This window comes from Phocoena phocoena, chromosome 10, assembly GCF_963924675.1.
Source record: "Phocoena phocoena chromosome 10, mPhoPho1.1, whole genome shotgun sequence".
NCBI classification, from domain to species: Eukaryota; Metazoa; Chordata; class Mammalia; order Artiodactyla; family Phocoenidae; genus Phocoena; species Phocoena phocoena.
The window spans coordinates 23,904,214-25,057,646 of record NC_089228.1 but is presented as its reverse complement, the minus strand read 5'-3'; the positions used below and the strand labels follow the sequence as shown (position 1 = coordinate 25,057,646).

At 41.2% G+C, this 1,153,433-nt stretch overlaps 1 protein-coding gene across 3 annotated transcripts; it reads right to left on the bottom strand.

Annotated features, from left to right (window-relative positions):
- Window positions 1–445,147: 445,147 nt before the first annotated feature.
- MAGI1 (membrane associated guanylate kinase, WW and PDZ domain containing 1) lies at window positions 445,148–1,062,743 on the bottom strand. 3 transcript variants are annotated; one of them, XM_065886131.1, is made up of 25 exons: window positions 1,062,431–1,062,743; window positions 695,259–695,375; window positions 584,971–585,090; window positions 567,664–567,870; window positions 559,850–560,051; window positions 550,978–551,060; window positions 546,795–546,830; window positions 541,207–541,264; window positions 538,112–538,213; window positions 530,967–531,103; window positions 525,303–525,485; window positions 524,165–524,785; window positions 489,671–489,702; window positions 478,663–478,879; window positions 474,706–474,789; window positions 471,779–471,870; window positions 469,669–469,861; window positions 466,287–466,595; window positions 462,740–462,943; window positions 453,754–453,847; window positions 453,560–453,620; window positions 452,446–452,589; window positions 449,992–450,130; window positions 447,832–447,920; window positions 445,843–445,899 (listed from the first exon to the last, which is right to left on the bottom strand). In XM_065886131.1, exons 1-25 carry the CDS (start codon window positions 1,062,741–1,062,743, stop codon window positions 445,843–445,845), a joined length of 3,894 nt encoding a protein of 1,297 aa, XP_065742203.1. The 3 variants fall into 3 exon arrangements, with proteins under 3 accessions (XP_065742202.1, XP_065742203.1, XP_065742204.1); XM_065886132.1 differs by having other exon boundaries at window positions 462,740–462,940; XM_065886130.1 differs by lacking the exons at window positions 447,832–447,920; window positions 474,706–474,789 and having other exon boundaries at window positions 445,148–445,899; window positions 462,740–462,940.
- Window positions 1,062,744–1,153,433: the final 90,690 nt, after the last annotated feature.

Genomic DNA, 1,153,433 nt, shown 5'->3' with positions numbered 1-1,153,433 from the left:
ACCATCGACTATCCTGCCGAAGCAAATAAACTAATAACAGAAACAAAGAAACAATCCCTCTCGGTATTCCTTCTCAAGGTCTTTCTCCCAGGACAACTTTCTATTCTCCAGAAGTGAAGTCTAAGGCTGAAGATAGGATGCTGTTTGTACACACCCTGGTTCCTTGGCAGTATGTATTTTCCATCTGCCAAAAATGTGGAAAGGAAGCATGCTGAATTTAGATTCCCCAAAACTGAATTCAACTGGATGTTGAATTTCTAGTAGGGCTGGTCAAAGTTTCACTTTTGTTGGCACCTGCAGCTAGAGCAAAGAGACGGCTGTAAAAGACATCTTCTCGCCAAAACGTGATTTGGGAAAGGTCATTTTATTACATGATTTATTTATATTGTTTCACCATGGTACAAAGCGTTCTGAAGTGGACTCAGAGCCCCTTAACCTCCCTCCACTCACCAGCGTCGCAAGGGCCAAGGAGATGTTTGGGGTCAATTTTTTAGCTAAAACAGCCTTCAAGGCAACGCAGCTTTTCCGTATCACTCAAATTGAAAATAAAGTTCTATCATGATAAGATCAATCTTCTCCCCTATCCTTTGAGGAGGCATCGGTAAGAAACAGGATTAGAAGTAGATCATGCTTTTACAGTCACCAAGAACAATTAAGATATTCTTTCTCTTTCAGAAAAATCAGTTTAATCCACTTTCCAATGGTTTATCTTCTTTATACACTGTGTTGTCATTAAAGGACTTAAATGTTCTCTCCTGGATTTCTTTTCCAGAAGAGGCATGTGTTAGTTACATTCTAAACAAACCTACAGTATTTAATATGGAAAGTTGAATATCTTTTTAAAAGAAAGCAGATGGGCAGTTTTGTTTGTCTTCCCTTGACTCTGTCATTGTGTCCTAAACAGGTGGGTGGGATTTTTAATACTACGTTTATAATGGTGACAAGTAGGATTTACTGGATACATACTTCTGATGTGGAATCCAAGCTAAATGCTTCTGAGTTTTGGGGGTTTTGTTGTTGTTGTTGTTTGTTTAGACATCGTTCCTCTTTGTTTACTGCCAGTAGGTCTCAGACATTGGGGTCAGGTGTTTGAAAATGAGAATCAAATAGAGTTTTTACTCTTGCCCTCAGAGCGCAGCTAGGGTTGTGACTTGGTTAAGCTTCTTGCTTCACTGGCTGAAAAGTACTTTAAAGAAAAGAAGCAATGGGCTTCCCTGGTGGCGCAGTGGTTGAGAGTCCGCCTGCTGATGCAGGGGACACGGATTCGTGCCCCGGTCCCGGAAGATCCGACGTGCCGCGGAGCGGCTGGGCCCATGAGCCATGGCCGCTGAGCCTGCGCGTCCGGAGCCTGTTGCTCCGCAACGGGAGAGGCCACAACAGTGAGAGGCCCGCGTACCGCAGGAAAAAAAAAAAAAAGAGCCGAATAGATTGAGAGAGTGAAGAATCTGGTTTAGCTTGCAGTGGTTCCCCAGCACCCAACCAGTCCCAGGCATCTCCTTTTCATCTTTGTACAAATGTTTATATAGGTAGCAACTTTCAGTATCCTCTAGCCAATGGTAAGTTATTTGATAGTGCAGACTTTATCATCTTATCTTCAAAAGTGGCTCACGGGGGAAGGCATGAGGTAAGGGTGGTATTCTCTGATAATGTCTGTGGATATGTTTGAACGATTTGCCTCTTAGATGATGAAGTCTGATGGCTCTGTCGAATTCCATTTCAGAGAGATTTAAAAACTACACATCATGAATATTCAGCAAAGCTGCCTGGAAGTTCAGCTCCAAGTGACTTAATCATTTTCTCTTCATTTCTCCTTAAACAAGCCATTGTTGAAACTAGGAAAGGATTTTTTTTTTAATAGAAGAAGAAAATGTAAAGTTAAATACCAATACTGTGTGGAACAATTCCTTGAAATTTTGAATGCCTCTCAAAAAAACACGTCACCCTAGTGAGGCCACTTTTAGAAGGCAAGGTTGTTTCTTTAACGGCGCCTCTCTGCTTGGTGGCACATTTCATTAGAGTTTCCAAAGAACACAAGACCAATATAGAATTGATCTTTATTTAGTCTATTTTGCTCTTTTTTGGCTCTGTGTCAGAATAGAGACCCCCAAATCATAAAAAGTCCCTTTCAAATGTAGAAAGACTATCCCAATAGTTGGGATAAAAATTAAAAATGTAGGAGAGGAAAAAGTATCTGGAAAAATTACCCAAACTTGATAGAAGGCAAAAAGATTACCGTGAGCCCCTTCAAAGTCATACTAATTTTGCTCCATAGCCCACCTAAACAGATAAAAACCAAACAATATAACAGACAGTCTCAAAGACTAAAGAGAGAATTATTTAGATTACCAAATGTTTGCACACTTTATGAAACAAGCAAGAAACTTGAAACTGGGACCAGTACTAGGTGCAGAGGTTGGCCATTTCATTAACCAAACCACCTTTAATTGAACTCTTTGTGGTAATTCAATCACTAGGCCACATTGGATCAAGTCCAAAGCCAGGAGGTCTTAAACCAATTTCTTCCCTATGGTGGACAGTGAGATTCCCCACCTATGATCTAAGCATGACATATCCATTAATTGGAATCCAACTCACTAGAGAAGTTACTAATGAACATATTAAAATAATAACACATTACATGTACTTAGCACTTCTTACAAGTCTCAGTACCCCAACCTTGGAAGATATTATTATCCTCATTTTTCCAATAAGAACACAAGTGCCTGGAAAGGTCAAACAACTATTTAGTCGGTAACACTCAGAGCTGGGAATAGACATGGAGACTTTGTGAGCTGTGAGCAAGTTTGTACAGATAAACACGCCTAGGTTTGAGTCATGGTTTCGATACTTACTAGTTGAGTAACCCTGAATAAGTCAGTGACTTGCTGAACTTTAGTTTCTTCCTCTTTATTAAGGAGAAAAACTAACAGTAACTCAATATTGAGAGCATTAAAAGAGACCCTTCACTTAAAGCACTTAGCACAATGCCTGGCTCATAGTAAACACTCAATAAACCTTAGCTGGACTGAAAAACAAAACAAGATGATAATGCAAATTGATTTCAAAAGATTCACCCAATGTATTCAAGGCAATAGCTTCAAAGTATAGGAACATTCAACTCAGTGTCCGATACCCAAAAAGGTAAATGATGGTGAGAACTCAAGTGGAAAATGATGAGTTACAGGCATAGTATAGGGTATGATATTAAAAGAAATACACGATTCATCACGTTTGCTGTAACAAATAAGGCAGGAAGGTGAGCATACACTTCAGAAAGCTTTTGAACACAGCAGTGAGACAATAAACCCATTTCTAGCTACCTTTCAGTTAGTTTAAGAAATCAATGGATATTCTGGTTTACGTAAGTTATATATGTTTCTATAAGCCTTTTTAAGTACAAGGGGCTTAAAAAATTAAAAGGGTAAATTTCAAGACTATTTGAGAGCAGTCAGGATTCCCTTTTTACCTTTCCTTTTCTGGATCCTCTAGTGATTTACAGCAAAGCTTACTTGACCTTCCAATAAAGTCTTCAGTTATCTGGGGAAATAAAAAAGATGGGAAGATTAAAGAAATCAGAGTGATAGAGGTTGCCAGGGCTGGCAAAATGATTCCAATCTCTGAATCCCTGTGCCTTGAATCCCCTAAGAGAGATTACGGGCAAATCCAGGGCAGCACACCAAGGCAAGCTACAGTACAGAGCAACCCAGACATTACTGCTTATTAGATCCTGATGCTGAGGAGGCACCAAAAGGGGAACAATGAAGAAGTCATTAATTCCATCTATGGATTGTTAACGTCTTTAGGAGTTACCAGTGAGGGGCTGTTAACTTAAGTGAGGTGAAAATGCTTTGAGACAACCAGAAACACATAGCAGTTAACTTTTTCTAACATAGAATCAACTTCACTCTCCCCTGCTAAGTAAGGTATACCAGGGACCAACAGAGGCTTCTCTCTCTCTCTTTTTAAAATATCTATCATTTTATAAATAGCTCTTCCAAAATAAATCAACAAAAACCACTCTTGCATCACCTTATCATAAAGATAATATTCTTCCTTTTTTTTAAGGTTACATGAGCCCATTTCCTTTATGAAAGATGGGTCTGGGGATTTCATTGATCATCAATTAAATACCAGCAACCTATTTACCTTGAAATCCCCTTACCAGAAGCTTTTCTCAACCATGAAGAACATTAAAATTCAACACTTAAGAACAGTTCATTCTGGACTGTCTGTGATGGAGAAAGGGGATGAGAACCATTTTCAAGGGCTTTTCTCGTGACATTTACTCCTCAGCTTGGCGGGAGAACACGTCAGCTCTCTTAGACCGCAGCTGCGTGCACGTCCCTCCTGACTGCCGTGCCAGGGGACTGCGTCTTCAGTCCTCAGAGGGGCCATCAGTCTCATCTGAGAACTGGACGGGGGCCATCAGCAGGCACCAAACAGAGCGGTCCCTTCCAGCTCCTCACAGCAAAGAAAGAAAAATAAAGGTTGATGGAGGGAAGTGTAGGAGGGACAAAGGCATTGAGAAAAATGCCCCCACACTTAGAAATAAGGCAAAAAATTACCGTGAGCCCTTTCAAAGTCATACTAACTGTTCTAATGAGCCCACCTAAGGGTCATTGGAAGCTCCAGGGCTGCACTGTTCGATATGGTAGCGACTAGCCACATATGACTATTTCAAGTCAAATTTGAATTAAAATTATATTCAGAAGTCAGTTCTTTGGTCACTCTAACCACATTTCATATGTTCAATGGCAACATGAGGCTAGTGGGTACTGTATTAGCCCAGATAAAGAACACTTCCATCATGGCATAAAGTTCTATTGGACAGCTGTTCTAAGGGAAAGTAACATTGCCTTAAAATTTACTGTTAATTAGAGATCAGACTCTGTAAAATTAGATGTCAGGTGACAGAAGACTGATAAATTTCCAATAGTTTTTGCTTCCTAGAGATGCAAATAATTTTCATCCAGAATAACAGATAACTCTACAAGTTATGATTTTATTGCTCTGAAGGAAATTAATCAGCTTTATTTCTAAATTTTCAATCTTGTTCCAGCATTTTTTTAATTGACTAAATATATATCGGTTTTTATATCCTCCCTTGGATCACCTTTGCCATCCTGCTGTGTCCCTTGTTACTGAGTTAGAGAAATCCTTGACATTTACCCACTCTACATTTGAAAGTATTATATTTCTAACTTTTAAGGAATTGTACTCTGACAAAGGGACTGAACAGATGCACTCAGTAAGAATTTGATTTAAATACGGTCTAAGTTAAATACTGGGCAGATTGTTCTCTTGGCAAAATTTATGTAAATGTGTCACAGCTTTTCCAACGATGCAGCATGACAGCATAGAGATTAAGAGTATAGGCCGAGAAGATCTTGGTCAAGGTCTGCAGAAGCTGCCGCCAGGATAATATACAAGAAGGAAGTAGAAACAAAATAGAAAAGAAAAAAAGTTGAGGAAGATGGAAACTTTTCCCTTTTTACTTTGTCTAATACTGTATGGTTTGATTCTTTTTGGGGGGGGGGGGTTAATGAGCACATAGAACTACATAATTTAAAATAAAACAGAAGTTGCATATACAGGGAGGCAAGTTAGCATTTAGTATTAAGTCAGCATTCTGTCACGTACTAGCTGTGTGACCTCAGGCAAATTATTCAATTTCCCTGAGCCTCAGTTTCCTCATCTGTAAAATGAAACTCATAACAAGTAGATCATAGGGCTGGCATAATGATTAAATTAGATAATGTCCTTACATAGTAAGGACTTGATAAATGTTAGCTGTTACTGTTATCATGCCTGGGATACCTAGGAGCATTTCATACAGTTACTAGTAGAAAATGCAACATTAATGCCTCCCAAGTGATTTTGAAAATTCATGTGAATTCTACCCTCTTATCTGTGATTTATTTCATTTTAATTTGAACATAATTTCCTCTCACATTCTTCCAGTCGAAATGTTTCACCTGTATCTTGACTTTTCCTTCTTGGTAAGCTCAGTGTACGATCAGGATCTCAAAGGAGGAAAGTCTGGCATCTGTGACAGATACCAGGCTATGGGGTTCAATTTTCCTAAACACTACTAGGAAAAGCTGTTAAACCTAATTTTAGTTGACTTTGAGAAATCAAGAGTGTCAGACAAAATACACACACGCTCGCACAAACATACAAATACCACTAACACCAACACCAACACCACCCAAACAGTGTCCGAACGTGACCCAACAACTTACCAGAACTTTCAGTTTGGACAATTATTTTTGGTAAAAGAAAAGAGAAAAGAACAAAAACTCCATGCATGACAGAGTCACACCAAGCCTCTCCATCTCCTGCCCCATCCTAACTTCTTTCACTTCCTCTTTCTTCTATCAGAATACATACATTTGAAGCAATTTACCCATTAGAAGAGAGGGGACCCCAGAGAGGGGAAACTCATGAGCAAACTCAGCCACAAAGAGCCAATCTTAAGAGGGTCAAAACCCAAAGTAGCCCAGAGTCTCCCTGGGAGTATGGAAATCTCTCACCCCCATCCCTGGGGAAGCGTATAACCGAGGTTCTACTGCCCTGCCCATGGCAGACGGTGGTGTGGGACGTCATCATGTGCGCCTGTGGATTCCTCAGAGCAAAGAATAGACAGATATTAAGTCTTTTGATCCCATGACAGTTAATGGAAACATATTTGCAGTAGGTATTAAGCAAAGAGGAGTTTTTGTGAAAATAGTCTCCTTACCTACGTTTATCCAGTGCCCTTAAAGGATCATTTGATATTATTTTTATTAATATGCAGTATTAATAAAATTAATATTTAATATTATTACTTCAAGGGTCACTTTCCTTAGACTTAAGTAGGCTTTGGCCATAAGTTCCCTATAAATGGTTTCTGCCCCCTATGGCCTATTGCATCGAGAAACCTGTCCAGTCTCTACTTCCTGGAATTCTTCATGTATGGTGCTTAGCATAGTACATGGGAACATGGAAAGCATTTAATAAGTGTTGGATCTCATTGTTATTATGCCTGATCCAACTCTGAGTGATTATAAGGAGGTTAATTCCTAGTATTTCTTAGGCTTATTGAGTAAAAGACAGTTGTGTTACTTATCAGGATCCTGGCAATAAATAGGATGCACCATTACTCCCAAAGTTCGCCATAATGATAAGGTATTAAAGGAGGAAGGTGTGGGTTTGATGAAACAAGAAGTGGTAAAGCACCCAGAGACTAGCAAACCTAAGCATTCATGACCATTCCTATGGACCGAATGTTGTACCCCTCCAAATTCCTATGCTGAAATCCTAACCCCCAGTGGTACTGGGTCATGTGGGTGGAACACTCATGAATGAGATTAGTGCCTTTCTAAGAACAGAAGGGGTTCCTTAAAAAACTAAAAATAGAGCTACCATATGACCCAGCAACCCCAGTCCTGGGCATATATCTGAAGAAAACCATACTTCAAAAAGATACATGCACCCCAATGTTCATTGCAGCACTATTTACAATAGCCAAGACATGGAAGCAATCTAAATGTTCATCAACAGATGAATGGATAAAGAAGACGGGGTACATACATACAATGGAATACGACTCAGCCATAAAAAAGAATGAAATACAGCTATTTGCAGCAACATGGATGGACCTAGAGACTGTCATGCTGAGTGAAGTAAGTCGAAAGACAAATATCACATGATATCGCTTATATGTGGACTCTAAAAAAAACGGTACAAATGAACCTATTTAAAAAACAGAAATAGAATCACAGATTTAGAAAACAAACATGGTTACCAAGGCGGAAAGGGGAGGGGGATAAACTGGGAGATTGGGATTGACATATACACACTATTATATATAAAATAGATAACGGACCTACTGTATAGCACAGGGAACTCTACCCAATACTCTGTAATGACCTATATGGGAAGAGAATCTAAAAAAGAGTGGATATATGTATATGTATAACTGATTTACTGTGCTGTACAGCATAAACTAACACAACATTATAAATCAACTATACTCCAATAAAAATTAATTTTAAAAAAAAGAAGAGAAAGGGGAGCTTGCTTCTCTCTCTGCTCTTGGCCATGTGAAGATACAATGAGAAGATAGTCGTCTGCAAACGAGGAAGTGCTCCCTCACCAGACACCAGTGTTGCCAGTGCCTTGATCTTGAACTTCCCAGCCTCCAGAAAAGAAATGTCTATTGTTTAGGCCACCCAGTCTGTGGTAATGTGTTATGATAGCCCAAGCTGACTTAGACAACCATCCCATGGGCTAAGGAACTAAGGTTTAGGCTCCTCCAGAGCGGAGTTGACAAAACAATAAGGGAAGAGGGTAGAGATACCCTCCCTGATTTCTCTCTCCTGCCTCTGATTTTCTTGTCAGTGTCATTCTATAGCTGAACCCAACTTGAAACTAGCTAACCAAGGAGCCCCAGATGCAGCCTAAAAGGCTGTGCTGCAGAGATGGGCAAACAAGAACTCTGAGGGAATAGAGAGAGAATAACTATGTTTTAAGAACCTGGTTCTTAAAACAGATTAATTTGCCTATTTACTCCTGATGCTTAGAATTCACTCTGTATGAGACCCATCCTGGCCTTCTGTCCCTCCTTCTGGCAATGTCCTTCCCTTCATTAGTACACACTGCCATTGAAACAACAACCTAAGCAAGTCAGAGGATATACAAAGACAACTTGTGCTACTTAATTTCAAAGCTCCAGCTCTTTGAACCTGTTTCTCACTGAAGGCAGATTAGTTAATTTCAAATGTGCTCTGTGAATATCAACAGACCACCCAAATGTTTACTTGTTTTAAGCCATCCTCCTAGTAGGTGAAAAGAATCCATTTGCTTTGAGAGAAAGAAGGGGTGGGCATTCATGCATATAAGTTATCTAAATGAAGGGCCAGTTCCATATTAAAACATTATTCATTTAGCAAAGGAGAAAAATTTACCTAACATGGAAAACCCCTAGGGTGACATTCTTTTCTACAAACTTGCTTCTAAGCCAAATAACATCCCAAATACCCCTCTTATTCAACCTCTCTTTCTGGAAATGAGAAAAAGGCTGTGGAAAGAAAAACAACTCAATGCTTTACAGTCACACCATGTCTTCACGGTTGGGATACGCAAGTTCTCTTGCACCAGAAGGTCAGATCCAGAATTCCGGAGCTGAAGAACTGTGCATGGAAAAATCCCTGGCCTCTGCCTCTCTAATAAAGATCAAACTTTGGAAAAAGTCAGTGGGGTCTGTTCCAGGCCTGGGATTTCATGGCCTGGCAGAAGAGGACCCCCTGAGGAGATGGCTAACACCTGGCTCAGTTTCCAAGGCCCCTTCCTCTCTCTCTGCTCCCCAGGGACTTTCTGGAAGCAGAACAATCATGGTCCAGATTCTACTCAGAGTCATCCAACAAGAGAAAAGTCTACTGTTCTTCCAACTGGAATGCTTTAGATTTTCAACAGCAGACTGAAGGCATATCCCTGGGACTGGAGGAAGAAGAATATCCAAAGAACACATTTTTATTTGCTAGAAAACAAGCACTCCGTTCACTTAATCATAACAAAGTCAGGGATCTGGATCTTTCCTACTCTATTGTTCTGAAAAAATTGGGCTTGTCTTCCCCTTCAAAATATTATGGGATCATAGCAATGGCCTTAAAGAATGTTTGCTGTTGTTCTGGTTTTAATAAAATGAAAAGTTCGATAGGTAGCCTATCTTGGGAAGTCTTGCATATGTACTTGATATTGCTGAGGGTACAGGGCTGTTAAAGTTTTCAGAGTAGCAGCTAACTATCTGGAGTCACCAAAGGAGCCTTGGGGAGGCCCAGCGACCTACAGACATCTCCCCCATTACTTGCTTGAATGGTCTGAAATTCAGCCTTCAGAGGTTTATTTCGTTGGATGTTTCAACTGTCTTGCTTTCTACGAGACCCATATTCAAACAAACGGTACAAGAAAGGATGCTTTTGGAACTGTTGGGATCCCTGACAGTTTTGGGAAAGGTGGTACAGAGGAGTAGGGTATTCTGATGGTTTGAAAGGAGGGAGTTGAAAAGACGCTAAACATACTTGCACCAGCTTCATAACTTTTCTGAAGGTTTATCGGCACTTTACACATTTCTTTCGAAAGAGAAAGGCTTAAGGTTCAGAACATCCCACTCAACAGTTATGTGGCCTTTGGCGAATCTCTTAAACTTTCTAAGCCTCAGTTTCACCATCAGTAAAATAGGACAGTAAAACTTACACTTTATCAAAGCTTTGTGAGGTGGACATGAGATAATTTATATAAAGTTACTGCCATGGTGCTTAGAATAGAGTAGGTGTTCAGTGTGTGGAATATCGATGATGATGATGATGATAATTCCATCTGCTCTCTACAAACACATAAATAAGGAAGGACATTGAAATGTGTACAGAGTAAAAAAAAACAAGGAAGGAGCAGATGGTTGGAACATTTCAATGGCAGCTGGCTCGCTGTTTCACTCTTGCACTACTCGTGTCCCTTGCTGGGAAAAGGGAGGCTTTATAAAGAAACTGCCGTTGCTTTCTGTAGAGCTGCTTGACTCGGAGGAGAGAGGGAAACACAGGGGAAACCACAAATAGATGCAGCTGTCTGATGCCTCAGGTCCGTCCCTGGGAGAATATTTATTTAGCTCCAAGGAAACAGTTTTATTTGGCAGATTATGGTTTTACAATTTCTTGCATCTGAATGTTAACATTTCCTCTCTCCAACTAACTCCTTTATAACTTGAATAATGTGGCCTTTAACATTTTCTGTGGCTACTAGCCTGCCTGAAATTTAACTAGCCTGATGTAAGCCCAATCTCACATTGCATCGCCTCACATAGGGATAATAGTCCAGGAAGGTACTGGGAAACAACAAAACAAAAAGTAGTGGATAAGAGGTCAAATTGAGGCATGCAGGATTTGATGATAATCCTAATTTGCCCAGCAACAGGGTTTGCAATGAAAGGAAAATGGTGTAGGTAAGGGTTTAGTCCTCATGAAAAGGGCTCGAAAGCCATTCCCCTATTTTTATGTGATAAAAATCATTTCAAGGGCATATCTTCTTTGTATATTGACCTGATGGCTTGATGTTTCTGGAAGCCTGTCTAGCACCTTAAAAAAGAAAAGGAGAGCAAGGAGAGAGGAGCAGCGCGGATAGACTTGAGCTCTGTTCACCCAGCTGTCAACTCTGCACTTACCCATGGGGCAGTGCAGCTCCTTGAATTTCCTGCCATTTTCACTTAGTCAAGTTCCAGTTATAGGAACAATGCCCTTCTTTTAAACTCAAACAGCACTTTGTCAAATGGGCCCTAATACAACACTCTGGAGCTGCCGTGTCTCAAAGACTGTCTGAAAAGGGCTCTAGAGTTTCCAGATCCAGTATGTGAGACTGGACCAGGGGCAGCCTCATGTCCCTCTCCTCATATCCATCCACCTGTGAATTTTCAGGCCCGCCTTACAGGCTCCTCCCCACTCAAATCCAAATGAAGATACTCCTGGTTCCTTATATTCATGAAACAGAAATGTTGGCGATCCCCCTAGGCTCACCTAAGAGTCCAACATACATGGATCTCCAGGGCTGCTAAGCGCCAGCCACATCCATATTCCCCTGGGAATGGAGATTCCATACATACTCTATATACAAAGATCAGAACTTTCCAGATAACCACCATCACTTGGCCAGATACTATTAATGTTAATGCCACTCTCCATCCTTCATCCTGATCCTAGGAATAAAGGTACAAAACTTTACATAGTTTATATATATACTTGATAAACTATATACCAACTATCTTCTTAGAAGAGGTCTGATGTTGCTTACAGATAGGGAGACTACTTTACTCCTGTCATCCCAAATCATTATTAATAGCCCCTCCTTTACCCTTAAAAGTGTCACAATTTCAGTGATAATACGTGTGCTCACCATGTTTTCGGAAGAGTCACCGTCACGGAGAGTACTTGAGAAACCACATTATTCCCCCATATTCATTTAGGCAAAGGTTATGTTGCTGTAACAAAGGGGACCCCCCCTCACCCCGCCAAATACTGTGGTTTAAAGAATACACAGCTTATTTTCTTTCTCACCTAACAGTTCTGACATGATCTGTCCAGGTTGGCAGGATCTTTTCTCCACAGGGTCGTCCAGGAACCAAAAAGTTCCTTCCATATGGTTGTGCCACCATCTCACGGGCGGTCAAATTTGTCTACATATTTGAATCAAGATCGTAGTCGGGTTCCAACTCACAGGAAGCAGAAGAGGGAGAATGAAGGAGAGCATGCCCAAAGGCTGAGAGCCCAGAACCAAAGGCAGCGCATACCACTTCTGCTCCCATTTCTCTTGGCAAGCACCTAGTTACATGCCATGCCTCGTGTTTTATCCTTAGTTCCTTTGAAAGCAAAGCCTGGAGCAAAAGCTGTTGTCTTATTTTATCAGGGAGTGCAATGTGGAGAAGCAGAAGTGAGGAAGACTGGAATGCTGTAAGGAAGGAGTGAAAGCAAATGGGAGGGGGCATTACTGAGTTGGCTAACACATGGTATCAAGTTCTTGTGGGATTATGTTTTGGGAGGCCATGCACAGTGGTGGAGAAGAATTTATTCACTGGTTTCTATTTTCTATTGGAAAGGTTCAGAGGCATTAAATCCCCTGAAGTTTTAAGTTAAGCATCTTTTCTTCCTCCCTTTTTTCCTTCCATCCATCCATCCATTTAACACAGTTCTATGATGTACCATTCTATGAATTCGGACCAACGAACACAGTTGTGTAACCACCAGTATAAAGATAATAGTACATTATTTCAAAAAGTACCTTTTCATCCATTTGTAGCCAACCCCTCCCCTCACTTCAGCCCCTATCAACCACTGCTCTTTGTTCTGTCACTGTGTTTTGCCTTTTGCAGGATGTCATATAAATGTAATTACACTGTATGTAGCCTTTTGATTCTGGCTTCTTTCACTTAACATAACGTGTTCGGTCTGTTTTCATTTTCACAGTATCGTTTGCATTGCTGCCGGTGTTTTGGTGTTATATCTTTTTTTTTAATTGAAGTATAGTTGATTTACAATGTTGTGTTAGTTTCAGGTGTACAGTTAAGTGATTCAGATATATATAGAGATATATGTATATACATATATATTCTTTTTTAAATTAATTTTTATTTATTTTTGGCTGCATTGGGTCTTCGTTGCTGTGCGTGGACTTTCTCTAGTTGTGGCGAGTGGGGGCTACTCTTCGTTGCGGTGCACGGGCTTCCTGCTGTGGTGGCTTGTCTTTGCTGCGGAGCATGGGCTCTAGGCATGCGGGCTTCAGTAGTTGTGGCACACAGGCTCAGTAGTTGTGGCTCATGGGCTCTAGAGCGCAGGCTCAGTAGTTGTGGCGCACGGGCTTAGCTGCTCCGCGGCAAGTGGGATCTTCCCAGACCAGGGCTCGAACCCGTGTCCCCTGAACTGGCAGGCGGATTCTTAACCACTGTGCTACCAGGGAAGTCCTACATATATATATTCTAAAAACTAAAAACAAGAAACTTGTATATAAACGTGTACTAGTTATAACAGACAAAAAAACCAATCTAAATGTCTATCAACAGATGAATGGATAAGTGTTGTATATCAATACAGTGGACTATTATTCAGGAATAAAAGGGAAAGAGTACTGATACATGCAACAATGTGAGTGAAGCTTGAAAATATGCTAACCTAAAGATGCCAATAACAAAAAGCCATACACTGTTTGACTCCATTTATGTGAAATGTCCAGAATACAGGAATCTATAGAAACACAAAGTTCATTCCCTAAGAATGGGGGAATGGAGATTTGGTGGGGGATGACAGCTAAAGGGTGCCAGTTTTTTGTGGGGGAGCATTCTGAAATGTTCTAAAAGTGATAGTAGTGATGGATACACAACTCCGTGAATATAATAAAAATGTTAAATTGTGTACTTAAAAAAAACATTAAAAAAACCATAATATGTTGGATGTTCACCTATGTTGTTTCCTGTATCAACTTTTTTATTGTTGAGTAGTATTCCATAGTCCAAATGTAGCACAGCTTGATGATCCATTCATCAGTCAAAAGGCATACGGCTTGGGAGTTTCCCTGGTGGCGCAGTGGTTGAGAATCTGCCTGCTAATTCAGGGGACACGGGTTTGAGCCCTGGTCTGGGAGGATCCCACATGCCGCGAAGCAACTAGGCCCGTGAGCCACAATTACTGAGCCTGCGCGTCTGGAGCCTGTGCTCCACAACAAGAGAGGCTGCGATAGTGAGAGGCCCGCATACCGCAACGAAGAGTGGCCCCCGCTTGCCACAACTAGACAAAGTCCTCGCACAGAAACGAAGACCCAACACAGCAAAAATAAATAAATTAATTAATAAACTCCTACCCCCAACATCTTTAAAAAAAAAAAAAGGCATACGGCTTGCCTCCAGTTTTGGATCCTTATGAATAAAGATGCTATAAATATTCACATACATGTTTTTGTATGAACAGGTCTTCACTTCTCTCGTAAACGCCACAACAATCTTTTGAGTTAGACATTAATGTCCCTATGATACAGGTGAAAAAACTGGGTTAAGTAAAAACTAAATTTAAGTAACTGACCCAGTGTCATGCAGCTATTTGAGTGGTGAAAAAATGGATTTGAACCCAGGTGTCTCAAGCTCATGGTCTTTGAGAAAAAGACACATAAACAAACAATTACATTACATATAAGCAAACACATGTACAGTAAGTTATATAATAGAAAAATAAGTGCCAATAAAATATAATGGAACCTGAGAGAAGTGTGCGTAACCCTTTACCCTAGATGATCATACAGCTCTCCGGTTGAGCCTAAAATTCTGGTCTGAAAGCATGAGCTGGTGTTCTCTAAGCAGGCAGATGGTGGAAGGGTTAGAATGTTAAGTGTTACAGGGACAAGGACCTTGGTCAGTTTTGTTATCTGCTGCCTCCCAAGAATCTGGAACTGTATCTTGCATATAGAAGGCACTCAATAAGTAGTTCTTGAATGAATGAATGAATGAATTTCAGGCAAAGGCTCATAGCATGTAAGGGCAGGGCACCTGCTTTACACTGAGTCCCCTTGTCTAGTACATGGTCTCCCCTTCAGGTGTGAGAGACATTTTCCAGCTGCTTCTCATGGAGGCCTTTGCAGAAATCTTGACATGGTTTTTAAACTTCCAACTGTCCAGTGGCCACACCCTGTCCCCTGAGCCCTGGGAGTCAAGAGTCTTTATCTCTGACAAGCCCCTTTCCACAAGCCAGATTTTGACCTCTGTGAGCTGCCCCAGGGTGCAAACAAAACAGAGATGGGAAACTCAGGAGGCAGGTTATCTGCCAGTTTCTGTTTCTTGTCTCTAAGGCACCAGCTCAGGTTTTAGCCAAAGAAGGCTAAAAGCCCATGGAGTGGCAGGTCCCAGGGGAGAGAGAAGGGAAAGACGCACTATTATTCCAGAAGTTGGCAAAAGACATGGGGCAGGGAGGTGGTCAGGCGGCTGCACTGGGTGTCAGAAAGGCAGGTGGAGAGGCTGCTGTCCTTCTTTCCTTACTACAAAAGTGTTACCTGCTATTATAGAAAAATTTTAAACCACTAAAAATCAAAAGAGTCTAAAATGATCCCCATCCCAACACTGAAAGTCGCAGTTAACATATCAGCAAAGATATTTGTTTCCTAGGGGCGTACGTGGGCACGCAAGTGCACGCAATGGAATGATACCTGTAAACTGCATTCTCACATAATGGAATATCAGGAACATTTTGTACCATCATCAACTGTCAACCAATTGATTTTAAATAGCTGCATTTTCTTCAGCAATTGATTTAACCAATTATCAGGATACAGTTTCATGATTGTTTTCAGAAAAAGAATGTCATGTGGTGCTTAAGAGAACGGGCGTTAGTGTGGATTACGGATTTCAGTCCCATTTTTTGGCACTTCCTGACTTGCGTAACCTTGGGCATGGGACTTAATTACGTTACGTCATCAATAAAATGAGGATGCTAATAGTACCTGCTTCACAGGTCTCTCGCACAGAGCCCATGAGATGATTCACATGAAATACTTGGCACTGTACCCACCACGTAGGAAACCCTCCATATATTCAATGCACAGCTATAATTATGAGTATAAAAAATAAACAATACAGAAAAATATAAAAATTTAAAAATCACCTGCAAGCCTACCACCTAGAGATAATTGATATTATCTGTGTCTTATTACACTTGAGCTCCTGTAAACAATACCTGGCAGGCATCTGTCCCTGACAAGTACTATTGTCCTGTAGCCTGTATCACCTTTTTTTAATGACAGCAGCACATTTCACTGATATGAATATGCCAGGATATATTCTTTTTTGTTTTTTTAAAGATTTTTAAAATAAATTTACTTATTTATTTTTGGCTGCGTTGGGTCTTCATTGTTGCACGCGGGCTTTCTCTAGTTGCGGTGAGCGGGGGCTACTCTTCATTTCAGTATGCAGGCTTCTCACTTCAGTGGCTTCTCTTATTGCGGAGCACAGGCTCTAGGCGCGCGGGCTTTAGTAGTTGTGGCACGTGGGCTCAGCAGCTGTGGCTCATGGGCTCTAGAGCGCAGGCTCAGTAGTTGTGGCGCACGGGCTTAGTTGCTCCGCCGCATGTGGGATCTTCCTGGACCAGGGCTCGAACCCATCTGCCCTGCAATGGCAGGCGGATTCTTAACCACTGCACCACCAGGGAAGCCCCCAGGATACATTCTTGACACAGAAGAAAATAAAGCCCAGAAGAACAGAAGCCCTGGGTTATGAGCCTGGCCAGATCTTCATGGTGCACATTTCCTAAGGCAGGCTAAGAATAATCTCACCACAAGCTCAACTCTGCAGAGTCAGGAAGCATCTGAGAACTGTGTCCCCATTTCCTAATCGGAGCTGTCCTTGATTGTTCCAGGACAACACCCTTCACCTGCATAGTCTATTTGGCACTCAGACGAGTAAAAATGGGAAACAAAGTCTCCTGGTCGCTCCTGCTGACTCAGCAAGCAGGGGCCCCCGGGGGGTTCTGGGGCAGTTTGGCCAAGCAGGCTCTCAGGCTCCGCTGAGATTCACAGCCTCCTGGGGGCCAGATGGGGGGATGGCTTGTTTACACTGCACCCAGACCAAACAGGGGGGTTAACTGTAACCCCTTTCGTTTTCCCCTGATGCCGTAAAAAGAAATCTGATTTTATCACACAAAGAGTTTCTTTTTCTCATTCTTTATTTCTCTCCTTTCCTTTTTCCCTACTACTTTTTTCTTCGCCTCCTGCCCCTCTTCTTTCTTTCTTCCCTGCTCCCCCCTCTTCCCTCTTTCTCTTTCTTGCTTTTTCCTTCTAAGTTCCATAACGAAGTACTTTTGGGGGAAAGTTTAAAAAGAAATAAATCTTTTATTTTCAGAGCCAGAGGAATTTTTTTCTTTTTTTGGCCAGAGATTTATTTGCAGCTGAAAGAACTGAGGAAATATATAGGCCAAAAGCCTCTTTCTTATTCAGGCCAAATGTCCATGGAAAGTATTAAGGACTGAACTTCATGGTGACCTTAGCAAATACGTTTTTGGAAAAAGCGGATTGGAGTATGGTTTCTACCCATGCCCATGCCTCTATGGTCCTCTTTCCCAGCTCCACCCACTGAAGAGTCCATCCCTGCAATCAAAGGATAGGAAGCGGCACTGAAGACAGGGGTGGCTAACGCCAGCTATATGTCATCTGGAATCTGACAACTGTCAGTTCTTCAGTCTCTTAGGAGTCGTTGATCAATATACTGCATGAGCTAAAGACCCATAGCCTGCAACTGCAGCCCTCATATTTCCATCCCTGTTTATTTACTAAGAAAGCAATATGGAGCGGTAGTTAAAAGCACCAATCCCAACTCTGCTATTTACATACTACGTATCTTCAAGAAAAGGACAGCTTCTCCAAGATTCCATTTCCCCATCTCTGAGAAGAGGAATAACCATGGCATACATCCGACGAGCTTGTGTGTTCAAGGGCTTAGCCCAGCACCTTACTCAAGTAATCTACAGCCACTGGTAGTTAGTATGGATAATTCAGCTAGCTGGGAACTCAACTCATCAAATTATCATCTAGCCCATGCTTTCCACGACGAAAAACACGTCTGTTTATCAAATGCTCTTGTCGGAATCGAAGTGCGTGATACCCGGAGTACTCTACTGATCGATCAAAAACAAACAACTGAAAGAGGAAATAAAGTTAGGCCAGTGTGACCTGAGCTTCTGCAGGCTCTCAGCCATTGCTGGCTGCGCTGTCTTTCCTGGATGTTCATCCTGGGTGTGTTTAATGATCGGGTTCCAGTGCTACATCCACTGCCTTCTAGTTTTTTGAATCCACATTTTTCTCATTTTTGAAAACTGCAATAACATATTCCTGTCTCCAGTTCCCTGGCCTGGCTCCCGGTTTCTGATTTCTCTAAGATTGCTGACAGTGGTTTGGTAATCACATCTGCAAGTCCTTTCTATACTCTAGAATTTAATCCAGCTTGAACTCACTAGTGTCTGGTTCCCCTTTTATTACCTCTTGTGCTATCTTGGTCTTCACTTTGTTCCTTAAAATCATGTTTTATATATATATTGTGTTTTATATATATTATATATTTATATATATTATATATATTTTAATATATATAATGAAATACATATGAAATAATATAAATATATATATGTAATACATGTTTATGGCTGAAAGTTTTTATTTAATTTTTTAAAACATCTTTATTGGAGTATAATTGCTTTGCGATGGTGTGTTAGTTTCTGCTGTAAAACAAGGTGAATCAGCCATATGTGTACATATATCCCCATATCTCCTCCCTCTTGCATCTCCCTCCCACCCTCCCTATCCCACCCCTCTAGGTGGACACAAATCTTGGAGCTGATCTCCCTGTGCTATGCGGCTGCTTCCCACAAGCTATCTATATTACATTTGGTAAGTCCATATCTGTCCATACCACTCTCTCACTTCATGCCAGCTTACCCTTCCCCCTCCCCATGTCCTCAAGTCCATCCTCTACGTCTGCGTCTTTATTCCTGTCCTGCCCCTAGGTTTTTCAGAACCACTTTTGTCCTTCTTTCTCTAATTGCTTTAGGTGTAAGGTTAGGTTTATTTGAGATGTTTCTTGTTTCTTAAGGTAGGACTGTACTGCTATAAACTTCCCTCTTAGAACTGCTTTTGCTGCATCCCATAGGTTTTGGGTCATCATATTTTCATTGTCATTTGTTTCTAGGTATTTTTTGATTTCTTCAGTGATCTCTTGGTTATTTAGTAGCATATTGTTTAGCCTCCATGTATTTGTATTTTTTACAGATTTTTTCCTGTAATTGATATCTAGTCTCATAGCATTGTGGTCGGAAAAGATACTTGATACAATTTCAATCTTCTTAAATGTACCAAGGCTTGATTTGTGACCCAGGATATGATCTATCCTGGAGAACATTCCATGAGAACTTGTGAAGAAAGTATATTCTGTTGTTTTTGGATGGAATGCCCAATAAATATCAATTAAGTCCATCTTGTTTAATGTATCATTTAAAGCTTGTGTTTCCTTATATATTTTCGTTTTGGATGATCTGTCCATTGGTGAAAGTGGGGTGTTAAAGTCCCCTACTATGACTGCGTCCCTGTCGATTTCCCCTTTTATGGCTGTTAGCATTTGCCTTATGTATTGAGGTGCTCCTATGTTGGGCGCATAAATATTTACAATTGTTATATCTTTTTCTTGGATGGATCCCTTGATCATTATGTAGTGCCCTTCTTTGTCTCCTGTAATAGTCTTCATTTCAAACTCTGTTTTATCTGATATGAGAACTGCTACTCCAGCTTTCTTTTGATTTCCATTTGCATGGAATATCTTTTTCCATCCACTCACTTTCAGTCTGTATGTGTCTCTAGGTCTAAAGTGGGTCTCTTGTAGACAGCATATATACGGGTCTTGTTTTTGTATCCATTCAGCCAGTCTATGTCTTTTGGTTGGAGCATTTAATCCATTTACATTTAAGGTAGTTATCAATATGTATGTTGCTATTACCATTTTCTTAATTGTTTTGGATTTGTTATTGTAGGTCTTTTCCTTCTCTTGTGCTTCCTGCCTAGAGAAGTTCCTTTAACATTTGTTGTAAAGCTGGTTTGGTAGTGCTGAATTCTCTGAGCTTTTGCTTGTCTGTAAAGGTTTTAATTTCTTTGTCAAATCTGAATGAGATCCTTGCTGGGTAGACTATTCTTGTTTGTAGGTTTTTCCCTTTCATCACTTTAAATGTGGCCTGCCACTCCCCTCTGGCTTGCAGAGTTCCTGCTGAAAGATCAGCTGTTAACCTTATGGGGATTCCCTTGTATGTTATTTGTTGTTTTTCCCTTGCTGACTTTAATATTTTTTCTTTGTATTTAATTTTTGATAGTTTGATTAATATGTGTCTTGGCGTGTTTCTCCTTGGATTTATCCTGTATGGGACTCTCTGCCCTTCCTGGGCTTGACTGACTATTTCCTTTCCCATATTAGGGAAGTTTTCAACTATAATCTCTTCAAATATTTTCTCAGTCCCTTTCTTTTTCTCTTCTTCTTCTGGGACCCCTATAATTCGAATGTTGGTGCATTTAATATTGTCCCAGAGGTCTCTGAGACTGTCCTCAATTCTTTTCATTCTTTTTTCTTTATTCCTCTCTGCGGTAGTCATTTCCACTATTTTATCTTCCAGGTCATTTATCCATTCTTCTGCCTCAGTTATTCTGCTACTGATTCCTTCTAGAGAATTTTTAATTTCATTTATTGTGTTGTTCATCATTGCTTGTTTGCTCTTTAGTTCTTCTAGGTCCTTGTTAAACATTTCTTGTATTTTCTCCATTCTATTTCCAAGATTTTGGATCATCTTTACTATCATTACTCTGAATTCTTTTTCAGGTAGACTGCCTGTTTCCTCTTCCTTTGTTTGGTCTGGTGGGTTTTTACCTTGTTCCTTCATCTGCTGTGTGTTTCTCTGTCTTCTCACTTTGCTTAACTTACTGTGTTTGGGGTCTCGTTTTTGCAGGCTGCAGGTTCGTAGTTCCCGTTGTTTTCGGTGTCTGCCCCCAGTGGCTAAGGTTGGTTCAGTGGGTTGTGTAGGCTTCCTGGTGGAGGGGACCAGTGCCTGTGTTCTGGAGGATGAGGCTGGATCTTGTCTTTCTGGTGGGCAGGGCCACGTCCAGTGGTGTGTTTTGGGGTGTCTGTGACCTTATTATGATTTTAGGCAGCCTCTCTGCTAATGGGTGTTTTTTCTTCCTGTCTTACTAGTTGTTTGGCATAGGGTGTACAGCACTGTAGCTTGCTGCTCATTGAGTGGAGCTGGGTCTTAGCGTTGAGATGGAGGTCTCTGGGAGAGCTTTTGCCGTTTGATATTACCTGGACCCGTTTGATATTATTGGACCCTGGTGGACCAATATCCTGAACTTGGCTCTCCCACCTCAGAGGCACAGGCCTGACACCTGGCCGGAGCACCAAGACCCTGTCTGCCACATGGCTACGATGAAAAGAGAGAAAATAAATAAATAAATAAAATAAAGTAAAATAAAGTTATTAAAGTAAAAAATGAAAAAACTATTATTAAAAATAAAAATGTAATACAAAATTGAAAAAAAGAAAGAAAGAAAAAAGAGAGCAACCAAAGCAATAAACAAATCCACCAATGATAACAAGCGCTAAAGACTATGCTAAAAAAAAAAAAAAAAGGACAGACAGAACCCTAGGACAAATGGTAAAAGCAAAGAAGGCACAGCATGGCGGTAAAGGTTATCCCTTAGCGGCTGCTGGTACTCATGATCAGGCGACCCTTTCTGGAACTGCTGATTGAGAAAATGTAGCAGGTCCTGTTCAGGTTTCCTCCTGATGAATGATAGTCAAAGAAGATAGGCTTTGAACCCAAAAAGTAAGTGAACGCTTTTAAAATATGGTTAAGCAAAATGATGAGGCCAGAAATCTTTGGGAATCCTAGCAAAAAGAGATAATAATGGCACTTTCTGATTTGGTGTAACACCTTTCCAGTATTTTGCTGTGTGGAAACAGATACACAATCTGTTGGATAAACAAAGCATGAAGATGCCTCCATATAATTCTTTTTCTACATCTTTATATCTAATGTTAGCATAGGCTCCAGTGTAGGAATGTGAGATCATTTTTACTGAGTTCAGCCCCTTTGTTTGAGCACTTTGGCTTTTCAGCTATTTGCTGCGCTATCAAGGTTACAGTCATGACACTGGTAAACGGAGCACGTGCTCAGTAAACAGCCTCTGATATCCTTAAGCAAGGAGGCTCCAGAGGCACGAGAACACAGACTTCAGAGTTAGAGGTGCCGTGTATTGATGTTTCTCATCCTTCTCCTATATGGCTGACCTCAGGCAAATCACCCCATTCCTCAGGGACTCAGACTCCATTCTGAGAACTCTCTCCTGCTAAAGGGCATGACAGACAGTGGCTCCCAGAATGGCTTCTTGTGAAGGTTAAATGGGACCCTGAATATAACGCTTACAGTACACAGCACAGTGCCTGGTTATTAAGGAATATCTGAAAAATGGTAGCTGTGCTGTTACTATTATTTATGTCGTAAGATCCTGTATGGTTCAAGTTCTATGTACTTTCAAAGTAAAGACACTGTTAGAAGTCAATGACTCCCTTCATTCTGGAATTTACATTTTGAACTCAATGCAGTGAATGGAATCCAATAGCCTACCATAAATAGCACCAGCATGAGGACTCACATGGAGACACTCATTGCAGATGTATAACAGTTCTGCTGTGACAGGACATACATGATCCTAAAAATTATCATGCAATGCAAAGTAGCGCAAGGAATACCACAGGGCTCATGGGAAATGGGGCTACAGCAGGGGCTCTCAGTTACTCATAAAATCTCGAAATCTCATGTAATTTTGCCCCTCTCCCCAGGGAACACTTGGCAATGTCTACAAACATTTTTGTCACAACGGGGAGGGGGTGGGCAGGAGAGGAGGTGGTGCTACTGGAGTCTAGTAGGTGGAGGGCAGGGTTGTTGCTAAATCCCCTCCCCTGCACAGTCCCCAGGGCACAAAATGATCCAGCCCCAAATGCCAAGAGTAACAAGGTTGAGAAACCCTGGGTTAGAGGTACAACACTCAAAACCTTGTCAGCAATACATTAAAAAAAAAAAGAATAGGAATCTAATAAAAACAGAAACACTGTTTTACCTATGTTAATTGGTGAAAAATGCATAAATAACTGCAATAAATATACACTTTGCCTTGAAAAAGACCTGTCATTGCCTGTGGAAATGGGTGTTGGAAGGGTCTCAGCTTGTGAGCAATTATGAAGTGGTGGAAGCAGGGTTATCTAAAACTGGATGGAAAGCTCTAGATGTGGATGGTGTGGCTCATAACATGTGGAGTGAACCAAGGTAGCTGGTGGATGCCTGAGGGTGTGTGTGTGTGTGTGTGTGTGTGTGTGTGTGTGTGTGTGTATTTTGTGTATTCCCACACAGCCCAGTTCAGCTCGGGACAGTTTTCTAATGCTCGTCAAGTGCTTTTTGGGGGATGAAATCTTGCATAAGCTAACATGAAATTTGACTATATCCAAATTATTCCCTAATATGTCAATGGCACTGGAACAAATCCATGTGTTCAAAACATGTCTTAGAGCAGAACTGTCCATATTTATTGAATTGACTAAAACTATACTTCACAGCAACGATTCTCGAAAGTGCGATAGACCACATTATCAAAGAGACCTTCAACCAACAGAAATTATCAGACAAAAATGTTCCAGAGAAGCCCTGTTTAAATAAAACCCTTTCACACGCCATTGTATATAGCACAAGACTTTTCCATGACCTGGCAAGTGGCCTATACTATTTATAACAGTCTATTTAAAATTCTGTATAGTGCTGAAATATTTAAGGATGAAATTATATGATATGTGGAATTTGCTTCAAAATAATCCCAGATGGGGACAGTGGGTATTGGAGCTAAGAGGAAACAGGAATGGTCATGTGTTCACAAATGAAATTAGAAGATCGGAACATGGGGCTTGGTTATAATCTCGCTACTTTTGTGTGATAAAAAGAAAAAGAAGAGTTAATTATGTCTAAGCAGTGCATTTGCAAGCAGGTTCATATAAATACTGATTTTAAATGGTGATTTTTAAATGGCTGTTTTTGAACATAGGGTTCCTGTGTAGCTATTGAAGTGAAATATCACGTTAAAAAGACAGGCTGTATGTACTGAAGGTATTTAAAGCATGTTTTCTTTCTGCAGTTTCCAAAGGACTGGGTCTTATAAGTAGAGTATGATGATTAGTAAAATCAGGTGTCAAAAGGAGAAAATTAACACTCAAGCCAAGGTCAGTGACCAGGGCCTGTCACTCGGAGGGGTGGTTTCACAAGCTGAGAATATTATAAGCCCTCACAGTAGAGGTGAGACTGCCAGCCAGGCCCTGGGCAGATCTGCTCCATGGGAAAGGTGACTGAGAAGCATATTGTGGTGGTTAAGTGCATGGGTGGGCCTTAGAGTCTGATCTCACTGGGGAGGCTTGATTCCACCAAGTGACCTTGGGCAAGTTAACCTAATCACTCTGAAAATTTTTGTTTCCCTTCAAGTTTGTGAAAACTGGATTCTCTATGTAAAGAAAAAAAAAAGAGTAAGATTTAAAGAAACAACATAATAAAGGCACATCAATAGATTTGCCAAAGCCCCTGAGCAACTCTGTGTTACTCTTTGGAGCATCGGATGAAAACTAGAAATGCTCTCCCCTGAAAAACACACACATGAATTCACAAAAACATTTGCATCAACGTCTGGAGAGTCACAGACCTCTTAACATCCATCCAAGGTAGTGGGTTAAGAATCTGGATTACAGCTGTACCCACCTTCAGTCTAGAAGCTGAGGGGTGGAGACAGGTTAAATATGTCCCTGGCACCGCAGCTGCCCCTCCTGATCTATTTCTCCTATCTGAACTGTTTCCTCCAGTCTCCAAATTCTACCCCATTCTTCCCAGTCCATCAATTTCAGGAAGCCATTCTCATCCAGTGCTATCTGCAGAAATTTCTCCTCTGACCTCACAGTTAACTTATCAGTGCTGCTATTTCGGTCCTTAATTGTACACTCTAAGGATGCTTGCCTGAGGATACCTGCATCTGCGTATGTGCCTGTTGCCTGTATAACTAGATTGTGAGCAACACCATTTATCGCACTTCCTGGTGGATCTTCGCAGAACAAACCACGTGGAAAACTAACAAACAGATATGTGGTTTGAAATGAAATATTTGTCGAATGAATGCCTCAATCAATCTTTTATCTTTCCTTACTCCTTTCCCTAATACTTTAAGTTTAGTACTCTCTGCTCCTTCTGTCTGGAGCCCCTTTTCCGCAGGACTCCCTAGCCCACTCCCATTTATGTTTTGAATCTCAGCCCAGAACCTGCAGAGAACTCCTCTGTCTCCCACTTTCTACCTCTCTTGCCGCCCTCCTCCTCCCCAGCTTCATGGGATAGCCTCTGCAAAGACCGCTGCCGTGTATCTACATACAGCGCACCATATGGCAGTGATTCCCCATGGGTGGTCTACCCACTGCAGAGGATATGTGAGGCGCACTGGGTATGTGGTACATGGAGGAACAGGTTCACTTGTTTATGCATTTATTTTAATGTGCATTTGTAACAATGTAATTAATAAATCAGACCCATGATTTCACAATGTATTGATTAGGATGAGGCTAAGCGAAAAAGAGAGACAGAAAGTCAGTTGAAAGAAAAATAGTGAGTGAGATAAGAATAGTGAATCCCCCTTGCTATGGTTTTAGAGCAAAATCTGTGAAGGTGGGGTGCGTTCATTCAGTCAGTATTTTTGAGCACAAGACTGACATTTGGAAGTCAGGTGTTTTGTAACATAGGCATCTCCCTTCCTAGGAGGCAGGGGCAGGACCTAACTCAGCTCCACAACCCCGAGACTTGAGGCTCACGCATGGTTTGCTGAATCAAATCATGCAGAACTGCATTAAAAAATTCTGTCCCAGAATCAGCTTTGCCTCCTTAAAACACTATCTTTTCTGCTGCCTGGAACAGAGGGAAAGCAGGAAGACGGGAAGGAAGATCACAACCCCTCTTCTCCCACCACATCCCCAAGCGGTACAAATATACCGTCACAGGAGCCTATCCCAATCTAAGCCCACCGGATGCCTTTTTTTGTTGCTCTGTCATCTTCCCGGCTTAGTAAGCATAAAAGCTTACTTAGGCATGTGCAAAGAGCGGTCATTACCTTTAGCGCAATTAACCAAGGACTCTCAGAGCCTCCTTTACCGTGAGGAGTGGTTTTACCCACCCAGGCATTTGCTAACTCCAAGGAACAAGGAGCTAGCTACGGGGGGTGGGGGGCGGCAGCGGCGGCGTGGGGGGGGCGGTGGTGGTGGTGGTGGTGGTGGTGGTGGTGGCGGATTTACTGCAAGTGGAAAAGCAAAACTCGAAAATTGCCCAGAGGGAAAACTGAGTCAACCAGCACCTACCGGAAGAGACTGGAGGGTGGGGATGGAGGGGGAAGTTGCAGAGGGCTCTCCCCCAGGAGGCAGCTGAAACCCCCCAGTTCTGAAGGTCTTTGTGTAAGAGGTGAGGGGCTGTGGTGGGCCCAGGGGGGTGTGGCTGGCTAGAGAACAAAGAAAGGAAAAGGGAAAGTCAAAGGTGCTTCCACTTTTCAAGGTGACTTAGTTGAATGAATCCAAGATTGAACTGGCTCTAATCACTAGTGATTCATTTTGAGAAAATCACAAAGGGGCTCTTTCCCCTCCTCCGCCCCCCCCAGTTTCCGCTTTAGGGATTTCCCAGGCTAAGAGGGCAGCCCAGCTTGAGTCACTGGGTTTAAGAAACCAAGAAATGATAACATGAAACAGATCGACTACCCTTCTAAGGACTGTTAACCCTGTGTTTACAAGAATTATTTTAACGATAAGATAATTTATCTACAATCCAATTTGGATTCTTGTAAATCTGTTTACTATAAGGCTCCTGATTTCTTTCTTTTTTCTTTTGCACTGTATCTTCCAACTTGGAATGATGAGAGGTCTACCTAGAAAAAAACGACAAGTTGAAATTCTCATCATTTATGTCTGCTGCTCATTACCAGGTACAGGGAGCAGCTCTCCTTCTTCAAGGGGAGCGGTTAGGTACCTTTAATAGAGCGATTTCACCGGAGCATCAATATAATTTCATTTCTATTTGACTGAGAATAACTGTTAGCATTTTTGAGTGCCTGGTGTATTCTAGGCACTTAACATACATCATTTTCTTTATTTCACAAAAGAATCCAATGAGATAAGTAATATTTCCTTATTGAACTGTTAAGAAAACTAAGACCCAGGAAAGCTAAGTGATCAGTCCACAACCACCCAGCTAATTAGAGGCAGAGCCAAGATATGATCGTCAGGTTTTATCTGTTTATAGGTCTTTGCACTCCCCTTATTGCTGTTCAAGAAACTCTATAGAGAAAGGACTTACAGAAAGAAAAGAGGAATGAGATTTAGTAGAGGAGTCAAGTAAAACATGACTTATCACAGATATCCATAACGTATGACATATCCCTTGCTATGAAATAACTGAACAACCTCACTTCTTTTTTCCTAGGCACTGGTCAGCCTCCATGAGTCTCCCTGGGCATGTGCCTTAATGTCCCCTGTTCATCCCCCAGTCAGATAACCTCAAACCACACTGACATCACGATATTTATTTTGTTAACAGTTGGGAAGATGGGGAATGGCCAGTTATGGGACATGCATTTCTTATTAGACTATTTAATTCCTAGTATTTGTGAGTACCAAGAGCCCAGTGTGCAACAATCACTCATTTCCATGAGGAACTGAGATTCTGAGAAGAAAGTTTCATTACAATTGTGGAGTCTCTGTCATTTCCAATTAGAGGAGTATCTTCTCTTACTGTGAAATAACTGAATAGCCAGAGTCAGTAGAGATGGAGAGAGAACAAAGGGCTGACATCTCTAAAAGAAGCAGAAGATGAGAGAGACTAAAGGGAAAGCCAGTCTTCCAGGACCACAGCTTGTGGCTCTGCTATATTCACACCTCATCACTATGATGTGCCATCTTGAATATTCATGCCAATGCACTGTTTTTATTTTCTGAGTATTGGTTTCAATGCTTAATGATAATCCATGGGGTATCGTCTTCCCAGAAACAACCTCCTTATTCATGGACTGTCTGAATTGACTGCTCGATTTAGCAGTGATAAAAATAAAGTACAAGGGCTTCATGTTTCTTAATTACCTGAAAGGAGGATAACTCGTAGTGCCGGGCCCTAAGGAGGTCTCCTCGCAAGTCCCGGTCATGTTCACCCCAATCGCCCTCTTGGAGAGAGCTCTGTCTAGGAACTTTTAACCTTCAATGTTGTAATGTACTACCGTGCATGCACTTCTAGCCCTTCTTATCCCCGGGCCAAATACTGGGGTAACAAGTGCCCTTTCATGATACTGTCCAGACCCTCTGAAGCCCTCACACTCTGCAGCATTCCTGTAGGCTGCTAGAAAAACTGCAGCTGGGCAGGCTCATAAAACACAAGAAATGTGCCTCCTTCTTAAAGATCCCAGCCGCTCAGCATACTCTCGCTGGGGGGTTGTGCATTCTCTGGATCCCTCAATGTTCCAAGCAGAATCCTGGGCCAACAGCTTAGGTTTCAGTCGAAATGAATCAAGGGAGGAAGGGCACATGTTGTTATCATTTCCCTTTACAGATGGTGAAACCAAAACCAATAGGTCCAAATCATTTGCGTGGTGTCACAAACCTAACTGACCATAAATGGTCAGGCTGGCCATTCAACGCTTAAATAAGGGGTGTCTCGGTGGTTGTCGGAGATATATTTTTAGAGGATGGATAGAGTTGGATGTTACCTAAGTAAGGTATCAAGAGCAGAAAATGAAAGGGAATGGGGGAGCAAAAGGGGACCGTGCTGTGAAGGATCTGTGGGAAGACCTCTTGGAGTCATGGGCTATGTGGCTAAGGAAGTGAAAGCTGTCTTTGCCACAGGCGGTTGAATGTAAGCTTTTAAGAGTGTGGGCTCACAACGTCACTAACTACGGAAAGTCAGAATGAAAGATACATTTGTCTTTGCCTCATTTTCCTCATTTCTTAAATGTACAAATAATACCACTACCTCACAAGGTTGTTATATGGAAGACATTAGATCATCTAGATCAGAGTTTCTCAACAGACGCATTATGGCAATTTGGGGCTGTGTAATTCCTTGCTGGGTGTGGGGGTGAGGTTATCTTGTGCATTGTGGGATGTTTAGCAGTATCCCTGGCCTCCAGTAGATGCCAGCACAATATCCCCTACCCTCAGTCCTGACAATCAGAAATGTCTCCAGACATTGCCAAAGGTCACTTGGGAGGCAAAACTGCTCCCAGTTGAGAACCACAGATCTAAAGGCCTTGGTATAGTGGTAGGCATACAGCAAGTATTTAAGAATTCATGCTATGATTGTTTACACCCCTATCTGCTCCTTCTTCCTTTCCAAGATGTCTTTTCTTTGATCCCTTCCAAATAAGGCCATGTCTCCTGCCCCATCACTTGCATTCAAAACCACCTTCCTGAGGAAGGAAACTGACAAGCCCATTTACATTGGGAGTGTTTTCATTTTAATCAGGGTACAGCACCCCTAAGCCAAGCTTAAACAGGTTAAGTTTAGGCAACAGTGATCTGGGTGAAGCAAGTATTTTAGGGAAAATTTCTTCCTAAACTCTCAGAGGACAATCTATTCAAATTGTAATGTACGTTGCCCACTTGTGAGATGTGAATCAGCGCTTCTCAAAATGTGTTCTCTGGAACACCAGTTCTAAGGGTATGGGAGTGTTACATAGTAAGAAGGTCCTTTGGTGAAAAGAATTTGAGAAATTCTGGGTCAGTCAAAACTAAACAAATCTCTTTACTTCTCAGGCCTGCTCAGAGCTTTTAAGATGCTACTATGCACTACGATTATTCATGAAGAGATATGGTCTGTAGCTTTTCACAAGCTCATTTTTACATAGCACTAATTTTTGTAGGCCAGGGGTCAGCAAAATACAGCCTGTAGGCCAAATCTGGTCTACTGCCTATTTCTGTAAATAAAATTTTATGGTAACACAGCCACACGCATTTATTTATATATTATCTATGGCTGCTTTCAGACTACACAGTAATTTGAGTAGTGACAGACACCCTAAGGCCTACAAAACCGAAATCCTTCACTATCTGTTGTTTGAAGGAAAACGTTTATCAACTCCCATTACAGACTGAATGGTCTGTGAGATACACACTAGGAAACACTGTTTAGAGAACCTCAGTACTGCAGGATTTTTAAAGGTCACTTAGTGCATTTGTGGCAGTGTGACTTCACCACGACCAGATCCTTCAGCATCAGCTGGGGAGCCTGTTAAAAATGCAAATGCCTGGGACCCTATCCTAACCCGCTGAATCAGAACGTGTAGAGGAAAGGCCCAAGAACTGGTGTTTAAACACATCACCTGCCAATTCTTATGCACAACTAAATTGGGTACCCTTGACCTCATCTGGCTGTCAATCTAGTACCTGAATATCCCCCTCGTGGATCGTTGGCCTCCTTTAAACCTCCGCGGTAGGGAACTCACTGCTTCCCAACAGTCCCTTCTACTCCTAGTCTGGAAAAATTATCAGAAAGTTCTCTATGTGGAACACGAATGTGTCTTCTAGGAACGTCTGCCCGTTGGCTTTCACTTCCTTCCAATCTCACTTGTTGCCAGATGTGGAATATATTTAAGCAGGAAGGCAGAAGACACAGTTACTCAACGAAAACCTACATTTTCTTCTTCTCTAGATCTAATATTCCTCAGGAAGCCTTCTCTGGCTTCTCTAGACAGAATTAAGTACATCCTGCCCTGAACTCTCAAAGTGCCCTGCAGGCTCCCCAGTGCGTGCATTCTCCATATTTCTGCAATTCAGGGTTGTAGTGAAAGGCACAGACATCTGACAAAGTCAACTAAACTTGAAGCCCTATCCCAGCCAGTGGATTCCTGGTGGGGGGCCCTTGGGCAATGTACTTTCTCTTGGGCTTTTGTTGTCTTATCTGTAAAAAGGGTATGATAATAGCACCCACCTGGGGAGAGTTCTGAGACTATCACAGGTGCAGGGCTTAGCTCAGAGCTGGTTTCCAGTAAGTGTTCAATCAATGTCAGCAAGGAGGGGATAAGGTTGATATGGCCCCCACTGGGTGCTGAACTTCTCCAGGGAAGGGACCATCTATAACTTATCTTGCTTTGGACCCCCAGTGCCCATCACACAATAAATGCCTAAAAAGAAAAGATTTACTAAAGGAATGATTAAGTTCTAAAAAAGGGCAGATAAAACAGTGGTCAAGAGCAATGGGACTGGAAGATCATCCACCCAGTTTCAAATCCCTTCACCACCTGTTTCTTCATGTGTGGTCCTAAGGAAAGAGCTTGATTTCTCTAAGGTTTAGTTTACTCCAGGGTAAAATAGAGTCCTTCCTTGGGTGGTTGGGAATATTAAGTAAGATAATGCAGGCAAAGCATTTAGCACATAACAAAAGGTCAAGAAGTGCTAAAATAATAATAATAACTGTTACCCTTATTACTACTATTACCATTATTGTTAATAATATCCCCTCAACATACCCCAGTGGTTGCTGGGATAAGAGGCTTGCCTGGAAAAGATACCTTTGCTGATGGAGAAGTCTTATCTGTTTTTTTTCTTTTTAAATACTGTCTACCCTAGATCCCTTGGGAAATAGATAGCCAGGGAGACAGCTTGAAGTTGGGACTAGGCTAATGGAGGCCTATGCAAATCCATCCAAGAATTATACACATAGTAAATCCTGGGGCTACAAAGCTCTGCACAGTTAACATTTCCCTCCAAGCCATAAACCAGACACCGCTCTTCCCCCCAACTGTTTGTAGCATGTTAGGTGCAGATTTAATTAAACTCCTAAACAAGGAAACGATGGTACCCAACAGAGATGGAGGAATGTCTTGTGTCCAGACCAAATAAAGGAGAAACCATAAATACCAGGGCTCTGAGACATCAACATTTATACTCAGAAAGCTCTTCTTACTGCTAAACCTGACTCTTTAATCCCTCAGAGCTCTGCCTTGATCACCTCCCTCTGAGTTGAGACTTTTGGCCAAATATGAACACCTGCTTCTAAAGAGGTCAAGTAAGCTGGATGCTTAATGTCCTACTCTATGAGCTGGACACTGGTCAAGGCCCTGGGGGCAAAAGATAGACACACAGTTCTTTCCCTTATGGAGCTAATGGTCCAGTGGGGGACAAAAACATCAGCCAGAGAATCACATTAATAAATGTAAAATTACAAGGAAGATGTTACGAAGTAAAGACTCAGGGTGCTTTGAGATCATATAATGGTTAATTGTCTGCAAGGGGGACAGGGAAATTTTCCATTGGGAGCTAACAAAATCAGTGGGGATCTGATGGATGGACAGGAGTTCTTCAGATAACAGGAACAGGGGATTAGTTTGGAGAGTGATGCTGGCAGAGGAATAGTATGTGCAAAGGCCCCGTGAAAGGAGGGAAGAACATACCTCAGAGGAACTGAAAGGAGGCCTGCATGGTGATAAGAGCAAAGAGCATGGAACAAAATGAAGCTGGAGAGGAGAGGGAGGTCAGAACTATGGCAACACATAGTCGGCCTAACAAATATGGTGTTTATTGTAAGAGCAAAGAGAAGCCATTGAAATATTATGAGCAGTGGATTGATGGAATGTGCATTTCAAAAAAAAATCAGAAGAGACCAAATTGAAGAGACCAGCTGGGAAGCTATTACAGGTTGTCTGGCAAGAGACGATGGTGGCATGGACTGTGTGATGACAGTGAAGCTGAAGAGAGAGAGATGACAGACTCAAGAGATGGAACTGAGATGAGAAAACAACACTTTAGATTTGAAACTAGGAAATGCATAGCTCTGTTCTTCTAAAATATAACATGGGAATTTCAAAGCCTCCAAAGATAGAAAACAGAAAGTTATTCAGTCTTACTAGGCAATGCTAATGACATTACAAATCCATACTGCTGCATTACAAACTTAGCTTAAAAACTATTTGCATGGGGCTTCCCTGGTGGCCCAGTGGTTGAGAGTCCGCCTGCCAAGGCAGAGGACACGGGTTCATGCCCCGGTCCGGGAAGATCCCACATGCCGCGGAGCGGCTGGGACCGTGAGCCACGGCCGCTGAGCCTGTGCATCCGGAACCTGTGCTCCGCAACGTCAACACTGAGAGGCCCGCGTACCGCAAAAACAAACAAACAAACAAAAAAAAACCCCAAAAAACTATTTGCATGATTTTCAGTAAGGGTGCCAAGACCATTCAATGGGGAAAGGACAGTCTTCTCAACAAATGGTGCTGGCAAAACTGGATGTCCATAGCCAAGAGAATAAAATTGGACTCTTAATACCACATACAAAAATTAACTCAGAAATGGATCAAAGACCTAAGACTATAAAACTCTTAGAAGAAAACATGGGACAAAAGCATCATGGTATTGGATTTGGCAATGATTTCTTGGATATGACACTAAAAGCAAAGGTAGCAACTGAAAAAATAAACTGGAATTCATGAAAATTAGAAAATTTAGTGCATCAAAAGACAATGTCAATAGAATAAAAAAGCAACCCACAGAATGGGAGAAAATATTAGCAAATCATATATTTGATTAGGGATTAATATGCAGGATCTATATACAACTCCTAAAACTGAACTGCAAAAGGCAAACAAAGAAACAAAAACCTGATTCAAAATAGAGCAAGGATCTGAATAGACACTTCTCCACAGAAGATATACAAACGACCAACATGCCCATGAAAAGATGTTCAGCATCACTAACCATTAGGGAAAGGCAAACCGAAACTACAATATACCACCTCAAACCCATAAGGAGGGCTACTATCAAAAAATTTAAAAAGCAATGTGTTGGGGCTTCCCTGGTGGCGCAGTGGTTGAGAGTCCGCCTGCCGATGCAGGGGACACGGGTTCGTGCCCCGGTCCGGGAAGATCCCACATGCCGCGGAGCGGCTGGGCCCGTGAGCCATGGCCGCTGAGCCTGCGCGTCCAAAGCCTATGCTCCGCAACGGGAGAGGCCACAACAGTGAGAGGCCCGCGTACCGCAAAAAAAAAAAAAAAAAAAAAATAAGCAATGTGTTGGTGAAGAAATGGAGAAAATGGAACCCTTGTGCACTGTTGGTGGAAATGTAAAATGGTAGAGTTACTGTGGTAGAGTAACTGTGCAATCCCACTTGTGGTTATATTCCCAAAAGAACCGAAAGCAGGGTCTCAAAGAGATGGGTACTCCCATGTTCATGGCAGCATTATTCACAATAGTTGAAACATGGAAACAACCCAAGAGGTCACTGACAGATGAGTGGATAAACAAAATGTGGTATATTCATACGATTGAGTAGTATTCAGCCTTAAGAAGGAAGGAAATTCTGACACACTCTACAACATGGATGAAACGTGAGGACGTTATGTTAAGTGAAATAAGCTAGTCACAAAAAGTCAAATACAGTATGATGCTACTTATAAGAGAAACTTAGCGTAGCCAAATTCATAGAAACAACATGGGGTGTGTTTTTCAATTGGTCGATGAAAAGAGTTCTGGAGATGGATGGTGGTGATGGTAGAACAACATTACGAATATGTTTAATACCGCTGACCTTTCCACTTAAAATGATTAAAATGGCAAATTTTATGTTATATATATTTTACCACAATAAAAATTTGGGGAAATAATCTAGCACAAACTTAAGGATTCACTGTGAAGGGCACAAAACGGAGACCGACTGCCTATGCTCTGGTTAAGTGGAATATATAATTCCATGACAAAAATTCCAAGTTAAAAGCAAGGACTATCTGCAGTAGCACAGAGGGTTTCAGACTAGCATCAGAGGCAGAAAAGAGTGAGCTCAAATCCAGCTCAGCCACTTCCTGGCAAGTGACTAGTAATACGTTCATCTTGACCCTCAGTTTTCTCATCAGTACAAAGGAAATGATGAACCTGGCCTTGTTGGGTTATGATAAGGTCAGAAGGAGATTAGGTGAGAATTAAATGTTGACCATGTGTTTCAGCTGCCTGGTAGCACTGAGCCTGGACTACATATATGTTAGTTTGTGTCTCCATATAAAACACTGCCCCATAGAAACAGACATAACAGAAAGATGAAGGGCGATTTCTTCAAGGATGGGAAAGTTGTACCATGTTCTCCATCCCTGGCAGAATAGAAGACCATCTTCAACAGTGGCTGATGGACTCGAATCACAGGCGTAGAGCAACCTCTCACAAGCCTAAGGATAGGGCAATGTGTTTCAAACTTTTCTGGATCACAATTCTCAGAAAGAAATACATTATATGCTGTGAGCCAGTAATACACTCTGCTATTGTCCATTTGGTTTCATTCTATTTCATTAAAATAAAATCTGGCCATGACTCACCAAAGTGATTTCCTGACCCTCAGGTCACAACCCACAGTTTGAAAAACACCCAATTAGGAAATTCACATTCAAGCCCTTTCAGGAAGACTTCCGGAAACACCCTCACCCTATGGAGGTCGTTCCCACACTTGAATTTCCTTGGCTTATATGAGTCCAGGCTGTGCCACACCAGGAATTCATAACTCTTCTCTTGCCTCCCTAGAAACATTCACTGTTGGTATGTCCTTCCTACCCTCCCCTCCTAGTCTCCTTTGTTACTTTACATCCAGGAGACCTGACTTAAGGCTGGGACAGTTTAATATATATATTTATGATGGTGGAGGTAGGGGCAGATAACCAGAGAAACTAGCATCTGTTCCAGTTACCTGTGTTGGCCAAGCACTGGCTCTGTGCCTTGCACTGTGCAAAGCTTACTAGGAAGAGGTGGCACATGCTTAGTCCATCTTAACCAAAACCAGAATCCTCAAGAAACATTTTTTTCATGTTACATTGCATTCAACCACTATGACACTTGATCATCCACAAAGGATACCTATAGATACCACAAAGGGTACCTATAGAAACTTTACACTGGATTAATTAGGATACCATATTCCCAGACCATGCCAAGTATCGAAGATAACCACATACTTAGAATGAAACACAACTGCTTTTTGACACAGAGAAAAGACACAAAGGGATTTCAACACTTATCCTTGAGTCGGAAATGAACTAAGAATCACGGTTGACTTTTTTCTTTGTGAAAAGTTGAAACATCTATTACCCCACGTTACTGACTCTGTCACATTTGTGTTTAATTAGGTAATGTATATTGCCTCCATGTTTTCAGACCACATATTTTTGTAAACATATGGCTTGATAAGGCTGCTGTGGATTTTATTTATTTGGAATCTCTGATCTCCACTCATGGTACCCTGAAATTTCCTTTTATGGTAGACAATAGATTTTGAAATTAAGTAATTAAGGCTGTACTGCTGAGAAGTAATACATCCATTTATACAGGTCAACTAATTTTCAAAAGTATTATTCACCTAACCAAAAAGGAAGTGATGCACACCTCTAAAAATCAGAGGGCCAGTCATCACTTTGGACACATTATGTGCTCAAATACTCACACAGAGCTGATAATGTACTGATAATAATGAGCTAAGTTCCAGAAAACGTTGTGAAATAATGGGGTGGTTAAGAACATTAGAAAACAGCAGAGTTATTGGAAATGATAATGTGGATATTTGCAGAGTAGTATGTACTATACACAATGTTTTCATTCAATTGATTATTCATATTTATAGTCATCATTTATGAAGTGTCTGTGAGGTATAATCAGTTTGCTAGATACCTCATATTCATACTTTGTGAGTAACCCCAGGTATGCTCTGCTTGAACGAAACCTTATACATAAGAGTCTGAATTGAATACACACCTCACAGATATAGTGAGATCCATATGAAGAAAACTGTTGAGTTTTTAAAACCACATACATACTTTAAAATGTTTCCTTTACAAACACTGAAACTACAGACATTTGGGAAGATTGCAGACCCCAAGGATAAGGGGGAAAAGGCTTAGGCTTTGGAGTCAGAAATTCCTAGCCTCAAATCCTTGAAATTAATTTAAACCTCAACTTTGTCATCTATAATTTCTGGAAGATAGCAGTATGTATGTCAAAGGATTGTGGACAAGCACACATGATGTAATGCAGCTCAAGTTCACAGCACAATCAAGCACAGGGTAAGCTCCCAATGTCAATATATTAGAACTACTCTGTAATATAAGGTTTATTTGCATGGTACATAAAATGAAATATTTCTTAGTGGTTGAAATACACATATTTTTCAAATATATGGGTTTGTTCTATTACCTGTGATGCTGAAGAAGAATGATTACATGAGGAATAGGCTTGGTAGGGAATATGCCAGCATCAAATATTTGAATTTTCATCGTTTCACAACTCTTATCCCCTAAATGAAATCCTTTTGACACTCATCTTATTTTCTTGGGCTTTTTTATCTTGTTCACTTACTAAGCACCCACAGTGTGTACTCGAGGATCTACAGAACTCACGTGAGACATAATCCCTGCTCTCACAGAGTCTACCTGCTAAAAGGACAAGATGTACTTGAAAAGGTAATCTTTGGGAGTGAGGACTGTGTCACTAAACTTTGTGAAAGAAAGCAAGTTATTCACTCCTTTCCTCATGTCTTGCTCACTGGGTGGCTGTTTTAATGAGATAAAAATACTTAACCATCTTCTTGCACTTTCAAGTTTGATGAGTCTTTCACCTGAGTGAAAAGAAAGCAAAGCTGAGATGTCATCATACTAAGGTACTTTAGGAAGTCCATAATCATTATAACAGTAATATCATTCGTTAAGTCCCTGATGAGCACTGGCCTCTTTGCTAGGTGTTTTCACATTTAATCTGCACAATAAGGATGTATTATTACCTCCATTTCACCTCTGTGGTCCATGAGGCTTAAAAATGCTTAGTAACTCACGCAAGGCACAGGGAGCAAAGCCTAGGTTTAAACCCAGGAGTGTCTGCTTTTTTGATATTACTCCTTAGCTCAACTCAGGAATATGTAATGCTGTAGAATGCAAATGTCTACTCCTCTTGAGTATCTTCCCTGTTATCCTTTCTTTAGCAGGTAAAGTTCTAATGATCGAAGTGTGGCACGTGAACCACGACCCTCTCACTTCCACCTCTGGCAGACATTGCTAACTGACAACAGGGCTCTTTTCCAAAGAAACTGGATTTAGCCTCAAAATACTTCTCAACACAGCATTTCAAAGCAGTCACTCTCCAGTAACTGACCATAACTAACACTAAAAAATCTTTAACATCTCTCCCACAGCACCTTGTTAATGACTCTACCAATAGCGCATATGATACCACGTTTCAATTATTTGCTTCCCTTTTGGTTTTACAGCAACAGGACCATTCATCTTCCTAAATCCAGTCTCCTGTGCACAGCCAACCACAGAACACAATAGGCACGCAGGGAAAGTTTTGTTGGGTCGAATATAAGTAAATACTTTTAGATTAAACCTATTTAACTACCAAATGCTAAACATATATTACTGGTTAATAATTAGAATGGCTAACCTTTTTTAAGCACTTACTAGTTGCCGTGTACCTAGTTATGCAGTTCACATACATTAATTTTTTTTTTTGGCTGCATTGGGTTTTTGTTGCAGTGCGCGGGCTTCTCATTGCAGTGGCTTCTCTTGCTGCGGAGCACAGGCTTTGGCGTGCGGGCTTCAGTAATTGTGGCTCAGGGGCTCAGTAGTTGTGGCTTGCGGACTCTAGAGCGCAGGCTCAGTAGTTGTGACGCACGGGCTTAGCTGCTCCGCGGCATGTGGGATCTTCCCGGACCGGGGCTCAAACCCGCGTCCCCTGCGTTGGCAGGCGGATTCTTAACCACTGCGCCACCAGGGAAGTCCCACACACGTTAATTTGTTTAGCTAAAACAATGATCCCATGAGATGAATATATCATCCCTATTTTATAAAGAATGATACTAAAAGTTCAGAGAGCTTAAATGATTTGTATAAGGTCACAGGACCCAAGCCAGGTATTCTGACCTCCACCCAAACCCACACTCTTAACCACTACATTGTTTATAGCAGGAAGCCCACATAAAATGTACTTTTTCCTCTCACAGCACATTATATAAATGTATTGCTGTACTACTGCCCCTTACTGGCTTTCAAAAACTTTACCAGGTGATCCCTGAACTTTATTTCAAAATGTTACCAGAAAATCAAATATCTCTCATTGTTCTTCAGGTCGACACACATTAAAAGAAAGACTTGTGAATTAACAGATAAGAAATGGATTAAGATCCTGGAGAAGTCTCTCTCCTTTTCCAATTCCTCACCACCAGATCCATTTCAGGGTCTACTCTGTGCTGGCTACAGAGACAGGTACTATGGTACAAAGATGAATAAGACTTCTTCCCTGACATCAAAGTACTCACAGTCTAGTGGGGAGGCAGCCGCATAATGACGATGGGGCTGTCATCGAGAGAGGCAGGGGATGCCAAGGGTAAATGAGGATGCTACACTCAGCTTTGCCTTGGAGAATCCTAAACGGTAGAAGAGAGTCATCCAGGAGGGAAAGAAAGGAAGGGTACATCACGGAAAGAATATAGGCAACATGGTGCTTTAGAGTCTAAATCCGGGCACTCCCGGGACGTGACTACGGATATCAGTCCTCACTAAGTACTTCCTATCTCTCTCAAAATATCTGGGACCTTCAAAATAGAACTCCAGTAGGTGTGTCCTGGAGCTCTAGAGTCCCAGGCATTGAGGCTACCATTGTGCAGATGCTTCCTACACTATTTATTTATTATTATTTTTTTTTTTTTGCGGTACGCGGGCCTCTCACTGTCGCGGCCTCTCCCATTGCGGAGCACAGGCTCCAGACGCGCAGGCTCAGCGGCCATGGCTCACGGGCCCAGCCGCTCCGCGGCATGTGGGATCCTCCCGGACTGGGGCACGAACCCGTGTCCCCTGCATCGGCAGGCGGACTCTCAACCACTGCGCCACCAGGGAAGCCCTATTTATTATTTTAATGCAGTGATTGATCATGGTTGCTGATGGAGATTATGAGTTTTTGAGGATTTGAGCACACCTTTTCCATCTCCTGAGGGTCCACCTTCTGAAATCAATGAATGCCTCGCGAGCTTGTTCTTTCAGAACCGAGACCTTCAAAAAGAGGCCCGTAACTTCCCCAGTTTCCTATGAAAGACATTATTCAAATGCCCTCAAGTGACAGATGGTGTAATAATCTGCCAAAGCGTGCGCCTTACACTCTATATGAGGTCAGCTCTGTTTTACTTAAGAGTTTTCACTCATACCAGTACCATCTGGCATCCACATCCTCTATCTTAAGCTTCAAGTAAATCCTGATTTACCTCAGAAATGTTTGCCAAGAGTCTGCTTGCTAGAAAAATGAGCAGCTTCTCCCCTTTGAGGCACGCCTTTGCAATATATGACACCTAAGAGCACGTAATAAATGCCTGTCCATCGGAATACACCTTCAGATGCTCCAGAAGGTACTGCTTGGGAACAAAGGTGGGGCAACTCCAGCTAAATATTTTTCGTGTGTGTGTCGGGGGGGGTGTGGAAATCTGGCAAGATTACACAATTTTCTTTTCAGCTGGAGTATCCTAATCCGAATTAAAGCTACATGTGCTACATCAACATTCTGACTCAATACCGCTGACGTTCCTTTGCCAATGATCTTTTCAGCTCACAGAATGTGTAAGTCTGGGGCACATTTCGATGTGCTGATGTATGTGCATAGAGGAAGAATGGATGGAGGCTTGAAGATGGACTTCAAATCCTGGAGGGATCATGTGCTCTTGTGTTCCTGGCAAATCCTGAGGAATGCTTTTGTTGAGTCTGGTGTCAGGTTTGTGGCTAACACCTTTCTAAAGGGAAACATAGGACCTTGGTGCTCATACCTTCTCTCTGGGACAACATAGGATTTTCATTTTCAGAACAGGTACATATAGGATTTCATTAATAATCCAAGGTGTTATCTAAGCCTAGTTCCGTGTCCAATGCACTGTGGAAAACGCCTCAAGCGTTTGAGCTAAGCCACTAAGAAAGGCAAGGAAGCTAACCCAGTTACTCTTTTTTGTGCCAGCCATTTGACCCACTGATGTTCTGAGCGCTGCTGTGACCGCCAAGACTGCAAGTGGACCACTCCTCTACTTTTGCATTGACTTCTCCCTGAGAGCAGCAAAGCAGCCCTTTCCTTTTTCAAGTGGACCTGGATGCAGAGTCAACCAGTTTTAACTCCTTTTCGAGCTTGATTAATAGTCTTTTGAGTCAATTCCTGGTAGGATGTGCATCCTACACATATAACTTTTTTCAGAAATAGGGAAATGAGTAGTTCCTAAGATTGGAGCCAGGAAGAAAACTTAGAACTTCAGCAGGTTTTTTTACTTTTCGGGGGGACACTTATAAAAGCTGTTAAGGTAAATTTCCTTAGAACATCACTCACACTTCCATCATCTAACAATTCTTTACCATTTTTATTTTTATTTATTTATTTAATTTTATTTAGTTATTTTTGGCTGTGTTGGGTCTTTGTTGCTATGCGCGGGCTTTCTCTAGTTGCGGTGAGCGGGGGCTACTGTTTGTTTTGGTGCGCAGGCTTCTCATTGCGGTGGCTTTTCTTGTTGCGGAGCACGGGCTCTAGGCGTGTGGGCTTCAGTAGTTGGGGATCACGGGCTCAGTAGCTGTGGTGCACGGGTCTAGTTGCTCTGCAGCATGTGGGATCCTCCCAGACCAGGGCTCAAACCCATGTCCCCTGCATTGGCTGGCAGATTCCCAACCACTACGCCAACAGGGAAGCCCCACCATTTTTATTTTTAAAAACCTAGTTTTCTTGTTTTAAATATTAGGTGGGATAATGGTGTACAAAATTTTGCAGAATGCACCTTCTTACTAAAAATCTTGTGACTATTGTCCTATATCCTTATTTCCTAAATATTTTCAAAAACCTGATCTTCGAATGTCACCTAGTAACCCATAGAATCCTCTCTGAGGAGCACTGTGTAAAATCGAACCAGGAAATATATCACTGCAGTTCATAGGGAAGACTCCAGCAAAAAAGACCTGAGCTTGAATCCTGGTTCTCTCGCTAACCAACTGACTTAGCATCAACAATACATAAATAGGGTTTCCTGGTGGCGCAGTGGTTGAGAGTCCGCCTGCCGATGCAGGGGACATGGATTCGTGCCCCGGTCCGGGAAGATCCCACATGCCGTGGAGCGGCTGGCCCGTGAGCCATGGCCGCTGAGCCTGCGCGTCGAAGCCTACGCTTCCAGAGCTTGTGCTCCGCAACGGGAGAGGCCACAACAGTGAGAGGCCCGCGTAACGGAAAAAAAAAAAAAAAAAAAAAAACGTAAATAGTATGATAACATTTATTACACATGTGCTGTGTAGCAAGAACTTTACTAGGGCTTTACATGTATTAATTTCACTTAATTCTAGAACCCCATTTGGCAATTACTATTATTGTTCCTACTTTGCTGATGAGAATACAGAGGCTAAGGAATGTTTACTATTTAATCTCACAAAGCAAATACGTGAGCTTGATCTGGCCTGTGTCCATTTCACCAGATTGAGTTCCCACCCTTCTCCGCTTGCTGTCCGAGGTCTGATCCCCCTAGGCAGTTCCCTTAATGCCTGGCTCTTTCTCACTCCCAGCCTTAGCACCACTGCCAACTCTCGCCCCTACTCTTCACTCTTTAATGTCTCCCCCTAAATGCCACTTATTCCAGGAAGCCTTCCTGGCACTACATTATACACTCTCTTGGGAACCTACATTTTCCTTTAGAGCACTTAGGAGGATTCATTCTTTCTGTAACTGTGGGTTCAATATCCATCTCACCTGCTACACTGAGGCGCCAGGATACCCTCACATCTGTATCCCACCCCACAGTGTGAATAATGGACTCATTAATGACACATCATTTTCAATTCTTTCACCATCAGTATACTCAGTTCCCTTCAGCTCATTTCTAATTCTGTGGCTTTCTGCATGACAAAGAGGAGGGACAAGAGATGACTGAAACTGCCCAGATAAATTGTAGAACTTCGGGTGAGTAACCCTGGGAAGGAAGCATTTGGAAAGCCTTGTCTGTTTTATGTTCCTTTTAGAACAGATGCTTGAATCTGTGCACATTATTTTTGCCAAGAGAGTGTGCAGATGGCTGAGGAGGGAGTGCTGCTACATTCATACCACTTTTTTGACAACATGAAGCTTTAAACCCACAGCCACCAAGCCAAAATGTGAACATGCCAGGTCTCAGCCGTTGAGCTTCTCCTGCCATGGGGGGGTCAGGATGGAGGAAGGGGATAAATGATCCTAGAGTGTGTTGTTCTAAGGCTCACTGATTCCACACACTTCCTGGTATAAAGGGGCACCATTGCCTTAGTCTCTGTGGCCAAATAAATAAAGGAAATGCTGCAGCAACCCTTGTCTTGAAATTCACAAGGCACATTAGCACATTAGAGAAGCCAAGAGGTCCTGCAGGGGGAAAAAACATTCTATTTAACTTTCTTCAGTTCCTAAGTTTATTTGACCATGTTTAGCCATAGAATGCTGTCTTGGATTAGATTGCAGATCTAAACAGATCCTGAGATAAGAATTTAAGTGCAAGCAGTTTTATTTGGGAGCTGAATTTAAAGAAAGCATCAGGAGAGGAGATGGCAAGCAAGATGGAAAGGGAAGGAGGCCCATCCAGGGTGCATTCATGGGCAGATGTACCCCTGTGGGCAGCTGGGGACTGATGGGAAGATGCCTCAGAGGTGACCCATCTCAGGAGTGAGGGAGCTGGATATTTATCCACCAACACTCATCCATCATAAATGAGGGCTGCTCCCAGGGTCACTAACTCCCTGGCACTTTCAGCCTGCCCTGCATGACATCCAGAGACTGAGGCCAGGCAGAGAGTAGCAGGTGCATGCAGTAGAGCACTCAGACTGTTGTGCATGGAAACTGTGAGTGCCAGGGGGAGATGAACGGGACATTACAATGTCTGCTGCCCAGATGCCCCCTCTACCTTCTTATTTTTCATACAGGACACCCATTAATGCCTGGTGGAAGCGGCTCTTAAGGAACAAAATTAGGAGAACAGAATTCCAAAATTGGGATTTCAAGCAGTTCAACGAATTCCAAGAGCTATCATTAGCTCAACACACCGAGCCAATGCTATGCTATAGCTGGTAAAACTCCAAAGGGAATTCCTGTAAATGCCACCAAGTGCCAAACATATAAATCTCAAGGTTCAGCAAAAATAGCCTTGGAAACTCGTAACTACTGAGATGCTACATCAAAGAGCTTTCTAAGGAGCCAAACTTAGAATCAGGTTCTAACTTGGTCTGTCTGTGAAAGAGAAAAGTCATCTTTCCCACAGCCAAGAGCACAGGGCAGGGCAAACTGTGTCCTGTGGGTGGTGATGATAGTCTACTTCCAGAACCTGCTAGAGTTTGTCATATAGAGATATAGACACAAAGACAGAGAGCTCCCAGGACCCCACTTTTGTGGAACTCTGGTACATTCTAGCAAAGTCAGACAATGCAATGTCAGTAAACCAATAGAGGAAATAAGTGTACATGGTAGAGAGGGTTATGAAAACATTAAAGTGGATAATGGGAGAAAGGGCAGCCAGAGGAGGATTGCCTTAGGTTGAGCGATCCAAAATGGTGTCTCTGAGGAGGTGAAATACGAGCTGACGCCTCCTTGGTTCAATGTAATACAAGGAAGGGCATTTCAGGAGGAGGAAACAGCAAGTACAAAGGTCCTGAGACGGGCATAAGACTGGGCTATTCGAGGACCTGGAAGAGGGGCCTGGAGTATCACGAGTGAGGGTAAAGCGTGACTAGGGAAGGCTGATGAAGAAGGCCCCAGCTGGAGCTTGTTGAGTGGACATTTGGTATATTTCCCCATCCATTTCCTTGTTCTTAAGGAAATAGCCTCCAAAAGCATCAGAGAATGATGCTCCCATGTTCCTTGATTTCGGAGATACCTAAAGAAACTCATCGAGTTCTGTCTCCAGGCAGCCATCCTAATGGTTGCATCCCATTCTCCAGCATCTCCCACCAAGATCTCACGAGGCCTCACAAATTAAAACCGGTCCCTAAAAGCTGAATGAACGTCCACCTGTTCTTCAAAAGCCTTGTGTCCTAGTCTCCAAAAGCAATACTATAAAGAAACAGTACAGTGACCCTAGGACCCACTTCTTGTTGGAAGTCAGCTGAGTCTACACCATCCCATCTCACCTGTGCCCTCAAGCCAGCCCCTCCAGGCATCTCCCAGGGTGGTCCCCTTCTGGAATGCCATTTAGAGCCACAGGCTTGCCCAGGCCTGGCCCTTGAGGATGATATCGGAGGGTCTGTCGCAGGAGTGCACGTAGCCTTGAATGATAAGAGAAGGCTGGTTCTCCACTCTCTGGCACAGTGAGGGCCAGGATTAAGTAAGGGAAGAAGGGGCCAGCTCTTGACCTCTGGGGACAGGGCCGTCATAAGAGAGGGCTCTGTCATACCGAGGAGCATCCTTCCGGAGCCAGGACAAACCTCAATTCTATTTCACAAGCGGTTACTGAGCACTGAAAGGGAAAGAAACACTGACCACTCCTGGTAATAATAGGCAGAATGAAATCAGTGTCAAAAGAGACATCCAAACAGAAAACTTCAGGAGAGCGAGGGTAAGAGAAATTAATGAGCTCACTGGCTTTCTCTGGCTTGGTGGTGGTTAATTGGGCCAGCCAGCTGCAGGCAGGACCATATGCCTCCCCTGACACACCTGTGAGTCAGGCATTTTGATACTGAGGAAGAGGTGACCCTATGTCAAGCGACGGAGCATTTATCATCAAGAGACATGGGATGGGGAAGTGAGGACAGGAAGAGCCGGACAGGAAAACAACTCACGAAGAGCTGGACCAAGAGCCACTCATCTCTCAGGATAACAGCAGCTCTGAGTGCTGGGTGTTTGCATGCGCTCTCAGAAGTTTCCCTCTCCCATCCTCGCTACCTTCGCCTTTTGCCTCTGCTGTTCCCTCTACATCTGGGTCCTTCTCTCAGGATCTTGTTTTTAACCTGTCCCTAGGCAGATGCTCTGTTTGGGTGTGAAGAGCAACTCTTGCACTTACCTTGGGCACGTTGCTTCACCTCTGTGTGCCTCAGTTTCCCCATCTGTGACAGGTAGATATTAACGGTATGGATTTTGTGAAAACTCAATGACTTAATATACATAGACAGAACGGTGCTATTTTTATTTTTAGGCTAGGGTGATCCTCTCTGGTCCCACTTACTCTGGGTGGCAGCCTCTCGTGGACAAACCGGCAATTTGCTAGCATCCATTTCCTTGGGAGGGCGCTAGGGATATTAAAAGTGTAAAGTCTCCTGGGTGCTTAGAATCTCTCAGATTCCTTTCCTTTTCATCACAGTATGCTTCAAAATAAATGTTAAAGCTTTTAAATCTTATCCTAAAGTAATATAGGTTCATTAAAAATTATTTAGAAAAAGTAGTCTAACAAAAAGCAGATGAACATCACAGAGTAAGGGACATATGATTTTTATCTCCCTACACCCCTCCCTTTGGGGGACCAACTCTCCCAACTGCACAGTAATTCTGCTCCATCCATGTGGTTTGCACAGAGCTGACCCTGCCACAGGCATGGGCCAGTGGACCAGGCAGATGGTCCCCTGGGACTTCAGTTGAAGCTACTGAAAGATGCTCTTTTCTTCTGGGACCCGTGAGATTTATGATTAATATGTTTGAAGATTCCTATGGTGAAGAACAGAGAAGAAAGCAGATTCTAGGTTTCTGGATAGGGAGAAAAAAGGGTGGGAAATAAGATATCCGCAACGACAGTTAGAAGACCTGGATCCAGTGACACCCGAAACTATGACCTCTGTATATGGGCCAAAAAGTCATACAAGCCGATATGCTTCTTGTTGCGTATTTTTTCACTTAAACTAGTTTCAGGTGAGATTCTCTTACTTATAAGTGAAATAATTTTGACCAACCACCAGCAATAACCACATTTCTATTCATGTGTATATCCTTCCAACTTTTTTTTCTTCCTCTCAGTCTCTCTGCATACCCTTAAAAAACTGAAAATGTGACTTAATCTACAAATTCTAATACTTTTTCCCTTCCTGATCCTGTTGCAAAAGGTAGTGCCTGTGACTAGCATCTAAGTCTTTCTGAGAAAGAAGAGAGGAACTTCTGCGGTCCCCACCCACACCCTGTCACCCTTCTGCCCCCCCCCGGGGAAGGTATTTCAGAGGGCAGGGGGCTATCCCGTGACATCCACAGATTGGCAGTTCCTTCCAAGCTCAGTTCTATACCGCTGGGCTGGAGACCATCAGCTTTGATTGAGACTTTGGCCTTAGGTCAGCTTGGACTCCTGCCTGGTCTTTCAAAGCACTTTCCTTTTAAAATCCCCAAACCCAGCATTTTCCATAAACATCTTACTTTTTTTTTTTAAGTGGAAAGAAATTCAAGGATGAGCATATTGTATATTAACGATGGTCTGGAGACGTGCCGCATGGGCAGTAGTTTCAGGAATCCAAAAGGAGATGCACAGAATACGTCTGACTGCCAAATAAGCATTTGGAGTGTAATTGAAAACTGAAAACGCTGTAATAACATGGTGGGAATTATACCTGTGATTCCTAAAGAAAATGTGGGGTGCCGTGGCCTTAGCTGTCTAATTAGCTGATGAGATAATATAGGCTGCAGAACATTTGCTAGCAATTATGGTGCTTGCTTGCTCTGCTTATAGCTCAAAAATAACAGCAAAGTTTGTTTTGCTAATCTCTCCCCTGGATTTGTGAATTATTTGTTTTTATTATCTTAGAGATAAACGGGAAAGAAACATCCAATGCAGGGGGAATTTTTATAAGACAGAACACTCGAGTTGTCTTTGGATGTGGACGCAACACTTAATTTAATAAAAACCAAAGCAGACCATGTTGGAAGCTCTAACGGAGGAATGTGTTTATAATGAGGGAAGTGCCACGGGTCAGAAAACAAACATGGGTTTTGAAAACTGAGGATGATGGTCGTACCCGCTACGTCTTATTCTGCTGGGTGAGTCTGAGCAAGTCACCCGGCTTTCCTGGATTCTAACTTCCCTCCTCTGCCTAGTGGTGGCAATCAAACCTGCTCTGCCCACCTCACAGGCTGTGAGGAAGAACAAAACAGATAATATACTTTAGACTATGTAGATTTTTAACTAAATATAAATAATAAAATATAACATTATTATAATTCAGATAATGTTCTCTAAAATTTATAGAGTCTTCATACATCTAACAGATGGTGTTACTGTTATAATTCATAGCCATCTTCTCCACTCTATAGATCACAGATCTCAGTTGCTCAAGGAGTGGAAAGTTATTCAGCCATAAGGTCAGAGAGTCAGGGGTTTGAACCACAGTTCTGGCTGTGTGACCTTAGGGAAATTAGCAACTTCTCTGATCTTAGATATATCTCTGTGCAAGGGGGATGAGGCAACACTTGCCTAGCTGCCTGAAACCTTTTTGGTGGATAGCAGATACACATACCTTTATTACAATAAGCATTAATACTCAAATGTTAGAGTCCAATAGCAATGACCATAATATCCTCATAGCTGACATTTTTGACCACTTTCTCTGTTTTGGATGCCATTCCAAAACCTTCACGTGTATTAACTCAGTGACACAACAGCCCTATGAGAAAGAGGCTGTCATTCTCACTTTACAGACGAGGCGACCGAGTCATGCAGGGACAGAGTACCTTATCCAAGGTCACCCAGCTAACAAGCAGCCCAGCTGGGATTCGGTGCAGGAAATCTGGCTCCAGAGCATGCCCTCCATACCTTTATATTGCATTGTCTCTCTAACTGCTAACATTTATTGAGCACTTAGGTGTAAGCATAGCTCTTCTAAGTACAGCTGGACCTTGAACAACAGGGGTTCGAACTATGCAGGTTCACTTATGTGCCGATTCTTCTTTTTTTTTTTTTTGTGAGATTATTTCCTTTTATTAATTGTGCATTTTATTTTATTTGTTATTTATAAGTTTATTTATTTATTTTTGGCTGCGTTGGGTCTTCATTGCGGTGCATGGGCTTCCTTTAGGTGTGGCGCATGGGCTTCTCATGGCGGTGGCTTCTCTTGTTGCAGAGCACGGGCTCTAGGCATGTGGGCTTCAGTAGTTGTGGCATGTGTGGCATGTGGGCTCAGTAACTGTGGCACATGGGCTTAGCTGCTCTGTGGCATGTGGGATCTTCCTGGACCAGGGCTCGAACCCCTGTCCCCCGCATTGGCAAGTGGACTCTTTTTTTTTTTTTATCCATTTTATTCATATAGATGCCGATTCTTTTCAATAAATACACACTACACTACTACGTGTTTCAAGGTTGGCTGAATCCACAGATACGGAACTTTCGATACAGAGGGCCGACTACAAATTTATACGTCATTTTCCACTGTGTGGGTGGTTGGTGGCCCTAAACCCACTGCCCCCACTGGGTTGTTCAAGGGTCACCTGTAGTTTATATTTATTAACACTTAATACTCTCAGCAACTCTAATCTAATTAGTTAAAAAAAGGTGCCGTTAAGTTTGATTTTAAATAAACAACAAATAATTTTTAATTATAAGTATGTCCCATGCAATATTTGGGATGTACCAATATTTTAAACTATTCATTCTTTTTCTGAAATAAGATGAGGTAGAAACGAATCTAGTTTCTGGTACCAAGTAGACCTCAGAAAGTAGTAAATCCTATCATTATTGTTTTTTTCAGGTCATTTTGACATTTGTTTTTGAGTGCCTCGAGCCCACCTAAATTCAGAAGCTAAGTGCATGAACAGAACAATAATTTTGATATGTTAATAAAACCTTAAAATAACAGTGACTCTGTAACTCACAAAGGTTATCTAAATGGAACCTCATGAAAATCCTGTAGAGTATATATTACGCCCATTTATTAATGAGGAAACTGAGTCTCGGCACCATTAAATAATTTGCCCAAGGGCCCACAAATAAAAAAGAAAAAAAACAAGGTGGAGCATCACATTCTGGTCACTAGGGTATGAGAGTCTTCTTACTGCATATCAGGTTGTATAATGAAGAAAATAGGTGGGAGTTTGGAGTCTGACCCCAATTTATATCAATGGCAGGACACACCTGAAAACTCAAGGCCCTGTCACCTAGCACAATAAAACCAGTCAGCAGCAAAAGAAAAGACAGAAGGAGAAAGCATCTTCAAAATCACCATTACATTTAGCAATAGTATCATCACACATACTTGCTTTTTCCCTTGGCCCCAGTAATACTTCTGTGGTACCACAACGCTCAGTAATAAGTCTGGATAATTTCCATTTATTGAGAAGTTTTAATGTTCCAGATACCTAGATAAGAATTTTGCCATTCCAAAAAATGTCCAAGAGGTAAAAGTCCCATTGTATATATGGGAACACTGAGGCTCTGAGAATTAAGTCAACTGCACCAGGATTAACTTCAGTTAGAAAGTGGCAGAACTGAGCCTGCACTGCAGTCTTAAATTATTCTACCATTTATTCTCAGGACAAATACATGATGCTTATGCTACCATGCTCTTTCCCTTGCCCACTGCAGACATTACTAGTTGATCACGGAGCTCTTTCCCTTTAGAGCCTAGAAATGACCACAGAATCCTTCTCCACACACATTACTCTGGGCAGCCACTACTGGTCAATAGCTGTTGGCGTTCAATGTCCTGCTTATTGGCTACTCCTACATCACCTCTTCCTGCTGTTCAGCCTTTATCTTAATGGCTACAGTGAAAAAAGAGTCAACTCTGCATGTTGTGTGGTCAATGTTACTTTCCAAAGACTGTTTGGTAACTCCTAGAAATGAAGTTCATCTGAGATGTGACGGTTCAGAGGCTGCAGCGCAACTGCCACTGATAAAGAGAGGATGCCATGTTAAGAGCCTGGGGCCCTCTGCCACCAAGCCAGTTGCAACGTCACCACTTCCAAAGTCTTGATGCTGCCGTGGTGGTCTGCTGCTTACCACAGGAGGAAAATGGCACTCTGCTCTGTGCCAACAGGGAGGCCTGGAAGCCTGCCTTCTCTCCAAGGGGCTAGGTTTCATTCTCAGACAGCAAGCTCTCACAGGCATAATGATTGGTTGGAGGCTGGGAGTGCCCTCGGATCATGACATGGTACAGATTTACAAGAGCAACTGGTCATTAGCCTGGCTTCCCGGTCCTCAAACCAAGCCCAGATGGTTCACCTCTCTGTGCCCCAGCTCCCCTACCAACCCCCTCTAGCCCACATATAAAGATGCTTTTTTTCTTTCTCTTTCTTGGGAGAAGAATTTCAGAGCTGCCTGGACACACCCAAAGCATTGTTAGTGAAAGTTCAGGAAGAGACCGTGAACCCAGTTAGGAATGAGCAGAATCAAAATTAGAGTAGGAGAGGGAAAGAAAAGGGAATGTTATTCTTTAAGCGTGCCAATTTCTAAGATAACAGAACTCGTAGACCTCACAAACAGAAACCCCAAATGCATTAAGCCCCCAAACTCCATCCATCCTTGCCCAAATCAGCATAGAACCAATTTATCAGGGTCAAAACACACCTGGAGAGAAGGGAAGTGTTATTCAGAGCCCACAAATAAAGCAGGGATGTAACAAGCTTGGGAAGGTGGTCAAGGGTGATGGTCACTGGAGGGGGGAACACAGGAGAAGAAGGGGAAATAAGACAAGTTCTAGAGCAGATGGACAGGGTAGCAGGGTAGCAAGGTAGCAAGGTTGAAGGGAATGAGTACCATGCACACGATAAAGAATGAGAGAGTTGGATTTGAAGACACGGAGCGGGGTAGCAGCTAAGAGCTAAGACGTTAAAGTCTGACTGTGGAGACTGAATCTGAGCTCATCTCCTATCAGCTGTGCGGCCTCAGGCCAGTCACGTACATCCACTAAGTCACAGTTTCCCTATCTATAAAATGGGCACATCAATAGTACTTGTTTCACAGTGTTGTTCTGGGAATTCTGTGAGATAATTCGTGTAAAGTGCTTAGCACAGAGTCTGGTTCCGAAATAACTCCATACATAAGAGTCACAGCTATCGCCTACATATGTCCACAATATGTTCCTCAGATTTTTTTAGGTTACATGATACTGTTTATTAAATAATCCCATTTATATAAAACATTTCCTTTATACATATATACTTACTCAAAAAAAGGAAAAAAATAAACGCTATAAAAGATGTGGACCATAAACTCTTAACCATAAAAAACAGAATGATTTTTTTTCTGCTTTATGTATTTCTGTATCATTTGGTATTTATCTTTCCCATGAGCATGCACTGCTTTTATGAGAAAATAAAGATAAAACTATTTTAAAAATCAAATGACTTCTGGCCCTAAAGCTTAGAGTATAATGTGGGTCTAAAACGGACCAGGGTGGCCACGACATCCTTGACAAAGAAGCAGATGTCCCCTGCCAAGGCAAGCCTCAATGGCAAGAATGAAAGACCACTTGGTAAAAAGAATGAAAATGAAAAAGAGGATAGAAGTGCTCAGTGATACAAAATGGGATAAAATGTGCAGGGTGTAAGGCAGCGACATGACACCTAGTACTCATCATGCCAAGAGTAGATGTGACCCACTGTCCACCATTTCTGGTGGAGTAAGGTGCCCTGTGTTGTCTTCCGTGAAGGTAAAGTTTATTCCTCTGTCCATGTCTGTGTGTGGACTACACATGAGGTGGCTGAAGTCTGCTAAAATAGAAATGTATCTTGAAGGAAAATTTTAGAGCCAACACACCAAATGAAGGATTTATATGGCCACCTTTAGCGGAAGTATTCCGAGCATTGGAAAACAATTGTGAAAAATATAAAGATGGGCCTTGTTAATTGGACTGAGGCTTTTGAACCTGTCAATTAATCCAAGAAGCTGATTTTAACTGAATATAGAGAGAATAAGGGATTTATTGCCTTACTCCACTTGCAATGAGTATTCATAGAATGAATTTTTCTACCAACACCTGAGGAGTAAAAATAACTTTTTGTTTTTCTATGTTTTGAACAGGTTGACAAGGCAGGAAACATTTGAATGCACCTGTATTGTATTTCAGTTTCTGCTTGTGTCAATGAAGCCCTGAGTTTAGTGTTCTTCAGTAACTCTGGGGATGGGGGATCCGTTTCCCAGGTGGCTTATCCCAGTGGCTACAAAGGACGCTCGCAGAGGCCTCCATCCCTTTCCACAGTCCCTCCCACCATGGACCTTTCCAAAGGGCTGCTTGTGCAGCCTCTACCATAATGGCTGGATTTGGCCAAAGCAAGTTGTTCGAAGACTAAGGCAGGAGCTATAATGCCTTTTATAACCTAGCCTCAGACTCACACACTAGCCAAGAAGTGAGCGTAGGCAAGCCTTGATTCAATGTGGGGGGCAAATACACAAAGGAGAGAAGGAGAGGAGCTGAGGATTGTCGGGGGCCATCTTCAACGCCAGCTACCATTGGCACCAATATATACGGAGAGTGTTTAGAACCCACTGGAAGCAATGGACCAGAGATGAGACTCTTAGCAGAACTTATCAAAGCCTGGGTTATACGTTGGAAGTTTTATAATCACAAGACCAGCTACAGCCCTGTCTGATGCAGGGATAGACAGTTGGACCTCTAACACGTGTGGCTCTATTTTCGACCTAATTCTCAATTATTTCTAAGCTTGGCACCCTCTGCCCCAGATTTAAATGGAGTATCAGTGAATGGATTGATTCCTTCAATAAAATACTTACAGGGTGGCTGCTATGTGTCAGACACAGTGCTAGGCCCTGTAGCTCCCCTTATCTAACACTGCCTGTCCCATTGAAGATTTACCTGATTAAGGAATTATAATCTTTTCACAAGAAAAATCACAGGGACTAAAATTAACCAGGAAGTATCAGAGAAGTTATATTAAACTGGGAAATGATGAGCAGGAGAGGTCCAGAGAGAGAAGAATGAGCAGGAGGGAGCTGGAAGTAGAGGGACAGCATGTGCAAAGGCCGTGAGGTAGGCACATGACGGGGTCCTCCGAATCGTGAACTGCCTGGTGGATACTTGGGAAGTTACTGAGAACTCTGATTCATTTGACTCAGGGCTTGATTATTAGGAGAAAAGCCTTCATCACTTAATACCAAATTATTTCTTCTTTCAGTTCTGGTTAAAGACACTCAAGTTGTTTTCCAGACACCCAAGGCATCAAGGCAAAGTTTTGGAGCACATCTTAGGAGAAGAAAACATCTCTATATGTCATAGCGTAGGAAAAACATCAGAATTAGGACAGAAAATATAACTGGGAATTTTACTGCCAAAAGCTCTGGTTCCTTTCAATGCCTAAAATTAAACTGAGCAGTTCAAGAAATATTGTGACGTGGGGATTGAAATCTCACGACCAGTGACATCAAAGCCATCATCTTACACAGGCAAATCATTACAAAGGGAAACTCTATTTGTATGGATGATCAACTTCATTCCCTTTCTATGCTCTGAAATAACCTCAGATATAAACATCAGAAATAAGCAAAAGCAAAACCATGTAACGGTTCCTTTAAGATAAAACTGGCAGTGTTTAACTAGAAATTACTAACTGTTCCAGAAATGGCATTCTGTGTTCTGCAGTAAGGAGGAGAGCTTTTTTGTGTCTGTTTTCTTCCCTCCCATTGGGTTACAACAGTGAGTCACCATTACCTGCAAAGCTAGACATGTAGATTCGTCTCTTGTGCCAGAAAGCCAAGATACCAGTTGGCTGGGATTTAAAATGAGAAGGGGAGAAATATTTAATTTACAGATTTAATTAAACATGAAAGCTTCCAGGGAGGAAAACGTGTCCCCCAACCCCCAGTCTCCACTTTTAAAAAATGTCTCCATTGATCTTCATTCCAAAGAGGCTACATACATTAGATAACTAATTTTTAATTATTTGTATAAAGCATCCATTTGCTTCAAATCAGAAAAACTGTGTAATGAGGACTGCTCCAGACAAAACTCTCCGGGTTTTGTCTAACCAAACCAGACCTCTAAAGGGAACTTATTTAAATTTTTACATAAGGGTTGTCTCTTGGGCCCACCTATCTTTGGCCTCCGTGGCACACTGTAGGTGAGCTAGTGGAAACACAGCTCAGAGATTTCCTAAGAATACGATGATGACAAAGACTGTACACCAGGCCTGAGCTACCCCCTGAGACAACCCCTCTCCCCAGTCTTTTTCCCCCAAACATGGTCTTGCTAGCCAAGAAACCTGACTCTTATTTGCATAATGCTTCAGGCATGCATAGCAAACAGCAGCTCTCTCTGCCCCTATAGTTTGGACAAGACCCTTCCATCCAGCTGAAAAGTTAGAATTTCACCTCTTTGTCTTTGTGAAACTAAGCGGTCAGAAAGAGAGCAAGAGGGGAAACTCCTACTACATCTTTCCAAAAATATAGGAAAGAGTGAAAAATGAATGGGAGCACATACTTTTAAAAATCTCTTTCTATGAAGTTAGTAGAGATGTTGATATGTATGTATTTCAAGCCATCCACAGGGTTCTCTGGGCATGGATGGATTGCCTTATAACTTACTCCAAGGTCTCTTTAGTGTCTGCATATTCAACTCTAATTATGCTTCCAGTCCTGAAGCCCAATTTTCTCAATTTTAATGAAATGTGTCCAAACGTGACTTCCATGACGAAGTGACAAAGGAAGTCTCTGCTATCGGACGTTGGAGGTGGTGGTATAAGATGACAATAAGCTGACAGCTTTATAGCATAAAGCTGAAAGGGGGGAGGGGCTGAACCCCTAATGAAGAGGAGGCACACTGTGTGTGTGTGTGTGTGTGTGTGTGTGTGTTTGTGTAGGGACCAAGCCTCTTCTCTAAGAAAAAGGAAGACGTTTTGAGCACAAGTGGATTTTTCAGGGGTATGTTGTTCAACAGAAAATATTTCCTGAATGAGACTGCTTGTCTAGTAGACCAGAACTGTTTTTAATTCTGTGTTCTGCACTGTGAGTACTCAACAAATGAGCAGCAATATTCCAACAGTGATGAGAGGGGGAGTCCATTTATTAGTCCAGCTTCACTGCATTCAGGGCTATGTCTGGAACATAGATGGTCACAAGAGACAATGGCAGGCACTTTTAAAGCGATATTTATGTTTGAGCCGGCTTATATACTCCCCTTATACCACCCACAAAAGACTTCTATTCCCATTTTAATTTTCTGTAAAATTTCTCTAATATCTCGGACCTTTAGTACCAGTTTTTTCACCTTCATTTTTACAGAGATTTTTATCATTTCTCAAATTCATTTCCACAGAGAAGACAGTGACACCCAGAAAGGCACTATGCGTTTGTCTAGCTGCTCAGCATACCTCCCTTCATCACAAAAGAATCGCCCTTTAATTTCAGAAATATTCCTTTTCCAGCTTTTGGTTGGAATGGGGATTGCCCATCAGTTTATATGGATGAGCATGTGACCCAGCTGGGCCAATCATCATGTGCCACCTGTGATTGGCCTGAGAGAGCCACACGTGATGAATTTAAGCCAATGAGAGTCCTTTTTGGAGTTGATACAGAGGCAGCCCTTTGACTGGTGATGAAGCGGGGAAGAAGTGAGCTTGGAAGCTGCCATGAAATCTGCCTCTAGCCATGGAAGGAAGCTGATTGAGGAAAAGCAGCCAACACTCAGAAAGAGGTAGAACTGAGAGAGGGAAAGAGTAGATTTGGAGTCCCATTCCTGACACTGTTCATTCAGCTCTTTCTTCAGATCTGTGAGATACCCAGGATTCTTTGAGCTAATCACCCTCTCTTATTCCTTTGGTAGTTCAGGCAGGGTTTCTGTCACTTCCTGATTCATACAGGCTCTGACTGCATTAAGAAGCACCTTGCACAGTGGTCTGCATAGAGTAGGCACCTAATATATGTAGGTAAATAAAAGGGCAACTGTTTTTTTGACAAACGAACTTTATTGTTTTTTAAATCTTATTTATTTATTTATTTAATACAGCAGGTTCTTATTAGTTATGTTTTATACATATTAGGGTATATATATCAATCCCAATCTCCCAATTCATCCCATCACAAACGAACTTTAGAAAACAGAAGAGGGAATTCTAAATTGGATGACTGAATTGTAGTGTTATTATTAGCACTGATAGTGACAATATATCATGTCTACTAATATTTCAGTTCTTCTATGTGACGTGATTAAAAGTACTGACCTAAACTAACACAATTTTGTAAATCAACTATACTCCAATAAAAAAGAGTATAGCCTAAGGCAGTCCAATGGAAATACAACTTGAGCCTCATATATAATTTAAAACTTCTAGTAGCCGCATTTTAGGAAATAAAAAGGAACAGGTGCTGGAGAGGGCATGGAGAAAAGGGAACCCTCTTACACTGTTGGTGGGAATGTGAATTGATACAGCCACTATGGAGAACAGTATGAAGGGTCCTTAAAAAACTAAAAATAGAACTACCATACGACCCAGCAAACCCACTACTGGGCATATACCCTGAGAAATCCATAATTCCAAAAGTTACATGCACCCCAAAGTTCATTGCAGCACTATTTACAACAGCCAGGACATGGAAGCAACCTAAATGTCCATCAACAGAGGAATGGATAAAGAAGATGTGGTACCTATATACAACAGCATATTATTCAGCCATAAAAAGGACCGAAATTGTGCCATTTGTGGAGATGTGGATGGATCTAGAGACTGTCATACGGAGTGAAGTAAGTCAGAAAGAGAAAAGTATCGTATAATATCGCTTATATGTAGAATCTAGAAAAATGGTACAGATGAACCTATTTGCAAAGCAGAATAGACATACAGATGTAGAGAACAAATATATGAACACCAAGGGGGGAAGCGGGGGGTGGGATGAACTGGGAGATTGGGATTGACATATATACACTACTATGTATAAAACAGGTAACTAATGAGAACTTACTGTATAGCACAGGGAACTCTACTCAATGCTCTGTGGTGACCTAAATGGGAAGGAAATCCAAAAAGGAGGGGATGTACGTATACATATAGCTGATGCACTTTGCTGTACAGCAGAAAGTAACACAACGTTGTAAAGCAACTATAGGCCAATAAAAATTTTAAAAAAGGAAACAGGTGAAATTAATCTTAATATTCGATTTTATTTAACCCAATATATCAAAGACTATCATTTCATCATATAATCAACATAAAAAAATTATTAACGATATTTTAATATTCTTTTACTTTTTGTACTCAGTCTTCAAAATCCAATATGCATTTTGCACTTAGAGCACATGACAGTTTGGACAAGCCACAATTCAAGGGCTCAATAGCCACATGTGGCCTGTGGCTACTATACTGACAAGCACACTCATATTCCCTGATTTTAATTCTCGTTCCACCACTAACTAGTTCTATGACCTAGGGAAACCCTTCTGATTTATTTGAACCTCAGTTTCTTCATCTGTAAGATGGAGATGATAATAATCATCCCTTCAACATAGGGTGGATAAAGATATGGAGATGAAGGGGTTGGATGAAGTTCCTGCCCACACTGAACTGGACTCTAGTGGGGAGCATGGACAACTTACTGGTGTAAATATACGCAAAGGGAACAATGTCAGATAGGGCTAGCAAGCAATTTAACAGGTTATTGAGTTAGCAAGTAACTCTGCAGGGGATGGAGACAAAGGGGCTGCTTAGAGCGGGTTACCAGGGTGGGCCTCTCCGAGAAGGTGACCTGGGACCTGAACAGTGAAATGAAGCCAGGCACATCAACTTCCAAAGTAGGAGGCCAGGATCTGTGTGCCAAAAACCCAGAAACTGTCTTCCAGAAAGAAAACACAGTAATAAATATCATGGTGAAGACTCCTGTATTGTAACCCGCATGCTAGCAGCCGGCACGGCATTGTTTTCTAAGTTTCATAGTGACTACATGCTGGCAACAGCTGGCTAGTGTCCTGCATACTTTTCTCAGGCAGCCCCGGCATCTGTTCCACCCCCCTCGAAAGAGAATGAAAGAGAGAAAACCAACTCTCCTGCCAGGAGGAGGGGCGGGCCTCCGTGGCATGAAAAAATCAGAGCAAGGTAATTTCAGGCAACTCTGGGTTTCGAATAGGCAGGTACAGGCGCCAAGCAGCAGCCCCGCCAGATCTTCCCAATCAACGTGGGGTTTCAGGACGGTCCTGAGCTTGTGAGCTCCTGCAGAGACTCACTCTCCGGACGGTGCACCTCTAGCCATCGAAGCCGAAGCCGAAGCCGCCAAGTGCCAAATTATCCTGGCTCAGGGCTGGGCCCGCTGCTGGCTGTCTTGTTTTTATTCCCTTCTGCCTATTTCTCTTTGAAAGCAAATTGCCTCCCCAGGCTGTTTCTGACACATCTCAGGCAGCTGGCCTGGTAGCCTCTAGAGTGGTTTTGGGTTTGCCAGGCAGGTGAGAAAGCTTGAGAAGGTTAGCTGCTCCTCACATCAGCAAGGCTTCACGCTGAGATCTCGCTCAGTGCCCTATTTACATCAACTCCTTTCACCCTCCTCCAAACAACCCCAAGAGGGAGGTACTACTGCTCCCATTTTGCAGTACAGGAAACTGAGGCTCAGAAAGGTTAAGTCACTTCCTCAAAGCCACACAGCAATAAAATGGGGACTCCAAACTCTTTGATTATTTCTCCTGTTGTGCACTGAAGGAGAACAGTTTAAGCTGGAGAGAAGGCAAGTACATGGAGTGTCATGTGGCAGTCTGAGTCTTTTATAGGTAAGGAACTCCAGCAAGGAAAGAACTTGAACTTGACTTTACTGAGACTCTGACTTCACACACCCAGGTCATGTGTATACAGTTTTTCATTTTGTTCCCAAGTCTGCTCCAAAGACAACAGGTAGTGTGTAGAAAAGATGCACTTTAAGGACATAGGGAGTGCATCAGTGGGAGCAGAATCCAGAGAAAGGGAAGGAGGAATCTGGGTCAGCACTGCAAAGCCAGATGCTGTATTCATTAATAGATGTCTTTAGGAGAGTTTTTAGAAGCACAGGATTATAGGATTGGGGCCCAAATTCATATGAGAAACAGAAAGCAAAAACAGATTGCATTATTCATCCTCAAAAGGTCATACTTCCCGCCTGCAGCAGTAACTGAGTTCAAATTTGGTCGCATCATATAGGATCTATATGGACGTCATAGAAGTCTTGAAGCTACCCTTTCTTCCCCACCCCACCCCAGCTTCCCTCGCATTGCTTCCTTGTCAGATTCAGTGTTTTCTTTTTCCTTATCACTCTTGGTTATCTTTGATCTCCCTGCCACATTTGACGATGCTTGTCACTCCCCCTTCTCAATACCCTGTCCTCACTTGCCTTCTGTGACATCACGTAAGAGTGTCTCAGCTCTCTGTTGCTGTGCAACAAATTAGCCCCCAAATGAGTGGCTTAAACCACACACATTTCTCATTCTCATGGTTTCTAAGGGTCAGGGAACCAGACATAGCTTCACAGGGTCCTCTGTTTAAGATTCTCTCACAGGCTACAGTCAAGCTGCTGGTGGGAGCCACAGTGCTCTCAGCTGGGGATGGATCTGCTTCCAAGCTCACTCACTGGTTGTTGCCAGGCTAAAGGTCCTGCGGGTTGTGGAAGAGAGGCTTCCGGGCATCACTGGCTGAGCACTACAGACAGCCCTCAGTTCCTCTGCTATAGACAGACTCATATAGGAAGGTACCTCAGAGCAAGCAAGGGGGAGAGCCACAGCAAGACAGTCTTCTGTCACCCAGTCATGGCAGCGACATCCCACTAGTTCTCCTTCATTCTATTTGTTTGAAGGAAGTCACCAGGTCCAGTCCACACTCCAGGGGAGGGAACTGCACAAGGGTGTGAAAACCAGGAAGTGGGGACCGTTTGCGGCCATCTCAGAACACTGCCAACCACAGAAATCACGTGCGCCATCTCTTTAGCATCACACCTGATACATCGAGATGCCCAGTGAAGGATGGCCATGTTTGACATCACATGCCCCTGCTCTCCTCCCTCTCCCACTGTCCTTGGGTCCACCCCAAGAAGATGGCGCAGTTACTGTGGCATTAGGCATAAAAAAATTAAGCATTCCTCCAACACCCTACTCCACACACACACTTTTTTCACCCAGGGGAAGCCAGAGTAATCCTTCTAAAACCCAAACCTGATCACGTCACCTCCTGCTCAAAACCTTTCAGTGGGTTCCCAATGTTCCTTTTTCTGGGGCTACGCTGGGTCTCAGTTGCGGCACACGGGCTTCTCTCTAGTTGTGGCACCAGAGAGGGATCGAACCCATGTCACCTGCATTGGAAGGTGGATTCTTAACCACTGGACCAACAGGGAAGTCGCCCCAGTGTTCTTACCATGTCCTTATCATGGCTTTGGAGGCCCTGCACGGCAGATCCAGATTTACCCCTCTAAACTCATGTTTCTCCATGTCTCCCCTCTCTCCTTTTATGTTTCAGCCATACTTCCTTTATTTTAGTTCTTTAAACATGCCATCTTCTCTCTCCCCGCTGCGGGCCTTTGCTGAATATACTCCCTCACTCCAAGTCTTTGTACCCCAGGAAAACGGGAGTCCTTTCTCTTATCCATTACCTCCGTGAGGGCAGAGATCATGCCTATGAGTTTATAGGCATGCTCGAGTCTGTTATATAAAGTGGCATAGTACGGCGAATACACAGTCGGCTCTCCATGTCCCCTGATGTGAAACCTGCAGATATGGAGTGCCGACTATATATTCCTTGCAGCTAGAAAACAAGGCACATAGTGGGGCTCAATAAATACTTGTGGACTGAACTAAGGAATCATTAGTTAGCACTGCCTCCAGTGCTGGTCTTGCCTTGTACTGGTGTTTGTGACCTTTAGCAAATTACTCTCAGCCTCGGTTTTCACCTGTGTAAGATGATGACACTGATGACTGAAACCCCTCAGGATCAAAAGAATTAAATGAAAGTATGTTTATAAAGCATTTGGCATAGTATCTGGTTCACAGTAACTTTTAAGTTAATGAAATCTACTAGAATGAAAATTTGAAAAGTTCTTGCTTTCCATGCTGGTGTAGAAGACAAGGGATCATTCAGAGTCATTCCCCCAAACACTCTCCCCTAGTCTTACTCTGAAACTCCCCTCCCCAGTGGTGCTTAAGCCGCCAATAATGTGAATTGCACCTCCTCTCTAGTTCCACCCTAGGTGCCAACTGCCCCGACATCCCAGACAGTATGATGGCCAGCGGGGAAATTTGGAAATCATCACAGGTATTTGGCCTCACCATGCATATGATTTGACTGGGGCTGAGATCAAAACAGTGTCGCCACCACAAACCTGTCATTAGCAAACAGTAGAGTTCCTATGGGTCCATCGTGTCGGGGGAGCCAAAACCATGGTTACTGCCCTCAAGGAGCTTATGATCCAAAACTTTCTCAAGAGAGGACCAAGGAGCTTCGTGCCAATAGTCATTATCATCGGCAAATGTGTGTGCGTGCGTGTGCATGGACTGCATCAGTGGAGGCTAGGAATGTGCAAGAAGCTCTGGGTTTCCAGCTCATTCTAGTGGGCAAAGCCAGCCTGCCATTAGTTCCTAGATGCCCTCCCCTCCATGTGAAAAGGAAGGCAGATTGACATAATGGATGAAAAATGAGGCTGGCAGTCCAAAGGACTGAGTTCAGGTCTCAGCTCTGCTGTGTGTCTTTGGGCAAGACACTGGACCTCTCTGATGATAATTATTAGAACAGCTGATGGTTGTTGCACGTTCACTGTGAGCCAGCAGCTCCATATATATCAGTCACTTGTCCACTCATGTATTCAGCCCTTTGTGTGTTTACTCAAAGTGTATTAAGTGCTAGCCTCACACCAGGCACTGTGGATGCAGCCGTAGACAAGACAGTTTGACTTCTTATTTCACTGAACTTAAATACTGGTGGTGGAGACTGAGAGTGGATAATCCATTACACGAGTATTTAATCACTATTAATGATTTATTCACCCATTCAAAAACCACATGTTCAGTCTCACACTGCTGAATCAGTGAATTGTGGTCAGTGGTACAAAGGACAAGTTTCTGGTGCTCTTTGTGAGGACATATCCTGGGAGGGTGAGTGACTGGACTGGTCGGAAAGCTCAGCCCTGACCTCCAAGGAGAAATGGCTTTTGCACCACAAAACTGAAGAATGAGTGAGAGTTAGCTGTATAGTCCCATTTTGCAGATGAAGAAACTGAGGATCAGAGAGGTCACATAACTTGTCCACACAACACGTTTGATGTGTTTGATGGACCCTGGATCTAAGCACTACTTTTTCTAACTCTAAAATGAGTGGTCTATAAGACTAGCATTTTTTTTTACACTGGGATATATATCGAAATTGCCACCGAGGTGCTGGGGTTCCACCAAGAGATTCTGATTCAGCTGGTCCAAGCAGAGCAATGGCGGGTGGGTGTGAGGAGTAAGTTTCAAAGAGCTCCCCAAGTGATTTGGATGCACAACTCGAATCATACCACTGTCTAGTATCTCTGCTGCTGTTCGCAGAACTCAGTGACAGCGTGACATCATGGTACAAAACGCGGCTGGGCGTCAGGGCTCGGCCGTATCACTAAGTCCCTGCATGATGGGTGATGACATCAGTACTCCATTCCTCAACGCGCATGAGAGTCACCTGGAAAGCTTTCAAAATCTCTCTTATGCTCCACCTCCAAACAACAGCACCAGAAACTCTGGGGGAAGGACCCAAGCAGAGGTATTTATTAGACGGTTCATTGTGATTTAGTACTAGATGATCTCAAAGGTCCCTTCTGACTTGGAAATCCTCTGCATCTGTGAAATCTTCACCCACCGCCCCTTCCTGAGGGTTGAGGGGGACATTACGGAGGGTGCACATAACCGGAGGGAGGCATGGATGATGCCTCGCCAAGACCTGCTGCTCCACTCTGGCAGTGTCTTTGTGAAAATAGTAACTTTTTTTTTTTCGGACTGATTTATGTGACAGTTGGAAAGCAGCCCCCAGAACAGGCTGTTCCTCCCCTCGGTACTATTAACATAAATATGTGCGCAGGGCCTTCGGCTCCTGCTTCTCTCTGTGTAAACGGGGCTTAAAGGGGCCGTGGAAGCCTGAAGAGAAACCAGAGGAGAGGAAATGTCATTAGAGGCACAAGAATGAAAAGGGGAAAAGGACAGGACGTTGCTAAGAGACAATGTCAAGCTGGGCCATGGGATTAACAGCCGGTATCAAAGCAAGTCCTTCTTAATGGTATGTTTCTCCAGTAGGACCTTTTCCCGACGCTGACGGAGGGTGAGATTATCAAAGCAATTCCATTCCAAATCAGGCGTAAAAGGCCCCTTTCTTTCTTGGGAGGACTAAAATGTTAGGTGAATTAACGGATTTAAATAGCTATATCTTCTAGTTTGGGGAAGAGTGTAACTGGGTTCTTTACTGTGGAACTTCTCAGACTCTTTAACCTGCGAAGAAGTGCTGAAAGCCACTGAGAGGTAGATGTCACTTGCAGCCTACGCAGAAATTATTTGCCACTTTTTATTTAGAGGGGATGAGTACTTCTAAGACATGTTTGAGAAGCCCTGGTATAAAAAACAACTATGTCATAGCTAATAGTACTGCGCTAAGCATGTTACGTGAATTATTTCTGCTAATCTAAAGCAACAACACTTTGGGTTAGGTACTTTTCTAGCCTTCTTTGCACAGGGGGAAAAGTTAAGGCATTGAGAGTTTAAGTACTTGCCCAAGATGACCCAGCTCCTGGGGAATGGAAGGAATCTGGGCTCTGGAGTTCAGACAATCTGGATTCAAATCCTGGTTCTGCCATCTGCTGGATGGGCATCTTCGGACAAGTTAACTAACCTCTCTGAGCCTCGGCTTCCTTACGTACAAATTGGGGAAAATAAAATGCACCTTGTAGAGTTACTGAGATTGGAGATAACATATATAAAACACAGAGGAAGTGTCCCATAAACGGCTATAGATATCATCAGCATCAACTTCATTATCTTGTATTTAATGTTCAAAAAGGGAGTTTATGTACAATGAGGTATCACCTCACACCGGTCAGAATGGCCATAACCAAAAAGTCTACAAATAACAAACGCTAGAGAAGGTGTGGAGAAAAGGGAACTCTCATACACTGCTTGTGGGAATGTAAATTGGTGCAGCCATTATGGAAAACAGTATGGAGGTCCCTTAAAAAACTAAAAATAGAACTACCATATGACCCAGCGATCCTACTCCTTGGCATATATCTGGACAAAACTCTAATTCAAAAAGATACATGCACCCCGTGCTCATAGGGCTTGGCTTGGCTATTCACAATAGCCAGGACATGAAAACAACCTAAATGTCCATCAACAGATGAATGGATAAAGAAGATGTGGTATTTACACAATAGAATATTACTCAGCCAGAAAAAAGAATGAAATCATGCCATTTGCAGCAACATGGTTGGACCTAGAGAGTATCATATTAAGTAAAGTAAGTCAGAAAGAGAAAGACACATACCATATGATATCACCTATATGTGGAACCTAATATATGACACAAATGAACTTATCCACGAAATAGAAACAGACTCACAGACACAGAGAACAGACTTGTGGTTGCCTAAGGGGAGGGAGAGTGGGGGAGGGAAGGATAGGGAGTTTGGGATTAGCAGATGCAAACTATTACATACAGGATGGATAAACAATAAGGTCCTACTGTAAACAGAGGGAACTATATTCAATATCCTGGGATAAACCATAATGGAAAAGAATATGAAAAAGAATAGATAGGATAACTGAATCACTTTGCTGTACAGCAGAAACTAACACAACACTGTAAGTCAAATATACTTTAATAAAATTTTTAAAAAAGAAAAAAAGAAAGTGATAGTGCTCTAGAAACTAGGGTAGTGGGACTTCCCTGGTGGTCCAGGAGTTGAGGCTCCACGCTCCCAGTGTGGGGGGCCCGGGTTCCATCCCTGGTTGGGGAACTAGATCCCACATGCTGCAACTAAGGATCCCGCATACTGCGACTAAAAATGAAAAAGATCCCACGTGCCGCAACAAAAAAAGATCCCACGTGCCGCAACGAGGATCCCACATGCCACAACTAAGACCCGGCACAGACAAATAAAATAAATACTAAAAAAACCCCCAAAAAACTATGATATGCAGAAAGGATGGGGAAGGGGCTGGAGGTGTGTGGGGAGGGGAGTCCGTGATACAGGTTTGCAATTTGTAATAGGGTGATGAGGACAGGCCTCGGTGATAAAGTTACCTATTAGGAAAGAAGGAAAAGGGTCTAAATTATACCATGTTCATTCTGCCTCCCTAAAATGAATGGATGGACGAAACAGTGAATGCAACCACTACCGATGAAGCACCTGCCGTGTGTCAGCGGCTGTGCTAAGCATTTATCCACAATGTCTCACTGAATCCTCACACTGACCCTATAAGAAGATCAGCTCCATTTTTCAGATGAGGAAACTGAGACTCAGAGAAGGTAAAAACTATTGTCCAAAATGATTCAGTTAATAAGTGATGAGGCTGGCATTTCAACTCGGGTCCTCCAGCTCCGAAGGCCCCTGCCCTTTTGACAACCAGGATGCTGAAGAGTGTGGGGAGGCTGGGGGCTGTGGCAGGAGAGGAGTAGCACTGAGCCCAGCCCCCGACTTGAGAAAGTCACCCTGCAGCGCTGCCCTCAGGGGCAGGGCTGCTCTGAAGCTGGGTGCTCTCCTGGCGATGCTGGGTGTCACAACTGCAGGTGGGGTGGCTGACCTGCCCCATATGTCACGGTTTTTTCCCACATGGTTTTGAAATCCGTTTCTTTGTAGTTGGAGCAGACAGATGTAGAGAAACAGTTCCCGAAGAGCCTTTTGCAAATGTCAGGAAATGCATGGTTTCTGGAAGCTCCCCAGGAGGGCTGCTCTTTCTTGGAGGAAGAGTGGCACCCTGGGCACTAGAGGCCAGAGGTGAAGCATCTTTTTAGGGTGTGTTAGAGGGAATCATTTATAAACTTAACAGAGTCTTGTTCTGGACTTGGCAAGCGTGGCTGTCGTCAGTGATGTCCCCCTCACGTCTGATGGCATGCCCTCACTCTGCACTTTCTCTTTCCCATCGAGATGAGAAGCTCGGAGGTTTAAGAGGACGTGGCTTGTGGAACGAAGGTCTCCCAGCCTACAATGTATTTCATCCCCCTCCAGCCTCATGAGGATAGCAATGCAGTCATGTCAAGTTACATCCATTTCAAAATCTGTGACCGAAAGAGGTGGGTCACTTGAGCACCTTTGGTCACTCAGTAACAAACCTACTGAGACAGTGAAATGCTGATGTGTGAGTGCTCTGAAAAGTTAGGGGCGTCACGGAAATACACTTGGGAGATAATGAGGAAGCAGAGAAGAATGCTAGAATCCATTCTTTCGGGGAGACCCAGGTTTCCTGCCTCGGTCCACCCTTTGACCCCAAGCCAACTCAAAAGTATAGATTCTGTCATTTACATCCACTGTACATACACGTAGTGAATGCGTATATATAACAATGACAACTAGTATTTCTTAACATATTTTTTATTTGAAAGCACTGTTGATGGGTATTGACTTGTTTGTCACTTGTCAAGTGACAAAACCACCCAGGGAATGGGATACAGGGATTTAAATCCCTTTTTGTAAATGAGGAAACTGAAGCAACCAAAGTTCAATGACTTGACAAGGTCAGAGCTGGCGAATGATGCAAAGTGTAGCTCAAGCCCAACTGCCCTGAGTCAAACTTTCCTCCTGGACAGGGGAAGGGTGTTTGGTACTAGCTGCGTTGGGAATAAGAACAGTAGGATCACACTCTACCTGTCTCTCTCTTCTTCCTGTGTCTCTGTTTCCTCAGGGTCACTGTTGTCTCTTCTCTTCCCCTTCCTCCCCCTCCTCCCTCCCCTTCCCCTTCTCCTCTTTCCTCTCTCTTTCTGTCTCAACTTGGATTTCAGTTTACTCCAGGGTGAAATGCACAGAAAAGCACCATTACAAGGTGGTCTCGCCTGCATTGTGAACCTGTGGCAGAGACCCCAAGAGGGACACTGTAATGAGACTTTCGTAAACTACCCCGGAGTCCTGAGCTGGCTGCGTGCTCCGGTGCCTTACGAGAGGTAAAAGTGTCATTGGGAGCAGCATCAAGGGTGGCACCCCATGACCATGCAGGCTCACGAAGAGGGAGCAATGATCCAGGTCACACAGAGTCAAGGCCAAACACTGAACCCCGAGTTCCTCAGGGCCCTTCCTGGTGACTCCTTTACATTCATCACACTTTGAGGTACTTGCCTGTCCAGTGTCTGTCTCCCCATTTGACTGGGTGATGCAGGGCATAAGGACTGTGTCTGCCCTGTGAGGCATTGTCCCTTTCGTCCATAGTCAGGCACTGGGTAAGTCCTCATAGATATGCGGGGAGTAAGTAAATGAAGGAATAAATGAGGGACTGATGCAACAATAATAGCTTAATATTCTCCCCAGCTACACTTGCATTTTGAAAGAAGATTCTAACGAAGGATGCACCTTAATCTCAGAATTCTCACATAGGAGTTCCATACGGAAGGCCCATTCTGGAATGAGTGTGGTGAGGAGGGCATCGTTCCAGCGTTTCTCAAATGGTACCCAGCAGATGCCTTGGCATTAAATCAGCCTCATCCCCAAGACCAAGAGTGGCTGGACCTCAAAGAGCCGTTGAGGAAGCTGAGAACAAAGGCAGCTGGAGTTTGACTTTATCCCACCCAGATGACCCCTCTGTGAGCCTCTGGTTATTCTATCCTGAACGCGAGGCGAACGTGTAGAAGTCTGGGGTCATGGCCTAGGAAGCCAAGTTCTTGTGGGACAATAAAATTCCGAACCAACGGCTGGCCCTGCTGGGTCCATCTGTTATTGGAATTAAGTTCCCCATTTCATTTCATTCAAACTGAAGAAACTTTCCTGCACGGTGTCAGGTTTCAAACAGAAATGTCAGCCAAAGGCTCATGAGGCCAAGGTCTGATCAGAGCAGACTTGAATCAATTTACGCATTAGGTAAAAATTCATAGGCAAGTTAGCGGTCTGGCGAGCCTTTCTGTTAAAAATATTCCTCATTTGCATGTTCTGGACTAAAAACCTGCAAGAAGCTGTGTATAAAATCAACATCAGAGGCCAACATGACTTCTACCCAACGTGAGCGTACATCTGTAGATGAATGTGAAGGGCCCACTAGAGTGATTTTCTTCCCCAGTATAAGAGCAGAAAAGAACTTGAACATATTCTCAACTCCAATTTAAACGTTGGTCTCTGACCCAATCAAAGCTAACCCTATCAATAATAATAGTAACCTTTATTGAATATTTAGTATATGCCAGGCTCTATGTTATGTACCTTACATTTACTGATAAATTAATTCTGTTGATGATTCTACAAAGTAAGTTTTATTATTTGCTCTATTTGATAGAAAATGAAACAGAGAAACAGAGGTTCAGAAACATGCTCTAGCTTACAAACCAGCAGAGACTAGGATTAAAACCTGCACAGTTCACCCCTAGAATCTCTGCCCTTAATGCTGGTCAGGAACTGATTGGGTAATGAACCCAACATGCAGGAATATAAACTGGATGCTCGTTGCACGTTTAGTTGTAATCTCATACCCCATACAGCATTTTTCAGAACTCAGACCCCATTTTGGTGGCAAAGATAGGTAAGCCACATAGTAGAACTTGTTTTTCTCCTTGCAGTTGCTGGTATAAAGAGAAAGCACTAGGATAATTAACTGGAAAATCCAGTCTCCATATGCTTTTGTTTTGTATCAATACGCTAGACAGGTCAAGATTCTACTTATCCCCTAGGATGTTGAAGAAATGGTTAAATCACTTCTTTACACTCTTAGCATTTGGGCAGAGATATAACCAGGGATTGTCTAGGATTCCTACAGTCTGAAGACCAGGATAAGGAATAACATGGCCAAAGAAGGTGCCCTGCTGGGGGGTTGGCAGGTCTCATCCACCCACTAAATTATTTCCAACTATACACTTGCTCTTTGCAGCAGGCTTCGATCAAACCATAACCTAATCAACAAATATACGGAAAGATGCCCGACTCCAGTAATAGGGATGGGAACACAAATTAAATGACATTTTTCACATATCATTTTGGGAAAAACGTCAAAGTGTGATAATATCAATCATGGCAATGTTGAGGGGAAGCAGGTAAGCATCTGCTGGGAAAGTGTAAACTGATGAAAGATTGCTGATGACAGTGTGAACTGGACGGGCCATTTTGGAAGTATTCAAAATGTACACAACCTGTGAGCCAGTAAGCCCCTTTTACATATCTGCCACCAAGAAACATTTTTACATATTCATAAGAATGCTCATTGCACCATCATTCATGGTCTCAAAAAATTAGCAATAGATGAAATGTAACAATCCATACCATGGAATGCTATACAGCTCATAAAAAGGTAGATCTTCTCTATATACTGCCAATAAAAAATGCTTAAGACATACTCTTAATTTTAAAAATCCACAAAGCATGGTATCATCCAATGATATTATCTCACACACACACACACACACACACACACACACACACACACACACAACCAATATATAAAAAAAACACAAAGGAAGGGAAAAACACACATCAAACTCAAAGACTAGATTACCTCTGGGGAAGCTCCAGGGTTCGAGAGCAGTGGTCATGGGTACCATCCATCATTCATTCATTCAACAGGCAATGTCAGGCACCTTCCATGCCAGGCACTGATGCTGCCTTGTGATCAAAAAACAGACAAAAATCCTTGCAACCATGATATCTTCCTCTTAGCATTATTGTTTTGTGAGGTATGTTTATAGAACAAGAATGTATTTATATATTACTTCTGGAAATAAAAATAAGTAAAAACAAAAGCAAATTAAAGAACAGATTTTTATATTAACAAAAATATCATGACTATTTATTTTGGCTTTTGAGAGTCCTTGCAAACAGTCCCAAACATAAATGTTGTATTGGTGACTGCCATGTGGCTACTGTAATTCCTCAAGTGGTCCCCTTTTGATAGCTGGCACAGACAGGGGTGCGGTGACAATGTCTCATAGCACAAAGACTTGTACAAAGTTGGTTCATTCCCCCTCTTATCATTTTTTGAGAGTATCATTAGGCACAAAGTATGAGTCAACCCCAATTTGACGATATATATATTCACCAAAAGACATGTAGAGAAATGGTCTCAGCAGCACTAGTCATTAACAACCCCAAAATGGAAACTACCTAAATGTTTATCCACAGTTGAAAAGATAAATAATGTACTATACTCACAGAAAAGAATGCTATATAGAAATTAAAAGCAATGCATTAAAACTATACACAATTTGGAAGTTTTAGCCACAGCAATCAGAGAAGAAAAAGAAATAAAAGGAATCCACATCAGGAAAGAAAAAGTAAAGCTGTCACTGTTTGCAGATGACATGATACTATACATAGAGAATCCTAAAGATGCTACCAGAAAACTACTAGAGCTAATCAATGAATTTGGTAAAGTAGCAGGATACAAAATTAATGCACAGAAATCTCTGGCATTCCTATACACTAATGATGAAAAATCTGAAAGTGAAATCAAGAAAACACTCCCATTTACCACTGCAACAAAAAGAATAAAATATCTAGGAATAAACCTACCTAAGGAGACTAAAGACCTGTATGCAGAAAATTATAAGACACTGATGAAAGAAATTAAAGATGATACAAATAGATGGAGAGATGTACCATGTTCTTGGATTGGAAGAATCAACATTGTGAAAATAACTCTACTACCCAAAGTAATCTACAGATTCAGATGCAATCCCTATCAAACTACCACCAGCATTTTTCACAGAACTAGAACAAAAAATTTCACAATTTGTATGGAAACACAAAAGACCCCGAACAGCCAAAGCAGTCTTGAGAAAGAAAAACGGAGCTGGAGGAATCAGGCTCCCTGACTTCAGACTATACTACAAAGCTACAGTAATCAAGACATTATGGTACTGGCACAAAAACAGAAAGATAGATCAATGGAACAGGATAGAAAGCCCAGAGATAAACCCACGCACATATGGTCACCTTATCTTTGATAAAGGAGGCAGGAATGTACAGTGGAGAAAGGAGAGCCTCTTCAATAAGTGGTGCTGGGAAAACTGGACAGGTACATGTAAAAGTATGAGATTACATCACTCCCTAAAACCATACACAAAAATAAGTTCAAAATGGATTAAAGACCTAAATGTAAGGCCAGACACTATCAAACTCTTAGAGGAAAACATAGGCAGGGAACTCTATGACATAAATCACAGCAAGATCCTTTTTGACCCACATCCTAGAGAAATGGCAATAAAAACAAAAAGAAACAAATGGGACCTAATGAAACTTCAAAGCCTTTGCATAGCAAAGGAAACCGTAAACAAGACCAAAAGACAACCCTCAGAATGGGAGAAAATATTTGCAAATGAAGCAGCTGACAAAGGATTAATCTCCAAAATTTATAAGCAGCTCAATAACAAAAAAACAAACAACCCAATCCAAAAATGGGCAGAAGACCTAAATAGACATTTCTCCAAAGAAGATATACAGACTGCCAACAAACACATGAAAGAATGCTCAACATCATTAATCATTAGAGAAATGCAAATCAAAAGTACAATGAGATATCATCTCACACCAGTCAGAATGGCCATCATGAAAAAATCTAGAAACAATAAATTCTGGAGAGGGTGTGGAGAAAAGGGAACCCTCTTGCACTGTTGGTGGGAATGTAAATTGATACAGCCACTGTGGAGAACAGTATGGAGTTCCCTTAAAAAACTAAAAATAGGACTACCATATGACCAGCAATCCCACTACTGGGCATATACCCTGAGAAAACCATAATTCAAAAAGAGCCATGTACCAAAATGTTCACTGTAGCCCTATTTACAATAGCTCGGAGATGGAAACAACCTAAGTGTCCATCATCGGATGAATGGATAAAGAAGATGTGGCACATATATACAATGGAATATTACTCAGCCATAAAAAGAAACGAAATTGAGCTATTTGTAATGAGGTGGATAGACCTAGAGTCTGTCATACAGAGTGAAGTAAGTCAGAAAGAGAAAAACAAATACCATATGCTAACACATATATATGGAATTTAAGAAAAAAAAATGTCATGAAGAACCCAGAGGTAAGACAGGAATAAAGACACAGACCTACTAGAGAATGGACTTGAGGATATGGGGTGGGGGGAGGGTAAGCTGTGACAAAGCGAGAGAGAGGCATGGACATATATACACTACCAAACGTAAGGTAGATAGCTAGTGGGAAGCAGCCGCATAGCACAGGGAGATCAGCTCGGTGCTTTGTGACTGCCTGGAGGGGTGGGATAGGGAGGGTGGGAGGGAGGGAGACGCAAGAGGGAAGAGATATGGGAACATATGTATATGTATAACTGATTCACTTTGTTATAAAGCAGAAACTAACACATCATTGTAAAGCAGTTATACTCCAATAAAGATGTAAAAAGAAAAAAAAGAAATCTCTTGCATTTGTATACACTAATGATGAAAAATCTGAAAGAGAAATTAAGGAAACACTCCCAATTACCACTGCAACAAAAAGAATAAAATACCTAGGAATAAACCTACCTAAGGAGACAAAAGACCTGCATGCAGAAAACTATAAGACACTGATGAAAGAAATTAAAGATGATACAGATGGAGGGATATACCATGTTCCTGGATTTGAAGAATCAACATTGTGAAAATGACTCTACTACCCAAAGCAATCTACAGATTCAATGTAATTCCTATCAAACTACCAATGGCATTTTTCACAGAACTAGAACAAAACATTTCACAATCTGTATGGAAACACGAAAGACCCCGAATAGCCAAAGCAATCTTGAGAAAGAAAAACGGAGCTGGAGGAATCAGGCTCCCTGACTTCAGACTATACTACAAAGCTACAGTAATCAAGACAGTATGGTACTGGCACAAAAACAGAAAGATAGATCAATGGAACAGGATAGAAAGCCCACAGATAAACCCACGTACATATGGTCACCTTATTTTTGATAAAGGAGGCAAGAATATGCAATGGAGAAAAGACAGCCTCTTCATTAAGTGGTGCTGGGAAAACTGGACAGCTACATGTAAAAGAATGAAATTAGAACACTCCCTAACACCATACACAAAAATAAACTCAAAATGGATTGAAGACTTAAATGTAAGGCCAGACACTATAAAACTCTTAGAGGAAAACATAGGCAGAACACTCTATGACATAAATCACAGCAAGATCCTTTTTGACCCACATCCTAGAGAAATGGAAATAAATACAAAAATAAACAAATGGGACCTAATGAAACTTAAAAGCTTCTGCACAGCAAAGGAAACCATAAACAAAATGAAAAGACAACCCTCAGAATGGGGGAAAACATTTACAAATGAAGCAACTAAGAAAGGATTAATCTCCAAAATTTACAGGCAGCTCATGCAGCTCAATATCAAAAAAAACAAACAACCCAATCCAAAAATGGGCAGAAGACCTAAAAAGACATTTCTCCAAAGAAGATATACAGAATGCCAACAAACACATGAAAGGACACTCAACATCACTAACCATTAGAGAAAAGCAAATCAAAACTACCATGAGGTATCACCTCACACCAGTCAGAATGGCCATCATCAAAAACATCTACAAAAAAATCTACAAACAACAAATGCTGGAGAGGGTGTGGAAAAAGGGGAACCCTTTTGCACTGTTGGTGGGAATGTAAATTGATACAGCCACTATGGAGAACAGTATGGAGGTTCCTTAAAAAACTAAAAATAGAACTACCATATGACCCAGCAGTCCCACTACTGGGCATATACCCTGTGAAAACCATAATTCAAAAAGAGTCATGTACCACAGTGTTCACTGCAGCTCTATTTACAACAGCCAGGACATGGAAACAACCTAAGTATCCATCGACAGATGAATGGATAAACAAGATGTGGCACATATATACAATGGAATATTACTCAGCCATAAAAAGAAACGAAATTGAGTTATTTGTAGTGAGGTGGATGGACCTAGAGTCTGTCATACAGAGTGAAGTAAGTCAGAAAGAGAAAAACAAATACCATAGGCTAACACATATATATGGAATCTAAAAAAAATCCCCAAAAAATGGTTCTGAAGAACCTAGGGGCAGGACGGGAATAAAGACGCAGATGTAGGTAATGGACTTGAGGACACGGGGAGGGGGAAGGGTAAGCTGGGACGAAGTGAGAGAGTGGCATGGACAAATATACACTACCAAATGTAAAATAGATAGCTAGTGGGAAGCAGCCGCATAGCACAGGGAGATGAGCTCAGTGCTTTGTGACCACCTAGAGGGGTGAGATAGGGAGGGAGGGAGGGAGACTCAAAAGGGAGGAGATATGGTGATATATGTATATGTATAGCTGATTTACTTTGTTATATAGCAGAAACTAGCACACCATTGTAAAGCAACTATACTCCACTAAAGATGTTTAAGAAAAAAACAAAAAGAAACTATACACAAAAAAGTGGACAAATCTCACCAGAACAGTGTTGAATGAAGGAAGCCTAGTACAAGAATAGCACACTACATAATTCGATTTATATGACCTTCAATAACAGGCAAAACCAAGACATTATACTAGAAGGCAGGACAGTGGTTACCCTTGGGAGGCAGCAGTGGCTATGTTATATTATGGAGACTTTGGGGAGTACTAGAAATGCTTAAGCTTCTTGCTCTGGGTGCTGGTTATATGGGTATCTTAGCTTAAGAAAATCTGTTGAGCTTTACAGTTATGATTTGTGACTTTTTTGTAAGTATACTGTATTTCCATCAACAGTTTACTGAAACAAAAGCAAAATTAAAACATAAAACCCTAAAATCCAATCTGTGTTGTTTGAATCTCATCTTTGGCAATTCACATGCCTTCTCTGGGCTTCCGTTTCAGCATCTATAAAGTGGGATTTGCCAGCTGATCTGTAAGGGCCCTTCCAGCTGTATTGCCCGTGTATTACCTCTTCCATTCCAACAATCAACTTCTGGAACAAGGGGGAAAAAGTAGAAAATGAGCTTTGGGTCATTTGCTCTTCGAATGTGTAGAAGGCTTATAATATCACATGTGTCCCATTTCCAAGGCATGTGTTGTAAACTGAAGACACCATCAATGAGCAAGGGAAATCCTGCCTTCCGGGGAAATGCACGGAGCTGATTCTTTGCCAAAGTGCTCGCAGGGTAAGTGAGCATATGTGCAATGCTGCCTGTGCCAAATCTCTTCGTGGGATGCCAGTTCACAGACCCTGAGACTGGAGAGTCGGCAGCTGCAGAGGTGGGGCCATTCCCGGTAGGAAGGAGGCAGCCACCATGCTTGCCGCCGGCTGACCGCTCTTTCAATAGGCACTTCCTCTCTGAGGGCAGTTGGTTCGTAATTTTCCTCTTACCGCTACTGGAAGTCCTGGGGTGGCCACATCACAGCCTGTACCCATTCACAACAGGAAAGTTTGACATCCGCAGACAAATGCACGAGGGGAGGAAAAGTCCAGTCCTGTGTGTCAGCTTCTATATTAGAACCAGAACAATCATTTCTATAGTGTAGAACATGCTGTCATCTTCAAAGGAGAGGTTGGGCTCCAAGAAGGGAAACTTACCCTAGTGAAATTCAAGCCCGATGTCTGCAAGGCAGGGGCCCCAGAGAAAGCAACACTTTGAGGACCCTGAACAGACACACTGTGTTAACTCTAAATCCAAGGAAAGGTGCTTTGATAATAGAAGACAGGTTCTGGTGAGTGAGCTCCTTGTAGGGTGTTATCCTAACTGTCTAGGACAGCGGGGCCTCATGTGAAGCGGGGGTTCTCACAGGTACGCTGAAGTTAGCAGCTGAAAATAACCACGTACAAAATCTGATAGGACTCTTACGTCCTCTAGATTGGTTTTTCTCAAATAATCAGAGGTACAGGACCCGTTTTGTTGTTTGATTTCATTTTGTTTGGCTATTTATTTCTAATCATTCACTGGTCGATACATTTAAAAAAAAACAATAAAAAGGAAGGATTAAAAATGGAATAAAGAGACAGGCAAAATACAGGTCCCAATATTTGCTTATTAGTTTCAATAGACATTATTCTGTCAAGTGGCTAGCAAAGTTCCTAAATGCTTCTTCTTGAGCTGGGCGCTGGTCAAATAGATGTCTTTAGTTTAGGAAAATGTGTTGAGTTGTATACAATGTCTGTATAACATTGTGAACCGCTGGCAGTCTGTGGATTTTAGCATCGCTGCTCCCTGGAGGCTTTCTCACTCTCCCAAGAGCACACTTCTTTGGGAATAAATAGAGTTAACACAATGACCCAAAATAGAGGATAGAAGCAGGGAACAGGATATTGTGATAAGGATGGAGACTAAAGAGAATGAAAGAACAGGTAGGAAAGTAGATTTGTCTTAAAAATCAAGATTTTAGTGATGAAGCAATTTTTGGTGATGATGAGAGGAACCTGCTGTTTTCAGAGTAGGACCAAGGGACATCAGTAACTAACCAGAGTAATTATGGAAAAGGAGACACAGAGATCCCTGCTCATTGTGTTCAGCCAATCCAGATGCTAATCAAGAAATATGCACCACATCAGATATTAAAGTTCTCATTCAGGTCAACCTGGGGACACAGGTCAGGTAAAGGGTCACTTCTCTCCACTCATTTCCCACTCACACATGGCAGATGGAAAAACCGATGTTCACAAAAACAATTTTCCTGTTTCACCAAATACCAACTATAAGAGCTCATGTCAGTATCATCGCCGTTAATGATTCTTGAAAGCAAATTTAGAGTTAGGGACAATTACCATGAAAGACGAAGAGAATAAGATGTAAAACAATTTATATAAAGTCACAGAAATAATGTTTCACTGAATCCAGACAACCATTCTTGTATGGTTTTGGTATCTTGGAAAAGAGAGAGAGGTAAGTAGGTAAGACAAAAGACCAAAATTCTACAAGCATTTTCATTTCCAATCCAAGACAGCTGTTGGGTGATATCACCCATTGTGTGAACAGCCATGCGTGGAGGGAATTAGCAGATGAAAAGGCAGCAAACTCAATATGGGGTATGTAAACGTGCTTTCTCAGTCTCTTTCAATTCTCCTTATAGATCGACACACCTATAAGTTAAGTTACATATGTGGATGTTTATATGAAACATAAAGGACACAAGAAAGGGTCTGAGACATGAAAAATGGTGGAGGAAGATAAACATTTCAAGATTCAGATCACGTTGCTGCTGCCCCAATTCAGAGTCTCTAAGGAAATAGCGAGAAGGGCTGCTCAGTGCTCAGCTTCCTCCCAAGGAATAAAGAGGCTGCTTCAAGCAATGGAAGTGCCAAGAAAATGCCAATTTGTGTCACACTAACATCTTTCTTAAGGGGGAACGTAGACTTCAGAAATGTAAACTTTTAGTGCCAGTGAGCACAGCCAGCCTTGAGGGATCGATATTAGGTTTTTCTGAAGGACTGAGGGAAATTTGAGAGGAGATCAAATTAGACACCAGTCATTAGAAAATGTACTGACACCAGAGCTTTAGTTGCAAGAGTAGTGGGGTCAACTTTCCCATGGCACCTGGGGTGAACTCAGAAAAATGGAAGCCCGAAAACTGCGTTTGGAAATGATTTCACTGGAGACAGACAAAGACAGCAACAGCTGGAAGACGAGGGAACAAGGGACAAACTAAAGTGAGATTCTGTAATCGAGAAGACCTGCGGGAACCAGCGGAAAAACTTTCCTGCCTCAGACAAAACAACCTTCAAAGACTACCTTCCTTCTCGTTAGTGGGGTAAAGTTGCCTGAAAAAACCACCGATGTGTTATACGTATTTAAAACTCTCCTTTCTGGGTTTATAATTTCCACACAGGCAGCTTCCTGCAAACGTAAGTCATGAATGTAAGATGATGCTCCTTTGTGGGGTTGTAAAGACAATCTAAGAACAAGCGATTTCAGAGTCACAAACCACAGCCGGAAAGCGTTTCCATTGCCTAACGCACTTACCCTTGGAGCTTTCATTGTTTCACTCTTACCCAGTTGTGTCATTATTTGACTTACCTCACTGGGGAAATCATTGTTTAAAAACCAAATATAAACGGTGAAATAGTTTTCTACTTATCTTTTCCAGGATAATAGCTTCCCTCCCCCACTTCCCGCCACAGGAGGGTTAGGCCGCCCTGGGTGATGAATTGTTCCAAAGAGTTTGACAGTCCCAGAGAGAGAAATGAGAGTAAAAATAACTAGCTGATTACCAATAGGGAGTAAATTGGCCACTTGAGAATTCAGTGGCTAGAAAGACGACCAGAGAGAAAACGAAAATCCTCATCAAGAGACCAGGCTTTCTGATTAGGCCATGGGCTGAAGACTGCTTTCCATGCCTCTCCCTCCCTGCTGTGTGATGATGTACAACTGACTGGACATCGTTTTGTATTTGGGGTAGTCATTTCCAAAAGGGTGTTTGGGAGACTTTGAAGTCCTTAATTATAACCAGGAGGCATTTGGGGGCTGAGCAACTAAAATGGAAGATGCTCTGTCTTGGGCTGTGGAATGTACATTTATAGAAGGAGCCCATGTCTGGTTGGTTTGGTCTGGTTTTTCATTCCATCACCCCATAAGGCAGCCTTCCAAGGTTTTCTGGACTCTGGAAGAAAATAAAAGTGAGAGTATTCTTGGCCAAGGGAATCCATACTCAAGGCAGATTCAAGGATTTCAATATGTGGATGGACTGGGCTTTCTGTTAATAGTCAACTACTAAAAATAGAAATACTTTGGGGATCTTTTGAAGGGAGGCCATTTTTACTAGTTCTCATTTGAACAGATCCATCAAGTGAGGGAGGGTATATAATGAACCACAGACATGCTAGCCGTCCTCAATAAGCTTAAATTTATCACTGGTGCTAAGTCATATATGCATGAAGAGATAAAACAGGACCATCAATCATTAGCCCCCAGCTGGGCATAGCCACATGAGCTGTAGGAATTAAGAAGAGAAAGGGGGGGATTTTAAGTTAGGTAATCAGAATAGGGTTCAGGGAGGAAGGGTGATATTATGCAGGCCTTGAAGGATGAATAGAACTACAGTAAATTTCTGGGTGAGAATTGCTTGAATGAATAACAGTATGGGTTTTTTTTTTTGTTTTCTTTTCTGTTTGTGTTTTTGTTTTTTTAATGATTTGGTACAAAGTGAGTAGAATGGTTTGTCTTGAGGGGTCTGGAAATAGGTTTCCCATGTATGCATGGACCTTCCACACTAGGCACTGAATGGGTTTGGTTTTAGGAGCACTGGAGAAACATTAGTGGTTCTGGGTAGAGTTATAACATTTTTAGAGGTCTGTTACCTTCATTGATTAAAAGAAAAGGCAAAAGAATGTCCTCTGGAGCTTTACCAACTGGTCAGGTCAAAAGATAAGACCACCGTTTTGATTCTTCTTCAGTTTTGACACCTGTGATATGGAAGAGACGAATGCCAGTGCCTGACACATAGAATGGCTCAACCAGTACCGCTGAATGGATGAACTGGGCTGAAGAATCAGAACACTATCATTTCCAAGAAAAGCTGAGGAAGACCTGAGGTTACCTCAGCCCTCTCAAGAGGCAGCGATGAATGATCTGAAGAGGACCAGGTTAGGAGTTAGTTGAACTTGAGTATTTAACTTGACTTTCTTGGGTCTCTATTTTCTCACTTAAAAAGACAAAGGTGGGACTTCCCTAGTGGTCCAGTGGTAAAGAATCCGCCTTACAATGCAGGGGACGCGGGTTCCATCCCTGGTCAGGGAACTAAGATCCCACATGCCTTGGGGCAAATAAGCCCTCGCGCCACAACTACAGAGCCCACACGCCCTGGAGCCTGCGTGCTACCACTAGAGAAGAGAAAACCCGCACACCACAACTAAAGAGAAGTCCATGCACTGCAACGAACAGATCCCGCATGCCTCAACGAAGATCCCGCATGCCACAACTAAGACGCGACGCAGCCAAAAATGATAAGATATAAAAATAAATAAATAATAAATCTTTAAAAAAAAAAAAGACAAAGGTAAGTTTTGTGAATGGGCTCTAACAGCAGAAAGCTTTTTAAAAATATTTTTGGAGAGAGAGATGCCACGTGTATCTTGACTCGAATGCTTGGAGGAATCCATGATCGAACTCAAGGTTAAGAACCCAGGGATTATGTTCCCTTTAAAGTAGAAGGGACTGTGATTCTTAGAGTCCAAGGATGATTTTCCTCTCTGGAAGGACAATCTGGACATCTGACACCACAGCTCTGCCAATTCTGTCACCTTGGAGGCCTGTGGCTGATTGGTTTGACTGAAATGAAGAAGAAAAGATTTTGTTTCTAACCTTCAACCCAGCCTCAGATTCCTTTAAGGAGTATTATTGATCTGATCAGTCATGCTGGGGTGTAACTGACCATCAAAAAGAGATAAATCATTGCAAGGCACTTGCTCCCATCAGAATGTGACATTGGCAATGTGTACCCTCTGACACAGCCCTTTTTTGTAGAATTTTTTCCACTTCTACTTCCTTTCTTTATAATGGCCTCTGTCATAAGGTTATTGGTAAGAATAACTAGTTAATGATGGGGGGTAAGATGATGTACTTTTGCTCTTAAGGCCACTGTTCAAAACCAATATGTAATAATATCTTTGTTGAATGGGCATGTTCAGTAGGTGCTCTGATTTGGGCACTTGTCAATAATGATACGGTGCTGACTGCCTGAAATATGAGCTGTTAAAGAAAATGTTATCTTTCCCCAGAAGCTATTTGCAGTGTAAAACTCCAGGATAGAAAGCTATTTCTTGCAATTTATAATGAGGCAGGACTCTTAATAATGATTTTTGGCTTAATGTATTAATGAATAGAGATCTGAGGGATAAAGGACTTACAATGTAATAAGGAAACTCAAGAAAGATTAGGCTCTAATCCAAATAAATTGTTTCTAAATTGATTATAATAAATTCAACTGTTTCCTTCTATTTATACCAAAAAGAAATGCACTGTGGTAAGCTGATTCATATCATTGAAAAAAAGAGTGGATAATTTATTTAAATATAATATTAATAAACTGCAAATGCTAACTTACAAGAAGGAAACATACACAGGTAAGGATAGATATTCTTGGTGAGAAAAAATGTTACCTATAAATGTCAGTACATCTACTTTCACTTTTTGAGTAGTAGCTGTCAGATTTAATTGAAGAGCTGAGTAGCTCCATAGAAAAACACCTAAAATTGCAACGTTACGAATGATGGCAATAAAATTTGAGTACCTTTTCTTTCTATTGCTTCACCCTCTCAATTTCTTCTACTTCTCTAAGTAGTGACAATGTTGCTTACTCTTCATTAGGCAACCTAAACTGAGAGGAGGCAATTTCCTCCAAGAAATTTCATTAAGAGCTCCACTTTACTTCACTCATAGTGTTCTATGAAGAATACCGTCAAATGCGTCAAGATCACTCTGTGCAGTACCTAACTATTCTAGACTTGTCCATATCTGTAAAGGGAACCCTCCTGCACTGTTGGTGGCAATATAAGTTGGTGTAGCCACTATGGAAAACAGTATGGAGGTTCCTCAGAAAACTAAAAACAGAATTAACATATGATCCTGCAATCCCACTCCTGGGCATATATCCAGACAAAACTATAATTCAAAAAGATACATGCACCCCTAAGTTCACAGCAGCACTATTCACAATAGCCAAGACATGGAAATAACCTAAATGTCCATCAACAGATGAGTGGATAAAGAAGATGTGGTACGTATATACAATGGAATACTACTCAGCCATAAAAAAAGAATGAAATCATGGCATTTGCAGCAACATGGATGCAACTAGAGATTATCATATTAAGTGAAGTAAGTCAGAAAGAGAAAGACAAATACCATAAGATATCGCTTACATGTGGAATCTAAAATATGCCACAAATGAAAGTATGATACAGAAACAGACAAAGACACAGAGAACACACTTGTGGTTGCCAAGGGGGAGGGAGGGTGGGGGAGGGAGGAACTGGGAATTTGGGATTAGTAGATGCAAACTATTACATATGAAATGGATAAACAACAAGGTCCTACTGGATAGCACAGGGAACTATATTCAATATCCTGGGATAAACCATAATGGAAAAGAGTATTAAAAAGAATGTATATATGTGTATAGCTGAGTCACTTTGCTGTACAGCAAAAATTAACACAACATTGCAAATCAACTATACTTCAATTAAATAAATAGACTTTTCCACATCTTAAAATCTCTTCAACATGAAAGTGGAAACTTCTACTCCATCTGTAATTTTCTTTCTTCCACTGACAACAACTAAAAAAAAAGTATCCAGTACCATCCAAATCTCTGTCTTCCACTGACTGAGCATGGCAACTTCTTTCCAGTTGCCTGAAAATGGAACCTATGGGTTAACTCTAACTCTGGAGTCCAGCGCAATGCTATAACATACTGTGGGTTCTAAGTACCATAATGCTTAGCTTAATCTCCCATAGTATCAGCAATAGGAAGTACCCAATAAAAACTTCTTAAGTAAAACTGAAAAATGGCTCTAATTGGTCACTCTGCATTTGCAAGTTGCGTGGGACTCTATGGTATAACCCCAGTGGGGGTTCCGTGGTCTCCCAAACTACCTAATATTCTCCCATATCATTGCTCATATTCTGAGAAGAGTTGGCTCAATGTGTCTTTACTGTGATATTGATCTGTTAATCCAAAAGTGATACTATATGTAACGGATTTTTTAAACATACTGGCCAGATTCTACTGGGGTAACATTGGGGTCAGATTCTCATCGTAGTGAACACCAAGGGGGACAATGTGGAGACAGTTATAAAGGATATAAATTAAGTTTATTCATGTTGAACTCTCGCTGACTTCCTGAGGATGAAAGGATCTGAACTATAGATGGTTTACCCAAGTAAAAAGCATATAAGGGTATTTATTAAATGCCTTTAGCCATTTTAGGTTATGGCATGTTTAAATGCCAACAAGCACTTTAATTTTCTGGGTAGTAGAGGATCACTGGTGTTTTCATGTCAAGACTGTAGTTTTATGTTAGTTCCATGGTAGATGTTAATTAATCCTGTATTATAGTTATAATTGTTACTGGAAACTGGTAATTTTGTGGTGGCTCTTCTTTGGCATCTGAAACACAGCATGGTGTTTTCACTGGACTCTCCAAAATTGCTGCTTTCTACCTGTGGAGGTAAGTTCTCACTGCAGAAGTATTACATCTTGAATGTTTTATGATGCCCTCAGAAGGTTGGAGACAGACCAGGGATTCCAAACCAATCTGATGGGCTCCTGAAATATAAGCTAAGCTCTAAGGGATTCTGTGTTCCTCATTCATTCCTAATAATTATACCCCTCCTTGGAGTATGACTCCCTCCATTTCACAGATGAGGAAACCAAGATTGTGGGAAGTTAACCAGTCACATACAAAGATACAGCTAATATCAAGTCAACCCAATTTCACTTCGTTGGTTTTAAATCTTGAGAACTTTCTATCAGGGTCCAAAGTAGGCTGCAACCCTGCTGTACAAGTCCACCTTATCTTTAACCACAAGATAAAGACTTAGGGAGTATGAGAGAAGAAGGAAAATTAAGACAATGTCTCTTAATGCTGTAATGTAATGTAATGTTGCTGAATCGGTGAGTGTACAAACACACACACTACACACACACACACACACACGTGAACTTTTAAGTTTTGGCTCTGTTACTATGTTTCTCTGACTTTGGGGAAGTCACTGTTCAGTCTTTCATTTCCTGATGTGTCAAATTGGGGCAGGTAAAAGAGTGAGAGGATCCGTTCAACTGCATGCATTCTTAGGGCTGATGCGGAAGGATTCTAGTATGTGTGCTTATACCATAGCATGATCTGTAAGAGCCTGGAAAAATATTGTAGCTTGGGTGTCTCCTTTTCATGATCCTTCCCCTCCTGTCTGCTTCTAAATTCGAGAATTCCCAAAGCTCCACCCCAAACCCTCTGTTCTTTCCTTTTGGATAGTCTCCCCCATTTCCAGCTCCTGTTTTAAAGTCCATTTTGTCCGCTATTAGTATAGCCACTTCGCATTGCTTATGGCTGCTATTTCCATGGTGTATCTTTTACCATCCTTTTGCTTTCAAGCTATTCGTATCTTTGAATCTAAAGTGCCTCCTGTACACAGCATATAGTTAGATGATATTACTTTTTTAATCTAATCTGATAATCTGCCTTTCAATTGGACTGTGTGATCATCCATAACCAATATTACTAATATGGTTGGATTTACATCTGCCACTTTGCTCTTGGTTTTCTCTGTCTCAAATCTCTTTGTTCTTCTGTTCCTCTTCTACTACCTTCATTTGTATTTAATGGATATTTCCCAGGTGGAGGAATAGAGGCCCAGTTCTCTCCGAATGAAGCTCCTGCAACATGGGACTTCTGGAGAAAGATGAAAAATGCTGGCAGCCTGCCCCTTCCGTGGTGATTCCAAAGATGTAGCTGGGAGGGAGGTGTCACGGCTCAAACGTCAAAGACTCTCTCTCACTGTTCTTACCGAGATTTACTAAATTTACTTGAATGAATATTGCTCTAATTGCTGTATGCCCTTAGACAATTTTCAGAGAATATATATACTCTTCTTCAGTTAAATGGTTGTTTCACTGGGGAGAACGTTTGCTGTGTTTCCCACTCCATCATTCCAGAAGTTAGTCTCTTATCTAACCTCTTAAATATCATCTACAAGCTAATGATGCCCATGTGCCTATTTTCAGACCAGCCTTTCATCTGGAAACCAGACTTCCATCTCTAACACACTGCTTGTCATCAAGCAGATTTGGTTAGTCTTCCTCAAAAACGTTCTTTATAGGTCTACTTTATTTCGGTAAATAAAACTACCACTGACTTAGTCAAGTAAAAACTTGAATATCGGCCTGATGCCTCCTTCTTATCAACCACCTGTAATCCATCGGCAAGTCTCATTGGTTCTTTCTGTCAACTATAACTAGAAACTGCCCATCCCACTCTACTTCCATGCCTACTGCCGGAATCTAAATCACTCCCTCCGGTCCTGGTCTATTAAAATAGCCTTCCGATGGACTCCGCTTTCCCTTCTGCTACCCCTCCAATATGTGCCTCCCACAACTCAGAGTGATCAGTTTATACATAATGTTAATACATTTCCCCTAGCACATACTCTTTACCACTGGCTTCAGCTCTGTGTGAGTTGGCTGCATTTTACTGCTTCTTCCAACCTCAGCTAGAGCCCCTCCATTGCCTGGTCTGTTATAGTCACATTGTCCTCTTTCATAGCGTACTCTCCTCTGCCTAGCATTCTCTCTCCTTCTCCCTTTGCATGGCTGCCATTTCTCCTCTTTTTCTAGCTTAAATGAGAAGCTTCCTATGTAGCTTTTCCATTACTCTCCTCTGTTGCTTCATCTCATTCATTCTTTTGCAATCCTTGACATAGTTTGTAATTGTTAACTTGTGTAGTGATTTACTATCTGCTTCTCCCACTTGATGGTGAATTCCAGGACAACAGGAACCATAGTTGTTTTGTTCATCACTCTGTAATAAATACCTGCTACTACTACTAAGAGCTCCCTCCTACCAAGCACTGGATACGTGCCAGAAAGTGATTTAAGATACATACAAAAATAAATGTGTATGTGTATCTACACATATATACATATATATGCATACACGTCTATATACTCATATAGATACACACATGTACATAAATTTATCTATATAGACACACATATACATACATACCCATTTAATCCTCATAACAAAACTATGAGATGATTTTATTATGTTCATTTTACAGCTGGTTAAACTAAAGCACAGGGAGGTTAACTGACTTGTCCAAGGTCCCACAGTAAGTGAGTAGTTGAACCCATTGCTCCAGGGTCTAGGCTCTTAGCTGTTTCAGGCTTTTCAGAGTACTGCCAGGAAATGTAGGTGTTCAGTTAATATTGTAGGATGAATGAACAAGTAGTGAAAAAAAAAATGAAGATGTTACCATCTCCTAGAGCAGGGCTGTCCAACAGAGCTTTCTGAGATGATGGAAATTTCTACATCTCTGCTCTCCTATACAGCAGTCATGAGTCTCACGTGGCTGCTGAGCATGTGAAATATAGCTAGTGTGACGCAGGAACTGAATTTTAATTTTTGTTTAATTTCAGGTAATTTAAATTTACATAGCCACATGCAGCTGACTACCACACTGGATAGTTTAGTCCAAGACTTTTATGAGGTGGTATCATTTTTGATGCCTTGAGGTTTCTACAGTCTTGATGAATTTAACTCCAAAGACAGAACACAAAATTCCCTTCTGCATTTCTTTTCTCCCTAGTGCCTTCCACCCCCAGCTTTGCAAACATCCTTCATCCTCCCACTGTACTTCATTCCAGCCTGTAGAACGAAGCCTCCACCCTCATGTGTGGCTCCAGCAAAGCCATTTTTCCACCCCCTCAACAGAACCCTAAACAGTCCTCCAGAAGTATTTAAGTAGTCAACAAACATTCAGAGCCTACTTGGATAGAACACTGGCCCAGGCACTGAAGAGAGGTGGCGGGAGATTGAGACACGAAAATTAAACAAGGTCCCTGCCTAACAGCGAAGAAGGGAGGATAGACTGATAAACTCACACATCCTAAGGATCTGGTCGGAGGGGTGGAGTCGAGGGGGGAAGGCTGAGTACCCATCTAGGCTTGTCGCTCCAGGAGCTTGCACTTCACAGAAATTGCTCTAAAATGGCACTGATTCCACTCACACCTGCACCACACGAGTAAACGGATGGAGACAGGTTTGGTTTCAAAACCAAGCTCATGGTGGATATAAAGAAAGTCTTACTGATGTCTAAAAAGAGACGACCGGCCCAGATAAAGAGACCTGTTGTTATATTTCACCCTGATGGCCTGGGCTTGATGGGGGTTGGATTCAGTTCTTGGAACACCAACCCAGCTTTTACAGAAAGAGAAATAATCATAGAAAGAGTAGATGAAGATTAGACTGAGACCAAATATTAAAGAAGAAGAACAAAAGTGGTGCACATTGATCATCCAGCTTGTGGGCAATTACTACTCATATTCTACACAATAGCCAATAACTGGGGTAGTGAACATGCATTTCTTTCCTCCCACCATTTGCATACTTGGAATCTCACTTACATTGTATGTAGGTTAGGGCAAAAAGATGTTGCTTTGTTTGGAGTTTGCTTCTTTTGTGGAATCCATTATAAAGCAATGTGCTTTTGTGTGTCAAAGAGCAGAAAGGCTCCACTTCCTCTTTTCAAAAGGATTTGGGTAGAAGTCAACTACTGTATTTATTCCATGCGGCTCTCCTTTTGATAACTAGATGTGTGCTGGTTATAGATGCCACAGAAAAGCAGTGAATTCTCTCTCCACAGAGGGCTTTCTATCTTAGGATGTGTCTCACAGAATCATGCTTCTGAAAGTACAATTTTTAGTCAGTCCTCTAAAAGTCACTCCATCGAGAGAAAGCACTTAAACACACAGAAACACCCTGATGATGCCAAAGTGCTTCATTTCTCATCCACGGATCCGTTATGAGTGCACAGGTGAAATGATCGTGTCTTTTGTTTTCCCCAGCCTTCCTCTATTTCACTCTTCTCAAAAAAAGTAGATTGTTAAATGCAAAATCAAACGAGATTTCATTGGGATGTCTCCCCAACACTTTTCTTATACGTGACATCCCAGATCGGAAAATCAAAATACAAACAGAAAAGCACTAGATCAACTGTCCCCATCTATTCTAGATTGATGGAAATATCACCTAAGAAATTAACCCTCTGCTTCTAAGTTGATTCTACACTTTCTCAAAGTGTGTTCCTGAGAACACAAATTCCATGAACTGCACCACAAAGAAAGTATTTCATGGCGAACTGCCCTAAGCCCATTTGGCCACAAAAAATGGTTGGATTGTTTCCACCTCACATCCCTGCTGCCAAATAAGAAGTCCTAACGCAAGCAAGCCTAGGCCCAAACTCTGCCAAACACACATATGTGTAATAACAAACAAGCACACAAGATGAAAATGCACATTTTTCTTATAAGCTCTGGGAAGTCTCAGTCTGCCCTGAGGTTCTTGCATAAGCTCCTTACATAAAATGTTCACTCTGCCTACGACAGGCTGAGACCGCTGTCCTCTGGTGGCTGGACCATCCACTAAAGGACTGTGTCCAGTGCCAGAGCCCTCCATGAAATGGGGGTGTAGGACCTTGAGGACCAAAAAGATTAGGTGATTGGCTCCCCTAGTCCCTATACTTCATTCATGGAAGGGTGGTAGGGCCATGCCATCATTCTGGCCGGTAACATAGCTGAACACCACTAACTTTAGCAATCAAAAAAGCATTTCTCTTTTGCAAATTAACAAATCCTATGGTGTAGATTACAAGAGGCGCATTCAAAAGCTCTAAGTAACTACCACTGAGGTTAGATTCTTGCTGAGGGTGCTTCAAATGTTAATTTTTCCTACTGGGTAGGCTGACGGTAGTTTACGCATGCCTGTGTTCACATACAAAACATGACCCTGTTTATGTTAAATGCTTACCAAAGTGAATCCCCACATTGATCCAATCATGCATGCTTGGCTGAGTTTGGAAATCCCCTTGGGAATTCACAGAACTCCTAAATCTCCTAAACAGGTTCTCCCGAGTCCTACAAAAAGGAAACCTTGGCTACATTTAAAAGATTTCCACGTATTTGGCCTCGGAAATGTCAGGAGAATGTCCGAAGAAAATACTGATTTTGTGTACTAATCTGAGCATCGTTTCCAGACTGGATTCTGAAAAAAGAGCAGATGTTAGATGTCATTCCAAGTCCAGCCAATTCTTCACATGTGAAGAAATGGACATTCTGACTCACAAATCATTCTCCTGTGAGTCTAATGTGCAAGGATCTGCCTCCTAGAGTCTAATATCCTCTGTCTGACATGGTAAAACTGAGTTTGGGGATCAGCAAAATTCACAGGTCATGGCAACCTTTCACTGAGGTCAGAGTATAAGCATATAGCAGGGATGTGCTATGATAAAAGACAACATCATTTAATTTACTCCTTTCAATAATATACGAAAGAGATATTATCATCTTCCTTTTACAGAAGAGGACACTGAATCTTTGAAAGGCTAAAGAAGTTTCTAAAATCACTGAGCAATTAAGTGGCAGCATTAGGATTAGAATACAGAGCAGGCCTATTCAAAAGTGTGGATTCAACCACCATGCTGCCCTTATGAGGAGCAGATCCCACACCTGTAGCCAACCTCTTGAGCTCAGCCTCCCCCAAGTTTAGGCTTCAGCAGCAAACCAGTTGCGCTCAGCCAGGGCCAGTTTTGTAGATGTGTAATCTGTGCAATTGCACAGGGCCCCATGCTTGGCTTAGTGTTTTGCTCTGCCATCTTGAAATTCTTAATAATTTTTGAACAAGGAGCCCTACGTTGTTTGTTTGTTTTTTTCCACTGAGCTTCACAAATTACATGGCCGCTGCTGTCCATAGCACATAAGCTATAACTGACACAAGCTTTAAAAAGTTCAGTTAATTTTAGAAGGTAATTTTGGGATATACTGTCCAGTCTTAGGTTATGAAAAAAATATTTTGCCTTATTTGAACTCTAGTGGAAACAGATAAGCCAATTATTAGTCAGTTAATTTCCCTGGGAAGAGTTTTCAAAACTCATGAGCAACAGGGCAGGAATTTCCCATCCTCTAACATGTGACCCAGTTCTATATGATTAACTCCAACAGACTGACCAATTAAATGATCGTAAGGTCACAAATCATTGGTCACAGTACTTGTATGGTTAGGAATGCTCCAAATGTGTCACACTCACACTTTGGCCGAAACTATTGGTTACATAACACAGAGCCATTTCTATCTCCTTTGTTAACCTTGCTCTAAAGAGGCTGGAGAAAACCTGGAGACTTGCTTCTTTCCCATCCTCCTCTGCAGTTAAGTGTCATCATGTGACTCAATTCTGGCTAAGAGATGGAAAGGGAATTTTTCTGGCAGGCTCCTGGAGAAAGTTTTTCCTTTTGTTAGCAGAAGGAGAGTTCCATTCCAGGAAAAGGGCTTTTTCACTACCACGCCTTTATCCACTTCCTACCTTGGTTTTGTATGGTGCTACAGCAGCCAACTTGTGACAATGAGGTAAAATCATGAATATGAAATACCAAAAACTAAGATGGTAGAGTAGACAGAGGGGACCCTGGCGATATCATGGGACAAGTGAACCAATGCTGCTGGACTCTTAATTAACTCACTATTTGTTTAAATTTCTGTTATCTCTTTTTTCTCCCCAACCAAAAATTCTTAACTAAGCACACAGTTCTTCAAATCTGACCCCTTTAACTAAAGGACAAGACTTCCATTACCTTCTGGGGAACACCCAGTTCACTGGCTGTCATGGTAGCTCAGACCAAGTCCCCAAAGCACCTTGGCCTTCCCTCTAGTTCTTCAAAACTCAACACATTTCCCTGTACTTATCTGTATACCTATCACCAAACTATGCACATTCTTGTGGCACTGCCTGCATCTTACCACACATTCCAATGTCTACCACAGAGCCTGGCCCTTGCAACCCACCTTGGGAAATTTATTGAACTGATAATGAGCATCCTGTCACTTTATTCAGTGACAAAATCTCCTTCTTCAAAAATTTTGTTCTTTTGCAACTGAATTTAAAAGTGAAATACCTACTACTTTATGTTTTGATAGGTGATGGCCTTAAAAAATTTAAAAAGGAAAAGACTATTGAATAATAACTGAGGAATACTAAGTATAAAATTGACTGGGTTCTAGCAGGGCACCGTGGTCTTGGCAGTGACTGACAGAATCTGCTGTGGCGTGGCGTGGCATGGCATGGTGTGGCGTGGTGTGGAGAGGCACAGAGGTCAAAGGCAAAGGCCGTGGAGACAAACTACCTGGACTCAACTTCAACTCTGTCACTTACTTACTAGAAGTCCTTAAGCAAATGTCTTCCCTCTAACTCTCGGTTTCCTTATTCTAAACTGAAGTGGTATCTAACTCAGGAAGGTTACATGAGAATTAAGTGAATAAGAGAATGAAAACATGAAGCCCTTAACATGAGGCATGGCTCTTAGTAAGTACGCAATAGCTTTTAGCTACTGTTTTTCATCTCAGGTGCTATCTGGGAGTCACTTCTCAAAAATCTTCCGAGCATTGCACTCATCTAGCAGCTAGCACTTAAAAGTCATAAAATACATATTTAAAGAAAAAATGTTAAATGGCAAGTAGCACACCTATTAGAATGGCCGAAATCTGGAACACTAAAAACACCAAATGCTGGCGAGCATGTGGAACAACAGGAACTCGCATGCACTGCTGGGAACGAAGAGAGGTGAAGCCACTTTGGAAGGCAGTTTGGCGTTTTCTTACAAAACTAAACCTACCCTTACCACCAGGCAAACCAGCAATCATGTTCCTTGGGATTTACCCAGAGGAGTTGAAAACTTATGGCCACAGAAAATCCTACACATGGATGTTTACAGCAGTTTTATGCATAATTGCCAAAACTTGGAAGCAACCAAGATATCCTTTAGTAGGTGAACAGGCATAAATAAACTGTGCTATAACAAGACAATGGAAATGATTTAGTGCTAAAAGGAAATGAGCTATCAAGCCATGAAGAGACATGGAGGAGCCTTAAAGGCATATCACTAAGTGAAAGAAGCCAACCTGAGAAGGCTACATACTGTGTGGTCCCTACTCTATGACATTCTAGAAAAGGCAAAGCAAACAAAAATTTTAATGGTTGCTGGGGTAGTAAGGAGCAGGAGAGGGATGAGTAGGCGGAGGATTTCTAGGGCAATGAAAATACTCTGGACAACACCATAATGATGGACACTTGTCATTATATATTTGTCCAAACCCATGGAACGCATAACACCAAGACTGAGCCCTAAGGTAAACTATGGACTCTGGGTGATTGTGATGTGTCAATGCAGGTTCATCAGTTACAACAAATGTAACCTCTGGCTGGGGATATTGACAATGGGTTGGGGGGTGGAGCTTGTGCGTGTATGGGGCAAGGAGCATATAGGAAATTTCTGTACTTTACTCTTAATTTTGGGATTAACCCAAAACTGTTCTAAAGATAAAGTCTTAGGGCTTCCCTGGTGGCGCAGTGGTTGAGAGTCCGCCTGCCGATGCAGGGGACACGGGTTCGTGCCCTAGTCCGGGAAGATCCCACATGCCGCGGAGCGGCTGGGCCCGTGAGCCATGGCCGCTGAGCCTGCGCATCCAGAGCCTGTGCTCCGCAACGGGACAGGCCACAACAGTGAGAGGCCCGCGTACAGCAAAAACAAAAGAAAAATAAAATAAAATAAAAATAAAGTCTTAGAAACAAACAAACAAGAAACCCAGTCATGGATAATTTCTGAGTAGCCAAACTGATCATCACATAGACCTATATAGGATGTCAGAGAGCTTGGGGCCCAGGGTCCAATGGCCTGAAGTTCCCTCACTGTCCAGCTATGTTACCAAGGGCAAGTCAGTTAACCTCGAGTTCCTCAGTTTCGTTTTGCATAAAATGGGAATAATAAACACCCTGTTGGGTATTTGGGGGAGTGAATGGGTTCTGCCCAGTGTCTGACACTTAGCAGTCAATAAATGCTAATTCTTTGCAATAAACCTTATAGGAGGCTCTGATGCGTTGTACTGAATGAAAACATACATTTGATGTTAATGTCCCTTTTTGCTGTCTGAGGTTCTCTCTAAACCTCGTGACATGTCAATCTTAGAGCTCTTCCACTGTGTACGGAACTGTGAACCTTACCGTGCTAAGTACACAACTCACAACATTGTCACCTCTTGTTTAATTAAGCAAACTGCTCCCTGCAAGGGCAGCAGTCTTCAAGTGCAAATTCCTATCTGTTCAGCTCTCTAAAAGCAAACTGCAAATCAGAGCCAAGCAAATCACTCCTGGAGTCCTTGCTTTGGTGAACTAAGATGGACCAGGGCCCATTCTACAGTTTACCAGAGACGCTGCATATGGTGGCAAAATTGCGTCTACATGTTTCCCAGGAAATTTCAGAAGAAGTTCTTCCTGGCCGCCTGCAGCTAAAGGCACTATCCTTCTTCCTGAAGGCAGAAAAGTAAAGGGGCGGGGAGGCAAATGAACAGAATACATGAGCGAGAGACAGATCTCTTGTGGGTAGATGACGAGGGTGGGCATAAGAATTTTATTCTAGGAAAACTGGGCAGAAAGAAGTGACAGCAAACACATTCCTGACACACAAGCAAAGGATGTAAGGCATTTATTGCATTTCTCTGTCCAGAATCCATGCCTTCCTTTTTTGACAGCTATACCTCAGTTTCCTTTGAAGAGTCTTGTAGTCCTTACAGTTTAAGGGACTGGTAGGTTTTGGGAGGGGAAAATGACTCAGGTCCAGCCAAAGAGAATTTTCAGAGCTTTTGCTGAAACCCCTGGCAGGATCCAAGCCCAGGGATGCTGAGGTCACCCAAAGGGGCAGCCTGCTTGAGAATAAAAGCCACACAGAGGAGCCAGAATGAGGAGGTAAGAGATGTGGGCTTGCTGGGTCACTGGTCGAGAATCTGTATCTAGCCAGCCATGAATCCCCTGGACTTTTCAGTTACAAGAGCCAGGGAACTCCCTTTTTGCCTATGCAAGTTTCAGTTAGTTTCTGTCACTTGCAACTGAAAGAAGTCTGACTCATTACTGAGGTAAAAGGTGAAGTCACACCTGCTTACAATATGTCGTACTTCTTCCTCTACCACCAAGTATCTTTGACGTGATCTCTATATCGCTCTGTGGTGGCCATATTTTCCCAACCACTTCCTCACAAATCAGCATATCTGCTCAGACAAGTAGAATTATACTCATGGAACAACAGAGCAGAATGTTTGAAAATCAGAGTTACTCTGAAAACCAGGGACACGCGGAGAAAACACACCTCCTGATAGTAAGAATCACACAGTCTCGTTCCCCTGGTGAACTTTGGAGGCTTGCATTTCAAACTCACATTCCATCATTTAGTAATCAGGCTAAAAATATGTTTCCTACGCTCCCTGGGTGAAGACTGAAACACACTGCTGAAAGCCATTGCACCACAGATCTGCAGCAAACTCTGAGCTGGTTAGTCCATATGTGGATCCTGTGGAGAGAATCCCAGTGGGGATTTCAGCCTACACACCCCTCCTGCCATCGCATTCGTTAGGAGTGACCCAGCTCAGTAACCTGTCTCCTCAGTATCTCAGTAACCACTTTGCTATGCAAGGGTAACACACCGTATGCTGCAGAAAGTTTCTTCTTAGAATCTGTGCAAACTCAAATTTGTTCACTCCAGACCTATGGTTCATGCATTACATGTGACCCATTTCTAACTGCTACAGATTGGCAGCTGGCAAGGGGTTCCTAACGCTGTGACTTCCAGTGTGACTGATGAAGCATTATTTTGCTTCTGAAATCCAGAGCGTTATGGCTGGATTTAGCCCTTACTATGGACCAGGCACCATAGTAAACATTTTATATACATTGACCAATTAGGGTCCAGTGATATCTCCGATCTACAGATGAGGAAACTGAGGGTCAGAAAAGTTGAGCAAAATTCCCAAGATCACATAGTTAATAAATTATGGAACTGGGGCCATCCCCTCTCCTCCCCATAATCCATGTTCTTGAATGCCTTCTACATTTAGACTCTTATTGAGAACTTCGGTATTTTATCTGGGAACATCCAGTGTTCATTTTTATAACTTGAAAATATTTAATAAGAGAATGTGAAGATAATTGATTAGGTACAAGTGCAGCAGGTATATACAACAGTAAGAGTAACTTATTATAGCATCTTCCCTAGGCCAGACACTAGGCTTGGGGAATATAGCAGAGGATGAGAGAGAGACAGCCGCATGAAGCAGCACAGAAAAGCAATGACCAAGAAAGGTCCATGGTTTTCTAGGAAAAGTGAGGGTTGGAATCAGATACTTCTGTTCTGGTGTCCGCACTGCTCTGCTACCCACTGGCTATAGGCACCTGGCAGGACTGTTTGCCCTTTGGGAGCTCGGTTTCCTAATCAATAACAGAGTAAGGCTGGGCTAGATGATCTGCAAAGCCTCTTCCAGCCCTGGCATTATGTGGAGCCTCGGGCTCTTCTTCTGGGTCCCTGAAGAGAAAGATAAGTAGATAGATACATGCTAAAGCACAGTTCTCAAATTTAGCGAACATCAGAAAAACCTGGGGAACCCTTTAAAACAAGACTCCCAGACCCACAACCAGAGGGTTCTTTCCAGAGGCCCTAGGATGGGGCCCCAAGATCTGCATTTTTAATAAGTCTCCCAGGGGATTTTGATATATGAATTGTGATTTGGAACTCTGGTACTCAAAGCATTGGCACTGCTTGGGAGCTTATCCCAAGTGGATCTTGGATCCTACCCAGGATGTACTAAGTCAGAACCTGCATTTTTACCAAGGTCTCTGTGTCATGCTCCTGTAAAGGACCAACCTGGTTAATCTTGACACTGTGCTCAATCTCGATACCAAAGAAACCCCAGCAGTCCCTTACCTATTTGTTATAAATTTCCCTTGGGGTGGATGTTTTTAACAGGACAGATCTATAATTACTCCTCCTAAAAGCATCATCTGGAAGAGTGTTTTTCAAGGTAAGTTTGGCAGAGCCCTAGGCTTCAGTCCTCCAGGGCCACCTCGGGGTAGGGACTGTGTGAGGCAACCTGGACTGAGCTGGCCTCCAGGCTACAAACCTTACTTCAAACAGAGCTGCCCCACTTCGACCAGCTTTACAAACTGGGATTATAGTTTGCTTTTCTTTGAAAAGAGGGATTCACTGCTTCAGGATTTTTAACTCACACTCTACAGTGCCCCTCAATACCATCAGTACCTTCCCCATGTTCTCCAAGAGATGGGCTTAGGGAATGAACCTGGTTCTATTCTCCTATATGCTTCCCTTGGGGGCTGAGACGTGACCTTCAAAATGTCAAAAATAGCGCTCCTATTCCCAGGAGGACTGTTAAGTTACTTTCTTATCCTACTTTAATATACAATGACCATGAAAGACACTAATGTGGAAAATTCTGAATTTGGCTCACATGCCAGCCCTAGTTCGTCTTCTAACAAAAGCTCCGTGTATCTTTTCTTATAATCCAAAACGTTCCCACCAGTCAATGGGAATTTGATCTTTAAGGTAAACATGAGCAGTCTAGATCCTTCTTTAAACCAAGTATTTTGGGGACATCTTTAGAGATTAGCATTGCTTGATGTCTCTAGAGTTAGAGTCTCAGAACTCACTTAATAAAAAAGTCACAAGAGGCCCAGGAAAAGATAACTTCAGTTTTATTAACACCTAATAAGTGGTTCTCAGTCGGGATGCACATAATAACCACCTGGGGAGCTCTGAAAACTCTTGATGCCTAGGTCACATACCAATAAATCAGAATTTCTGGGATTGGGTCTCAGCCGTTAGTGGGACCCCAGATGACTCTAACATGCAGCTGAATGTGAGATCCAGCGAGCAGTGCACTAGATATGGGAGCCCTGGAGACGCACTCCTATAAGACATATGCCCACTTGCCCTCGTCCTCCCTCTCTTGGTCCCTCTCTCCTGCCTCTAGAAGATCATGCATTCACTTAGCAGTTTTTTATTGGAAATCCACTATGTACTCATTTGGAACTGGGAATTAGAAGTTCAAACATCCTATCCTTGTGGAGCCAATAGTTCTACAAACAAAATTAAGTTTTTCAAAAATTTCAGGTATGACTAGGTGCTACAAAGAAGATAAAATAGGCTGTTAGCATAGCGTGTAGACCTAGCCTCTCTGAGGTGACATTTGGGTTCTGGGTTGACATCTGAATTTGGATGGGGACAGAACTACAGGACAACTATAGGATAGGGACAGAACTATAGGACGATATAAGAAGACAATATAAGAGACAATCTGTCCTCTTAAATACGAGGAACAATCAGTGTAAACCCCCCCATAGGAGGGAATGAGCTTGGTAAATGGAAAGGACAGATAAAAAAAAAGTCAGGGAGGCTGGAGCAAAGTGAATGAATGAAATTGAAAGGAAATGAGATCAGCGTGGGCCAACAATGAGATGTTGTTGGTCTTTATAGGCCATAAAAAAAGAAAGAGTGGAAGACAGTTTGATACATAACTTTAGCAGTGGGAAAATATCTATACAAAAGACTATACCAAACACATGAATAATGGTCTGTATGCTAACATAAGGCTTTTGCATTTTAGTTTAGTTTAGTTTATGGCAAGTGGGCGGGAGCAGAATTGATACCTTTCCTTGGAGACAGATACTAGAATTGCCTGGGAGAAGGGTTCCCTCAAGCGGATGACACACTTTGTCCCTCTTCACCGTAAGTGCAACTCTCTTTCACTCCCCCAGGGGTGTGGCCCCTACCCTTAGCAAGCGACTACTACAAGCAAGAGCAGGCTGGATCCCGTGGTTCAGAGACCAGCAACACGCACTCTGAGCATTTTCAGGGCTATACCTTTAGTCTAGTTCATTCACCCTGAACTTCAGACACCTGTACTCTCTCAATAGCTCTATCAGGATGTCCCACAGCACCTCAAACACACCATGACCAACCCTGAACTCGTCTTTATTCATAAACACACTGGTATCTCCTCCTATAATCTCTCTGTGGGTTGATATCAACAGATGGTCATTGAGGCTGGATCATCTAATGGTTTCTTCACTCACAGGTCTGCTGTCTGGGCTGGAATGGTCAGAAAAGCTGGGTGGGAGCTAAGTTAGTTCTGCCTATTCTCTTGTGGCTAACTTGGGCTTCCTCACGGTATGGTGGTCTTTGCGTTGTTGGACTTATATGGCCATTGGCTTCTCCCTGAATGAGCATTCCGAGAGGCAGGAAGGAGAAGCTGCCAGTCTATTAAGGCCTGGGCCTGAAAACAGTCACAGCATCACTTCTTCCATATCCGCCTGCTCGAAGCGGTTTCTGAGCTCACGCAGATTCAAGGGCAGGAGTCACAGACTCACCTCTCAATGGGAAGAATGTTGATAAATTTGTGCCCGTGTTTTATCCACCACAAAATACAAAGCATATATATATGCACACATGCACACACACATAGCATATACAGTGTCTGGTATATGTTAAGTTATAATCTTTCAAATAGAATCTACTGTAATAGTAACTAAATGCTATCCTTGTTACCTTATAGTGATGTCCTCCAATCTTTTCATAAACTTACTGGACCAGCAAATGTTGGGAGCAAACAGGGAAAAGTGACCAATATAAGCACTGAAAAGACCCACTAACTTCCCTGTCAGAGGCATGAGTCACCCTCCATCTGTTGGGCACTGTAGGATTGCAGGAAGTTGCTGTCATAATCCTTCCAATGCAGGCAAGCGCTGTGAGGTTCCGCAGAAGAGGGGGACTGCAAATGCAATCTCATTGCAAATGCAGGGGGTTCTGTGTGCTTTTGTGTAAAAGGTGGCACCATCAACAAGGAACAGGATATGCCAGTGTGACAGTGAGTCACTAAGTGAAACCATGGCTGCTCAGGTTGCGATGCCTGCCAAAGCTGTGAGCAGTAAAACTGTCCCAGTGTCCCATTCCCTCCAAGGAAGGATCAAAGAAGTTTCATCTCAGGACATACACGAGGAGAGGAAAGAACATGGTGCCTCAACTTTTCATATAAGGGTGTTATTGGATTCTTTTTAAGGGCAAGCATAGACCCACAATTTTTCTTGAAATATATTATGAGGAAAAAGTGAAAATGAGCCAACATAAGAAAGTAATATATTAGATTTGAAGATAATTCATTATGACCAAGTTGGGTTTATCCCAAGTATGTAAAGCTACAGACATTAGAAAATCTAACTGATGTAATTCACCCATGAATATATTGTGGTAGGTGGTCTCTAAAGATGGCCTCTTGGCATCAGGCCCTTGTGTAGTCCCTATGGTACTGAATTTGGGCTGGCCTGTGACTTACTTTAAACAACTGAACATGGCAGAAGTGATGCTGTGCAAACTTCAGGAATATGCCTTAAGAAGGCCTGGCAGCTCCTGCTTTACACTTTGGGCCACCATGTAATACGTAAGCCACCCAGCTGGAGACACTTTGTAAAGGTCGCATGTAGAGGCCACAGAGAGAGAAAGAGGCCCTGAGACTATGTGGGGGAAGACAGGACCAGCCTTCCCAGCATCCCAGCTGCACTGGGACTTTTAGCCACCTCCAAGGAAGTGCCAGACATGTAATGAGCCACCTGGGAGACTTCAACGTCCAAGCTGAGCTTCCAGATGAATCCAGAACCAGATACCATCTCACTGCAACCACATGAGACTACCCAGACAAGAACAGCAGAAGAACCACCTTGCTGAACCCTCTCAACCCACAGATTGTAAGGGATAATAAATGGTAGTCTTTTAATCCACTCAATACTGGTATAGTTTGTTATAAAACAATAGATAAAAGAGAAAATTCACAAGATCATCTCAAAGAATGCAGAAATGCAGAAAAAGCGTTTGGAAACAATTCTATATTTATTCATAATAAAAAAAAGAAAGCCTTATAGCCTTAGAGCAAACCAGCAATAGAAGGGCCCCAACTTCCTTAATCTGATAATGGAAATTAAAAAAAAACAGAAACAAAAAAACTGGCAGTCATCATACTTGAAGGTGTATTCTCACTGTGAGATAAAAAAAAAAAACAAACAAAAAAAAGACAAACTTGCCCACTGTTACCACTTCTAATCAGAATTACACTGAAGGTTTCAGTCAGTGCAGTGAGGCAAGGAAAATAAAAAGCGTAAGAATTAGAAAGGAAGCAACAAATGTGTCACTCAAAGATGATATGACTTTATACACATAAAACCCCAAAGAAACCACAGATGTATTATTTACAGACTTATAATGAGAGAATTAAACATGTTTTCTAGATATAATATCAATATGAAAAAATCAATTGTACTACTATATGTATTAGCAAACACAAAATTTTTTTAAATAGCATTCATAATAGCATCAACAATATGTAAGAATAAATCTAACAAATGTGTTAAGACTTCCACTGAATAAATTATAAAATGTTATTAACGGGCATTTAAAAAGACCTAAATAAACGGTCATAGATCGAAAGCCTCAATATTGTAAAAATATAAATTCTCCTCCACTATAATCCCAACTAAATGCCCAAATTTTTTAACAATATGACAAACGGAGTGTCAAATGTGTATGGAACAGAAAAGGATGAATAAGGTGAATAAGAACCAAGGAGAACAACAATGTGGGAGGTGTGCCCCACCAAGGATCAAGAATTACTATGATGTAAGAATTAACTGTGGATCAGTGGTAGGCAAACAGACCAGTGGGATGGAATAGTGAGCCCAGAAACAGACCCAGGCATGTAATATGGGCAATTGTTGTATGACCGAGGTATCATGGTGGTTTGGCAGGGAAAGGATAGATTTCAATAAATACTGCTAGGACAATTGGGTATCCATATGGTTTTTTTGTTTGTTTGTTTTGTTTTGGTTTTGCAGTACGCGGGCCTCTCACTGTTGTGGCCTCTCCCGCTGCGGAGCACGGGCTCCAGACGCGCAGGCCCAGCGGCCATGGCTCACGGGCCCAGCCGCTCCGCGGCATGTGGGATCTTCCCGGACCGGGGCACGAACCCATGTCCCCTGCATCGGCAGGCAGACTCTCAACCACTGCGCCACCAGGGAAGCCCTAGTTTCAGTTTTGAGCAATGAAGATGGATTACTTTTTAGGGAAATAAAAAGGAGACTATATTCTATTGGAAAATAACACAACAACAACAATGATGACAACAAAAGACTAGAGCTCTCAGAAAGGGAATAAGAAACCTGGTATTAGGTGAGAGGTGTATTTAGAAAATACCTGGTATCCTACCAGCCCCTAGTCATCCATTTGAATATAACTTTTCTCTGCCAGTTACCTTTTTCCTACCTGGTTACTGTTTTTCCCAGAGCCTCAGCTCTGATAGCAAAATCAGCATCTAGCTGTATGCTTTGGAAGCAAGTAGGCCATGGGGGGAGGGGTGGGGGAGGTGATCCTCTAGAACAGTCTGCTCCTAATTGAAAGGAAGTCAAAACCTCCAAATGTCTCAGGGAGGGTTGATAGATCGTCCTTCAGCTCTTGTCCACCTGGCCTGCTGCCTCGTACGGAAACCAAGAGAGGAAGAATGAAGTCTATCTAACACAGGAAATGAGGGGAGTCATTCGGATAATATAGCACCAGGTCCACATAAAATGTGTGAGGTGGGCTGGGCAGTGAAACAAAGGGCACCAGTTACAGGGTTCACATCTGACTTCACGCTGGGTAAGTAGCTACCTGAAGACACCAAACAGTGGGTGAGTATAGAGGACTCCACATTCAACACACAAATATTCCCGGTAGCCAGGGTGGGTTCATCCAGTGCATCCCTGTCAGCTCATCACAATGAAATGTCCCAAGTGCTATAGCTTCCCCATGAGACTGATCCCCTCAGCCCTTGGGCTATGACCTCCCATCTGGGCCAGTGCTTCATAAATTTACAGAAGGAGTCACAGAGTATTTTATGGCAGGTAAAGATAGTCAAAAACCATGAAGTGGACAAAGGATGACCATGATCCATTATGGATATGTGGGGCATGCAACTACTATAATTTTTATTATACATGTCTATGGGTGTCGTGACATATAAAAGATGGCAAAGTACTGGAGTTACTACAGGTCATCCTTGCATTAAATAAAATCTGAGAAAAAGAAGAGCTTCCAGGGTTCGGGGAGGGGAGTGCAGATGGGCTTACGGGTTGTGGTACTATTTTTCAATGGAATTGAGTCACTGTTAACAGGTGTGCTGTAAAATAGGGGTGAAATGAATTTGGGGAAACAAATTTAGGAAGAATATACATGGTTTCAGGAATTCCTAGGGTCTTTAATCGATGAAAATGCATTGTGACTCTGCTATGCATTTCTCTCTAGTACGCAAGTAGAAATAAGACGGCATTACTGTGCAAAACCTTTGTGACCACAGAATAGCATGTAAGGAATACACTTTGGAAATTTCTTTAGTAAAGGAACCCTTCTCTTGCTGTTTTATCCACTCAGGAGGGACAGTAATGCTCTACTTTTGCACAGACTTCACCCAGTGTGTGGTAGAGAAGGGACCTGTCTCTACACAATGTTTCAATACTTTCCTATCTGACGATATGGCTGTCCCCACACTGGCTTTTCCTTGTACTGATGGCTAGTGATAAACCTAATAAAGCTCAAACTACACTACTAACAAGTGTCAGAGGTCTTCATCAACCAGACTAAGTCCAGAGCCTTTGCAAAATGACCTCCCGGAACTCAGAGGTAATCCATTGCTGGAACTGTTAATACTTCGCCAGAGTGTATACTTGGTCTTTGCTTTCAGTGTATTTTCTTTCCAGAAGAGAAAACAAATGGGCTCAAAAGAAATAAACAGAGGAGTGTGTAGAAATACCTTCAAAATGGCAGCTTTGTGACTTTGCCAAAAAAAGGGAAGAATGAAGGCATAATTTATCTATGTACACTGACATGCTTGCCACACACAACTGTCACTGTTTATGGCACTCTTGATTTTCTTTGAAAACCACAGAATATAAATATTCAGTCAGAAGGACTGTCCTATAAATGGAGTCAAGTTGTAATAAGGGCTAAATTAAGAACATGGCTAAGAATTATATACCCTTCTTACTTCACTTTTTCTAAGCTTCCGGGTACACCCCTGCGCTTTTCTTTTTCTTTTTTTTTTTTTGGTAGTAACAGAAACTCTAGCCATAGGAGCAAAATTCAAATGAAGTCGGCAAGCCAAAAGAAACAGAACTTAGCATTTATTCTTTGTTTCTGCTTCCACTTGGAAGGTGTCTTTTCCCCCTAAGAAACACATTTAAAAGGATATAAAAGTGGCTTTCTATTTTTGACCAGAAGTAGAAAATGAAAGACATTAGAGAAAAAAATATTAGCTTTTCCAGACTTGAAATAATGTGCGCTTTTCCCCAGTTTTCCAACTTTTGAAACCAAGTCTGGTAAAATGCTTAATTCATTCCGCTGGTGAATCACCTTTCCTTTGTGGGAATATTAATGCCAAGCTAAAATGTCTCCATATGAGGAAGGAAAAAAATTTAAATGTGGCAAAGCTGGGAGTAGATTGGAAAATAAAAACATTCTGCCTCTACTTCATTAATTCTCCCGTCATCGTTTGGAGGTCCTGTGGGCTGTAGCAGTGCATCATTGAAGTGGTACCTTCAGGTGCTTCACTGAGACATAATTAAAATCGATGCTGTCATCTTGTGTCTCCTTGTGCAATTTGTCTAACTCCTTGAAAACGGCAAAACAGAGCTCTTCGTTATGATTTTGTTCAAAAAACTGTCCAAGATTTCCTTGAGGTGCTCTGGAAAACTGTTCGGCCAACTGGAAGAGAACTAAAGGGTCACCAAGTTCCCTAAAGGGGTTTCCTTAGCAATATATCCATGTGGTCCATTTGAATGGACCTGCTATTACAGGCAAGACTGTATCCAAGATATTCCATTTCAGAGTTGAACAGCACTAATGAACTTTTAAAATCTCCCATATATTTATTTATTCCCTCAGAAGGTCTGTTATCAGACTCATACTATGAACTTCCCATTGGAAAGAAGGCTATGATAGGCAACAAGATCCCATCCCATAGTGGAGCTCACAGTCTAGCAGGAAGGCAAACATCTAGCTAGTAATTAACAATACCACGTGAATACCACATTGAGAGGAAGTCACCAATGCTGTGGGTTTAACCTAGGGGTCCGGAAGGCCACCCTCCCTGAGGAAGCAAATTCAAGAAACCTCCTAAAGGATGCTGAGTGAAGATGGGACTGAGGAGGGTGCCAAGCTGAGGGAGAAACATGAGCTGTAGATCTTCAGAAATGAGAAAGCTATGCACTTGTTTCCTTTCTTTCCTGTTTCGGTGCAAGACGCACTTTTTAGTTTTACATAGGCTAAGTAAGCCCACTTGTTCCTCATAGAAGACTAGTAATAAAATTCTGTTTTCTACTATTTTCTTTTCTTCTGTGCTTCTTTAAAATAGGATGATTTAAAAATAAGCGCTACTATTTGCCGAACTTCACTTCATGCCAAGCCCACTGACTTCCCACAAAACCTTTTATTTTATCCAGTTATTTTGAGGGCGACTGCGGTCCACAAGGTTACCCAGCCAGGCTATGGCTGAGCTGGATTCAAAACCAGATCCGAGACTTTCAAGTTCAAGATTTTCACCACTTTACTGAGGTTTCTTCACATTCAGGTCTACAAAAAACTTCATCGAAACGCTGTGGGTGGTGTGGAGGGTGCATATTTGTTAAAAAGACAGATTCCCAGGGCTCGACCAGCTGTTTTGAGTCTGAATCTCCAAGGATGTGGTCTGGGAATTTGTATTTTGACAAATTCCCCAGGTGCTTGCCTTGCCTTTGAGAAGCACTGAACTTCATCCCAGTTCCATGAGCTTGTCAGAGAGAAGGGGGTGTTGGGGAGAGAGAAGGGAGAGGGAGGAAAAAATGGGGAGAGAGCGGGAAAGGGAAAGAAAGGAGATAGGCAGACAGCCACTGACGTAGTTTACTGTACTCTTCTTGCCCAGTTCTTGGAATGCTCTTCTGGTTATCTGATGAAACACTGCAAGGCAGAATGGTCATGATTTTCAAACGGCAACAAATTTAGCCTCGTGTACTGGCAAGATGTCTAAGCAGGGCTCAGGGAGCTGCTGATTCAGGCTTCAGCCAAGCTGTGAAAAGTGAGGCTTTTTCAGAGGAAGTGAGATAAGACAAAAACTTACAAAAACAAACATCCTGAGGTCCGTGTTCAAAAGGCCACTGGCAAAACCTATAGTCTAATGCGCGAAGTGAGCTAAACAAACACATTACTGGTCCATCCAGGAAACGTGAAGCAGATGCCTGGAAGCGGGATTGTGTTTTCAACCTGGGTAGAAATATCCTGGGGAGTGATGATACGGAATCAGACACAAAGTTCCGATAAAAACAACAAGGTGGGGTGGGGTGGGGATTCTCAACAAGCAGTGTATCCAGGATGGACTAGAGGGTCTCCAGAGCAAGTTCAGGGTAGGAGGGAGACCGGTGCTCCAGTCTTTTTTTTTTTTTTTTTAGTTAGTTAGTTAGTTTTGGCTGTGTTGGGTCTTCGTTGTGGTGTGCGGGCTTCTCACTGTGGTGGCTACTCTTGTTGTGGAGCATGGGCTCTAGACAGGTGGGCTTCAGTAGCTGTGGTGCACAGGCTCAGTAGTTGTGGCGCACAGGCTTAGTTGCTCCGTGGCACGTGGGATCTTCCCAGACCAGGGCTCAAACCCGTGTCCCCTGCATTGGCAGGTGTATTCTTAACCACTGCACCACCAGGGAGGCCCTCCAGTCTTAGTTAAAGATGTATGTCCTACTTTCCTCCTCATCATGGGATGACCTCAGGGCTACTAGTCAACGAAGGAGTGTTGATGAAGGCCCAGAGGCGAGGGACAAAACTTTAGAGGTTTTGATACTGAAAAGATTATGGTGCCCCCTCCCACCTCCTATTACGTACTTTACAATAAAAACAATACCAATTCAAAATATGAACAAAGGTAGTTCACCAGCATTTCCAGTTTTCCTCTGAGACCAATTGAACGCTTTTTTGAAAATGCAAAATATCACTGTCCAGCTTAAAAAAAAATAAGGTTCTGTGTACTTCGCTGGTGCACTGTACAGGAGTTTAGTCTGATGAGAGGGAGTCCACGAAATGCTTATCAAACTCTGCGACATAGATGAAATACTGACTCAATGTTAGTTATTATTATTTACAATAATAGCAACCTACGTTCCCGATTACACTTACTGCAGCTTCCTTCCCTTTAAAGGAATGCTAGGGCTCTCCTTTCTGTGGACTCACTTTTACTAGTATTTTACTATGGGGCATTGTTGGAACTTGGCTCTGCAGATATGAGGAAGTTGACCCTTGCTTCCCTCTCCTCAGACTCAGTTCAAATCTCTGACCTGGTTTCCCACTGAGCCCTTTCTTTCCTACACTTTCCCTGTCCCATTATGACATTTAATTAGTTATCATTTTTTGCTTGCGTTTAATTAAAGAAACACTATTTGCACTAATCTTGGAATCATTCACTGAATGCCATCTAACTCTTGACATTTATTTAGGAAACATCATTTTGCAGAGTTTTTACAGCATGAATATTTGATGACCAGAGTAATTCCGGACCCTCTCCAATCACAGGCTTATTCCTCTTCTTCTATATGATAATACCAGTCAGGTAAACCTAAAAATTCATTATGACTCTATCACACTGAAATTTCAACTGCATTTTGCATTTACGTAATCAGTAATAACTGGGAAAATTATAGGACATTTTAAGGTAACCACACTTTTTTTTGTTATACCTTGAAAAATTGCATGTATTTGCTCAACAGAAAATTTTCCTTGGGAAGTGATTTATTTTACTACCGGCAATTTAAAATATTGCATTTGTCATGGTAATGTCTAATTATTATTATAAGTAACTTCTTCCAGATATAGATCTGGCTATGGGCAAGATATACTCTATGGAAAGGGGAAAAAAGCAATAACAAAAACTCTTAGCCACTATTTCCTTTGTTAAAAAGTTGCATTCAGGTCATTTAGTTCTGCTCATGACATCAAGGATGCCTATTTTTATGAAAAGCTGGTTTTAGAGAAGGAAAATTGGCCTTTCCTTATGATGCCTAATGATTCATGGTTGTTAGAGAACTCTTTCATAGAACAAAGCAGGTTGGATTTGTTGGGGGAATTTGCATTCCACAGCATCTCTAAGGATCTCTATAGGGGTCAGGGATTTAAGTCCTGGAAATTGTGTTTGGGCTCCAAGTTTTAGGTTCCATTTATTGCAGTCTCTGAGGGCAATTGTACAAACTGGTAAGAGGCAACACTGTGAACTGATGCAAGACACCACTGCCAGCAAAAAGACCCAGGGGTCACCAAGGGTCTCAGCTCTCAGGAATAAGGCAGAGATGCTCACTAAGAATAGAAAAAAACACGGGCAACAGAGAAAGGGAGCCATAATGCGGGACCAAAATGGGTGCAGAATGGTTTAGCTTTTAAAAATTACATTTGGAATTAATAGATACACATTACTATATATAAAACAGATAATCAACAAGGAACTACTGTTGACTGATTCCTATGGTACAGGAAACTATATAACCTACAATAGAAAAGAATCTGAAAAAATACTATATATATATATATGTGTATACATATATACTATATATACATAAAGTCTCCTACATACGAACCTTCAAGTTGCGAACTTTCAAGGATGCGAATGTGTTTGCATGTACAATCCCGTAAGTTAGTTCAAGTGTCTGGTGTACATTATCACGTGTGTGCATCCTCTACAAATAGTTGTGCTTTTGTGTACTTTACTGTACAGTACTGTATAGAGTACAGTATCTTTATTTCAAGCCCAGGATGTCTGGAAGCAAACATAAAAGCAGTGGTGATGTATCTGGTACTACTGTACTTTTCCAGGTACTGTACTGTAAGATTAAAAATGTTTTCTGTATTTTTTGCTTGTTTTTTATGTATTATTTGTGTGAACAGTATTATAAACCTATTACAGTACAGTACTATATAGCTGATTGTGTCAGTTGGGTACCTAGGCTAACTTTGTTGGACTTATGAACAAATTGGACTTAATGCACTCTCGGAATGGAACTCGTTCATATGTAGGGGACTTACTTGTGTATATAGAACTGAATCACTTTGCTGTACACCTGAAACTAATACAACATTGTAAATCAACTACATTTCAATAAAAAGTTATTTGCTTTGAGAAAATTACATATTCTCTAAGTCCGCCTGGGGATAGCCAAGGTTTTCTAGCCTCAGAAGCATCTCATTGAGCTGTGAGAGGATTTTTTCCTATACGCACTTGCTCATCTCACCCAAGTTCCTGATTCTTTCATTTATCTCTACCTAAGTGTTAGTTATTGGTAATCCTGGGGCAGATAGTGTTTTATCAAATTTATTCTGAGCACTTACTATATCAAGAGTGATAAATACTCTATTTTCTGAGTTCTACAAAGTCCATCCATCAAGTTAATATTGGGGTATAGGGAGAATACTGTACTGATACCATAAGGTATATCCCCAGTTCATAAACTTTATGAAAGAGAGTTTATCTTAGAAGAGAGTTTATCTTAGAAGGGGGTGCTTCTGGAACATTTAAGAACACAGTTATAATAAGAATATGGCTTTAAATTAGACTGACTTAGGTTTGAATCCTGGCTCTGCCATTGCTGAGTGAACTTGAACAAGTTATTTAAACTCCCTATGTTTCAGATTCTCATCTTTAAATCGTGACGATGGGCATTATTTCACAATTTTTTTGAGAGGCTGAACATAATGTTAGCAAAGCATCAATACAATTGCCATCATTATCATTCTTCTAAGGTTTGAGCTAGAGATTCAAAATGTGATGGTTGTCAACATATAGGGACTAGGTGAGGGAGTAAGCATAATGATTAAGAATTTGGAACTTGATATGTGAGTTTCAATCTCAGCTTTGCCACTTCCTAGTTGTGTGACCTTGGTCTTACTCACCCTCTCTCAGGGCCTCAATTTTTCTCATTAGTAAATAGGGATAACAATAGCACTGATCTCCAAGAGTTAATGGAAGGATTAAATTAACGACTATACATAAAATGACCAGCCCAGTGCTTGGTACACTGTAAATATTCAATAAATATTAGCAATTCTTCTTGTTATTATTATACTATGCTTATTTTAAAATTTTTTTCTACTGCAGTAAAATATACATAACATAAAATTTACCATTTTTAAGTGTACAGTTCAGTGGCATTAAGTGCATTTATATTGTTGTGTAACCATCACCACCATCCATCTCCAGAACCTTTTCATTTATCCCAAACTGAAACTCTGTACCTACTAAGCAATCACTCCCCATTCTCCCTTTTTCCAGCCCCTGGAAACCACTCTCCTACTACCTGTCTCTATGAATATGACGACTCTAGGTATCTCACGTAAGTGGAATCATATAGTATTTGTCCTTTTGGGTTCGGCTTATTTCACTTAGGGTAATGTGTTCAAGGTTCATCCATGTTGTAGCATGTGTCAGAATTTCTTTCCTTTTTAGGGCTGAATAATATTCCATTGTATGTATATGCATTGCTTAATGTTCCATTATATGTATATGCATTGGTCATTCGTTCATGTGTTGATGGATATTTGGGTTGCTTCCTTTTGGCTATTGCGAATAATGGGAACATTGGTGTATACAATACTTAACAAAACACAACCTCAGGGAACATGAGAGAGAAAACCCTAGGGAGCCCCAACATTTAAAGGGCAGGCAAAGGAAGACTTACTCCCTTAAGAAAGTTAGAGTCTTTGAATGATTTTAAGTAGAGGCAGGGTGTGGTCTCATTCGTGGTGTGTTGGCAAAATATGTCAGGAGTCTGACTTTGGACAGTGGCACTGAACACAGTATTTCAATAGTGAACATGAATGCACACCAGAGAAGTCTCACCAACAGGGATCGTACAAGCAAGAACAGCCTAATCAAAACTTCACAGCACCTTCGAGAAGGATCTGCTATCCTGGGGTACTTGGAATGTGCTTGGCACTGTGCTAAGTGCACTACATCGCATTTTTAATCCTCTATGCTGCCCCCAAAGAGTACCATCTCCATCCAGCAGATGAGGAAACCAAGCATCATTGTGTAATGGCTTGTCATTTCAGAGACCTAGCTAGCGGTCAAGCCAGCATTTCACTTTGGGCCTGCCACCTGCTAACACCTGGATTCAAAAGCAATGTGCTCTGTGTCAGTCCCGAATGAGGCAAGAACTCCTCCCACATTCAGCGAAGAATCCTCTGAATCCTTGCTCTGGCTTGATTATCTCTTGGAACTCTGTGTCTTTAAGACATTTCCAGAATCAAAGAGGGTCCTCTGAATGTCTAATGGACTTGAAACATTCATACTCATATATTTTTAGCTTGCCAAGGACACCCAAACAGCAGCTCAGCCTCTGATTTCTCCAATATCTTCTTCACTAAACGTTCAAGTGATGCTCTATGGATCACAGCACAGTAAAGCCATACAAAGATCAGATCACAGGCCAGGAAATTTCCCTCATCATAACTCCCTTCTATTTCAGGTTCTATAAAAAAAAAGGCAACTCAAGTAAGAAAATCACTTCTAATATCTTTTGCTGCCTTCCGTAATATGGTTTTTATTAATTAGATGTGTGGTGAAATTGTAGCATACCCTACAATTGAACTCTTCCAAGGCAGTCCCCGAAGCTCTATATTCCTTTGCGGTGAGTTCACTCATGCCCAGTAAGAGAGACATGAGTAGCCCATACCCTGAGTATTTCTTTCTAGAAATACTTGAAATGATTTGTTGGTGACTCCTCAATAATTAAGGTGTTATCACAAGTTGAAAAGCCATTTCAAGAGATTCAGGAGGCAAAAACAATCCCCTTTCTATAAAATGGTTAGATACCAGGTACAATTCTTTAACAGGGTTGAAGCGATGATCAAATATGGTGCTGTATATAAATCTATTTTCCACACTATAATATGCCTTACATATGTAAGGGATTGCTATTATTTTTATTACAAATGGACCTGTTTTACATTTGATGTTACCAACTTGAAAGCACTTTGCATCAGAAAGCTATTGATGTAGCTTGATGTATCGATACCATGTTGAAATCTAAATTAAATGTTTAGCTTCATCTTTCAGTAGGCTTACAAACCTAGGAAATTGGCATATGTGATTAGAGGGTTGAAGGAATGATCTAGATCTGGGTTTCTCCAATTGACCACTATTGATACTGTGGTCCAGATAATTCTCTATTGTGAAGGCTGCCCTGTGCGTCATTGGGTGTTTAGAAGCATCCCTGACCTCTGCCTACCTTCATCTCTGAGTCATGATAATCAAGAAGTATCTAGACACTGCAAAGTCCCCTGGGAGGCAAAACTGCCTGAGCCTGAGAACCAGTGCTCTAGACAATGGAGCTGGAAAGGCTGGCATATCAGCATGGATGCTCAGTTCCATATTATTTAAAAATTTTCAGTGCTGTTTCTGCTTTGTGGGACAAATTCATTTTTATCCTTCTCCTTGACAAATGTGAGAGATTGAATTGAAGGTTCTGTATAGTGCCACTGAATTCATGTAGCTGATGGCTAAGGCTTCTAGAGGAGTAGCCATACTTGGCTAAATGAGCATTTGGGATTATGTCAGCATGGAGACCCAGGAATGAGCAAAAGTAAAAGCAAGTGAGGTGGGGCTTTGTTTCCTCTGTTGCAAATGTTTTATATTTTCAGTGTAATAAAAGACAAATTGCTAGCATTGTCCACACACAATTCAACACGTAACTCTCTCTCTCTCTATCAAGCCCCCAAGATTCTGCGCTCTTCTCTTGTAGGCAAAACAGCAAAAAAAAAAAAAAAAAAAATCAAGACAAATCAGCCTGCTAAGCAGTAATTCTTTTTTCTTTTTCTTTTGTGAACAGAAAACTTCACCAAGTTCTCAACCTCTGAGGAGAACTTTATCAAAATTACTTGCTATTGCTACCTATTAAATAAGATACCAAAATCCTTGGAGCTTATCAATTTCAAAGAAATCTGAAATATAAAATATGTGTCATACTTGGCACTTGAGTTACACCTTGCTCTGAAAGCCCACCAAAGACTCTATTGTTTAATTAAGGCTTCAAATTTAGAGAGGGCAACAAAGACGTAGATTAAGTTATCAGCCCGAGGTCCTGTGGATGGAAAATGACAGATGAGAATGTGAACACCAGAGGAATTTTGAAGTCCATTTCCTAAGTTATTTTCTCTCTCTCTCCCCTACTTTCTATCTTTTGCCCCCTCACTCTGCTTCCCTTCGCTTATTACTGAGGATTCTGTCAACACAGTGCTCAGCTCCTCATAGATGCTCGAGAAATATCTATCACTCAATGAAAGAAGACTCAAACCACAGATACCAAGGGAAATAAATTAAAGCAACTTGCCGCGGAAAATATTATTCGCCTTAGAAGACTATGGTATCATGACTGTTTCAAAGTGAAAGTGCTGGTTAACATCACTCTGAATTCATGGCCACAGATCCCAGAAGGATGTTCACCAATGCCTGGCAATCCAACTGTACTGGACATTCGGTACCCTACTTTCTCCAAAACCATAAATCAAGAGCCTTAGAAACCCACAGACATCTTTGGTGGACAATCAAATACTGAAATAAAAACAATTTTACAGGTAGAAGTGGGTCTAGCACAGCTTAAAAAAAATAAGTCTGCTTTTGATAAAGGCTATCCACAATGAGGGGAACATCTCAAGGCCAGTCAAAAATCTCCACTGGAGTTTGAAAATTCACAGCTCTTGAGCCTCGATGCACAGTCATTTGAAACCAGATGTCATGCCCTCCTTTCTTTTCAGATAATCCGTGAGCATAAGCACAGAAAAATCAGAAACTCATTACCCTGGCTATTCTCTGCCTTTTCCGTTCAACTCCATGTCAAGGAAACAGAAAAGAGACCAGGGGCTAGTGCATCCCCTCCTAACCTTGCCAGAGAAGCTCACTACCATGGCAACCACACGCACATGCAGACATCTGCAGAACCCCAGAAGTTCAAGTGTTTTGCACATGACTATAATCACAGATATAGGCGCTTTGTATACTCACAATCTCTGGCAAATGACAAAGTTTAAAGCAGGAGCCACGGCCTTCCGGCTTCCCTAACTGTTATTTCCCCTGAGAATGCTTAATGGAATTCATGCAATGTAATCAGACTTATACAAACATTTCACATTCATGTCAGCTTTGACCCGGGTCCAAAGGAGTACAGCCAATGACAAGGGAACAGATAAATAAATACACCTCACTTGTGCTGCACTATTACTATTGTAATCGCCTGCTATCTCAACCCCCTGCTTCCACTCTACTCCTTTTTCAACCCATGTCCTCCGCCAAACTGAGTGTGAACGCTGCAGCTGGAGTGACAGTTCTAAAATGGAAATCAGACCACGTCACCTCCCCGTTTAAAACTCTCCAGTGCCATTTCATCGTCTGGGACTATCTGGCCTCTGCTTGAGTCACCTTCCCTCTGTCCCACTTTGCTCCCGCCATAGCCTCCAGTCAGCCCAAGCTCTTCCTAGGAGTAGACCTCAGTCCAAGAAACTTCACCCCAGTCTCACTGTGCACATGCCCCTATTCAGGCGGAGGGTCTTCAGACACCTCTCCCCCGAGGACTTTATCTACAAAGATCTCCCCCTCCATTCTGCATCAGAGGACTCTGATCGCTTTCTTCATAGCAACTGTCTCAGTTGCTTGTTTATAAATAGTCATGTTCACTTATTTCCTAATCTCTTCCTTCAAAGACTGTAAGATGTAAGAGATTGTGTCTATCCGACTCTCTGCTGTAGAGCAAGTTTCTAACTGTGCCGGACATGGAGTTAGCACAACAGATGTTGCTTAAATGAACAAATATCTACCATTATACAAAGAAGATGACAGCTGTGAAGGGACACATTTGCCCCCGAGACCAAATTTAAGCCTTCTGCCCAATGATTACATATACCCATCTAGCCCTCTTTGTCTTTTCCGTTCTGTTCTCTTGCCCTTTGACCAAGTTTGGGATTTACAGGAACTCACTGTTTCCCAATGCGGTAAAGGCCGAGGAAGCCCCGAATCAGTCTATTGCTTACTTTTCATCCCAAGATTTTTGACCCCTGTATACTTTGAGACATCTAACCTTGATTCATTTATACTTGATGAAAACATTTTATCTAATTGTCCTCATTTTTTTTTAAATCAAAACCTTCTTTCACTGATCCAGGAAGTCATATTTCGTCAAGACTAGATGAACTTGAACCCAGAGAGTCTTGAATTCTACTGCAACCTCAAAAACCGCAAAAATGGAAGAAATTCAGAAAGTCAGATAGGTCCTTGTGCCCCGTCGATAGGGCCTAATCTTGGGAAGATTTGTGTGTTACCAGTTTCACCCCCACTGAGCTTTCTTGGTACAGACATGTGATGCAATGCGGGGACTCCAATGTGAGAAGGCAGTTTTCACAGCAACCCCTTTTAGCCTCTTGAGTTTCTAATGTAACCTCTGAAAACAGCTGGACCAAATTCCATCTTGCCCCAGACCCACACAGCCCTCCTCTGCATTGTGTTCAGTTTGAGGACAAAGGAAGTTCAGGAAGGAGCACGGAGCAAGATGTGATTTGGCCAAGCGATTACAGCTGCTTTGCAAGCAGCTACCCAGAATGTAGATTTTATTGCTTTTTTTTTAAAAACCTTTAAATGACTTATTGATCTGTACACTTTGATACTTTTTTTCCCCAAAGCTGAGATAGAAGGCTTAACCCTAATGGGTGTTGTTCTACCATTAAAACGAACCCTGGATATTCACGAAGAAAACTTCCTCGTGACCTGGTTAATTCCCAGATATACAAAAACCACCACAGCCCTTAATTTCCCTCAGTGAGGTCCAGCAAAATTTAATTCAATGACGGATGTGACATTTTCCAACTATGAATAAGAGTTGTTTATGCAGGCAACAGACTGTAAGAGAAAAGAGATCCAACCTTAAGCTTGGAGTCTGATAATCTTGGGCTTATGTCTTCGCTCTTTCACCTGTAAATGACATCACCTTGACCTCAGATTTCTCATCTGAAAAGCAGAGCTAAGTAATAGAAACTTATACATCAGAGGATTACTTTAAGATTCAAATAAGTTAATGCAGGTAACATGCTTAGCAAAGGGCCTGGCATATGTTATATACTCAATATGTAAAAGCCAGTATCATTACTGTTTTTCTTTCTTCTTTCAGAATGAGAAATAGGTAATAGCAAATCTGTCTGAGGTGGAATCTGGGCATTTGATTGGGATCCTTCAGTAGTGAAACACATGGGTTATGAGTGAGCCATGGCACGTACAATTCAAATTTCTGCTACAGCAAAATGGTGATTCATGGCATGACTCTCAGGGACTGCTTTCACAGAGATAAACTCCAAGTATCAAGTGTCTAATATTTTTTATATTTACTGGAATTTGAGATACAAAGCGAGTTAAAATTCAACTACATATGAAAATATTTTTCATCCAAAAATGAAGTTTACCTTAAAATCCCACATTGAAAAGATATGTGAAGGAGATATTCCCATGTACTACTAGTGGAAACAGAACTTGGTATAACCATTTCGGAAAAGGGTACAAGAATATTTACTGAATTTTTTGAAAGCTTATGCATCTTGAGACCTAGCAATTTCACTTCCCTGCATTTAACATTAGAGAAACACCTACCTAAAGAGATATGTACAAAATATTCAGAATAGTGAGAAATTGGAAACTACCAAAAGGTTTTTCACTTTTAAGTAAGAGATGCTAATTCTATAAGAAATAACTCTAAATATCTCAAGAGATTAACAATTTGATGCAGGGTTCACAGGCAGCTCAGGTGGTGATTTCAGGACCCAGCCTTATTTCATCTGTGGCTCTGCCATCCTCTAGGACCTTGGCATCTTCTGCTAAATCCTTTGCATCTAGCATATCTCTATCACATGAGATATGATAAAAGGCATGGAAGACTTCATACCATTTTAACAGATTGGGACTGTAAGTATCATACATCACGTAGTTTCCACAATCCAGTGGACAGGACTCGGTAACCTACCTATTCCTAATCACTATGTGGTCTAGGTACAGGCTCAGGAAGAAAGGGAACCAGGGCTTTGATGAACAACTACTCAGTTTCTGTCACAAATACTACAAGAATACTGAAAGAAGAGGGCAGATCTATGTTAATTGGTAAATGAGCCTTCCAAGACATACTATTGAGTGAAAAAGTAAGCAAGAGGCATGTCATAGGATGGGTTCCCTGAGAAGCAGACTATGAGTTTACTGTTTACTGTTCAGGATATTTCTTAAGGAATATTCTTGCTTATCAACATCTGAGGAAGCAGGACTGGGCAGAGGGAGAGCTATAACACAGACCCAACAGCAGCCTCAGTCACCCCATGCAGAGCTGTCAACCTTGAAAAGTCATTCTGAGTTGCTCCAAGTTGGGCCAACGTAGCAGGACATTTATAGCCTTGCAGTGAACTTGCATAAAAACTTGTACATTGGAACTAGATCAGCTATTGGATGTTGGCTGACTCTGGAGGGGGTGAGGCTGAGATGCCTCTGTGCCATTGAGGCAATCGTGAAGGGCCTGACAGCTAAAACTGTCTGCTGAGAGCATTCCTTACTGAGGCAATGAGTCCTTCATTAAAGAGGGAGTTGGGCAATGCATCACAGTGTCTACCACATAGCTAAACAATATAGTCTATTATTACTGTAAAACAAAACAAAGCCATGCTATGTTCTTTGGCTAAATTTCTATGTTAAATACAAAGAAAAAAACTGAGTAGATAAAAAACTGGACACTTTATATAATAATAAATAGATGTCAAGATTGTAGTGTTCCTTTTCAGAAAAGGAGGCAGGTCTGAGATGGAGGTTAAAGGTCAAAAAAAAAGGAAATTCAATCATATCGTTATAATGTTTAATATTTTAAAACAAAGAAAATGAATTGATTTTTAATCATGTAATAGAAATTGAATAAAATTGTACTTAAGATGTGCTTGTACAAGTGTATCTGATAAGGAAATCAATCAAAACAATAGTCTACAAAGAGCAGGACCTTCCTTTTCAAAAGCATCACATTAAAATAGCTCTATTTTTACTCAAGGGCTGATCAGCTTTCCTTCTCTCTTCTTCCTCCCACAGCTCTTTGGCCATTTCATTGCTTACTAATATCTCCATTGAAGGGTGACTGGGACTAGGGGCCCTGGGTGTGGGGAGGAGAGGAAGGAAACTAGAAGCAGCAGTTTCCATTCCTTGCTAGCAATGCTGGTAAAGAAATTTAGTGGGGGAAAGGCTGAAAATCAGGTATTTGGATTATCTGAGCCTGTCGACCATCCGTATTACACAGACTCATGAGACTTGGTCATAATTGCATTTGCAGTGATGGTGACTGAAACAAGATTGTTTTCAATGATTATGTGGTTCTGATTAAACTTTTTTTTTTTTGTCTTTCAAATGGCACATCCTAACAAGGCATTCTGAGGAATGAGACATTTCCTATGGTATTCAGTACCATATGAATGTAACACATCTACACATCTTACAGGATGAGTAACTATCTAGATAGACCAGAACATGTTCCTTGAATTTGAAAGGGCATTTTATCTTTTGTTTTGGCCTGGTAATAGAATTGTTTATGTGGGAGGTCCAGTAGTTAAAAAAAAAAAAAAAAAAAAAGCATAATGTCATCAATAAAAAGACACAATAAATATCTGAATAAATATTTGTTAGATTTAACAGAATTAAATATTATCTATAATGCCAATGTTATAACTCTGTCTTTAAAATCTCTGTCATAACTGTTCATACACTGGGTTTTGCCAGTGTTACAACACTGCCTTTAAACTTTCTGTTGTGACTGTTCAACACTGGGTTTTAACCAAACAACTCAGGCCAATGCAAAAGCAGACAGTTTTCTCTTGGAATTACACAATGAATGCTGTGTTGGAAAAACCTAGTAATAAAATTCAAAAAACTACGATTCTGATTTAGACCACCATTCATTTAACGCAGTGATTTTGAGGCAAATTCAACAAACCCTGCCTCAATTTGTTCAATGACAAAATGAATATATATGAACAAATCCTATGTTTAATGTTTTATACATATGTTGGTATCATGATTTCTACCCTGGCACTGATATTAATGAACCATAGAAGGGTTTCATTGGTACTGAATCTCGAGTTAACCATATATTGGCTGTTTGATATTAGGGAAGCTAAGTGGCCTCTCCAAGATCCTATGTCTTCATTTGTAAAATGAGGCTACATATAACTCATTTATCACTGGACTGTTGGGAAGGTCAAAAAGGCAAAAGCATGAAAAGCGCATAGCACAATGCCTGGGACATAGCAGTCCATAATAAAAAGGAGTTATCCTCAAGTCTCAGTTATCCCTCAAACAAGACCCACTCTGTTTTTCTCCTTTTCTAAGAAAAAGCACACGTTGTAAAATAAGCATTCTTCAAAGACAACTTGAAGACATCTGGGAATTCCAAAGGCTGAAAATTCCAGGAGTTCACAGAAGCTTTCACTAATTCCACTGATCTAAAGACAAAAAGGAGAGATGCAACTGTGTGCCCAAACTCATTTCTGATGATTTCTTCCATCCTACCCTTGCTGCCTCTGGGGGTGGTTGTGCCTGTGAAAACGATTGACATTGTCAGGAACAGAGTCAGCTTTCAAGATTGGAATGTCAGAGTAGAGTCTTCTTTTCCTCAGACCAGAAGAGGCTTGGTTGGGTAAGAATTTCCAGGTCTGAAAGGAGACAGAGCTGGAATATAGGAATTGATACAGATAAACAGCACAAACACCTTGGGAGGGTGATATGTCAAGAGAGACTAAAACAGGGCAGAAACAAGATCATGAAGCAAGATGAGATAAGAAACCAAAAGACCCTGTCTACAAGCTCTAATGTATGTTGCAACCAAAGGCTGACTACATCCACAAAGTCCCACATTACGTAATTGTAATGGGCACTTTCTCATAAAAAGCAGAGATTTGTTTTTCCTTTTATGGCTAAAGAGAAAAGCATGAGAAGTAACCCCACTAGGAGTACAGAGTGCCATCATGTGAGCTGGTATATTTCAGGTGAGTTAGACTGAAAGGATTATGCAGTTGGGTTGATTTTACACAGAGAAAAATCTTATTCCTAAAGGTTTTGAGACACAAACTGGGGACAGGTATTAAAATGTTCAGGTGCCCTCTTTTGTTGTGAATAGACCATTAAATAACACACAGTTAGACAAAGAGCCAAAGAAAGGGGTTCTATTCCTAACTAGAATGTAAGCTCCAAGAGAGATTGCTTTGTTCACTGCTGTATTCCCAGCTCCTAGAACATGCCCAGCCCTTGATAAGGATCTGTTGAATTAACTAACCAGCTGTGAGGCCTTGGGAAGGAATTAGTCCACCTGTGTAATGAGAAGATTGGATTAGATCATTCTAGTTTTAAACTTTTATGGTTCTATCAGAAACTACAAGTGAAAAACTGTCATCACATTTTTTATCTCCATCACCTACATCACTTCTTCATTCAATGCCTATGTGATCTACTCCCATATGCCTAGGTGTAGAAAAGTGCCCGGTGGGATACAGATGCTTTCAGTAGTCCAAAGATACATTTTGTTTATTTTTAAAGAGTTTTGCTTATTTTAATATATATTGGAAAAATACAAATAGTTTTTCAACTCCATTTATGATAACGTTTTAGAGCTTACTTTTCAAATAAATTTAAGTTATAAGCAAGTTAACTGAAAGAAAATATTTTAAGTAAATTATAATGCAAGGTCTCCACAGAAAAAAATCACAAAGTTGAGAGAAAAAGCAAGTGCAGTTTGGGAAATAGTGATCTCCATCACTACTAATGGCATGTACCCAAAAACCTAATTTTGACTAGTGCTCTCAAAGGGAATGAATCACATCTAAAGTAACCATAATATTTAGCTGGGTCCCCTTTAGCACTATATCCCTGTTTGTGGTAAAGTAACTGCCTTAATTGTACTGTTATAAAATATATCTGTTCTTCTTCTGGCCATGATGGACTAATTGCTACTGAAAGGACCACTCACCATAAACTATTAGCAAACAAGAAAAAATATATGAACTCACTGTTTTCAGACAGTGGTCAACAGGCAGCACAAGACTATGATCCCTGAGTGAAAGGAAACAAATGGGATGAGGACATAATATCCAAGAGACACTTTTCAGATTGCCACTTGGGGAAGGGAAACTCAGGTAGAACATGGGGACTCACCAAGTAGAGGAGACAGAAATCAAAGATTGAGGAAGTTGAGGGGCTTCCCTGGTGGCACAGTGGTTGAGAGTCCGCCTGCCGATGCAGGGGACACAGGTTCGTGCCCGGGTCCGGGAAGATCCCACATGCCGCGGAGCGGCTGGGCCTGTGAGCCATGGCCACTGAGCCTGCGCGTCCGGAGCCTGTGCCCCGCAATGGGAGAGGCCACAACAGTGAGAGGCCCGCGTACCGGAAAAAAAAAAAAAAAAAAAAGATTGAGGAAGTTGAAGTGACCGGAATTTGTAGGAAAGAGAACCAAAAGAGAAGATATATGGAAAAAAAAGAGTTCCAAAAATACACACAAGGGTGACTTTGAGTTTTTGGCTCATTTTTAAGCTGTATAGGGCAAGACTCCACAAGACAAAGAACTACTAGGGAAAGAACAATAACTGAAGAACTATAAACTGAATGATTACCATATCTCCCACTGGGCTGAGATATACTTAAGTTGCAGTCAGCCAGACTGGAGACACACCACTGAATCCATTCAGAATTCAGGAGAGATCCTAGAATGTCCACGCCTCAGATGGTGAACATTACCTCTAGAATAACGACTAATTTACACCTTCTTTAACAAATCTTAAAAAGGTTAAACTAATTCACACAAAATTTAAATGCCTGCCACATAAAAGAGCAACACTCTTTAAAGGAACATAATAAAATACAGACATTCAACAATGAAACATCAACAGTGCCCAGCATCCAATGAAAAATTACTTGACATGCAAATGACTAGGAAAAATTCTTTTCTCCATACCAGAAGAAAAATTAGTCAACTGAAATAGACCTAGAAGTGACACTGATGATGGAATTAGCAGACAAAAACTTTAAAGTAGCTATTATAAATAGATTTAGAATTTATTTTAAAAAACATGAATGCAATAAGAGAAATGAAAACTGTTTTTAAAAAAAGAACAAATGAAACTCCTAAAACAGGAAAATATAGTATCTGAAGTAAAAAAGAAAAATCACTAAATGGTTATAATAGTAGTTTTATGCTGTAGAAGACAAGGTCAGTGAACTTGAACAGAACAGAGCAGGGATAGGATAGCATTTTCAAAAGCTGGTGCTGTAACAATCAGATGTCTGTATTGAAAAATATCAATATTGAACCCTACTTCTTCCTACACACAAAGGTAAACTAGAAACATCACAGAACTAAATGTAAAATCTAAAACTATAAAACTTTATGACTTTGTGCAGGCAAAGAGTTCTTAAGACACAAAAAATGCTAACCATTAAAGAAGCAAATTGATAAACTGGACTTTAGCAAAAGTAAAACCTTTTGCTACTGACAAGACACCATAAAAAATAAAAAAGATGACAAGTAAAAGATTGAAAGAAAATACTCACAGTACACATCTTTAACATAAAATGCTACTCAGAATATTAAAAGAACTCTTATAACTCAATGATAAAAACACAACCCAATTTTTAAAATGAGCAAAATATCTGAACATATATTTCACAAAAGTGAAAAATATGAGTGGTTAATAAACACTAAAAAGATTTTTCATGTCAGGGTCACCACAGAAATGCAATTTTAAACCACAATAAGATACCACTCTATACCTACTAAAATGATTAAAATGAAAAAGACTGATATTACCAAATTTGGCAAGGATGTAGATCTGACAACAAAATATGATGAAGAAATGAAACAAAGAAACATAAACTGGGATGGGAACCTGGTATCAACAGCTAATTTGTATTCTTGGTATTGCAATCCATATTTTCCACTGTTTTAAATAAATAATTCAACTTCCACATGGAAAAACGAAAATAAAAACAAATCAGAACAAAAGGGATACAGACCTTGAAATGGCATTGGCATTGGCAGTGGGCATGAAAAATGATACAAATATCTCAGAACACAGTTTGGTAAGTTTCTTATAAAGTTGAAAACAAACTTATCAGATAACCCATCAATTCATCTCCTAGGTAAGAACCTAAGAAAAATAAAAACCTATGTCTACATAGACTGTATATTTGTATATGAATGTCTGTTGATACATACAATGTGAATGATTCTCAAAAACTTGAAAGCAGCCAAACACAATAGAGTACATATCACATTACTCCATTTATATGAAGATCTAAAACAGGTATATTTAGTCTATATTGATAAATATGTAATGGCATCTGGGAGTGGATTGGGAGGTTGTCTGGGCTGTGGCTGAAGAGACTGTTTTAGGATGTTGGAAATTTTCTGTTTCTTGGATGATGGTTGCATGTGTTTATGCATACATCAAAATTCATTGAACTGTACATTTTAAATGAGTACATTCACTTTGTTGTATGTAAATTATACTTCAATAAATTTGTTAATATACCTATATGTATACACATACACATCAAAGTTATTGCAGGTTTCTGCCTATACATCTTTTGTACCATGTATCTTCTGGATACTTTTTTCTGTCAGATTTATGCTAGTCTGTCTCTCCTTTCCTACTCTTGGTAGGTTTTAGCCCTTCCCCCAATACATTGCATGACCAACATAATAAGTGACAGCTGTTGTCATATCTACAAATACTTTCAGTTGTACAAAAAGAAAACCTCACAGGCGGTCCCCAGTTAGGTGGCATACCCATGAAAGGTTTGTAGTATACCAATTGAGACCCCCAAACCTACAATCTTCTGGCTCATATTAAAGCCATAATACTTGAGCTAATTGTTCCTTATGCAGATCCTAAACAACTCTGCTTTGTTTCCCTTCTTCTAAACACAAACTAAGGATGTTATCCCAAGTCTATGCTCCTGAACACCATGCGCTGGTGAAGGAAGGCAGAAAGAAGCTTGGAGTAAGACTCAACATGCCTTTTCATGATCTGAAAGCCTGTCTGGACCAAAGTTAATACAGACTGTGGGTCTGGCTGCCAAAAACATCAGATTTTTGGTTTCAGCCCATGATTCAAAGGCTGAAAGTATGTCGACTGGGTAATGGTATCTAGGAATAATTCAGTCCAATTGTCTTTGTAGAATGAGGAACAAAATGAATGTCAACAACATTAAATAGCCAGAAAACAAAAGTACAGTCTCAGCTAGCAACAATAAGAGAATCTTAAGACATGTAACTTACAGCATTACTGTTGATGAAGTTAGTAACCTTTAACAAGGAGAATTAGAATCAACAGCTGCCTGAGAGTTTGCAGCTGTAAATGGAAATTGACCAGGAATTCAGTTGTAAGAGGTACTACCAGAATATTTAAACCAGATTTTTTAAAGTTAGGTTAATTATAAACAAGTGACCCAAAATGTGGCATTAGAATGAAAATTACTTCCATTTCCTAGGAAAACTGGACCAATCTGTATTCAAAATATAGCAGAGTTAGAGAACTGTGCATTGATGGATGCATGGAAAGGACTTTTGGGTATTTAAACTGTGGCTTTGAAAGTGCAGAATAGGAAAATATATTTTTAAAATTCAATGCATGCACTTTTATCAGTGTACCATGTATTTCTCTGCTTAGATTTTATGGTGTTATTGGTGAGATGCTTATCATACAGCCTACTCAACTGGACCATGCTATGCCTATGTACAGAGTTAATCAACAGACTAGGTAAGTGATGAGGCCTCAGGGAAGAAGCACATTAAAGCTCAGCTCCAACACAATGAGTCATCAACCCCTTTGGGAAAGCAGAGCTGTTAAACGGAACCAGGAGGCCATATTGCTCAGTGAATTCAGTGGGATCGAGTGGGAAGTTCAGAGTAAATTTATTTTTAAGATGTGTAGAAAGCTTAATAATTCAAAGTACTTTTCTATTCCAAAGCAAGTCACCCAATGAATCTTTGCATTTAACACTAATCAGTTTGCTTAATGGATTAGGAAGGGAAAAGATGCACTCCGAGTGATCCTTCTTTAAATCTTGCATTAAAAACTCCGTTCACAGCCTCCGACAAATCTCTATTATCGCTGCAGTCACAATTTAAGTATATCTTTTGGTTTCAGGAAATTTGGGGGTGTTTAGGATGCTTGTCTTGTTCGGTGGTAAAATACCTCTTCAAACAAGCCACGGGCTCACCAAAAATAGAAGATGCCATCCAACTAACAAAATGATCAGGTAATTTGGGGAAACTTCAATGCTTAGGGCAGCAGAATGAGACATGTTTATATCCTCCAACATTCCATAATCCTGTTTTAAAATACTTCAAAAGGAATAGTAAATAAACCTTGACTTTTGACAACTCTTTGTTGTTTATTCCCTTACTTACCCTTACAAGTAGATCAGCTTGATGTCATAGAGTAAATAGTATCCTGGGGATTTAAAAAACTAGTGATTATTTCATATTAGACTCAAGGACCAAAGAAGTTGGACCTGCCTCTATGAATAACTGAGTAACATTCCACTGAAGGGTTTCTTACTTTTCACTGTCTTATTCAGAAACTACCAATAAAACATTACATTCAAACTAAATACAATCAAAAATGACTTTTATGGGCTTCCCTGGTGGTGCAGTGGTTGAGAGTCCACCTGCCGATGCAGGGGACGCGGGTTTGTGCCCCGGTCTGGGAAGATTCCACATGCCGTGGAGCGGCTGGGCCCGTGAGCCATGGCCGCTGGGCCTGTGCGTCCGGAGCCTGTGCTCCGCAATGGGAGAGGCCACAACAGTGAGAAGCCCGTGCACTGCAAAAAAAGACTTTTATGAAAGAAGAAAAAAATTAACACTGAACATTTTGACTTGGGAAAATTTGATTGATCTGTTATGTACACTAGCTCCTTCTGTAAGACCAACTCTATTGTTGGCTGCCTACTTTTATCCCAGTAATAATATCAATCACAACTACAACTTTTCTCTCTGTTCGAGTCACTGTTCTAAGTCCTTTACATGTAACTCACTGAATTCTCTGAAAAATGTGAAGCATTAGTTATCATGGTCTCCATTTTGCAATTGAAAAAACACAACGAATAATTAACTTGCTCAGCATGACAGAGCTTAGGAAGAGATGAAACAGGGGCTTGAGCTCTGCACAAAATGACATCCTTAAATACACAAGGAACACAACAGGAGTGGGTCCATGAAGCTCCACCTATGGATGTCCTTCAACTAAAAACACCAGGCCTACATATCTGGAGAAAACTGTAATTCAAAAAGATACATGGAAGATACATGGCGGAGGATTAAGACATGGAGATCACCTTCCTCCCCACAAATACATCAAAAATACAACTACATGTGGAACAACTCCTACCGAACACCTACTGAACACTAACACAAAACCTCAGACCCCCACAGGGCAAGAAACTCCCCACGTACCTGGGTAGGGCAAAAGAAAAAAGAAAAAACAGAGACGAAAGAATAGGGATCGGACCTGCACCAGTGGGAGGGAGCTGTGAAGGAGGAAAGGTTTCCACACACTAGAAGCCCCTTTGCAGGCAGAGACGGGGGTGGCAGAGGGGGAAGCTTCGGATCCGTGGAGGAGAGCGCAGCAACAGGGGTGCGGAGGGCAAACAGGACAGATTCCCGCACAGAGGATTGGTGCCGCCTAGCACTCACCAGCCCGAGAGGCTTGTCTGCTCACCAGCTGGGGTGGGCGGGGCTGAGAGTTGAGGCTTGGGCTTAGGTCGGAGCGCCAGGAGACGACTAGGGTTGGTGGTGTGCACACAGCCTGAAGGGGTTAGTGTGCCACAGCTAGCCGGGAGGGAGTCTGGGAAAAAGTCTGGACCTGCCCAAGAGGCAAGAGACCATTGTTTCGGAGTGCAAGAGGAGAGATTGAGAGCACTGCCTAAACGAGCTCCAGAGACGGGCGCGAGCCACGGCTATCAGCACGGACCCCACAGACGGGCATGAGACGCTAAAGCTGCTGCTGCCACCACCAAGAAGCCTGTGTGCAAGCACAGGTCACTATCCACACCCAACCCCCTCCCGGGTGCCTGTGCAGCCCGCCACCACCAGGGTCCCGTGACCCAGGGACAACTTCCCCGGGAGAACGCACGGCGCGCCTCAGGCTGGTGCAACGTCACCGCAGCCTCTGCCGCCGCAGGCCCGCCCTGCACTCCGCGCCCTTCCCTCCCCCTGGCCTGAGTGAGCCAGAGTCCCTGAATCAGTGGCTCCTTTAACCCTGTCCTGTCTGAGCGAAGAACAGATGCCGTCCTGTGACCTACATGCAGAGGCAGGGCCAAATCCAAAGCTAACCCCCAGAAGCTGTGCGAACAAAGAAGAAAAAGGAAAATCTCTCCCAGCAGCCTCAGAAGCAGTGGATTAAAGCTCCACAATCAACTTGATGTACCCTGCGTCTGTGGAATACATGAATAGACAACGAATCATCCTAAAATTGAGGCAGTGAACTTTGGAAGCAACTGCAGACTTAGGGTTTCCGTTCTGCATCTAATCTGGTAGTGGCCTTATGTTTATCTTAGCTTAGTATTTAGAGTTTAGCATCACTGGTAGATTTATTTATTGATTTGGTTGCCCTATTCCTTTATATATATATATATATATTTTTTCCTTTTTCTCTTTTTATGAGTGTGTAAGTGTATGCTTCTTTGCGTGATTTTGTCTGTATACCATTGCTTTTACCATTTGTCCAAGGGTTCTGTTGGTCTGCTTTTTCTTTTTTTTAGTGTAGTTTTTAGCACCTGTTATCACTGGTGGATTTCTTTCTTGGTTTGGTTACTCTCTTCTTTCTTTCTTTTTTTATTACTTTTTAATTTTTTTATTTTAAATTTTCCTTTCATTTTTTACTTTAGTAGCTTTATTTTCGTTCCTACCTTCCTCCCTCCCTCTCTCCCTTCCTTCCTTTCTACTTTTCTTCAGAGCCATGTGGCTAACAGGGTCTTCATGCTCCAGCAAGGTGTCAGGCCTGTGCCTCTGAGGTGGGAGAGCCAAGTTCAGGACATAGGTCCTCCAGAGACCTCACGACTCCACATAATATCAGACAGCAAAAGCTCTCCCAGAGATCTCCATCTCAACGCTAAAACCCAGGTCCACTCAACAACCAGGAAGCTACAGTGCTGGACACCCTATGCCAAACAACTAGCAAGACAGGAACACAACCCCACCCATTAGAAGAGAGGCTGCCTAAAATCATAATAAGCTCACAGACACCCCACAACACACCACTGGACGTGGTCCTGCCCACTAGAAAGACAAGACCCAGCCTCATCCTCCAGAACACAGGCACTGGTCCCCTCCCCCAGGAAGCCTACACAACCCACTGAACCAACTTTAGCCACTGGCGGCAGACACCAAAAACAACGGGAACTACGAACCTGCAGCCTGCAAAAAGGAGAACCCAAACACAGTAAGAAGCAAAATGAGAAGACAGAGAAACAGACAGCAGATGAAGGAACAAGGTAAAAACCCACCAGACCAAACAAATGAAGAGGAAATAGGCAGTCTACCTGAAAAAGAATTCAGAGTAATAAAAGTAAAGATGATCCAAGATCTTGGAAATAGAATGGAGAAAATACAAGAAACGTTTAACATGGACCTAGAAGAACTAAAGAGCAAAGAAACAATGATGAACGACACAATAAATGAAATTAAAAATTCTCTAGAAGGAATCAATAGCAAAATAACTGAGGTAGAAGAAGGGATAAGTGACCTGGAAGATAAAATGGTGGAAATAACTACTGCAGGGAGGAATAAAGAAAAAAGAATGAAAAGAATTGCGGACAGTCTGAGAGACCTCTGGGACAACATTAAATGCACCAACATTCGAATTATAGGGGTCCCAGAAGAAGAAGAGAAAAAGAAAGGGACTGAGAAAATATTTGAAGAGATTATAGTTGAAAACTTCCCTAATATGGGAAAGGCAATAGTCAGGTCCAGGAAGCACAGAGAGTCCCATACAGGATAAATCCAAGGAGAAACACACCAAGACACATATTAATCAAACTATCAAAAATTAAATACAAAGAAAAAATATTAAAAGCAGCTAGGGAAAAACAACAAATAACATACAAGGGAATCCCCATAAGGTTAACAGCTGATCTTTCAGCAGAAACTCTGCAAGCCAGAAGGGAGTGGCAGGCCATATTTAAAGTGATGAAAGGGAAAAACCTACAACCAAGAATACTCTACCCAGCAAGGATCTCATTCAGATTAGAAGGAGAAATTAATACCTTTACAGACAAGCAAAACCTAAGAGAATTCAGCACCACCAAACCAGCTTTACAAGAAATGCTAAAGGAACTTCTCTAGGCAGGAAACACAAGAGAAGAAAAAGACCTACAATAACAAACCCAAAACAATTAAGAAAATGGTAATAGGAACATAAAAATCGATAATTACCTTAAATGTAAGGGCATTAAATGCTCCAACCAAAAGATATAGACTGGCTGAATGGATACAAAATGAGACCCATATATATGCTGTCTACAAGAGACCCACTTCAGACCTAGGGACACATACAGACAAAGAGAGGGGATGGAAAAAGATATTCCATGCAAATGGAAACCAAAAGAAAGCTGGAGTAGCAATCCCCATATCAGACAAAATAGACTTTAAAATAAAGGCTATTATAAGAGACAAAGAAGGACCCTACATAATGAATGATCAAGGGATCAATCCAAGAAGAAGATATAACAATTGTAAATATTTATGCCCCCAACATAGGAGCACCTCAATACATAAGGCAAATGCTAACAGCCATAAAAGGGGAAACCAACAATAACACAATAATAGTAGGGGAGTTTAACACCCCACTTTCACCAATGGACAGATCATACAAAATGAGAATAAATAAGGAAACAGAAGCTTTAAATGATACATTAAACAAGATGGACTTAATTGATATTTATAGGACATTCCATCCCAAAACAACAGAATACACTTTCTTCTCAAGAGCTCATGGAACATACTCTGGGACAGATCATATCTTGGGTCACAAATCAAGCCTTGGTATATTTAAGAAAACTGAAATCGTATCAAGCATCTTTTCTGACCACAATGCCATGAGACTAGATATCAATTACAAGAAAAAACCTGTAAAAAATACAAATAATTGGAGGATAAACAATACACTACTAAATAACCAAGAGATCACTGAGAAATTCAAAAAATGCCCAGAATCAAATGACAATGAAAACACGATGACCCAAAACCAATGGGATGCAGCAAAAGCAGTTCTAAGAGGGAAGTTTATAGCAATATAATCCTACCTTAAGAAACAAGAAACACCTCAAATAAACAACCTAAACTTACACCTAAAGCCATGAGAGAAAGAAGAACAAAAAAACTCCAAAGTTAGCAGAAGGAAAAAAATCATGAAGATCAGATCAGAAATAAATGAAGGAAACAATAGCAAGGATCAATAAAACTAAAAGCTGGTTCTTTGTGAAGATAAACAAAATCGATAAATCATTAGCCAGACTCATTAAGAAAAAAAGGGAGAAGACGCAAATCAATAGAATTAAAATGAAAAAGGCAAGGTAACAGCTGACACTGCAGAAATACAAAGGGTCATGAGAGATTACTATAAGCAACTATATGCAGTAAAATGGACAACCTGGAAGAAATGGACAAATTCTTAGAAAAGCACAACCTTCTGAGACTGAACCAGGAAGAAACAGAAAATAGAAACAGACCAATCACAAGCACTGAAATTGAGACTGTGATTAACAATCTTCCAACAAACAAAAGCCCAGGACCAGATGGCTTCACAGGCGAATTCTATCAAACGTTTAGAAGAAGAGCTAACACCTATCCTTCTTAAACTCTTCCAAAATATAGCAGAGGGAGGAACACTCCCAAACTCATTCTATGAAGCCACCATCACCCTGATACCAAAATCAGACAAAGATGTCACAAAGAAAGAAAACTACAGGCCAATGTCACTGATGAACATAGATCCAAAAATCCTCAAAAAAAAAAAAAAAACTAGCTAACAGAATCCAACAGCACATTAAAAGGATCATACACCATGATCAAGTGGGGTTTGTCACAGGAATGCAAGGATTCTTCAATATATGCAAATCAATCGATGTGATACACCGTATTAACAAACTGAAGGATAAAAACTACATGATCATCTCAGTAGATGCAGAAAAAGCGTTCAATAAAATTCTACACCCATTTATGGTAAAAACCCTCCTGAAATTAGGCATAGAGGGAACTTACCTCAACATAATAAAGGCCATATATGACAAACCCACAGCCAACATCGTTCTCAATGATGAAAAACTGAAACCATTTCCTGTACAATCAGGAACAAGACAAGGTTGTCCACTCTCACCACTATTATTCAATACAGTTTTGGAATTTTTAGCCACAGCAATCAGAGAAGAAAAAGAAATAAAAGAAATCAAAATTGGAAAAGAAGAAGTAGAGCTGTCACTGTATGCAGATGACATGATACTATACACAGAGAATCCTAAAGATACTACCAGAAAACTACTAGAGTTAATCAATGAATCTGGTAAAGTAGCAGGATACATAATTAATGCACAGAAATCTCTTGCATTCATATAAACTAATGATGAAAAATCTGAAAGAGAAATTAAGGAAACACTCCCATTTACCATTGCAACAAAAAGAAAAAAATACCTAGGAATAAACCTACCTAAGGAGACAAAAAGACCCTGTATGCAGAAAACTATAAGACACTGATGAAAGAAATTAAAGATGATACAAACACATGGAGAGATATACCATGTTCTTGGACGGGAATAATCAACATTGCGAAAATGACTATACTACCCAAAGCAATCTACAGATGCAATGCAATCCCTATCAAACTACCAACGGCACTTTTCACAGAACTAGAACAAAAAATTTCACAATTTGTATGGAAACCGAAAAGACCCCGAATAGCCAAAGCAATCTTGAGAAAGAAAAACAGAGCTGGAGGAATCAGACTCCTGGACTTCAGACAATACTACAAAGCTACAGTAATCAAGACAGTATGGTACTGGCACAAAAACAGACATACAGATCAATGGAACAAGATAGAAAGCCCAGAGAAAAACCAACGCACCTATGGTCACCTTATTTTTGATAAAGGAGGCAAGAATATACAATGGAGAAAAGACAGCCTCTTCAATAAATGGTGCTAGAAAATGTGGACAGCTACTTGTAAAAGAATGAAATTAGAACACTCCCTAACACCATACACAAAAATAAACTCAAAATGGATTAAAGACCTAAATGTAAGGCCAGACACTATCAAAGTCTTAGAGGAAAACATAGGCAGAACACTCTAAGACATACATCACAGCAAGATCTTTTTGACCCACCTCCTAGAGAAATGGAAATGAAAACAATAATAAACAAATGGGACCTAAGGAAACTTAAAAGCTCTTGCACAGCAAAGGAAACCGTAAGACAAAAAGACAACCCTCAGAATGGGAGAAAATATTGGCAAATGAAGCAACTGACAAAGCATTAATCTCCAAAATTTATAAGCAGCTCATGCAGCTCAATATCAAAAAAACAAACAACCCAGTCCAAAAATGGGCAGAAGACCTAAATAGACATTTCTCCAAAGAAGGTATACAGATTGCCAACTAATACATGAAAGGATGCTCAACATCACTAATCATTAGAGAACTGCAAATCAAAACTACAATGAACTATCACCTCACACCAGTCAGAATGGCCATCCTCAAAAAATCTACAAACAATAAATGCTGGAGAGGGTGTGGAGGAAAGGGAACCGTCTTGCACTCTTGGTGGGAATGTGAATTGATACAGCCACTATGGAGAACAGTATGGAGGTCCCTTAAAAAACTAATAGAACTACCATACGACCCAGCAATCCCACTACTGGGCATATACCCTGAGAAAACCATAATTCAAAGAGAGTCATGTACCACAATGTTCATTGCAGCTCTATTGACAATAGCCAGGACATGGAATCAACCTAAGTGTCCATCGACAGATGAATGGATAAAGAAGATGTGGTACACATACACAATGAAATATTACTCAGCCATAAAAAGAAATGAAATTGAGTTATTTGTAGTGAGGTGGATGGACCTAGAGTCTGTCATACAGAGTGAAGTAAGTCAGAAGGAGAAAAACAAATACCGTATGCTAACACATACCGTATGCTAACACACATGGATTCTCAAAAAAAAAAAAAAAACGGTCATGAAAAACCTAGGGGCAGGACAGGAATAAAGATGCTGATGTACTGGAGAATGGACTTGAGGACACGGGGAGAGGGAAAGGTAAGCTGGGACAAAGTGAGAGAGTGGCATGTACATATATACACTACCAAATATAAAATAGATAGCTAGTGGGAAGCAGCCACATAGCACAGGGAGATCAACTCGGTGCTTTGTGACCACCTAGAGGGGTGGGATAGGGAGGGTGGGAGGGAGACGCAAGAGGGTGGAGATATGGTGACATATGTATATGTATAGCTGATTCACTTTGTTATAAAGCAAAAACTAACAAACCATTGTAAGTCAATTATACTCCAATAAAGATGTTAAAAAAAATCACCAGTAGTTTAACTGTGGCTTATTGAATGGCAACCCGGTCCAAGATGATGTATTTTTCTGGTCTATTATTATGCAGTGGGGCAGAGTGAATGTTTGCTAAGCAGGCACTGAGATTGGCACTTTACATGTGGCATGGCACGTAAGGTCAGGAATTATGTCCTTTTTACAAATTTGGAACCTAAGGTTCAAAACACGTTCAAGGTCACACAGCTACTAGGTGGTGATGTTGGGATTCATCTCCTGGTCTATCTGATTACAAAAGCTCTTGCTCTTTCCACCATCCTAAGCTTTAACTCCCATCACGGAAGCCCTAAATACAAAGAACAGATAGCATTGTCCATGATGAGCTTCAATTGTCAGCTTATCTATTCAGATAGACATTTTGGCTTGGGAAAAGAAAATTACTGGTTAGTCCTTCACCCTATTTCAACTTTTTGTCTTTCAGTGTACATATGAGAGGATTAGCTTACAATTTTAATGTTTGCAAACAAATCACATCCGGTGATATCAGATTAGCTATGTCTTCCAAAAAAAACCCACAAAGTATGGGAAGGGTGGGAAAGTAACCTGACCTTGTTCTTGAGAATGGAGATGCTTAAAGGCATGTGTGAAAACCCCCAGGGGAAAATATTCACTATTTTTCACCAGTTCTGCTCAGTTTCTCTTGCCTCATCATTTTCTTATCGCCAAATATTGCATATTTACACAGGTGCTTCTCTGATTTAATTGTTTGGAAGCAGTCACTGGAAGCAAAGCTATGTGACTCAGCTTTGGTGATGCAGTCCAGCTGGGGTCTGACAGGTAAGTAATTACCACTAATCAAAGCCTAAATGAATTCAGGTTCTTCAAAGTCAGACAGGGGGAGGGGCAGGGGTTATAAATGAACTGTGAGAAATATCAGGAGAAGTAAGAGCTGGGCAGTCTAGTCTTGGACGAAAACAACAAAGAGAAGAGTGAATAGTAAAGGCTCGGCTGCCACATGTTTTGTAGCCGAAAGACCTCTGGTTGGGGCTCTTCTCTTATCCCCCCTTCAGCCATCATTAGCTTGGGATCTTAGGAGCCTCCCCGTAAAACTGAGTCCAGTGATGAGGTAGGTCCTTTTCAGGCTTTATGGAGTATAATCTCATGATTTCATTATGCAGAATTCAGGTTTCTTGACATAAAGAAAAAATTTTCTTTCTCTGGGCTCTGTATCAGTAAATATCGCTTAAGATAAAAATCAAGAATGAACACATATTTATTCCTTAAGAGCAAACTATCATTTCTAGGTGTTTACTAACTGAACAGATTTAGGTGGGAGGCTATCCAACATCTAGGGGCCATTGACTTCAGCAGAGATGTCCACGGAGTTTTCACGACAGATACCTTCCCCAAGGCCTCTGCCCCTACATGATGTATTCACGAGCTTTGAGGACATTTGTTTAAAAGTCAGCCTGTACTGGCTGTAGAGAGCCTTTCAGCCTTCTTTGCTGCTTCCTGGTAATGAACAAAACAGGGCTGATCTTTGTCAGTAATACACTCAGGAAATGTGTGGTGCAGGACTGCAGCTTCCAAGCAGTCGTCACAGAAATCTAATTCCTTCAGTGTTGAGCACCATGCCCGAAGATGCCATCAGTATTTTGGGACCAGCCAGGATAGCTGTATCAGCCACAACAAGGTCATATTTTGATTGGTTTTCATCAATTTGACTTCGGTGTTTTTTTTTTCTTTTTCTGCCTCTTATAAAAGCATTTGGCTTCAAAGCAGAAAAAAATAATTTTTCAGTGGTAACTCAAAGTACTTTCTTATGGTCACTGGTAAAATGTGGGCTGGAGGATTTACCTTATGGTTTGGCTCCTGGCTAGAAGTAAGCAAGAGTCTAACATCAGGGGAAGACATTAATTGGCCACTTGAGTTTCTCCTCTTAATTCTCCCCTCTAGTCTGAAATGGTGATACATACCCCTAAGCCCTGAGCAGAATTCCCACCACAACCTTGAATGTGGGGGTCTGGGAGAAACACACGCCTTCTTGTATCAGAATGAGCGCCTCAAAAATCCCAAGCCCGAAGAAAAATACCACCATCTTAAAGGAATGGTTCTGACGAACTAAGGTCTTCCGAGATGCAGGGCTATGTGCTGACTCAGGGAAACTTAGGGCCACATGCTGAAAACATTTGCAGGCCTGGAAAATAACTGGTTTAATAATTCAAGATGCTTTTAAGTTACAAAGAAAAGAACTACATAAAAACAAATAAACCTCCCTTTCCACAAGTAATGGTGTAGGATAAACTACTCCCGAAATGAAAAAAACAGAGCGTGCCATCAGATGCGTATTCAGCTTTACGCAACTCCTGAACAATCGACAAAAAGTCCTCACCACCCCACAACCCAAGTGGACACACGGAAATATCCAGTTCATGACTTCAAAATTTTTAGATGAAAAGGAAAATATTTAGTCAACACCCCAGATGTATTTTCATCCGTATGTCATAATCTCAGTGCTTCCAAAGGGATTTTCCAAGTGTTCCATATTCCTGGATGATTTTGGGTTGTTTTTTTTTTTTTTTTAATGGCAACACAACAGATATTACGATATACACCGTTTCTTAACCTCGGCACTATTAACACTTTGGCTAGATAATTCTCTGCTGAGGAAACAGTCTCTGCACTGTAGGATGTTTCAAATCATCCTGAGTCACTACTCCCTAGGTGCCAGTAGCACTCCCCCAGTTCTGACAACCAAAATGTCACTAGACATTGCTAAATATCTCCTGGGGGAGCAAAACTGCCACCAGTTAAGAACGCACTTCACTTACTTTTATTAATTCAGTCCCAGATACATCCTATTCGATAGGTGCTATTACTACCCTCCTATTTCTTCACCATTTATAAATAATAAGAATACAGCTGAGAGTGCTTTAAGAGATCTGTTCAATGTCATAGTCCAGTAAGTGGCAAAGGAAAGACTTCAACCAAATCTGCAAAGCTTAGACTCTTCATCCTAACACTGTGAACACCCAGAATCTGAGTTGAACAACATTGTAGGTGCTTTCTCTATAGTCCAAGATTTCTAAAAATACAGAAATAAATAAATGAACATTCTTTTTTTTTTTTTTTTTTAAGTTACAAGATGACTGTATTGAAATTTCCTCCTAATGCAAAGATGCTCATTGGAAGGCGGGGAAGGACCATACAGTTGGCCATACTTGGAGGTGGGTAACTGAGTCACAAGTAGAATATACTCCTTAACACTTACTAGGTATTTCAGTTACTTGAACGAATAGACAGGTCTGAAGAGCCTGCCAGATTCACTATAAAGCAGACTGTTGTAACACTGGTTGGCAATAGATCCATTGTGACAATGGAAAGAGAATGGAATTTGGGAGTTGGGCACCCCTAGGGTTTTCAGCTCACTAAGCTCTGGGAATTTAAAGAAATTGATTAACTCTCTTTAGCTTCCGATTCCTTATCAGAAAAAAAGAAGACAATCATAACTATCTTGCAAGGTGGTTATAAGGAGAAGTTAATACATGCAAAGCCCACAAACATAGAGCTTGCTATGGAATAGGGACTTGATGTATGGCAGCCATTGTCATTATTCATTTAATAGTTTTGAGTGACACAGAGAGAGAGAACAGACCTATGGTTGCCAAGGTGGAGAGGGTGTGAGGGAGGGATCAATTGGGAGTTTGGGGTTAGCAGATGCAAACTATTATACATAGAATAGATAAACAACAAGGTCCCACTGTTAAGCACAGGATTCTATATTCAATATCCTATGATAAACTATAATGGAAAAGAATATGAAAAAAAATGTATATAACCGAATCACACATCTATATATAACTGAATCACTTTGCTGTACAGCAGAGATTAATACAAGATTGTAAATCAACTATACTTCAATAAAGTAAATTTTCAAAAATAGTTGTGAGTGAGACATAAAAGGAAATTTTAAAACTTTTATTAGAGAATGGTGGGGTAGACAGACTTCATAATACTTATTGGGTTTTTACTATATACTAAGCACTGTGCCAAGTGCCTTACAGGAATTATTTAATTTGACTCATGAAGTTCATTGCCTACTAAATGTTTATATTAGGCAGCTCTTTGGTTTGTTTACTTACCTGTTATCTGTCTCATTCACTTACAGGAGAGCAAGGAGCATGTCTACTTTACTCACTGGTATAGTCCCAGGGCCTCATACCTCAATCAGTATTAGTTGAATTAGTAAAGTAACAAATCAGTGAAAGAAGAAAGGTCCCCCTGGGAAGGATCTTTGACTCTTCTACCAAGTACTCTTGATTCTTTGACGGCAGCGTTTCTGGGATTCACTCATTTTTCATCATCCCCACAGGCACTAGGCTGCTCCTGACTCTCATTTCCTTGAGCCTGGACTACTGTAGCCACAACATAATTCTCACGTGGTTTCTAGCCTCTTCTCACTCCCACCCATGCTCCTTGCTGCTGCCATGGAATCTTCCTCACAAACCTCCCATCAGTCAATCATTACCAGTGACCAGGTCCTGGCTGAGCTGACATCTTCAACTCAAACCAAAGCCTTTCAGGATCGAGCTCAGCTTGCCCTCACTCGTCTCACCTACTACCAATGACTAATGTCATCCTCTATTCCAGGCAGACATGATCTGCTTGAGCACTCTGGTATGTGAACCTCAAGATCATCCCGCCATTTATGTCGTGTATAGTTTACTGAGTGCCTCCTTCGATCAGGCACTACCTACTATGTGTGCTACAACACCAAACATGACTCCTGTCCTTTAGAGCTTAAAATATAGTTAAGGAGAAAAGCACCATAACAACTGCAATACAATATCAATTAATTTGAAAAGGGTTGTATAGGTTACCAGGTAGTGTCTGTTACCCATACTTCGGAGGTTCCCGGGGCAGGGGAAATATAAACTGACATCTGACAATTGAAAGATGAAGACAGCTTTTCTAGGAAAAGTAGTGTAGAGAGAATAGTAGCATGCGCTAACCCTCCAGAAAGAGGAATATGGCTCATTTGGTGAACTGAAAATAGTTGAGAATATCTGGAGAGTAGAATGCCAAAGAGGTAGAGGAGAGTGGACGGGTGGAAGATGTTTGGAGATGTGAGTGGTAATCACAGGTACGGGCTTATCCAGCATTTGAAACCCACTCTCAAGACAATGGGGAATCATAAAGGAATTTTAAGTAAGTTAATTGAAATGTTACTATTTGAGACTCTAAAAGAGGATGGCACTGCCGGGGCAAATAAGTTACCATTCTTTCCTTATAAAATACAGCCTTATATAGCAATTCCAGTTCCCGGCAGAAAAAGGGAATGTCACCTTTAGTGTAGTGAAATGATGTTTGCCCTCAGAGTCTGGAAGAGCTCTGAAAAGCCTACATTCAGGTCTTCCCTGAGCTCCATCACCAACTTTGGTGCGTCTCTGTGCCTCAGTTTCCTCCTCTGTGAAATGATACGAATTAACTGACTGTATGATCTCCCAGGGCTCTCTCAGCTCCTGCCTCCTTTGAATCCTGGCCTCTTGCAGATGGTCATTTTAAAGCTAAAAATTTTCTGAGAAAACCATCTGAGGAGCTTGTTAAAATCATAGAAACTTATGCAAAAAAAAAAAAAAAAGAAAAAGAAAAAAAGAAACTAATGCCTCAGCCTCTGAAATGTAGGTATATAGGTGTGAGGTGGGAACATTTTAAAAAAAAGTGCCCCAAGTGAATCTCATGCACTGGTCCTTAGACCAAACTTTTGAAAAACCCTGTGATGGAAGAATGAGTCCCTTCATTTATAGGGAAGAGCCCTGGGGATGCCCACTCTCTCAGGAATTGGCCCCTGGAAATCCAGTTAATCAAAAGGAGTCCCAAGTATCCAATTATACTTTTAGAATGTAGAAGTCAGTCTAGAATAGATCACCTCATGGAACTGAAATAGAATAAATATCCCCTCTTCTTATTTCGCACTGTGTGCCCTGGTGCCAGATACTTGACACACTTCAGCTCCCCCACTGGTCACAACCAGACAGCCAGCGTTGCCAGATTCCAACATCACGGGGCTTAAGTTTGGAAAAGGATGCCTGTGGCATTTGTGGGTGAAGAGGAAGCATCACAAATGCTGACAGCTCTGGTTATCTTTTCTCATTTCCCATGATCCTGGCGCTGATGTTTCAACCACGTATTCAACACTAAAGCCCTTTGCTTTAGTGTTGCTTCCCCGACATTTTTTTCCTTTTAACCAAAACAACTATCTCATCAATATATTACCATAATATGTGATTGAAAACATGCCACTCTCGGAGGCTGTGCTCAAGGGAATCAATTTCCCATCTTCTCCTTTCCTGCCAGATATGCCATGAAACAGGTAAGATCAGAATAAAATGCATCAATGCATTCATCTGTGGAGATCTTTGCAGGAAATAATCCATAAACCTTTGAGACAGTCAATCTGGCTCTTAAAATCAGGGCAACTCCCTGCATACAAAAAAAGAAGCTAATGTCGAACTTGAGCAAGCCTGACACCAGGTATTTTCAAACAAGGAGAGACATGGACCATAAGGAGGATTTGATCTCAAAGGCGAAGCATGGATGCAGAGGAACACCAAGGAAACAGGTGTTCTGATATTGAGAACTATTCCTTTTTTATCACCATCAAAATGTTCATGAAATTGAGGAAGGTGACATAGTAGCCAGAATAGGCTGGATGTACAAAGCTTTAAAGCAACACTTGCTTTGATTTTTGCTTTAAGGTCACTAGGCATCTTTCTGCTGCAAAGTTCCAGGGGGACCTTGCTCATTAATGTCCAATACTGATCACATTGCCAGTGGAGCTCCCATAGCTCCCGTCTCAGATGTCAAGGTGTCCTAAGGGGGCAAAATGTATTTCGGACACAGACAGACCTGGATTTATATCCTTGCCCCGCCGCTTTCTAGCTGGCTGTCTCTGGCAAGTTGCAAAGCTTCTCAGAGGCTGTGCTTCCTCATTTGTAATGGGAATAATAGCCAGTACTTTGGAGTCATGCCATAAAAATGAGAGGTGATGGGTAATATGCCTAGGACACAGTTTGGTAAAAGAAGGCATTTCACAGACAGTAACCGTGATAATTGAGTGGCATTCGAGTGAATTGGTTTCCTTGAGCTGAATCATAAACACCACCCTTCCCTCAACACAGGGGTCTGTTAAAAAGCGTTTCTGAAACTGCTGAACTGGACAGCGTTCTATAGCCACCCTCAGTACTCAGCAAAAAGAGGCTGCCGCTTTCAACAATCTCCAAGGTGGTAAAAAACCTTCCTTAGAGTTTAGTAGCAGGCCTTGTTCTGCACAGGAATTTTCAACAATTTTACTGCCCAAATCTCCATGAAACAGTGTTTTGAGACTCTTATATATCAAACAAATGGTACTTACTAAATGATAAACTTATTTTCCCACTCTTTATTACTCTAAGGCATAAATCATTTCCTTATATAGGTTTTGAATTGACAGCATTCATTCATCAATACGTAACTATAGAATACAGTGTGTTACATGCTGGGGATACAACACTGACCAGGACTTGGTCCCTGCTCACAGTTTGATGGGGAGATAGGCAAGTAAAAGGACTGCAGGGTGGGTGACTGAGAGATAACCAAGGAAGGAGACACAGGAAGAATGCTTTGGGCCAAGGGAACAACCACTGCAAGGCCAACCACTCACTGCAGGTGAGAGAACAAGGTGGATTCCATAAAGGAAAGATCCTTGGTAGGGCAGGAGGGTGACCTCCCAACATACTGTCCTCCAGTGCCTCATGGTGGCCAAGTGTCTGGTTTCTATTAGACTTACTGCAAATTTCTTTCACATCACCGGTGCTTTCACAGACCCCTGTAGATCTACAGAATGCCAACAGAGAATAATAAAGGGCTTTGGGCCAAACAAATCCAAGCTAAATTCCCAATTCCACAGCAGAGTCTCTACGTAACCTTGGGCTGGACACACGCCATCTTCAAGCCTCAGTGTTGACATTTACAAATGAAAGCATAAAACCTACCTTGCTGAATAGTTATGACCATCAAATATAGCAACGATTTGGTTAAAGTACCTAAAATGCACCCTGAAACGTGGTAGGCACTAAATAAACACAACCATTAGCCATCACTGACAGCTGAAATCTGTAAATTTCCAACTGGTAAACACTAATAAAGGGCTTGTGATTAAAAACCAGATATAGCCAATTTAGAGTTTTATGTTTTGGGGACCAAAACCCCTCATTAATAATAATCATACAATACTCGCTACTATTGAGTACTTACTCTGGGCCAGGCACCATGGGAAGCACTTTTCATAAGTTCTTATTTAACTCTTACAACGATCCTGTGAGGTCATTTGTATTTCATGAAACACTGCTCCCATTTTCTACAAAAGAAAAGAAAAAGAGCTCATGGACTCAAATATATTTTGACATTTTGGATTAAACAAAGTTAAACAGGTTTTTTTTCCTTCAGAACTTCTCAGGAACTTTAATCTGACAATAGGCATTATCACATCCAAAACAGAGGAAAAGAGTCTAAAGGGTTTTTCAAATGTACTTGACCATTAAATCTCTTTTTAGTTGGATGAATATTAAAACATCTTTTAAACATATTTTGTAAAAGGCTAAAATAAAAATTATCAGCTCCATTATACACCTGAGACATCTGGGCTCAGAGAAGTGAAGTAACGTGCCCGATGTCACACAGTAGCAAGTAGGATGGGCCGTGATTTGAAACCACATCTTTCTAACTCCAAAAACCTCACTCTCGGCCACAGGACAATGCTTTTCAACCTTGCCCCAATTCTTAGAAACTGTTTAGGCCGCAAAAGCATAGCATAGGCTGTTAGGCTAAGCTCTTCTAAAGCTCTGAGGTTTCTGGGTAGGCTGGCCTCTTGAACAAGACCAAAGAAAGCCTGAGCGTATCAAGTCAGGAGTCAGAGTCTGAGAGGATGGTCATCACCCCCCATGCTAGGAAAAGGCTGTTTCCCTCAAGCCTCAGAGCTCAGGCCCCACCTATGTGGCCCAATTATTCTCCATCCCTCTGTACTGTTCTAGCAGTACTTGGTGACAACTCACACCTGGCTGTTCTCTCAGCAAAGGAAGCCCACCGCCAAGCATATTGCTCAAGTAAATAACTCACTGAGCCCAAACCTAATAACCCCTTCACAAAACTCAGAGACTACAAAAAAGAATTACCCCATCCAGTTCCCTCGGCATGATGGGAACAGGCGAGACTTTCATTTATTCCAGCAGTCCATATGTTTGAAGGTCAAACAACACCTGGGTATTTCTTTGAAATGAACTAATTGAGCCTGGATGATTTAGAACCAGTCTTGCTGACAGGCCCACTGGATCACCAATCGTAAAGCAAGACCTGCTTTGGAAAACGCTGGATCCTCCAACCCCAGCATTGTCAAATGGCAATGAATAGTTGATGCTGTTCAAAGATTCAGACCTGGACCAAACTGAGTAAAGAGAACAAGAAAGGATGGCTTTCAAACTGCTCCAAAAAGGAGTCTTGGCCCCAGGCGTTGAGGAGGTAAAGAAATCAGAGCCGGCCAAAGGAAAATCAGGCAGAGAGCCTAAAAAGGAATAGTTCCTAACCACTAAGTCTGCATATAAAGCACCTGGGAAACACGTTAACAATGCAGGCTTCCCAGCTGGCCTTTGCCTTTTGTTCCCCTTTCAGCTGGTTTTCATGGAAACCTTGTTTGTAAGAACAACACAGAATTAACACATACAGAGACCAGTGTGATTCAGAACAGGAGAGAAACATCCACTTCACCTGCTTGGTTTGCATCACAGGCCACCACCTACACCAAATGGTTGGCCTGGTTTGTGCACAGGCCGCTTCTACCTGAGGATCAAAGGTGGGCCTAGGAATGAAAACTCCCCTCCCCATTATGGCTTAGCCTCCTGAGTTCACACAGAAGTGGGACCTTGTGCTTCTCCATAGTATTTATGGCCACTGTGGTGAAATATTTCCTTGCTGGGCTGTTAATACCTTTTTTCCCCATTAGACTATCAACTCTATAAGGAACACACCCCTCTTGGTCGCTACCACATCTCTAGAACCCAGCTCGGTACATTTAGGCACTCCTTAATTATTTGCCAAGGAAATAAATGAATGACATTAGAAACTAATAAGAAGGCTAATCAGAATTTCCTGGAGTAAATATTCTGGGAGATGAATAGCTGTTGGGGTAAAAAACCCTGAGACATTGCACAGGCATTGGTTTTCATCTTATAATTCAAAAATGTATATTCTTGTCAAGAACTATACTGTTTAGTTTTAGCTACACTCCACCATTATGACTGAGGGAGATTTTGGAAACTGGAAATGATAATAATAACAGTGGAGTCGTAATAATAATGATGGTCAGAGCTCACATTTATCAAGGACTTGTGTGCCTAGCCTGGTGCTAGGTTTTGTCCATGAATTACCTCATTTAACTGTCTCAAAAAACCCATGAGGTAGGCATCCCCATTGTAGAAAATGAGAGGAATGGGAGCTGACCATGAGAATTCCAGGCTGTCTGTGCTCTCAAACAGTACCCAGATACTGAAAGGAAATATTCATTCATTTGTGTATTCATTCATTCAACAAACATCTGAGCACAGGCTCTATTCTAGTACCAGACACTGCAGACAATAGCAAGCAAAAACAGATCTTGTCCCAATTCTTTTGGAGTTTACAGTCTAGTAGAGAGGCAGATGTTAACCAGTAACAATACAAATATGAAAAAAAAAATACAACTGTTTTAAGCACTACGCAGGAGTAGTATACGGTATTAGGAGGAATTAGTCGTTGTCAGCTTTCTTGAGCTAAGACCTGAAGGAAGAGTAGATAGAAACCAGGGAAGGAGGAGAGAGAAAGGCTTTCAAGAAAAAGCTGTTCAAAGGCCCTGTGGTAGAAAGAAACATAGTGCAAAAGTGGGGCATGAAAGAAAGCTGTAGAGGCTAGAATGGTGAGAGCACGAAGTCAAACAGAGCCAGAACGGTAGTTAGGCTCCAGAGCAGTGGTTTTCAAACCTGAGTATACACATCAGAATCATCCGGAGTACTTGTTAAAACACCATCTGCTGGATTCCATCCCCAGAGTTTCCAATTCATGAGATTTGGGGTGGGGCCCAAAACTTTGCATTTCAAAACACACACTTGTGTGATGCTGATGCATGCTGAGACTACAATTTGAGAACGACTGCCCTAGACTATACAGCACCTGGTGGGCCAGGAGATGAATTTTTTGGGTTCTATCCTAAGGAGAATGAAAAATTATTGAAGGATTTTTACATGAAGGTGATATGACCCAATTCATCTTTTGAAAAATAAAAAGTCAACTAGAGTTGCAGGGTGCACTAGTCACAGGGTGGAGAAAAGACTACATAGGGAGACCAGTATGGATGCAAATAGACCAGTCAGAAGGTATGTTGCAGTCATCCAGGAAAGAGATCATCGTGGCTTGGACTAGGTTGACAGCAGTGGAGATGGAGAGAAGTAGATAGATTTGAGAGCATGAAATCTATAGGACGTGGTGGTGGATAGGAGGGTTATGGGAGAGAATTGTTCCCTGGCTTCTGCTTGAGTAACTAGACAGACACTGGTGCTATTCACTGAGGGACCTTGGACGGAGGACCATGCCTGGAGGAAAAGATGATGAGCTCAGTCTTGGGCTTGCTGACTGTGAGGTACCTTTGAGGCATTCAAAAGATGGCAAGTAGACAGCTAATTTAAGAGTCTGGAGTTAAGTCGCAAGATCAAGACTGGAGATAAAAATTGGGAGTTATCTGAGTGTACGTGAGATATGAAACCCTGGGAGTAGATGAAATCACCAGGGAGAGAAATTAGGATAAGAGGAGCAGAGGACCTAGGACCTCCAACATTTAGTGGCTAGTAGAAGGTGAGCCAAAAAAGGAGAGAGACAAGAAGTGATAGGACCCAAATCAAAGAGAATTGTGCCCTGAAGCCAAGGGAAGGGAGGCAACAGTAGGCAATAATGCAGGTGCTCCTCAGAGGTCAACTAAGATGAGGAATGTCTATTGGCTTAAGAAGGCAGACCTCACTATGATGACAGCTAATGTGGCGAAGGGAGAGAGGAGAGATGAGGGCCAGGCTATAGCAGAAATTGGAAGGACAGAGTGTTTCATCCCCAACCTTCATTTGGTATTATTTTCAATCTCTTCCCGCCCCAGTGATGGTCCAAACCCATTACCTCCCCTCCCCATTTACTGCCAAATGAATCAAGAGTTCACTCTTTCCTTTTTTACCTCCCATTTACCCTTCCTACCACTCCAATGTGCCTTCTAGTCTCATTACATTTTTATTAAGTACCATATTCATTGTTTATTTGTTGTACCAACCCACCCAATAGTTGCAAAACTTTACCTACTCTTTAACAAGAAAGATCCCATCTTTTATTTTTCATTACAGGTGATCTCAAGAATGCTAGGCCCTAGGTTTTGCTTTCCTTTCTTTCATTGGCCAATTACCTTTGGAGAATGGACAATCATGGGAAGATCTGCTGACTCAGCAGCAGAAGGTAAAAGCAATGGAAAGTTAAAGATCACGGAAGTCCTTTACTTATATGAGAGTCTATCTGAATGTCTACGGCGGAAATTTTTTTCTTTCCTCTGGCCCAAATTACTCCCTGTTCAACAGCAAACTTCAAGTTTGGGACTCAGAGCCAGCTAGATTAGGACACAAACCTTAGCTCTACAAATTCTCAGCTGTGTAATCTTGGACAAGATGCTCAGTCTCTCTGAGACTCATTTTTTATTCATGGATAAAATAAGTATAAGGATACATACCCTAAAATGTGGTTGTAAAGGACTGACCGTCGGTCACAGTGCCTAACTCATGCTAAGCACTTCTCACAGTGTAATCGTGAGTGCAGTGGGCTGAGCAAACGCCAAGAAGAAGGATGAAAAGCAGCCCTACAAAATGGAATTGTTTTCCAAAACGTATTTATTTATTTGGGTTTTTCTACACTAGTCCCTTTAAAGAACTTTAAAATCCATTACACTTTTAAATTCATTCACTTTGGATTGTGCCTTTTTCAATCAAAATTGAAGTTGCTGAAGTTGCTTTTTAAAATAAAATACTCCCAGAGGGGGAGGTGAGGTGGGGGGGATAGATTGGGAGTTTGGGGTTAGGAGATGTAAACTATTATATTTAGAATGGATAAACAACAAGGTCCTACTGTATAGCACAGGCAACAATATTCAATATCCTGTGATAAAACATAATGGAAAAGAATATGAAAAAGAATGTATATATAGATAGATAGATACGAATACGTGTGTATAAATATATATATATACCTGAATCACTTTGCTGTACAGCAGAAATTAATACAACATTGTAAATTAACTCTACTTCAATAAAATAAATTTTTAAAAAATAAAATAAAATACTCCCAAGTTTTTACTGTTTAGCTTCTGCTTAAATAAAAACAAGTAAAGAGGTGGGTTATAAAACAAGGGGAAAATACATTAATTGAACAGGTTGGTTTTGTTTAGATATGCAGATAAATCAAACATAAGGAAAAAACAAAGCATGGCCTAACACTTTTCCCGAAGGAAAAAAAAACCCAGAATAGACAATATAAATGTATATCATTCATTCGTTCATTCATTTGTTCATTCATTCAACATATCAGCTTTGAATGCTTGCTTAGTAAAAGGTCCTGGGCTAGGATCAAAACCAAAAGAATCAGACTTTGTTGTTGTTTGTAAACTCCCACCCTGCCAGGTACAGCCTTGACTCATTGTTTAAAGTAAAAGTAGAATGAAAAGGTCAGATGCCAAAGAGAAGAGAAGAGGTGTGATATATGCATGGATTGTCTGCAATTTGGTACAAAGAAGCCATGAAAATATTGCATCAAGATTTCTACATCGGGCTTCCCTGGTGGCGCAGTGGTTGAGAGTCCGCCTGCTGATGCAGGGGACACGGGTTCGTGCCCCGGTCCGGGAAGATCCCACATGCCGCAGAGCGGCTGGGCCCGTGAGCCATGGCCGCTGAGCCTGTGCGTCCGGAGCCTGTGCTCTGCAACAGTGAGAGGCCTGCGGACCGCAAAAAAAAAAAAAAAAAAAAAAAAGTTTCTCATTCTAACCTGAGTGCAACAACTATTTTTGGTACCAAAATAATGCTTTCACTGACTACCATGAAGACTTTTGAGACCAGCCAAAAGGAAATGGCAGGACTGTTCTTAGTCCTAGTGCTGGTGGCCTGAAACCTAAGGAAAAGCATATTCTTTCCTCGGGGTAAGATCTTCTAGCCATAAACTTCTTGTTTTATTGTACCCATTGTTTTATCAAGGACAATGTCATCTCCCTAAGGAACTGTTTTTGTCTTTCATGAGTCATTTAGAATGTTCACTGAGACTTAAACCTAGTTAGCTAAGCATCAGATTCCTGCACTACCTGGGGGTTTACTTTTTAAATATAGCACTTCGTGCTAAGGGCCTGTATGTTTTGTGAAGTTCCTGAAGGCCAGTAAAAGCACAAAGATCCTACTTTCCATTCAGCATAGGTGGCTGTATATTTAAACCAAGGATATTCTTGGTTTACATTTGAATAAACTTCTGGAGCATTTATTACATGCCAGCCTCTGTGCTAAAAGGTCATATATACTATTGCTTTTATAATCCTTACAAGAACTCTTGGGCATGGGAATTATTATTATTATTTTTAACATCTTCATCGGAGTATAATTGCTTTACAATGGTGTATTAGTTTCTGCTTTATAACAAAGTGAATCAGTTATACATATACATATGTCCCCATGTCTCTTCCCTCTTGCGTCTTCCTCCCTCCCACCCTCCCTATCCCACCCCTCTAGGTGGTCACAAACCATGGAGCTGATCTCCCTGTGCTATGCAGCTGCTTCCCACTAGCTATCGGGCATGGGAATTATTATTCTCATTTTACTGCTGAGAACATGGTTAAAAAACTTGCTCAAAGTGTTGACAATCTGGCAAGTGGGGTGATGGGTACATGAGAGTTTACTGGACATTTTCTTTAATTTTATTTATGCTTATCATTTCTTTATAATACAATGTCACTGCTGTTGCTTTTACATATAACATCCCAAAGGCACCCAGTTCATGAGTAAAGCCTGTGGTTTCAAATTCAAGTTTATTTGCTTGCGAAGCCCAAGCTCTTAAACGTGACCATACTGTTGACTATCGTCTACTTGAAAATGTTGGTCAATGTCTACGTGGTGCCAAAACGGCCTCCTAGAAAACCAAAACCCAAACCCCAACGAGTCAGCCCATTTGAGATACTCAGCGGTAGGCAGCCACCCTAAAATGATTCTTGGATTGAAATTCCTGAATGGATCACATTACAAAAAACATTTCCTACTTGAAAAGCATTTCCTAGACGAGTGTTTTTTCAGCCCAGTCAATGCCGTAGTTTTACCATGAGTACGCTGAATTTATTTATTTATTTATTTAGCATACCATTTGTGGTATAAACAGCCCCTTCTTACGGGGTCCTACAGACCCAAGAACAGCAAACATGACATCTAGCTGCAATCCCAGCATAAAATGAGCACCACATTTGCTGTTTCTTGGTTATTTATCCCTCAAGATAGATAGCCCTCATCTCAAATAATGACCAGGGTATCTTTGAGATGGGGTCTAGATGATCTTTTTACTAACACCTAACAGCAATACATAGCTCATGTGTCTATAACCAATCACTATTGATTTTATGGTTTCATTCTTTTGTTTCTTAAGAGGACATATATTTCCTAAGTGACAGTAGTAAGTTTATTTTCTCCTGGCAGAATCTTACAAGCCCCTGTGATACATGCTGCCATCCTCAAACACGGGGAAACGAGGCCTAGGATTTACCCTGACACCAATTTCCTAACAACATTTATGAACAATTTCTAGCCCCAGCTGCTAGAGACCTATCCCCGTGCTTTGTCACTGCATTATGTCCTGAAGGAAACGTGTGATTTCTCCCTCTTGCCAGAGTTCGGTTTAAGTGGACCTCAGACTTGCCTATGGAATAGTTTCTGGAGAAGCAAGGAGTTCTGGGAAGCATCAAGCATATGTCAGGGGGTGGGGGAAGCATGACTTAGTTTGTAAAAAGAAGAAAAAGAAGCTCTCTGGAGCTTAAGAACATAAACCCAAAGGGGGGTGTGGGCAGCTGTGGGGTTGCGTTCTTCCCTTATCACTAAAATGGCTTATTCAGATAAATCTTCTCAGTGGAAACCTCTCTGATGTTGTGGTTTCTGAACATGAGGAAAACATTTTGAGCCACTGAAAATGCTGATAAGGCAGTAATACAACAGCCGTTTTCTTGGCCAAACCTATTATTCCATAAAGATGCGTATCAGATATATGCTATTTAAATACTGCAAAAAATATTAAAAGGCCTATCTACCTCTTGTTAAAATAGGTGACTAAAAGTTGATATATCTGGGCAAACATTACTGTGGCACTAGGGAAGTAAGATCAAAAGTTGAACAAAGGTTCACTTCTTCTCCAAACCCATCCCAACCCCCGACCCCATCCCCACCACTGAATTTAAGTAAACATGTCTTTGTAATTCTCAGGCTTGATGTCTTAATCCAGGAGTTTTTAGGCTTATCAAACCCCATATCTCCTTTATATTACAAATAGTTGATAACATAACCAACCTACACACATAATAATAATAATTTGAAAAAATATTAATATAATGACCTCACTACATTATAGAGGAGAAAGAAAATTAATGTATAATAACACATTATAAAATAAAAGGGCTCAGGCCTGATCACACTACTGATACTGACACTTCATCCCCTTATATCAAAGAATTGTGGATTTAAGAAAAGTTAAGAGTACTCACAAGATGTAGCCATTCTTTCCCTTTCCATTTGACATTTTGAAATAAGTAAATAAGTAAATTCATACATACATGCATAGAATTACCACGAGTGTGACAGCTACAAACTCATACTGATACTCAAACCCAGATTTTCCTAAGTTGTACTGTCATCAGTGATATGATTTCCTGAAATGGTGAACAATGCTTAGTAAATCTCTGAAGGTAATCAACTATAACCTACCTTCTATAGCTGCATTCCTGGAAAAAATAATATTAAACCATTATCTATCTCTCTATATATCATCTATCTATCATCTTTTTTCTTACTCTAGGTTTTAAATAAGATAATCATATGCAGGTTTTTCAACCAAATGAAATGTCCAGCAGAATATGTTAAAGTCATAGAGGCCTCAGAAAATTTCCTATTTTGTGTGTCCATCTTACACATTATAGGATGCCTACCACCCTCAGACCCGACCCACTTAAATGCCAGTAGAATCCCCTCAATTGTGACAATGTCAATAGTCCCCACAAATTCCTAAAAAGCCCCCTAGTGGCTGTGCTCCCTTTGAGAACCAATGCTTTCCTCCACAATTTGTACTGTGGTTCCTACAAGGAATGCCCTGTTCTCACCTTCTTCCAAGATATATACACCATCCCTTTTTATAGTTCAATAAACTCATTCACTCACCTTTAACCTGGATTGCCACTAACCCTTCTAGCTGCACCAGACCTCTCCTACTTCTGAATCCCCATCACGTGGTTATTTCTGGGGTTCACATCAACAAGTAATTATCTGCTAGCCCATGCTGATATTTGAAAGCTTCACACGAACACGTCTTGTCCCTCCAAATCAACTGTAAACTTCTCAAAAGCAGTCTTTTCAGCATCTCTATTAACAAAGTTCTGTAGAGGCACTATGGATTGAGGTTGAGTTAATAAAGCTAAAAGTCTAGGCGAGTGGATTTAATACTTTTTGGACTTGTGAAAATGCAAATTTAGAGCAGTCCAGATTATACCTCAAACTTCCAAGTCATTATGTCACCTGAATATTATTCCCACAGTACAAATTCACTCTGATCCCAATTCACAGTCCCTGGCACTTACTCATATCCATTTTGAACTTATAACTTAAGACTCAGAAACCAATCCACCTACTTTCTCTAAACCAGTACATCTCAAACTGTGGACTGTGTATACTACCTATGTCAAAACCAACTGGAGATACTCGTTAAAAATAAAACAAAACAAAAAACCAATACTGGGTACTGTCCCCTGGAATGTGCACTTTGAGAAACACTGTTCTATATAATACACCTCTATTCAGTTAAGCTGATCCCTTCATTACGAAACCATTCATCCATGTTTCTTGAATGTGAAGAGGACCTTTACATTAAATAGGGAATCCAGTCAAAATGGTACGGCAGCCTCTAAATCCAACCTTAAAATCCTCCAGACTATAAATCTCATGAAAGCCAAGGTCAAGAAGTAGAATTATTTTGACAGTTGACTTTTAGTGACACTGTCTAATTTATTACAAGGAATGGCTCATCATGTGGTGTTTGCATGTTATTTCACCAATATTTTGCCTATGTGATGCATCATTTTGCTAGTCAAAATCTATATTTTATTCCCAGATAAACTCAAATATATTTATTAAAAAGTTAATTCACGCCAAAAATCCGCAGCAGACAATTGCCTAGGGGGAAAAATCAAGAATGGGTAGTTCTCTGTAACTCTTCTCTTCTGCTACATTTGAGACTGCAGGAGGGCAATGACCTTCTATTCTGTTTATTCCTATCCCCCATTCCTTGCCTGGTACATATGGAACAATTTATAAGAATGAATGAATGAAACATGCACCTAAAAATATATGAACTGGAACACTCAACATTAATAACAAGTGATAATTTTATTCATTTGATAAATATTTGTACATTTCCTACTGCATGGATTTAGCTCTGTGAAGCCAGTGCCATTGCTTGGAAGAAGTTAAACCTCCTGATAATCACAACAGCTACATTTATGGAGTATTTAATCTGTGTTGAATGTTTCAGAGATACTATCTTGTTTAATCCCGACAGCAACTCTAAGGAGACAAGTATTACTCCTCACGTTTTGCAGATAAGAGAACTAAAACGTAGAAAAATGAAGTATCTTTCCACTTCTACGCAGAAGCAGCAGAATTCCAGCCCAGATCTGCCTGCGTCTAAAGTCTGTTGCTCTTAATCACATCACCCTTCTGTTCTGAGTTGGGGGGATAGGAGATGTGGGTACAATAAAACACAACGACCAGAGAGTTGGAGGCCACAGAGACGAACAAGATGAAGTGTCAAGGAGCTAATAATAACTGTATGAGCGAAGCATTCAGAGCCGGAAGTGATGAGAGAAGGTGGCAATGCAGGTATGGGGGCTGAGGTCACTCTAGGAAGGAGAGCAGATGTGTCAAATAAGAGACGGCATTCTGGGGATGGAGGCCAAAGAGGCGGCAGCTCTGCGGCCCCTAAACACACAGCTGGGGGTGGAAACGTTCAGCATACATGACTCAGGAGCTTGTAGCAGATGCCTCTGGATACAAACTACAGGAGACAAGCGCACACAGCAGCCTGCACCCATGCCTCGTGAGTTTTCTGCACACAACTTGCGTGCATCTCACGCAAGCCTGTGGCCTTTATTTTCCAGCTCAGCCCACCACACCCTGTGAGTCACGGCCCCTCGTATCTGTTCCTAGCCAGCTGTCTGCAACCACCCAAAAGGAGGACAGATGAAAGATGAAATTACCTATCTGGGCTTCACGGCAGGCTGAGCCAACTGTACTCATTGATAGGGAAACCTCTGGAATTCAGGCTCAGTTTGGAGAGTCACCAAGAAGCGGATTACAGCTACAGAGAGCTTAGGTGACTCACCCCAGCACTACAGGCGAGAACAGCTGGAGCTGAGGCCATGGCTAACAGAGGACTCCCCTTGAGGTGGGCCGTGGAACACTCGCCTGCTGGTCCTTGGCCCTTCCCTGAATCTATGTAACTGCCATTTCTTCTCCCTCCCACCTCCCCACGAAAACATGGCTTTGCTAGGCCTGTTTCTTTGAAGAGCAAGAGGAGAAGACTCAACGCATGTATCATGAGGGTGTAGGAGCGTGCGCTTCTGTCAGGCCCAGGCATCTAGGGCAACCCTCACTCACCAGAAGTGACGCCTGGCCTCTCGTCAAAATCTCCAAATCAAATTTAACGCACCATGAAATGTCAAATGCTCAGGGAAAAGGCACCACGCCTATATGTCAGGCCCAGTACTAGGCATTTTATATGGCACCAAATGGTATAGTCAGGATCACAACACCCCTCGGAGGCCGGCACTAGGATCATCCCCATTTACAGATGGGAGAACTGAGGCAGAGCAAGGATACACACATTCAGTTCTGCTACAACGCACGTGTGTTCCAACCTAACTGATACATTAGGGGACAGGTTGAGCCTAATGGGAATTTATGATGTTTGTGTTTGCTGACATTCAGTTCTCACTGCAAGACACACTGGGTGAATGCAGAACCTACACTTGGCTGAACTGAGTTGCATGGAAGTATACAAAATGCACACCTGCACATCCCTCAAGTGTCCACCATCTGTCTCAGTTCACCACAGGTGTTATGCGTCACACCATCTACATCTGGTGCTACAACTTTCCATCCCATTTCCGATAACCCTGCTTCCACCACTTCACAAGTGCTCAAAAACTGCAACCCATTCGATGCCCATGTCTACAAGCAAACTCCCGATCTTTTTCAAGGCAAGGTGCAGTATTTATTGGGTTTTTGTATTTCCCACCTATTTAACACATGTAAACTATCTACTGTTTATTAGACTCCTATCTTTTTTCCTTAATATATCACTGACAAGTTTTTGCCATGTGGCCCTAGCCTCAATTTTCCCCATGAGCTCTGTGATTTTCTTTCGCCCAATTTTGCAAAGTGCAGTGATTTTTAGAAACACATATGTTGTGTTATAGCATAACTCTATGAAATTTGCCCAAGGTCACATGGCTAAGTAGTGGCCCAGCAGAAATTCAAACACAATCTGCTCAGGGACACAGCCTAGCTTCTTAACTCCTATATTTTTCTACTTTGACATTCATGATCTCTTCTTATCTTCACAGCAGCCTTAAGAGGATCTCATATGTAATTCCCATTTTACAATGGAAGAAATTGAGATTCATAAAGTAATTCACCCAAGGAAACCTTGGACCAAGTTAACTGTAAGGTGTAACTCTAAAATTTTCACTTGGGTCTGTTTTTCTTTAAGTACTTACCCAGGTCAGGATTCCAGCAGTCTGTATAATTGGTAAGAGTTAGTGCTGAAGGGGTAATGCCACAGGCCTTCACTGACAGTTTACTACTTCAATTTTCCTTGAGCAGGTTAAGAGTAGGTCCTCAAGATTTAGAGCCATTATCTAAACTATTTATTTATTAGTTCGCTTTTTGGTTATTGTTCATTCATTCCTTCACCTAGTATTTATTGTACAGTATGATGTTCCCTTTGTCTGGAATGCTCTAATTGCAATACCTAACCTTTAGGTCTTACCCCAAACACCACTCCCAGGGCCGCCTTCCATAATCTATGCCCCACCAGACCAGTCAAGAGGTTCCTTTATCAATAGCATCCTTCGCTGATCCTTCCCAGTTCTTACTACTAGCAAAGACGGCATGATTATTTGTCAAGAGTTCTTTTTTCATCTTTCCCCATATGGTGCTAAGCTCAATGACCAGAGATCATGTCCACCCTTCTTTTTATACGTATCCCCAGCATCCAGGGTCATACTTGAAACACAGTAGGTGCTCAATAAATACTTGATGGTACTAATGAACTTGGACCTGGCACTGATATAAAAAGAAGCCCAGAGTACAGAGAACATCTTCAACCTAGACAGGCACGTCTTGCACAAATAAAGTTTTAAAGGTTATTGAAATTCTTGGGCTGAAAGGATATATTCCTGCAGTGTGTGCACAGAAGAGCTGTAAAGAAAAAGTAGCTGACAGACAGAAAACTGATCCACAACAGCATCTATAAACGGACCATGAAATCATCAGGTTCCTTGGTCTTTTATTTGTTTCTGGATGGAATCCCAGGCAGGGAAGATAACCTTCACCTCAGAACAATGTGGCACATCATATGTAAATGTAATGAGATAATGAATTATTCCAGTGTCATTATGTCCATGATTTATGGGGAGACATTATCTGCTAAAAGCCCAGGCTGAAAGAATATTGATTTCACTTTTACCAAGACAGCCATTTAAAACTTTTTAAAGACAGCAAATGATTGTTTAAAAGACCAACTTCAAAAAGGTCAGTTTCAAATCATTTGGTGGGGAGGAGTGGGAGGAAGCAGAAACGGTGAAGCAGCTACCTTAAGAGCCAGTTGGACCAAGCGAGGTGCTCTTGTTCTGTATTCTCCTGGAATACCTTTTTCCTCTCCTTTATAGGACTTGGCTGCACTCACAGGATTTTATACCAAATTCTGCTTTGGGACCACTTCTAGGTTTGAAGCTGAATTTTACTTTTTCTGGGCAAATAGTTTTCTTTATCCTTCCCACTCAACTTATTCTGATATCCAGAAGCCAGGAGTTGATGCTATTTGGTAGCGGTAGTTGTGGTGGTAGGGAGTTTTCCTTTCTCCTTTAAATAAAATAACACTATTTTCTCAAATACCATCATGTTGATAGTAAATTATGCTTCCCCCAGAATATAGGGAGAGCATACTGATGAATTTTTTTAAAGGAGGGAATGCCAATATGGAACAGGATGATAGATTTGGGTCTATGCTAGTGAATTTGGAGAAATATTTTCTTGTGTTCTGTATTATCTTATACTCTGGCTGGGTTTCCTGCCACACAAAAGGAAGAAAATTAATTTGTTGAGTACCGTCAATATGCCAGGCACTTTATAACCGTATTTCATTTTAACACTTCCCCCCAATTTTTCAGGATAGCTGTGTTGTCTTCCTTTATAGATAAGGCAACTGAGGCCTGGGAATGGTTAAGTCTAAGGTTACAGCAACAGTTGACAGAGCCTGAATTTCTACCCAGGACTATTTGATCCCTAACCTCTTGCTCTTCCCAGAACCTTCTTTGCATCTCAGATCATAAGATTAGGTGTCCTTGCTAAGGAGGCAGTTTTAGCCTTCAAGCTGTTATTTTAAGTTTGGAATTAGCACCCAACTCTTTCTTCTTGTCTACCTAGTCAGTTAGGCATAACGTTTGTTCCTCATAACATTGGTCAGCTTAGATAGAGAGATAGACAGATGGATATCTAATCAATTCCAGTCACCTGTTGCTCCTATATACTGAACATCAATTCCTTTTTTTCTGGGTCAGACTTCTCTGCCATAAAATGAAAATCCCGAAGTAGAAGACGATCTTGAAGAGAATCTATTCTAGGCACCACAAATTGGTGATGTGTGTGCTAAATATAACCCCAGACATGCTTTGTTATTATTTTAGTTGTTCATCAGTCATCCTCTTAGAGCTAGCATGTTCTCTTATGTAGATATAATTCACATATAATATTGGGTTGGCCGAAAAGTTCATTTGGGTTTTTCCCTAACATCTTACGGAAAAACCCAAATGAACTTTTCGGCCAGCCCAATAAAATTCACCCATTTAAAATGTACAATTCAATGGTTTTCAGTATATTCAAAATTGTGTAACCATCACCACAGTCAATCTTAGAACACATTCATCACTCCCAAAAGAAATCCATACCAATGAAGAATCATTCCGCACCCACCATAACCAAATCTTCCACCTCTCGGCAATGACTCATCTAATTTCTGTCTCTATGTATTTGCCTATTCTGAGTATTTCATATCAATGGAATCATACAATGCTCGGTCATTTGTGACTGGCTTCTTTCACTTGGCACAATGTTTTCAAGGTTTATCCATGCTGTAGCAGATTACCATTTATTTTTATGACTCAAGAATATTCCAGATTATGGATGAATATCCCACATTTTACATATGCATTCACCAGCTGATGGACATTTGGGTTGTTTCCATTTTTTGGCCATTATGAACAAGCTGCTGTGAACATTGACGTACAAATTTTTGTGTAGACATATGTTTTCATTTCTCTTGCGTATGTATCTAGGAGTGGAATTATAAGATCGCATAGCACAGTAACTCTGTTCAGCCTTTTGAGGAACTACCAGACCATTTTTTAAAGTCTCTTCAAAATTTTAATTTCTTACCAGTAGTGTGTAAGGACTCTCCCTTCTCCATATCCTCGCCAACACTTGTTATTGTCTGGACTTTTTATTATAGCCATCTTAATGGGTGTTAAATGATATCTCCTTAGAGTTTACATTTGCATTTACCTAATGGCTAAAGATCTTTGCATGTGCTCATTGGCTATTTGTATATTTTCTTTAGAGAAATGTCTATTCAGATCCTGTATCCATTAATTAATTGGGTTATTTGTCATTTTATTTTTGAATTGTAAGAATTCTTGTATCTATAAATTCAGATGCAAGTCCCTTATCGGATATATGATTTTCTCCCACTTGGTGGGTTATTATCTTTTCTCTTTCTTGATTGTATTCTTTGAGTACAAAAGTTTTAATTATGATAAAGTCCAAGTTATCTGTTTTTCCATGGTTGCTTGTACTTTTGGACTCACATCTAAGAATCTATTACTTAACAAAGTCACAAAGATTTACTCCTATGTATTCTTCTAATAGTTTTAGCTCTTACATTTAAGTCTGTGATCCATTTTGAGTTAATTTTGGTGTAAGGTGTGAAGAAGGGGTCCAACTTCACTTTATCACACGTGGATACCAAGTTGTTTTAGCACCATTTGTTGAAAAGACTCATTTTACCTCCTGGAATTCTCCTTGTCCCATTGTAGAAAATCAATTAACTGTAAATGGGAGGGTTTATTTCCAGATTCTCAATTCTCTCCATTGATCTATACATTTATCCTTATGCCAGGAACACACTGTCTTGATTACAAGCTTTGTAGTAAACTTTTTAATTGGTGTGAGTCCTTCAACTTTGTTCCCCCTTTTCAAGATTGTTTTGCCTATTTTAAATCCCTTAAATTTGTATGTAAATATTAGTTCATCTTATCAATTTCTGCAGAAAAAAAATGGCTTCAATTTTGAATAGGATTGCACTGAGTCTGTGGATCAATTTGGGGAGTACTGTCAATCTTAATAATATTAGGTCTTCCAGCCCATGAATATGGAATGACTTTTCATTTATTTAGGTCTTCTTTAATATCTTTCAGCAATGCTTTGTAGTTTTCAGGGTGTAACTTCTGTACTACTCGATAAATTTATTCCTAAGGGTTTTATTCTTTTTGATGCTAATGTAAATGGAATTAATTTCTTATGTCATTTTCACTTTGTCCCTTGCTACTGCATAAAAATACAAATGATTTTTGTATATTGATCTGTGTCCTTTAAACTTGAACTCATTTATTAGTTTTAATATGTTTTTTAGTTCTTTAGAATTTTCTACATACAAGATCATGTCATCTACAAATAGAGGTAGTTTTACTATTTCCCTTTCAATTTGAATGATTTTTATTTTTCTTGCCTAATTTCCTAACTCCTCAAGTATATTTTTTAATTAAAGTGGAATAAATGCATATTCTTGTCTTATTCCTGATTTTAGGTGGAAAGTGTTGTTTTTCTCCTTTAAGAATAATGTTAGCTACGGCCTTAATCAGGTTGAAGAAATTCCCTTCTACTCCTAGTTTATTGAAAGTTTTTGTCATAAAGGGGTTTTGAATTTTGTCAAATGCTTTTTCTGCACCTATTAAGATGATCACATGTTTTATGTCCTTGGTTCTACTGATATAGTACATACATCAATTAATTGTTGGATATTAAACCAAACTTGCATTCCTGGCATAAATCCCACTTTTATCATAATGTATACTCCTATTTTTGTATTGCTGGATTAAATTTACTAGTATTTTGCTGAGAATTTTGTGTCTTACTCATAGGAGATATTGGCTGTAGCTTTCTTTTCTTGTGATGTTTTTGTCAAGTTTTGTTATCAGGGTAATCCTGGACTCAGACTGAGATGGGAAATGTCCTCTTTTCTCCTATTTTTGGGGGACAGTTGTGAAGAATTGGTATTAACTCTTTGAATTTATGCTACAACTTATCAATGAAGCCATCTGGTCATGGGCTTTTGTGTTTTTACTTACTAATTCAACCTCTTATTATAGGTCTAAACAGATTTCCTACTTCTTGACTCAGTTTTGGTAGTTTGTATCTTTCTATGGATTTGTCCATTTCATTGGGTTATCTAATTTTTTTGCCATCCAGTTGTTCACAATATTCTTTTGTAATAATTTTTATTTCTATAAAGTTACTAGTAATACCCCCTCTTTCATTCTTTATTTAGTAGTTTGTGTTCTCTCTCTCTCTCTCTTTTTTTTTCTTGGTCAGACTTGCCAAAGGCTTATCAATTGTGTTTTATTTTCTAATAAACCTGGGCATGTGGATGGTCACCCTGGGATGACAAGTGTTTTTAGCAGTGAGATGATAGTACTTTTAGCGGGGTTCTTCGACTGTCTCTTTCCCTGGTCTTTCTGTTAAACTGTCTTTTGGTATCACACCCAGCTGTTTGACTCCACTAACTGCTGACTAAATTGCTCTATTTTTTGTTTGTCCTAGAGCATAAATTGCTGCACAGTCTGACAGAAATAAATTCAGGCCCCTTGCACATTCCTTTGGAGGAATGTGGGTCCCTAATGAGTTTTCAGAACCAGCACAGTAGCTTTGGGCTGCAACAAAACCTAATCCTAACTAATATACCATACTAGATTCTTGATTTAGTGACTCATGGTCATCCAGCCCCACTCTTTGTAGGTGAGGAAATTGAGAGACAGAGAATGAAAATAACTTGTCCAAGGTCACTTCTACTATAAAGAATGGATCCAGAAGCCAGGTTTCCTAACTCCATGTCATCTTTTCTCCACCACCTCATGTGAATTCAAGAAAGGCTCACTCATTTTAATATTTTCCTAAGCTAAACCTGAACAAAAGTTAAAACTACTATAAAATGGCTACAGGTCTACACTCCTCCCTGACTCAGTGCCCTCCAGCGTGACTTTACACCCCCTCTTATGAAAAGGCAGAGCCCATTTTCTTATTGCTTGAATGTGGGCAGGCATTTCAATTTTTTTGGTCAATAAAATGTGGTGGAGGGGAAGTAGTTCCAGATCTCAGCTAGGTCCCAACAGGCTTCATGGCTTCTGCTTTCTTTTGGAATCTTGAAACTTAGGAGTAAGTCTAGCATAGTCTTTTGGAAGATAAAAGACATGTGATCCAGTCAATGCATTACCCCAAGGGAAAACTCAGACAACCACCAGAGATGTGAGTGAGGCCATCCTAGCCCAGCCAGACCCAGCCAACCGGCCAAGAACACATAAGCAAGCCAGCCAAGATCAGCCAAATCTGACCAAGATCATCAGAACTGCCCAGCTGACCCACAGACCCTTAAGTAATAATAAATGTTTATTTTTCTAAGCTTCTGAACTTTCAGGAGTTTACTACATTGCAGTAGCTTGTTGACAAAGCTGCTCAAAAGAACAGTATCAAAATGTGTTATACATATAAAATATAAGCAATTTATAGATTATATGCATTTTTGAATTATGTTTACTTTTGACCTCATCTAAATGTGATATGCATAAGCTACTGGTATGCAAGATAATTTAAAAATAAAATGAATAAACATTTAAAACTTTAATAGATATATGTAGATTAATGTATATTACAAAACTCTGGTTTTCTATAAACAAAAATCATAGAAAGTGTTTGCTTTAAATAAACTTTTAAAACAAAAAACTATCTCAGTTTAAAGATATTAAGTAAACGATGATACAGTTTGGTAAGCAGAAATAGTAAAATTTGTGAATCTGGGAAATGAATGTCTGAAGTTTGGGAAATATTGTAGGAAGGCAGGTGACCTGAAGTTGGCTATGGCATTTAATTCTTCACCAAGGTGCTTTACCTAAGCGTTTGGCAATCCTTGGAGAACACTGGCCTGAAGGAATTTATCTTCTAAGTGTGGGACAACAAAGCTGGCGTAAGGCATGTTGATGTCATGAAGAAAACAACTTTGCCGGATAATTCAGTTTTGTAGACCCAGGCCTATATCTGTTTGAGGTGAGTATGTGCGGACATGCATTTTTTGTGTTAACACAGGGTCTTATCTGAGGATCTCATTACCCTTCAAGGGCTTCAATTAAACCCCACAATACCCTTGATGAAACAGCTATTATTTTAGATGGGTATATTGAGGTACTCAAGTCTCCCCAAACTGATAAGGCAATTTGCCTAAGGACAAGCAGGAAATGATTATCTAGGCTGCAAACAGAAGCTGCTAGCCTTTCTCTTAGGTTCCAACTTGAACCACTTTACCACAGAGCCTGAGGGAGGAGAAAGTTACTTCTTTTTAACGACTTCTTAGAGTAGTATGAGACCGTCTCTCAGCCTGGGCCTTACTCATATTAACATAGGGAAGAACAGTTTGCTTGTCATTTTTGTTTTTGTCACAGGTAAATAAGTTCCCTATCCCTTCCTATGGAGAGTGTCTCAAATACTTTACAGAAGTATTCTGAAATGATCTACCTGTTGCATGAAGGCAGACATCAAGGCTCTGCTTTTAGGGAGGATTTTAATCCCTTATCTTAACAGTTTTGTCAGGGTAAACAAGCTCCAAGCTCTGCCTGTTCTCCAACAGGGGTAATGATCCATGGCCAAGCATTATCTTTGGCTCATTTAGACTTCCTGGAATCATGAGTTCAAATCCCGCCAGGTCAGCGTGGGCCTTCATCCTCCCAAATTAGATAAATAGAGAAGACAGTTTACCACAGTGGATTTCTTGGCTAAGACTTTGGAAACCAAGGGTCTAACTCAAAGGTCTTGGGAGGTTGGTCTTTTAAGAAAACTTGTTGACATTACCTTGGATCACAAGATCAAAGCTAAATGCTGCTAGGTAAGCACCTCTTTAAAAGGACTAATAGTATTTTCTTTTGGAAATGTTTGTCAAAAAATTTTTTAATAGAAGCTATTCACTAAACACACACACACACACACACACACACACACACACACACACTTGAATTGTTCTTCATACATATTATTAACCTAGTTATATCTTTTGTTAGATGCTCCTACTGGCCTGGAACTAGTGACTCACAGAGGCTCATAGGAGCCAGTGGGAGTGTTAGGAGGAAGATGGTTCTGGTTATGACACTTTATCTCACTTCTGTTGATTCTGGAAAAGTCTCTGAAGTAATCTGTATCTTAGTTACCTCACATAAACTGAGGATGATAATCACTGCCTGTCTCATACAGCAACTGTGAACAGAATGCATGAGAAAACATTTTACAAGCCATGAAGTACAAAGCTATAAAGGGTTAGTTATTCACATGATGATTCTTATGTAGTACATTCATTACTTATATTTTAATGTACACTACCAACGTCCATCTGAAAAAAAAAATCGTATGCTACTCCTCAATAATTCAAACTGTTCTTCTGGTGTTGTATTCAGCATACTACTTTGGTTGCAAGTAACAGAAACTTCAACTTAAAGTTGAAGTCCTTCTATAAATAGAGTAGTCTTAAATAGAAAGGGAAGTTGATTGGCTTGTGGAAGGGCCAGATTCAGTGGTCTACCAGATATAACTGAGGTACAGAATTATTCATAATTTTTCTATGTGTGTTAATAGCATTGTAGTTATGTTTTTGAAGATTCCTTATCTACTGGAGATAAAACTTAGAATACTTGTGGAAAAATGGTGTCTGCAACACACGGATGGGGTCTTAGGCCTGGTCAGAAAGGTAAGTGGCACCTCCTACCCTGAGCCATAACCATGCAGTGGCCTGTGACTGACCTGGTAAAATAAAACTCTGTTTAGAGGAAGCTCATAAAATAGTTTTGGCCAGGAGGATGAGCTAACATCTTAATAAGTACATGCAGAGAGAAACCACTCCCCAAATGCATGTGTACCATGACCAGGATTGACTTTACTAGGGTGAAGACACATTTTCTGTGTCTACAGATAGGTAAGTAAGCCAAACGTGTGTTTCTTTCCTTGGTATCAAAAGATAATTCTAGAATAAAATTCATTGTCACAATCGTTTTAAAGTACATCCACACTGTCAAAAATCTAAATAAATACGTTTCGCTCTCCTCTAAAACTGGAAGCCACAAAATTACAGAACACTATGTTTTAACTTGAAGATTTTCACACTCAATTGTAATTCAAAAATATATCGGCTGACATCGTGCTTTATAAAATAATTCCTGTGTGATAATTATGCATCTTGAGCTGAACTGCCAGTGCATTTGTCTTGAATGCTTAATATATTCTATGTACACCTTTTCAGTAACAATCTATTTGTGCCTTGAGAATTTACATTTCTGTCGCTGCCAAGAGAAAGAGGTATTCAGAATGAGATGCTCAGATTAGATTTTGTGCATAAAATCATAAGTAAGGCTTTAAGACTTAAATAGAATTTTCTCCAGCGCCTACAATAGTAACGACGATTGAAAAAATGTAGATTCCTTGAGGATAGGGGCTGTGTGTCCTCCCAGCACCTCTAATAGTGTCTTCCACATATTAGGCACTCAATAAATTGCTGGTTCGTGAATAAATAACTCACGCTTAAGAGGCTATACACTTTGTATCTAATGGCCTAAGTCTATTTTTACGTCTCATTGCTCCATCCATTGATTATGTGTTAAGTGACCTTACTAATTCCCTTCTTCTTCTGAATTTTGATTTCCTAACTGATAAATTGAGACTAATAATGCCATATTAGTTTGAGATCTAAATGAGAAAATCTACACAGGGCTTTTAGCACACTGCCTGGCACATAAAAAGTGCTTTGTAAATATTATTTTTTTTTTTTTTTTGCAGTACTTGGGCCTCTCACTGCTGTGGCCTCTCCCGTTGCAGAGCACAGGCTCCGGATGCGCAGGTTCAGTGGCCATGGCTCACGGGCCCAGCCGCTCTGCGGCATGTGGGATCTTCCCGGACTGGGGCACGAACCCATGTCCCCTGTATCGGCAGGCGGACTCTGAACCATTGTGCCACCAGGGAAGCCCTGTAATGATTTTTAGAACTTATTTATCCTAGAGATCCAAAAGGATTTTTCATTTTTTTAAAGAAAATGATGGTTGCATTTCTAAAAATGATTACTTTTTATCTTTTATAAGTCAAACTTCTCAAAACTTAGCTTGAGAATTACTAAGCATTTGAGGATCTGAGGAACAATCCTTTCCAGATACATATTATTTAGAAACAATTACAGTGGCTACAAGAGTACACCTTTTTAGTAACAATCTATTTGTACCCTTATAAAAAGACAACAAAAAAGCAACCCATAACAAGTGTATACTTCATGTTAAGACGACGTGGGATATAAGTGATACATTTTTATTAAATACAGGAATTTATTAATCCCTTTTATGTCTTTCTTGAATTTATGCACATTGAATTTATTGACCAATTTGAGGAGGATTCATACAGGGATGAGACTGAATCACCATCTAAGAATGTGATTTCTCATTTACTTAGAATTTTCTTTTATCTTTCAATAATTTTTGAATTATTTTCTCCTTAAAGGTCTTGCATATTTTTGCTAGCTGTGCTTTGAAGGACTATGTAGTTTTTATAGATCTGTGGTGGATTATTATTATTACTATTTTCTAACTGATTAAAGCAGGAACAGTATATATATGCTTTTATATATTAATCTTGTATCTTGCAAACTCGCTGACCTGTCTGTTGTTGAATAGGTTGCAGATTCTCCTGTATTTGCAATGTTGACAATCATATGCAAATAATCAGTAATTTCATGTCTTCCATTTTAACTTTTATACATTTTCTTTTTCTTATTTATTCGGCAAGAATGTCTACTTCGAGATGGCGAAAGAGTAAGACGCGGAGATCACCTTCCTCCCCACAAATACACCAGAAATACATCTACACGTGGAACACCTCCGACAGAACACCTACTGAATGCTGGCAGAAGACCTCAGACCTCCCAAAAGGCAAGAAAGTCCTCACATACCTGGGTAGGGCAAAAGAAAAAAGAATAAAAAGAGACAAAAGGATAGGGAAGGGACCTGCACCAGTGGGAGGGAGCTGTGAAGGAGGAAAGTTTCCCCACACTAGGAAGCCCCTACGAAAGCGGAGACTGCGGGTGGCGGAGGGGGAAAGCTTCGGAGCTGCAGAAAAGAGCACAGCAACAGGGGTGCGGAGAGCAAAGCGGATAGATTCCCGCACAGAGGATCGGGGCCGACCGGCACTCACCAGCCTGAGAGGCTTGTCTGCTCACCCGCTAGGGCGGGCGGGGCTGGGAGTTGAGGCTCCGGCTTAGGTCGGAGAGCAGGGAGAGGACTGCGGTTGGCAGCATGCACACAGCCTGAAGGGGTTAGTGCGCCACAGCTAGCCGGGAGGGAGTCCGGGGAAAAGTCTGGACCTGCCGAAGAGGCAAGAGACCTTTTCTTCCCTCTTTGTTTCCTGGTGCGCAAGGAGAGGGGATTAAGAGAGCTGCTTAAAGGAGCTCCAGAGACGGGCGCGAGCCGCGGCTAAAAGCGTGGACCCCAGAGACGGGAATGAGACGTTAAGGCTGCTGCTGCCTCCACCAAGCAGCCTGTGTGCGAGCACAGGTCACTATTCACACCCCTCTTCCGGGGAGCCTGTGCAGCCCGCCACCGCCAGGGTCCCGGGATCCAGGGACAACTTCCCCTGGAGAACGCACAGCACGCCTCAGGCTGATGCAACGTCACACTGGCCTCTGCCGCCGCAGGCCCGCCCCGCACTCTGTGCCCCGCCCCCGGCCTGAGTGAGCCAGAGTTCCCGAAGCAGCGGCTCCTTTAGCCCCGTCCTGTCTGAGCAAAGAACAGACGCCGTCCTGTGACCTACACGCAGAGGCGGGGCCAAATCCAAAGCTGAGACATGGGAGCTATGAGAACAAAGAAGAGAAAGGGAAATCTCTCCCGGATTAAAGCTCCACAATCAACTTGATGTACCCAGCATCTGTGGAATACATGAAGAGACAACGAATCATCCCAAATTGAGGAGGTGGACTTTGAGAGCAAGATTTATTATTTTTTCCCCTTTTCCTCTTTTTGTCAGTGTGTATATGTATGCTTCTGTGTGAGATTTTGTCTGTATATCTTTGTTTCCACCATTTGTCCTAGGGCTCTACCCATCTGTTTTTTTTGTTTTGTTGTTTTTCTTTAAAAAAATTTTTTTTTCTTAATAATTATTTTTTATTTTAATAACTTTATTTTATTTTATCTTACTTTATTTTATTTTATCTTCTTTCTTTCCTTCCTTCCCTCCTCTCTCCCTCCCTCCCTCCCTCCCTCCCTCCTTTCTTTCCTTCCTTCCTTCCTTTCTTTCTTTCTCTTTTATTTCTTCTTTTTCTCCCTTTTATTCTGAGCCATGTGGATGAAAGGCTCTTGGTGCTACAGCCAGGAGTCAGTGCTGTGCCTCTGAGGTGGGAGACCCAACTTCAGGACAGTGGTCCCAAGAGACCTCCCAGCTCCACATAAGATCAAACGGCAAAAATCTCCCAGAGATCTCCATCTCAACACCAGCACCCAGCTTCACTCAACAACCAGCAAGCTACAGTGCTGGACACCCTATGCCAAACAACTAGCAAGACAGGAACACAACCCCACCCATTAGCAGAGAGGCTTCCTAAAATCATAATAAGGTCACAGACACCCCACAACACACCGCCAGATGTGGACCTGCCCACCAGAAACACAAGATCCAGCCTCATCCACCAGAACACAGGCACTAGTCCCCTCCACCAGGAAGCCTACACAACCCACTGAACCAACTTTAGCCACTGGGGACAGACACCAAAAACAACAAGAACTACGAACCTGCAGCCTGCAAAAAGGAGACCCCAAACACAATAAGATAAGCAAAATGAGAAGACAGAAAAACACTCAGCAGATGAAGGAGCAAGATAAAAACCCACCAGACCTAACAAACGAAGTGGAAATAGGCAGTCTACCTGAAAAAGAATTCAGAATAATGATACTAAAAATGATCCAAAATCTTGGAAATAGAATAGACAAATTGCAAGAAACATTTAACAAGGACCTAGAAGAACTAAAGATGAAACAAGCAACGATGAACAACACAATAAATGAAATTAAAAATTCTCTAGAAGGGATCAATAGCAGAATAACTGAGCCAGAAGAACGGATAAGTGACCTGGAAGATAAAATAGTGGAAATAACGACTGCAGAGCAGAATAAAGAAAAAAGAATGGAAAGAACTGAGGACAGTCTCAGAGACCCCTGGGACAACACTGAATGCACCAACATTCAAATTATAGGGGTTCCAGAAGAAGAGGAGAAAAAGAAAGGGACTGAGAAAATATTTGAAGAGATTATAGTTGAAAACTTCCCTAATACGGGAAAGGAAATAGTTAATCAAGTCCAAAAAGCACAGAGAGTCTCATACAGGATAAATCCAAGGAGAAATACGCCAAGACACATATTAATCAAACTGTCAAAAATTAAATACAAAGAAAACATATTAAAAGCAGCAAGGGAAAAACAACAAATAACACACAAGGGAATCCCCATAAGGTTAACAGCTGATCTTTCAGCAGAAACTCTGCAAGCCAGAAGGGACTGGCAGGACATATTTAAAGTGATGAAGGAGAAAAACCTGCAACCAAGATTACTCTACCCAGCAAGGATCTCATTCAGATTCAAAGGAGAAATTAAAACCTTTACAGACAAGCAAAAGCTGAGAGAGTTCAGCACCACCAAACCAGCTTTACAACAAATGCTAAAGGAACTTCTCAAGGCAAGAAACACAAGAGAAGGAAAAGACCTACAATAATGAACCCAAAACAATTAAGAAAATGGGAATAGGAACATACATATCAATAATTACCTTAAATGTATATGGACTAAATGCTCCAACTAAAAGACAAAGATTGGCTGAATGGATACAAAAACAAGACCTGTATATATGCTATCTACAAGAGACCCACTTCAGACCTAGGGACACATACAGACTGAAAGTAAGGGGATGGAAAAAGATATTTCATGCAAATGGAAACCAAAAGAAAGCTGGAGCAGCAATTCTCATATCAGACAAAATAGATTTTAAAGTAAAGACTATTAGAAGAGACAAAGAAGGACACTACATAATGATCAAGTGCTAGATCCAAGAAGAAGACATAACAATTGTAAATATTTATGCACCCAACATAGGAGCACCTCATTACATAAGGCAAATACTAACAGCCATAAAAGGGGAAAGCGACAGTAACACATTCCTAGTAGGGGACTTTAACACCCCACTTTCACCAATGGACAGATCATCCAAAACGAAAATAAATAAGGAAACACAAGCTTTAAATGATACATTAAACAAGATGGATTAATTGATATTTATAGGACAGTCCATCCACAAACAACAGAATACACATTTATCTCAAGTGCTCATGGAACATTCTCCAGGATAGATCATATCTTGGGTCACAAATCAAGCCTTGGTAAATTTAAGAAAACTGAAATTGTATCAAGTATCTTTTCCAACCACAACACTTTGAGACTAGATATCAATTACAGGAAAAGATCTGTAAAACATACAAACACATGGAGGCTAAACAATACACTACTTAATAACAAAGTCACCACTAAAGAAATCAAAGAGGAAATAAAAAAATACCTAGAAACAAATGACAATGGAGACACGACAACCCAAAACCTATGGGATGCAGCAAAAGCAGTTCTAAGAGGGAAGTTTATAGCAATATAATCCTACCTTAAGAAACAGGAAACATCTTGAATAAACAACCTAACCTTGCACCTAAAGCAATTAGAGAAAGAAGAACAAAAAACCCCAACGTTAGCAGAAGGAAGGAAATCATAAAGATCAGATCAGAAATAAATGAAAAAGAAATGAAGGAAATGATAGCAAAGATCAATAAAACTAAAAGCTGGTTCTTTAAGAAGATAAACAAAATTGATAAACCATTAGCCAGACTCATCAAGAAAAAAAGGGAGAAGACTCAAATCAATACAATTAGAAATGAAAAAGGAGAAGTAACAACTGACACTGCAGAAATAAAAAAAATCATGAGAGATTACTACAAGCAACTCTATGCCAATAAAATGGACAATCTGGAAGAAATGGACAAATTCTTAGAAATGCACAACCTGCCAAGACTGAATCAGGAAGAAATAGAAAATATGAACAGACCAATCACAAGCACTGAAATTGAAACTGTGATTAAAAATCTTCCAACAAACAAAAGCCCAGGACCAGATGGCTTCACAGGTGAATTCTATCAAACGTTTAGAGAAGAGCTAACACCTATCCTTCTCGAACTCTTCCAAAATATAGCAGAGGGAGGAACACTCCCAAATTCCTTCTACGAGGTCACCATCACCTTGACACCAAAACCAGACAAGGATGTCACAAAGAAAGAAAACTACAGGCCAATATCACTGATGAACATAGATGCAAAAATCCTCAACAAAATACTAGCAAACAGAATCCAACAGTACATTAAAAGAATCATACACCATGATCCAGTGGGGTTTATTCCAGTAATGCAAGGATTCCTCAATATACGCAAATCTATCAATGTGATACACCATATTAACAAATTGAAGGAGAAAAACCATATGATCATCTCAATAGATGCAGAGAAAGCTTTTGACAAAATTCAACACCCATTTATGATAAAAACCCTGCAGAAAGTAGGCATAGAGGGAACTTTCCTCAACATAATAAAGGCCATATATGACAAGCCCACAGCAAACATCATCCTCAATGGTGAAAAACTGAAAGCATTTCCACTAAGATCAGGAACAAGACAAGGTTGCCCACTCTCACCACTCTTATCCAACATAGTTTTGGAAGTTTTAGCCACAGCAATCAGAGAAGAAAAGGAAATAAAAGGAATCCAAATCGGAAAAGGAGAAGTAAAGCTGTCACTGTTTGCAGATGACATGATACTATACATAGAGAATCCTAAAGATGCTACCAGAAAACTACTAGAGCTAATCAATGAATTTGGTCAAGTAGCAGGATAAAACATTAATGCACAGAAATCTCTGGCATTCCTATATACTAATGATGTAAAATCTGAAAGTGATATCAAGAAAACACTCCCATTTACCATTGCAACAAAAAGAATAAAATATCTAGGAATAAACCTACCTAAGGAGACAAAAGACCTGTATGCAGAAAATTATAAGACAATGATGAAAGAAATTAAAGATGATACAAATAGATGGAGAGATATACCATGTTCTTGGATGGGAAGAATCAACATTGTGAAAATGACTCTACTACCCAAAGCAATCTACAGATTCAATGCAATCCCTATCAAAATACCACTGGCATTTTTCACAGAACTAGAACAAAAAATTTCGCAATTTGTATGGAAACACAAAAGACCCTGAATAGCCAAAGCAATCTTGAGAACAAAAAAAGGAGCTGGAGGAATCAGGCTCCCTGACTTCAGACTATACTACAAAGCTACAGTAATCAAGACAGTATGGTACTGGCACAAAAACAGAAAGATAGATCAATGGAACAGGATAGAAAGCCCAGAGATAAACCCACACACATATGGACACCTTATCTTTGATAAAGGTGGCAAGAATGTACAGTGGAGAAAGGACAGCCTCTTCAATAAATGGTGCTGGGAAAACTGGACAGGTACATATAAAAGTATGAGATTAGATCACTCCCTAACACCATACACAAAAATAAGCTCAAAATGGATTAAAGACCTAAATGTAAGGCCAGAAACTATCAAACTCTTAGAGAAAAACATAGGCAGAACACTCTATGACATAAATCACAGCAAGATCTTTTCTGACCCACCTCCTAGAGTAATGGAAATAAAAACAAAAATAAACAAATGGGACCTAATGAAACTTCAAAGCTTTTGCACAGCAAAGGAAACCATAATCAAGACCAAAAGACAACCCTCAGAATGGGAGAAAATATTTGCAGATGAAGCAACTGACAAAGGATTAATCTCCAAAATTTACAAGCAGCTCATGCAGCTCAATAACAAAAAAACAAACAACCCAATCCAAAAATGGGCAGAAGATCTAAATGGACATTTCTCCAAAGAAGATATACAGAATGCCAACAAACACATGAAAGAATGCTCAACATCATTAATCATTAGAGAAATGCAAATCAAAACTACAATGAGATATCATCCCACACCAGTAAGAATGGCCATCATCAAAAAATCTAGAAACAATAAATGCTGGAGAGGGTGTGGAGAAAAGGGAACACTCTTGCACTGCTGGTGGGAATGTGAATTGGTTCAGCCACTATGGAGAACAGTATGGAGGTTCCTTAAAAAACTACAAATAGAATTACCATATGACCCAGCAATCCCACTACTGGGCATATACCCTGAGAAAACCAAAATTCAAAAAGAGTCATGTACCAAAATGTTCATTGCAGCTCTATTTACAATAGCCCGGAGATGGAAACAACCTAAGCGCCCATCATGGGACGAATGGATAAAGAAGATGTGGCACATATATACAATGGAATATTACTCAGCCTTAAAAAGAAATGAAATTGAGCTATTTGTAATGAGATGGATAGACCTAGAGTCTGTCATTCAGAGTGAAGTAAGTCAGAAAGAAAAAGACAAATACCGTATGCTAACACATATATATGGAATTTAAGAAAAAAAAAATGTCATGAAGAACGTAGGGGTAAGACAGGAATAAAGACGCAGACCTACTGGAGAACGGACTTGAGGATATGGGGAGGGGGAAGGGTGAGCTTTGACAGGGTGAGAGAGAGTCATGGACATATACACACTAACAAACGTAGTAAGGTAGATAGCTAGGGGGAAGCAGCCACAAGGCACAGGATATTAGCTCGGTGCTTTGTGACCGCCTGGAGGGGTGGGAAAGGGAGAGTGGGAGGGAGGGAGACGCAAGAGGGAAGACATATAGGAACATATGTATATGTATAACTGATTCACTTTGTTATAAAGCAGAAACTAACACACCATTGTAAAGCAATTATACCCCAATAAAGATGTTTAAAAAAAAAAAAAAGAAATACAAAAGATCATGAGAGATTACTACAAGCAACTCTATGTCAATAAAATGGACAACCTGGAAGAAATGGACAAATTCTTAGAAATGCCCAACCTGCCAAGACTGAATCAGGAAGAAATAGAAAATATGAACAGACCAATCACAAGCACTGAAACTGAAACTGTGATTAAAAGTCTTCCAACAAACAAAAACCCAGGACCAGATGGCTTCACAGGTGAATTCTATCAAACATTTAGAGAAGAGCTAACACCTATCCTTCTCAAACTCCTCCAAAATATAGCAGAGGGAGGAACACTCCCAAACTCATTCTTCAAGGCCACCATCACCCTGATACCAAAACCAGACAAGGATCACACAAAGAAAGAAAACTACAGACCAATATCACTGATGAACGTAGATGCAAAAATCCTTAACAAAGTACTAGCAAATAGAATCCAACAGCACATTAAAAGGATCATACACCATGATCAAGTGGGGTTTATCCCAGGAATGCAAGGATTCCTCAATATACACAAATCAATCAACGTGATACACCATATTAACAAATTGAAGGAGAAAAACCATATGATCATCTCAATAGATGCAGAGAAAGGTTTGGACTCAACACCCATTTATGATAAAAACCCTGCAGAAAGTAGGCATAGAGGGAACTTTCCTCAACATAATAAAGGCCATATATGACAAATCCACAGCCAACATCGTCCTCAATGGTGAAAAACTGAAAGCATTTCCACTAAGATCAGGAACAAGACAAGGTTGCCCACTCTCACCACTCTTATCCAACATAGTTTTGGAAGTTTTAGCCACAGCAGTCAGAGAAGAAAAGGAAATAAAAGGAATCCAAATCGGAAAAGAAAAAGTAAAGCTGTCACTGTTTGCAGATGACATGATACTATACATAGGGAATCCTAAAGATGCCACCAGAAAACTACTAGAGCTAATCAATGAATTTGGTAAAGTAGCAGGATACAAAATTAGTGTACAGAAATCTCTGGCATTCCTATACACTAATGATGAAAACTCTGAAAGTGAAATCAAGAAAACACTCCCATATACCACTGCAACAAAAAGAATAAAATATCTAGGAATAAACCTACCTAAGGAGACAAAAGACCTGTATGCAGAAAATCATAAGACACTGATGAAAGAAATTAAAGATGATACAATTAGATGGAGAGATATACCATGTTCTTGGATTGGAAGAATCAACATTGTGAAATTACTACCGAAAGCAATCTACAGATTCAATGCAATCCCTATCAAACTACCACTTGCATTTTTCACAGAACTAGAACCAAAATTTCGCAATTTGTATGGAAACACAAAAGACCCTGAATAGTCAAAGCAATCTTGAGGACGAAAAATGGAGCTGGAGGAATCAGGCTCCCTGACTTCAGACTATACTACAAAGCTACAGTAATCAAGACAGTATGGTACTGGCACAAAAACAGAAAGATAGATCAATGGAACAGGATAGAAAGCCCACAGATAAACCCACACACATTGGTCACCTTATCTTTGATAAAGGAGGCAGGAATGTACAGTGGAGAAAGGACAGCCTCTTCAATAAGTGGTGCTGGGAGAACTGGACAGGTACATGTAAAAGTATGAGATTAGATCACTCCCTAACACCATACACAAAAACAAGCTCAAAATGGATTAAAAACCTAAATGTAAGGCCAGAAACTATCAAACTCTTAGAGGAAAACATAGGCAGAACACTCTATGACATAAATCACAACAAGATCCTTTTTGACCCACCTCCTAGAGAAATAGAAATAAAAACAAAAATAAACAAATGGGACCTAATGAAACTTCAAAGCTTTTGCATAGCAAAGGCAACCATAAACAAGATCAAAGGACAACCCTCAGAATGGGAGAAAATATTTGCAAATGAAGCAGCTGACAAAGGATTAATCTCCAAAATTTATAAGCAGCTCATGCAGCTCAATAACAAAAAAACAAACCCCAAAAAAAAAAAAAAAACAAACCCAATCCAAAAATGGGCAGAAGATCTAAATAGACATTTCTCCAAAGAAGATATACAGACTGCCAACAAACACATGAAAGAATGCTCAACATCATTAATCGTTAGAGAAATGCAAATCAAAACTACAATGAGATATCATCTCACACCAGTCAGAATGGCCATCATCAAAAAATCTAGAAACAATAAATTCTGGAGAGGGTGTGGAGAAAAGAAATACTCTTGCACTGCTGGTGGGAATGTGAATTGGTACAACCACTATGGAGAACAGTATGGAGGTTCCTTAAAAAACTACAAACAGAACTACCATATGACCCAGCAATCCCACTACTGGGCATATACCCTGAGAAAACCATAATTCAAAAAGAGTCATGTGCCAAAATGTTCACTGCAGCTCTATTTACAATAGCCCGGAGATGGAAACAACCTAAGTGTCCATCATCAGATGAATGGATAAAGAAGATGTGGCATACGTATACAATGGAATATTACTCAGCCATAAAAAGAAATGAAATCGAGCTATTTGTAATGAGGTGGATGGACCTAGAGTCTGTCATGCAGAGTGAAGTAAGTCAGAAAGAGAAAGACAAATACCATATGCTAACACATATATATGGAATTTAAGGAAAAAAATGTCATGAAGAACGTAGGGGTAAGACAGGAATAAAGACACAGACCTACTAGAGAATGGAATTGAGGATATGGGGAGGGGGAAGGGTAAGCTGTGACAAAGCGAGAGAGCGGCGTGGACATATATACACTACCAAACGTAAGGTAGATAGCTAGTGGGAAGCGGCGGCATAGCACAGGGAGATCAGCTCGTTGGTTTGTGACCACCTAGAGGGGTGGGATAGGGAGGGTGGGAGGGAGGGAGACGCAAGAGGGAAGAGATATGGGAACATATGTATATGTATAACTGATTCACTTTGTTATAAAGCAGAAACTAACACACCATTGTAAAGCAATTATACTCCAATAAAGATGTAAAAAAAAAAAAAAAGAATGTCTACTTCATATTAAATACAAATAACGTTCAAGGGCAATACTTATTGATACTTTCCCCCAATTTTAAACGGAATGCTTCTAGTGTTTAACTATTTACTATAAGGTTTGCTATAGGTTTTTCATTTGCTAGGAATTCTTTTGACTAGTACAAGTGGGCTTCATCACACCCTTGGATGCCTCCTTTAGTAAATAAATAAATGTGTAGATTTCTGAGGACTTACACAAAGAACTTTCAGAGTTCATTTAATAGAATTCATTTAATAGTAGAAACAAAGAGAAAGAAACAGATGAAAGAAGAATAAGTACAAGAGACAGAAATGGCTGGTCATCGTGGAATCCCAGCAGAAAGGAAAGGAAGGAATAATGCTAGTGGTGGTACGCAAAGCAAACTCTATCCTTACCTGCAATGTTTGATTTTACTTTTTACAGAAGAGTTAGTTATATAGAGACTGCAAAATAACCATTGTTTTTTAAAACGTAAAAGAAACCAAAAAAGAAAGACTTGAAAAAAAGAAGATATTCCAAAGTCAGCCTAACAGACTTTGGTTACTTGAGAGATAAATGTAGCATCCTGGAGTGTGGCATGGTGCACGGCGCATGTTACAGGATGAGGTTTGAGGGCACCCACGTGTAGCTCTGCTACACCTGAATAGGTTCTGCCGAACCTCTTTCCAGTTGTGAAACCCTAGGGAAGTCTCTGTTTTCCCTAACTCACAGGGTTATTCTGAGATTTTAAGGACATTGTAACTATAAAGTGCTTTATGGTGTCTGGCACGTAGTGATTACTCAGTGACAGCCATTCATGTTTCTAGAACTTTATAGCACTTGCCCAGCTCTGGAATCTTCTTGTTACCATTGTCCAAAGCCCATTGGCTTCCTTTCTCTTTTTTCCCCTCCCATCATAGAAAGACTTGACTCAATCCTGCCACCAAATTCTAACACTGTTATAAGGTCTAAGGATTTAGCTTCTGAAAAAATAAATCAGTATATACAGTAGTCCCCCTCTATCCACAGCTTTGCTTTACATAGTTTCAGTTACCCATGGTTAACTGCAGTCCAAAAATGTTAAGTGGAAAATTCCAGAAGCAAACAACTCATAGATTTTAAACTGCGTGACATGATGAAATCTCAACCATCCCACTTTGCACCATCAGGCACCAAATCATCCCTTCGTCTAGCACATCTGCCCAGTAGTTACTTAGGAGCCTCTGGGTTAACAGATCAACTGTCCTGGTATCAAAGAGCTTGCATTCAAGTAACCCTTATTTTACTTAATAATAGCCCAGAAGCGTAACAGTAGTGATGTTCACAGTTCAGATGTGCCAAAGAGAAGCCTTAAAATGTTTCCTTTAAGTGAAAAGGTGAAAAAAAAGTGAAAAGTTCTCAACTTAATAAGGAAAGGGAAAAAATCGTATGCTGAGGTTGCTAAGATCTACGGTAAGAACGAATCTCCTGTCCATGAAATTGAGAAGAAGAATGAAGAAATTTGTGCTAGTTTTACTGTTGCACCTTAAACTAAAAGTACGGCCATCTTGCATGATAAGTGCTTAGTAAACATGAAAAAGGCATTAAATATATACAGCAAGATATTTTGAGAGAGACCACATTCACATGACTTTTATTACAGTATATTGCTATAATGGTTCTATTTTATTACTAGTTATTGTTGTTAATCTCTTACTGTGCCTAATTTATAAATTAAACTTTATCACAGATATGAATCTAGGGAAGAAAGTATAGTATATATAGGGTTTGGTACTATCTGTGGTTCCGGGCATCCCCCTCAGATAAGGGGGGACTACTGTACCCTGTTTTATGGAAGCTTAAGGATCAAATTTCTATAAAACAGGCTTACATTTAATGAGAAGTACCTGTGCCATGAATATGTCTTTGTTAATATTTGTTTCTATGGTGAACTGCACTGAACAATAAGTTATTCAGACAAATAACCTGTATCGTGGGGGGAAAAGCTCTCTTTACTTCTTATTAATTCTTGACTCCAAGTGCCCTTTGCACTGCTTGGCTCACCATTAGATCAGAGCAGTTATTATTATTACTGAAACATAAGGTTAACATTTCCATCATCACCGGGGTTAAAATTTGCATACTTCTGCATAATTCCTGTGCACAGCTGCTTATAAGTTTCGTCTTTCATCTTGTTTTGCACAATTCATCTGGAATTTCTTAAAACTGGACTATTCATAATAACAGTCCTTCAGAGGAATGATGAGTTCAATGTTTTAGCAGCATCCTTCACTTAAATAAAAAGCTTCAGAGCCTCTTGAAGACATGAACAGTTTTGACTGAAATGTCTAATGTCAACCACATGGGCTAAAGGATTGCAGGACAAATTTTTTATTGCAATATAAATCTGCTGGAAACAACAACAAAAAAGGTCATCAATCTCTCCCTTACTTTTTGTTGCCATTTTGAAATTACCCTCTTTTCCTTCCTCTCTGCTACTTCCCAAACAAAACCAGGGTATTCAATGTTGTCACAAATTCTATTTGTCAGTGATGTTCCTTTGATAAGCTGTTGAAACTTGTAGGCCAGATGAGAAGAAATCACATAAAAAATCAAGCCATTTGTAAAACTCAAGAGTGACTCAAAGGACCAAATGACTTCCATTTTATAGTGGACTCAAAAGAAATTGGTCAGTAGCTATTATGTGAAATGAAGGAAAGGCAGCACAATAGAAAAGCTTAGAAGGAAGGGCATCTCAAGTTTAGCTTTGACTTTCACTCGATGCATCTCCTTTAGCACAATCACTCAACGTTGCAATAGCCAGGCCTCCTGGTTTCAAGCCACAGAACCCAATGCAATTGGCAAAACAACAGGTAAAAGCAGGGGTAGAGCAAAGCCGCTCACTAGCTCATATAAAAAGTCCAGTCCATTTGTTTCAGGTATGGCTGGATCCAGGTGCTTAAAAGATGTCATCAAGAACATATTTCTCCCTAGCCCCCAGCTCCCTTTTCCTATGGGTTGGCTTTACTCTTAGATGGGCTTTTCACATACTGTGAAAAGATGGTTATCAGCAGTTTTAGCTTATGTCTATCAATTCAGCAATCCCAGTGGAAAGAGACCATTACTTTCTCTGTTGTTTCCATAAAAGTCCCACGGTCTGTGGAGAGACCCTTTGGATCTCAGGCCCAACCCTGAACCAATGAAACATGTAAATTAGCCAGGTCTAGACTATATGCACCACATACCTCCTGGACTGAAATTTAAGAGGGGGTATTTGCTCAAAGGTGAATCAGGACACTGTTCCCAGAAAAAGTGAGGAATGCATGATAAACAGTGGGCAGGCAAAAAAACAATACACTTCCACTCCATCCTCTCTTGGATTTCAAAGTACTCAATAAAATACAGAATTTTGAGCTGATGATGTAAAGCTTTTTACTCTAAGATTCAAACTACAGTATTTTAAAAAATCTTCTGAGGAAGAGATGGCTGAAACCTAATCTCCATTCTCCTCCTCTACTTTTAGTAATTATTTCCCACACTTCCCTGTAGTTAAATGTGGTCATATGACTGGTGAGGTAGTTGCAATTATGGCCTCCAAAGATATTCAGAGCCTAATCCCTGGAACGTGTGAATGTTCCCTTATGTGGTAACAGACTCTTTGCTGATGTGACTGAGTTAAGGGTCTTGAGATGGTGATATCGTCCTGGATTATCCAGGTGGTTCCCAAAGGCAATCACAAGTGTCCTTATAAAACAGAGCCAGAAGGAGACTACATACGGAAGAGGAGAAGGCAATATGACCACGCAGGCAGAGATGTGAGCGATGCAGTCACAGTCAAGGAACACCACCATCACCAGAAGCTGGAAGACGCAAGGAAACTCTCCCCTAGAGCTTCCAGAAGGAGAATGGCCATGTGGGAATCTCGATTGCAGCTCAGTGAAACCGAGAAAGAACTGTGAGAGCATACACTTCTCTTGTTTTAAGCCACTACATTTGCGGTAATGGGTTACAGCAGCTATAGGTAACCAATTTAAGTTCTGGCAAATAAAATATGAGCAGAAAAGGAGGTGTCCAGCTTCCAGCTTGTGCTCTTCAAGGGAAAGGTGCTTTTTTCCTTTTTCTCTCTCTTCTATCCAGTTGGCTGGAATGCAGAAGTGCTGGTGAGCCATCTTGCGCTACCGCTAGTGTGAATATGAGCAACATGCTAGGACTGTAGAGCAACAAGACAGAAGGGGCCTGGGTCACCAATATTTAGCATGCAATCCCAGTTTGAGAGATAAATAAAATTCTGTCTTGTTTAAGCCACTATGCTGGCATATTATGGCTAATCCATATCCTAACAAAACTACCATTTTCGCCTGCCATGAGACTGTACTTCAAAGACTCCCAACTACAGGGAATGTAATTAACCGAGACCCAGAGGCTGCAATCTGAAATCCACCCCCACGCCTGCACCCAGCCCTCACTTCCCACAAGCTCCTCCCACAGTGTAGGTGTGGTAGGGAGGCACTCTCATTTCTGGGAGACTTGAGACTCCTCTAACAGCCAACTGTGACTCAAGGACTCCTCGATGGCTTTGCCAAAACTTCTTAGACAGCACAGACATCTAAAATACTTCCACCCAATCTTCCTCCCCTCTCCCTTCACTTGGGGCAGGTGGTTTCATGATCTGATGGTGCTCCCAACCCTACCAGGTCCTTCCTCCATTTTCTCTCTGAGGTGATTCCCCTAATTAAGCCCCTGCTCATTTAATCCCATCTTGGCATCCGCTTCTCAGACTAACACACCATGTTTTCTCCGAAGTTCAAGAACAATGAGAACCTCTGGCAAAGTAAGAACAAATAGGAAGTAGTAAAAGTATCTTGTCACAAGCATATTTACCCAAGGTAACTCTCCGGGAAAAGAAGCAGACTTGGCTATCTTGCAGTTTACTTTCCTCAAAGAACCTCAAGAACCTCTTGCTAACTTCCAAATTCTCTCCTGCTACTTAGAAATAAATTATGAGGGTAATAGACTTTCCTCTCAAGATTTGGCAAACAGCATATTATTGACTGCAAATAACTGAATGAGAAGTAAAATTTTATCAATTATCTGATTGCCCTGTTTGAATAGCAAACATCAGGATGATTGATGGTAAGCAGATAAAGGATTCAGGATAACTAAATATTTCATCCATCTTTGGCCTGATTGAACCTAGTGTAGGTACAGCCTGTTAGCTCTGAGTTTCTGCATGTTTACATGTTTTTGTCTTGGTGGATTCTAATCACTTGGCCCGGATGTACAAATGTCCATAAAACGTGGAGTCTTGCCTAACTCCCCAGTTACTGTCACTGTTCTATCCCACTTCAGTCTACTGTTTGCACCTTATTAGTTATAACTTACTTCTTTCTGTCTCTGAGATTGTCATACTTATTATTCATTTTAGTAATCCCCTCACTCTTCCTCACGCTTTCCTTGTCTGTCTTCATCACACATTTGCTGAACCGAATTAAATGTGAAAGAGTTGGGAAATAAGGTGCATTAATATTGCTGGAGACTGACATTTCTCCAATAGATTGAGGACGTTCCCCCCAGGGAGTCGGGAACGTCCCTCTAGGAGTGGTTATTGGAATGAGAAAATATGCCATTGAGGGAATCTCAGGGATGGAAATGTCTACTCCTAACAAAGGCTTTGAACACAAAACAGAGCAGAGAAAACTGAAAATGGTGAGTTCTAATACTTCCACATGTGGTATATTTACAACCGTGCCCACTGTGGGAAGACTCTCCAAAGCATGCCTTTTCATTGTTGGGTCTACAGGGCGTGGGCGTGTGTGTGTGCACGCGCACCTGTGCTCTAGGGGAGAGAGTTGTGAAACTCCACTTCTGAAAACTGTTAGATTTCTCCTTTTAAATGATGACAGTGGAGAACTGTTACTGACATAGCTCAGAAGTGAACATTTGTTTAGGGCTCAAAGGTTTTTTTTTTTTTTTAATATTAAAGGAAAATACAATATCTGATCATGGTAATAAGAAAATACTATTAGAAAATTAGTGAATTCTTAGCGTACTGGTATATCAGTTATATTAAACTGGGGGGTAGAAAGCACAGATTCCAATTTCCAGATCTGTGTCTGACATAAACTAACAGTGCAACCTAGGATTAGCCACCTAAACATTCTGTGACCTGGCAACCTTATCCATCCAAATGAAAGAGCTGAACTGTTTCAGAGGTTGAAAACTGGTGGTTTATGAGCCAAGTGCAGCCTAAAGATGTGGGTTGTTTTTGGCTAGTTGAATTAGTTGCGTAACTTTAACTCAAGACATTTTGCCAGAAAAATAATACAATTTCTGGCTTCTTTTGAAAAATCAGAAGATTAACCAACCTCACCCTGTAGTCCCGTATGGCAACCATTGGTTAAAGTCCATATTTTTCAGGTATACCTGACCCACTTCATTCATGTATGCCTGACTACACTTAACAGCTATTTGACTGTGTGACTCCTACACTCCATGACCTCAAAGGGCCTGTCTAGTTCTAAAGGTCTATGAGCCTAGAATATAACTGCAAGTCTAGAAGAAAACAGATATATTCATTGTCAATTGATTTTCAGTAACAGTGTCAAGAAAATTCAAAGGGAAAATAATAGTGCTTTCAACAAATGATGCTGAGACAACTTGATATTCCCATGCAACTAAATGAAGTTAGACCACTTCCTCAATTCACATATAAAAATTAACTCAGAATGGATCACAGACCTAGATATAAGAGATCAAACTATAAAACCATTAGAAAAAAATGTAAGAGAAAATCTTCATGATCTTCGATTAGGCAAAGTTGTCCAAAATAGGACACCAAAAGGTCAAGCGACAAAAGAAAAAAAGATAAGTTGGATTTCATTAAAATTTTTTTAAAAGTTTGTGCTTCAAAGGATACCTAACAAAATAAAAAGACACCCCACAGAACGAGAGAAAATATTTGCAAATCATGTATCTGATAAGGGACCTGTAGATGGAGTACATAAAGGACTGTTACAATGTAATAATAAAATGATGAATAACCCTCTTAGAAAATGAGTACGGGATCTAAATAGGCACATCTCTAAAGATACACAAATCGCCAACGAGCACATGAAAAGATGCTCAATGTTATCAGCCATCAGGGTAATGCAAATAAAATTCACAATGAAATATGACTTCACATCCACTAAAATGACTATAACCAAAATAGTTATTAACGAGGGCTGACAAAGATATGGAGAAATTGGAATCCTCATTCCTGTTGGTAGGAATCTATAATTTTGCACCCACTTTTGAAAACAGTCTCACAGTTCATTGAAAGATTAAATGTAGCACTACCATACACCCAGCAATTCCACTACTAGAAACATACCCAAGAGAACTGACAATATATGTCCACACGAAAACTTGCACATGAATGTTTATAGCAGCATTACTCACTATAGCCAAAAAGTAGAAACAACCAAATGTCCATCCAATGATTGATGGATAAACAAAATGTGGTATGCGGCATGCCATGGAATCTTACTTGGCAATAAAAAGGAATGAAATACAGAAATATGCTACAGCATGGATGGACCATTAGAACAATATGTTGAGTGAAAAAAGCCAGACACAGAAGGCCATATGATAGGGTTCCATTTATATGAAATGTCCAGAATAGATAAATACATAGAACATAAAGTAGATCGATGGTTGACAGGGGTTGGGAGAAGGAGGAATAGAGAGTGACTTTTAATGAATATGGGGTTTCTTTTGGGGGTGATGAAAACGTTGTGAAATTAGATTGTGGTGTTGGTTGTATAACTTTGTGAATATGCTAAAAAACAAAAAACCCCACTAAATTGTATACTTTAGGAGGGTGGATTTTATGGTAAGTGAATTATATCTCAGTTTTTAAAGTAAGTGAGCTTCCAGTAAGATCTAAATCTTTACCTTTATTACCCCTATTAACATTGTCAATACCATGATATTACTTTCCCCAGTCATAGGGTAACCGGTATGAGCTGTCCACCTTAGCCTAAAACACACCAAATTATGGCTAATGGTGAAATAATCTTTCCTTATGAAAGAATAAGACTTGAGTTTCTTCTTTCATAAAAAGGAAACTTTGGGGAAATTTTTTTTAAGGATGTATGTGTTACTTTCTTTTGAAGTTTAAAATTTTTTGTATTTTTCTCCTCAAATAAACATCTTCAGTCTATAGGACCATACGATTTATCTCTCTCCTGTTTGCAGGCTGCTTCTGGGCAGGGAAGATAAATTCCAATCAATGATAAATTGATTCACTTCAGTTTTAACATCCTTTTGTATAATTACCCTGAAACCTATGAGCTCATGGTCTCTTCTGAATTTAAGATCAAGCTGAGGCATCTGGAAAATCGGCAGAACCTACTACAGAGGCTCATTTCAAGACAGTCCCCACATTTCCGCTCTACTACTTAACCATTAGAGGAAAATGGTCAGTTGTCTTGTAATAGGCCTATGAAAGAAATTAATCTCCTACTCAAAGGGGAGGTGTGTAGGCAAGTGAATTATACCATCTCCTCAGTATTCCTCTTCTTGACCAAGCATAAAAGGTAGTAAATTATTTAAAACAGTATCCAACCAATTTGGGAAAAATTCAGGCATTAAAGATGAAAACATGTTTGCCCTTAGAAAGAGGTCTCATATGGAAGGGACAGTGAATAAAGACAGTGTGCACACTTAATGAGAAGTGGCAAAAAATATCTTATTTTCTAACGTGGCTCTTGTTTGAATCAGTTGGACTAAAATAAGTACAGATTCTCTTCCTTGACAGAAAGTTTTCCTCTGTTTAGAAAAACACCTTTATGAGTCTCCTTAACTCCCCTGGCCTAGATAACCACCATCTGGTAAGAGAAGAATAAAGATGATTTACGTAATAAAGTAAAAACAATTCCTTAAAAAAGTAATTTCCCCAATGGCAAGAGATGTCTTGCGATCTAACCCTCCCTCCTATTCTACTCTGCTGTGTTAATTAACCTGTCCTCTAAGGAAGGCATTAAACAGACTCCCTAACCCACTGGCTTCCAACTACATTGTGCCAAGAGGTAACTGCCAACGACTGGAGAGTGAAGGAGAGTGAGCGCAGGGTGTTTATGCCTCAGGCTCTCTCTGTGCTGGGCCTCTGGCCCGCAGAAACTAGGCAACTCTTTCCCACAGAGGGCCTCCTGCCTCAACGCTGCAAAGACTGCTTCTCTGCCCTTGGCCTTCAGGCCTAAGAGTTAGGAACAGCTCCCCACTGTTGACAGCCACAGAATGCTTCAACACACAGTCAGCTCTGCTGTAAGCAACATATGTGTTCTTGGAAATCATCCTGCAATACAAAATTGTACAACGAAAAACATGGCGCTTATGGGAAAACGGGGTTAGAGGCGCACACACCAACAACTAGTATCTATGACATTTCAAAAAGAGAGGAACCTAATAAAAACAGTTGCCGGTGTTACACTTGTCACATGATTAAGAGATATATAAATACAATAAATATTGCATTTTACCTTGAACAAGACCCTGAAGTTTGCTGGTAGAAGTAAGCTTCACAAGAGTTGCAGCTTGTGAGCTACTGGGAAGCGGCATCAGGAGGCTTATCTGAAAGGGGAACAGAAAATTGTCGCACCAGGTAAGGATGGTGTGGTACATAACAACGTGGTCAGCTGAGGTGGGCAGAGGGTGTTTGGGGGAGGGATGTGCATTTAGTAGGTTCCTACACTGCTTGGTTCAACTGGATGCAGATTTCTGTGTTCACCTAACCTTTCTCATGGATGAAATCACACAAAAGCAAGTGCTAAAACTAGGCTCAAATTGTTCCCAAATATGTCAATGGCATTGCACAAAACTGAATATTCAGAACAACTGCCATAACAGAACTGACGGTGCATAGTTTATTTTCCTATACCTGGCCTATGACCTTATAAATAATAGTCCCTTTACTACATTCTTCTCAATGACCTCATCTAATTATGAATTATGTCCTCTCCTGTTGTAACACCTAGAGAGAGTTGTGAGAGGCAGTCTGGGGACAAGCGTTCTGGAAATACAGTAGGAGTTCAGAAACAATAAGAAATTGCTATTGGAAGTAGTTGCCAAGGAACTTTGAAAGATAGTGATGTGTCTTAATGGAATTCCGGTTGCATCATGTTCTTTAGGATCTTATAGTCCCCACCACAGCCTGCACTGCCTCAGCCTCAGTTATATGCAACAGTTCTGTATTAGTGGGGTTTTGGGGAAAGAAAGGAGAAAGTGATGTATGGGGCATGAAGATGGTCAGGAAGCACAGGGGTCACAATTGCCAAGAAAAAAACAGGAAAGGCACAAAGCCCTTTCCCCAGAATCAACTTTTGAAAGGCACCATCCACCATCAGTTAGGGTTAGGGAGTCCCTGTCCTGCTGCTATGCATGTACCTCTGCTGGGGCTATGTGGCTGGCAGAGAACTGGACTCTACATACAAGAAAAGTGAATATGGTTTTTACTTCTACATTTCCCCCCCGCCAAAAGCTTCTCAATATTTTCCATTTCAAAGACACTTGTTCTGCAAGTAACAAAAATACAGAAATAAAAATCCTCAATAATTCTTCCCTCAACACATCCTTTTATTTTTTTACCTGAGTAAATATAACATAAATATAACCTAGTCTTTGCCCAACAGTATTACATTAGCCATAGAAGCACACCCCTACGAAGGGATTATTAATCCTCAAAAAAAACCTTGGCAGAATTTGATGAAAGCTGAAATGTATTTTCACAGATGGCTGTGCTACATTGTATTTGATTTGAAAAATATTCAACCAAGCAATACCCCATTTTCTGTTTCATTCCCTGAAAGCAATTATTACATGAAAAGGTAGACAGGCAGGACACAGTTAACAAACAAAGACTAAAGAGTTGTCATCAGCTTAGAAATGTTCTGGAAAATAAATGAGGGCCACTTGCCAATAATGTGACTATGAAATACAGAAATGAAAAATCTATATTGCAAACGTACACACATACTTCTACCCCACATCACAGTTTGATGAAGCAAGAGATAAACGGCCCAACACTGATTGTTTTTACAGGAATATGAGAACCCTCCAAAGAAGAGAAACAGAATGTCTCTCCATTCACATAAAAAGCAAATTACAGATGGAGCGGGGGGGGGGGGGGGGGAATTCACTACTCTCAGAGCAAGATTCAATTAAAAAAATGTGTCTGGCTTCGACAGGGCAAATTCCAGGCATAGGGTATTTTCATAGAAGTTGGTTTTAAAGGACAGATTTGAGTGCTACAAAAGCCTATGGAACTTTTCACGGCTTGTCATAATTTCTCTGTAATACTAAACAAGGATTTCCGGCTCCTTAGCTCATATTTTTTCCCCTAACTGATCCTACAAGGCGGCGTTATGCTTTTGACAGTGTATTTCCTCTCTGAAAATCACACTGAATAATAGCTGCATGGTAAATATTACATAAGTCATACTGCCTTACCGTGTTGCAAACCCTAACATATAGTGCTTTACCAAGGATTGCGTGTGTCTATGCGTGTATGAATATACTTGGTTAAACAGCAGATGAAACTACGGAAGGAAGACCAGAGGCAGCTCATCCTGTCCCGTGCAGAGCTCCAAGGACGGCACAAATGGCATTATTGAAACAGAAGGCAATTCTAACCCTGGGACATCCATTTCCATCTTCAGAAGCCTGAGGCAAGAGCCGTTGTCTTTGTGTTGTTCAAAGGCTGAAGCCAACACAAAGAACCTCTGAAAGTCACAGGATTTTTGAGCCAAATTTCTATACACGTTCCCTCCGCCTTGTCACCCTTCATCCACTTTGTACAGAGTATCATTAAGGGTTTCTAGACATCAAGTTCTGGATCTTGTTATAATGCTCAGAATTGCTGTCAGCGGACAGGAAAAGAGCTCCAATCATCCAACTGTGAATAAATACACCCATTTGAGTGTTATCAAGCTTTCCATTTGTCTTATCATTTCATTCTTCAATTGACATTTTGACCCTTGGAAAACCAAAGGAGGCGTTTCTTCAGTGCTTTACCCTCGACCTCAGAGCCGCATGGCCTTTATTCTCTGTCCCCTTTCGCCCTTTGGAGATAATTGCCTACATTCGGGTGCCTATATTACATATGTTTCAACCTGTTCTCCAAACATTAACTGTTTGGGATTAAAATAGTTTCTAAGAAGCATTTTCAGCCTCTCCTTGAACTCCTGCCAGTCTATGGCTCTGCACAGAAAGGAAAATGCCGAGCATTAACAACAAAACGGGGATTAGTCAGAAGGAGATAATAAATAGCACATTACTGCATGTGGCAGAACGGAAAAAAAAAACAACTTTTTTGTATTTTAGTGGTTTAACCATGATGACCATTTGAGGTCTTAGTAAAGGTAATAGGAACACAGTCCTGTGTCAGGAAGTAAGAAAAGATTGGAGAGAAGCTTTACCACGGAAATCATATTAGGTCATTGACATTGTTTACACAACCAGATTAAGAGTCCATTCCAGTATTCTCGAAAGGCATTATTTGCAGTGCAAATATTAATCGAAGTAATAAATGATGTACTAAATCATAATAAGGAAGATGACAAAGCTAAGAGTTGGACTGAGGTCTGCAGGATCCAGTTCTCTTAATATTATGCTAATAAAGGGGTGGGGCAAACACGAACCAGACCTTTGTCAGAGTCTCTGCAGGTTGGGGTAGAGAGTGGCCTGGCTGCCACATGGGAATGGAGAAACAGAATGGTAAAATAAGAAAAAATACCATCACCACAACTAATCATTAAGAAAAAACCCACCCTATGAGGGTGATGTACTATTTTCATACCTACATTACAGATGAGAAAATCAAGGTACAAACAGAGAGGTGAAGCAATTTGCCAAAGGTTACGCGGCTGACAGATGGTGAAGCAAAGATTTAAATCAGAACAGTACTTCTCATAAGAATCCCTACTCAATCTTCCACTGCCATGCCGGCATGAATGGGCTGGGGAAGTTGCAGGCTTTACACCATGTACCACTACAAAAGTAAGTCAACCACTTGGTCAACCACTCACGCATTTGCTCATATGTTCAACAAATACATATGAAGCACCTACTATGTGCCAGGTGTTCCTGCAGGAGAATGGGGACTCAATGACAAACAAGCAGGCAAGCTTCTTGTTCTTTTGGAATTTATAATATGGTTGGGGAGATTGGTGGGAAAATCCAGGCTGCCTACAAAGCTTTGGAGGGAAGCATCCTAAAGTGGGTCTAGAAGTTTAACATGCCTCAGAATTGCCAAGAGGGCTTATTCAAACACGCATTGCTGGACCTCATCCCCACAGTTTCTGATTCAGTGGATCTGTGGTTCGGTCCAAGAATTTGCATTCCTAACAAGGCTGGTAACGGCTGGGGTAGGAGGCATGCTTTGAGATCACTGCTGTAAGGGTTATTTGGTCGGGGGAGAAATATTTCTTTATGTTGTCCTGTGCATCTGTTGAGGGTAATTCTGTACTTAGGAGAAAGAGTTATTGAGCTATATAGATCTAACGTGTGGCCTACTAGGAATATCTTTCACCCTGACATAAAAGGTCAACATGTTCCCTAGCATGGATAACACATCCAGCCACCAATAGCCATTCGACATGGGATCTGACAGAGTAAGACATAAATTAGGTAAGTTTGGATACCACAGAGTCAAAACAAAAAGTAAAACATCAGGCCAGAGTGTGATGTCTTGAGTGAATTATTGAGGAATGGGAAAGTAACATTTAAGATATTGATGGGGTGCTAATGGGAAAAAGAGAACCACTGGAGGGGAATATTTTTACCCATCAATCCAAGAAACGTATTTCATTCTTACAGATAATGATACACTATCATTTAATTGACGTGATGATTAAAATTGCCTCCAATCTCCTGGATCTGGTTTCAATATACGTTTTAAAAAAAAAAAGCCCGAGTACTCCTTGTCTATAAAAGGGAAATTTTCCAGATTCATGGCCTTACTGTCTACTGGAAAGATCCATGGCAAGAGAAAAAGAAATATTGGGAAAAGGCCAACTTCTTTGAAAACCATATGTGGATATAAAAAGCTGCATAATCTGTGAGCCAATTTTATATATATATATATTTATATATAAATATAATATATACAAAATATTTTTTTTCAAAACAGAGTGGATAGTTTAATGCTACAGGACAGGAGGGCTTCCAATGCAGAAAGGAGCAACACAAGTGTCTGCATTTGGCTGACCTTCCTTTCAGATCAAGAGAATGAACTCCTCACATCAAGGATGCCATTTTGTTGTGCTCTGCAAATAGCCTTCTGCTAAAGCCACAAAGGAAACTAACTAGTTGGGTAAATAAATATCCAACCTTACCGACAAACACAAGTGATCTGGAAAGTCATTTAAAAGTTGGTTATGTATGACATCAGCTATCTGGTTACCCATTCTTGGTCTTGGCCCAGGTAATTAAAAGCTAGCTAGTTTTGTCAATAACCAGGTGTTTAAGATGACAGCCTCCAGGCCAAATCTGACCAATAGATAAAATTTATTAACCTGCATATTTTGCTCCTGTTGCTGTGCCTTTAAATGTCTAACTTGAATGGTTGAAATGAGCACTTGCTCTTCTCTGTATGACCTTGCCCTGCCACTCTCCAGTATCTTTTGCCTAGACTGGATGACACCTTTAAGGTACCAGCCAATTCCCTGGAGAGACTTGAGGTTTTGACCCCTGCTATATAATTTACAAAATCACCCTTCATTCCAGCATTCCTCTCTTGATGAATTCTACCTCCCTCATATTTTTTCTTCATTTCACGATTGAAAGGATAGGATAAGTTTTTCCATAAGAATTTTAATTATTCCTGGGTGAGTGATACAATACTATATGAAACTTTGCGAGGAAATAAGTTTCTCAGTAGAAGTACAGAATTACCTCGTTGTATGATTCATGGACAGCCCAGATTGTTGAACTGTTTTGCACTGGCTTGGAAATTTTGGGCTGATTAAATGAAATGTCAAGACTGAGAAATGACTTGATTTTAGCAAAATGGGCATATCATCACCAGACAGGAATTAGCCCAGAGAATACACTAAGTTTTAGGAGGTCTGGAATGGGCTTTTAAAAAATAGAGCACATTGAGGAAGCTGAGAGAATGTGAAATACCCCAAAGCAAGTTCATTTTTATTCTGTAATGCATAGGAAACACAGTGCAATAAAAGCAGAACTAATGATTCAAAAAACAGCTAGAGATACTGAAACAGAATTAATCCTACTTACCTAGCTTGTGAAAACTGGCAAAAGGGCAAGGTGGGGTTGGAAGCCAGCACCTGAAAGGCAATGGAAGAGTGATGTTAAGAATCCGTGACCATTCACATATGACCACAGGAAAGCGCCTAAGTGGCAAATCCCACTAATTAGGAGTAACTGGGGTGATGGCCACTTTGAATCACTATGAAATCTGAAGTATGGATACTTTTTAAGGAGATGTAGCAGTATTGCTTTCAAGGGCAAAGACCAACAGCAAATGACTTTCCCAGGTCGGCAAAGTCCCACTGGAGCTGCTAAGGGGTAAAATCATTTCTGGTTAGTACACTCATTATAGGGCAGGGGCTTCTGCTCAAGGTGTACGAATCACTGCAAAACAGTTTGATGTTAAAAAGCTAAACCATCTCCTGCTATCTTATCTTTGCTGTTTATGTGACCATTTTCTTCAAAGATGGTAGAAAAGTTTATTTGATCCCAAGCTCTTTCCTGAGGAACACATTTCACAATATTGGTGTTCAATGTATTGAAGTTGTCCCAATGATCTCAGAAGTTCTTAGTGAGGAAAGGCTGAATACTGAAATATACATATGTATATATGTGTGTGTGTGTGCACGTACCTGCACACACATGTGTAAAACTTACTCTCGCCATCTACTATATTGCTATAATATATTTGATTGAATAGAATGGATTCTAGGAGGCACATCTGACCTACAAATGTTTGTTTTGTGGTTTTTCTCCTTGGGTGTGTTGGGAAGCTCTGGACACCATGACCAGGGCCTTCCCTCACTAATGCATTTGCTGATGACTTTTGAACTAGTCAAGAACTCACCTGGAAGCTCTGTTTTATCATCATACAGTCCCTAAACCTAGGGTGAATAGGAGAACTGTATTCATTTCCAAACCTATTCCAACAGCAGCTCTTAACCAAAAGGAATCTTAATAGAATTTCCAAGTCCAAAGCGCTTGTTTAATCCCATGCCCAGTGACTTTCAAGAGTGAGGTGCCTATGAAAGGACACACCAACTCAGAATGGCTGCAAATGTCTCTGTGTGTTTGGCTGGGGTCAATGTACAGATGGCTTGCTCAGAGATCCTGGAGGAAAAGACTGCCTGGGACTCTAAGGAAGAAAGACAAGAAATGACCTCAAGCACATTCTCTGTACCAGGCCCTGAATGATATAAGCTTGATGTTTGTGACATGTGAAAGGTCACCTTTTCAGTGAGATTTTGCTGACCACCCTATTTAAAATTACACCTCCCCTCTCCTTAATTTCTCTGCTTGGCATTTATCACTTTGCACTATAAAATTTATGTGTTTTGTCTATTTTCTGTGTTCTTCCACTAGAATGTAAGTTTCACGAGAGTAGGAGTTGTGCCTGTTTCTCATTCCTCTATCTCTGGTGCCTAGAATCCCGTCTGATAGGCAGCAGATACTCAACCAATCAATGTCAAATGAGTAAATGAATGAGTGAATATAAATATGTATGGATACAATCTCATATTTTGGGTGACAATGAACTCAGCTAGGCTGGAACCCTAGCTCTGCTGTTTATGGGCTGAGTAGCCTTAGACAAGACACAATCTCTTTGAGTCTCAGCTTCTTCATCCCTCAAAGGCAGGCAATGGTAGTTCCTTCCCCATAATGTTCTTGTAATGACAAAAACGGTACATGCCAGGACACCCTTTGGTATGCTCTCTGGCACACTGTAGGTGCTTCAAAACTGTTGGCTGTGACTATTGCTATTGTATTTATTCCCAAACCATAAACTAGTACAGAATAATAGGCCAGTAAATATACAGATTTCCACACCTATATATTTCCCCCCGTCTTTCTAAGAACACTGACATAGGACCAGAAAGAAATTGATTGGTGAAGAGGCTGCCTTATTCTTGCTTGTGTTTTGTAAAGCCCTATCTTGGGGTTGGGGAACGGGGAGGGCCTCCTAGACGTGACCCCATGAAGGGCACTGTGTAGCAGCTGGCCTGTCTGCCTCCAAGTTGTATGCTTTGTAAATCAAAGGGTATTTGGGTCTCAGGCTGTCCAGTGTGTTACCTTCCTGAAATCTTGAATACGCTTTAAAAGCAATTATTTTGCTTCTAGCTTTGGGAAGGAGGACGTGAGGAGAGGCCTGGCTCAGGTAAAGCTCATATTTCAAGTCATGTCAGGGACAGAGATCGATGACGTGCAGGTAACAGTAGAAATGGATGTAAAACACAACCTCAGGTAGACTCATGACCAGGCCCACCCAGAGCCCTCCCCCTGCCTCAGAATCGAGAGGAAATGGAGCCACAACATTCCAAACAGGGACACAGTTTCAGAATGAAGGCAGTCTCAATAACACCTAATATCCAGGGTTCCTGGAAAAAATGGTCATGTCTTGACATTGTACTGCACTGGGGTTTTGTGAGCATAAATGTTTCCAAATAATGTTTATTTTCCTACTTCCTGCTTTCTGTATTTAATGACTTGGTTAGAATTAACAGTAAAGGCCACTTTTTAAAAGCTTGTTGCTTTTAAGTGCTTGTTGCAACAAACCCCTGAAACAGAAAGTATTTGTGCATGTGCCCATTTCACAGATGTGGGCTTAAAGAGGTTAACTCACTTTTTTTGTGGTCATAAAGCTAGTAAGTAGCACAGTCAGAATGGGCAGCTAGGTCTGTCTGATTCCAGCTCCTCCACAACTAAACACTCTGCTCTGTATCATGACACCACAAACTAAATTTGGTTCCCAATTATATTGTCACAGCTCCTTGTACTTTTTCTTCATAGCACTGAACTTAATTTGTAAATAAATATGTAAATATGTGATTACTTGTCTAATACCTGCCTCAGTACTAGTCAACATCTGTTGAATATGTAAATAAATATAAAGTGGATATAAACTGAGATTTCAGGTTGAAATCAAAATTCATTAAGTTTTTAAAAATAAATTAAAAGCACCCAAACTCTTTTATTTAGTGATTTTCTCCTCCTCAAAATAAAATCAGTATGTAACAGTTTCTAATAATTCTTTGCATAGTTATTCCACAATAATGTGGGAAATTCAAACAACCGTGCAATTTATACATCATTATTATTTATTGTTTGGCTCTGCCACTAAACGTCTGCCAGTATGTATCTATCATGTACCCTCTTATCTCTTTTTACTTCTAGTTCTTAGTAGGCACTCAAGTAATATTTGTGGAACAAACCAAACAAAAATACTGCTGATGGACTTAATCCCTATCAAAATGCCCATGACATTTTTCACAGAACTAGAACAAATAATCCTAAACTTTACATGGAACCACAAAAGACCCCAAATAGCAAAAGCAATCTTGAGAAAAAAAGAACAAAGCTGGAGGTATCATGCTCCCTGACTTCAGACTATACTACAAAGCTACAGTAATCAAAATAGCATGGTACTGGCATAAAAACAGACCTACAGATCAATGAAACAGAATAGAAAGTCCAGAAATAAACCCAAGCACTTACATTCAATTAATCTATGACAAAGGAGTCAAGAATATACAATGAAAAAAAAGACAGTCTCTTCAATAAGTGGTGCTGGGAAAACTGGACAGCTACATGTAAAAGAATAAAGTTAGAACATTTCCTCACACCATATACAAAAAAAACCTCAAAATGGATTAAAAACTGAAAAGTAAACCTGAAACCATAAAATTCCCAGAAGAGAACATAGGCAGAACACTCTGTGACATAAATGGTAGCAATATTTCTGGGGTTCTTTCTCCTAATGCAAAAGAAACAAAAGTAAAAATAAACAAATGGGACCTAACTAAACTTAAAAGATTTGGCACAGCAATGGAAACCATTGACAAAATGAAAAGACAACCTATGGAATGGGAGAAAATGTTTGCAAATGATATGACTAATAACAGGTTAATATTAAAAAATATAAATAATTCATACAACTCATTATCAAAAAAAACAAACAATCTAATTTAAAAATGAGCAGATGACCTGAATAGACATTTTTCCAAAGAAAACATACAGACAGCTAATGGGCACATGAAAATATGTTCAACATTGCTAATCATCTGAGAAATTCAAATCAAAATCACAATGAGGTAATACCTCACACGTGTCATGGCTATCATCAAAAAGTCTACAAATAACTAACAAATGTCAGCAAGAATGTGGAGAAAAGGGAAGCCTAATATGCTGTTGGTGGGAATGTAAATTGGTGCAGCCACTATGGAAAGCAGTATGGAGTTTCCTCAAAAAACTAAAAACAGAACTACCATATGATCCAGCAGTTCTACTGCTGGGCACATACTTGAAGAAAATAAAAACACTAATTTGAAAAGATACATGCACCCCAGTGTTCATAGATGCAGTATTTACAATAGCCAAGATATGGAAGCAACCTAAGTGCCCATCAACAGATGAATGGATAAAGAAGATGTGGTAGAGATATAAAATGAAATATTACTTAGCTATAAAAAAAAATGAAATACTGCCATTTGCAGCAATGTGGACAGACCTAGAGGATATTATGCTTAGTGAAATAAGTCAGACAGAGAAAGACAAATACTGCTATCACATGTGGAATAAAAAATTAAAACAAATGAATGTATATGACAAAACAGAAACAGACTCAGATACAGAAAACAAGCTAATGGTTACCAGTGGAAAGAAAGAAGAGGGGAGGAGCAAGATAGGGGATTAATAGGTACAAACTATTATGTGTAAAATAAATAAGCAACAAGGATATATGGTATAGCACAGAGCATATAGCCATTATTTTCTAATAACTTTAAATGGAGTGTACTCTATAAAAATATTTAATCATCTTGTACATCTGAAACTAATATAGTAAGTCAACTATATTTCAATTTTTAAAAAAAAGAGAAAGAAATACTACTGATGAGCTGTTGCTATTTTAATGAAAGTAAAACTGCTGGTACTTTTATAACATATATATCTTTTCTGATTGATATGAATTTAGAGATTTTCAGAACAAGTTACTTTGTGACTTTTTAACATTCAAGACACAACAGAATAATGTCAAAGGATTCAAGGAAGAAACTCTGTGGTTATGAACCCAGGCTAAAGAGAAAAAGCCTAGCTGTTTTAGTTTGGTTTTCCCAAACAAAGTCGGGAGGTAAACCACAGCTTCTGACCAAGTATTTAAACATTTGGAAAACTGGCTGAAACTGCTTACATGTAAACAGCAGGAGATTAATACTATGCTTTTGAAACTGATTCTAATGAGTTCTGTGAGATTTTACCACATGAAAAGCGAAAATGATTGATTCCAGAAATAAATAAAAGGAAAGTAATATAAGAATTTATCATATCCTTCATCTATCCTTTTAGGAAAAAGAAAAAACAAAACAAAACAGACAAAACAAACAAGAAGCGAAAGAACAAAAGAATCTTGAAGAAAGGAATGGTGCTGAAGTATAGGGATGGAGAAATGTGTTATGAAGCAGGGAGAAAAGCATTCCAGTGAAATGAAAGGGAAATACTTAATGAAAGATGGGAATGCAGGGTGAGCATGAAGGAATGGTAAGACACTGGATACCGAGGTAGAGGAATCAAGCTCCCGGCTGGTGAGTCAAATGCTGCAATAATCCAATTTTAATTATATGTGAGTCTCATCTTTGTTATTTGTTTAATTTTCTTCTCCTCTGCAAATACAGAGACAGCTGTTTCCCTTTTGACACAATTATCTTTGTCTAGAAGCTTTCGAAACATCCCTTTGAAAGGTCCTCAGAACTTACAAGAAGCCTGAACATATTAAGTGACAGATCTTCTAGATTTTAGACAAGGAAAGCATTTCACTCAAGTCCTTGAATCTAAAGCCAGAGGGTCAGGGATGACGGAACAAAACACTTTGAGATTCAAAGTAGGATGAAAAGCAGCACTTATTTGATGCTAGAAGTCAACAACCTGACCATGAGCTTAATTATACTATGAGGGAAAAATGGACCCAACGTGTCCACCCAGCAACCAATCAGATTGTCATTATGGAGAGTTTGAACTAAGTTATTTAGAATCTATAGTCAACTACTGATGAACATTGAATCAGAAAGTCAAATAGATTTAGGACTAATGGTCACATAAGCCATGACAGACAAGAAACAGAAAGAGAAAACTGGGGACCTCGGTCAAGAAAGAGAAAAAATTAAAAGACACAAAAGCAGGAAACACTAGAAAGGAGATAAAAAGACTGAATATATGGCCTCCATTCTTACCAACCTTCCACCTCCGGCCTCATGAAGACTCAGTATCCAAATTCATGACAAAGAAATAATGACCAATTTTATTAAGCACACAGCCAAGGCATCATACATACAATGCTTCATTTCATTCTCAAACAACCCTAGGAAGTAAGAACTATTATTATTCCCATTTTATTTATTTATTTATTTATTTATTTATTTATTTGCGGTACACGGGCCTTTCACTGCTGCGGCCTCTCCCGTTGCAGAGCACAGGCTCCGGACGCGCAGGCTCAGTGACCATGGCTCACGGGCCCAGCCGCTCCACGGCATGTGGGATCTTCCTGGAGCGGGGCACGAACCCGTGTCCCCTGCATCGGCAGGCGGACTCTCAACCACTGCGCCACCAGGGAAGCCCTATTATTCCCATTTTACAGAGGATAAACTGAAGCTGAGAGATAAAGTGATTTGCCCATACAATCCTCATGATGAGTGAATGGTAGCAAAGCTCAGTTCTGATTCCAAAGCTCACACTCTTAAACCCAACTATACATTGCTTGTTGTAGCCTTAAATTACCTTCCTCTTTATTTGAACGAGCTTGAGAGTTCCTTTTTTTTAGAAACCAGCCATCCCTACTTAAGACAGAAATGAAAAAGTTCAAGACGCGGGGTGAGGAGGAAGCCCTGACTGGATACTGAGGGTGTGACCTGGAGGCAATTCTGTGGCTTAAAAGCCCATGACCAAGTACGGAGACAGTAAAAGGACCAGTGGTGACCATGGGCTGGGGATGGAAAGATGAATAGATGGCACACAGAGGATTTTTAAGTCAGTGAAACTATTCTGTACAATACGACAATGGTGGATATGTGTCATTTTACATTCGTCATTATACATCTGTCCAAACCCATAAAGAGTACACCACCAAAGGTTCATTTTGCCATGAACTCAAAACTGCTCTAAAAAACAAAGCTGACTAATTTAAAAAATCCTTTTGGGTATAAAGATTCAGCTTGTAATATTTTTTTTCTATGTCATTTTCCTCCTTTCTAGATTTTTACATACAGCAAGTTGATTAGTATAAAACACACTTCTTGCTAAAATTGGTGTTCCGCTGTTCTCTCCAATGTTCTGATCCATGAAAGAAAATATGAATTTAACTTTATAAACTGAGTAGGAGAAAGACAGGGAGAGAGTATACTTTCAGTAATAAAGCAGACGACGCTGAGGAAGTCGGACACATATGTTTACTACCAAGTACATGTCAGAGGACATTTACATTTGCCAAATTATTTGCATGTGTATGTTTCAAGCTGTCCAGATGCATTAGATGGACATGACATGACGATGGTCAAGCTCTCTGCTCCATCTCTCACTTCTGCACGTGGCATCACCTGAATATAAATGAAGGCCAGGACGTTCATTTAAATGCAGTACTGGATGTGCTTTCTGAACAAGCTGTCTGAAGAAATATTCCTTTCCACACACTGGATTTTCCACCTCTTTTCTCTGGCTATGTAGGATTACTTTTGTAGAGGCGGGAAGAGAAATGTGAAGGAAGCTCAGTAGAGGGGAAAGAATATCTGATTTGGGCCTGGAGTGGCCATTGGCTAGTGATGTGACCTTGAGCCAGACATTTGCCTGATGAAATTGAAAATCATATTATTTACCTCACAGGGTAAGGTAATAATGAGACGGTCACTGGGATAGAGATACCACGGATTGCCATTAGCGTCTTGAAATGTTTGTGGGACGTATTGGATGATTGTTAAGAACAGTTTTAAGGAAGAGCCTTAAACTCCACCTTAATTAGAGGGACAACTGTAGGGATTTCCTGTGAGTGCAGCATTTGCTTTCTCATATAATGATCATGATCTCACAGTCACTCTTGGGTCTTTGGAGTCACAGAATAACAGAAGGTGCAGGACAAGATCGAAGGTGACTGCAGTGCAAAGTGTTACCCACTGTCTCCCTGCCTCAGTATCTTCAGCCCCAGTCCCCTGGTGGATGTGGAACAGGTTCACCCAGCAAAGGGAAGGACGATGGGCTGCGGGTACATCACAGGGATCCCAGCGGACACAAGACGGTGCTGATTGGGACCATTTCTACTTCCGTTAACTGGGTCAAAACCATGGGTTCCTTGCTCTTGTCATACATTCTTTTGTTTGTAACGTCACAGGCCAGTTTTTCATAACCTATTTAGGGATGCATACATATTTATATGAAAAACATGTTTTGTAAGAGAATAACTTTTCAACAAATGAGCCCTTCGACAGAGAATACATAGGTATTCAATCTCTTTCTTCCCCCTAGCAGGTGAACTGCCTCTTTCTAAGGAAGGACACCCGGCTTGAGAACACTGGCTGTAATTTGCGGTCAAAGAAAACACAGTCACAGGGCCAAGCTATGGTGCCTCAAAACCGAAGTAGAGAATTTTCTGGAATCAGGGGGCTATGGGTGCATGCAGCTGAGGAGCAAATGTCAGAAGTCACATCCAAAGGGGTGACTGAGATCACCCGCAAGCTAGGACCATGAGGCGGGCATCGAGGCACAGGGACAGAACGGGCACAGAAACCCAAAGATGAATGAAGCGCATCAAGGTGAAGAGGGATGTCCGCAGCATCTGCAAGAGCCTATGCAGTGCGGCTGACACTTGTAGCAACTTGGCATTAAAAGCAGCCAACGCAGAGAAGTGGAGAAAGCCCAGGGCAACACATGGCACTCGGTGCCTGGGAGAGTGGTTATAAATGGAAATATGAGTTCTAATGAGAGATGTGGATAAAAACTGACAAAACACTAGGGAGACCATAGAATTTATCATCCAAACAAGGCCAGGACAGTTTGGGGAGTAAACGTGAGCACGGTTAATGACTGTACTACATGGAAACCGACTGCCTTGGGCAACTCGGGACATACGGGTTCTCTAGCAAAAGCCGACAGTGCTTCCGCTTAATGTGGGCCCTGATCCAGCCATGGAGGCCAAGAGTTGGGGCTCTGGGATGAACTGCCCTGCTCTGAATAACAACACCGCTGCTTACTGACTGTGGCCGTGCTGGGGGCTGTTCAGCCTCTGCTGAGCTTTCCCACTTGGAATGGTATTACCTGCCTCATAGTGTGGCTGAGGTGATTAAAGGAGTTCGTTTTAGAAGCACAGTGCCTGGTGCCTAGTAGTCAAGCAAGAACAGCAACATTATTATTATTAATTACCATCAGTTTAGTAGATGTTTTCATGCATGTAAACATATTGTGCCTAGAACCCTAACTGAGAAGTTTTTAATTCACATGGATCCAGGGGGGCTCAGTGAAGGAGGCAGGGAAAAGAAAGGAATTGATTGTCCCAGGAAAAAAGTGATGTAACACTTCATGGAATATGACAGGCAAAACTCTCAACTCCAATCTCGCTATTCAAAAAAAAAAAAAAAAATGGTGTGGCTACCCAAAGAAATGGGAAGTAAAGTTACCGATGCAAAAGTTACGATTATCATGTTTGTAAGAATCCAGATTAGAGTTGGGAAAATTAAACTCTAGGAAAAAGAAAGTTCTTTGCCTTGTAAAATCAGCATTTCAACTTAAGCGTTCTACCATTTTATTTAATCAGGAAACCTTAAATGATGCGGCAATCCTTTAACTGGTTACCCGTGAAATACATAAAATCTCCAGGTTTCATTTAAAAACTCAGTGGTCTCTCCCACCATCTGGATTCTTTAGCTTCTTCAGTTTATGAGCATTTACTCTGATAACACTAGTTAAAATTCAGCCCTCATGAAGGGTAGCATTTATCAAGCAATTCTTGTGTGCCAAATGGAATGTTAAATGCTTTATGTAAATTCTTTCAATTAATCTTTGAATGAATCTATACTGTTGGGACCACGTGCCCCCAATTTACTGGTCGAGCACTGAGGCCCAAGCAAGGCTAAGTCACCCTAAGTCACTGAGCTAGGAATCAAATATAATTCAGTCTTAAGGCAAACTCAGGCTCCCAAGCCCTCCCATAGTAACTCAACTAGATACAATTACCTGATAGAACAACACCAGATAGACCTACCCAACTTTTAGCTATTTTTCTCCTTGAGCAATATTTCTCGAATCACAAATATTTATCTCTCCCCAACTTTGTAACGCCCTCAAGCGATACCCTGCTCCCACCAAATCTAACTGTGGAAGGTTTTACTTAAAATCTGGTGTTCCCTCTACCAATAATTCCCCTGCTTTACAGAATGTTCTCTCCCTAGCTACAGAAAGAAGGTATCCGTTTGATTTTAATCACTCTCCTCACAATCCCAGCTTAAGGGGATACAGGTAAAAACAAGAAAAGGAGTCAGCTGAAAAGAAAAGTTCTTGGCTCCAAATTAAAAACGATTCTGGATGCTCCATATCCGAAAAACATGCAAATGACTCCTGGGAGGGACTTGGAAAAGAGCTTGCTTCTTACAGTAATATATCAACTGTCAGCCTCTTAACATCGGAGGTTTAAAGATACACGCTGTTCTTGTTAAGGAAGGCATGTTCTTGGGGGTACATCCGCAGCAATTTATGACTACTTCAAAAATCCATTACAAATTTCATCTACGTTTGAAATCCGGCATTCACGTGCATTTTAGGAGGCATATAAAAAGATCTCAAATGAGATAATATGTGTAAAAGCTAGTGAAAAGTTAAAAGCTGCTTATAAATGCAAGGATTGTTATTACTGGAAGAACATTTGTTATGTAATGCATGTCAATCTCTTATCCAGCATTCTCCTGGAGGAATGGGTTATGCCTTTAAAACTCTTCCAGTAAATCTGACTTTAAATGAAACACAGACAGGCATGATTTTCGTATCTCTTGTTTCTATTCTGAGTGTTGACATACTTCAAATCAGTGAGTGAATCCATAAGGCGCTCAAATGAAATAGTGTGGTCTTCTCAGTCCAGAACACCGTTCCCAGTTTCATGTGATACAGCTGACTAGGACAAGACATGCAGAAAAGTGCTCTTTATTATTATCTGCACGACCTTTTCAGTCAGCTCCCACTAATCCAACCGTTTCGATTATTCAACTGAATCTGTGAAGTTCTGCTCTCAGCTCTCTGATGAAACTAGTCATTAGGTAAATGAAAGTATCAATAAAGTAAGAGTTCAGAGGAGAAAGTTAAAACATATTTTTAAGTTTTGAAAACATCCCCATGCAAAAGAACAAGAGAAATAATGATTACATAGAGGCAATCACATATTGCCTATACTTTCATACCCCTTGAAAACAATGTTGAGTGGTTGCCCACAGGTTTGCAATATACATGTTTAATTCATCAGCCTGCCTTCAAATATTATAATACTGCATCACATGGCAGGCAAAATGACATTTAAATTGCTGTCCTTATATAACAGACAGAAATGAAAATGCAATTTGAGCTGTAATGCTCTACATTTCAGTCTATTCTCATTCATGACGAGTGCCCACTCACTTTTCCTCCCTTTACTCTTAGAATCTGAGTTCTCTATCTTCACTTGGGTGACAGTTCCATGGGTGAATATACATGCAAAAATTCATTGTGTACTTTATCATATGTATGTCGTATCTCGATGTTTAAAATGTGATGCACACTCTAAGTCTTCATCATTGTTCTTCCAGAAGGCAGTACCACATTAAATAAAATGTGGATGGAGCACATTTTGAGGGCTGTCTGGGCTTCTTGTGTCAACACTCAGAGCTCAAAGGGCTGGAGTCTTTGTTTAGCAGTTATCATCGTTCTGCTCTAAACCTAAAAGGCTTTTCCATCCCACCCAGCCAGCTTTCAGATGCTGTCTGTTGCTCAAAAACACCACAGTCACATAAAGAAAAAGGTATCTTAACCAATGAAACAATATCTTACAATTGACACTGCAGCTGGGAGATGGTGGTGAATATTTAGTATTTCAGGCAGGTATGAAGAATGCCACCTTAATAATGATGGGAAATCCCAGCAAAATGAGAATCGTTCACGTTCACTCATTCGTCGAGCACTTACTGCATGCTCATTATCTATCAGACTGTGCAGGAGAGCAGTCGTAGTGCCTAGGAGCTCACTGTATTTGGGGATATACAAGCAATCACAATCTAGCAACATAGTGTATGATAAAGAGAATTGCAGACTGCTATTGCAGGGTAGAATTGGAGCTCTCCTCCAGTTGGAGAATAACAAAGGGCAATGATATGGACGTCTTTTGGAGGATATAAAACATGATCACTGAAAATAGTCTATCAATCTAGTGCCAGAATTCTTAACTCCCACCTCTCCCCCTTTTAAATATATTCCTCCCTTATTGGACTTAGTTACACCATTGTTCCTTTAGTTGCTAAAGTAAAAAGATCTAGAAGTCCTGGGAAGGGGCACAAGGAATTCTTTCGTGTTGGTAGAAATACTCGATATTTCAGTACCGTGGTTATTTCACAGGTGTATACATCTGTCTACACTCATCCAGTTGAACACTTTGAAAGGGTAAAGTGTAATCAATAAAGCTGATTAACAATCTAGGAGTTATCCTTGATTAATCCAAGCTCTCTCAACCCACACTTATCTTATAAGCACACCTTATAAGATCAGCCCAATCCATCCACACCCCACCATCGCCACCACTTTTGGTCAAGCCATCACCCCACGTGGCCTGGATGACTCCTGACTGGTCTTTTGCCTCTATTCTTGCTCCCTACAGTCTACTCTCCACATCTGTTTATAATGTAAATCGGGTCATCTTACCCCTTTACTTAAAACTTTCAAAGGTCTTCAAATCACACTTAGAATTAAACCCAACATCAACTGTAAAACTTTTTGGTCTCAGGACTCTTTTACACTCCTAAAAATTAACGAAAAATGCAAAAAGCTGGGTTATACCTAGCGATACTTACTGTATTAGAAATTAAAGCTGAAATACTGTTATGTCTCTTTTATTTTTTGTAATTACAATGTATTTATCTGTTTGTTTATTTATATTGAGGAGTTACGCCTCTTTTAGTATAACTTTTAGTGGTTACTCTAGAGTTTACAACATGTATCTTTAATCAATCTGCTTTCAAATAATATTATACTGCGTCACATGGTATACAAGAGACTTAAAACAGTAGTCTTCTACTTCCTCTGTCCTCTCCTTTTGCAATTATTTTATAAATTTTACTTATATATATATGCTATAAATACACAATATATTACCACTTGCTTTAGACAAATACTTAGAAAAGTTATCTTGTAGTGCAATTTAAAGTGAAAAAATGAAAAATATGAATTTTATATCTTCCTTCATTAATGCCATTTCCAGTGCTCTTTACTTCTTCATATAGATCCAGGTTTTTACTGTATTATATTATTCTGCATGAAGAAGTTCCTTTAACATTTTTAGTAGAACAGATTTGATGGTAATGAATTTCTCAGTTTTTATTGGTCTGAAAAAGTCTCTACTTCTCTCTCATTTTGAAAGATATTTTTGCTGGGTGTAAAATTCTGGGTTGACTTTTTTTTTGCAGTGCTTTAAAAATGTCAGTCTATTGTCTTCTTGTTTGCAGAATTCTGAAAAAGAGTCTCTTCTAATTTTCATCTTTGTCCTTATTTATGTAATGTACCTTTTTTCTTGTACTGCCCTCAAGGTTTTATCTTTATCTTTGGTTTTCAGAACTTTGAGTATGGGCTGTCTAGGTTGTTGGATTTTGTTCTGTTTTTCTTTTTGAATCCTTAGTAGTCTTTAAGCTTCTCAGATCTGTGGTTTGGTATCTTTCACTAATTTTAGAAAATCCTCAGCCATGTTTTCCAAACATTGCTTCTGTCCTATTCTTTATCTCTCCTTTTTCTAGGATTCCAATCATATGTATGTTAAATCACTTGATATTGTTCCCCAACTCTTGAATGCTCAGTTCTTATTTTTTCAATTCTTTTTTCCATTGTATTTCAGACTGGGTAATTTCTATTGGCCTACTTTCAATTTCACAAATTCTTTTCCTCAGCTAGTTTAAATCTACTTATTAGCTTGTTGATGATATTTTTTAACTCTGTTTTTCATTTAGAGCATTTCCATGTGATTGTTTCCTATAATTTCCACCTCTCCGCTGAAGCTCATTATCTGATATTCTGTGTTGTCCTATGTTTTACTAGAACCCTTAACACATTCATCCAACTTATTTTAAATCTCTTGTCCCACAGTTCCAACTGAAGAAGTTGGTTAGGGCTTCATGCCTTTCCCACACAGGTTGTTGTTCCCTCTTCCAGGCCTGCACAACCAGTGAGGTTTACTCTGGACTCTTACTCTGACTCCAGTCTTTCTCAAAAGTACCCAACAAAGACCATGAAAAAGACCCTGTGAGTGAGTGTCAAGCCCCCTCTAAGGCTTCTAAGGGTTCTACACTCTCATATTAACCATGCTCAGCCTTTAGCTCAGGCATTAAAATTTTTAGCTGAAATTTTTCTTATCGGCTCGTATGACTCATGTACCTTCTCTCTTTGGAGGCACCTGTCTTACCTTAAATTTTGGTTGCCCTGAGACTTCAGAAGTTTGACTGTTGCAAGAAAAGTTGTGTGTAGCCTTTGGAAAACTCATATGCACATGAGAAAATGAAGGTGAAAAAGGCAACTAACATTCAGTATTATTATCAAAGTCATTTTAATGTTGCAGATTCTCTGAAAGATTTTGGAGACTTCCAGTTGAGTCTTTGAGGCCTGTTGTCCTGCATGATCTAATCTCCACCCACCTTTCTCACATCATCACCAAACACTATCCCACTCTCCTCACTGCATTCAGCCAAGCTGGTCTTTTATTTCTACCTGCAAACCAAGCTCTCTGATGACACAGATTTTGGCCCTATTTCCCTGACACAGAATACTTTTTTTCTGGGTCTTTAAATGACTGACTACTTGTTATTCTCCACATTTCAGCTTGAAAGTACCTCCTCAAAGAGGTCCTCCATGATCACCTTGATCTAAAGAACCCAAACACATATACCTACTCTAAGACATTTGAAAATAACATCACACCATTTGTTTTCTTTTATCAGGAAGTATTTGGATTTTCAATATATATGTTTATTTTCTATCTTTCTCCAATTTTTAGACTTGTTTGCCACAAAGTCTAGAGTACCTAAGACAGCGTCTGCTGGATAGCAGCTCTTCAAAATTTATGTGAATAAAATGTCTTAGACTATTTTAATGACTGAATTGTATCCATCATTAACAAGCTAATTGTACCTTTTAAAATCATTTTTTTTTTTTTTTTTGTGGTACATGGGCCTCTCACTGTTGTGGCCTCTCCCGTTACGGAGCAGAGACTCCGGATGCACAGGCTCATGCCTGCATGGCCCAGCCGCTCTGCGGCATGTGGGATCTTCCCAGACCGGGGCACGAACCCGTGTCCCCTGCATCGGCAGGCGGAGTCTCAACCACTGCGCCACCAGGGAAGCCCTAAAATCATTTTTTAAAAAAGACTCTCAAAGGGTTGTTTCACAGGTCATGTATACTTACTCTACAGTGCAAATGCTCTTTGAACTAAATTGGATTTTAATCTAGGCCCAGCTGAACTCACTTCAGAGACGGGCTCAGCCACCAGAGACACGGAAGCATAGCTGAGAATCTAAAATGTGATTTCAACACATGATAAAGCAAGCCTCTTGCAACAGCATGGGAGGTGCAATTTCCTGAACAGCCAACACTGACTTTCCATATCACATTACCTGGTAAATCACTGTTTTCAATAATCTTTGGCTTGCCATCCTTAGGCAACATGAAGAATTAAAGGGGAAACTTCTAGCCAGGAGGCTGGTGGAAATCCCCTTGTTTTCAATTCTACTCTTCTTGGATCCCCAAAATGATATTTCAACAAATAAAGATGTCAGGAGGTAAAACAGACTCCAGAACTAGGTAAAAGCCCATGATTAGGTGCCTGATTAATCTCAAAGTACTTTTTTCCCTTATGGAAGACTATGGAAAATTGAGGGGGGAAAAAACCCATGGTTCTTTTTTGAGTTTTGATTTTGGCAAGAACTTAAATGCTGCTGATTTGGGGGTTATTTCTCACAAATTAAATAGGTATTTTAGAAAGAAACTCTTGCTCAACTCTCCTCATATAATTCGTCACCTTCTCCTAAAGTGTCTGATTTTAAATGTATGTTACCAACTGATTGAATCTTTTCTCCAAGGCTTTGATAAGGGCACACAGAGGAAAAAGAAAAAAAACAGGGGCAGTGATCCATGCCAGTTTTCAATGGTCTGAAAAGTTCCTACCTCAGTCCTAGACAAAGAGTATAATATATTGGAGAATGGAAAATATGAGGCCAAAATCTAAGTCATATTCATATATATATTTATGCATGTATATTAATTAATTCAACATGCATTATTGAGCCCCTACCATGTGACAGGTGCTATACTAGGTAAATAGTAAGCAGAGAAATACAGTTTCTTCTTTAATAGGCTTCAGAGTCTAGGAAGAAAATGACGATATAATTAAATATATAAATTACTACATAATGAAAAATGGAATATGCTATAAGGAAAATGAATAATTGGATATATAAGACTGAAAACTCAGCAAAGAAATTAATAATGGAGATGAAATTTGGGTTGCAATAAATATACAGGTGTTTTCTTGATGCTACGATGAACATATCACTAACCTAGCGTGAGAGAATAAATACAAGATACAAGGAACCAAAGAAAACTATGATTTAGAATGTGGCTCCGAGGTGGAGAAGCCAGAAAATAAAGCTAATTAAAAGGCACAGGAGAAAAATCAGGAAAGAGCCATACCACAGAAGGCAAGTCAGTGGTTCCAAGGAATGGATATTACTGTCAAGTGATGTGGAGAGGTCCAATGAAATGAGTACCCAAAACGGATATTGAATTAGATAGCATGGAAGTCACTAGTGACCTAAATGCAATCACTTTTATTGGTGCCACAGAAGCAGAAACCAGATCAAACCAAGCTGAAGAATAACGGGGGCTGTCTGGGCCAAGCTGATGGACTGAATACACATCTAATTCACCTCCTTCCAAAGTTCAGTAAGATCATCAAAAAGAGAAGAAAAAAAAAAAGACAAAAGACTACAAGGATGAGGAGAACAGGAGAAAAGACAAAAGCAACAAAATTTTGGAAGCTTGAAAGCAGATGGAGGAGTGGCAAATGGCTTAGCAGACTCAGGAAAGCTGAATTCCAAGCTAGTCATGAAGAAATCTGAGCACAAACCAATTTATACCACAAAGTCCTCAACTGACTTGGGAATTCGCAGCTGGTAACTAGAACTAAGGGGCTGGGGAGTTTACCAAAATGAAAAAGACTTGGTTAAAACTGTTTGAAAAACAAGATTCCTCGATTCCCTCCCCCATTTCACCTTGTTGGGGACCTGTCCCTCTTCTACCCCAGAGAAGTCCAGAAGATTTTTTCTCTACCGAAAATAAAACAGAGGGTCTCTGGATTTGTTGTGGAAGTGAATGCCATACTGAGAACAAGGCAGGTTAAATGACCATATGCATATCAAATGCTGAATACAGAGACCCTCTATCTCTCTTTGGCTACTTGGCTCCAAGATCACATGGATTCAGAACCTACTCCTTGAGGCAGGAGATGGGGAAACACTTCCCTGGGGAACCTGATCAAATCAATGGAGAAGGATCTAAAGATACTAACCTTGAGGGTTCATCTAAAAGTCGGTAGAGCTCAAGGTTGATAAGCCCCACTCAGGTCATCCCATCAGTTCAGTGCCCCCCACTCTTAATCATGAGCATACAGCATACACTCAAGCATCACCAGACATATAGAGGAAAGTCTCTAACATGGAAGACAGAGACCATTACAAAATGAGAGAGGAAAAAAAAAAACTTGGAGGAAACAGATACTACACAGACATAAACTTCAAAAAATTACCATTTTGAATACCTTCCAAATGGTAAAAGAAAGATATTGCTGGGCTTCCCTGGTGGCGCAGTGGTTGAGAGTCCGCCTGCCGATGCAGGGGACACAGGTTCGTGCCCCAGTCCGGGAAGATCCCACATGCCGCAGAGCGGCTGGGCCCGTGAGCCATGGTTCCTGAGCCTGCACGTCCGGAGCCTGTGCTCCACAGCGGGAGAGGCCACCAAAAAAAAAAAAAAAAAAGAAAGAAAGATATTGCTTACAAAGCAAAACAAGATGCTCTTGAAAATGCAATACATGATAACAAAATTGAAAAGTTATATAGAGCAAGAATTGGAAGATAAAATTAAGGAAATCACTCAAAAAGGAAAGAAAAATAAATAAACAGAGGGAAAACAGAAAAGGAAAAAATAAGGAGACTAGCAAAAAAGTAAAGAAAGTCCAACTTCCAAGAAATAAACAAAGGAAAGAGAGGAGTAGGGATCATCAACAAAATAACTCAGCATTTCCTGAAGGACATTAGTCAACTGATTGAAAAGGCCCACTGAGTGCCCAAAATAAAAGGTAAAAAATAAACACGTCAGTGAGGATAAAGATAAGAGTCCTTAATTTTTCAGAAAGCAAAGAAAAAAAAATAATAGGTGAGAAACAAAGGATCAGAAATGAGAATGGCTTTGAACTTCTCAACATAGCACTGGAAGCAAGGAAAATGATTTTCAACCTAAAATTCTGCACTCAGCTAAGCTGTGAGTCAAGTATGAGGGTAGGAGGATCCCATTTAAATATGCATATCCTCAAAAACAGTACTGCCTCTGTTATCTTTCTTCAAAAGTTATCAAAGAATGAATTCCATCAAAAATGACAAATTAAACTAAGAAAGAAGAAGAAATGAATACAGGAGACCCAATCACAGCAGAGAGACTGTCCCAGAGTGAGAGCCATGCACCAGACATAGAAGGCTATGAGTCCAGATTGGATCAACGTGACTACAGAAACAGGAATCCTGAGGCCGCCACTACCATGATACCTGCTACTGGTTATCCTGACCCAAGGATAGAATGCCCAGATTCTGAACTGTACAAGTGCTGATGACTTCTTGCTCTTCCTTCTGCCTGTGCTTTCTGTATCATCTGAGGACGCCTTGCCATCCAGAACAATTCTGCTTTGACATACTCCTCAAAGGGAGGTCATGGTTCACTTAAAATCATAATCTTTTGACTGTATTTCTGTTGATATCAGAACCTGTTCCAAGTGCCCCAACTGTGGGGAACCCTATTTTTTTCTGGTCATCTCCCATCCTTGCTCATTTACTTCTCCAGAGAAGACTGCCAAATTTTTAAGAAAGGTGGAGCTAAAGTCTGACTCAGAAATGCTGTTAAGCTTCTCTTCTCCTGAGTCCTTCTTCTAATGATGAAAATACTGTCTTTTCCTCGCATAGCCAAGCTTGTGTTTGCTTCGTAGTTTTTTGAAACAAAAAAACAAGTTAATACTTATAAAAATGGGTTGGGGATGATTAACACAAAAGACACAATACGCTTACTTTGGGAATAGGGGAGAGAGAGGGGTGGGGACTTGACTGGGGAAAGACATGGAGGAAGATTCTAAGATACAGATAGTATTCTATTAAGTTGGAAATGGGTTTATGGAGGTGCATGTTATTTTTAGTCTAAACTGTAAGTACATTTTAAACACTCTTCTTACATGCAAGCTACATCAAAAATATTTTTTATCATAAAAAAAGTTAAAAAGTGGAATTGAGAACTGGAATTATTATGGTTTGCTTATGAAGGAAAGCAAAGAAATGAGGTAGTAGCCATAGGACAGCTGGACTCAAGGGAAGATTTTATTATGATGGGAGATTTGAGAGTATGTTTTTATGCTGAAGGTTATATGCAACAGAGAATTTGGAAATGTCAGGAAGAGCATGAGAACCAAAGAGCCAAAACCCATCTGTAATCTTATTGCTTCTAGCTCCATAACACAAACCCTCAACTACAGCCATTTGTATGTAACTGAAAATAGTTTTAACAGGTCATGCAATATATAGGTGAGCATGTGTATAAATCAAATCTAACCTAGAATCTGCAGTCAGGTGATTAAGCCTGAATAATCCTAATCAGGTTAGTTAGCATTTAAAAGACTCTAAACAGGAATCCATAATCCAGCAGTTCTATAGCAAGCATTTCAAATATCTCTATCTAAAGGTACAACAGAGGATCTATGAATCAGCAAAACATGTTGGAAGTAATTTTTCCTTTGGTGAAATAAATGGTACTCAAGATAGGTAGTTGATTTTAAGTACTATCCAGGAGTTTTTAGCCTTACAAAGATGGGGCCTAAGAATCTGGTGAGCCCAGTAGCCTAGCAACTCTACTACAAAGGTACCATTCAGCCATATGCAGACCTACATCACGGCTGTTTCTGCTGCCTGATACAACTACATTAGTTAGTCCCACCATCAGAGCATGGCCCCATCTGTCTTGGAGTGACCCTTTGCCTCAAGGTAGTGTTTAAAGAACTTAAAACAACAGAGAACAGAGTTAGCTACAGGTTTACAGAAGAGAGCTGTTAGTAAATGTTCATACTTGGGGCAGAAATTGTTTTGAGCCTTGCTCTCATTCATGACAAACCACTCGATAGAAAAACTTATATGTAGGGAAAGAGGACATCCACTTCCCAGCCAGCTTTTATTGTCAGAGGCTACCAATATTTACTGAATGATCCTGACAAACGTAAACCAATAAACTAAGTCCATTTTCAACACCTGTCCAGCTTACACGCTAGATAAACAATGCTCAGATTCAACACTTTGGATTCGAGCCTTTCTTTTACTGGCCCCCTGCTCAAAACTGTCCTGTCTTCTCTTGTACACCAAGCACACTCATCTCATTACATTATCAGAACCATTCAAAAAATTGAATAATTCATAGTATTCTGTTGCCCGATTTTTTAATTAGTAATGATAATTATAATAAGAAGCATCACTCTTTCTCCCTCTCCTGTGCTTACAGTGTGCCAGACACTGCTCTATGTGTTTAATGTGAATTAACTCCTATAATCTTCCCAGTATCTCTAAGTGGCAGGTACCAACAATATTCACATTTTACAGAAAGGGAAACTGAGTCAGAGAACAGTTAAGTAAGATGTCCAAAGTCACATAGCTGTCATTCAAACCAAGCCAGTTGGGGCCTAGAACCCAAATTCTTTTTTTTTTTTTTTTTTTTTTTTTTTTTTGCGTTACGCGGGCCTCCCACTGCTGCGGCCTCTCCCGTTGCGGAGCACAGGCTCCGGACGCGCAGGCCCAGCGGCCACGGCCCACAGTCCCAGCCGCCCCGCGGCATGTGGGATCCCCCCGGACCGGGGCACGAACCCGCGCCCCCTGCATCGGCAGGCGGACTCCCAACCACTGCGCCACCAGGGAAGCCCCTAGAACCCAAATTCTTAACCACTATTGTGAGACTTCTAACTTGCAGAACTGTAAGGTCATACATTTGTGCTGCTTTAAGCCATTAAGGTTGTCATTGTTATATCAGCAACAAAAAACAAATACAATGATACTACCCCCATATACATTCAAACCACTAGCGCAATTCTTTGCATATAATAAACGTTAAAAAGTAAAGATGTGGGCTTCCCTGGTGGCGCAGTGGTTGAGAGTCCGCCTGCCAATGCAGGGGACGCGGGTTCATGCCCCGTTCCAGGAAGATCCCACGTGCCTTGGAGTGGCTGGGCCCGTGAGCCACATCCGCTGAGCCTGCGTGTCCGGAGCCTGTGCTCCACAATGGGAGAGGCCACAAGAGTGAGAGGCCCGCGTACCGCAAAAAAAAAAAAAAAAAGTAAAGATGTGAAGGAATATATATTTGTTGAACTTGCTACAACTACCAAAAAGGACTTAAGTATGCAGAAAACACAAAAATACTGTTGTCGTTAGGAAAAATTACATAAATGTAAATTTCAAAGAGGCAAGGGCACCAATCGCACAGCCCAGAGACCTTGATTCTGGACCTGATTTTGTCCAGAAATGCCTGCGTGACTTGAGCACGTTTCTAATTTCTCTGGACCTCAGCTTCTATGTTGAAGAATAAGGGAGTTGGACCAAGTCATCTTGGACTTCTCTCTAGTATTAGAATGTCTTTCTAAATATATGTTTTCTTTCCATTTATTTGGATCAAATAATAATGCACCTCAATATTTCCTCTGAGATAGCCAAAACATATATTATGAGCAGGACTAATAATCAGATTCATGATGAAAAGCACAAGGAAATACCCACATCTGACCTTAATGACCACTGTCTAATATAAACCTGAGGTTTCCTCCTTCAACTTTAACTGATCCTGCTTAGTGGCTTGCCATTCATTACAGAAACAGATCACACAAACCACAAGAGCATTGATCACATTTCTTGAGTCTATGCATTTGTATAACCTCATTGTTTCTATAAAGTGCACAGATTCAGACTTTCTGACACCATCCCTTTCTCTGCTGAAAAATAATACATGTTTGTATAATACCAATGATACTGGTCTTCTGATGGCCAGCTTGGTGGTTTACAGTTTCCAATAGAATATGCTTTTATGTATTGTTTTTCTAACAGTACTGTTACTGTAAAATACAATGGGGGAGTGTGCTGGGGAGAAGGGAGGGGATAGAAAAGGGATGAGAGAGAGGAAGTACAGGCTACAGTTCAGGAGGCTGGAAGATGCTTGAAGCTATTTGGCCTGCTGTCCACAATTGACAATGACATTTAAATTTTTGTGGGTTGGGCAGCTCCAGCTAGAATACAGTTGAAATAATGAAAAAAAGTATATGAGAATTAGATGCAGAGGACTGAGCAAAACCATCATGTGCAGAAGACTGGAGGCCTCAGGACCAACCTCTGTTGCAAATGTTTGGGCAGACAGCATAGTTTGGGCCCTGTATATCCCTCACAGCCAGAGTAGCCAATGATGAGTGGGACATCCAGACAAAGGAAACTGTTGCAAGTCACATGAAATTCTTTCCTCAGCAAATGATGGGATTACATCCAATTTTGAGTTGTGGAAAACACAGTCAAGACAATTTTTCTTTCTCTGAGTATTCTGATATAATGAAAGGATAAGGATATGGGAGGGGATAAAGAGAAGGAGAAAACTTTATTAGAGACACAAACACTGTTGGATGACTAGACAGAAAAGAAACAGAGGGTAACAGATTTCCGGAGACGAGTGCCTTGGGTACCAAAGGAAGAAAAAGCATAGCCTAGGAAGGAAAAGGAAATAAGAGGACAAGGAAGTTGGAGAAAATAACAAGTGATAAAGAAGTTTGTGGAGAAAAAAAAAAAGAATAGAAAAAAAAAACAAAAAGAGAAGGAAGGAAGTAGAAGAAGAGAAAGTAGAGGTTGGCTAATGTGTACCCCTATCCTTCCAGGGGTATATATTAGCACATTAAGAACCTGTCTTTTAATGTCTGATCTATCATTGCCTTCACTTTGTCTTCTTTCCTACTTTTTCCCACACCACAATAGAAAAAAAAAAGGGCGGGGGGAGCTGACAGAAGATACTTCCAGGTTCCCCCTCATTTCCATGATAAGAAGGATGTACAACTTGATTTTCTTTCCCACCAAGATGGGAAAAAATGGGATTGCACAAAAGGTACTGTTATAAGAGAGCGTACAATGGGGTCAGCCTAAAGGAAATCAGGTTGCTGATAAGCAGAGACACCAAAAAAAAACAAAAAAACAGAAACAAAATCAAAGGTCTGTAAATGATGATTTAAAAAATTTCCCTGACCTAGCCTCATATATCAAGACTGTAAATAAAAGCTCAACACAGCTTTCCTAAGATGTGAGTCTGTTTCTACAATAAAATCCCTAGATTAATTGAACTCTGACTTCTCAAAATTTCCATTAAAAATGTGAAATCATCCCTTGAAAATTAAAATTAGCTATACCTTCAGTCATTTTTCGTTGTTTTTATATTTATGTTTTCCTGTGTTTTATAACCCCCTCTCTTTTTTCAGTAATTAGGTATTTTAAAGTTTATCATGTAGAAATAAACAAATGCTTTTCTATATCATTTCTTAAAAGACAAGGAGGTTTGTTTGTTGTTTGATTGTTTTTGCTTTTGGCTCATTATTCACTGCATTCTTAAATTTTTTATCTTAAAAACACTGCTTTCAGGGCTTCACTGGTGGCGCAGTGGTTGAGAGTCTGCCTGCCGATGCAGGGGACACAGGTTCGTCCCCCGGTCCGGGAGGATCCCACATGCCACAGAGCGGCTGGGCCCGTGAGCCATGGCCGCTGGGCCTGTGCATCCGGAACCTGTGCTCTGCAACGGGAGAGGCCACAGCAGTGAGAGGCCCCGCAAAAAAAAAAAACCTGCTTTCAATATTTTTGCTTCATGAGAATGCTTTTTAGGTCTACCAGATTTTTTTTACATATAAGATTATATACATAATTACTGTAAAACACATTTACAAATGACTAAATGGCAAGGCAAATATTTACATATACACTTGCAGACAGGTATATGTTCAATATTTACCTTAAACATAAATTTTGTCAGACTTTATGTTGAGGATGGTTATTAAATGTCAAAATCTGGTTCTATGGTTTTATAGTCTTAGAATATAACTGACAAGGATTGCTGTCTAGAAGTGATAAGTGAACAAAATAAGCTGCAGATCAATAGCCATAGTTTGATCTCAGTGAATTAAAAAAAAAATAAATGTAGATGTATGTATTAGATGATGATTTTTTTCATTTTTAAAATAAAAAGCAAGTTTTACATTTGCTATTAAATAATAAAAGTATTATTTTATTTTAAATTAAAAACTTAATTATGAGTTATTCTGCCAAAATAAAACTGGTAAATAAGTGGTTAAAAAAAGCAATATACAAGTAGTTTTCATCAATGGCTCAGCATCAAGAATGGATATAGTTTCCAGGGATCAGCCAGGGCTCTCTCTGATTTAGAGGCTGTTGTTTGATCAATGGCTGATATGATAAAGTGGAGAGCTTGTTGATTAAGCTTACGGATAAAGCTGTATTAACTAAAACTTTGGGAGCCATGACTAACATCCAAACCAGACTGTCAGAAGTGAGCAATGGCCAAGGGTGGGATGTGAGTGTACTTGGGAGTGAAGAATGAATCTCTGAAGACTGCAAGGGTCAGACAAAAGTACTTCAGTGCCTCCGGCTTCAGTGTGAATCAGACACCAGAAGAATGTCTGGAATAAATGGGGTTGCTTCAAGAAATGTGGGAACTGCTCAGGCGTTTTAAGTGTTAAGAGAAGACAAGATTGAAAAAACAGGAACATTCGGGGCTTGCTTTTTTGAACATCATCAGGGAGAATATATGTATTTACTGAATATGATGGACAGTGTCAGGCCATGCGCTACAGCGGCAAGTAAAGCAGACATCATTAGTGTCTTCACTGGGTGTAGAGTCAGGCTAGTTTATATTCTAGCTACTTTCTTTACATCCAGGCCTCCTCTCTCTTGGTATGTAGTCTGACTGTTCTTAAAGGCCTTGCTATTCAGAGTGTGGTCCAGAGAGCAGCAGCAACAGACTATCATGGAGCTGACTAGAAGTGCAGAATCTGAGGCCCCATCCCAGACCCACTGAATTAGAACCTGCTTTTGGAACAGGGTTCCCCAGGTGGTTCATGTGGACATTTAAATATGAGAAGCACAGGTCTAGGTTCTATCTGCCTCCCCCACCCCAACCCTATTAAGGAGAAAAGGCTCCCTACTTATTTTGCAGTCTCCTCACCTTTGGTTTTGCCTAAAATGGATAGCCAGGAGAATTGAAAGAGATAGGAGAAGCTAAGCATTCATAATGAAGAGACAGATAAGCAGAGCTGGGAAAGGCAAAGAGAAAGATTCAGGCAGGGTGAGTTTGTGGGTGAAGTTTAGGGAAATGTAGAGACAGGAAAGAGAAATGGAGGGCAGTTGCAAATACAGAGAGAGTTGGGAAAAGTCTTGCTGTGCAAAGTTAAATGGGTCTCCAATAGCCATTTCTTAAGCGACCCCATAAAAGATTTAAACTTCTTCACTATCTTTAGGTGTCATTACTGGTGATTCTTTTACACAAAACTGGATGAGAGGGGGCCACTAGGGACCCTGACTTTAGATGAGTTACATATGTGTGGGCTTTTCTTATCTTTTTTAGGCAACATTACTAGCGAAGGCAAGAAGAATTCAAGACAACTCCTACAATCTACGAAAATGCAGTGACCATTCTATGCCATTTCCAAAAAGGATTTTTTTCATTATTTCACAATGTTTTTCTTGACTTTCATTCATCTTTGCACTGAATTATTTAATAATGCTAAATTAGAGCTACATCCCCAAGTGGCTGTAATTTAGCAGTTTATAAGAGAGGAAAAAACAAGACAGATCCTGTAATCTAGGTTTAGCTCTGTATTCCTGACTAGCATGAATGAGAATAAATTAAAATAACCTCCAACTTGTGGGACTAAATTATCAATAAGAATATTTCAGCCTTGGTTTTTAGTTAAGTGAACTGCTTGAACATCAGCAGCCATTATTCTTTCTATGCACATAACAGAGTATTTATTTTGGAGCCTAAATGAGTAAAGGTGATAGTGGAAAAGGGAATTTATAAACCACTTGGTAGAGCACAATAACTCCAACCCTTGTGACTGCTGTGTAAAACCTGTGCACATCAAAAAAATATATACAACCAAAAAATACGTCATGAAAAGTCTTTGAAGGTTATTGGAGACGAAGTGATAGCTCTCCTTGGAAAACAACTCTTGTAACATTTATTTTTATTTATTTATTTTTGCGGTACGCGGGCCTCTCACTGTTGTGGCCTCTCCCGTTGTGGAGCACTGGCTCCGGACGGGCAGGCCCAGCGGCCATGGCTCACGGGCCCAGCCGCTCCACGGCACGTGGGATCTTCCCGGACTGGGACACAAACCCGTGTCCCCTGCATCGGCAGGCGGACTCTCAACCACTGCGCCACCAGGGAAGCCCAACATTTATTTTTGAAGTAATTTTCAGATCAGGAAAAAAAAAAAAAAAATCAGAGAGAAACCCTTCCTGGCTCTTTTGCTCTTTTTGGTGCTTGTCTGATTTGAACTCAAGATTGGGGATTCTTATAACAAAAATAAAGGATTTTGCTTTAATTTAAGCATAGCCTTCGATGTTGTATTACCTACATGTAGTGACACACGTTCTTGCTTGACTTAGATATGTTACCATATATATTACTTCAGAACAATTTCAAAGATGCTCACAAGACACTTTCCAAGGTGGTACTTAATTAGCCCATGGGGAAAGGTCTATAAAACACATACACACGAATACTGGATGGTGAAAAAAGTGCTAAACTTCATGAAAATATGGTATGAGTACTCAATTTTTATGAGTTATTATCAGTAATTGCTGGTGTGGCTATCGCCGAAGTTCTCCAGATTTAAAAAGAGAGTGAGAAAAAGGGAGGTTACTGATCCAAATATGCTTTCCAAAGACCTTATCAAGGCTATAATATTTCAAGGGTTTCGCAGGCTTCAACACAAACATGGCGAAAGCAAAAAATTGTGTTGGGTTGATTGCTGCTCTCAAGGCTCACCGTTTAAACCTAGGTGACATGGGCAGTGTGTCTCTCAGTAGACTTTTACATCCTCAGGCCATGCTGTCAGTGTGTTTTCTGGCTTGGGGTGTCAGAATACGAACTCTAGTTACAGTTAATACGCTAATCCTGGGTACTGATGTCCAATCCTTCAGCTACCAAATGCATTGTAGAAATTGGCCAAAAAGTCAAGGCTGGGGAGGCAAGGGAAAGTAAAACGTTGAGAAATACAAGATCCTGTCCCTCTTTTGCTTAAATGTTTTCTATGGCTCTTGGGATCAAGGTCAAAGTCTTTAGGATGACCTGGCAGCTCCCTAGTTCTCACTGCACCACCCTTCCCTTGGCTTACTGGTCTTCAGCTGTACTGGCTTTCTTCTACCACAGGGTCTCTGCCCAGATCACTGCAACTTGCCCCTGACTCTCTAACTCTTTCTTTCCATCCTTCAATCATAGTGTGAATGTCCATTCCTCAGGAGAAGTCCACCTTCCATATTCAAACTAGTAGTCTGTTTCCTCTGTTATGTGACCCAATGGGACCCTAAACGTTTCCACGATAACGTATACCACAATTGCAGTTATACTGCTATATGCTCATTTTTTTTTAACTGCCTATTCTCCTCGGTTTTAAGCTCTGTCTAGCTCAATAAATATTTGTTAACTGAATGAATGAATAAAATGGAGAAGATATATGAGTCAGATAATCCCACTAGCCACCTTAATACTTTACCCATACTTTCTCTAAGAGCCCCTTTTACCAATATTGCAATTTCTTGTTTCTAAATCTGTCTCACCCATTTAATCATGTGACCTTCAGGCAAAGGGTCTTTGTCTACCTCCATGCATAGCTCAAGGCCTGACACATGTAAAGTAGCTTAAAGATAAACTGCTTGCAGAAGAAAGGGAGGGAGACGTGGAGACAGAAGACAAATGTCAAGAAGGAAGGAGAAAAGGTAGGGATGTGAGAGATAAACAATAATGGGTAGATCTCCTAAGGACTCAAAAGATGGTCATAATCTACGTAATTTTTAGTTAAGTCCTTAAAATAAGTTAGATGAAATACAAACAGAGAAAATTCATGATTAAAACCTTCCTTTGGAAGAAGAAAAGGCTTATGCAACCCCTTTGGAGTACACGCCAAACAAATGTGGCATGCTGACAACGTATTATAAATAATACGGATGAAAAAATTGCTTTTATAAAGGCAAACAGAAGGCTAAAATTCCTGCTGATCATACTCAAACTATTAATAATTTTGATTTCAGGTTAAAATTTTCTGCAGGGAAGAACAGAGGACTTCCGAGGGCATTTTAAATCATTAGAAACCAATGTATTACCGCTCTTATTAATGATTCTTGGGAAATTTTATGATGTCACTTGCTTTGAACAATATGAGGACCAGCTGTAAGTGGTACAGAAGGAAGACCAACCACTAATCGCTCACATGCAAAGCTCAGACTTGTTGAAGAGGACTTCTTAGGCAGCATCAGGTTGTTAGGCTAAATTATTGGCTGATTTTAATTGCAAGTGTGAAAAGACAGTGCAATTTGCAAGACGGTATAAAGTCAGCCATCTAATTCTTAGCTGAAAGAACCTCATCTCAAGAGTTGTTATGATGCCACAACTTTCGACTGTATGTTGCAGATATTTCACTGTTAATATTCTGTATTTTTATGTGTTCAAAATGCATTTGGCTTTACCCAATAGATGGTCCCATCAGAAAGCCTTCAATTATCTAATATTTTATGCTTTTTATTTACACTAATTCATCCAAGACAATATATTTGTTCACTATCACCGTCTCATAAGAGATGTATATTATTAACATGTCTTAAATTCTTGTTTTTTTTTAATCCTAAGACACATACTTTTTATTTTTTTTTTTTGCAGTACGCGGGCCTCTCACTGCTGTGGCCTCTCCCACGGCGGAGCACACAGGCTCCAGATGCACAGGCCCAGCAGCCATGGCTCATGGGCCTAGCCACTCCGCGGCGTGTGGGATCCTCCCGGACTGGGGCACGAACCCGTGTCCCCTGCATTGGCAGGCGGACCCTCAACCACTGCGCCACCAGGGAAGCCCCCAAGACACATACTTTTGTTGACGATCATACACTTTGTGGAGGAAAAAAAGGAAAGCATGAAATCTCTTAGTAAGTGCTTCATTCACGTTCAAGAAAAGATGTTGGAGTATCTTGGTTTGACAGTCTCTTAGGTCAAGCCCAGTGAGTTTCTGATATAATTAGTCACATTTTTGCAAAAGCAAGCAAAAAGCCAACTAAACTCTGCATATAGCAGTGGATGATACCAGTGATGCTACCAATCATTGTGAAAGTGGTGACATTTGAGTCCTGGGTCATAGGAATGATACCTCACAGAGAAGCTGGTAACCATCAATCAAGCAAGATCCTCCCTTGCCCTCACACCAGTCTATGTCCAATCTAACTCTAATGCCATGAATTTAATTTCCAAAATACATTTTGTATCCACCCATTTCCCATTCCCTAAGCTACTACAATGGTATGCTAACTCAGCTTCCCCTTATATTCTTGATCTCTTCAATGCATCCTCCACATGGCAGCCCAAGCGGTCTTTTAAAAACACAAATCTGATCACATGACTTTTCAGTGATTTTCCCTGCACTTAGGATAAAGTATTGATAAAACTCCTTACCCTTACCCTAAAATGTCTTGCCATTCTCTGCAAACTCACCTTGTATTACTCTCCATCAATCTTCCTTATATTTATTTTCGTATTAAAATGTAAGGTTTATTAACAACCATGCACACGCTTACACTGGTGTCCTCACCCATCCTGGGTCATTCGTCCACAGTAGATGTGGCACTTGTGTGAGGTCCACCTCCTGTTGGCTTTAAAGGTCAACAGAAGTAGTTCGGATGCTATTTTAAATGGGAGAAAGGGAGCCATTTGGAGGGTCTTGATTAAGGTATGACCTCATCTGATTCACATTTTTGAAGAGTTTACCCTTGCTCTGTGTGGAGAATGGAATGTCAGGGGGCCAAAATGGCAGCAGGCAAGAACCACTCAGATAGACAGTGAGGTCTTTCAAACCCAATGCCAAGCTCAGAACTAAAGGGAGAGTAATAGTTCGTTGCTGAATGAACAAATAAACAACAAAGAATTAAAAGAGCAGAACCAAAAAACAAGTCAAAACCAGGGGTGACTTATAGCCCATAGAAACTCACCCCGGGTCCATTTGTGACCCTTCCCATCAGAAACCAGGACCACTGACCACTCGTACTCTGGATGTTAGCCAGCCCTGTGCTCTCATTTCAGACAGAGTGTGTTTTATGATTTACCTTCATCCTCCTACCTTCTGCAGAACTAAATCACCGAAACATTTTACTCGGGGGAGGACAGATGGTAAATGATCTCTCCAAACATCCCCTTTAAACTTCTTTTGATGAAAGCAAATTTCCAAAATCACGCGTTTGACTGGGAACTAATGGTGGTAAACAAATACCCTGCTTCTGCCTGTGAGACCTCAGAGGTGACCCCTGTATCTGTCATCACTGAACAAAGGTTGTAATACACAGACAAGATCTCTATCCTCATTCTCACCTCCATTTCCAACTAACTTTAACCCATAAGACAGAAGTTGCTCAAGTTAAAATATGAGATTGCTGTGGTCTTTTAACTCGAGTCTTCACGCACCTTTTTCTTTTCTGAGGCTTACTTTTTCACTTGTGACATGCATGCCTCTCCCTGATTTGCAAATCTCCTTCCAGGGGCTGTCTAAATGGCAAGCTTCTTTGATCTACAGCCCAGTCAAAGGTAGAATCTGTATTTCCAACATCCAGCACGGGCTGCCTCCCTGTTGACATTAATCTTCTGCCTTTGCCAGGTCTAGACAATAGGGGTTGGAGAGTGTTAATCTAAAGATTCACCAGACACCAAGCCATAAATCTGCCCGAGGGTAGGTAGACTTGTGGCATTTTCTATTTGCTCCCCTAAGAAGACTCTAGACTCTGTTTGATCCGCCATTGCCTTTGCCGTGAAATATTGAATTACACACAATGTCAAAACTCACTTCCTTCAGAGCATCTCACATGCAGCAAAGCTGAGAAGGAGAACAAAAGCACTTCAGGAAATGAGCCACAAAACCCAAGGGGAGACACTGAGAGATATGATATTTAGATGTTTTTGAGATGTTTTGTTTTCCACTAGAATAAAGCCTGCGGGGTATTTCTTATCTTATAGTTACATCTCTAATGAGCCAGGTTGAGATTTTTCTAGGTGCAGTATCCTTAGGTACTTCTTTAACAAAATCTATGTTAGGGTGAAAGTTCTCAATTAGAATCCAAATTAAAAGGTGTTTACAAGAGAATGCTACCAATAAGATGGATATCTTCAGTACATTTTCACAAAATCCAATTGTTAAACAGCAAACCTGAAACATTCCCTGTATCCGTAATGATAGATTAGGCAATTGTGCCTGCAAAACCGAAGGCATCATTATATATTGTCTGCAAGCACAACTGACAAATGATTTCATTTGCAAAGTGATTCCATATTTTTGTTTTGACGTTGGTTTCCCCCAAGATTAACTGCACTGTCAACGTGTGTGGCTGAAGACCTGAAGATCCTTTTTCCTCTTTTTTTTTTTCCATCAAAGAAATCTTGGACATACTAAATAAGTTACATCTCTTAACTGTATTTGTTTTGGCTTAAGAAAATCTCTGTCTTAGGATGCTGGTCCTAGCAACCAGCTAACAACTCGAGATAACTTCCAGTGCTAGCTTTGAGTGGGCAATGCTCTGCATCATTTAAAGGAATTCCTTCTTGCACCTCTCCAGGTAAAGTTTGAGTTCTTTTATACTTTGGGGTTCTTCTACATGTTGCCCACACTTAAAAGACATACCCCAGGGGCTTCCCTGGTGGCGCAGTGGTTGAGAGTCCGCCTGCCGATGCAGGGGACGCGGGTTCATGCCCCGGTCCGGGAAGATCCCACATGCCGCGGAGCGGCTGTGCTCCGCGGCAGGAGAGGCCGCAGCAGTGAGAGGCCTGCGTACCGCAAAAAAAAAAAAAAAAAAAAAGACATACCCCAGCATGTACAAAAAGAAATGACTCATTTCATGTGCCAAGGATGAGTTGGTAGTGTCTTCTGTCTTTAGGATTCTGGGGCTATATCCTTCCTTAACAGGAAAGAGTGCCAAGATCATCAAGGGCTTATGTAAAGTTTCATAGCGACACAAGTTACCTTTTCACAACCTGTCCCCTAGTGTGTTTCTAATGATAGACTTCATTTTGAACTGTCCACTTAGCCCCATCACTTCTAGAGTCTCTCCTTCTTCTTTGCTCAGAAAAACAGTGCTCAAGAGAGCCTCGTACTCAGCCATAAAAAGGAATGAAACTGGGTCATTTGTAGAGACATGGATGGACCTAGAGACTGTTATACTGAGTGAAATAAGTCAGAAAGAGAAAAACAAATATCGTATGTTAACGTATATATGTGGAATCTAGAAAAATGGTACAGATGAGCTGGTTTGCAAGGCAGAAATCGAGAAATAGAACAAACGTATGGACACCAAGGGGAGAAAGCGGGGGGTGGAGGTGGTGGGATGAATTGGGAGATCGGGATTGACATATATATACTAGTACGTATAAAATAGATAACTAATAAGAACGCGCTGAATAAAAAAATAGAATTAAATTTAAAAAAAAAAAAGAGAGAGCCTCGTAACCTCAGGATTCAAGTCCTATAAGAAGTGAGTTATAAATCCATGCACAGAACAGGACAGTATTTTGTAACCATACAAAAAAGACTTGGGTTGCAATTTTTACAACAGTGCACTTTGCTGATTAAAACTAGCTCAACATTCCACATTAAATACTCATGCAGATTTCAGCTCTTTTAAGAATTGGTAACCAAGAAACACAACTTAAGAAATAAACCTCGTATACAAAAATAATAATAAGGAAGGAAAAACAGTCACATGTGGTAAATACACATTTGTAGTCAGTACTGTAAATCATGAAACAGATTAATCACCCAGAAACATACAAAACTGTCCTCTAAATTATTCTTCTAACATCCTGGCTCTCCATTGACTCATTACTAAATTATTTGCCACTGAATGAATTTTCTTGTCTTCAGACACTTTTCAAGCAGGAAGGAGTTGGCACTGATGAAATGCTTTCTGCAAGGAGAGAGGTTATGTCCACACAACCCTGAATCAACTGGCTATAAAGGTGAAAAATTTTGTTGAACCACAGGGAAGTTTCCTCCTTTTGTAAGCCAGTGGTTAGCAGCCATTTATTTTGCAACCCCCTTTTTCTTCAGGAATAAAATTCACAGATAACACACCAACATGTTATTTAAATAAATAAATATGCCCCACCTGTAACATAAAGGGGAAAAAGCCACTTATTTTAATATGTTATGCATTTCAGTATTTGCATGTTTGGGCACTAAAAGTCATAAATAAAAGAGTCAGAAAATTTCATCTGTGCAGAGGAGCACAAAAGCTACAAATATTCCCAACCCTTGGAACAACCAGAACTGTACCCGTAGTTCCCACACAACCCCTAGAAGGAAGTGCTCTTATTGAAACCCACCTGTTTCTACAACACTACATGATTGGTTTGATCACCTCTTTTTGATATTATCGGGGTTTTTTTCTAGTGAGATTTATTCTCATTCAACCATGCAACACATGACACAGGTACATTTCTGGTGCTGGGAATGTAACAGTGACCAAAGCAGACAGGTCTGATCTCATGGAGCTGACATTCTAGTGGAAGAGACAAACAATAGACGAAATAGATGTTATCGTTTTCTTAAGCTAGTAGTGTCATAGCCATTGAACAGAACTTAGAACCACAATCCTTAAGTTTTTTTCATCTCTGTCTCTAAGTGCAAATCTCTAAAAGCACAATGCCAATGAACAAAGCTTAGAAACTTGTCCCATTCCATGGCCTGTCACATGATGGTACCAACAGAGTACAACAGCACAAACCAAGGGAAAACAGAAAAATAGCCCAGCCCAAAGACATTCTGAGGTGTGTCTTTTAGGCAAGAGCTATAAGATTTTCTCTATTTCCCTTGAGCTGGGTCTCTGAAACTCCAAAAGACATCTCTCTGGTTATATCTGAGTCTGGAAAGCAGCTTGTTAGTGTCTAAAAATGGACAGTATCATCCTTAGGTTTCTGCATGAAACACTATTTTCCGCTAGGGGGTGATGTATTTGAACTTCTCTGCATCTCACTGTGAAGTGGGGGCTGGAGGTGGTAGACACGCTCTCATCTATTCTGAATATGGATGAGGAAGTTCTCTCTATTACATTTCACCAGGCTTAATACTCCCAAGAAAAATAAGGATAAATTATTCCCTCTGGGTTGTTCTTCAGTTACCTTTGAATAAAAATCAGTTTGAATTTCTCTTATAAATCAGAGGGATAAAACAAACAAAAGACAAAGCACTCTAATATGTCAATAGCATGTTTCCTGCTAGCTGTAGACCTGTGATGAGATCTCATACTTGCTAAAGGTATCAATGATGTATATATATCATATATATATTCTGTATCACATTATTCTATACACATGGTTTAGGTATTCAGGGTACAAATATTTTATTCTTTCTATTCCACCACTAATTTACAAAAAAAAAAAAAAATGCCCTTCTGTGCCTTGATAAACTGAAGAGAATAGATAATTTCCATGATTGCCGGGCAATAGTTAAGATTAGTAACATAACTCAAGTTCTATATGTACAACGTGGGAAGAGCATAACAGGGGCACATCAGGACACAGGACACAACTTTTAGACGGAGCAGACTTCAGGAAAATCACTCACTGTGTACATTAGAAAAATCTTTTTCTTTAGTTTTTAGACTCTACTATCCTCAACACAGGAGCTTTACTTTGGGTTAACTCTCCTCGTGGTCATAAAATGGCTGCCACACAGTTCGAGGCTTCATATGTGGACAAAACTAGATATAGCAGAAAAGAGACTGCCTCTTCCTGAACTTGAGGGAAACAACTTTCTTCTGGAGAAGTTCTTCCTGAAAACTCCCCCAGCCAACCTCTCATTTTTTTATTGGCCAGAACTAGGTTTCATGCTCACACCTAAGATAATTGATTGGGAAGGGAAATTCTTGATTGATTCAGGATTCACCTTTTGGCTAGACAGAGGGATCTGTTTCTTGCAAGAATATCTGGAGGTGTGTGGGCGAGGGGAGGTTCTACTGAAAAGGAATAAGAGGTATTTTGCTGGTTTTTTTGGTGAGGGTGGGAGGAAAGGCAAACAATACTGTCTGTTACATAAGGCTTCTAGAAGCGATCAAGAAATTTCCACCATTTAAGTTTTCTTGCTTTAAGGATTTCCCAAGCACTTCCACACTCCGTACCTTCCCAAGAGTGCCATTTATGCTTCTTGTCTCCACTGCATTCTACCACAGCTTTGTTGCTGGCACAGAACGTTCTCTTTAGTCTCCTCTCACTGGGACTTCCAAGCCAGGTCATTCAGGATGTTTAAAGTGCTAATTATTATTATTTATTAATTATTGTTACTTACTAATAATTTAAATAAACTTGAAAGCCATCTTTTACTCAGTATTTACAAAGTGTCAGGCATGGTGCTAAATGCTCCCTAGGCATGGACTTATTTAAACATCATTGTATTTTGGAGGAACGTACTGTTTTATCATTCTTCTGTGATAAAGAAACTGAGCCTCAGAGAGGCTAAGGAACTTGCTCAGTCTCACAGGTAAAAGTGGCAGAGTTGGTCCTTCATCCTGGACTTATGTGACTCCACAGTCCATGGCTAACCGCTTACCCATTGTTTGATATCTTCTTTCAGATTAGAAGCCATACTGAATGAGTTGATATAATCATTGATCAACTTCCATATTTGTAACTACTCACAGTTCCGGCCTTCCTAATAGCTCAGTGACTGTAAACATTATGATACCTCATCCTCAGAGTTCCTGAGAACTGGGCGTGGGCTGGGTCATTACCAGCATGGCTAAAGGTCACCAAATGAGTCAATCAGGGGAAGAGCTTGAAACTAAAATCAGAGCCTTCTGACTCCTAGGCCATTGCCCTTCTCACGGATCAAGATTTTCCTTACCCAGGACACAAACCATTCTCCATGGAGCTCAGGAGTCCTTAGCGCCATCACCCAAGTAACCTCCTTATGGCTCCCTAGTAAATGTCAGCAAATGATGTTAACCTTGATAGAAAGAGGCAAACCCAACAAGGAAGAAGTGGTGTAGTTTTGGCAACGAAACAAGTCAGAGGATGTGGACAGGAACCACAGTCACAACAGGTATCTAAATGCCCCTTCCAAACTCTGGTTACAGAAGTCCTTCTTACACTTCCTGCTGCCTCAGTGAAGATAGTAGTAAAGTATTTGGTTTCACTTTGTCCACAGGACAAGATTGCTTCTGCCACATCGCTTCCCCAACCACTTGAAAGAGCAGCCTAGTCTGTCAGCCCCAGAGAATGAGACAAAGGGATGCTGTGGTGCTGGGGAAATGAGAAAACCAAGCCAGCAGAGGGGAAGTGTACATGCCAACTGCTCTAAACATGGCCTCTAGACCAAGAACAAAAGTCTTAATTTCAGAGTGCTGAGGAAAGAGTATCCTCGCTGGTAGGTGAAATGCAACTTCTCTGTGGAAAACAGGAACTCACAAATCATTGCTTTCTCTTCTCAAGCATCTATTAGACCCTTTCCAAAGGTTCCTCAGCTTCAATGGGATAATGCCACCACGTTCATCTAAAATCTAGGATCTGCAAATGGAGACTGGCAGGGGGGACCACAAGGTCTGTCATTCAGCATAACACAAATGCACTCATCTTCCATCACTGGTTCAGACTCCAGGCAGCTTGCCCCTACGGCTGGGAAGTTAGAACAACGCTTTGTCAACTGGAGTACAGGGGTACAGACCTAATGAGCTGATGTTTCTTTGGACTTCTGTTTGAGGTATCCACATTGTTAGAGGATGGTACTTGTATGCCAGAGGATATTGGGTGCAGTTAAATCCAAGTATATAGGGATTGATTTTAGAAAACTCCCATAAATCATATGCTTTTGCCCTGTTCAAAGAGGGAGAGAATGTCTCCTCTTAAAACCGATTCTCCACACTTCTGCCAGCAATCGTTCATAAAATCCATCATTGCCACAGCTTAACTCACACTTCTTCAAAGAGATCTTGAGCCATTAATCTCAAGCAGCCTTCCAACATTTGTCTTTTCAGTGCCTCTCTCCAAATGACTTTCCCTTCCATTTGTTTCTGACCTATTTCCCTACAACAGAGTGTAAACTCCGTGAGAACTGGAACCTTATCTATTGTTCCAATTAAGATGAGTCTGCTCTGCTGTTCACGGAAAATCCAAACGAAAAGTTGCTTAAACTAGATAAGAACTCATTTTTCTTCCACGTAGAAGTTGTCCAGAAGTAAGCTGTCCAGGGCTGATAAGGTGGCTCCAAGACCCTCAAGGGGCTCAAGCTATTTCAAACTTTTAAATGTGTTGCCTTCAATAGATTTTCACCTCAAGGTTCAGTCATGGCTTCTGTTTTCCAGCCAGCAGGAAGGAAGACTAGGTGAAAAGAAGCAAGGCCCTCCTTCCTTTAAATATACTTCTGCTTACATCTCATTGGCCTACACCAAGTCACATGGTCATATCTCCTGCAAGGGAGGCTGGGAAATGTAGTCTTTACTTCTGAACAGGCCCAGCCGAAAAAACAGGGATTTTATTACTAAAGAAGACGGGGGGGGGGGGCCTTCCCTGGTGGCGCAGTGGTTGAGAGTCCGCCTGCCGATGCAGGGGACACAGGTTCATGCCCCAGCCCAGGAAGATCCCACATGCCACGGAGCGGCTGGGCCCGTGAGCCATGGCCGCTGAGCCTGCAGGTCCGGAGCCTGTGCTCCGTAATGGGAGAGGCCGCAACAGTGAGAGGCCCGCATACGGCAAAAAAAGAAAAAAAAAAAGACGACGACAGGGAAAACTAATACCAGAGTGCAATTAGCAGTCTCAGACACATCTGTATTATTTTCTGCTCTATACCTAGGACCTGGCCGATGCTACTGTAAAAAAGGCTCAAAAGCCATCTGTTGAATGAAAATGAGTGAATGAATTGCATTCCTTGGCTTATGCACTCAAAGACTTTCCACTGCTTGTGGAATGAAGACCCAAAACCTCAACAGGGCCTCCAAAGACCGGTATGATCTGCACCCAATACACCCCTCCAACCTTCCATTCTTCCACTGTTCCCTCTCTCTTTCGGCTCCAGCTGTGTTGACTTTCCTCAGTTCCTGGAATATTCCAGGCTCTCTCCAGGTCACTACACATGCCATTTCCTTTGCCTGAGATGCTGATCCCCAATCTATTCATCTAGGTATGCCCTACTCTTATCTTGTTCCTTTTCCAGTCCCAATTCCTAGAAAAGTATCCAGGATGCAGGAGATACTCAATAACTATCCCTTGACTGACTGAACTTAAGCGTGCATTTCCTTCAGGGAGAGCTCTCTTACTCTCCAGATCAAGTTGGGGTCCCTAATACGCATTCCATAGTATTCTGAACTTTTCCTTTGTGATACTATGTACTCTTAAAATTATTTACTTAATTATTTAGAAGTATTTATTAAATATCTAACATCCATCTTGGATAAACATACTGGAGATCAAGGATTATGTCACTCTCATTCTCTGCTATATTGCCAGTGCCTAAAAGTATGTGGTACATAGCATGCTTCATAAACACTTGCTGACTACGGATGAATACCTAATTTTTGTAAGCTACTATATGTATGTATGCTATATTTACATATAAGCTTTTGCTGAATCAATTAAAACAACTATTCCTCATTCTCATGGAACTAATGTTCTAAAAAAGACACGAGCATAAATGTACATTCAGGAAAAGACTATACAATAATACTTGATTCATACCCAGACTAAATTCATCCACTGCCTGTTGATGAGTGAAGCAACAGGGGCCTCACCTATTGTGTGTGCTTGAACTCATGTAAGTCACGTGGGCATATCACGGTCCTCCAAGGAGCCTTGAGAACTTAGTGCTTTAGCTCGGTGTCTATGAAAGGGGCATGGGAGGCTTCAGAGAAGAGCATCTCAGGATTCCACATGAAAGGGAAAAAAATGAATCTCTTCATACCGATAATAAGACATGAGATTCAAGATGTTTGGCTTACTGGATTTGCTAAGGCTCCTGTCTGATCCCACCCTGGATGACTATGTATATCCCATCACTCACCAACTCCTCTTCAGAAGCTGTGATACATCTCAGCAACCATACTCACGGGTGTACCTTCACTGACTGGGTCCACATATTTATGACAAATGTAACATGCTATGACACAGGCATTGTCAAAAGCAGTGGAGGGAAAATATTTCACCGTGTCTTCAATTAGCTACTTTCAAGAAGAACCTGTAAATTCCTGATTTATTAGGCAAGTCGACCTTACTTCACTGCCATTCCTGTAACAATAATTCTTTAAAACCCTCATGAAATTTAAATTATAATTTAGATGACTATTAGATGACTGTTTAGAGGACTATAATTAATGAGCTATTTGGAAAAGCTTGGCATGACCCTGCCTTTGAAGGAAACAAAATGTCACCTGAATGGTAGATGCTTTAATTTTTTACATGAGCACATCCATTTGGCTTCTACTGAGGATTTAGTGCCAGTGAATTCATGCCCTGCTCCAAATTTGCACAGGTGTGCATTTCATCTTAAAACAGAATCCCAGAGTCTGTACTTCATGATACTTTTCTCCTGGTCACTCATGAAGTTGTGGTCAGGATAATAGGAGCCACCTACCTCAAGAGCCCACTCACCTCTGCAAGGTAGATGATCTGCAAAAATGGCCTCCTACAATTATACCCATGCCCTTCCTCCCACCAAGAGGTGGAGCACATTTCCCCTTTTCTTGAAGCTGGGGTGACCTCATGACTCCTTTTGGCCATAAAATGCAGCCAAATTGATGTTGTATGACTTCTGAATGAGGCCATCATGGCTCTTCCAGCTCCAGGCAAATCCCCGCCCCTGGTCCCCCCACCGCCAGCACCACGCGGAGCAGAGATGAGCCATCCATGTGGAGTCCGGGCCAACTTGTGAGCAACTAGTGGTTACGATTATCTTAAGCCACAAAGTTGTGGGGTGGGTTGTTACATAGCCATAAATAACCAAAACCAACGAGGAAACTGAAGCACAAAGGGCCACCTTAGCTAGTCAAGTAGCAAAGCTTAGATTTGAACCCAGGCTACCCAACATCAGAAGCCACACCTTTAACCACTACTCTATGCTGACTGCTTAGATATAAACAAAAGCAAAGCAGAATGAGGTGGCAGATCAAAGCCACAGTCTAAGAGGTACAAATAGAGTAAGGGAAAAAGGAAATGAACAAAACCAAAAAACTCAGGCCAGGGATCTGAGGTAATGGAGTCAAAAGTATAGAGGAAACAGCATGGTTTTCAACACATATTTTTGCCCTTTAACCCCTGCCTGAGGCAGGACACATTTGATTTATGCACATAGTCTACCCCTTAGGAGTCCCATAGGAAAGGCAGCAGTTAAGAGCTTCAACTTTGAGTTAACTCTCAACCCCCTACCTTTGTGCTCTGATCGCATCACTTAACAGCTCTGAGCCCTAGTCTATCCATCTGTAAAATGAACACAACAATTTGGTCTAATTCATAATTTGTTGTAAAGATTAATTCAAACAATATACTCATAGTTAAATCTCAATAAATGACAGTTATTATTTTGATGGAAATCTACTCTAAAAGGTGCCCCAGAGATCTTCCTCCTCACATTTTTGGCCCTATAGTTTGTTTGCTTTGGTTTCAAATCTGCTACATTCTATCTCCAAGTCCATGTGTAATGTCAGCCACCAGATGTAGGACCCCCCAACACCGCTGTAGGCAAATCCCTCCTTATTCACACACTGCTAAACTGCCATACCTGTTTGGCCTATAGGTCCGGGAAGCTCTATTTTAAGGCCCCAATTGATGGCCAAATCTGAAATCCCCCTCTGCAACCCAGGATCTCATTTTGCATCTCTTGTCATTTTAAACAGTAAATAAATTATCACCTGATCAAGAGAAAAGCTCTTTCAAAAGCTCCTTCTTCTTTCTTTTCTTCTCTTGTCATCAATCGTTGTGGGAAGTCTTTTTTTTTTTTTTCTTTTTATGACATCTAAGCACTCTGCTCTCATGCGCTTCTGATACAGTTTGCTCTCTCTTTGCTTATAATGCCCCGGTCCTCCCCCACTTTTCCCATTATCTCAAATTCCCCGACACTACAGTGATACCAACAAGCCGACAACCCACTTGGCTGCCAGACCTCTTCCAAGCACTGATTAATTCGCCTGGTCCAAGAGCAACATGCCTTACCACCAGATGAAATTCCTTTCCCTCCCTTTTCATCTTCCAGGCAAGGTGCCTGCACCTTGGAGTGGTCGGGATGGATTGGTTTTCAGTTTAATGTATTCCAGCATGCATAAAGAAAGCATGAGGAGTCCAATTCCCTTGATGAATATACCAATCCACGCCCCAAGAGCCTTCATTTGTGCTCCTAATCACGCTTAGAAAGATTCACCCATGATATGCGATGTTGGCTGCCACCGCGTTCCACCTGGGGCACTGTTCCCTCCCTGAGCTTCCTCAGACTCAACATGGACCTTCACCCTCTGGCTAGGGTGTCTTGGAAACCATACCTCACCTTAAGGTCCACCATGGGTTTTGCATCTTTGCCTTCTTCTTGTGACACCGTAAGAAACTTGACTTTTAGAAGAAACACAGAACACACTCTTAGAAAACTGGGCCCAATCAAATGATAAGGCCTCAGATTTCCATCAGGAAGCAACAATGCAAATGCATAAAGCAACAGTGGCTTCTACCAAAAATACTAGTAGCACTTCCAGAGGGTTTCCATAGAGACAAAAAGGACATTTCACTTGTGAAAGGAAAGGGAAACGAAGTCCAATGATGTTTGCTCACTTTCTGAAAACTTGAAAAACAACAGATGAAAAGACAAATCCAAAGACTCCTCACAAACGTATCTTCCTTAAACAGATGAGAGAAATAGAGGCCCAGATAGGACTGACCCAACCCTGCCACCTATTAGAGAGTTAACAGGGAGATCTGATGAAAGGGTCAAAAAAAAAAAAAAAAAAAAAAAGATATTTTTGTTTCAAAGCCTTTTTTCCATATTTTCATTACAAAAATTACAGAGTAATTCTGGAGGAGTGGCTTTCTTTGTTCTCTGCTTATCAGATAAACAGATCAAAAACTGTGACTGTCTTTCTTTCTTTGGGATCTGATGCGTTGGAAATGGGAGGAGCAATAAGGGAGAGCCAGGGAGAAACTAGGAATTGAGCGATGGAAAAGCCATAACATCTGTCTAGTTCAAGACGACTGTATAACCAGCCACTTAATACTTGAGACACTCCCCTTGAGAGTATCCTCATGTCCACCTCATCTCTTTCTACTGGCCTCGCCACATAAAATTTCCCCTCCATCACAGGTAACATTTTAATGCCTTGGGGACATTGCTTATATTTTTGGAATTCCCCACGTCCTCCATTCTGACTACTTTCTCTACCACTCAAATCCTATTTGTCCTACGTAGCCAGTTCAAGTGCCTTCAGCAAATCCCTGAAGACTTCGGTCCATTCAGCTGCCATTTCTTCCTCCATCTTAGGAACCCCAGCCTCATCATCACAGCCGTCACTCAATGAACGCTGGCCTCTGCTTTGCCCTTTGTGTTCTGTTATTCGGCAACCATATCATGCAGCGTATTTATGGTGTTAATTACTACCTATTTGTAGGTGGGGAGGTGGGTGTGAGGGATAACAAGAAATCAAACTTGTGCTCTTAATGAAATGTCTATTGGGATGTCACCATCATCACCATCATAAATTATTTAACCGCTACTGTTACCCCATGGCTAATACATTTATTGCCCACTGAAATCCATGTGCTCGCCCACACTTCCCTGTCCTCTGGCTTTAGAGGAAGTGATGGGACTAGTTCCGACAAACGGGCTGTGAACAGAGGTGGCATGTGTCCGCTCCAACCTGAAGCATTTAAAAGCTGTGGAATGATGATCCCCTTTCCTCCAGCTCTTTCTCCTGGAAGCTGTGCGTTGAAGGGACAATGTCACAAGATTGAGGTCACCTAGATCACACTGAGCCAGTGAATGAACAGTAGTTGCTCTGAGGAGCCACCTGACTCATCACAAATTTTGTGTAAATAAGAAATAAACCTTTGTCAGATTGAGCACCTGAGTTTTGGGGGGATTTGTTGGTGCAGCATGGCCCATCCAAACCAGTGCATTGCTTAAGAGGGAGATGCTCTTATCAACCCCATTTTTCAATGAGAATCTGATGTACAGAGAGTGAAGTCACTCGCACATGGTGGGAACAGAACCATAATCCCTCACTTCCACGATCAGATCAAAATAAGAACATAATACCGAATAGGAACATTGTAAAGCTGACTACTGAGAGAAAACAACCATTTTTACTAATATGGAGACTAGATTTACTCTTAAGCAAAGTCTAAATGACAACCAAAAAACTCATGGTAGGACAGAAAATGGCATCTTTCATAGCTGGATACTTTGATTCATTAGGTTGCTCTTTCCCAATTTCTTCTGTAATTATTTAGCCATTTGCATGTATTTCACGCACATACTAAGTAAACTCTTTGTATTGTATTACCCTAGTAAAACTACTAATTTTTTTATCAGAGCATTTATTCATACATTAACTTGGTTCAACATATATTTATTAATTGTCCATTATACGCTGAGCATCCTGATGACCAGGTGGGTTTGGCAGTGAAGAACACAGGCATGATCTCTACCTTCAAGGAGCACTTATAGTCTAAGTGAGAAGAGAGAAGGCATCAGATAAAGACATGAATGGGTGTACACCTGAAAACAGTGATCAACGCTCTAAAGGAACATGGTTTGATGGAACTATGTGACTACAGAACCTTACATGCATGGAACCAGCAAGGTGTTCTTGAGAATATGGAATCTGAGCTAAAGATCTAGAAAAAAAGTCAGAATTTAATATGGAGGGTGGGAAAAGAGGAGAACATTCTAGACCAAAGAAACAGCACAGATGAAGGCTCAATGCTAAGAAAGAACAGTGGGATGAATTGAGAGACAGTCAATGTATAGGTGATGAGAATATTTATGAAAAGATGATTGAAAGATAAGAATCAAAAGGTAAGCAAAGACCAAGGACTGGAAGGAATTTTAGGCTGGGCTGGGTCATTCCTCTACTTAGCAAGCACCCTACTTGGCTTGGGGCATAGCGCTTGAGGAGAGGCCACTAACTATTCTCTTAAAATCCTTTCTACCTTCTATCAATATAAGAACACTTGTTTTTTAGCTGTGCACAAAACAACCTGGAATAAAATCTACCGTATCCTAGACCCGTTTATAACTAGTTATAACTGTGGCACTAACAGCCTTATGGGATATAGGCAAAAATGGTGTGCGTGCAACCTTTTGGAAGTTTCCTAAAGGGAAGGGGGAGAGCCATTTGCGACTCCTTTCTGTTTACAGTTGGTTAGAACGTTGATGCAATGGCTGGAAGTGAGCAGCCATCTTCAACCATGAGATGTACATGGGGAAAAAAGTACACATGACAGAAAAAAAGGATGGAAGAAATCTTGTTCTCTGATGCCATATACCATCATGCTGTCCCTGGGTGGACTCTACTTTCTTAAGTATGAAAAAGAAATTCACTTCAACCTTTTTTAAGCCATGGCTATTTGGGGATTTTTTTCTGTTGTTCCCACTGAAATGTAATCCAGGGCTGAATAGTAAACACACACTTATTAAATTCCTTTAAAATGTTATTGCACAATTTACAAAATTGGCATAATCATAATTTGAAGATAAATGTTCCCTCAAGAAATCTAAGCAAGGAGCAAGGTAAATATACATTTGGAACAAAATCCTTGAAAGTAAAAACCATATTTTAAGAAGAAATGTTGCATGACAAGTTAAGAGACATCCATTTAAAAGAGAATCACGGGCTTCCCTGGTGGCGCAGTGGTTGAGAGTCCGCCTGCCGATGCAGGGGACACGGGTTCATGCCCCGGTCTAGGAAGATCCCACATGCCGCAGAGCAGATGGGCCCGTGAGCCATGGCCACTGGGCCTGCGCATCCAGAGCCTATGCTCCGCAACGGGAGAGGCCGCAACAGTGAGAGGCCCGCGTACCGCAAAAAAAAAAAAAAAAGAGAGAGAGAATCACTTTTAAAAAGACACTCTTCAGGTTTTTTTTTCTTCACTTTGAGGGAGCACACAGCCTGGAAGCTGCTGCTCAGAGACTTCTGCCTGGCTGGCACCTTCGTACCATTAGAGTCTAAAATACAAGTCTTTCCTGATCTCACAATTTAAAATAACTTCCTTGGAAGACCTTCAATATGGCGGAGGAGTAAGACATGGAGATCACCTTCCTCCCCACAAATACATCAAAAATACAACTACAGGTGGAACAACTCTAACAGAACACCTACTGAACACTGGCAGAAGACCTCAGACTTCCCAAAAGGCAAGAAACTCCCCACGTACCTAGGTAGGGCAAAAGGAAAAAGAAAAAACAGAGACAAAAGGATAGGGACGGGACCTGCACCTCTGGGAGGGAGCTGTGAAGGAGGAAAAGTTTCCGCACACTAGGAAGCCCCTTCAGTTGTGGACACGGGGTGGTAGGGGGGAAGCTTCAGAGCCACGGAGGAGAGCACAGGAACAGGGGTGCAGAGGGCAAAGTGGAGAGATTCCCGCACAGAGGATCAGTGCTGACCAACACTCACCAGCCCGAGAAGCTTGTCTGCTCACCCGCCCGGGCAGGTGGGGGCTGGGAGATAAGGCTCGGGCTTCAGAGGTCAGATCCCAGGGACAGGACTGGGGTTGGCTGCGAGAACACAGCCTGAAGGAGGCTAGTGCACCACAGATAGCTGGGAGGAAGTCTGGGAGAAGATCTGGACCTACCTAAGAGGCAAGAGACCATTGTTTCAGGGTGTGGGAGGAGAGGGGATTCAGAGCACCACCTAAACGAGCTCCAGAGACGGGTGTGATCCACAGCTATCAATGCAGACCCCAGAGACGAGCATGAGATGCTAAGGCTGCTGCTGCAGCCACCACGAAGCCTGTGTGCTTCTTGCGTGTGCTATCCATACCTCCCCTCCCGGGAGCCTGTGCAGCCTGCCACTGCCAGGGTCCCATGATCCAGGGACAACTTCCCCGGGAGAACACAGGGCGCACCTCAGGCTGGTGCAATGTCACGCCAGCCTCTGCTGCTGCAGGCTTGCCCCGCATTCTGCACCCCTCCCTCCCTCCAGCCTGAGTGAGCCAGAGTCCCCTAATGAGCTGCTCCTTTAATCCCATCCTGTCTGGGCGGGAACAGATGTACTCAGGCGACCTACATGCAAAGGCAGGTCCAAATCCAAAGCTGAACCCCAGGAGCTGTGCGAACAAAGAAGAGAAGGGAAATTTCTCCCAGCAGCCTCAGAAGCAGTGGATTAAATCTCCACAATCAACTTGATGTACCCTGCATCTCGTGAAAACCTGAATAGACAACGAATCATCCCAAAATTGAGACAGCGGATTTTAGGAGCAACTGTAGACTTGGGGTTTGCTTTCGGCATCTAATTTGTCTCTGGTTTTATGTTTATCTTAGTTTAGTATTTATAGTTTATTTCATTGGTAGATTTATTTATTGATTTGGTTGCTATCTTAACTTTTTTTTATATATAGATTTTTTTTTCCTTTTTTTCATTTTGTGAGTGTGTATGTGTATGCTTCTTTATGTGATTTTCTCTGTACAGCTATGCTTTTACCATTTACCCTAGGGTTCTGTCTGTCTGTTTTTTTGTTGTTGTTGTACAGTTTTTAGCGCTATTACCATTGGTGGTTTTGTTTTTTGGTTTGACTTCTCTCTTCTTTCATTCTTTTTTCTTTTATTACTTTTAAATTTTTCTTATTTTTAATGACTTTTTAAATTTTTTATTTTAATAACTTTATTTTATCTTATTTATTTTTCTTTCCTTCTTTCTTTTTTTTCTCCCTTTTATTCGAGCCATGTGGCTGACAGGGTCTTGGTGCTCCAGCCAGGTGTCAGGGCTGTGCCTCTGAGGTGGGAGAGCCAAGTTCAGCACACTGGTCCACCAGAGACCTCCCGGCTCCACATAATAGCAAATGGTGAAAGCTCTCCCAGAGATCTCCATCTCAACACTAAGACCCAGCTCCACTCAATGACGAGCAAGCTACAGTGCTGGACACCCTATGCCAAACAACTAGTAAGACAGGAACACAACCCCACCCATTAGAAGAGAGGCTGCCTAAAATAATAATAAAGTCAAAGACACCCCAAAACACACCAGCGGACACAGTCCTGCCCACCAGAAAAACAAGATCCAGCCTCATGCTCCACAACACAGGCACCAGTCCCCTCCCCCAGGAAGCCTACACAACCCACTGAACCAACCTTAGCCACTGGGGGCAGACAACAAAAACAACGGGAACTACGAACCTGCAGCCTGCAAAAAGGAGACCCCAAACACAGTAAGTTAAGGAAAATGAGAAGACAGAGACACACACAACAGATGAAGGAGCAAGATAAAAACCCACCAGACCAAACAAAGGAAGAGGAAACAGGCAGTCTACCTGAAAAAGACTTCAGAGTAATGATAGTAATGACCCCAAATTTTGGAAATAGAATGGAGAAAACACAAGAAACGATTAACAAGGACCTAGAAGAACTAAAGAGAAAACAAATAGTGACGAACAACACAATAAATGAAATTCAAAATTCTCTAGAAGGAATCAATAGCAGAATAACTGAGGTAGAAGAATGGATAAGTGACCTGGAAGATAAAATAGTGGAAATAACTACTGCAGAGCAGAATAAAGTAAAAGGAATGAAAAGATTGAGGACAGTCTCAGAGACCTCTGGGACAACATTAAACGGACCAACATTTGAATTACAGAGGTCTCAGAAGAAGAAGAGAAAAAGAAAGGGACTGAGAAAATATTTGAAGAGATTATAGTTGAAAACTTCCCTAATATGGGAAAGGAAATAGTCAGTCAAGTCCAGGAAGCGCAGAGAGTCCCATACAGGATAAATCCAAGGAGAAACACGCTAAGACACATATTAATCAAATTACCAAAAATTAAACACAAAGAAAAAATATTAAAGTCAGCAAGGGAAAAACAACAAATAACATACAAGGGAATCCCCATAAGGTTAACAGCTGGTGTTTCAGGAGAAATTCTGCAAGCCAGAAGGGAGTGGCAGGACATATTTAAAGTGATGAAAGGGAAAGACCTACAACCAAGACTACTCTACCCAGCAAGGATCCCATTCAGATGGGAACAGAGAAATTAAAACCTTTACAGACAAGCAAAAGCTAAGAGAATTCAGCACCACCAAACCAGCTTTACAACAAATGCTAAAGGAGCTTCTCTAGGCAGGAAACACAAGAAAAAGTAATGACCTAGAAACAAACAATTAACAAACAATTATCAAAATAATAATAGGAACACATATATCAATAACTACTGTAAATGTAAATGGATTAAATGCTCCAACCAAAAGGCACAGACTGGCTGAATGGATACAAAAACAAGACCCGTATATATGCTGTCTACAAGAGACCCACTTCAGACCTAAGGACACACAGAGACAGAAATTGAGGGGATGGAAAAAGATATTCCATGCAAATGGAAATCAAAAGGAAGCTGGAGCAGCAATTCTCATATCAGACAAATAGACTTTAAAATAATGACTATTACAATAGACAAAGAAAGACACTACATAATGATCAAGGGATCAATCCAAGAAGAAGATATAACAATTATAAATATCTATGCACCCAACATAGGAGCACCTCAATACATAAGGCAAATGCTAACAGCCATTAAAGGGGAAATTGACAGTATCAAATAGTAGGGGATTTCAACACCTCACCTTCACAAATGGACAGATCATCCAAAATGAAAATAAGGAAACGCAAGCTTTAAATGACACGTTAAACAAGATGGACTTAATTGATATCTAAAGGACATACCATCCAAAAACAACAGAATGCACTTTCTTCTCAAGTGCTCATGAAAGTTCTCCAGGATAGATCATATACAGGGTCACAAATCAAGCTTTGGTAAATTTAAGAAAATTGAAATCATATCAAGTATCTTTTCCAACCATGATGCTATGACACTAGATATCAATTAGAGGAAAAAACCTGTAAAAATATAAACACATGGAGGCTACACAATACACTACTATATAATCAAGAGATCACTGAAGAAATCAAAGAGGAAATCATAAAACATCTAGAAACAAATAACAATGAAAACAAGACAACCCAAAGCCTATGGGATGCAGCAAAAGCAGTTCCAAGAGGGAAGTTTATAGCAATACAATCCTACCTTAAGAAACAAGAAACATCTCAAATAAACAACCTAAACTTACACTTAAAGCAATTAGACAAAGAAGAACAAAACAACCCCAAAGTTAGCAGAAGGAAAAAAATCATAAAGATCAGATCAGAAATAAATGAAGAAAACAATAGCAAAGATCAATAAAACTAAAAGCTGGTCCTTTGAGAAGATAAACAAAATGAATAAACCCTTAGACAGACTCATCAAGAAAAAAAGAGAGAATACTCGAATTAATAGAATTTGAAATGAAAACAGAGAAGTAACAACTGACACTGCAGAAATACAAAGGATCATGAGAGATTACTACAAGCAACTATATGCCAATAAAATGGACAACGTGGAAGAAATGGACAAATTCTTAGAAAAGTACAAACTTCTGAGACTGAACCAGGAAGAAACAGAAAATAGAAACAGACCAATCACAAGCACTGAAATTGAAACTGTGATTAAAAATCTTCCAACAAACAAAAGCCCAGGACCAGATGGCTTCACAGGCGAATTCTATCAAACATTCAGAGAAGAGCTAACACCTATCCTTCTCAAACTCTTCCAAAATATAGCAGAGGAAGGAACACTCCTAAACTCCTTCTACGAGGCCAGCATCACCTTGATACAAAATCAGACAAAGATGACACAAAGAAAGAAAACTACAGGCCAATATCACTGAGGAACACAGATGCAAAAATCCTCAACAAAATATTAGCAAACATGGACTTCCCTGGTGGCACAGTGGCTGGGAGTCTGCCTGCTGATGTGGGGGACATGGGTTTGTGCCCCGGTCTGGGAGGATCCCACATGCCGCAGAGTGGCTGGGCCCGTGGGCCATGGCCGCTGGGCCTGCGCGTCCAGAGCCTGTGCTCCGCAGTGGGAGAGGCCGCAGCAGTGAGAGGCCCATGTACCACACACACACAAAAAAATATATATATAAGCAAACAGAATCCAACAGCACATTAAAAGAATCATACACCATGATCAAGTGGGGTTTATCCTATTAAGGCAAGGAGTCTTCAATATATGCAAATCAATCAATGTGATACACTATATTAACAAATTGAAGGAGGAAAAATCATATGATCATCTCAATAGATGCACAGAAAGTTTCTGACAAAATTCAATACCCATTTATGGTAAAAAGCCTCCAGAAAGTAGGCATAGAGGCAACTTACCTCAACATCATAAAGGCCATATATGACAAACCCACAGCCAACATCATTCTCAATGGTGGAAAACTGAAACCATTTCCACAAAGATCAGGAACAAGACAAGGCTGCCCACTCTCACCACTATTATTCAACATAGTTTTCGAAGTTTTAGCCACAGAAATCAGAGAAAAAGAAATAAAAGGAATCCCAATCAGAAAAGAAGTAAAGCCGTCACTGTTTGCAGATGACGTGATACTATACATAGGGAATCCTAAAGATGCTACCAGAAAACTACTAGAGCTAATCATTGAATTTGGTAAAGTAGCAGGATACAAAATTAATGCACAGAAATCTACTGGATTCCTATACACTAATGATGAAAAATCTGAAAGAGATATTAAGGAAACACTCCCATTTACCATTGCAACAAGAAGAATAAAATACCTAGGAATAAACCTACCTAAGGAGACAAAAGACCTGTGTGCAGAAAAGTACAAGACACTGATGAAAATTAAGGATGATACAGACACATGGAGAGATATACCATGTTCTTGGATTGGAAGAATCAACACTGTGAAAATGACTATACTATCCAAAGCAACCTACAGATTCTATGCATATCTCTATCAAACTACCAATGGCACTTTCGCAGAACTAGAACAAAAAATTTCACACTTTGTATGGAAACACAAAAGACCCCGAATAGCCAAAGAAATCTTGAGAAAGAAAAACGGAGCTGGAGGAATCAGGCTCCCTGACTTCAGACTATACTACAAAGCTACAGTCATCAAGACAGTATGGTACTGGCAGAAAAACAGAAATATAGATCAATGGAACAGTATAGAAAGCCCAGAGCTAAACCCATGCACCTATGGTTACCTTAATTTTGATAAAGGAGGCAAGAATATACAATGGAGAAAAGACAGCCTCTTCAATAAGTGGTGCTGGGAAAACTGCACAGCTACATGTAAAGTATGAAATTAGAACACTCCCTAACACCATACACAAAAATAAACTCAAAATGGATTGAAGACCTAAATGTAAGGCCAGACATTATAAAACTCTTAGAGGAAAACATAGGCAGAATACTTCATGACATAAATCACAGCAAGATCCTTTTTGACCCACCTCCTAGAGAAATGGAAATAAAAACAAAAATAAACAAATGGGACCTAATGAAACTTAAAAGCTTTTGCACAGCAAAGAAACCTTGAACAAGAAGAAAAGACAACCCTCAGAATGGGAGAAAATATTTGCAAATGAAGCAACTGACAAAGGATTAATCTCCAAAATTTATAAGGAGCTCATGCAGCTCAATAACAAAAAAACAAACAACCCAATCGAAAAATGGGCAGAAGACCTAAATAGACATTTCTCCAAAGGTATACATATAGCCAACAAACACATGAAAGAATGCTCAACATCACTAATCATTAGAGAAACGCAAATCAAAAGTACCATGAGTTATCACCTCACATCTGTCAGAATGGCCATCACCAAAAAATCTACAAACAATAAATGCTAGAGAGGGTGTGGAGAAAAGGGAACCCTCTTGTACTGTTGGTGGGAATGTAAATTGATACAGCCACTATGGAGAACAGTATGGAGGTTCCTTAGAAAACTAAAAATAGAACTGCCATACGACACAGCAATCCCAGTACTGGGCATAGACCCTGAGAAAACCATAATTCAAAAAGAGTCATGTACTACAATGTTCACTGCAGCTCTATTTACAATAGCCAGGACATGGAATCAACCTAAGCATCCACTAACAGATGAATGGATAAAGAAGATGTGGCACATATACATAATGGAATATTACTCAGCCATAAAAGGAAATGAAATTGAGTTATTTGTAGTGAGGTGGATGGACTTAGAGTCTCTCAAAGAGAGTGAAGTAAGTCAGAAAAAGAAAAACAAATACCGTATGCTAATACATATATATGGAATCTAAAACAATAAAAAAATTGGTTCTGACGAACCTAGGGAAAGGAAAGGAATAAAGACACAGACGTAGAGAATGGACTTGAGGACACGGGGAGGGGGAAGGGTAAGCTGGGACGAAGTGAGAGAGTGGCATGGACTTATATACACTACCAAATGTAAAATAGATAGCTAGTGGGAAGCAGCCGCATAGCACAGGGAGATGAGCTCAGTGCTTTGTGACCACCTAGAGGGGTGGGATAGGGAGGGAGGGAGAAGGCTCAAGTGGGAGGGGATATGGAGATATATGTATACATGTAGCTGATTCACTTTTTTATACAGCAGCAACTAACACACCACTGTAAAGCAATTATACTCCAATAAAGATGTTAAAAAAAATTACCACTAGATTTTTCAGGCATGAACAGCACAGAGAATTTAAGGATTCAGCCTCTAAACATGCAGAGGGTGAGCAGCACGCACACTACACACTTGCCTTACCTTCAGAGGAGGTACCCACGTTAAGTTGCTGAATGCAGCATGAGCAAAGGTCAAACTTTTCTTCCATGCTTCCAAAGAAATATCCAAGGCTGTGAAAGTCGGAAATGATTGCGGGCTAAACAAACAAACTTTATTTAAAGACCTCACTGGTCTTTGGCTTAACACTGCATCAATCAGTAAACCTAGCAGAAGAGGGAGGCTCAGTGAACATGGAATGGAACTCTGCAATCACAGAGGGGAAACAATTGGGATACAGAGAGGAAGCCTGTCCCCAGTGGTCACACAGCTGGAGACCACAGAGCTAGATCCCCGAGCAGGCATCCTGCTGCTCGGCCTTCTCTCCACAGCATCACGGCACATGGTGGCGCCCCCACCCCCATTGCTTCCTTCTTTTCCACCGGGACCACCAGGACCACCCACTGTACAATACCAAGTTGTCCTCAGGAGTCCTGAAAACCAATGTGAGTGCAATGTCATGCCATCTTCTGCCACCACTCTCCCCTGCCTTCATCTGAACCTGTGAGAAAGGCTATATCCTGACATCTGCATGGGGATGAGAGGCATGGGACCAAGAACCATCACCATTAACTGGCAGGCTCTGTCGAGGAATGGAATGGCTTTCAGCTTTCCATGGCCTCCGTGCTTCCTTCGCTTAGCAAGCTCTGCCAGAGTAAGAGCAGAGAAATGGAACGCCAGACCACTGTTCGTGCTATGCCCATTTTACAGATCGAAAGCCAAGGAACCGAGGGACTGAAGCATTCCCAGGATTCAAACCCAGCTCTCCTGATTCCCAGTGTAGTGCTCTTCCCATTATGATACTCTGCTTCCAGAAAAATCTCAGTCTAAAATTATCTAGGAATACAGAAAAGTCCTCATGCTAACAGAATAAAACAGCTTCTTGTTATGGGTTGAATTGTGTCCACCCAAAATAGATATGTTGAGGTCCTAACCCCTAGGACCTCAGAAAGTGATCTTCTTTGGAAATAGTGTCATTGCAGACATAATTAGTTAAGGTGAGGTCGCACTGGGGTAGGGTGGGCCCCTAATCCAGTATGACTGTTGTCCTCCTAAGAAGAAAGCCGTGTGAACGGAGACACAAAGGGAGCCCGCCATGTGATGAGGAGGGTTACAGTCACTTATCTACAAGACAAGGATGCCAAAGATCACAAGCAAACCACTAGATGCCAGGAAGAGACAGGGAGGGATTCTCCCCTGCAGGTTTCCGAAGGAGCATGGCACTGTGGGCACTGGCCTCTAGAACTGTGAGAAAATAAATATCTGTCATTCTAAACCACCCAGTTTGTGGTGTGTTTTTATGACAGCCCTAGGAAATTAATACCACGCTCATTTAGACAATCCATAAACAAGGGAAAAGCATAAACAGTTTAGTGTCTGGAAGAAAGAAAGAAAAGCACCCTCCTGGGATCACGTGACCTCAGGCTACAACCCCAGTTTCCTGTGTGACCGTGGGCAAGTTACTTCTCTTCTCTTGGTCTCTCTTTAAGCAACAATAGAGATAATAGTAAGAGCGCCTTTGTAGTTTGAGGTAAAGATTAAATGAGGAAATGCATGTGAAAACACAAAGTACAGACAACACATAGCACAGAATAAGAACTCAAAAATATTATCACCACCAATATTATTAATTTTTCAAGGCAGATTTAAACACAAAGAAGGAAAAATCAGGAGAATAATTCACGAATTTATAAGTCTCAGTGATCAACCTTCAGTTCACATATGTTACCACTTGCCCAATAAGGAAGCTATTAGACACATGTGACTATTCAAATTTAAATTGATAAAATGGCACGCTAGCCACATTTCCAATGCTCAACGGCCACATGTGGCTTGTGGCTACCATATTGGATAGTAAAGAGTAGAACATTTCTATTATTGCAGAAAGACCTGTTGGATATTCCCTCTTTTTTATTTTTTCCCTTTTGGCTGCACCACACAGCATGCAGGATCTTAGTTCCCCGACCAGGGATCGAACCCGCACCCCCTGCAGTGGAAGCATGGAGTCTTAACCACTGGACCGCCAGGGAAGTCCTTATCTGTTGGACATCGAAGTCACCACCCTCTAAGGCATAAGGTACAGACTTTGCAGAGACAGAGGCCAGTATGTCAAGGGTGTGATATTTTCCTTTCAACTTATAAAGGATTTCCAATGCTGCAACAGTAAATGGACGTTTAAAAAAATCCTTTTATCATCAGTAAACATGAAAGTCAGTTCTTATCACAACTTGAAATAGAATGCACTGCTACCGAGGATTTTTCATCTACAGTTGGAGAAGCTAGAAGTCATGAAATGGGGTGTGTATTAATCACATAAATACCAGGATATGAATAGCTTCCTCAGCAGCAACCATAGAAATGAAAAGGGCTTTGAATTTTAGAAACAAGAACTGGTACAAACACATGTAAACCGAACCCCAAACTCACTCCAGATTAAGAGAGGCTATTCTGGTGTAACATGCTGACCACACAAATACATTTTTAAAGTTCAGCACCTGGGATGGATTAAAAGCCACATGGGGGATTGTAGCCAAAGCAAAGAAAACACAATACTAACTGACAGAACAGAAATCAAACTGACAATATAGTTTACAAGCCTCCGGTTAGATGTCACCTAAAATGCTTTGTTCACTGTAATTGGCCTATCAAGAAGACATTATGCAACGAACAGTTCAAGAGACAGCCCATGATGTCTCCAATCCTGATACAATTTCTAGACAGGGCAAGAGTATAATAAGCAAATCATTCCTGTTTCAATCAAGGAGAAATCACAGTTCAAGAAAAAGCAAATCAAAGTAGAGAAATAAAGTTCAGTTTCCTACTAATCAGAGATGACACTGAAAAGGACAATTGAACTCTTGGATGAAAGCCTAAAACTCTAAAGAAATCACTTAATTCCAAGCATAAATGGGCAATAGGGTCTTGGTGCTGTTGAGAAGAGGTGTGGATAAAACAGAGACTAGGTCCCACTGAGCCCTTTTCATCCAGGGAAAGGCCTGACCAAGAGGTGTAAGAAGGTATAGACATTCACTGGAAGTAACCCCAGTGGGGTATTCAGGCAAGCCTAGTGGCCTCTTATTATCTGGCCATGCCTCATCCCACCACCATCCAATGAGTTCCTAGGACAGACAGAGGGGACCAGCCACAGGTACCTGCCACAGTCAACCTGTCGAGACTTGCCTTGACTCAGGAAATGATCACATCCCTTCAGGCATCCCATCAACTTTTGTGGACCCTGGGTTATCTTCATTCTATCTCATAAATGTCAGTGTGCGAGGTGGGAGGGTGTGCAGAGCAGGCCCATGAAATATCTTCCTGACACCACTGTCCTATAGTCCTCTCCCTGAAAAGGAAAAAAAAGATTAATGAAAGAGATGATGATCCACACAAAGGAAGAGGTCAGCGAAAGAACACCTAAAGAAAGAGCCTTTCTTAAGGAGGAAGAGTCCTCTCCATACGGATTCACCATGGACCCCTGACAGCTCGAAGAGGAACTGCAGTGATCTCCACCTCATGGCAACAACCCACTGGAGTCTCCACATTCCTTTCCTATGACACCTGTCTGCCACCTGGAGAGATGCACTCATCTCCTTTCCTGGGAGGGTTTCTGCACATGGCAAGGTGGCCTCAAGTGAAAGGCAGGCTATTGGTCGAGAGACACGGAGTGCAGCTCTAGGATGTTTATGAGGTCAGATTGTAAACTGGTCCTATCACACTCCTGCTGTTTGCACTGTTAAGAAACACAAGCAATCTGTCACATGATTTCTTTCTGGACACCCCCTCTCTACATAAAATGAGCTTATTCCTCTACCTGAGCAAGAGATTCTAGCTTGTTCAACCAGTTAGAAAACATATGCTTTAAGGTGGTCAAAAAGTACAGTCTTCAAGTTATAAGATAAATACATACCAGGGATGCCAAGTACAACGTGATAACAACAGCTAACACTGCTGTATGGTATACACAAACGTTGTTAAGAGAGTAGATCCTAAGAAATCTCATCACAAAGAGAGATTTTTCTTTCCTATTTTTCTTCTCCTTTTTTTTTTTTTTTTTTGCGGTACGCGGGCCTCTAACTGTTGTGGCCTCTCCCATTGTGGAGCACAGGCTCCGGACGCGCAGGCTCAGTGGCCATGGCTCACGGGCCCAGCTGCTGTGCGGCATGTGGGACCTTCCCGGACCGGAGCACGAACCCGTGTCCCCTGCATCGGCAGGCGGACTCTCAACCACTGCGCCACCAGGGAAGCCCTCTTCTCCTTTTTTTTTTTTTTTTTAACTATATCTCTATAAGAAGATGGATGTTAGCTAAACCGTACATCCATCCATGTTGTGGTCATCATTTCAAAATATATGTAAAATCAAACCATCATGCTATATGCCTTAAACTTATACAAGTGATGTACATCAATTCTTTCTCAATAAAAGTAAAAAAATAATAATAAATATTTGAGGGCTTCCCTGGTGGCACAGTGGTTAGGAGTCCACCTGCCGATGCAGGGGACATGGGTTCGTGCCCCGGTCTGGGAGGATCCCACATGCCGCGGAGCGGCTGGGCTCGTGAGCCATGGCCGCTGAGCCTGCGCATCCGGAGCCTGTGCTCCGCAACAGGAGAAGCCACAACAGTGGCCCGCGTACCACAAAAAATAAATATTTGATTAATTCTTTTTCTTTTTTTAAATTTTTGAGTATAGTTGCTTTACAATGTTGCATTAGTTTCTGCTGTACAGCAAAGTGAATCATTTATACGTATACATATATCCCTTCTTGTTTAGATTTCCTGATTAATTTTTTAAAAGATGGTACATGCACATTGCAAGATAATAACCAAGAGAATAAATAAATTCTATTATGGAGGTTAAGGTTAATAAAAGACAATGGTATCAGAAAGTGAATGCAAATTTATTAAAACGCCTTTGTAGAAATTCTGAGAACACTAAGTAGCCCAATAACCCATCAGAGCAACAGAAGTTGTTATTTTTAATGATGCACTGGTGATAAAATAAAAAATAGGTAACAGACTAGCTTAAAAGAGGTCTCCATTCTAAATCAGCCTGGGCCCCTTTCTCAGAACCTCAGAAGCCACTTCTGGAGGGTCTTGAACCCCAGGTGTATTCCTTCTCTTTTGCCAATGTCTACACAGCCCAATGACTTCCTGATCTCCCTGAAAGGATAGCCAAATGAGAAGACCTGGAGATTATGTTTTGCTACTCTTAACCCTAATCTGCCTACATGTTGTAAAGGACAGTGCATACACCCACCCTTTGTTCAGCTGTGATCCACATGAAGGACAAAATTAGTGGGCAGTAAATCCAAGGATAAGCACAACTCACCAGCAATACTAACAAGATAATCCTAAAAATAGCTAAAATTACTGTGTGCTTACTAGGTGCCTTGGCACTGTTCTAAGTGATTTACATATAACTCAGTTAATACTTGCAACAACCCTACGAAGTAGGTACTATTATCATCTCCATTTGACACATAAAGAAGCCAAGGCATGAGAAGATTAAGTAACTTGCCCACGGTCACATATCCAAGCAGAAAGCTTCGAAAGACTCTGCTCTTGACTACTAACTCTACTACTTCTTGAGAGACAGAAATGTAACTGCATCCTTTTATCTCCCTCTTCATAAAACACAACCAAAGGCAAAGAAAGTGAGAGTTAGCATTAGAGAACTTTAAATTCACAGGAAAATACTTTTAAACAGGAAGTTGTCTTCAGATATTGGTACAGAGAAGCATAGATCAGTATCAAATGACCTGAGACAACACTTATAACTCTCTATCGTAGCTCTGTGGTCAAGTTCACTGGAAGGTACAGAGCAGAAGTCACCAGTGAGAACCTGTGGGCAAGTCTTGAATACGTGTTCTGCTCAGCCCATATATTTTTAAGTTTTTAAAAAATGTTCTGTCAAAATGTAATGGTTGAAAATTTTTACATAAACACTCAGGTTTTAGATTTTTCTACGAGAAGCGGGTTTCTCAATGCTCCCTCATGCAATACTGGCAAGAGCTAAAATGTAGGCTTGTCCTTTAAATGAAGCATATGATCTAGGTTGCCATACCCCTCACCACTCCCTATTGTCTTATACATCACAACTTCTCTCCTTTACATTTCCTATTAGGACCTCATAAAGCATTTGAGCATGTGGGCCCTGAATTAGAGGAAAGAAGTTATACAGGAAAGAATTCTGAACCAAGAGGTGAAATTAAAGGATGTGAGTTCTAACTGTGGAACTAGTAATACTATATTATTACCCATATACTCATTTTTAAAATGTGAGGCCAGGCTAGATACTAAGATTGCATAGGTTTTAGACAGAGGAGTGAAGGAGTTTGTTTTTGCTTTGTTTTGTTTTATCACGGTAGTGAGAAATGAGCTTGTCACTGTTTCAAAGGCTGCCTAGGAAAGCTCCTTCTGTACATGGCATAGCAAAGAAAAGAACTGGCCTGGGCCAGTTAGATGAGATATTTGCCACCTTCAGGGCATAAGAGGCAGTTCCTAACATTACTTCTCACTGGTGTATTTAGTGTACTCTTCAGATAAGAGACAATAACTCACATTTTATAATGTTGTAAGCTTCTCAATTTCACTTTGGCATTCATAGGAGAATGGCTTTTTAATGTTTATTTACTCAAGCATATATGTACAAATTCATTAATTCATTCAATAAATGTGGATGAAGCTCCGGGCACTGTTCCAGACACTATGATATAAAACTCCAAGGTAAAACAGTGGGTAAATGGGGAACTAAAGCTTACTTTCCCAGATGGCTGCCATTGTGGGGAGGGTCATGTGTAGTACCTGAAGGTAACAGGTAGTCAGCCTTGGATGCCTGGTGTAACCATGCCCTGGGCTACAACCCAACTTCTCAGGGAAATTACCAATGCTTCACAAAATACTGGGAGTGACCAACTTTTTATGGAAAAGGAGAGTCAGAACTTCCTGTTAAGATCAAACATAAGGCAAAATCTGGAAGGTGGAATGAATTCAGGAAGCAGACAGAAAAGCAGAAGCATTAACACTACAAAATCACGGGGAAGCCTTAGAGCTTCCTTAAGCTGTCGAAGATTCAGCTTAAACATGAACTCAGCAGAACACACAGCAGGAGCTCTCTAATGGTTTAGTGATGATGCCATTTGCTACACAGGATGAAAGGATGTCTGGAGTGTGCGGCTTATATTCTGATTCCAATCTCACAATCCCAAACTGCCCAAGGCAAGGTCTTTCATCCAACTGGGCATAAGAGAGACATCTGCTTCATGCTCAGTCTCATTCCACACCCAGGAGGGCGTTTGCTTCCATCCCACTTCAAGGGGTCCCTTTGAATCTACAGTAGCTCTGGGAGAACTATGAGAAGGTATGCACATGGGACCTGAGATGGAAGCCTTGTCACTTGTCCAAGTGTTGCTCCTGCTGGGTAGTCACTGCTAAGAGTACCTTTGTGCCAAGACTGGCCCGTTAATCAGCCAGAGCTCTTGCCAGAGGCCATGTGAAGTTACTGATTTTGTGGGAGTGAGCAGTGTGTTAATATACGTTGTTACCCAGTGCTTCTTCTCCAGGGCCCTTTCACCAAGCACTTCCTAAACAGATCCGAGATGCCACCAAATCCCTTCCTCCCAGAGTCACAGGCTTTAGGCTCCTTTCTCTGTGCTTTTCATCCCATAGATTATCACTTAACGTCACACCACCCCCCAAATTCTATTTTCTTTGTTTGGCCCACCTGGAAACCTTCACTGCCCCAGTTAAAGCAGAATCTAAATTCAGCAAGGAAAAATTTGGTTGCCATTCCCTTGAGGACAAGAAGGGTTTGGTCTTTAAAAGAGAATTCTTTAATTTCAGTTCATAGAAATGAGAAGAAATACTTACTTGTCATCCTTCAGGAAGACACCTCATTCTCAGATGGGCTAAGTCACCTCTTCCAAAGTAGCACCAACAACAATAGATTTTCCATATTAAAACAGGTTGGACTTTTTATCTATGATTACATTTGTACTGTGTATGTAACCTCACCCTCTAGGTAAGCTAATTAATAGAAAATTTTTACCTTTTTCCAAATCCTTTATTTTGTTAGAGCCAACAAAACCTTTTTTTACAGACTAACCTGAGTTCCCAGGCCAGGGAGCAATCACAGGAGTAAAGCAATACCTTGAATTCAGATACACCTGAATCCCAGTTCAGACCTCACCTTAGACACTTAAGATTTTAGTGTCCTTGGGCAAGTTACTTAACTTCTATAAGCCTCCAATTTCTAATCTAGAGAATGAGAGTAATAAAGCCTCCCTACTCTGCATGGCTCTAGAATACTTCAGAGCTAATATATGGACAAGCAATGAGCACAGTACCTGGCACAGAGCAGGGGCAGGGCGCATAAATAAAAGTAACTTCTCAGCACAGAAGAGACAGCAATTAAAACAAGGAAAGATGGCTCTCACTTAGTGTATCAATGTTTAAGAGAACACCCAGAGAAAGACGGAAGCTTCAACTGTTGGCATAAATTATATTTAAAAGATAATTTTGAGGTGGAGGGGTTAAGACCAAAGAAATATATCAAAAAATTCACAAAGAACTACATAAACAAAGAGATATTCCATGTTCATGGATAGGAAGACTCAGTACTGTCAAGATGTCAGTTCTTCCCACTGATCTGTAGATTCAATGCAACCCCCGTTAAAATCCCAGCAAGTTATTTTATGGATATCAACAGATGAATTCTAAAGTTTATACGGAGAGGCAAAAGACACAGACTAGCTAACGCCATATTGAAGGAGAAGAACAAAGTTGGAGAACTAACACCACCTGATTTCAAGGCTTACTATAAAACTACTGTAATCAAAAACAGTTTGGTACTGTCAAAGAAGAAATAAACAGATCAATGGAACAGAATAGAGAGCCCAGAAATAGACTTCCTTAAATATAGTCAAGTGATTTTTAACAAAGGAGAACAGAAAATACAATGGGGCAAAGACAGTCTTTTCAACAAATGGTGCTGGAACAACTGGACAGCCACATGCAAAGCAATAAATCTAGACACTGATCTTATACCCTTTACAAATATTACCTCAAAATAGGTCACAAACCTAAATGTAAAATGCAAAACTATAAAACTCCTTGAAGACAACATAAAGGAAAACGCAGATGACCTTGGGTAAGGTGATGAACTTAGATATGACTTCTTAGATACACCATCAATGGCATAATGCATAAAAGAAATACCTGATAAGCTGGACTTCACAAAAATTAAAAACTATTGCTCTGCAAAAGACAATGCCAAGAGAATAAGAAAACAAGCCACAGAAAGGGAGAAAATATTTCTAAGACACATTTGATAAAGTAGTACTACCCAAAATATACAAAGAACTCCAAAAACTCAACAACAGGAAAACAAACAACCCAATTAAAAAATGGCTGAAGACCCTATTGAACACCTCACCAAAGAAGATATGGAGATGGCAAGATGGCAAATGAGCATATGAAAGGATGCTCCACATCGTACGTCATCAGGGAAATGCAAATTAAAATAACAACTACACATTGATTAAAATGGCCAAAATCCAAAACACCAATATCACTAAGTGCTGGTGAGGATGTGAAGCAACAAGAACTCTCAGTTGTTGCTGATGAAAAAGAAAAATAGTACAGCCACTTAGGAAGACACTGTGGTGGTTTCTCACAAAACTAAACACACCCTTAGCATACAATCTATCAATTGTGCTCCTTGGTATTTATTCAAAGGAGTTGAAAACTTACGTTCTCATGAAAACCTGCAAACAAATCTTCTATTTGTTCATAAATGTCAAAACTTGGAAGCAACCAATGTGGCCTTTGATACCTAATAGGATAAAGTGTGACATATCCAGACAATGGCATATCACTCAGTGCTATAAAGAAATGAGATATGAAGAGACATGGAGAAGACTTAAAACGCGTAGTACTAACAGAAAGACTACAATCTGGAAAGCTATGTCGTGTATGATTCTAACTGTATCGCATCCAGGAAAAGGCAAAACTATGGGGACAGAAAAAAGATGAGTGGTTGTTGGGACGTGTAGGGCTGGGGGATGAAGAGACAGAGCACAGAAGTTTCTAGGGCAGTGAAAATTCTCTCCATGACACCATAATGATGGCTCCATGCCATTATACATTTCCCCAACACCAAAAGTAAACTGTAATGTAAACTATGGGCTCGGTGATTACAGTGTGTCAGTGTAGGCCCATCAGTTGCGACAAATGTACACTCTGGTGGGGATTGGTTAATAGGGGAGGCTAAGCCTGTGGCTAAGTGTGTAAACTGGCTATCTCTGTACCTTCCTCTCAATTTGACTGTGAAACTAAGCTATTAGAAAAAAAATTGTCTTAATAAAAATTCAGTTACTGAATAGCATTGATTCATTCTACCAAGCTATATTGAGTCACAACTTTCAGACGAGGGCTAAGAATGGCGGGGGGTGGGGGAGGTATGTCTAATGGTGAAAAAAGATTTAATTAGTGTCTGTTGTCACAGAGCAACCAGGAGATAAACAAGTGACAGTATTATTTATTTATTTATTTACTTTTTGCGGTACGCGGGCCTCTCACTGCTGTGGCTTCTTCCGTTGCGGAGCACAGGCTCCAGACGCGCAGGCTCAGTGGCCATGGCTCACGGGCCCAGCCGCTCCGCGGCATGTGGGATCTTCCCGGACCGGGGCACGAACCCGTGTCCCCTGCGTCGGCAGGCGGACTCTCAACCACTGCGCCACCATGGAAGCCCTACAAGTGACAGTATTAACTTGTGGCTGTGCTCAGGAAAGTAGAGGATGTTCCAGAAGTGTATGCCTAGCAAAGCCCCCTTGGGGGAAAGCAGCTTTCCCAAGGATAGGGCCATCTCAGCGGAGATCCACAATGCAAGGAGAAGCCAGCAGGTGAAGAAGCTGGGTAACAGCAGGTACAGATATTTGGAGATGAAAGCAAATGAGCCCTTTCAAAGAACAGAAGGAAGTCGGGAAAGTCATACAATGCTAGGAGCCACCAGGTGTAGTGGGGGACTCAGCTCAGTCTAGGCCTGGGTGACACAGTAGGGAAGGGGGCGGTCTTGGAAGAGGGGATTTGATCCCAACTACACTGGAAAGCTATCAGGGAGACTTTCAGACCCAAAAGACTTTCTCTTTGGGTAGTGGGACTATGGAAGATATTTTCCCCCTGAACTTTTAGATTTTTAAAAATCTCTAAAATGAGCAAGTACTAGTTATGCAATTTTAACAAGAGTTTTTAAACAACTCATTTTAAAAAGAAACAAATACACTAAACCCTTCATCAAGGAGCCCTTTTTGGAGAGGAGGTCAGTGATCTATACATTGTTAACATCACCAAGAAAGCAAACTCACAAATTAGAAACAGGAAAGAGGTAAACACAGTATCTCTGGCTCAGCACATCAGTCAAGAGATAGTGCTCAGATAGAGAGGCAGACCAAGCTCTAGGCCCTTCAACGTGAAGTCCTCAGAGATTACTATCTTGAAGATGTCAGAGAAACAAGCTGGAAGGAAACTTAGAGACACGCTAAGTGGTTTTCAAACATTTTTAAGAGAAAAAGGCTTTTTATTTTTTCTTCTTCAAATGAAATTTTCAACTTAAAATAAGTAAAAGATCACTTGCAGGTTGAACAGGATAGGAAATGTGGTAAGGAAACCCAAACCGTGATGGCTTGATCTCCTTTATTTCCTAAGTTTAGTTCTTCCCCCAGGGGCTCCACAGAACAGTTTGAAATTTACTGACCTAGGGCTTCCCTGGTGGCGCAGTGGTTGAGAGGCCGCCTGCCAATGCAGGGGACAAGGGTTCATGCCCCGGTCCGGGAAGATCCCACATGCCATGGAGCGGCTGGGCCCGTGAGCCATGGCCGCTGAGCCTGCGCGTCTGGAGCCTGTGCTCCGCAACGGGAGAGGCCACAACAGTGAAACGCCCGCGTACCAAAAAAAAAAAAAAAAAACTTACTGACCTAGGTTTACTATGGAAGAAACTGCAATCCCCAGAGGGGAAGTCAAAGCTTTTAGCACAGGAAAGTATTGGTACAAGGTTATGGGTTAGTGCAGAGCAGGGGCAAGAACCCAGGCTCATGTTCTGCATTCACTCTGGCTTTCTTCACCCCAAAAATGGATTTAAAAAATAACTGCCAGGGCTTCCCTGGTGGCGCAGTGGTTGAGGGTCCGCCTGCCGATGCAGGGGACACGGGTTCGTGCCCCGGTCCGGGAGGGTCCCGCGTGCCGCGGAGCGGCTGGGCCCGTGAGCCATGGCCGCTGGGCCTGCGCGTCCGGAGCCTGTGCTCTGCGGCGGGGGAGGCCACGGCGGTGAGAGGCCCGCGTACCGCAAAAAAAAAAAAAAAAAAAAAAAAAAAAAAAAAAATAACTGCCAGAAATTACGGTGTTCATATGGAAGAAGAGGAGTGCAGCCAGAGCAGAGCCTCTCCTTATGACCTCCCTGCCGCCGCCTCAGCTCCCAGGACCGCACCCAGTCTGCAGAAGCCCCACTGCACCCTGCAAAGGAGATCCCGGGGAGTGCTGTATATTAGATTGCATTCCAACTCGTAGAAAAACAACAACAACAAAAGGGCATCTTACTGGCTCACTTAAAAGGGAAGGCTAAGGTCAGCTGTTGCTGGCATGGCTGGATCTCAAAAGGATTCTTTCTCAACATCTCCTGGCTCAGCTTACCTCTGAATTGCTTCCTGTTGAAGGCAGATTCTCTTCACCAACATGGCCACAGACAACTCTGAGTTTAAATTTCTTGACATCTTAGACCCTGAAGACAAGGGCAACTCTTGCACTACAGTTCCAGCAAAAGTCTTCAGAAAGGCTTTGATCTGCCTGAACCAATCACTGCGATCAGGGCAAGTGTGATCTTTTGATTGGTCCAGACTGAGTCTTGAGCCATCAAAGTAGAATCATCCCCATCTGGGGGTTAGTGGGCGGGGGAGGACTGGGAATTTGAGATCAGTGGTTCCTCAATGGAAACTTGGCCTGCTGTTCTCTAGAAAAGGGGCAGGAGTGCTTGGCCAACAAATACAAGACATAACCTTGACATTGCATGTCCATATCAGGTCATTTCTTTTTTTTTTTCATTTTTCTAATAGCTTTATTAGAAAAAAAAAAGCATTAAAATCCAGTTTAATGAAGAGAAGACTAGGAAGGCAACAGGCAGCCCACTCTCATCTCTTGCTTCCTCTGGCCTCTTGGGAGTCCACCAGAAAATGCTTCCATCTTCAAGACTGGGGTGATTAACCTATACCAGGTCATTTCTGACTTGCTGCAAGTGGGACTATTTATGTGAAAGGGCACCTTAGAGACATACTTGATGCTACTTCTCTATTCACTCATGTAAACAGTCAAACACTGTTTACAATCCTAACTGAATCAGGCCTCTACTAGAACTGAAGTGAAATCAGCTGAATTAAAAGATTTCTACGTTTTACTTGCTGTCAGAAGGGTCCCAAACTACTTCTGAAAATGCAAACCCTGAGCCTAATACTGGCATTCATTCCTTGTCTCTACTACAGGTACCTATAGAAAAAAAATATATCTGAATGCAGATTTATTATATTCACCTTTAGGATAAATAAAAGCATTTAAAAGTTCTAAACATATGAACTTTTTAGCACAAAATTTAAAGGATTTTTACAAAGACCACAGTGGAAAAAGTTGAGTGTGTATATATATAATTATAATAGAATTAATGTATATATAGTATATAATATATATTATACACATAATTAGAATTAATGGTTAATTTTTTAAAGGCATATTATCTTTTCAGAGCACAGAAAAATACTTAGCATCTGCCTTTGCCTTCCCTGGACTACAGGCATTGAGAATACGGCCAAATGCATATTTCAGAGCTTAGACATTTCAGCTTTTCTACTCCTTGGGTTTCCAAAATAGCTCTCAAATTTCTTCAAAGGTTTATTCACAAAACACAGCTAAAATGTAATGAGAAAAGGCTGAAAGAAAAGCTCTAACCCAGAGACATCAGGTGGTTTTTGAGAAGCACTTGAATGACAAAGCTGAAATCAACATCTGTTAGCACCTTTCATCAAGCCCCCTGGAAAATGCACTGAATACATTTAACTCTTTGCATCCAACAAGGGGATTCTCCAGGTCCAGCAAGTATTAGAGGCTCTAAACAAAGCCATGGAGTGGCTCTGATGGGACGAAAGCAAAACAAAATGAGCCAAAATGAAACACTTGTCTTCTCTTTGCTTGTCCTGCCCTGAAGGGAAAGATGACAAAATGCACATGGGCTAAATCTCCGCACAAGTGAACCATGGGTAAGAGCCTCAGGTCAATCCAGGACAGGAGAATGACATCTGTTAGTGTTTGGGGATGGTAACATTCCCCAGGGACCTTTAGAAACAATGCCAGCTTTGAAAGAGTGCTGGTCACTTTCCCCTTCCCCCCACCTATAAATAGTATCCTTCAAACTCTGATAATAAGAACCAAACCTCATGCCACATGTCACATGGCGACATAGCCATTCCATGACTTTGCTATGGAGAGTCCATTTTTTTGACTAAAAAAGTTTCTCTACCAAGTCAGTAGAAGACAACAGTTTGAAAAATACATGTGGTATGTAAATTCAGGTATTGGAGGGCCTGAGGCTTTAAAATTACATTTTTCCATACCCAGTTTGGCAGAATCTTTATTCTTACTTGGATTACTTCTTCTATAAAGAGCAATCTAAGTAATCCAAAAAGCACGTCAATATGTTTCTTTTATCCATAGTAAAACACACGTCTGTGAGTACCTCCGTAGGGAGAATACAGTCTGGGAGAACACTGTAGAACACTTAGGAGATCTGTACCTTGACCTCAAATCCTCTAAGTCTTGTTCATTTAGCTTGCATTTTTTGAGGGTCTAATATATGTCAGACGCTGGAAGTATAAAGATGAGCCAAAGTTCACCGGCAGGTAAGTCAGGGAGATAAACACATAAAGAAATGATTACAATCCATGTGCCTATAGAAAGCAAGGAACCAACAAAGAAAGGGAGGTTTAACTTAGCCAGGCAAAGGGGGTATTAGGGAAGGGTCACTGGGTAGGTAACCTTTGACCCTTGAGAGTTAAGTAAGAACTTACCAGGTGGAAAGAAGTGTTGAGTGGAGGAGACAGAACAAAGAGTAAGGGGTATATTCCAGACTAGAGAAAACAAGTGACTTCACCTCAAATCCCAACAGTAATTGACTGGGAGTGGCCGGCCGATCCAACTGTGGCAATGGAAAAGACGATGAAGCCCCATGGTCGATATTACTGAAGTCCCATTCTATTTCCTCATCCATTCCACCCACCCCTGAGTTCACCTGTGGCCTCAGTGGACAGCTCTTTTACATGCTGACAGCATCCCATTTCAACCACCTGCAGCATTCTGCTTCTCTGAGGATTTTTCTGACTCTTTGGGAGCCCAAAAGCAAGGCAGCCTGAAAGTACTGAAGATTTCATGCCCCCAGAGACAACCTTTATCCAATGAGAAATGGAAGTCAGTGGAAAAATGCACAAGTTCCCTATCCCTTGGTAACACAATTCTGAGGTATGTGGTAAATCATCCTCAGTGATATGCCAATGGGACTGAGCCCAATTGTCCACATTAAGGGACCCTTTATTCTCTCTCCCCTGACTCATTTTCCTCACTCCCTCATTTCAGCTTCCTAGGATCACCATTCAAACATTATGCATTAGTTATCTATTGCTGCATAACAAATTGTCCCCAAATTCAGCAGCTTGAGACAATAAACACCTATTACCTCTTGTAGTTTCCACAGATCGGGAAATTAGGGAAAGCTCAGCTCTGTGGTTCTGGCGCAGGGCCTCTCATGAGGTTGCAGTCAAGTGAAGGCATGACTGGAGCTGGAGGGTCCACTTCCAAGGTGGTTCACTCAGATCACTAGCAAGTTGCTACTGCCTATTAGCAGGAGGCCTCACCACATGGACTTCGCCACAGTGTTGCTTGAGGGTCCTCACAACATGGCAGATGGCTGCCCTCCCAGGAAATGATCCAAAAGAGAGCAAGGGAGTAGTCACAACATCTTTTATGACTTAGCCTCAGAAGTCCCACACTGTCACTTCCGCTCTATTCTATGGTTCAACTAGATCAGCCGTATGCAATATGGGATGGAATGACACAAGGGCATGGATACACAAGGGAGGCTAGGATCATTGGGAGACATTTTGGAGACTGGCTATCATACTTAAGAGTTTAACAGCCAAGTCTCTCCTGTTCCATTGGTGATGTCTGCCTTGAATGGGAGATCGGAGGGCTGTCATGCATTCATGCATGCATGCTGGGACCCTAAAATACCTGGATTTAATCTCCAAAACTTTCAGAGATTCAGTAGATTCTGACCAAGGTCTGAAAACACCCTCCCATTTTGGATGTAATCGTTCCAAAATTAAGCCAACCTTTAATTTTCCTACTAATGTATTCTTCCTTTTGGGATTCACGTCGCTGAGCAGATCTGAGACAATAGCTTTCCACCTCATCTAGAAACATTTTCAGATCTTTCTGTTGTTTATGACAATGTTAGACTATTTCAGTCACCAGTACAAGTTCAGAATTCTAGAGACATTGTTCCTTCTAATTTGTAATTTATATGCATTCCTTAGCAAAAACCAGTCACTAGGAAAAAGCAACAGAAAATATAAATTATCCTTCAAGATTACCATATTCATATCCACATGGGAATTACATAGCATAAATCAGATCTAAACAAACAAGTTCTGCCCCCAGATTCCTTAAAATGTATAAATGATATCGGATAATTCAGCTTGCAGATGACAGTTCAAAGCCTCCCTCTTTGTCCTCTTGTGACAAACCTAAGATAAATATGTCCAAACTAGAATAACTGTCAAATGGCTGAAGAGGTTCACTAAGGGGAATAGGTATGCTTGATGGATGTTTCAACTTCTCCCTTAAAAACTTATCAATCCAGGGCTTCCCTGGGGGCGCAGTGGTTGAGAGTCCACCTGCCGATGCAGGGGACATGGGTTCGTGCCCCAGTCTGGGAAGATCCCACATGCCGCAGAGCGGCTGGGCCCGTGAGCCATGGCCACTGAGCCTGCGAGTCCAGAGCCTGTGCTCCGCAACGGGAGAGACCACAACAGTGAGAAGCCCGCATACCGCAAAAAAAAAAAAAAAATTTATCAATCCATAAAATGAACAATATTGTTAGATTGTTCCCATGGAATATTTAAATTGCAATCCAATTTCATAATTTCATTTTCTCAGGGGTACGGCCTTGGTTATACCCAAGATCATATGAGCATGTAAGACTTACCTTAGCAAACACAGAGAAAAATATAAATATTTATGTATATGAACACCTAAAAACTAAAATCTCAAAACTCAAACTGTTTAAATTTCTTATGTGCCCCTTCTTCTTAAGGATGCACTTGGTTATTTCTCATGGCAAATAAAAGTATCCCAGCAGGATATTATCTACTTGTAATATATTCTTGCGCATCCAAGGGGCTAGGACTGAAATATTAGCATTAGAATGTTAGAATAAAATCTGAGCATTAAATAAACAAAGATATTGACCTGGAAAGGAATGGACCAGACCAAGAAGAAATACAAAGGAACAGTTCAGGTTTAAAGCCATCTTCATTGCCACAAGGCTCAACTCTTAGTTGATTATCATCTTTTCTTATGACACTAGGTAGAAGAGTCTGAGTTTTTTCTTTTTCAAGGAAACACCAATCTCTTTTTAACCGTTCTCCAACTTAAAAAAAAAACAACAACTTAAACTCTGAGAGGTATAGGCTTTATTTAGGATGCCGAGGAGACAGATTTTAATTTAATCACAGTGAAATCGCACCACCTAAAATAATTACCAGTACCTAGCCAACAAACTATTATCTGTTGAAAGTAATCAGTACAGAGAGCCAGAGTGGACAGGGAAGGATGTAACGAAAGCCTTTGTGCTGTTTTAGATCAAGAGCAGGATCATCAGGCCGAGGTTATTCGGCCTTAATTTCCCTTTCTCTCTTTCTCTGCCAACTCAAACTCAAGGTAAAACGACCAAAACAACTTGGATGTATCGATGGATGAATTCCATCTCCATATACTGTCTGTGAAGAAATCTGTTTTGTTTATCTAGTTTCTAACAGTGAGATGTGATGATTACGCTTTAATATACGTTTGCTATGTTGCAACATAGTTTGGCTCTCTTAAAAATATAAGTTAAAAACTACCGACTCTGCTCAGTCACTCATCCTGAGAGCATTAATTGAGAACAGCTGGGGTATGCCTTTATCTTTTTCTTTTAATAACAGCTTTATTGAGATATAATTCACATCTCATAAAATTGATCCTTTCAAAACATACAACTCAGTGTTTTTAGTATATTCACAAAGTTGTGCAATCATCACCACTGTCTAATTCCAGAACATTTTCATCACCTCCAGAAGAATCCCCACACCCATTAAAAAGTCACTCCTCACCATCTCCTGCCTGCCTGCACTAATCTACTTTATGTCTCCATAAATTTGACTACAGCCAATTCATATAAACGGAGTACGACAATATGTGGGCTTCTGTGATGGACTTCTTCCATTTAGCATAATGTTTCAAGGTTCATCCACGTTGTAGCATATAGTGGTATTCACTTTTTTATGGCTGAATAATATTCCATTGTATACATATATCAGATTCTGTTCATCCATTCATTAACTGACAGACATTTGGCTTGTTTCAACTTTTGGCTATTATGAATGATGTCGTTATGAACATTCGTATAAACATTTTTGTGTGGACATGTTTTCAGTTCTCTAGAGTATATATTCATTACCTAAGGTTGGAATTTCTGGACCATGATAACCCTATGTTGAATTTTTGAGGCTCTGCCAAACTTTCTTCAAAGTGGCTACACCATTTGCCATACTTACCAGCAAGAAATTTCCAGTTTCTTGGAAACATTTGTTATTGTTTGTTTGATTATAGACATTCTAGTGGATTTGAAATGATATCTCATTGTGGTTTTGATTTGCACTTTTCCCTATTGACTAATAATATTGAGCATGTTTTCATGGGCTTATTGACTATTTGTATATTCTTATGAGAAAGCTCTATTCAAATCCTTTATTCATTTTTAAAATTAGGTTTTATTGTTGAGCTGTAAGAATTCTTCATATATTCTGGATACTAGATTCTTATTAGATACATAAGAAATATATATTCTATTATCTGAATTGTATTTTTACTTGACTGATGGTGTCTTCTGAAGCACAAACGTTTTAAATTCTGATGTCAGACTTATCTATACTTTCTATTTTTGCTTTTGTTGTCATTTCCAAGAAACCATGCCTAATCAAAAGTCACGAAGATTTAGTTTAAGTTCTTACATTTAGGGATATGATGCATTCTGACTTACTTTTTTGTATATGATGGTGAGGGTGGGGATACAGTTCATTCTATTGCATGTGGACATCCCGTTGTCCCAGCAGCAGTTGTTGAAAAGTCTGTGCTTTCCCTGTTGAATTGTCTTAGCACTCTTGCCCAAAATCATTTAAATCAATTAAAATAAATTTCAGGGTTTATTTCTGGACTTTTAGTTTTATCCCATTGATCTGTATGTCTATCCTTATACCAGTACCACCTTGTCTCGATTACTATAGATTTTTAAGTAAGATTTGAAATCAGGAAGTGTGAATTCTCCAGCTTTGCTCTGCTTTTGCAAGCTTGCTTCTTCTATTCTGGTCCCTTGCTTTTCCACATGAATTCCAAGAACAGCTTGTCCATTTTTGCAAAGAAAGGCAGCTTGGATTTTGAAAGAGATAGTGTTAAATCTATAGATTAACTGAGGAAGTTCTGTCATCTTAACAGTATTAATTTTCCAGTCCATGGACATGGGGTATTCTTTCCTCTTTTTTAGGTATTATTTAGCTTCAATCAATGACATTTTTTAGTTTTCAGTGTACAAGTCTCACACTCATTTTGTTAAATTTATTCCTAAGTATTTTACTCTTTTTGATGCTATTGTAAATGGAATTGCTTTCATAATCTCATTTTCAATTTAGTCATTGCTAAAATAGGGAAATGCAATTGATTTTATATGCTGATCTTGTGTCCTGCAACTTGCTAAACTTATTTATTAAATCTAATCAATTTTTTGTGTGGATTCCTAAGGATTTTCTACAGAGAATTTCTGTGGTCTTCTAGATTCCCAGGAATATAGCAGAGACTTTCAAAACACCCTATGGGTCTCCCATTCCTCAATGTTTCCTTTCAAGTTTGTTGGTCAACCTCTTGTTAGCGCTGAGTGGTAATGGTACCTCAGGTCATTGTAAACAATCACCACTGATTATTTCCAACAAATACCCTGGGGAAAATGCTGTTTGTACAGAATAAGTTTTGAATCAAGTTACATAATAACAAGCTCTGAGAATGGAGTTTTTCGGAAAGCTTCCAGACCAGCTAAATACTGGAAATTCTCTGGGGATTGGGCTTTAGGGGTGCTCCAAACCCATTTTTCCCCCTCTGGTGGCTGGTAGGCTGTGGTGTCTATAGCTATCACTGCGCAAGGGTGCTGCTTGTCAAGCCTACCAGAGCTGAAGGGTGGAATTACAGCAAATTTAAAATGCCGTAAATCTTGCTGTTCTTACCAAGAGTCAGCCATCTTTCTTGAATAAACCCTCCCCAAGTTGTTGCAAGCCTTTAGTTAATTTCGAGAGTTCCAAAGTTGATTTTGACAGTTTTTGCCAGTGTTCTCATTTCTTTCATCGAGGAGTGAATTTTTGGAGGTCTTTATTCCACAATTCCAGAAGGTGGCCCAATGCCTTTTTTTCTGAAATTCCTACTCTAGAATTCTGAAAACAGTGATCAAGGATAAGATTTGAGCCAGTTTCCTTGGCAAATGTATCTAGTAGGAAGTGAGCATGTGGAGTAGTTCTCAATTCCAAAAAATAACAAAGAAAAATGTATGCGCCAGTTAACCAAAAGTTTTAGAAATCTTTTTTCAGTGACATAGCACACTCTTTGTACATATAAGCTTCATTTCCCTTTGCTAGCTATTAACTCAGAACCAAGCAGAGTTGGCAATCATATCTTCACTATACCAAACATTCATGTCCATACTATATATCCTCATGGTACTTGCTAGGGAGAATGAGGAGGGGAGATTCTCTATTTTTGTTACTTTTGCCCAAAGGATGTCTCAACTATTATGCTACCAAAATGAGGCATGTTGTGGCAGATACTAGAGATGAGGCAAAGTGCTGAGAAAATTAAATTCTTTCAGACTCTTGCCCTATAAAACTTAACCCTTTAGTGTGACAGCAGCATCTCAGCGACTTTCCCCAAATTCACTGGAAGGGAAACAAAAAAAATCCCACTGGTGATAACAATACATACATTGTTGCAGTCTAGAATTATATAGGGGTAACTCTTTTCAAAATATTTTTTTAGAACAGCACTTGATATCCAACTTTGGAGGTTATGTAGAATTTAAACATCTGTGGAAAGTGCTGTAAGAAATAGCAACATTTCAATACAATTATTTTATCTCATAACATGTTACGTAGCCACTGATGACCTCAGGGAATCCACCCTTATCACTTCCAAAATTAGTTAGTGATATTAGCAGAGAGAGGGTAGCAGAAAGCGTTCCCCTTCAGATAACTCCAAAGAGTGGCACTTGCTTCTTCTATTATTTATAGCCCAGGCACCCAACCCAACAGCTGCTTCAGTGCAATGGGAGTAAAGTAAGATTCTCAGCTTAGATATGGACAAGTTTGAGACAGAATATAGAAGTACTATGTTCCTTTTTTGATTCAGCTAACTGCTGAATGATGTTTTAAAAAGCACCTGAGATGGGACAAACCTGCTATTTATATTAAAATCAGTCCCAAGCTGCAGACAAGAATTTTGACTATAGAATCCAGTAGGAATGCCCAGATACCAAAGTTGGGCAAAATGAAAACACCCTAATTGCTGCATGTCTATTAAGTCCCAATACCAAAGGATAGGAAAACCTTCTCCCCTTCCTATAAGAAGAATCAAATTCAAAGACCAGAGCAAGGATAATTTTCCTACATGCTGTTAAAATCCAAACTAGAAATTTCAATTTGAAGAGTCTGAAAGTTCCTTGCTCTCCTTTTTTCTGAACCAACATTTTAGATGGTTGGTTTGTGATCTTGCAGAAAACCTTGCTTCAAGATAAGCACTTTCATCTTTCAAATGGCTTTGGGGCATCTCTCTCAGTGCCAGAAACACAGTCATCTATTGCACAAATGAGGCTAAATGATGCCATTACTTGGCCTTCCTTTTACAAACATCCTTCCTATCCACGACCAAGCAGTGAATGTTTCAATGGCATCTGAGATCTACAGATTGTCTCTGTAAATCTCCCCACACGAGGAGATCAATAGATGTTTTCAGAAAGTCAAAGAGTTCCCCTAGGGCTTCCCTGGTGGCACAGTGGTTGAGAGTCCACTTGCCGATGCAGGGGACACGGGTACGTGTCCCGGTCTGGGAAGATCCCACATGCCGCGGAGCGGCTAGGCCCGTGAGCCATGGCCGCTGAGCCTGCGCTTCCGGAGCCTATGCTCCGCAACGGGAGAGGCCACAACAGTGAGAGACCCGCATACCGCAAAAAAAAAAAAAAAGAGTTCCCCTATATAAGTAATAAGCTGAACACACGGGGGGGGATGGGGGGGCGCAGGGGGGAAGTGTTGGAGGATTCCACTTCTGTGATGAGTGTCTTATTATGTTCCCTTTGCCTGTTTTCCTACCCTAAATCCTGAGAGAAGACAATCTTTATCCAAAACAGGCAAGGCAGTCCTTAGCCAATGTGACCCTGAACAAATCATGTAAGCCTTACTGGCTTCAATCTCCTTATATACAAATGGGAATAATAACAGTACCTACCCCCATGAGTTATACTGAAGCAAAAGACTATACAAAATGACTATCCCAGTGCCTGGCTCTCAGTCACTGTTTAACAGATGGTAGCTCTGATGATGACAAGGATTAGATTGATGATGGTGGTGATTAATGACTGGTAAGGAAGACAACAGTGATGATTAGGTGACAGCAAAATTTAGCTTAGAAACTCCTTATTCTTTTGATCACCTCCCTTCTCTCTCCTTCACAATGTTCTTTCCTCAACACTCAAAGAGTCTATATCCCCCAGACAGAAAGAGAATATGAACAGGTTGATAAATTCAAATATCTGCAATTGAAAGAGGACTGCAAAAAAATAATGAATAAAGTACTCAACAAGGTAAATTCAGGTACTGGAGCATCTATCCAGAGCAATTTTTGTGGGCAGCCAGGAAGGAAGGAAGGAAGGAATGAAACCAAGGGAAAAGCAGAAGCAGCAGAGTTCAATTGAGAACCCACCTGGAGAGATGGTCTGTGAAGCAGACTCACAGATATCACCAACAACAAGCATCTCTGTTGGAAGAGCTGAGACCTTGGAAGCATCCCCTACTGTCGGAAGATTTGACTACTACACAAAGCAGCCCAAATGCAGTCTTCCCTTCCTGCCCCTGCCCTCATCCTCTTAATTTCACAGATGGAACTGATGACTCAATTTAACTTTTCAGTTCATTAAGATATTTCTCCCCTACACTAGGGTTATCCTTTCTGCTGGACGATAATAAAGCTCACTTGAAAAACTGAAGAGAAGCACTTAATTCTAATTCATACAGGAAAGTACATTTATAGATGAAAAAGAGTAATATCTGAACTTTTAAAATTTAAATTCCAAGGTTTTTGAGGTGGGGTGGTGGGCTTTGTTTCTGTTTGATTTTAAAGATATGGGTAGTGATGATTCGAACATTTTTTAAATTAGTTCCCACGAAGAGGGCCGATCTGATACAGCAGTAATCATACACAAGTTGAAGTCCAAAGACCTGGATGCACATTCCATCTGTCTCTAATGAGCTGTGCTACTGTGAAAAAGTCATTTAATTTCTCCATCCTCAGTTCTTTCAGTTGTAGGATTAGAGTCCATGATAAGGTATTTTCTTTTGTCCAGGTGCATTTTAAAATTTTCGTATGTTCTTATAAAAAAAAATCACAGGGGTATGTCAAGGTAACAGCAACACCCCCCAAATTCATTACTCACAATTCTCACTGCTCAGGGGTAATAACAGTTAACAGTTTGTATGCATTCATATATACAAACTTCATATCACATATGAGATGAAGACATTTATTTTAAAAATGAGTCTAGGGGAGCTTCAAGATGGCAGAAGAATAAGACGTGGAGATCACCTTCCTCCCCACAAATACATCAGAAATACATCTACACATGGAACACCTCCGACAGAACACCTACTGAACGCTGGTAGAAGACCTCAGACCTCCCAAAAGGCAAGAAACTCCCCACATACCTGCGTAGGGCAAAAGAAAAAAGCAAAAACAGAGATGAAAGAATAGGGACAAGACTTGCACCTCTGGGAGGGAGCTGTGAAGGAGGAAAGGTTTCCACACACTAGGAAGCCCCTTCGTGGGCGAAGACTGCAGGTGGCAGAGGGGGTAAGGTTCGGAGCCACGGAGGAGAGCGCACCCACCAGGTTGTGGAGGGAAAAGCGGAGAGATTCCCACACACAGGATCGGTGTCGACCAGCACTCACCAGCCCGAGAGGTTTGTCTGCTCACCCGCCGGGGTGGGCGGGGGCTGGGAGCTGAGGCTCAGGCTTCAGAGGTCGGTTCCCAGGGAGAGGATGGGGGTTGGCAGCGTGAACACAGCCTGAAGGGGGCTAGTGCACCACAGTTGGCCAGGAGGGAGTCTGGGGAAAAGATCTGGAGCTGCCAAAGTGGCAAAAGACTTTTTGCTGCCTCTTTGTTTCCTGGTGCGCGAGGAGAGGGGATTCAGAGCACCACTTAAAAGAGCTCCAGGGACGGGCGCGAGCCGCGGCTATCAGCGCAGACCCCAGAGACGGGCATGAGACGCTAAGGCTGCTGCTGCCGCCACCCAGAAGCCTGTGTGCGAGCACAGGTCACTATCCACATCACCCCTCCCGGGAGCCTGTGCAGCCTGCCACTGCCAGGGTCCCGGGATCCAGGGACAACTTCCCCGGGAGGACGCACGGCGCACCTCAGGCTGCTGCAATGTCACGCTGGGCTCTGCTGCCGCAGGCTCACCCCGCACTCCGTGTCCGTCCCTCCCTCCCCCCCGGCCTGAGTGAGCCGGAGTCCCCGAATCAGCGGCTCCTTTAACCCTGTCCTGTATGGGAAGGAACAGATGCCCTACAGCGACCTACACACAGAGGTGGGGCCAAATCCAAAGCTCAACCCTGGGAGCTGTGCCAACTAAGAAGAGAAAGGGAAATCCCTCCCAGCAGCCTCAGGAGCAGCGGATTAAATCTCCACAATCAACTTGATGTACCCTGCATCTGTGGAATATCTGAATAGACAACGAATCATCCCAAATTGAGGGGGTGGACTTGGGGAGCAACGATATATATCTTTTTTTCCCTTTTTCTCTTTTTCTCAGTGTGTATGCGTATACTTTTGGGTGTGATTCTGTCTGTATAGCTTTGCTTTTACCATTTGTCAAAGGGTTCTGTCTGTCCGTTTTTGTTGTTGTTTTTAGTATAGTTTTAAGCACTTGTTATCACTGGTGGATTTGTTTTTTAGTTTCGTTGTTCTCTTCTTTCTCCTTTCTTTTTTTTAAATTACTTTAAAAAAACTTTTTTTAATAATTACTTTTTCTTTTTTATTTTAATAACTTTAATTTTATTTTATCTTTTTCTTTCTTTCTTTTTTTCTCCCTTTTATTCTGAGCCATGTGGATGACAGGCTCTTGGTGCTCCAGCCAGGCATCAGGGCTGTGCTGCTAAGGTGGGAGAGCCAAGTTCAGAACATTGGTCAACCAAATACCTCCCAGCTCCATGTATTATCAAATGACAAAATTCTCCCAGAGATCTCCATCTCAATGCCAAGACCCAGCTCCACTCAGCGACCAGCAAGTTACAGTGCTGGACACCCTATGCCAAACAACTAGCAAGACAGGAACACAACCCCACCCATTAGAAGAGAGGCTGCCTAAAATCATAATAAGGTCACAGACACCCCAAAACACACCACCAGACATGGATCTGCCCACCAGAAAGACAAGATCCAACCTCATCCACCAGAACACAGGCACTAGTCCCCTCCACCAGGAAGCCTACACAACCCACTGAACCAACTTTAGCCACTGGGGACAGACACCAAAAACAACAAGAATTATGAACCTGCAGCCTGCAAAAAGGAGACCCCAAACAAATTAAGATAAGCAAAATGAGAAGACAGAAAAACACTCAGCAGATGAAGGAGCAAAATAAAAACCCACCAGACCTAACAAACGAAGTGGAAATAGGCAGTCTACCTGAAAAAGAATTCAGAATAATGATAGTAAAAATGATCCAAAATCTTGGAAATAGAATAGACAAATTGCAAGAAACATTTAACAAGGACCTAGAAGAACTAAAGATGAAACAAGCAACGATGAACAACACAATAAATGAAATTAAAAATTCTCTAGAAGGGATCAATAGCAGAATAACTGAGCCAGAAGAACGGATAAGTGACCTGGAAGATAAAATAGTGGAAATAACTACTGCATAGCAGAATAAAGAAAAAAGAATGAAAGAATTGAGGACAGTCTCAGAGAACTCTGGGACATTAAACACACCAACATTCGAATTATACGGGTCCCAGAAGAAGAAGAGAAAAAGGAAGGGACTGAGAAAATATTTGAAAAGATTATAGTTGAAATCTTCCCTAATATGGGAAAGGAAATACTTAATCAAGTCCAGGAAGCACAGAGAGTCCCATACAGGATAAATCCAAGGAGAAACATGCAAAGACACATAATAATCAAACTATCAAAAAGTAAATACAAAAGAAAAATTAAATAAAAAGAAAAATATTAAAAGCAGCAAAGGAGAAACAAGTAACATACAAGGGAATCCCCATAAGGGTAACAGCTGATCTTTCAGCAGAAACTCTGCAAGCCAGAAGGGACTGGCAGGACATATTTAAAGTGATGAAAGGGAAAAACCTACAAACAAGAATACTCTACCCAGCAAGGATCTCATTCAGATTTGAGGAAGAAATTAAAACCTTTACAGACAAGCAAAAGCTAAGAGAATTCAGCACCACCAAACCAGCTTTATAACCAATGCTAAAGGAACTTTTCTAGGCAGGAAACACAAGAGAAGGAAAAGACCTACAATAACAAACACAAAACAATTAAGAAAATGGGAATAGGAACATACATATCGATAATTACCTTAAATGTAAATGGATTAAATGCTCCAACCAAAAGACACAGACTGGCTGAATGGATACAAAAACAAGACCCATATATATGCTGTCTACAAGAGACCCACTTCAGACCTAGGGACACATACAGACTGAAAGTGAGAGGATGGAAAAAGATATTCTACACAAATGGAAATCAAAAGAAAGCTGGAGTAGCAATTCTCATATCAGACAAAGTAGACTTTAAAACAGAGACTATTACAAAAGAAAAAGAAGGACACTACATAATGATCAAGGGATCAATCCAAGAAGAAGATAAAACAATTGTAAATATTTATGCACCCAACACAGGAGCACCTCAATACACAAGGCAAACACTAACAGCCATGAAAGGGGAAATCGACAGTAACACAATCATAGTAGGGGACTTTAACACCCCACTTTCACCAATGGACAGAGCATCCAAAATGAAAATGAATAAGGAAACACAAGCTTTAAAAGATACATTAAACAAGATGGACATAATTGATATTTATAGGACATTCCATCCCCAAACAACAGAATACACTTTCTTCTCAAGTGCCCATGGAACATTCTCTAGGATAGATCATATCTTGGGCCACAAATGAAACCTTGGTTAATTTAAGAAAACTGAAATCATATCAAGTATCTTTTCTGACCACAATGCTGTGAGACTAGATATCAATTAAAGGAAAAAATCTGTTTAAAATACAAACACATGGAGGCTAAACAATACACTACTTAATAACCAAGATACCACTGAAGAAATCAAAGAGGAAATCAAAAAATACCTAGAAACAAATGACAATGAAAACACGACTGCCCTAAACCTGTGGGATGCAGCAAAAGCAGTTCCAAGAGGGAAGTTTATAGCAATACAATCCTACCTTAAGAAACAAGAAACATCTCAAAAAAACAACCTAACCTTACACCTAAAGCAATTAGAGAAAGAAGAACAAAAAAACCCCAAAGTTCACAGAAGAAGGAAACAAATCATAAACATCAGATCAGAAATAAATGAAAAAGAAATGAAGGAAACAATAGCAAAGAAAATAAAACTAAAAGCTGGTTCTTTGAGAAGATAAACAAAATTGATAACCATTAGCCAGATTCATCAAGAAAAAAAGGGAGAAGACGCAAATCAATAGAATTAGAAATGAAAAAAGAGAAGTAACAACTGACACTGCAGAAATACAAAGGATCATGAGAGATTACTACAAGCAACTATACACCAATAAAATGGACAACCTGGAAGAAATGGACAAATTCGTAGAAATGCACAGCCTTCCGAGACTGAACCAGGAAGAAACAGAAAATATGAACAGACCAATCACAAGCACTGAAATTGAAACTGTGATTAAAAATCTTCCAATAGGGCATCCCTTGTGGTGCAGTGGTTGAGAGTCTGCCTGCCAATGAAGGGGTCACGGGTTCGTGCCCCGGTCCAGGAAGTTCCCACATGCCACAGAGCGGCTGCGCCCGTGAGCCATGGCCACTGAGACTGCGCGTCCGGAGTCTGTGCTCCGCAACGGAAGAGGCCACAACAGTTAGAGGCCTGCGTATCGCAAAAAAAAAAAAAAAACCTCCAACAAACAAAAGCCCAGATGGCTTCACAGGAGAATTCTATCAAACATTCAGAGAAGAGCTAACACCTATCCTTCTCAAACTCTTCCAAACTATAGCAGAGGGAGGAACACTCCCAAAATCATTCTACAAGGCCACCATCGCCCTGATACCAAAACCAGAGAAAGATGTCACAAAAAAAGAAAACTACAGGCCAATATCACTGATGAACATAGATGCAAAAATCCTCAACAAAATACTAGCAAACAGAATCCAACAGCACATTAAAAGAATCATACACCATGATCCAGTGGGGTTTATCCCAGGAATGCAAAGATTCTTCAATATATGCAAATCAATCAATGTGATACCATATTAACAAACTGAAGGAATAAATCATATGATCATCTCAATAGCTGCAGAGAAAGCTTCTGACAAAATTCAACATCCATTTATGATAAAAACCTTCCAGAAAGTAGGCATAGACGTAACTTACCTCAACATCATAAAGGCCATATATGACAAACCCACAACCAACATCATCCTCAATGGTCAAAAACTGAAACCATTTCCACAAAGATCAGGAACAAGACAAGGTTGCCCACTCTCACCACTATTATTCAACATAGTTTTGGAAGGTTTAGGCACAGCAATCAGAGAAGAAAAAGAAACAAAAGGAATCCAAATCAGAAAAGAAGAAGTAAAGCTGTCACTGTTTGCAGGTAACATACTATACATAGAGAATCCTAAAGATGCTAGCAGAAAACTACTAGACATAATCAATGAATTTGGTAAAGTAGCAGGATACAAAATTAATGCACAGAAATCTCCTGCATTCCTATACACTAACGATGAAAAATCTGAAAGTGAAATTAAGAAAACACTCCCATTTACCATTGCAACAAAAAGAATAAAATATCTAGGAATAAACCTACCTAAGGAGACAAAAGACCTGTATGCAGAAAACTATAAGACGCTGCTGAAAGAAATTAAAGATGATACAAATAGATGGAGAGATATACCATGTTCTTGGATTGGAAGAATCAACATTGTGAAAATGACTCTACTACCCAAAGCAATCTACAGATTCAATGCAATCCCTATCAAACTACCACTGGCATTTTTCACAGAACTAGAACAAAAAATTTCACAATTTGTATGGAAACACAAAAGACCCTGAATAGTCAAAGCAATCTTGAGAAAGAAAAACAGAGGAATCTGGCTCCTGGACTTCAGACTATACTACAAAGCTACAGTAATCAAGACAGCATGGTACTGGCACAAAAACAGAAATATAGATCAAAGGAACTGGATAGACAGCCCAGAGATTAACCCACACACCTATGGTCACCTTATCTTTGATAAAGGAGGCAAGAATATACAATGGAGAAAAGACAGCCTCTTCAATAAGTGGTGCTGGAAAAACTGCACAGCTACATGTAAAAGAATGAAATTAGAACACTCCCTAACACCATACACAAAAATAAACTCAAAATGGATTGAAGACCTAAATGTAAGGCCAGACACTATAAAACTCTTAGAGGAAAACATAGGCAGAACACTCTATGACATAAATCACAGCAAGATTCCTTTTTGACCCACCTCCTAGCGAAATGGAAATAAAAACAAAAATAAGCAAATGGGACCTAATGAAACTTAAAAGCTTTTGCACAGCAAAGGAAACCATTAACAAGACGAAAAGACAACCCTCAGAATGGGAGAAAATATTTGCAAATGAAGCAGTTGACAAAGGATTAATCTCCAAAATTTACAAGCAGCTCATGCAGCTCAATATCAAAAAAACAAACAACCCAATCCAAAAATGGGTAGAAGACCTAAATAGACATTTCTCCAAAGATATACAGATTGCCAATAGACACATGCAAGAATGCTCAACATCATTAATCATTAGAGAAATGCAAATCAAAACTACAATTCAGTATCATCTCACACCAGTCAGAACGGCCATCATCAAAAAATCTACAAACAGTAAATGCTGGAGAGGGTGTGGAGAAAAGGGAACCCTCTTGCACTGTTGGTGGGAATGTAAATGATACAGCCACTATAGAGAACAGTACGGAGGTTCCTTAAAAAACTAAAAATAGAACTACCATATGACCCAGCAATCCCACTACTGGGCATATACCCTGAGAAAACCATAATTCAAAGAGTCATGTACCCCCATGTTCACTGCAGCTCTATTTACAATAGTCCGGACATGGAAGCAACCTATGTGTCCTTCGACAGATGAATGGATAAAGAAGATGTGGCACATATATATAATGGAATATTACTCAGCCATAAAAAGAAACGAAATTGAGTTATTTGTAGTGAGGTGGATGGACCCAGCGTCTGTCATACAGAGTGAAGTAAGTCAGAAAGAGAAAAACAAATACCGTATGCTAACACATATATATGGAATTAAAAAAAAATGGTCATCAAGTACCTAGGGGCAAGATGGGAAAAAAGACGCACTCCTACTAGAGAATGGACTTGAGGACACGGGGAGGGGGAAGGGTAAGCTGGGACAAGGTGAGAGAGTGGTAGTGTATATGTGGACATATATACACTACCAAATGTAAAATAGCTAGTGGGAAGCAGTCGCATAGCACAGGAAGATCAGCTCGGTGCTTTGTGACCAGCTAGAAGGGTGGGATAGGGAGGGTGGGAGGGAGGCAGACACAAGAGGGAAGAGATATGGGGATATATGTATATGTATAACTGATTCACTTTGTTATAAAGCAGAAACTAACACACCATTGTAAAGCAGTTATACTCCAATAAAGATGTTAAAAAAAAAATGAGACTACAGTAAGTCCCCTACATACGAATGAGTTCCATTCTGAGAGTGCGTTCGTAAGTCCAAATTGTCCTTAAGTCCAACGAAGGTAGCCTAGGTACCCAAGTAACACAATAGGCTCTACAGTACTGTACTGTAATAGCTTTGTAATACTTTTCACACAAATAATACATAAAAAAGCAAACACAAAAAATGAAGAAAACATTTTTAATCTTACAGTACAGAACCTTGAAGAGTACAGTAGTAGTACAACAGCTGGCCTATAGGGGCTGGCATCAAGCAAACAGGCAAGAAGAGTTACTTACTGGAGGTGTGAGAAGAAATGGGGACGGAAGAGCTGAAGTATCGTCAGCAATAGGAGACGGAGGGCAAAAAGCAATTTCACTCATGCCTGACACTGATGGCACAGGTTCTGGTTCCTTGCTCGAACCAGATGCACCTTCGCATCTTTGAAAGTTTGCAGCTTGAAGGTTCGTATGTAGGGGACTTACTGTATATGGACTATTATGCAATTACTTTTTATTTCTAATAATATTCCGTGAACTTCATTTCAAGTGAGTCCAGGTAAATCTACTTCATCCTTTTTCAATATTATTTAACATTATGTTGTGGCATGGTTTATTTAATGTTTCACCTATTCGGAAATCTAGGTTGTTACTATCTTTGTTTTTTAGCTGATACAAATAAGGCAGCAATGAAAATTCTTGGACACGTATATGTGAACACTCAAGCTCATTTGTCTGTTGACAATGGATAGTATAGAATGTGGCTAAGAAATTTATCGTTTTCTTGTTTCCTAAAATATAATTTTATCTAAGAACATATTGCAGAGAGCTTTAGCAAATGGTTCTGAATGACCTCGCACTCTCTCTCTTAAAGAAATAAAGATACAAATATAATGACATTTTACTAAAAATCTGACAGAAAGCCTGAAGAGGGGTTTTCCGAAGGTGTTATTTAATATCATCAATAATGGGATATAGTTCAACCTGTCAAGCCCCTCAGAATTTTAAAGAAATATTTAGAACTTGATAAATGAGAATAATAACAAAGTAATGGCATAGTGGAGGAGGGGGAAGAGATGTTAATTATCTAAAGAAAACTAGGCAGAGCTCAGCTGAGAAGAAAAATCTCCTTTCTGACTGACAGAACTGAGGAAAAATAATAATTCAACTTCAAAGCCAAAACCAAAACAATCACTACTCACCATAATTTAGGAGTAAAGATTGACAGTTTGCTACAAAAGTTAATCTCCTGATTCATGTTTAAGGAGTTGACTCAGTAGAATACCATCCCTTATAGTACTGCCTAAGAACTAATGAAATTTGCTCTTGGAGATTTTACAACTTCCTGTATTTAAGAACAAAGGTCCCTTAAAAAATGAGATGTCATTTTAGTTGTCCATGCCCCCTTTCAACTCAAATGCTGCACATTACATTAAGCCAATGATATATGGTAATTAAAACCAGTGAAATTTACTACAAAGGAAATGAAGAATATGATGGACGGCACAGTCACCTGTTTCTGAAGGTGGACTAGCAAGTCAAAGAAGGGAAAGCCAGGCCAGAATGACATGACCACCATCTTATTTTCTTCCAACATGAATTTATCCAGCAATGCCCCTTTACCTTTCCCATGTTTTATTTATTTATTTTTTTGCGGTACGCGGGCCTCTCACTGTTGTGGCCTCTCCCTATGGCATAGGCTCCGGACACGCAGGCTCAGCGGCCATGGCTCACGGGCCCAGCCGCTCCACGGCATGTGGGATCTTCCCAGACCGGGGCACGAACCCATGTCCCCTGCATCGGCAGGCGGACTCCCAACCACTGCGCCACCAGGGAAGCCTCCCATGTTTTATTTTTATTGTAAGCATCCATCTTCCTCTCAGAATGAGACACATTTCCTAGGTGTGAGGGAAGGTTTTTAAATTAATGAATTATGTATCAAATATTCTGAGAGAAAGGAATAAGAAAAATGCAATGAGAAAAATTACCAAACCCAACTCTTTGAATAGACACAATATATACTTTTTGTTTTATAGGAAACTTCTTGCAAGGGTGCCAAATGATTCCAGGAATCATTCTAGTTGGGCCAACAGTCACCCTAACCAAGGTATTTTTTCTCTACAGCTGCATCAATGAGAAAGTTCTGAATGTGTTATAGTCAAAGAGCCCAAGGCTGATAGTTTCACAAAAATTATAGTTTTTATAGCTCTGAAATTATTTATAGCAATACCACTCTGAAGGAAATCCTGAGTTTATAATAAGGCCCTATAACAAGTAACTGAAACTGATTTCATAATGTTCAGTTCTTACTTTCTCAGTGTTACATTGTAGACCACAAGTATTCTATACCTTTCTAACATTTTCAGTGTTTCAGGACTATTCCTGTAAGTGTGAAAATGCTGACACAGAGAAACAGGTATGTCTGCTACAAATCTCAAAGAAATGCTTATGTTAGGTAATAATGTTTCCCTGAGAAATATGTCATTAAAGGAGTTTGGATTCGACCCAGTGCCCACTTTAGAGACACCTCTAGTATGAATGTTCTATGTTGTTACCTCCCAGACCTCCATTCACTCATCTTTCACATGCTGATTTTTCTTGTGCCACCCTTTCCATCATCTCAGTAGGGTGGTGTCCATCAACTCCATAGCTCCAGGTAGACATCTGAGCCTGACCAATCATAGCATCTCATCCCTGAGACCACCGTGATTAGTTCAAGGTTGAACAAAGGAGCTCAATCCAGGCTGGCTAAGGCCAATGAGTTTCGATGTCAGAACTCTGTTTCGGAAGAAAGACTTTCTGTTTCCATGGGAGTTACTTAATTAATGCATACCTTCCCAAATGAGCGTTTCCTTGTTGTGCTTTTGGCCAACGTCTCAATTTACTAGGAGCATTTGGCAAATGAAATCAACCTCAAACTTGGATATTTCTCTCCTTTTTGTTTGTTTTTCTTTGTTTTGGATCACTTCTACCCCCTTCAGTTTGCTGACTTTTTAAAGAATTTTACTCTGACCAACTCTCTTTGGGTCTTATTCTTTTACAACCACAGTGTCCAGGAACCATCCAGAGAATGGAAAAAAATTTTTTTTTGCTTCAGAAGGATCAGGATCTAGGCACCGTATGGAATTCAGTTGGAGTGTTTCTTACATGTTCTTTACAAAAACAAATAAATGAAAAATAAATAAAACCACAGTTAAAAAAGCAGCCAACCCAGCACTTCTTTTCTTTTTTCTTAAAGCTTGACTGGGCATCCCGCAAAACAAAGCAATTCACTGGCAATGTGAAGTTCATGTGTCAGTTACAGCTCTCTCTTGCATGGAGCTGAAAACTCAACTTGAACTGACTTAAGTTAAAAAAGAGAAGCTATTGGCCTCTTTTTCAGAAGTGTCTAAGGCAGAGGTTGGCTTTGGTTCAACTAGATTCCAGATCCAAATGATATTACCCTGACGCATTTTTATTCCTTGTCTCCACTCTGTCTTCCGTTGTTGTGTTGGTTTTATGGTCAGACTCCTAAAGGTCATAACAAAAAACCACAGTTCAAGTACCCCTTACAGAGAAGATAAAGCATACGCAATCCATTCATTCATTCAGTTATCTGTTTCTCTCCACATAGTTGTTTTCTACTTTCAAACACATATCTGATCATGGCATCCCTTGTGGCTTTAGATCTCAAGTCTATATGACTTTCATCTCTCCAAAGGTAACTAATACAATCACTATGCCCAAGTGCAAAAACCCTGGAGAGGGGCTTCCATAGGGGCCATCTGTGTCTACCCCTTGTCAAAATGGAGAAACCATGAAAGCTCTTCTGGGCTGTAAGGGTCCCTAAAAGAGGTGAAGGGCAAAAAAGGAAAAGATAGATTGTGTTCAAGCAGAACACAGTCTCCCCGACAATATACACACACATTCCAAAGTCACTTAGGCTCTCCTGTGTGGTACAGGATTGGAGATGCAGCTGGAAAACTCCCCCTGCTCAGGCTCGGCAGAATTCCCATTTCCAGACTCTCTATGTGCTCCCAAAGTGCAAAGTTCCTCACACACCACTGAAGTCGAGTCAGACAATCTCTCAAAATACTCTAAACACAGATGAGTCCAGTAAAACCCTTGGCCAACTCCAGCTTAATTTGTAACTAGTACCAGATACGCCAGACACAATGAGTTCAAATCCTGGCTCCATCAGTGATGAGCCCTGCTGCCTTCTCTTTGCTATGTTTTCTTTGTAAAATGTAAACTCCATGATCTCTGTGGTGCCTTCATTCTGTGTGCCACCATTTTCCACAGTGGGCCTGTTTGGTGTTATTCTGTTATACGTACATCCCTAATAATGTTCTAAGTTTTCTACTATCGAGTATCACCCAGAGGATGATATGTCAAAAGAGCCTCGGCGTGGAAATACAAACCTGAGTTCTTGACCCAGCCCCGACCTTAGTCATTTTGTTGCTTTAAGAAGGCACTAAACTTGGGCACCCGAATTGTCACCTATAAAATGAGGGAATTGGAGTAATTGTCTCCATGTTTCCTTCCAGCTTTATTCTAATAATACCCCTTCAGCGTAACAACTATTTTAAGACTGGACTTGAGGTAACTTAAATGTTACCGTCATGGAAAAATTAAGATGCCTTTGTTCAGTAAAGGAAGTACCAACACACTGTCAAATATGGAACTGTCTTGTGTACATGTGGCAGGAGAAAAAAAATTAAGAAAGCAGCCTCTTAGCAAGGCTTCTGAGAGACTCTCTGAGGTAATATCCTGAGAGAATATAGCTCCTCATTAAGATGCCCGGGGCCTAACACAGCAGAAAGAGACAACACGCAGAACACTTTCCCTTGTAATCTGTCGCTGTTCTTTTGTGGGTCTGTGTTTTTCCCCTCTCTTGATTCCATCTATTGGTTAACTACTCATAGTTTCCTTGGCCTGGTAGTAAGCCCCATTTGTGATTTATAAGATGGATTCCAAAGCAATCTTTGTTTTGTTGCAGGCAGAGAAATTGGCTTGTTGGACCTCTAGCCTTTTGGGTTCTGAAGGAGGCTTAACCCAAGCAGAATATTATGTCTGAGAGGCCAAGCAGTCCCTGGGCTGCCACAGTGGTATATCCATAGCATGCCAGGAAATATGCTTTTGTTCAAGAATCATTTTCAAGTCACTGCCCAGGCGTTTCCACAGAAGCAAATGCCATTCTGTCATTACTTTCTCTCTGACCGGAGCACAAATACGTTTCCCCACAGCATCAAACACTCTTCTGTCGAGACTCTGTTCTCAAACCATCCTATCTAAGATATGAAAGGACACCTAGCTTCACAGCAGCACTAATTTGAGTATGTGCCCTGTTTTGAGAACCTAATCACATCTTCCATATTAAAAGCAAAACCACCAATTAGAGAGGTAAAATTCACAGATGGGGATGAATGGGTATGATATCTGACACTCTTAAGAAATAAGAAGGGTAGAAAAATCGTTTTTTGAGCACTTACTACAGGTCAAGCTTTAAATGCATTTGTCAAATTAAATCCAAGTAACAATATGGGTGGGTGGTGCTTTCCTGTTTCCTTTTCACAGTGTTAGGAAGAAACGTGCCCTAGGCTACTTAGCTAGTAAGTAGCTGAGCTAGGACCTGAACCCATGCCTTCTTGACTTCAAAGCCTGTGCTTTTTTTCCTTATCCCCAAAATGCCCAAATTCTGTTTGGTATAGTTGGGAACAGCATGTGCCTCATTTCCTAATTCAGACTCAACACTGATACATATTATATGAAGTTTCCTACATGATGATCAGGGCGTCTTGCTATAATATTTTCATAATGCCCCAGAAAGTACAAGTTTTCTCCAGAAGAAACTCTTAAGAGAGAATTTTACTATCTTGCTTACTTGGAAAGGCAGATTACACTCCGCATTCAAAACAAAATAGCTCCCCCTAGAGCTTTTGCTCCGTCCACGTCCTCAGCTTTGGCAATGGAGGCTGAGAACCCTCAGGTCTGATGCAGGAATGCGGGACTAGGCGTTTGTCCCTTACGCATGGGAATAATTTTTTTTTGGGGGGGGGGAATAATTTTTAATCCAACGGTTTACGATTAGAGGGTGCTACTCAAACAGTGAGACGTCCCTTTAGCATTTTCCTCACTTTCTGTTTAATCAATCTATAACCACAAAGAGTCTTGTTCTGATTTTGACTGGCTCCAGGCTGGAGTGACGGTGTGCTTTGTGTAGGTCCAACTCCCTTCTGACTTGCAGTGCGTAGCTGGTAAAAGCCGGCTCTGTCAGCCTTCTAAATGCGAAGGTTCCTCTGTGACATCACGAGTCCCAGCTTGGCCCGGTGCCCACTACTTCCCCGGAACTGTTTGGAACATCGCGAGGCTGTGCGTCAGCATCACCTTGGGACGTGCCACCAAAGGGCTCTCCCGTGGGTCAGCGAGGAGGGAGGACCGCTAATGATGCAAGGGCTGATGGGAACTTCTCTATAGTGTCATAGGTGCCCAGGGGCGTGGGAACATCCTGATTTTGAAGTGGCCTAATGTCATTTGCTCTCATCATTATCCACCTCTGTCCCATTTGATTCCCTCTCCTAGAGCATTTTCCAGGGAATATGGGGAACGTGGGAATGGGGGGAAGGGGAGACTGTTCATATATCCATGAAAAACCTAGCTAAGTGGATAAATGATGTAAGTTGCTTAATAATCAGGCCTCCCCACCACCACCACCTTATCGATAATGTTAACGATGATTAAATGAGAAAATGGAGCTGCAAAGTGCCCTGTAAAATTGAAAGCACATAGAAATAGTAATAGCTACCACGTAATGAGTTCTTCACATGGACTAACCACTGCGTTAACAACTCTCCATGTAATAATGACCTTACTTCTCCAATCAGGCTTAGGAGGTCAGTTCTACTAATAGACCCATTTTGCGGAGGAGGAAACTGAGATTCAGAGAAGTTAAATAATTTCACCAAGGTTATACAGCGATCAAATTGCAGAGTGTAGACTTGAACCTGTATCCGTCTGACTCCCAAGTCCATGGTCTGAGCACTCTTCAGTACTGCTTCCCCAAAACAAACGCTGGTTGGTAAGTTGCTATTTACAACAGAAAATAAAATCAGATTCTAGGAATGATACTTGGATACACAGATAACTGAAATGTTAAAATATGAGCGTGCTTTCCCCTGAAGTTGTCCTCTGCATCCATAAATTGTCTTTCACCTCAATGACTGGACATAATAGTTCATGGGTATAGAATGATAGGCTTTTTAAGCATTTCCACATATGCCAGCAATCTATGAGCAACAGAGGGCAAGAATCATTATTATTCCCACTTTCTAGACAAAACAACTGAGGCTTAAGGAGAATAAGTGACACAGCAAGGATTCCATAGTTCAGAAAGACTCTCCTAGAATGTATACATATATATATAACTGAATCACTGTGCTATACAGCAGAACTTAACACAACACTGTAAATCAACTAACTGTGATAAAATAAATTTTTTAAAATAAATAAATAAAACAGAGAACAGACTTGTGGTTGCCAAGGGAGAAGGGGAGTAGGGGAGGGATGGATTGGGGATTTGGGATTAGCAGATGGAAACTATTATATATAGAATAGATAAATGACAAGGTCCTACTGTAGAGCAGAGGGAACTATATTCAACATCCTGTGATAAACCATAACGGAAAAGAATATGAAAAAGAATGTATACATATGTATAACTGAATCACTTTGCTGTACAGCAGAACTTAACACAACATTGTAAATCAACTACACTTCTATAAAACAAATTTTTAAAAAATAAATAAATAAAAAGTAAGAGGCTCCTGATTCCCAGTTCACAGCTTTTTCTACTCCCCTGAGTTGCCTGTCTTAGGGACAAATAGTAACTTCAATCCTTTCACCTCCCAGCAATGGCAAGCTCTGTCCTTCAGACCCACTTTCCTCCTTCGCCCAGATACCTCTCTCCAGAAATGGGATTTAGTCACTTATTTGCACTTATTCTCCTTCACTACCCAGATATAATGAGTAGCTTCTTCACAAAATTCCCCAAGTTTCCTTGTCCAGCTGAAAGTGGTGAGCGACGGACAGAATTACAAGGCAGGAGGAATGAATGGGAATGTGAAAGACTAAACATCTGGGGACGATATTGCCTAAGTTGGTGATTTATTTTATTCGAGTAACTTAGTTCAAGCCATGATTAGCTCTCCCATGTCAATGGTATCAATGGAATGACCTCCTAAAAGTCCCTGCTGACCCAGTCTGGCCACTTGGATCCATTTTTCAGTGACCCAGTATAATCTTATAAAAATGCAAGTCCTACCCTGGCTTTAAGCCTCTCTGATGCTTTGTAAGGTTTTAGGATTAAGATACCAAATCCTTATTAATAATGCATGGCCCTGGTTACCTGTCCAAATTCTGAGGTCACTCCCCCACAAGCTGCCTTTCCCCTCTGAGTCTTCATCCTGTCCTCTTTACCCAGTGGATGGAAATTCTCTCTACAACAGCCCTGACCATAACCCTCAACCTAGACTTGGGCATCTATAGGAACAGTCTGACAAGACAGTCACTGCCTTGATAGACACATCAAATTACCATTCACTAGCTGAATTCCAATTAGCTCCTTTATAATTTAGCCTCTGGAATCAGAGATCTGGGTCCAAATCCTATTCCATTACACACTAGCTATGTGAGCTCTGTCTCAGAGCCTCAGTTTCCTTATCTGAGAGATGGACAACCTCATAAAGTCATTGTAACAATTAAATGAAAACATGTATAGAGTGCTTCCAACAGTGCCTTACACATAGTAGGTGTTCAATAAATATTAGTCTCCAGCATTATCATCATCAATTTCCCCACATCTGTTCCATTCACTTGGCTACACACCCCAAGTTTCTTCAAGGAACACACAGTTGTATCAACTGTTTAAAAAATCAGCTAACATTTATTGAGTCGCTATAGGACATAGAGTCCAAGACCTTTTAACCTAGGCAGAAAAGGCCCTGGATTATGGTTAGAGGTTCCCTAGCCCTGCTGCCAAGTTTATGAGGGGTTTACTGCCCACCTGCTTCCACTAAGCCATGCCTACACCTCATGCCCATGCACACAGACCAAAGGGTAAATTAATTTCCCAGTTCAGCTGCCTTTAGAAATGGATTTCTAATTCAACCCTAATAGGTACACAGAGAACAGAAGAGAAAGAAGATGACAAGCTAAGACCAGGGACAGCAGCACAGAACTTTATTTTTAACAGAAGGATAGAGAAATAAAATAAATACCAAGGGAAAAAAAAAACCCTGATGTAGTGTTCCCACTTGTGTTTCAGGTTCACAGTGAAAAATCAATATGGTCTCTGTGTTTTCTTTCAAAAACTCAAATGCTTCCTACTTCAAAGGCATATCATCTGCTTAGTTACTGCCTTTCACAAAGACACAAAGTGAGACATGAATTTATGCAGGAGGAACTGATTTTTTTAAAGAAATACACAGTGAATGGATGTGAGAAGAATCTATGGGTGCCACCCTGCACTGATGATGTCAATAACCCTGCCGAGCCGGATGTGGGCAGATTCTACCACTATTTCATCCTGTCCATATCCACAGCCTGAATACCACACCAGATGCATCTGAAGAAAGCATCAAATTTTCTTTTTACCTACAGCCTCTTCAAACCATAAAGATGTGCAACTGATAAAACAAGCAATTGATAAAAAGTGTGGACCTGTATGATTTTATGACAATATACTACATATTTTTATGGTGATATACCATATATGTATTTTACAGTAATATAACATATTTTTATGGTACTATACCATGACTACAAGTGATAAACAGATCAGAGAAAAGAAAGATCAATCTTTAGAACATAAATTTAGGTAACTCAAAATCAAATCACCAGCCAGGGAACCCAGCTTATTCTGCCTCATCACCTCAGTAGGGCAGCCAACTCAGGGCGAGGAGAAGAAATCAGTTTCTCAGTGCTCACTCACTTCACGATCACCACTCCCTCCTTACCCCACTAGTCTCCCACCAGGTTCTGCTCTAAGCAAACAGACCTCATGAGAAAGTTGACAGCAATGCCTTCTCTCTCCATCTCCAAGGCCTTCCTCCTTTGTCACTTCAGTCTACACCTCTCTGTCCTCAAGGCACTCAGAACATTGCTGGATGATTCCCCAAGACTCCTTTGGTTACAATTGACAGAAACTAAGATCAGTTAAGCTAGACTGGAATGGTTGGTCCAAATAACAGGGGAGTCCAGAGCTGGCCACAGGGAGCCCAGTAACTTAGACAATGTGATTACGTTTTACAATCTCCCTCCACTTCCCAACTCAGATTCTGCTGATGTCCTCCTTTTCTACAGACTGGCTTCTTCCTAGTGGGCAGCTTGAAGGATGGAACGGTAACAGGAATGTGAATGCAGACAACTCCAGGTTTCCATCATCCCTGCTTAATCCCATCACAGCTTCTCTAGTCCACCACCTCTTACATAAAATTGCGAGGAAGGATTCTGATTGGCCTGGATTGGATCACATGCTCATCCCCGCAGCCATGGAAATGGGTAACTGGGATTGGCCAGGCCTCCTCTGTTTGCCCATTCCTGTGGCCACAGGTCTGTATCCTGTCATTGGCAGCTCCTCAGTACCACATGGAGTGAAAGAGGAATAGTTCCTAGAAGAAGGAGAGTGTTTACTGTTCTGAGAACGTGGGTCGGAAAACAAAAATAACAGATATTCACCAAATCATTCCCTTAAGCACTTATTTCCAGGATACTCATACACTCTGACCTTCTTTCACCTTAACCCACAAGCTCTGCTTCCAATTAAATAGTCCCTGTAATAACCCTTACAAATACAAGCCTTTTGGATCCCATCTTAAAGCCTCACTTCTACTCATTTTTATACTGAAAGAAATTCATCCTAGTAACCAGTAAATAAAAAGCAATTTAAATGTTTACTACAGTTTGATAAGGAAAAAAGCCAACTCTTGTAACATCAGGAAAAACAGTCTCTTCCCAAACACTCCCTCTTTCTCAAACTCCAAGACGCATGAAGGCAAACACCAACAACCACTCTTTAAACCTGTCCCACTTTTCATTTCCCCCTTATTATTTCTATTATTTTCCCCCTGCCATTTGCTCTTCGACCTTTTCAGAGTAATGAACTAGTGTCCCCAGACCTCAGCATGTACATTGATGAAGAATAAAGACCAAGAAGCTGGTGATTAAGACAGGAACCTATTTGGTAGAGTAGAAGTGGTGGAGTCAAGCTAGCAGAGTCAGGTTTTTCTTTAGCAGGTGAAGAAGAGAGGGGTCTGTGAATATTCACATGATGATATACTTGCCCTGCTATACTCTATTCATTCAAAGTCCAGCTGACAACAGGCTCTCATTCCACCAACTCACTGATAACCAGGCAGGGCTGTACAAAGCACGCAGACTAGACCATGTTCTCATGAGATGTTACACAACAAAAGAGCTTAGTAATCAAATAATCTGGAAATGTTTTCATATTATATCCCTCCATTTGAGATGTATGATGCATCTTAATGACTCTGACAAGTTGTGCAGTAAACAAATGTGTTTAATTTTTTAACTCACATTTCAAAAACAAATTTGTTGATTAAACTCTTCAAGGTAACACCTATTAACAGTCTTGGAATAGACGTTGAGAATTTTAGCACCATGAGATTTGTGGATAATAACATCATCTCTGGGAGAATTTCTTTTTTTTTGGAAGGTTCACCCAAACAATAAAGCTCTAACGGTGGAGATGTTGAACACGTGGCTGGTCGGTGGGAGGTACCTGGTACCCTCTGATGGCTACTCTTCTACTGCCTGTATTCAGCTTGAATTGCTCTCCATATACCAGTCCTGAGCAATGGGGTACCATGAGTAACAGAAGGGTAATTGTGGTCGCACCGGAGGTCCCCCTCCCATCAAACCAGTTTAGTGCTCTTACAGCCCCTGTTGCATCTTGGGCGTGTTAGCAGATTCCTACAAAAGGGACCAAGTGCTGTTTAGCAGTGTTTCAGGAAACTTCTCCAGGTTCCTCCCATTTTTGGTATTAAATATGCTTCCTCCATCTTACCATTTCTGGCTGAGAACCCACACTAAGGCTTTAGGCTGGGTTTCCATCTCTCTCCCTGGCCCTATTGATTTGATGTTTTATTCCAGAGGTCTAGTTCCAACTCCAAATCTGCTCTCATACTGCAAACGGTAGGTCAGCCTCACCCTATTAAACTCAGATTCCAGAATCCCAGCTCAGGGATGAACTTCTCATCTACCACTGGTCTGCAAAAGGAAAATAAAAGTTCCCCTCCTTTAAGACATTTCATAAATTTTACCTCTTTCTTTCGTCAAATTGAATGCTTCCTACTTGCATTACAGCTATGCATATTGATGACCTAAATCCCTACTCCACCTCCTCTAAGATCTCAAGCTTGTTAAGGACAAAAGTCTGTAACAGTTTTTTGGGTTTTTTTTTTTTCTGTATCTTTTACAATGCCTAGGTAAAGTCCATTGCCTGCAGTAGGCACTCAATGAATGTTTATTGGCTCAATGAATAAAATAATGAATTATCCTATATATAGCATATGGAATTTTGCTTTTGAATACCAAGAGAAAAGACAACATATTCATAAATGCAAGAGGTAAGAGGTAAAAGTAAGATAACAGTACCTCTTGTTAATTTAGAATGTTAATTGCAAAGCTGTGGTAATTCCCATAGTGTGGTGATTTTGCCTCTCTCCCTCCACCTCCAGGTACCTCTCACAATGTCTGGAAAGATATTTCATTGTCACAACTGGGATAGGGGAAGCAAAGCTATTGGCGTCTAGTGGGTAGAAGCCAGGGATGCTGCTCAACATCTTACAATGCACAGGACAGCACCCCGCAACAAAGAATTATGTGACTCAAAATGTCAGTAGTGCCACTACTAAGAAACCCTGCCAGAGAGGTCAAGCAAAAGCCCTCCTTTCCACTGCCCAATAACAAAGGCTTGCTAAAGAAATTAATAGCCTAAAAAGATTGCAAATAGAATTCAAGCTTTTTCAAGGGCTTCAAGTCACCTGACTTGCTCTCATCAAAGAGTAGTCATCGTTATTGTTGTTATTATTCCACTCTGTAATCACCCAGAATGCTTCGCTTATGCTGTGTGTTTGACCAATTGGTGAAATGAGTTGCTTAAATGCTTTCACTTCTTACTGATGCTTTTGTCTATATTACAGGGTAGAAACCAAATTTAATTCCCTAGTCATAGGACAAACATTTACCACAAACAATAGCATTCCAACAGTTTGAATCCCTCACTGCCAGAATGGCTCCCAGAAGAGAAATGGTAAGCACAAATGCTCAGTTAGTATTTAAAGACCCAATTGCTCATAAGCCAATCAGCATAGGCACAAATTACTGCTTTCTTCACTTGACAACTGCTGTTTTTATCTTGACATATCCACTTAAAAATCATTTCTGACAAGAATCCTAACAGCTTTAAATCAGTCTAATTGAAGTAATACATTTTTGCTAGAAAAGTGTTTGAAATTATACAGTATTGCGTAGTTCACTTTTCAAATCAAGTTACTGAGTGCATTAATAAACGCCAGAAACACCTCCACTGACATATGGCCTGCTATCAAAGGAAAACATTTCTAATGTTCTTCTGGAAGTTCCTAACTGCAAAGTTACAGGTGGCCAAAAATGCTTAGAGAGTTTTTCTGTATTGTATCAGCACCATGTCCTCCAATATTACTTTCAACAGATGTGGTTGGCAAATTCTGGCAGGGTTCCCACTGATCCTCACCTCCTGGGACCCACACCTTTCTGTAATCTCCTTTCCACGAGTATGTACAGAACCTAGTGACTCACTTCTAACAAACAGAATATAATACAGGTGATGGATGTCATTTCCATGATGGGGTTACAAAGGAGTCTGACTTCCATCTTGCTAGCCTTCTCTGTCTGTTGCTGGCACTCTCTCTCACCTTCTCGCTCCCTTGTTACCATGTTGCCTGTTGCCCTGTGGAGAGACCAATGTGGCAACCAATCGAGAATGGTCAAGTGCTCATGAGGAACTGAAACTCGGTCCAACAACTCACAAGGAAGTGAATCCTGCCAACAAACACATAAGTGAGCTAAGAAGCAAATCCTTCCCAGTTAAGCCTTGAGATGACTGCAGCCCCATGAGAAACCCAGCTAAGGTGCCCCTGGATTCCTGACCCACAGATCTGTGAAATAAGAAATATACTGTCTTTTTCAGCTGATAAGTCTTGGGGTAACTTGTTACGCAGCGATAACTACATGATGTGACCCCCAGATCTTTATCCCTCTTTTTAAAATCTCTTTGTACGTAAAAGACCCATATCTCCTATTCCTTGAGAGTTTTTCTTTATGGTTCTACCATACCCTTAAACTGAACACTGCATCTCCTGACCCCCACACATGTTGTTTTTCAAAAGCATGCTCCTTTACCCTCTTTTTTCCCCTTCCCCAAAGCCTAAATGAATGGAACAAGAAATGTAATCCCAGCCATTTGGATTCAGAGCATGGGTGTCATCATTAACTTCTCCATTTTCTGCACTGACAAACCTACACACAGCCTTAATGACCTCAAGCTGGGCCTCCAACCTTCACAAAGGTTCTCCCATCCCTCCCTCCCTTCTTATTGTTTCCTTGTGTCACAACTCTTACAATTGTCCAAAACAGGTTTCTTCTCAATTCATTTTGTACATGCAAAGCCAGATGACACCTCCTACAACACTATTCTTCTCATTTTACATGAAGCTTTTGCCTAAAAATCTAGAGAACTCTCATTCGTGTTTTTGGTAAATTACTATTGACCATGACATTCAATCTGACAGTGCACCTGGCTGGCATGCCAGGTTCTATCCCTTTTGTGACCAGGACCTTATGCAAACTTGACTTCTAAGGTTTAGTGTTTCCAACTCTTAGAGCAAAATAAAACAGCACAGCCAATGTGACATATATCCATCCAGGCTGTTGTTGCAGGTAAGGTTTTCAGGAAGTGGACTGTGAGATGGAGATTATCGCCAGGAGAGACGATTATTAAGGAGAACTTCAAAATTGACGGTGGGATAGAGAGGAAAGGAGCAGGACTGGGCAGAGGGAGAAGCTGGGCAACGACGCAATCACTACAAAGGATTCAGTCTCCTTCAAAATAACACCTTTATTCATCAAAGCCTAAAACTAGAAACAACCCAAAATTGTTCATCAACAAAATCAACTGTAGTGTATTCACACAAGGAATACTATGCAGCCATGTTTTTAAAAGAACAAACTACTGTTAATGCAACAACATGGATGACTTTCACAGACATAATATTAATCAAAAGAAATCAGACACTGAAGGGAGATTATTATTATCACTGGGTGATTACATTTATATAAAGTTTAAGAAGTGACAAAACTAATCTACGGTGAAAGAGGTCAGAATAGTCCTCTTAGGGAAAACGGGTTCTTCACTGGGAAGGGCCACGAGGGAATTTTCTGGGGTGCAGGATGCTGAAAACATTGTCTTAATCTTGGGGGTTGTTACATGGTATATACGTATGTAAGACTTAAAACTATACACTGAATATTTGTCCAGTACAATGGATGTATGCTTTTTAAAGGGGAAAAATAAGCATTAGCTTGAACAAAAGAGCAATTATCCCAAACAAATGTGTCCATCTTCCTTGGCTAGTCACCTGAAGTTGCAGTCAATTGTTTTTTTAATTTTTTAACATCTTTATTGGAGTATAATTGCTTTACAATGTTGTGTTAGTTTTTGCTGTATAACAAAGTGAATCAGCTATATGAATACAAATATCCCCATATCCCCTCCCTCTTGCATCTCCCTCCCACCCTCCGTATCCCACCCCTCTAGGTGGTCACAAAACATGGAGCTGATCTCCCTGTGCTATGCAGCTGCTTCCCACTAGCTAGCTATTTTACATTCGGTAGTGTATATATGTCCATGCTACTCTCACACTTCGTCCCAGCTTACCCTTCCCCCTCCCTGTGTCCTCAAGTCCATTCTCTACGTATGCGTCTTTATTCCTGTCCTGCCCCTAGGTTTGTCAGAACCGTTAAATGACGTCAATTTTTAAAATAAATTTTCATGGGAGTTCCCTGGTGGCACAGTGGTTAAGAATCCGCCTGCCAATGCAGGGGACACAGTTTTGAGCCCTGGTCTGGGAAGATCCCACATGCCGTGGAGCAACTAAGCCCATGCACCACAACTACTGAGCCCATGTGCCACAACTACTGAAGCCCATGCACCTAGAGCCCGTGCTCCGCAACAAGAGAAGCCAACGCAATGAGAAGCCCACGCATCGCAACAAAGAGTAGCCCCTGCTCACCACAACCAGAGAAAGCCCGTGCGCAGCACTGAAGACCCAATGCAGCCAAAAATAAATAAATAAATAAATTTATAAAATACATTTTCATTGCCATACAGCTTATATGCATACCTCTACCTGTAAAGTATAGGACACAGGTACCAATACAAAAGGGAAGACACTAGTATAATAGTAATAGTAATCTCTGAGCACCTTAATTGCACGTAATTTTCATTTTCTCTTTTTCACCTCTTTGATATTGTAAAATGAACACTGATTGCTTTTTCTGTTGAGGGGAGGAGTGATTATCCTTTAAAGATGCATTATAATTCATTGAAGAATGGGCTAAAAAGAAAAGGCAATACCGAAAGTGAGGTTATAAACACTGTAACCACTTAGAGTGTGTGCTAAAAAGCAAGGTGAAAGGGAGTATCTTTTTCAGGACAGGAGAGTGGGAGTCAGTACAGAATGCCAATGGGGGAAAGGTGCCATGTTAAACACTGGCTGAAAATGACCCACGCTGAAGTGATGATGCATTCAAATGGGAATGTCCAATTTGAAGGACCAGAGCATAATTGCTGACAACCAGTTAGGGATTTCTGGTAAGCAGCTGGCAGAGACGGAAGGGGTATCCCTGAAACATGGCTCTGATCTTCCAACCAGCAGGTAAATAAAGAAGGTTGTGAATTTGTCAGATTCCAAAGGCTTCTAACCATCCTGAGTCAGCCATCACTTCACAATGATCAGACCACTCCCAAAGCCCCTTATAGTGAAGCACCTCATTCTCTGCCAGCGCAACTCAGGATCACGAGTCCCCAGGGGCAGCTGAAGGAACACAGACACTTCAATGAAGAGTTTTTATAATAGGTTGGAAAAGGTTCTCTCACAAGGAACACTGAAAGCCCACAAAAAGCAAAACTTTCATATCTTTATCTCTTAGTAGAAGTAAAACAATCATGAAAATAATAATTTAAGGATTTCTATTTGAGGAAGGAACAGAGATGCAGGGTGTTGGCTGTCAAAGATGCCATTTGCCTTTGTGGGAGCAAAAATAGCCCTGTAATGAAAAGCACTAGTGCTTACTGCACGGCCTTGGGCAATTTATCTCTCCTGGCATCAGTGGGGAGAATGATGACACACATCTCATAGACTGTTGTGAGGAGTGATGGGAATTACATGTACTATGTGCACTTAGCAAGCACTTATTAATAATATCTGTTATGTGAAATAGACTCACAGACACAGAAAACAAACTTATGGTTACCGAAGGGGAAAGGTGGGGACGGGGAATAAATTAGGAGGTTGGGATTAACAGATACACACTACTAAATATAAAATAGACAAACAACAAGGACTTAGTGTATGACACAGGGAATTACTTTCAATATCCTGTAATAACCTGTAATGGAAAAGAATCTGAAAAAGACTGTGTGTGTGTGTGTGTGTGTGTGTGTGTGTATGTCACTTTGCGGTACACCTGAAACTAATACAACATTGTAAATCAACTCTACTTCAATAAGTAATAATAATATGTGTTACGTGATACATGCTATTGTCGTGGTCATGGTTATGGGGCAGTTCTCACCAGAGCCTCTTTTTTGTTTTTAATTTTTATTATAGTATAGTCGATTTACAATGTTGTGCTAGTTTCAGGTGTACAGCAAAGTGAATCGGACCACAGCCTCTTCTGACATCTTATTCCAGTTTCATTCCTGGGGTAAAGTCTTCTTTTTCATGTCTCTTAGTGCGTGTTCTTCTTGCTAAAATAATCTAAATACCTCATAAAAGGTATACATGACAAGCGCCAGCCCAAGCCATCTGACACAAGGCCACAATAAGAGGAAGTGGGGTAGCACGCTGCAGCCCCAGTGAGACAGAAGCCTACTTAAGACAACTACGCATGATCAGCTTACCTGGCTGTTCCCATCGGAGAGACACCAGAATCTTAACTCATAAAGTCTGGTATGAGCCTCTTGTCTAAGTACGTACATATGGGAATATACAATCACAAAACCTGAGAGGCTCATAGGAAATGATGGAATTCATGTTCTATAAGAAAATCCACATTCTATAAAATTGGTAATCGAAGACATGTAGTCTGGAGCCACTCCTGAGGAACTGGTGATAACCTCTTAACAAAGAAGTTGAGGAAACAGTTCTCATTCTGTGTCTGGTAACGGACAAACTTCTTACTTTCTGTTTAGGTATTTGTTAGAAACACAGTATCCGAATTAAAAGGGTGGACTTCAGCATCAGAATGCCTGAGACTCTAAACCCAGCACCAGTGTTTGCTAGATTTGTGATTTGGGTATATTACTAACATCTCTGTACCTCAATTTTGTCAACAGTAAATGGATTACCTGTCTCGAAAAATGATTGTAAGCATTAAATAAACTTATTTATGATAAGGTAAAGCAGTTAGTGCCTGGCGAACAGCAAGTAAATCTTCAGCTATTTTTATTAATTAATTCTTGATTAATGGACTTTTATTAATTCTTGATTAATGGACATTAATTTTTACTTATATTCACTTTAGAAATTTCAGAAAATAAACTAAAAGGAAGAAAAATAAATTGAAAGGGAGAAAATTTTAAATCTTCTTTTATCCACTCTCTCAGAGATAACCACTGTTAACATTTTGGAAAAGGTTTATTCCTTTTTTTCTTAAATATACAATCTCAGAACTAAGAATAAAGTATACATGGTATTTTGTAACCTGATTTGTTTCCACTTAACCATCAATAATTGGAAAAAAATATCATATTTTTCACTTAACCATACTTCATAGAAAAAAAAACCCTCGTCATTAGGTATTCTCCTACCATATCATTATGCCTAATGAAGAATGGTACATTGCTTAGGAGTATTTATTTAACCATTCCCCTATTACTAAATATTTAGAAGGTTGCCAAATTTTTACTATTTTTAAAAAATCGTTGAACATACTTGCTGGTGATTGTTTGTGCAGATCTCTGATCTTTTCCTTAACATAAATTCCTAGGAGTCAAGTTTTCCAATATCCAAAATGAATAAACATTATTAAAGCATCTGGTGTATTCAGTAGATGTCTATTGGAATGTATCATTCCTTCCAAAATGCTCTTTACAATTCTGGCTGAGAATGTGATACTACAGTTCTTTGTCGCTTTAACCAGTCGAATCTATTTTCAGTTCCATTACAAGATCCATACTCTCTTCTGTGTGACAATGAGAAGGGCTTTTAAAACTCTTTCTGATAGAGGGCTTCCCTGGTGGCGCAGTGGTTGGAAGTCCTCCTGCCGATGCGGGGGACAAGGGTTCGTGCCCCGGTCCAGGAGGATCCCACATGCCACGGAGCGGCTGGGCCTGTGAGCCATGGCCGATGAGCCTGCGCGTCCGGAGCCTGTGCTCCGCAACAGGAGAGGCCATAGCAGTGGGAAGACCGCGTACCGCAAAAAAAAAAAAAAACCTCTATCTGATAGAAAAGAATTCTTTCCTTGGGCTTTTAAGTTAGAACTGGATTATGCAAAATATGAAGCCCACAATACTTACTGTGTAACCTCTGGTAATAGCATCTCTAGATGTCCTTTATCATTTCAAGCTTGGTATTTTGTGAGTTCTTATTTACTCGTTTAACGCTTAGCTAGAGTGAGTTCCAACTCCTCCTGAGTCACTCTCCACTTTCCTTTTTTCACTTTCTGGCCTGGAATGTTAACTTTTCATAAACCAAAACAAGTTTCAAACAGGAAATCCCCAAACTTCAACACATTTATAAACTGGTACACGCGTCAAGTATCCTCTAGTGGCTTCTCCTTGGAATTAGAATAAATCTCAACTCCTTCCACCAACATGCAGAACTACAGAAGATCTAGCCCGTGGCTAGTTCTCCAACTGCACTGCTGCCTCTCTCATTCCTTTGCCCACCAAACTCACTAAACAAAACATTCGTCAGGTCCTTTGACACTCCAAGCACCTTCTGACACTAGAGGCTACGCATGAGCTTTTCCCTCTGCCTGGATGCTTCTTTGCTTTTTTTTGTCATTCAGATCACAGCTCAAGTCACGTTACCTCACAGACATTCCCTGGCCATTCATTCTTAAGATGCCTCACACTCACTCACTCACTCTACTCTTTCTCCCATCACTCAATTTGTCTCTGCAGTACACTTGTTATTTTCTGATCTTGAATAATATCAAAGACCATAACTGTCTTGATCCCTGCTGTATCCCTAAGAACTGGTGCCTGGCACATAGTAGGTGCTTAATCAATATTTATTGGAAAATTTTGCTGAATGGATTATTTTAAAACTTGCTTACTATATATCCTGCTTGAAACTGCCAGCCAAAGCTGAGTTCTGGAAGGAGGGAGATGTTATAATGAGAATAAGGTGAAACTCTGTTCAAGGAACATCTATTATACAGGTCTTAGAAAACCAATTGTAAGCAGTTATACAGATATCAAATAGGAGAAGAGAGATTTGGAGAATTTAAAGAGAAACTTCCTTCTGACTGTCAAAAAGGGATGGAAAGAGAGAGCGTACAGGAGCTGGAGCAGAACAAAGGAAGGAGAGAAGAGGAGAAGCGAGGGAGGGAGGGAGAGAAGAAGTGAATTCAAGATGGGTCTTGAAATGCTACGTGGTTGAGACCTTACAGAGGCACAAGCCACATGTAATGAACCCACAGAAAACAAGAATGATGTATTACTGGGCAACCAAGGAGAGTTTCAAGGAGGAATTTGAACTGACCTTGTAGAATTTGTACATTTTTTTTCCTAATAGAAAGAGAAGGAAAAGAAAAACATAGCAGAGCCTAAACAAAGGTAAGCAGGAACAAAAGTGCAGGGCTGGTTCAGAGAAATGGAGGTCATTTTGTGGGGCTGGTATATGAATACAGAGGGTGATCAGAGGGAATCCTGACAGCTAGTATGTATGTATCTGGCACATTAATTCCCCACGTACGCCAGTTGTGACCTGTAGCAAGAACAAAGGCCACTTATAACCCATGTTCTTACTGGTTTCCTCTCTTTCTTCTTTTTCTCTTTTCCTTGACATCTTTACTGAGATGTAATACACATATTAACCAACTCACCCATGTAAGTGTACAATTCTACAGTTTTTAGTAGACTCACTGAGTTGTGCAACCAACACCACTATCTAACTCCAAAATATTTTCATCACCCTGAAAAGAAACCCCATACCCACTAAGTCAGCCCTCATCCCCACCCTCTATCCCTGGGCAAACACTAATCCACTTTCAGTCTCTATGGATTTGCCAGTTCTAGACATTTCATATAAAAGGAATCCTACAATATCTGGTCTTTTCTGATGGGCTTCTTTTACTTAGCATAAAGTTTTCTAGAGTCATCCTTGTTGGAGCGTGTGTCAGTACTTCACTCCTTTTCGTGGCTGGAAAATACTGCACTGAATGGATACAGCACATTCTATATACAGTGCATTAGTTGATGGACATGTGGATTATTTCCACCTTTTCACTATTATGAATAATGCTGCTCTTAACATTCATATACAAGTATTTCTATGAGCATATATTTTTGTTTGTCCTGGGTATATACCTAGGAGTAGAATCATTGGGTCATATGGTTCACTCTATCTTTAATATTTTGAGAAATGGCCTATTTTCCAAAGCGGCTGTACTATTTTACATTCTTACCGACAATATCTGAGGTGCCAGTTCCTCTCCATTCTTGCCAACACTTATTGCATCTGTCACTTTGATTATCGTCTTCCTAGTGGATGTGAATTGATATCTCATTGTAGTACCTCATTATAGTTTGATCTACCTTTCCCTAATGACTAATTATGTTGAGCATCTTTTATTGTGAGTACTGGCTATTCTATTTCTATTTCTGCTCACTCTACTCTTCACACAGAAGCAAAATTATAGTCTTTAACCTACAACACCAGGTCTCAATACTCCCCTGCCTAAAACTTTACACGGCTACCCCATTACACTTGGACTAAAATTCAAATCCCTCCCACAATATACTAGGCCCTGCATAGTATTACAACTTGAAAGTACTTTACTAATTTGCAATTATTTCACCAATTTTAATTTACTAAAATAATGAATGATTCATTATCATTATTCATTTATTATATATTTACTTATATTATTCATTGTAATATATTCAATATTATTTAATATTTCATTTAAGGTATGTGTCAGTGTTCCCTATTCAGAAGAGCAGAAATAATGTCTGCCCGTCCTCTGTGAATCCCTGTGCCTAAAACAATGGCTAGCATATGGTAAAACACATGCTCACCAAATGCATGAATAATTTAAAAATTAAAAAATAAATGATTCTCTCCAAATATAGCTAGATAATGCACAGTACTATGTGAATGAAAAATTATATAAATGTGTGTCCTTCATTTACTTAGATGGAATAATAATGGTGTATTCCCATAAAACATGTGAATTGGCTGCTCTTCAAGTGGAGAATGTAATGAACATAGACATACTTATTGTAGTTAGTTCAATCACAGTCTCTAAAGACTGTTCTCTGCTATTGTGATATTTTCAACCAAAAGAACTCCTATCCACGTGCTGTACATTTGTCACCCAGTGATGTAAAAGAAAGAAAATAAATGAGTCAGGCAACAGGCTGATTACCATTATGCAGATCTGCAATGCAGGCTTTACTACACAGACTAGCACTAGCGTTGATTCTGATTCTGTGAACAATGACTGTGTCAACAGGCAAATGAAAGTGTCGTCAGCTCTACTGTGAGTATGTGTCTTAACACAACCCACAGATACTGTGACTGTTCCACAAGCCAGCCTTTGTTCAATAAAATATAAAAGTCATTCTGAACCATGCTACAAAGTTTACGTTTCTTTGGGGTTTTGAGGTTGCTATTACCGCACCCTGAGAAATTAAAGTAACTGGAAGTTAATAAAGAAAGAAATCATTCATACCATATGTTACTTAAAATGAAAAGCCATCAATCTGATGGCTTGTGATCTTTTACATGGAAAGCAACTTTCTTCCTTTTCCTTTCTAAATATATGACTTTGAGGATTAAAAACAAAATAAAACAGGAAGCTTAGTTCCCACCTAAGCCTCACTGACCTTTTCCTTCTCAGGGCACACTTTTCTACATATTTGTCCCCAAGAACTCATCTTGTTCTTCAGTTATTTAAACTTCAGTTTTATTTCCTCCAAAAAGATTCTGATCAGTGCACTCTATCGTAACTTGAATCATTCACTTCTTTCCACCTTCTCGGCCACCACTGGGTCTAGGACACTCGCATTTCCTTCCTAGATGACTGCAGCCACCCTACTGTTCCCCCACCTCCACTCACGTTCCCCTCCAGCAAGTCACATCACATCACTCCCCATCATTATTGAATGGATGAACCAATGAATGAATGATTAACCATAGGAGGGGAAGAAGCAATTCTAATAAAAATGTTCTCATATGTAAAAAGCTTTTGTTCATATCCTCAAGCCAGCATTTTGCTGAGGATAGGTGAGAATTATTATTATTTACATTTTCAGATGAAAAAACTGAGGTCAGGGGAGTGGGATGATGTGCCCAGGGTTATACAACTTAGTCCGGGGACAGACAGAACCAAGATTCTGATTTGGAATTCCAAATTCCTTGTCCTGTGTTCTTTCCATGGCACAGCGTTTTCTCTTCCTTCCCCCACCAAAATACACACGCACACTCATATCCATATAGGCACACTCACACCAATTCAAGTGAAATCTAGGGTGTCTAATCTGTTTCAAAACAAATCTAAAAGATATTTATGTTTTGCTGTCTTCAAGCAGAGAGGAGCTATCTGTGATAGCAGAAGTGTACAAGTGGGAGATGATTTTGCTTCCAAGATAGAAGCAATCATGCTGTCCCCAGAACTGCCCAAGAAGAAACTCCCAATCTCACAACATGCACACAGGAACTTCCCTGGCGGCGCAGTGCTCAAGAGTCCGCCTGCCAATGCAGGGGACATGGGTTTGAGCCCTGGTCTGGGAAGATCCCACATGCCGTGGAACAAGTAAGCCCGTGCACCACAACTACTGAGCCTGCACTCTAGAGCCCTCGAGCCACTACTGAAGCCTGCGCGCCTACAGCCCATGCTCCGCAACGAGAAGCCACTGCAATGAGAAGCCCGCGCACTGCAATGAAGAGTAACCCCCGCTAGCCGCAACTAGAGAAAGCCCACGTGCAGCAACAAAGACCCAATGCAGCCTAAATAAATAAATAAAATAAATCTATTTAAAAAAAAAAAGAACATGCACACAACTCAAATTATCAGGAAAGCCACGGAGATAAGAAAGCCATGATTCCCTTTCAAAGGAAGTGTCTCAAATTTATGTTCAGCTGAGTATATCTAGAAACTGGGAAAGATTTAAATGCTCCTTGACACTTTTCTTTCTTTCAAGCAAGTTATTAAATGAGACAGAGCTCCTAGTGAGGCCTTTCTGGTAGCTAACAGAAGGAACTTAAAACATGATGAAAGGCAGGGTAAAGGAAACTAAAACTGAGCAAGGAGACTGGAGAAAATTTCAGAAAAAAATAAGGAGAATCACAGGGTATCTTCATACCAAAATACACATTAGAACAGAAAGCAGGCAGGGGACACTGTGCCACAAGACTACCTCACTGGGCATCTTACTTCTTTATGAACCATCTTAATCTTCTCTCTCATCCAGGACAAAAATGACACCCACATCTTCTGGAGAAGGCTGTTAGGTAAGTACCAAAGAGAAAACACTTCTGTGGGTGACCTGATGAGACTGGTTACCAGATGGTACATTTTCCATAACTCTGGTCAAAACGTGAGCTCAGGAACTAATGGGATCTAAAGGGGAATCAAATAAAATTATCCCAGACCAAGAGGTCAAGTGCCAAAAAAAAAAGAAAAAGGATGAATCCAAGCTTGAGTCTGAAATACACAAAGATTCAAAAATTCTTCCTCTAGACCAGCCTCCTTGCTTCTACCACTATGTACTCCCTCTTTATCCTTCCCTTTACAATTTCTACTTTGTCAGTACCATACTCTTCTCAGTTGAGTCTTTCTTTTTTCTCGAGTTCTCTGAATGGGAAGTTATAAAAAAAACAATTTTCAGATGCCTGGGTCAGTGAAAGCAGTGACACTGATCTGCCAGGAACATGTCTACACCCCATTTCTGTCTACGTCATTATCATACTGTACCCCCCCAATTTCACCAGGCAGAAGGACATCTCTCTCTCAGTTCTTTAAACACTCCATAATTGAGATTCCTTGGGAACTTCAAAGATGTTTATTCCCTCATCTGGAATGATTTCTTTTTCTTTTCATCCTTCCTTGAGAGCCTGCCTTGACCTTGCCCACCCCTCCCCAACCAGACCTGACTAGTTCACTTCGTCTTGCACTCACGGTATTTATCACATAAGCAAAAATAGTTAATGAAGTAATTATATACTATTTGTCTCCCCTGTTAGACTAGACATTCCAAGAGGGCAAAAACATGATTTAACTTTCCTGACTACTAGAATCCCAATGATTAACTCATTGCTTGGCACATAGTAAGTGCTCAGTAAAAAACTGTTCCTTTTGCTACCTGTCACCTTTCAAATTCTCCCCAACTGCCTGATCTCAAGTTGTAGCTCAGTGTAAACTGACTTGGAGATGAAACACAGGTGACCAGAGGGAGGCTGTTAGGCGTCAATGACCAAGATGCAGTAGCGTTGCCCCTCCTCTACAATAACCTGTCTCTCTGACATAAAATGATATATCACCATTCCTCCTGTTGCAGAGCCAGAAATCTAGGGGTCATTCTTGATAACTGTTTCTGCCTCACCCTCACATCTAACCCATCACCTAGGACAGTTGATTTTATCACCTATCTAATGGCTCTGCCAACCACTCTCCAGATACCTTCACCATACTGTCCAAGCCACCATTCTCCTCCAGCAACAGCCTTCTCCTAGTTGGTCTCACTGCTTCACTCCCCCTCTTTCCCCCTCCATCCTCCACTTAGCAGCCAGAAGGTCTCCAGTGAAACACCTGCCATGCTACATCACTGCCTCCAATGACTTCTCATCATTCTCAGGATAAGAAACAAAAGCCTTAACTGGTCTACAAGGCCCTCATAGACAACCACTGTGCCCCTCATTCACCTCAACTGGAGCCATTGTCCCACATGCTCAGCCACTCTGGCCATCTTACTGACCTGTGGCCACACCAAGCCCTTGGTGTCACAGGGCCTTGTGCAAAGGCTCCCTCAGCCTAGAGTGTTCTCTCCTCCATTAACCCTGCTCATTCTTCAGATCCCTGCTCAACTGTCCTGCTGGAGAGAGCCTTTTATGACCATATTTCCTCCCCCAGTCTAGAGCCAGTTCTTTCCCTTTTTACAGGGTTTAGATGTATTTCTAAATGTTTATAATTATGCATTCATTTAGTCAGATTGCTTGAGTAATGCCAGTCTTTTGTACCAGACTAAATTCCTGGAGAGCAGAGACTTGGTATTTTAATGTTCACCATTATATCCTCAACATGTAACACAGTACCTAGCACACAGAGGCACTAAATAAACTATGGATGGATGGATGGGTGGGTGGAGGGGTGGGTGGGTGAATGAATGGATGAATGGATAGTCTGAGGCGCCATTTATCTATCAGCTAAGCCAGGCATTACAAAATCCCCACAGGAGACAAGCACATAGCGTAAGTGTGTGAATTATGCTGGGTATTAGTAAAAAGGAGTAGCGGAGAATGCACTGACATTTAAAATTTTCATGAAACCCTAGGTTGGCCAAACAAAGTGTTTGCCCACTTTTAATTTAGGCCTTGGAGGAGACTGTTCCAAGAAGCTCCCCCTTCAAGTCTCACCTACTTAGCCCTCAGAGAGAAGGAGGGCTTCGGAGGTCACAGGCCACCACCACAGTCCCGAACGCAAGTTCTGTTCACACGGAGCAAAGGACAAATCCAAGCCCCGTGAAGAAGCCTATCCCATAACCTGAAAGCCAGAAACTAGAATACCCACTTATTCTGACTCATTTCATTAAGTTTAAATGACTAAAAGAGGTTAAAAACTTAAATATGTGGTAAAACCCCAGCAATTCACTTGTTTAATTTTTAAAAAAAGGAAAAAAATGTTAAACTTTGTAACAATAGTATGAACACAAAAACATTTCCTGGGAGCACAAGGAGAACTGTGGCTTTGAAATTCTGCCTTTTATCTTCATGGGAAAAGCAAAAGCTTACAAGCTGAAAAGAGCAAGTTTCCTCTGGTAAAAACTCACAGGACCTAGGCTACTGCTTCCCCACAACCTCAAATGCTTTTTACTGATCCATGCCTTGACCGTGTAGAAATGTTCAAATGAAAAATCAAGATCATCTTCACTTACCTTTCTTATGCTTTCCTGTGATGAGAACTCAATGTATTCTAGGTTTACATGTGATTTCGCTAGATTTTTGCCATTACGAATCTGTTTTTCTTTAACTGCAAACCACCTGATTCTGATTTTCCCTTGCCATAAATCTGAATTTTTACTACATTTTATCTGAGATTCACAACAGATGGGCTATGAATCAAGGAAAATAAAATGGGAGGAGAGAAAAGATAAAATTATTGGGCAAAAACTACAGAGAAGATGCAACAGCTCTCAGAAAGGACAGAATAGGGATGGAAGAGGTAGTCCCAACAAAACAAAACCAAAGATCTGACAACTACCTTTAAATGAAGAAAAACATTTTCTTAATAAAACGGTAAAAACAGCTGCATTCACCTTAACTGTTACTGCAACCCAGAAACACAGAAGATACCTTGGCATTATATCAACCATATTTTTATGTCCTTACATCAACGATTTCATTCCATAGCTCTCTGTATACTTACTGGTCATAAAAGAGAGCAACCACGTTCAAGGATGTTAATCCACCAACTCCCATATTCCTGCCTCAACACGGCATTCTCCTTGAAACAAAACTCACCACACATTTTTAACCAGCACTGCAGAAAGACGTTATGGAAACCAATGTCCACTGAAACTGAAATCTAGCCCATCCAAACATTCTAGGACAGGTGAGAGCAGAGTCAGTTGACTGAAGAAGTGCCCGCAATCTTAAAAGTTATGTTAAAATTCATGATTATAGGCAGAAGGGCAATTTATACCATGATACAAAATATTTCAATAGGAAAAGTTCAACTCATCATATATACACTATGTCTACCTGATGCCAAATATTTACTTGAAAGTCATACATTACAACATCTGTCTTCGTATTAGGGACTTGCTATAGAATTTCTATAGGGTCCTTGTCCTGCAAAACATTTCTGATGTATACTTTGTCTTTTTTTTCTTGAATCTCCCAGTAGAAATTCAAGAACTGCCTTCATCTGATAAAAGAACCCCATCTCTCCATGAGAAGAGACGCTGATAAAACTTGACTTTCAATTCAAAACTTCATTGCCAAAAATCTCTAGAATATGGCTTCCAGCAAACTTAGAAGAACATTCAGACCGTTTGTTGTTGCTGTCAATTTTTAGAAGGATTTATCTCTTTCGTGTTAAAAGCTCATTTGGTCACAGGTAACAGAAATTCTTTGAATCTTGCTTTGGGGTAGGAGATGAACAGAATATATTGTGGAACTCAAGGGCAGGAACTAGTTTTTGGATGGAAACAAAGACCTAGACAGCCAGTCTCTGGATCTCGATCTCTCCACATGATATTCTGTCATCTCTGCCTCTCTGTAGGTCGTCTTCACTCTTGTCTCTAAAATAGCTTTCTCTGCCACTGCAGGCATGCATGACAGAAACTGGCCATTCTTACATCTCACAAGATTGCGGATCCCCAATTCAGATGATTCAACAGACTCTCTCTCCTGACCCTGAATTTCCACATGGAATCCAACTGCCAATCAGCTTTCAGCAGAGGAGCAAGTTCTCACAGAAGAGCAATCTTCCAGTAGAAGAACTACTCAGGCAAATAATGTATATGCATTTCCTGTGACCTAAAAGTTCCACTCCGAAGAAAATTTTACACAGGTTCATAAAGGGCCATGAATAGGGATGTTCTCTGAGCACTGTGTTGGCTAGAAGTTGCGTGTCCATTACCGTGAGAGGAAATCAGGTAAAATCCAGTGGATGCACATGGCAGAGTATTATGCAGCAATGAGAAGTAAAGGACTAAACACAGCCAAATGGAGACAGACCAGGAGTCCCAGGGAGAAGGGCTACAGCAGGAAGTTGGACACGCAGTTGCCCTTTATCACAGCATCCCTTGGAGAGAAGTTCTTAGGTGGGAGTGTAGCCAGATGTACTGTGGGTTGTGCATGAGGAGAATAAACCACCCCTTTTCGTGAACTTTCTGAGAGCTGCCTTGCATGCAGCAAAACAGGACCAAACCAGGCTGTGAGTACATGTTGGTTATTCAGGGGAGTTGCAGGCCCATGCTGATAGCATCGGCAGAGACTTTTGAGAAATGCAGGCTGGCTGCAGCCCATCCTCCTGGAGAGAGGGGAGGAGCCCCCAATCCCAGCCAACTCATTTCCAGTTAATGGGAAGAGAATGCTGGATCCTGCAACTGACATCCTATTGGTCACTACAAATCTGAAATGCCCAATGCTTAGTTAAAGAAAAAAGGGAGGAAACTGAAAAATATTTATAAAATAATAAAGAGTACCATTTGCATAAATGGGAGTGCAGAATAGTTTTTCTTTTTTTTAATTATAGTTGATTTATAATATTGTGTTAGCTTCAGGTGTACAACATAGTGATTCAGTACTTCTGCAGATTATATTCCATTATAGGTTACTACAAGCTAATGAGTATAATTCCCTGTGCTGTACAGTAAATCCTTGTTGATTATCTACTTTATGCATAGTAGTTTATATCTGTTAATCCCATACCCCTAATTTGTCCCTCTACCCTTGCCTCTCCCCTTTGGTAACCACAAGTTTGTTTTCTACATCTGTGAGTCTGTTTCTGTTTCGCATATACATTCATTTGTATTATTTTCTAGATTCCACATATTAGTGATATCATATAGTATTTGGCTTTCTTTGTCTGACTTATTACACTAAGCATAATATGCCCTAGGTCCATCCATGTTGCTGCAAATGGTATTATTTCATTCTTTATACTGTTGAGTAGTATTCCATTGTACATCTATACCACATCTTTTTAAGCCAACAGTCTGCTGATGGGTACTTAGGTTGCTTTCCACGTCTTGGCTACTGTAAATAGTGCTGCTATGAAAATTGGGGTGCATGTATCTTTTTGAATTAGTGGTTTTGGTTTTTTGGATATATACCCATGAGTGGAATTGCTGGGTCATATGGTAGTTCTATTTTTAGGTTTTTGAGAAACCTCCATACTGTTTTCCACAGTAGCTGCACCAATTTACATTTCCACAAACAGTGTAGGAGGGTTCCCTTTTCCCCACATGTTCGCCAACATTTGTTATCTGTGTTCTTTTTTTTTTTTTTCTTTGCTGTACGCGGGCCTCTCACTGTTGTGGCCTCCCCCGTTGCAGAACACAGGCTCCAGACGCGCAGGCTCAGCAGCCATGGCTCACGGGCCTAGCCGCTCCGTGGCATGTGGGATCTTCCCGGACCAGGGCACAAACCCGAGTCCCCTGCATTGGCAGGTGGACTCTCAACCACTGCGCCACCAGGGAAGCCCTCTGTGTTCCTTTTGACCATAGCCATTCTGACCAGTGTGAGGTGATACCTCATTGTGGTTCTGATTTGCATTTCTCTAATAATTAGCTTTCTTGAGCATCTTTTCATGTGCCTGTTAGCCACCCGTATGTCTTCTTTGGAAAAATGTCTATTCAAGTCTTCTACCCATTTTTTGATTGGATTGTTTGTTGTTTTGATATTGAGTTGAATGAGCTGTTTGTATATTTTGGATATTAACCCCTTGTCATTCCATCATTTACAAATATTTTCTCCCATTCCGCAGGTTGTCTACAAATTTTAAAAAATAAATAAATAAAACACTTTTATGACTGTAGTTTCAGAATGGCTGGGGGGCGGGGTGGCTCTCAGTCTGAGAAGACAGCCTCTAAGCTGCATATGAAGACCTGTCACTAATCATTTCTACAGCCATTAAATACTGATTCTGAACCAGAAATGAAGGTTGTTATACAACGGAGCTGAAATGACCTTTAAATAACAGCCTATCTTTGCCACTGAGATATTTTTCACTTACCAGGAGATGGTAGGAAATAAGATTAACTCTTCTTTTCTTTGAAGGTGGAAGTGACGGAAAGATCAAATATCCTCTTGACCTCAAAAATCATATAAATAATAGCTCAGCAACGCAATGCTTCAATGACGGCAAGGAAAATCTTGACCATGAGCACTTAAGCATTCGTAGAGAAAGAGGAAAAAGATAGTGTCTGGCAACTGTTTTAATAAATCACCACGGCTTGGAAATGCATCTGAAAGGCACATGGCATAATTGATTTTCAGATTTCTGATCTTAAGGGTTTGAATATGTTTGATACCTGCAAAAACAGATCTACTTCAACGCACATCATTTTTCAAATCAACGTGAATTGAGCCAAAGGTGGACCAAAGTCAAAGAGCATCTCTGACTAATGTGGAACAAGGCACATTCCCCAGGTCAGAGGACGACTACACACTGGATTTTTAACTACGAAATTTCAATTCTACTCCAACTTAAATTTCCAGCTTTTGCCTTGTATCAACAGAACAGGAATGCCACAGGGGAGGTTTCGGGGGAAAAAATGTTGGTGAAAGCCAAGCTGGGGTTGGAGGGGCAGTTGAAACCAGGACTGCTCTTTTCCCTAGAACTTCTTAGACTTGCAAAGAACACAGATGATTGAGTCTGCAAGAGAGAGGCCCTAGGCCACCAAATGGCAAGCAGAGGGTCACTAGTTTAATGATGTACATGATGTCATGGTGACCCCTCGCTGGGGTCTCAGGCTCTACATTTTATAGTTTGGTTGTTATTTGACCTGAGGGAGTTTATTGACAACCATTACTTCTCATTAGAAGACTTTTTGTTTAAGCTCCAAGTTTTTTAGAGTTCATCTCTAGAATTCTTACAAAGGGCACTACATTCATAAAACATCTCAACACCCAAGAACATGGCTGAACCAAGGCAACCCAGAGACGCAGGTAACATCTGTTTCTGTATCTCAAACCTCTCAGCCTTCTGTCCAGTGCCGCTCTATTATTAAGCCCTTCTCTCCCTGACTAGATAGCCAGTCACACACCCTGCATCCTTGGTCCCCCAGTTCTCAACTTCTTCTCCCCTCCCCTGACTTGGATTTTTGCTAGAAGATTGCTGATGATAGGATGAATTCACAATGTGAAAGAGTCACAAAGAGCTGCCAGATTCTCAAAGTTAGGGGCACATCAACGAGCACACCTGGTGTTAAGGAGCGCCTGTGCTCACAGTGCAGGACCTGTGGCACATCGCTAAACACTTAAATATCACCGTGCACATGGAGCCTGTTCACGCTATATATGCCATTCCTTCTCTTCCCTCCAGTTTCTCTGCTCCCTCACTCCAACCCAAGATTCTATCTCATGAATCAATGCCAAAGGGAGTCACTGTGATCAATGAAGGTATGTAGTCACCTGTAGGTGTTCTGAATCAGAAAAAAAAAAAAAAAATCCAAGGACCAGAGCTTAAATTGTTAATGCGATGGGTTTTTAAAACTTTTATTTAATTTAATGAATTAATTTATTTTTGGCTGTGTTGGGTTTTTGTTGCTGCACACAGGCTTTCTCTCCAGTTGTGGCAAGTGGGGCTACTCTTCGTTGCAGTGTGTGGGCTTCTCATTGCGGTGGCTTCTCTTGTTGTGGAGCACGGGTTCTAGGCACGTGGGCTTCAGTATTTGCAGCACGCGGGCCCTAGAGCATGGGGGCTTCAGTGGTTGCAGCACGTGGGCTCAGTAGTTGTGGCGTACGGGCTCTAGGGTGCACGGGCTTCAGTAGTTGTGGCTTGCAGGCTCTAGAGCACAGGATCAGTAGTTGTGGCGCACGGGCTTAGTTGCTCCGTGGCACGTGGGATCTTCCCAGACCAGAGATCAAACCCATGTCCCCTGCATTGGCAGGTGGATTCTCAACCACTGTGCCACCAGGGAAGTCCCTGCAATGGCTTTCAAGACTGGTTGCAGGTTAAAACATTCTGTGAGAGAGTTTTTTAAAAGTACCAATACCCAGTTCTACCCTATGCCAATTAAGTTATCTTTTCTTGTAGATATCGAACAGCATCAATAATTCTTAAAGATTCTCCAACTGATTCTAATATGTGACCAAGCTTGATAACTACTGGGTTGCCATTTCCAGATTGAGTACCCTATCTGTGCTTTAGGGTCTATAAAGCTTTAACTCAAAGGAGGAATTTCAGGCACTGTAGCTGAGTAGAGGAAATATCTTGGATCTGTTTGGATATCACACGATATAATCGGTTTCTTCTTCAATCTCAGCACAGGATGCCAGCATTGTGTCTGAAATTCTCATCTTATTTAACCAGTGGGGAAATCAGACCGGCTGACGACTCTACTGAGAGGGGCTCTAGTACCCGCTGGGGTGTGTCTGATGAAAGCCTTCTCTTGACGGTTATATTCATGCATGGAAAGGCGAACTCCGTGGTCCTGTGCAGTTGAGCACTGGAAAAAAAACAAAAAAAAGCAAAACCTATACCCTTAAGAAACTACTTTTTCATGCTTGATTTACTTAAGTTTAGTCCATGCTGGCATTTCTACATTAAATTGTTTTCCCTGCTGCCTTATATTTTAAAGCCCTTTGAGAAGTCCGACATTAAATTGGCCACACAATAGAAAAACTGGAAGAAGCAGACTCCCTCCCACCCTCTTTTGTTAGCATGATTGTTTTTGATTAAGTCAAGTCCAAAACGAAAACCACAGGGGCCTTCCATCACACACATCCATCGTAAGCCACGTTGGAGGCATTCTCAGAATCCTAGTAGAATCCCGACTCATGTGAACGTAGAGAAACTTGCTTGGAAATTCTGGTTAACTCAGAAACGTTTCTGGGGAGTCAGGGTTAGGGAGGCAGGTGCAGGCAAGAAACATTAAGCTAAATGGCTCAAGATTAGAGAAACGTTCCCTGAAAAGAGCAATTTTTTTCTAAGTAGAGTTTTTCCAGAATGATATCACCACAAAATCCAAGTCATTGTTTAATTTTTTGAGTTTAATGTTTCTCCTCTCCTCAGTTACCTTTGCTTGTAGCTGTGAATATCTTCTATTTTGATTTTGATGCCTCCATACCAAAGATTATACACCATACATAAAGCAGCATTTTTCCAAAAAGGGAATGGTGCTCAGAGAATCTTTGTTTGACATAGAAACTGTCATATAGTTTCCCTACCACAGACAATAAAATCAATTAAAAGCAGCAATCATGCATTCAGCCTAGCACAGATGCTTAGGCAGCGCTGTTACAAGTTCAGCTCATGCAGTCTTGCTCTGTCTTCTACACAGAACTACCACGTACTAAGCCGCGCTATGGGCCAGGCATGGTGCTCTTTGCTTTATATTAATTTTTCCTGTTTAATCCTCACCATGGATATTATTCCCCTCATTTTAAAAATGAAGAAACTGAGTTCCAAGTAGTGAAGCTTACTTGCTTAAGGCCACACAGAAAGCATGTAGCAGACCCAAAGAAGGGAACCCTAGTTTGTCTCACTGCAAAGCCTACTAGCTCTTAATAGCAACTCTCTACTTCCTTGTGGAATATAGACGATTAAATATAATAGAGACTATTAAACAAAACTGTTAAACAAAATCTGAAAGCAAAACAAATGCAGGCCTGGGCTTCCCTGGTGGCGCAGTGGTTGAGAGTCCGCCTGCCGATGCAGGGGACACAGGTTCGTGCCCCGGTCCGGGAAGATCCCCCATGCCGCGGAGCGGCTGGGCCCATGAGCCATGGCCGCTGAGCCTGCGCGTCCGGAGCCTATGTTCCGCAATGGGAGAGGCCACAACAGTGAGAGGCCCGCATACCGCAAAAAAAACAAAAACAAAAACAAATGCAGGCCTGTCTTCCGTCCTGAGTCCTCCTAAGGGCCACACTGAAGGACAGGGGATGGGGGGAGGGGTGAGCAGGGCTTCTCACAGACTCACACAGAGGATAGACTGGTGGTTGCCAATGAGGAGGGGTGGCCTGGGAGTTTGGGGTTAGCAGAGGCAAACTATTATATATAGAATGGATAAACAAGGTCCCACTGTAGAGCACAGGGAACTAGATTCAATATCCTATGATAAACCATAATGGAAAACAATATTAAGAAAAGAATGTGTGTATGTGTATAACTGAGTCACTTTGCTGCATGGCAGAGATTACCAGAACATTGCAAATCAACCATACTTCAATAAAATTTTTAAAAAAGAATGAAAATACCACCACAGGGTTTCTCCACCTCTCACTACAGACATTTTGGGCACGATAATTCCTTGTCCTGTGCGTTGTAGGATGTTCAGGATCCCTGTCCTCTACACGCTAGATGCCAGAAGCACCCCCCTCCCAATAGTGACAACCGAAAATGACTCCAGACATTGGAAAATGTCTTCCAGGGACAAAGGCATCCCCAGCTGAGAACCAGTGACATAGATGAAAATGCAATGGGGAGCCCTTGAATGGCACCAGGGCAGCAGCCTGCTCCATCCATCCATTACTAAAAGCCTCCATATGAAAACTGGTATCCAGACAGAGTGAGTCAAATCAAAGGCGGATGGCTGTCACTAGAGAACAGAGGGGTTTGAGATTCCCCTGAAGCATTTATGCACCCATCACACTCACTGCACTGGAGTCTCCTCCAGGTCCCAAGTCAGTGAATCATTACAGAGAGCCCCTTCTCAGTTTTTTCTAGGAGCTGGCCAGTTGATGCCACCTTGCAGTGTCTGGTTTATATCATACCCTGCCAGATCTACTGTCTGCTCTGTGCAGGGGTCTCCGTTTCCCATCTCTCAAAAGGAGAGCAGGAAACAGAGGCAGTCATAGAGTCGACAAAGGTAAACTCATGAGATCAATGTGTAAAGTCTCATTGTTAGTCTGGTGTCCTTCACAGCATAAAGATTATTCCTGTTCTACAAAATGTCCCTCTATCATACATTCCAAGGACTTTCGACCTAATTTCACAAAAAATCACTGACGACCCCCTCCACCAAGGAAACTAAGCAAAATAAGCCACAAAAGACAGTTCTTCCAACCTTGGGATGTTGAGGCTTACATTAGAATGAAGACCCTGAGAGGCTCCATGTAAGGAATTTTAACCTGAGCATCAGGTCGTGTTAGCAAAACAGAGTGACCGTGACACTGCTTTAATTTATGTGCTGGTCTTGGGGTGCTGATCTTTTTATCTCCCCAAGTGATGGTCCTGGTAGAATTGCGAACTTTCAACTCCAGTTCAAGGTGATACCTAGGATGAATTTGACCCAACTCATCAACAGTTGAAAACAAGTAAAGGGGGAGGGGGAACAGAAATGTTCTAAGATTTACAGGAATGTTCTAAGAGTCCAGAACTACTCTCTCACAAGTTCACCTGCAACTCATTTTCTGTTGCAAACAGGCTCAAGACAGTGGGCTCTGCAGCATTACACACAACACTGAAGAGCTTTATAACTTGGTCTCTTCAGGGTCCTTTTGCCTCCTGCCACCCATGGATGTCATTGTAAGTGTGATACTTTCATTGTCATGGCAGCAGGATGCTACTAGTTTGACTGCCAGCCACTGGGGCCGGGAAATGATATTCACACCACACGGACACTTCTCTCTTGCCACTTTAGGGTCTCAAATTGAACCAATAGCATTGTCTCCTTGCTAGAAATAATTTTAGGGGCTTCCCTCAAGTGAACTGGAGCCTGGACCCAAGCTCGGCCTTGAAAGTTCTTCCTGCCACTGAACTGAACTGACAGAATGAGTTATTTAAGGCAGGAGGGCCTCCTTTGAGCTCAGAACCTCTCTGCCCCTGCCAGATGACTCAAAAAATGAATCTGATTTTTCCTCCTTCTTGCTAATCTTCCTTCTGAAGTTCGGGCCATATGCGTGTCTCACAAACATTTTTACAAGTCGCAGAGCAAGGAAAGAAAAAACAAAGCAGCTCATTCTCCCACCCCGCCCCTTGAAACATTCTTCTGTTAAATAAGCCAAAACAAAAAACAAAAAAAAACCATTGGCTGAAAGAGCCACATCATCTGAAAATTTTTGCCTACTTAGGATCATGCCATCCTTTGGTTTTATCAATTAACTATGGGTTGGCAAGTTTGTACCCTGGTGCTTGGCATTGAGGCTGGTACACTTCATGTACACGTAAACAAGATAAGTCCCATGGGCCAGTACAGCCAGTCTTATGAGAGTCTAGAGAATGGCTGTCAGTGGAACACAGTCCAGAAATCAAAAGGGAATTCAAATACATAGACTCTTTACTCAGTCACCCAAAGAAATGCCAAACCAGGAGCCCCTTAACTGATCTCTCTGCGTCCTCCCTCAACCTACAACAGTCTATTTTCCGTAAAGTAACCGGAATGACCAAATGGAAGTTTGGCTACGTTACCCCTCTGCTTAGAACCATAAAGTACAAAGTTTTATCCTGGCCTCCGTGATCTGCTAGTTCATGGATCTCACCTCCTACCTTTGCCTTTCAGGGACCCCAATCCAGACCTCTGGCTTTCTTTTCTTTGAATGCACAGAGCAAGTTCCTGTCATTACCTGGCTCAAATGTCCACTCATCAGCAAGGCCTTTGCTGACTAAGCAATAAAGCCCCCTTCCTCCTACCCAGATTATTCTCTAGGGCCCTTACCCTTTCTTGGTTTCATGTGATATTAAACATTAGTTGGTTTATCTGTCATCCCTGGAAAGGTCAGCTCTATGAGAGCAGAGACTTTGTCAGTAGGGTGATCAAGAAGACTTCTCTGAGGAGGTGACATATGAGCAGAGACCACAGGCATCCCCAAATGACATGAGGGATCAAGCTGAGGAAGGAGAGCTCCTGTCAGGACACAAATGCAGACTCTGAGACAGGACTGGGCCTGGCCATTCTGAGAAACAAGGGAAAAATTTTTTCAATGATTTTATAATAATTTCTTAATACTGGCATCTTTTCTTTGTGGGAAAAAACCCAAACTTTCTTTCCTATGCCGTTCATTGTATTTGATAGAATTAGATGAAGACTTTGTTTTGTTACAGATGGACGAATTCTCTCCTCTGAGCATGGGTGTTGTCCGTAGTAAAATATGAGGGGCCAATGGGCGTTTCGTGCAAGACGGTGTGTCTGGGGAAAGGAAAGCCTGACTGCTAATCCGTCCCTCTTCTAGCCCCCAGGGAGATTCTTATCTGGACTTTTTAAATGCTTTCTCCCAGTTTAAGTCTATCTCTGACCCTTTTAGAAAATAGGGATTAAGCAAAAGAAGTGCCTTCTTGACCAACACCAAAAAAGACTGGTTTACAGAGCAAACAGGCTAAGGCCTAATTCTCTAGAAGAAAAGACAGCCCAGTGGCCTTTCCTCCCAGAGGCTAAGGGCTAATTCATGGTTACTCCAGGTCTCTGCATTACTAGATGTATTTTCTTTTATTAGGGAGAGAGAGTATTTGAGATGTTGTGAATCCTTAAAATGTACACAAGCTACACATACCAAAGCTTCGTTTATAGCAAGGAATTACCTGCCAGGTAATACCTTTGGGGTAGATGGGAGACTTGAGGCCGGGCATTTGTAATGTCACTGTGCCAAAAGATCTGGGTTGGTCATGTTTTTAAGACACTCTGACCTCTTTATGTGCCTCTGAATGAGGAGCCACCAGGATGCCAGGCCCATCCATGACCCAGCAAACAGGAAAAGCTACAAGAACAAGCTACTTCACCCCAAGGTGATGGCAACTTAATCTACCTCCCCCACAGATGTCTGCATTACAATTTCATTTTGCTGAAAACCTTATTAAGCATCTGCTATGAGCCAGGCTTTCTGTTCCCTGATTAAACTTGTCTTATTTCAGTGGCTCTTAATGGAATGAGGCTATTAGAATTAGGTTAGGGAGAGGGGGAGGGAAGAGCACATAAGTAGTCTGAAAAAAAGTATGTGTAATACCTCTATTATTGTCATGATATAAACTATATTCATTAAAGCTCAACCAAAATCTACTTGGCTAGTGGCCTTAATGCCAGCTGAGTCTAGACCCTGATCTTCAGTAATCCTGCCTCTCCTCTTTGTCCCTCACCCCTTGGGGTGATACAAGTTTCCCACAGTTGCCACCTGGTTGTCAACCCCCACTGGCTACTCAGCCCATCGTCCATGACCCATGTAACCAATTCTCCACATTATATCCCCTCAATTTTAAATACAGAGAGTGTTCTGTTTTTCTGGTTGGATCCTAACTGAAACAGAGACCATACGTAACACGTCCAAGGTCACAGTTAAAAGCAGCTGAGCTGGGGACGAAACTCAAGTCTGTGTGCATCCAACAGCCATAGTTTTTCCACTGCTTCTTGCTGCCTAGATAATTCATTCAATGAGTATTTATTGAGTTCCCACTGTCTGCTAGGCACTGCACTAGGAGGTAGATGAAGATGATTCTGAAAGCAAAGACTTACGGCTAACAAAGACCTCAGATGTGGCCTGAGCTTGGACCCCACGTTTACGGATGAAAGCGTTAAGAGGATTTCCTTCCCAAGAATCAGCCTGGCTCACGATCTTCCCTACACTATGGCCACAAACTCCAAAGGTCAACTCAGGCACTGAGGGGATGCTTCACAGACTGCACTACCCAAGAAATGAATCACAAGAATCTCCTAATTTAAGAAAAGCACAATGTTTATTTACTAGAACTCAGGAAAGGCAACTGTGCTCAGAGGTGGTCAGAGGGGTCTCTGAACTCACAACTCCCAGCACCCCAATTCACCAATACATCCGGCCTGAGCTGACTGGTGTGCTCTCCTTTTTGGCTGAGTCCCCCAAACCAACCCCAGCTCTCCACCTCCCTCTGGAGATACACGGACAGGGAGTCCAGACTGAGCACCACAGTGGTGTTACAAAATTCATATTTCATTGTTTCCTGCTCCCATAGCAAGTAACCCCCAAATGATCTCATGAAATCCTTCTCGTTTTTTTCCTGCTCTTCCTGAATCTTACCAGTAGAGGAACAGGGAAATCATAAAATGCACATTGCATGTCCCATCTCTTCCTGTATCCAATCAGCAAGAGAAGAGTAGAAGCATGCGGCAATGACACAGAGACAGCAGAGAATTACTAAGAGGACAAGCTTGTCCCTTTTAAGGTTTATGGGGTCAAGCACATCTAGAAGGAATTTGCTAAGATATGTATATAGGAGGGCTTTTATCAATGTGTGTGAGGCTGAGAACCTCAGGCTTAAAGGTTTATGGGTTTTAGATGTGAGCTCCTGAATACATTACACTCCATGCCCAAGGTAGCCCAGCACAGAAACTGAGACACAGAAAGATGACACAATTTGCCCAAAGACAAAATCCACGTTTGTGGCAAAGGGAGTTGGTAAGGCCAGCCATCCAAGTTTTTCTCAGACTGAAAAGGATGACTGCTTCACTTTGGTTTTGCTAATAAAACATTTTAAACCATTTATTTACACACACAGAAACACAAACACAACTATAAACTTAGAAATCCTTGGAGAATATACTACAAATAATAGCATGAAAGGAGATTAGCCAACCTCAGAGAGCAAAAAGCAATTCTACCAGTTGGAATATCTTTCCTCAATAAAAAATGATGCTATACACAAGAAAGCAAGCCTCTGAAGATATCCAGGACCCTCTGTATGCTCAGGAAATACAATGGTTTACAACTGAGCAAGTACTCTACCCTCCCTTCACTGGGAGGATTGCTCAAGTCAATAAATAAAAAAGCAAACACATATCGATGTGTGTATAAATTCTCAGTATTACATCACACATTTCTTGGGGATTTCGAGTACTGATTAAGAAAATAAATGTAATATTTTTTCCAGAAATTAAAAACCTCAGTCCTTGGATTCAGTGACGTGATTGCCTTCCTCGGTCTAATACATAGTCTCAGTCAAATCTTGGTCTCACCTGGGAATAATTCACAATTAAGTGCTGGCTCAGAAAGACAAAAAAGAATTTTTTAATCCACCAGTAATGGTTTAAAAATGTATTCTCTGATGCTTTTCTCATCAAGAGTGGACTCCCATTCTACTCTCGCTGAATACGGCTCCCTTCTAAGGAAGAGAAGGTGGCACATTTCTGTGGGACTTCTGAGGCTAGGTCCATAAAGGGCAACTTGCTCTCTCGCCTCTTGGGACATACACCTCTGGAACCTTGAGCCACCCTGTAAGTCTTGCTATCTTATAACCGCCATACTGGCAAGACAACAAAGAGAGAGACAGATGAGCCAGGAATTCCAGCTGTTCGAGTCTTCCTAGCTCAGATGCCAAATATCTGGGTGATGACACCTTTAAGACGACTCCAGGTTTGACACCATCTGTTTTTAGTTTTTTAAGGAACCTCCATACTGTTCTCCATAGTGGCTGTACCAACTTACATTCCCACCAACAGTGCAAGAGGGTTCCCTTTTCTCCACACCCTCTCCAGCATTTACTGTTTGTAGATTTTTTGATGATGGCCATTGTGAATGGTGTGAGGTGATACCTCATTGTAGTTTTGATTTGCATTTCTCTAATGATTCGTGATGTTAAGCATCCTTTCATGTGTTTGTTGGCCATCTGTATATCTTCTTTGGAGAAATGTCAATTTAGGTCTTCTGCCCATTTTTGGATTGGGTTGTTTGTTTTTTTGATATTGAGCTACATAAGCTGATTATGTATTTTGGAGACTTATTCTTTGTCAGTTGCTTCGTTTGCAAATATTTTCTCCCATTCTGAGGATTGTCTTTTCATATTGTTTATGGTTTCCTTTGCTGTGCAAAAGTTTTTAGGTTTCATTAGGTCCCATTTGCTTATTTTTGTTTTTTATTTCCATTTCTCTAGGAGGTGGGTCAAAAAGGATCTTGCTGTGATTTATGTCTTAGAGTGTTCTGCCTATGTTTTTCTCTAAGAGTTTGATAGTGTCTGGCCTTACATTTAGGTCTTTAATATATTTTGAATTCAGTTTTTATGTATGGTGTTAGGGAGTGTTCTGATTTCATTCCTTTACATGTAGCAGTCCAGTTTTCCCAGTGCCATTTATTGAAGAGGCTGTCTTTTCTCCATTGTATATTCTTGCTTCCTTTATCAAAGATAAGGTGACCATAGGTGCATGGGATTGTCTCTGGGATTTCTATCCTGTTCCATTGATCTATATTTGTGTTTTTGTGCCAGTACCATACTGTCTTGATTACTGTAGCTTCGTAGTATAGTCTGAAGTCAGGGACCCTGATTCCTCCAGCTCTGCTTTCTTTCTCAAGATTGCTTTGGCTATTCGGGGTCCTTTGTGTTTCCATACAAAGTATGAAATTTTTTGTTCTAGTTCTGTGAAAAATGCCATTGGTAGTTTGATAGGGATTGCACTGAATCTGTAGATTGCTTTGGGTAGTAGAGTGATTTTCACAATGTTGATTCTTCCAGTCCAAGAACATGGCATATCTCTTCATCTGTTTGTATCATCTTCAATTTCTTTTATCAGCGTCTTATAGTTTTCTGCATACAGGAAACTTTTGCCTCCTTAGGTAGGTTTATTCCTAGGTATTTTATTCTTTTTCTTGCAATGGTAAATGGGAGTATTTCCTTAATTTCTTTCAGATTTTACATTGTTAGTGTATAGGAATGCAAGAGATTTCTGTGCATTAATTTTGTATCCTGCTACTTTACCAAATTTATTGATTAGCTCTAGTAATTTTCTGGTAGCATCTTTAGGATTCTTTATGTATAGTATCATGTCATCTGCAAACAGTGACAGTTTAAGTTCTTTTCTGATTTGGATTCCTTTTATTTCTTTTTCTTCTCTGCTGTGGCTAAAACTTCCAAAAGTATGCTGAATAATAGTGGTGAGAGTGGGCAACCTTGTCTTGTTCCTGATCTTGGTGGAAATGGTTTCAGTTTTTCACCATTGAGAACAATGTTGGCTGTGGGTTTATCATATATGGCCTTTATGATGTTGAGGTAAGATCCCTCTATGCCTACTTTCTGGAGGGTTTTTATCATAAATCAGTGTTGAATTTTGTGAGAACCTTTTTCTGCATCTATTGAGATGATCATATGGTTTTTATCTTTCAATTTGTTAATACGGTGTATCACATTGATTGATTTGCATATACTGAAGAATCCTTGCATTCCTGGGATAAACCCCACTTGATCATGAAGTATGATTCTTTTAATGTGCTGTTGGATTCTGTTTGGTAGTATTTTATTGAGGATTTTTGCATTGGTGATCATCAATGGTATTGGCCTTTCGTTTTCTTCTTTTGTGACATCTTTGTCTGGTTTTGGTATCAGGGTGATGGTGCCCTCGTAGAATGAATTTGGGAGTGTTCCCGCCTCTGCTAAATTTTGGAATAGTTTCAGAAGGATAGGTGTTAGTTCTTCTCTAAATGTTTGATAGAATTTGCCTGTGAAGCCATCTGGTCCTGGGCTTTTGTTTGTTGGAAGATTTTTAATCACAGTTTCAATTTCAGTGCCTGTGACTGGTCTGCTTATATTTTTTCCTTCTTCCTGGTTCAGTCTCAGAAGGTTGTGTTTTTCCAAAAATTTGTCCATTTCTTCCAGCTGTCCATTTTATTGGTATATAGTTGCTTGTAGTAATCTCTCATGACCTTTTGTATTTCTGCAGTGTCAGATGTTACTTCTCCTTTTTCATTTCTAATTCTGTGATTTGAGTCTTCTTCCTTTTTATCTTGATGAGTCTGGCTAATGGTTTATCAATTTTGTTTATCTTCTCAAAGAACCCGCTTTTAGTTTTATTTTCCTTGCTATTGTTTCCTTCACTTATTTTTAAAATTTATTTCTGATCTGATCTTTATGATTTCCTTCCTTCTGCTAACTTTGGGGTTTTTTTTTTTTTTTTTTTTTTTTTTTTTTTTTTGCGGTACGCGGGCCTCTCACTGTTGTGGCCTCTCCCGTTGCGGAGCACAGGCTCCGGACGCACAGGCTCAGCGGCCATGGCTCACGGGCCCAGCCTCTCCGCGGCATGTGGGATCTTCCCGGACCGGGGCACGAACCCGTGTCCCCTGCATCGGCAGGCGGACTCTCAACCACTGCACCACCAGGGAAGCCCACTTTGGGGTTTTTTTGTTCTTCTTTCTCTAATTGCTTTAGGTGTAACATTAGGTTGTTTGAGATTTTTCATGTTTCCTGAGGTAGGATTGTATTGCTATAAACTTCCCTCTTAGAACTGCTTTTGCTGCATCCCACAGGTTTTGGGCAGTCGTGTTTTCATTGTCATTTGTTTCTAGGTATTTTGTGATTTCCTCTTTGATTTCTTCAGTGATCTCTTGGTTATCTGGTAGCATATTGTTTAGCCTCAATGTGTTTGTATTTTTTACAGGTTTTTTTCCTGCAACTGATATCTAGTCACATAGTGCTGTGGTTAGAAAAGATACTTGATACGATTTCAACTTCCTTAAATTTACCAAGGCTTCATTTGTGGCCCAAGATATGATATATCCTGGAGAATGTTCCATGAGCACTTGAGAAGAAAGTGTATTCTGTTGTTTTTGGATGGAATGTCCTATAATTATCAATTAAGTACATCTTGTTTAATGTGTCATTTAAAGTTTGTGTTTCCTTATTCATTTTCATTTTGGATGATCTGTCCATTGGTGAAACTGGGGTGTTAAAGTCCCCCACTATTATTGTGTTACTGTCAATTTCCCTTTTTATGGCTGTTAGTATTTGCCTTATGTATTGAGGTGCTCCTATGTTGGGTGCATAAATATTTACCATTGTTATGTCTTCTTCTTGGATTGATCCCTTGATCATTATGTAGTGTCCTTCTTTGTCTCTTGTTCCAGCCTTTATTTTAAAGTCTACTTTGTCTGACATGAGAATTGCTACTCCAGCTTTCTTTTGATTTCCATTTGCATAGAATATCTTTTTCCATCCCCTCACTTTCAGTCTGTATGTGTCTCTAGGTCTGAAGTGGGTCTCCTGTAGACAGCATATATACGGCTCTTGTTTTAGTATCTATTCAGCCAGTCTATGTCTTTCGGTTGGAGCATTTAATCCATTTACATTTAAGGCAATAATCGATATGTATGTTCCTATTACCATTTTCTTAATTGTTTTGGGTTTGTTATTGTAGGTCTTTTCCTTCTCTTGTGTCTCCTGCCTAGAGAAGTTCCTTTAGCGTTTGTTGTAAAGCTGGTTTGGTGGTGCTGAATTCTCTTAGCTTTTGCTTGTCTGTAAAGGTTTAAATTTCTCTGTAGAATCTGAATGAGATCCTTGCTGGGTAGAGTATTCTTGGTTGCAGGTTTTTCCCTTTCATCACTTTAAATATGTCCTGCCACTCCCTTCTGACTTGCAGAGTTTCTGCTGGAAGATCAGCTGTTAACCTTATAGGGATTCCCTTGTATGTTATTTGTTGCTTTTCCCTTGCTGCTTTTAATTTTTTTTTGTATTTAATTTTTTTTAAATTTATTTTTGGCTGTGTTGGGTCTTCGTTTCTGTGCGAGGGCTTTTCTAGTTGCGGCAAGCGGGGGCCACTCTTCATCGCAATGTGCGGCCCTCTCACTATTGCAGCCTCTCTTGTTGCAGCGCACAGGCTCCAGACGCGCAGGCTCAGTAGTTGTGGCTCACGGGCCTAGTTGCTCCGCGGCACATGGGATTCCCAGACCAGGGCTCGAACCCATGTCCCCTGCATTGGCAGGCAGATTCTCAACCACTGTGCCACCAGGGAAGCCCCTGTATTTAATTTTTGATAGCTTGATTAATATGTGTCTCGGCATGTTTCTCTTTGGGTTTATCCTGTATAGAACTCTCTGCATTTCCTGGATTTGATTAACCTTTTCCTTTCCCATGTCAGGGAAGTTTTTGACTATAATGTCTTCAAATATTTGCTCAGACCCTTTCTTTTTCTCTTCTTCTTCTGGGACCCCTATAATTTGAATGTTGGTGCGTTTAAATGTTGTCCCAGAGGTCTCTGAGACTGTCCTCAATTATTTTCATTCTTTTTTCTTTATTCTCCTCTGCAGTAAGTATTTCCACTATTCTATCTTCCAGGTCACTTATCCGTTCTTCTGCCTCAGTTTTTCTGCTATTGATTCCTTCTAGAGAATTTTTAATTTTATTTATTGTGCTGGTCATCATTGTTTGTTTGCTCTTTAGTTCTTCTGAGTCCTTGTGAAACGTTTCTTGTATTTTCTCCATTCTATTTCCAAGATTTTGGATCATCTTCACTATCAATACTCTGAATTCTTTTTCAGGTAGACTGCCTAGTTCCTCTTCATTTGTTTGGTCTGGTGGGTTTTTACCTTGCTCCTTCATCTGCTGCGTATTTCTCTGTCTTCTCATTTTGTTTATCTTACTGTGTTTTGTGTCTCCTTTTCACAGGCTGCAGGTTCATAGCTCCCATTGTTTTTGGTGTCTGCCCCCAGTGGGTAAGCTTGGTTCAGTGGGTTGTGTAGGCTTCCTGATGGAGGGGACTGGTGCCTGTGTTCTGGTGGGTGGGTCTGGATCTTGTCTTTCTGGGGGGCAGGGCCATGTCTGGTGGTGTGTTTTGGGGTGTCTGTGAACTTAATATGATTTTAGATAAAACCAATAAACAAATCCACCAATGATAACAAGCGTGAAAAACAAAACTAAGATAAACATAAAAATCAGAAACAAATCAGTCGCAGACAGCAAACCCCAAGGCTACAGTTGCTCCTGAAGTCCACTGCCTCAGTTTTGGGAACCTTCATTGTCTAATCAGGTATTTTTCAAATGCAGGGTTTGTCAATTTGATTGTGGGGATTCGTCTGCTGATCCTGAGGCTGCATGGAGAAATTCCCCTTTCTCTTCTTTGTTCACACAGCTCCTGGTGTGCAGCTTTGGTTTTGGCCCCACCTCTGTGTGTAGATTGCCCTCAGGCATCTGTTCCCCCCCAGACAGGAGGGCTTTAAAGCAGCAGCTGATTAGGGGGCTCTTGCTCACTCAGGCCAGGGGGAGGGAGGGGTACGGTAGTCGTAACTGGATGTGGGGCGATCCTGCGGTGGCAGAGGCCGGCATGACGTTGCACCAGCCTGAGGCGCACCGTGTGTTCTCCCGGGGAAGTTGTCTCTGCATCACGGGACCCTGGCAGTGGTGGGCTGCACGGGCTTCCATGGAGTGGGTGTCAATAGTGACCTGTGCTTGCACACCGAATCCTTGGCAGCTGCAGCAGCAGCATTAGCGTCTTATGCCCATCTCTGGGGTCCAAGCTGATAGCCGCGGCTTGCACCTTTCTCTAGAGCTTGCTTAGGCAGTGCTCTGCCTTCTGTGGGCACACGGGGAGGAATCCCCTCTCCTCATGCACCCCGAAACAAAGGTCTCTTGCTGCTCTGGCAGGTCCAGACTTTTTCCCAGACTCCCTCCTGGCTAGCTGTGGTGCACTAGCCCCCTCCAGTCCTCTCCCTGCACTCTGACTTCCGAAGCCCGAGCCTCAGCTCCCAGCCCCCACCTGCCCCGGCAGGTGAGCAGACAAGCCTCTCAGGCTGGTGTGTGCTGGTTGGCACCAATCTCCTGTGCCAGAATCTCTCCTCTTTGCCCTCTGCACCCCTGCTGCTGCGCTCTCCTCCGTGGCTCCGAAGCTTCCCCTGCTGTCCACCCCCCGTCTCCACCAGTGCAGGGGCTTCCTAATGTGTGGAAACTTTTCCTACTTCACAGCTCCCTCCCAGAGGTGCAGGTCCTGTCCCTATTCTTTTGTCTCTGTTTTTTCTGTTCTTTTGCCCTACCCAGATACTTGGGGATTTTCTTCCCTTTTGGGAAGTCTGAGGTCTTCTGTCAGCATTCAGTAGGTGTTCTGCAGGAGTTGTTCCACATGTAGATGCATTTTCGATGTATTTATGGGGAGGAAGGTGATCTCCATGTCTTACTCCTCCGCCATCTTGAAGGTCCCCCCTCTCCTTGGACTTTTCACACACATGCCTTAATAAAGCCTCATTTTTGCTTAAGCTAGTTTGAGTTTGGTTTCTGACACTTACAAAATGAGTTCTGTCTAATTCCATAGCCTTTTAGAAAAAGGGGTCAGGAAAGACCTAAAGAGATAAGCACAAATTTGGCCAGAAACAAACTGCAATGATAATTATTCATACAAACGCTACATACTCCTGATGGAAAACAAAATATATTTATTTTTTAATACACATGACATACTTAATCCAACTGAAAACAAAGGAATTAAGGGGTCTGGATAAAAACTGAAATTTGACTTAATAATTATTTTACTTTAAGATGCAAATATTACTTTACAACCCAAACTAAGTGATTTAAAACATTTAGTATCTCACAGTTTCTATGGGTCAGGTATCCAGGAGAAACTTAGCTGGGTCCTATGTCTTGGGATCTCTCATGGATCCAATCAAAGTATCAGCCAGAGCTAGGATCTCATCTGAAGGATCAACTGGGGGAGAATCCACTTCCAAGCTCATTATGTAATTATTGGCAAGTTTCATATCCCCATGGGCTATAGACTGAGAGTCTCAGTTCCTCACTGTGTGTTGGCAAGAGGAAGCCCTCAGTTCCCAGCAACACAGACTTCTTTGAGGACAGCTCACAACATGGTAGCAGGCTACCATCAGGACAAGCAAATAAGAAAGACTGAGCAAGTTAGAGCAAAACAGAAGTCACAGTCTCTTATAACTCTATCCCAGTAATGACATCCCCCACTTTGCCCTATTCTAAGCAAGTCACAAGGTCCAATCCACTCTTACACAAGGACATGAATACTGCAAGGCCGGGGTCAGTGGGCACCACTGTAGATGCTAAGTATTCCTCCAGGGATATTCTTACTTCACCAAAGGCTTCTTCTACATCCTCTGAAGCCAAACTTAAAACCACAAGTGTCTTATGACAGAGTTCTTGGTACAGAAACTAGCAATGGCAGAAAACTCCTTTTAGGAAATTGAAGGACGGGGTTCCCCAAAACTCAGGCTGCTTCAGAATTATTATTACTGTATACTAGGGGACTATGGTCAACAGTCTTGTGGGAAGGTGAAAACTAGATTTGTCTCATTTCCTTTTAGCTTGTCAGTGAGTGGTTGAGGAGTGAGAGTAATGCATAGAGATTATAGTACTAGACCTTCTCCAAGCCTCAGGTATGCCAGCATCAGAAATTTTTGAATCATAACACAAAAGCCATAATTTTCTTGGTCTAAAGGAAGACTGGCCTTGGATCAAGGCCTTACCATCCAAGCTACTGAGGTCACTCTCACCTGGCACCACTGCTTAGAGACACAGGTGCACCTGGGTCTGTAAGAATGCAGCTAGAGTTCAGAGTAAATGACTTTGGTGGAATAGAAAGAATATCGCAAGCTATCTGCTTATCAGTAGCACTTGGGCCCCCTCCATTTCAAAAAAAAGTTTATTCCTCCTTCTTTCTAACCACTGATTACTCCATAAAATCCTATTTGCATTTGTAAGCATGTTCCTCCAGCAAAATGAATCCGTAAAACCAAACTGACACCATTAAACAGCTCTCTGTTAAGCTTTAAAAAAGAGCTATCATTATTTGGATTTGGCACAAGAAAAAGGATGCAATCATTTGCATAAAAATTACTGAATATAGAATTTTAGAAGAAGTTTTAGACTCCAGGGTGCTTTAGTCTAAAAACAGTTTCACTTCTTTTTAGAGAAGCATCTATAGAAAAAGTTACTTACAGTTTTTACTTTGTTCTCCACATAGAGTAGCACATTCTAGGTTATGCATGTTTGCTACTTATTTTTGAATAAGTGCCTCCATCTTCCCATCTATGTAAAAGGCACTGTTAGATTGCCCCTGGAGAACAGCAGGCACTAGCCAGGAGCCTGAAGATCTCTCTTGTAAGTGTGTTTCCCATGTGAGAATGCCATGGTTGAGGTAGAAAGAAAAGCAGCAACAGAGAATTTGTTCACCTTGAGTCAAGTTGTGCCTGGGTCAAGTTCATTCAAGAAAACAAAAAGTAACCTTCCACCTAGCTTTTAAACCAAGATATGTGATCTACAGAGAAATACTGTACATCAGCAGAGAGCTATGCTACAAAACTGCTTCCCGTCACCAAAATACCATTATAATAATTGATACTTTATAGTTGGCCCTGACCCTCAAAATTGTCATCAACCCTCCTTAACGTTCCTTCCCCAACTAGTTACCAACAGTCAGAGCACAAAGTCTAAGACTCAGAGTTTTCTGTGAGAAGTGGCTTGGATGTTCCCCTCTCTTCCTATGCCCTTCAACCCAAAGATGAGAAACAAAGCTGGCAAGGACAAGTATCTACACTTTGTGGTCTCACTGAGTGTTGTCCATGAAAGGCATCTCATCTGGGTGGGTGAGAATAGCTCTTAGGCTTGTGGCTAGAGGAGGGACACCATAGGTATACACATCCAGGAACCCCAAGGTGGAAATGGTCCCTGAAGCTACTGTGAAGTGGTTTGCTTGCATACGTCATTCCACTGGATGCAAATGTAACAGTGGACATGATAGCCAAAAACTTGGTTTATCGGTCTTCATTCTCAGATCCTCCAACTCGGATGGGAGAGTCCTGTCCTTCCCATCTGTCCATGGGAACACCACATCTGTCTTCTCTGTAATCTTAATCCCCCTCTTTGATAGACAATACTTAGTTATGAACTACTGGTAACTTCCTATGTGGACATAAATGATTTTTAGCAATTTTATCTAAAGCCCCAGATTAGACAGTGTAGTTACATCCAAATATTCATTCTAGTCATACCCCACTGGAAAAAAGACACACAGTTTGGGATGAACCTCACACCCAGGACCCCCACTCCAGATGAGCTGTGTTGAGGTTTCCCAGTCTTTCACTTTTCCTCGTGGCTAAGAGCACAGGTTCAAGTGTTGGAGCGCCTGAGTTCTAATCCTAGTTCTGCTTCTTGCTCTCTCTGGGCTTTACTTTCTTCATCCTATCACATTGGGGATAATAACAGTATCCACTTTACAGGCATGTTGTAAGGGTTAGATGAGATAATCTAAGTAAAGTGTTTGTAACGGTGCCTATAGTGGTGCTCGAAACACGGCAGAACGCTGGAATATAACAGGGCTCAACAGAAGGCAGCAAGTGCCCTCATTATGTTGGTGGTACGAAGGTTATGGGAAGAGTGAGTCCTTGCATTCAGAAACCAAAAAACCTCAGAGAGTAACAAGACACAAGGTTTCAAGTCAGATGGGAAAGAGAGACTTTGGATGGGCCAGGAGCTGGGCAATTGGCTCATGTGTCCTGTGGATAGAGTGATGGTGGGACATGGAAAACACAGCTTGTGGGCTTTTCCGATAATTCCCCCAACCTCTAATGGTCTGATGAGGCCATAACGAAGTCCTAAGCCTAAGATCATAGAAACTTAGAAGTATCAAGTACAACCCTCTAATTCCACAGATGGAAAAATGGAGGACCAGCAAGGCAAAATGACTTGCCCCAAATCATGCAACTTGTCTGTGGTAGAGGTAATGATGCATTAAGATCTCATGACAGCCAGGCCAGTATTTTTTACCCACCAACCAGGAATCTAATTAGCTTTGCTGTTTCTCTTTTGTTGCCTTTCCTTTTTTAAATTAATTTTTATTGTAATTAGCTTTGATTACAATGCTATCATGAATGTGTTCAAGATGTCACGACCTGCCGGTCAACCTTACACACAAACTCGAGTTAAGATTTTACTATTGAGAAGGCCAATATTGCCCCACAGATTCTTTCCCAACAGACGGAATAACAGAAAGCAAATATTATTATGCTAAAATTACCAAACCATTGAATCATCAAACAGAATGTACTTATATTAGGGCATCAATCTATGCATAAAACAGAGCAAATCACTGAACACAAACTGGGTACAGACAGATTGGGTAAGTGGGGGATGATGATAAACAAAAATGGTCCGAGCTAAACCAGAAAAACTAAATGTGCTCTCACCCCTCTGAATTGACCAGTTGACCCTTACAGCTGTCACAAGACCTGGGACACAAAGATGTACATTTCAACTCTCTTCCACTTATGAGCTATGTGACTGGAGCCAGTTACTTAAACTCTCAGGGCTCCAGATTCTGCTTCTATAAACAGGAGATAAAAACATCTGACTCACAGGGTTGTTTTCATGAAGCATTAGAGAGCAATTGTTGACGATGTGCAGGACAGTGCCTGGCCCATGGCATTTGGCACAGTTGTTCCCAATCCAGGTATATCCAAAGATACTTATTTTCTGAAAAAGCAGTAGTTATCTGTTATGCAGCAGGTCTTTCCTAACAGGGCTCTTGTTTTGTTTTGTTTTAATGATTTTCCAAATTAAATAGAGAGCAAGGAGCTGGTTTAGATTAGAGTCACCACAAAATAGCTCTGGCTGTAGATGTGACCTATTTTTAAGCTGCCACGGCATAGTTGGGAATATTTTCTTTGTCTTGGGAATGAGCCAGAGCTGGAAGCTTCCTTTCCTCTGCTTTGTGTGTCAGACCAACCAATGCAGGCTCTTTGACAGTTCTGAGGCTCTGGCCCAAGGCTGGGAGCCTCCTCTGACCTTCCTGGACCCCTCCCCAGAAGGCTTTCTTAGCACACTGGCAGCATCACTGAAATGTCCTCTACTTACAATTAAAGCTCCAATCAAGGTGATCATCAGTGCATTTATAATGCCGTTGCTACGACCTCTAATGCCATCTGTTGGTAGTGGGCAGAGTTGATATGCTCCTGGTCCAGTGCATGGCTTTGTTGAATTCTACAATGTATGGCAGATTATCTCCTAAAATGGTCACTAATCCACCTTACAATAAGTACTAAAGGAATTTCATTAGGCTGAAAAGAAATTATTCCCAGGTGGTAATTCAAATCCACACCAAAAAAATAAAGTACATACCTGTAAAGGTAATTATGTAATTATAAAAGATGGTATGAATTCTTATTTCTTTTACTTTCTTTTCTTAACTAATTTAAAAAGCAACTGTACCAAAAATACATATATAATTGTATTCTTAGGCCTATAACGTATAGAAGTATAAAGGGTTTGAAAGTAAAAGTAAAGAAAATCAGTGAAACCAAAGGCAAGTCACTAGTAAATCCTCCTTCCCTGTACACACATGCCATTCCTCCCATCAGGAGGTGGGGGTCTATTTCTCTTCCCTCTGAATCTGGACTGTCACTGTAACTTGCACTAATCAAATATGGCAGAAATGGCCATTGAAGAGGCCGTCATGCTACATAGGTCCAGACTAGCCTGTTGTGAGACAGACCTCAAGGAAAGGCCCTGGAGGAAGAGAGGACACAAGGTGAAGAACCAGGGCTTCCCAACCATCAGCCACTGAGACATCCGACATGTGAGACAGAAAGCTGGAGGCTTAGAGCCCAGCCCAGCCCCCAGCTGAATGGAACTTCATGAGGTCTCCCAGACAACTCTATGTTGAGGAAAATAACCACCCAGCCCACTGACAGAATTGTAAGAAAGAACACAGGGTTGTGTTAAGCCACTAAATGATATATAACTGAAAACAGTTTTGAGGTTTAAAGCTCTTAAGTTGAGAAACTTCTAGTATAGTAAATGTTGGCTGAAGCTCAATCTCATTCCTCTATAGTGTTGGAAGACAGAAGGCACCTGATCTTCTGGCCCAGAGGTCTTCAACCTCCCAGAGCTGAAACTAGATGAAAGTTGAGTTTCTCTGCTTGAAGTAGAGGTGGTGGTGGGGATACACCCAGAAACCCACCTGTTCAGCCTCTCTAATTACCTCTTAGAGGTTTCTCACTGCCAGACCTTTGAAAAACCAAACGTGATTAACACCATTTGAAGACCCGTGATGTTAAGTCAGTACTGTGATTTTACAGACAACGCACATAAGAAAGGAGGTTACTCAAGCCATATAAAAGTTACTGGCTGACTTGTAATCAGAGTCAGGTCTCCTGAGGCTTACTTAAGTACGTCATCCTCAACACCAGGGTCTTCCTGAAAACTACTTCAGTTCGTGCTCACTTTGGGGACCATTTCTCACTGTGATGAGCCAGACAGAGTTGTATCAGTTACGACACAGACTCAGGAGTCACATTCCATTTCTAGCTGAGTGACCTTGACCTCTCCCAGCAGCAGAGACTAACACTGAGTCCCTGATATGGCACTATTCCCCAGGGTGCATGTTGATTACACTGGACCACGTCCATCATGGAAGGAGCAGCATTTTGTTCTTACTGGAACAAACACTTAATCTGGATATGAATTTGCCTTCCCTAAACTCAAAGCTTCTGCCAAAACTACCATCGGTGGACTTAGAGGATGCCTCATCCACATTCATGCTATTCCACACAGCGTTGCTTCTGACCAAGGAACTCGCTTCACAGCAAATGAAATGTGGCTATGGGCCCAGGCTTGTGGAATTTACTTGTCCTGCCATGTTCCCCACCATCCTGAAGTGGCTGGCTTGATAGACTGGTGGAATGATCTTTTGAACACTCGGTCACAGTGGCAGGGAGGTGGCAATTTCTTGCAGGGCTGGGGCAAGGTTTTCCAAGAGGCTATATACACTTTGATTCAGCATCCCATAGCCAAGATTCCTCCCACAGCCAAGACTGATGGGTCCAGGAATCAAAAGGGGATCCACTGGCAAAAACCCCTAGTGATCAACTAGCAAATTTTGCTTCCTGTTCCTGGAACATTATCTTCTACAGATCTACAGGTCTTAGTTCCAAAGGAATGCTTCTACCAGAAGCCACAACAATGATTCCACTGGACCAAAAGTTAAGACTGTTGCCCAACGGCTCTGGGCTCGCCATGACTCTGAATTAACAGGCAAAGAAGAGAATTACTGTGCTGGCTGGGGTGACTGATCCCGATTACCACGGGGAAACTGGACTGCTACCCCACACCGGAGGTAAGGAAGAGTACATCTACAATACAGGAGAGCCCAGAGGGCATCTCTTATTATGTACTCTTTTGCTTTGTAGTGTAAGTCAACAGAAAACTACAACTCAATTCAGGCAGGACTACTCAGGGCCAAGACTCTTCAGGAATGAAGGTTTGGGTCACCCCACCAGGTAAAGAAACACTACCAGATAAGGTGTTTACTGAGGACAGACAGTGAGCATAAAAACAGGTAGTTACGTAGTTATAAACACCAACGATGGCCATGACTGTCATGAATATTTTCTCATTTTGTTACAAAGGTGTGTTTGTATTAAGCAAATATCTTTTTCTTCCCTCTCTTATTGACTGATCATATAACATAAGATGTATTAACTTTACATAATAGTATTTATGTATTTTTAATTTTACATCATAGTATTTAAGTTACAGGATACTCAGGAGACATCACACAATGACTTTGTATCCTCTTCTGGGGAAATTATTTGTGCATTTTTTGTTGTAAGCAAGAAATTTGCATCAAGGTAGGCAGAAGTATGACCTTTTTATTCCTTTTATTTTGAAATTAAATGTAGTTTAAGGGGACATGTATGGGTGCCAAGTTGAAAAGGGCAGATTATAATAACTAATTTTACGTGTCAACTTGGCCAGGCCATGGACCCAGTTTTTGGTCAAACACCAGCCTAGATGTTGTTGTGAAGTTATTTTTTAGACATCACTAATACCTAAATCAGTAGACTCTGACTAAAGCAGATTACCCTCCATAATGTGGGTGGGTCCCATCCAATGAGTTGAAGGACTTAAGAGAAAAAGATTGAAGTCCTCTGAGGAAGAAGGAATTCTGCCTCCACGCCACCTGCAGACTTGAGCTGCAACATCACCTCTTCCCTGGGTCTCCAGCCTGCCAGCCTGCCCTGCAGAGTTTGGACTTGCCAGCCTCCAAGTTTTCTGAGCCAATTCCTTAAAAGAAATCCCTTTCTCTCCCATTCCTTCTCCCTCTCCCTCTTCCCATTAGGAAAAAATATTTATTGATTTGTTTGTTTGTTTCCTACTGGCTCCATTTCTCAGGAGAACTCTGACTGACAGAAACACTACATAAGCATGTACTATTATATTATTACAATGTACTTCATTATTTTAGATATCTTTGTACACCATCTCAATTTTCCTTTGGACTATGACATCAACTTCTATCCATGGAACACTGCAAATCACGTTATAGGTATCACTCTCCCTTTACTAAAATGTAAGATCTTAAGGACAAAAACTGTTTCTATGCATCTTTATATTCCCATAGCAAATTGCAGATGATCAATAAATATTTTTGAACAAATAAATGAATGGATGGATGAAAAAATTCTGCCCCACAACAGGCAAAAATGTCCACGTGTTCTTAGCTCATGTCACATTAGTCTGATCAATTCTGTCAGTGTAACTGACGGCTAACCTGTGGTTATGCTAAAAGAGAGACTGTAGGCAACTATTTCAGGGATGCGTCACTTATCATAGAATTCATAACGGCCTTGTCATTCTTTAGCTAACATCGACTAGCTCAAATTTCCCCGACGTTCTTTTTTTTTTTTTTTCTCCCCTGAAGTTCTTAATCATAATACAGAAAGAATCTATTCCAGTTCCCAAAGTCAGTTACTATAGTCTCAGCTGTCTTCAGGCTGAAGTTGCTTAAGAGCTAGGAAAGCATGCTTGGAAGAAATGTGAGCAGCTCTCAAGACTTCATGACTTATCAAAACCAAAGAGCCAGAAAGAAGCCAGAGCCCCAAAACCCTCAGTCCATCATCCTTCTTTAACTTGACGGTGTGGAATCTACATGGTGAGCGCTTAACTTACTGCAACTGGGTTACCTATTCTTAGTAGCATGTTCTGTCTTCCAATTTTAGCATATTTGCGAAATCAGTACAAACAAGAAGACAAGCAGTATATCCAGAATAATCAATGTATACTTCCATGGGCTAATGAGAACAGTTGCTGGAATTTCAACAGAAATTGTCCTTTATTTGTCATTATAATTAATAATAATAATGACAAGTAACTTTCTAACCAGCAAGGATGAAATCACTCAACACTGAAATTGACACATCGTCTCAGCCAGAACTACAGGCTCAACTTTTTAGTTGTTTGGGAATCTAACAGTTTTCTTATCACTTTGAGGAAATGAGCTTGAGGATTTGGGAAATCTGGTTCATAATGAGTCACAGAATTCCAGAGTCTCAGAAGGTCAGAGCTAAGACAATCATCTATATTCAATCTCTTCACAAGAGGTTAACATGCATAAGCATGGAAATATGTTCAAAATATACTGTCAAGATGAAAACAATAAATATATATATAATATCGATTTTTATAAACATAACAAACATAAAAACAAGTTAAAAATACATTTGCTGGGAAAAGTGTTCTAAAAAATAAATAGAAGTATTCTGGACAAATCCAGAAGAATATTAAAATATAAACAGTGATTATTTTTGAGGGAATAAAATTCTATAGTGATTACAATAAAAGCCCACATTATTTTCCCTTTCTGTATATATGCTGCTTAAAAATGTGACTTTGCAACTCCTGCCACCAAAATATGGAGTCAAGTTCTCCTCTCCTTGAATCTTGGCTGGCCATGAGACTGCTCTGGTCAATAGAAGCGGGAGGAATAAAGGAGTGCCAGTTACAAACCCAGGCCTCAAAAGGCTTCCACTTGCTCTCTAAGGGCCCTGTCAGCCACCATGAGGCCCTGCCCAAGCCCCAGACCAGCCTGCTCTGTGACAAAACAGACACAGCCCAGACACCTTCACTACCCCATCTGACAGCCAGCTCCACCAGATTTGCAAATGAGGCCACCATAAACCAGTTAGCCCCAGCCAATATACCAGCTGACCACAGACACATGAGCAAGTTCAAGTGTGATCTTCTAAGCTTGGACCAGATCAGCAGAACCACCCAACAAATATTTAGAGTCATGAGCAATAATAAACACTTATTATTTCAAGCCACTGGATTCGGGTTGTGGTTTGTTACGCAGCAATAGTTAACTGATACCACCTAAAAATGGTTATGTGGACACACCTAATAATCCTTTCCTACAGTTATAGTTTTACAATGAGCATATATTGCTTTTCAAAGCAAAATAAAGATTTTTAAACTATCTCACCTTTTAAAAAGAAGAAAACTAAAGCCCTGAAGGGAAACTGCCCAATTGGCGAGAACTCTGGCTGCAAGCGACAAAAATCTGATTCAAAATTTAAGCAAAGCAGCTAACATACTGATTCACAGGACTGTGAGGCCTTGGGTGGACTATTTCCAGTTCAGTAATGGTTGAACTTAGATGATCAAATATATTTGTCCACAATATGTTTTTCTCTTTTTTATAGCTCATTTCTTCTAGTTTGGCTTCATTCTCAGGCAGGTAATTCTAACAGTGAGAAGATGGGAGGTTTAGCAGACTCCCAGGTAAAAGAGAATTCTCCTTTCCTAGAAATTCTGGCAAAGTTTCAGGATACACTTTAATTGGCCCAGTTTGGATCACATGCCCATCGCTTCTGCAGTCACTGCTGTCCTTATCAGCCAGGCCTGTTCACATCCCATCCCTCACTCAGGGTTTTGCGCTGAATGGAGAAAGGGCACTTACTCAAAGGAAAACTGGGGCACTGTGACCCTAAGAAGGGGAAAGTGGGAGTTTGGCGGGGAATCAAAAACAGAGGCTCATATCAACTGAGGACATGTAAGTGAGTGAGTGAGTGACCAAGCTGGGACTAGCTCCCAGGTCTTCTGCGTTCCAGCACAGCACCAGAAAATACCATTCCACATCCTGTCACAATATGGTCTCTGCCTCTCTACCCTTGGACTCTTCCTCTACCTGGTCAGCAGCATAAAAACAAATATGAAATTCTCTGCTGCTGTGAAAACTCATGACAAAGTACTGTTTTCACAAATTAAAGTGAAGTAGCCATCATCCGTTCTGGGGAAGCAACAAAACGTGCATTCCTTCCTTCCATAACTATCTCGTGGTTGCCGACCACTACATGCCTTAATTTGTTCTATGACTCTATCGGTATTTAAATGAAAAGCAATACAGACATCCTAAAAGGGGGGTAAGTTTAATTATCATCGCACAACCCATCAGTTTTGCAAACCCTCCCAAGGAGAGTAGAAAAGATGCCTTATCACAGCAGAAACATAGGGAGGCCATCACTTGATACACGGGATAAACTGGGTCTGTGAAAAGAAAAGCTTGAAAGGGGCTTTTACTATACTTAAGTGCTTCAGGCTTTTCTGTTACAGTTTCAAAATGCTGACATATCATCACATTTGCTGCAACCTCTGATGGCAAAGCCTCCCAACTCACCGTAAAGAAAGAGAAAATTAAGACCCACAGAGAGAAACCAGCATGTTCCTGTTCAATGGTTGACTAGATATGTCTCAGCTCTGTTCACCCAGAAGTGGAAAGGACTCTGACCTGCAAAGTGGGAGGCAGAGACATTTTTCTTCCACACATCTTGACATGGCAAAGACAAGCTGGTACATATTGGAAACTATGTGATATCCTCAGCAGCCCCAAATAAAATGCCCCCTCCTCTGATTCATTGGGTAATTAATCACAGACTGCCTTGTGACACGTCCTTCCCTGGTTATTTTGAACCAGGAATTTAATCTTTATACTTGACTTCTCTTACGTGTGCTTTGTCTCCCAATTAGATAGTGACTTGGGGACAGGGACTCTATGAAAAGCCAGTGAAAACCAGCTCCCTTTGTGCCATTTCCAGTCAACTGCTGGTCACTCGTGGGATGCTGGGAAGTTTGAAGCCAGGGCTCTGTGGCAAAGAAGGCTGAAGTCGTTGGTCATGCCTGACATAGGTCTCATAGGGCGGGGAGTGGGTGACCCCAAATTGGCCAGGCACTTGCCACTCTGTCAACCCTGTTCCCAGCTCCCTTCTCACTTGACACCAACAGCCTCATGCTGTTCATGAAACGCTAATCTGTTTGTCTGTTTTTTAAATTTATTTATTTTTGGCTGTGTTGGGTGTTCGCTGCTGCACATGGGCTCTCTCTAGTTGCGGCGAGCGGGGGCTACTCTTCATTGCAGTGCACGGGCTTCTCGTTGTGGTGGCTTGTCTTGTTGCGGAGCACAGGCTCTAGGCACACGGGCTCCAGTAGTTGCAGCACGCGGCCTCAGTATTTGTGGCTCGCGGGCTCTAGAGCGCAGGCTCAGCAGTTGTGGTGCACGGGCTTCGCTGCTCTGCAGCGTGTGGGATCTTCCCAGACCAGGCCTCGAACCCATGTCCCCTGCCCTGGCAGACGGATTCTTAACCACTGCGCCACCAGGTAAGTCCCTAATCTGTTTTCTTTATTCAGGATTCCAATCTTTGTAGAGGTGTAGATCAATAAAAGCTAGACCAGTACCCAATATATGTGCAGGTAATCTTTAAAAAATCAATTTATTTTGTTTTCTGATCAGAAAGTTATCATGTGCTTTGTGTAGTAAATCTAGAAAATAAAGGGAAATTTACAATAGTTATAATAAGATAAAGAAAAATGACTGGGCTTCCCTGGTGGCGCAGTGGTTGAGAGTCCGCCTGCCGATGCAGGGGACACGGGTTCGTGCCCCGGTCCGGGAAGATCCCACACGCCACAGAGCGGCTGGGCCCGTGAGCCATGGCCGCTGAGCCTGAGCGTCCGGAGCCTGTGCTCCGCAACGGGAGAGGCCACAGCAATGAGAGGCCCGCCTACCGCAAAAAAAAAAGAAAAAAGAAAAATGACTGTAATTATGTGATCCAAAGATAACCACTGATAATATTTTTGGAGTGTTCCTTGCCAGCCAATTTATTTTTCTATTTGGGCTCCCCCCAGATTTGGTTTATGCGGTATATATTTTGTAATTGTTTTTCTCACTTAGCATTGAATCTTAAACATTTTAAAAGTCATCCTTGTTTCCCCAAAATGTGTTTACTCCAAATAATATTCCTTTACATGGATTTCCATGTGTTGATCTTCAATTTAACTGAGGATTTATTTGTATTAAATTATATTGGTTTTCATAATTTAGACAGAATTTTCTTAACAGCAGTGGGGCTTCTTACTGCATCATTACAGTAAGTAAAACATTCTCAGGGGTTCTGCTTCCAAAGTGGACAAATGTTTGGATTCAAACCCAGCCAAGCTAAGAGTATACCTTGTTTATACAGTGTTCAAAACATGAATGATCTTATAAGGAGAGGAGAATCATAGTTATGTGTATCTACTGAAATATAATCTGGAAGCAAATTCTATCTTTTTGTTTCCTTTCTGAATTAAGAATGAACACTAACACCATCTGGTTATCTTCCTCCACCTCTAAACTGTTTCTAGAGTCTTCATATCCTTCAAGCCAGAGGAGAAAGAATCATATTATCAGCAGAGAATCTGATTAATCTCATGGCAAGTAACATCGTCTTCACATTTCATTCAGGGAACATTCTACAGAAGCTGTACTCAGGGATAACATCAGGGAGGAAGAAGAGTCAGCAAGAGCTAGAACATTCTAGCAATCATCCAAGGTAGGTCACTCATCGGCATCCTTATTGTTTCGCTGACTTAAAAAGAAACTTTAAATGTATTAAGTTTTTTAAGTTACTTAATGCTGAACTGCATTAGATGTTCTTAAATTTAAATGTGCATAATAACTGCCCGGAGGCTTGTTAAAAATTCAGATTCCCGGTCTTTAGCCCAAACCTAGTTACTAAATCAGAATCTTGGAATACAGGAAAGAAGGAAACCAGAGATTCTGTAGTGTCGAAAGTTCCCCAGGTGATTCTGATGCAACTTGTGGGAAACCATGGCCTCAAAACAAGCAAGCAGAACTGAAAATCTCAGTCAATAACCTGTTATTTGGTCTGCTTGATTCAGTGTCAAATAAATCGAATAACTTATCTTGATGAAATAAAGGTTCCCCCGCCCAAGTCAACTAATATATATTAAACATTAACATTGTGTTCATATATGTCCTCAGCCAATGGATTGCAATTCTTTCAAACAACCCATAGGACTCTGATAACTAGTTCTCCACACCCATCCCAGTAATTTCTATAACGTCCTCAGCAGCCAACTGGCACACCGCGCAAACAAAAAGTAACTAGGTTTATCGCCCTATCCTCTTTGTCAGCAAAGAGCAAAGACAATCGACGTTTTAGTTGGCCTCAATGGCTTTAGGATGGGAAAATATACCATGTCCGGTTGACACTCTGAAATACTAGGAAAGCCAAGGATTCTCATCCACTACTTCCTACTCATGAATCCCTAGCTGGGCTTCAGTTTGCTAGGAAAGTATAAGGCATCTATTAGGAAATTCTGTGATGAAATGAACAGAATTTATTCCAAATAACAAGGGAAGAATAAAAGACACTGCCTAATCAAGGGCTCGATTGTGAAGAAAAGATCCTGAGTACCAGAGGAATCTGGTGAAGAGAAAAACTATATGAGATTTGGTCTCTATAATTACATTAGCCTTGCAGAGGGCAACTTGCCTGCAATTTAGTTTCTCATGATCTTTATTTTAAACATCTCATTATATTACCATCTCTGGAGTCTGGCTGGGTTAACCATTTTTGTCAGCTGATGTATTTGGGAACTTTTTTGAAAGCCTGATTTTTACCATAAATCAATCAGATAAAACTCTCAACAAAAAATCCATTTAAAGCATCAATTATAATTCACCTGCTCCTTCTGCCCGTACTTAGATCACCCAGCTATCTAATTGTGAATTGCCCAAAAGATGTCACTTTCAGGGATGTCCCTGGTGGTGCAGTGGTTAAGAATCTGCCTGTCACTGCAGGGGACACGGGCTTGAGCCCTGGTCCGGGAAGATCCCACATGTCACGGAGCAACTAAGCCTGTCCTCCACAACTACTGAGTCTGTGCTCTAGAGCCTGCGGGCCACAACTACTGAGCCCACGTGCCACAACTACTGGAGCCCATGCGCCTAGAGCCCATGCTCCACAACAAGAGAGGCCACAGCAATGAGAAGCCCATGCACTGCAATAAAGAGTAGCCCCCACTCGCTGCAACTAGAGAAAGTCTGTGCAGCAACGAAGACCCAACACAGCCAAAAATAAATAAATAAAGTTAAAAAAAAAAAAAAGATGTCAGTTTCAGAAAGTTTGTCACATATAATAAAAAAGGAAACTTTGATCACTTGTACCTAGCTTCATTTTACTATGTTACTGCAGAAGAGAATTTCTGTCTTAATGTAATGGAAACATTAGCATTTAAAAAACAAACCCTACTGAATATAGCTTTGGATAAAAACATTTAAAATTAAATATAACTTCAGAATATCTTTGTTACATAAAAAAAGAATTTTTATGCTTATAATTCCACCAACCAGAGGGAAGCACCGTTAACACCTTGGTATATAACCTCCAAATCTTTTCCTAAGTGTATCTCACACACACACACACACACACACACAGATATTTGTATTACACATATAAGAATTCTAAAGAAATATTATAAAATTACACATAATATATTTTTATAAATAAAATAATATTTTATTATTATAAAATATTAGAGAAGAAGAAGAAGAAGAATATTATTTCTTATCGAAATAATACGGATCTCCTGTCCTAGCCTACATTGTAGTGCTGGACACATCACTGAGCTGAAAAGCCTCTTCCACATCACACGTCTGGTAGGGGAAGATCACTAAGGCGAAGGGGGAGCAGAACCTCCACCAGGCACATTCCACTCACTCATTCCAGAAGCATGTATTAAACACAGACTTCATGCCAGGTACAGTGACTGGTGCTGGCCAATTCAAAGTTTACCAATGAGCATTTTGAACAGAGATAATCACAGATTCATAGATGATCCTGGAAGGATGTGATATGTGCTATGAGGATGCCCTGAAAACACAAAGGACAAGGCAACAGGGTCTACCTGAGAGGTCAGAATCACCGAGAAGGTCAACAATCCGGAGCTTAAAAAAAAAAACCACAAGTTTTTCAGGTAAACAGCAGACAGGAGAAGGACATCATAGTCAGTGGGAACAGATACGCAAAGGCTCAAAGGCCTATGAGAGAACGGCATGTTCTGGGAAAGAAAACTACGGCTACACAGTAACAAAGCACAGACCCCAGCAATACTAGGACATGAGGATGGGAATGTGGCCTGGGTCAGCCCTCAAAGGCCTCTAAATGCCATCTTAAGGATTCAGAAAGATGATATTTAAGAAATCTTCCGAGAAAAAAAATTTTCATCTTTAAAGACACGATCTCATTTGAGCAGACAGTGAGTGGTTAAACCTAAGGTTTTGGACTCACCTGGTGCTGAAGGTACTATCTATCTCACATTTACTAGGTACTAGGTACCACACTTTGACACATTACACCATGTAACAAACCCCCAAATTAAGTACTATTCTACAGACAAACTGAGGATTAGAGAGGTTCAACAATTTGCCCAAAGCTACAAAACAATAAGTGGTACAGTCAAACGTGAGCCACATCATTCGTCATTCCTAAGCCAGTATTTTTATCCTTTGTAAACATTCTGCCCACACAATCCAGACAGCCCATCTCTTCAACAACAGAAAAGAAAATTCTACATCTTGACAGAAGCCATCATCAGCTTTGACACAGGCTTTTTGCAGAGCTGATGCTTCTGTATTAGTCCCAGGGATCGTTGGCTTCTTAGGCCACAGAGTGGCCCTGGCATGTTGCCATTCTGTGTCTTGCAGAAGGACAATCTCCCATTTGAAAGGCTGCATTGGGAAAAGGCTCTTCGCTTCTGTAATGGGCTGATAGGAACATCCACAGCTGAGTATCACCGCCTGGCAGTGTGTCTGAGGCTGGTGATGGATGGAAGGGGAGAGTGACATTTACTAAATCGGGTTGTATCCTCCATGAGGAGGAACGAGGAGCGCCAGTAAGCGGCAGTGATTTACTGAACTTGCTTCCGCAATCTGCAGACTTTACTCCAGGCTCACAGCAGGGGAAAACAGACTTAAATCTTGTCCACAGATCTCTCAGGGAATGAAATCTATCATATCACTGGAGGGGGAGAGAGAGAAATCATCTCTGCAATTGTGGCCTGCGTCCAGCGACTACTCACTGCTGTCAACGTTCAAACTACCCCTGGATGCTTAATGAGATGCAACTAGCATCGTCTGCGCATGTGCAAACTATGGGCCAATGGGGCGGGGAGGCTCCGCCGGGCAAAGAGTCACTTTGATGTAGTAGGAAACAGGCTCAGTGCACAGAGAATGAGAGGTGGGCGTGGTTCAAAGGCTATAAACTGGCAGGAGGAATAACAGCAGGATTCTAAGAGAGAGAACACACTGCACCCGGCTTCCCTCGTGGTCAGCCACTGTCTTCTTAAACTGAGTGTGAGCCTGCTGGGAGTCCCAGCCCCCTGTGCAGCGGATATGGGTCAAATGAATAGAGGTCCCATAGGTAGAGGAAGGCAGGAAAGCTTTAGCAACTAGTTACCATTCCATCTTCCTCTCTACCCTCAGTGCCTGCCTTAAACTATGAGTCCTAATCGTTACTGAGCCTTCACTATGTGTCAGGCACTGTGCCAAGTTCTTTACGTCTATTAATTAATTCATTTTGTAAAACAATCCTCCAAAGTGGGAACTATTATTATCCTCAATATACAGATGAGGCTTTTGGTAACTTCCTTGGGGTCACCCATGTCATAAGTAGCTTTGCCAGGATTTATGTAGCACCTTATACCTTAACCGTCAGGTTCTACCACCTCAACTGTTTACACTTGGTTCTGCTCTCCAAGGTCATGCTAAATTACTATTTCTCCAGAAGGGGTGACACCAAACCATTACTGATTTCCCAATTCACTTCCTTCATAATATTTATCACAATGTGGTCATATTTATTTCCTCTTTGCTTGCTTACTATTATTCCATTCTCCCTGATAGACTATAAGCTCCAAGAGAGCAAGGATCTTATGCGTCATGTCCACCAATGACTCATCATACTAAAACCATGCCCAGCACGTGCAGAGCTCTCACTACATACCAGTATTTGTTGAATGAACAGTTTGCAATTAATACTCTTGGTTTGAGTAGGTATACAGGTCATGAGCTTCATAGACAAGATGAATTAGAGAGCAAGGACCTTCCCAAAATGATTCACCACAAGATCTCCTTAAAGAACAAGATTCAATTTAGCAAAGTGTGTTTACCCACAATCTTTCATCCCACACTTCAGAGAATAAGATACAATTATAAAAACCACTATCCTTGAATCAATCATAGTCCTTTTCTTCACCACATAAAAAGAGCTGCTTATTTATTAGACATTTCCCTTTGTAATCTTGTTTTAAAGTAAATTAATTCATTGAAGTATAACCTACATACAGAAAAGTTTCCTACATACGTAACTGGGTGGCTCAGTGAATTTTTACAAATTGTTCATACCCATGGAATTAAAAAGAAATAGAATGTGATCAGCATTCTAGAAGTCTCTCTCCTGCCTCCCTATCAATCACTACCCCTCCCCCATGAGAGGTAGCCACCATCTTGACCTACATCTTTGATCATTTTGGCCCGTTTTGAATGTTATATAATGGAATCACAAAGTATTTACTCTGTGTTGGCTTGTTTGCCCAACATCTCTGAGATTTATCCATGTTGTTGCATGTACGGTAGTTTGTAGTTTTGCATTTCTGTGTAAACATAACACTATTTATCCATTCTACTGCTGATAAAATTTGGGTTGATTCCAGTTTTGAGGCCATTAAAATAATGCTTCTATGAACATTCTTATATGCGCGTCTCAGTGTACGTATGAACACATTTCCTTCCGGATATTCAACACATTAGTGTTGAATTATGAATGCATTAGATATCCATACATACGATAGGCTTTCTGACATAGTCAATTTTAGCCGCTTTGATGGATTTTAGTGGTATGTCACAGTGGTTTTAATTTGCATTTCTATGGTAACTAACGATATTGGGTGCCTTTCAAATACTAATTGTCCATTCAGTAATCCTCTTTGGCGATGTGCCTGTACACGTCTTCCCATTTAACAACAACGACAAAAAAAGGGTTGCCAACTCTAACACATTTTTAGCTTCAGGTTTTCCATGTAAGCATTTTACAAAGATCATGTGATAAACATTTCAGCTAGCCGAGTAGTATGACAAGAGGCTGAGAAGAACAGGAATTTCTGTCTTGCTATGTGGTTAGATTACCTCCCTTTTTTGTTGGACAGACGACAGCCTTGAAAAAAGACATGGGAGCTGGGACTTGAGGATAGAGGTCCATTTGGGGCCACAAAACTGGAGATATGGCTGCAAACATGCTGTGGAATTCCCCTGGAAGCCAGCTGGAGAATATTTTAAATCCTTATAGTCCATGTCAGCAGCCACATCTCTTTCCCTCTATCTCCTTTCTCATAAGTAATCTGAATGCAGCACAAATGATTCAGGGTCCTTTTTCTCAGCTTGTGGGGAACTCTTCCATCTGTGATCACATAGTCTTGATACATGGAGGTAAGGTTTTTTCAGCATGAATCCCTGCAATGTTCTTCTATGTCCTTTCTTTTCCTAGTGAAAAGAATTGATTTTCTTTCTAATTTTTACTTCGCTTTTAGAGAAAATATTTTGTTCTAATAAACATGATTTGTTGGCTTAGATCTGGTTTCTGTCCATAATGATGCTCTGTGCATCAGTGGAATGACCAATTTGAACTAGTTTGTGTTTGTTGATGGTAAAATGATGCAATTTTCCAGAATTCAGGCTGTGCAAAAAGTACCTAAAATAGTAGTTTGAGCTCTCTTGAAGAGTGAAGAAACTTTTATACTTAATAGAGAGATCACCGCTCCTATCAGCATTTCAGACCTTGGGTTTAAAGGTTAGCTGTGCAGGAAAGCCCTGGGGAAAAGATCTGTAGACTTGAAAATGCAGTCCTCAGGCATTTTTATTAGGTAACTTTCCCAAATATTATTTTGAAATGTTACCTCTGAGACACCCCAGAGCAGGCTCAGTCTCAGGGGAAGCTACATGTAAATCAGGAAGGGCAAATTTTCACCACTGGGTAAGCCTCTGCCCCAAGGACAGACCTAAGTTTCTACCTGGGGCTTATACCCTGAATCTAGGGCCAGAAATCACAACCAAAGCTGGTGACAAATAGCTTTGTTGGTTCTGCTTGCAAAATATATCCTAATTAAATAATAAAGGATATGCATAAAGATTTGCAGACAAGGATGGTCATATAAACATTATTTATAATGGTAAGATATTGCCAATTACCTAAATATTAAACAACAAAAGATCAGAGTTATATGTTTTTCTTGTTTTTGCTTATATGTATTTTCTTTCTGTTTTTCTTCAATTTCTTATTTAAGATTTTTTTTAATTAAGTGATATTAAAAATCAAACTAGGTTACTAAAGAAAAGAATACAGGAGAGAAACTGCCAAGAAGTATTTTGTAATCTTTGAAATAGACCTTTAGGATGGAGCTGTGTGGGGCTGGGATTTCCAGTTTGAAATAACTTCCTTCAGAAAAGGAGGACAATGAAATAATAGATGAGGCAGCTAGTTGCTGCAGAGCCTTTGGTTTGACAGAAAACAGTAACAATAGATTTGTTCTTGGGCCTAGTGATAGTTACCATTTAAGCGCTAACAGATGTCAGGCCATGTGCCAGATATAATCCTTACGTGTATCACCTAATCTGGGCAAAGATGTGATACAGGTACATTTCATGATCAACACCTCCATCTCCCAGCAACTCCATCCTTCCTATCTACACTATGTTGCCGATCCCCGACTCCCAACCCTCTAAGTTAGGGGTTGAGGGCCACCATGCTGCCCTCCTGTTCATCAGAATTATTACCTCATCTCTGATAGTCATCTGGAGTGTTCTGTATCTTCTCCCCCGCCCCACAGTCACCTTATACAGCAAAGTCACTCGTTCATTCATTCTTCCATTCAACAGTGAGTCAAGACCCAGCAGGCCATCTCCAGAATCAAGCACTTCCTCTCTCCGCCCTACTAGCCTTGGCACACACACAAGCCCTGATCTACACAGACATGGCTTCAAATCCCTGTGCTGCCAACTTCTAGCTGGACAGGACCTTGGACAAATCACCAACTACCATAAGCCACATTGCCCTTCTTTGCAAGAATGGGTTTACTAATGGTAACTGTTTTATAGGCTTAATGCGAGGGTTAAATTAAATAAGACACTTCACCAAAAGCTCTTACACAAAACCCGGCATACAATTTAGTTCAATTGGGTATAACTGAACTGAAAGAGTGGCCCATCAAATCAGGTTCCTGAAAGAAAAATTTATTGTGTTAGTTGCAATATTTGGAAAGTGTCTGAAAATGAACCACATAAACGGAGCCTTTTGGTAAGTATACAAATACTGAGTTTCTGTTGAGGTCACTTTGTCCCCAATCATCCCAAATTATCATTTTATAAAGGGCTAATAGAGAGCCTTCTGTTCTGGGAAGTAACCTCCTCTAGCAAACGTTTCTCTGACCTGCCTTTCTCTCTGAGGTATAATCTTCTGGTTTCCTTGTTGGATTCCTCCCAACAAGATTTAAAATGAGATATTATATCATACTCAAAAAATTTGGCAGAGTATTTGAAAAAAGGAAGGACCCTCTGAGATGATCCCTCCTATTGTTCCTCCATCTTTAATATGCACACAAATCACCTGGGGTTCATATTAAATCAAACACAGTTGCTGATTCAGCAGATCTTGGTTTGGGCCTGAGTTGCATTTCTAAGAAACTCCCATGTGATGTGATGCTGCTGGTCTAGGGATCATACCTTGAGGAGCACAGCCTCAGAGCTGTGAACAACCACAAACAACGACGAACGAGACCTCGTTTCCTGAATAAATTCTCCCTCTTTGTCCTCCACTTGCCTCCCTATATCCAGCTCTCCCACTTCCCCCCTTATTTTTTATAAATTTATGTATTTACTTATTTTTGGCTGCTTTGGGTCTTCGTTGCTGCGCACGGTCTTTCTCTAGTTGTGTCGAGCGGGGGATGCTCTTTGTTGCGGAGCACAGGCTCTAGGCACGCGGGCTTCAGTAGTTGTGGCACGCAGGCTCAGTAGTTGTGTCTTGTGGGCTCTAGAGCGCAGACTCGGTACTTGTGGCACATGGGCTACATTGCTCCCCAGCATGTGAGATCTTCCCAGACCAGGGATCAAACCTATGTTCCCTGCACTGGCAGGTGGATTCCTAACCACTGCATCACCAGGGAAGTCCCTCATGTGCTTATTTTAAATGCAAGCTTTTATATTCAACATCTCTGATTCCCAAACAAATACAATCTGATTCTTTTTAAATGAAAAAAATAAAATCATACCAATCCGTAAACTTTACTTAAATAACTTTTATGGTGTATTTTTATTATGATATTAATAAAATGCCAATATAAAATCAGGCATTTTACTTATAAATTTTATGTAACTATAAAAATTAAAAACTAAATCCAAACAAAACTAAAAATTCACACTAATATAAATAATAATCGGAGAGGTACTGCTGTTTGCTGACCCTGAATCACCACTTGCAAATTCACCTGAGTTGTTCACATAGTGCGCCATGCTATTATGTGGCCTTCCCTTGGCAGGAAATCAGAATTTATGTGTAAGGTCTGCCTTTACTCTTTAGCCTGTGACAATCAAAATAGTTCTTCTTGGCTCCAACAGAGTCATAAACACCAATGCAAAGATAGGCCTTGGCATTGCACGGCAATACTTTGTTATAAGGAGAAACAGATGATTCAGAACATGCTTATATTGTTTTTGTTAGATTTTCATTGAAACAAAAAACACAGTACTGAAATACCCTCACAGAAAACAAGTCATTCCCTGCTACTCAGCCATAAAAAAGAATGAGGTAGTACCATTCACAGCAATATGGATGGACCTAGAGATTATCATACTAAGTGAACTAAGTAAGAAAGAGAAAGACAAATACCACATGATATCACATATGCGGAATCTAAAATATGACACAAATGAACCTACCTATGATATAGATACAGAATCATGGACATAGAGAACAGACTTGTGGTTGCTAAGAGGGAAGGGGCTGGGGAGGGATGGAGTGGGAGTTTGGGGTTAGCAGATGTAAGCTATTATATATAGAATGGATAAACAACAAGGTCCTACTGTATAGCATGGGGAACTATAGACAATATCCTATGATAAGCCATAATGGAAAGAATTGAAAGAAAAAAGAATGTATATATTTGAATCACTTTTCTGTACAGCAGTAATTAACACAACATTGTAAATCAACTGTACTTCAATTTTAACATTTTTTTTAATGAATTAAAAAAGAAAACAAGTCATTCCCTAAAGACAGGGCTATGGATTCCAGGCTTTGGCGGACACCACAGGTAGAAAAGCTCCGCTCTGTGACAGGGAATCCTGAGCTGTCTTGACTTGACCAGACACGCCCCTCGAACCCTAGTCCAACACTCCTCGCACTGTCCTGCGGTGCTAATGACTCATAGTTCGCTGTGTTACTTGATTCTCCCCCTCACGACCCTGCAAGGAAGACGGAGCATCACCCTGAACTGCAGTGAGGAAATGGAAGCTGACAACTCTAGGTGAGCCCTGCATATTCCCATAACAGAACCTGACGGTGTCAAGACTGAAACCAGTTCTTCCATGTCCAACTTACATCTTCTTTCCTACATCACAAGACTCCCCTGGCATTATCACTAGAGGAAGCGTTCTGGAGAACATATGAACCTGGGACTTTTTTAATAGCTCTTCTTATGATCAGACAACCAAATGTTTTCCACCCATTTCGCTGCCACTAATCCAAAACAGACTCAGTGCCCTCTCCCGTATAATTCATGTCTATTTTTCCTCTTCTCTTTATCCTCTTCAACAGGAAACACAAAGTCCCAGGCACACAACTGGGTATGACACAATCTAGCTGCTACCCACCACGAGGCTTCTGCCCATCATGTAAAAACAGACATGCCCTTCCTCCTTCATTTCCACAGAACAAGCATTGTGCTCTTATAATCACACCAGCTTTCCATATCCTTAGCACATTCACAAATGTCATTAAGGAGGACACATTTCTTTTCCAGGTGGAACTTTTCAAACAAAGCCCTAAAAACAGTTACAATAAAATGATGACATCTGCCACTCACGGAGCGTTTGTTTCCTGCTAGGCGTTATGCTAAAAACGCGCACGTGTCTCTTCTCAAGGCCACGTCCCTAGGAAGCAGATACTAACTTACTCCCATTTTGGAGACAGTGAAGTGAGTTTAGAGAGTGCCAGTGTTACACAGCTGATAACTAGTGGAGCCAAGAATCAAACTCTAGTCTTTTAAGCACCAGTAACGCATGCATTTCATCATTAAACTAATATTACTTGTGAAAAATTGCCAATTTCCCCTGGCTATAGGGCATAGCTCCTTCCCCTGAAAATGTGCAACCTTCAACTATATCTCTCTCACCCTATTTAGTACTTCTGACCTTGCAGTATCCTGATTTGTGAGTTGTGCTCAACAATCCTTGAGGGTCTCATACAGGGATTAGAGCACTGCTGTACCTATAATATACTTTTAGTAAACGTCTATCCTTCTTTTTTTTTTTTTTGGCTAGCTGGCTGGATGGGTAGGTGGCTGGATGCAGAAGACCCAGTTGCTTTCCTCTGCCCAGCATTCTTATTTCTGGAACTGCATCCACAACGACCACCACCTGTTCTATGAGTGGTCAACCATGGTGTCCATCCCTTCCTTGATCACATGAACAAAAGTATTTCCAAAGTTCCCTGCAATAGCAATTGACCCAGAAAGGGCAGCTGATCCCAAGCAAACTCCTTCCCTGTAGACATTTTGATGATAAAAGGTTGGTAGAAAAAAGAAGGTGTGGAAGTCATTAGTGTTAGTCACCAAGTATTTTTAGCTCTCTGCCTTCAAGACATATGGGGAGTTTATACTTCCCAGCTTCTCTGAACTTAGATGTGGACAAGTAACTTGCTTCGGCCTAGAGGTGTAAGCTAGTGTCCCTACTGGAAGAACCCATGTAGGCCTATTTGTGATTCTCCAAGCTCCCATCCCACTGCTGCAATGATCAAGGAAGCATATGTTAAGATGAAACCTCCCTCAATCTGGGTCTCTGAAAGACTGTATGAGAACAAGCCCCAGACAAAGCACAGTGCACATGCAGCTAAGCATGAAATAAGACTGGGGAGTTGTTTGTTATAGCAGCAACACCTAGCTCATCCTGAGGAACAGAGAATAGATGCTACACAGGAAAAACAATACTTCATCCTCTAAATAATAAGAAGCTTTAACCAAAAAATCTCAACTCCTAGACCCTTCCTAAATAGGAGCTTTCAAGCACACACTCAGAGCAGGCTAAAGATACTGATTTTGTTATTGTTTCAAAGGATCGATTCAATTGTGGCCCAATATCAAACACGATGTGCTCATTCTCTTAAGATACCTCTGTTGTTAAATAATATTGAGGAAATGATTCCAATTGCTGTATTTCCTTCTTTGCTATCTGCCAAGAATATACCCCAGAATGGTGTCGGAGCAGCTGGCAAGAACCTTTGCAAAAAGCTAGAATCTCCACTATTAACTGGTTGCTTGTGACTCAGAGTGGGGGGGATGGGGGGGCGAGCAGCCAGCACAACGGAAGGCAGATCACTGCCCATTAAATCTAACAGTGAGACAAAGAAAAGGGGCAAATGAGGTGGTAACAGGCAACTGGAATTAGACTGAATTCACCAGTAATACCAACCAGAGAAATAAATGGCTTCTCTCCACCACTTAGAGGAAGAAGAGGTAAAGGGTGTGATGGATAGGTCTGTATTAGAAAAAAAAGGATCACAGAGTTTTTGCTTAATGATGGCTCCCTGTCAGGCACAACATGGGAACAGCTCTCACCCACCTTTGAGAGCCCACACCTTGTGTTACCCCTCAGTAATTCCTTCAGCAGCTGTGTCTGAAAGCTTTGTCTTTGTCTAAATTGACTTAGCGGTCATATGATCTCAGGCTGATTACCTAAAATCTCTGCGCCTCAATTTCTCCATCTATAAATCAGGACTAAGACTGTTGTAAAGATTAAATGCAATCAAAATGTTTGATTGAGCTCAGCAAGGCCTGGCACATAGTAAGAGCTCAAGAAATGTTTAGTTAACTATCATTATAGTTTTTATGTCTTCTTTGGAAGGATCTTGTGCATCTACCTGTGTTGGCTAGCCCTTTCCCTTCTAACTTTTCAAGGGCTCAGGCCTTTATTTTCTTTCCCTCTTTTATTCAAGGACACTGCATTATGCGCCAGGCACTGTCCTGTTGACAGTGATGAATGAGACACACTTCCTTGTCCCCAGTAGACAATATATAGAAGGTAATGCAATCAGAATGTAATGCAAAAAAGGGCCATGGCACCGGGGAAGAGGGTCCCAGTGGTCTTACCATGAGTAGGTGATATCTGAACAGCACCCTCTTCCCGGGCTCAGCTCAACCGGAACTGCAAACATCACTCTACAGATATTAGGAAACTAAAACAAAACTCCTCACCCAGCCTTCAGTGCTATGAAAACTGTCCTGAAGGAAAGAGCTCCAGGAGGCATGGGTAAACTCGAAGGCACTGTGATTGATGGCTTGAGATAGGCATGGTTTTCCTGCTTGTGTACTGCAGATATTCATACCAAAATCCATAAAAATAGAGCTTCTGTTCTAATAAAATTGGGAAAATGGTTCCAACTGCTGTATTTCCCTCTTTCTTCAATTTCTGCGATAGTTTCTCACTGCATGCTCGTGTCATAAAGTTTCATTTGACAGTCTCCCTACATTTAGAATTTGTACGTATTGCTCCAGCAAAACTTGTACATTTTATTAGCATGACCATACATGCTGATTTGGCTAGGATAAAGCGGCTTGATTCCTGTTGTCCTAGGGTAATTATTAATAGCATTACCTTTCACTTGCAAAGGTATTCCAGCTTGAATGGTAAATGCAATTATACAGTCAACCTAATTTTAGTAAATCTAACATTTAAAAGAAAAAGTTTAAGGATATTCTGATGCTGAAGATACCTTAAGGGCTTCCCTGGTGGTGCAGTGGTTGAGAATCCTCCTGCCAATGCAGGGGACACAGGTTTGATCGCTGGTCCGGGAAGTTCCCACATGCCACAGAGCAGCTAAGCCCGTGTGCCACAACTATTGAGCCTGCACACCTAGAGCCTGTGCTCCACAACAAGAGAAACCACCGCAATGAGAAGCCCACCGCAACGAGAAGCCCGTGCACCACAACGAAGAGTAGCCCCCGCTCACCGCAACTAGAGAAAGCCTGCACGCAGCAACGAAGAACCACTGAGGCCAAAAATAAATACATTAAAATTTTTGAAAAAAGATACCTTAAAATTATAAGAGAAGTTGGACTCATTTTCAGTATCATTCATATCATAGATTGACATAATCATAGTGATAATAAAATTACTTAACCATTTATTAAAAAGGAAGTATGCTAGTCATTATGGTAAGGACTTCGCTCATTTTATTTCATATATAAGCTTTATGGCTTCATTTTTAACAGGTTTCTACAGATGTGGAAATAAGGTACAAGACAGAGCAATGGCTCATTGAGGAATCATCCAGGGGTAGGTGGAACGATGCTGTGGGAGGAAGACACAATCATGGTACCCAGAAGGGATGGAGAATTTACTAGAAGCAAAAGAGGCCAGCAATTAGGCACAAGACAGAGACAACAAAGTCTGCTTCATTCAAGGCCAAGCATACTCCTTGGCTAGCACCTGGCAGAAGTTGAAACACTAACACTTCTTGGCTTTGGAGCTTGAGTCAAATATTCAGCTGCCCAGATGGTTACTTGAAGCCCTGAAGTCCACTGACCCCAGAGCAATGGGATACAAGCCTTTGCAATAATAAAGTTTCTTCTGATTTCAACTATCCTCCTCCCCTGTCCCCACTCCCAGCTTTTCCTTGGCCATACACCACCTTTTTAGAGCTCTCTAGAGCAATATCAAATTATAAAGAAAAGCATGACATTTAAAAATCCAAGGGTCATTAAAAATGGATTCAAAAGTTATCATGGCCTGCAAAATCCGTGATATGGCTCAGTTGCAGAAGACGAATTCCCCATCTCCACTCAGATTAGTCTACTGGCTAATACCATGAAGTGTGGTCAATGGATCTGAGCAGTGGGAGATGCGTTCCGATCTCTCCTCTTGCATTTTTCACGTTCTCACTGCCACTAGCACCGGATCCTCATCTCCAACATCATGATTCATCTAATCCCTCCAGGTTTCCACAACTAATCACATCTTCATAAAGTTTAATTTAATGTAATTTAACGTAATACTGCCCTCTTGTGCCTCACCACATGAGGGGCTTTTTTGGGCAAAAGATTATCTTTAATTAAAAATAAAATTTATAATTTCAGTACCTTATCGAAAATTATGCTGAAGAGCAGAGGGTATATTTCTTGTTTATCTCCCTTCATCACTTATCCCAGTCTTTTTTTATACTGGTTTCCATCATTGATAACTGCGGACCAAGAAAATCAACTCTAAAGGCAGGATTTAACATAAATCCACATGTGATTATTTTCAAGTAGCATATGGACAGAAATAGCAAACAACGAATCCAGGCTGCCCAGGAATGAGGAGTGCAGGAGAAACTGAGTAAGAAATCAGGAAATGAAAAGAAACTTGTTAAATAGACTCAACCACAGCTGGCTTAGTGATTTCGATATACTTGGTTAATGGGAAAAACAATCAGAGAGAGTCCTTTAATTGCTTTTCTGCTGAGTTCCTTTCCACAACTCCATGTTTGCAGAGATTAATTAGGAGTTCCAATCACAACCTAAAACTAAACTCAATAAGACAGATCAGAGAATGTTTTTTTTTTTTGATGGTGGTGTGCTCTGGAGACTTCGGAGCAGTGTGTCTCTTAAAACTGACGGTCAGTGCTTCCAGTTTGCAAAAGATTATTTGTAAAAACTAAGTAATGTAAGGGCAGAACCTAACATCAAATAACACACAAATTGCCACTTTCTGAGTCATATTCCTGCTCAAAAATTGGGTCTTAGTATTTTTCTCTTGATTAGTCATCACTCAGCACTCTGGGCAAGAAATGATGGGCAAGAAAATGATCCAGGAAACCTTGAACGCTCTATAAATCACAGAAGCAAAAAGGATGTAACCAAGCTGACTTCTAAGATAAGGTGAAACAGAAAGGTACTGCATAAACGCCTCTGGTGGTGAGCTCTTCTCTTCCAGGGATAGAATTTCTGAGAATTGATCTACTATTTCCATTTGATTTTTTAACTTCAGCATCCATCTCTGTGGTTATCTTAGAAGATGGACACTCTGGCTAGGATAAGATGTCTGAGGACTGCATACACAGCAGGGATACCTAAAAAATCCACTCTATGTGCTTCTCTTCCACTCCCTGACTTATCCCCTACCAGGCCATACTTTGCTTTCTGACGAACTCTTTCTACCAAGTCCAGAAGTTTCAGCTTTGCCCAGGGCTCAGTATATTCCCCATGTCTTGAATGACCAAGAAGCCCCCTTTCCCTTTATCTTCTATTTCCACGTTTTTGTTTTTGTCTTAAATATTGTGCCCCCTGCTGGCCTCTTTCACACAGAGCCCCCTCAGTGTGAGACAAGCAAAAGTATTTTGAGAGGTGATAATAGGGTCATCTTACCTGGTTTAGCAGTTGGGGACAGGTTTCCCTGAGAGACTTTCACTCTCCCTGAGAAAGGGCACCTGATAGTGGGTAGGGAAAAGGAGAGGAAGATCATTTCCAAAGAGAGGCACAGCAAAGGTGAACATCATAATAAAAGAAGGAGCTCAATGTGTTGAGAGAATTTAAAAATAGAGTTAAAATCAAATAAGCAGGGAAGGGAAACAATGCCACAAAATGAAACTGGGAAGGTCAATTTTGTGCCATTTTTCAGGGGAGAATAAGAATTCTTAGCATCATTATACTATCAGGCTCCTCTGTCTTGATTCTTAGTACCTCCATTTTCAGGGCACACAGAGTTCTGTACCCAGCAATTCCCTCCACCGATCAAAACTACATCTCAGTCACACAGCTGATAAAACTCAGTCACATGGAGAAGCGACTGCAAAAGTATGGCGAGTCACAGTAGTTTCTCAAGTCTCAGGAAACTGCCGAACCCATGGAATCTGCAGATGGCCTGACTTCAAACCCAGTGCTTCACTCTGGCCTTCAGGTTCCTCACCTGTAAAGTGCAGCTTTCTCACAAGGCTTTCTGGGAGGATTACCAAGATGTTAGAGTAAACTGCCTAGCACAGTGCCTCGAGTGTCAGAGCAAAACAGTCTTAGCCAATATTGCATTTCAATTATGGACAGAGCTTTAGGCAGGAAGAACAAATCCTGGTGGCAATTTAGGTAAGAGTGAACTGGAAAAGGGATATGCCTTTTGTTCACCTTGGAGTCATGTGCAGATCTCCAACTTCGCACATCGGAAGACCAGGTTTACCACCTCATGAAGCAAAGCAAGATACACTTCATAAACCCACAGCAGTCGAGGCTGAGCTTGGAGCCAGCTGGCCTGGCAGCCAAGCCCACCCACCAGTGTTCCTATAGCAATCACGACCAAACCACAATTGAGAGGCAAACACAGGGGATACCCCTGGCGCGCCTGGCTCTGGTGACCCAGGGGTATTGTGCCACTGGGCCACACAGGACACCTTGTATATAAGGCCACTCTTTCGAGACTGGGAGATTGTAGGTAGTATACCTAATACATAAAAACAAACACAGAGAGTTAGGCAAAATGAGGAGACAAAAGAAAGGATAAGACAAAAACCTCCAAAAAAGAACTAAACAAAATGAAGATAGGCAATTTACCAAATAAAGAATGCAAATTAATAGTCACAAAGATGCTCACTGAACTCAGTGAGAACTTCAACAAAGAGATAGAAAATATTTTTTAAAATCTGATCTAAAGAATACAATAAGTGAAACGAAAAATACTTTATAAGGAATCAACAACATATTAGAGGATGCAGAAAAACAGATCAGCAATGTGGAAGACTAGATAGTTAAAATCACCCAATTGGAATAGCAAAAAAGAAAAAACAAAATTTTTAAATGAGGAGAGTTTAAGGGACCTCTGGGATAACATCAACCATACTAACATTCACATTATAGGAGTCCCAGAAGGAAGAGATAGAGAAAGGGGAATAGACCCTATTTGAAGAAATAATAGCTGAAACTTCCCTAACCTGAGGAAGGAAATAGACATCCAAGTCCAGGAAGCACAGAGAGTCTCAAACAAGATGAATCCAAAGAGACTCACGCCAAGACACATTATTATTAAATTGTCAAAATTTAAAGATAAAGAGAATCATAAAAGCAGCAAGAGAAAAACGACTAGTAAGGCACAAGGGAACCTACATAAGACTGTCAGCTGATTATTCAGCAGAAATTTATAGGCCAGAAGAGAATGTCATGATAGATTCAAAATGCTGTAAGAAAAAGACTAACAACCAAGAAAACTCTACCCAGCAAGGTTATCATTCAGAATTGAAAAAGAAATAACATTTCCCAGAGAAGCTAAAGGAGTTCATCATCAGTAAACCAGCCTTGTAAGAAATGCTAAAAGGACTTCTTTAAATGAAAAAGAAATGGGAATAATTAGACACAAGAAAATTATGAAAGATAAAAATCTCACTGATAAAGCAAACATATAGTAAAGGTCATGGGTCAACCACCTTTAAAGCTAGGATGAAGTTTAAAACACAAAAGTAGGAAAATCATCTATATCTCTAATAATTAGTTAAGCCATACACAAAATAAAAAGATGTAAAATATGATGTCACAAACATAAAACTTTGGTGGGGGCAGTAAAAATGCAGTGCTTTTAGAATGAGCTCAAACTTAAGTAACCATCAACTTAAAATAGACTACTATATATATAGATTGTTATATATGAACCTCATGGTAACCACAAACCAAAAACCTGTAAAAGATATATAAAAAATAAAGAGAAAGGGCTACAAACACAAAACTAAAGAAACTCATCAAATCCCAAGGGAAGACAGAAGAACAAGGGAAGAGAACAACTACCAAAAAAAGAAAAAGAACACAATGAACAAAATGGCAATAAGTACATACCTATCAGTGATTACTTTCAATGTAAATGAACTAAATGCTCCAATCAAAAGACACAGGGTGGCTGGATGGATGAAAAAAACAAGACCCATCCATATGCTGCATGTAAGACATTCACTTCAGATCTAAAGACACACACAGACTGAAAGTGAAAGAATGGAAAAAGATATTCCATGCAAATGGAAATAAAAAGGTGATGTAGCAGTACTCACATCACACAAAACAGACTAAAAAAAAAAAAAAGGCACTGCAACAAGAGACAAAGAAGGCATTACATAATGATAAAGGGATCAAACCAACAAGACAATACAACACTCGTAAGTATCTATGGGCCCAACACAGAAGCACTTAAACAAAAGAAGCAAATATCAACAGACATAAAGGGAAAAATGGACAGAAATACAATAAAAGTAGGGGACTTTAACACCCCAGTTACATCAATGTAAAACAGAAAATCAAGTAAACATGGGACTTAAATGACACATTAGATCAGATAAATATATACTGTATCTTACTAGATATATAAAGAACATTCCATCTGAAAGCAGGAAAGTGAAAGTTCATTTAAAGCACACATGGAACATTCTCCAGGAAAGATGACATGTTAGGCCACAAACAAGTCTCAATAAATTTAAAAAGACTGAAATCATATTAAGCATCTTTTCCAACTAAAACAGTATGAAACTAGAAATCAATTACAAGAAGGAAAGTGGAAAAACACATGGAGGCTAAATAACTGCTTCTAAACAACCAATGGGTCAACGAAGAAATCAAAGAATACCTGGAGACGTAAATACAACAATCCAAAATCTATGGGCAGATAATCAACAAGGACCTACTGTATAGTACAGGGAACTCTACTCAATATTCTGTAATAACCTATATGGGAAAAGAATCTGAAAAAGAATGAATGTATGTATATGTATAACTGAATCACATTGCTGTACACCTGAAACTAACACAACATGGTAAGTATACTACAATATAAAATAAAAATTAAATTTAAAAAAATCTATGGGCAGCAAGAAAAGCAGTTCCAAGAGGGAAGTTTATAGTGATATCACAGGAAACAAGAAAAATCTCAAACAATCTAAACTTACACCTAAAGGAACTCAAAAAAGAAGAACAAATAAAGCCCAAGTTAGCAGAGGAAGGAAATATAAAGATCACACCATAAATAAACGAAATAGAGACTAAAAAAACAATAGAAAAGATCAATGAAACTAAGAGCTGATTCTTTAAAAAGATAAACAAAAGAAGTTACAACCAAACATCACAGAAGTACGAAGGATCATAAGGGATTACTACAAAAAATTATATGCCACCAAATTGGGCAACCTATAAGAAATGGATAAATTCTTAGAAACATAAAATCTTCCAAGACTGAATGAGGAAGAAATAGAAACTCTGAACAAATCAATTACTAGTAATGAAACTGAATCAGCAATCAAAAAGCTCCCAACAAACAAAAGTCCAGGACTAGCTGCCTTCACAGGTGAATTCCACCAAACATTTAAAGAAGAGTTAATACCTATCCTTCTCAAAATATTCCCAAAAAATGCATAAAGGAAGACTTCCAAATTCATCCTACATGGCCAGACTTACCCTGATACCAAAACCAGAAAAAGACACTACAAAAAAAAAGAAAATTAGGGCTTCCCTGGTGGCGCAGTAGTTGAGAATCCGCCTGCCAATCCACGAGACACGGGTTCAAGCCCTGGTCTGGGAAGGTCCCACATGCTGCAGAGCAGCTAAGCCCATACGCAACAACTACTGAGCCTGTGCTCTGGAGCCCGTGTGCCGCAGCTACTGAAGCCCATGTGCCTGGAGCCCGTGCTCTGCAACAAGAGAAGCCATCGCAATGAGAAGCCCGTGCACTGCAACGAAGAGTAGCCCCCGCTCACCGCAACTAGAGAAAGCCCGTGCACAGCAACAAAAGACCCAACACAGCCTAAATAAATAAATAAATAATAAAATAAATAAATTTATTAAAAAAAAAGAAAATTACAGGCCAATATCACTAATGAACACAGATGCAAAAATCCTCAACAAAATATTAACCAACCGAATTCAACAGTACATTAAAAGAATCATACACCAGGATCAGTGGGGTTTATTCCAGGGGTTCAAGGATGCTTCAATATGTGCAAATCAATCAATGTGATACACCACATTAACAAACAAAGGATAAAAATCATATAATCTCTCAACAGATAGAGAAAAAGCTTTTGACAAAATTTAACATCCATTTCTGATTAAAAACTCTCAACAACATGGGTACAGAAGGAATATACCTCACCATAATAAAGGCGATATATGACAAACCCACAACTAATATCATACTCAACAATAAAAAGCTAAAAGCTTTTTCTCTAAGGTCAGAAACAAGACAAAGATGTTCATTATCGCCACTCTTATTTAACATAGTATTGGAAGACCTAGCCAAAGCAATCATAAAAAAAAAAGAGATAAAATGCATCCAAACTGGAAAGGAAGAAGTAAAACCATCACTACTTGCAGATGACATACTATATATAGAAAACCCTAAAGACTCCACCAAAAAAAAAAAACACAACCTATTAGAACAAATAAAGGAATTAAGTAAAGTTGCAGGATACAAAATCAATATACAGAAATCTCTTGCATATCTAAACACTAATAAAAAACTATCACAAAGACAAATGAAGAAAACAATTCTAATTACAGTTGCATCATAAAGAATAAAATACCTAGAAATAAATTTAACCAAGGTTAACCAAGAGCTGTACACTGAAAACTGTAAGATGGTGATGAAAGAAATTGAAGGCAACACAAATAAATGGAAAGATATACTATGCTCATGGACTGGAAGAATTAATATTGTTAAAAATGTCCATACTATCCAAAGCTAGCTACAGATTCAAGGCAATCCCTATCAAAACACCAATAGTATCTTTAATAGAACTGGACCAAACAATTCTAAAATCGGTATGGAACCACAAAAGACCCTAAAGAGTCAAAGCAATGAGTATGAAGAACAAAGCTAGAAGTATCATGCTCCGTGATTTCAAACTATACTACAAGGACATAGTAATCAAAACTGTACGGTACTGGCACCAAAACAGACACAGATCATCGGAACAGAATAGAAAACTCAGAAATAAACCCACATTTATATGGTCAATTAATTTTTGACAAAGATGCCAAAAAAATACAGTGGGGAAAAGACAGTTTCTTTAATAAGTGGTGTTGGGAAAACTGGACAGATGCAGAAGACTGAAATTGGACCACTTTCTTGCATCATATACAAAAATAAACTCAAAATGGATTAAAGATGTAAATGTAAGATGAAACTGTAAAACTCCTAGAAGAAAACACAGGCAGCACGCTCTTTGACATAGGTCTTAGCAATATTTTTGAAATGTCTCCTGAGGCAGGGGCAACAAAAGCAAAATTTAACAAATGGGATCAAATCAAACTAAAAAGTTCTGCACAGTGAAAGAAGCCATCAACAAAACAAAAAGGCAACCTACTGAATGGAGGTTATCTGCGAATGATATATTCAATAAGGGGTTAATATCCAAAATATATAAAGAACTCATACAACTCAACATCAAAAAACAAAAATTCTATTAAAAAGGGGGCAGAGGACCTGAACAGACATTTTTCCAAGGAAGACATACAGATGTCCAACAGACACCTGAAAAAGATGGTCAACATCACTAACCATCAGGAAACTGCAATTCAAAACCACAATGAGATACTAATCAATACCTTACATCTATCAGAATGACTATAATCAAAAAGACAACATGTAAGTGTTAGCAAGTATGTGGAGAAAAGGAAACCTTTGTGCACTGTTGGTGGGAATGTAAATATATGCAGAATATAAATATATGCAGCTACTATGGAAAACAGTGGGAAGGTTTCTCAAAAACTTAAAAATAGAACTACTATACTATACAGCAATTCTACTTCTGGGCATTTATCTGAAGAAAAGAAAAACACTTATTTGAAAAGAAAGAGGCACCCCTATGTTCACTGCAACATTATTTACAACTGCCAAGATATGGAAGCAACCTATATGTCCACAGATAAATGAACAGATAAAGAAGACGTGGTATATATGATGGAATATTTTTCAGCCATAAAAAAGAATGAAGTATTGCCATGTGCAACAACATGGATGCATACTATGTTAAGAGAAAGAAGTCAGACAGAGAAAGACTGATACTATATGGTTTCACTTATATGTAGAATCTAAAAAACAAAACCAACCAACAAAACAAAACAGACTCATAGATACAGAGAACACAATGGTGGTCACGAGAGGGAGGGGCATGAGAGGTTGGCGAAATAGGTGAGGGAGATTAAGAGGTACAAACTTCATGTTATAAAATGAATAGGTCACAAGGATGTAATACGCAGCACAGGAAATATAGTCAATAATATTGTAATAACTTTGTATGGTGGCAGATGGTTACTAGGCTCATTGTGGTGATCAATTTGTAACGTATGTAAATGTCGAATCACTATGTTGTACACCTGAAACTAATGTATGTCAGCTATACTTCAATTAAAAAAGAAAAAGAAAAATATTAAATGCTAACATATAAAATAAATAATGATAATAAAACAAAGAACAAATCTGACCATACCAACTCCCTAAACAATAGCTTTTCAGTGGCATGCCATCCCTAGTAGATAAAGGATCTAACCATTACTGACAGACCATTTACAATGTTACCCCTGACCAGTAACTCCATAGAAATCCTTTACAAACTTTAATGGGCATCACATTGCTTGAGGGTCTTGTCAAAATGCAGGTTCTGATTCAGAGGGTCAAGAGTGGGGTCTAAGATTTTGCATGTCTTACAAGCTCCCAGGTGATGCTGAGGCTCCGACTTCAAGGACCACACTTTGAAGAGCAAGGGACTACAGCTGTCTCTTACAAGCACTCCAAGCCTTCTTGGCTGACTGCCAATCTGGAAGGAGTACCCTTCTGTGCTGCTTTCAAGCATCCCATGAATACTTTAATCCTAATGTTCAGTACACTTGCATTTCTCCCTCACAGCTTGTAAGCTACTTTAGTACAGGGAATTCTACGTCATTTATAAACCATGGACATTACCCAGTGCCAGGAATGGATAAATGGACAGATGGATGGACAGACAGATGAACAGAGATAGACAGGTAGGTAGGTAAGTAGGTAGGTAGGTAGGCAGACAGATAGATAATGAACGCATCAGGGGCAGATCAGTCTTTTCATCTACACATGTACAGAAGTTCTACTTGAATGAAATTCTTAGTTGTTTAAAATACATCTAGCTAAATGCGTGGTGACACAATCACCGTGTGCGCTCATTAAAATCTCACCCAAAAATGTCAAGCATCTTTAAAAGCAGAGCTCCTCTTCCCAAGAAGGGCACTATGCCCTCTATTTTGGTTTCCAGCCATGCTAGAGAGGTCACAAGATAGCCTGTTCTTAAAAAGTGGTTTGAGAGAGTCTTCTTTCACAGTGCTGTGTGTGGACTTTTTATTCACCCGTATGTAATCCACAAAGCGCATCTCAATTTCTACCACCACAGCTGCTGTGTTATAAGCTAAATCACAGTAACAAGATCAGCCTTTATTAAGCACTTTTCACCATCCAGGAAACTCTGTCAAGCACTTTTACTTTAACTACCTCCTAGAAACTGCATAATGACCCTGATATATGACACAGTTAAAGAAACTGAGATTAAAGAGGTTAAATTAGCCACGCAAGGTCAAACAGCTGGAAGTAGATTGGAACTTGGAGCCCAGGACTCTCTGACTCAGAAGCCATACTTTTATTCTCTACATCACAGTACCTCCCAAGGAACATGCTTTGGTCACCCATGGGCACATCAAAGCCTTTGGGACATCTGCTTGAATAGAACTTTGGATTTGTTACCACTTCAATGGATGTCCATTGGGCATGTTCATCATTGAAAATTCCTTGACAGAAGAAAATCTTTGCATTTAGTTCCTAGGGGGTAAATCACACTCAACTTAGCCCCAGCTCCCATCCAGATCTCTAGAACCTCACCCTCCTGGATAGCCTTGCATTTCTTTACTTCCATGTCTTATTTTATTAAAGCAGTGAGGGAGCATCAACATATACCTGGTAGTAAGTGGCACATTAAACTACTCAAAGAATTCCACAAATCCTAAGTCTCCCCCAGACTGAAGGTGTTTTTCTTAGTGCTACAGTTTCTGGAATGATGATGCTTTCAGGTAAAAATCCCCAAATCTGCAGGTGTCCTCTTGTTTTCTGTATGGCTACTGCTGAGACCTCTCTTCATCTGACATTTAGACTAACTCAGTTTTAACCCACAATTACATTGCCCTCCCAATGTCTTCTACCACTTCTCCATCTCTCCTATATCCCCAGCTTCTGCGTGTGTTCTGTTTCCTCTGTCAACCCAGATGAGAAATTCGGTCCCTTGCCAGTTTCTGCAAAAGCAATGCTGAGAGCAAGGAAGAATTTATTAGAGGACAGGGGACCAGGAGAACAGTCACAGCAGAGCTCCTGCCATTTCACCAACCTTTCTCCTTACTGCCCTTCTCACTCACCTCCCAGAGAAGCCAACCTAGTCCCTCTGGAGTATGCAGAATACACACACCAGACACTGATGTTTATATAATCAGCAACATTTCCCTCTTCTGCATTCTAATAGAACCCTGAAATTTTTAGGAATCCACGTATACAAGCAACTCTGTGCTTCAGAGGACGTTTCCTCCCTCCCCAGCTCCAACAGCAGGCATGTCAAAGAGGAATCCCATTCCCCTTCCAGGGATATGTGCAGGTAGGGGCAGCAACTGATGGTCAATGAGAAGTGAGGGACGGTTTGCTGCGGGGCTCCTGGAAAAAGTGTCCTCATTCAAAGGAGAAAACCAAAAAAAGAGACAGCTTCTTTCCTTCCCTCAGCCATGGTGATTAGATGTGACACCTGGCAGTGATGGAGCCATCTTGCTACCAGAGGAGAAGGAAGGTGAACTCATGAGATAGAGATAATACAGTAAGCTCACCAAACTCATTTTATTTTCCTCCTGGGCACCCAGCAAACCTCAGTTAATAGCCTCCCCTGAAATCAGGCAGTGCCACAAAATTGAGCCCTCACCAGTGGATTATGGATGGAAATTAAGTTTACAGCTTCCAGGCCTGGACTCTGAAACATCCTGCTTGATCCTCCACACTCTTGCTTTCTCCATCTGCAGGCTGGACTGTGCCTGCAGATGATTCTGCAGCCATGTTCAAGACGGCAGGGCTACAGCATAAAAGAAGGCAAGGTCCTTGGAGGTAGCAGAAGTCTCCATTTCCATAGAATGATTACACAAATGAGCAGTACTGTTGTACTGTGTGAAGCCATTGAGATCTCAGGACTAGTTTGTTGTAGCACATTATAGACTGAATGTTTGTGTCCTCCCCAAATTCATAGGTTGAAATCTAATCTCCAGTGTCATGGTATTCAAGGTAAGACCTTGGCAAGGTAATTAGGTCATGAGGGTGAAGCCCTCATGAACGGTATTAGCGTCCTTATAAGAAGAGGCCAGAGAGCTGTTTCTCTCTTTCAGCCTCGTAAAGGTATACACAAGAAGCTGGCAGTCTGCAACCCAAAAGAGAGCCCTCAAAAGAACCTGGCCATGCTAGCACCCTCATCTTGGACTTCTAAGCACCAGATTTCTGCTGATTTTAAGCCACTCAGTTTATGGTATTTTGTTACGGCAGAGCAAGTAGACTAAGACATAGCACATGACATTTCTTATACTGATTAACACAGCCAAATTCCTTGAGTGCTAAATCAACCAACCCTAAAGTCCTTCTACTGTTAGACTTCCTCTTATGAGCCAAACTTTCTTTAATCTTTAAGCCCATTTGGGGCAAGATCTCATTTTTCCTTTGATGCAAAGCATCTTAACAGAGAAATTCATATCTCTACAGTTCCCACTTTCATACTTGTATAAAGAAACCCATCTAGATGTTCACAGAACCAAGGCCAGGATCCACTGTGTTAAAGAAGGTTATCAGTGTATATAAGAACTTTTTTAACATTCTCCAGGGGTGGTCTGCTTTCTAATTCTCACCATGTGATTTTCTGCCCCCTATTGACAAGATCTATTTCTGTGCTTATTTCTGCTTGACAAGTCCAGTAGATTTTAAGCAGCATCCTCTTCCAGCCAGCCAGGGCACCTATAGCAATGTGGGTTGTAGCAGTAGGCATTCTGGAATATCTCTCTAGATAAATCTATTGATTAGAACTCCTTGAGCAGCTCCCTCAGATCTCACAATAAGTTAGATTTTCTCTTGAGCCTTAACTTCTCAGTTCTTCTTCTCAGAAGGACCTTGAAGTGATGCTACTCTCTTTCCTCTGTGCATACTTTTATCTGCACCTAGTCAAAAGGTGCAAGCTTGGCCTTTCTCCCATTGTAGATGTTCCATCCTTCTCAGCCTGGGGTCTCCACTGTACCACCTGGGACTGATGCATCAGTGGATCCACCCACACTCTACTGGCTACCAGGCTAACTCAACTGGTCTTCCTACAGCTCCTATGGGCTATGCAGACATAGTAGACATAGAGAGGAAATAAAAAATTCCCAACAAACAGCACTATGGATATGTACGGCAAGTATCTACATATCCTCCCTCCTTATGGTATTCTCCCTTATAAAATGAAATAATTTGTCTGAGTCCAAAGTCTTTTCTGAAACTCCTCCTCCTTTCTCCTCACATTAGAGTTCACCACTTCCTCCTTTATGAACCTTATTATGGTACATACAGTCCTTTGGCATATTCATTGATATAGCAGGGTATAGAGGTTAAGAGCTTGGACTCTGGAGCCAGACATCCTTGGCTATATAATCTTGGACAAAGTAACCTCTCTAGGCCTCAGTCTCCTCATCTGTACAATGGGGTAATAATACTAATGATTTCATCAGGTAGTGGTGAACATTAATTGAGGAAATTGACTTAACGTGACTAGAAGAATACCTGGAACAGAGTATGTGCTCAATAAATATGCATGTCACTATGTGTATATCTATCTCAGCTCTTCTTAGATTATAAACTCCTTGAGTTGAAGAACAAAATCTTATCCATCTTTGTATCTCTAGTAGTAGACCCTAAGTAGTGTTCTGTATGTGTTGACTGAAAGAATGAATGAGAAATAAGTAACTGAAAGAATTTCCAGTTGTGTCTATGGCTAACTAGTAATTATTTAGAGACTGTCCCACTGAAAATCATAGCTTTATAGTGAGAGAATTCCAGTCTTTGTTTCATCTGTCATAACCCAAACCAAGCTTGCTTCAGTTTTCTTGGCACCAGTGAGCTTTCCGATGCATTTTCTGCTTCCATCCCCACCCTCAACTCCCATCCCTGCTCTGTCCCCTGGCCTGGGTGAAAACTTCCTGCCTATCCAACCACAAGAGAATGGTTAAGTAGGTTAAATCATACGATCAGGTCATTGAACAGATGGGTTAGATAACTCATCCTTCTATGGAAAGATGTTTGTAATAAACTGTTAAATGATAAAATCAGGTTATAAGACTGTATTATAGAATGCCCATTTTGGTAAAATATACATTTTGTATACTAAATGCCCAGACCTGTGGTTTTCACCTGCACATTAGACCTTAACTAACGACCCCTGCCCAGGCCCACTCTCGATCACTGGCATCAGAATCTCTGGGAGAGAGGTACAGGCATTGGTATTCCTTAAAACCTCCCCAGGTGATTCTAAAGATATAAACTGTTATGTTATCAGAGACTGTCTCTGCCTGGTAGGATTGTTGGTGTTGTTATTTTCTTCTCTTTGCATATTTTTTACCCTCCTATATACATGTATCGCTTTTGTGATAAGAAAAGAAAAATGCATGTGATCAAAGTGGCGGTAAGGACGGTAGAGTGGAGGCAGTTCTTTAACATCAGCTAGTTCCCTACTGGAAGGGGAAGAACTTCCTTTCTAGAAACATTTGCACCCTGCACTGTTCAAATTGAGATTCCACAGGAACTCTGGAGGAGCCAGTGGCACAAACACACCATTGTGTTATACATCAGTACCAACCTGTGAGGAGATAATTAAACAATAAGCTGGGCAACTCTAAAAGACCAGATTCATTTTTGAAGTGTATTAACCTTGTTAGTTAGAGCCTGGCTTTAACTGTCAACTACCATCAGACCTTAACCAAAAGAAGATACTGCACACAGGAGTCCCCTGATAGTATACAAGGTTGTGTGACAATGAAGCAGATGCCAATGGCTACTATAGGGACAAACACATCCAATCCTCTCCAATGCACAGAATTTGAAAATAATCTCTGAGCTGTCTCTAGAGTTCAAGATAATGATAAATTTAGGGAGTCACCCAAGTAGTGGGGTTGATAGGGAGATCTGAGAAAGCCCCACCAGTAACATCTGCAGGGCCGGGGCAAGAGTACAAATGGAGGTCTACATACTATAGGGACCTGTTTTATAAGTCAAGCTAACAAACCTATCCAGTTAAATAAAAGGAGACTAAAGAGACATCACAACCAAATGGAACGTGCGATCCAAGATTAGATCCATTTACTATAAAGGACATTAATGCAACAACCGACAAAACGTGAATGGGGCCTGTGAATTAAGTGACACTCATTTATTAATGTTTCCTGATGTTGGTAGTTGTATTCTAGTTATACAGGAGAATGTCCTCTTTTACGTCAAGTATACTCTACAGGGTTGGGGGATGAATGAGCACTATGTTTGCAACTTACTCTCAAGTGGTTCTAGGGGGGATAAAGTTCTTTGTGTGGTTTCTTCAACTTTTGTTTAAGACTGAAATTTCAACTTTGTTTTTAAATACCCCTCACCCTGAAGTTTCACTATTATTGGCATTACTAGTTGTCTCCAACATAAGGAAGTATTATCTTCTCTTGGCTCCTCTTTTTAAACTACTAATATTCCTGAAGGAGAATAACATTCATTCATTCGTTCATTCATTCAACAAAATTTTACCCATCTATTCAATGATTATTTTTTAGCACTTATTATGTATCAGGGACTCTGTAAGGCAGGAGGGATAAACTGGTAAGCAAAATTAGTCTTGATCCTGGCCCTTTTAGGCTTCTGATCTAGTAAAGAACAAATTAATCCAAAAGTCACACAAACAACTATAAAGTTGCAATTGTGACAAATATTGTAAAGAAATATGTGATGTCACAACAGAATATAAAAGAGAAAATGACCTAGTTTGTTTGGAGCACTGAAGATGAAACGGTAAAAGAGATAAATACTCATAGCATAATAAAGGAAAAACACAAATTAACTTTATTATGATGTGATAAATCTAATAAGAGGAGTGTCAAAAAATACATTCGGAGCTTAAAGGAGGGTTTGATCGTAATTGTGAACATCAGGTCATGGAATAAGTGCTACCTGATCCGTATCTTGAAAAACGAGTAGGCAAAGAAGTGCATCCGTATCCAAGGGATTCGTGTGAGCAAAGGTAACGGTGGTCATAGGGAGTGGGGGGAATGAAGGCTTGCTAAGAGGTCAATATCACAGTATGCCTGCCACACGAACTCTCTGAGAAAGTACAGTGGGAGCTATGGCTTCGAAGGCACGTTAGGATTGGATTGAGAAGGACCAAAAATTTGACTTTTTTTTTTCTAGGCAATGTGGAGCCATTACAGTTTGTAAACAGTGGAGTTATACAGTCACTCCTTTGTTTAAAGTTAACTACACTCATCCCCAGAGCCGAGATTCCAAAATACTGAATGAATAAATGAGTCTTACACCTAAAAAGGTGCTTGTTAAAAAAGACTCCTGAGAAAAGTACAAGATACAATCTAACATTCACTGCTGCTATGGTCACCCCAGTTTTAAGTGACACAACCTCATTCACCCAGTGTCCACTCTACCACAACAAAAGGGCTGAACTGTCCACACTCCCACCCACAAGGAGCTCCAATGTGTGCCTGAAGTGAGGCTCTCAGAATACCTCCCACAACGAAATGTGGATTTCTGTGGCAACCAAGATGCTACAATCTCCATGATCATTTTTACAAAAAGAGATGGTTTCTAGCTATAAATTTAGGAGGGGGAACATCAAATCATGTTAAGTTACATAATTTGAGTCAGAACTCTATATTACAAGTGACAGAAACCCAGTAAAACCAGTATAAGCAAAAGGAAATCTATAGGACCATAAAACTGAGAAATCAAAAAGTTAACAGACTTAAACATAGTTTGACCCAGAGGTCCAAGCAAAGTCAAAGGAATTCCGTGTCTCCCTCCATTTCTTCTATCTTCCTGAATCTATCTGGCTTCACCTTCAGATAGGTCCAGTCTTCATGGTGGCAAACCGTCACGAGTGGCACCCACATTCATACCCTACATGTTTAGGATTCCACGTAGTAAAAACAAGCCTTTTTTCATAGCTTTGGCAGAGGAACCTTCGTGGATGGAGGAGGAAGACTCTTACGGGACTAAAATGGATCAACGGCACACCTCTAAACCCATCACGCTGTCTAGGTGGACAGGCTTGTCTAGTAGGCAAATCTGAGTCAGCCCAACTCAGATTAGAGAGAGACTCAACCAAAAATTAGAAACCTGTAGAGAATGTTCCAACTCTTTTACCCTAAGTGGTAAAAAAAAAAAATCAGCCTGCGTACACTGAAAGGATGAACCAACCATTTTGAGGAAGCTAAGGGCCAAGAACTTTTGTCTCCCCTCCAAAAAATCACACGGTGACTGCAAACTCTTTTGTCAAGGAGCACTCTTTTTGTGCTAAGACAGGCAGGCCTCACACAGGAGGCAGCTGCTAGAATGACTTCATTACCGACAACTGCTCTGCTTTCTCCTCACTGCTAACAAGCTGAGAGGTCCTGGAATAGTTCTCCCATGAAGCTTTCTTTGGTCATATTTCTTTTTTAGTTGGCAGTTCAGAAAAGATACGTGGTGGGTAAAAACCATCTCCTCTCAGTGAGTAAAAATAAAAGCAAGGAGGGGGCTTGACTCAAACATGTTTTACAAAGAATTTAAATTTGAAAGATATGAGACTTTATCATCTTTTGCATGTCTTGCTTTGGCATTTGTAACACACTCTCCTCTAAAGCATATGCCTACTTTAATACCCATCGAAAATCTGAACTGGTCTACGCCTGGATCTCCTAACGGTCACTTGAGAAATGATTTGCATCTGCCATGACGCAGAGGGATAACCACCGCAGAGCTTAAAGCCACTGCAGCAGTGAAAACTCATGAAATAGCATTGAGGGAAGCCCCAGATTTTCTGGTTTTATTTCATGGGCAAAATTTTTCATCCCATTCTACAGGAAATAGCATCCCTCCAGGTTGTTCCTCTGGCAGACAGATTCATTACTGCTGAGAAATCAAAGAGCAGTTCTCACGAAACACGAAGGGCTGCAGTGTTGATTGTATTTATTAAGCAACCGAGGATAAAATATTGGTTGTGATGTTTCAGAAATCACACAAAATGATCCATGGAAGGCAATAAGTTTTAACAGGTGGGGGAGAGGGCTAGAGAGCCTGGTCATCAGAGTTGCCCAGAAAAAAAAGAGAGTTATTATTTGTTTTTAATGAGAGACCTTGTAAATTATTGACTTAGAGGTGATATACAGAGGAATGAGACATCATCGAAGGACTAAGAAATTAAAAGTCATATAAAATGAATGTCAGAAAGCATAAAATCTAGCCCTTTGAAGATTAGTTTTTCCATATGTGCGTTCATAATAGAAAAAAAATTTTCCTATGAAAGTGTAATAAGAGTGAGCTCAATGACCCAGCTTGCTCACTTACTAATTGTATGAGTTTGGGCACATTTCACAGTCTTTCTACACCTCAGTTTGCTCATCTCTAAAGTGGGGTTAATAATGGTTGCCATCCTCACAGCCCAGCTGCATACAAAGAGCTTAGAACAGTCTTCGGTATGCAGTAAGTGATCAATATTGTTAGTACTGATGCTACCACATTATTATTAAGTTAGTTTGCCATGAAATCAAAAGCACAAACGTCAAAATGAAGTGGTCCCCATTTAAACTGATATTAGCCAAGGAGGAAAAGAATACAGTGTTTGAAGGCATTATGATAAAACATCTTTAAATCAAAATCCACTTCTTCAGATCCAGTAGAGTTAAGGAAAATGCCTTACTGGCATTCCCCTTTGAACTGCTGATTTTTAAAAAGTGTTTTTAAAACAAACGAAATAATTATACAGATTGGAAGCAAATTATATGGATTGCATATGACCAACTTCAACAGAAAAAGAAGGCTATGTGCCTGGTCAGTATGCAAAGGTGACCCTGCCCCAAGACTTACTTAAGAGAATAAACCATATTTGCCTTGGCAGACAGAGCTCTTTGTACAAGCACCTGTGTGGGTTCTCCTCCCATTTCTCTGACATTTCCATTTTTACATCCTTCACAAAGTCCTCTATGTCCACTTGCCTCTTAGTTCGTACTGTTCTCAGGAGTCCCAGTGGCTTACTCTACTGAATAAGACGTACCAGTCAGCCCTCTTCACTTACACATGGCAGGACCTCACCTTGACTGAGTTAAACTTTAAGGAGTATTATTGACAACATAACTAAAAAGGTCAGCAGATCTGTGGGCATCAGCAGGGCAGAATCCAGATGCTTGGATGGTATCCATTAGGAATGTGCTTTTTTTCCATAGCTCAACTTTGTTTTCCAAGACGGTGGCTGGCTCTCCTCACAATAGTAAATTGGCCACCAGATGCTGATGTACTTAGAAACACCAGCACAAAGAGAGAAACCTCCTTTCTCTAACATGTCCATCATATATCTTAGGGCTGACATTTACTGCACTGAACCAATCATTGTGCCAAGAGGGAACACACATTTGGCCAGACCCCAATTACATGCCCAATCCGCACTAATGATATTCGAAATAGTTAACAATCTGTAAATTCAGGAACCAACCAGAAAGGATGCTGGCTGCAGGACTGGGGCAGGGCCTGGAGGCACCCTCCAAGGGCCAAGTTTTGTCACTTCACCTGCTGGACCACGGGGAGACCGTGGGTTATACAGTGGCAAGCGGAGCACGTGAAGGCAGCAGCTATTTACCAAGTGCTATGAAAATATGTCTGCATTTCATCAGCTAGTATAATTGTACTGGTGCATACTTGGTGATTACCAGCTGTATATGTGTTTGTGTGTATTTATATGCATAATATACTTTATATACAGGTGTATGTATGAAAAATAAGGTTTCCATCAGTTTGCATTTTACACATTCTCTTTTCCAAAAACTTCCAAAAGTATCCACACAGGTATCCAGATTTCTGAGAAATGTATCTGTGCCCGGAAAGATACAATAACTCTCTTTCCCATTATTCTTTCCATCAAAGAACCATCTGCTTTGACTTCAGCTCTCAAAGAAACAGTCCCTGAAAGATCCCTTGAAAGTGGCTCCAAGGTGATGCTAGTCTCAGGGTCTCGTGGTCCTCTCACAAGCCATCCAGTCATACTCACAGCCCTCCCCTGAACTCTCATTCATTTCCCAAAGGGTTCGAAACTCTCCTTTTAAAAGATGGAACAAACACTATGAATCTTAAGTGATCTAAAGGCAACCAGGGAAGCTAACTTTGTATTCACAAAGGAGGCAGCAATGGTCAGGTCCTGCCAGTGGGTGAATTTACAACATATAATTCTTTCAGAATGAGATATGCAAATTAAATCAATTAAATCCTGGCTACCGCTTGGCCATTCAAATGCACACACTAACTGAATGCCCACATTAACTGAAACATCGCTGAAAGAGTCTTAAATTCAGGGTACTAAGTTGTGTCTGAGATAATCAACAGGTAATGCATTCATATTAGGACTGAGCAGGAAGAGCCGATTCTCAATCACTCAGTGACCCAGCCCTGCTCACAAGAGAGGCGAGTCACGCGGTGCTGATAACCCAAAAGGAGCTCCATTTTTCAATTCTATTGGCAAGAGGCACCACTCGCTCAGGAGAGAAGCTGGGGTTTTTTTAGTCTCTGGACACTGAGCAGGCATAAGAGTGAGGAAGAACGACGACGGAGACCTAGACTTAGCAAGAGTCTAAAGGAATAAAATGTCAGAATAACACTGGGCCAATAGCTAGAAGTCAAGCCAGAAAATGGCTCTACCACATACCATCAGTAGCTCAAGACAGAAAGCTGCGTATTACCCTATCTTCCTCCCATTCTAATGATCCCTCTCCGCCAGCCAATCCATCACTAGATCCTCATTTTTTGCAACCGAATTATACCCTTAATCCTTCAGCCTCTCTCAACCTCTACTGGTACCACCACCCTAGATCAAGCCATCACCGTGTCTCCTCCTGAGTTTTGTAATTGCTTCCATACTGGTTTGCCTGCTTCCACTTGTTTCCCCCCAATCCATTCTCCTTGTAGAAACCATAGTGGCTTTTACAAATAGAAATCTCAGCATGTTACACTTCAAAAACCCCTCAAGAGTTTCCTATTGCACTTTGAGTAAAGTCCAAATTTTTTTATTGAGGTATAGTTGATCTACAATATTAAATAAGTTTTAGGTATACAACATAGTGATTCACAGTTTTAAAGGTTTATTCCATTTTTAGTTACTATAAAATACTGGCTATATTCCTTGTTTTGTACAATATATCCTTACAGCTTATTTATTTTATCCATAGTAGTTTGCACCTCTTAATCCCCTACCCTTATCTTGCCCCTCCCCCTTCCATCTCCCCCACTGGTAACCTCTAGTTTGCTCTCAGTACCTGTGAGTCTTGTTTCTTTTTTGTTATATTCACTAGTTTATTTTTTTAGATGCCACAAAAATCCAAACTTTGTATCATGGTCAGGTTGGCGAATCATAATGCTTCCCTTCCTGCCTCTCTACCCATGTCTGGTGCCCAATCTCCCCCTCCCCCTTCATCGTCCTCCCACACACACTGATTTCAGCCACACTGACCACCTTTCAGTTGCTCAAATATGCCAAGCTCTTTCCTCCCAGCACTGTTCCCTCTGCCTAGAACATTCTTCCCTACCACCCCCAGCCTCATCCCCAACCTCTTTGCATGGCTGCTCCTTCTGACCTTACCAGTCTCACCCTAAATATGACCTCCTGAATGAGCCCTTCTCTAAGCAGCCTACCAAAGAACATTCTCTATTCCCCTAAGCCCAACCCCATGCAACACCATCTCCCCAAAAAGAAGGTTTGACGCCTTCTTCTAGGATTTTCACATCATCTCCTTTCTTTCGCTTATCTCAAGAGACTGAGAAACAGAAACCCCAGCTTTATATCCTGGCTCTTTGAAGCCCATCAACGCTGCTGCAGCAGCAGTAAGAGATTAAACACTTCGAGACCTGCTCTGCTGGGATCCATTTCCTGTATCGGCTGGCACTCTCCAAAAGGGATAGCATTCGGATGGTGGGGGACCCACCTGAGATGATTTGCTTTCAATGCAGTCAACAAGGCGAGGCACTTCAGCCTCCCATTTAGTACCCCTTGCTTTGCTAAGGACATTCTAACAGAGTTTTAACAACCTAACTTGGAAACATTCTATCTACGTATCAGTTGATTGGCTGAGAACTTTGATTTCCCCACCAGAGACCTCACTATTAATCCATGATTTATTAAGCTATTAGTCAAAGATTTCAACACCCCATACATGCTGTCATTAACACTTACGCTACCCAATCTCTCACGTTTCTTTTCCACTTCTTGGAATGACTTCTGGGGGCTGCTGCCTCTGTGTACCTGCCCCAAGAACCAGTGGCATCCCCAGCTTACTTCATGTTCTACGTACACCCTTCAGCCTGCAACTCTGATTTACAGAATTGCCACCAAAGTCTTAACCAACTTCTATGCTTCTTAATCTGACTTCACCTATCTAGGCCCTGTAGAGGGTCTTTACTTTTTATAAATTTATTTATTTATTTTTGGCTGCGTTGGGTCTTTGTTGCTGCATGCGGACTTTCTCTAGTTGCAGCAAGAGGGGGCTACTTTCGTTGCGGTGCGCGGGCTTCTCACTGCGGTGGCTTCTCTTGTTGTGGAGCACGGGCTCTAGGCACGTGGGCTTCAGTAGGTGTGGCACGCGGGCTCAGTAGTTGTGATGCATGGGCTCTAGAGCGCAGACTCAGTAGTTGTGGCACACGGGCTTAGTTGCTCCGCAGCATGTGGGATCTTCCCAGACCAGGGCTCAAACCCGTGTCCCCTGCATTGGTAGGCAGATTCTTAACCACTGAGCCACCAGGGAAGCCCCCTGCAGAGGTTTTTAATATGCCCAGTGGCAGCTTCCTATTTTTCTCAACTGATTAGCCTAACCCACTTAATCAGATCCATCTTCTGAAAACTCACTCATTTTTGCAAATATGCTTGAGAATATGATGCAAAAGGGGCATACAAAATGTATGCCACCTCTGACACAGTCCATCAAATTGCTCGTTTTGTATAGTTGTTTTTAAATACATTTTTAAAAACAGAATCTTATCTCTCTCTTTTTTTTAATCCCTTTTTGGGGTTAAAGAAATGAAGTCTGGCGGAAGGGGTTACTAATAATCAACTTACTATTACCATTGTCATCGCGTGTTAGAAAGATACTTTCTTCCTACTAACACTAGCATAGATAATAAGCATCACTCTAGAATTTAGCTTTCCTTCTTTCCTCTTTCTCTTTTGACATTTATTGCCTTTATCAATTAGAATTCCTAATTCCAAGAAACCAAAATTTACTCTCAATGTCTGGAGATAAAATGGAATTTACTGGCAGGAAATTAGAAACACAATATCAACCAGAGATTCAAGAGTCAGGACTGAGAAAAGTTAAGGAACCATGAGACACTGGAAAGCTGGTATCAGGCATATTTTGGCTAGTTACTGCTCCCACAGACCTCAAAAGACAACCATGCCTATGGCTGCTGCCAACGCCCTGAGTGAATGCGAATGGACCCTTCTTTGTGTTCTTTCCTCAAGATTTAAAGTCCTTGGTGAGAGAATATGATGGGCTGAGCTCACGCATGTGCACATGCCATAGCAGCCAGGCAAGAGGGAGACAGGGAAACTGGCTGCAGCAATGGGTGCTGTGGTACATCACCAGTGCCTCCCTTCAGGGCCCAATCCCTCATCCCCCAGCTGCTGGAGATGTTGCCTGCTGATGCCTCACACATGATTCCCTCCCAAGGAATCATCGTCCACTGGGAGGAAATGCCTCACCCAAGGGTACACCCTCTACTAGAGGCAGCCTGTATCCAATGCCAGTGGATACAAGGACACAAAAGTCTGGCCCCTGTGCCTCCATCTGGGACATCTCTGAAGGACCATCCCAGACTCAGAGCTCCTTGTGGCGTTGGCTGACATGTCTATGCAAACAACAGTTCAACATCATCCTGTTTTCCTCTCTCCCTTACAGGCACTGTTCCTCAGAGTGCACCCCAGTGAACCACACACAGGCAAATAAATGTCTGTCTCAGGATATGTCTTCAATCTATGATGGCCGCCCTCACTTTCCCAGAAAGAACTGCCCATAATAGGAGAGTCTGTGGTAAATATGACAGGCCTTGGATACTGGCTAACCAAAGAAAATGGCATACATCCACTATGTCCCATACTTTTCCATGTTAGACAATGCCATTAGCAAATAGTTCTCAATTTATAGTTCTATTCTTAAAACGCTAGTAAATTCCTATGAAGTCAGGTGAGTTTCCTTACCCCCACTCATCCCCTCCCTCCCTTCCCTGTTCTCCCTCCTATATCTCACTCCTTCCTATACCTGTATCTATCTATGTCTCTATGTACAGCTATCTCTATCTCTAGAAATGATAGCAATGGAGATGGAGAGAGACAGATAGCAATAGAGATAGAGTACAGAGATAAGAGACAGAGAGAGAGGGCTGTCCTCAGGATCTTCTCCCTTCCTGGAATTCCTTCTCCTTTTCTCTCTCTGCCAGTATAAATCCTACCTATTCTTACCTGGAAAACCAATCCCTTAGGGAGTTTGGGATTGACAAGTACACACTGCTATATTTAAAATGGATAAACAACAGGACTTACTATATAGCACAGGGAACTCTGTTCAGTATTACGTAACAACCTAAATGGGAAAAGAATTTGAAAAAGAATAGATACGTATCACCTCACACCAGTCAGAATGGCCATCGTCAAAAAATCTACAAACAATAAATGCTGGAGAGGGTGTGGAGAAAAAAGGGAACCCTCTTGCACTGTTGATGGTAATGTAAATTGATACAGCCACTGTGGAGAACAGTTTGGAGATTCCTTAAAAAACTAAAAATAGAACTGTCATACGACCCAGCAATCCCACTACTGGGCATATACCCTCAGAAAACCATAATTCAAAAAGAGTCATGTACCACAATGTTCACTGCAGCTCTGTTTACAATAGCCAGGACATGGAAGCAACCCAAGTGTCCATCAACAGATGAATGGATAAAGAAGATGTGGCACACATATACAATGGAATATTACTCAGCCATAAAAAGAAAGGAAATTGAGTTATTTGTAGTGAGGTGCATGGACCTAGAGTCTGTCATACAGAGGGAAGTAAGTCAGAAAGAGAAAAACAAATGCCGTATGCTAACTCATATATATGAAATCTAAAAAAAAAAAAAAAAAAGTTTCTGAAGAACCTAGGGGCAGGACAGGAATAAAGACGCACACATAGAGAATGGACTTGAGGACACGGGGAGGGGGAAGGGTAAGCTGGGATGAAGTGAGAGAGTGGCATGGACATATATACACTACCAAATGTAAAACAGAGAGCTGCCTTTCCACCAACCATGCATCTAAAATATGGCAGCCATCTGTACTTGTTATAGACCACCACAGTCCATTAACAATATATTGCATTACACGTATTACCAAAACAAGTATTTTATAAATCAGGAGCAACTCTCATTTTGAAGATGTAGTAACTTCAGCCCAGAGAATAAGTGATTGTCCAAAGTCATGTAGTCAAAAAGTAGCAGGAAGAGGACTAAAATTGAGTCCAGAACCACTATCCCTTCCTCTAGTCCACAAATGAACAGGGTTGTTTCTCATCAGGTTAGCTTACTCTCAAGCCCCATGGTGAAAACTCTGGTTTGTGCATCATAAGAGTTTAATGTTAGTTTCATTTTAAGAAAGGTTCAGAGTTATTTGGTTGCCAGAAATGGAAACCCACCCAGACTGCCTTAACTAAGAGATTTTTTTTTTTTAAGGTTCAGGAGTATCTCTTGGAATTTTAAGGCTGTTAAGAAACTGACACTAGAAAAGCTAGCTCAAACCAAGGAAGGTATTTTTCTCCATTCTTCACTGCAATGTCATCTCCTGGTCTCTCGCTCTTTCTTCTCCCCTACGTGTGCACATTCTTCTCAAGTCCAGCTTTCTCTGTTTCTTCTTAACCGTGAATGAAACACAGCTGCCTGAACGCCTTTACTGCTTCCCAGTTCCAATGCCACCAACTAGCTCCCTATCATCCCTGTGTCCCAATTACAAATTCCCAGGTGAGAATGCCTGATTAGCTGAGCTCAACCAATGAGAAGATTCACTTTACTCAGGTGTCTATCCTCATCCGGGCTGCTGGAGTCATGGAAGAGTATAGTTACATAATGTAATCATGATTGCAGGACATCACTTCTTTGTGTGCTGAGAGGGACAATTTCTCAGAGAAGGAGCTGCCCAAAAGAAACTATTAGAGGGGCTTCCCTGGTGGCTCAGTGGTTGGGAGTCTGCCTGCCGATGCAGGGGACGCGGGTCCGTGCCCCGGTCCGGGAAGATCCCACATGCCGCGGAGCGGCTGGGCCCGTGAGCCATGGCCATGGGCATATGAATATGAATATGCTCCTTGAGGGCTATGGGCATACCTTTATGTATTTCTGTATCCCCAGCACCTGCCAGCACTTGGTAGACAGGACATGCTCAGGAAATGTGTGGGGAAAGAAAGAAGGTCAGGCAGGAGGGAAAGAATGAAGGAAGAAGGGTTAAAGGACAGGAACCGTTTTTTATATATCTCTGCATGTGTCCAAAAATGCTCATCCACAGGCTGCAGTGTATACAGTAGTCTGCCCTTCCTGTCACTCACCTGTTACCAAATATATATTGAGCGCTTACAGTGTACCAGATGGAGAGAGAACATCTCCACCCGACTCGTGCATGTGGTCTCTATCCCGAGCATCACAACACAAGGGCAGTTGATTCTACTGTGGTCACTGTTTCCCAGCATTATTTGGCCAACAAAGTATCCTCTGCGCACTGTGAATTTTGTGAGGAAGAGTGAGGGTCATCGCTTGGGAAAATGGACATTGATGTCACTGACAGTTCCCCCGAGATGGTACAGGGCAACATTCCACTCAATGAGTCACTAGTCATTTTCTGGTACAGCCTGAGCTTTCTCTTCACTAATTACATTGACCTTTCTCAAGGCAAAGATTGACACTGTGAATATATTACCTGTTTCAAAAATCATCTGTTTGTAAATGAAATGGTGGCGTGGTGCCTGCGGAGGTTTGCAGACATGGCCACATGAGTGTGCCTCCCATTTGGAAGATTTTACCACATTTAAGTCATCTGAGGCTTTTAAACCAATTGCCCTGGGACTTCCCTGGTGGCTCAGTGGTTAAGACTCCATGCTCCCAACGCAGGGGGGGCCTGGGTTCAATCCCTGTTCAGGGAACTAATCTCACATGCATGCCGCAACTAAGAGTTCGCATGCCACAACTAAGGAGCCGGCGAGCCGCAACTAAGTAGCCCGTGAGCTGCAACTGAGGCACACACGTGCCACAACTAAGGAGCCAGCGAGCTGCAACTAAGGAGCACACAAGCCACAACTAAGGAGTCGGTGAGCTGCAACTAAGGAGCCTGCCTGCTGCAACCAAGACCCGGCACAACCAAATAAATCAATTAATTATCTAAAATAAAAATAAAACAATTGCCCCAACCATTACCAAATCTTGGGACTTTCTTCAAGAAGAAATACTACTAAATATAGCCAGATTTTAGCTCCATCTTTAAAAATTTGTTTTGCTGACTCATCCTAGCTCTGGGTAGATTTCTGAATTCCGGAGTGGAATGACCAGTAATGATGGAGACTGCTTCAGTTCAGTGTCCCTTAGCAACCATTACTTCACTTTCCTGTTGCCATAACAACTATAGCATGAACATCAAGGTCATCAAGCCCACTGAGCCTCTCTCGGGAAGCTGAATCTTTCACAGTCTCCAGTACTCTCTTCTCTGTTTGCTCTCACAGAAGGTGTTTTCTGGAAAATGACATTTGCTTCTCCCTTCCTCCACTCCATACTACCTTAGAAAGCAATCTATTTAAAAGGAACAAGATAATCCCTAAGAAAGGGGATGCAAAGACCCAACTTCATAGATTGATAAAGCCACCATAACCTGGTATTTAAACTGTGCTATATCTTCAAATGGTTCTGTTTTTCAAAAATGGAGAGACAACATGGCTACGGGAAGGATTTCAAAATTCTCAAAGTCTTCGATTCCGGTATGACATCTGTCACCATCTTAGGACTCACTTAGGTCCTCCAGCTTATAGTTTCTGGGGAAAAAGTGTGTGGGGCAGGGTGGGTGGGCGCTATATGTGATGATCTCCAAGGTCCCTCTCAGTTCCCACATTTTGTGAATCCACATTCCAACAAGTCACCTCTTGCAAAGGCTTGCTTTTAAGTGGTAAACGGAAGCCAGTCCCAGCAGAGGGAGGCTTGTCCACCTCTCATTAAAACAATCAGCCTCGTGGAACAAAGGTAAAAGGCCCCTCGCAAAAAGGCCCCTCGCAACACAAGCTTTTGGGCCCACTCTGGCACTCCAGAAATACTTAATCACTGTGAATAATTAGGCAGCAGCGAAACTTTCCCTTCTTTGTGTTCGCTTAAGAATTATAAATAATCAACATAAACAACGGCTTTTCACCTCAGCTCTCACCCCCGAAATCAGAAGAATGAGCTAGATATTAGTACTTAGAGACAGCATAATTTTGTAGTTCTATTAAGGCCGACAAATAAATCTCCCAGCAAAATTGATTCTATTTTAGGGGAAGAAAGGGTCTACTCAGACCCTTTCTTCCCCTAAAATACAAGAATAAGTGATCCTTAGCCTGTTCCAGATAAACCCCACTTGCCAAACTTTCTAAGTCATCACTGTTAACTGCAACCATCTTCTAAAATTCTGCCCTGCTGATCACACAATGTAGCTTTCAATGTATATCAAATAAATTTCATTTCAAGACTTGTGCATTGCACTCATTTACTGAACTAAAGACCTCACCTTTTTTCTTCACTTTTTGATGATTTTTTGTCAGAAAAAAAATATTTCATTAGTTCAGAACAGTTCTTAGGGCATTGTGCCTTTTTCTGTTTGCCAAAGTGTTTATGATATTGTTATTTATGTTTCCTTTCTTTTTTTTCCCCCAAACAGCAGTGCTAGCTGAGGTTGATGCTCTAAATTACCATCTGCCCCCTTGCTTGTTCTGCCAGTCCTTGCTGACATGAAAGTCTTAATGCTAGCTAATCAAGGTCCTCTCCCCCTGCCAGCATGGACACCTTGAGAAACTGCTGGGGGGCAGGAGGTGGAAATCGGCACCAAGACGTACCTAGCTGAAACGTTTTTCGTTGGGTAAAGCGAAGACACGGCCGGAAAGAAAGGATGCTTCCTGATGGCCCTTGTTTCATCAGTGCTTTCTCAGGAGGAAAAAGGTGACTTGGCAAAGGAGGAAGAACACCTGGAAACTAGTCAATGATTTCATCCTGCAGGCATGGAGATCTGAATAGTGTATTCGCAGAAGTGGAAGATGCCAGCCACGCAGCAAATGATAAATTCCTTATAAAAATGCTCATTAGAAACTGGTGCCTGGCACATAGTGGGCACTTAATAAAAGTCTCTGGAATGAATACATGAATCCCAATGTCAGTAATTAGTACGTGCTGAGGAGAGGTAGAATAAAGGTGCAACTCTGAAGAATTCAATCAAATTCATCCACTCATGGACGATCCACATAATTCTATCTCATATTTATAGTTTATATGGTATTCTTCCTTCTCAGTGCTCTGCAACACACTCTCACTGGCACTCACAACATCCCTATGAGCAGAAAATTTTCATGAAAGCGGGGGTGGTGGTGGTGGTGGAGTGAACTGGGAGATTGAGACTGACATGTATACACTAATATGCATAAAACAGATAACCAGTGAGAACCTGCTGTATAAAAAAATAAAATTTAAAGAAATGATTTCAAAATAAATCCCTTCCAAGCCTCTGTCTACTGAGTCAGATACATCTGCAGGGAGATAATGATGTAACAATTATCTGCTCATTTGTACTATAAGTTGACTATTTAAATAATTACATTAACAGAATTGTGGTCTTCATAGAATCTGGGGGAAAAAAAGAATCAAAAGGTAGGATTGGTAAATATGTTTCTTGGAGTTACCCTGGGTACTCAGAACAGTGTAACAGGTACAGGTGTCACAGTACCTGAATATATTGGCATCAGACTTTATAAATCATCTCTTACGAATTTGGCTAATGTGAGTTAGGTCACCAGAGCAAAGTTAACTTCGAACCCACCATACAGAGAGCCAGAACCTGTATCATGATGAATCTTTGAAGTCATTAAACAATATGAAGCTCTGCCTGAGGTCCCAGCTGGCCTCTTTGACACTGCTCTCTAACTTTGGTAGTAATCCCAATTCTCCAACTGCATTGACTTCTACAGTAAGCATATTGTGTAAGTAATTTGTTTTATAGATCAGTTTCTCTCTTTGAGTAACTATAACATACCTACCATGTATTAGTTATGGCAATGCTAACTACTGTAAGACACAAATCCCCAGATTTTAGTCATGTAATAGGACGAACTAAAAAAAAAAAAAGGAAAGAAAGAAAGAAAATTATCCTACTCCCATTTTATAGGTGAAGAAACTGAGAAGGACCTTAAACGACTCACTGAAATCCTATAGATAAATGGCTAGAGCACTGGGGGTTAAATTTAGTGCTCCTGACTCCCAGCCCAGTGGCTTTACCCTAAGGTCTAATCTTTTCTAGAAAGTGGATGAATTTGGAATTAGAATTCCTTACCTATAAAATACAGTCAAAGCAATTTTTTTAAAAAAACAAAGGCATCAGTTAGGATCCCTGGTTGCAAGGAAAATAAACCAACTGCGATGACCTTTAGCGAGAAGGATTCGTTGGAAGCATGTAAATGGCTCAGCTCCAGGGGGCAGCTGGAAAGTGGGGTTTGGTGATGGCAAGAGCTCCAGGGGCTGATTTGCTAGAAACAGGAAGCACAGCAACTCTCTCTCTTCAGAAATAGTCTAGTCAGAATATTGCAAGTGATAGCACTCTTATCGCTGCCATTGCCAACAGTGGCCATGAAAATTCCTCCAAACACTTTGCTTATGCTAATATCACTACTTCAAGATTTAAGCCCCAGGAGAGAACATCTGATTGGCTGAACTCAAGTCACACAATGAGTTTCTGGCTCTTTCAGAGAACAGGTAGAGGTGGTATCTGCTCTCCTCTCCTCACCCCTTGGTTTCTGCAGCAAGAGAGAGGTACATGGAAGCCCACATCCAATGGAGGAGGGATAATTCTCCAGAAAAAAAGCTGATGGCATTAAGAAGATGAATGATTACTGAGCCAAAAATGAAAGTCAACTGCTTGCCATTCCAGGTTATAGATAAATACATTATTCAAGACAATTTCACTCGGAAGTTAAAGCCTAAATGTAGAAAGCTGGGCCACCTCTCATCACTTGGACCCTTCTTGGGGTCCCTGGAGTGACATAATGAAAACAAGCTAATAGCACACACAGAATCCTAGAAAACCTGGCTGACTTGGTGAGATGTGGGTGGAAGGAGGCATTTCAATGCCCACTTAAGGAAGCACGCGTCTACAAATCCTTGTGTCGGTTAAGCCCTGTTCCATCCTGCACTGTCCTGCATGAACAGTGTACTCCTCCCAGTTCAGTGTACGGCTCTTCCCATAATAAACCACAGCTCACAACCAGAGTGAGGTTCTGATTAGGAAAGAAGTGAAGAGTAAGCTGGTACAGGTAATTTCTTCCTTTACTTTGGATTTTGCCATTGAGGGCCTCACCTGGTGATCTAGTGAGTTCTTTTAGTCAACGAGCTCTTCTTTCTAAGACCTTTTCTACTTCTTAACTTCAGGGACACTCATCAGACTTACAGGTAGGTTGGCACCACAGTGAATAACCGTGAGTTTTGTCTATCCAGCACCCCGTCTTCTTCCTTCCAGAGATAACACCTAGGTCCCAGCAAGGAGGAAAACAACCTCCCAGACTCTCAGAATACACAGTGCTGGTGGGGCTGAGCATACCCTCCCTTGATCCTGGGATGGGCATGACCAAAGCCTGGACAACTCACATGACCCTCCCTGCAGGCAACAGTGACTGGTTCAGGACACGAGCATGTTACCCAAGTTGGGCCAATAACATTCAAGTCTGGGACTTCTGATGGAAGAATCGAGAAGAAGGAGGCTTTTTACATTGAGATGACAAAATTGTGAGGATAGCCTCCTGCAGCTGGTTGCAGTCTATTCACCATAAGATAACGGGCTGTCTAAGCATGAGGATAACAGAGAGAGGCAGAGCTGAGAGATGGAGATTTTGATCCTCATTGTTTGAGCATTTGCCTCCTGCCTCCATTCAGGAATCTACCCCCTGAATTTTCAATTATATGAGCCAATAATTCCCTTTTAGTGATTGAGTCCATTTGAGTTGTATTTCTCTCCACACTTGTTTTTCACAAATATATGAATAATAAATCCATCTATTCACTCAGCAAATATTTTTTGAGTGCCAGGCACTCTGATAGGTACTGGGGATACTATCCTGTGCGAAACAGACACAGGTGCTGCAGTGTGGGGGTAGAGACATGAGTCAAGGCACAGATAAATATGCTTTGAAAAATGGTGAGGAGTGCTAAAAAGGAAAATAGAGCACTACGAGACTATACAGAAGACCCATCTGACTCCTCCCTGACACAAAAGAGATTGTAAAATGCCTACAGGTCAAGAGGATGTTGACATGAGACAGCAATACAGGGTCACCTTCAGGAAAGACCAAGGCAAATGAGAGGCAGACCAAACCAGACAGGTAAGGCAGTTTCACTCCCACTTTATGTGAGTAGCCCTCTTTTTTTTAATTGTGGTAAGAACACTCAATACGAGACCAGCTCTCTTAAATTTTTAACCGTACACCACAGTATTGGTAGCTATAGGCACAATGTTATACAGCAGATCTCCAGAACTTATTCATCTTGTGTAACTGTAATTTTATACCTGTTGAACTATAACTCCCCATTTTGCTTTCGCCCAGCCCCTGGCAACCACTATTCTACTCTCTGCTTCTATGTGTTTGACTAGTTTATACCCCTCATATAAGTAGAATCACACAGTGTTTGCCCTTCTGTGACTGACTTATTGCACTTAGTACGGTGTCTTCCAGGTTCATCCGTCACATATGGCAGGACTGCCTTCTTTTTAAGGCTGAGTCATAGACCATGGTCTGTGGACCACATTTTCATCATCTGTTCATCTGTGATAGGCATTTAGGTTGTGTCTACTTTTGGCCATCGTGCATAATGCTCCCATGAATATGGGAGTACAGATATCTCTTCAAGGTCTTGATTTCAATTCTTTTGGATCTTTTTAAGGCTCCCTAACATAGACCGTGGATACAGAGCTGAGAATAAGAAAACTTAAGTGTTCCAGAGCAGGGAATACAGTCTCAACTTCCAATGGAGACATTTCAGAGAGAAAAATCCTAAATGAACCCAAACTTGCTCAGCTTGTTTTCACTAAAGGACTCTTTGAGCGTCTGCCCATGACATCTTATTTTACCAGCACGGTAAAATAAGATGGACTGGGCCATGAGGGAGGCAAAGGAAGGACCACAAACACCCTCATTGCCCTTAAGGGGCTCACAGTGTTTGTACAGGAGAAACAGTAAGTCAGTTTATCCAAGGGCATGGTTGTGTGAAGCAGATAAACCATGTTCAAGGACAGTGATTCTCAGCAGAGAGGAAGAAGGTGTTTGATATTTGAAAAAGCATTCAATACCCTAAAAACATAAGACTTTATTAAACAAGTGTGTAGCTGGTACAAAACACAGAAGACAGCAAAAAGTATTGAGGGAACATGAAATTTTTACAGTTCTAGAATTTTTTCATCTAAAGGAGAGGTTCATAGCAGGTACAGCAGCAGCAGAAGGTAGCACTTATCAGGTACAAGGGCTTTGGGGTCAGATGGTCCAGGGTTCAAATCCCAGCACTGTCACTCACTAGCTGTAAAGAACGGGACTCTGGGCATAGGATCTCACTTTTCTGCATATCAGATACCTCTTTTAAACAACAGGGATACTAATACTGCCTACTTTAGGGAGTAGAAGTGATAACGAGATGGGATAATTATTGGAAAGAACCTTGTGCTTTCTGGCACACAGTAAATACTCAATAACTCTTAGCTATTATCATGACTATCACTGTTCTGGTCTTTGCCGGTGTGAACAGATTTGGCTCTTAAAGACTAACATTGCCCTAACAGCTAATAATAATAGTTAACTTATATACAGTATGGATTGCATGCCAGACATTATGCCGAGTTCTTCCCACACTAATCCTCACTCATGCTCAGTGGGGAAGTACCATCATTACCCCCGTATAACAGGTGACAGCACTGAAATACAGAGAAGTTACTAGTCTAGGCTCACAGCTGAGAAGCTGCAAGGCAGGGATTAACCCTATACAGTCTGACTCAAAGTCTCCACACTTTACCACGAAGCAACACTGCTCAAGGCAGTTCTTAATTCTGTCCAATCCTCAAAACCTTCTGCAGAGATGTTTTTCAAAGATTTTATCTCAGGCCCACACCAAAGTCTCCCATTCAGTAAGTCAAGGTGGACCTAGGAATCAGTACGCTTAAAGCTCTCCAGGGGATTCTGAAGATCAAAAGAATTTAGAAACTCCAGCTTTAGAGGACCATGACCCTGATGACCCTGACGGGGAGTTAACTGTGGCTGCCCCCCAGCCCCATCACCATGGTCTCTAGAATAGACAGTGCTGCATCTTCCACCAACATTAAAGAATTGTTTTCCTGCAGAGCTTAACTCAGTTGGGACCAAGGATATAACTCAGCAGTCAGGGACTCATTCCAGGTGTCAGTTTTATGCATCGAAGTCAAGAGCTTTCTTTGCCCAGACTTAAGAGCCACTCAAGTATTAATTTCAGTTCCATTATAAATCACAAGTTGTAGCCCATGCCCACAGTCCTTGAACATATTTTGAGCTCTCTAGACTCCTGAAGTCTGTGTTCCACTCCCCCTCAGTTTATCCCACTCCCTCCCAGAATGTTACTCTGTCCATTAATGACCATCCCGGTCCCCCAGATCACAGTCAGGCACCAGCCCCTCAATTGCCGCAAAGAGATATAGAACATTCTCCACCTGATTCCGAGCCAAAAGGTCCCATCACAAGTCTCTGTGCAGGCTCAGAGCAGAGGAGTTAACCACTTAAGTGGTCTTTGTTATATGGTTGGCACTGACTCACCACAACGAGGAAAAGCTCTATCTGATTTTCTGGGAACATTTAGAATGAACATTGCCCTCAGCAGGCCACCTAACCAAGACCAGAAGTTGTTCCCTGAAACCTGCAAAAACCACTGGAGCTGAGGGCTGTATACCTGTGGCTGTCAGCTCAGTCCAAATGAAGCTATCACTTTCACCATATGATCCCAGCAAGTCATTAAAGACGAGTGGCACCCATACTTGTAGATCAATAACCCAGGCAAATACATCCAACAGCAGCCAGAATCAATGGGCACCAAGTCCATGTTTAATCCAGGCCAGGTATTTGCATACGGTGGAACCATACAATTGCTAAACTACTCCCCCCACCCCGCCCCACCTTTTCTAGTATGATATCCCGGCAGTCATTGCTGCTGCCTGCAGCAGCAAAAAACCTTATTTAGACAAGTTTTTGAAGCACATTGTTCACACAACAATGGAAAGAGAGACAGAGCAAAAGCTCCGTGCTGTGACTGATGTGTGATACAGCCTAAGGTGACATATTATAAAAAATTTAGTTGAAACAATGCACATAGCTGGAGCTCTTTTGCAAATGTAAACACAAGTACCTTCACAGCAATTTCCTCATTATCTACTGGTGGTCTTTCTGCACTCTTGCTTTTGCTCCGCCCTCCTTGACAGAGTACTTTGGGGGACTTCTGCGGCTGACTTTCATGTAATACTGATTTTCAGCTCTATTAAAGATAAATCGATTTTTAACTCTATTCAAAAAGTCTAGGGGCAATGTCTTGTGAAATCAAAAAAAAACCTTATTTTTGGCACAGGGGAAATTATAAGGGTAAACAATGATACCTGGTGGCAACTGTCTTCAATCTGTGAAATGGATCTCTTCAGGATATATGCGGACAAGCAGAAAAGTGAACTGCCTTCCAGCTCACCCCACCCCTACCCCCATTCCCTGGAATACACATTGAAAACACATTCTCAGCATGTTGAATACTGAATCCCCATCCATGAATTTCCAGATGAACAAGCAAACCATGAAATTAAATGTAAGCAGGTAAACTTGGGGAATGTCTACTCTAAGATTTTTCTCTCCCTATTTCTGATTCCTCTCCATAAATGTGTTAAATATAACTATGTGCTATTATTCATGTATCCTAAAACTTATTCTTTTGTGCCACTGGGGAAATTTATTCTCCTTTAGTAAGAGTTATTTCCATATTTTTACAATCTATTTCTTACCCCTATTTTTCTTGGTTAATGGCACATTCATGATCCACTTTGGAAAGGCTATTTAATTCTCAGTGCTGCAGTGATTAAACACATTCAAGTGACAAACAAGTATTGAGCATACTCTTCGTGATAAAGACACAGTGTCTACTCACACAAAAAAAACTAAAATCAAAGGAAAGCATCCATCTCAATCTTCCCTCATCCTTCCAAAGGAGCAACATGACCTTCACAATGGTCACCAAACCATCATTTGCGTACCACCATTTTCTAAGATGTAGCAACCTCCTGGTTTTGCTGTTTATTTATCTGTTTGGACCGCTTAAAGCCAACAACAATCCCTGAGTTGCAAGCAAATTAGTCATGAGAGCTACAACCAGAATAAAAAGAGATAGAGAAAGGAGACTAAAGCTTACTGGACAACTGGTGGTAGTTTCCACACTTCCTCCCTCTCCTTTCTGAACAGCCTTCAATTTGCATTTGGAGATCCACATGGTTCCGGGAAGCTGACTCCACCCAAAACTCCAGCAGGGAAGCGTGTGACCTCAACTGAACCAATCGATGCATTCCACCCTTCAGATCGGTGATTGCTTCAGGACTAGGTAGATGTTTTTAAAAGGATGTGACTGTAAATGGGACAGAGACTCAAAATTAACAGTGACTTAAACAAGATCAAGGTTTGTTTCTCTATCAGAACTCAAGCTGGGATGACTGTGCTCTGTGGAGGCAGCAGGGGCCTGAGCTGCTTCTACCTTGTTGCTCTTCTAGTCCTAAAGTCCGGCTCTTATCTGCAGATTTCCAAGATTGCTTACAACTAGAGAGCTCCCATGTTTCCTCTTCTTTACTTTAGGGGAAAAACAAGAAAATCGTACACAGTAACTGTTTTGCTTATATCTCATTGGCTAGAACTCAGTCACATAGTTACACTAGCAGCAAAAGAAGGTGGAAAATATAGGGGTTTTTTTCAGGCATAAATGTGCCCAGATAAAATTACGTTACTAGGAAAAAAGAGGACAATAGATATTAGAGGTCAACCAGTAGCCTCTTCCTGGCATGTGAACTAAACTATTTCAGATCCTCGTGTTGTAACTTGGAACCCAAGAAAACAGGTGAATATTCTTCTTCAGGATGCATGGTTTGCTGATGTGGGAACCTGAGTGACAGTAGCAATTTTTCCAACCATAAGGAAACCAATAATACGATGAAGCTGACACCTGGAAGAGGGCAGAATCAAGGAAATCCCAGATGAAAGTATCTAGATATCTAGTAACATCGTAAAATTCTGAATCAAACCACATCTGAAGCTCTATCTTCAGACTTTTTCACTTACGTCACCCCGTAAACTCTCCATATTTTCTGAAAGCTTGAATTGAGATGTTCTTATTTTCAATCAAAACTTCCTAAGATGGGCTTCCCTGGTGGCGCAGTGGTTGAGAGTCCGCCTGCCGACGTAGGGGACACGGGTTCGTGCCCCGGTCTGGGAGGATCCCACATGTCGCGGAGCGGCTGTGCCCGTGAGCCATGGCCGCTGAGCCTGCGCGTCCGCAGCCTGTTGCTCCGCAACGGGAGAGGCCACAACAGTGAGAGGCCTGCGTACCGCCAAAAAAAAAAAAAAAAACTTCCTAAGATACAGATACAGAATGAGAAAGGGACAGAGAAAGAGATGGGGAGAAAGACCCAGATAAATACTGAAGGATGCGAGATAGCCATTAACACAAAATTTGACCAAAGTTACTTTGAGAAACATGAAGGGTGTAAACTAAAACAGAAGTGCTGAATATTAACAAGAGCAGAGAATGACCCAAATATTATCAAAACTTCTTAGAACAAAGAAGAGATGACAAAGAATAGCTGGTATTGAGCAGCCGAGAAGTATGTTCTGAATAATTCTTTCCCAAACTGCTAGTGGGGATTAAACTCTACTGCCACATCACACTTTACTCCACCGTCTTCCATAGAAAAGACTTTGTTGGGCGAGATAATGCCTTCAACCTAAAAGCCTCATTAAATTAGCAATTATTCCAGATCAAAGCCTTGGGTAGATGCCACTGGCCTTAACTCTTCAACAAATTCCATTGTGATGGTCAGTGTGAGCCCTTGAACACAGCTTTGTAAGTTTCCAAGTATGTCGTCTAGGCTCCTTTAACTCTGGGCCCCATGAGAAGATCAAGCAATTACGACCCTTCTGGCCTTTATTTTCCCCTAAGATCATTATTGGAAGTTATTAGTCAAAACTTACAGTATAAGTGAAGACAAAATAGGCACAATTTTTAGAAACTATGAAAGGAGTATGTTTTTTCTCTAAGATAAAGTTGAATAAGACGTGTTTGAATAAAAAGGAAACTGAAGAGGTGAGAAAAAGTAAGCTGGAAGAAATTCTGTTCTTCACGGTCACAAATAAATGAGACGTGGAGATGGAATTAGAATTGGGATCTACTTGTTCTAGTAGACATCGTACCTAAAATTCCTTCCATTTTATTGATTTCCAGATTGAGAAGCATTTTAGTAGGGATAAGTACTAACAGAAATATGGCTTAAAGTTGGTAGTATCCTACTGCAAAAGGCCATTCAAATTTGTAAACAAAAACAGACATTCCAGTAGGTATTTTTATATATTATTTTGCATATGAGACAGGAAGCAGACAAAAGAAGACTGTTAACAGTAGAGATTGTGGAGCAGGACATTTGTTCATTTCACAAATACTGACTGCCCTTAGTATGGGCCATGAACCACTCTGGGCGCTGAGGACACAGCGTTAAATAAAACAGACAAGAAACTCCTGTCTTCAGAGGCTTTAGGTGGTAAGGGCTAAGAAAAAAGAAGTATAAGGAGGCTGGTGAGTTCTGTGATAGCAGGGGAAGGAGTCAATTTTAAGTAGGAGAGTCAGGGAAACACTCCCTGAGGTGACTGTATTGGTTGTCTATTGCTCCACAGAAAATTAGCCCTTAACTTTGCATCTTAAAACAACAAACATTTATTATCTCATAGTTTCTGTGGGTCAGGAATTTGAGAGCAGCTTAGTTGTGTGGCTCTGACTCAGGGTCTCTCATAAAGCTGCTGTCAGCTGGGGCTGCAGGCAACTGAGGCTGGCCTGGGGCTGAAGAATCTACAGTTTGGCAAGCCTCGGTACCTTTCTACGTGGATGGCTCTATGTGCTTCTGAGGGCCCTCACAACCCAGCCGTTAGCTCGCCCCAGAGCAAGTGATGAGGAAGAGAACCTCATCTCAAAAGTGACAGACCACTCCTTCTGCTGTATGCTCTTGGTCACATAGATATAACCTGGGCCACTGTGGGAGATCACTACAGCATGACTACCAGGGGGCCAGTATCACTGGGGGCCTCCTTGGAGGCTGGCTACATTGATATTGAATAAATAGCTGAAAGAGATGAGTTCAACATCACAAAACTTAAACAACTTAACTTTTATAAATTTTCGTTTTCTCATCAAAACACTAGAAAGTTTTTAACTATCTACACCATCATCGTGTTGAGAAGCCTTAGATAATGTCAAAGATTTCTTTGGCTCAGTGCCTGGCATTTCATAAATGAGCAACACATGTCAGGCTATTATCATTAGTGTGGATGTGGTTGTCATCATCCTCCTCATTTTACAGATGAGAAAACTAAGCCTTCAAGATTTAAATCCTCACTGATGGTCATACCCCTGAAACAGAAGATAATCATATTCAAGCCTTCTGAATCCAATAGCTTCTTTTTTTATTTTACTGTGCGGCCTCATAGATACCATGGGAAGGATGGATAAAAGAGTTGAAGGTTATTCCAAAGCAGGAATAAGAAAATTAAAATTATATGAGGAAAGAAAGGCAAAAAGACTCAAAACCTACTCCACTGGCAATTACCAAACAGGGCTAATCAGGAGTGCTTTTTGGCTTAATGTAATAGAAAACCCAACTCTCCATGGCTTACCCAAGAAGTATGAAAGTCGGTAATTGCTAGCTTTCATTCTCACAGTTACCTTTTGTCCTTTTGTCTTCATGCTTGTTGCTTCATAGTTACAAGATGACTGCTGTAGCTTCTGGCATCACATTGGCAATTCAGGAAGAGAGGAGGGTGGTACGCACAAGTTCTGCTTTCCAAGGTGCCTCAGCTGACTTTCATTTACACCTAATCAGCAAGAATTGTATCAATGACTCCCCTAGTACATGCGTAGGTGGCAAAGGCATGGCTTCAACCAATCACGATTCACCGCTAAGCCTAGTCACGTTACTGCCCAAGTAAAATTTGGATTCTGTTTTTGGAAAAAAGGCAAGTCTTTGTCTACTGTAGGCAATTGATAGGTTCATCCACAGTCAAGTGGATTCCCCAAGAGAAAAGCACCCACCAGCATGGTTGTTTGTTCCCACTTCTCAGGTGAAATCTATGTAAATACTCTCTGTAGCTTTTTTTTTAAATTTATTTATTTATTTATTTTTGGCCGTGTTGGGTCTTCGTTGCTGCCCGTGGTCTTTCTCTAGTTGTGGCGAGCGGAGGCTACTCTTCATTGTGGTGCGCAGAGTCCTCATTGCAGTGGCTTCTCTTGGTGCGGAGCACGGGCTCTAGGCATGCGGGCTTCAGTAGTCGTGGTGCATGGGCTCAGTAGCTCAGCAGCATGTGAGATCTTCCCAGACCAGGGATCAAACCCGTGCCCCCTGCATTGGCAGGTGGATTCTTAACCACTGCGCCACCAGGGAAGTCCAATTCTGTAGCTTCTACGTCAGAGATACAAAAACTGCAGAAGAGCCGCGGGGCAAATGGCTCCTCAGAAGCACCTAACCTTGTTTATAGCATCTCTCAGAGGCAGGTGAAACAAATCTGGCTTCAACTTACTGAAGTCTCTTAAAGGGCACCAACCAATAACACCCCTTGGCAATTCAGCCAGACTACACTGTCACTGCCGAACACACTTCTACCCTTCCTGCCCTCACCACAAGTCTGCACTGCCCAGTGTCTCCTTCCGTGGTAATTCAGGATACTGCTTCTTGCACCTGGTAGGTAGCAACAAATATTCTCACAATTCCAAATCACAGATGTTATGCACATCAACCTTTAGCATAGAACAAATCTCTTTTTTCATTATTTTTCATATTTGATGATTTTATTTAACCATTCTCCATTCATTGTAGGGTCAGAGAGCCCCCAGAGGTATATTCTACAATGGAAAAGTTTCCAAAAGCTCACAGAAGTACAAGACAGACTTGAAAAACAACAAACCTCCTCAGATAATCTAGTGAAAGCACAATGCAGGACTTTTTAATTCAGGGAAGGCAGATGCTTTAAAAAAATTCTCCATACCACTGAAGTCATGAGGTGCTGCAGTATATCAGAAAGAACAGAGAGTATCAGAATTCGTAAGCTCTAAGTCCTGTGTGTCTAGCTAGAAGCCCTGAGGTGTGAAGCAAGTTATCTGTGCTGAGGCTGAGATATTTTCTGCCAACAACACAGGTTGGGGTGGCGGATCTGGGATTGACCCCCAAAAATGGTATTTTGTGTGGAAGTACTTTCTGAATAGCTACATTTTATTATGTGACAAGTTTGTGGCAGACGTTATGCAAACTTTATTCTCATCTCATTTTAGCCCAATCTACAAGGTAGATGCTGTTATTACAACTTTAGAGTTGAGAAAATTTGGGATCAGAAGAGCTAAAGGGACAGTCTTGATGACACAGACAGAAAATCATAGAGCTTGGATTCAAATTTGGATCTATATGACTCTTTCCACCACAGGATTATTACTATTAATTTATTTACTTATTTATTTTTGGCTGAGTTGGGTCTTCGTTGCTGCACACAGGCCTTCTCTAGTTGTGGTGAGCGTGGACTACTCTTCGTTGCAGTGCGTGGGCTTCTCATTGCGGTGGCTTCTCTTATTGCAGAGCACAGGCTCTAGGAGTATGGGCTTCAGTAGTTGTGGCACACAGGCTTCAGCAGTTGTGGCTCGCGGGCTCTAGAGCGCAGGCTCAGTAGTTGTGGCGCACGGGCTCAGCTGCTCCGCGGCATGTGGGATATTCCCAGACCGTGGCTCAAACCCGTGTCCCCTGCATTGGCAGGCGGACTCCCAATCACTGCGCCACCAGAGAAGCCTAGGATTATTTTTATTTAGAGTTTCTCGCACGAGCATGCTCACATGCACACACACACACACACAAATTCACCGCCTATAGTGTGTTCTCTAGCGCTACTTTCCAAAACATCTCACCATCCTTCAGATCTGCCCAAGGTAATATTTTAGAATCTTTGAACAAAACTCAACAACTTACTCTAGTACCGTCTTCCCCCAACATATGTTATTTTTGAAACACACACTCGTGTGCACATACACATATATATAAAACACAAGCCATTTTATTTTGTTTTACAAGTGATTTTTTATTATTCTTTTTATTTATTTATTTATTTATGGCTGCCTTGGGTCTTCGTTGCTGCACGCAGACTTTCTCTAGTTGCAGCAAGCAGGGGCTACTCTTCGTTGAGGTGCGCGAGTTTCTCATTGCAGTGGCTTCTCTTGTTGCAGAGCACGGGCTCTAGGCATGAAGGCTTCAGTAGTTGCAGCACGTGGGCTCACTAGTTGTGGCGTGCAGGCTCTAGGGTACACGGGCTTCAGCAGTTGTGGCGCACAGGCTCAGGAGTTGTAGCTTACAGGCTCTAGAGTGCAGGCTCAGTAGTTGTGGCACATGGGCTTAGTTGCTCGCGGCATGTGGGATCTTCCTGGACCAGGGCTCGAACCCGTGTCTCCCTCATTGGCAGGCGGATTCTTTTTTTTGAAGATGTTGGGGGTAAGAGTTTATTAATTTATTTATTTTTATTTTTGCTGTGTTGGGTCTTCGTTTCTGTGCGAGGGCTTTCTCTAGTTGTGGCAAGCGGGGGCCACTCTTCATCGTGGTGCGCGGGCCTCTCACTATCGCAGCCTCTCTTGTTGCAGAGCACAGGCTCCAGACGCGCAGGCTCAGTAGTTGTGACTCACGGGCCTAGTTGCTCCATGGCATGTGGGATCCTCCCAGACCAGTGCTCGAACCCGTGTCCCCTGCATTAGCAGGCAGATTCTCAACCACTGCACCACCAGGAAAGCCCTGGCAGGTGGATTCATAACCACTGTGCCACCAGGGAAGCCCACACAAGCCATTTTAGATCTTACAGTTTGGGGTGAATTATCAGAAGATGAATAAAATGACTGATACTGATTAAATTGAAAAATATGAAAGGAATAAAATTGCTGAAGCTACAAAACTTTTAAAAGCCAATAATCTTCTAACAGAGAGGCTTATTGACATTTTGGCTAGATATGGAAAATCAAAGAGATTGGAATTATGAAGAGAAAATTATTCTGCCTTTTATAAAGGAGAGGAAGGAGGGGGGAAAAAAAGAGCAGCATAAGCTAGGGAAGTAATTATAGCAGGATACATTTCATTTCAGAAAAAGTTCTTTGATAACCAGAAAACACCACATTTTAAAGTTAAGGATTTAATACTCCTAAGTCCATTACAGATAGACTCTTTACCATGCTGGAAATAACTGAAAAGCAGAGGCATGCAATTGACCACTTTATGGCTTCTTTGATTTCTCCAGGCTGTTTGAAGAGTTGAATTCTGGAAAGGATTTGAAAACTGGGCATACCAACCCTGACCAGCTAATTGCCAATGAAGAAGAATGAATTACTCTGCAATTATATTAAAGGTGAAAGAGGTCCCAAGGAAATATTCTAACAAAAAAATGGACTGACTTGGGATAAAAGCTTGATTGGTAACAGCCATGACTATTAAGATGTTGAGCCTGAGTTCAAAGGAAGGACAAGATCAACTTTATGTCTGACAGTCTTAAGACAAGGTCACCACCTTCTACCAAGTATATGCCAACTTATTCAGATATGTCATTCCATGTCACACATCAGATTTGTTTACCATGACTTGTTCCTGGATTTGCCCTTAAGGTTTTGCATCCAGGTCATTAGTTTGACCATTGTCAAGTTACAGACAAATTTATGACAGAGGAGCACAGATAGACTCATTCTTCTGGACTTACAGGTGGTTAGTCACCTTATGGAACTCATTAATCCCAAAAGCTGATAGAGCTTGAAAATAGAGACAGATTGCAAGCAGGTTTTGATAATTCTTGGATGACAGATCATAATGGGTCCTGAAGAAGAAAAGAGGCCCAACAATTATCTTTTGAGCATCTAATAGGGTTGCCACATAAAATACAGGACACCCAATTACATTTGAGTTTCAGAAAAACAGTGAACAGTATTTTAGTGTAAGTATATCCTATGCAGTATTTGATATATACTTTAAAATGTATGGTTTATCTGAAATTCAAATGTAACTGACCATCCTAGTTTGTTTTGCTTTTTCTTTTGCTTGTTTGCTTGCCTGCTTACTTGCTTGTTTTTGCTAAGTCTGGCAACCTTAGTCTCTATTAGTGTAGGGTCCAATCTTACATAGTAAGTTAAGGAAAAACTGCCTGTCTTAAAAACTATCACAAAAAACCATTTAAATCGGTCAAAGTCTACTCTACTTGATATTCTATCATTGTACTATCTCTCAGTGATTCCAAAACAGACCATTTTCCCTCAATATTGAAAAGTTCTCAGTTGAACACCAAATGAAGTCTGGGTTGTGTTTATGGGCCATGCTGTATAAAAAAATATACTGTCTGACTTTTTAAATTAACGTTTATCAAAACAGTATCAGTGCATGGTTTTAAATGCAAAAGAGTACACTTAATTTAATGACATAATGAAAAATTACATTCCTCTGCCTAACCTCTCTGCATACTTCAGACCAACTCTCCACAGCCAACACTCAACTCTTCTAAATGTTTTCCTTAATATTTACTTCCATATTTATAAATAATAGACCTATACTATTCTTTCTTAACTTACACATTTTAGACATTATCTACACATTTTATGATGCTTCTGAGCCAACCTGTATTTTATGAATATTCCTTCTTTTTTGGACAAGCCTTCATAGTCCTTGGAGTCAATCACTGCCTTGGGTTTGTTTGTTTACCTGTTTTTGCCTGGTTTTCTAAGTGAGCTTTGTTCATATTTTTCAAATGGTTCAACATCTCTGCCACACACCTGTGAATAATATTTTCCATTTACCCAAACACATCAGTTCCATTTTCTTTCTTCCCTAAAGATCTCCCTCCCAGAGCTTTCCACCCACTTTACTCCATTCCGGACCTTCATTTCTCAGCCTGCTATTCAACTGTTATTCTAGGTCTTTTCCTTTGCAAGTCTCCTGTGTTGGAGTGCGCATTCCTGAATTCCATGCTTGGTATTTTTTTGTTGTTTTCTAACCAATTGTTTATAGGAGTACACCCTCCAGAATTTTCCCCGGGAAGGCTATCTGAGAATATTTTGAGTCTTTGCAAGCATGACAGTGTCTTTTCTCCAGAAAATAAATATCCTGTCTCTTGTCAGGGGCACATAGGAAAGGGTAGTCTACTGTCTGGGCAGAGTGGAACAGGGAATCTGGGCTCTAATAGCTCCATATTATTTTCTTTTTTAACCAAACTCTGTTTCTTCAGCCCCATTCATTGCCCTGCTCTTGGTAATAGCTTTTTTGAATACAGAGTAAAAGGAAAAAAAAAAAGATGTTACTAATTTTAGGGCTCAGTGTGTACCAGACCCTTTAGCTAATTTTAAGCAGTTCTAACATTTGTGCCTGTCATCAACCAAATCATGTCCTCAAATATTGTTTTAATGATGATAAGAATGACTCAAAAGGTCCTACCCTATATGATATGAAAAGGGAGAGAGAGCATTTGCTAACAGTCTATCAAAGCTGGATTGAAGAATTCGAGAACAGGTATGAGGTGAGGATACAATAATAAATAGAATTAAGAAACCCCTAAATGACATGGGATGCAATACTAGTTGGTAAATAATATTGGTACTGGACTATAGCTAAGGGCAATAAAGGCTAGTATGTGGGAAGGATGGAGGCTACCACGCTCAGGACTCCAGTGATTAAGAGCAGGGATCCACATTCAAGTCCCAGCTTACATATCTTCTCACAAACTCTGGTTCCAGTTTCTAGCTCATGCTGAATTCTCCACCACTACTCTGAATCTCTCCCTTCTTGTGCTCTTCTAGACAGTATGAGGCCACGTTGAATACCATCCCAGTGCCTTCACTCCACAAAGTACCTCAGACAAAAGATAATATAGTATATGAACTCCTCTATAGATGGTTTAGAAAAGAGTGATGAGGCAAAGGCAGGGAAGGCGGCATTCACAACATTTTTGTAGTGACAGTCACTTAGGATTGGATTTCGGCCATCATTTTTTTAAATCCCTCTGTAACTGCCACTGGCTCTTAGTTTGTCTCTAGCTAATTTGCTAGCTAGCTCTCTTTCCTCCAGAGCCCCTCTGCCTCTTTCCACAGTGGCTCCTCAGAGCTCTCACGTTCTTTTTTTTTTTTTTTTTAAATGAGTGGAATTTAATTCTCTTTGTTTCAATTTTTCTACCTTCAGGACTTGTACAGAGACCACCATTTTGTTGACAAATAGCCTATGAATGTATTTTGCTAAGCAAAAGGTTATCTGATCCAGAAAGAAATGTTGCCACCTCTTAAAGAGATAGACGTGGCTGTGTATTATTAGTAAAGAACAGTTTTGTTTTGCTCACACCTTCTTATAATTATATGATTGCATTTTTATAAATGCATACATGTGTATGCAGTACACATACATACTTCACATACATAAATACATGTGCATATTATACACACAACTTTAGATACGTGTATAGAGAGAGAGAGGAAAAGAGAAATTTGTAATTATATTTACCAAAAACCCTTAATAAAGGGCCAGTGAAATTCTCTCTAGAAAGTGCTGTTAAAGAAGGGCTTTGGGGCTTCCCTGGTGGCGCAGTGGTTGAGAGACCGCCTACCGATGCAGGGGACACGGGTTCGTGCCCCGGTCTAGGAAGATCCCACATGCCGCGGAGCGGCTGGGCCCGTGAGCCATGGCCGCCGAGCCTGCGCATCCGGAGCCTGTGCTCCGCAACGGGAGAGGCCACAGCAGTGAGAGGCCCGTGTACCGCAAAAAAAAAAAGGTCTTTGGACAGTGTGCGCCGAGGTCCCGCGGATCTGTCTTTTGTTTCAACAGCGTTTGGACAGAACAGACCCAGGGACACCCCTTGCTCCTGCCTCCCACCACCCTCCAACCTTTTTTCCAGTCACAGCCTTTGGAATCAGCCACTCCGCTACCCTCGGTCACAGGGACCAGCCAACACCATTTTTTGGAGCTTAACTCCTCATTACCGATCAACCACGAGCTCCCGGATTCCTCAGAATTACTCCACCGAGGTGGAGGCCAACACCTGGCCAACATGCATCTAAGAGCCTCCTACACCTACCTCGCTCTGGGCTTCTATTTCGACGATGTTGCTCTGGAGAGCGTGGGCCACTTTTCCGGGAATTCGCCGAGGAGAAGCACGAGGGCGCCGAGCGTCTTGAAAATGCAAAACCAGTGCGTCGGCCGCCCTCTCTTCCAGGAAGAGCAGAAGCCTCCCCAATATGAGTGGGATAAAACCCAAGACGCTGTCGGAGCCGTCGTGCTAGCGGAGAAGAACCTGAACCCTTGAGGACCTGCCTGCCCTGGGCTGTGCCCCCGCAGACCCCCGCCTCTGTGACTTCCGGGAGAGCCGCTTCCGGGAGAAGCAGGTGAAACTCATCAAGAAGATGGGCGACCACGTGACTAACCTCCGCAGGCCGGCTGGCCCCCAGGCTGGGCTGGGCTGGGCTGGGGGAATATCTCTTTGAGAGGCTCACTCTCCAGAACCACCAGGAGCCTCCAAAGCCCAGCAGGCTTTGAGGAGCCCCGCTCTGCAGCCACTAGGCAGCTTTTTAACCACCCTGGAGCCCTGTCCCAAGATGTGGACCAAATGGAAACAATAAAGCTTTTTGCAGAAAAAAAAAAATAGAGCTTTGGTTTTCTGCATTTTTACAGGGATGTATTACTCAAATAATGAGAAAATGAAAGTGAAATTATCTCCATTTAGAAAAGTAAATTGAGTATGTGTCAGATGAGAAATAAACATGAGAAGTCTAAATAGAACCACAGAGAATGTTTTTAAAAAAGAAAGAAAAAAAGACATAATAGAGAGGGAGGGAAGTCATGATCTGAAAAAAACAGAGGATGACACATCTTACGTCACATTCCCATAATAGCAATACAGAGGTCCTAAGTGTGTTTCATGAAGCATGGAAAAAAAAAAAAAGCTAAAGGTTAATGAAAACCTAAAGTGAAGGAAGTTTGTTGTAAGACCTGCAAAATCCATGCAATCTGGAATTGCATTCATATTAAGTAAGTGGGTGGTTCATACTATCCCCGCCAACCCCCCACCCCCCCCCCCCCCGCAATTTACCTCTTCATGGATAACTCTGGTTTTTCTACCAGATTAATTCAGCTCAGATCACTTTCTTTATGGAAACATACTAAATAAATTAAGGAAATTAGCCAAGTTGGTCGACTTTATAAAGAAATGGTGATTATGTATGCAATCCCACATCTGGTAGAGACATGAGTAAAGGACCAAATTTCATTGCAGTAGTTACCATATGCTCACTCCATTTCCCTTAGCACTCTGAAATTGATGGTACCATTGGAAAAAAAAAAAAGAATCCCAGAGAGTTAGAAATAATCTCAAAATTAAAAAAAAAAAACAACAGAAAAGAACATAAGTCAGACAAAAGGAAAGAAAAATTCCTGAATTTCTTAGGGTTTTTTTCCTGATTATAAAAGGAAAAAAGTTATTAAAGATGTTTAAAGACGATTCTTTAAAAGCCTGATGAGGTGACAATGACAGGCCAGGTTATTTGGACTAGCTCTCCCACTGAAACAGCTAAAACTGCTGAATTAAACATTTGTAACCCTGTAACAGCATCAAAGAGCTGACAAAATAGAAAGGAAATACCAAGTAAGTATTAAAATTAGAAAGGTAAATGGAAAATTTATGGTTTGCTTTACTTCTGAAGGCATTTGCCAATCTGGAAGAAACGGAGCTGTGTTTTTGAAGGCCTTGTGGCACGAGGGAAACAAAAGTTAAAGCATGGGGCCCATTCAGTGTTGTGCGTCTGGTAAACCATCTCGCATTTATGCATTAAGCTGAGATTTTAAAGGGCTACAGCATCACAGAAAGGATCAACCATCAGTATTTCCACCCCATTCCTTCCACCCCAGTAGTTTTTGGGGAGAAGTACCTTGGTGTTAAGCAGAGCAGGAGAAAAGAAAGGAAGGAGAAAACAAAGAGAATCGTCCTTGAGAGGGTGTAAACCATGGATAAGCTCTCTTGAGGGTCTACAGTCCCAATTTTGCAACACCTAAGTGATCAAAAAAATATATGCCATGGTTTTAACTTAAAATAGTTCTCTGGTCATCAGGAAGTCCCCCCCCCCCACACACACACAAATAATTGTTTAAGGGCAGTGAGCCACACAAAGACACCAACTATATAAAGAAATAATATACCATGAATGAGAACCAGCAGAAATAACAGACACCTAAGTACTTCAGATACTGCAATTATCAGACATCGAGTATTAAAAGAAAGCTATGCTCCTTTGTTTAAGGAAATGAGATAAATTTGAAAATGAATGAAGGGTACAGGAAATTCTAAAAAGTGTTACTGCAGATTTGAAAAAGAACCAAATTGAACTTGCATAAATTAAAAATACAATAACTGAAATTTAAAACAATATATAGATTGGGCAGGAGCTCACATATAAAGAGAATAAATAGACTGGAAGACAGAAGGCACTTATCCAGAATGCAGCGCACAGAACACATAACTGGAAAAATAAAAGAGGCTTAGGAGGGACCTGGCTCAGAATAGGTATTCAGCAAACAGTTGCTGAATGCTCTGACTATAATTTTTACTGATGAGATTATTTTCTGGCTTCAGATGTGAGCTGGCGCTTCTAGACTGGGACTTAGAGAAGATCCTGTAAAAGGAGTATCAATTTCAGTGACTGCAACTGAAAAAACTGATATGATCAACAGACATCTACTGAGAGCTTGCTAACTGCAAAACACTGCTAAGCATCAGAGTTAAACACACGTATGTTATTACACATGATTTATATGTTTTCTTATAAGAACAAGAATTTCATAAGGGTTTTATAAAGGCACAATGTTCTCACCAGATTCTTCTACTAGCTTGCTGTGCAATTTTAAACAACTTATGTAAAGTCTCTCTGAGGCCCATTCTCTCTATTTTTAAGATGAGGACAACAGAAACAGAAAAGATAACACAGAAAGCAAAGGCTTTGCTCATGGCATATCATAGCTGCTCAGTAAATATAAGTATATTCCCTCATTAACTAAAAATGTTTTTTGATGCACTGGGCTTGGAGAAACCTATATATGATATTTAATTCAAATGGATTGTGAATCCACATAATCTCCAAAGCCAATGAAGTACTGGAATCTCCTTTTGATTATGTCATAGTTACTTAACAATATGTGGAGAATATTGCTAGTGACCTGTCCAGTATCCATCCCCCACTTCTTCCTAACAGAACCCAAAATCTATTTGTAGCAGTAACATGATGACCTAACGCTTTATCTCCCAGACCCTCGGAAGGCAAGTGTGTCCATGTGACAGCTGTAAGCTAGTAAGTCCGGCAATGAGGTATTTATTAGCCATGCTGCCACATGAGGCTTCCCATGAGCCCCTTTAGCCTTTGTCCCTCCAACGGCCGCCTTGTGAGCATAAGAACAAAGCCACACAGAGCCGCAAAGAAGGAACAGAGAGGGAGCCTGGGTCCTTGATCACTGGGCTGCCATGTTGACCCAATACTGACGGCTTCCAGACACTTCTTCTGTGAGGCATAATGCCTTACTATTTAAGTTTTACAGACTTTTTCATTACAAGCTGTATTAGTCGGACTTCTCCAAAGAAACAGAACCAACAGGATACATATAGATATATAGATACAGATAAAGATACAGATATACATATAAAGAGATTTTTTTAATAAGGAATTGACTCACGTGATTATGGAGGCTGAAAAGTCATAAGATCGGCAGTTAACAAGCTGGAGACTCAGCAGAACCAATGGTAAAAGTCCAGGCCAAATCCAAAGGCCTGAGAAACAGGAGAGCCGAGGGTATAAACTCCAGTCCAAAAGCCAGCAGGCTGGAGACCTAAGAAGAGCCAATGTTTCGATTCAAGTTCAAAGCCAGGAAAAAAGCAAGGTCCCAGCTCAGCAGTCAGGCAGGAGGAGTTTGCCCCTTCATCACGGGAAAGTCAGCTTTTTTGTTCTATTCAATTGATTGGAAGAGGGCCACGCATTAGGTAGTGCAATATATGCTTTTCTCAGTCTCCCAATTCAAATATTAATCTCACCTAAAAACACACAGACACACCCACAAGAATGTTTGACCAAATATCTGAGCCCCCTGTGACCCAGTCTTGTGGATACAGAAATTGAACCATCACTCAAGCAGTCAGCTACAATCCCGATATACCAGTCTGGACCACTTCATGGGCACCTGTAAAAGAAAACCCAAGATTTCATTGAAGAATAAGGTTTTTTGTGAGGTATCCCCACCCCCTACAATTTGACATTTAAAAAACCCACAGGAAGGGTAGTAGAACATGAACACAAATATTAAGGGAGTTAAGAATAGTGAAGAAAATCAGCTATTGTGGCTTAAAATGTTAACTAGCCCCCAAAGAATAGCTATAGTAAAAGTCTTGGGAATAGGCAGAGAAAACATGCTAGCCCCTTCCCCATGGAGTTCTTCACAACTGCTCCCTAAGGAACTTTGAAATCGCCAATGCTCAACCTGGAAAATGAGACACGAGTTGCTGGTCCCGCGAGACAGGAGAAGCATGTACCTCATCGGCATTACAATGTGAATGTAATTTTCCTGATGTGAAATTCAACATCCTTTTTGATCATTTTCCCTGATACTTTGGAATCTGTGTATAATGAGCATGTAAAGCACAAACTTATTTTTATACATTAAAAGTGGTTTCATGGGTCCAAAGGAAAGGTCCTAATTTACATGTGACACCTGCTCACTCATTCATTGACTTGTTGGATAAATTACTGAGTGCACTCTAAGTGTCCAGCTCTGGGGACACAAAGCCAGGTACTTTGTGAAAAGGTTTAGGAGCCAGCTCTGTCCTTTAAGAGTTAATAATCTAATATTAACACTGATAGACAGGCACAGACCTCATAGCACAGAATAAAAGAATTAATCTGGGACATTCTCAGACAGTGAAGTATTTATGTCACAGACAAAAGAGCTTAGCATTGACGTTAACGTTTGCAAATAAGAGTAATTGGACATGTAATGAAGGTGTTTCTGTGTAAACTTCCATTCCCAATCTAGCTGAGCAAACCTGGGCAAATTGCAGAGCCTCTGTGAGCCTCATTCTCCTTGTGAGGAAACAAAGATGATGATATCTAACGTCGCAGATTCTTTGATGTTTAAATAACAGCATATAAAACATATAACACAATGTCCAACACAGAGTAAATGGAAAGTACTTTTAATAGATGCTCCTGAAATATGACAATTGCCTGAACAATAGTAATCTCACTAGAAAAGTAAAGGGTTTACATACTACATGTATGTGTGAATTTCACAGACTTATCTTTTTTCAACCAAAGAGCCAGGGTCCCTGATACACCCCTAATGACTCAGTTCTCATCAAGGCAAACTATTTTATTGAAGCAAAGAGTATGGGGGCTGAAAGTATAGGAAGAAGCCAAATTAAGTGATTGTTTAAATGCTTTTGCCAGTCATAGAATTAGCTATGTCTGTTTTGCATTATCAACCAGTGGTCTTTTGAAATTCCTGTCACTCCATCTTCTCTTTAAAATGAACAATTGTATATTGCTAAAAAAATATTTTCTATGTCCTTCTTTTAAAATATTCATATTTCTGATTAACATAACACTAATTTTATTCATTTGTTCACTTAATTCATTAAAAATATGATTTGAGCACCTACTAAGAGCCAGGCACTGTTCTGAATGTAACATGTTAAAAAATATCATCAAGACAGACACAGTTCCTAATCCCAGCTATTTTAGTCAAGGCTGCTGTTCCAAAATGTCTTCCTTTCACATCACTCACTTTCTTGGCCACTTATTGTAAAATGTCAGCCTTTAAAGATGGTTCATAACATAAGTATCCACTAAATTCCCATCTTTATTTATAGACTACAATTCATCAGGATGATTTAGATTTTCACTTCTATTCTCTCATCCATAGTTTCTCGAGTTAGTGAGTCCCAGGATGGACAGAAGTATTGATGCTTAATTTTGGTGGTTGGAAAAGTGCTCGTGTCAAGGTTGGCTGAACAGTAAGTCATTCCCCTGACACAAATGAGGTCCTAATGCAATGTGATGATGACACATGAAAAGGAATCTTTCTGGTAAATTCTCTAGAGTTTTCATCAACTCAGCAGGTAGGAGAGATTGAATACCTGCTCAAAGCATATGTTTATCAGGGACATATGCACTAAGACATGAGCTATCATTTTTCCAAGCAAGATTTTAAACTCCAAGTGCTTTCATGTTACAAGACATTAAAGGCACTGAAAAGTCACGGCATGAATTGCAGCTGTTTACTGTGTGGGGAACCAGTGGGTAATACTCTGAACATCAAAAGATGTTGCTACCAAATTTTCCATCTCTCTCTGGACGTTAATGCTGACCCTGACTGATGCCCCATGAAAGACTAGTATAATGCCTTTTTAAATAACTTTTTTTGCCTTATGTAACATTCACAGACCAGGTATTCAGAGAAAAAAATTAGCAAATTTCTAGGAAGAGTTGAAAGCATGTTTTGTTTTAGATGTTCATCCTCGCATTCATGGAGAGAAGAGGTGAACACATTTCCAGAAGTTCAGCAAAACTTTTTCAGAAATTCAACAAAAACTCCGGGAAGGCTAAGAGGTATGCATCAATCCCTTCCATCCCAGCAGCACAGTCCCACACAAGGGCTTAACAAATGGCAGCACAAGGTCTGTACTGATGTCCTTCCTCAATTGGCTAATTTATACCTAGGAAGTAACTCACCCAGCAGGGCCTGGCCTCTTTGTTTAATCATCCGCCAGCCCCTTCACAGCCCAGACTTGGTGATAAAGCACAGCACTGCTACCCCGCTGCTGGTAAGCAGATAGGAGCACCCCCGGGTGTTCACAGGCTGGGAAATTCTCTGCCTCTCATTCTGCCCGTGTCATGCTTGTCTGTCGGTCTCCACAGCAATGTGACTGACTGACTCTGTCCCTGGCTCTATCTCTACTTCTAAATCTTCCTCCCTCCCTGACTCCATTTCTGTCTCCATGTGAATCTATCTTTGCCTCTCTCTGCTTGTTCATCTCTCTCTTGATGTTCCTCTCTACATGTCTCTCTCTGTCTGTCTTTCTCTGTCTCTCTTTCTCTCTCCCTCACCTCTCTCTTTCTGGCTCTCTCTGTATCTCCGTGTGTCTTCCTCTGTTTCTCTGTCTCTGTGTCTCTCTGCCTCTGTATGTGTGTGCCTTTTTCCATCTTTCTCTTTCTCTCTCCGTCTCTTTCTCTGTCTATCTCTCTCTCATACCTGTGCACGCAGACACAAACAGCCAATGGCATTATTATTTTATCTTCACTATTAACCCCAGTAAACTATTAATGTCTCCCACACTATCATGATGAAAAACAAAGTTTCCCTGCAGAGAAATGCACACATTATTAGAAAACAAAATTCCAATATAAACACAAGGCAGGGTCTTCATAATCCTCTGCATCCAGGATTTACACAAAGACCAAAACATGTACTGAAGGCTCTTTCTTGTCACTTAGATCAGTAGCCCAAAATATCCCCAGAGCGATTCTCAAATCCATAACTATGTCTATCATTGGGTATAGGCTAAGTTATATATTTTATATTTCGATTTAATATTTTTTCCAAATACATGTAACTCAAGTTTTCCTTTTTTTTTCACCACGCCATGTGGCATGTGGGATCTTAGTTCCCTGACCAGGTATCAAATCCATGCCCCCTGCAGTGGAAGTGCACAGCCTTAAGCACTGGACTGCCAGGGACGTTCCAAGGTTTCTTAATGTAGAATCCATGGCTGTCCACGATAGGGGGTTTCAAGGGGGTCTGTAAACACTCTGAAACAGTATGTCATTTTCTGTCAGCATTTTTCAGGAAAAAAGTCCATAGCTTTCAAAAAGATTCCAAAAGAAAGTCCTTATCAAACAGACAAAAAAAAAAATTAATCACCAATGGGGTTGTCATTTTCAAAAAGTTATAAATTCGTTATAAAATTTTTACTTTTGGTCAATATACATCTTATCAACCAAGGGAAGCTAACAGGTACACGCCCACCGTCATATGGAAGTTCACAAAACATTCTGACAATTAAAGCAGTGCAAATCACTATTTGAGAGGCTTATAAATTCCACCTACTGGGAACTTTTTCATTTGGCACTGCTGGTATTTTTCAATCCTTTTTATAATCCTTGAGAACTATTTATGACATAGTCCAAATGAGCTCCATCTACATAAATTTTTACCTTCCTGAACACTTCCAAAGAATCTTTCCTTTTCTAACAGAGCTCCTTAAACAGACACAGGAGAGGACAGAGACACAAAGCACTGAACAAGCAGCACATTCTATTCTCTACAATTAGTTCCACAGAGGAGTCAGGGTACAGAAAAGGTTACCTATTGTCTTCCTTCTCAATAGAGGATGAGTTTGTGTATTTGACTTCAACAACTGCCCAAATAATGAAACCACAGAAAATGGTCAAGGTTAATTCAATGTAGAGACTTCACTTTAAATGCAATTGTCATTTCATTTCTAAAACACTTCTAAAAAGAAATGATTGATTGGGAAATTAGTATCTAAGCAGAGAACTGAAATAAAAAATGGGTTGTTGAGCAAGGATGCTAGCTTCAGGAAGCACCATGAGGCCAAGGATGGAAAGGTCCTTTAAGAACTCCACATGACAAAAGGGCAAATCTCTCAAACTGGCCTTCAAGCTCCTTAAAATGTAGTGTGGGGCTTCTCCGGTGGCGCAGCGGTTGAGAGTCCGCCTGCCGATGCAGGGGACGTGGGTTCGTGCCCCGGTCCAGGAAGATCCTACATGCCGCGGAGTGGCTGGGCCCGTGAGCCATGGCCGCTAAGCCTGCGCGTCCGGAGCCTGTGCTCCGCAACTGCAGAGGCTGCAACAGTGAGAGGCCCGAGTACCGCAAAAAAAAAAAAAATGTGTGGGAAACTTCAGATCCATCCTTATCTCCAATAGCCGTCAACAGCCATTTTACCTCCTCCCTTCTTTCTTGAAGCCAATATTCTAATAACTTTCCACGTCTTCGCTAGTGCGGCAGACAGACAAGTGGGCCACCATTGTCCCCAGTGTTCCTGGCGTGTTCACATCTTTGTATCATCTGATCCCCTTAAGTGTGTGCTTCCAACCAACAGAATAAGGCAAAGGGGATGGGATGTTACCCCCACGATTATGTTATATAAGATTCTTTATTGCTAGCAGATTCATTCTGGAATCTCTCTCTCTCTCTCCATTGCTCACTTTAGTTTTTGTTTGTTTTTTGGTTTTTTGGTTTTTTTTGCAGTACACAGGCCTCTCACTGTTGGGGCCTCTCCCGTTGCGGAGCACAGGCTCCGGACGCGCAGGCTCAGCGGCCATGGCGCACGGGCCCAGCTGCTCCGCGGCATGTGGGATCTTCCCGGACCGGGGCACGAACCTGTGTCCCCCGCATCGGCAGGCAGACTCTCAACCACTGCGCCACCAGGGAAGCCCCGTTGCTCACTTTAAAGAAGCAATCTGCCCTGAAGTCTACTGCGTCAAGGAAATCAATTCTGTCACCAATTTAATGAAACTTTGAAATGGACCCTACCCAAGTTGAGCCTCTGATGAGAACGAGCCCTCGTTAACAACTTGATTACAGCCTCTTGAGATTCTGTGCAGAGAACTCAGCCAAGCTTTGCCCAAATGCCTGACCCACAGAAACTGTGAGGTAATAAACGTGTTATTTTAAGATGCTAAGTTACCCAGCAGAAAAAACTAATACAGTAAGTACTGTGCTGTCTTTCTAGAATGCTCTTCATCTTCTTTGAAATCCTGTCCCTTTGTAAAGTATCAGATCCAAAATTTCTCCTACCTTTTTCTCACGTAAAAGCTAACAATTTGTCCCAGGGCATCCCTGGCAGTTTGATATTCAGCCTCTTCCCAATAGCCCTTTCCCACAAGGGTGAATCTGGGCCTATTTTCTTACAGGGATTTCTCTACCTGTGCCCACACAGATCACCATGATTTCAAATACATCTACACAATCTGCTCCCTCTGCCTGGTAAGATCTTCGTAGTTTTGTGGTCCTGCTTCCCTGGACCCATCACTCCTCCTTTTCTTACCACTCAACTCTCTTCCTCTCTCCACAACAAAGGGGACCCTTAACATCTTCCTGAACTTTAGTGAGACACTCACCTTTAGACTTATGGCCTGGTTTCTTCTTGGCTCTGAGCCCAGTCTGATTTTGCCAGCCAATCAAACTCTTTCACAAGCTTGAGAAGGGCTTGGTTATGAATCATCCCATCAGCGGACACAGCTCCCTAATCAACTCAATGAGGCCCTCACCACTGGTACACAAGCAAAGAGCTGTGGGACCAGCTTCTCATCAGTCACCTGGCCAGCTTTTTAAATGCTTAGCACTGAGATTCAGGAAAAGATGCGCCCGTGTTTGAGCCCACATACAGGTCACAATAGATCTACCTCACTTTACTTCACCTGCATCTACTAAACATCAGGTGAGTGTAGACTTAGCCTTCAGTGCCCATACAATATTATCCAGTGCATATTAGGATGGGTAGGAGTGTCAACTGGGAAAGCCCTTTTTGCAGAACAATTTGGAATATCTATCAAAATATAAGAGTTTATTCCCTTTTATACATGGTAAATTATAATGCTGTACATCTGAAACTTACATAATAACAACCAAAAAAGGGTTTATAACCTTTGATCAAGCAATTCAACTGTGGTTAATATCATAGAAAAGCATCTTCATGGGAGCACAAAAAGACGAGTACCGGGCCATTCTATGGACCATGGCTTTTTGAGTAAAAATATGGGAAAATGTTGAAGATGGATGACATACGCTATGATATATCCATACATTCATACTATAGGGTGATACTCACCAGTTAAAAAGAATGCTGGGACTTCTGCTTCCAGGAAAAGGGAATAGACATAGTTTTCCCTAGTCTTCCTGCTAAGTATAAATAAAAACCCCGCACATTATATATAAAACAGACATAAGGAAACTCTAAAAGGAATGAAGAAGGCAGTTCAGCTAGGGATCAGAGATCAAAGAAATGACACAGTGGTAAATGCCCTGGCTTTTCTTTTTGCCTTATATATCCCCCAATTTGAGCTGAAGAAGCCAAAGTCCAACCTGTATACAAATGTTTATAACATTCCTAATGGCCCAAGACTGGAAGGGAGCAAGATGACCTTTAATGGGTGCAAAAAATTAAAGTGTGGTACATCCATACTACGGAACATGACTCAGCAAAAAAAGGAACTGCGAATACATGTGATAACCCGAACAAACCTCCAGAGAATTATACTGAGTGAAAAGAGTAGATCCCAAAAGGTTACACTCTACAGTATGCCGTTTACATAACATTCCTGAAATCATAAAATAATAGAAACAGAGGAGATTAGCAGTTGCAGGTTTAAGGAGAGGGTGGGGCAGGAGAGATGTAGATGGAGCAACATGAGGGGTCTTTGTGAGGGAAATGTTCTGTATCTTGATGTATCAATGTCAACATTTTGGTTGTGATATTTTACTGTAGTTCTGCGAGATATTACCACTGGGCGACACTTGTGAAAGGGTACCCAGGATCTCTATATTTTTTCTTCATGTGAATCTACAATTATCTCAAAATAAAAAGTTTAATTAAAAAAAAAAGAAAATACTGTCTCTAAGCTCTCCGAGATGTATTGTTTTCAAAAAAGTAAGTTGTACAACATTACCTAAGGTATGACCCCATTTGTGCTAAAAATAAAAACTAAATTTTATAATGACTTAGTGAGTGGCAGGCACTGATTCAAGCCCTTTGTAAATATTCACGCATTCAAGCCTCACTATAAGTCTATGAGGTAAGCACTATTTTTTTTTTATAAGTTTTATGGAGCAACTAAGCCCGTGAGCCACAACTACTGAGCCTGCACTCGAGAGCCCGTGAGCCACAACTACTGAAGTGCCTAGAGCCTGTGCTCTGCAACAAGAGAAGCCACCACAATGAGAAGCCTGAGCACTGCAACGAAGAGTAGCCCCCGCTCACCGCAACTAGAGAAAGCCCACATGCAGCAACGAAGACCCAACGCAGCCAAAAATAAATAAATAAATAAAAATTTAAAAGAACTCATTAAAAATGTATTAGTTATCTATTGCTGCATAACAAATTACCTCAAAGGTTAGCAACTTAAAACAATAATATTTATCTTTCATGGTTTCTATAGGTCAGAAGTCTGGTTACTAATGAATCTCTGGCCCACATGTTCTCACAGGCTCTAATAAGGGGTTGCTGGGGCAGCAGTCTTATCTCAAAGCTTGACTGGCGAAGGGTCTGCTTCCAAGCCACTCATGGCTGTTGGCAGGACTAGGTTCCTTGCGGGCTGTTGGACTGAGGGCCTCAGTTGTTCCCTGACTGTTGGTTGGCAGTTGTGCTTCTCTCCTTGCCACATGGGCTTCTATATTGGGCAGCTCACAGCATGGCAGCTTGCTTCATCGGGAGAGAAAGCAAGAGGAGTCGGAGAAAGAACGTGCAAGCAAGGAGGAAGCCACAGTCTTTTAAAACCTAATCTCGGAATGCTATCCCATCACTTTTGCCAAATTTGATTTGTTAATGTGAGTCACTAGGGCCCAGCCTCACTCAAGGAGAGGGGATCAATTACACAAAGGGATGAACACCAGGGGACAGGGATCACGTGAGCCATTTTTGAAGCTACCTATACAAAGAGTTACACAGTGGCTGAGGGGCAGAACACAAGATATGCAGGACACTTTCAGTATCTCCATACTGATACAGCATCTTTTCTCTGTCTGTGTTCATGGCTAGTGTTCTCTATCTTGCCATATGCATCCTTTTAACAAATATGTACTGGATACCTATGACATGCCAGGCACTGTCCTGGGTGCTGAGGGACGGCAGGGAACAAACAAACAAACTGAAAAATTATACCAGATGATACATTGTATCGGATGATAAACGCAGGAGAGGAGAAAAAAGAACCCTCCGCCACTGTTGGTGAAAATGTAAATTGGTGCAGCCACTATGGAGAACAGTATCAAGGTTCCTTAAAAAACTAAAAATAGAGTTACCATATGATCCAGCAATCCCTCTCCTGGGCATATATCCAGACAAAACTCTAATGCAAAGAGATATATGCACCCCAATGTTTATAGCAGCACTATTTACAATAGCCAAGACATGTAAACAACCTAAATGTCCATCAACAGATGAATGGATAAAGAAGGTGTGGTACATATATACTAGGGAATATTACTCAGCCATAAAAAGAGTGAAATAATGCCATTTGTGGCAACACACATGGACCTACAGATTATCATACTAAGTGAAGTAAGCCAGACTGAGAAAGACAAATATCATATGATATTGCTTATATGTGGACTCTAAAAAAAATGATACAAATGAAATTATTTACAAAACAGAAATAGACCCACAGACATGGAAAACAAATTTATGATTACCAAAGGGGAAAGGGAGGGAGGGATAAATTAAGAGTTCAGGATTAACAGATACACACCACTCTATATAAAATAGATAAACAACAAGAAACTTCTATATAGCACAGGGAACTCCACTCAGTATTTTGTAATAATCTGTGTGTGTGTGTGTGTGTGTGTATGTGTGTGTGTGTGTGTATAACTGAATCACTTTGTTGTATACCTGAAACTAACACAACATTGTAAATACTTCGATTTAAAAAAATTACATAGACAATAAACAAGGTAAGATAATAAAAAGAGATGTCAAGGGAGGTAAAGGTCGAACACATCCACTCTGCGGAGAGACGTGAAGGAAGTTGGGGAGATGCAGGGGAAGAGTTCCAAGTAAAGGGAACAGCAAATGCAAAGGCCCTGAGGTAGGACCATGGCTGGTGTACTTAAGGCACAGAAAGGAAGCCAGGGACGTACCAGAGAAGTCAACAAGAAAGAAAGAAGGTCAGAGAGGTTGGCAAGGCCTTGCAGACCATGGTAAAAACTTTGGTGCTTTACTTGAAAGGTGCCAGGAAGCCAGTGGAGGGTTAAAATTTTCCTTTCAAGACCAGGTCATGGAGTAAGAGAACAAAGTATTTTGGGGGCCACTTTCTGACCCTTACCATTGTCCTGACTTTGACAGTTTTTCTTTCACCTGTTTTAAAGGACAGTTCTGTATCCAGCACAAGGTAGGTACTTAATAAATGCTTAATAGTGTTACATAATGTGGTGAGGTCACTTTAAAATCAGACCCCGTACTAATTCAAAAATGTTCAAGGTAACCAACTTTATTAATCATTTGTAATGATCCAAGTTCTAGACACATGGAAATGAATGGAACATGGCTCCTGCCCTTCAAAGAATCATCCTGTAGTGTCCACTCTACAATGAAAGATGTTACCGTCCGGATGGCAGAGGATTCCAAGGATAATTTTGCATACTTTGGCCAAACTCTTCCTTGCACGGATTCCCAGGGTAAGGAATTGCAGAGAACTGAAGCATATTAATGAACTATATTTTATAGAAATTAAGTCATTTCTTGGCTAGCACTCTTCATGAAGTGGGTAACATATTTTCCCACCTTTCTACCTGAGTCATAGACAAATGAATCCAGTGATGGTTTCATCTTGAGTGCCAACTTTGACACATATTGGCTTCCAGGAAAACTATGTTAAGAATGATTCTGAGGCCACATTCAAGCCCATGCTCAATGTCTACCATGGATCCAGCACGAGGAAATGGTGGCTGACCATCTCATCAAGATTACATTGTAAATATGGTCCACCAAGTCAGTAAATGGCAACTCCATCATTTGATTTGCTTGGGCCAACATCCTTGGAATCATCCTGGACTCCCCCTTCACTCTTACAGGCCACATCCAAATTGTCAGTAAATGCTAATGGCTCTACCAGCAATGTATATCACCTCCAGGGCTTCCATCCTGTTTCCATCTCCTACTAGTCTCCTATGCACCATACTCATCCCACTGTTGTTCCTTGAACCTACCAGGAACCCTCCCAACTCCGGACTTTTGAGTTTCTAGTTCTCTCTAGCTGGCGGGCTCTGTCACCAGGTAACCACAGCTTGACCCTCCTCCTTCACCTTGTCAGTGAGATCCTCTCCACCTTCCTATTTACAATTGCAGCTCCCACATCCCCTCCTCCCAACACTCTTCCCTCACTTGTACATATCCCTCATCATCAATTTACATCTTATATGTTTTTGTTACTTATTTATTTAGTGGATACATCCCTCCACTAAAATATACGCTGCACGAGGACAAAGATTTCTCTCCTGTCTGTTCACTGTTTTATCCCCAGCACCGAGAACCGTGCAAGCACGGTAGCTGCTTAATAAGTGTTTATCAAGTAAAGAGTAGATAAACAAATGGATGACCAGGGCTATAATTCAATGAGGTTCAGCAATTGTTGGTATTTTAGGAGCCTCTTTGTCTCTACACTAAATGGCCTTATCCTGTAATGCTCTGGTTACTTCATTATAGCCAATGAGTCTGTTTAGAGCTGCACTGTCTAATATAGTAGCTACCAGCCACAGGTGGCTTTTTAGATTTAAATTTATACTAATTAAAATTAAGGAAAAGGGAAACTTCAGCTGTTCAGTCACATTAGCCATATTTCAAGTACTCCACCGCCACATGGGGCTGGCAGCTACCATACTGGACAGCACAGGTACAAAACATTTCCATCAGTGCAGAAAGTTCTGTTGGCCAGCACTGGTCTGGAATATCCACTCTGACTACCCCAGAGTAATTACTATAATTAATCTTCTGATTTGAGAGCGCAACTAAATCAACTTGTTAAAATTACATCCAATAAGCACAAACTGAATATTGATCCAGGCCTGAAGAATTCTCCTACGGGATTGTGTGCCTGCGCTTTCTGACTCCATTCCACAGGGTCTCTATGGGATTGTGTGCCTGGGCTTTCTGACTCCACTCCACAGGGTCTCTATGGGATTGTGTGCCTGCGCTTTCTGACTCCATTCCACGGGGTCTCTTCTTCCTTCATCTTGGCTTTTCTCTGCTTTTCCAAAGTGATGAGTTTTCGGGGTAGAGGGCTTATAGATAGGTGAGTTGATACAGTAGCACCTCTACTGCATGAAAATTGACTCCTTAACTCAGATTGTATTTTGCCAATCTTCGAAGATAGAGGACACATGGCAATTGTCAGAAATAAAGATAGGAATGGGATAAGATTCTCTTTGTGGCTTGGGATCAGAATAGGAGTAAGTGGGTAACCAAACAGGAAGTGGACCAATTATGAAGGTAAGTGGACAGAACATTATAAGGTCAACAGTAGTTGACATTCATAGTCTGAGATAAACACACACTATGTGTTTTCAGTAGAGGAGCATGGTTTACATTGTTATTTACAGCCTGGGGATTTTGGTAACCCAGGCAGAAGTGCCCATCACCAGTTTTTGTTTCAGTAGGTCACAGGACCCACATACTGCTTCATCACTGATACCTCCCATAGGCATTACCCCCAGTGCTCTTTTAAATAATCCAGCAAACCACCCACAGAGGTTGGGATGGGCAAACAACCTTCAGAATGAAGTATTTTCCACTGCCTGCTTTCAGTTCTCTCCTCTCTGGAGGACAAAGGGAAGTCCACACTTCAGCACTTTTAACTGTCACCTTCAGGAACAACCGCAGTCTCTCTCCCTCTTCCTGCTTAATTACAAACTGCTTTCACATCCATCTAAGGAAACGTACCTATCCATAGTAGACAACAAGCCTTGAGAGCCCTCCAGGCTAAGATCAGAGGTTAAGTTCAAATGAGATACCAGCACAATCTGACCTAATTTTAACCCTGCTAAAAAATTTAAAGAAAAAAAATTAAGCAAGTTTCTAAAAAAACTCTCTCCATCTTTTAATTTGCAACTAAAATTAATTTATTTTGAAAACATGCCGTGTTTTATCCCCTTCTTTTTTTCTAGTCTGAGGAATGCTTCTGTTATTTCACAGCCAAAATGTTCCTTTCATTTTCTGAAGGCCAAATATTTAATGTGGCCTTTACTTTTCACTGTTTAATGTTTGTTTCATGATAGTATCCTAATTTCATTCCATGATTAATTGGTTCTTCCCTTATTTATGCCTCAGTTCCGTATTTTAGAAAGCTGCCCAATGGATCTTTGGGGATTCTGAATGTCTTGTTCATCTGTTGTGTTCCCCATCGTGCCTCAAAGAGAATCTGACCATGAATTGGTGTGGAATTCTTGAATGAATGTACAAATGAATGAATGAACGAATGAGTGGATACAGAGTCACTAGGCAAAGAAGTCATCACATGCTCAACATTGCTAACATTAGGGAAATATAAATCAAAACCACAATGAGATATCAACTCACACCTGTCAGAATGGCTATCATCAAACAGACCACAAGTAGCAAACACTGGTGATGATGTGGGGAAAAGGGAACCCTCATACACTGTTGGTGGGAATGTAAACTGGTGCAGCCATTGTGGAAAATAGTATGGAAAAACTAAAAACTAAAAATAAAATGACCATATAACCCAGCAATTCCACTCCTGGGTATATATCCCAAAAAAGCAAAAACACTAATTCAAAAAGATAAAAGATACATGCACCCCAATGTTCATAACAGCATTATTTACAATTGCCAAAATATGGAAGCAACCTAAGTGTCCATCAACAGATGAATGGATAAAGAAAATGTGGTATACACACACACACACACACACACACACACACACACACACACACACACACAAAAGAATACTACTCAGTCATAAAAAAGAAAGAAATTTTGCAATTTGCAGCAACATGGATGGACTTGGAGAGCATTATGCTAAGTGAAATAAGTCAGACAGAGAAAGACAAATACTGTATGATATCACTTATATTTGGAATCTAAAAAATACAACAAACTAGTAAATAAAATGAAAATGAAGCAGACTCACAGGTACAGAGAACCAATTGGTGGTTACCAGTGGGGAGAGGGAAGGAGGGAGGGGAAATATAGCAGTTGGGAAGGGAAAGGTTATTATGGGATTATATGAAATCATGTTTAGATTTAAAGAATCTTTCATTCAATAAATAAATTTTAAAAAAGCCATGCAAGACTGCATGGCCAGTCTTGGCCTGTCTCTCTCCACTTAGAGAATGTTCTCAGATCCTATAACCAGAAGCACTTTTACCAATGGGACTTGGTTGTGCAAAATAATCCTGCTTACCCCAGCTCGAGAGTAACTAACTGCGTGAAGGAGAGATACTGTGAGAACACTGGGATACAACACAACTTTCAAACAATAACAAGGACCCAGACAGATGCCACGTACCTGAATGGGTTTAAAGAGAAAAAGTCTCGGGACTTCCCTGGTGGCACAGTGGTTAAGAATACGCCTGCCAATGCAGGGGACACGGGTTCGATCCCTGGTCCGGGAAGATCCCACATGCCGCAGAGCAACAAAGCCCGTGTGCCACAACTACTGAGCCTGCGCTCTAAAGCCTGCGAGCCACAACTACTGAGCCCATGCACCACAACTACTGAGCCCATGTGCCACAACTACTGAAGCCCACGTTCCTAGAGCCCGTGCTCCGCAACAAGAGAAGCCACTGCAATAAGAAGCCCACACACCGCAACGAAGAGTAGCTCCCGCTACCAGCAACTAGAGAAAGCCCACACGCAGCAATGAAGACCCAATGCGGCCAAAAATAAAATAAATAAATTCATTCAAAAAAAAAAAGGCTCTTTAGACTTTACCCATTTCTTTTAGGCAAAAAGCATTTGCAATAAGTAGAATGTACCAGGGAACAAAGACAACACAGAAGTGTTCGCTTTCCAGCCACATACTGGCACCTGAATCATCTTGGCTGAAATGGCTCTCAGTCGCTCCTCTGTTGGTTTCTAGGTGGCACAGGGAAATGCAGACTGAGCTCTAACTTAGCAGGACACCGTGAAAATGCAAATGCCAAAGCGGTAAGTACCAGAGACTGGAAAGGCAAACTGGTGGTAAAGGAATGAGTATGGGCTCTAAGTCAAACTCCTTGCTCTGCCCATTACTCAGTTGTATGCAGCTGTGAGACCCAGCCAAGTTACTCAACATCTCTGGGCTTCAGTTTTCCTATATCTAAAAGAGGAATAATAACAGTACCTACTTCACTGGGTTGTTGCACCGAGTTAGCAAGTTGACATATGTAAAGCACAGAGAGTACCAGAAAAGTAGTCACTCATCAAAAAATGATTGATCCTACGATGACAATGACAATGACAATGATGTTGGGAAAACTGTACTTTAGTTAGACATTCCCATCCTAGGACACAGCTTATATTATGGACAGATCCAGGCTGCATCCATAATCCATAGGTCCTATGATACTACAGAAGAAGTGGTTCCACCGTATTTCCACATATACACCCACATGTGAGAGGATTCTATAGCACAGATGTTCTGGGCCATCACCACAAAAGTGGACGGTAGCAGAATATAGCATTTATTAGACTGGCACAAGCTCAAACCTCAGCTCTTTCCCTTATTATCTATGCAGCATGGACAAATTAGACAATTTTGCTCTGTTTCCTCTTCTACAAACTAGAGATAAAAGCAGTACCTGTTTCCTTGTACTGCCACAAAGATGAAATAAAATATTGCATGTAAATTTCTAGTCCATCTCTGCAGAGGAAGTGTTCACTAGAAAGTAGCTCTCATGATTTACCTCTGGTTAAGGTGCTGGTGGGGCACATCAACCTGTTCCTTTGAGCCCATCATGGGACTTTGATCCAATGAACCATTGACTCTCCAGGTTGCAAGGGGCCTCCAGGATCATTTACCCCATGCTCCTTTCTTCACAGATGAGAAATTCTGAGGCTCAGAGAGGGGAAGTCACTCGCCCAAGCTTACCCATCTGCGTAGAGGCAGAGGATTCGAAACTGGTTCTCCTATTTCCTGTTCTGGGGCTCTTTTAGCAACAACTGAATTGATCCCCTCTGATTCTCAGATGCTATTTTCTTCACCTTATCCCACTGTCTCAGATGCTATTAATGCCCTAGCCATCATCTCTCAGCATCTGTTGCTCAGTTTATGTCCTGGCTTTTGGTAGAACATCTCTGAGGATGCTACACACTGTCTCCCAGGGATTCGCCCCTGGGACTAAGCCCCAGCTGCCCCCAGAGGCGGCCTGCTCACTAATCTACCTTGTGTGGGCTTCTTTCTTTTCCACGTCTCACTTCCCCATCACTTTCCCAGCGCTTCCCAGAATCACCTTCCAAATCAACTATTTGCATTCGGTGGTTTACCTTGTGGTCAGCTTCTGGGAAGTGCAACCTAAGACACATACGGGATAATTGTTTGAAAAGGGAAAAAAAGAGGAATAACACAACAGGAAAAACATCAGTACAAAACAGAACACATTGCTTGCCGAGTGCACAGATACAATCTGGGCATCACAAAGAGTTGAATCGGAAAGTACAAACTGGTAATTGGGAGTCACGCAGGCTAGAGAACCTCAAGGGCCCTGGCATGTCTCTGGGTCAGACCGTCAGCCAACGGTAAAGTCACCGGACTCCTTCTATGGACAGTCCCACAGCACAACACAGCATCTCATACCCATAACTCTGCCAACACATAAAATACCGTTTTCTTTCTCCCCTAAAAACCTCCCTCTCTCTACATGTTCTTCAAATGTAAATTCCCAGCCTCAGAAACCTCAGTCCTTCATTTGCCTTCCGCAACACATCAGTGGTGAGGGTCATCATTCAGACTGTCTCTAGATGGAAACAAATACACTGGGCATTTCGCAGAAAACGAATCTTCCATAGTTAAGGTTTTCAGTAAAAATACAAATGCCAGTCACTTTATTAGGCACTATACATAATCTATTCTTATTCTTGCCCCAAATTGTAAAATGGTGGGTATAGGAAATCCCATTCTGTGGGGCAGTTAAAGCCCAGAGAGGTTCGGTGATTGAGCCTGGGTCACACAGCTCGTACACAATGGAATAAAATGTGAACCAGTGCTTTCCCCCAAAGCTTGAGTTCTTTCCACCCTGTGACATCCAGCCTCATGTTCAAGATATACTACCTCCTTGAAACATGAACTGCCTTAGTCACTTTCTCCTGAGCTTGGCTAATTTAAATTTTGCAGCTAACACAACAGCTGCTCGAATGTGATTCAGAGAGCTTCAGGGCCCCTCTCAAGTTGAAGACCTCAGAGGGATTACGGAAGGGGAAACAAATGCAGCTTGTCTCCCAAAAAAGAGGTAATTCAGACTAAGTGATGCTGGAATCAGGCTAGTCTGCAGGCTACTTTCCCAGCCAGAGCCAGGGGAGGTCAAGGTCAACAAGAAATCCCAAATGAGAAAATGAAGTGCTCAGCTGTATACCAGGAGGGTTGCCAAGAAATTCATTCATTAAAGAACAGGCTTCAGTGCCATGAAAAGCACACAGCTTTTGAGAAGGCAGAAAGGCAAGCCCACAGCCAAACGTCTGGGAGCATCCTTGCAAGGAGGAAGCGGCTTCTTCCATTTTGCAGCCCTGGTGGTGTCCAGTTGGGGGCTCCCTTTGACAACTGGCTCTCTCGGTCAAGATTATTTCCATGGTTACAATGGCTATTTATTCATCATTAGAAATGACGCGTTGCGGGGTAGGGGAGGCTGGGGGAGCAGAAGTGGGATTGAAGAAAATCTAGAAAAATGGGCCAAGCCCAAAGTGAAAATGTCCAACGTTAAAATATAGAAATGCCAACTCTTTGAGAAATAAAATGTGAAGCCATTTTAAGGTACAGAAAAGTCAAGAAGGGACAATAAATGACTTTTTTTAAGCTCCTCACTTTTGCAAGAACAAAGGACACTCACTATTTTATGTTCATGAAAAAAGGATCCAGGAATTCCTGCTGTCTTTAAAGGAGGATAATCATTTCAAATCTCCCTCTGTGAGTGCCAAGCTGGTGCTGAAGGAGACTGGTAATTTTTGTCTGGGAGTGAAAAGCTACAGAGAACTCAAGGTTAAGCAAGCAGTTAATGCAATATTGACAGTGGGGTTTGCTGACAGACTGACGTGGCTCCCGGCAGCCTGGCATTTCCACCTCACTTGCATTAGCCATTTTGGGATTAGGAAGAGAAGGTACGAGAAGTAACCATTTGCCAAGGGGTCAGAGGATCTGAGTTTTAATGGATCAAGAATTTCTACATAGGAGGGATTTGCAATAGGGCAATGGATAGAGTGTGGAAAACTGGAAGGGGAAAGTTGCGAAAACTGTCTCGAAGCTCAATTTGCATGACCAGCATAAAGCTATCCCTTGGATTGTCTGTCTGTGCAGGGCCTTAAAGGGGCTGATAGACGCATGGGTGGCTTTGTTTCTTACTAGCCATGTGTGATCTTAGGAAAGTTACTAACCTCTCCAAACCTCAGAGGTCTATCAACATGTACTGAAGGCTTACTGTGTGCCAGGCATTGCCTCGGACACTGAAGGACCAGTGGTAAAGCAGACAAAAATCCTGCCCTCAGGGAGCTGACATTTAACGGATGAGAGACACAAAACCTAAATGGGTACTGATTCCAGGTGGTGTTAAAACTGAATAAGAGAATAAGAAGTGAGCGGGGTCAGAAAAGGGGAAAAGCTGTTTCGGAAAGAAGGCATCAAAGAAGTTCTTTTTCTGAGGAGAAAACACCTGGGCAGAGAACTGAGCAGGGCAGTGTTCCACATCCTTTGCGGCACTACTGACATTTGGGGCCAGGTAACTGCTGGTCATGGGGACCGACCTGTGTATGTAGGAAGTTTAGCAGCTCCCCTGGCTTCTACCCAGTAGACGCCAATAGCACCCTCCACAGTGTGACAATCAAATATGTCTCCAGACAGCTGCCAGATGTCCTCTGTGGGGCAGAACTGCCCCAGTTGAGAACCACTGGTGAAGAGTAAGGGAGAGAGTGATGTGGTTATCCAAGGGCAGAGCATTCCAGGCAGAAGGAAGGGCAGGTGCAAAGGCACTGACAGGGTTGGAATAAGCAGGTGGTTTGGAGAAGAGAAAGGAGTCTAGGTGGTTAGATGCTGACGTCAGGGAAGAAGAAAGAGGTTGACGGTGAAATCAGAGCAGCAGTGAGGGGTGACATCACGCAGGGCATTAGAGATGGTGGTAAGAAGTTTGGAATGTGAGTGGCAAGAGAAACTACTGGAAGGTTTGGAAACGGAAAGGCTCTGACTTCGTTTTCATCTCACCGGCTGCTGAGGGGAGAACTGACCCTCGAGGGTAGAACAGAAGCAATGGGACCGCTTACGGAGGCTCGCTCCAGCATCTAAGGAGAGATGCTGGTGCAGAGACTGTGATGATGGCAATGGGCATATGGAGAAGTTGTCAGAAAAAGATTATATTTTGATGGAAGAACTGCCAGAACTGGGTGATGTACTGGATGGGAGAAATGAAGGGAACAGAAGCCAAAGAAGTGCTTAGTTTGGGGTACGAACATCTGGGTGGGACCGCTGTCATTACACTGAGCTGGGCAAGATAGGGCAGGAACAAGTTTGGGTGGAGGAACTGATAGTGCCAGCTTGGATGTGCTGCTTTTGACATGCTTCTCCAGCATTCCAGGGGGCATCTGAACACAGCAACAGTTCAATTAATGGGACAAGAAAAAGAGGGGGGAAACACACAAGGCTGAATAATCACAGCATAGGGTTCTTTACTTTACGAAGGTTTATGAACCACTATCTAAATTATGCGTTTCCCGCAGACATTTCAGTTAAGACAAATTTGGGAAGAAAATTTTATCCATGTCACTTACCCACACCTTTCACTCGCAATATTTTCTTGCTAAAATAGGATAGTTGATAGGAGGAATTATTTGAGTATCTAGGATCCATCATCCATGAGAAGCTGGGTTAATCTTCACGACTCTCCCTCCATTTATTTATTAGACAGTCAATCAGTGGCAGAGTTCTTTGGAACCAATCTCTTTACAATATTTTTCTCTATGGCTTCTTACATTAAAAAAAAAAAAAAGTTGCACTCCAGAGAAAAGGATTATAGACTCAGATGTTGACTACTGAAAAAAGTGATTTTCAAGGAGTTTAAGGGTGACTTTTATATTTAGAACAAGCTGGGCTTTCTGTCGTTGAGTAGAAACTGCTACTCGTCATTAATTAAACGAACCCCTGCTGTTTCTCTCCATGCAGCATGCTGCATGCACGTTTTCCTGTGAAAAACACCAGTGGGTGGTTGCCATTTGGAGCATCAAACTCTGCGACTTCAGGTTTTTGCTTCTCATTTGTCGTTGTTGTTTCTCTGCCCTTGTAGTCTTAACCCATACGGCACATCTCTTCCAATTACTGGGACACGGAACCTCAGTTTTAGATTCTCTGAAGGATCGGCAAATTTTTCCTATAGAAGCAAGAAAATGTGTATTTTAGACTTTGCAGGCCATATAGTGTCTTTCAAAATTATACAACTCTATCATTGTGGCCCCAAAGCAAACATAGGTAACATGTAAACAAGTGAGTATGACTGTCTCCCAATAAAACTGGACAGAAACTGGCCACGGGTGGGATTTGGTCCATGGGCTGCAGTTTGTCCAGCTCTGCTCTGTAGGATGAATCTCTTTCAGATGACATGTGAGTTATCTGTAGAGCGACTCTGATGTATACAATACAGCCCCTATAATCATTTAGAATATAGCCTCCCAATCTGTTGAAACGTTATAATAACACGTGTGAACAGAATTATAATATCTTTTTCTTTCAGGTTTCATGAGAGAGACTTAAGCATTTGTAATTCCAATGGAAGAAAGTTTTGGTAGCATATCAGCTAGATCTATCCATTATTACCATAAGGCTATAAAACAAATCATCCGAAAACTCAGTAACTTAAAACAATACCCATCTATCATTTCTCCAACGTCTAGTGATCCCCTGGATGGTTCTGCTCATCTGGACCTAGTTTGCTGATCTTGGCTGGACTTGCTTATGTATTTGCATTCAGCTGGTGTGTTGGCTGGGGCTGGTTGGTTTTGCTTGGTCTTGACTAGGAGGACTTGGTTCTCCTCCATGGGGCCTTCATTCTCCAGAACACTAGCCAGGGCTGGTTCTCATGGCATGGCTGGAGTCCAAGTGGAAGCAAGAGAATAAGTCAAATACGTAAGCCCCCTTGAGACCTACGTTCCAAATTGTTGCACCATCATTTCCACGATATTCTTTGGTCTAAAGCAAGTCACAAAGCTGGCCCAGAATCATACTGAAATGGAACTATAAAGTTTCTGGGCGAAAGGAATAAATCCAGAGAGACCATGAATTGGGGTCATCAATGCAGCTGGTCCACCCCTCTGGCCACTCAAATACCAGCTCCTTACAGGCATGTGCTCTCTGGATGGAACACCTCATGCTATCACTTAAGCAGGGGAAAGGTGGGAGAAATCAACTGATTCTGATTCTTTGAAAATCAACCTTCCAAATAAATCAAATTTGCCTTTCTTTCTCTTTCTCTCATCTCTGCCCACTTTATTTTCCTCTCTGCGGACGAGCTTCTTCTGTTGCTTAGCCTACGTGGTAGAAAATGCGGAGCGGAAAATGGCTGTCCCACTGTTCCTATGGTGTATTTTTCTCAGCTCAGACTGAACCAGAAAGTCTAAGTCCTAACTTCATATTCCTGAGTAGGTGGGTTTTATTGGTCCAGCTTGGATCAAAGGGCCACGCTTGTCCAGTCATGTATGACCAGGGTTAGAGACTATAAACGTGGTTCCCAGCATCCCTTGTTTTGTGTGTGAAGGAGGCACTTAAGAGGCTGTTGAGAATTGCACAGGCATACCCCCAAAGTGCTTATGATAACAATTCTCCCCATCTTTAGGAATGAGTTTCAGTAAGAAGGAGGAAAAGAAGTCAATCTTGTGATATCATAAAAAGGCATTCATTTGTCTGATTCTTTGAAAATCTTCGTTCCAACATATCACATTTTTAGAATAGCTGAAAAGATGGCATTGCTTATTTTCCTCTATTTAACTAACCATGCTTAAGAGAAGTCTCTAAGTCTTAGTTTGGGGGTCCCCAGCAGCAGACCCTGAGTCAAGGATTCAAGGGCAACTAGTGTACTTGGGAGGTCATCCCAGGAAAAGCCAAAACAGGAGTGAGAAAACCAGACAGAGACCAGAAGGAACAAATGAATGGTGAATTAACAAGCAAACTACCACTGTGGGCAACTGACCCTTAATTCTGCTGGGGAACTCTAAGAAACAGTGTCAGTCATACACGTAAGGCTTGTCCAGCATTGGTTGAGGGAATGCTAGGATTGGATTGTTTAATCCCTGGCCCTGCCAGCCTGCTGCTTACATGGTAAGAATGGTTCCCCTGACCAGAGATCGCCCATGGGCTTCAAAATTCAGGTTCCAGCCATTGAAGTCCAGCTGGTGTACACTGACCATGACCAGCCAGGGGAGAGGGTATGATGAAGCAGGGAGGGGCCACCCAGATAGATACAGACAAGATCTGACCTACTTCTAAAAAGGCCCACACTAGAAGGGGGCAAGTGAGACCTTTTAACTTATTAGTCCAGGCTCAAGATGTTAGTATCTTGAAAGAGCATGAATGGTGAGGCTGGGAAGAAGTGGTTGACAGCTGCTAAGAGCTAGAAGGAAGAGTCTACAGGAATTAATAATGGGTTAGAAAGTGACACAGGTGACTTCAAGGTGAGTTTTTTGTTTGTCTGTCTTTGTTAGGAAGGGGATGGCACTCGAGGCCAAGCAGCAACCAAAGTGTAGGCAAGTGCCAGGCTATGATGTTTCCTAAGACTGGATGCCTGGGGGGCTCGAAGAGGGGTGCGGGGGTAGTTTCCTAACTGCTGGAATGTTAGGTCGGGATCTGATTCTGTGGGGCACACACTGCCTTGTCTTCAGCAGTGAGTGACCCCGGGAAGCTTTTACAGCGAACAGTGACATGATCAGATCTGCGCTTCATAAAGTTATTTTGGCAAATCAGGGAAATCACATCATCTGAGGAAAGAGTAAATGTGCAAAGGGGTCCAGCTACAAAACTGACATAATCCTGAAAGAACAAGGGGAAGAGGGCAGGCTTGAGGTAGAAGCACCGGCAAAGAAGTGAGAAGGAGAGATGTGGGAAGCATTTCGGGACTGCAGAGGAAGAGTCAAAAGAGCTGGAGATTGGATGTGGGTTGGAGGAACTGGGTCAAAGAAGGCTCTGAGGTTTTTTCCTCGTTGATAGGAAGGATGGGGAAGCTCTTCCCCAAGCTAAGGGGATTCAAAGAGAGAGATCATTTTCTCTTAGGTGGGTTGCCAGATAAAATGCAGGAGGCCTAGTCACATGTGAATTTCAGATAAACAACAAATAATTTTTTAAGGATAAGTAGGTCCCATGCAATACTTGGAACATGTTTATACTAAAAACTTATTCATTGTTTATCTGAAATACACATGTAATGAAGCCTTCCATATTTTTGTGCTAAAGTTAGCAACTCTACTCTTTGGATGAGCTGAGTTTGAGGGGGGCTGTGGGACACAGGGCGCAGGTGGAGACATATATCTCATATTGACGGGACAGGTCGTGGCTAGAAGGGCATACCTGAGAGTCACTTACGGAGGATGATTTCACGCTTCTGCTTCTCACACTTGGCTGCACTTGGGAATCACCTAGAGAGATTTTTAAAAAACACTGATGATCAGAGATTCTGTTTTAATTGTCTACGGTGCAATCTGGGCACTGCAATTTTTTTTAACATTTTATTGGAATATAATTGCTTTACAATGGTGTGTTAGTTTCTGCTGTATAACAAAGTGAATCAGCTATATGTACACATATATCCCCATATCCCCTCCCTCTTGCGTCTCCCTCCCACCCTCCCTATCCCACCCCTCTAGGTGGCACAAAGCACTGAGCTGATCTCCCTGTGCTATGTGACTGCTTCCCACTAGCTATCTATTTTACATTTGGTAGTGTATATATGTCCATGCCACTCTCTCACTTCGTCCCAGCTTACACTTCGTCCTCCCCGTGTCCTCAAGTCCATTCTCTACGTCTGCGTCTTTATTCCTGTCCTGCCCCTAGGTTCTTCAGAATCTTTTTTTTTTTAGATTCCACATATATGCGTTAGCATATGGTATTTGTTCTTCTCTGACTTAACTTCACTCTGTATGACAGACTCTAGGTCCATCCACCTCACTACAAATAACTCAATTTCCTTTCTTTTTATGGCTGAGTAATATTCTATTATATATATGTGCCACATCTTCTTTATCCATTCATCTGTCGATGGACACCTAGGTTGCTTCCATGTCCTGGCTATTGTAAATAGAGCTGCAGTGAGCATTGTGGTACATGACTCTTTTTTTTTTTTTCATGACTCTTTTTGAATTATGGTTTTCTCAGGGTATATGCCCAGTAGTGGGATTGCTAGGTCACTGGGATGTTTAAAAGCATCCTCAGGTGATTCTAAAATGTAGCAAAATTTAGGAAGCACTGATTATGGACATAGGTGGAATTACCAAATTAGAAAAGAATGCCCAAGATGGTCCCCTGGGGAGCCATCTGCATCTAAAATGTACATAGGAGTAAGGAGATAACAAAGAGGAGTGGACAGTACAGGTCAGAGGGGAGGAAGGAAACAGCAAAGTGGAGAATCAAGGAGGGAGTGGTCAGCTGTGTTCAGTGCTGCAGAAAGTGAAGAGAGGCTACGTAGGAAAGCGGCATTGAACTTGTCTCCTCGGACTTGAGTATTGGACTTGTCTATTAGCCTTAAAGGGCTCTGGGTCATAAGGGGTCAATGTGGAATGCCAAATTGCAGGGGCTGAGGAATATGTGAGGTGAGCAGATAAACTCACCAATACTTGGTGACATTTGTAGGCAAACTTTTATCTCCTGTCTCTTTACCTGGAGAACAGAGAAAATACCACCTTTCCTGCTAGACTCTCAGGGGGGACAAAAGCCAGACTGGAAAAGAAAAAGCGCAATGAAAATTCTTTTGCATGAAGTTCTGGAAAGAACACTGACTTTGAAACAGTCTCAGCATCACTGCTTCCCAGCTGTGACCATGGTCATGAGAGCAGCCTCTGTGAGCCTCAGTTATGGCATCTGTAAATTGGGGACAATGGTACTCATCTTAATAGGTGTTGTGAGGATTAGGTGAGGCATGCAGCCCCCAGGACAGGGCCTGGCACATTCTGAATTCAACTTTTTTCCAAACTGCAAAAGATTATTCAAACATAAGGTGATGATGACAATGACAATGGTGATGGTTATAAGGGAAGAAAGAAGCAAATGCCAAACAGGTAAAAAAAAAAAGGAGTCTGCACAGAATATAAAGATTCCCTAATATAGGTTGTGGTTTACTTGAGAGATTTTTAGCAGATTCTCATAATCATACTTTCCTCTTTATGGGGGGTAGGGAGGAGGGGACACAGAGTGAATGGATAAATATGAACGAGAGAGCACACACGATTTCTCTAATTTACGAATTGGTGTTTAAGAAGCACTACCTTGAAGTCTCCCATCACTACTAAGGGATTTTAATTTCCCTTGGGGATGCTTTTTCTCCTCATCTCACGACTAAAAGAGAATCTGAAAATAGCCATCACAAACAAGGTTTGCATTTTTCCACTACAGGTCACTACTGCTTCTTCCCATATACTTCCCCACAGCAAACTAACTGCTCAGGCAAGGAAGAAGGCAGACAGGATCAAAGCTACTTGTAATGGCTAAAAAGTGCCTGATTTGCCTAATTATAAAAGTTAGAACTCAAAGTCGGTTTTTTTTCCTTATCTTTAAAGCACCTTACAAAAGTTAACTAATTAATCCCCATAACACCTTCTGATGTGTGCCTTATCATTTAACTCAAGGTGAAGCTTCAGCTGGTGGCTGAAATTTAAATAAAGGCCACTTGATAGTGAGAAATAAGCCAACTGAATATGTAATCAAACTTAGGAGAGCTGTAGATGCCACAAACTGTCCTCCAAGAAACCTGTGTGTTACAACTAAAAAATTTAACAGACTGCCTCAGTAGCTATCTGAATAAAAATAAAATAAAACGAAATTGCTCACTGAGATGTCTACCATTTCAAAGAAACATACAAATCAGCAATTTTGGAGGCTTGTCTAAAAATTACATCTTCTGCAAAATGAAGATGTCAATATTCTTTAAAATTATTTCCCCAAATTCTATCAAACGTACAAAGAAGAACGTACACCTATCCTTCTTGAACTCTTCCAAAATATCAAAGACGAGGGAATACACTCACAGACGTTCTATGAAACCACCATCACCTTGCCCTGATACCAAAACTAGACAAAGACAACACCAAAAAAGAAAATTATAGGCCAATGTCTCTATGAATATAGATGCAAAAATCCTCAACAAAATATTTGCAAACTGAATCCAACAACACATAAAAAGGATCATACACCATGATCAAGTTGGGTTCATTCCAGCATCACAAAGATGGTTCAACATATGCAAATCAATCAGTGCAATACAACACATCAAGAAAAGATAAAAACCACCTGAATATCTCAATAGGAACAGTAAAAGCATTGGATAAGATTCAAAATCCATAAAAACTCTCACCAAAGTGGGTACAGAGGGAACATATCTCAACATAAAGGCCAGCTATGACAAACCCACAGCGAACATAATCCTAAATGGTGAAAAGCTGAAAGTCTTCCCACTTAATTCTGGAACAAGACAAGCATGCCCACTCTGACCATTTCTATTCAACGTAGTATTGGTAGTCCAATCAGAAAGGAAAAAGAAATAAAAGGTGTCAAAATTGGGAGGGAAGAGGTTAAATTGTCACTATATGCAGATGACATGATACTCTATAGAAAACCCTAAAGACTCCACACAAAAGCTATTAGAACTGATAAATGAATTCAGCATGATAGCAGGATACAAGATTAATATGCAGAAATCCGTTGTGTTTCTTTACACTAACAAGGAAATATCAGAAAGAGAAAGTTTTTAAAAATCCCATTTAAAATTGCACCCAGGGACTTCCCTGGTGACACAATGGTTAAGAATCCGCCTGGCAATGCAGGGGACATGGGTTCGAGCCCTGGTCTGGGAAGATCCCACATGCCATGGAGCAACTAAGCCTGTGTGCCACAACTACTGAGCTCACGTGCCACAACCACTGAAGCCCGCAGGCCTATAGCCTATGCTCCGCAACAAGAGAAGCCACCGCAATGAGAAACCTGCACACCGCAGCAAAGAGTAGCCCCTGCCTGCTGCAACTAGAGAAAGCCCACACGCAGCAACAAAGACCAACACAGCCATAAACAAATAATAAAAATTGCATCCAAAAAACAAACAAACAAAAACCAAAAGAAACCAAACACCTAGGAATAAACCTGACCAAGCAGTTGAAAGACTTATATGCAAAGAATTATAAAACATTGATAAAGGAAATTGAAGATGATTCAAGGAAATGGAAAGATATCCCATGCTCTTGGATTGGAAGAATTAATATAGTTAAAATGGCCATACGACCCAAAGCAATCTACAGGTTTAATGAAGTCTCTATCAAATTACCCATGGCATTTTTCACAGAACTAAAACAAATAATCCTAAAATTTATATTGAACCACAAAAGACCCAGAATTGCCAAAGCAATCCTGAGGAAAAAGAACAAAGCTGGAGGCATAACCCTTCCTGATTTCAGACAATACTACAAAGCTACAGTAACCAAAACAGTGTGGTATTGGCACAAAAACAGACATATAGATCAATGGAACAGAACAGAAAGCCCAGAAATAAACCCACACACCTATGGTCAATTAATCTTCGACAAAGGAGGCAACAATACACAATGGAGGAAAGAGAGCCTCTTCAGCAAGTGGTTTTGGGAAAGTTGAACAGCCATATATAAATTAATGAAGTTAAAGCACTCCTTCACACAATACACAAAAATAAACTCGAAATGGCTTAAAGACTTAATTATAAGATGTGACACTATAAAACTCCTAGAAGAGAACATAAGCAAAACATCCTGTAACATAAATCGTAGTAGTATTCTCTTAGGTCCATCTCCCAAAGCAATAGAAATAAAAACAAAAATAAACAAATGGGGCCTAATCAAACTTATAAGCTTTTGCACAGCAAAGAAAATCATAAACAAGACGAAAAGACAACCTACGGACGGGGAGAAAATCTTAGCAAACAATGAAACCGACAAAGGTTTAATCTCCAAAATACACAAACAGCACACACAGCTCAATATCAAAAAAACAAACAACCCAATCAAAAAATGGGCAAAAGACCTAAATAGACATTTCTCCAAAGAAGACATACAGATGGCCAACAGGCACATGAAAAGATGTTTGACATTGCTAATTACTGCAGAAATGCAACTCAAAACCACAATGAGGTATCACCTCACACTGGGTCAGATTGGCCACCATCAAAAATTCTACAAATAATAATCTGGAGATGGTGTGGAGAAAAGGGAACCCTCCTGCACTGTTGGTGGGAATGTAAATTGTTGCAGCCACTATGGAAAACAGTATGGTGGTTCCTTAAAAACTAAAAATAGAATTACAATATGATCCTATAATCCCACTCTTGGTCATATATCCAGAAAAGATGAAACTCTAATTCGAAAAGATACATGTACCCCAATGTTCATAGCAGCACTATTCACAATAGCCAAGACATGGAAGCAACCTAAGTGTCCATCAATAGATGAACAGATAAAGAAGATATGGTGTATATATATATACAATGGAATATTATTCAGCCATAAAAAAGAATGAAATAATGCCATTCGCAGCAACATGGATGGACCTAGAGATTATTGTACTAAGTGAAGTTAGAGAAAGACAAATATTATATGATATCATATGTGGAATTTAAAAGTTAGTACAAATTATTTACAAAACTGTAACAAACTCACAGACATAGAAAACAAACTTACAGTTACCAAGGGGGAAGAGGGGAGGGATATATTAGGAGTATGGAATTAACAGATATACACTTCTATGCATAAAATAGATAAACAACAAGGACCTACCATATAGCACAGGGAACTATATTCAATATCTTGTAATAACCTATAATGTAACATAATCGAAAAAAGGAACATATATATATATATATATATATGAGATATATATATATATGATATATATATATATATCAGAATCACTTTGCCGTACACCTGAAACTAACACAACATTGTAAATCAACTATACGTCAATAAAAAATAAAGAAAAAATAAATAATTTCCCCAGCTGCAAGTCCCCAGCAAATTTCTATCATTTGGCTTAGAGCAGTTTTTCTCAACCTTGGCACTGTTGACATTTTGGGCTAGATAATTCGTTGTTGCTGTAAGGCGCATTGGAGAATGTTAGGCAGTATCCCTGGTCTCTACCCACTAAATGCAGTAGCACGGCGCCCCTCCCCCTCCCCTATATATGACAATGAAAGTGTATCCAGATGTCATTAACTGTGCCCTGGGGGTTAAAATTGAGAACCGCTGGCTTAGTCAAAAGGTCAAGGTATTTCCCTCCAGTAGCACTCACCTCCAGAGGACCCTGGTAGATTAACCACAGAAAAGAATGTTTCTTTATCTTCCCTGGGTAATTACTCTTTGGTCTAAATGAACAAAGAATGCCAGATTTTCCCTTGGCATCAAGGGACTTGGGTGTGCAAGCACACAGAGGGTTCCTAAAAGATGCACAGAATAGTGAACACGGCATTTTGTAACTGGATGCACATCTCTCTGGACAACTGTGTCTGGATAGTGGCTAGAAACTGAGTTGGGGGTGTCTGCCTATGGCCTGGAGCTTTTTTGGTCCTCCTAGGTTTCCCACTGGCAATGCTAACTTTTTAAGGAAGGCTTGCAGCCCATACAGGACATTTCTGGCCTTGCCTACCTCCTCCAACTGTGCATCCTGAAATGCCAGATTCGCCCACTTTCTTAGCAGGGAGAGAAGAAGCTGAAAACTCTGTGGGCTAATGAGAATGAGTAACTGGGTATCAGCATTTTACAAAGCAATCTCTTGCTTCCCTATCCCTCCACATCTCTTCCCTCTCCCTTGACTTCCCACCATCCCAGGGGTGAAGGAAATCTTGGTACCTTTTAGACCAAGGGGACAAAATTATGCTGGAGTTAAACTTAAAAAAAAAAAAAAAGTTAAGGAATTTCTCCCATGGCAGATAAAGAGATGAAAGAAAGTGTAGCACATCCATACTAAATGCTGTGGGCTGAATTGTGTCACCCCAAAATTCTTATGTTGAAGCCCTAATCCCCAGTGTGACTGCATTTGGAGATAAGGTCTTTAAGGATGTAATTAAGCTTAAATGAGGTCATAAGGGTGAACCCTAATCAGAAAAGATTAGTGTCCTTACAAGAGGAGGAAGAGATAGCAGAGAAAAGGCCATGTGAAGACACAGTGAGAAGACAGCTGCCCGCAAGCCAGGAAGAGTCCTTACTAGGAACCAACCCTGGGACCTTAATCTTGGACTTCTAGCCTCCAAAAAGAGGAGAAAAAAACCTGCTGTTGTTTAAGTTACTGAGTCTACGGTGTTCTGCTCCGGCAGCATGAACAGGCTAATACACTACAGAATACTATTCAGCAGTTTAAAGCACAAGAACACTCACTGAACTCGTTAAGATCTACAAGATACACTCAGTGAGAAAAAACAACACTGACAAGCAGTATGTACATGACCGTGCACTTGTCATTTTAGAATCCCACAGATAAAAACTAGCTACATATATGTATTTTTATGCCTTTGCACATGTACAGTGATGTGTCTGAATGGAGAGAGCTGATGTGACAACAGTGGCTAGCTCTGAGGTAAGACTGAAATTTGTGGGGAGGGCATCATCAAGAGGGTCTTTTATACTATTTGGATTTTTTTAAAACAAAGCTAATGTAGTACCTATTACTTGTGTCATAAAACAAAAAGTTAAGGTTTTTGTCTCACTTGTCCTTCCCGTATTTTCAAAGTCTGGGTCATGTTCTAAGTGATGCCCACATCTGGCTTCTTCTAAAAGTATCATGAAATAGTAGAAAATAGGGAATCCTTTTTGGTCTAAATTCTATGAATGGAGCAGACCACTTCCCAATCTTTGAACATCACTGTCCATGACATCCTGGGGGAGGGGCACAAAGGAACAAACCCTTCCTCAAAATCCAAATTAAAGTTCATTAACAGGGAGGACAATTAAGACATTTTTATTCTCTAGACATGCACGTTTGGGATTTCTCATTCAATTCATTTCAGTGGAAGTCAGGAAGAGAGAGAAACAAATTTTTAATAAGAATAAAGACTGAAACAAAAGCCGTCCAAACAGAATACACCCAAGTGATAAAAATAACCCCTCCACGAAATAGATTTCTAAAATAAAACTGAACCATGCTGAGAGGAAAAGACATCATAAACCAGACTGGGTGATTTCATGGAGTTTGTAATCTTGCTCAAAAATTTTGCCCATCTATCTGCAGGAAATGTTTCCCTGTGTTAAAAGTTTCCAGTAAGACCTGCCTGGTAAAAAAAAAAAAAAAAAAAAAAAAAGTGACTGACAGCAAAGCTACTCCCAGCCCAAGTGCACTTTCTATAACCCAAAGTCTGGCTCTTGTAGGAAGAATAAATAAAAGATTTGCTTCTTTGTAAAAAGGAGACTAACACATGACTTTTCTTTCAAATATCTGTGGTTATTCTAGTAGGTTTCAGGATTATAGAGATGTCAAATGTGGTCCATTCTCACTGCTTTGTGGGAGATATTTTAGTGATGAGGGGATCACTTGGTCCTCTGTCAACTGCTCCTCTGGGCTGTCTTTTCTTACCCAGTGGGAATAAGCAGTGGGTCTCTCTCCTTAAGGCTCACAGACACATTCCAAGTCTTGCTTCTCCCTCTTCCTCCCTTGCTGGGCTAGATCTTTAGTCTTATGGGTCTTTGATTCTCTGCTGGAACAAGCTGCACTCCCTTTGCCACGAGGCCTCTGCAGAGGTCTCCCTTCTCCTTGGCAAGTCCTTCCTTCTCTTTGCCTCCTTTCTTTGAACTGTCCAGAGTAAGCTGTCCTCTTACAGACGGTCATGGGCACCACATACACATCTGCAGCTCTTACCACAATTGAACTCAATCATTCAATGTCCATCCACCATGTCAGACTAAACTTCAGGAACGCTGGGATTTTTATTGCCTTTGTTTGACAGTGAGCACCGTGCCAGGAAAACAGTCATCACTACATATTTGCTAACAGAGTGCTTTGAACTAAGCTCTGTTTTCAGGAGATAATGGAAGGAGTTAAGGTCAACTAAGTTACCATTTCCAAGGATACGTGGAGAATCTGCCTCAAAACATTCCTCCAAAAAAAAAAATGCAGCAGCCAACCCACAGCTGCAGCCAGAAAAAAAAAAAAATCCTTCCACAAGGGGTGACTTTAGGGAGGGCTGTCTAGTTGATAGGTTGGACACATGAAATTTTCACTGGATACTGCCTTGTTCTAGATTTCATGACTATTTCAAGTATACTTCCCTTTGGTCCAGAGTTAGGGCTGGTCATATCAATGGTGGATCCCACACACTTGCCTGGATCAATGTTAGAGTCTTCTTATGATAATCGAGGAGCTGCTAGGTAAATAGCATTTATTCCCAGCACTATTTTCTCAAGAATTTTATACCCCTTAAAACCTAAGGCATGCATGTTGTTTTGGTCTTAAGAATGTCACATTGCCCTTACTCAGCCATGGCATAATTACTTTTCAGCCCCAAAGTTTTCTGCTAAAAGAAGCTGTGTGGGAGATGGCGGGTAGAAGAATCATAAATACTTTGCAAGAACTTGTTAGAAAACAATTGTTCATCCTGACGACTGCTAATTATTCAGTATTCTCTCTCTCTCACTGGGTTTTAACATACCACATGTCCCATTTCATAAGACCATTAAAATATTTCTCAAATTAATTTAAGTGAAAGTACTCCGGCTAAATCTTGGTTTAAATGATGTTGTTCAGATCTCTTGTTGACAATGCAGAAGTCTCTCCATTATCATTATTAATGAATAAGTTTAGTGGTGACAGGAATATTAAACAGAATTCACAATTGAAACATATATACTTATTATCTCTATATTTGGCTAACAACTTCCTGGAATTGAAAGGCTTTTGAGTTTACCCTGGGAAAATAATCTCTAACCATCTTTCCTTTGAGCTGCTGCTATACTGCAAACTAAAAAAGACAACAGTAGATATTATAAGGCAGAAAGAAAGAAACACAGCAGACCCATTCAATCCCACACAGTCTGAGGTTAAAGCAGATGAAGAATGCAATGGCGGCCAATTAGAATCACCTGGGACCTTTAAACAAGCTAGGCCACACTGCAGACTAATTGTATCAGGACACCTGCGGGGGTGGGCACAGGCACCTGCATATTTTAAAGCTCCTGGGTGCTTTCCATGTGTAGCCAAGGCTATGAACTGTTGCTTTAGTGGCTATACCGTGCTTGGTAACTCTCTCTGGTGAGATATGGGTCTGTAGCCTGCAAGCACGTTGCTAAACACGGCTGTTCCCAAAGAAAGCAGGCAAAGTCTCAACAATTCCGGTGTCACCAGAAATAAAAAAGAACTAGCAGTCACAATGTATCCCTTCAAAAGTATTTCTACCAAACCACTCAAGGGTACCAAGTTTTTGTATAAGGTTATTTGCTGCAGCATGCTTTTGTAATTCATAAGGGACTACTTAAGTAAATGTTCAACTTCAGAATATGAAACTACTAAGAGAATACTTCTATTTACTGAGTGCATATTACGTGCCTCTACTGTAAATAAGATCATCTTCTGGGAACTTGAAATTCATCAGAGTTCAGGACCAAGATCCTTGCTCTTGTGAAGCTCGCATTCTAGGCAAAGCAAACTACATCATTTGCACGGCCCAGTGCAAACTGCAAATGTGCTGCTCCTTATTTAAGAGTTACTAAATTTCAAGATGATGACGGCAGAGCATTAAATCAAGCATGGGGCCCTTCGAAGTGCAGGGTTGCGTGTCCATAAAACTAACCCAGTTTCTAGAGGAGGGAGACAGGTGATAAACAATAAAGATAATAAGTAAGTACATAAAGTGCACAGCATGTTAGAAGCTGGTAAGTGCCATGGAGGGGAAAAGAGGAGAACCAAGAAAGGAAACCATGTGTAGTGGGCCCCATCGGAAGGGTGAGATTTGAGCAGATTTGAATGAAACGAGGGAGTCAGCTGTGAATATTTGGGGAAAGAGCTTTCCAGACCAGGGACTAGATAGAGCAGAGGCCCTAAGTGAGGCTGGGAGCGTGCCTGGAGTATGGATGAAGAACTGGTGAGCGAGGGTCAGAAGAAAAGGAGTCTGCTGTAAGGACTCTGACCTTTCACTTAACATTTTAAAAGATTTGCTGTGGTTGCTGTGTGGAGAAGAGTCTGTAGGTGGGCAGGCAGAACAGGAAGAAACTTATTGCAGTGATCCAGGAGGAAGTACAGATAGAGAATTAGAATATATATATGTGTGTATATATATGTTATATATATGTATATATGTACATATATAATATGTACATATGTACATATATGCACACAACACATGTATATATTATATATATGTAAAAATGTGAAAAATTGTCCTCAAGGAACAGTATATAAAATAGTATGTACTTAATGGCTCATTTTTTGTTGCATAAAAACAAACCCCCAAACTATATATATATATATATATATATATATATATATATATATACACATTTGTATATAAGTAGAAGAAGATCATAATTGTCATGAATCATGCTGTTAATGGTTACTTCTCTGGTTTGGGTTTGACAGGTAGTAAGAAACAATGTCACCTTTTATTCTATACTTTCCTGACACACTTGAATATTTTAAGAATTAATTACTTTCGTAAATTAAAAAAAAACAACAAAAAAACACTGCTGGGAATTCCCTGGCGGTCCAGTGGTTAGGACTCCGCACTTCCACTGCAGGGGGCACGGGTTCCCTGGTGGGGAACTAAGATCCCGCATGCTGCGTGGCATGGCCAAAAACCAAACAAAACCACACTGCTTTTCAAAGTAGGATATTCTAGGAGTGGTTCCTCTCTCAATCCAAATATGGGGATGTTTAACAAAGATGGGATAATATCTAACTGGGCTTCTACAGCTTGAGAAAGATGTAGTTAATCTCAAAAAAAAAAAAATAAAAAAGAAGTGAAAACAAGATTACAAGGTTTGAAGCCAGAATGTGAAAAAAAAAAAAACTAGTGAGATGGAAATTTGTAAACTTGGAGAAAACCAGGTAGAATAGTAAATGAATGACTTTAACACAAGAAACTGGGCAGAGAGTGTTCTGCACTTATTAACAAAGGTCTAGCGAAGGGAAAGTAAGAGGATTAGGTTGAAAAGAAAACGAATTCTCCATGGGCCTGGGGACTTTTCAGTTATGAGCAATCCTGCCTTATCCAGGATGCTGTTTCATGATAAGCATTGCTCTCTGGACTCACACTGGTGCTTTACTGAATTCTCCCCCAACACACATACAGCTCACCAGGGGCCCTGTTACCCTCCCCAGTTGTCTCCTATTACACTTCAGCCTAAAATTCAGAATAACAACCCCCCACCCCCAACCCGCCCCAATGGCCCTTCAGAGCACCATCCCTTCCATTTTGGACCACATTCCCTCCCTCTTTGACCAGTTAACTCTTCTTCCTTCTGGAATTATAACCTTCCTCAGCCTGGCTAAATCTGTGATTATTTTCTCTCATAACAGCCTGTGCTTCTCCTTGAAAAGAGGTTTATATGTATTGGACTGTTCACCTTCCCCAACCAAAGTGTAAGCTTTCAAGATCAGGAAGCAGGTGTTTCTAGTCCCAGGATGTACCTGACCCACAGTGGTCCCCAATGTGTTGAAAGAATAAATGTTCATTGCAGCTCTATTTACAACAGCCAGGACATGGAAGCAACCTAAGTGTCCATCGACAGAGGAATGGATAAAGAAGATGTGGCATATATATACAATGGAATATTAGCCACAAAAAGAAACGAAATTGAGGTAGTTAATTGTAGAAAAACAAATACCGTACGCTAACATATATATGTGGAATCTAAAAAAAAAAAAGATTCTGAAGAAACTAGGGGCAGGACAGGAATAAAGACGCAGACATAGAGAAGGGACCTGAGGACACAGGGAGGGGGAAGGGTAAGATGAGACGAAGTGAGACAGTGGCATGGACATATATACACTACCAAATGTAAAAGAGCTAGTGGGAAGCAGCCGCAGAGCACAGGGAGATCAGCTCGGTGCTTTGTCACCACCCAGAGGGGTGGGATAGGGAGGGTGGGAGGGAGACGCAAGAGGGAGGGGATATGGGGATATATGTATGCATATAGCTGATTCCTTTTGTTATACAGCAGCAACTAACACAACAATGTAAAGCAATTATACTCCAATAAAGATGTTAAAAAAAAAAAGAATAAATGAGTCACAGTCTTGCCTCTTACACACATAGAAATTAATTCAGCAGCCTTTCTGAGCTCTTTTCCCTTCACCTCTAGGATCCTAAGAGATCAAAGAGAATTTCTTACCTGAGAGATAAATACAAAAAGGGCAGTGTTTACCCGTGTGGTGTGGCATTTAGAGGGCCAGGCTGTGCTGAGCAAGTTGTTATTTCCTGATGTGTCAATGAAGATTTATCAGTTAGTCGGAAAGGTGAGAGTACGAGGTAGCAGTCACACGCAACACTCCAGCGTTTACTGTTAATACCACTGAAACTGGAGGGAAGGGGGCAGGGCACGACATAGAGGAAACTGGTTAGAACCGACTAGGTCTAAGATGGCGGAAGGTTCTACTTCCTGTGGCCCTTGAGCCTCATTGGACATTCATTATAATACATTAGCTAAACGACACGCCCACCAGTGCCATGACGGTTCCGAGGCTAACCATAAAAGGCCAAAAAGTGGGCAGGGGCCCAATCCCTGGAAATCCCCGCCCCTCCCCCCTAAATAGTTGGAATAATCCTCCCACTCATAAGCCTACGACATTACCCACCCCAGGGAATTCCCTGGCGGTCCAGTGGTTAGGACTCAGCGCTTTCACTGCCATGGCTTGGGTTTGATACATGGTGGGGGTAACTAAGATCCCTCAAGCCATGGGGCATGGCCTCCCCCCAAAAAATTACCTAGCCCGTAAAAACTAACCACCCCATATTTCGGGGCCTCTTGCCTTCTGAAATGGTCCACACTCTGCCGAGTGTTTTTCTCCCTTGGCCACTCTCATTTTCTGAGGTGACCCCATGCCCTGGGGGCCGCTCTTGCCTTTTGAGATGATCGCATTCTGCCTACGGAATGTGGATCTCTCTAAATAAACCCACTTCTTACCTATCACTTTGTCTCTCACTGAATTCCTTCTGTGAGGAGACATAAAGAACCTGAGTTTCATTAAGTTCTGAGACCAGTCCTGAGATCTCAATTAAAAGACAGTGGGTTCAAGTCCCAACCTGAGTTGTGCGGTTTCACCACCTTAAATCTTAAATCTATGTATTTTCAAAAAGACCTTGCACTTTGGCTTTAGTGATCACTTAGTACCTGCACTAGAGAAGTAAAATCAAACCACTCCTGCCCCCACCAATGAGCACAATCATTAAAGACATCACTGGGTGGAACTAGTCAAAACATTTTCACAGAAGGCCCACTCCTGCAAAAAGAAAAAGAAAAACAAATAACTGTTGGAAAGGGCCAGCTTTGTCATTCGTTTGTAATGACACATATTCCAAAAGCACTAGCATCTATTGTGCTGAACACCCACGTGCTGATGATGTTGAGGGACGATAAGAGAAATCACCTGGAGGAACTTGGAAGGGCTCTTCCTTTCATGATTGATGCAGACCACCTAAGGTGGTCTCAGACTGCCCACAAGCAGGAAAAATCCTGAGCTCTCACTGAGTCTCAGTACCTTCTTTTTGGTGTGACCATTTATGGCAGGCAAAGAACTTGTGCGATGTAAGGGTTTTACAAATAGTTTCAATTGTCAGTTAAGTCAGGGACCATTTTAGATACCAAAAGAGATATTTGGGAAGTGAGCAGTGTCCATAATCACCATGCCGGTGACAAAATAAAGCAACATAGTATCACACACAATACCGTTTTGAGTGCCCAGGAACTCAGGTTCTGTAGGAAAATCCTAATTACTAAGCCACACAAAGGAACAATCCAAAAACTGCAAGGAAATTGGAAAGGGTTACGAACATGATCAACCAGAATACATGTTGAATCACTCACTAACTGATTAGCCTTTTCATCTAGTTAAAAGCATGCCTAGGGCTTCCCTGGTGGCGCAGTGGCTGACAGTCCGCCTGCCGATGCAGGGGATACGGGTTCGTGCCCCGGTCCGGGAGGATCCCGCGTGCCGCGGAGCGGCTGGGCCCGTGAGCCATGGCCGCTGAGTCTGCGCGTCCGGAGCCTGTGCTCCGCAGCGGGAGAGCCCACAACAGTGAGAGGCCCGCGTACCGCACAAAAAAAAGTATGTCTAAATCCACATACATCTCTATCTCCAAAACATACGTTTTGAGATTATTTTCATCTTAACTTTCAAAGCAAGGCATTTTGGACTCCTATCTCAAAACACTGGTAAGTGTAATTTTCATACTTGTGAAGTAGTTTGAACCACATTGTTCATTAACTTTATAATTAAAACAGAAGTCCTTCTTCCCCATTTTCATAGAGTGAGGAAGTATTTCTTCGTTTTGATTGGAAAATAAACCAGGACAATGAAAAGGAGTAGAATACCGACCGCCATGAAGAAAATCCTCCTCAAAAAAAGTTTAGTGCATTTACTGGGGATTTTTCTGATTGTCAGAGGTGTGCTAAGCACTTCCATTTCCTTTTACAACTCCATGACGTCTGCCCCTTCGAAGATGAGGAAACTGATTCTTAAAAAGAGGTTAAGGAACTGGCCCAATATCACACAGTTAGGAGGTGACGTAACTCTTGGCTTGGCAGGTTTTGCTTTATCACCAGGGTTCTGTGCAATACCATGCAGCTCAAACTTTCACAGGCATTCATATTAGCTGGGGATCTTGTTTAAAGCACATTCTGACTCAGTAGGTCGAGGGCGGGGCCTGAGACTCTGAATTTCTAACATGCCCTCCACTGATGAGGAGGGAGCTGGTCCATGCACCAAACTTTGAGTAGCAAGGCACAATACTATCGCAAGACCATCATTCCTTCCCTTTCAACAGAATGATATGACATTTCATCGCATTGGGAGCCAGACACTCTCTCTTGGTTACGTGACCCTGATATATTTGAGATAACACGGAGACAAGAAAGATATCAATCCAGAAGCAATCGTGGTTATGGAATGCATACATTTCCATGTATTTTTTACAGTAAAAATGCATTAAAAAATCTTTCACAAAAGAAACTTAAAAAATACAAGTAGGGTGTTCAGTTCTCCCCACAAAATTCTTTCAGGCATTGACTGTGTCATGGGTGGGAGGGAAGTTCCTATAGGGTTTGATTTAATCATACAAAATACTCATCCATATCATCTCTCATCAAGACATGTACATGAAGTGTGGAACTAGGGAAAGTAGGCTCAAAAGAATCAGTCTCCAATTTAAGGTTACAGTAGTTCAGAGAAAACACTACCTTTCTGCTTAATGCATAGTCCCTGTACAGTACGGTATTTCCAAAGCAAATCTGATATGTGGAACTCAGACGGCACTGCCACATCAAAAGTCTTCACAGACGGAGCCAAGCCCAGGTGGGTAGCACACAGATTTTAAGATGTCAAGTATCATCTCTGACAACAAGAAAGACATCAAAATGTTAACTTCACGATGTACTCCAAAAATCCACCTCTTGATTTCATTTATTTAAAACTCTGGACCACAACTGAAAGCATCGATCATTTAACATCATGGATTTGGCTAGAAAGAATGAGAGAATTTCTAGCAGTGGAGCCTTAGGAATAAAATCCCCAAGTTGGCTCTTAGGAAATTGATGAAAAAAGAACATCATTATTCAGCTCCGCCTTACCACTGTAGTTCAATGTATGCTCTGTATGGAAAACTCTGAAGATAAAAATAGCAGTCACAGACTTTTTCCTCTTTTTTAGCTACAGAAATGTACAATTGTGTCTGTTCCGGGAAAGAAACTTGCTTTGTGCGTGTCCACACAATGACAGCTATTCATTCTAATGTTATGTATAAACCCATAAGTCAAATAAAGCTATGAACAATGTAATATTTATATATGCATAGTGTTTTATAAAAAGATTGGCCCACATACTGCTTTTCATCAATACAGAAAGAGCATTAAGTCCATAGCACACCACAAGAAATGAATGAAGAACAGAAATGCAAACAAGTGCTTAATAAATCACAAGCAGGCTCACCATGGAGGAAATGATGATATTCAAACCAACTCAAGTTTCAGAGAATTACTTATATAGTCTCCCATTTTTAAAACAGCTTTACATACCTGATTTAGTTTACAGTAAAATATATCCCAATGAATCAATTTGTTCCATATTCAGAAATATAAACACATATCACATTCCTCACAGCTAAATTTTGTGTCATAAATTCTCTTTTATACAAGAAAAAAAGGCAACAGTTGTTTGTTTTTAAAACAGGCTCTATTAATTACAATTTTTAACTCTGTACACATGGTAATAATTGGCTGGTTTTCTCCATTTTTTTTCTTTTTCCTTTTTTTTTTTTTTTAAACAGTACCATGAGAACAACAGTGATTGACTTGCAAAGTTTTGTGTCTGTATGGAAAATGCAAAACAGTACTATGGAAATACACAATGCACTGTAAGCAGCGGTTTGCTGCAGTGGTCCAACAGGTACAAGCAAAGGTTTTGGCTCAGCTAGGCAGTAATCCATTTCAACCGCATCCTGGGGCTACAGCCGACCCAACCAAACCTCCTGTGAGATAGCAAAAGAATGGGTCTTTTATCAAAGAAAAATCACTATGTTTTGCTCTGTCGAAAGACTAAAAGAACAGGGTCATAAGGGCAGAGGTTTGCCAGCTAGATCTAGAACCACTGAAATCGCATCCTTCTCTCCCTTTCAATCATCCTGAAGACTTTCATTATGGTTCCAAAGGAAAACTGGCATTTCTAAGAATAAGCATGCCCAACCCTCATTTCTTTTAAACATGAACAGAGAGGTTCCTTCCAACAAGGCTTACTGACTCCCTTCTCCCCAGTTTGGCAGAGGGCAAGCGCGGGCTTACGCTAAAATGGGGGAACATACTTTCTGTACTGGCAATTCTTAGGACTCCTCACGCCAGGCACACTGTCCCCCATTCCATCTCCTATTCCGCCTCAAATCAGGCAAGACGACACAGAAGGCGTTTGTTATCCGTTCCTTCTAGTAGTTGGGCAAAGCTGTGATGGCACTGCCTTAATGAAATCCTATTAGATGTTGGTGATACTAATGAACCTGCGCATCTGTGCTCAGGCTGCATTGGGGTAATGGCGGCCAACCTTCTCCTCTTGGCACCTTTCTACGGCCAGGGAGAGTACGAACTGTTTTCTGAGCCAACTATAACTTGAGAACATAACATTTCTTTGTGCTGTGTCGTTTAACTATAAATATCCTTCATTTGCGATAGTAGTCTCTTCATACAGTTTGCTTAATTTTAGGATCATCGGCAATCCTAATCCATTCCAAAGAGTCCTCAGCTTTTACAAATATAATTTTTGCCTTTTTGCTCTTTTCTTTTTTTCAAGAAAAACTCCTAACTACAGTATAGCACTACCTCACTACATAAGTCTCTATCAAATTAATTAAACTTGATCAATGATTTTCCTTACTTGGAGAAGATGATCAACAGCCCCATTTTACCAGGAGAGAAAAAGGTCGCTCCCCCCAAAAGGGAACAATTCTTGACAATTCTACAGTTTATGTAGAAACAAAATTTATATCCCTTGGGGGCAGCATTTGGCAAATAATTTCCAAAAAAGTATGCATTTAAAAATACTTTCTTTAATATGATACATCAGGCACAACACTTTTCATATATATATATTTTTTTCTTATAAGATTTCAAATGCATCAAATGTTTGTCGCAAGTCAGAGAATCATCAGGCTGACGTCAGACGCTTCACTAGGTAAGAAACTAAATCATTTCAGGTCTGTGAGCTTCCTCTTAGAACCTTTGACACGGTAAAGGCTGGAATGTGATTCAGGGTCTCAGATACTGAGGTCGGTGCTACATTCTTTGTAAGGTCGCCTTCTCTGCTCCGGGGGATGTCTGGAACTTCGGCCGGCATCCTGTTTCAGACTCGTCTCGTCCCTCTCTCGGTGGCCGCCTTTGTCCTCTTTGCTCCTTTTCTCCAGGGACCGCTCTCTCCTCCGCTCGGGGGACCTGGTCCGCCGCCGGTCTGTGGATTTGGCTCTCCTTTCGGGCGAGCTTCCTTTCTTGCGCTCCGGAGATCTTCTCTGATCCAAGAGTCTCTCGAGAGACCTCCTCCGCCGGCCGGGGGAGCCGTCCCTCCGGCGGGTTGGGGACCGCTCTCGCCTCCTCTCCGGGGAAGCCTCCCTCTTCTCCGGCTTCTCCCTCCTCTCCAAAGTGTTGTCAGCGCTCCTCGTGCCCTCCCTCCGCTTCTCCGGGGGCCTCCTCTTGGGGCCATTGGTCACCATCCGCTCGGGTTGGGCATCTCTTCGTCCCTCGGGTGCCCGGTCCTTGGGTCGGCAAGCCCCACTGTCGGGTTTTCTAGAAGTTCCGTTCCATGTGTGATGTTCGTTGGGTTGTCTGCTATACTCTCTGCAGCCTTTGGGATCTCTCACGTGTTCCCGCTTTTCCCCATGTGGTGATGATTTGTGAAGATCGGGTGGATAACTGGACTCCAATGATGGATGCTGTCGGCGGTCGGGGGGCGCGGCCCTCATTTCCGGAACACCTTGTGGACCGGTGGGAGGGCCGTTCCCGTCGCTGCTGGGGTCTGCGAGGAAGAGAAACCAGAGCAACAGTTTGGTACCAAGGACCTCGGCTCCTGTCTCCACCCGCACACGTGAGATCCCATTAGTCACAACAAACAAACGACTGTTACAGCAGTCAGAATCAAAGCCAACTGACTCTTGGTTAACTTAAGTATAACTGCAACCAGTCAGGGTTAAAAAACTGGTACTTGTGGCTTTCCACAGCTAGCCTACTGTTCTTTATACTCATAGACCATTAAAGAACTTGTAACATCATTCATGAGTTTAGTCTTTAAAGGCACAACCCAAATAGTCTGTCTAAAAGTATCAAAATGTCCCCACCCTATCTCCTGCTCTTTTTTCCCCACTCTACCCCCCTTCCTCCCTGATCCACCCCCCCAGCCCCCAGCCCCCATGACAGAAAATATTCCTTTCTTTAAAGAATACTTGTTTTAATTTGCTTAAAAACAACCTGGGCTATTGACCTGGAGGGTCAGAAGGGAACTTTCTGGGGGAATGTAAAGAGTTGATGTTTTGATCTGGGTGGGGATTAAAGGCATGCATAGAGAGGTAAAAATTCACTGCACTGGACCCTCAGGCTTTATGCATTTTACTGTAAGCAAAGTATACTTCTCTTTAAAAAAAAAAAGTTATCCAGCCTGGTGATTACAGAGGCAACACAGCCAGATGTTGATGATGGGCAAATGTGACATTATGGGAGGGTTCATTTAACATTCTCTCTACCTTTGTGAATGTTGTTCAACTATTTTCTTTACTTTTGCATAAGTTTAAGGAACTGTTTTTAAACTGTAGAGTCTGCTGACAGATAAAAGGGAGTGGAAGAGAGGCCGTCAGGATCACATTTGACATTAGATGGGGTTCGGATAGAGGCACTTTTCTTGATGCTATAGAAGCAGCCATAATTACATCTTTGAGCCGTGAAGTCACTGGACAGCTTCTTACAACCTCAAGTTGTCTATAGATTAAAAAGCAGGGCAACCCATAGGGCTCCTATTTACTGTTAAACTATTTGAAATGATGCTGCAAATGTTTTAGGTAGCATCCCGGATTTATGACAGCTCTTTTCAAAACAGGGATGCTTTGTCACACCTAAACCCAGTAAGTCATACACACTATTGCATTCCAGGCAAAGCACCTGAAATGATGTGCTGCAGCATGGAGGGCAAACCAGGGCCACAGTCACAGGGGCGAAGGAATCCCCGGTGCCCCCTTAAGGATCTTTCATGAGCCAACAAGGTCAACATTAAGCAATTAGTCTCTTTCACGAACCATCTCCCAAAACCTAGGGCGGGTTTTAACAAAAGCAGGAATATAGCCTAGAGCAGGAATCAGTAAACTTTTTAAAGGAAAAAGTTGTAAAGGGCCAAAGAGTAAAATATTTATGGTTTGGCAGGCTGCATAGTTTGTCACAACTGTTCACCTGCCACTATAGTGCAAAAGCAGCCATGGACAACACAGAAAAGAAATGGGCATGGCCATGTGCCACTAAAACTTTACTTACAAAAACAGGCTGCGGACAAGATTTGGCCTGTGGGCTGTCATTTGCCAAGAGATAACTGAGTAGGAAATCTCATCTTCCTGTCTATCAAAGCCCCATCCCTCTAAGTGAGAGCTTTGTGATCTGAGGTTTGTTTTTTCTGAATGCTGGGTAGGCTTCTAGAATTAACACACGCAGAAGCTTATGAAGTCATTTTAGGATCTAGGTGAGGAAAGGGGCTTCAATGACTATCATAAATCTAACCTTGGGATTTCTTACACCTAGTTTTAAGAGAAGGGAGAGTAAGACTTCCATAGGGTCAGCGGTGTACTTACAATTCAAAGAACGCAGGGTGCTCAGAATGAATTGCCAAACATATCAAAATAGAGCTAAAGCAGAAGCAATGAGGAAATTAGGCCACAGCACAGAAACACCTAGTATTGATTGAGCTACAAACCGTAGTTTGATTATGGCCCATAAGGTAGAAGCAAGCCTCCCCGAGCTTTTCATTTCTCATACATGCAGCGATATTAGGAGGTATCATCGCTGTAGAAGGGAGGGCCCAGCACCAAGAACAGTCAGAGAGAAAGAGAAAGAGACAAAGAGAAAAAGTTGAACGTTTAGATTCCCTATAACAAAGAGGAAAGAAAAAAAAAAATCTGCATTTGTTAACATAGGGCAAAGAGAGTTTATTTGTCCAGTCAGACAGTCTAAGGCAACACTCAAATAAGGCTGCAGAGACCAAAATCAGAACAGTGACGTTTTCAGACAGCCAGATAAGGTGACTCGAGAACCCAGACAATGGATGCATCCTTTTTTCTTTTTTTTTTCTTTTTCAAACAACTGGAACAATGACAGGCTGGCATAGGAGAGCATTAACAATAAACAACAAAGGAACAAAGTTCCCTCCCCCATCTCCCTCCATCCCCCCTCCCCCAAGACCACGGCAGTTAAATTAAGTACAAAAAACTCATTACAAAAATAGCCTCACAGAGAAGCAGGTTCCAATCAAGTCAGAAAAATATTGGAACTTAACATATTATAACCCATTTGTGATTCTAATCAATAGAATTAGAGAGATTTAGTCCCAATGACACATGGAGACATTACAGTAGCACAACCCTGGCACATTCAACCCTTCTTGGAAAAAAACTGTGTATTTCAATGATCTTTATTTTTAGCCCAAAGAACATTTGTTAGTGTTGGATTTTCATCCTCAGTGCAACAGACATAGGTTTTGAGAAGGTACACAGGTTACTGACGATGACTCGCAAATGAAAGATCACATCCAACAGAAGCATAGGGAAGACAGAAAAGGGAGATAATGTTACACAGTTTCAGTGGCATCGATACACCTATGGTCAAGGTTTAGGACAGCGCACAGCTGTGGCATCTTAATGTTGTCAAAATACCTCCCCCATGGTTGGCCATGTCTCAAGGGGCCTCATCTGATACCCATCCCATCCCATCCACCGCCCCCCACCTTGGGCCCCTTGTATTTTGCACCTGCATGAATGCCCAACACCTGGGAAAGCTGTCCTTCAAAGGGGTTATCCTTCTCCTTGAGCTGCACCTGAATTAAGTATCTCATCAAGTCCAAAATGCAACTGGGAATTGTGCCAAATGACTTTCAGAGAAGAGGGTGACAACAGATAAATCCCTAATACAGGGGACCAACGTATACGGGGACCATTCAATCACAGTTTCTATAGAAACTTTTGTAGACCTTTGGTTGGGAAGAAAAGCCCTACATCTAGGGCATAGCTTTTTTTTTTTTTTTTTTAATTTTAAACAAGAATCTCAAATAAATAGGATGCAATCATTATAATATACAATATTTCACCATCAGAACACCAGGCTAGGTGAAGAGCATTGCTGTTTAGTCAAATCATGTCTACAGATATGACAAAGGAACTCTATGTAAAAGCTGGCTTTCCTCACAGGAAAGGTATAGTAATGTGTTTCCCTCACGATGGGCACTGGGAATCGATTTCATCCTTTATCACCTAAAAACATATGGTTAACATACCAACAGTTTTGTTTGTTTTTAGCAGTGGGCTCAGGTGGTCTGATGTGGGGTAGGGACCAGTGGGGGGGGATGCAGAAGTATTGCATACAGAGCATCAAGGAGGTGAGCAAGGCCCCCAAATCATCTCCAAATTTCACGCCTCTTGAATAAAGATATCAAGTAACCAAAAAAGAAAGAGAGAGAATAAAAAGAATTGTGCCTCAACATATCACTCAGGAAACCTGCTTTCCTGCTTCTTAAAAGGAGTAGAGTCATTTTGTGCTAAGAATTGGATCTGCGAAACAGTTTGGCACAGTTCAAACAAACATTCCTTCGCTCTTGGTCGGACTAGACAAAATGTTCTCTCTGATTATCAGAAAGGGGGCTATAAAGAGCTCGTCTTAGGCCATGCCCCAGTCCACGTAAGCAAGCAAAAGGATGAAATGTGTAGAGATTTCAGAACAAGCGAGGCAAATAATCACATGGTGCGAGAGGCTGGTAAGACACTGGTGAATAGGGGAAACAAAAAGACTTTCCTGCTGCAGTTCTGGAGACAAATTCATGGAGTCATGCCAGGGAAGGAAGGAATGTTTTCATAGTTTGACCCACCATATTCTGGTACGGAGCCGTCTCCCCGCTTCAGAAACAGACGCACTCTGCGGCCACCATTCTTAATCAGTTCAATAGCCCGAGAATGCTTCATGTTTTTGGTGGTCTCGCCATTGATCTCTAAAATTTCATCACCAACCTGCCAAAGCAAGAGAGAGCCAAGTGAGAAGATCACAAAAGGGTTTCACCAGCTATTGAGGTGCTTTGTAATTTTACATTCTTTCATTTATTGACTCACTAACTATTTACTGAACATGTTCCAGAAAAATCTTCTATTGTTTAGGATACAGCAGTGAAAAACCCCCCAAATCCCTGTCCTCATGGAGATGGTATTCTAGTGGGGTAAAGACAATAAGAAAATTATGAAAATGCATGTACACTAGACAGTGTTAAGTGCTAAAAGAAATAAAGTAGCAAAGGGAATATCAATTGTTGAGGGGAGGCGGATGTGGCAGACAGTTTCTAGGATGGCTCCCAATGATCCCTGCCTCCTTGAATTCATATGCTGTGTAATCCCCTTTCCTTCGGATGTGGGCTGGAATTAGTCACTTACTTCTAACAAACAATATGGCAAATGTGATGGGAGGTCAATTCAAAGATAAGGTTACAACATGGTTTTGGCTTCTGTCTTTTTTAAAGAGTATTTCATTTATTAAAAAAAAATTTTTTTTTCAGCCACAACTCACGGCATGCAGGATCTGTTCCCTGAGCAGGGTTTGAACCTACACCCCCTGCAGTGGAAGCACAGAATCTTAACCACTGGACCACCAGGGAAGTCCCTTGGCTTCTATCTTACTTGTCCTCTTTTGTTCTCTCAATTGTTCATTCTGATGTATGCTGTGAGATGCCCTACAGAGTCTACGATAAGGAAATGAGAGATGGCTTGGGCCAACAGCCCAAAGTGCACTAGTCCTACCAACAACCCTGTGAGCGACCTTTAGAGGCAGATCCTTCCCCAGCTGAGCCTTCAGATGAGACCACACTCCTGGCTGATACATTGATTGCAGCATTTACTAGGAGTCAGCGACTATTCCAGGCACTGGAGGCAAAGGAGTAAACAAGACAGGCCAGATCCTTGCTCTCATGGAGCACATATTCTAGAAGGTAGAAGAGGAGAGGACTGGCTTTGGAGTTTAAAGGACTAAATTTGAGTCCTATCACTTGTTAGCTAAGTGATCTTGGCTAAGTCCTTTACTTTTTGGAGTTCACTTCCTCATCTGTATACGGGGAGGATAACAACCCATGCCTACCATGCTGAGGGGGTCCAATCGAATATTACAATATGTCTTGTGAACTACACAACATTATACAAAATATCATAATAGTGGTATTTCTTTCAATCGAAAACTTTTTAAAGTGAGTAAAGACATGGAAAAGCATATGCCATGTGTTTGAAATATAAACAAAAGGAATATAAACCACCATATATGCACAAATTATGCATGTGTATGCATAGAGGAAGGATATACAAGAAACTGGTATATTAATTTGACCCTGGAAACTATATTTTTACTATGCACCAGTTTCTTCTAATTTTTAAAAATCACATTCATGGTCTACCTTCTCAATTAAAAAAAAAAAGCTCATTAAAAAATTCAGTCTGAAGAAACATAAATTTCAAGATTCTGTCTTAAGTTCCAAGCATTAAATTCCCCACCTTTGGTCACTCTTTTCCCTCTTTCTGCTCAGGGCTAATTTTAATCACTTTTTTGATTTCCTGACCTGACTCTCAATTTCTTTAATTCCTTGCAAATTGTTCCCTATGTATGTCTCCATCTATGCCCCCTATCTCTAATGAGCAGATGATTTTTTCTTTTCTAATCATCTGATCTGCCCAGGAGACAAACATATTCATACGTGGTAAGAGGTATTAGATATCTAAACAGAACAGACTGGACTTTTGGCACACGTGCATTTAAATTTTGCAGCTTTGATGACTACCTAGTGACCCTGAATAGTCACGCCACGGACTCCTTGGCCCTCTGCTAATGCAGAGTGTTAAATCATTCCCGAGGCCTAGGGGGAGGCGGCAGTGGCTAGCTACAGACTGCATGGGGCTCACCACCCAGAACTTACAGAACCACACTGCTCTTCCTGCTCTTGAAGCATGCTGGGATACCCAGGAATCCCTGGGAAGTGATGTGCCTGCCCCATGAGATTAAGTAAAAGAACTATGGAGATGGGATTCAGACAATATCCATGTTAATAAGTTCATAAGTGACTTTAATCCTTCACTCAACCTCAGAGTTGGAAGAGCTCACCTAACTTTAGCAGCTACAACTAACTATGCTTGAGGGAGAGATTTATGCTAGGGTGGGAGTCCTGCACTTGGAGTGTCCTGAAAGCTTTAGAAACATGTAATTCTCATGAACGTGCAGGTTCTAACCACAGGATGTCAAGAAGTCACTGCAGATGACTTCTTTATGTCCACTCCAGACGCCTCTCCCTACTTACCCTCATCTTTCCACACCTTTCTGCAGGACCGTCCTCTGCTAAGCGCAGAACATAGAGGTCCATGTTATACTCTCGGCCGCCTCGAAGACTAAAGCCAAATCCCTTGGCACCTCTTTCCAGTTCCACAGTGTAAAAATCTTGCTCCTATTCAAAGAAATTAAGTGCAGTCATTCTGGGAGGACTTAAATCCACACACATTTCTCTCTCCCTCTTCCCCAACATTCTCCATTATGCTCATTTGACACAAAGGCACAGTTTCTATCCCCTTCTTGGTGGTTCTTGATTGTTTATTAATATCAATTAACCTTAGGAGTTTGGAGATCCGGAATGTGAAAACATTCATGAGTGTGCATACAGATTGCGTGCCAACACGCATATATTAAAGTTTAAGCGGTGAGGCTGCAACTTGCATTTGGGGCAGGAAAATCCTTCATTAAATAATACCATCCAGCACATTGCTGGGTATTCAGCCTCCCTGCCCAACGTCTGAAAACATCTCATCGTTAGGATACCAACAACTACCTCCACACATCTGGACAGTGGTACCCATGCTGATTAAGGAGAATCAGGAATGGATTAGGGAAGGCTCTGAGAAGGCCAGTGGGGGGGAGAAAAAAACCTATTTAACTCTGTATCACCCCATGTTTCCCAAATTTGCTTCACCTGCTATTACTTGTGCACCCTCCATTACCACCTCGTGTGACAGCTGGGTAGCTTTAAGGGGCCTCACCTGAAATTCACAAGTCTGAGAAACACCTTAACAAAAAGACATTTTCTTGACATAAATGCCTTTATGAGTACCATGACGAGACATGAGCTGTTTTGCTCTTTCTCTGATCACCAATCCTTGAGATAATTATAGCTTTTATTTTGTTTGGGTTTCCCCCCGAGCCCTGCCTAGAAAAGGATGTCTAGGAATATTTTTCAAAGGTAGTAAAATAAAATGTCATTTCCTTGATAAACCAATATGAGTACATGTTTAGTACATACCCCTCACAAAAAGTTATTTATCTTAATTGAGGGTACCTTATAGAAGATACCTGGTAAAAACAGCTTTAGAAAGTTGGAAGGAAACACACCAAGCCAACAAGGAAGAAAGAGAAATGGCCCTCACCTGTGTTCCCTGGGGTGCTTTGAACTCAAACTGAGATTCCGGCTTTGGTTTGGTGGTATTCCTGCTGAAGCGAGAGATAAAAGTATAAGAGCAACCCACGGGGAGACAGAGGAAGAATCAAGGAGGAGCATCGTCACAACAGGAGTTACTTTTTCCCCTTGAAAGTAACAAAAGAAACCAAAGCCATGTCTGACCTGGTCTCCTGGGCCCCTTGCTGCGAAGGGGTGTGTGTGGTGGTGATGGTGGCAATCTTCTCCGCATTGGTCAGCAAAGTGGCATTCGAAGACTCTGCAGGGTAAGACAGAGCATCAGGAAGTGAAGGCCCCAGAGAAGACACTGTCACACCAGGAGGTGTGCAGAAGCCTCACCTGTGAATTCTATCTGGCTTCTCCGTCACCACTTCAAACAGTTTTGAACTGAATTTCTCAACAAGAGTTTAAAGGACCATTCTAAGATCTTCTATGATGTGAGCCACGTACACTCCCATTACCCTCCTCCCAATCAGACATCTCCACAAATGAAAGAAAGAGTTTACCCAAGAAAATGGTACTTTAAAATTGTAGCCAAGGTAGGTGCCTTTCACTCTTCCCCCATCACTTATAAAGGGCAGGCCCATCAAATCGTGACACCACACCAGAATTGTTTCCCATAATTCTACAGGCTGATAATGTCTCTGCTAATGTTTCCTGCAATTTTTCAGCGATCTTTAGTGAGTCTGTTTGATTTTCTCATGTGACTATTAAAATCAAAAGTGCGCTAACATCTTGTTAAACACACACGCACATAACATCTACTTTCTTCCCCAAAACTTTTACAAAATGAAGCACAACTAAAAATGTGGAATTCTTGTGAGACCTCGCCTAGATTCACTCACGAAGAGTTCATTTTAAAACTTGAATGAGTTAGAGCTGGAGTTTATAAATCTAAGTTGTACAGATCAGGAAGCCACCCTAATGTAATGGATATGATTATATTCTTATGAAAATTGCCTTTCTTCTCCACTAAACACATTCATAAGCAACTTCATTGATCTCTGGGAGTTTGGAGACCCAGAATTTGAAAACACTCATGAACATGCCTATAGATTGCAAACCAACATGCATATATGAAAATACAATCATTCACATTGTAATAGTTGTATGTTCTATTACTAATTATTTCTCCATTAAGGTCAAGGCAGATAGTAAGCAACTATGAGCAAGTTACACTATTAATATTTATTTTTAGGTTGACTGTTTGGAACTTGGCACACGTTTTCTAATCAAGAAAATGCTAAATGTGGTGGTGAAGTTCTTAGATTAGCCTATAAATGCCCATTTAATTCACAGTGTGCTGTGAAATCTACAAGTGTCTAGGAGTCCTGTGGTTCACAGTAGGCACTCCAGTGTTTGTGGAATACATGTATCTACCCATCATGTATAACCAAGTTTCTATGGACATCTCACTAATCCTAAGTTTTTGGGATTTTACTTTCCTAAGGTAGAATCCCCAAAAATCTTCCATTTTACTTTCCTAAAAATACTACTCAGATTAGGTCTGACTTCCTGTTATTTTATTTTCATTACACATAGGCGTTAAAAGCAAGGGTTGGAGATCACACCCAGGTTCAAATCCCTTTGTCCCCCACTCATTAGCTGTGTGCCTTGTTTTCCTCATCTGATAGAAGGGGATGACGACAATAATTCCCTTTTCTTGGGTAAAAATATATGAAATGTTTAGCACAGTACCTGACATGTAGTAAGCACTCAATACACACTGGCTGTAGCTGTGGCCCTTGCTACTACTTCTACTTTGTATTTATTACTGTGGTAACGTGTATAAGTTATTTGAACTCTGCAAAATTAGAAAGTTGAAATACGATTTTAACAGTTTCTATTCGAGCTCTAAAGATTATGATCTGGACAGCGAAGGTGCAAGATTAGTAAGAAAATGTAACTGGACCAGATGAACTAAAATGTGAATCCAGTTCATGCTTTAGGATGATGTCTCCCACAGAATCTGTTTTACCAAATGTTGCTCCAGATTCTGAGGGAACAGTAATCTGTGGTCAAATAGGGTGAAAAATAGTGGGTGACACAGAGAGAAATGTTTCTGTGTGTCTGTGTTTTGTTTCTCCTGTGGACCCTTAACTGTGCCAATACGCTTTGTGACCCTCCAAGGTGGGGAAGTGGCACTTCTTAAGCTTGTCAGGCGTAATAGTTATAAGGTCAGATTCTAGAGTCAGACTACCTGGCTTTGCAACCCAAACTCTGCAACCTACTGGCTGGGACTTGAGGCAAAGTTACTTAAACTTTCCATGCCTCCGTCTCCTCATCTACACATACAGCATAACAGAAATATCTAAGAACACTGGTGCAAAGATTACCTGGGAGGAAAGTGTTTGGGCTCATGCCTGGCACATAAAAACTGCTCAAGGGCTTCCCTGGTGGCGCAGTGGTTGAGAGTCCGCCTGCCGATGCAGGGGACACGGGTTCGTGCCCCGATCCGGGAAGATCCCACATGCCGCGGAGCGGCTGGGCCCGTAAGCCATGGCCACTGAGCCTGCGCGTCCGGAGCCTGTGCTCCGCAACGGGAGAGGCCACAACGGTGAGAGGCCCGCGTACCGCAAAAAAAAAAAAAAAAAAAAAAAACTGCTCAAAAAATGATGAGCATCTTTTTTATGGGTGGCATGTATTTATTACTGTTAGCACAATATTGAGTATATTATTAGTCCATTTTTATGACTGCAGTTAAGCGGCACAACCAAGGCGATAAATCTAAGTGGTATTTCATAAAGTCTGCCTGCTGTGCCCGTACAAAGGACTAGGAGACCGCACAGCCTGTCAATGTGATTTGCCAGTAGTTTCATAAACGTGGATTTTTAAAAACTTCATACTGCTCATTGTAATTAATTTTATGGAGACTCTCTGGGAAATCACAAGATTGCTAGGGCCATGGGGAAATCATCATCAGGATACCAGAAAGAATGTTCCCTTGTAATTAAAGTGATTATAATTACTCAATTGTGCAGAGGTTCCCCTTTAGCGTTCTTGGGTGTTTTTTTGTTGTTGTTGTTTTTAAAAAGCTTAAAACCAGTAAGATTTATTTATTTATTTGTTTGTTTGTTTGGCCGTGCCAGGTCTCAGTTCCGGCATGTGGGATCTAGTTCCCTGACCAGGGATCGAACCCAGGCCCCCTGCATTGGGAGCCCAGAGCCTTAGCCATTAGACCACCAGGGAAGTCCCTCTTGGGTGTTTTTGGTAGCCAGAGTTTTCTAGGCAGGGCAGATCCCATTCTCAAACCATTTTAATACTTATGCCATTTTCAAGGTTTGATGAGATATAATAATCACTCAACAAACGTATAAATAGAATTTTTATTAATTTTCCTTCCATCATTCCTTTGCTACTTTTCACATATTTATATGCAAATCTGTTTTGGATTGAAGCTTAATTTTAAGCATTTCAAAAATTAACATTTAATATGCAAATGCCTAGCTGAGCCCACTGAATTTTTCTCCTTTTGCTTGTTTTCCTTAATCTATGTACAACCACCATATCTCAATTGTTTCCAACACGCCAAGCACTGTGTTAGGTGCATTATCACATGTGCTATTTCATTTCATCCTCACAACTCAACGAAATAGGTGCAATTAGTTACCCCCACTTTATAGATAGAGACACTGAGGCTTAGAATAAGTAGGCAACATGTCCAAGGTCTTCCAGAGAGCAAGTGGAGGCAATGGGAGTTAAACCAAGGGCCTGCCTGATAGTTAACTTTTAGTTTCATTCTGTTTACAAGGGAATTATGCACTGGTATCACGGAAATCGTATCGGATTGGTACATTCTCTTCAAATAAGCAAGTACTTTTACCTTCCTGTGTAAGTACCACCAACTTCACTAAGCAGTATCAGAGATTAATTAAGATACAAAATACCCTGGTTTTGAATTCTAGACTTCCTGGGCCATCTCCGAGCACTAAAATAACTTTCAGTATACCCTAGATTTCCAGGACGCTTTTTTAATATCTATTAATATAAGCTTATGTTTTTAAATGAGCTTTTACATCTTCGTTTAGAATTAAACCAAGACAGTATGTGCTGAAATTCTCTCCAGCTTTTTAAAATACAGAGATGAAGTCCATTCTCACAAATTTATATCTCTATCCCAAAGCAAAATTTGCCCCATATAATAAAAAAAATGTAAAAGGGCTTGATATAAGAGTACACCCTAGAGGCAGTTTTATAAAGGGGTGTCAAGGTATTTGACTTTTAAAACTCCAAAGCAGATAGATGGACAGATTGGCTATTTTCATGATAAATTCCAAAAAGTGCCCTACATCCTTTCTTAAACAGTGTTCACACCTGGCTTTAGCTCTCCCAGAGGAATGAAAATGGATATTACTACACTTTCTACAGCAATCGTGTATCAAGACGAGCATATCCTAGCTCTCAAGGCACTGTCACGGTGCCATGCTAAATCAGGGCACTAACTCCTGACAGGAGCGCCGCCTATCTTGGGTTTCAAGTTATCTCCGTGACAAGTGATTACAATTCCAACCTTGCTCCCATGTTAATATCCTTAGCCATCCTTATGGAATCCACATTACAAGGCCAAGCAAGTCGACCACGGATACAATCATTCCTTTCATAAATATTTTAATGCATAAACACATATGTAATAAATATCTGAAGGGAACATTTGAAAATTTAAATGCCATAAATATATGAAAAGTTTTGGGAGACTTTTAAAATGTATACGATGGAAACCCTGCTCTTCTTGCCCGAGTATATGCTAGCTATCATATCCACAGAGCTTTCTATTAAATAAGTAAACTCTTTTAGGCCTTTGCCAAGGAAATAGCACTATCTATGTTGCCAAGCCCTATTACCTATACAAGCAAATACTTTAAATCAGAGAGATGTGAAGTACAAAAACAGATACGTGTATATGCATAACTGAATCACTTTTGCTGTACACCTGAAACTAACACAACACTGTTAATCAACTATACTCCAATAAAAAAAAAATTTAAAAAGACTTCAGGAGAAAAAAGACTACATTTAAATAATATATCTCTATTTTATTTTTATTCCTTCTTTCTCTCTTTCTTTTGGCCGAGCCAGGCGGCACGTGGGATCTTAGTTCCCCAACCAGGGACCTAACCCGAGCTCCCTGCAGTGAAGCGTGGAGTCTTAACCACTGGACCACCAGGGAAGTCCCTAAATAATATATTTTTAAGCTCATAAATATTTTCATTACCTTGAACTTGATTCAATCTGATGATTTTCCATGTGAGCCTGTCTCAGTCAGGGTCTGCTCTGTCTGATTAGAGTCTCATTCCACCCAGATTTCACAGGGTGTTTCTATAGAACACAAGTGGTAGGAAGTATGTGTGGTGTAACTAGTCAAAATTCAAGTTCAAATTCAGTATGTTCAGCCATTCTGTGGGCCTTTCTGTGTTGCCATGATCAATTTCCTATCCCTTGTCCATCTCTCACAGGAGAAGAGGCTCTGCCCCCACTTCATCTCCTATCCTGGTCCCAAAGGTAGTAAAAGCGGAGATGGTGAGAACTCTGAGCCAGGCCTGTCCTAGAACTGGGAAGGCAGGACTTCGAACAACACGATAGTGCCACATCAAGGGGGTCGTGTTTCAAAGCCTTTGTTGGAGCCAGAAAGGTGAGAAGGAAACGAGAGAGGCACAGTGAGGGAAACTACTTAGAGAGGAGTGAAGCTGGAGAATCACGTGACTGATGATAAGAAAAAAGAACATGAGCATGGGACTCCCCTGGTGGTCCAGTGGTTAAGACTGCACTTCCATTGTAGGGGGCACAGGTTCGATCCCTGGCCGGGGAACTAAGATCCCACATGCCGTGCAGTGTGGCAAAAAAAAAAAAAAAAAGAACAAGCAGCATGAGCTAGATAAAGCAGTGGATGGGGAGTGGGTTCTCAGCACTGCCCAACCAATGGTGCATCTTCCTTTTTTTTTTCCTTAAATTTGATCATTTTTTTATTTAGAAAACTAAAACAATTTGTTGTAAGAAATCAAAATGATGGTTACAATGCCTTATGTAGAACAGAGGGAAAGTATATAATAAAGTCATTTGGGGACTAATACCAGGTATAGTTTAATCCTTTAAACCGTATATTAATATTTTGGTTGTGAATTTCATTTGTGGACATTCTCGGTCATTAACTATACGCAAATCTCTCCTTAATTCATGACTCCATTAATGGTAGATGGGTGAGCTCTTAGAGGAATCTCTGGATACACATTTTGCAAATATTTATCCTGAGTTGAAATAAGATTCACATGACAGGATTAAGTCAGAGAACACAAATGTTAAATGACAGTTTGAAAATGATGACTTCAGTTCAATCCTTGTCACACCTTTGACTTGAATGTCTGATAAAAATAAACCTCAAGAACTGAAAATTGCTCAACCACATTGTGACATTTCAAGACTACCTTGCTTTGTAAGTTTCTCTTTCAGGAACTGTGCAAAGAAAGGATGAGTTAGTCTTCTTCAACTCAGTAATGGACAAATAACTGTAGCCCAGAAGCTCATATAAAGTGTTTAGCCTGATCTCCTCCAAGTTTGGTCAGCTTATCTCCTGTCTGACTCATAAGAGAGCCTCTTTGTGAAGTGCCTCCTTGGGCTTCTGAGAACAGTACCCTGGACAAGATGTACTTCTAAGAGCTCCAAAGCCACTCTAATGAAGAACTTCAGTCTCCTTGTGAGGATCATGGAACAAAATGCCTCTGGGCCACTGGATCCATTAAATACTAGAGTGAGAGACTGAAGGAGATCAGAGGTCCCTAACATGGAGAGAACACCTTCCTTTTACCTTACAATCTACCATGTCCAACACACTTTCACGGAGAGGAGGTGGATCCAGCATGATTTTCTCTTCATCAGATTGTAATGGTCACTCTCTGTCTTCTAGGTTTTTGCAAAATCCTTCTGGATTGCTCCAGCATCTCTCCATCTCTCCAGAAACCTAACTCCCCTGCCTTCACTCTAATTTCCAAGACGGCAACTTTTGGGCCCATTTAAAAGATGAGCATTACAAACCCACCCTCTGGCTGCCAGGCTTGATTCGCTTTACCTGGACTTTGAAAATTACAACGTAATTGGTGAAGAGTTTTATTACCATGGTGATGAATTCCTGAAATATCATGGAATGAAATCACATCCTCAGCAACACGTCGCTCCTTAACTACACTGTCTCAACTGTAGTGTTTACTTTCTTCTAACCAAGATGGCCTGTGATATGCCTGTCTGAATTCTACACTGTTGAAGGACTGAAGTTTTAAAAAACGTCTTTTTATTCACAACTGTTATTGGATGATCTACCTTGCGTTCTATTTTTTGGTGTTCAGGTTCTCCAAAACTATTTTCCCTTGAAGAACATTAAATTAAGTCAACAAGTATGTGCACAGGAGTATAAGTTGCTTCTGCATATCTACACCTTTCCCGATTGTGAACTCTTTTTCTAAGCCCTTCCCTTAAGGAGCACTTTCTTTCCTTCCTTCCTTTTTGGAAATTCTCATTCCCACATTAAGACTGACCAACACAGACCCAGCCAGTCAATTCCTGTGTCTCTTTCTTTTGGATTAATTTTTTTGAAATCTCTCCACAGCATGGAGATAAATAATATCTGAATTTATATACTACATTAGGCTCTCTCAACCATTTGTCACCAAATTTTTCTGGCCTCCTTCATCCTTTCCATTAGGAACCTATGTTCTATCATCTTGTGATCACTTTCCTAAACTGTAATAGCTTTCCAGTGTGGTAAATAGGTAGAATGGACTCTAGACCAGATGGTAAATTACTAACCATGCATTTGAAGCAGGCTGAAAGAGACCATCATTCAAGGAGCTATTTTTTCCTCTACATTTGGTATGGGGTATTTTGGGTACAGAGGAACCTCTCTGTTCTTAGGACCAACGATGTTCAAATATTTATTGTTCGGTTTTAGATTTTCTTCTTCTGAAAGGCACAGTCTACAGCACTCGAGTTTTAAAATAATATGGCTCACTTTCTAGCAATTAGTATATAAAAATGTTGATCTGCTGAATTACTTTCAGATAAAATCTCTGATTTTCTTATTTTATAGATCAGTGGCAGAGAGTTTTATCACAGTTCCCCCATAAACCACAGTTTCCTCTTGAGAAATACTCATTGACTTTTAGAATATATTTTATTTTATAACATATGTAGCAAGAATGAAAAAAAAAAAGACACTGAAACATTCTAGGACAACTATCACTTCTTTCCCAAGGGCAAAATCTGCTTAGAAGGAAGTCAATATACAGGACTTAATTCTCTGAAGGATCTATACTTAGTGACATTAGCGTTATCAACTTCACTTTTATTAAATATGAATAATGAGTATTGACACTTTTTGCTGGATAATCTTTGACAGTGGGGGCTGCCCCATGTACTGTAGGAGGTCTAGAAGCATCCCTGCTCTCTACCCACTAGAGGCCATTAGCACCCACTCCAGACATTGCCAAATGTCCCCCCAGGGGACAGAATCACCACTGCTACAAAAGAACCAAAGATTTGAATTGAACCAATCAAACAAATAAACAAGAACAGGCCTAGTTTAATGGAGGCCGGTTAAAATATCAAAAACACAGAGATTTTATTCTTTTTTCATCCACATGCAAAAATTAGGGACAAACCACATAGGTACAAATCCTAATAACCTCCCATTAAATAAAAAACTTTGATACATTCACTTATTCAGATTAAAAAAAAAAAAAGAGCACTGGCTCTGCATTGTCCTTACATAACTTTTGTGATGTCGCCATACTACGCATTCAGATTTTAGTCACTGTTTTAAAAAAAATCTTTAATAATTGCCAGGTAGAATATCAGACGAGCTTCACCACTTGTACTCAAACTTTTCTGCTGTTTTAAAGACAAGGGCACCAAAGCCAAAATAAATCGGAGAAAGTTAAAGATTTTTCTGAAATGTTTATCTCTGTAGCAAGACAGGGTCCCAGGGCTAGAGGATGAAGTCAAGAGGGTGACGTAAGATTTAGTAACGGTGGCTCATGTTTGCTTGATGGGTATGTTCAGTTAGACATGGATAAGGCTGCCTCTAAGTCAAAACTATTCAATTAAATGAACACTAATGATAGAGACAGAGCTGGAGAGAGACACACACACAATAGGTATACTTTACCATCCCCGGGAATGATGCGGAGGGTAACTGTGTTTCCCGCTTCCTTGATGAGGTTGACAATGTCGGAATGGGACTTGTTGGTGATGGAACATCCATTTACCGCCAAGATCCGGTCTCCTACTTTCAGCTTGCCACATCGGTCAGCAGGGCTCCCCTCAATAATCCGACCTATTTTGTGAGGCATGGCCACACATGCATTGCCTGCTTTGATAGTCAGTTTTAATTTTTTTTAAGTTACATGGGAATAGAGTGAAGGGAGGAGAAAAAGGGTTGAGAAGGGAAAGAGAAGGTTAAGTGTTAATTAATCCAAGCATTAAGCAAATGTTATTAAAGGAGAACTCTGTGCCGGGGCTCAAAACATTGGCAAAGTTCCAGGCGTTTGTTTAAGAAGTTACAGCCCTGAAAAAATGATAGTTCATTGCTGCAGTCCTTTCCCGATTCAAAAGAAGGGGGGACCCCAAGCTTCCCTCCTTCGATCAGTGGCAAAATTTGGGATCTTTAGGAACTTCTGAAGATTCTCAAGAGCCCCAAAAATAACTTGCCGTAGGCTTATTTGGGGGCTGCAAAGGTGAAACCCAGAGCTGGGAGGGAGGCTTTTGCGCATTCTGTGCTCATGTCACATCATTTTCGCCAGGTGTTGCTTACGCTTCTGCCAATGTTTTGTTCTTTCTCCATTTAGAAAAAATAATCACTGGGCGTCTGGTGAGGCCTAGGAGTCTGCTAGCGCCAAAAATCCAATCTGAAAATGCCTAATAGACAAACACTTAGACTTTCTGCCTTCTATTCAGAATGATGAAAGGTTTAGCAAAAGGGCACATATGAGATGAGCCAAGAAGGCACCCAACCTTGACACGTATTTTTCCTTTTATGACCTTTGCTCAATCAGCCTCTCTCGTGTGCTTTCAGAGAAGGGCCCAAACGGCTCATTAGCTCTGAAATCCTCCTTGTTCCTCATAAAAATCCCCTCAAAGGAATAAGAAAATCTAGTACATACTCAGGCTGAGGACAGTGAACCAAAGCTAGGTTCAAATCATTCCTCAACCCTTTTCCTTTAATCATTTCCTTTGTCCTGATCAGTTACTACACAGCTACGAGAGGAAAAACCAGGAAAAGTGCATTTGAAGAAGGTTTACTGTGTGCTCTGAGGCATTTCATGTCACAACCAAGAGCGTTGGTAACTTTTAAAGAGAGGTGGAAAATTGGCTTTGACGCCTGACACAGGGTTTCCAGATAATTGCATACTGAGTTTCAAACTTTCTTAGGCATATTCACTGATTCTGAGAGTTTGTCTTCCTGGGGGCTGTAAAGACAGTTGTATACTTGAGCCACTGTGGGAAAAGGTGTCAAAACTAACATGGGAGATGTTGAAACTAACTGAGAGGACTCTTCCGTCCTAATTTAGAGAAATGTGTGGGAAAATGAGCTACAATTCCTTTGAATTTCAGCATATTTGCCTGAGTCTGTATCACGGGATGTAAGGTCAAGGTCAAAGAATCTTTCAAAAGGTAGTTAAACAGTCTTCTGGAACAAGCAACAAGCAGGTGTGGTGGAAAGCCTCCATACCCAAATTCAAGGTCTTGATTAAATTTAGCCCATCTCCAAGGACGAGTCCCATGGGAAAGGTATCATACAGCAGGTGGGAGGAAAGCTCCGCATAGCTCAGAAGTCTCATGCAAGGTATTAGGGAAAGTTTAATTTGTTTGTATTAAGAGCCAGAGGAAAGCAATCAAAGACCAAACTGTGGGCGAAGTCATTCCGTATTCGTTAAATAACACAGACATAGCTGCTATTTCATTCTAGAAAGGGAAACTGAGAACTCTGAAATCCTGAGAACATCACAGGGTACATGGGGACAAACTGTAGATCTAAAGAAAATAACTTGAGATTTCTTTCCCCCCCTGCCTTTCTTTTTATTTTTAAATTAAGCAGAAAAGTCTCCAAAACTACTGGAAAAACAAACCAAAAACAACCTTGCCTTGAGGTCAAGTCACCCACCACCCGTGACATGCTGTGATAATGTCATTAATGGAGCTCACAGAAGCACTGTTAGTAATGGGTGTTTGTTTCGGCAGCCACACATGCATGGAACTGGCTTAACTCACTGTCTCCTAATGAACGCACCTTAGTGGGAAATGGCTTTAGCAGGAAACAATGTACCAAGACTAAATGGAGGCAAATGGAGTTGTACCGGGGCAGAAAGCTAACGGGAGGGAGCACCTAGCTGATGTCAGCCAACAAACGACCTGGGCCACGGGTCCTCAGATTCCTTGTGGGTAAGTCATTTGGAAACAGAGGTGAAGTACATTCCAAAGCTTGCACAGCCCTTCACTGTCTCCCACCATATTTCAGATTAATTAACAAATGTGCTTCGGGAAAATAACAAATGATGTTTTATTTAATGAAGAAGGTGATCAGTTTTGGAGTACATACTTATAATCCATCCTAATAGGAAACAGATTCATAGATTCCTAGTTCCTGGAATCACCTGGCTTCCTATTTGTCTCAGCTATTGCACCCAGCAGAGAGTTAACCTTCTGAGAGGGTGACAGCCGTGTTTCTCCATACTCTGGTGAAACCCCCAACATCTGGATGAGACAGGACGATCATCCCTGCTACAATTCAAGGGCAGTGAAGACAAGCAGCTCTGAACTCAGATTTTAATTAGATTCTTAACCAAGCAACAGTAAACATATTAGTTTAAATTAAAATTTTAAAATTTCAGATGGGGATAGAGTAAAGAAAGGACAAGATGTAGGGGCATTTCATATATATTTTTACTCCTTATACCTGTTTTTTTCCCCTGGCATTTATTTCTACAACCATATGCTTCTTTTAAAAACTCCTACACCGGGACTTCCCTGTGGGCGCAGTGGTTAAGAATCGACTGCCAATGCAGGGGACACGGGTTTGAGCCCTGGTCCGGGAAGATCCCACATGCTGCAGAGCAACTAAGCCCATGCGCCACAACTACTGAAGCCAGCTCTCCACAACTACTGAAGCCCACACGCCTAGAGCCCGTGCTCCGCAACAAGAGAAGCCACTGCAATGAGAAGCCTGCGCACTGCCATGAAGAGTAGCCCCTGCTCGCGGCAACTAGAGAAAGTTGTGCACAGCAACTAAGACCCAACGTAGGCAAAAATAAATAAATAAATTTATTAAAAAAAAAAAACAAAAAAAACCACTCAGACCTTCTGAGGCAACTGCTATGATTGATATCCTGCTCAGAACTTTGCAAACGGCTTTCTCTAGCAAGAATTTCTCACACTCTATCCTGTCAAGGGTCTGCTTTGCAAATTTCACCTATGTGTGAAATAGTCTGCCTGTGAACACGCAATCAGAATGGAAGCTGAAGGGTTAAAAACAAAAAATCCCAGCCTTCAGGAGGGGAAAAGCCACCCAACTAACTCCATCCTCAATTAAGACTTTCATCATCTGAAGCGGAAAGCATGAAAAGCATTTCTGTTAATGAGATTTTGGCTGTCTTTTACTTGCCATAGAACAGTCCCGGGCATCCCAGGAAACACTAGGGAGAAGTGACCGCACTCACCGAATGTCGTCCCTGCCTCAGGCCTGCTCACCGACGACACAATGACGAAGCCGAAGCCCTCATTCTCCCCGCGCCGGATCTCCACGTCGTAGGGCTGGACCACGGTGCTCACCACGCCGGTGCTCACCACGCCGCTGCCACCGCCGCCGCCGCTGCCAATGCCGCTGGTGCTGCCGCTGCCGGAGCTCACCGTGTTCAGGGAGTTCTGGCTGCCCTGTGGAGTGCGCTTCTCCTCGGTCAGTGAGGCCGGCTGGTTGCTACTGTGATGGGAGGAGGCTGGCGAGGGCACCTCATTCTCTGTTTTGGAGGCTGTGCAAGAGATTCACCTCTCAGTTACCCGCCTTTGCGAGAAACGTGCCCTGCCTGCCACCCCTTCCTCCTTCCCCCAAGGCTCCGCAATGAAATCAAGAGAGTGACAGCTATGACAGCAGCTGGCCTCACAGAACTGAGATACAAGAATTGAAAAGAGTTCATGGAAAAACACCAAAGGGGACACCCCAATTCTGTATCATTTACAGCAATATTGTTATCTCAACATCTGCATACAGACTCAAATTTGCAGCAAGATCGGCCCAGTCTGAAATATTTCCCGGTTCACAAATCAAAAACCAACCCCTGGACGCTATGATGAGTGAAATGAGTCAGACAAAGAAAGACAAATGCTGTATGAGATCACTTATATGTGGAATCTAAAAAATACAACCAACTAGTATATATAACAAAAAAGAAGCAGACTCACAGATACAGAGAACAAACTAGAGATTACCAATGGGGAGAAGATGGGCGGTGGGGCAATATAGAGGTAGGGGATTAAGAGGTACAAATTATTAGGTATAAAATAAGCTACAAGGATATATTGTATGACACTGGAATACAGCCAATATTTTATGATAACTATAAATGGAGTACAACCTTTAAAAATTGTGAATCACGGCCTTGTACACCTGTAACTTACATAATATTGTACAGCAACTGGACTTCAACAAAACAAACAAACAAAAATGACCCAGTGCAGGATGTATAGGTGTGGCCCACAGCAAGGGTGACTACCATTTTTGCCTCAGAGATATGCCCTTCGCTGCACTCAAACTGTCATTACCCGCAAGTCACATTCTGCTCAGATTTGCAAACAGTTTTGCTTTGCTTTCTCCATCACCAGAGACATGGTAAGCTGACAGTACCATTAAGATTTCCCTACTGTGGGATTCCTGACAACACCTGTCAGAGGTATACTTCGCTTCTCTTCCTCGCTTCCAGATGTCAATGATCTACTCTGATCACACAATTGGATACATTAGCCTCCCTCAGAATTCGTTTGATCAAATTTCAGTTTTATTGCTTTCTCAAGTGACAGGGTAAAGCACTCCTAAATAGCCACCGTAGTAGGTGGGAGCGACTTGGTTTTCATGTCAACAGCAAAATATGTGTTCAGGTTTTGGATAGGACTACTAAATTTATTCCCCAAAGCATCTCCTTTCACAGATTTCATTTTTAGTGTGGTAAAATATACAGAACATAAACCTTACTATTTTGACCATTTTAGGTGTACAGTTCAGTGGCATTAAGCACAGAAGCACTGTTATGCAGCCATCCCCACCATCCATCTCCAGAACCCTTTCATTTTCCAGAACTGAAATTCTGTACCCATTAAACACTAACTAATCACTCTCCCCTCCCCAGCCCCCGGTACAGCCAGCATTCTACATTCTGTCTCTATGACTCGACTACTCGAGGTACCTCATGGAAGTGGCAGCATATAACATCTGTCCTTTTGTGACTGGCTTATTTCCCTTAGCCTTATGTCTTTTCAAAGACTGAACATGCCTTTAACCCAGATCTTAAATACCCCAATACATCTGAAACAAACAAAAATCACATTGCTCTACTATTTTTATTTGGACCAGTGAAGTCAGAAAGTTTTCATCTCATCTCAAAAGCCATTTCTGATTGCTGCTACTGGTTGCGTGGGATACTACGTTAAGATCCTGAGGCCATAAATGAGCTCTAGGGACGTAAGTGATTAACACTCTTTTCATGGCTGCAACAGGTAGGGCTCTCACACTGGAATCTGACATCTTAATTCTTTTGTAATTAATTATATACCATTTAAATGAGCCCTATAAATTTTTTTTGGGGGGGCCATGCCAGGAGGCATATGGGATCTTAGTTCCCCAACCAGGGATCGAACCCATGTCGCCTGCAATGGAAGCGAGGAGTCTCAACCAGTGGACTGCCGGGGAAGTCCCTATGAGTTATTTTTTTTGTTTGTTTTTAAAACAAGATGACAGTTGATTTTATCTGATAAACAGGTGTTTCACTAGTATTACAGCTATGGAGAATTCCTAATATTTCACGTCATCCTGCTTCAATAATTCAACTGATACCACATGGAATCTGCCTCTTCTGCATTCTGGGTTCTGTCTTGAATACCTGGAGGCAGGGGCTGCAGGCAAACATGGTGAATGAATGGGAAGGGCAGACACTTACCCAATACTGCCTCAAAATGGCAGATTCTGATACGGAAGTGAACCATGATGCCCAAGGATGGCAAGAAGGGAAGGCTAAACTCAGCAGACAGTTGGAGGAAGGAGGGAATTTCTGAGGGTTTTACAGATAAGGTTATCTTTGAGTTGGGCCTGGAAGGATGTATACGAATTTGAGTTGCAGGAGGAAGGACTGAAACATGACCTAGAACTGGCCAGCTCTACAACTTGCTTATAGTGAAAAATGTAAAAATTAAAATAGTTTAATACATATGACTGTCAACAACAGAGCAGCTTTTTTATGAGCTTATTTAGCAGTGCAAACCTAATTTTTGCTCTCTTAATTTGAAGCTACAATTCTCCTAACCTCTTTTGTTGAGAATTCCCATCAAGTGAAGAGAATGACTAAGTTCTGTTTAGCAAGGGGATGGAGGGAGGTAACATATATTCAACTAGGCTTCTTCTAAAAGCCTTTGCTGAACATGTACGGATGGCACATTAAAGTGCTTTACTTTTTTTTTTTTTTTTTTTGCGGTACGTGGGCCTCTCACTGTTGTGGGCTCTCCCGTTGCGGAGCACAGGCTCCGGACTCGCAGGCTCAGGGGCTATGGCTCACGGGCCCAGCCGCTCCGCGGCATGTGGGATCCTCCCGGACTGGGCACGAACCCGTGTCCCCTGCATCGGCAGGCGGGCTCTCAGCCACTGTGCCACCAGGGAAGCCCCATTAAAGTGCTTTTAAGTGACAGTAGTTTTGAAGGGTTCCATCTGGAAATTCTGAGCTTAATCGCATTCATAAACATTTGCTAAAATACATGCTTGAGGAGACGGACACAGGAAAGGGGCCTCTTCTGTGCATAAAGTGACAAGGCACCGTCTAAAGGGATGAATGAAAAACATACCTGCAAACACCACTTTACGCCGCACCGTGAGATTGACGTGACCTTGCTTGGCGGCTTGTTGCATAAGCTGGACCACAAGCTGGTGTGATTTGCCAATGACTGGTGTCCCATCCACACAGATTAATTCATCCCCAGACCTCAGGCGGCTGTCTGTATCAGCAGCACCCAGTGGTACGATGTGACCGATATAAATCTGTTGAGTAATTGGACAATGGATGAAACACTGACCTTTTGGTTTACTATTACAGGCACACCTCGGGGATATTGCAGGTTCGGTTCCAGACCACCGCAATAAAGCTACTGTCACCACAAAACAAGTGACATGAATTTTTTGGTTTCCCAGTGCACATAAAATTATGTTTACACTATACTGTAGTCTTAAGTATGCAATAGCATTATGTCTAAAAAAAAGTACATACCTTAATTTAAAAAATACTTTATTGTTAAAAATGCTAACCATCATCTGACAATGTAGGGCTGCCATCAAACTTCAATTTGTAAAAAAATGTACTATCTGTAAAGCACAATAAAATGAGGTTTGCCTGTAAAATGATGGCCTTCACAACCTCTGAAAACAATTCAGTTCATTCATTCATGTCTGCATCCATGCCACAAACCCTTACTGAGCGCCCACTGGGTACCAGGTGCTGTGCTAGGTGATACAATAATTCTTAAATGGAAAAAATAACTTTTTCTTGTTTAGTACCCTGACATTTATTTATCTGTGGTTTGCTGACTCATTGTTTCTTCCCCTTTGCAAAAATAAATCATTTTACTCCCTTCATTGGCAAAACTTTTCCCCCTCTTCTATCCACCTAAGAGGCCTCTGTTCAGAAAACTCTACTAATTATAATAGTCATACAACTTTGCTTTAAAGGTCAGCATGTGCCTAGCAAAAGGGAATGCATGATAAGTGGTGTTAAATGAAGGGATGAATCAAGCCAAGTCTGGTTGGGCATCCCTATTTTCATAGTCTATAGCACCTGCATGCAGAGCAGGTCTTTATATTTCATGTCTTGCTGTTGTTATACTTTAGCTAAAATATTTGTGCCTTGCTTGCCTTCTCTCTAGATAATGATGCTACAGTGACCTTTACATGGCATTTATCATTTACAAAGAACTTTGACAGAAGAGTGCTTAAGAACATGGACTCTGGAATCACACCCTTTCCAGTCCCTCCATTTACTAGCTCTGCGATGCCAGGCAGGTTCATTAACCTTTCTGTGTCTTTATTTCATGATTTGAAAAATGGGACAGATTCATAGATTTGATGGATACACGAGAAGAATGGGTGTTAGAAGCCTTTAGCATAGCACCTGGCACATAGTAAGCACTCAAGAAACAACAGCTATTTTTACTGTGATGAGGAAATGAACGATACTTATCTTTAGTTCTCTTTTCCCCTTTCAAAAGAATCCTGTGACGTTCTCCTCAATTTATTCTAAAGATGAGGCCTGGAGAGGTTAAATGTCTCCTGGTCCTTGTTCAGGGTTCTTTCCCTAATTTTGTAAAGAGCGTGGTCCTACTTTCTCTAACCTTTCATAATGCCTTGTCAAGCGCTCTCTGTCCTAGCTACTCAATATACAAAGCCAACTAGCTGCTGGCAGATTTAACAGAATTGGCCAGAAGGATCAGGCCACTGTATTCCCAGTTGATGTCTATTCCTATTTTGCTTTTCGGTTCCCTTTTCTCTGATGGGGAGCTCCAGACGCTGCAGCTGCCGCTTTCCACAAACACAAACACACACTTTTTAGAAAGGATCTAGTCCCTTCTTTATCAAGAAAGAAAGAGTTCACAAAATCCAAAGAATAACCCCCAGTGCTTAAGATGAAACAGTCAGGGAATATATATATATATATATATAATTATAATTATATTTATATACAACTGAATCACTTTGCTGTACAACAGAAATTAGTACAACATTGTAAATCAACTATACTCCAATAAAATTTAAAAAAAAAAGACGAAACAGGGGTGCACCTGGCGGGACTCAAATCTTGGTGATTTGTCACTGCTGCCAATTTGCCTTGAAGTCTTAGAAAACTGCACAGGGTGGTGCGGGGTAGGGTGGGATGGGGGGCAAGGGGCAGGGAGACAAAAGACTCACAGGTTCCCCTGGTTCATTGCCACCCAGAATCCTAAATCCAAATCCAGTCTCTTTTCTCCAGAGGAAGATGTCCTGTTCTTGATAATCTGGAACTGCAGAGAGGGATGAGGAAGAGAGAGATTATTTCTCGGATAAAAGGAATCAGAGCCCTAAGGCGAACACCGTTAACAGGACCGATACTGATGGTGTTTGAGCAGATGACAGCGTTCCAATACACACAAGTAAACAAAATAATCTGGACGGGTGCAATAACAGAGGACACTGGGTAAAAGTAAATGGTAGGAATAGTCATTGAGCCTTAAGATTTTTTTCAAAGGACTAATCACTGTTTGATAATTCCTAATCAAGCCATTGTCCCTGAGGAAGGCTGCAGTCAGCACTCACCACTCTCCTGGGTATTGGTGCAAGGGGAATTAAATAAATTAAACTCATCAGGCTCTGCCTCGCAAAGTGGGTGCCCACGTCTGAGGAAGGAGCTCATGCTGTCAGAGCAACCTCTGAAGTACAGGTTGGCTCTGAGGATTTAGAAGACCTGTTAAGTGCCTGATGCTATCAACTAGAAGATGAAAGAAAACAGCTCGAGGTACAAAGTGTTCTCAATTAAAAAAAAGAAAATCACTTCTTTTTTCCCTTAAAGTAATCAAGACTAGCAAAGCCAAGAATATGACCTGTTAGATCATTTTTGCCAAAAGAGTTACTCTCAAACATCCTAATATTTCCAAATTTATAAAATTTACTATGATTTCACTGCTATTATGAAAAAGTAGTCAGCCTTCTATATCCTTAAGATCACTGGTGAGAACAAAACTGTCCTATATCTATGAGCCATATTTCATCACTAAAATAAGTGCTTTATTCCAGTATTTGCCTATAATATTTCACCACTATAAGTATTCATTTATTATCTAACAGCTTGATATTTTACTTTTAAAATTCAGTAATAGTCCAGGGCTTTCAAATGGAAATCTCATTTTTTAAAAAAGTATTTTCCTTAAGAACACGCTTACTGTACATGAGATTGTCCTATATAACACTCTGTTACTTAACTAAAGTAATAAAAAAAAGGGTTACTTCTATTTAATTCTTACTTAATATTTTAGTGTTTAAGTAGTATGTTTTACAGTCTGTAAAATGACAAATCTTTTATTTAAAGAAAAAATATATAATTTAGTGGCCATGAATCCTAAAGGAGATTTTCAAATACTGTTCTGCAGAATTTCTGGTTTCTTTAATTCCTTGGCTTTGGGGCTGAAGGAGTTGTGTATGTACTGAGAACTTAATTCCCATCTTCTCTGATTTTGTACAGTGGAATAGGGAAGAAGGAGGTGGTTGTTTAGACTTCAAGCTAGCGAGAGATGTCCCCTTTTCGGGACTCACCCACGAGCTTAAAATGTATGCCGAGAGAGAAGAAACTAAATGAACACGTAAGCACCAGTCAGAGGAGTCTGAATCGAATATTCGTGCTTGAGCTATCTCAATGCCATGCTTTCAAGGGAGCTTCTTATCCAATGCTTTTTTCTTATAATTGCTGAGGCTAAGCTGTAAGATGCCATGGTACATGGAGTTAGGCTACAGCACGGGACACAATTCGAGAATGGTATTTTCTTCAACATGCTAAAGGTAACAATATTTTCTTTCTGTTTGAGTAGCTGGCTATTGTTTCAAGAGCCTCATTGAAACAACAAATTAAATCAGGTTGAGTCTCCGTCGTCTTTGGTTCACTCAAGCTGGAGGATTATTACCAAAACAGACCATGGGTGCTTTCCAGCCAGCACTAGGTTCTTGGCAGAGTCTGCTTGAAATCTGATGAGCCCTTCTGTGAACAAGGGAAAGACCTCTGCAGAGACCTCCAGCTCAGACCAATTTTTTCTGCAGCAACATTTAACACAGGAACACCTGCCCATCCTACAGTGTAAACAAATGTAGCAAGTTTCTGCATTTTATTGCTCAGTTAGGAGTAAGCCACCATGGGATGGGCAATTATGGCCAACAGACTTAGGCTTATCATACAGTTCAGTCCATTGGAAAAAAAATTGTTCCTCTGAGAATTAATAAACAGACGGCAAATTTATTTAAAAAGCTTCCTGTTGAAAATGAAGCTGCCCAATGACAGACACCAAGGATGTAGAAGATGCCAATGATGAGCCTTTCAGGAAAACACACACAAACACAGATGTGTTAAAAGAAAGTCTTTTGGTTCTTGAACTTGGGCATCTCGACAATTATATTCTACGAACCAAATGCCATGTTCTAAATATATAACTTTGGTGATCAATCAGTACTGAAACGTATTAGAGAATTATAGAATGATGTTTCTCTTCTTTGTCCTCTGCTGTCCCTTCTTAGCAAGGACACTAAAGTTTCTAAACTATTCCCCCCAAACATTTTTTGTTCTTTTCTTTATTTCAGGCAGATTTTATTAGAATTAAGTTTTCAAGAGGCAGCAGGGTAGAACCATCTTTCTGATATTACTATCACCAACCCCCCCTTCTTTTTGAGACTAAATCAAGAAGAGCTAAGAAAATCTCATCCAGCTCTCTTCACTTCTAAGCCCTGGTACAGGGGACAATCAGAGCAGCTCATTTCCTTTGGTAATTCCACCAATGACCCAATAAAGCAGTCAAAAGACTTCCTTTGATAATTAGAAACAAATGGAATCACCATGTTTGCAGAGAACTCCCCTGGCGTCTCTATTACTACAGACACACAACACATTTGCAGACTTGGTTAAAAAATGCCCATCACTTTTAATTTCATCTTGTCTTTGCTCTAGCCTTGGTCAATAAAAGCACCCCAAACACTTCTGTTCATGGCATCCCTCTTTCTTCCCTCCTTTTTCTGAGTTTCTTTCTAGCCCCCTAGACCAATGGGAACATCAAACAGGATGAATAATAATGGAGAAATGAAAGTTTTCAGCAGATCCTTACTCTGACATTCTCCAAAATTCGTGGAATTGATTTCTTTGTCTCTTTCACCCTTGCTCAATCCCGATGCAGGCGAAGGTGACATAGCTGGAATAGTAATGTCACAATTTTGCAAAGCTGAATGTATGTGTTTTCTCTTAGTTCATTTTAATTTAGTTTTGATTGATAAGGAAGGTGCAGTTAAGCTTTCACAATAAAGGTCAAGGCTGCTGTGGATTTTAAAAGACTATGGTTTGATTCTTTTTTTTTCCCACCGTACTTCTCTTGTCAAAAAGCTAGAATTTACAACTGTACCGCCGAGAATTTCACAGAACTACCTTTACCATCTTAGACTCTTCCTATTTAATTATACCCTGAAGTACCCATTCTCTTATGACCTTGTTTGAATCATGTCATGAACCTGAGATTTGTCTAACCCCTTATTTCCTTTCGAAAAAATTTAAGCATACTTTTGTCACAGCCACATTACTGTGTTTATTTAAAATAGTATCAAGTTCCTGGTGGGATTAATTCTTGGGCTAAAACCTGTTCAGATGACTTCTAGGGCAGTTCAACCGGAACAGTCTTTTGTTTAGTGACACAAATCATCAGATCTGGCCAAGAGCTGAACAAATACACAAATAAGAACTGTCATAATAGCTCTTAAAATCTAGACGTACACCCAAGCTCCTTAAACTATGATAAAGGAGCTGTACACCAATTCCAGACCATTAAGCATGTCTCTCTCGAGGGACACGTGTACGCTGGTTAAAATGACAGCTTTGTCATTTTTCTTTCCCAACTCTTTTGTGAACAGGCAAAGTTTGAACTGCAAGCTTTAGATTTTGTTTCACAGTAAACACTAGTGGGTACTAGCTGCTCTTCCTGAACACTTATAAATAAGATTGCATCGATGCCATTTTTAAAAGATGTACACAACTGGCATGTTATCTAGAGAAAAAACAAACAGGCAACATGGCTTTTAAAGGACTTCCAAGCATGCTTTTTCTTTTTTTTTAATAACTCTCGGGTTTTTTTGAATTTTATTTTATTATTTTTTAATACAGCAGGTTCTTATTAGTTATTTATTTTATACATACTAGTGTATATATGTCAATCCCAATCTCCCAGTTAATCCCACCACCACCACCCATGCATGTTCTTAATTGAACACTTAAGCTCTTCAGAGGGATTTATTAACACATCTGTAATTCAGATTGATTCAACTGGACACTGCTGTTTTGACAGACGGCCATATCGAGAATGCTATATTTTGCACGGTATTCAGACCATGTGAAGGAACTGGATCAGAGACTTTGTTAAGAATCTTCACATTGTCCTTTACAATAAAATGAAACATGAGGAAAATATATTTTCCCAAAACAGGGGGGATAAATTAAGGGTACAATTAAGATGTTACCGCTGACTTTAATTTTCGTGGTTTTTTTCCTGGAGTACTTTGCTCGTTTTAATATATCTTGGGGAGAGGGGCAGGGAATCACATCTAATGAGGCTACATGCTTTACTTTTTCATTTTTTTCCAAAAGACAAGATAAAAAAACAGCCTAAGGGAATGGCAGAACCTGATCTGGGATAAAGCCAAATACTGATTAAAAGACAAGATTAAAAAAAAAAAAAAGACAAGATTGACATAGGTTCATTCATAGGTACTGTGAAAAAAAGAAAATCTGTGACAGATACTGAATAATTATCATGGAGGGAAAAGTCTCATCGTTATCCTGATTTAGTGGTGAGGAAGAAATCTATGTGAATTTTAACATCGGTCAGGTTGCTACAATCACTCAATTCTGGAGCGTCTAATCAGCAAAAAGCCTGATTCTCATTTGTGCTGCTAGATCCTGTTGCTTAGATGTTCGAGAAAGTTAAGGCCTACACTGGCACCATTACAAATATCTCAGTCTGCCTCTCATTCAATGCTTAGAGCAGCTGGCTGTGGCAGAACGACATATTTTTCTTATTTTTTTTCTGGTGAAAACTTTTTTAAAAAATGGATTAAATACCAAATTCTGAAGAAATACTGCTTCCATCAAGGTAAAAATGCCATCTGAGCTACAGCCTCCTATTCTTTGGGTGCGTTAGAATTGTCTGTCAATCCATGAGGCCCGCACCAGCACTTCAGAACCTGATTTACTTTATCGCAAAAAGATTCACACACGGGAAACTCAGTCATAAATGTGTACTCTACTGAGAAAAGCAGGGGCATAGTCAACAAAGCAGTTATCTCCACATCCACTGAAGTCGGGTCACTGATTGGAGGACCTCCATGATTAAAGAGAAATGTGAAGGGAATGTGAAAATATTCCTCTTTGGAAAACATTTCTTCCATGAAATCATTCCAGTTAGTGAGAAGACACAGTGAGAACAGACACCAGGTTCATGCTTAGCAACTACTGCTTACAAGGGATGTTCCAAATGGAACTTCATTTCCTCTGGCCCGGAGTGAGGTGTACTCAGGGGTCTTTCTAGTCTAGGGACTAAATAAACCCCTTCTCAAGTGATCAGGCTTTTGCCGGCACAGTGAAGCCTTAGTCAAACAGCCTACTTAATTCCACGCACTATGGTAGTAAGAAGGCAATGATTTCTCTTCCTTGAAGAGGAAAAGCACAGAGGGAGCCTCGGTGACTTCTAGAACTTGATCATCACCAAGACTCCAGTCATCCCTCGTGCCTCCTAAATGCTGACTTGCACCCAGCAGTGTGGGCCACTTTCCTTCTCAGGCAGGGATGCTGTTCTCACTCCCCTGTTTGGTTTGGGTCACAGAGGAGTGGCTCTAGCCAGCAAGTAAAATGCTTCACAGCCAAGTCCAAGGGGGTGGGTGGGGGGCTTCAGTGTCCCCCCCACTCCCCCACCCCACCCCCCCTGCCTCGGCCCTCCATGGGGCTTTGCTAAGAGAACCACAGGTGTGGCTCCAAATGAAACCTGTGCTGAGGGGGCTGGGGACCAAGAGGAAAGGCAGAATGCTTCTCTCCTCCAGTTTGAATCTGACCCTTCAGCAAACCCACCTCCTCCCTCATTAATCATTCTCTCCTATCCTATGACAAAAAGGGAAAATGAAGTGCATGTTTTTCATAGAGGCTTCGTCCCAACCAATCATACTCAGAAGAAAAGGTCAGTGAGAGCAACCGCCAAAATAAGCAAACAAAAATGGCCCATTTGTATCCCCGAAGATGGAAGCATTTTAGGAACTCTGATTGGTAACAGTAAGATAAGTGAATACTGTTTACAGTGAATAGTTTTTGGAAATCATTTCATAATAAAAAGTAAAACATTAAATGTGAAGGGATTACTCGGTTTATAACAGCCCAAAAGGTACTATGTATGACATCACTAGGTCATATTTTTCAAAAAGGTGAAGCTAAAAGAACATACTTAACCACAGTATAAATGATTAAAGCACAAACCACTCACTACTCTTTTTTTTTCTTTTTAAGGGGAATGTTTAGAAAGACTGATAATGTTTAAAAAAAAATTACCAGTATTCTTAAAAACCGAGACCACTAAGAAAGCATTTAATTTCTTCTCATTACTCCTGCAATCCAAACCAATCGTATTTATGTTCTATTGTATATCAGAGCTGTTTCACAAGACAGGAACTCAGAGGAGGCCACCATCTCCATATAGGGAAGAATTAATGGGGCAGCAGCACTTATCGGCCACTTCTTTTTGTTTGTTTTTTTTTTTGGCCACTTCTTTTAATGGAGAGGAAAAATAAATCAAATTTACCCAGGCCCTTCATCTGATGACCATCCATGACTACCCCACCTGCCCAAACAGAAGACGTAACGGGGCCTCAGTGAATATCCAGCAGATTCTATCACTGCTCTGAGATGCTGTCACCTCTCACCTGGATTGACCTCTCTCCTGTTCACACACTGACAATCTATTCTCAATAAGCCTCAAGAAGAGAGTTGGAGCCCTGCGGCGGAGTCCAGGGTAGACAGGAGCCAGGGTGCTACTCACGTCGGTTTTCATACATGCTCCTGGACTGGGCCCAGATTTTAAAAGGATCTGGTTTTTTCTGCCCAGAGCTGTCAGTCTGATCTGGAGCCGGGGCCTCGGCGGGTGGGAACTCGGGTAGCACCTGTGTGCCGTGGCCGGGAGAGGCTGTGTGCAGGCTTCGGTGGCTGGCAGCGCTGTGCTGGGAGCTATTCTGGCTGTCTTTTCTTTCCAGTGGTTGCTGAAAGGAAGTGAGTGAGAGGGGCAAGAAGAGATTATTATTGGTTCCCGGAGTGGGTGTTTTCCATCAGCTTGTTTTTGTTCAGCACTTCTGCACTTCACACATACATAAATTTATCAACAACATTTTGGCTTCCACCTTCGGCTCATTCTGAATGCAGGTAAATCCGCTGGGGACTGGCAGACAGATAGAGGGGTGGACCAGACAGAAGGACATCATGGTAAACCATACCGCTTTCAGGGCTGGAGCAGAAAACAAATCCAATTTCCATCACAGGTTCTCAGCTAAGTCACTGGGCTCATTTATTACGAAATGTACTCGTTTTAACATCTTCATTTTTAAACCAAACATGTGACACAGAATACCATGCGTGGTTTAAGTGGAAAGCTAGAATATCCAGAAGAAATAGGATCAGGGCTAAAAATGCTCCTTGGGACTCCACATTTTCCCTTTTTCAGTAGTAAAATACCCAACTTCTTGCTAAGGATTTACCATCAGTCCTGCTAGCCTGTAAGAAACGTGGATCAGATCTTTAAAAAATCATGCCTAGCATTATGTGTGCACTTGTACTTACAAGTATATAAAAAACTATTATCTGAAGAGCTTTCATAATTCTTAGTGAATCAGTTTTGCAGACATCGCATTATACCTCTTGATCTCCTGATACTACTGTTGGTTGAAAACCAAGATCCCACTTTATATATGGGTTGACCTCGGGGGATCAGCCTTCTTAGATTTGCAACTTGTCCAAACTCTGAGTAGTAAAGGCAAAGAATTTCATTTCAATTTCAGTAGAATAAGTAGGAGGTTCCTGCTCCTTAAATTCTGCTCAGCTAAAGACCCTTCCCATTTTAGGAGATGCTCTTTGTTGGAAGAGCCATTGAATCAACAGCAAAATCTAGTCGGAGGAAAATTACTGCATGGGAAATAAAATAATTTCAGCTCTTATTTTCTCCAATGAAAGATGTGATAAGCCCAGGTGTTTAGTTCCCCCCATTCAAAAGAAAAATCCTGGAGTCCTGTCTCTCACACAACAGACACCATGTCACTACACTTAACTTTTTCAGAGCATTGTAAAGGGGCATCTCCGGCCTGTCTTACAGATCCTGTATAGCTTATGATTTCTGAGTAGTATATAAGATCTCTGACCTAGACATTCTAGTTCCCTAAAGCTCTTTATAGTGTCAAAATCTTGCCCTCAGTCTTGCAATCAGTCCTATCATACCATTCTTCCTTATTCTCTCCCCCAGGTAGCCTCCATCTTCCATTCACATCTCCGTGGAAATTTCCAAGGTCCCGTTCATTTACTTCTCAGGTCCCTCTACTCCTTCCCTTCCAGTCCTTGCTTTGAAGTAAGCATTGAAGTAAGGCCAAGGAGGACAAAAACTTCATTTTCCCTTGACTGTTCAGATCACAGATCTGAAGGTAGGTTTTAGCAAGGATTCAAAGTCGAAAATTGGGCATGTATTTCATGAAGGTAAGATAGACCCTTTAAAATTATACTTGATGTGCCTGCGGGAGAAATGTGAGGACCATATTCTAAACTAGCAAAGAGGTCTTGGGAACCAGCTATATGAGGGGCTTAATTCACTCAGACTCAAGGGGACAACATACTCTGGGTGAAGAGGTCAGGAAAACACACTGATGTTTGGACAGGGACAACCATCCCCGTTACTCCACATCACCAGCGTTCCCTTCTGAGGATCAAGGGCTCCGCTCAGCCTTGGATGCATCCGCATTCCGAAGACTTGGGACAGAACCTGGTTCTGCCAACTTCCAACAGGGTCCTCCCCAAAGTGAATTTGGCTCTCAGGGCCAGCTATCCCCTTTCTATTCCCTAAGAAGGTCAAAACCTGCCTTCTTGCTTCCCCTGGAGACACGCTGAAGATTTTCAGAGTCAGAAAGACATTAACGAAGGATACAATCCCCATTCCCTTTTGCACGAGCGTGGGAATTTGTTTTCCTCTTCACCACGGTCTTTCTAAGGGTCTCCATGATAAACAAGCATGTGTAGTGTACACACCTCAGCATGAATAGAAAAAAAGATGGGCTCTGGGTGGGTTTTCTCCCTCTTATACTTTCCTGTACTGCCTACTTCTTATTTTTATAATGTACAGAGAACGTTTTTTTATAATCAAGACCAAATGTAAAGCTGTTTTCATTTAGAAATGAACCTTGGTAAGGAGAATTAATGGGACTGTTACTTTCTGTTTTTTACATTTTGGTAGTGTTTTGTGTCCGCTCTCCTCTTGGAAGGGCAGGAAGAAGATATTTTAAAAGTGAAAGCAAATAATTCAATAGATGAAGGGCCTCTGGATTAACCATGAGAGTTTCATCCTTCTCTTCAAATGACCACCCTCGCCTGGTTTTTCAGATGAGTAGCAAATGCTAGATGTGGGGTCGGTCCATTGACACTGAGTTCATTTCACGGTTAGAGTCAGTCTCTGACCATGGAAGCTCCAGTCTCCTTCGTGCAGAGGTTCCTCTTCACAAAGCCTCACCAGGACCCTGTGAGCCGCACTGTGGGATTACCTGAGGGCAACCACCACAATCTTCTTCTTCTTCCTTTCCTGGGGATACTCGGTGACCTCTTGAAATGTAACCTCTTCCAATCACTGCCTCTTCCTGAACAGGAGAGAAATACCTTACCGGCAACCCTGTCCCACTGAGAGAGTCTGGACCTTTCTCCAGCAGCGAATGCACAGGTGCTTTTACAGACACGCCCACAAATGCATGCACACAGACTCTGTATGTCACCTCAGGGGGTTCCAAGACCCTTCGATGGCTGTCCCAGTGTAACAAATCTGACACAGAGGACCTGGAAATCTCAAGTTTAAATGAAGAGACAGCTTCACCATAACCAGAGGGTGCAAATGAAGTTTACCAGAAATGGCTTGGGCCATTTAAAAACTTTTATCCCCTTTTCTCACCTTCCCCATAAAGGACGCATTTAGGTCCAATTTATCACAAAATGACAGATACAGTCTGGACAGAGTCTACAAACTGCCTCTCCATCAAACTGCACCTCTGCATCCCCTTTGAATGCCACCTAAACTTTGCTCCTAAATTTGGAAAATAAAAGTACAGCAGCATCCTGAGAATATGCTCTAGAAACTAGGCCACCGCTAACCCATCACTAAATGGCATATTCTAACCCACCCTCACGGGCTAAACACATGAGCATCTGGAAACTTTTTGGATTTTTCCCTGATAAGATTTAACCTCGCTTTATGTTTCCTCTCAAGTTCAATTATGAAAATGACTTAATTTGAAAATGCATTCTGTATTTAGTATCCTGGTACCTAAGCTTTTTGAAGCTATGTTCTGTGTGTGTAGAAAAGTTCAAAATATGCCTTTTTATTTTCTGAGAACACGTTAATTAGATATGACATTATCTTTTATTTGGTTAGGGTCCAGAACTGTCCAGGAGAAAAGCCATGTTTATATAGCTCTCAACTTAAAGTCACCTCATATGCCTTTTCAGCAGTCTGGATTCCCTCCCAGAAGACTTGGGCCATGAGGACAAATTCACTTCGGAACACAGGATCTGACTTGCACCAAATGTGGTTGTCTCTCACCTCATTTTTCTAGGTGAGAAACTGGCCCTCAAATAAGCATTAATAAAGATACACTTTCAAGTCTGTTAAAGTAACTCTATGCATGCTAAGAACATGGCTGGCGCAATCCATCAATGATAGCACATCCAGAATGGCCCCTCTTAAGTAACCTGCAATACATTTATTCCCTCATCCAATAAATACACACTGATCACCTGCTATGAGCCAGATTCTGAAAAATACAATGTGTAAGAAAGAGATAGTGCCTGAGAATTTGTACCTACGTATCTAGGGGTGTGTGTGTGTGTGTGTGTGTGTGTGTGTGTGTGTGTGTGTGTATGTGGAGATGGAATATTAATCAAATAATAATGACAGACTGATGACAACACACTGCAGTGTCCTTAAGGTAAGTAATAAGGAGAAGCCTCTGGAAGAACATTCCATTAATGGAAACAGCATGTGCCAAGTCTGCAAAGCAAAAGTGAGCTTGGCCTGTTTGGAGAGCAGAGAGGTAGCTAGTGTGGCACAGCAGCGGGTGGCGTGGCTGGAGAGGAACTTGGGGACCAAATAATGCAAGGGCCTTGCGGGCTACTTTAAGGAGTTTGGGTTTCACTCTTAGTTCTGGGGAGGAGGAATCCATTAGTGAAATTAAAGCACGGATGTGCCAGGAGCCAACTTATTTCCAGAAAGTTTGGTCTGGCTACTGTCTGGAGAATAGGTTGATGTGGGTGGGAGTAAAAGCAGAGAGCCAGTCAGGAAGCTACTGTGCAGACCAGGTGAGGGACCCGGGGTGGCTTATACAAGGAGAAAAGCTATGACAAGGGGAAGGGACAAGTAAAGTCAAAAGATATTTTGGTGCCAGATTTGATAGGCATTGCTGAAAGGCTGCATGGGGGAAAGGAGGAGTAAGAAAAGGGGAAGGGGGGAGGGGGAGGAGGAAGGGAAAGGGGAAGGGGGAAGGGGAAAGGGAAAGGGGAAGGGGAAGGGGGAAAGGAAAGGGGAAGGGGGAAGGGGGAAAGGGGAAGGGGGAAGGAGGAAAGGGGAAAGGGGAAAGGGGAAAGGGGAAAGGGGAAAGGGGAAAGGGGAAGGGGGAAGGGGAAGGGGAAGGGGAAAGGGGAAGGGGAAGGGGGAAGGGCGAAGGGGGAAGGGGGAAGGGAAGGAGGAAGAAGGGGGAAGGAGGAAGAAGGGGAAAGGGGAAGGGGAAGGGGGGAAAGGGGAAGGGGAAGGGGGAAGGGGAAGGGGGAAGGGGAAGGGGGAAGGGGGAAGGGGAAGGGTGGAAAGAGGAAGGGGGAAGGGGAAAGGGGGAAGGGAAGGAGGAAGGAGGAAGGGGAAAGGGGAAGGGGAAGGGGGAAGGGGAAGGGGGAAGGGAAAGGGGAAGGGGAAAGGGGGAAGGGAAGGAGGAAGGAGGAAGGGGAAAGGGGAAGGGGAAGGGGGAAGGTGAAGGGGAAGGGGGAAGGGGGAAGGGGAAGGGGGAAGGGGAAGGGGAAGGGGGGAATGGGGAAGGGGAAGGGGGAAGGGGGAAGGGGAAGGGGGAAGGGGAAGGGCGAAGGGGAAGGGGAAAGGGGAAGGGGGAAGGGGAAGGGGAAGGGGGGAATGGGGAAGGGGAAGGGGGAAGGGGGAAGGGGGAAGGGGGAAGGGGAAGGGGAAGGGGAAGGGGAGGGGGAAGGGGGAGGGGGGAGGGGAAGGGGAAGGGGAAGGGGAAGGGGAAGGGGAAGGGGAAGGGGAAGGGGGAAGGGGGAAGGGGGAAGCGGGAGGGAGGAGGAGTTCTCAGAAACACAACTATCCGCCTCCAGCTTGAATAACGCTTGGAAAGGAGGACCATATATTGAGCTGAGTATCTCCAACACTAGCTGTTGTCACTGTGTGGATATTTTTGAAGCAAGATTTTTACTTCTGAGTATCAAATCAGGGCCAACTAGGAAAAAAGAAATGATTTCAATTTTGAAAACTCCACAGAAATCCTTGGCCACATCTGGCTGTGAACTTGTGTCATAAGACCATGTAAAACAAAACTGCACCAACCTTCCTAAAACAAATGATTTCCATATTACTGACAGGCCAGAGAAAGTGGGAAGATGCAATGGATTTTATAAATGGAAATGGGGAAAAGAGTCAGCTCATTAGTATTTCACAGAATGATTTCAAAACGGAGGTACTTATAAAGTGAGCTGAAAATATTTGCTCGGAAGAGCAAATGAATACAGACAGCACTTAGCTTAAATGATGAAAAGAATTCATGTGGCTTAAAAATGACAAATCAATCCATTTTTAAGGCAAAATTATTTACAGTTCATGTATCTGCCAAGACTAAAGGCCGCTGCAGAGATTTACACGGACAACAGGGAAAAACTACAAGTGCTGGTGAGGTATCGGGCCAATGCCATTAAAGGTTGCGTGAAAATCAGTCTCAAACGCAAGCCAAAGCAGAGGATGGTCCTTCTTTTTGTCTCTTTCTTTTATCATTTATGGGTCTAAGTCAAATGATTTCTTCCAAAAGGCAAGAAAGAGGAGTTAATGGAGAAGAAAAGGAAAGTTCTGATTGGATATGAAAATGAATTTCACTTCATAGTGAATGTTTTTTTTTTTTTTTGGTACGCGGGCCTCTCACTGTTGTGGCCTCTCCAGTTGCGGAGCACGCGCAGGCTCAGCGGCCATGGCTCACGGGCCCAGCCGCTCCGCGGCATGTGGGATCTTCCCAGACCGGGGCACGAACCCGTGTCCCCTGCATCGGCAGGCGGACTCTCAACCACTGCGCCACCAGGGAAGCCCCCATAGTGAATGTTTTAATGGACTCTAATACAACAGAAAATTCTATTTTTTAAGGCTCCAAAGGGCCGAGGGTATGAGCTGCTGTGAGCAGCGAGAGGCAAGGAGACTTACTTAAGTAACTCTAGGCCTTCTCCCATCTACTACTTTCACTGCTTCTCCTTGTAGCTTGGAGCTTTGGTGGGTTGTGCTATGCCCTGGATCTGGGACTAGTGGCATTGGGGTGCTAAGGCCACCAGGAGAGTTTGAGAAAGAGGCAGCATTCAGGATGATTCAGGCCGGGGTCACTTACTGTGCACGTTGTCTAAGATCTCTCCCTCGTATTTCTTAATGACTAGCTGTCAGCTATGTCCTTAGCATCCCTTCCACGGGAAAGGGACAGAGGACCATGGAACAGAAACCTGTCACTGTTGCTACCTTTCAGCTTGCTGCATTTGCTGAGGACACTTCCTTGCCCATCACTTGGTGTCCTCTATATGAAAACTTTATGTGAGAACTCTTTTTTTTTTTAAAGTGTTTATTTATTTGGCTGCATCGGGTCTTAGTTGTGGCATACAGGCTGTTCATTGCGGCACGCGGGCTTCTCTCTAGTTGTAGCGTACGGGTTCTTTCTTCTCTAGTTGTGGCACACAGGCTCCAGAGTGCATAGGCTCTGCAGTTTGGAGCACGCGGGCTCTCTAGTTGAGGTGCGTGAGCTCAGTAGTTGTGGCTCACGGGCCCAGCCGCCCCGCGGCATGTGGGATCTGAGTTCCCCAACCAGGGATCAAACCTGGGTCCCCTGCACTGGAAGGCGGGTTCTTTACCACTGGACCACCAGGGAAGTCCCTGTGAGAACTTTTTTAGGAACTAGGAAAACACTGTCTCCTTAGTGAACACGTTATGCTTTTTTTTTTGATCTGAAAATAAAAGCTAAGTAAATAATGTGGTTACCTATGCTGCGTAGGCTGCTGGGGAACTTGGAAGAATTCCATAGCTCTATCACAGTATCTAACTCAATTTTTTTATAGCTTTTTATGTCTTTGGATGACTACTTCACTTAAGTTATTATCATTAAGAGCTGAATGAGTTTTATTATGTGAGTACTTGTTTTATGTTATATTTCTGCTTTGTTACCTTTTGAAAGTATATGCTCATCATACTTTAGGCCTCATGAGGAGGGTCTGTACCGATCTGCCTATTTATCTTTCCCCAGTTGTATGAGGACATGAATGTTTTCTGTTTTAGTTCCTGTTGGATACTAGCGCTGGGTCTGGCATGCAGGAGATACCCAATAAATATCTGTTGATGGAACAAATGCATAAAAAAATTTTAGTGATTTGTGACAATGAATCCTTTTTTTGAAAGGAGCAATCAATAAATCATTTATAAGCTCCAAGAAGAAGGGCACCATCTTATTTATTATATCATTTCCAATGGCTCACACCAAACCTGACACTTAGTAGTTTTTCAACACCAACTTGCTGAATGGAAGGATGAATGGATGAGTGGATAAAAGAGAAATGCACGGATCGATGAATGGATATATGGTGGATGGACAGATGGATAAATGGACAAATGGACAGAGGAAAGAAGGGAGCAAAGGAAGCAATAGTTGGGAAATGAACTAGTGAGAAAACCTGGGTGAATACTGACTTAGAATTCAGGGTTTGGCGGGATATTTAGAGCTTTCAATGCTCACACGCAAAATCCTCGCGTGTGATTTCGACCAAGAGTCTCCGTTAAACACGTTTCCAGTCAGGATGATTAAAGTGGACCACCGAACCATTTTCCCAGTGAGGCCTAAAACCTGACAGCAAATATGTCTTATTTTTGTCTCTGCCATTTGGCAGAAAAATCCCTGATGCTATGGATGTCCAGGTATTAAATTAGTTAAATTTTATTAAGACACTGCCGTTGTCCCCCTTGAGTATTTAAACCATAAATTTAACATGTACACTAAATCTAGCAGGTGAAATGGCTGCTTGAGAGTAAGTTATAGAGGCTATTCAGGAGGAGAAACGAGATCAAAAAGAGAAGTCCTGTTCTAATAAAAGCCCAACTACTTAATTATTCAAAACCTTTATAGGAAAAAAAAGATATGAGGGCAAAGGAAGCTGTCAGTCACGTGAGCAAGCCAACAATTGCAGGAGTCTCTAAGAATAAAGAACAGACCTGGTCCTGGGTTCAAACGGTATATCTCAGAGCTAATGGTAACTCTCAGCGTATCACAACCCAGGCACAATCGGTGTGCATTTCATTCCGTAGCCCACCTGGCCCTGCCTGTCATCATAGGAGTGACTTTCCGGAACCACGTCATCCAGCTTCCCCATGGATTCCCTCCGACCCTACCAGAACAATCCCATCATCATCTGTCTCTCTAGCAGGACCTCATCAAATTTCAAACTGGGAAAGGGAAACAGCTTTCAACCCACCTGTGCAGAACTCCCACTGATCACAGATGTTCGCAAGGGTCCACTGGCAACAGCAGAAGACCTTGGCTGATATCCCCCTACTTTTGTACAGCAGCTGCCAGAGTGTGCCAGCAGTGCTGTGAAAGCCATCATCCCTGTCCTGGCAGAGAAACCAGAGAAGGACAAGCCCCAAGCTGGGGGATGGTTCTTTTCTAACCCAGCAACACACCAGTCTCTTAGCTTGTGGTAATTAAGAGCCAGCAGACTGTGGGCAATGCAATTAAGAGTGCTTTTTTTCCTAGGAATGCAGCCTGAGTAATTGGTTTGCAGCTTGTTCATGACATGACTTCCTCCAAAATAAACAGTCATGGGGAATTCTCTTAACTGACTTGGTGAATGCAAGCTCTGTACCTGTTTGATACCCTTTGAGTTCAATGGGGAATTCCAACACACTCTGGGGGAGAAGAGATGCAAATGACTCTACAAAAATCTTTTTGCACAGCAAGTTGAAATGGGATGCAAAATGAAACAGAACACCTTGCTACCCGATGTCATGCTGCGTGTGCCAAACTGTCCCCCCCCTCAGTATACGCTTCTGGTCAAGACTCCATGCCATGTGGAGGGTGTAAAATAAGTCCATGCCTCAGGTAGCATGCTTGGGGCTGTGGGAGAGAAAAGGATGACTGTTGCTAACTCAAGCTCATGTGACACATCTCTCAGATATGCTTCTATTTTTCTGAAGGCTGAATAGGTTTCTGACTGTGATCCTGGGAGGGGGAGACACACACAGACAGACAGACAGACACACACACACACACAGGCTTTGGCATCTCTGTGGTTCCAATGTAGACACCTACCAGCACTTCTCAGCCTGGACATTAACACAAAATGACAAGGGAAGCAGCCCTGAAGTCACGTGTTCCCATCACCATGGCACCATGCCACGGCAATCAATTACTGCAGGTTTTTCTCTTTGGAGAACTTAGGAGTAGGGTTTACGAATGCAGGAAGCTCCCTCTCTCATCTCCTGAATAAACTTCCGCCTCTTGCTGCCAGGCTTCGAGACAGGTGGAAAGAATTCGGCTGCAGCACCGGAAGCTGCAAAGTTTTGAAGTTCTCCGTTCCCGGAGGGCAGAGGTTGTCAGTTCCTCCTCCCCCCAATACTCTAAGCCACAAGGAAGTGCACCCCTCTTTATCTTACTGTTAATGATTTTGGATGCTTCTTTCACCACATCAATTTCACAGCATCAGGGTTCCAGATTTTGAGGATTTAAGTAGCATTTTAATTTGTTGTCAGTGCTCAGGGAGCAAAGGCTCACCACCACCAAGCGAAACGCTAGAGCCTCAAAGCTATTAGAGAACATGTGGACTAGGTAATGCATCTTCAGGGAAACCAGATTAGAAAGGACAGCATAACATTGTTTTTTTTTTTTTTTTTTTTTTTTTTAAAGACTCCTATACCTGTAGCACAATACCACTAAAGCTGGCAAAACAACAAAGGACATTTCCACAACCAGGGAATGTCTTATTCTCAGGGCTGGGGCATTTTCCATGTGAGCGTGGGCATATATACAGGACTGAGCAATTCTACCATAAACCTACAGGCTTTAAAATCCTTAAATAATCCATCATCCAGTGCAAAAGAAAGCCGAGGGAGGGAATCTACCCATGCGAATGGATTGAAACACCAGCTGAGAGCAATGCTACTCAGGAAGCAGGTAGAGTTTTTTGGTTTTTCCTTCCCTCAAAAGAAACAGTAGCGTTTGTATCAAATTAAAACATCTAAGAAACTCATCCACTGGGATGAGAGTTGTGATGCATTTATACAGAGAAGATTCCAAACATGCATTCTTTATCCAGGCTCCCGCAGCCTGCCTACAAATCACTAGACAGTTAAAGACAAACCCCGATACCTTCTATACCAAACGGATCCCCAGAACTTAATAAAACGAGTCCTGGTTTTTGTCTCCTCCACCCACTCTAAAACACATTTAAGTCCAGCCAGATAGCGTCCCCTCCCACCACCAGCCCCCCCACCCCACCCCAAAACGAGCACCAAGTAACTGACAAGTCCTTACCGACTTTGGGCTCTTCTTGGGAACTGGCAGCCCTGGAAAAAATGCAACAAGGAGGGAAGCGGGGAAGAAATCATTAGCATATAAATGTTACCTTTTTCTTAAAGAACAATCCCCAGGTGTTTCATGGCAACCTAGCCATCTGCAGAGTTATGTCAGATTTCTCCCCAGCATCGGAGTTACCAGGCTGTTCATATCGAATCAAAGCAGAGGGAGGAGGAGAGGGAGAGGCAGGAGATCTATCTGCATTAGCTATGCTGACTGGTACTGCAGCAGCCTGGAGGCTGGGAAAAGAAATTCACAGACCTCAGCGGCCTGGGAAATTGAACACTTGGACAGAATCTCAAATGCTCTTCTGGATTAAGAGCGACTTAATTTACAATTAAGTCCAGGATATTTCCTTTCCTGTCCACTTGTCAACTGAAGTGGACCAATCAGGACAGAGGAAGGGGGTGTATATTTAGTTTCAGAGGAGTAAATGGTTAAAATTAAATTTTTTTTTTGTCTTTCTTTTTTTTCTTCCTTTTTTTCCCCTCTGCCTTTTAGGAGAGGAAATGCCTTCTTTACTTGAATGAGCTGAACACCAAAGCAAAAACGGATGCTCTTTTGCCAGAACAGGACACAAATCCAAGCTGGTTTAGGACACCCTCTGGATCGTCAGCACACCCCTTCACACATCATTCATCCGAGCAAACTCCTATTCCGTTTGCTGGGACTAGCCCCTCGAAAGCAGGCTGCTGGGGAATGAAAAGAGAAATTTCATGGAGCAGAGAGAAAATAATGCAGGAAGAGAAAGGCAGAGGAGAAAAAGGGGCTCACAGAACCTTGCTGGCTCTTCCAAAACCCTGTCTTTAGTGGCAGGGTGAGAGCTGAAAGGGGCCGCTGATCTCACTTCTGGGAAAGTCAGAAGCCCTTAGGGGCAGACTTATAGAAAATCTGTCACCAAGGGAGTGTGGCAAAGGAGGGCTGGAAAGGAAAATAAAAACATTTATCAGTGTTTTGAAAGTAATCATTTCTGCAAGCAGTTCTCTCATTTTGTTTTTTAATTTTTGGTTTGAACCAAGGTTAGAATACAAAATGCAGATTCCACCCATGTTAGGCACAATGCAGGACCTGACATATTGGGATCTGATGATTCTGCACCGGAAAGGTCAACCTTTTTTAGAACATGATCCCTAGGCAGTGTAACGATTTCAACTCTCCTGGAAGTGACTTGTCAAACGAGGAGCCGAGCTAAGTTCAGCGCAAGTAACAGGAGGCCGCGGGAGTGGGTGAGTAGTAGGAAGCCGCCCAGAGGAGCGCTGCTAATGGGCCCCCTGCACGAGAGGCGTGACAGGGACTGCTCATCCCCACAGGCAGTGGTGGCACTCTTCTGGCACGGCTCGTCACATCACCAAAAGGAGGTCACCACGGCCTGGCACAGGGGCTCTGGGACTTCAGAAGGCACATGGAGGACGTGGCAGCTTCTTATCAATGCAGAATCCCAGGACCCACCCTCAGGGGCCAAGGGATCCGCAGTATGAGCAAACATCCCAAAAGATTCTGACAAAGAAGGTTGGAGGGCCCCATTTAAGGAAACCATAGTACAGGAGAACGAGGATTATTACTCTTTCAAGTCCGGCAAACTCGGATAGGCCACCTTCAGCGAGCTGCTTTAAAGTTCTCTGCGCCTCAGTTTTTCAATTTGTGAAGTGGAGAGAATAGGACTCATTGTACTCGTTGTGATAATTAAATAGACAAAATGTTTAAAAGCCTCATACTTGGCACAGAGCAGGCCCTCAAGTGTCAACCCCTTTTACTTTCCTTTGCTAATTTACACCATTCGGGGGGAAAAAAAGTGGTTACGGTTATCTTACTCTAATTAGGAAAACTCATTTGCCTAGCATGCTGAAATGCAAAAAATACGTAGGGGAAATATTTTGCCTATGGATGAGAATAACTGTCTTGAGCAATTTAGATATCATTTTTCTTAAAAATAATTATTAGGTGCCTTAATTTGTTCATTAATGTGATTCCCTTAAGGAATTCTATCAAGTTATATTAGTTTGGGTCACTGGGTACCCTTCGAAATGGTCAAATATCACATCCTTAAATACAGATTTTTCCCTAATTCAGACTGATGTTCTTAGCTCATTGGAATAAGCAACACTTCACTGGAGTGAGCTTTTACTAGACTTGATATCACCCAAGATCCCAATGACCCTCTACAGAACTTTGTAAAGAATCTCCAACTAGTTAGGAGAAGTCGGGGAAAATGACTTCGATCCACACTCTGCTCATCATTTCTAAAACTCTGACCATCTTAAATTCTCAACCTGTTAAGATTTTCATGTATAAAATAAACAGCACCGTGGATTCTCTATCAGCGAGAAGCATTCGCACACACATCCAAAGGTTATGCAGGTACAAGGATGCTCAGTGCAGCACGGTTGGTATAAAGGGAACCTGGAAATGACTGGAAGTTCTAGATAAACTCAGGGACACCCAACCTATGAAGCCGTCCGCAGAGGTTAAAAGGTACGAGCTAACTCTATGGGTAACAGCATGGATGGTCTCCAAACTATAACGCTGAATGAGAACAGCATGAGGTAGAAGGGCAGCCATAGGAGACAGGTGTTAAACATATTCAGACACACACCCTCTCCTTGACTGTCACACATGAAAACTGGTAACTGAAGTACTGTATTTCCGGTGGGGAAAGAAGGGGCAGGGACCAGATGGACTAATTTAAGCAGACTTCAGCCTTAATCTAGAATTTTTTTCAACAACACCAAATTCACATCTTGCTGAGGCAATAAAGTATTAATTTAAAAGTAAACATTAATTAATTCAGAGCTATTCAGATAGACTGAAAACAGCTGGGAAGACCTGATGGGAAGCACTAAAAGAGATCACTGGAAGAATTCTCCAAGAACAAGAGATCCTGGTATGTGGCCCTTGTCTAGCTGGAGGTGACTGCGGCCATCCCACACTGGATGGATGACAGAAAGCAGCACGATCCCACACTTGATGGCGCGTCAGTGGTTTTCCTTAGGGCAAAGGCACACTTTGTGCTCCCAGTGGAAGCGGGAAGCTTACTTGTAGGAATCGTGTCACATATTACATAGGAGGCATATGGACAGAAACAGCACCTGTCCTAAGAGGCTCGTCTGCTCCCTTCGGGGAGAGGAAGGGGACTTTTGAGAAGAGGCAGCAGAAAGAATCCACGGACAGCACCATCTGCTCTTAGAGCCTGGGAGGTGGCAAATGCTACTTCAAAGGGATCCCAGAAAATTTCACGGGAAAGTGTACCTTCAAAGTGGGAGTCTAAGTGTGATCTACAGAAGTGAGAAAAGCTTGGGACCTGAATTTCTCAAGTTCCCAGTGAAAAAGGTGTCCCTTTGGAGAAAACAAATGGCAAATTCTTTGCTAGTGACTGAGATCTGACCAATCAACATGAGGAGGAGGAAGAAATCTCTTTCCCTTAAATATCAAGGCCATAAACTACACTACTGAACATGTTCTCATATAACTAAATGGCAAATGTTATTCTTGGTGGAATTTTAAAAAGGTTGTACACAAAAGTTTATATGAAAAAAGTAAAAAATGTAACAGAATACATAAGCATTTGGAAACAAAGAACAGAAGGTTATACACTTAAACTGTATGTTCTTGGGCTCATGAGATCATGAATGGCTTTATTACCTATTTTAGAATCTTCTACAACAAGAAAAGCTTTATTTACTTATGAACATATACATACCCACAGATACCACAATAAACAAAAGTCTATACTGCCTCTGCAAGACAAATGCAGCAAATTTCAGAACATTTTATCGCATTTTTCAATCTCTAGAGCCATCAGCGACCTCTATATCCTCCAAGACTTGCTTACTTTTTCCCAAAATGAATATACACATAATGAGTTTCTTTAAGCATCCTATTGAAATTGACTTGTGTCTGTCCTAGTGACTAAATGGAAACAGGGAAGACATCGGAGAGCTCAGCTGGACTATCAGGAAGCCAAAAAGAAGCCAATCACTGCCATTTTGGCACCGAGATGAACAAACCTGAGATGCTGGGAAAGAGACTGGACTTCCCTGGACCTCATTTCCTCTAGGTTTAAAGGAAGTGAGAATGTCAACCAACCTCACTATCTGAAAGAAGCAAGAAAAATCGTGCAAAGGGCTTGGAAAGGGTGAATGCTAAAGTCATTGTCAAATGCAAAGTGGATCTTCAAATAACAAAACTGGACTGTGTCATCAATTTACTTTGACTTCATTGTGATATTCATCCCCTTTGTACTTGGTTTCTAGATTTGAGCATTTTAATGAAAACATTTGGTTTCCTCCTCAGCATTCTGACAAACACTATGTCACTAATCCACATGTCATCAAACACATGGGATTCTTTAGAGGGTTGCGTAGCAAAAGGCTGCATTAACAACTGTCCTGGTGCTGAATACGGTAATGCCATGTGTAAGAAGCAAGGAACTTATATATATTTAGAAAGAGAGAGAGTTAGTTCATGGAACCCATGGAAAGCCACAGAAAGAAGACTGAGAACTTGGCCAGGGGCTAGTCTTAGATTCCAAAGAGGCTAAGACTACTTCTGAGCACATTTTCATTTCAGACCCCACTAGCCTTCTCTCTTATTCTAAAACCTATCAACACGTAATCCTACATGTAGGACTCAAAGATTACAGCTGACTTTAACTCACTAAACTTATCATTAGGAGTTTGTATTAAGAGAACAAGCAGAGAGTCTCACAGTGATTTACATAAAAAAGATGTTGAACACAGTGTTATTTAAAGAAGATAGAAAATGGAAACAATCTGAATTTCCAAGAACAAAGGAATGAGCAAACATATTGTTATATCAACAAGATGAAAATTTATGAATTCATTAAAAATGAATGGATTGTAAAAGTGAAGACTGCTTAGTGACGTGGGAAAATGGTAATGACATAAGATATGAAAAGCAGATTTAAAACTGCCAGAGGATATAAATTCATTGTTAAAAAACAGATATATGTATATATCACACATATATCATACACTCAAAGACTAGAGCAAGATGTATTAAAATGTTGCTTCAGAATGCTAGCATGAATAGATCATTCATATTCTTATTACTGGTATTTTCCAAGACTTTAATACAACAGAGCTGTAAGCATAAACAGCTAATTGTTACTGAATGTTGCAGCCATACTGTGTGTGCTTGGATAATGGGATATACCTGTCAGCTTTAGTGCAGTGCTAGATTAAAAAATAACTGGAGGGCTTCCCTGGTGGCGCAGTGGTTGAGAGTCCGCCTGCCGATGCAGGGGACACGGGTTCGTGCCCCGGTCCGGGAAGATCCCACATGCCACGGAGCAGCTAGGCCCATGAGCCATGGCTGCTGAGCCTGCGCGTCCGGAGCCTGTGCTCCGCAACGGGAGAGGCCACAACAGTGAGAGGCCTGCGTACGGCAAAAAAAAAAAAAAAAAAAAAAAAAAAAAAACGGAATATTTTCTAGCTCTCTCTTGGCTCAGTGACTGCCATTTCTACTCAAGTGTCTGTGCTACTTACTAAATTATTGGGCCATGGCCTTGACTGAAAATGGGATAAAAAGCTGTTAGAGCCTCTCTGAAGCAAAGCTTCACAGAAGCACACAATTTTGCATACAAATTCAAGGAGCCTCTGAAACCTTGACCAGGGACCCTGAGAAACCCATCCTCAGGTTAAATCATCTCCTCCAAGCACATGGCTATGGTGTTAGAATTCCTAGGGTGAGGTTCACTTTAGCTGAGTTTGTGCCTCTAAGAAGAACAGTGTATGTAAAATACTTCATCTGCAAATAGAGGGGACAATGTGAAGGATCAAGCAGAAAGGGAAAAGTTCCATTGCTTGCTTCTCCTTCTTCTTTCTTGGGAAGATCTAAAGGGCACAGCTAAATAAAATTTGAGGAGAGATACTGCATTAAAGAACACACCAGAACGCTAATATTTACCAGCAAAAATGCTGCTGCATGAAAAAATTATGAACCTAGTAGGTAATGATGATGGATCAAAATACTAAGAGATCAGCGAGGTACAGAAGGGAAGGGGTGCAGGAAAAACAGAGTGAGAAAACCTGTGATTTTCCCGGCAATGCAGAATTGATGATTATTTGACTGCAAACCAGTGGCTCTAAACAATTAACATGAATGGTCAGTAACCTTTCTAAAAAAAGCCATCTGCACCATTCTCTGCCAATCAGTATTTTGTTTGTTTTGTTTAATACAGAATACATAAACCATGAAAAAAATTTAAACTGCCCTTGCCTTACTGGTGAAATGCTAATAAGGACAGTTCAGAAAACTGAAAAAGGTAGGTACAGTCAGCCCTAATTTTTTCCACTGAGGGCAGGAAGGGAATTGGGAGAAATGCATTCACGCACTTAGGCAAACTGGGCTAAGGGCCTACTATGTGCCAAGAGCTGGCATGAGATAAAGCACTGAACTAAACCTCCAATGTCCTGTTTTCACAGTGCTCACATTCTGTGGGGAAACAGAGAAGAAACAACTTCGCAAATAATTTCAGAGTGGGGCTTCCCTGGTGGCGCAGTGGTTAGGAGTCCACCTGCCGATGCAGGGGACACGGGTTCGTGCCCTGGTCCGGGAAGATCCCACATGCCGCGGAGCGGCTGGGCCCGTGAGCCATGGCCACTGAGCCTGCGCGTCCGGAGCCTGTGCTCCACAACGGGAGAGGCCACAGCAGTGAGAGGCCCACACACTGCAAAAAAAAAAAAATTTCAGAGTGATAACTTCAGTGATGAAAATGAAGCAGGATAATGGAACAGTAGCCTGGGATGCATGGCTAGTTTATACTCGGTGGCCAAGCATGTCTTTCTTGAAGACAGAGTATTTGAGCTAAGACTTGAATCATGAGAAGGGACCATCCATGTACCTATTCATCCATGCAAGATTGATTGAGCTCTGCCATATGCCTAGTGAAGCGTGACTCAAGAGATAAAGGTAAATCAGACATGGCCCTGACCTGGACGACTTCACAGTCTGTCTTAAAAGAGAAAGGAGCAACGCAACACTTATAATGCAGTGTGGTCAGTGCTAAGTGCTGTGATAAGAGGGAGCACCACTGCTCTTGGGAGCATGAGAAACGAAAGCTAATCCATTGTGAAGCAGGGGGCAGAGAGGACAATGGACACTGAGGGAGGGCCAGCATTTAAACACGGGGTCAAGGGCTTGGGAGCAACATGCAATAATTGATGCTAGATTGAATAATGATGATGACCTATTTTTTAAGGGTTTTTTTCTCCCCCTAAACTAATTAGTGTGCCAGCATAAACTCAAGGCCAAGTTTAAAACCAGAGTACATTTCCACTGAAGGACCTTACAAACACGATATATCACAAAACTGAATCCATAAAACCAAATAAAAAATGGTTCTAATTTAGACGTCTCATTTTTTTTCTCCTTCCTCTAGCCAAATACCATCATCAACCCTGCAGCATAATTTTTTAATGCAAATATGATACCAATTGCCAAGAACGAGAGCATCAGACTCAATGTCTCCAAACAGATGAAGACGTTCTTTCCTTTGGGGGACCTCATAATGGTCATTATGAAATATTACGGCCATCATATTTTAAAAAGACAGTTGGACTTCCGACGTATGGACTAAGTAGCTCCCAATGCTGTGTCAGGTGGCATTTTGTTAAGAAGATTAAGAACATAGTTGTACAGCTTTACAGCTATGGAGAAGTCTGCTTCAATTACACAGTACACACAGCCTAATAAAGATGTCCTGAAGAGAAATAAATGGCTTGCAAAGCTGCTGATTGCTAATGGTTTACAGAGCCTTTCACTTCAAAGTCATAAGCCTTGAATTGGCACAGGTGAGGAGAGACAGGAGTCATTAATACTTTGGGCTGCTCCAAAACCTAGGTGAGATGGATGAATTGCCCTCATGCAATTCCTAAAAGATAAATGGTCACTTCAGAAAGGGTACCATTGAAATAACATGGATAGTCCTACTGTTGGCTTTTGAAAACCTGAAAAACACCTTGAAGGGTCACCAACTCAGCTTCTCCTCTCATTTGTTAAAAAATAAGTAAATAAAAACAGGGTCTTCACAGACATAGAGAATGGACTTGAGGACACGGGGAGGGGGAAGGGTAAGCTGGGACGAAATGAGAGAGTAGCACTGACATATATACACTACCAAATGTAAAATAGATAGCTAGTGGGAAGCAGGCACATAGCACAGGGAGATCAGCGCGGTGCTTTGTGACCACCTAGAGGGGTGGGATAGGGAGGGCGGGAGGGAGACACAAGAGGGAGGGGATATGCGGATACATGTATACATACAGCTGATGCACTTTGTTATACAGCAGAAACTAACACAACATTGTAAAGCAATTATACTCCAGTAAAGATGTTAAATAAAAAAAATAAGTAAAAAAAACTTAAAGGGGGTCTTCAAAAGCAAGGGCTGAGTGCAAAAATAACAAGAACTGAGAGCTTGCCTTTGACATACATTTATTCTTCATAACTGCTAAGTACCAATAGCATCCCTATTATTACAGATGAGAAAATTGATACACTGGTGGTTAAATAACACGGCTAAGGTCACGCAGTTAGGTGAGCAGCTGCCTGAAGACTTGGTCTAATGCCAAGTTTGAGCTTTTAAACACTGAACTGTACAGTCTCATTCAAAGGTGTTTCATCTATTTTGGATCATAGCCCATTATGAAGGGATTAAAATGACAGTGTTGGCGCATACAAAGTGTATTCATAGCAAATTTTGCATATAGCTTCATGGAATATATGGCTGTCAACCTATAGGTCAATGGGTCGAGGTATCTTGGACCCATAACTGTGATGTGAATCTAGGAAGAGGGTTTCCTTTCTACAAGTAGCACGGGAGTCTATGCGTAGTCAATCAAGTTCTTAAGATGTCTGTGATATTATTCCAAGTCACAGTATGGAAACCATTGGCCATCTAAAGCTACACATGCTAAAATATAACAAGATGGGTCTCTAATTTGAAGGCAATGAAGCCAGTCTTTTAAGCTATTGTACATAACTAACAGGTTGGCTGGACACCAAGCCCTATGGAACACTTTCAAAGCCTCTACTTTTTTCGAGCTTGAAAATGTGTTCTGACACTACCTGATAATAGGATTTTTAAAAAAAATTGGTGATAGGGAAAAGATGGAGAGAGTCAGAAGGAGAGTGAGTTATGGCATCTTCTCTCCAGGAGGGAAAAGAAAAAGAACTAAAAAAGTCAACTTAAAAAGCCCACTAAGGGCTTCCCTGGTGGCACAGTAATTAAGAATCCGCCTGCCAATGCAGGAGACACGAGTTCGAGCCCTGGTCCGGGAAGATCCCACATGCTGCAGAGCAACTAAGCCCGTGTGCCACAACTACTGAGCCTGCGCTCTAAGAGCCCGTAAGCCACAACTACTGAGCCTGTGTGCCGCAACTACTGAAGCCCAGGCACCCTACAAGAGAAACCACCGCAATAAGAGGCCTGTGCACCCCAATGAAGAGTAGCCCCCGGTTGCCACAACTAGAGAAAGCTTGTGCGCAGCAACAAAGACCCAACGCAGCCAAAAATAAGTTGAAAAAAAAAAGTCCACTAATTTGTCATGATGTACTATGAGGCCGATCTTTGTTCTCCAGGGAATATTCCTACCAAGATCTACTTAAAAGGGTGGAATTAAGCCAGTTTTTCAAATGGTTCCAGGAAAGCCCTCTAACTCTATGTGGGTTGGAAATGTTTGTAATTTGGGTATTTGGGATAAGATCTTACCTTAGTCTATAAATGCTCCTACCTCTTAGGAAGACTCCCCAGCTGGCTCTCCTACCACCTGTATTTCAAATTTGAATTGCTTTTTGCGCAAATGCTTAAGGGTTGGCCCTGTTATACCCATTCTTTCTTATCGACAGTTCATCGAGGTCTCCCTGGGACAGGAGAGACAACTTGTCTCCAAGGCACTGCCTCCAAAGTTAAAAGTTTGACTTTTAGCTGCATAGGATGTATGGTGAGGATTATGAAACAACAGCTCAAAATAGCTCATTGAAAGAAAAAACCGGTAAGGATTCCTTTCCTGGGGTGAAAAAACAGGATGCTGTGTGGGCCCTTATTTTAAGGTCACTGGCCCCAAAGGGAAACCTATCACTGTAATTGGTACCAAGACGTTTCTAGGTTAAAAGAAAAAAAAAAAAATACATGCCAGGATCCTTTTCTTCAGGATTTCTGACTTTTAGGATGACTCTTATCGTGGATGCTTATTTTTAGCAATGTAAGTTAGGCACAGGACCAAGTAAGAGATCCAGGAGGGGATCCTGAGTTTTCTACTTACAGGACACCAAATCCCTAAAATCTGAAGCCCTTCTTGAGGCTTCTTTATTTTTCTTACCATGTTCATCTCCAAAATGTATCCTGAAATGTCTGTTCATCTCCACTACCACCGCCTTTTCTTGCCTAGGTGATGGCAAGCGCCAAAATCCTGGTCTCTCTGTTTTATTCTTCATCCCCTTTAATGCATTATCCACACAGAGACCAGAGACATCCTTCTACAGCAAAAATCAGATTATATGGACTCCTGACTACATATCCCTGTGGCTTCCCAACACAGTTTCAACAAAACACAAACTCTTTCTGTGTCCCACAAAGCCCTCCTCGCTCTGAGCCCGCCTGCCTCTTTAAATCCCAGCACACTTCCCCTTGATCATGCACCCCAGCCAGACTGGCACTCTCTCCACTTCCGGGCTCATTCCTTTCATTCCTCTGGGCATTTTCACTGGCTGTTCCCTCTGTCTGGAACACTGTGCCTGCAATCTACGTGGGGTGGGAGCAGCTTATTCTCATCACTCAGGGCTCTCCTCAAATGTCACTTCTTCAGAGAAGCCATCCAGGGATCCAGGCCATCAGCAGATTGGAAACGACCTTTTTTGTCCCACTGTATTCACACAGCCCAATTTGTTTTCATAGACCCTGTGGCTCTCTAAAATCAATACATTTGTTTACTTGTTATCGTTTCTATTGTTTATTGTTATCATTTACTTATTTATTGTCTCCATTTCAGGGACCTTGTATCTTATGCTACGGGTAGCCTCCCCGCCCTTGAACGGTATGTGGTCCCCAGTTCAGTAAATATCTTTGGAAGGAATGCATGACTGTTGCGAGCTTATGAAGTGAGTCTGTGTCTTGAGGGATGCAGGAAGCGTGGATGAGGTAAAGGGGAGGGCGGCTTGGCCTCTCTTCTGATCACCATCATCACTGCTGTGACTACTTAACAGCTCTTGATCCTTGGGCTGCTCCTTGATTTATTGGTGAGCTGCCAGGCTCGGCTCCACTCACCTCCACCTCCCTCCGCGTGGAGAGCAAGGTTCCGCTGTGCCACCTTGTGTTCTAAATTCCTTATCACAACGGATGGGAAGCGCTCAACTCTCAGACTTAACTGGAGGCTCACAAAGCAACCCCAAGCCCAACAGTTACTGGTCCCAGCACATGAGTGTGTTCTCAGGGGCTCTTGGAGAATCTAAGCACATTTTCACTTAAGGACACCTTCAGGTCTTTCCTTAGAAAAGTAGCTTTTATGACAACACTGAGTTAAAAAGCTCCAAATGTCTCACCCTTCCCCACAAAAGGCAAACACACACTGATGAAAACTATTTCAGGTTCCTTTCTTCAGCCAAATCCATGAATCTCTGGAGCAGTTTTAACAGCCTTATTGGGTGTGACAATCACTTTTCTGTCACAATGTACTTCTGCCAAATAGGACGGCAATTTTCCTGTCTGCTCGGTAAGGGCGTCTATTATTCAGCCATTTCAATTAACTTCATTACCGAACTGCTTAATTGCGACAGAAGCCACCGCCGGCACCGAATCAAACTTGACTCCCATCTCTTAAATTCAGAAGATCATGTTAGCTTTGGAAGGCAGGGGTCATGGTTAACAACCGCAAGGGGATCCGACTTGTGAGTCCAGAAGCACTGCATTATTCAAAGCGTCTGGCAGTCAGACCTAAGGAGCCATTTACTAAAGAGTCATGTTTTTCTAAAAGAGCAAAGGACATATGATGAGCAGCCCCATTCATCTCCCATGGAGATATTAAATGTCTTCAAAATCCTCTTGCTGAAACAATATCTGCCCTGGTCTAAGTGATTACGTGAATTACAGAGGAAAAAAAAGCTGTTGCCCTGACTTTGTCAGTTGCTAATGCTTGCTGCCCCATACAGCTGTGGAAAGCAGTAGAAGCTTATGCTTTGTTCAACTATTAGATTTCAGGATTCAATACTCATTTCTCTACTTGGATTTGCTTAAAGGCAGAATACGGGAATCAGTTTCACTCCCATACACTCCAACACACACACTGTCCCACTCAGGATGAATATCAATTAGAAAGAACTTTTATCCGTCAAGTACATTTAAGAGGCAGGGGAAATTCAAGGACCTCAAGGCCATTTAATGAAATATTTTAGCTGGGAAAGAGATATACAGCCGGGCACTGCTGTGAAGAAGTACACTGCATTGATGGCAGGGAAGAGTAAGTAACAGAAATTCACACTGGAAACAACATAGATGATCCCCCAGTAAGCGTTTAGAGTGCAGAAGATACTCAACATGTTTCTCATGGTAGAGATCAAATGCCAGAATCCTTTTGCTCCCTCTCCTGTTTGATTTTGGCAGGTGTTTTTTTTTTTTTTTTTTTTTAAAGGAAATGAGGCTCTAATCAGGTTTAGAACTTAATGCAAATACACTGGAAATGGATTTTTAAAAGCTGTCATGAAGTTTTTGAGACTGCTTTTTATATGGAAGAAATTAGCCATGGATATTTTGGGGTGCCCCATGCACAGTGAATGTGTACTGTTCACCCAATTTTTCTCTTGCTTTTGGATTGAACATTCTCTGGGTTACCCTAATAACTTATACATGACAAAGAATTTCTGAAAGAGTCTAACCAAAAAAATGTAGTATTTTGTAGGGGCAACACAGAGAAACGTGATGAAGCCATCCCTGGCCTTGAGCTCACGCTGAGCTTCTCCCTAAATTAAGAGACCATGGAAGTACTTGGTAAGACAAAGGCAGAGGTTCCCATTGCCCTTCCCATGGTTTGGATTCTAGACCCCCACTCACACATTACTTCCAAGCATCCTTCCTCCTTTCCTCTTCTCTCCCTAACTTCCTGACAGCCTCCTTCCCTGCAGCAGTGATTCCTGCATTTTAGATTTCGGGGACCAGCAAATTTTCACTAAACAGATTTGAGCGACTGGTCACAAGGTGCCAATTCCTTATTCTCCAAACTAGGAACATTAAAAAGGGGGAGGTAAATAACAACCGACTACCATTCCATAAGTAAAAGGATAGCTCAGCAGAGGAAAAAAAAAAAAAACAGGAAGGATATAATCTCTAAAAGAGAGTCTTACACCTTCGAAAAACTTCACTTCATGAATAACCTGCTACTCTATCCTGCTTTTTCTCATTTCACTGTTTACTGAAAATCACTGTCACCACAGACCAGAAGAAGGAACACCTCCAGCCACGTTTTTTCTTCAGGCGCCTCTTTTTTGCCTTCTCTTTTCTCTACCCCAGAAAACTACTCCTAAAGTATTGAAAATGGTAGGACCACCTGAGTATCTCTCATCCACCTCCTTTCTCCTAAGCCCCAACCAACCCTACCGAGCAGTCAACCCTCCATCAGGATGGGGCAGCAGTGTGGGTAAATGAGCCCTCATCTCATTCCATCCTCACTGCAGTACTGAGGAAGGTACAGGTCCATTTATATTTCAGATGATAATGCAGAGGTTCGGGGACATTGCCCATAGCTGGCTCAGGCTGTGTTGCTAGCGAGTGGCAGAGAGGAGGCCAGAAGGGAGATGTGACGTGGCCAAGGGGTACTTCCATCACTGAGCTGATGCAGAAGCAACAACTGAGGAGAAATGGGGACTTCTCCTGTGAAATCTCTTCCATCCAAGTTCAACACACAAAAATCCATAAACTGATTTTCATTTGCATCTTAAAAGAAATAAGACGCAGCATTTCCAAGAAGTAAAAACAAAGGGTGTCGAAGGGGTTAAAGCCATGGTTCCCAGTCCAGGTTGCTGCTGCCCTTCAGGGGACATTGGCCATGTCTGAAGACACTGCTGGGTGTCATCGCTGGGGCGGAGCAGAGTACTGCTGGCCTCCAGCGGGTACAGGCCGGGGGCGCTGTGACATGTCCCATGCACAGGACAGCCCCTCACAATAAAGAATCATCCAGGCCATGACACCAAGAGTGCGCAGTCTGAGAAACTCTGGGATAAAAAACAACTGTCTCTTCTTCCTTCACCCACCAAAGTCAAAGTGAAAAGGGGCTTTGCAGGGGCAGACTACATAACCAAAGAACCCCATGAATTCATAGGCACTGCTTTTATTTTTCCGGGTGCAAGCATTTCCCCCTTTGGTCAATGGTATCTACGGCAAAAGTAATGACGGAGAACATTTTTCAATTTAGAAACAATATAAATATCTCAGAAAGCACAGACCTAACTCCAACTATCTCCAAATGATTAAAATAAACTGATTAGTGTTTATGCAACTAAAAGAAAACTTTTTTATTTTATTTTATTTTACTTTTTTTTTTGCGGTACGCGGGCCTCTCACTGCTGCGGCCTCTCCCGTTGCGGAGCACAGGCTCCGGACGCGCAGGCTCAGCGGCCACGGCTCATGGGCCCAGCCGCTCCGTGGCATGTGGGATCTTCCCGGACCGGGGCACGAACCCCTGTCCCCTGCATCGGCAGGAGGACTCTCAACCACTGTGCCACCAGGGAAGCCCAAGAAAGCTTTTTTAAATACAGAGTTTTCGATGGGTTCCTCATGCCATGGCCTCTGAACATACCAACTGTCAAAATAAATACCTAATAAAAATTTAGGATGCTGAATGAGGTGAGCTGATAGCCGACACCAGGGATGGAAAGGAATTCCCTCTATTACAGAATCTTAAAATTGCTCCACGTTGCAGTTTCCTAGCTATTATGACTGCTACTCTAAGATACAGTACAAAAGGATCCTTTGAATAACTGTGCCTCAAAAGTTAAAATCACAAAAAAGGTATATGAGAATTTTTCAAGGCAAAGGTAATATGGCAAATGGAATTTCTAGAAAAAGAATTAAGCACGAGGAAATGGAGGATGTGATTAACCACGCTGTATTTCAGATGTTTACTTGCACATCATTCATCTATTATGAGAGGTTAGCACAGTGCTGAAGTTTCACTGAATGAAAGAAAGAATGAATAGTGTTTGCTGTATGTGGTGAGAAACAAGAAACACTGAGAACATTAGAAACACAAAAAGGAACAGGAATATAAAATAAAACGAGGTATCAACTTGGCATCAAAAAGGCAAGTTCCATTTTGCCAGTGGAAACAACACTCCTAAGGACCCAGTGCTATTTTCAGACATTAAGATTCTACCAACAAGGGCTTCGCTGGTGGCACAGGGGTTGAGAGTCCGCCTGCCGATGCAGGGGACGCAGGTTCGTGCCCCGCTCCGGGAAGATCCCACATTCTGCGAAGCGGCTGGGCCCGTGAGCCGTGGCCGCTGAGCCTGCCCGTCCGGAGCCTGTGCTCCGCAATTAGAGAGGCCACAGCAGTGAGAGGCCCGCGTACCGCAAAAAAAAAAAAAAAAAAGATTCTACCAACAAGATTTCAGAACCAAAAAGGATTATGTTCATAAATAAGGGACATGACTAATCTCTAAGCAGGAATACAAAAAGGGGAAATAACAGGCAAGGTACAAATTGGGGAATGTTTTTAAATCTGTAGGTGGCAATGCAAAGACAGACTCAATAAAAACCACAGCAGACACTTAACTCCAGATGGTGGTTAAGAATGTGTGATTTAATTTGAGGAAAATGAAGGAAGGGGGAAAAATATTACCCCGAGTAAACTCTCTGCCTCAGAGAACAGTTTTGAAAATGTTCAGAACTGCAAAATGCTTAGAGGGGAGGCTAGGAAGATATCTCTTCCAATAAAGAGAATCTCAGTGAAGGGAGGTTGCAAAACTAGTATCAGAGAAGACAAAATAATAATAAGAAGAAATGTAATAACGTTCCTCATAGCAGATGCTTTTCGCATCAGAGTCTCCATCCCAAGGAGGTGATCACTGGTTAATTTTCATATGGAACTAAAGTAAAGGTAGAAAATAAACTCCAGCATCAAGGGAAAAAAAAGTCTGAGGATATCTTCTTTCTTTTGTTTAAAAAAAAAAAAAATTAAACCAAAAAGAAAGGAAAAGCAGCCAGTTCCTGAAATTTTGAGATGATGATGGTAAAAAGAAATATCTAGGAAACAGGCTCACGGCAGGTCCATGCCCTCCATGCTCCCCTGTCAGTACCTGCACGCATGCTGTCTTTGGGTCTCAAACTCCGCTGTCTGTGGGCAGCGGGCAAGTAATGCAGAAGAGTGTGTGAGGCCAGATGGAAGATAAAAGGGAATGGCAGGCCTGTGGCAAACTGGAATTGTTGGTGCCAGATAAAGGCATGCAAATTTTAAAAGACATTTTAAAGAGACTACTAAAAAATACATGAGTGGGTCATGCCAAATCGGGGGAGGGGGTGTAGGGGCAGGTACGCTACTGGGCAGAGATCAGGGATTCTGTTAAACATCCTACAATTCACAGGATGGACCCCTGTAACGAAGAATTATCTGGCCCTAAGCAGGGTGCATAAATTGGGAGATTGGGATTGACATATACACACTACTATATATAAAATAGATAACTAATAAGGACCTACTGTGTAGCACAGGGAACTCTACTTAATACTCTGTAATGACCTATATGGAAAAAGAATCTAAAAAAGACTGGGTATGTGTATATGTATAACAGATTCACTTTGTGGTTCACCTGAAACTAACATAACATTGTAAATCAACTATGCTCCAATAAAATTTTTTTAAAAAATGTTTTCTTGGAACGTTACCAATCCATTTGCTTCCATATCATCTGCAACAAGGGCAGAGGAGAGCAGAGGTGACAGAAACCGTATGGCCCACAAAGCGAAAATGCTGACCAATCTGGCCCTCCCCAGAAGAGTTTGCCAACCCTGATTCTGAGTCAACATACCAAGTCCTATTGACTCTCCAAACACATCCCCAATGCCCCACTTCCCCAGTCCCCACTGCCATCACTTGATTCTACGCTGCCAACTCCCTTCTCCAACCACAATGGCCCTACTGGGTCTCCCCCTTCCATGCCAACTCCTCTAAAATCTACTCTTCCCACATATGCCAGAGGGACTGTCTAACAATGTTAATGAGATCTCGTCCCTTCATTGCTTAAAACTCAACATCACACAGAAAATAAAATCCAAATTCCTAACCCTGGTTGTCGGTCTCTGAAACTCATCACCATTCCTCTTGCTCACCTTTCTTCAGCCACACTGTCCCACATTCTAGTTCTTTTCTGGGGCCTTTGCACTACCTGTCCCTTGTTCGTGGAATGCTGTTTCCTTCCTCACAGTCATTCAAATCTCACCACCTAATCGACAGCAGCCCTCTCGGCCCTACCCTTAAAACTTCATCCAGTTTTATTTTCTTCACAGCACTTCTCTCTGCATGATATCTTCTTGTTCATCTGATTATTTCTGCCCCCTCTCTCCTTCCTCTAGAATAAAAGGTTCATGAAATCAGGAGCAAACTTGTTTGTTTTTGGATGATCTGTTTGATTCACAGCACCTAGACAATGCCTGGCCCACCATGTTCATGAATTTGTCCCTGAAAAGGGGAAAACAAAAGAACCTCTTTACATTCAAATGTAGCCCTGTAGGTAGAAACACAGAATGATTATTCTACAGCCTGCCGACCAATGTAATAATTCTAACTTGAAATTCCTACACTCTTCCAGAAAGGGGAAACGATGTCACCACTCTTTAATGAGAATTATAAATCACACACATTTATAATAAATAATACACAAAAACAATAACTCGGTGCATTACGTTTACCTTCAAGGAGGATGAGACATGCCCTTACCGGAAAAAAACAAAAACAAAAACAATAATGCGGTTTTAAGTGTGCTGATCAATTTGCATTATGAATATAACAGGATTACAACTCAAACTATCCAACCAAGTCAAAACCTGCATATAAATGTTAGAACAAATACATGCAGTCTGCTTAGGTTTAAAAATTAGGACCAAAATCAATTTAAAAATTATGAGACCAAAAATCAGAGTTCTTTACTTAAGATGCTGACAGTGAGGGGTAATTTGTATCCATTGTATAATGAAAGAACTAAAATAGAGACATTATAAAATTTGTCTCATCTTTTGCTATAAGTCATCTCAAATGTAAATGTGGCCTACCCTCCTATAAAGAATTCTCAAGTAAAATGCTTGATAACTTTCAACCATGGCAATAAATCAAAACAGCAACTTAAAAACTGCATTAGAAATAAAGGCAGCTCCTTAATAGTAAACACAAACAGCAGCCTGTTTAGCACCATGGAAGTGACAGCAAATTTGCTAAATTAACGTGAAAAACATTCAATAGCTAGGAAAATATTAGGTAGCACACTAGATTTGACAAGAGGACTCGACTTCCAAAATTACTAGAAAAACCAAGTACCACAGGTAAGCAGGGAGGTCAATTAGTTTGAGATATAGAATCAGATAAGTATACCAAGAAAACGTCCACATCTTCCTTTTTAAATAGAGGTCTGACAAACAGTAAATTGCTGACGGTCATGCAGCAGATTATATATTATTTTATAGATAAGAATTTAAGGTGAATTTTTCTTGCATTAAAGTTTCTTCCTCTTTTGGAGATTGGTTCAAGATGGAGGAGTAGAAGGACGTGAGCTCACTCCCTCTTGCAATAGCACCGGAATCACAACTAACTGCTGAATAATCAACAGGAAGACACTGGAACTCACCAAAAAAAGATACCCCACAACCAAAGACAAAGGAGAAGCTGCAGTGAGACAGTAGGAGGGGCACAAGCACAATAAAGTCAAATCCCATAACCACTGGGTGGGTGAGTCACAAACTGGAGAGCAATTTATACTGCAGAAGTCCACCCACCGGAGTGAAGATTCTGAGCCCCACATCAGGCTTCCCAACTTGGGGGTCCGGCAATGGGACAAGGAATTCCCAGAGAATCAGACTTTGAAAGCTAGCGAGATTTGATTGCAGGACTTCAACAGGACTGGGGGAAACAGAGACTCCACTCTTGGAGGGCACACACGAAGTAGTGTGTGCATCAGGACCCAGGGCGAAGGAGCAGTGACCCTATAAGAGACTGAACCAGACCTACCTGCTAGTGTTGGAGGGTCTCCTGCACAGGTGGGAGGTGGCTGTGGCTAACCGCAGGGACAAGGACACTGGCAGGAGAAGTTCTGGGAAGTATTCCTTGGTGTGAGCCCTCCCAGAGTCCGCCATTAGCCCCACCAAAGGACCTGTAGTCTCCAGTGCTGGATCGCCTCAGGCCAAACAACCAACAAGGAGGGAACCCAGCCCCACCCATCAGCAGACAAGCGGATTAAGGTTTTACTGAGCTCTGCCCACCAGAGCAACACACAGCTCTACCCACCACCAGTCCCTTCCATCAGGAAGCTTGCACAAGCCTATTAGGTAGCCTAATCTACCAGAGGGCAGACAGCAGAAGCAAGAAGAACTACAGTCCTGCAGCCTGCAGAATGTAAAGCACAATCACAGAAAGTTAGATGAAATGAAACGGGAGAGGATTATGTCCCAGATGAAGGAACAAGATAAAACCCCAAAAAAACAACTAAATGAAGTGGAGATATGCAACCTTCCAGAAAAAGAATTCAGAATAATGATAGTGAAGATGATCCAGGACCTCAGAAAAAGAACGGAGGCAAAGATGGAGAGGATGCAAGATATGTTTATCAAAGACCTAGAAGAATTAAAAAACAAGCACCTAGAAGAATTAAAGAACAAACAAACAGAGATGAACAATACAATAACTGAAATGAAAAATACACTAGAAAGAATCAATAGCAGAATAACTGAGGCAGACGAATGGATAAATGACCTGGAAAACAGAATGGTGGAATTCACTGCAATGGAACAGAATAAAGAAAAAAGAATGAAAAGAAATAAAGACAGCCTAAGAGACCTCTAGGACAACATTAAATGCACCAACATTTGCATTATAGGGGTCCCATAAGGAGAAGAGAGATAGAAAGGACCCAAAAAAATATTTGAAGAGATTAATAGTCAAAAATTTCCCTAACATGGGAAAGGAAATAGCCACCCAAGTCCAGGAAGCGCAGAGAGTCCCAGGCAGGATAAACCCAAGGAGAAACACGCCGAGACACACAGTAATCAAACTGACAAAAATCAAAGACAAAGAAAAATTATCAAAAGCAACAAGGGAAAAATGACAACATACAAGGGTACTCCCATAAGGTTAACAGCTGATTTCTCAGCAGAAACTCTACAAGCCAGAAGGGAGTGGCATGATATATTTAAAGTGACAAAAGGGAAGAACCTACAACCAAGATTACTCTATCTGGCAAGGATCTCATTCAGATTCCACGGAGAAATCAAAAGCTTTACAGACAAGCAAAAGCTAAGAGAATTCAGCACCACCAAACCACCTCTACAACAAATGCGAAAGGAACTTCTCTAAGTGGGAAACACAAGAGAAGACAAGGACCTACAAAAACAAACACAAAACAATTAAAAAAATGGGAATAGGAACATACATATTGAAAATTACCTTAAATGTGAATGGATTAAATGCTCCAACCAAAAGACACAGGATCACTGAATGGATACAAAAACAAGACTCATATATATACTGTCTACAAGAGACCCACTTCAGACCTAGGGACACATACAGACTGAAAGTGAGGAGAGGGAAAAAGATAGTCCATGCAATGGAAACCAAAAGAAAGCTGGAGTAGTAATATTCATATCAGATAAAATACACTTTAAAATAAAGAATGCGGGCTTCCCTGGTGGCGCAGTGGTTGAGAGTCCGCCTGCCGAGGCAGGGGACATGGGTTCATGCCCCAGTCCGGGAAGATCCCACATGCCGTGGAGCAGCTAGGCCTGTGAGCCATGGCTGCTGAGCCTGCGCATCCGGAGCCTGTGCTCCACAACAGGAGAGGCCACAGCAGTGAGAGGCCTGCGTACCAAAAAAAACAAAAAACAAGAAAATAAAGAATGTTACAAGAGACAAGGAAGGACACTACATAATGATCAAGGGATCAATCCAAGAAGAAGATATAACAATTATAAATATATATGCACTCAACATAGGGGCACCTCAATACATAAGGCAAATGCTAACAGCTATAAAAGAGGAAATCGACAGTAACACACTAACAGTGGGGGACTTTATAACACCTCACTTACACCAATGGACAGATCACCCAGAAAGAAAATTAATAAGGAAACACAAGCTTTAAATGACACAATAGACCAGACAGATTTAATTGATATTTATAGGACATTCCACACACTTTCTTCTCGAGTGCACATGGAACATTCTCCAGGATAGATCACATCTTGGGTCACAAATCAAGCCTCAGTAAATTTAGGAAAATTGAAATCATATCAAGCATCTTTTCCGACCACAATGCTACGCGATTAGAAGTAAATCAGAGGGGAAAAAACGTAAAAAACACAAACACATGTAGGCTAAACTACACATCACTAAATAACCAAGAGATCACTGAAGAAATCAAAGAGGAAATCAAAAAATACCTAGAGACAAATGACAATGAAAACACGACGATCCAAAACCTATGGGATGCAGAAAAAGCAGTTCTAATAGGGAAGTGTATACCAATACAAGCCTACCTCAAGAAACAAGAAAAATCTCAAATAAACAGTCTAACCTTACACCTAAAGGAACTAGAGGAAGGAGAACAAACAAAACCCAAAGTTAGTAGAAGGAAAGAAATCATAAAGATCGGAGCAGAAATAAATGAAATAGAAACAAAGAAAACAATGGCAAGGATCAATAAAACTAAAGCTGGCTATTTGAGAAGATAAACAAGATTGATAAACCTTTAGCCAGACTCATCCAAAAAAAAGAGGGAGAAGACTCAAATCAATAAAATTAGGAATGAAAAAGGAAAAGTTACAACTGACACCGCAGAAATACAAAGCATCCTAAGAGACTACTACAAGCAGCTCTATGCCAATAAAATGCACAACCTGGAAGAAGTGGACAAATTCTTATAAAGGTATAACCTTCCAAGACTGAACCAGGAGGAAATAGAAAATATGGACAGACCAATCACAAATAATGAAATTGAAACTGGTTAAAAATCTTCCGACAAACAAAAGTCCAGGACCAGACGGCTTCACAGGTGAATTCTATCAAACATTTAGAGACGAGCTAACACCCACCTTTCTCAAACTCTTCCAAAAATTTGCAGAGAAGGGAACACTCCCAAACTCATTCTACAAGGCCACCATCACCCTGTTACCAAAACCAGACAGAGACACTAAAAAAAAATAAAATTATAGACCAATATCACTGATGAATATAGATGCAAAAATCCTCAACAAAATACTAGCAAACAGAATCCAACAACACATTAAAAGGATCATACACCATGATCAAGTGGGATTTATCCCAGAGGCAAGGATTCTTCAATAAATGCAAATCAATTAATGTGATAAACCATATTAACAAACTGAAGAATAAAAACCATATGATCGTCTCAATAGATGCAGAAAAAGCTCTTGACAAAATTCAACACCCATTTATGATAAAAACTCTACAGAAAGTGGGCATAGATGGAACCTACCTCAATATAATAAAGACCATATACAACAAACCCACAGCAAACATCATTCTCAATGGTGAAAAACTGAAAGCATTTCTTCTAAGATCAGGAACAAGACAAGACTGGCCATTCTCACCGCTATTATTCAACATAGTTTTGGAACTCCTAGCCATGGCAATCAGAGAAGAAAAAGAAATAAAAGGAATCCAAATTGGAAAAGAAGAAGTAAAACTGTCACTGTTTGCAGATGACATGGTACTATACATACAGAATCCTAAAAATGCTACCAGAAAACTACTAGAGCTCATCAATGAATCTGGTAAAGTTGCAGGATACAAAATTAATGCACAGAAATCGCTTGCATTCCTACACACTAACAATGAAAGATCAGAAAGAGAAATTAAGGAAACAATCCCATTCACCATTGCAACGAAAAGAATAAAATACCTAGGAATAAACCTACCTGAGGAGGCTAAAGACTTGTACTCAGAAAACTATAAGATGCTGATGAAAGAAATCAAAGATGACACAAACAGATGGAGAGATATACCATGTTCTTGCATTGGAAGAATCAATATTTTGAAAATGACTATATTACCCAAAGCAATCTACAGATTCATGCAATTCCTATCAGATTACTAGAATAAAAAATCTTACAATTTGTATGGAGACACAAAAGACCCCAAATAGCCAAAGCAATCTTGAGGGGAAAAAAAGGGAGCTGGAGGAATCAGACTCCCTGACTTCAGACCATACTACAAAGCTACAGTAATCAAGACAATATGGTACTGGCACAAAAACAGAAATATAGATCAATGGAACAGGATAGAAAGCCCAGAGATAAACCTACACACATATGGTCAACTAGTCTATGACCAAGTATGCAAGGATATACAATGGAGAAAAGACAGACTCTTCAATAAGTGGTGCTGGGACAACTGGACAGCTACATGTAAAAGAATGAAATTAGAACACTCCCTAACACCATACACAAAAATAAACTCAAAATGGATTACAGACCTAAATGTAAGGCTGGACACTATAAATCTCTTAGTGGAAAACATAGGAAGAACACTCTGACATAAATCACAGCAAGAACTTTTTTGACCAACCTCCTAGAGTAATGGAAATAAAGACAAAAATAAACAAATGGGACCTAGTGAAACTTAAAACCTGTTGCACAGCAAAGGAAACTATAAACAAGATGAAAAGACATCCCTCAGAATGGGAGAAAATATTTGCAAGTGAATCGACAGACAAAGGATTAATCTCCAAAATATATAAACAGCTCATGCAGTTCAATATTAAAAAAACAAACAACCCAATCAAAAAATGGGCAGAAGACCTAAACAGACATTTCTCCAAAGAAGACATACAGATGGCCAAGAGGCACATGAAAAGCTGCTCAACATCACTAATTATTAGAAAAATGCAAATCAAAACTACAATGAGGTATCACCTCACACTGGTCAGAATGGCCATCATCAGAAAATCTACAAACAATAAACGCTGGAGAGGGTGTGGCGAAAAGGGAACCCTCTTGCACTGTTGACGGGAATGTAAATTGATACAGCCACTATGGAGAACAGTATGGAGGTTCCTTAAAAAACTAAAAATAGAATTACCGTATGACCCAGCAATCCCACTACTGGGCATATACCCAGAAAAAACCATAATTCAAAAAGACACATGTGCCCCAATACTCATTTCAGCACTATTTACAATAGCCAGATCATGGAAGCAACCTAAATGCCCATCGACAGACAAATGTATAAAGAAGGTGTGGTACATAGGTACAATGCAGTATTACTCAGCCATAAAAAGGAACGAAATTGAGTCATTTGTAGAGACATGGATGGACCCAGAGACTGTCATACAGAGTGAAGTAAGTCAGAAAGAGAAAAACAAATATCGTATATTAATTCATATATGTGGAATCTAGAAAAGTGGTACAGATGAACCGGTTTGCAAGGCAGAAATGAGACACAGATGTAGAGAACAAACGTATGGATACCAAGGGGGGAAAGCACGTTGGTAGAGGGGGGTGGTGGGATGAATTGGGAGATTGGATTGATATATATACACTAATATGTATAAAATGGATAACTAATAAGAACCTGCTGTATTAAAAAAATAAAATAAAATTCAAAAAAAAAGTTTCTTCCTCTTTTTAGAGTAAAGATACTTTACATAATAAAATAATTTAAGTTAAGCTCCTTAACCTCAGTCCAGGATTAAAGATGAGATACTTCCTGGCCAGGTGGAAGCCCTATAATCCCCATTAAAAGTTGATGAGCTGTCTCAGGATTAGGACAGAGCAGATCGCCCTAGTACTAATACTTTACAAGTCTTTCATGTTCTCTGAGTCTCAATTCCTTGTGAGCCCCTAACATCCAGTTAACACATGTAAAGAGCTTAGAGCAGTACCTACACATGGAAAGAATTTAATAAATAGGACCTATTATTATCATTATCTGTATAAAAAGAAATGTATTAACCATAAAGTTGCCTTCAATTCCATATTTTTCTTCTATCAAAGGCATATAAGAGAAAGAGTAAAATAAAGGACATGCAACATATCACTTTTGAGGGCAAAATAATCAAAATCTCCCGAGCAGCAAAGTCCAACAGCATTTTTTATGAGGGTGGAAAGGTTCTATAACTGCACTGTCCAATATAGCAGCCATTGGCCACATGTGGCTATTCGGTTCTTGAAACGGGGCCGGTTGGACTAAATTTTACATCGTATTTAGCTTTAATTAATTAAATAGCCACACGTGGAGAGTGACTACTGCACTGGACCTGGAGAACAGGCTTAATTGGACCAACATGATCCACTGCCACGAAATGCATTTCCTTGTCATTTTATTTATTTATTTATTTATTTATTTAATTGAAGTAGAGGTGATTTACAATGTTGTGTTTGGTAACCTTGAGTTTGTTTTCTATGTCTGTGGGTCTATTTCTGTTTTGTATATAAGTTTATTTGTATCATTTTTTCCTTGTCATTTAGAACAGCCTGTGACAAAGGGCATGGGCTTTACAGGCCAACAAAACTGGGCTGGAAGTCAGGCTGTCTCACCTTCATGCTGTGTGATTTTCGAGGTGGTCCATCTCCCGCTGCCTGTTTCCCCAGCTCTAATGATAAGCTCTCACCCCAGAAAGTTCTCTAAAGGATGATGAGCATTTATGAAAACAAAGGGCCTTGCATTAATTCACAGTTTTCCTTCAATACAGATGATTTTCTGAATGTGCCAGGCATGATTTTAGGTGGTGGGGATCAAATAATGATTGAGACCCAGTCCCTACTCTCACAGAGACCACAAAGAAGCGTCCACGGCCTGAGAAAGAAGAACAGAGCAGAGCATGATGGCGGTGGACGCTCTTTTCTTTTCTACGGAGCGGTCAGAGCAGGCAGAAAGGCAGAGCAGCAGAAGGAAAGGACCTTTGAGCAGAAGCCTCAAGGGCAGGAGTGAGAAAGCTCCCTGGCTCTCTGTGACAGGAAATACACAGAAGAAAGAGCAAGTGCTTGTCTGTGACACAGGACTTTGGAGTTTACTCTGAATGACCGGACGTCATCCTGACATGAGCAGCGACTGGATCCAATTGACTTTAAATCACTCTAGCCGGAGAATGGACTAGAGGAAGCCTTGAGACCTGTTGGAAGGCCACAGCAAGGCCAGGTGCCACATGATGGACGGCAGAGGCCGGGGAAGAGGTGGGAAGATGACACGACAGAGGAGGGGGAATAGATGGGACGTGCTGACGTGAATACACAGACCCCACCACTATTAGGATAACACTCTGCCAGCATCCTGAATTCTCCTTTCCGAGGCCCTGCAGCTCAACTGAAGAGATTCTGGCAGTCAAACACTTAAGCAGTGCAATTTGCAATTCATTCTCCAGTTCATGACCAGAGGGCAAAGAGAAAAGAGGCACCTGATCACCCAGGTTCAACTCTCCGGCAGCGCGGTTCTAATTATGACGGCTTTGCATCATTTCAGACGTGGAAAAACACACGCAAAGAAGAGCTAATGCTAATCACATGCTTGGATGATGAGATTAGATATTGCTTTCCCTGTGTGCATCGATGACGATTTAATGAACTATCATCAGCAAATATGGATGAAAATTAAGTGGCATTAATTTGCCACGGACTGCAGACCTTACTCATTCTTTCATGTATAAGATGTACTCCTTAATGGTATTGGAGCTTTTCATCTACAAGCCAGGGGGCTGCTTAGCATGGTGGGTAAGAGATCAGTCTCTGGAACTAGAATTCCTCGGTTCAAATCCTAGCTTGCATTTATCAGCTGTGTGATTCTGGGTAAATCACTGAGCTTCTCTGGGGCTCAGCACCCTCTCCTCTAAAGTGGAGGTAAGGTTTTAGTCACCTCAGAGGGCTCTTGAATTATATGTAAAATGTTTAGAACCAACTACACCTGGCACATTGCAGAAGCGTTTAATGTTTTTATGTATTACAAATCCTTGAACCAAGGAGGAGTCTTATACATGCTTCCCAACTAAACCAGAAATTTCTCTTTTGCTTTATACTAAGCAAATTCAGCTGTGGAATCTCAACACCTCAACAAAAGCAATTCCTTCACTTTTTCTTTTTCCTACTAATCACTGCCTTCATTTCCCACAGGGTCCTATTCAGAATCACACTGCAAATGGATGGTTCCAATGTGGTCACAAGAGTGGGATGTCGTGAGGTTTTATTTCTGCCTGTCTGTACATGTATATATTGCTTGTACCATGGTTACAATCCTGGTACATAATAAGTAATCAATGATTATTGTAACATTATTACTATCACTACCATGATTTTCATATTTCATTTTGCCTTTTAACATCTCTTTTTTATCTTTCTGAAGTTGTGAAGAGTGACTACAAAACTATATAATTAATTTCCTAATGTGACTTGCAGAGAAAGTTTAATTTATCCAGCTAGTATTTACTAAGACCTTACCACATGCCAGGTTCCCCATGACGTGCCAGGGATACAAAAGTGCAAGTTGGATATAGTCCTCCCCTCCAGGAATCCTAACATTTCACTACTTTATATTCAGATCCTAAAATTACTTAGTACCCTGACAAGCGCACTCAGTATACAAAGCATCACTTCTAATTCTGTTGTGATCAGTAAAAGCCACTGGAGTGTTGTGTTCAAAAGAAGCAACTCTGAGACCAAGTCTTCCTTTCTATCCTCCTCTGAAGTAGAAACATGTCAGATTTGGGAGCTGCAATGGATCTTAGGGAAGATGGAGAAACTTGTTGCTTAGAAATCAGACTTTAAAAGAAGAAATTACTTAGAAATGAAAATAACTGTTAAGTTATAAACTTATTTCACTCTCAAGTTATATGTCACAGAATCAAAATGAGAAGGGACGACGAGGGCAGAAGCCTAAAACTGATTGCAATTCTGATTTTACATCAGCATTGCCAGTGCAGCTTCTAAAAAAAATACAGGTGCCTGCTCATCATGCACTGAAATTAAAATTCTGCAGGTACACGCTGGAGTTTGTTTTTTCTTTTTTAAAAAAGAAATCCACCATACCCAGTGGCTTCTGATACTAGAGGATATCAGTAAAACACCACTGATTTATCATGTGACTGCTTCTAGGTCAGGAATTGGCACAAATGCTACATTTTTTCAGATGACTTGCCTACGGTCACAAAGGGAATAAAGGCAGGAGTTGCAATTTGAACTCGTATTGTCTGACTCTCGAATCTTGTGGTCTTTCTCCTACACATCAATGAGGCCATTTTTTGGCATAAAATTAGAGTTAGCAGGGGTCACCCTAAAGATGAGCTAGTGCAAAATATCCATTTTTTTTGGATAAAGAAATGAGTCTCAGGGCAAGAGTTGTAACCCAGTCAGAGGTACAGAGGAGCTATGGGCACAGTTTGAACTAGAGGCAGGCTCCTGGAACCTCTAGTTCAGCGTTTTCTTCAGTACACTTGTTCTCTCTAAAGTAAAACACACATTCTCCACTTTCATAAAGTATTCCAAATTGTCTTTTAAAACAGGGTATTCTGACTCCACCCCAAATGAGATCTTCAAGAGTGTCATACCTCCCACTAGGTATAAATTAGCCAAATATACAAAATACACAGGGGGCACAGGTAGTTATGCTACATATAATATAATCCCCTTTAAAAAAATTATTTATTTATTTGGTCGCATGGGGTCTTAGTTGCGGCAGGCGGGCTCCTTAGTTGTGGCTCACAGACTTAGTTGTGGCATGCATGTGGGATCTAGTTCCCCAACCAGGGGTCAAACCTGGGCCCCTTGCATTGGGAGCTGGGAGTCTTATCCACTGCGCCACCAGAGAAAACCCAATATAACCCCTTTTCTTTTTCTTTCTTTTTTTTTAAAAACCATTTTTAAAGTCTTTATTGAATTTGTTACAATATTTTTTTAAATTAATTATTTTTGGCTGCATTGGGTCTTCATTGCTGCACATGGGCTTCCTCTAGTTGCAGTGAGTGGGGGATATTCTTCATTGCAATGCGCGGGCTTCTCATTGTGGTGGTTTCTCTTGTTGCAGAGCACAGGCTCTAGGCGCACGGGCTTCAGTAGCTGTGGCACGCGGGCTCAGTAGCTGTGGCTTTCGGGCTCCAGAGCACAGGCTCAGTAGTTGTGGCGCACAGGCTTAGTTGCTCTGTGGCATGTGGGATTCTCCCAGACCAGGGATCAAACCCGTGTCCCCTGCATTGGCAGGTGGACTCCCAACCACTGTGCCACTAGGGAAGTCTGAATTTGTTACAATATTGCTTCTGTTTTATGTTTTGGTTTTTTGGCTGTGAGGCATGTGGGATCTTAGCTCCCTGACCAGGGATCCAACTCGTAACCCCTGCATTGGAAGGCAAAGTCTTAACCACTGAACCACCAGGGAAGTCCCACTCCCTCTTTTAAAGTAAAAAAAGCTTTATGGAACAAATTCTACATCTTTTGTAAATTAAAAAAAATATATTCAAAACAATAGTAATCACCTTCTAGCATGATTTCCAAACGCTTAAAAAAGCCTCTAGACTCACACTGGTGTCAGGTGATGGGCTGTCTGAATGCAAATGCCATCTGAAAAGTTAAGAAAAATAGAAGGCATTCTCCTTACTGGCCAGCAGAGGGAGGAGGAGGAAAGGACTTACCATGGGAAGATGGGCAGCCAGGCACAGGAAGGAGGCGCTGCCCTTTAAGAACTTGAGTGACATCCATAGGCAGGCATGTTTATAAAGAAGACACTTGTAAACAAATAAGTAATGGTCCCAGCTGCCAGGGCTATGGATAGACACCCCAGCAAGCCCAAGCCTGACCTAGGAAACTGTCTCTGGAAATTTACAAATGATATTTCAACCTCTACTTACTTCCATTGGTGGGAGGGGGATTAAAGAAAAAAAAATGCTAAAAACCAAAATGCACCTGATTTCGACCAGAACAAAAATAAAAAATGAGCGTGGGAGTTAAGAGTGAAAACCAAAATACAAATGTAGCTAAGTTCTGCCCCAAAGTAGAAAACACTAGTTCTTTAAAGCACAGAAAGCCCCACCTTTGAGATATTTATTCCTGAGAGTCAAGAGAGGTGTAGACTTAATGAGTTTATCAATCTGCTTACCAGGAGTTATGATAGAAATAAAATTCATTAGAAAGAATCAGTGAAGTGGCCATTTACTTTCTCATTTAACCTAGCCTCTATCCTAAACGATCATCAAACCTTCTCATTTACACCGCCATCATACAAGAGGAATGATTAAAATGCCAGCCCCAATTCAAGTAATGATGTATGGCAGAAACAAATACATTTATATGCTTTCTAGAAAGATTAATAGTAGCTGGTGTTAGCTTGCCAAGTGCAGATGTACAAACTTTCTATCTGACACATAAATCAAACATAAGGCATATGGCATATTTTAAACACTGCTGATGTTACAGTGATTTTAAATTACTCAGGTTCTGGAATAAACTATGTAGATGTTGACTAATGTGGCAATATATTCTGGATCTACCCTTATTAATTTAATGTTATAAAATATAATGGCATTAACCAAAAGAAGGTCTTAGGAATTAAGAAGAGAAAATGTAAACATATTTGAAATCAAGGGGTATATTTTTATAATGAGTTGTTTGCCAATTTGGGCAAATTCATTACAATATGGCTCCAGTAACCACTGTAAGTCAGTAAACTACAATGAGACTTTACTTTTTGGTCTCCTTAAAAGTGAAGTGAATGGAAAAGAAAAAGTGAACAAAATGACAAAAGAAACGAAGGAGCAAATAAATGAAGAAGGAGAGCAGGGTGATTTGTGATGTCAAATGAGCAGTGGCTGAATCAGAGATGCCCTGATGTACCAAGAACTACTTAAAAGTTTCCAAGTTGCTGGCCACTGAAACCAGCAATTGTGCAAAAATCAGTGGTGTTCAGGGTTAAGTAGGGCAGAGCACTAGACTGGAAACCAAAGAAGCCAGGTGAACTTCTCAATCCTACTGTTGGCTGGTACATTCCTTTTCAGGGATGTGGTAAAAATGACATGAGAGGTATGTCTAGGTTTGAAAAGCGCTTTGTAAACTGCTCGCTGGTCTGTCCGTGCAGGGGCCATCACCCCACCCCCTCCCTCTCCTCCTCGTCCTTAACCTCAAGTCACTTCCTACCACATCTTGGTCGCTGTTTAAAACAAAATGACCTGTGCAGTCAAGTGGTCTAGGTATAAGAAGAAGCTTCAAAATTTTATTGGTAGAAATAACTTTTAAAAACATAAAATCTGGGGCTTCCCTGGTGGCGCAGTGGTTGAGAGTCTGCCTGCCAATGCAGGGGACACGGGTTCGTGCCCCGGTGCGGGAAGATCCCACGTGCCGCAGAGCGGCTGGGCCCGTGAGCCATGGCCGCTGAGCCTGCGTGTCCGGAGCCTGTGCTCAACAACGGGAGAGGCCACAACAGTGAGAGGCCCGCGTACCACAAGTAAATAAATAAATAAATAAAAATTAAAAAAATAATAATAATAAAATCTGCAAAAAAAAAAAAAATCTGCAAATGGGTTTTACACCTGTTCAAGAAGGGTGGACTGAGCATTGTGATTCACGAGAGCCCGAGGACATGGCTGTTGTGACATAAACAAGCTTTTCTGTCTCAATGAAACCGAGAGGAAATAGAAGTCTGGGTCCTGATCTCTTTTCAGAGGGTCAGAATACTCTGTGCATGAAACACATCCTATTGGCAAGGGTCAAGGAAATGACCAAACTCAGGCTCATTGTGGGAGGTAATCAATCAAGATTAGTCGCAAATACAGACCCAGGAGCAAGACATTTCAACAGGCGTAAAATGTTTCTCAGTGTGAGGTCCTGGGAGTTCCGGTGGCGCAGAGGTGGGGGGTTGCTGGCAGGGGAAAGAAAGCCAACTGTCTCAGGATTTAGAATACCCCACTTCTCTGAGATCCATAACTGCTTCATTAAAATGTGCGTATGCTGAGATGTTTTTGATACGATTGGTGGAGCCGTTGTTGCTGCCAAATACAAATAATCACATATCCATTCATTCCCTATTCATTCATGAACAGCTAGCGCGAGTCAGGTACTGTGTTAAGTACTGGGGATACAGCTGTCAACATGCAGAGGTGGGCTCTGGCTTTATGGAGCTTATATTTGAATGAAAAATAGAGAGTAAAGGGAACTGTCCTACACTGTTGGTGGGAATGTAAACCGGTAGAGCCACTATGGAGAACAGTATGCAGGTTCCTTAAAAAACTAAACATAGAGCTACCATCTGATCCAGCAATCCCATTCTTGGGCATATATCTGGAGAAAACCATAATTCAAAAAGATACATGCACCCCAATGTTCATTGCAGTGCTATTTACGATAGCCAGGACACAGAAGCAACCTAAGTGCCCATCAACAGAGGAATGGATAAAGAAGATGTGGTACATATACACAATGGAATATTAGTCATAAAAAAGAACAAAATAATGCCATTTGCAGCAACTTGGATGGACCTAGAGATTGTCACACTGAGTGAAGTCAGAGAAAGACAAATATCATATGATATCGCTTATATGTGGAATCTAAAAACAAAGGGTACAAATGAACTTATCTACAAAACAGAAATAGATTTACAGATGTAGAAAATAAACTTATGATTCCCAGGGGTAAGGTTGGCGGAGGGATAAATTGAAAGATTGGGATTGACATATAGACACTACTATATATAAAGTAGATAACCAATAAGGACCTACTGTACAGCACAGGGAACTCTACTCAATACTCTGTCATGACCTATATGGGAAAAGAATCTAAAAAAGAGTGGATATATGTACATGTATAACAGATTCACTTTGCGGTACGCCTGAAACTGACATAACATTGTAAATCAACTATACTCCAATAAAAATTTTAAAAACTATACTCCAATAAAAAAAAAAGAAAAAGAGAGAGGAACAAAGAAAAATAAATATACAGAACAATGGCTTGTGATAATAATGATCATGATAAAAGCTATTAAGAAGTGGGGTGATGAAGCAGAGATTACATAGGAGTGCTGGGGGCTACTTCAGATAAGTAATCGGAGAAGCCCTCTCTCAGGAGGAGCCCTGAATGAGACCGAGCCAGCCAAGTGAAGAGCTGGGGAAAAGAGTCTTCCAAGCAGTGGAAACAGAAAGTGCAAAGGCCCTGAGACAGAAGGGTGTAGAGTAGTGAAGGCACTACAGAAAAGAAGCCAGGTGGCCAAGCACGGTGAGGAAGGGACAGGAGTGTGAGACGACGCTGGAAGAGTGGCCGAGAGCCACGTTTTGCATGCACACTGCGTCGACCAGGTTCAGGAGAATTAAAAGATAAAGGTTTTCAAAGCTTAATGGGTTTTAAAAGGCACAGTCTGATTTACATTTAAAGGTATTGAAACAGAGCAGGACCCTATGGTCCTTTCCCCACCATGTCCTCCACCTGCCTTTTGTCTATAGTAAAACTTTACTCAATAAGTTTAATCAGAGAAGTGAGAAAATGCAGAAGCTAAGGAAAACGGTCAAACAGAACCAAATAATAACAGTTTAGTCATTAAGCAAAGTGAGGGACCTTTAGTTCCTTCTCAAGGGCTAAACATTCACAGCCATATCCTTTGAGCTGGTTTGTAGATACAGAAACCCACACCAGGTGGAAGAAGCTAACTACATGATGACCAGACTGCAGCCATGACAGAAGCTGCCACAGTTCTGAGAACAGGCCTCAAGGAAATGGGAACAAAGTCACCCTGGAACTGAAGACTAACTGTACTTGAAACAATCACGATGACGCTGGTCCGACCACTGCTTGGCCAATTTCAAGATGACGGTCGGAGCTGACTGTGCTGTTTCTGCAGGTAACCCTCCCCACCCTGGCTATAAACTCTTGCCCACTGACTGTCTGCTGCAGGGGAATTGGCCTTTGGACATGAGTCCCCCCTCCCCCCAGGTTGTCCTCCTCTGAAATGAAACAAACTTTCCTTTCCACCAACCTTGCCTCTTTATTAGCTTTTGAGTGGCAGGCAGCCAGACCCCACTTTCGGTAACAGTATCACTCTAGCTGCATGTCCCTTTGTATAAATACATAAAGTATAAACATAACCTTTATTCTAAAGAGGTTAGCATTTAGAGAAATCAGAAGGCATTTTGAAGGCATTTCCGAATATTTAAATAAAAATGATCTTAAAGGAACAGACATTCAGAAAGCACCAAACAGCTACCTGATAACCAGTAAGTACAATAATGGATTTGGGTTTAAAAACAATGAAAGATAATAAATCTACATACCTCCTCGTTGCACTAACAATGTGACCTCACTTCCCTTTGGACATTCGATCAGCATGTCCACAACTTGGTTGTGAGTCAGAGCCTGCACGTTCTTCTTATTAACTTCCACTATAAGATCCCCTTCCTTCAGGCCTCGGCACCTTGGACTGTCGACAATCTGTTTCACTCTTTGGCCGCCACCTCCAGGACTGTCCGCAATAGTAAAACCAAAGCCCATTGGCCCTTTGACTATATGAACAGTTATGAGTTCTGGCTGAGTGGCTATGGAGGAAGCCAAAGAGACAGTGTCATTGGGGTAACCATGGGAACCGTTTGAAGCCAAGTCTGCAGGGCTGCTTGGCCTGGCGTCCTTCATGCCATTGACTTTGCCTGTTTTACTACTGTGACTAGCCGGCGAGTCATAGGTCTCTTGCCCATTCACAATAATTGGTTCTTTATCCAAAATGGCCACAGAGGTCACTAAACTCGTGTTGGGGTCATCTGGGTCAAAAGGCAATGGATAACCTCGGCAGAGTTCAAGGTCCACGCTGGCACCGATGGGAATGGACTGGAAGATTTTCACAACTTGTGCGTGCGTGTGTCCCAAAACACAGGTGTCATTCACACTCACAATCACATCTCCTGCAAAAGAGTTGACGGTTAAAAACACAGTGCCCAGAAAAGTTATATCAATTTTATACTATCAAATCCTACCAATAGGAAGCTGAACTGAAACTGTTTGGGGGTAGTACCGTAAAGCACAAAGAGACTGCTTCTATTAGTTATTTTATGCTAATCAGGCATTTTTGTAGCATCTAGTGTCTTCCCTGCTAATGAGAATATAATGATCATTGAAAGAACACTGGAGCTTTCTTCTGAAAAAAATTCTCACTATAAAAAACCAAGGTGAGAATTCATTTATTCAAATAGATCTACATTTTTAGTAAATTACTGCCTTACTGTACTCAACAGCACCCTAACAGTTCCCCAAAATGGGGAAATGTTAAAATGCTTCAAAACTTTTCATTTATACCAGGGAATGCATTTACTTAGTGCAGGAACCTTGTTCATTCGCCAAGTTTCTAAAGGACACTTACAAACTTATGAAATCATGGTGTCATCTGGTCCTGACCACACAGGACCGTGTGGTGTCTCATACCTGTTTCCATCTTGCCGTCCAACGCGGCGGGACCATCTAGGACCAAGCTCTTGATCTGCAGAAACTCGTCAGGCTCATCCCCTCCAACGACCGTGAAGCCAAAGCCACGACTGCTTTTCCGCAGCTTCGTGTGAATAAATTTGCCTTTCAACTCTGAAGGGTTTCGTGTAAAAAAGGGTTTGCCTGGATTAAAACAAGAAATGTATAAGGAACACCACCAAGAGTGAAAAGATGAATTAACTAAGAAATGATAAGAACTTAGAGCTAACTTCTCCAAGCTCCTGTGCTGGGGCATGTGGGCACAAAGGTGCCCTAAGAAAGTCCTCTCTTGATTTCAGTACTAAGGGAGTTCCTAGGCCCCTTTGTGTAAGGAGGGTGCTAGGGTACATAGTGCGTCAGCACAAAGATCCAAAAGAAAATGTAAGAGAAGGATGACATTGGTGTCCATCATCTGACATGGATCCCTAATTTTAGTTCATGTAGTCTGACAGCGAACTACATGAAGTTCTTCAGAGAAAGAGGAGCGGGTCTTTGCTTGGTGTCTTCTGTTTTGTCATCGTTTATATTTTCCAGTATGGCTTCCAATATATTGCCTTGTGCTTGGCTTCCACTTATAAAACCAATTGAGCAAAAACTTTAGCTTTCAGACAAACAGAAAATTCATTCTCAAACTAAATAGATAATACTAGGAGACATAGTATAGTCACAAAGCATAACTTGATAAAAATGGAGAATCACTATATTAAAAATTAAAGAGTCATAACTCTACTGTGAATTGAATTCTAAAACTCACCTGATTTTTCCTGTTCATTTGCATTGCCTAACAATTTGTGGAATTGCCTAGATATGTCTGCTGTTAAAACTTAATATTTAAAAAATGTTTAGGACATGTGGCTTAGAATATTTAAGGAAAAAGAAAAAAACCTGAACTAAACAAAACAGTAACAAGAGCCAGATGGCTCCAAATTCAGTTGTCTTATTTAAAATAAATTAATAGATATACAGCTTCCAAACATGCTACCTAAGGTTTTATTGAGTTTTCTTGATAACATTCACAAATAACATTTTGTACACAAACCCAAAATTTTATTGGAATTTCCCTGATTACCCCAGGTAGTGAACATCATTCTATGCTCAGACTCTTTCAACTCTCCTAATTATATTTCCCATCTCCCGCCCTGGCCACAGCTTCTCCACATGCCCTATTTCTTTTCTATCAAAAATGTTATACAAATAAATAAATAAATAAAAATTAAAAAATAATAAAACAAACGAACAGGAGAAAAAGTCTCCATGTCTCCATATACCCTTGCACTACCAGGCTGGCACCCAGGAAGGAAAGTTATTTTGGGTTAGCTGTATCTTTTTTAAAAGGTCTCTGGGCACACATACAATCTTTAATTGCACACTTCAAAAGTTTCTGGCTCTTAAGAAGGCTGTTTTAAATTGCCTGGAGTCACAGGTCTGCTCACTCACCTCCTCCTCTCTAGAGCAGTCCCAAGGCTGGTGGGAAGCATGACAAACTACAGCCCTGTCACCGTGGCTAATGGAAGGTGAGACCTAGCAGGATTCACCATGCGAAGTCATCTGCCAGAGCACCAGGGAGGTGATGTCAAGTGCAGCCAGGGCTTGTACTGAAACAGTTGCTATGGTAATTACTAGATGGAAAATCGAGGACCGTTGAGATAACCCCCAAATTTTCCTTTTTGGGATATGTGAATAGCAGACATTCTTGAGGCAGAGGCTACTAGGGCGAGCTCGAAGGGAAATGTATTTCACTTATGCAAAGACATCAATGGCATCACCTTCTCAGTGAGGCTTTCTCTGTCCACCGTATTAAAAACTGCAATACCTCCTTCAACATTCACAATCCCCCTTACCTGCTTTATTTCTGTTGTTAGCATTTACCACCATCCCACACAGTATACATCTTACTTATTGGCTGGGGGTTTTGTCTCCCTCTCCCCAGCCCCTTGCAGGAGGGGCACTGCACATGCCCACCCACACAACACTAAAATGGAAACCCCATAAGGATTTCTGCTTGTATATCCAGTGTCTAGAACGCGGGCTGTTTCATTGTATGTGCTCCAAAAACATGTGTTGAATGAATGAATGAACAACAGTGCAAAGAAATGAGATTTAACGTGTCGTTGAGAAGGCAGAAAGAGGTGGATGAGTGTGTAAGTTTCCCACCCTGATTATAGGCAAAGTTACAAAATGTAAAAATGTATCTGGCAGATTATCTGAATGAAATGTTTTAAAGCCATTAGCATATTTTGAGCTCAGAACGTTTTCAGCTTAAGAGACATGAAGAAGACATTGAAATTACACCACTGACTTCCTGTTTCAACACTTAACTAGGGAGGGAGGATCAGAGGGTTTCACATTTATGCACGTTTTTTTTTTTTTTTCGGTACACGGGCCTCTCACTGCTGTGGCCTCTCCCGCTGTGGAGCACAGGCTCCGGACGCGCAGGCTCAGCGGCCATGGCTCACAGGCCTAGCCGCTCTGCAGCATGTGGGATCTTCCCGGACCGGGGCACGAACCCATGTCCCCTGCATCGGCAGGCGGACTCCCAACCACCGCGCCACCAGGGAAGCCCCTATGCACATTTTATTATGTTTTATGTATGGGTAGATCATCAGTTATTATAGTTTTGGAAAAGAAATGCTTTTCTACCCACAAGCAGTGGAATGTGGAGCTCTCTGCTGCAGCCCTGTGGCACGTGTCATTTTCTAAGAGATGCTAATCTCTTTACTAGTCACCACTTGTAGATGTGGTTATGTGTGAGGATCACCTGGGCAACTTTTTAAAGATGTACTCTTTAAAGATGTAGGGGCTGCCCTGGAATCACTGAATCAGGATCTTCTGGGTCTCGGCCCAAACATCTACTCTTGAATAACCCATAGGTGCTTGTTCTCTGCCAAGCTGCACTATTCCTGGTAATACTGTTTGAATACCCTACACTAGTGCTGACCAAGAGCACGTCCTGTGACGCAGGAAATGCTCTGTATCCGCACTGTCCAACATGGCAGCTGCTGGTCACATGCAGCTCTTGAGCCCTTGAAACATGGCTAGTGGAACCGAGGAACTGAATTTTTGAGTTTTTAATTGTAATGAACTTGAGTTTAACTGGTAACATGTAGCCAGTAGCAGCCAAACTGGATGGCACACATTGAGATTATGCAATGAAGTATCCCACAAAAAACTACAACAAAAAGGTGTTAGCCAAAAGTTAAACTGTTCCTAATGACAGCTAGGGTTCAAATCTGTGCTCTACTACTTCCTGGCTATGTGGCTTTGGGCAAGTTACTAAACCTCTCTCTGCCTGAGGGTCAGATGCATACGTGGAGGTAATGGGGGTACCAACCTCAACATTCACATGATGGTTGTAAGGAAGAACTGTGGACAGATAACATAGGTAAAGTGCTTCGGGAGGTGGCTGCTGCATAAAAGAGCTCAACAAATGTAGGCTATTATTTTGATGATGGTGGTGGTGAAATGGGTGGGGTAAACAGGCAGCTACAAAAATCTCTCTCTGAGCATAAGGTGGAAGATGGAGAGATTTCCCAAGAGCAGATCTCTTTAAAATTATCATTTGCTGGGATGAGAAGTACACTCTTGATCGGAAGCAAGTTTAGTTGAGCAGTGAACTTAGCAAAATTAATACCAAACAATCTAACCCTATTAGCTATACAGCTTCTTCCTGAGAGTACTGTCAGGAACATAGACCAGGATGCTTACCCAGCAGGCAGGGAACTCAGAGTTGTAACCTATGATGATAATATCCAATTTAATGTTTCTCACAATTGCAGCTTGGAGTCAAAGGGTATGGATTTAAACTGGCTTCTGTATCCATTATATTCCAAAGATATGACTATATGTGAAAGACAAGAATCAATGTAGAGACTATGGAGTAGAAGGGTTTTAAGAATAATGACTAGTTCCCACAGGGAGTTCAGTGAGCCTCTCCCAAACCCTAACCACTATGGGAACCTAGAGGACTAAAGTAAAAAAGAAAAGGAAAGAAAGGCCTAAAACAAGAGAAGAATCTGAGATAAAGTTCCTAATAGAGATCAATTCCATCTGGACTCTTAACTCAGCTGGTGCACTAGGCATGTGGCACCCAGAACCTGAAACTGTAAAGCTTTAATTGCTTTAATCTCTAAGACAATTCTTTAAGGAAGCTAGGCTGTTATCATGCATGTACATACGCTGTTTCACACAATAATAAATTTAGCAGAGGCGATTAGGTCTAGTTCGGGGTATCCCCCAGTGGAAAATAAAACCAGTCTCCTGCCTCCACAGGATTTAAAGTCTGAAGAGGAAACTGTTGTTAGATAATTTAACACAAATAAACACTAATTATCAACAGTTACATTCTAGAAATAAGAAGTTTAGGATGGGAAGAGTGAATAAGACAGGGGAATCCAGCAAAAACCTTAGATGAGTAGAAGTTAGCCAAGCAAAGAGTGGGAGGAAAAGACAGCTGCACACAGGGCACAGCATATGCAAAGGCCCTGATGTGGTCCATAGTTTTGCTGATTTAAGGAATTGAAAAGAGGTTCAAGGAACTGAAAAGTTAGTGTAGCTAACTTACCATGAGCAGGAAAATAAGACAACATGAGGCCACAGAGGAATTTCATATTTAAAAAAATACAAAGCAGGCCCCAATCATGTTGATATGAATTAATATGTTATTATCTTCTATGTTCTATCTGTATTAAAACCATTAACATCATAGAAAAGTATGAAATTATTTTATATAAGTTGATATTAATACCAATCTCATGACAATATCAGCTAAAAGGGAAACAATTTTTCTTATGAAAATTACAATGGAGGAATGAAAATTAGGGAAAAGAGTTATTCTACTTATCTTTTAATGTCTGACACAATTATTTATTTCTTTTAAAATGTTGAGAGAAGGAACACAAATTTTACAGTTTTTTTCATGGTTCTGTAACACAAACTCCCCAACACTATCAAATATGCTGCTTGTTCTATTTTTTTTATTTAAAAGAAAAACTAAACAAAAAACCCCAAAACCTTTTCTATCCCTTAAGAGTAATGAGGCCTGAAAGTAGCAAGATTCTGGAGCTTCCAATTTTCAAAAATGAATCTCTGTAGGGGATGCATACTACTTGTGAATGTAAATAAGTGAGACCCAATGAAGCGATGTAAAACATGCATAAATGCCAAACTGCAGCAAAAATAGAGGTTAGAGTTTACAACACAATAATATCAAACCATTTTACATTTACAAGAAAATCTTAGTCAAAAGCAAATACGTTGACTAGAATCTTGAAATATCTAGTGTTGAATTTTCAGTGTATCTTATTTAACACAATATTAAATATCTGTGGTCTTGAAATCGAGGATTCACAACTCTAAAATGATTTTGCCCCCACCCCCAGGGGCATTTGGCAATATCTGGGGACTTGTGTGTCACAAAGTGGGAGGGATTCTCCTGGCACCTAGTGGGTAGAGGCCAGGAACACTGCTCAGTGTCCTACAATACATACAGGACAGCCCACAACAAAGAACTGTCTAGGAACAATTCTTTGGAATGACTTGGGCGTTACAAGATTCCACTCTTTAAAGTTTCTTTAAAAAAATTAAAATTTTGAGCCAAATTAGGATGCAATTATAAAAACACTTTACCCTGAAGTGGAGCTTCTCTGGCCTGCTCCGGATTGCTGGGGGGGTGGTTTGGAATAATAGGAGGCACGAGCGATGAATGATCTTCTGTCCATTCTACAAGAAGACAAGAAACAGTTTGCTGTTTTTCCTTCCATTTGCTTACGTAAGATTACTTACGTAGGTCGCCTTCCTTAGGATTCACCTTCTTCTTCATTATAAAACTTAATTATAAAACTACCCAAACCTATAAAACCAGAAGCAGAGAGCTTCGAATGAAACGAAACTGGTATCTGACCCCACTCTATGTTAAGGATAATAAGGTCCCTCCCACTGTGTGTGTGTGTGTGTGTGTGTGTGTGTGTGTGTGTGTGTGTGTGTGTGTGTGTGTGTGTGTGTGTGTGTGTATGTGTGGTTTCTGTCTCTTTCTCCTAAGATCTTTGAGGACAGAAATACAACCAATAAAAATACAACTAATAAAATCTCCAGCTCTCTCTGGCTGGAGAGTACAAAGTGAGACCAAGTAAAAAATATCAGGAAAGATATAGAGTTAACTAAAGCTGGCCCAATATTGGAGAAACTTCTCTAATGCAATTTAGACCTAGGCTGGGCTGCTGAAGCCTGCTTGTCTGGGGTAGTGAAGGTGGATCGTACCAGTTTACTAAGGTGAGATCCCCTATCATCTCTCAAACCCAAATGGGACCCATTAGTAAAACTCCTGAGTCCTAAGTCGTACTCACTTTGGAGGCCCAGAAATAACCCACTATGAGTGACCCTTGAGATCTACCCCAAAGTCACTTTTCCAGCTAAGCTAACATAGTCAGTTGTATATGTACATCAATTTTAACACTCATATTTTAATTGTACACTCCCATTCCCCAAACTCATAAAAAAAATTTTAAAAATTTTAAATAGAAAGAGATTAAGGTAGAAAGGAGACCTTTTCAATGGGTGAGTATATTCACACACACATAGACACATACAAACACACTCTCTCTAAAATACAGTGGTTGTCAAACTATGACTTACAGGCCAAATTGGTCCTCATGTCTATTTTTATAAAGCTTGTAAGCCAAGAATGGTTTCTACATATTTAAATGATTGAAAAAAATCTAAAAAGAATATTTTGTAACACATGAAAATTACATGAGGTTCAAATTTTAGTGTTCACACATAATGTTTTACTGAAACACAGCCATGTCCACTTGTTTACATATAGTCTGTAGCTGTTTTCATACCATACGGGCAGAGATGAGTAGTTTTAATAGAGACTGTATGAATAGCAAAGCCTAAAGTATTTATTATATGGCCATTTACAGAAAAAGTTTGCCAACTTCCATGCTATGGTCTACATTTATTATATTCAATATTATAATAAGAGAAGTATTATACTTGATATTCATATACCTGATATTCACATATTACATTGAAGGGGTACTAAGCCTATTATTTTTAAAGATTGCAATGAAAAATGAGCAAACACCTAAGCATCTATTAATAAACAGATGGCTAAATGAAGTGCAGAGATTCATAAAAGGGAATAATATGCAGTCATTAAACATTACAAGGTAGGAAACCTTCAAGATGGCGGAGGAGTAAGACATGGAGATCACCTTCCTCCCCACAAATACATCAGAAACACATCTACATGTGGAACAACTCCTACAGAACACCTACTGAACGCTGGCAGAAGACCTCAGACCTCCCCAAAGGCAAGAAACTCCCCCACGTACCTGGGTAGGGCAAAAGAAAAAAGAAAAAACAGAGACAAAAAAATAGGGATGGGACCTGCACCTCTGGGAGGGAGCTGTGGAGGAGGAAAAGTTTCCACACACTAGGAAGCCCCTTCACGGGAGGTGTCGGAGGGTAAGCTTCGGAGCCACGGAGGAGAGCACAGCAACAGGGGTACAGAGGGCAAAGCGGAGACATTCCTGCACAGAGGATCAGTGCCGACCAGCACTCACCAGCCCGAGAGGCTGGTCTGCTCCCACGCTGGGGTGGGCGGGGGCTGGGAGCTGAGGCTCCGGCTTTGGTCGGATACCAGGGAGATGACTGGGGTTGGCTGCGTGAACACAGCCTGAAGGGGCTAGTGCACCACAGCTAGCCGGTAGGGAGTCGGGGAAAAAGCCTGGACTTGCCTAAGAGGCAAGAGACCACTGTTTCAAGGTGCGCGAGGAGAGGGGATTCACAGCGCCACCTAAACGAACTCCAGAGACGGGCGCGAGCCGCGGCTACCAGCGCGGACACCACAGATGGGCATGAGATGCTACGGCTGCTGCTGCAGCCACCAAGAAGCCTGTGTGCAAGCACAGGTCACTCTCCACACCTCCCCTCCCGGGAGCCCATGCAGCCCACCACTGCCAGGGTCCCGTGATCCAGGGACAACTTCCCTGGGAGAGGACACTGCGCGCCTCAGGCTGGTGCAATGTCAGGCCGGCCTCTGCTGCTGCAGGCTTGCCCCGCACTCCGTACCCCTCCCTCCCCCTGGCCTGAGTGAGCCAGAGGCCCCGAATCAGCTGCTCCTTTAACCCTGTCCTGTCTGTAGGAACGCCCTCAGGCGACCTACACGCAGAGGCAGGACCAAATCCAAGGCTGAGCCCCAGGAGCTGTGCAAACAAAGAAGAGAAAGGGAAATCTCTCCCAGCAGCCTCAGGAGCAGCAGATGATATCTCCACAATCAACTTGATGTACCCTGCATCTGTGGATTCCATGAATAGACAACAAATCATCCCAAAACTGAGGTGGTGGACTTTGGGAGCAACTGTAGACATGGGGTTTGCTTTCTGCATCTAATTTGTTTCTGCTTTTATGTTTATCGTAGTTTAGTATTTAGAGTTTATTATCATTGGTAGATTTGTTTATTGATTTGGTCGCTCTCTTCTTTTTTTTTTTTATATATATAGATAATCTTTTTGTTTTTCCTTTTTTTCTTTTTGTGAGTGTGTATGCTTCTTTCTGTGATTTTTTTCTGTATAGCTTTGCTTTTACCATTTGTCCTAGAGTTCTGTCCTTTTTTTTTTTTCAGTATAGTTTTTAGTGCTTGTTATAATTGGTGGATTTGTTTTTTTGGTTTTGTTGCTCTCTTCTTCCTTTTTTCAAATTACTTTTTATTTTTTTTTTTTAATTTATTTTAATAACTTTTCTTTTCCTCCCTCCCTCCCTTCCTTCCTTCTTTCTTCTTTCTTTTTTTCCCTCCCTTTTCTTCTGAGCCGTGTAGCTGACGGGGTCTTGGTGCTCCAGCCGGGTGTCAGGGCTGTGCCTCTGAGGTGGGAGAGCCGAGTTCAGCACATTGGTCCACCAGAGACCTCTTGGCTCTGCATAATATCAAATGGTGAAAGCTCTCCCAGAGATCTCCATCTCAACGCTAAGACCCAGCTCCACTCAACGACCAGCAAGCTACAGTGCTGGACACCCTATGCCAAACAACTAGCAAGACAGGAACACAACCCCACCCATTAGCAGAGAGGCTGACTAAAATCATAATAAGGTCACAGACACCCTGAAACACACCACCGGACATGGTCCTGCCCACCAGGAAGATCCAGCCTCATCCACCAGAACACAGTCACCAGTCCCGTCCACCAGGAAGCGTACACAACCCAATGAACGAACCTTAGCCACTGGGGGCAGACACCAAAAACAACAGGAACTATGAACCTGCAGCCTGTGAAAAGAAGACCCCAAACACAGTAAGTTAAGCAAAATGAGAAGACAGAGAAACACACAGCAGATGAAGGAGCAAGCTAAAACCCCACCAGACCAAACAAATGAAGAGGAAATAGGCAGTCTACCTGAAAAAGAATGCAGAATAATGATAGTAAAGATGATCCAAAATCTTGGAAATAGAATGGAGAAAATACAAGAAACGTTTAACAAGGACCTAAAAGAACAAAAGAGCCAACCATGATGAACAACAAAATAAATGAAATTAAAAATTCTCTAGAAAGAATCAATAGCAGAATACCTGAGGCAGAAGAACGGATAAGTGACCTGGAAGATAAAATGATACAAACACATGGAGAGATATACCATGTTCTTGGATTAGAAGAATCAACATTGTGAAAATGACTACACTACCCAAAGCAATCTACAGATTCAATGTAATCCCTATCAAGCTACCAATGGCATTTTTCACCGAAGTAGAACAAAAAATTTCACACTTTGTATGGAAACACAAAAGACTCTGAAGAGCCAAAGCAATCTTGAGAACGAAAAACGGAGCTGGAGGAATCAGGCTCCTGGTCTTCAGCCTATACTACAAAGCTACAGTAATCAAGACAGTATGGTACTGGCACAAAAACACAAATATAGATCAGTGGAACAGGATATAAAGCCCAGAGATAAACCCACCCACATATGGTCACCTTATCTTTGATAAAGGAGGCAAGAATATACAATGGAGAAAAGACAGCCTCTTCAGTAAGAGGTGCTGGGAAAACTGGACAGCTACATGTAAAAGAATGAAATTAGAAGACTCCCTAACACCATACACAAAAATAAATTCAAAATGGATTAAAGACCTAAATGTAAGGCCAGACACTATAAAATTCTTAGAGGAGGACTTCCCTGGTGGCACAGTGGTTAAGAATCTGCATGCCAATGCAGGGGACATGGGTTCAAGCCCTGGTCCGGGAAGATCCCACATGCCGCGGAGCAACTAAGCCCGTGCGCCACAGCTACTGAGCCTGCGCTCTAGAGCCCACGAGCCACAACTACTGAGCCCATGAGCCACAACTACTGAGCCTGTGCACCTACAGCCCGTGCTCCGCAACAAGAGAAGCCACTGCAATGAAAAGCCAGCGTATTGCATGAAGAGTAGCCCCTGCTCACGGCAACTAGAGAAAGCCTGCGTGCAGCAATGAAGACCCAATGCAGCCAAAAATAAATAAATAAATTAAGTAAGTAAGTAATTAATTAAAAAAAAAAAAAAATTCTTAGAGGAAAACATAGGCAGAACACTATGACATAAATCACAGCAAGGTCCTTTTTGACCCATCTCCTAGTGAAATGGAAATAAAAACAAAAATAAGCAAATGGGACCTAATGAAACTTAAAATCTTTTGCACGGCAAAGGAAACCATAAAAAAGACAACCCTCAGAATAGGAGAAAATATTTGCAAATGAAGCAATTGACAAAGGATTAATCTCCAAAATATACAAGCAGCTCATACAGCTCAATACCAAAAACACAAACAACCCAATCCAAAAATGGGTAGAAGACCTAAACAGACGTTTCTCCAAAGAAAATATACATATTGCCAACCAACACATGAAAGGATGCTCAACATCACCAATCATTAGAGAAATGCAAATCAAAACTACAATGAGGTATCACCTCACACTGGTCAGAATGGCCATCATCAAAATATCTACAAACAATAAATGCTGGGGAGGGTGTGGAGAAAAGGGAACCCTCTTGCACTGTTGGTGGGAATGTAAATTGATACAGCCACTATGGAGAACAGTACGGTGGTTCCTTAAAAAACTAAAAATATAACTACCATACGACCCAGCAATCCCACTACTGGGCATATACCCTGAGAAAACCATAATGCAAAAAGAGACATGCACCACAATATTCATGGCAGCACTATTTAAAATAGCCAGGACATAGAAGCATCCTAGGTGTCCATTGACAGATGAATGGATAAAGAAGATGTGGCACATATATACAATGGAATATTACTCAACCATAAAAAGAAACGAAACTGAATTATTTGTAGTGAGGTGGCTGGACCTAGAGTCTGTCATACAGAGTGAAGTAAGAAAAACAAATACCGTATACCAACACATATATGTGGAATCTTAAAAAAAAAGAATGGTTCTGAAGAACCTAGGGGCAGGACAGGAATAAAGACGCAGATGTAGAGAATGTACTTGAGGACACGGGGAGGGGCAAGGGTAACTGGGACGAAGTGAGAGAGTGGCATGGACATATATACACTACTGAATGTAAAATAGATAGCTAGTGGGAAGCAGCTGCATAGCACAGGGAGATCAGCTCAGTGTTTTGTGACCACCTTGAGGGGTGGGATAGGGAGGGTGGGAGGGAGATGCAAGAGGCAGGGGATATGGGGCTATATGTATATGTATAGCTGATTCACTTTGTTATAAAGCAGAAACTAACACACCACTGTAAGGCAATTATACTCCAATAAAGATGTTAAAAAAAATTTAAAGGTTAAAAATAGGTAAATCTGGGCTTCCCTGGTGGCGCAGTGGTTAAGAGTCCGCCTGCCGATGCAGGGGACGCGGGTTCGTGCCCCGGTCCGGGAAGATACCACGTGCCACGGAGTGGCTGGGTCTGTGAGCCACGGCCGCTGAGCCTGCATGTCCGGAGCCTGTGCTCCGCAACGGGAGAGGCCACAGCGGTGAGAGGCCCGTGTACCACAAAAAAAAAAAAAAAACAAAAAAAAACAAAAACAAAACAAAACAAAAAAAAAGAGGTAAATCTATATTAAGTACCATTGAAATTTGTGCAAGAAATGTATTTAAGTGACAAAAACAGGTCACAAAACTAATACATATACAAATACATATTAATATATATAAATTATGATCTACTTTTTGTAAAAAGATGCATATTTGTACATCCCCAGAAAATTTCTGCACAGTGTTTATTGCTGAGAGTGGGATGGGAACCAGTAGGGCCTCCACTGGCTTAAATGGAGAACTTATATGTTCTCCACTCCTTAATTGTTCATATTTTTGTGAAGAGCGTGAACTAACTTGCAGTTTTTTAAAAGCACTGATAATTAACAGCGTTTTCTGATTCTTATATGTAATGTTCCTAAAATTTAAAGTTAGTTTCATACCCAGCACCTCCTCTTAACGTGCTGAAAGTGGTTTGGATTTAGATACCAGGTGCTGTGCAAAAGCTACTGAGCCCAAGGTAGTTCTTTCACCATCAGAAACGTTCTCCAATCTAACGGCAGCCCCTTTCTAAATTAGAGTGGAGATTGGGTGCTTTTCAACTGGGCCCCCCACTTTAGCTGTCCAGGTTCAGGGTATGGAATCTAGCAGAGGCTCTGCATTACTCCCCACCCTTCCAGGACATCCAGTCCCCAGCACCGCAAAGGACGTGATGCTCGTGGCCAGTTCTGACCACACGGGGGTGTCAGCGCCCAGGCTTTGCCCGGAGCTCCTTGGCCCACAGATCACGGGAGAGCGAACCTTCTGGCTGCTGCTGCTGCTGCTGCTGTTGCTCCAGCTGCTTCTTCCGTTTGGCTTCTAGAACCGGGTTCTCATATTGTGTCTTCCTGTTGATGTGGCTGGAGCAGAAGGCAGATTGCATTCAGTTAGGAAACATTGCATCCCACAAGCAAAAAGCCAATCAGTCCAAGTCCCTTGATTAGACCTGAGCAAAGCAGGTGGTCTGAGATGTTGAGCATCTTGTGTCAAAAAGCACAGTTACGAAGATACAATAAAATAAAAACAAAAATGAATGGTTTCCATATACTGACTGCTTATTTGTCCCAAGCACTGTGCTACCAGCTTTACATGCATTTTATTTTTAAAATCTTCAATAAATGCTAGGATAGAGGTCCTATTTTTATTCCTATTTTATGGATAAGGAAGGGAAGTTTCTGAGCAGTTAAGAAACAGCTCACCTAACAAAACGGAACTAGTCAACAGTAAAGAGGATTCAAGCTCAGACTGGCCTGCTTTCAAGTCCCAGGATTATAACCACTGACTCTGCCAAATGCCCAAGGAATCATGTGACGGGAGGGTGTTTCTTTAATTCAACAAGAAGTCGATTATAGAATTATTTTAAAAGGAGATTAAAGTGAAGATGTGGTGTTGTCTGTAATAAGTAATGCCAGAAATTCTGCGTAACTTTCTACAACAGAGTTCACGGAAGCATAAGCATTTCCCAAACGATCAAGTTAAAAGAAGGACTCTACCAACATCTGTCAACTATTCTGATCAATAGGCATGGAGTCAGGATTCAAAGGATATGCCTTAGGCAAAAAGACTCCAAATGCAGCTAACCTAAGCAAATGTGATGTGTTCAAAGTGACAAAGACCCAGATACTTCAGATGGCTCCAAAACTAATAAGGCCAAGGCAAGATAAAAATACACACATACACACACACAAACATATATATAAATCCAAATGCATATTTTTGCCATCACCCTATTTAGTGTATGTATATGAACATACACACATAGTACACAAACAGACACACAAGGATAAACATATTCCTATCTTTTTTCCTTCATCAAAATCATACTTCATAAGAAGTTTGAAAATATTCCTATTATGTGATTATTTAGAACTCAAAATATTTTTTCAAGCCAGGCTTTATATTTTAAAGACAGGCTTGTCAAGTAGGGTGGATAGACTGACTACCCTTAATTCCTATTATAGGACTACTTGTTTATTTCCTAATTCTGGTAGGCAATTTCATGCTAAGATATAGTCTAACATTCACAGGCACATGGATCTGAGAAGACAGGGAGGAGAAATGTATGGTAAGGTAACAACTCGCCCCTCACTCCAAGTCTCTTTATCCATCAAAGCTGTAGTCATTTATTCTTTTTCTCTTTTGATGCACAAATTATTTGAGGGAGAACTCAAAACAAGCCCCAATTAGACAGGAGCCCCACTGTATATGTGTGAGAAAAATGATCTGTAGGGCACACAGAGGCATTTTATGAGGGTCAGGGAAACGACTAAGATCACCTTTCTTTCTCTTTTAAATTTTTTAAAATTAAATTTTTTTTTATTGAAGTATAGTTGATTTACAATGGTGTGTTAATTACTGCTGTACAGCAAAGTGATTTGGTTATACATACATATATATATGTATATATATATATATATATATATATATATATATATATACACACACATTCTTTTTTAAAAAAATGTTCTTTTCCATCATGGTTTATCACAGGATACTGAACATAGTTCTCTGTGCCATACAGTAGGACTTTGCTGCTATCCATTCCATATGTAAAAGGCTACATCTGCTCACCCCAACCTCCCACTCCATCCCTCCCCCAATCCCCTCCCCCTTGGTAAACACCACTCTGCTCTCTATGTCTGTGATCCTGTTTCTGTTTCATAGGTAGGTTCATTTGTGTCATATTTTAGATTCCACGTCTAAGTAATATCATATGGTATTTGTCTTTCTCTTTCTGACTTACTTCACTTAGTATGATAATCTCTAGATGCATCATGTTGCTGCAAATGGCATTCAAGTTGGCCTTTCTAAGGCCCCCAATCCCCAATCTTTCTGTTAGGTAAAGAGGTGGCAATGTGAGTATTGACCAAAGACACTTGCTATATTGAACTCGTAATTTTTTACAATAAGATGCTGAGCATTTTATGGCTTGGCATTGTTGCATCATATGTTTCTATCACCAGGGTATTATACGAATAACTTTTCGTTGGCAGCAGCGTGAGTGATAGAAAACGTTCCAGTGATAGAAAGCGTTCCAAGTTATCTTCATTGTGGCAGATAGGATTTTGATGACAGAACATTTATATGGCATGTGTTTCTTTTGTAAGATCTTTTATTATTTATTACTCATCTTTCTCAGAGGAGATGATGTAAAACATTTTTTCAGTGTTTACCCACTTAGGTTTCTTTTATTTTCTTTGAGTATCATCCTACCAATATATAACTGTGATGAAAGGACCAAGTGTATGCCTCTTGCTAGAATAAGGTACATGGTAAAGACGTAGTGATGAGGGTTTGAGACTCTTAGAAATGGAACACGGGAGCCACAGGTATGGTAAAGGCAAAGAGGCTTACACAGTCTTGCCACTTAGGCTAGTTCTCAATTTCCTTCTTAATTGCGGCAGCGTTTCATATATTATTTAGATCTGTCTGACCCTTCTGCAAAGTCTGAATGAATAAATAAATGATTACTGAGAACTTCAGACTTAAGCAGGGCAAGAAATAGGCAAAACTGATTCTTTTCCTGAAGATAAACAACCCATACTCAGTGTACTGACTCCTTGCTTTTCTCATTCATTCAACTAATACTTATTATTCAGTACCTGCCATAGGTCAGGACTATGTTGGGCTTTGGTAATACAGTGATAAACAGAAGACATGGATACTGCCCTCATGAATTTTATAATATAATTTATCATCATTAGATTTGCTGAATATTTTTTCATTATAAAATTAATATTATGTTACTATTATTATTCTGTTTGTGCCTTATCACAATGGCAAACTCTGTTCAGCATACGTGTAAATAATTACAGAAGGGTACAAACTCAAATGTGTTTTAACAGGCACTTACTCTACATAGTAGATACCATAGACAGGGTCATCAATCTTTTCCCAACCAGCAGGCAGTTCTGAAAAAGAAAAGAACATTCAGACCAAGAAGAGCATATTCTTGAAGAGCCTAAGGATTTTCAACAACTGGGTTAGGCAAAAAAAGACAGACTCATAAAATAATGCCTTAAATCCAATTAAAACTGCGTATCCTAACCAAAAAAAAAGAGTGAGAATTATTTTATTGGTGTATTTTTCTACACGAAAAGCAATTCTTTACTGATATTTTGCACAAGCAAATGAAACTTAATAAAATGCAGTCTCAGGTGCCTTCATTCTAAATCAACTATTAAATGAGATTTTAATGGAAATATAGTTAAGTTTTGCCTCAAACGCCGAGTTCCTATTTTAAATATTCGCTGTTTTCTCATTTTACTGCTAGACTACCTTATCACACAAGCAAAAATGCATGAACGTTTCCTTTCATTTTCAATACAATAGTGCCGTTTCTGTTCTCCCTGGAATAAATTAAAATTTGCATCTTATTTTCTCCTTGTTCCTAATTAAAATGCTACCGAGTAAATAAAAAATGGCCACATGGAGTTGGATTTTTGAATTGCACACATCTACAACTCAGTTGCTATATCTGGACAGGCCCGTCGTCACCGGGGCTGTGCCTATGAAAGCAGAAACACAGGTCCTGCTCTCCAAGACTCACTACCTAAGGGGGTAGACTTTTTTCCTCTAAATGTGGTGCTAAAATGGCATTGGGTGATATGTATGCCTTTCTGAAAACTCACCTGTGCTCTACCGAACTTCATAAGGTTTCATATCAAAGGTTGCAACTTCATTAACTAGGTAACAGTGGGTTCTGTCATGATGAGAACCTACTGTGAAAAAGCCCACTGCACCAGATGATTTGGTGAAAGAAGCAACTACATTGTATTTTGCGTCGTTAAACAAGTCTTCAGGCAGAGCAGCACTTCTCCTTAAATTTCTTTCCCTTCTTTCTGGCTCAAGGTAAGAAACGGAGTCACGTGCACGTGCACGTGCACACAGGGCTAATTACTTAAAGTTTATGTTTTGCTCAGATTTGGCTGCACATCAAGAGACATTAGTTTCATGGTTTTTGCTCCACCTGATATTTGTTTTCAAACGAAGAGACAGGTTCCCCCCCTTTGCTTCCTTTTTGTAAACAAAACACTTAGCAGGTTTTAAGGAAGTCTTTGGATTCTGGGAGACATAAGCTACTAAAAGGCAAGGCAGGGCCAACATGCAGATGTTGATATAACTCGGCATTTCTGTACACAGCGTCTTGCTGACGGATGCAAATCAAATGCCTGGGAAACGGTTTCCCCTCACAATGCTGGAAATTACCATTTAAATGCAAACGAACCAGGAAAACATCTCCAAAGAGTTGGGAAATCAGAAGATTACAAAAAGGCCAATTGGTGCCCACACATGTGCTTGTGCTGCCATGGGGCAGAAGAGCGAGTGGGTGTGAGGGGACCACATCATGTTTAACCAAACTTCTTTTCAAAATCTGTAACCTTAATATATGGCCTGATTATCTTCAGATAAAATAGGAGAAAAAATTAAGAATTCAACTCATTCCATTTATTTGTCAAACATTTATTTAGTGCCTACTGTCTGCCTGAAGGTATGCTAGGTGCCAGGTACACAAAGATAATTACAAGTGCACCGGCTGGGCAGACAATTCATACATCACAGGGTAAGTGCTTTGATGGAGGTCCAAGGAGGCTGCAAGATAAGAAGCCACCTCTGACTTTGCCCTGTCACCTACTCAACAATTTCCATACTAGAGTTGAGACATGAGGTCGGTCAACTGGTATTTCTGGACATTTGTAAATTGAAACACATCTTCTGGGACAGATTAGCAAACTCCAGAAATGTTCCAGTTTTTCCAGCTAAAACTCATTTAAAATTGAAAAGACAGATTTCTCACTTCCCATGTGGTGATTAACTTAATAATAGGAATTAGTCTCTGAAAGCTTAAAATAGAAATGGGTCATCGATTTAGAAACAGAAGATGTTTGTCTTCCAATGTGCCATTTGGTTCTAAAAAGTTGAAAATGGCAGAAAATACTGAAGCCCAGAAAATGACGGCATTACAAATTTTTTTTTCTCTAAACTACTCTAAAGATACATAGAGAGCCACACCCCCATGTCTAACAACTGTCAGACATCAGAACAGTCTGTACAAGATGTCACCGAGATTTCAGGTGGCTCAGACCCTTTTGGGGTTGTCCAGATCTTGGTCTGAACTTTAGCCCTAATGTTTTTGTTTTTGTTTTCTTAACATCTTTATTGGAGTATAATTGCTTTACAATGGTGTGTTAGTTTCTGCTTTATAACAAAGTGAATCAGCTATACATATACATATGTTCCCATATCTCTTCCCTCTTAGCCCTAAGGTTTTATCAGTCTAGTGTTTGGCTAGTTACTTAACATCTCGAAATCACATCTTTGTCCTGGATTTACCTCAAAGGTCAACTGTAGACTAATTAAGGATGTTTGTAAAACCTTTTACACAGCACCTGGCACCTAAGCTCAGCTAATGGCAACGGTTCTAGGAAAGCCCAAAAGGAACTGGACAAATCTATATGGCCTGCTTGCTTGCTGTTCCTACCACTAAAAATCTCATGTTGTACTAATCATCGCCATGGAAGTGAATATGGAGCAGAAAAATGTTCCAAGAGTTGTGTCAGGGCACAGACTGAAAGTCATGTTCACAGCCAGAGATATGGTTCTACACTGTAATTCAGTGTTGATTGGGAGGGGATCTCATTTCCCTATCTCATGAATACTCTGTAATTCGAAAAGAAGGTTCTTCAAGTGCTTTTTCATTCTGGGGAGATTACTGCAGAAGATGTGATAAATTCTGCAAAACCAAAGTGCATGATGGAGCTAGTGACCCAGCCCAGACAATAGAGTTCAGAAATGACAATTCTGCAATCAAATGGTCTGTCCAACACCCAAGCCCACCGCCCCTGCCTCTCAGAGGCAGATTATAGAGAGGGTTTCCTTGTCACATCTGGAATTGTACTGTTCATTGAAAACCTGACAGTTGCTATTGTTTGCAATTAGGATCCTCTTATTAAGAAAATGGGCAGTGAGCTTGTCAAAGGAATCTGAAGTGAATGCAAGGAAAAACTGTGCGTGTGTGTGCGTGTGTGTGTGTGTCTGTCTGTCTGTCTGTGAATAAGGACACATCTGGGCCATTTCTATTGTATACATGTTTCTCTCCTGCCCCATATTAAACACAAAAAGTATCATAAGGAAACACTGAAAAGTCCAACAAGAAAGAATTAGTTACTAAATCAGAAAACTGGCAAAAACAACATGTGCTGATCTCAGGGGCAAATATTAAGACATATTATTATTAAGTCTCCTCTTAAGCCCAATGAGAGCTCCTCTTTCAGCCCCTCTTTACAGGTAAGGAACAGGAAGCTAAGGGAAGGTGAATGACTTGCCCAAGGTCACAGAGCAAGTAAGTGGCGGAACCCAGATATGAGTCTAGGCAACCTGCCCTGACTCCAGAGACAGCTCCCACTTCACCAAACCATCTCCCAGAAGTGTGGCTCTGGCCATGAGAAGGTAAGAAGGTAAGTAAGCCAGTAAAACTTACTTTGTAGAGTCTTTAACAGCACAGGAAAGTTTCTACAATGTTACAGATACATGAGAAAAGAAGACAGTTGATTCTTTCCTGAAAACTTCAACATTCAAGCTTCCACAGAAGCAAATAAGGCTGTGCCCTTAAGCACAGTGGAATTATCTCACCAACTTCCCACACACAGTGGTGGGCACTAACACACATTAGTCAGGTGGCCAGAGTAGTTTAAATTGGTTCCGCAGGGGCTTCCCTGGTGGCGCAGTGGTTGAGAGTCCGCCTGCCGATGCAGGGGACACAGGTTCGTGCCCCGGTCTGGGAAGATCCCACATGCCGCGGAGCGGCTAGGCCCGTGAGCCATGGCTGATGAGCCTGCGCGTCCGGAGCCTGTGCCCCGCAACGGGAGAGGCCACAACAGTGAGAGGCCCGCGTACCACCAAAAAAAAAAACAAATAAATTGGTTCCGCAAAGGATCGAGGCACTCATTTTTCATCTGGAAAAGCTAGTTCTGGGGCTTCCCTGGTGGCGCAGTGGTTGAGAGTCCGCCTGCCGATGCAAGGGACACGGGTTCGTGCCCCGGTCCGGGAGGATCCCACATGCCGCGGAGCGACTGGGCCCGTGAGCCATGGCTGCTGAGCCTGCGCATCTGGAGCCTGTGCTCCGCAACGGGAGAGGCCACAACAGCGAGAGGCCCAAGTACCGCAAAAAAAAAAAAGCTAGTTCTGTCTTTTTCAATGATTTTATCTAATATCACTGGATTGATACTTTTTTTTTTAATTTATAAAACGAGTTTCAAATTGTTCTGTTACACAGGTTGAATCTCAAGTCATTCCTACCACAATGACCACAAGGACAATTTATTGTACGTCTTTAAAAACAGATCTTTCGGGACTTCCCTGGTGGCAGAGTGGTTAAGCATCCGCCTGCCAATGCATGGGACACAGGTTTGAGCCCTGGCCTGGGAAGATCCCACACGCTGTGGAGCAACTAAGCCCGTGCATCACAACTACTGAGCCTGCACTCTAGAGCCCGTGAACCACAGCTACTGAGCCCGCGTTCCACAACTATTGAAGCCCGCTTGCCTAGAGCCCGCGCTCCACAACAAGAGAAGCCACTGCAATGAGAAGCCCACGCACCGTAATGAAGAGTAACCCCCGCTCGCTGCAACTAGAGAAAGCCCGCGCTCAGCAACAAAGACCCAACACAGACAAAAATAAATAAATAATTAAATTTATTTTTTAAAAAAGCTGAACATAAAACATTTAACTTAGCAGGGAATATAATTCAATATATTCCAAGAGGAAAGATAAAAGAGTTTGGAATTATCTGCTAATGTAAATTATTTCTGAACTGCAAGAGCCTGGACGAATCAAGACTTGATTTCCATTGACATACACACTCTGAGGAAAATGACACATATAAACCCAGGATCCGGTTTTCAAGCCATTCACTATGGTTACAAAGTCAACATGTAGCCTGTGACTGAGTAACAACATAATACTAGGACTTAGTACCCATTCAGCTAATCAGTGGAATTGTTGTACTGCTGTTACTCTAAGATCTTTCAGCTAGTCTGGAAGATTTTTGTTTTGCTTTTCTGTATTCCCCATGGAGAAAGCCACCCACACCAAATAAATAAAGAAATGAGCCTGAGATAGATTATAGGAGAGTTCAAAGGACATGGCAAGCATCTATCCCTGTTTTTCCTTACTCCTGAATTTATGAGAGTATCTGGCACTGATCTGCTAACTCTCATTCTAGTCCCAATTCCCTCAGAATTCTTCTTTGTAGACACAACTTATTACAACTCTGTGTGATGTCTGCAGTCAGACACATGGGTTGTATACGATTGACCTTTCGTGGCTAAGCCGGAATGAAAATCATAATTGGAGAAGTGCAAACTAAAGAAACAGAGGGATTAAGCAAGTCACTGGGGACCAAGGCAACCAGGGCAAGTTATGCAGGCTGGGAGGGTTTACCTAGTTCACTGTCCAGCTCCTCCGTATGGATCCCTTCTTCTCCAAAGGAATAGCAGGAATGAGACAGAAAAGAGAGAAAGAAAAATTCAGACACCAGCACCAAGAAAAGAAACTCCCCTCAAGAAAAACAGCAGCAAACACATCACTTTGTTTTGTCCTTACCTGCATTGTGGCTTATTTCATTGGCTTGACTACTCAACTCGAGACCTCAGTGTAAATCACAAAACGGGAAGAGCTGATATTGGCAACATAATTATATGGCTCATTTCCTTGCATGGCAAAATAGGGTTTGATCGGTTGTAAAAGATGACAAACACCTTTGCGGTTTCAACGTCCTTACGTGGCAAGTCACTTATTACAGGTCTTATTTCAAGCAAACAAAGCTGTTAGACCTTTCAGTATTAGTCCTTTTAATCCTTCAATAATCTTCTAGTCAGCGAGGCAAAATTACTTAACTTATAAGTAATACCGCTGCCTGAAAAACGGAAGGTGAGGTCAAATTGAGAATACAGGTTCTAAGGTGAGCTACACTTCATCGTCTTTCAAAAGGAGTTAGGAAAATGAACTATGTCAGGATGATATACATGGGGGAAGTGAGGCTTGATGGCTGCCTCAAAAGGAGCAGTGGGAGATGGAGCTTACTTTGTATAAGACTTCTAAGTCAAACAGCTCAGAAATAATAGAATGAAAATGTTCTCTGCAATTTCAGTGAGCAAAACAAGAAAAGATCCTCTCCATTCTTGATGGTCTCTGGCTGTCAGTAAAGCATTTTATGTTGACTGTGAAGAGAACACAGGACAGCACACAACACATCAAGTCATAGACAGTCACTCCAGCTACACAGCGGGTGGCTATCCCCTCCACTCTAGGCTCCACAAACACAGGGATCAAGCCTGTTTTCACTACTGCAATATGTTCAGTGGCCACTGAAATTTTTGATACATAATAGGTACCAAATATTTCTCAGATGGATGAATGAATGTATGAACAAATGAATCGATTATTGACTTTAGTCACCAACGCGGCCCTACACACCTTGTAAACTCTTGATTTAAAAACTCTCCAACTGCCAACAATAAGGTTGACACTGGTATTGTTTCCTAAGAAGGGAATCTTATTTACATAAAATCGTTCACGAAAATGGCCTTTTGGATACTATTTAAAATATCTTTGGGGGCACTCATTCATTTCCTCAAAACTTCTTTAATGAGAACTACTACGTGCCAGTCACTATGCCAGGTGACAGCGACATCGAAATGAGCACCAACAGGCACATCTCTATCCTTCCGGGAAAGGAAACATGGCCAAAGCTCACACAGATAAAAATTAAATTAAAACTGTGGTAAGTTCTCTGAAGTTAAGATACATAATAGACTGACCTAATCATATCTGGGGGCAAAGTCAGGGGCAGAGTCCCTGAGCTGTAATCTGAAGGTTATGCAAAATTTAATGAAAAGACTTAGAGTGAAAAATGACTAGAATTTAAGCTCTGCAAGAGCAGGGTTTCTTGTTTATTGTGTTCAGTGATACATCTGAAATTCCCAGAATGCACTGGACATAGAGAAGGCATTCAATAATTACTTGTGGGATGTAAGAGGATTCTAAGAAGGGAGAACTGCACATCTAACGATCACGGAGCAGCACCTCGATGAGGACTCGTGGGGATGAAGGATAGAGTACAGGTTGGAACGAGAGTCAGACAAGCTTAGAGACTGAACCACAGAGAGCTTGGAGACACAAGCTATGGACTTGGCATTTACTGAACAGACCACAGCCATTAAACAGGGCTTGAGGTGGTGGTGATGACACAAAGACATTTTAAAAAACTGCTCTGAGTTCGGTGCAAGAAGGAGAGCGGGCAAGAGTCTGGGTGGAAGATGAGCATGACCTTGACCAGCAGGGCAGAGATAGTGAAGAAAATGGAGAATGGATTCCAGAGACATTTGGGAGGCAAGGTGAACTCAACTGGTAGTACATGGGTTAGAAGCGGGTGTTAAGAAAACTAAAACGGCATGAGGGACTCTTACGTATGTATGAATTTACCCTCCACTGAGATGGGGAATACTTACAGAAGACCAGATTTGGGGTGGAGGTGGAATCATTAGTTGGGTTTTAATGAGAATGAGTTTAAAGTCTCTTTGAGACAAACAGTGTTATTAAAGATTAAAATACTGGCCTGGAGCTCAAAGGCAAGGTAGAAGGCCTCTAAGTGAACTACTAAAAACAGAAATAACAGCAGGACTTATACACTGAAGATCAAAATCCAAACTAGTTTCTGACTTTATCGAGATAGGAAAAAGAAAATAGAACATTTTTACAATAAGTGTGATGCCATACTGTTACATTTGATATGCATGTGACCTACAGAGAATAGAAGGAAACACAGGAACAATATGGTGACCAACAAGGTGATTCTTCTTTATGTCATGATAATAAAAAACAATACAAGGCAGCTTTGTGGTAAATGGCAAGAGAAAAGGCAAATATGAGAACTGATACTTGCCACTGCGGTATAATCTGGTTATATACTTGTAACATTTGTGTATAAAGGCACACAGACATACATATAGTTTCTAGCAGAAAAAGAATCCATGAATTCTAATGGTGAATGGACAATTACTAAGCATTTGGTATGAATACATAGTTGTTCCAAAGGGAATAACATTAACACCAATGACATGAATTCTAAGAACTAAAAATAACCAGCATTGTTAAGAAAAACATTCAGTAATTCTACTCAATACTTTTACTCCATTTTTCTCAGTAAAAGCTACTGGAGCCTTCTATTATCTATAAAATTATATTAACAGGCATTTTCATACATTCCCAGTATAATTATAATGGATACTGACATTGAAGATCTGTTGGTAATAAGAGGGCCTAAAATGGCTTCAAAATCATCAGGCATCAAATAAAGATTAAATTTTGTTCTGAGAAGTTTTATGGTTGGAAGTATTTTATGTTCTGAACTTTGAAAACTGGTCACCTCTGTATTATATATTAAATAGAATATGTGAATAATCAGGACAGTCCATTATCCTTAAGCATGCAAAATAATGCAGCTCCCACACCTGTTCCGTTTCTTCTTCAGGACTCAGCAACTGAAATAAAACAAGCCTCTCAGCTATGCCTCCTCAGTCAGAAGGATTTGTATTTCCAGTTGAAGTCACCCAGCTAAACATGAACACGCAATTCTATGTTCATTTCATGTAATCTGCGATCCACATATAGTCTGGAGTGTAAGGTTTTGACAGGATCATATTTTACGGGCTTACATTTTCAAACAAACCTCACATTTATACGGACATCAATTCTGCTCCATAGGATAAATTAATAAAGTTTCACTATCTTACAGTAAAATGTGTATTCAAAATTATACTACTAATTCAAATGCCAGAAATCAATAATGAGTAGCAAAGCAAGCCATTTCCCTTTTAATTTGTCCATGTCAAAAAGCAATTTTGGTACAACTTAGGATAGACTGAAAGGGAACACATTTGTTCCATCTTAATTTTCTTTTCCTTTTGCAAAAGTAATTAGAAATTCCAAAGCCTTGAAATAAACTTTTCTTTTTTATGATAGTAACTCTTATAGACAATTGATTCTTTTTTCTTTTAATTAACAGGGAGAGTGGGGCTCAGTCTCTTTTGTGGAAGAATAGACTTTCTCATATTTAGGATATACTCTAAGTCACACACAGACTCCCAATCACAACAAAATCTGCTTTCTTTATGCTGAACCTGGAGAAATAATCAAATTATGAAGTATGAAGAGTTCAACAAAAGTTCCTGATTTTTTTTTTCTCTAAGACTGTCACAATATATGATTAGCGTCCAATAAGTAAGTGATCAGAGCATCTTTGGTTTCTAAATTCCTAGAGACTTTCTAGAATTTCCTCCAAGTTCCTGAAGGCACAGGTTGCATCTACATTTGAATACTTTCTGACTGTGCTGAAGTTCTGTTTCTAACAGAGAACTGAGGATGCCTTTAAGTTTAAACAAATCATTCTTTGAAAGCAATTTTGCTGATTTCTCTCCTGCTTTTGGAAACCATAGTGCACTTACTAGAAACTGGATTACCTTTCAAAAACCCATTGTTAGAAACCCGGTTGACCTTGCTACAATGCTTTAAAATTTGCATGTGTGAACAAGCCCCTTAAACCCAGACCTTCCTAGCTCCTTACCATCATCTTCACACTCTTCCAGAGGCTTCTGCTGCTTGTTCAGGCACCGAGGGTCTAACCAAGATGTTGTTTTTGTGTTATGGCTGAAATCCAGAAACAAAAACAAGAAATATGTTTGAAAAGAAAAAAAAAAAAAAAGGAAAAAGCTCAATGACAGAAGATTTAAACAGTCTTGAACATTTACTCTCTTCTACCAAAGAAAAGATACTGTCTAACAGCAAACCGAGGCCAGGAGAGAGCCCCGGTTTGGAATTATGAAATGGCTTGAAGAGGGTCTTAGGGAGGCTGCTTCCTTACTCTAAGACATCACCATTCCATCATGGAAAGCTTAAAATGTAATACCAGCTTTATTTTTGAAAACTGAGCTCCAAATCATACCCCTTGTCTATACAGCCTACTCTTGTCTAGGCTTATTTTAGTCTTCACATTTGTCAAAGAGCGCATTCCAATTTATTTTCAATTTGTCTATGACTTCAACGTTGGATGCTGGAATTCACAAAGAAGGCTGCTATTTCACTCGTTATATTACATAAGAATTCCCATGACTGTGTGAAACTACTTCAATTCATGCAAGTGGCTTGAAGCTGCTAAGACATATCATTCATCACAGTATCTTAAATTACGCTTCAGACATAGTGAAGGCAACCCCAAATTACCTATCACAAATCGAACCGAGACCAAGGAAAAGCTTGGAAAAGCTGCACATGTCACCCCACTTCCTTCTGGAGGGTCTAGCCCAACCAGAGAGGAAGTGTTTCAATAGACACTGTTGCCCTTCAGTCATGGTAGAAATACCAGGAGAATGACTGGGAGAATTGACCAGAAGCATATCTGGGACAAAATTCTGCTTGAGCAACCAGTCCACTCTATGCAAACTAAGTAAGAGGAGCAAAGAACTACAAGTCCAGTAGTTCAAGCTGCAAACCAGAAACAAAGCATAGAAAATTTAAAAAAAAAAAATTTTTTTTCCGAAGTTTAGGTAGTAAACTAAAATCTGAAGTTTTGGTTGTAAATACATTGAAAAAATTATCACAGTTTTTAATTTTAGATTCAAATCTTATTAATTGTTGGGAAAAAATTGAGGCTTAAGTGAAAAACAGAATGTGCAATTGTGTACAGACATTATCTCAACTGTGTTAGAAGAAAAAAACAGGGCTTCCCTGGTGGCGCAGTGGTTGGGAGCCCGCCTGCTGACGCAGGGGACGCGGGTTCATGCCCCGGTCCAGGAGGATCCCACGTGTCGCGGAGCGGCTGGGCCCGAGAGCCATGGCTGCTGGGCCTGCACGTCCGGAGCCTGTGCTCCGCAACGGCAGAGGCTGCAACAGTGAGAGGCCCGTGTACCGCAAAAAAAAAAAAAAAAAAAAAAAAAAAAGAAAAAAGAAAAAACAAATGAAAGTTAATACAGTTACAACTAGGATCACCAACAGCACTTATTTGTCCTCTTAGAACTATCATAATCTGTTATGTCATTTACATATAAATTACAATTTACTTAATCCTTACAAGAACTCTATGAGAGGAGCATTGTTAGTATTAAAGTGATTACTCCGCATTCTCCACATGGGAAAACTGAGGATAAAGATGTGAAGAAACCTGCCCAAGAACACCCTGTTGATTCATGGAATCAAACCCAGGGAGTTCCGGACTAGAACCCATGGTCTGCACTATTCCTACATAGTAGGAGTGCAAAACTGGTCACTGAGAGGAGGGAAGATTATGTGTGATATTTTAAAAAACACTTTTTAATCTCAAGATAATTGTAGATTCACATGCAGTTATAAGAACAAACAAAGGGAGATTCCACATCCCCCCCTTACCCAGATGCCACCAAGGGTAACATCTTGCAAAACTATAGTACAAAGTCACAACCAGGATACTGACAGCCAGTCAACATATGGAACACTTCCATCATCACAGGATCTCTCATGTTGCCCTTTGATAGCCACACCTGGTTGCCTTACAACCCCTCCCTTTGAAATCCATTTTTAATCCCTGGCAACCACTAATCTCTTCTCCATGTCCATACTTCTGTCATATCAAAAATGTTATATAAATGAAATCATACAGTATGTAAGCTTTTGGGACTTGCATTTTTCATTCAGCATAATTCTCCTCGAGATTGTTGCATACATCAATAATTAATTCTTTTTACGGCTGAGTAGTATTCCATGGCATGAATGTACTACACTTTAACCACTGAAGGACATCTGGGTGGCTTCCAGTTTTTGGCTATTTGGAATAAATCTACTACAAACATTTATGCACAAGCTTTTGTGTGAATATAAGTGTTCACTCTTCTGGACAAATGTGCAATGGCTGGGCCGTATGGTAATTGCAATGTTTAGTTTAACACACTGCCAAACTGTTTTCTGGAATACCACACAATTTTACATACACACCAGCAATGTGTGAGTGATAGTTTCTCTGAAGCTTCACCATCATTTAGTGTTGTTACTATTTTTTATTTTAGCCATCCTAATAGCTATATATATACCTATAATATCTTTGTGGTTTTAATTTGCATTTCTCTAATGGCTAATGATGTTGAACATCTTTTCATGTGCTTATTTGCCACCCATATATCTTCTTCAGTAAAATGTCTGTTCATGTCTTTAGTTCATTTCCTAACTGGATTTTTTTTTTTTTAACTGTTGAGTTTTGAGAGTTCTTTATATATTCTAGATACCAGTCCATTTTGAGATGTGGGGTTTATAAATATTTTCTCCCTGTCTGTAGTTTGTCGTTTCATTTTCTTAACAGTCTTCTGCAAAGCAAAAGTTTTCATTTTGGGGGCTTCCTTGGTGGCACAGTGGTTGAGAGTCCGCCTGCCGATGCAGGGGACACGGGTTCGTGCCCCGGTCTGGGAGGATCCCACATGCCGCGGAGCGGCTGGCCCGTGAGCCATGGCCGCTGAGCCTTCGCATCTGGAGCCTGTGCCCCGCAATGGGAGAGGCCACAGCAGTGAGAGGCCCGCGTACAGCAAAAAAAAAAAAAAAAAAAAAAAAGTTTTCATTTTGATGAAGCTGAATTGATCAATTATTCCTTTTAGGATCATGTTTTTGATGTCAAGTCAAAGAACCCCTTGCCTATTACTAGGTCTCAAAGATTTTCTATGTTTTATTTCCCCCATAAAAGTTCTATTACTTTACATTTTGTACTGTATGATGATCTATTCTGAGTTAATTTTTTTCTAAGGCATGAGGTTTAGGTTGAGGTTAATTTATTTGCTTCTGGCTATACACTTGCTCCAGCACCATTTTATTGAAAAGGCGATGTTCCTTACATTGAATTGCTTTTGCATTCTTTGTTGAAAATCGGTTGGACACATTTCTGGGCCTGTTTCTGGGTTCCATTGATCTATGTGTCTGTTTCTTCATCAATACCACACAGCCTTTATTACTGTGGCTAGTTAATAAGCCTTGATATAGGCCAGACTGATTACTGTGACTTCATTCTTCTTTTCCAAAACTGTTTAACCTATTCTAGTTCCTTTGCCTTTCTATATAAATTTTAGAATAAACTTGTCTATACTAACAAAAAGCCTCACTGAGATTTCCACAGGATTTATATTAAACCTGTACACATATTTGGGGAGAACTGACATCTTCACTATACCAATTCTGAGCCTTTCAATCCATGAATAGAGTAGGTCTCTCCATTTATTTAGACTTTCTTTGATTTCTTTCATCAGTATCTTGTAGTTTACGGCATACAAAATCCTATACATGTTTCATTAGATTTATACCTAAGTGGCATTTTTTTAAAGTAAATGTGAATTACATTTTCTTTTGAATTGTGTTGTCTGCTTGTTCATGGTTAGTATATAGATATACAACTGATGCTTGTATGCTTATCTTTTATCTTGCTGAACTCATTAATTCTAGAACTGTCTTGTACATTTCTGGTGATTTTCTAGATAGATAATCAATCTGTGTGTCTTTTCTTTCCTTTTATTTAGGGCTAGAATTACAGTAAAATGTTGAATAAGAGTGGTAAGAGATAATATCCTCGGCTTATTCACCATCTTGCAGGGAAAGTTTTTTGTATTTCACCAGTAAGTATAATGTTAGCTGTAGGTTTTTTATAGATGTTCTTTATGAAGTCAAGAAATTCCCCTATGTTCTTATTTTCCTGAGAAATTTTCATCATGAATGAGTGAGTTCTGTCAAATACTTTGCGTCAATGAAAAATATCATGTGATTTTTTTTTTTCCCTTTACTTGGGTCTTAATATGGTGGATTACATTGATTAATTTTTCAAATACTGAACCAGTCTTGTATCCCTGGAATAATTCCCACTTGGGCATGGTGTATAATTTTTTTTCTGTATTATTGATTACTGTTTGCTAATATTTTGTTATAGGTTTTTGCATCTATATCCAAGAGGATCTTGCTCTGCAGTTTTCTTTTCTTTTTTTCGTGGACTATCCTTGTTTGATTTTGGTAACAACGTAATACTAGCTTCTTAAACATAATTGGGAAGTGCTCCTCCTCTTCTATTTTCAGGAAGAAATTGTGTAGAAATTTAATTCTTCTTTGAATGGTTCTCCAGTGAAATCATCTGGTTTCTAGAATTTTCTTTTTCAAGAGTTTTTAAATTATAAATTCATTAGGGCTATTTAAATTACCTATTCCATATTGGATGAGTTGTGGTAGATCATGCTTCTCAAAGAATTTGGTCTATTTCATCTAAGTTGTCAAGTTTATATGTCAAAACTTTCTGACAGCATTTTCGCATCTTTCTGATGTCTTCAGGGTCTGCAGTAATTCTTTGTTTAAATTTTAATATTGGTAATTCACACCTTCTCTAATTTTTTCTTTGTCAATCTTGCTAGAGGTTCTTCAATTTTATTAATCTTTTTGAAGAATCAGCTGGTTGTTTCATTGATTATCTCTGCTGTTTTTGATTTCATTAATTTCTGCCCTTTGTTTCCTTCCACTTATTTCACATTTAATTTGCTTTTCTTTTCTAAGCTCTTAAATTGGGGCCTCAGATTATTGATTATAGACTTCTCCTCTTTTCTAATATATATGTGTAGTGCTATAAATTTACCTCTCATCACTCCTTTGGCTGTATCCCACCCAAGAGGGTGAGGAGTTCCTTGTTACTACTGGGTAGAGATGGGAGTTCCAGCTCCACACTAGGGCTCTTCTGACACCAGCTTGGCTGGGAGGGGTAGGAGTGCCTTATTACTGTTCCCACTAACTCTCTGAGGAGGCTGGGGGCCACTATACCACTGGTGGTAAAAATGCTGACTCTTCACCAAACCTCCTCTGCCACTACCCCAGTGGGGAGAGAGGCTGCCTTGTTACTGCCATGTCAGGATGGGCATCCAGGCTCCCCCAACGTGGTCTCCATTAAACTTAGATGAAGAAAGGGGGAGTGCTCATTACTGCCGGGCTACAAAGTCCCAGTTATCTTCTGAGCCTTTTTGGACACCACACTTGCAGGGAGGTTTGAGATCCTAGTTACATCCTGTGAAGGGTAGAGGACTAGGCTTCTCACTGATCTTTGCTGGTAGAGGTGGGAGCACAGGCTTTTGTGTCTTGTTGGCTGAAGCCCAGCAGTTATTCAATAAAAGCTTCCTGCCTTGCAGGATACCCTTCCTGGTCCTCTGGCTAGAGAGAGTAGGCTTTTATGAGGGCTTTGCTATTTGGTCTCCACTTGTTGGTGCTTCTGAATTACTAGCTTCTTCAGCTCCAAGTCTGGGTTATATGAGGTAAAATGAAAACTCAGGGAACTCACCACCTGTCATTTCTGTGATCCCAAGTTCCCCAGCCAGTCTGCCTCATTTTTATCTCCTTTTGAAGTCTTCTTATGTCCGTTTTCTTTATAATATCCAGAGTTTGTAAGTCCATGCTTACTTTTTTAATGTTCTTAAATTCCGGTATTTCTTAGATTTCCCATAAACTGTAAAGCTAACATAGACACATATATGTAAAACAAGGTAGGTCTGATTCTATAGAAATTTAACTTGCTATTCAATGTAAGATACTCTAAGATGAAGTTCTTCAGAACGAAGGACACTCGAAAACCCATTAACCAGGATATATAATTAGGCTAAAATAAAAATGGTATTATCTAATAATTTAATACCTACAGAATTTGATAGCTGCAGACCAAATCACAGAGTTGTCATAATAAGCCATACTTTTGCATAAATTTTCTATTAAACATTAGACCAATGAAGATTGGCCTGGCATTGGTTAAAAGCTAAATTAGGTTATGAAAAGTGAGCAAATCACTGTACTCTCCTATAAATCAGCCACAGTCTTAGGTCTTTACTAACCATTTTTACTAAGCACAGTCCTCACTAACCATCAAAATAACCAACTTTCTTTTTTCAAATTCATCAAGTCAGTCTTGAGCAAAATTATCGATACATTCTTTTTTTTATAAGTTTATTTTATTTATTTTTAATTTTTGGCTGCGTTGGATCTTTGTTGCTGCGCACAGGCTTTCTCTAGTTGTGGTGAGCAGGGGCTACCCTTCGTTGCAGTGTGCGGTGCGTGGTCTTCTCACTGCGGTGGCTTCTCCTGTTGCAGAGCATGGGCTCTATGTGCACAGGCTTCAGTAGTTGCAGTGTGTGGGTTTCAGTAGTTGTGGCACGAGGGCTCGGTAGTTGTGGCTCATAGGCTCTAGAGCACAGGCTCAGTAGTCGTGGCACACGGGCTTAGCTGCTCCGCAGCATGTGGGATCTTCCCGGACCAGGGCCCGAACCTGTGACCCCGGCATTGGCAAGCAGATTCTTAACCACTGGGCCACCAGGGAAGACCCTATTGATACATTCTTTTCTAAAAATTTGAGTTTCACATATTACTCTGTATTAGGAATTCCTCTGTTATATTTTCCTTTGCTCAACATAATTTTTCCTTACTAATGGACATAACTTTAAAGGCAATTTATTGCAAAAGCTAAGTACAAAATTCTAAGCTTATAGGTAACATCCATTTTTATAACATTTAAACTCCTCTGTGGTAACCAAATGATGATAAAAATGGTAACAATAACAATAATGCTCAGTAATTAATACTAGCCCACGCTTTACATCCATTACCTCATCTAACTCTCACGAAAATCTGACAGGGTAGGCATGATCCACAACATTCATGTCCTTCTACACACAAGGAAAACTGAGATGCAGAGAGGCAAACTCAAGTTCCCAAGATCATACAAATAGTAAGGGGTAGAAACAACATGAGTTTTTTAGGGGAGCTCTTAACCACTATATTTCCCTAACTCCCAGGAAAAGACTTCATCATCCACCCCTGTCTGCAATAAGCATTCGTCATGAACATGAAGACAGAAATATGGACTGTCCCCTCCTTCTGGTTGGAAAATAACCCAGGAGGTATAGTTCACTCATCTCCGATTTCCCAGGTTAGTTCTGAAAGAGGGTGTTACGAGACCTAAGCCTTTTCCCTCACTCCCATGTCCTTAGGAAAATTATACTTTCTTACCCTTGCTGATTTTTCTAATTACAAAATATATGCTAGAATATTATTTGAGTGGAAATATATATTCAAACCCCACAGACATGTATAGTGTAGTTAAGAAAATAAATTCTTTAAATTCCTTACTTAACTCAAACTCAAGTGTTAATAGATACTTCCAGAATTTTTCTAGACATAGAACTCTATCTACATATTCACGGAAAACAAATATACACATATAATAACACAGCAGATATGTGTATATGCCCATATATTTTACAAAGGTGAGACACTTCATATGTTATTCAAAAATGTCCTTTGTTATTGTTCCCTGAACAGCAGATCTTCAACACTAATCTATTGGGTTGGCCAAAAAAGTTCTTTCGGGTTTTTCTATAACATCTTATGGAAAAACCCAAATGAACTTTTTGGTCAACACGCAGTATTTGAGAAGAACAGACTTACCTATGTTTTTAATTATTTTATATATTAATTGATCATTTTGTTTTTCTTTTTTATGGTACATAAAACTATGGTGAATCTTAATAGGGAATCTCAACAATAGAGCCAAAGTACAACATTTAAGAAATTGAGTGTTGGTTAAGAAATTACATTATCTTAGATTTTCTAGAATGGTTTCAGTTTTATGTAATTTTTTCCTTTCCAGTACAGGTTATTTGTTCAATATTTAACTATATAATATTAAGTTTTTAATTTTGAAAGACTTTTCACATCTCTATATTCTCAAACTTCAATCCTTATACCTTGCACCATGCAAAAAAATTAACTTAAAATGGATCACAGACCTAAATGTAAACTATACAACTTCTAAAAGAAATATAGCAGAAAAAGACTGCATTTTGACTTTGAGTTAGGCCAAGATTTCTTAGCTTCTACACTAAAAACACAATCCACAAGGGGAAAAAAAAAGTGATAAACTAGACTTCATAAAAATTAAGAACTTCTGGCTCTTCAAAAGACACAGTTAAGACAATGGAAAGAAAAGCCAGACTTGGACAAAATGTTTGCAAATCACGCATATAATAAAGGAATTGTATCCAGAATATATGAAGAACTCAAAAAAAAAAAAAAAGGAAACTACAACCCAATTAAGAAAAAATAAGCAAAGGATTTATATATTCTAAGCAGCTAGATATATTCTTCATATATAATACCATAATTTATATATACACCACAGTTTAGTTGTCTAACTCTTTAGGGAAATTATTAATCTTATGCTTCCTCCAGCTCTTCAGTTTCAATGATTAGGATGTTATGCTAATTGCTTTTTTGTACAAGGCTTGTTAAATCGTAGGAGAGAAGACCATCAGCACACGATCAGTCCTTTTACAATAAATTTACATCAGTAGCTGCTAGAAAAAGAGAAAGAAGGGAAATGGAGAAAGAGAGAGATTCAGGTAGAAATAATGGTACTTTACTCTATAAAATAGACTTCTCCGTTTTCGGTATAGGCCATCTCCCAGTTTTCAGGTAGAGGACCTAAATTATCCTCTGCAGAAAGAGGTAGGTATTGAGGGAACTTCTGAGAAGGGTCCGTGATGGGAGCGGCGATGATGCTACTATTGACAGGCGGGAGCGTTGCTTCTTGAAGACTGTGCTCTTCTTGGTCACCAGAATCGGCTGTTTAATCATGGGGAGAGAAAAAAAAACATCGTCAATCATACCCCCCCAAAAAAAAAAAAAAAAATCATACCCCAAACTGAGGTGCTCACTACTGTGGGCATCTATATTCTTAAAAGCCTTCATCCTTTCCTAATTGCTGGACATCGACTATACTGTTTTATTTATTTTTTTTTTTTGTAGTACGCGGGCCTCTCACTGTTGTGGCCTCTCCCATTGCGGGGCACAGGCTCCGGACGCGCAGGCCCAGCGGCCATGGCTCACGGGCCCAGCCGCTCCGCGGCATGCGGGATCCTCCCGGACCGGGGCACGAAGCCGCGTCCCCTGCATCGGCAGGCGGACTCCCAACCACTGCGCCACCAGGGAAGCCCTATACTGTTTTATTTAGATGAAAGTTCTTTTAATTGAAACCATCAAAATGATGAATCAACTTTATTTTACTGAAAAAGAAAGAAGGGGAAAACATGCTCAAATAATGAATTGCTCACAATCTTGGAAATATCAAAGAAGAAACACATTCATGACTCAAACCCTCAAGTGCCTTAAACTAAGAAGGCCATCAGGTCACAGACTGAGCTGTGCTCTCATCCCGTAGGTATCATTTGGTTTCATGACTGAAGAGGACTTTTGGAGGCGAGAAAAAAATCAATTCCAAAAAGTTTAGAATATAAAGACAGCTCTACTACTCAGTCAGATTCTAGCCTCCTTGGGAAAAGTGAGGAGAATGTTACTGTGAAAACCAGGACAGTGACCTCCAGAACAGTATTGTGTTGGTGGACTGCTTTGACTTGAGTCCTGAAGGCTCTAAGTACCTGAATCTCCTTGCCTTCTTATTAACTAGAAACATCAAGAGGTGATGTCATCGAAGTCTCCACAAACGGCATTGTTGACATTCTCAATCTCCATGGGGCTTTAAAACATATTAATCTGGGGATGTAGTCATTTTCTATCTCCCACAGTAATTCTCCTGCAGACATTTCTGATTTACTCAAAGCAGACTGAGGAATAATAAAAGGCTGTTTTCAAATCTTCCCCCGATCAATAGCTCCCAACAACACACATGAGAATAAAGGTAATCCAAAAGTTGGATGGAGGACATGTCAAGCCTATTAAATAACCACCTCCACCAAAAATCCACCGCCGTTGATGAGGCCAAGTGGCTTTTCCCTGCCTTGCATCTACCCCCTCGTCTTCTGGTACAACCGCTCAGATCTCCATTTGGAAATCATCTCCTCCATTCAAGGTCCATGTGGTCCAGGTGGGGACTGACTTATACCCACTCCAAGTTCATGCAGTGGGCCCAAGTCACACCCATATCACTCTTGCCTTTATGACTGGATCGAGCACATGGTCCAAGGCAAACTAATGTAGGCATGGAAGTGCTTGCTGGAACTATCAAGCAAGAGGTAGCCTCTTGATGCTGAAGTTATTAAGCTGATAGATTCCCATGTTGTAAAGCTTGGCAAGACTTGTCTGAAAATTCAACTCATGTAGAGGAAAGCAGAGATGAAATACAGAGAAAGTCACCTAATACCCCTGATGAAGCCTCTCTGATTTCATGTACTCCTGGCCTCTTCAATTGCTTGATCTCCTAAATTCCCTTTCCTGCTGAAACCGATCTGAGTTGATTTTGCAATTTGCACCAATGAGTGCAGGTTAATACAACAACTATAAGTTTGAAGGAAAAAGAGGAAATTAGGCCACTATGGAAGAAAAATTTTGAAATTACTGATCAGTAGCAAAAATTCAAAACATGGCAAGAATTGAGATTCACCCTTAATTCTCTAGGAGCCAAAATGTATTCATTTCTGGTACATCATTGGAAGGTACCCTTCTTAAGCTTAAGTGTATGTAAGAATCACCTGGAGAGATTTTTGTTTGTTTGTTTTGTTTTGTTTAATATTTATTTATTTATTTGGTTGCACCAGGTCTTAGATGTGGCATGGGGGCTCCTTAGTTGCTGCTCGCCGGCTCCTTAGCTGCAGCATGTGGGCTCCTTAGTTGTGGCATGTGAACTCCTAGTTGCAGCATGCGTGTGGGATCTAATTCCCTGACCAGGGACGAACCCAGGCCCCCTGCATTGGGCGTGTGGAGTCAACCACTGTGCTACCAGTGAAGTCCATGCAGAGATTGCTAAAATGCAGACATGGCTCCCTACTTCAGACAACAGATTTGGAATTAGGTTCAAAAACGTGTATTTTGAGAGCACCCAGGCGATGGAGATTCAAGTACAAGCATTATACTTTGAAGACAGAGATACAAAAATTGCTCAACAACAAAAAATCACTAGAACCTTGAGCTTCTAGGAGGGGTTTTGCTCAGCTGGCAATGTGACAGGGTACGGTGCAGCCTCGGGGTACAAATTCCTATGACCACTGATGCCAGGTCGGAGACACAAATGATGTATGTCTAGAACACTGGAGAGGGTGTATCCTTTCTGAAAGGAGCAGAGAACTCAGCGCCAGACAATTAGCATCCTGGGGAAAACTGTACTCAGGGTTTCCGGATTTCTGATTTTTTCGAGAAGGTGGAAATCTATATTTTTATGCAAAACCTTCTAATTTTCCAATCCTAATTCCTTTTAAAAATAAAGTGGTGTAGCACAAGCAAGAAGATGAAAGATAGTGATTATAAGCACTGACTCTGAAGCCAGAATGCTTGAGTTTGAATCCTGGCTTTACTCTTGACTAACTTGGGAAACACACTCAACCTCTATGTGCCTTAGTTTCCTTATCTGTAAAGTGGGGATAATAACAGTACTTACCTCATAAGGTTGTGGGGAGGACTAGTTTATGTAAAGCACTCAGTACAGTAAACATCATCTTATTCATTAAAGTTGTTATTATTAATTTTTGTTTGCAGGTCAGAGCTGGCCCTCAGGCTGCCAATTCATTACAAATAGGCAGAAAAAGGATGGATTTGACAGCAAACCACAGAACAAATCATAGTGTGCCTACTTCTAACCGTGTGACTTTAGAAGAGACTTTACCTTTCTGAGCATTTGTTTCCTCATCTGTAAAATGGGCATAACACACACACACCACAAAAAGGGAACTACATGAAAAACGCCTGCAAAAGTGCCTGGAGCTCAGTGAGTGCTCAACAGAGCTCAGGACTTGGATGTGCTACTGGAAACACCAAGGGTCGAGGTCAGTGATCATCTATTAATATGATACTTAAGAGTCAGAGAAGTGCTGGGACAATAGTAGACATTCCAATAATTTTACTGAAACATTTTAATTAACCTATTTTAATAGAAACTGGATGTAACAGCAAAACAGTGGTGGCCACAGGTGGGCCACTAAATATGAAAAGAGAAACAACTTGGTTTAATCCTGAAGGTACACGATTCATGGAAATGGGAGGGGAAGAAGGGGGGAGGAAGGAGTCCTGCCGGTACTTCAAAACCTCAACTACATGAAGGGAATATTAGCTCACTGAAAAAATATATATGTAATTTTAATTTACTAGAGAAATAAGAAATCCCTCCAGCAACTAGACCTTATTTTAAATTATCCAAATATATTTTATTTTATATGTTTTCAGTGTCTTCTTAAAAAAAAAAAGCTTTATTTACATATGATTGACATACAAAAAGCTATAGATATTAATTTTTCAGCTTTACTGAGGTATAATTGACAAAGCTGTAAGATATTTAAAATTCACATTGTGATGATTTGATACACATGTACATTGTCAAAGAATTCCTCCCATCTGGTTAATTGTTAAAAAAAGGTGATAGATATTTAATGTATACAACTTGATATGTTTGGTTTTCTGTTTCTTCCTTCTAGTTCGGGAGAACCTTAAAACAATCTCATTCTCTGAAAGAAAATCAGAAGTCCAAAAATGAGAGATTGGGGCACACATAGGGCAGATTCCAAAATTTCATAGTTCTAATCATGGCTTTGACTTTACATATGCTCTGACTTCAAAAACTCTTTCATTTAATTTACCAAACATTTAAGAGCACTGCTATCACTCTCTTACTAAAGACTGCCAATGCATCCAAAGAGGACAGGTAGAATGAATTACTGGAACACAGACTGGGTAAGCAAACAGGAGGCTGGATTCTTGCATAGTCTAGTGAGCTCATTAACACACACTATTCCTCAGTGTTCTCATCTGCAAAATGGGGAAGATAATACTTAGGCTGCCTATCAAGATCTCCAGGAGGTTTATAGGATACCTGTGAAAATGATTCATAACCGTAAATAAACATGTAAAACATGTTCATTCATGGTAAATCAGAAGCTTCCCAGCATTTACATACACTGACACACTTGGGAGCATTTGAAGGTGACTCTGACAACATAAGCTCATGTCAAATATACATTCTGGAGCTTATTTTAAATTACACATGCATTCAGATTTATGTGCCTCCCTCACTGTGTACATAACCAGTCAAAACCTTTGAGGCTACAAAGGGCTAATAAACTTGACTTAAAACACAAATGACACAGTGGATGAGCCACGCAGATTCTGGAGTCAGACTTTTTGGGCTGAAATGACAGCTTTCATCCTCACTGGCTTTGCGACACTGGACAAGCAATTAGACCTCCCTAGTATATGCATGAGAGCTTAGCAAAGTGCCTGCCACAGAGCACTGGGGAACCATTAGCTCTTTTGGTAATATCATTATCTCTTGACATTCCAAAGCAATATCTTACCATTAACTGCTAATGAAAAAGAAGCATCGGCAGTCTAATGTTCAACAATAGGGAGGCTGTTGGGAAATCAAGCTTAGGAACACAATTAAATAACATTTTGGGTGTCTCTTAGAGGTGGTTAATGGATGGATCAGCAACTTTTTAGTTGCGGTGGTTTGTTATATATTTTTCAAGTTGTCTATAATGAATAAAATACTTTCACAAATGTTTTAATTTATTTGTATAAATAACTGTGTGCTTTGCCGAACAGTGTAAGTCTACCTTCACGAAGCACAAATTAACAGTGTTCTCTCTCCAGGGCCTCCTTTAGGTCTGTAATTTGGGCATAACTTGTAGGAGACTGTCCTACTGCCTTGTGTTCAATAGTCAAGTTCTACAGTGAGAATCTGGGATGACTTCTCATTACTCGGCTCCTGCCTCCATCTTTGGTTGCAGAAAGGAAGGAAGGAAGGAAGAAGCGACCTCCCCAGGATGCTCCTGGCCTTAAACTCCCTGCTCTTTTATCAGCAGATAGTGCTAATGTTATTTAGGCATGTTATTTAGACATTTTGTGCCCCCTTCAAAAGAACCAAGCAGAAGTCAGCTGAGATCGTACCAAGAGCCTATTATTAAAAATATCCTGGTAAATATCATTTTAAATAGCTCCATAGTGTTTGTACATTTGAATCTGACACTCATGGCTCAACCAGGAGTCAAGACTTCATTATGGTACTGCCACTCTGTGCTCGAAGCAGCTGGTGGATTGCTACTTAAAGAGGTTCGGAGCGCAAGATGCTTTGACACAGCTAGCTTGATACACATATCACAGACTGGGTAGTCTCAATTATTTGAAAGAATTCATATGAGTCAGGGTATGACATGTTGTCAGCTGTCATACTTGTAGTTTGGTAAGTCAGGAGGCATTTATTCAAAATATCCCTTCCGTATTGAAGATGCCCTATCACTTGTATATCTCAGAATCAAGTCTCTCTCCATGCATCCCATCAGGCGCCACTTGGCTTTCTTTTTTTGTGCAGAAACTAATGATCAGACTGCCTTTAGCAATGATGACCCAGGCCCAGGTGGTTTTTTTTTTTTTTCCCCCGACACCAGGAGTTCAAGTAGGGACGTTATGAGGTCAGATTTTCTGAGGCCTGGCTTCTAGAGACAGAGATTTACAGTGGTTAGAAATTGGAAAAGCATCAAGACCTACACTCAACTATCCCTACTCTGTTCTTGCTTTGTACCGAGAAATCTACTTAGTTAATGGAGGACAAATAAAGGCACCCAAGCTTCTTGGGGACCATCCAGTCAGCTTGGCAGAACTGCTTCGATGCATGTTACCCCCAAGGTCTTTCTATTTCTGTGACCAGATCTACATTTTTGGGTTATATCATAATTTGCTATTCTTATTTGTTGGAAGATCAAGACATTAAAATAGTGGCTATTTTTTTTTCAAGGAAGTATTGACTTTTTTTTTCATAATCTGCTTTTATTTCGGTGAGGACTACTATAAACGGATAAAATATTTTGAAGTGGATGAAATTAACTGATTTCAATAAACAAATATGTAGCAATGGGTAAATTTATTCCAGATATTGCAACTGTAGGTCAGCCACTGGCCTAATCCATTCTAATTGAGAAAATGGAAATTTTCCTGGACTCAAATTCTTAGAGCTGGAAGGGGGAACCTAGATGTGATCTGATCCTAACCAGTCATTTTACAGATGAGAGCAGTTAGAGACTATGTTCATAATAAGACAGCTACCATGAACAAAGCTAAGACAGCAAGCCAGGACTCTTCCTTTCCCTAGTGCTTCTTATGGAAGGGGTGGGTTACCGTTACGATGATAAGTCATCAAAATTTTTTTCAAATTGTTGCCTTGAAAAATTTTAGGCTTCAGAAAGGCCCATACAGGCAGGAGAAAGCATTCAACAAACACAAACTTTTTTCTAAATATCCTAGTAGACTTGGTAGCACAAGGAGGAAAATACAGAACTGTAACTCTAAAATATCAAAGAAAATAAGTATAGGAAAAACAGAAAAAACAAGCGGTCTTCAAAGTCACAACATTATCAAAGAGTAGCTCATGTCTTATTCAGCTGCGACATTGTGAGTTACTATATAAGGTCAAACCCCCAAAGAGTCAAAAATATTACTGAACAGTTCTGGGTCAGTGCACTAACCCGAGGAACGTATATCACAGCCTCTGTGAATGGTGCCTCCAGGGAACGTGCAATTCCTAACCTGTACATCCCTATTCAGAGGACTTGTCCTTGAAGATCCCCTCATAAAATACAGCCTACCTAAGCTTGGGCGTAGAGAGCCCTGAATGTATATATAAAAATATAATGCAATGAGTAATATATGCTATATAATATAAAATACATATGCAGTATAGAATCTTATAGTATTTATTACTTTTTCATCTTTTCCCTCTTAGGGAATATAGTACAATTTGCATAAGTTAACACATGATTTATTTCCACTGTATCTCTACTTGCAAAGGTATGAGAAAAAAGGATGCTGCTAGCCTTCCACACAGCATCAAGTGATATTAAACTATTAAACAAATTCTCCTATTTGTCTTTACAAGCAATCAGACATAATTATGATGGAGCAGTGTCAAGACTAAGTAATGAATGAACAAAAAAGATTCTCATGGATATCATTTTGAACAGAAAGAAAGGATGCTGATTATTCTTGATTTCCTTCCACAAAGACTGCCCTCCTGCCCCTTTAAGATAGCTGGGTGAAGTTAAAATACTCTTGCCAAGAAGCATGAAAAACAGACCAGGGAAAAGACCATCTCTTCCCCAAGCTCCATGTGGTCAGAGTTTGAATTCTGGCGATCCTTCCAAATTCCTCCTAAGAATAGAAACCTTCTTGTAACTCTTCACAAAAGCCTCCCTCAGCCCTCCTTCCCTAAGTCCACCGAGGGAGAACATCATCACGTCTTTACCTGTAAAACTACTGTTCATTTCAGGAACATCATCCTCTTCCTCATTCTCCGCGAGGACTATGCCAGCATTTTGCATATCATTGTAGGACTTGGTTCGCTTTGGGGTTGACTGCTTGGAGCCAGAATGAAGGCTTTGCAAGGCATCCGTCGTGATCACTTTCCCACTGAGTGGCTGGCTAGGAGGTTTGGGTGTCCCATAATAGTTTCCTAGGTGATGGAGAGACACATTTGCATGTTTCAGAAAGAATACTTTGTTTCTCTCAAGACTGCAAATCCAAATCTCTTAGCCCATTAAAAAAATTTTTTTTAAACTAGAAAACCAGAACAAACTGTATTTCATTTCTAGAATGGGTTAGAAAACATGTCAGTCCTATCCAGTTAGACATGGTGATTTCGGAAGCCAGGAGGAAAGCTGCATTGTGATGGGGCAAAGAACCTACTAGGGTTAAAAACAAAGGCGTCTGTGCTGAATGGCAGAGCTTCATCCTCATTACATTTGAATTTCAATCGGTCACCTTCTTACATATACGCACCAGCATAATGCAGAATCCAATTTAGAGAGAGTGGCACACAAAATAACAAATTCATTACTGCCGGCACCCTTACAGGCCAACAAAGTTGAGGTCACCCTCCATTAATAAGGGGACTCCTCAAGAGGGAACCAGGGCAATATTTTTGTAAAAAGGAAAGTGAACACCACGTGGCGTCTCTCTAACTGAATGGCAGGCCTGACTCTCAAGGTCATGTGTGGTTGGAACAAATCCTCACCCAGTTTTAAGAGGAAACTCTTGTGTCGACAGTGGCACCCCTCATGGGTCACTCGTTTAGTAAGTGCCCATTTTCACTTTTAGCCACTTCCCCCAGAGTTTGCCTCAGGTCTGACTGTCGTGTGTGCTAAGTGACTTTGAGTGGTGCCTGGATGGGTTTTTACATTTTAATTTTTATTTTAATATGTGTATTTTTTTTTTTTTTTTTTTTTTGCAGTACGCGGGCCTCTCACTGTTGTGGCCTCTCCCATTGCACAGCACAGGCTCCGGACGCGCAGGCTCAGTGGCCATGGCTCACAGGCCCAGCCGCTCGGCGGCACGCGGGATCCTCCCGGACCAGGGCACAAACCCGTGTCCCCTGCATCGGCAGGCGGACTCTCAACCACTGCGCCACCAGGGAAGCCCTAATGTGTGTATATATTTAATGTGTAGTAGAAAAATCTAACTAGTAAGTGATGGTAGTAAAATATAACATTTACTTCTAAAACTTAAGTGATAAAGCAATACTTTATAAAACTGACTTTTTTAAACTTGCAGTTAAACCTGAAGTTTAAAAAAGCAGCTATATTTAATAAGAAATTAATTGAGTAAATAACAGCAATGGTAACGATGAGTTTCCTTTTGAACACCTAAGGTAAAAATTGAGTTCTTTTAAAGAAAACCTGAAATACAAGATACTATGTTAAGATATAGACAAAATCATGAAGGTGAGTCATGAATGGCCAAAGTTTGAAAAATACAGCTTATAATCAATAATATTCAGTGACTACATGATAAAAAAAATCAACATCAGAATGCCATTGATCCATTCACCCTCTCACATCAAAGGAGTTAGGCCAGGAAAACAGATCATATTGAGTCCTTCAAAAAATCGTAAGTAGGGGGCTTCTCTGGTGGCCCCTGAAGCAGGGGACACGGGTTCATGCCCCGGTCCAGGAGGATCCTGCATGCCGCGGAGCGGCTAGGCCCGTGAGCCATGGCCGCTGAGCCTGCGCGTCCGGAGCCTGTGCTCTGCAACAGGAGAGGCCACAACAGTGAGAGGCCCACGTACCGCAAAAAAAAAAAAAAAAAAAAAAAAAAAACCGTAAGTAGGGACTTCCCTGGTGGTCCAGTGGTAAAGAATCCGCCTTCCAAAGCAGAGGATGTGGGTTCTATCCCTGGTCAGGGAACTAAGATCCCACATGACTCGGTGCAACTAAGCCTGCGTGCCGCAACTAGAGAGAAGCCTGTGCACCACCAATGAAGAGCCCACACGCCGCAACAAAGACCCACCGCAGCCAAAAAACAAAAAAAAAGCCTAAGTAACGTTTGTAATTCTATGCTTAGTAAGGTATAATTTGTAAATAATAACAAATCCTGTACACAGTTTCTTCCCAAGAATCTTACCGCATTGTCTAACCTCAGCACATAATTGTATAAAATACACATTTTATTATACAAGCACAAAAAGAAAAGGAGACAGTAATATGTTGCTCAGCATGACACACATAGGTGATAAAGAATTTATATCCATTAAATTTATGTTTATAATTAAAATTTCTTTCTTAACACTATTTCTCTAAAATATTTTTTGAATCATCAAATTTATGAGTATATGCACCCACTTTCTTTGAGAGTGGTGTAAACAGCATGTTTCAGCAGGGGAACCCTGAAAATGCAAATTAAAAAGAGCGGCAGACGACCAGGCACCATGTTTGAATTTATAGGAAACCAAATAGAAACGTGGTAAGTGCATTGTGGGGGCTTGTATTCAATTCAATCATTACAGTTCTTTCACAGAAAGTAATATTTCAACCTCTTCAAAAAACTTCTTTCAGGTTTCCAACGTAAAGGTATAGGGATTGAACAAAACTAGCTTGAAGAAAAGGCATCCATGTGTGTTTTCAGGGACTAACAAAAGCATAGGGAAGAATGAACAAATGTATGAACCAAGACTCAACCCGCATTTCTAAAGAGGTTACAACCAAAGGATGAATCGTGCCTTTGATTAAGTTGGAACACAGCCGCAGCATTGACTGTTTTCATGAACTGAAGACTGTTAGTGAGGTTTAGGTAAGTAAAACAGCTAACTATTTACACAGTAATCTTCACCGTGGACAAAAGATGAGACAAACCTCTAACGAATCTAATTCTAATTCCTTATGATCACTATTATACAAAAACATCATGTACGTTTTTGACTTAGAGGTTAAAGTAAGACCAATGTCTGCAAATAAGAATCTTACACTGAAAGATGTGACTAAAAGATAGGACCCTTTATTCATGATTTTATAATTATAATTTTGCAATCATTATCAGTCATTTTCAGTGCCATTAAGCCAAAGCAATGTTCATGAAACTACCATCATTTAAAAATCAATTAAGGGCTTCCCTGGTGGTGCAGTGGTTGAGAGTCCGCCTGCCAATGCAGGGGAGACGGGTTCGTGCCCCAGTCCAGGAATATCCCACATGCCACGGAGCAGCTGGGCCCGTGAGCCACGGCCGCTGGGCCTGCGCATCCGGAGCCTGTGCTCCGCAACGGGAGAGGCCACAACAATGAGAGACCCGTGTACCGCAAAAAAAAAAAAAAGAATCAATTAAAACTTAGGCATCCTCAGTTTAGGACAGAAATAAATGTTTGAAAAAGAAAAGTTCTAGTTAAATTTGCCAAATATGTGTGGATTTTCCTCAGTTGTCAAGTTCAGGGCTTTCTGAAGTTAATAAGTGATTAGCAGATTTCTCAATGCAATTACAAACTCCTCCCCAAAACCCACTTATTCATCATTGTTTCCTCTTTCTGGAAATTAGTTTTAAGATCAATTGGAGACAGATAAAAGCACATATTATTAGGTTGAACCGTACATAATTGCTGTTGTAAAAGACAAACTGTCGAGTATCAGCAATTTCATTTGGGTTAATCGAATGTATAGGCATTGGGAGCGCTGGGCACATGGCAGTGACAAAGAACTTGGAAGAGGACAGCCTGGGATTCAAATGCCAACTTCACTGCTAATTGGTTATATAACCCTGGCCAAGTCACTTAACCATTTTTTAAAAAATCTTCATCCTCTTCTGTAAAATTGGGAACGTTAAGAATACCGAATTTCTACCTAGAGTGCCTATTACGAGAATACAATGACACAGTCCATTTCATACCTTTAGCACACATAGAAGGCTTCACTACAGGGAGGCTTGATAAATGCTACTTAATGTTAATAGTGTATGCTTCTAATCTTTAAAATGAGGTTCCTTACACCTTGTTGGAAGGATTAATGAGACAATGTGTCTGAAGTGCTTGCCACATGGTAACTGAGTACCATTCCTTTACTGATGTAAAGGAACAAGCAATGCCAATGACCAAATAACCTTGGGCAAGTTATTTACTCTCAATCTCACTTTCTCTGTGAAATGGGAATGGTAGCATGAGCTTTAACAACATCACAGGATTATCATGAAAATCAAATGATGTAACTTTTTTTTTTTTTTTTTTTTTGCGGTACGCAGGCCTCCCACTGCTGCGGCCTCTCCTGTCGCGGAGCACAGGCTCCGGACGCGCAGGCTCAGCGGCCATGGCTCACAGGCCCAGCCGCTCCAAGGCATGTGGGATCCTCCCAGACCGGGGCACGAACCCATGTCCCCTGCATCGGCAGGCGGACCCTCAACCACTGCGCCACCAGGGAAGCCCAAATGATGTAACTTTCTTGAAGGTATCCTGTAAACTATAAGGTATTATAAGTATGAGACCATGTAATTACTCAAACTTCTCCAGTATTTCTAATTTCCCGTATTGCCTACAACCTTTACAGAAAAGCTTCTATCTCGTGGTTTCCTAAGGGCAGAGGGTTCAATTTGCCTTTGCAGACATTTTTTAAAAAATCATCTGAATCAGTGACCAACATTTAAAAACTGAATATTTCTGATTAAAACCTGGATATACTGGGAGGTGCTGCTTGACAAACTGTAAGGTCTGGTTCTTTGGATTTGTCTTTTATAGGCAATGTTGGTGACAAGTGTGTGACCAAATTCACCAGGAACACACTCACTGAATTAAGGATTTCTGCACAAAGGTTTTGGCTCCTACCCTTGGTCTGCCCAGCCCTTGCCAGACAAACACCTGGGCCCCAATCTAGAAGAGTGCCCTAAGGCTGTTGCAATGCAAAGGTCTGGGCAGATAAAGGGGCATGCACACCGAAGGGATAGAAGAAAACCTCAAAAATCCTCTACAATTCACAGACTGGTCTTGGAGTGAATTGATTTTGGGTGAATCTGGTTTTGGACCCTGCACTTCTGGCTGATGGGGTCATGCCACGATCCCACGTTGTCTTTCCATGCAACCAAGGGCAAGATGGCTCATGCACTCCCCCATCTGCCACAGTTACCACCAGCATTGCCTCTACCAGCCCTATATACTCTCTCACTCCACCTACCCGGATGCCCAGGCACTTAAATTCAAAACCCTACCTACCCTTCTGGGAAACTCTCCACCTTTATCAATCATGTCCACTCTGGTCACCATCAGACCAAGCCTAACCATGGGAGAAACACAAACCTTACAGAGAGTATGCACAGGAGACTTCCTGTGAAGAATACATGAATCACTTAATGGTACTAAATAAAAATCATTTGAAGAATTATAAATGAATAAAAGATTAATTTGGGTTATCACTTGGCAGTCTGCATCGTTTCTAAGAGATCTGACCATCTCACAGTCCCCATGTTGGCCAGCACACATCTGAGGTAGCCGGGCTCCCTCCCAAGTGACAATGTGAGCGTCCTGGCTACTATTTTCAGAACTGGTTCTACAATACAACTCAGCAGGGACGGTGGCTGGGGAGGGAGGGGAGAGCAGGGAAGACACAAGAGAAAGCCATCGCTGGCCTTAATTAACACACACACTCTTTGGTCACGAGGAAGCCAAAGAAAATATTTTCTGACACACATTTAAAAATTAATGGGGACTGCAAATCAATTTTTAGAGCTTGATAAAACATTGAAGGCGGACCGTAACCCTGAGTTTTAGGCCAGAATGAATCAAATCCATACAGCCTCTCGCTTTGTACAAATTTAGTATTCATTCATTCATTTCCTTACCAAGAACCTCTTGTTATGCCAGCCACTATGCTGGGAAGGTGAAAATGGGACTAAAACATAATATTCACAAATGCTCTTCACAAATGTACATCGGTTTTTTAAACTTTGTGCAAATAATAGTTATATTAAATGGAGATTCTCTTTCAGCAGGTCGAGGTGGGGCCTGAAATTCTGAATTCTGTTGAATTTGTCACACTGTTTAATGAATCAGTATCTGTCTTTACGTCTAGACTGTAAGCTCCATGGAGGCAGGAGCCACATGTGTTTTGTGCACCACTGCATTCCCAAACCAAACATGGTGCCAGGCGCACAGTGTCACTCAGTGATTCTTTGCAGGATGAGTAACCAAACAAGTGGAGACAGTACACATAAATCCCAGCTTGGGATGCTCCTCAATACCTATAACGTGGAACTGGTTTTTAATCGCATGACTCAGCGCAGTTTCTCTCCAGTCCATCAATTCTATCTGAATGATCTCAGATCCATATCACTTCACTTTGCCAGTTGCTTGCTCAACACATAATGGACTCCCCCATCTGACACAGTTCCAACCAGCACTGCCTCTACCCGCCCTATACACTCTCTCACTCCACCTACCTGGACGCCCAGGCACTTAAATTCAAAACCCCACCCTTCAGGGAAACTCTCCACCTTAACAATCATTTCCACTCTGGTCACCATCAGACCAAGCCTAGCCATGGGAGAAACACAAACCTTACAGAGAGTATGCACAAGAGACTCCCTGCATCATTTCTAAGAGACACGAAGCTGACCATCCGCTAGTCCCCATGTTAGCCAACACACACTTCCTGAGGTGGCCGGGCTCGCACCGCTTTCTCTTTACTCTTCCTTTTCCGACCCGCTCCACCCGACAAACCTACGATGTGCATGCACAGAAGGACAGTGAGCCCGTGTCCTATAATTAGAGGTTTGTTCTTGCCAGTGCCATTTACCTTTGAATTTAAGACCAAAAAAGGGCAAAATAAGTTAATAGCTTTGTCACCCTAAGGTAAAGGACCTCTCTCTTTCCAGCCTCAGTTCTCATGGTATAAAGACTACTATCCACCCAACAGAGACAGATGTCAACAGACCATGTGTATAAAGCACCCAGCACTGTGCTGGCACAATAGTAGCATGTAATAAACCCCAGCGTCTCAAACTGCGCCTGATGCTGTGAGCAGATAACAGCTCTACTATGTAAAAGATGGCACTGCTATCAAAGTATGTACTTAAAGAACAACATTAGGGCTTGCATGGTGGTGCAGCGTTAAGAATCCGCCTGCCAATGCAGGCGACACGGGTTTGAGCCCTGGTCCGGGAAGATCCCACATGCTGCGGAGCAACTAAGCCCGTGCGGCACGACTACTGAGCCTGCGCTCTAGAGCCCGCGAGCCACAACTACTGAGCCCACACGCCGCAACTACTGAATCCCGCGTGCCTAGAACCCGTGCTCCGCAACAAGAGAAGCCACTGCAATGAGAAGCCCGCGCACCGTAAAGAAGAGTAGCCCCCACTTGCCGCAACTAGAGAAGGTCTGTGCGCAGCAACAAAAAGCCAACTCAGCCATAAATAAATAAATTTATAAAGAACAACATTAACAAAAAGTTACCTTTATTGTGCACCTACCAGGTCACTTCCCACACATTCACTAATTCTAATCTTTAACAATCCTACAGAAAAAAACAAAAACCCATCAATATTCCCATTTTCAGATGAAGAAACAGATTCACACAATGCATAAGTGATGACTGGCATTTAAACATGGATCTGTTCCGATCATCTATGCTCTCAACTCCAGGAATTGCTGGGGACCTCTGAGCAGAAAATTAAGTGAAACGTTCCTGGCCTCTGCCTCCTCGTCTTCACAGGCAGAGGAACGGACAATTGTCGCACAGATTTTCTTTGGTTCTTTCGTTACCAACAGAGAACACTGCATGGTGCAGTTTGCCAACAGAGCTTATCCCAACAGACGGCTGCTGAGGCCTGCCAAAGAACAGGACTCCAGATGGTCTCGTCTTCCTCAATGACAAACAAGAACTCTCTTCACCCCTGCTTTATCTCTGTGTCCCCTCAAAGTAGACCCTTGGCAGCTGCATTTTTGTAGACCTTCTAGGAAGCAGAACAGTACCATTATTGAAGGCTGACACCCCCCCCTTCGTAATTAACATGCAGAGATATGCAACCCATAACTCCAATTGGAAATGTCACACTGGCACCGCACTTCCATGCTGACGGGCAATCTTTGCAGGGCTCAAAGTGTATAATCAGCCTCTTCTACACAGAGGCATTTGTAAAACAGGCATGTTTGGAACCACCCCACTGAATAGTTCATCCCTTGTAAACTCTCTCCCGGAGGAGCCCCAAGGGCTGGCTGAGGCAGCAACCTGTCTTACTGAGCACAAACGTCAATAGGAAAAAAAAAAAAGCAAGCAAGGCAAAAAGGAGATGGTGCCACTGATCTATTTCAAGAGCCTTATCAAATACGTTAGCTCATTGTCACAATTAGGAAGTTGGGCCAAGGAGGAAAGACACATTTAGTCTTGTCTTCTTTGCCTTGCCTTGATGTTGATTCCATCCAGCGACAGAATGAGAAGTTGGTTCAAATTGCAGAGCCAAGACCAATTATGAGCTTCACTCACAACTTTTATACCTTGTGAGGGGCAATAGTTAGGTTCCTTACACAGTGAGGAAGGGCCTCTACTCTGTTGGAGGGTACGCATCATATACCAGGCATTATAGCTGATGGGGGTGGAAAATTTCATCATGGAGCCCCTGACCCCACTCCCCCCACCACACACACCATATCTGGCCTTTTCCAGCGCTTCTTATCTCAGCAAACGGTGCCAGCAGCTACCCAGTTTTCTAAGACAGAAACTAGGAGTCATCCTAGGAAGAATAACATCACCTGAATCTTCTACTTCCTTCTTATGATAACCAATCCCCAAGTCCACGTAAACATCTCATACTGTTGATAAAATAATGTGTAACTCCTCAAAAAATTACAGTATTTTCTAAGATACTTATACTAATAAAAGAGCATACCCCCCCACAGACACAATCACACATATATCTCAAGATTCAGTCAACTTATCACCTCCACTACCAACGTAGGCTAAAGCTAACTCCATGTGGGGCTGCCAGATAAAATGCAAAACTGGTATTCTGTATTTTTATTTGCTAAATCTAGCAACCTAACTCCAGCTCAACCACCAGAGCTCATCTCAATACTATAACGCTTCTCCATGGGAAGCATTTCCCAACCCCAAAGACATCAAATCTCCCCACCATATGGTCTCCTTTAAATATCCTGATACCTGTAACATACATACAAATGTATATTTATTTCTGAGATTGTTTGAATAATGTGTCTCATGAACTAGACTGTAAGACCCATAAGGGCAATGCTCATGCCTGGTTTTGTTCAGCATTTTATCTTTAATGAATAAATGAATGAATGTACAAACTAGTAAGAGATTCTACAAGAAAAGTATCCATTTCCAGGCAGCAGACTCAGGAAAGACTGGATCCCAGTCCTGCCTAGGACATGACCTGAGTGAGGGGCATTTGGCCGGGTTTTGTCCCCAATTCTCCTTGGTGTCTTAGACCAGCGGTCCCCAACCTTTTTGGCAGCAGGGACCGGTTTCGTGGAAGATAATTTTTTCACGGATGGGGGTGGGGGGAATGGTTCATGCGGTAGTGCGAGCGATGGGGAGCGGCAGATGAAACTTCACTTGCTCGCCCACCACTCACCTCCTGCTGTGCAGCCCAGCTGCTAACAGGCCGCGGACAAAACCGGTCGGCAGCCAGGGGGCTGGGGACCCCGTCTTAGACCATTCTCTCTCTGGATCTCAGTTCTCTGTTCTGAAGAGATGAGCTCTACTGCCTTTCCAGCTTTAAAATTTTACAATCCGGCAATTCTAAACCCCAAACAAATAGTGGACCTGAAAGAATATTTGCAAGGTTATCAGACCTTGAGGTTTTATTGGTTGACTCTACTTGTCTGCCCTATCATATGTCACAGAATGTACATAAAGAAGATCACCTCTCCTCTGTAGTAACATCCTCTTTGGCAGGATTCAAAATTACACTTTCCTAAAGGAGCTTAACTCTTAAAAGATGTGCTTAGCTCTCTGAAGTTAGATGAGTGAGAAGGGAAGGATCTTCTTGAGTAGGTCCTCACCCGTCCTTGCAGGAGCTTTCATTCTTCAATATATGCAAATCAATCAATGTGATACACCACATTAACAAATTGAAGGATAAAAATCATATGATCATCTAAACTGATGCAGAAAAAGCTTTCGACAAAATTCGACACCCATTTATGATAAAAACTCTTCAGAAAGTGGACAGAGAGGGAACTTACCTCAACATAATAAAGGCCATATTATTATTACAAACCCACAGCCAACATCATTCTCAATGGTGAAAAACGACAGGATTTCTACTAAGATCAGGAACAAGACAAGACTGGCCACTCTCACCGCTATTATTCAACATAGTTTTGGAAGTCCTAGCCACAGCAATCAGAGAAGAAAAAGAAAGAAAAGGAATCCAAACCAGAAGAGAAGAAGTAAAGCTGTCACTGTTTTCAGATGACATGATACTATACATAAGGAATCCTAAAGATGCTACCAGAAAACTACTAGAGCTAATCAATGACTTTGGTAAACTAGCAGGATACAAAATTAATGCACAGAAATCTCTTGCATTCCTATACACTAACGATGAAAAATCTGAAAGAGAAATTAAGGAAACACTCCCATTTACCACTGCAACAAAAAGAATAAAATACCTAGGAATAAACCTACCTAAGGAGACAAAAGTTTCCTGTATGCATAAAACTATAAGATACTGATGAAAGAAACTGAAGATGATACAAACAGATGGAGAGGTATACCATGTTCTTGGATTAGAAGAATCAACATTGTGAAAATGACTATACTACTCAAAGTAATCTACAGATTCAATGTAATACTTATCAAACTACCAATGGCATTTTTCACAGAACTAGAACAAAAAACTTTACAATTTGTATGGAAACACAAAAGACCCCAAATAGCCAAAGCAATCTTGAGAAAGAAAAACGGAGCTGGAAGAATCAGGCTCCCTGACTTTGGACTATACTACAAAGCTACAGTAATCAAGAAAGTATGGTACTGGCAGAAAAACAGAAATATAGATCAATGAAACAGGATAGAAAGCCCAGAGGTAAACCCACACACATATGGTCACCTTATCTTTGATAAAGGAAGCAAGAATATAAAATGGAGAAAAGACAGACTCTTCAATAAGTGGTGCTGGGAAAACTAGACAGCTACATATAAAGGAAAGAAATTAGAACACTTCCTAACACCATACACAAAAATAAACCCAAAATGGATTAAAGACCTAAATGTAAGGCCAGACACTATAAAACTCTTAGAGGAAAACATAGGCAGAACACTCTATGACATAAATCACAGTAAGATCCTTTATGACCCAACTCCTAGAGAAATGGAAATAAAAACAAAAATAAACAAATGGGACCTAATGAAACTTAAAAGCTTTTGCATAGCACAGGAAACCATAAACAAGACGAAAAGACAGCCCTCAGAATGGGAGAAAATATTTGCAAACAAAGCAACCGACAGAGGATTAATCTCCAAAATATACAAGCAGCTCATGCAGCTCAATACCCAAAACACAAACAACCCAATCCAAAAGTGGGCAGAAGACATAAACGGACATTTGTCCAAAGAAGATATACAGATTGCCAACAAACACATGAAAGGATGCTCAACATCACTAATCATTAGAGAAATGCAAATCAAAACTACAATGAGGTATCACCTCACACGGCTCAGAATGGCCATCATCAAAAAAATCTACAAACAATAAATGCTGGGGAGAGTGTGGAGAAAAGGGAACCCTCTTGCACTGTTGGTGGGAATGTAAATTGATACAGCCTCTATGGAGAACAGTATGGAGGTTCCTTGAAAAACTAAAAATAGAACTACCATATGACACAGCAATCCCACTACTGGGCATATACCCTGAGAAAACCATAATTCAAAAAGAGTCATGGCCCACAATGTTCATGGCAGCACTATTTACAATGGGCAGGACATGGAAGCAACCTACGTGTCCATCGACAGATGAATGGATAAAGAAGATGTGGCACATATATACAATGGAATATTACTCAGCCATAAAAAGAAATGAAATTGAGTTATTTGTAGTGAGGTGGATGGACCTAGAGACTGTCATACAGAGTGAAGTAAGTCAGAAAGAGAAAAACAAATACCGTATGCTAACACACATATGGAATCTTAAAAAAAAAAAAAAAGTTTCTGAAGAACCTAGGGGCAGGACAGGAATAAAGACGCAGATGCAGGGAATGTACTTGAGGACACTGGGAGGGGTAAGGGTAAGCTGGGACGAAGTGAGAGAGTGGCATGGACATATATACACTACCAAATATAAAACAGATAGATAGTGGGAAGCAGCCTCATCGCACAGGGAGATCAGCTCAGTGCTTTGTGACCATCCAGAGGGGTGGGATAGGGAGGGTGGGAGGGAGCCGCAAGAGGGAGGGGATATATGTATACGTAGAGTTGATTCACTTTGTTATACAGCAGCAACCAGCACAAAAATGTAAAGCAATTATAGTCCAATAAAGATGTTTAAAAAAAAAAAAAAAAAAAAAAAAAAAGAACTGTCCTGGAAAATACGGCAGCCATCAGACACACAAGACTATTAAAGGCTAAATTCGTTTACACTATTAAACTTAAAATCCAGTTTCTCAGTCACAAAAATCACATGTGGCCAGTGGCTGCCATGTTGGACAGCTCAGAAAACTGAACATTTCCATTACTGAAGAAAGTCCTACTGGATGGCATTGGTTCTACAGGAATCAAGAAATGGTTCCCTGCTCGTCCATCTCCAGGACCAACGTTCCGACCTTCTCTTGGTTCATTGCATTTGCTCTCTCTGAATTCAGGCTTTGTGACTGGTGCTGAAACAGTGAACTCATGAGATCCTCTGACGAGCTTCAGGTCAAAGGCCACCTCCTCCAGGGGGCCGACTCTGATGCGAGACTCGATGTAGCACCATTGCTGGATGCTTCTGGGGCACCCTTGTAGTTTCCTTCTCAGAACCTTCATCACGTCTCTTGAAATTGTTTAAATTTAATTTGTCTCCCAAGACTGAGGGTCTATAGAGACCCTAGAGCCACATAAGCCTGGGTTTGATTCCCAGCTCTGTCTCGGGCTCACTCCATGAACTAAGCAAAGACAACAGGCATTTCTGGGCCTCATACTCTTCTTTTGTAAAATGGGGATAAACTGTACGCAACTCATAGGATTACTGGGTAATTAAGTGAGTTGGTGCACATAATGTGCTTTGAAAAGCACCCAGCACATAGCGTACACTGGACAAACACTGGCAGAAATAAATAACTAAAGAGCATAAGCACCTTCAAAGGCAGAGCTGCTTTGGTCTTCTGCCCTAGACATCACACCCTGTGCCTGGGGACAATGTTGAAATGAACTGTGTGGGCACAGAAGGGCTGGCTTTAAAACTGCACTGTCAGGAACCTGCTCTATAGATCTACTCAAAACAGTATAATGAGATATTTGTACAGGGATGTTCATGTCAGCACTGTTTACAAAACACCAAAAAAAGTAGGGAGAGGGGCATCCAAATGCCCATCTGCAGGGGACTAGTTAAATAAACTACATATATTCATACAATGGGATACGCTGCAGCATTTATAAAGAATGAGGTGGAACTGTGTACTTAACACACCTCCAAATGTGTTAAGTACAATGGACAAGAATGCAGTGAAATAAACAAGTATACATGTTTATGCCGTATATTGTCTAAGTTTTCTGAATCTCTGCACTAGATCCTCTAACAGCGGTTTCCTATGAGGAGGAGGAGAATCAATTTAGACTTAAATATACTTCAGTTCTTTCCTCTAGAAAGAATTCCATCATGTACATTCATGACTTTTCCTGAAAACTGTTTAAAAGTCTTGCTGTGAAGAGTGATTTGTGTTGTGGTCTCTTCCTCTTTGGAACCAGGACAGGCCAAGAGGAAAAAAAATGTCAGCAGGGGAAACAGACAGTGAGGACCTGGGAAGTAAATAAAGATATTTTACTGGTAAATCCACTGGTTTACTGACTAGGAGAAGGGGGAGGGAATCCATCCACCAGGGTGGCAATTTCAGACCGGTCTGTGTGTAAATATAAGAGCTAACACGCTGATGGAGGGCTTACATGTGTCAGACGCTGTTCTCAGCCCTTTCCAATTATTGTCTCATTTAATCCTACCTATGAGAAAGCACTATTATTACCCTCATTTTACCAAAGGGAAAATGAAGACATGGAGCATTAAGCAACTTGCTGGAGGGCACACAGCTCAACAACAGAGGGGCTGAGACTCAAACTCTGGCAGGGCCACAGCTCAGCCTGCATGCTTGTTACTGTCCAATAGACAGAGCTGCCATCGAGGGGCTAGTCCAGGGGAAGCAAAGACAGAGAAGATCTATCCTGCCCTATTTTTGTGACAGCATCCAGCATTACATAAAAATTCCATTTTGCTTTCAGCTTATGAGAGTCAACACAATATATTCCAGCTGCTTCCAAAAAATTAGGAGCTGTCTCATATGACAGGGAAATCATACAGCTAAAAGGTCAAAAGGCTGAAGAACACAGTCAAATGGCTGAAAAATGGAGTGGATTCATATGTGGCAAAAGAGAATTTCAACTCCAAAATAACTGAGCGACATTCACAGAAAGACGGTTTTGTGGAAGGATGATTAGACATTTTCTGAAAACCTTTTTCCTGTTGCTACCCACCAGGAAGTTGGGTGAAAGTACTAATGAGCTATTTTTACAACTCTTTAGTTACATCCAGGATCTTCTGAGGTTTTCAAGAAAGTGCACGGGATCTGAAAGTCCAACCACTCTGTTTGTTTCCTGGCAGCTGCATAACCTTGAGAAAGTTCCTAAATGCTACCTGGCCTCAGTATCCCCATCTAAAAAGTCAGGGATAATAGCTACCTCCGTCAAAGTGATCAAATTAATGGGAAAACAAAGTGACTCCACCTATGTATCACTTGTAACATAACCACCTCAATAAAATGAGTTGATTTTCTTTTTTGTCCCAACAAGCTGTTGTCTAACCACATACTTTTCTCTTTGGCTTTTCACAACCACTCCCGTGCTTAACCTCTCCAAAAGGGCAAACGGATGTTTTTTATATTAGGGGCACACGCTCCCCTGATGGGCATAATAACTGATTTCAGACAGGACAATTCACTTCCTTAAACCAAAGAAGATCCACACTTGCTCTATTCTTAGCCACTTGAATTTTTAACTGGATTCACATTTACAAAACAACACACTGAAGAAGCTCTTGGTACATCCACTCAGGCCCCCATCCCTTCCCTCCCCTCACTCCTAGACTTTAACAAATCATTCTTTTTTTTTTTTTTTTTTTTGGCGGTACGCGGGCCTCTCACTGTTGTGGCCTCTCCCGTTGCGGAGCACAGGCTCCGGACGCGCAGGCTCAGCGGCCACATCTCACGGGCCCAGCCGCTCCACGGCATGTGGGATCTTCCCGGACCGGGGCACGAACCCGTGTCCCCTGCATCGGCAGGCGGACTCTCAACCACTGAGCCACCAGGGAAGCCCAAACAAATCATTCTTGCCTCGGGCATTCTCAGATGCCCTCCCAGCCCACCAACCACCAGTCACATCCCAACACTTCAAGGAAACTACAATAATTGATAATCAGCAATACTCAAAGCAAATCTTCCTGAATTCACAATATAGGAATTTGATTAACACCTAACCAATGTTAACTGTATATTCACAATTTGAAAATAAACAGTAGGTACAAAGATAACGCTCTTCTCCCTGTACCCCTGCAAAAAATATCAAACCAGAATCAGCATCCCTAAGATTTATGATCATTATTTAACTATTAGCCACTGCCTGGAACAGGGGCGATTATCATATCAAACTTATAACACCCCTAATAAAACAATAGCCTATTTCGTATTCATCCTTTGTTTTTAAGTCTCATCTTGAAAATGTCATTGGGATGGTCCAGTAAGTCCAAACTTTGAGTTTAGAAAAAGTACACATGATATAATAACTTGACCTACTTATTATTAATAGTATCATAGTATGCCCTTCTGTCTCAAATAACAACACTCAACAGAGCAATCAAGCTATAATATTGTTTTCAGAAAATATAAGTTTAATTTCCCCTCTACATTTGGCTTTGAGCTTGCAATCTGATTTGTAGGATTTCATCCCACAGATTTATTTTCATCTGTGTGAAATGATTTATATCCATGTTATACAGCACAGTTATATTCTGAAATATTAAAAATGTTTATCCAAAGGGACCACGATAAATAAATTATGGTCCACCTATTTGAAGAGATTACACAGCCACTTAAAAAAGAAAACAAGAAGTGCTCTATTACTGAACTGCGAAGACCTGTAAGACATACTGTTATATAAAAGAGCTAAGTGCCAAACAGCATGTAGTGTATACTACCTTCTGTATAAAACAGGGAAGAAATGGGAACACACATAAGTATGTGTACACTCGCACATGTGTTTGTATTTACATTAAACAGTTTCAGAAGGGAAATTAGAAACGAGTAACAGTGGTTGTAATATCTGGGGAAAGGAGAAATGGAAATGAGGCAAGGGGAAGACAGATCTAGGAAAGAGCTTACTTATCGAATACTTCTGAAATATTCTGCTTTATGACACATGTAAATGTATTATCTACTCAAAAAATACATTAAATAGCAACTGGTGGTAAAAAATGACATTCCAGTCCCTTGAGATTAAGACAGCACTACCAATAAGGTCACATTTTATGACTGACTATGATTCTTCTTCCTCTTCTTTCTTATACCATACATGCCCATATTAAACACACACACACACACAAACGCACGCACATGTTTAAATCAATAAATTAGGGGCTCCCCTGGTGGCGCAGTGGTTGAAAGTCCGCCTGCCGATGCAGGGGACGTGGGTTCGTGCCCCAGTCTGGGAGGATCCCACATGCTGTGGAGTGGCTGGGCCCATGAGCCATGGCCGCTGGGCCTGCGCGTCCGGAGCCTGTGCTCCACGGCGGGATGGGCCACAGCGGTGGGAGGCCCGCGTACTGCAAAAAATAAATAAATAAACAAACAAATAAATAAATAAAATTAAATCAATAAATAAAAGGAGAAAACTCAAGTGAAAAAAAAAAAAAACAAATTATTTTTATGGTGCTCCACAAAGCCTTATTCCATATTCCATATATTTTATTATTATTACTCCCCTTAAGGTGAACTGCAGCCTCCTACAGATGTTCAGACTTCACTAGTCCACAGAATCTTTGCCTGGATGGCCCTGGATCCTCTGGAGGACCCAGCAGAGAGGTACCCTCACTGCTGCCATACAGATCAGCTCACCTTCATAGGTGCCGACTTCTAGAAGAGTCCCGCTCTGCTCGAGGTCCAAGAACTCCTTCACAGTCAGAAAGTTATAGTCCACGCCAGGCACCTCTCCTTCTCTGGGAGACCGGGTTGTGCCTGCAGCAGACAAGACAAAGGCACGAGAAATCATCAGTCTACTGAAACAGGAAGCACCCCATCCAGGTGTAATTAAAATAACCTGTTCAGTAAGTTGGAGTATCTAAATTGACAGACCCGCCTACTGAGACAGGGACCTGGCAAAGACAACTTCTTTCTAGCAGAAAAGTATCCTCACTTCCATCCTCTGACGCCTGGGCCCCTCAAATGCAAGAAAGAGAAAAACCAAGCACAGCTAGGCAACCCAGGGAGATTTTTATCACTTGAAACATGCACTGAATGAAAAAGGTGAACTGGATTTTATACAGATGACATTAACAATCAGCAGCTTTTAGGGATCCAGTAAGTTCTAAAACAGATATCCACCTTGGGCTTCCCTGGTGGCGCAGTGGTTGAGAATCTGCCTGCTAATGCAGGGGACGCGGGTTCGAGCCCTGGTCTGGGAAGATCCCACGTGCCGCGGAGCAACTGGGCCAGTGAACCACAACTACTGAGCCTGCGCGTCTGGAGCCTGTGCTCCACAACAAGAGAGGCTGCGATAGTGAGAGGCCCGCGCACCGTGATGAAGAGTGGACCCCGCTTGCCACAACTAGAGAAAGCCCTCGCACAGAAATGAAGACCCAACACAACCAAAATAAATAAGTAAATTAATAAATTCCTGCCCCCAACATCTTAAAAAAAAAAAGATTAGCACGTTTAAAAAAAAAAAAGATATCCACCTTATTAAGCTCAGAGCCTAAGGGGTTTATATTTTTATCATGGGCCTCAAAATTCTTGTGTTCCTCAACACATCTGGCAACTTCCAATGTAATAAGCCCTTTGAAGAAAATGACACCCACTGCATAAACACATCACTAGAGAAATTCAATTACCCAAGATCTGTGGCTGGATACCTCCCAGGGATTAAAATGTTGCTGCTCTCCATGTAATTAATATGTTTGGCAAAAAGAGGCCACCCATAACTTCTGATGGGAGAAAAAGGACACTGCATTTGCTAGAAAATTCCCCCCCCCCGAATTAATCTCGTCATTCTCTCAAAGACTAATAAACATAATGATTCTTCTTATGAAATAACACAGAGCCTCTAGAATATTTAAGTCACCCAGCTCAGGTGCTGGGCAGGAGACCTATCAATTTTAGCCCAACCTCACCCCAAAGTGTGGAAGGAATATGGTTTACACACAAAACAAGAAAATAAACCAAGAAGCAATTACATAGTGTATACTAGGAACCTGTGTTCAACGTTAGGAGAGACCACAAAACAGCAAAACTCATGACTTCTGCTCCTCATGACTTCTGCTCCTACATATCCCCTACATAGTTAGGGGATATGATCAACATGGGTTCATTTTGCGAGGCACCATTACCTACGGCGCTTTCAGGTCAATGTTTTTTTAATATAATAAGCAGGGATTTTCCCCTAGTCCTAATTCTCCCTAAAATAATGAAATAAGCAACTGTATGTTAGCCCCAGTGCTCATGGCAGAGCACAGTCTCTGATCATGTGAATTTCCACGCACTTACAGTGGATATCCAGAATTCTCTCAAATCAAAAAACTCAACACTTGTTGCATACTTCATTCAGGCTAAACGCATTTTTAAACAAGCCCCGTTTTTCTATTATCTGAAATTTGAGTGTTATAAACAGCTGCAAACTGTCCATAGAACAATTATATAACAAACGTTAGCTTATGCCCAGCACGCTGGGACTTTCTGGTAAAGAAGCCTGCTTGTATACTGTCCAGCAGTCTACTCTTGTAGTGTATCCTAATTTGTTCCCATTTCTGGCTCCCCTGACAGATGATGACAAGGCCATTGAAGTGCTTCACAATATTTATATCTATGGTATCAAGCACACGGTGGGTATTCCAGAAGCATAAACAGTACCATATACTGTTGTAGAGCAGATATATAGAATGGGAATGATGAACTCATAGTCTGTCTGGCTCACCAGGTTGTGGTCTTGGGCATGTTCCTGAGCTTCTTCTATTTCTCAGTTTCCTCACCTGTGAAATAAGGGTAATAATACTACCTACACTATAGGTCTGTTGTGTGTATTGAGTGGGATAAGACTTTTAGAAGGCTAAGCTCAATAACTGCTACCAGATATATACTTTATGTTACTATTAGAATGAAATGAGTTGGTAGATTATTAGAGTTCAAATTTTATATATATGTATAATTATATATATTAATACATTACATATATTATTACATGTTTCATTTTTTCAAGAATTATTCACTAAGGCCCCAATACCTGCTGGGCAGCAGTTTAGGCACTGGAGAAGAAGCCAAAGCCCCTACCCTAATGGAATTTACATTTTATTATGAAAGACAGATTATAAATATGTATATGGATATACCATATAATTTCAAGTATTTGAAAATCTCTTAGAGGGAGGAAGCAAGGTGAGGAGTAGAAAAGCTACTTTAGACAGGTAATCAGGAAAAGCCTGGCTAAGGAGGTGCCATCTAAACCGAGAGCAGCACAAAGGTGATGGGAAAAGCATCCCAGCCTGGGCAAAGGCCAAAGGTTCAGAAATAGGAATAGATTTAGCATGCTGCGAGAAGGGCAAAAAGTCCAAAGTTAACTGTAGCAGAGCAATGGAAAAGAGGTTAGAAATGAAAGCAAGTGGCCAGATGAGGCAGGCCACAGCAAACATTTCATATTTTATTCGAAGGATGATGGGAAGCCACTAGAGGGTTTTGAGCAGGATAGTACCATGATTTATTTTTAAAAGATCACTGAGCTAAGGGCAGGAAACAGGCAGAGTAGGAGGGTGAGGCGGGCAAAAATAGAAGCAAGAAGACAAGTTAGTTGGTTACTACAGTGTCCAGGTGAGAAAAAAAAATCAGGGCACAGACAAGAACAGTAGACAAAGGTGACAAGAAGCAGTGAGATTTCTATTATGAATTGTAAACATTTTAAACAGCTATAAGACATAGCCCGCAGGACAGATGTATTAAAAGTACATCAACTCATCAGGCCATGCTAGGTCTGTATTTTAAAGACATAACTTGCTGATGGAGTAGATGGAGTGTACAAGAAAAACAAAAGAATAAGGACTGCCATCTTATTCTCTGACCTGGGCAAATGGGTTCTGCCATTTACAGAGATCAAGAAGATGGGGGAAATGGTTTTTAGGGGAAAAAATTTAAGAGTTCACTTCTGAACACGTAAAAAGTATGAAATGCCTATCAGACACCTGGATGTAGAGAGCTGTGAACAGGTGACTATGTAAATCTGAAGATCAGAGTGGTGGTTGGGCCCTGAACTTGGGAGTCATCAGTAAACCACTGGCATTTGAAGGCAAGAGACAGAAAGAGATAATCGAGGGGGAGAGAGAGTATAGAAAAAGCAGCCAAGAAGTTTGACTTAAACACAAAAACCTTATAGTTTTTAGAAACTGAGAAGAAGAGGAAGATCCTCAGAGGAGACTAAGACAATAGTCAGCAAGGCGGGAGCAGAGGAGGAGGGTATGATGTCTCAGAGCCAAGTGCAAAAGCTGTTCAGCCGGCTACTCGGAAAACACAAACAGTCTACATCATATTGGGAAATTCCAGCACAGGGCAAGAACAAAATCTCTTTGAAACTTGCTGTGAAAGAATCTGTCCTAAATATGTTTTATATGGCAACTCTCATATTTGGCCTCCATACCAAAATTCTATTAACTTAATCCACCCCCCCCAAATGAGGATAAATAAGACCAAACAAAAGATTTGTTGGGTTTTTAAAGTCTTCTACACCACACAGTATTGGGGTTTTTTTCCTCCTATAACCATCTTTAATCTTTGTCATTTCTTCCCACGTTTTCTGAACCAATTTCTCAGTGTAACTGTAAAGACAACAATAACCTCTGGGTCTTAATTTCATGAAAGGATTGAAAACAATCAAGAACTTGAAAAATGGAACATTTTAAAGGAAAACTGAAAACGAGCAGACATCATTTTCCCCTGGAAATAAATATGCTTAGAAGGACCTTTGAGCAGCAGGGGAAGGGAGTGGGGGCAGGTATATCTCCACCCACAAAACCTTCAGGGTTTATTACCCAGACAAAACCTTTCCACTCTGCAGGCCATGAGGAGGTTTACACCCAGTTATCCTCTGAGCAACCTGCCCTGGGTCTGGGCCCACATGACCAGGATCCATTCAGTGACGCTAGGGAGAAAGGGCCTGGGAGGGGACCCCGCCCCCTCTTTTCTTCCAGCAGAATGACAAGCTGCCTGCTGGACACACGCCTGGCAGATGGCATTTCAAAGGTTTTTCAGGAGCCATCTGGGGTGGGTACAATGATTACAAACCACGCTTCTAACAAAGCCAGAAGTGTTACTTCCTGGCAGAAGAGAAGTAAAACAAATTCTATCATGTTTTTCGGGGACAGCATATTAAAAAAAAAAAAAAATCACGAGGCCAACAAACAGAGGCTGCTATAGCCTACCAACACTGCTTTTTGCCGGTCTAGCTAGAAATCAGGCCAACAATATCTTGCACTTTTTATGTTTGAACAAACAAACACAGTGCCCAGTTCCTCGCCTTCCAAAAGGGGGGGAAAAAAGAAAGAAAGAAAGAAAAAGAGAGAGAGAGAGAGAAATTATCAAACACCAGGATAAAAATAATAGCTTCCATTTACTGGATGCTTATGTCTTAGGCAAGGTGTGAAGCAGTTAATCAACACTGCTGTATCTAATCTTCCTAGGAAACACAGAAGGATTGTTATTATACTCATTTTTTGATAAGGAAGCTGACACCCAGAGAAGTAAAGTAACTTTCCCAAGGTCACATAACAAGTGAGCTGGGCAGTATGATTTTAAAGTAGGCAATGTGACTTTACTATCCCTCATTGGAAACCACTGTTGGCCAACAGAACTTGCTGCCATAATGGAAATGATCCATAGATGTGAGTCTAACATGGTAGCCACTAGCCACATCTGGTTATTATTATTTTGATTATATACATTTCAGGTGTACAACGTTATAGTTCAACATCTGTACACATGTGGTTATTGATACGTGGCTAACATGACAGAGGAAATGAATTGAAATTTTATCTAATTTTAATTACTTTAGATTTAAATAGCCACATGTGGCTAGTGGCAACTGGACTGGCCAGTGCAATTCTAAACTAGGAGGGCATTTCCAGTACAATGTTCACTAGCATGCCCCCAAAGCACTTCCAGCTCTCAAACTAAAAACAAGAAACATATCAAACTGCAGAATCTTGTACGCATACAGGAAACCCATCCTTTTAAAAACTCTTATATGCTTTGAAAAATGATCTACTCAAACTGTATGTTTTGTACTAAAAATTCCGTTTGGTTCCTGTTGGCTATGGTCTCTTAGAAAAAAAAAATTCTCCTTAGATAAATTGTGGCATCATCGTTTATAACCAAAACAAAAACCGAAAACCAGACCAAAACCAATACAGTCCCCCAAAATAAACAAACAAAACTGAGTGCCTATGAATATGGGAATGACTGAATGAAATATGGTAGAGTCATCCTTAGGAAATATATATACATATATATTTTTGCTATATAAAGAATACTTGTTAGAGGTACATGCAGTTACCAGAAAGAATATCTACAATGTACAGTGGAGTGATATAAAGTGCAAAAAACAAACCCCCAAAACACTGCATTTTACTGAAAAAGAGGAAAGAAAACCCTATGGGTGTTGCATGTTTTATGAGTTAAAAAATAGTTAAACGGAGGGAACAAACGCTTAACAGAGGCAACCTCAGGAGGGTGGGTTCAGAAATGGGAAGAGAAAAAAAGACTGTTTCTTTAACTCTCTCTGAATTGTATCACTGCTCACGTAGTTGTTTTGGCACTTTATAAATCAAATAAAATAATTATTTAAGCAATCTTTACCTGATCCTTGGGCTTCCTACTCAAACAACTTCAATATTAGCTTAGTCCTTGCAAAAACGCGCCGAAGAATAGAGCCTCGAAGTGAATCAAACACACAATATTTCCCAAGGTTTCCCACCTCATAGAAAGCCAGCATCAATGTTCCCAACACTTGCCTTTAGCTATGAATAGGAATACAGGACAAATAAAGTTGAGAAGGTGGCACTATTTTTCTGCCTGATTTTGGTTTTTAAACCTCAAACTGTTCATCACTTAAACAGAGTCCTTTTGAAGTGTTAAAATTTAACAAGATTTGCACCAGAGCAGTGAATACTATCAGGCTTTTCTGCCACCAGATCACAACTTAACAAGCTAATTTGAGCTATTCCCTGCTGACTGTCTCAGTATGAGTTAGCAATGCCCCCAAACGTTTGCCCTGAAAGCTTGAGTGGCTGCTTGCTTCTTGGGCACATTCTACAGTTCATAAACATTCAGTGCACCTGGCATGAGTGACCCTTGCTGAGGAAATCAGAAAACGACCTTCCTTGTCACCAAACGCCACAAACTATGGCTACAGAAATGAAACCAGATTCGGAGCTCATTTGCTCTCTCTTCTTATTCTAGAAATTCTCTTGAAATATCCAGTTAAGGCAGCAAATAAATCCTAGAAATGAGACACTAACATGCTATTTCCTACTGCTATGTGCTCCCAATACCATTAGGTTTCTAGGCAAGGCATCACTCAGCACCGATCCAACTTGCTTCAAGGCCAGGTTGCTAATACAGCGATTATTACTCTACTAAGATTAAACTTAATACTCAAGTATATCACCTGATGTTAAATTCATCTGGGTCTTGCTTAACCAAATCTAACAATAAGACTTCCAAAAATTAGTCATCCCAACCGTTTCCATGTTAAAGAAAGTGCATGATTTTCTATAATAAAACAAGTATTTACATTGCTTGAAACTGGTTAAATATCCAGGATAGCCTCATACTATTCATTCTTTAGTTGATGGAGATGAAGCAGAGAAGAACATGTTGTTTCCCCAAATTCACTCAGTTACCTACCACTCACACAATTTTTGCCCTATCTCAGTACCAGCAGTACTACTGACTCAGTATTTTCACTTCAAGTCAAAGCTGTTTAAAAAACTTAAATATATAAATGTAAAAAGGAAATGCTTAACTGCTACATACCTATTACAATGGATTTTAAAAAAAAATCTTACGATACCAGATGCTGGCAAAAACATGGAGCAACTGGAACTCTCAAACGTTGTTGCCAAGGATGCAAAATGGTACAGCTACTGGGAAAACACTTTGGCAGTTTGCTAAAAAGTTAAACATAAATCTACCATATGACCCCAAAATCACACTACTAAATATTTATCCTAGAGAAATGAAAACCTACATTCCCATGAAAACCTATATACAAATGTTTATAGCAGTTCTATGCATAATCACCCCCAAAGAGGAAAAACAACCTGAACGTCCTTCAACTGGTGAATGGATACACTGTGGTAAATCCCTACAATGAACTTGGCTAAAGTACAGATGTACACAGCAACATGGATTAATCTCAAATAGACTGCGTAAGTCTAAGAAAAGCCAGACTCACAAGGCAACGTTCTGTATAATTCCATTTCAGTGATATTCTATAAAAGGCAGTACTACAGTAGGGATGGAGAATAAACCAGTTGTTGCCAGGTGTGTGGTTAGGACTGACTACAAAGGGGACAGTAGAAGGGAATGGGGGGAGGGGGGAGGGGTTGAGGAGGCTGAACTCTTCTGTATCCTGATTGTGGTGGACGGTGAAGGACGATGCATTTCTCAAAACCTACAGAAGTGTACGCCACAAAGAGTGAATTTTACTGCTTATAAAACTTTAGAAAAGGAAACATTTAACATTACCTCCAGTGAACAATCAGTTTCAGCCTGCCATAAACAATAACTAAAAATAAACACAACCAAAGTAAAATCATTTCATCTTACCTAGAGCCTGAGGCTCTGAGCCTAAGGCCCGCATTCTCTTATTACAAAGGGAGATTAACGAACATTAGAAAGTTGTTAGAGACCTATTAGCACCAAATTGAGACTTTCTCCTTAACACAATTATAAGGATTTTTTTTAAATTACAAAGAAGAGCATCTGCTTAGTATTGGATTAGATCTTCCTGAATAAAAAGCACTCGCTTTTACTGAAGGCTTTGTATCACCTGCTGATCCCACCAGTGAACACGAGGTATGCCCAGAGAACAGAGGACAAAAGACCAACTGACCTCTTCTCCTAAGAGAAAGTGTTTACGTTTAAAACAAGTCCACATGCAGATGAATGGATAAAGAAGATGTGGTACATATACACACGAAATACTACTCAGCCATAAAAAAGAATGAAATAATGCCATTTGCAGCAACATGGATAGACCTATAGATTATATTAAGTGAAGTAAGTCAGAAAGAGAAAGACAAATATCATATCTCTTACAGGTGGAATCTAAAAAAATTATACAAATGAACTTATTTCAAAACAGAAATAGAGTCACAGACATAGAAACTTATGGTTACCAGTGGGGATGGTGGGGAGTCGGTGGGGGGCGGGGATAAATTAGAAGTTTGGGATTAACATATACACACTACTGTATACAAAACAGATAAACAAGGACCTACTGTATAGCACAGGGAACTATATTCAGTATTCTGTAATAACCTATAGTGCAAAAGAATATGAAAAAGAATATATATACAATACTGAACCACTTTGCTGTACACCTGAAACTAACACAACATTGTAAGTCAACTACACTGTACCTCAACTTTTAAAAATGGTTATTAGAAAAAGAAAACAAGTCTCCCACTTGTGTCCTTTCAAATCCACCAAACAGACAAAAACAACCCTATAGTTATTATTATCCCCACTTCACAGATGAGAAAAAGTGCACAGAGAGATTAGGTGACTTGCCAAAAATTACACAGCTAGTAAATGGCAGAGCCAGGATTTGAACCCAAGATTCTACTGCCAAAGAGCAGCCAAAACCCCTGTATACAAAGACATTGGGTATAGAAACAAACTAGCGGGGGGGAGAGGGATAGCTGAGTCTTCACAGCTCTTCATCGCCTGTCCTCATCAAAGAAAGTTTGTGCTGATGGAGTTAAGGCTGGGGGAGAATGCCTGACCCCTCCCCCCATGACTTCCTTAATCCAAAACCTGAGCTCCCAGGAACTATTTCTTACTACCTCTTAATCAGAATAATGAGGTAATTCAGGCCAGAATCCTCGGAACAGGAAAGTCAAGTAATGACTTGAACATGCATATTAACCATTCTTCCTCTTTGATGTCGGGGAGGGAACCTTGGCACATACATATTCTCGGAAATCCTGCATTCATTAAAAACAGGAAAGGGAAAATTCTCAAGCTGTCACTGAGTCATTGCAAACATTCAGCAGTCAGGCAATAAAGAATAAGATCTCCAACACTCGATACATCCTTATCAAAAATCAACTTTGGAGGATTATCTTGAGGCATTTTTGTTCAGAAAGGAATTCTGAAAATCAGTAATGCCATAGTCTAGTCCTAAAGACTGTCTATCATAAAAAGGGATTAGATCAGATAGACTTTATTATGACAGGTTATACTTTTTACTTTCTCTGAATTAATGACAGCAATTGTTTGTATATAATGGAATGAACGACTTCAACCAGGTAATTTCAAAAGCATGTGAAAGAAAATGATTATTTTGGTGTAAAGTTATAATTAATGAAGAATATCAAGTTTCCACAAATTAGGTGATTTTGTAAGCCCAATGCTAAATGCTTCTAATCTTCGGCAGCTTTCTTTCTTCAGTTTCAAACAAAATAATCAAGAGTGACTGCCAATGAGTAGATGGTTCCTTTTGGGGGTAAAAAGAATGTCCCAAAATTAGATAGCTGGAATCGTTGTCCAGTTCTAGGAATATAATAAAAATGCTGAATTTTATGGAGTGTACAATATCTATCAATAAAGCTGTTAAAAACAATATTGCACTACAACAGAAAGTAGTCTCTGTCTTCAAGGATATCACAATTCAGTAGAGGAGCTGTTACGTTTCTGTGAATAATATGCACGTGGCGTAATTTGTTCTTCAAGAGCAACCTGCTTTCATTAGTCCTTCCAATATACGAACCAAGTGCAAGCATGAGATCAGAAATTACAGGCCATGTTATATTATTTTCCTAAAAACTGCAAGGGTCTGGAGATTTCCCGGAAAGGCCAAAGAGAGAAACTGTTGTGAAATCTAAAATCACACTTGGTGAGTTCAAATTCCAGCTCTGATATTGACAAACTGTGTGACCACAGCCAAGTTAAAACATTTTGGGCTGTGGTTTCCTCATCTCTAAAATGGGGAAATAATAATACCTGCCTCATAAGGTTGTGTAAGGATTATGTAAGACAATACATATAACCTGCTAGGCCTGGTTATAATCTGCATTCTGTAAACATTGGCCATAACAACAAAAGCATCATCACCATCACCACCACAACTCCCTCCTTTTTCTTTCCAACCATTTTGCTTTAAAAGTAAAGAACCTAACTATTGACCCTTCATTATACTGCTACCTCGGAACACAGGTTTTCTGTACATAATGCCTAATTTAATTCTCCCAGGAGGGGCATTTTTTTCCCACAAAATTTTGACAGTTCACATAATTTTCTATCCTTAATTATCATTTTTCAAAGCCTCTCACACGAACACACACAACTCCCAACCACAACTCTTTGGATTATCTTCTGCTAAGAAACCATAAAGTCCACTCGTTCTGTGAATACCATAATTTTAGTTAATCATTTGTCATTAAGCACTGGCATCTGTAAGGATAGAGAGATGCCTATTTACTGGAATACAGTGTCTGAATTTGAGGCCCTCAAGTCCCCTAATTTCATGTAATCGTGATCCATATGATTAACTCCTTCTCATTGAAAGGATGTAATATTTACTTACTGAAGAAATACTATACACCTGGATATAAAGAGAGATATCAATTTATATCAAGTACCAAGAGCGAGCAGTTATAAGAGCAAGTCAAGCTGGATATAAGAAAAAAGGAGTTTGTATTGATTTTAATAAATACACTGGTTCTCAGCTGACCTAGTCATGACAGTTCTTAAAGCCTTCTCAAGTATACAGACTAATAGTCATCACCATGTAAATTTTACTTTGGCTCTCATCAAGTATATACACTGCCATGTCAAAGTAAACAAAAGGAAACTGTGTGACAGAGGATATGAGATGCTAAAAGAATAAAGAGGAGCTGGGTACAACATTAAGCATATACCAAAGATATACGGTACTACTTATGTATTTCCTTACTGAAACACACAAGAGTATGGCCTTTACAGTATAAAGGAAAATGTAGTGTGAACAGTAAAATTTCTAGGATTATGTTTCAGAACAGTGTTGAAACTGAGCAAAAAGCATAAGAACTAAGTATTTCTGTGTTTTTAACATGTACTTCTCCTCTGCCTTTTTAATTTTCCTAAATACCACCACTAACTTTGAAAAGGCTCTATTGGCACCCAAAACTCTGATTGGGATTGACATATATACACTAATATGTATAAAATGGGTAACTAATAAGAACCTACTGTATAAAAAAATAAATACAATAAAAAATTCAAAAAAAACCAAAACCCAAAACTCTAACATTCGAAAAGTGTCTTATGAGCCAAGTCTGAGGAACACAGCATGTCGACATCACTTAAGGATGGATTCCCAGGTAGCTGAATTCATTCCTGGGACTCTGCTATTGTTCACAAGCCACTTATGTTTTCCCCCCATAAATGATGACACAGGCAGATTCCCAGAAAACTGAATTACCGCCTTGACTTCCCTGCCCTGGGACCATCCATTACCTTATCTAATGCTTGCCAATTATCTCTCTAACTATAAGTCACATTCCAAAAAAACACGGACTGGGAGCAACTACAAAATGAGGCAGACTCAGCTGATGAACTGTTATTGCCCTTCTTTTGCTTAGTTCATTTCTCACTGAGCAATTACAGTCTCACGTTATGTAGTACTTCCCTTGTCACAACTCTGGGTTGTTTTATGTCATAGACTACACTTCCGAGATGGATGAGTCATATAAATGATTATTTTTCACTCTGCCTGGTAAGTCAAATGAAGTAGATTTTAGAGGTGAAATTAAACACAAATTATTATTTTTTTTTTTTTTTTGCGGTACGCAGGCCTCTCACTGTTGTGGCCTCTCCCGTTGCGGAGCACAGGCTCCAGACATGCAGACTCAGCGGCCATGGCTCACGGGCCCAGCCGCTCCGCAGCATGTGGGATCTTCCCAGACTGGGGCACGAACCCGTGTCCCCTGCATCTGCAGGCGGACTCTCAACCACTGCGCCACCAGGGAAGCCCCAAACACAAATTATTAATGCTTCTAAACATTCGCTTGGAAAAATGTAGACAGTGATGAACAGAAGTCTGTGCTCATGTGATATCACCCACACTGACTTTTAAGGGAACTATTTCACCAGAAAACTATATGAGGTATCGAAAGGTATTACTAGAAAATGAGTGGCCAGTTTTGAAAAAGTAAAATCAAGTAGAAATGTTTATTATTATAAGGTACTTAGAATAATTACTACTTAAAAACTATAAATTATTCTATGCTTTCTAATAGAAATTGTGCCTTTTCAAACAAGCCTTATTTCATAGATGCCAGGCGAGTGAAAGTGCTGCCTTCCAAACAGGCCACATCGTTTTTAGCCCACAGACTTTTCCTTAACCCAAGAATGAAAATTACCCCATTGTCATCTACACAAACTGGACCTAATAATGAGTCCAGATAAAATCGGGCCAGGGATCAAATCTATGACTCTTTATTAAAGACAGAAATTCTAAAATCGATTCATTAAAAGGTAATGACATCTTAGTTGTGACATATGAACAATCTATCCTTAGAAAAAAACAAGTGCTGTCATTTGTTTTTGTTTTATTTCACACCTATTAATTAAACATCATATCACACAATGCTTACTGATCCTCACTCTCGAGTTTCATCTAATTCATCATCCCTGTCAACAGCGCCTGCTGATCAAGGGCAGGGAGAAGGGAGAGGCAGTCTTTATTTCCTTGATCTGGCAGCACAGGTACCAATGCCATTAGCTTCCTGTCAGCAGGTGAAGACCTGGGGATGTGATAGATGATCCCAGAGCTCTTTCAAGGAGTTTTCATCAGACACCTGCCTCTTAACCTATTTACCCAGCAGTTACACTCTCACCTTCTAGGAAACCCACATTTTTGCCCAGAGGGAGCTAAGAGTCAAAGTTTTAAATAAACCCAAAAGCTACTGCATGGGCTTCCACAGGCCTAGCTTCTCAAAACAAAACCAAAAGTAAAAAAAGGTGTAAGTATTTGACTGAGCCAGCTGGGAAATCCAGAAAGCCTCTTCTGCTCTCAACATGTAATACACATTACATCTGAAAAGAGTAATAAAAGATTAAAGCTATTCATTTTTAAAGTTAGTGAGTTTACAAAAGTCTGTACAAAAAAAATTTTGTTTTACCTATGCAAAACAGGAAATGAGACATTTAAGAGGAAAGAGTGCTTTTCTAAACCTTTAAATGAACAGCAACTAATGTCAATGAATGACATTTATACCAAATTAATGGAAAATATGACATTCACAAAATAGGACCCAATCCAATTTGAGGTAGAAGTGGCTACGTTAAAAATTAATAAACAAACAAAAAAAATAATAAACATTACTCTCTTCTCTCTTCAGATATACAGAGTACATGCTCTAGAAAATTTAGAACCCATAAAAGAGCACAAAGAAAGCAAGCATCCCCACCATGCAAAAAGGAGCACCATCAATATGTAAAAGGTTTGAAGTCCCCAGTCACCACTCCAGGCCCAGGGATGAAGTCCAGGCATCTTCAGGTAAATTCGCAGCCAACAGAATTGTCCTTAGCCACTGCAGGCTCCACTACAATCAACACTTAACAACCGCGGGCCAACCCCTGACAAAGGGAAAGCACTGCTATTTTCCACAGCCGCATTAGCATGCCTGCCACTATGATGCCTCAATTACACGAACACTAAATATGAGAGTGAGGACACGTCACAAAGTTTATTGGAGGAAGTAGTACTGAAAGATGCACAATTCAGAAATCTTTCCATGGAGTCGAAGGACTGGAATTATAAACATTCCAAAATTTATCAAAAGCAATTTCTTGCCTCAGGCTTCAAGCTCTGGGTCATGAAACAAGTTTAACAGTGATAGTGATAACAATAAAGAGGAGGAAGAGGAGGAGGAGAAGGGAGGGGGGAAGGGGAGGCAAGGGGGAGGGGAGGGGAGGGGAGGGGAGGGGAGGAGGGCGGAGGGAGGAGGGAGGAGGAGGGGAGGGGGAAGGGGGAAGGGGAGAGGGAGTCGCAGCAGCAGCAGCCATAGGTGTTAAATTTATAATACAGGTCTACTACTATCACCACCACAACCAAGTACTTATTAAGTACTTACTATATGTCAGCCACTGTGCAAAGTACATTTTTTTCCCCTGAAACTTTATCATAACCACAGGGTATAGTATTAATATCCTTGCTTCTCAAATGGGGAAACTGAGCACTGAAAAGGACATATTACTTGCCTACAATGGTCACACAGTTAAAGAGGGGGCTGAACTGGGATTAAAACTCAGGATTTTCTGACGTCGGAGCCTAAGTTCTGAAGTCTGATACCAAATGGCTTCATGTCTCCCTTTGTGCCAGCCCTGTTGGTCTCCTTGTTCCTAGAATACTCCATGCCTCAGGGCCTTTGCACTTGCTATATATAACTCACCCCTAAAATGCTCTTGCTCCAGGTGGTCACTCTTCCTCCAGATAACCTCAAGGCTGCTCCCAAACCTCCTTCAAGTATTTGCTTAAATGTCACTGCTACTGACTGATTCATGTACCCCCAAAATTCATATGTTGAAACCCCAAGCCCCAACATGATGGTATTTAAAGGTGGGGTCTCTGGGAGAGTTTATATAAGGTCATAAGGGTGGGGCCCTCATCATGGTATTAGTGCCCATATAAGAAAAGACACCAGAGAGAGCTTTCACCCAAGCTCACACTCATGCTCTCTATCTGCTAATTGAGGACACAGCAAGAATGCAGCCATCTGTAAGCCAGGAAGAGGGCTCTGACCAGAACCCAACCACACTGGTACCTTGACTTGGATTTCCACCCTCTAGACTGTGAGAAAATAATAAATTTCTGTTGTTTAAGCCACTGGTTTGCTATGGCAGATGAAACAGACTAGTCATCTTCTCTGTACGGAATTCCTTAATTTAAATTGCCTTATTTTAAACTGCAACCTCCTTCTCCACCCCTGCCCCCCACCCTGTACTACCCATGCTGCTTTATCTTCCTCCATAGCATACATCACCAACTGCGCTGGTTATTAAAGTGGTCTCTCAGCTCCAAACCCACCCCTCCATACTCTGCTCTGTGATGCTGGGGTAGGAGTCTGCAAACTGTCTTTCCCAGGATTCTTGTGCAACAGAGACCAATTGAGGGAGATTGAGAGGCCGGAAGAATGGAGAAGGGACTTGCTTCTTCCCACTTGCTTGCTGTTCCTGTCAGTGTATCCCCGGCAGAGGCTCTTCACCTGGTAGCATCACTTGGTTCCAGGCCACAGATTCCTTAGAACCAGCCCCATCTCATCTGAGAGGTACCTGCACCCGAGGGGCTGTGCTGCCTCCTCAGAGGTCTGAGCTTTCAGCCATGGGGACCCTCCCCTAACAGTCCCATCCTTTTTAGTTGGACCCTCCCTCCTGAAGAGTGTGAGCTACTTCATGATGTTATCGTCTTCTCTTTGTGTAACAGAGTTCCCCTTTTGCTTTTTCAGACCCTATATTACTATAGATTGCCTCTGCTGAAATACCTAGTATTGCTTCTGTCTTCCTGACTTAACCCTGCCCAATATATTATAACATATTACAGTATATTTTAATTTTAGATTACAAACAACATTTAAAAGTATCTTCTCACAGTGGAATGTAAAATCCATGAGAACAGAGGGCTTTCTCTTTGTGTTAAAGCAGAATCCCTAGCACCTGGAAAAGCATCTGGTACATAGTAGGTGCTGAATACACATTAGCTGAATGAACGTATCCCTCTAGTGAGTAGCTTAAAATTAACCAGAAGGGCTTCCCTGGTGGCACAGTGGTTAAGAATCCACCTGCCAATGCAGGGGACAAGGGTTTGAGCCGTGGTCTGCGAAGATCCCACATGCCGTGGAGCAACTAAGCCCGTGCACCACAACTGTTGAGCCTATGTTCTACAGCCCGCGAGCCACAACTACTGAGTCCGCCTGCCACAACTCCTGAAGCCCATGCACCTAGAGCCCGTGCTCCGCAACAAGAGAAGCCACCACAATGAGATGCCCGCACACTGCAACAAAGAGCAGTCCCTGCTCGTGGCAACTAGACAAAGCCTGCGCACAGCAACGAAGGCCCAATGCAGCCCCACCCCCGCAAAAAAAACACTAACCAGAAGCCATTACCTAGGTTTCAGCCTAAAGACCCCCTTATACCCAAAGCCTCCCTGACTCTACCTAAAGCAAATCCTCTCTAATTCTCCCTCATACACCACTGCATATTTCATTCATACTGCTTTTCAGAATCTGTAATGACTTTGTGTATCTGTACAATTATTTATTACCTTTCTCTTTCACCATGATGTTAACACTGTAAGGACTAGGGTTATGCCTGTCCCACTATATCCTCAGTGATTAGCATGGACTGGGCATGCAGCAGTCGCACAATTATTTATTGAAAGCAAGGTACATTGGAGCTCAGATAACTTTACAAGACGTGAATGCTGCCAAAAAGACAAGGTAGGAGGAGATGGGAGTTAGTAGCGATCTCATTGTGGTTCTCCTTGATAAGACTTGGAATTCTAAATGGCTGCTGTTAAATGAGCTTTAACCCCACAGCATGATGAGACATGAAGTTATATTCATAAATTAAAATATTTCATCAATGCCATGAAAAATTTAAATCTGTGTTGAACTCAAGTTCCCTTGTGCGTTTGACAAATATTTACTTAACACCTACTATGTGCCAGATATTGTGCAAGGTACTGGGATACAGCAACAAAATAAACCAAACTCTCTGTCCTCATCGAGTTTACATTCTAATGAGTGGAGATACACAATAACTAAGCTAATAAATATGTCATATAACACTCAATGTAAGGGAGAAAAAGTAGAATAAGACTGACAGGAAATTCTGGATGGTGAAAGTGGAATTACAATGCTCTCTTGATCAGGGGATGTCTCACTGAGAAGGTAAAATGTGCACAGAGATCTAAAGGAAGGAAAGATGGGAGTTATACAGAAAACCTGGAAAAGTATTCTAGGCACACGGCATGTAACACCAAATACAAATGCCCTGAGGCAGGAACATGCCTGGTGTTTGGATGAGAACATGGAACAGAGACAGTCAAACATGAGAGCAGGGCTTCCCTGGTGGCGCAGCGGTTGAGAGTCCACCTGCTGATGCAGGGGACATGGGTTCGTGCCCCGGTCCAGGAAGATCCCACATGCCACGGAGCGGCTGGGCCCATGAGCCATGGCCTCTAAGCCTGCGCTCCGCGACGCGAGAGGCCACAGCAGAGAGAGGCCTGCGTACCGCAAAAACCACAAAAAAACAGAAAAACATGAGACCAGAGAGAGAATGAAGATTTGATAATGCAGGGAGATGGAGGTCACCATAAGGATTTTGGTTCTTACTCCAAAGAAGAAGGGAAGCAATTGGAGGGTTTTTTTTTTTTTTTTTTGCGGTACGCGGGCCTCTCACTGTTGTGGCCTCTCCCGTTGCGGAGCACAGGCTCTGGACGCACAGGCTCAGCGGCCACGGCCCACGGGCCCAGCCGCTCCGCGGCACGTGGGATCCTCCCGGACCGGGGCACGAACCCGTGCCCCCTGCATCGGCAGGCGGACTCTCAACCAATGCGCCACCAGGGAAGCCCAATTAGAGGGTTTTTACCAGACTAGAGTCAAGAGGTTTCACGGACTATGATTTTAAACAGGTCACTCTGTCTATTGGGTTGAGAATAAACTCTGTGATGGACAAGAATAGGAAGACGAACAATAGTTAAGAGGATCCTATAGTTATTGAAGTAATAGACTGTGATAAGGGAAAAGAGCTAGTAATCCCGCCCATTAAAACATGGAGTCCAATTCTCCTCCCTTTGAGTTTGGATCTGCTTAGCAACTTGCTTGACCAACAAAATATGGAGGAAGTGATGCTGTGTTATTCCCGAGGCTGATCAGAAGAATTCTGAAGTGGTCTCTTAGACCTGCTGATTGGCTCTTTGAACACAGCAGCCATGCTAGAAGGGAGCTGGAGAGACCCACACGGAGGAGCTGAAGTTCCCATGCAACAGTCCCAGCTGGGCTCCCGGTCAATAGCCCACACAACCCTGCAGCTACAAGAAGTAAGCCCTCTAAATTCACTTGAACCACCCAGCCTTCTCTCAGTGGAACAGACACAAGACACCCCACTGAGCCGAAGTCTAACTACAGATTCACAAACAAAATAAATGCTTGTTATTGTTTTTAAGCCACCAAGTATTGGAGTGATTTGTGACATAGCAATGGATAACCCAAAGAGAATTCACTGGAGACTGGATCAACCATAAGGGAAAAAATAAGTTCCTAAGCACACTTGGGAGAGATTACATTAACACAGTTAAGAACTTGAGCACTGGAAAGATTCGTATTTAAACCCAGGTAAGCCACTTAACAGGTGACCCTAGGCAAATTCATTGATTTTTCTGAACTTCAGCTTCCCCATCTGTAAATGAGATTAATCATAGGGCCTAGTTCCTAGAGATATTGTTAGGTTACACTGAGATAATGTACATAAAATACCTTGCCAGTGTCTGACACATAATGAGTGCTCTTTTAAAGAAAAGTAAGCTAGCAAAAGAACTGATTTTTCACCTTTTAAAAAATGGCATTATATCACACAACGTTTTCAAAATGGAAACTTCTGTGGCTTGACTCGCTGATTCCCAATACATTAAGAGCTGAAATGCAAAAAGAATTAGTCCCAGGGGAATCGGCCACCACAGCTGACTACCCATCTTCTAAGCATGAACAGTGTTTATTAAGATGTCTTATTATCATCTGCCAAACTTCCTTTCAGAAGCCTCTCGTGGCGGGTGAAGCATGGTGATAACAGAAGGAGCTAACTACCTCAGTTTAATACCTTTCCCAAAATTTAAGACCACCAAGTCTGTTTTGGCAAAGATTTTAGTCAACTCAGTGGAGAGCAAACCATTATGACACCAACTTATGAGACTCCATAAATTCATAAAAGAAAGAGAATGATTTTATCATTCCATCCAGAATCTTGCTGCGGATAATTAATGCAAACTCCATTATAAAACCCAAGACACGTGATGTAACATCTACCACGGAGAGTGGAAGACACTTCAAACAGAAGGATCACTTTACCACTTTATTAAACTAGGCTTGATAAAAGATCACTGCTTGAGATACATCCCACTTCCACTTTATTACAGAGATTACACTGAAGACAGAGCTGATTTTAACAGTAAAAGTCTTTCTGTGGCACTTAGCCAGAAGCAATAAAATTCTGACCTAACAGTTATAGCAAAACAGGAAAACCTACTGCCATTTATCTCTATGTTCAACAACCAGCCTTCGAGATATATTGCTGGAAGGACATTAGAAGGGAATGTTGCCTTAAAAATATCAATAGCCCACGATTTAGGAGCAAGTACAACACATGTTTAGAGCTAGTTTAATAAATATTTAAATATGTATGCTGACACACCATTAGTTTGTGAAATATAGATTTCAGAAAATATTGACTGTACTACTTACTGAGTAAATACAAAGTACAATGAATATTCATGAATGATGAAAATTCACTGTTTTAATGTAAATATGCATACCTCAGTTCCTGAGTGATTTAGCTTCCTATTTGGTGGTTGTTACATTATGATAAATATTATATACCTCTTACCATATGTTAAAGAGTAATTTAAGGCACAAGAGCTTAATGAAGAGTCAAGGTATCATTTTAAACTGCAAAATGGTGAAATGCATTAGAAAGTCATCACAAACTAACAGTTCTAAAACTTCTCGTTTTTACAGAGAAGCCACCGTTTATCTGCTAAAGCATAAGCCAATGTTTTGTTATTTAAAAAAACTTGTAATGGCTATTAAGATTATTGCTTAGTTCAATAGGATTTAATGTGTCGGAGATGTGTTTCTCTACCATTCCCACTGTTGTTCTTTATAGCTACATTAGTGTTAGGTAGCAGTGGGCTCCTGAACCCCTTTATCTCTACAGATACGTAGCAATCAAGAGAACATAGTATCACAGAGAGAGGAAAAGCCAGAGTTTCATTCGTCCTTCAATGTTCATCATTAAGAACAACGACTTCCATTAGAGAAATGCAAATCAAAACTACAATGAGGTATCACCTCACACCAGTCAGAATGGCCATCATCAAAAAATCTACAAACAATAAATGCTGGAGAGGATGTGGAGAAAAGTGAACCCTCTTGCACTGTTGGTGGGAATGTAAGTTGATACAGCCAATATGGAGAACAGTATGGAGGTTCCCTAAAAAACTAAAAATAGAACTACCATACAACCCAGCAATTCCACTACTGGGCATATACTCTGAGAAACCATAATTCAAAGAGTCTTGTACCGGGCTTCCCTGGTCGCGCAGTGGTTGAGAGTCTGCCTGCCGATGCAGGAGACACGGGTTCATGCCCCGGTCCGGGAAGATCCCACATGCCGTGGAGCGGCTGGGCCCGTGAGCCATGGCCGCTGAGCCTGCGCGTCCGGAGCCCGTGCTCCGCAACGGGAGAGGCCACAACAGTGAGAGGCCCGCGTACCGCAAAAAAAAAAAAAGAGTCTTGTACCACAGTGTTCACTGCAGCTCTATTTACAATAGCCAGGACATGGAAGCAACCTAAGTGTCCATCGACAGATGAATAGATATACAAGATATGGCATATATATACAATGGAATATTACTCAGCTATAAAAGGAAACGAAATTTGTAGTGAGGTGGATGGACCTAGAGTCTGTCATACAGAGTGAAGTCAGAAAGAGAAAAACAAATACGATACGCTAACACATATATATGGAATCTAAAAAAAACAAAAATGTTCTGATGAACCTAGGGGCAGGACAGGAATAAAGACGCAGATGTAGAGAATGGACTTGAGGACACGGGGAGGGGAAAGGGTAAGCTGGGACGAAGGGAAAGAGTAGCGTTGACATATATACACTACCAAATGTAAAATAGATAGCTAGTGGGAAGCAGCTGCATAGCACATGGAGATCAGCTCCGTGCTCTGTGACCACCTAGAAAGGTGGGATAGGGAGGGTGGGAGGGAGACGCAAGAGGGAGGAGACATGGGGATATATGTGTACATATAGCTGATTCACTTTGTTATAAAGCAGAAACTAACACACCATTGTAAAGCAATTATACTCCAATAAAGATGTTAAAAAAAAAAAAAAGAACAATGATTTCTCCCACAGCATGGGCTGCAAATGTTAACAGATTTTCAGCAATAAAGAGATCTCAGTCCAACGATTTTGGAAAGCACCAGGTTTAATCCAATTTAACAGAATTCTCTACTGCAAGACTTCTTCAAAGCCCTTAAGATGCTCATTGAGAGTTTCCAAAAAGGGCACGCTATGCTGTGTTTACCCAATTCTTTCTTCAGTGGGCATTTCACAGGACTAGTGTTCCTCGGCGCACACTTTGAGAAATACCAACACAGGCTGGCAAAATTTGAGTACCACTGTCCCTAACCCCCTAGGCAGCTTACTCATGGTTTCAGAGGAACTCAGTATCAAGAAATGATCCTTATTCTACCCCCACTCCCACCACATAAAGCTAAGTTTAGGATGAAATCTCACAATGATTTATGAGATAGATTATCCCTTATAGACTCAGAAGACAACAACAGCCAATTTGAATCTAATTACATTATTCACCAGTTTGAAGTCCTGCAATGGCTTCCCAAAGTCTACAAAATAAAACTCAATTTTTGTAGAGCTCTTGGAAGCTTTTCCATGACCTGCTCGTGCTTTCTTCTCTGGTCATATCTGTCAGCACTCAGGATCTCAGTTTTGGCACTCCTGGCGCCTCACAACCAGGCAAATGCTCCAAAGGCAGAGCAGTCTTGTTCATTTCTGAACGTGGCACCTACCGTGACTGTCCACACTTGGAGACCTTAGGCCTGCCATTCCTCTCTCATACAACACTTAAACGCCATCAATTCCTACTGGACCCTCACGTATTCTCTTGGTAGAAGGCTCAGCGCAGACATCGCTTCCTCCAGGAAACCTTGCCCGTTACAGAAAGACTGGGCTGGGTATCATTACTGTGGATTCTCAGAGCAGCCACTCCTTCTCCACACCACAGGACTTATCACTCTCCAGAGAAAGGATCTGTTTACCTATTTCTTCAACTAGCATGTCCATGCCCTGGTGCTAACTATAGGGTCTAGGCACACATACCATGTCTACTAAGAAGTCTTTTACACTGCAATCAGTCAATGAAGCATAGGTAGTTGCTCAGAATGTTCGATAGTCCATAAGAGTCACTAAACAAACTGTTGTTGAACCACTGTATGCCCGCCGTTTCATCTTTTTCTTCTTTTGTATCTATTTTTTAAATTTAACTTATTAACTTACTTTAACTTATTTATTTTTTTATACAGCAGGTTCTTATTAGTTATCTACTTTATACATATTAGTGTATATATGTCAATCTCAATCTCCAATTCATCCCACCACCAGCCCCCCACCCCCTACTTCCCCCTCTTGGTGTCCGTATGTTTGTTCTCTACATCCGTGTCTCTATTTCTGCCTTGCAAACCGGTTCATCTGTACCATTTTTCTAGATTCCACATATGTGTGTTAATATACAATATTTGTTTTTCTCCTTCTGACTTATTTCACTCTGTATGACAGTCTCCAGGCCCATCCACGTCTCTACAAATGACCCAATTTCATTCCTTTTTATGGCTAATATTCCATTGTATATATGTACCACATCTTCTTTACCCATTCGTCTGTCGATGGGCATTTAGGTTGCTTCCATGACCTGGCTATTGTAAATAGTGCATGTGTCTTTTTGAATTATGGTTTTCTCTGGGTGTATGTCCAGTAGTGGGATTGCTGGGTCATATGGGTGCCATTTCAGCTTAAGAGTAGAAAAGTTTACTTCAGATGCTAGGAATGTTGAATGAGACAATGCTCTAGTCTACACACTGTGAAGGTCTAAGAGAGCATTAGAGGGCAATCACTATAAATGTCATTTGATGTGGGCAAACTTAATGAGTGACATCAGATAAAAAGGGAGGAAGGGAGGGAGGGAGGGAAAAGAAAAGAAAAACACAAGAGAGAAAAGCAAGGTAGAGAGCTCTTGTTACTCCATTTACATGAACTTCTGTCTTCAAGTGACCAGGAGAAGAAAGGCTGCTCTCCCACTGGGCTCTGCTCCACGTGCATCTCAAAGCAAGCATCTTGCCCCATGGTGTGTTAGACAGGTCACCAAGTAAGAACATTTCAAGGCAAATCTTGACCTTAAACTATTTTGTTTGCCTTTTGTGCTTGAAAATGAACTTATCATAAAACTCAACTGCCTAAGCATTCTAAGAAAGGATTCTTCTTTCAGTGCCAGCAAGAACTGGAAATAGTGGCGAGAACTAATACGCAATCACAAATTAGCCACCAGGGTGAAAATATCCCTTTCATAATTTTCTGTCATTTGGACAACCATATATATTTCCAGAGTCCACATCCTGGGAGATCTCAGTACAGAAAAGTCAATGATCCTCTTATTCCTGACACCAACAGAAATTCCAATTTAGAGATCACATAAAACACAGCCCTCAAGTTACTCCAGAGGCTGTTACAAAGCAAATGCTCAATGCAACTTTGAGAGAGGGAGGGAGGGAGGGAGGGAGGGAGGGAAGGCAAAGAGGAGAGAAGGAAGGAAAAAGGGAAGAATAGAAAGAATGAGGAAGGAAAGGAAAGAGGGAGGAAAAGAAGAAAGGAAAGTTGGTTTTGGTCTTTAGGACAGTTCTGTAATTCCACAGAAATCTTATACAACTAAAATTGTAACCTATACTCTCAAACCATGAGCCTTGGTATACAATGAAAATAGATACTACCCAATGGAAAAATTCTGACATGTTCTATCTGGAAAAAATGGAGTCTCTTATAGACTCCATAATTATGAACACAAACAAAGGGCCACAGTAAGGCAGAAGTGCTCATTTCTCATCACGGGCTCAGAGAATTGTTCTGAAAATTCTGATATAACAGAAAGAACATTCTACATGCACAGTGCTTGGCACTTCACAGAATTTAATGAATGTGAGCCCCTAGTTCTATCATTCTGTTCTTGCTTAGAGAAAAGGGACAGGCGTGTAGTTGTTTTTTAGACCAATTTCCAGAGCAAATAAATGCTGAGGTGTTTCAGGGCATCGTTTAGCTCCAGACTGACCATGCTAGAACCAAGTGGGATCAGGTAAAACAGGGACAGAGAAAAACTGAGCAAATGCAGCACGCTCCACAAGGTGTCAACACATCCTGCTCCCCTGGCCTGCTGTGTGAGTGTGAAGACAAGCGAGCAACAAGCAAGTGTGTAGTCCTCACTACAGAACCAAGATGATGAGCCAAACAACAGATCATGCCAGGTGGGTATCTGATCAGTCAGGCCAGGCAGAGTTCCTTGCGGTCACTCACGTCCTAACTCTCGCAGCTCCATGGGGCTCTCTCTGGAGGTCAGAGCTCATCCACAAGGTTTTGGCTGTGATCCAGAAACATGTAATAGGAAAACTGGCAAAGCTCCCAGCCCAGCCCATTAATAATCTGCAAACCGTGCCCTTCAGATCAAGCACTCAAGACCACGGGGCTTGGAGGTGCAGCCTCACATATGTCTTCTAGAAACAATTACTTTAAAATAGAGGTTCATTTGTGCTGTTCACTAGAAATTATTCTCCGCTCCCCTCTGTTCCACCTCCCTCTGCCAGAATTTTAAACACGTACTTAGAGCTGCATTTCTAGACTCAAATTTTAAACATTCTCATCTCCCTAGAATGAGTCGGTGGTCCCTTTCCAGCTCACAACTATCAATCAACATGTTCCCCAGATGCAGCCATCCCCCTCTGCCCTGACGTCAAAGCTGCACCATTTGTAGACAAGCTTCCCGGGGAAATTCCCGGGGAAATGTGTGCAGAACAGAACGCCTTCCTCAAACAGGCAGCTCCAACCGATAGTCTCACAAACTCCAACTGACAGTCAGTAGTTTTGTTTCCCTTCTTCCCCTTAGAGTTTTTATGACCAAGCGTATTATCTGCTATACTGAGATAATCTGCAGAGAAATAAATGGCTGATGTTTGGAATGCTTTTAAAATTTAGAGAACTAAGATAAATTCATGACACCTAAAGATTTCATTTTCACTAAAGGATCAGCAGTAATCTGAGAAATGTAAATACTAAGTTTAAGAATACTGAGTTTTCATTTGGTAGTGTATATATGTCCATGGAAGCAGCCACATAGCACGGGGAGGTCAGCTCGGTGCTTTGTGACCACCTAGAGGGGTGGGGTAGGGAGGGTGGGAGGGAGACGCAAGAGGGAGGGGATATGGGGACATATGTATATGTATATGTATAGTTGATTCACTTTGTTATAAAGCAGAAACTAACACACCATTGTAAAGCAATTATACTCCAATAAAGATGTTAAAAAAAAAAAAACTGAGTTTTTCAGTCCACTAGAGTAACTTGGAGAAAGGTAAAATAAAATGGTGTCTTTGTTTTTTATTGAACTATAGTTGATTTACAATATTGTGTTAGTTTCAGGTGTACAGCAAAGTGATTCAGTTTAACATATATACATACACATATTATATATATACACACACACATGTTCTTTTTCAGATTTTTTCCATTGGAGATTATTACAAGATACTGAATATAGTTCCCTATGCTATATAGTAAATCCTTTGTTGTTTATTTTATATATTAAAATGATAAAACATGTACTATTGTCTGGAATAACCGTATGTGCTCCATGGTATTATCTTTTGAGATTAATATAATGGAGGTTTCCAATCACAGATACAAAGATCCTATGATTTGTGAAAATTTACTAAAAAGCAAAATGAGAACCAAAACATTATCTTACCGGTAATATAGTAAGAATGTGCCCAATTCTTAACATCCTCAGGTTCAATGATGAGAATCCAATTCTTTTTTTTTAACTGAAGTATAGTTGATTGACAATATTAGGTTAGTTTCAGGTATACAGAATAGTTATTCAGTATTTTTGCAGATTATACTCCATTATAGGTTATTACAAGATAATAGGTATAATTCCCTATGGTTTACAGTATACCCTTGTTGCTTATCTATTTACCTACTATTACATACAGTGGTTTGTACCTGTTAATCCCATACCCCTAATTTGTCCCTCCCCACTTCCCTTCTCCCTTTGGTAAACACAAGTTTGTTTGTTTTCTATACCTGTGAGCCTGTTTCTGTTTTGCATATACATTCAATGGGTTATTTTTTAGATTCCACATATAAGTGATATAATTCAGTGTCTGTCTTTGTCTGACTTATTTCACTAAGCATTATTTCTCTAGATCTGTCCAAATTGCAAATGGTATATTTTGTTCTTTTTATGGCTGAGTAATATTCCATTGTATATATATACCATAGGTCTTAAGCCAATTACCTAATGATGAACACTGGGGTACACGAATCTTTTCAAATTGGTGCTTTCTTTTAACTGGATATATACCCAGGAATGGAACTGCTGTATCTCATGCTGCCTCTATTTTCAGTTTTTTGAGGAATCTCCACTCTGTTTTCCATAGCGGCTGCACCAATTTACATTCCCACTAACAGTGTACGAGGCTACCTTCTTCTTCACATCCCCTCCAACAATTGTTATGTGTAGACTTTTTGATGATAGCCAGAGAATACAGTTCTTCATTCTATAAATATTTACTGAGCACCTACTATGTTTAATCACCATGCCTAGCGTAAGGGATGCAAACAGTTTCCTATCCTCACGATGCTCATTCCCCTGGGGACCTCAGTGACTTCACTGAATCAGAGCCACCGAGAGAGGGCAGTTTTTAGACAATGTGTGTAGAAAAAAGGCTTCCTGATCTTTGCAAAAGCAACAAAGAAACTTCTGTTACATATGGTTAGATTTTCAAACAATTAGTCTTATAATCCCCATTTTCATCATAATTTTACATTGCCCTAATTCAACAGACCTTCAAGTCAGTAATATCTATTGTGCTTTTCACTCCAATGACAGGATGGGATATTTGATTGTTTCCTTTTTTGTTCCTGCCCTCCTGAGATTCAGTTGGCTGTGAAGGTGGTGTTGACACTGCTACCGTATTATGCCAAAAAGGCTGCTCAACTTAGGGTAACTTGGGAGGCTACTGCCTGTAAAACAAATAGGGAGCCACTGAAATGGCTACTTCTTGCTTGTCTATCATTTGAAACTTACAAAGTCAGGGAGATGAGTCCCCGGAGCATACCTCTGGGACACTAGCAACGTATGTTATGCAGTAATTATGCTACCGAGCTGTCCAGAATTCCTTATCTACATGCAAATTAGGTCCTATGTGCTATAGCTGCTATTATGACAGTATTCAAACAAGAATTTGATAATGAAACTCTCCTCTTTATGGAAACACAGTTCAATTACTCTAATAACTCACTGCATATACCCGCAACAGCTCACCAACTGAAGAGCCTAACCCCCTCTTGCATGCTGGACCCCGCATTTAACCCACCTCAACATCACTTTAAATAAGTAAAACAGCCAAGAGAGGAATCTCCAGGCTACCTTTTACAGACCTGACTTTTTCAGTGCTGTGAGGGGAGTGCTCTCAACTGCTGATGTGAGCAATCAGGTGATTAAATAGTCCCACAATCCTCTAAAGGTTAAAAAATCAAATGGCCATCAAACCCACAGGTGTTCAGCCCTAGCATTTCCTGGGAATTGTAAAGGCCACCAGCAGGCAGAAGTGAGAAAGGAAAAAAAGGAGTATCCGGTCCTTAATTCCAGGCCTGAAACACATGCATAAAGGCAAGAAAGCAGGCTTCAACCACTGACAGTGGCCATTGTATTTCAGGAAGCCTAACAGTCACACATTTTCTCTTCCTCTGGTATTTTCTTGATTTCTCAAACAGCGGTCCTAAATCATTGCTTTTAGGCTGAACCTGCAGAGAAAAAGTAACCACTCCTTGGTCACCCCAGCAGCCCTCTTCCAAGGAAGTCAAGTCCCAGCCAGCAGTCCCAGTATTTCCACAGCCACCTGAGCTGGGGATGTTAGCACGAAGACACTCAGCAACGCCTCACATCTACATATCTGCAATATTGTTTTCAAAGTCAATTATATATCAGAGAGATGATAAGTACCAACAGGCAAGTTCACAAAAAGTACAGAATGCTGACCTTTACCTAAAGTTAATTTTATAGACTGCCTTTTTCAGTTAACTGAAAAGAAATCCAAAAACTGAAGAGGACAATAAATTAATTCTAAACTGCTTATTAATTCCTTCTTGCTCCACTTCTATCATTTACATCAGGAAGAAGTGAAACATCTTGAAAAGTGTGACTTGAAACTTAGACTTTTTAAACTACCAGAAATACCACGTTTGCACTTCACTTTTATTCCGCATCAGTCAACAGAGATTCATCTAATGGTGCAAAATTCATCTGTTTCCTCAGGACTGATTTTTTTTCAAAGTGGTGCAATCATCATCAAACACGGAGCTGCTTTATGTAGCTGAAGTCCTACGTCCATTCACTGACCAGACTCGATATACACGTCCCTGCGGGGTCAGGGGCCAGGGCCTGAGGTCACTGTGGATGAACAAGGAGAGGGGAGTGCCTGTCCCCATGCAGTGGAACACCTAAGGACCCTGGCACTCACAGAGACTGCACCTCTCTGTGTGAGAGAGTGGACAGGTTACAGAACACCTGCAACACAATTTCCCCACCACAAAGAGCTATTTAAATTTGATAACCTAGTTAAACATTTCATACAGGGCCGAAAAAAGAGAAAATACATACAGCAAATGTCAACTCACGTTTCTCTTCCTTCTTCCCAAGGTAAAAATTCATCACTGTGCTGATACGTTACTTTCAGCTATTCAAAATATTGCCATTAATTAATATCTAATTAGAATGTTTTCTGTTCTAAAAAATAAAAAAGAAATCCTGGGATTTCTGTTCCCATTTTAAAAGTGAAAGGTTGTGAATACTTATTTTTATAGAGGTAAAAGAGAAAAAACATACGATCCACCATTCAAACCGTTTTACACTGTATACATTTAGTGGCATTTAGTACATTCACAATGCTGTGCAACCATCATCATTATCTGGTTCCAAAACATTTTCATTACCTCAAATGGAAACTCCATCCCCATTAAGCATTCACTCCTATTCCCCTCCACCCCAGCTCCCGGTAACTACTATGGATTTGCCTGTCCTGGACATTGCATATACATGGAACCATACAGTATGAGGCCTTTTGTGTCCGGCTTCTTGCACTGAGCCCAAAGTTTTCAAGGTTCATTTATATTGCAGCATGTGTCAGTAATTCATTCATTTTCATGCCTGAATAATATTCTGCTATATGGATACACGACATTTTGATCTACTTATCAGTTGATGGACATCTGGGTTGTTTCCACCTTTTGGCTATTATGAAGAGCGTGCTGCCATGAACATTCATGTACAAGTTTTTGTTTGAACGTCTGTTTTCAATATTTTGAGTATACACCTAGGAGTAGGTTTTAAATATTTTAAACATATATACATACATATGAAACACATACATACATAAAACACAAAACATACATACATACGTATACACACATGTAACACATACGTAGATATAATTAATAGGTAGTTACACTAAACACACACATACACACAGCATGTAACTTCTGTAGTAATGCTTTCCTATACTTGTTCAGTTAAGGCCTTTCCTGTTCCCTTTTCCATCATTAACTGAGTTTGACCAACTCCCACCTTCACATTTGTAATCTCTTAAATGACTTTGTATGTCTTCTCCATACCCACCTGCTTAAGTATTACCCTTAGACCTAGAAGAGTTCCTAGCTCGTATTAGTTGTTCCATAAATGTTTGCTGAATGAATGAATGAAGCAGTACCTTGCACAGAGCAAAGACAAAGGGAGCACCTGAAGGAAAATTATCCCATAAGCAATATTCAAGGTTAAAATAAAGATGGGTATACTTCAGTGCTCAGAGTGCTACCTTGAATTTCACTTTCTGAATACCTGTTACCAATTCACCCATGTTGTTGAATTAGGCAAGTGCTAGGACTGATCTCGATTTCTCCCTTCATCATAAAACTCCTCCAAATGGTATGGCACAGAGGTTAAAAATACAGGTTTGGAGACAGCCCACTGCTGGAATCTCTACTGGCCATGTTACTCTTCACAGTTCCCATAAGCTTCTATTTGCCCATCTAAGAAACAAGGACAATAATCCCCATGCCTTCGAGTTGCCAAGAGAAGTGAACGACATAATCCATGTGAAGTACTTAACTAAGTGCCCGACACACACAGTGCAATCAAGGGTACCTCTTACCGTTAGTAAGTAGGTTCCAAGTCTAAGCTAAATCTCTCCTCTTACACTAAACCCTCTTAGGGCACACTAAAATCTCTGGGAAAATCAACTCTAACTGATCCAATCCAGACCCATGGTTCTCCATCTACATACTGACGAATCTCAAATTTATATCTAGAGTTGCAGTCTGAACTCTGCAGACTTGCCTATTACGTGAAATCTCCACTTGGATCTCTAAGACATCATCTCAGAATTAATACAGTGCATGCCTAAGAAATTATTATTGGAGGAAGCTGGGGGAAGGGTACACAAAACTCTCTGCTATGTTTGCAGCTTCATGTGAGTCAAACTATTTCCAAAGTAAAAGTTATTAATAATCTTACTAAAATTAACATGGCCCAAACGAAACTACTATAGATTTGCTCTCCAGCCCCAAATTCCCCAACCATCTCAATAAAGGAACCACAGTGTACCCCATGGATGGGGGGAAGCACTCAGGCCTCATCCTCAGGTGGTCGAGAGCAGCGTTAAGAGCAGATGTCCTGGGGCCAGATTGCCAGGCTTGAATCCTGGCTCCTCCAGCTTCCAGCCAAATGACCTTGGGCAAGTTACTTGACCTACCCATACTTCAGGGCTCTTATCTGTAAAATGAGCATAAATACCGCCTACAGCACAGAGTTACTGCGAGGATTAAATGAGTGAGTCGATATACTAAAGGGTTTCAGTTGGTGCACAGTGCATTACAAGTTTTCAGTAAATAATTAGCTATTACTACTTTCCTTCTTTTACACCCACCTCCAACATGTACTCTAAACCTGACCTCTTCTGGCTCTTTCAACTGCCAACAGCTCTAGTATAACCCACCACCACCATTAATTCCCATAAATCTGCAAATCCTCCTATCACATGTCTCTGTTCATACAGAGGATTTGCAGATTTATGGGAACTTGCCCTCCTACAGATCGTTTTCCATAGTAGTCAAACTACACCTTCTAGAACCTAAATCCAATCATCTCACCTCCTACTCTAATGGTTTCCCACTGAGAACAAAAAAAGTTTTTAAGATTTTAGCAATAGCCTAATAGTCCTGTATGATCTCACTCCTGCTTCCCTGTCTAACCCCATCTGCCCCCACTCTCTTTCCACTAATTCCCAGCCACAGTGGCTTTGAACATGGAAAAGCTTTCGCGCTTGCTGTTTGTGGCAGGGATCACTACTTGATCTCCAACATCCATCTCCCATTCTTCCTAGGTAACAAAACTCCCAATTTCTCATGGCCACATGGTGTCTTAGAATAGAGACTACACTTCTAGACTGCCTTGTGGCTAGATTTAGATAGAGAAGTACATTCTAGCCAATAAAATCTAAGCAGAAGTATTAATACTATGGGCAACTTTCAGGAAAAGACCTGAAATCAAGAAGGCACATCTCCCTTTAGTGCTTCCTGGGTCAGACCGGCTGTAGTACAAATACGGCAGCTCAGGTTGGATAGCCATTTTGGAGCACGAGGTTGAAAAAATGCAAAGCATCAAGACAGAACAGAAGAAACCAAAAGCTGAGGAAGGCAAATCAAGAACTTAGAAGGAACGTGAATCCCGGCAACCATCAAGCTGCATTATCAGCTCTAGGTCACTCACCTCTGCATCGCTAATGTGAGGGAGAAACACAAGGCACTCTTATCCTGTTTAAGCTACCTTGAGCTCTCTCCCCCGTTTCTTTGCATAATGATTTTCCCCACACATCCCTGCATGGCTGCCTCTTCCTCACTGGTCAAGTCTTCCCTCAAGTGGCGCCACCTGAGGGAGCCTCCCATGACCACCCGGGCTTACCAGGACCCTTCCCTCTCTCCCAGCGTCTCCACCACATGCTGCATGCTTTCTTCTTTGTAGCACTTGATAGCACAAGGAATTGTTAACTTTTAAAATTTCTGTCTCCTTTCACCAAAAGTAAGCTTTTTTGGGGTGGGGGGGTGTCTTCTATAATACCCACTCCCAACCCTGGCATTTAGAACAGCTCCTGGACCACAAAAGGAATGCAATACTTATCTTTTGACTGACTGATCTATGGTGTATAGGAATGGCCTTGTTTTGTGCCTCCTCCAAATACTGGGTGACTTTTTCATCTCTAATTAGTGGATTTAATTCAGTTGAACATTTATTTAGCACCTATGGGGTACAGACACTGGAGAAACAAAGATAGATGAGGCATGATCACTGTCTCCAGGGACTTCACGGTATGACAATAATGTTTTCCCCATTTCTTACCACACAATTAAATATTCAAGGAATATATGGTAAGTTGATGGTAACTTTTGCTCTGTGTCTACTTAGAAAGAAGCTTAGACTTTAGCCATTATTTTCATTTTTGGACCTAGTTTTGAAAAACACTGCAATCATTACTTTAGTGTTTTCACTATCACAAAATATGGACACCTTCCAAAACACAGCTTGAAAATGTCACAGAACACCCAAATTATTGAAAAATTCTGTCATTGCTCCATCCTCCCTTCAAAATCAGTTTCCAGAATTCAAAGACTTTGATGACCCCCTGAGAATAGGAACAAGCAGGATTTTACCAAGTGCTTTTAATGAGACCAAATATTCCCACAAGCGACAACTCCAAATAGATCACCCCCATCAAAACATGTTCTGCACATTTGAATAAGGAACTATCCTCGTGGTTAAGATGGTTTCTTGATCTAATTCAATGCAAGGTGGAAGCCTTGAAAATTAAGTCTACAAAGTCTTGTGAAATCATCCCACCTATAATATCCATCTAATCTGAGATTGGCCACTACTATCTAAGATTGCTTGTGAAAGCTTTTATCACTTGTGTAAATGCTGACAGGATATTTTTTCAAAAAATGATCACTAATGGTCCTATTTCCAGATAATGTTATGACACAGAATACAGGATAAAAACACAATTTAATATTAGATAATATTTTAGCATTAAAGGGGACTGTTGGTTAAGAGTGTGGGATTTGGAAAGAGAAAGACCAGAGTCTGAAACTTGCCCAAACCATGTGATGTGGGCAAGTGTCTCAATAACCATTCCAAGCCTCAGTTCCACGAAAGCTAAGGTGACAAGTAAATGAGACCAGGAAATAAGACCACAGTGCCTGCCATAAATGTTCACTGTGACGTCAGTGAGAATGATGACAATGACAGCAAGAGTGAGCCAGAATTGGAATCCAAATCTGATTGCCTCCGAAACTCAACCTCATTTCACTATTTCTTGTATAGTTTTTTCATTGCTGGTCACCAATCTAGACCATCGAAAGGAGCATTCAGCTCTGATTTTTAAGGTGCAGAAGCAACCCCATCACCATGGCAGGTAATTTGTGCAGCAGGAAGGACAGAGATTGAAGGGGAAATGCCAACTCTCCACATGGGGGACAAGGCACCATATGGCCCTGCAATTAGGGAGAAATTAGACAGCCAAGGGAAAAAATAACCCTGGCAAAATCCAATACGGCTGGTAGGAGATGTCAGCCCAGGTCAGCTCCTTTACAGGGCTGTTCTTGTTCCCCGAGAGATTTTACCGTCATTCCTGACCATGAATTTGAAAAGGAGTTGAAAGATGAAAAGGAAGACAGATGATAGTGGATATTTCTAAGGCCAGGTCATTAAAATAATTTTCCCCTTTCCTAAAAGCCTGGTGCATGAACAACTCTTCAAAGGGAAGATCTGCATCAAGAGAAGATCATTAACTTGGAGGAAGCTTAACAACCTCACTTTCCTGTCCCGTAAAAAAAAAAAAAAAAAAAAAGTCAGGTGAACTAGATGAGATGGCTCCTCTCTTGCATCTCTGACATATGCTTCTGGGTACAGGCAATGCGCCAGAGACGGCAAAGGGAACAGGAGGAAAGAAGCTGTAGAGACTGATCCCACCAGTCCCTAGGAGTGAAGTTTATGCTCAAAGGAAAAGGGCAGGGAATGTTGAAATAGGATCTGTAAGAATATACCTAATGTGTATTTCTATGAGAGTATACAGGTATGTTTCACACCAGGAAAATGAACATGGTAATCTTTTAAATCCAGAAAGTAACCCAAATATTCAGTTTCTTTCTCTTTCAATGGGATGAAACTATCAATGACATGCAAATACCATCATTCATTCAGCTGAAAGCTATTTTATGCATTTGACTACGAGGGATGATTCAAAGGAAAACAGAGAAGCGCTGTATTTTGGCAAAGTGAAAATTAATATTTCTTAAAATAGAGATCAGTTAGGTAATCTCTTTCTTAATTGTGACACCTCAATATTTTTTTCTTGGCAGCTTACACAAAATCACCCTTCACTGCTACTTCTTTGGTTAAACAGCAGCTGAGGAAGCTGGCCTGGATTCAAGGACCATGTTTAATTTTTTAAAAAAAACAAAACATACGGGCTTCCCTGGTGGCGCAGTGGTTGGGAGTCTGCCTGCCGATGCAGGGGACATGGGTTCGTGCCCTGGTCCGGGAAGATCCCACATGCCGCGTGGAGTGGCTGGGCCCGTGAGCCATGGCCGCTGAGCCTGTGTGTCCGGAGCCTGTGCTCCGCAACGGGAGAGGCCGTGGCGGTGAGAGGCCCGTGTACCACAAAAAAAAAAAAAAACAAAACAAAACATAAAAGAACTAGATTCACACCCACTTGGTGAGATGCTCACACCATAAGGGGCACATGGAAACTGAAAACAAATGAAAAAGGCTGATTCATGCCTCAATTTCTGCTCACTCTGGGGCTTTTACCCACAGTGTTGAAAGGCAACTGGCATGGACTGTATTATTTATATGCTTTTCCTAATAGATTTTGATTTTGTTTTTTATATAGACCCACACTTCACTATTTATTATTATTATTTTTGTCTTAATTTTATCTCCTCTAACAAGCTGTAAATTCTGTGAAGGTAAAATTCATCTTTGTGTAATAACTCTTAGCACATTGTAAGTTCCTAACTTCTAGTACTTCCCACATAGGAGGTTCTCAGGTTCTCAGGAACCCTATACTGGATAATATGAATGGGGAAAAAAATGATCTGCTAATGCAATACGATTTTTTTTTAAAGACAACAGTGAAAATGTTATTACATCTTATCCTTCCTAGGGATTTTTGCAAAAAGGATGGTGAGACTTCTGACTGGCCCCCTTACAACAGTTATGAAGGTAAAATGCATAAGAAAGGATTCCAGGGTCTTTCCAAAGGAGACAATCCTTTTAATCAGTAGAGTAGAATTTGTATTGGAAATGTACTGTTTCGGTCTATCTAGTCTCCATTCCCCATTTTACTGCAGTCAGGTGTGTGACCCTGACCTAGCTATCAGTGTGGTCTATTCTCTAGCCAAAGTGTTCAGCAGTGGTCATATGACCCAAGTTAATCCAACTGGACTCAATCTCAGGACCCTGATTGTAACCATTTAGAAAAAGAAACTCGCTTTTCAGGGAGGCTGCTAAGCTGCAAGGATGAGAGTCTACAGATGCAAGGATGAGAGACTACAGATGCGAAGAACAATGTCACGCCCACCAGAGATGAGCCTGTGAATTCAACTAACACAGCACAGAGCAGAGCTGAGACAGGGCAGATTCATGACAACAACCTCTGGGTACCTGGATCCAGCCGTGCCTGAAGGCAGATATATCTTTGGATTTTTCATTAGATAAGCCAATAAATTCTCTTTTCTGTTCAAGTCAGTATTAACTTCTGACTTCAGATTCTGACTATGGTAATGGAAAAGAGTTCTAAGTGAAACATGGGTGTTACTGAGGATTAGCACAGGTTTGCAACACTTAGATCCTTCACAATATAACCCAACCAACTTTCTTTAACCTCATCTGCCATCATCCACCATTCGTTCCATGCATTTAAATGTTAGATGCCCTCCTCTATCGATTGCTCATGAAAAGACCATGCACATTTATGTCAACATGCCTTTGCTCATGACATTATCTCTGCTTACAAGATCCTTCCTCCTTACGTTGTCTGGAAAACTACTGATACTACAAAGCCCATTTTTCTGTGGTAACCATCTTCAACACTCACAAGCCGAAACAACCACTCCCTTCTCTGTGCTCCCTTTGCATTTTTCCTGTGATATGGCATCTTGTGGCATGTCACACTGGACTACTGTTACATGCTCCTTTGTCTCTCCTGCTCAACAGTCCATGTTCAAGAAAGTAAACTTATTCACTTTTATCTCCTCACAGTTCAATAAATGATTGTGAGAAGGAGAAAGGAAGGAAAGGAGGGCAGGGAAAAGGATGTTTTCTGAACAAGAGTCTTGAGGACCTGCAGACATCTTTCAATAAAAGCAAAAATCAGGAGCTCAGTATTAGATTCACGTATTTCCAAAATAACCTTCCCATCTTTCTCTTTACACTGAAGAATCACTAGAAACAATCACTGTTAAACTAGTAGCCAAATTAGGATTCCAGTGCTTCCCTGGTGGCGCAGTGGTTGAGAGTCCGCCTGCAGATGCAGGGGACACGGGTTCGTGCCCCGAGTCCGGGAGGATCCCACATGCCGCGGAGCGGCTGGGCCCGTGAGCCATGGCCGCTGAGCCTGCGCGTCCGGAGCCTGTGCTCCGCAACGGGAGAGGCCACAACAGTGAGAGGCCCGCGTACCACACACACACACAAAAATAAGGATTCCATGTTCTCCCCAAAGCTCTTGAAAAGCATATGTTTAAAGAGACAGAGGATGGGGACTTCCCTGGTGGTGCAGTGATTAAGAATCCGCCTGCCAATGCAGGGAACACGGGTTCGAGCCCTGGTACGGGAAGATCCCATATGCCGTGCAGCAACTAAGCCTGTGCACCACAACTACTGAGCCTGCGCTCTAGAGCGGCAAGTCACAACTACTGAGCCCACATGCAGCAACGACTGAAGCCCACGAGCCTAGAGCCTGTGCTCCACAACAAGAGAAGCCACCTCAGTGAGAAGCCCGCGCACCGCAACGAAGAAGAGCCCCCGCTTGCCGCAACTAGACAAAGCCCGCGTGCAACAACGAAGACCCAACGCAGCCAAAAATAAATTAATTTTTTTTAAAAAGAGGCAGAGAATGAAGTTAAACGTAATCACAATTGTGAATCTACCTCTGCCATTTCCCATAGCATGCAGGTTGAAGCATAAGAATAAAACCAGAGGGCAGAATTATGGGTTTCAGGAAAGCAATGGCCTCAAGGCCACTAAACTCTCAATATAGTCAACAAACTGACTTAGCTAAGAATAATCCTTTAAAATAGGATAGACTCAACAGGAAAATGCTAGGCCAGACTGAAAAGTACACGTCACACTTTCAGTGCAGTGCGACACTGGTCTCTCTCCCTCTCTCATCCAAAAATGTTTGTCTTGTGTTAAGCATTTTCTGAAAGAAATACTCACTTCCAGAAATCTCCTACAAGTAGATTCATCCCAAGTTAGGCTGGGTTTAACTGTAGAATTACCAAAGCTCTTTGAAATCTGGAAAAGAAAATATCAGGGCTATCAAGAGAAGTATGTAACTGAGCTGAAAAATTAATTACAGCCTCAATGTAATTCTCTTCAATTGGTAAGATCCACCAGACACTGCCCTATCATCTAAGTCTCACTGAGCAAGATTCATGTCAGAACCAGATGGATATGAAGAGCAGCGGCCAGACCCAGAGCAGCCACTTTCTCTCCCTTTGGTCCTCCATATTTTTCTTTTGTGAAACAAGACACACACACCAACTACGGTCCAACAGAAAAGTCTCTCCCACCCACTATTGCCAAGGGGCCATCTGAAATGGATATCCCCATTCTCTCCAGAGAACATCTCCAGAGAACAAAAACAACAACCAAAAAAGACTTCTGTGTCCTTTTAACCTGTACCCGCATTTGTGATCGTGGGCCAAAGCATATGTGCTCAATAACGGGGGTGTAAGGAAACATATGTTAAATAACTCACTACAGCACAACTCGGATCAAAAGCAGAGCAAACCTTGCCATGCTATTCCTAGACACAAAGAGAGCTGGCTTCCTCAGTACTTTATCAGCTTGTGTACAACTAGTTAGCATATGAAGAGAGACCCGTGCCTGTACCCACTCTCTGGAAACAAAAGCAGTCTGTCATCAATATACATAGTTTACATACCAATGGCTTCTAATTAACCTTTCACCAGTGGTTTTGACCACAAGGACTTTTTCTTTCTGAGCCTCAGGAACCAGAGAAGGACTAACTCTAGACTCTTAGCCTTGGGTTTTAAAGGGCTTTCAAGTCTGGATTTGAGTACAGCTCTGCTACTTAGGAGCCATGTGAACTTAGGCCAGTAACTTAACCTCTCTTGCTCCGCCATATACTTTAAAAAGGCGTAAGAGCTCTCTCATAAGAGCAGTGGGAAATAGATTAAATAACGTATGGAAAGTGCTTGTCACCAAGATGTGCTCAAAGCGAGAGTCATAAAGCACACACAGTGACAACTAGTAGACGTTCAGTAGCATCTAAGGTATGATGAATATTCTAGATCACCTATCACAACCAAAAAATAGGAGAGTCTTAATTTATACTTGCCTTCCTAGACCACTCTACCCCCAAAGAACTACAAATCCCTTTACAGTAGTCCCTACTTATCCGAGGAGGATACCTTTCAACACCCTCAGTGGATGCCTAAAACTGAAGAAAGTACAGGACCCTATATATACTATGTTTTTCTTAAATCATACATACCTATGACAAAGTTTAACTTACAAATTAGACAAATTAAGAGATTAACAACAATAACTAGCTAAAAAGTAGAACAATTATGATAATATACTGTAATGAGCGTTACGTGAATGTGGTCTCTCCCTCAAAATATCTTACTGTACAAATTTCACACCTTTTCCATCTTAACTAAGCACTTATGAGCTGTGGCCATAACTTTTAGAGTATGAGGTGCGACATGCATTTCTTTGTCATTCTTCACAATTTCACGGATAGAAGATTTGCTCTTCCTGTAGATCTTAGCAACCTCAGCATATTATTTTCTTTCTTTCCTTATGAAGTCGAGAACTTTTACCTTTTCCCTTAAAGGAAGAACTTTATGGCTTCTCGGCAAATCTGAACTGTCAGCATCACTACTCTTGTGCTTTGGGGCCATTATTAACTAAAATATGGGTCACTTGAACACAAGCACTGTGATACCAGGACAGCCAATCTGATAATCGAGATGGCTACTAAGTGACCAACGGGCAGGACACACTCGACAAAGAGATGATTCACGTCCAGGTGGGACAGAGCAGAATGGCCTGAGGTTTCATCATGCAACTCAGAACGGTGCACAATTAAAAACTTTTGAATTGTTTACATCTGGAATTTTCCATTTGACATTTCTGAACCGCAGCTGACCTCGGGTAACTGCAACCAAGGAAAGTTCAGTTTAGTAAGGGAAGGACTTACTGTGTTTAATCTCCTCACCCTGCTTTATTATTTTGCATCAAAACATGTATCACTCCCTGTCATTTTGTGTTTATTGGGGGTTTATTTTCTGTATCTACATTCCATAATATAAGGTTGGTTGAGCTCACTGCTATACCCCCAGTACTCATAATATTACCTCAAAAAATGAGGTAAAGGGGCTTCCATGGTGGCACAGTGGTTGAGAGTCCGCCTGCCGATGCAGGGGACACAAGTTCGTGCCCCGGTCCGGGAGGATCCCACATGCCGCGGAGCAGCTGGGCCCGTGAGCCATGGCCGCTGAGCCTGCGCATCCGGGGCCTGTGCTCCGCAACGGGAGAGGCCACAACAGTGAGAGGCCCGCGTACCACAAAAAAAAAAAAAAAAAGAGGTAAAAACATTATCTCAAAAAATGTAAAGGTTATAAATTTTATATATTTGTTCCAAGGAGAAGGATATATTTGATTTAAAGGATTTTTAATATTGCAGGTTGCTTTAAGTCTGAAACAGGTTTATCATCTACTTAGGCAACAAATATTCACTGGACAGCACATTTTATAGTGCTGCCTGCTAGGCACTGAGGAAGAGCTAATGATTATCCAGATCCTGCCCTTAAAGAGATTTTAGAAGACTACAGTTCCTATACACTGGGGCACATCAATTCCTCCTTCACTGGGAAGTACCCCTCTCCCTCCTCCCACGTGGCAAAAGCAAATGCAGCCAGGTTGGTTAAAGGTAACAGCCAGTCTATGGGGAGAGGGATGGAGGAAGCAGATGCTCAGAGCACAGCAGGGATGAAAGAGGACTTCAGGGCTCCCTGTGGTACAGCCAGCCCTGATGCCCAACTGTTACCAAATCTCTGGGCAGTACAAGAACCAACAATTCTGGGGGAAAAATAATTAGACAACAGATACGCAGAATTTCTTTGAAGTACACACCTTCCTAAGGAAAACTATTCTAAAGAAATAAACAGAAATCTGAACATACATTGAAACATGAAGATGTCTCTCATAGCTAGGTAAAAAAAGAAAAACTGATGATTTTACTTAGGACAATGAACAAGCAACTGTCTAGTGTCATATGACAAGATACTATTTAATAAAAAATATGTAATTGGGGAAAATAAGGAAATTTTCATGATATGTTAAATGAAAAACAGCAGGATACAAAACTACATATATAGAATAATCCCAATTATCCAAGTTGTGTGTGTGTGTGTGCGCATAAATGTATATGCACATATGTATGTGTATATATACGTATATATACATAGAGAGAGGGAAGGAGAGAGTATGTATTTATATGGAGAGAAAGCTGTAGAAGTAGACGTAGAAATATACAGAGGAAATATAGCTGAGTGTTCACAATGATTATCCCTGGCTTATGAAATTAATAAGACTCTTTTATTCTTGATACCTTTGTGTACTTTTCAGATGCTCTATAATGAGTAATTACTGTTTTACGGACAAAATGCTGTACTTTTCTTCCAAATATTACTCAAACACCTCTGAAACGTTCTTCTGTTTGTAAACAGCTCAATAGCAAATGCTTCCAAGATCACCAGAAACATACTTAAGAGTTGAACCAGTGGTTTATTACTCATTGCAACAGGAAGAATGCACACTATGGACACTGGGGCAGGGTGGGGGAGACGGTGAAGGTGTGGCCAAGGGTTTTTCGTCATGAGGCACCTGGGCATGAGTCAGGTGACTTCGGGCGATCTGAGGGAAGGTTCAAGGAAGCAAGGGTTCCTTCCAAACTGGATGCTGTTAAAAAGGGGAGACAATTCTCTGTTTGCGTATTCAAATAAATCCTATCCAGAACGCTACATCTGTAACTGCACAAATCAAGAAGCAGCGATGAGTCATATTAATGAGGAGGAGAGGACGTATGGTCATTTTTGCGGTCTGGACAATTTTTACGTTTCTCTCCACGCGAAGACATGATTATGAGTGGTCTCATCCTGATCCATCAGGAAGGCCTCGCTGACGGCAGCAGGCCAGCTCCGGAATGTCAAGGAATAGATATGCTGTTAAAAATATCAAGGAAAAGGCAGTGTGATGAGTGTTATCTTGGATAACAAGCACAATGCAAACTTGATGGGGTTATTTCGTAAATTAAGTAATACATGTGAGTGTGCCATATACATATTAATATACCGCTAACATCTTCACCTTCATTGTCACCTGTATCAATCTCGTGTAAGACATAAGAATCAGTATTCTTTTAGAAGGCAGCAACAGAAACTTGTGCGTTAGTTTTAGTCTACCAAGGTGGTTAAGGATGGTAGAAATTAAGACCCAAATCTTTGAAATGGGTACACACTAAAAATTCAGAAACAACTTTTAAATATCTGTTGCTTCCCAACTCTAACGTCTCTCTTTAAAAATCCGTAAGAAACAAAAAAGTGTAACACCTATCCCCAAATACAGTAAAAAAAAAAACAAAAACAACTTAAGGACTGAAAAAAAAAGTGGGCAAAGGTGAAACAGCATAAGGCGTAACGTGGGCAACAAACTTTCAGTGGTTCAGCCAAAACAAAAGGAAACAATGAGAGAAAGCAAGTACCGCATGCTATTAACATTTGGGGCTACAAACAATATTAAAAAGATAAAGAACTCCTGATGGTTTCTTCCTGTATTCTCATGGGTCACCTTGCACTTTGGACACCACCTCCCTAAAGATCTACTTAAGTGGTCAGAATTCTGGAAGTACATGTAAGGTGCTCCTCAAAGACTAGGGCTGCTCTGGTGGCGCAGTGGTTGAGAGTCCGCCTGCCGATGCAGGGGACACGGGTTCGTGCCCCGGTCCGGGAAGATCCCACATGCTGCGGAGCGGCTGGGCCCGTGAGCCATAGCTGCTGGTCCTGCGCGTCCGGAGCCTGTGCTCCGCAACGGGAGAGGCCACAACAGTGAGAGGCCCGCGTACCGCAAAAAAAAAAAAAAAAAAAAGACTAGGAATTACCTGTCTTGAAGCAAAAATTGATTAATTTGAGACTTGCCCTTATTGCTATGAAATTATAAATTCTTACGTGACTCATACTTTAGATACCTATTCATTAGAAAATAATCTATGGCGTTCCTGAGAGGGACCATGGTCTGTGTAAGGCATGCAGGTTCACAAAGCCTTCTCTAGTGGAGAAAAGAAGGGGCTTCGCATGAGCAACCTCCTAGGCAGGACAATGCACCGTTTACTATATAGGGATTCCATTCAGAAGGCACCCCTCTAAAACAGTCCGTGCTTATCATCTTACCAAAGGGTTGCAGGTATTTCAATAAGGCAAAGAAATTAAATAGCCTATAGTAAAGGGGTAACAGAAGGGTGAGTTACACAGAATAAAAATTAAGACCAAACTCAGGGAAATCAGGTCCTCTCGATTTTTTGTTTTTAACTAGTACATAGACATAATGGGGTAGGGTTAAAAAAGCAAAACAACAAAAAAACAACCAACCAGCAAACACAAAAACTCCCTCCTACCCCCAGCCCTTCAGTTCCTCCCCAGAGACAACCATTGTTTTCTATACACATACACACAAACCTATATTCACTCATTTAAAAACACACGTGGCAATGAACTATAAACACTGCTCAGTACCTTGCTTTGTCTCACTGAACAATATTCACTCATTCATTCAATGATTTACTAAGTAACTATTATTCAGCAAGCGCTGCTCTAGGAGGTGCTAGAGATTAGATCAAAATAGATGAAATTTTTGAACTCATGGAATTGATACTGCAATGGTCCATTCTATATATCAGCATATAAACCACACCTCATTCTTTCAATGGGGTATATTCACCCACTGTAAGCACATGCTACAATTTCTTTAACCAGCTCCTTATTGATGGGCTTTTAGGCCATTGTCCAGTTAACACATTCTTCTTTATAAATGTTGATCTTACAGCATCCTCTTCATTTATAAACAAATATCTGGGCTAAACTCTAAACAGCTGTTTAGAACATGTTAATCTATGTCAACACTGTATTTTGAAGTTTCATTCACTGAGTTCTTTTCATTTAACCAACATCTATAAAACCACATGGTAGAAGATATTCTTTTAGAATTGTTTAACTAAGTTAAGATTCCAGTTGATTATCTGAAACAGTTTAGCAGAATATGTTACAGTTTTTCAGAGCCTACTAAGAAAGCAAATGTCATCATCAATCCATTTTTCCCCCATGCAACTGTTAGGCGTGGGGCTAATTATTCCAGCTGGTTTTCAGACAGCTTTAAAATTAACTTTGAAGCTTCCCTAACCCTTAAAAGTCAGTGACTGCTTTGCCAAGAGAAACAGAGTTCTTACTGAACAAGGCAGAATTCACTCAGTCCTTGTAATTTCAAATGTGGATGTTCCAGGCTGTGTGGTGTGTGCGTGTGATGTGTGTGAGCATGTGCGTGCACACTTGTAGAGGGTCTATGATGCACTGCAGTCCAAAGAGTAACTGCTGAACCACACTAATCCAGGAATGACAAAACAAAAACAAACCCAATACAGGAACCTGCACTGATTTACAAACAACAACAACAAAACCAACCAGACCAAACCAAACCAGACAACAAACCCCGACCGCAACGCCTCTTGAGCACTATGTACGCTGGCCCTGTGCTAACGGTTTTAAGTATGTCTCTCATTCGGTTGCAGAACAACCCACTTTACACATATGAAAACAGAGGCTTAGAGAGGTTCAAGTATTTTGCCTAGTTTATTCAGCCCCTAAGTGACAGGGCTGAACATAAAAACAGACAACCTCGGCTTTAAAATCTGTAACTGGTTATGACACTGTGCTCCTGCAACTACAAAATACATGTAATAATTGTTTATAAATTATGTGCCAGGCATTTTAAATTACTGTACAACATACCATGTAGGATTGATAAAGGTTAGCTCACAAATTCTATAAATGTTGAATCCAAGATTCAACCCTCATCTACCTAACTTTACAGTTAGTCTCCTTTATCCACCTCTTGGTACCTCAGAATGATGACGCCACGCACAGGTTCATACTGCCCACCTTCGCAAAGATGCAGAGTTAAGGGCAGGAGCTCTGGATAATACTGCCTAGACTCAACCTCCAGCACAGTCATCTCGTTGCTGTGGACATAGAACAAATTAATCTCTCAATGTGTCTGTTTATTAACTAGAGATTCTTGGTAGCTGTACGTACCAAACAGGATAATATATGTGAAGGGCTGAGAACAGTGTCTGGTCAATGCTTAGATTCTCTCTCTAGACAGCTCACTGCTGTGGTTACACTGCCTATATTCATTCTATAATAGACCTACAATCACATATGTTCTATCCCACGTATAAACCAGCACAAGACTACCGCAGGGTGCAGCCTCGGGTTGAAACACACCACATGTTGCAGAAAAGGCCAACTCTGAAGCTTCATTATTAGGAGAAAATTAAGGACAACATTCAGCTGAGATGCCACTGGAGTCACTGAGGAATTCCCCAACTCCCATCCAAGAGCTCCTCAAGCAAAGGTCTCTAATAACCACCCAACCCTGCTGAGAATTCACAGCCCACTGATGTGGATCTGCTTTGGGCTGGAGGAAGAAACTTGGCAGACAGGCAGGATTGCCAAGAGTTGCATTTACTGTGAGTGGGCAGCGAAGCCATGGAAACTAGAGCCACGGGGTGTCTGGGGGCATCCCAGGTGATATGGAGCCCACACATCTTCAGAGCGACCTTTTGCCCACAGATGAAGAATCCCAATAGGGGAGGAGAGGGGCACTTGACATACAAAAAGCCAAGGAGGTCTGGGATGCCTCAGCATCCCTCCTTCTGTGTTGGGGACCTCCAACGGCTCAGGGTTTGGGGAGAAAGACGGCTCTACAATGGGGCTCCGCACAAAAGGACCTCCTCCTTTTCAGTCCCTCTCCATTTTCTCCAGCTGAGCCCAGTTTTATGCAAACAACACTCTAAAAGAAGCTCAAAATACAGGCTCCTGGAGACGCTGGGGAAGGAGAACAGGGCGGGGGACCCGACAGTTCATTAAGTGGCAGCAGGCCAGTGAAGTGGGGACGGCGGGAATGGCTGGCGGCGGGGGTGGGGCGCACCCGGGGTTTTACCCCACTGGAGGCAAAGTAAAGCATCCTCCAGCGGGCCCCTGCCCTAAGCAGCGCGAGCCTGGAGCAGACCGGCCGCTCTCGTCCCCTTCCACCTGTCCCCACGCCGCAGCCAAGGCTGTCCCCGCGGGCGGGCCTTGCCGCTCAGCTGTGCCGGCGGATACGCTCGCCCAGAAAACATGGCTGAGCGTCCGCGATGAGCGCGCGACGCGCGAGCCTTTTAGGGAGGGATGCGCCCGGCGCCCAGCCCGGCGGCTGGGAGAGGTCGGAGGTGGGGAACTTGAACGCCTGAGCTGGAGGCAAGTGCAGCGCGTTCCAGCCGCTCCCTGGCGCGGCTCCTTCCTGCCTCCTTCCCTCCCTCCCCTTTTCCTTCCTTCCCTTTTCTCCTCCTTTCCGCCTTCCAGGCTTCCCTTCTCCCTCATCCCTGCCCAGTCTCCTTCCTGCCACCCTGACTCCAGCCCCTCTCCTCCTCCTACTGTCACTTCCAAGCCCAAGGACAAAACCCGCCCGTCCTCGGTTACCTGCGGGCCCCCAGAGCGGCCCCAAGGTCCGCCTCGGTCACGGCCGGAGCCCAGGCGCGCACTCAGCCGCCTCTCGCCTCATCCCCGCGCATCTGAGCAGCCCCGGCGGCAGCTGCTCCTTTTATGGGGCCCGCAGGCAGAAGCACTGCCAGGGCGTCCCCAGCCCGCTCGCTTGGGCGGCAGCGGCGTCAATGCCAGCTATTCACACTCAGGGGCCGCTGTTGGGTCCTGGGGGAGTGGCGGCCTCCCGCCCGCCCCCATCCACAGGGCCTGGGTGGCGGTAGGGGATAAACAGGGCTTTCTCGGTACCCAGCGTGGGAGGGGAGGTCACGTGGTCTTGGCCCAGGGTAGCCAAGGAAACGTGGGCCCACTAAGTGTTGCAACCTTGGAAATGGATGTAGAGAAGCGGGTCCAACAGGAGAGTCGGGTTTGCTTTAAAATATAGCAGGACTAAAGCAAAGGGGAACCTCCTATCATTATCACCTTCATCATCATTATTTTATTTATAATAACTGTTATTAAATAGCATCTGCCCTTGTACTAATGACTATTATGAGCCAAAAATAGTGGTGTAGACCATTTTGAAAGTACTGTGCTGGTGTTCCAGCCCACCACTGTGACACTTTGGTTAATACAAATCATCTCTTCACTCTTCTGGAAACCTAGATAGGCCCCAACCCTTAGGGGGGAAAAAAGCTAAACACCTTAGCTTAGCATTCAAGGTCCCTTAAAAAAAAATCCTATCCTTAGAAGGGCCCTACTCTCCAGCCCCAAAGCTGATCCATCTCACCATCATGCAACCCTTTGTCTTCACTCTGAAAGATGAAAAGGATGAGGCTCAGAAAGGTTAAGTTACAGCCAAAGGTCACTCAGCTAAGTGCTTGGAGCAAATGTCTCAGGTCAGTACAAGTTCAAAGTCCCAGATCTTGGTCTCCCCATGCTACTGCCTTTTGTAAATTTTTAAGGTCAAGAGGCATGCCTTTTGAACTTCCGGAGATACTTCACCTCTTCTATGGCAAGGATAAAACCTGAAAAAGGTGAACTCCCTGGGCCAAGAAAAAAAAAATTCCCGGAGAGCCCCCTTTGAACCTGTCACTTCAGCTCAGCTCTTCCTTTTCATTTATATAGAATTTTAGTTCTAATTTCAGGTGAAGCGTGGCAGTAGTAAGTGGGGCATTCATGGGAGATGATCGATTTGACGACATTGGGGTTAGCCCCCAGCATGTGCACATCACTACCTGGGACAGCAAATCGTCTCCCAAGGAGGAAGCCCAAAAGCAATTATTTGAAACACTTTACATAATGTTAAAATGATGTTTGCCCATGAATTACAGAAGCAGAGGACAATAAAATCTACACCCAGGGTCTGAAGCAGGCCTCCCCTCAAAGGTGTGGAAATGCATTAGCCAAAGAGTAACACATCACATTTACTGTTGTGTCTTTTTTTTTTGGCAGCCACAGGAGAAGGATCTGACATAAGGGGTTTCCCAGAGCAAAGCTAGCACAGTTTCCCTAGTGGAGCTCATCAGAAGACTAGATAAGCCTGATTGTGACAGGATGCAGTAAAGGAATGTCTAAATTAGTAACTCCAAAAAGGTAGGGAGGGTGGAGGAGGTTGAGATCCTCCTGTTGAATCGAAAGTGATTTTCAGTTTCAAATAATTATATTAGGTCATTCAGTGTGTGGAATGGAATGCCTGGAATACACAGCGTTCCTGCTGAGAGGGTTCTCAAAGGCTGAGTGGTAGGAGGCAGAAAGCCTGTAATTAGAAGCCCTGAAGCACCCACCTCTTCATGATTCATGAAGAAGGCTGGAGGACAGCCTGCCCAGGTAATAGGGCCGTGTGTGTGTGTGTGTGTGTGTGTGTGTGTGTGTGTGTGTGTGTGTGTGTCCTCTGTCCCTATTTCCCAGCATCACCATCTAATTACCATATAATGCCAACGCTTATAAGCTTCCAGGGGGTGGGAAAAGAAGAATTAAAAGCAAAGGGAGGACTTTCCTGGTGGCGCAGTGGTTCAGAGTCCGCCTGCCGATGCAGGGCACACGGGTTTGTGCCCCGGACCGGGAGGATCCCACATGCCGCGGAGCGGCTGGGCCCGTGAGCCATGGCCGCTGAGCCTGCGCGTCCGGAGCCTGTGCTCCGCAACGGGAGAGGCCACAGCGGTGAGAGGACCGCATATCGCACAAAAAAAAAAAAAAAAAAAAAAAAAGCAAAGGGAAACAAAAAAGCCACTTGACAGGACTCTAAAAAAATGTGATTTAAAGAAAGATATTTGGGGCTTCCCTGGTGGCGCAGTGGTTGAGAGTCCACCTGCCAATGCTAGGGGACACAGGTTCGTGCCCCGGTCCGGGAAGATTCCACATGCCGCGGAGCGGCTGGGCCCGTGAGCCATGGCTGCTGAGCCTGTGCTCCGCAACGGGAGAGGACACAACAGTGAGAGGCCGGCGTACAGCAAAAAAAAAAAAAAGAAAGATATTTGAACCTACATCCAAAAGAAGCTCATCTCACATGGGGGCGGAAGAGTGGCTTAGCCTTTGAAGAAGCCAGCAAAATTCCTATCCGCTCTCAGATTCTGAGCTACATGACTTCTCATTTCATTTGCACTCATGGTGAACCTTCTTAGAAGCCCTCTCAGTGCTGCCGGCAAATGCCACTGGGAACAAGAAAATGAGGACTTGGTGGTGATGTCACCGTCCTTTTGTCTATCTCCACTCACATATACGAAAATGGGCTTCTTTTGAGCCAATCTAGCCTTTCTTGGGCCCTGATCCTCTGAATTACTTACTTTAGGAAGGGTCTGTTAAAACTGAAATTTGCATTTGTCTCTAGGGGGCGTAGTCTGGCAAAACCAACTTAATTCTGTAGCCACTGCTGAACCTTCTGCGTAACTCAAGGAGATGCACGTGCTACACCCTGGTAAGGCTTAGGAGATGAATTTTAGGTTTTGTGTGATATACCAATTTCTGTTTCCTGTTCACAGATGGTTAAGTGTAAAATTTCTCAGGGGGAGGAAATTACATCCCATACAACTTGGGATTTTCGTTCATCTGTCCAGGGCTATAATACATCTCAGGTATGTTTAGTCCCCACCTCAAACAGAAAGAGCTGTTCTTGATACTCAATGGAAAAAGAAATGATGACACTGTATATTTCACTCTATTGTATTATCAACATTCTGTCTCAAACAATAATACTGGTTGGGTTTTTTTTTTTTTGAATTCCTCGAAATGGATGGAAAAATTAAGTCTGATCTAATCTCTCTCAGCTCTGCATGGTATAACAATATTAAGTCATACGTTTGGAGTCTGAGTAACTGGAGGCAATTTCTGCAATCAAATTCAAACGGCCACCCAGAACTTATTTTCTCTGTGGTAGGTATGCGTCTTGTCCAACATTTCAGTGGCTGCTGTTTATTTCTTTAAGTGCAAACATCACGGCCCTAACCTCAAACAAAAGTAATTCAGTTTCGCTTTGCACTCTTTTGTCTTAAAATATGATATCCGTTCATTTTTATTTATTCAACACATATTTTTTGAGCACTTACTATGTGTTGCATTGTTGTGAGCATTGGAGATGCAACGGTGAACAGACAAAAAGCCCTGCCTTCGTGTGACTGTATTCCTGTACCAGACTAGACTCCTAACATCAATACTGCAAATGTTTGCAGAGCTGACCCACAATTAATAACCCTAATCATGGCATAATAAAATAACAGCAGATTCTAATTACTGAGTAAGCCTAGAAAGCTTTTCCTCGGTTTTAGGATATGCTATGTATTTTTTCTATTGACTTTCTAACTGGTTTTTAATATGAGTAAGGCTACAAAGTGACAGGGATGATCACTGTTTAGACTTTAACTTATGGAGCCTACCTGTCATGGGTGGATATCCCCAGTCTACACTTGGCTTTGTGACCTTGAGCAAGGTACTCAGTTCTGCTAATTCTCAGTTTCCCCATTTGTATTTTTTAATGGGGACAATAAGAATACGTCCCTCGAGGTAATGTGAACTTAAATGAGATAACATAGGCAAGTCATTTGGCCTTAATCAGTGTTTCTCAACCTATATTTTAACCCCATTATTGATCCCACCAGTAAGCTTTTTTAGATTTCTTTTCCCCTAATCAAACCCCCTTTCCAATGAAATTTTAATACCACAGATATCCTGCATGACTGTTTAGGTACTATAGGCATATCTGTACTTACAAATAAAAAGAATAAGTTTTTCTCACTCCCCAAAGAACCAGTGTTTTTCCCCCTTAGGGGTGATAATGCTCCCCACCAAGAAGACCTGGCCTAGAATCTGGCACAGTGCATGCTAAACCTTAGCCAATATAATAGTCATAATAAAAAAATAAATAAAATAAATATAAAACCCTATGCCCCCAGATTAGAGAAGGGCATAAACTCTGATAAAAAGATAATAAGAAGCCCATTGGCCCTGATACCCAGGAAGCCAAAGCCCAAATCCAACAGCACTGCAGGCAGAACCTGGAGGCTGGAGTTGAGCCTGAATCAAGATCTTATTGCTGATGAGAAGGCAAGATGCAGAGCAGCAGGGCAGCTGGACAAGGAGTGATTACAACTCTTAACTAGTCGGCTCAGGCTACCCTACCCATCCCCTACACATGCAGACAAGAACCAAGACAACACCAAAGTGCTCCAGGATACACATGTTTGCACAGAGGTTTTGCCTTCCTGAAAACTCCTTTTTCTACATTTGTGTCCATCCAAGTCTCATTCCTCCAAGACCACCCAAAGCCCCACTTCCTTCATGATGTCTTTTCCGGTACAAAGTCTTTTCCAACTCTCAGTCATCACACAAATCTAAGTTGAAGGACATTCTAGAGAATAAATGATCACAACTTTTTTTCAAAAGTGTCAAAGTCATGAACGACCAGGCATAGCTGAGGAACTGCCCCAGATGAGGGGACATGACAACTAAATACAATGTGGGATCCTAGATTGGATCCTGAAACAGAAAACAAGACTTCAGGGGGAAAAAAATAGTGAAATCCAAATAGTCCTTAGTTAGTAGTACTGTGCCAATGTTAATTTCCTGGTTTTGATCATTGTACACAGTTATGTATGATGTTAACATTAGGTGAAGCTGGTTAGAGAATATATGGGAACACTTCATACTATTTCTGCAACTTTTCTCCAAGTCTAAATGATTTCAAAATAATCAGTTTAAAAAAGAGGGGGATTTCTTCATTCATTCTTGAAACAAATGTGTCCAGAAGCTTGGGATTCAGCAATGAACCAAACAAGACAAAAATTCCTAATATCATGGATATTATTATATTTTAGGGATTTCATTCTTCCTGATAATAGCTATGGGGCAATATCTATGGGCCTAATCTTGTCTACTATTGCCATTTCTGTGCTCTTGTCATGTCCCCATGGCGGAAGTGTAAGTTGCACATGGGCAGGTATGGCTCTTATCCTCTGCCTTTCCCCAGGGAAGTGGACGGGAGAGGAGGGCTCTTAAGCCCATTGCATGGCATGTAACACATGCCTAGAACTGTGCTTGATACAGACTAGATCTTTGATAGGTGAGAGGAGGTGCCATTTTTTAAAATATGAAAGCTTGACACAGAGCCTTGCACAAAGTAGGTGTTCAATTAACATATTTCTTGCCTAGAATTTAAGAATGGTCATCTTTTGGTCTCCTCAGACGTAAATGGTATGATTTTATGACATGTCATACTTAACTCTTTGACAAGTAAGAGTGTATATGTGTTAGAGAAATTGTGTGACACAGCGTTAGTGAATTCGTTTTGGAGATAGTGGGAAAGAGGAACAGAGACCTGAACTAATACATCCTAATGGACCCTAACACTTCAAAAAATAAATTAACCTGGGATTTAAAAGATTTCAACCACATGCTTTAAAAGACAGGGATGATAATCAAAAGAGAAACGCAAAGAATTCCCTGACATACTTACCAGATTTCAGCTACTTACACATAAATTAAAACAAAAACCGAAACCTGTCAGATGGTTCTAAAAATGCAGTATGCTTTTTGTGAATCAGAACGGAATTACATGGAATTAAAGCCCTCCCTGCTCGTCCTGTACCTGAACGACCTGACACGTTTAATCACTGCATGTAATGATGTCTGTAAGTTCAGGTTCAGGTCCGTCATGTAGTCCATACAGCTAGTCCTTTTCCAGGGTTCACTCTATTAGTGAATATCACCTCCATCCACCCCATTCTAGAATCTAGAACCTCAGCAACCATCGTGGGTAACCCCTGCAGGTGCCTCTCTAGTTTCTGAAAAATTTTCCTCCTAAATATATTTCATGTTCATCCACTACTGTCTCTGCTGCTAATGTTCTCATCCACCATGATCTTTAGCCTGAACAATTATTATATCTTCCAAACTGGCTTCCCTACCTATAATCTATCCTGCTTATAGTGGCAGAGAGATCCTTAAGAAAAAATATATGTATACATATATTTTTTTTTTTTGAGTAAATCTGATTATGTCATTCACCAGCTTAAGTCTCCAAAGAACAAAATCCTTAATTTGACCTAAAAGGACATGTTTGGTCTTGTCTCCGCCAAGCTCATCAACATTATCTCTCAGCACATGATTCCTGGCTCTTTCTGCTCTTTCCTCACTAGCCTTCATTTCAAAACATACCAAGCTGTGACCACCTGGGAAAGGCTCTCCACCAAATCACCCCCATTCCACCTACTCAACCTTTGTGTCTTACTTGAACAGCACCTTCTCATAAAAGACCTTCAACAATACCCCAGACTCAGTGAGTTGGTGACCTCAAAGATAGCCTTTAATGACGCCTGTTTCTTGGTATTCAGACTCTTGTGTATTCTCCACTCACAGGGTACCACAGTTGTCAGTGGTACCAATAGTATGTTGTCAGTGGTACCAATAGTATGTAGGAAAAGTGATGGTCTGTCACCTCCAAGTTTAGGTTATAAGACACTACCACATCCATCTTGGTCATATGTGCACACTCTCTGTCTCCTCTTGGACTGTTTGCTCTAGGGGAAGGCAGCTGTCATGTTGTAAGCATCTGAGAACTGAAGCCTCCTGCCAAGGGCCACATAAATGATCTTCAAAGTACATTCTTCAGCCCCAGTCAAGCTTTCAGATGACTGTAGACCCAGCCAACAGCTTGACTGCATCCTTGTGAGAATCCTTGAAGTAGGGCCACCCTGCTACACCACTCCTGGATTTCAGACCCTCAAATACTTGTTGTTTTAAATTGCTAAGTTTTAGGCTAATTTGGGGAGGGGGTAATTTCTTACACAGCAACAGATAATGAATACAGTTGGTTAGACAACACTGTCATACCCTCTCACAGAACTTTATTCCTCTCCTTCCTCGTGCATATCCCATTGAGTAACTAAGTATTTATAGAAGTAAATTGATCAGTGTTAGTCTCCTCACTAGTTTTGTCTTTCCAGCTCACTATGGTATTTCCAGAACTTTGCACTAGGCACGAAGTGGACCCTCAAAAACATCAGGTGATTCAGTTTTCAGAGTCTAATACCTGGAAGGTTTTTTTTCAAGAATATAACCACCTTGTTAAATTTGCTTTTAGTAGGGAGTCACCATACATAATATGAGCCCTAAATGTAGTCAGTAATTACTATGAGAGATCCATGTAAACAAGTGCCCCAAACACAGCCTCATCCACCATTAATGTCACTCTGCAGCATGCCTTCAAAAGGGAACACATGCTGTCAAACGCAACAGTCTAATAACAATAAAATAGCAACTGATCCAGGTCTGGCCAGATTGCACTCTCCCTCCTGTCACTGTCTTGCAGATGTATGGAAGTCTAGGGCACTAATAGGCTTTCTCACCCTTGAAGGTTAACTGTTACCATTCTCCATGTTAAGTACAATGTATTCCTAAGAACTAGAGGTAAATGCTATCAACACCAAACCAAGGGACTAAGTGCCCTGATTTGTTTCTATTTTTAATTGGTTGATTTTCATTAGACCACAGATAACAACCACTTTGTTGGTCTCCCCTTGGTAACATTAAGACTGTTGGTCATAAGTGGCATCATCTTCAAAGTAAAATACAGCCAGTACTGCCCCAAAGAGACGTGACAGGCTATCAACACACAATGTTAACTGAAAGCTGGTGGGAGATTTTATTTTCTCCTAGGGTTGTCCAGCCTTGCTTGAATACACATTTTCAACAGGGGTGCTTGCTTAAAAAAAGATTTTGGACCCCAGCCTGATACAGTCAGAATTCCCAGGAAAGAGCCTAGGAATCTGCATTTTTAACAAGTAACTCAAGAAATGGACTCTACTGCCAGGCATAAAACCTTATAAGTAACCTAAAATCACTTCCACTATAACAGGCTGTGATTTCACAAATGCACATATTTGCTCTAATACAAATGACAGAAAACTAAGGAGAACAATAGACCTTCTAACTTTAGGAACTTCATTCTCAAGGATGACTACTTTGCTAGATTAGGCTTCTCACAAAGGAATCGAAAGGATCAAATTATACACACACTGCACAACAGACAGCTCAATTCCTTTACATAATAGGTGGGGATTAAAAAAAAAAGGCATAGATCAATGAAAATAACAATACTCTTCTTGGAGTTCACTTTCCTTAGTGAACTCACAAATAAGAAACCAACTTTAATGTTGCCTAAGACTATCTCCTTCAGCAGGTGAGCATTTGGGGGAAATTATCAGAAGGTATTTTTATGTCACTTATCATTATAAAAAGCAAAGCCACCAAGAAAACCCATCTTGTACAATGTCACAGTGAAGACGTATGCCCACGTGGCAAGGTTTGCTGCTATGGTGCCCACTAAAGACAAGAAGAGCCAAGTAGAAATCTCCAAACACTTAGGAAATCTGGGCTGAAGACTGCTTGGTAAAGACTCCACCTGGGGAATGCTCAAGTCATAGATCTGAGCATCAAAGAAGGTGATCCGTGGAGATAAATTTTTGCATCAGTACAGAGGAAGCCCACTTTTTGAAAATGTTCCAGGCAAAACATCCTTTCTTCAGTAAGTCTTACTGAGACAACACAACCAGTATGACAGATATATAGAGAAAGATAAAAACAAGCTGCTTGATCTATGGGATGCAGCAAAAGCAGTTCTTAGAGGGAAGTTCATAGCAATACAAGGCCTTCCTCAAAAAACAAGAAAAATCCCAAATAAACAACCTAACCCACCACCTAAAAGAATGAGAAAAAGAAGAATAAATAAAACCTAAAGTCAGTGGAAGGAAGGAAAAAATTAAGATCGGAGAGGAAATAAATAAAAACAAGTTGTTTAAGGCACTTCTGTGTCAAACCTGGTGCTTTCCCTATTTCCGTAATAGGCTTTATACCTGACGGTTTTATTGAGACTTTGTACTTTCAGGTAGAAAAAGCTTTCATAGATATTCAAACACCACTAAGAAAACTCAGAACATATAACAATGATTTTTTTCTTCTATCAATAACTCTTTCCTATTTGGTAGAGCTTTGAGTTATATAAAAAGAAGAGATCATTTTATTAAAGTATATTGAGAGCTTGTTTTCCCCCTCCATATTTGTATTCACTCCCTTATCCTTAGATCCAGGGCCCAAGTTAGAATATCTATGGCTGGGGCAAAGGAAAAGTAAGGACTCTAGCCAGATTACAGTGGAGGATACTAGCAAAGGGTAAACTAAGAAGAATTCAAAACAGTTCTACTCACATATTTTTACAAGGCAAAAAACCACCACACAGAAAAATCCAGACTCAAGTAGCAAAATTCAAGGACCTGCTTAGCTTGTGGTCAAACAACCCTGAGCTCTTCAGGAAAGAGCTCGGAGGTCAGGGTCCACGAGCCCCCTGAAATCACAGAAAAACTTTGAAATTATGCCCTCATGAGCACTGTTTTTTGGAAAGGGTTGATGGATTTCATCCTATTATAAAAAACATCTGACTCCTCCTCATCCACCCAGATTAAGAATTAAGTTCTGGTTTCTTCCAGAAGAGACCCAGCATCTTAGGATGTTCAAGCTGACAGAGGCTTTAGGCACAATTTATGGCCACTCTTATTTTACACATGAGGAAACTGAGACACACAGATGTGATGTTTACTACCTTCACTTGAAGAAAAAGTATGAGTTTCTCACTTTTTAAAACAAGCCACTGCTTTATAAAACTTTATTAATACACTTAGACTCAGCTGAACCACAGCTGGGCAGATATGCCCACCTCAACTATAACAAGCAGTTCACATGTATATAACATATTTTCTAGAAAATAAAATCATAAAACATACCGTGTTTCACCAAGTCTAAGATAACAATTGTAATTTATGAAGCAATGAGGAAGAAAAAATACTGCCAATTAAATAACATGGTAGAGCTCATTTCCATTTCTAAAACGATAAATACTATGCATCTTAGATTTGATGAAATACGATAATGCAAAAAAGTAATGCCTTGATTTATATGGCTCTTGGAAGAACAGAATGTGGTGAACTTCCTTTTGTAATAATTAAAATGCAAGAGAAAGCCTGTGGAACATGACATACATTAAAAGTCCTCTGTCCAACATGGTTGAGACCAGTTCATACTGAATTAATCACAAGAGAAGAAATCATACAAAATTATTCATATATACTTCAAGTATCTTATTTTAACACACAGGGCTTTCATTCTTTCATCCATCTTTTAAAGTAGACTGAGAACTTTTTTTGGACCTATGTTACCAGTTTAGGATTCTACAGGCTCTTTCTCGATATAAACACTTATAATTTAGAGGCTACGAATTCCAATTTGGGTTCAATTGAAATGGAGTGATAATGTAAAGACACTTGCAAAGCAACGTGAGTATTTTAGATTTTTTTATGACTCCTCTTTATATTTTGCAGTCCTTCCTACACATAATTTAACAACCTGCCCACAACCAGCACAAACTAACCAGGCGTGCAAGTGAGACACCTAGGAAATGGTTGTGTCAGCAACCTAGGCTGCCATCCACTGAGATGAACCTGGGCCAGAGCCACCCAGATAAGCCACTCCCAGTTTCCTCTTCTACAGAAACTGTATAAAGTCATGCATTGTTTTAAGCCACTAAGTTTGGGGATAGTTTGTCACATAGAAGTGATAACGAATGCAGCAGCCTTCTAGGCTGAGGGCACCTTTCAGAATGAAGAGCAAGTTGGTTAATGGGACTTCCCTGGTGGTCCAGCGGTTAAGACTCCACGCTCCCAATGCAGGGGGCCCGGGTTTGATCCCTGGTCAGGACACTAGATCTCGCATGCCACAACTAAGATCCTGCACGTGGCAACGAAGATCCCACGTGCCGCAACCAAGACCCGATGCAGCCAAATAAGTAAATAAATAAATGTAAATAAATAAATGTTTTAAAAAAGAGCTAGCTGGTTAAGTGAAGCTTCCTTAAGAGAGGTTCTCTGAATTTCTGTACTACTGGAGGCTACCAAATATCCCTTTATATGCAAGGCTCTTGTCTCCTTTCCTAATTCCCCAGTTAAGGCACGGAACCAAAGATGAGTAATAATTAAGAGAAGGCGACAGTGGCAGCAGTAAGCAACAGGGTTGGGTTAAAGATGAGTGAGCCCTGTACACAAATGGAAGTTGGGAAGCAAAGAGGATCCAGGAAAACCCAACCCACCAGTGCTTGCTGTCTTCGTGATGGCAAACCAGTGCCCATAGCCAGGTATCCCACCTTAACACCTGCAAGTGGCTCCCAGCCGAGAACCTCAATTCTGTCTGCTTTCCTCTCTTGCACTGTATTGTACTTCCAAAGGTTTACATGGGGAAGTGATCAGCCCTTGGAATAGTCAGGCTTGAAAAACTGGGTTTCTAAAGCCCACCTACAAATCTGTTTCATAACAAAACAAAATCAGGTGCAGAGAAACAAGGAAAAAGGGATCTGGAAAATACCAACATTTCAGAATAGCCAATCCAGTCCATCTTTGTATGCAAAGAAGATCAATTAGCAGAAACTACTGACGTTTTATTCAAATCCTGATGGTCAAGGCTTAGCTAAATAAATCCGTTACATGAAATACAAAAGAGGCTAACATATGAGCATGTGTTAGGTGAAGCAGGCTCTTAAGACCTCAAAATTCAGAGAAGAGCAAGAGTGGGTTTTGACTGGCGAAAACAGAAATAGATACCATGGTTCTCACGTGTCCTGAATATACTTTATTTTTTCTCATTACCCTATAAAGGAGATATTGTCATCACAATTTTACAGATAAGGAAACAGGCCATGGAGATTAAGAATTTACCCCAAATCACAGAGTCAGCCTGACTTTGATACACCCATTTTCCCTGCTCTACACTAAGAAGGGGAGGTTGATGCACAGATGCTTCTCTCCTGGTCTTTTTCCCATTGGCACTGGTCAGAGCAGGGGCATTCTAGCTGCTCACTCTCTGGGATGGTGGTGGACGCCCTTTAACTAGTGCCAACTTCATCAGGTAAGAGGAGGGTAGAGAGGTTGCAGGAAGAACTGAAGAGGAAAATCAGAGCTGAACTCCGGCTCAAAAGTAGGAGTCTAATTTTAGTAAAATCACAGATAATTCACCCTGTAGTTCCTCGGCCTCCAGGACTGAAATCACTATGACACCACAGAAGACAGAATCAAGATTGAACTCACAACTCTACCCCACCTCTTGTAAGCTGTGTGATCTTGCGTGAGTCAGGTCAGACCAACATCACCGGGTTACATAAAGACTACATGAGAATGTCTCCAAACTAGTTGCCAACAGCAAGCACCCATTACACAACTGGTACTGATCTCTAATATTATCGGTGCTAATGAGCATAAATTTTAGTAACCATTCCAACCTGGGTTCGAACCCAGGCAGAGCCACTGATTAGCTAGTAAGGTACTCCACTTTTCTAAGACTCAATATTCTCACCGCTAAAATGGGTTTGACAATCATGTGAACTCACTGGGTTGTTATGAAGAGTTGCTATGAATTCAGTACAAATATTGCTAACAACTGATGGTTACTGAATGCATACTTATATCAGACCAAGCCTTTATATTTGTAGTCATTCTCATGATGATAAGGCTTCTTCGCCCTTGTCTTCTCACCGACTAAGGTAGGTACTACTCTGTGGCACTGGGAAAGTACTTCATAGATGCAGCTTCCAGCAAAAGCTCATATGATAAAGAAGCACTCCAGCAATGAGAGGCTGGGCTCCAGGGAAACAAGACACAGGTCACCACTGGCCACACGGACCACCCGAGCTCCTGCATTTACCGTTTTCCATTCCTTCCCTCCTATTAAAGCAGCCCTCCTCACTAGGTCATTAAAAACTAATCGGAATGGAGTGTAGGGCTGGCAGGCGACCTCATGAATCCTGGACCAGTGCCCCTGCCTTAGACAAGGCTACAATAATAGATAACAAATCTCTTAAGGAAAAAAAAAGGCAGAACAAATCTATTTTAAAGATTCTTTCCTTCCTTTTGCAATCACAATGTGCTTCACAAGTGCCCCGATTTTGATATTTCCACTGCCATCTTCTGCCCCTGCTTTTGGCCTCCTTCCACATCTAATTCTGATTTTTCTTGTTCACTGAATAGATCCAGCCAAGGAAAAGAGATAATTAGATGCCGTAAGAATGAATGAAATTTATTTTTAAAAATCCCTTATAAATAACCTCCTGCAGAAATCTTGAAATAACTATGGACAAGAGTTGTCATCCAATTTACAGTACTAACAACAAGAAGACCAAAAAAAAAAAAAAAATAGTGGGCCATGTAATAGCTATTCCCAAATCCCCCAGGAAATTAATACGCACAGCCTCATCTCACGTTCAATAGCAAACTCAACATTTATTTGCTTAACATTTTGATGGCTTAACAGTATTCTAACCTGCAGCCAGGGTCTTTAGCAGAGAGACTATTTGTCAAAACTGCTCTTAAATGGCATCACCAATGTTTTAATGTTATTAAATTCCTATGAGAGAATAAGTTTACCGGCCTCTCACTGCCAACCAACTCATCCACAGCAGCAACACAATATGCTTCCAAAGGTATCAGACCAAGTGGGATAACAACTTAAAACAGAGATGGGCCAGCAGGCTACATATTCAGACTACAGGTTCCCCAGAGAAGAAAAAGCAGCAGACCTTCAGTCAAGGCCAGCTGAACTGCCAAGATACTACGGACACTCAGTTCTGTCCAAACCTAGATACTCACCAACAGGCACCAATACGAGCCCACAGGCACATGGGCATAGATACATGCATACACATGCCCCCGTGTACGCACAAGCAATTCGTGAAAGGGTTAAACACAGCCCTAGTGACGAATGAGCAAGAGAAAGAAAAATATGCATGATTTAAGATACCTTTTCCCTTTATTTCTCATTATCAAATGCTGTGGTCTATATCACATACAGGCTAACTCTAAGAGAAAATATTCTTATCAATGGCCTATCATATTCCTTGCTGTGAGTCCACAATATGTTGCCAAATCTAGCATGTCAGTCAGTACTAATTAGAATACATGTAGGCACATTCATGGACAACAAATATATCGCAAGACTTGAGGAGGATTCTTAAAAATCCTTAAAAAAACAAAAAACATGCAGTGGCCATCTGCATTCATGATTGTTACGTCAAAGTGTTTCGGTTGATTTAGTATCTCAGATCCTTACCTTCTTTGGGCCAGACAATGTGGTTCAGTTTGGGTAAAACTACTCTCATTAAGAAATATTTATGCAGCAACCTACACGTCCATAAGTGGCCCATGTAGCAGCTAAGGGAAAATTCATCACGCAACGGATACAGAGGGAGCCCTTACCAGTTACGTGGCAGGTATAGGAAGTGGAAGAGAAAAATGGCACAACATTCCAAGTAGGAAAAAAGGATAAAAAACAATTCTGGTTAACATGGGTACACGTTACATATCTACATACTTCACCTATATACTCACAGGAAAAAAAAAAATAGGAAGGAAATCAACATGAGAACATTAACAGTGACCAAGTAGTGGGACTTGGGTGATTTTTATTCCCCCCTTTTGCTTATCTGTGTTTTCTTTACACAATTAACACAAATGATCTGTGATGGTTACATGAACTGCAAATGGTAGCAAAGGCAGAAGTACACACTTCATACTCATAACCTGGGAACATTGCTTTTCAGAGTTTCTTAAGGCTTTGGCTAACATGACATGTTAACACAAAGGTCAGTTTTCCCGAGTCAGTGTTACTGTGGTTTTGTTTGTTTGTTTCCTTTGGAATGTGTAGCATATGCTTGTGCTCAAGAGTTTAGGTATTTAGCAAAAATCAATCCAAGGTACAATATAGTTTTAATTAGCAGTACTTCTCTAAAAGCAGGCAAAACTGACAGGGCCTCTGCGGTGTCAGGAGAGGCCCAGGAAACTTTCAATTTTTGAGGTCTTTGCTACAAAACATCCAGAAACATTTATAAAAATTGTGATTTATTTTTAGATATATTAGTTAAAATCCTGTGAATATATCTATGTGGCTCTATGTCAACCTTCATTTGGAGATAACGTCAAAAGTCTAAATTTGGGGCCATTCTTCCTCCCCCTGTAACTATTCTGACCATGTGAAGGATGAAAAGGAATGCCCTACTCCCACCCCCAGGTCAAACACATTGAAATGTTTATAAATGAAGTTATTCGATGTCCAGAATTTGCTCCAAAATAATCCAGTGTCTGGGACTTCCCTGGTAGTCCAGTGGTTAACACTTCGCCTTACAGTGCAGGGGTTGTGGGTTCGATCCCTGGTCGGGGAGCCAAGATCCCACATGCCTCGCAGCCAAAACACCGAAAAACATAAAACAGAAGCAATATTGTAACAAATTCAATAAACACTTTAAAAATGGTCCACATCAAAGAATCTTAGAAAATAATAATAATAACCCAGTGTCAGGGGGATATGGATGTACAGATGAAGCAAGATTGGCCAAGAGGTGATGATTGTTAAGCAAGGTGACGGGTATATCTAGATTCATTACAACATTCTTTCTACTTTTACAGGGGGAAAGAATCAAGTTAAAAATAGAAAACAGAATGAGCAATGGATAGAGACAAAACAACTATTTTTTTTCCCACTACACCACTCAACTTCTAGCTGTCAAGTTGTTTTGGGTCTCTTTTAAACTTAATGGTTCAAAAGAACTACTAAAAGAAGGAAGCAAACCAAAGTGTCAACTACTAAATAACAAATTCAGTTTTGCCACTGTATCTGTAGAAAAATGGGTTTAAATGTTTTTTAAAATCAGATGCATTTACTAATTTTGTTACCTTAAAGACAGCAGACAGAAAGGTCATCTCTTTTTCCAGAAACCTAAAAACCAGTTTGCTTTTTATTGTTTTTCATTAAAATTTTAAGCATGAAATATGTTCTGGCAAATGAAAAACCCAAATTTGGGGATTAATTGCTAGGAAAATTCCATTTTAAAAATCGCAGTGGTTGAAACTAAGGGTCATTTTTCCCCCCGTCACTCAACTATATGCGACTTATTTCATATAACTTCCTATCAAGGCAATACAAATATATAATAGGAATTGTTCCTCATACTTTGGAAAACATAGAAGAAAATAAGTGTTCTTTAAATGGTTTTAAACATCATGAATACATATAATGAAGGCCTATCACTCAAAGAAAATTGTATAGTGTTATTCGTAAAAGTATCCAGATGATCTTCAAACGAATCCTTAAATGAAATTTTCAGAACACTTTATTAAACAGAACTTTCTACTTCAGAAACTTATTAAATGTATCCTTCAAAAGTATGTAATGGGACTTCCCTGGTGGTCCAGTGGTTAAGACTCCTTGCTTCCAATACAGGGTCCACGGGTTCGATCCCTGGTCGGGGAAGTTCCGCTTGCCGTGCAGTGTGGCCAAAAATAAATTGAAAAAAAAAAAAGTACGTAATGACTAACAGGATATACCACGAGATTAGCAAGAAAAAAACATAACCAACCAGCTTCTTTCGGTAATTCTTACAGTTCTTTATTACAGATCATAGGTCAAAGAATACAGCAAAGGGTATCTGGATTTCAGAAGCCATTTGGTAGGGTTTTCCTGTGACATCCTTGATAAGGGTGGAGCCAAGAGTAACTGGACAGAGAGTATTCATTGATGGCTCAATTTTTTTTTTGTTTGCTTTTTAAAACTTTATTTCAACATAACCATGCTTACAGAAATATACACATATGGGTTAATAGAATGTGTAATATCCTACACAATTTGGACCCAAAACCTGGTACATGGTTTGCTTCAAAAAAAAAAAAAAAGAAAGATTTGCAATCTGGTTTATTTTTCATCTATTACAAATGTATATATTAAAGATCCTCCAGATTGATGCATCAATTTTGAGAGATGTCAACAATCTCCACATTTAACTCCAACCCATTCAGAGATGGCGTGCTTATCTTCAGTGAAAACACAAATGGCATGCTGAATCAAAAACAGCTCTAAGACAGTGCTGATAATTTGCTGCATAAAAGATTTAAAATCATTTCGTCAGTTAGACAAATATACCCAACCTCTCCTAAATGCCCTCCCCCCGTTGGCGTGTATGTGCTCTTATATATGTGTATATGTATGAGTACATATACACCAATAGGGGGAGGGCATTTAGGAGAAAAGGACAGGAAGGATTTATCCTTTAACAGAGAAGTCATGTGAAAAACAGAGGAGGAACTAATCCTACTAAATTGTGACTAACAAGAATGAGGCCGACCAGGCTAGGTGATAATACTGAACACTTAGTATGTGTCAAGCACCATTACTGCTCAACACTTTACAGGTAATATCTCATCAATACCACTCAACTAGGAGGGCACCACTATTATCCCATTTTCATGGATAATTAAGACTCAAAGAAGTTAAAGAATGATCCAAGGTCACATTGGCAAAAGATCACCTGTCAAACATGAAGACAACTTAGGCACTGAGTGCAAAGTTAAACCTGAGACCTTAAGTTTCTTGGATCCTGTAAATAGACCAGCAGCAATAGTGGTAGTAGAGATTACCATTTATTAAAACTGTTCTATATGCTAGTTTCCTTATAGTACCCTTTATCCTTACAACAATATTGTCTGGTAGATCTTATGCCCATTTTAAACACAGAAAAATTAAAAGCCCACAGGCAAGTCAGTTAACAGGACCAAGATTCAAAGTCATATCTGTCTGTTACAAAAATCCATGCCCACTACACTACTTTCCTCCCCAAAGGAGCAACCAGACAATAGAAACACTTGATTTGTTCAACAGTTTTGGGAAGGATCTAATTCTCACCTAAACCCAGATAATTTCTCTCCAACTTACACAGTCTGCAAAGAATTTCCCAGAAGTTATTATGAATTTCACTTTGGGTTTACACATTCTATTCACAAATAAAAAGAAAAAGGAAACATGTTACATGAAGGCAAAGTTAAATTATCCTATCCCTATTCCCCAATCATACGTCTAAAGTAAGCAATGTAAATATCCTGGCATTAATATTCACTCCTTTCATATATATATATATATATATATATATATATATATATATATATATATGTATATATATATGTATATATATAAGGGGTTTGTTTCTTTTCATCAAAATAATAGCAAACTATACCTATTGCAGAGCAATATCTCATATGAACATTGCTATAAAAATTCTAAATAAAATATCAATAAATCAAATCCAGGAACAAATAAACAGGGTAATAAAGTATGATAAAGTGGGGTCTATCCTAGTTATGCAAGAGCAGTTTAACATCAGAAAAATCTATCAGTATAATTTGCCATACTTAATAAACTTAAGAAAAATCATAAGATCATCTCAACAGACACAGAAAGAGCATTTAACAAACTCCAACACTGACTCCTGATAAAAACTCTTGACACATTACATGTAACAGGAAACTTCTTCAACCTGAGAAAGGGAATCTATGAGAAACCTGCAGCTAGCACCATATTTAATGATGAAAGAGCAGTCAAGACAAGAACATCCATTCTTTACATTTCTATTCAACATTTTACTAGGAATACTAGCTAGTGCAATAAAGCAAGGGAAGGAAATAAAAGGCATCCAGATTGGAAAAGGAAGATATAAAACTATATTTTTTTCTCAGGTGGCAAAATATTTATGTCAGGAGATGGCAAACCACAAAAGTTTTTCTAGGTAAGTTTTACTAGAACACAGTCACACACGTGCACTTAGGTATTGTCTATGCTGCTTTCCCCATACAATGGGGAAAAGATGAGAAGTTGCCATGAAGATTATATGACCCACAAGCCTAAAATATTTACTCTCTGGCTTTTTAAGAAAAAGTTTGCTAACTCCTGATCTACATAGAAAATTTGATAAAATATACAATAAAACTATCTATAAATAAGCAAGTTTAGCAACACTGAAGAATACAAGATTACTATACAAAAATCAATTATAAAAAAAAGAAAAAAAAATCAATTATACTTCTATATACAGACATACTTCATTTCATTGTGCTTTGCTTTATTGCACTTGACATTTTTACAAATTGAAACTATGTGGCAACCCTGCATCGAGTAAGTCTATCAGCACCATTTTCCCAACATGATCAGTTCATGTCTCTGGGTCACATTTTGGTATTTCTCACAGTATTTCAAACTTTTCATTATTATTTTATTTGTTATGGTGATCTATGATCAGATATCGTTGATGATTGCAATTATGGTTTTGTATTTTTTAATTAAGGTATGTACATTGTTTTTTTAGACATAATACCATTACACACTTAATAGACTACAGCATAGTGTAAATATAACTTTTACATGTATCAGGAAACCAAAAAATTCATGTGACTCACTTTATTTCAATATTTGCTTTATTGCAGTAGTCTGGAACTGAACCTACAATATCTCAAAAGTATACCTGTACTTGTAATTTATAATCAGAAATTGAATATTTAAAATAGTATTTATAACAGCTTTAAAAACAAAGAACAGTCAGGGATAAATCTGACTAGAAATGTGAGTGACCTATATAAACACTATATAACTTTACTGTGAAATATTTTAAAAGATGTACTCTGTTCATGTTCAATATTTTTAAAATGTCAGTTCTCCCCAAATTGATCTATATCTCTATATTCAATGCAATCGAAATCAAAATCCCACCATACTTTTTTGTAGAAATGGACGAACTCGCCCATCAAGTAACAATTATTAATAACCCATTCAACAATAATTTCTACACATCCTAATTCTGACAATCTGGAAATTCAGCTTAGGGCACTATGACAATCAACACAGTGATACCAATATCATAATGTATGTAACATACTACCATAAAACTAGTGGTGATCCACGGCAATCCCATGCAGACATTACTAATCAATCATTGGACTCTTCTCTAAACCTGGATAAAGGCTTCCAATTCTAACAGCTTGGAGCTGGTATAAAAGGTGAACTCTCACTGCTACTCCAGACATCTAGTGGTTGCTGCTGATTGAGATAGGTAAATACTTTTCTATCTTCAACTTTTTGCCTGGCTTTCTCTGTGCCATTTTATTGCTTTGCCAAAATCAAGGTAAAGGGATTTTGTATTGTTGCCTACATTCAGTATTGCATTTAAATGTTTCCATAATGTTCTCCTTTAAGAACCAATATAGGACTCCTCTTCCAGGAAGCTTCCGATTGACTAAGCCCACGTCACAGTTAAGTGTGGCTTTCTCTGAATCCTTTCAACACTGGATTCTATGCTGGACAATGCCATACTTAGTTATCTGCAGCTAGAGTTATTCTTTGAGCCTCACTTTTCTCACCTGTAAAATGGTGAAATTGATACCTATATTGCAGAGTTGTTGTGAAAACTAGAGATGATGTATGGTTACCAATGGGGTGTGAGCTCTATGAATACCGGGATTTTGTCTAATTGGTGCATCACTGTAACCCCAGCACTTAAAATAGTGTCAAGTACACAGTAAGTGTTGAATAACCATTAAATAAATGAATATGTAAGTAGTCTTTCCCATATTATGGCATATAAAAAGGAGTTTGGTTCATGAACATAGATAATATTCTATAAGAACTGAGCTTCTTGAAGTCAGTCACCACCTTGGGTGCTCTATTCGTCCCTGAGAATCATTTTTTACTCAAGGCTTCTAAAGTTAAAAATTAAGGCAAACATCACAAACAGAGCCAGACTAGAGGGAAACAAATAAGACACAACCCTGGGGTACAAATTTTACAGAAGTGTCCCCAGAACTCAGTAACTGAGAGAAACAGTTATTTTCATGCAATATTTTTTTAAATAAAAATTAATGTAAAAAATCCCTGATGAACCAAATATCAGCTTGAAATAAAGACAGAATCAGTTAACAGTGCCATGCTGAGCTGTATTGAAGCCTGAAGCAAAAGGAAAAAAGTAACACTGATCTACCTTTATTTAAAATAATTTTTACTTAAAAAAATAATGTATTACAATATTATTTCTCTTGATTATGAAGTTTTTGAGCACCTCTTTAAATTTTGTGCTGAAGGTGAGTGCCTCATTGGCTTCACCTAACCCCAGCACTGCACAACAGTCAAAACTGTTGAAAAATCCCTTAGACCATCTATGAAACGTAATATTCTACTCTCAATATATTAAACTCAGTCAGTTTGTCTTCAGTGTTGGAACAGCTCACTGTTTCTCCAGATGAGCCCAGCATGAAGAAGCTGGTTTACATTTAAGGAGCCTTGCCATATACAAAATGTGTCTTTAACCCAGCATTGTCATACTCAGCTCAAGAGGTGCTAATGCTGCGTGTGGCTCCTGGGAACTGAGACCAGCAGAATCATGTCTTCCATGTCACCCCAACTCTAGGGACAGCCTTCAAGGCTATACTATTTTACTGATAGTTGTCTATGTTTGTTCTTGTTTGTGTTCCTTCTCTCCCTCTGTCTCTATCTCTGCCTCTGTCTCTCTCATGCACACACACACACACACAAACACACACACTCGTGCAATATGAATGCATAAATAACGTGGCTCTACTGTAAATATAATACTGCCTCTTCCTTGGCTTCACCCGGCTTGCCTGCTTGTTGACTGAATCTACCCTCTGGAGCCTCAGCTCCTACAAATCACGAGTGATTTCCTCCAGCCACCAAGAAAGACAAAGGCGACTGGCAGCCAGGCTCTGTATTCCTTTTGCTTTCCCTAAGTACCCGTACCATATTGCTTCCCACAAATTCACAGTTTTATCCAGAGATGAAATCGCACCATTTCTGCCAGGAATCACACATGGAAACATGGTTCTGTTTTGTTTCTGGACATACTGTATTTGATAAAATTAGAAGGAAGTCACCATATCAACATTTTCACACAAAAAGAGAGAAAAAAAGGAGGAAAGCAAAACTCAACCAGCTACAAGATCCAGTACAGAGAAGGTATGAGAAAATGTTTCTTGCAGGATTCAAATCTTCAGGTACAAAATAACCCCTCCTGTTGTTCTTGGTTTCCACTTGTGGCATCTAGCCAGTCACCAACTAATGTAAGAGCTGGATGCCAGTTCCATTAAACACATTTCAACCTAACTGGTGAGACAGTCATGGGGGAAAATTAAATCTCCCTGGTCCCAGTCTTTCAGTGAGAACAGATATTCTCTGCAAACTCTCTGAAATCAGCTCCATTTTTTGGGTCACTGAAACAAAGCATGGGTTTGGCACAGGACATCTCTTAACAGAAGGGAGGTTGGATAAATATGTTCATGTAAATAATATCCATGGGGTGAACATTCTTGAAGTCCAAATAGGCATTGTCGAGCACCACCGCTGTGCAAGTTCTGGAGTCATAGAGAATCAGATTCACCTAGTTCCAGGTATTTTCCAGATGAGGTAGCAGAGTCTTGCTTAGCAAGACTGGGTAACTCATCTTAGGTCAGACTGACAGCAGGTATGACCCGCCCCCAAAGCTTCTGCCAAGGAACCATGATCTTTATGGCTGCCCTGTGGTAGGATCATTTAAGCCCAAGGCTGGCACATGTCTGGGCTTTATGCAGTCCCTCTCCATGGTAAGGGGGAAGACACCCCTCACCTCACTACTACAAGATATTCCATATTACATGAGTGGCTTCAGAAATGCAGCCAGGAGTCACATTGTCACAAAGGCTCACTCCTCTGAGACCATCACAGGGAGAAACGTGGATGGAGAGTGATTCATAAAAAACTAGCTCAGTTCGTGTGCCTAAAAAAGCCAATGAAACTAGACAAGTTCACTTGCATTCTTTCTTCGTTAATTAGTGTGTCTTTCTTCTAATTATAAAACTGTAACGATTTCACAAGGCTACTAGCTCCCTGAAGTTGCAAAGCCTTTTCCTGTCTTATTCACTGATCTATCCCCATCCAGGTCTGAATCTAATGTTGAATAAACATTTCCTGAATAAATTTTTTAAAAAGAAAGAGAAATATATCTATTTATTGAAATTCCCCCAAAACGTGGAAAAGTATTTTAAATGAAGCAAACGTGTCCCATCATTTCACAACACAGAGACAGTGGTTGTTGTATTTTAGTCTATTCTGTTCAGAATGTATTCTGTACATGTACATACAAGTTTTCAATCTAATTTGAGATTAGACCATATATAGAATTTTGCATTCTACTTTTCTTTGCCAACTAACATCATATCTTGCTTTTAATTTTAGCCTTCCCTTCGGTTCTCTCTTCTTCAACTCAAGTGCATTGGCAGCTAAAGGCACTAGAAGTGAGTCAATCAATACACAGTCACCCCAAGTTCAACACCAGAAGTTCTTCCTGGAGTTAAACATCTTTGGTGGAATAAAAAGTCCTTCTGAACTAGTTCCTCCTTACTCCTAACACAGGTCATTTTTTCAATTAAGAAGTCAAACAAACACCAGGACCACTACAGTCGTATCGAACTTTGTGGTATTCTCTGCATATAAAGGATATATATCTGTCTACCAAAGAACGAATAAAGAAATGAACTGAAGGACCATAAAAAAGATGTGCAAACAAAAATCCTGGGTATCAGATTACTCAAGCACCTCTGAATCCTAAAGACTCACAAATGGTTCCTATAAGAATTGCACATTTTCCCCCCAACTGTTTCACGATGTGAAAATTGGTTTCTAAACATCATCTGTGCATTTCAATTCATCTGATTTCCCCATCGATATCTCTTCTTGGATATCTTATAGCTTATGAGACCAAAAGTGTCCAAAGTTGAACAATATTCTTCCCCTTCAAACCTGCAACCTGCCCCATCTCCGTAAATGATGGTACCAGCTTTCCTTCTGGCTCAGGGCAAAAATCATCACGTCATTATTTTCTCCTCTCTTTCTCTCACACTTTCCATCAAACCTCTACCTTCCTACTCACCCTAGGCAAGCCTCCATCACTGCTTACCCACAGCTGCATAAGCCTCCCAACTGGCCTTCCTGCATGCCAGATGCCTCCTCGTAGTCTGAGATCCGCAGAGCATCCAGAATTGTCCTTTAAAGTGTTAAGCCTACCAAGGGGCAGCACGGGGAAGGTTTTTGGAGTGATGGAAGGAAGGACTCATTCTGTACCTTGATTACCAGAGTGGTTACATGACTGTGTGCGTTTATTAAAGCTCAGAGTACTGTACACCAATAAAAGAGGAATTTTACTGTATGTAAAAAAAAAACAAATGAAAGATGTAAGTCAGACCACAGAAGTTCTCTGCTCAAAATCCTGTATTGTAGGGCTTCCCTGGTGGTGCAGTGGTTGAGAGTCTGCCTGCTGATGCAGAGGACACGGGTTTGTGCCCCGGTCCGGGAAGATCCCACATGCCGCAGAGTGGCTGGGCCCGTGAGCCATGGCCGCTGAGCCTGCGCATCCGGAGCCTGTGCTCCGCAACGGGAGAGGCCGCAACAGTGAGAGGCCTGCGTACCGCAAAAAAAAAAAAAAAAAAAAATCCTGTATTGTAAAGGTGAAATGAAGTTCACTCATGATCTGATTCCCTATTGCCTCTTTGACTTCATCTTCCAACACTCTTTCTCCTCTGTGCAGACTGTGGTCCAGCTACACCGGCCCCCCTGACTGCTCTTCAAAGAGATTAGGTAGGCTCCCGCCTTGGTGACTTTGTACTGGTTTGCTCTCTTCACCTGGAATGTACCCCCCAGTGCCCTTACCACCACCTGCAACCCCAGATATTTGCATGGTAAATATCCTCCACCCCAACTCTTGCACAAAAGTCACCTCCCAAATTAGGCTCTACTGAAAGTTGCCACCCATCTCCCATCAGCATTCCCAATACCCCCTACCTTGTTCCTTTCACAGATTTTTATCCATTTCAGACATACCATATACCTTACTTATATTTCATGGCCACCGTCTGACACCCAATTACCCACACCCAGATGGAATCGAAGCTCCTTGAGAACAATAATCTTTCTTCTGTTTGCCAATATATCCCCAATGCTTAGAAAAGTGCCTAAAATGTAGTAGGTATTTAATAAATACCTGTTGAATAGATGAACGTACACAATTGGAGTCTGCCATATGTGAGGCACTGCACTAGCCCCTATGATAGATTCAACATGTAAAATGACAGTTATTCTGTTAAATAAACGGGTTGGGCTACATAATCCCCAAGACCCCCTCCAGCTCACAAATCTATTCGAAGTGAGCGTTTTTAACTACACTATAGGGTCCACCAGAACGTCAGCTCACTAAAGGTGGGATTTTAGTCTGCTTTCTTGCTGCTGCACCCTCGGTCCTAGAATAATGTGTGGCATATCGTAAGCTCCCTGTGCACGAGAAATACAGCTCTTGTTGGTTCTGAGTGTCTGATCCTATCTAGCACACAGGATCAGCTCTGGGTAAACTTAGCCTAGTCCCCTAATAGCCAGATCAGAAAAAGTCCCAGGTGGCAGCATCACACACAGGCCTCCCTCAATATTCTCAGGAATATTAGCAAAAGGGATGATTTTAAACATGGCACGGAAGCGCGTCACTTCAGGTGGCAGCCCTCCAGAATTCCTATTCAGCTCATCACATCACAGACAGCCTCACCAATGTGCGAGGATACCAAGCACGAAAACGAGGTCAAGTAAAACTCCTGTGGAAAGCAAGCTTCTCCAGAGAAATTGCTGGGGTTTCCCTTCACACGCTGACCTTGTGACCTCACTTCTCTATCCTGAATGTCACACTAAGGCTGCCATGAGCCCAACTATCCAGGGAAGAAACCTTAGCCATCACCTACCTACCTTCCAGTGCTTCTGATCTACCACAGCTCTCACAGGCTTTGCTCCACAAATGTGAACGTTCCACAGATGGAGAGGCCTCTTCAGCAAATGAACACTGCCACGAGACAGGACTACGACACCTACAGCCTTTGGAATGAAGGGTACCACTGTCATACTCAGTCGTTCAGCACTGTCTGATAAAGACGTAATGGGAACCACAGACGAAATTTTAAATTACACACGTAACATTAAAAAGAAGTTTGGGATTAACAGGTATACACTACTGTCTATAAAACAGATAATCAACAAGAGCCTACTGTATAGCACAGGGAACTAGATTCAGTATCTTGTAATAACCTATAATGCAAAAGAATCTAAAATACATATATATAAATATATAACTGAATCACTTTGCTGTGCACCTTAAACTAACACAACATTGTAAATTAACTAATTAAAACTGGTTTGAAGAAAGTAAAAAGAAACAAGTGAAATAAATTTAACATTGTTTAAATTTTTACCCTAACCCAATATATCCAAAATACTGTAATTTCAACATAAAATCAACAAAGAATTATTAGTAAGGTATTTTACCTTCCTTCTTCGTACCAAGTCTTCAAATTCTGGTATATATTCTACATGGACAGCTTATCTCAATGCAGCCTGGTCACATATGAAATGCTCCAACAGTCACACGTGGCTACTGGCTACCATACCACAGTGGACAGCCCAAGTCTGGAAGTTAAGTTCTTTCTCTTTCAGGATGCTACTGCTGTTCTCAGACGAGCACCATTTAAAGATATTATAATTAATTTAAAAACAACTTCTAACTCATAATGACATCACTTGCATTATTCTCAGGTTCAAAAACATGCTCCTTGCAAGGCAGTTAAACGAAGCAATGTCACAGCGTGAAAGGACAGCTGAGTTAAGACAGAGCTAACCTGTCTCTGCTATTTGAAAATAATACATGTTTCTCTGACCTCTAACTGGAACCCATTTCACTGAATTCCATCAACTTCCTTAAGTTTCTTATAGTGGGGTTTCTTAGCAATGGCAAGGGCAAGTGTGCGCTGACTGCAAGGTTTTTTGAAACAGCTATGCCAATATCACCAAAACAAATGAACAGCAACAGGAAAGGGCTAGAGCGGGACAAAGTTCAAGTGTATTTACCTCCTCATTATAATTGCACCCCAATAGGCCAGTTCTTAGGGGTCTAATAGATACAACCAAGATGAGGCTTAAGAAGAAGAGGACTCTGTAAAAACTCGAAGGAATGTTCTAACCAACTTTTTAATGAAGAAGAACTGAAAACACATTTAGGTTAGGTGGGAATTTACCAAGTGTGAGAGCTGCTTTGAAAATCTATTACCAAGAAGAGCTTCGTCATTTTCTCCTCAAAGATGAGATTATTGCCTCTACTAGACTCTCAAAGGTGAAATGGATTACCAGAATATGAAAGGCAGTTCAATTTGGAGAACTTTCCACAGCGACAGTGGTGTGAAGTTCGAAGCTAGATGGAACATAAAATAATGAACACATCACAGAGCATCCAGACTCGGACATTCTCCACCCTTGTTTCCATTTCCCACAACCTAGAAAAGCTACTTCTGCAGAAGAGAGCAAACTGGCTTAATGTTAACTTCCTCCCTTTAGGGTGGAAGGCTGGTTTCCAATATTGCTCAGCCTACAGAATGAGATCTTCTGGGCTGGTTCTAACAGCTGACTAAGCAGCAACCAGCTGGAACAATGGTTTTTCAGACCAGTTCTGGAATGGGTGAGGCTCTGAAAGCACCCTGCCAAAGTCAGCAATTTCTTCAAAATGGGGTCAGGTTATACGAACTCAGATGCTCTATCTACAGGTCCTCTTTTTGGAGAAGGCAAAGACCAGCCTACACACACCCACTACCCAAAAAACAGCCAAGACATCACTGGCAGCAACCTCCAGCAGAACTGAGCGATAATGAGAGTTTCACAAAGCTGGGAAGCCATAGATTTATCTGCAATTACTTGCAAGTATCCCTTTCAAGTGGGACAGAAACCTAAGAATGAGTCATGGGTCATGGTTCTTTGACCTTTGAAAAAGCATATAAAAACAGAGGGAAGAAGAAGAAAATCATGTGACATCCCAAATCCTTATACCCTCAGCCTCCCTAAAAATAAATTCGAAGTGCATGGGTAAAAAGATATCAAGAGCTATAGCACTAAAATAAATGGAAAATGTAATAGAGCTACAATTAAGCAAATACCCCTAGATTCAAGACAGGGCCTCACAAAACTTTTTGTGTGATATCCTTGGTGAGTTGAGTATAAAGAGTAGGCATGCTTTCCTTGACTCATTTACTCATTCAACCACTTCATTCACTCCTTTCATGCACTTGGTATTATACTAGACACTGGTGCTACAATGGATAACGTGGACCTGCCTACATAAGTTCACCTGAATCAGTGATACTGATATTTGTAAGGAGAATTATTATTTGGTGAATGCCTACTACATGTTGTGTTTATGCAATTAGCTAAGTTCATCCTAACACCCATCAGCAATTAGGCACTGAGACCATTCTACAGATGAAGTAACTGAATCTTACAGAGGTCAAATGATTTGCTAACGTCAGCCAGATAGTCAATGACAGAGCCAAGATGTAAGTCCAGACTTGACTAATTCCTGTCATAAGCTTAACGTTTGAAAACAAGATGTTTATACTGTATAGCACAGGGAACTATATTCAGTATCTTGTAATAACCTAAAATGGAAAAGAATATGATATTCTTTATAGATATATTTTTTCAGGTTCTTATATATATATATACACATAAGTACATATATACATATATAAATCACTTTGCTGTACACCTGAAATTAACACAATATTGTAAATCAACTATACTTCAATTTAAAAAAAGAAAATAAGATGTTTATAAATGTTTGAAAGTATCAAACTTTTGGTATTTTGTAAAAAATCAGGCAAGCCAAATGTTAGCAAGACTGAGTGACAGCTGGTGCATTCCATTAAAATTTGTGAATAAAAAAAACTCTACTTTAAAAAATGGATAAAAGATACTTCACCAAAGACATATGGATGGCAAATACACACATGAAAACATGTTCAATATCTTAGTCATTTGGAAAATTCAAGTTAAAATCACAATGAAATACCCCTACACTATGCATTAGAAAGTCTAGGGGGGAGAAACCTTTTTTTAAATTTGACAATACCAAGTGCTAGTGAAGATGCAGAGCAACTGGAACTCTCAAACATTACTAAGGGAGAATGCAAAATGGTACAGCTTTGTGGAAAAGACTCTGGCAGTTCCTTATAAAGTTGCACATACTTACCACATGACCCAGTGATCTCACTCCTAGGTATTAACCCAAGCTAAACGAAAACCTATGTTTACACAAAACCTCTCCAGTACACCTTTGATTTTTTCCCCTGGGGCTCTGAGCCTGTTCTCTTGCTTCCTTTGGAAGCTCCTTTATTGCCTTTGCTTATAATCCCCCCAAACTGGAAAGAACTCAACTGTCCTTCAGCTAGTGAATGGATGAACACACCATGGTACATCCATACAATGGAATGCTATGTGGCCAGAAAAAGGATCAAATGTGATACCAGCAACAATATGGATAAACCTGAAATCCCTTTTGTTAAGTGAAAGAAGCTAAATCTAAAAGCTTCATACTATATGATTCCATTTATATGACATTAGGGAAAAGGCAAAATTATTAAGAACAGAAAATAGATGGTTGCCTACAGGTGGAGGAAGAGACTGACAATGAAAGGGTAAGAGGAGGGACTTCCCTGGCAGTGCAGTGGTTAAGACTCTGTGCTTCCACTACAGGGGGCACGGGTTTGATCCCTGGCCGGGGAACTAAGATCCCACGTGCCACGCAGTGTGGCCATAAAAAGGTGGTGGGGGTGGGGGGTAAGAGGAAAGAATTTTGCCTCAGGGCGGGGTGGGGGTGGGGGACACAGAACTATTCTGTATCTTGAATGGAAAGGTGGTTAGAAGACTGTATGCATTTGCCAAAACTCAGAGAACTATACAGCAAAAAGAGCAAACATTATTGTAAGTAAATTCTAAATGGTAAATAAAATTCACTTCAAAAAATTGTGGTTTCAACATGAGAAATTAAACATAGATGCATTAAAATACTTAAAACTCACCTAGATTACAGCCATCTCAACCTATAAGTAGTCTTCTTAAAGACAAAATGTTGGAACATACATATTTTCCAACAGGCAAGTAACAGACTTTTTTTGTTTAACACCTTCTTTCTAGTTGGCAAGTAGAACAGTTCCCCCTCAGAACCTTCACTCTGGATACTGGAAAATACAAAAACGTGGTGCAGGAGAGCTTCTGGGATGGGGGGAGGCAGGTTTCTCTTCAGTCTGTAATGTCACAAAATCTGCTGTAGCTAATGTATGTCTTTACAGGGGAGAAACTGTCATGAAGCTGTAATTTTCCAAAGGCTTGCTGGTTTCCCATTAGGGAAGATACACCATAGGAATAACCTGGTCAATTGCCCTGGGACTTTCCATCCTCATCTACTGCTGGGTCGGTGCTTTGCTATCAAAGTCACGGTTAGTTCCTTTTGACATCTTTTGCCATTCCCCAATAAGATATCTTTGGGCCCCCAAATCTCTCTTTACCTTGACGCTTTTTTACTGTCATTGGAATATTAGCCGCACCTTCTACTCCACTTCTTTGCATGACATATCATAACACAAAGACACCAAGCAAAAGCACTCGATCAGCAAGCACTTTACGAAGTGTCTGGCAAGCCAGAGCAGCTCCCCTTGGCACTGTTGGGAGAGCAAGGCTCTCGGACCTCAATTCCCCAGCACACATATGGTCCCCTCACTGGGGCTAGAGAGCCTGTTCTCTTGCTTTCCTTAGAGGCTCCTCTGTGAACAGACCCAGAGCTCAGGCACATCTGCCTACCAAAGACTCTCTAAAAACCTATACTACAAGTAATTCAAAGCATGAAATGAAAATCGATGCCTTCAACTCCTGTAAAGATGAAAACAGGAAGCTGCCAGAGACTCCGTGTTCCTTCATTTTCCATGTCAGTTTCCAAGAATACAGATATCAGTATGTTATATGAGAATAAAATGGGAACAAGGGTGAAGCATTCCTCCCTAAATTTGACCCCATTAAGGCAGAGCTTTTGCAGTAAAACACAAGTCTGGTAGGGTTGTATTAATAGCAGGGAAAAAAAAATAACCACTTTAGAATGGACACTCACCAGAATAAAGATGACAAGCAACTCCCTATATACAAAAGTGCATTAAAACAATGAATTACTATGCTCTTGAATGGAAACCAAATCACACTGTTCAATCTGAACAAGGCAGATGAAAGCCTCACCATTCTATTGGTGAGATGGGCAGTTCAAGTTCTACCTCTATACAGTTTAAACATACGTGAAATAAGAGGGCTGAGCAAGAATACACTCTCAGAGTTCTCTTGCAATATTACGCTCTATAGTTTTATGAATTAGAAGAGCAGAGAGGGTAACAGCTTTTCTATCTTCCATTAAAATAAAGTTCCATGAGGGTAATCATTATACACCTGATACCTAGCAGAGTGCCTGGCATATACAATGTACTCAATTAATTTTATTTTTTCAATAAACTTTTGATGAATGATATTTGAGGTGGAATAAGTTTGCTTTGTCCCATCATTTGACTATTCTGTAAATAAGAAATAAACATTTATACACCCAGTTTGGGACTTCATGGTAGGCCTGGTAGGCACACAAAAATGCCTGAGACATGGAAACTCTCCTTGAATTTCTGACCTAGATAGGGAAATGAGAAATGATTACTTGAGAGAAGAACCATGTAGGCAAAAAGGATTTCCACTATATTACATAAGGGTTCAAAGCAGGGATAGGTCAGCGTGGACAGCTTGTAGTCTGCAGAGAAGGCTTCCTGAAGGGCACTGACATGAAGCCAATCCTTGACTGGTCAAGAAAGATCAAAAATGGCAGAGAAGGGACGCATCTCCAGAATAGGATACTAGATGGGGCAGCAGGATGAGATGCTTCTGGACTTTTATGTATTAACAAGATACTTTGAAAACAGGTCCAAACTTGCCATTTTGAACACCCACTTATACCATACTCAGGCTCATTTATCTTGCACTCTGCTGGACATTTCCACTGAGAGCTCCCTTATGACCTTCCGGTCTGCCTGGTCACTCTTCCCAGGACCCTGCATGCCATCTTGGACTCCTCCCTTTTCCTGTATCTCCCAATCCATCACTCACTAAGTTCTCTCTCCTGAATACCCCTTGGGCCTCCCCTCCTCCTTTGCCTTAACTTTTCACTTTGGCCATAGCTTCCCTGTTGGACCCCGCTGCGTTAATTTCATCCCCTAAATCAAGCGTTGACAAACTTTTTCTGGAAAGGGCCTGACAGTAAATAGTTCAGGCTTTGGAGGCCATACAGTCTCTGATTCAACTACTATCAGTACCACTGTAGCACAAAAGTAGCCATAAACAATACATAAACATAGGACTGTGTTCCAGTAAAACGTCTTTAGCAAAAACAGGCAGTGGCCTGAGGATCACAGTTTGACAACCCTGTCTTAGATGTCTGCCAGAGTGGTTTTCAAAAGATACAAGTAAGACCATGTTATGCCCCACCCTAAACTCTTCTAAGACTGCCACTGCCCTCAGGATAAGTTCCAGGCTCCTTGGCAAGACATACAAGGGCCTCTGTGTCTCTCCCCTCTCTGGTCCCTCACAATTCTTATGACTGCGCATTCAACAATCAATGACTTGATGCTTCCCAGAACTACTAGCCTCTCACGCCATGATTTGTCTCCCCATTAGTGTTTAATTAGCTGCTTGAACAATGCTGAATATGTTACATCCTCTTGCAGAGAGCTAAGTCCTCAAGCAATTAGTTTGTCCTACCAAGTATGACCTGCATCACCATTGTACAAACCTTCAGAGAGCACGGAAAATTTCTACGTCTTCCAGAAGCTGGATGGAGCTTCTGAGACCGGAAGACACGTGAGCTTGTAGTAAAAGGCTATAAAAAGTCTTTGACCTATCAAAGTGGCAAAACTCTAAAAGACGATATTAAGTTTTGGCATAGATGAAGGGAAATAAATACTCTTATACACATTGATGGGAACATATATCATACAATTCTTTTGGTAGAGTAATCTGGAAGTATTTTCGAATCCTAAAATGCACACACTCTTAAACTCAGTGATGCCACCTTCAGTTTAACCTAAGTTAAGATTCACAGTTGGGCACCCAGGTATATGTGCAAGGATGCTCCTTTTCAACACTGTTTCTAGCATTCCACACCTGGGAATGATGACGGAAATCATGGTATAGTGATGTTCTCCATGAATTCCACACACCAAGCTCACTGTGCTCCTGACAGCCCACTTCCGTGGCTAATAAATCTCTCAAACTCAGTTAAGTCCAAAATGAAACTCCAGACATTAAACCAAGAGATGACACAGCCCCAGCTCTCCCCATCCAGCAAACAGCAGCTCCATCCTTTAAGGTGCTCAGTTGAAAAAGAAACAAAAACAAAAAACAAAACCTGTTGTTCTTTCTCACACCCCTCATCTTAACCCATCAGGCAACTGTTTTGGGAACACTTTCAAAATACATCCAGCCACTTCTTACACCACCCCTATTACTACTACTACTCTGTTCTAACCACCACCATCTTGCACCAGGATTTCCATAACAGCTTCCTACCTGTGCTCTCTGCTTCCACCCATCCATATATACTTAACACATGACCTAAAGTGAGACTCTTCCAATGTTAATTGAGGCATGTCATTATCCCAATCAAGACCTTGCAACGACTATCATTTCACTCTGAGTAAAGTAATTAAAATGTTCTAAAATGCTTGGCATGACCTGTCTGCTCTCCCTTACACTTCTGACCTCTCCTTCCATACTTCTAGCCACTAATCTCTCTATTCCAGCCACTCTTCCCATAACACAGGTATCACTTCTGCCACAGGGCCTTTGCTCAGGGCTTTGTACTTCCGCCACGGGGCATCTGTACCTCACCCAGATACACACAAGTCTCCTTCCTTCATTCATTCAAATTTCTACTTAAATGCTACTTTCCCAGTGAGGTCTACCCTGACAACCCTGTTAAAAATTGCAACATGCCCCATCTCCATGGTCTTGACCACCTTACTTTACTCTGCTGCCCTCCATACCACCTTCTAATATACAAAATAATTTACTCACTTGAGTACATCTACTGTTTATTGTCTGTCTCCCTGACTAGAACATAAACCCCACGAGGGATCTTTATCTCTTTTGGTCAATAATATCCCAAGCACCTGGAACAGTTCCTAAAGGTTGCTAAATAAATATTTGCTGAATGAGTATCTTACTGGTTTTGTGAGAACAAAATGAACCAGCCCTAGCAAAGAGTCATCTAATAAATGTAGGTTCCAATTATTAGAAAGAATGAACTAAGCATACATGTACTAATGTGGAAAGTTGGCCATCTGTAATGGCAATAAGAAAAACCAAGCTACTAGTGTGCAAAGATAGTTATTACAGCATTGTTAGTAATACTGAAAAAATAGTTAAATCTCTCCATCTAAGTAATAGTTAAATAGATTACGTCAACCCTCAAGCCCAGGCTTTGGCTACCAGGACGTTGTTACCAAGAATTAGGTAGGAATATTTGTTTTATCATATTAATGTGTCAATTTCAGGTAGGGAAAAAAGTTGTTATTGATTGAACAGAATGTAGAGTGTGATACCATTTACTTTGAAAGAAAAAAGAGAAAAAAAGTTGCGTGTGTATATACTAATGTAAAAAGGGAGAGAAACCAAATTTATGTATATATATAAATTTTTATATTTAAAAATATATTTTAAAAATATGTTATTTTTGAGAAGTAAGGCTGAGGAGAGAATGAGGCTCATGTGTAATTTTATACTGCATTGTTTCATTGTGCAAGCAATCAAGCAAACCTCAGTTTCACCAACCACAGTAATTTTTAGGCACAAACTTCTCACAGCTGCAAGATTTCATTTTAACTAATCATTTCAACCTTATTCCCTACTCCCTGAGCTTATTAGGACTGAATTAACACAGGTTCTAATACAAGCTCTAGGAGGGCAGGGGGATTTTGTCTGTTTTGGTCACTGAGCTATCCCTAATACCTAAAAAGTGCCTGGCACATAGTAGGCACTCAAATGTTTATAAAGTAAGTTAGTTCTAATATGAGACCACCTCCAGGTAAAAATATAAGTAATGAATGAAAGGGTTTAAAGAAGAAATAGCAAAGGGCTCCATAAACTAGAGTATTAAGCCTCACAATAAGGAGTTAAACGTTTTAGACTTTTTTGCTTCCCTTTCAGGTCTCTATTACAACCGTTAAGTGTTTTTAAAGCAACTCTCTTTGGCATTGCTCCACAATTAATTAGAAAATTATGGCACTTTCTGTCTCATAGGCAAGTTACTTAATATGGTTGTTGTCAAATTTGTAGATTCCCACTGATCTCATCTTTATTGCGGCAAAGAAGTATACTCAGTGCGATAATTCAGAACCCAGGTCAACTATAGTGGGACAGGTCGTGGGAAAAGGAGATTCTCTAATCAGGAGAACAGCCCAGCATTTAAGATCAATTAAACAGTGAGTAGAAATCTAAATGCTTTTTAAATTTCCAACAGAACTAGAGGAAAAACTAGCTGGTTTGTGGGAAAGAATGTATGTTATTAAAAATGAGGGAAAATGGTGTTTCCTTTTTTTATTTTTAAAATGATTTTTCATGGAGTTGTGCTTTTTGCTCTGTTTTGCTAAGAGTAGCTCCACTCCAGGAAATAACTCAAAGTTCTTAACAATGACTGGTCTAAGTTCTCAATGCATCCACTCATTCATCCACTATTTGTTGAACACATGTTACGAGCTGAGTGTTGGGCTTAGAACTGGGATATAGAAAGAGAAATAGTGAAAACCCCCAGGGACAAAACTGCTACGCCTCACAAAACAGAGTTACATGCACTACGCTTTCTTGCTGCCCTTGCAGGTTAGATAATCACAAATGTCAACACGGTCAAATTTTTTTCATTCAAGAACCTTCAGCCTAGTATTCATTTTTGTTTTTTGTTGTTGTTGTCTTGTTTTTTGCGGTACGCGGGCCTCTCATTGCTGTGGCCTCTCCCGTTGCAGAGCACAGGCTCCGGACGCACAGGTTCAGCGGCCATGGCTCACGGGTCCAGCCGCTCCGCGGCATGTGGGATCTTCCCGGACCGGGGCACAAACCCGTGTCCACTGCATCGGCAGGCAGACTCTCAACCACTGCGCCACCAGGAAAGCCCTAGTAATCCATTTTTAAGACCTCCTCTTTACTCTCATGCTTACAATCTTCTCAAACATCTTAGTAAAAATTAGGTAATATTTTCCCCATTCTGTTTTTAAATCTGACAGCCTATCAAAACTTTAAGGGATACCAACCTCATTAGAAGAAGAAATAAAAATCAGCAACAGCAGCTCTGGAACTGTTATCAGGTAAAAACAAAAACAGGTATCTAGACAGCCTTCAGTCATCAACTCCATAGACTACTGGGGAGTGAATGGGTTTAGTGCCATTTTTATCAAATCAGTGAAAACGGCCTATCACAGTCTTTCAGAGGCACTGTTTGGGCATAATTCTCCTGGCTGTGGGCATCCTAAATTGATCATGTAGTTGTGCTAGAGATTCCCAAGGGCAGAAACTTGCATCAAGACCCGGTAAGCCAGCAAGATCTTTGCACTTAGTGTTTATAATACTCCAAAAGCCGAAAAGTCACCCAGAGCCGACCGGCTGTCAGACACAGCCATCAGCAGAATTACTGAATTAATGGTTGGCATTGCTGGTTTTTCTTCCCACCAGACTTCTCAAAAATGCTCTGACAGTTTTCCTGGTGCCAGAGGGTGTCAGTATGACTGCAAGGGATGTGCTTACATTCAAATATTTGGGGTCTGACTATCAACATAAAAACATTTTCAGAAAGAAGAAGAAGCAAACATGCTGAGAAAATGGTGTTCACCATTTTCTAACTGGATTTTGCCATGAAAATACACCCATGTATTGGGTGTATTGATGGAGGGTGGATCTTGTGATTTTCTAGTACTATCATCTCTATGTTTACTTTTCCCTTTAGAAATCCTTTTACCTTTAGTTATAGGTGTCTCCCAAATTCTCTTCCCTACAGCAACCCTAATGAGCCAGGATCATGGATCTGTATACTTATTGGGATTATTAAATCAGCAATCTCTACTGATATCACATCACCTGCTTTATGTGACACAGCACAGGGGCAAACAAAAATTACAATTTAATTTTTCAGTCACTGGTATCACTTAATCAAGGTGATTGGCTCCTTTGTGAATCTGGGAGTCTCATTCTCTCTCTCCTCTTCTTCCTCTCCTCTACCCACATCCATATGCTAAGAGAGAATGGAAAATAAGGGGGAGAGAGGGAGTGCCTCATCAGAAGCCTCTGCCACATGTGCCTTAGTAATACCAGCTACTGTCATGGCTTCTGTGGTACCTTTAATGCACGGGCATAGTTTGTCTTCTTATACTTAAGAATGTCAAGGAGCTACAGCTGTTGATCACAAAGACAGTCCTAGGTATCGGAAAAATACACCAGGTTGAGGCGGTCCTTTCTGTTAATGAAACTATTACCTGAAAGTTTTCAGAGAACCTGGGTTCCATGGTTGGTAGCTCCAGGAAACACACCATGGACCATATCACAAACTGCTTCTTCTGACCTCAGTTAACTTAAAAGGCAGTGGGGCTCCGGTCTCCCCCGGGGAGGTCGCATGATAAACACAACTGCCCATGTTTTTGCTCAGCACAGACCAGCAAGCAGGTAAGACTCAAGTTTAAAGGCAATAATAGACCCATTCAGGAGCTATAATTAAGTGAAAAGAACAACAAGCTGATCCCACATCTCTTTATTACAAGCACAACAAATCCAAATACCAAAACCCAAACATTTTTTTTTACTGCTGCCACAGAAATACAGCCTAAGAAAGAAACTACATAGGGATGCAAGTGAGTAACCTTCAGTATTTAATTTGGTGGGGTCCGGGTAGGGGGGTTCAGGGTTAGAGACCAGTATCATCAGCAGGGAACTTTTCCCTCTGGCCCATCCCCTTTTCCCAAAATAGAAGAGGAAAGATATTGGAAGGGTAGAGCAGACTGCTTCTGTTTGCTCAGTTGAGAAATGGAGGGATCAAGTCTCTGTTGATACCATTCATCTGCTAAAGCTTTCAACATCACTAAAATTCGTTGGCAAGTGATGAGCTGCATCTTGTTGACAAGTTCCAGTGCAAGTTAAATCACAAAAAAACCTAAGAGCATATCCAATCAGTACTTGAGGGCTTCCAAAGTTATCAAAAAACACCAATTTTTAGAAGGTAATACAGGTGATAAAAGACAAGTTTTTCTCAACTAAGAAATGCATCTATTTTCCCAGAACCAGAAAGACAATATGTTATTCTTGGGTTGCTAAGTGCATATACATGGGGTTCATGTGCATTGTATACATACCCCCAGTCAAATATTTTTAATATTAAAAAGTCATAATGACCTCATGCAAAAGCTTCCAGTTTTATTGGAGCCCCCAACAAACATGCCTGAACCTTTTGAAAGCACTGAATTCAAGAGGAGTGTAAAACAAACAAACACAACAGGCAACAACGAAAACCAGCAAGGCTTTTCTGGTCAGCACACACTCATGAGTACTCTCCTAAATGACTCTCAATTGACAAAGTGAGAGCATGGTAAACCCTAGGAAAGAGAAAAGGACACTACATACCTCCTAATCCTTATAAGTATGCTCACATGCCCTCAAATAATTTGGCTCAGAAACAAATCCATTCTCTTTGTGTTTGAGGCAAAGTCTGTGCTCCAACACCATGGACATGACAGCTTCCTTGCATACTCCACTGCTGCCTGGTACTCAGGTCAGACAGACTGAGGACTTGGGAAGGGGAAGGGCCAGCCTTCATGCCTCTTTAAACACTCGCCTCCCCCTTGCCCAGCCTTCCTGGCTTGGCCCATTCACTTACAAGAACCAGAAATGAGAGAAGAGCCTTTCGGCTCCCAAGCACTCAGCAAGCCAGAGACTCTAGATCCTGCTTTCTATTTTCTGGTTGCCCACAGACATGCATACCTTATCTAGATGAGACAGGGCTCTGATACATACATGTTAATTTCCAGGAAACTTAAAAAGCCTTCTGCACGTACTCTCTTTCTTTTAAAAATGGGGAAAACGGGAGGAGGGTACGGCAGCTCATTCCCCCTTTCATTTCCCCGGGAGCTTGTAAAGCCCTTCAAAGTGCAAAGGCATTTGCCCACCGCGCCGAGGACGAAGTAGCTCAGCCTCTCCCCGGCCTTCCCCAGCCTGGGCGCCGGAACAATGCAGCAACATACATTTCCCAACACCTGCTGGAGCCTATTAATATGCACGGGGACGTATTGATTTTTCCCCCCATCCCTTCCCCTGCCCTCCACACTGAGCAGGCTTTCATCTCTTCCTCTACCATCCATCGGGAACTCATTTCGGCGGCCCCCTCCCCCTCCCACCGCCGGTCCCCATTCAGCCGAGCCCCTCGCTCGAAAGCCCAGGCTGACGAGCACACTTTGGAATGCACTTCATTAAAATTTAGCTGCCCGATTCCAACCTGCAATGCGGAGGAGGCAATACAAAGCGCGCGCCACACTTCCTCCAGCATCTCCTTCAAAAGCCCCATTGTTCGCCAGGCATCTGCTCCAGAGCCCGGCCTCTCCCTACCCACTGACCCCTGATTTTTTTTCTCCCCCAGCCCTCCCGCGCCCGCCCTGCCCGGCCAAACGGGCCTGCCCGGTGAATTAGAACGCAGCCGCAGCCATCTGGCCCTCCCAAGCTGGCCCGGTTTCTCCCCGCCCCTCCTCTCTGGTCCACACACCACACATGGCATCTTCACCTCCATGGATGTTCCCACAACCCAAGCGCAAACCTCGGGCGGCGGGGCGCCTCTGCCGCCTCCTGCCTGTGCCCAGGCTTCCTCCAGGGGCGGATCGTTCGAATCCAGAGGTGGGCAGGCGCCTGCGGGGGCGGCGAGGGGGCGATCTTGGACCACTTGTACTCGCCTGCAAATCCCAGCCCAATCGCCAAGATTAATCCTTCCCTTTGTGAGCCTGAAAGAGCCTCCCACCACTCCTGTCCTCGGCTCTGCTGCGGCTGTAAGAGAGGCGGAGTGGGGGGGGGGGGGGGGGATCCGAACCCCTTTCTAGGCGAGCTGAGGGTACCTCGGCCTCCTGACCACGGAGAGGTTTTGCGAGGGAAGAAGGCGCTGGCGGCAGGAGCAGGTGACTGTGCGAGAAGGGAGAGGAGATGCCCAAGCTTGCGCCTTTTATATTACTGGCGACATTTCTAACACATGACAACAATTTCCATCTGTATTTAAGCCGGGAGTGTGAAAAAAGAGCATTACATCACAGAGCCCGGGTTCCTAGAGGCTGCCGGATATCTAGGCCAGGGGGATTAGGGCCCCACCTGCGGAGCTGCGGGAGCCCAGCGAGGCGGGCACTGCCTCTCCCGCCAGGCATGCCAGGTCCCCATCGCCCGCGAGGTCCTGGGGGAGCCCCTGGCCAAGGAAAGGCGGGAAATGAGGCTGCTCCATTTGCAAGACGCAGGAGGCTGTGTGGACGGGTCGGGGAAGCCGGAGGAGGGGAGGGGCGGGGAGGGGGTGTGTGATTCTCTTGGTAGGGATGCAACCCTGACTTCCCAAGAGGGAGGGGCAGCAGGCTTCCAAGCGCCTTCAGGTAGGACCCACTGCTGCCCTTCTGCCTCTTCGCCAACTCTGGAGGAAATTTCAAAGATAAGAACTCTGATGTCTGAAATAACAGTTTTCCTTGGAGTTAAAGGTGGACGGAGAATAGCATATTAATTTGTGAAATCTACTTTCAAGGAATAGCCACGTCAAGAATTCAAGGTGGAAACTGGCTGAGAATCAAGCTGTTTCTTTAAGGCTTATCTCTGTGCCATTCAAATCCACTCTTTGAAACAATGTGTAAGAGCCTAGTGGTATCATCTCCACTCTGTTTCTGATGACGCATCCCTCCCCTATAGCCCCCACCCTCCCTAGCAAGAAAACTTTATTGAAAGCCCTCTGGCTCTAAAGGCACACATTTCTTCTCTATTGTCAAATGGCCAGTCCTTAGAAACGTCAGCCACTCGTTGTAAGGCAGAGAACCCTGCAGACTGGCAAAGGAAGGAGGCGTCTGCTGCCTGCCTTTCCCCAAACCAGGTATGACAGAGCCACGTGCAACCATCCTCGGAGAATTCCTGACTCAGTTCGGACAGGAGGAGATAACGGGGCAGGAGGAATGTTCTGAGGGGATGAATGACAAGAAAATAAGAAAAATGAGGGAGGAAGCAAGGGACATGTCTCTTCCTGGCGGGAAGAGAGGACAAGGGCAATGAGGAACCTAGATTCAACGTAGAGGACCAGATTTCATGTGATGGTAAAGTGCAATGAGGGAGGAAAAGGTGAGAGGGCAGCAGAGCCATCCAGATCACAAGGTAACATAAATCTTTCCCTTGAATGCAGTATCGGCTGGGTTTTGCAGCAGATGAAAAAACAAAATGTGTTCCTTCTATATTTGCTACTCAGTAAGCAGTCACTGTGTGCACGTCTGTCTTGCTGTTTCCTGCACAAACCAGGATGTGGAGGGATGGCATTTCTAAAGCTCCTCATCCTCTGGTCACTTAGGATGGTCAAAAGACTCAACTCTGGAGTCAGACTCACTGGGTTCTAGTCCCGTCTCTCCACTTTCCTGCTCTGGGCATGGAGGTAACTTACTTGCTAGGTCTGCACCTGTTGCTCCATGTGTAAAAGGTACCAAAACTACCTACTTGTCAGGATAATAAATACTAGTGCCTGACACAGTTCACCACACATAAAAGGTGCTTCTAAATGTCACCTATCATTGTTATTATGATGTCATCTCTATATAAAGAGTACTCACAAAATGAAAGCCCCCATCTTCTACTTCTGAGGACACCTGCAAACCGGAACAGCTCCCAGGGCTTAGCAAAAGGCACACACCAGCACCCTGGATGTCACTCGGCAGTCAGAAACAGTGAATGAGACACCTTGGAAGAAAAACATTTTCGTTTGCTTCATTCTTGTCTCACATCTACTTTTAGGAAGATGGAAAGGCCTTGAGAGCTGAATGCAAAGTATTAGCTTACATTTTTGGTTTGCGAGAAACAATAAAAACTTAAGGGGTTGGTTTCTTTATCAACCATGTACATAATACATGTGAACATTTACATCATTTCCCCTCTCGATCATCATCAAAAAAGAAGAAAGAAAAAGGAAAGCTGATTCCACATAAAACTCTCAAAAGCCTTTAGCTACAACCTAATGCTGAAAAATGGAATTTGTGTGTTATTAGTTTTCCACAAGAAAATGATTGTGCAGAAAAATTAAATTGCTCTTTTGCTAGGAATCTGCTTAGAGACTGCACCGATGGGAACAAAAATATAAAAGCCATTCTCTTTATGAAAGAAAGAAGGGAACTTTTATTCAATAAGTATTCAAGGATGTAGCTTTCCAATCTTCAATAAGGGGAGAAAAATAGCCCTAATTTGGTTTGGAAATACGCCTAACAATAACAAACTATTTTCAACTAGAGCTCCAGAGACCAGGTTTCTCTATGTATAAGTGAGGCACAATGAAAAGATTCCATGAAAATCTACTTGGTTTTTAATCAGTGTAGATACTTGATCTCAAAAACTGAGACTCGCTGAGCTTGTGTGGTCTTCAGCCTAAGCCAGGAGAGATGCTTAATTGCATTTCTTCTGAATTTTCTTTTGTCACACACAAAAAATGAAAATCAGTAAGATCCTGGGCTAACCTTCCTTCCTGGGTGTCTGACTTCTAAACCTTAAGGTCGAGCTATGCAGTGTCTTGAGGGCACAGTTTAGAGTGGCAGCAAAGTGTAGACACTTCTTTACAACACTATTTAACAAACAACTGAAAGAAAAGGGCCAAGAATTTCCTTGACTGACTGTGTTCAAAGCAATTACAGAAATGACTAGGAATCAGACCAATTAAATGTTGTGGAAAAGTGACCACTTGGGAGGCAACAGAATGTAGTAGTTTTCACAGTGGCATTTCGCGCCACCCTAGCTGCGTTCAAAACCCACCCCTCTGGCTCTCTCTTGATGTGAATCATTGGCTAAGAGACTCCACCTTGCTACACCTCCACTTTCTCACCTGTAAAATGGGAATAAAGAGTTCCTGCCTCATAGGATTGTTATGAAGACTAAGCGAGTAAATACTGGGCAACGTACTTACATGAGTGCCTGGCACAGAGAAAAGTACTCAGTAAGTGTTAGTTATTACTATCACATCAATCATTTCTAACATTTAGGTGTGGATTTCCTCTAAAGGCTTGCTCTGCATATGTCTTCCCTTCAATATGTATTAGCACATACCAAGTACAGAGCACTGTTGGGTGTAAAAGGAAGTATAATACATCTATAGGGTTGAAAAAAAAGACTTTATAGGTATTTTTAAAGAGAAATGTCCTTTGGATAAAATTATATTCAATTTTATTATGTGACATAATACAGGCCACCTTCATGGAGTAAAATGCAATAAAAACAGAAATTAACAGAAAAAGAAGGAAAAATTATCAATAATAATAATAAAATCTGTGGGATAGACCTAGATTCCTACACAGAAGGGAATTATAGCCTTGAATGCATTTATTAGCGAACAGGAGAGACAGAAAATTAATGACTTATGCTTTCTATTCATGAAGCTATAAAAATAAAAATGAAATGAATTTTTTAAAACACGAAAGAAAATTCAACAAATAGTTCTGACACAACTGGATATGCACATACAAATGAATCAAGTTAGAAACCTACCTCATACCGTACATACAAAGTAACTCAAAATGGATCACCGGTCCAAAAGTAACATCTAAAACTATAGAACTCTTAGAAGAAAACATAGGAGTAAATTTGGGTTAGACAACGACACCAAGGCACAAGCAACAGAAGGAAAAATAGGTACGTTATACTACATTAAAATCAAAAAGTTTTGTGCTGAAAACAATATTACCAATAATGTGAAATGACAATCCACAGGATGGGAGAGAATATTTGTAAATCACATACCTGATGAGGGACTTGCATCTAGACTATATAAAGAACCCCTACAACTCAACAACAAAAAGACAAATAACACAATTAAAAAATGGGCACAGTACTTGGACAGACATTTCTCCGAAGACAATACACAGGTGGCCAATAAGCAAATGAGAAGTGCAACATCATTAGTCATTAGGGAAATGCCAATCAAACCCAAAATGAGATACCACTTCATACTCACTAGGATGGCCATCATTAAAAAGTATTGGTGAGGACCCAGAAACTCTACTCCTAGATCTACAGCCAAGAGAAATGAAGACATACCTTTACACAAAAACTTGTACATGAATGTTGCTAGCAACATTATTCATAATAGCCCAAAGTGGAAACAAACCAAATGTCCATCAACTAACAAATGAATTAATAAATGCGGTCTGTCCATACAATAGAGTACTCAGCAATAAAAAGGAATGAAGTACTGATACATGCTGCAACTTGGATGAACCTTGAAAACATTATGCTAAGTTAAAGAAACCAGACACAAAATGCTACATACTGTATGATTTCATTGATATGAAATGTCCAGAACAGGCAAATTTATAGACAGAGAATAGATTAGTAGTTTCCTGAAGCTATGGGATTTGGGAGGAAATGGCGCGTAACTGTTAATGAGTCTAGGATTCTTTTGGAGGGAGATAAAACACATCTAAAATTAGATTGTGAATATACTAAAGAACCCTGAATTTTTGAGAATGGTGTGAATGGTACACTATGTGAATTAAATTTCCATGAAGTTGTTTTTAAAATGTAGAAAAAGGGAATAGTGAAATTAAGGTAGAATTATAGACAGGTAACTGTAGGCAATAGAGAAAAAAATCAGGAGAAAAAGCTGTTTTTATGACAGGACCAATCAAACTGAAAAGCCTTTGGCAAATAAGACCCTGGGTTGGGGAGGGTGGGGAGAAATCACAAAATAAATCAACTTTAGAGCAAAAAAGCTGGCATTAAAAATACATGAGATTTATTTTCATGTATCAGAGAATACCATGTACAGCTTTATACCAGTTAATTTCAAAGTCTAGTTAGAATAGATCATTTTTGAGGGCAATAAATTAATGGAACTACCTCAAGAAGCAGTAGGAGTCCTGAGTAGAGCAATGACTGTAACCAAAATGAAATGAAGTTAAAGAATTATCTCCTCACCCCCTTTTCCTAGCTTTCATAAAGAAAAAATCATGTCCCAGGCCAGGATGCTTTACAGACAGATTTTACCAAGACTTTCAAAGAAGACTGTGGTACCCTTTATGTAAACCAAACACACACACTCTCGCTCTACTATATATTATCCATTTTCTGTGGATTCATATATATATTTATGAATGATTAGAAAAATATCCCAGAGGAATAATTTTAAATGGCAATCTATGGTCACCTTTGGGGAAGACAAATGAAAACAGTATGAGGGTGGGATGGTTAACAGGATATTAAAATTTATTGTGATGCTTTTGTTTTTAATGAAAAATGGGTATGTATTGCTTACATAAGAGAAAAATTAATTTGGAATGAAAAAAATTAAGGTGTTCACTGGAGACCTGGACTAAATTTTCCATGCCATTGAGTGAACCATGGAGGGTAGATAAGAGGGAAGTATTATTGCCACCAAATGGCGATTTATTCTAATTGTAGGCAAAATTCCTAAGGAACTAAAGCGGTAGCCGGGTAATTTCTATAACACCAAAATTTTCTCAGTTCTAAGATGTCATTAATTTTAAGATACATCTATGAATTAACAGCTTTCCAGGAAAAAAGAAAACTACCACATTAAACATCTACATCTATGTTCAACAACAGCCAAATGCAGAAAAAATTATTGATTTCTTACTTTCTGAGAATCAAGAAATAATAGTGCTAACAGACCAAGGGAGATACTGATAAAAATGAAAAACGCTCTTCAAATGATAATAAGTTAATCTGTGTTGTTTACATTCTGCAGCCAAGTTCTGTCTGGAAAATGATGTCTAGTTAGATACGGACATAAGTTTATAATGATTATAAGAAATAACAAATATTTTGGTTATTAAGGAAAATAGTGTTAGGAAGGAAAACAGAAGTGTCTCCTTATATCTGATGCTTTTTAAAGTGACCAAAGGGCCTGAATATAATAAGATCAACATGTAAGAGAAGAGTGATATTGGAGTTTCTATTGTTCATGTTTTTTCATGACTTACGGAAGATAATGACTTTCATATGTCAAAGATAAATGACGTATCACTTAGCTTTGGGTATTTATATACCCAAAGAGATGGGTATTTTCCTTATAATAACCTTTGATTTCCACCATTAAAAATATATATATCAGCTTGAGATAGTATTTTCCAGCTGGATTTTAACTTGAGTTGCCACGGAAGTGTGAGGAAGAGACCCCTTTATGAAGAAACAACTCCATTGACAATTCTCTGGCTTTTGTAAGTCAACAGGGGGATCAAACAGCAAATGGGAAATCAACAGAATCCTTATGGCTTTCTTCAACAAGAAACGGAAATAGGGCAGACATGGAACATTTACCTTCAAGTGCCACAATTCTAGCATTACTTCTCTTCAAGGTGTGAAAGATGACCATCTTCTTGGATGGAACACAAATGAGCTTTTTCTACAGGTTTTCCAAGAAAATGCAGAAAAAGCAAGCTTCCAGCTATTACAGCCGAAAATGGCTCATGCAATGCAAATATGCAATTTAAGATACCTAAAGAAGAAGAATGATCCTGCAATGCACCATCAAAGTTCCAGGAACCTCAGACTTTGATTGCACAAGGGATGCTCTCAAAATTGACTCTTTACATTTGTATGACCATATCTGTCTACAAATGACCTGTTTTACAAGACCACACCCCTCCCTCCTTGAAGCTGTGCAACTTAACATTGAACCTACAGTATCATCTTTGTGTCTTTTGACTCCTGCTGCCTTCAGGACACAAATTAGGACTCCCAACAGTATATTCACCATATGAATGTTAGAACTTGTCACTATACTCATGTACCAGCCAAATGAGATTCTGAATACATCTGTCACAATAAGTAAGTAAAGGGGGCATGAAACACAGATTTGATATTTGCCAGGGAGTGTGATGTGAAAGGCAAGTGTGCTTCTTGGGGGCGGGGCACCACTGTAGGGAGTGCTTATCTTCTTGCAGATATGCAAAGACTCAGGGATAGAGAGCCCAAGAGCTGACAATAAAAGAAAAATTCGCCCATGGGGGCCAACTAGTCCTTTCCAGTTGGCCTATCCTATCCTACCTTTAGGGTGTGCTGAAGGGCTTTCAGCAGATCAGAGTTAATGAGGAAGACAGAATGAGTTAAGCCTACAGCATGCACCATTTGAATGTGCCTATCAGTGGGCTTTATGTTAGTAAATTATAAATAGTCCAACTCGGCCTTGATCGTGCCTGAGTCACACAGCAGACTTATCTCAACTGTAACTGCTCTAACACTAAACGTTGTAGTGGAAGAATTACAGAGGCCAAATCCTGCAAGAAAGCCCATATTCATCCACAACCCAGAGATAAGGTCTAGCAAGTGTTCCTGGTTACATGGAAAGACCCTCTCCTCCTCTGCATCACTCCACTCTGCTCACTAAACAGTTGTCATGGAAATAGAGTGTGCACAGTGACTCATCAGATACATGGATATATTTCTGCAGTTTGAGCACCTGTTACCTGCCAGGGCCTCTCTTGGTGCTTCTTATGGATTATGTCACTCAACTCTCACCACAATTCTATTGGGATGGTACTACTGTCCCCATTTTATAAATTAGGAAACCTCCGGGAAGTAATTTATCCGAGATCACAGAGCCAGAGAATGGAGGGGCTGTTTGTCAAACCTAGTCCTGTCCACATCCGAAGCCCGTGTTTACTCAGCAGTCACACCCTGTGCCTCTCAGCAGTCTGAAAGGAGGCTGCTTTTCCAGGAAGTTCCCTACAAACCAGTTTCCGGTCACTGCTGATACGGGTGCTCAAGGCGAGTTTCAGTAACTGCCTGTGTCACTAGGATATGTTTCCTCTTCTGATTTCTACGTATTTTAGGAATATATAATGCATCACAGGAATATGCTTTGGGAAGCCCATATCAACTCCAACACACACGAATCTGGGGTACAAATGGGCATCCTGTGCTGGGTGCTCCCACAGTAGAGGACTCTCTCCCCTTCTGGCCTTCCCACCTCACGCTGCAGCTCACACTACTCCCTGAAACAGCCATTGCCTCCGCCCCTGAAACAGCTATACACTTGGGCTGGCAACAAGCCTCCTAACAGAAGTGGTCCATTCAGCATCTTCAACACCATCACCACCATCCTATCACGGCTAGCACTATCACCATGACCGTGACCCATCCCAGAATCCTCCAGATGTGAAGTGGTTACAGGAGACCAAGATTGTGCCAGGCCTCCTGACAACCTTTTAAGGAAGTAATTGTTACTCCTATTTTGAAAATGAGGAAACGAAGTCTCAAGAAGCTGGCTGACAAAGAAGAAAGAGGAAATAAAAGACATGCTTCCCACCACTACCCAGGGCAGGCAGATTTCTTTAATTGGGTCCTACATCTGCATTTTATCTTATTCTCTTCTTTTCAGAAACTCTCTTCTGGTTCTCATTTGTCCCAGTTGCAAGCACAAAATTCTTAGGAGAATAGATAAGACTTCTAGTGATCCTTTGTAAGAGATCAGTCACTTTGGCCTACTATGTATTATGCATATGGCCATTGTCTTTCCTTTTGTGCTGCTAATATAAAAAAGAAAAAAGGACATTGGGAAAGAGAAAGAAATATATTAAAATATCTTAATGGGCTGCTCATCTGACATTAGAATAGATTTTTTTCTCAATTTAGATACTAGTCACCCATGCCTTCTCTGTGCTTGGAACCACAGCTAGTCATTAACATCCACTTCTTCAAGTTATCCTCACCACAACCTATAAAACAGGTATTACTGGACCCATCCTATACATGCAGCTCAAAACGGTGAGGCAACCTGCCCGAGCACCATTAATAAGAAGCAGAGTCAGGATTAAAACCCAGCTGTTTCTACAAATCAGCAAGAAAAAGACAAACTACCCAATTAAAAAGAAAAATGGGAAAAGATTTCAACAGGTATTTCACACAAAAAAACTCTCCAAATAGACAATAAACATTTGAAAAGGTGCTCAATATTCTACATCAGAAAAAATGCAAATTCAAATCATAATGAGATACCACAGCATATCCACCAGGATGACAAAACGTTGGAAAGGCTGACAATAGCAAATGTTGGTGAGGACAAGAAACAACTGGAACTCTCACGCATGTAGGTACTAGTGCAAGTTGGTACAATCACTTTGGAATCTGTTTGGCAATATCTGTTGTAGCTGAGCCGCTTATGCCTACATATGCCTACACAGGGAACCAACAATCCTAGGTAGGAAATGAGTGCACACATCCACTTATATAAGAAAGCTCCCAGGACTTTCTTGGTGGCGCAGTAGTTAAGAATCCGCCTGCCAATGCAGGGGACACGGGTTCGAGCCCTGGTCCGGGAGGATCCCACATGCCGCGGAGCAACTGGGCCTGTGCACCACAACTACTGAGCCTGCGCTCTGGAGCCCATGAGCCACAACTGCTGAGGCCCGCGCGCCTAGAGCCGGTGCTCCGCAACAAGAGACGTCACCACAGTGAGAAGCCCGTGCACCGCAGCGAGGAGTGGCCCCCACTCACTGCAACTAGAGAAATCCCGCGCGCAGCAACAAAGACCCAATGCGGCCATAAATAAAATAATTAATTAATTAATTTTTAAAAAAGAAATAAAGTTCCCAGCAGTAGCTAAAAACTGGAGACAGTTTAAGTCAACAGAAGAATGGATAAAGATGGTGGTACATTCATATAATGTGAGACTAGACAGCACAACAAAAAATCAAACTACTGCTACATGCAAGCAATGTGGATGACAAAGAAGTTAGAACAAAATAATACATACTGTATTTATATGAAACTCAAGAGCAGGCAAAATAGTCTAGGGGGGTAAGTCAGAATCATGATTACCTCTGGGAGAGAGGAGAAGTGCTCAATGGGAGGAGACACAAGTGAGCCTGCTGGAACACTCAGTGTTCTGTATATTGATCTCGGTAATGGTTACATATGTGTGTATGTGTGTGTGTGTGTGTGTGTGTGTGTGTGAGAGAGAGACATGTGGGTGTGCACATGGATGTAAAAATTCATCAAGCTATGCACTTAAGACTTACGTGACTTATTATATGTGTTTTATTTATTTTCTACCTTAACTTTTTTTTTTTAAGGTCTCTGTTAGAACCCAAATACACCTAGCTCCTTTAATGGTCAGTGAGTGTTGTGCTCTACTGCCAGAGTCTGGAACAAGGGGAAGAAATGGACCAGTCTGTGGTGTAAGGAAAGGAAAAAAAGAGAGACGGGGTAAGAAATTGAAGGAGGGAAGGACAGTGGGAGGGAGGAAAGAACAGAGGAAAGGAGAAAGGCTGATGTGCCATGCCAGGCCAGGCCCCTAACACATACAACATGAATTCAGAAAAAAAAACAGCAAGAATTGTATCAACAAGTTATTGTTTTCAACTACTCCATGTTCCCTAAAGATACCCTATTTTTTAGTTGTATCTGACAGTTTGCTTCTCAGTTTGTAAATCATCCATATCTACAGTGAGAAGGTACAAAATTCCCCCAAAGGATACCAGACGGTGGTGGATTTGCATGGGGTGTCTGATTCTAGCCTAATGAAGGATGCTGAATGCCAACCTTTTAGCAGGTAGCCTATGTGAGGACTAGATTAAGCAGCAAACCTGAAATTCAACACAATCTATATTAGCCACAAATTTTCCACTGGGGCAAAAACATGTAGATTCTCAGACTTCTTTATAGTCACGCACCAAACCATCAGAACTCACACCAAATTTCCGTTCATCTGATGGTTTTATAGGATGTCTCATTCTCAAGTCATATATCTAGAGAATATTTTATCTACAACTTAGGCAACATTTTTTTCAAAATTCCTGTGAAATAGATGTGCTTCCCCCGCCCACATCACTAATTAAATGATGTTGACACTGAGCAAAACCATTTAGAGACGGAAATAAGGAATGTGCATCCCTCAAATCAGGTGATGATGAAAACTAAGAATACAGAAGTTGTAACTTCTGACAATCCTGTAAGGTCTGTTTGTAATGACCCTATCTTATGAGACAGGAAAGGAGAAAAATGTCAAGTTCATTTATGTACTGCAACTACAATTAGAAAGCCAAAGGAATAAATCTTTCAAGCTGGCTGACCTTGAAAATGACTTCATTTCTAGTATAACCAAATTCTGTCTCACTTTTCAAAGCAAAGCACTTAAGAGGATAGTATGGCCTCACTTCTAATAGGGAGGTCAGGGGAGGAGAGAAGTCCCAACTAGAAATGTGGCAACCTCCAAAGAAATGGTCCAAGGAATTAAATGTTCTCCTTCAGGAGTGTGAGAAATACAATCAATGAGAAGGCTGAGCCCTGGTACAACTGGGGTTCTGAAGGGCCCATCGTGCTGCTTAGATAGTCCTTGGATGACTGTTACTTACCCTACTTTGGCTTCTTCCATTAACAAGCAACTGAACCTGGATCTGAAAGAGCCAAACCTTGGTCCAAAGAGTCATCTCGTAGCATCCCATACCTACTGAGGTTGCCGAGGAGGGGAAGGGGCAAGAAGATCTTTGACCCAGGTCTCCTATTCATGAAGAGCCTTAAATTTAGACTTTTGTTATGGTCAAATAAAGTTATGTCTACAGTTACAAAGATACACTAAAAGGAATGATAAGTATTTGCACTTGGGGTCTATTATCAGACTATACTGCCTTTAGAGTACCTTGAGTTAATGCTTTATACATCTTGCAATTGATGAACAGCACAATTATACTGCATTGCTATGTGTATGTTAAAAGTATTAATTAACTGCAAACATTAAAACCATGTCCTATCTTTTGCTGTAGCACTGGTTTTTGCTGTTGTTGTCTTTAAATATGTCAGAAGACTCAAAAACATGAGTGGTCTATTCTTGAGGAGTCATAAGGAGAGAGCACTGTGCAAAGGATTACATTATCTTCAGACTGGCCCTGGGATATTAAGATGCTTAATGGGTCTATTATACCCCTAATAAAGACTCCTTTTTAAAGAGGAATTAAGCCTAGAGATGTTCAATAGAGTCATTTGCCCATGGTTACATGAGTAGATGTTTCCTGATTCTCCCTAGGAAAGAGGTTCCGCTGTTTTTCCTTTTGTCTCTCTTTTTTATTTCACTTCCTAGTCACATTGATTCACTGGTCTCAAGACTGAGCTTGGTGCCTGTCCTTGTATGTCATATAGTCCTGGGCTTACCCTACTGTGGGATTTACCTTACTCTCTTATACCTGCCTCTTGTTAGTTATAGTGGTTGCCTACTATACTATAAACTCCCCGAGAGCAGGAAAGGTAACCAGTTTACCCCTAAAAGTTGAGCCTCTATTACTGTGACCTGCTCACAGTGGTATTCAATATGTGTTTGTTAAATGGACAGATAAATGGAATAAATGGAGAATGGCTGGGTGAGTAGAAAGAAAGGTAAGGGTAAAGAAAGAAAGGTAAGAAAAAAGGGTAAAGAAAGAAAGGTAAGAAAGAAGGGTAAACGAAAGAAATAACACTTAGTACCCCAAAAGATCCAATTCTAGTACGTCTCAAACCTTTAATTAGCTTAATTAAGAATGGAGAGATCTTGTAACTAGACTGGATTAGGCTTCTGGTGTTCAAGTATCCAGTGGATATTATCCTCATTGGAGTAAGGTACCACTTCACATGACAGACAAATACCTCCCAAATGAATGGCAATTTGGTTCTATCTTGCAGGCTAGCTAAGTATCTACTACCGGAACTCAGCCACTGCATAAAACCAGGCAGTCAGGGTGCTGTCCACCACCAAGGGCGCCATTCACATACATTACGAACTGAATAGTGCCCCCTGGATTTGTATAATGTGGTGGCTCTGATGGGATCTAAGACTAAGATGAAATTATCTTCAAAAGCATAACAAAAGGTATCTCCTCCCCCTCCCCCCAAAAGGAGTATGTTTAATTACTGATTATTTTTCCTTTTTTTTAATTTAAATGTTCTCTACAGCTATAAATAATAGGCAATATGAGCCACTGGCTAAGAGGGAAATTTCTAGAACAAGACAACACAGCTCTACCACATATCCGCTGTGACATCTTGAGCAAGTTATTTAATCTTTTTATTCCTCGGTTTCCCTGAATGTGGAGAGTAATAGCACATACCTACAAGACCATTGTGGGGATTAAATGAGTTATTACACTAATATAGAATAAAACCTAGCACATGCCAAGTGCTCAACGTATGTTAACAATTTTAATGATGATTATTATACTCTTATATTCATCTAGAATCCCATTAGCAGATATTTAGGATCCATTTAAATATTGTTTCTGGGACTTCCCTGGCAGTAAGGTGGTTAAGACTCCACACTCCCAATGTAGGGGACATGGGTTCGATCTAAAATCCCGCATGCCGGGCGGCGCGGCAAAAAAAATAAAAAAGCGTTCCTTATTTATTTTCTAAGATGTATTCAGTAGGTGTATATGTATCTATACACACAGATGTACACACAGTCTGAGCAAAGAAAATGTGGTGGTTACTAGTGGTAGCTTTAGTATCCATGTTGAGTGCCTGAGCTCCAGTTCCATTCCACAATTTTAAGACAAGTCATTAATCTTACTAAGCCTCAGTTTCCTCATCTGTAAGTGAAAATAACAGTTACAGTATTAAACGAGAAACCATAATTAAAACACTTAGCATGTACTTGGTATTCCATAGGTGTTAGATTTTTGTTTTAATGTATGCACGATGTCTTTCAGGCTAGTCCTGCTATAGTTTAACAAACAAGATCTATCAAAGTACTAACAAAATCTCAATTCTAGGCTAAAAACACATTAATATTAATAAGGGGGAAAATCAAAAACATAACGTTCACATAAAATCCCCCTTTCCCAAAACTATACTGGTTGCTTTTTAAAAAAATTTTTTGATATGGGTTTACTTTAAAACACTTTATTTGGAAATAATTTCAAATTTACAGAAAGTTGCAAGAATAAGAATAGTACAAATTTTAAACCATTTTTAATGTTTTATAGCCATTTGAGAGTAAGTTGCATTCACCATGGCCCTTTATCCCTAAATACATTAGAGTATATTTCCTCAAAATAGAGATGTATAATTAGTTCATTTCAATGCAAGACGAAAAAATGTCACTGAGTGGTTAATAAGTCTACTTTATTCATATTATGGTTGAACTAACACAAGTGACATTTTCTTGTTGTTTAAATTTAAGGTAATCATTTTGGGTAACTCATTTCATATGGAGTTTAGGTAAGCCCATCAGAGCATAACTGGTGAAGTGTTCTTAGTTGGATCTCAGCATAAATGCACATTATCCACTAGAGAAGCCAGAAATTTTATGTGTACGTAGTTTTATTAAACACATTTGATACAAGATTTCTTTAAAAACGTATTGCATTTCATTCTCTTGACTTAAATAATTCTTACTAAATCTAAAATTACTAAAATTTGGTAAAAACTTTTCTTAAAATAAATAATAGATGGTAAGGGTACTATGAAACTTCTCGGTCCCTACATAAATTGCTGTGGAAATTGCTTTATAATTGCAACAACTCTTGACGAAAAATGTCAGCTAAAATTATAAAGCAATTTAATAAATTAACATGGCTGCCAAATAGATATATTAGTATCCTACACCCAGCCAAGGACTAATCCATATGTTATTAATAGAAGCCTCTTTTTCAAATTCAAAACATTAATTTAAAAAATGGTCCTTAAGCTGACTGAACCCAGAGATATAAACCAAGAGCATGGACTCTCGGGGGAGGTGAGAACTGGGTTTGAATCATCTGGGTTCCATCATTATTAAACTGCTCATCTTGAACAACACACTTCTAAGCTCCTCAACCCTCAATTGCCACGCTCCTAATATAGGGGTGATAACATTATGCCTCTCAGAGTCTGGTGAAGGTTAAAAGAGACAAAACTTGTAAATCACTGAGCACAGTACCTGGTACATATAGTAAGCACTCGGTTAACGACAGATGTTATTAAACAATAAGGCTGGTCTAACATATTTTCATAAGAAGATTATAAATGACATCAACTCTAATTAAACTTAAATCTAAACTCCTATAGCTCTGCCTCGTTCCACACCCCTGAGAACCTTAGAATAAAGAACACCACCCAAACCATGTTTACATGAGTGTATTAGCAGACACATATAAATCAAGTCCACATAGTTTTTCTTTCCTTTTTTTTTTTTTCCAATATGACTCCATCCACTCAGCAAATATACAATGGCAATTAGGGTTAACAACATACAATAAGAAATACAAAGAAAAAAGAACATTGGGGGATCAGCTGATGCTGGGAATATGCGGAGAATGTGCTATTTCAAGCATGCCTATTATTGGCTAAATGAGCCAATTATTAATCTTCACTATGTTCTCACCTAGCATCTAGTGTTGGGTTGTTACTCAAGAAATGTTGGAAAATCATTTTTTTAACTTAGCTTGCCCCCCCTAAAAGAATTATATAAATCATAAAAATCATAAAAAGGAGAATCATATATATAAGGCCCAAAGTCTAAAGAGAACTTGAAAGAAAAAAGGGAGAATGCTGGACTTGAGGAGTCATGTTAGAAAGGGGAGGGAAAGGGGGTACAGAAGAAAGAAGACTGGTCTACAGAGAGGATGACGTTTGGGAATTCCCTGGCAGTCCAATGGTTAGGGCTCGGCGCTTTCACTGCAGAGAGCATGGGTTCAATCCCTGGTCAGGGAATTGAGATCCTGCAAGCTGTGCGGCTCGGCTGAAAACAAAACAAAACAAAAAACATATACATACAGGACCTTTAAATAGAGGACCTATGAAGTGCCATGATCACTGCTGGGGCCTTGGGTACCTCAGAAACATCAATACAGGTAATGAGACAACAGAGTCCCAGAAAACACAAGTCAACAACGCTGGTAAGGGGTAGAGCCTGCCAGCCACTCCAGTCTGCCATACCAGAAAGCCCAACACATCTCATGATCTAGCCCCAAGGAGAAGAGACAATGTTTAAATCAGGAATGTCTAAGTCCTTCTCAGGAACTCACTGATGGGATAACTGTCTCCTCCCTTGGTGAGAAGTAAGAAGAGATTCCCACACTAATGGTTTCAATGTTCCCTGAGGGGCACTACAGAAATGAGAAGTGGTGTGCTCCTGGCATTTATGAGATGGTTGTTATCAGAAAACAAAGGATCGTCCTGCTTCCCTCGTGATATTTCCATGCCCCAGCAGACATTGAAGTGGATGAAAATTTGTTAAGAGTTATCAGAGCCCAAACTCTAACTCCAGATCACATCTAAACAAAAAGGTTTTTTTTTTCTAATCCCATTATTTTTTTTTAAGAATTTAAATATATTTTATCATATTTAGCCTCATTTGGTGTTGGGTTTCTTTTTGGCTGCACTGGGTCTTTGTTGCTGTGCACAGGCTTTCTCTAGTTGTGGCAAGCGGGGGCTACTCTTCCTCGTGGTGCATGGGCTTCTCACTGCGGTGGCTTCTCTTGCTGCGGAGCACAGGCTCTAGCAGCATGGGCTTCATTAGCTGTAGCACGTGGGCTCAGTAGTTGTGGCACACGGGCCCTAGAGCACAGGCTCAGTAGTCGCGGCACACGGGCTTAGCTGCTCCGCGGCATGTGGGATCTTCCAGACCAGGGATCGAACCTATGTCCCCTGCATTGCGGGCGGATTCTTAACCACTGTGCCACCACGGAAGTGCTCCCATTATTTTTTTTTTTTTGTGGTACGCGGGCCTCTCACTGTTGTGGCCTCTCCTGCCGCGGAGCACAGGCTCCGGACGTGCAGGCTCAGTGGCCATGGCTCACGGGCCCAGCCGCTCCACGGTATGTGGGATCTTCCCAGACCGGGGCACGAACCCGCGTCCCCTGCATTGGCAGGCGGACTCCCAACCACTGCGCCACCAGGGAAGCCCCCATTATTTTTTAATTTGGCACAAAACTCCTTGCCTAGATTATTGTGTTACTTTCTCAGCTTAAACTCGGTGGAACAGGAAACTAGGTCTGAGCAGTGAAACAGCAAGCAGAGGGGGAAAGTCCTTTGACATAGACAATCTTGTGCTTAAAATGTTTTCTATGTATACTATACTGTGTTCAGCACTAGAAAAAGTACAAAACCAAGTCAAAACCATAAGAATTCATCCCTACCTATGAATCTGCCTTGTTGCCAGAACATCCCCCATCTCATAGGGTCGTTCTAGCAGCGCCACATTTAAAGTTATCTGTTAAAATATATGTATTATGTAGGATAGAGAACCCTATACCATAATATGAACAATTCACTTCTTTATTCTAGTTCTTGGCATCTTAGAGGACAGCCAATGGGACACCAACGTAGAACAAGTAAGACTTGATGGAGAAGGAAGGAAAGGTCAGGTGTAGGCAGTAAGGGTGGATAAGAGGAGTCCCCAGACCACAGACTGGCTGGGGGCACATGGGAGAATACAGTACTGATGGGTTAAAGGGAAGGCGAGAGAAAGAGTTGAGAACTGATGGAGAAGGGATGAGGGACATACACTCTTATTATGGGCAACAAACATTTGCAATTGAATAGAAAACGGGGAGGGTTTAAGAGTCCAACGAGTTTGAGTTTAGACCTTTAATAGTCTGTGTGGCCTCCATGAGGCCAGAGTGAGAGATGACCTATGTACAAGCATCATGGCAGGGTACCTGGTACACAGTAGGAGTCCAAAACCTGGAGAGCTGTTATTATTGTTACTAGTCAGAGTTCTGCAACAAGACTAGGCTTGGTAAAGACTAAAGTGATCCTTTCATATTAGACAGCACTTAACTCTCCTAAGAGGACAAGGGCAATAGCCACAGTGAGAAAGCTTCCAGTGACTTTCATCTGATCAGTCCTGGGGATGCTAATAGAACTGTCTACTTCATGTATGACAACCTGAAGCCTTCCACTCAGGTCAAACACAACCTGAACACAGAGATGCACATTCTACGAAAGAAGCAATGTTCCAAAACCCAGTTCTTTAGCCTGGCCTCTTGCTGACATACTGGTTTAGTTCATATCATGAGCTCTAATTGTAGAATGAGTTGGTTCTAGGCAAGCAGAACTAGAAACAGCTATGGTTAAGAGAAACTAATACATTCAAATAATACCAAAGGTAATTTATGGTCCTGACATCACAGTCACATTCAAAAATAATAAACAACGCCAACTGTTGGTTAGCAAATGCTAACATGCCCATTAGAATATCGCACTTCTACAAATGAAGACCAGGATCACCCATGTTTACTGCATCAGATTTAAATGGTCTTGGAGATCAAACACATTTAATCCCTTTGTAAACTCCTTTAAATCAATGATCAGTGCCTCTTCCACAGATTATAATGATCTTGGTATTAGGGAGAGCCTTGATCAACAACTTGTTAATCTACAGAACAAAACTGACTTATCCTTTCCTCTTTCAGATGACCTCTGCTTGAAAAGAAAGATGCGTTCCATCGCTGTTAAGCCCAGAGAAGGGAGAAGGAACAAGAGGGGTTTGGTTCAATATTCCGGAGCCCCAGGACTCCTGGATTAGCTGTATCTCATTTTGACAGCAGCAGTAGAGTAAATGAAAAGCCCTGTCAGGTAATGCATTTATCTTCATGGGCAAATCAGCCGTTCCAAAGCAAGAATCTCAGATGTTGTCACATCAGCTAGGACAAGAAGTCATAAAGCAGGAAGCCTATCAGTGCAGGAGGTACAGCGATATCTAGACTGTAATTAGGAGCTGTGAATGCGCACTCTAGTTCCAAGCTCACTGGGAGCCTTGATTTTTTTCCTCTGGGTTGGGATTCCCAGCCAAGTAATCAGTTGGTCCTCATCAGCCATTTCAGAGCTCAAAGCTCTGAGCTGCCCTTTATTCTGAGAACTTTATAGTAAGAGCAGCTCTGCTGTTTCTCCCAAATGTTAGGTAATCAAGAGAAAACAATAAAACAAGAAAAACAACAAGTGTCTTTATCCATTTCTTCATCTGATCATTCATTCAACAGATATTTATCCCATGGTCTAGGCACTAAGCTAGGTGTGGGCTAGTCACTGAGGTAGATCCAGTCTCTGACCTCAGAAAACTTAGATTCTAACAGGACAGACAGACACGCAGCAGGCGTGTATGCGGTGGAAGGGGGTCAGAGAGGGCGCTGTGGGAGCAGTGAGGAAGGCAATAGGCCAATCTATGGAGGCCTTTCTGGAGGAAGTGGCCTCTAGGCTAAAGCTTACAAGAAGGCTATGAACTGGTTAGATGGAAAGATGGAGAGATAAGAGGTAATAATTTATACCCAGTTACAAGAAGATACCAGGTGTATTCGAGCAATGGACGAAGTTTGTATGACTAAAGAATTGAGGGGGAGCAGGTTGGGAATATAATCAGAATTTGAGGGGGCAGGAGACAGGAATAGTATCCAGATGATTCTGAGAAATGAGAGAAGTGAGCAACACCAATGACGTTTACATGCATTTCAAATCCATCTATCTTAAGGTGGTTTTTCATGTGTATACAAAAAAAGATCTAATGAAAAATAAGATAAACTGAGATATCCCAAAAGAATCCTGTAGTGATTTTTTTAAAGCTGAATAATCATTAGGCAGTTATTAAAATTCTACTGTACACACCAGTGAAATATATAAAAATCACAGAGAAGATACTTATTTGTAAGATATGGTGCCTTAACTAGCCCCCACCCCCAAGACATAAAACCCCATGATTTTGAACAGCTAAAACTAAAAATTCAGCAATGAGAATGTTTTTTTTCTTTTTTCTTTCACTCTCAGTAGCCCATGGTATACTGCTCTTATCACATGACTGTCGATTATACCCAGTAAAGAGTTAGAGAGAGAACTGATTAAACCCTAACCATGTTGTTTGCTGTGTGATCCTAAGCAAGCTATATACTTCTCTGAGCCTCTGTTTCCTCCAATGGACCCATCTCTTAGGGCTGCTGTCAGTACTTGGTGAGACAATGCTGGAGGTGGTATTTCTGGTTCCATTTTACTGAAGAGTAAAAAAAGACTCAGAGAGGTTACACGACCCACACCAGGCCAGCCAGCTACAGAACAGCCCTCAGATTTCACACCAGGGCTGACTCATTCTGCATCTAGTTCTTTTTATGGCCATAAATTTTTTGGGGTAGTGATTTTCAATGATAATATAATTAAATTTTAACTACGATGACATTTTTCAAACCATGGGAATAATAAATGTTTTTGAACCAAAGCAAAAGAGAAGTGGAGAATAATAATAACTATAGCAAAAATAGCACTGGACGAACACTCTGAGTGGTGAATTGTATGATATATGAATTATATCTCAATAAAGCCAATTCAAAAAAGGAGCACTGTATCGAGAAGTGAGTAATGTCGCATTTAGAACTGGTAAGATCTTGAGGAAGTTACATCTGTTACTTCACTTTCTTACCTGTAAAAGAGGGATGCTATTACCTGCATTTTCTTTGCCAAAGAATTAGGATAAAATGGAATCCTGAACGGCAAAATCCATCACGGTGCCCAGAAGGCACTACTACACTATGATGACATGAAAACAAACTTGAGAACAAACAGGTTTTATTTCTTAATTTCTAATGACATGTGAACCTCCTAAAATGTACAGGAAGTCTACCCCAGCTCGCAAACACCTGTTCATGAGATCATCCCTTCTCAAAAGACTGAAGTCACTGAACTATTGGCAGCAGGAAGTTCTGGAAAATACAGGTTACAGGAGCTCATTTCCCTGTGGCACAGTTACACTACCACTGGGAGGATCCATGCTCCAATCAAGGGCTTTCTAATCCATGAGCACAACAGCCTGGTACAGAGTTCTGCCCTACCAGTCACATGGGCCAAAGAATCAAAATAAACACAAATGTGGCCCCAGTTACCCAAGCCCATAACTGAATCCCAAGTCACCCCTGGTCTACTCATGTTCAAAGACACACATACTGTGCCAGACTCAGAAACAGACCTCTTCCTGAATTTCCTTCCTGTTTTAGGCAGGAAATATAAAATGAAATGTTTCTTGTTTTCTCTTTACTAGGAAGACCCTTTCCTCATTCTCAGTTCCTGATTTACTGGTTTCATAGAAATGAAACATCAATACCAATGGCATTATACAGCAAAGACAAAACACGATTTTCCACTGCTTTAAAAGGCTGAGGTCATTTTTGCCCCAATTCCTACACAGTGGTAAGCTTAAAATCAAGCCATTTAGCTCACAGTCAGGTCCAATAAATCAGTGGCAAAAATAAATGGAAAAGCTTGCCAAAATGTAACCATAGTAACACCACAGATGCGTCAAGAAATGGTGTGCTCATTTGCTTCATTCCCCATTTCTTAAATTGGAATCTGAGTAGGGGAAAAATTACACAGAGAACAATCATGATTCTGCAATTACTGAATTCTGCAAAACTGCATCCAATCTGCTGTACTAGAACTTCAGAGGCAGCAATGGTCAAGCTACAAAAATAGCCCTGGATGGCTTACGAGTCCCAAAGCCCTGGAACTGGGATTTGACAGTTACTTGGTCATACTGTGTCTCCGTTTCCTCACCTGTAAAATGGGTATTAAAAATCCCACCCTCAAAGGAATATTCTAAGAGTAAAACTGGACAGTATATCAGAGATGAGGCAATGACGTAAGGCCCTGATCACCTTTAGCCTTGTTTGTATTGGCTTATCTTCGTGTCTTGGTTTCTTTCTTTATTTCTATAAAAAATAGATAGATAATCCCTGCCTCATTCATGAGACTGACATTAGGAATTTTTATTATTAATCCTAGTGTAAGGAATTATTATTAAGATATTATTAGAATTATAGTTTTCAATTCTAATGATGCAAAATTAAAAGAACTGAGGGCCAGAGATTCACATTAATACATTATCATGTTTTCTCTGTCAAATGCAGCTCTGCCACTCCGCAGAAAGAAGCAACCTTGGGGCACTGAGCCAAGTTACCTGTAGTCAACGTCTTTTCTTCTTGGAGCCTCGGTTTTATTAAAAGTGAAGAGGAAGGCAGGGCTGTTCTAAACTCTGATCGCTAAAGTTTCCCATCTAGACTTCCAGTCTAAGTCCTTGCAGATCCATGGTATGCCTGAAATCAGTTCTGTTCATTATTTTGCAGTAGTGCGAGGAAACAACAGCACTCTAGGACATCACTAGCAAAATATTATTTTTTTAAAGAAAATCTTCATAGCAAACAAATCACAGCCATAAGCAGGGTACCTTGAACTTCAAATTATTCCTCCTTGTTTTTGCTGATTAAAAAAAAATATTTCTAAACACCTGTCAAACTTTGAAGGACTGGGTAATAGGAGAAAAGAAAACTCCCAAGTAATAAAATCAGAATCATTCTTTCTTCTTCTTTTGAATGAAAGCAAATAAGTGTATGTCTTCCCAGAATTCCCACCTCATAATGAGCTGTACAGCAATGTAGTTTGGTAGAGCATGGCAATACCTCATGACCAGTGAGCTGCCAATTCATCTACCCCACAGGCTGATTCCCTCCTCCCTTCTTTCTTTCCTTTCTTCCTTCCATGCCACAAAATCCCTGATTTCATAGTCCCTACATTTTATGTCTTGCTTTCTCAGATTTGGTCTGATCTAATGGGTCTGGGGCTTTGGGTTTTTTAATCTGTGGAAACCATTTCTTCAAAGAAAATCATATGTGAAATCATGATTTATGAATCTGATAAAGGTGGGGAAGAAGAGAGAGTCCACTGAGGCATTCCCTTTGCTGAGAGGCTATCAGAGTCCCATGGATCTCCTCAGAGGTCAGTATGAAGTCCTCTGGCCTGGTCCACCCCATTAATGACAAACATGGTTAACATTTATGAGGCTTACACCACGCCCATGCTGTACACAAATGCTTTGACGAGCATTTGACTTTGACTTCCTAACAGTTCTGTGAAGTTAGTAGGAGTGAGATGTCCTTTTCACGGTTGTGAAAACTGGACCTTACAAAGGATAAATAATTTGCCCAGCATTCTCAAGCCAGAACTTGAAAACCGAGTAATTTACCTGGCACAGAACTGTATGTCCCGTTGTCAATCATGACTTCCTGGACTTACGGAGTCACTACGTGAGCAAACTGCCAAGTGTCCCAGAACCAGCTGTTGAGCTCTTAGTTCTCCCCTCAACTTTTCACCCACCCACCCACCCCGCAGTAAGACGCTCCAAACTGGCTACTTACAAGGCACAGCATGGCGGTAAAGGTTATCTCTTATGGTCTGCTGGAGCTCATGGTCAGGCGACCCTTTCTGGAACCGCTGATTGAGAAAATGTCGCAGGTCCTTGTTCAGCTTTCCTCCTACAGGAAATACATAAAACAGAATGCATCAACCATTGGGCTTCCTAGAGACTGAGCAGCCTGAGAGCTGTGTGAGGGAAAGCCACGCAAAGCCATTCTAGTCCGCCACCCTCAGTCATCAAGAAGGCTTACTTTAGGTTTTCCTCTGCAGGGGAAAAAGCAAGCAAGAATGTAATAAAGATAAAACAGCATCGAAACAGCATTAATTTGGAGGTCCCAGTTCACATAACACTAGGAGGCTCAAATAACAAAGAATTGAAATGAGGCTATTACATTTAAAATATGTGTCGTAGACACTTGCAGACACTATTAGATGGAGTGGATGGCTGAAACCTTAAAGAGGGCAATCTAGCAATAGCTAACAAATTACAAAATGTTCTTTGACCAGGGACCCAACTGGAATAAATTTACCCTATATATTTGCAAAAGTCTGCCCAAATCTCTAGTATTGTTTACTGCAGCATTTTTATAACAGAAAATAAACACCAAAAACCTGGAAACAACCACCAGGGATCAACTAAGTAAAGCACAGTTCATCCACATAACTACTCTGTGAAAGCTACATCTTCATGTGCTTGTACTGCAGGAAAACGTGGAATTGTACCTACTACCTGACCACTTTTGTGTGAGAAGAACAAAGAAAAGGAGAGAGCATGTATTAATGGAAGGAATCATCAGAAAGTTTTAACAATCGTTTCCTTTAGGGAGAAGGACTTGAGTTTGGGAAATAAAGGAGGAGACATCATTCTTCATTACACAGACAGATACAGATATATATATGTTACTTTTCTGTGTTGATTTATAAACACTAAACACATAATTTTTTCAAATTTTGTTGCTGTTTAAGCAGTAGTTACCTGGGCTGGTCTATGTGTTTATTTCTTTTTAACTCTCTACAGTTAACAGAACAAAACAAAAGCTAAAAAAAAGTATATTGTTACAAAAGTGTATCATAGAACGGAGAAGGTAACCAAACTTTTTTTTAAAATTATAAACACAAATTATAGTCTACAGGATCAGCAGAAGGCTTATAGATCAACCTCGCTAATATTCATTCTTAATGGAGAAAACTGCTTCAGTGACAACTAAAAATAACAAGGCTAAGATTGTCCTTCCATTTTTTGACAAGATAAAAATTAGGTAAGAGCATTTCTAGCATTAGAGAAACAATGCGGCAAGGCAGTATCCATGTGAACCACAAAACTCACATCTTCAGATGACAATTTTCCCATGGTCAAAAAGAGCAAGTCATGGGGATGACAGCCATGGTTCAGAAGATGCTATGACCTATGTAGGGGAGGAAACTACTGATCTTTATTTTAGTATCGTGTTCAAAACCAGATTCCCTGCTTTAACTGATCATTTTAGAATAGACTAATGAAACCCAATTTGACTCTTTTATTTGAGTTGTAGTACATGTAAGGCTTCAAGTGGCCAAAATAAAAATTCATAGGTCAATCTCAGGTCGTTCAATAAACATTTAATTAGTCATCAAATATTTCTTAAATGAAGAAGACACACACAAACCCCACTTCCCTCCCCTCCTTAAAATGGGCACAAGGTTTGAATAGACAGTTCATAAAAAAAAATATATATATATGATTGTCCATTAAGCACATGAAAAGATATCCAATTTCACTAGTTATCAGAAAAGGGCAAATTAACACCACAATGAGATCCCAGCACCTACCTGCCAGAATGGCAACATCAAAATCAAGCGAGAGCAAGCCTGTGAAACAACAGGAACTCTTTTTATACTGCTAGTGGGTGTATAAAACGTTTCATTCCCTTGGGAAAACAATTTGACAGTATCTTATAGAGTTAAACCTTCACTAACCAAATGACCCAACAATTCCACTATTGTTTATGCAAGAGAAATGAAAACAAGTACACATGCGCAGACGCGCATGTGAACGCACAACTTATAGATGAATCATCACAGCAACTTTATTCATTATATAATAGCCCTAAATTGGAAACAACCCAACGTCCATCAACAGATGAATGGATAAGCAAACTGTACTATATTCAAATAGGATGCAGCACAAAAATTGAAAAGAACAAACCACTAACACATACAGTAATACGGATGAATCTCAAACACATAATGCTGAGCAAAAGAAGCTAGACACAAAAGAGAACATACTGTATGATTCCATTTATATATACAGCTTCAGAACAGGCTAAACTATAGTGATAGAAAGCAGTCCAGCAGTTACCTGGGGCTGAGGGTAGGCAGAGACTAACACACAAGGGAATAAGATCTATGGAGTGCATCTATGTCAGTTTCCTGGCTTTGCAACTGTACTGTAGTTATGTAAGAATGTTACCACTGGAAGAAAGAGGGTGAAGGGTACACAGGAAGTCTGAACTATTTTTTTACAACTTCCTGAGAGTCAACAGTGATTTCAAGAAAAAAATTCTTTGAAAGGAGGAATCACAAGGAAACTTGGGAGGCTGGGTGATTCCAATACAGTAAATATCAATTGTGGTAGTAATAACACAGGGTTATACATTTATCAAAACTTATGGAACTGTAACTGTAATGCACAGACATTCAAGTGGCACATATGTTCCTCATGGCCAGGAGTTTAATGACTGTGTTATCCCCTCTCATTGATTGTGGGGAGCACCTATGATTTGCTTTTCATCAATAGAATTATGTAAAGATGATGGGATATATGAGATTATATATATGTGATTACATACACTTGTTTTCCAGTTGCTTGGTTTAAAGAAACCTGCTGTGAATCTTATAGCTACAAGAAAACATATTTAAGATGCTCCAAATTCTTCTTAAGTAAAGAAATGTAAAATAGTGACAGCCTCAAATGACTCCATATTCAAAACGTCATTCTTCTTTCACCACAACACTCAAAAAAGTTCAATGAGCATTACATTTGGGGTTCTTAATGATGGGATTCCAGTGCATTATTGAACATGTGCATAAATGGCTATAAAATTCACTAAGCCTGTGAAATGTGACTGCAAGCAAATTCCAACTTTGTTTCATCTGGAAAATCAACTTTAGCCAATTTCTAAATTGACAATAATAATGGATTTTGAAGTATGTATTCTAAGAGTCTAGCAAGGACTATTTCTTTTGCCAAGTAGTTAACTCCTGTCTCAGCTTGTGGAAGCCAGTAGTAGCATGTGTATCAGTTGTATTTGATTTATTCTATTTTGTTGTTTTTTTAGTAACAGCATATATCCTGGTACATAGTTTTTCTATGATTTTCAGAAACTTTCAAGAGAGTTGGGAAAAAAAACAATTTACGGAACTGTATATATAAATGTGTGCATTTTATAGTATGTAAATTACACTTCATAAAATCAATTTCAAAAGTTAAAACTATACATTATTATTGAATGACTCTGTGGTAGGCACTGCTGTAAATGCTTAGTTTTCAACTGCTGTAAATGCTTAGTTTTCAACTTCCCATTAGAGAAACAAACTGTAAGAAGAGTGGAGTAAATCTTGGTGGTTAAAACAGACAGGCCCAGGTGTAAATCCTGGTTCTACTATTTATTAGCCATTGTACTATTTATTAGCCGGTGAACCCAAGTGCCTTGCTTAATCTCTGAACCTCACTTTTCTCATCTGTAAAAACAGAGCTCTGATGTAACAGTAGTTCTGCTACAAGCCTGTTGTGAGGATTAAATGAGATTCAGACACTGCTTAGCAAAGAGAAAGCACTTATTGAAAGATGGAGATTACCCCTAGAGTGGACAACAGTTGAAGCAGTGGAGAAAGAGCTGAGATGAGTCCAAAGATGGACTGTTACTCTTTTTAAAAATGCAGATAAACATAAAACCTATTGACTTACATGGCCAGAAACAAAATACAGGCACAGGGAAATTTGGATTAAAGGATACTTCTAGAGTTTCTGGAAGGGGATAAAACTCTACTTGCGCTAAAATTGTCTGGACACGTGTAAACGGGTTACCATTTAGTGCATGTTTAATATATTCCTGGCACTGTGCTGGAATTGTAGTTCAGAAAATAAAACCAACTGGTCAATCACTGATAGGTGACAGTCACACCTGCCAACTCTACTTCTAGGTCTAAGGCACTCTTGAATTTGACCACAAGGACAAAAGTATTTACCAGCAAAATCTCCATTGCCTAGAACCTAGGATATATATTCCCCTTAGGAGACCAGAGCTCTAGATAATAAAAACACACTAACAGTTATCATCTGAACTGTGAGTAGTGAAGACGTTATGGGATCCAAACGTACTGCCGCCTAAGACAAAAGCATTCCCAAATCTCAGGATTCAGTATATTTTTATCCCATACAGGTCCTTATGAGTGAGACACAAAATTCCGAAGAAGACTCAGGATACACTCCCTCTTTATCCCACACAGATCCTTACTGATCATATTCAGTACCTCTCAAGGTGAACCAGGGGCACATAGATTGGAAGCATTCTTAAGACATAGGCCCTCTTTGTTTACACTTGAGCTTTACATTCAAACTAGCCACACTAGCTAAAGTTTATGATCATCAAACTAAAACTCCTCTTTACTGTGGATGTGCAAAAGGGCAGGGTTAACTATGCTGCCGGTTAACATTTACTCTGTGTTCCGGGACATTTGGAAGCGAAAAGCCTCAACCTTCTCATTACATTAAAAATACTGTACTTTTTGGCATCTAATCTCCAATTAATTGCCAATTATTAAGGGGACATGTCTATAAATCTTCTCCTAATTGTCAAGGGCAGTGAGCCAATGAAGTAATAAATTGCTAGAGAAAGAGTTTGCCATAGCATCTTCACTCACTATGAAATTCAAGATTTCTTTTGCAAATGGAAAAGAGAACACAGATCAGTAATGTGTGGAATTTTTTCCAAGAAAAGGGTTCAGAGCTTACTTTAAGACAATTTTATCATTTAAATAAGAAAAAGGGGGGCTTAGACCCTATCCTGGATTAGCCATTATTTCATATTTTCATATGTATATACCTAGAATTCTGTGGCTTTTAAATTAACAACATTATACCTCTGTCTTTTTGATTCACATTAGCCTACAGAAATTTAACCACTCAATCGATGTAATTTTGAATTATTTTAAATGTTGTATAATATGCCATTTAAAAAACATAACAATTTTATTTCTCCTTCAGAGAGAATTAGATTATTTCCAATGTTGTTGACAATACAACAAGGCTGCAGTAAGTGTCATTATAATGCATTTTTTAAAAACTAACGTGTGAATCTTCTTTTGCTCTAAACTATCTGAACTTGGAAATAGATATAGTCATCTTCAACTTACCTAGGCATTGCTAAATTCTCCAAAATGGTAGTGCCCGCTTACTTTTCTACCAAAATTCTTGGAGACCCCATTTCCCCACACTTAGGCCAATATATTGCTATTATTAGTGTATCAGGGGTCCTGAGACCACTCCCAGATTTGAAGATTCACTAGGAGGATTCACAGGACTCAGTATATAATTGTACTCAAAGCTATAGTTTATTACAGCAAAAGGGTACAAAGCAATATCAGCAAAGGAAAAAGGCTCAAGGGGGAACAAAGTCCAAATGAAATCAGGTGCAAGGGTCCCCTCCCCAGTGGAGTCACTCTAATTCCCAGGGCAATGTGTGAAATATGCCCATTAGACACTCAAGGGAGCTCATTACACATAAAGCCCCACAGTTTTTATTAGGAACTGGTCATGTAGACAGCCTCTGCCTGGCATGAAACTAAGCTCCAGACTCTCAGAAGGAAAGAATAAAGCATATCTTTTGCATGAACAGTTAGAGCACAGTGATCTGCTATTAGGTCTGGGAATGGAAGGAACCCTCCTGAAATCCAAGTTCCCAGATCCCAGCCAAGAACCAACTTGGTAAGCCAGCCTTAAAACTAACAATCATTAACTCTTTTCTGCACTGTCCACCTTTTAAAAATCTTCCTAATCTCATAAAAATAAAATGATATATTGATGTTATACTAATTTAAAACTACTGATTACTATTGAAATTGAACATTCTATCATTTTTTTAATGTTTTCTCTCCTGTAACTTGCCTGTTCATATACTTTGCGTATTTTCCTAATGGGTTGTCTTGTTATTCCTGATAAGATGCTCTTTACATATTCTGGATATGATTCCTTCATCAACTATTTATGTTACACACTTTGCTTATCATTATTTTTTTTTGCGACACGCGGGCCTCTCACTCTTGTGGCCTCTCCTGTTGCGGAGCACAGGCTCCGGATGCGCAGGCTCAGCGGCCATGGCTCACGGGCCCAGCTGCTCCACGGCATGTGGGATCTTCCCGGACCAGGGCACGAACCCGTGTCCCCTGCATTGGCAGGTGGACTCTCAACCACTGCGCCACCAGGGAAGCCCTGCTTGTCATTATTTAAACATGAAACAATCCCCTAAAAATAACTTGAGTTGTGATGTTTCTCCAGCTTTTCCTCCCCCATGCTATAGTTTTCTGTCAACTCAACCTGAAGCATCATTTTTAAGTTGATGGATTATGAGGGGACTCTGTTTGCTCTGATCTCTACCTCCTAGAATAAAGATCCTGAGAATGCTAGTCAGTAGAAATAGTCTTCATGATCAAGAAATAAGGTTTCCACATAAACAAAACTACCTATGGAATGGGAGAAAATATCTGCAAATGATGCAACCAATTAGGGATCCATTTCCAAAATATATAAACAGCTCATACAGCCCAATAACAACAAAAAAATCAAATGCAATCAAAAAATGGACAGAAGACCTAAATAGGTATTTTTCCAAAGAAGACACACAGATGGCCAACAGGCACGTGAAAAGATGCTCAACATCACTAATTATCAGAGAAATGCAAATTACAACTACAAGAAGGTATCACCTTACAACAATCAGACTAGCCATCATTAGAAAGTCTACAAATAATAAATGCCAGAGAGGGTGTGGAGAAAAGTGAACCCTCCTACATTGTTGGTGGGAATGTAAATTGGTGGAGGCACTATGGAGAACAGTATGGAGGATCCTTAAAAAACTAAAAATGAAGCTACCATATGATCCCGCAATCCCACTCCTCGCCATATATCTGGAGAAAACAAAAACTCTAATTTGAAAAGATACATGCACCCCGATACTCATAGCAGCACTATTTACAATAGCCAAGACATGGAAGCAACCTAAATGTCCATCGACAGATCAATGGATAATGGAGATATGTGTGTGTGTGTGTGTGTGTGTGTGTGTGTGTGTATACATAACATATATATGTGTGTGTGTGTGTCTGTAGAGAAAGAGAGAACGAAATAATGTCATTTGCAGCAAAATGGATGGACCTAGAGATTATGATACTAAGTGAACTCAGACAGAGAAAGACAAATGTTATTTGACATCACTTATATGTGGAATCTAAAAAAAAGGATACAAATGAACTTATTTACAAAACAGAAATAGGCTCACAGACATAGAAAACAAACTTATGGTTACGAAAGGGAAAGGGAGGATAATAAATTCGGAGTTCGGAATTAACAGATACACAGCACTATAAATAAAATAGATAAACAACAAGGACCTACTGTATAGCACAAAGAACTATATTCAGTATCGTGTAATAAACTATAATGGAAAAGAATCTGAAAAGAATATATATATACATCTATATGTATGTGTGTGTATATATATATATATATATGAATTACTTTGCTGTGCACCTGAAACTAACACAACATTGTAAATCAACTATATTTCAATTTAAAAAAAAGAAGAAATTAGGTTTCCAGAGAGAACATTTTTGAGTTCTCTTCGTTCATTCATTTCTGAGAAGACAAAATACAACTCTCCTTATGTCATATGAGCTCCAGAACATCTACAAAGTCAAAGAATAGTGTTTCATTACAACTAGAATTTAAACTTTAATACATTTCAAATATTCAAGGCTAAAGAAAAAACATGCATCAGGAAATAAAGCTAATCACACCGCCAGATGACTCTCTGCTTTAGCACCCTGCTTTTTCAAGGAATGACTATTGTTGCAGGAAAGGTATATTTATTAAGGCAACACAAATGGTTTATACTGCAGTGGAGCTCTTACAACAAACACAAAAACAAAAACTGTCAGTTCAGCAGTTTGGATTTATAAAGGATAGGGTATTCTTAATACAAAATTATAAAGTGAAGTACAAATTTACCAGTTTTATAGTCACTCAAACTTACAATCTGACATATATTTAAATGAGCTTTGTCTGAAAAATATGTTTGCTATTTGTTTCTAATACACGTTTCCTAACATTTTTCTTATTGTAAAAATAAGATAAATTGCTGTGGAGTTAGTGTTTATGGGTACAGAGTTTCAGCTGGGAAAGATGAAAAATAAAATTCTGGAAATGGATGGTGGTGATGGTTGCACAACAATGTGAACGTACTTAATGCCACAGACGTGTACACTTAAAATGGGGCTTCCCTGGAGGCACAGTGGTTGAGAGTCCGCCTGCCGATGCAGGGGACACGGGTTCGTGCCCCGGTCCGGGAAGATCCCACATGCCGCGGAGCGGCTGGGCCCGTGAGCCATGGCCGCTGAGCCTGCGCGCCCGGAGCCTATGCTCCGCAACAAGAAAGGCCACAGCAGTTAGAGGCCTGCGTACCACAAAAACAAACAAGAAGAAAAATGGTTAAAATGATACATTTTATGTTATGTAGATTTTACCACAATAAAGAAATAAGATAGATTAATTACAAGACTTGAAAAACACAGAAGTACAACAAAGAAAGTTAAAAATCACCTGTTAATTTGCATCACCATTAACAGTACTATATGTCCTAGGTAGGTATACACATGTATACATACATATACACTTATGATACGCTTAGACACTAGAGGACATTCAATCACTCACTCAACAAATCTTTCTTAAGTGCCTTCAGCCTGATACTCTGAGGGCCCTGAAGACACAGCGTGACAAAACTGAGTTTCTGAGTACGGACTGACACGCCTGTGTTGGGAAGGATGAACAGTGCCAGCCTCTGGGCAGAGGTAATTGTAAAGATGAGAAGGAAAACAAGAAGCTGCTATGCTTTGCTAAGTGTGGGGGAAAAGCATTCTAAGCAGAAGGACAGCATGTGCAAAAGTTTCAGAAGCAGAAAAGAGGTTCACATGTTAGAGAAACAGCACGATGCTTGGACAAGGGGTAGGCTCAGACTGAGGTTACAAAGAGAAGCACGGACCAGATAATTTTGTACCTCGCAGGCCATGAGAAAAAGTCCGTATTTTATTCTAAGATCAGTAGGAATCCCACTCAAGGGATTTTAGTCAGGGAGGTGGGAAGGTCTGGTCTAAATTTTGAGAGGACTCTTTCAGCTGTGCAGGGGGTCAAGTGTACAGGCAGGTTATGGGATGAAATCAGTGAAGCTGACCCAACAAGACCTGAAGGGACCTGGATTAAAGAAACGGCCGGGAAGAGGGGCAGGAGGTGACAGAGGCGATGTAATTTAAAGCTGAAACTGATAGTGTTTGTCTGTGTGATAGAGGAAGATACCAAATGCAATGGAGGAGGTCAAATATGACTTCTAGGAACTTCCCTGGCGGTCCAGTGGTTAGGACTCCCCGCTTCCACTGAAGAAGGTGCAGGTTCAATCCCTGGTCGGAGAGATAGGGTCCCGGCATGCCGTGCGGCACGGCCAATAAAACAAAATGACTCAAATGTCTGAGCTTAACTGGTCATGAACAGGTCTGAGTGGAAATCAGAGTTCCATGAGGTCCCTATTTAACATGAGATGTGTAGAATCATGCGATGTATGTGATTTATATCCAAATGTTCTAACAAGTAATTTATAAGTATTTCCAATATACTATTTTTTTTACATCTTTATTGCAGTATAATTGCTTTAAAATGGTGTGTTAGTTTCTGCTTTAAAACAAAGTGAATCAGTTATGTATATACACATGTTCCCACGTCTCTTCCCTCTTGCGTCTCCCTCCCTCCTGCCCTCCCTATCCCACCCCTTTGGTGGTCACAAAGCACCGAGCTGATCTCCCTGTGCTATAAGCTATTAGGCTGCTTCCCACTAGCTATCTATTTTATGTTCGGTAATCTCCATGCCACTCTCTCACTTTGTCACAACTTACCCTTCCCCCTCCCCATATCCTCAAGCCCATTCTCTACTAGGTCCGTGTCTTTATTCCTGTCTTACCCCTAGGTTCTTCATGACATTTTTTTTCATAAATTCCATATATGTTAGCATACGGTATTTGTCTTTCTCTTTCTGACTTACTTCACTTTGTATGACAGACTCTAGGTCCATCCACCTCATTACAAATAGCTTAATTTCGCTTCTTTTTATGGCTGAATAATAAACCATTGTATATATGTGCCACATCTTCTTCATCCATTTATCCTATGATGGACACTTAGGATGGAAATCTCCTGGCTATTGTAAATAGAGCTGCAATGAACATTTTGGTACATGACTGTTTTTGAATTATGGTTTTCTCAAGATATATGCCCAGTAGTGGGATTGCTGGGTCATATGGTAGTTCTATTTGTAGTTTATTAAGGAACCTCCATACTATTCTCTATAGTGGCTGTACCAATTCACATTCTCACCAGCAGTGCAAGTGTTCCCTTTTCTCCACACCCTCTCCAGCATTTATTGTTTCTAGATTTTTTGATGATAGCCATTCTGACTGGTGTGAGATGATATATCATTGTACTTTTGATTTGTATTTCTCTAATGACGTTGAGCATTCTTTCATGTGTTTCTTGGCAGTCTGTATATCTTCTCTGGAGAAATGTCTATTAAGGTCTTCTGCCCATTTCTGGATTGGGTTGTTTGTTTTCTTGTTATTGAGCTGCATGAGCTGCTTGTATATGTTGGAGATTAATCCTTTGTCAGTTACTTCATTTGCAAATATTTTCTCCCATTATGACGGCTGTGTTTTGGTCTTGTTTATGGTTTCCTTTGCTGTGCAAAAGCTTTAAAGTTTCATTAGGTCCATTTGTTTATTTTTGTTTTTATTTCCATTTCTCTAGGAGGTGGGTCAAAAAGAATCTTGCTGTGATTTATGTCATAGACTGTTCTGCCTATGTTTTCCTCTAGGAGTTTGATAGTTTCTGGCCTTGCATTTAGGTCTTCAATGTATTTGGAGCTTATTTTTGTGTATGGTGTTAGGGAGTGATGTAATCTCATACTTTTACATGTACCAGTCCAGTTTTCCCAGCACCACTTTTGTTTTTTTTTTTTTTTTTTTTTTGTGGTACGCGGGCATCTCACTGTTGTGGCCTCTCCCGTTGCGGAGCAAAGGCTCCGGACGCACAGGCTCAGCGTCCATGGCTCATGGGCCCAGCCGCTCCGCGGCATGTGGGATCCTCCCAGACCGGGGTAGGAACCCGTGTCCCCTGCATTGCCAGGCGGACTCCCAACCACCGCGCCACCAGGGAAGCCCCAGCAACACTTATTGAAGAGGTTGTCTTTTCTCCATTCTACATTCCTGCCTCCTTTAGCAAAGATAAGGTGACCATATGTGCGTGGGTTTATCTCAGGGCTTTCTATCCTGTTCCATTGATCTATATTTCTGTTTTTCTGCCAGTACCATACTGTCTTGATTACTGTAGGTTAGTACTATAGTCTGAAGTCAGGGAGCCTGATTCCTCCAGTTCCGTTTTTCATTCTCAGGATTGCTTTGGCTATTCAGGGTCTTTTGTGTTTCCATACAAATTGTGAAATTTTTTGTTCTAGTTCTGTGAAAAATACCAGTGGTAGTTTGATAGGGATTGCATTGAATCTCTATATTGCTTTGGGTAGTAAAGTTATTTTCACAATGTTGATTCTTCCAATCCAAGAACATGGTATATCTCTCCATCTGTTTGTATCTTTAATTTCTTTCATCAGTGTCTTATAATTTTCTGCATGCAGGTCTTTTGTCTGCTTAGGTAGGTTTATTCCTAGATATTTTATTCTTCTTGTTGCAATGGTAAATGGGAGTGTTTTCTTGATTTCACTTTCAGATTTTTCATCATTAGTGTATAGGAATGCCAGAGATTTCTGTGCATTAATTTTGTATCCTGCTACTTTACCAAATTCATTGATTGGCTCTAGTAGTTTTCTGGTAGCATCTTTAGGATTCTCTATGTATAGTATCATGTCATCTGCAAACAGTGACAGCTTTACTTCTTTTCCAGCTTGGATTCCTTTTATTTCCTTTTCTTCTCTGATTGTTGTGGCTAAAACTTCCAAAACTATGTTGAATAAGAGTGGTGAGAGTGGGCACCTTGTCTTGTTCCTGATCTTAGTGGAAATGCTATCAGTTTTTCACCACTGAGGATGTTGTTGGCTGTGGGTTTGTCTTATATGGCCTTTATTATGATGAGGAAAGTTCCCTCTCTGCCTACTTTCTAGAGGGTTTTTTAACATAAATGGGTGTTGAATTTTGTCGAAGGCTTTCTCTGCATGTATTGAGATAACCATATGATTTCTCTCCTTCGATGTGTTAATATGGTGTATCACATTGATTGATTTGCGTATATTGAAGAATTCTTGCATTCCTGGAATAATCCCCACTTGATCATGGTGTATGATCCTTTTAATGTGCTGTTGGATTCTGTTTGCTAGTATTCTGTTGAGGATTTTTGCATCTATGTTCATTAGTGATACTGGCCTGTAGTTTTCTTTCTTTGTGACATCCTTGTATGGTTTTGGTATCATGGTGATGGTGGCCTCGTAGAATGAGTTTGGGAGTGTTCCTCCCTCTGCTATATTTTGGAATAGTTTCAGAAGGATAGGTGTTAGCTCTTCTCTAAATGTTTCAAAGAATTCACCTGTGAAGCCATCTGGTCCTGGGCTTTTGTTTGTTGGAAGACTTTTAATCACAGTTTCAATTTCAGTGCTTGTGATTGGTCTATTCATATTTTCTATTTCTTCCTGATTCAGTCTTGGCAGGTTGTGCATTTCTAAGAATTTGTCCATTTCTTCCAGGTTGTCCAATTTATTGGCCTAGAGTTGCTTGTAGTAATCTCTCATGATCTTTTGTATTTCTGCAGTGTCATTTGTTACTTCTCCTTTTTCATTTCTAATTCTATTGATTTGGGTCTTCTCCCTTTTTTTCTTGATGAGTCTGGCTAATGGTTTATCAATTTTGTTTATCTTCTCAAAGAACCAGCTTTTAGTTTTCCTGATCTTTGTTCTCGTTTCCTTCAGTTCTTTTTCATTTATTTCTGCTCTGATCTTTATGATTTCTTTCCTTCTGCTAACTTTGAGGTTTTTTTGTTCTTCTTTCTCTAATTGCCTTAGGTGCAAGGTTAGGTTGTTTATTCGAGATGTTTCATGTTTCTTAAGGTAGGATTGTATTGCTATAAACTTCCCTCTTAGAACTGCTTTTGCTGCATCCGATAGGTTTTCGGTCGTCGTGTCTCCATTGTCATTTGTTTCCAGGTATTTTTGGATTTCCTCTTTGATTTCTTCAGTGATCACTTCGTTATTAAGTAGTGTATTGTTTAGCCTCCATGTGTTTGTATTTTTCACAGATCTTTTCCTGTAATTGATATCTAGTCTCATAGCCTTGTGGTCGGGAAAGATACTTGATATAATTTCAATTTTCTCAAATTTACCAAGGCTTGATTTGGGACCCAAGATATGATCTATCCTGGAGAATGTTCCATGAGCACTTGAGAAAAATGTGTATTCTGTTATTTTGGGATGGAATGTCCTACAAATATCAGTTAAGCCCATCTTGTTTAATGTATCATTTAAAGCTTGTGTCCTTATTTATTTTCATTTTGGATGATCTGTCCATTGGTGAAAGTGGGGTGTTAAAGTCCCCTACTATGAATGTGTTACTGTAAACTTTCCCTTTTATGGCTGTTAATATTTGCCTTATGTATTGAGGTGCTCCTATGTTGGGTGCATAAATATTTATAATTGTTATGTCTTCATCTTGGATCTATCACTTGATCATTATGTAGTGTCCTTCTTTGTCTCTTCTAATAGTCTTTACTTTAAAATCTATTTTGTCTGATATGAGAATTGCTGCTCCAGCTTTCTTTTGGTTTCCATTTGCATGGAATATCTTTTTCCATCCCCTCACTTTCAGTCTGTATGTGTCTCTGGGTCTGAAGTGGGTCTCTTGTAGACAGTATATATATGGGTCTTGTTTTTGTATCCATTAAACCAGTCTGTGTCTTTTGGTGGGAGCATTTAATCCATTTACATTTAAGGTAATTCTTGATATGTATGTTCCTATTGCCATTTTCTTAATTGTTTTGGGTTTGTTATTATAGGTCTTTTCCTTCTCTTGTGTTTCTTGCCTAGATAAGATCCTTTAGCATTGGTTGTGAAGCTGGTTTGGTGGTGCTGAACTCTCTCAGTTTTTGCTGATCTGTAAAGGTTTTAATTTCTCCATCAAATCTGAATGAGATCCTTGCTCGGTAGAGTAATCTTTGTTGTATGTTTTTCTCCTTCCTCACTTTAAATATGTCCTGCCAGTCCCTTCTGGCTTGCAGAGATTCTGCTGAAAGATCAGCTGTTAACCTTATGGGGATTTCCTTGTGTGTTATTTTGTCCTTGCTGCTTTTAATATGTTTTCTTTGTATTTAATTTTTGATAGTTTGATTAATATGTGTCCTGGCGTGTTTTTCCTTGGATTTATCCTGTATGGGACTCTCTGTGCTTCCTGGACTTGATTACCTATTTCCTTTCCCATATTAGGGAAGTTTTCAACTATAATCTCTTCAGATATTTTCTCAGTCCCTTTCTTTTTCTCTTCTTCTTCTGGAACCCCTATAATTCGAATGTTGGTGCGTTTAATGTTGTCCCAGAGGTCTCTGAGACTGCCCTCAGTTCTTTTCATTCTTTTTTCCTTATTCTGCTCTGCAGTAGTTATTTCCACTATTTTATCTTCCAGGTCACTTATCCTTTCTTCTGCCTCTGTTATACTGCTATTGATCCCTTCTAGAGTATTTTTAATTTCATTTATTGTGTTGTTCATCATTGCTTGTTTCATCTTTAGTTCTTCTAGGTCCTTGTTAAACGTTACTTGCATTTTCTCTATTCTATTTCCAAGATTTTGGATCATCTTTACTATCATTACTCTGAATTCTTTTTCAGGTAGACTGCCTATTTCCTCTTCATTTGTTAGGTCTAGTGGGTTTTTATCTTGCTCCTTCATCTGCTGTGTGTTTTTCTGTCTTCTCATTTTGCTTATCTTACTGTGTATGGGGGTCTCCTTTTTGAAGGCTGCAGGTTCATAGTTCCCGTTGTTTTTGGTGTCTGTCTCCAGTGGCTAAAGTTGGTACAGTGGGTTGTGTAGGCTTCCTTGTGGAGGGGTCCAGTGACTGTGATCTGGCGAATGAGGCTGGATCTTGTCTTTCTGGTGGGCAGGTCCACGTCTGGTAATGTGTTTTGGGGTGTCTGTGGACTTATTATGATTTTAGGCAGCCTCTCTGCTAATGGGTGGGATTCTGTTCCTGTCTTGCTAGTTGTTTGGCATAGGGTGTCCAGCACTGTAGCTTGCTGGTCGTTGAGTGAAGCTGGGTGTTGTTGTTGAGATGGAGATCTCTGGGAGATTTTCGCCGTTTGATATTATGTGGAGCTGGGAGGTCTCTTGTGGACCAGTGTCCTGAAGTTGGTTCTCCCACCTCAGAGGCACAGCACTGACTCCTGGCTGCAGCACCAAGAGCCTTTCATTCATACAGCTCAGAATAAAAGGGAGAAAAAGTAGAAAGAAAGAAAGATGATAAAAGAAAATAAAGTAAGGTAAAATAAATAAAGTTATTAAAATAAAAAGATAATTCCTAAGAAAAAATAATTTTTTTAAGTAAAAACAAAAACGGACGGATAGAACCCTAGGACAAATGGTGAAAGCAAAGCTATACAGACAAAATCTCACACAGAAGCATACACATACACACTCACAAAAAGAGGAAAAGGGGAAAAAAATAATAAATCTTGCTCTCAAAGTCCACCTCCTCAATTTGGGATAATTCATTGTCTATTCAGGTATTCCCCAGATGCGGGGTACATCAAGTTGATTGTGGAGATTTAATCTGCTGCTCCTGAGGCTGCTGGGAGTGATCTCCCTTTCTCTTCTCTGTTCGCACAGCTGGGGGGTTTCAGCTTTGGATTTGGTCCCCCATCTGCGTGTAGGTTGCCTGAGGGCGTCTGTTCATCACTCAAACAGGACGGGGTTAAAGGAGCCGCTGATTCGGGGGCTCTGGCTCACTCAGGCCTAGAGGAGTGAGGGGTACGGAGTGCGGGGTGGGCCTGCGGAAGAGGCTGGCGTGACATTGCACCAGCTTGAGGGATGCCGTGCGTTCTCCCAGGGAAGGTGCACCTGGATCCCGGGGCCCTGGCAGTGGTGGGCTGCACAGGCTCCCGGGAGGGGAGGTGTGGAGAGTGACCTGTGCTCGCACACAGGTTTCTTGGTGGCGGCAGCAGCAGCCTTAGCGTCTTATGCCCGTCTCTGCTGTCCACGCTTTTAGCCGCGGTTCACGCCCGTCTCTGGAGCTCCTTTAAGCAGAGCTCTTAATCCCCTCTCCTCGTGCACCAGGAAACAAAGAGGGAAGAAAAAGTCTCTTGCCTCTTCGGCAGGTCCAAACATTTTCCCCGACTCCCTCCCGGCTAGCCGTGGTGCACTAACCCCCTTCAGGCTGCGTTCACGCCGCCAACCCCAGTCCTCTCCCGGCGCTCTGACCGATGCCTGAGCCTCAGCTCTCCAATATACTATTAGTACTCAAAATATACTTTTAATAGTTACATAGTATTTTAGCTTATCAGTGGATCACAACCTATGTAATCCTTACCGATTATTAAGCATATGAATTGTTTCCACTGAGTTTATCCTCGTTATCCAAAATCTACCATTATTTCTGATTACTTTCTCATGATGCTTAGAGTGAAAACATTGGGACAAAAGGCATCAAAATGTTTAAGGCTCTTGACAGACAATCCCCTCCAAAAAGGTTGTATCAGTTTCCCTTCATCCAGCTTGATTTTAAATGGCTCCAAAATAGCAGTGTGGATTCACTGTGATATTATTAGCTTTATATTAATAGATATTTAGGTGTCTTTCCTTTAAACAAAACGATTATAAACAATGCTGTAATGGAAAACCTTGAGTATGAATATTTGCTGAAACTTCCTGAAAGGAGAATAAATAAAGCAATGAGTATGAACATTATCTTTAAAGATTCTTGATACATATTGACAAATTACACTCCATTCAGCAATTTCTGAAGGAAATATAATATCACTTATTTGACAATGACAGTGTTCAAATGAGAATGGTTTTCTCCTTTTAATTATGTGATTTTAAAAAACTTTGCACTGGGCTTCCCTGGTGGCGCAGTGGTTGAGAGTCTGCCTGCCGATGCAGGGGACACGGGTTCGTGCCCCGGTCCGGGAAGATCCCACATGCCGCGGAGCAACGGGGCCCGTGAACCATGGCCGCTGAGCCTGCGTGTAAAACTTCCCACCAATAATTCAAAGAGATGCCAGCCCTGTATTAGAGAGGAAGCATGGATGGTAAAACTAAGTTTCTTTTCATTCTGAGAAACTGTTGCTTCTGATGAGAAAATTAATCTGGAGAATGGCTTGTTGAGAAATAATGAATGAATTCCATTATCATATGTATTTAAGTAAAAAAATTAAAACAAAAGCACCCTTTCGTCTAAAACACACACAAGTTGGGAACACTCAGTGTGCGGGTTACTTACAGAATTACTTCCAAGTCCCTTCCCCCAAATGACATGCAAGCATTGGTCTAGGTCAGGAGTCAGCAAAACTTTTCTGTAAAGGGCCAACAGCCAGATAGCACATATTTTCCGGCTTTGGGAGCATATATGCACTCTGTCCAACTAGTCAACTCTGCCTTTGTAGTATGAAAGTAGCCACAGATTATATGTAAACAAGGTTGTTTTCTAATAAAACTTTATTTACCAACACGGGCAGGAGATTTGGCCCAAGGGCCATCGTTGACTAACTCCTGGTTCAGATGTTGGTCCTGCATCTCTACATGAGCAATTCTCCTTGTGTAATTCTTAGAGTAGAGGGTATTCATTGTCTCCAAGATAAGCCTAAACAGCATTACCTAGAAGCTTGTTGAAACACAAATTACTGGACTCCAAGACTTACTGAATTAGAACCTCTGAAGCTCAGGTTTAGCAATCTCTGGTTTAACAAGCCATCGAGGTGATTCTAATACATGCTAAAGTTTTTAAACCAATGATGTAAGCCCAGCAAAGTCCCTTAACAAAATGTAGGGAGCTAGGCTCTGAGGATGAGCATATTTCCTATTTCTCTCATCTCTTGCAAACCTCAAGAGATGCTGCCACTCCACTAGTGGACTAGTAATAACATCTTATAATAAGAGAAACAGCACACATGACTCCAGGCAGGTGGTACCTCATCAGACCTGCAGAGATTGAATCCTTTCCCCTAGTGATACAAAGACTGTTGTTCTTTCAGTCTTGTTTCTGTATAACTTTTAGAAAAAGAAAAGAAAATTAAAGAAAAATGTGCGTCAAGTCTGTCATGTGAAATAGAGACTGTGGGACAGATTTACGTATGCTGATGAAGCTCTAGAAACTACTATAACATTTAATTCCCCACAGGGACAACCATGAAACATTTTGGCAGCGCTTCAGGATATCCGCTGTATTATTATTGCCCGCCTGCCTTCTATGCCCTTTTTTTCCTGGTCAATCTTTTGATAACAAATTTTATCCCACAGTGAGAAGAACCTAGAATTAAGCATGGAAAGAAACACAAGATTTAAATTCCATCATCTCTATTTTTGTCATTATTTCCAGCCTTTTGTGATTCTTATATTTATTCCAGTTGAACCAGTACAGTAGAATAACACCTGTTATGAAAACAAAAAAAAATACTTACGAAAAGAAGGAAGAAAGACAATGTTCCCCTGCTGGCAACGTTACATAGCTGATGTGAGCTTATACCTACCCTAACCAACAAACAGCTGCACGACCTCACCAATAGCTGAAGTCAGATATCTCTACACTCAGAATCTTGAATGGAATCTGAAGACGTGTGTGTGTCCCTCAAGAAGACACTAAATGCTTTAAAAGACATTAGGATCTACGAGAACTGTGCTTGGGCAATCTGCTGGACTGAAGTGTTGACACTGAACATTGATGGAGCACTTCTGACACGCCAGCCACAGTGCTAAGTAACAACTTCACAATCCTCACTCCAACCCTATGAGGTTGGTTCTATTTCCAATCCTATTTTACAGAAGAATAAACTAGGCTCACAAATTGCCCCATCACCCAGGTAATATGGCAAAGTGGAAATATGTGTAAATAGAGAGAGATGAAATGGGTGTGGCAAGATGTTAATAGCTGGTCACTGACATTATGCTGTTTTTTTCACATGGGTTTGAAATTTTTCTATATACAAAAGAATAGGGGAGGACCTTCAACATGGTGGAGGAGTGAGACGTGGAGATCACCTTCCTCCCCACAAATACATCAGAAATACATCTACATATGGAACAACTCCTACAGAACATCTACTGAACACTGGCAGAAGACCTCAGACTTCTCAAAAGGCAAGAAACACCCCACGTACCTGGCCGTGTGGCTGACAGGGTCTTGGTGCTCCAGCCAGGTGTGAGGTCTGTGCCTCTGAGGTGGGAGAGCCGAGTTCAGAACACTGGTCCACCAGAGACCTCCCGGCTCCACATAATATCAAACAGTGAAAGCTCTCCCACAGATCTCCATCTCAACGCTAAGATCCAGCTCCACTCAGTGACCAGCAAGCTACAGTGTGGGACACCCTATGCCAAACAACTAGCACGACAGGAACACAACCCCACCATTAGCAGAGAGGCTGCCTAAAATCATAATAAGGTCAAAGAGTCCCCAAAACACACCACCGGACGTGGTCCAGCAGACCAGAAAGATGAGATCCAGACTCATCCTACAGAACACAGGTACCAGTCCCCTCCACCAGGAAGCCTACACAACCCACTGAACCAACCTTAGCCACTGGGGGCAGGCACCAAAAACAATGGGAACTACAAACCTGCAGCCTGTTAAAATGAGACACCAAAGAAACACAGTAAGTTAAGAAAAATGAGAAGACAGAGAAACACACAGCACATGAAGGAGCAGGGTAAAAACCCAACAGACCAAACAAATGGAGAGGAAATAGGCAGTCTACCTGAAAAAGAATTCAGAGTAATGACAGTAAAGATGATCCAAAATCTTGGAAATAGAATGGAGAAAATACAAGAAACGTTTAACAAGGACCTAGAAGAACTAAAAAGCAAACAAACAATGATGAACAACACAATAAATGAAATTAAAAATACTCTAGAAGGGATCAATAGCAGTATAACAGAGGCAGAAGAAAGGATAAGTGACCTGGAAGATAAAATAGTGGAAATAACTACTGCAGAGCAGAATAAGGAAAAAAGAATGAAAAGAACTGAGGGCAGTCTCAGAGACCTCTGGGACAACATTAAACGCACCAACATTCGAATTATAGGGGTTCCAGAAGAAGAAGAGAAAAAGAAAGGGACTGAGAAAATATCTGAAGAGATTATAGTTGAAAACTTCCCTAATATGGGAAAGGAAATAGGTAATCAAGTCCAGGAAGCACAGAGAGTCCCATACAGGATAAATCCAAGGAGAAACACGCCAAGACACATATTAAACTGTCAAAAATTAAATACAAAGAAAAAATATTAAAAGCAAGAAGGGAAAAACAACAAATAACATACAAGGGGATCCCCATAACGTTAACAGCTGATCTTTCAGCAGAAACTCTGCAAGCCAGAAGGGAGTGGCAGGACATATTTAAAGTGATGAAAGGGATAAACCTGCAACCAAGATTACTCTACCCAGCAAGGATCTCATGCAGATTCGATGGAGAAATTAAAACCTTTAGAGACAAGCAAAAGCTAAGAGAATCAGCATCACCAAACCAGCTTTACAACAAATGCTAAAGAACTACTCTAGGCAGGAGACACAAGAGAAGGAAAAGACCTACAATAACAAACCCAAAACAATTAAAAAAGCGTAATACGAACATACATACCGATAACTACCTTAAATGTAAATGGATTAAATGCTCCCACCAAAAGACACAGACTGGCTGAATGGATACAAACACAAGAGCACTATATATGCTATCTACAAGAGACCCACTTCAGACCTAGGGACACATACAGACTGTAAGTAAGGGGATGGAAAAAGATATTCCATGCAAATGGAAATCAAAAGAAAGCTGGAGTAGCAATTCTCATATCAGACAAAATAGACTTTAAAATAAAGACTATTATGAGAGACAAAGAAGGACACTACATAATGATCAAGGGAGCAATCCAAGAAGAAGATATAACAATTGTAAATATTTATGCACCCAACATAGGAGCACCTCAATACGTAAAGCAAATACTAACAGCCATAAAAGGGGAAATCGACAGTAACACAATCATAGTAGGGGACTTTAACACCCCACTTTCACCAACGGACAGATCATCCAAAATGAAAATAAATAAGGAAACACAAACTTTAAATGACACATTAAACAAGATGGACTTAATTGATATTTATAGGACATTCCATCAAAAAACAACAGAATACATTATCTTCTAAAGTGCTCATGGAACATTCTTCAGGATAGATCATATCTTGGGTCACAAATCAAGCCTTGGTAAAGTTAAGAAAATTGAAATCAAATCAAGTATCTTTTCTGACCACAATGCTATGAGCCTAGATATCAATTAAAGGAAAAAATCTGTAAAAAATACAAAAACATGAAGGCTAAACAATACACTACTTAATAACGAAGTTATCACTGAAGAAATCAAAGAGGAAATCAAAAAATACCTAGAAACAAATGACAATGAAAACATGACTACCCAAAACCTATCGGATGCAGCAAAAGCAGTTCTAAGAGGGAAGTTTAGAGCAATAAAACCCTACCTCAAGAAACAAGAAACATCTCAAATAAACAACCTAACCTTGCATCTAAAGCAATTAGAGAAAGAAGAAGAAGAAAACCCCAAAGTTAGCAGAAGGAAAGAAATCATAAAGATCAGATCAGAAATAAAAGAAAAACAAATGAAGGAAACAGTAGCAAAGATCAATAAAACTAAAAGCTGGTTCTTTGAGAAGATAAACAAAATTGATAAACCATTAGCCAGACTCATCAAGAAAAAAAGGAGGCTTCCCTGGTGGCGCAGTGGTTGAGAGTCCACCTGCCGATGTAGGGGACACAGGTTCATGCCCCGGTCCAGGAGGATCCCACGTGCCGTGGAGCAGCTGGGCCCGTGAGCCATAGCCGCTGAGCCTGTGCGTCCGGAGCCTCTGCTCCACAACAGGAGAGGCCACACAGTGAGAGGCCCACATACCACAAAAAAAGAAAAAAAAAAAAAAAAAGGGAGAAGACTCAAATCAACAGATTTAGAAATGAAAAAGGAGAAGTAACAACTGATGCTGCAGAAATACAAAGGATCATGAGAGATTACTACAAGCAACTCTATGCCAATAAAATGGATAACCTGGAAGAAATGGACAAATTCTTAAAAATGCACAACCTTCCGAGACTAAACCAGGATGAAATAGAAAATATAAACAGACCAATCACAAGCACTGAAATTGAGACTGTGATTTAAAATCTTCCAACAAACAAAAGCTTAGGACTAGATGGCTTCACAGATGAATTCTACCAAATATTTAGAGAACAGCTGACACCTATGCTTCTCAAAGTCTTCCAAAATATAGCTGAGGGAGGAACACTCCCAAACTCATTTTACAAGGCCACCATTACCTGATACCAAAACCAGACAAAGATACCACAAGGAAACAAAACTACAGGCCAATATCACTGATGAACATACATGCAAAAACCGTCAACAAAATCCTAGCAAACAGAATCTAACAGCACATTAAAAGGATCATACACCATGATCAAGTGGGGTTTGTCCAAGGAATGCAAGGATTGTTCAATATATGCAAATCAATCAATGTGATACACCATCTTAATGAACTGAAAGATAAAAACCATATGATCACCTCAATAGATGCAGAAAAAGCTTCTGACAAAATTCAACACGCATTTATGATAAAAACCCTCCAGAAAGTAGGCATACAGGGAACTTACCTTAACATCATAAAGGCCATGTATGACAAACCCAGAGGCAACATCATTCTCAATGGTGAAAAACTGAAACCATTTCCTCTAAGATCAGGAACAAGACAAGGTTGTCCACTCTCACCACTATTAGTCAACATAGTTTTGGAAGTTTTAGCCACAGCAATCAGAGAAGAAAAAGAAAGAAAAGGAATCCAAAGCAGAAAAGACAATGTTTGTAGATGACATGATATTGTACATAGAGAATCCTAAAGACGTTACCAGGAAACTACTAGAGCTAATCAAAGAATTTGGTAAAGTAGCAGGATACAAAATTAATGCACAGAAATCTCTTGCATTCCTATACTTGATGATGAAAAATCTGAAAGAGGAATTAAGGAAACACTGCCATTTACCATTGCAACAAAAAGAATAAAATACTTAGGAATAAACCTACCTAAGGAGACAAAAGACCTGTATGCAGAAAATGATAAGATGCTGATGAAAGAAATTAAAGATGATACAAACAGATGGAGAGATATACCATGTTCTTGGATTGGAAGAATCAACATTGTGAAAATGACTATACTACCCAAAGCAATCTATAGATTCAATGCAATCCCTATCAAATTACCAATGGCATTTTCACAGAGCTAGAACAAAAAATTTCACAATTTGAAAAGAAAAAAAAATTTCACAATTTGTACAGAAACACAAAAGACCCCGAATACCCAACACAATCTTGAGAAAGAAAAACGGAGCTGGAGGAATCAGTCTCCCTGCCTTCAGACTATACTACAAAGCTACAGTAACAAGACAGTATGGTACTGGTACAGAAACAGAAATAAAGATTAATGGAACAGGATAGAAAGCCCAGAGATACACCCACACACATATGGTCAACATATCTTTGATAAAGGAGGCAAGAATATACCATGGAGAAAAGACAGTCTCTTCAATAAGTGGTGCTGGGAGAACTGGACAGCTACATGTTAAAGAATGAAATTAGAACACTCCCTAACACCATACACAAAAGTAAACTCAAAATGGATTAAAGACCTAAATGTAAGGCCAGACATTATAAAACTCTTAGAGGAAAACAAGGCAGAACACTCTATGACATAAATCACTGCAAGATCTTTTTGTTCCACCTCCTAGAGAAATGGAAATGAAAATTAAAATATACAAATGGGACTTCATGAAACTTACAAGCTTTTGCACAGCAAAGAAAACCATAAACAAGTCAAAAAGACAACCCTCAGAATGGGAGAAAATATTTGCAAATGAAGCAACTGACAGAGGATTATTCTCCAAAATATACAAGCAGCTCATGCAGCTCAGTATCAAAAAAACAGACAACCCAATCCAAAAATGGGCAGAAGACCTAAACAGACATTTCCCCAAAGAAGATATACATATTGCCAACCAACACATGAAAGGATGCTCAACATCACCAATCATTAGAGAAATGCAAATCAAAACTACAATGAGGTATCACCTCACACCGGTCAGAATGGCCATCATCAAAAAATCTACAAACAATAAATGCTGGAGAGGGTGTGGAGAAAAGGGAACCCTCTTGCACTGTTGGTGGGAATGTAAATTGATACAGCCACTATGGAGAACAGTATGGAGGTTCCTTAAAAAACTAAAAATAGAACTACCATACGACCCAGCAATCCCACTACTGGGCATATACCCTGAGAAAACCATAATTCAAAAAGTGTTCACTACAGCTCTATTTACAATAGCCAGGACATGGAAGGAACCGAAGTGTCCATCGACAGATGAATGGATAAAGAAGATGTGGCACCTATATACAATGGAATATTACTCAGCCATAAAAAGAAACGAAACTGAGTTATTTGTAATGAGGTGGATGCACCTAGAGTTTGTCATAGAGTGAAGTAAGTCAGAAAGAGAAAAAAAATACCGTTTGCTAACCCATATATATGGAATCTAAAAAAAAAAAAAGGTTATAAAGAACCTGGGGAAGGACAGGACAGGAATAGGGGCAGGACAGGAATAAAGACACAGATGTAGAGAATGGACTTGAGGACACGGGGTGGGGAGAAGGGTAAGCTGGGACGAAGTGAGAGAGTAGCATTGACATATATACACTACCAGATGTAAAATAGATAGCTAGTGGGAAGCAGCCACATAGCACTAGGAGATCAGCTTGGTGCTTTGTAACCACCTAGAGGGGTGGGATAGGGAGGGTGGGAGGGAGACGCAAGAGGGAGGGTATATGGGGACATATGTATATGTATAGCTGATTCAGTTTGTTATAAAGTAGGAACTAACACACCATTGTGAAACAATTATACTCCAATAAAGATGTTTAAAAAAAAAGAGTAAAATAAAATGATTATTTTTCTTAAGCAATTACACTCACCATGCCACTAGAAAACATCTATGTGAATCTCAATATAAAAACCAAAGACTGACTTCCCATGAAACTGGTACATTGTACAGTTGTCCCAATATCCTGTTGACGCTCAACATATGTAGAAACCAAGAAAGTGACATCTGAACAGCATTAGCTTCCAGAGAACACTCAGCCAGGAAGCGTAAGCAAGGTTCCTTCCTAGAAACCGGCACCCCGGATTGAAGCCCTGTACTCTTGGGTCTTAGGACACTGCTGACAAGAAGTTTTAAATGTGCTTATGCAAATGCAAACTGAGATCCCACTGGCATTCTATAGCCTTGAAAATCCATAGTAATGAACACAGCTGTTCCCCTACCCTCCTAACCTCACTCCAATTTATTCTCAGACAGCAATGGATAATCTGGGTGGTAAACTATATTCTAATATGGTCTGATATCATTCAAGCAACAGTAGACTGGGGCCAGAGTTCCAGGTCCTCTGACCTGCATTGGGGAATCTCATACAAGCAGGGTAGCATCAGCACACACCACTCTAATTTCTGCTGGATTCTGAGAACAGAGACCACCAGCGATATCTGCACATCATTGAATGGGTCTGAAAAAGGTGAGACCATTTCCCCTGAGCAAAGCAGCTTTATGAGTCTATGTTTTACACAGCGCCCCTCTTTAAAAATCTTTCAAAGCTGGAAACAAGGGAGAGAATCACAATATATAGTTCCAGACAGGCGAGAATGGAAAGAAAACCATCTTGCATCAGTAAGAGTCTACAGCAGAAGCAGGCAAATTGTTTCTGAAAGGTCAGATAGTAAATATTTTAGGTTTTGCAGGCTGTAAAGTCTATGTTCCAACTATTTCGCTCTGCTCTTTTAGCAGGAAAATCAACTCTAGGCAAGACGTAAACAACTGGGCCTGGCTGTATTCTAATAAAACTTTATTACAAAAACAGGCAGCCGTCTGGACTTGGCCCAAAAGCTGTAGTTCGTGATCACCCACATTCCAGAGGACTGTGTCGCTCTCAAAAACATGCTATGTTCTCCTAAGGTTGCCAGGGTTTGCGTGATTGTGCATCTGTGTGTACACAGGTAGCGCTGGTGTATGAACTATTTGCTTAGAGCAAGAGTAGGAGGGCGAGCCATGGGTCTGCACCGATGGGGCTTTCATAAAAGACTCAGTGGCTTAAAAATACCCCATCCCCATGACCTCTAGACAGTAGAACAATTTCACACATTTAAAGACTTAGAGAGCCTTCTGAGAAATGTATTAAATGATTCCTGGAATAAAGTCTGTTACTGGTATCAATCTCCAGCTTATACAAAACTGCAGGATAGAAAAACTCATACGGTTTTAAATAATTTCCCTTTGATGATCATACGTTTGATGCTTTATCATAAATCTCTTTCATGAACATTATCTCATTTAAACCTTATAAAACCCAGTGAGAAAGGTGGCACTATTCCCACTTTAAAACAGATGAAGAAAGTGAGACTCCCAGTGCTGACAGGATCAGACGCGGGATTAGAACCCACATGTACTAACTCCAAAGCTCTACACTTTCCCCCTTCCATCTCTGTGACTCCAAACCTGGTGTTTATCCAGCAGTGAAGAGTGAAACTTTTTGTTAAAACCACGTACTGATATTCTTCAAAACTATCAAGGTCATGGAAAAGCAAGGAAAGATTAAGAACACGATACAGACTAAAGGAGTTTAAGAAGACATGACAACTAAATACAACATGGGGTCCCACACTGGATCTAGGGGTAGAAAAAGGATGCTAGTGAAAGCAACTTATGACAAATGTATCGTGGTTATGCAAGATGTCAGCATTAGGGAAAACTAGGCGAAGGAGATTCCAGAACTCTCTGTATGATCTCTGCAACTTTTTTGCATCTAAAATATTCCAAAATAGAATTTATTTATAAAAAATGTATATATTGCACTTATGTGAATGTGCCTATGTGCAGGGTTCTCGGGCTGTTTGTTGCAAATCCAGTAGGTAAGAATTCTTATACAGATTCATCTCTCTGGATTGACCACAGTTCTCATTTATAGAGAGTATGGGATGTAGTATACCCTGCTAAAAAATATTTGGGAGAGAGAGTTCTTAATTCATAGGCTGATCATCAGATATTTCTAATCCCCGTAATTCCATAAGTGATTATCATTTTCACACTGAACTATTTTCATTCCATCTCACTGTCTTTCAGCCGCTATTCAAAAGTGAGTATAAATAATGGGGCTATAAAAGCCATTCAATAATTAGGACACTCACTGGCCATACGCCCACCGCGACAATGGAAAGTGATTTATGTAAGGCAACCCTGTCACATCTGCCAACCTGGTTTCTCTCTGACAGGCTCTCCAATTGCAGATGAAAACATGGCTCTTAATAGCCATCTTTCTCTCAACTAGAGCATAGATTTGCGAGCCAAAGGGCTGCAGCTTTTAAAATTTTATATACAAGGAAAGAAAACCAAACTCAATAAACCATTTTCTGTCTTGCCATTTCATGTATCCAGATAACAAGAGGGAAAGCAGAGAACATCATCAACTGGATCTGGTCAGAATCCTGGCCTTTGTCACAGAATGGGAAAGGCCTAAGTGAAATCCAAGGACAAAAGAACTCAGACCTCGCTGGCCAAATCTCACCCCCTCAACACACAAGACTCCAATACACATAAGCTTAAGCCCATTGTACGATTCACCAAGTGTTTCTTAACTGAGTACCAGGGTTATATGGGCAGGAAAATTCTTTGCTGATGGTGGCTTTACCCTCTGGACCTCAGCAGTCCTGTTTTTGGCAGCTCCCAAATAAATGCCGAAAGTGCTCCCCAGTCATTGTGACAACCCTAGTGAGGCAGTCCCACCCTGGGAGATGGGTAAATGAATAGCAATCAGGAACAGTTATTCCTTAACTGTTGAATTTTCTTTCTTTTTTTTTTCCATTTAGATCCAAGAGCATATTAGAAAAGAATATGGCAAAAAAAAAAAAAACCGTATTGGAGATGATTCCAAACTGCTAAGATCTGCTCTGCACACACTTACATAAACACACCTGTCTTCTAGTATAGGGGTACTGACCGAGAGGAAGCAGAGCTTAGTGCTGAGATGAGAGGTTTGCGCTAATCTTCACACTGGTCCAGCAGAGACCCTCTCTGGCAAGTCTCTCAGTAGGAAACCCCTCCATCACTGTCTAGCCCATTGCTCTGGTTTACTGTGTTCACAGCCTTTATCATTCTTTGAAATGATTTATTTTCCTTTTTCTTGTTTATTACCTGTCCTCCCCCATCATGATCGCATGAGAGCTGAGACCCTCTCAGCTTAGAGGAGAAATTGGCATAGACCTAGTGATGACTAAATGAATGGATGAAGGATGAAAACACTAATTAAAATAATACACACAGTGGCTAATCCAGGACCAGGTAGACCTGCATTCCCATCCTGACTTTGCCATTTGCTACCTCCGTGTCCTTGGACAAGCTCCTTAATCACTCTGGGTCTCTGTTTCCTTACCAGCAAAATGGGGAAAATGACAGTACATACAACAGGGCTGTCAAGAGTAATAAATTAAAACATACAATGCAATGGTCAATAAATGTTAGCTACCCTCCCCCTGACGTGAAAGTAACATCTTTTGAAAAACACCTTTCATGGAATTCTGTTTGTCCTCAAGGAGAGAAATTTTTAAAAGATTCATGATTATGACTGAATGTATAAAACAAGTTAAACAAGCTGACCTTTCCATATCACTAGGCTGAAAACTAATGAAACTTATGTGCAATCACCAGATTGCTTTCACACACTGAACACTTATGAACAGAAGCGTTCGAAGTACACTCTATGGCCAAAGGTTAAGCAGGCAGAAAGACAGGATTTCCAGGTTTGTGTGGACTGTGGTGACAGTGCAGAGCATCAACAATTGCCCTCCACCCTTCAGTCCAGCACCAGTTATTAGGAAATCTGACATTCATTTTTTATTTCAGCATTTATTTTAATGTTCTTCATATACGTGCTCTGTTGTTTCTTCATTATTTTAATTTGCATTACCCTGATGACTAATGATGTTAAACATCTTGGCAGGTGCTAATGGACTGTCTATTCATTTGTGAAGTTCCTGTTCAAATTGTTTGTTGATTTTTTTATTAGTTTGTCTTCTTAATATCGACTTAAGAGTTCCTTATACATCCTGGATACCGGTCCTTTGTCAGAAATATATTTTTGCAAATACCTTCTACTAGTCTGTGGCTTGTCTATTCACTTTCTTGGGGATGTCTTTTGATGAGTGCAAGTTTTGATAACTGATGAAGTCTCATTTATCAATTTTTATGGTTATTTTTGTCTTTATTATTCATTTGTTAAAGATGAGTCAGACAACAGGAACATGAAGTATATAGAAGAACTCTGGGCAGTGGTCAGGAGACCTGAATTTAAGGTCTACATCTGTGTCACCTGTGTTTGGAAAAGTCATTGGTGAGGGCTAATTTTATGCGTCAACCTGACTGGGCCAGAAGGTGTCCAGATATTTTGTCAAGTATTATTCTGCATGTTCCTGTGAGAATGCTTCTGGATGACTTTTACATTTAAACCAATATACTGAGTAAAGCAGATCGCCCACTCCAATTTGGGTGGGCCTCACCCAATCAGCTGAAAGCAAGCTGGACCATAAGGGCTGACTCTCCAACAAATATGAGGAAATTCCTCCTGCCTCGGGCTTTGAGCTAGGACATTGGCTTTTTCCTTTTTTCAGACTCAAACCAAAACATGAGCTCTTCTTGTCTGAAGCCTGCCAGCCTTCAGACTGGAACTTACACCATCAGCTCTCCCTATTGTCAGGCCTCTAGACTCTAACTAAAACCATACCATCAGCTCTTCTGGGCCTCCACTGTACCAACTGTAGATCCTGGGGCTTGTCAGTCTACATAATTGCATAAGCCAATTTCTTATAATAAATTCTACATAAATAGATAAAATCTCCAACCCTAATACATCATCTACCTCTTCTAGCTCCAACGCAGCATGTAGCATTCTAATAGGTACTTAATGAATGTTGCTGAAATCCCTAATAAATTGGCCTGGTTCACATATCTGTAAATGAATAGGCTGGATTTGACAATCTCAGAGATCTCTCCCATTCTAAAAATCTGATACTTATCTTGGTCTCACCTTTCTGTCCCTGCAAGGCTTCTCCCTTGGGTGTCCTCTTGCAAAATTAATTCAGCTGGGCCTCTCAGAAAAAGTGACAAAGCATCCTCCTGGCTCATCAACTCGGCAGTCACTCTAACAAGCCCCTACTACATATAAACCTGTTCTGGCTTGCTTCCCCCCACTTTGAGGAAGGAGAGTGCTAAGGAGTTCGGACAGTTCAAAGCTGTGTGACTGTTTACACACCACAGGGGTTGTAGCAGCTGAATTCTTAAAAGCACAGGGAATTATACTCAATATCTTATAATAACTGATAATGGAAAAGAATCTAAAAAAGAAAAAACATATATATATATATATATAACTGAATCATATATATATCTAAATCATATATATTATATATATATAACTGAATCGCACGTATATATATAACTGAATCACTTTGCTGTACACCTGAAACTAACACAACATTGTAAATCAACTATATTTCAATAAAAATTAAAAACACAGGATGCTAAAAACAAACCAAAAAACATAAATAAAAGTAAAAAATAATAAATAAATAAATAGCTTATATGCAGACATACTCACCCCACTTCTAAAATGACATTTAAAAAAATTGCGGGCTTCCCTGGTGGCGCAGTGGTTGAGAGTCCGCCTGCCGATGCAGAGGACATGGGTTCGTGCCACGGTCCGGGAAGATCCCACATGCCGTGGAGCGGCTGGGCCCGTGAGCCATGGCCGCTGAGCCTGCGCGTCCGTAGCCTGTGCTCCGCAACGGGAGAGGCCACAAGAGTGAGAGGCCCGCGTACCGCAAAAAAAAAAAAAAAAAAAAAAATTGCAACAGACACCAAATGAGGCAGTAAACCCAATTACTGACTGCTGTTATTAGGCAAGCAAGTCACAGCTGACACTGCAGCGTTAGCAAAACACAGAAGGGGATCCAACATTTGTCAGAGGAACAAACAGAAGCATGTCAACACCTCAGCCTTTGGGAACCTCTTACACCCTCTTTTCCATTGCTTGATTTCAGACCAGTCCTTAGGAGACAGAAAATTACCTTTAGAAATTAAAGTGACTTTAAATAAATTTTGCAATGCCTTCTGAGACCAGCCTACACCGTAGGGAGATGACAAGCCACATTTGAGAATTCCTGCTTTAGAATAAGCCTATATTAAAAAAGAAAACTAGGAGATGTTGATTTAGAGTCACCATGAGAACCTGAAGGAATTGAATTCACCCGGCTTCCCTCACATGCCTCTAACAGCAAAAGCAGAGAGCTGCTCTCTCCTTGGGACCTGGAATGTTCTAATAACAGGGAACCAGCCAGGCTTACTCAGAATTTAAGAGGTAACTGGACATTACCTGGAAGGGATGGCTATGAACCTTGCTGAATATTAGAATCACCTGCGGCACAGCTAAAATAATACCAGTGCTTAATCCCCCAACTCAGAGCAAGAATCTAGGGGAGGGACTGGGCATTGGTGGGGTTTATTTGTTTATTTGTTTTTTCCATCTCCCCTAGTGATTCCAGTGTGAAGCCAGGGTTCTAAGCCTAGCCTACTTCTCTGATCTTGAATTCTCAGTGGACTCGCTAATTGTGAGAACATCTATGCAGAACCATCTGTGTATAGAGAATCCTGCAGGATCTCCTAAGATGAAGTACCCTGAGCTTCAAAGTAGAAATAAGACTCTGAGCCAGGAGCTGGGAGGGATGGGTGGCAGTGAAGAATATCAAGGGGAAAGGGAGCTAAAAAATAATAATAATAATTCCAACCCCCTCTTCAAGTCACAGCCCTGGGAATTTAAACTGGGTTTCTGCCTGCCCTGCCTAGGGAAGAAAACTCAAACAAGCTGGGTAGAAAATTCATCTCAAAGGATCAGGGGATGGCAGGTGACCTGGACTTTGATGTCTCTCACTGCAGCTCAGCCATCCTCTTGGCTTTCACACCAATTCCTGAGAAAAGTAATAAGTTACACATATGTAGTTTGAAGAACACATATCAAATGTAAAAGGTGCGAAAGGGGCTGTAATGGATGACAAAGAACAAGGTGAGAAAGGGTGGGCTGAGAGCACAAATGCAGGGCTTTCCCACACTGAAATAATAATGCTGGTGTCTCAAAAGAGGTACAGGCTGATTTTTGGAGCTGAATAAAGCACCGGCACATTTAGAAAGAACTAGAGAAGATGAAAGAACAAATAGAAGCCTCCCCCAAATTAAATACAACTCAAATGTGACTGCTGTGAATCGGGTAATTATTCTGTCGATGGATTCTACACTCAAGCTAACACTGAACCATGGACTGTCTCATTTCTTCAAGTGCCAACACCAAGTGAGGCTCTCAGCCACCCCCAGATCCTGATCAAGCTGTTCAGCGCTCACAGGAACAATCAATTTCCTTTAATGAGATATTATTCTGCCACTAGTCAGAGATATAGAAGCTACTACAATTATCCTTCTCTCCAAGGCTCCCGGGGAACAAGTGAAAAGGCTTTAAAATTGTTTTCATCAGCAACTACAAATATTTAACCCCGGAAGAAAACCCTTTCCTCATCCTGATACCAAAATTTTCCTCGAAGTGTCTATGTACTTTCTTACCTTGACGTCTACCCTCCCTATAACCTTGATATGTAGGCTTTATTTATTTATACAAAAATCACACTCGTATCTTAAAAGTTGAAGCAAAATCAAATTATGAAAGTAAAGCAGTTACACTTTCATTGCTTTTTCTTGTTAAAAGAAGGCTAGCTTAACATTTGCTCTTCTCCCCGTAATTAGAAAGAGAAAATGTAGTCAAACAGGCTTGAGCAGAAAAGGACTAAAACAGAAGTCCCGTATATAAAAGAATAACAGCTAAAGAATAAAAGCTCCATCTCTCATTTGATAGGTATTACCTGCCTGGAAATTAAAACACACTTCGTGCTATCTCTAGAGAAGAATTCCGTTCCAAAACGAGGGTCTAATGTTTGAATTGTGCAAAGCCAAATCAGCCTGAAGAAACAGAAGGCTCTGCTAAGCTTTAGCAGAACAAGCCCTAACATAATACGCCAAGGAACACGTTTGACAAAACAGAAGTAGAAAAATATTTTCAAAATCAGTTCTTGGCTTAAATCTAGCATTTGGCACCTCAAATAAACAGAGAAGAAGAACTAACTTGGCTGCGCCATGTGACTTTCTGAACTGCAGCAGGCCAGATGGTGGGATAGACTATTCATTTCTCAGCTTCTCACCCTTTCTGCTCTTCCATTAGTGCCTCTACAGTTCAAGGTCCCTTAGAAGGGCTGGAAAGAAAATAACTGGATAAATGTGTATAACCAGTGTTCTGAGTAATTATTATCTCCTTTAAAACCATGCTGATAGCAAACATCTCATGCCAACTCAACAGTTCTCATTAATAAATGTTCTGGATTATAGAGCCAAGTCAATGTTCCACCTGCAGGTCTATAAAAAGTAAAGCAGTAACATCTCCCCTTGTGGGAAGATGGGGAAGATGTGCATTTCCCTATTCCTCCCACTAAGTACAATACACCTTGGATGTCATCTATAAAACAAACAAGAAGTCTCTGAAATGTAAACAGAAGAAGACAGACCAGCTAGCAACCTCAGGAAAGATCTCAGCACACAGGTGAGTTCCATGGGTTTTCTTTACACCCCGTACAACCCAGCATTGGAGCTGAAGAAGCCAACAAACTGGTAAATGTCAATGGGTTCAGATGACAAGAGTCCAACAAAAGTCTGCTCTCTCTACCTAAAGAACCAGGTAATAGGCAGACTAGCAAGACAGAATTTTTTTTTTTTTTTTTCTGGGAAAGACCTTCAGAAGATGAAAAGACTGGGAGAAAATATTTGCAAACCACATATCTGACAAAGGATTACTATCTAGAACAGAGAAAAAACTACTACTCAACAGCAATAACACATAATTCAAGTAGAAAACAGGCAAAAGATAGGAAAAGACATCAAATATGAACACTTTACCAAAAAAGATATACAGATGGAAAATAAGCATATGAAAAGATATTCAACATTATTAGCCACTAGAGAAAAGCAAATTAAGATCATTAGATATCACTATACACCTATCAGAGTGGCTAAAATAATGACAACACCTAATGCTAGCTGGGACACAGAGAAAGTGGATGCCTCTTACACTGCTGGTGGGAATGCAAACTGATACAGCTACTCTGGAAAAGTCTGGTAGTTTCTTAAATACCTAAACATGCAATTATCATAGGACTCAGCCATGTACTCCTAGACATTTACTCCAGAAAAATGAAAAATCATGCTGACACAGAAACCTATACATGAAAGTTTACAGCTGCTTTACTTGTAATATACAAAAAAAAATGGCAACAACCCAGATACCCTTCATTCAGTGGCTGAATGGTTAAACAGAGGTGATAAATCCATACCATGGAATACTACTGAGCAATTAAAAAGAAGGAACTATTGATACATGCAACGCTCTAGCTGAATCTCCAGAGAATTATGATGAGTGAAAAATGTCGGTCCCAAATGGTTACTTTCTGTATGATTCCATTTATATAACATTCTTGAAATGACAAAAGGCAGCAAGAAGCCAATCCCGAATGCTTACTCTCTGTATTACTGCATTTTCACAACATTCTTGAAATGACAAAAGGCAGCAAAAAGCAAGGAAGAGGTTCTCCCTTATAATCCTCCAGAGGGAACAAATCCCTGCCGACATCTCGATTTCCAACTGCCGGCCTCCAGAACTATGAGAGAATATATTTCTGTGATCTTAAGCCACAGGAAACTAATATACCAACCATATCAGCAGCCCATGGAAACCTGCGGGGAATCCAGATCCTCAGGTCCTGACCAGAGCTAAGTGAGTCACAATCAGCATTTAAACAACATTGCCAGGTGATGAGAATGCAAATAAACTTTGAGGGGCACTAATCTGAACTACTACGAGATTCTTTTTTTTTTTTTTGGCTGCACCACACGGCTTGTAGGATCTTAGTTCCCGGACCAGGGATCGAACCCAGGCCCTCAGCAGTGAAAGCACAGAGTCCTAACCACTGGACAGCCAGGGAATTCCCTACTACACGATTCTTGACTCACCATAGTGATGACTTTGTACCAACGTGGAAAGCATTTATGATATCCCTGTATGTAAAATAAGCAGGGTACACATTCGAAATTCCATATTGCTAATGGGATTTGTGTGTGTGTATACAAGTCAAGGCCTCGCAGGACATAAGCAAAACGTAAAAAGAGCTGTTTGGGGACAGAAGGGTTGTGGCTCCTTCCCCCTCAAGACCCCCACGTCTTGCTCTTAACACTTCTTATAATTCTGCTAATATGGTATATGATAATTTTTCAAGAACATTTGACTTTTTTGCTTACTGCTTTCCTAGGATCATGCTGACTTGGTGGAATGAAATCCCACACACTGGGCTAACCCAGGCTCATGAACAACCAGGTCTACAAGGGCCCTGGCTTGGTTTCAGCCAGTTCAACTACCCGCAAAAGGAACAACACAAAATAGTGGTCCAGAGGCTTCTTATTTGAAGGAACACCAAAAGCAGTTCAAACACACTCTGGAGGTAAGGTCTACGTTGCCAGTAGAGTCATACTCCCTGCATGTCCAAAGTCTTTGGGTCTACACTTGCTCCAGGATACAGATCTGGTAGCAAGAGCCCAGTACTCACCGGAAACTCTCAGTGCCCTGACTGTGATGGTGGTTAGCAGGACATTACGGCCAATGTGCTTATACATTAAGCCCACTCTTCCAGCCACATGGCATCAGCAACACCAAACAAAGAAATCAACTGACTGTTAAGAGTGAGTCAACTTTTAAATTCTTTGCTTCCTTCTTTTTCTCACTGCAGGCAGACATCCCAAGCATGCCATCCTTGTAAATGGCACCAAGAAAACACCACCAGATTTTCAGAGGATCCAAGAGACAATCCTTATCCCCTAGTTGAAAGCAACTATATGCTTCACTTAACCCCAAAGTTAATTCTTCAAATGATTTTTTACTACAGGCCAACTTCATCCCACCCCCCATCTTAAAATGACTGCATTTCAGATAAACTCTTCAGCTCATCTTTAGAGTATGTAGTGCCCCAGTTCAAACATGTTCCGGAAATATTTATATGTAAACATCTAAAAACCTATCTTCTTTAACTACTACACTGAAGGGAAAAGAAAAAAACACTTTAAAGGGATAATGCTAAGTTGGCTGAACAAAACAATATCTACTTCCAAACTTCAGCAATTATTTATACACGTGCCATCCAAAATGAAAACTAAATGAGCTTTCTTATTGTTTCTATACTAGTCACACTCATGCTATGAAGTCATTATTTAAATATTTTTAAACTCTGATCATCAAAGGGTAGATAAATAAACACTCTTCTAAGAAAATTTGGTTTCACTTTCTATAAGTGAAACCACTTGCCATTATTTAAGTATTTCAAGAAGAAAGTGAGATTCATAATCATTCGAAGTGAATAACAGAGGGGAGAAATAACACCATAACATCTGGAAAAAATAAAATTTTACTTTAATTCAGGGCTTTCAACCTTATATAGGGCCAGATAATTCTCTGTTGTAGTGGGCTGTGCTGTGCATTGTGGGATGTTCAGCAGCATCCCTGGTGTCTACCCACTAGGTGCCAGATGCTACTACTCGTTTGCTGCCAGTTGTGAAAACCAAAAACATCTCCAGACATTGTCAAACATCTCCTGGGGAAAAAACTGTCCTCAGCTGAGAACCACTGCTTTAACTTAAGCAAAGGGCAGCCTAGTCGAATCCTGAGATGAAACTGAAACCTCCCTGGGCCTCTGTGGTTTAATGGCTTGCCAACGCAACAGAATGACTGTCGCCATTCAACTTCCTATGACTGCATTTTGGGAATCATCCAAGTATTAGTAGATTTCATACAATGCAAGTCCATGCATGAAGAGGCCTCAGCTTTACAGGGATTGAAATAACGGTGATGTTAACTGGTCACTGGTTTTCTAGAGACTGAACGTATGTGTAATTCTGAGGGCTGAAGCCAGTGACCAGAGTTACTACGAGGCATACCTGAAAAAGTCACTATGCCCAAAACTGTGGGCAAGCAGATTGCAGTCCTGGCCAAAGTTATCATCAAAATATGACCCCCTATTAGCCTAAGTTGCTGGAGTCTAGGAACTCTAGTTAGAAGTTCACCAGGTGAGCTAATTCATCCACAGAGGTCACCTGTGGTTATAAAATAAATTCAAGGGGGTAAGCAACCCTGCATGTTATTTTTCTATTTCTTTCCCAATGAAAATCTGCACTGAACTCACCACTTGGTGAGGGGGAAAGAGCACCTTCTTGTACCTGGAAGTCACCTTTATATATTGGCCTAGATACAGAACAGACGGCAAAGGTAGCATCAAATTGTTCTAGAATGCAAAGATTTGTCACTTGCCATTATTCTGCTAAGGTGTAGATCTTTGTGCCCAGGTAACGGGGGGGCACAGAATAGAAACTGTTGTTGCGTGGTGTGTTCACAAGTTAATCAATCATCCCTAAAGTTTTCAACACACACACGGCAAGATACACAGAACTGAGGACAGAGAAATTTCCAGTAAAATTTTTAAATGGTGGAAGTAGAATACTAGCATATGTATTAAAGGTATAGAGAGAGCTGTGGAACGCTGACCCATGTGGAATATAAACAAAAGGAGAAGCACAGTTGTGAAGTAAGAGTGCCTGATAATGATCAGTGAAAAGGTTTCCTTGCCACTTTCAAATCAAAGGTTTCATCAATAGTAAAAAGCTTCAAATTCACAGCTTCATGCAACTTACACTATTGAGTCTTGTTCTGTGTGCTAGTGACAAGAGTATTGACTGTCCACTTTTTGCCCTGAAGAATGTCTTTTTCATTCTGGGCATGGTGATATGCCAATATGCCAAATTTTACCTGCTCTTACCTTTTCTTACCCAAAGTCACAGTATTAACCTTGGTCAGGGCATGCAATGCACATTTGTGTAGGAACCACCAACCCCTCTGCGTCCACCTGCTCACTGCATTTCTTTTCCTAAATTTCTGAGTGTTGTGTCCCAACTATAAGAACACAAGCTATACTGACTTCATTGTCCCGTGGTTTGAGAAATGTAAAATCTTAAGCATAAAGCACATGTGGAGTCATACATGTATTTTGCAACTGTCAAATAACTTAAATTTCAATTTGAAAGTGCTCTTGCTATCACCCCATTTCTTTCATGTCAATTTCAAAAAGTGAAAATTGTCTCCTGCCTCAGAACACCAAGCCCAGTTGCAATCATTACAGGAGCCTTTATAAGCTCCCTTTATTACACACAATGCATTTTCCTACCAGTGTGAAGGCCAGCGGGGGGGCTCTCATTCAACTCCCTGGCATTGGAACAGTATGATGACTGGGAATACAGACACAGAGAGGAGAGAGGCGGAGAAAAACATCATCTCACCACCTGTAGTCCCAGATGGCACTGGAAGACACTTCACTGAAAACCCATAAAGACTTTAGAAAATGTAAAGTAATGCACTGATTAAAAGGAAAAAAATCTACATCCAGCCACACAGAGTTATGGTACAGATTATTACATACACAGTCAACTGTGACTTTGGAAAGAGAACCCAAACTCAGCAAAACACAGATGAGAAAATGAAGAGCTTTTCTGTTCTTCTTTCCACTAATGGTACAATGCCTACAGATTTTGTTAACTCACAGAGTTTTTCCATTTTGCTCACTTTGACATGTGGAGAATTTTGAGTCGTACTCATCCATCAACACGATGACTGCAACTTATTGCAGGACTGTGCTAAGTGCTTACATACATTATTTAATTCAATCCTGACCATTCTCTGAAATGGGAATTCTCATTACCTCTGTTTTAGGAAAGAGAAACTGAAGGACAGACAAGTTGAGAAAGTTGCCCAAGGTCACACAGCTTAGTAAGAGGTAGAAATTGGATTTTAACTTAAGCAATTCGATTCCAGTGTCCAGGCTCTTTCACACTCTTGTGAAAAGTCATGTTATTCAGCAATGAAACAATCTTCCTAAGTTTTTTTGGTTTTGCTCTTTTTTTAGTTTCTTCTCAAAGGTTGGCTGTACCTTGAGTCCACTGACAACCTGGAAAGCTCTTGTGTCAAAGACATTGGAGCTGTCTGTGCATAAAGGCATGGGTCTTCTTGCTAACCATGCCAGATTTCAGTTTTGTAATAAAAACATAATCCTCTAATGTCATCAACTCTGCATCAGGGAAAGAGAAAGGAAGTTTCAGAAGTGCTAAATTAAAAAAAAAAAAAGTTTCCCTCAATATCATCACAGAAATTCTAGACCATATGTTGAGAAAATTCATTCTCCTTAACCAAAAGTCAGAAAACTTGCATCGATTTCAAAGCCCCTTTGCCTCTGATGCATTTTACTGTCTCTCAAACTACATATGACACTGATAGGATGTCAGCTCTGTTTGTGTTTTCCAGTTGGCCTCCCAGAAGGCTTAATATTGGAAATGAGGTGAAGTCTGGTGTCAGTTTTCAAACTAGATCTCAGATTCAAAGGGAGTCAAATTCTATGTGCCAAACGACCATTAAACACAGACCAATATACACCTTTTAAGCAATTTTCAATTCTAAATCTTATCCATATAAAATATTATGGAATATAAAAGAGGCTAATGGAATTAAGATAACTATCATAGGTAAAAGGACAAAAGAATCTTTTAGTACAAACTTCTTATTCCGGGGGGAGAAATAAAGAAGGGCTATCTAACAAAGAAATGGGAATAAATTAAAGAATATCTATTGTGTTCCACACCAAACACAGGCTATATCTGGAGGCATCAAAAAAGAGATACAATATCAAACATGATGATAAGGAGGCTAAGGATAATGATATCAATAGCTAAGATTTATGGAATGCCTACTACCTGCCAAGTATTGGACTAAGAACCTTATATGCTGCCCTACCTTCAACCCCACCACATCCCTAGGAGGTAAATACTACTGTTAGCCCCTATGTAAAGAAAGGAAACAGAAACAGAGGCAGGCGTAGTATCTTGCCCAACGTATACAGTCAATGTGGAGCTGGGATTCACCTCCAGAGCCTGTGCTAACAATGCCTCCCAGGTAAAACAATAGAACACATGCCTTTGAATTAATTAAGAGGGATGGGGGAAAATGCTCTCTACTTTGTATGTACAAGAGGCATATGTAGCCAGTCACTGAGGGAGAAAGCTGCACTTATTTCCTAAATAAACCCCTCTGTTAAAGGGAACACAAAGCAGGATCCCCAAGCAATTGGGAGCCAGTGCAGTGAACCTCCCCACCCCGCCCGCTTCAACAGCCTGGTTAAACTTTGGTTTCTATAAAAATCTCTACTTGGCTGCATCCTAATTAGCCTGAGCTTTGCGCAGCCAAAATCCAGTAGCAATGACTCTTTGCTCCGAAGTCTGGAGCAAAGCCCAATAAAAATCAAACCAACTTGCATAAAACCCTGCAACAGAAGCAACAGCACTAAGACCTTGGTTTAAATCTTGATTCTGCCATTGAATGGCTACCTGCTACTGGGAAGACCAACAGTCTGAGTGAAATTTCCTCATCTATCAAACTAGCATAGCAATACCTTCCATAGAGGGTCATTGTTAATTGAGATCATGCATGTAAAACGCTTACACCACATCTGATATATTTATCAGAGAATCATTGTGTGCACACAGAAAATCATTTGGAGTTTAACATGAATTCAGTACGTTAGGACTTTAAAATGATGTGGAAGCCACGCCAAGGAAAATTAGTGACTTAATCCTTTGTACCCTGGGGAAAGAGATTTAAGGCTGAAAAGAACAATATGTATTGCAAAGGTGGAATGAGGTGAGGGTTTCTTAACATTAACCGATTCTGTTTTTTTGGCTCAAAATCACTTACAAAATCTTTCTTTTGGGCTCCAGAGAACTATATAGTTCTCTTTATAAATATCACTGTTGACTTTTCATAAGTTTGCTATTCAGTCAAAAATCCAGTGGTCAAGTAAAATGCTATTTTCACAATCAAGTTTAATTTTTAAATGATTTTTTACCTTTTCTGTCCTGCAATACCATCTATATAAGCACCAAGATTCCCACTTGCTAGTTACCAAATTAAGGTAATGAGCAAATGAATTCTACAGGATATCTCTTCTCAGATACTAATGTGCCTTTCTTTCAATTATCTAGGAATTTGGTTTAAATGCTGATTCTGGTTCCTTAGGACTGAGGCGAGCCCTGAAATTCTGAGCTTCTAACAAGCTCCCAGGTGATGCCAATGTTGCTGGTCCATGGACCACACTTTGAGTAGCAACGATGTGGGATAAAAGTCATCTATCACGCGGGCTCACTCTATCTTAAATCCAGCTTTGAATTTTTTTTATCAGCTCAGAAGCCACTTTTTGTCCCCCTACCTAAGTTTCTATCCAACACCAAAACCAAATGAAATATCTTTGAAGTACAAAACTGTGTGGAGTCCAAATTTGAAGGTTTTCTGTCCCAGTACCTTGATATAACTACATCAGGATGAAGACAAACACAGTAATTACTAGAAGTCAACCAGAACTTACATCCACAACGCCTTCTTTTAAGGATCAATGATAGTGGCTCCCTCTTCACGTGTCTCATGCCAGTCCTGTATACTCATCTAATCCCAACAACCACCAGGTAGGTCCTATTTATCCCTATTTTGTAGAAGGGGAAAGTGAGGCTCAGCCAGATTCAATAACTTGCCCAATGTCACTCAGACAGGAAGTACCGAGTGTGTCTGACTACCAAGTCCAGGCTCATACCCACTATGTTGTGCTGTGTAATTATTCCAGAACTGCCAATTCTGCTTCTGGAGAAAATCCGCACCAAACCACTCCCTGTGTTACAGTGATGTCAGCCCCAGGTTCTACCTTTCTCATCCCTCAAATTTCCAAATGAGTAGATGGTGAAGAAAGCAGGTTCCCAGAGTTTGGTTGGGTCTCTCCAGGTGATGGATTGAACCCATGGTTTATAGCCTGTCCAGAACAATACGAAAAAAAAACAGATTATAAATTGGCCACATAGAAATCACTTAGCTATCCAATTTAACTGCTATTTAGAAAAAGACTCCTCTGTGCTCTGTTGTTGGGTACATACAAGAAAGAGAAGGCAGTTTCAGCCTCCAAGGGAACCCAACATTTTTGGTGCGGTAAAAGATCATTGATTTGATTCATTCATTCCACAAATATTCACTAAGTGACTATCCCATGTCACCCACTCTGCAGGGTCCTAGGGCCATGAAGGTAAAGACATCAGACAAGCGTTTCACCCTCTCTGAGTTCACAGTCAAGCAATGGAAATACACATTAAATGCACAATTATACAAATAATCACAACTGTGGCGAGCGCAACAAGGGTCAAGTACAAAATGCTAGGTGGGACATGGCCTTGTCTAGGGCCACAGACAAAAAACATCCTAGAAAACTCAGACAAGGTTAAGATAAACACGCAAACACCCATACTTATTCACCTTTGGGCAGGGTGGTGTCTAGCTATACAAAGTGACCGTCCCTTGACTACTCTGAAATCTATACGTTCACTGGGAATGAAGAACATTATTGTCTTTTGAAAAAGTTTCCAGATCTCATTAGGGGAAAGTGGGCCAGATTTCTGCTCTTATCACATGATTATTTCAAACTATACTTAAAATCACAGAAAGCGGGAATGTCAAAAAGTTTTCTGACATCTTCTAATTATTCTCTTCACTTTCATATTAGACAAATTTTGCTGTAATGAAACAAGATTAACAAGGAACATCATCTCCATGGGAGGCCACAATGTCTAGTCTTCCATAACAAGCTATTACAACATGATAGAATCATCTATATGATGCCAAAGAACCAATTATTACTAGAATTTAATTCTGGGAATAAGAATGGTAGGGGGAAACGCATCAAGTTCAAACAAACACACACTTATCAAACTGGCACCTCACAGGCACATCAAACAAAACACTAAACTACACTCCAGGATTCCAGCATGAATACTCATTTTTCTGAGGCAAATTAGGCACCCTTCAGGACACAGAACCATTTTTCCTGACATCAGTTTAGAGCTCTAGAAAATAAAAAACAAATTGCAAAGCTCAAATGTCTGTCTTCTACACATTTGTGCACTGGGTGATTTGCAAAGAGATTAATTGTGGGTATCTATCCCCATGGGGGTAGAACTAGGCCTTTTCCGATCCCCAGTCTTAATCTAGAATCAGTGGGGAGAAAAGCAAATGTCAAAGCATACCTCCATTATCCTATGTAAATTACAGAATAAATGATTTCCTGTCAACAAAATGAATTCTGTATGTTGTTTTGGAAGGGGCATCTTATTAAACACACAAGTCATCTTCATAATTAAACAAGGAAAAATTCAGCAGAAAACAGCCATTTAAAATGACCTCTTGGTTTTTCAGAAACACAGCTGGAAAATTAACACTCTAAAATATATGGGGAAACAGAAACCATAGGAACACATCAATAAGCAAAAGGCTCTGCTGCATAAGGGTTATGACTGGACTCAGGTCAAGACTTTTGAGTTGGAATCCCTGTCCTGCTCCTTCCAAGATGGGAGACCTTGGGCATCTCATCTGTGGGCGTCAGTTTCCCCATTTGAAAACAGGGGATGACAGACTTGTTAAGATGTGAAGCATATGAAGTACATAACCTGGCACTTGGTATTAGTAATCATGACCTGTTACTTCTAGTCTCATAATCATCTTTGTATTTTTTTATTATTGCCACCAAGAGAGCAGGCCATGGACATACTGAAAAAACAGGAATTACCAAGAACTCCACTAACAAATTCAGGATAGAAGCTCAATCAGAACAAACCAAAAGGTGAATTAAAGGAAAAAAAATTAAAATAGTCATTAGATTGGATCCATTCGCCTCAGCCCCACCGTAACAAGTAGAACCTATTCAGTCTAAGGAGAAATCAATTTGCTTCGACCTGATATGCAAATGAGCACCCTAGCCTGGTTTTACATGAAAAAGTACTTGTCTAAATTAGGGATCAACAAATGTTTTCTATAAAAGGCCACACTGATTATTTTAGACTTTGCAGACCATATGGATTCTGTAGCGACCACTCAATTCAGCCATTTAGTGTGAAAGCAGCCACAGACAATGCATGGACGCGTAGGCATGGGTGTGTTCCAATAAAACTTTACTGAAATGGGGGTAGTTTACCAACCTCTGATCTTAATGGAAGTTTGAGAGGTCAGAATGGTAGGTATGTGTTTGTTGTTTTTCTAGCTGCTGGTTCTGTGGAGTTGCTGTGATTTCGGGGGCCGGGGATGGGGCAGGGAATGGGTGGAGCAGAGGTGTGGGGTGCTGGGCAGAGCACTGCAACGCCTGTTCCAGAGAAGGACGAATCCTGTACCAAGCACAGACTGGGGGTTCAATAAGTATGTCTGCAGTGTGCTACATCTTTAACAAATAGGGAAAAGGTGGCAGAGTGAGACAAAGGGAGGGACAAATATGAACTTAAGATAGAAAAATGTCAACATCTGTGAAATCTGGAAAGTCAGAATCTGAGCATTGGTTATCTGTGCTTCTCAAACTTCCGAAAGAGAAGGGTAGTTTTAAATGTCCAACCTTCTGCAGCCTGATACTTCTGTATATGCAACAGAAGCACCACAGGATGGGCCAATTGCTCTCACGATGCCTAAACTCTTCCTCCCACCTTCTCTACTGGCCTCCTTCTGGGCTGATAACATTTTGCAGACTGGCACCAGTCCACAGACCACACTGCGAGCACTGCTTATACTATTTTCTGTTTTTTTCCTTATGTTTCAAATATGGCACAATTGAAACTTTTAAAATAATAAAATCAGAAGGGAGGAGATATGTCAAGGATTGAGTCTTAAGACTTGGAGGTCATGAAGCCAATGTGCGGACACACCAAACCAAAGGGCTAAGTGCCTTTGTAGAATCTTCCACTCCTATACCAGGGTTCAGGAGGGTGAGGTAAGTCATAGTACCTGACCTCAGGGAACTGTCAGTTTAGTTTAGGGTTTTTTGCCCTGGGCACTAGTGACATTTTGAACTGGATAGTTCTTTGCTGTGGGCAGCTGTTCTGTATATGTAAGAAGCTTAGCAGAATGCCTGGCCTCTACCCACGAGAAGCTAGTAGCACCTCCTCCAGTATGACAACCAACAAAGGTCTGCAGACATTGCCAAATGCCCTCTGATGATCACAATCACTTCCACTGTGAACCACTAGCCTAAAGCAAAGGAATGATAATTACAGTTAACAAGAACTATCATATGCCAAGTGGTGAGGAAAGCATTTTAACCCCAAAATGTTAACTCCTCATGGAAACATACTGTAAATGCTGACTAAGTGATATTTATGATTATGAGGAAAATGGTAGACCGCATTCATACTTCTCCATAACATTGCAACTGTTCTCAACTGTGATGGGCTTCAGAACTAACCAAATTCTGTCACCTATGGTACGTCACGGAAGGCTCACCACAGCCCTGTTAAGTATAGCTGAACCTTGATCAGCCCAAGTTTGAACTGGGTGGATCAACTGACATGCAGATTTTTTTTTCATTGATAAATAACTAAGTTACTACATGATCTGGTTGAATCTGTGGATGTGGAACCAAAACTACTATAAAGTTATACACGGACTTTCAACTGCACAGAAGGTCGGTCCCTCCTAACCTCGGCACTGGACAATAAATGTAATTATTACAGTACGCACTGCACAGAAAACAGATGCAGAGAAAGTAACCCATTTGCACGAAGTAGTTCTATACCCCAGTTTACTCCAAGTCTAATATCACCACCGATAACACAAAAGGTAACATTTATTGAGTATGCATATATGTAAACTATTGTTCTAAAAGACTTATCTCATTTAATGCTTATGACAACCCTATGAGGGGGCATCTGATATTGCCACATTTTATAGAAGAAAAACCGAGGCTAAGAGAAACTAAATAACGTGTCAGGTTACACTACTCTCAGACTAACTGATGGAAGAGGGATTTGAATTCTGCCACACCAGTGGTTCCCCAATCTAGCTTCACATGGAGAAATACTGTTGCTCCTGATAATTTATGGAGTAGATATTTGTGAATTCACCTATTTGTAACCCCAAAAATCAACACTTGTGGCACTCTCCTGGTGAGTCACAGACACACAAGGACCAGTGAAAAATTTTAGTTGACCAACATGCATGCTACAGGAGATCAAATAAGGTGATGCTCTACCTTCTTATTTCAGCTCTCAAAGTATAAACAAGTGTCCTTTCCATTGGCATCTATGCCTTTTCCATGGCATCTATTAAGTGCCATGTTTTCACATTTTTGTGCTTTTTGATATGACTTCAAAGGAACCCTCAAGTGTACTGCTAAAAGGCTGTCTCGTGTCCCAAAGTGCATGAAGGCTGTGATATGCCTTACAGAGAAATTATGCTTTAGATAAGCTTCATTTAGGCATCAATTGCAGGTGGCCCTGATCATCCGCAGATTCAACCAACCTCAGATCAAAAATATTCAAAAGAAAAAATTCCAGAAAGTTCCAAGAAGCAAAACTCGAATTCGCTATGCACCAGCAACTATGTATATAGCATTTACATTGTATCAGGTATTATAACTAATCTAGAGATGATTTAAAATACATAGGAGGAAGTGCCTAGGTTATGTGCAAATACTATTCCATTTTATGTAAGTATCCTTAGATTTTGGTATCCCCAGGGCAAGGGTCCTGGAACCAATCCCCCTCAGATATCGAAGAACTGTATAGTGCTGTTAGCCATGAGTTCAACAGAAAGGCACATCCAGAAAAAGAAAGAGAAAATTTGCCCATCTGTACATGAGGCTACTCCAAAGAGTGTTAAAAGTAATATTTATAGTGCATGATAAAACTACAGAAAAATAGAAAAGTGGCTGTATTTGTGAGTTCTTGAGATGACAACTTATTAAAAAAAAAAAAGCATGGTAGATAGCACTGTGAGACTGAAAGTCAAAGAAATTTACAGTCACATTATCCAGGGTTAGGAAATTATTAAATCTTTCTCATTTCCTGTTCTATTATAAAGAAATACTGCATACATGATTTTTAGAACTGTATGTTACAAAAAGTGTCTTTAAACAGAAACACAAATAAAATAAGGACATGTACTGAGTGACTGATGAAAATGTGACCAGAAGCTTACAGGAACCTAACCCTGTATTTCCCCTAGGAGCAATGGTCAATGTTTGCAAATTCAGTGTTCTAGCAACTGTACAGAACATAACTACTGCAAATAACAAGCATCAACTGTTTTTAGACTACTTTTAGAAATCACACATTTCTAAGTTTCACCTCAGTGCTCTGAATTTAAATTTTCAGCACTGGGGTCCATAAATCTAAATGTTTGAAAAGCTTTTCATCCAGACCTGTGTTTATGAAAAACTGGGATAAAAGATGCTCTCTAACAAAATTTAACTATTCATCCTAGCTTTTGGCATCACCCTGAATTCAACGTGAATGGCACAGAGAGTTGCCTACAGTCATACAAGCTGATGTTGTGAAACTATTCGGATCATATCTTTGCTACCAGCCAACAATTTACCTAAACCATTAGGAAAAAAAATTCCATCACCTTCCATATGGTCATTCAAAAAGTAGTCCCACCTCAAATTCCAGACAGAAGTCTACTTGCTAAGGCAGAAGGCTTCCTGTACGAACCATAGTTACACTGACTCGTGTTTATCAATACGTAACGGGTTCATCATCAACTCCTGGTCACTCTCAGAAGTTTAAATTTCCCACCCCTTGAAAACTTTGTATTTGCGCACGTGTTTACCATGTACTAATACATTAGTAATCAGAGTAGTACACAAATGACAGGACTATGAATAATGACTTGGAAATGTATTTTCTTTCTTTCTTTTTTTTTTTTTTGGCCGTGCTGTGGTGGGAGCACGGAGCCCTAACCACTGGATCACCAGGGTATTCCTGGAAATGTATTTTCTTAAGAGAACGATAACTGACTCCTGCTCAGTGTGGATCTCAGGGTCATCCCCAAATGTCCAATAATTTTTATCTTCAATACAGGATTCCCCAGAGGCTGTTCTACTGAACACAAGTCCCATAAAATTCTTTGAGAAGAAAGACTTCTATGGCAGGTGAGCCTAGGAAAATTGCTAGGTAAAACCTTGCAGACATTCCATCACATATTAGTGTAATAAAAGCTCAGAAAGTCCCTAAAGGGAATATAGGAGGGAAACATGTCTAAAATACGGTTCAATAAGCAGTTCCCAGGCTTAGCTGACGATGGATTTCTTTTAAAACTCCAGGGAACAATGTTGTTTGAATATCTTGGTGCCAGAGGCCACAGAGAAAGATAAAATCACCCACCACCAATGGGCCCTTAAGTGCTCTCATGGATCCTGTATGACTCCTCAACATAAGGATTCATCGCAGATCAGTCACTACCCAGCTTTGAGTCCCTTCAGAAAGCCCACAGCGGCCCCATTTGCTGCATGACCACAGTTAAGGGTCCTCAGGGGGAGATGAGCACTGGTCTCACTTCCCTTTTCTCCATGACAATATCCATCGAAACCAGACAATGCGATCCAGTTTAGTCTTTGAGAAACACCTACAACTATCCCACGGGGAGAGCTGAGCATGACAAAAGAATGGTCTTATACAAGAAAAACGGCAGTGTCCTGTTTGTCCACATGGAGTACAAATGGCCTTCCCTCTGCCTCGAGTCAGAACAGAGGGAAAAAGTCTTCAAAATAAGATAATTTCGTTTTCAAAAGGCCTTTATTTAAGTAATTTGGTGACATTAGGAGAGATTCCATAAAGAAGGAAGCAATGGGCTAGGCCTTGAGGGACAATTCGAAATGGACAAGTGGGATTAGAGTCTTTGGGGATATGGGAGGGGGTGGTTTCACTGAGGTTTAAACAGAATGCACAAATGTAATGCAGAGAAGAGTTCGGTTCTTCAAAATTCCACAGCGGCCAGCTCCTGTGAGACAAGCAGCCAGAAGATAAAACTTAATTTTACCTTCCGAAGCCATCAGAGACACGCCTGCATGAGGAGCGTGATGTGTTCTTGGCATTGGCAAGGGAAGGAAGAGCTGCATGTGTGGGAGAAAAGAGAGAGCCAGGAGGAATGCGTGCCTTTCAGAAGTAATTCTGGACTCCTTAGAGCTTTCTGAGAGATGACAGTATAATGCTGAGGTGCAGGGCATGCACCCTGACCCCAGGCTGCCTGTGTCTCCAGCCCAGCTCGGCCATTTACCAGCTGTGTGACCTTAGGCTAGTTGCTTAAACTCTCTGTACTCAGTTTCCTCACCTGCAAAAGGGGGATGACAGTAGTACATCTACCTCAAAAGGGCTGACATGAGGTTGAAATGAGCTAATACATTTATAACACTTAGCTTAGTACCTGGCACACACCAGGGCCGTTAAACAGCTGTGTACTAGGGACTTCCCTGGTGGTGCAGTGGTTAAGAATCTGCCTGCCAATGCAGGGGACATGGGTTCGAGCCCTGGCCTGGGAAGATCCCACATGCTGCAGAGCAACTAAGCCCGTGCGCCACAACTACTGAGCCTGCGCTCTAGAGCCTGCAAGCCACAACTACTGAAGCCTGCGCGCCTAGAACCTGTGCTCCGCAACAAGAGAAGCCATTACAAGGAGAAGCTCACACACCGCAATGAAGAGTAGCCCCCCACTAGCTGCAACTAGAGAAAGCCTACACGCTGCAACAAAGACCCAATACAGCCAAAAATAAATAAATAATCAATTAATTAAAACAAAAAAAACACAGCTGTGTACTGGAGCTGATGTGTACTGGCTCACGAGAGCCAAATCTTCTCCCAACTCCCTATTCAGTGACATCAGTCATCCTCTGCCAAAGCTAGAGTCAATGTTAAACATTTACCAGCACATCATGTTTATATACATGCACACACATGTATGTATATACATGTAACTGCATACATGTACATGCATATATACGTACATAAGTGTTTGCCATCATTATTATTATCAGTACTAAGATTTTTTTTTAAATGTGACTCAAGCAGAGACTAGTTCATCTGTATTCCTGTCTTTTACACAGGTTACATGGAAATTCTGAGGCTGCCCTCAATTCTTCAACCCCAAAACAAATGCTTATGGACCACCCACATGTCTGGCACAGGCCTAGTCACTATGGGCTACAGAAGAGGTATAACAAAGGTCTTTGCCCATAAGGAGTTTACAACCTAGCTAAAACTGTTTGCAAAGAAAATGCCACAAGTAAAACCCAAACTCACCTTACCTCCCCTACCCAGTCACTCCGTATTCTCTTCTTACAGGATTAAAGGAAGTGTAAGCAGGAATCTGGCCCCAAGTAGTCAGTGAGCACTGTCTTCCCTGGGATCATTTTGAGCACCGCTGGAGCTTATCTGTTCTCACTCCTTCCCCAAGGAATCTCAGCTCCCTCCACAGTTGATATGGATCAATACAGCCTGAGGCTGTGCATATTTGCGACTCATCATTCCTACTAGATATGTACAGAAAAACAGCCATGGTACACAAACATACACACACACACACACACTCACTCATATTTTTCAAGTTAATAAAAATCAACAAGAATGTATTAAGCCTCCAGAATGTGCCAAAGTGCTTTTTGTAACTTTCCACCTTTCGAGGGTATTCCCTCACAGTTTTTAGCTATGTCTTATGACGTTGTATCAAAACTAAAAGTCATGCACTGTAATGATAACTGTTAATCATAACACCGAATGCTCACTAAGAATTTACTATCAGGCACGAATTCTTCTTAGCGTTTTACATTATCCTGTGAAGTATCCTGTTAATATCCCCACTTTACTGGTGAGAAAAATGAGCTTCAAGGGATTAAGTAACTTGCCTAGGGCCACAGAGCTGGTAAGAACTAAAATTCAATCTGGAGATTGGCAGACTCTAGACCCTGTGCTATAAATCCCAGTGAGTTAGGTGCTTCTCAGTTTTGGCACTAATGGCACTTCGGGCTGAGTAATTCCTTGCTGTGCACTGCTGTGCGTTATAGGTGTTCAGCAGCATCTCTGGTCTCTACCAACTAAATACCAGGAGCCATTCCCATTTGTGACAATTAAAAGTGTCCTGGTAAGAACCAGTCTCACCCAAATGAGTTTGCTGTATGACCCCTGTGAGTCAACATCATCCCTGGTTGAGAAGCACGGCTGTAAATCAGGAGAAACAGAATAGAATTCCTTAACCTGGCTATAAATTAGAAATACCTGTGAGATACTTTTAAAAATAAGAATAAAATTGCAGACACCAAGCCTTACCATAATCTCTAATTTCTAGGGGTCTGGCATAATGGTTCATGAAAAACTTAACAGGAGACATCTGCCCCCCATTAGTTGTGTCACGTTGGGAAATTACTTGCCTTCTCAAAGCCTCAAATCCCTTTTCTATGAATTGAGGAGACACAGCTAGACTGCATGGAAGACCTCTCCATAGCTATTCTGTAAATAGAATCAATAGATTGAATGTAAACATAACAATCCATTCTGTAAAACCACATGATACCCAGCGCTTTACTCCTTCCCAGATTTCCATCCCACACTGTACACAGTGGATCAAATTCCCAAAGGAGAAAAGTTTGTACAACTCCATTCTTCATAGAACTATGAGCAATCTGGCCAAAGATAGATTCCTTGACAGAAATACAATCTATTCGGGGCTTCCCTGGTGGCGCAGTGGTTGAGAATCCGCCTGCCAGTGCAGGGGACATGGGTTCGGGCCCTGGTCCGGGAGGATCGGACATGCCGCAGAGCAACTAAGTCCATGCGCCACAACTACTGAGCCTGTGCTCTAGAGCCCGTGAGCCACAACTACTGAGCCCATGTGCCCCAACTACTGAAGCCTACGCGCCTAGAGCCCGTGCTCCGCAGTGAGAAGCCACCGCAATGAGAAGCCCATGCACCGCAACGAAGAGTAGCCCCTGCTTGTCGCAACTAGAGAAAGCCCGCGTGCAGCAGCGAAGACCCAACACAGCCAAAAATAAATAAATTTAAAAAAAAAGAAATACAATCTATGCACCGTAGACACAAAGCTGGGGTGAAATCACTGCTGGAAAAAGGCTAGTTTCCACTTCACATCTGAGGGAGATGAAAGTTTAATCCCAAATTAGAAATGCAGCCATCCATTATGCAAAGTGTCTGCTGCATCCCTGAGAAAAACAATCCCCCAAACTAGTATTACAATAAACTGTATTCACCAGAAATCTTTAACTTGAAGAGACACCAGGAAATGTCGCTTTTGGATTCACGAAATATGTTCATGTCATTTACGTAATAGAATGCAAAAGAAAAAAGTGGACATTATCTACACTATAGACTTGAAGGCATTAGTTTGAAAATCCCAGATCCTATCCCCAACCTGACAAAATTCATTCCATGACAAAAAAGTACTTTAGAGAATCAAGCTGTCATTGCTCTATCTGTATATACTAGTTAGGTGCACAAGTAGAAAACTGCTGGGAGATTTTACAAAGAGCTTTAAAAGAAGCCACGTTTCTTTGCTTATACCAATTTGTGTAAAATCTGCATGTTACATCAGTTTACTGTCACTTTTACTTTATATGCCCACGTGCAGAAATGGAATGAAAATGGTTACATTTGAAAGTGTCTGGAGCTGTTAAAGTAAAAAGGAGAATAACCATTCTGCCATTCTTCAAGTAAGAGGGGAAAAAAGAAACCCTGCAAGACTGTTGAATAGAAGGGAATCTGCAGGAGGTCCAGAGGAAAGGGGAGAGTTCCTGGATTATAATAACACCATGATACGGTCTTCTGCCCAGAAATTAATTGCATGTTATCAGTTAATTAAGAGATGATCAGATACCGCTAAATCAATGTACGAGAAACTGATCTCACAGGAAACAGACTTGTAGCTGTAATTGCAAATCCATTCCTTTAAAAATGTACTACCAAGGACACTATCAAGACAGGTCTTATTCAATATTAAAGTGTGAAAGAAACTATTCCAACTTTCTTGGCAAGCGCAGAATTACAGAAGAAGGGAACCAACTGATCTTCAGTGGCATGCAACCAGGCCATAAACAAGTATGAAAAATTGCTTTCTTCTAGCCCAGCTTCTCTATTGATGTGTTAACTAGGTTCGAAAGAGGTGAGTGCTAAAAAATACCTGTGCCCAAGCCCAAAGGGTGATCAACTAAACGACCACTACCACCATCTGTTGGTGGTTGGTAGAGTTGCACTTTTACTCCGCCTCGCAGTTTCTTTGTTCACATCGGGTCAATGTTCCTTAACTGAAATTTCAGGTGTGGAGGAGCATCTTCATAATATCCTTAATGATGTAATACAGAAGTCCTTAACCATTTCTCCTAATATCTGTACCCCTTATGTATTTGGACACTGAATGAATTCCCTGTAGTGGCCCGGAGGTGAAGCTGCCTCAAATTTCCTGATGTCTCATATTTTATCTTAAAATTTCATATAACACCAGAGGAGTTGACTCTCAGTTCTATAAAAAAACACTCAAGATTATTTACAGGTCAACTTCTTATATTTTATCACCACATATTCAGGTTAAATTGATGATTCATGTGGGTGTACCGTATTTAGCCCGTGGTTTCATGTAACCCTGGATACTTACAACCCCCAGAAACACTTTTGCCCCAGTTTGAGAAAAAGCAGCATGAATTCAAGCTCAGCTCTGCCACAGCCTGCTGTGTGCCTGCACTGAGCCTGTTTCCTTACCTGTAACCTAAGGGTCTTGGACAGGATCTCTAAGGGTACTTCCACCTCGGCAGCAATGACAATCACATCCCCAGACATAAGCCTCACTCCCCTCCCTCTATTGGTGAGACATAGGTACACACTTTTATAAAATGTGGGCACAGAAAAATGTAATAATATTGTTATTTTATAGAGTATATAACTAAGTCAATAAATACTATACACATTTCCCATTTCATCTGTATTAATAAAAGTGTTTGTATTCAAGTTGGCAAAATAAAAGCCCCCTACATTCTTCTCATTAGCAAAATGGGGAAATGCCTTATATGTAGGGTCACCTCATATTTATATACACACGAAGTCAGTAAGGCTAGACTTGGAATTCAAGGCTGAGACAAAGATGCTAAAGACATAAGGGAAGATCCAAAATGTACAAAGAACTCTTAAAGCTCAACAATAAGAAAATAACCCAATTAAAAATGAGCCAAAGGTCTTAGGAGACACCTCACCAAAAAATATATACAGATGGCAAATAAGCACATGGGAAGATGCTCCACATCTTATGTCATCAGGGAAGTGCACAGTAAAACAACGTAAGACCACTATACACCTATTAGTATAGTCAGAATCTGGAACACTGACAACACCCAATGCTGGCAAGGATGTGAAGCAACAGGAACTCTCATTCATTACTGACAGGAATTTAAAAATGGTACCATCACTGTGGAAGACAGTTTGGCGGTTTCTTACTCAATCAAACATACCCTTAGCATATGATCCAGCAACTGTGCTCCTGCGTATTTATCCAAAGGAATTAAAACATTAGGCTCCCACAAAATCCTGCACACAGATGTTTATGGCAGCTTTATTCATAACTGCCAAATCATAGATGCAACTGAGATGTCGTCTAGTAAGAAAATGGATAAACTGTGACACAATCAGACAATGGAATATTATTCATCACTAAAAAGAAATAAGCTATCCAGCCATGAAAAGACAGGGAGGAAGCTTAAATGTGTATTACTAGGAAAGAAGCCAATCTGAAAAGCTATATACTGTATGATTCCAACTCTATGACATTCTGGAAAAGGCAAAACTAGGGACACAGTAAAAGATCAGTGGTTGCCAGGGGTTAAGGAAGTGGGACAGATGAACAGGCAGAACACAGAGGATTTTTAGGGCAGTGAATATACTATATGATACTGTAGTGATGGGTGGATACATGCCACTATACATTAGTTCAAATCCATAGAATGTACAACAACAAGGGTGAACCCTAATGTAAATTATGGACTGTGCGTAATTATGACTTGTCAATGTAAGTTCATCAATTATAAGTTCATCTCCCACTCTGCTGGGCGATGGTGGTAATGGGGGAGGCTATACATGTGTAAGAGCAAAAGGTATATTATAGGACTTTTGTATCTTCCTCTCAATTTTGCTGTGAACCTAACACTGTTCTTAAAAAAAAAAAAGTGTTCAAAAAAAATATATATATATACACCTAAAGAAAAAGGATGTTAAGTAGCTTAGATTTCCCCACTTGGTGGCCTGTGGAGTTTTCACATTCTGACAAGCCCAACAATATAATGCACCAGCAAAGAGAAGCCAATCACAGCCCGATCAGCGTGAGGTCTTCAGCTCAGATTCTTGCAAACACTGAAGAATGCAAGCCCTCAAACGTATTTTCAAGAACAAAAACCAGGCGTTTTATTTCGTCCGTATGATCACAGACAGTCCCAATCCCATGAGGTGCCTGTGAAACTCCACAAATGGGAAGTATATTTTCAAGGAAAAGGCCAAAGTGTCAGAGGCAGTGATCATAAGAATAACCCCTTTTTTCTCTCTTTTTTACTGACACAATTTAGCTTTCCCTCATTTTTACAGCAGCTATTTCCCAGATTTCATGTTCTGAGACAATTTTCAACACTACCTTTTCCCTAGAGTCACCACCAAAAAAAAAAAAAACAAAAAAACAACGGCAGTGTGCCCCTTCACCTTGGTACTATTCCCTCTACAGCCCAGCTCCAGGTGTTCTGTGGTTTGAGGGCTGCCCACCACACAACCTGCTGTCTAATTCTAAATCTGGTACACTTCCCAGTCACATCAGTAGTCTACATTTGTACGACAGCGAAGGCTTCAAGCGATTAATCAGTTGCAAATCAAATATTAAAAATGAGGATTCATCTCATCACCGCAGCGCAACAGATGCATTTAGTGTTAATAAATAAACTGCAAACTTCCTGCAGACACTGTAAAGTGCATCCCCAATTTGCTTTTGCGCTGCGTTCCTAATAGAGAGGAGGGAGAGTGCCACGGATATTCTAAGGCTGCACTACCCACGGATGCAAGCAGCCAGCTCTGCTGTGTCTCACCAGATAAAAGATTCAGAAATTAGAGGGGGAGAAGCATTCTGACTTGATGCTCTCTGATCTTCCTAACTAACCTTCAACCATACCATCAGTCTCAATCACATCATGTGGGCACTGAGATTCATGTGGCCAAATAAAAATAAGATTACGACATTCATTAACATGTGTGATGGAAGGGTAGATGAAAAGCTCCATATGTTTAGAGTTTTCAGTATAATTTAAAACAGCAACGTATCGGCCTTAAAAATGGAACCCCCATGGTCTCCAAACTTCAAGGATACTGGAAGATGCTTGCTTTGAGTAAATCAGTTTGGAAAGCTGCAGTCATCAGTCTCAAAGTAATTTCTGCCAAAGCATAAATGGCTACTTAAACACAGGATATTTTTTAAAAGGTTTTTAAACTACTTGAAAAAGTTTATTAACAGTACATTATAGCACATGTACAAAGGTTACCTATTAGGGAACTTGTGAAAAACAGAAAGAGATAAACTCATAGAAAGTCATACAAAAGTGGAGCACAGTGAATTCAACAGTATATTAAAAACAAAAGCAAACCCACCGTGAGCCAAGCAGGGCTAGAGCCAAAAATTCAAGGGAAGTACAATAGAAAGATCTTTCCAGTAGTTCATTACAGTGGTAGAGCCTCATACCCACATCTGACTTAGAAATTTCAACTGTGTAACTGAGCTCAAAACAATAATAACAAAACCAAGAACAACTGTTTTTGATAAAAGATGGTTCTTTAACACAAGCCAACCAGTTCATGAGATTCATTCAAAGAAACAATGATCTAAAGTTAAAAAAAAAAAAAAAAAAGAACAATGATCTATTCCAATACTGGAGGGAAATTCAGCTGAGCTGTTCTCACTAAGAAATACTAGAGCAGAAGGAGGGATGATCTGATGGGTTTTCAAAAGCAAATATGGCAGTATAAAACTTCCTTGACTTGCAGTGGGATTATGTCCTGACTAATCCATTTGAAGTGTAAAATATCATTAAGTCTAAATGAGCTCAATACACCTCATACCTTAAATGTGCTCAGAACACTTACTTTAGCTTATGGTTGGGCAAAATCACCTAGCACAAAGCCTGTTTTATAATGCAGTGTTGATATCCCATGTAACTTGTTGTCTACTATACTGAAAGTGAAAACAGAATGGTTGTCAGGGTGCAGAATGGTTGTAACCGTACTGGTTGTCTACCTTCCTGATCGCATGGCTGACCGGGAGCTGCAGTTGCTGCCACTGCCCAGCATCACAAGAGAGGATCACACTGTATGTCACGAGCCCAGGAAAAGGTCAAAATTCAAAGTATAGTTTCTACTGAATACATTTCACTTTTGCCAAAAAATCATAAGCTGAACCATAAGTGAGGGACCTTCTGTACAATCTTCACCCTTTTTGATGACTTTCAACATAATACCCTCTATATATCAATAATTTAGAGGAGAAAAACCATATGGTTACCTGAGCATATAATGTAAAAAAAGCACTTGATAAAATTGAGCACATACTCTGGACACACCTTTAGTAAAGCACAAGGATATTTGCAGCATTACATCCAATAGTAAATTTTGGAAACAACCCCAGTATACACCTACTTGAGAGCAGTTACAAAATTATGGTATATCTATGCAAAGAAATTGTGCATAATCATTAAAAAGAAGAAAACATACACGCACAATGATGAGAGGAAAGACGCAAACTAAAGGGGAATGGAAACTATAATCGCATTTTTATGAAAGTCATGACATGTACATATGTAAGTTTTTATATTTAAAATAAAAAGCAGGAAAAGACATTAAACCATTAATAGTGCTTCGCTCTTGGGAAAGAAAGTGGAGCAGCGGCTTTCATTTTTTTACTTTATAAGTTTCTGAAATCTCAGATTTTTTTAAACAAACATATTTCTCTTATAATTAAAAAAATATATAAATCTGGAGAATAAGGGGGAAAAAACTTGAATTAAAAACCACAGAATTGGAACCAGCCCAAAGAGGTCATCTGGAAAAACTATGTCCATCATCTCCATCAAAGAAGACACTCCTTTTTATGAAAACTCTAGGGAAGAAGATGGCAGAGTTCCTGGATAATCCAGTCAATGGTTATATAACCTGAACGGTGAGAAAAAATCCTTCCTTTTATCTACCCCCTTCTCCTCATTCTCAGCTCTGAGCCCAATCCTTTTGTTCTTTCCTCAAGAACTATAGAAAACAGATGGTCACACCATCCTTTGAATTAGTCAATGAATCACACGAAACCAACAGTGTTTTTCTGGAGGGACAACATTGTGTTTGACAACACAGAATGACATATCCCAGTTTGCTGCTCACACAGAAACTTACCAGACTTCATTACTAATGAGCTCTTCAAAGGAATTTCACCAGATGTATTTAATTTTATTCAACAAATATTAATTCTGTGTCACCCATGCATTTGGTATTTTATTATGAGCTGTGGAGGGGCCCTTTACAAATTTAAAACTTCATGGTGGAGAAAGAGATAATTCAGGACAGTTTAAGATTAACTAGGAGAATGCATTCCATCATCATCATTAATATGATGATTATTATTATAGCATAAATAAGATCTTTAGAGTTGAGACTAGGCTAAATAGGGTAAGGGGGGAACTTTTCAGGACTTGTTAAAATTGTACTATTTTATTTTGTCTTCCTCCTTAAGTTTTTTGTTCTGTTTTGTTTTGATATTTACTATTTGCCAACAAGGTCAGATAAGCTTTGGAAAGGAGAGCCAGACTGAAGGTCTGGCCAGGTCATACATCGAGGTGGAGGCAGAAGTATAAGAAAGAGGCTTCCACGGTCATAAGCCATCCAGTGGTGACAGCTGGGTGAAGGGTAGTGACCCAGACACATCAAAGAAGACTTGACCTGGCTTGATGACAGACTAGCAAGGCGTGGTAGTCTCATCAGCAGCAACAGGGTATGTTCCAGTAACCGACACAAACAGGGAAGAAAAATGTTGGATTCAAAAAGAGTGCTTAAGGTAGTGGAGAAGAAAACATGTCAGTACGTGGAAACAGGAAGGCAGTTTAAGAAGCCAAACTTGGACCCAGACTTATCCTTTAGGAAACGGAATCACCACTCTGTGTTGCCTCCGTACTTTCTACACCTTACAGCTTTCTGCAGTTGGCATGAAACTCTGTGGCAACTTCCCCCATTTAATCTTACTCTTTTGTGTCCATGTCAAAAGGTAAAACTCTTCATATACTAAGTGACACATCTTTGCCTAATCCAAGTCCACAAGGAAATGAGCTCAAGAACAGACATCAGGGCATGGGCCACACGTAAGGAAAAAATTCAACACTACTAATAATCATTGGTAGGCTGTGTTTCCTTCCCCCCTCCACCAAAAAAAAGCTACTAAGTGGTAGTATTTTTGCATTTTCTTTAAGTATCCAACTTGCAGACCAAAAATTAAATCAAACTTCCTTGCTAACAAAATAAAAGTGAGCGTTACTTGAGTTCAAGTAACAACATAATGGGATTAAGGTAGATGTACAGAAGACTTTCTGGTCCTAAGTGGAGGGAATGGATAATCAACACTTCTTCTTGTCTACTTGTGTTTTTGGACTTCGCGAAGATTCAGCAAAGTGTAGTCGGATTTGATTGCAGGGACGTTAACGCACAGCTTGCCTTCCTCAACACAGAAACCTCAGAGCCATCTTTTTTTCCCCTTGCTCATCAGCACTGTGCTTTTCACATTTTGTCAGCCTGTGTGCTAACGCTCTTCAAACAAGAAAACTGTCCATTGGTAGAACATCTCTCTCCTACTCCAAAACTCAACAGGGTCTCTCTGAACATCTGCAAAATTCCACATACACTCATTCTCTGAAACTTGAGAATCTCTTACTCATTTCAATATATCCTTTTTTCTTTGAAGATAGTTGTTCTCTATCCTCATGGATACCTAAATGAATAATTAAGAGCCATCCAACCTTCCAACATAAATAACGGCCTCAATGGTGACAGAACTCTTTTTTATGTCCATGTTCTACCTGCTCAGCTTCTCCTCCTCAATTATGTTGTTTAATTTCTCATTAGCTAAGCATATCTTTGGACTAACAAAGCAATTTTCCCCTAGAGTGTGTCATTTCTGCAGGGAAGGTTTTCCATTTACCTGCCTGCATCCTTTAGTTCAAAAACATGAATGTGCTAAATTTTCAACTATCTCAAAAATTCTGCATTTGCATTGTGTTTGATACATGAATTACACAGAGTGAGCCAGTGATTACTTCATCTTAGGACCATGCTTGTACAGGCATCCATGGTGATAAGGACTGTTACTTGAAGTTTCCCTGGGGATTCTTGGGTAAGTCTTACCATTTCCTTAACAGCATTCCCACAGCCATAAGTATCCCCTGGACTCATCAGAACGCCCATCAAAAAGAAGGGAGAAAAGGGGCTTCCCTGGTGGCGCAGTGGTTGAGAGTCTGCCTGCCAATGCAGGGGACACGGGTTCGCGCTCCAGTCTGGGAGGACACCACATGCCGTGGAGCGGCTGGGCCCATGAGCCATGGCTGCTGAGCCTGCGCGTCTGGAACCTGTGCTCCGCAGCGGGAGAGGCCACAACAGTGAGAGGCCCGCGTACCGAAAAGAAAAAAAAAAAAAAAAAAGAAGGGAGAACAAATCCAAACCACAGGACCATACAGAAGGCACTCCCTTCAGAGGGTCCTGCATGTTACCTGTATAGATGACTCAAGGCCCACAGCTTGGTAATGTTCCCACTCTTGGTCAGCAGTCCCCAAATCCCACTATCTTCCCACAAGGGTAGAAAGAATGTCACAAGAAACTTAACAATCAAGTGTTCAGGTTTATAAATTGTTTCCTACTTTTTGCATAAACTGGAATGATGTGGGGGCATGTTCACAAAAAAAGGTAGTCCTCTCAGCTCCGCATTCTCCTAAGCCTTCTTGAGTTCAATGAGAAATATGTGAATTCTATAACTCAAATGTCAAATATTGCACACAATCCTTATTTATGCTGGAACCAACAGTAACAAACACTTCCTAATGAAATTTTTAAGATCTCAATTTTATTTCCATGCTAAAATGAAACTTTTTGAGATATATCAATTGCTAGTATCAGTACTTAGGTGTTTAAAACATACCGCTAAAAATGCTATACCTAAAAAGAGTAGAGGCATTGATGTTACCCCTAATCTCGTGGAAAAGTATCATCATGTCACCCATTCCTTAGAGGCAGAAGAATGACCAGACCCCAGGGCTATTCATCAAGAGTGGGAGATAGGTATGGCTTTAAGAAAAACCCTCGTATCTCCACCTTCACTCTACCCTCCAGAAAGAAGAGGACTGCAATAGTTGGAAAGGGTAAAGGACACTTTAGTGGTCTCCAAGACTGGGCGGAGTTGCATTCTAACCATCAGAAGCTTGAGTGCATGAGGTTGCAGAATCTTTCCGATCTCCCTAGTTTCCACAAGGCTGTTGGGCAGCAGCAGGGTTAAAGCGGCTGTAGGACAGGGCATGCCCAGACGATGCCGATTTTCTGTCATTCTTTCTTCTCCTGATGAAGCGAGATGAAGGTAGACAAAGCCTAGTTCTCCCTTGACCTCAAGATTTCTCCCTTCAAAATATGGGTAAGAAAGGTGGAAAGGCATCCTATAGGAAAACCTCTTATATTTCATACTTTTTCCTTTGTACGCTTTCTATTCTTTTATGGAAAAAGGTAGAACAGGTCTGCAAGTATCTCCCTTGAACTCCCATGCCCTGTCCCAAACTCACCTCGGCCAAGGCACATCAGCAGACAGCAGCCTCGAGTAGCCTCCACCATGCATCAAGGCACAGTCTTGTGCTGTCATTAATACCTTCCTTTTCATTTGTCTCTGATTTAAGCAAGCTAAGACTACAGGAACCATGTAATTTACCATCCAAACAGGGACACTCTCGAGAGTGAATGGGAGTACTTTTAATAATTATACTGGGACGACCAGGAATATATAGTACTAGAACTGTCACAGGCAAACCAGGAAAGTATGGTATGAGTTTTTCTCATAAAGGAGTAGGAAGACTAGATATTCAAGTTTGAGCTTTGGAAAGGATAAAGGATGAAGGATTGATTTTGGTCTATGTTAGTTTTTAAGCCACTCTGGCTCACTGACAAGGCTCAGGAAAGGTGTTCCCCACAAGTCCATATGTCCAGGCGTGCTTAATCAAGATCTACAGGGGGGCTTGGGGACAAAGCATCTAGGTGCTTGTACTCGGATTCATCTTCCGTGCACAAGTTATCTTAGGAGCTTTGAGAAGAGAGCTTACGTACTCCTTGGCTTAGTGGCTAAAGCACGATCATAGACACTTGAGAGCATCCATTCCATTATTTATGAACTAAGAATAATTCTAAATCATCTCTCCCTGCATGTATTCCTTCTCTCTTCCAAAGATCTGGGTCTTACTCACAGACCGTAATCTAAAAACATCGGCCCCAAACAAGCTATTCCCCCAGACTCCCTGCAAAGTAACAAAGGACCTATATGACTCTCAAAGATAAAAATCATTATTTCATCCTGCCATTATTTTTGAATGTGAGTTACATCATTTTCACTCTGAATGAACAACCCAAACATTTTTCAGAAAAAGATTCTTCCTATGTTTATGAATCTAACTGGGACAGACATTACAATTTACACTATCATTTTGCTGTCACATTGTTTGGAAACATTTTCCAAAAAAGATAACTCCAAAAAACTTTCTGTTTAAATAAACACTGGTAGACACTGTGCACTTATATTTATGCTCAAGTTCACACTGATATTCCAGTGCAAAGTCCTCTTGCTTTTGAACAGAACACTGTTAGATGGTCAGCAGGGTAATTTCCACTCTTCATCCCCATTCCCAATCATGTAGATAAACCTGAACAAAATCAAAAGAAGTTAAAAATTGGATACCAAAGAGAGCAGATGATGTTTAAAAAAAAAAAAAAAAAAGGCAGAATAAGTCCATGGCAAGGTGTTGAAGAGTTTGGTGGGTTTAGGTGGACATAAATAAAATCATTCACATCCACAATTTTAACTGTGAAAAGTGAGGAGAAAGAAAAGACACGATTCCCAGGGAAAGGGAAATGCTCCCTTTATAAAACAAAATAATCGCTGGAGAGAAAACTGAAAAATGAGACCGGGGGTGCAAATGAACATCATGAACAGGCATGCAAAACCAGAAATGAGGACCCATTCGCAACAAGCAGTCCATCCCTAGGAAAGCTACCATAATCCTGACAAAGAATAAAGTGGAAGGAATCACTCTACCCAATATTAAGGTTGGTTACAGAACTACAATAATCAAGACAGAGGGAGAGACACATAAATCAATGGAACATAATCTAGAACCCAGAAATAGACCTACACAAAAACGCCTAACTGATTGACAAAGGTGCAAAAAAGCGTTCAGTAGAGGAAGGATTAATCTTTTCAACAAATGGTGCTAGAACTAGTAGTGGATATCCATGGGCAAAAAAAATGAATATTGACCTAAACTTCACACTTCACACAAAAATTTACTCAGGATGGATCATGGACTTAAATGTAAAACTTTTACGCTTCTAGGGAAAACAAAAGAAAAATCCTTAGGATCTAGAGCTAGTATTATTACCAAAGGCATGATCCATAAAAGGAAAAACTGATCATTTGAACCTCATCAAAATTAAAGACTTTTGATCTATGAAAGCCCATGTGAAGAAAAAGAAAAAGACAACCTACTGACCGGGAGAGAATATTTCATATCACATATGTGACCAAGGACTAGTATCTAGAACATATAAAGAACTCTCAAACCTCAACATTAAAAGAAAAAGAAGTCCAATTAAACAATGAGCAAAAGACCTGAACAGACATCTGGCTGAAGATCTGCAGATGGCAAGTGCATGAAAAGATGCTCAACATCATTACGCATTAGGGAAATGCAAATTTAAACTACAATGAGATCATTTCACACCTATCTGAATGGATAAAATGAAAACAGTGACAACACCATATGCTGGTGAGGATGGGATAAAACCTGAATTACACTCATATACTGCTGGTAAGAATGGAAAATGGTACAATCACTCTGGAAAATGGTTTGTCAGTTTCTTGTAAAATAAACATTCAACCAGCAATTGCACTCTAGTGCATTTATCCTAGGGAAAAACTGAAAATTTTTATTGAAAACAAGCAACCAAACAAAAAAACCTGTACATGAGTGTTCACAGCAGCTATACTTACCAGAGCTGAAAACTGGATCTAGCCAAAGTGTCTTTCAACAGGTGAGGGGTTAAGCAAACTGTGATATACACAGAATACATGTGTGTGTGTATATACATCTAAACATATATATGTAATGATATACTGAAATACAGTGATGGACACATATATGTGGGGGGGGCGGTGAGTGTGTATCATGATATACTACTCAGCAATTAAAAAGCGACAGACTACTGATATTCGCAACAATGTGGATGAAACTCCACAGAATTAGGCCAGGTGAAAAAAGCCCACCCCAGAAAGGTTAATATGTATTACTGCATTAACATAAAATTTTGAAATGACAACATTTTAGAAATTGAAGTGAGAGGAGTGGTTATTAGGGGTTAGAAGTGGAAGCAGGAGGGAGATGGGTATGGCTGTAAAAGGCAACAGGAGCACCAGGTGTGATGTCAAAACTGTTCCTATATGACTGTGGAGATGGACACACAAACCTACGCAGGTGATCGAACTTTATAAAACTAAGTACATAGAGCCACAGAAATGAGTACAAGCACAATAGGAGAAACCTGAACAAGACTGGTAGATTATATCAACGCCAATATCTGGGATGCAATATTATACAAGAGGTTTTTTGTTTATTTGTTGTTTACTTACTGCTACTGCCTTAATACAAAGGGATACAACTCAGGAACAGCCAAATGGAAGAGATGTGTGGTGTGTGTGTGTGTGTGTGGTGTGTGTGTGTGTGTGTGTGTGTGTGTGTGTGTGTCTTACATGCCCTCTAGGTGTGTCACCCTGTCAGCACTGGGATGTGTTCACTAACCCAGAAGCTCCCCAGATCTTGCAGTTCGAGAGTTTTCATAGAGCTAATCTCTAGCCACTCCTTTCTCCCTGAAGGTCAGTGGCACCGGCTGAAATTTCCAACCCTCTAATCACTTGATCTTTCTTTCTTTTTTCTTAATTGAAGTACAGTTTGATTTACAATATTGTGTTAATTCGTGCTGTACAGCAAAGTGATTCAGTTATACATATCTATGTGTGTGTGAATATGTAACTACATTCTTTTTTACATTCTTTTCCATTGTGGTTTATCCCAGGATATTGAATATAGTTCCCTGTGCTATACAACAGGACCTTGTTGTTTATCCATTCCGTATATAATAGTTTGCATCTGCTAAGCCAAACCTCCCACTCCATCCCTCCCCCACCTCTCCTCTCCGTGGCAACCGCAGCTCTGTTCTCTATGTCTGTGAGTCTGTTTCTATACTAGCGTTTTGCAACATGTTACCATTGGAGGAAAGGGGGCCAAGTGTCCAAGGGCTCTCGTGAAACTGCATGTTAATTTATGATTATCTCAAAGTTTCCTATGAATAAAAAATAAGTGCTAAAAAATCAAGCATTATTAACATGTTTACTTCAGAAGACTAAATAAAAATAACTAGCTTACAGAATTAGTGGAACTATACTAATTTTGTTAAGATGTAAGCATGTCCCTGTGTATTCCTGCACTAAAAAAAAAAAGATTAATAGGAAATACTTGTCAGTGGTTGTCATTTCTGGATGGAGAGATTATGCATACTGCTACTTGCTTTTTAAGTTTTTCTCCAATTTTAATTTATTTTTTCAAATAGTCTAAAATGAATACATTGTTCTTATACTCCAATGGCATTAAATATGCTTGATAGCAAATGGAGAAAAAAAATCATCCTAATTTTATGTACTTCTTATCCAGCACAATGCCAGAGAAGGCACCTTGCCTGAGGATTAAGATTTTTTAAGCTAAGGGCCTATCTGAGGCAGTGACGTTGAATTCAATCAGAAGTGGTGGTCCCTTGAATATAAATATCTCTTGTGATACAACTAATAAAACCTATTCTACATATTCCTATTTTCGTTCAGTCAATCCCATCTTTGCTATTTTAGAAATAAGGCTTTCAGCAGAACTGTATGGGGCAAAGGCAGAACTTCAGAGGATTATGTCACCCTGAATAACTGTACTTTCCTTTCTAGTGTCGGGAGAAAGTCAAGGTTCTCTGACACTGGAAATACAGGGCCACTGCGAGAGGTGAAACGAAGCTAGAAAAACAATTCAGTCTGTGGTTACCAGGAAGTTACACTCCCTTATTCCCCCTGCCCCAAATTATCTCCATTTGCTTCAGATTCTTCACAGGCCTGCATTTAACACCCTCTCACAACACACTGCAAAACAAATCTGTCAGCGGCAAATACGGCCACAGCAACTTCCCCCCAATTACCAGGGTAACAAAGTGAACAGCAGAGAAAACACCTCCAAAAAGAATGTGCCCCTAGCTGTCATGTGCTGTGCAAGGACTGCATTTTCTGTATTTTCCATGGGCCCTGGCTTATGGGACAATTTGCCTAAATAAACTATATATAAGTAGTGACATCACACCTGTGAATGTCCCAGTGGCCTATTCCCATTTATTGGTCTTTGGGTTCAGAAGTCCTCAATAGATGGTACCTCCTCCTAGGGGACATCTTGGAAATCTGTGTGGTGTTTTCTGAATACAGAGGGAATGGGAGCTGCCACAGCAACTGAGAAACAACACTGGGATTTGGTGGACAGGGCGCCTCACAGAATTGTGCAGGACTCAGGACTACCCTAGTGGGCAGGAAACAAAATGCCAAGCACCTGAGCCTAGAACCTTCCTTTGGTTCACGTAAATGCAGTTTTTTTTTTTTTTGTTTTTTACAGTTTTAATATACAGTGCATGCAAAATTGTGTAAAATGAGAGGAAAATGCTATTCTGCTCTGTCGGGAACTTTACCAAGGATTGTTTATCATTTCAAAAACGGCGTCACCAAAGGCAATGGTAGCCCATTCAATGCATCTGTAGCAGTGGGTTTTAGAGCTGAAGCATTCATAGGGATTACAGGTATAAGCGCAAGCCTCTGATACCTCATTATGTCCTCCAAAGCCCTGCCATCCAAAGTGGGGCTCAAGACCAGTGGTACTGGCATCACTGGGCAGTTTGTTCAAATGCAGAACCTCAGGCCCCACCCCAGAGCTGCTGATTCAGAATCTGCATTTTAACAAGATTCTCAAGAGAAGCACCGCTCTAGTAAACTTGTGTCGAAGCATCAATTACCTACTGCAATACGCATCATTTGTTATCCATTACTTTCCTTTTATTGTCTATGGTTAGTTAGATCACTACATGATTTTTAAGAATTAGCTATATTAGAGTTGAATTAGGAGTCTGGGATTAACAGATACACACTACTATATATAAAATACATAAACAACAAGGACCTACTGTACAGCACAGGGAACTATATTCAATATCTTGTAATAACCTATAATGGAAGAAAATCTGAAAAAGAATAGATACATATGTATAACTGAATAATTTTGCTATATACCTGAAACTAACACAACATTGTAAATTCACTATACTTCAATAAAAAAATAATAAAAGAAAAAAAAATAATTAGGTATATTAAAGAACATATTATCTACTAATTTCATTTTTACATAATGAAGGAAATACTAAAAACATTTATGATTAAAACAGGAAGTTTCAGAGTTGAGAACTACTGAGTAAGAAACTATTTACCCATTGCCAGCTCTGTTGGTAGTTTTATTTTTCTACATTATCCCCAGTGCTGGGAAAACAGTTGAACTTCAGCTGACTACAACAGAAACAAATGCGAATTTTCCTCGACTATGATTTTTGGGCCCCAAATTGTCCTCGTTGAGGCAATGTGATATTATGTCACTAAAATGTGGCATGAACACAATTTGCCACTCACAAGTGGAAACATTTAGAAACACAATCTCTCTGAGACCCAGACACCAGTGAATTTAAGAGAAAACAAATACTCCATAAACACTTCTCTTGAATAGCCTTATTCCTTGATAAAGCACCCCACCTCCTGCTTCTCATGAGGAAATATGCCTACAGTTTTACCAGAGAAAGTTTTATTATGAACTAAAGTTACAGCTAAGATTGGATTTTCCCAGGATACAATCAAATGGACCTGAGTTCCATGTTCCCAACTGCCAAACTGTCCCACTGGCAAGTCAAATGCATTTAACTTTCAAATTCACACTTAGTATCTTCTCTCCTAAATCTATGCTCCTTATTTCAGTTAATGACCCCTCAGGAAAAAAAAAAAAAAAATCATCCCAATCTCCTAATTGTACAACAGTGAAAAAAGTCACTGACAATTAACTATGTGGCAGGCCATAGTGACACCAAAATGGAAAAGACATAGTACCCAAGGTGAAGAAGCTCACAGTCTACTCACATCATCTGGGATATTTAAAGTCATCCTTGAATCCTCCCTTTCACTTGCTTCCCCCACAGAGCCAACTGTCGGGACGTGTTGATTTTATTACTGTGACATCTCTTCTATTTATGTATTCCATCACACCTGGTTATCTAACAAACTTAATTAGCTGCAGCTTAACTAACTAGAAGCTCCATTAACTGAAATCTTTTTCATTGGATTTACAGCAAAAGAGATATTCACAGGCCTGAAGGCAGGGTAATGGGATACCTGTTATTTTCACCGGCCAGACATACATTTCTGCTTCTTTGGGCCAAAGTACCTCCATTTTCTCCTTGGGGTCCATATCCCATGTCCCTTCCCTGGCTCAGTGCATGGACTTACCATGGGGTGGCCCCCACCCCTAGGCGTAAAAGAGGGCACACAATCCAGCTTTGCCTGCACAGGTCTAGGAGGGGGTGGAAGGCAGGGAGTCACAGGACCCAAACCAAGCCAATGAGATTTTTTTTTCCATTCTTTTTTTTTTTAAATTGGAGTATAATTGCTTTACAATGTTGTGTTAGTTTCTGCTGTACAATGAAGTGAATCAGCTATATGTATACCTAGATCCCCTCCCTCCGGGACCTCCCTCTCTCCCACCCCCCCCCCACCCCATCCATCTAGGTTGTCACAGAGCACCAAGCTGAGCTTCCTGCTCTTGACAGAATCTTCCCACTACCTATTTTACGCATGGTACTGTATATACGTCAATCTAATCTCCCATTTCGTCCCACCCTCCCCTTCCCCGCCTGTGTCCACATGTCCGTTCTCTACATCTACATCTCTATTCCTGCCCTCCAAATAGGTTCACCTGTACTATTTTTCTAAATTCCACATATATGTGTTAATATACGACATTTGGTTTTCTCTTTCTGGCTTACTCTGTGTTGAAAGAAAGGCAAAGAAAAATTCAACTTCCACTGCAAATGCTAAGTGAGCAGACCTACTGGAGTCTATTTCCTTAGACAGGCAAAGATCTTCCTTGAGATCAAGTGACTATGGAAGGAGAGAAAATCCAGCAGACAGAGCAGGGCTGAATCCCGATGACACATTCTTTTCTCAGTTAATAAATCCCTCTCCAGCCACTTTCACACGATTTTTTGCTAAAGCCAGTTTGAGTTGGTTTTCTGACACTTGTAACAAAAAACACAGAAACTTTGAGGGGTTTTTTTAAATTGCTGAATTTAGTTTAAAAACTTACACTCAGATCTATAAAATTTTAACCACTGTAATGGTCTGCATTAAAAATTGATATTTGGAATGATGCCAGTGAAATACCAACATATAATACTATGGTACCTGAACGGTAAAAGACGAAATTCTGATAAGTATCTCCAAACCAACAAAATGTGTGAACTAATTTTAGACTGTTGAGAGGCACCACCCTCAAAACGAGTTTCTCAGGACACTAGTCCCTTAAGAAAAAAAGAGTGCGGAGACAAATGTGTGAGAGTCTACACACTGCGTTCCCCACTTGGAAAGTCACAATGGACACTAGCAACGTCAAGGGCTCTGTGAACTTCTGCACATCAGAAACCTGCTTCCCAGTGCTCTTTGACCACATAACTTTCTTTTATTATGATGACTTTTATTTACTTATTTTTAGCAACACTCAGTTACATGTCATTAGGGAAAACACTGCACTCAAGAACCCACCAGCTCTACCTCAAGTACATCCCTTGTCTCTTTCTTCCCAGTTTGCTGCTATACTGATAAAAATGGTAAGAACCTTGATTTTTCGACAGAATTTGAATCCCACCATCACAGCCTATCACATGACAATATACTTCCAGAAGTTATACGGTCAGTGCTGTGCTGCATTTTTCAATTTTGTATTTGAGACTGCTGTGGCTACTTGTGCTTACATATGAGCAAAAAGAAAAAGGTATGCATAAATGGGCTGCAATCATCCCAGAAAACACCTGCTTCAACCAATTCCAACCTAATTAGTTTCTCACAGAAGCTAAAACCCTGCTTTCAACAACCAAATAGCAATTTGATTTAACAATCAAAAGTCAACGTGCTGAGGCTTCCCTGGTGGTGCAGTGGTTAAGAATCCGCCTGCCAATGCAGGGGACACAGGTTCAAGCCCTGGTCCAGGAAGATCCCACATGCCGCGGAGCAAAGAAGCCCATGTGCCACAACTACTGAGCCCACGTGCCACAACTACTGAAGCCCAAGTGCCTAGATCCTGTGTTCCGCAACAAGAGAAGCCACCACAATGAGAAGCCCATGCACCACAACGAAGAGTAGCCCCCGCTCACCGCAACTAGAGAAAGCCCGCGCGCAGCAACAAAGACCCAATGCAGCCAAAATTAAATTAATTAATTGATTAATTTAAAAAGCCAACGTGCTGCATGTCAGAACAGAGTAAACTTCAGGTTGTAACTAATCACTCCAGAATTGAAATTTAAATATTCTGCGTCTGTGATTTAATTACATAACTAACGCTGCTTTGAGCTGAGTCAAGCAGACAAGTATAGGCACATGAGTTTTTTCATTTAATGTGATTTGGACATTCCTAGATCAGATGTACTCGTTTTGGAACAGTGAAAATTAGAATTCAAAGAATAAGCTCAATGTTTGAACATGCGATACAAAGGCATGTTTTTAATGTTTCAATGGTCAATAAAGTATGTTTCATTCATTCAAACTTGTGTGCATATTCATTCATGTAATAGCTATTTATCGATGGTCAGCTCTGGGTTAAGTGCTAGACGTTAGATGATGGAGAAAGCCTGCTGAGCGAAATAGACTTCCTCCATTCCCTCATGTTATTGGCTGAGTTGTGGCCCCACCTCCGTGCCGGCCAAATTCATTTAAGTCCTAACCCCCAGTATCTCAGAACGTGACTGTATTTGGAGACAGGGTCTTTAAAGAGGTGACTAAGTTAACATGTGGTCATCACAGTGGCCCTAATCCAATACGACGGGTATCCTCATAAGAGGAAATTAGAACACAGAGGCAAGACTACGTGAAAACACAGAAGGAAGATGGCCATCTATAAGGCAAGGAAGGAAGCCTCAGAAGAAACCAACCCTGCTTGAAACCAACCTCTAGCCTCCAGAATTGTGAGAAAATAACCTTCCATTGCTTAAGCCACCTAGTCTGACACTTGGTGATGATAGTCCTAGCAAACCAATACACTCATAAAGCTTAAACTGTATTTGAAGAGACAGACCTTGATCAAATAATCAGGCGAATAAACCCAGACCTGTAGCTCTGACTGGGAGCATGGAGATCCAACAAGAGGTGCTGTGACAGAGGAGAGTGACCTGGAGAGGAAATCGAGGTGGTCTTCCCTGGGGACACTTCCTGAGCTGAGACGGGTAGGAGAGGAGTTAACAGGGTGAGAAGGAAGGGGATGTACATTCCAGGAAGGGGATCCAGTATGTGCAAAGGTCCTGTGGAGAGGAACATGAGGGACCAAAGGTAAGCAGTGTGGCCAGGGAACAGAAAGCAAGGAGGTGTGGGAGGGGATACATGGCTGGCAAGGTAACCAGAGGCCAAGACGTAGGGTACAAGACAAGGAAGGACTTATTATTAAGATTATATTCCAAGCGTCTGAGAACTTGGATGGGTAAAAATTACATTCCTATCTTTACTAACCTTTAATTAAAATTCAGCCTTTCCCTCTATTATGAATGCAGGCAATAAATCGTGATGGTATCATAGCAATATCTGCCACTTTTTCACCAATAGAAATTAGAAGTATTTTCGTATCTTGTTAGGGTCTTTGCAGACACCATGAAATTTATACGTGTTCATCACTATTTAAAAATTATGGCATTATTGTGCCTGGCTCTGGATCTTGTAAGTTAATGCATTTAAAGAAGCTCATATATTACTTGTATCATCCATACACTCCAAGTTTATTTAAAATATTTTGCTAACTATATTTAAAGGTAATTGTTTCCTTTGTAATATTATGTTATTTTATGCAGTTAAAAATAGTATGCTGAGATAGCTTCCATCGTTTTTACTAGAGCACCATAAGGGTCCAGGCACAAAAAGTTTAGGAACCCTTAAGATCCTTGTTTTGTCTCTCTTCTAAGGTTAATTGCTAGCTGCATCACTTGGGCAAGTTTGTTAACATCTCTGAGACTTGGTTCCCTCATCTGTAAAATGGGGATTTAGAAGACTCTCTTTCCAGTACAAAGGATCCAATGAGTTAATACACAGAAAATGCTCAGAATGGACTTAGTAAGGCTTAATAAACAGTAGATATTGTTTTTATTAGTAATGAGAATCCACTGTGGTGTTCTGAGGGAGTGACATGGTGGTCAGGCTTAGACTTTGAAAGATCATTCTGGCTCTGATGTGGAGAATGCCTGAAGGAGGACAGAGAGTGGCCAAAACAGGAGACTTGCCAGAGCAGTGCTGCATTTGAAGAATTTTCTAATCTACGGTGAAACTTTTCAGTAGGGAAAACCATTCTTCAAATCAGACATTAAGTAGAAGCCAGATACATAAACCAGAGAAAAGCAGAACCACCCTGACTGAAGTTGGGTGTGGGAACCCAGAGTCACATCAGCTCAGCATTTCTCTCTTCTCCCAGAAAATCAATTCCAACACACTTAAAAGAAACTCCCGAATCTACAAAGGCCATAATTTGCAAACTGTTCATAGTTATCTTCTGCTACAACAATTCTGAAACTGCCAAAACTGTTAAAAAAACAAAAAAATCAGGTCCTTATAAAACGCAGGCTCATCTATTTCTCAACTTGCCTGCCTGTTAAGTTTCACTTAGGATCCATTCATTTATTCAAAAGTATTTGTTGAGCATTCGCTCTGTGCCAGGTACTTTTTTAGACACTGGGGATACAGCTGCACTTACAGTATTAGTGAAAAATCTAGGGTGCAGGGTGGGGGGGGACAGAAAATAAACACAATAAAATAAGAAAACATATATCTAGATGATCATGGTATAGATTAACATCTATGTGGCCACCACACTGTAACTGGCGAAAAGTTGTTCACTGCTGTAGGCCCAGGGTGCAAAAGGGCATTTGGTAAAATCTGTACTCGAAGCTGAAGAGAGGGGTGGAGGGAGGGAGGGAGGGAGGGATGGATGGATGGATGGATGGATGGATGGACGGACGGACAGACAGACAGAAGGAAGAATGGGTGGATGGGTGGGCAGATGGACTGTTGGACAGATGGAAGGATGGAAAGAATGGAAAAAGGAAGAATGGGGAAGGCAGGACATTGTAAGGGAAACTAGATATTGAAGGAAAAGTAGAACACAGAGAAAATGAAGTATATTATTTGAGAGGAGGAATAAAAGCCTTTAGTAGCCTTAACCTACAAAGCTGTATTTAATTCATATAACCCTAGGAGATGTTAGTTTCATTAACATCATCATCATATCGTCATCCCCACCAGCCCCATTTTGTAGTTATGGGGGCTGAGACGCTAAAACATTGAGAGACTTTCCTAAGAGGGTCCCAACACACCTGGAACATAAAAAATAACACACAAATTGGCCGTGTTTCCAAGAAAGCCAAGTGAGACTCTGAAGATGCTAAAAATTAGAAGAAAGGGAAGGAATACCCACAATCATAATTTCCTGGAGGACCTTTTTGACTTATTTGAAATGTCTACTCCCCTATCCCCAAAGGGGGGGTCAAGGTGAGTCTTCCCGGATGGCCCAAAAAAGGCCTGATTCAAGGGGTCCAGCAGATACTGTGCTTTGACAGGATGCCCACACTCAGAGCATTTATAGGAAGGAAAAAACGTGGTAAAAAAATTTTAAACTGACTTCTTTTTTATCAGCAGAAAAACAATAAAGATGAAAATGAGTGCTGTGAAATGGAGCCAGATAACTAAACAAACAGAAAACAACACACATTGAGAATCAGACTTCCTATACTCTGTAATATATTCAAGCTATGTTGGTTTGTTTTTTTTAAAGTTAAATCTAAACAATAGCAACAGCAGTTATTTCCTTTCCAGAAACACTTCATGTGTGTCAGGCATGGCACTAAGCTGTGTGTCCTTGAGCAGCTCACCTAACTTTCCATGCCATCGTTTCCTCAATAGGAACATGGGGACAGTAGGATTGACCGCATCAGCTACTGTGAGGATTAACTGAAATGGTGAATGTAAAGTGCTTTGGGACATGCCTGGTGGGTATTAAGTGCTCAAAATGTGAACTGTTCTCATCACCACCACCCTGGATTCTTCCTCACAGAAACCCAATAAGGTGGCTCCAATCAAGTCCATTTTACACACGAGTAAACCAAAGCATAGTGAGCCATCCTCAAGGCTGGAGGGCAAAAAGGACTCACTGTAAAGTCCCTTAATCAAGACAGATGCTAGGGACTTCCCTGGTGGTCCAGTGGCTAACAATCTACGCTCCCAACACAGGGGGCCTGGGTTCAATCCCTGGGCAGGGAACTAGATCACACATGCCGCAACTAAGCGTTCGCAGGTCAAAACTAAAGATTCCGAATACAGCAATGAAGATCCCGCATGCCGCAACTAAGACCAGACTGAGCCAAATGAATGAATAAATACTTAAAAAAAAAAAGAAAGAAAGAAAAAGAAGACAGATGCTGACAACACTGACAGCTGATTCTGGCTGAGCCTCTGCTCTTGACCAACCACACCTGGAAACTCTCACACAGCAAAGAGCAGCTGCCCCGATACTTCTCGCCAACTCCCACTCCTGTGACTAAGCCCTCAGCTGCACTCCTCAAAGCAAGGAGATCCAATGGGCGATAAAACGAATGTATGCCAAAAGAGCAGAAATCTGCCATACAACCAAAGACTTCCATGACAAGATACTGCAATTACTACTCACTACTCCGGCTGGATGCCTCTCTGAACAGATGAAACAACTGGTTTCCTTTCTGTTTTATTTTTCCTGTTGAATGAGTCTTTTCTGTGTGTATATTTTAGCAAACACTATATCAGGATACAAGATGAGAAATTTCTTTTGTATATAAGGTTGCTTGTGCCCAAGGGAAAACTTAGTAAATGAAATGGGCATTTATTACAAAAAATAATTCTGGAGAGAAAGAAGGAAGGAAGAAAGTCCCCAAAGTAATAAGCTTATTAGTACCTGAATGCCATATGAAATCCACCCTGATATATTCCCCCACACAATCCTCCTCAACAAAGGTAATGGCAAAGTGAAAAAAGGAGGATAAGAAATAAATGAACTAGAGAAAGGAAGACAAAATGGAAATGAGTGCAGGCGAAGAGAGATATTTTGGGTGGGAGAGTATTAAAGGGAAAGCCCAAAAATGACTCAGGCATCACCCCCATCAAAGGATGCAGCGACTTGCCAATCATGTCACAGGGAGAGCACTGCAGAGCTCACAGTCTGCATGGACCAGAGGGATACGTGTGAACTAAGAGAAAACAAGATCTGTGCCCTGGACACACTCCCTTTCAGTCCGTCTTGCCATGGAACCCTGTACCTGCTGCTCCTCTACTTCCCCTATTATGTAAATTGCCTCATTTTTCAGGTCTCAGTCATGTCATTTTTCTTCAAAGCTCTTATGATCTGAAATTATCAAGTCCATTTGCTTATGGACTTCCTTTTATTGTCTGCCTCACAATGTTCAGTATACGGTGTTGATGCACGAATACCGCTGGGGGCAGAGGCCCAGACCTCTTCTAAGGATAGAAGCCATTGGATATATGAACTGTTGGGACAGAAAGAGATTTCATTCCATGTGCAGATGCCAAGAGCTCAGTTCTGGCTGCTTGTTGTGTTGGGAAGTCATGCCAGTCCACAGCCACAACACTGGGAAAGAGCTCTGTGATTGACTTGTGATGTCTGTCATGAGTGGTGCAACAAGTACGCCGGTGTTCTACTCACCCTTTACTCATCCTACATCACCTAGGATGCTTTCCTTGTTTCCACTCTCCACAAGCAGCCAGACTGCTCCTCCTTCCCAAGGTGAGGCAGATCCTGTTACTGCACTTCTTAAAACCCTGCAGGGACACCCCTTCTCACTCAGAATAAAATCCAATGGCCATTCAACATCACCTCCCTCTCATCCAATGGGTTCCAACTGCTGTTCCGCAAATACAAGGACACTCCTGACTCCCCATCCTGGAAGCATCTTCCTCCATGAGAAACACCCTCCTCCCCCAAACACTCCCAGGCACAGATCTCCTACTTCCTTCCTGCAGGTTCAGCCCTCACTTTACCTGGCTCACTCCATGTAAAATCGCTCTCCCTCACCATCGCTTTCTGTAATCCCATCCAGCTTTATTCTTCTGCAGGACATTTCCTACTTGACATGATTTATGTATTGTCTGTTTCCTCCCATCCACCCCTTCCCATGCCCCCACCTAATACCTAAACCCCATTAGAAAAGGAATTTTATCCTCTTTATTCCGGGAGTATCCAGAACACTTAGAACGATATGTGGTACATAAGGAGTCCCCAACAAATACGTGTTGAAAGAATGAATAAATTCCCACTGAGAGTTAAAAAGGGGGACGTCCCTGGTGGTCCAGTGGGTAAGACTGTGCTCCCAGTGCAGGGGTCCGGGTTTGATCCCCGGTCGGGGAACTAGATCCTGCATGCATGCCACAACTAAGAAGTCGGCATGCCGCAACTAAAAGAGCCGGCATGCTGCCACGAAGATCCCGTGTGCCGCAACTAAGACCTGCCTCAGGCAAAATAAATAAATATTTTTTTTTAAAAAATGATTAAAGCCTATTTTCATCTAAAGAACAGTTTATCCACCCATGGAAACATATCTATATATTAGGGAACCACTGACTGAAGCTGCCCGCTTTGGCCAGGCACAATAGTAACTGCTTGCATGAGCTGTCTCACAACAGGAGGTCCCAACAAGGAACATGGTGCCGCCGCCAACAGCTAACTGGGAGAATTGGGAGGGGCCCAAAGGAGAGAGGAGACGCCAGCCCATAGTATATCCTACCGACCTCCCAGAATCCTTCGCACTGCAATCCATCTTGGCTGAGAGATGTGCGCGTCACCAGCAAGGACCTGAATCAGACCAAATATGGGACAAGCAAGGTGACTGGCCAGAGACACCCCAGAAAATAACCCCATTCCTGTGACTGCGAGCCACCTGGCAGAGCAGTTCTCCAGGGTCCAGGCGCCCCTTTCCAATAAAGTCTTTTGCTTTGTCAGTATGTGTGTCTCCTCGGACAATTCATTTCCAAGTGTTAGACAAGAGCTCGGGCCCTGGAAGGGGTCCCCCTTCCTGCAACATATATGAGCTTCATATCTTGCTACCCTCATACCAAATACCATAAACCCAATTTCCCAGTTTGAAACAATTATAGTGAAAAGCCAAATAGAAATACACATTTGGATTCTTAGCAAAAAGCAATGTACCCCACCCTGAAACACATGTAATAAAGAAACAAGATGGGGAAAAGTTCTCCTGCATAACCCCTTATAGATTTTCCCTAAAGCAGTGGTTCTCAAAATATGGTCCCTGGACTCAGCATCAGATGCCCTCCCCCAAGCTAGAAACTCAAAGTCTTGGGCCCTACCCTAGATCTCTTGAATCAAAAACTCTGAAGGTGGAAGCCCAGAAATCTGGGCCCTGTAATAAGCCCTCCAAAAGATTCTGATGTACACTCCAGGCTGAGAACTACTGCCCTGAAGGAAGATGTGAGATTTTCAAAATTTACTTAAACTCAGCACAATTTTACTCTTTTGGCTTGTAAATTAAAAACTTGATTCCTTATAAGGTGAGTGAGATAGCTCTTAAATAATAAACAGCAAATTTTATCCTATCACTTTAATGGGGCTCTCGTTTTGACTAACAGTTGTACAAAATGGATCTAATGTGTTAAATATTTTTTAAAAGCAAGCTTCGTATTCCACAGCTTCCCCGGATCTACTTACAAATAAAACGGAACAAGCACATCTAATTTCATTGCAATGCTGTGACTGTTTCAGGTAACAGTTCTGATAATTAGCAGAAATCAGAAAAATTAAAAATGACTGTAAAACATCCTGTAAGAAATCCTCGAAGGACTGAAAACGTTGAGTGTCTAACAGTCTCACGTCCAGAAATTTCACAAAATGTCTTTACCTGAAGCTGTTTCTCTAATTGCTTCTAACAAAGTCAATGTATATGTTAATTAAATATTAAGCGCAAATGTGAGTACTGATAAGATGTGCACAGCTCTTCAGAAAACCAAAGCACTCCAGTCACTCCCCAGCTCTAGAGAACACAGAGGGTTGGGGTCCCCGTATCACTTAGTCAATGCATGGTAGCCACCACCATGGTGCCCATTATCAAATTTTGGAGACAAAAAATATGCCCACAATATGGCTGGAGGCCAGTTTATATAAACAAGTTAGCAATATGAATTGCTGGCCTCGTGCTAAGTGCTACATTCATAATACATATTGTTTCATTTTCATAATAGCCCTGGGAAGTTTGTATTTCTCCTCAGTTACAAAGGAAGGAACTAAGGTGTCAACAGGCAAAGTAACTTACCTAAAATTGCACAATACAAAGACCAAAGCCTGAACTTGAATCCAAGTAGGTTTCCACACAAGACTCACTTTTTTTTTTTTTCTATCACACATATGGCTTCCTTGAGCTTCCAAGACAGACCCCCAAATAAAGGCACTCTTACTATAGGACTGAGAAAGATATGACTAGGCTTGAAGGCTTGAATACAAACTTCATTTGCCAGGAAATGGTCTCTGGCAGACCCTTTTCCTTCTCTGATGCTCTAAATCACAGCTGTACATTTCTAACAAAAAGATATATGCATCACAGACAGTCAATTGGAGCAAAATAATAAAACAGAGAAGGAAATATTAAGAAATGGCTGCAGTGGTAGTCATGATAAATTTTTAATTTGAACATTTTCTGAGGCCAGATTTCAGCTTATCAAGCGCTATGCGAATCACATGCAAAAATAAAGCCTACATATATTCCCAGGCCTGTCATTCCCCCCAACCCTGCCCCACTCTCCCTAGGATGTGGCCCTTGGGAAATTCAAGTAGAAACAATGGAACTCTGCCCTCTTGGATCAGTGCTCTGGATGGAACATTTGCTGTAGTGGAGATGACAGATCTGAGGGAAGTTTCTTATCGGTATTCCGTACATATGTTCATGGGTCTCCTACAATGGCAGCGTAAAATCCAAACGTCAAGAAGAATTTGTATATACATATTTTTTAAGTGTCAATTTCAAAGGCCTCGGCCCAGTTACAGACAGACTTTTGCCACCCTGCTTCATTAAAAATCAATGCACGCATGCAACAAACCACCTCTTGGATTGACTAGTTGGGCATAAAAAGTTTTCATGGTCGAACCCAATGCCTTTGAAAAGAGGATTATAAAGGAAACCGAGGAATGCTCAATGCCACCATAGCCCCCGGGGTGACTACTGTCATTTGTCATAGGGTAACTTGTAGGCTTCCCGGGAGACCTCTCACACTTGGCATACACCTCCCGCTTCCTAGCATTACCAGTCTCTCCAGCTTGGCCCGTGCAATTGTTTAACTGGTCTTGATTCTCCTAAATCTATCCCCTTTGTATCTTCAGGACTCAGTTTAAATGTCTCCTCTTTGGAGAGGCCATCCCTAGCTAAAGAAGATTATCCAATTATTTTCTGTCACAGTACTTAAACCACCTGTAATTATTTTATTTTATCTATAGCATATCTCTTCCAGAATCTCAACTCCTTGAAAGCAGAGACCTGTTTGTATTGGCAACAGAGTATCTCTAAAGCCTTGGCCTTTAATGCATGTTTGTCAAGGAAATGAATAAAATAGCAGCTCCCTTTTAAAATGTCCACTCCTAAAAGCTTGAGTTCTAAATACGGTGGTGAGAAACTTTCTTCCTTAGATCTCTGAGATGCACGGCTGCCCCCCTGCTAAGGAAGATGGAAGGTACCTGCCTTCACAGAATACTTTCAAGCAAAATCTGGAGCAGAGACACTGAGAGGAGGAACCTATGGAGGCAGGCCACCCTCCAAGTTCAGAAGATCCCCCGCTGCACTTGCCAGTCTGCCTCATTTGGGCTTCAAGGCATGATGTGCTTTTCCCTACTGTTTGGGCAGAGGGTGGCTAGATTTTCAGTCTTTGCTGCTGTATGTGCTGTATGGCCACTGAACCAGAAGATGAGCAAATCTAACAGCTGCTCCAATGCTGACTCAGCTAAACTGGAGTAATGAACACCAGGCACGCATACACTGAACGCAGGATTGGGATGGAAGTGAGGACCCAAGACTGGCGAGTCAATTATCTATTCAAATGCTAGCAAGACTGCCCTGGACAACTTTTCTCACTGATTAGTATAGAGACCCAATAAAAACTTGTCCAAGAAAATTTAAATACACTCCCAGGTGCGCTTTCTCATTCCATTAGATTTACTGCCCTTAGGTGATTCTATCTGAGCCCAAGCCTTCAATTACTATCTCTATGCTAATGAGTCTTCCAGGCTGGACCTTTCTCCTGAGCTTCTCCCATATCGCCAACTGCCCCTTGGACACTACTTGGATATCTTGCAGGCATCTCAAACTCAGAATGTGCAAAACTTTCCTAAGGTTATGCCGATAGAGAATGGCAGGTTCTTTTCAGGTTTAGATGACACCAAAGACTGCACAGCCGTTCCCCCTCATGAATGGGGATGCCTGTAGGTGGAAGGGAGGGAGGGTGTGGCTGGACAGATTTGCTTGGGTAAATGAACCTCAACGAAATGAATTCTATATCACAAATGGCAGTGAACACTGTCAATAAAATGCTACCCCACTCTCCCATTAACCTGAGAATTGTTAACCTCAGTATTAGCTGGGGATTTCTTAGACATTGATAGCCTTAAAGTTATCAAGAAATTCACCTTTGGGCTTCCCGGGTGGTGCAGTGCTTAAGAATCCACCTGCCAATGCAGGGGACACGGGTTCGAGCCGAGGTGCGGGAAGGTCCCACATGCCGCGGAGCAACTAAGCCCGTGTGCCGCAACTACTGAGCCTGCGTTCTAGAGCCCACGAGCCACAACTACTCAGCCCGTGTGCCACAACTACTGAGCCTGCGCTCTAGAGCCCATGAGCCACAACTACTGAAGCCCGCGCACCTAGAGCCCGTGCTCCGCAACAAGAGAAGCTACCGCAATGAGAAGCCTGTGCACCGCGTCGAAGAGAAGCCCCCTGCTCACCACAACTAGAGAAAGCTCCCGCACCGCAACAAAGATCCAACGCAGCCAAAAATAAAAACAAATAAATTTTAAAAAAAAGAAATTCACTTGCCTAGAATTCAGTGGATCTGGGGGGAAGCTGGTACAACCTAATGGCCCTTTATTTCCTTCTTAGCTTTTGAAGTGACTCAATCAATGAAGGATCTCCCAAGGCAGGGTGTGAGGAGTGGAAGAAGGAAGGAGGTCACCAGTCCACTGTTCTCTCCTAACAATCCTCATAGGAAAATACCATTTCTTGAGCAACACTGTACACGTCCAGCCGGCCATGTGTTCTACCTCATTCTTTCTATGTTTTCGTTCACCAATGTGAACAGTCAGCCCCACCCCTGAATACAGCTCTGTCATTCGTAGGAAATACACTGCATTTGCAGCTTGTTTCCAAGCTTCAACTCTTTCCAATTTTCTTAGACACAGTTGTTACCAAACGTTACCAGCCCCAGGTATCAACTCAGCCACTTTGCCCAGGGATGACCACCCATCCTTCCCAGTGGGAGGCTCAAGTCAGACTGGCTGTGGTACACCCCCTCATTTCCACACGCTTCCTCAGGATTTCTTGGGTATTACCCCTTGCCAGGTTCCTCCTGCCCTTGATCTCTGTTTCCAGTTATCTTTGTCCAGACAGATTGTTTTGAATTGGATGTGTTGTTGTTGTTTTTCATCTGACTTGGCACCAAGAGCTTGCACGTTTGACAAGAGTCAACGGGGCTTAAGTGGGTTTTAAATTTAGGGATGCTATTGTAGGTCAGTTCCTTTTTTTAACACTTATTGTCATCAATTTCTGAGAATTGAATGCCTTACCTCGTGAAGACTCATTTCTTCAGATTTTTTTTTTTTTTTTGGCACAGGTAGCATCAGCGCGTAGAAATGCACCCTGTGTAGAAATGCACCTGTCTAATGAGCTAAATATTTCTCCTCCATTGTAGTCACGCACTAGACCCCATCTCATTCCATTCTGCAGCAGATGTGCCTTGTGAGGTATGTCTCATATTTAGGTACTCTTCCCACTAATCCCTACTTTCCTTCTAGTCTCAAAATACGGTTTTCTACTCCTACACAAACTCCTAAGTGGCAAACTCCAAATCCCCAATCAATTAAAGATGGCTCTGCCTGGCTGAAATTTTGGAGAACTCTGCTGACGTGAAGGATCAGTCACAATTCATCTCATATTACGTTCATACAAATACTAGGTAGGACACTGATGCAGAGAATTTCGGGAGATTTTATAAAAACTCTCATCTCCGTGGTGTTAAGTCAAACTAATCAAGGTCCATTTGAAGTAAGAGAAAATAATTTCTAAGCTTACATTTGGATAATGAAGTGTTATAATAAGTAATTTAAATTTAATTCTAAGTAATTTAAATTCTAAGTAATTAAAAAAATTTTTCGACTGTGTTAGCTTAACTGAATATTTTTTCTGCCCTATGAAGTTTTACAAAGCGGTTAGCATTCAGTGGCAGACCAAGGCCAGCTATGAGGTGCTCTTGGAATTTACTGAAAACTGGGTTCATCTCTTGGTGGGTATCGAGCCAAAACACGTAACCAAGCCAAAGATCGGGAGAAGGGAGGATTTACTACTTGCAGCAAGTAAGGAGAACACCGGGGATCTTTCCCAAAGCAGCGTCTTCCCAAACATCAAAACTGGGAAAGCTTTAAGCTAAGGGTACAGACACATTCATGAAGGGGCTTGGGCAGGAGAGAATTCAGCATAGAATTGGGGAAAAGGTTGACAGAGTCCAAGCTTTAATTGATTGAAGTCACGAGGGTCAAAAAAGGTCACCATCATCATGCCTTACATTCCAACCACTCTGGGGTCTCAGCATAAAGTTACCATCCTGGACCACTGTTTCTTGAGTACTCTTCCTTTGTTCCTGCATTCTCTCACTTCCCTTAAGGTTTCTAATTACTGAGATTTGTTTAAGGGCAAGCACCACAGTCACGCTCAGATCACAAAATGGTTTAGGCAAAAAATGGCTCCTCTTATGCCAAGAAAGCTATGTCTGGTCCTCTTTCTCCAGGGAACCCCCTCTATCCTATCTGTTTATAGCTCCATTCACTGATTCAACAAGTGTGGATTAAGCACCTCCTAGGTGCCAAGCACAGTGCTCATATGGGAAAACTGTCAAAAATGAGCCAAGGTCCCCTGTCTCAATGAGCTGGGAAACAGACACACTACAATAGAATCCGCCAAGTGAAAAGGGCAGAGGGAAGCTTGGGATGTTGGGAGGGAACCTGGGATAGCCCTGACTGGAGTAAAAGATGAGGAGGACCCAGGCATGGGAGAAGAAGGGAGACAGCCAGGAAGGAAGATATGGAAATGCAAAGATTCTAAGACAAAATAAGTTTGACAGCACCATGGCCTTTCTGTTGATTCCAGTCGAATGGAAAGGGGCAGTGGGTAGCATGGGATGGGAGTGAAAAAGCAGGGAGGGGCCAGACACCACAGGGCCTTGTTGGCCACGGTAATAAGCTTCTGCATCTTATTTTCATTTCAACAGGAGTGTACTGAAGGCAGGTACTAAGGATGCTCAATTTGCTTTAAACCCAGTCCCGTAATTCCATCTTTGGGAGGCATGATTTCCATAGCAAAACCACCTGTAGGTTTCATTCATCATTTCCAGTGAACCACTGTCTCAGCATGGCAGCAGGATAAACTATAGACTTGGCAAAGAATTTAGGGAGATGACAGCTCATTGATTAAACATGACTGTATATGCATGCCATAGTTACTGTAGATAGTGTAGGAACTTCTATCCCCAAAGTCTGACCAAACCTTAGGTGTAGGAAACTTTTCTTTGGTGCTGATTATCAGGGCTCCTAAAGTATAACTTTCAAACTAAACCTGACATTTCACACTTCCAAATTAAATATTTCATGACTCACATGCTTCAAGGTTGATGCTATGCCACATGGAAGCACTCTGTAAATAATCAAAATACACAATCAAGATGGCGAAAGCATCCCTAGAGGAGAGAGAGTTATGAAGCCGCAAAGATAAAAGATGTTTTGCCAGTCGTGGGTTTCAAAACTTCCCTCACAAGTTTCTTCCTCAGTAAAGCCTTTAAACTACATCGACAGCTGAATCAGAGGAAAACAAGTCAATAAAATATTGACAATTAGAAAGCCTGTAAAAATCCAAAGTTATGACCATGCCAATCCAACCTGGGGCTGTGACTGCATGAAGAATATACAACTGAATAGGTACAAAGAGTTAAGCCTCATTTGATAGAGCATCAATGTGTGTGTATATATATATACACATATATATATATTTAAAAAGCATTTCATCATCAAAAAGTATAGAATTGGACATAGTTCTGCATATGACCTATTTACCAAAGTAATCAACCCAACAAATGCAACCCACTTTCTATAAGTTAAAAAATAATCTTCAGAACTAGCCTAACAAAATGGATGCCTCTCCCACAATTAAACCTTCTCCAACTTGAGTTTCAAGATTGCTCTTTTTCCTTGGCCACGCCCCACGGCATGTGGGATCTTAGTTCCCTGACAAGGGATCACACCCACACTCCCTGCAGTGGAAGCTCGGAGCCTTAAACACTAGACAACCAGGGAAGTCCCACATTTAAAAAAAAGTAATCCCATTTATATATGGAGACTTTTTTTTGTTTTGTTTTGTTTTTTTGCGGTATGCGGGACTCTCACTGTTGTGGCCTCTCCCGTTGCGGAGCACAGGCTCCGGACGCACAGGCTCAGTGGCCATGGCTCACGGGCCCAGCCACTCTGCGGCATGTGGGATCTTCCCGGACCGCGGCACGAACCCACGTCTCCTGCATCGGCAGGCGGACTCTCAACCACTGCGCCACCAGGGAAGGCCGAGACTTTTGTTTTTAAGCCAATTAAGAGAAGACAGTGAGGGCCAGGAGAGGAGGAAGGCCAGCTTTCATTGGGATAAGTATCCTCTGGCTACTTGAAATGAAGACTGAGGAGTCTGGGCAGAGCTCTCTGCCCCATGGAAAGAGAGGGAATCCGGTCAGAAGAGCAACCACTGTGTTCAGTGATGGGGGAAAGAGCTGTATCATAGATGCAGGAGAAAAAGAGAATGGCTGAGAGACGTCATTTTCTCATTAATCCAGAAAAGCTTCATCTTCTTAAAAATGAACTTGAGAAGAAGGATTCAATCACCGATTTCTTCTAAGTAGGGCTTAAGTAAACATAAGATGGGCAAGTGTTGTACTGGTCGTTGGGGGAAGAGGAAGATAAAGGGAGGTACACTGAGAAAAGAGGAAAGAGGGAGAGAAAAGTTGAAGGACGGGCATAGAGAAGAAGGCAAAAGAAGAAAGAAAAGAGAGGAAAGAGAAAGAACAGACAAAAGATAGCATTCCATGTTCTCTGACAGCTTCCAAAGAGACCCTGCATTCATCTCCATTAGCACTGCCCTTATTTTCTCTTTTTCCCCACCAACTACCAAGGTATCTGAAGGAAGGGGAAATCCAGCCAAGCAGGAAAGAGTAATTTCCCTCTCTCGCACCCTCTCTCTCAATTCTCTATTGGTTCTGTGGCCTCAGAGGGGGAAATCCGAGGTTTCTTAACGGTTAGCAAATTGTTCTAATGTAACTAGACCCCAGAAGATGGGACAGAACTTCCACGCCCCAGCTTCAGCAGGGAAGAAATTAAGTTTAAAACTAGTCAGTCATTTTCCAATAAAGATGGATGGACACATACATGTTACATATATAATAGATCTCTGTTCCCTTTGATGTGACAGAAATGTGCTCTGCATTCATATCACTATCTCTCAGTTTTTATCCACGTATAAAAAGGGATGAGGGGGGAAAAAATGTGCAGCCTGACATTTCTTAAACCAACCTTCAAGGCAAGGCGGCTAGTGACACAACAAAAATGAAAACCCTCTATCTCTTTTTCTCCAGTCCAACACTTAGCACATTGGATTACAGAGTCCTCTAAAGTTTTAAGAAAACTTATCTCTGAAGCTGTGACTATTGACAAGTCTCTGCCTTTAAAAGTGAGTTGATTCAGCCACCTCTATTAACACTTCTGAGGTTTCCCTCCATTTTTAAGAGCTACTGAATGAACCAGATTGGAGGAGAAAATATGTAAACCTTTTTTAGAAACATCATAGTTGAGTTTTGGAAAAACGAAGATGAGAAATTACGGACAAAGCAAAAACATCAGCATTTCTTTGCCAACATGAGCTTCTAGCAAGACCAGATGAATTTAATGCCTTCCTATCTGCTCCTTATCCATTAGAGGTGTGTTTAAGCATGCTGATGTCCAATTTATCACCTCAATCAACATATAAGAGTGCTCACTTTATGTGTCATGTGTAACAGGTTAAAAATTCAAGACATGCTTTTGTCAAGCAGGATGTGAGTAGCTCTAATTTACTTATAACACCAGCCTCTGTATTAATTGAAACACAAACTGTAACTGGTGTAAATCAGACCATGCCTGATACACTTTTGCCTAGAAGTATCTGGTGTGCTTTAAATTATGAGGAAAAACTGTCTCCAAAATCAGGAACCTTACGGCCAAAGCTCCTCCAAAAAGCCTACGTGATGAGAAAACAATGAACTATGGCACATACAAGTCTAAGGTGGGATAGGGAGGGTGGGAGGGAGATGCAAGAGGGAGAAGATATGGGGACATATGTACATCTTCAGCTGATTGACTTTGTTATACAGCAGAAACTAACACACCATTGTAAAGCAGTTATACTCCAGTAAAGATGTTAAACAAAATAATAATAAGTTTTTGACTTTTGAAATCTCTCTTTTGGAGATCACCTCCCCATTAAAGAAAGTTTAAGAAGTTATTCCCCAAGATTTCACAAGCCTTTTGAGTCTTGATTTAGAAAAGCAAAATACTATGGGAGGGAGACAATTTAGGCATAACGGAAAAGACATAGGCTTAAACTGGGTAAGTTTAGAAGACCCTTGACTTTTGAGCATCGTTTTCCCCCTTACATTTCAAGAGCACACAGTAGTTTCTAGATTTGTCTATAAACTCCAGGAAGACAGCAAGAGGATAGAGTTGGCACTTGTGGTAGGTTTGAAAAGACAACGTAAAAGTTTTTTCATCCTCCTTCCATTGACAGGTAGGGTCTATGTCCTCTCCCCTTCAATATGGGCTCTGGGACAACATGACCATTCAGAATACGGTAGAAGCAATGCTGTGCCAGTTTTTGGGCTGAGGGCTTAAGAGACTTCCAGTTCCTCTCTCCTGGACACCCACTCTTGGACCCCAGTCACCACTGTGTGAGAAAACCAGGACAGGTATAGAAGCCACGAGCCTGTGTGCTGGCTGACAGTCCAAGGTGAGGTCCCAACTACGAGCCAGCATCACATGAGTGAGGAACCCCCATGATGCATCCAGCTGCAGTTCCCATCTGAACTGCAACCACACAGGAGACCAGAGCACGAACAACCCCTCAAACCAGGAGACATAATAATAAAGTTGTTAGTTAAAACAGTTTGTTTTGGAACGGTTATGTAGCAAGAGACTACCTGAACAGCATTCTATAAATATGTTCTCAGTGAAATTCTTTCTGACATATTTCTACAAATTCTGCCCATAAGTGCTTTGGGACGTCTCTGGGAACCTTACCAGGTGAGCACCGTTCTACCTTTATTCTCTCACAGGTAAAATCTCCAACTTAATATGCATTTAGGCAAGTCATAGTTAGAGAAGTAATCCTACTCTTAAGTCTTGAGCCCGAATACAGGCAAATCTCTCTTTCACAAAAAAAAAACAGCTTTTCAGGGCCCCTTTCCTCGCACATTACAAGCCAGTTTCTGTCCACTGTCATGGGCCGCAGACCCTACTCTTTGTGGCCGAAAGGATTTTGGTTACGTCACGATGCGGCATCACCCTGTCTGCACTTCCTCTCCCTCCCACCCCAGCCCCATCACCATGGAGACCAGCTCAACCTTCTCCGTCAAACCCTCTATGCTAACAGCCACAGGAAGCTCTGGAAAGAGAGGCTCCTATTTAAGTAAAAATGGTTATTTCTGATACTCCCTATCAAGCTGCAAGCGATATTTCAAAAATAAAAACAAATGAAACTCCTTTCTAACCAACTTCCAAAATAATACTAACTGCCTACCTTGTGGGAAGTACTAAAACAACTGATACAGAACCCTAAGTCCCAAGGATTTTTGTGCACTGGGCTGAATCCACCACCAATTGAGAAGGATAGAGATTAATAATAAAGTACAAGGCTTTCAAGCCAGAAAGAATTCACGTCCGGTCCTAACTCCATTACTAAGTACAATAGCTGGAGAAGTCCATTCACTCGTTTATATAGTCGTTCAACAAATATTTGGGGGCACCTAATAGGTCACAAGGTTCTTTGCTAAACATTGAGAAAACACTTGGGATACAAAACAAACATAGTCCTTAAAGATTTACCCCATGCCTAACATACCACCAGGCACATAATCTAGCTGCAGGGAAAACATAGGTGAACAAGATGAAGTCCTTGACTTTAAAAGACCTTTCATTCCAGCAGTGGAGACAGAGAAAAAAAATTAAACAAAAAGACGTATTGTGACAAGAGCCAGGAAGGAGACATATAAGGAGCTAAAACAAAATAATAGTCTCATCTTAGGGCAGGGAACAAACACTGTTTCAACTCTTTAAGTGTAAACAGTCATACTGCTGCGCCATCTTGTTGCAAGGATGCAAATTAAACCATACTGAGCATGTGCACTATGCTTGGAGCACAGTGATGCTCAGTAAACGGCAGCTAGTTTTATGATTATATATGTCAAAGTACCTTGGGTGACTCTTGGAAGTGGCAATCCACCGTGGGCCCTGAGCGCTGAGCCCTGAGTGTCCCAGCAAAGAATGCTAAGCCCTAATCACTCTTTGTCCAGACCACCAACTCAGGGCTGTGTCTGTGGGGAGCAATCTTGAGGGGAAAAGTCTTGTCTCCCTTCAGGGCAAAAAGCAAGTTTGCATAAAAGAGGTGGATTCCCCAGTCTCAGGGTTCCTTGGCTTAGAAGCAAACCCAGTGTGCACAGTATTCACCTAGGCCTCTTCACGTCACCCGCTTGGGATTTGGGGAGCTGACACATAAATGATGCTTTTGTTGCTTGATGTGCTGTAACTGTTTAAGTCCTTTATCTGACCCAAGAGTTTCATGTTTTCTGGAAGCATGCATGAAACCATAATAGATGATACTAGCTCATATGCAGGGTAGAATCTCAGATCCTGACAGCATCCTTTCAGAATCACCAGTGATACTTAACTTAGTTTTCTAGATAAGTCAAGTCCTCAGTCACTTCCTCCCTGACATAGCAGGCTCTCTTAATGATGGTTTTTAGCTACCATCATCATGAAATACACACACACCACACAACACCAGTCTAAATCATCCGCAATTTCTCTTTCCCACCACCGCCAAGCCGGGCAGCTTCTTTTATTCCTCACCACTGCAGAACTATTATAGATATGAATGATGGTGTTTTGTTCTCCCAGCAAGTCAGAAAGACCAGGAACCTATACAGACACAGCTTTAGAATCAGCATACAGTATGGTGAGAAAGATTATAAGATGACAAAAGAGAGTGAGAAAGGGAGCGTCAAAGAATCATAAAAACAAACAAGGTGGCAAATTTGCAAGTATCATAAAGCATATAGATTTGCTCTCATAATGGAGACCTAGGAAGAAAAATGAACTCAAACAAGTAAGTTTTAATCAGCAACGCTTTGAAAAAAGGCATTTTTGTCAAGGGCATATCTCTTTTATCAGATGGTAAAAATGGTGTGTAACAATCTTCTGTATCTCAAGTAAAAGTAAAAATTGGACAGGCAGCAGTTATAATTTTTGCAGGGTCGGAAAGCTTTTCTTGGTGCCCTTATTGTATTTTCTTTCTTCTCTCCAGGCCAATTTTTTTTCTTTCTAAGTGCAAAGTGTAAGTTGAATTCACTAACTCTTATTATATGTGGCAAAAGCTCAGAATTTGAAATGCATTTTTAATGCTGATTATGACTTACTCCTAGAAGTCACGTGCACATTCCAGAAAAGGAAACTGCATGTACAAAGAGACATGGACACACATGAACCACAGTTTCAGACACACATTTTGTTTATTTAAAAAATAAATCACTTGGGGGAAGGAAGTAGATTGATCACTTCTCCCAGGCGCTAGCCAGGCTGTAGAATTATTTCACATCAAAGATAATTGCATCAATGAAATATTTATGTGCACTCATTATAGGAAAACACTCCATTTTATAACCAAGATTTTGTGCTGGTGAAGTAAAAAAGCGGGAAGAATTTACATTGTCAAATTCATTCTGTTTGGGACTGGTAAACTGAGTGAAGTAAAGCCAGGGCAGCTCCCGTATCAGCTGTCCTTTGGGCAACCAGAGGTGCTGGAAGCAGTTTGTGAGAATCGAGCTTTCAAAAAGATCCTTGGGCTTCCCTGGTGGCGCAGTGGTTGAGAGTCTGCCTGCCGATGCAGGGGACACGGGTTCGTGCCCCTGTCCGGGAGGATCCCACATGCCGCGGAGCGGCTGGGCCCGAGAGCCATGGCCGCTGAGACTGCACGTCCGGAGCCTGTGTTCTGCAACGGGAGAGGCCACAACAGTAAGAGGCCCGCGTACCGCAAAAAAAAAAAAAAAAAGTTCCCTGTTACAAGTCAAGGTATGTGAGATTCAGGTCTCTCAGTTCCCTAAGGCCTTTGAAAACGAAAAATTGGCCTCCATGAGAGTATCGGCTCAACTAAAGCAGTCAGGGTCTCCTGGATTGCTTTAAATTAAAGGCATCCCCTGGTCTTCATCTTGGGGGCTGATAATTCAGACACCATCTCTTATGGAGTGAGGCACTACATCAGAGGCAGGACCAACCTGAGAATCTAAGAGTCTCTGAGGACACAAAAGGCATTGAAGGGACTATTGGATGTGCTCCAGGCCAGTGAATTGTAATTCCAAAGGGATTTGTGTAATCTCCCTGTTAGAAAACTCACAGACTCCAGAACACACAGGCGGAGGACATAAATATATTTCATCTTGAGAAATCACTCTGAGAAGGAAAATAAAAGTAATAAATTCTTCTACACCCAGGGTTCATTTATCAGTCACTTACCTCGATGTGCAAGGCACAAAAAACAAAGGGAAGGAAGGACAGCAATTAGACCAACACGAAGACTGACTGAAATAGGTCTCCAAAGTCCTTGGGTTGATTCTGATTGGCCCATCTTGATTGATTCCCTGACTCCTAAACTAATCACAGTGGCTATGAGGATGGAGCACTATCCCGATTGGCCAGGCTTAGTCACATGACCTCCTCTAGGGCCAAAAGCACTGAGTCAGCTCCAGCCCCACATAAACCATTACACAATAGCAGAAGATGGCCACCAAAAGGAAACAATGTAAGAAAGATTTTTAAGTGTCTGCTGCGGTAGTAGATTCTGTCTAATCAAGTGGACAAAGAGTGATTCTGGAGGGTTTTATAAACACTGCCTAACAACATCTTCCATGAACTGGTATCTTTTACCTCCACACCCCTCCCTGGGCCTCTGCACTGACTGGTCTATGATTCTAGCTCCCCATGAAAGTGTTTCTCATTGAGTCACAACGACATACAGTTGACAGGCTGTGTTGTCTGAGGTTAACGTGACACGACTTTGGTCAAGAAGACTTTCTTGTTAAGAATGCCATGGATGAACACTCTCACAGTAGAAGCAAGCTCTATAGTATTGCCAGAAGCACTGTGGCTGGATCTAAAAGATAACTTCCTAAGATGATGAAAAAAGGATTAGTCTGAGAACTTGATGCAATTCTCCTCACAGTATGTGTTTCTAGATCAAGACAAAGATGAACCAATCTTTGATCAGTCGTAGAAATAGGAGACACAGAAATGACCTCAGTGGCCTAGCCAAACCCTGTAAATCGTGAGTCTTTGCTTTATCTTTTCAAAGTGACTTCTCCTCTCACACTTTCTTTTCTCTGCAAAGCATAGGCGGTTCACTTTAGTTACGCATTAGTCAAGTGCCCTGCCTTCAAATTTCTTCACCTTTTCATAACTCTCATATAAACAGTCAAAAGTAGCCTGTGGTCCAGAATGATGTAGATTTCTGAGCATGTGCTGAAGTCAAATTATTAAAGGATTCACACACAAACATGAGAGTTGAACCTAGAAGTTTATATAACACTAAGGAGGGCAACATAAAAAGTAAGATGAATAAAATCCTCTTTTTTTCATATGAATCTCCCAGAAACAATATATTTCTCATGTTTGGATTCATGCTTCCCAAGCCAGGCATCACTAGGCATCCTTTACAGATGTGCATCTGTCCTTTCAAACTAGAACACAGTATTTTTCCTTCCCTTGTTTGTTTCCCCTCCCTCCCTCCCTTCTTCCTTCCTCCCTTCCAAAACCCACTAAGAGACACTGTCAGCTGCACTCTGCCCTCTCTCTGCCGCTCACCCCATCTTATAAGCTGCCTTTCAGAATTTCCAACTAGCACGACACAGCCCTACAAACAAAAGGACACAGAGCAAATGCCCTAAATTGCTAGATACTAAAAATGATTTTTTAAAATCATTCGGAAAATAACATGTAATCCAAAATATTATATATTCATAACAAAACGCCAGAAGACACAAACACAAAGAAATCTACAAGCAGCAGTCCGTCCACACAAAGATAACCAGTATGAACACACTGCTCTGGATTTGTTCAAACTGTGTTTGCATATATACAAACACACATAAAATACATAGAACATATACATACATATACAATACATACATATTACTATATACATTTCATTTTTGTAAAACATACCTATTACATTACATTTACTGTATACTGTATAGATTACTATGTAGATACTATACAGATTACTTTTAATAAACAATGCAATATTACGTGCTATCTTGTAACTTTCTACCACCTGCACTACACATTGGAAACACTGTTCTATACCAATTCATATTCATCTATGACATCATTTTTTTAATATCTTTATTGGAGTATAATTGCTTTACAATGGTGTGTTAGCTTCTGCTTTACAACAAAATGAATCAGTTATATATATACATATGTTCCCATATCTCTTCCCTCTTGCATCTCCCTCCCTCCCACCCTCCCTATCCCACCCCTCTAGGTGGTCACAAAGCACCGAGCTGATCTCCCTGTGCTATGCGGCTGCTTCCCAGTAGCTATCTGCCTTACGTTTGGTAGTGTATATATGTCCATGCCTCTCTCTGACTTTGTATGACATCATTTTTAATACATGAATGAGTGAATGATGGCCCTGAGAGGAGGGACAGAGTATGGATAGCAGTGAAATCCCTTGTGACACTGTGGGTACACCATAGGGAGGAACTGTGTGGGTATGTGGAGAAAAAAAAGAGCTACCTCACCAAAAGCTTTCATACTGGTCTTTTCATGCAGACCCAATGTCCGGCATCTGACATCTCCCCACTCCAAGGTGGGTCCAAAAGGAAGCTGAGAACCTCCAGGTGGCAGACACAGAGCAGGAGGCCTTATCTTGGCACCTCTGGCTCTGGAAACTCCTGGAGCAGCAGTTCACAAAGCTTCAGGACCCCTTTATACTTTGCAAAGTCATTCTACCAAGTCCTTTCCCCTGTGCACAGGGTTCCCCAGGAAGGGGACTAGATTATGTAGATGTTACACTTGTAACATGCCAGCAACTTCCACCACCATCCAGAATAAGCTGGCACCTATGCCTCTTCAACACACATCTCCTGTTTAAGTAGTGCTCCCTCATTAATGTTAGGAAGTTAGCAACAACGACAACAAAAGATGACAAAGTTAGTAATTCTGACACGTAAAATGTACATCATAATCATAGTTTTGGTGGAGAACTTATGCTAAAGTGAGAGTAATGAAATCTTAATCACACTGGAGGGCCTCGTTAGAGCCTCAAGTATTTCATCTTCACTGAGATGCAGCGTGAGCCTCAGAGAGCTTAGTGTGAATATTAGCATGTTTTCTGGATTAGAAAAAGTGAAAATCTGCTAGGTGTACCTGTGAACATATAGATTTTAAAAAGCCCATCACTTGCCGACACAGCATCACCACAAACAAGGCAATCTGATACTCCAAGCACGGCACTGACAATGAGAAACCTGCACAGACAGGTTTAATTAGCCTGAACGCTGTGGATCTTTATAAAAGACAGTGCAGGTATTAGAGCTTTCTTCAACCCCAGCTAGGTTTTTTAAAAAGCACATGTGTGTGTGTACATAAACTCAGTCACATTGTCCTGTCAAAATTATGATGTAGCGGTGGAGAGGGATACTAAGAGAAGTGGTTTCCATAGCAACAGAAAACTGCCACCACACTGGAGATCTCTGAGTGATTCTGTCTCATCTCTCAGGTTCTTACCAGAATGACTTGCTCAGGTTATCTTTCAGCCGTCCAGAGGAAAATCCTTTAGGCACAGGACTCCAATTGTTCTGAATCACCTGAGCGTGGCCATAAGTACAAGGTCTTCGGAAAGGAAATTTTACTGCATACCTGGCTCAAGATTACCAGCACTGCCCACGAGAATGTATGCTACCTGAGAGTAGGGTTTTTCCCCTGTTTTGTTCTTTGCTGAATCCCCATTACCTCGGATAATGCCTGGCACATACTAGGTGCTCAATAAATATCTGTTAAATGAATGATCACAATGAAAAACACAGCACAGATGAGAACCACAGCATAAACTCCATACTTTGTTGTAAAATCGCAAGGCCCAGGATTACGGTCAAAAGAACTCAATTCTTCAATCTTCTCAGAACTCCAAGTAAAATTCCTAAGTTTTATTCTTTATCCCTTCCATTTATCATGAAGTCATTCAACTGAGACAGGAGTACAATGGTGAAGTGGGTGGACTCCAATACCAAAATGCCTGGGTTTGAATCCTGACTCTATCACTACATGACCTTAAAGGATCAGTTACCTATGTGTGCCCCAGTGCCTCCATCTGAGAAAGAGACTGAGTTAATAGGACCTACCTCGCACGTCGGCTATTATCACTGAGCACGTGCGATACATAAAAAGATGACTAAAACATCCCCAAGTTTCTACTACAGCACCACCACGTGATATTATATATCTTGTTACATGTCTAACTCTCCCCACCAGGAAGCAGAAATGACAATCGTCAGGTAGCCTTCCATTGTCTCAACTATGCAAAAGCTGGTGGACAATTTCCTACAATTGGGAAGTGGACTTAGAAACTCTGTACCAAATCTCTGAAGATCACACCACAATGAATAGATGTACATTCCATCAGCTGCTCAGAAACTAAGACTGGAAAGCAAACATGTGGGCTTTCTGATCCACAGCACAAAAAAGAAGGAATGCAAGGGACTTCAGTGAGACCAAGCCAAGGGGGCTGAAAGACAGGAACTGTGAATCTCCTCCGTCACTCTCCACCCAGACCCGAGAATGAGTGGCAACGCATTTCATTCCAGCCAACTAAAAAAATAATGGAAGTAGCCAGCCTTAGCCGATCACAGACAAAAAAAAATCTGGAGGTTAGGATTTTGAGACGCTCCAAGCTGGATGCTCCAGTATTAGAAAAATCTGTGCATGGAAACGAAATCTCTCAAAAAACTTGATTCCAGATCATTTAATTAGCAATAAATAAATAAATAAATAAAGGAAAGAAAAGGGGGAAAGAAACTGTTATTTAAAGGGTTAATAGTCTAGTTGCTTTTCAAATGTTTTCTGAAGCCAGTTTAGCAGGGGAAGAGTGACTTATACAAACAAATTCTTGGCAGAGAAAGTAGAGAAATATAAAATTATGCAAAGACTGGTTCAGATTAAATGAATTACTGCTGCATATGAATCTGTCTTTTTTCAAGAAGCTATACAGTGTAAAATAGACACAGTCTTGTAGTTCATTCGATTTACACTTCCATCTTATTTAAACTATGCCACCTAGAGAATAAAATAATTCAATGCTCTTTATATAAAACACCTTGGCTTAATATTTCACAAAGAGGAACCCTGCTTTTGAATTAAATTATGCCAAAATGGGAGTCTAGGAGAAAAGCAAATTCACTGGGTGAGATGCTAGCCATTCAACCTGGTAAAAACACTGAGTCTCTGACATTGGATAAATGTTGCAATGTACATTTTCCTACGTACATTTTCCTACAACTGGGAAGTGAATTTAGAAACTCTACCAAATCTTTGATAATCATACCACAAAGCAGGCGTATACAGCCATGTTTTCCTGTCGGGGCACCAAGTTTCTGCGGCATTTAGAAAGCCCATAGTCTTTGAATGATGCCACTGTTACTTCACAGATGATACCTAGGAAACAGCCAGAGAGGATGATGGTCTCGCATACACACTGATTTGAAAGAAGGCCATACTCTACATTCTCTAGGCCACCATCCATAAGTGTGCTAGAAAGCACAGCTTCTCAACCAGGGTTCCAAGGAAGACTGATGCACTCGGCCCTGGAGGTCTGGGTGGGGATCTACGCAGCTGAGAACCCAGCGTGGTCTCACCCTATATGCATTTTATTAGAGCTGCAAATTCCCTCTGAAATGTCATGCAAATATCACCATTGTCCATTTCAGCCATGATATGCCAAAAGTTGGAGGTGGAAGGACAGGATATATTATAGCTGCATACAATGTTAACAGGAGTTTGGAAGAAAACAAAATACAGGGGGATGAGGATTCTGTGACCAAATGAGAATAGTAAGCGGTGAGACAAAGTAAGAAGAGATTTCTTCACTACAGGACCCTGAAAAATTCCTTAATATGCTAAAGGAATATGATACTTCTGTATCTCACCAACTTATTTGACAGCACTCGAATTTTAATGGTGTTTCATCAGGATTAAGAATGCATAGGACACAGTTTGAGAAATGCTGCTCTAAGTAGTTAACTTGTGACCTGATGAAGGGGCTTCAATAAGCATTTCACTTACATCTGAATTATTTTTTAAAAAATAAAAAAGAAAGGGGGAATTATTCCAGATGGAGTTCCCAGTGACGTGGACGTTTTATGATACAAAGTACAGAATGGGATCTGGGAGAAGAGAGTAAGAACATATTTGGATGGCCTCAATTAATTCTGCCATTTTACTTCTAAAATATTACAGGTGTATTTGTACATTGTGTGTCTGTTTCCTTTTGCTTCATTCAAGGAGTACTTGTGAGTGCCTACTATGTGCCCTAGGCACTGGGGAATCCCATCATCCTTAGAGATAAACAGAGTGGGCCACATGGAACTTCCACCCTCAGAAAGAGACAGACGATAGAAATGTTGATATATAAAACAAACTCAGATGTGAAATTATGTTATGATTTTAAGTGTTACCCATCAACCTGGGTGATGTGACATAGAAAGAAAGACTGGGGGTGACATAGGAGTGGAGTCTGTAACCATGAGACTAAGTCAGCCAAGCAAAGATTTGAAAAAAGAGATTTCCCTTACCAGGCAAATGACATGTACAAATGCTTTGAGACAGAACTGAGTTTGTGGGGAAGAGTAACAGAACAACCACAGTTGGAGCACCTCCTAAGAGGGAGAAAGTGGCAAAAGATGAGCCTGGAGACCCAGGGAGGGAATGGATCACGTGGGACCACAGTAAGGAATGTGGATGTTCATCTAAGGAAGAGCACTCAGCACTTTTTAGCAGGAAAAGGCACTGACATGATTTCTGTTGTTAAAAACAGGTGCTGCTATGCGGGAAACAGCAGTAGGAAAAGCTAAAGAAATGCAGCCGTAATTCACACCTAAATATGGTAGGTTACCTCCTCAAACCTCAGGGCCTAAAAGTCCAAATCCTGGAGGGATGCATCAAACCTGACATTCACCCAGCTAAGAACCAGATGTTCTGTCACACAGGGACACTGCACTATTGTCAGAGGAGATACAGTCATCCCAGAGAAGCGATGCAAAACAAAACAAAACACATTTGCTTTCATATTATTTTGTCTAGGGCATCATTTATTCTCAACAACCTTCTGTTGAATCTTAACTGAAAGGAAAAAAAAAACTTGAGGATAAAACTTTTTAAACTACGTAAGCATTAATCCTCTAGTAGAACCCAAGTGTGTATCGAAGACAATTATTTTTTAAAATAGTAAGGCTTTACCTTGATTCTTAATCAATACCCATATAACACTGCCTCACAAAATGATAACTTATCATGTTTAATAACCCCTGAGATTTAAAAAAGAAAAACACAGCATACAGTAAAACCTGATTAATTCTGACCCTATTAAAAAAATGGGATTTTGTAAAAATTTGGACCTGGGTAATCTGCAACTATATTCTGCTTTATCCAATTTTTTCAAATTCTGTTCGACAAACTAGTGATTAACAAACAATGGCAGGGAGGACAGTATTCAATCTGAAGAGAACAAACTATACAGAAATATATTTATACAGAACCAACACACTCATTACAAACTGCTTATCTACTCATTCTTGCAGGCCACCTAAAGATTTCTATCACACTGTTGGCCTACTTTGAGGTTGCTTACATCTGTGTATCAGAAAACAAATGTATTCATTTAAAAATATTTCCTAGTTGAAATTTTCAGTAAGGCTAGCTAGCCTTTGAGGTTGGTTCAAATCACAGCAATCAGTGTGTTCTAACATTATGCACAATAGATAATAAAAACCCAGCATATTCTATTTGGTGACTTGCAGACCTCCAGCTATTCAGGTTTAGAAATGATGCTGAATCTAACTCAGAGGAGATTCCTTGAGCAGACCTGTGCCTGTCCTCTCTGGGAACCCATCTTTGAGGCTCCCATCACTAATAAAAGTAAACTCCACCTCCTGACCTTTTCAGCTGTTCCAGGAATGCAGCAGTAACCAGAGTCTCCTGAGACAACCTCTGAGTCAGTCTACTGTAAATACAGTACTGCATTCTAAGCAGCAGACTGGACTAGATTTTACAACAAGTGGTTCGCAATAAAAGACAGCAACACAAAAATCACCATATAATGCAATCCTGCTAGCGTTGATCTTCAGTTATACAGTAGTACAGGATGATTTAATTAAATAAGAAATGCTGGATTATTTTCTTTCTGTTGCCAAACACTTTGGGACCTCATGTTCATTAAAAATTAAAACTTGGCCACATATACCAAGAATCTAATTACATTTCTCAACATCTGTCTTTCGTTCCAGGCCAAAAGAAAATAATATTTACAGAAGAGCAGATTGAGACAAAATATACTGCTGTCTTTTCATCTAGTTGAATGGTGAACATCTCCATTGCATAAGTTGCGTTTTAGGTGGTATATCAGTTAGGAATGCTTTTGGCTGCAAATAAGAGAATCCTTAAATAACAGTGGCTTCAATAATTAGTAGTTTATTTTTCATCTAGAAATCTGGAGGGAGGTGGCCCCTGGGGGTGATTCAGCTATTCAACAATGCTGACAAGGACACAGCTCTCTCCTATTTTACCATCCTCAGCATGTGAATTTTCTTCTTCAAGCCTGTCACCTCACTGTTACAAGACGGCTGCTACATTTCCAAGCAACATATCCTCATTGAAAGCAGGAAGCAAGAGAGACAGAGGCAAAAGGATTTATCTTCATGGGTGTCTGTCATTTTTATTCAGGGAGGAAATCTCTCCCATTTCCCCTTAAGCCTTGTTGGCCAGAGTTAAGTCACATGCACAATTCTACACCAATCACTGCTGAAGCAGAATGGGATGACCAGACTGGCTTAGACCAATCGTGATTCATCAAGGATGACTGGGTCACGCCTTCTTTGCCTGAGACCAAGTAATTGTGCTGACTAAACACAAAATTGGGGTTCTCTTAGCAGGAACAAGGGGGAGATCGGTGCTGGGTAGGCAATGAAAGTTGTTTATGCCACAAGTGTTTCCTAGACTTGGAAGGATGTATGAAAAAGCCCATAAAACATGGCCATTAAAGAAGAAAAACAATAGTATGTCTTCTGTTTCCTGTAAAATATGAATACTGTAGGAAGCTGAAATGGGTCAGAGCTATAAAAGAGGATGGGTTATTGTCTAACTCTCCTCCCTGGATTTTCTGGGGTTTGTTCTTAATAAGAGAGATGGTCATCTCCATACCAAGTTTTACCATATCCTCTGCAAAGAAGCAGGATGAAAGCAAATCACCTCTGGAAATAACTTCCCGCCCCCAAACACAGTGATTGGATACTCAAAGGGTAACCAAAGTACAACAGGTATTTCATCCACTTTCCCTGGAAGGTGATTTAAATGTCCATTTTAAATGCACAACACATAACCCAGTGATATAACAAGTAGTATACAAAGAAAAGGTGAAACTTCTAAATACGCTTGGAGGAAATCTGTCCTCAGAATGTTAGAGCTCCAAAGGAAATATAAGGATGTTTGTTTGCCAAGTCAGACACACATACAAGTAATTTCCATGTTATAGCTAAAACCACCATCACACAGCCAATCTTAAAATTTGGCTGCAGTCTGGCTAAAACTGAATTCTAGCAGCATATAAAGAAATTTACATTATCATGCATAAATTAGCAATTTTTAGTGCTTTAAATAGTAAATGGTACTTCTTAAAACTCAGCCAACAAGCAAACTGTGCATATTTATCCCCAGGAATCAAGGACTAAGATGAACACTGAATGTTGATAGTCGCCAAAATTGGAACGTAAGGTGTAATCTCTATTCTTGCTAAGTTTTATAAGCACAGGGCAGAATGAGTCTTCAAATTTTAGAACCGGCCGAATATAATAGTGTTATCAGTGATTATCTGGGATTCAGATGATAATAAAATGTCACAATTAAACAATTCCATTATACGTTGTGGAAATTTTTCCCATTTAAATTACTTTGCTCCCTAGTAGAAAATAACCATGTAAATCAATTAAGCAAAATATCTCTTGCCAACCTGTTCAGGAGTGAAAGGAATTCAGTCTTGGTGTAAAGATAAAGCCCAGAAATCTGAGACAACAGAATATAGAGAAAAAAAGCTCCTGTCTTTCTTTTCATTGTCTGTATGGTAGAATTACAGTCCAGTTCTCTGGCACTTAGCAGTCAAACAAAACACACACGCAGGCAGTATCTGGCCACTCCGATTTAAGAGACACAAAAACTTGCAAATACTTTGTACATACGTACTTCTTACTTGATTGATTCCTAGGGAGGCTACTAAACAACACCTAGAGGAGAATCTAATTTTCATCCCAATTCTCACATCTCCAAGAACTCTCTGCATCCCCAGAATCTGCCATGCAAGAAAGACAGAGAGAAGAAAAGGTTTCTGAATTATTCCAAACCAGTATCCCTGCCCCAGACTCTAACATTAAGTTGCTCTCTACTGCCTTCTAAAGGAGCTCAATATTACAGCAGGAAAAGGCCAGACTGCTAAAGCTTTCACATCATCCATCACACACCTATTATTCACTTTATTTCTGATGACTTAAAAACAAGAATGTGAAATTGATTAAAAATGAGGATTTCTTCAGTATAACACTCAAAACTTTTCTGAGACTTAGGTTTTTCCATTTTGACTACCATGAGGAACTCATGCAAAAATCTTGCCACAGACTGTGTATCACGTTTAAGCATAAGTAATCCATTACCCAATCCCCCCACGTCTGATCCACTTCCTGGAGTTTACACATCCACTAAATGAAGGTGCTAGACTGTACATGCTCTATAAGAAGTGTCTCTAAGTTCTAAAAAACTATGACTCAGTGATTCTTTTTTTAAATTTAATTTCATTTTATTGAAGTACCGTTGATTTACAGTATCATGTTAGTTTCAGGTATACAGCACACTGATTCAGTTATACATATATATACATACGTGTGTGTGTGTGTGTGTGTGTGTTTATATATTTTCTTTTTCAGATTCTTTTCCCTTTAGGTTAGTATAAAGTATTGAGTATAGTCCCCTGTGCTATACAGTAAGTCCTTGTTGGTTATCTATTTTATATACAGTAGTTTGTATGTGTTAATCCCCACCTCCTAATTTATCCTCCCCCCTTTTCCCCCTCTGGTAACCATAAGTTTGTTTTCTATGTCTGCGGGTCTGTTTCTGTCTTGTAAATAAGCTCATTTGTATCGTTTTTTTAGATTCCACGTATAAGCGATATCATATGATATTTGTCATTCTCTGTCTGGCTTCCTTAGTATGATAATCTCTATGTCCATCCATGCTGCTGCAAATGGCATTATTTCATCCTTTTTTATGGTGACTCAGTGATTCTTGAATGCACTGACTAGAAACTCAAATGAGAGAAATAAGCTGAGTATAAAACATGAGGGAATTGGTGAGGGCTGTGACAAACTGGAGCACTCATGCCCCTTAAAGGGGTAACGATCTACTCAGACCTTGCTGATTATGTGGGCTCAGGGTTGCAAAAGCGCCTAATTTTTTTTAAAGAAAAGCCCCCCGAAATGTATATAAAATCTCCATAATTTTGACGTTTAAATTACCACAAAACACTATACTGAGGGAAGGAAATCACAACAGATTGGATTTCGCCCACCAGAGCAGGCATCTCTGCTGTAAGATCATCTGTCGATGGCAACTGCACGCCAAGAGACAAACCAGACAAGGAAAACTCATCCATCTCTCCTACAATAAGATTCATTCTATCAAAAAACCATCTGGTTAATAGAGACAGATGTAGCAGATGTGGTAATTTGAAGACTGCTTAAATCTTCCTTGGGTGTTTCATGTTAATTTTGAAACAAAGTAGCTTTATATGGCAAATTAAAGCATAAATAAATCACTCCCATAGTCTGGACTATTTCTTCCCCTGCTGGCTCAGTCCAAAAGCTCAGAGGACAGAGAGTCAGAAGCCTTAACATTTGCAGGAGGCCACGTCACCACTGCTGTTAGGAATCCTCTCCCAGAGAAGGGCAATGCAGGTCTGCTAAAACATAAAAGTTCTAGTCTTAACCCCTACTGTTAACTTTTCCACATCTTGGGTCTGATTTAAACTTCAGTCTACTCTACCTATCGGCATAATGGCCCTTCCTCACTTCCATTTATCCTTTTCAAAAATGAGTGCAGACTCCCAGTCCATTTTTTCCAGAGCTGACAGATCAAGGCATGGAGAAGAGATTTAGCAAATGAGGATGAGTTGGCGAGATGCCAACTCGTTTTCATTTGCAGGTTAAATACACTGTCTTATCTATATAACCTTTACTATCATTAGTCAAATCTCTATTTCAGCAAGCAGCACTGAAGTCTCCTTGGTGACTGTTCCCAACTCAAATATATGACCTTTGAAGATTCCTGAAGGAAGCAGAGTCGCTAAAATTTAATAAAAAGACCCAATCTCTCCAAATATATTTACCAGAAATTCCCAGGGGGCCTAAATCCAGTATCATATCTGGATTAACAGCTCTGGAAAAAAGAGACAGACTAAGCAAGTGAAAAAGAGACAGACAGAGAGTGAGCGAGAGAACAAACCCTAAAATTATCCTACTAACCACTGTATAACAATTCACATGAGAGTTTCTCTCTATATATTAAAGAATGTGTGATCCTGTACATACAGTTAAGTTACTTATTTTTATCAATCATTTAAAAATAAATTATTCCTGAAGGAGATACAAAGTTAAATTTAAAGAAATGGATGGATGACATCCATTTAAAGAAAATGGATGTCATTTAATCTCCAAAGATTTCTTCAGATCCCTATTAGAATTGTGCTCCATTCCTAGCATTTAATTTTTCCCTTGAAAATGAATGTATGAGAGCCATGCAGACGGCTTCGTTTACAATTTCACTGTATTGATTGCTGTCTGCAAGTGTTCTAATAGGCAAATGAAAGCAGTATTTACGTATTGTTTCGGTCTCTCGTTTTAAAAGTAGGTAAGGCCCATTTTTTTAAGTATATTTTTTTAAAGACAGGAGGTCAGTAGAAAATATAAACGTTGCAAGTGACACCTAAGGTTATGTAAGACAGGAAGCCAGGGGCCACTAAGTGGAATCGGTGGGATTCTGTAGACTTGCTCCATCCTGTGGAGATTATAAATCAGAATAATCAGTCATGTTGTCAAAGGGTCAAGCGCAACCTGAAGACTCTACTCACGCTCAGACAGCACTGAATTCATTATCCATAGCTCTTGCTATGGATCATTCCGAATCAGCGGCAACTCGCTAAGCTGCTGTAAAAATACAACTCCCAGGCCCCAGAGCAGCAAATCAATAGTGATTATTATCAACAGCCTACTAAAGACCAAAATAAAGGCAACATGTAGTGACCAAGGAGCTCCACAATTAAAGATCTCTCCTCTGCTAATTCTCATTTAAAACTAAAGAAATTAGACATTTCAATACAAACAGTTTAAGAATAACTGCCACCATCCATTAAATTTATACAGACCATGCCAGGCACCATGCCAATCACGTTACAGGCACCGCGTCCGTAAATCCTGAGGAAGTCTTTGTGAGGCTGCCGTTTTTATCCCCATAGTCAGAGCTCATGGACACCCATGGAGACAGACAGCCTGGTCAGGTTCACCCCACCGGTGAGTCAACCTGAGCTGTAGCCCAAACCCAAGACTCTACCTCCAAAGCCACATATCTTACCTAAGATGCTCCAACAACTAAAACTCCTAGACTCAGACTTTCCAGGAATAACACAGATATTTGTTAAAGTGAATTCAGAGAGGAAATGGTTGGTTATCCACCCCTCATTCATTGTTCCCATCATTCGATTCTCCTGTGATTTTCTATGGGTCTCGCTTCAAAAGGACTTTCACTCTGTCACTGGATCTCAAACCCATACGAAAAGTTTCAAGAAACAGCAGCAGACACAGCTATTTGGGATTTGCCAGTGGTTATTTCTAGATGAATAAAGCTCCAGGGGCCAAGAACAGAGCCCCCATTTAACGGAGTACTATTAATTCCAAAGACACCATCATTCACCAAATAGTACAAACACCGATATTCTTACCTGCCAGAACTGACTGCTAATATTGTCTCTTCCAGCCTTTTAAAATGGACGGATGGGTGGATGAGTGGATGGCTGGCTGGCTGCCTGGGCAAAGAGCTAGACAGAAAGACAGGTCGGCTTCAAAATTAATGATAAAAGCAACTTCTTCAGGTAAGGGACAAGGCAATCTTTGGAACTAATTTATTCATTCACCAAATATGCCTTGAATTAGAACTCAACAATATGGTACTCACTGAGAATCCTATGGGGCACAAGACAATGGTATAATATTGCTCCAGGTGTTCCAATAGAGATAAGCATAGAGTATTATGGGGACCTAGCAAGAGGGAGCTAAATCCCTGTCCTACAGACACCAGGGGTGCCTTCCCTCAGAGGTGGCAAATGTCTACAGCACCAGGTGAGTGACATCAATGAGCTGTGGGGCCTGAAAGCCTGGTATTAAGGGATTCAGCCACTTCTCACTCACAACCAACTGCCCCTACCTACTGCCAGCCCTTCCAACCCTGCTGAAAGCAGGAAATAAAGGCTTTCAGTGAGTAGGTAGCCAGGGCCAGGTCACAAAGGCCCAGGTAAGTCATGTCAAATTAGAACCAATGGACAGGTTTCAAACAAGGAAGTGAGATCATCAGATTGCACTTCATCAGCATCACTCCAGCTACCTGTGGTAAGGAGGTCAGAGGGGGTGATGATAGGGAAGGTCTAAAGTTTCACTTCAGGGATTACTGAAAACACATACCCACCCACACATACCATTAGCCTATGAAACCAGCCTCATTAGGCCTCCTAAAATTAGATTCTGTATTCCTTTACAATTTTCTAACTTAGAAAGAAAGACTCAGAGTAAACAAGAGTGCTTTCAAAAGTTCTCCAGTTTTCTTTTCCACTTTGTGCCAATGGCTTCAGGCCACATCTTCTCACTACGGTCCCAAAGTGTTGAAATCGCGGGTTTACAATGAAACGAGCAATGATCAATGATCCTCTCCACGGCCTCCAAGAAGACTTATAATGGTTTTCTTGTGCTAGTTTAACCAAAGCCTCTGATAGGAAAGTATACTTAGCACACACACGTACCTCTGTGTATACACACACACACCAAACCGGCAACCCATATTCACATTTCTGCCAGGAAACACCATGGATCACCTTCCACTGGGTGTGCCTTTTAGGTTTTTATGATCATGCACTGACAACGACACTAATGACTGATAATAACACTAATAATATTTTCTGAGTGCCAGACATTGCACAAGGTACATTTCGTACATGACCCTAATATGTAATCCTCACCTGAATCCTAGGAGGTTAGTGCAATTACCATCCCCACTGTACAGGGACAGAGAGCAATGCTTAGACAGGTTAATGACCTGGCCGACAGGTTACCCACCCAGTAAATTAAGATGCTGAGATCTGAACCTGGAGAGCCTGACTCCAACCCGAGTATTTCTCAAAGCCACACCCACCGTACCAAGTACAAGAACAACAGAGACTGATCTACAAAGGCTTCTGTTGTTATGTGTCAATAACAAAAACAATAGCAACAACAGGCATGACTTATGGGGCACCAGGGACCATGTCAAACATTTTACATAATCTCATTTAATTTTAAGAGATGATTCTCAGAATCCCTACGCTCATGTTTTGAGACAATGCATGCATTTTTCTTTTTCCTTTTACAAAAATCCAACACCCCCCAGAACATGTTTCTCATTCAATAATTCCTTTTCTACAGAGAGCAAATAAGGGCTTTGAACCCTGACGCATCAGAATGTGACGTGGGGCCGCACCAGGAATTTGTCCAAACTTTGGCAAATTCTATGGTTTCTGAGCCACTCTGTCCTCATCCATGAAATGAAGGTTCCAGGCTTTTTTCTAGAACTCTTCAGAGGATGACATAAAATACCACATGTGAGTGAATGTGTGTGTGCAATGCCTGGGACCTGGCAGGATAAGTGCCCAGCAGGGGGCCATGTTCTTACTCAAGCGAAGACCTGCAACCAAACTGCCTCCTGTGTTCTCACCCTTTTAATGAATTCCATTCTGTACAAATTGTCCTTAGATTCATTATCAGACTTCCCCTGGATTCTGCTGAGTCCGTAAACTTCTCTGTCCCTGCATCTACAAAACCCTATAGCATTTGTCATACAATCAATACAGAAAACAGACTTAAGAAGCTGCTGTTAATTGAGGAAACCTGCTGATCGACAATATGTCTTGGAAATGTTTGTAAACAAACTCTGAAACATTTGCCCACAAACAAGCCTGAAAACAAACACAAAATTTAGCTTTTGAAGGCGATAAATAGAAGGTAGGGTAAAATAAGCCCTATCTTGTCGATCTATGGAAAGAAGAATCCTATCTGCTTTCTATCTACAAAATTATCTGCAGAGTCCAAATGCTAGATACTCATAAGAACACAAACAGGAGTCATGATCGCCCCTCTCATTTTCCTGAGATCACGTGTTAAAATAAATATCTTTGTTCCCATGGTGATAATATTCATAGCCTAGTGTAAAAAGGTTCCACCCTCTCAAAATCCGTTCATTCATTCAACTGTATATGAAGTTCCTACTGTGTGCCTGGTACCATTATACACAATGAGGAGACAGTTAAGAAGATCCCGAAGAGTTTGTCCATCCAGTTATTCATACTCCACCATCCCACTTCTAAATCGACCAAGAAAAATGTTTCTGAAGTAAACCTAGTTTCTGCCAGTATTTTAAAATGCTAAAAAACATTTCCACTACTTTCATTAAGGCTTTTGTGAAAAATGAGTATTTTTCCCCTGTCCCTAGGGGAAGAAAACTTTCATTTTCTTCTGTTGGTTCTCTAATCTTGAGTGGGATACATTTCAGTAGAAGAAAAGAAACTCTGGGGAGAATTTATTTACACACAGGAAAGACACATATTCACCAAGACTCCATTATTGTGTGCAAGCTTTATCCTTCTACTTCTTTTTTTTAATTAATTAATTTATTTTTGGCTCTGTTGGGTTTTCGTTGCTGCGCGTGGGCTTTCTCTAGTTGCAGTGAGTGGGGGCTACTCTTCCTTGCAGTGCGTAGGCTTCTCATTGCAGTGGCTTCTCTTGTTGTGGAGCATGGGCTCTATGCAGGCTTCAGTAGTTGTGGCACACAGGTTCAGTAGTTGTGGCTCACAAGGTCTAGAGCACAGGCTCAGTAGTTGTGGCACAGGGGCTTAGCTGCTCCGTGGCATGTGGGATCTTCCCGGACCAGGGCTCGCACCCGTGTCCCCTGTATTGGCAGGCGGATTCTTAACCACTGCGCCACCAGGGAAGTCCCTTCTACTTCTTAAAAAATGAGACTTCACCCTCCTTCATTAGAATTCTAGTAAGGGGATGCACTTGAGTTTTGTGGGGTTTTTTTTTTTTTAACAACTCTTTGAAATTGTTCATTATATTACAAATCAGTTTTGAGGAGAGGCCAAAAGCATCTTGAGTATCCAGTGACAGAGAAAAGAAGGAGAGCTAACTTTGTTTTGTCTGTCTGTTTGTTTGTTGGCTACAATGCGCAGCTTGTGAGATTTTAGTTCCCTGACCAGGGATTGAACCCTAGCCCTTGGCAGAGAGACCTCAGAGTCCTAACCATGGGACAGCCAGGGAAGTCCCAGAAGAGCTAACTTTGGAAAACACTTACAATAGTTTGTTCACGGGCAGGTTACCTGCACTTAGTTTTCAAGTGTCTGAATTAAACAACCTGCATCAGAGAATTTCAGACCAGAGGAAGGCGATAGAAGCATAGACCGTCCAGCCCACTGTCTCCCAAAATATACTCCACAGAACTAGTTTGCATGGGTCAGATGATGGGACTCTGCTGGTCAAACTTGACTGGTCAAACCCTCTGGGCTCAGAGGGCCCAGAAGAATGACTGGCATACAGTGAGTGCTCAAGAACTACATGCTGAAGAATGAAATGGACGAGTCAGCGTAACCAGGAATAAGATGAATGGCACTTGGTCTTGAATGAATGTGACTGATTAGGACAAAATCTTACGTAGTTGATAGTATGGATGCAAAGGCTCCAAAGATACGGAAAAAATACTTATAAAAGAACATTAAACCAAAGAAAGTAGATGTAGAATTTACTGTACTACAGGAGTTTAACTTCAGTAATAAGAAAGACTATCAGGAAACATGTTAACAATATAAAAAGCAGAAAAATGTGCCCAGGTATGAACAGTGAAATCTCTGAGGGGTAGGACTATGGCTGATTTATTTTTTAACGTCTTAAAAATTGTGAAAAAAACGTGTGTCTTGTGTGTGTGTGTGTAAAACACCATTAAATTCTCCATTTTTAAGTATATAATTGAGTGGCATTAACTATACTCAAAATGTTGTACAACCATCACTACTATCTATTTCCAAAACTTTTTCAATCATATCTCAGTAAGACTGGAGGGAAAAAACTTAGTCACCACCTCAAACAAAAATTCTGTAATTATTAAGCAATAATTCGAATTCCCTCCTCCCACCCCTGATACCCTCTAGTCCACTTTCTGTCTCTATGAATTCTAAAGAATTCATTTAAGTAGATCATCTAATACTGGTCCCTTTCTGTCTGGCTTATTTCAATTAGCATAATGGTTTCAAGCTTCCTCTTCAACTGATATTTTTTTAAAATTTATATTTGTATATTTGAATTTTTTTTTAGAGTGGAAATGTTATATACAGGAAATCATCAGGCTTTGTGGCTTAATAATGAGTGATAAACAGGGAAGCATTAAACAAAAGGGAAGTCACCCCAAGCAGGAAGAATATAGCAGGCACAGGGCAGACGATAGACAGTCTCCACAACGATGTGGGGACTAGTGCTCCTGGAGCGGTGGTCAGTAATCAGCCTAACAGAGAGCAGATGCAAGCCAGAGTGCCCTACAGAGCCCTTACCTCCAGATCCACTCCACTGACAAAAGCACAGAGCATATTACTTACAGCTGAAGCCCTAATTTTGTAGGCGAGTGTATTTCGCATGATTTGGCAGGTTACAAATGAACACAAGAAGACAGCATCTGTCAGGTTCCTTAGGAAACCAGGCAGAACGAAACATAATTCCTTACCTGAAAAACATAAACACATAACACATATTAAAATTCAATTGGTATAACTGTATGTCTTTCTTAGTCGTTTAAGCCACATGTTTAATCAATTATTTTTCTTCTCATGGAAGGCTGGCAATGACAAGGGGATACTGAAATCTTAATTCAAAGCACATTGTTCCCACAAATTCAAGATTGTTTTGATGGAAACATTCCCATCTACGAGGTATATCTGATAAGTGTTCCTAACACAAATATAGGAAACCACTGCATCAAACATAACTCAGAGTTGGCAGCAAGTATTAACAGGGCAATTAGTCATTTCCGGGACACGATAATCACATCATCAAATGAACCCTCCATTCGCACTCGAAATCCCATCTAACCCCTGAATTCACCCATTCACTAGTTGAATATCCATCCATTCACTCAGCACAACATTTACTGAACACAAACTATGACCACTGACGATCCACAGAGAAAAAGCAGGATACCAGCCATTACGGACTTTAGATGCTAATCGAGAAATAAATGATGTTCAAGCCTCTTCCCTCTTTCCTAGTAAATTCCTAAAAAATAACTGTATTCGTTCTTACTTCTTCTGCCTAGTCAATCATTGGTGCAGTAAATATAATCAGAACATGTGTGCTAGGAATACACAACAGTGAACAAAAGCCCCAGTCCCTGCCCTCAGGGGCCTTATAGTCTAGTAGCAAATACAGATGTTCTAATATAAGTGTGTGTGATGGAATGGTAGAACACGGAGATGTAGTATGAGGTGAGAGAAGACCTCTTTGATGACACACATCTAAACTGAGACCTAAAGAATTAACAGGACTTAAAGGAAGCATCATTTAGGTGGATAGAAGTGGTTCTCAAAGTGTGATCAGGGGACCCATGAGAATTCCTAAGATCCCTTCAGAGGATCTATAAGCTCAAACCCATTTCCTAATAATACTAACACGTTTATGCCCTTTACACTTTCACTTTTTTCAGAAGTATACAGCGGTGTTTTCCAGAGGCTATGTGACTAGTGGCATCACAACAGAATGAAGGCAGAAGCAATTATGAGACACCGTCTTCTATTAAATCAGACCAGAAAGAGATTGGCAAAAATATAAAGGAATGTTATATTTTTTTAATTTCTCAGTTTCAACTTCTATAAAGGTGACTACATAAGAAACAAGACCTTTCTGAATTCGCAAATATATTTATGAGTTGAAAGGAGTAAACTATCGACTTCAATTAAATAATATATTGATATTGGTTCATCAATGGTAACAAAAATATACAACACCTGAGGTTATTAATAAAAGAAACTATGGGTGAAGGGGAAAAGGATACTGGGAACTCTATATATTTTCTGTGCAATTTTTCTATAAACCCAAAGCTGCTCTTAAAAACTAAAGTCTACTGAAAAGAGAGAGACTTACACCATACACAAAAATAAACTAAAAATGAATAAAAGACCTACATGTAATACTAGAAGTCATAAAACTCCTAGAAGAGAAACATAGGCAGAACAAACACTCTTTGACATAAATTGTAGCAATTTTTTTTTATCTGTCTCCTAAGGCAAAGGAAAGAAAAACAAAAATAAACAAATGGGACCTAATTAAACTTAAAAGCTTTGGCACAGCAAAGGATGTCACAGGCAAAACAAAAAGACAACCTACGGAATGGGAGAAAACATTTGCAAATGATATGACCGATAAGGAGTTAATATTCAAAATATATAAACAGCTCATACAACTCAATATCAAAAAGACAAACAACCTGATTAAAAAGCGGACAGAAGACCTAAATAGACATTTTTCCAAAGAAGACATACAGATGGCCAACAGGCATATGAAAAGATGCTCAACACCATTAATCATCAGAGAAATGCAAATCAAAACTACAATGAGATGTCAGCTCACACCTGTCAGAATGACTATCATCAAAAGACCACAAATAACAAATGCTGGAGAGGGTGTGGAGAAAAGGGAACCCCTGTGCACTGTTGGTGGGAATGTAAATTGGTGCAGCCACTATGGAGAACAGTATGGAGGTTCTTCAGAAAAGTAAAAATAGAATTACCGTATGATCCAGTAATTCCACTGCTGGGTATATATCTAAAGAAAACAAAAACACTAATTTGGAAATATACGTGAACCCTAATGTTCACAGCAGCATTATTTACAATAGCCAAGATAAGGAAACAACATAAGTTTTCATCAACAGATGAACAGATAAAGATGTTACACACACACATATACACACATGTACACACATTCTATAGAATATTACTCATCCATTAAAAAAATGAAATTTCGCCATTTGCAACAATGTGGATGGACCTAAAGGATATTATGCTCAGTGAAGTAAGTCAGAGAAAGACAATTACTGTATGTTATCAAAATAAAACAAACTAGTGAATATAACAAAAAAGAAACAGATACAGAAAGCAAACTAGAGGTTACCAGCGGGGAGAGGAAAGGGGGAAGGGGCAAGACAGGGGTAGAGGACTTATCGGTAGAAACTATTACGCATAAAATAGATAAGCAACAAGGAGTGGGACTTCCCTGGTGGTGCAGTGGTTAAGAATCCGCCTGCCAATGCAGGGGACACGGGTTCCATCCCTGGTGCGGGAAGATCCCACATGCCACAGAGCAACTACTGAGCTTACTAAGCCCGTGTGCCAAAACTACTGAGCCTGCACTCTCGAGCCTGCGAGCCACAACTACTGAGCCCTCGTGCCACAACTACTGAAGCCCACGTGCCTAGAGCCCATGGTCCGCAACAAGAGAAGCCACCGCAATGAGAAGGCCAAGCACCACAACGAAGAGTAGCCCCCACTCGCCGCAACTAGAGAAAAGCCCGCGCACAGCAACGAAGACCCAACGCAGCCAAAAAAAAAGATAAACAACAAGGACATATTGTACAGCACAGGGAATGGAGTCAGTATTTTATCATAACAATAAATGGAGTATAATCTATAAACATTTGAATCACTATGTTGTACCCCTGAAACTAATACTGTAAATCAATTATACTTTAAACAAGAAAGCTGTGGGGGAGAGAAAGAGTGCTGAGATCAAAAGGTTTCAGAACCACTGACCTATAAAAAAGCAGAATTGAAGCTACTGAAGGAGATGGACAGAGAAACCTATGAGCACAGTGTTAGGCAACCAGGAAGAGAGAAAATGGTAACTAGAACTAAGGTGTGGCTCTAAAGAAAGCTGTCAGACAAGATAAATGCTTCCTGGAGGAGACGTTGTCAAAACTGATGCCTGGTTGACAAGTAGGATTTAGCCACGCTAGGAATAAGGGATGAAAGGCACAACGATGTTGACACTGTGGAGACCACATGTGCAAAAAGGCAGAAGCAACTCAGGATCTCAAAGCAGCCCTGGGAAAGGGGGCTAAACCAGAGGCTGGAGAAGACAGAGGAGTGATGACGGTGTTCATGATGGCAGCCTCAACTAGGCCAGGCAGCAGCTCCTTGAGAGAAGAAGATCGCTTCCGAGATATTTTGGAATAGCATTGATGGGACTCTGGGAGTGACAAGATGCACAGAATTAAACAGAGGAACCCAGCACAAATAGCCAATTCTCTATAGTGGAAGAGCTAATGGGTGTCTAAGACTTGGTCACACAACAGTGGAAGGCAGTCAGTGGCAGCCAGCAAACCCTAGCAAAGGTAGTGATGAAGATGAAAGAAAACCCAATGCCTGGAAGTGCCTGATAAATGTGATTAGTAATAGCGGTTGTTACGACTATTATTGGAGCTCTCCTTATAACTGAACATCAGGACAAATGAAGATGAATTTGATTCTGTTCGATGTAAAACGTGATCAAAATCAGCTGTTAAACTGTGCTGTGGGCTAATCATCTATTATGTGAGTAAGGTTGAAAGTTATATTCAGGTAGAGCTGATATTACAGAATCAAATGTGGGCCAAGCAAACAAAGGGGAGGTCTCCAGCTATTTTATGGAAACTTTATTTTAAAATACATGTATTGTTTGGGCCTCCTCAGGCAAGGTCCACGTGATACAGACAGAGCATCCTCTTTCCACCTGCTTAATAACCCTGGGGGGAGGATTTAAAGTCAAAATAATGATGCAGTGGAAAAAGGGTCAGGAAGCCTGCACCACAAATGAGGAAAATCCAGCCTCTTGGAGGGCAAGGCTCTGGTGATGGGCAGGCAGAGCAGGATGGGGTCCAGTCATTGCTGAAGCTTAGATACACGCCACAAATTAAAATCAGAAGGCTAAAGCCCGCAGGCAAACACGAGAACAAGATGAGTGGGTAATCAGTAAAATGATGGTTGGGGACCATAAAGCAAGCAACTTTAATTCTGCAAAGCATGCTGATGGAGACGGGGACAGAAATCTGGAGAGCCTATTGATAAAATGAGTTCATCAGGGAGGTATCCATGTCACAGAGGGGTTGGGATAATAGGATTTTATAAAAGTGATGAGAAACTGGGATTTATAACCAGAAAGGTAAGAAAGGGATCTTTAATATTGCTTCTCACGTAGAGATGCGTCGCCCTCTAAGACAAATTCTGGCATTAACAATCAAATTAACAAATGGAGCTTCCCTGGTGGCGCAGTGGTTGAGAGTCCGCCTGCTGATGCAGGGGACACGGGTTCGTGCCCTGGTCCAGGAAGATCCCACATGCCGCAGAGCGGCTGGGCCCATGAGCCATGGCCGCTGAGCCTGCGTGTCCGGAGCCTGTGTTCCACAACAGGAGAGGCCACAACAGTGAGAGGCCCACGTACCGCAAAAAAAAAAAAAAAATTAACAAATGAAATGAATGAAGAGGATGAACTCATAAATTTTATAAAAGACTCACAACACAGGTCCTCTAAATTGTGATTTATTTAACAAATGCTGGTTTATACACAGTTGGGAAACCTATTCAATGTCATTAGCAACTCTGAGAATCAGACTTAAGTTCAAAATTTACTATGTAGATTAGACTTTCCCCAAATGTGGCAAATGGACAGCCTAGCTGTGTCTCACTTGAGATATTTCTGGAAAATGCACACTTCAGGGCCCCAATTCAGATCCATTTCACTGGAATCCTTGGGTCACAGGAATGTGAAACTTACAAACACTGAAATTTGAAAGCCACCAGGGGAAAGCAAGTACATCTCAAAGGAAGGGCTTTTACATACTCAACTGTTCTCAATCAACACAAGAAATAAAGTAATACTTGGAATTTTCGGAGCTGAAGAAAGAATTTTACAACAGGAGGTGTCTTTGGATATTGAAATGAGTTACCAAAGAAGACGCAGCTTGTAAAAATCTCTGAACCTTCCTTTATATAAGACGCAGTCAGAACAAAATAGTGAATATAACAGAAAAGAAAGAGTCACAGATACAGACAACAAACTAGTGGTTGCCAGTGGGGAGAGGAAGCAGGGAGGGACAAGACAGGGGTAGAGGATTAAGAGATAGAAAATACTATGTATAAAATAAATAAATAAGCTACCAGGATATATTGTACAGCAGAGGGAATATAGCCAATGTTTTATAATAAGTATAAATGGAGTATAACTTTTAAAAATTGTGAATCACTATATTGTACATCTGAAACATGTAATACTGTAGATCAACTATACCTCCCTCCAAAATGACTCGATGCTAGTTTAAAAAAAAAAAAAAAAAGATGCAGTGGGCAAGTTATTTAACCTCTCAGAGCCTCACTTTCTTCTTTAAAATGGGGATAAAAAATAATGTAAGTCTGTTAAGAAGACTGACCCAGCTAATACATATACTATGTGCACATTTACATTTACTATGCCTGGCACAGAGCAAATGCCTGATGGGTATAAAATATCATTGTTTGGATGAAATATCTGATTAAAATGATATAACTAGTTTCTCATTCAGAAGAGAAGAGTGTCAATTACATTTCTACCCTTAGCGCTGAAAGTCTCTGAAGTACAAGTAAGGATCCTTCAGCGGGCAGCTTCTCACAAAGAAAGAAACAAACTGTCCTGCCCCCTGCTGGGCAACAGGGTATTAACAGAGAGAAAAAGAAATGAGAGACGTCTGCAGCATCAGCATCAGGCCAGAGAGGTTTCACTGTGTGGAGGGGTCAGCTTCAAAGAACAAACAGTATCTCTCTTTGTCTACTTTCATGTCTCTTTTCAATCTCAGATTATGATGTCACGCTGACCTTTGGAGAAAAGGGCACTGTTCTACACGGTTCTGATAAGCTGCCTCCTAAAAAACACTTCCTAGACACTAGCAGTACTTCTTACCAAGAGGACAAGACGACAATTGTGTCATTTAATAGTGGCCTTAGGAAAGAGACACTGATGACAAAGACAATTTCCTAATGTCACTGAAAAATGGTCTTTGTAAGTATCACTGAGTCAAATGTGGACGGTATGTGTGTGCATGTGAATGTGCATACTACATATATTTTGTTCCTTCACTGAAATACATAAGAATTCTACAGTTAAGTTCATGTAACATTTTTATAGCTCAGAAGAAGACATACAATAAAAAGACTTGATCACTAATTTTTAAATTTTCCTTTTTTGTTTCATTGTCTTTTACAAGTACAGAATTCCTTATGGAAGAAATTTTTAAAGGTATTTATCTTTAAAGCTGCTTTTTAACGATACTTAAACGCATCTCTAAGATCTAGATTCAAAACTCAGGTTTTTGCCCTTTAATATGAGGTCAGGCAAGTCACTTAATCTCTTTAAGCTCTAATTTTTGTCTCTAAGACGAGGAAATGCCTACTTAGTTTTCTTGTGAGGCGAAAATGAAATAACGTATAGGAAACTGCTTTACAAACGGTAACCAATCACATAAACGTAACTTAAAGTCAAAATGGATCACGTAATTAATCCAAAATGGTTGCTCTCCACAAAATTTTAGAAATGATCTGCAAAGGTACAACTGCCATTCCAGAGGTATGATTCTTAAAGCACCCAGAACAGCCAAGCTACTAAAGGAATGGTATCATGAAGGCATCTATTTTTGGTTGAGGACAAGGCCTTGATGTGTCCCTGTGTGTTGACAAAGACTCTCTGATTGACCAAACTTTAGTTGGGCTCCTCCAAGCCTTCTTCTTGGCCTTGGCCCTCATTCTGTCTTTGGCCTGCCTAGCCCCATTTTAGCAAAGAATCATACTAAGTCATCTTCCCCACCCTTGATATCTGATTATCTTAACCTGTCTTCAGCTACAATCTTGTTAGCTGACCACATGGATGCAAGCAATTTTTGAATGGACACAATGTCAAACAGAACAACTAAATTAGTTTACCCCCAACATTAGCTATAATCGCACAAAATCCTTCTCATTGTTTTTCATAAGTTCCTCACAGAGAACTTTCTTCTTCCTAACCCATTTGCTATTCACTTGAAATCTAACACATGATGGCTCCTGCTAGAAAACTGTAATTTTTTCCAATTATTTTAAAGCATAAAAGCAAAACTTATATTTCCTACTTATCAATGAGAGACAGAATTTTGATTATTACCACAAAGGGTAAATCAAGCAAATATGAAAGGATCTGATGTAAAAACAATGGCGCATTAAAAATTAATTTCTATCCCTATTCAAGTGACAGCTGCAAAAAGGAAAGAAAAATAAAGAGCTAATTAGTGATGAAATGAAAAAAAATTAACTATTTAAAACACCTATTAAAGACATTAATATTCAGGGCACCTGAAGACATATTCACCCAATTTGATGCTAACTCACTCGTTTTAGTCCTCAGATTTTTAGCCTCATCATCATTTTTCAAGAGTAAGGAAGTTATTTCACAAGCTTCCAAAACAAACTTTTTTTTTTTTTTTTGCGGTACGCGGGCCTCTCATTGTTGTGGCCTCTCCCGTTGTGGAGCACAGGCTCCAGACACGCAGACTCAGCGGCCATGGCTCACGGGCCCAGCCGCTCCGCGGCATGTGGGATCTTCCCCGACCGGGGCACGAACCCATGTCCCCTGCATAGGCAGGCGGACTCTCAACCACTGCGCCACCAGGGAAGCCCCAAAACAAACATTTTACTAGGTGTATTTAATTATGTACTTTTTTTTATTGTTGCATCTACCTTTTTAGCAGGGCCATTGTGAAAGGAAATACCTTAAGGAAAACAGTTTTACATAAACCAGTTTTCCCCCCAAAGGCTGTGTTAGTTCCAGGCAGCTAAAAGAAGTAAAACTTTGGAGAAGCCCCACTAGGTTTCAAATTCTTTATTCTCATTATTTGAAACCAAATATGCCAAGTTACAGATGAACACATGGCACATTCCTAGTCAACTAATTTGAACATTATCTTGGAGGCTAAACCCATTTAGAGTATGTATCAGTTGATTGCTACTTTTCCATGTTTAAAAGAGAGTATCTTCCATAGGGGGAAGGGGGAAGGGGGAAGGGGGAAGGATTAGCTAAACATCCATTTTACAGCCCAAAACACAATGTATTTACATTATCTCAATTTTTCACCCATTTCCCACACCCCTACTACCAGCCTCTGGCAAACACCAATTTGTACTCTGCTTCTATGAGTTCTCATGTATAAGTGAGATCACAGAGTATTTGTCTTTCCCTGTACCACAGAGGCCCATCCCTGCTGACACAAATTACAGGATTTCCTTCCTTTTTATGGCTGAATAGTATTTCACTGTACATACATACAACCACATTTTCTTTTTTTAAAAAAAAACAACCTTATTGGAGAATAATTGCTTCACAATGTTGTGGTAGTTTCTTGCTGTATAACAAAGTGAATCAGCTATATGTATACATATATCCCCATATCCCCTTCCTCTTGCGACTCTCTCCCACCCTCCCTATCCCACCTCTCTAGGTGGTCACAAAGCACGGAGCTGGTCTCCCTGGGCTGTGCAGCTGCCTCCCACTAGCTATCTATTTTACACTTGGTAGTGTATATATGTCCATGCCACTCTCTCACTTCATCCCAGCTTACCCTTCCCCCTCCCCGTGTCCTCAAGGTCCATTCTCCACGTCTGTGTCTTTATTCCTGTCCTGCCCCTATTTTTTTTTTTAAGATTCCATATATATGTGTTAGCATACGGGATTTGTTTTTCTCTTTCTGACATACTTCACTCTGTATGACAGACTCTAAGTCCATCCACCTCACTACAAATAACTCTTTTGTTTCTTTTTATGGCTGAGTAATATTCCACTGTATATATGTGCCACATCTTCTTTATCCACTCATCTGTTGATGGACACTTTGGTTGCTTCCATGTCCTGGCTAGTGTAAACAGAGCGGAAATGAACATTGTGGTGCATGTCTCTTTCTGAATTATGGTTTTCTCAGGGTATATGCCCAGTAGTGGGATTGCTGGGTCGTATGGCAGTTCTATTTTTAGTTTTTTAAGAAACCTCCATACTGTTCTCCATAGTGGCTGTATCAATTTACATTCCCACCAACAGTGCAAGAGGGTTCCCTTTTCTCCATATCCTCTCCAGCATTTGTAGATTTTCTGATGATGGCCATTCTGACCAGTGTCAGGTAATCCCTCATTGTAGTTTTGATTTGCATTTCTCTAATGATTAGTGATGTTGAGCATCCTTTCATGTGTTTGTTGGCAATCTGTATATCTTGTTTGGAGAAATGTCTATTTAGGTCTTCCGCCCATTTTTGGATTGGGTTGTTTGTTTTTTTGATTCTGAGCTGCTTGTATATTTTGGAGATTAATCCTTTGTCAGTTGCCTCGTTTGCAAATATTTGCTCCCATTCTGAGGGTTGTCTTTTCGTCTTGTTTATGGTTTCCTTTGCTGGGCAAAAGCTTTGAAGTTTCACTAGGTCCCATTTGTTTATTTTTATTTCCATTTCTCTAAGAGGTGGGTCAAAAAGGATCTTGCTGTGATTGATGTCATGGAGTGTTCTGCCTAGGTTTTCCTCTAAGAGTTTTATAGTGTCTGGCCTTACATTTAGGTCTTTAATCCATTTTGAGTTTATTTTTGTGTACGGTGTTAGGAAGTGTTCTAATTTCATTCTTTTACATGTAGCTGTCCAGTTTTCCCAGCGCCACTTATTGAAGAGGCTGTCTTTTCTCCATTGTATATTCTTGTCTCCATTAACAAAGATAAGGTGACCATATGTGTGTGGGTTTATGTCTGGGCTTTCTATCCTGTTCCATTGATCTATATTTCTGTTTTTGTGCCAGAACCATACTGTGTTGATTACTGTAGCTTTGCAGTATAGTCTAAAGTCTGGGAGCCTGATTCCTCCAGCTCCTTTTTTCTTTCTCAAGACTGCTTTGGCTATTCGGAGTCTTTTGTGTTTCCATACAAATTGTGAAATTTTTTGTTCTAGTTCTGTGAAAAATGACATTGGTAGTTTGATAGGGATTGCAATGAATCTGTAGATTGCTTTGGGTAGTATAATCATTTTCACAACGTTGATTCTTCCAATCCAAGAACATGGTATATCTCTCCATCTGTTTGTATGCTCTTTGATCTCTTTCATCAGTGTCTTACAGTTTTCTACATACAGGTCTTTTGTCTCCTTAGGTAGGCTTATTCCTAGGTTTTTTTGTTTGTTTGGTTTTGGTTTTTGGCAATGGTAAATGGGAGTGTTTCCTTAATTTCTCTTTCATATTTTTCATCATTAGTGTATAGGAATGTGAGAGATTTCTGTGCCTTAATTTTGTATCCTGCTACTTTACCAAATTCACTGATTAGCTCTAGTAGCTTTCTGGTAGCATCTTTAGGATTCTCTGTGTATAGTATCATGTCATCTGCAAACAGTGACAGTCTTACTTCTTCTTTCCTGATTTGGATTCCTTTTATTTCTTTTTCTTCTCTGATTGCTGTAGCTAAAACTTCCAAAACTATGTTGAAGAATAGCGGTGAGAATGGGCAACTTTGTCTTGTTCCTGATCTTAGAGGAAATGCTTTCACTTTTTCATCATTGAGAACGATGTTGGCTGTGGGTTTGTCATACATTGCATTTATTATGTTGAGGTAGGTTCCCTCTATGCCAACTTTCTGGAGAATTTTTATCATAAATCGGTGTTGAATTTTGTCAAAAGCTTTTTCTGCATCTATTGAGATGATCATATGGTTTTTATCCTTCAGTTTTTTAATATGGTGTATCACATTGACTTTCGTATATTGAAGAATCCTTGCATTCCTGGGATAAATCCCACTTGATCATGGTGTATGATCCTTTTAATGTGCTGGTGGATTCTGTTTCCTAGTATTTTTTTGAGGATTTTTGCATCTATGTTCATCAGTGATATTGCCCTGTAGTTTTCTTTTTTTGTGACATCTTTGTCTGGTTTTGATAGCACGTTGATGATGGCCTTGTAGAATGAGTTTGGGAGTGCTCCTCCCTCTGGTATATTCTGGAAGACTTTGAGAAGGATAGGTGTTACCTCTTCTCTAAATGCCTGATAGAATTCACCTGTGAAGCCATCTGGTCCTGGGCTTTTGTATGTTGGAAGATTTTTAATCACAGTTTCAATTTCAGTGCTTGTGACTGGTCTGCTTATATTTTCTATTTCTTCCTGGTTCACTCTTGGAAGGTTGTGCTTTTCTAAGAATTTGTCCGTTTCTTCCAGGTTGTCCATTTTCTTGGCATACAGTTGCTTGTAGTAATCTCTTACGATCCTATGTATTTCTGCAGTGTCAGTTGTTACTTCTCCTTTTTCATTTCTAATTCTGTTGATTTAAGTCCTCTCCCTTTTCTCCTTGATGAGTCTGGCTAATGGTTTACCTATTTTGTTTATCTTCTCAAAGAACCAGCTTTTAGTTTTATTGATCTTTGTTATTGTTCATTTCTTTTTCATTTATTTCTGATCTGATCTTTATGAATTCTTTCCTGCTGCTAACTGAGTTTCTTTTTCTTCTTCTGTCTCTAATTGCTTTAGGTGTATGGTTAGGTTGTTTATTTGAGATGTTTCTTGTTTCTTGAGGTAGGATTGTATTCTATAAACTTCCCTCTTAGTACACCACATTTTCTTTTTCCACTCATCCATTCATAGAAAGCTGGGTTGCATCTGTGTCTTGGCTATCATAAATAATACTGTGATGAACATGGGGGGTGCAGACATCTCTTTGAGAGTGATTTCATTTCCTTCAGATATATTCGAATTGCTGGATCCTATGGCAGTTCTATTTTTAATTCTTTGAGGAACCTCCATAACGTTTTCCATAGTAGCTGTACCAATGTACACATTCCCTCAATGAATGCCTACAACAATCCACCCAAGAAGGTAGTTATCTCCTTTTTACAATTAAAGAAAAGACTTAGAAAAGTTAATTGACTTGTCTGGTTTCATGGTCACTTCTGACCAGATGCAGCCCATACTCTTTGCCCTATACCTGTAGTCTGTGATAGTGGCAAATTTGCACAAGCATGTAGGAGTTTATTTGAAGTAAAAATCACTGTTTTGCGCAGAGTTGTAGAGAAGGCAGGGAAAGAGTGTGGGCGGTATTAGAATTAATTTCTTCCACAGTCTGTGCTGGGATTCAGCATGAGGTAGTAAAAATTTACATACGGGAATATAAAATGAATATCTTCTAAAAAATGTAAATGAGACCCAAGGATATGACTATATATATTGATGGCCTACAGGAAGGTTAGTGCAATGCTTTAATATTTTCTCATGTGAATAATAAAATTAACTTACCACAATCAAGCAAGCCTAGAAAAAAAATTAAGGCAACAGCTATTCTTCAAAGTTACCATAATTATTAAAATAAAATCTCATTAACCCTGTGCCAACTTATTTCAGATAATGCCAATTCCGGAAAACTGTTACCCCGGAGGCAACTTTATGCGTTATGTTGTAATACAAACAATGAATAATCTTTGAACCTGGATAATTCAAAATCTATCATTTCTGATCTCTTACGTGTTAAATTCATATAGTGTTACTTTTATCCCTTCTCCACTTGTGAAAAAGCTCTCCCCTTAAATCTTTAACATACTTTCAACTTTCAAAATGAAAGATTCCAAAGATATTCTAAATCTGGGAACAACTACACAATATGCAGGTGATGAAAACATTAATATGGCAGAGTTCATGGATTTCTTCCTCTCTCTTTCCCAACGAGTTTCCTCCCTGACCTCCACTGGCTGAAAAGAAAAGGGACAAACTGATATCGTTTTCCACAACGGACTTAAAATGGAGGCTGCCTTCCACTGGACGAACAGGACCTGTTGAGAAGAAACTGTACACATTTCTGTGCAGCACATCTAAGGAAATGAATGGTGGTACAGGATGGTGTAAATGACAGCAAAGTCCTCACACACTGAGGAGCTAGAGAAAAGAGAAGCCAGAAGATTTCAGTGAGAGCTGTCAATTAGTCAGTAATTTTGGACCACCTTCAATATCTCATAAAAACACGAGTGAAGATCAAAATTCTTTTTGGGACCATGCTTCTTTAAATGCTACACTGCTCTAGGACCGGACAGCGTGAGTATAGCGTTATAAACATGACGTGTGTATGCCAGCTTCTGGCACCTGCTATCCACAGAGGTCTCTATAGCGACAAGCCTTTCGTAAGTATCTGGACATCCTGAGATATGCCCTTTGCCCACTGTACATGCTCCAAAGTGAGGTATGGTGGCAGTCTCTTCCTGTAAACTACATGTGTGAAAAATTATGGCCATATTCCCAACTGACACATCCTGAGTTCAATGGTAGACATTCTTACCATCAATGCAGAGTACTCAGAGAACAGAGCTAAAATGAAAACTATATGGTAGACACTTCAGTCTTAACTAAAACAAAATAGTGCCCACAAATAAACTATCATAACAAACACTTAACTACTATCTACTTAATTCTGTTACCTACCCTTGGTGAAAAATAGAATTCCTTTGGAACTTATATCTGAACCTGTACATAGAAGGCCAAGTTGAAAGCTTTTCAGTTCAAGAAGGTAACTCTAAAACCATAATGAAATAATTCTATTTCAGACACTTAAGAAGATATACTTCAGAATCTCATAATGTATCACAGATTTGGGTTGTTACAGTTTTGAATGCAAAGTTTATAAACTCATTTAAAAGTCCTTCTCAAATTATGGAGATTTCCATTTGCTATTTTTTTACCAAAAACTTGGAGAAAAAAATACATTTGATTGTCTATGTAGACGCTTTCCATCCTCACTGTGTTTGAGCTCACGATAAGCACTGATTTATAACCATTTTAGAGGGCGTTTACAGAAAAGAGATTTTCTGAAACATGAAAACAAAGAAACTCCACTGTAGCTATATAGTTGTTTTTTTAATATACTATAAATTAAATTTCTATAAATAAAACCATACCCTCTTAATGACTTAAACCATCTTCTCAGAAGTGTCTCACATTATGCAGGGGCAAACAACAACTGCAGTTTTAGGTTTCTCTGCCAGCTTCTCTGCCACCTGATCCATTAAAATGGAACTCTAAAATGAATTCTTTTAAAAATTAAAAAGAGGAAAGAAAAGAAAAAATATTCATTTCTGCTTTCTCTTGTTTAAAAGTTGAGATTTTCATCTTTTGATATATAAAGTAAGACACACTTGAATTTTAACTAAATGAATCACCTAATTTCCTCTGAAAAACACAGATAGACATTCTGCTCCAGGGAGATACTGAAGAGCATTTCTTCTGTTGCCAGAAACTTCTCTCAGGAAGAGCTAACATGAGAGGCCCATTTCTGTGATGTCTCAGCATCTTTCATACACACAGCTCCAATGCAGCTGAAATCCTAGAGCCTAATTAAGCGGATCTAACCCCAAAAAAGGACACTTGCTGATTTCAATAGTGAACTGACTCTCCAGGAGATAAATCTCCCAGTCCTAGTTGAGTCTCTCAGAGACTCACCAAAAAGGACAAAAGGGAAAAAAAAAAAACACATAGTTAAACTAATCACCTTCCCATGTCAAGATAACAAAGCAGACCAAGGCGGGGTTGGGGGGAGGTGCAGGCAGAATAAGACTAACATAACAAAACCAAGGGAAGGGAGGGAAAGAAAGGTTATTTTGTCATCTTTAAAGATCTTCCTGCTACCGATTTTATTATATTCAAAACTTTCCAAATATTGGACAACCAGTCTGTCTCACGGCTTTTTTCTTTTAAGCACATGGAGCTGGTACCCAAGAAAGGCACTCTTGAAACACCTGGAAAAAATCCTCTTTATCCAGAGTGGACCAGATTTTGCAAACTGTCCACAGGGACTCAGTGTCACACTTTACCCAGCCTGTAGTGTATTTATTTTAAGTTAATTAGTTTCCAATATATAATTTCAGAGCAATGCTTCTCAACTGGGGGTGACATCACTCCTCCTCCTGCCCCAAGGGATGTATGGCAATATCTGAAGACATTTTTTGTTTTCACAACTAGAGGAATGCCACTAGCAGGGAAGGGATAGAGGGCAAGGATGTCGCTAAACATCTCACAATGCACAGAAGTCCCACAACCAGAGGTGTCCAGACTAAAATGTCTATCGTGTCAAGCTTGGGAAACCCTGCCCTAGAGAAATCAATGATAGCATTTTTGTTGCCTTCATTCATTGAGACCATTGTTTCTCAGCAGGTAATAAACTTTATGACTCAAAACTCTTCGTTAACTCTAACATATCCCTCCAAGAAGTCTGAAAAATAGGCAAATATTTACTTATTTCCCACTTTTAAAAAATAAGACACTCGAGACTTCCCTAGTGGTCCAGTGGTAAAGAATCCATCCTGCAATGCAGGAGACGCAGGTTCGATCCCTGGTCGGGGAACTAAGATCCCGCATGCTGCAGAGCAACTAAGCCCGCGCACTACAACGGAGAGCCCGCGTGCCACAACTAAAGACCTGACGCAACCAAAAAAAAGAGAAACTCAATGAACACATATGCTTGTGCATATTAGCCAAATTCACATTTTAAATCCATCTAACACTTGCGAGCTTTCTTATACATTACCTCACAGCTACATATGCCTTACCACAGCCCCAGAAAGGAGAAGCATCATGCTCATTGGGAAGAGAAGGAAACTGGACTTGAGGGAAATAAAGCAATTTGTCTGGATTTTCCCAATGGGAAAATGACACTGTACTATGAGGAAGTTACTATTATTATCCGCATTGAAAAGGAAGACATTGGGCCCCAGAGAGGTTAAGAAACTTGCCCAAGGTCACACAGCTAGGAAGTAGCAGAGCTGAAATTTGAGCCCAGGCTATCAAGCTTCAGAGCCTACATCCTTAGCTACCTGCCAACGTTGTCATATAAAAGAGGATCAGTGAAAGAGAGGAAGGGTAAGAAAATTCTCACAGACCTAAAATATCAACATATGAGCTTCACCTCAAAACCAGGAAAAGAAACTTCATGCCTGAGCTGGTCTGTCAGAAGGAAGCTTCTTGGAAACACTTCTTTGAAATAAGGGATGGAGATAGGTGGGAAATTTTCTTTGAGTACAGTGAGCTTGTTTGTCATTTTAAACATATTTAGTGTATACAGACAGATGACCTAAAGACAGAATTAGGGATCCCTGACAAAGGCAGATATTGAAGAAGGAAAGGATGGAGCCTCTTCACGTGCCAGATGCAGCAAAATAACATATGTTATTTTAAACCCTCAATCTTGACTCTCACCAGGCATGTCCAATTTCCAGAGTGTCCCTGAGATTGTAGAAGGCAAAAGATAGGATTTTTCGGGAAAACCAGCTTTCAGGCATCATAAAGCTATACAACTTCACCATCTGATCACCAACCAAATTCAGAGAAATAATCATTCAATGTGAGAGTGTAACAGGAGACGCTGACACAGCCAGAGAAGGCAAATGGAGTCAATTTAAGAACACCGTTAGAAATGCCTATGAAGAATCAATCATTTCCAATAGTCCTAGGAGTAGTCTTGTCAAGTAAGGACTCTACAGAACGACAGCAAAATACCAAATCCCAGCATTGTTAAGCCATTTCCTATAGTAATTACATGAGGTTTCATTCCTAACCTCTCCAAACGCTGTTATGTCTGTCTCTTTTCTACAGTGGCAAAGGCAGAGAGTTTAAGAGCAGAGAACCATTTTGCTTCAAACAAGCCACACTGAACGGACAATGCCGCAAAAGAAGTCTTTATTCTGTCAGCCAGCCTGCTCCTCGATAACCAGCCGAGAATGAGTCTGGAATGCACAACTCTGTAGCAATCACGGAAAACAGATGCCCGAGATGACTGCAGGTAAAACTGATGCGGCTTGCCTCTCAGGACCACTTGGTAGGGAATGTGATCGGTTTTATCTCCCCTCCAAGGGGAGGACTGCTGGGCTTCCAAGTGTTTGTGAAAATAAGTCAGGTGCTACAAGAAATGAAAAATGGTCTTGACAGGACAAAGAGCTGCATTTTCCAGACTCGATGGACACAAAGCCAGGACTGTTAACCCTTCAGGAATCAAGCCACACTATAGCAGATGATGATATGAACCCAGAAAGTTTCAGGAGGTCAACAGGGCAGTGGTGGGAACTGCTTCCCATTTTCATTCCGGGAATGAATTCATTTCATTCCTGTATCCAGCACTCATAACAGAACGACTGCATTTCAACAGGTAAAAATCACTTCAAAAGCCCAGGTCCTTTAAGGCAGGCAATCCATGAATAATCACAGCTCAACTGGTTCTACTTTTTCCTCTCCAACAAAAACCATGAACATGTCCTGGGAAGGGGTTCCCATCGGCACCTCCTTGAAAATCCATTTCTCTCTTCTCCAAATCAGAAATTCTGTACAGTTGTCTGCAGACCTCTCTGATGATGGAAAAGAGATCTTTGCAGCGAAGATGGTTCTCAGAGCACCTATTCATTCTCCCCAAACTAGCCTCTCTTAGGAATCTCATTACCGCGCAGCAGATGGACAGGGAGGTACAGAGAGCAGGAAGGGGGTGGGGAAAGAACCAAAAATGCACAGCTCTCGGAAAGACGCCATCATTATCCTACTTTATAATAATCCCAAGAAAGTAGCAAACCTCTCACTGCTCATTTATTCATGTACTGGAGAACCATGAAACAGGGCTCTGGGGAAGCAAGAATGCTATCAGTAACAATAATGATCCTGTTTCTACTTGTTCCTTTGGTTACATCATGTCTGGTGTGTTTATTATGGGTCAGCCACTCCCCCTAAGTGCTTTACATGCTGTTCTCATATAATCCTTGCAACACCATTGAAGTACGTACTATTGCTTCCACCCATTTTACCAAAGAGGAAACTGAGGTGGCTCAGAGGCTAAATATCTCACCTACAGTCACACAACTAGTTAGTGGCTTGAGACAAGATTTAAAGTCTGGTCTGCACTTAGAAAAAGATATAGAGCAGCATTCTCTATATGGTATTCATGTATGCATCACTCTACCACCTCTAGGACGTGATCTAAATGCAGGCATAAGTGTACATACAAGGATATTCATTGCAGCATAATTTGGAACCAAAAAATGAAAACAACCTCTATTCACCAAAGTAGGGCTGGTTCAGTAAATTATGGTAAAGCCACACAATGTAATATATGCAGTCATTACAAAGGAAAACACAGAGCTAAGTGAGGGGATGATGGCAACATTTATATAGTACTCACTACCTGTCAGGCACTCCTCATATATTAGCTCATTTAGTCCTCACAACTACCCCAGAAAACTGAGGCACAGAGAAACAAAGCAACTCACCCAGTCACATGACTACCAAGTGCAAGAGCTAGGGGCCCAATCCAGGCTATCAGATTGCTCTTAAGCAGGACCCTACACTAATGGTCACAAAACAACACAACCTCCTTGTTGGGAATGTATGCATATTCAGTTATTTTATTATAAACACACACACACACACTTATAATGTTTATAATGAACATGAAAATTTGGGTTGGCCAGAAAGTTTATTTGGGGTTTTTCTGTAAGAAAACCCCAAACGAACTTTTTGGCCAACCAATACTTACTACAGTTAGTGGAATTTCTAGCCCCCCCTACCCTGCCCCCACCAAAAACAGTACGGAGATGTCAAAATGGTATGATACTGAATTATCAAGAGATTCTCAGTTAGCATTACTTACTGCTGTGATTCATTCTCTCTCTGCTTCTCCCCCTCCCTCAAAATGGGAAGACAAATCTGAACATCTAGCTCTGCCATTGCAATAGTTGCTGATATTCCATTTCACTACCTTTACTATGTTTTCAAAACAACAATCATTTTAAAAGAAAGGAAATATCAGTTTTATTTACTCTAAATCAAAGTTCAATTTACCCTAAAGTTTTAAAGAAGTCCTGACAACTGAGGCCTTACGGAAAGATCACCTAAACCTGACAAAACGCTTAGAGGAAAAATTCATCAAAAGCCCAATAGTTTGCAGAAAGCAGACATCTACCATAAATCAGTTCCCTTTTTTAAAAAAAATCCTCTTTAAGATATGGTGAGAAAAAAATATTATCAATTAACATGACTTTTTGAATGGAATTTCGGAAATTCGTTTGTTTCTAGGATAAGCATAACTATGCATACACAGATTCAGTGCATGCCTGGGGCCTGCTGATTTCTTCCAGACATTTAAAAACAGCACCTCTTGGGACTTCCCTTGGAGGTCCAGTGGTTAAGACTCCACACTTCCACTGAAGGGGGCACGGGTTCGATCCCTGGTTGGGGAACTAAGATCCTGCATGCAGCATGGCTCAGCCAAATAAATAAATAATAAAAACGGTACCTCTTATTTTGTCTGTTTTCATGTCTTTTTCACTTGGCTCAAAGTGCCATGGCAACAGACTATGTACTATTTCCTTGAGGTTTCAACACTGAGCCAAGAATATGGCAGAAAAATGGATACTCATCAACAAAGAAATTATAGGAACTAAATTAAGTCAACCAAACAGTGAGATTGGTTTTCGTAAGGGGCCGTGTCCCTTGAGTCACAGTGCATATTTTCCATTATGGAGGTCAATGGATGGCCCTCATCATGGCGTCATCAGTCCCAAAGAATTTAATAATTAACATTATCTGACTAACATCATCTGACTTACCTGTTCTATTTTAGAAGTATAATATATGAAATCAACTCCTATAGAATGAAAATCTCTGGCAAACAGGATGAATCCTATTTATAGCTCTGGTGCTGGGAATGGGCTGATACCAAAGGGAAAGGCTACCCAACCTATAACAAGATTTTTATTAGGGGGCTTGATTTTTATGTAGTGACAAGTATTTGGTCCTCTCTCAACAACTGATTGTGGTGGTGACAACTATAAATGTACTAATGTTTGAGTGCCATTAAGCACAAGGGTCTCATTAGTGCTCTTAACAACCTTAGAAAGTGTGTATTATTCACCCTACTTTACATAACAAAGAAAACTGAATTTTAAAATATTTAAGTAATTTACCCAAAGTCATTCAGCTAGAGAGCTGGAAGAGTTAGGAATCAAGCTCAGGATAGCCTAACCCCAAATCCACTAACCTCTAGTGCCTCTCCATCATATGTTGCCTTAAAATGTTGCCTGAGGAAGCTGTGAGACTGGCCTTTAGAAATACTCAACCAAGGCTGTACAGCCTTTTAGAATTAATTTTGTACAGAATTAAATCACTGTCTTAGAAATGCCAGTGGTTCCTTCCCTATGGAATCAATTCATTTTTTTTTGTAAACAAGTCAATGAACAATCTTCAACGTGGGTTGACAGGTAAGTAATGATGCTTCCTATACAATATTCACACTTCTGCAAAATCTGCCAAACTTCTTAATAAGTACATGACCCTGCTTAATATAATAAAAATATTTGCTGGCCTTAGCTAAATAATTTGATTTGACCATCCCAACCCTCAGTCCCATCTGTGGCTTTATTCTTGCTACTTATTAAATTGAGATAAACAGGTAGGAATGAACTATGCCTAACATTTCTTTGATTGTTTAATTAACAAACTATGGCCCTTTGCATTAGCCTTCCTAACATATTTAGTACTAATTAAACTTCACAGATTTAGCACAGCTCTTTCTACAAGGCACAGCACAAGTTAACAAATTAATCCTCAGAAAACGTCATTTGGGTAAGTGGGAAGTACCTGCTTCACTCAGAAGTAGGGATTCTAATGAGCTTTGGTGGTATTCAGTGTAGTATATGACCTAGAAGAAGGGAGAAGTCTTCACAGACATAGAGAACAGATCTGTGGTTGCTGACGGGGAGGGTTGCCGGGGAGGGATGGAGCGGGAGTTTAGGATTAGCAGATGCAAACCAGTATTTATACAATGGATAAACAATAAGGTCCCGGGACTTCCCTGGTGGTCCAGTGGGTAAGATTCTGTGCTCCCAATACAGGAGGCCTGGGTTCGATTCCTGGTCGGGCAACTAGATCCCACATACCACAACTAAAGAGTCCGCATGCCACAACTAAGAGTCTGCATGCCCCAACTAAAAGATCCGCATCCTGCATGCCGCAACAAATATCCCACATGCCGCTACTAAGACCTGGCACAGTCTAACTAAATAAATAATTTTTTTTAAAAAAAGTTCCTACTGTATCGCATAGGAAACTATATTCAATATCCTGTGATAAACCATAATGGGAAAGAATATAAAAAAGAATATATGTATAACTGAATCACTTTGCTGTACAGCACAAATTAGCACAACATTGTAAATCAACTATACTTCAATAAAAAATAAAAAAGAAGGGAGAAGTCCTGCTCTAGTGGGCATTGTAGTAGTTCTCCCCTTATCCCTGGGGGATATGTTCTAAGACCCACCCCAGTGGATGCCTGAAGCTGGAGACCGTACCAACACCTATGTTCTTCCCTAGACATACATACCCATGATAAAGTTTAATATATATGAGGCACAGCAAGAGATTAACAAAAATAATAAGAAAATGGAACAATTGTAACAATATACTGTAATGCATGCAGTTATGTGAATCTTATCTCTCTTCCTCTCAAAATCCCTATTGCACACATTTAATGCCTTTTCCATCTTAACTAAGTACTTATCACACACTGTGGCCATGACTTTTGCAGTTTGAGGTGTGACAACAAAACTAGCACAAATTTCTTTTTCCTTCTTCACAATTTCATGGATATTAGATTCATTCTTACTGGAGATCTTAGCAACCTCTGCACACAATCTTTTTTTCCTCATTAAGTCAAGAACTCTCACCTACTCACTTCAAGGAGGCAGTTTACAGCTTCTCTTTGGCAAACCTGAACTGCCAGCGTCGCTAGTAGTCTTGCACTTTGGTGTCATTATTAAGTAAAACAAAGGTCACTTGAACACAGCAGTGCGAATACAGTCGATCTAATAATGAGACTATGACTATCGGGCAGATACAATGGAGAAAAGGGTGATGCACGTCTCAGGCAGGATGGCAGATTCCATCATGCTGCTCAGAAAGGCACGCAACTTCAAACTCATGAACTGTTTATTTCTGGAATTTTCCATTTAATATTTGCGGACCGCAGTTGACCCCGGGTTAATGAAACCACAGAAAGTAGAGCCACGGATAAGGGGGGACCTACAGTAGTGGTGAGCAAACACCGAAGCTACTGCAGTCCACTCCGGGTGCCACATCTTAAGAGACACAAAGTGAATTGTGTTCAAAGGAGATGTAAATAAAAGAGATTTGAAACCAGGTTGAAAGGGATTCTACTGTTAGGTATATATCTAAAACAATGTTCCTTAAATTAGCTCAAATCATGAGTTTAATGGGATACACCAAAAAAAAAAAGGGGGGGGGGGTGGCGGGGGTCTTATAGTCAAAGAGTTGGGAATGATATGATACACATCGTATCTTCCTACTGGAGTTTTAAAAAATACTAATGTTCTAATGAATACGTTTAGGGAAGCGATGCTAAAGATATTTTTTTAAACGTGGCCTAGACATCTATGATCTAATCCCAGTGACACCACAGTTGGCAATTACCAATTACCTGCAAAAGCTTCAAGACACCTGAAAAGACAAACTGGAGTCCTCTTGATAAAATGGCAAGTGTGGAGAATATGGGCTGCTGAAGTGAAAGGAAAATCTTCATCACAGCCATTACTGTGGTGCAACAACAGAAAACACACTAGCCTGGGAGTAAAACTGCCTGGGTTCTGGTCCCACCTCAGTAGGTAGCAGACCACCATCTCGGGCAAGTCATATCTCCCTCTGTGAGTTTCAGTTTCTCTTTTTTCTCTTCTATGTGTTTGGTCTCCATTATCTAGCAGAAATAGCAGAATCGTGGCATGCAAAATCAATTGGCACACATGTTCTGTTTGGCCAGGATGAACTTCTCAGATCCTGACACTTGTTACCTCTCCATCTTATCAATAATCACTTATTCACACATTTAACTTTCCTTCCTGACCCGTGTGATCCCTAAATTCTGTAACATTTCTTCCAGATCCAAAAATACATATGCTTTCTCTTTCTGAGTCACCCATAATTTTGTCTGTCTTTTTAATGAAAACTTTCCTCAAAGCATTTTCAACATTCCCATCATCCTAAGTTGGAGAATATTTTTATAGCATTTAAAAAGCACAAAGCCATCTACTTCTTCCACCAAGGAAAGGACACCTCAGTATGAAGCACTGACAACAGAACTTCCTAATTAGGCAAGCATCTTCTTCCTAATGGAAATCCTCTAAGCAAACTGAAGAAAAAATTATTTAAGGACATTGGTTCTACCATATCAAATTCAAGAACTGATACAACAAAGGTCACTTGCCTCAATTAAGTTTTTTTTTTTTTTTTTTTTTTTTTTTTTGCGGTACGCGGGCCTCTTACTATTGTGGCCTCTCCCGTTGCGGAGCACAGGCTCCGGATGCGCAGGCTCAGCGGCCATGGCGCACGGGCCCAGCCTCTCCGCGGCCATGGCTCACGGGCCCAGCCACTCCGCGGCATGTGGGATCTTCCGGGACCAGGGCACGAACCCGTGTCCCCTGCATCGGCAGGCGGACTCTCAACCACTGCGCCACCAGGGAAGCCCCTCAATTAAGTTTTTAAACCATTTTTGCTTTACTAAAGCACACACACATACTTCCAACAACTATTGAAATCAAAAAGCAGAAAGTCAGAATGCTTTCTGAAAAACTAATCACTCCTGCAGGGTTCACATAATAGAGCCAGCTATAGGGTAGAATGACTTTATTCACATCTATTAAATAAATTACAAAGATGAAGTGGAGGCCCATTTTTTTCCAGTTAACGAAGAACACACACAAGTGTCTGTTTGAACCTTCCTAGAATTTAATTTTTAATATCTCTGATTTAGACAACTCGACAGTGGCATTACTGTAAAGAAATAATTGTCTTAGAAAACGTGAGAACCATATGCTTAAAAGATAAAAACTGCTCCGTATAGAGGATAACATATTCCCCTTTAAACTCCAGGGACAAGCAAAGTTTTCCAGTGCCATCTTACTGCAGCCTACTGGGATTCTGAGAAAGCCTACCCATCCAAACTCTGTGCTGAGAACTCACGAAATGTAAAACTAGCAAATAGCCTCTTGGTAACTTTCAATCGAAGTATTTCAGTTTTAAAGCCAACAACTCCTTAGTAAGAAGCAGCGCCACGCAAAAAACTTGTGCAAAGTCTGAACTCAATATTTGCTTTATCATCGAAGAAAAGAAATAGGATAATGTCCTTTAATAGTCGTCAGTCTTTTTTCTGATGACAAAAGGAATACAAGTAAGCAAGGCAAAATGATTACTGTATATAATCCTAATCAGTGTGTATATTTAGGGGTTGTTTCATGATCTTTTTACAAATATGGGATCACATTACACTTGCCCTTGGTTTTGCTGCTCAATGGGCATCAGCATCACAGAGAGCTTATTAAAAATACATGGTGGCAGGCACCACCCCAGCTGCCAGCTGCATTTTAAGGATATTCAAGGGGATTCGTATGCAAATGAAAGTTGAAGAATCCCTGGGCTGTAAGATGATGATAAAGTACCATTCTCTATTCTTCTGTGGTGAGAACATACAGACACAGATACTGACAACACATATCTCTGGACACCAAAGAAATAAATATGCAGCTTGTTTTAAATGTATACTTACTATCTCTATATAACAGTGCCTTTTAAAAAACAGCATGGACTGATTTCTGTAGAGTGGATCCATAGATGATAATAATGTGTCTTATTTACCTCTGAACTGTCGTGAAAACAAAAGCACAATTTAAAAAACTATTTCAGGGGCTTCCCTGGTGGCACAGAGGTTAAGAATCCGCCTGCCAATACAGGGGACACAGGTTCGAGCCCTGGTCCAGGAAGATCCCACATGCAGTGGAGCAACTAAGCCTATGCGCTGAGACAACTGAGCCTGCGCTCTAGAGCCCACGAGCCACAACTACTGAAGGCCGCGCACCTAGAGCCCGTGCTGCCCAACAAGAGAAGCCACCACAATGAGAAGCCCACGCACCACAACGAAGAGTAGCCCCTGCTCGCTGCAATTAGAGAAAAGCCCACGCACAGCAACGAAGACCCAATGCAGCTAAAACTAAATAATAAATAAAACAAATAAATTTAAAAAACCATTTCAGAACCCTTGTAAGAAATTATCTAATCTCATTATCCATCTCATTTGATCTTTTTTTTAAATTTATTTTTATTTTTTTACTTTTTTTGTGGTACATGGGCCTCTCACTGTTGTGGCCTCTCCCGTTGCGGAGCACAGGCTCCGGACGCGCAGGCTCAGCGGCCATGGCTCACGGGCCCAGCCGCTTCATGGCATGTGGGATCCTCCCGGACCGGGGCACGAACCCGTGTCCCCTGAATCGGCAGGCGGACTCCCAACCACTGCGCCATCAGGGAAGCCCTAAAATTTATTTTATTTATTTATTTTTGGCTATTTCTATTTTTTATTTTGAGGAAGTTGACATACAGAATATTACTGAGCAAATATCAGCACAGACAGTATGTGAATGTGGAAAAACACATCCTAAAGGTGGTTCTCAGTCTTTTCAGGTGGCAGAGCAGAGATTTCATCATAAATCAGAAGGAAAATTTTATAGCTATGTAATATAAAATCACAACTACCATATTACACACCTGCAGTTTAAAAAAAATTGGCTATATCAAAATGAGGTATAACCAGCCTTCTTCAAATATGGCGGTTAATAGTTATTTGCTACTAGCTTACATTATTTTATTTTCTGCTAGCATTCCAAAGGAAATAAGGTAGAGTAAGCAACAAAAATTTAAGAAACTTTGATAAAAGGAGAAGCTTAATGGATTTAACCTGTTGTTCACTAAGACCGTCATTATTTTACTATACACTTCAGCCTAAGTCATGAATCCTCAGCACTGCCTGGAGCACGCTATGAGGACCAGGGGCCAGATGGTGTCTGAAGTGCATTTTATGATTCTACATCATGTAAGATCTTAATTTATGGTTGTAAATATTTTAATGAAAAAAACAAATATGTGCTTTTTAAAATTATAAATAAACAAATCTGATACACTAGGCCTGTCAATTTCGTCTTTCCTTATCAAAATAGAGATAAGGAAATGATGATTCTATACTCAAAGGTCTACCCATTAGTACTGTCAGACTTTGGGGGAAACCCCTTGCCTCCTTGTCTCTTCTGCCCAGGCTCCATGGGACTCAGATAGAGCTGTCCATCACAGGAACCTGCCATTCCTGCCACAGGGGTGGATGTGGAATCCACGGTGGACAATGAACCCTGATGTGAGCATGGGACCCAGCTGAGCCAACTGGGTTCCATTCAGAGAATGATAATGGCGCTAGAAGGCAGAGGTGCCTCCTTCCTCAAGATCACTGGGTGTGGAAAAGAAATAAGCCCGGGGCTGTCGTGTGCAGAATTCCTTCCTGGGATTGAGGCAAACACAGAGAACATGACCAGGGAGCAAAGAACGCTGCTGAGTCCAGGATAAAGCCTCACGAACCAGAAAGCTCACAATGTGCAGAGGAACTACAGGTGGCATTTGTAAATCAGTGTGTGTTTGGGACAAGACATGTTTTCAGAGACTTGATTTTGTGACCCAGCTCCTGACTACTGAACAAGCCAGTGAGGATTTCTCGTCTTCAAGGATGACAGAAAAGATGCACAGGAAGCTGTAGACACCATGAGAATTTAGGGAAAGGAAACGATGTGAGGAGGTGGGAATTGGGAGATTATAAGCGCTGGAGAACTGAGTTAACATGCAGACTGCCTCAGACCAGCCACTGCCTCCTTACTTTAAAAAAGTTATTTTATCTTTCAGGTTTCCTCACCTGTTAAATGGAGAAAATGTACCTGCTTGGCAGGGCTGTTATAAGAAATAAATGAAATCATATTTTAAAGTTTTCTTAAAAGCACTTGGCACAGAATAGTTCTCCATTCATGTTAGCTATTACTACTTTTACCTTCATAAAATGCAAAGTTAAAGAAACCACATGAACTCCCAAGTTCCCACTGACTCTGAATCACTATGACCAAGGACTGACATATTAAAACAACAGCCAACACCTCAGAAACACAAATGACCTAAAGGGGAGGGGTAGGGAGATCGCTGGCAGATAAGCTCAGAATATTCTGGCACCAGGTGCAAGCAACACCACTCTAACTGTTCAAAGTCGGCCACTGGCTTCGAAAGTTCCAAAGGGTTTGGTGCTGGTAGATAGGCTTCGTAATTCTAAGTTACAACCACCTCTGAATCTGCTCCATGATCAAGAAGGGCACAAGACTGCCTTCTGGAAAATACTGTTAATTCAGAAGGAAACCATAACTATTCTAATTGGCTTTTCTCAGGCCTCAGATCGCCTTGACTAGGCTGGTTATGCCTTAATTATACTTAAGTCATGAATTTTAATGACATTTTTGTAATTAGATACAACGATTAGAATTTTTATATCCCACTGTACTTTCCATTTAATACGAATTAATTGTGATTGCTGAACAAGTTACAAATAAGAATAATTCCTTACAAAGAACAAAGAGGAAGAAGAATTCACAGGAATAGAGAAAATTCCAAAGGAGACATAGCTCTGATGCAGAAATTACACACTACAGAATCCCACAGCGCAACCAACCCAATAACTAAGTGGTACAGGATATTTGTTTTCATAGCCACAGATTCTCTAGCTAATAAACAAAAGTTAAAAACTGATATACAGGGGCTTCTCTGGTGGCGCAGTGGTTGAGAGTCCGCCTGCCGATGCAGGGGACGCGGGTTCGAGCCCCGGTCCGGGAAGATTCCACGTGCCAAGGAACGGCTGGGCCCGTGAACCATGGCTGCTGAGCCTGCGCGTCCGCAGCCTGTGCCCCCCTCAAAAAAAAAACACTGATATACAGTGACTTTTTAGTCTAACACTGGATGAATCTTTTATTATGAAATTCTGTTTATGATATGTAATTATGGGTGAACTAAAATTCTGTTTTTGAGAAGCACAGAAGTCCTGAGCAGGGCAAAATGGTGGTTATCACCTCTGCTGTTGCTCTTAAAGGCACAGAAGATATTTATCAGTGATATTATTGTTGCCTCTACTTCCTCCCTGTGATTTTTTTCACCCATGAATTCACTGGAAATGTGTTTGAAATGAGCACAATTTTTGTCCTGCCAATGCTTCTGGAATAATTAGTTTCTGAAGTCCAAATCTGTTCTACATTTTAAATCTTCTTGGAGCAAAGGGCTCCTTCTTATTTTGAATACCCAGGTTTTGGTAGAAAAGGACGTATAATAAATACTTCACATACTTTCCTTAGAACTCCACTGGCAACTGTCCCCTAAAAATCAGAGTCCGCCAAGCTACTGTTCACATAGCCTATGGATGCACTGTGTACACGTTCTTTACCTTGACATTCATCTGCTCTAAGAGAAATAGCGCACTCAAAATACTTTCCCCTTCGGTGATGAACAGGGAGACCATATTAAGAAGTGTTTGGAACTAGACAGGCCTGGGTTTGATTTCTGCCTCTGCTATTGACTAGCTGCATGAGTCAGTTACTCAGGCTTTGTAAACTTCAGTTTCCTCATCTACAAATTTGGGATAAAAATATTACCATCATCACAAGGCAGCAGTGAAAATGTGATGGAACAATATACATCAAGTACATAGTGCCTGGCATAGAGTAGGAGTTCAGGAATATTAGCTATAATTCTTATTATCATTATCATACTTATTATCATAAAAAAGACCCACATTAATATAATAGAGATATACATTAATCTCAAATGCATTTTTCTCATTCTGATTTTTGTGAAATCATGTTATATCATAAAGTTTCACCTTTTCCCCTCTACCCTGCAAAAATACTGCTGCTAACTTTGGGGAACAATGACAGACATTACAATAAGCAGCATCTTATAATAAAGAAAGCATAGTCTATATGCGAATGGATATGCACAGATAACATCTGCAATAATTTACACCAAAGTGTTCGTTGTGGTTACAAGCAATGGTAAGACTATAGGTCTTTTTAACAGCATTTTCTAATTGTTGTTCGATGAACATATATTATTACTTCTGAAATAAAGAAATTAAACAAACTGTGTTTCCATAAAAGAAATAAAACATAAACCACCAACTTACAGTGTGTTCAATATCTAGTTGAACACACGAATGCATTTTTTTGGTCACCCTTGCTACCCAGTTGGTAATTTTTACCAGTTGCTTGAAATGTAATTACTCTTTCCCCTGCCTTCTCCATATGTGGTACCAAAAGAATAAATGAAATCAGAGCAGCATTCTTTACTACTTTCTGCATGAAACACTGTTGGCATTAGACACCTGGGGGTTTTTTATGGCTTCTAAATGTTTTACCTTTCATTAATTAAACCCTCCTTTCAATTTTTTTTTTAAAAAGCCACACAAACATTAATGTCAAAAAAAAGTGATGACGGGAAAGGATGAAGATATAGTTCCAAAAAAATTTTAAGGTCTCTGAATCCCAGAAAACACAATTTTTTTAAATGGTGATTAAACACACACACACACACAAAGATCCCCTTGTCAAACACATTAAATTATAAATTGGACATCAGTTTTGTAAAGGCTGATTTCTAAATTATAACAGAACACATCTGGGGTGATTTTGACTGCGAATATTTGGTTTTCTTGGCAGCTGGAAGAAATCTCTGGGCAGACACAATGCTACAATAATTAATGCCAGCTTTCAGGCATCATAATGAAAAAAAAAAATCCTGACAGCAACAAAAAATGGTACAACCTCCCCCCAAAAATAACCACAGATTTAATGTAAAACATGAATCCACAGGGCTTCTAGCCTAGAGCAGCTGAAAGACATTTGTGTGATTCATGAACAAAGAGTGATTTGATCTCTTCCATCAGACCTTTTCTGCATTTCAGCTACTTTTGTTGACACCCACCATGGGCTGCTAGATTCATACCCGGGATAGGTCTGTGCAGAACAGTGCCCCTGGCTTATGCCACTGGTTCCAGCAAGGCCTTTACTTTCTCCTTGCTTTCCATCTTCCCACAGTCCCTGAAGGGCATCCACGGCTAGCACAGTGTCTGGAACAGAGTAGATGCTCAACAAGAGGCTGTGGGTTGATAGACTGGATGATGAAGGAGTGCACAGATCAAGAATGTGCACCAAAATTTGGAGGAAAGGGAACCCTCTTACCCTGTTGGTGGGAATGTAAATTGGCAAAGCCACTTGGGGAAACAGCATGGCGGTTCCTCAAAAACTAAAAACATGGGCTTCCCTGGTGGCACAGTGGTTGAGAGTCCGCCTGCCAATGCAGGCGACGTGTGTTCATGCCCCAGTCCAGGAGGATCCCACATGCCGCGAAGCGGCTGGGCCCGTGAGCCATGGCCACTGGGCCTGCACGTCCGGAGCCTGTGCTCCACAGCAGAAGGGGCCACAGTGGTGAGAGGCCCACGTACCGCAAAAAAAAAAAAAAAAAGATACATGCACCACTATGTTCATAGCAGCACTATGTACCATAGTCAAGACTAGAAACAACCTAAAAGTCCATCGAAAGATAAATGGATGAAGAAAATGTGGTACGTATATACAATGGAATACTACTCAGCCATAAAAAAGAATGAAATAATGCCATTTGCAGCAACATGGATGCAACCAGAGATCACACTGCGTCAGAAAGGGAAAGACAAATACCATATGATATCACTTATATGTGGAATCTAAAATATGGCACAAATGAACCTATCTACAAAACAGAAACAGTCTCACAGACATAGAGAACAGACTTGTGGTTGTCAATGGGGACGGATGGATTGGGAGTCTGGGATTAGCAGGTGCAAACTATTATATAGAGAATGGATGAACAAGGTCCTACTGTATCTCACAGAGAACTATATTCGATACCCTGCGATAAACCATAATGGAAAAGAATATGGAAAAGAATGTATATATAACAATTACTTTAATGTACAGCAGAAATTAACACATTGTAAATCAACTACACTTCAATAAAATAAATTTTAAAAAAGAATGTGCACCAAAATCAACCAGTGAAAACTAAAAGACTTTCCTGATTCTAAAACTATTCATAAATGCAAATTTTTAAATAAACATTTACAAATTTTATAACATTTACAAATTTATAAAAACAAAATTTTCTATTGTTTAAAGTTTTTTCCAGTTTTCTTGAGATTATAAAACAAAGAATGTTGCCTGCCATCCAGTTCTACATGGATTAAGTCATTAGCCACTGCAGTTGCTGACCTACAGTCTACCCTGAAAGGAATTCAGGATGAAGAACAGGGTGAGGCACTCTGTGCTCTGGGAAGACAGTCAAAACGGGTCCTTACATAGTTACATTTCAGGGGGAAAAATTTGTGAATCTGGATTCTTGCATCTTTCCATACTTAGAAAACCACTAAAATCATTAACTGTGACATCTGTTCCTCCTGACTAGCAGTAACTGAGATGTATGCTGGGTTGCATGTACTCATTACCAAAATTCTATAAATATTGGCCTCTTCTCCTATCTCTTTGGAGTGGTTCCTAGCAGCTATCCGAGAGGCTGTCTCCCAGGCTGCAGTCAGTCCTCAGTAAGGTCCCCAAATAAAAGTGGTACAGGTCTAACGATGTGCGGTTTGTTTTTTCAATCAACAAGAGATAATTGACATACATCACTGTATAAGTTTAAAGTGCACAGTATAATGGTCTGACTTACATATATTGTGAAATAATTACCACAATTAGCATCTATCATCTCATATAGATAAAATAAAAAGCAATAGCAAAAAAAAAAACCAAATTTTTTTTCCTTGTGATAAGAACTCTGCACCCTTAACAACTTTCCTATCTATCATACAACAGTATTAACTACAGTCATCACATTGTACATTACATCCCTAGTACTTATTTATCTTATAACTGGAAGTTTGAACCTTTTGACCACCTTCCTCAAATTCTCCTTCCTCCCATCCCAGTCTCTGGTAACCACAATTGTGATCTCTTTTTCTATGAGTTCAGGGAGGGGGCGGGTTTTGGTTGGTTTGTTTTTTGGATTCCACATATAACTGAGATCATACAGTATTTGTCTTTCTATGTCTCACTTATTTCACTTAGCATCATGCCCTCAAGCTTCATCCATGTTGTTGCAAATGGAAGAATTTCCTCATTTTTTATGGATGAATAATATTCCATTGTATGTATATATCACAACTTCTTCATGCATCCATCCTTCAATGGACACTTAGGCTGTTTCCATGTCTAGGCCATTGTAAGTAATGCTGCTATGAACCTGGGGGTGCAGTTATCTTTTCAAGTTAATCTTTTGTTTCCTTTGGCTATATTTCCTGAAGTAGAATTGCTGGATCATATGGTAGTTCTATTTTTAAATTCTTGAGGATCCTTATTCTAACTTTCAGAAGCAAACACATAGAAAAGGTGCTCAGCAGCTGTGCGACCTTAGGTAAATTCCTTAGCCTCAATGCTTCAGTCTCCTCATCTATAAAACAAAGAGTAACACTACCTGCCTCAGGGGATTGTTGTAAGGGTTAAAAGAGTTACTGTTGTTTGTAACAGGAACAGGATGAATGCTACAGAATGAAAAGGGGGAAAAGTAAGTAAAAGCAAATAAACATCAAGTTCATTATCACTATTTTATTAAAACACAGGCGCCATCCTTAGTATAAATAGCAAATGAACATGAAAAGTATGTTCAGTCTCCTAAAAGTATGAGGAACAAATACACACAGATGGCTTCAAATCCTGCCTATTTGATTGGAGTGTTGTATAATCTCCAGGCCTCTGTGTAAACAATCTCTAAATGGAGATGACGATAACAGTTCCCATCTCATAGGGTTTTTGTGAAGATTAAATTAATAATACGTGTAAAGAATTCAGCAACATGCCTGGCACAAATACATTTTAGCTACCACTACCAGAGTGCTATATGAGGATCTGGTAACATCATGATGAGATGGATACTCTATAATAATTTACATGTTGTGCGTTACTTACTCATGCGTCTCATACTTATTGAGCACTTATGTCCTGAGAAGCAATTTTAGATCCATATTCTGCGAGGCCCCACAATAGCCATGTGAGAGACAGTTTACAGCACTAACTTCATTAAAAATAAAACATTAAATTAAAAAGAAAAACCTTTTGAGAAACACAGGAGGACACAAGAGATAACACTTGTTTAATACCCAGCACATTCTAGGCCCCAAATAGAGCCCTTTACACATACAATCTAATTTCTTTTTTTTTTAACATCTTTATTGGAGTATAATTGCTTTACAATGGTGTGTTAGTTTCTGCTTTATAAAAAAGTGAATCAGTTATACATATGTCCCCACATCTCTTCCCTCTTGAATCTCCCTCCCTCCCACCCTCCCAATCTCACCTTTATAGGTGGTCACAAAGCACCGAGCTGATCTCCCTGTGCTATGCGGCTGCTTCCCACTAGCTACCTATTTTACGTTTGGTAGTGTATATATGTCCACACCACTCTCTCACTTTGTCACAGCTTCCCCTTCCCCCGCCCCGTGTCCTCAGGTCCATTCTCTAGTCCATTCCATTTTTTTTCAGATTCCATATGTATGTGTTAGCATACGGTATTTATTTTTCTCTTTCTGTCTTACTTTCCTTTGTATGACAGTCTCTAGGCCCATCCACCTCACTACAAATAACTCAATTTCGTTTCTTTTTATGGCTGAGTAATATGCCATTATACAATCTAATTTCATCCTCACTGCACACCAAGAAGATTAATACCATCACCTCACCTGCACAGGTGAGGAAAAACAGCAGTTAAGCCACTTGCCAAAACCACACAAGTCACAGGGCCAGAAATCAAACTCAGATCCACCTGACTTCATGCCCTTCTCTTTTAAATTTCCTAAACAGAGATGAATAAAGCCAAACAATCAAACTTTATCTTCACATTTAGTAACTTTTATAAAGACAACTCTCATCTCAGCTCAAGGTGCTCTTAACAAGTTTCCAAGGATGGCAATGTATTCCAAAAGTTCTCCACAGGGGTTAATGATGCTCCCAGGGACACTGTCACTGTCCAGTGACATGAATGGTTGTCACAACAAGTAACATGCTCCTGGTGCCTAGAGGTAGGCTAGGGATGGGGATAAATATCCTACAATACACAGAACAGCACTTCCACACACAACAATGGATTATCCAGTCCAGACAGCAATAGGGCCGAGGTTAAGAAATCCTGTATTAACCAATTAAGTGAAAATCTTTGATTTTCCAAGGAGTTGTTCTGTGCTTGTACTTGGTTATGCTCTAGAATTCCACAGGAATAACCGCTTAGCATACTCATTTTTTCTCCACTATTAAGTTTACGCTTCAGCAGACATTACTGGCAATATGACCTCTTCCATAACATCCTGGGCTCAGCCAGCATTCACGTTCATGGCTCTCTTCTCCACGTCGATGGAAACAAATGGACCGAGGCTGGTTTCAAGTTCACATAGAAGGTCCCCAATTAGCTTCTGGCAGGACTCAGCCCAAAATAAGGAAGGTCAGGGGGAGGATCTTTCAGATGCCATTCATGTCACACTCAACATTTTTTCCAGATATGATACATCTTCACCCCAGCAATATGGCCCTCTCTGCCTGTGTTTTCTGGCATAAGAAATTATGAAACAATTTTCTTTTATTTTTGGCTGCATTCGGTCTTCGTTCCTGTGCGCGGGCTTTCTCTAGTTGCAGCGAGCGGGGGCTACTCTTCATTGCGGTGCACGGGCTTCTCATTGAGGTGGCTTCTCTTGTTGCAGAGCATGGGCTCCAGAGCACAGGCTCAGTAGTGGTGGCACACGGGCTTAGCTGCTCCATGGCATGTGGGATCTTCCCGGACCAGGGATCGAACCCGTGTCCCCTGCATTAGCAGGCGGATTCTGAACCACTGCGCAACCAGGGAAGTCCAGAAATTGCTAAACAATTTAAAATTAAACTTTGCAAGGGCAACGTTAACTACGCTTTCTAATAGCAGGAATGGCACGGTCACTTGATAGATGTATCCCCTAATTTGATAGCCTCTGCCCCTTCCCAGAAACATTCAACTTAAGATTTATTGGTCTAGTTGCATGGATAGTTCACCTGTGGGAACACAAGCCTATTTTTTAGTCACAGTCTAATGAATTTTTCTCACACCATAAAGGAAAAGATCTTGATTCCTTAAGGTCTCCAAAACAGATCCATCTTTTGAAAGTAACAAGAATGTTGTTAAGCCAAGGCAGTAGCAAGTAACTCAAACCATTTTCTTACTAGCTAGATCTGTTATTGATTACTTGTGAAGGGAGCCTGAATTGTCACGCAAATCACAGCATTTAAGAAGGGGGTGGGGGTGGGGATGAAAGCTGTAACACGTTTGACAACCTGAAAAAGAGGTGGCGCCTTTTGAGACGAGGCTGTCAACTTAATGTGTCACAAGAAGAGGCAGGAAGAAGGAAAGATTTACTCAAGTCTACAGCCACCAAACACGCAAGCAGGAAGGCAAAAATACTCACCCTATCAAACTTTTACAGAGTACTTTAAATCAACACTTAATGCTAAAATTACTAACTTGTCTTAAAGACTTGCAAAAACACTAAAGAAAGCTTAGAGTAGAAGTTCTATACCCACACTACTAAGGATGAACAAACCAGATCGGATACCATTAAAAGAAGAGTCTTGGAAGGCTACTTGCACATTTATTCACGGATACTTTTAATACTCATATTCAAGATTACACAAGGTCAGAAAGTGTTAACAGCTGAACTAAAGTTCTTCTTTGAGGAACGAATCCATTTTTCTAAAAAAAAGATCCTAACATTAAAGTAAATCATTACTTTGATCAATTGGATGAATAACCACTGTATATTTTAAAAGCATGTGTGGATTTGCCTGTAAAATCTTACAAAAATTAAGGAAGGATGGGTATCAAATTATTAACAGTGGTTCACAGAAGGGGGCTAATGAGAGAAGAGGCAAAGAATCTAGCCCACCTGGGGCAGAAGGAGGTACTAGCACTGCTTATTTTATAAGGGCTTCGGCTACAGATGAATTTTACTTTTTCGGTACTTTTTAGTTTTTACGTTTCAGTGCTTCCATATTTATTTTTAAAAGTTTGGAAAAGGGCTTCCGTGGTGGCGCAGTGGTTGAGAGTCTGCCTGCCGATGCAGGGGACACGGGTTCCTGCCCCGGTCCGGGAAGATCCCACATGCCGCGGAGAGGCTGGGCCCGTGAGCCATGGCTGCCGAGCCTGCGCGTCCGGAGCCTGTGCTCCGCAATGGGAGAGGCCACAACAGTGAGAGGCCCGCGTAGCGCAAAAAAAAAAAAAAAAAAAAAAAAAAGTTTGAAAGGAAAACAGAATAGTCCGTGCCAATAGCATCCTCAAAAACAAATACTGGCACATCATAAGTTACGTCATAGCATTCACTGAGCACTTCGATGAGCCAGGCACTAGGCTAAGGGTTTCCTGTGATTATATGAACATTTGATTGTTTCATCTTCCCAAGTCCCCTATCTACCCAGATCAGGGAATGGAGTCAATTTTTTTTTTAAACCAAATAGTTTGTTTCATAGAAATAGGTTCATTAAAAAAAATTATTATAAAGACTAATTATATAGCAACTGCATCTTTTCAAAGAACAAGGATATCATGAAATTGACTTGAGGGCTTCCCTGGTGGCGCAGTGGTTTAGAGTCCGCCTGCCGATGCAGGGGACAAGGGTTCGTGCCCTGGTTCGGGAAGATCCCACATGCCGCGGAGTGGCTGCGCCCGTGATCCATGGCCGCTGAGCCTGCTGCTCCGCAACGGGAGAGGCCACAACAGCGGGAGGCCCGCGTACCGCAAAAAAAAAAAAAAAGAGAGAGAAATTGACTTGACATTAAACTCACATTATAGATAATTCAATTTCATCTCATGACTGAGACACTGTTACAGGATCATAACAGCTTCAGGGACTATACTGGCAACATCCATAATGAAAACAACTGCCATGAAAGGGACCTGGTAATGGTTTGAGCTCAATTCTGATTACTCTCCGTCACCCTGCCCCTCCCTCGGAAGCTACAAAAACACAGTTTAGATAGCTTTCCTTAAGTCACAGGGTCAGTGGGAGGCTGAACCATCTGACTGGAGAGCACCTCACTGCAAATGGTTCTGTAAAAACAGAGACACGTGAGAAGAGCATCCTCCTGGTCAGATGGGCAGATTTCACTGTCTCATAGAGTTTGGGATGGGATACCTTTCATGTCAATTCCTCACATGTCCCAGGTCTAGAACCCATGGCTATCAAAGCGAAATACTGTACAGTCACAGCTGGCAGACACTATAATTAGGAAGCATGAAAGGCAGAATAATGGCCCCCAAAAATATCCACGACCTAATGCCCAGAACATATGAATATGATACATGCCAAAGAAGAATGAACGTTGCTAATTGTAAAGCACCTTAAAATAGTGAGGTGATCCCGGATTATCCACGTGGCCCAGATCTAATCACAAGGGCCCTTAATAGTGGACCAGTGAAGCACAGAAGACGACTCAGAGGGAGCTGTGACTATGGAAGAAAGATGCAAAATTGTTGGTTGATGACAACAGAAGAAAAGGGCCTTTAGAAGTTGGAAAAATCAAGGAAACAGATTCTCCCCTAGAGTTTCCAGAAAGGAACACAGCCCTGCAGATAACCAGATTTTAGCCCAGTGAGACCCCTGTCAGACTTCTAACCTACAGAACTGTAATAAATCATATATTTGTATGTTTTTTAAAATGTGTATGTTTTAGGACACTAAGTTTGTGATAATTGTTTACAGCAGTAAAAAGGAAATTAATACAGGGGGTAACTAATGACTTTTTTCTAAACCTCTTAAACCAAGGAATAATATAAACTCTTTTTAAAAGAATTACATGGGGGCTTCCCTGGTGGCGCAGTGGTTGAGAGTCCGCCTGCCGATGCAGGGGACGCGGGTTCGTGTCCCGGTCTGGGAAGATCCCACATGCCGCGGAGCGGCTGGGCCCGTGAGCCATGGCCGCCGAGCCTGCGCGTCCGGAGCCTGTGCTCCGCAACGGGAGAGGCCACAACAGTGAGAGGCCCACGTACCACAAAAAAAAAAAAAAAAAAAAAAGAATTACATGGGATTATTTTCTAGCAAAAAAGAAAAATCACAAGTTAGATGAACGGTTCATGTTATTATTATGATTATTTTCCACAAAATATCTGCCTTCCAGAGTAATTGAATTTTGCTTTCATTATAGTTTAAGGTATAATCTTAATAGTTTGAAGGATTCTGTTTTAGTAAAGTTGATCTGTTTTCAAGTTCAATAACCACAACAACTAACATTTGTTGAGTGTTTACTATGTTCCAGATATAAGTACTGTCTCATTAAGTCCTCACAAACTATGAGGCAAATGCAATTACTACTGGGCCACTGGTAAAAATTGATTTAATGGATCATAAGCCTAAATGTAAGGGCTAAAGCTATAAAACTCTTAAAAGAAAACAGAAGTAAATTTCATGACCTTTCATTAAACACTGTTTTCTTGGATACAGCCAAATGCATAAGCAACTAAAGAAAAAAACAGGCAAAATGGACATTAAAATTAAAAATGTTTGTGCTATAAATGATGCTATTAAGAAAGTGAAAAGAGAACCCATAGAATGGGGAAAATATTTGCAAATCATGTAATGATTAGGATCCATTATCTGTAAGATGTAAAAAAAAAAAAAAAAACAAAAAAACAGTAAAAAGACAGCCCAATTAAAAAATGGTTTAAGAATTTAAATATTCACTTCCTCAAAGAAGATACACAGTGGCCAATAAGCACGTAAGAAGATGCTCAACAGCATTACTCACTAAGGAAATGTGAATCAAAGCTACAATGAAATACCACTTCACATCTACTAGAATCGCCTAAATCAGAAAGGCTTTAATAACAAGTATTGGTGAAGATGTGGAGAAATTGGAACCCTCATGGGTCAGCCACTTTGAGAAACGGTCTGGTAGCTCTTCAGAAAGTTAAACGCGGAATTACCCTATGACCCAGCAGTTCCATTCCTAGTTATACACACAAGAGAAATGAAAACATATGAAGTACAGAAGTTAAATCACATTGTAAGCTTTATTGAGATATCATTAATATACCATTCTGTACTCCATACGTATTCATGAATTACCACAGTTTTAAATAAGCAGGTATTTGAAAAATAATTTAAAACCACAGGCAACCACAAGAGGGCGCTTTCTTCATAGCTACAGATCAAGGAGGTTCTGTCAATACATTCATTACCTGGGTAATGTTTACCTGTTTGATCTCATTACCCCCTTTTTGATGGGGAAGGGGGTAAGAGTATTAGTATGTTTCATCCAATACATCTAAGCCAACAGTGTGGCCAGAGTAGGTGACAGGTTTAGAAAACCATGACTTAAACACACATAAAAAGTAAATGTTTAAATTCAGCCTCAATCAGAGATACTATGGATGACACTGTATCACATTATTTCTTTTTCTTCTTGTTATCTAACACATTATACAAAGTTACTTAGCAGAAAATTCACTGAGACAAAAAAATCATTACAAGAAATGAAACACGTTATAAAGACTTGGTCTCAGGTTCTTTGCTATTTCCATTGGAACAATGCCTGGTGTAAGCAGCACCCAATAAATATTCATTAAATGAATCAGAGAAATTAATGACTGAGTGAAATCCGCAGCTCTTCAATTTAAGGGGAAAAAAAAGTTTTATCTGCTATGCCTTGCAAGCCAGATCAAAATATTTCCCTAGATACATACCACAAATTAATAAAATATTACAGTCATTTCACTTAATAAGTATCTCCCAAACACGTTCATAGAGACCATTCTGTGGTGTTAAACATAATTCCTCTGGCCAAGGAATCCTTTAATACTGATTGACACATCTCTCACAATGCTTTATCTCTGGTCTTCCTATTTAAAGTTCTTCAATCAATGCACCTCTCAATAAACCACAAGCACAGAACATTTCATTAGAAGAAGCCACATTCCTATCCAACAATCTCGTATTTCAAACGGTCTGACATCAGAATAGTATTTTTAGCAATAATAATACTGGTCCTATTCCCTGCCCAGAAGCCAGGTTTAGTTGCAAAACTTCTATTTCCCTCTAAGCTCAGCCACAATAAAAATTAGGCATGATTTTTTTAAGAATGATTTTTCATTTGGGATTAACAAATAGGTGGAGGATGAGCTATTGCAGACACAGACCCCAGTCATCTTCGAGGCACCTTGAGTTTACCAGGCACTGGAGCACTTTCATAGCAACACGCTCTACAAGAAATTCGATCACCAAACAATAAACTCAACTTGAAAAGCCTTCCTCTGCCATTTTATACTGAAGAGTCTACTGTCAAAACAAAGATGTCATGTTTAGCCGGTTCTAGGCAGCCCAGAAACTTTAAATAGAATGCCAAAACACGTTGTACTTGAACGACAAGGAAACTAACTCTCACGCGTCGTTCATTTATATACCTAAAAATTACTCCATGTAACTCGGGGCTATATTAGGTGCTTAGAGACAGGACAGCAAAAAGGGCACATTCCCTGCCCTCTGGGAGCACGCAGTCTTGTAGACCAGATGGACAAACAGAAATGGGTGCTAACAAAAGAGACTGGAATGTCAGGGCTAGGCAGGTGGTGTTATGGGAACACAGAGGTTGCACACCTAATTTAACCTTGGGTGGTTACTGATAACTATAAATGGATGTGGATAATACAGCTGAAATTTAAGAGCAGGATCTAGCCACTGACATAAGCAGAAAAAATACCCTTGGCAGAAAAAAAAAAAAAAAGCCTGTACAAAAGCTTGGGAGCAGGATAGCTTAGCAAGGTCAAGAAATAACAGAGTTTAATATAGTTGAAACCAAGTATGGAACAGAGACTGACATGGGTGAAGGAGGTAAAGATGAGCCAATCACAAAAAAATGTTTATTTAGGCTAGATCCTGCGGGAGCCATGGCTGCAATGGCCTGCAAGTCTGGAAGCTGCATTTTTCCTTTCCTCCACATTTTCTAGACTCTTCTGAATTCCTTGAGGTCAGACTAGAAACCTTAGAAAGTAATCAACATACTTTGTCACTCAACTGCGCAAGAAGTCTCCAAAAGCCCATGTGGGCAGGACTCACAAATCACATGTAGGTTAAAAGTACTTTAAACTTTTACAAAGAGTTTTTCCATATGCAGTTTGTCCTAGCAATCCCACAACCATCCCACGAGGTAGGGGCTCTCATTCCAATCCTACAAATAGTACTACTGAGGTTCAAAAAGGAGAATAGACTAGCCAAGGTCATGAACTCAGTAATAATACTTGGACCCCAAACCTGGCCTCTCTTATTCCAATTATCATTTCTTTGCTACTGTAACAGCTGCTTCCCTCTGGAAACAAGTTGCTAGTACTCACATAAGTCATGACCACTTTTCCCTAAGCATTTTAGATAATTCATTTCACTCTATTTCAGGAAGATGCCTTTTCAGTTTGTTCTACCTAAATTCACTCCTCACAGGCCCCACTGCCAGCTGTGTCACAGAGGTCTGTGGACTGCTAAGAAAGACTACCAAATCCAGCTTGCACTCAAGACCCTCTGCTGTAATAAAATCAACTGTACAGTAGCTCCCTCCAAATTACTTCCCGTTTGCATTTTTCTCTGTATTGCTACTCACACCAAACTGAAGCATCTCAGAAAGTAAGTCAATATTCACAGAAATTGGGCATTCTCAAAGGAAAATAACATTAGAAGACGACTTCTCCAATCATGTGTGGGGTTTGCTCAGTGAGACTAAAAGGAAAATTTAGAAAAGTTTATTGATTCCCCCAAGCACGAAACTCACAAAACAAACAAAAAAGAAAACAAAAAGACCAAAAACACCTAGTTATTAGGGAAGAAAGAAAAACAAGCATATGGACTAGTGAGGCTACCCCCATCCTATGGGGTTCCTCCCTCCTCACCATTCTCAAAGGATGCTTAATCCTCCTGGGTCATGAGCTCCTGCAGGCGGTAACAAAGGCCTTGGGAAGTCCTATTGGGGGAGACAAGAGACCAACCCAGATGCTGAAATCCTGACTACAACCTATAGTCACAAGTCACGGAACATTCTGTAAATCACTGAGTACCATTTAATCCTTCAACCAATCCTGAGAGGTTTAATTGAGACCCATTTTGCACTTGAGGCAGATGATTATCAGAAAGTCTGGATAATTTAAAGTCAGCTGGCCAGTCTAGGGAAAATTCAGAAATCAAACTCAAATCTCTGAGCCCTAACTTAGGGAGCCATTTCTGTCATTTTGAATAAAAGGTGCCTCCATGCTCAAATCTCTAAGGCCACTGCAGAAAACCTTTTTCGTGCACGGTCCAAGCAAGTACCCTGTGGGCTCATTAAACATTGAATAATGGGATAGAAACACCTCAAGAGGCTGATTTTGTAAATGTCTCACTCCCTCAGGGTCCTAATGCTGCCACTGGGGACCCAAAACTGGTGAGGATTATGTAAAATTTATGAAGTACTTTACAAATGGGAAAAAAAATCACAAGGCTTGTTTTTATGAAGTCCTTCAACAGTATACAACCTCAATAATTTCATCAAAATTTACTGTCTTTGTTCTATTTTTCACAAAAAGGAAGCATCTTGCACACAAACAAAAATCTTTAATTCCTCAAAATGATGTCTTGCTCAGAACAAGCATTATTATTAAAAGCATAATCATTTAGCATCATTATTAATGTAATAAATATACTGCATCCCTCTCATTTCAAAACTTGCAGGACTAAAGATGACGAACAGAAAGATTCTTCTTCTTAAAAATCAAACAAGGATTTGGGGGAAAAAACTAGTTCTAACTTTCCTAAGAGCCAAAGCAAGTTTATAATTACCCTAATTTCACCAAATAAACCCAACATTTAAAAATCAAGATAAATGTTAAAAGATTAGGAACAACTATAAGACCACTGGACCATAATTTAAAAAAAAAGAAAAACAAATGATAAAATGCTTTGTTTCACTTTTTTTTTTTTTTTTTTGCGGTACACAGGCCTCTCACTGTTGTGGCCTCTCCCGTTGCGGAGCACAGGCTCCGGATGTGCAGGCTCACAGGCCATGGCTCACGGGCCCAGCGGCTCCGCAGCATGTGGGATCTTCCCGGACCGGGGCACGAACCCGTGTCCCTTGCATAGGCAGGCGGATTTTCAACCACTGCACCACCAGGGAAGCCCGCTTTGCTTCACATTTTGATCTTAACGCTTTCTTAATTACAGCAGTTCACATAATTAGGGAAGAAAAAAGAAAAAGAACAAGGAAGTCCATTGAGGGCTTCTTGCAAAATATTTGCCCAGCATGGTTCTGCCTAAATCAGTCTTTTATTAGCTGAGACTCAGTGAGTTTTTAATCCAACCCTTCTGAAGTCTAGTAATGCTCCTCCTTTGGACTAAAAGCCAAACTGGGTGGCCATATTATTGGTTACCTAGAGGACAAAAACACAGCCTATTCTTCCCAAAACACTAAGAATTAGAACTTGATAAGATAACATTGTACTAGTTCTGTTAAATTGACTACAGGATAAAAAATGTTAACCTTCAGCTAATAAAGTAGGGAAATGGTAGCCTCATAACTCTTTGACCGAATAATCTCAGTCTCCTGGGGGAACATGGGACAGGGGGACCTTTCAATCCTACAGTAGTTAGAGACTGGTGTCATAAAAGAATGTTCAAATCCACATGCTTTATACATGCAATCCTTTAGCAAGGGACACCCCTTACAGTGCTTGCTGTTCATTCCCCCATTCCTGTCAACTTCTCACCCCAAGCCCCTGATGATCAACCTGCCTCCTTGTACGGAACACATGATCTCCCCCATCAGAGCTGGCTGACCCATGCTAGGTCCGTCAGACTCTTTCCCAGTATTCAGAATTGAGACACAAATTCTAGTTGTTTGGTTGTGGCCCCGTTGCTGAAACATCCCATAAAGTCAGGGCTGCAATGGTCATTTTTCCACATGAACATGTGAAAACAGAGAAAGCTAGTTGGCAGGGGAAGGAAAATGGAGTAGATGCAAAAAAAGAGATGGAAGGAAATAAGAAAATCAAGGAAAGACAAATTCTACGAACCAGGTCAAGTTCCCCAGGAGGCCCAGCTCTCTTCCTGGCTCTTGGGTTCTAGAAGCTGTCCTTGAGCCCTTCAATAAATTTCCTTTTATGTTTCAGTTAAGTGGAATAGGTTTATTTGCTCATCAAAACACTCTTTGGTCTGATATTTCCACTTCAATATAGAATTCCACCTGATGTATAATTTTCTCAAGAAAATGGCTAGATAAATATACTAATACATATATGTATACAAGTGTGTTAACTAGTGTGTTACAATAACAAAAATTGGGTGGAAACTTAAATGACAGGCCATATAGGATTAGTTAAATAAATTATGATTCACAAGTTCAGATACTGCTCAACCTATATTTACCATCTCTTATGAGCACTGTAACAGGCAGTGGGCTCAGCTGTGAACAAAATAAGATCTCTGCCCTCATGAGCCCACATCCCAGTGACTGACTGACAGCAATTAAAAAGCACATGGTTGAAAAGATATCAGTGTTAGAAAATATTTAAGGGACATTAGGTAGAAGAAGCTTACAAATGAGAATTTCAAAAAATTATCAGTGGATATAGAGTTACATATTTTAAACACAGAAGAGAAGGAGGGAGGAGACAAAAGGAAGAAGGAAAAGGGCAAGAGAAGGGGAAGAAATGGAGGATTTACCATCCTTCCTCCTAAATGAAATCAACAATGAGGTAAATATTCTCATTGATAGCCTATGGTCAGTGCTTACTCTCCTCTTCATCCTTTTCCATCTGCCAAGTTTTCTACGCTGAAAATACATTACCTTCACACACATATATATATTCCCCCCCACCCCTTGATGTAATAGTGAGGTTTGTGCAATAGTGAGGTTTGTGGGACGAGCAACCCAACTGCCTGTAGGTACCTTTTTAAAACAGCGTTCTTAGCTCCACTCCATCCTTTTAAGCCAAAATCTCTGAGGTGAGGCCCTAGAATTTGTATTTTAAGTCTGTCTCACCGATTCATTCTCAAGCACATCAAAGTAGGAGAACTACTGTTTTTGAGTTTAAAAAATTGGTTCATTATAAGGCTAAATTCTGATCCTAATGATTTGTTCAGGCAATCAGCTAAGTTGAACAGGTTTCTTGCCTTGATGAGAAACCCTTTGAAGGCTGCCTCTGGGGAAGCCAAGCTTAAGAAGACAGGAACTTTGGAAGGCAGAGCCACAGACTGAAGGTGACATTTACTGGCAGGGCTTGGTCACATTCAACTGATTCGTACCATTTAGGCACTCTGGGCTCAACTGAAGGGACGAAGCCAGTTTAGCTAGGGCAGATGGTATATGGGATGAATCTGTGACCATCTTTAATAAAATTACTCAGGCCCTGGCAAAGGATAAAATGACTGATATATAAGTTGGTTAATTATGCACAATGGTACTAATGTAAAGAGCCCTCGCCAGCACAGCCTGAGGTAATTAAACCAACTGCCTTCCACTGTGAATCCCCAAATCACATGATGGTAGAGGTGAGACGGAACTGAGAAATTATCCAAACCCCTACCTCCGACTGATGAGAAAAGGAGGATGACTGAGGCATTGGCTGTAAGCACCACTGTTCAAAGTATTTATCCCAAAGGAGACTATGGATAAGTTAGAGAATTAAAATAACCACTGAGCTAATTCCAAGGGGTTAGCTAAGAATCTGGGGCGCTATCTAGAAGAGATAATGATTTCAGAGAAAATAACTGAAGCAAATATCTGACCAACCACCCGCCTGGGTGAAGCAGCTAGAGAGCTGTGTTGTCTGGGAGAACTGCATTTCCAGGGCACTCTGTCCCTGGTTCCTCCCCTCGGTTTGTCTTCTCTACACTCTAAAGGAGACTCTAGTTATGGAAAAGATAAAAGAAAACAGATTACACAGATATATTTCTGCACCTGTACCACATAGGAAAAAACAAGTCTATTTTCTGCTATGTGATGCTAGCACCTTGTGGATCCAGACGGTGCTTAAAGCTCCCGCTGGCTGAGAGGTTCTCCAACCTTCTCCTCAGACTGCGCTCCAGTGAGCCTGCAGACTCCAGGAAAACCCATCCCCTTCCTTTCTCCTGGGACAAAATGGCCAGAGTATCTAGGATTTACTGCACATCCACAATACAAAATACGGCTTGGATCCCAAGTTTTTCCCTTCCTGGACCACATCCTAAAGCTAGAAGGTACAATAACCATAAAAGGATGAGAGGAAAGCCACGGCTAGAAGACCTGGAAGGGCCAACAGCACCATCCATAGAAGAAAAAACTGTGAATGAGACCTAACCAAAGTGTAAAACTTTCGCTCTATGGAAGGACAAGCTACAGACTGGGAGGAAATATTTGCAAATCACCTATCTGACACTGGACTAGAACCTAGAATATATAAGGGAATCTCAAAACTCAACCCTTTCTTTTCCTCAGCTGCCACCACAGTGCTCAGTCCTTCTGGCCTAAGGTCACCTTGGGGTGAGGCCCTCACTTCATGGCCTCCCCACGGTCTCTGTCCCTGGCCTTGCCTGCATCAACCTGGCCCTCATCCTGCAATCTTCTGTTGGGTGTTTGGTTACTAAACAGAGAACATGGAGGGAGTGGGGCACCTTGGCTCCCAGGCTCTGAGCGCCGTGAAATCTAAGCAGGGCAAGCCTGCTAACAGCAAGTTAAGATGTGCTATGAAGCAGAACTACGGTATTTTTAGTCATTCAATTTGAATACTTTATAAAGCTTAAACCGTATGAATGACAGTTACACTGATTCTCATGCTCTAAGGGGTTGGCATATCTTATCTATAATAAAGTACCAGATAGTAAATATTTTAGGCACTGCAGGCTGTACAGTCTCTACCCTAACCTCTCAATTCTGCTGTTTTAGTGGGAGAGCAGCCTCAGACTACACAGAAACAAATGAGAATGACTGTGTTCCATTGCAACTTTACTTACAGCGACTTCCCTGGTAGTCCAGGGGTTAAGACTCCACGTTTACACCGCACGGGGCACGGATTCGATCCCTGGTCAGGGAACTAAATTCCCACATGCCATGCAGTGCAAAAAAAATTTTACTTATAAAACATCACAGGCCAGATTTGGCCTGAGGGCCACAGTTTGAGGATCCTTGCGCTAGCTATGGCCAACAAATATTCAAGAATTTTTCATTCTCCCTTCGTCTTTTCACGATGTGATCTTGAAGTGAAACTAAACATACTTTTTTTTTTTAATAGCACTTGCTATTTATCGAGAAAACTTTGGCTATGGCTCAGGAGTCATGATAATTTGTTACACACTGAATCTTGAGTGATTATTTGCTGGTAGTTTTTTAACTTTAGGGGAAAAAATTAAAACCCTCAGTGTCTGAGATAGAAGTCAAGCCTAATTAGTGTGGACAATACAAGACATAACCCAGCTTCAATGGTCTCTCAAGTTTTCAAAGAAAGAGTGGAGACAGATAAACACTACAGAGCGGACAACACTGAAGAAGCCTGTAAGGAAGCTTTAATAGGGTTAAGATGCCTTGAGAGAGCTTAGGACTAACTGCATTATTCTAGAAAAGCATTTTAATTACTCTAAGTATGGCAACTGCTGCTTCTGACCAAACAGATTTAAAATGAAAAACAAAGAAAACAGAAACGCAGCTTCTATAAATATTAATATTTTAACCAATATTAACATTCAGGAACTTTGAAGAGTTCCAGAATAAAGACAGGGAAAATAACAGAACTGATTCAGCACGTTGGAAAAGTATGCTATGCTTGCAGTGTTATGAGCAAGTACATCCTTGGATTAGATAAACCTGTAATGTTAGTTTATGGGCAGTACAGCTCTTGAGATACAGCTCTTGACCGGGATATAACTTGCCTGAGTTGCTAGAACACACCTTCAATTCTTCCTTTTAAAAACACAGCCACAGACCTACTACAGAATGGACTTGAGTATATGGGGAGGGGGAAGGGTAAGCTGTGACAAAGCAAAAGGGAGTCATGGACATATATACACTACCAAACATAAGGTAGATAGCTAGTGGGAAGCAACCGCATAGCACAGGGATATCAGCTCAGTGCTTTGTGACCGCCTGGAGGGGTGGGCTAGGGAGGGTGGGAGGGAGGGAGACGCAAGAGGGAAGAGATATGGGAACATATGTATATGTATAATTGATTCACTTTGTTATAAAGCAGAAACTAACACACTATTGTAAAGCAATTATACTCCAATAAAGATGTTAAAAAAAAAAAAAAAAAGCCACAAATGCTCTGAACAATGACCTCCCCACCCTTCCATGTCCTTCCTCCCAGGAAACGTAAGTCATCAGAACCCAGAGAGCAGACATCATTCTGAAACATACATCAAAGATGTCACCCTTAAGTTCCAAAGAAAGACTTCAGTGGTAGGACTCCTGTCAAGATGGGTGTAGAGCTGCTACAGTTCTTGCCTCTTTACCGTGGCTTTGGAAGGATGCCTTGAGTTTCATTAAACTCTACACTCAAGAAGATTGCAGTCAAAATAAATATTCCCAAGATCTAAGGCAACCCTCATTGTGAACTGAGGTTTCTTTTAATTAAAACACTTTCCAGAAATGCTACAGCTATACTAAAAGTTTGATTCACAAATCAGTCAACTATAGTTTTAAATGAATACTAAAACCTACGTTTAAATATTTTTAAAGTATATTCTTTTGATCAGTGTTTCAAAACTCTTTGGAAATGCTGTAGCGTACTGTACATTGTTCTCCAGATTAATAAGTAGATCCAATGCTTTACATTTCAGTGTTCTTTAGTTGAAAAGATGTCTAGCAGTTAAAGAAAAAAAAAAGTGAGCATATTATTCGAACAACTAACATATTGCTCAAAAATAATTTTATACTGTTTTTCCAGATTTTTTCGACACCCTAAATTAAGATTCAGGCTACAGAATTCCAGGTCAACCACATACTAGTTGAGCCATCTTTAAGTATGTTACTTCATCTCCCAATACTTCTGTTTCCTCATCTATAAATGGAGATACTAATAATGCTGCCTCCATATTGGGTTCTAAGTAAGAGAGATGACTCAATGTATGTAAAGCATTTAGAAAAATATCTGGCAGACAGCAAGCCCTTAGTAAGTGCTAATCATCACCACCACCACCATCATCACCACCACCACCATCATCATCACCATCTTCTTCTTCTTCATCAATTTTTGGTCCTCACATTTAAAGGTGCCATAAAAGTTCAGTGTATAAGTAGGTAAAATTGGGGGGGGGGGGCGCCGCACAGGTAAAGTGTTAACTGTTAAATACAATCAACCCTTCATTACTTCAGAGTATTTTATTTAAAACTGAAGGGCACCCTTCAGTAATTCTGAATTTCTCTCTTATCCCCAGGAGGTGATGGAGGGATCTGCAGAGAAGGTCAGACTTGAGGTGTCAGCTAGACCCATTCAACATTATTACAGTCTCCTGATCACCCAGCAAACAGTCCAGCAAACAGTTCAGTGGGCAAACTAGGAACTGCTTCAAATAATATGAAATGTGTTCATTGCAATAGGTACTGCCACCGTGGGAGATATATTTAAATTAGGGAGAAAAAATTGTCATACAAGAAACTGGCAAAACTGTCATGTCTGGGAACGAGAAATAATAAAAACCGAAAAATAAAAATGTGTCCACTTCTATGGTTTCTAAGTATTTCAATGTTCTTATATTCTACCAGAAACTCTTTGGCATATTTACTTCCTTTGTCTTAGAATGAATCTGTTTGTTACATATTTTTTTTATTTTTCTTGGAGGCAGGAAGGTGGTATGAATCAGGTGAGTTCAGGCAAATTTCTCTGCAAGTTCTTACTTAGCTCTCCTTCTCAGTCACCTTACATTTATTTGCAAACTGCCAAGCAACACTGGTTTCTATTTTAGATGTTTACGAAAATGAGAAAGAACTCTGGGTAACATTCTTCAGGGCTAATACCATGGAGTTAAAACGTCCAGTGGAATATTCATTTTTGAAATAGCAAGGAACAACCACAGACAGTCAGGGGGGAAAAAATACAGATTTCAAACAACAGCAGGTGTTTAGCTTCCAGTTATACAAAAATACTGATGCAGTCACTATCAATGGCTTGAGTGCTTCCAGATCTAATACTATACATTCAAGGGGCTGGTTTAAAAAAAAAAAAGAAAAGAAAAATCTGAAGCTTTGAACCAGTAAAAGTAGCAAGGTCTTGAGATCAGATGCAACTCATAACATTCTAGAAAAATGACAGGTTGCTTAGAGTTTAGATGCCATCAAGACGACCAAAAAATTTGGAGGAAAAATCTTTGCATTTGGATCACTTTGCTCAAGTAGTATCTTAGGCAAACTTGGCCAGAAAAAGCTCCACATTACCCAGGTTCTGAGGAAGATCCCTACAAATCTGGGAAACCATCTCCTGGCAGCCTGCCTCACTTTCCAGGAACTTTCCCATCCACTGCTTGTCCAACACTCCAACCCAGTGGCTCCAAAATTTTCCAAATACACAGATAGGTTTTAAAGTTTAGTGGAATGACAGTACTTATATTTTTAATATTTGTTGGTTAAGAAAATACATATAAACAAAAACTATTAAGAAATTCACCAAAAGAGTTTCTATTTCATTAATCTCCAAAGTATCTGCATTCATTTAAAAACAGTCATTCCATTAAAACTTATCTAAGCTCCTACTATGTGCCAGACACTGTTCAGAGAACTGGAGACACAAATCTGGCCCCTGAAAACTTTCTCTCCTTGCCTCCCTCCCTGACCTTTCTCTCTCAGAAGAAGTCTGAACAAGATGACTGCTTCTGATAGGGGAATTCTGAGCTCTATTCCGTTGAGGGAGGGAGGGAAGAGAAAGAAATGGAGGCAAATTTCCCTTTATCTTTGGAGTTTTAATTTTTGACCATATGGATGCATTCATGTATTAGTCATGAAACTAAACATAAAGGGAGCGGGTAAAAGAATTATGTAAGATATGTCTAGAAAAATTTACAACTCCTTTGCAGGCTTCCCTGGTAGTGCAGTGTTCGGGACTCCGCCTGCCAATGCAGGGGACATGGGTTCGAGCCCTGGTCCAGGAAGTTCCCACATGCCATGGTGCAACTAAGCCCGTGCTCCACAACTACTGAGCCTGCACTCTAGAGCCCGTGAGCCACAACTACTGAAACCCGCACGCCTAGAGCCCGTGCTCCACAACAAGAGAAGCCATCGCAATGAGAAGACCGCAGACTGCAACGAAAGAGTAGCCCCCGCTCACCTCGACTAGAGAAAGCCTGCGCTCAGCAACAAAGACCCAACGCAGCCATAAATAAATAAATATTTTTAAAAAGTAAAAGTCCTTTGCAATTACTTTAACCTCCACCCCACCCGCCGCCCCCAGAATATGAGATAACCCAACCCTACACTGCATGCTGGAATTAAAAACCAGTGGCTCTACCCAGTTGTTCACATGAATGAGAATTAGTAAACTGGTAGCAACACTCAAGCAAGAACCATCTTTCTTTTGTTCATCCCCGTAAACCCCATCAAGTACACAGTGGCTGGCATATAACCAACACTCAATTATGTAATTATCGAATGGCTTGCCAAAAGAACGAATGACTGAGGAAACCTTAATCTCATGCCTCAAGGACTGAATGCTGACCATTTTTCCTTCCTTGATGACTCTAACACATCCTCCAAGACTCCCCTCAAAGGATCACTCCGGTGTGTCTATCTTTTGTTGACATCTAGCTTACCCACAGTGAGGAACACAAATTGAGTCTACACCTAGATGTCTTCTACTGGTGGTTACATCCATGAAACCATCAAGCAGATGAAAACAAAGACAACATTTTCAGCAATCCCAACAGACTTACTCAGTATGGCCTCCTTTTCTTTTTAATAACATCTTCCTCCCACTTTTTATTTCTTTGTTTTCTGCTACTTGGAAAGTGATTTCTTTTTTATAACATCTTCCTCCCACTTTTTATTTCTTTGTTTTCTGCTACTTGGAAAGTGAAACAGGTTTTGAGTAAGACAATGGATAAATTAGTTGATTTTTCTTATTAGAGCAAACATCTCTAATCTAGCAGTGATACAGACTAAAAATAGTATGAGGAATCTAACACTATTCTGTCAGGAGATGAAAATTTAACCTAAATTACACAGCTGATATTTATTGTGAAGGGTTATCTGCAAATGAAAAAGCATTAAAGGTTTCTATTTGTAATACATTTATTCTCAACAGTCAATGTTTAAATAATTTTTATCTACATGCTTGTTGACTATAAATAAAAGATATACTATGGAAATATTCAGATGTGACAGGATGTGCTCCCTCAAAATTCTCATCTTAAAATTGTTCCCTTTGTGAAACCTTGTTCCATTCATCACTTGAGAATGTCAGAAGGCAAAATAACTTGTTAAATAAATTTTGTTAAGGACAAAATACCTCATACCTTCTCTTACACAGGAATGATAACATGAGGGCCTCAAAAAAATTTTAATGAAGGTCCATTAAAACTACTTAAACCTTTAAGATAATAATGATAAATTAACAAGAATCTAGCACAACTGTTTAAGGAATCTCTAAAATCCACTCTTCGCCTCTCCCTGGGACAACTCCAAGGACATTCAAGTCCCATGTGTAACCTTCAAGAAGTTTGAAAAACAAACATTTGTCTCAGCAATGTAAAAACCCAGAGAAGTATCACACCATTAGCTCCTGAACACAGCCTGGCACACACTCTGCTTGGCACAGAACACAGAAAGGCAGAAATTTCCAAAGAATTCATCATTCTGCAAAACAAAGCATTTTTCAGATGGCTTAGTAAAAGGGACACGGTAATTCCAGAACATCAAAACAGAGGAAAGATTTCCAGATGACATCACTGACTGCTGTGGACAATTTATTTATATCACGGTTTCTTAACTTCAACACTATCAACACTTGGAACCAGATAATTCTTTTTTAAAGGAGGCTGTCCTGTGCACTGCAGGGTACTTAACTGCATCCCAGGTCTCTGCCCACTAGATGCCAGTAGTACACCCCCAAGCCGTGACAACCAAAAAACACCTCCAGACATTCCCAATGTCCCCTGGGGGATGAAATATTCCTTGGATGAGAACCACTAATTTATAAAAATGACACATGATGACGACGATAGTAACAATAACAATATTAAATAAATCAAAACAATTTCCAGTATTTCCATCAGATATTGTACTGAGGACTTTATATATGCTTTATTCTATAAAAACAACCCTATGAGATAGGTACTATAATTGTCCACATTTTATAGATAAAGGAACTAAAGTTAAGAAAAGTTAAGTGCCCTATTCAAGGTCATACAATTAGTAAGAGGGTGACAAGGGGTTTAACCACCATGCTATATATTCCCGTCTCCACAGGGGGAATTATGAGTGTTCTTTGAACGCAACACCACACGGGCTATTGCAAACAGAGTGAACGTAGAACGTGGTACCCAAAGGATACAACAGACGATGTCTAGAGGCAGGTGAAACAGGCCACCACTGGACAGGAAACTCTCATGTGGCTTCTATTAATAACATATGCTTTACCTACAATATCGATCATCCTCAGAGCATCCTCTCAAGATAGACACCAGCATTCCCGTGTCACAGGTAAAAAAAAACAAAAACAAAAAAAAACAACTGCATCCAAAGAAATTTGAACAAATCACTCAAGTTCACATAACTGGCTTTCCGGATGGAGCCAAGCCGTAAAATGAGATTGATCTGACAACTGAGCTTCAATCGCTAGGGGATACAATGACACTATGAGTTGAAGAACAATAATAACATAAACAGCCAACATACCGTCAGCGGTAACTGACCGGGGTGAAACACCCTTGGGTCTCACTTTGTGGTGAGACCTTGAGAAGACCAAGAGAACTCACTCATGCTCCAACTTTCTCAGGCCCCATATAGGTCTTGGCTTTTTAGATCTAATTTTAAGCAGAACCAGATATTGTGGCTTTTTCCTACATGAATTCTCCCCTTACCAGATTATTAACTTCACAGCTGAAGGTCAGCTGGGACATATGTGGTCCATGAACAATGGGTCTCATGGATAATCCAAAGGGGAAAGGAAAGACAGAAAGGGAGATTTATGGTGGGAAAATGAGAGCAACACCCAAGGAGGGAATCATCTTAAATACAGATATTTAATCTGAGAGAAATATTTGGATACTGGGAATTCCACAGGAGAACTGAGGCCATCATTATGGTCCAGATGGGCCCAGGGGTTGTTATTAAAATGCGTCTACAATGAGAGACTAGTCTACACACACACAGATACACACCAGTATAAAAACACTGTCTGAGGTTGCAGAGCACTCCCATCACAGAAAGTGATGAGATGCTCTAATAGCTGGGATAATTGATCACACTGGGACCCTACGCTCGTTTCTGGATGTTTCAGCAGCCCCCATGTAGAAGATAAATTTAAATGTAAGGCCTTTAGGACATAGTAACAATTGTCACTATTTCCAAAGCAGAGTTAAATAAGTAGGTAAGAGAATTTTATATAAACCTTTACCAGGATCACAGAAATTCACTTCTCAGATGTCATCCATCTTAAGCTCCTTTACAATACAGAAACAGTAGAGCTTATTATACAAGCCAGACAACCCGAGGCAATAAAGGTGGCAGAGAAGAGACATCACCGGGGTGGGAAAGGACAATTTATATTAGGGGTCTTTTAGGAACACTTTGCACTGGGCGGTTCACTTTGTTCTGCTCCTTCCCACCATCCTGCAGAAATCCTCAACAATCTGGAAAAAAAAGTACCAATGCAACTCCCCTCCCACTTCTCTGTGTTTATCTGAGTCCCCCTCCCGAACATACACACACACACACACACACACACACACACACACACACACACACACTTCTCTCCATAATCTGTCATCTTTCCTCATTTCAGGATCTCCTCTTTTCCCAAGTATCTTATAACTTCATCTACGGCAGGAACATGAGCCACTACAAGAATTCATTCACCAAAAGGTGCTGAATCTTCATCTTTGCCTGTAATGTCCCACTAAGTAAAGTTATTTTGACTCAAAGGCATGCATGCTAATAGTGGAACTTCAGATACTGTGGCACTTTTGCGGAGACCAAGCAGACCTTTCTTCCCAATGGGCTTCAAACCATGCCACAGAGATAGACTGCCTCTGAACTCTAGCCTGCAGGAGCCCTCTCTCTTTATCCAATCTCTACCCCATCCACCTAAAAGGCTGATTCGTGTTGCCAGTAATGCCTCTACCCAGAAAAGGAATACTTCCAAAAGTTTATTTCAAGACATGTTAAATGAAACATGAGTAATCCCATTAGAGTGTTGATTAGGAACACAAGTCAGAAACTGCTCCAGACAAGAAACTAGTAACCACAACAACAAATGGAGAATGAACTCCAACTTGGCTTCCCAGAGAGAATTGAATGAATTGATGGCTATTTTCCTTCTCTCGCTTCCAAGGATCCAGCAAAGTTCCATGTCTGTCAGTGACGTTAAGAGGTCACTGACAGGGAAAGATGATGGCAGCCCTCTGCTGTATATCTTGCATTCCTCAATCAGCCAAACGGGCACAGCCCAGTCTCAGCATATGGTAAGGAGTAGGTTTCTCCATTTCCACAAAATACGGGCAATACAAGCTCAACTCCTGTTCCTCTGCTACTTACACAACATACACACATACATCCACATGTACAATAACACACAATAATGCAGTTAATCAAACTGCAGAATAACTCACAAATAATGTTACCACTGGAAGGACATATTTGCCTTCTTAGTAATTTAACTAAATAATTGCTAAATGTATTTTCTTTTGGCATATTGTTTTTTTAAGGTCAACCTTGAGATCTGTCTTCCAGTTTCAGTGGGATCCCCTGTTTAGTGACCTTCTCAACTCACACCTCTGAATGTGACATGTGATGCTTTACATGAAACAAAAATAGCTAACATCCAAACCTTACACTGGCACACCTCAGCCAACCTGAGATGCTCAGAAGTCTTCCCTACTGGGACTTCCCTGATGGTCCAGTGGGTAAGACTCCACGCTTCCAACGCAGGGGGCCTGGGTTTGATCCCTGGTCAGGGAACTAGATCCCGCATGCCGCAACTAAAACCCCCTCGCAGCCTAAATAAATAAGTAAATATTAAAAAAAAAAAAAAAAAAAAGAAGTCTTCCCTACTTTCTTTGCTCCCTCCAAAGAAATCTGGATGCTGACTGTGACCCCACAGTCCCCTGTACCTCTCATCCCCAGATGTTATTTCCTTGTTGCTGTATCTGTCTTATATTCCAAAAAAAGGATTACGAACCATGCAGACTTGTTAAAAACTAAAAACTCACCATCTACCAGGTCCTCACGACCCAGGCTCATGCACACGCCAAACTGCCTTGCTCATTATGACCCAGCAAGGAAACTGCCCTTCCCCCTGTCTGGAAAGGTCTTTGCCCAATTCTTCCCATTCTTGCGGTCTCAATCCCAAGCATCTTTTTCATGACCTGAAAACAGTGGTAAGGAAAACATCCCTAGTCCATCCCTAGATCCACAGACTCTCAATTTCAGCAACCTATTTACATCCTTCATAGCACCTACACACCTTGAAATTGCACTTCTTTTGTGATCTGTATACATGGCTCAGTCTCTCTCCCCTTTCTCCCACACAACATTATGTATTTCAGGAGGGCTCCAGGCAGTATCCTCATTGATACTGTGTAAGTTCCTAGCACAGAGTAGGCACTTAACACGTATTTATTGGGATAATTAATCCATTGGTTTTAAACAAAGGACTGATGAATAATTTAATGAATAGCTACAAACTGCCTCAGTCAGGTACAAATGTCCTAACAAAATATTGGGTGGCTTAAACATCAGAAATTTTGTTCTCATGGTTACGGAGACTGGGTTGTGGAAGATTCAGGTGCCAACTGATCTGGATCCTGGAGAGCTCTCTTCCCAGCTTCCAGATGGGCCACCTTCTCGCTCTGTCCTCACATGGTGAAGAAAGGGAGAGCTCCGGTCGATTTCTCTTCTTACAAGGACATTAATCCCATCAGGAGGCCCCAAGCTCATGACCTCATCTAAACCTAATTACTTCCCAGAGGCTCCACCTCCAAATACCATTGTGTTAGGGAGTAGGGCTTCAACATATGAATTTGGAGGAGATGCAAACATTCAGTCCATAACACATATGGACGATTTTCTTCTCAGTGCATCACAGATTTTTAGCTTCTGCAAGCTAACCGTAGAAAACATTCTACAATACCAAAGTATGTACGCAAGAAAGCAAAAAGTTGCCATACATACTTCATTATTTATCTCCATGAAGTTTCACAAAATATTCTTTGCACCTTGGCCCCTCAATATTTATAAAGCATCTTATTGTTATGATAACTTTCCTCTTAGTCTCACAATTCAGCCCCTACTGACATGAACAAACAATGAAGACTACATTTGCTAACATGTCCTGGATAGAGTCTAAGAGATTAGTGTCTAAATCCTGAGTAGCTGTTTTCTTATTATATTGGACATCTTTTGGATTGCCTGCCAAGCCCAGAAGCCAACCCTCTTCTTGGGAAGCTTCCTGCCAGATCTCCAAGGGGAGCCCCAGGCTGCCACGTTTGGACAGGGAATCCAAGGTCCACTCATTGGCCAAGAGCAGTCACATGACCCGACCTTGGCAAAGCAGAATCTAACTTTCCAGGGAATGTAGAACTGTGAATGAGAGCCAGCCAGCCAGCCAGTCTCCGTGGGTGGCTGGAACTGTAGAAGAAACTAGGGGTTATTCATGTTTTCTTCCACACAAAACCTGCTCTGCAGAAAAATACAAAATGTAGCAAAAACTAAAAAGCAGAGGCAAGAGGGAGAGAGATAAGTCCCAATGGTTTTCCAGGTCCAGATTACAGCCCATTCCCAAGTACCAGCTCACTCCTGACTGTGAACAGCATGAGACACCCCTGTATAACATACTCCTTCTTTTTCTTCTTTTACTTAAGCTACTTTCATTGCTAGCTAATTCATTGATTGGAACCTAATACGTATGTGCTTATAACCTAAGATGAAAACCTTTTGTATATTTACACACATATGTGTGAGTACATGCACACACAGGGCTATTAACATGAAACAAACCAAGTTTTGTGCAAACTCCGACAAAAACTCTGTGTGTGTGGGGGGGGGGGTAATCTCATGATCTCTGCATTAATTCAGCATGAAACTGATTTGTGTATCTCTGTAACTCAAAGCCAAGCCATCTAAACAGTTTTCAGGAAACAGATTTTCCTAGAAAAATGATAAATATTTTTTTAAGTGTAGGGGGAAAATAATAATGCCCCACAAAGCTGGAGCCGCCTATGGCATTTCTGACTCACCGTAGGCGCAATATAAAAGTTGCCACAAAGTGGGTGTTCTATAGAAATGTTAATTGCTGTTATTGTTGCTATTATTCTTACCATTTACCTGTTCCTGACGCAGTGCTCCCCAGTAGGGCCAGCGAGGTGGGGGCATACATTGCTGTGACGCTAAATCCATAAAAACATCTTCTCTGAGCAAGGATTGAATAAAATTACAGGATAATTATAAGAGTCAGCAATGACACTTGGCATACTATGTTTTAAAGGATTTCTACATGACCTAAAATGAATGACACAAAGTGACTAGTAAAAGCTGGTTCATTTTTTAAAAGAAAAAATGTAGATGTATATTTATTTATTTATTTAAGGGAAACAATACAAAAAATACACAGTCACAATGGCATTTGAGGAAATAAAAGCATCTTCACTCCTCTGAAGGAATCCAGAAGGAGTGAGGGGTCAACAGAGCATTTGCTTCGCAAGCTTTCCTTTCTAGGTCTCACCAAGGCTCACACCCCCATTCCTCCCAGCTCGTGTAGGGATAGAGCACCAGTCAGGTCAAACCTGAAACAGCCAAGGGTCCTTCTATTGGTCACTGTCAACCGGCTCCAAGAAATCCTACAGAGAAGCATGACTATTCTCAAGCAAAAGCTGATAGAAGGCAATTTGGGGGAACAAAGGAAAGTAGGCAGGTGAGAAGATTTCAGACCACCTTCGCTAACAATTAAATGTATGAAAAGGAAACAAGATTCTATGCTAATTTGGGACCTATCAAATTGGCAGTTAATCAGAAAAAAATATATCCACAAAGTGACAATGCACATGGAGAAAAAGAGCAGACTCGGAATTGACTGGTGGGAGGCTAATGTGTTTCAGTCTTTCGGGAGGAAGTCTTGGAAATAAGCATGTCTTTAAAATATGCGTCCACTTTGACCCAGCAATTCCAACTTCTAGAAATTTATCCTATGGCGATAATCAGAAAGATGACGAGTGCTGAGGATACCCAGATGTTCACAACAATGAAGACCACACAACGGGTCTTACAAGAGGGAGCAATAGGACTAACCTAAAGGTCCCAAAATAATGGAGTGGTTCCTTGAAATATAGCACTTATATTTAAGATCAGTGTTCTTCAAACTTTGTTCTGAAAAGCTCAAGGAGCTGCTTATGCAGCTCCTTGAGTTAAAGGTCCCCCACAGCAGTGACCGGGGAATTTCAGTGGCTGGGTCTCTTTCTTATTCATCCCAGACTTAACATGCATTACCTATTAGGCAACCTCCTAAAATTATTCGTAATGAAATGGTTCTACTGCTTAAGAAACAAAAATTATTGGACTTTAAGACTATTATGCAACTGTTATAAATCATGTTATGTAAAGGTATATACAGACTTAAATGGGTGGTTTGCTCCCCAAATATCTAGTAGCTTTCAGTGAAGGGTTGATCTTTAGTACCTGCTAAAGACACAGGTTTTCCTGCCATATACCAGGATTCTTATCCCTAATATACTCATAATATACTCTTTAACCTCATTTGCATAAGGCAATTATGATAAAATCTCACTCTTAAGATGGTGATGAAACTTAATTGAGATGATGAAAAAGTTTTTGCCTCAATGTATGGTACACAAGACTCCATAATGGAAGCTCTTTTGCTACACATCAGCCTAAAGCTTAGAAGTTCACTTTAGCCAGTGTTTATCCTTCACTTTCCACTGAGGTAGCAATTTTAATCATAATCAGGGCTTCCCTTGGTGGCGCAGTGGTTAAGAATCTGCCTGCCAATGGAGGGACACACGTTGGAGCCCTGATCCGGGAAGATCGCACATGCCGTGGAGCAACTAAGGCCGTGCACCACAGCTACTGAGCCTGCGCTCTAGAGCCCATGAGCCACAACTACTGAGCCCACGCGCCTAGAGCCGGTGCTCCGCAACCACAGAAGCCACTGCAATGAGAAGCCCGTGCACCGCAACGAAGAGTAGCCCCCGCTCGCCGCAACTAGAGAAAGCCTGCATGCAGCAACGAAGACCCAATGCAGCTAAAAATAAATAAATAAAATAATTTTTAAAAAAAAATCATCATCAGCTCAGACATCTTAGAAGGCATCCATGAAACCAAGTCTTTTTTTTTCTAGTTATAAAGACATTTTATTTCTGTGAAATTTTAATAGAATGCAAACTATCTTCAATCAAAATGCCTGTTTAATCCATATGTTTCTATTCCATTGACTATTCTGTGAAAATAACTTCAGATATAACTGGAATAATGGAGAATATATTCATAAATGACCAGATTAAATATGGAAGTAATATTTTTTAAAGCCCCTCCCCACAAAGGATCCTACATATAACAAAACTTTTAAAAATGGCATGTTTCACATTATAGATGGTTCAAAACCAAGTCTTTTCTGTAGTCAAAGATGAGTTATCTCACCCAAAGGACTCTGGTCACTGAACTGTACAGGTGTTAGTGGGACGAGGGGGTGTGCGGCTAAGGAAGCCAGCACCGCTCTTCCTTAAACAACTGCACGTCCTCACTAACCACCCCGACAGGTCACCCTTCCCCACAGCCAAAGGACGACGCAGAGAACACTCAGAGCATCACAGAACATTACAGAAGCCTTTTGTGGAGAAGAGTATGGCTGTCGTGTTTTTATGTCTTGGAGAAATGGCGATAATTCAGGTTTTGATTCTATAGTAATTTGATTTGATCATTTTAAAACACAGACATAAAATGGTTCATTTATATAACCGGTTGCTAAGAGTCTTGGCATTTTAACAGGCAGCTTATGAAAACATACTTTTCGAAAGAAAATACTAACGTCTACAGAGAGGAAAAGGATGGATGAAGCTCATAAAATTTAACTGCATTTTAGTTTTGACTTGGGAAAGCTGCAAGATCATCCACTTGGGAAACTCAATCCACAGATCCACCGATATACTGCTAAGTGCTACGTGGTACTGTTCCCAGCCAGTTGCTGCCATGACAGCCCCTTGCCTAAAGTGTTCCAGGAGCCAACAGCGGACAGCAGAGTTGATATCTGCCCCTCCACCACCTCTTCGATGTCCAACCACATGGAAGTCTCGAGGACTCACAGAACTAGAAGGCCGTTTCTTTCCTCAAAGTCTGACAAGTCTGGGCCTGTTGTCTGGGAATAACATGGTCCAGCCTAATCCAAACTGGGGCCAACAGCAGTTGCTGATTGCTCTAAGCATGGAGGTGATACCATGCCCAGTCAAGTCCCAAGAGAGAACAGCCGCTAACATCATTCAAATTCAACCCTGCTCAGCAATTTTACGTTGTGATCCAAGAAAGCTGAGCAAGCAACTTTGGGTAGGTATAGCAGACTCTACAGAAAGCTTCCAGTTCCAAAATATCTCCCTACTCATTGGACAGGGGTGCCTAAATTCTTACCTTGAGTTGCCATGAGATACAGTAAGGAAACACTTAAAATTTCCCCAACAGGGAAGGCAAAATCCATGAAGAGAAATCCTGTAGTATTATCTTAGCAAGAAGTTTATATTCTATTTTAAAATTATAAAATATATTTTATGTTCTAAAATATATTCTATTATAAAATATATTAATATTTACTAAGGGCTTATGTGCCAGGGACTGTCACAAGTGTTTTATATACCTTATCTTAATTAATCCTCACGTGTTTCAAGGCACGTTCTATTATTATCTACATTTCACTCAGGAAGTAAAAAAAGCTTAGCTTGGTTAAGTAACTGGCCAAACATCACTGGGCAAGTAAGGAAGCAGAAGAACCCAGGTTCACTTGATTCCCAATGTTGAACTCTAACATTAGATTCTACACGTCTCTCCAACCAAGTTCCAAAGGAGGCTGGTCAACGAAACACAGAGGTAGCAAGTACAAAGGACACTGGTTTGCCCCATTAAAAAACAAAATGTTATTGTCTAGAACGGTGGTGCTAAATGTCAGCAGCTGACTAGAATTGCGCAGGGAATTTTTTTAAATGCTGGTGCCCGGGCCCCAGTCCCCCATCCCCATTCTGATTCCAACTGGCTTGTGCATCAGAATTTTTATACACCTCCCCAGGTGATTTTTACAGAGAATCAACATTAGAAACCACCATCTGAAAGGATGTGGGGTAGAAATTAAATGTTAACAGAAGAAACTAAGTGATCAAATAGGTTTTAGAAAACTCTAGAGCAGCGCTGTCCAATAAAACTTCCTTTTGTGTTAGAAATGTTCTATAATCTGCAGTGTCCACTATGGTAGCCACTAGCTACAATGGCTAGTGTGACTGAGGAAGTGAATTTCAAATTTAATTTCAATTATTTTTCATTTAAGTAGAGGACAGAGGCTACTATATTGGATAGCACAGCTCCAGAGGTCCCTCAGTGTGCCTCAGCTTGATCGGCTTGCAATGGCTGAAGAGGGATATGGGCTGGAAGCAGAGACGCAAAGCAGATACGGTCTTACTGTTCATATCCATTATTTGACAGGACCAATTTTCCAAAATGGAGCTTTGTTAACGATTCACATGCTCTGAGTAACTTACAGGAAAAAAAAAATGATCAATGCCATTGAACATATGCCCAATATGTTCAGCCAAATATGCTTTGAGGACACAACTCTGAAAGGATCATTCTTCATTTGCTCTGTGTAAAGCAAGTACCAAGTGCTAGCCATGGCCGTCATATATACCATATCATAATGAAAATGCAAAGAAATGGAGACAATTACGGACGTGAGAAATTGTGCATCTTCACATCTTTGGCAACTACTAAAGTGCATATATATATTTTTTCCAATGGATTAATTAGTAATTTAATGACAGAGCAAATATAAATACATTTATCTAATATCTTGAATATTGTAGCTAATCATACTTGAGGAATATAAGGGCTTGGACACAAGTTACAGTCAAATATATATATATATAGTCTACAAAAGAAGCCTCACTTTTATTTCAATAAGAATTTTTTAAATTCTTTGGTATGTGACATGCCGGTGTGCCAAGCTATTGAACATTCCTTAATTAGGGCTACAAGACTACATGTCAGTAGTCATTCCAGAGTTGTGTATATTTCCCTAATTTTTTTTTTTTTTTTTTTGCGGTACGCAGGCCTCTCACTGTTGTAGCCTCTCCCGTTGCGGAGCACAGGTTCCGGACGCGCAGGCTCAGCGGCCATGGCTCACAGACCCAGCCGCTCCGCGGCATGTGGGATCTTCCCGGACCGGGGCACGAACCCGTGTCCCCTGCATCGGCAGGCAGACTCTCAACCACTGCACCACCAGGGAAGCCCTATTTCCCTAAATTTTGCCGTAAAATGAGATGCTTTTTTAAAAGCCTCAGATTATTTGAATTTTTTATATCAAATGTTGACCCATTTTGTATCTGGGTTTAATTTAGAATTTAACTTAATGCTTTGCAGTAAATTATACTTAACTAATTGTATATGTGAATGACTCCATAATTTAAGATGATTTACTATATTCTAAATTGCACTTTCAAAAAGGAAACATCATCTATGGCTCTGAGTTTACCTTTACACTTCAGTCATTCAAAACCTGGACATAATACCAATCTACAAGAAAACGGGAGCTTCGTCTGGTAAATTAAATTGTCTGGAGATAAAAACCAAAAACTTGTTGATATACTTCTCATTAAGTGGATAATATACTTGAACTTCCTCCCATTTTCCAAAATGAAGACAGGTTAACAACTGAGCAGTTGCTATAAAAGAGAGAGGAACAGTGCTCAGTAACATTGAAAATGTCCCGAATGTACTCAAGGTCATTAGCTGCTTTGAGGATACAACCCTTTTGGACCATTCCTATCTAACTCTATATCATCTAACTAACAACTACTGCTTTGGCATTGATAAAAATACTCCTTTTATGACAGCAATGGAAAGGAAGAGCTTGCCTTTGTTTTCAAGATAATGACATAGCAAATGTAACAGAACAAGACACAATGGTCCAATAAAAAGGAAAAGCAAATCCTAAAAGAAATTTGGACTACGATAATGGCCTAAAACAGCCATTTCCAATGCAAGAGACCATGATATCTACTAATTGTTCCTTTTCAGAGCCAAAGACATAACACTTTAACAAAGAACAACTGAGTGAAATTATCGGTCTCTCTGACTTTATTTTTTTTTAAACCCATAGCCTTTTTTTGTTTTTTGTTTTCTTTTTAGCACAATGTTCCATTTTATTCAAACACTGCCCTGGCCTAAAAAAATGTTGGTTAATTGATCCTCTGTGAGTTATCTTAAACATTTTTCTACCAAAGCACTCACTGCACTATTTTTAGTTTGTACATCTATCTCCAATATTTAATTCAACAAATATTTATTGAGGCTCCATATGCCAAGTGCCATACCAGATGCCAGCAATCTGATAATGAACATGGTAAGTTTCATGGTCTGATGGAACAATGGATGGATTTATGGCTGAATAAGGTCTGATAAGTGCTCTAATGGGAGTACAAACAGGATACTGTCAGATCGTAAGAGAAGGGTGGATCCAGCCCAGATGTGGGAGTAAGAAAAAGCCTTCCAGAAGATGTGATTCAAAAAGTGACTCTAAGCTGGCCGACAGAAGCAGCAGAGGGGCAGAGGATAGGGGAAGTTAAGAGCATCGCTGGCCCAAGAAATAACACTGTACAATAACGTGGCGGTGGGCATGGCACTGAATGAAGGAGAAGGCAAGGTTCACTAAGCTTGAGGTTCAAGATGAGGCCAGAGAATGAGCAGAGGTAACCGCTGAAGGACTCATACCTCTTGTTAAGGAGTCTCAACTTCTATCCTGACAGCTTGGAGGAGCCAGACTTGGACAATTGTTCCGGCAGCCTTGGAGAGAGGAGATTGGAGTATGGAAGATGCCAGGATGCAGAAAAGTCCGGCAGGCTGCCTCCCAGAATGCAGCTTAACGGGGTCCAATTCAAGATTGGTAACACTGATTCAAGTTAATTCATGCTGGAAAACATATCCATTGACCTATTCACTCCAAAAATATATATATTTCTATCATTCTTTACTAACAATGCATGTGCTCCCCAACCACAGAATATGGGATTTGAGCTGTTTTATAATTACTAAATTAGCTTCCCCTAAATTTTTGCACTCTACCACCTCCTTCCCACCACCCTCACGTCGGTCATCCTAGTGATCAATGGATACAACTTCACAGTGGCAGGTCAGAATTAGAGATAGATCTTCCCCTGAACTGAGGTAACTCCTTTTTTAACAATGTTGATTCCACCCAGTATGACAGAGTCCACCCCAGCATTAAAAGAATAAAAAGCAAAGTTGAGGAATAAAGGTATCCATCCAGAAATTGTTGAGCAGAATTATGTATCTGTACATGAAGCAAATACACTGCATTCACACAGGGATATAATTCAAGAAGCATCCCACTGGACCACTCTAGGCATCATCCCAGCAATTTATAAATTAGTTAACTGACCTTTAAGTAGACTTACTAGAATATCCAAAAATTAGCACCCAAAGAGAAACAAGTCTTCACTGCTGCACAAGCATTTCAAAGTGAGGAAAAAAAAAAAAAATCACCACACTTGAATAGTGTTATTTATCACAGCAATCTTTTTTCTGCCTTTCAGCTTGCACTGCATAAAATTACCATTTTCTGGGAGATCCTCGGAGATGAGTCTCTGGTGCTCTTGCCACTAATGGGAACAGTTTTAGAAGCCTGCTCATTAACATCTGAGATTTCACCATGATTTTCTTGCTATTTACAGCCAATCTCCAGTTACATCAGTGACATCATCCTCCATTTCAAGGGGCCAATGGGTAGAACAGGTAGTGAAAGAGTAGCGATCTCTTTTGTTTAAGTAAAGGAGTATACCTTCCACTCTAATTTAGACACATCTTCGTCAGGGGTCCTTAACCTTTGGGGCTACACCCACTTGAGCCTAGAGGGGCATGCCTCCCTGGAACAACGAAATCTTAAATGAAATTTCTGAAGCCCATGCGTGGACCACCAAAGGCATCTAGACTAGTTAGGATTCTTCAGGTTCCAAGAAATAGGAAATTTAAGTCAAGCTAACTCAAATCACCCTACTTGCTACCTTGTCTTATACAAATAACATGACAAACATATCGTGTAATAACATGGCACAACTTGAGTCAGGAGGTACAGTTTGCATCATCAAGATTGTCTCTTTTCATCTCTGTGGGCTTCATTCTCAGGATCCATGTGGTAATAACATAGATCCACCTGCTCCAGGCCAATGCCATTGCAGGTTCCAGTCTGAAGGAAAGATGACAGTACCCTTTATCCCACCGCACAGAACTCACAGTGTTAGCTCTAATTGTTCCTGCTTGGGTCACAGGCCCATCTCTGAATCAATCACTACAGCCAAGGAGGCATGATTCTCTGCCCAATCTTGTGCCACACAGCCACTTCAGGAGCTGGGGACCGAATCAGCAGAGGAAGGGATAGCAGTAGTTCAACGTAAATCCAGGAGTCCGCTGCTAGAAGACAAGAAGTGGGTACTGCTTACAAACTCCTAGTTGACACACTGAACTTAAGGAGTCTAAGCTTTTGCATTAGCATCTTAGAATCACAGACTCTCAGAACTCAAGGAGACGAATATATTGATCTAGACCACTGATTCTCAGGGTCTGGACTTGGGCCCCTGAGGGATCCTGAGACCTTCCGTGGACTCACCAGGATGGGGTCATTCCTCAGCACTGTTTCAGGGACTGGAGACACCTGTACTTTGGCCACAGTGTATACATTTATGTGACTGGTGCCTTCTACCCCTAGACTGTAACTCCATGGAGGCAACAGCCATGGTGGTCCCACCCCTCACTGTCTACCCCACACGTGGCACACTTACTGGAAGTCAACAAGTGTTTCTTGAATTTCAATAAATTGTAACACAACTATTACATCTAAATACGTCCTAAAGATGTCATTTGCAAATCTTCCTTCTTACCAAGTGAACCACCAAGGATTTTCTCAGTCAAATCCTTTCAGAGGTCAAAGATGTTATATAATAAGAGGTCTGACTTTTACCCACCAACACAGAGCTCAAGTAGACATCACAACAAATGGAAATCATTCACAACCTACAGTAAATGCAAAAACCAAAAGAAGGAACATAGTCATAATACAATCAGTCACTAATTTATTTGGGCAAAGGGCTGTCCTGATGCTCCTGTGACTTAATATATTCAAACTGAGGCAAAATTGAAGACTAGCAGCTAAGACCCAACAGAGGGGCAAAAAGAAAGATGGTCCATGAAGGTGAGGAAACTCAAAAAACAAATAAACAGGAAACAAACAAAACTCTAACAAGGCATGCTCCAGCAGAATGATGATAAGCTAATAAACCCTGAGACAAATATTCTTTTACAGAATCTCTTTTCTGCGTACCAAGGTGACCACCTTCAACGTGATCAAATCACTCTATTTTCCATTCACACACAGAAGGAAGACATCAAGGGTCTACAGGCACCTCCCAAATTAAAGGAGAACAGAGGAACATGTAAACTGACACCACAGGGAGGGGATCAGATAATCCACACGGTGGGGAACTACAGGAAAAACAACCCAATTTTTCAAAAATAAATTGCAGGGAGAGTAAAATGGGGTTGGTAGGGTAAGAAATGGAGAAGAACTTGAATAAAAAGAAGCATAAAAGACCAATCAACCACTTGCAACACGTGCTCTGTAGTTAGGTCCTTACTCAAACAGAAAAAAAAGATTTTATGATGTGTGACAATTAGTAATTTGAACACTGACTGGATATTTGATGACTAAAGTCCTACAGTTAATGTTTTTTTCCACTTTAAAAACATTTGGGGCTTCCCTGGTGGCACAGTGGTTAAGAATCTGCCTGTCAATGCAGAGGACACGGGTTCGAGCCCTGGTCCGGGAAGATCCCACATGCTGCGGGGCAACTAAGCCCATGTGCCACAATTACTGAGCCTGCGCTCTAGAGCCCGCGAACCACAACTACTGAGCCTGTGTGTTGCAACTACTGAGCCCGCGCGCCCTACAGCCCGTGCTCCACAACAAGAGAAGCCACCGCAATGAGAAGCCCACACACTGCAACAGAGTAGCCCTCGCTCGCCACAACTAGAGAAAGCCCGTGCACAGTAACAAAGACCCAACACAGCCAAAAATAAATAAATAAATAAATTTATATATTTTTAAAAATTTAATTACTTTCTAAAAAATGTCTTCTGTCTTAGAAGCACATATTGAAATACATAAGAAGTGATATAGCATCTACAAATTGCTTCAAAATGAAATAGGAAGGAGGACAAGATTGAGGAGAGCTCTTGTGAGTGGGTGGTGGCACTCTGGGGTTCATTATATTATTCTGCCTACTCTCTTCCATTTTATTTTCTGGAAACAAGAAGGAACGAAGATTCTACAAAATCAGGAGGCTTAGATATCTTGTTCTCTATTCCTAGTCCCTGGCACAACTCATGAAAAAGAAGAGGCATATTATTATGGTGAGTATTTTGAAATGTACAGAAATATCAAATCACTATGTTGTGTACCAGAAACTAACATAGTGTTGTAGGTCAATTATACTTCAAAAACAAATAAACAGGGCTTCCCTGGTGGTGCAGTGGTTGGGGGTCCGCCTGCCGATGCAGGGGACATGGGTTCGAGCCCCGGTCCGGGAGGATCCCGCGTGCCACGGAGCAGCTGGGCCTGTGGGCCATGGCCGCTGGGTCTGCGCGTCCGGAGCCTGTGCTGTGCAACAGGAGAGGCCGTGGGGGTGAGAGGCCCGCATGCCGCAAAAAACAAACAAACAAATAAACAAACTCACAGAAAAATAGATCAGATTTTTAGATACCAGAGGCAGGGGTGCTGAGAGGGGGTATTGAATAAAGGTAGTGAAAAGGTACAAACTTCCCCTTATAAGATAAAGAAGTCCTAGGGATGTATTGCACAACATGATAAATATAATGAACCCTGCTGTATGTTATCCATCAAAGTAGTTAATAGAGTAAATCATAAGGAAAAAACACTTTGTTTTTCTGTTTCTTTAACATTGTATATATATGAAATGTTGGATGTTCAATAAACTTACCGTGGTAATCAAAAAAAGAAGAGGCATAATAAATATCTGTTAAATGAAAGCGACTGTAAAATACTACTTTGAAAAGATATGTGTACACTATTGTTCATGGCAGCATTATTTACAATAGCCAAGGTATGGAAGCAACCTAAGTGTCCATCAATAGATGAATGGATAGAGGAGATGTGGTATACCCACACACACACTCCCACACACACACACAGGAATACCACTCAGCCATTTTTTTAAAAAAGGAAATATTGTCATTTGTGACAACATGGGTGAATCTAGAAGGTATTATGCTAAGTGAAAGTAAAAGAGAGACAAATACTATATGATCTCAGTTATATGTGTACTCTAAAAAACAAAACAAAACGAAAACAGACTCACAGATAACAGAGAACAAATGAGTGGTTGCCAGAAGTGGGAAAGGTAGAGAGTGGGAGGGCAAAACAGGTGAAGGGGATTAAGCGGTACAAACCTCTGGTTATAAAATAAATAATCCACATGGATGTAATATATAGCATATGGAATATAGTCAACAATATTGCAATAAATTTGTATGGGGACAGATGGTTACTATACATCACTGTGATCTTTTTGTAATGTGTGAAATGTCAAATCACTAGGTAGTACACCTGAAACTAACTAATATTGTATGTCAGCTACATTTCAATTTAAAAAAAAGAGAAAGAGAATAATGGAGAGGGTATTCCCACTAGTTCATATTATCCATTGGGTTTACATTATTCATTCCATTTATCCAAGGCTAGTGGCAGCATGGGGAGCCCCATATAAATCTAAATAAAACCTTCCCCAGCCTGCTTCTACTGATATATACACAGCATATACCGCTGTTGTCAATAGCATCTCCGCCTCTCTGCCACTACTGTTATGCTTCCAGGTGGCTTCTCTTTCAGTACTCACAGCTTAGTACATCATCTCCATGACTATGGGAATGCAATAAAAGTGAGGAAAATCCAACCCAAAACAATCTAATTTTTTTGGAACAATGGATATTGACTGCTCCTGTACTATGTGCCAGAGAACTGATTTAGACCCTGAGGATGATGGCCCTTTCACGGCACTTAGATTTTTAAGGAGGGACATCAACATCCTTAACACCAATTGTTGATCAAACTTGAACCTTAGCACTGGGGTGCTGAAGCTGGCTTGCAGTATCTCTTTTCAACTGCATATTCAGTGACATCACATTGGTAGCTTGAAATCAGCTATGGTGGCTTTGTTTCCACCATGGAAATTAGCAAGTGCTACAAATCAGGGCTCTTTTTTCCCCACAGAGCCAGCTGTTAAACACTTACCAGCACAACATCCTGGAGCTAAATATGCATCAAAAAGGGCCTGGTTTAACATGAAAGGATGCTCAACATCACTAATCATTAGAGAAATGCAAATCAAAACCACAGTGAGGTATCACCTCATACTGGTCAGAATGGCCATCATCAAAAAATCTACAAACAGTAAATGCTGGAGAGGGTGTGGAGAAAAGGGAACCCTCTCTTGCACTGTTGGTGGGAATGTAAACTGATACAGCCACTATGGAGAACAGTATGGAGGTTCCTTAAAAAACTAAAAATAGGAAAAAAAAAATAATAATAATAATAGGGCTTCCCTGGTGGCACAGTGGTTGAGAGTCCGCCTGCCGATGCAGGGGACACAGGTTCGTGCCCTGGTCCGGGAAGATCCCACATGCCGCGGAGCGGCTGAGCCTGTGAGCCATGGCCGCTGAGCCTGCGCGTCCAGAGCCTGTGCTCCGCAATGGGAGAGGCCACAACAGTGAGAGGCCCACGTATCGCAAAAAAAAACAACTAAACATAGAACTACCGTACGACCCAGCAATCCCACTATTGGGCATATACCCTGAGAAAACCATAATTCAAAAAGAGTCATGTACCACAATGTTCATTGCAGCACTATTTACAATAGCCAGGACATGGAAGCAACCTAAGTGTCCATCGACAGATGAATGGATAAAGAAGATGTGGCACATACATACAATGGAATATTACTCAGCCATAAAAAGAAATGAAATTGAGTTATTTGCAGTGAGGTGGATGGACCTAGAGACTGTCATACAGAGTGAAGTAAGTCAGAAAGAGAAAAACAAATACAGTATGCTGACACATATATATGGAATCTTTAAAAAAAAATGGTTCTGAAGAACCTAGGGGCAGGACAGGAATAAAAACGCAGACATAGAGAATGGACTTGAGGACACGCGGAGGGGAAGGGTAAGCTGGGACGAAGTGAGAGAGTGGCATGGACATATATATACTACCAAATGTAAAATAGATAGCTAGTGGGAAGCAGCCACATGGCACAGGGAGATCAGCTTAGTGCTTTGTGTCCACCTAGAGGGGTGGAATAGGGAGGGTGGGAGGGAGACGCAAGAGGGAGGAGAAATGGGTATATATGTATATATATATATATATATATATAGCTGATTCACCTTGTTATAAAGCAGAAACTACCAGACCATTGTAAAACAATTATACTCCAATAAAGATGTTAAAAACAAAAAGATGCTATGGTGGTTTGGGTACAAAGATTGTAAAAATAAAAGCTGATGCACTCCGAAAAAACAAAAAAAAGGGCCTGGTTTAATAAATTATGGCACAATTATACACTGGGCTTCTAAAACACCTTGAAAAGTAATACAGAACTATATACTGATCAAGGAGGAAAGATGTCCACAGTATTTTTAAGTTACAATTATGTATTATACTTAATTTTAAAACTACATGTACACATATGTATTTTTATATGTGATCCCATTTTAGTAAGATACATATATATATATTCACACACACACACACACACACACAGAGAAAAAATCTAGAAAAATATATACGAAAATGGTAAAAACACATTACCAATGGCTGGTAGGAGTATGAGTAAATTCCAGTTTATTCATCTTACTTTTCTGAATTTTCCAAAGTTTTTGGAATGAATGGCTATGCTTTCAAAATGGGTAGGGGACCACAGTGAAAGATAAATGAAAAGAACTTAGTGCTATTATACTGGCCCAAGTGTATACATTTCAGTGCTAGTATTATGAACCATTTATATCTGAAGATGATTGGGGTAAGAAGCATAGGGGAGTATTATTTTTAAAATGTACTGAAATGAATTTGATATAAGAGTTCTGTGTAAATTTTCAAAAGTTCTTTTGACCTAAATGAGCCTCCATCTGCTTCTGGACTAATTAAGGATGGCTACTCAGTCTGATGAAACTTTGAAAAAAAACTAGTATATAATTGAGAATATCTCTCTTAGTGACTTTTCCTATCACTGCATACACTGGTCCACAGCATTCAACGTTCAGTACATTTTGCACCCAACTCAGAAGACCAGGCCAGTAGCACATTTATCAGCGTGTGTGTGTGTGTATGTATTTAACTCTCTCTCTACTTCCAGCAAAGGCGTTGCATTGAGACATCAACAGTGCTGCCATTCAGATGCTCTAACAATCTCAGATCCTCCAGAAACCCTCTGCAGTAGATTTTGAAGATGGAAATATGACCCACTTCACATTTCAAATATAAGTTTTTTCCCCAACGCCTTTTAAACATTTTATCAAACATAATATGAACGATAACATTAGTGAGAGGAAAAAGAAAGTCTTTAAAAATGAATAAGAGGAAATTAATCCATTCTGTCAGCACTGTCTGTCCTTAGCAACATTCTCCAGCTTCTCTTCACATTACCTGACTTGCTCCAACCCAAAATGAATATGTACCGCCATCCGCTGTACCCTACTCCATAACTAGATTCCTACTTCTCAAGGAGATTTTGCATCTCCCGTGGGGGTTCACTTTCCATAATCCAGGGTAATCAGATAATCAAAAGGCTTTTAAAATAAGGATTTGCTTATTTTTATTCAACTTTCTCAGACTTGTTTTTTCATGACTTTGGCGATTCTGAAGAATACTGATGGGGTATTTTGTAGAATGACCTTCACTTTCACTTTGATGTATTTCTCATGATTAGACTAGGGTTATAAATCTGCGGACAGAATACCAACAGGCGAGGCGTGCTTCTCATCACACCATATTAGGCGTACACGATGTTAACATGGCTTAGCACCCGTGATGTTCACCATGATCACTTAGTAAAGTTGTGTCTACCAGTTTTCTCCCAGTAAAGTCACTATTTTTCATTCCCTACATTGTATTCTTTGGAAGCAAGTCACTGAGTCCGCACCACACTTCAGAGGAGGCAAATTAAGCTTCCCCGTCTAAAAGTGAAAGTATCATCATAGAGCATTTGGAATTCTTCTGTAACGAAGATTTATCTTTTCTTTCCCACTTATTTATATATTCCATCACTCATTGTTATCATTGTGGACTCATGGATAACCATTTTATTCTTTGGGCTATAATCCAATACTATCATTATTTATTTTGTTGCTATTTATATTTTTAGCTTGCACAATTTTTTGAGAAATTGAGATCTGGGATTTTCTTATCGGTTATGTTAGAAATATTTCATTTATCTTACAGTTATATTTTCACTGCTTCAATGGTTGTCCCATAGTTCTAGGAATCTGAGATATGCTCTACAACTGTACACCATCTCCAGGGCCACCACACTGCACAGCCCCAGGGGGTACTGAGCACAAATATATATATATATAAATTAAAGATTTCCTTTAGCCAGTCCCAAGAAACCCAGGGCTGGTCATAAACTTAAATCTTCACCACTAACCATTGGGTAGTTCTCCTTATTTTCCTTTCTATAGTCCACTCTTTTCCCTGATACAAGGGCAAAACGGGAGTATCCATGACCAAGAGCCTAAGAGATTTGCAGAACATTAGAAAGTTAATGCTGAATTGGGAGGTAAGACAACAAGTGGGGATGAGATGGAAGAAGAAAGCAATTATTTCCCTTTATTGATCACTTCACTACATGCCAGGCACAATGCCAACATATTATTTTTTTTTTTAAAGTTTCTCAATGCTCAAAAATCCCTTCAGGAGACTATCATCTGGATGGTGCTCAGCAGAATGAGATAATACCAAAGTCACACACAGCAAAGTCAGTTAACTATCAAGTCAAATCACCCTTGCTCCAAAGCCCTTTGTCTTAAGCACTATAATCTTCCACCTCCGAGCTTAGGGTCTAAACCTTAAAATGCCTTTGACCCAGGATGCCTGAGTCAAGGGGGCCAACCATAGACGTATCAGGTGTATCTTTACTTCAAGCCCTTCTCACCTACATTCCCTCCACCACACACTAAATTTCTAGTTCCCAAGCTATGCGCTCTTAGCACGGAAGAAGTTGTATAAGATTGCTGAGATAATTATTACAAACAGGCATAAGCTTTCTCCCATCCCATTTCAGTACTGAGAAGTCCAGTTCTCATAGTTATGTAACACGTAAGTTATTTTCCCATCAAATCCTTCCAATTGCCTGCAGCACAATAAAAAAAAAAAGCTATGTGTAAAAATAAACAGTGTCTTTACATCTATCATGACGATGCTGAGACTTACATCCATCCAAAAAATTCCCTGAGCACTTCCTTCCAGAGGAACCAGTAACCATTCATACAAAGTGCATGTTCAACTAGAGTCAGTTTCATAATATATTAATTAACATAGCTTCACCCTTCAATGACAAGAGCCCATCTGCTTTCCTGGCAGTGTAGAGGAGATGGATTTTAGACCTGAGCCTGGAATATTTCTCTATGAACTTGAAACTGAAAGTTTTCATCTAGTTCTACTTTTCCCTGTTAACTCAGTACATTCTAACAGATTTCAAGACCAGAGTAGGACCATTTCTTCAGCAAGTTCCATCACAAGCTGGGTGAACATCAAGCATCAGCATCACAGGCCAACTCTGGAGCTGAACTTCCAAAGGAAGAGGGAGAAGGGCCATCCCACAACAATAAGATTTTTCACCACTGAAACTTCTCTCCATTTCCCTACACGTCTCTATAGCTAAATCTAGCTTCTGGATTGTTGTTGTCCTCTGGGATAGTGTAATCTTAAATCTATGGCTGGATTTCTTCTAATGATTCTTTAAGATGGGGCACTAGAGGAAAGGGAGCAAGGACTACCACATTACCCCTGTGGTTAATGGTTAATGCTCTGGTCTCCAAATCCCAAGGACACAAACCTAAGCAAATTAACATGGTTTCAAGTTTTAAGGTCATGTTAGGCTGTGGTAGGCACGATAATGGTCCCTTGGACGTCCACATCCTAATCCCCAGTGAATATGTTACCTTACATTAAAGGACTTGGCAGATATGATAAAGGGTATGGTCCTCGAGATGTGGAGGAGATCCTGGATTATCCAGTAGGCTCAATCTAAATCACATGAGTTCTTAAGTGTTGAGAACCTTTCCTGGTCACGGAGATGCGACAGAAGGAGGAGGAGAGATTTCAAAAGCAAAAGGAACTCAAACCACTGTTGCTGGCTTTAAAGATGAAAGACTATATGGCCACTAGCTAAGGAAAATGGGACGGGGGGGCGGGGGGTTGTTGCAGAGAGGCCTAGAAGCTGATAACGGCTCTCAGCCAGCAAGGAAACAGGGATCTCATTATTGCAATAACAATGAAATGAATTTTGCCAACAACCCAAATGATCAAGGAAATAGATCTCCCCCTAGAGCCTCCAGAAAGGAACGGAGCCCTGCCAACAACTTGATACTAGCCCAGTGAGTCCTGTGTCAGAAGTATAAAATAAATTTGTGTTGCTGCAAGACAGTACATTCACGACAATTTGTTATGGCAGCAATAGAAAACTAACACATGGGCTCAGGCCAAACAAACCCTTGTGTGAACATCTTCTGGGGCTCTCAGTCTTTAAAATCACAAGGAACCAGTTACATAGTATATTGTTTACAAATGTTCTTTAGTAAGTGAGAGCTGCCGTAGAACCACATTTACAACGCCAAAGACAGCTCTTGGTGTTGGGCAAAGTCTCTGAAAGATTATTACCCAAAATATTAAATCATCCCAGATTATTCTCAAATGCAAAGATAATTAACTTTGACCAGTAATTCCAAGTTTTTGCAAGTAATTCCAAGCTTTTATGGACTCCTGCATGAACATGTGCTTTCAGTATGTATTGACATAATTCCCCAAATCTAGTCTGGTTTCATTAATGCTTGTAAATAGTTTTGAATCTTATTAATCACAACGGCATCTACATATAGGTGAAAAACTGCACTCCACACACAAGGGAGAAAATTATTTATGCAGACAAAGCTTGGTACACATATGGATGCTAAGATTCTTCTGGGTCCTGGCCACCACACTGCCCAGACCCGTAACAGGAAAACCAGCGTCATGGACTAAATACCACCATTAGGGTCTTGGCACATACTGTGTCAGAGGGAGGGTACCTCTGTTTGGGGCATCACAGTTTTTCCAATTTCTATCTTAAGGATGAGTCAAGATATTTTTAATATCTTAGGATTTTTAATCCTCTTAATATTTTATGGGATTTTTAAAATAATTACAAATCCACCTATAGCTATTTTATGTACTGCTAAAGTCCCACCTGGAAGAGATATTGTAAACAAAATGACTATACAAAAAAAAAAGGTCACTTCCCCAAAAATACATGAGTTAGCTGTAGTTGGCATGATTCAGTTTATCACCAGCACATAACAGGTTCAACTATGACTCCGGTGGAAGTTCTCAAGGCAAATATAAAATAAGTTTTAAAAAAGAAAATTGATTCAATTATTTTTCTAAATATTAAATCACACAAAACCAATACTTGCAGAATATGCTGCTACACTCATGTTCTACCAGTAGACATTACTTCCACCAGACTCCCATGGGCAGACTTTGTATCAATATGGGATCCTGCAACCAACGCCAAACAATTCAACAAGGCTGACTTACATATGCAATCAATTTCCAATATGGTTTATAGTTAACAGTATGATATTGCACAATCCATTAAAAATAATCAGATGTGCCCATGTGATTAAATACTGGAACACTTGCCCAAGGCTTATCAAGGTTACAATATAATCATACTTCAATACTATGGGTAAGTAAAATATAAAGAGATGACAGTACCTCCATGGTTTATCATGAATCCCAAATGTGACATCCAGTGATAACCAACGAAAAGGTTTATAGTATTAAATTGAAGCAATTAAGTATGTAAAATCAAAGAGAAGGTAGCATTTGATGGTTATAGGAACGTTATACGGAATTTTTAAGTGACAACAAGACTGGCGTTTAGAGTCTGCCAATAATCAGCTGTACATCTTCAGGCAAGTAATTGCACCTCTCTGAGCTTAAGTGATTTTCCCCCTCATGGGTAAAAGGATGAGGCTGGTCTGCATTTGATTCTGCTTTCTAAATTCATGAATGCTGCAGGGAAGAGCAATGTCCCTAACTATTGCCCTCGGGTCCTGACGATGTTCCTCACTTCTAAGACCGAGCTAGCTGTCAGTCAGCCCACTGCTCTGAACCCTGATTTGACAGACAACCTCAAGCAAGTATGGATATCCCAGCAAGCCTCAGCTTCTCCTTTGCTAAAAGCTTCCTCTTCTAATTGTGAGGAAGAATAGGGCTAACTGGGGAGAAATTCCTATATAACCCAAGTAGCATCCCTGTTTACAAAAACTAAAACATGCTCGGACTAAAACTCCAAGGGAGTTAAGTTCCATTTCCTTTATACTCTTAAGAACGGGGTGTGTGGAGGGGAGAAACAGGGGAAAGCATCTCACTGTGATCAAGTACACTGTTGGACCTGGCCAGTCTTCAAAAGTACACAAAATAGAACACTTAATCCATAAAATAGATTTGAAGATTGGCCTCTAATGCTTGACAGTTGGCATGCAACCACAATAAAGCGCAATATAGCATGCCAAGTTTTTGGACAACAACAGAAAAAAAAAAAGCAAAGAACTAAATGACTCCTGGTCTTAAGATGTGGGTAGGAAAGCAAAAACAAAACAAAACAAAATTCCACAAAGATTCTTGGCAAGCGAGAATTTGAAAAGCACCTACTGGAGAAAATCAACTTGCAGGAATGGGACTTTTAGATAAAATACCCCCTTGAACTACAAGGACTTTAAAGAAAGGGAGGGAGGGAGGGAAAGGGGGAGGGGAGGGGTAAGAATGTGGCAGGTAATCAGTCTTTAGTGCAAATTTGAAATTGAAAAAGGCAAATCTGAATCCTGCCACCCCATATGTGAGACACAAGGTTACACTGAAGAGAACACCCTCAGAATTCTAATTTACATCATTTATGCACTCCTGGACTTAGTGAACAGTTACTAGTAATTGTAGGGGCCTTGCTTTCAGTAATAGTGCCAGTACTCTCGAGAGACTTCATACTGTTATTTATCAAGAAGTCTTTACCGTTTTCTTATCATCACTCCCGAGTGCCTTTTGGTCTCTGTTGTTCCCAACCACTCCTCTTTTTGAGAGCACCTCTCTCTTGTCTGCCCACAGACGAATGTTTAATCGTGTCTGGAAAGGGAACAACCACACAGCCATCAGCATAAATCACACTGCAGATCCACTAACGGCCACATTTAACTGGCAGAATTGATGTCTCCCAAATCAGTGCCTTCAAACGCAGCTGGTTCTGTAGAGTCCTCGTGCCTTATAATTCGGTTAAGTCCTTAAAAAATTATGCCAAAGGAGGAGCGAACAGAGATTCTTCAAAACAATGGGGAATGACTTTCAGTGTGTTTTTAGTCCATATAATAAAACTAAACCCACTGAAAATAAAATTCCTAGAGATTGAAAAATCACAAAACTAAAAAGTTTACAGGCAATTCTTCATAGCCAGACTGCTAGCAAATCTCTGAATGGGTGTTCTTCCACACCTCTCTGCTCTGCAAGTATACTCCACCCAATTCCTCCACCTTTATCAGGCAAAGAGTCACTCATCCTTGGAGACTCGGGTGAAGCTAGAATGTTGCTTTCTCTCCGCCACAAAACAGCCCAGCCCACAGCTTCAGTTCTAGCAATTACCATGTGTTTTGTAGCCGTTCCTTTTTCCAACCATCTCTCTCCCAAGACCTGAGTTTCTTGTTCATTTCTGTACCTCAACAGCCTAGCCCCATCCAAGACATTCAAGCAGTACTTGGTATTTACGGCCATGACTGTCAATCAAGCAAAGCATGCTCCTCAAATATAACCATCTAGGTCTCCATCCACTCTGAGGAAAATAATACACCATCAAGGATATTGTTGAGTTTGCAAGTCTGATTACTTTTAGGCAATTGTGGGGGTGAGGGGTGCAGCTTGACCCCTACTCACTACTTTCACCCAGTGTAAGATTGCGTCAAGGGAACAGATTAAACAGGCATTATTTTGTTGTTGTTAAAATCCTTACAGCAACTCTACAGTGGTGCTTTTGTCATTCCCCTTCTTATGGGTGTCGTAACTAGGGCTTGAAAGAGTAAATGACTTTTCAAACATCTCCCAACAAGAAAATCAGGGACAGGACTTCCCTGGTGGCACAGTGGTTAAGCATCCGCCTGCCAATGCAGGGGACATGGGTTCGAGCCCTGGTCTGGGAAGACCCCACATGCCACGGAGCAACGAAGCCCGTGTGCCACAACTACTGAGCCTGCGCTCTAGAGCCCGCGAGCTGCAACTACTGAGCCTGTGCGCCACAACTACTGAAGCCCACGCGCCTAGAGCCTGTGTTCTGCAGCAACAGAAGCCACCGCAAGGAGAAGCCTGTGCACCACAACGAAGAGTAGGCCCCACTTGCCGCAACTAGAGAAAGCCCACGGGCAGCAACATAGACCCAACGTAGCCATAGATGGATAGATAGATAGATAGATAGATAGATAGATAGATAGATAGATAGATATCTTTAAAAAAAGATAATCAGTGACAGAGCAAGGACTGGATCCTAGATCTATCAAACTTCCAACACCCATGCCTTACGACCTCTCCAATGTACCCATCAACTTATGCCCAACTCCAGTTCAAAACAGAAAAACTGAAAAACTTGACAATGACCTTTCACTTAATGTGCATGTGTATGTTCAACTATCTATTTAATAGGGTAACCACTGTTTGGTAATCATCTACCTATTTGCAAGTCTTGTCAGTGCTACATAAAATAGAGAATATTCATTTTGAAATTCCAGGTTTACTTCATCATTACAACCATCTTTGGGGAACTACCAGCCTTGTTCCACAAGTCAAGTTTGCAGGCTTCTGAATGCTTTTAAGCATTCATCCTATTTCAGTCCAAGTTCCCCTAAGAGTTTCCTTTGTTGGGAAAACAAATACATGAAACCAAAGGTTAGCTAAACACAGAGAGGCTAGTTCTCTTTTTCTCATTTGCATGCAGGAAAGAGTTTATGTACTAACTTGCACAAGATTCCTAGTGGCTTTCTGTGGCGGAGAGAATATCTTTAGATATCTAGTACATGTGGCGACCTAGGTAATAGAGATCTACGGTCCATTCAACAAGTTCTTACTCAGCACCCTAGGGTCTGGGGATGCTGTAGTGAACACGGCACATGTATTCCTACTGTTCTGAAGCTACTATTCTTGTGTATAATACCGGCTCATAAATGAGTAAATAAACAAAAAGGGTAACTTCAGATATTAATAAGTACTTAGAAGAAAATGACAGAGGAATACAAAAGTTGGTGGAAGGTGATGCAGTCGGGAAGATAGTAGCCAGAGGGCACTGTGCAAAGTCTTTTTAGATAGGGTAACTATAGAAATTTCTGAAATGGTGGTGAATTTAGAGCTTAGATGAGTAAAGCCAGCAGAAAATCTGAGGATAGGTTTGAGACAGAGACCTCAAATGGTGTGACTGGGTTTAAAATGTCCAAGAAACAATACAGAAAGCCCAAGGAGCTGGAGCTATCTTTCCCTTCTTGATTTCTACTTTGATTCCACTGGGGTCGAAGGACATATCCTGTATGATATTAATTCTTTTAAATTTAGTGCGGCTTGTTTTACGGCTCAAGATATGGCCTATCTTAGTATATGATCTGTGGGTACTTGAAAAGAATTCTGTAAATGCCAACCTAATGGCTGACGGCACTGCTGAGTTCTTCAATACCTTTGCTGATCTCCCTAGTCGTTCTAGCAACTGGTGAGACAGAGATGTTGAAGTCTCCACCATAAATGTGGATTTGTCCATTTCTCCTTTCATCTCTATCAGTTTTTGCTTCACATAATTGGCAGCTGTGTTGTTTGGTGCATAGACATGTAGAATTGCTATATCAACTTGGTGGAATGACTCTTTTATCATTATAAAATGTCCCTCTCTATCTCTAGTTAATTTCTTTGTTCTGAAGTCTACTTTATCTGGCATTAATTTAGCCACCTTTGTTTTCTCTTGATTACCGTTTCCATGATATACTTTTTCCATCCTTTTACACTGAACCTATTTCGCATTATTTGAAGTGAGTTTCTTGAAGACAGCATATAATTGGGTCATGTTTTCAATCCACCCTGCCAGTCTCTGTCTTTAAATTGGTGTACTTATATCATTTGCATTTAATGAAATTACTGATGTGTTAGGGCTTAGGTCTGCCATTTTATTTTTTGTTTTCTGCTTTTTCTGTTTTCTTGTCTCTCCTTTTCTTTCTTTCTGCCTACCTGTGTGTTGCCTGAACATTTTTTTAGAATTCCATTTTGATTTATCTATAGTATTTTTGAGTATATATCTTGTTGGTACAATATTTATTTTATTTTATCCAGGGACTTATGTACTAGATACTATGTAACTACTCACATCAAGGAAACAAGAGATACAGTTATATTATAAGAATATTTTAAAATTCACTGGTTCAGATTTGTCCAGCAGGAAGAGAAAAGTGTCAGAAGGGCCTCTTAATAGCAGTGACAAATGTACTAGCAAGCTAATTTATATCAAGCAATTGGAGAAGAGGTTCACTTTCAACCCAAAGCCAATGTGTTTTCTAATTCCATGAATCTGCATTTCCTGAGTTTCTGACTCTAAACATGTTAACAAATAGGACTCGTAAGTATGATAAAGGTCCTTCATGGTAAGTCAATATTTGAAAATAGATGACTGTGTATAAGAAATTAATAACTCTGCCTGGTGTATTTACTTTCATTGCCAAATAATATTTGCATTAACATTACACTTTGTTAAAGTGAAATCTAAGAAATCTAAGCTATTTAAATGTAAATGAGAACATTATTTTATACTAGATATTTATAGACCATTATTTGGCAGATTTAATGATTTATTTTTACAATTTTAGCACCCACTGCACCATATATAGGCTCTCCCAGCCCGTGCTTGAAACCAGAATGCAGCCCTTCTGTTCAACGGCCCTGCTTCTTCCCTTGTAGATTCTACTACGCTTCTTGTTTATTCCTGCTTTATTAATGAAATTGGTATCATGGAGAACAGATGAAAGGCAAACTGAAGTCCACATCACTGCACACAACGAGGGTGCTCCCTGCTCAGTATGAGGACCCAGTATCAGGACACTCCAGTTTGGTGGCTTTTGCCACGTCACACACAGAGCCTCAAGGACATATTCCTGAGGTGTACCAGCTCTATGCTACCTAAAGCAGACTGTGTGACCCAGGATCGAAGTGAGGCATACCCAGGCCGAGTAAGAGGTGAAAGGAGCTATATACAACATCACAAAGTCAAATAAGGATGACACTCTCATTGGAAAATCTGAAAACGCTGCTCCATGAATACATGAGAGATTACAATCAGGAGAGTAAACAGCCCTAGTTACTGACAGGCTAGATGGTAACCAAGAAACCAATCTAATTCTGCAGGCATAGTGCACTGTTCCTGCAGTTCTTCTAGTTCCTTAAAGGACCTCTAAAACACACAGAGGTTGAGGATGTCGACGAAGAAAAAATTAAGATTGCTAAGACAAAGAATGTTGTTCTCCACCCAGTTCTACAAGGGTTAAGTCATAACCCACTGTACCCCAAATGGAATTCAGGATGAAAAAACAGGGTGAGGCACTCTGTGCTTTGGACAAGCAGGCTCTTGGTTAGATACATACCTTAGGAAGAATTTCAATGACCCCAGATTCTTGCACCGTCCTATATATAGAAAAGCACTAAAATCATTACCTTGAGATACCTGTTCTTTGTGATTAACAGTAATCTTTTAGCTCAGTGTATGCTTGACTGCGTATGTTTCCTATCCAAAAATCATACATAAACTGGCTTCTCCCCTACTTCATCAGAGCAGTTTCCTCAGAGCTACTAAGCACCTATTCCCCTGGCTATTGTCCTCAGTAAGACCCTGAATAAAATTTAAACTCACAACCCTTCTGTTGTGTGTTAAGTTGTCAAGAAGCACTGGCTTGGTGACAGGGATGGTGAAGAAAAGACAAGGAGAAGGAAGTTCAAGAGGAAGATGGAGTATAAAATAAATAAAAAAAAATATATATATATATATTTTTTTTTTTTTGCCACTCTGCGCGTCTTGCAGGATCTTGATTCCCCGACCAGGGATCAAATCTGTGCCCCCTGCAGCGGGAGCACAGAGTCTTAACCACTGGACCACCAGGGGAAGTCCCTAGCCAACATTTTATAATAACTATAAATGGAATAGAACTGTTAACAATTCTGAATCATTATGTTGTATACCTGAAACTTACATAATATTGTACATCAACTATACCTCAATAAAATATTTTAAAAATCACGCACACATACACAAAAATGAAAATGGATTCAGATTGGTTTCCTTGTGAAACACCATGATATCTCAGCTCCAAGGAGACACAGGGGGGATATGGGAGCCACCTCCTGCTAAAAATAATCCCAGGCCAAATGTAGTTTCCAAGGCAGATGTGTGTCTCCCTGGCCCTGCCACCTCCACCCTGGGCCCCGTCTGGTGTCTCTGCAGCAGCTGGCTGAACAAACCCTCAGGTCAACACCAGCTGTAGCTGCAGAGCCTGCTAAGGGAAGACAGGTCACAGTATTGAAACAGGAAGAGGAGGGAAAATGCAACAACGTCCCAGGGGTAGGACAGGGCCCCTGGATTTCTCCCAGCCACACTCTCCAACGCCCACACACCTGCGAAGTCAGACCTCATTATATCTATCCCTCCACCTCACCACGCGGGAACACCACAACCCGCAGGGGTTTTCATCCTTTGCTTGTATGAAATATGCAGGCCCTGCAACCAGCTGCTCATCCAAGCTCCAGCCAAGCTACTGCTGCTTTGCCATAACGAGCATTTTACCTGTGGCCTAAAAACCACACGTGACTGTAAGGCACAAAGCAACTCCAATTTTGTCATTTTCGTTCTCTTTATGCTATACTTTTTTCTGCTTTCGATTCACAAGAATGGTCTTTGTCAGCATTCTAATCTATGTTGGTCTTTGCTCATCTATGAGGTCCTGTCTGATACTGTTATCTGGTTCCTCAAAGGCATAACCCCAAACCTCATACTTCCTTAGGGTTTCTCAAACTCAAACTGTTGACATGGAGGGCTGGATAATTCTCTATTGCAGTGGCTGTGCTATGCACTGTAGGATGTATAGCAGCATCCCCGGCCTCTGCCAGGAACATCTCCCCACACCACCAGTTTCAACAATCAAAAAATTTCTCAAGGCATTACCAAACTACGCCCAGGGGGAGGGAGGGGGTGAAGGGTGTTCTCACATTTGAAGAACAAATGATCCATATTACAACTGGCCCAAAAGGAGCCAACTCAAAATGCCTGAGTGACATCAGGGGCTCATTTCAAAAACAGGCTCATTATCTAGTGTGATAATATGGACACAAAGGAAGCCAATACTGGTAATTAAATATTTAAATAACTAAATATTTAAACATCAGTGGGAGCATTTTTATCATTATTTCTACCTTTCCAGTTCCCGCTCCAGACCTCCCCCCACAGAAATGTTTTGCCTCTATCAAATTTTTATTGCCCTTTCTCTAACATCAAAACAGATGTCACAGCCCTGAGTTATGGAGCTGTTTCCTAGAGAGGAGGAAGCAGTTGATTTTTCCCTCCTGGGTGTCTTAAGAAACAATAAATAAACAATACCAGCATTTGTAAGGCCACAGTTTATACTCTACTAAGGGAGGAAGTATAAAAGGTTATTTAATCAAGGAAACAAATTTGCACCTGTTTTCTCTCTTTTTTTTTTTTTTTTTGCGGTACGCGGGCCCCTCACTGTTGTGGCCTCTCCCGTTGCGGAGCACACGCTCCAGACGCACAGGCTCAGCGGCCATGGCTCACGGACCCAGCCGCTCCGAGGCATGTGGGATCTTCCCGGACTAGGGCACGAACCCGCGTCCCCTGCATCGGCAGGCGGACTCTCAACCACTGCGCCACCAGGGAAGCCCTTCTCCTCATTTTTTTCCCTAGTTCTATCTCCCTTGAATTTTATAAATGTGTACTTTTAACCTAATATTGTTTCCGGGTGAAAGAAATATTTGGACTACAGCAAAATGCTTCTCTGTGATTCCTTCCTTCCACCCTCCTTCCCTCCTTCCCTCCCTCCCTCCCTCCCTCCCTTCCAGCAAGCTTTGGAGCCCACAGGGTTCCTGGTGGGGTGGGATGGGGCAAAATCATGGTGACCGACTGTTCCTGATTTACTTCCATGCATACCTTCCTTTTCTCTGCTGACTCTTGGGCCATGAAATATGATATTCACAATGGAAGACAGCAGCTTTTTTGTTAACCTCTTCTCTATCATCTCACCACAAATGAAAATTTAAATTGTCTTCTCCATCAAGAAAACCCTATCCCTCTTTACATTGCTGTGGTAAGTGGCCAATGGTTCTTAGTGATCCTCACCTCCTCCTTGTGTTCAGGTCTTTGAATAATCTTCTCCCCATGAGTGCGGGATAGGCTTATTGACTTACTCCTACCTAAAAGAGCTGAGCAGAGGTAGTGAGATGTCATTTCTAAGATAACGTTATAAAAAGACTGTGACTTCTTACATTCTCCCTCTCCCTCTCTCCTGGATCCTTCTCTCTGGGAGAAAAGCCAGGTGCCATATTATGTAGCCACTGGGTGGAGGTCATGTGGTGAGGGACCAATGCTTGCCAACCACAAGAGTGATCTTGCAGGGAGAGCCCCACCACCACGCCAATCAAGCCTCGGGTGGGACTGCAGCCCCGGCTAACCATCTGCTTGCAACCTCATCAGAAACCTTGAGCCCAAGGTACCAAGTTAAGCCACGCTCAGATGACTGACCCACAAAAACTAGGAAATACAAAACGTTGACTATTGTAAGCTGATAAATTAGGGGGAATGTGTTACACAGCAATGGATAGTGAATACACCTTCCCAGCTAGAGCCCTCTCCAGCCAAGATAAGACTCTGACACCTAACACTTAACTCGCTCTTTACCAAAGAGCCTCTGATTTCAGAGGACCCTCTCCATATTAGGTTTCTGGTGTAGGGAAATACGTCACCATCCTTAATTTCAACTGTGTGGAATGTTTTTCATATAGAAGCAACCAAAGTACAAAGGAAATAAAAGACAGGTTCAAATTTGGCTCAGTTTTCAACACTAGTCTCAGAGGAGCTCTGAGAAAAGAGAATTTGGGGGTAAAAAAAAATGTTTGGGGAACACAAGCTATGCCCTATTGGAGAACACTAAGGTTCCTTAGTATATTGAAAGCTCTGAGAAATCCTACAAAGGCACTCTGCTTAACTTCAATCTTTTATTAAGATCCTACTTCAGCAACATTCTGAATGACAAACTTTGGAGAACAAGGATCCAATGCAGCAGTTCTCAAAGTGAAGTAAGTAAGTGAAAACCCAATTCACACAAGTCTTGGATCTTATTTTATAGTGTGTTTCCCAGTCCAGATGAGATCCTACTCTAAAAGCATGAAAACAAATTTTGAATGAAATATACTGATTCTCATTTACCAATCTTCCTCCAAAGGACAGGCCAGAGGGCATGAGCCCAGTCTCACTCCAGATTTAAAGGTTAGGGAGACACCAGCATTCCGTGGGTCCATGCATAAATGTGCTCAACCCTTTCTTTCTTTGTTCTGCCAATTCCAATGCCTGGGAACATACAGTGTAGCAGTTAAGAAGTTGGGCCCTAGAGTAACTCTAAACTTGACTTCTGGCTCCATCACTTACTACACATACCAATTAACCTTGATGAGCTTCACCATTTTTATTTGTAAAATAAAGACAATAATAAGTAGCTTGTTGGATTATATGAAATAATTTATGTTTAGTTTCGGCACAATGCCTGGCACAGAGTAGGCACTTACTAAATGCCACCTACTGATACGGTTATCATCATCCCATGCATCAAATCTGAAATTATCCCATGTAAGTTTCTAACAGAGTCCCAACATCTCAAGCAGGTTCAACCACATCATTATTCACAACTGCACAGATTTCATGTCTTTGCTATGCTTTTGCATTGCCAGGCTGAAGAATGTGATATTTTAACCTCATTCCCACAGGCAGCTCTTAGCTCTTCACCTCCACATGTTCCGGCCACACCTGCCTCCACCTTCCCTAGTTCCAAGCTGCAGACAGTGCTAATAATCACCACCTCAATTTTAGAAGTTTCACCGTCTTTTAAAAAAGGTAAGCTTTGCTGTCTTACTTCCAATATCATTCATGCTGCCACCTAATATTTTATTGACCTTCTGGTCTAGCAGACAGATTAACCTGCAAAACGTATTCAATCCTTTTGTCCTCCCTATCGAGTTCAAAAATGAAAAGTAAGTAGATGGTTGTGCTAAAAAAGCATAAATCCTCCATTCATAAAATCTGGGCATCAGAGATACAAATCAGTAGTAGCAACGCCCCCGTTAGCCCTTCATTTGGCCAGTTCAGAACCCACGGAAGCTGACTTGGGGCGTCGGCACACACAGAGCAAGGGAACAGGGATTATTAGGCAGCTGTAAATGCAGCAACTGAGAGCCCCATCCTAACACGAACAGAAGGCAGAGCTTATGTAAAGGTGTTAATTTCAAGATGCTCTCAGGGCTATCTAAAGTCGAGTAGAGGCTGACTGAAAACTAATGGCATTCTAGGATGCAAGCCCTGATGTAAGGTGGTCTCAAGTGAATAATAGCTGGAAAGGGAAATTTCACCCCAGACTCTACAACATTGTAAATCTATAGCAACACTGAGACACTGGATGCAGCCTGGCCTAATAAGTTACTTAACCACTCTAAGCAACATTTCCTCATTTGCAAAATGGGGGTCATGGTCTGGATGTTCTCAGTTGTTCAGAGTTAAATGACGCTCTGCCACCAATGGCACAGGAGGGCGGTGAATCTGGGATGGGGTCTCTGGCTCCATGAGGGTCCTTGTAATCACCCTAAGTAACAACATTCGTGGTCACCAATATGTTTTGAGCACTTATTCTGTAAAAGAAGTATTTCGTATTTTTAGCTCCTAACAACCCCGAAGTAGGTTCTCTCATCCCCGTGACAGATGGGGTAAGTATGCGCCTAGAGGTTAAGGAATTCGATCCAAGGCCGCTAGGAAATGCTGCAGCTAGGACCCACACCCAGGAAGTCTGACTGCAGGGAGTGGAGTCCTGGCCATGGGACCACACGGCCTCCCAAAGGAAGAATTTAATTCATATTTCTGAAAGGATAAACGGGTTGATAGATATAATGATCTGATCTTTTCATCTTCTACGGCATGTTTTCCCTCCCAATCAAAAGGGGGAAACACTGATTTGTTCTCCCTGCAGATTACATTGTTTTTACTGATTTTAACACAATTATTTCCTGAACCAAATTTTTACTACCCTGAGGGTAGGTGCTTATACACTGCCACACAGTGAAATGACTGTGCAAAAAGCAACAGCTGATCACTACAGGCAAGTTTTTTTCTTTGTAAAGACAAAAATCCGATCAGCCAGAAGAGTATAGCATGACAGATCACAAATCAGAGACAGAGTCTTCTACATGAGGATTTAAAGCTCAAGAATTTCAATGTACTTAATAACATGAAATCCGAGGCAGAGAGCTGAATGCCTTAAGAGATCCCAAACTGTTAACGGTATCCCGGATGGAAATTCCTTAGCTGGGTTTGTATTTCTTCTCTCTGGATCAGAAAATGGCTGGCACCACCTGGTGGCTCTTTTTTCCTCTAAAACCTAAGTCCCCTTGAACCGTAAAACTAAGACCTGGAATATATTCTCGCTGTCAGGGTTACTCCATGTAAGAAAGGAGGCAATCTTTAATTTATATTTCATTCACATAATTCTAACTAAGGTGTTGAACAAATTTAGTTTTTATCCATGTGGAAATACTCCCATCTCTAGAGCATTCTCTTAAATATAGAACTTATATCAAAATACATTAGTTGAAAATCCCCAAGACTCAAGCCCAGATCAGTTGGAGCACTTCTGAACTTACACAGCCCTGGGGAACCACCCACATCATTCATTCATTCATGCCGATGCAGAGATGATTTCCTGTAAGTCTAATGTGCTTTTGATGATACATCTCCACCGGGTACTGTCCTCGTTATCATTTTACAGGTGAGAATAATGAGGCTCTGCCTGAATTAGAAACTTGTCCCAGAACTAGTAAGCAGCAGAGCTGGGATTTAAATGCAGTTTTACCTGTTCTTATATTCCTCACTGCTATGCTATGATTTGCTTTGTCATGACGATCACGATGCTGATTAATCCAAATATATTTGTATGACAGTGGAAGAGTTCCACTTTTAAATCCTATTAACTAACTGCAGTTTAGCTGAAATTTTCCTTGGCTGGCAATCCTACCAAGTCAAGCTGCAGTTGTACTGGACACACAGGTGCTCAAACACTTGCTGACTACTTAGAAGTTCAGTTGACCTTGGGTAGCTCTGAAGTCCTAAATGGCTTTCCCCAATAGAAGCACAAAAGACATAACCAGAGGACAAGAATTACCCAAACGACAGGAAGGACATTTGTCAAATTTATACCAAGCATCAACAAGGAGAAACAAGTCAGAAGAAATCCACTTGTCTCTGGGTTATGGAAGTATGGTGGCCGTGAGAACTGTGTGTTATCCTGAATGAAGTTTCGAGCAGAAGAAAACCAAATGGGACAGTTAAAGAGGTGGGGGAAGCAAAGCCAAGTGACCTAGAGTGTTTCAGGCCCCGTGCTGGGCTTGAACAATCTTAATAAGATGCTCAGATTCATGTCCTATGGACTGGGAATCCACTTCAGCGCTTTAGCACATATATCCCTGGCCCCGCGGACCCATTACTGCTCAGCTTATAATAATACAACACTTACAAAGAGCTGACAGACAACTTTTAACTAAAATGGACTGAAAATAACTTGAGGCACAGTTTGCACAAAGAAAATGACTGTTTTTTTGGTAGAGTTACCCAACTTATGTTGTATCTAATTGTGTGTGTGTGTTCCTTCTATGCTGAGAGTTTTCAATGAAGGGAAGAAAATGATCTTATAATTTATAAAAAGACAAAAAAAAAAAATCTGCAGCGGGGAAGGGCAGCTTAGTGTCGAAAAGCTTGGGTGCTGGGACCCTGACAGTCCTGAGTTTCAGCACTGCCACCTGCAAGCGGGATGCTCTAGGTCAAGTTACTTAAACTCTCTTAGTCTGATATTCCTCATCTTCAAAAGGAGAAGACTTCCGGATGTGGTGGACATCAGAGCAGCTCGCCGACTATTTCTGGCCTTCTGCCATTGGAGACATGGAAGGGTTAACTACCTGGCCTCCTCTTTTATGAGTGGGTGGGTAGGGGGGCATGTGTTTAGTTCTGGCCCATCAGTTGTGTGTAGAAACAAAGTGTATCAAGTCCAGTCCAAACACTCAACTGCAGATTCAAGACCATCCAGAGCCTTCTTTTCCCTTTTACACAGCAACCAGCAATGGTGGGAGGGTGTGCTCCCTGTCGACCTGAGTGACTATGGTGGACAGGCCCCCCTCTCCACCCACTGACCCATCTGATGCACAAGTATCCTGAGCTTAAAAAAAAAACACCTCTCTTCTTTGAGGGGCCACACTGGTATTTGGAGATTGGCTGTGTCTGTTACTGCAGACAATACTGAGTGATAGACCACTTTATAAGCTGGTTATAAGGAGTAAATGTTAAGATGTCCATAAGTATTCAATGAATGACTGGTTGTTGTTGTTTTTTTGGTAAGAAATAGCATTTCTACCAGACAGGTACAAATGATTAAATGGTGTTCCCCGGGTACATTGGAGGTATATTTTTTCTTTACACCTAACAGAGAACTAATTTAACTGAACTAAAATATAAATCAAGAAACTTTTTTTTACTTCTTTCCAGGTTACACTAAAGATTTGATGTTGGCATTTGGAAACCTACAGATATTCAATCCCAGAGCAACCAGCTCTTCTCTCCAGAGTCAGCTTCTAAGAGGGCTGAAGTAACTCGATCAAGAGCATCCCACTTGCAGGTGGCAGGGCTCAAACTCAGGACTGTCAGGGTCCAGCGCCCAAGCTTTTCGACACTAAGCTACACTGCTGCCAATCCTCCCCTCCCTACTACAAATTGTATTTATCTCTTTATAAATTATAAGGTCATTTTCTTCCCTTCACTGAAAATTCTCAGTGTAGAAGCAAAACACACACACGGACACACACACACAGACACACACTGCAGAGACTTTCTCTGCAATGCAGATAAATAAGCTACTTGACTAATATGGTAAAAGCATGACACATAACTAACATCAGTTTATCAGTCATGCACTATTATGTTTCAGGGCCATATCATATTTTTCTCCGAAATAATTGATATAGAAGTAAAATAAAATATCACTAGCCAAACTTATTGAGATACCCTGTTTCTTTATTGAAAAAAAAAAAAAATAATGCTAGTTTAAATATAACTATTTGGGGAATGTTCTAAGAGTCTGTACTGGTATGTCTGTGATGTGCACTAAACTGTGGTGAATACAGTCCCCTTCCACTTCCAGTATGCAATCTAGGACAACCAACTAGTCCCTTTTTGCCTGAGACTTACCCAGTTTTAGCACCAAAGTCCTGCAAACCCAGGAAACCACTCAGTCCCAGGCAAACCAGAAGGAAAGTCCAACACTGTCTCTATTTTAAGAAAACCCCACATCCCATCAGCCCCTCAATCCCGGACAAACCAGCATGGCTAGTCACCCTAATAATGCAAAGATATCCTTGAAGCGTCAAATAAGCAAGAAACATCTTCCTGGAGTGTAAAGATAAAGGGAGGGACATTACATCACCGAAAAGAGTTTTATATTAAAACAAAGATATGTAATAGTATACTAGGTAAACTCTGGATGAACTTTTAGGAAGAAACTCAAGCAGTCAAAGTAATGTTGAGCTTTTCATGCTCTGTTTTTATAGAGATACACGGGTGGAAAGAATTGATAACCAAGACTGCAGAAAAAAAGCCACTGACACAGAAACACCTAGGATGCAATGTTCACTCCCTCCCTACCTTGCTGCAGGAACTCAGGCCAGGCACTGAACCCCTCAAAGGCACAATCACACATCCTTTCTTTTCAAGCACTCCCCACTAGAAGGCCGGGACTTTGCTTTCTTCACAATGCACTATGTGCCTGGTACCTAGAACTAGGCCTAGCATGTGGAGGGGCTCACTCTACAGTGTCTCCCTAAATGAGTGGCTAAGTCTCCAGCCAGGGATAAAACTACTACCCAAGTTAGGACCTGTGAAACGATCAAAGATGATCCTGTTTATGGAAGTGATCTGCATATTAATGAAAGCTGTATGAAAGTGATTGTATTATTTTTTACAAATCTCCTTGTCTTATTTTCTCCCATTCAGTGACTTACGGATATTACGTCATTGCCTGATTTGGATTTTGATGGGTAGTGCTAATGGTGCGTATATTTGTAAACTTAAGTCGGGGAAAGTCTGTTAGGCTAAGATACATACATACTGACATGGTCACAAATGTTTGGGAATATTTTCTAAAATATATTATGTTGGCAGAAATCAAGTGTTTATACTCACTAATATACAACAAAGTTTCATCGAAAAAGTTTGAACACATAAGCATCAAAAGGAAGAGGAGACTGCACAGTTTAGATCTACAAGAGAAAGAGGAAAAGGGGGGCTTCCCTGGTGGCGCAGTGGTTGAGAGTCCGCCTGCCGATGCAGGGGACGCGGGTTCGTGCCCCGGTCCGGGAGGATCCCACGTGCTGCGGAGCGGCTGGGCCCGTGGGCCATGACCGCTGAGCCTGCGCGCCCGGAGGCTGTGCTCCGCAGCAGGAGGGGCCACAACAGTGGGAGGCCCATGTACCGCAAAAAAAAAAAAAAAAAAAAAAGAGGAAAAGGGGAAGAATTTCAGAACAATGTGGATGAAGGTCAAAAGTTGACATCATACAGAGAAAGTTTTTTAGGTTTTAAAAGAGAATAAACTGAGCTGGGGCTTGATGCTCAAGAGCACGTGGGCCCAAAACAAGCAGTCAGTTCTTCCACCAGGTGGGGTTACGACTGGCCTAGATATCAAGTGTTTATAGATCAACAATACCTAAACTGCCCACCTTTTGGATGGACCCCAGCACAAGGAAGAGATCCTGGCCAAGGTTATTCTCCTGGTGGCTTCCATGAGGTGATACAGCACCTAGTATGGGAACAGCAGGCTGGCAGGGATGGGCTTCCCACCCCTGGTCAGCATCAGATTTGAGCCTGTCCAGAAAGAGGAGGGTGGTGATCAAACACATTTAGGATGGTGGATCAAAATGTAACACTCATACCTGACAGGTTAAAAACAAACACTAGATGTGTGTATGTACACACGTCTATTACCAAAAAAAAAATTAGAAGACATGCCTGATACCCATATGTTAAGTAACTGGCAAAGTATGAGAAAATATCTGTGGTCTCTACTCTGAGGCACACCACCAGATCCTTTGTTGATTCATGACCCAAGATTCAAAAAGAAGTGTCTTGAGATTGATGACAATCTCTAGCTAGCCCAACCCCACACGGATGTAGTGAACAGCTCAATGGAAGCTGTGAGCATTACCTTGCTTGTGTGATACGACTTGTCCTACAACTACATGTTTAAGAGACTGATAAATGAGTTCCTGGCAGGGTCAAGATCTTAGCTCATTCTTCTATGCATACCCTGTGCTGATAATATAGTTAACACACGTTCCATCTCTCAAATGCCTCAATATCAAAAGTCTAAAACACCACACTTTTCTAAGCTGCTGGCAAGTTCTGATACATCTAACCCTTATTCATTTCTCCGCTCTATCCACACTATCCTCCCCAACAAATTAATATTAGAGAAATATACAATGAATTTCAGGATCAATAAATAAACCTTAACATGTGTCCAAAAAGGGCAACTGGATGGCAAGGAAAGAAAAGCAGTCTTTATCTACACAAGACCATTTTTTATTAAATTGCGATAAAATGCTTTGCCTGGCGTATTTTGTAGCTAATGCTAAAAGCAGAAACCTTTGTAGAAGAAAATGGTCTTCTGAACCAAGAACCCTCAGAAAGGATCGTAACAAAAATAGATTGGTTGGATGAAAATTCTAACCTTTTATTTAAGGAAAAAAAAAACATTTAAGCAGACTGAAACAAAGAAACATAAACAAATGCGATATACTCAAGGATTTTGCCAACCCAGTAATAACTTAGAGCATGCTTTGTACATACAAAATATCTGATCTTTGGATGGGTGGATGGATGAATTAATGAAGTGAAACATGTGAACCCATGTCTCCACTCTCTAAAAAGCTCAGGAATTCCTATACCAGCAGGAATCAGGAATCAACATTTCCATATGATTTATACAAAGAGCCCACCAGATAATAAAAGCCGTCTCAAAGGCCAGACTTAAGAGAACCACCCTTTCTGCAACATGGGTAACTTTCAAACATACGCACGGAAAAGCTCAAAGCTAGTCTTATAAACACCACTCCAGGAAGTCCTGTTTGAGGGAATTTGCATACAACATCCCACCAGAGGGTGCTCAGCCCCACAGGTTTCACAAATGAAGCACAGACCTACAAATCAAGCTAGTCTCTGCCACTAAACAGGCTGCTATGTCCCCTGGCTCTTCTGGTCGCACTACGAACCGCAGTTCCCACACATCTCCCGAGTGACAAGCCATGACAGATGGTCACACCCCTGAAGGGGGAAATACCTAGTAAAAGCCCACAACTGAGGGAGAGGTGTGACACCTAGAAGGTGGGAATAGCATCCTCCAATCAGGAGCTGAAGAAACAAAGGTCTGCAGGGACCAGGAAGGTGATATAAACTAGCACATGGGCTGGGCATTATACAAGAGGGAAGAGTGCTGACTGCAGCTGGAGAGGGTATGCCAGACCTCAAGAATAAAAAGTAATAAAGTCTGGGTTGATAAAATAGAACCTGCCCACATCCATGGGTTGTGAGTTCACAACCTCTAAAATGGAAATAAAAACATGAGGTTGGGCCAGGCTGCAGGGTGCCTACCCAATACCCAGCCAGTCTTCCCTTAGCGCTTGTGGGTAGGAGGGCCATTGTCACTGAAGGCAGGGTGTCCAGATGAAAGACTATGTGTCCCTGCAGTGAGGGGAAACCAAGGAGATATCAGCAGAGCCACTGGGTGGAACTTCAAGGAAACGTCCTTAAAAGAGGACAGACAGCTGTCATCTGTTCTTAGCCCCCTTCTCATCCTTCTCGCGTCTTCCTGCCTTGAACTTGATCCAGGAGGCTCATTCGAGGTGAGGATAAGAGCCTGACCCAGGGACAGCAGAATAGAGAACAAAAGTGGTGATATTACAATGGGCTCTAAACACCCTGGACCACCTTTGCCTGCACTTTTCATTTCCTGGGAAAACAGTCAATCTTGTATAGGTTACTATTTTAGGGTCTCTGAATTATCATCGCAATACAATTATTCCTAAATGATACAGAGCCCGAGGTACTTCCAAGATCAATCAAAATACTGAAAGAAATTAAAGCAATGAGGGTACAGTGAAAGAGGGTCCAGCCTGGTGGCTTTGGATTCTTCAATATGGATGTGACCACTAGCTCTGCCATGTTCTAGGGAGCTGGCTCACCTTGGGCAAGCTTCTTATCCTGGCAGACCTCAGCTTTCCCATGGGGACCCCAGTAGAACCTACCTACCTCCCAGGAGGACTGCATTAAATTGTTTACCTGAAGCACTTAGCGCCCTAGCCAGCATACAGGATGTGCTCAATAAAATATGCCATTAGGAGTAGGACCCTGTATGAATCCAAAAGACAGAAAATGGCCTGTGAAATGTTTGCTTGGAGACCTGCAGGCAACAGATAAAACAGCACTAAAAAACTGGGAGGAAATGTAATTAAATAAATGAAGTCAGAAGGGGGCAGATGGCACATGTATACTTATAAGAACCATGCCTGGATAGCATTACCCGCACTGGGCGCATCAGCTGGAGTGAGAAAAAGAAGGGCATTGTTAATCCAAGCTCATGGAGGACGAAACTCCTTCATTCATTCACTCATGTATAGCCTCTCACTCATTCTTTCACTCACTCATGCAGAAGATAATTCCTGGGAGCTTTTCATGGGTCAGGCAACCCTGGTTTAGCACTAAAGACTTGATGACAAGCACGTGCACATACACACACACACACACACACACACACACACGACCTCTGTTCTTCTAAAGTGTACTGTCTGTAGTGCTGTCCAACAGAATTTTCTGCCATGATGGAAATATTTGAGATCTGCACTGTCCTACATGGTAGCCACATGTGGTTACAGACTACTTGAAACATGGCTACTATGTTAGAGGGATTGAGGGTTTTTTTTATTGCATTTAATTTTCATTAATTTATATGTCAATTTAAATAGCCCACGTGGCTAATGGCCACCACTGGAAAGCACAGGTGTAGGGAGACCATCTGGACAAGCAGTCCTCAGGTTGGGGAGAAGAAAAGCAAAAGCAAGGTGAATTGAAGACCCCAGAAGAATGGAATGCAGGACTTACCCCAACGCCCCTTTATATACTCAGCTTTCTGTACCAATTAAATAGCTCATATGTTCAGCTTTTTCATGCCTACCTCCTCCATCCAACTCTGTAACAAGCCCTCCCAGGTGACAGAAGTTAAAAACGAATGGCAGATGGTGGCAAACACTCAAGGTCCAATCAGATAAAGTCTCTACCAGAGCACTGAGTCAATGAACTCAGGTACCCAATCCAATTTAGTCTAAACGGCATGCTGCCTGATGCTGTTTCCTTCCCACACATCCCTGCATGCAGAATGACACAGTCACCTTCACATCGACAGAAATGTTGCAGTGCTACAGAAAACAGGGAGTCTAAGAGAACACACCAAGCTTTGCTCCTCTCCACTCTGACATATCTCAGACGAATAAGGGAGAATATCATGCATTAAACCTTCGTGTCAACAGTAGTTTTGCAAGAGGTCAGCTTGCCTCCACTATACGATGCCTGGGGCACATTAGTGAGGGGCTGAGAGTCTCAAGTTGCTCTGCAAGCTGGAAAGTTCTCCCCACTGTGTTAGGGGACCAAACTTGGGTCCCCTCTCCCAAGATTGGCTTTGCTGTGCCAAAGCCAATCTACGGACACTGTGTTGTGGTGAAGGTAAGTATAGCGTTTACTGCAGGGCGCCAAACAAGGAGAACTGGCAGCTCGTGCTCAAAAGAACTGAACTCTCCAGGGAAGGGTTTCTAAAGGCAACATTTGGCGTGAGGGTTGCAGATCGTGGGCTTTCTTCTGATTGGTTCATGGTGAGGTAAAAAGGTGATGTTTCAGGAATCTTAATCATCAACGTTCTGGTTCCAACCAGTCTGGGTTCTGTGTGCTGTGGTCAGCACATAGTCACCATCCTCCACCTGGATGGAGTCTTAGTTTCTGCAGAACAACTCAAAGATAGGCAACAGTGGAGCGGCTAGGCCCGTGAGCCATGGCCACTGAGCCTGCGCATCCGGAGCCAACCGGAGAGGCCACGACAGTGAGAGGCCCGTGTACTGCCAAAAAAACAAAAAAAAAAGATAGGCAACAGATTATTATGTATATCCATCCGTTAAGGAGTAACTAGGACTCTGTTTTATTGCTGAACTATTGATTAAGCTATCGGTACTTTTCTTGCTTCACTGTTTTTCCTTGGTTTCTACCTTACTTCCCTAATTAGTAACTGCTTCAGTCTGCTCTTTGCAACTCGGGGAAGGCCTAGGAGAAATGGTGGACACAGGAGGGCCCCATGGGGTCCTGCTGGGTTCAATCCCCCTTTTCTTTGATACTCTTCAATCCCGAGGGAAACAGGGCCAGGACAAGAAAGGGACTAGTTTTGAATGTAGAGGTTAATCATAAACTTGGCAGGGGAACTTGCTTTCGACTGCAGCCAACAGCATGGAGGAACAGGACCTTCTCTTCTCTGGGAGGCTTCATACGTGCTCAAATTTACAGGACGCCTAATGGAAGGGGACCTCAAATTGCCCCTGGAGCCAGACTTCCTTTCCTCTTAAATTGAGTGACATATGAAAAATTGTCAACCAGTCTCCCCAAAATGCAGGAACCGCATGAAAACCAATACAACCTGACTGCCCTGTTCACTCGACAGGAATCAGCCAGCCCAAACAGAGGTAATGGGGCTTAGCAGGGTTCACGGCCACTGCACACATACAAGCACACCTGGCAGAAAGGCAGCCTTTATTTCTCCATGGGAGCTGGCCTTTGTTCCTAGGGTCAGTTGCTAGAGTCATGGTCAACGGTATTCAGAACAGGAAATACAGCTGGTCTTTATGAGGACTGGCAAGCGGTTTCCTGCAGGGAGGAAACATGAGAGGACTGCCCCAAATCTGAGGCTGTTTTAGATTTTATGAACCATCAAAGCACAAAAATGAAGCCAAGTCATCTATGATTTCAGCTATGTCCTATTTTTCACATTTTAACAACTTTAAAAATTGATGAAATTGTGTCATTATCACCCAAGGATCGTTTGCAAAGCAGAATGCTTTCATGGCTATTTTCTAATTTACACCGGTTAAGCCTCACATTACTCCAGCCAGAGCAGAGATCTTGGAACCCAATTCATGGAGGACAAAGCAAGAGTCAAGGGTCCTGCCAGATCACACAGTTCAGAGCCCAGGGTCTCTGAGTTTCTCACAGGGATGTGCTGCAGGGAGTTGATCTGCAAGGCTGTGATTTTGGGCTCTTTTTTCTAGTACTTTCCTGAAAGAAGAACCTGAAGGGGAGCAGAATTTACCACCCCAAAATATGTCCCTGAGGCAAAAATATTATTTTATGCTGATCATTTTTAAGAAATGGCAGACAAAGGTGAAAACTGAGTGGGAGTTACAAGACATTTACATTGATAAGGGAAATCTCCATTTGTAAGGGTATCTTCCCATCTGTACCAGGAAGAGGAGGATGAATAAACTCAAGAAATTCTTATCAACAGAGAATCAGGGACTGAAATCTACATAATAAGCATACCCTTGTTTACTGTGGTTTTCTGATAATCTCCCATTACTAACTTCCTTCCATCCCAAACATCTTCTTTTGTCTTTAGCTGGAGATGGTATTTAAGGGATGGTTTGGGTCATTTCAGGGAAATTTTATTCAGTTTTCCTGGGTATCTCCCATACAGGAGGTATAGATGTTATTAAACTTTTGTTTGTTTTCCTCCTGTTAATCTGTCACTTATTACTGGGGGTTGGGGGGAGTGTCTCAGCTAAAACCTACAAGGGTAGAGGTAACGTTATTTTCCCTTCCCTAAAAAGCTAAAAAGGTACCCACCTGAGATGCCTGCCTTTCTTGAAATTCTAAAAAGTGCTATGCCCTAGGAAACAGGTTAGGTGGTGCTATAGTCTGCCAGACTATAAATGGCACAGACACAGATGGGTCCTGCTTTACCTGCATTCCATTCTTTTATGGAGGGACACACTGAAAACATCCCTTAGGCATTTAAAACGAAATAGGATGGCAAGGAGGAAGGGAACAAATTGACCAAGTTATAGAACATTTCCACGGTTAAGTAAAGATTCATAAAAACCTAGTATTTTCCACTGTATTAACTCTAAAATGGTGATAACAAGTATAATATTTTCATAATGGCCGAAGCTTCGATGTAACCATTACCACAGAACAAAAGTTCATGACAAACTGAAGCTTCCTGATGACTTCAGAAAGAACTCACTGTTCCATGTTGACAACATAAAGGGATGTTTATAAAACTGTGTGATTAGCAAAAAGAAAGTGCCATGCCTCACATCAATGACACAAGCCAGTTGTTATGGAGACAATACATCGGCGGGTCCCTGAAATTCGCCACATTCAGCGAATTTTTAATCTTGTGGATTTGTAACTCTGCTTGGCTGGGTAATGCTATTAATAAATTTGAAAAGATGAGAAAACAGGATTTTCAAAATTCTAATAAGACATCACTAAATCACTGCTTCTTCAGAGCAGGAACTGAAAATTCCTTTACCTTTAACTCTGCTCTACTCTTTACATCTCTTCATGGGATGTAATTGTGACTATCTCTGTTTTGGGGAAGAAGAAAGGGAGAGTGGGTAGCATTTTGACCATAAAACTTGGCTTTTTAAAAACACCGAAGGTCTGCTTTTCTTATCTCTGCAAGAAACTCCTGTGGGATAACATGAGAAAACAACACGGCAATTTTCATGGATTATTTTGTGCAAATATATAATCTCCAACTATGTGTAAATAGCAATAGTAATAAATCAAATCCTATTTTCTCACTGACTTTATTACTAATTCAAAGTTAACTCATCTTCACTTCCGAATGAGCTAACACCAGGTTTCTCTGCATCTACTATAAATACAAGTAGAATCTTCGAGCTTAAAGAGCAAGGCATTCTTACCTTGGGCAAGAAAGGGGGAGAAGGGATATGTGGAATGGTATGTGCTTTAAATATGTGATTTTATTTAGTCCTTATAACCAGAACTGTAAACAAGCATACTGACAGAGCCATCTTTACAGATGCACACAAACACTGGATTGGGGATGAGCCAGAAACCACACAGCTCGGCAGTGAAGAGAGCTGGTCTCTGCAGCCCGTATGCTTCCCCACCCTCCCTCCACACTAACTCAAAAGAGGGAGAAGTCCTCGCCAGAGGCCACAGGGATCTCTGGGTACATTTCTAACAGGAGCTGTGGGGATGTGCCATGGTGATGGCATCCTCAGCCAGGTGCCACAGGGAATGTCCCTCTGGGACTGTGTTTCGAGCTGCCCTCCAGTAAGGCAGCTGGTGCCACTGAAGGGCATCCTCGGGGGAGAAAAGCAGAATGTGCGTACGGTGGACTCACAGTGAGTAATTTTCCCTCTTCTTCCATTTCCCTCAGCTCCTTTGAAAAGGGAAACCGTCCTTCACAGATTTCAACGGCAATTTTCAAGGATTATTTTTCACAAATATGTAATCTCCAACTATGTGTAAACTGTAATAGTAATAAATCAAATCCTATTTTCTCATTGACTTTATTACTAATTCAGAGTTAACTCATCTTTACTTCCAAATGAGCTAGCACCAAGTTTCTATGCATCTACTATAAATACAAGTGGAATCTTCGAACTTAAAGAGCAAGAAATTCTTACCTTGGGCAGGAAAAGGGGAGAAATGACAAATTACGTCTTTGAGCCATTTCAAAGTAACAAACAATACTCATTACTTCTCTCTCGTTTCCTCATTACTTCCGAAGTAACATACAGAATTCAAATAAGAGGGGCACAACTTGTGCCTTAATGAAGATCCTGATTTCAGCAGCATTTCAGAGGATGTGAAAGGGTCAGCCAACAGCACATCTATGACCAGGGGGGCCAGGGTCACCCCCAAATTTAAAAGTGACAGAAGGGCCTCCCTGGTGGCGCAGTGGTTGAGAGTCTGCCTGCCAATGCAGGAGACACGGGTTCGTGTCCCGGTCCGGGAAGATCCCACGTGCTGCGGAGCAACTGGGCCCGTGAGCCATGGCTGCTGAGCCTGCGCATCTGGAGCCTGTGCTCAGCAACGGGAGAGGCCACAACAGTGAGAGGCCCGCGTACCGCCCAAAAAAAAAAAAAAAAAGTGACGGAAAACAAGCTCTCCTCACTCCAGTTTTCAGCTGCGGGGGAGACAGGGGACTGGGCTATATCCTCTTGATGTTAATCCTTGTTTTCTAAGATTTCTCCAAAGAGCTATATTCCTGATCAGAGATCACAAACAAGAAACCAAAGGGCTGAACATAACCCTTGTAAGTAAATATTCTGTCTGCCAAAACAATTTTTGTGTTTTTTGTTTGCTTGTTTGTTTTTGTATTTTTAAGCTCAGTTACCAGTTTTATAGACCAGGTGTGCACTCTCTTATCTGGCTACCACCTCACCAACTCTGACTGTCCCAGACAGGCCAGGGTCACTTATGTCACCTCCCTGGCTCCTAAACACTTTGTGTTGCAACCCCCATTTTATATATTCAGAGGGGAAAAAGAACAAAATAAATCTCCACAAAAATTATGCGCCCTTAATCCCTCTTGTACATAAACCCCAGGAACTAGGGATGTTGATATCCTCATAGAGGAAACAGAGTCCAGAATAGATTATTATACAAATAAATAGACTTAACAGCACAGGGTGAACAGAGAAGACAGAAAACAACCGACTTCTGCCCATGGAAGTTGGAGAAAGCTTCCCAGGGAGGGGCCATTTGACATTGGTCTTCAAGGTGAGTGGAAGCTTGCAGAGGGGTGGGGCAACCTGAGACAAAGACATTCACACAATGAAGAGCAAAATGACTCAATGGCTGAGTCACAGGGACCGTGCCTCCATTGTCCCATCTAAAAAGTGCAAGGCAGTGAACTTTCCTTTAATACAGAGCAACCAACAAAAATGCTTATAAAGCAACTTGTCAAGATGTTAACAGGCATGTGCTGTCCATGTGCTAAATCAGGGCCAGGCGCTGTGAGATGGCAGATCTGGAACAACTGGTGAGGCCTCTTGCACAAACAGTCACACAGAGCACACCCTGTCTCTCTAATTGGCACCCCCGGGCTCCCAAGCTTGCTATCTTGTTCAGCTTGGATTCCTTTATTTTCTGCATATCTCATGAGGCACTGGCCAACTCACTGCAGACTCGGACCTCTTGCCCACCTTCCCCTCCCTTCTGCACTCGCGGAAGACAGCACTGCCCAGCAAGAGACAGTTGTGGTTAAAAGCTCAGGCGCTAGACTAAGATCTGCCTGGGTGTGAACCCTGGTTCTTCTGGTTCTCAACAAGTCACCCCCAGGCTCAGATTTTTATTCTGTAAAATGGGGAAAACAACAGTACCTATCTCATAGAGTTGATGCTTCTGAAATAACTTAGCTCCTGCCATAGAGTTGAGTATCAAATAAATGTTAACCTTAATTATTCATGCCTTCATGCTGAGCCCTTTTCCCTCCCTGTCTCTGGGCTTCCTCTCCTCTAGATCACCCTCAAACCCACCACAACTAAAACAGCAATGCAGCAGGGTCTGCTATTCTATTCCTCTTCATCCCATGCAAGACACCTAGACTCCATTCCCCAGCCCCGATGCAGCTTGGGGGATCCTAGAATTGAGTTCTAGCCAATGAAAACGTGCACAGAAGTAACGTGAGACCATTTCAAACTTGGCCTATAAAAACTTCATGCTAGTCTGCTTTTTCTTCTTCCACCAGCTTGTTGCAGATATGCACAGTGACATGGAAGCCACAGGCTGAAGATGGCAGAAGCAGAACCTCCAAAATGGAAAAGGCTGGGACCCTGAATCACCACTTGGAAGAGAGCAGCCTGTTAATCACAAACACCTGTTTTGGACATTATGTGAAGGAGACATTAATTTCTATGATATGAAGTCACAGAGGCTCTGGGGTTAATCTGTTATATCAGCTAACATTCCCCTAACATAATCAACCTGATGAAATGACTCTCTCCTCACTACCTACAGAATGAGACCTAACCTTCCAAGGACGGCAATCGAGGTTTCTCCCCATCCAGCCCCAACTATCCTCCCTCCAAACCCATTTCCCACGAAGAAGCTAATAATGTACCAGATATCGCCAGGCCTCTGTAATCCTTGAAATCTTTGCACTTAGAGTTCCTTCTATCAGAAGGCCCCAAATCCCTTAATATTTGACAAAATTCTGATCAGCCTTCAAGGATCAGTTCATTCACTAACTCCTCTGAGGAGCTCATGCAGAGCTGGTCACCATGTCCTCAGGCTTTCAGAATCGATGGAACAGACTAAGTTCACTCCTTTACTACAGGAGGATGGCTTATGATACTATAGAGTGAATTGCCTCTGTATCTTCATATATTCCAGCTACCATGAGATTATAGTATGTCCAGGTGTGGCTATTTGGCCTCAACATCCCGAAATGAGGCCACTTCCTTCAAGCAATTCCTTGGCAGGTCTATTACCTTTGTCTACTGCCCAGGCTGAGGTTTGAAAACTTGGATCATTAAATACCAGGAGCCAGATGAGGATGTTGGTAAATACAGGCAAATCTACCCCACTGCTAGATCAAGAGCTCAAAGCTCGAATCCATCCATAAAAATGAACAAAATGGATGAAAAATCAACAATAATCTAAATGCCCCCATATACCTCAGTAAAGCTGAAAAAAGTCTAACAATTTGTTATGTAATTTATGACATATCCATAAATGGAATTTTTACACAGCTATAAAAATGGATACAGACCCATCTTTTCTCATTCTAAGTTCATATTTCAGTCCTCAGATGGCAACTGTAGTGACAGTTCCTCAGGGATCGAGTCCCCTCTGCAGTACGCCTACCACTTAACTTTCCTTCAGAGTTCCCTCACATTCACTGCTACAATTATTTGACTATTATCTGTCACTCCCACTAATATTAAATGAATGACGGTGGAAAGAATGTTCTTCTTTTTAATTTTTAAATGTTAGATTTTAAATGAATGAATGAATAAATGAATGAATATTCAACAGAATACTGACATGAAAAATATATATATTTGTAAATTTTAAAAATTAGGTCACGTAAGCGCATATTCAACATAATCCTATTTTGCAAAGGAAAAAATGTTACACCTGCCTGCCAACACACACACACACACACACTGAGGAAACTCTGAAAGATTCTTCACCAAAATATCAACAATGGGTTTTTCTAGCCAAGATGAAAAGATCTGTATAGGGTGATTGTGACCCCATTCAGAAGATTCCAGGCTCTTCTTCTTCCCTGGTCCAGTCCAGGGGAGATTTCCCCTGAGTGATGAATGGAATGGACAACTTTCATGAGCAGGTGGAGGATGTGGCCTGCTTCCCTGTTTTGCTCGCCAACTGAGCAAACAGCAGCTGTGATGGGAAAGTGTGGACAGTCCACGTTGTCCATCAACAGCGGGAACCATGGCATGTGACGAGTGGCTAGACCGCTGTGTCCGGCACTGCGTAGCCAGTTGCACATCCAACTGGAAAAAACAGCACCTTTCACTCCAGTTACCCAGCTTAGGCCAGCTCACTATGGACAAGACATGAGCAATGGAAGGGGCGAAAGTACCGTGTGCCCTTTCCCTGCCACTTGCCTCCAGGCTGTAGGGGAGAACCAGGTGGCTTTTCGAGGAGATTCACTGGAAATACTGAGCCAATGGGAAAGTCCTGCCTAGTCACCCTGTGGCTGTTTAAACTCAAACCTGTCACAAAATGGAGATTTCACTGAGGCTGCAGAGAAAGGGAGATGAAGATTTTTATAGGGAAGGCTGGCAGGGATAAAGGAATATATGTAAATGTCCACCATTATCATAACGATATACAAAAGCAGCTCTGTCCTCCGATACTTCAGATAAGGACATCTGTAATTTTGCCACACACGTATACACGCATACATACGTGCATATACACATACATATATACACACACGTGCATATACAAACAATACATGAACACAGACACTCACGCATACATACATACATATGTAGAGGGTACATACAATAAACGGTAATGGTTAAAAACAAATCAGCAGTAGGGGGAGCTAGCCAGCATAGGCTGATAATCTTTGCCCTTTGCCAGCACAGTTTTTCTCCTGGAAATTTGTCAAATAAATAATCTAGGATGTGTGCCAAAATGAAAATTTAGAAACATCCAAAGCAGTAACTAGTTAAAGCAATTATGGCACACCAAAAAAGGGAGCACTTTGCATACTTTAAAAACCACAGATGCAGTTGCTGACATGGAACGATGTTCATCACGTTTTTAAATGAAAAACAAACTTCAAAACACTGTGTATTGTTTGCAAAATACTACATATATTGATTCAAATTTTGTAACTTCAACATACAACTTATATGCATAAATGAACATATGTATTATTCTATTAAAATATAAATATTATATAGGATATAAAATATATAAAACATATATAAAATGAAGGAATACTACATATGATGAAAGTAGGTATGCTTGGGAGGGGTTGTTGATATTAGCTGTCTTCATTTTTTCTTTCCTGTATTTTCTATTTTTTTCTTTAAAAATAAGATGTGCAATTTTTATTTTTTTAAAGGTGGGAACAAAGAAAGAAAACGCTAAAGGAAAAAGGAATCCTAGGATGGGATTCAGAAGAGCTAGTGGAGAAAGACCAGATCATGACAGAATAACCCATGTAATCTGGGCTCTGGACCTGAAGAATTAAAGAGAGGCACTGTCTCATTTATATGTATATAGAGGCTAGAATGTTACCTGGCCCAAGATAAACACTCCAGGTTTATCATCATCCAACCAGCAGCTCCCACGGGCCAGCCTGAAGCTGGCTAGAAGCTACATCAGGGCTAGAAGCTCCCTGAAGACAGGGCCTGTGCCTCTACTAGCTTTGGTTACCTGACCCCAAGCACAGTGTCGGACACAGTTTTGGCAGTAGTTTTCTGAATACATGAATCAGTCATGGAATATTTCCTAAAAAGCTAAAGTCCACGAATCCCTTCCTGTATCGCCAGCCCAAAGTCCACCTAATCTCAAAGAGTGTGACTAGGGTGCACAGAAAACAGCCACCACGTAAGGCTGCCCTCAATCGGGTCCCAAGGACCTTGGCCCTTTACTTGTGCTTTCGGAATTCCAGTCTGGGTTGGAGGTGGGCTGTGACAAGTCTGGGGAGAATGGGAACAGATGGCAGTCCCAGGGGTGACTCCTGACAACTGCTCATCTATCAGGACTCCCCAAGCCACCTCTCTCCGCCCTATCACTTGTTTACAAGTGCATCTGCTGAGAAAAATCCCTATGAGTTTTTTTGGTCCATGTGGTGTTCTGGAACGTTGGTCCCGTGTCGGGAAGAGGAAGTGAGAAATGCCAGGGCCTCCCTCCTCTGGGCCTCTCACCCAGCCTAGGTGAGGGGCCTTGGTGAGGCTAATTGTTATCTTAGCCATCTTGCCAGAGACTCCTATCTTGAAACTGAAACCTCAGAAGATCCTACAGATGAGGATGGATGAAAATAATCACTATTGTGACAATGTGTCAGTTACCACACTAAATGCTGTCAACAATCCTTACATCAGCTTTACAACGACTCTTTGAGTTAAGTATTAATTTCCCCATTTTACAGAGGAAGAAAGCAAATCTCAAAAGAGCTGAAGGAACACACTAACCATCGTGAAATGGTAGAGCTCAGACTCAAAAGGTAGTTTGACTCCCAAGACAAGGCTTCACCACTTAACCTCCCAGAGAGATTCCCAGAGCTCTGGAAAAATGTTTCAGAATCTCTGTGAGTCAGTCACAGGGCCTCTCCACATAATGTGTGCTGAGCATTTATCTCTGGGAGGTGCTTACCGACATCCAGTGTTGCCTCCTCTGAACTCCACTGGAAATCCGTCTGCCCTATTCCCTTGGACACCCAGTCATTTCCTGGGGGCTAACAGATCTCCCTAGAGAAACCATAAGCCATTAGGGGGCATGGGTGAAGAACCATTCCTGCATTGCCCAGCTCAACAAAGACTTGTTAAATGAGTTCTTCAACCCTTTTAGCAAGATGATAGGACAGAGTAATCCTTTTTAAATATTGATATTTTGCATATTTTACTCAATTCTTGACTTCTCCATAAAGTCTAACCTGAGTATTCCATTAAATACTATAAACTGCTAAACCCTGACCACTTTCAATTCCCTCACCTTTCTCTATTTTTTGTTTTTTTTCATGGTCCTTATCAACTTCTACTGTACTCCATAATTTACTAATTCATTATGTTTATAGTTTATTATCCATCCTACCCTACCTGCCCACCCTTGTTAGAAGGTACACTGCCCAAGGGCAAGACTCTTTGTTATTTAATGATGTATTAAAAGTGTGTACAACAGAGCGTGGCACACAGTAGGCACCCAATGAATGCTTCTACATGAATTAAACTGAAATGAATGTTCTTACTATTTGGCGTCTCACGTTCCTTGTCTACAATTAAATAGTTCTAGTACTCTCTATTTCATGCCTGACAGTGAGAATGAGAGGGTGAGAGACACGAGCGGGCCATGCAGTATAAGGCCAGGCACAGAGCAAGCGTCAATATATCTTCCCTATTCTTCAACACAGAAAATGAAATTTGCGTTGTGTTCCACACCTGGCTTTATAGATTGAGCCACTGACTGCTACCTTTACAATGGGTCAAGTTGCTTCTGAGGTTGGGAAAGCCATTCTTCATTAAATGCAGTTCCTCTGAGAAAGAGCTATTTATTCTACCAAGGATGCTGAGAGTTTATTTCTACTATAGACAGAAGCCTACTGTGTGCAGGAAATGTCTGGAATGATCAGTAAACAAAATGGGAAGGGTAGGAATGGACTTAATTTAATAGGCCGCCTGAGCATTGGGATACATTTTTTTTTTTTTTTTTTTTTTTTTTTTAATTCTCAGGCCCCAAGGTCAATTCAATACTTGAGTAGAAGGCCTGGGCCTCCAATGGTTCTTCAATTTCATTCTAAGTGAATGAGGAGGATGATCCAAATGACAGAGAAAACTTTCATAACAATAAGCTACGCATATCCTGATCTCCTCACAAGACCTTGATCTCCTAGAGGGCAAGGGCCTTATCTTAATGCACCTTTACATCCTCTGGTCCCTGCATGATGACTGGACCAAGGAAGCAACTCACTGAAATTAGGAAAGAGGGGAGAAGTGAGGGGAAAAGGGAAGGAGCCAGAAAGGGAGAGAGTATGGTCCAGTAGGTAAGCAGGTGGGAAGGAGGGAGGGAAGGAGGAACGGTTACAGGAAGGAGGAGAGTTGAGGAGGGAAGGGGAAAATAGGATTGCGTGCAGAGCAACACCCTACCATTTTAGTAAAGAAATGAAGACAGACAATGCTCTTTACACTTTATATGTTCCTAAATGCATGAAAAACTAGTCAATTTGGCAACACGGGATGCCTGGGGTGGCGCTGAGGGAAGGGTGAGTCTGGAGGGGTAAGGAGGATGAGTGAACATTTTCTTCCTGCACCTCTGGAATGTGTGACCTGCTCCAGTACTGGGACTGTGTGACTACAGCAAAGCTATCCCGCTGAGAGCACAGCACTGAAAGAAGACAATGTGGGAACTGTCAAGGGGAAAAGGGAGAAAAATAATTATGGAATTGTGGGTGCTCCCCAGGAGGCAAATGCTGGATCTCAGAAGCAGCAGAAAGGTGGTGTAAGGCCAACAAAGTGTAAAACATGGCAGGCAGAATGAGGAGGAGAGAAAGGAGTAAGATGGCACTTTTACCTGGGACCAGACTGAGGGATGAGACTTCAAAAAGAGCTAGAGGACTTCAGGAAGATGTGGGGGCAAGGAGTGATCTGGGGAAGTTAGCATCACCTCTATACAGAGTTTCTAGTGAATGCTGAGAAAGAAACTTGAAAACTTGCCCTGGGGATGGGGCTAAATACCATGGAAAGAGATTTGCCGACTTTCCGTTGTCCTTCACCCCATATGGTCAATGTCCCTCCTTGGACTACTCCAGAAAACCCTGGATGAGTCACCCCGTGTTTTATCCTGCCTACATGGATAGTAGTTCTCCATTTGTTGGTGTCTACAAACAAGGACATTGTCTTTCACGTCTACTTCGCACAGTCTCTGCAATCCATACATTGGTGTCATCCTATCAGAGCTCTCACTCTGCTAATTTACCAACACTGTGACCTGGGGGCATGTTACTGAACAGCTCAGACCCTCAGCTTCCTAATGGGTAAAACAACAGTACATAACTCACAGGGTTGTTGTAAAGATTATATTAGAGAATTACATTAGCACAGTGACTAGCACATAGGAAGCTCTCAGTAAATACAGGCTGTGCTGTTACTTTTAGGCAATGCCTCCCATACTGCTCACAGCCACTCTATAATACAAGTGCTTATTATTAGTTCCGTTTCACAGGTGAGAAAAATTTGCCTCAGAAGTGACCTAAGTTTCCTACAGTTAAATAGGTAGTCAATGGCAGAGGGAGATTTTGAATCCAGATTGAAAGCTCGTGCTCCCAACTCATGATCATACTGTTTCCAAGTCATTCTCTCCACTTTCTTCACTATTTTCCTTTAATACACATTTCCCCATCCCCCTACATCTCTCTTCCTTCGTCAGTTTCTCTTCCGCCTCTTTCCTGTCCCTAACCTACCTATACTTGAGGACATGAACACATACTCTGAGCCACAGAGCTCAGAGAGAGATGTAAACAGGAGAAAAGGATAAAAAATCAGAACCCAGGACTTCCCTGGTGGCGCAGTGGTTAAGAATCCACTGCTCATGCAGGGGACATGGGTTCGAGCCCTGGTCTGGGAAGATCCCACGTGCCGAGGAGCAACTAAGCCCGCAAGCCACAACTACTGAGCCTGCACACCTAGAGCCCGTGCTCCACAACAAGAGAAGCCACCGCAAGGAGAAGCCCGCGCACTGCAACAAAGAGTAGCTCCCCCGCTCACGGCAACTAGAGAAAGCCTGCACGCAGCAACAAAGACCCAAAACAGCCAAAAGTAAATGAATAAATGTATTTATTTTTTTAAAAAATCAGAACCCCTTTGGCAGTGTCTTCTAAAGCCAAATACAAACATACCATCCACCCAAGCTCTTCTTATATCTAGTGAAACATCCTGCCAGACAAGAATAAATAGAGCATTGTTATTGAAAATAGCCCCAAACTACATGCTACCCAGACACCTAAGAATAGAAGAATGAATAAATCTATTATGGTATGGTCATATTACAGAAACAGTAATAAATGAACGATTGGTACAACAAAATGCATGTAGCTCACAAACATACTGAACAAGTTAAGCCAGGCATAAAAAAGCTCATACTACAGTTTTTGTTTACTCGAAATTCATGAGCAGGCAAAACAAATGTATGGTAAGGGAAGCCAGAACAACAGTGACCTCTTTGAGAAAGGAACATTGAATGGGCAGAGGCAGGAGGGAACCTTAGGGGGTGCTATCAGTGTTCCATATCTTGATCTGGGTGACAGCTACACAAGAATCCATAGGTTAAAAGGTCACCAAGCTGTATTTAATATTAGTGCACTTTATGTACTTTATGTATTTTAGACTTCAATTAAAAAGAACAAAGACAATGGAAATTTCTAAATCCACTTCACTGCAGAGGTCTCCAGGGCTCTAGGGCAGTGGCCAAGATGGCGGGCTTTGGTACCGTCCTCAGGCAAACTGCTGATTTGTCTCTTGGCTGAGACCTGAGAAAACCTTTTGTGCAGGGCTAGGAATGGTGTGCATCAGGGCACATCCAATGGAGTCACAGCCAAGTGCATCTTCGGCTTTCTACATCTTTTGGTCCCAGAGCAAGCTCTCATGCCTGCAGAGATCTGCACCAAAAGCTGGAGCACAGCTCATCCACAGCTGGGCTGCTTGTGCCGACTCTGTGCCGTGTTCTTTTCTAACCCTCAAAAGTAATTCCTATTTCATATTTTCTGGTACATTTGATGGTTTTTAGTTGGTACATTACAATACTCCCTTATCAGACCAGGAATGCATTCCCCCAAAACGTTTATTTCCTCTAGTCACAAAGCTTTCAGACAAAGGGTGTTACCGGGAATCCGTTCATTTTATTATCATGCACATTATTACGCTAGTCACCCACACTCTGTGGAAAGCAGGATAGCCTGACACTACATCAAAACCCCTGTAGATTCGATTTGCGACAAGGGTTCCAAAATAATTCAATGAGAAAAGAACAGTCTTTTCAACAAATGGTGCAGGGACAATTTCATACATCTATGCAAAATAATGAAGTTGGGCCCCTTTCCTCACACCATACAAAAAATTAACTCCAAACGGACCGCAGACCTAAATATATATAAGAACTAAAACTATAAAACTCTTGGAAGAAGATATAGGAGAGGGCTTCCCTGGCAGTGCAGTGGTTAAGAATCTGCCTGCCAATGCAGGGGACATGGGTTCGAGCCCTGGTCCGGGAAGATCCCACATGCCGCGGAGCAACTAAGCCCGTGCACCACAACTACTGAGCCTGCTCTCTTAGAGCCTGTGCTCTGCAAGAAAAGAAGCAACTGCAATGAGAAGCCCGCACACCACAACGAAGAGTAGTCCCCGTTCTCTGCAACGAGAGAAAGCCCACACGCAGCAAGTAAGACCCAACACAGCCAAAAATAAATTAATTAATTTATTTATATTAAAAAAAAAGATATAGGAGAAAATCTTCATGAACTTGAGGCAGGCAAAAGCATTCTTAGATATGAAGCAAAAACACAAACACAGAAGGAAAAAAATAAATAAGACTTTTGTGCTGCAAATAACACCATCAAGAAAGCAAAAACATGTCCCACAGAATGGGAGAAAATATTTGCAAATCATACAACCAGTAAGGGAATTGTGCCCATAACCTATAACGAACTGTATCACTCAATAACAGAAATAACACAATGTAAAAGGGGAAAAGGCATCTGAATAGATATTTTTCCAAAGAATGTAAACAAAGGGCAGTAAGTGCAGCAAACGATTCTCAGTATCATTAGCCACCAGGGAAATACACACCAAAAGCACAGTACACTTAAGGTTGGTGTACTTCATGCACTTGAGATAATAGCACATATTGGTGATGAGATGAAGAAATTGGGTCCTTCATACACTGCTGGTAGGTATGTAAAAATAGTGTCGCTGCTTTGGAAAACAGTCTGGCTATTCCTCAAAAAGTTGAAACTATTTTCCATATGAACCCGTAATTCCACTCCTAGATATGTTCCCAAGAGAATGAAAACATATGTCCCAAAACTTGTACATGAATATTCCGAGTAACAAGACTCATAGTAGCCAAAAATTATAAACAAACAAAATGTCCATCAACTGATGAATAGATCAACAAAATGTCTATCTATATGATGGAATATTATTTAGCAATAAAAAGGAATAAAATACTGATACCTGATGCAACATGGATATATCTTGCAAACACTGTGTTAATTAAATAAAGCTAGTCACAAAAGACCTCATATTGTAGGTGCCATTTATATGAAATGTCCAAAACAGGCAAATCTATAGACGTAGAAAGTAAACTAGTAGTTACTGAGGGCTGAGAGTCAGGGGAGTAATAGCGAAACCGTACAGAACTTCTTTTTGAGATGGTGGAAATGTTGTTAAGTCAGATTTTGGTGATGGCTCCACAATTCTGTGAATATATTAAAACTACTAAATTATAAACTTTAAATGGTTGGTTGATATTTGAATTGTATGTCAATAAAGCTGCTATATATTTTAATTAAGAAATTAGGCAAAGGGAAAAGAAATGGCTAAGGCATTACACAATAAAAACAAACAAAAAACCCTGCAGGCTACTGAGGCTGCGTGAGAAAATGCAAAGAACACGTGATTATAACTAAAGTTACAGGTGCAGGGATCTGGTTCTGGCTCCACGCTTCGGTACTGACTAGACCCATGACCTTGGTAAAGACACGTATCTACTCTGGGTCTCACTGTAAAATGACGGGCTATGTCTCAGTTCTTTTTCAGCTATAAAAATATGCCTGATTCTTAAAGATGCATTGCAGATTAGTGATAATAGTTTAACATGATAAACAAGGAGACAGATTTTTTTTAACAAGAATAACAGTAACTAATACTGATTAAGTTCTTACCTCATACCACTGCCTTCCATATCTATTAGCTCATTAAATTCTCACAATAACTCCCTGAGATAGATAATATTATCCCCATTCCACAGATGAAGAGCCATGGCTGAGAAGAGTTAAAATACATTCCCTTTCAAGGACTTTATAAAGGGAAACTCCAGGATGACAACTATGGGATGGACAGAGACAGCACCCAGTCCAGATTTGAGCCAGAGGACACTAAACAACATGAGACAGGACTCTCAAAAAAAATTTTTAAAGGAACTAATGAGATTGGTTTGACTATGTTGGGAGGATTTTTCAGTTCTGCTAGAGTTTGGAAAAGAATTAGACATGGGCACAAAGAAAAATAAGGAACAGAAAAAGCAAAGTACTTATCAGCGCCATAAAAAGCAACATAATTATAGTACACTATGTGACTCAGCTATGAATGTTCAAACAAAAAATGCTGATATACTGATATTGATATGTAGAGTTTAGGAGGGTAGAGGAAGGACAAGTGTGGTTTTAGGTGAAGTGAGAAAACAATCCTCAAGGTCCTTTAGAGGGATAATAATAGATAACAATAGATGATACCTACATCTGAAACTGAAAGAAACAGAAATGCAAACATGATTTCTGAAAATAAAGGGAAATATTAGAAGAAAAAGGTCAGAGAGCTAAAAATGGTACCCCCTGGGGGATCCCACCGAATGGTAGGGAGGGATGATGCTGGGGATTCTAACATTTTTGTAATAAATCTTAAAGTCCTAGGGGCTCCCCTGGTGGCTCAGTGGTTGAGAGTCCGCCTGCCGATGCAGGAGACACGGGTTCATGCCCCGTTCGGAGAAGATCCCATATGCCACGGAGCGGGTGGGTCCGTGAGCCATGGCCGCTGATCCTGCGCGTCCAGAGCCTGTGCTCCGCAACGGGAGAGGCCGCAACAGTGAGAGAGGCCTGCGTACCGCAAAAAAAAAAAAAATCTTAAAAGTCCTTTTTGAGTTTCATAAAATTATCTACATGTATTGCTTTGATTTTTTTAAAATAAAAATTAAGTTAAAACAAAACCAAAAGCCCTATTCAAGTTTGAGCTGAGATTCAAATGTAGGTCTCAGTCCAAAATCCGTGCTGTGATCAACACACTCTGTGACCCTAACTACAGGGCCTTTTCGCCTCTGGAATTTATATAAAATAGTCTTGGAGATGTCTTAGAAAACATCTTAAGACAATTTTGACATGATCATCAATATGAGTTCATTCATTCCATAGAAGAGATGAAACCCTCCACAGTTCAACTCCCTCTCTTCTAACACTGAACTGAGATGAGTAACACTAGTAATTAGGCAGGGCCATAAACACCAGCAGCCTCCCTATAAGTGTGAGCAGCTCTCAAAAGCCCACAGATATTTTAATGTGTTTTTCTTCACTTCCACCCATGGGGACAGGTTCCCTAGAGATGACCTGAGCTTGCATCCAGCTGCAACAAGCAGTCCTCATCCACAGAGAAAGTGTCTTAGCTCTCAGGAACAGAATCAGTAAGGTAAGAAAAAGGCAAAGAAATAGTTTCCCACCAAATATAGTCACCTGAATTTTCAGTTAACTAATGTGCTGAAGCTTTCTGGTCATCAGAAAAGAACCCGATCACCTGCAAGAATAGAACAGCCCATGATAAACCAGAACCATGGTACATCCCACAACCACTCTGGCTTTGGATGAAATCCTCATGTAACAATGTTCAGGCTTCGAATCAAAAGTCTGGACGTGAGAACCTATGTCCATTGGGATAGGTTTCCCACCATGACTGCATGTTACGTGTGTGACAGTTTCAATATTACACTTTGCTTCGATGCTGTCAACCTGTTTACAAATAGCCCAGAACCCTGCTCCTATCACAGCCCAAAGGAAAGCTGCTTGGATTGACTTAGTGACCAGCTCTAACCAGAAGGTACCTCCAACTGATCTATACAGCAGGGTGGGGGTGGACAGAGGGACTGAGGTGGGAACTGTTTTTTGCACTGGAGAGTTTCTTCCCCCCAATTCTCATCATTGACCCCATCTGAGCTGCTTTCCCCTGGCCCTGGGGCCAGAGCTCTTCCAGGTGGGAGCTGGAGTGATCCAAGTCAATACAGATCTTGCTTTGGAATGGCTTCCATGCCATCAATCCACCTTAAAAAAAAAGAAACGCTCCTCAGTAAACAAGAGTATCCCCACCAGGCAGGTCTGCAGCCTAATGGTGGGTGATTCAGCTCATCTTTAGCTGCAAAGTTCCTTTAACATTTCTCAACTTGTTGATGCCAAGCCAGAAGTTAAAGTGGAAGCAGAGAGTGAATAGAAGCAATTTAAGTTCACTGGTAGTCCCAGGATGGACATTAAAAACACTCGATAAGGGCTTCCCTGGTGGCGCAGTGGTTGAGAGTCTGCCTGCCGATGCAGGGGACATGGGTTCGTGTCCCAGTCCAGGAGGATCCCACATGCCGCGGAGCGGCTGGGCCCGTGAGCCATGGCCGCTGAGCCTGCGCGTCCGGAGCCTGTGCTCCGCAACGGGAGGGGCCACAGCAGTGAGAGGCCCGCGTACCGCAAAGGAAAAAAAACCAAAACACTCGATAAGTAGTCATTCTTACTTTGCGTTAAGGAATTTGGAATACCAGACCCATCTCCACCTGCAGCGGCAGAACTCCAAATGGGAGTAAAGGTTCTGGGCAGAAAGCAGTCAGGGCCACCTCCGTGGGGGAAGAAACAGGTCTCTCTGATGATTAAGCCCAGTTTGTGATCATATTATACTTTGAATAAACGTGACAATGTATTAAGTGACGTGATGCTCAAAGCTTCACGTATTATAACAACGTAGGGCAACCAGACTGCCTGTGTCCCGATCCCAGCCCCCCTTCACGTTGGCTGTGTGTTAATGGACAAAGCTCTTAACCTCTCTGTGCTGAGAATCATCTGTAAATTGATTCCTACAACTCAAAGAGGAGTTAAAAGGTTCGAAGTAGACAATCTGGGTAAAATGCCTGGTTCATAATAAAGAATCAACATTATTTTATGGTTGTTATTATTATTCCTGTTTTACAGAGAAGGAAAGCAGCTTAGAAGGGATCACAAGCTTGTCTAAAGTGACACAGCTGATAAATGGCAGAAGTGGGTCTGATGGGCTCCAGAGCTCCCACTGTTATCAGTCTCTCCTCTCCCCTGTACCCTTCTCCTTACTGTCCGTAGTGGATATATGACATCAGCTACTGTCTTGTCTATGTGAGAAAATATCTTAGAAGAAAAACTGAAATTCCCTAAAAAGCCCATATAGTAGTAATACCAGTAGTAGTGCTGGCAATGGTGGTGGTTGTCATCATTGCAGTAGTCAGTGACCCTTGGCATACCACTGTGGGCTAAGGTGTGTATGTACAACATCTCACCTCCCCTGTCAGGAGAGACTCCACGAATCAGCTAAAACATCACGGATTTGGAAGTGATATCACAGAAAGGGAGCTATGCAATTGTAGGACAATTACGGACAAGAAATATTGCTGAATGGTCCCAAAACAAGGATCTTTATGACAGGTGGGGTGGGAGGTTCAGCATACTGAATGCTCATGCCATAAAAGTAAGTGCTACACACCTCAAATGAGAAGCTGATGAACATCTGACAAACACAGATCACAGGGAGACGTCCTTGCTAGACCCTCTCAGCAGGGCAGGCACAGAGGAAATGGCCTTAATTTTTCTCCACTAGAGAAAATCATATATAAGTCACTGCTCTAAGAAATCGTTGTCACTTCCTAAATTAACAGTTAAGACAGTACTCTTGGGGACACATCTCAACAATGCCACATCATCACTTCATCCTCATCTACACTGTCTTCATTTTCATGGACAATGAAATATCTCTGGGTCTGATTTTAATTCCTCTTCTTCACCCTAATCTCTATAAGGGCACGGGTTGAGTTGTGTTCACCGCTATATAGCCAATACCTAGAACAGTACCTGGCACATACTAAGTAGATATAAAATATTTACTGAATGCATAAGTGATGTATATAAATCTCTTAACAGGCAAACACTGAGGACTCCGTAAATAAATGGTACCTGATTATCATTATTTTCTCTTTTTCTCTACAGAAGGGTCAGTCTATTTCTTTGGATCCTCACAATTTGCAAGCCTTACATGCAAAGTTCATTAGCCCATCAGAAGCAAACAAAGAAAAAAGATGAACATTTGCAACTCACCATTTCACAAACAGATCCCTGCCATCATAAATGAGGGCTTAAATCAAACTCGAATCATATACAAAACAGACACACACACAACCCCTGCAATTTATTGTGCATATATTGAACATTCCCTTCCTAGAGAAGACAGAAGAAATCCACACAGCAGAAAAGGTAATTAACCAGATGACACTATTGTTTTCACAACCTGGAAGCTCATCTTTGTTGATTCTTCTCTTCCAACCAAAAAGCAAACTCCTTGACAGCAATAAGTGAAGAGAGAGAAATCCAAGATTGCTACTTCCAGTTGGCCAAAAGAAGAGATGAATACTACAGACGAGATTTTAACTTTAAAGTTTATTACAGAATTCTTTTGAGGGAACGGGTAATACTGTTTTAACAAAGAGGAGATGCCTCCCCTATCCCAATTTTTCTGTTACCTACTCAATCCTATACCTACCTTCATTAAAAAATTCATAGCATGTTATAACTGAAAGAAATATCAAAGATTATTTAATGACCAAACTTCTAAATTTACCCTTGGAGGGAGAGCAGAGATGGGGCAATTTCATGTGAAAACAAAATCACACTCAGGTCACAATGCTCTCAATACATAGTATAATTAACATAAAATAATTTTAAATCTGCAAAGGCCATAGACACTCTTGTAAATATTTGCAGTTTGACTCAATTCCAGACTTGTTCCTTTCTTCAGAGCCCCCAGCTTCCACTTGACTCATAATTTGACATCTCTCCTAGGAACTCATGTACAAGAAGGAATTTCAGCACCTGCAGGTCAAAAGGCTCTGTGATCCCAAATCCATGTGTAGGAAGTGAGAATGACTAAGTCTACATCAATGGGGTTGCTCGCCATCTGTATTTTCCCAAGTCAAGTGGGCCCAACCCAGCCTGACGGAGCCCTGCCCGCTGCGCCTGGAACAATACAACCGGAGTCCAAGAGGTTGTGGTCCTACCACACATCCTATGCTCAAACCGCACATCTCACCTATAAAACTCAAACCAGAGAAACCCTAAAACATGTCCCCAGTCAGCAAGCCACGAAGAGGACCATGACACATCCCTAACTCCTCACTGGCATTTCCCATGGTTTGTAGGAAAAAAGGTCACAATAGAAAGGCACATTTCTTTAAAAATGGTCCACATCAAAAAAATCTTTAAAAAAAAAAAAGGAAGGGGGACTTCCCTGGCAGTCCAGTGGTTAAGACTTCACCTTCCAATGGTCAGGGAGCAAAGATCCCACATGCCTTGAGGCCAAAACACCAAAACATAAAACAGAAGCAATATTGTAATGAATTCAATAAAGGCTTTAAAAATGGTTCACATCAAAAAAAAATCTTAAAAAAAAAAGAAAGAAAGGCACATTTCTCAGGTGAGTCAGACAGTGATCAAGGACAAAGTGGCATCCATAGAATTCTAGCGTTTTAGAGGTGAAACAGTCCTTCGAAGTTGTGTCACCTTTCTGTTACATGTAAACTGTAATCCAGAGCAGTGAGCGAACGTCCCATGGACAGGCAGTAGTAGCTAACTCAGGACCCCTGATTTCCAGCTCTAGGATTATTCTCCTACCCTGACTGGAGAGATAATCATAGGAGGGGTCCAGAGATGCGTAAACACAACTGTAATTTGTCACGCTTTGGCACCTTCCCCTCCCTGCTAAATCAGTTATCTTTCAAGGCCAAATTAAATGTCATCTCCTCTGTGAGGTCCACCTTGTCTTTTCCCATCCCAGTTGGGACCAATCACTCCTTATTCTCTGTCTTCAACTCAGCCCCTTCCTTGATCTGCCAATTAACCCTCAGTTCAACTGATCCTGTAAATGAATGCTATCATTCACCACTTGTCTCTCCCTCTGGACTAGAAGCTCCTGGATGCCTGGGTTCATCTTTCTACCCTCCCATTCACTCCCAGCCTCCCACACACTGCCTGTTTGCATGTATTCATTAAAATGTCCATTTATCCAACAAAAATTTACTAAGCTCCTCCTCTGTGCCATACATTGCCCTGGGGATATAACAATGACCAAGACAGGAACTGAAGCAGCCCCCAAGCAGTCTTCACCCTTAAAAGGGAAGAATCACGTTACAGAGTTAATTATTCAAAAAATACAGATGGGTGGTACTGATGAGGAGAAAAGTGTACTGGGTTTACATGGCTAGGAAAGGTTGGGGTAAGTAACAAGAAAACTGATCCTTGTGAGAGGTTCTCCACGTGAACATGCTTATTTTGAAACACTGTGTATGTTTTACAGCCAGTAGTAGAATATGAAGATTCAATCCGAAGATTTTGATGATCATGATTTCACCAACAAGAAAAATATGTTTTGGGCAGGAGAGTCGATAGGAATGATTCATAGTCAAGTTTTGACATGTTGCCAACCAAGAGAAGGAGGGAGAAACTGGAATGGTAATTGGGAGAAAATTTTTTAAAGAACAGAACTGAGGTCAAATGAGGAAGAATCAGAGTAGCGAACAAGGGACAGGTTCCCCAAGAAAGAATTAAGCTGAGACCTAAACTAGGACCAAGACTAAGGTAGGTGGGTTGAGGAGGATGAGAGACAGAAAAGGTGTGCATCCTCCCAGGCAGAAGGAACAGCAGATTTACATCAAGCCTGAATTCAAGGTTACAAATAACCAGCACACTATAGACATCCCATCATTGTAAAAGTAACCAATTTTTAGGCACCTTCATCTCTTCTTCCTCCATCACTAAAATCCACACATATCAGCCTGATGCTGCCTGGCAGATGTGTCAATTCCTCCCAAATACCATTTCAAACAGATTTAGCTTCCCAGGAAGCATCACATATACATTTTAAATCACTCTCTTGTCTTAAAGGACAAGACGGTCTCAGGGTAGAAACTGCACAGAAGGAGCTGGAAAACTTGGGTTTTAATGCCAGTTTTTTTGTTAATTTACCCGGTGACCTTTGCCAAGTCAATAAACATCCTTCTCTCTTCAATTCTCTGTCTATAAAATGATTATCCAGAACGACCGTCTTTTCTAAAAACACTGAAATTTTATGAGAACTGCCCAGATGTAACACTGAATCTGCTTTAAAATGATTCAGTAATAGGGTCAACTTAAAAAATTATTTGAAAGTATTTAAAAGTTGTTTAGTCTTTTGATGCGGAGGGATTTTATTCCAAGAGATTATGTATTTTTTTTTCTAAGTAGTTTAAAAATCTCTGCTAGAGCATTTACATTGATTAGAAAAATAATGCATGGCCCAATTCTTAAGTCACGCAACACTGAAAACTTGAAAGTAGACACACTACTGGCCAAATGACCATGGCCACGTGTGACAGAAGTTCATACAGTACAGAGGTTAACAAGAGGAACAGAGAGCAACAGCGTGGAGACAGCAGAACTTGGTTTGAATTCTTCTACTACCTCACCAGCTAAATAACCTGACATTGGGGATTCATCTTTCCAAGTCTTATTTTCCCACATGAAAAATGGGGCTGAAGACCGCCTTAGCTGACGGCTATGGCAGAAAGTCTACTTCACAACATATTAACAAAACTTAGCATAGTACATGACACATACTAGGCTTAAGAACTGGAAATCAAACTGAGCCTTAAAAATGAGAACAAAGAAGCCCATTTTGATAACCTATGACTATTGGTTAAATACCAAACACACGCATGGTTCTCACTGTGCCAGATACAACAGTCAAGACAAACAATAATATTCAAAACCCTCAACACGTATTAACTCATTTAATCCTCCCAATAGCCATGTGAGTACTACAATTATCCCCCATTTTACAGATGAAGAAATCACGGCATTGAGAGGGGAAATAATTTACCCGAGGGAAGAACTGGTCAATCCAAGCACTTGAACTCCACAGCCTGGGCTCTAGACGAGTGTGCTATATGGCTCCTCTACAGAAAGAGGGCGCCACTTTATATGCTTGAGCACAGGAATAGAATGATCAAAGTAATTTGGGGGGAAAATTATTCTAATCATATCAACGAAATTAAGAGAAAGAATGAGACTAAAAACAGGGAAACCAAGTAAACTGGTTATAGTAATCCAGAGAGAAGGGAAAGTGACAGCAAAGAAAATAAACATCAGTGGTACCAACTATCCTAAGACCTACTAGACTCGTACACATGATACAAAACATCGGGGGAAATCAAGTCTGGCTATCTTTCTGGGAAGGGTGGGTCCCTTGGCCAACCTATGATCTAGAGTTGTTATTAGCAGATTACCCCCAAGATCTTGGGAGGAAAATAAGATAAAGGAAAGGAGGTGGGGAATAAAGCTGTTCCTCTTGGCCAGCAACTGTGAATAGCCATTTTACAGTGTAAACAACGAGGTTTTCTCTAATGTATACTGAAGAATTCAGAAGCAACCAAAGTCCAATCCAGGTGGTCTGGCTGAAGTACTAGGAAGCTGGGACCATCATGGGGGTGTATGTAATAAGCTCATCTCACATTTGGAGTAAACTTACCAAAGGACTGGACTTAGCCTTAAGAAAGTCTAGGTTTAGAGAAGAATGTGTTCTCAAATTTACGGTGGGGGACCTCAGCTCCTAGCATCTTTCTAAATTTGTCCAGGTACTTTTCCTAGCAGGTGAGTTGGGTGGGAGAGGAAGCTCAAAGTTCTCTTCCTCACCTAAGTAAAAGGCGGTTAAAAAGGCACGGGAGGAAAAAAAAAAAAAAAAAGGCACGGGAGGGACTTTCCTGGTGGCGCAGTGGTTAAGAATCTGCCTGCCAATGCAGAGGACATGGATTCAATCCCTGGTCCGGGAAGATCCCATGTGCTGCGGAGCAACTAAGCCCGTGCACCACAACTACTGAAGCCCGCGCGCCAAGAGCCTGTGCTCCGCAACAAGAGAAGCCACTGCAATGAGAAGCCCGCACACCACAACAGAGTATCCCCCACTGGGGACAACTAGAGAAAGCCCACGCGCAGCAACGAAGACCCAATGCAGCCAAAAATTTTTTTTAATTAAAAAAGCATGGGAGCCTCTGGAAATCTAGCAGAGGAAAGAGCTGTAGGATGGCAGAGCCCATCCAAGCACTGTCAAGAGGGGATGAGGTTTCTATCTTGGATCATACAACTAGCTCATCCTATTCACCAAGCAAACTTCTATCTGGGAAACTCCTGACTTCTACATGGCTTGCCAACAGGAAACGGTTGCTTTTCTTTTATAAATTCATATGTGATCACTCTAACTCATCATTCTGTGAGATGAATTAATGTGAGTTTGCTCCTGGCAGCTGGGTAAAACACCCTCCTTGGAGGTCCCCTGGCTGCTGCATAAGCTTCCCTTGAACTACTGTGAAATACATTTCAGATAAATTTCTTTGGTTAGCAACAGAAACCAACTCTGGCTAATGTAGAAGAAAAAAAAGAAAAAGAAGTTTATTACCTGGTCACAGAATTAAAGAAAAAAAAAGGAAAATAAGTATTTCTGCCATCTAGATTTTTAAAATTCTAAAGATCATATGCATAATTTATATGTATAGAAAAAAATTGAAAAAATATAACTCAAATTGGTTTACCTCTGTAGGCCTGGAATTTTGGGTTGGGGAAAGAGGGAGGTAACAGGAAAAAATGTAGTTTTCTTCTAAATATACGTATGTTTTATTAGAATTTTTTGCAATAAACGTGTATTACTTTAATAATATACAAAAGTTTCAACAATAAAGCATATATTAGAACTCTAAGTTACACTGGTTTTAAAAAAAAAGCAGACGCAGGAGGCAATGAAATTTCCATGTACAAATAAAACCACAGCCTTCTGAAGTCAATGAAGTAAATCCATACACTCATAACTTCTACCGTACCTAAAAAACTGTAGCACACCATAAAACTTAAATCTATTTCTTTAACTTCTTTTCCTTTAATGAATACAAAAACTTCTCTCAGACTGAGACAGTAAACAGAAAAAGAAGAAAACTGATAAAAATGAAAGGAACAGAAAAATACACATTCTATATCTGGTTAAGACATCAATAAACTAACAATCACAGGACAACCCTGGATCTAAGGCACAGTATTTTCAATTTGAAGGTTAAGTCGGTTCATCTTTGAGCCTCAATCAGTGTCTGAAGGCTATCAAGACCTTGTGAGGGTGCGGCAGGCTGCCGGTTATCAAACCTGGGCATTGATACATTATCCATTGCCAAGTACTTATTCTCACATAACAACAGCACAGCTACACTACATTGAATAATAGTGCACATTAAACACACATTAACATCATATACACTGAATGTCAGTGACTCTTAGAGCCTGAGTAATACAGTATCAATAACTGACTATCTCATTCAGGCTGCCATTAGTTCTATATAGTATACTTATTTCATGAAGAACATACCATCAATTTAAAATTTCTTTAGCTCAGCAGCACCCAATCTTTATAAAAGGTGCCTGGTTGATTAGCTAAATCACATTCTCATTACTGTAAAACAATCACCGTTGCCCAGCCTCATGATAAAACAGCAGCCACAAAACAGTGTGTGAAACCATCAACTTTTGAGTACTCCTAGAAAAGAGTGCTCCCAATCTTTATAGGACTTTAAATCTATGGAGACATATTAAGCACCTAGAATCCATCTCAAGCACTTTATAAAAGCCCAAGGGTATTCAAAGAGAGCTGGAGAAAACAGGGACTGTATCTTTCATCTCCAGGGCCAGAACCAAGGAAAAGTGTTGAGCATTTATCAGGGACTTAGTATATGTCTAATGCAGGCAATCAAAGTTTTAAGAGGCTCATTATAACTCTCAAGGTCCAAATGAACTCTTATGAGGCTAAGTTGAGAAGAAAGAAACGTTGGTGTTCATTGCAAATTATTACTGGCAGAGGTTAAGAAAATAAAAGTATTCAAGTAGTAAATGGGATAAAATCTCTAATACCAATGAAGGCAGATTTAGAACCTACCAAAACTGGAAAACTGATTCACAAGAGTCTTACACACACACACACACACACATACGCACGCACACAGATATTAAATTTTAAAATGCTAAAACAATATTCTTTACAATTAAAAAAACACTCAAAAACAAAACACTGATTATAAAAAAAATTAAGGCCTTTAATTCCCCCATTCTAAAAGAAACAGTAAGTATAAAGATTGCCCAGATGGCTCAAGACATTCCAATCCAATGCTCCCGTGAAGACATTCCAATCCAATGCTCCCGTGAACTGCAGGTCACAAAATCTGATAGATGGAAAACAGTTATTCCAAGGGGTTTGGTATTCTATATGTATACGTAGAATTAGCTGTATAATAAATAAACAATTTAAATATATGTATTTTCCATTACACACATGCGCAAACAGATGTAATAATATAGAGATGTAATACACAATAAATAGGCACTACCAGATTCATTGTGGTTTTCCAAAACTAACAGATCCTAAAATTATAACTAATATTAAGTGAGTGCCTAAAAATTTTTTTGAAATATAGACTCTAAAAGACTAGAAACCACCACCTTTATCCAGAGTGATCTTTCAACTGACCTGGACAATATACTGTCTGATACCTAGCAAGAGTAACTAAATCAGCCCTGGGTCACAGTGAAATGGCTGAATAAACTAAGCAAAGAGAACAATCATCTGATCTGTAGTGGAGAAAACATGTGAAAGGAGAAGAGAAAGATATGTCATCTGAAAAAGACAAAAACTCCCTTTTGTTCCTAGGAGTCTTTGTACAGATCACATTGCTTCTGCGGATTTTGGGACAGCACAGATCCTCCTCTTCTGGGCTTAGCGATACACTCAGCATTTTCAGTCCAGAGTCATAATTCTCTGTCTACTCAGCTACACAATGAGCCATAGTGATGACTATTCTTGAATACCATTAGTTGAATAACATTAGTGACTTACAACAAATTCTTCTTTCCCCAAAACACAACAGAGAAGAACATTAACAAACTTAATTTCAGGGACAGCAAAGATTTAGTAAGATTCTTTTCTCATTATCTGCCTCAGAGTGTCTATGAAAATGACACTGATAAAAAAAAAGCCTGTAGTACAGATCCTGGTACGTAATATGAGTAAAATAAGATTTCCTTCCGATCCCCTGTTCTACTGACTTCCTATAACGGAGTATTTATGCCTCCTTCTACCAACTGAAACCAAAGGCTCTTGGACATGTACAATCTTAGCAAAATACGTAAAATAAATGTTTGGTGGATACTAGTAATATACTAGTAATAGATTTATTTTTAATTTTTCATTTCACGAAAATGACTTTCAAACTAAAAGCCCCACGGGTTTCTTACCTAGACAAAAGCATTAAACAACATTTGCATAACTCCTTTAAACATCATAATAAAATGAACATAAATCTATCCACACATTCTCAAACTCCAACAATACAGTTTAATAGAAAATAATAACGAGCATTTATCTGACATACAGGTATTAAATCACCAGTTATGGGCTTCCCTGGTGGCGCAGTGGTTAAGAATCCGCCTGCCAATCCAGGAGACACGGGTTCAAGCCCTGGTCTGGGAAGATCCCACATGCTGCGGAGCAGCTAAGCCAGTACGCAACAACTACTGAGCCTGTGCTCTAGAGCCCGTGTGCCACAGCTACTGAAGCCCATGTGCCTAGAGCCCGTGCTCTGCAACGAGAGAAGCCATCGCAATGAGAAGCCCGTGCACTGCAACGAAGAGTAGCCCCCGCTCACCGCAACTAGAGAAAGCCCATGCACAGCAACAAAAGACCCAACACAGCCTAAATAAATAAATAAATAATAAAATAAATAAATAAAAAAAAAAAAAAAAAAATCACCAGTTATCATTAAGTCTAGAAGGAGCCCCATTTATAGGTAAGGAAACAAAATGCAAAGAAGTTAAATATCTTGCCCAAGGTCATGCATCTATGAAGTGGTGGAGGCAGTATTCAAACCTCTAAGGAGAACGACTGTTTCATTTGAATCTCACAATGAACTTGTTCTGGTTATTTACTGCTGCATAACAAACCACCCCAAAACATCATGGCTTCAGACAACAACCATACGATGATTATCTTTTACAATTTTCGTGTGTCAGGCTTTTATACAGAGCACAGTGGAAATGCCTCGTCTCTGCTCCTTGATGCCTGGAGCTTCCACTGGGAAGACTGAGGGTGACTCGACAGCGAGGGGTAGACTCTTGCAGGAGCCACCTAGCTCAGCTGGGGCCGCCCACCAGAACACCAATGGGAGCATCTCCTCCCGGCTGCCTGAGCTTCCTCACAGCCTCCTGGCTGGATGCCAAAGTCAAATGTCCCAAGACACTCAGATGGAAGCCCTCTCACTTTTTATGACCCTATCATGGAATTCTCATAGCACCACTCCCACCATCATCACAAATCCCCCTTGATTCAAAGAGAAGTAACACAGATACCACCACCCCTTATCTCCCCATGGAAGCAGTGTCCAAGTCACACTGCAATAAGGGTATGTGGAATGGGACCTATCACTGCACTCAGTGGCTGCCATATTCCCTAAAAGACAATGAACATCACGATTCCTAACTAAGAGTGAAAAACTAAGTTTCAGAAAGCCTATGTGACCTGCTCAAGTTGACATAATTAATAAACGATACTAAGATGTTAAAATAGGCCTTGGCAATTTCAAATCCTATGCAATTTACATTACACCATACTTGTAAAACATGCCATTGAAACTGTGCTATTCTTTGGCAAAAGCTAGTACACATGTATGTTTCTGAAAAAATAAAGAATAGTAAAGCATCCCATAGCTAAGAGAATATCCAAATATGAATTATCAGACTTTGGAAAGGTGGCAAGTGGAAATCCTATTACCATTCCTAGCCTTGTCAATCATGTTGAATACTAGTATTTGTTTGTTTTTAATTGAGGATTAATGTAAGAAAAGAGAAATAAAATACCAAGAGTATTCTGCAAAGAGAATCCTTGAGAAGAACAGGAACTACCTAGGACAGTGGTGCAACCGTCCAATGAAGCCTACACAGGACAGACCCAGGCAACTCAGGGAACCCAATGAGCTACCATCTCCACCTGATGTCAAGTCCAAAAAGAGAACTCTCAGTCATCACCATCGACAGCCTTGAAAGTGCCAGTCCCAGAGAAGAGTGTCTCCTCTGGCATGGGAAATTTCACAACACACTGTTATTGCAGGCGAGGCTGCTTCCATCATCCACATTTACTGCCTTACGAAAACCTGTAATGTGAATGTTTACTGTTGTCATGGCACCTTCACAGGAGGTCAAGATAACACACACCCATCGCTGTGGCCTTTCCAAAGAGGACTGAACAATACAATGAGGATCAGAAATGGAGACACCTAATGCTGTTATGTATTAAAACAAATCAAGACGTCTCTTTTTTAGGGATCTGTGGTGTTCACAGGAGACTCAGCACTATGCACATGGTCTTGTATAACTTGACAATAAATCCATCAGTCCTCTATTGCACCACTGGGTTGACGAAAATGCCAGGCATGAAAGCGACTGTACCTCTTGAATAAATGCATCTTTTAAGTGGCAGTGTCAGCACTTGCTCCCAGGATGGGTACATATCAAGTACAATAAGCAGAATGCTTTCTTTTAAAATTCAGAACCTCTTTTTCAATCCCTTTTCTCTCCACACAAAGCCTTGACCAAGACACTAAAGAACATATTATGTGAAACACACACAGCATTTCCTGGTCTGGGCTTAATCATGTGACATCTTAATAGTTCAGAATCAAACTGACACCTCAGAGTCAGAGACCAGAATTGTCAAGATTGCTGTCCTTCATTCCAGAAGGCGCAGCAGACACTACCTTTGTGTCTTCAAACAATAATCACAATGTTTCTTTCCAAACCCCCACGAAGAATCATGAAATGATTAAGGACTATCTACCTATCCTGCAGCTTTCTTTATCAAAGGGAATAACATAAATTAATTACGGTTTGAAGGCCAAGTGCACAGTTAATAGCTAAAATCAAAACAAACGCATCTAGATGGTGATGCCTCATCCAAAACTACAAGTCTCCCTCCCATATTAATGTTGAAAAGCAATGCCTATCTATGTCATCAATACACTTACTTCTAAACACTTTTCTGCCTTTAATGTATTCTTCAGTAATCAAACTATAATTGGCATTAAGCCCAAAAGAGTATTCAACCATAGAAATTAGTATCTCTCTGGAAACCAATTAATTATTCAGCATTCCGTAGCTGCCTAGAAGCCCAGAACTACCCAGATTGTTCTGCAGTGGAAACACTTGCTTAGCACTCCTCCCGCAAGGAGAGGACTACAGACTCACTCCCACTGCATCCTTCCCACACTCGTGAAGGGATGCTTAAAGAGGATCCTATCAATAACACCCAACAGCCTGGCTGAGAAAGTCCCAGACAAACCACATCTCTACTAGCTGTGGTATTTTTCTCCCTTACAGGCAGTAGCCAAAAGGCAAATGTTACAAGACCTCAAATTCAGGCACGAGTAAACAGACTTGCGCAAGGAAGAAAACTGAGGCCCCAGTCAAAACAGAAACCACCAGGATGTTAAATCATCATCATCATGATAATAACAACAGCAGCAGTAGTCACAACAATAAGAACACAACCATGTCCAGTGCTGGTAGGAAGGTGATCAAATAAAGGAAAATTCGGTTATACGTGATTCCAAAAAAAAGCCTTAGAAATATCAGACAACAAACATCTTCGACTCAGCAGTTCTACATCAGGGAAGGCCTTCCAGGAAAATCATTCATCTGTTCGGCAAAGATTTAAGTACAAGGATGTTCATCACAGAGTTGTTTAAAATGTGAAAAACAGGACACAACTAAGATACCTGACAGTAAGGAAACAGTTATATGTGTGTAATATGTCCATACGGTGGCATACTATGCAAAACTTAAAAGTGACAGTGTAAAGTCACATGGGGGTGTTGGGTTTTTTTTGTTTTTTGGGGGTTTTTTGGCTGCATTGGGTTTTCCTTGCTGCGTGAGGGCTTTCTCTAGTTCCGGCCAGTGGGGGCTACTCTTCGTTTCAGTGCATGGGCTTCTCATTATGGTGGCTTCTCTTGTTGCGGAGCACTGGTTCTAGGTGTGCGGACTTCAGTAGTTCTGGCTCCCGGGCTCTAGAGCGCAGGCTCAGTAGTTGTGGTGCACGGGCTTTGCTGCTCTGCGGCATGTGGGATCTTCCCAGACCAGGACTCCAACCTGTGTCTCCTGCACTGGCAGGCGAACTCTTAACCACTGCGCCACCAGGGAAGTCACCACATGGGTTGTTTTTTTTTGTTTGTTTTTGTTTTTTTTTTTGCTGTACGCAAGCCTCTCACTGTTGTGGCCTCTCCCGTTGTGGAGCACAGGCTCTGCAGCCATGGCTCACAGGCCCAGCCGCTCCGCGGCATGTGGGATCTTCCCGGACCGGGGCACGAACCCATGTCCCCTGCATTGGCAGGCGGACTCTCAACCACTGCGCCACCAGGGAAGCCCCCATGGGTGTGTTTTTGACAGAACAAAATATTCACAAATTATTAGGAAGTGAAAATTCAAGTAGCAACATGTACACACTTCAATATAAAATTTAATTTTATATGCAAATATACATCTAGAGTAACATATCCCAAAAGGGCAACATTGGTGGAATTAAAGGTGGTGTTTTTTGGATATGTTCTAACATTTCTGTAACAAACACATAGCACTCTTTGGCATCAGACAATTAATGGAAAGCATTTCACCCACATTCTATGCCTTTAAATGGAGCATTTTTAAAGGCATACTGTTTTCAGAGAAGACAGATATTTGCTCCCTAAAATTAACTTGTAGCCCAAATGCAAATATTGAACCCAAGATAATTCCATAATTAGCTCTTGTTCTCTGTAGAATTCCTAAGAATATGTGCTTGAGATAAGACTGACCACTAGCCAGAGAGTTTGACATGCCAGTAAGTTTAATGATTCTTTCAAGGCTCAAAATAACCCTTCTCAATTTATCTATTTTTGCTAGGTATTTTCACCCAGAAGTCCAACCTTAATTATGACATTAAGGATCAAATTCTCATTCTTCCCAAATGATAGTCCATTGACAACTTTAAATACAAAGGGGGGCTGGGGGAAGAGATGGGAGGAAAGGTACTATTTTATAACACCTTAAGAAAAAACAGTAACATAGAAGAGTTTGGGGTGGCAACGTATAAACGCAGGCATTTGTTTGTAAAAATAAATACACATGTTTGTTTGTATTGTGTATCCATGTGTGTATATGTGTATAATTATGCACACATACACACATCAAACAAAAAAAAGATAACCTGAAATTCAAATTTTGGCAAGTACAAAAAATAGGAGTAAGTTGACGGCTCATTCATTTGTATGACTCATTTCAGCAAAAGTTCCTATTACTATTTTGAAATGCTTATTATACAAAGTCCTTTAAAATACACTGACCTAGAGCAACAAATAAAAACAACAGCAACCAATGACAAAGCAATACGTTGTAAAAGGATGTCTTTCGGAAACAGAAAACGCATTCACACTGTGAAATCCACACCAAGAGGATTCAGCTCCATGAAACCAGCCATCAGAGGCAGCAAGTTCCAAATTACTTGGGTCTATTTTCTCTCTATAATTCTTACTAATAACATGTACCTTTATGATTATTCATCTGAAAAAAATCAGGCTTATCATGAAATGAAAACAGATCGCAGGAAGGCAGAGGAAGAATGCCAACTTCATAAAAAAATGAGAACTTTTCAGAGCCGCTGACAAATAATGGAAATATCACCCATGCCAAAAACTACCAGCCCTTTGACACGACTGGATTAAAATCCTTTATAGAAAACAATACCAGAGGAATAAAATGAAGAGGGCTGGAAACAGAACAGTTATGAGCTGTCCTCATTTGTTATGTTGGAAAATTAATTTATACCAAGGACCTTGGCATCAATGTTAATTTTCCATACACACACCAAAGACCCACAGAGATTTTTAACACAATTTGTAATATACTGCAGGTAACTTGCTTACATTTTGAATTAGACTCGCAAAGGGGGATTAAAGTTAAAACTGGATTAAGGAATGCAAATTAAAACAAACACTCCCTGATGCATTACTTTTCCAGAGACCATAGAAATCTTGGTCAAGTCCAAAGTGAGAGTATTAAAATGGCCTTAAGTCGATGGAAATCCACATCTTGCCTCCAAAGACAGAGGGAAAGGAATGTATTACACATACCTGCAGTCAATCACTTGTATACTTAGATCAAAGAGAATAATTAAATAAAGTTCAAAAAGAATTTCAGATCAGGTTTCACATTATCATGTTTCCCATGATAACAATTACCTGGACCCAAAATGTAATGAGTTTTCTAGCCTACTGGTAAATTATGCTTCTTTGCATGTCTTTGGAACAAGTGATGGGCAAAAGATACCCAATCGTCATCCCTTGGATATTCCTTCAAGGATACATGCAGTTTGTTACAGATCTAATCCTTCCTCTGTCAGGCCGCTTTGAATTCATTAACTATTTAAAGTCACACCCATCACCCAGGACATAAAAGGTATAAATCAAACATCACTCACTAAACTTCAAAATAACATGCAGCTCACTATAATGAACATGATGGGTGACAGGTGGACAGAAAACACAGGGTTAAAAGTGGGAAGTGGGGAACTTCCCTGGTGGTGCAGTGGTTAAAAATCTGCCTGCCAATGCAGGGGACACGGGTTCGAGCCCTGGTCCGGGAAGATCCCACATGCCGCAGAGCAACTCAGCCCATGTGCCACAACTACTGAGCCTGCACTCTAGAGCCCGTGAGCCACAACTACTGTGCCCACGTGCTGCAACTACTGAAGCTCGCATGCCCTAGAGCTCGTGCTCCACAACAAGAGAAGCCACCGTAATGAGAAACCCGCGACCAAAACAAAGAGTAGCCCCTGCTTGCCAGAGCTAGAGAAAGCCCTCACACAGCAACGAAGACCCAACACAGCCCCAAAAAAATAATTAAATAAATTTAAAAATATTTTTTGGGAAGAGGTAGTAAAGGTGTGGACAACAATGACTCCTGTAACTGATGTCTAGTACTAGACTTGAAACAGGGCTTAGCATACAGTACGCACTCAATAAGTGCTCACTAAGTAATAATATTCTAGACACAATTACTTTGCCATACCTGTCTGTCCAACACCACGCATATAAATACTCACCAGTGTTTGACTAGGTTCTGATAAAGTTGAAGTTACGATGGGGAGGGAATTAGCAAGAGGTCCAACAAGGTCCAACCAACAAGCATAAAATCCAACTGTGGTGAACATCATTGGGTAGCCTAGCAAATACTCTGCTGCCCTCCCAATTTCCTAGCCACTGTCATACCCCTATCTATTGCTTTCAGTAGGCACACTTCCAGCTACCACATCTGCATGTAACTCCATTGCACTGGCCACCGTTTATGGATCCAAGCCCTTATGGACCCAACAGAGCCCCTGGAATTCACAACAAGGACTAAAAGATTCCAGCCTCAGTATGGCTGAGCTGGTGAGAGTAAGTAATGTATGCTGGGAACTGTGGGCAGCCAGGCTCTGCTATGGAAAGCAGATGAGCCTACTTTTAAAAAACAGAAGAATGAAGCAAGAACATATTAAGGGGGGAAAGACAGATACCTGTAGGAAAACCAAATAAGGTTCAAAGCCCCAAGTCTTGGGATGTTTTGAAGGCTTGACTACATCCCTTACCTTGAGCATCCCTCAGGCACCTTATACCCTGAAAATATACACCATCTTCTTGCTTTTGCTCAAGAGTATTATACTACTCACAACTCAGTAGCCATACATGAAAGACTAACAAAAATAATCAACAGATAAGAAGGATGAGAAAGGGAAGGTCAAATGATCCAGCGTGGCCCTTGAACAGATGAGGAATCCACCATGCAGGGCAAGGACAGAGCCCGGAGAGCTCAGAAAAAGTGGATGAATTGCAGTTCTGTTCATAACCTGTGGAAGGGCGTGGGGAACACAGCAACTCCACTGGCTACAGACATCAGCATTGTTTTTACATTGTGCTAGTATTTGTGAATACCACATTCTTTTCCTTTCTTGTACAGTCTTGTTTGAAACTCTGGCAAAACGCTGCACAGGGGAAGCAGCTGAAAGTTGGCTGAGATGAAGTTCTGTGATCTCAATTAAAAACATTCTCTCACTCGCCACTTGCTACCGCTGTGGAAACAAAAGCACTGCTGTGACAAGGGGGTTTTTTCTATTGAAAAATATTTCTCTTAAGCTTCAGAACGGTGAAAACCACTTATGTACATACACAAATAACTTCTGTTCAAGTTATACCAGGGCTCTGGCCCAATCCCCATATTCTGGGAAAACAGCAAATTTTGTAGAGACTAATTCTACTGTTGTCATTTCCTAAGCGACCTCCACACACTTACATTGATTATATCCAAGAATGGCTAAAAACTCCCCTAAATGCTTGCTATCCCGCAGAGTTCCAATAATTACCACTTTTACTAGTACATGCTCATTCTGCTTCAGAAGATACCTGCCATGTTGAAAAATTCATTATTTTAAAACACTCCTTTCACCATACAAAAAGAACTACCAAGCCTGTTCACTCCCAATGAACAAACATACCTCCTAACTTTTCCTCATGATACTAAACATTAAAGAATACAAAAGTAAAACCTCTTTGTGAGCGTTCTCTGCTATGAATTAATGATATCTTCTTATATAGCAAGAGTAGGGAATAAATATCTGGATCTGCTTCTGCTTCCTGAACAATCGTACAGGTTGGGAGGTTAGCATTACACAAACAGAAGGGAGGCAAACAAGCGAAATGGAAGGAGAAAGGACTTCCCGCATCTCTGAGCTTTGTCTTCTCAAAGAACTGGTCCCAGGAACACTGACTCTCCATCCAGAAGGGAAGACACAGATTGCCAGCCCTCTACATGAAGCCCAGCTTCCAAGAGTGGAATAAAAATAAAAAGGGCCAAGATGGCTCCTTCACACTGAAATTCCAGCAATGCAGGAAGACGGCCACCTACCGACACTGACTTCAGAGGCAGGGATAGCCCCAGCCCCTTGAACGTGTAAAAATAAACCCTCAGATGGAGTCATTCATTGCTGCAGGAAGCACCCACAGCCCTGCTGGAGTCACAAGTAGAGGGGATAAGTTTTAGCTGTAAAACAACAGACCAAGCTCAGGCTCTCTTACCTGTACCAGCCTGTGGCTCCCGCCCCCTTATTCCAATTTGGGACAGGCCGCCAGGGCTCTTCCGGCAACTCTGTGAAACGGGCGGGGCTGCTGGAGTTACTGCTTGCACCTGCGTGCAGGAAACTGAGCATGCTCCCTCACCAGGGAGATGCTAGGACAAGGATGCCTCCCTCACCTCAAGCTTAAGAGAGAAACCAGGCCATCAGCACTGACCTTCCAACATTACTATTAACCTCAGGAAACTAAAACCGCCCTAAGGACCTTGAACAGAATCAGAAATTAAAGATCAAAGGAAGAGAACAAAAGAGGTCATGGGTGTCACTCAAATGGCTGGAATAAGGCACAGGGCCAATGGTTAAAAAGGAGCCATGGAATTAGTCCACATTCAGCCAGGGGTTCTGAGTTTGAAGTCTTAATGTAGTGCTGGAACAACAGATAAGAGCTTGGGCTATGGGACCTGGGCTTACACCCTGACTCTGCCGGTTCCTAGTTGTGTGTGACCTTGGACAAGTCACTTCTCTCTGGGATAAAGTTTCTTCATCTACAAAACAGGGATAATAGCAGTGCCTACACCTCATAGCGTGGGGTGAGAATTAAATTCCAATCACACAGAAAGCACCCGTGAAATGTCATTATCAGGGTAATAAAACCCAGAAGAAACTACACACACTCACGCCTTCCCCAGAGACTAGTTTCCTGAAGAGAGAGGAAAGAAGATACTTCCTGAAAGGTTTTGTTTTTATTCCTTGCCAATTGGTTTGCTTTCATCAAAGCTCCTAAGTACCTTTTACAAATGGCCCAGTTTTCGATTTGCCTGAAGTCGGGCACAGAAAATAATTTTAAATTCCCTGAAACCACATAAACCTAGCAAATTAGAAAGGAGAATACGTCATCTTTGGGGAAGTCATCTAGACTGTGCAATAACTTTTTGACTCAGCTCTCACCTTTCCAACTAATTCCAGACTACAGAAACTTGATGGCTGATAGTTCTACAAACTATGAGGTGAACAGAGCTGGTAAGGGCCAGAGTGACCTACACTGACCAACCCCAATTTGTTTTCTATTTTCCCTGCTTGACCTGAAATCAGATTCTCAGGATTAGAAGGGGCAATAAAGGCACCCACTCTCAAGGCCCTTCTCACCTACCACATCTCCAAAGGCTTATTCAGCCTCTGAGTTATCAACCTGGGTGACAGGAAGCTCACTGCCTGCTTTAACCACCACCCCCCCCCCCACATAGGCTGCCCACTTCCCTTAGAACAAAATCTAAACCCCTTACCATGGGCTTCAGGGCCCAGTGGGCTGGCCTCTGCTCCCGCCACCCCCTATCTAGTTCCCACCACTCTCCCTGGACCCACCCTCATCCAACACTCCAAGTTCCACCCACTTCTGAGACTTTGTTCCCACCCTCTCTCAGCCCAGAATGTTATTTCTCTGTTATTCCTACCTCTAGTTCTTTCTCATTCTCCAGGTCTTAGACCACTCTACCTAATATTGACCCCCTACCATTTCATTCCATCAAAGAGGAAGAAATTTTTCTCTGCTCTTCTAGGTTCTTCTGGCTGGTTTAAGAATGAAATTGACATGAGACAGATTAACAAGAGAAAAACAAGCAAAAGTTTGATAACATGTATACATGGGAGAGACCCCAGAAAACCGAGAAACTTGCCAAAAAATGACTGCCTTAAATACCATCTGCAGCTACAACCAAAAGAGGATGTGGAGGGTACAGGTTTGGGACTTCAAAAGGGTGGAGGCAATTCACATGGAGATGGAAAAGCAAATGCTTGGTAAACAAATGTTGGCCGGGGCACCAGAGGCCAATAAGACTAAGACTAACCTCTAGGCCCTGCCCAGTTTCTCCCAGCACAGAGCCCGTATTCTTTGTAGACAGGTCTGGTGATATCTCTATCCCAGGAAGAGGCCCTTTATCTAAATAATTTTAGGCACTTAAAGGGAAATAACAAGAAACACTTCTTGAGTCTTCTGTTTCTTAAAAATAATCAGCCTAAATTTACCCTCATGCCAAAGAGACACATTTTGGGGTGGCAGACTCTGTCCCCCTACAGATTCACAGCCTGTTTTACAGCCTGTTTCCCTGCCCCCACGAGACTGGAAGCTCCCCGAGGGCAGGGCCACGTGCTGATCCCCAAGCCCATCTAGCTCCTCTCTGTACAGCATTTTGAGACAAAGCTAAATCAGGTAACAGGCAAAGAAAAGGCCTCACCTTGAAGACTTTCCATCTTTTATGAGGATCAACAAGTCTTCACAAACATCTCAGCAAAATGTCAGGGTCTCCACACAGGGGAGCTCAACCGTGACCCCATATTACAATAAAGGGAGCTTTAAAACTTATTTTAGGGGCTTCCCTGGTGGTACAGTGGTTGAGAGTCCGCCTGCCGATGCAGGGGACATGGGTTCGTGCCCCTGTCCGGGAAGATCCCACATGCCGCGGAGCAGCTGGGCCCGTGAGCCATGGCCGCTGAGCCTGTGCGTCCGGAGCCTGTGCTCCGCAACGGGAGAGGCCACAATAGTGAGAGGCCCACGTACCGCAAAAAAAAAAAAAAAAAAAAAAAAAAAAAACTTATTTTAAAAGGAAAAGAAAATACTGATGCCTGGGTTATATCGCCAAGATTTTGATTTAAGTGATATGCAGTATAGCCCCCGGTGTGGGGATTTCGTTAAAAGCTCCCTCACGTGAGGCTACTCTGCGGCCAGGGTTTTAACCACCACTTTAGAGAACTGCTTCTCAAGCATTCTGCGGGGAAGGACCAGTTGTCTCTTGTTTCCAAAAGCATCCAAACCCAATAAAAGTGAATTACCAGAAAAAGAAAATGTGTACAAAATAAAAGCCTCAAGTTTTTTTATTACTAAACTCAAGTGATGTACAGTTGCTCTGCGCCATTATTATTAAATTTCTAAATGCTTACTCTCAATTTCTCTATCTATAACTTTATACATCAGTGACTAAAACACAGTCTGCACCCTGACATGAGTCTACAGAGCCCATGTTCAGAGCAGCACCATCCAGACGGAACAGAAAAGGAACAAAATACAGTCTAACAACTTAGTTGAGGACTGCACACCATTCACCTTACACTATACAGCACTAAACAGTTGCATATCTAAACCAAACAGCAACACCACAAAGATCAGGACAGACTTGTCCTCTGACAGGTTTTTTTCTGCTGCTTCTGGGTACAAGGAAACATTCTTGCAGTGCTTTTAGAATGCTGAAAAAGTGGAATTTCTGGGGTGGTTTGTACACAATTAAAGTATTTCCTTTTTAAAAAATAACCTTGCATTTGTTCACTTGGTTTTTTTTTTTAACGTCCCTATATTGGAACATGTGTTTTGCATTACCTAATAATGGAGAGGTGTGTCACTCTTCTCCCTGAAAATATGCTGCTATCATGAAAGCACATGTTGGAAATGATAGCAACCAACCATAAAGAGAATGTATGGCTTGAACCAGGACTAAATGAGGAATGGGAGACTCGTGGTCTAAAATTAATGAAAGGATGGGAGAGATGAGGGAGGCTCAGAAGAGCAAGTGAAGGCTTTGAGCAGAAAGAAGCACTAGGGGTGGGGCTTAAAGATGGTTAGGATTACACAGGCAGACAGAAGAAGCAAGGAGGGATTTCAGCCCCGTATGATGGACAGCAAGACGACTGGCTAATTGTAGCACAAGGGCTATGCTATGGGGAGGGAAAGAGGGATGTGGTGAGTACTTGTCTTTCCCTGGAGGGGACAGTCCCCCAGGCTCCGGGCCCATTCCTGCCTTCCTCAGTATCCACGAAAGTCAATGCATTTCTCTCAAGGGTAAGATAAAGAAAAGTTAAAACACGATCTAAACCAAAGGCCATGGTCTTCCCAGGAAGTTTTAAAAAGGAGAATGTACTGAGAATGTACTTCTGCATCTGAGCCGTGCATCTGAGCCGTGGTGAGAAAAATGAGATTCCCCTATTGTCTCTAGCATCTACCCACAAATTCAGTGAGAAAAATCTTGCTTCTTGTTTACATAAAACAAACAACACCAGAACAAGCTCGGCTTGGTGAAGCTTAAGGATTTTTAAAAAGAAATAGCTCAAGTAGAAATACAGTATTAGCTTTAGTCACTCTACTGCCTAAGAAAGCCCTTAGATTTTTTTAATTTCTAAGAATATTACTGCTTACTTCCGTTTGGTTTAAATATGCTGTAAAATATATTATTAACAATAAACACTTTATATGTTATTCCTGTTCATCCTGCAGAAAACCCTACTGGGTGTATATCACCATCTGTTTACAGACTGAGGTCTAGTGAGATGAAGTTACTTGTCCAAAGTCCTATAGATTGTCAGTGACAGAAGTAAGACTCAAACTCAGGTCTCTGGTGCCAAATCTTTTGAAGGTCACCACCAGTAAAATGCTTTCACTCCCACGCCCCCTCCTAAATCTTGTAACGGCTCAGCCAGTCAAGCTTCGGCTACTGAAACATAAGCAATTATGAAAGCACAGAGGCGATGTTAAAAGCAAAAGCACAAATCGTTTTAAAATCTGGAATACTCTGCTCTCCGAAAGTGGCCAACTAAACATTGACATTTTTCAGGTTGAAGTCTTCAGTAGCCCTGTTTTTTCACGTTGCCCAGCCCTGAATCCTCATTTACAGTCACGATTCATCCTTCTGGGTAACTTCACTGTCAGTGTCCTTGGAGCCTGTTTCAAACTATTCCTTCTTCACCCCAACTTCCTTCCTCAAACATCCAGTGGCTTTTTCAGACTTGTTCCTGCCTCAGGCCCTTGACACTTGCCATTCTCTCTGCAGGGAACTCTTTCCCTAATATCCATGTGCCTGGCTGGGCTCAATATTCCAACTCAAGCATCACTTCCTCCAAGAGGCCTACTAGGATTACACTGTCTCATGCCACCCCCTATCACCCGATATTAGCTTACCATTTTACTTTCTCCCTCACGTTTATGACTATCAGAGATTCTTATTCATTCACTGGACAGGTAAACTCTGTACAATTTAAAAGAAAAGAGAGAATCAAAGTTAACACAGAATGAATGAACCAGATGCCACATTTCATAAACAAACATACCCTGAAGGAAAAATTCTTGTCAGTCAATTCAAAATAACAGAAGACAGCAAATATTGACTATTTTGCTAGCTCTACTATTGTACGGGTAGAGAGACACGCAAAGGCTGTATATACAGAAATTTTCTACCAAACAACAAAAAAACAACCTCTTCTTCCTGCTGTTTAACACGCTTCCCTCCGCCAATACTGTCCTCCACAATCCCTAATGTTTCTAAAATAACTTTTCAACTGTGGCTACAAATTATCAGCTGTATTGCTCCCTCTAGGAAATAGGTTAGGTTGCAAAAATCAGCTAAGAAAAAACTGATAACTAAGGTGTCCAACATTAGGTATATATCAGGATTCTCTGGCCATCTTCCGCTCCCAAAAACTCTGATCACTCTTTCCAACGTCTGTCCTCAGGGCAACTTTCCAGTGTGTCTTATCATTAGAGGATTCTCCTGGTCATTAGCCATAAGGACCATTCACAGGCCCTTCATTTCCATGTGCAACACAGTGGGGCTGAAACTCAGAAGTCTGCTCATGCCCTAGTATGTTATGCTGATGCAGATCAATTTTTTAATAAAAATGGTAGGTTTATGGTTTTATATAAAATATAAGAGGATGACTCCCAGCTTTGAGAAAATAACCAATTTTATAATGCCAAACCTGTACACAACTGGGAATCAAGTTAAAGTGAGACTCCTTCCAAGTAGAGTATGTGAATTCTTGTTAGAGGATGCTTTCTGCTCACAAACCTCCCCTCCCCATGAGGCGACCCTCAAACTGTATTCACATGTATAAAATCTCTTTTCCTGCAAAGACACCATCAATGAACTGCTGGTGTCAAAATTATGTTCTACAGTCCACCTCTTCCCAAAGGAGCCGCTGTCAGCTTTATTTCAGAGATTTGGGGATTCCAAACTTAAGCAAACACAGATAATATCAACACAATGCTAGTTCTTATAACCATATGTCTGTGTTTGGCAAAAATTACACTGAATAACTGAATATAAAACAATAAATAGTTTGAGTAGTTTGGGCTATTAATTTAAAGACTTAAGGAATACCTTTGTTAAGAGTTAGATATAACTGGGAATGTCAAATTTGGGAGGAGACTTTTTATCCCCATGAAAAGAATGTACAGTGATCCCTCTGTATCTGCTGGGGAAACTGGTTCGAGGACCCCCTGTGGATATCATCATCCACAGGTGCTCAAGTCTCTTATATAAAATTGTGCACTACTTGCATATAACCTGTGCACATCCTCTCATATATTTTAAATCATCTTGAGATGGCGTATAATACCTAATACAATGTAAATGCTATGCAAGTAGTTGTAAGTATACTGTAAACGCTATGAAATAGTTGCCAATGTGCTGCAAATTCAAGTTTTGCTTTTAGGAACTTGCTGGAATTTTTTTTCAAATATTTTTGATCTGTGGTTGGTTGAATGCGTGGATACAGAGAGCTGACTATACCAGTTAGTTCAAAGCAAATATGTAGAAAATGACAATAAATACTGTGCTGACAATATACAAGTCTGTCAACGGCACATTCCAGAGGAAAATCAAACACCCTTGAAAATAAGCCTGTGAAAAACACCAAAAAAGCATGTCACCATTTGTGAGTGTCTTTCTCATTTATATGTTAAAGTGGTTGCTGGGCCAGCACCATGGAAAAACTAATACGATGGGGGACGTGGAGGTCTGAGGTAGCCAGGAAAAATAATAAACTAATCTAAGGAAAGAGTCAGTGTTCCTTTTTAAAGAACTATTTATTTATAATATCTTGCTGTAAAAACAAGATGTGACCCTCAACCTCCACCAAAATCGTACCAAGACTTCCCAATACCCTCAGGACGTAATCCCAAACTTGCTCTCCAACTTTCCTTCCCAACATCCTCCTGATGTAAAGGTCTTTGTCTTGTCAAATCTCTGCTCATCATCTATCCAACATCACAGATGGATTTCTACCTTCAGGTCTCCTTCATACATGGTAGATTTTGCTACCCAGCATCCATTTTTCCCTGCTCCTGGTGGGAGCAATCCAATTTTGTTGAAGGACAGGATCCTTTCTTCACTGACTCCGGTTGAGTGGAACCACCAGTCAAGGTGTTCTATGTGGGCATTTTACACAAGCCAGACCATCTGACTCTCCAGCAGAAAATGACTGAAAATGGTCAGAGATGATTCATCCTTGAGGAGGCGCTTGACAGAGACGGTTTATCACCTCCTTCATCTAGCAGCCCTGGGGGTGCCCAGTTCCTAACCTTTACTTTTCAGGTGCCAGTCAGACTCCATAGGCTACTCCATATCTCTATTATTTGTTTTTAATAAATGTATTTTCTGCTGAAAGTGGATTCAGTGCAGATTTTCTGCTGCTTGCAACCAAAATATACCAACTCACATGCTTGCCAAGATCATTCTTGTACCTTGGTACCAAAACTCAGTCTCTGATAATTTCCAAGTCCCGCAATGCTACCCAACACCATGACCCTCCCTCCTCATAGCTTTTATGAGTCCTATCTTGTACTCTTATTTTTTATTTACTCTTTTTCCAAATAAAATTAAAAAGCAAAATTTTGTAGCCCACTGACCTGTGATTTTCCAGCATTGAATTTCCACCTAGAAGGTGACAGTTTTCAACTACCATTACTAAGTACTTATTCCCACCATTCATTATTGCATTTAATCCACACAAGATAGGCAGTGTTATCCCATTTAACAGATGAGTACACTAAGGCTGAAAAGAGATTACCTTGCCTAAGAACAGACCTACACAGCTACGGAATGAATATACCAGGATTTAAACCCACGTGTACCCTCAAAAACCTAAATTCCCAACCACTGGTGATAAAATTTGATGAGGGGGAGGAGGCAATGGGTATGAAAATAGTTGTATCTTGGGAACTTTTATTTTGTTAACTGGCTACAGATGACCAAACCCATATCTTCTCTTAGGTCTGGTTTTAAAAACTCTACCAATCTGAATGTCCACAAGCCCTGTCTTGAAAACTATTTAGAGTTAAATGGAACAATCCATTATTTCGGCTAAACATAAAAAAATCCTGTTCTCTAAAGAAAGATGTCTGCATCCTAAATCACATATACAATGTCCTCAGACTTTAGGGTTGGTTTGTATGCTGCTCTGACAAAGCCAAAGCAGGGGCACAGAGACAGAAGAGCAGATAGAGAAGCTGGGAAGAGCCCAGCAGGGGATTACAAATTAGCTACAAGTGCGTAATTCACATATGGATCACTACCATTGGGGCATGGTTAAAAACAGCTCACATCTGGTTTTATTTGGGCTCCCTGTTTTGTCCAATAAACAAGTGGCAAAAAGTAAGAAATTCTGACTTTAGGCTTTAAAAACATTAGGTAACATAAAGGTATTTTTTCAAATCATACACAAAGTAGAGTGAGTTTGGGGAATGCAGACATGCAGCTAGAAAGGCTAATTCACTGAACTAACTCACCATAAGATCCTAAACAAGTGACTTAATCTCCTAGAACCAGTTTCCTTAATAAAATTGGGAAATATGTTTCTGTTATCTCACAGGATTATTATAAGAATTAAAGGAAAGCATTTTACATGGGAAAGATTTACCACCATGACAAGATATTAACAAATATGCCCAGAAGAGGCCAAGCAGGTCCAAATGAGTTGACATTCAGACAAGTTTGTCCAGTGTATTATAAACTGCAGGATCGGATTAGTTGCGAGTCACCAAAATAGAAAGAAACCCAGTCCCCATGTCATCAAGCAATCCACCGACCAGATATCATGAAGAAAGACATAGCTTTTATTTAGCATAATCATTTTAAATACTCCCAAGCTATGAAGTTCAATTCTTCATTAATAATTATTAATATTTGACAAACTTGCATTTCACAAAATAAATCCACTGAAATGGAATCAGGATTATGCTCCCTCCCCCCCCCGCCCCCCCCAAAAAAACATGGCTCCATGCTTTTAGGCAACTTCTACTAAGAGGCAATCTCAAAGTATGTTCTGCAGAAAGCTGATAGGTACATGTAAGCAGCTTTGGAGGACAGGGAGGTGACATACAGAAAGGATGGGCTCCAGAGGGCGTTCTCTGGTCAACTAAGTTTGGGAAATGCTGTGTTAGGCAAAACAAAGTATGTTCCTTGAATATGGTACTGCTCAGAGCATCTGACATGGTATGCATTTCAAACCCCTGAGTAGGTGTTGAAATAAAAAGCATTTCCCAAACTTATTCATACGGGGCATCCTACAGGGAATGAATTCATGGAAAACACGGGGAAGAATTTCATGGGAAACACACTGAAAATGTGGCAGAAAATAAAGATGGAAATACATGGAAAAGACCTTTTGTCAAAACACACAGCAATGTACATAAATAGCAGCATGGGGGAGGCAAGTTCTGCCACTGGCCCAGTATCCCAGGTTCCCTTCATCCTATTCGAGGAGTGCTAAGTTCCTGAACATTACTGATAATGTAGAAGACACTCATATAGGGCCAGAATGCAATTCGTCTAAAACTGGAGATTCACTTTGCTATAAAGCAGAAACTAACACACCACTGTAAAGCAGTTATACTCCAATAAAGATGTTAAAAAATAAATAAATAAAACTAAAACTGGAGAGTCAATTAGGAAGGAAGGAATGCAGGAAGAAAGGGAGGGAGGAGAAGAAAAAAGAAAAAAGAACCACAGACTCTCCTTTCTCTCCTAATGCTTCTGAACAACCAACTTGCTTTCAATTTTTTCTTCAAGAGATTTAGAGTTATGAAAAACTTCACCTCGGGGCATATTATTCTAATCAACCAAACATCAGCCTTCAGAAGATGCACGATATGACTCTATCCACACAGGTCAGCAGACATAAATGAGGTGGGAAATTCTACCATCTAAGGGCCTTCTGTGAAAAATGTTAACAGTGAATTGGTAATAAAGTCTATCCATTGTCTTATAGAGAGCAATGTCAATACTAGCAATGTTTATTTCAGGGCAAAAATGGATTTGTTAATTAATCTGAACCCACAAATGAACGCATCCTAACCGGCATACTTCCTGGTTTAATGGTTTCTGCAATCACAAATTCAGATGCCATCAGGAGCCATACAGATAACCTTAACGAGTGACGCAGGCAGGGCCTAAGGAAATAGGGAGTTACAGACTAAGGGGGAACTTGAGAGCACATATAAGCCTCAAGACTTTCATGTTCAATTCAATTAAAACACAGCGCTGGCTTTCCTTCCCCTTCTCCTTCCAAAACAAAACATAACAGGTGCAGTCCACATTCAGCCCACAGGCTGCTGGCTTGAAACCTCTGGGAGACCCACTGTCCTTAAGAGGATTTTAAGCTCCTCTTCTACAAATGCCTGATGAACATATGAAATTTGCAAATTGCCAAGTTGAGAACACAGTGTCAACCCAGATGTGTCAAATAAATTTGCTTATGGTGGACGAATTTTTGCAAGGTGTATAGACAAATATAATAGGTTTTCAACACTGCACAACTGAGGTGAATGCCTTACAATCACCTGCTGAGTGACCTCGGGCAAGGTATGTCACCTCTCTGAGCCTTAGTCTCCCCATCTATAAAATAAAGATGACAATACCAGCCCCTCTGGGTAGTAGTGTAGGTTACACAAGAATACATTTATAACACTCTTAGCAGACAGCAGGCATTTGTAAGAAAATTAATAAAGAGAAACTTCAATTAAATAGAGTTGAGTCAATGCCCTGTTGCAATAGCAGAGCCCAATGGAAGGAAGAAATACTCTTCTTTCCAGGCAGGGACTCAGCCAATGAAAAGCCATGGACTCTTTTGTTTACCTTAGCCCTCCCCCAACTTCCTTTCCCCTCTATTAAAGTGGTCTCCTTCCCTTGCTGCAGAGGGAAACTGCAGAAGGCTTGCCAACGTTGCAGACTCCCAAACAGCAATTCTCTGCTGATCCCAAATAAACCCATCTTTGCTGGAGAAGTATCTGGCAATATATTCATTTCAGGTCAACACACCCAATTTAATGATAGTTAATAATTTTTATTACCAAGTATATTTCAGTTACTACTACAAGTGATGTTTAGAACAATTCATGGGGGGATAGAGTAAATTTCACAGGCAAACTGTTAGGTAAAGGATGCTGATCAGCCCCTTGGAAGAAGCTACTAATCGTGTGAACAATCTCAGTCACTTTCCAGAAGTCATGGAAAGATGCCAGTGCCACCTCAGGGAAATGCCCACGGTCCAGAGGAGATTAAAAAATACTAGTGCCATTAGAATTTGAACAACAGCTTGTACACATTTAGCGTTAATTCTGTTTTGTTTTGTTTTTTTTTGCAGTACGCGGGCCTCTCACTGTTGCGGTCTCTCCCGTTGCGGAGCACGGGCTCCGGACTCGCAGGCTCAGCGGCCATGGCTCACGGGCCCAGCCACTCCGCGGCATGTGGGATCTTCCCAGACCGGGGCACGAACCCGTGTCCCCTGCATCAGCAGGCGCACTCTCAACCACTGCGCCACCAGGGAAGCCCTCTGTTAAATATTTTTAAACACAAATCACAAGTGCAAATCCAAACACACACAGGATGCTAATACACAGCTCCCTGCCAAACACCTTGCAATGTGCACAGTCGTTTGTCCTCCAAAGTTCACACCCATTAATGTTACTATTCTCACCTCATCTTCCAGCAGATGACCTGTAAACTTGCCCTTTTTTAGACAGTGAACACTCTGTGTGTTCTGAACACTCTCCCCTACAAAAAATTTAAATTCCAACTTGTTGGGTTTTTTTCTTTTTTTAATCCCTGAAGTAACTGGACTGGGAAGAGGAAAAATGATGAAGTAATAACACCCAGGTGCTTCCTACCTAATTAAAAGAAGTTTACAGCTGCACTGGTAGTGAATCATCCCTGTGGGTTATCCACGTGTATCCTTCAAGTGGCACGTAGCTCCACCAAGAGCCATATTCCATATGCTTTCCTGAAAACTGCCTTCTCTTAGCTTTGGTAAAATGACGACTACCAGGTAAGTAATGGTATTTTCTGCTTCCTGGCTTTCCTCCCTACAGACATCCCAGTTCATTTGTGTTTCCTTAATTCTAAAAATAATTAAGTAACCTTGAAGCAAGAGGCTCAGAGCTTAGTAAATCAAGCTTTAATTTATTTTAAATCAAAGAGTACTGTCAGTGTAAAAAAAGCTAGATGCAAAATTAAGTATAAAATTACCATTTATGTCATATATATATAACTCACACACATACACATATATACACCTTGTCATTACCTCAAGGAAAGCCCACTGGCGGAGGTGAGGGGAACCCAGCTGACCGAGGGAGCAATTACTCTTCATTGTATACCCTTATCTTTTGATAAAGGTGAGTATATTAATGGTCACCAAAAATTTACCTTTGACTTTTATTTATTTATTTATTTTTGGCTGCATTGGGTCTTCGTTGCTGCACACAGGCTTTCTTTTTAGTTGCGGCATGCAGGGGCTACTCTTCGTTGCGGCGCGCAGGCCTCTTGTTGCGGTGGCTTCTCTTGTTGTGGGGCACGGGCTCTAGGCGCGCGGGCTCAGTAGTTGTGGCTCGCAGGCTCTAAAGCGCAGTCTCACTAGTTGTGGCACACGGGCTCAGTAGTTGTGGCTCACAGGCTCTAAAGCGCAGGCTCAGTAGTTGCGGCGCACGGGTTTAGTTGCTCCGCAGCATGTGGGATCTTCCCGGACCAGGGCTTAAACCTGTGTCCCCTGCATTGGCAGGCAGATTCTTAACCACTGTGCCACCAGAGAAGCCTTCCCCTATGCACTCTTTACTTTTGCTTATCTTGATTAAAAATCTGGAGTAGGAAACGTTCACCTGCACAGTATACTCTTTTGAGAATCTGTACAAACATCTAGCTCCACAACATTCTTCAACTGATTTATTTGCAACAAATAAATTGCTTTCATCCTATTGCTTGGTGGATAGACATGTGAATTGAAAATTAATGTTTGCTTAAAATCAGAATATTTCAAATGGTTTTCTCCTCTTCAAACTGTCCCCCCAATAAACAGATGCCACATAAGGAGAACGCTTATTAAAAGTACTAAAGAGTTACGGGCTTCCCTGGTGGCGCAGTGATTGAGAGTCCGCCTGCCGATGCAGGGGACACGGGTTCGTGCCCCGGTTCAGGAAGATCCCACATGCCGCAGAGCGGCTGGGCCCGTGAGCCATGGCCACTGAGCCTGCGCGTCCGTTGCCTGTGCTCCGCAACGGGAGAGGCCACAACAGTGAGAGGTCGGCGTACCGCAAAAAAAACAAAATAAAAGTACTAAAGAGTTAAATAATATCCCAGAGAGATCTGTTCTTCTGAAGGATAATAATCCTCACTTTCTAAAAAATAAAAATAAATCAACCAACACAAAATGAACACTAGCTGAAAGGGCATAAAATTTGAATCCCATATTATTCTGGCCGACAGCAATAGCAGGTCGACTGGGGATTCAATGAACATGGAATCAGGTAATATGGTAAACATTGATTTGAGAAGACGATCCGTTTTCATGACGCTTGCTCAACAGAATTTCATCAGCATCTCTTCTGGAGACGAATGAATTAATATCATTGATTTTAGAGATTTTCTTTCCCACCCAGGAGATAGAATGCTGACTTCTCATTCTGAAACTATATATGTAATAACAACATAACTTTCCAGTTCTTTTTTTTTTTAATTGAGGTAAAACTGATATATAACATTATATTAGTTTCAGGTGTACAACATAAGAACTCACCATTTTTTTTTTTACAAATTTTCCATTTTTTAACCCCCAAAACACTTATACAAACAAGAGAAGGAATACAGAGGGGAACTTGGATAGATTCTCATTCATATTCATACACTCTCTCTCTCTCTCTCTCTCTCTCTCTCTCTCTCTCTCCATCCTCCACACCTCTCTCATACTGCCAAGTTAAAAAAAAACACAATTTCCCCCATTTGAGGCTTTGCTGACAATGACCACTAAATACTACTGCAATAATTTTCCTCATACATACTCTTAGCCTCCTCCCTAGTATCCAGCTACTCATTTGTATATCAAAACTCTACTTTTTTAGCAAAATATTCTAGATCTTCAATTATATTGTCCCCTTTAAATTTTTCAATTGTATCCAATGGTCATCTGCCTAAAATTCCTGGAAACTAAGGAATGACAGGGATCTTAGTGGTCACCTAGTCCAACTTCTCATCTAATATTTGGGTCCATTCACAACTTCTGCTTGGAATGACCCAGGCTGGGCTTGGAGAGCTCAGATGCCAATGAGCAACCCATTTTCCTAAGTGGCCACATCTCATTACAGGAAGCTTCACAAGTCACCAATTACTGCCATAGTCCTGTTCACATCTCTTAGGTCCACAGAAAACAAACTGAAGTTCATTTACAAAAATTAGCCATCTGCCCATTCAAAGTGTTGGTTTCCACCTCCTTTCTGCATATTATTTTCTTCCAACTAAATACCTCAGGCTCTGCCCTCATTTTCTATAATACCTCTGTGATAGTCATTAAAGACACAGTGATATTCAAGAACAAGTGGTTCTAAAATTACCTTCCTTTTAGTTTTAAGCCGTGTGGAACAAAACATATTGGATCTTCCATCAAATTCTGACAGTCACATACAAACACCACATAAATTTCTAATCCTGAACTATCTCTTTTTAAGCTATAATACATGGGTCAGGTGAAAACCTGATCTCTCTTCTCTTAGATTCAATCACCTCAACGCACTCCATATTTATAAACCTCATTCTCTCCTGGGACTTATATATTTTTTAAACATTACAGTATAATTAAATTTAGTCCATTTCGACCCTTCTCAAAAAGATACTTAACAACAATTATTCAATTCGACATTTCAGAAGAAAATTAATGTTAAATTGAATTATCCCTTGTGATTATGCATGGGTTTTAATTTATATTACAACATTTACATTCGCTAAGTACAAAATGGAATTGGGCTGCAATTTTATACTTATAATCTACTCCACTGCCAAAATAAGTTCAGTTCAAATTATAATTGCACTAAAAATGCAAACATATGATTTTGACTTTTATTACCATTTCAACCCGCTGCAGAAATTATGTAATGTGGTTTTGCCAAGTTGGAAGAACCCTACCACATGATATACGCTCAAGCCAATGTGCAATCAGAAAAATTTGACTTGAAAAGACAATTAAATTTTAAAGTCTGTGTTTGAGTCTTGATGTACAACTTTCTTAAAACCTTTACCACCAGATTGGAATAATCTCCAATCAATGCAGATACCATTACCTCTCTTGCAACACATCCCTGGCCAACCCCCAGGAGTAATCATTATGCCCAATCAGTCCTAGAAGAATCAATTTAAAAGACTAATAAGTGAATGCAACCTACTAATAAAAATTAGAGAAACACAGAAGAAAATCAGAATGGATTTCGAAAAACAGTAAAAAAAAAAAAAAAAATTTTTTTTTAGAAAATACCTTTAAGTTCAGGTTAGATATGAAAGAAGAGAATAACAATAAGAGTGTAGTAAATGCTTTACCCTGTGCTGGCTACGTATTACACTGTTTCTCTGCATCATCTCATTTAATGCTGAAAACTTCCTAAGATACAAGTACTATTACTAGTGCCCTTCTACAGAAACTGAGCTTCTAAAATATGACATGACACGCACCAGGTCACACAAAGAACAGCAGTGCCTAGACTTAGACTCACAGACTAGCAGCCAAGGAAAGACCTGAATGGTGGGTTGACTAGTGTCTGCAAGCCCCCCAAATTAATGTCCACCTAGGACCTCAGGTGACCTTATTTAGAAATAGAATCTGTGCAGGTATTATTATTTAAGATGAGGTCAGATTGGATTAGGGTAGGCCCCAAATCCAATATGACTGGTGTCTTTGTAAGAAGAGAGTGGACACGCAGATACACAGAGGAAAGACAGCCATGGGAAGAGGGAGGCAGAAACCAGAATGATACACCTACAAACCAAGGAATGCCAAGGCCTGCCAGCAACCAACAGCGGCTAGGAAGAGACAAGAAACGATTCTTGCCCAGAGCCTTCAGAAGAAGCAAAGCCCTGGAGTCACCTTGATCCCAGACTTCTAGCTTCCAGAACTGTGAGAGAATAGTTTCTGTTGTTTTAAGCCACCCAGTTTGTGATACTTTGTTATGGTAGCCCTAGGAAACCAATACATCTGGGAAGAGGATGTAATGATTCAAAATAGCATTGCATCCCAAAGAAAGTCTGGGAAAAGGAGAGACAGCAATATGAAACAGTCAGAAGACCACCAGGTCAGTGTCAAATATCAACCACTGGGGTATTAATAGTCCCCTGCAACTGTCATTGGAAGCCCAAGCTTGCAACTATGTACATCTACGATGAGCTCTGATAGCACAGCACATAATGAGAAAACATTAACACTTTTTCTTGATAGCAAGAACATCTGGTTATGTCAAATATAAGAGATTCACAACAGAAGAAATGTGCAAAATACAGCCTCCCTAAGGGTTGAGAAGCACCTGGATAAAACTTGATTATTCTATACCAGCCTGCAAGTTTGATTCTAAGATCCCAGGTTCGAATGCCCCAGGTAAAAGATTCCTAATCCTTCCATGTAAGACCTATGCTTGTTCTATCCATTCCATAGGTATCCATGAGCCCACTCATGAATGCAACTGTCAAGCCTGCTTTCAATAAACATAAACAATAAACATCATAAACAGCCTACTGGGTACTTGGCATTTTGCTTGTTCTTAGTTTAAGTGAGATGACAATTACCAAGTAAACAAAAAAGATACTATGGGGGATATGAGATGAGGTGGCCAGTCATGTGCAGCTGTGCAGGCTGTGTACTGCCCAAGAGCACCTGGCCGAAGAACATTTGTGAGCTAAAGTGCAACCCTGTCCATATGTACAGCCTGACCAGAAGAGCGTTATTTTCTCATTACCACAAAGAAGCAATTAAAACTGGTGTCAGCCCTGAAGCTGTAGAGGACAGGGGCAAGATCTTGCAGGCAGCATTAATAAATCTGGATTTTACATTAAGCGTAATGGGAAATATTGGAAGAGTTTTTTTACATACTACACTCAACTGTCTAGGGGAGCAGAGGCAGTAATTTAGCCAACATGATTTCGTCACTTGTGTAATACTGAAATAATTCAAGGAAAGGTATAAATAGTTGAAACGAAGACCATCTGTCAAAATGCCATTTCGGCTCTTCACCAACTGATGTGCACTTAAAACCATGATGAAAAATATAGCTGATAGCTTTTTTCATTCTCTTAACTTCAGGAGGATTTAAACGCTTTGTTAATCAGATGCCCTTTCATTTGACTCAGGTAGGACCACAGGCCCTATTCAAAGCTGTCTTCCATTTCCCCATAGCAAGTTGTCACCTTCAAGAGAAGCTACTAAAATGTTGAAATTAAGAAAGTTTGGGGGCTTCCCTGGTGGCGCAGTGGTTGAGAGTCCGCCTGCCGATGCAGGGGACACGGGTTCGTGCCCCGGTCCGGGAGGATCCCACATGCCGCGGAGTGGCTGGGCCCGTGAGCCATGGCCGCTGAGCCTGCGCGTCCGGAGCCTGTGCTCCGCAACGGGCGAAGCCACAGCGGTGAGAGGCCTGTGTACCGCAAAAAAAAAAAAGAAAGTTTGGTCTGCAGAAATGGGATCTGTTCTCCCCAACCAGGAGATTGTAAAGTTGGAAAATTAAACCTGTCACTTTAAGATTTTTGAGTCTCACACTTTCAGAATTTCTAGCCTCCAATCAAGCAAGAATATCATTGGGAAACAAATCTATATAACGTGGCTATTCTAAGAGAACCCATCATTTCCTGGGCAGAAAGCAGGAGGCCTAGTAACATGAGGTCAGAGAGAGGCCATCCTACTTCCAAAATCATCGACATGTGAGTCAGTGTGCTTAGAGCGTGAGACCAGACTTCGCATGGCTCTCATCACACAAGGTGCATCACAAAACCTGCCGCTGGTCAGAAAAGGTTTAAGAAATCCCACATCCTACACTCCAAGCTTCAGTTTCCTCATATATTAAATGAGAATAAACAAACATGCTTATTACCTCCTAGAGCCATTGTGAGGTTTTACATGTAACGTGCTCAGAACCATGTCTGGCACATAGTAAGTGCTAAATAAAAGTTAACTCTTACTGTTATTTTCAGTTTTAAAGCATCATGATGGATTTCCATACACAAAGCCCTCTGAATGGAAGTGCAAAGAGATAAATCCATTGAGCTTTATGTGTTCCAGTTTTTCCCAAACTTGTCTGGCCACCAGATCCTTTTCTCTCCCCACTTTCTATCACTAGGGGAGCTCAAGTCCTACACAGCTCACCGTGGGGCACGCAGCTTCTAGTTTTGTGTCTCTGCCGTGTTTACTTCCCACTGCTCATTCAGGAATCCAGAAGGAGATTTTACTTATAAGTCACGAGAGGGCATAAGCAGAAAAAGCAGACGCATATTTAGTCCACCTTTAAATTTCCAGTTCCTCATCTATTGAATCGCCCTTGATATTTCCTTTGGAATTTAATACCAAAGTAATAAAAGGCCTTAATCCAGGTGGTGTTTTTAATGTGTTATTTATACATAAGAAATTGGCTGAAAGGTCACATGAAATGACAATAAAGGGCACCTTGCCCAGACTTAGTGTAAAAAAGCCCACCTTGACTCACTGAGGACAATTATAAACAACCCAGGGCCAGTGAAAACGGAATTGGAGCTGGGAGGGAAACAATAGGAACTTTTGTTCATAATATTAACACAATAGGGCTTATTCTTTTTTCTATTTACCTAGAACACTAAGTAACACTCTTTTAAGAACTAGAACATATTCGTTAGACTGATAAAAATGAAGAACCTCCCCGCCACCAAAAATTGAAGAACCTCACCCTCTTAAAAAAGTAAGTAAAACATAGGGCTTCCCTGGTGGCGCAATGGTTGAGAGTCTGCCTGCCAATGCAGGGGACACGGGTTCATGCCCTGGTCCGGGAAGATCCCACAGGCCGCAGAGCGGCTGGGCCTGTGAGCCATGGCCGCCGAGCCTGTGCGTCCGGAGCCTGTGCTACGCAATGGGAGAGGCCACAACAGTGAGACGCCCGCGTACCTCAAAAAAAAAAAAAAAAGTAAAAAATAATAATAATAGCTCGCACTCATATAGCCATAACTATCCTAAATGTGTAACTCATTTAATCCTCACAACTGCCCTTTGATGTGAAGACTTTTTTTTTTTTGATGTGAAGACTTTTGAACCTATTTTTCAGGTGAGCAAACTGAGGAGGCACCAAGCATTAAGAAATTTACCCAAGGGGCTTCCCTGGTGTCACAGTGGTTAAAAATCTGCCTGCCAATGCAGGGGACACGGGTTCGAGCCCTGGTCCGGGAAGATCCCACATGCCATGGAGCAACTAAGCCAGTGTGCCACAACTACTCAGCTTGTGCTCTAGAGCCCACGAGCCACAACTACTGAAGCCCGTGCGCCTAGAGCCCGTGCTCCGCAACAAGAGAAGCCACCGCAATGAGGAGCCCGGGCACCGCAACGAAGAGTAGCCCCTGCACGCCGCAACTAAAGAAAGCCTGCGTGCAGTAACAATAGACCCAACGTAGCCAAAAATAAATAAATAAAATAAACCCCCTTGCTATATCCTAGTATCTTTACTAGGTATCAATATTTACCATGGAATAGAGGCCCCAAATTAATTGTTAAAAAAAAATAAGAACCTTACCCAAGACCACACGACTAGTAAAAGAGGGATTCAAATCAGGAGACCTTCGGTTCACACTCTTAACGGCTATTCACATCGACCATTATGATGAGATACTTTTAAGTTCTAAAATGTTGTTACTTATCTTACAACCTGGGCTCTTAAAAGGATTTGTATCCACTTCTGATCCTGCAGCATTATTTAGACAAACATTAACAAAACTTCAGACCTTGAAGACTTTGCTTCATAATGTGTCATGCTTGAAAACCGCCTGTTATTTATTTCATATTTCTTTAAATAAACACATTTTTAACATGAATAGTTTTAATTTAAAAGGATATTTTATTTCATTATTGTGAAAGGAAAATCAGTATCATCTACTGTAAGTAAAAGACAGCCCTAAAGATAAATAGAATATAACTAAAGGAATGTTAATTTCTAGCTAAAAACTGTCATCTGCTGAAACTTTGAAGACTGAAGTTCATCTCTCTCTCTCCCCCCACCGCTTTTTCTTTTGTGAAAAGGTACATCAGCAACTGCTACAAGACATTAAAGACTCATCGGCACCAAAATGACACTGTCTCCTCAACTGAATCACACCCACTGACATTGAACTTCAAGGGGGAGGGACCCTCTCACTTGAACATATGGTGTCATTCAATGCCAATCCCTTCACGTTTCATGGGTGATTCCACATTTTGGAAAACACTGCTTCAAAGAGCATTAAGACCTAGAGATGTCACAAATGCAGATTTATCTGCCAATAAATCAAGTTACCCCTGTAGTTATTTTACATAATGAGAAACCACAGAGATAAATGTAAAGTTTTGCCTCTAGGTTCAATCACTCATTGGTAAAATGATCTTATGAGGGAAACCTGGCTTGGCTGGAGGGCATTCCCAAGGCAAAGGACCTGTGGTTTGACTGACCACAGTATCAACAGCAGCCAAGAATGGGACGTGGCGAGAGAAGGGACTCTTAGGCTGCATTCCTAACCTGTTAGGGACCAAATCAAGGAAAGGAGGGGAGCCCAGACTGCACCAAGAACCTGGCTGACCACACCTGGTGCTCAGGGCACACAACTACTTAACACAGCAGGTCCTTTTCAGAAAAGGCAATCAGCGATGGTGAAAGAAAGGTCTGAAAATTAAGCCACATGAGGAATATTATCGCCCTATTTAAAATAGCAACCCAAGTCCCTCCAGTATACATAATCCCCCTTACTCTGTTCTATTTTGTTTCACAGCATTTTCACCTCCTAACATGCAACGTTCCTTGCTTTTACATGAGTCTGTTGTCTATCTCCCTCCCTGAGGACGAGGATATTTACTGTTTTGTTCACGGATGCACGAGGAGTGCATAGAACAATGCCTGACGCATACAGATGCTCAGTAAACTAAATTAATGGATGAACTATTTGATTAAAACTGTGGATGCTTCCACCAGAAAGGCGAAAGCTTAGATAAAATGCAATCAGCTTTTAATTTTAAATATTTTTTAATTTTACATTTTATAGTGATTTTAAGTGCAGATTCTGGAATCTGAAAGACACAGGTTTGAATCTGACATCTGCCACTTACAAGCAACTACACTCCAAATATTTGGATAACCTCAAGTTTCACAGAGATAACTATAAAGAGATTGAGAACCCAAGCATTCGGGAATAGAGACTGTACTAAAATGGGGAGACTAATAGCAGTTATTTCCCAATTATCACGGTGCTCAAATAAGATAATGTGTATAAAGAGCTTTTAAAACTCTTGCTCCCAATGAACCATTATCCATCCTCATTTATGGTTATTACATTATCAGTCATGATAATTTACTGTGTGTGGAGTTCAGTGGTGGAAGGAGCCACCTGTATTAACACCAAAAAGCCAACTGCACGCAACTCTTCCCAACTCTGTGTTCAGTATCTTTACATTAGTCACTTAACATTGGCCAAGGTAGGAATATTTACGTAACGGAAACTGGCAAACACTACAAATCAGTGCTCCCTGCCCAGAGCAGGTTGATAACCATTAACCAGCACAACACTGATTACTCTTGAGAACAGAATTCGGGGCAAGAGCAACAGAAGGACAAACTTACAAATGAGAGAGTTCTCCAGACTGGCCCCAGGAGCATGTTTAAACAGAAACTGGACATCATTTGTCAGGATTACATGAGATGCAGTCAGTGCATTGTTTTCACACCGACTCAGTGAGCCCAGGAATCTCCACTGTCCGCACGTCTGCATCTCCCAACACTGCCACAGGCGCATGCGCGAGGCGTATTGTAGCAGAATTCAATTGTTTCCTTCTCCCTCAAGATTCTAAAATTCTGTAATACCTGTCAAATTACATTAGGTCTAACTTCCTTGGTTCTGATCTCTAGGGAACCAATGCCTTCTTTTAAATATAAAAGGTGCAGTTTCACCTTTTAAAACCTACCTTGCAAATACGAAAATAACAATGGGAGTTGTTACATAAGGAAAACTACACCTTGCAGTGTTCTCATTCCAGCCTCCCGGCAAAACAATGAAATCACTTCTGTTCTTCACAAGGACCTTGACAATGATGCAATTAGCAGGAGTTTTCAGAGATGCAATGAGAACGAGTGGGCGGGGCATTCAATGAAAAAGCCTGTGACAATGAACATGTTTGCAGAGCATCTGTCCCGAAAACCTACCTATACTATAATTTCTTTCATCCTTTCTCCTCATCCTGACTCAAAATTCATTTCATACAGTATCCTCTCCCCAGCTGACAAAAACCCCACCATCACACCAGAATGGAATCAAAAGATTTATAGCCAGAATTCAATGCAATCCGCATAAGATACTGGACAATTTTACCTCTTTAACTGAGACCCTTTCATGCTGCAAAAGCTATAAAAGTGAGAAATGAAAACAAATCCTCACAAACAAGGTACCGTAAACCACAAACCACAAACCACAAACCAGGGGTCCTCAGAACAAACCAACACAGGGGAATAATTCAGCATGAGAAGCTGAGGGGCACCAAAGGGCTGTAACATGGAAAGTGTGGTCAGTCAGAAATCCGGGGTTCTAGTTCATTCTTTGACGTACTAATAGTTACGTGGCCTTGGGCAAGCAATTAAATGAAGTTATAGTTTTCTTCATCAGCAAAAAAAACAATACTCCCCTGTGGACCTCACACCTTTCCTAGAGTGTAAATCACGTAAAAGTACGTCAATGTAAGTTCTTTAAAAGCAAACTCTGAATAACAAAAATGCGTACTGTATCTTAAGTAAGCATCAGGTTCTTCCAATTATGTTCTGGCCTTTAACTAGCTTCTCCAAATATTTATCGAAAAGACCACTTTCATTCTTGTATTTGCTCAATTTCTTTTCAAGTTATATTACAGGGTAAAAAAAAAACAGGTTATGCATTATTCCCCAGGGCACAAAAAACACTACCATTAAGAGTGGATTTGGGGGACTTCCCTGGTGGCACAGTGGTTAAGAATCTGCCTATCCAGCCCTGGTGCGGGAAGATCCCACATGCCGCGGAGCAACTAAGACCGTGCGCCCCAACTACTGAAGGCCACGAGCCTAGAGCCCGGGCTCAACAACAAGAGAAGCCACCGCAGTGAAAAGCCCACACACTGCAACGAAGAGTAGTCCCCGCTCTCCACAACTAGAAGCAGCCCCCGTACAGCAACGAAGACCCAACGCAGCCAAAAATGAAAATACATATTTTCTTTTAAAAAAAGTGGATTTGAACCCCAATTTTGTGTGTGCCACAGCGAAAATCCCCACCTATGTCTTCTTACAGTTGACTTTTCATGGCCAGGCGCCACGATAACCACTTGCCTGAGTTGTCTCACCACAGAAGGTCCCGATAAGGAACAGAGTGCTGCCGAAAACTAATCGGGAGAATTTGGGAGGGGCCAAAAGAGAGAAGAGACGGTAATCTTCCAGAGTCGTCCTTTCTGGAATCCATCTTGGCTGAGAGATGCGCGCGCCAACCGGAAGGACCCTGAGTCAGACTACGGGCCAAGCAAGATGATTGGCCAGGGACAAACCGGAAACCAACTCCATTACCATAAAACCTGAGACTGAACCAAACGGCAGAGCAGTTCTCCTGGGTTCCCTTATCCTCCTGCTGTCCGCCCAGGCGCCCCTTGCCAATAAAGTCTTTCGTTTTATCAGTATGTGTGTCTCCTTGGACAATTCATTTCTGAGCGTTAAGAGCCCACTCTCGGGCCCTGGAAGGGGTCCCCCTTCCTGCAACAGTACTATAACTAGAGTACGTGCATATGTACCCTCACAAAAAAAGCCTTATGACACTAATTAAACTGTGTCTAAAAATACCCTCTCCCCATTGGAATACCATCACATATAAAAGTACTTCATTGGAACTGGGAGATGCCAAATATTCCAGAAAATAAACCAGAGATAAATGAAGAGATTGAGAATGCAAGCATTTTGGAATACAAAGAAACCTCATTAAATTATCTACACTTGTGTGGACACAAATGCTTAGAAACAATTCAAAAGATCTCAGCGAACTCTTTTTCAGCGAGGAATGCCTCAAACTTGCACTTTTTATTTTTTTTTTGCGGTACGCCGGCCTCTTTCGTTGCGGAGCACAGGCTCCGGCCGCGCAGGCTCAGCGGCCATGGCTCACGGGCCCAGCCGCTCCTCGGCATGTGAGATCCTCCCAGACCGGAGCATGAACCCGCGTCCCCTGCATCGGCAGGCGGACTCTCAACCACTGCGCCACCAGGGAAGCCCAAAACTTGCACTTTTTAATCTGACTGGTACGTCATTTTCTTGTTCATTTTCTCTTCCGATCTGTTTAAACCAATGCAAAGAAAGCTTTGTTGGAGACCGGTGCTCTACTCAAATTACTTCATTATATTGTTCAAGGAGGAAATATTTCAGACATCCTGACTCGAAGTTGTATGTGGCAAATAAGAACATCAAAACTGCCACGTGTATTTTGCCCAAATTCCCAGACAATGCTTGAGTTTACACTGACCAGAGATGGATATTTGTTCTCACTCCCTTCACTCGTTACACGTGATGATTTGGAAAAGCCAAGAATGCCGACTCTCCACATAGTTGTCATAAAAGTACATTATCGATATAGTCTTAGATTTTGACTTTTAGCATGGGTGATTAGCTATTATCTCACTAAAGCTCTTGATACTAACATTTATAACCCAGGATCTAAGGGGGAATAAGGGAGAGAAGGGACATTACATTTAGGGTTTTATCACCGATTGCCGTTTTGTAGAACAACAGGCTGAGATTTTGCTGCTTCATAAAGCTGAGATAATACATCACGTTTTCTAAAACTGGTTCTCCCCTACATGAGCAAATACCTTTGAGGTATCCGTCTGTCCCACAGGCTCCTTTAGAACTTAATCCCCCCCCACACACACACAGCACCCCGACCCCCTGACGCCCAGCCCGGCCCCACATACCTATACAATCAACAGGAAAATGCTCCAGGCAGCCCCGAAGTCCCACCTCCCACCTCCAGCCCCTCCCCAAGGCGATGGCTCATTGGCGCAGGAATGGACATCTGACAGAGACTCTACCAATCAAATTCTCTCTTGGGAACCGAGAACAGAGTCTCTGTGTGAATAAAACTGTCACATTATAAATTAGGGAGCTGTAGGACTTCCAAATTCCACCTTGTAAATGGGAAATCAGAGAAAGACCATCTAGAGAAAAAGATATTCAGAGCAAAGAAGAGATGAAATAAGAGTCCTTATAATTTTCTACTCCAGTTCCAGAGCCTTTATGAGACCCTCCGCCATCCTTAAGCTGGAATTCCATGAGACATTCCTCTTTCTATATAATAAATTTCCTTCCTGCTTATACTGTTACTTGAAACCAAAGCTGATTCATAAGTTTAAATAAAGCACTATGCTATGCTACCCTATACCAGACTTCATTTAGTTAACATTTCTATCTTTTCAAAGTTTTAATCTTACGAGGTATGAATGATATGGAACATGACACGATCCCACCTCTGCTTCTAAGGAGCATCTAACCCAATCTTCCACTGAAAATAGGGCATCCAGAAAAGGTTATAGTTATGCTTCTCCCAATAACTGGATATATTGTGTAAATATGTATGGCTGGGAGGATCTTTTCCAGGGCTAAACTCAGTCAATCCTGTTGCAGACAAAGGCCATGTTCATTTCTTGGAGTCCAGAGAGAATGCAAAATGGCAGATATATTAGTTGTCTATTTCTGCGTGACACATTACTCCAAAGTGTAACAGCCTAAAACAATAATAAACATTTATTATCTCAATGTTTATTATTTCTGCAGGTCAGGATTTGGAAGCACTTTAGCTAGGTGGTTCTGACTCAGTCTGTCATGTGGTTGCAGTCAAGATGTTAGCCAAGGCTAGAGTCATCTGAAGGAGATGAAGGCTTGATGAAAGCTGGAGGATCTGCTTCTAAGATGTTTACTCATATGGCAGTTGGCAAGAGACCTGGGTTCCTCACCATGTGGACAATTCCTGAAGGCTGCTTACATATCCTAATGTGGCAGCTGGCCTACTCACCCCAGACCAAGTGATAAAAAAAAAAGCATAGCAGAAGCCACAAGGTCTTTTATGACCTAGTCTTGGGGGTGACACACTGCCATTCCACCATACTGTATTGGTTCAACTGTTGGTCCTATCTGTTGTGGGAAGAGACTATACATGGGCATGGATACAAGGAGGTGAGAATTGCTAAGGTGGGGGGAGGGTGTCTTGGAGGCTGTCTGCCACAACTGGCTAGATTAGAATATATATTCATTGAAACTCTTAACACTAAATCTAATGCTTGGAGTAAAAGAAAAAAGAAGGAAGATGTCTTGGCTAAGCCAGGGTTTATTAATTATTTATGATAGTATGCACCGTGAAGACAATAAATGGGGTATGAAACACAGTCCTGTTCCTTCAAAGAGTTGACTCCAGGTGAGAAGCTGAGACTTGCACATGGCATAATTAGAGAGCAATTAGAAAGACAAACTGATTCGAAGTGGTATACAGGTTCAGAAAAGGAAGAACTAATAGGGTGGCTGAGCTAGGGGAAAGCCTTTCTCCACTCTTTACAAACAAAAGCTTAGCTTAAGTTCACATTTTTAACCACCTATTTTATGCACTACAGGTAGGACTTCTTCCAAACATTCATTTGAGTTTAGCAAGTGATTTAACAGCTCTAATGACTTAGTTAAGTCTAAGAAAAAGGCTTCCACCCTAATTATATAACTAAGTCCTGCTTCTGTTGGGCTATTTCCTTGATGCTAGATTGGTGGACTGAGCAGAAAAAAAAAAAAAATTAAGGGGTGGGGGGAAGGTCAGTATTCCAAGGGGAACCTCAAAATCATCTTGTGAGAAAACACCAATATGGAATCTGCACCAACTTGATTGTGATTCCACAAACATTTATTTAACAGCAGCTATTGGAAGCCAGTCACTGTGCTGGGTACTAGACACCCAGTAAGAACAAGACAGACACCAGTCCTGCCCTCTGACAGTTTACAGTCTATTAGAAAAGGCCAAAAAAAAAAATTAATTCTGATAAGGGAATGATGAGTGTTGCTATGATAAGAAAAAACCAAAGGTACTATTACATCAGAGAAGAGGGATTATATTTTCCGAAATCTAAGACACTGTCAAGGAAGGGCACTCTGATTAAATGATAATGAAGTTAAAGTATGGTTTTGAGTTAACTGGAAAAGGCAATAAAGGAATACACGTTTTCAGGCCAAAATCTGGAAAACAAGGTGAGTTTGAGCAACTGAAAGAAGTGAGAGACTAGGATGTACAGTGAAAGGGGGCAAGTGGAAAGGAGAAAAGAGGGCTTCCCTGGTGACGCAGTGGTTAAGAATCCACCTGCCAATGCAGGGGACATGGGTTCGAGCCCTGGTCCGGGAAGATCCCACATGCCACGGAGCAACTAAGCCCATGCGCCACAACTACTGAGCCTGCACTCTAGAGCCCGCGAGCCACAACTACTGAAGCCCACGGGCCTAGAGCCCATGCTCTGCAACAAAAGAAGCCACCACAGTGAGAAGCCTGTGCACTGCAACAAAGAGTAGCCCTTGCTCGAGGCAACTAGAGAAAGCCCACACGCAGCAATGAAGACCCAATGAGGCCAAAAATAAATAAAGAAATTTATTAAAAAAAAAAAAAAAAAGAGAGAGGAATGGTTTGGCAGGGTAAATTCTCTGCAGCAAATCCCAGCAACAGGTGGAGTCTCTTTCCTCACCCTTTAAATTCTGGCCAGCCTGGGACATGCTTTGACCAATAAATGTGGTAAAAGTAACACTGTGTGATCTCTATAGCTGGGGCCTCAAGGGACCTTGCCACATCTACCTTCACTCTTTTGGAATGCTGCTCCGAAACCACCAGGGAAGGAAGCCACTCTGGCCTAATGGAGACAAAGGGACCACATGGAAGAGAACCAAGGTGCCGCAGTGGACCACTAGAACCAAAGACCAAACACATGATGGAGACCATCTTGGACCTTCTAGAGCTCAGTCACCCTTCCAGTTGAGCACATCAGATGAGTGAACCCAAGTGTAACTAGCCCAAGTACTCTCTGGCCAACTCAAAATATAAGAAATAATAAATTATTGTTTTGGTTTGTTGTGTTTTTAAGCCACTAAGCTTTGGGGATTTTGCTAGCAAACAGAAAGAAGCCAGATAGCATAGGACCAGGTAAAAGGCTTTGACCATGATCCTGACATCAATGGCAAGCCACGGAAGGGTTTTAAGACTGGAGCAACAGAATCCATCAGTACCACAGACACAATGCCTAGGCCAACAAGATTTCCAACGGCCTAAAAATGTTGTAAAGGTGGTAGCAGAAAGGGGATGGATTATGAAATACCAAAAAGAAAAAAAAAGGGAGGATCAGAACTCATCCGTGTTTCATTAGATGTCTGCAATCCATAGCAGGTTGACTGCGAATCAATTCTTACGTAGTTACATATATTATTTTTCATCTGGGAGGTGGGGTACCTTTTAACTTGTTGGATTAGCCACAGATGGGAGGCTCTCCAAAATGTCCCGTTCCTTGACTATCTTCAAAGGGCAAATATGGGAAGAGAGAGAAGGTTTCGGAAGTGAGAGTAGCAAGCAAAGAGACAAAAAGGTTTACCACACCAAAGTGCCAACCCATCAATACAGCGAAGAAGAAACTATATTTACCTTGCAAGCCAAAAATAAAATAAAGAAAATTCAGAAAAATTTGAGTCCAACTGCTCAAATTAGAAAAAAAATTCTCCACCTAATTTTCTCTATAGACGGTATCTTTCATCCCGATCGGGAGCCAGTTTGTACAGATAACAAAAAGCAAACCAACACCCGTGTGCTTATACCAGAGAGACAGTCTCACCAGGAAAGTAAACTAGCAAAAGAGAGGAAGGCCTATTTTCTGGAATCTAAATTCCAATAGCAAGTTACGACTGTTGGAGATTACAAAGAGCTGTCAAAAGAATGGCAGCCAATTACCTTGAAAATGCTTTCCACCAGTTTGCAGACCTCGGCCTGCCCCTCCTTGTCGCATCTCCCTTGCCCTTTCCCTCATATTTCCCAGGCTCGCCAGCTTTGTCTGTTTTGAATGGCAGTGCATAGTGTTCAGCTAAGGAAATCCCCTCCTTCCCCAGCTGGCTCACCAGGAAATTGTTTGGAAGTCAGCTTTTTCCTGGAGGTGGCCTGACTGCCCACAGGGAGACAGGGAGGGTGTCTCAAGCTGAGAGCGCTGCCCTGGCCGGCCAATTTGTGGATGATGGACTGACCGCCGGGCCTCGGGCAGCCTCTGCAGTGTGAGTTACCTGTCTAGATGTGTGTTTGCTGTATGGACTGCTTCAGATAAGCACCACCCAGGACTCACTACCCCTCACCTGCTAAAGAGAATTTTTAATTCATACTTTTTATTTTATTATTCTTATTTGTCTACTTCCAACTTAACTTCTGACAAACAGAAGAGCTATTGCAAAGGGTGATGTTTCATTCAAAGAAGGGCAAAGAGACAGAGAATGAAATTACATCAAAATTAAATAAGAACTTTCCCTAGAGGACATTCTTCTATTTGATGATTACTTTAGTCCAAAAGAGTTAGAAAGAGGTGAAGTCAGGATCTCAGTCAATTTAATGAAAAACAAAATGTGACAATTTTTTACTCTGTATTTATTTATGTATTTAGGGTTTTTTTTTTAAGAGCAGTTGCCAGAATCAAAAGAATATGAACAAAATAACAATCTTCTAAGGATGAACTATTTAACCACACACCCTGACCTTAAGAGGTATATTCCATATTAAATGTCAATATGATCTTCCTTACTCTCAAGTTCAAATACATACAAGGAAGACAATCTTCAAGCTGACAATTTTTTTCAATTCTCCAGGTTACAAATAAAAACAGAGTTGCCATGAGAAATAAAGAACTTGATCCATGGAAAGGAACAATTCCTTTCAACTCAGCTTAATTAACTAGTGTTACTTGGGGGAAATTCTGCAACATACTTCTTTAACGACCTTTAACAAAGTCTCTGCTCTCACTTACCAGCTCAAGGTGATTCAAGTACTACATAGAGGGTGGGACAGGATGGCCAACCTCCGAATGTCTCCGTCCAGTCAGTCTTAAGATGACATTGTTCAAAATGAAAAACCTCCCCATTAGCCACATTCACGGAGACTTGATACTCTTCCCCTTTCAGAATCTAGACAAAACAATTTAAAGCCCTGAATGGAATAAATTAAAACAAAGTGTCAAACATGCACCCCTTGGAATGCACACTGCTTGTAATGAACGGCAGCAGGACACCCTAATTATCCAAGGCCTTGAGATGTCCTTGTTCTTCCGTGTAACACTGACATAAGATATATTTATAGTTTTCCTGAGACTCATTAAACATTTCCTGAAATGAGACCACTTCACTGAAATTTTCTTCCCGTAGGCTGGCAGAGCACAGCCTTTGTAGCAGAAGGCGGGGCATATTTTTTCTTTTACAGAGGATGCAGGCATTGGAGGTAAACAGCAAAGGCTGTTGCATCCTGTCCTGTTTAACTCATTAATTTAGGAGAACCTAAGCTGACAAATAACTAGCATTAGTAATTCCTTTGTGACCGACTTTGCAGCTAAAGAGAAAAACATAAACCAGTCTATTTACATTTGAAATTAACATAGATCAGGCAGAGAATGGGACACTCAGATCATCAATGAAATACACTCTTTTGAACTTATTGTGGCTCCACAGTTGAACCTGAAGTCTTTCTGTTTATTTCCTCCCTTTTTTTAAGTTGTCTTTTTCAAGTCCTGCAGGTTTCCACATTTCCACTACTATAGGCAGGAAGACCAGTATAATAGCAAAATGTGTAATCTTTATTATTAAAAAACATACAAACTACATTTTACCACCAAGATCACTATCACACAGTTTTTCATGTTTACGCGCTGTGTGGGGGGAAAAAAATTAATAACCACACAGATCACCAATGCTAATTCTAAACAAAAAACAGCTAAATGTAGATAATTACAGTTGATCTGGAATTACAGACAGACCTGAATAATTTAAGAGTATTCCAAAGAAACATTGTCAAGTGGTCTTAAATATGGCTCATTTTCTAACTTCAGAGAAAATATTTCAATGGTGGATAGGAAATGATAAGCCTATCTAAATTATTAAGTAGGAGTGACCAGGGCCATATAAAATACCAACTCCTACTTCTCCATCACTCACACCAGCCTCTCTGATCTTCCCTGGGATGTATCATCTGCATCTACGACCCTACGAGAAAGGAAAGGGTGATTGATTTGGGGAGTAAAAAGACTTAAGCAGTCACAGTATCAAGTAGTTTGGGGCTAATGAGGATTTGGAAGCAAAACTGACATTCCTCATATTCTTTGAACATTAGTAAGCACACTGTGGCCACTTGATAAATGGCCGTTCAAACTATTACTAAGTTTCTGGATCATTTTATAGTCTCTCGAGATAGAGGAAGAATAAAATGAGAAGGAAGAATTTTAAATGGGGAAAAAAAAAAGAGGAACCTTGAAATATCAGTGTAGTACAAGCTGTAATTTGCCTGTTGACAATCCTACCCCTTTGTCCCTTAGTAACAGAACCTCCACATCAATGGTAGTCAAGTACCAGAAGCTGGGCTAGAAGACCATTCAGGGAGGGAAGGTTTCAAAGCACCAGAGTCACACTGAGGACAGAGTTATCCACACCTCACTTCTCTTTATCCCAAGCAAAGCAGAGCTCACAAGGAAAGCAACACTAAGGAACGTCCACTCAAAGACCTTACTATTTGCGCCATGTTTCAACAAAGAATTAGGGAGTCCGTTTATTTTACTACTGAGATTCTTTTGCATCTTTAAAATGGGTAACATTTTGAATTTTATTGGATATTATGAGTAAGCCAAATAATATATGCAAAGCACTTATCACACTGCCCAACACAGGGACAACCTGAAATTTTTAACCATGATTTAGTTTGTTCGTAGCATGTGTTTCAGAGGAAGAGCTCCACCACCTCACAATTCCAAACCCCAAACAGCCCCCTCTTATTCCAAAGTTCAACGATTAGAGAAACTCTAAGTACCACAATTTTCCTGGCAACTGACACCATTTCTCACCTCTTCTCGCCACTGCAGTATTCCTCCCCCTCCCAAAAAAAAATTGAAACTGGATATGAAACTGTAGCCAAGAAAAATATTTTAATATAATCTAGGTGCAAAGGAGTTGAATTCTGTTGTCCCTAGTTAAAACCAAGAGGGTTTGCTAATACAGAACTGTATCTAATTGCTGCAAAGCAGGTTTTCTCAACTTTAACACTTTTTGCTTCTGTGGCTAGAAAATTCTTTGCTCTGAGGAACTGTTCAGTGCATTGCAGGATGTTTAAGCAGCATCCCTGGCCTCTGGCCTCTAGGTGCCAATGGCACTCTCCCAGTTGTGATAATCAAAAAAGTGTCCAGATATTGCCAAATGTCTCCTGGGAGACGCCATCAACCTTGTGGAGAACCACTGGCTAGTGTAACATCACTGAAACGGGAACCACAACTCTAGTATAAAGTCAGAAGCTCATGGGTTTAGCTTCTCTCATAAGTGAATCAAATAAACTCTTCAGAAATTAAAAAGTGTTTTCCAACGGGTTTGGGGCAGTCGAGGAAAAAAATATTGACTTTCTTAGAGAATGCCACTTTCCTTTGTAGAGGAGGGGGAAAAAAATCCTTTTCTTCTCTCCTGCTCAGTTCTAGGCTGGGGCTCTGTATCAAAAGACAGATTAACAGGAGAAAGGGTACAGATTTTTTAAATATAAGTTTTATACAACACAGGAGCCTTCGTAAGGAAATGAAGACCCAACAAAGTACTAAAACCTGAGCATTTTTTATATTAGGTTTGATGAAGAGCACATGGAAAAAGGTGACAGGACAGAAGGATATGAGCAAAGGGTACAGTGAACTGGGGAAACCTAGCAAGACTTGTTAATTCAGATTCCTCTTGGTGTCTTAGGAAATAAGGATGCTTCTTTCCTCCAGGGCATATAAGGGTCATAAGCCTGCTTCAGGGGAAGGTCAGAGAGTCCTTCCTGCAAATGCCACTTCTCATACTCCTTGAGCTTAAAATAGTCAACATGCCAACAGCAAACTCCTGCAGTATAGCACAGGGAACTATATTCAACATCCTATGATAAACGATAATGGAAAAGAATATGAAAAAGATTATATATATGTATAACTGACTCACTTTGCTGTACAGCAGAGATTAACATAACATTGTAAATCAAGTATACTCCAATAAAAAAAAAAATTCAACATACCAAGGTGCCACAGTTTGGGGTAGTGTATCCTCAACCCTGTTCCCTTCCTCAGCTGTAGCCAACTCAGCATGTCGCTATATACACAGTTCAGTTTGTGAGAAGTGTTAGTTTTATGAGTGTTTTATACTATCCGCAGGAAAGACAGATGCAAAACCAACAAAAGGAGTAGTCCTGACACTGGTGAAATACTCCCTTGTAAAACAAAAATATTCCTTACTGGGGGTGGCTGGCAAGCAATATCTGAAGAAGTTTTATCCATGTTTTGGGGAACTGTCACATTTTAAGAGCCCTCAAACAGACAGCTGATCATTCTAGGGTCTGAGCATAAATTGCTTCCTCCCCCAATTCCATTACTATGGGGCCAGAAAGAACATCTGGCATGATCCCAACTCTAATATAATATGGTTGGCTTCTCTTTTTGGTTTTAATTACCATTATTAAATATGAGGTCAAAGTTACACATACTAGAGTAATTATTACTGCCACTTTCTGATTTTACAGTTAATTGTATCAGACAGAATGCTAGCGAGTTCCTCACTTTTCTCATCCATAAAATGGGGATAATAATAGCACAGCGTTGTTATGAGGATCAAATTAGTCAATATTTGTAAAAGGTTCACAATAGTGTTGGCACATAGTGAATACTACCTAAGTGCTTTTTAAATAAATAAAGCTAACATGGCCCTGTTATTTGAAGATGAAATTTTAATGTTTATACTGGCACTCTTCATGTCAAATTGGCTGTATTTTTATGTTGTTTTGTTTTTCTTTTGGTGGGAGGAGGTGCAGAAACACTGTTTTGAAATGTTGCTTTCTGTCTCTGAACTTTCAGGACACACTCGCATCCTGAAAAAAAAAATTTTTTTTTTTCCAGAAAACAATACCCCACTATATGTGATGCACTAATTTTGTGTATGTGTGTGTGTGTGTGTGTGTGTGTGTGTATGTATATGTACATGTAAATTCTGGTCGAAACCCACTACATAGTTTACCTACCCTACCATGAATCTTGTCCTACCATTTGAAAAACACCACTTCAGACAAGTATTCCCCAGACTGTAAGATCAGCAGGTATTAAAGAAGGGGTTCTGTGCTCAAATAAATTTGGGGAACTGTTTATTTCATATACCCCACACAGAGTACAAGTCGAGAAATTCCGCAATGAAGAAATGGATTAATTCTGTAGAACTCAAAGGCCTCAAATTTATTTATGGACTGGGAACATTATTTTCTTCCATGGTAACAGAATAGCATCACAAAGCTTGAGGAATCATAGCTAATTCTTATATTTCTCAAACGGAAGGAAAAAAAAAAAAGAGTCTCAGAGAGAAGCATTCTTTGTGACTCAGCCTGCAAGTCCCTTAAACCTGTGCCTAACTCAAGGGAGGTGCTTAGGAATTCTTACTCAATTCCATTAAGCATTTTGCAGTTTCTTAATATCATTTAGTGCAAAGTGATCCCGAATTGTTTTTCCCTCAGAAAGGAATGTACTAGTTGAGTACATCCCCCAGCCACCAATGGGGACAACTCAATCCTTTTTGTCTTGGCAAGGCACTCAGTAAGCTGTTGGTTATGTCATTTGCCCACAAGTAGTCAGGCCTGGCTGTTTCATAGTCATCCATTTCCCAAAAATTGTATTGTGACCACACACACACACACACGCGCGCGCGCGCGCGCACACACACACACAGCAGTACACTGCCTCCCTGGCCCCCTCCAGCTTGCTTTGACTCCAGAAGAAGCAGGACCAGGTACAAGGGAACAAAAAACAGAAAATATACAATCCATATGGAACAAAACACATAAAAATCTTAAATACGCAAATATTTTTTTTCACCTACAGAGAAAGTACAGGAAAACGTGGATAGCTGGAAAATTTTATCCAGCTAATGAGTTGATATGGCACGCTTCTGAAATTAAATCAAAAATGACAAAACCATGAAAGCCAAGGAGTACCCAAAATTCCACGGCTGAAGTGTTTCATCTCAGGTATTCTGTATGAATTAATTTCAATTTACAGCTAAATGTCAAAGAAAATTGGTTCGTTTTCTATATTGAATTATGTTTGGTGCCCTAAGGCCTTCAGGCCCTGCGGAGCTTGTAAATAATAACATTTTCTCCTGATCGTTATGTAAAATAATTCCCCAGCTTGTGCTTCCTACAGTCCCTGAAACAGAATCCCAAAGTTACAGAAGAATTAGATCTATAAACCACAGTAAACAGTTCATGAAAGCAGACCAACAAAATGTTAAGAGATCTGGCCTCTGTCCTTTTATATTTATGGTTGTGTAGATACTAGGGTTGGGATTAGAATTTGTAAAACCACCAAACAGAACTGCGAGATAGAACTACTCCCCACAGAGAATTAAGAACCGAGAAAAATCATACGTTTAACTTAAGACGGGGGGATGGGAAGAATAAACAACAGCATTTCCCTAAATTCTGGCTTAAGATAAATTGTAAGGATTTAAAAATCCTGTATTTATATCTTAAAATCATCAAATGAGCACACTGAGACAAGCTATCATGAAATGATTACGATCAAATAACACTAATTATAACTTGCACATCTCTGATTAATTACTGAAGCTTTTAAGTGAAATCTTTAATCAGCACTACCTTTTTAAAAATACTTTGCCCTGTGTGCTCTGACAGCGTTGAACTTTAAGCCCAAGGAAAGGAGACCAGTTCAATATATACCGCCTCTTTTTGGTGACCCTTTTGTATTCAAAGAAAGGGCTAATGGCAAAAGACCACTCAGCTCTGGAATATTCTGAGATGAGACCCACCTCCACCCTCCCTCAGGGTGATCCTCTTGTTTTTATAAAACCCTGAGTTTTGGGCTTCCCTGGTGGCACAGTGGTTAAGAATCCGCCTGCCAATGCAGGGGACACGGGTTCCAGCTCTGGTCCGGGAAGATCCCACGTGCTGCGGAGCAACTAAGCCCATGAGCCACAACTACTGAGCTCACGTGCTGCAACTACTGAAGCCCATGCGCCTAGAGCCAGTGCTCTGCAACAGAAGAAGCCACCAAAATGAGAAGCCCGCGCACTGCTACGAACGGAAGCCCCTGCTCACCGCAACTAGAGAAAGCCCACACGCAGCAACGAAGACCCAATGCAGACATAAATAAATAAATAAATAAATAAATTTTATTAAAAAAAAAAAAAGACAAACCCAAGTTTTCTCTCTCTACCTTGAGACTTTCCTCATTAATGAAAGTTTTCCCTACTGTAACAGCCTGAATAAAATGCCCAGTACATTTGCCCTTTTATTATAATAAAATCCAAACTGCTCAAGTACAGCTATGGTAAACTTTGAAATGGGATTAAAAGTCACCTGGCCAGCCTCACAAATTACAGTTTGTGGTAGACCCAAGAGCCTGAAAATTCTTGGAAAAGTTCAGTCGAGCTAACTCAAAACCCATGTTTGAATTTTGGAAATCTTTCCTTTAAAAGATAAGAACAAGACTCACACTGGCTCGGCTTATTCAATAGATTTGTAAAACAAATCACTATATGTCACAAACGAAGACATTTCTCTTCAACTCACGGATTTCAAAAGCCATCTATGCCCAGGAATAATGTCTAAGCAACAATTTAAATTACATAAAATTTAAACTACTCGAAATTGTTTGAACAATCTAAAATCTGTTTTGATTTTAGCATCCTAAAATCTCTTAAGAGATATATTAAGAAATAAAATCTATGAGACATGAAGATGCTGCTGCAGATACACTGGGAACCATGCAGCTGAACTTTATGTGCCAAAGCAAAAGGACAGAACTGACTCACCCACAGCCTCCTTTAACTGCCCAGCAGCCAACCTAAGAAGATGACAAGAGCAGAGTGAAGGAAGCACAGGAAAAGAAGGCAAATGTCGCTCGTTCAAGTGTCCTCACCAGACCGATCGCTCTATATTCTTCCAAGCATTTGTCACTTCCTGAGCACACTTCCGGGGCAGTGGAACATTCAGCTATAAATTTTTCTTCACTCAGGTCGTTAAAATGCAAGTGTGCCTGTGTCACATCAGATACGTTCCCAGCACCTGCACAATAAACCCAAACAAACCCTGCATCCATTGTGTGGGTCCCTATAGTCTAGAACAGTGCTTGACATATAGGAAGCACCCACTAAACATTTGTTGAATGAACCAGTAAATGCCTCCAGCTGTTTCTGTCGTTATTACTACTGCTTGGCTGGAAATTGTTATGTTTTTGTTAGGTGGAGGATTAAGTAAACAAAACAGAATCCACTGACAAACGTTCCTTCTGTCTCAATCATTTAGACTTGTCCAAATTTACACCTTCATTTTACCAAGACTATCGATGCCCGGAGAGCAGGTAATGTGGTTCACTTTGGTTCACTTTCAGTAGCACAGTTTAATATTCAACATACAGGCCCAGCATTCAGCTGAAGTGTGAGACATGCTTCCACGTTTCTAAGGTCCCAAGGAGTTCAACATTCTCTCCAAAGAGCGAAATACACCCAGGATTTACTCATGGGTAGAATTCACTTACCGTCAGCATCCGACTGCCCTCCACATCTACCTAAACCCCAAATGTTTAAACTTTTATATCTAGGAAACAGTAAACTGGATCAGGACCCGCTACTCTATTGGTTCATAATGTCATCGCAGCTTGTCAATTTTGAGCAAAAGAAATGAAACAGCCACATCCAGAATCAAAATTTAGACACACACATTAGAATATGAAAGTAGAGTTAGACCACCCAAGTGGAGAGCTTGGTGTTGGCTGAAATTACCTAGCTTAACTTCAGAGATCCATTCCTGGAAAGGAAAAGACATAGAACAACTTTAGTCAGTTGTGGGAAACGTGGAGCTTTGCTTAACCTTCCTGGTAAAGGACCTCCCCGTGGATTTACATCTCCTCTCAGACCCCCAAAAGACTAAAAACACTAGGCTTGCATACTCCTCAGCCATAAAAAAGAATGAAATTTTGCCATTTGCAACAACATGGATGGACCTGGAGGGCATGATGCTTAGTGAAATAAATAAGTCATAGACAAATACTGTATGTTATCACTAACATGTGGAATCTAAAAAATAAAACAAACTAGTGAATATAACAAAAAAGAAACAGACTCACAGATATAGAGAACTAGTGGTTACCACTGAGGTGAGGAAAGGGGGGAGGGGTAAAATAGAGGTAGGGGATTAAGAGATACAAACTACTTGGTATAAAATAAATAAGCTACAAGGGTATACTGTACAGCACACGGAATACAGCCAATATTTTACAATAACTATAAACGGAGTATAATCTTTAAAAATTGTGAATCACTGCGTTGGACACCTGAAACATATAACCAGGAAGGTTAAGCAAAGCAAAGCAAAGCAAAATTATTAGATTAAGTCCTGCAAGACAGAGATACAACTAGTATAAATTCATATGTAAACTAAATCCCTTTATTATGCCAAACGATTGCTCAAGGAAAATAATTAGAATCTCTCCAAGAATTTGTTAATCCCTCTTCTACCAGTTGGAATGGAAATTACAATATGCCACCCCCGACTGATCTGCAAAAGCCACCACTTAAATGAAAAGCCTGCCTTGTATCACACAAAGCTCCAGCCAGAGTTCTGTATTCGGTGTGGGTCTACTGGGGGACAGGCAGAGTGCTGGGGAGACTTTAAGGAGAGGACCAAAATAAGCACTTGGTTCACTAAACAAAGTAACAAAAGACCATGTTTTGTCTTCATGAACCAGTGCCCTATTCCTGCTTCTCCTCACCAAGGACTCTGTGTCTAGTCAGGCGCCCAGGGCTGGGCTAACAGGATGACCACAGGCCACACAGAGGCCTGAGTTCTTGTAAGGTGGCGAGTGTGCCAAAGGAAGTGCATTTTAAATTTTATTTCAACTTCATTGATTTAAATTAAAATGACAGTGCAATTAATGGAAAAGTTTTCATTACATTTAAAACCACCTGAACCTACTTTTTCAACTAAATTCTTTTAAATGTATATACACATCAAGTATTTCCAATGAAACTGTAGCATCCAAACTCTAGGTGTAAAAATACACCTGATTTCAAATACTTGGTATGAAAAAAAAATGTAAAGTATCTCATTAGTAGCTTAATATTGACAACCTGTTAAAATGATAATATCCAGAATAGATTTGGTCAAATTGAATATATTATTAAAATTAACTTAATTATTATAATTAATTCATCGATTAAAATTAATTTTATTTATACAATAATAAAACTGTATTATTATTATTAATTAAACCTACTTCATTTTATTCTTTTAAAGTAGCTATTAGAAAAATTTTAATTACCTGTGGTTCACATTTTATTTACATTGGACAGCACCGCTCTTCAGATTCAAATCAGCATAAACTTTCAGCTTTAAAACTTCCTCTTAATCTTTTTTGTGCCTGGACTTTGGCAGTCAGATAAAACCCATGGGCCCTTCTCTGAATGATGTTTATAATAAATGAATAAAATAAAATGCATAAGAGTACAAAGGAAACCACTTATACTGAAATACAGTTGCCCAAATAATTAAAAAGATAATTTTATCACTGTGCTTTTTTTAAAATTAAGGCACTGGAAAATCATAAACAGTGATGAGTCTAATAACTAGTATAATTTCTAACTAGAGACAAGCATAAATGAAACTGTCACACCATATTAAAACAGCTGAGATTTCTATTGATGGCAAAGTCGTGGGTATTGTTTATGCTGCTGTGGTTTGTTGCCTACTTTCATAATTGAAGGAAATGCTCAAGTTCAGTTCGGGGTGAGGGAAAATGTAGAGGTAATTTTTATCCTGCCCAAATGTACGAATCCCCTGATTTCTACCCACAGACCCCCTTGGGGATCCATAGGCTCTAGGTTAAGAGGGCTGTTTTGATACCTGGTGAATTCCTGAATCTGTTTGTCAAAGATGACCCCTATCTTTAGGATGTCATTTTACCTTGGCTCATTCCTGTTCATTTGGAGTTTATGACTCACAATTCCTGTTTTTGACCACAACCAAACCAATATTATAAGGAAACGCTTCACTTGTTTTTTTCCGATACTTTTGCTCGCCAAAGGGAACAGGAAGAGCAGCAAGGAATGTAAATTTTTTTTTTTAATTTTACTGAAGTAAAGTTGATTTACAGCGTTGTGTTAATTTCTGCTGTAGAGAAAAGTGACCAGTTATACACATATACTCTTTTTTATATTCTTTTCTATTATGGTTTATCACAGGGTATTGAATATACTTCCCTGTGCTATACAGTAAGACCTTGTTTAGGAATATATATTTAAAAGGAAATAAAAAAATCTTAACTACACAGTACCAAAAAAACTATTCTTTTGATCTAATGATTAATTTCTGTGTGTCACAATATTCATCAACCAGAAAGACCACATGAATTTCAGTGGCACTTAATACAATTGCACAGATATCTCCAAGTTTATTTTCATTTACAAACACTCTACAATACTTATTGTGTGTGAGGTACTGTCCTACGGACTCCTTAATCCTTAACACAATCCTATGACTTGGGTACTATTAGTATAATCCCCATATGACAAATGAGAAAATTGAGGCTCAGAGAGAGGTTAAGTAACTTTCCCAAGGTCACACAGCTGGACTTCCAACAGAGACCAGCTGCCTACTGTATTTTCAAGGTGACGAAAATACCAAACAATGGAACCTCAAGACTACTCATTACAACAAGTAAGCTAAGGGTTTGGTTTTGTTTCATTTTGTTTTACCACCTTCATTCCCTGCTTCTAAATCACTCGCTGAAAAAGCAAAGCTAGATGAGGTAAGAAAGGCCACCTTTATACCTTCTGGTCAGTTCACAAACAGGTTTCAAAATTAAACCAAATGCCTTTCTTTATCTGTGATGAATAATAAGCTCCTCTGTATCTTAGGGCAGAGAATGCTGGGCCTGGCATTTCTTCCACTCTTATCTAAAATACGTTCCAGGAGAATTGAGGCCCCTGATAAGCCAAGTTTGCACTTCACCACACCAGCTTAAGAGAAATTACACACATACTCACAGGACTGAACCAGCAGGAGAATGACACAGAAACCTGAGCTCCTAGGGGTCCAGTCACTGTTGACACTGTTGCCAGGGCCAAGTAAACCCCGCCTATGTCAGGTGCTCAGCCATGAGTTTTCATCAGAGAAACCAGCCCTACAGGTGTATCCAGGGAGGCAGGTGTACAAGGGCTGCATTCTTCCCTCCTGTGAACAAACGCAAGATTGTCTGGGGCTGTGCTGGGCTCCCAAGGCCAGATAAACCCCCCTCACACAGTAATCTCAACACAGAAACATTTTAGCAGGCTGCCACTCTGTAGCACCCGGAAGTAAAAAGGCTTTGAACGCCAAGCACTGAAAGAAAGAGGCAGATAATGTTACAATAACATTTCTCTAGAAAGACAATGCTCCTTAGGTAAAATGTAACTCCAGCAAGATTCTTCAGGGCGGATACAATCAATTAATATTTGTGGCTCTAAAAACAAACTGCTACTACCTTTTAAAAGATCTCTTGGACTAATTAAAAAGTTTCTTCTTGACTGTGTGAACTGCCATCCCCTTGCTGAAATGATAGAGTCCCAGTGGTAACTATAATATGAAATAAAATGACTTCATTTCCTCCAGAGAAATATTTTTACCTTGACTCCCACACTCTGGCACTCAAATACACGCACTCCAATAGCAGGGGGCAAAAAGTCAGGCCTCATAGGCCTGGCTCATTCTCAGATTAACAACCTTGGGGGAATAATCCTATAGGAAAATATTTTCAAGATTTGGGGTAATAACATTTTGGGGCCAGATGAAATTTGTTAGAGTTTGCACTTTTGTTTCTAAAAACCTCTGAAGTCATTTGTTTCCCACAGTTTTTCTCAGAAGCTACTTTGTGGGAAAGAAAGCCAGTTCCTAGGCAGCAAGCCAGCCAGAACTGGGTTGCTCTGAAAGCCAGCCAGCCCCCGCCAAGGCTGGGCTAGATGGCCAGCTCTTGCCAAGGTGGTTAATTTTTGACCCAGGTGGAGCTATAGGGACTGACCTGGAAAAACGTTTGTGACAGCCTGTCAGGGAACAAGCGAGATACACAGAGAGTGGACCAGGCTTCTGGCTTCAAATTACATAGGAGGGGTCACACCAACCTGTGAAATGCTTATCTCTAGATAAGAGTGAAAGATGGAGGGACAGTGGGAACAAGGCAATATTGTGACGAAGGACTTAGATTCTAGAACCAGACTGCCTCCCATGCAAATCCCAGCTCTGCTCCTTCTGACCTGAGTAATGCTGAGTCAAGTTAGTTAAACACTCTCTGCCTCAGTTTCCTCCTCTATAAATGAGAGCCCACAACCCACAGGGCTGTTGTGAGGATTAATGAATGGATATATACCAAGTACTTTAGGCGAGTGCAATTCTCACGAGTTACTTCAAACCAGCAGGGTTAGCATCTCTTGTTTGGCTTTTCTTTCTTTTCTTTTCTTTCTTTCTTTCCTTCCTTCTTTCTTTCTTTTTTTTTTTTTTTTCCTTTTTTCTTTTTTTCTTTTTTGGCCAAGCCACACGGCTTGTGGGATCTTAGTTCCCCAACCAGGGATTGAACCCATGCCCCCTGCAGTGGAAGTCTTAACCACTGGACCTCTAGGGAAGTCCCTGGCTTTTCTTTTCTGACTTGTTTTCTCTTAAAAAAGAAAGAGATGGGGGAAGTTTAAAAGAAAAAAAAAAAAAGCACATTAGGGTATATTATACTTTTTTTACTAAGAAAAATAATCTTAATTAATGACAAATGAAATTCCACCGAGTCAAACTCTCGAAGGCTACAAAATGAGAGGTTACTCCTCTCCTGCCCTCCTGGCCTGGCTTGCACCCCCTCAATTCTAGCTTATCTTCCCCAGCCAGGCAAATAGAGCGGAGGAAGGCCGCGCTCATAGGGAAGAGACCCAATAAACCACAGCTCAACTGTCTTGGAAAAATCTCTCCTAAGGCTCAAGGGAGGTAGCAAGATAAATCCGGGCGCTCAGGGAAGGGAACGCAAACAACCCACATAACTCTCCTCTGCTTTTTCCTCCTTGAGATGTCTCCCAATTTCCCTCAAAATAAATATTTACCTTGAGGCTTCTGTTTTTCTTTACATCACTTTTTCATTTATGGAAATGCTACATGCTGGTTGTCCTTCGAGTATGAGCATGACAATAACTGATCTTTCAAAAATGCCACCCTCGGTCACCATGTGATGGCAGGAAAGGAAAAAACAACCACACGGGGCTGCCCGTCACAATATTTACCAGGGCTAGAGTGTTTTTGTTTGTTTTCCGTAGAGGATGCACACAGTTGACAAAGGAAAAACAAAACTCCTCTGTGTCAAAACACAAGCTGAAGATGATTTCCTTCTCCGCTGCCCTTGTGTCAACCACACACAAATCCAGAGCTGCCCTAGGCTCAAGGAGTGTCTATGGTCCTGCAGAGCCATAAACACGCCATCCTTCAAAACAACACACAGAGCCACCCAACATCAAACAAACGAGGTCATTCCAGAAAGGATATACTGGGTTTTGACGTCTGACGCACTGGGTGAAATAACTTTGTTTCCCCTAAAAATAGATGAACTAAAACAAATATAGGAGTATTCCAAAGCAGTGCAGCCAGCCACTTCTTCCTGTGACTCACAACGATCTCATAGCTTCTTTTTTATAATGACCGTGGGCCAGGAACGACATGCTCGTTGGTGGATTGACTCATACTCTTCATACCAAAGCTGCGATGAATTTGAAATGATTCCCATTTTGCAGATGAGAAGACTGAGGCTCACAGAGGTTAAGTCGCGGTGTAGGTTTACATAGTTTGCCTCTAGCTTTTGGACCCTGGTCTGTTAGACTGTGGAGGCTGAACTTTAAAAAGACTGGCCCACATCTTTCAACCAGGGTTTAAGTGAAATTCATTCAAGGTTTCTGGGTTCCGAACCTCAGCCTCATTTCTTTTCAACAAAACCCCAGATTCCATAATGATCAATTTTAAAAATTTAAAGTAGGCATCCTTTTCAATGTCTAAAATGAAAAGATTGGCAATACCAAGCTGGTGAGAATGTTAAACAACAGAAACTCATATACTGCTGGTGGGAATGTTAACTGGGACCACCACCGTGGAACACTGTTTGGAATTATCTACTGGAATTAGATAAATGCAGAGTCTATGCCCCAATCCTGCAATTCCACTCCAGGGTTCACCCCAGAGAAATGCAAGTACATTTCATGTGCACCAAAAGACATAGTCATAATGACAGTAATATTATTCATAATGGTCCCCAACTGCAAGCAACACAAATGTCATCAAAAGTGGAGCACCCAAGGGACCTCCCTGGTGGTCCAGTGGTTAAGGATCCGCCTTCCAATGCAGGGGACTCGGGTTCAATCCCTGGTCCGGGAACTAAGATCCCACATGCCGCGGGGCAATTAAGCTTGCACGGTGCAACTACTAACCCCATGCACCACAACTAGAAAGAAGCCTGCGCACCGCAATGAAGAGCCCACGTGCCGCAACTAATACCTGATGCAGCCAAATAGATAAATAAATATTATTTTAAAAAGTACAGCACCCGAGTAAACATTGCTATCTCCATACTATAATACCATACAAAAATAAAAATGAATAAACTCTAGCTATCCGCAACACAGACAAACCTATTGTATTCAGTAAAGACCTGCTTCTTGCGGCACCAAAGAGGCACACGTGTAATCCATCTCAAGAAGAGGCAGACACACACAGTGCCTGGTGTTTGAAAGGATAACTCTCTGATTGCAATGATGAAGTCATTTAGTATTTTGACACAAAAGGACCCTAGGCCAGGGTAAAAACTGTGCATTCTCTGCAGCGGCTCCTAAGAGAAGCAAGGTCCAGTCTGCTTTTAAATGTCCTATTCAACATGGCAGACTTACTTCCAACAGTCCTAGAGAAGACAACAGGGCTCTACATAATGTAATATGGCCCATATATCTGAGGTCAAAAAATTTAAAATGTCCATGGTCCTAGTGAGGAAAAATACTCACTTTGTCCCTTGGACACTGCTTCTCACCCCTGTCAAAGTACAAATAAGGTTTCAAACTCTCCAGAAGCCCCTGAGGGCATGGTAGCTCCAAAAGATAGAGACCCTGGGACTCTAAACTGGCTTGTTTGTCTGGCCCCTTCATTTGGTTAACTCCCTGAAATAGCTCAGACCCACCTCAAGCTCACTGCTTCCAAGCTTTCCCTGACCTCCCCTTCCCTGTGTTAGTCCCTTCACCTTCTAGACCCTTACAACCTTAATCCTTTCCAATCAGTCCCTCACTCAAATTGTCATTATATCCTTATGTATACAATCATTTGATTCACTGCAAAGAACATCACTTTTCTGCCCATCGTTGATTCCCTAAGGCAAAATATCTGTGCATAGTGGGTACTTGATAAAGTCTTAATGAACAAATGAAAACAAATCTCTCCTAATACCAACAATAACAACAAAGGCAAATATCTTCCTGTTCTATTCAAACCAACAACTGCAGCCTGGTAAGTTTCAGGAGTGATCTAAAAGTCAGAAGGGTTTTTAGATAAAGTTCATGTTCCTTTCTGCCTAGATTCCCCATGTGGAAAAGCTCCCAGAAAGGCTTGCCGAGATAAGGAGAAAGTGATGTCTAGACGATTCTGCTTTAGCCTTCTGCTGGGAAAACCTCCAGCTATTTCACTGAACCTCGTATAACCAAGTCATAGTTCACATTTCACAGATTCCTCCAGAGGGTTTTGACATCTTTGGAGAAGAGAGCTGGGGGATGGGTGGGCAGACATCTGTCTTTAGAGTGGTTTCTAACAAACCGATAAGTACAAACAATTCTAAGAAGGCTACCATGTCACTGGTCCCTGTGGGTGCCAAACAAAAAAGGAGGTCTGTCCTATGGAGTGACTCCAAAAGAGTGAAAAAGTGCTAAATCATGACTTAATTACAATATTTTATGCTGAAATCACAGAGGAGAAAATCACAGAGGAGAAAAATCTCCCAGGTTTCAAGCTGGAATTATGGATCTTATTGTCCATACAAACATACACAAGATTGCCCTGGAACAGAACTATGCAGGAACTATGTGGGTCCTTGGTGCCCTTCGCGCATTTCAATTCTCTCACTTCTCCCCTAAAATTTCCCCACCTTAGTTTGCATATAATTTTCCTATCCTTCCTCCTATGTGGTCACAAGGAAAAAATTCTGAGAAATGTGTTTCTAGTTACATGCATTCCTTCCTTGTCTATTAATAACCCTTAACACTTACTGACTTTCTGTACCTTGTCTCTAAGCTATAAGCTCTTGGTGGGCAGGGACTCATCTCTCTTTTCCATGTTCTAGGCAGCACATGGCAGGCATGCAAATGCTGATAGGCTACATGGATGAATTAGGTTCCTTTTCTGCTGTGAAATAACATGAAATGACAGAATAACCTTTTGAACTTCCAGGACACCAAGCTTCTAGGGACAGAGAGGGATAAGATTATTGCTGTTTGCCATCTGGTATACCCCTGCCTCATGCTATTTCCATGTGCTGAGATATGTCAGAAGGAGGACAGACAGGAAACTACTCTAGATCAAGTCAAAAACTTATTCAACACAAATCTATAGAAATAAAAGTCACCTTGAGCTTGGTGAGCTTACGCAGCATCCACTTCTCCTTACCTCTTTGAATTCATTCAGTAGCTCAGCCCATTCCTTCCTGGGTGGTAGCTGCTATCATCATTTTCAGTTCAAATTCCTTAAGCAACAATGAACATGTGTAAATGACCTGCACACTGTCAGCGCTGAATAAATTACTAGGGTCTTGAAGATTCCTTATGTAAATTAAGGAAAAAATATAAAACCAAAAAAATCCATTGAAAAATAACATGCATACTGCATGGCTGGCTGGCTTTAACAATAGAAATACCTTTGTATACGTGCTATGCTGGGTATCTTGCGAAACAATATTAAAATGGAGCCCTTTGGGAGATACCAATGAGATAAGGAAGGTCTGGTACCTAGATCGTGCCTCAAAAGGCACTTTATCAAGAACAGGTATCCTAGTTTTCAATACAGTCAGGAGCTGAACAGATTATACAGAACTACATCCGTTCGTGTCATTTAACATGTTTCAAAAAACAAGCTTTCCAATAAAGACAGACTCGATTCTTCTTCCCCCTGACCTTCCTGTCAGACTTGCCTTAATGAAGTTTCTGCCTGATGAAGGTCATGAATGTTCCATTGTGCTGAGAAGAAGGAAACTCACAACAAGTTGCTTGGTTTGAGCTAAGCGCTTGGGAGCCACCTGAGCAAATCAGCTAAGCTCTTTGGAAAAGGTTATTTCTTCAGTTGGGACAGTTTCCATGATTGGACTTGGCATAATATTCAACAACAGGATCTTTTACTTCTACTATCTTTCTCATCAACAGTAGTATCAGGATAAGAAGGAATCATATTTGCCTTGTTTTTTCTCATAGACACTACTCAACTATATTATTCAAGTGTATTCAAGTTTTTCCAGGAGTTACACACACGCGCATGCGTGCGCACACACAAAGCAAATGTACTTTCCAACTCAGCTGTTTGAGAAGATGGACTTTGTTACATCAAAATAGCGATTAAAAAGTCACGACACAATGGGCAAAGAGGAATGAAGTTTCCTCTCATAAGCAGGCAAAACGAGGAAAACGAACATTAAAAGAATATCCATTTTTTTCAATTACTGTGTATAAAATAATGAAGTCATTTGTTCCAAGACTTCTCTTATTGAATAATGACACCCCAATGTAGAATGTGTAGCTCATAACTTCTCCATAATAGATATTTTCTAATTTTTAGAAGAGCCCTATACCCGTTTACAGACACTAATTTATTTAAATTTCAAAGTAATCTTAAATGAGAAGGAAAACAATTCTGTGAGGGCAGAGAGCTTTGCCTGCTTTTTCACTCATTTATCTTAAGATCTGGCACAGTACCAGGCACACAGTAGGTATATAATAAAGTCTGTTAACTGAAGGTCATATGTTAGACAAATGCAGCTCATAACTCTCAAGCAACTTGTCTGAGACCACAAGACTATTAAGTGGCTAAACCAGGCTCCCAAGGAAAGGTGGCGGCATTTCTGAGTCCTGACAGGACTGTGAGTCTGATCCTTCTAACACCCCTTTGAAGATCACAACACTTCTCTGCAAGTGATGAGACACCATCGTGCAGACTGAGAAACCACACAGTTTTAACCCAGTAACCCAGTAAACGCCCTGCCCACGGCTTTCACTGTCCTTTCACTGTCTCTTTCACAGTGTACCTCGGTCCCCAAGAATTACCTTAGAGTCACAGCTCCATGGGGAACTGAAGACCTCCAGGACTCAGGAGAAGCCAAACCACAGGCCTGTGGACATCATGGCCCCTGTTGGAGGAAGTCACTTCCATACTGATATCAAAATCAGTCCCAAGGAGACGGGAAAAGGAAAGGGTAGAGGTGGCTCATCTGAAATCACCCTGACATTCCAAATGGGCCCCATATGCCTGTCAGCAAGTGACTCAAACGGACAGAAGAACTCTTCACAGAGCGAGGGCATGAGTCACTGGCTCCCCTTTTACCAAGAGATGCAAAGAAAAGGAGTTTCCCTTTATATACCTAAAAATCTCCCAATCGCTCCCAATCAATCAATCATTCAATCAATCTCTTTTTCTCTCTTTCACTTGCTCCCATTCTCAAGGGTCCATGAATTGGAACAAGCTCTTACCAGTGAGCATCGGCTTCTCCTTCCGAGGTTAGATCTTGCCCTTACCTTCCCTCCTTTCCAAACTTCAGGTGAGTTAGCACTAACCCAGCTCAGACAGATTTGGTGAGCAGCTGCACACCTCTACCTTCACAGAATCGCTAAGAATCATGCCAATCCTCAGGCTTATCCTCGATTCACTTTCAGGGCACTCTCTGAGGATGCCCCTTTTTGACGGTCCTCTGCCTTATGAAGTCACCCCAAGACTAACAGACATACGGTACCCATTTCCTGGTGTCCAGACACATAAGAAATGCGAAGAGTTTCAAGGAGAAGTTGAAAAATCAGCATCCAACTCACCTACTCTAGATGCCAATGATACCAAGGGCTGTCTCATGAAAATATGCATGCTTGCCCAATGCCCCAAGGCATAATTATAATTAGTCTTCCTCTGAAACCTTTCAGAGGCCAAAACCTACTACATATACTTTCTTAGCCAAGAAACAGATGTAGGGTATAAAGGATTTCTACTGAGCATCTTCAAAACAGATGCAACTTTCTGATAAATATCCCCTAAGCCCAGAGCATCTACTGTCAAAGGAGACAAGACAGACAACACTGAGGATCAGTTAGTGTTTTTTAAAAAGGCCATCATTGGGCTTCCGTGGTAGCACAGTGGTTAAGAATCTGCCTGCCAATCAATGCAAGGGACACAGGTTGGAGCCCTGGTCCAGGACGATCCCACATGCCACGGAGCAACTAAGCCCGCGTGCCGCAACTAATGAGCCTGCGTGCCACAACTACTGAAGCAGCACGCCTAGAGCCCGGGCTCCACAACAGGACAAGCCACCGCAATGAGAAGCCCGCGCACCGCAACGCAGAGTAGCCCCAACTCGCCACAACCCCTGCATGCAGCAATGAAGACCCAATGCAGCCAAAACTTAATTAATTAATTAACATTTTTAAATGCCATCATTTGCATACCCATTCTCACGACTTTTGCCACAACTGAGTGCCATTTACTATCCCATGTTAGCTTTAAAAAAAAAAGCTTCTTTTTATGTAATTAAATGTATTTTAAGTGGAAAGCAAACTTATAGAATCAGTTGCCATAAAAATAAATAACTCCAAAAGCAAATACAAACAAGGCAAAATGATGGCATTAAAAACCATGGCCTCTCAATTAGAAAGGGAGATTAGCAAATGTTAAAGGGTATTAAAGACATATTAGCACCTAGAATTAAGGGGAAAGGGGGAAAGGATTGAATCTGAATGGAGGCAGGAACTCCAGTAAGAAGACAAAAGCCGAGGCTTTATTTCAATCTCCTCTTCACTGCCTAAGGTATCCGCATAACACAGCTTACTGCAGACTTCCTTTCCAAGACAGAGATGCTATCAAGGCCACAACTTTCACCCTCAAGTGACCAACTAGGGCAAAGCTTCTCCTCCAAACATCCAGGTCTGTTAGAAATTCAACAGTCACATTTACTTCTATTTGCTGCCCTTCTTTCCACAGAAGATTTTGGACAGCAAATTGGAGTTATGTCTAGCATGTGAGAAGTTAAACAGTTGACAAATGATGGCACGCCAAAACACCCTAAGGTAATTCCTACCCAGCGAGGTCAGCCAGCACACCAGACAGCAGGAGGACCCAGAACTGGAAATGCTAATGGGAAGAAAAGAATTTTAACAAGACACACAAAAAAATAGCAAGTTCTTTCTTTTACAAGACTGACCTTCAACAGCTCAAGGTCACACCAAAATGGTAAAACCTTGGGTGCTTGTACCTGTTTCCCGGGGTTCAGAGGAAGGTTTTTTTCCCCAACCATAGATATTTCTGCCACCTTATATAATCCAGCAATTTCTCCATCTCATGATTTTAAAAGAAAGGGCAAAGCCTAGAGATTATGGCCATTGGAGTAGGATAGATTTGTGATTAAATCCCATTCCTGCCATTTACTGGCCTCAGTTTACTCATCCGCAAACGGGATAATCTGTTTAATATTATTTTGAGGATCAAATGAGGCAATGTACATACAATGTCTGGCCCAGTACCAGACACACAGTTGCTCCTCCCTAAAACCCAGGAAATCTCTTAGTTTTTTTTTTAATCCAGGAAATTAAAATTAATTTAGCACTTTATGGCATGTATTAAATGATTAATAACATTGTATACTCTGTTCCAAATGCTGGACATGTACTGATTCAGTTAATCTCACAAAGCCCCTGAAGTACACACTATTATTATTTCCATTTTGCAGATGAGAACACCGAGGCAACAAAGAGGTTTAGTGACCTGCCCAAGATCACAGGGTTCAAACAGCAGAGTCAGGATTCAAACTCAGGCTCCACAGCTCACCCTCCAAACCACCCTCGTGCCATGATGCCTCTGAAATGCCAGAGATATCACTAAAAGAGCCCCAAATGACGAATGGGGAGATAGCTATTCAATAAAACAAGTATAGTAAAATGTTTATGGCAGAATCTATTAGCAGACATATGACTGTTCGCTATAAAATTCTTACAACTTTGCTGTATGTTTAAAACCTTTCACAATAAAATATTGGAAGGAGAGCAAGGGAAAGCCCAGTATGCTGTTTCCTGCTCAAAAATGGAAGAACACTGAAAAGAGCATTTGCCAATAATGTCATGGTGAAAGGATTTTTTTTTTTTTTAAGTGTCCCTGTTCAATTTCATAGGCCAAAGAATCAAGTTACAGGTAACCCCAACTGGGGTGGAAGGCTGAGAAAGACAGAGGAGCTGGGGGGATGGAAACCTTGGTCCTCTGCCAGCTTAGCTGGAGAAACCATCTCCCCACTGAAAGCGTTAATGGAGATGCCAGGCCAAAGCAGTCATCTGGAAATCATTTCTTGACACTGCACATGCAAACATACATGGTTTCTTCCGAAATGGCAAAGAATGCAGTGGTCCAACCATGCCTATCTTTAAGTATTGGCAAGCAACCAAGACAAGTGAACAGATTTTGACGTTTTGGGTGCTAGAGATGAGTACCAGCTCTTAAAAGCCTCCCAAGAGAACGAACAGCAGAAAGAGTGAGGAAAGGGATTTCACCCTGATGAGGCTGAGCCAGCAAATAAAGGGGAAGGGGGTCGGGTCTCCGGAAGCACTGCCTACCCCAGCGAGGGAAGAAATTTGACCAGTGCTCACAAAAGGGGACAGGTTTGTGTCTTTCAAGAAAGCTCCTATTCAAAAAGAGTCATGTACCAAAATGTTCATTGCAGCTCTATTTACAACAGCCCGGAGATGGAAACAACCTAAGTGCCCATCATCGGATGAATGGATAAAGAAGATGTGGCACATACACACAATGGAATATTACTCAGCCATAAAAAGAAACGAAATTGAGCTATTTGTAATGAGGTGGATAGACCTAGAGTCTGTCATACAGAGTGAAGTAAGTCAGAAAGAGAAAGACAAATACCATATGCTAACACATATATATGGAATTTAAGGGGAAAAAGTGTCATGAAGAACCTAGGGGTAAGACAGGAATAAAGACACAGACCTACTAGAGAATGGACTTGAGGATATGGGGAGGGGGAAGGGTGAGCTGTGACAAAGCGAGAGAGAGTCATGGACATATATACACTACCAAACGTAAGGTGGATAGCTAGTGGGAAGCAGCCGCATGGCACAGGGAGATCAGCTCGGTGCTTTGTGACTGCCTGGAGGGGTGGGATAGGGAGGGTGGGAGGGAGGGAGACGCAAGAGGGAAGAGATATGGGAACATATGTATATGTATAACTGATTCACTTTGTTATAAAGCAGAAACTAACACACCATTGTAAAGCAATTATACCCCAATAAAGATGTTAAAAGAAAAAAAAGAAAGCTCCTGTGATTTGTGCTCTATATACTTCAATGAGATAAACCCTTCAACTGAAGGCCTCCCAACTTCTAGACTGTGTCCGGGGACAGGAAGGGGGTTTGGAAAGAGAAATGGGGCGGAAAAGATTGTAAGGAAATAGGAGAATGAAATATTAGGCATGTCCATAAACAGTAGGTCAAGGTACATCTTAAAAATGGTGCATCTTTTTTTTTGCAGTACGCGGGCCTCTCACTGTTGTGGCCTCTCCCGTTGTGGAGCACAGGCTCCGGACGCGCAGGCTCAGCGGCCATGGCTCACGGGCCCAGCCGCTCCGCGGCATGTGGGACCCTCCCAGATTGGGGCACGAACCCGTGTGCCCTGCATCGGCAGGCGGACTCCCAACCACTGCACCACCACGGAAGCCCTGGTGCATCTTTTTAAAAGGGGATTTGGGCGCTATGTCATAGAAACATAAAATGTACCTACCTTCTGAACCAGAAAATCCACTACTGGCATTTTATTTTATAAATACAATTGTATATGCATAAAGATCAAGATACAAAAATATATTACTCATTGCAGCATTATTTGTTAAAAACAAAAGGTTGGAAAGGACTGTAATGCACATCAGCAGGGGACTGGTTCAGTGAATTATGTATGGAACACTGACACGAAGGCGAACTCCAAGTCATTGAAAAGAATGAAGCCAATCTCAGTACTGATGGAAAAATAGCTCCAAGGAAGAGTTATAAATATTAACTGAAAAAAATAAGGAACAGAGCCTGAAACATACAAACCATCCAAAAATACAGTCTGTGTGTGTGTGTGTGTGTGTGTGTGTGTGTGTGTGTGTAGCACACATACATATATACATACTCTCGTTTCTATCTATATTTTTTCTATTTATTCTTATTAAAGGAGGGAAGAGGAGAAAGAATATCCTTATATAATATAAGCAATTTCTAGAACAAGAAACCATCAAGGGTAGTTAGACCTGGGAGAAAACTGGAGAAGACAGAGGTCAGAGACCTTTCACTCCATATACCTTTTTGTACTGTTTGAATTTTTTACTCCACATCTGCATTCCTCATTCACTTTAAATAAAAGTAAATACATATGCAGATATTCTAAATCAGACCATTAAAAGGCTCTTTTATATAGGCTCACAATATATTTACTGTTTTTGTTTGTGAATTTGTAGTAAATTATTTTCCCTAGGGGCTGTGACAATTCGTGGCATATCCTAAAATAAATGTGTATGACTTTAGTCACTTTCATTTGCATTAACTATTCTTTTTTTCTTTTGGTTTGAAACCTTGTGACTTTGGTTTTGTGTAATCTTTTTTTTTTTAATTGAAGTTGGGTTGATTTATAATGTTGTAGTAATTTCTGCTGTACAGCAAAGGGATAAATGGAAAAGAATACAAAAAAGAACGTTTGTATATGTACAATTAACTGCTCCTGATTAAAATATCCAGCACAAAAATGTGTCCCTCCCATGGACATTCTCTCAAGGATTTCTTCAGTGACAAAATCAAAGTCTTGGGCTGTTGATTTTGGGAAATCGTGTTCATTCGTACCATTTCCAAGTGATTAAAACTCAAGTCTTCTTTAAAAAAATCATAGGTCCTCCTTTAAGTACATACAGGTCTTTCAGTCCATACACGTGATAGTCCATTTGAAATGTAGTTAAAACGTCTCCATGAGCTGACTGCGCTGAATGCCTACTCTGTGTAGACATTTCACAGGACGGCCTTAAATGGAATACCCAATTTACACAGGGGTGGAACTAAAACAAGGAAGGAACGTGTAGCAAAAGGCTAAGGACTCAACTCAAAATAATCACGTGAAAGAGGAAAGTTTTCTAATACTGAGGTCCTTCACAGAACCCCAAAGAGGAACAGAGGCTGGTCTCAGGAACGAGGAAACTGGAGGCTGGACCCCCGGTCAGGAGTCCCCAACTCTGTGGCTACGTTCTCTCTCTCACTGACACCAGCTTCTTCTACATGCCGGGAAGCATGGCTCTCAGATCCTGGTTCTTATCTGTAAACAATTCCCCAGAAGCAGGAACACATCTCTACTTTGGAATTATTAGCATCTGGGGCCACCGTTTTGTGGTGCCGGGACTGCCCTGCTCATTGTAGGAGGTTTACCAGCATCCCTGGCCTCCACCCTCTAGATGAGATGCCCACAGCACCTCCCTCTCCCTGCAGCTGTGACAATCAAAACTGTTTCCAGACTGCCAAATGCCTCCTGGGGCTGACCTAGAGAAATCTGAATTCCTTGTTCAGTTTACCTTCCAAAGTGCTGAGGAAGGGCTCTGATTGGCTCGCTCGTTGCTCAGACCAGGACAAATAAATGATGGCCACCTTGCACTCACAAGGTGACCTTGACAGGCTTGTGATTTAAGTAGAAAGCTTTCAGAAGGAGAGAGTTGTTGCTCCACAACTGCTATATGGCTTCCCCTAAACCCCCTAAGTCGGTTCCGTCCAGTAGAACTTTCTGCCATGATAGCCATGTTTTTATATCTGCACCATTCAATACAGTAGTCACTAGCCACATGTAGCTATTGATCATTTGAAATACAGCTACTGCAAATGAAGAAGTACATTATAAAATCTTGTTTCAAGAATTCCCTGGTGGTCCAGTGGTTAGGACTCTGCACTCTCATTACCGAGGGCCTGGGTTTGATCCCTGGTCGGGGAACTAAGATCCCACAAGCCACAAGGCACGGTCAATAAATAAATAAATAAATTTTGTTTCACTCTGATTTATACTTAAGTAGCCACATGTCACTAGTGGTTACCAAATAGGAAGAGCACAACTCTATGTATTGAGAAATTTCAGGGTCCTTAAGGAAAGCTGCTGGCACATACTAGGTGCTTAATAAGTATTTGTTGAATTAATGAATAAATGAATGGACAAGACTGAACACAGGGTCTGGAGTGAAAAGAATTTTTAGGCAAAGTCAGATGACTCCAGCCATAGAGAAAATGGAAAATCAGTGACAAAGAATCAGGAAAATGGAAGTAAATCAAGTGTCCTCTGAACTATGACTGGATAAACAAAATATGGCGTACGTATACTATTCAGCCCTAAAAAGAAAGAAAAATTAGACACATGCTACAACATGGATTAATCTTGAACACATTATGCTAAGTAAAATAAGTCAGTCACAAAATAATAAATATTATATGATTCTACTTTTATGAGATTCCTAGAATAGTCAAATTCATAAAGACATAACGTAGAAGGGAAGTCGCCAGGGGCTGGGAGGGAGAAAAAAAGGTGGTGTTGGTGTTTAATGGGTGCAGACTTTCAGCTGGGGAAGATGAAAAGTTCAGGGGATGGATGATGGTAATGGTTGCACAACAATGTGAATGTAGTTAATGCCACAGGAAGAGCTAGTAGATTTTTGTACATTTTACCACAAAAGAAAGAGAAGGATGGAGGATGGATGGATGGATGGTTGGATGGATGGATGGATGGACGGACGGACCTTCATGATTCTTCATGCTGCCTCTGTATTAAAATTATACACCTATGCCCTTTGCCATGTAACTTCGTAGTCTTCTCTAATATGGATGGAGTATATTTCCCTTGCACCACTAATGTCGAGTTTGACCATGCAATCTGCTTTGGCCAATGGAATGTTCCCAGGATGACATGACACAAACAGAGGCTTCCAATGTGCTTTGGTAGTCTGGCTTGCCTTCTCACACTCTGGTGATACACCATGAGAAGAAAATGCCATGATAGCTGCTTGTGAAAGAAGAAAGAGAAAATAAATAGAACAGACCCAAACTCAACCCCATACTCTGGAGCCAAGACCAACCAACTCACAGCCTGACATAAAGCCACTTCACCAACCTGTGACTGAGAGAAAGACATGCTGTTGTTATAGTCTACGGGGTGTGGGGGCAGTTTGTTACACAGCATGTTTACAGCAAGAGCTACCTGATACAATGGGTTTCAATGGTCATTGCTTTGCCACCAAGAGAATCATCATAGAGTTAATGAGTACTTGCCACAAGGGTGCTTAGGAAGAGTTGGATTCCAGAATTATACATATATCCGTTCTTTTAAATATAATGCCCTGAACTATAAACTTTTATAAATTAATATTTAGGAGGCCCACCAGGCCTCAGAGCCTTGAAGAAGGTGAGTCCAATGTAGAGCTGTGCTTCATTCCTTAAGGCCCTGTGGCTTATGGTATTAAGTGGTGTTAAACCTGAAGAAAACGAATTCTGGCATCTCTCATAATGCATTATCATCCCAGAAGACCATCTGATTCAAAAAGGATCCAATTTGAAATGCTCCCTGAAGCACTTCAAGCCTCACTCAGCATTCTCCTTTAAAAATTTCTCCTTTCAGCAGTCCCTGGCAGTCACTCCAAGCTGGCAGCCAACAGACTCTACAATCTGAGACCCCTCTCCCACAGAGGAAATAAAATTCGCATCCAAGTCAAGCACATGTTTTGATGCAAGTCAAAGAAACCAAACCATGAACAATCAGAGGGCTCACAGGAGCCCTGTCATCATCCACAAAGATCAGTGAAGCCAACTTCAAAACACCATCACTTCCACAACACAGATGCCTTCCTGCATCTTGCTGGAAGGAAGTTTCCCGGTTTCTTCCTGATGTGCTTCTCTGGGCTTTCAAGAGCTCCACGTCCTACCCCAGCCTCCCTTCACCTCTGCACCAAGTGAGCAAAGGAAGAGGAATGGCTTCGATTATTTTTCTTCCCAAGGGGCAAACATCTTAGCCTGCTAGGCCCCAAGCCCACCCTTGGGCACATTCAATAATCACGCCGATAGACTTTCGAGATGGCGCAGTGGTAAGGAATCCGCCTGCCAATGCAGGGGACACGGGTTCCAGCCCTGGTCCGGGAAGATCCCACATGCCGCAGAGCAACCTAACCTGTGCGCCACAACTACTGAGCCTGCACTCTAGAGCCCGCAAGCCACAACTACTGAAGCCCGTGCACCTAGAGCCCGTGCTCCACAATGAGAAGCCACCGCAGTGAGAAGCCCGCGCCCCGCAACGAAGAATAGCCCCCGCTCACAACTAACTAGAGAAAGCCCATGTACAGCAACAAAGACCCAACACAGCCAAATAATAAATTCATTAATTTTTAAAATAAATAAATAATCATGCTGCACCGAGCAAGAAGGAGCAGAAGAAAAATCCAAGGGCGAATGGAAAAAGATTCTATCCAGGGAATGAGAGGAACAGCACCTGGGAAAAGACTGATTTCTAGGGCACAAGAGAGCAGGTATTAAATCAAGGTTTTCTCAAGCACACCCCTCCATCCGTGCAGCCTTCTAGCCGGTCCCAAATTCTGCCACATCACGTAGCAAAGCAGTACCCATTTCTCATTTGGAAAACTGACAGAGACATAAGATAGCAGGTAGGAGAAAAACACACTAGCAGCAGTGAAAAAAGCAGAAAGGAGAAAACCATTAAAAGAGGGATTTGTGACAGGAAGTCATTGTTTTAAATTGAAAATGTTAACTAATGTAAAAAGGAGCATAGCCTATAAATACTTTAGAAAGATGTTCATCAAAAGATGAAACTTTGCTGGCAATTCTATTTTTATTTTGGGGGGGTTTTAGTTTTGGGGGGGTTGCTGTCAATGTTAAACATTTCCTGATGCAGTAACATTCCATTGCCCTATGTGTATTGTCATAGGCATATGTTTCTTCTTTTATTTAAATTGTAAATGAACTAAAGATGTTTCTTTTAACTTAGTTTCTATTATGTAACCTCCTGGGTAGTCAGCACCATCTGACCTTCACTTGGCTGGAACCATTTCATTCCCTAATTTTTATTTGAAGTTTCTATCCAGCCTATAATCTCGTGTATTCCTGCGAAACTCATGATGATGCCTCTGAAGCCCGCTAATGATAAGGATGACGATGAAGAGAGGGAGAAAGGAAAAAAAAAAGCAAGAAAAGTGACCCTATATGCAACTATTAACAGCCAACATTTATTAAGCACATATATGAATTTACTCAGTCCTCACAGCAACATAAAAGTATGCTAATATCATTCTAATTTTACATATGGGAAAATATACTCAAAAATGCTTAGGCATCTTACGGAGGTCATACACGTGGTAGAGTGGTGCTTGGATTAAAGCCAGGGCCAATTAATTCAAGTCCTGATCTCTGAAGGACTTCCCTAGTGCACTGCCCTCCAGGTGGGTGACAGACACAGCTTTCTGAAGACAAAAGGTAAGGGGGCTTGTTCTCTTCCAGGAGACATTAGTTGACTCATCTCAGCCCCCTCTCTTCACAGTGATCAAAATTTAATGAGATAAAGTTTTCCTGAAACCTCTAATCTGGTATGTTCTCTCTCTCTTTTTTTTTTTTTTTCTTCCCAACTTCAGCACCTTTACGAAGGAAGTACCAAAGAGTTCCTCTGGGTTGCACAGGATTTGATAAGAAACCTCCATTTAAAGTTCTGACTATTGCAGCCCCCATGATATTCTGATACAGGTTTGGCCAAATCATGCTTTAAGGGGTCTGTTTACACATAGCAAACAGGACAACTGAGAGTATCTGGATAAAACTATAAACTCCTGAAACATGTAGCATGGCACTGTGTATCAGTTCACAAGCATATACATCTATGTATAGCAGGGTAGCTAAGATCTTGAGACCTGGGTTTGAAAGTCACCTCCTTACTTACTTTTTGGACTTTGTGCTAATTAACTGTTCTAAATCTTAGTTTCATTATTCATAAAATAGGGATAATAATTATAATACCTTGTGAGGATTAATAGAAGTTATATACATAAATTACTTAGCATGGAATTTGGCACAGAGAAAGCACTCCAATCAATACCAGTATTTATTATTAAGTATTAATTTGGCTCAAATTAGATTTTCTTCCTGAAATCCCTTAGTAACTTTTCATTTTTGGAACAATTCATATAATCAGGGGAAATTATAAACAATTAATATCAAGAATTCAATTAAAGCATTATATACAACCTATAAATACTGATGCCATACAATATATTTTGTATTAATATCATCTAAAATTCATTTTTATAATGTAAACCAAATATTATTTATATTAATGTTTATTGTTATCTGTTTTGAAGTAGGATAAAGAACATAGAAAAGGAAAGACAGAGAAAAACAAGAATTTTCTTTAAATATTTATTCACTTTTCAAAGTCTAATTTAACCCTAATAAAGTGAAAAGGTAGAATTCAAGTATGGCTTTAATGGGGAAAACTAGATATTTTGCTCCTTGAGAACATGGATGTGGCATTCATTTTAGCTTTTAATCACCGAGCACAGTTCCCAGGACAGAGTAAGTCCTCAAAATATTTGTTGAAAGCATGGAGAGTAGGATGGATGGATGAATGGATGGGTAGATGGGAAGATGGTGGGTGGATAAATTAACCAATCTTATATTATCAGACTGTATTTGTTATCTATTGCTGTGTAACAAATTACCCCAAACATATTAGCTTCAAACAACAAACCTTTATCATCTCACAGTTTCTGTGGGTCAGGATGGCTTAGCTGGGTGTTCTGCGTCAGGATCTCTCACACCCTTGTAGTCAAAGCATTAGTGGAACTGCAGTCATCTGCAGCTTGACTAGGTCTGGAGATACTCTTCCAAGAGCACTCATATGGCTGTTTCCATGTTCCTCACCACATGGGCCTCTCCATAGGGCTGCTCACAACATGGATTTCCCCAGAGTGAGGGATCCAAGAGAGAGGGAAAGAGAAAGAATGCTCAGGAAAGAAAGCAGACTTTTATAAAGACATACCATCACTTCTGCTAGTAGTCACACAGACCAGTCCTGCACAAGGGTGTGAATACCAGGAATCACTGGGGGACATTTAGAGGCTATAAAGTTTGAAATCATCAAATCTTCTAAATCCTGGAGCCAAGCTCACACATTGACAAATTAACACAGCATCAGAGGCAGATTTTATTTATTTATTTATTTATTTATTTTTTTTTTTTTTTTTTTTTGCGGTACGCGGGCCTCTCACTGTTGTGGCCTCTCCCGTTGCGGAGCACAGGCTCCGGACGCGCAGGCTCAGCGGCCATGGCTCACGGGCCCAGCTGCTCTGCGGCGTGTGGGATCTTCCCAGACCGGGGCACGAACCCGTGTCCCCTGCATCGGCAGGCGGACTCTCAACCACTGCGCCACCAGGGAAGCCCGAGGCAGAATTATTTTTGCACAGTTTCAACAGCTTATACAATCATTCACGTTGTGTTGCAAAGATAAAAAAAGGAAATATCTATAAAGAAGAAAAAGTAACTATCTATGGTAAATGTCAACTTTGATTTTCTTCCTGATCCCAAAATGACTGAACTACTCCTGCTGTCTAACCTCTAACTCATGGCAATAGTGGTTTTCACTCTAAAAATTCAGAACTTAACTCAGCAAATACATCAGTGCCAAGAAGGCAAATTGCCAAAATCACATCCCGCTCTTTCTGGAGCACAGGTTAGATCTAAATGAAAAACAGTTTAGACCACAAAATAGGCTGGTGTTTCTAGCCCTTGTATAAACACGTTACATTTTATGTAAGGCATAAAATAGAAGGAAACACTTTTCTAGAATGCCTTATTACCCAAGTCTGAATTGGAAGATGGCTTTTACATCACCAAAAGCTTTGCACCAGTTTCCCTCTTATTTCTTTGCCTGGAATCAAATGTCACTCAGACTTGAACTAAAATTAAGTCGTAACTGACGGATGTTGACCCTTGTTTTTGAGCTCTTCCGTGACTGGATCAAGCCCCCGAGTATCCTTATATGGCACATTCTTCCTCTTTTTAAATGTTTCCAGAGGATGGTGGCAGTGGCCAGCATATATTAATACAAAGTACTTTAAATCTTTTTTTTTTAATATGGAATTAAGGAGAAACGAATGCCAGGCTGCACTCAGTTGCCGCTGAATGATGGAAAGGGTCCCTCTCCCAAAGGGCAGTCTTTATGGCTGTTTCCCATCCTGGTACCTTCAAAATTGCCCTCTGAAAATGTTTCATCAAAGTTCTACTCCAAGTGCTGAAAAAGCCAGAAGCATTTGGTAACCTCAATTGTGTTTCTTTCTGTGAGTTATCACCCCTTGCTGCCCCTCCCTAGCCAGCCTGTGACACTAGATGATATTATAAAAGCTTTTGAGTCGTAAGATATTCACAAGTAAAGCAAATCATCTTCAACACCTTCAAATGATGGAAATTATTGTACATGACTATTTTTTAAACAAAGTGAGGTGGGAGTGTTAAAATACAGGCCATGCAAAATTTATTTATAGGACTTTTCTCAGGTTTCTCAGAGAGAGAAAGACAAATATCATATGATGTCAATTATATGTGGAATTGAAAAAAAATGATACGAATGAACTTATTTACAAAACAGAAACAGACTCACAGACGTAGAAAACAAACTTATGGTAACCCAAGGAGAAAGGGGGTGGGGCTATAAATGGGGAGTTTGGAATTAACAGATACACACCACTATATATAAAATAGATAAACAACAAGATCCTACTGTATAGCACAGGGAACTATATTCAATATCTTGTAATAACGCATAATGGAAAGAATCTGAAAAAGTTATACACATACTATTATATTGTATTGTATTATATTATATTATATGTATAACTGAATCTCTTTGCTGTACACCTGAAACACCACATTGTAAATCAATTATATGCTTCAATTAAAAAAAAAGATATAAAAGTCCTTTCTCACCATTGAGTTTATTGATGGTAAAACATTTCTGATCATGTTCTAGAGTTAATTACTCTTGCATTTGATTCTGTTCGTCTTTTGAACCAAACTCAGTTACATATAAGAATCAATGAAAACGCACTTACCTTAAAGGACAGGTAAACCAAGAAAAGCATTAGAAGTCGTGATACTAAATTAGTAGAAGCTTTATTAACTGCCCTAATTCAAATTACACACTTTCACACTTGCTTTGTTCAAAAACAACAACAGGCAGAAGGCATCTTCAAAGAACACCTTCATTCTCAGCAGCATCTCTTATAGGTATTTTCAAGCAGAAATCATCTGAATATTTCAAGTTAATAAGAAAAGGAAACCACTCCAGCTGGCAATCATTCAAATTTTAATTTCAGGAAACCAAAATGTCAATTAAAGTACTTAACCCTGGGCTTTTTTAGTGATGCTCAATATCTATTTATAAAAGATGGCGGTGTTATGGGGTTTCCTTCCATTTAATTTGTACTTTAAGCAACTCAGTGTCGGAAAGGAGACCAGAGGTCATCGTAGAATCTAACCCTGGGGTCTCCTTCCCCACCCAATGGCATGCCTGTAAGGGTGTCAACATCACTGCCAGTGTCACTGTCACCTTCAACCCGCGGGCAACTCCACTTGACTTTATCCTGAGAGCACACTTAAGTACAGGTTCCAGGGTAGCTTTTCCAAAACCATATCACGTCACTGCTCACTACAACACCCACCTTACAATATCCTCACAATAAAATCCAAGTTCACCTCCATGGTCTACAAAGCTCTACATGAAATGGCCGCTACCTCGTGTTTGAGGCATCGTTCATCTGTATGGCACTAGAGTCACACTGGTCTTTTAGGTCTTCCTCAGGCTCACTAAGTTCTTTCCTGTCTCAGGGCCTTTGTTGGCGCCGCTCCCTCTGCCCCCAGATCATCAAGAGGCCAACTCCTCAGAATCCAGGTCCTGTCTCAAATATCAACTTCTCAGAGAAGCCATCCCCGACCAGCCAATCTAATATTGCGTCTCCCGTTATCTCTTATCATTAGCTGTTATTTTTGTCTACATTTATTCATTAACATGCCTATTACCTGTCATATGGGTACATGTAAAGCCGCAAGCTGTCTAATAAGAGAAGCTGATAAAAAACTAAGGCTGATGTTGTATATAAAACTCACTAGGTGCCAGGCATAGTTCTATGTACCTGAGTTCTCTCAACAACCAGATAAGGCAGCTAATACGTTTATCCTCGTCTCACAAATGGGAACACCAAGCACACAGAGGTTAAATAACTTGTCCAGGACACACCGCTACTCAGTAGTAAAGCTAGGATTCAAATCCAGAAGCGTGTGGCTCTAGAATCCATACCCTTAACCATCACATCCTGTGCCTTCCCATCAGAGCAGAGATCTCTGTTCTGCTTACTACTGGATGCTGGGAAGAAAGGGTTAAATGAAGGGCTCTAACTCATCTCCTATCCCAGGTCAATTTCCTTCCCCATCACCCCAAATACTACCAACCTCCACCGGTGGGCTCAGCTTTTTCACTGCCAGGTGTAATCTGAAATCATATGACATGGGTGACTCAGCTCTACATTTCTTCAATCACAGGGCAACGATTTTAAGGATACAGGAAGCATCTCTTCCTTCATCCAAAGAGACTAAATATCCACTTTACTCACTCACTTTTTTTTAATTCCAGAAAAAGGATTCAAGTTAGAGAGAACAGCCAGCTTTTTGTTCTGTTTTTTCTGTTTGTTTGTTTGTTTTGTTTTCTGCCACAGCCAATACACAGAGATCTCAACATCTCTGGAACAATACATAAGAACTGAACATTAAAAGCCCAGTCCAATTTTTTTATTTTTACAGTAATTTATCAAACAAGGCACAACCTCAGCCTACAAGCCCTTGCTACTCCTCCAGCTTCTATGTGGACCATAATATTTCTATCTTCAAGAGATCACATTCCCAAGGCTGGGAAGTAGCCTGCTGCTTAAATTACCATCCAACAAAAACCTTCATAGCGGTTACGTTCGGTTTCCTTCAGGAGCAGTTGGCTGAAAGCTCACTGGGATGGTGGTTTCAGCTATTCTTCCTCTTCAGGGTTGTGCTATTTTTCCTCAAAGCAACGTAGCCCAGCAACCCCAAAGAACCTCGATTAGCTTCTTTGGGGATGTGCTTGTAAAACTCTCAACTGTTTTCACTTCAGGGAATTGAACGGCAGCATCTCCGTTTTACTACAGCCGTAAAATACCCAGAGAACGATGAGCAAAAATTGATGCCTCTTCTGGAATCTTCTTTCTCTCTCCCTGTTCCTCATTTTGTTTGCAGAACGCAGGCCAGCAGTAGGACCTGGGACCTATACCTCATCTCTCTAAAGAAGAGCTGCATTGATACACTTGATGATATGGGGTCCAAAGGAACTCGTTAAGAGTGAATACCTTATGTGATAATAGGACATGCCAATTACTCAACGTCTGTGGCAGCATCGCTCAGACGGTTCTAGCACCAGGCTATGTGAGTCTCCTTATAAACTATGAGCTCAGCAATATTCCAGGATGCGGCTGCACCCACCCCTGGGTTTAGAGAGTCATCTTGAAAATATGTGCTGATGACTCAAGAAGCACTGGCCTGCAAACTGGGTCAGTACAACGGATCACCATTCCTGAAAGGGCTGCTGAGCCCTTGGCCCTGGGTGAGAGCACCCCTGAGCAACTGCCAGGGCTAGATGCAGGTAAGAAGACTGAGGATGGGGCGTCCGAGTGCAGGATCAGATCCTGAACTTACCTTAAATTTTAATACTTTGCCTTTCCTAAATTTTTTCATTAATTCCGATTTTTGAACTATTACATTCACTATTATTTACCTTTGTTATTGAGGTTTGGGCAGCCCTTAAATTTTACAGCCAAGGTGAGTGCCTCATCCAAGTCTCTGCCCTGGCAGCCCATCTCTGTGGAGTAACTGCTTACATCTTAAGTCAGCTTCACGTGCCAGTTCACTTACTCATCTCTGTCATGTCATTTGATTTAATCCTCATAACAACCCTAAGAGGTAGGTACTGTTATTATCTCCATTTTACTCAAAACAGGTTACGTAACTTGCCGAAAGATGCAGAGTCCAAAGGCTTCACTCCCAAAGCAGCCGGTGAGAAATTTGTAGCTATACTGGTACCCTTTGACAGGCAAGCTTGAAACCCCTTCCTTAATTGCACTGCCTATCTTCACTTAAAAGAAAGGACGACCGAGGAATACAACATAGTTCTCAACATATCAGCCCAAAAATAGCTTGAAAGAAGACTATTGGACTATAACAAATGAAATACAAGCAATGTAAGACTTCTCCTTAAAAGAATATTTAGACAGGGCTTCCCTGGTGGCGCAGTGCTTGAGAGTCCGCCTGCCGATGCAGGGGACAAGGGTTCGTGCCCCGGTCCGGGAAGATCCCACAGGCCGCGGAGCGGCTGGGCCCGTGAGCCATGGCCGCTGAGCCCGCGCGTCCGGAGCCTGTGCTCCACAACGAGAGAGGCCACAACAGTGAGAGGCCCGCGTACGGCAAAAAAAAAAAAAAGAATATTTAGACAAACAAGCTTCTCAGGTTCCAAGTGATGTTTCAAATATGATTAATGAACCACAAGAGAAAACAATCTCAGTTCCCCAATAAGAGCCAAAAGCAAACTTTCCACAACCTTGGTAAGGCATGCACAAGCCTTAGAAAACGAGATTAAGTGCGTCAAGGGTGAAAGGAACAGGGATGTAACAGGGATGTGTGCATTTGCACCTGGGGAACATCAAAGCAAGAGCTAATTTTAGGACTGGCTGGCCTGTTCAAATCCCTTTACCTTAATTACATACTTCTAGTAGAGCACAGAGGTTGGCCCTGATTCAGATGCAAGAGACAAATCCAGGTGCACACCTGAACTCATCCATGGATAAAATTCATATAGGTTGTAAATGTATTTATAGAACCTATTTCTTCAACTGAACCTAAGGATCTCTGCAAATATTAACTCTTCTTCTAAGATAAGCCAATCTTTCTTTAAAGTTAATATGGGTAAAATCTGGGACACATCAAAAAAAATCATGTCATATTATCATGAATAACACACACGTTTCATTTCACGTACCAATTTTCATAACTTGAGAATAACTCTGCAAACACAACTACGTTTTGGTGGGAGAAGGTGCCAAGATTGATCAGCTGTGTCTGCCATGGGCTTGGGGAAACAAGACCTAACCTATTTGCTACCCCAATCCTAAACCCTTGCCCTTGAGTTGGTTACCCAAAAGCCAATGAAGGATAGGGATCTATCAACTAGGGTAGAACTCTGCAGCATTTAATACAATACATCCTTCTTGACTTATGGTTCTAAATTGAGTCATGGTGTAGGTTAAAAATGGACACTAATTTTGTTTTAGTTTTCCATTTCCAGTTCTCTTGGATTTTCTGCAACACCACTAGCCTTTTCACCTGAACTCACAAATGCAAAAAACTTGAGCCAAATTGGGACTATCCCAAATCACTGTCTGAAATCAGAGCCCTATTGTTCTAGGACAATATGACATTTCCTCCAAAAAGGTGGTTAGTAAATAAACAATCCAATACTGGAAATGAAGTTTATTTTAGACTCTCAAAGTACTGGGGGAAAAAAGGCAAGGGATTCGTCCTTTACACAGTCTATTAGTCTTGTACTCACTTCTATAACCTTCAATCTCATCGAACTTTTCGGAATGGCATATGTAAAGAATTTTCAATGAGACCAAGACAGGTAGATAGGCATTTCCAACTTTTCCCAATTGTTTACCACGAACATTTCCAACAAGGAAGAGCCTGGATACCAACTAGCTCCAACTAGCCATTGACAATATCCCTGCCTATGACCAAAATGATCAGGCTACCAAATAGGCCACTGTGATCACTTTGGCCCTTCTTAGAAGAGACTGAATTCATGAACAAGGTCTCAGCTTAAATGCTATTTCCTGCAAGTCCTTGACCTGCCACCCCCTACTCAGATGATGTTAAGAACAGCCTCTCACATGTTCCTAAGACACTGCAAACTCCATCCAATACTCAGCATGCTTCTAGTTACATGCTCAGGGCCAGAGAATGGCTATTAATTTATCATCACAGAACTTGAGAGGCTAACAGTCTTACAAAAGGCTCACATACATGTTCAATAAATGAGGAAACGGGGTTGCCATCAGTACCAAAAGTGGATTGCAAGGGCCACTACAAAAAACTGGACTCAGGTGGAACGTCAAGTTGCTCCAAAGCAAAACAAAGGTAAAACCTCCCCTCCTCTCCATAGCACAACATTAATCTGTGAATAAAATGGTATTATATTTTGAAAAATATATAATGGCATTATATTTATATATTTTAAAGGGGGAGGGAGATACAAACATGCAGATTGGCCATCACAATTCCATTAAGCATTCCCTTCCCAGTATAAACAGAATTCTTTTTAAATAAATAAATATTAGTTTCAAGAATCCATGAATGCAAAACCACATCTTTCCATTAATATCTAGCACACTGCCTTTGAAGAAAGCATTCAGTTATTGAATGAATGAGGGAGCAAGTGAATTAAAGGATGATGATGACTAATAATAAAAACATCCCAAAAAAACCAATATTAATGACAATGTACTGAGGACTTCCTGGGTGCCGGGTACTTTATATGCATTAACTCATTCAAACCTCCCACCAATTTATAAACTGTACCTATGGTACTTACCTTCTGGGGCTAGTAACATCATTATTCCCATTTTACAAATCTGGAAAACTAAGACACAGTGAGGTTAAGTAATCTGGCAAAGTTACCAGAAAGTAGCTGCTCCCAACTAATGTTTCCGTCCACTCTAGGAGTGCTGAGTGATGGAATGAGTGAGGGTGTGAGTGAATAATGAGAGGATAATTGAGAGGAAGAGGGGGAAATGGAGGGGCAGATAAATGATTTATTTAAAACGCTGGCCACCAAACACTTGAATTTGTTTTTTTAAAAAACATAATATTTATCTAAAAAGAAAATGTACTTAGAGAAAAGCACTCAAATTTGGAATCATGCTATCTAAATCTTGTTGTCAGTTCCAGTTATCTTATTTTATTTTATTTTTTTGGTTACACCACTCAGCTTGTGGGATCTTAGTTCCCCAGCCAGGGACTGACCCTGCACCCTCGGTAATGAGAGTGTGGAGTCCTCCCCACTGGACTGCCAGGGAATTCCCATCGGTTCCAGTTCTTTTAATCCCAATTATGTGAGCAAATTTTAAAAGACAGAAAAGCCCAGAGTTGCCATGCTCGCCAGTTGTTTTAAAGTCACTTCACAGGGGCTTCCCTGGTGGCGCAGTGGTTGAGAGTCCGCCTGCCGATGCAGGGGACGCGGGTTCGTGCCCCGGTCCGGGAAGGTCCCACATGTCGCGGAGCGGCTGGGCCCGTGAGCCATGGCCGCTGAGCCTGCGCGTCCGGAGCCTGTGCTCCGCAACGGGGGAGGCCGCAACAGTGAGAGGCCCGCATACCGCAAAAAAAACAAAAAACAAATAAAGTCACTTCACAGAGACCTCAGAGAACCACACTGTACTTCGCATTATTTAGATAAAAGAACTTCATTTAATTTCACAGCTTCACAGGGGAACACAAGTAAGCAATGGTCCATAAACCAGGAACTACTGAAGTAGAAAGCAAGATGAGAGAAATAAACAGTAAGTCCACATAATAGAGAAAAGAGAAGCAAATATTTATGTCAGAAAGCAAACAAGTTCTCCTTTATGAGGTAGCCTGGATCTTTCCTCTCCTCTAAGAATCCCTATGCATTAAAATATCCACGTTCCTTGCTGTTAAAAAAATTTTTTTTTTTAATTTTTATAGGCTAGACTGTGCCCTCCCAGGGCTATCATAAGAGCTTTTGAGAGCTTTTAGTCCCAGGGTCTCTTAGTCACAGAGGGCTTCAAATTCAGCCTTCCAGCATTGTCTCATAGTGAGCTTAGATATACGTGACTATAATCTACTGATTGGAATGAAATTATACCATTATCACTACAACTTTACACAGAAGCCCCATTACCAGACCACACATCCTCCGAGACATCAGTAATTAATATCTTTTATGAAACCATAATCGTCTAATAATGGCAGTCACTCCACATGGCTATTTTGTATGCAGTAAGAGCACTAATTTATTAGGCATAAATATTTAAAATACACCATCATTTTTATAGCCGTGTTTGGCATGTATTCCCTTTATGAACGCATGGTGGAAAGTACCCAAGTGTCTCTCCACCTCTGCCCAGGACTTGGAATGAAGTGTGTTGCTGGTGAGGAGAAAGGTTAACAGAACAAGGATCTGCCTTTATTCCGGAAGCTGCGCCTTGCATAGGAAAATCTAGCACAAGACAAGGAGCACACACAGCCTGCCCAAGTTTAGCCCCAGAGATAAGGAAAGGGTGGGAATGGAACCTCAAGCCAATCTCAGGCTGAAGAGGTCATGGAAACCCTCTCCCTAAGTCAAGAGCTCTTCCCAGAGCCACTAGGAAAGGGCCAGATGCCCAGGGGCCTGGGCCAAGAGGTGCAGGCACTTGTCTTCAGACTAAACCCAGCTGCAGCCAAAACGGCGCTGCAAGGAAAATATCCCTCTACTATTTTAAGTCACGTAATTAAGATGGCCACTCCTACAAGGTCACAAGGTGCTGCACTGCAGTGCTGTTTAAAGAACTTGAGCTCTGAAGGCAGCTAGAGGCCCCCACTTACAAGACCTGGGCAAGCAAGTGCTGAGCTTCATGTAAATACATATACGCCATCTTTTGAGCTCTTAGTATATACAACATCTCCTATAATATTTACAAGAAGTCTGTAAGGGGGCTATGACGATCCCGAGTTTACAGATGATCACCCTGAAACTCAAAGAGGATAAGCAGTTTGTCCACACTGTCAGATAACTGACAAGAAGGAGAAACCAGGATTAGAACCAGAAGACAGGATAACTCCAAAGATCTACTCTTGGTGGCTGCATTTTACCAAAGCCGCAAAGCGCCAACTGAGGACCATAAGGTTCATTACCTGCTGCAGCAACACTGTCCAATAGCACTTACAGTGATGACCAAAATGTTCGAGAGCTGAGTTACCCAATTACAGGAACCACCAGCCACAACGGATACTGAGCTCTTGAAATGAGGCTAGTGTAACTCTGGCATTAAACGTATGATTTTGTTTAATTGCTATTCATTTAATTGTAATTATTTAAATGTAAATAGTATAAACACAGGACAGGGTAAGCTCTAGGGCACGTGGATGATCTGTGGCCTGGTCAGCACTAATAAGTAAACTTTCAGGCCAATGCTCCTTCCTCAGTATCACACATCAGGACACCTGTGTACAAACTAGTTCTCTGACCTACACCCTACAATTAACCAGTGTGAAACTTAGCTACTAATTAGAAATTCTTCGCTAAGTTACAAGGATCCCCACATGTTATCCTTTAATTCTTCATACACCCAGGTACTCTATTCTTACAGTCCATGAAAATGTGGCTCAGAGAGGCTAAGTAATTTGCCCAGGGCCACACAGCTACTAAGTGGCAGAAGTCAGAATTCAAAACACTTAACTCTGACTCCAGCTTATTTAAAGCTGGATTTTAACTGCCACCACCATTTACTTCTGTCAAATGAGGATGATGCCTTTCCTGATTACCTCATAGTGTTACAAGGCTAAAATGAGACTGGGGATCTGAAAATGCACTGAAAATATAAGACAGGTATAAGTTATTATCTGAATACTTTTTTTAAAATTTGAAAAACAAAAATCTTCTCAATTTTCTGGAGCTTATTAGTGGGGACTTAGACATTCCAATCAAAAAAGAAACTTACGCCAGTAGGTAATGGAAATATTCGGGAGCCTCTCCAAGTCACTTCAATGTCCACTTGTCCTGAAATTCAAGGTACTAGTTTGTCTGTGAGATCCAATGTTTTTCAGCCTATGGTTCCCAGAAGCCAGGGAGCCCAGCGATTTTCAAGTTGAAGGTTAAACCAGGCAAAATTCTGCTCTTGACAATGTTAAAAACTGTCCCTCGTAAAGGAGGAATCCACACAGCACCCCTAAGTCCACTGGGAGATGGTAAGGGTAGATGTTTCCCTTCACCCACACCCCTCCATCTGGGCCATCTTCCAGAGCAAAGCAAGATTTCTACCACCAATGGGGACACATGCAACTTCCAAGACTCCACCACAAACGAGGGCAAATCCAGAGCTAACACGCTGCAGCAAAAACAAACACAATGAGATACAGTGAAAGGGAGTCTAACTTCGAGATGCCAAAATCAGACCAGACTGTGTATTTTATTTTCGTTGTAATTAGCAGCCACTGTTCATTTCAAGCATTAAGATGAGCCCAGCTGTTGCATTTCGAAGAGTGTGAGTAGTCCAAGAGCAAAAATATAGGATAGGTTCTATAATTATAATTAGCATGAAGTCTTTTTTAAAATCACCACCACTAATGTGAAATATTTTTCCTCATACTCTTCCTATCCTATTTTTTATCTTCCCCCAGACTTGTTAATTAATAACAGTTATATGCCATGATACCCTTAAGACAGTTGATGGCACCTTTTAAAAATGCATTTCCTCATTTGACCCTTACTGAGCTGCGAGATACACATGGTAGTGATGAGTCTCTCCATGTGATCACTGACAGAACCAAAGCTCAAAAAGATGTAGCCATTTGCCTACAATCCCCAAGTTAAAAAGTGGCAGAACTGAGCCTAGAACCCAAGTTTGATCACTTTCACTCCAGTATCACAAAATTATATACCTAAAATGTTCCCTTTGCAGATACTATTCACAGCACTGTAATTATTTCTGTATGACCAATAAGTCTTCGAAAATCACAGTTTTAAGAAGATTAACATAAAAATAATGTAAAACATGGATTAAAGCAGGTAGAGACTAAAGACAGAAAGACTATTTGACCCTATTCTAGGCTCAGTGGTTTTCAATTTCAGCTACACACTAGACTCACCCGAGAAACATTTTTGAAAAACTCTCTATACCTGTATCTCGTTCCCAGAAATTCTGCCTTAACTGATAAAGCCTGGGATATCGTTTTTTGTTTGTTTGTTTGTTTGGCCATGCCACGCAGCATGTGGGATCTTAGTTCTCCACCAGGGATCAAACCCACGCCCCCTACAGCAGAAGCGCTGAGTCTTGACCACTGGACCACCAGGGAAGTCACTCAGTGGTTTTTGTGTTTTTTTTTAACATCTTCCCACATTAATCTAATATAATACTTCAGCTGAAAACCACTGCTATGGGTTCAGAGCTTGGTACCCAAAGGACATGGGCAAGGATGGTAGGTGAAATGATTTTGTCATACCAGGCAAAAAAATTAAAAATTAAAAAAATTTTTAACGTTAACAGTTATGTGTTCATTTTAATGAATATTTGGGAAACATTAGTAGTCATATAAAACCAATGATTTTACAGACTTTTACAGACTATCATTTAAAAAGTTTCTGACCGAAAGAAGAATATAAGTAAAAAACTGTACAGGTGGTAGACAGATACGAAGGTGGTTCAAGTATGACTGAAGTCTAGATCTTCGATGACAAAAGCTGGGGAAGGGGCTTCCCTGGTGGCGCAGTGGTTGAGTGTCCGCCTGCCGGTGCACGGGACATGGGTTCGTGCCCCGGTCCGGGAGGATCCCACATGCCGCGGAGCGGCTGGGCCCGTGAGCCATGGCCACTGAGCCTGCGTGTCCGGAGTCTGTGCTCCGGACCGGCCACAGCAGTGAGAGGCCCGCGTACCGCAACGGGAGAGGCCACAGCAGTGAGAAGCCCGCGTATGGCAACGGGAGAGGCTACAACAGTGAGAGGCCCGCGTACCGCAACGGGAGAGGCCACAACAGTGAGAGGCCCGCGTACCGCAAAAAAAAAAAAGCTGGGGAAGAGGGCTCTTGGAGAGAAAGGAGAGAGGGAAAAGCAGACACAGGAGGAGGAGAGGAAGAACGGCAGAAGGCAGGGAAGAGGCAGGAGTTTACAAGAGTGAACCATGACATGAGACTTCCCTAACGGTCCAGTGGTTAAGACTTCGCCTTCCAACGCAGGGGGTGCAGGCTCAATCCCTGGTTGGGGAGCTAAGATCCCACGTGCCTCGGGGCCAAAAAACCAAAACATAGAACAGAAGCAATGTTGTAACAAATTCAATAAAGACTTAAAAAAAAAACCAGTGAATCATGACAAAGTGCAGAAAAAGGAAGTCAAGTTCTCAGTTCTCTATCTTGCTCCAAGTACTATAAACACCTGCTAGGGTTTCAGTAAGCATTCCACCACGGGCAGAAATGGAAAAGCTAAAGATTAAGGAGGTTACTGATGGAAGACCAACATCTAAATCAACTGCTCAGGCTAGTTCCCTTAGAAAGATCGACAAGTCCCTTGAGGAAGATGCCGCCTACTATGGCAGCCTGCCAGAGAATGGCCCCCGGGGTAAGGGAGACTCTCCTTACTTAGCTGAAGCTTCTAAAACCATCTGAGCATAGGTGACAAGCCATTCTCAGGCACATGCAAGCTTCAAGTTTCATTCTTCAAATTCAGCTCCTGCCATGGTGCTATGTTCCTTTGAGGCAGTCTGCCTCCTCACACAGGGTAAATCATGAACTTGAACTCAGTATAATATAATGTTCCCAAAGTCGACGTGTTATAAACTAAACCACTTGCTCAGGGATGACTCTAGAAAGAGAATTCCAACCCTGAAAACTTACTTATCTTCAGTCATATCTGCCAATGGGCAGGAGAATTCCAATGGTATACAGACACAGAAATAAGTAAGAGTGAATCACATTTTGAGAAAGTTATTTCCTAATTCTCTTTCAATCCTTCAGATTCTGGATCTCAGAAGGCCACAGTTTGGAACTACAGGGGTTTTTTTCCCCACCTTACACTGGTTAATTGCACCCTTTAATGAATGGACAACAGGACTCAGGTTCAGAAGCTTGTATTTATGGTAGGTTATATTCATAGCAAATAGTGCAGGTTTCCACTTATGACTGTGATATAAAGCTTCCTCCTGGACTTCCCTGGTGGTGCAGTGGTTAAGAATCTGCCTGCCAATGCAGGGGACACGGGTTCAAGCCCTGGTCCAGGAAGATCCCACGCACCGCAGAGCAACTAAGCCCATGTGCCACACTACTGAGCCTGTGCTCTAGAGCCACGAGCCACAACTACTGAGCCCGTGCGCCGCAACTACTGAAGCCCGCACGTCTAGAGCCCGTGCTCCGCAACAAGAGAAGCCACCGCAATGAGAAGCCTGTGCACTGCAATGAAGAGTAGCCCCCGCTCGCCGCAACTAGAGAAAACCCACGTGCAGCTACGAAGACCCAACGTAGCCAAAAATAAATAAATAGATTGATTAAAAAAAAAAAGCTCGCTCCTAAAATACATCTAATTCTTTAAAAGTGAATCAGTTATAGAAAAACAGATCAATTGTACAGTAATAGTATGTGAATAGGGGGAAAATCGTGAAGGTGGTTTCCAAGTGACTCATACTTGAGAACTTCTGCTTCAAATATGTGTTTTAGTGTTCTTCAATGGCATTATAAATGTTTCTCTACAGCTTCAGTGTATTTATGAAACGTAGGTGTTGGAAATGCAGAACTAGACATCACTTTTTCTCGTTCCCAGGAAAATGAAAAAATAGCTCGCATGAGCTCAGTCCTAGCAGACTGTCTCCTTGGCCTGCTTCTGATGCAACGAAATTCAAATATTTACCAACCACTATTACATTTAAGACTTTGCTCTGATCGATCAAATATGTGTTTTGACTTGGACTCTTTTCTTGCTTAGATTCTTCCCTAAATCTCCTGATGATATTGGTTTAAAAAATAAATCCCAGTGGCATGAGAAAGAAGTGTGCAGAATGATGGCATAGACGGGTTTAGGTGCCAGAGAGATGTAGGATTTGATCATGGGCAAGTGAATTGATCTCCCAAAATCTCCAGGAAGTTGTAAGAGGATTAAATGAAATAACACACAGAAGGCGGCTCGCACACTGACATATAAGAGGCACTTAATGAATGTCAGCTCGCTTTCCCTTTCTTGAATAAAACAGCCAGTTCCACAGTTAAGGCAACAGTACCTCACTAATGTCCTGACACTGACATTCAGTCCATACTAATTTAGGACAAGTATTTGCTCTCCTTCCCTAGGTCCTTGAGTGATATCCTTCATTCTCATAATAAAATACATGGATTGAATGCAGTTGGTACTGAGCCAAAAACAGTGAACAGCCTTGTGATCAAAATTAATTGTGTAGGGGATTTCCCTGGTGGCGCAGTGGTTAAGAATCTGCCTGCCAATGCAGGGGACACCGGTTCGAGCCCTGGCCCAGGAAGATCCCACATGCCGCAGAGCAACTAAGCCCGTGCACCACAACTACTAAAGCCTGCACGCCTAGAGCCCGTGCTCCACAGCAAGAGAAGCCACCGCAATGAGAAGCCCGTGCGCCGCGACAAAGAAGAGCTCCTGCTCTCTGCAACTAGAGAAAGCCCGCGCACAGCAATGAAGACCCGACACAGCCAAAAATAACTAAATTAATTAGTTATTTTAAAAAATGGAGAACCATTGCACCAGGCCTTAAGTAGTTAGTTATAATGACACAGAACTAATCTGCCTACTTCGTGTGATTTTACTGGCAACCCATCTGATGTCAGTTTCTCCACTGACGCTTCAAACTGACAGCTCTGTGGCCTATTATTCCGCAGGGTGTGGCCCTGCATTGCTGGAACAAGAGCCGATGTAGCTAGAGGCTGCTGAGTCGCTGTAGGAATCCACAGGCAACTAGAAGAACCAGCAAGCCCTTACTGAACACCTACTGACCAAGAATAAGTTACATCCAAACAGACTTCACACATTAGTCATTCATTCAACAAACGCTGGTGAGGCACTAACTGTGCCAAACCTGTTCTAGGTTCCGTAAATTGAACCCAGAAATTTGTTCACTACTGTAGCCTTAACATCCTTGGTAGACACTTTTTTTAATCAAATTGAATGAAATTTGATCACAACAAGCCTCTGCGTTAGGCAGTTCAAATACTATCTAATCAGACCGCTTGCTACATCATCTTACATAGTTTTCAAACTCCATAAGGTTAACATTATCTGTAGTTAAGAAATCACAGGGAATTCCCTGGCGGTCCAGTGGTTAGGACTCTGCGCTTCCACTGCTGGGGGCTCGATTTCAGTCCCTGGTCAGGGAACTAAGATCACACACACACACACACACACACCACACACACACACAACACACCTCTCTTGGGGTGGTTAAGTAAACTTCTCCCCAGTAACACAGCTAATAAATACCAAAGAACAAACTCCCACCTGATTGCAAGATCCATGCTCTTAATCTCGAGTCTGAGCTCCCTCCTCAGAGGAGAGAAGCAATTCCCTGCCTGCCCTCAAGAAGTTTACCACCTCATGAAAAAGAGAACAACCCACAGGGGGAGGCAGTTCAAAAAACACACAAAGAAAATGGTAAACGGTAAGCCAAAGTCAACACTTCCAACACAAAATGCTCTAGAACTCAGGTAACCCAATGCCCTTTTCAAAATACTTTTAACTTGGGAAAGTGTATCAAATCTCTTTCTTCCCATCCATATACTAAGCTCCCAGAGGTAGAGAGACCAGCCCAGGGATGGACCTACACTTAGTGCTGACTAAATATCTCCTGAATGCATCTGTTTCGATTACCTTTTTTATACCAAACTACCCAAAACTTAGTGGCTTAGAACAAACAACCACCATTTCATTATTTCGCAAGTGGTATCTGCTGGGACTGGGGCGTCCCAGACACTTTTGTACACTCACAAGCAAGAATGGTCCCAGCAAGAATGGCTGAAACAGGCAAGGCTGATTAGAAATGCTTACAAAAGGTTAAGAAGTCAGGTGCTAAATGTGAGGAGCACGGAGTCTTGGACGGGAAGCTCCTCCACCGACGTACAAGCTTCAGGGGGCGAGAACACTGTCTTGTTCCTCACTGACCCCCGGAGGCTCACGCACTACAGGCCCCAAACAAACACGGAAGGCACCGCGACCCTCTGATGAGCCACCCAGCTTTGGCTTCTCCCTGGTGCAGACAACAAGAAGCACATTTCCATAAACGCGCTGACATACACAGCAGCATAACTAATCCATGCAATTGGGTCTTGGGATGGATTTGCTACCCAATGGTGCCTGTCCAGAGGGTTTGGTGATGGCCAATAACTACAGTTAGTCATTTGGAGGTAAGTGGCTTGAGGTGTCCCAACATGAGGAAGCCAAGAAATAATAACAGACAGATTTGGTCCCCCTGGAAGCTCAAATTAATTAGAAATTTAAAATATTTTTTAAACAGTATAGCTGATCCAAACAAGAGGACACATGCTTTTCTCCCATTTTCTCTGTAGGGAATGATGGCTTCCTTAAGGGTTTTTTGGAGATAGGGGTCAGATCCAAAGTGTGTCTCCAGGCCCCAAACAATGAATTCAAATCCTACTCCAGCTATAGTCCGGGGAGGGGGGGAAATGAAGGAACCAGCAAGCACATTCCTAATACACCAACTTAACAACCTCCCATAATCTCTTCCAGCTGAGAGAGCACAGCTCCGCTGGGCCCTTCTATTCCCATCTGTAATTATTCAGGTGCGTTCGTTTCCATAGCACTCAATGTCTACCAAATCCGTGCTGTGGGAACCCTGGGAATAGGTTCTTTGCAACAGAAGTTTGTGCACCAGTTCAAAGGGCTCTTTTTTCTGCTTTCTAAAAAATAAACAGGTATGGATCGCAATCTAGGACCCGCCACTCATGAGCTCGATAACCTTGGGCAACTACTGAACATCTCTGAGCCTCAGTTTCCTCATCTATAATAAGGGAGTAATTATAACACCCACCTCATAAAGATGTTAGGTGGTCAAAAAAAAAAAAAACAACTGATATCATGTCTGTCAAGTGCTTCACCCAGGACATGGCACCCAATAAGCCCTCAATAATTGCTAGCTACTATTATAACTTGTCTTTTTATACTGCACCTAACCCTACATTAGCAGAGACACTCCATTCTTTTTAAGTCTCCTAATTCCATCCCATTCAAGTCTAACTGAATTTCAAATATACACCAAAAACTAAAAAAGAGTTACAGGCACAGCTGCCAAATGGCAAGTAAAAAGCCGTAATTTTCCATCATTGGAATATATTTAGGGATAACTATAAATGAAAAACTAAGAAAAAGAAAAAAAAATCCCCAACTTCAAGTCACCCTCCCAAGTCTGACGGTCTGAAAACCAAAAATGAAGTTAGACTTCCGCTAGCTTTGCTCCTTTCCACTCCCGTCTGTCAAGGCTGGGTGGAGAACTCCCACATTTCCTGTTCTGGGCCCGGGAGCTCTCTGGAGCTCTCTGCCAGGTAAAGCAGGAGACACTGCAGTTTGGGTTGACAGCTGGGACAGTCGGGGGGGAGAGGCTGGGAACTCAGGAAGCTTTCTACCATTCTTTCTGGGGTATTTTCCTATGATATCAGCACCCTGAACTGTGAGAGGGCCCCAGCCAGCCAGGGTAAAAGGTTCAATCACCAAATAACTAGCATGTCTGCCTCTTAAGCAACTCATTTGGGGCCATCCACAGTATCAAATGACGTCATCTCCAGGACACACCTTGTTGGGTGTTCAACTTCCAACTTCTCACACCTGAAAAGGAGCTAGGCTGCCGGCTCCTACTGTGCTTTGTGGAGGCAGAAATTTCATCGGGATGCAGATGGTTCTTTAGATTTTATCCTGCAGATAATGTTGCCTCCAGCCTTGACAGCCCCTAGAGAACAGTTTCTGCTCCAGGGAGTACTTAAAAACACGTATGAGTGCACACCTCGGCCTTGATGGACAACAGACTTCCTCACTTCCACTGACCAGCACGTGTGAAACTTTATACAAGATCCAAACCACGAAAACCTCCACCAAGTTGTCCACAGACCAAAGCTCAGACTTGCCAAGACCTATAAAACTATAGCAAAAAAAAACTATAGCAATATCATACTAGCAAGAAAAGAATATCAGCCCTAAAGAACTCAATACCAATGACAAAGTTTAATATACTTATATGACATTTCATCTAGTATGTTCTACCTCATCACCTCACCCACTGTCAAAGTTATCTTGTTCAGGTATTTGCTATTGTGTTTACCATCTTTTCCCTCCACTCCTGCCCCACCACAGAAAACAAGAATAAAAGACCCCTGGGAGCAAGGCCTTTATCAGTCTTGTTCACCACTGTAACTTTGACCTCACAAGGTATACAGCAAATAGTAGCTGTGGTGGCTTTGATTATTTTCTGGCAAATACCTCTCCCTCCTTCTCCTCTAACCAATGGGGGAGGAATATACTTCATTAACATGCTTTTGATATGTGCCTAAATGACAACGTCATGTCAGTTCCAAGACCAGACTTACTTGTCTATGCCATTACTGCTTGCCCCTCTAGGAGCCTGGGTTCTTGCCGTAAGGAGAACCTGCCCCAGATTACCAATACCCCCACCAGCCCCTCATTCCCCATCCAGAATGAGACACGTAGACCAGAGCTCCCTAGCCAACCTGCAGATCTGGGAGTGTGAGAATAAATACTTACTGCTGAATGCCATGGAGTTTGGGGTGATTTGTTACACACCATTTTTGCGCCAACAGATGACTAATACAGCAGGCTCTCAATATATTTTTTCATTTTTTTAATATATATTTAATTAACTAATGAAAAAATTTCACTCTACTTAGTACTTCCAAAACTCCATTCACTGTGACAATTCTGCAACACATCAAGTTTTAAGCCTGGTTTTTGCTTTTGAATATACTTCTTTGTGTATTAAAGAATACATATTCAGAACCTGGGACCAAAGAGACCAAATCTGACTGATCTCTTTGGTCTTCCTTATTTAACCTGAGCCATAAGATAATGACTACTTCTTCCATCTATAGATTATACTCTGAAACCACTGGTAGGCTTTTTTTTACCCCCTCCTTTCCTAAAATGCCGGTGAAAGCTTCAAGCTCATAAGATACCAATTTTTATGGGGTAGTATCCCTTTCATCTAGTGCAAAAAGCCTTCAAGCTCATAAAATTGAGGCTGTAAACTTTCAAGGCATCTAGCTTTGTAGGATTACTGTTGATGTATTTCCATTACTTGAAACATTTAATGGAAGTAGTTTTACAGTTCACTTACATACTGTATTTACAATTACTTCACTTCTTAGCAGAGAATAGAATCACATCTAAATGGGGATAAAACCACATTACATTCTCTAAGTACCTTTTCATTCTGACCCTTTAACACTCAAGGCAACGGCTATGAAGAAATCCCTTTTTAATAAAATTACAATTTCAGGCATGTGGAGGATAGACAGAAAGGGGAAAGGACCCATAAAATCTGAGACCAAAAAAAAAAAAAAAAAATCTGAGACCAATATGTCTCCCAGCTATGGTATTGACATGTTTAATTTGAATGTGCCAAGCATATGAAATACCAAAATTTCATATGTGCAGATGGTTATAATCTATCATTCCTTCTCCCCTTCCAAGTGTGAAAAAATATGGGAGAAGCACCTAACAGAATACCCGGGCCCGATGGTGAATATATGGTGAAATATTCAGTGATTTTGATGACCTAAAATCCATATCACTTCAAAATGCTCTCTAGGACACCTTGGGAAGTCCATCATTTTCTCTATGTTGGAAACTCAAATCACTTTTTGAGACATGGTAGTAATGTTGGTTTATTCCCTTCTTTATTGTCAAGTTTTTAAGTTCCCTTTCAAGCCATGATAGGATATACCTGGGGTCCATAATCTTCTTGCCATCCAAAGCTAATTGCATCATGTTTTGCAAATACAGCCCGGTCATGAAAAGTCTGTGCTCCCTCGCTGCACTTATGAACTAATCAGTAACTTATCTGCTCCCAGGATAGCCAATGAAGCCAACAGAGTTGAGATAATTCCAACTAAAAGTAAAGAAACTTGACATTTTAGTTCACCTAGGTAACTGTATCTTTAGAAAACCTATTTTTGTCCACTAGGTTTTGTTCTCGTTTAATAATGAAAAAAAACTTGAGACTCTCTCCCCAAAGGTTTTTTAAGGACTCCAAAGAGACTCAGAAAACCAGGTTGAGAGCCCATGTGCAGTTTTCACCTTTAATTTCCCTTCTCTTTCTTCCTATCTCAATTAAATTTTCTTATTGAAAAAAAAACAGTAGACTTAAAAAATAAACTTAAGGGCTTCCCTGGTGGCGCAGTGGTTGAGAGTCCGCCTGCCGGTGCAGGGGACGCGGGTTCGTGCCCCGGTCCAGGAAGATCCCACGTGCCGCGGAGCGGCTGGGCCCGTGAGCCATGGCCGCTGAGCCTACGCATCCGGAGCCTGTGCTCCGCAACGGGAGAGGCCACAACAGTGAGAGGCCCGCGTACCGCAAAAAATAAATAAATAAATAAACTTAATATGACTAAGGCAAAAATACTCCCTATACACACACTCTGATGCTTTAACCCTGGTTATTTACCAAGAGTGACTAATGGTACATGACGGGTCTGTAGGGAATGAAAACGAAGACTACCCAAAGACACCAGGCAAGATGAAAAGTGTTCCAAACTGGGGTATCAAAAAAGGAAGCAGGTGGGCCGAGAACCTGGCTTAGCTCCCATGCCTCCCCTGGGGGCACTTAGTGCAGCACTTTGCACAAGGGGCTGGGCCGGCAGTGCGCACTTAATGAATGTTTATTCCCTGTTGGCGACAGGGCAGTCCCCTGTATCATGGGCTCAATCTTCTCTCTCAGGCTTTTCTGAAAGGACAGCAATTATTTATGTTCTCAGTCCACCAACCTCAGTGACAATCCTGTCTAAAGCCTGTCTAAAGTGTTTCACACCCATGACCTTGTTTAATCACTCCGACATTCCAGGGAGCAAGAAGGAAATTGAGGCTCCAAGAGTTGCAGTCAGCACGCAGTAACATATTATGAAGATACCTCGTCCTGGTACTGGAAGTGGTGAAATGAAGAGGACGCAACTATATTTAAGGGGCCTGCTATCGAACAGAGGAGACAGAAAGGTTTTCAGATGGTCATTGAATGTAGTAAGAACTAGAAGCAAGTACAAGGTATCCAAAAGAGGCCCCTGTGCTTCCCTGGTGCCGCAGTGGTTGAGAGTCCGCCTGCCGATGCAGGGGACACGGGTTCGTGCCCCGGTCCGGGAAGATCCCACACGCCGTGGAGCGGCTGGGCCCGTGAGCCGTGGCCGCTTGGGCCTGCGCGTCCGGAGCCTGTACTCCGCAACGGGAGAGGCCACAGCAGTGAGAGGCCTGCGTACTGCAAAAAAACAAAACAAAGAAACAAAAAAACCAAAAGAGGCACCTAAGCTGTTATTTGGGGTAGAGGTTCCCAAGGCCCTGGTCTTTGAACTGGGTCTTGAAGGACAATGAAGGGTTGGTTTGACGGGGATGGAGTGGGGAGATAAGGGAGTGAAGACCTTCCAGGATGAAAGAAATCACCTCCATGGGGCTTTCAAAAGGAAAATCTTGAAATAAACGTTGAATATTCAAAAAAAAGATGTGTAACATCTAAAACACAGCGTGATTATTATGTGTCAGGCATCGTCATAAACGCCTGACTGGCAGGATCTCTCCCAATCCTCACAGCCACTAAAGGAGGCAGTCCTATAACTAGCCCCATTTTACAGTGGGGAAAACTGAGGCTCAAGGGGTGGGGGTGGGGGTTAAGTAACATGGCAAATAAGTGATTAGACTCCATTCCTATATAATGCAGAAATGTACATGATTTCTGCCTTAAAGACTGTTCCTACCTGCTTTTCAGATTTTGCTTCCTGTCCAGTTCATAACAGTGTGTCTGCCTAATGAAAAACAAGGAGTCTGAAGAACAATGGAAAATTTTGGACATCTGTGCCAATTTCAATGAAACAATTGCTTGCCCACAGGCCAAGCCCTAAAGTCCTTAGAAAAAGATGGATGTTAAAAGCTCTCATGTATATAAAACAAAAGCTACCCTCTACGATGACTGTCAAGGTCCAAATCTTCCCCCAGCCTCTGCACTTGTTCATGACAGAAGGCTCAGGCTTAACAAACCACTTTCTGCCTCAAGCCTTCACACCCTCTGAAGCCAGCTGACATGCTTGCTGCCTCAATTTCATGGAGTGAGTCTCATAAACAAAAACAAATGGTCAGCACGGAACTGTCTTGCCAATAAAGGCACTGGCATCTGTTGTCCTCAGACAAATCATTAACTCCCATCATCATGCCTCGAACCACGCTTACAATCAACTTCTGATCAATGCTTACAAATCAAGCATTTTTAATTAGCATTTTTAGAAACAAAGGGCAAATTTGCAGAAAAGAAAAAAATATGTTTGCACAGGGAGTGAGATCTCACTATTTTAAATGTCTCTATAATAAAGAATTCCCTACCTACCCACTTTAATCACTTGTCGTTTTGTTTCCCTTTGATGCAAATACACAGCAGACAACACTACAGCCCCAATTTCATTTGTAAGGATATAGGTCTTAGGCAAGAATTAGAGCCTATTTTTAAGACATTTTGGAGGGCGCAAGATGATATGTGTCTTCACCAAAACGAGTGGGTACTTCTTAAGACTTGCCTGTCCCAACACAGACTAAAAATAATAATGATAAATAAATCAAAAGCAGTGTTTCTGATTCACTACCTTTCAGAGCTGGCCTTTAATATTTTCAGGTACAACTGGCATGAGGAGGACCATTTGCTCAGGCAGGTAAATTAATGATTGACCCAACAGGAGAATCAGTGCAGGGGTGGAGTTAACAATACACATACAAACACACATCATCCAAGCAGTATTAGATCTATATTCAAACGTTAGGCAAAACTTCCCCTTGAACTACTCAGACCTGTTTGCCATGAACATATGAAAGAAGAAGAAATGGTAACTTTGATACCTAATAAAACAGCGACGATGAACAGGACAGGTGGCGCAAAACCATAAAGCCCTTTTCCCTTGAACAGCAGCATCATGGGAGGGCCATAAACTCTCATCCCAATTATCCCTTCCCTCCCTCCCTCCCATCCGCTCCCCTTTCTCACTGGCATCTGCACCGTGCACTGGCAATCTGGCCACAGTATAATGGAAAGTAAATTGGCTTGTTGACTCCTAAGGTTAAAAGGGGGTAGCATGAGAGAAAACTACTACACTACAGAAAAAGGGAAAATCTACTGTCATATTATTTGTTTCTATCACACATGGGCAGATAAAATTTTTTTAATGTATTTACGTATTTTTGGACCAGGAAAGAAAGGAATGCAGTAGTCCCCAGGGCATCTCTTGTAAATGCAAAGAGCTTTCTTTTATGGACACTAAACCGAGCTTTAGGCAACTTGTGCCTGAAAACAGTGTGTGGTGTCCCAGGAAAAGTGCTGGCCTGAGAGCCAGGAGGCCAGAACCCCAGTCTAAGCTCTCCCACATCCTGTCTGTATGACCCCAGCCAAGTCATCTCTCTCTGGGCATGGGCTTCTGTAAGATAAAGATAACAGATGAGGTGACTTCCAAGGTCCCTTCTAGCCCCGAGACTCTTTACCAGAAAGTGCCTTCTACAAAATATGTATCAAATCTGGTTTAGAAAAATCATCATGGGTAGGGAGCTATAAAGGAAGATATTAACTCAAAACCAAGAATACAGCAGGTCCTATGGAATGTCAGGAAACCGAAAGCTTTCAAACGTTCCAAGTTAAGGAGAAGCTTCAACTGCTTTTAAGGCTAACCTGGTAATTTAAGGCTAACTTGGTAACAAGTGTCTGGAGCAAATTCTCACCTTCTTGCTTATTTGTTTTGATAATAGAACAGTACCAAGAAAAAGGTGTAGTACATCACAATCATCTACCTGTACCCTTTTTTTAAGCTGACAGTACTACTTCCTTTATACTTGGGAGGCAAGCTAAACAATTCATAAGGTGATGCTTTATGCAACAAAAAAAATATATATGGTGGGGGTGGGGGGACAACTCAGAATTCACTTGAATGGAATGCCTTTTTCCAGTCTTTCTCTCTCTGGTTACTAATGCTCTGAAACAAATCACCCCAAAACTTGGTGGTATGAAACAACCATTTTATTATGCTCAGTGGTTCTTAGAGTTCAGGAATTCAGATGGAGCAAAATGGAGACAACTGGACCCCACAGTGTCTGGGGCTTTGGCTGATGGGTGACTTGACATCTGGGGGCTGGAATATCTGGAGGCATCTTCACTCACATGTCTGGAGGCTGACAGTGGCCGTCAGCTGGAACATCTACACATGGCCTCTCCATGTGATCTCTCTACAAGGGCTAGTTTGGGCTTCCTCACAGCACAGTGCCGTCCAAGAGTAAGGCAGAAACACATGGCATTTTTATGGTCTTGCCTCAAAAGTCACAGTACGACTGCTATCATACTCTGTTGGTCGAGACAGTCACAAAGGTCTGAGAGCAGAGGATATTAACACCCCCTCCCTACTCTATGGAAGAAGAGTCACAGTCATGTTATAAGATGAGCATATGGAATGTGACTTAATTTTGCCTCTATCTTTGGAAAATGCAGTCTACCATGCCGACAGACCCCTGACAGAAGAATCCCAGGAACAAGATAAGTACAAAAATCTGGGTCTCAGGCATCCTTGAATATTATAGATTTAAAGCCAACACTTTGATAAGCAAAAGATCACAGCCAAGAGCTGGAGGAACGGCATTTTAGCCACAGAAGCCCATCGAGTTGCCTTTGAAGCCACGATTACAAACACTGGTTCTGGTAACAATTAGATGGGTCCTCGACAGACGATATATACCTTTGCTGTTTTATTACAGCTTGGTTCCTTCTGTATCCCACTGACATATGATTTAAATGTACAAGAGTAATAAAGCATCTGCTGAATTACAATTCCAAAGTTCAGATGACACTGAGACGAAATCTATGAAACTATGAATGGACCATGTTAAACAGATTTTTTTTTTTTAATTAAATACAGAGAGCAGCTGTTTGTAAAGCAGCCCCATATGCAAAGACGTGGGTTTGGTTTAATCTGGAGCTGATGTGACCGACAGGTCTTTGGATGGATTGCAGGGGAGACCTCAGTGTTCAATAATGCGGCACCTCATAGGAGTCCTGCTCTTCAGGACGGCAGGGGAGGAGAGGCAGAGCAGATGATCGACATGGAGCATCCCATGATTTTCAGCACTTTCTCCCCTTCTTAAACCTAAAATCCCTACTCCAGCCTCTTCTTCTGTCTTATAATGTAACAGACCCATCTTTCAGGTTCTTAGTGCCAGCACTAACCAGGGCCACCATCACTATCAGATATTAAGCTAAGATCCTTATTTGGCAACAGTCCCACCCCACGTGTTCAACCATCAATATTCACTGCCTCTTTGCCTCCCCTCACCTGCCAAGAGAATCTTTGGCATTTGCCACTTAGTACTAACCCCATTCCTAAAACTCCTTGTGTTTTACTCTACATATTGGGGCAATCAGTGTGTTTGGGTGAAAGAGGGGAAAGTAAAGGGAGATAAGAAAATAGCAGCTGAAGGATAAAGAAAAAGAGAAGGTGGAAGAGACCAAGGGGAAGGGCAGCAGGATGTCTTAGTAGAGAATAAGGAACATACAATGGGGAGACAGTCAAGGCATCTACCAGGTACCAAGAATGGGACTAAAAACAAATTGTCAGAGAAGGAAAGTGTTGCCTGAGTTCTTCTAAATGTTCTTCAAGAGACGTAAGATGGGAATCACTTCTACTGTTGGCCCTTGGTCCCTCTTTGTTTGAATGATGAGACACTGCTCCAAGTGTCGGCCACTTAGGATCTCTAGACTTCCTTGGGGTCCACATAGTTGATAAAAATGAGGCTTAGAGGGCTTCCCTGGTGGCGCAGTGGTTGAGAGTCCGCCTGCCGATGCAGGGAACACGGGTTCGTGCCCCGGTCCGGGAAGATCCCACATGCCACGGAGCGGCTGGGCCCGTGAGCCATGGCCGCTGAGCCTGCGCGCCCGGAGCCTGTGCTCCGCAACGGGAGAGGCCACAACAGTGAGTGGCCCGTGTAACGCAAAAAGAAAAAAAAAAAAAAAAAATGAGGCTTAGAGGGAATTCCCTGCAGGTCCAGTGGTTAGGGCTCAGCATGGCCACTGCAGGGAGCCTGGGTTCGAACCCTGGTCAGGGAACTAAGATCCTGCAAGCTGTGCAGGGCAGCCAAAAACAAAAAAAATAAGAAGGAGGCTTACAGGCTTATAAAGGTCAGTAACTGGAAAAGTGACAACTCAGTTCTGCCTGTCACTAAAGTGATTTACCACCGCCTCACACTGTGAGGCAAATAGGAATCCACACAGATACACTTGGCCCTTATCATCAACTGCTCCTGAGAACGAGCTATTCCCCAGGTCAGGACTAGCAACCGGGAAAGGATGCATCTGTGTTGTTATTATGCAAATAACATCAGCAAAGGAGAATTAACTCATGAGAGGCTGAAAAATTACTGCCGGTGGTGGATGCGAAATAAAAGGAACTCCCACCTTCTAAGAGAGAAAACGGCCAAGGATTTTATGTGGAGTTTTAAAGGCGTAGGAACTTCTCATAATGTCAGGCAAGTAATTTTTCCTTGCAGCACAAATATACACACACACATATGTATATAGGAGTTTATATATAGCTACATTTAAGTATATCTTTGGGTGTATGTACGTATGTGTGTGTGTGCCTATGTCAAGCTAAGATGACTTATTCTCAGCAAATGCCAAACCCTAGGCAAATGCCGAGTAAAGCTTTTTTACTGGCTTCGTGGTAACCATCCTACGGTTCCAGGACTTAAGGAAAATTCTAATGATGTCACATATTATACTGTTTAAAGTATAATGTCATACAGACATAAAAACATCTGAACACACAGACACATAAATATTTACAGAGAATGGGATTATAAATTTTTAAATTTTGTTTTGGTCTGTTTTTAGCACAGCAGTTTTCTCTTTAAAAAAGCATAAACTTCCTATAAACTGGATTGAGTTCCACAAAGAGCTCGTGCAGAGGCCGGATCCCAGAGTCAGGTGAGAGAGTGAGTCCCCGGTCCCTTCTTGGTAAACATTTATCAGTTCTATCTTATTGTCTCATCTAAGCCCCAGGTCACAGTGGCATTACCATCTTCCCAATGAGTCACTGCCTCTTTTCCCATCTTACTAATTAACTGGCAAGAATCAAGTTGCAAACAAGAGGATAAGGGCAACAAGAAGCAGAAAAGCTGGGCCATACACTCGAAACCTAATGGATGCCTGAGATACCAGGAGTTGCCTCCAAGCCTTCTGACACGGCAAGTCAGCAACGCACTCCAGCCCCACTGGTGAGGAGGAGAGAGGACAGAGAAAGTCAGCTGCACAAACGTACAAGGTGCAAGGCCAAGGAGAATCCCTTAAATGCATCCCAAGCGGCTGTAGTCCGTAAGACCTGCTGTTGCCAAGTTGTTTAGGAGGAAACATTTCAGTACCATTCATCACAGGTGTTGGGACATGATGTGGATGAGCCTGACACAAAAGAGAAAATACACTGCAGACAAGAAGGAAACCAGAGAACAACTAAATGTGACAAGCCACAGCACAGAGGTAACCATGGCAGTGTATTTGCTAGACTTTTCCTCAGGAGCAGAAGAGAACGAAAGGTACAAAATGGGGGTGGGGGGTATGCACACCAGCCACACGTGTTCTCTGGATCCTACCTGGCTGCACAGACTCATTATTCCAAGTGTGGCCCCAGGACCAGCATCAGCATCACGTGGGAGCTTGTTAGAGCTGCCCGACCTGGGCCTACTGAGTCAGAATCTACATCCCCAGGAGATTCACATCCACGTTCAAGCTGTGTGTGGATTTACCCTCCTGGGCCCTACACCATTTGGTGAACCCAGAAGGTTCCATTTTCTCCTCCTCTCTTCCTTCAGCTAGTCTCCAAAAAGTGAGCACCCGCAGCATGCAGGCACCATCCCTGGCAGGGACTGTGGATACAGCGGTGACATAAAAAACAGAACATTACTGGCCCTCATGCAGCGCAGAGTTGAACACGGGGGGGCGGGGCGGGGGACAGACACGACGCATACAACCACAAATACACATAAAAGTACAACAAAAAAATGTGATCAGTGCTGTCAGATGGAAACGTGTGGTCTTATGAGAGTATAAAACAAGGACATCAGACCCTGTCAGGAATGGCTCCCTAGAGAAATTGATGATACAACTGAGATCTGCAGGGGGACTAGACATTAACTAGGTAAGGAGGGGAGGGAACAGCATTCAGGTGGAGAGGAAAGGCATAGGCAAAGGACCTGTGGCCTGAAGGAACACCACACATTAAAGGAACTATAGGGGAACAGCATGTGCAAAACGAGACCGGTGAGAGAGGTGGGGGCCAGACCATGCAGGCTCCTGCAGATCCATGAAGGATTTGATCCTAAAAACACAGCGAAGCCCCTGACAGGTTTTAAGCAGGTTACCCAAGGTGAGAAGAAAAGAGAGTAAAGAGAAATGGATAGATCCCAGAGACTTTACTCTGGCAGCAAGACTGAGACCCCAGACAACCCTGTTTGTACAACTTACCTTCCCTCCTTTTGATCCTGGGCTATATCCTGCCTGCCACCAATCCCACAAGACAAAGTGAGCCCCTTTTGTACTGAAGAGTAGGCAAGAAGCACCCCAACGCTACAGCAAGAGAAACATACATTTAGGCTAGTGAATAAGCCTAAATGTCTTCCTGGAATGTTGGAGGGATGTTGAGTAGTACTTAAGACTCTTAGAAACACGGAATATCTGAATTCAGACCTGGTTCTACCACTGACTACCTGGACATCTCTGAGCCTCCATCTACTCAAAGGGCATAATAATCTCTCCATCACAAGGGTCTGACTGGTTTGAACAAGGCAGACAGAGTACAGAGTCTACAGGCCCTGAGCAAGGCACTTAGCACACAGTAGGTGTTCAATGGAAGATGTAATATCTTTACACATCACTGTGGTTCTCAGCCAGCCTCCAGGGACACATTATTAACTCTTGAAGCTACAAGTTTCCTTGTTAAAAGATAATAATCATTAGCATGGAGCAAATGCTTAGACACAATGCTAAGCCCTCACCTCACGTTTATTATCTCATTAAGTCACCACAATAGCTCTACAAAGTGGATGCTGCTATTAGCCCTACTGTACAACAAAGCACAAAGAGGACAAGCAGCTTGCTCACGCACCAGCGTGAGGCCAGGCTCTAAGCAGGCTCATGGCTCCTCAGGGTTCCCAGTGGGCATACCCCATGTGGTAAGGTAGGCAATTCCCACAAAGGGCTCTCCCACTCACCCCTGAGCTCCTTGAAGCATGGCACTCTCAATCAACATGAAACTCACCGGTGCCCAACAAGGCCTGGTGCACCCAAATGCTCACTGAATGAAAGCTGGGATGAAGGAAGCTGCCCCTAAAAGAATCTGACCCTGTGAGTCAGGTGAAGAGGAAGAAAGGCTGAAGACAAGTGTACATCCTAGGAGCACCTCACTATACCTTTCTTGCTCGGTTGGTCTGCAGTGTCTGTAGCAGGCCAGTGACCCAAAAATCCCTCAGGACTGAGTTTTGGTAAGATATAACTTTCTCTTCGGAATTTCCTGTTTGGGGCATTTAGAGGAATTGCTTCATCTCTGTTTTCTTTCAACCGTGAACTGAACTACCTTTATTTTCCAATTTTTTGCACACCATGGCCACCACCAGCTTGGTATTTACAAAACACCTTTGCCCTCAGGATTTCCAGGCAGTGATAAAAGCATACAGAAAATCTTTTATAGCCGGTCCTGTTCTAGTGATGTTGGGGAATGTGCAGAATGCCATCCAGCTGTAAGCAAAGGACCAGGACTTGAGAACTTTCTCAGAGAAAGTCAAGTGTTCCCTGTGGGATTTTAATGGTAAGGGGTCTGGTGAGTCAAGTGCTTCCCCAGGGAACTGGAAGGACACCAATTTGTTCAAAGTCACCCTGGCTGAGGAACATAATAGAGGGCTAGAGTTCAGACTTTTTTTCAGACTGATGATTCATTTAGGACAAATGATGTTACCTTTCCTTTCACCCCCTGTGACAAAAGGTATGTTGGAGAAAGCCAATTCAGCAAACTTCAAGGATGTCCCCACACTGCAGCAGGTGTAAAGCCACATGGACAACGAAAGGGGCTGCCCTGGGTATTCTTTTCCGTGGCAACTAACATTGCAAGCAGTAAAAGTACAGGTCTGGGGACTAGTCAAACGTGAATTCAAATCCAGACACATCTACTTTCCAGACGTGTGTTCTTGGTCAAGTTACTCAAGAAAGTGGCGCTTAGGGCTTCCCTGATGGCGCAGTGGTTGAGAGTCCGCCTGCCGATGCAGGGGACACGGGTTTGTGCCCCGGTCCGGGAAGATCCCACATGCCGCGGAGCGGCTGGGCCCGTGAGCCATGGCCGCTGAGCCTGCGCGTCCGGAGCCTGTGCTCCGCAACGGGAGAGCCCACAACAGTGAGAGGCCCGCGTACCGCAAAAAAAAGAACGTGGCACTTAGTAAATTAATACACACACACAAACTCACCTGCATTACATGCTCATGTGAAGTGAATACTGTCTACGCCTCCCTCCCGGATCCCCAGTCAGGGCTCATCTTGACGGTAGGGAGCTGCCAGCCCAAATGGTCACAGCTCCTGCCCAGAAGCAGCCCACTTCCAATGGCTAGCTGACATGGCCACCCTCTCATCCCAACTCGGGACAATGATGAAGAGCCAGCTCAACTTCAGAGTTTCCTGTGGGTTACCTGGGGCCTTTGCTGAGACGACCCTGCAACCTAACTTCTCCTCCAGCCTCAGCCCTCCAGAGGGGTTGATTCTTAGAGCACTGCCGTACAAGCATCCCACATGGTAATCTCCACCTCTGAGTTTGCTTTCTAGGGAGCCAAACAACATTACTTCACCAAGAAACTAGAGGGAGAGAGAACAAACTATGACCAGTTCATAGCACTACAGTATTTGATTGTCATTTCTCCAAGGTTAAGTAAAATGCAAATCTGAAAAACAAAAAACAAAACTGAGGTAATTTTTTTTACATGGTAGCCAACAGACACTAAACATTTCCTCTTTACTTAGCTCCAGTTCTCCCTATATCACATAAAGTTGTCTACATCAGATTTGCTTGTGCTTGTTTTCACTGGAATCAACAGTAAAGTGGATATTTGAAAGTTATATCCTTTAAATTAAAAAGAATGACCAGGGGCTTCCCTGGTGGCGCAGTGGTTGAGAGTCTGCCTGCCGATGCGGGAGACACGGGTTCGTGCCCCGGTCCGGGAAGATCCCACATGCCGTGGAGCAACTAAGCCCATGCGCCACAACTACTGAGCCTGCGCTCTAGAGCCTATGAGCCACAACTACTGACCCTGCGCGCCTAGAGCCCGTGCTCCGCAACAAGAGAAGCCACCGCAAAGAGAAGCCCCACAGCGCAACGAAGAGTAGCCCCCCGCTCACCGCAACTAGAGAAAGCCCGCGCGCAGCAACAAAGACCCAACTCAGCCAAAAATTAATTAATTTTTAAAATGCATACAGGCTTTAATCTGTTAAACACCTAAACAAAACTTTTCTTGGACAAGTAATCCAGTAATATCTTAAACTTACTTTGTAGCAGAGGACAGAGAAAAGAAATTATACCCTGATCCACTAAATTTGAATAATACAAATGATACTTTATCTAGCAAACATTCATTCCCAGTTTTTCTTAGGCATAGAAATATGAAAGAACAGAGAGGATGGGAGGGAGGTGCAAGAGAGAGGAGATATGGGGATATATGTATATGTATAACTGATTCACTTTGTTATACAGCAGAAACTAACACACCATTGTAATGCAATTAAACTCCAATAAAGATGTTGAAAAATAAAATGAATAAAAATTCCTGGTTAAGTATAAAAAAAAAGAAATATGAAAAGAGATGTATTAAAAGTTCCCTGTCACCAGACTTGCCTTGAAACACAAAGCAAAGATCTTAAGGCTCAGAAATAACCAGCTAATTACAAAAAGCAGAGGTGGAAACGGATGAGAGAGAAAAGCAGATGGCGAGACTTTGTTAACTCACTTACAGGGAATTTTCCAGGAACGAACCATTAACTGGCTGAGCAGTAGACTTGTATAGTCTTTAAGGAGAAATGTATGGCATAAAAGCCAAATATCACTAAATAATTTCACCAAAGCCTCTTGCTATAACTCTGAATGGAGGCATATGGAAATCGTAACATGAGCCTTCATGGTTAGAGCACACACATCCCTGATGGACCAGAGGATGAGTGAGATTAATCAGCTAAGAAATGTCTTCTTAGTTCAATATTTTCAACCTTTGCAACATTTTGACCAGAGCCAAGGTTAACTAATATAATTTTCAACTGCTTTTTCCTAGTTCCCAGGTAATAAAAACGGCATGCAAAGAAAATTAGACCTGGAAGAATACACAGACAGCCAAGTGTAAGAGTCTCTACCTTTGCTTGCCTGTTCTTAACTCTTGACTTGTCTGGATTCTATGATGGTCTTCGATTTTGCTGTCGTGTAGCCATTCTCAGCCAGGGACTATTCTGCACAGCCCATGCCTCACCTGGGGACTAATTTTAGCAGCGTCTAAAGACATTTTTTGGTTATTAAAACTAGTGGGTGAGTGGGTTTACTGGAATCTAATGAGTAGAGGCCAAGGATGCAAGGATGTAGCTACACATCTTACAACACTCACCGTGGCCCCCAACCCAAAGAATTATCTAGCACAAAATGTCAAGAGTGCTGAGGTGGAGAAATCCTAGTGGAGTGGATCAAAGGAGGATGAATGGAATCCCCAGTACCTGGGGCAGGAACTTAGCTTTTCCGAGCCTCGGTTTCCAACGGCGTGAAAAGGGCCTAAAAATACTCTTGAAGAGTTCTGGTAAAGAACACATGAGATGGCAGATGACAAATGACCTACCACAGTGCACGGCACATCAAAGGTGCCCATGATGTCTGGGCAATCTGAATCACTGCTATTTTTTAACAGCAGCTACTTCCCACCCATCCCCATTTCCTCTAGGATTTTACTGGGAAGCAAAGAAAGGAGGAACCCAGCCAACTCTGAAGCCCACTCTAGGTCAAAAGTTTGCATTTAGCTCATTTAATAATTCTGAATCCTGTTGTGTCTAAACTTACGTTTGAGGAACCCAGGGGTGGGGAAGGCCACAATTTTTACATTTTTTTTAAAGGTGTGTTGTTTTTCCAAAAGAGAATTTCAATTCAATGTCTTAGGAGCCAAAGGAAATGCAAAAGTCTCCACTAGGTCAATGAAGAAGCATATGAGTGCGAATGCTAATAAGTACTTTTCTCAGACAAAGGAATATCTTCAATGATTTGACTGAAGATTTCTTTAAGCAGAACAAAGTAGATGCTCAGATATCAGACAGAAACAAAAAAAGGTAACTTCTCCCTAAGTAATGACCACCCATGGTGGCTCAGAAGAGAACCACTGCATAATGTATTAGGGGCATAATGCTCAATACCTTATAAAAATAATACTTGCCTGCTGTAAACTATACCAAGTCACGTGCGTGACAGCCAGTTTCCCATTCCTCTTGCCCCAATTCTAATCCTCAGAGGAAGGGAGGGTAACCGTATAATTCATCATCCCAACCAGGCCACTAAAGACCAAAAGGGGGCACAATGAATAATTACACTAGGATAACAGGTGTAGACCAGATATTTTTCCAGCAAACCGGAACAGATGGCCACCCTACTCAGAGGTAATAGTTCCCCGTCGTTTACATTTTTAAGGCACACACAAACACACCCATGAGGTCAACTGTGAACGAGCTACACCAATGGGATGAGCCTATAGATGGTCCTCTGCTTCCCGCTCTTTTAATTTAATATATCATGATGTGTCTACATGTCAGCGCACAGAGATCCACCTCATTTTTTTAGTTAACTGCAGAATATGCTACTGTAGGGAGGTGCCATAACTTTTCAATCACCTATAACACATATAAGTCATTAAATTTTTGTCATTACGAGCAAGGCTACAGGGAACATAACCCTAAACACATCTTTTAAGGGCTTGCATATTTCCACAGAAGAGGCTTCTAGCAGTGGAAATGCTAAATCAAATGTTACCATTTTTGAAGGGTTCTTCCAAAATGCTCTCCACAAAGGCTTTGTCAGGTCACATCAAGACCAACAATTACTCAACAGTTTTGAATTTCTGCCAAGCTGATAAACGAAGCATGCTATGTAGCGCTAATGTTCATAGCAGCACTGTTTACAATTGCCAAGGTACGGAAGCAACCTAGGTGTCCATCAACAGACAAATGGATAAAGAAGATGGGGTATACAGTATATACACAAAGGAATATTACTCAGTCATAAAAAAGAATGAAAGTTTGCTATTTGCAACAACATAGATGGACCTGGAGGGTATTATGCTTAGCGAAATAAGTCAGACAGAGTAAGACAAGTACTGTACGATATCACGTAAATGTGGAATATAAAAAAATAAAACAAACTAGCGAATAAAACGAAAAAGAAGCAGACTCACAGACAGAGAGAACAAACTAGTGGTTACCAGTGGGGAGAGGGAAGCGGGGGAGGGACAATATAGGGGTAAGGGGAATAAAAAGGGTTATTATGGGATTATATGAAATCATGTGTGTGAAACTCTTGAAAACTGTAAAGCACTATGGAATTTAAATAATCTTTTATTCAATTTTTTTTAAAGTAAATGTACACAAATTAGAAAGAAAAAAAAAAGATAAGCAGGTAAAGTGGACTTTTGTGTAGGGGTCGGAGACCAAGCTCCAAATGACTTGACCAAATGATAATGATCTAAGATAAGATGTCAAAGACATTTCTATCCTCATACCCTGATAAACTGTGCCAACTTTGGGGAAAAAAAAAAAAAAAAGGATGTCATCTCATTCCATGATTTCCTTATGTGGTCCCTCAACTCCAGACAGTCTGGGCCGTGGGTGTACATGGAATTTTCCACCTCTAGGTCTTTGCTCTGCTGTTCCGTCCACTTAGAGTAACGTTCCACCCATCTCTATAAATATCCTACCAACAACAAACATAACCTCCTCCATAAAGCCTGTCCTGAGCCTGACTGACTACAAACTGTCTTCACATCATCTTTTCCTCCTGGGAAAGCCCACAGACAGCACTGCTAATTCCCCCCGCTTCACCCCTTCCCCATAACCTGAATCAGCATCCACAGTCACCCCTAAATCATGCAGACTCAGAGACAAGTGGCTACGGGCACGCACAGGCACAAAGACCTGCCCTGCCCCAATTTCCAGGCCTCAGTTTCTGCATCTGTAAAATGGGGATTATATACAGTACTACCCTAAGGTTTATTTTGAAAATTATATGAGCAAATGTATAGAAAATGCTTAACATATAAGATGAGATAAAGAAATGCTAACAATTTATTACCATTTAATAGTGGAATTGATCCCTTGATGGCATGTTTCATTCACTTGTGAGTCCTTTGGAATCTCGCACATTCATTTGCATGTAGAAATCCTACAATATATACATCTGTTGAATGAAGACTTTAATCCTGTTGCTCAGTGGATCATATAATAATAATGATAAAGGCATCTCACGTGAATTGAGCACTTACTACGTACAAGGCACTCTGATGAATATGAATTGAGCACTTACTACGTACAAGGCACTCTGATGAATACTTCTCAACCACTATCGTATTTTAATCCTCACAAACAATACTATGAGGTAGGTGCTTTACAGATAAGAAAACTGAGGCTTGAAGAGGTTATAAATCTTACCCAGTGCCACAGGTGGATGGGGATTCAGACCCACGATTACCTGACTCCAGAGTCTATACCTAACACATTCTTGAGTCTGTGTTCCTACACTGCACCCCACACTGCAGCCAAAATCACATTAGAGAGTGAAGTCAACAGAGTCCCAAGACCTCCTCGTCCTACTCACACATGAATTCTTTCCTAGAATATAAAATAAATACCTTCATATGCGTAGGGCCTGGATTTTCAGAGGGGAGAAAACCTGCTGCTTAGTGCAATCACCGCTCAAGTGTCCCTGTCCTTGACTCCCCCACCCCTCACCAGCTCTCCCCACCAACGAAACCAAATATTTACTTTAAAAATAAAAGGAGCCCACAGCAGGGACAGATGAAACAGTGCTATGGAGCGAGAATGCCAGGGCTCTGAGGCCAGGCTCAGCCAAGGCTTCTTGCAGTGCTGCAGGTCCTGAAGCTGCTCCCACACTGCAGCCTGCAGGCCCAAGACAGATTCATACAGCTCTGCCTCAGCCTGCTGCCCCAAGACTGGAAGCTGGACTGGGCATTGCAGCAGTTTGGGGAACAAGTCCAAAGTGAGCCTTGCACCAGTACCATATCAGCAACTTCTAGTCCTGTGGGGGATGACTGCACAGCCAAAGCCATTGCTGGTACTTAAGGTACAGAGACACCACGTCCTTGTGACAGATGCTCGGCCTTGGTAGACATGCAAGTAATAACTTCGTTGAATTCCAGAAATTTGTCTTGACATCTACAAATATGGCAAAGTACCCTTTCTACAGACGAAGAAACTGAGGCACTGGCATTATAAAGTAGCATTATTAAGTATCCCTACTTATCACTTGAAAGTAGGAACAAAATGGAATAGTTGGGAAGTACAATGTTTTCCCTTCAACAGTCATGCTGATCTGTTACATCATTTGCAGGGCTTGTCCAAACTGCCCCTGTCATATATCGATGGTCTTTCTGGATTTGGAAAAATGGAAGACATAACGTACATGTACTAATTGATAAATGGTGATTGCTGTGATAAGTCAAAAATCAGCTCAGGATATGGCATCAAAGACCTGGATGGGCGGAACTATATTCATTATCCCGTGATAAACCATGATGGAAAAGGATATGAGTAAGAATGTAGATCTATTGGGTTGGCCAAAAAGTTCATTCCGGTTTATGGTATCGTACGAAAACCCGAACGAACTTTTTGGCCAAGCCAGTATGTATAACTGAGTCACTGTGCTGTACAGCAGTAATTAATACAACACTGTAAATCAACTACACTTCAGTTAAAAAAAAAAAAAAAACCTGAATGGGCTCTGCTGACCCTAGAGAGGTCCATTTCCTCATCAATAAGTGAAGATGCCACCAACCACCTCCCAGCGCTCAGAAGGGCATCCATCATTCCAGGACCTGAGAACCTACTTTGTATCCCAGCACTCTGCCATTAACAGCAGTGGCAGAGAATACTTTAACTTCTGTGAGCCTCATTTCTTCTTCTGTAAAATGGGAATGACTATAGTACCTACACTCCATGGAGTTGTTTGAGGAGAAAATGAAATAATATAGAGCACTGACAGCAAGCATAGCACACAGTCAAGGCTCTAACTAGCACTTTTTATTTTTTTGGCTGCGTCGGGTCTTAGTTGCAGCACGCCGGATTTTCATTGTGACGCCGGCTCTTCGTTGCGGTGCACAGGCTTCTCTCTAGTTGTGGCGCGTGTGCTCAAGAGCACACGGGCTCAGTAGTTGCAGTGTGCGGGCTCAGTAGTTGTGGCGTGCAGGCTCTAGAGTGCATGGGCTCTGTAGTTGCGGCACGTGGGCTCTGTAGTTGTGGTGTGCGGGCTTTGTTGCCCCGCGGCATGTGGGATCTTAGTTCCCAAACCAGGGATCAAACCCATGTCCCCTGCAACTGAACCACCAGGGAGGTCCCTAACTAGTACTTTTAATAAGGATTAAATGAGAGAACAGTATACAAAATTTTTAATAAGCAATAAATTTAGTCTAGCGGTTCCCTCGTGATCCCATTCAAAGCTGGAACAATCGATTGCAAGAAAAACTCAACAAACCAGGTAACTTTCCTGGTATCAAGTTTACTGGAAAACACCTATCTTTATATCAATCATTCTAGAATTCTAAAGACTCAGGAGTCATTTAATTGCTCTATAATCATTTGTAGCTTCCCACAGAGTGGTGACTAAATTCAGACTTCAAGAGAGAGATCAAAGAAAAATAACATGAAGACATAAAGCTAGTATACTTTGAATGTGTCTCTATCTAATCTGCTCCATATAATTTGGTCCAACAAATTCAGCTCCATAAAATCTAAGAGGAGGTGTTAGTGCCAGGAAAGAAGATAAAAACCCAGTGTTAAAAGAAGTGTTTTGAGTCAATTATGCAGTAAATTCAGCACCTCCACAAACCTAAAATCAAAAGCGATCAGATTCAAAAGAGGGAAACTGACAAATACAATAATAACTATCATTCATTCAGTGTTGCCTTTGCTCTCTGTTCCATGCTGAGAGATTCCCTGCAACGTTTCCTTTAATCCTTGCAGCAACCATACGAGGTGTGTGTTCCTACTATGTCACAGAAGTAAAATCATGCACACAACGTCCCATAGCAAGTGAGTAGTGGGACTGGATGTGAACCCAGACATCTGAAATGCTAAGCCTGTATCACTACTGAGCATACCGTCTCTAACCCAAAAAGGTGAAATGTTGGCCAGGTCAAAGCTGATAGTGGGATTGAAGCCTCCAAGACCAGGTGACCAGGGGCAGCATTAATTTTTTAAAAAAGCAAAAAACAAAACAAAATAACAAAGAAAAAACCTGGTGACCAATACCCATACGCTTCACAAACTGCTCTAACTGCCAAAGAGATGACAGGGACACACTGCTGGCAAAGCTCTACTCAGGCAACAAATTCTCCATCCTCAGAGCCAGAGACATTAGGCAAATGGCATTCCTGACAGACCTGGGAAGGTCAGGCAAAGCTATGAGAAAGGAGAAAAAGCAGAAGAGAGGAGGCCGAGACATCAATAAAACCTAAATGCACCTGCTTCTGAGGGGAGTGGGAAGACAAAAATCACACAGAAGAAGACAGAAATCCAAATGCCCATTGGCAGATGAATGGATAAATAAAGGTGGCATATCCATACAATGGAATATTACTCAACTGTTAAAAGGAAGGAAATTCTGACACATGCTACAACATGGATGAAGCTTGAGGTCAGTACACTAAAGTGAAAGAAGCCAGACACAAAAGGACAGACACCGTATGACTCACTCATATGAGGTACCTGGAGTAGTCTGACTTACACAGACGGAGACTAGAATGGTACCTGCCAGGGACGAGGGGAGGGGAGAATGGGGCGTTAGTGTTTAATGGATACAGCGTTTGGGAAGATGAAAGAGTTCTGGAGATGGATGGTGGTGGTGAGGGTTGCACGACAATGTGAACGTACTTCATGCCCCTGAACTGTACATTTTAAAAATGGCTGAAATGATCAAAATTTTATGTTACATGTATTTCACCACCATTTTTCAAAAAGTCAAATAGAACCTTGCTATGGCCATAAGGTGCAAGTTCCATCGCCTGGAACCGTGTCAGGAGAAAGCTGTCAGGAAGAGGCAGGCACTTGTGTCCGGACCATGCACAGGGCATGGCTGCGGATGGACAAACAGAAGCTCTGAGCTGTGATGAGCCAAGCAGACTCACCCCAAAGCATCCCTGGGGCACCGATGTTTCCTTCCTCATGGAGGACACAAGGACTGTGGCCTCCCTGAACACAAGAAAGGGTACCTGGCTTCCGGCCTTCCCCAGACCACACTCTAGAAGCTTCTATACCCTGAATTTGCACAGTGGTGCAGTGCCGTCTGAAGTAGATCCCACCACATGGCACGAGGCAATAATGCAGCATGCTGGTGGAAGCCTGGAGGAAACCCATTGCCGTCACTTAAATCCGAGGAGTAACCTGGGACAAGTAATGACTCTCAAGCCTCAGTGCTCCGACCTCTAAAATGGGAGAATTGTACACACACTTCATGGCTCGTGCTGAGGATTAAAGATCAGGTTTGGGCAGTGCTCGGAGCAAAGCCTGACCTGCCCAGCACTGAATCTCGTTCTGCTCTCATTGGCATCATTGCTACTAGCTTTCTCTGCTAGGCTTTCACTCCCATACTTGAAGTCCAACTGGCAGACGATGTGAGGAGGTGAGAGCTGGAAGGCTTCCCGACTTTGACAAGAAAGACAGACTTTTAGGCTCACACGATAAAGTAGGAGAAAGGCATTAGAGTTGAACTGTGGGAATGCCATGACCCAACATGATAAAAGGAAAAGCAAACATCCTTACTCTTCTTTGGGAGTTAATATCTGTCAACTGCTTTATTATTTGGGATTCCTTTATTTTTCTCCCTTTTATCTTGGTCAGAGATGGGGTCCCTAATTATTGCTGGCTATACTTCACACACACACACAAACCCATGAGACAAACATTAAGTGAGGACATTCTGTTGTGTGCATGTGCACATATGATGTTATTATATTTTACAAACCTGGAACAAAATACCTTTAACCACTCCCCTGCCACCACACACACACACACACACACACACACGCGCGCGCGCGCGCGAGCAGCCCATGCATATCCTCACATTTGTAACTTTCTGCTACCACCACTCAGGAGATGTAAAAGCAGACTATTTTCTTCCAAAGACTGTTTGCCTGGGTAACAGCATTTGGCCACGTTCTCTTTCCCTAAAGATGGCATCCCCCCCTCCACCCACCTACCAGGGTTTTCGGAGCCAGGATTTGAACCCAATGTGCAATTCCAAAACTCTTAAGCATGGAGCTGTGTGGCCTCTAGCCAGGCACTACTATTATCACTGTTTTTTACAAATGAGGAAATTGAGGCACAGAGAGGCTGAGTCACATGCCCAAGGCCACACAGCTGGCAAGGAGAGGGCTGGTATTGAAATCAGGGCAGCCCACTGTAAACACTTAGCTCTCTTGATTCACAGGGATCATGGTTCCCTATGGCCTGGGTTCCAGAGGTACGTGCTACAGCTAATGGGGCTGGTGACCCTCTTTGCATCCCCTGCATTCTGGGTACTCAGGGTCTTAAATCAGCCACCCGAGCTCAGGCTCTTACCTCACTCAGCACAACACAGGCTTGTCCTGCTTACTTATCTCCCATTTTCCTCTTCAAGTCAGTGCTTGTCAAGCTTTGCCAGCAGACTGAGAACCTGTCTGCTCATCTCTCACTCTGCCCTTTTGGAATCCACAGCATGTCTCCATAGCTCTCTAGCACTGCTCAAAGCTCCTGGTTAATTTTCATCTCTTCCCCGAGCCATGTCCACATCTGAAGGCACCTACCCACCATGAGAAGGCAACCATTTGGGTTGATTCTTTCATTCACTGGTCCACTTAACAAATGTTTGTGCTGCTCAGCTGTCAGGTGCCAGGTACTGCTTTGCCATAAGAATAAGAAAGTATATGATTCAGGTTCCTGCCCTCAAGATAATTACACTCCGGTGGGACAGATAATAAACAAAGGGGCTAATTTCAGATAGTGATGAGGATGAAGACAAAAGTAGAGTGATGAAGTGATGAGTGACTGGAGGACAGGAAGGTTCTATGAGAAGGTAACACTTGAGTCTGGACCAGGGTTTCTAAATCTTGGTTCTATTGCAGTAGGCTACAAGTGGCCAATGATTTGCTTAAGCTTCCAGAATTGGTTTAGGGATTGCAGACCTAAGCCACTCAGCACACAGCATATGACATTCCTCTCAGTCTCTCTCCCCCTAGCTGTAAATAAACAGGCATGTCACCCCTTCTGCCATGGTCACCCATCTGCAAACAAGAGAAGCCATTCTAAGGCCAAGCCAGCACTGTGAAGAGAGCATTACTGAGAGAATCAAGGCTATCCCTTACAAGATCTAAGCTGTGTCCTTACAGCTGATGAGTATAGGCTGAAATCCAGCCCATACTCTGCTCTCCGGGCCATGCACAGATGTGTCTGCCCAGAAGAGATACACAGTTTCTACTTTGAACAAAGACATCATATGGGCTAGTGGCAGCTCTGAAGCAAATCAGAGAAACAGGACCCATGCCCTGACCAAACCCTACCTGAAGCTCCCTCCTTGTTCTGAAATTCTTGGTTACTTGCATCAGTTAATCTTCTTTGTTGTTTAAGTTATTTGAGTTGATTTTTACGACTTGTAACCAAAAGCATCAAGGTGATTAAATGGTTTATGCAACTCCAAGATAACTTAGAGTCTCCCTCTCTGCATAAAATACTCAAATTGAGATAATTTATTCAACCATTTGTTATATTAGGTGCTGGAGACGGAGCAGTCCACAGAAAAAACACCATCCCTAGCTAGCATCGCCATACACTGAGCTTCTTTAAGAAAACTGTCACCAGTAAATACACTGATAAAGCGGTCAAAAGGACACTTAAAAACTACCTATCCCAGGCTTTCACATTTAACAAACATCAACACAAAGGGTCACTCCAGCCTCTTTTTCTTGGAGCAGCTGAATGTGTCACCAAAGAAATATGACTGTCCTCACCATTTGTAACAGCAATGTCTCCCGTACTGTTCAGTCTGGTAGACACCAGCCATGTGGCTACTTAGAGTTAAATTTAAATAAATTCCATGTAAATAAAACGAAAAAATTCATTTTCGTAGTGTGGCTGGTGAAAGGTAGCCACACCAGCCACATGACAAGCACACAATCTCCATGTATGGCTAGTGGATAATATATCAGACAGCATAGGTAAAGAACATTTCCATCGCTGCAGGAAGTTCTACTGGATTGCACTTTCCTTCCTCCAGAGTTCCTTTCCTATTTTTTTTTTTTTTTTTTTTTTTTGCGGTACGCGGGCCTCTCAGTGCTGGGGCCCCTCCCGTTGCGGAGCACAGGCTCCGGACGCGCAGGCTCAGCGGCCGTGGCTCACGGGCCCAGCGGCTCCGTGGCATGTGGGATCTTCCCGGACCGGGTCACGAACCCGCGTCCCCTGCATCGGCAGACGGCCTCTCAACCACTGCGCCACCAGGGAAGCCCATCCTTTCCTCTTTTAAAAAGGCATGTGGTGGGGAGGAAGAGGTCTCTTCAATTGCCTGGTTAATGCTAGGATCCTGAAGCAAGAAAATGACCTTCCACATACACACCCACACATAGCCAGTATGTGCCACCCTAGAAGAACCGGAGGCTCGAGTAACTCAGTTCGTCTTTCTATTCTCGCCTCCCTTCCCCAATCAGTGTTCATTCGAGTATAGAGTGGGGTCTGTTACCATCATGTATTAGGGAACTGGATTTGAAGTGGCCAGCATGTTAGAGCCTGGAGTCTCAAGCTTCACATTTCCACAACCAGCCAGAACTTTTTCGAAAATGTGTGGATTCACAGGGACCACCCCCTAGGATTTCTGATTCCACAGGTCTGAGATGGGGCCTAGTAATCCCCATTTTTCATAAACCCTCTGGATGATTCTGAACCGGTGACCGTTCTGTGGACCATTCTTTGCAGTTGGGGTTATCAGGACTCCGCCCGGCAGGGAGACATGAGTCAGCATCACTAACAAACTCGCCCGCAGATGCCCAGAGATGGCAAACTCGCCCAGGTAATTCTGATGTACTTTCCATTTACCTAAAACCCAATCTGTGGGCCACTGGTTCTGAAGTTGATCATTTTCTCCAATCAGCTCTGCCTGCAAGCCGTTGGCAGCCATCAGGTGAATATAAGTGCCTGGTAACAGGTGCCTAGGACTGCAAATTTCCCTCACAGCCTTTTCAGGACGTCTCTCTTCCCTCAGGAATTCAGGCAATAGGGTGACTCATCACGTTTTATTAAAACCCATGGATGGGTTCCTTCCACCAAAAAAGACTCCAACAGTGACAACCGGCTATCATCTTCCCATTAATGCCATCTTCTCACGATTGTCTTCCTTGGAGATAATTATTTCATGCAGAATAACTTAAGCTTACATTTTTAGCTAAAATGTCTCAGAAACAGATTCACATTGCTTAAGAAAGCCTGGTCCTTTCCTCCTTATGGCAGTTTTTTCCCGCAGACTTAGACAGAAATAGGCAAGAGCTGCATCAATTTTTCCTTTGCTGGGCATTCTATCTCTCTGATATTTCTCTTATAAATCATGATATGTGTACAATGTATCAATATTGAAACACCACTTTGTGTTTTCTAAAGTCTTCCTAGACCCTGTGCAGGTACTAAACTGTGATTTTGCATATGGCATGATTCACTATGGCTAGACTCTTTACCAAAGACCAAAGCTCGGGAAATTTACCAATGATTGTCCAGTCTCAAACACTGCAGAATATAAGTTTTCCTGCTACATCTTATCCTTGGGCATTTTATGATTTTTTTAAAATATGTATTTATTTGTTTATTTATTTATTTTAGGCTGCACTGGGTCTTCAATGCAGCCCGCGGGATCTTTAGTTGCGGCACACGGGATCTTTAGTTGCGGCATGCGGGATCTAGTTCCCAACCTGGGATCGAACCCCGGCCCCCCACATTAGGAGCGCGAAGTCTTACCCACTGGACCACCAGAGAAGTCCCCCTTGGGCATTTTAAAGTAGAACAGAAGCCAAATTTCATGCCAACTTGTGGGAATCCTGGGTGCCCCAAAAGCGGTGATCATAATGAAGGAGGTGGATCAGGGCATACAGTCGTCTCAACTGGAAAACGCTCCTTAGTTTTGTCTCACATCCAGAGTACTGGATCACAAATAGAATGTCCTATCTAGAATCTGAATTCCTAGACAGTCTCTTGGAATGTTCTTACTCTGATACGGATATGGAGAGAGGGAAGGGGACGAGAGAAGAGAGAATAGAAACACAGTCCCAATCCCCACCTGGCAGAGTTTGAACTCCATGTCGGGCTTTTGCTGACAATTACACAGTTTTCATTTTATACGCCCTTCCTAGCTTAGCTCTTTAACAGAAAAACTGCACTGCCTAAACTTCTAATCTGAATTACCTAAGTTCCCTTCCCCATCCTAGTCCAGCAAACCCGGTACCTGCCATGAACTCTGCAACGCAGAACAACCTATTTCGCAGGCAAGAAAGAAGGGCTGCACTGGTTTTCAAAATACAAAATTCTACCAGATAACACTGGCCTGGAGAACAGATGCTCGCCAGTCTTAGAGGTTAACTGTGTTCTGAAAGCATCCACTCTTGGAGTAAAAGTCAGGGTGCTGATTTACCTGTAGAATGCCCAAACGAGTCATGTTATTAGGGATTTTTCTTGCTATATTTAAAACCGCCCTAAGCAGTATACATAAAGCTCATTCATTCTTTTATTTGTAAGACCACACATAAGGTGCTCTAAAATCACCTTAGAGCAGAGAATGAATACTATTCCCAGTACATATTCATATAAATGTCATCATCGAGACACTATTTTGCACCCAGTTCTAAGATTCAGCAGACCACGACCCTGCAATAAAATAGTCCAAGAATCACGATCAGCTGTCAAAATATATCCTCTCCCCCACTCCTCGCAACTCGACTGGGAGAGTTGTCACCGGCTGACCCTCCAATAATCTTACGTGGACTACAGGGACAAACTGGACTACTTCTGGAACTTATTATTCACTTCAACCCACATTTGTGGACCCTTACTGTGTGTTGGTCACTATCCTGGGCCCTAAGAACACAGACAAAAGTAAGAAATGTGATGACTGCTCTTGAAGAGATGAAGTGTGAGAGACATCAAGTGAGAAAGACAAATATGTCAACCAGAGGCTGCAAGCTTGTTGCCTGAGGACCAAATATGGCTCCCAGATGTGTTTGGCTTGGTTTATCCATGCTTTTGGAAAACTGTGAATCAACGCTTTTACATTGAAAAAGTTCATTTTTTTAACAATTCGAGCTTCTGCGTTCTCTTGAAAGCTTGAAAAACCTGGCAACGGTGGGCAATGTCCCCACATGTCAACAACAGGCTGCAGCTGAGTGGCAACTGCTCCCTTTTACCCTAGTCCCCACCGCTCCCTAATGCCCTTTAAAATACCCAGTCAGTATTTGCGTTTGTGATGACTATTATAAAGGAACAATTCCAGGCCTACATAGGATCTATTCTGAGATAAGTAAAGAAATACAGGACTCTCACATCCAGGCAGCAAGGATTTAAGTTGATAAGTGGTCTGAAGAATAAGATGACGGTGGGAATTAGGTCTTAAAAAGATAAAATTCATGTGAGCCAAGAAGTTCTAGATATCTATCCATAGAAAATAGCTGAAGAAGTTCACTAAAAAGTATATATAAGGATATTCTTCAATGTTTTGTGTAAAATAGGAATGAAAACAATCTAAATGTTCACTCTGAAAGCAAGATTTAACATATTATAGCACAACCAAAAACTGATTCCACAGCCATCAAAATGGTACAGTCGATCTACATGTAGCATAGAAAAAAAGTCTGCAATACATTGTGAGGCACAAAGAAAAATCTCACCAAAACAGCGTGTGTGGGATTATGCAATTTTCAGAAGAAAAAGACCCTCCCAAAAAAATCTACCAAAAAAACATGTGTGTGTATTTATATATGTTTATATATATAAATGTCTGGAGGTGGGATTATGGGCCATGTGGATACATTTTCCTTTCATATATTCACATTTTTCTCTATCATACACATTGTTTAAATGAGGAAAAAAATTAATTTCACCATGAAAAAACCATAAGCTGTGGAAGCACAGACCGACAATGGAGAGTGACTGACAGTCATCCATGATCATAAAACTATTTGAGTTTTTAAAAGATTAGAAACCGAAAAATCTAGATGATGCCTATGCTTTCTAAAAAAAAAAAAAAAAAACCTACATGCTCCAACACCAAAGAAAGTCCTTTTTTAACTACTTGATCTTGAGTTTTGAATTCTTCACCAAGTCACACAGACTTAAACAGGCTGATAGTTGGAGGAGGAAATGAACAGGCTCTCCCTATCAGATGTAAATTCCAACGCTTGGCCAAGAATCCAGGTGGTAAAATACTGACTCTATTTAAATCAAGCCAAAGTGATGCCTTCTGTGGTCGCGTTACATAAGCAATAGGCTCCATCACTGCACACATCTGGTCAGAATAAAGGCCCTCTAAGACCTTCAACACAATTAATTCAATATTTTCCCGACAGTTCAAAATGCTACAACAACTGGCAGACAACCATTTTAAATCATCACAGAAAAGTCAGACATATGGCTAAGTATATTTAATATGCTTTAAAAATAAGCCGCGGATCTTCGAGCCAACAAGATCTTAGGCAAGAATTCTTCTTATTTATTTAAAAGTTATGCCTACCCATTACCTCAAAAGAATTCAATTCAAAAGTGATTGCTTGAGTACCTAGAGAGGGCAGAGATTGCAAAGAGACATAAAACAGGGATGCTGCTTTCAAGAATTCAAGAAACACATAATCCAGTACAGGAGACAGAAGAGCAAATCTACATTACAAGACACTATTGTGACTCTTGAAATCCTGTTGTGTGTGGGGGGGAAAAAAAAAGAGAGCACAGAGGAGGAAAGAATCAACAGTGTTGGTGAGGGAGATCAGGGAAAACAGAAGGAGAAGGCAATTAAGCAGAACTGCTTGAAACTATATAGCAGCACCCTCTGTGTTCTGGCCAACAAACACGTTGGGAATCCTCTTTTTTTTTTTTTTTTTTTTAATTTCTGGGACTCTCTTTGGTAGCGTCACCAGGCATGGTATGCTGTCTCAGGCAGCAATATTACAGCCTAACACACTTGACTAGAGGTCAACACACTTCTAGTGTGGAAACCTGGGATAAGAATTTTGGAACCAGGCGGATCTGAGCTTGAATCTCACCTCTGTCAGCTGCCTGGAGGCCAGGATAAATTACTTGACCTCTCCAGCTAATTTTCTCAGGGCTAAAATAAGAATGACCTCATCTACCCAGGTAAAAACCTAACCGGGGTCTCAGGGACATGTCAGAAGATCAATATATAATAGTTACCGTGATTAGTTTACTGCTCCTATTTCAGATTCTCAGTCTCAACCATGAAGTTATACCTTAGAGAAGAGTTTTTCAATCTCAGCCTTAGTGCCATTTGGGGTTGGACACCTCTCTGCCATGGGGGCTGTACTGTGTAGGATGTTTAGCGGCATCCCTGGCCTCAGCTCCCTCAATGCCACTAGCACTCCCCCTTCCTGAGCTGTAACAACCGAAAATGTCTCCAGACATTGCCAAATGTCCCTTGGGGGTCAAAATCACCCCCAGTTGAAAATCACTGCTTTAGAGGAAATCACTGATGGATCTTCACTTCTGAACTGAAAATTAACATGGCTGCTATTAGGTAGGCATTGCTGTAAACACTATTTACACGCCAAGCAGAGGACAAAGTATTTTGCATACGTTTTCTCATTTAATCCTCACAACCACCCTGTGAGGTAGGTATTATTCTCATTTTCAACTGGAACAACTGAGGTTCTGGGAGGTTAACATGCCCATGGTTCTTCAGCTGGAGTTGGACCTAACCAGCCTGACTCCAAACCCTTATAACACCAAGGCCTGCTGCCTCCCCAGCCTTTCCTGATTTGGGAGCCCAGGTATGGTGCCAGGAAGATCAGAGGACCTCAGTGTCAAGTTCTCAAGGATCACCCTTGCTGGTACTGCCCTGCCCAGGATCTCCAGGGAGTAAGGAGAGGACCTGTCCTTCCTCTACACATTACTGAACCTGGGTCCCAATGGCAATCATTAGAATCCATTCGTCACCAGTGACAACGTAGAAGTTCAGGCAGCTCAGACCTCTACCACACGGTGAAATCTAGAGGTTTCCTTCTTGTCTGAACTAATCCAGTCTCAGCCTTTTTAAATAGTGGCATCTGAATCAGGCAGAAAAATGAGGGCTTGTTCTAGACTTGAAAAGCTCTCCAGGGAACTGTGTACCACAATCTCTATCTCTCAAGAGATTCTTTCTTCTCTCCCAAGTGCTTTCCAACAGGGAACATTCAAACAATAACAGAAGCCAATATTTTGTGGGCGCTCAACACGTGCCAGGCCCTGTGCCGTGTGGTTTACCTCAATCTCCTCCTTTTATTCCTCCATCAGGCTCAGGTAGTAGGTATCATTATCCCCATTTGCAAGAAAGAGGGGAAGTATCTCGCCCTGAGTAACACAGTTAGTAAACTGAAAAGCCTGGTTTCTAACCCAGATCAGCCTGAGCCCAAAACCTGCTGATCTACAACACATCAATAAATGGATGCTCGTGGATTATCTTACGAGCGGCGCTGCAGTCCTGTTAACACTGTATATGGCAATAATTGTGAAGCATGGCTTATAATCAGGGCATAATGGCCTTTTAATTGCACCATCATGCCACTGTCCATAAAGAGAGCTTCGAGTCCCACAGTGGGCTGAAAGATTAGCCTTATTGTGGAAAACATAACTGCATTCCGTTAAAGGCGCACACTAATGGCTCTGTTGGCAATAGGAATGGGGCTGACACCTCAGCCGGGAGGATGTAATTCTCTTACGTAACTCATTCTCACCACACTGCAGATGGTAACAGGAAAAGTCTATACACACAGCTGACGGTGCCCAGAAGAACGTCTCACGGTCCACTGGAGGGTGAGAGAGTGTGCAAAGTTCGCTGACAGAATCAGCACGGTGCTGCCTTAAATCCCTAAAATAAAGACCATTTGAGCCCGGCCAGCAATGCTCACTGTCTTCAAGAATACTCCTAGATCAATCATTGAGGCTGTATTTAGCCCAAGTCATGGACTGCAAGTATTAAACCCTTATCAAGTTTAATGCGATCCATCACGAAGTACCTACATTTTCAGAGACTTTCAAATATCGGAATTTTCAGAGGCAACCGAGCTCAGCAGAGTTATTCTAGTTCTAAATCTGACAGTGGACGTTCAAGAAATACTGGAGCAATTACTATGCATCAGGCACTATTCTCAGTACTGAGATCAACAACAGCCCTGCCCTCTCGGAGCTTATATTAAAGAAAGAGAGACAAAACAAGGAACTTAGTTATTTTGAAATGATCGACATACGATAAAGTAAAATAAAGCAGAGGAGGGGAATAGGGAATGACAAGGCAAGCGGGAAAGACTTGAAGTTCGTGAGAGAGTAAGCCTCCCAGGTGTCCAGGTCGGGCCAGCAGGTCACGGCCAGGGAGAGAGAAGACAAGTCACAGGCCAGATTGTGAGTCACTGGGAGGACTTCCGTTTCCCCTCGGCGAAAGGGACTAGAGAAATGATTGTATGTAATGGATTACTCCCTTCTTTAATCACTTGGCTATAAAAAGAGAAGATTACTATTTAATCATAAAAGACATTGTTCAGAATTTCCTGGCGGTCCAGTGGTTAGGACTCAGCGCTTTCACTGCCGGGGGCCTGGGTTCCATCCCTGGTCGGGGAACTAAGATCCCGTAAGCCTCAAGGCACGGCTAAAAATAAAATAAAACAAAAGACATTGTTCAAATTACATTTGCTACGTGCCTTCAGAAAGGATGACATCCAGAACACGCTGGACCCTCCATAGGCCACTATACTATAAAGCAAAAGTCAGCATCACTTGCTTGTCCTTGACATCCATGGGGGTTCCGCTGTGAACACACCAAAACAAATTCACCAGACATACTAGATGGATGTCGACATCCATAGGGGTGCAGTAGAGCAAAGCGCCAATATTTACCAAGGATTTTTCAAGGTTATAGATCTCACATATGAGCTGCATAAAGACAGGCAGGAAGGCAGTAACCTACTTTTTTAGGATATGAATGCCAGCCCTTAACGAATTTGACAGCCTTTATTCTCAGTGTATACAAAATCAGTATATCCTGTTACACATATATACAAACTCAAGGAAGGGACCACTAACATCAGAGACTGGTGTTTTGCATTAAATAACCATCGTTTATAAAGCAACATCCTTCATGTAAACCCTTGTGGTGAGGAGATGTCAGAATGTTTTCTCTTATAAACCACTTAATTCCCCTTGGTGGATATCATCAATTCTGCCATCCGAAACTAGCTGGGTAATGAATGCCAACAAATGCAGTGAGCCAGCTCTATGCTACTGCCTCATAAGGTCAAGCTAATCTATTTTTAAATAACACAGCCATTGGCAAAGGGCGGCCTCCAGAAACAATGGACATGTTGGGTTGCCTGTCCTTGCATTATTTTTTGTAAAAGCTGTAGAATGTTCCACAATGTAACCTAAAAATATCCTTCAGAGAGTGGTCTTTTGGCAGCAAGAACAAAAATAGATTGATTTTTGAAAGTTTTAAGTTTAAAAAAAAAAAAGACGTAAACACCAAGCACAGTTTAAGAGCAAGAGGGGACAAAAATCACACTCTTTTCTGTAGCAAAGATCCAGTTTGCTGTTGGCTGGATACACTGTACACAGGGACAATGCTACAAGAAAACGAAGGTAAGGTGTCATTCTTCTAGATGCTGACATAGACCAGGTCCCGCATGAACAGAAAACAGAAAAGCTCCTCATCACCCTGCTTGCTGAATGAACACCTGAAATTTCACTTCTTAAACTCCACCTAGAGTCAACAGGCCGGAATACTTAAATACAATCCATTAAGCCGTGCCGGTCATTTATTTATTTATAGCTCGGTACAAATTATTAGACACTGAGAATCAGCTGATTGTAAAATCTGGTGACGAGAAAATGAACATATTAGGATCCTAAATGACAAGAAATCAAAGACGAATAGGGAGGAAAGATGTGGATGTCCTGGTCTGCACTTACCATCCGAATAAGAAGCAACAAGAGGGCTTCCCTGGTGGCACAGTGTTTGGGAGTCCGCCTGCTGATGCAGGGGACACGGGTTCATGCCCCGGTGCGGGAGGATCCCACATGCCGCGGAGCGGCTGCGCCCGTGAGCCATGGCCGCTGAGCCTGTGCGTCCGGAGCCTGTGCTCCGCAACGGGATGAGGCCACAACAGTGAGAGGCCCGCGTACCGCAAAAAAAAAAAAACAAAAAAAAGCAACAAGAGAAAATTCATTCATGCAGCCAACAAATTTTAGTGAACACCTATGACTTGCCAGGTACTATTTTAGGTGCTGGGAAATAGAGGGGTGAACAAGTGAGATAAACTTCTTGTTTTCATGGACCTTGCATTCCAGTGGGAAGAGAGACAGACAATAAAGAAGCAAAAGAAGAAGATAATGTGAAATTACGAGGTTGTTGTTTTTTTTAATATATAAATTTATTTATTTATTTATGGCTGCTTTGGGTCTTCGTTGCTGCACACGGGCTTTTCTCTAGTTGTGGCAAGTGGGGGCTACTCTTCATGGTGGTGCACGGGCTACCCATTGCCGTGGCTTCTCTTGTTGTGGAGCACGGGCTCTAGGCGCACGGGCTTCAGTAGTTGTGGTGCGCGGGCTCAGTAGTTGTGGCTCACGGGCTTCATTGCTCCGTGGCACGTGGGATCTTCCCAGACCAGGGCTCAAACCCATAATCCCTGCATTGGCAGGCAGATTCTTAACCACTGTGCCACCAGGGAAGCCCGATAATGTGAAATTGTGTCAAAGCTTTGAAACACAAACCAGGATGAGGGGATGGCATGTGATCCAAGGCGCTATCTTATACGGGGTCAGTGGAATGGTGGTGCCAGCTCCTACTGGCTCCAATTACATGGATCTCTTCCCAACTCCAGTGATGCTACAAATCAGTCTCCCCTCCGCCAGAGCCGGCTGTTAAGCCTTTAGCAGCACACCACCGTATGAGAAGGTCTTTCTGAAGAGACACTAAGGAGAGGAGTCAATCCTGTGACCATCCTGGCGGAGTGTATGGGGTGGGGGGGAGGAGGCAGAGAAAAAGCAAGACCAGAGACCCCAAAGCAGAATTCACAGGAAACTCAGCAAAACATGGTGCTGTGTTTCAAAACGAGAACAGAATTATTTTGTTACAGAGCTGTTGTAATATATTCCAACTGGTCAAAATAAACACATAATGTCAAAACAAAACCCAGAAAGGCACAAAAGAACTATATTCAATTGTATGTGGTCCTAAGTCCCTCATTACGGTGAGGGGAAGGGTCTGGTGGTAGTGTTGTGGTTTTTATTTTTTATTTTATTTGTGTGTGTGTGTGTGTGTGTGGTTTTTAAATTGTGACTTATTTATTGCCTCCATTCTGTCTATAAAAAAAGTGGAGGGACAGTTTGGTTCCTGGGTAATTTGCAAAGCCACAAAATTCACTTACAAAAATATGTAAGTGTGACCTATAATATTACCAGTTTGGGAAACTACAATCACACCCTTCTAAACTTTTGGAGTCTGGGCTATTCAGGGAATCTTAGCATTTTAGGAGCGCAAAGGATCTAAAAGGATACATCCACTTATTTTAGGTATGAAGAAAGGCCCAAAGAGGTGACTCACCAGAGATGACAGCACTAGTGGCCAAGCTTGTTCTAGAACACAGATCACCTGCCCCACTCGATGCCATATTTTCAATGCAGTCTATACCCTAGGACAGTGGTGCTCAAAATTGAGCATGCATGAGAGTCACCTTGTTAAAAACACGGCACAGGCTCCACCCTCCTGAGTTTAGGTATCAGTAGGGCTGAGGCCCGGGAATCTGCATGTTTAACCAGTTCCCAGGTGATGTAAATACCACTAGTCTGGGGAGCCTACTTTGAGACCCACTGACCCAGGAACTAGAAGCATGGGTTTTGAAATCCAACACGGCTGAGTTCCAGCTCTACTTCAGCCACTTGTATGACCCTTGGAAAAGCCACCCACACTCTCTGGACCTCAGTTTCTGACACATTGAGTCTAGCTGGGAGGAATAAAGAACAAAATACCCATAAAGCACTAGCTTAGCCAAGGGCCTGGCACTTCCTAAACCAAGTGCTCAAAAAATACTAGCTATATCCTAGAGCTAAGTTTCCTTAATTGTAGTAGTTCCCCCTTATCTGCTGTTTTGCTTTCTGTGATTTCAGTTACTCACAGTCAACCACGGTCTGAAAATATTAAATAGAAAATTCCAGAAATATACGATTTAGACGTTTTAAATTGTACACCAATAGCAGGATGAAATTTCCCGTCTTCCCCCTCTGTCCTGCCCAGGACATGAATCATCCCTTTGTCCAGGGTATCCTGCCCATTGGTTACTTAGTAGCTTAGTTATCAAATTGACTATCCAGGTACCACAGTGCTTGTGTTCAAGCGACGCTTATTTTACTCAGTAATGACCCCAAAGCGCAGGAGGAGTGATGCTGGCAGTTCGGATCTGCCCAAGAGAAGCCGTAAAGCGCTTCCTTGAAGTGAAAAGGTGAATGTTCTCGACTTAATAAAATCATATGCTGTGGATGCTAAGATCTACAGTTAGAATGAATTTTCTATCTGTGAAATTGTGAGAAGGAAAAAGAAATATGTGCTAGCTTTGCTGTCATACTTAAAACTGCACAAGTTGTAGCCATAGTGCATGATAAGTGCTTAGTTAAGATGGAAGAGGCAATAAATTTGTACAGTAAGATATTTGGAGAGAGAGGGAGACCACATTCCCATAACTTTTATTATACTACACAGTTATAATTTGTTCTATCTCATGTTGTGTTTAATCTCTTACTGTGCCTGATTTGGAACGTATCACCCACAGATAAGAGGGGATTACTGTACTTTTCCTCTTTTCCACATACACTAGAATGGCTAAAGTTCAAATGACAGACAAGATCAAAGACTGGCAAAGATGTGGCAGAACTGGAACATTTACAGCAGCTTTAGTCATAACAGATGAAAAAATAAACAGTCCAAATGTCCATTGACAAGCAAAAATATAAACAATCTGGTATATGTATGCAATGGAATACTACTCAACAATACAAAACAACCATGATACACACAATATGTGAAAAAAGCCAGACACAGAAGAGTACACACTGCATTATTTCATTTATATGAATTTCAATGACAGGCAAGATTAATCCATGGTGAGAAAAATCAAACAGTCAATGCCTCTGGAAGAGGTGGGGGGAACTGACTAGAAAGGGACAGGAGGGAAATTTCTGGGGTGATGGAAGTGCTCTGTATCTTGCTTTGGGTGAAGCTAACATGAGCATATACATTTGTCAAAACCCATCAAACTATATACTTAAGATCTGTGCATTTTATTACAGGTAAATATATACCTATAGTATATATAGTACATATATATGCTTTATTATATATGTAAAGTAACATATATTTTATATAACATATATACATATTTGTACATTCTTATTAGGCACTTTTGTGACAAAAGACTGTCCTCTCCATTTAAAATGAATCAAGTCTAACCTGGTAGATCCATTTAGCTTGATTCTTTCACAATCCAGTCCTGCTTCACATAATACCACTTGCTACAGACTATATTGGTCTGTGCATCTTTTCAGAGAGTTGCCCTGAAACAGAAACAGCAGAATCTTCTCCCACAAGAAGACCGTGACATTTTCATACACACAGCACCCAGAGTGACCCGTGTCCCTGGTAGTGGCTAGTTCAAGGTACAGACAACACAAAAGTAACATTTTTCCTTTACCATGTACCAAGTAGAAGCCTATCTAATATGATTAAAACACAGTAATGAAAGCACAGGAAGAGCAATTTCTAGTATAATTTAAATCTTATTCTCAATATAAAAGAGAAGGCTGGTGAAATGCTTTCTAGTGCCGTCTTTCTGTAATGAAAATCTTAGAAGAGCTACCTGTGCCTGTGTAATCATTACAGGAAATAGTAGCTTTTACACTGTGGTGGATTCCAGGCCATTCAAGCGTCCCCATCTATATCTTTATTCTATCCCATTACAAGAAGAACAAGTAGATTTGCCTACACATACACACACACACACATTCTATGAGCATTCCTACGTAGCTACAGTTTCCTTCGAACCCAGAGGTACCTGATTCCAAACACACTTTGTTAGCTGACCAACCCTTCCGGACTGCCATGAGGAGGTGGCCCTGGGACGATGCCTCCCAATCTTTGGTAACTGATGGAGGGAGGCTCAGCCACATGCAGTAGCTTGCACACTGAGAACAAGCCCCCACTGGACCCATTAGACACCAGGAGACCCCCGCACAGGACATGCAGGAACTCCTGCCTGTCCTTCCACCAGCCCTTTCTCCAAAATGCCCCTGCACGGCGACCAGCAGCTGATCCCATCAAATGCTACAGTATTTTCTCTACAGTTCTATCAAGTCCTAATAATCCAGGTACTGGTATTAACTTCATAATTCAGGTTCCTGACACTAAAAGCTAGACTTAGAAATAAGTAACTGCCCCAATTCACTTTAAACATAACAATAATAGCTAATCTTTACTGAGCACTTACTATGTGCCAGGCACTGTTCTGCACTCTTTGTGCTTATTAGTTTATGTGACACAAGAAAGCCAGTTTACAGATGAGGGAGGACACATTCTCTTGAGGCAAGATGATGGACCTCAACCAAAGCTGGGGAGATGTGCAATGAATGAGCCACAGTCTCTCCCTTCAATGAGCTTACCACCTTGTATGGAAATGAGGGGAGGGAACTAACATAGTTCAGAGTAAGTAAAAAACTACAAGATACACCTTTAGGGGAGTCCAGAGGAAGAAGGATTTGTTCATCTGGGCAGGACGCCTGAGGGCTTCTTGGAGGAGGTGTGCAAGCGCACAATGAGAACATAAATGGAAGGAGCTTTCCATAACCGTCAGTCCCTCGGCTCCCAAAGCTACCAAAAGACCCAGCCCTTCTCCCTGTCCCCCTCCTCCGTTTCATCTGGAACGGGCCTGTTTCCAAAAGAGGACTAGCTCAGCCCAACCCTTCTTTCCTCTGACACATTCCTCCAGCTGCTGCTTGCCCTTCCAAGCCCGCGCAGGCACATATGGGAACTTTTCACCAGGGCTCAACCTGGTGCTTTCACGGGGAAGAACCTGCGTCATGGTGCATGGTCGTACAAGGGCTTCCTTTAAGGGAGTCCAGTCCTTCTCTATTGGACTGTATCAGGGACAGCCCCATGCCTGCACCAAACTAAGAAGTAAGGGACTCCCCGCCCCCACCAGCAGCCATCATAAAGGTCATCACTCCTCTCCAGGCTTCTGAGAGATGAATTTGCTTCCACTCCCTCCTCTCCAGGGTGCTCCTCGGGGCTCCCATGGTCATTCCCCCACTTCTTCCTCCTCGGTGCTTAAGGCTCTGCAACAAGGGCTCAAACCCTCACTCTTGGCATCCGTGTGACCTTGGACAAGTAACTGAACCAACATCAGTCCCAGTTTCCTTATCTGTAACATGGGGTTTATAAGAACAACTCGGTCTCAGAACTGTTGTCAATCAGAACAAGATAGTGCAAGGAAAGCATTTTACATAGAGCCTGGCACGTAGTAAGCTAACAAGAAAGAGCAGCTATCATCATCATCACAGGGGTGATGATGGTCTTAGTGATGGTGATGGTGGTGATGTTGGTAGCAGTATAAACTTGGGCTTGAGTAGCACTGAAATACCCTCTCCATTCTCTCCCCCCACCGCCACCCACGAGCCTGGGGCCGGGCCACACGGTCGAGACACATGCGTCATCCTGCTGTGGGGTGAATGCAGGATCTTCAGGCGGCGGGCTTTGGAACTGCCAGGCGGTGATGCCCGGACCCACCTGGGCGGTCGCGGGTGACGCTAATTTTCTGATGGAGGAGGCCCAACAACCAAAGACCCTCACCTCCTTTGTACCCATTCTCCAGGTCTGGAAACAGACAAGTGGCCAAAGAACGCATTAACTGCGCCTGCTGCAACACTCGCTCAGGGAGTCAGGAGAGCGTCCACGTTGCCCCTGCCAACTCTCCTCCAGGTGCAGGCAAGCTGTGCTGCGCTTGGTGGCGGAGATAACAGGTTGGCAAACCAGGCCTGGGAAAAATCTCCACGCTTCCCCGCGCAAACCCAAGCTCCTCTTCCCAATACAGGTGAGCAAACAACCCACAACCTCTCAACAACTTTGTATTTCACTATCACAGGGCGCACGGCCTCAACTTCCCCGCTAAGCCGCATTCGCAGGAGAAAAGCGGGAAATCGAGTTGGGGGGCGGGGGGAGTCTCCGCAGGCCGATCCCCTTTTCTGGGGGCGCCTCCGGGAGGCGCATCCCGTCTTACCTTGTCTGACGGCTTTGAAGGTGACGGCCTCCTTGCAGCTGTCGATAACTCCCAGTATGTCATAGCGGGGTAAACCGGACACCCGGATCCCCTGCACCTCCAGAAGCAGCTCCCCCTCGCCCAGCCGAGGGCCCTGGCCGCCGCCGGGAAGCCCCGCCGCCTCGGCCGCCGCCACCGCTCCGACATACGGAAACTCTCCGTTCTCCGCGCCCCCCAGCACCGTCACCCCCAGCTCGCCCTGGGGTCCCCGCTTCACGGTGAATTCGTGAACCCTGCTAGTCCAGTGGTTCTTCTTCTGGATCACTTTCGACATGATGACTTACGCCCCTCCTCCCCCCCCCAAAAAAAAAAATAACAATAAAATGAGAGACAGGTGCCTTCCACAGCACAAGCCCCCAAGCCCACGCTGGTTCAAGGGAGAGACATCTCCCCCAAAATAACGCAACGGGAGAGAGAAACTTGGCAGACTCGCTCCCTGCACACACTCGCGCACTCAAGCCATCATAAAACAAACTTTCCGGGCTTCCCCGCGAGCCCTGCACAGGCGCCCGCGAGCTTTGTTTGCATTCCGGTGCTTCTAGGTCCACGTTCCGGCGCCTGACCGTGCTCTCCGGGACCAGAGTCCACTCTGCGCCGCTTGGGTTATTTTTTTCCTTCCTTCCTTTCTTTCTTGCCTCTTAGAAATGCGGTGTGTCCTCTTTGCCTCCCGCCTGGCTCGCCTTTCCTTGCTGGCGGGCTGTTACTGAGGGTTGGGGGGAAGCCCTTCCAGCCAGTTGCTGGGAGCCCTGGATACGCGGTTGCGGAGCGCGGCGGGAGGGGGGGGCGGGGGGGCGGGGGAGAGGGACAGGAGGGAAGTGCCTGCGTCCCCTTTAAGCAGATACAAAGGCTCGGCTTGTTTTGTTACAGTTCATTCTATTCCGCGCCGCCGAGCGCAGCGGCCGGCCAGAGGAGACGCGCGCGCATGCGCCCCGCGGCCGCCTGCCGGCCGGCCCGCCCCACCCCGCCTTCCCGAAGGGAGAGATTCCAATGTGCTTCCCGTTGGGTCCTAAAGCCGACCTCCCAGAAGCAGGCAATTTCCCCCCCCCGGTTCACACACCCCTCTTATTCCTCCTTTTCTTTCAGTGCCCACGCCTCGGCAAATCCCTTTGGGAATTTGCGGGATACGCAAGTGTTTTCCTCCAACCGTTTGCAACTTTTGAAAACATGGGCAATCTGGCTTTGGCATTTTAAAACCGTTTCAAACAGGTGGGGGTTGGGGAGCCTCATACACTCACCCTGGCGCTCACACTCACGCACACACGCACGCACTCACGCCGCCCTAAGCTTCCTTACCGCCCTCGGCCAGTGGCTGGCCCCGCTGTCGGTCACCGAGCCCGCACTGTCTGCCGCACCCCCACCCGCCCCCCGCCGCATTTCCCTATAATACGCAGTACCCGACCCCGAAGCTTCTGTTCGCCTGCACAAAGCCCTCGGGTTCGGTTCCTGGAGTGGGGTCTGCCCGTGGGTCTGCGATCCTGTGGAGGGGGACCGTGAGTGTACCCTGGGTCCCCCAACTGGGATCCCTGGGAGAGTCACACGCTCACACACACACACATACACCCTTAAACTTTGGGGCCAACTTTTTTGGACACGGGGAAAACTATAGGTGAGGGAAAGAAGCCAAAAAGCAAGAGGGGGTTCGGGTCTTCAACCGAAAAGGGGTCTAGTTCTTTAACTCCCTCGCTGGGAGAGACTTCTGGAGCCAGACATCTGTCTCGGGCTCAAGTTCCTGGCTGAGCTGGGCAGCCTTTGGACCCGCCCCAGGGCTAGGAGATAAGGATCACTTCTGGGTCTGGGATCTGCACCCGAGTTCTGGCGCTTGCGGGGGCTTGGGCGCGGCAGCCACCTCTCGGAATTCGCAGCCCCGGGGGCTGAGGTAGAGCCAGTTTCTATCCTTGCTAGGTTTCGGAACGTGCTCGGGGGCTGCGGACAGAAAGAATACCCTGCACCAGCAAGGCTGCACTCCCCACATACTCCCCAACTGGCCTGGGCGATAGTCTCCCAAGCATTTTCTTTCCCTCAGTGATTTATAACTTGTTTATTCATCTTTGGTCACAGGAGAGATTTCAAGCGCTAAATAAGGGAGGTGAGTGTAAAGGACTCAGAAAGAATGCGGTGCTGCAGAGGTCACGGTTGAGAGCCGGGCTCTGGGGGTTAGGTTCCCACCGGTCCAATCTCTGTGTGACCTTGACCAAGCGCCAGGACCCCTCAGAGCCTTCGTTTCTCCCTTGTTAAGTAAGTATAACAATACCTCACAAGATTCTTGGGAGTATTACAGGGAGAACACTTGTAAAATGGCATATAATAAAAACTTAGTAGTATTAGTAGTAATAGTAGTAGTTGGAAAAATTAGGAATCATTTGGGGTTTCAAGTTAGATGATGATGATAATTCCTCCTCTCCTTTCTAAAGCTTAAAATATATAAGCATACATTTAAATATTTTAAAGCGCTGTTTGTAGGGTGCTATTCTAAGCCAATAAAAATAAAAGAAGATGGGCTTCCCTGGTGGCGCAGTGGTTGAGAGTCCGCCTGCCGATGCAGGGGACACGCGTTCGTGCCCCGGTCTGGGAAGATTCCATATGCCGCGGAGCGGCTAGAGGGAAACTTTGTCTTCAGCCTCTTTTCCTGGAAGATACCTATTTGTTTCCAACTCGACTGAATCAAGATGAGTATGAAATTCAAAAGGTTCATTCCCAAACCCAAGCACAGATCCAGCCAGTCAGAATCTTAGGGATGGGTTCTATCATCTGGACTTCTAAGGTTCCCTTGAAGTGGTGCTGGTATACAACATGAAGACCACAAGTCTAGCATCTTGATTCCTGAGCATTTTTTACATCACAGACCCTTTTAGGAGAAGAAATCTGTGGTCCGCATCTTCCCATAGAGTGTAAGCTCCAGGAGGGCAGTGAAGTTTGGTTTACTGATGCATTTGCAGTTCCTCGAACAGTGCCTGGTACCTGGTTAATGCTCAAGTATTTGGTGAGTGAATCCTTCCCCCCAAATGCACATTTTTGTGTAACACCTTAGACTGAAATCACAGATTCCCCTACAAATCACCAGTAAGCTTGACCTTGTATGTTCCTCACTTCCGCAGCCCATATTCTAGGATTGCTTACCAAGAATTCCCCCACCTGCCTCCAATCACTGGTCCCCTACCTCCTACCTCACTCCCACCTGGAGGAGTCCAAAGGATGGGCAAGACCAAGTGGTTTGCGATTCCTCCCACTGGCAGAGCACCATCTTCCCTCTCCAGGATTCCACGTGTTTCTGAGGCTGAGAAGAGAAAAGGACTTGGAATTTAGCCCACTTCAGATTTTAGATGTGGAATAACCCCCCAAAAAAGAAGGGATACCTAAGGGTACAGACAGCAGGGTGGAGAGAGGTATAGAGAGACATATTATAACCCAGGAACATAAAAAGAAGTAATTTGAACCTCCAATGCAGCTAAGACTGTCAGTTTTTCCAGACATTAAGTTTATGATATTCCCAGGCTCTCTGCTCCTCCTCTGACACTCTGTCTACTCTGTTTCTCCTGGTCCAGTTCCTGTGTCCCAGATTGGAAACAACTTCAAGGCAGAAATCATATCTATCCTTTTCTAACCTTTGAATCCTCAGCACCTAAACCCATGCCTTGAAGGGAGTGTGCATCATACACAATGAATGAATGAATGCATGGATTAAGTGTGATCTTAAACTGGATAATATATGGCCTTTGACATGAAGCCCATTTAGATTCGGTGGCTAGAACCGATTTATAGATTGTTATTTTGAAAGAGCTTATAGTTATCTTGGAGTATATTTTGCTTGAATAGATGTAAAGTGGGATCCTAGTGTTCTGGCTTCTCTCACGTACGTTATGACTTTGACAATACATTCCAGTGGACAAAATAATGCCATAAAATATCTAACTTGGAGGTTTACCGTGTGTGCCAGGATAATTATGTGCATTATTTTGTGTAATCACTACAACAATTGTGTGAGGTAGGTATGTCCTTGACTTGCATGAATGACCTTGATTTTACAATTGAGGAAAGTGAAGCTAGGCAAGTAAAGAAACTTGCTGAAGAGCTTGGAAGTGATAAAGCTAGGATGTGAACCCAGAGGCACAAACCAAAGCCCATTCTCAGAACCACTGCACTCTGAAGGTGTAGGATGTGGCCATCCACCTCCTAGCATATTTGGGTACCAGCATTCTTTGGCTCCTGAATCTGCCACATAGTGTGTGCATATCAGTTAAGTCACCGTGCTATCTCTTCCCTTGAAACTGAAGGAATACAGTGTTCCACTCCAGAATCCAATCTCCAGTTCCCCTTCTGTGGGCTCTGAAGATCGAATCATTTACTGTAATGTAAAGAGGACTAATTTGCAAACATTTCTAAAGTGTTTGGAGATATGTGGGCTCCGGTACAGGCGACGTGCCAAATGGCCTTATACTGTTATTGCAGAAGCATTTCAACAATGAACTCTTAATAAACACAGTGGATCGAGATAAGTAAACTGTGACACAATAAACTCTGCACAGATTATGATTTAATTTTCATATAGCTAGTTCAACAAAGGGAAGAAAAAATCCACAAATATAAATTGTACATTGCTTTTCTTTCTCACAAATAACATTTCCTTTCAAAGTTTTCTAGTTGTGAGTAAAGAAATCATTATTGTAGTCTAAAGTGGTAACTTACCTCCTTTTTCTGAAAATGCTAGATGGAAGATAAATTCGTTGGTGTGGGGCAAAAGAGGACGTGAAAATTGGTTATCTTTTAGTTTCTGAAGAATGCCGTTGAGGAGTATGTTATAGATATCAAGGTAAATATTTCGTATTCAAGAAAGGTAACTGACGCCAAACTGGTAATTTAGAGCAGAAGATCAACAAAGGAGGTTAAAGCCCTTAGTTCAGATTGAAGGAAACAGACAGTGAGGGCAACTTTCCACATCATCTCCTGGAGGGGCTTTTATGATTCGCTTGATAACTTGTTCTTTTCCTCACAGGGAGGCAGATGGGTTTTTTCTGACCACGGTACCACTTCCTTTAGTCCTTTCAGCTAGGCAAGAATAAATAAAATGTTAATTCTTGTGACCTTTCAAGACATCACATGTGAACTATTATTTTAGTACCCCAGAGGAGGAAGAGAGTTTAATCCTGGCTAATGTTCTGGTTCACTTCCTGGGAAACAAATGAATATTGGTAACTGGAAGATTTGAAATTCGACGTTGGGTCCGAGAAAGCAAGAGAAACCGAAGAATTTATCGTGGGAATCTCCTAAAATTTCCAAAATGTTCAGCCGTAAGGTAGCATATCATCCTACATAATTCCACTGAACATATACCTCATGATATTGTTAAGTCCTTGAGAACAGGGTGTTTGCATTTTCTTCCTAATAGATATTTGTATCTCATTTATTTCATCTCCCACCAACACTATGAAAATATAGTCATTGGAACATGGTAGATGCTTAAATAATACAGGATTTTATTATTGAAGGTGTTCACTCACTATATGTCTTCTTCTTTATTGTATGTTTTTAACAATTTATTGTACAGAAACTGAACTGAATGAGAGAGAAGGAAAATACAGGTTGAAATCAAAGATGGAATGCCCATATTTTTAAAAATACCCTAGTAATGTAAGTTGTTGCAGAACAATTTTAAAAATAGGTAACTAAAAAGGCAACATTAAATTTAGTTATTCAAAATTGTATTACCATAAGGGACTTACCTGGCGGTCCAGTGGTTAAGACTCCACACTTCCAATGCAGGGGGCCTGGGTTCGATCCCTGTTCAAGGAACTAAGATCCTACCTGCCCTGGGGCGTGGGCAAAAAAAAATTGTATTACCACAAGGTAAGCAGTTTCTACCTTTGGGTGTATCTCCTCCTGGACTTTAGTCAATACAAATATATACACATGCACGCAATCTACTTTCTTAAGTTGTCTCTCTGTCTCCCTCTCTCCCCATTTGGAATTTACAGTTAATTTATGGAATAAAATAATCCTTTGTACCTTTTATTACTTACCAATATACCCTCAATTTTCTATTTGTTAAATATAAACCTCTACTGATCACTTTTCTTAGCTCAATAATATTCTATTCTTTGAATGTTCCAAGATGTATTAAACCAATGCCCTATTAATGATCATTTAGGATTCTGAATGGGGCTGAAGTAATTATTTGTATTAGGATGTTTTGGTTGCCAGTGACAGAAACCTAGCTGAACTAGCTTAAGCAAGAAAGGAAATGTATTACTCCATATAACTGGCAAGAGTAGAGATGAAACTAGTTTTCATCAAGGCTGGATGAAGAGGCTCAAGCGATGCCCTCAGCTTTCTCCATCTCTCGGTTATTTTTTCCTCGGTGTTGCCCTCATCCCCTCCTACTACATACAGATTGGCCTTCTCCCGACAGCCGGGAAAGATAGCCACGTGCAACTTACATCATCCAGGTTTAGCAATCCCAAAATAAAGGAGATTTTTCACTGACAGATGGGAAGAGCAATGAGAGAAATTTCAGGCTGTATTAAAGCTTTCAGTTTCAATTGTGGAGAGTAGATGGAGCCTGCCTACTTTTCAGTAGCTTTGAGAATAAACACAAGTGAGTCACAGACATGATTGGCTGCTTGATCAAGCCTGGCAGAGTGTGTGTGGACTTGAGACGACTCAGGGAAACCTCATTAAAATGAGTTCCTATACAAGATCGTGGTCGCCTCTTCCACAGTTAACTAAGAGTTCCAAGAATTCAAACGTAGTGTGAGTTTGATTTCAATCGAAGCTGCAGTGGTTGGCCCACACGTTGGTAGCTATTTTGAAGATATTCTGAAGCTGGCAATAGTGCAGAATTGTACCCTTTACAAGGGAAGCCAGTCAAGTGTTATACGTGTTTAATACAGATGGTTTGTTAAACTACATAACATCAATTTCAAATATTCTGAAATGAATCTTAAATTTTTCGGAAGCTAAACTAAAAAAGAAAATTAAATATTCTAAGATGGCCCATGACAGTTGGTAGATTGTTTTCATTCATTTGTTCATTCAACAGATGTTGATTAAATACTTATTTTGTCAATTCCTCCTAGGCACTGATGGTACAGCACTAAAAGACATGCTATTTTTTTTGCTGGAGGAAGCTTACCTCCTAATTGAATGCTCATTGGATACTGAGACAAGAAAACATACCAGTTCAATTGTGTTGGGTAAGTCCAATGCCAGGGAACCTAGGGTGATTCTGGTGGACATCTCTTTGGGAAGGATTGTAATTCACAAATATGTCTTCAGAAACTAAAGGTGCCATTGTTAGAAGAACTTCTTGCATCCTCCACCTAAAATTTATTTTAATAGTATTTTAATAAGTGAAAGACAATGTCCAATTTTATGATCACATTATGATACTTGAAGATGTGCTTTATGGAACCATTCACTGAGTTCCCAGATGGTTACAGCTGCCCACAGTGTGAATATATGGTCCCATAAAGAACAACTCTGTCTTGCCACAAAGCCGATCCAGCAAACACTAGGCAGAGTTTTAGAAAATGACTCAGCAATCTGGAATCTGAGCAACCTTGCTCCTTGAACTGTACCATCTTTGGAAAATTGTTCCCCATAAAATCTTGTAGCCAGATGAATGAGGACCCCCAAAAATGTGTTATTCACTTTCCAGATTTAGCACATTCCTGGAATTTTAAACTCATTTTTGTGGACTGTTGCCCAGGTGAGGGGAGGCTTAGCCAAACCGGGAGTGGTTTTGAGCAGCATCCCCCAGGGAATCAGTGCCCAAATTTGGCGTGCTTGTATCCTGGACATTCCTGACACTCCTGGCTGAGAAATTCAGCTTGCCTGAGTTTGGGTACCCCAAGGATTTTACATGCAGCAGAGAACTGCTGAATTAAGCTAAGTGTTGGAAGACATTGCAGTTTTAATCATTAAGTTAGTTCCCTGCTTCAGTGAACTTAAAAGCTGGCATATGCTTGGGAATGTTTCTGCTTCCAAACGCACAGCATGTGCATTTTTCAGATGTTTGACCTTGATCTTGTGACCTTTGCTCTAAAATCCTGAGAGTGCTGGGAACACTCACAACTGAGTGATGGGAGCAAAACTAGACAGATAGCAATTCTTTTTTTCTTCTCTCTCTTTTTCTTTCTTTTTTTTTTCTTTGCTTAAATCTTAGGTTACTCTGTTTTAGACTAGACCCCTAGTCTAAATAACTTCCCCTTCAGTTATTAATTTTATTTTAATCTATCATTTTGGTATGACTTTACATTTTGAATTGATATCACTAAAGCCTAAAACTGGTAAAGCTATGTGATCCACCTGCTAAGGCAAGCTGGCATTTATGACACCGCTCTCCAGATAACCTTCTCTAGGTTAATGTTTTCAAATTTTTTCATTCCTGTTCAGAATAAGAAATGCATTTTGTTTTACCACCACATATATACAACATAAACATGTATATAAATAATTGAAAAAAAAGTTTAAAGAAACCATATTTATCCTTTCTTCATATGATGCACTATACCTTGGGTTATGGCCCACAGCCAAATTTATTTTTTAACCTTTCCCTGTATTACCTACAAGCTAAGAATGGTTTTCTGTTTTTCAGTGGTTCAAAAACAGACAACCAAAATACACTGAGACATATTTACAATATGTCATGTGCTCTTCTAAATCTTTGCATTTGTTAACTTGTTAAATCTCTGGTGATGAACATATTTTGAGGGAGTGCTCAGTATGCAGGATGCTTTGGTAAATGCTTTCAGTGATGCACTTACTTAATCCTCTCTACCTTATGAGGCCGGGAGTATTAGCAGTCCCACTTAATAGATGAGGAAACAGATGCTATGTGACTTGCCCAGGATCACACACCTAGGAAGTGGCAGTTGGGATTTAATCTTATGTTTCTCTGCTTCCAGACTTTTGATTCTTAATGCTATTGATGTCTGCAGCTTCATGACCACAGCTTAACACATAATATGGGCCCAATGCATATTTGAAGAATGAATGAATACATGTATGAATGAATGAAGGATGCACAGATAGAATGATGGTATCCCATAAATCCTGACAACTATGGGAACACAGATAAATTAGGTGATTGCTTGGTGCTTTAAAAAGCAAGCAAGCAAACAAAAAACAAAGTAAATCCCTCATTTATTGAGTGCTAAATACTGCATTTAAGTGCTTTCAATACATTTTTTCAATTGACCCTCATAAATGACACTCTGAGCCAGATGCTATCCCTATTTCGCAGAAGGGACTGAGGTTCAGAGAAGTTAAATACCTTGCCTAAGATGACATGACCAGTATATTTAGACCTGGTGTGACTAAGACAGACGATGTTCTTAATTACTGTGCTATGTACCACCATTTATTAATTTCTAATGTCACTGTAATACTATCTACCCCCATGATTTTGTAAGCAAAATAGACGATGTATCAGAACGTTCATCAATAACTATAATAGTTTCCAATGACATATTTCTCTATCAAAAAGTTAAAAACTCAAGGTGGAAGAAGTAGAGGAGGCAGAGAAATGCCTTCCAGTACGTTTGATATGGAGATTGTGTTATTAAAATATTGTTATATAATTTTTGCAAATGTTCTATAAATCTAAAATTCTAGATTATTTATTATTATTTATTCTAGAATTAATTTTTTTAAAAGAACAGTACTAAACACATGGGAAAAAAATGTTTAACTTCATTAGTTATTAGAGACATGCAAACCAAAACCCCAGTGAGATACTACTATACCTCCACTAGGATGGGTACAATTTTTTTTTTCATGGAAGATAACAAATGTTGGTGTAGATGCGAAGACATTAGAACACTTATGCATTGCTGCTGGAACTGTAAAATGATGTAGACACTGTGCAAAACAGTTTGATGGTTCTTCAATAAGTTAAACATAGAATTACTATACCACCCAACAATTTAGTTCCTAGGTATATATATCCAAAAGAATTGAACACAGGTGTACAAACAAAAACTTGTACATGAATGTTCATAGCGGCAATATTCACAATAGCCAAAGATGGAAATAACCCAAAAGTCCATCAAAAAAATTAATGTATAAAGAAAATGTGGCTATCCATACAATGGAAAATTTTTCAGCTGTAAAAAGGAACAAAGGACTGATATACGCTATAAATAGAAGAACCTTGAAAACATGATGTCAAGCGAAAGAAAACAAATACAAAAGACCACATAGTGTGTGATTCTATTTATCTGAAATGTCCAGAACAGGCAAATTCATAGAGATAAGAAATAAATTGGTGGTTATCAGGAATTGTGGGGAAGCAGGAGGAAGAGTGCTGGTTAATGGTTATGGGATTTCCTTTTGGGGTGATGAAAACGTTCTGGAACTGAATAAAGGTGATGGTTGCACAACACTGTGAATGTACTAAATGCTACTGAATTGTGTACTTTAAAATGGTTAAAATAGGGAATTCCCTGGCAGTCTAGGGTTTAGGACTTGGTGCTTTCACTGCAGTGGCCCCGTTCAATCCTTGGCTCTGCAAGCCGGGAGGCCAGAAAAAAAGAAAAGAAAAAAGGTTAAAATAGCAAACTTTATGTTATGTGAATTTTACCTAAATTTAAATACTCACTCTGACACCATTTTAAAAAGGTAGCATACTGGGCTTCCCTGGTGGCGCGGTGGTTGAGAGTCCGCCTGCCGATGCAGGGGACGCGGGTTCGTGCCCCGGTCCCGGAGGATGGGCCCGTGGGCCGTGGCCGCTGGGCCTGCGTGTCCGGAGCCTGTGCTCCGCACCGGGAGAGGCCACGGCAGTGAGAGGCCCGCGTACGGCAAAAAAAAAAAAAAAAAAAAAAAGGTAGCATACTAAAATAATATAGAATGTGCTGGGATATACGATACAACTTACAAAGGAAAAAATTTAAATATTACATGAAATACCAGTACTCAGTACAGCATCCTGATCTTGAGTATGGACTTTCAAAACTGGCAGCTCTAGAATCAAAGCCCTGTGCTGTCACATAATGACTAGTTATCCTTAGGCAAGTTTTATAACCTGTAGGAGACTCGCAGTCCTCATTCATCAACTGTGTGTAATTGCTGTTAGTTATAATGTAATACTTTTTATATAAGTTGTCACTTAGCCTAAATATGATGACAAAGATTAATATATACTTTGATCTTTTTTTCCTTTGTATATATGTGAATTGAGTGTTGCTTGTCTTCCTAATGGTCATTTCATTAAAAGCCAAGGGTTTAGGGAGATAACCATCATAGTTTTGTCACGATGTGTGTCTTTCTACATCCCAGGAAAAGCATCCTGTGAACAGATCTTTAAAGTAGCTTCCAGGGACTTCCCTGGCGGTCCAGTGGTTAGGACTCCGCACTTCCACTGCAGGGGTTGCAGGTTCCATCCCTGGTCAGGGAACTAAGATCCCACATGCCGCAGTGGTACGGCCAAAAAGAAAAAATAAAAGTAGCTTCCAAAGGAATCTAGCAATTCACTATAACTATTATGTGAGGTTATATGGAAATTTAGGCTAAATTGCTTTAGTAAAATTTCCAGGCTGCTCCCAACCTGTTACTAAGGAAGAACAGTCGTGGAATATGGGAGTTGATAGGAAAGACTTCATTAAGAAAAGAGATACCTATTTTTCCTTCCCTTCCCCTTGAGGATAACTAAGCTGTCCCCGTGAATATGAAGACTGCTCTTTCTTCTTGAATTTGCATATGGCATCCTCCCAGGTAATTTATGGAACAAATCCTGACACAGCTCCAGAAGAAACCATATAGCCCCTTCAGTATCGTTAGTAACCGAAATGCCAAACGTTTAAAGAGGCAGAGGAAACCCATCTCCCAAAGGCTCAGACCCAGCACTCTCTGCTCTATACCCTATACAATTCCTCCACCCACACAACTCAGCCTTTCGTAAGAGAAAGAAACTTCTAGAACCCTGCCCTCTAACCTCTGTTCCTCATCTTCCGGAGCCCTCCTGGGAGTTGAGGAATGCGGGAAGATAGCGGCAGGGTTTGGCTTCCAGTTGGTCAACCCTGACACTAATTGCTCTCCGGGAGATTTCAACCTTTGTTCTTGGCAAGAAACTGAAGGACAACGAAAGCTGCCAGCTGAGTGACTATATGAAGAGCAGGAAGGTGGGTCTGGAAGGTATCTGGGAAGGGAAGGGTTTAACAGTTTCCACTCCTGCTCAAGCATTCTAGTCTTACCAACAACTGTAACAAAGTTTCACTGACCTACAGGCATACCTCGTTTTCTTGCGTTTTGAAGATACTGTATTTTCATAAGCTGAAGGTTTGTGGTAACCCTGCCTTGAGCAAGTCTATCTGCACCATTTTTCCATCAGCATTTGCTTACTCCAGTTCTCTGTGTAACATTTTGGAAATTCTCACAATATTTCAAACTTTTTCAGTATGATTTTATTTGTTATGGTGATCTGTGATCTTTGATGTTACTATTGTAATTGTTTTGGGGGGGCCACAAACCATGCCCAAGTAAGAGGTAACTTATCTGATAAATGTTGTGTGTGTTCTGACTGCTCTACCAACCAGCTGTTCCCTGTCTCTCTCCCTCTCCTCAGGCCTCCGTCTTCCCTGAGACACAACAATATTGAAATTAGGACAGTTAATAATCCTACAATGGCCTCTAAGTGCCCAAATGAAAGGAAGAGTCACATATCTCTCACTTTTTTTTTTTTTACATCTTTATTGGAGTATAATTGCTTTACCATGGTGTGCTAGTTTCTGCTTTATAACAAACTGAATCAGTTATACATATACATATGTTCCCATATCTCTTCCCTCTTGCATCTCCCTCCCTCCCACCCTCCCTATCCCACCCCTCCAGGCGGTCACAAAGCACCAAGCTGATCTCGCTGTTCTATGAGGCTGCTTCCCACTAGCTACCTACCTTACGTTTGGTAGTGTATATATGTCCATGCCTCTCTCTCGCTTTGTCACAGCTCACCCTTCCCCCTCCCCATATCCTCAAGTCCATTCTCTAGTAGGTCTGTGTCTTTATTCCTGTCTTACCCCTAGGTTCTTCATGACATTTTTTTCCCTTAAATTCCATATATATGTGTTAGCGTATGGTATTTGTCTTTCTCTTTCTGACTTACTTCACTCTGTATGACAGACTCTAGGTCTATCCACCTCATTACAAAGAGCTCAATTTCGTTTCTTTTTATGGCTGAGTAATATTCCATTGTGTATATGTGCCACATTTTCTTTATCCATTCATCTGATGATGGACACTTAGGTTGTTTCCATCTCTGGGCTATTGTAAGTAGAGCTGCAATGAACATTTTGGTACATGACTCTTTTTGAATTATGGTTTTCTCAGGGTATATGCCCAGTAGTGGGATTGCTGGGTCATATGGTAGTTCTATTTTTACTTTTTTAAGGAACCTCCATACTGTTCTCCACAGTGGCTGTATCAATTTACATTCCCACAAACAGTGCAAGAGGGTTGCCTTTTCTCCACACCCTCTCCAGCATTTATTGTTTCTAGATTTTTTTTTAAAACATCTTTATTGGGGTATAATTGCTTTACAATGGTGTGTTAGTTTCTGCTTTATAACAAAGTGAATCAGTTATATATATACATATGTTCCCATATCTCTTCCCTCTTGCGTCTCCCTCCCTCCCACCCTCCCTAGCCCACCCCTCCAGGCGGTCACAAAGCACCGAGCTGATATCCCTGTGCTATGCGGCTGCTTCCCACTAGCTATCTACCTTACGTTTGTTAGTGTATATATGTCCATGCCTCTCTCTCGCTTTGTCACAGCTCACCCTTCCCCCTCCCCATATCCTCAAGTCCGTTCTCCAGTAGGTCTGTGTCTTTATTCCTGTCTTACCCCTAGGTTCTTCATGACATTTTTTTTTCTTAAATTCCATATATATGTGTTAGCATACGGTATTTGTCTTTTTCTTTCTGACTTACTTCATTCTGTATGACAGACTCTAGGTCTATCCACCTCATTACAAAGAGCTCAATTTCGTTTCTTTTTATGGCTGAGTGATATTCCATTGTATATATATGTGCCACATCTTCTTTATCCATTCATCCAATGATGGGCACTTAGGTTCTTTCCATCTCCGGGCTATTGTAAATAGAGCTGCAATGAACATTTTGATACATGACTCTTTTTGAATTTTGGTTTTCTCTGGGTATATGCCCAGTACTGGAATTGCTGGGTCATATGGTAGTTCTATTTGTAGTTTTTTAAGGAACCTCCATACTGTTCTCCATAGTGGCTGAACCAATTCACATTCCCACCAGCAGTGCAAGAGTGTTCCCTTTTCTCCACACCCTCTCCAGCATTTATTGTTTCTAGATTTTCTGATCATGGCCATTCTGACTGGTGTGAGATGATATCTCATTGTAGTTTTGATTTGCATTTCTCTAATGATTAATGATGTTGGGCATTCTTTCATGTGTTTGTTGGCAGACTGTATATCTTCTTTGGAGAAATGTCTATTTAGGTCTCCTGCCCATTTTTGGATTGGGTCGTTTGTTTTTTTGTTATTGAGCTGCATGAGCTGCTTATAAATTTTGGAGATTAATCCTTTATCAGTTGCTGCATTTGCAAATATATTCTCCCATTCTGACGGTTGTCTTTTGGTCTTATTTATGGTTTCCTTTGCTGTGCAAAAGCTTTGAAATTTCATTAGGTCCCATTTGTTTATTTTTATTTTTATTTCCATTTCCCTAGGAGGTGGGTCAAAAAGGATCTTGCTGTGATTTATGTCATAGAGTGTTCTGCTTATGTTTTCCTCTAACAGTTTGATAGTTTCTGGCCTTACATTTAGGTCTTTAATTCATTTTGAGCTTATTTTTGTGTATGGTGTTAGGGAGTGATCTAATCTCATACTTCTACATGTACCTGTCCAGTTTTCCCAGCACCACTTATTGAAGAGGCTGTCTTTTCTCCACTGTACATTCCTGCCTCCTTTATCAAAGATAAGGTGACCATAGGTGCATGGGTTTATCTCTGGGCTTTCTATCCTGTTCCATTGATCTATCTTTCTGTTTTTCTGCCAGTACCATACTGTCTTGATTACTGTAGTGTCGTAGTATAGTCTGAAGTCAGGGAGCCTGATTCCTCCAGCTCCGTTTTTCGTTCTCAAGATTGCTTTGGCTATTCAGGGCCTTTTCTGTTTCCATACAAATTGTGAAATTTTTTTTCTAGTTCTGTAAAAAATGCCAGTGGTAGTTTGATAGGGATTGCATTGAATCTGTAGATTGCTTTGGGTAGTAGAGTCATTTTCACAATGTTGATTCTTCCAATCCAAGAACATGGTATATCTCTCCATCTATTTGTATCATCTTTAATTTCTTTCATCAGTGTCTTATAGTTTTCTGCATACAGGTCTTTTGTCTCCTTAGGTAGGTTTATTCCTAGATATATTATTCTTTTTGTTGCAATGGTAAATGGGAGTGTTTTCTTGATTTCACTTTCAGATTTTTCATCATTAGTGTATAGGAATGCCAGAGATTTCTGTGCATTAATTTTCTATCCTGCTACTTTACCAAATTCATTGATTAGCTCTAGTAGTTTTCTGGTAGCATCTTTAGGATTCTCTATATATAGTATCATGTCATCTGCAAACAGTGACAGCTTTACTTCTTTTCCGATTTGGATTCCTTTTATTTCCTTTTCTTCTCTGATTGCTGTGGCTAAAACTTCCAAAACTATGGTGAATAAGAGTGGTGAGAGTGGGCAACCTTGTCTTGTTCCTGATCTTAGTGGAAATGCTTTCAGTTTTTCACCATTGAGGACGATGTTGGCTGTGGGTTTGTCATATATGGCCTTTATTATGTTGAGGAAAGTTCCCTCTATGCCTACTTTCTGCAAGGTTTTTTATCATAAATGGGTGTTGAATTTTGTCGAAAGCTTTCTCTGCATCTATTGAGATGATCATATGGTTTTTCTCCTTCAGTTTGTTAATATGGTGTATCATGTTGATTGATTTGCGTTTATTGAAGAATCCTTGCATTCCTGGAATAAACCCCACTTGATCATGATGTATGATCCGTTTAATGAGCTGTTGGATTCTGTTTGCTAGTATTTTGTTAAGGATTTTTGCAACTATGTTCATCAGTGATATTGGCCTGTTGTTTTCTTTCTTTGTGATATCCTTGTCTGGTTTTGGTATCAGGGTGATGGTGGCCTCATAGGCCTCATAGACTGTTCTTCCCTCTGCTATATTCTGTAAGAGTTTGAGAAGGATAGGTGTTAGCTCTTCTCTAAATGTCTGATAGAATTCGCCTGTGAAGCCATCTGGTCCTGGGCTTTTGTTTGTTGGAAGACTTTTAATCACAGTTTCAATTTCAGTGCTTGTGATTGGTCTGTTCATATTTTCTATTTCTTCCTGATTCAGCCTTGGCTGGTTGTACATTTCTAAGAATTTTTCCATTTCTTCCAGATTGTCCATTTTATTGACATAGTGTTGCTTGTAATAATCTCTCATGATCTTTTGTATTTCTGCAGTGTCAGTTGTTACTTCTCCTTTCTCATTTCTAATTCTATTGATTTGAGTCTTCTCCCTTTTTTTCCTGATGAGTCTGGCTAATGGTTTATCAATTTTGTTTATCTTCTCAAAGAACCAGCTTTTAGTTTTATTGATCTTTGCTATCATTTCCTTCATTTCTTTTTCAGTTATTTCTGATCTGATTTTTATGATTTCTTTCCTTCTGCTAACTTTGGGGTTTTTTTGTTCTTCTTTCTCTAATTGCTTTAGGTGCAAGGTTAGGTTGTTTATTTGAGATGTTTCCTGTTTCTTAAGGTAGGATTGTATTGCTAGAAACTTCCCTCTTAGAACTGCTTTTGCTGTATCCCATAGCTTTGGGGTTGTCGTGTCTCCATTGTCATTTGTTTCTAGGTATTTTTTAAATTTCCTCTTTGATTTCTTCAGTGATCACTTCGTTATTAAGTAGTGTATTGTCTAGCCTCCATGTGTTTGTATTTTTTACAGATCTTTTCCTGTAATTGATATCTAGTCTCATAACGTTGTGGTCGGAAAAGATACTTGATACAATTTCAATTTTCTTAAATTTACCAAGGCTTGATTTGTGACCCCAGATATGATCTGTCCTGCAGAATGTTCCATGAGCACTTGAGAAGAATGTGTATTCTATTGTTTTTGGATGGAATGTCCTATAAATATCAATTAAGTCCATCTTGTTTAATGCATCACTTAAAGTTTGTGTTTCCTTATTTATTTTCATTTTGGATGCTCAGTCCATTGGTGAAAGTGGAGTGTTAAAGTCCCCTACTATGAATGTGTTACTGTCGATTTCCCCTTTTATGGCTGTTAGTATTTGCCTTATGTATTGAGGTGCTCCTATGTTGGTTGCATAAATATTTACAATTGTTATATCTTCTTCTTGGATCGATCCCTTGATCATTATGTAGTGTCCTTCTTTGTCTCTTCTAATAGTCTTCATTTTAAAGTCTGTTTTGGGGCTTCCCTGGTGGCGCAGTGGTTGAGAGTCCGCCTGCCGATGCAGGGGACACGGGTTCGTGCCCCGATCCGTGAAGATCCCACATGCCGCGGAGCGGCTAGGCCCGTGAGCCATGGCCGCTGAGCCTGCGCTCCGCAACGGGAGAGGCCACAACAGTGAGAGGCCCGCATATCGCAAAAAAAAAAAAAAAGAAAGTCTGTTTTGTCTGATAAGAGAATTGCTACTCCAGCTTTCTTTTGGTTTCCATTTGCATGGAATATCTTTTTCCAACCCCTTACTTTCAGTCTGTATGTGTCTCTAGGTCTGAAGTGGGTCTCTTGTAGACAGCAAATATATGGGTCTTGTTTTTGTATCCATTTAGCCAATCTGTGTCTTTTGGTGGGAGCATTTAGTCCATTTACATTTAAGGTAATTATCAATATGTATGTTCCTATTCCCATTTTCTTAATTGTTTTGGGTTCGTTATTGTAGGTCTTTTCCTTCTCTTGTGTTTCTTGCCTAGAGAAGTTCCTTTAGCAGTTGTTGTAAAGCCGGTTTGGTGGTGCTGAACTCTCTCAGCTTTTGCTTGTCTGTAAAGGTTTTAATTTCTCCATCAAATCTGAATGAGATCCTTGCTGGGTAGAGTAATCTTGGTTGCAGGTTTTTCTCCTTCATCACTTTAAATATGTCCTGCCAGTCCCTTCTGGCTTGCAGAGTTTCTGCTGAAAGATCAGCTGTTAACCTTATGGGGATTCCCTTGTGTGTTATTTGTTGTTTTTCCCTTGATGCTTTTAATATGTTTTCTTTGTATTTAATTTTTGACAGTTTGATTAATATGTGTCTTGGTGTATTTCTCCTTGGATTTATCCTGTATGGGACTCTCCGTGCTTCCTGGACTTGATTAACTATTTCCTTTTCCATATTAGGGAAGTTTTCAACTATAATCTCTTCAAATATTTTCTCAGTCCCTTTCTTTTTCTCTTCTTCTTCTGGAACCCCTATAATTCGAATGTTGGTGCGTTTAATGTTGTCCCAGAGGTCTCTGAGACTGTCCTCAGTGCTTTTTATTCTTTTTTCTTTATTCTGCTCTGCAGTAGTTATTTCCACCATTTTATCTTCCAGGTCACTTATCCGTTCTTCTGCCTCAGTTATTCTGCTATTGATCCCATCTAGAGTATTTTTAATGTCATTTATTGTGTTGCTCATCATTGCTTGTTTCATCTTTAGTTCTTCTAGGTGCTTGTTAAATGCTTCTTGCATTTTGTCTATTCTATTTCCAAGATTCTGGATCATCTTTACTATCATTATTCTGAATTCTTTTTCAGGTAGACTGCCTATTTCCTTATCATTTGTTAGGTCTGGTGGGTTTTTATCTTGCTCCTTCATCTGCTGTGTGTTTTTCTGTCTTCTCATTTTGCTTATCTTACTGTGTTTGGGGTCTCCTTTTTGCAGGCTGCAGTTTCGTAGTTCCCGTTGTTTTTGGTGTCTGTCCCCAGTGGCTAAGGTTGGTTCAGTGGGTTGTGTAGGCTTCCTGGTGGAGGGGACTAGTGCCTGTGTTCTGGTGGATGAGGCTGGATCTTGTCTTTCTGGTGGGAAGGTCCACATCTGGTGGTGTGTTTTGGGGTGTCTGTGGACTTATTATGATTTTAGGCAGCCTCTCTGCTAATGGGTGGGGTTGTGTTCCTGTCTTGCTAGTTGTTTGGCATAGGATGTCCAGCACTGTAGCTTGCTGGTCGTTGAGTGAAGCTGGGTGCTGGTGTTTAGATGGAGATCTCTGGGAGATTTTCGCCATTTGATATTATGTAGAGCTGGGAGGTCTCTTGTGGACCAGTGTCCTGAAGTTGGGTCTCCCGCCTCAGAGGCACAGCACTGACTCCTGGCTGCAGCACCAAGAGCCTTTCATCCACACGGCTCAGAATAAAAGGGAGATAAAGTAGAAAGAAAGAATTAGTAGAAGTAGAAAGGAAGGAAGGAAGGAGGGAAGGAAAAAAAGAAAGAAGATAAAGTGAAATAAAATAAAGTAAGATAAAATATAATAAAGTTATTAAAATAAAAAATAATTTTTAAGTGGAAAAAAAAGAAAAACAATTTTTAAAAAAACAAGAAAAACGGACGGATAGAACCGTAGGACAAATGGTGGAAGCAAAGTTATACAGACAAAATCTCACACAGAAGCATACACATACACACTCACAAAAAGAGGAAGAGGGGAAAAAATCATAAATCTTCCTCTCAGAGTCCACCTCCTTAATTTGGGATGATTCGTTGTCTGTTCAGGTGTTCCACAGATGCAGGGTACATCAAGTTGATTGTGGAGCTTTAATCCGCTGCTTCTGAGGCTGCTGGGAAAGATTTCCCTTTCTCTTCTTTGTTCTCACAGCTCCCGTGTCTCAGCTTTGGATTTGGCCCCGCCTGTGCGTGTAGGTCGCCGGAGGGCGTCTGTTCTTCGCTCAGACAGGACAGGGTTAAAGGAGCCGCTGATTCGGGGGCTCTGGCTCACTCAGGCCGTGGGGGAGTGCGGTGCGAGCCTGCGGCGGCAGAGGCTGGCGTAACGTTGCACCAGCGTGAGGCGCGCTGTGCGTTCTTCCGGGGGAGTTGTCCCTGGATCCCGGGACCCTGGCGGTGGCGGGCTGCACAGGCTCCCCGGAAGGGAGGTGTGGAGAGTGACCTGTGCTCGCACACAGGGTTCTTGGTGGCGGCAGCAGCAGCCTTAGCGTCTCATGCCCGTCTCTGGGGTCCACGCTTTTAGCCGCGGCTCGCGCCCGTCTCTGGAGCTCCTTTAAGCAGCTCTCTTAATCCCCTCTCCTTGCGCACCAGGAAACAAAGAGGGAAGAAAAGGTCTCTTGCCTCTTCGGCAGGTCCAGACTTTTCCCCGGACTCCCTCCCGGCTAGCTGTGGCGCACTAACCCCTTCAGGCTGTGCTCACGCCGCCAACCCCAGTCCTCTCCCGGCGCTCCGACCGAAGCCGAGCCTCAACTCCCAGCACCGCCCGCCCTGGCGGGTGAGCAGACAAGCCTCTCGGCCTGGTGAGTGCCAGTCAGCACAGGTCCTCTGTGCGGGAATCTATCCGCTTTGCCCTCTGCACCCTGTTGCTGTGCTCTCCTTCGCAGCTCCGAAGCATTCCCCCTCCGCCACCCGCAGTCTCCGCCTTCGTAGGGGCTTCCTAGTGTGGAGAAACCTTTCCTCCTTCACAGCTCCCTCCCACTGGTGCAGGTCCCTTCCCTATCCTTTTGTCTCTGTTTATTCTTTTTTCTTTTGCCCTACCCAGGTACGTGGCTGGGGGGGCGGTTCTTGCCTTTTGGGAGGTCTGAGGTCTTCTGCCAGTGTTCAGTAGGTGTTTTGTAGGAGTTGTTCCACGTGTAGATGTATTTCTGGTGTATCTGTGGGGAGGAATCTGATCTCCGCGTCTTACTCTTCTGCCATCTTCCCCAGCAATCTTCACATGTCTCTCATTTTAAGTCACACTAGAAATGATGAAGCTTAGTGAGGAAGGCAAGTCAAAAGCATAGACAGGCCAAAAGTCAGGCCTCTTGCACCAAACAGTTAGCCAAGTTGTGAACACAGAGGAAACGTTCTTGAAGAATATTACAACCGCTGTTCCAGTGAACCCATAAATGACAAGAAAGTGAAACAGCCTTACTGCTCATGTGGAGAAAGTGTTAGTGGTCTGGATAGAAGATCAAACCAGCCACAACATTCCCTTAAGCCAAAGCCTAATCTGGAGCCAGGTCCTAACTCTCTTCTATTCTATGAAGGCTGAGAGAAGTGAGGAAGCTGCAGAACAAGAGTTTGAAGCTATCAGAGGTTGGTTCACGAGGCCTAAGGAAAGAAGCCATCTCTGTAACATAAAAGTGCAGGGTGAAGCAGCAAGTGCTGGTGTAGAAGCTACAGCAAGGTATCCAGAATATCTAGCTAAGATAATTTATGAAGGTGGCTATACTGAACAAGAGATTTTCAATGTTGATAAAACAACTTTCCCTTGGAAGAAGATGTCATCTAGGATTTCAATAGCTAGAGAGGAGAAGTCAATATCTGGCTTCAAAGCTTCAAAGGACAGGCTGACTCTCTTGTTATGGCTAAAGCAGCTGGTGATTTGCCATTGAAGCCAATGCTCATTTACCATTCTGAGAATCCTAGGGCCCTTAAGAATTATGCTAAATCTACTCTGCCTGTGTTCCATCAATGCAACAGCAAAGCCTGGATGACAGCTAGCACATCTGTTTACAACATGGTTAACTGAATATTTTAAGCCCACTGTTGGAACTACTCCTCAGAAAAAAAAAAAGATTCCTTTCAAAATGTTACTGCTCATTGACAGTGCACCTGGTCACCCAAGAGCTCTGAAGGAGACGTACAACAAGATTAATGTTGTTTTCATGCCTGCTAACATAGCATCCATTCTGCAGCTTGTGGATCAAGGAGTCATTTTTACTTCCAAGTCTTATTATTTAGGAAATATATTTCATAAGGCTATAGCTGTCATAGATAGTGATTCCTCTGATGGATGTGGGCAAAATCGAAAACCTTCTGGAAAGGATTCACCATTCTGATGCCATTAAGAACATTCAAGATTCATAGGAAGAGGTCAATATTAATAGAGGTCAAGTATCAATATTAACAGGAGTTTGGAAGAAGTCTATTCCAACCCTCATGTATGACTTTGAGGGGTCCAAAGCTTCAGTGAAGCAAGTTACTACAGCTCTGGTGGAAACAGCAAGAGAGCTAGAATTAGAAGTAGAGCCTGAAGATGTGACTGAATTGCTGCAGTCTCAGGATAAGACTTGAATGGATGAGGAGTTGCTTCTTATGCACAGAAAATGGTTTCTTGAGATGGAATCTACTCCTGGAGGAGATGCTGTGAGGATTACCAAAATGACAACAAAGGATTTAGAATATGACATAAACTTAATTGATAAAGCAGCAGCAGGATTTGAGAAGGTTGGCTCCAACTTGAAGGAAGTTCTACTGTGGCTATCAAACAGCATTGCATGTTACAGAGAAATCATTTGGTAAAGTAAGAGTGGTATGGCACTCTTGTGCCAATTGTGGTGTGGCAAATTTCATTGTTGTCTTATTTTAAGACATTGCCATAGGACTTCCCTGGTGGCGCAGTGGTTAAGAACCCACCTGCCACCTGCCAGTGCCGGGGACACGGGTTTGAGCCCTGGTCTGGAAAGGTCCCACATGCCACGGAGCAACTAAGCCCGTGAGCCACAACTACTGAGCCTGCACTCTAGAGCCCGTGAGCCACAACTACTGAGCCTGTGTGCCACAACTACTGGAGCCCGTACGCCTAGAGCCCATGCTCTGCAACAAGAGAAGCCACCGCAATGAGAAGTCTGCACACCGCAACGAAGAATAGCCCCCGCTCCCACAACTAGAGAAAGCCTGCATGCAGCAACGAAGACCCAACGCAGCCAAAAATACATAAATGAATAAATAAATTAATTTTTTTAAAAAAGACATAGTCACAGCCACCCCAGCCTTCAGCAACCACCACCCCGATCAGTCAGCAGCCATCGACATGAAGGCAAGTCCCTCCACCAGCAAAAAAGCTCAGGTGATGGTTAGCATTTTTTAGCAATGAAGTATTTTTTAATTAAGATAAATACATTGTTCTTTTAGACATAATGCTATTGCACACTTAATGGACTATGGTATAGTATAAACATAACTATTGGCATTAGGAAGCCAAAAGTTCCTAGCAACTTGGTTTATTGTGATGTTCAGTTTATTGCAATGGTCTGGAACGGAACCCGCAGTGTCTCTGAGGTATGCCTATATGGGCATAATGTAATCAAAATGGCTGAAACCCCTTTTTTATTCTATATACCTTATATGACTTACAAGGAGGTTAAATGTTCTGCATTTGTTTGAGCAGCACCTATACTTCTTCATACAGGCACTTATTCACTCAAAAATATTTACTGAGTGCCTACTATGTGACGACAATTTTCTAAGCACTAGGTACTGATTCAGCCATTCATTCAATAAATATCTACTGAGCACCTAATATGTACCAGACAGGTGAGCTTCCAAGGAAAATGTAGTCAACGAAATGAACAAAAGCTCTATTTTCATGGAGCTTCCATTTTAGTGGAGCCATACAAACATGAAGAAAATAGAGTCTTTGAATAGTAGAGGTGCTCTACAGGGCAAGGTAAAGGGAATTGTGATGCCCTGAGTTGGGACTGTTATTTTGTGTAAAGGAGTCGGGGAAGGCCTCATGGCTAAGTTCATATCTGAGCAGAAACCTGAAGGAAGTCAGAGAGTGGACCATGTGGCCATCTGGGAGACAGTGTTCTAGGTGGAGGGACCAGCACGGGCAAAGGCCCTGGGGCGGAGCATGCTTGGTATGGCATGAAAATACAAAGGTGAAAACACTAGACACTGGTTTTACCTTCTTGAAACGTAGAGTCTGGTTGTGGAGGCAGAGAGTAATCAAATATCTCCCAAATAGATGTCTAATTCTGAAGAGCCCCTGTGCCAAGAGGGAAACACAGATGCGGCTGGAAGATCCTATAAAAATAGCTGATCGAATCTCAGGGAAGGATTCCCTTAGGAAGTGTAGTTTAAACTGAAATCCAAAGAAGAAAGCGAGGTTAACCTGGTGAAAGGGAAGGAGGTGGTAGGGTATTAGGGAGGCTATTTCCTGTATAGGGAACAGTGTGTGATCGAAGTGTGTATGTTCAGAGGGGTAGATGGGATCAGGGTTGGTTCTAGGACATAAAAGATCCAGGCATCTGCCTTGCAGAGAATGAGGGGGAAAGCATCCTTGATAAGCAGGAGGGTATGAGCAGGGGACAAATTGCAGAGAGTTTCTGCAGTTTGTAATTACTTAACTGTTTAAATGAGTATGTTTACTGTCTGCCTTCCCTGCTGGAGCAAGGTCCAGGGGGCTAGGACCCTGTCTCCTTTCACTACACTATCCCCAGCTCGTACCCCAGGTGTGGCCCCCTGCAAGGGCACGGTTTGTATCTGTGGGTTCCGTTGCTGGCTAATATCTCCAGCAATCTCACAACCAGCTGAGAGCCTCAGTGGTAACAAGCAGCTCGCATTTTGTGAGTAGTTGGCTCTGCCAGATTCTGGGTTCAGAAAAGGCCAGCAAACTCGGCAGTATTCAAAGCTGAGATTTATGTTTCAAAATCGTAGATAAAAGCCGACTGTGACCATGGAGATCTCCTCCCACGGAGAAGCAGAATCCAAATGGCACTGTTCTCCCTTCGTCATACTAAGATGACGTTTTCATCTTGCCTTGGTGATAGTGTACTTCCAGGATGGGTGCTCATTGCATAGTATTAAAGAGTCAAACTGTCAGATGAGAAAACAATATTGTTTTTTTTATTTCAAGAACGTGTGATGGGGCTTCCCTGGTGGCACAGTCGTTGAGAGTCCGCCTGCCGATGCAGGGGACACGGGTTCGTGCTCCGTTCCGGGGGGATCCCACATACCGCGGAGCGGCTGGGCCCGTGAGCCATGGCTGCTGAGCCTGTGCGTCGGGAGCCTGTGCTCCGCAACGGGAGAAGCCACAGCAGTGAGAGGCCCGCGTACCGCAAAAAAACAAAAACAAAAACAAAAACGTGTGATGTTATCTAAGACACCGGTTGCCTAGCCAGTAGACTGATTGCCAAGGCATCTTCACTGTGAGAAAAAAAAAAAAAAGGTTGGGGGTGTATAGCATAACTCTGGGACGAAGTGCAGAGATTTAGCCAAGCCCTCATTTTTGCAAAGCTGAAGATCAACTTTTGGGGGACAATTCCTGGTATTTGCTATCAGCCTCTACTCCCCGGTTCTTCCTTCCCAATCCTGCATTTGAGGCCGCCTGTGGTACCAGGGAAGTGAATTCTACCCTCCCCAGGGTAGGAGCAGGGAAGCCAGGTGCAACCCATTCTGTTCACCTGGCCACAGTCACGGGTGCCAGGCTGCACGTGGGAGCTAGGCTGGTTCCTGGAGCGAACCTCGGGCGCTGCACTTGGAATGCTGGGACAGAGGCTTCCTTCATGCTGGGCTGCGTGGTAGCGGCAGCACCTGGAACAGCAGTGGTGATTTTTGCCACCAATAGGGCATGCCACCCTGGGGCCAGTACTAGTGCAGAGGAGGCCAGATTGAGAGAATTGAATGGAGAGAGCGGTGAAGCCCCAAAAGATGGTGAACCTCAGAATCAAATTGCACCTGAATCCTGCCATGTTTCTGGACTCGTCCATGAAGTAAGTCCATACATTCTGTTTATTATTGAAATTGAGACTTCTGTATTTGGTGGCCAAATCTTCCTAGATGGGAAAGGTAATAGAAACGCAGAAACAATTTTCTGTCCTCTAAAAGTATAGTAGCATGTACAGGAAATCAGAATGCAGGTGTAATTGCTGCAAGATCCATATTCTCCTAATTTTTTTTAAGTGAAATCTTCCAAGAGTTAACGCCTTAAGTATGTTAATGACATGTTGAATAAGTAAACATACATGTTTTCTTAAAAATGACAATAGTATGAAGGGGTAGACAGTGAGAAGGGCCTCTCCATCTCATTCTTCTCAGTTCTCTTCCCCAAAGGCAACATTTTAATGCCTTTACAGGCTTCTTATATGTACTTCTTACGATAGTCTGTACATAGATCTCCCTTTTAATTTACACAAATGCTGCTATATGCTGTCAGCATCTTGCTTTTTTTGCTCACAAATATATCTGAGAGGTTGTTCCATATCAGAAAAGATATAAGCTGCTTCCTTATTCTTTTTTTTGCTTCCTTATTTTTTATTTCAATTGAAATACAGTTGATGGGCAATATTACGTTTCAGATTTTTTTTTTAATGAGAAAGCTGCTTTTTAAATATGGCTACGTGGCTAGGAATTTTTCATTCTTCATTTCACTGCTACCTGCAAACAAGGGTGAGTAAATTAGTTGGTTTAATCAGTGAAATGAAACAATGGTAGCAAAGACCTTTCATACACTAATGAGGAAATTCATTTAAAATTATTAAACAGCGGGCTTCCCTGGTGGCACAGTGGTTGAGAGTCAGCCTGCCGATGCAGGGGACGCGGGTTCATGACCCGGTCCGGGGGGATCCCACGTGCCGCGGAGCAGCTGCGCCCGTGAGCCATGGCCGCTGAGCCTGCGCATCCGGAGCCTGTGCTCCGCAACCGGAGACGCCGCAGCGGTGAGCGGCCCGCGTACCGAAAAAAAAAAAAAAAAATTATGAAACAGCTCCAGACTATTCAATTTTTTGGTTCTGTGCTTTTTTAACCAAGCTCCCATAGAGAGTCATTTAGGCTGTAACCTTTAGCTACTTTACACAAAGCTGCAACAAATATTATGTATGCTCCGTTGTTTGAAAGCTGTATAAAATGTTCTCAACAACAGTCTATATAAATATAGGCTGTTCAATCAAAAGTTTTAAACCTGAGACTGAATACAAGAATCAAAAATTATTTTTTGTTAACTTTTTTTGTGTGTGTTAACCTTCCCCCCACCCCAACAGATAGATTCCTTTTTTAAAGAAAATTGAATTATAGGGGCTTCCCCGGTTGTGCAGTGGTTAGGAATCTGCCTGCCAATGCAGGGGACATGGGTTCGAGCCCTGGTCTAGGAGGATCCCACGTGCCGCGGAGCAACTAAGCCCGTGCGCCATTAATGAGCCTGCGCTCTAGAGCCCGCAAGCCACAACTACTGAAGCCGGCGTGCCTAGAGCCCGTGCTCCGCAACGGGAGAGGCCACCGCAGTGAGAAGCCTGCGCACCAGAATGAAGGGCGGCCCCCACTTGATGCAGCTAGAGGGAGCCCGCGCACAGCAACGAAGACCCGGCACAGCCAAAGATAAATTTTTTTAAAAATTGAATTATAGTTGATTTACAATATAACGATAGTTTCAGGTGTACAGCAAAGTAATTCAGTTATATATATATATATATATATATTTGATTCTTTTCCATTATATTGATGTTATTACAAGATATTGAATACAGTTCCCTGTGCTGTACAGTAAATCCTTGTTGTTTATTTTATATGTAGTAGAGTGTATCTGCTAATCCCATACTCCCAATTTATCTCCCCACTGCTCTCTCCTTTCGTTATCATAAGGTTGTTTTCTATGTCTGTGAGTTTGTTTCTGTTTTGTAAATAAATTCATTTGTGTTATTTTTTAGATTCCACATATAACTGATATCATATGATACTTGTCTTTCTCTCTCTGGCTTACTTCACTTAGCATGATAATCTCTATGTCCAGGTGGATTCCTTTTTCTCACTCATCCATCCATCCATTCATTCAACAAATAGGTTTTGTTTTGTTTTGTTTTGTTTTGTTTTTTGCGGTATGCGGGCCTCTCACTGTTGCGGCCTCTCCTGTTGTGGAGCACAGGCTCTGGACACGCAGGCTCAGTGGCCATGGCTCACGGGCCCAACCGCTCCGCGGCATGTGGGATCCTCCCGGACCAGGGCTCGAACCCACGTCCCCTGAATCAGCAGGCGGATCCTCAACCACTGCGCCACCAGGGAAGCCCAACAAATGGTTATTGAGCACTCACTATGTGCCAGGGAATATTTTGGTGCTGATCCTTACCTCAAGGGCCTAACATGACATGTTCATTGGAGAAGAAGATAATAGGTCCAATGGACGGCCAATCATCTGTGATTATTTATACACATTAATATTTAAGTGACTTTAGTTGTAACAGCTTCACAGTTATTTCAGTACAAACCAGCTCAGTCTTGGACCTGTATCAGAAGGGGTCATGTCTATGCTAGGTCAGTCAATATTTCTAGGCGATAAAAGTAAGGGACCAACAGACCCTTTCTAGGGAGAGCATTCCCTACAATCTCTTACTGCAAGAAACAGCTCCAAGCCATTCATTAAGCATCAGTGCTCATGTAGCTTCCCGGTAGCCCCAGCTCTGTGGCCTTGGCTGATTGGACCAGAGGTGGGCATGGGACCTCAGGGCAACCAGTTTATAGGTTGGCTGGTGGCCTATGATCTGGCCTGACTCCAAAGCTTTGTCCAGTAGGAATGCTGGTAACAACTTGCCCCAATCAGATCCTTTTGAATTGAGATACAGAGAAAATAAAACAAATGTTAGCTACGGAAGTAAACCCAAAGGAGAGGAGAAGCCTAGTCATGTAACTGTTGAAGTCAAGGTTTCCAAACCCAGGGACTAGCCAGAGTTAACCAGGTCAGGTCTGGTCTAGGGCAATGGTTCTCAAACTTGCACAGACAGTCCATGCTTCTGGACTCTTCCAGTAAGTCAGTCTATATGTTCCACTTCTTGTTTATCTTGAGACTTCTGTTTAATTGGTGACTGTTGTCTGAATCATCCTAGATGGTAAGGGTGATGGAAATCCAGAAACAGTCTCCTGCCCTTGCCTGGAGGGCCTGTTAAAACAGAGATACTTGTTGCACCATCAGAATTTCTGATTTAGTGGGTCTGGGGGTTGGTGCTGAGAATTTGCATTGCTAAGAAATTCCTAGTTGACACTGATGCTGGTGATCCAAGGACCACACTTTGAGAACCACTGCTCTAGGGAAATCTTCCATCCATTCAGGTCTCTGTGAAGTAAGATGGGTCCTCTTCTTACCGTTAGGCTAGAGTGTTCCATTTTCTGGGTCCCTGTGAGATCATTCTACCACAGAGCTGAAATTCCTGATTGCCTTTTTTTTTTTTTCAGGTCTTTTTGACATCTCCACATTTCTGAGTGAGTCCTTACCACATTACGAGCCCCCAAAATAGAACATAGTAATTAGGTATCATTTATTGAGCCTGTACTCTGTACAAATAGAAAGCATTCAGTAAATGATAACTAGATGTTCACTAGGGAATTGCAATGACTCATAAATATTTTGTCCCTAAATTCACTATTGCAATATTGTTTATTTTGTATTTTTGGTTTTAGAAATTTAAATTTCCTCTTGATTCTTACTGCCAATTATATAAGAACCAGATTTTGCTCAGCGTTTGCAATTTTTCCTACAGTTGTAATGTTCCATCATGTCCTCAAAAATATTAAAACTCAGAGAAAATCAAAAGTAGCTCTAACAAATGAGACTGAACTCTTCCTTTGACCTAGATATACTGTTCCTGACAAATTAGTGTGTTATTAAAGTGTTTTAACTCTGAGGACATCTGTGATCACATTTATTACAAACAGAAATAGGAAGATCTATTGGAAGTTTATTTATATCAGGTCCCATCCTAATAATCTCAGGTCTCTGGTTATGTCTTTTGTCAAACTTTAAAATGGAATATTTATTTTACGATTATTTCTCGTGTTTCTGCTCCACTGGACTCAGCTTTGTGAGCTCTGCAAGTGGGTCTATTTGCCCACCCGTTTTCTCTTAGCGCCTAACACAGGACAGGTGTTCAATAAATACTGGTGGATGTTATAGACTCAATGTTTGTGTCCCCCTCCCCACCAAATTCTGACTCCCAATGTGATGGGATTCAGAGGTGGAGGTAATTAGGTCATGGGGTGAAGCCCTCATGAATGGAATTAGTGCCCTTATAAGAAGAGGTCAGGGAGCTCCCTTGCCCACTTTCCTTCATGTGAATATACAAGGAGAAGGAGGCAGTATACAAGCCAGAAGAGGACCCTCAGCAGAACCTAACCATGCTGGCACCCTCATCTCAAACTCTAGCCTCCAAGACTGAGAAATAAATTTCTGTTGTTTATAGGCCACACAGTCTATGGCACTTTGTTATAGCAGCCCAAACAGACTAAGACAGTGAAACTGAATTACCCTGGCTGTATGCTTACCATTAAAAAGTGCTAAGGCAAGCATCATTTGTATCATATTAAACTAAAATAATAATGTGAACATAATTAAAGTAGAATAATAAATTGAAAATAATGTAGCTCATTAAGTAAGCCAGTGAAAAAGAAGCAACAAGGCTAGGAATTTCTTTATTCCTCATTCCATTGATAAGAACTCTGCCTGTGGCCAAGGACAAGTAGATTGTTCTGTTTAATCAGTGAAGTAAGGCAACCACCTTCAATTCATTTTAAACGATTTTGCTGCATATTCTGTAAAAGAAATATAAGAGAGCACATAATAAAAATGACAGTGTGATACACCAAAATGACCCCTTTTATCTCAAGACCTTGAGGCATTTTGCAAATGATAATTATCTCTTATATCATCCCCTCTGAGGTAAGAATTATTTTCCTCATTTATAACTGAGCCTCCATAAAATTATTCCCTCCCAAAGTCCCAAGTCATGGCTGCTCTTTGAATCCCTCACCTCCTGAGATATGTCTAAGTTAGCACATAAATCACATTGTTAAAGAAAACTTTAAATCAGGGCAAAAAGTTATGTTTGAGCTACCCAGAGAATAAGCTACTTAGGGATTTTAGATTTCAAGTAAAACTTTCCCAGTGATGAGTGGCAATGGGAACGCATTGGAAGAATTTTTTTTTTAATTTGCTTTTTTTAAAAAAAATTATTTATTTTTGGCTGCGTTGGGTCTTCGTTGCTGCAAGTGGGCTTTTTCTCTGGTTGCGGTGAGCGGGCTTCTCATTGCGGTGGCTTCTCTTGTTGCAGAGCACGGCCTCTAGGCATGTGGGCTTCAGTAGCTGCAGCACGTGGGCTTAGTAGTTGTGGCTCATGGGCTCTAGAGCTCAGGCTCAGTAGTTGTGGCGCATGGGCCTAGTTGCTCCGTGGCAGGTGGGATCTTCCCGGACCAGGGCTCGAACCCGTGTCCTCTGCATTGACAGGAGGATTCCTAACCACTGAGCCACCAGGGAAGTCCTGGAAGAATTTTAACACAAAAATCTATTCAGTTCTACTTTGTATTTTAATGACGTTTTCAATATTTGGATGGCCTTAGAGGTGAATTGACTTCAAAACACAATCTGAAGTTGTAGGTGATCTGGAGCCAAAATAAAGAATATCTGACAAAGAATACGTTCTCAGAGGAATGATAATAAAATCCTAAAAAAAAAAAAAAAATCCTAGACTGGGAGAATGTTCCATTTTATTGCCCAAATGCATAGAAATTTACCATGACAGATCAGAATTTTAATATCTGGTCAAAGGACATCATTCTTAATGATCCCCAGCTGCAGAGAGTATGTACTTGGAATTTTCATCCCTACCTTTGTGCTATTAGGGATCCTACATTTTAGATTTACGGAATTTTTAAACTTCTATTTGCAAAGAATTACAGGTATCAAAAAAAATTACCAGGATAGTACAAAAAAACTCCACAATGCCTTTCACCTAGATTCACTCATTATAAAGTCTTGCCCTATTTACTTTGTCATTTGTCATATATAAAATATTTTTCCCAAACCATTTGTACTTATGTTGCATTCATTATGCCACCTTACCCTTAAGTTCTTTAGTGTGTATTCCTAAGAACAAAACATTCTCTTACATAACCGCACTACAGTTACCCACTTCAGGTAATTAAACATTGATCAATACTTTTATTTAATCTACTGTCCACATTCCACTTTTGTTGACTGATCCAATAAGGACCTTTATTGTATTTTTCTTCCACAGTACAGGATTCAGACCAAGATTGCATATTACATTTTGTTATTATGTCTCCTTTAATTTTGATCAATTCTTCAGTTGTTGTTTTGTTTTTTTTTCATGACAGTGATATTTTTGAAGAACACGTGTCCCTCTTTAAATAAGTTACATAGAAAACAATTTTGGAGAAATGTAGGTTTAATGGTGGTGGTTATTGTTTTTCAGTTAACAACTTTTTTTTTTTTTTTTTTTTTTTGCGGTACGCGGGCCTCTCACTGTTGTGGCTTCTCCCATTGCGGAACACAGGCTCCAGATGCGCAGGCTCAGCGGCCATAGCTCACGGGCCCAGCCGTTCAGCGGCATGTGGGATCTTCCCGGACCGGGGCACGAACCTATGTCCCCTGCATCAGCAGGCGGACTCTCAACCACTGCGCCACCAGGGAAGCCAGTTAACAACTTTTTAAAAAGATTCAAGTATAGTTGATTTACAATGTTATGTTAGTTTCAGGTGTACAGCACCGTGATTCAGTTTCAGGTGTACAGCACACTGATTTAGATTCATATATATGTGTGTGTGTGTGTATATCTATTCTTTTTCAGATTCTCTTCCCTTATAGGTTATTACAAAATATTGAGTATAGTTCCCTGTGCTATACAGCAGGTCTTTGTTGGTTATCTATTATAGATAGATAGATATAGTATAGTGTGTGTATATTAATCCCAACCTTTAATTTATCCCTTCCAGTTAACAACTTTTTTTTTTTTTTTTCCAGTTAACAACTTTTTTTTTTTTTTTTTTTTTTTTATGCGTTACGCGGGCCTCTCACTGTTGTGGCCTCTCCCGTTGCGGAGGACAGGCTCCGGACGCGCAGGCTCAGCGGCCATGGCTCACGGGCCCAGCCGCTCCGCGGCATGTGGGATCTTCCCAGACCGGGGCACGAACCCGTGTCCCCTGCATCGGCAGGCGGACTCTCAACCACTGCGCCACCAGGGAAGCCCCCAGTTAACAACTTTTGATGGTAACTGCAAGAAAAGGAGAGATGGGAATTGTATAACTTCTAATTCAGTACTGTCAGTGAAATTCATAACAAATCCATTCATGTGTAATGTGCCTGGCACACCGTTACTGGCAAATAAGTGTCCTCAAGAGCACCTTTCTTCCCCCTTCCAAACATGTATGTTCCATGTGACGAGGGCCATATATGAGTCTTGTTGGTTATTTCATCCTAATTATCTAACACAATGGGTCGGTGTTGAGTAGACTCAGTAAAATGTTGGCTGAATGAATGACTCCTGCAGGGCTGAGGTGTATTCAGATGTGTTAACTGGTACCATCTCTTTTTTCTTTAAAATTTCAGTCACCTAACGTAGTGACAAGGTACGAGGTAATTGAGCAGGTATTGAAAGCCTTCACCTTCTCATGGAAGTGGGTTTCACAGCAGGTGCCAAGCATACTCCTGCAACAAATATTTTGTTTACTTCCCAAATGCTTAAAATATACTGACAATATGGTGTTCTGTTATCTTTAATGGTCATTTTACATAATTTCCTTCTCTTCTTTGTTCATTCCTTCTCTCCGCATGTTAGGATACCAAAAGCTCATTAACTTAAATTCTGATAAATTGAAACCTGTGGAGTTTTTGAAACATTCTCTGTCATCTGAACATGATAAGCAAATTTTAAAAGTAAATAAACTGTGTAAGGGTGCCTGTTTCATTTACTTAAGGAAATCAATAGTGCTTTGCTGAGGCGCTATTTACATATAAGTGATGGGTTAATTGCAAAGAGCTCTATACTGTTATTTAGTTAGCAACTTGAGGGGATAGATTTAGGGGGCTGCGTTTCTGTTTATTTGTTCTTATCCCCACACAGCCACGTTTTAGCCACACACAAAATGACTGATGCTAAGAGAGAAGGAACTAGCCTAGGGTCACACAGGTAGTAAGTGGCTCAGCTGGGATTTGGATCCAAGTCTTTAAGTTCCACCTTTGCTAGACCACTCTGTGCCAAACTAGTTTGAGTTGTATGAGTCCTTACAGTGCTGAGTCCCTGGTAGGCAAATTAAACCAACAAAGCAACTTCACCAAGAAAAAATTTTTGAGAAAGAATTAAATATATGCTATTTCAAGGAAATCAATAATGTAGTCCTTGGGGAAAAGTAGAACTTTGGCCTTTTTCCCCACTTATCTTAGGGTCATTTTTATTTTGAAATACGAGGTGGGGTGAGGGAGGAAGCCATTGTGATGTCTTTGGTCCTTAGAGCCTCTTAAAGTACTAATTGCAGCCCTGAGTCCTTTAAAAGGAATAAAACAGTATTTCATTTAAAACTATCCTTTTCATCATTTTAGAGAAAGCTTCCTTCACACTGAGATAATGAGCTTTTCCAGCAAAATATGGTGGTGAAAGACTTTGCTTTTGAATTACCCAACTCGGAGCACATTTTGAGCAATTAGAACAGCTCCTGAGATAAAAGGAATCACCTGATAGAAAACTCTTATTTGTGTCTAGAGAGAGTTACGATGAAGATTTCAGAGTAGCGTTACCTTCTGAATTTTCATTGTTTATCTCTGGTCAGCTAAGGATTAAATCCTTTCTTCATATTCTGACGAAGTGCCCTTCACAATGCTTAATGGCCCACTCTGCTTATAGTCGGTTTTTTTTATTTCTTTGAACATGTTTTTGTTTTTTACTGGGGGCCATAAGGGATAAGTTATGGGAAGAATCTGTTAGGAGTGTGAAAGGAATTGTATTAACCTTAAAGGAAGAATTACGAAATGGTCCATCTACTCCTATTTTAAACGCTCCTTTTATATCTGTGACTTAAACCCTTCCTAAGTATGATTGGTTTCGTTTAAGTTATATGCATTTTCTCCTAACTGTGCGCCTCAAAAATGATGGAAAAGAAAACAAGACGTAAACCTCACTTTGCACTTGACCTGTATAAACTGATGAATGAATGTTGTAGAGTAAGCATGTGTTTGTTCATAATAGCTGGGGTGAGATTGTCCTAACTGGCTGGCTGGTGGAGAGGCCAAGTGGTCATAGTCATGCAACTTAATATTTACTGAGCAGTTGCTATTTGCAGGCAGGAAGGAAAGCACTTCACTTTCACTTAACCCTCACCTGAAACCTCAGAGGCAGTGACTATTATCAGTTTTGTAGATGAACACAGAGAGGCCCAGAAAGGCTATGGGTGAGAAATGCCCCACGGCTAATGATCCCATTCAATCTGACTCTAGAGGCTACACTTTATTTTGGATAGATCTCACTGGCACTTGTCAGAAGGGGGAATTAGAAGGGCATTGAGTAGATCCAACAAACTAGAGGAAGAACTGTTGCAGTAGTCCAGGTAGGAGGTGATGGGAGCTGGGACTAGAATTTTTTCTTAATTTTTTTTTAACCCATTCCTCCCATCCTTCACCCCCACCCCCCACCTCTGGCAACCACCAATCTTCTGTTCTCTGTATCTATGATCTTGTTTTTTTGTGTTTTTGTTTTTCTCTTCCCCATATAAGTAAGATCATTTGGTAATAGTCTCTGTGACTTATTTCACTTAGCATAATACCCTCAAGGTCCATTTATGTTGCTGCAAACGGCAAGATTTAGTTCTATTTTGTGGCTGGATAATGTTCTACTGTACGTATATATGTGTGTGTATGTGTTTAAAAACATGGGGGTACATATATCTTTTCAAATTAGTGTCTTTGTTTTCTTCAGGTAAATACCCAGAAGTAGAATTTCTGGATCATATGGTGGTTGTATTTTTAATTTTTTGAGGAACCACTGTCCTGTTTTCCATAGTGGCTGTACCAGTTTACACTCCCATCAACACTTCTCCACATCCTTGTCAACACTTGTTATTTCTTGTCTTTTTGATAATAGCCATTCTTACAGGTGTGAGGGGGTACCTCATTGTGGTTTTGATTTGCATTTCCCGGGTAATTAATGGCTTTGAGCATCTTTTCATGTACCTGATGGCCATCTGTATGTCTTCTTTGGAAAAATATCTATTGAGCATATCTGCCCATGTTTTAATTAGATTTTCTTGGGTTTTTGCCACTGACTTGATGTGTTCTTTGTATATTAGCTCCTTATCAGATATACGATTTGCAAATATTTTCTCCTATTCAGTAGATTGCCTTTCCATTTTGTTGATGGTTTCCTTTGCTCTATGGAAGCTTTATCATTTAATGTAATCCACTTATTTATTTTTGCTTTTGTTGCTTTTGCTTATGTTGTCAGATTCAAAAAATCATCATCAAGACCTACGTCAAGGAGATTATTGCCTATGTTTTCTTCTAGGAGTTATATGGTTTCAGGTTTTATGTTCAAGTGTTTACCTTTTTGAGTTAATTTTTGTGTATGGTATAAGACAGTGGTCAGGTTTCACTCTTTTGTGTGTGGCTGTCCAGTTTTCCCAGCACCATTTATTGAAGAGACTGTCCTTTTCCCATTGGATATTTTTGGCTCCTTTGTTGTAAATTAATTGACCATATATTCGTGGGTTTATTTCTGGGCTCTCTATTCTATTTCACTGATCTATATGTCTGTTTTTATGCCAATACCATACTGTTTTGATTGCTATAACATTGTAATATAGTTTGAAACCAAGAAGCATGATGTCCTCAGCTTTGTTTTTCTTACTGAATGTTGCTTTGGCTATTTGCGGTCTTTTTTTTTTCCATGTGAATTTTAGCTTTATTTATTCTATTTCTTTTTTTAATACTTTTTTTTAAAGTCATTTTATTTTTTCATTATTTTTGGCTGTGTTGCGTCTTCATTGCTGCATGCAGGCTTTCTCTAGTCGTGGCGATCGGGGGCTACTCTTCGTTTCTGTGTGCGGGCTTCTCATTGCAGTGGCTTCTCTTGTTGTAGAGTATGGGCTCTAGGCATGCGGTCTTCAGTAGTTGTGGCATGCAGGCTTCAGTAGTTGTGGCTTGTGGGCTCTAGAGCACAGGCTCAGTAGTTGTGGCACACGGGCTTAGTTGCTTCGTGGCATGTGGGATCTTCCCAGACTAGGGCTTGAACCTGTATCCCCTGCATTGGCAGGCGATTCTTAACCACTGTACCACCAGGGAAGCCCTATTCTATTTCTTCGAAAAATGCCATTGGAACTTCGATAGGGCTTATATTGAATCTGTAGATTGCTTTGGGTAGTATGGACATGTTAACAATATTAATTCTTCCAATCCATGAGCATGGAATATCTTTCCATTTATTTGTGTCTTCTTCAGTTTCTTTTACTAATGTCTCATACTTTTCAGTACATGGTTTTCACCTCCTTGGTTAAATTTATTCCTAGGTATTTTATTCCTTTTGATGCAATTATAAGTGGGATTGTTTTCTTAATTTCTCTTTCTGATAGTTCACAATTAGTATATAGGGACACAACAGATTTCTTGTGTACTGATTTTGTATCCTACAGTTTTACTGAATTCAGGGACTTCCTTGGTGGTGCAGTGGTTAAGAATCTGCCTGCCAATACAGCAGACAGAGGTTCAAGCCCTGGTCTGGGAAGATCCCACATGCCATGGAGTAACTAAGCCTGTGTGCCACAAGTACTGAGCCTGTGCTCTAGAGCCCGTGAGCCCCAACTCCTGAGCGCATGTGCCGCAACTACTGAAGCCTATGTGCCTAGAGCCTGTGCTCCGCAACAAGAGAAGCCACTGCAGTGAGAAGCCCACATACCTCAACAAAGAGTAGGCCTCACTTGCCGCAACCAGAGAAGAAGCCTGCATGCAGCAGCAAGGACCCAATGCAGCCAAAAATAAATAAATAAATTTATTATTTTTTTTAAATTTACTGAATTTATTAGTCCTAGCAGTTTTTTGATGGAGTCTGTAGGATTTTCTACATATGACATATGGTGTATATGATATCATGTTATCTGCAGTTAGTGACAGTTTACTTCTTCCTTTCCAGTTGGATGCCTTATATTTCTTTTTCTTGCCTAATTGCTCTGGCTTGCACTGCCATTACTGTGTTGAATAAAAGCGGTGAAGGTGGGCATCCTTGTCTTGTTCCTGATCCTAGAGGAAAGGCTTTCAGTTTCTCACTGTTATATATGATGTTAGCTGTGGACATGTTGTATATGGCCTTTATTATGTTGAGGTACATTCCCTCTACATACCTTTGTTGAGAGTTTTTATCATAAATAGGTGTTAGGGAATAGAATTTTGAGGGTGAAAATAAAGGAAAAGTGTGTAGAGATGGTCAGGTCTCGGTGATGGATTTGATAGGGACATGCAAGCGTACTGAGGATCAACCCTAGGTTTTTCCCTGACTTCTTATGAAATATGTATTTGGTCTTCGTCAAATTTCTGGCACAGAGCTCCTAAAACCCTTGGCATTTCCTAAGTGATGAAAGTGAGAATTTTTTTTTATATTAGTGAGGCAACTTTTGTATCACAACTAAGGCTGGGGGTCTGGTTGCCAGGAGAACCAACCATGTGATTAGAGTGTTGGAACTTTCAGTCCCTTCGCCTTGACCCCTGGGGAGGAGAGAAGGGAAAGGAACCAAAAGTTAGATTAACAGCCAATGGCCAGTGATGAAATCAATCATTCCTATGTAATAAAACCTCCATAAAAATTCAGAAGGATGAGGTTTGGAGAGCTTCCAGGTTGGTGAACATGTGTAGATACAGAGAGAGTGGTGCCCTCAGAGAGTGTGGAAGCTCTGCACCCTTTCCCTATGCCTTGCCCCATGCATCTCTTCCATCTGGCTAGTCCTGAGCTGCATCCTTTTATAATAAACTGATAACGTAGTAAACAAATGTTTCTCTGAGTTCTGTGAGCCACTGTTGCAAATTAATGGAGGGAGGCTGTAGGAACCTCCAATTTTTTTTTTTTTTTTTTTGCGGTACGCGAGCCTCTCACTGCTGTGACCTCTCCCGTCGCGGAGCACAGGCTCCGGACGCGCAGGCCCAGCGACCACGGCTCACGGGCCCAGCCGCTCCGCGGCACATGGAGTCCTCCCGGACCGGGGCACGAACCCTTGTCCCCTGCATTGGCAGGCGGACTCCAACCACTACGCCACCGGGGAAGCCCAGGAACCTCCAATTTATAGCTCGTTGGTCAGAAGCACAGGTGACAACCTGAACTTGTTATTGGCATAAGGGAGAGGGGGTCACTGGAACATCCAATCTGTAGCCAGTTAGTCAGAAGCACAGGAAATGATTGAAATGGGTGGCGGGGACCAGGGGGCACTCTTGTGTGACTGAACTCTTACCCTGTGAAACCTGATGCTATCTCTGGGTGGACAGTGGCAGAACTGAATTGAATCATAGGACACCCAGCTGGTGTCCTGAGAATTGCTTGGTGGTATGGGGAGCACCCCACCCCTACTACACACACCCATACATTGGAATTGGGTCCAGGAACCCCCCAAATTCGTGGCTAGGATAGGCGGTGGAGGAGGAGCTCTGGAGAAAAAGTTCTATGAAACCCTCATTTGTCTGACTCCTTGTTAGAGGAAGTTCAGTCAGAATGAATGGCATATCAGAATGGTGAAATATTTTTAAAGGAAACAGCTTCGCTATTTCCAGGAAATAGAACCAGGCTTTAAAACGATTCCTTCGTTTATCCCCAGCACTTGTTTAATAGAGACTTAGAAATGGTTTGCCAATCACAAATCGGTTGGACCGCCAGCGGTGCTCCTCAAGTGTTTGAAGGTGATTAAAAGCAGCTTGTTTTTCTAAGGCATTTAAATAGTCCCTCTGGAAATCTTGTTAAACTCTTCATTTGCTTCCCAAACTCTTCCTCTTTAAAGAGAGGACAACCTAAACTCTCCTTGAGCCTCTCTGTGTCCCAATTAACGAGGCTTTACTCATTTAAGAAATACCGACCGGCTGCATTAGCCTGTGTCTTCCTCTGGGGTCAGTAGAGGCACTTTTCACCAGGCACTTAAACCTTAGCTGGTGTTAGTGACTATTTTAACGATCGCTCCAGTCAGCATTTTGCATTCTGCCAAACGGACTGATGAGGTAGTGGTGCAGATAAGGGGCAGAGTCTCATAGCCCACTTTGCCTTGGAACAAACCCCAGATCGTGGAATTATGTCGTGGTGGAGGTATTTCCTCTGACATCTGTTGAATACCTACACATGCCAGGCTTTCACACACACTGTCTCCTTAGTCCTCATGACCACCAGATGTGGAATATTTCATCCTTCCCTTTTGCAAATGATAGAATCCAAACCTTAAACCTGTACATCCAACTGCCTGCTGACCGTCTTCACTTGTACATCCCCTGAGTAAAGGCCCAAACAGCGAATTCTTTTTTTTTTTTAACCTCCTCCTTTATTTGGGGTCAGCAACCAAACCAATTCATTCATCAACAATTAGAAATCTAGACTTATTTATTATTTTTTTTTGGCCGTGTTGCGCAGCGTGTGGGATCTTCGTTCCCAGACGTAGGGATCAAACCCACATCCCCTGCAGGTGAACCACAGAGTCTTAATCACTGGACTGCCAGGGAAATCCTTAGACTCATTCTTGATTCTTCCTTCTCTCTCGCTTTCTTTTTTTAAACCTTGTATATCCTACCAATTATTGCCAGATCTTAATGGTTTCACACCTACGTATTTCTGTACATCTGACACTTGAACAACAGGTTTGAACTGCATGGTTTGGCTTATGTGCGGATAATTTTCAATCAAAAATACTACAGCACTACATGGTCCACTGGTTGAATCTGAGCATGCAGAATAATCACTGACGCAGAGGTCCGACTGTAAATTATATGTGGATTAACACTCATGTTCAAGGTCAGCTGTATTCGTTTTTTTTTTTTTAATCCTGTGTATTAGTTTCCTATGGCTGCTGTAGCAAATAACCATCAACATAATGGCTTAAAAAACCCCGCAAATTTATTCTCTTACAATTCTGGGGGCCGGACGTCTGAAATGAGTCTTACAGGTCTGAAATCAAGGTGTCAGTAGGGCTGGCTCCCTCTGGAGACTCTAGGGCAGAATCCATTTCCTCATGTTTTCTCGTTTCTGGGAGCCGCCTGCATTTCTCGGCTGATGGCTGCTTCTTCCAAGCACATAAGCTTTTCTCTCCCTGCATCCGTTGTCACTCATCCAAGGTTTTCTTCCTCTTCTGCAGCTGAATCTCTCTCTCCTTCCCTCTTATAAGGATCCTGTGGTTACATTAAGGGCTCACCCAGATAATCCAGATAATCTTCCTCTCTCAAGATCCCTAATCACATCTGCAAAGTCCTTTTTGCCATGTCAGGCATTATTCACAGGTTCAACATTCAGGATGGTGCCATGGACATCTTGGGGGGCTAAGCCCACCACATCCTCCTTGCCTGGCTCACCTGTCCTCACCTCTTACCTCCTCACTGCTCTTCCTGTCTTTAGTTTAATCCATCCTCCCGGTGGGACGCAACCTGTGACGTAGGGCAGTGGTTCCCCAAAGCAGATCCATTAACTGAACCCCGAGAATGTTGTTAACAGTACAGGTACCTGGATTCTACCCCTAGAGATTCTGAATCAGAAAGTCTAGTGGATCTGTATTTTATAAAACCACCAGCATACTGATTAAATAAGTAAATGAACAAACAATGCTTGATACCTTGATGACAGCTCCAAAATTTCAACATAGGGGAAACTCAGGAGTTTGTTTTGGGGAGTGACCCCCGCCCCGGGGGACTTACCTGAGACTGTGTTTGCATAGCAAGCATGCTGTGTTTTTTTTTTTTTAAAACATCTTTATTGGGGTATAATTGCTTTACAATGGTGTGTTAGTTTCTGCTTTATAACAAAGTGAATCAGTTATACATATACATATGTTCCCATATGTCTTCCCTCTTGCGTCTCCCTCCCTCCCACTCTCCCTAAAGCATGCTGTGTTTACACTGATTGCATGTTACAGATCAATGAAAATAGCAAAGTTTTCTAAAGATGGCTTTCCGCAGATACTACATTTGTTTTTTTTTTGTTTGTTTTTTTGCGGTACGCGGGCCTCTCACTGTTGTGGCCTGTTCCATTGCGGAGCACAGGCTCCAGACGCGCAGGCTCAGCGACCATGGCTCACGGGACCAGCCGCTCCGCGGCATGTGGGATCTTCCTGGACCGGGGCACGAACCCGTGTCCCCTGCATCGGCAGGCGGACTCTCAACCACTGCGCCACCAGGGAAGCCCTACATTTGTTGTTAAAAAATTGTTTTTACTTCAAAGTAACTTTATGGGGTGGATGGAGGTGATAGGGCGGGAGAGTTATACTTAAACCTTCCTTTCCCATGCCATACCTTACCACCCTGCTGTTTCTCCAGGTCACTGATGCCCAGGGAGTTTGGGAACCTCTGATTCTGATCACAAACTTCTTGAGGACAAGGATTATATCAGTACCTTTTTCTGTGTTTAGTCCCTACCTCTTAGGATTCTGGCACTCAGTCAGCTTTCAATTACTGTATGCTAAATGCACGATTCAACAAATTAATGGAATTTACTAGTACATAATGTGAGTACAAAAGCATTTGTTGAGTTTTTACTAAAAGCCAGCCTACTTTGTTTTTTAAAAAAATATTTATTTATTTATTTGGTTGCACCGGGTCTTAGTTGCGGCTCGTGGGCTCCTTAGTTGCAGCATGTATGTGAGATCTAGTTCCCTGGCCAGGGGTCGAACCCAGGCCCCCTGCATTGGGAGTGCAGAGTGCACTGCACCACCAGGGAAGTCCCAAGACAGCCTACCTTGATGAGAAGCTGAGGTGAGGGATAAAAGGATCTGCTGGGAGAAGCACAAATACCCAGGTTGTTCAGAGGTCACGGTGAGCGTTTGCTGTTGAAGAGTGTTACTAATGCTGGTTGGTGGTGATGCATGTCCAGAGTGGACCCAAACACTCCTGGGAAGTGAAACGCCAAGCAGATGTATGTTATTTGTATCTGTCCGAATATGGGGTATACAGATAATAGCTAACACATAGTATTTGCTATGGGCCAGGCACTGTTCTAAGCACTGTATATGTATCAGCATGTATGTGTATCATCTCATTTAATTTTCGTAAGAACCTTAATAACTCACAAAAAAACATTTAAGAATGATGAAAGAGAGTGGTTAAATACCTTGGCCATGGTCACACAGCTGGGAAGTAGGTTCAAATCCAAGCACCCTGGATGCAGAGGTTTTACCCACCATGCTGCACTGCCCAGAGACCTGAGCTGTGTCACAGGGTATGGTACAAGAGAGATGGAAGAACAAGCCCTTAGTGCAAGGTCCAGTTATGTAGAAAGGACACAAACATAGACAACATTTTGAGACTATGACAAATAATTTAATACAAAGGTACCTATCTCCTGAAGTCTTAAGGAGGGCAAGTGACTTGTCCAAGATCATGCCAACAAATGGCACAGCTGAGACTAGAATCCACATGTGTCTGAGACCAAATCCAAGTACTTGCAAGTGGGGTGAAACTTTCTAAAGTAGGGGCCAAGGGAAGGTATAGCAAGGGCATTTTATTTAATCTCAGGCTAAGAAAAGCCTGGCATTATTGTTATTTTAAAATTTTTGGTGTACAATTCAATGATTTTCATTAAATTGATTGAGTTATATAACTATCATCGAAATCCAGTTTTTAGAACTTTCTCATCACCCCTATAAGCTCCCCCGTTCCCATGTACAGTTAATATCTGTTCTGTCTCCAGCCACAGGTAACCACTCATCTACTTTCTGTCTCTATAGATTTGCTTTCTCTAGACATTTCATACAAGTGCAATCACACAATATGTTATCTTTTGTACTGACTTCTTTCATTTAGCATAACATTTTTTTCTTAACATTTATGTATTTGGTTGTATCAGGTCTTAGTTGCGGCAGGCGGGCTCCTTAGTTGTGGCTCCAGAGCTCCTTAGTTGCAGCAGTCAGGTTGTGGCATGCGAACTCTTAGTTGCAGCATGCATGTGAGATCTAGGTCCCTGACCAGGGATCAAACCCGGGACACCTGCATTGGGAGCGTGGAGTCTTATCCACTGTACCACCAGGGAAGTCCCAAGCATAACGTTTTTTAGGTTCATCCATGTTGTATCATCTATCAGTACTTCTTTCCTTTTTGCAGCTGAATAATATTTCAGTCTATGGCTATATCACATTTTGTTTATCCATTTGCCAGTTGACAAATCTTTGGATGTTTTCCACTTTGGGGCTCTTAAGAATAATGTTGCTGTGAACATTCACGCACAAGGTTTTGTGTGGATGTTATGTTTTCATTTCTCTTGGGCACATGCCTAGAAATAGAACTGCTCAGTTCTTGTGGTAATTTTGTTTACTTTTGCATATGTCTTTTTGTTTTTGTTTTTGTTTTTTTGCAGTACGCGGGCCTCTCACTGTTGTGGCCTCTCCCGTTGCGGAGCACAGGCTCCGGACGCGCAGGCTCAGCGGCCATGGCTCACGGGCCCAGCCGCTCCGCGGCATGTGGGATCCTCCCGGACCGGGGCACGAACCCGTGTCCCTTCCATCGGCAGGCGGACTCTCAACCACTGCGCCACCAGGGAAGCCCTTGCATATGTTTAATTTTTAAGAAACTAAAGCCTGACATTTAAGCAAAGATATGAAGGCTGAAAGAAGAAAGAACCAAGGGAGAGGGAAGGGACAATGTTCTAGGCAGTTCTGGGAAAACTATGTTTTGGGAAAAGTACCAGTTTCTTTATTCCTGATGTGGTGCCTATAAAGTAATAATGATTGTATTTCGCATCTTAAACCCAAGGCAAAATAGTGTTATCAAAGGAAAACTGTCAATTTCTTGAAGGTGATTATGTGCCTGAATCACAGCAAGGTTGCTTTTTCCCAGTTTGGTTTGAACAATTCTATGAGAAATCATTAAAAAACAAAACCAAAAGACAACAACAAACACCCAAACAAAGCAAGCAAACAAAAAACCAAAACCCTGGGCCTGATAATCTGGTATGAGAAGGGCACAAGCCAAAAGGTAGAATCTATACTACTTATAGTCTGTCTTTTTCTACATTTCAGTGAGTTAATCTCCTCACATGCATGGCAATAATATTTGCAGAGTCTAAAGGCCACAGCTCTGTTTGCACTGCTTCCCAGATGATAAATGGTGTTCGGCAAAACGCAGGAAAATAATCATACCTGAGCCACCTTTCTCCAATACGCTTTCTTCCTTTTTGTCAGATTTCGTGACAGTTGTTGTGTGTGTGTGTGTGTGTGTGTGTGTTTTCCCTGTTCGTGTGCTTTTCAGTGCAAGACAGAGCACATATTCAGGGCCCCAACAGTTGTGCACACAATACATTGGTTAATCTAAGGTGACCTGCAGGTTTCAACTTTGTTTGCAAAGGCAGCTACAATACAGCCATGGAGGCAATTACAGCATTACAAACAATGGACATAAAGTTGGAGAGCTGATTTCTAAAAGGCCCAAAGAGAGGTTTTACTTCTTAGCTTATGACCAGAAGTTCATGGCACATTAAGTTTTCCATTTGCAAGCTAAGAGAATCCCTTCCCACAGCTTCTAACTTCTCAAAATGATTGGAGAGAGAAAATGTCAGGGTTTCTCTTGGTGAAAAAATGTACTCTCTAAGTGTAGTGACAGAATGCCAGCTTTGTCTCTGTACTTTAAGACTGAATAGGAGGCAGGGATTGGTGGTCTATCTGCACAGAGGTCAGTAATGGCCATTTATTTTTTCATCATCTACTTAAAATTCATGTTCCTGACTTGTAGATATGGCACCTTGATTTTCCTTTGTGAAATTCTTGTGTTCCTGTAGTTTGGTTGTTCTGACATATGCCCCGGGGTAGGCAGACGAGACCATTTGGAACAATGCGTATCCCTGGTCATGGTGATGGATTCACGAATGGGCATGTGACCCAAGCTGGGATAATGAGAAGTCTAGAGTTTTCGCTTAAACAGTCAGAAGAAAGGTGCCCTCTTTCCTTTGGGTCATTAGGCTGGTAGAATTGAAGTCTAGAAGTGCTGATGAACATCTTCTTCTGGCTTCAAGGAGGAATCCTACCTATAATAGGTGAGAACAAAGCCAATAGAGAGGAAAGTAGAACCCAGAGACGGGGGAAGACGGGTTACCATGGCATGATCGCAGCATCCAGTGCCAGCTGTGTTAAAATCTATGCAGCCCCTGGACTAGTCCACTATTTGAACGAAGGATTTCTTTTGTGTGTGTTTAGGTGGAGGAAGGGTTTTGTTACCTGCAACAACAACAACAACAACAAATTCTGACTGATTTAGGGGTCACCCAAAGCTGTATTTAGTACTAACAGAAAATGGGCTTTCTCCATACCTTAAACCCCACCTCTGAAGCAACCTCAGAATTTGAAAATAGTCTCAGCGGGTGAATCTGGGTTCAGCATATTTTGTTTTATCTACACACAAGTGCTGTATGTAAAAATTTCAGCAAGCTAAACCTGGAAGACTCCCAGTAGGTTTGTGACCTAAAAAGGTGAAGTTACTGTTCCAGGACAGTACAGTTGTGGTACAATTGAAGTGTCCTGGTGTCAGTCTTCCACTGTCTTTCACTATTTTCAATGAGATGAATTTGAAAATGTAAGATGCTACACATACGTGGATTGTAGTATCAACTTACAGGAAGTGGTCAGCTTTTTAAAATAAATGAGATAGAATAGATAATATCAAGAATACATCACATAGGGACTTCCCTGGTGGTGCACTGGTTAAGAATCCACCTGCCAATGCGGGGGACATGGGTTTGATCCCTGGTCCAGGAAAATCCCACATGCTGCAGTGCAACAAAGCCCTCAAGCCACAACTACTGAGCCCACGTGCCACAACTACTGAAGCCCACACACTCTAGGAACTGCGTGCCGCAACTACTGAGCCCGAGTGCTGCAACTGCTGAAGCCTGTGCACCTACAGCCCATGCTCCACAGCAAGAGAAACCACTGCAATGAGAAGCCCGCGCACCGCAATGAGGAGTAGCCCTCTCTCACCACAACTAGAGAAAGCCGGCGCACAGCAACGAAGACCCAACGCAGCCAAAAAAAAAAAAAAAAAAATCACATATAAGAAGAGCAAGTATTATTTTATTTAGTTTCACTTCAGTTGTATATAAAAAAATGTATATATCCATGTATACATAGAAATCAATATAGTGAATCACTGGATCTGACGTGAGCTATGTGCTTCTTACTGTGATTCTTGGTCAAAGTTTGAAAGCCTCTTGAGTGCATGCTTGGATTTCTTTTATGAGCACGTTTACATTGAAGGGGGGAGGGGGGAGTATGTTTTTCATAACAGGAAAGGGTCCCTGGCCTCCCAAGCCAGCCTATTCTGGAGGGCACGGATTCTAACGAAGGTTCCAAGCCTGAGTTATGAACACAACAATTTCCCTGTTTGTCTTCCCCATCACTGAGCTACCAGTGAGCAGAGCATTCTTTCGGAACGCTTTTGGAATTCTTTGGGGGATGAAAGTGCTGTATAAAATCAAGCCTGGTCTGTTTATGGATGTAATTCCCTGCGCCTGGAGATCAGGACCGAGCGCTGCGGTCTGAATTACACTGCATCTGATTCTTATTAACTGCCATGATTTCCCCCCTGGATCCGGCTCCTTGGTCCTCTCTGAATTACTGTGCACATGGCTGGCTTCCGCAGATTGCTCAGCCCCGGTCATCTGCCATCCAGTCTGCCGCTCCGTTAGAACCCACACTGCAATTTGAGTGGACCCATATCAGGAGTGCTTTCGACATGAAAATTCTGTCTAATGATTAAAGAAACTTCCTGAGCTCAACGCTGCTGACTTTACAGAGTTTATTACCAAACACCATGGGGAAGAGGTAGATTCGATTTCTTCGGCCTGGAGAAAGAAAACTGGACATGTTTATTACCAAAACTCGGACCGCAAGCAAGGCCTATCTCAATCCCTTGTTAGTATTAAAAGAGTGTTGCATACTTTTTCTTAACCTAATAGTTACTTACATAGTGCCTACTATTTACTAGGCACGTTCTTAAAGCTAAACAACTATTCAGTCATGCAATCTTCATAGCAACTCTCAATTGGCGTGGACTGAGTGATGCTAAGTAAGGAACAACTCATATTTCAGTGTTTAAAACTACAGGTGTTGGGGCTTCCCTGGTGGCGCAGTGGTTGAGAGTCCGCCTGCCGATGCAGGGGACACGGGTTCGTGCCCCAATCCGGGAGGATCCCGCATGCCGCAGAGCGGCTGGGCCAGTGAGCCATGGCCGCTGAGCCTGCGCGTCCGGAGCCTGTGCTCCGCAACGGGAGAGGCCACAACAGTGAGACAAAAAAAAACAAAAAACTACAGGTGTTTACAAGACTACAATGAGGTATTACCTCACACCGGTCAAAATGACCATCATTAAAAGGTCTATAAATAACAAAATCTGGGGAGGGTGTGGAGAAAAGGGAACCCTCCTGCACTGTTGGTGGGAATGTAAATTGGTGCAACCACTATGGAGAACAGTATGGAGGTTCCTCAAAAAACTAAAAATAGAGTTGCCAGTTGATCCAGCAATCCCACTCCTGGGCATATATCCGGACAAAATGGTAATTCAAAAAGACACATGCACCCCTATGTTCATAGCAGCACTATCCACAATAGCCAAGACATGGAAACAATCAAAATGTCCATCACAGATGAATAGATAAAGAAGATGTGAGATATATATATATATATATATATATATATATATATATATATGATGGAGTACTACTCAGCCATAAAAAAGAATGAAATAATGCCATTTACAGCAACATGGATGGACCTAGAGATTATCATGCCAAGTGAAGTAAGTCAGAAAGAGAAAGACAAATACCATATGATATCACTTACATGCGGAATCTAAAACGTGACACAAATAAACTTATCTATGAAACAAAACAGACTCAGACATAGAGAACAGACTTGTGGTTGCCAAGGGGGAGGGATAGATTGAGAATTTGGGATTAGCAGATTCAAAGTAGTATATATAGAATGGATAAACAAGGTCGTACTGTGTAGCACAGGGAACTATATTGAATATCCTGTGATAAAACATAATAGAAAAGAATATGAAAAACAATGTACATATGTGTATAACTGAGTCACTTTGCTGTACAGCAGGACTTAACACAACACTGTAAATCAACTATACTTCAATAAAATAAATTTAAAAAAAACTACAGGTGTTTTAGTTCTCACTCACACTTAAGTCTTCCTTGGGTTGGTGTTTGTATAGGTGGGGGGCTCCTCTCCACGTCATCCACTCTGTACCTTGACTGCACCTGGCAAATTGCAAGCCACTGTGACAAGGGAACAGAGGGTGGCAAATTGTGCAGGAGTACTTACAGACTCCTACCTGGAAGTGACACCTTCCTTCTGCTCACTTCTCATTGGCTGAAGCAAGTAATAGGCCTCACCTAACTTGAGGAGGACAAGACAGTGCTTTCCTACCATGTTTCTGGAAGGAAGAGAAGCAGACATTTATTGAACAAGAAAAATGACTACTGCAACCGTTCTATGAAGAATGTGCTTTTACTATGCCCATTTTACCGATGAGAAAACCGAAACACAGAGAGTTTGTGGAACTTGCCCCAGGTCACAAAAGCAGTAAATAGAGTAGGGTGGCCAGGTTTAGCAAATGAAAATATAGGATGCTCAGTTAAATTTGAATTTCAGACAACAAATAATTTTTTAGTATAAATTTGAATATCTCATAAGCAGATTTGGGGCTCAAATGTACTTGCTGTTTATCTGAAAATTAAATTTAACTGGGTGCCCTGTATTTTATCTGGCAGCCCTAAAATGGAATGGCCAGGATTTGAACCCAAGAATTCTGGCTCCAGAGATGAAGAGTCTGTTTCGTACTGTTCTCTGGCTTCTGTGACTTTGTTCCTCTTCCAATGTTAAATTAGTATTTGGTCCTTAATTATATGAATAACGCCCTAAGCAAATTTGAAGATTTCTCTATCAAAGAAAAAAAAAAGCATTCTAGAAATGTTTGCTCGCTGCTAGCTTCATGTAGTGTCCTAGGAGGTGGGAGTGGGGCTGCGGAAGGGACAGGAGATGGGGGAGGTAAGAGTACAAGCGGGAGTGAGAATCTGTCTACTTTCAGACCCATCTCAGATCTGCCCCCTAACGTGCTTAGCTAATGGGAGGGGAAATGGGGGGCAGATAATCAAAATGACAATCAATCCCCCTTGTTTTCCTCTGTGACTTTGAAATGTGACATATTTGCCCTTTAAATTATGAAACACTTAGGCTGATAATAAAATTAGTTTTCATTCTTGGTTCACAATAATTGAGGATATAGGCTTGAGGGATTGGATTTACCCCAGTGGCCGAGAGTGGGCATATGATTTATTTATGTGGGTATGTGTAAGTTTGGGGGTGGGTGGGTTATGAAGCCAGCCTAAGACTCCAAATGTTTCAGATACTTTCCCACCCAGTAGATAGTTGGTATGCAAATAATTATTTAATAATTAAGTTATTAAATAATACCTGATGCATGATTAGCATTTGATAAATACTTTGCCTGAAGCAGAGCCTAGCAATAATGGAAATTAAATATTTCTTGAATCAATGAATGATTGATACTCATAAAGTTGATGCCTTTATTTGCCCTATTTTATTTTATTTTTTATTTTTTTATAAATTTATTTTTTTATTTATTTGTTTTTGGCTGCATTGGGTCTTCGTTGCAGTGCGTGGGCTTCTCATTCCGGTGGCTTCTCTTGTTGTGGAGCACGGGCTCTAGGCATGGGGGGCTTCAGTAGTTGCAGCACGCGGGCTCAGCAGTTGTGGTATGCAGGCCCTAGAGGGTGCGGGCTTCACTAGTTGTGGCTCGCGGGCTCTAGAGCGCAGGCTCAGTAGTTGTGGCGCACGGGCTGAGTTGCTCCGTGGCATGTGGGATCTTCGCGGACCAGGGATTGAACCCGTGTCCCCTGTATTGGCAGGTGGATTCTTTTTTTTTTTTTTTTTTTTTTTTTTATAAATTTATTTATCTATTTTTGGCTGCGTTGGGTCTTCGTTGCTGCGTTTGGGCCTTCTCTAATTGCGGCGGGCGGGCTTATTGTGGTGGCTTCTCTTTGTGGTGGAGCACAGGCTCTAGGTGGACAGTCTTCGGTAGTTGTGGCTCACAGGCTCTAGAGCGCAGGCTTAGTAGTTGTGGCGCACGGGCTTAGTTGCTCCGCAGCATGTGGGATCTTCCCGGACCAGGGCTTGAACCTGTGTCTCCTGCATTGACAGGCGGATTCTTAACCACTGCGCCACCAGGGAAGTCCCGGCAGGTGGATTCTTAACCACTGTGCCACCAGGGAAGTCCCTGCCCTATTTTACAAATGAGGAATTAGAAGTTTAGAGGGGCTAAGTGACCACTCATTAAAGTCAGACCAATCTCTGAAGAGCTTTTGGTCTAGGCAAGAGCTTTGATTTGCTGAAAGGCTGGTGTTATTACTATTCCTTTTGATTTGACTTGGCCTTCTAAGGCCTTGCAGCAAAAGCAGCTGAACCTGGTGACTCATCACTCTTATTAGGAATAACAACAAACAATTAGGAAGAGCTGATTGGTATGCCTGAGCCCTTGGATAAAACGATAACCCAGTACAGAAGATTAGCATTTCCTTGCTGCTAAGTGGCCTGAGTTTCAAGTCTTAATCCTCTGCAAAGGGAGACAAAAATCTTTCCCTAGGCTAGGTTTTAAAGCAAAGTATTTGTTGTGGTTTGATGATCCCATCAACTGAACTACCTTTCTTTAAATCAAGTTCTGCAAAGACACAACCTGAGTGGTTTTGTTCTAGAAATAGATGCTGTATGCAAAAGCACCGTGGTGCTTTATTTTAATCTTGCTGGCTTGCTTGTTGTTCAAAGAAACTACCTTCTCAGTGAGGCCTGTACAGACTACTTTCAGATCTAAGCAATGGAGATTCAGTATCCTCTTATTTCGTGCCTTGGTGCAGAGACCAAGGAAAAGGAAAGTAAATGCAAGTCTGAAGTTGTTTCTGATCAGAAAACTACTCAACACAGATGTGTTCCTTGGGCTGTTTAATACATTTTGGCTTGGCACTAGGGGTACATCAATAAGCTGGATATACACATCTCAAAGACTTTAATAGTGTAACAGAAAATAACACTTGGCATTAATTAATTTCTACGGGGAATACTATTATTTAGTCATTATTATATCCCAGGCTCTGTCCTGTGTTCTTTATCATGATCATTTTTTGCATCCTTCAAAACAGGCTTATGGAATATTCTAACACTGTTGGTGTGTATACAGTTTGGTAAAGCCACTTTGGAAAACTGGCACTATCTCCCAAGCTGAACGTATGCATACGCTATGACCCAGCAATTCCACTCCTCAGTGTATATATACCCAACATAGATGTGTACAGGTGCTCACCAAGAAACATCTTCTAGAATGTTCATAGGAGCACTGTTAGTATTAGCCCCAAAGAGGAACTACCCAAATGCCCATCAACTTTTAAATGGGTATATGAACCGTGGTATATTCACACTTGCAGCAATGCAAATGAGCCATCTGCAATTACATACAGAAGAATTAGTGTATTTCACAAACATAATGTTGAATAAAGGAAGCCAGCACAACAGGCATCCTGTATGATTCCATTTTTACAAAGTTGAAAAATAGGTAAAACGCCTGTGTTAGACGTCAGAGTAGTTACACTTAGATGACGGTGTGGTAGATCTCCAAGGCGGCCATGTGATCCCTGCCAGTAGCCTTACTCCCTTGTATAATCTCTGCCACTTGAATACAGTGGAACTTGTGATTTGATGGGATATTACTCCTGTAATTAAGATCCCTGATCACCTAGGAGATTGGCCTAGGTAGGCTTGAACTGATCAGGTGAACTCTTAAAAGAACATTTAGAGGTCAGAGATAGAAGTCAGAGAGACGAGCTATTGCTGGCCTGGAAGAAAGCAGCAGTGTGAACTGGATGAAAGCCATGTAGCAAGAACGGTGGGCAGCCTGTAGGAGCTGAGATTGGCATCCGGCCAACAACTAACAAGAAAGAGGGGACGTCAGTTATTCAGCCATAAAGAAATGAGTTCCACCAACAAAATGAATGAGCTGAAGCCACAGAGGAGACCCAAGCCTTGGCTGACACCTTGATTCTCACCTGTGACCTGAGCAGAGGATCTAGCTGGATCACGCCCCAACTCCCAGCCTATGGAAACTGAGATAATCCATGTGTGTTGCTTTAAACCACTAAAATAGCAGTAGAAAATTAATATAAATCGTAGGGACTGGAAGGGAGCTACTGGGGCACTGAGAGCATTCTGTTTCTTGATCCAAGTGATGGTTACACCAGTGTGTGTGTGTGTGTGTGTGTGTGTGTGTGTGTGTGTGTGAGTGTGCGTGTGTGTATACATTTTTTTTTTGGCCATGCCGCGCAGCTTGCAGGATCTTAGTTCCCCAGCCAGGGATTGAACCCTGGCCACGGCAGTGAAAGTGCCAAGTCCTAACCACGGGGTCACCAAGGTATTCACTACACAAGTATATTTTTAATTTGTGACAATTTATTGTGCTTTACACTTAGGATGTGTGTACTTTTCTATCTATATTTTGTATATTGGTACAGAATATCAATACAATATTATGAAAGGTTCATCAAATTATGACACAGTCGTGGCTTCCCTGGTGGTGCAGTAGTTAAGAATCCGCCTCCCAATGCAGGGGACACGGGTTCAATCCCTGGTCCGGGAAGATCCCACATGCCGCGGAGCAACTCAGCCCGTGCGCCACAACTACTGAGCCTGCACTCTAAAGCCTGCGAGCCACAACTACTGAGCCCACGCACCACAACTACTGAAGCCTGAGCGCCCTAGAGCCCGTGCTCCGCAACAAGAGAAGCCACTTCAATGAGAAGCACGAGCACCGCAACAAAGAGGAGCCCCCGCTCGCCGCAACTAGAGAAAGCCCGCGCACAGCAACAGAGATCCAACACAGCCAAACGTAAATTAATTTTAAAAAAAATTATGACACAGTCTTATGAAGTAAGTTGTATGTTATGATCTCTACTTTACAGTTGAGGAAATGGAAGCCCAGAGACGCACAAACCCAGGCCCATCTGGTTACACTGCAGCCCCGTCCCTCTCGTTCATGGTCAGGCAATAAAAATAGCCCCTTGGGGTTGGTTCTACTACAAAAAAAAAGGCAGCAGGGAAGAGTTACTCTTCAGAAGGAATCAGACCTTTGCGATATGTCATTTCAATTATTCAGAGAAGCTTGATGATAATTCCAGGCAGTCTCCCGTGGTGCAGTGAGTGATCTCTGCTAAGTGCGGCCTTTTATTGCTGTCTCCCTGCGCCTCCTTCCTCTAGGGGCCAGCAAAAATTGTAGCTACTGAAGATTCTGACTTCTGACCTCTCCTGTCAACAATGGAGAATGAAAGTAGAGTTGAGGATGAGAGGTAGGGCCTCACCCAAGCATCCCTTACAGCTGCAGTTTCTTTAAACGAACAACCCAACACCAGCTGTCTTTTAAAGATTACCGATATACAACTATACTCCAATAAAAAATATATAAATCAACACCTTTTCTATTGAAAGAATGAAAGGTAGATTACCGTTATAATACACGATCATTTTAACAGAATCAAACAACCTTAGAAATTAAAAACCTATAAGTTTAAAGACTCTCCTAAAAATAAACACTGTTAACTCTTGGGCAGGTCTTTGTTTTGTTTTTTGTTTTGTTTTGTTTTTTAATGATCTGTTTGAATTTAAAAAGCGAGTGGAAGGTTACCAAAAACCAGAATTCGTTACCCTATTGTTATGCAGAATGATGGCACATGCCTACCTAAAACCACACTGTCCAATACAGCCACCCCTAGCCACACGGAGATGTGCTATGTAAAATACAGAGGATTTCGGAGGCTTAGGGAAAAAAAAGAATGTAAATATATCAATGGCATTACATTGATTATGTGCTAAAATGACAGTCTTTTGGATATATTGGGTTAAGTAAAATATTTTATTACTAGAATAAAATTTTATCTGTGGCTTATATATCCATTGGGTAGGCTAATCTAACGTATTGCAAAAGATAACTGCAAAGGAAAAAAACTGGAGATTTCGTTCCATGGCATCATTATTTGTTTCTTAATCATCTTTTTTTCTGATTGCAAATGTATGATAGTACAGTTAAAAAAAAAAAAGTCAGAAGTACAGAAAAGAATAAATTAGAAAGCAAAAGCTCTCCCGTAATCTGAATCATTTTTGTTAACATGATGACTTGTACCCTTACAAACTATGTTTACACATACATAATGTGTATAGTCTGTTCTATAAACATTGTTTCACTAAATCTATCATAGACGTCTTTCCATAGTAACATATAGGTAGATATTTCACTGTGTGAGTATACCACGAGATTAAGGTTCTATATGATCCATTTTTCATGGGGAGAAAAAAATTAAAATGTCACCTACTGGAATTCTAACAGTACTTTTTTTTTTTTTTTTTAATTAATTAATTTATTTATGGCTGTGTTGGGTCTTTGTTTCTGTGCGAGGGCTTTCTCTAGTTGTGGCAAGCGGGGGCCACTCTTCATCGCGGTGCGCGGACCTCTCACTATCGCAGCCTCTCTTGTTGCGGAGCACAGGCTCCAGACGCGCAGGCTCAGTAATTGTGGCTCACGGGCCCAGTTGCTCCGCGGCATGTGGGATCTTCCCAGACCAGGGCTCGAACCCGCATCCCCTGCATTGGCAGGCAGATTCCCAACCACTGCGCCACCAGGGAAGCCCTAACAGTACTTTTATCATTAATTCATAGCAATTTTAGGGTTTTAAGTCTTCAAGGAGTGCCTGGAAATTAGTAGGCGCTCAATTGCTGTAATTAACGGAATTAGAAGAAATATTCAATGCCATCTAGCCCACCTTTATGCTAGTAGAATTAGCACCATTTTATTAGACATATAAAACCACTCTGTATTCAGAAACATGCTTCAGTCTACAAATATACACCTCTAGGGATTTAAGGTCCAAAGATTATCATTCTGCACTGTACACTTGTCATGAATTAAAAAAAAAAAAGACAAATGTCACCTACTGGTGCACAATGGAAATTTTCATAGAAGGGCTTGACTAGTTTCTCCTGGAGTTTGGAGGGCCCAGAACCTGACTTACACGGAATAGCCTAAAGATGAGTAGCCGAGGGATAGTCCCTCCTGGCAAAGCATATAGAGTGGGCTGTGAACTGAGAGCATGGACACCCCATTGGCATGGGTAACCTTGTTTGATTCTCTGAAGATTCCCCCACTCTGAAGAGGAGAGTAGCTGAATGTGGCGTTATGGGCTATACCAACAGAGTAGGCTGGGAGGCGACACATAACTATTGGTGAAAGAGTACATTAACTAAGGAAATAGGGCACTGTCAGAAGTCCCTGGTTTTGGTGTTCAGTCAGACCATATTATCTGCTTCCGTAAGCTCCTCCCCCTCTCTCAGCCCCAACTCTCTGTGATCCAGAAGTAGCCCAAAGTGGGTAAAATTGGAGGCCGAACAAAGAGAGAAGCCTCAAATCATTCTGCCTTCCCATTGTGGGTTAGGTGTGACCTACTGGGGAGAAAAGTCTGAAGTGGATGAGAAACTGAAGTTTTGATATTAAAACTACATTGGACATCTAATACCTGAAAATAAGATTGTTAATACTCAAATATTCCCGAACAAGCCATGGAATCTGCCCTAGATATTGACCTGGGGTAGAGGAGAAAAGTACAGTAGAGAAGATCTGAAGATGGCAGTGGGGGAATTGAATTTGCTTCCTTCTTTCTCTTATCAAGTTCAATTCATTTAATTAGCCAGTTTCTCTGATAAACCTTCATTACTATGTAAACCGTATCTCAGTTTTTGCAACCTGAGATGACCTGATTGACCCAATAATCATATGTGACTTGTTATTTTGGGATCAAATGGAGATGCTCTACTAGAACCAGGTGGCTCTCTTTGACTAAACAGAGGACTGGTCCAGGGGTCAGCGACATCTGTGTCCCCTGGGAGCTGTCAGAACTGCAGAATTGCAGGCTCCATCCCAAACCTACATAAGAGGAATCTATATTCTAACAAGATCCCCAGGTGATTTATACACACATTACAATTTGAGAAGCATTGATCAGAGAACTCTCAGGATTGTGAGATGCTGAGTTAGAGGGAGCTTGGAATTATGAGACCTGGGCCCTAGCTGTGTTACTCAGGGCAAGTCATTTCTAGGACTCTCCTTCTGCTTTCTCAAGGTTTTTCATCAGATGAATTGTAAGGTCCCATCTGGCTCTGACCTTCTGTAATTCTAAGAGATTTCAGGGAATTTCCTGGCAGTCCAGTGGTTAAGACTCTGCACTTCCACTTCAGGGGGCACGGGTTGGATCCCTGGTTGGAACTAAGATCCTGCAAGGTGAGTGGCACGACAAAAAAAAAAAAAAACAACAAACAAAAAAAGAAATTTCAGTGAAACAGAAGAAAAAAGTAAGTTGAGACTTAATAAACTCTGTAATAAGTTGATTAAAGAGCCACTGCAGCTTTACCACGTACTTGTGTAACTGGGATCGAGGGTATTGTCCATGCATTCAAGCATATTGCACTGTCCTTTGTGTTAGCCAAATGAAAAGTAATTTCTGTTTAATAACAATTATCTCGTCTTCATTGAGAAGGAAGTGTATTTGATGGGAAAAGAAGATTATTGCTGAAACAAAATAGTATTTAGAGCAGCAGGCTGCCAGGAGCTTCTAAATCATTTGTATCGGAATGATCAGTAAATTCTTCATTTGGAAAAGTTGGCTAATTGGGATCAGTTTGGTGTGTAAGGATTTCTTTGGAAGAAAACTCTGTTGAAAAACAAAACAACCCCACCCTCCCGCCCACCACACTCACCCAAACTCATACCTGAGTTCTGAATGAAGTCATGTGTTCGTGTAGATGGACAAAACTGGGGTTCAGTACTCAGGAGTACATGTTGGGTGCATCGCTGATTCGCTGTGTAACCATAGCAAAGTCTTTTTCCTCTTCTGTGGTTCAGTTCTATTATCTTAGACATGATGAGATCAGACTGTTCCATCCTGCATGTTAATTGCTGCTTCCTAATAGAGGTTGCCTGGAATTTGGGGCCCAGAATGACAGCAGGACTTCAAGCCAGCTCAGCAGGAAGGAGTTGATTGATTAGTAATGTCTGCTATGGGCAAAGGAACAGAAATTGAGAAAATAAGTTCCATTTGTTTGCAAATTCCTGGACTCTCTGGGCTCTCTGAGGACATTGATTTTTAAATATATTTCCTCCTGAAAACATTTATAAAAGTTTCTTCTTATAGGATAAAACCAAAGAAATAGACTGATTACTAGGTTTGCTGTTGCTCTTCTGGAGTCTTTTCAAAGCTTCAAGTACATGTGTGTTTTTGTGTTCTCAATAGAAACATGCAGGGCAAGCTCTAAGGAAAAGAAAAATGTGCCTGGATTTAAAAGAAATTCAGTGTGAGATATCTGATGGGTTGAAAGTGATTTATGAAATGAGTTCTCTGTTTTGTTAGAACATGGAGTGTTTTTCCATTCAGGGCCCCTTGATATGAAACAGATGCCCCCATCTATAAATCAGGCACCCTGCAGTAAGGAGATGGCATTTTTGTATAAATTATTGTGGATCCAGGAAGAAAAAGCATGGATGAACAAATTTTTATTGGCTTCTTGGCATAAAAGTCATTTTATTGGTCATCTGTCTGGGCTGATCTTCCCTCCCTATTCTTCCTAGGGGATTGATGATGAGGAAAGAGTTGAAAGTTCTGTGGAGAAACATCCTCTTTGACCTAACAAGTCCCTCCCCAGGTTTAACATGACTGGGTGGGTAAGTGCCTCTTTCCCAGCCTGTAGAGAGAGCACTGCTGTTGCATTGGGGTTTCAATTTCAAATGTAAATCCCTGAAAGGAAGCTGGATTAGAGAAGGAGTACATTTATAGTTTTCTTTTTTCCCTTTTAGGTCATTAAGCTCTTCCTTCAGTGGTCTGGTTTCTACTTTCCATTTTAAAAATGAAAACTTCACTGTTTTCATGCCATTCCTTGGTTCTCTCATAGTTTTTGACAGTCAGCTAATGATCATTCTCTCTGCACTTGAAAGCAGGAAAAGCTCATTTGTTTATTCACTGGTTCAGGAAAAAGTATGCATTGAACTCCCTGATTGAGAGTAAGACACATGCCTGGCCACCCAGTTACAGGGTTGCATACGACCTTGCACAGGGCCATAGTATTTTCAAAATGACAGAGAATTCAAATAAGGATTCTGAGTTGCGAAGTCCATATTCATTTTAGATGTTAATAATTTTCTTTATTTTGATTTTATTATTGGAGTTGGTCCTATATTCATATGACTCAAAAATAAACTGCAATCAAAAGAAGTCTTATTGGCACTCCTGACTCCACCTACCCAATTTCCCATCTTCAGCCTCCTGTATGTAACCACTCATTAATTTCTTGGATAGCTTTCTAGTGTTTGTGTTTGTGCAGATATAAACAAATATAAATACATTCTTATTTACCCCATTTTTACATAGAAATTAGGAGACTACATGTATTGTTTTGCATCCTGTTTCGCTTAATAGTTTTCCCGAGATATTTCCATAGAGCGTAGAGAATTGCATTCTCCTTTTCACAGCTGTGTGATACTGTGTGGCAGTACTGTGGTTTATTTATCTACTCATCTTTTGATGGACACTTGGGTATTTCCAGTCACTTGCTCATGCATGCACACAGCCCTGTGATCAGTAATGGGGTTTATGTCACTTTACTTCATGTTGGTTTAAATAGAGCTGTAAAAAAAAAAAAAAAAAAATTCTCAGGAGTGGAATTGCTCAGTAAAAACGAAAATGCATTCATAATTTTGATAGGGATTGCCAATGAGCTCCCCAAAGTGTTGTGGACCATTTTGCACTCTTGCCAGCAACATGCGAAAATGCTTAATTTTGCTATTTATTACAGGACACGATGGGTAAAATTTTTGAATTGAATTTTTGTCAACTTGATAGGTGAAAAATTATGTACTGGTGTAGTTTTGACTTGCAGTTTTCTTATTACAAGTGAGGTGGTCAAACATCTTTTCAATGGGTAAGAGCCATTTATTTCTCTGTGACCTGTCAGTGTTCCTGTCATATTTCTCTTGCTTTGCTGATATTTTCTTCTTCACAGTTTCTGGGCGGATTTACGCTTACTTATGAACATTTATTTTTATTTTTTTTTGCGTTACACGGGCCTCTCACTGTTGTGGCCTCTCCCGTTGTGGAGCACAGGCTCCGGACGCACAGGCTCAGCGGCTGTGGCTCATGGGCTCAGCCGCTTCGCGGCATGTGGGATCTTCCCAGACTGGGGCACGAACCTGTGTCCCCTGCATCGGCAGGTGGACTCTCAACTACTGCGCCACCAGGGAAGCCCCATGAACATTTATTTTAAGGATCTGAGCCAAGTCCTCTTTATATGTGCCCTCGTTTAATCCTCATAACACGTTTGGGAGTTGAGTATTGCCACCCCATTTTAAAATGAGAAAACTGAGGGACTTCCCTGGTGGTGCAGTGGTTGAGAGTCCGCCTGCCAATGCAGGGGACAGGAGTTCAAGCCCTGGTCTGGGAAGATCCCGCATGCCTCAGAGCAACTAAGTCCGTACGTGACAGCTACTGAGCCTGCACTCTAGAGCCTGCAAGCCACAACTACTGAAGCCCACCCTCCTAGAGCCCGTGCTCTGCAACAAGAGAAGCCCGCGCACTGCAGCGAAGAGTGGCCGCCGCTTGCCACAACTAGAGAGAGCCAGCGCGCAGCAATGAAGACCCAACACAGCCATAAAGAAAGAAAAAGAAAGAAAAAATGAGAAAACTGAGATTCAGAACAGCTAAGCCACTGACTGTAGGCTATACATCCAGGAAGGGGCAAAACTGACGCCACATCCAAGTTTGTCTTACTCCAAAAGCCTTTCCTCTTAATCCTCCAGTAGTACGGTTTCTCTTAGGCAGAGACCAGAATTAACTAATTCAAAGTGGCTTTCATTTCCCCAGCACGCAAGATGACAGAGGAGGGTTTTGCTGAGATCATGCTGGGTGGCATGTGGAAGCCCAGCTGGGATTAGAAACATGCCTTGCATAATCCACCCAGTGAATAATCCACAGGAAGATTGATGGTACACCCCCTCCTCCGCCCCCAGGAAAGGATTGCCACAATGCATCTGAAGCCAAGAGGAAACAGAAATGACAAGTGGCTGAAATTACACAGGAAAAGGATCACACCGAGTCAGGCATCAAAGCATGTGTGTGGCCGCTGTGAACTGAGCACAGAAACCAGACTTTACCAAGAGAGCCGTCCCGTTAGGAGCCCAGGCAAATTTTACATATTGCAGTTCCTTCTGCCTCTGCTGCCTTAAAGGAGGCTTCAGGAAAACCTGAGTGATTGGCAGGGTCAGCAGCCCCTCACTTAGTCCCTCTCACACAACTGGGGCCAGCACGTGGCGCTCAGGCGTGGAAGGATGATTTCCCTTTAAGCCGTCCTGTCTGCTTAAAGTTGCCGGTGCTATGATTGAAAAAATAGAGCTGGCCTCCAGAGATGGAAAGAGAGAAAACTGTGGTTCATTTATAGCATTTGACAAATCTGCAAGATTTGAGGGAAGTGCATTACCAGCTGATTAAAATCCCAGGTTCTCCCCTCCGAGAATAAGTGTGTGAGAACATTTCATTACTAGCTGAATAATGTAATCACTGCAGTTTTCTGCCAGTTCAAAAAGACAGCCAAGATGCCCATTTTCCCTCTATTTCCCAACCACGTTCTAAAAGCCATCTTCCCCAAGGCGACTTTCCTCATTTTCTTTCACTTTCGTTTATTATGACTTGATAAAATATGAATCAAGTGGATTTAAACTTAATTAAGGCCACCGTCACGTTTTTCAGCGAGGTAGCAGGCCGTGCACAAGGGCGTGTGCCAACAGGATTCAGGGTGTCTCCTTCCTGGTGTACAGACTGATCATTCACACGGGATGGGGGTTGGTCTGAACAGGTTTGGTTTTGCCGAGCATTTACTTGAAGTTTTCATTAAGATACGGAGGTCCAGCATTTCCCCTGAATGTGTGGGTTCAGCAGTGGAAAAATCCCTGGAAACAGATTTTTAGTGTTGGTCCCAAGTGTTTAGCTTGATGTTACAGGGGAGCTGGTGTAGTGCAACTAGGAAGACCTTTGAACTGTAGCCACAAGAGAGAGCAAAGGTTGGTAAACTTTTCTGTAAAAGGTGTTGACCTGAAATAAACTGCTGGATATTTCTCCAGCAAAATAAAAGGGTTTACTTGGGATCAGCAGGGAACTGCAATTTGGGGTCTACAACTCTGGCAAGCCGTGCACAAGTCCCGTGCTCGGCCAGGGAAGGAGACCGCTTTTATAGAGGTGAAAGGGAAGTTGGGAGGGCTAGAGTAAACAAAGGGTTCATGGCTTTTCATTGGCTGAGTCCTTGCTGGGAAAGAGGAAAAGTCTTTCTTTGTAGGGCATGAGGGCTCCCCCTTCTGGTCTCCTGACTCTATTTAACTGAGGTTTCTGTTTGTGTATTTATTTTATTTATTTATTTTTTGTGGTACACGGGCCTCTCACTGTTGTGGCCCCTCCCGTTGCGGAGCACAGGTTCCCGACACGCAGGCTCAGCGGCCATGGCTCACGGGACTAGCCGCTCCGCGGCATGTGGGATCCTCCCGGACCGGGTTACGAACCCGTGTCCCCTGCATTGGCAGGCGGACTCTCAACCACTGAGCCACCAGGGAAGCCCTGTGTATTTATTTATTTCATTTTATTTTACAAAAGACAGATTGTCAATACTTAAGGCTTTTTAAAAATTAATTTTTATTGGAGTATAGTTGATTTACAATGTTGTGTTATTTTCTGCTGTACCGGAAAGTGAATCAGTTATACATATACATATATCCGCTCTGTTTTAGGTCCTTTTCCCATATAGGTCATTACAGAGTATTGAGTAGAGAATACTTAAGCCTTTAAATGGCTCTGTCACAACCGCTCACCTCTGCCACTGTAGTACAAAAGCAACCACAGCCAACACATGAATGAACATGAGTTGCTCTGTGCCAATAAAACTTTATTTAAAAAAAAAACAGTCAATGGGCAGGGCTGGGCCCGAGAGCCATCCCTAAGTTTCCCCTAGGTGGGGAATCCTGCTCTGGGCAGTACCTTCAAGTTATAAAAATTGTAAATGTGATTGCCTCCAGACACAAAATTAGAACTGGACACCACCAAGAGGACTCTGGAGGTGGGTCTAACACCGATTCTTTATTTTCAGCCGCCTTCTGTCATGCGCCTCTATGTTTTCAGTTTACTTTCTCGCCTTTCCTGGCTGACCTTGGAGATGGTATGGGGCAGGGGGTAAAAGTTTAGCCTTGACGCTAGTTCACACCTGGGTTTGAATCTTGGTTCAGTCACCTATTTAAGTGTTTGATTACTGGAATTGTGTCTGATCTTGCAAATGAGGCTTGAGGTAGAGAATCAAAAGTTACTGTGACATTTACACATGAGTATGAATGAAGCTTCACAAACTAGTACTCAATAAGTACTAAAAAAAGTGTAAAAATAAGTCTAAATTGTTACTGGTTTGTAGTCTCTGGAGAGAACTCTACTTTTATGAATCAAATTCTGAGTTTCTTCCAGACTTCCTTTTTTGATAAGGTGGGAAACAGAAACATCCTCAACAGAGAGTACGACATTGTTTTGGCTGGGAGTGACAAAAGCATGGACCAACAGTGGCTCAGAGAAGAGCAGCTGGGGCAGCCTGGCACCCGGGATGGAGGCTCCTTCTGTCTTGGGTCCCCCACGTCCACTTTATTGTCCAGTAGGGATGCTCTGTTTCTGTGGGCAGTTAAGCGATCAGCAAGGTCAGGGCAGAGAGGGCAAGGAGCAAAGTCACTTGGTGACTCCCTCAGGTGCTCTCTGCCACACGAAACTGCTTTACTTTTGGCACAAGCCACAATCATCTTGCGTCTTTCTTGTTTATTGTCTGTTTCCTCCCCAAAGAATATAAGCTTTAGGAGTCTGGGGACTTTGTTTTATTTGCCACTGTTTCTCCTGTACCTGATACGATGGCTGGCATGTTGTAGATGCCCATTCCATATCTTTAGAATGAATTCCAGAGTAAAATTATTTCGCTTTGACGGATTGAAAGAATTCATCTCTGTGTCCCTCAGAGTGCTTTGTGCGTAGTAAGTCCTCAATGCAGATACCAGGAGTGAACACTTGAACCATGAACAGAATATCCGTCAGCTTGGGTTCATGCCAGAAAATAATAATAGTTAACAATGATTACGTGCCGAAGGATATATGAAGTGTTTTACCTGCTTGATCTCCTCCACCTGCCCCAAATCCAAGGACTGTAGGTGGTAGTAGCGGTAGTGGCAGCAGTCACCTCATTTTAATGATCAGGAAACTGGACTTCAGGAAAGTTCAATAACTTGCCCAAGGTCATACCACTGAAAAATGAAAAAGCCAGGACTTGACCCAGGTGTCTAGATTTGAAGGGCTGTAGTCTCAAACACCAGGTTGTATTACCCACAGAGGGACTGCTGAACTCTGGATAGAAGCAGGTGATTTCTGGATTCCTGGACTGATGGGAATAAGTGATATTCGAGGTGCAGTAGATCCGTCTTTAATATGCGTGGCAAAGAGATACCAAGAAGCACTTTGAGAAGGAATTACTGTGCTTAGTCTCTGTCCGTTGACTTGACGATGAGTCTGTCTGAACTTGTTCTTTTATTTTATTACAATTAGTGATAGATGTTCAACTTAAATTCAAGGGAAAGTTAATGAAGTGAAGTCCGAAAGTTAGCAAAAGGAGAAAAATAAATCAAGCTGATAAAAAGCTAAACTGGAAGATTTTTTTCCAAACATTTGAAGTCACATTTTCTTTATCAAGTGTCATGTCCAAACGCTTTTTAAATTAGGTATTTTGGGGGGGGATAGAGTGCAGCTAAAATCATGACCATAATCCAGGTACTAAGAAATATAACTATAAAATCACTTGGAATTCATTCTTTTAAAATAGAAATCAAAATCTTCCTGTTTAAGGCGGTGTGGGATAGCAGGAAACCTCCAAGACTTAGAAGCAGATGCATCTGTCTTTAAAGACTGGCTTTGCCAGTATCTGCCTGAGTGGTCAATGTCTTCTTGCTTCTCTGAGACCTGGTTTCCTCATCTCAGAAAGGCTACTGAAATCTCCTTCAATGTTTTGTCATGGAAAATCAATGAAAAAAAGAATCACTTCACCTAACGTGAAGTGCTGATTTGGGCTGTGAATTTAACAACTGATGTCTCTCCTGGGGACTTGCTGTGTTCTTTGAGAGCACCATGATGATAAATAGTACATGTCTGGACTTTTATTAGGAGCTTAGCCCAATGCAAATCACTGAGCTGGCTCATCTCTTTTACTTAAAGTTGATTTGATTCTTCTTCTTTTTTTTTTTAGCACTTAAAAAAATGCGGAATAACATACCTACAGCGAAATGCATACATCTTAAGTGTAGTGCTCAAGGAAATTTAAATATGTATGCACCCCTGTACTCCCAACCAGGATCAAGATAGAAATTATCTAGTACCCGAGGTTTCCTTATATCCCTCCCAGTTGGTACTTCCCCCGAGGGGAACAAATATTCTTTTATATTTTTTTGTAACTTTGCATTTTGAAATAATCTCATCTTTACCAAAAAAATTGCAAAAGTGGGACAAAGAATTCCTGTCTACCCATCATCCACTTTTCCCAAGTGATAACATATTTCTTAATCCTGGACCATTATCAAAACCCGGAAATTAACATTGATACAATACTGTTAACTCTTCTACAGACCTTATCTCATTTATTCCGCTAATGTTCTTTTTCTGGTCCAGGATCCAAGCCAGGTTCACACATTGTATCCTGCTGTCATATCTCTTTAGTCTACCCCAGTCTGGGACAGTTCCTCCATCTTTCCTGTCTTTCATGACAGTTTAAGAGACCATTCCATTATTTTGCACAACGTCTTCAATTTAGGTCTGTGTGATGTTTCCTCAGATTAAATTCAGGTTATACGTTTTTGGCAAGAATGCCCCAGAAATAATGTTGTGGCCTGCTTAGTGCTTTCTAATTGGAGACATGATAATGTCTCATTATTATTGACATTGGCTTTGATCACACCATGAAGGTAATGTCTCCCAGAGTTCTTAAATGTAAAGATATTTTTTTCCCCTTTCTAATTAATGATTATCTTATTGGGAGATATTTTGAGACCATGCAAGTATCTTATTACTCATCAGATGTTTACCGACTAATTTTAGCATCCATTATTTGCCAAACGGTGGTTTTCTATTTTTATCATTCCTTCCCCATTTATGAATTGAAATTCTCCTGTAAAGAAGAGCTGTCCCTTCTCCTCCATTTATTTCTTCACTTAATTATTTATTAATATTAGTCTGTACTCATGGGGATTTATTTTATTCTATGTGTTATAATTCATTACTATCAATATTTATTTTCTTTCTCAAATTGTCCATTGGGTAGCTTAGGCCATTGGAAGTGCCTTCATGTTGGCTCCTGTGTCCTTTAAACATGTCCCATTATCTTTAAAAAATTTTTTTAATTTTATTGGAGTAGAGTTGATTTACAATGCTGTGTTAGTTTCAGGTGTACAGCAAAGTGATTCAGTTATACATATACATATATTCATTCTTTTTCAGCTTTTCTGATATAGATTAACACAGAATATTGAGTAGAGTTCCCTGTGCTATACAGTAGGTCCTTGTTGGTTATCTATCTTATATATAGTAGTATGTGTGTGTCAATCCCAAGCTCCTTTGCCTCCTTTGTCGAAGGTTAATTGTCCATAGGCGTGTGGGTTTATTTCTGGAGTCTCTATTCTGTTGCCTTGATCCATATATCTGTTTTTGTGCCAATACTACACTTGTTTTGATTAATGTAGTATTGTCTGAAGTCTGGGAGGGTTATGCCTCCTGATTTCTGGCAATTCTGCATCTTTCATGGTTCCATATAAATTTTAGGATTATTTGTTCTAGTTTGGTGAAAAATGTCATGGGTAATTTGATAGGGATCATATTAAATCTGTAGATTGCTTTGGTAGTATGGAGATTTTTTTTTTTTTTTTTCTACTTTGACTACACTGCACAGCATGCAGGATGGTTCCCTGACCAGGGATAGAACCCGGGTCTCCACAGTGAAAGCATCAGATCCTAACCATTAGGCTACCAGGGAAATGCCCGTATGGAGATTTTTAACAGTACTAATTCTTCCAATCCAAGAGCATGGGATATCTTTTCATTTCTTTGAATCATCTTCAATTTCCTTTATTAACGTTTAGTCATTCTCAGAATATAAGTCTTTCACCTCCTGGTGAGGTTTATTTCTAAGTTTTTGTTTTGTTGCTGCAATTTTAAAAGGGATTGTTCGTTTGCATTCCCTTTCTGATATTTCACTGTAAAATGTTCTTCATATTTTAGAAGTTTTAGTCTTTATGATGCTTGTTGCATACATTTTCTCCCAGTTTGTCATTTGTTCTTTTACTTTGTTTATGGTGTTTTTTGGTCATGAAAAATTTTGAATGTTTGTGCAGTCAATTTTATCAGTCTTTTATTGTCTCTGAATTTTTACATCATTTTTAGAAAGGCTTTCCTATACTAAGGTTGTTGAGGAGTTCTCCCATGTTTTCTTCTAACACTTGTATAGTTTCTTTTTGATTTTGATTTTTCCATTTGGCTTCCTAATCCATTTGTAACTTATTCTTATGTATGGTGTGAAGTATGCATTAAATTTTATCTTTTACGACTGACTACCAGTTATCTCATCACCATTTATTAAAAATCTATCTTTTGCCCTAGTGATTTGAGATGCCACCTTTATCATACGTTAAAATTTCATATATCCTTGAGTCTATTTTTGGGCTCTCTATTCTATTCCACAGGTCTATGTGTCTTTTCCTTTGCAAGTGCAACACTGTTTTAATTACAAAGGCCATTTATCTGATACAGCAAGACCACTCATGAAGTTTTTCTTTCCTAGAATGGGTAACAACTATTTTGACTTCCACCACTGTAGATTAATTTTGCCTGTTTTTGGTCTTCATATAAATGAACTTTACATTGTGTATTATTTTGTGTTTGACTTCTTTCACTTAATCTTTTCGTTTTTTTTTTCACTTAATCATATATCTGTGATATGCATCCATATTGTTGGAAGTACCAGTAGCTTGTTTATTTTCATTGTTGTGTAGTATCCCTTTATATGCCTGTGTCACAACTGTCTTACCCATTCTTGTTGATAGGCATATGGGTTGTTCCAGTTTGAAAGCTGTTATGGACATTCTTATGCCTGTCCACCCACACATCTCTTTGGAATTCCAAGGAGTGAAATTGCTAGGTCATGGAGTAAGATATTTTTAGCTATAGTAGATTTTACCAAATAGTTTCTCAAAGTGTTTGTACCAATTTAGATTCCTACCAGCAATGTATGACAGTTTCAGTTGCTCCACACCCTTGTCAGCACTTGATATCGTCAGCCTTTTCAGTTGCTTTACGGAAAAGAAAGAAAAAGGAAAAAAACTTTGCATGACTTAAGTCCTTCTTCTGGAGACTCAGGAGACATTTACAAAGCAAGGAACACCCTAGAAAGAAACAAAACAAAACACAGCAGGCCCCATTTTTCATCACATCTGACAAGTTAATTGTAAGGAACGGCACCAAGAAACGGAGGAGAGCTTAAACAAGCTTTATCTGGGAACGCTCCTGGGCGAGGTTCACTGGTCCGACAGAAAGGGGCCAGAGAAGTCGCGCCCGGGCGAGGGTTTGGGCAGAATTTATAGGGGAAGAAGGGAAAGGGGTGTGGTGAATCCGGGAGGGCGCAGGGTATTCCTTATTTGGTGGTCTTTTCGGGTATTGTGGGGGACCGTTAGTCCCGCCCCTCGAAAGGCGGGAAGGCTGGGCCGGGTGGAAAGTCCCCAGGTCAGCTCCTGGAACTGGGTGGTCCGGAGAGTTTCGGTCTGATGCAACCTGTGAATCTGATTGCGTTCCCCTGCCTCGGGCCAGTTGGCCTTACATTAATTAATAGCAGTAATGAATAATTCAGTTTCATAGAAAAAGTACAAAAAAGCAATTATTAGCCTAGATTCAGTGTTGCACACAGTTTGTTGCCCTACTCAAAAGTTATTTCCTCCCTTCTGGCTTACTAGCAGGACCTCAGTTTTGTTCAGCAGCCATCCTTCAGGGGAGGTGAACCGATCACCAGCTCAGGGGTGAATCCTGATTAAGCTAATTATGGTTTTCCTATTATTTTCACCAGTAATTAGCTAAGGAATAAGCATTTGACATATGTCCCGTCAATGAGAAAGGAACAAAGTCTGTTGACGGAGACAGGGGCTCCTAGGAAAGGTTTTCTTACTATTAAGAAGGAGCTTCCAAAACAAATGATCCCTTTTTGTCTCTGGATGTGGTGTGTGATACTTGGAACTGCAACAGCCATCTGACTGTCAGGCTGAAAATGAAGCACATATGTGAAAGAATCACAAGAAATGAAGATGGAGCCTTAAATAGCGGGTCCTAGAACCTGCCCTATCCAAGTTCATGCGAAGTAATAAATTTACATATTGTTTAAGACCATTTAGGCTGAGGTTTTTTTTTTTCCTCAGTACGCGGGCCTCTTACTGTTGTGGCCTCTCCCATTGCGGAGCACAGGCTCCGGACACGCAGGCTCAGTGGCCATGGCTCACGGGCCCAGCCACTCCACGGCATGACCGGGGCACAAACCAGTGTCCCCTGCATCGGCAGGCGGCAGGCGGACTCTCAACCACTGCGCCACCAGGGAAGCCCTGGGCTGAGGTTTTTTTTGTTAACTGCCTCTGTAACTAATGACCCTGGTATTAGGCTGTGTTAAAATAACAAAGGAATGCTGTTACTCATTCCTTAAAATATGTATAGCAACCTCCTGTTTGCCTAGAGCAGTGGTTGTCAATCTTTAGCATTCATTAAAATCACCTGCAAGGCTTATTAAAATATGTTGCTGGAATCCATTAAAGAGTTTCTGATTCAATAGGTCTGAAACAGGACATTTTCCCAAGTGATGCTGAAGCTTCTGGTTCAGGAACCACTCTTTGAGAACTGCTGTTCTAGAATATAGACACCATCTTACAATATTTAGCAACATGCTTTTAAAACTCAAATCTTTCATGGACTTCGTTTTCATGTCAGTGAATACTACAAATCTTTATCATCATTTTGAGTGACTACCTCGCATTATATTGTGTGGCTCTATCAGAACTTGCAAAACCATGTTACTAATAATAGATCTATTATTTTGGGGTTTCATATTATTACATTAACATGAACAGTCCTGCCATGAATATCATTTTATAGTAATCCTGACTAACTGTTTAGTAATTTCCTTAAGGTAAATTCCTAGAAGTAGATTGCTGATCAAAGGGAGATATTTGGGATTTTTTTTCCCCTTCTTGTTTCATTTGCAAAATCCCTCTAATCTACTTCAGATACATTGTCCTTAGGTTTAGGTATTTTGTCAAAGGACACTCGGTTCATCCTGACTCAGTAGGCCAGGACCGTGGCTCTTTGCCTTGCAGTGATGCTTCTTTCATATTAAAAGAGTCGAGTACTAAAGATCATGGCACACGGGCTATTTTATTCATAAGAGTTAATTTAGTGATTTTACTATTGGAAGTGAATGGGAGTCTGGGAGCTTCTTGAGTCTTTCTGTCTTTCTCTACATCGTGAGAATTTGAGCATACCTTCTATCTTTGTCATAATTTTATTTGATAATAAAGGAAACCAACTGCTCAGTGGTCCAGAGATCAATGCTTGCTTTTGGATGTCATCTGTCAATCATTTCAGGCATAAAAGAATGTCACCCTGCAGGGGGAAAAGCTGGGTCCAAGTTACGGCTGTGATGCTTGAGCATGGAAGCATTTCTTTTCAGATGTACCTGCCTTCCTAAGTTGGAGTAGCAACTTTGCTTTCAATCAGGGTATTTAGTGTATTTCAGGGGAAGAGTGTTCACCAGAAGAACGCTGGCAAACAGAACGCAGATAATACCTGATTATTACTGGTCTTGGCTTGAGTTCTTTAGAAAGGAGAGCCCGAGGCAAAGATCGAGGCACCTAATACATTTTCACTTTAAATACCAAAGTTCCTCTCTCTTACGTACAGCCCCAGTGATGAATGGTCCAGTACTGGCATGGCAGCTCAGCCATCACTGATTTGTAGCCTCCAAAATTGTTGAAATCATTGCTGTTTCCCAGCCAGTGGGGAGTGGGGTCACAGAGAGACAGAAAGAGAGAGGATGGGAGCGAGGTGTAACCTCAGTTGATTTTAAGGGCAAAACCTAGAATTTGTATATACCACCTCTCCTCATATCCCATTGGCAAGAACTTAGTCAAATAGCCACATGCAGACGCAAGGGTTTGGTCTCTCGCTGTGAAGCTATGGTTACGGCACTAAAACTTTGATTTGGGAGGTTCAAACCCAGGGAGGTGATGGTGAGGGAAAAAGTATAGCTAGGAAAGGAAAGATGGGAAGCAGCGTGATGCTTTGCATTTTGAGCCAGTGATAAAGAGACACATGGACCACTCATCAGGCTTGTTGGCTTTGCACACAATGCTTTTCTGCAGGCTGCAAGGAGACATTGTGCCTGGGAGTAATCCATGGAAGGAGAAAAGGAAGGGGATTCATTTGTTCCTCTTCCTCCCAGTTCCCATTTCCCACTGTCAAATTACCCTCACGGGGAGCTAATTCTCCTCTCTTCCTGTTGTATCACCCAATCCCTTGGCAACTGCTCAGGAAACAGATACCCTGCCCCGGAAGTAGAATAAGAATCCCACGTGAATGAGGCACTAACCCGGTGAGAAAAGGGGGCCAGATAGAATCTGAGGAAATGTATGAGGTATGTGTTTTAGTACATTACTTACTATTGTTTTGAGTGGACTATAAAAAGGACTTTGTTGAAAACGGTTCTAACTGAAGTCTGCCTCCTGGAGTTCTGAGCATGCTGCTCAATACCTTACAAAATGAACTAACTGATCAGAGGCTGGTACGGAGAAGGGAGCCTCCCTTCATCTTTGGCCGAGAACTCTCCTGACAGAGGGATGGCTTTTTTTTTTTTTGATTTTATTGGAGTATGGTTGATTTACAATTTTTTTTTTTTTTTTTGCGGTACGTGGGCCTCTCACTGTTGTGGCCTCTCCCGTTGTGGAGCACAGGCTCCGGACGCGCAGGCTCAGCGGCCATGGCTCACGGGCCCAGCCGCTCCGCGGCACGCGGGATCCCCCCGGACCGGGGCACGAACCCGTGTCCCCTGCATCGGCAGGCGGACTCTCAACCACTGTGCCACCAGAGAAGCCCTGATTTACAACTTTTATTGGCGTATGGTTCAGGTGTACAGCAAAGTGAATCAGTTATACATATACATACATACATACACTCTTTTTTTTTTTTTAAGATTCTTTTCCCATATAGGCCATTACAGAATATTGAATACAGTTCCCTGTGCTATACAGCCGGTTCTTATTAGTTATCTATTTTATATGTAGTAGCGTGTCTACGTCAATCCCAATCTCCCAATTTACCCCTCCCCCTCTTATCTCCTGGTAATCATAAGTTTGTTTTCTACATCCACGACTCTACTTCTGTTTTGTAAATAAGTTCATGTGAACCCCTTTTTTTAGATTCCACGTATAAGCGATATCATATGATATTTGTCTTTCTGTGTCTGACTTACTTCATTCAGTATGACAATTTCTGGGTCCATCCATGTTGCTACAAATGACATTATTTTGTTCTTTTTTATGGCTACTATTCCATTGTATATATGCACCACATCTTCTTTATTCATTCCTTTGTTGATGGATGTTTAGGTTGCTTCCATGTCCTGGCTATTTGCTACAGTGAATATTGGGGTGCAGGTGTTAGACCCAAACGGTCTCCGAGGGATTCCAACTCGCCCAAGAACCGCCAAGAGTCGAGAGCCGTTGCAACACGCAAGAGGTTTATTAGGAGCCGATGCACCGGGGTTCCCTGAACCTCACGCAGGAGGCCGATGGGGAACCCCTAAAAGCGGAATCACATACTTTTTATAGGTTTATTCACTCATAGGGCGGGTATATTTCATAATGATTGGGTAAATGGGGTGACCTTTAAGCTTATTGGCTAATGCATTCCTGCCTCAGCTGTACTTGTTTGTTCATCAGTTTGCGGTTAGGGCATGTCCTGTATTTCAAGCCTATTTCTCGGAACTATTATTTCTTGAGCCCCCTTTTTCTCGGAACTGTTTTTGCCCAAAGGGATATTTCAGTATCTTACTCACCAGCTGGAAAGTCCAAAAAGGTTTGGGTATTGATAGGGAAATAGGGGTGTGGATATAGTTGGGGCCCTTCACAGGTATCTTTTTGAATTATGGTTTTCTCCGGGTATATGCTGAGGGATGGCTTTTGTTGGGCATCTCAGGAACTTAAAGGATGATTTTCTCTCCTTGGTCTCCTCCCTCCATTGATGTCAATTAGAATGCTATGAGAGGTTGTCCTTCCTCCTTTGCCTCCTTCCTTCCTTCCTTCCAAAGGGAGATTTACGTGTGATTACCTTTATTTTGTTAAGAAGGTTAAACTCCTTCATGGAATTTTTCCTGGAAAACAAGCAATGTGCAAACCAAGCATTTCAAATGACATGGAACGTGGATGGCTAGCCAACCAAATCTGTGTATATTTTAGGTCATCTTTGCCTGAGCTTGACATGTTTGTTTACTGTGAATCCGTGGATTTAGAAATACAGCCAAATCAAAATGTAGCTAAAAGCCCCCTCTCCAATGAGAAGCAGGCTCAGGGGGTTTCGAAACACCTGTTTTCAAAGGATCTTTAAAAACAGAAATCTGATCTTGTTGGCACAAATTCTGTTTAAGGGGCAGAAAGCTTAGTGGTTAAGTTCACTTCCTGTAGAATCAGAAGACCTAGAATTCAGTATCTCAGTGCCCTTGGGCGTGTTACCAAATTCTCAGACTCTTAGTTTTATTTTCTGTTTAATGGGGACTATAACAATGTGTAGTATTATAATAGTATTTGCCATTATACAAGTATCTACCTCACAGCGATGTTTTAAGAACTAAATGAGATGAAACATGTCAAGCTCCTGGCACATAATATGCTCTTAATAAAAGGCAGAAGTTATCATGGTCATCGTCATGGTCATCCTTGTCATCATTTTATTGTATGGGTCACTCTTGTTCCGTTCGTTGACATACTGTTCCATGTTGTTAACATTTGAGGGTTTTTAGTGAAACTTCACTTCATTAAAGGGATAATAGCCATCATCATAAGGCATGAGGCCACGCAAGGGTGGTGCCTGTAGCATCAGTCTTCCGATCATTGGTTGGTTACAGATTATACCACCATTATGTTAAACTTCCTTTAAAAGTCATTATAGCTCTCACATCAGAGGACAAGTGTAGTTACCTCAAGTTTATTCCCATTGTCTTGTTAGGAAGCCTTATAAATGGCACGTGGGGATTGTTGAAAGGCCTGTGGAAATTCCAGGTCTCCCCTTCACAGTGAAAGATTCTCCTTGTCCACTGAAGCTTCTTGATGCTCTGGCTCAAAAGGATCACACCCAACAGTCAAATTCCTCCCTTGTTTTACTTAAAAACAAAACAAAACTCCTATCTCATGTTAGCAGAGTTTGTTAGGGCAATAATCCTGTGGAATTGTTCATTGCTGGCAGGCATCATTAATCAATTTGTTTACACTTGGTCTAGGGTAATTTAGCAGTTACAAAATCTGTTCTATGGTTTCTAACAGAAACCAAAAGCTTATCCCATAAATTCTGCAGCTGTGGAACTAAGGACATTAGGGCTGTCCCTTCATATTTTGGAGCATATTTCACTGCAGTGGCTCCCCGCCCCTCCACCTCAGGATAAATGTATTACAGATGGAGTGTACGTCCCATAAAGCAAAGCATCATCTTTTCTTGACTTAGCAGTTCTTAGCTGCAAAGACCGTGATTCATCTGGTCCATTCCAGCTTCCAAATGAGAAGGAAAAAAAAAAAAAAAAAGTTAGGAAGATTCACCCATAGGCTCTCTCTTACCATTTCCCCTCCAAGCCTACTCTTATAAAACCACTGGGTTCCAGAATCAGCATCAGTGGATCTGACCTTTCTAGCTCTTGACCCTCAAAGAAGACAAAAGTGAAGTCAGAGTGTGTCCAAGTGTGAAACCAAGGTGAGGTCTGAGGCTTACGAAGTTGTGGACCAATGAACAGGCTGGCTTCTCTCGGACCACTCCTCTCGACTCAGTACCTCTTCCACCCTCCAGTCCAACCACACTGGTCTCCTTACAACCCCTCAGATATGCAAGTTCTTCCATGATGACTTGGAGCTCTTCCCCTCGGATCTTCTCATGCCTGGCACTTTCTCAACTCAAAGATCACTTCTTCAGAGAGGCCTCCGCAGTCACCCTGCTGAAAGGAGCCCCCCCAGCTCACCCCAGCAATACTCTTTTAACATTTCACCCTATTTTATTGTTTTCTTAATCCATTAGACTCTCTGAAATTATTGCTTATTCACTTACCATTTCTTTTCTTTTCTTTTTTTTTTTTGGCTATGCTGTGTGGCTTGTGGGATCTTAGTTCCCTGACCAAGGGTCGAACCCGTGCTCCCTGCAGTGGAAGCACAGAGTCCTAACCACTGGACCACAAGGGAATTCCCTACCAGTTTGATGATTTTATGTCTTTCCCATCTACCACACAAGGCGTATGAGAGCAAGACCCTCACTTGTCCTGTTCCCCACTCCATCCCCAGCTCCTGGAAGAGACCATGGTCCTTAGTAGCAAAGAGCATTTGACAAGGGATCAGATGATTTGGGTGTCATTTCCGGCCCTGAGCAACCTTGGCTCATTCCCCCATCTTCCTGAGTGTCCTTCCCTCACCTGTAAAATGAGATAATATTTAATACCTACCTCACAGAGTACCCATTAAGATCATGGGAACAATGATCCTGAAAAAATTTTTTAACCTGTTATTATTTCATGTGGGAGAAATACCGGGGTTTCCTAAAGGACCTTGGCTAGTGAATGAATGAATGGCATCTCATGGGAAGAAGGGATTCCTACCATTTGAGACAGATAAAGTGTAAGATGCTTATCCTACTCAGAAAAAAAAAAGTATGGAAGTTACTACCTTAAGAAGTTACATAAGTTGACTGTACAGATTCTAGAAAGTTAAAGCAGAAATAAATGTCAAGCTATAGTCAAGTGAGTTTTATAAATTTATTTATTTTTAATTTTTTTGGCTGCATTGGGTCTTTGTTGCTGTACGCGGTCTTTCTCTAGTTGTGGCGAGTGGGGGCTACTCTTTGTTGCGGTGCACGGGCTTCTCATTGCGCTGGCTTCTCTTGTTGCGGAGCACAGGCTCTAGGCACTCAGGCTTCAGTAGTTGTGGCGTGCAGGCTCGGTAGTTGTGGCGCACGGGCTTAGTTGCTCTGCTGCATGTGGGAACTTCCCGAACCAGGGCTCGAACCTATGTCCCCTGCACTGGCAGGTGGATTCTTAACCACTGCACCACCAGGGAAGTCCTCAAGTGAGTTTTAGACTTGGATTTCTGGAGTCCTGGGGTCTTCTTGGAAGCTCCCATGGAGTCTCACTGCGGTAGAGGGGAAATCTTAATAAAGGGGAGACTGAGGTGACAGGGATCTGTGCCCCTCCTCCCCTAATCCAGTCCAATCAACTCCGTTTTCATGTCTTTTGCCTTGTTTCAGAAGCTAGTTCAGAAGCTAGTTCAGAAGCTCAATCCTCCTCCCCCACTTCCTTCCTATACCCTGATTTTGTGTGCAGTGGCAATGGACCCAACCTCAAGTTGGGGTCTGATCAGAGTCATTCATGACAATCCCGCCCCTCAATTCCTCACCTTGCTGGCAGCTATGGATTGGCATATGACCCAGCTTTGGCTCAGGAAACATGAGAAGTTCCTGATGCTAGAGCTTTGGGGAAACTTTGATTTCCCTACTAGTGAGTGACATGTGTGGCTTGTTCTGACCTTGACTTTCTTCCTCCTCCTCCCTTCATGGCCAGCATCACGTCTGCTGCTCCATCAGCAATCTTGTGGCCATGTGTCCATAGGCATGATGGGAATGCCTGGAATCGGAGGGACATGGAATTTGATCAATGAGCCACTGAACCAATGCCAGCAAACATCTGGCTCCAGAATTCTTGCCACGTGAGGAAATGAACCCCCTAGGTTCATTGTCTAGGCTTCTTTGTTTGGGTTTTGTCACTTGGCGTCCGAAAAAGCATTCCTGAGAGATATACACACAGGGTGCTTCCAGATAAGATTTTGTTTAGATCAAGGAGTCTGAGGCTAAAAAGAATTTGAGACATTGTGATCTTGTGTCCTCTTCTCATCTTAAAGATAAGGAAAGAGTTGTAACTGTCTATTATTGTAGAACAAACCACCTTCAAACACAGAGGCTTCAAACAACAGCCTGAAGTCTCTTGCAACTCTGTGAGCTGACTGGGCTCAGCCAGGCAGTTCTTTTGCTCCTAGTGACGTCTGCTGGGCTACAGTTATCTGGGGGCTCAACGGGCTTACTCGTCTACCTTGACAAGAACAGCTGGAAGTTTGGGCTCAGCTAGGACACTGGGCCTCTCTCTCTCTGCGTGTCATCTCAGAGCCTCTCCCTGCCCACATGGCCTCTCCATCTCACCTCTCCATTTGTTTTCTCTAGCCAGGTAGCTGGATTTCTTACATGGCACCTCAGGGCTCACCAAAGCACAAAAGCAGAAGCCACCCGGGCCTTCCGAAGGCTTAGGCCGAGATCGGGCATGGTGTCACGTTTGCCACATTCTACTGGTGACAGTGAGTCATGGGCTATTTATTTATTTTGACTTTTTATTTTATATTGGAGTATCGTTGATTAACAATGTTGTGATAGTTTCAGGTGTACAGCAAAGCGATTCAGTTATGCGTACACATATATCTATTCTTTTTCAAATTCTTTTCCCATTTAGGTAGTTACATAATATTGAGCAGAGTTCCCTGTGGTATACAGTAGGTCCTTGTTGTTTATCCATTTTAAATAGCAGTGTGTACATGTCAATCCCAAACTCCCTAACTATCCCTGCCCCCCACCCTTCCCCCCCAGTAACCATAAGTTTGTTCTCTATGAGTCTGTTTCTGTTTTGTAGATGAATTCATTTGTATCATTTCTTTTTAGATTCCGCATATAAGCGATATTATATGATATTATATTATAAGCAATATTATAGATATTACCTCTTTCCCTGTCTGACTTACTTCACTCAGTGTGACAGTCTCTAGATCCGTCCGTATTGCTGGAAATGGTATTATTTCATTCTTCACGGGGCCATTTAGATTCAAGGGTAGAGGACTATACATGGCCGTGTGTATCAGTGGGTGTGCTTTATTGGGGGCAATCTTTGCGTATTAGCTACTCAGAAACTGAGACCCAGACTGTGAAGGCTTGTGGTCTAAGCTGCTAGAGTCATAACTATTGAATTTAGGAGATCATTGAAGGGCTGAGAGTTGCCTAGTGGGATGGAGTGGGGTGGGGTGGGAGGAAAGAGGGAAGGTACTTATCCCTACCCCAGAATTTTCCAACCTCAGCACTCTTGATATTTGGGGCCAGATCATTCTTTGCCGCAGGGGCTGACCTGTGCATTGTCGGATGCCTCCCTGGCCCCTACATACTAAATGCCACTGGCACCTCCCCTCTAGCTCTAACAATGAAAAAAATGTCTCTAGATATTGCAAATGTTCCCTTGGGACAAAACAGCCCCAGCTGAGAACAGTGGCCCTCGCCTTAGTGGTGTTTAGACGTTCTGTTACTTCGCAGAAGCCCAGCTGGGCTGGAGAAGCTGATTTTACATGTGGGCCAGCAGAGCACATTTATATTCTTAAATTCTTCCAGTGGGAAGTGTCTGTATGTAATAGAAGATAGGACCATCAGTTTCACACTCTGGCTGCTTGTCCTTTGTGGAGACTTTGCTTTAGATAAAGGCTTTTTAATTTCTGCTCTAAGTTTACCAAGGGGTACTTTTAAGATTGTGCCCCCAAGTGAAATCTGAGCTGGTGACCTCCTTCACTGCCAGTACATAGTACTAAGCAATTCCCTTACCATGTTTCCTTTTTTCTTTTACCAAGGGTGGTCCACAAATAAGGTGGATTTTAAAGTCATGGGACTTTGTGACATCAGTTAGCGAAGTAGGCAGATGAAGGAAGAAGAAAAGATGGTGGCCTAGGGCTTCTCTGGTGGCACAGTGGTTGAGAGTCCGCCTGCTGATGCAGGGGACACGGGTTTGTGCCCCGGTCCGGGAGGATCCCACATGCCGCGGAGCGGCTAGGCCCGTGCGCCATGGCCGCTGAGCCTGCGCGTCCGGAGCCTGTGCTCTGCAACGGGAGAGGCCACAACAGTGAGAGGCCCGCGTACCGGAAAAAAAAAAAAAGGAAAGAAAGATGGTGGCCTAGGCCAGGGTCCACCCTGAGTCCCTTCAACATTCCGAGGTGGGAAGCAAAGGAAGAAAACCGGAAGAATGTTTACATACACACACACACATATACGTGTATACATACATATATACATATACATACACATATATACAAAGACATACATACATATTTATATATGTATGGATCTGATTTTTTCTGTTCATTGGAGATCAATTGAATATATAAAGTAAGAAGGAAGAATCTAAAATAATTCTCAGTCACACTTAGATAGGGCAAATGAATCAATCTGATCATCGCCGAGTCCAGGTTTGTTACTGCCCCCTCTAGAATATGAAGGGGGGCATTTATGAGCTCCACAAAACTTACCTGCCTTGCTCAGCCCTGTGTCTGTGGTGCCTGGAAAAGCGCATGGCATGGAGTAGGCGCTCATGATATGTTTGTTGAATTAATATGTGTCTGTGCCGGAAGGCAAAGCACCCTAACGTGGACAGCCAGATGACTTGGGTCATAGGTGCAACTCTGTGTGATGTCACTGCAATCCGTGCTGTTGGTGCCCTGCCATCACCTTTATCTTTCTCCAGCGGCTGCAAGTGTTGGCTTAATCCAGGTGAGGGAAGATGATGACTTGGGCCAGGGTATTGTCGGTAGAAATGTTAGAAGGGATCAGATTCTGGATTGAGTTGTCTATATTTTTGAGTTTTGTGTATGTTACCATGTTTTGACATCTTTAAAAAATCCTTCTGGGGACTTCCCTGGTGGTCCAGTGGTTAAGACTCCGCGCTTCCATTGCAGGGGCACGGGTTCGATCCCTGGTCAGGGAACTAAGATCCCACAAACCTTGTGGCGCTGCCTAAAAAACAAAACAAAACAAAACAAAACAACCCTCTCTGGCTGGGGAGGGACTGCCCCTCACGGGGCTAGCAGATTCTTACAGATAGTGAAGGGCTCAGCAGGCCTTTGATATGCAAACTAAGCAATCCAGAGCCAGACCTCCTCTATGTGGCCCCTGCTTCCCAGGAGGCCACGTTCCTCTGCCTTAATCATCCCAAAGCCAGGGACAAGGCAACAAGAGACCACATTTAATAGCTTAAAGTCCAGAGAAATTATTCCAAGTAGCCAATCCTAAACTGTTTACCCTGCCCGACGTTGCCTTGCCGTTCCTGCAGAAACCCCAATAAAGGCTCTGGCCTAGATTTTCCCCTCTTTCCTGTCTTCCTTCCCCTGACCCAAACGTTGTGTCCCTTGCATGGCCCTGGATGGCCTGCCCTGCCTCCTGTTTCTAGGGCCTGTGTGGATACTAAACCTTGTTTGTCTGAGCCACTCCTGTGTCTGTTCTTGTGGCCATGACTTACCGTCTCACAAAAGAACACAGAGCGTGGATACAATTTGATGGTAGAGCCAACAGGATATCCTGGTGGATAGGATATGGAAAGTGAGACAAAGATTGCAGACGAGGATGAATCCCAGGTTTTTGGCCAGCTCAACTGGAGAGAGGAAGTGGAAATTTGCTGAGATATGAAAGACCGCAAAGGGAACAAGTCAGGGGTGGAGTGGAGGAAGGGGAGTGGAGTTTGGCCATGTTAATTTCCACATGTCTATCAGACAGACGTCCAAGAGGAGCAGCTGAGCAGGTAGTTGTAAAAGTGAGTCTGGACTTTAGGAGAAAGATCTGAGCTACAGATATCATTGGACAGTTATTGGCGTATAGATGATGTTTAAAGCCATGGGACTAAAAGAAATCACCCAAGGAGTGTTTAGAGAAGACCGGAGGACCAAGGACTGAGCTGCAAGACCCCCCAAACTTAAAGGTTTGTCCCAGTGGTTCTCTAAGGTTCATTTCCATTGTCTTATTCTTTTTTTTTTTTTTTTTTTTGTGGTACGTGGGCCTGTCACTGTTGTGGCCTCTCCCGTTGCGGAGCGCAGGCTCAGCGGCCATGGCTCACGGGCCCAGCCGCTCTGCAGCATGTGGGATCTTCCCAGACCGGGGCACGAACCCGTGTCCCCTGCATCGGCAGGCAGACTCTCAACCACTGCGCCACCAGGGAAGCCCCATTGTCTTATTCTGTTGTTCTCATGGGACTAATAACTTTTTCAGTCTTTTCCCCAGTTCAGTGTATTTCCTTTAAATTATTCATCATCTGAATCCAGTTGTTACTGTTTCATTTATCTCTTGCTGTGTACCAAGCTTCACCAAAACAGTGACATAATACACCAACATTTAGAGTTACAGATGTAGCAAACAATCTTAGGGTTACCAGGGAAGAAAGGGGGGAAGGGATAAATTGGGAGATTGGGAATGACATATACACACTACTATATATAAAATAGATAACTAATAAGGGCCTACTGTATAGCACAGGGAACACTACTCAATACTCTGTAATGACCTATATGGGAAAAGAATCTAAAAAAGAGTGGATATATGTGTATGTATAACTGATTCACTTTGCTGTATACCTGAAACTAACACAACATTGGAAATCAACTAGACTCCAATAAAAATTTAAAAAAAACATTTTATTATATCTCATGGTTTTGTGGATACAGAATATGGGCTGGGTGGTTCTTCTGATCCATGGGGGTAGCTGGAGGTCTATCAGTGGTATTCAGCTGGGGGTAAACTAATATGTTCATTGAGGAGAAATGTAAATTGACTCTCAGAGCCAAGCATGTTAGAGCCAATGAAAATAAGTTACCCTCTATTGTGCAGGAAGAGAGAATGGGCACTCTTGGAAAGAAGACTGAAGTCTGCTCAGGCCCTAGGGCTGTTAGAGAAGTTGGGGGAAATGACAAAACGTTTGGTAAATTGCAGCATGATTAAGAAGAGACAACGTTACACGTGTGCAGAGGAAGCAGAATCCCATCAGAGCGTGGGCCTTCCTCTAGCTCATCACTCTCATTTCATCTAATAATTGAGCCTTGACCTCGTGACCTGCGGATCCTTGTGCAGAAGCCGCTGTTCCACACACTTCTCAGGGAACGCTTTCCAGATTCCTCCAGGCAGAAGCGGTTGTTTGTTCTGCTGTGTCCCTGCAGTGTTTTTTTTTTTTTTTTTCCCCTGCAGTGTTTTGCACCCATGGGAGGTCCTCCGAATGTGAGGAAAACTGGCACTGGATAAAAACTTCAAATGAGGTGCAAACTTCAGTGCTTAGTGTGGATGTGGCTTTGGTGTAAGGGCAGGCTTAGCGGGACTTGACCTTGAAAGAAATTGATAAAAAGAAATTACTTCTTACTCGATAAAATGTTATTTCTGATGGCAACGACTTGCAAGAGGCAAAGAATGAATCAAGTGTTTATTGTTTTGCTTGGCATAAAGTTTTCACACATAAAATTTTACGATAAAGGGCAAGTCACCCTTTACTCAACTGCCACTTTTTCAGCCTAATACAAAAAAGACCACTTTTGCATTTATATATGCACACCTGTGTATGTGTGTATATAATGTTCCAGAGCTTCAATATTTTAAACTTTTGTGGTCTGTAGTATATTCACAGAAAAGTGCACAACTCCTAAATGTACAGGTCAATGAATTTTCGTTTTCATAAACTCTTTTTTTTTCTTTTTTGCGATACGCGGGCCTCTCACTGTTGTGGCCTCTCCCGTTGCGGAGCACAGGCTCCGGACGCGCAGGCCCAGCGGCCGTGGCTCACGGGCCCAGCTGCTGCGCGGCATGTGGGATCTTCGCGGACCAGGGCACGAACCCGTGTCCCCTGCATCAGCAGGCGGACTCTCAACCACTGTGCCGCCAGGGAAGCCCCTTGTTTTTCATAAACTCTTAACATCCAGGTTGTCAGCACCTAGCTTCAGAAACAGAAATTTCCTAACACCCTGAATTCTCCTCTCATGCTCGAATCCAGTTATCCACTGCTCCACCCTCCCCTCAAGAAATATAACTCTCTTGTCTTGTGATAGCATAGGTGAGGTTTGCTTGTTCTTGAACTCGATGTAAATAAAATTATATTTTGTATCTGCATTCTTTTTTTGCACCTTATGTCTGTGAGATTTATATTTGTCATTGCTGATAGTGGTTTATTCACTCCTCTTGACTGCTGTGTATATCATAGTATGTACATACCGAAATTTATCCATTCCACCATTGATGGATATTTGGGAGGTTTCCAGGTTGAGGCTCTTGGGAGGAAGAGGTTAACTGTGAACATTTTAGTACATGAGTTTTGGTGCACACGCGTATGCATTTCTTTTGGGTTATAATGTAGGTGTTCTTACCTGTGAGTCTGTTAACTTGGTCGTATCTGTTCAACATTGTTTCTTCAATGACATTTTGTACATTGTTGGAACTACACATGTTGGGTTTGATTGATGTTTGATAAACTTTACAGAAGAGCACATAATGATTCAGCATTAGAATGGGAAGTTATTTATTTTATTTTTGGCCACGCCGTGGGGCATGCAGGATCTTAGTTTCCCGACCAGGGATGGAACCTATGCCCCCTGCAGTGGAACCGTGGAGTCTTAAACACTGGACCGCCAGGGAAGTCCCAGAATAGAAAGTTATAATATCCACAGTTTTTGTGGATAGAGAAACAGAGTAGCAGGGTGCAAATGACGTGATGAAACAAATATTCGTCAAGGGAGGATTACATCGATTCTTCTAAATATTTGTGGAAGGAACCTAAGAACACAGATCCCCTCAAGGAGATGAAGCTGCCAATCATACTTGAGTTCATGCTGTTTCTCAGATATGTGCAAGAGCGTTTCCCATCCCACGTCAAGCCATGCAGCCGAAGGAAGCAGAAATGGTCAAATTCCTTGAAATAGATGAAAGAAATTTTAAAGCAGCGAGAAGCTGATGTTACCTTGTTCAGGTGTCATGCAGGACTGTCATTGAGGCCTTGTTTCGTCCTTTGATTGGCAGCATTTTTACTCTTCCTTGGAGGTAGGTAAATAACAATGCATTTACTAACAATGGTGTCTTATATTTTGATGAAATCTGATAATTAGAATGATAATATCAAAGTTTATTGGTCCAAACGTTTGCACTCAGCAATTTTCAAACATTCTTTCATTTCATTTGATCTTCACAGCAGCCATATGTAGTAGGTAGTATCTTTAGCCCTGGAGAAATTAGGTACCTTGTGCAAAGATGCAGTGGTAGTAAGTGATGGAGCCAGGACTCTAACCCAGGGATGTGGAGCTTACTGAATGCTGACTCTGCCCAGTGCTGGGAGGTCTGTGGTTTTCCAGCTGCTGTACTTGGGGGATAAATTCATCTGAGGCGAGGAGGGACAGGAAGATTATTTTGGCTCTGTGTCTAGGCAGTATTCTTCCCTCCAGCTTTAATGGCCATAGAGCTCCCACTCTGGTCCAAGCTCTCATCATTTATTACCTGTATTAGTTGTAATAATTTCCTGCTAAGTCTCCCTGCTTCCAATGTGATCTCTTCCTAAAATCTGTTCTCCGCACAGCAGCTCGAGCGAGCATTTAAAGCATAAGTCAGAACACATCACCTCAGGAATTCCCTGGCGGTCCAGTGGTTAAGATTACGCACTTTCACTGCCAAGGGTGTGGGTTCAATCCCTGGTCAGGGAATTGATCCCTCAAGCTGCACAGCGTGGCCAATACAATAAAATAAAATAAAAATTAAAAAAAAAATAAAAGAAAAGAACACATCACCCCTCTACCTCAAACCCTCCAATGGCTTCCCATCTCACTTGGTATAATATCTGAGCATCCTCCAAGCCTTGTGCCACATGACCTTACCTTGTTCTCTGACTTCTTCCCTTGTCATTCCCCTCCCTCCCTACAGCAATACAGGCCTCCTTACCTGCCCACACTTGGGGCCTTTCTGGTTGTGTCCCCCCCAGGAGCAGACTCAGAGACAAGGATTTGAGTATAAATTATTTATTTGGGAAAGTGAAGGAAATACCTGTAGGACATTGGGAAGGGAGATAGGAAAGGGAATGCTCCTAATACAGTATGTTACTAAGCCACCTACCACTGTGGGTGACTGATCTCAGTTCCACTGGCAAAGTCTGGGAGCCAGTGTAGAACAGACACCTCAGGGTTAGCCCTCCCGAGAGGCAAGGGGCCTGGGGGGTTAATACCCCGACTCTCTCCTGTCTTTGGCAGGCGTTGATCTCACCACTGCCAGCCAGCACTGTGTGTGTGTGTGTGTGTGTGTGTGTGTGTGTGTGCGCCTGTGTGTCTTTCTGTCTGTCTGTCTCTGGGCATAGTAGTCTCCATTGCCCAGAGAAAGCCTACAGGCAAAAAGGATGCAAATGTTGGTAATCTGTTGTCAGGCTGGCCCTCAAGTAATAAAGCCTGAGGCGTATGGGTGAGACCCTGGACGTGTCCACTACAGGGCCATGAATTTGCTGTCCCCTCTGCCTAGAACACTATTCCCTCTGATGTTTGCATTTTTAGCCTTTCAGGTCTATGTTCAAAAGACTCCTCAGCGACGCCTTTCCTGATCACCTTCTTTAAATTGCCACCCAACTTTTAACACACACATGTATCATGTTCATTGTCTTTCTTCACCCACTCAGCGGAGGCACAACAAGGGCAGGACTTTTCTCTGTTATGTTTGTAGCTTTATCTCTAATACTTAGCATGGTGGCTGGTACATAGTAGAGTTCAATAAATATTAAATGAATGAAGGAAAGGTCATTTTTTTTTTTTGCAATAAGAAAATATGGATTTTCTTTGCATCTGCAGTTCAAGCTGTATGCTCTCAGATAAAAAGTAGAAGTCTTCACAACTTTTTTTTTTTTTTTTTTTTGCGGTACGCGGGCCTCTCACTGTTGTGGCCCCTCCCATCGCTGAGCACAGGCTCCGGACGCGCAGGCTCAGCGGCCATGGCTCACGGGCCCAGCCGCGCCGCGGCATGTGGGATCTTCCCGGACCGGGGCACGAACCCGCATCCCCTGCATCGGCAGGCGGACTCTCAATCACTGCGCCACCAGGGAAGCCCTCTTCACAACTTTTTATGCATTTATTCAACAACAATTTACTTATGTCCTAGTAGGTCCCAGGCCCTTTTTCTTTTTTTTGAAAGGTCATTTTAAAAAGTCTCTATTTGTCTCCTGTGTCTATTTGTCGATTGACTTATAATCCCCAAGAGATGAAAAATATGACTAATTGACATCTACGAACACCAACATATACCTATTAGGACCTGGTTATGAATGGCCTTCAATGGCCCTCATGGTCTCTCAAAAATGTTGACCATCTATCACGTGCCAGGCACTGTTTAAATTCTAGGAATACTGCCCTACGTCAGTTAGGAATGACTTTTGGCAGGAAGTGGCAGAAACGTCAAAAGCAATGGCTTAAATCAAGTTGGGGTTTTATTTTTCTCATATAATTAGAAGTCTAGACATAGGCAGTCCAGGGCTCATACAGTGGCTCCAAGGGGCCATCAGGGACCCTGTCTGCTTCTACCTTCTCCATGTGGTCCCAGGTTTGCTGCTCCAATTCTGGCAGCATCTGCATTCCAGACAGGAAGGAGGGAATGGCCAAAGGAAAATGTGTTCCAAAGGATTCCTCAGCCTATGATCAATCCCTTCCTGAAAAGTTCCACTGGACAATCCCCGCTTACCTCGTCTTACCCATCTCTTGGCCACCTGGCAGCAGGGGAGCTAAGAAACGCCGCATTTTTTGGTTAATTTGATTTCTTTGGTAATTCTGTAAACAGAGTTGGGAAGAAGGGTACAATTAAATGCATCCTTGAGTAAGTGGCTAGCAATGCCTGCTTCCCTGAGACTTGTAAGAACCATACTCCCTTGAAACTGTCACTGTCGTGTAGGCAAACAGAAAACCAGAAAGCAAACACACACCCACTAGTACATTAATACCACCTTGCCAAAAAAAAAGCCAAATAGCCACAAGTGCTGTGCTAAAGTAGTAAAATAAGGGGAGGCATTAGAGAGACTCAGATGCTACATTGTACCTAGAAGTCAGGGAAGCAGCTCTCAGAAGAGGTGACACTGCAGCTGAATTCTGAATGAGGAAACAGAGGCAACCTTGCCAAGATCAACTGCAGTTTTACTGATCCTTTGTTGGTTATATTTTAATCCGGGACAAGAAAGCAGTATAACCATGTCTGCCTAGTTCTATAAAATCCAGCTTTCAAGATGTGGGATAAATCAACCTTATTTTTCCTAAACATTCTCTCAAAGCTGTGATGAGTCCTTTTCTCCTTTTTGATGCTTTTTAAAATTCTCTCCTCTCTTCTGCCAGACAGAGAGCAAAAATGATGTTGTTCCTGGCAATAATGGTAAATGATTATGAGGTGGGGGGGTCAAAGGGCGTTGTGTTTTTTTGTTTCGTTTTGTTTGTTTGTTTTAAGCCTGGTAAAGGTTAATGCCAGAAAAAAAAATTCCCAGAAAACAAGCTAGATGTGGGCAATTTAAAAGAGACAGAGTCATTTTAGAGAATTTCTGTTGAACCCGTAAGCTAGTCTGGTGGATGTAGGTAATATTAAAGAAGATGCACTTTGAGAGCTCCGTGTTTTAGTGTCAAGAGGCTGTGATGTTGGGTGAAACTCTATTTGTGTTATGTTCTAATTCACACCTAGGCTTAGAAAGGTTCTCAAGTGCCCAGGTGTTGTAAGACAGTAGAAATGCGATTTTTGCATCTGAAGGTTTGCTGGCCACAATAACAGATTCAGATGCTATTGGACTTATTTTTTCTTGAGACTGCTGATGTATGGGCTCTTGCTGCCAGTTCTTTTTTCTCAATCCTTTTATGCTATAATTGCAACTTTGTGCAAGTTGACCACTATGGCTCCTAAAAATCCTGCCTAGACCCAAATCCAGGTGCATTCAAGTCTGCTTTCAAGAGAATCAACAGGAGAAGGCGAGACTTCCCTGCTGGTCCAGTGGATAAGACTCCGTGCTCCCAATGCAGGGGGCCCTGGTTTGATCCCTGGTCCGGGAACTAGATTCTGCATGCATGTCACAGCTAAGAAGTCTGCTTGCTGCAACTAAAGATCCCACATGCCACAATGAAGAGCCCTCGTGCCACAACTAAAACCCAGCACAGCCTAAATAAATAAATAAATATTAACAAAACAAAACAAAACAGGAGAAGGGTGGGAAAATGTCAGTGAACAGTGGGGCTGTAACATGGACGTAACAAACTACCTTCTCTTACATTCACCAGTGACTTTTTATGCTTCATATAGAAATGTTTAAAATGCTTTCCATCACATTTCACTTTTAGGTTGCAGTGTTGTGCTGTGTGTTGCACTTTTTTACCCCCTATATTACCATGATTGCCCAGGTAATTTAGCACTTCTGCAAAACTGCCACATCCAGATGATTTTTTCATTCTTTATTTGGATGTTTTGGTACTGTGTAAATGCTGCCTAAAGTGCAAAGTTTTTCTTTTTAATTGCGAGAAATGTGAGTTATAATGGATTCAGACCTGTTCGTGTTTTTAGCACCTATAACTTTTCTGGTAATGATCTTCGCTTTAGAGGGAGTCCCTGCTGCTTAGTCAGTTGTATTGGAAACTGCTGACAACAAAACCCTATGCTCTTAATTTCTGAAGTCCGTAGCTTGTTCATGTAATAATTCTACTTACAGGATAAAGGTCTCAGATGAAAGATTTTGATAATCAAAATGATTTTTAAATGTTTCTTGAATGGTTTTACTAAACTGGCCCATTAATACAAAGGAATTATTTGCAATTATCAGCAACCACATGCTTAAAATAATATGGTGTTAGTATCATGTTGAATAAAAATATGGAGGATATAGAATAATGTACTTACTGGATGATTCCAATTTTGTAAGATGCACAGAAAACAAAATATTTATGTATTAACCATTGCAGGGTGGGAGTTTGAGTAATTTTTACTTCCTCGTTTTGCTTTTTCCTGCCTAGTTTGAATTACGTTTACTAGGAACAGGTAAAAGCAATTTTTTTTTCTTTTTTCTGGCCACACCGTGGCTTACGGGATCTTAGTTCCCTGACCAGCTATCGAACCTGTGCCCCCGGCAGTGGAAGCAGAGAATCCTAACCACTGGACCACCTTTAAAAATTAAAGCAATTTTTAAAAGAATACAAAGTAATCTAGGAGGGAGGGCATGAGGGAGGAAGAACATCAGCTTAGGAGCTGAATAGATGTGGGTTCAAATCCAACTGACCATCGATTGCATACGCAATGTAAATCTCTAAGCTTCAAAGTCTTTCCTCAGTAAGCCCAGGGAGAGGGATGAGTGGTCCTCCAAAGCTGTGCCTTTTTCAATAAAAATAAAGATGAAGGGTTGAAATGACAGTTGTTAGAAGCCTGATGAGAAGATGGTAGAGGAATCTGTGAGAAAGCATGAGAGAGAAGGTGGTCAAAGTGAAGGCATGATGATGTCCGCGCTCCCAAACCACCATCGGCACAGGCTCACTGTCACTGTCTCCATACTGTTTCTAGAACCAACCTACCCTCCTTCTATAAGATGGGAATGAAAATGCATATTCCATACAGATCATGAGAGGATGCCAGCAAAATAGTGCACATTGCAGGCACTCGGTCAGAATTGCTGTATTCTAATATTCGCTTCTATCACCCCCAGTTGGAAGGAGAGAAGGGCAAGGACACCAGAATTGCCATTGGTGCTGAGATGGCAGCTGTAGGTATTTAGAAGTCTATTTTAGCAGACTTCCCTCCAGTTGGAAAACAAAACAGGGAAAACTAGCTTGACTTTGTCTCTTTATCTCTTTCCATTTAAACACAGATATCCTGTTGTGATAACCTTTGACACTTTATTACACAGCGATGGTAAATAACAACTGCTTCCGTTTTGTAATGTCATTCCTGGTTAAACAGTGCCATTAATTACTGAACATAAAAGTTGAAGTTTTTGTGAATAGAAGGAAATGTCACTTGGACTCCTTTGCTTTGTTCACTAAATTTATTTGAGGACTTGGGTGGTTTAAATGGCTAAGAGAGAATTACTGAATTGTTGATCCCTCACTGGGAACTGCCCCTGCACTGACCATAAGAATCAGCCCATTTGGAGGCAGTGGCGAAACAGTAGGACTTACAGAGCTTCCTGGGAAATCTGAGTTCACAGTAAAATTAAGAAATTAACGAAATTAAGAAATCAGCTTCCAACTGCTCACAAGCCACCTTAATTGCTTAGACAATGCAGCTTGAGTTACCTTTTTTCCTGTATAAAATGATACTCTTTGTTATTGAAACAGTGCTTAAGAACTTGCAAAGGAATGAGTTAAAAATCATTATGTAGGTCACTTTGAAGAAAGTCTTGGAAATTGTTTTACCATAAATTTCTGTAATGACCAGGACACTGAGTTAGAGCTTTTGTCATCCTTCATCTTTGATAGTGTCATTCTTTGTCAGTATTTCTTAAATAAGGAAAAGCCTGGGATTATATAATTCAAATTTTACTGAAAGTTGTTTTTATTTTGTTTTTCTATTATTAACTCTTATTTTTTATTTATTTATAAAAAATTTATTTATTTATTTTTGGCTGCGTTGGGTCTTCGTTGCTGCGTGAGGGCTTTCTCTAGTTGCAGCCAGCGGGGGTTACTCTTCGTCACGGTGCGTGGGCTTCTCATTGCGGTGGCTTCTCTTGTTGTGGAGCATGGGCTCTAGGCGCGCTGGCTTCAGTGGTTGTGGCACGCGGGCTCCGTAGTTGTGGTGCACTGGCTTAGTTGCTCCATAGCCTGTGGCATCTTCCT

Excerpts from the sequence above, each read along its gene's own strand:
- MAGI1 (XM_065886130.1), bottom strand. The coding sequence starts at position 1,062,743 with ATGTCGAAAGTGATCCAGAAGAAGAACCACTGGACTAGCAGGGTTCAC. Across the intron at positions 538,214-541,206 it reads TATGGTATCTACTATGTAGA|CCACATCAACAGGAAGACAC; the intron begins GTAAGTGCCTGT and ends CTTCTGCTCCAG. Across the intron at positions 452,590-453,559 it reads AAGCACCCCAGGGAACACAG|GAGCAAGATTTTTACACTGT; the intron begins GTGAGGGCCATT and ends TTCTTTGAATAG.